This window comes from Homo sapiens, chromosome 6 (genome assembly GCF_000001405.40).
Source record: "Homo sapiens chromosome 6, GRCh38.p14 Primary Assembly".
Taxonomy (NCBI): Eukaryota; Metazoa; Chordata; class Mammalia; order Primates; family Hominidae; genus Homo; species Homo sapiens.
The window spans coordinates 127559496-128712928 of NC_000006.12; the positions used below are offsets into that span (position 1 = coordinate 127559496).

At 35.7% G+C, this 1153433-nt stretch overlaps 3 protein-coding genes, 7 long non-coding RNA genes, 1 other non-coding gene and 5 pseudogenes across 30 annotated transcripts, besides 10 other annotated features; 8 read left to right on the forward strand and 8 right to left on the reverse strand.

Moving 5' to 3' along the window:
• The first annotated feature begins 17678 nt into the window (after nucleotides 1-17678).
• C6orf58 (chromosome 6 open reading frame 58) lies at nucleotides 17679-32325 on the forward strand. Its single transcript, NM_001010905.3, has 6 exons — nucleotides 17679-17991; nucleotides 19191-19277; nucleotides 20770-20954; nucleotides 21687-21787; nucleotides 30592-30830; nucleotides 32048-32325. The coding sequence occupies exons 1-6, from the start codon at nucleotides 17691-17693 to the stop codon at nucleotides 32125-32127; spliced, it is 993 nt and encodes a 330-aa protein (NP_001010905.1). The 5' UTR covers nucleotides 17679-17690; the 3' UTR covers nucleotides 32128-32325.
• Nucleotides 32326-39930: 7605 nt separating this feature from the next.
• LOC105377995 (uncharacterized) lies at nucleotides 39931-48742 on the reverse strand. Its single transcript, XR_942977.2, has 4 exons — nucleotides 48597-48742; nucleotides 47311-47402; nucleotides 43446-43516; nucleotides 39931-39992 (listed from the first exon to the last, which is right to left on the reverse strand). It is a non-coding gene; the product is annotated as an uncharacterized LOC105377995 (long non-coding RNA).
• An 85-nt stretch (nucleotides 48743-48827) lies between these two features.
• LOC105377996 (uncharacterized) lies at nucleotides 48828-72816 on the forward strand. 2 transcript variants are annotated; one of them, XR_942978.2, is made up of 4 exons: nucleotides 48828-48989; nucleotides 50760-50923; nucleotides 63793-63890; nucleotides 72691-72816. It is a non-coding gene; the product is annotated as an uncharacterized LOC105377996 (long non-coding RNA). The 2 variants fall into 2 exon arrangements; XR_942979.2 differs by lacking the exon at nucleotides 50760-50923.
• On the reverse strand, nucleotides 64797-74695 carry LOC100420743 (chromosome 6 open reading frame 58 pseudogene; annotated as a pseudogene).
• Nucleotides 100063-101085, reverse strand: LOC100421513 (TBL1X/Y related 1 pseudogene; annotated as a pseudogene).
• Nucleotides 104370-120941, forward strand: LINC02536 (long intergenic non-protein coding RNA 2536). Of its 2 annotated transcripts, none has more exons than XR_001743851.2 (4): nucleotides 104370-104490; nucleotides 104997-105137; nucleotides 105848-105966; nucleotides 120857-120941. It is a non-coding gene; the product is annotated as a long intergenic non-protein coding RNA 2536 (long non-coding RNA). The 2 variants fall into 2 exon arrangements; XR_001743853.2 differs by having other exon boundaries at nucleotides 104370-104476.
• Nucleotides 120942-120971: 30 nt separating this feature from the next.
• Nucleotides 120972-125266, forward strand: LOC124901400 (uncharacterized). The gene is made up of 3 exons (XR_007059751.1): nucleotides 120972-121058; nucleotides 121836-121915; nucleotides 125213-125266. It is a non-coding gene; the product is annotated as an uncharacterized LOC124901400 (long non-coding RNA).
• THEMIS (thymocyte selection associated) lies at nucleotides 137133-359100 on the reverse strand. 12 transcript variants are annotated; one of them, XM_047418766.1, is made up of 8 exons: nucleotides 358933-359100; nucleotides 341347-341586; nucleotides 295535-295693; nucleotides 269981-270439; nucleotides 253388-254436; nucleotides 160193-160328; nucleotides 139970-150521; nucleotides 137133-137962 (listed from the first exon to the last, which is right to left on the reverse strand). In XM_047418766.1, exons 2-7 carry the CDS (start codon nucleotides 341435-341437, stop codon nucleotides 150490-150492), a joined length of 1926 nt encoding a protein of 641 aa, XP_047274722.1. In that variant the 5' UTR covers nucleotides 341438-341586; nucleotides 358933-359100; the 3' UTR covers nucleotides 137133-137962; nucleotides 139970-150489. The 12 variants fall into 12 exon arrangements, with proteins under 12 accessions (XP_047274722.1, XP_047274720.1, NP_001305460.1 ...); XM_047418764.1 differs by lacking the exon at nucleotides 358933-359100 and adding an exon at nucleotides 282566-282592 and having other exon boundaries at nucleotides 341347-341563; NM_001318531.1 differs by lacking the exons at nucleotides 137133-137962; nucleotides 341347-341586; nucleotides 358933-359100 and adding exons at nucleotides 282413-282592; nucleotides 292401-292525 and having other exon boundaries at nucleotides 148699-150521.
• On the forward strand, nucleotides 350336-350521 carry MRPS17P5 (mitochondrial ribosomal protein S17 pseudogene 5; annotated as a pseudogene).
• Nucleotides 379316-379516: a silencer, noted in NCBI's record as "peak6119 fragment used in MPRA reporter construct". NCBI's record gives its function as "represses an SCP1 promoter by STARR-seq MPRAs in K562 erythroleukemia cells {active_cell/tissue: K562}" and the evidence as "EXISTENCE:reporter gene assay evidence [ECO:0000049][PMID:32103011]".
• Nucleotides 409290-961104, reverse strand: PTPRK (protein tyrosine phosphatase receptor type K). 6 transcript variants are annotated; one of them, NM_001291981.2, is made up of 33 exons: nucleotides 960764-961104; nucleotides 838071-838193; nucleotides 762544-762815; nucleotides 683026-683107; nucleotides 680540-680655; nucleotides 659427-659601; nucleotides 624937-625230; nucleotides 530195-530497; nucleotides 524220-524329; nucleotides 522942-523143; nucleotides 519318-519423; nucleotides 508024-508297; nucleotides 505263-505299; nucleotides 449635-449773; nucleotides 445589-445749; nucleotides 443702-443737; nucleotides 441701-441712; nucleotides 439225-439409; nucleotides 437406-437493; nucleotides 435967-436043; nucleotides 435754-435771; nucleotides 433178-433214; nucleotides 431799-431896; nucleotides 431274-431390; nucleotides 426226-426380; nucleotides 423747-423882; nucleotides 423336-423485; nucleotides 421621-421794; nucleotides 417428-417559; nucleotides 417162-417287; nucleotides 414169-414332; nucleotides 413527-413662; nucleotides 409290-410785 (listed from the first exon to the last, which is right to left on the reverse strand). In NM_001291981.2, the coding sequence occupies exons 1-33, from the start codon at nucleotides 960861-960863 to the stop codon at nucleotides 410732-410734; spliced, it is 4389 nt and encodes a 1462-aa protein (NP_001278910.1). In that variant the 5' UTR covers nucleotides 960864-961104; the 3' UTR covers nucleotides 409290-410731. The 6 variants fall into 6 exon arrangements, with proteins under 6 accessions (NP_001278910.1, NP_001129120.1, NP_001278913.1 ...); NM_001135648.3 differs by lacking the exons at nucleotides 441701-441712; nucleotides 443702-443737; NM_001291984.2 differs by lacking the exons at nucleotides 435754-435771; nucleotides 441701-441712; nucleotides 443702-443737 and having other exon boundaries at nucleotides 449635-449770.
• Nucleotides 462444-462945: an enhancer, noted in NCBI's record as "NANOG hESC enhancer chr6:128343084-128343585 (GRCh37/hg19 assembly coordinates)". NCBI's record gives its function as "activates a minimal SCP1, AML or CMV promoter by ChIP-STARR-seq in primed H9 embryonic stem cells {active_cell/tissue: H9 hESC(primed)}" and the evidence as "EXISTENCE:reporter gene assay evidence [ECO:0000049][PMID:30033119]".
• PTPRK-AS1 (PTPRK antisense RNA 1) lies at nucleotides 468370-526798 on the forward strand. Its single transcript, NR_125849.1, has 5 exons — nucleotides 468370-468428; nucleotides 503207-503326; nucleotides 507992-508101; nucleotides 524176-524314; nucleotides 525409-526798. It is a non-coding gene; the product is annotated as a PTPRK antisense RNA 1 (long non-coding RNA).
• Nucleotides 563494-624930, reverse strand: LOC124900216 (uncharacterized). The gene is made up of 2 exons (XR_007059752.1): nucleotides 622507-624930; nucleotides 563494-619442 (listed from the first exon to the last, which is right to left on the reverse strand). It is a non-coding gene; the product is annotated as an uncharacterized LOC124900216 (long non-coding RNA).
• Nucleotides 566183-566381: a silencer, noted in NCBI's record as "fragment chr6:128446823-128447021 (GRCh37/hg19 assembly coordinates)". NCBI's record gives its function as "represses an EF-1alpha promoter that drives an FKBP-Casp9 reporter gene in an ReSE screen in phorbol 12-myristate 13-acetate-treated (for megakaryocytic differentiation) K562 erythroleukemia cells {active_cell/tissue: K562(+PMA)}" and the evidence as "EXISTENCE:reporter gene assay evidence [ECO:0000049][PMID:32094911]".
• Nucleotides 680669-680963: a silencer, noted in NCBI's record as "tiled region #6879; HepG2 Repressive non-DNase unmatched - State 15:Elon". NCBI's record gives its function as "represses a minimal TATA promoter and a strong SV40 promoter by Sharpr-MPRA in HepG2 cells {active_cell/tissue: HepG2}" and the evidence as "EXISTENCE:reporter gene assay evidence [ECO:0000049][PMID:27701403]".
• Nucleotides 724457-724958: an enhancer, noted in NCBI's record as "NANOG hESC enhancer chr6:128605097-128605598 (GRCh37/hg19 assembly coordinates)". NCBI's record gives its function as "activates a minimal SCP1, AML or CMV promoter by ChIP-STARR-seq in naive H9 embryonic stem cells {active_cell/tissue: H9 hESC(naive)}" and the evidence as "EXISTENCE:reporter gene assay evidence [ECO:0000049][PMID:30033119]".
• Nucleotides 960278-960871: an enhancer, noted in NCBI's record as "NANOG-H3K27ac-H3K4me1 hESC enhancer chr6:128840918-128841511 (GRCh37/hg19 assembly coordinates)". NCBI's record gives its function as "activates a minimal SCP1, AML or CMV promoter by ChIP-STARR-seq in primed H9 embryonic stem cells {active_cell/tissue: H9 hESC(primed)}" and the evidence as "EXISTENCE:reporter gene assay evidence [ECO:0000049][PMID:30033119]".
• Nucleotides 960872-961466: an enhancer, noted in NCBI's record as "NANOG-H3K27ac-H3K4me1 hESC enhancer chr6:128841512-128842106 (GRCh37/hg19 assembly coordinates)". NCBI's record gives its function as "activates a minimal SCP1, AML or CMV promoter by ChIP-STARR-seq in primed H9 embryonic stem cells {active_cell/tissue: H9 hESC(primed)}" and the evidence as "EXISTENCE:reporter gene assay evidence [ECO:0000049][PMID:30033119]".
• Nucleotides 1020558-1021120: an enhancer, noted in NCBI's record as "H3K4me1 hESC enhancer chr6:128901198-128901760 (GRCh37/hg19 assembly coordinates)". NCBI's record gives its function as "activates a minimal SCP1, AML or CMV promoter by ChIP-STARR-seq in primed H9 embryonic stem cells {active_cell/tissue: H9 hESC(primed)}" and the evidence as "EXISTENCE:reporter gene assay evidence [ECO:0000049][PMID:30033119]".
• Nucleotides 1020570-1021457, reverse strand: EEF1DP5 (eukaryotic translation elongation factor 1 delta pseudogene 5; annotated as a pseudogene).
• Nucleotides 1021121-1021682: an enhancer, noted in NCBI's record as "H3K4me1 hESC enhancer chr6:128901761-128902322 (GRCh37/hg19 assembly coordinates)". NCBI's record gives its function as "activates a minimal SCP1, AML or CMV promoter by ChIP-STARR-seq in primed H9 embryonic stem cells {active_cell/tissue: H9 hESC(primed)}" and the evidence as "EXISTENCE:reporter gene assay evidence [ECO:0000049][PMID:30033119]".
• Nucleotides 1053706-1053812, forward strand: LOC124901543 (small nucleolar RNA U13). Its single transcript, XR_007059974.1, has one exon. It is a non-coding gene; the product is annotated as a small nucleolar RNA U13 (small nucleolar RNA).
• Nucleotides 1079693-1080158, reverse strand: RPL21P64 (ribosomal protein L21 pseudogene 64; annotated as a pseudogene).
• Nucleotides 1089092-1138371, forward strand: LOC105377998 (uncharacterized). Of its 2 annotated transcripts, none has more exons than XR_001744339.2 (3): nucleotides 1089092-1089122; nucleotides 1129877-1130001; nucleotides 1133430-1138371. It is a non-coding gene; the product is annotated as an uncharacterized LOC105377998 (long non-coding RNA). The 2 variants fall into 2 exon arrangements; XR_007059753.1 differs by lacking the exon at nucleotides 1089092-1089122 and adding an exon at nucleotides 1126851-1127454.
• Nucleotides 1096041-1097240: an enhancer, noted in NCBI's record as "P300/CBP strongly-dependent group 1 enhancer chr6:128976681-128977880 (GRCh37/hg19 assembly coordinates)". NCBI's record gives its function as "activates an origin of replication core promoter dependent on BRD2, BRD4, P300/CBP, MED14 and CDK7 cofactors, with strong dependence on P300/CBP, by STARR-seq in HCT116 cells {active_cell/tissue: HCT116}" and the evidence as "EXISTENCE:reporter gene assay evidence [ECO:0000049][PMID:35650434]".
• Nucleotides 1138372-1153433: the final 15062 nt, after the last annotated feature.

Here is a 1153433-nt window from a genome sequence, read left to right on the forward strand (position 1 = left end):
ACATAGACTATGAGTAAAGGGATGGAAAAAGATATGCCATGAAAATGGAAATGAAAATAAAGCAAGGGACCTATATTTATATAGAGAAAATAAACTTTAAATCAAAAACTATAAAAATAGACAAAGAAGGTCATTACATGATGATAAAAGAGGTTAATTCACCAACAGGAAATAACAATTGTATATATATGCCCTCAACATTTGAGCACCTAAATACATAAAGCAATTATTAAATGATTAGGAGGTAGAAACAGAGTATACTACTACAAGACAGGATCCAGGATGCAAGGGTAGTTCAATACATGCAAATCAATAACACGAGGTTAAAAAATGAAAAATAAAAATTATACGATCATTTCAATAGATGCAGAATAAATATTTGACAAAACTCAACATGCTTTTATGATCAAAATTCTCAACAAATTAGGTATAGAGGAAATGTACTTCCACATACATAAAGCCATATATGACAAACCTGTAGCTAGTATCATTCTCAATGGTGAAAAATTGAAAGCTTTCCCACTAAGATTAGGGACCAGATAAGAATGCCCACTCTCACTACTTCCTTTTTAATATAGTACTGGAAATTCTAGCCAGAGTAATTGGGGAAGCAAAAGTAATAAAATGCATCCTAATTGAGAGAAAGAAGTTCTTTCTTTCCAACTGCCTGTATTTGCTGATGACAAGGTCTCGTATATAGAAAACTCTGAAGATTCCACCAAGAAACTGTTAGAACTGACAAATTCACTAAAGTTGAAGCATACAAAATCAACATACAAAAATTACTTGCATTTTTATATACTAATAATGAGCCATCTAAAACAAATTTTAAAATCACATTTACAATAATGGCAAAAGAATTAAATAATTAGGTGTAAATTTAACCAAACAAGTAAAAGACTCATATAAAACTACAAAACACTGATGGAAAAAAATTGAAGCAAACACAAATTAATGGAAATATATCCATGTTCATGGACTGGAAGAATTAATATTGTGAAAATGTTTATACTACCCAAAGACATCTATGGATTCAATCCTATGAAAATTCCACAAGGCCAAGCACAGTGGCTCATGCCTGTAATCCCAGCACTTTGGGAGGCTGAGGCGGGTGGATCATGAGGTCAAGCTTTTGAGACCAGCTGACCAACATGGTGAAACCCCATCTCTACTAAAAATACAAAAATTAGCCGGGCGGGACATGCCTGTAGTCCCAGTTACTTGGAAGGCTGAGGCGGGAGAATCGCTTGAACCCAGGAGATGGAATTTGCAGTGAGCCGAGATTGCATGCCACTACACTCCAGTCTGGGGGACAGAGCGTGACTCTGTCTCAAAAAAAAAATTCCACAACAATTTTTCACAGAAATATAAAAAACAACCCTTAAATGTGTATGCAGCCACAAATTACCCCAAACAAAACAACCTTGAACAAAAAGAACAACGCTGGAGGCATCAAACTCCCTAATTTTAAAGCATATTTGTAAAGCTATGGTAATTAAAACAGCATGGTACTATTAGGAAATCCAGAAATGAACTCATGAATTTCTGGTCAATTGATTTTTGACAATAGTGCTATGAATACACAATGAGAAAAGGATAGCCTCAAATAAATGATGCTGAGAAGATTAGATATCCATTTGCAGAAGAATGAAACTAGATCCTTGTCTTATTGCATATACAACAACCAACTCAAAATGGATTAAAGACAAATATAAGACCTGAAGAGGTAAAACTACTGGTAGAAAATACAGAGGAAATCTCAATGCCACTGGTCTGGGCAACAATTTTTGGGATATGACACATAAAGCATAAACAACAAAGCAAAAACAGACAAATCAAACAGCAGCAAACTAAAAAACTTGTGCACAGCAAAGAAAACCATTAACAAAGTGAAGAGACAACCACAGAATGGGAGAAAATATTTGCAAACTATACAACTGATTAAAGGTTAATATCCAATATATATAAGAACCTCAAATAACTCAACAGCAAGAAAGAAACAACCCAGTTAAAAATAACAAATGACATTAACAATCATTATTCAGATATACAAATGGCCAACAGGTACATGAAAAAATGCTCAGCATTACAAATCTGAGGAAAATGCAGATTAAAACCACAATGAAATATCACATCTGTTAGAATGGTCTTTATAAAAATGATAAAACAAGTGTTGGAGAGGATGTGGAGAAAAGGGAACATTTGTATACTGTTAGTGGAAATGTAAATAACTATAGCCATTATGGAAAACAATATAGGATTTCCTCAAAAAACTAAAAATAGAAACTACCATGTGATTTAGTAAGCCCAATTCTGGGCATATATCCAAAGTAACTGAAATCAATATTTTGAAGGCATATCTGCATTCCCATGTTCATTGTAGCATTAGTCATACCAGCCGGGATATAGAATCCACCTGTCTACCAGCAAATGAATGGAAAAGGAAAATGTGGCATATATACACAATGAAATGCTATTCTGCCTTAAAAAAAAACAGGGAAATTCTGTCATTTGTGACAACATGGATAAAACTGTAGGACATCATGGTAAGTTAGTTAAACAAGGCATGGAAAGACAGATAACATGATTTCACTTATAGGTGGAATCTAAAAATGTTGAACTCATACAAGTAGAGAGTAGAAGGATGGTTAGCAGAGGTTGGGGGTGGTGGGAAGGGAGGGAATAGGGAGTTATTGATCAAAGGATACAAAGTTTCAGAGAAACAAGAGGTATAGGTTTTGAGATATATTACAAGGCAGGGTGACTATACTTGATAATAATGTGTTATATATTTTAAAAATAACTAAGAGAGTAAATCTCAAGTGTCTCACCACAAAAAATGACAGGGAAGCAAGGTAATGGGTATGTTAATTAGCTTGACTTACTCATTCCACATTGCTTACATATATCAAAACATCACACTGTATTGACAAATGTATGCAATTATAATTTATCAATAAAAAAATATTTTTTTAATGCCAAAATTATTTCCCATTACTTGTAGAATTAAGGTCAAATTCCTTGAATGATGATGTGGCATGGCTGTGTCCCCACCCAAATCTCATCTTGAATTCCCACATGTTGTGGGAAGGACCCAGTGGGAGGTAATTGACTCATGGGGGCAGGTCTTTCCTGTGCTGTTCTTGTGATAGCGAACAAGTCTCGTAAGATCTCAGAATTTCATAAAGAGGAGTTCCCCTGCACAAGCTATCTTTCTTTGCCTGCTGCCACCCGTGTAAGATATGACTTGCTCCTCCTTCCCTTCTGCAATGATTGTGAGGCTTCCCCAGCCACGTGGAACTGTAAGTCCATTAAACTTCGTTCTTTTGTAAATTGCCCGGTCTCAGGTACGTCTTTATCAACAGTGTGAAAATGGACTAATACAGTAAATTGGTACCAGTACAGCGGGGTATTGCTGAAAAGATACTTGAGAATGTGGAAGCAACTTTGGAACTGGGTAGCAGGCAGAGATTGGAACAATTTCTAGGGCTGAGAAGAAGACAGGAAAATGTGGGAAAGCTTGGAACTCCCTAGAGACTGGTTTAATGGCTTTGACCAAAATTGTGGCAATGATATGGACAATGAAATCCAGGATGAGGTGGTCTCAGATGGAGATGAGAAACTTGTTGGGAACTGGAGCAAAGGTGACTCTTGTTACGTTTTAGCAAAGAGACTGGTGACATTTTGCCCCTGCCCTAGAGATTTGTGGAATTTTGAACTTGAGAGAGATGATTTAAGGTATCTGGCAGAAGAAATGTATAAGCAGCAAACCATTCAAGAGGTGACTTGGGTTCTGTTAAGACATTCAGTTTTTTTTTTCTTTGTCTAGAATTAATTTCTTTTTCTTTTCTTTTTTTTATACTTTAAGTTCTAGGGTACATGTGCACAACATGCAGGTTTGATACATAGGTATACATGTGCCCTGTTGGTTTGCTGCACCTATCAACTAGTCATTTATATTAGGTATTTCTCCTAATGCTATCTCTCCCCCAGCCCCCCACCCCCTGACAGGCCCCAGTGTGTGATGATTCCCCTCCCTATGTCCAAGTGATTTCATTGTTCAATTCCCACCTATGACTGAGAACATGCGGTGTTTGGTTTTCTGTCCTTGTGATAGTTTGCTGAGAATGGTGTTTTCCAGCTTCATCCATGTCCCTGCAAAGGACATGAACTCATCCTTTTTTATGGCTTCATAGTATTCCATGGTGTATATGTGCCACATTTTCTTAATCCAGTCTATCATTGTTGGACATTTGGGTTGGTTCCAAGTCTTTGCTATTGTGAATAGTGAAAGTTTTCTCCTGCCCCATTTATAAATATTATCGTTATATTTGTTCATGTGTGGTAGGAACACTTAACCAAAATCAATTTTCTTAGCAAATTTCAATTGTATGATCAGTATTTTTAGCTGTAGGCAGTATACTGTACAGTAGATCTGCAATCCTATGTTCACTGCAGCATTATTATAATAGTCAAGATATGGAAATAATCTAAATGTCCACTAGCAGATAAATGAACAAAGAAAACGTGGTATGTATATGTGTGTGCACATACCACATTTATAAATACATTCACATACAACTGAATATTATTCAGCCTTAAAAACTGAGGAAAATCCTGCCATTTGCGACAACACGAATGAACCTGGAGGACTTTATGCTAAGTAAAATAAGCCAGACACAGAAAGACAAATACTGTATGATCTCACTTAATATGGAATCTTATAATGTTGAACTCACAGAAGCAGAGGGTAGAATGGTGTTTGCCAGGGGCTGAGGGAAAAGGGAAATGGGAATATAATAGTAAAAGTGTACAAAGTTTCAGGTATGCAAAATAAATAAGCTCTAAAGATCTGTGACATAGCAAATAAAATTTCTTAAATTTCTATTCACTATTCTATAAAAATCATAGTGTCTACTCAGCTGTCACCATTATAATAGAGTAATACACAGTACCACCATGTGAATTAGTGAATGTTGTAAAGGGAGATTTGCATGTAATTTTTATGATGGATAACAAAATGTATTTCAGATAAGCTATAGACCTAATTGATTATTTCAAATTTCAAATTTTATTCTTCATGAAATGAAGTTAAAAAGACTACAACTTTTTTTTTATCAGCTCAGTATTACATAAACAAATCATAATGATTTATAGTCTTTAGCTCCTTAAGTGTTACTGTTCATACATTTCATTGCAGAAACTTTCATGTGTTTGATTACAGGATCCTATTTCAGCCTCTGCTCAGGGTGTTACATAATTCTTGTATTACATTTTTAAAATCTAAAAAGCTTCTGATTTTCAAACTCCCTTGCTGTTTGTGTGAGTTATTTACCACTGTTGCAAACTACCCCCAAATTTTGTGTCCTGTAAACACATTTATGAGCTTGCAGTCTGTGGGTCAGCAATTTGGATTGGACTCAGATGGACAGGTTTATTGGTTACATCTGGGCTCACTCATGTAGCTTTAGTCACGTGATGACTAGACTGAAGCTGGATGGCCTAGGATGGTCTCATGTTTTCTGGTTGTCTGGCTGTCACTTGGTTTTCTAGTAATGCTTCCTCAACAAACTGGAGTTTGTTCACTTGGCGTCTGTATTCTAAGAGGGCGAGAGCAGAAACTGTAAGGCCTCTCAATCTTAGGCTTGAAAGTTACTCAACATCACTTTTACCACATTTTATTGATGAAAACAAATCACAAATTATTATAACTGAAGAAGCAGAGAAATGAGTGTTATTTATCATGAGTGGAGCTGCAAATAATTTGTGGCTACTTTGCATCTACCACAGTGATCTTACTCATACAAGATTATGGATCCACATTATCAGTAGAGAGCAAATTTCAAAACCATCACCGACAATGTTCCTATTGCTACCTGAGTAATTTTGAGAACTAGTTTTGATTCTCTTAATATAATTAGTTGTAGAAGATATGAATAAAAACTAGAGAGTGAGGTATCAAATTGTTTACTTAATCTAGGGAAAGTATTATTACAAATCCCTGGCAGTCACCAGAAGAGTAGAGTGAAAGTCAATAGCGTGATGGCGATATAACATGGTGTGAATAGGGCATTTAATGGGAGTAGTTTGCTTCTTGTTAAATCTGCCCCATGATTTATGAGCTGTAAGTGAATGAGCATGCCCAGGAGCTACCTACTGGGGAAGACAGTGCGTCAAGGAAAAGGCATAATAACTGTGAGTTAAGTCAAAGAGATGTAAATAGATAAAATATCTGCGAAGACAATGAGGACTCTATTTGTCCATTAATTAAAATGGAGCAGAGGACACAACTAAAGAAGCTCAACAAATTTTCAGTGTAGCAAAGAAAAGGTGAGTCTAAGGGACTCCAAGTTCAGGTATTTGAAAGAAGTCATATGTGATTGAGAATGTTTGATACTACCATTTTATTGAAAATTTGGAAAAAAAATCATTTTTGCTGACAGAATGGTATGCCTCTAGCTGTTGATTATGATTCAGGAAAAGAACATGAGGACTTTGGAAACAATTTTTGTTTGAACAATAAAGGGCAGGTAAGATATCATTGTATGTGTTTCTCAAGATATCAACTAAATGAACTGGAAACTTAGAACTAACAACACATGAAAAGGAACAATAAATATTAATCTACCTTTGTACAAAGACAGGTTGTATTGAATTCTGAGGAAAGAAAACACTTAAGTTATCAAAAGACATAAGTTCAAAAGGAAAGGGGGAGATAGCTGCCACTGAAAAGCAAATCAAGGAAGAGTTATACCTCACCCCTACCATTAGGCATATATAGTGAATGTGGAAATTAAATTGACATCAGGTAAGTCTTATGCCAATCCAAACACCAGGGAGCAATCTTCCTGTTTCCTCTTTCCTTTCACCTCACATGAACTTCACTAGTGAAAAATACTGGGGCCTTGTGTGTTGCTCATGCTACCTGTAATCCCAGCACTGTGGGAGGCCAAGGCATTGGGTGGATCTCTTGAGCCTAGGAGTTTGAGACCAGCCTGGGCAACATGGTGAAAGCCTGCCCTACAAACAAACAAACAAACAAACCCAAATATTAGCCAGGCATGGTGGCATGCCTGTAGTGCCTCCCTACTTGGGAGGCTGAGGCAAGAGGATTGCTTGAGCCTGGGAAGTAGAGGTTCCAGTGAGCTGAGATCACACCACTGCACTCCACCCTGGTTGACAGAGTGAATTCCTGCCCTATTCCCACTATGAGGGAAAAAGGAATCTGTAGAATTGTTGGGAATAGGAGATAAAGGGTCCTAATGGAGTTTTGTGCTATGACTCCTATATTCCACTTCAGCAGGCTAACAAGTGTCCAGTAAAGGTAAACATGAAATAGTGCTGGCAAGCTACAAGAGATGTAATTTCTGAATTTCATCACAGTGGGAAAGTCTAAGCCTGAACAAGGAGAAGATATTAAGAAAAATTCTCTGGTAAACCAGCTCCAGGAGAGGAATTTGAGGCCTGTGGTTCACAGAGTATAACCACAGAAACAAAAATTCTCATATCCAGCTCAATTAGATTAACACAAAACCCTTGTGCTAAAGAAAGATCTAACAGAAGGAAAGATATGCCTGGATCCAAGCAAAAATCTATTTATCTCATTTTCTATTATCTACACAAGGTGTAGATGTTCAACAAAAAATTAGGAAGTATATGAAAAGCCTAGGAAACATATTCCCAAGACACAAATGAATTAGCACTAGACTCAAAATATGACATAAGAATTTAAATTTATTATGCTAAAGGCTCCATTTGAAAAGGAGGTCAACACACAAGATCATATGGGTAGTTTCAGCAAAGTGAGAGAAATTATAAGAAATTAAATAGAAATGCTAGCAATCTAAAGCACAGTAGCAGAGATAAAAAATGCCTATGACTGGCTCATTCATAAACTCAACACAGATGAGGCAAAAATGTCATTGAACTTAAAAATAGTTCACTAGAAATTACCAAATATGAAATGCAAAGATAAATAAAGAGTAGTATTAAACTAAATGGATTTCTTCTAAAATTACCTCTGTACTTTGAATTTCTCTGTAGTAAACTGCAACCTAACTCAGTATATGCGAACTGCAACATAATTTGAGTATATTCTTTTAACAAGTAGCTGAGTCTCAGCCAATCATCACAGCCAAAATTCAGCCAATTATAGGCTGTCAACTGATCAGACATGCCCAAATAAGGCAAATGCTGAGCTGGAATCAATCAAGCTGTTTCTGTACGTCACATCCTTTTTCTGTCTGTAAATATTACCTGCCCAAGTTGCTGAGTGAAGCTCTCTGAACCTCTCCTGGTTCTGAGTGCTGCCTGATTCATACTTTGCTCAAATAAATTCTGCTAAATTTAATTTGTCAAAAGTTTTTCTTTTAACAGTAGAAATAAAAAACATAACAGAGATAAAAGAATGGGGCAGGAGAATTTTGGAAGAAATAATGGCTAAGAGTTTTCCAAAATTAATAACAGATATGAAATCACAAGTCCTGAAGCTCAGAGAACACTAAACAAGATGTATATATAAAGATGATATGGTTATTATATTCAAGCTGCTGAAAGCAAAAGACAGGGAAAATCCTAAAAGTAGAGAGAAGGGGCCAGGCCCAGTGGCTCACGCCTATAAACCCAGCACTTTGGGAGGCTGAGGTGGGTGGATCATGAGGTCAGGAGATCAAGACCACCCTGGCTAACATGGTGAAACCCCGTCTCTACTAAAAATACAAAAAATTAGCTGGGCATGGTGGCGGGCGCCTGCAGTCCCAGCTACTCGGGAGGCTGAGGCAGAAGAATGGCAGGAACCCGGCATGAACCCAGGAGACGGAGCTTGCAGTGAGCCGAGACTGCGCCACTGCACTCCAGCCTGGGCGACAGAGCGAGACTCCATCTGAAAAAAAAAACAACAAAACAAACAAAAAAAATAAAACCAGAGAGAAGGAAAAAAAAGACACATTACCTTACCTACAGTGGAAGGAAGGTAAAGAGTATAGCTGACTTCTCACCAGAGACTATGAAATCCAGAAGACCATGAAATGACACCATTAAAATGCTGAAATGACAAAGAAAATGAACAGAATCCTATGAATCCCAGAATTCTGTATCTAGAGAAGATACCTGTAATAAAAATTAAGGGGACATATTTTTTTCAGGCAAACAAGTACTGAGTGAATTCATTGCCAGCAGAGCTACACTAAAAGAAATATTAAAGGTAATTCTTCAAGTGGGAGAAATACGATACCAGGCAGAAACCTAATCTACACAAAGAAATAAAGAGCACTGGAAACTGAAAAAATAAAGTTAAGAGAAATGCCTAGAGGAGAAAGTATTTCAAGGAATGTTGTGGATGAGGTGGGGGTTTTAAGGCAGTAGTGGTGAGAGAAGTAGGCCTGAAACTAAGGCTAGATGGTGGTGGTCAAAGTATATTAACAATAATTGATTTTTGCATAAGAGATATATTTACGGTGGATTTTACCTGGCTAAAATATTGCCCTTTGTTGAAAGATTGCATCACTATGGGATTTTTTTCTTAAATTATTCAACTGTATCATACAGATTATAATTAATATAAGAGACTCCCTTTTAAGGCTTCAGTCTAAGATGTAGTAAACCAATTGATGTACGAAAAGATTATAGCAATGCTTTTAAATAATCCCTAGGCCACTTCTGTTTCAGTGTCAGCAGAATTCTATGGTATAATTATTGCATACTTGTAAAAAAAAAAGCATAATTTTTCTCTGAGGTAAATTTAAGAAAATTGTGATAGATTGAGGGATAGAAGATATAATGAATTCAATAGAAGACAAAACAAATAAAATTGTAGCAGAAAATGGTTTAAATATCTATTGAGAGTCAAACAATAAAAAATATAATTAAGAAAATTAAAAAGATTTCAATTAATTTAATTCTAGGTATATTAACATCCTATGTGGATTAGAGATGGTTAGCATTTGGTAACCATTATTAAGTAACACTACTCAATACAAGTACCACAAATAACATTTTTTTTTTTTTGAGACCGAGTCTCGCTCTGTCACCCAGGCTGGAGTGCAGTGGCGGGATTTCGGCTCTCTGCAAGCTCGGCCTCCCGGGTTCATGCCCTTCTCCTGCCTCAGCCCCCGGAGTAGCTGGGAGTACAGGGGCTGGCCACCACGCCCGGCTAATTTTTTTGTATTTTTAGTAGAGACTGGGTTTCACCGTGTTAGCCAGGATGGTCTAGATCTCCTGACCTCATGATCCGCCCACCTCGGCCTCCCAAAGTGCTGGGACTACAGGCGTGAGCCACCGCGCCTGGCCCATCTCCTCTCTTTATGGATCATTCTTGCTTATAGTCCAGTCTTGCAAGGACTTAACATAATAGGAACCACCTACTGATTTATTTCCCTCACCGTCTCTCACATCTTTCTTTCTCTGCTGAATGAGTTTACACTTAATTCCAAGGGCAATATTATAATCAAATCCTTGTGTATACATTTGTTGACATTCATACATCTGTGGGTGGATGTTAGAGCCTGAAAGGATTGGGGTTTAAGGAAAAATGGCATCAGGAATATTTAGAGACAACAAGTGTATACAACTTTTTTTCAGGAATTTTGCTGCAAAGTGGAGCAGTAAAACACATTTGGAGGGCAAGGACATAGGGTAAACAGCTCTAGGTTTAAGTATACGTAAGAGAGAATTTCTTATTTTTAAAGTTGAATGTTTAAGATATTGGCATGTTTGTATTTTTACTGAGGATGTGAAAAAATGTAGGGTATTGTCTTCTTTTAAAAAATATTTAAATATTTTTAAATGCCTTATTTAAAATGTGAACAAATTCTTCATCCTATATCCTTAGCAGCTACTTTCTTGCTTGTCTCATTTTCAGAGCCAAATTTTTTATTAAATTAATTATATTTTCAGTTTAAGTAATATAGATATATGCATGTGTGTATGTATATACATATACATAAACATATACACTTACATTTCTTAATGGTTTTCTTGTATCAATATTTTATTTGTTCTTTAGATGCTATCTCTGAATTTCATACTATGAAAGATTTAACACTCTTTCACTACACACTACACTCACACATTTCTTTTTATCCTATATTCCTAGAATTGTTAACTAAAATTTGTGGTGAAATAAATATCTATTGTTTAATTATTATGGTTATGTAAATATTATTGGCACCGGACCTACACAGCATAATCCTATTTCTTTCTCATGCAAACTTTTTCTTCTTCCTTAAGTTAATAATTGCTTAATTTCTCTTTTTTTTAGTTTTCTCTGTACTGAACACAAATCACTAACTTTTATAGAGCTCTAAAACTTTTTCCAGTATCGTCAAAGTCATCAGGTAATGTATGTTTTATTTAATATTTTTGAAAGTGCTCTTTCTTGAATCCCCCATCCTCATGATTCATAATATGATTGCTCTCTCCATCTCAATCTTCCCTTTATGAATATCATGGGAATTCCCCTCTTTTCTGTTTCACATTTCCTGTTTCTCAAACTCAGTGTTTTACCCTTTCTTGGTTTGCCTGTTTATTTGGTAGAACTTATATTCCAGGAGTTTCCAGTGAAAGTTTAAGAGGAAGAACATTTTTTGAGATCTTGCATATCAGAAATATTTCTATTTTAGCCCCACACCTGGCAGTTTGGCTGGATATTCAATTCTAGTTCTAGCTAGCTAGTTCTAGCTCCTCAGGATTTTGTAAGTATTGCTTCATTTTCTTCTACCTCCCAGTGCTTTATCTGAAGAGTTCAGTGGATTTCTTACTCATAATCCTTTCAATGTGACATAATTTTCCAGAGAAATTTTGGGGATTGCTATTATAATAAAACTCATAGGAGATACTTGTTTTCTCAATGGTCTCTGCAGAAATTACTCTATCTTTTAGTATTGAGTATTGCTGTGGCAAAATATGAATGACCCTGTTTATTCTGTCTTTGTATGTGACTTGTTTACTTTGCCTGAATTCCATTTACTCTGTCTTCATCTATTATGTTCAGTAATGTCACCAGGATATGGTTCAGTGCAGGCTATTCAGCATCTTTTTTTTTCTTTTTCTTTTTCTTTTTTTTTGCTGCCAAGTCAAGAAGTTCTTTATTTCAGGAAATCTTCCTTGCATTTTTTTATTCAACATTTTTTTTACTCTCTTCTTCAGATAGGAAAGAAAAATTATGTGTATTGGTCCTCTTCTTTCCCTATGTGTATAAACTTTTAAATAATTGTCATGTCTATTTCCAGTATTTATCCTTTTCTATTTCATTTTGAGTGATTTCTTCAGGATAGAATATTAAGTACCTGACATTATTTATATCATTTATAATTGCCACTTTTGTTGTTTCCTGTAACTATTTTATATTCTCTTCATCTCTAGAGCCCTTCAAGTCTATTTATCATCGTTTCTGATAGTTTCAAGTTTTTCAAGAGCTTATATCACTGTTTTGGAACACTTCATCTTAGTGATTTTTATTGTTCATAATTTCTGAGATGATAGGTAATTATTGTCTGAACTCTTTTTCTTTTTTATTAATTTTTATTTATTATTTATTTTTTGTTATACTTTAAGTTCTGGGATACATTCTGTGCAGAATGTGCAGGTTTGTTACATAGGTATACATGGGCCATGGTGGTTTGCTGCACCCATCGGCCTGTCATCTACATTAGGTATTCTTCCTAATGCTATCCCTCCCCTAGCCCTCTACCCGCCGACAGGCCCTGGTGTGTGATGTTCTCCTCCCTGTGCCCCTGTGATCTCATTGTGTCTGAACTCTTTTTCTGTCTTCTAGTACAGTTTCTCTTGTGATATAAATTGTTTGTATTTTGATTGTCTTATTTCCCCATTTTCCCCCAAAATATCTTTTAAGGATATTTTTTCATTTTATTCATATATATTTTCCAATTTCTATTATGACGTATCATTGCTTGCTAAGATTATGGTTATCTTGAATGGGGTCAGTTTAGGAATATCTGAAGAAAGGACACAGGAAGAATGAACTAGTAAAGCCTACAGCGTTGATATAAACACAGTTGCCTTAATAAATCTCTATCAAATCTGTACTTACTTTTTCCACAATCATGTCTCTCCTTAACTGTCTGAATCAATATATTTTGAATTTTTTCTGGGTAATTATCAGGATCCAGGTGTTTGGGGCAGCACACAGTAAAACCCCTCATCTCATCAGCTCTTAGTTGTATTATCTGGTGACTTCCCCTTCTTTTCCCTCCTTTACCAAGTTGCACATCTGACAGTGTCCTCTCTCAAAGGGGAAAAATTACAGATAATCAGAGTAACACGTTGGCCTGATTTATCTTTCAATGAAGATTTTAAATCATATCTCTAGTACAATATTTTAAAATCACTTATCTAGTTATATTCCATGTTGTGACTCTAGACCTGACAAAAAGGTAATGCATAACCTGTATTACATCAAGGAATTCAGTAAATATCTTTGTCTTCATGTGTAGCATATTTTATATTATCTGATAAATATGCTTCATAGTCTGTGATTTTCAAATACATTCATATCCTTGTTCCAAGGAAGATGTCATCTTGGTGGTTTCTTTTTTGCTTTCATTCTCAATATTTCATCATAAGGAAAAGCGTGAAAATCCTTTTACACTGGAGTAAATAGGAACCACTTTCAGAGAAAACAGTATACCCATAGGATATTTAATCAGGAAAAATATAATTACTCTAATATACTAAAATGTTTGTATAAATACAGGTAATATAACTCCCCAAATTAACTGTAAGATAATACTTCTTCTTAAGTGTCAGCCAGTTAAGTATTTTGGAATATTTGCCAAGAATTGTTTTTATGTTAGGAAAGTTAACCATAGCTTTTCTTTTTGTCAATTTTTTAAAAAGTTTTTGATTCTTACCACTCTACATGTGTGGCCATGAGCTGTGTGTTTTGCAAACAAAAGAATCTAAGCTTTTCTACTGTTATTGAGGATGGGAAAAGGAACAGGATGATGACTGCACTGAACTAATTCAATAATATAACCAAATCATTGATAAGTCAAGGTGCATATTAAAAAGAATATAGAAATGGATCAAACATATTCCAGAGTGGTTGTTTAATTTTAATGAAAGGCTTTAAAAATGTTTACATAGTTTTGTACTCTTTTACTCCTTTTGCCTACATCTTCTTATTTAGGTTTTTCCCATTCCTCTGTGTAATAAGAAATAATGGTTTTACTATTCTCTTTTTGTAGAGGAGTAAATTTAGGGTCCTCAAATTCACATTGCTAGTAACAAGCTTAAGTTGACATTACAGATCCCCTGTCTTCAATCTCCTGACAGTTGCCTCAACAAGGCCATCTAAATATACACTTGCAATCAGCATTCTAGGAAAATGAATAAAATAGCTTCAAGTGCCATAAAATGCAGATTTTTTTGAACACAATTTCTTCTCTTAATTAAGTTAAAATTTCCCTGTAATATTATTTGCATCATTATTTTGTGGCACAATACAACATAGCCTACAAGTGCCCTGGCTTTGACATCAGGCAGGCCTGGGATCAAAATTAGGCTTTCTCATCTGGGACCTGTATGTGATTTTGGGTAAGTCCTTAACCCTGATAAGTCTTAGTTTTATTATTGGTAAATTAGGATACTAATATTTATTTCACATTGATCTTTTCAAGTTTGAGTAATTGTATGTGTGTGACTCAAACATATAATTGTCTATCCAGTATCTAATACTAATTATCTTTTCAAATATCACAAACTTACCTTGAAAAGAAGTTATAATTAGTGGATTTAGGAGCAGTAAAACTATTTCTACTTTATAGTTAAGAAAAAATGGGCACAGAAATGTTGAAAGACAAAATTAGAATGTCTGTTCAGATTAGGTTCTCCAAGCAGTACAAATCCATAAAAAAAAATTGCCTTAAGTTAAAATTTTATTTCTTTCATAGAGACAGCAATCAGAAGTAGACAATCTAGAGCTGTAGAGACTAGAAACCAAAAGTCTTCTATTTTATTGTTCTCCTACCTTTTCTTGCTCCTTCATAATCTAAGACAGCATCAGTCTCTAGTTACATTTACATTCCAGCCAGCAGAGGAAGAAATAACAAAGAATAAAGGACAAGGTATAAAGGAGATTCCTTGAAAGCTGCAACTTAACAATTTGGCCACAGCTTTATCAAGTAGCTACATCTAGCAGTGAGACTAAATAATATAATCTCTATTCCAGGAAGACTCTGTTGTGCTAAGGATTAAGGGTGTTCTTACAAAGAAATAAGAGAAGAGTGAATATCACGTTATGTAACTATCAGTGCATGCCGTGATATGTTTGATGTTCATTTGAGGTTTATTTGTAAGCGTCTAACTTATTTCCTCTTCTATTAATAATTTTTGCATGAGAAGATCCAGATTCTACTATTGACATTATTTCTTTTATATCCTTAACAAATATCTTTCCATCAAGATGTGCTCTTACTTTTTTCCCACTGTATATGGGATTCCAATAACTACTCCACTAGTGGACATAGAAGCAATGTCTAGATCTAGTTCCAGTATAGCTCCTCTTTAAATTCTCATTTGTATTTTGGTCTTCATTTAAAATCTTTCTCTAATATAGTTCAATATTTCTGTTTTATTTAACCTGTAACTGGTCACACTATTACATCAATGACTGTGGTGTGTTACTTTAATTTTTGAGGGCTTATAATAATCTTCTAATATCTGTTATGGAAAGTTTCCTTTCACTATTATTATCCATTATTATTAGAGTTTTTGTATTTTCTTCATAATTTATTTTTTAGGCAAATTTTAGCCTCAGTCCTAAAAATCTTTCCAGAAAGCACATCTAAAAATCCTGTTAATATTTCTCATTTATTGTACAAATTTATAAATTAACATGTTGATAATGTTGAGTCTATTGAGAAACATTGTATGACTTTAAAACTGTTCAATTTTTTTGTAGTCTTAGAGATTTTTCCAAACAGATCTACCATAATTATACATTTATATGTTGGCCCTTTTGTTGACAATAAAATGAGGACTTTTCTTCCATTTTCACCTATTATATTTCCCAATTGCTTTTATATATAAAAGCTATTGATTTATATATAGTAATTTAGTTCTTAACCACTTTAGTAAATTTTTTCTTTGTAGTTACCCTTCTAGTTTATTCTCTTATGTTTTCTGAACACTGTCATATCATCTATAAGGGAAAGTACTAGCACATCTTCATTCTCAATTTTATACCTCTAATTTATTTATCTTTACTAACTTTATTGTTTGGTATCCTCAAAGAAAAGTTAAATGATTATAATGCTGGTGGTCATTTTTATTTTATTTCTGACCTTAAAGGAGTGCTCTTAAGATTTCTCCATTGAGAACAATCTGGCATTTGGTTTTAGAGTAACACATCTTACAGTACATATTCACGTATATATTCTTATAAACATTTAATATACTTTTAAAATTTCCAGAATGATTGCATTCTTGATCTATAGTAGCAATTCCTACCATTCCCTTTTATATTAATATATCTGGAAAATTTATTAATTATCAAATGGCTATTGGGTAAATAATATGACAGGAAAAAAGAGTGGAATCATGCTGTAGGATGTTTAATGTGGACCATGCCAGGAACAAGCAGTACCAGTGACCTACTATGAAGCATATGCATCTAATTGTGTAAATAATTGAGATTTTCAGATGCATTACCTATTAATAAGGCAAGAATTTTTACTATGTGTGAATAAAACTTCAATAACAGTGGTTGAAACAAGAGAGTGGGGTGTTTCTTGCTCAGGTAAAACTCAGATATAGGAATTCAAGGACATCTCATGGCTCCACAGCCCTCTGGGACTCAAGCCACCTCCAGCTTTGCATTCTGTCATCCCTAAGATAGTGCCTTGCGTTTAGGGGTCAGAATTGAATTTCAATCATCACATCAATAATCCAAGCCACAACATGGAGGAAGGGAAGAGGAATTGACATGTGCCCTTCATTTTAGGACATGTTCCAGAAATTGTGGATACTATTTCTATTTATGTCTCTGTGGTCCACACTTAGTCACATGGTTGCTTGTGTAAAGCAAATTGGAAATTTAGCCTTAATTCTGGGAGACCATATTCCCAGCTAAAATTCTACGATTCTTTTACTAATAAAGAATGAAAAATAGATATTAAGAATTAACTAGCAGGTTTTGTTCCAGCAGGCTGACTTTCATTATTGAATTGAGCTAATTAGATATTCTTTAAGCTTCTTTCTTGAAGCAGAACATTGTATTACAACTGGATCACACATATTTTTAGTACACATTTGAAGATTATTATAAATCCTAGTATTTCCATCTCCAGCTATTTAATATTTTCCATGAAATATGTTAAAGTATTTTTATTAGAGGGAAGCATTCTAAAGCCATTTGTGATGTATTTTGTAATCACAATGCAGCCTGGGAAACTTCTGGAAGGTTTTTGTTGATAAATAGTTTTATCTAATACATTATAAACAAGCCTAACCTTGTATTTAGGTTCTGACACAGTATTCTGACGCTGAAGAGTCTGGGAAATTTAATTGTCCTAAATGTTAGCTAATACATCAATTTCTTCTACATTTTCACCCTATCCAGGAAAACAAAAAAGCAAAGTGTTGATATGCTGTGAGGTTAGCAAATATCATGACTTCCTCTTCCATTCTCCAATAAAAGCCCTGCTACGATCGCAATCCCCAGCTCTGGCACAATGGCTTTTCTTCCTTCCTGGGTTTGTGTACTAGTTGGTTCCTTTTCTGCTTCCTTAGCAGGGACTTCCAATCTCTCAGAGACAGAGCCCCCTCTGTGGAAGGAGAGTCCTGGTCAGCTCAGTGACTACAGGGTGGAGAACAGCATGTACATTATTAATCCCTGGGTATACCTTGAGAGAATGGGGATGTATAAAATCATATTGAATCAGACAGCCAGGTATTTTGCAAAATTTGCACCAGATAATGAACAGAATATTTTATGGGGGTTGCCTCTGCAGTATGGCTGGCAATATAGGACAGGTAAGAATGACTCTTGTTTTCATTGTAATGATCTACCGATAGACCTATGAAGTATTTGGGAAATTGGACTCTGTATATACCCTACTATGTTTTTAAAAATTGATTCTTTATCTTGTTCTCTTTTCCCTTATAATCATTGTTTTTCTACCTATCCTTCTCCTTATCCACAAATCCTTCTTTTGTGGGTTGTGTGTTATTATTAGAAGCTTCAATGAGGCATAAGACATAGTTATCAACTGTGAAAAGACATCACATCTCATCTATTGAGCATTTCACAAATATTTGTTGAAGTTCTACTAAGTGCCACACTCCTTTCTAAGCAATGAGATGAACAAAACAGTCAAGGGGATATACAAAGTGATGTCCAATTAGTTTGAATTTCTTGAAGTTCTAATTATGATATGAGGTTATAAAGAAGCATCACATTGTTCATGAAGATCTTTCTCTGTAAAATGTTTGCTTCCTCTTGGAAATAAGGTACCTTACAGTGTATAGACAGAAGTTACATTTTGGGATAAAATATACATGAATTGAAAGATACTTTTGTTCTGGTTGATAGAAGCTCATGAGAAAGAGTGGTGCCTGTTGCCCACTCCCTGCTGATGACACAGCCAATAAAGAAATTATTGTGTGTGAGAGAGAGGTTAAGAAAAGAGCAATTTCATTTGGAAGAAAAACAATGATTATTTTCTAATATTTACATAATGCATATTACAGGTGAAACACCTTTGGTGCTTTTTCTCACCTCACATCACAACCTTATAATGTAGTTAATATTATTATCCCCATGTCATAGATGAGAAAACTAAGGCATTAGAGGTTATTTAGATAAAGTCAAGCTAGTAAGTGGTAGAGCAGGGGTTTGTTTTGACTCTCGACCATCTCTTTTCATCTGTATGCATATTGCTTCATAGTTTCGATTAGAAGGTAGAGGAGGAAATAGAAGAGAGTATCCTTACAAAAGTAAATAATATTTAGGACCTATAACTCAAAAGTAGAAAACTGTGTTGTTAAGGAAAAGGAAAGAAATTAGAAACTAAAAAATAAAAGATAAAAAAAGAATGATGGGAATACAAACACATATCATTCAGAAATAAATGCTTTTGTATCTACAAACAAAATCTATGTGGTTAAGCAATAGTTACAGCCAGTTTCAAAATGCGTATAATAAATACGACTGTGCATCCTCTCTCCTCCAGGCAGATTAGCTGATCCAACCCGAAGGACAAACTGTGGCTATGAATCTGGAGATCATATGTGCATCTCTGTGGACAGTTGGTGGGCTGGTATGTTCGTTTAAGTGGCAAAATAGATATTAACCTTTCCTGAAAGAAAGCATTCAAACCTAAAATCTTAGGGACAGAGACAGAACTAAAATAATCCTGTTCCTATTTTAAAAAGGAATCTATTTCACCGTGTACCTTATGGCCTTTAGGTCACTTTAAGGGATTTAAGAGCCACAATGTCAATAATGATTCCTTAGGACATATCCAGCTTTTCACAGAAGGACGAAAACAAGGTTCTGCAAAAGCAGTGGCCTCTGAGGGGCCAGCTCTGGTAGTTAGGTGGGAGGTCCAACTGATGACAAAGAATCTCCAGAATAAGGAACGATGAGAAGTGAGACATCAAGACAAATGATGCTTTTTCATTTTGCTCAGACCAGATGTGGTTAATATTGAAACCCATAAACATGCCAGAGATTAATACCTACTGCAATTCATTATACCAATCAGTAATCTCAGGCTTTAATCATATACTTAATGCTAAAATAACCAGAAGGTATTTTCTAATTCTTTCATTTAATTTTATGCTTTAGTAATGAAAACAATTTATACCACAAATCCTTAGAGGTATTTCTCAATAGTTAGAAACACGACCACATTAAATTTCACTTTTTCAGGGCAACACACATCATATGTATCCTTAAGCATTTTCCACTTACTACCCCTAGTTCTTTTAAAAGACTCGCGAATAGTAGTGGCCACAGATCTAGAATTCAGAGTTTGTTATTCTTAGATTGGTTTAGTAGTTTGGAGGATTAGCCTGCTACACTGTGGCATAGGATTCCATTCACAAATGCCTGTCTAGGATGAAATATTCTACATCACTGATTTCTAGTGGAAATCAGTATAAGCCTAATATCCAACTAATGAAAATGTCTGAGTCTGCTGGAATAGGTGATATATAGGTAAAATTTTTTAAAATGTGAAAATAGTCATGTTTGATTGTCAGTCTAATGGTCTATTGTCAAAACTTACCCAAAATTTGTGCTTTAAAGGATAAAATAAGATAAAAATTTAGTGATATCATGATTACAAATTAAACTTATGTGTATAAAATAGAAAACATTCATTTACCAAAGCTATAATCATGTTAAAATATTTTAGAGAAAAATACAAGTACAATTCACAATAAAACCGTAATGAGAGGTTTTGTACCATTTTGTGGAAAAGTTGATAGCTTTCTTCCATTCTTACTTAATGCTTTGAAAAAATGAATATTATGATATCCATTAAAATTACTTTTTGTTTTAAAATATAGTCAACTACTTTAGCCAATATGTTATATATTTATGACTATAAGGTTATTAACAGAAATGCAATCAAAGTTATATATTTGATCCTTAGGGGGATTTTTGTTCAATATTTTTTTCCTAATGGTTAGCTTTTATAATGTTTCTGGGTCTGTGAATTTTTTTATGACTTATGCCTTCCTTAAAAATATCCTCTTTGAAATTTGTTAGTGCTTGTAGTAATAGTAAATCTTTTGTTCTTACAGATTTGAATTATTTTCTGTCTTCATTACCCTTTCTTGCTGCGGTTGATTCTGGTGTAATGGGGATATCATCAGACCAAGTCAGGCTTTTGCCCCCACCCAAGAATGAGAGGAAGTTTTGTTATGATGTTTCTAGCTGTCGTTCATCCTTCCCTGAGACAATGAACAAGTGGAACACCTTTTACCAGGTTCCTTCTTTATACTCTTACGAGATAGGAAGAGAGTTTATTTTGTCATATAATTTCGTCTAGGATTTTTTTGTGCATTACATAATATTTTCCTTAGTATGCAGATGTAAATTGCTATGCATGATATATTAATAGTATATTGTAGAGTGTTATGAGTCATTAACACCTACTGCCTCAATACAGCATTAACATAAATCTATCCATTCTTCTTGCCTCAAATACATTATACAAAAATGGTGAGCATACAGGATATTTTGCTGAATGATTAATAAGCTATTCTGATTAATTGAGTCTTCATGTCCACTAGGATATTGGAAGAAATTTGACTAAAATCAATGAAGAAAAGATATATTTACTAGTACTTTAGTAGATTATTGCATTAGTTTAGATCTAATGAAACATTTTAAGAAGATATTTTTGTTACTCACGATTTTATGGTAATTTTAACAGTGTTAACAGGAAAAAATAAAGGCCTGATCGGTATAAAATATAAACTCTGAAAATACTTGAAGTTCAATACTTATAGATGCATATGCTATTATTAAAACTAATGAATATTTTTGTGTTATTTAAAGAGTGTTAGGCATTAAGGCCATATACATACTTTTTCTTAGAAATAAAATTCTTCTTTTATGTACAATATTGCTAAAATATATCTGAACATGACTAAATTTCAGGGAGAAGGATTTTATAGTTGCTCAAATATTAATAAATTTGACCTCTTTACCTTAGTATTTGCAGTCACCTTTTAGTAAGTTTGATGATCTGTTGAAGTACTTATGGGCTGCACACACTTCAACCTTGGCAGATAATATCAAAAGTTTTGAAGACAGGTAAGAATGAATCTTTAAAGTATCTCTATTTAATATGATAAATAATTTTGGGCATTATTTATATATTTTTCTTCTTCTTCTAGAGTGTTTTTCAATCTTTATATTAAATAATAAGCCTAACCATTGGAGATTATAGTGAGGATGTGTAAATATTTTAACATGATCAGGCTTAAAAAAGTGTTTTATGAAGAAGGGGAAAATTTTGAGAAAAAAAAGCCTTGCATGAAAAAACAAAAAAAAAAGCAACAGACAATACATTTTCCTAAATGTAGAAAACAAAATATAATATAAATATGTAGATGACCTTTATTATTTAATCATAGACACTGTTACAAGAAAAACTATAGATAAGATAAATGTAGCAGAATTCACTTAAGCAATGAATGATTCATTAATCAGCATCATCCTGAACCAGTAGAGGTTCAGAGAGCTTCACCCAGTGATGTGGGCAGGCAGTATTTATAGACAGAAAAAGAAAGTGACATATGGAAACACCTTGATTGGTTACAGCTCAGATTTGCCTCATTTGGACATAGTGTGGTGAGAAATTTGCCTTGTATAGGCATGGTTTGATCAGTTGGCAGCCTGTGATTGGCTGAAGCTCAGCTGCCATGATTGGCTGAGACCCATATTTGTTACAAGAAAATACTCTTAAGTTTGGTTGCAGTTTGTTTACAAACTACATTAAGTTGCAGTTTGCTACATATCGTGGCAATTTTAGGCCAAACTTAATTTAACAATTCCCCACCTTTTGGTCTGCCTCTCAATTTTGAGAGGTTGACCAAAACCTTGGGCATTGACATCACTCTCTGTCACTTTCATCATTGACTTATTTGGTATCAGTATGGAATTCACAGTTCACAAATCAGGACAGTTGACTGATTATTTATGTTCTCTTTATGTTTTCATTATTCTAATTTTAATGAGACCATTTGACATAGAATGAATAGCTGCATAAGAGGATTTAAGACTCTGGGGAGGTTAAGGTGCACCAGGGAAACTATTATGATGGCTGTCAGGAGGCTGATACTAAGAGACAGAAGGAACCTCAATGAATTGAACCAACATAAATCAAATATATAAATAATAAGCCAGAAGAAAAATCTACTTGTTTTAACCAATTGGCTTGTTTGTTGATTTCTTACAACTGAGCTTCTACCCTACCTGATGAATTTACTTAAGTACAGGAGGGAGTGTTAGCTAGCGCACATATTCCTCCCTAAAGGTAGTCCAAAGCAATCCGGTTACCTAATATGCCTTTAGCAAGAAAATCTAAAGAAGTTTGCTGGCCAATTGTAGCCTTTGCAGTAGAGTCAGCTGTAGTAACTAATGTATGAGACGTATTTCTAAGCATAACCTCCTTTACATTTATACAAAGCCAGGGAAGGAATTTTTTACCCAACAATACCCATTAAGAAGAATTCATACCTGCTGGTAAATTCCTCTTTATTCCATAGTTCAAATTAAGAGTTGCAGACCAATATCCAGTTTCCAATTAGTTATGGAGTGACAGGAGTACTCTTGGAATCCCTTAATTGTCGGTGGCTCCTTATTTTGTAATTATTGAGACATGGATTTGCCCACATATATGGTTGGTTGTTAAATCCTCCACAAATAAAAATATATTCTGGAAGAACCCTACAGATAGTCTCCTGTGTGAGATGCCTTGTGCGTTATGAGTCAGCATTATGAGTCAGCATTAGTAATATTTGTCTAAGGCCTCATTTTTTAATCATTGTATGGTTAGAAGATACTAGCAACTAAAGGATTAGGGTTATAAATTTGCCTACAAACGTCGAATTATCTTCCTTTTGTTTTTCAAATTCAATTCTGGCTTAATTTAATTACCATACTCTCATTATAGGTTTTGCCTACTGTTAGATTTAAACAGGCAATCTGAATATTTGAATCTAAAAGTCTAGCTGTTTAGAAAGAACTAGATATTGCACATGGAATATCAGTGAAATTTCTTACAGGGTGAACCAGAGTATCTCTAAGATCATGTGAGGATTTAGGTTTAACATGACATATGCAATACTCAGTTAAGTTCCATGCAGAAGTAATTGAGTATGAAATCTTCATTATCACATTATATTGCCATGTGTAGACAGAAAAGAAACATGGGCCAAAAAGGAAAAGGAGAAAAGACTTCATGTTGACAGAGGAGAAAAGACTTTATTCATGATCTTGGGAAAGCTGTCTACATCAAGGATGCCATCTTCTTCTGGGGAAAAAAAACGTTCCTAGTAAGCTTTACCTGGAGATCTCCGATGGGTGTACAGTCCCAGGGGTCTGGAGGGGCTCTCTTGAGTTGAGAAATGTGGATCCAAGACTCAAATCCCTGAAGTTGTGCTGCAAAAAAGAGCTTGGTGTGGTACCTTCTGATGGAGTTCAAAGGCAGTCTTTCTTTGGTGTCGTTTCCAAAAGAACTGATCTCTAGGTTCTAGAACATGGAAAATCTGGTTGTTATCAGCTGGTGGGCTGCAAAGGGCTTCTTTTATCTGGTGAAAATATGCTTTGGCAAAATGCATTGAAGCCTCATAATTTTGAGTCATATCAGAGTTTAGAAGAACATGAGATATATGAGATTTTATTATTAGAGACATAGTCCTTCCAAAAACTATTTCATAAAGAGTCAATCTGTCTTTTCCTATAGGAGTGGATTTGATTGCTGTCAATCAGTAGGACCTTTGACCAATGCAATCCAACAAATTCTATTAACTTTTTCTAATGCCATTTTGTTTGTAATACCTTTTTAAACTGTTTTACAACTTTTCTGATAAAATGAGTGCCTATATTGCTAGAGATGTTTCCAGGAATGCCCTATAAGGACATTTTCTAATAACCTTTTCACTATTGTTATAGCATTTGCCTTCTCGCATAGAAAAGCACTTATAAAACCAGAAAATATGCACTGAAGGTGGCAATTGAATTAAATATGTCTGTAGGTGTTCAAATGATCCAGCATGTGCCAAAAATATATCACTTGAGGTTTTTATTGCCTTACCAGCATTATCAGTTTAACAAACCAAATATTAGTGATAAGGCATTTCAGAATAGTCACTCCACCAATATTTTCCTCATAGTTTGGATTATTTTATCTCTTCCATGATGAGTATAGAGTTTTTAATAATGGAAGCTTTTAGGACCCAGGAAGGACTAGGAAGCCATCTGTGCTTTCCATGAGTCCATATTTAACATTGAATTTATATTTTTTTAAATGTCAGTTTTGGCTGGCACACCCAGCACTTTGGGATGCCAATGCAGGCAGATCACGAGGTCAGGAGTTCAAGACCAGCCTGGCCAATATGGGAAACCCCGTCTCTAGTAAAAATACAGAAATTAGCCAGGCGTGGTGTTGCAGGCCTGTAGTACCAGCTACTTGGGAGGCTGAGGCAGAAGAATTGCTTGAACCCGGGAGGCAGAGGTTGCAGTGAGCTGAGATTGCACCACTGCACTCCAGAGATTGGGGACTGGGTGACAGAGTGAGACTCCATCTCCAAAAAAAAAAAAAAAAGTCAGTTTTGTATTTCCAAATCAGGTCAATAGCTTGCTTATTAAATAGGTTATCATAGGTAATTTGACTTGAGTCAACCTCATGATATTTGTTCAAACTGCTTATCTAAACAATTTCAGTTCTGGCTGACATAGCATGAAAATCTGCCAAAGCATTTTCTTAGTAATCAATTAATTCTTGTTCTACTTGATGTTGGGTTAGAAGTTTTATGAATCAATCAATCTCTTCCTAACAGTTCTGGGAACTCTCATTCGGTCCAATGGGATGATCAGATTTCTAGGAATTTCATAAAATTTCTGGAACATATATTAATAACACATCCATACAAATACAACTTAAAGAAGGTTTAACATTACTTATTATTTGACAATGCTTTCCATATTATTTATCAAATAGGCCCAATTACTTTAACATCTCTCTTTTTGTAAGGACGGATATCCTTTTGAGATGTCCCAAAGGCCCATCTGCAAAGCCCCAAAATTAATTTGAGGTCAATAAAAATACTTGATTTAGAATTTGATTTTTTGGAAGCTTGCCAAAAATATCAAAGGTTTAAAATACTTGATCAAAATAGGATCACAGATCACTTGGAAATAATAGTCATCCATTTTAATCAGAGTGATAATTTAAAGACTTTAAAGGCAAATGCAGAAAAATTACATAGTTATAGAAAAACCTTCGATCTTTTATAGAGAGGACTCAGTTGTTTAAATGATCAAAAAACCTAATGAAGACAACATGAAGCACAGGAAATTATCTTAGTAAAATGTGGAATCTTTGTTTTGTAGGACAATTACTTCAAGGGTAAAGAAAAACTTTTCACAGTGTCATACTAAGAACAGACTAATACTCCAAGAAAACCTTGGCTTAACACAGGGAAACAAATTCTAGTTTTGCATCAGTGTACCTTTGATATTAATGCTTGATTTTTAGAAAAACGTATAAATAATTCTCTTCTAATTTTAGCCAACTTGATCAACACAAAATTTTTTTTCACAAGATTTATCTTTCACACACCTTTTATAACTTTCTTATACATTCAGTTTTTGTCCTATACTTCCTCTCTTCTCATTTTGGAACAACCTGTCATTCCATACCCGGATAAAATTTGCTCTTCTGTTTCTTGAACAAAACGAAATATCCTCATATATTATAGCTTTTCTTACCAAAAGCACATTTTACCTGTCTACTTGCATATAGCTTTGTTTTCCTTATTTCTAGTGATTTCAATTATATATAATTAAGAATCTTAACTCATATTAACCTAAATTTCCAGTGAACACTAGGAAACAAGCAATTGTGAACTGTTGTGCCAGTAATCTGTAGACTGATAAATCTATGAATTATACTTTCTAGAAGCACGTGTTTTCTCATGGTAAATTTGTCAGTGTGGCACAAAATATGTTTATTAACAGTCCCAAAAAGCAAAGGAAAAGTCAGGCACACAGACTTTCAGTCAGGCACACTGACAGGAAAAGTCAGGCACACAGACGCTTCGAAGGGTGAGGGGAATGGAATTTATGGGGCAAAAAGGAAAAAGGAAAAATAATTCTCAGCAAACCAAGAGAGTCCTGCTAGCAGGTTTCCTACCTCACAGTTTGAACAACAGGCCACCACTCGAGCTGAAGAGAGCAGGCTCCTCCCCTGTGTAAGGTGCAAATTCCCTGTGGCTCCACCCCATGCTGCCAGTGAGCATGCGGGCATGCTCAGACAAGGCCCTGGGCATGTTTCCTCATCTGCACAAAAGCATCTGAGGTAAACACTTGTGGGGAAGGTTGGAGGATCTCTGGGGACCCCTTTTTATCTGCCTAGGCATTTGGCTGTCTCAACACTATGGTTCCAATAACTTCAAGTCTTTTCTCTTGAGCTCACCCAGTTTCCAGAAGAGACTCTTTCAGTCACCTGCTTCAGAAGTGAAGGCCTGGCTGTTAGTATTATTGAAGTCAAGAGAGAAGGAAGAAGCAAGGGGAGAGTGTCTTTGCATTCAGTATATCATTTACACTTATATCCTGTTTCCAAGGTGGTGTTCCTACCTTCAACCATGTTTAGTTCACACAGTTCAAGGACCCTCTGTTCTACCCTTTCCAGGGCAAGGAGTGGCAGTTACCTACTATTTGAAATCTGGAAGGAAATCTTTGTATATGATTGCTTCTTTAAAGTCTTTTAATCTCCCTGATTTTAGCAATCTCCTTTTACCCAGAAGGTATTACTAAGACTTAAATCGAGGAGAATTCTACAAATTATATCAGCATTATTTTTCTATTTTCCTCTCTGTTTACTTAGAATTTAATTTTCTTGATTCTATTAAATCTTTTCAACTAGTTCTTTTCAATTTTCAGCTTCCAAAATCTTGTTGTTCCCCACGTGTTCTGATTTTATTTCTTGTGTCATTTTTATGGAGATTTGTTAGGTTGCAAAAGTACAAGTATTTGTTAAAAACAGCATTTTTACTAAAAAACTCTTTTACCTAAAAATTCCCTTCTATTGTCTCTTTAATTGGGATCAGTTCAGAATATAATAAAATATTGTGTTATGGATAAATTTATATATAGGTGCACTATTAAGAAAGCTAAAAATACATGTTTTCTATTAATTCACCTCACTGAAAGTTTAATAATAGTTCCTCAGGCAATTTGAATATTTTCAAAGGCTTATATTGGCAAAAGGTAAATCTTTTAATATGATTATTTTGGAAGATTTCAAATACCTGCTTATGTGCTCTGATTTGTTAATCTACCTGTTTATGAGGTCTCTGCTTTGTCAAGGTCTATGAATTCATATTACAAGATTCAAGGCTAATGATTGTTCCTTGAAATGAAGTAATAATGTACAAATTAAGATGTTTTGCTTTGAAGTTCCACAGACCTGAGTTTTAAATCCTGGCTCATTTGACCTAGGAGTTCAAACAAGGAGAAACTCAATTTTCTTATTTTTAAAATAGCAATAACAATAGTACATGCCACATAGGGCAATTTTGAGGATTAATTAAGAAATCCATAGGTTATGCTTAACGTACTGCTGGCATATGAGAAATATTCAATATAAAGTAACTATTATCACCATGACAAAAAGCAGTAGTAAAGAACATGGATTTTAAAGGCAAATTGACAGGGTTTAAAACAGGGCCCTGCAATTTACTATGTGTGAGGCTCTGAGTTAAGTTAGCTTTGTTTGAAAGAAAGCAGCCCAATCAACAATCACTAAACCTCAGTGTTGTACAACTGTGTTTATTGCTCAGATGTCTGGGGTTTAGATATGCTGCTCTGCTGATCTTTCCTGGGTTCACTCTCATGTTGGCTGATTTTGATTGGCTCCAGCAGGGATGACTGGGGAAGCTCAGCTCTGTTCCCCGTCTCATTCTACATCAGACAAGCCTGGTTGTTTTCCATAATGATGGCAGAATTGCAAGAAAGAATAACCAAATTGTGAAAATGTATTTCAAGTTTATGCTATGTCAAAATCGTTAATATTGTATTTTTTAAGTCAAGTTACATGACTGAGTCAGGAGTGGGAATTTCTGCCTATCACTTAATTTAGGAAGAACTGGTAATGAAAGTTACATAGCAGAAGACAGAATTGTAGGGATTGGAGAACAACTGGGGCCATGGTTACAATCTATTGCATGCTGTGAAACAACCCTAAAAGCTCATCAAGTTACTTTCTTTAGGCAAATATATATTAAGGAGTATTTACTTGAGACAGTACTGTATATTTTGTAGCTTGCATATACTCAAATAAAACTCTGTGGCTCTGTATCCTCAGATTGGCTGACTTATGTATGCCTGTGTTTCAACTTTATGTGAATCATTTCAAGTGTACTTTAATTCTTTCTTTGGTGACCACATTCTATCTGATCATTAGGTGAACTGACCAACAAATCATTCAACTGATGCATTTGAAGAGTTTATTATTGAATTTCTTCACTGCTCTTGTGATTTCTGTGTATTGAACTGGTGCACTCATCTCTTCTCTCCCAGTGATTCTGACTTACTTCCAATTTGTTTAGTACATTGTTACTAGACCTCTGTGGCCCTTGCTCAAAATCTTTATGACTTCATATTTCCTTTCATCTTTGCTTGGTAGGTGACTGTAATGTATTAAGGGGCATTGAATCCCGACCAAACACTTCTGTCATCGACAATCCAACTCTGCCCACCCTACCACTTCCAAGTATAGGGCAGGGAGGATCCCACAAGCATAGGAATCAAACAGATAACAGGTATTATCTGGGTTATGTTATAGTTTATTTAATCTCAACAAGCATAATGCAAGTACCTTCTGTTTAATGTATCTTTTCTATGTTGCTGTCAAAATAAAATCAGATAATCGAATTTCTAGACATGATAATAGAATATAACTAGAGAAAAAAATCCTTCAAATATGTGGATGATATAGTGTTATGGGAATATAGAAGAGAAGAAAGTGGTAGATTCCACCTCAGGTGGGCTGGAATGCCCTTCACCTTTGTGAAGAAGGTAATATCTATGATGAGACTTGAAACAGAATGTACCTGCTGAACCACATGGTGAGTACACAATGTCTCAGGGAGAACAAGTCTGTTTGCAAAACTACAAGTTGTTTAGCATGCTTAGACAGCTCATAGAAACAGAAGACATGACTTTTATAGTTCTAAAACTACTGAATATAACTTTAATCTTTCCATTGTAATTATTTGTCCCCATTTCTTAGGAGAAACTAAACTTTCTCACCTATTATGGGGACAAATAGTTACAGAGGCTTTTCTAATAATTACAGAGTCTTTTCTAACAATTACAGAGGCTTTTTTTCTACCTGAGGCTTCCTGTGGTAGAAGAATGCCAATTATTTACAATTTAGATCTAGATATTATTTTTCTAGAAATCTCAATGTTTCTGGGATCCCTGGCTTTAAGAAATCAACAGTTTCACAAAGGATATTTGAGTCTAGCAAAAATTTTGCTTTAGACCTTTGATATTTATCTCTACATTGGCAAAGAGTATGATTTAAAAATGCCTTACTTTTGGTTATTAGGTGGTATTCAAGTATAATGTGCTGAATTAAAGAAGATAAAATGCAATGTAAAATGTAAACAATTAGTGAGATGATTCTTCCTAGATTTAGAATTTTAATGAGCCAACTTCACACCTCCTGAGGGATGGAATAAAGTCATCACAATATCAAGCCTATTTTCTAAATTATAAAATTATGAATTTAGTTTGTTGGCAAGAACCAATATTTTCTGAAGGCAATGAGCTTGAACTTCTGAGGTGACTAATTATAATTAAATACTTTTCCGTTTGTCTTTTAGATATGATTATTATTCTAAAGCAGAAGCGCATTTTGAGAGAAGTTGGGTACTGGCTGTGGATCATTTAGCTGCAGTCCTCTTTCCTACAACCTTGATTAGATCATATAAGTTCCAGAAGGGCATGCCACCACGAATTCTTCTTAATACTGATGTAGCCCCTTTCATCAGTGACTTTACTGCTTTTCAGAATGTAGTCCTGGTTCTTCTAAATATGCTTGACAATGTGGATAAATCTATAGGTAAGAACCTTAAAAGGATACTTTTAAAAATCAGTATTATGTTGAACAAATAGAGGAAGAAATAATAATTAAATCAGTGATATAAACATTACAGCACTCCAAAAATAAAGATTTCCCTGTGGGTATCCATTCTATTTCTTTAGCAATAATCACTCTTGATATATAGAACCATTTAATGAGCACACATTTTAATCTTCTTACTCATGGTCTGTCCTTTCATCTGGAGACCATGTTGAAACTTGAAGTTGGCAAACCAACTGAAACACTTTTGTTTTGTTCTACATACCGATATATATTCCTTATTTTGCTCATCAGATCATTTAAAAAAAAAAACTTTCTACTTTGCTCTTATATTTAAAGAAAATGAAGACATTTCAAAAGAAAACCTGCCATGATTAATGAAATTACTAGCAATTTGGCTTACTTGAGTTCCCTTGATCCAATACTATTAGTCATGGAAGAAGGGTTTTATTCTAGCCCTTCAAATGCTGGATCTTCTAGTGAGGTAAAAAAAACAGAGGGTTCTTTATCTACCAGTTTGAAAGTGACTATATCATTCCCATTTGCCATACATGAACTGAAGCATTGAGCCAAATTTAAAACGTTTTTCAAAGCAAAAACATCAAGTCTGAAAGATAAAAATGGAGTAAATTAAACATGAATAAATTAAACCTATGTTTAAAAAAAACCTCTGCATCAGTTAGAGTAACAAAAACATCCAAACACTTTATAGACTTCATACAATTGAAGTTTTTCCTTTGGTTCTAGTGCAGCATTCTCTGTCAGTAGGCAGCTTCCCTTCACACAATCAGTAGCAGACCAAGTCTTCTTCATTCTGTGAAAATTTTTCTTGGAGCTTTTTCCCAAAAATGAGTTGATCCAATTTATTCTGTTTAATAGATATATAGTGTTATTATTAGTTATTGCCAATAATATAACAATGACATTTTATATATATTTTTCTTGCATAATTTATTATTTTATCACCAAATTCATAGAAAGAACGTGAAGTAAAGTTGGTAAGTCAGGTATTGCCAAATGGTATTGCCAATAATTCTATGAATGACATGCCATGCTTACTTTTCTTTGTATAATTTATGATTTTACCATTAAATTAGTAGAAAGGAAATGAAATAAAATTATGAGCCATATATTGCCAAAAGGTACTTTAAAAAATTTGCAAGAGTTTACATGTAATCATTTTGTATCTTTTACAGGTTATCTTTGTACAGAAAAATCTAATGTATATAGAGATCATTCGGAATCTAGCTCTAGAAGTTATGGAAATAACTCCTGAAACATTTAACTTCAAACTTCAGGAAATGATTAATGAATTAAAAATGAAAAACTCGAACTTGACAATCAGTAATTTCAAAAAATTAATGTCATCATGACCATGTAGTTTATTCTTTCTGATATTTTTGATTTATGCTTATTTGTTAAGATCTTGTACATGTATTAAAAACTTAAATTAAATGCATTCAAGTTAAAATAATGATTATTTTGCTCATGATTTTAAAATTCATTAATGATTAAAATGTTTAAGATAAAAGGATATTGCATTATGCTACCAAAAAATAACTGAGAAATTAACAAACATATTAAACTTGTGTAGCTCTTTTGTTGTTATCCTATCATCAAATTTCATGACATTTAGACTAATATATATTGCTGATTTATAACCAAAATCCAGATCATTTTGAAATAAAATACTGACAGGCAGTTCAAATTTTTAAAATTCATAAAACTGACCTGGAAAGTAGAATACACTAACTCATGTGTCAGTTTTCTCTGTGTTTTTGCTGACCACAAGTTTACAGCAATTACATGATAGAGTTCCCCTCCTTTCACCCACACTTGATAATGAATTCATTATATATAAAATATATAATTAATAAGTGAGAATACACTGGCCAGGAGGTGGTGATTTCTAGAGCTGACACGAAGCTTTCATATGAAAGTTTTCCCGGGTCCTCATTCACATACTAAATCTACCCACTAACTGTTGGAAAATGAAATTGGACAAATTGGTTTGAATATATGGGTACTGGATTAGGAAAGATGTAGTTTAAATCTCAGCAATGGCTGGGCGTGGTGGTTCATGCATGTAATCCCAGCACTTTGGGAGGATAAGGCGGGCAGATCACTTGAGGTCAAGAGTTTGAGACCAGCCTGGCCAACATGGTGAAACTCCATCTCTACTAAAAATACAAAAATTAGCTGGGCGTGGTGGTGTGTGCCTATAATCCCGGCTACTTGGGAGGTTGAGGAAGAAGAATTGCTTGAGCCCTGGAGGCAGAGGTTGCAGTGAGCTGAGATCGCACCACTGCACTCCAGCCTGGGCAACAGAGTGACTCTGTCTCAAAAACAAACAAACAAACAAACAAACAGAAAACTCAACTCCGGTTTGCCGGTTGAGTTGACCTTGGGCCATTTTTCTAGCACTGTCTGTGCTTCAGTTTACTTATTGTTAGAGTTAAGATTATAAAACCTACATTGCTAGATTATTTTGGGGAGTCAATAAAAACATAAATACAATGGTGGCTCGAGTTGCAGAAAAAAACCGTGTTCCTGTCACATGACCAGGAAAGATTAAGCTTGCAGACACTTTGAAGGGGGAGGGGGAATGGAATTTACTGGGTGAAAAGGAAAAAACTCAGCAAAACAGAGGGGTTCCTGTTAACAGACCCCCATCTCACAGATTGAATCCCAGGTTACCACACAGGAAAAGGAGAGGCCAGGCTCCTACCCCTGCAAACAGCATGAACTTCCCAAGGCTCCACCCTGTCACCCTAGAGCTCAGGACGATTGGAGATTCTCCGGGACCAGCAGTCTGGTTTTTCAGCCTTTGAGCTGTTTTAGGCTTGAGGGTGGGGCTTCACTAGGGAAACCTTTGGCTGCTTCCATCTGTATCATTCCCCCTTCTAACTGCCCTTAGAATAAGGATAAGGGTAAGGATAAGGATAGAAGATGGCCGAATAGGAACAGCTCTGGTCTACAGCTCCCAGCGTGAGCGACGCAGAAGACGGGTGATTTCTGCATTTCCATCTGAGGTACCGGGTTCATCTCACTAGGGAGTGCCAGACAGTGGGCGCAGGTCAGTGGGTGCATGCACCGTGCGCGAGCCGAAGCAGGGCGAGGCATTGCCTCACTCGGGAAGCGCAAGGGGTCAGGGAGTTCCCTTTCCTAGTCAAAGAAAGGGGTGACGGAGGCACCCGGAAAATCGGGTCACTCCCACCCGAATATTGCGCTTTTCCGACTGGCTTAAAAACCGGTGCACCACGAGATTCTATCCCGCACGTGGCTCGGAGGCTCCTACGCCCACGGAGTCTCACTGATTGCTAGCACAGCAGTCTGAGATCAAACTGCAAGGCGGCAGCGAGGCTGGGGGAGGGGCGCCCGCCATTGCCCAGGCTTGCTTAGGTAAACAAAGCAGCTGGGAAGCTCGAACTGGGTGGAGCCCACCACAGCTCAAGGAGGCCTGCCTGCCTCTGTAGGCTCCACCTCTGGGGGCAGGGCACAGACAAACAAAAAGACAGCAGTAACCTCTGCAGACTTAAATGTCCCTATCTGACAGCTTTGAAGAGAGCAGTGGTTCTCCCAGCACGCAGCTGGAGATCTGAGAACAGGCAGACTGCCTCCTCAAGTGGGTCCCTGACCCCTGACCCCCGAGCAGCCTAACTGGGAGGCACCCCCCCAGCAGGGGCACACTGACACCTCTCACGGCAGGGTATTGCAACAGACCTGCAGCTGAGGGTCCTGTCTGTTAGAAGGAAAACTAACAGAAAGGACATCCACACCAAAAACACATCTGTACATCACCATCATCAAAGACCAAAAGTAGATAAAACTACAAAGATGGGGAAAAAACAGAACAGAAAAACTGGAAACTCTAAAAAGCAGAGCGCCTCTCCTTCTCCAAAGGAACACAGTTCCTCACCAGCAACGGAACAAAGCTGGATGGAGAATGACTTTGACGAGCTGAGAGAAGAAGGCTTCAGACGATCAAATTACTCTGAGCTACGGGAGGACATTCAAACCAAAGGCAAAGAAGTTGAAAACTTTGAAAAAATTTGGAAAATGTATAACTAGAATAACCAATACAGAGAAGTGCTTAAAGGAGCTGATGGAGCTGAAAACCAAGGCTCGAGAACTACGTGAAGAATGCAGAAGCCTCAGGAGCCGATGCAATCAACTGGAAGAAAGGATATCAGCAATGGAAGATGAAATGAATGAAATGAAGCGAGAAGGGAAGTTTAGAGAAAAAAGAATAAAAAGAAATGAGCAAAGCCTCCAAGAAATATGGGACTATGTGAAAAGACCAAATCTACGTCTGATTGGTGTACCTGAAAGTGATGGGGAGAATGGAACCAAGTTGGAAAACACTCTGCAGGATATTATCCAGGAGCACTTCCCCAATCTAGCAAGGCAGGCCAACGTTCAGATTCAGGAAATACAGAGAACGCCACAAAGATACTCCTCGAGAAGAGCAACTCCAAGACACATAATTATCAGATTCACCAAAGTTGCAATGAAGGAAAAAATGTTAAGGGCAGCCAGAGAGAAAGGTCGGGTTACCCTCAAAGGGAAGCCCATCAAACTAACAGCGGATCTCTCGGCAGAAACCCTACAAGCCAGAAGAGAGTGGGGGCCAATATTCAACATTCTTCAAGAAAAGAATTTTCAACCCAGAATTTCATATCCAGCCAAACTAAGCTTCATAAGTGAAGGAGAAATAAAATACTTTACAGACAAGCAAATGCTGAGAGATTTTGTCACCACCAGGCCTGCCCTAAAAGAGCTCCTGAAGGAAGCGCTAAACATGGAAAGGAACAACCGGTACCAGCTGCTACAAAATCATGCCAAAATGTAAAGACCATCGAGACTAGGAAGAAACTGCATCAACTAACGAGCAAAATAACCAGCTAACAACATAATGACAGGATCAAATTCACACATAACAATATTAACTTTAAAGGTAAATGGACTAAATGCTCCAATTAAAAGACACAGACTGGCAAATTGGATAAAGAGTCAAGACCCATCAGTGTGCTGTATTCAGGAAACCCATCTCATGTGCAGAGACACACATAGGCTCAAAATAAAAGGATGGAGGAAGATCTACCAAGCAAATGGAAAACAAAAAAAGGCAGGGGTTGCAATCCTAGTCTCTGATAAAACAGACTTTAAACCAACAAAGATCAAAAGAGACAAAGAAGGCCATTACATAGTGGTAAAGGGATCAATTCAACAAGAAGAACTAACTATCCTAAGTATATATGCACCCAATGCAGGAGCATCCAGATTCATAAAGCAAGTCCTGAGTGACCTACGAAGAGACTTAGACTCCCACACATTAGTAATGGGAGACTTTAACACCCCACTGTCAACATTAGACAGATCAACGAGACAGAAAGTCAACAAGGATACCCAGGAATTGAACTCAGCTCTGCACCAAGCGGACCTAATAGACATCTACAGAACTCTCCACCCCAAATCAACAGAATATACATTTTTTTCAGCACCCTACCACACCTATTCCAAAATTGACCACATACTTGGAAGTAAAGCTCTCCTCAGCAAATGTAAAAGAACAGAGATTATAACAAACTATCTCTTAGACAACAGTGCAATCAAACTAGAACTCAGGATTAAGAATCTCACTCAAAACCACTCAACTACATGGAAACTGAACAACCTGCTCCTGAATGACTACTGGGTACATAACGAAATGAAGGCAGAAATAAAGATGTTCTTTGAAACCAACGAGAACAAAGACACAACATACCAGAATCTCTGGGACACATTCAAAGCAGTGTGTAGAGGGAAATTTATAGCACTAAATGCCCACAAGAGAAAGCAGGAAAGATCCAAAATTGACACCCTAACATCACAATTAAAAGAACTAGAAAAGCAAGAGCAAACACATTCAAAAGCTAGCAGAAGGCAAGAAATAACTAAAATCAGAGCAGAACTGAAGGAAATAGAGACACAAAAAACCCTTCAAAAAATTAATGAATCCAGGAGCTGGTTTTTTGAAAGGATCAACAAAATTGATAGACTGCTAGCAAGACTAATAAAGAAAAAAAGAGAAGAATCAAATAGATGCAATAAAAAATGATAAAGGGGATATCACCACCGATCCCACAGAAATACAAACTACCATCAGAGAATACTACAAACACCTCTATGCAAATAAACTAGAAAATCTAGAAGAAATGGATAAATTTCTCGACACATACACTCTCCCAAGACTAAACCAGGAAGAAATTGAATCTCCGAATAGACCAATAACAGGAGCTGAAATTGTGGCAATAATCAATAGCTTACCAACCAAAAAGAGTCCAGGACCAGATGGATTCACAGCCGAATTCTACCAGAGGTACAAGGAGGAACTGGTACCATTCCTTCTGAAACTATTCCAATCAATAGAAAAAGAGGGAATCCTCCCTAACTCATTTTATGATGGCAGCATCATTCTGATACCAAAGCCTGGCAGAGACAACCAAAAAAGAGAATTTTAGACCAATATCCTTGATGAACATTGATGCAAAAATCCTCAATAAAATACTAGCAAAACGAATCCAGCAGCACATCAAAAAGCTAATCCACCATGATCAAGTGGGCTTCATCCCTGGGATGCAAGGCTGGTTCAATATATGCAAATCAATAAATGTAATCCAGCATATAAACAGAGCCAAAGACAAAAACCACATGATTATCTCAATAGATGCAGAAAAAGCCTTTGACAAAATTCAACAACCCTTCATGCTAAAAACTCTCAATAAATTAGGTATTGATGGGATGTATTTCAAAATAATAAGAGCTATCTATGACAAACCCACAGCCAATATCATACTGAATTGGCAAAAACTGGAAGCATTCCCTTTGAAAACTGGCACAAGACAGGGATGCCCTCTCTCACCACTCCTATTCAACATAGTATTGGAAGTTCTGGCCAGGGCAATTAGGCAGGAGAAGGAAATAAAGGGTATTCAATTAGGAAAAGAGGAAGTCAAATTGTCCCTGTTTGCAGACGACATGATTGTATATCTAGAAAACCCCATTGTCTCAGCCCAAATCTCCTTAAGCTGATAAGCAACTTCAGCAAAGTCTCAGGATACAAAATCAATGTACAAAAATCACAAGCATTCTTATACACCAATAACAGACAAACAGAGAGCCAAATCATGAGTGAACTCCCATTCACAATTGCTTCAAAGAGAATAAAATACCTAGGAATCCAACTTACAAGGGATGTGAAGGACCTCTTCAAGGAGAACTACAAACCACTGCTCAAGGAAATAAAAGAGGATACAAACAAATGGAAGAACATTCCATGCTCATGGGTAGGAAGAATCAATATTGTGAAAATGGCCATACTGCCCAAGGTAATTTACAGATTCAATGCCATCCCCATAAAGCTACCAATGACTTTCTTCACAGAATTGGAAAAAACTACTTTAAAGTTCATGTGGCACCAAAAAAGAGCCCACATTGCCATGTCAATCCTAAGCCAAAAGAAAAAAGCTGGAGGCATCACACTACCTGACTTCAAACTATACTACAAGGCTACAGTAACCAAAACAGCATGGTACTCGTACCAAAACAGAGATATAGATCAATGGAACAGAACAGAGCCCTCAGAAATAATGCCACATATCTACAACTATCTGATCTTTGACAAACCTGAGAAAAACAAGCAATGGGGAAAGGATTCCCTATTTAATAAATGGTGCTGGGAAAAGTGGCTAGCCATATGTACAAAGCTGAAACTGGATCCCTTCCTTACACCTTATACAAAAATCAATTCAAGATGGATTAAAGACTTAAACGTTAGACCTAAAACCATAAAAACCCTAGAAGAAAACCTAGCCATTACCATTCAGGACATAGGCATGGGAAAGGACTTCATCTCTAAAACACCAAAAGCAATGGCAGCAAAAGACAAAATTGACAAATGGGATCTAATTAAACTAAAGAGCTTCTGCACAGCAAAAGAAACTACCATCAGAGTGAACAGGCAACATACAGAATGGGAGAAAATTTTCACAACCTACTCATCTGACAAAGGGCTAATATCCAGAATCTACAATGAACTCAAACAAATTTACAAGAAAAAAACAAACAACCCCATCAAAAAGTGGATGAAGGACATGAACCGACACTTCTCAAAAGAAGACATTTATGCAGCCAAAAAACACATGAAAAAATGCTCATCATCACTGGCCATCAGAGAAATGCAAATCAAAACCACAATGAGATACCATCTCACACCAGTTAGAATGGCAATCATTAAAAAGTCAGGAAACAACAGGTGCTGGAGAGGATGTGGAGAAATAGGAACACTTTTACACTGTTGGTGGGACTGTAAACTAGTTCAAGCATTGTGGAAGTCAGTGTGGCGATTCCTCAGGGATCTAGAACTAGAAATACCATTTGACCCAGCCATCCCATTACTGGGTATATACCCAAAGGACTATAAATCATGCTGCTATAAAGACACATGCACACATATGTTTATTGTGGCATTATTCACAATAGCAAAGACTTGGAACCAACCCAAATGTCCAACAATGATAGACTGGATTAAGAAAATGTGGCACATATACACCATGGAATACTATGCCGCCATAAAAATTGATGAGTTCATGTCCTTTGTAGGGACATGGATGAAATTGGAAATCATCATTCTCAGTAAACTATCGCAAGAACAGAAAACCAAACACCGCATATTCTCACTCATAGGTGGGAATTGAACAATGAGATCACATGGACACAGGAAGGGGAATATCACACTCTGGGGACTGTTGTGGGGTGGGGGGAGGGGAGAGGGATAGCATTGGGAGATATACCTAATGCTAGATGACGAGTTAGTGGGTGCAGCACACCAGCATGGCACATGTATACATATGTGACTAACCTGCACAATGAGCACATGTACCCTAAAACTTAAAGTATAATAAAAAATTAAATTAAATTAAATTAAATTAAAAAAACAAGGATAAGGATAAAGACAGATCCTCACTGCTTCCTGCTGACAGGGGGCGCTATTTTAGGGAAATGGCAGTCAGAGCTTCCTCAGAGGCCTACCTAAGGGTTTCTGGCAAAAGGAGCCATAGACAAAGGCTTTGGTTGCATGATGGTTTGGAGTTTGATGGCCTGAAGGTGAGAAGAGACAAAGTGGGTTATTAGAAAACATATATAGAAATGGAATAAGGGAGGGGTAAGGACAGCTCAAAAATCCGGAGGCCTTTTAACCAGTTTGCACAATGAGAGGGGATGCCAAAAGCCTGACCAGTAAAAAAAACTTTTACCCTTTTGTCAGCATGTTAGGCTTCTGGGTTCTCTTCCCTGGAGCCCAATTCTAAGCCAACCAGTTTAAGGTTTGGGAAATTAACTCTTCCCATTTTGGAGGATGCATCTGAGGGGAGTGTCCTGTAGTTTGGAGACATGATTATCTATCGGTGAAAGGGATAGATGAAAATAAAGGAAAGAAGAAGGAATTTTTTCAGAGGAGTCCCAGGGGTTCAGGATGTATTCAAAAGGGGTACAGACTAAAGATTAATGGCTACTCTCTAGAAAGAGGGGAGCAGGTGTCCCTGGTTCCTTTCTTTTCCTAGCACATACCCAGGGCACATGGAGAGGGAAAATGAGACTTTCCTCTTTCTTTCCTCTGTCCTTATGTTCTCGAGTCTTGGTGACCACAACAGGGTGCCACCCATGGGTGTTAAAGTGGCTTTCAACCATGTTAACAGGGGGGCCTAGGGGATGGGAGTATCTGCTCTTACCCATGTATGCGCTATCATCCCTGCTGTCAGTAGCCTTGAATTCCCTAGACCTCATTTATGCCATGGATATTAGCGTGACCTTTATCCATGGAATGAGAAGCTAGGCTTAATTGGAGGGAATCAGTCATGCTCACCTGTGTTGTGCCTTTTAACCTCTGTTATCATCTGTTTCCGGATCCCTTAGATCCAGTTTTCTATTCTAGGGCTTTGATCCAAAGCTTGGAATTGAGTTTGGTACAAAAATCTGTCTTGTGGGGGTTGCAAGGACTCCTTATCATAAGCCAAATGCTAAAGTGAAGCTGTGGAATTGAGTCTTCCTCCAGCAAGGGAGAGAAAAGGATATCTTATGACATGCCCAGATAACTGGTGGCTATAGTTATGCTTGCTAAGATTTCAGTGCATTGTGCTTGGCTTTGATTAGCTCCCTTTGTTTTACTTTCCCAAAAAGGAATCCTCTGGGTTATGGGCACCCTATTCATTCCCATCACCTGGCAGAATTTGCAGGATAATTGCTCATAACTAGAATATTGATCCAGATTTTTATATTACCCATTCCCTTTTGTTTCTTCTGAGCTGCAGCTGGAGATCACTGGTTGGTTCACAAGAACAAGCAGGGTTAGTCTAAAATGTAGGCAAAAACTTAAAAAAACTAATGAGCTAATGAGTTTAGAATTTAATGACAAATATATGATAAGTTTCAAAACATAATTTCTGTCTCTCCAGTCCTCAGTTTTGTTAAAAAAAATCATGAAAGGACTGAGTTGTTTGCAAAATAGTCTTTAGTCTTATACTTGGCCTGACTATTTGCACAAAGTGCAGCAAGAATAATTATCTCTAAATAGGCATTTTAGATTGGCTTTGATGGGACTCTGTTCCACAAAGAATGTCAGATAAGACCTTTTAAAGTGAAGCACAGCCATGGATTTGTATCTTCAAATACCTGTGATTTGGGTGATCCTCTTCCCTTAAGGTCCCAAGATAAACTTGGAACTCCTGGGTCTGTTAGAAAGTGACATTCTTTACTGACTGCAGGTCAGGAACCCTATACAGGGACTGTGTAGAGAAGAGTATGAGGCCAGTTTTTCCCAAGGGGCTTTTATCAGCTCTGCAAGTTAAGCTTGACTCTTTAAAGGGAAGCAAACCCTTCCAGTCAAAACCTTAGTAAAACAACCAGTTTCTCCAATTGCATCCTGTTGCAAAAGAAAATGAATTCTTATTGCACTGATGCAAACAACTATATTGCTGTGAGTTAAGAATATTCACAACTAATTTCCAGACTATAGAGGAAAAAGGCAGAGAGAAACAAACACGTTCCAAGTTTTGTTCACAGGAGTATACTGGACTCTGAAAAACAAAACAAGGATCAGCAGTATTACAAGCAAATGTCAAAGAGATTGCTTCAGTTTTCTGAGTTCAGTCCATTCAGTTAGCTTATTTTGCTTGATGTTCATGAGTCCTGTACATCTTTCCTTTATTCCAATGTCACAATTTCCAAAGTTATCAGAAACCTATATTTGAGAGCACCTGTCAAATTTCTATAGCTTGTTATAAACCATCTTTTAAAAAGGATTAAAATATGGCAACAATTGTCTGTGAATAACAAAATGTCCAAGGTAGTTACAGTTAGAAACACATTTGACAATGAAGTTTGGTTATCTCTGTGATTTACAATAATTTAACATAACTACCTTAATTATGATTGATAGCATGTATTTTAGACATTAGAATTTTTGAAATCCCATACAATTTTGGAGCATATATTAGTATTATTCACAAAAAAAGAAGATTGAACACCTTTTTGGCAATCCCATTTACCTAAATATGTACCTCCCTTTTGGATACTCCAGGGGCACTGTGAAGCCTCCAAAAGCCAGACATTAGGAAAGACAATTTTGAAACCAAAGTTTCATTTTGGGAAGCCTGCTAAATATGTTAGAGATTTAAAGCACAATGTTATGATTCTCTGGACCAACAGGCTGGTTTTTTTCAGCCTTCAGGCTGTTTTAGGCTTGAGGGTGGGGTTTCACCGGGGGACCCTTAGCTGCCTCCTGTCTCTATCAGTATTGATTCTCCCCACATGTAGTAGGCATCCACAAAAAGCAGAAATTGTCACAATAATTGTGTTTAGATATGGATACCTGTTCTATTGGTAGAGCAGGAAAAGTATCTTTGATGAGCCAGGACCATGAATAAATTTTGTTGAATTCACAAACATACAGATGATTTTTTATTATCTGTAGATAATAGAGGCAGTGTAATAAACACTCTCCAAATGTTCCCAACCCATGTGAAATGTCTATACACAACTAAACCTTCATTATTACTTGAAGACAGACAATGCTGAAACAGCTAATAACTTGGATTAAAAGGAGAAAAATCAACAGATACCAGTGCCCCAGTCCCACTGACTTTCACTTCATCTTAACAAGCAAGGGGGGACTGAGAAAAACTGCAGATGAGGACTCAGGAGAGAGAGACACTTGCAAAGGGGTCTGAGTGTGGGATGGAGTGAAAGATTAAATCCACCAGAAAGATTATTTCTAAACCACCAGAAATCCATTCTAAACATGCTAACATATAATAGGCAGATCAGAGCACATCAGAGCACAATTGTAGAAGACAGATTTCAAAGTAGAGCATCTTAAAGGGCCAGACCTGTGACTTAAAGGGAAGAACTTTATTTAAAAGGACAAGTTTTATTTAAAGGGAAAGGCAATTTTAAGTGACGGTTTTCCAAAAGCATAACTTCTATGAGAGGAGAAAGGCAAAAAGGAAGGGATGTAAGTGTACAAAACAGAAAACAAAAAGCACAATATAAAAGTACTTGGAGAAAGCATGGGTGAATTCCTCTTTAACTTTCGTTGGAGCACAGGCCTTCTGAGGTTAAGTCAAAACCTATAGGCAGTAAAAAATAATTGATTTGATCACATAACAATGAAAAACTTTGCATCACAAAAACAGCATAAACAAAGACAGAATATAATTTATCTGGGATAAAATATTCAGAATATTCCAAACACAGACCATGTTTAAATGGCAAATATTTCTAATATATAAAGAACTCTGAAAGCTTGAAGAATAAGGCTGGGAGCAGCGGCTCATGCCAGTAATCTTGGCACTTTGGGAGACCAGAATGGGTAGATTGCTTTATCATGTTGGGGTATGTTTCTTTTATACCTAATTTGTTGAGAGATTTTTATAATGAAGAGATATTGACTTTTGTCAGATGCTTTTTCTGCATCTTTTGAGATGATTATGTGTTTTGAATCCTTTGTTCTGTTAATGTAATATATCACATTTATTGACTTGTGTATATTAAAGCATCAATATATTTATTGGATGAATCCCACTGGATCATGGTAAATAATCTTTTTAATGTGGAGTTGAATCCTGATTTCTAGTATTTTATCAAGGATTTTTTGCAGCTATGTTTATCAGGAATATTGGTCTGTAGTTTTATCTTTTTGTTGTGTCCTGGTCTAGTTTTGGAATCAGGGCCATACTGGCCCCTTAGAATGAATTAGGAGAGTTTACTCTTTTTCACTTATTTTGGAATCATTGCTGAAGTATTGATATTAGTTCTTCTTACACATTTTGCAGAATTCAACAGTGAAGCCATCACATCCCGAACTTTTCTTTGATGGGGAGACTTTTTATTATTGCTTCAATCTTGTAACTTCTTATTTGTCTGTTCAGATTTTCTATTTCTTTTTGATTCAGTCTTGATAGGTTTTACGTGTCCAGGAGTTTATTCCTTTCTTCCAGTTTTTTTTTCAAATTTCTGATGTATAATTATTCATAGTAGGTTCTTATGATCTTTTGTATTTTTGTGGTATCAGTTGTAATGCTTTATTTTTCATCTCTAATTTTATCTATTTGAGACGTCTTTCATTTTTTCTTAGACTGGCTAAAGATTTGTTGATTTTTTATCTTTTCAAAAAAACAAATCTTTGTTTCATTGATATTTTATACTATTTGTCTCTATTTTACTTATCTGTGCTTTGATCTTTTTTTTTTTTTTTTTTGAGACTGAGTCTCACTCTGTCACCCAGGCTGGAGTGCAGTGGTGCAATCTCGGCTCACTGCAAGCTCTGCCTCCCGAGTTCACACCATTCTCCTGCCTCAGCTTCCCGACTAGCTGGGACTACAGGCACCTGCCATCACGCCGGCTAATTTTTTGTATTTTTAGTAGAGACGGGGTTTCACTGTGTTAGCCAGGATGGTCTCGATCTCCTGACCTCGCGATCCACCCTCCTCAGCCTCCCAAAGTGCTGGGATCATAGTGAGCCACTGCGCCTGGCCTGTGCTTTGATCTTTATTATTTTTTTCCTCTACTAAATTTGGGCTTAGTTTGTTCTTGCTTTTTTAGTTTCTTGAGGTGTTCTGTTAGTTTATTTGAGACATTTCTTCTTTTTGGATGTAGATGTTTATTACTATAATTTTCCCTCTAAAAACTAATTTTGCTATTTCCCTTAAGTTTTAGTATACTGTATTTCCATTTTCATTTATCTCAATAATATTTTAGAATTCTCCTTTAATTTCTTCATTGACCTGTTGTTTTTTAGGAGCATGTTTAATTTCCATGTATTTGTACAGTTTTCAAAGAATTTCCTGTTGTTAATTTCTAGTTTTATACCACTATTGTCAGAAAAGGTAAATTGATACGATTTTGATTTTTTTTTAATTTGTAAAAACTTGTTTTACCATGGCATAACATGTGGTCTGTCCTAGAGAATGTTCCCTTTGCAGCTGAGAAGAATGTGAATTTCTATAGCTGTTGGATGTTCTGTAAATGTCTGGTAGGTCCATTTGATCTTGAGTGCAGTTTGAATCTGATATTCCTTTGTTGATTATCTGTCTAGACGATCTGTTTACTGCTAAAAGTTGGATACTGAAGTTCCCTACTGTTACTGTATTGCTGTCTATCTCCCTCTTTAGATCTATTAATGTTTGCTTTATATATTTAGGTGCCCCAATGTTAAGTGCATATATATAGTTATGATTGTTATATCTTCTTATTTGTATTGACCTCTTTATAATTATATAATGGCCTTGTTTGTCTCTTCTTATAGTTTTAACTTGAGGTCTATTTTATCTGATATAGGTATAGCTACTCCTGCTTTCTTTTGATTTCCATTTGCATGGAATATTTTTCTCCATCCGTTCGTTTTCAGTCTGTGCATTCACTTACAGGTAAAGTGCATCTCTGTAGGCAGCATGAAGTTGGGTCTTATTTTTTAATCCATTGAGCAATTATATGTCTTTTAATTAGATAATTTAATTCATCTATATTAAGCATCATTATTGATGGGTGACGGCTTGCTTTTGCTATGTTGTTATGTGTTTTCTGTGTTATGTGTTTTGTAGAATCTTTGTTTCTTTTTCTCTTACTGTATTCCTTTGTGATTAAGTGATTTTCTCTATTAGCATGTTTTGATCTGGCTATTTTTAATGTATCTATTAAATGCTTTTGTTTTTTGATTAATACAAGGCTTACTAAAAACATGGCTATAACAGGTTATTTTGAATTGATAGCAATTTAATTTTGATCATAAGAAGAAATCCACTTTACTTTTTAGTTCCATTACCTCCCCACATTTTGCATTTTTGATGTCTTAATTTATATCTTTTTATATTTCTTATCTCTTAGCAAAGTTTTGTAATTATTATTTTCATTTGTTTTGTCTTTCAGCCTTCCTATGATGGATGTAAATGGTTCATGTTCCACGATTGTCTTGTTAGAATATTCTGAATTTGCTTTATATCTTCAGATGTTATTGTGCTAAACATTAGCATTTTTTGGTTTCAGTGTGAAGAACTTCATTTAGTATTTCTTATAAGGCAGGCCTGGTTGCAATAAATTTCCTCGGCTTTTTTGTTTGGGAATTTTTTTTATTTCTCTTACTTTTCCGAAATATACTTTTGCTAAGCACAGTATTCTTGGTTGTATGTTTTGTGTGTGTGTGTGTGTGTGTGTGTGTGTGTGTGTGTTTTGTCAGCACTTTTTCTTCATCTAGTTTTCAATGTCTGAATTTGTGACCTTACTATTTCAGTGGGCTTGTTGAGAAATTCTGAGCAAACTGGCTATTGTATTCTATTTAAGCACTAGAGGGCACCTGATGACCAGGTTAGAAACAAAACTCACAATGACTCCACCACTAAAGCTGTTCCAGCTGGATGGGCTGATAGATTTATGGAGGGCTCTCAGGGCCATGTGGGAGAGCCAGTCAGCCTCTAGATTCCAGAGCATCTGTGGACTGTGCTTCCCACAGTGTGGCACCCATAAACAGCCTCTCTGGTGTGGGGTCTCTTCTGGCAGGGATGGTGAGCCACTGCCAAGTTCCACTGCTGGCTGCCCCTAGCCCCACCCCTCCCTTTGACGCGAACTGACTTCTGGTGGTTCAGCCCTGCATCAGTACTTGTGATTCTCCCTGCGGGCTGATGCAGAGTGAATCTCTCACTGAGGAACCCAGGATAGTGAGGAAGCCTACTGTTCACCTCCATCCAGCTCACTTTTTCACTGTAGAAACTGTGAGTCCAGGGGGATTTTCTGCATGTGTTTCCATAATGGCTTGTGGAGGACAAGCATCATGATCACAGAGAACCAATTTACTATCCCACCACAATTTTATTCATTTTTGCAGTCCAGGGGGCTTCATAATCTCACTCACATGTTCAGGTTCCCTTACCTCTTGTGAAGGTTCTTGTGGATAGTGGTTCAAATTGATGTTCCTGTGGGAGTAAGATGGCTGGAGAGATCTACTCTGCCATTTTGCTTTGCCTGCCAGCCAGAAATAGCATTTTTGAAAAGAAAATAATTTGTGCAAAAGTGTGGCAATACAAAAGATAATAAATTATAAGAAGTATTTTGACATGTCTAAGTCTATGTGCAGAAATTGTTATAAATAAGACTGTTAAGGTGGTTGTTAACCAGATCATGAAAGCTGACATATAACTTGATGAGGAAAAGGGAAAAAGAGTAAGAGTTTTAATGATGGGGCTGATATGAGCCAATAAAAGTATATGTTATACTTGGCCAATATATTGTAAATTTTATCTAGATCAGGGGATGGCAATCTATGGCCCTGGGCCAAATCCAGTCCACCACCTGTTCTCAAAAATAAAATTTTACTGAACCATACCATGCGCATTCACTAACATATTGTCTATTGCTTTTTGCCCTACAAAAGCTGGGTAGATTAGTTGATAGAAACCTAATGGGCTACAAAACTTAAAATATTACTTAACTTGTAATTTTACTTAAACATTACAAAAAGTTGGATGCTCCCCAGTGTAGATTAATAAGCCTATAAGAAAACCCAGGAGTTTTTCTCTTAAAAAAACCCCCCAAACCAGGATGGGGCTTCTCTAAACAGATACTAAAATTTGTCATATAGCCACAATCTTTAGACATGCGAGCACTGAGTGATGCACAAGATGGACAGATTACTAGCTCATTGGAGTAGAATTTGAAAAACAGTATTTCTGGATGAAAAAATAATCTAGAGATAGATTTTTTGTTTTTTAAAAATAGTATATGATAAATGTACTTTGGAACAATGGGGGGAAAGGATTATTACATTTATGTAATTGGGTTCATTGACTAAATATTAGGAAAAAGAAAGAAAGGTGTATCTTTTTCTCAGCTTTATACCAAAATAAATTTCGTAAACTCTATTCAGTCATTCCACTTTTAATAACACAATTTAAAGATGTAAAAAGACCCATCGTATTATAGCTTACACAGGAAAGATATTTTGCAGCAACTTTACTGAATGTTCATTAATGAATTAATGGTTAAATAAATAATGACGTATTTATGTGATGGAGCTTTATACAACTATTTTTAAAATGAAATAAATTACAGATAAGTAGGTGATGATACATAGACAGTTGATGGATAGTTAATAGATAGTTGATAGATCTAAAAAGGGAAGATCACGTTTATAATAAATCTCTTGGAAGCCTTCCAGACCTGGGAAGTAACTGCACCTTCCAGGGCTAGCGAATTTCCAAGAGTGTTAGACAGCTAGCCTGAAATGTGGCTTTCAAATGCAGACAGGCCATTTCAAGGCCATCCCCACTTATGTTCTGATGTGACTCTCAAGCACCAAGCCAATGTTTTCCTCCTTCTAAGGCCAGGTACCAGGCAACAAGAGAACATCCTTATAGTTCTGAGCTTGCCAGAATTGTTCAAACTGGCCAATCCTACACTGTTCGCTCTGCCTTCTTTGTGGAAATCTCACATAAAGGCTCTGGCCTTTGCCTTCTCCTTGCTCCTGTCATCTGCCTCTTGACCATCCTCACATTTCCTTTGTGGCCCTGTTCCCTTCTCTCAGGTGTGGCATGATCCCTTCTCTCAGGAAATGTAAGTAATAAATTATTCTTCTAGTGCAACTGGACTTTCTGTATCATCACACAGATATACCTCTCTAAATTAAATACTAGGTGTAATTTCAGATCAGAGGTGTCTGTGTAGAACCTATCCAGCCATTCTGGTTGGACAAGCCTGAATACCAAACAGATTCTAGCAGATGCCTGACAGAGCAACAGAGGCATACATACCCAGGGAAGTAGGTAAGAGGTATAACGAGTGACTGAAATTAAACTGTCAAGTTGCACCTGCAGGAAGCAGGCCAAAAGCCTGTTTAAATTAGTCATAGCACAGTGAGGCCCAGAGGATTTAGGCTTGATGCAGAGGAGATGGTTAATTCAGAACCTCTGCACTACAACCTGATTTGTGGGCCCAGCCCTTCCCTGGATGCCTGTGCTTTGTTTTTGTTCTAGTCACAATGAGTTTTCAGAAAACTCTGTCCAAGCCTCACACCTAATTCAACAGATATTTTTTGAGCAGTGACCTCATTCCTGGTGCTGTATCAGTACTGTCCTACGATAATGAACAAGGTGGAAAAGAGCTCTGTCTTTGAGATGTTTAACAAAGGATGACTATAAAAATTTAATCTCTAATGAAAGCAAGTAATTTGAATATGTAATAGAAGAATTTTGTCCTCAAGTTGACTTCTTATTGTAATTTTAAAAATAATTACATAGAGAAGAACCAAACACATAAGCAATGCTAGAAACCACTAAAGAAGAATACACTATTTTAATGTCAGTAAACCCCGTCATTGGCATAAGAAGGGTTATGTTATATTAGCAGGGCAGTGAAAAATTTGTTGTTTTTATCATCAATTATCACGTTTTTACTAACACTGACTTACAGCAGAAGTGGCAAACCTTTTTTGTAAAGGGCCAGATAGTAAATATTCTGCTTTTTGGTGGGCAACTCTATTATTGTATCCCAAAACCAGAAATAGACAAGATGTAAACTTATGGATGTGGCCAAGTTCCAATAAAACTTTATTTACAAGTGGACAAGATTAGGCCCATAGCTTGCTGACCTGTGCCTTTGAAGTCTTTTAGACAATAGTGACAACACTGATATTTAGAACTCAGCTTGGCCTATCTAAGAACACGTTATCCTATCATTCTGAATTCAACAGAAAGCTTCATTTTATTGTTCACTGCTCTTGGAAATGATACATTGTATAACTTTTCATTTTTTAAAAAAACTGTTTACTGAATATCTGTTAAGCATAAAACTTATGTAATTATCATGAATAAATAAAAATTTTCATTTTTAGGCAGATATTTTTAGAAAATATCTTAATATTCTTAGGGATATTTCCTTAAGAAAAGTATAGGTTACAAATTATCAAAGTTTGGATAAGACAGTGATATCTCTAGGTTTGGCATAGCAGCAGAATTAAGGGAAGATTTTATGAAGGATGTGGCATAAAGGTTGGAGCACATTTTTTATTTATACATACAGCTGGTCCTTCCATATAACTTGTTCTATCCCAAATACTGGTATGCAAGAGGCACTTGGAAATGTATTGAAGGAAGACAACTGAAGCAATAGACACAGTTAGAGGCTCTAAAGTAATTGTTCCACAGAAAACAACTACTTCCAGCTCTTCTTATTGTCCTTTGAGCTCATTAATTTTATTTTTCCTATTTAAGTTTCACATTTCTGAGTTTTACATACCTAAAATAAAAGTTAATTTGTGTGGTATTTTTATTGAGTGAAGAAGTGCTTAGAAAATAATTCTCCATGAATATTTTTGTTTCTTCACAGTCCAGAGGCAGTTGGTGTATCTATTAAAGGATGACTTAAAGACAAACATGACTTGGATGTTAGGTAGCACACTGCTCCAGAGAGTAGTTCAACTCTTATCCCTACTGGAATCACTTGTTTACAGTACAGAGTAGCGATCACTCACCCCACCCTCTAGAGTAAAGGTAAGAAGGATGAGATGTCTCTCATTTTGTTTCTCTCTCTCTCCCACCTTTGTCTCTCGCATGCACCCATGCAGAATAGAATGATACACCAGCTGCTCCATATATGTTCCAAGTCTTACTTTAGGGTTCATCTGCTGTGAGGCAATGCTACTGCATGCGAGAGTGAACATCATTTATTGCATTAACCCATGAAAACTGAAGCATGGGAAACGGATGCTAAGGCAATCTGTCAGTAATAAATGGTCTGTTCTCTGATCCAGAGGCATCTTCTTTCCTGCTAGAAATTACATATATATGAAATAATGATACTTGAAATTACATATATATATACATACATAAGTATGAAATAATTTTTGTACATTATGAAGAAATTCTGTAAGAGGACAGAGGGCTGATGGGAATAGATAGCAGACAGATTGTCCAAACTGTATGGTCAATTGGGCAATATATGGGACTTTGTTTCCTTTTCAGTGTTTCAAGGGATACAATCACAGCTGCCAGGAGGTTATAAATCTTTTATGAAAGTACAAAGTTTGAGTTCATTCACCCTTCTCTAAATCATTGTAATAGAGTATTGTGGTTCCAAAATAATTAAAAAGCACAAATAAAAACCTATCAATAAATCACAGGTGCACACTTAAATCCTCATACACAACAATGTTATCTCTCCTAAATGAGCTTTAACCTGTCAACTTCTCCCTTTCTGAGAGTGGTCCAGCATTTCCAAGTTTTCTAAAGGAATATCTATGGAATCCAGGACAAACATAGTGTTACCTTTGACCATAGAAGAAATGGTGATGAGTGGTTGTATTCTGGATATTTGAATGTAGTACCAACATAGTTTCTTTATGGATCAGGTATAGGGTATAACAGGAAGAAGGATGTTATAAGTGATTCCATGATAATTCTTTTTCTTCACTTCCCACTTCCCACTTCTTCACTACTTTTTCTGAACAATTCAGTGAAAAATTTATTTGGTAGACAAAAGTAAAAAATTGTGGGAAGGGAGTCATGGTGACAAAACATGGAGATCCAGAGCCTAAGCAGGGTGAAGAAGTTGTGCTCACAAAAGGGGAGGCCATGTAGGAAAACAGAGTATAAACCTGGACCGGAAGGCATTGCCAGAGAGGGGAGGCCCAGCATGGGGAGTCAGAGGGCAAGCAGAGTGAAGAGGAAATTCAGCGATAGAGGCCATGTACTACAAGATATTGGAGCCCAAAAAGATGGGTGAGAAGGCATCCATACAGATGAGGAGGTTATGGCACAGATGATGGATGGAATTATATACAGAAAAATTAAACAAGTACATATTCAAAGCAAATGGAAGCCACATTCTTTCACTGTTAGAGAAGGAAGATTCAAACATTGAAAAGTGTGATAACTAAAGTAATTGCTGTGCTATTGGATTGGAATTAGCAATATTGGTGTGAACTCATAATTTGCAATATACATAAATTAGATAGATGATGTGTTCTAAATAGATAATGGTAGACACATAGATAGATGGATATAGAGGTGAGTAGATGCATCTACTGAGAGGGATGCATGAATATGAGCAGGAATATCCCAAAAGTCATAAACAAATCTACCACTCAGGCCTTGACTTCTTCAAAATATTATTTTTCAATAAATGAAACAAAAGTGCCTTAGAGAAATGGATAATTCTAGGGATAAGAGAGGTAAAGGATAAAATAAGCTTAAGATACATTCTTGTGCCTGAAAGCAATGAAGTGTTCAAAAATAGATGGATATATTGTCAAAGGGAGCTTCCACTGGCCAAGACTGAAACAATGGAGTATCAAAATAAATAATAAAGCATGGAAATCCACTGAATAAAATGAAAAACATGAATAGAGAGATATAAATAAATAAATGAATGTTTTAAATTTTGATGAGAAACAGGATAGATTCAAAGTATCTTCCACATATACATCTACAATACATATTTATGCTATATAATATATAAATACACATGCAAATACATCTATAATACATATACATAATATATAGAATATAACAATACATGTATAACATATAAACATATTAAATATAAAGAAATATAACAAATATAAGTAACAAATATGGGACATAAGCGATAACAAATAATAATATACAATATTAATACAGATATAAATAAAACATACAGTATAACTGTAGTTAAAATATTGTTCTGCTATTACCTCTATAGTTCAGTCTCAACAGAGAAGCTGGATTTGGTCACTCCTCTGCTCAAAAGCCTTCTCTATGTTCTCCATTCTATTCCAAGGTTGAAAAAAATGTTCTTACAATGGATTACAAGGGCCTACCCAAACCTATTGCTCTCATTACATCTCCTATTTATTTTTGCCTTGTTCAATCATCTTGCTGAAGAAGCCAGATCAACTCCTAATTTCCAACTGCTGTGCTTCCTCTTCCTCTTTGCCTCAAATAATCTTACTCCAGTTATCTTCCTGGCTCCTTCCCTCTCTTCCTTCACATCTCTGCTGAAATAACTATCCCCAGCAAGACCTCACTAACAAACCTTTTAAAATTGAAGGTGTTCAATATCTTCTAGTATTTCTTGTTGCTTTTCTTTAAATTGTTTTTCCCTTAGCATCGCATATTTACTAAGTCTTTCATGGGAGTATAACCTCAATGAGGTCACAGATTTCTAACTTTTTTTTTTTCCTGGTACAATATAACTAGGGCCTAAGACAGTGTGTCTCACAAAGGAAGTACAAACTAGTATTTATTGAATAAAGAATATTTTCCAGATTAAATGGGATAAAGTTTCTTATGTGTAAAATATATTCAAAATATTAAAAACAGCTTTCTGTCTAATCTCCCTTCTTTATTAAACTATAAACCAAGGGATCATGTATTATTCATTTGTTTTCCCCACAAAACCATTGTCATTAGAGTCACATTGTAGCATTCAATGAATGTGTATTTTAATTGATTGATCAATCAATCAATAAATTCCTAAATTAATGACTTGATGAAAGACAAGTCTGAATTCTGTAACATTTAATAAGTTTGCCTAGCTGTGTTTTCTTATTTAGTTCTTATCTCCCTGATACATATGGTATCAGTGAGTGTCCAGAGATTTTTCCTGCAATTGACAGTTAATAATAATTTCATTGATACAAAAAATAAATCATTCTTTTTGCTTCCTTCCTTACTTCTTTCTTCCTTGCTTCTTTTTTAGTTACTTTCTCTCTGCCTTATTTAATTTTCAGTCCCTTAGATCCCTTTCTTAGACAGATCGTCTTCAACTTATGATGGCTTGATTTAAGATTTTTCAACTTTACGATGGTGCAAAAGAGATACATGTTCAATAGAAACCATACTTTGAATTTTGATATTTTCTTGGGCTAGTGATATATGGTGCTATAGTCTTGCCTGATGGGGGTCAGTGGCAGCGAGCCTCAGTTCCCAGTCAGTCACACAATCACAAGGGTAAACAGCTGACATTCTACCGTGTACTATGTTACCAGTATTCAGTTTATTAAATATTGTATTCTGTTTTTGCATCCCATAATGTCTAGAAAATGCCCATCTGTGTATAGTATTCAATACTTTATTATCAAATAAACTTTGTGTTAGATGATTTTGCCCAGCTGTATGCTAATGTAAGTGTTCTGAGCATGTTTAAGGTAGGCTAGGCTAAGCTATGTTGTTAGGTAAGTTCGGTTAAATGCATTTTTGACTTACAGTATTTTCAACTTATAATGGATTTCTTGGGACATAACCCCTCAAGAAGCATCTGTGCTAAGTGATTTGATTTATAAATTTTATTAATTTTTTTAGTCCGGTTCATTTTGTTTATGAAATAGAATAGGCAAATATGTTTTTATTCAGCCGTATTAAAAATGGAAAATAAGTTAAAAATTTAAAATTTAAATTCTGAAAACATTTTGAGTTGGGTATTTTGGATTTATATACTGAGATGGAGTTCGGTGCACGATATATTTATAGAGATTGACACCCTGGAAGGAAGAGGGGGAAAGAAGTAGAATTGGACAAAGGCACAAGTTGAACTGTGGTGCAGCCCTACAAGACCTCAGCCAACTTAGCAGGGAGCTCTGGAGGGAATACTGCTGAGTGTGAGCTAGCATGAGGAAACAGCATGACAGAGCCACACACATAAAATCACTTCTTAAAATAATAGTAGAATGTTCCTCTCTGTGGACCTTACTAGATATTTGCTGGAAAGTTCAGAGACATGTGGGGAACTAAAAAAGCTTCCTTCTTGGTGTAGACATGGAGGAAGAGAAAAAAGCTGAAATGGTGCACCCCACCTAGATAATTCTCCCCACATCTCCTCGATGGTACAAAGTATTTAAGCTGCTCATAATAAGGTAGCAAGTCCAATTGCCCTACTTCATCTGGGAAAAGGGTACAGGAAAAGAAAAATCCTAACCCTGGTGGAGGGGCAGGAAGCCAAACAGAATTCAGATAATTGGAAATCCTGCACCTCCAGAAGGAAACACAGTCACTGATAAAGTCCTGGGTTGGAGAACTAGTGATATATAGAGCCTGACTATGACTGAGGATGAAGTAATAGAACTGAAGATGAACAAGAAAACAGAGGATGACCCTGACTACCTACTCCAGGCCAGCAAGCATCAAATAACAAGTAACAACCTTCTAACATTGGGAGAAGAGGAAACACCATGGAGAGAGACCCTCACTGAGGCACAGGCTGATGCAGAAAAAATCTGAAGCTGAGGGTGGAAAATGAGTGTTAGAACAATCTTCCAGCAAGCTAGATTTCACCCTAAGCATCAAATAACATGAGAGACAGATTAAGCTAGTGAGGCACTGAGAGTAATAATAGCAGCAAAACACAAAGCCAGCTCGAATCTCCACAAGATTTTCTCACCCCTTCCAAACTAAAAGCCCATCAGAATAAGACACCTGCCCCTTACAAGCATAAATATTCTTTACCATGGTTTTTACTGTTCTACATGTGTTGACTGGCTTTCAACCAAAAATTATGTGTCACATAAAAACGTTAAAAAAATTAATAACCTACTGTCAAGAGACAAAAAAAATCAGCAGAATCAAAGTCATATATGACCCAGATGTTGAAACTGTCTGGCAGAGAATTGAAATTAGCTATGATTAAAATATTAAAGGTTTTAGTGGAAAAGGTAGATAGCAGGATGAATAAATGGAAAATTTCAACAGAGATATAAAAACTATCAGAGAGAATCACAAAGAAATGTCAGAAGTTAATAGTAAGACCCTCAAACAGTAATAGAGGTGAAAAATGTCTTTAATGAGCTCATCAGCAGACTTTACATAGCTGAGGAAAGATCATTGAACTCAAAGACAGGTCAATAGAAATTATTCAAAATAAAACCAAAGAGAAAAAAATAGTACAAAACCAGAACAGAGAACAAAGGATCTGTAAGATAATATCAAACAATTTAACATTTGTATAATTTAAATCTCAGAAGAAGAAAGGAGATAAAATAGGGCAGAAATATTAAGAAAAATTGATAAAGATACTTTTCTAAAAATAAGGAAAGATTCTAATCCCCCAGAGCTAGGAACCTTGGAGAACACCCATCAGGATAAATATCTTCTCCCAACATAACTAGGTATATCATACTCAAACTGACATCATCTAAAGATAAAAAGAAAGCATTAAAGGTTAACAAAAGACAAATTACACAAAATAAGTGATAGTGTTTCAACAGATATCTCATCAGAAACTATAGACAGCACTAGACTATAGAGTAAAACCTGTGTACTAAAAAAAGAAGAAAAATTTAATGAGAAATACTTTTTCAGTAAAAAAACAATGCAAACACCACCACAACTGCTACCATGAACATCATCAATATCAAAAACAAAACGAATAATTTGCTTCTTGCATAAACATGTTACAAGAAAATGTTAGAATTTCTTCAGGAAAAAGAAATTTAGTACCAGACAAAAACTGAAAAAACTGAAGAATGCTAGATATAATAAAAAGCAAAGTAAATATAAAGCTCACATACTTATAATTTTAAAGGCCATTGACTATGTAAAGCAAATATGATAGCAATATGTTTATTTCCTATGCAAAAGTAAAAGTAAAATGTTCCATATATAAAAGTAAAATGCTGCAATCCATAGACAACCAATATGTGTTTTTAAAGTGACCGGAATGACAGCAAGCTATTTAGATAAAAGGAAATAATAAAAAGTACTCATTGCAAAACAAGGCAAAAAGAGAGAAGGCGATAATAAAGGGACATACCTCTTTGTTGTTGTTAGATTCAATCTAAACATATAAAATTAGATTAAACATAAATGAGTTAAACATACAAGTTAAAGTCTGTGATTGTTTGGATAAAAAAATTAAGACTCAATTATATACTGTAAGCATAAGATAGCTGTAAACATAAAGACAGGATAATTAGGAGATTAATTTTGTGAGAATTCCAGTCTCTAAAATTTTCTACTTAGAAATTTAATTTTCTGAAAATAATAGTTCAAATATCAGAATACAAGACACATAAAAAGCATTTTTAAAAAACTCATCTTTCGAAAATTTTCTCCCATGTTGTAGGTTGCCTGTTCACTCTGATGGTAGTTTCTTTTGCTGTGCAGAAGCTCTTTAGTTTAATTAGATCCCATTTGTCAATTTTGGCTTTTGTTGCCATTGCTTTTGGTGTTTTGGACATGAAGTCCTTGCCCACGCCTATGTCCTGAATGGTAATGCCTAGGTTTTCTTCTAGGGTTTTTATGGTTTTAGGTCTAATGTTTAAATCTTTAATCCATCTTGAATTGATTTTTGTATAAGGTGTAAGGAAGGGATCCAGTTTCATCTTTCTACATATGGCTAGCCAGTTTTCCCAGCACCATTTATTAAATAGGGAATCCTTTCCCCATTGCTTGTTTTTCTCAGGTTTGTCAAAGATCAGATAGTTGTAGATATGCGGCATTATTTCTGAGGGCTCTGTTCTGTTCCATTGATCTATATCTCTGTTTTGGTACCAGTACCATGCTGTTTTGGTTACTGTAGCCTTGTAGTATAGTTTGAAGTCAGGTAGTGTGATGCCTCCAGCTTTGTTCTTTTGGCTTAGGATTGACTTGGCGATGCGGGCTCTTTTTTGGTTCCATATGAACTTTAAAGTAGTTTTTTCCAATTCTGTGAAGAAAGTCATTGGTAGCTTGATGGGGATGGCATTGAATCTGTAAATTACCTTGGGCAGTATGGCCAAATTTTCGCAACCTACTCATCTGACAAAGGGCTAATATCCAGAATCTACAATGAACTCAAACAAATTTACAAGAAAAAAACAAACAACCCCATCAAAAAGTGGGCGAAGGACATGAACAGACACTTCTCAAAAGAAGACATTTATGCAGCCAAAAAACACATGAAAAAATGCTCATCATCACTGGCCATCAGAGAAATGCAAATCAAAACCACTATGAGATATCATCTCACACCAGTTAGAATGGCAATCATTAAAAAGTCAGGAAACAACAGGTGCTGGAGAGGATGTGGAGAAATAGGAACACTTTTACACTGTTGGTGGGACTGTCAACTAGTTCAACCATTGTGGAAGTCAGTGTGGCGATTCCTCAGGGATCTAGAACTAGAAATACCATTTGACCCAGCCATCCCATTACTGGGTATATACCCAAAGGATTATAAATCATGCTGCTATAAAGACACATGCACACATATGTTTATTGCGGCATTATTCACAATAGCAAAGACTTGGAACCAACCCAAATGTCCAACAATGATAGACTGGATTAAGAAAATGTGGCACATATACACCATGGAATACTATGCAGCCATAAAAAATGATGAGTTCATGTCCTTTGTAGGGACATGGATGAAATTGGAAACCATCATTCTCAGTAAACTATGGCAAGAACAAAAAACCAAACACCGCATATTCTCACGCATAGGTGGGAATTGAACAATGAGATCACAAGGACACAGGAAGGGGAATATCACACTCTGGGGACTGTGGTGGGGTCGGGGGAGGGGGGAGGGATAGCATTGGGAGATATACCTAATGCTAGATGACACGTTAGTGGGTGCAGCGCACCAGCATGGCACATGTATACATATGTAACTAACCTGCACAATGTGCACATGTACCCTAAAACTTAAAGTATAATAAAAAAAAAATTAAAAAAAAATAAAAAAAATAAAAATAAAAAACTCATCTTTCATGGATTTTTAGGCTATATGTCCTATAAATGTAACTCTCATTATAAAGTTTAAAAAATAATTTGTCCAAACAAATAATTCACTTCATAATTTTTCATTATTTGATTTGAACCTCAGGTGTGGATGGGCATCTGTGAACAGTTTGGACATAATTATTCAGTTTGCATATTCCTCCTGAAAACAGTCCATAGATTCTCTGAATAAAGTGGGGCATTACGGTCGATTTTTCTAGTCTGTGACTATATGAGTGTTAGTTCTTCTCCACAGCTCATTGGAGCCAGTGTGGTGTGCACACCAAACATAGGGAAACTAATTCAGAGGCTACATTCTACCAGAACAAACGTATCTCCAGGGCATTTGTGTTTTGAAAATGATGCGTCATTTTTGGGCTGTGAGCCCATAACTCATAAACTGATGTGGACTCTAGAACTTTGGGCAGAAATGATGAACCACATGCACATATATATATCAGGGGAAGAATAAACACAATGCACAGAGAGAAGTGAAAATGAATTTTCATGAAGCTCGAGAAATATAAAGAGTATTTTATTTTGGTTCCTGATGATTTTTCAGCTTTTGGTTATAATATCCAGTGAAAACTATTTGCTCTTTCATCCTGTTGTTTCCATGCAATATTATTGTAATCTTCGCATAAATTCTCTCCTTTTGTTTCCTAATTTGCTTTACTTATTCACTTCATGAAACTAAATTACTGTAATCTTTAATTTAATTTAATTACTAATTTAGATACTGCCAACTACCATTTCCAATACAAAAAGAACAATTCCTATTGTCTTAAAGCCATAAGTAGAAAACACATACTGTTGACCTTGAACAACATGGGGTCAGGGTTGCTAGACCCCCTGCAGTCAAAACCTATGTGTAACTTTTGACTCCCCCAAGCTTAATACTATAGCCTATTGTTGACCAGAAGCCTTATCAATAACATGAACGGTTGATTAACACATATTTTGTATCTTATATGTGTATGTTTTATATGGTGTATTTTTATAATAAAGTAAGCTGAAGAAAAAAATGTTATTAAGAAAATCACAAAGAAGAGAAAATATATTTGCTATTCGTTAAGTGGAAGCGGATCATCTTAAGGTCTTCTTCCTCATCGTCTTCATGTTGAGTAGGTTGAGGAGAAAGAGGAAGAAGAGGTATTAGTCTTTCTGTCTCAGAGATGACTAAGGTGGAAGAAAATCTGCATACAAGTGAACCCATGCAGTTCAAACCTGTGTTGTTTAAGACTCAACTGAATATTACTTTGTAATGAGACACACTGAAATTTATCATATGTTTATTACAGTGCAAGTACTAAAGTACCATTTATTTTCTTATATCTATCCTTGAATATACACCAAGCAGAGATAATCTTACGAATAGTTTGGCAGCAGCAATAATGGTCCCCAAAAGATATCTATGCCTAAATACCCAGAACACATGGTATGTTAACTTACATAGCGAAAAAAACTTTGCAGATGTGATTAAGTTAAATATTGTAGGGGGAGATTATCCTGGATAATTTGGGTTGGCCAATTATAATCATGGTAGTCCTTATAAGTGAAAAATGAGAGGCAATAAAGTCAGAATTAGAGAAAAATCTGAAGATGTTTTCTACTGGCTTTGAGGAAAGAAATCATAAGCCAAAGAATGATCATGGCCTCTAGAGGCCACAGAAAGCAAGAGAATTGATTCTTCTCTCAAGCCTCCAGCAGTATCTTAACCTCATCAACTTTTTGATTTTCATCCACTGAACCCATTTTAGACTTAGGATCTCCAGAACTGTAATATATTGAATGTGTGTTGTTTTAAGCTTCCAAGTGAGTGTTAAGTTGTTATAGCAGCGAAAGGAAACTAATACAAATGTTTAAAAGTCATTAGGTTTCTATTAACAGTGAAGTTGCTATAATTTGATATGAGTGTTTCATGTTCTTTGATTCCTAGAGTTGAACGCTATAGTAATAACTGATTTTTGATTCAACACAGTTATCTTATTGGTATTTTGTTCATCAAACGTGTACTCTGTGTAACAATTACTATATGGTATGTGTTACATTGGATGCTCACTACCTTCTGATTATTGAACTAGTAATTTTTTATAATCAAAATCTTGTGGACTCTTCAATAATGTTTTTTCAATAAGTATGTTGAACTACAGGCAAATTTTCTAAGTTGCTTAGGTTTAACCAGCTGACACCACGTGGAAAATGGCAGAACATTAATGCAAACTCGTCTTTCTGACATCAACACTTGTATTATTTTACCACACTATTTACTGTCAGGCTCAATTTACCCTTTTATTTTTTCCAAATAGTTTGTTAGCATATTTTGCCTGTGCTTAGGGCTCTCTGTAAACCTGTGTAAACAAGCTTTGTAATAGCTATTGAAAGAAAGTTACCAAGAAGACAAGCAAGAGGAAGAGCTACCTTTTTGTCAGTGGACACTGTCTCTTCCTAATGGAGAGAAATTTTGCCCTCTGTGACTCTGAAGTACTCCAAAAAAATATGTGTTAAAAAAGCAGATATTCATAACATAATTTTTAGAACTTTGAGATAACTGATGATACAGGCAGAAGGCAGCCAAATGCCGCCCAGGTCATTGTGCACAAGGGACTCGCCTAACATACCCATGGTGAAAAATTCCATCCCTTAACTTATGCTCAGTAAGGGAAATAAATCAATGTGGAGTGGCTTAGACTAAGGGCCCGCATATGCACTGGGAGAATAAGTGGAGCCACCAGGAATTCTTGCTTTATGTTGGGGAGGAGCTGGGCCTTTTCAGCTTGTGTGTGGTGTTCCGGTATTCAGTTTTGTGAGGTGGAAAACCTGCGGGCAGGACCCCTCTCTTTTTTGAGAGTTTTCTTTTCACCTAATAAATCCACTCTCCTAACCCTTCAATGTGTCTGCATGCCTAACTCTTCCTGGTCGTGAGACAAGAACCCAGATTTTAGCTGAACTAAGGTGCAAAAAATCCTGCATCACTGACCATCTCTCAAAATATTGATAAATCAGTAGTATGTTCTAAACTAACAGTTCATTTTTAAGTTTTAGAAGCCAAGTTCATCATACAAATTTTTATTTAAAATGTGCCTTTTGACTCATGACCATAAAATCTATTCCTCCAAATTTCATGAAATTAATTTAGGCAGAATAACACCCCAAGGCCCAATTAGGTTTTACGACTTTATTAATTTATCAGCACTTGTGAGTTATCCAATTGAATCAACATTGGATAGTAAGCATTTTACTTATTATTGATGTTAACTCAATAATTATTAATTGTGCAAATTAACAGCAACATCAGTTTTAATTTTAAAATACAGGCATAAATAATGACAAAATTACCTAGACATGAAAAGCCAAGGACAAATTTTTGTGAGTATTGTTCCTCAATAAATTACCTTTGTGGAGTTTTATTTCATTATAGATTTCTAGAAGTGTTTAATTTGAAAAGTGAAGGATAAATTCCAAAATTGCTAGAAAAAGTTTTCTTGCAACTGTTAACTTCATTAAAGTTTTCCATATGGTGAGAACAATGTTTCTAGAAAAATGGTAAATTTATTTAAATGTTGTAGGAAAAATTTCTATTTTGATCCCAAATGTTGAAATTGTTTACAACAAAATTCAACGTAATTAGTATCAAATTAATATATATTCATATACATTCTGTAATAAAACATAAAGTGTTTTGCTCTTTTAAATTATATATTATGCCTTAAAATTCAAATTGATGAGATTCATACGTAACTAAAAGGAACAAAAGATGATAAATACAGTGATGATTAAATAAAAGAAAACCTGTAAACAATGAAGTGCCCTTTTTTCACATTTTAGATTGTTGCAAATTAAGATAACTGTGTGCAAGTTAGTTTGCTAATACTATTTTTTGATATCTATGTAGATGTATAAATCTTAATATACAGTTTGCATTGTTTTGTCATTTGTTTTTGTTTTGTCAAGCACATAAACTATAGCATAGTCTTTAATTGCCACTTGGCAATACCTGATCCATGAACTCATTTTTAGTATTTTACTGTGTCATTATTCCAACAAGTTAAGCTAACAAAAGTACACATTAAATGACAATTTCCATTGCCTCAAAGTGGAAAAATATAAGTCCATTCAATAGAAAGTTATGTATCATTTATGAGAATGATATGTGTAAATATTTGCCAACTTACTAATATCTCAAAGATACATGGTTAATGAAAAAATTATAGCACAGAGCAGTGCCATATATATAATTTATTTTATGCAAACACAAAAGTTTTTATCAAATTATTTATCCTCTTATTTACGTTCATTAATGCATATAAGATTTTTTGTAAGAGTGAGCCCAAAACATAAAAAATATTTATTAGTCAAGAATCAACGTATGAAGGTTAGGAGGTGATGACGGAGATGGTAAGTTTTATTTGCATTTAATAACTTTCTGTAGCAATTAAATTTGTGGTATCATATATAGAATATATTTTTGAAATAAGTAAACTTATAGTCATAAAATGAAATGTTATTAAAATACGGGGAAAAAGTATTTAGTAATGGTATGAATTTTGAGTAGAAGAAGTGAGGGTGGATTGATCCGTCAATCTGTAAGAAGGAAAGATACAGAATTCTCGAGCACTTCTGGTCCTGGGGCCTTTAAAAGATGGGCTCCCTCCTTCAACCGCTCTAACTCCATTTATGTTTTGCAGGTGGCATGCAATAGTGAAGCTGTGAAGACTGGTGGAACCACAAATAGAAGGGTCCTAAGTCCCAGAATTACCATGGAAGAAAGTCTCCTGCAAATTGGGTAAACATCATGCATAATTATGTGAGCCAGGAAAAGAATCCTAATGAGTTATGCCATTAACATTTGAAGGTTTATTTATTAAAACAGCAAATTTTGCGCTAAGTAATACACACAACTGTTAAATTTAATGTACAATATATTCATTTTAATTTTGACTCATACCTTATTTCTAAATTTTGCTTTAGGGAATAGAAATTATACACATGCACACATACCACATACACACACATATTTTATTCCCTCAATAGAGAAAGGAGTGAATGATATCTGGAGAATCTAATGAAAGTAACTTTCAAGTTTATTATTATGTTCTTTCTTTTGTGTTTTCTATAAATAATTTGTAAATTTTGGAGAAATGTAACCTTTTCTAAGACCAGAATTTTGAGGGTTTTTTATTTTTGTTTTTATGCGTGCAATCAGGAGAACTGGATGAGGAAAGTCACAAAACAGAATTTATTGTGTGGTTCTGTTAGTCATGGGGAGTGTCATTGTTTTGCTTATTATATTTTTCATTTAAAAATAAGGAATGAAGTAGAATAAAATAAAATAAAACTTGTCCAGGAAAGAAGTAAAAATTCCCATTATCTCTTTGCCAGATTAACATGCTGTGATATTGATCAGCTGTATTTGCACAAGAACCCTGTAGAAAAGTACATGCCAAGTCAGGAAGGGTCTATACTATAAGCCCATTATATGAAACCTATCATAAACCCGCAAGAATTATTGTTAAAACCTTGAAACAGATAACTATAGGAACTTAACATTTCCTTCTTTAAACAGCCTATCATAATAATTTATAATTCTGATTCCAAGGCTATCCCGTCAGCTAAGATATCAACACAACATATAGAATTTACAGAAAATAAATTATCTGTGTCTCTTACCTGTATGCTTATGCACTTTGTGCAGGAAATTTACAGCAAGCAAGACTATGTTCTGAAAGTTGGAAAAGTCACCGATGAAGTGGGCTTTATCTCCACTAACAAGTATTCGTGGTGCCAGGTCCTTCTGGAATTCATTCATTCTAATCAAAGTTGTAGGAAAGCGTGTTGGAGCTAAATAATCCACAGATAAAACCCAGTTTCTTTTACGATCTGCTTCTTGCTTAAAATAATATTTTAACCTAATAGAAATGTAGGGTAAAAGTATGCATTTAAAATTAGTCTACTCAGAGTTTTGCCAATTCAATTTTCAAAACGGATAATCTGTCCAAAAGCTACCTTATTCTACTTTTTAGAATACAAATTGTATAAACTTGCTGTTGATTTTAGCCCCTAGGTTTGAAAATGTGAAGAGACATTACTAGAATTTTAAACTTGGAAATTACCATCCCAGAAATTTTGTAATTTTTAGCCAAATGTTTTTCCCTTTTCAAGCATGTTATCCTTGCATGTACTCTGAAATGTGACCAAATACTATTTTAAAATGTGAAGATGAAGATCAAAGGTGATGAGGCAAAACTTCTGCTGGATTTGGACATCTCTTGAAGAAGAGATGATTTTTATGTCAGGTGACCACTGAAAATGAAATAAATTAGAATAGCTTTTCTTGATTTTTAGGTGGTTTGGTATTTTTTTCCTCATGAATTATGCTAGAAAGCCAGCTCCTCTCATCTTATTGAGGAATAAATTTTAATTTTATGTTTGTAGTGAACAGTTTTACATCTATACAATCTGCACCACCTGTTCCAATCAATCTTCTGAGCATGTAAACAGCTTGCTGTTTTGCAGCATGCTTGTTCCCTCCAAAATGATTTCCATCTCTCATTTTGCTCATTATGTCCTATGTCCTTCAAGGCCTATTATGGAAATTATATGGTTTGTTAGACTTCCCTTGGTGTTACTCTACGTATTACAGACATAGGGGGCTAGTTGTTATTGATTCAAAAAGCAATTAGAACATATCCTCTGGTCAACACTGTGAAAGAAACACACTTGTATATATGTGGTTCCCATGGAGTTATGGGAGTACAGAGTATGAAATTATGAAGCCTGTCCTGGATTACAGAAAAATTGGTTAGAACTTCACACTCTTATCAAAGCATCATAACCAATTCTTAGGTTTAAGAAAGAGAAGATTTGAGGAACAAAATATAAAAAATAAAAACAGTTGTTACTGTCTTTTAAACTTTAGCCATTCTAGTGGTTGTAAAGTAGTAGCTCATTGTGGTTTTGATTTATATGTCCTTAATGACTAATGATTTCGACCAATGATTTTGAATATCTATGTACTTACTGGCCATTTGCATATCTTCTTTGGAGAAATACTTGTTCAAATCTCCTTTTTCTATTTAAATTTTTTTATATCACTGAGTTGTAAGAGTTTTAAAATATATTTTAAATACAAGTCCCTTATCAGATATATGATTTGTAAATATTTTCTCCCATCCTGTGTACTATCCTTAACTTTTTCAATAGTAACTTTTGCAGCACCAAATTTTTAAACACTTCATGAAGTTCATTCTATTTTTTTGTCCTTTGTGCTTTTAGTGTCACATCTTAGAAAAAACATGTCTAACCCTAAGTCAAAAAATTTTTTCTAAAAGTTTTATAGTTCTAGCTCTAACATTTAGGTTTATAATGCATTTTAAGTTAATTTTGTTGTGTCGTAGAAGACAAACTTCATTCATTAGCATATGGATTTTTAGAAGACTAATCCATTTCCATTAAAGACTAATCTTACCCACTGAATTGTCTTGCCCCCTTGTTAAAAATCAAGTGACCACAAATCTAAGCGTTTATATCTGGTCTCTCAATTTTATTCCATTAATCTATGTCTCTATTATTATGCCCTTACCACAGTTGATTACTTGTATGTCTTGATTACTGTAGTTTTGTACTAAGAGATTAATAGGGATTGCATAGAATCTGTGGATCAATTTAGGGAGAATTTCCAACTTAACAATATTAAGTCTTCCAATCCATGAACACAGAAAGTCTTCCACTTTAAATGGATCTGTAATTTCTTTCAACAATATCTCATATTTTTTCAGGGTATCTAAGTTTTGAATTTCTTTCTGTTAAATTTATTCCTGTGATTTTTTTCCTCTTGATACTGTTAAAAATGTATCCGTTTTCTTAGTTTTATTTTAGAATTTTTTTTTCATTGTAGTGTATAGAAATACAATTGATTTCTGTATGTTGATCTTTCATTCTGCTGGGTCAATGAACTCATTTATTAACTCCAATAGTTTTTTAGTGGATTTCTTTGAGAAACAGAGAAAGTATTATTTTATCTTTTCCAACTTGGATGCTTTTTTATCTTTTCTTACCTAATCTCCCTCAGTAGACCCTTCCATACAATGCTGAGTGGCAACAGTGGAGAATCTTGTCTTGTTTCTCATCTTACAGGGGAAAAATTCAGTGTTGCACCCTTATCATTGTTAGCTGGGGCTTTCTACATGCCCTTTATCAAGGTGAGACACTGCTCTATTCCTACGTTTTTGAGTGTTTTTGTTTTTTAATCATAAAAATGTGTTGGGTTTTGTCAAAGGCTTTTGCCGTGTCTACGTGATGATCATGTGGTTTTCGTGCTTTATTCTTTTAATATGTATACTATACATATTGATTATCAGATGCTAAACCAACATGCATTCTTGGAATGAATCCTATTGGTGATGGTTTATAATCATTTTTATATATAGTTTGATTCTGTTTACCAATATTGTGTTGAGAGTTTTTACATCTATATTCACAAGAAATGTAGGTCTGTAGAATTTTTTTCTTGTGATGCCTTTGTCTTATTTTGATATGATATTTGGTATAATGTTACCATTTTGCTATTTGTTCTTTTGTCTTATGTCTTTGCTTCTATTTTCCTTTGTTACTGCCTTCTTTTGTGGTAAACAAATACTTTCTAGTGTAACTTTTTAATTACCTTGTGGTTTATTTTACTATATACATTTTAGTCTGCTTTGCTATTGCTCTTAGCTGATGGGATTACAACTACCACCTCAACTTGAAACAACGTATTTCAGATTAATACCAACTTCTTTCAATAGTTTACATAAACCTTGCTACAATATAGTACCACTCCTGTTTCTCTCTCGTGCTATTATAGTCATGCTAATTACATCGTTCTACATTATAAACCCATCAGAACAATTTTATAATTATTGCTTTATGCAGTTGTATTTCAAATAAAATAGAGAAGAAAAGTGACATGATACTATATATTTACAATCTATTTTATATTTACCTATGTAACTCCTTTGTTAGTACTGTTTATTTCATCATGTGAATTTGAGTTACCATTTAGCGTTCTTTCATTTCAGCCTGAAAAACATCTTTTATTATTTCTTGAAAGTATGTCTGCTAATAAATTCTTTCAGTATTTGTTCATCTGCAAATATCTTAATTTCTCCATTTTTAAAGAATAGTTTTACAGGATATATAATTCTTCATTGACAGTCTTTTCCTTACAGCACTTCCAGTAGGTCTCCTGGCTTCCATGGTTTCTGATGAGAAATCAACTCCTAAACTTACTGAGGATTCCTTGTACATGAGGGTCATTTTTCTCTTTCTGCTTATCAGATTCTCTCTTTGTCTTTGGACACTTTGACTACAATTTGTCTAAGTGTGGCTCTTGTTGAGTTTATCTTATTTAGAGTTCACTGAGCTTCTTGGATATATAGATTAATGTTTCTAAATTAAGTTTGAAAAGTTTCTTGCTATTTTTTTTCAAATATTATTTCTTCCCTTTTTTCTCTACCCTTACTTCTGGGAATCTCATTATGTATATCTCATGTGCTTGATGATTTCTTATGGATCTGTGAAACTCTGTTTATTTTTCGTCATTCTTTTTTTCTTTCTGTGTCTCTAACTGTATAATCTCAATTTACCTTTATTCAAGTTCAGTGATTCTTTTCTCCTGCTAGCTTAAATCTGCTTTTGCGTATCACCCCCTTGGATTATTCATTTAGCTATTACACTTTTCAATTTCTGAATTTCTATTTTTTTCTATAGATTATATCTGTTTAATGATATTCTCTATCTGGTAAGATGTTGTAAGTTTTCATGCTTTTTTTCTAATTCCTTAGACATGGTTTCTTTTCTTTCTTTCTTTTTTTTAAAAGCATTTTTAGTCATGGTATCTTGTTATATTGCCCAGGTTGGCCTCAAACTCCTAGGCTCATGTGATTCTCCTGCCTCAGGTTCCTGAGGCAGGGATTACAGGCATGAACTATTACACCCAAGCTATTTCTATATGTATGTTCATATTAGCAAATTTAAAAATTTTATCTAGTAAGTCCATCATCTGGTCCCACTCAGGAAAACTTTCAATTGACTAGTGTGTGTGTGTGTGTGTGTGTGTGCGCGCGCTCGCGCGCGCGCACACACACACATACACGTGTGCAAAATAGTTTTCCAGTTCTTCACGTTTCTTTTATCTTTTTCCTAACACTTCCCATTTCATTTCATTTCAGAAAATATAAAGTAGCAACTCTGAAAATCAGATACTCCCTCTCACCAGGATTTGTTGCTTGGTTCATTTGTCATTGTTTGCTTAGTAACTTAGTAACTTGCCTGGACTACTTCTACATATGCACTGTATATGGCCTTCAAGGCCTTTTGCATCCTTGCCTTAGCCTTTACTTTTCACTTGTTCAGGGCCTCAAGGTCAGCCAGAGGTGGGAGATTTGAGCTTTCTCAGTTCTTGCCTAGCTTTGTCCACAGTCCTGCTCATGTGAGTGGCCTAATAGATCCCCAGGAATATTTCAGAGCTTTCCAAGTTCTCTATGGACATATTATATCACAGATTGCCCTTTTAAGCTTTTAGCTCATCTCTTGTTTCCCCCAGCCGCTATGGCAGTCTCAGGTAGCTGAGGTTTAAAAAAAATTGATGCTAATTGTATCTTTTTACAAATACCTTGGGTATAAGGGTTTTCCCACAGAATGAGTAGTTCAAATAACTACCACATCCTGAGAAGGGAATTCTTCTGGGTAGCTGTAAGACAGGTTAAAAAGTGACTCTAAATTGCTTACAGATAGGGCTTTTAAAGAAGCTCCAAACACAAATATGCCCTTTTGATGGCTGCAAAGCTACAGGAGTTGCAAGGAGCTGGTTTTCAAGGCTATTGCAGAGCTGGGTAAAGTGGAGTGAGATAAGCCAACTTAAAATACCACAGACCATGTTCTTACCTACATTCATCATTTCTTTGAATAAACGTTTTTGACAGTTTTTGATTGATATAAACCATTGGCTAATTCCAATAATTATTAAAATGTTTATTTTGATAATTTTTGTTAGTGCTTTGTTGCTTTTATGGAAGAGTGAATTTAGGGATATCCCCACTCTGCTATTATGGAAGCACCAACCAGATTAAAAAAATATATTAATAGATGAAGAAATGGAATCACAAGAAACAATTATCCAATTTTCTATAATATGCCAATCCAGGATCTAAGACTAGATGTTCTGGTTCCAGAGTCTTATACTTAACTGCTACCTTATTTCCTCTTAAAATAATAGAAGCTATTTTGTATTGATTTCTTATTATACTGTAGGTGTTATGTTATAAATGCTATATATATTGCTCAAAACAACCTCACAAGTTAGGTGCTGCTAGTATTCCCATTTTACAACTGGAAAACTAATAAGAGATTTCACATGTCCGATAATTCAAGATTCATTATGCAGATTTGCCTGACCCTTAATGGAAATAATCTTAAATTCTATAAAATTATTTTATATCAAAGAATGATTAATATTTTAATAAATATCCATATAAGGCCTTCTAAGATTATAAACCACAATACTCATTATCAGGATTTTGATATTTTTATAGTATTAACATGCAAAATACCTTCCTTCCATTAAGGGATACCTTTGGAAGGATTCTCCTTGTCAGGACAACTGTTTTTCAGTGAAGTAAAATTCTGGTGATATTTTAAGCAAAACTAATACTAAATAACTTCATACACTTATTCATATTTCAAAAATATTACTATTACATAAATTTTAGTATATATTCTTAAGTATGAAAATGACAGAGGATCTTTCATGTAAAGTTGGGCATTTGAATACACGCATTTCTTTTTTCCCCCTTACCATATCAGAAGCAATAATACTGTGAGTACATTTGGAGAGGCAGCTATAACATTTTGGAAATCAAACGGATGAGTAGCAAAGGATTTAGCAGATCCAAGAAGTCTGAATCCTAAACTAGCAATGGGGAAAGCTAACACTGTATACTGTGTAGAATTCTCCCAACAATTGTGTGTTTGATTACAAGCACTTCTGGAAATTGGAGTGAAAGGTTTATTCCTGAAAACGGGAACTGTTGCTTGAAAGGCTGATAAAGAAATAGGCAGATTCAAAGATTACCTCTGATCCTTCACACAGTGATGAGTTAATTATCGACAAGACAAAGGAGAGAGTTTCTGAACTCTAGTAAACTGAGCGCAAATGAAGGCAACAGTACACCATGCTGAAAACAGAGATCTTAAGTGAAGACCTGCATACTGGATACTCAGACCTCCAATATTCTTCTCTCACTAGACTCTTAAAATGCTGCAAGCCACGCCTTCTCTCTTGAAGCATAACATGGAAAATTTCTGGTAAATTCAACCAGCTTGAGAAGATAGGCATACACTTAATAAAACAGGAATTAACCAATTAAATTGCCCAGTCATGTGCTCTGCTGTACAGCAGTAAGCAAGCATTAGTCATATCCACAGAGTTTCAAATTAGCTCCTTACTGCCCCAATTTTAAATACCTATATATGACAAAGATTACAAGGTAGTTAAGAATGGTATCTTGAATAAGAGATACCATGAATAAGACAAATTACACAAAGCAAATGAAAAAGCCACTTAGAATATACTGTAGGATAAGCAACCGTGTTTAATATTATAATATTGGCCGTGTGCAGTGGCTCATGCCTGTAATCCCAGCACTTTGGGAGGCCGAGGTGGGTGGATCACGAGGTCAGGAGTTCAAGACAAGCCTGGCCAAGATGGTGAAACCCCGTCTCTACTAAAAATACAAAAATTACACTGCACTCCAGCCTGGGTGACAGAGCGAGACTCCGTCTCAAAAAAAAAAAAAAAATTCTAATATTCGCAGAGAGGTGAGAAAATTTATTGCAAAGAAAAAGCAGTGAGAAGATACAATAAGAGGATTCATTGAAGATCAACTTCGTTTATCTTAACTCAATGAAATCATAGAAATAGTATAGTAAGTAACCCTCAGCAAAGAGATTAGAAGACAAAGTGGAGGAAATTAGATAGGAAGTGCAAAAAGCAAAAATGTGGAAAATAAGATAAATAAAAACTATAAAAATTAGATCTATTGTGCAGGAGATTCAACATAGAAATAATAGGAATTCCAATAATGAAACAGAGATAATGGAGTTTTAGATAGACTATGTGCTCCACAAAATGAATGAAAAATAACATAGCAAGTCACAACTGCTTGAAATTTAAGAAACTTTGTGGAAAAAAGCACCTTACAATATTTCAGAAAGATAAAAATTATACCCAAACATTATGATCAACATACAGAATAATTCAGACTTTGGAGCTCAAAGAGACTGTCTCTGACCCTTTTGGTAGGAAGCAATAAATTCAGTGTTGACTTTTTATTTTATAAAACTAAAACAGTTTTATTATGGAAAAGTTGCTATTTTCTAAAGAAGTTTAGTTTTGTATGTGACTGGGAAAATCCACAAATGAAAAAACAGTATTTTTGAAACTATTTTCTATGATTCTAATGACTTGCTCTCAGTTGCCATCTTGATGTTGACAATTCTCACTCTACCAATAAGTTGTTATGATGGTTATGATCCTAATTTATCAGACAGATATACCAAGGGGATGAACTCTTCCATCATCTCATAAAAATATCAGGCCGTGAAGCAACATAAAGAGAGAAAACATGCAAGGCAATGTGTCTCCCGTCTCTGATTTATTCATCTCAATTGGATATGAGGTCAGTGGGAAATATAACAGTAGATATTTAACAAGAACTCTTCAAAAATATATGCCTCTGTTTATATATGTTTTTAAACGAGTCACCCATTCTTTCTTTCTTTCTACCCCATGTCTCACTCTGGATGGCAGAGTTGTATTTACTACATTCATTATAAAACACAGAGTATTTTGACATTGTTTTTATCTATCTGGTGTAATAAAAAAGATGTGTCCTAAATATTTTCTTCCAAATATGTGGTAAACAAACCGTATTCTTTGATAAAAATGATGTAGAGATCCTGTATTACTTGTCACTACATCCTTTTGGTTTACGGACATGCCAGTTCATGTTAAGACATATCTTTAAAAAAAAAACCCTCTCCTTCTTCTTCTGGTTAAATTTTGTTTGATTGTTTTTAATTTTTCTACGCTTCATGGTACAAACCTATTTTTCACATTTTTACCTGCCTACTTAAAAAATATGTTTTGAACTTTATCCAGTAAAACGTTTTCTTGTCAGTTTTCCTTTTATCATAGTACTGCCCACGGTTGACATCTTGGTAAATAAGTAAATTGAAAAAGATTTCAATAGAAAACATAGCATATGATGGAAAGATTGTTACCACATTGAAACAAAATCACTTTGGGCTTATTCTTACCTATTGTGAAAAATTTTATGAGCAGCCTTCAGGGTTGAGACATGTGCAGTCCCTAAGTACTTCAACAGGTCATCAGAGCTACTAGATGGTGACTTTACATGCTATCCAAGAAGGAAAATGTTATTAATATTAAACAATTATTACCATCTCTCTTCCTGAAAATCAATTGTTTATAAATATAAATTTTTCAACATTCTAAATGAGAGGAGAAAATTGTTTGTAAGAGTTAGGATATGAAGAATATAATGCCTAATGCTTCGTGGAGAGCTTAATATTAGTTATACTAATTACAAGCAACACTGAATGCATTTGAAAGGAATAAACCAAGTAAGGGTTGGTTTTTGAAATACTCATAATTTTATATTGTTCAGAACTAGAGCTTTAGTATTCCATTTGTTTATTTGTTTTTCTCCTATCATGCAATGAGCTTTCTATAAAGCAGTAAGAGTCAGAAATGGGGACAGGAGTGGGAAAAGTAACAAAATTTGATCTAACCACATACAATATAATGAGTAAGTTCTCTAAAGGGAAACTTTATCTTTGGTCATTTACTCTTCCACCCATGACATTTGACTTTGAACATCAATATTTGATTCTGATTGTCAAATGATCATTTCAAGCAACTCATATGTAATTGCCTATGAAGACAGTTGAAATAAGTTGATCAAATTCATCACAATCTATTCCATAATTATATTTCTATATAAGTTATTAATCCATTGACCCAAAGTTAGGATTAACCAGAACATTTTCTACAACATTAAGCCATAATTTCTCTGTGTTCACATGTCTGTGTATAATTTATTTGATGTGAGAAGAGTGCATAGGACTGCCTCAATACATATTGGAAACAAAGGTGCTAATAAGATACGATGTCATGTGGCAATCTACTCATATTAATACTGCTAGCATCATAATACACATTTTCATATTAGGAATTATTTTTTGGGAACATATTGTTCAATGCTTTAAAATTATACATAAAGTATTATACAAAATTATCTGGCTACCTTCAAAGGTTATTAATAAAAATATTAGAGAAAAACTTGGTAAAATTCATGCCACATTTGTATTGTTTCTGGAAAGGATGAATTACAGCTAGAAACATTATAACAAAAATTCATCTGATCCTTAGATGGTGGTAGAAGGACGACATTGTCTGATGATATCCCCATTATGCCAGAGTCGATCACAGCAAGATACAGCAGAAAGATAATAATTAAAGTCTGTATAAACAAAGTTATTCTTCATATTATTACTATAGAAAAGAGGTTGTTTTTGAAGTAAAGAAATCTATCACAAAAGTAAACTCCACAGATTTAGAAACATGTAGTAAAACTTAAGCAATAGCTCTGGGCACTTATCCTTAACAAATTAACACAGGAAGAGAAAACCAAATACCACATGTCCTCACTTATAAGTGGAACCTAAATGATGAGAACATGTGGACACAGAGAGAGGAACAACACAACACACCCTGGGGCCTTTCAGAGGATGGGAGGGGAGGAGAGAGAAGATTGGGAAAAGTAATTAATGGATGCTAGGCTTGATACCTGGGTGATGAAATGGTCTGTACAACAAATTCCTATGCACAAGTTCACCTATGTAACAAACCTGCACTTGTACCCCTAAGGTAAAATAGAAGTTAAAAAGAAGATTTTGTTAGAAATTTCCTTGAGGATCATTTGGAACTCAAATATGCTTTCCTTAAAAACCCAACTTTCATAAAGCAAAATTGATTTATGTTGTAGATATATTATTTTAAAACATAGATAACAACTGCACTGAAAATTTAAATACTAATTAAATTCCAAAGCACAAAATGTAAAAAGGAAAAAAAATTAGTAACTCTATAGAGTGCTATACTTTTCTTTTATCAGAAGGTATTTTTTCCAAATTTGAAAGTCTGATATGTCTTTAAAATATTTCTGCTATTTATCTAGATGTTTTTCTTGTAAACAAAGTTTTATTTTATAACATGAGATAAATTCCTACTTCGGTCTTAAGCATCTAAAGCAAGGTTTGAGGTTACTAGTTTCTTTCAAATGGCATTTCAATAATTGGATACACTGATTAGTAGATTTTAAAAATATGCATCTAATAACATTTCAAAACATTTAGGTTTTAGGGTCAGAAGATTTAGGTCAAACAGATTGCTTTTGTAAAAGAACTAATTCTGGTTTTTGTTTTGGTTTCGAAAAATGGCATTTTAGATTGATTTAGTCATTTGTGAAAAGGTAATCAATTCAAAGTTTATTATTAAAGCATTAATCTCACCAGTCCCCCAACTGTTCATGGAGATGCACAGATGATCCCCAGAGTCATGGCCACCATCTGTCGTTTGGGTGAGACCAGCTAATCTGCCTAGTAGAGAGAATATGCAGACTCATAGTTATTAGGCCATTTCTAACCTGAATACACAAAAACTTAACTAGATGCTTTTTTTTTTCAAAAATAAGGAAATTCGTATTCTCTGAAAAATTGTTATTTCTCATCACTTTCTTTCCTTCGTGACTTTGACTTCCCATCTGCCATTCTTATTCTTTCATTTCTTATAACATTCCTACTCTCTACTCCCTCTTCTCGGTCTTAATTTGCTTAACCTCTGTAGCTGTTCTCTCTTTTTTTATTATTATTATACTTTAAGTTCTGGGGTACATGTGCAGAACGTGCAGTTTTGTTATGTAGGTATACACGTGCCATGGTGGTTTGCTGCACCCATCAACCCGTCACCTACATTAGGTATTTCAACTCATGCTATTCCTCCCCTAGCCCCCCACCCCCTGACAGGCCCTGGTGTGTGATATTCCCCTCCCTGTGTTCATGTGTTATCATTGTTAAACTCCCACTTATGAGTAAGAACATGAGGTGTTTGGTTTTCTGTTCACTAACTTTTCCTCTCTTCACTGACTCAGAGTTAGGAGTCAATATTCATGCACATTAAACAGGATCTATACTTTGCCTAAAATCAAATCCCTATTCATTACTTATCTATTGTGTGATGCTGGATAAGTAACTTCTGTAAGCTTCAATTTTTTAATCTACGTACAAGGAATACTAAAAATAATTAACTCATGAAGATCGGGAAGTGTTAAATGATGATAAACATGGAAAGTAGTCAGTGCAGTGAACACATACTCCATAAATATTAGTCATTATTCTATCTTATCCCCCTTTCTTTCTGAAATTCTCTCTTACCTCCTAGTTTCAAAACTTCCCTTCCTGGTTCATTCCATATTTAACTCTGGTAACTTCTATGTACACTTCCCACATAGTATGTCCCTTCAGCTATCTTATGACCCTGTGCCCATCTCTCTCTCTCTCTCTCTGTCAACCATTTTCATACCTGGCACATTCTCTCTGCTCTTGCTACCCTCCTCTTTTCTCCAGCTCCCTGTAGTGTTTTGACTCTTCCTTTGCCCCTCCAGCCTCTCCTGTCTAGTCCTTATGCACTGACTGGGGACATTCCCTTCTTTTCTCCAAACCACCTTTTTCTGCAATATTCAAGCTTTCTTCCTTCTCATTCCCCTCCCTTACACTCAATGTTTCCTTTCTTTTCACCAGTCCACCTGTCTGTTCCTCATAATTCTATTTTGTTTCCCTTTTACTTTCTTACTTGAATTTCTCACTTGGTTACTCTTGGTGGCCAACAGTAAAGATATGGAGAAGTCTGTTAAAAGATTTACATTTCCCAAAATCAATATTCCTTTTTAAAGCTGTCATCATATTCAGTTATGTAAAGCATCCCTCTTTTAGTTCTTAGGTTTTGTCTCATTGGGAGTGTTTTATATCTGCTTCTGAGACTCTCTCCTTTTAAAGCCACTCATGCTCTGAGAATGTTCGCCCATTATACTCATCTAAGAACTGCTGTATGTCGCTGACTTCTGTATCTTATGCCTTGAGTCCTCACTGTACTCCAGTTCCATTTTTGTTAAATTCCCACAGAGCTCTTCTATTGGTGATTCCAAGCCATCTCCAACTGAGCATGCCTGAGACTGAGCTCTTGATATTGATAGCCAAGCAAGGCTGCTTTATACACTTTCTGGTGTCTTTTCTTTTCTTGTTTCTTTGGTGAAATAGTTTTATTACTCTTTTTGATATCTTCCGCACTTCTCCTTTATAGCTAACATGAACCTATCTCCTGTTGTCTTATTCTCAGAAGATATTTTCTTGTCTTCCCATGGAAAACAATACATCTATCTCAATAAACTGTATCAAAAGCTGTATATTGTCCTACTATTTTTGTCAAGAACACAATTTATGCTATATTTATTGCTATTAAAACCTAAATTCTTGCCTTGAGTTTAACTTATTTTTTAATTATATTATTCCCTGGCATAAGTTACTTGTGACCCATACCCCCAACATTTCTTTCTCTCTTCCTGTCTTTTTCTCTCACATATGCCTTCTCAATTTCAAACTCTTCCCTTTAGTTCATTCTGTTTATTTCTTTATGGGTTACTTTTATTTTAAAAAACTTTTCTGCTAAGCAATAAAAGGGAATGAACTATTGACATATGCAATCAGATGGATGAATCTCAAAATAATTATGGTTACTGAAATAAACCAGAAAAAAAAGAGTATGTAGCTGTTGATATGAAAATTCTAGTTAATGCAGTCTAATTTGCAGTGATTAAAAATCAGATATATGGTTGCCTGTGAAGCTAGGAAGTGGGGTGTGGCGAGTGGTCGGAGCAGTGTGGGAATGGTGGGGACAGGGGAAAATAGACAGAGGAGGTAGGGAAGTTCCTGAAGATGAGAATATAAAGAGAAAAAGAATACAAAGAGGAAGAGAAAAAGAATACAAAGAGGAAGAGAAAAAGAATACAAACAGGAAGAGAGAAATTTTTTAATGTGTATATGGTTGTTACTGAGGTGATGTGTTCCAGGCCATATATATAATTAAAACGTACCAAATAATACGTTTTAAAATGTGCAGTTTATTATATGTTTATGATACATTAATAAAGCTTAAAAAAAAACCTCTTCTAAGGAGGCAAGAAGCAAACATTTAAGTTGCTTAAGTATTGTGCAAGCAGCAGGCCCTTGCTGCTAAACCAAACCATATTGCCTAAGCACCCAGTCAAAACTCCTCAGTCTAACTTTGAAGATATCTCTTAAACTGGCCCTAACTGACTTTTTTTTTCAAATTCACCACTCATTACTGTTTCACATTTTAATTCTCCTGCCAGCCTGGCAACTTGTTCCCAATATACCCTGTTGCTATCGCCATCTTTGTAAATATTATTCTAGCAATACACCCAGCAAGCTCTTTGGCCCCACTCCCTTCCACGATTATCTCAGCCCATGGTTGTCACTCTTTTTTCTCAGCTATCTTTGTACTTATGGTCTTTATCTTGTCTTTGAGTGTTAACACAGTGTTGAAAAATATTTTTGTGGACGATTTTCCTAATTTTTAATGCTGTTTTGATTTTCTGTTTATGCCATAGAGCTCAACTCAGTTAAATATGAAGTAAAATCAACCACTTAAAAAAGGGAAGCCCATGTATTGTGCTGTTGAATGATAATGAAATTTTGAAAATGTCCAAACTAACATTCCACCTTCCCATTTGCTCACCCCTGGGCCCAGGGTCAAAAACTCTCCTAGGAGTAGGCAAGTGTCCTCTTTAGGGGAGTTGTTTATTGTTCAAAGTGGACCTTATGTTTCGGCTTCTCCGGAATCATATCTAAGAAGTTCAGATATTCCTCTTCTCCATGCCAAGACAGCCTACAAATGGGAATTATACTGGGTGTCAGAGCATTCCCTTGACAGGCCCAGATGCAATGACAGCTCAGGTGTCCTCACAGGATCTCCTCCTCTATCTTTTCCACAGAAGAACTCATTTTATCATTGGTTTCTTTCTTCCGATACTGTTTTCTGGGGGGTGGTGGTGAAGGTCCCTTATTTCATGAATGCCATTTTTAGCTTTAGATTTATGATGTTTTTGTTCCAAAACAAATCTCTACTAATTCTAAAGTGTAGACACTATTTTCAAAAAGAGAAGACTTGAAAGAAATGTTCTCCCACAGAGGTTTTTTTTTCTCCTGTATTATTCCAAGCTACTTAATTATCTAATCACATTTAGAACTGTAGATATGTAAGTTAATCTTATACAACCTTGTATATTTAATGCATGTTACCTAAACTGTAATTTTCAGTTCTAAGTTAATTGTTTTATAGAAAATGGCTACATTCAGACTTTCCAAAATAGGCCTTTATGTTCATTAGGTCTCCTTGTTACATACCAGTTCCATAATTCTTAAAATAAAACTTTATTTCCTTGGCACTTGTATTGGGTAAAGACATTAGCCTTGGAAGGACTGGCTAATATTTATTGACCAATTCAATATATTTCTCAATATATTGAATTTACCTCAGAAAATAAAGTCAATGCTTTGTAAAATTGTATGAAATAATGATGTTATTGAATTATACTGACACTGAAGCAGAAGTAGCCAAATAATTATTTAAGGATATCACTGTACTCTTCCAGAACATGAAATGGTTGAGCATGTCATACAATGCAGGCACAAAGCTTCTTTCACTTTGGTTGTAATGTCTGCTATAAAATCAAATAAAGATAATATAAACACAGTAATGAAACTACTACTAATTGTGAAATCTTCCATCAAAGGCAATCTCAATTTTTGGCTTTTTAACCTATTTTTATATAATTACATTTTTAATGTAAAATATTAGCATTTCAAATGCAAAGTTATATGAAAAAATATGCCGTTTCATTCCTTTCGCTGTCCCTTCCCAACCCATTTTCACTCACACCGATGGGCAACTAATTAAATAGTTTCTCGTTAATCCATCCTGCATTTTCTGTTTGTTGGCTTGTTGTGTGTGCTTTTTAAAAATAAGTATATCTACATTTATATTTACTCTACCTGATTCTCCATATTTATTTATCCCTTATTTGTTCCTAATTTCTTCCAGAAAAGTTAGAATACTATATATATTCCTTGGTACCCAGATTTTTTTCACTTATTTTTTTTCCTGGGAAATTACTATGTATGTCCTCTTAGAGATATTTGTCATCTTTAAATTTTTGTTTGTTTGTTTGTTTGTTTTTACTAACTACATAGCATTCCTCTGTGTGGATATTCAGTAGTTAATTCAACCAATACCCTATATGTGGCGATTCAAAATTATCAAACACATTTCAAATACAAGTAATATCACAATGAATAACCACCCCCCCCCCATATTTCATAGCAGATGTATTTTTAAGGTGAATTCCCAGATGAGAGATTGCTGGTTCAAAAGATGATTGCATAGGATGTGTAGTTCTGAAATAAAATGGTCTAGACTCACATTTCTCTGCTTTTCCCCTTTAAATGCAACTACATTCCCTAGAGACTATTCTACAGTGATGACAGGACTCTGAATGAGGAGAAATAGATACATAAAGACTGGCTAGAGACCTTGAGACTTTATAAATGTCATCATAAATGGTTCTCTGGGTTTTCTTTTATCTCTAATATAATCCTTGATTGGGCACCAGAGAGGTCTGCAACCTGGAACTGTCAATAGGAATACACAAGAACACCAAGAAAAATTGCCCTTTCTGGCCAAAGGACAGAAAAGTGGAAGATCAGCAGAGAACTAGTAGGGAACCCAGCTCCCATTCCACAACCTGAGCACCTGTAGGCAGTCTAATGCATTGGCAGGAGTGGCAGCAGCACAGAAGGAAACCCTAGGCCATTCTAGCTTCCACTCTACAACCTAGGCATCAGAGAGTCGTGTCATCTGCCTACAGGTCAGCAGTGTAGGTGACCTTCATTCCCTGCCCTCCATACCTGCAAATTTCACCCCACTAGAAGGTCAACAGGTGGCCCAGAGAAGTGATTTCTGCCCACATAGATGGTTCCAGCAGACATTGAGTGAGAGCTCAATAACATCAGAAGAACCAGAACAGAATAACATTGTAAGCGCTGAGAAAACTAAACTGCCATTGGAACTGAGTCCCGCAAAAGTATACCAGAACCTATATGCTAAACAAGGCTACCGTGTACTATGATAGAAAATTTATATAGGATCCAGGGATTTACACAGGATCAAGCATAATAACCAAAATGTCCAAGATACAATCAAAATCATTTGGCATACTAAAAGTGAGACAAATCACAATTTGAATGAGAGATGACATTCAACAGATGTCAATATGCAGATGAATCAGATGTTGAAATTATCCGCTAAGGATTTTAAAACAGCCATCTTAAAAATGCTTCAATATCTAATGGACATTTATAGAGCACTTCACCCAAAAGCAGCTGAATACAAAATTGTTTTAAGTGTCCGTAGAACACTCACAAAGATAGAGTATATCCTGAACAATAAGACATACCTTAACAAACCTAAAAAATTAAAATCATAAAGAGTATGTTCTCTGACCATAATGAAGTAAGCCAGAAATCAATAAGAAAATTCCTCAGGATACAGAATGAAAAAACATTAATTGCATTTCTATACGCTGACAAATGGATATTAAAATTTTAAAAATAGGACTATTTTTAGTAACTTTAAAGAAACTGAAATACTTAGATTTAAATCTTATAAAACAGGAGTGATGTCACCAAAATGGCAGAGTAGAAGCAAGCTGGCTTCACTTTCCCTTGACAGAAAACCTAAAAAAAAATACGGCACTAAGATTATCATCAGCAATATTCCAGAACTCAAATATGAAAATGAGACAGTTCCTGGGTCGACAGAGAAATGAAAAAAAACTCTGTGCAGAGGGTGAAAAAAAAATCAGACATTTACATTTGAGATCCCTGTTCCTTGGTCTGCCAGGCACAAAACCCAAGGAAAATTTCTCCCTGACTCATGATTACTATACAGGAAAACGTGAGATCAAGGGGGACAACCAGCTTCCCCACCATCTTGGGTTCCTTGGCAGAAGACCCGTCCCTCCTCAAACCGTTGGAAACATCACAAATGCCCAAAGGGAGAAAAATTCCTGAGGACAGCTAGAGACAAAGCGGAGAGATGGGACTAGCATCCACAGGTGAAAAACACTGCTCTGTATCGAGGCCAAAGGAGATGCCAAATCAGAGTAGCTGTTCAGCAGCACAGTGCTTTAGCGGGTACACGTGGGTCTCCTGAGCATGAACTTTTAGTCAGCCTTCCTACACTGCCAGGATGCCAGGGTATTCTCTTTGGGACCTTCCCCATCCAGGACAGGCAGCACTCTGAACTTCGTTAGTGCCGAAAAGGCAAATCTGGGCTAAAATGCCATCTAGTGCTGGAAAGGAGGTAGTGACCCAGCAAAAAGATACTGAACAGCTACATCGCAAATAAATATCTAAGCAAACATACTCAATAAAAACCCAAACAAGCCAGATAGAGTAGAATTAATAACTAATTCTTCAATGCAAAGACATATATATATATATATATATATCCACAAGAAACAACACTAGCAAATGGTGAACCATGACCTCCTCAAACAGACAAAGAAAGGAGCCAGTGATCAACCCCAACAAGAAGGCAATAGATAAACTCTCCAATCAGGAATTCAAAATAGCAGTTTTTAAGGAAACTCAGAAATCTCCAAAATAACACAAATAAGCAATTCAAAAATTTATCAGAGAAATTCAATGAAGAATTTGAAATAATTTTTAAAAATCAAACAGAAATCCTAGAACTTAGAGGTATATTTGCTTAACTAAAAAGTTCATTAGGGGCTTTTAACAGTAGAATAAATCATGCAGAGAAAAGAATCAGTGAAGTCAAAGACAGGCAATTGGAAAACACACAGTTTGTGAGAGAGAGAAAAAAAAAGAATGAAAAGGAATGAAAAATGCCCACTGTTAAGAATTAAAGAAAGAGGAAAGAAACAAAAAGTTGCTCCACAGTCAAGGACAGGTTTATTTTAGAGAAAACAAACCTGAGAGGGGCGTCTGGCTGAGTTAGGTCGTGCCCACTCTCTTACTAAGAGTTTTTAAGGATTTAGGGTAGGAGAGCTTATCAGAGGCTTGGACTGCTTCTGTGTCTCTTTTGTGTCTTTGTTGTGCTTATCTGGGAGGGAGAGTTGTGTGTCTGTTCCCATACATCCCTGCAGCTGAAGGCATACCTGCAGGGTCTGCTTTTAGCTTCCCTATCTTAGTGCACCTGAAGGGAAAGGAATGTGATTATTAAGGCCCACTGTTTTACTGGGGCCCGTTGTATGAGGGTGAGGTTTCGCAGTTACCCAAGAGACATTCCCCACACCTCCCTTCGTGCCCAAGCAGCCTCATCTGTGTTTTACTGTCTGCTCTTTCTGGCTGCTTGTAGTTGGAAGAGAAGTGATTTCCTTGAAGTGCATGAGGCTAGAAAGGGAGCTGGAGCTTAAAATGGTGGTGTTTGTCCGAAATGATGGTGTCCGAAATGATGGTGCTCCTGCTCTGTCACCCACAAGATATAAAAAAACTACCTTAAAAGAAAATCTAAAAATTATTGATATTTAAGGGGGATCTGAGAAAAAGAAAAAGATAGAAAGCTTATTCAATGAAATAATAATATAAAACTTTCCAAAACTTTAGGAAGATATAAATATTCAGGTATGCAAAGGTCAGAGATCACCAAACAGATTAAACCCAAGTAAGACTACTCCAAGTCATGCAATAAAATTCTCAAAGGTCTAGGGTAAAAGGGGATCCTAAAGACAGCCAAAGGAAATAAGCATAAATGTATAAAGAAGCTCCAATTTGGCAACAGATTTTTCAGTAAAAATCATATAGGCCAAGAGGGAGGAGGATGACATATTCAAAACAGTAAAAAAAAAAAAAATGCCTACTGAGAATATTATACCCTGAAAAGTTATCTTTCAAACATGAAGAAGAAATATAGTTTTTTTCAAAATAAACAAAAACTAAGAAAATTGATCACAACAGACCTGTATTACTAGAAATCATAGAGAGAATTTTTCAGTTTGAAAGGAAAAAGACTGACATACAAAAATAAAACATAAAAAGGCATAAACCCCCCTCATAAATAAGTACAAAGACAAGCTCAGAATACTGTAACAAGATTTTGGTATGTAATCCAATGAACTCTAGTATGAAGACTAAAAGACAAATCTACCAAAACCAATAGGTGCTACAGCAACCTGTTAAGAGATAGTCAGGATAAAAATATTTCAATTGAAACAACAAAAGTAAAAATGTGGGGGGAATGAAGTTAAAGGGTAGAGTTTGTCATTTTTCCTTTATTTCTATTATTTTCTTTGTGATAAAAGATAAGTTGCCATCTCTTTAAAATAACTTGTTATAATTATAAGATTTTTGCAAGCCTGATGGCTACCACAAAGCTAAAACCTATAAAAAATGCACTAAAAATAAAAACAATAAATTAAAACATACTACCAAAGAAAATCACGTAAGCACAAAGCATGACAGCAAGAAAAGAAAAGAGGAATTACAAAACAACCAGAAAACATGCCACAAATGGCGGCAGTAAGTCCTTACTTATCAATATTAACATTGATATAAAAGAAATAAATTCTCCAATGAAAAGATATAGAATAAATGAATGCATAAAGAAACAAAATCCAATTATATGCTGCTTATAAGAAGCCCACTTCACCTGTAAAAACACACATAGACTGAACTTGAAGGAATGGAAAAAGATATCCTATGCAAATGGAAACCAAAAAAGAGCAGGAATAGCTATATTTATATAAGATAAAATAGACAACAAATCAAAGACTGTAAAAACAAACAAACAACACTCTTTTAAAAAAGAGGTCAACTCAGCAAGAGGATATAACAACTATAAATATCTATATACCCAACACAGTAACACTCAAGTATATAAAATGAGCATTAATTGATCTAAAGAGAAAGATGAGTTGCAATACAATAATTGTTGAGACTTCAACACCCCACTTTCATTAATGGACAAATTATCTAAACAGAAAAATCGACAAAAAACAGCAGAATTAAACTACATAGTTGACCAAATGGGCCTAACTGACATTTTCAGAACATTTCACTCAATTATTGTAGAATGTGCAGTCTTCTCATCAGCACATGAAACATGCTTTAGAGCAGGCAGTATATTTGATCACAAAACAAGTCTCAACAAATTCAAAAAAGTCAAAACTATATCAATTATCTTCTCAGACAAGAATGGAATAAAACTAGACATCAATAACAAGAGAAGGCTTGTAAACTACACAACATGCTCCTGAAGAAATTAAACAACGTGCTCCTGAAGGACCAAAGGATAAATGAATAAATTAATTTAAAAATTAAAAAAATTCTTGAAACAAATGAATATAGAAATACAATATACTAAAATCTGTGGGATACAGAATAGGGAAGAGGGAAGTTTATATCAATATGTGCCTATATAAAATAGTAGTAAGGTTTCAAATAAATTACCTAATGATATATCTCAAGGAACTAGAAAAACAAAAATAAACTAACCCCAGTGATACTAGAAGGGAAGAAATAATAAATATTACAGCAGAAATAAATGAAAGCGAGACCAAAAGAACCCCCCAAATCAACAAAACAAAAAGTTGGGTTTTTGAAAAGATATACAAAATAGACAAACCTTTTTCTAGACTAAGAAAAAAAGAGAAGACTCAAATAAATAAGATCAGGAATAAAAAAGCAAGCATAACAACTGATACCACATAAATACAAGGAATCTTTAGAGGCTATTACGAACAACTATACACTAACACTTCGGAAAACCTAGACTCAGTGGATAAATTCTTGCACACATACAAAATACCAAGATTGAATCAAGAAGAAATAGAAAACAGACCAAATGTGATTTACAAGATTGAATCAGTAAAAAATTTTCTCATCAAAGATCAGCTTAGAACCTGATAGTTTCACTGCTGAATTCTGTTAAACACTTAAAAAAGAATTAATATGAATTCTATTGAAACAACTTGAAAAAATTGAAGAAGTGACAATACTTTCAAATTCATTCTAAAAGGCAGAATTACCCCAATACCAAAACCAGACAAGGCGACAACCAAAAAAGAAAACTACAGACCAATATCCCAGATGAACATAGATGCAACTATTCTCAAAGAAGTACTAGCAAACTGAATTCAACAACACATTAAAAGGATAATTTATCATAATCAAGTGGGATTCATTCCAAGGATGCAAGAATGGTTCAATGTATGCAAATTAATAAACATGATATATCACATTAACAGAACCAAGGACAAAAACCATATATTCATTTCAACAGGTGTTGAAAAACCATTTGATAAAATTCAGCATCTCTTTATGATAAAAAGTACTCAACAAAATGGGTATAGAAGGAATATACTTCAAAACAATAAAGGCATATATGACAACCCCACAGCTAACATCATACTGAATGGGGAATGCCTCTAAGCTCTGGAACAAGATAAGGACATTCACTTTCACCATGTTTATTCAACATAATACTATAAGTCCTAGTCAGAGCAATCAAGCAACAGAAACAATAAAGGGCATTGAAACTGGAGAAGAAGAAGTTAAAAGATCCTTGTTCACAGATGACACTACATTTAGAGAACTCTAAATGCATCACCAAACACTGTTAGAGTTGTTAAACAAATTCAGTAAAGTTGGAGGATATAAAATTAACATACAAAAATCAGTAGCATTTATATACACCAGCAACTGAAAAAGAAATTAAGAAAACAATTCCATTTATAATAGCAAAAAAAGTAAAATACTTAGGAATAAATTTAACCAGAGAAATGGAAGATCTTTACATGGCAACTATAAAACATTGATGAAAGAAATGAAGAGGACACAGGAAAATGGAAAAACATTTCATGCTAATGGATTTTAAGAATTAATATTGTTAAAATGTCAGTATCAAAGCAAATTCAATGCAATCTCTGTCAAAATACCAATGACGTTCTTCACAGAAATAGAAAAAATAATTCTAAAATTTACACGGAGTCACTAAAGCCTCCAAATAGCCTAAGAAATCCTGAAAAAAGACCAAAGTTGGAGGCATCACACTGCCTGACTTTAAAATATACTACAGAGCTACAGTAACCAAAACACCATGGTACCAGCATAAAAACAGACATAGACCAATGGAACATAATAGAAAACCCAGAACCAAATCCATACATTTAGGATCAAATCATTACTGAGAAAGCCTTCAAGCATTGTACATTGGAAATAAGACACACTTTTCAATAAATGGTTCTGGGAAAACTGCACATCCATATGCAAAAGAATAAGATTAGACACCTATCTGTCACCATACACAAAAATCAAATAAAAATTGATTAAAGACTTAAATCTAAGACTGGAAACGATAAAAGTAGTAAAAGGAAACACTGGGGAAATGCCCTAGAACATTGGTCTGTGTAAAGGTATTTTCAATAAGACCTCAAAATCACAGGCAACGAAAGCAAAAACAAACAAATAAGATTACATCAAGCTGAAAAGCATCTGCACAGCAAAGGAAACAATCAACAAAATGAAGAGGTAACCCACAGAATGGGAGAAAATATTTGCAAATTACCCATATGATAAGGGATAAATTATCAGAATATAAAAAGAACCCAAACAACTCAGTAGCAAAAGAACCAATAATTCAATTTTAATATGAACGAAAGATCAGTATAGACATTTCTCAGAAGACATGCAAATGGCAGACGGATATGTGAAAAAGTGCTCAGCATCACTAATAGTCTGAGAAATAAAAATCAAAACCACAATGAAATGTCATCTCACCTCAGTCAAAACTGCTTTTATCAAAAAGATAGGTAATAACAAATGCTGGCAAGGATGTGGAAAAAAGGGGACCTTTGTATACGATTGGTGGGAATATAAACTAGTACAGCCATTATGGAAAACAGTATGGAAATTACTTAAAAAATTAAATATAGAACTACTATAGGATACAACAATTCCACTATCAGGTATATATCTAAAAGAAAAGAAAGAAATATATCAAAGAGATATATCCACTCCAATGTTTATTGTGACACTATTCAAATAATCAAAATATGGAATCAACCTAGTACCCATAAGTAAGTGAATAGATAGAGAAAATGTGGTATATACACATGTATCAGTCTGCTCTCACACTGCTATAAAGAACTACCTGAGACCGGGTAATTTATGAAGAAAAGAAGTTTAGTTGACCCACAGTTCCACAGGCTTAACAGAAAGCACAGCTGAGAGTTCTCAGAAACTGATAATCATGATGGAAAGCAAAAGGGAAGCATGCACATCTTACTATGGTGAAGTTGGAGAGAGAGAGAGAGAGAGAGAGAGAAGGAGAGATAAGTCACACACTTTTACACCATCAGATCTTGTGAGAATGCACTATCATGAGAACAGCAAGGGAGAAATCCATCCCTGATATGGTTTGGCTGTGTCCCCACACAAGTCTCATCTTGAATTGTAGTTTTCATAATCCCCACATGTCATGGGAGGAACCCAGTGGGAGGTACTTGAATAATGGGGGGTGGTTTCCCCCATGCTATTCTCATGATAGTGAGTAAATTCTCATGAGATCTGATGGTTTTATGAGGGGCTTCCCCATTTGCTTGGTTCTCATTCTTCTCTCTCCTGCCACCTTGTGAAGAAGGACGTGTTTGCTTCCCCTTCTGCCATGATTGTAAGTTTCCTGAGGCCTCCCCAGCCCTGTGGAACTGTGAGTCAGTTAAACCTCTTTCCTTTATAAATTACCTAGTTTCAGGTATGGCCTTATAGCAGTGTGAGAATGGACTAATACAGCTCCCATGATCCAATCATCTCCCACCAGTACCCTCCCCTGACATGTAGGGATACAAATTGAGATGAGATTTGGACAGTTACACACAACCAATACATATAAATACACAATAGAATAATATTCAGCTATAAGAAAAGTGAAACCCTATAATTTCCAGCAACATGGATGGAACAGGAGGCACTTTGTTAAGCGAAACAAGCCAGGAACAGGAAGATGAACATCACATGTTTTCACTCATATGCAAGAGCTTAAAAAGTGAATCACATGAAGTCAGAGGGTAGATTGATGGTTACCATAGGTTAGGAAGGGTAGGGAATCAGGGGATTGAAAAGAAGTTGATTAATGGGTACAAAAATTCAGTTAGATAGAAGAAATAAGACCTATTATTTGATAAATAAGTAGAGTGACTATAGGAAACACTAATCTATTATATATTTCGTAATAGCTAGAAGAAAATAATTTGTATGTTTTCAGCATAAAGGAAAGTTAAATGTTTAATGTGATGGATATAAAAATTAATCTTATTTGAAAATTATATATTATGCAAATGTATCAAAATATCACATATACCCCCAAAATATGTACATATATCATGAATCAATATAATACATAAATAAATAAATAGACTTGGTTTCCAGAAAAAAATAAAAAAAAATAAATCTTAGAAAACATACAAAGGATCTTGATGATGAAAATTAAAAAGTTGATGACAGAAATGAAAGAAAACATAAATACTTCTAGGCACCATATTTATAGTTTGAAAAACTCAATATAATAAGGATGTACATTCTCTTTTAATTTATCTATAGATTTAACATATTTCTTCTATCTGTATTTCAGTAAGGGTTTTTCTTTACAAAAGCAATCTTATAAAATTTATGTGAAAAATGAAGACCCTAGAATAGCACTATTCTAGGAGAATAAAGTGAGAGAAATCATTCTTCTTAACATACTATATAGACACAGTAATCCAGATAGTGTGGTACTATTGGAGTAATAGACACATAGATAAATGGAACAGAATAGGAAAACCAGAAATATATCCTCACAAATATGCTGAATGAGTTTTTGACCAAGTTGCAAAAGCAATTTAATGCAAGAGAAATTGCTTTTTAAATAAATGGTGCTGGAGCAGTTAGACATCCTTAGGCAAAAAGAGTCTCGACTAACTCTATAATACAATCTTCTACCAGAACTAACTCAAAGTACATAAGGAATGTAAATATAAAATATAAAACTATGAAATTCTAGAAAATAAATAGGTTAAAATCTTGGGCACCTAGAACTAGGTGAAGAGGTCTTAGACATGACTCCAAAAGTATAACATGTAAAAGGAAAATTGATCGGACATCTGGAAAATTTAAAAAATTCACTCTGTGAAAGAGTTTGTTAAAAAAATGGAAAGATAAGCTGACGACTGTGAGAAAATATTTGCAAACCACATATCCAACAAAATATCTAGAATATATTAAGATTTCTCAAAACTCAGCAATAAACAATCCAATTAGAAGATGAGAAAAAGACATAAACAGACATTTGATAGAAGAGATACTGATGCCAAATAAGCACATGCAAAGATGTGTAACATCATTGGCCATTGAAGAAATAAAAACTAAAACCACAATAAGATATGACTAATGCTCATCAGAATGGCTAAAATAAAAGCAATAATGATAACACAAACACTAGTGTGGATGTGGGGAGAGTGTCACTCATATGTGGTACATCAACTGTGAGAAATAATTTGGAGGTTATTTATAAACTAAAATGGACCTACCATATGACCTGGCAATTACCCTCTTAGGCATACATCTCAGAGAAATAACTTATTTTCCCTCAGAAAATTACGAATAGATATTCACAGCACCTTAATTTGTAGTACTCAGAAGCCCAAATGTGCTTCGGTGGTTGAATAATTAAGCAAAGGTGGTATATCTATGGCATAAACTCAGAAATAAAAGGGAATGAACCATTAATACACGCAGCAACTTGAATGAACCTTAAGGAAATTGTTTTTAATGGCAAAAAAGGCTAATATCAAAAGGAAACAGGTTGCATGTTTTCATTTACATAACACTTGTGAAATAGCTTAAGTATTGCCATGAAGTACATATTAGTTATTGCCAGGGCTCAGGGTGGGATGTAGGGTGGGTGTGGATATAAGTAGGTAGGATGAGGAAGTCTTGTGGTAATGGATGGTTAAGTATTTAATATCTTGATTTTGGTAGTGAACCAATGTCAACAGTCTGATGTTGATAATGTAAAATGGTGACATTGGGAAAGTATAGGTGAAAGGGTACACGTGAACTCCCTGTATTATTTCTTTTCACTTTACTATAAATCTATAATTATTGAAAAATTAAGTTTAAAAGATGAGGGTATATGTTGGTTTGTTATATATGGCTGAATTCTCCTGCAAGGGTTGTAATATTTTTCTCTGCACCAGTAATAACGCTTTTAAGTTGTCCATCTTTTTGCTAATTTTAGAGCAGAGAAATGGTATCCTAGTATTCATTTGCATTTCTCTTATTATGAATATGTTAACACAATGTCAAAGCAAATTCACATGAATCATAAAATTTTCCAACCTCAATCTTAACTAATGATTTTAAGGATTCAAGCCAGAAGTAGACATGGACAGAATTTAGTTTTAGATGACAGGGAGTTATTCATACACTGCATCCTAATTGTCTTTTTTTTCCCTAAAGTAATGTGCAGTTTCAACTTGGATTAACAGACATTTCTGAAGAATATATGCAAATACATTGTTTTCAAAGACATCAATTTCAGTTTTGGGGCTCCCCAGCTTTATGCTTTGTTACTTACACAGATAAAGAAATGCCTATATGATTAACTCCCATCACCAGCTCTGCCTCAGAAATCCATAAGCGTTATGTTTATTTGCAATAACTGTCCTGGTGCATGCCATCTGAATAAAAAGCATTTTTATAGACTGAATCTCTGTTATTCAGCCACTTGTTTACTAGGAGATCTGATATAGGTTGTTAACCTATGTGTAAAGAAATCTGGTGTAAGTTAATAATTACCATGGACATTCTGCTTAGGGAGGGATGAAGCACAAGTCTCTGTTAATTTATTTCCAAGGAATACAGTTAGCCAAGGCAATCCTAAGCAAAAAGAACAAAGCCAGAGGCATCGCACTACTTGACCTCAGACTATACTATAGGGCTACAGTAACCAAAACAGCATGGTACTGGTACAAGGGCAGGCACATAGACCAATAGAACAGAATAGAGAACCCAGAAATAAGGCCAGACACCTACAACCATCTGATCTTTAACAAAACTGACAAAAACAAGCAATGGAGTGAAGACTTCCTATTCAATAAACGGTGCTGGGATAACAGGCTAGCCATATGCAAAAGATTGAAGTTAGACCCCTTTCTTACACCATATACAAAAATCAACTAAAGATGGATTAAAGACTTAAATGTAAAACCCAAAACTATAACAATCCTGGAAGACAACCTAGGTAATACCATCCTGGACATAAGAATGGGTAAAGATTTTATGACAAAGACACCTGGTGCAACCTCAACAAAAGCAAAAATTGACAAATGGGATCTAATTAAACTTAAGAGCTTCTGCACAGCAAAAGAAATGATTAACAGAGTAAACAGGCAACCTACAAAATGTGAGAAAATATTTGCAAACTATGCATCTGACAAAGGTCTAATATCCAGCATCTATAAGGAACTCAAACAAATTTACAAGAGAAAATCAAACAACCCTATTAAAAAGTGGGCAAAAGACATGAATAGACAGTTTTCAAAAGAAGACATATATGGAGCCAATAATTATGTAAACAAAGCTCAACATCACTGATTATTAGAGAAATTTAAATCAAAGCCACCATGAGATACCTTCTCACACCAGTCAGAATGGCTATTAATAAAAAGTCAAAAAATAGCAGATGCTGGGGAGGTTGTGGAGGAAAAGAACACATACACTGTTGGTGGAAGTGTAAATTAAATTGGTTCAACCATCGTTGAAGACAGTGTGGTGATTCCTCAAAGACCTAAAGACAGAAATACCATTGGACCCAGCAATTCCATTACTGAGAGATACGGTTTGGCTATGTTTCCATTCAAATCTCAACTTGAATTGTATCTCCCAGAATTCCCACATATTGTGAGAGGGACCCAGGGGGAAGCAATTGAATCATGAGGGCTGGTCTTTCTCATGCTAATCTCATGATAGTGAAAATGTCTCATGAGATCTGATGGATTTGTCAGGGGTTTCTGCTTTTGCTTCTTCCTCATTCTCTCTTGCTGCCACACTGTAAGAAGTGCCTTTCACCTCCCACCAGATTCTGAGGCCTCCCCAGCCATATGGAACTGTATGTCCAAGTAAACCTCTTTTTCTTCCCATCTTGGGTATGTCATTATCAGTAGCATGAAAATGGACTAATATGCTGGGTACATACCCAAAGGAATATAAATCATTCTATTATAAAGACACATGCATGTTTATGTTCATTGCAGCACTATTCACAATAGTAAAGACATGGAATCAACCTAAATGCCCATCAGTGGTGGACTGGATAAAGAAAATGTGATACGTATACACTACAGAATACTATGCAGCCATAAAAATGAATGAGATCATGTCCTTTGCAGGAAAATGGATGGAGCTGGAGGCAATTATCCTTAGCAAACTAATGCTGGAAGAGAAAACCAAATACCACATGTTTTCACTTGTAAGTGAGAGCTAAATGATGAGAACACATGGACACATAGAGAAGAACGACACACACTGGGGCCTACCAGAAGGAGGAGAGGTGGGGGAGGGAGAAGATCATGAAAATAACTAATAGATACTAGGCTTAATACCTGGATGATGAAATAATCTATACAACAAACTCCATGACACATGTTTACCTATGTAACGAACCTGTGCATCCTACCTATGTACCCCTGAAATTAAAAGTAAAAAAAAATTAGAGGGTGTTGAAATTTTATTTTTATTTATACCTGGCTATTAAGAGGCAACATCTAAGCTCTTGGAATATTGTGCCTGATAAGAGTGTCTTTGTTTACTTGGGGCCTTGGGCACCCCATACAGTCTGTGTGAACAATATAATTTATGGAGTGGGCCTTGGTTCATGCAGTACCAGCCAGACCTGTGCAGGGGCTGGAGGTTCAGGTCAAGTACCCAGGAAGTCAATCATACCTATTTGACTTACCTCCAATAGAAACTCTGGACACACTGGGCTTGAGTGTGCTTCCCTGGTTGACGATAGACTGTATGAATTGTCACATATTGTAAAACAATAAAGTTGAGCATTTTTTCATGTTAAAGTAGCATTTGAATATCTATTTTACAAATTTCCTTTTCATGTCTTTTGCCTGTTTTTAAAATTGTGTCTTTTCTGTTTCAGTTGATTTTTAAGATTTTCTTTCTCAAAGGGAAACTGCAACAACACAACAACAACAACGAAAATGTACCTAGAAAGGATAAAAGGGTCCCTGGGGACAAATCATTGTGATGTGGAACCAAAATACATCATAAGCATAATTAACATGGTCCAGGACAGCATAGAACATCTATATCAGTCTTCCTTATACAATAATCACGAAAACTGATCAATGAATTTCTTTAACATGTACAAAAAACTGTCATGGGCTGGTTTAAACTTTTGCAACAGTTTTAAAGTTAACAGGATAACTAAAGAAATGATGCAGACATTTTAATCCAGTGCTATAGGTAGGCTCAAAGAATTAGACTCAAAGATTTGTAAAAATAAAAATGAAAACAGTATAGCTACAATGTCAAAGTCAGGAAAGAAGAAAATTTACTTCTGTATTCAAGGATTACAGTGGTACGAAATGCAGTCTGCGTGTTTTTGTTTGTAATGAGATGGATAAGTACATCAGACTAGATACAACATGCAGAATATTTTCCTGAACTTACCCAGAAATTCTAAAGAAAACATCACGAAACAGCTCACTAGAAAAAAAAAATGCCCTAGTTATTTACCCTGCTTCAACACTGTTAACGTAAAGGCAGAAATAAAGAAAGCTATCAATACCTCAGAACTACTGATATAAGACATCACATTTCTAAATCAGTGTATTCAAAAAGTGAACACTTTCTCTTTTTTCTCTCTTCTACATTTAACTAGAATCATGTTTTAAAAAATTGATATTAAATGTGACACTTCAGAGCTACTACTAGAAGCAGTAATTCATAACTTGCCTACCCTCCTTCCATCCCTGCTGATTCAGGAGAAGGGGGAAAAAACAAAGAAAACAAAACAAAAAACTAACCAGGGTGTCTTGTAGATTTGCTGCTATGCCACAAAATGTTGGCATTTGCTGCCATGCCACAATGTTGGTCCACTGAAATAGGATTTCTGCGGAAACTGTCAACAGTAATTCACCATATGCAAGTACCATCCTTAGCATGTGAGAATAATAACAGGTTCTGTAGAAATGTACAATGTGCTGAAGATAATGAAAATTGTAGCACTGCATTTGAGATTTATTTGTCTACTTATCTAGTAAAACTTGTCATTTTTGCTCACTTAATTATGGTCATTTGTGATTCCTTTAAATAGCAAAAATGCACAGTGCCCTTTAGGCCTCTACTCAATAATAGTTTACATTACTCTTAACAAAATCATTCTACATAAACTGATAGCTCCTTAAAAAGAGTACTCTCTCATTAAATCTAATTTGACAGAAAGAAGTTTAAGGAAAAAAGGAGTGTTTTATAAGTGAAAAACTACAGATCTTTGGCCTTTCTCTTGACATTTTCATATGTCAAAAAGCAAAAATACCTTCAGGTAATTCAATCTAGTGATTACTTTTTGCACCATAATTTGTTTTTTACACCACAAGAGGAGTCACTTTCAGTATCTGTAAAAGGTATTTAATCCTAAAACATACTTACCTAGAGAATAATTAAAACAATTCAATACACTCTAATATCTATTAGGAAGTTAAGAGTTACCAGTTTAAAAGTCTTTTGAAAGTCAATGATGTTACCTGGTCAATGGCAGGAAATAGGGATTGGAACAAATATAAGAACTTATGGGATTTCCTACATGAAGGCGAAAAAAGATATTCCTTTATGTTGTTTAAAAGTAGCAGCTACTCTTTCTTTATTTCATTTTAATCAATTAGTATTCATTCAAGTTTTCCCTTCTATTTTTCCTTGTAAGTTTCTTACAGTAGCTTATACAACAATGAATAGCAAACAAAAACTACTGGATTCAATTGATCATCAGAAATAAGTTCTCAGAAAAACACAGGTGGAAAAATGAGCGAGAATCCCAAATACAGAAATTTACAAGGTGTGAAACTTCATCTCTTGCAATCGTGTTACTGCTCAAATTAGAGACAATCTTATTTCTATCTATTGGAGCAGCATCTTGGCACATCAACAGGCAATGATGAGGTTGAGAACAGCAGCAAAAATAAACAATCGTATGCTCATGAAGAACCCAAGCCTACCAGATGGATGCCTTTCAGAAAAGCGTATACTTAAAAGACCCAAGACGTCAGGATGATAAAGCTCTGTATTTATAGTCTTTTATATGTCCTTTTGTATGTCCTATTGTGGCTACTATGCTTAAGTAAAATAGCTACAGGAAAAAAAAAAAAGATGACAATATAATAAAAATGTAGCTGTCTCTTTTGGCAGCTATATTGCAGAATTTCTTGACTATCTTTTGATCAGCTGGGGAAAAGTCAATAACTGAATGCAAACGAATAAATTGTCCATATAAAAATACAAAAGTACTGTCAATAATCACCTCTGACTTTCAGGTTTAAATTCAGTGCAATTGACAAATGCATTGCTAAAGGAAAATGCAACTTAAAAGATACTCAAAACATTTGGGTCTATTGCTGGGACCACATTTCAAAATTCTTGCACAGATTTTTTTTAATTTTAATTTTAATTTTTAAACAATAACAGAGATCAACCACAGATGTGGACCTCTAGCAATAAAAGCAGGAATTCAAGTGCCAGATATTCAGCATATTAGGTTTCCTACAGAAGTCACAGGTTAAGAAGTTCTAAATATCTCTAATGTGATTCAAAACCCTAAAAAGAGCTGGCACAAAACCATCGTGAATGACTGCCTCTACTGATGCAAATTTTTTTTTTTTTTTGAGATGGAGTCTCACTCTGTCATCCAGGCTGGAGTGCAATGGTGTGGTCTCGGCTCACTGCAACCTCCGCCTCCTGGGTTCAAGCGATTCTCCTGCCTCAGCTTCCTGAGTAGCTGGGACTACAGGCGCATGCCACCTCACCCGGCTAATTTTTGTATTTTTAGTAGAGACGGGGTTTCACTATGTTGGCCAGGCTGGTCTCCAACACCTGACCTCGTGATCTGCCCACCTTGGCCTCCCAAAGTGCTGGGATTACAGGCATGAGCCACCGCGCCAGGCCTGTATGTAAATTTTTAAAAATATTATTACGGTATCATAGTCCCCACTAACAACAACTGGGATACATATAACAATGTATTGTGAAATTAAGTGTATTTATAATCTCTACCAATAGCAAATGCTACCCTACCTTGGTAAAACCAAGAGTTGCTTCAATCAATGCTGTTTTGTAAAAATAGCAAAGCAACAATTGCTGAAAATCAAAGTTGCATTCCTTGGGTTAAGCCAGTTTCTACTTAAACTTTAGTACTAAAAGGCCTCAAAATAATTCATGACAGAAATAGTGTTATTAATTTGCCAAGCTCAACAATAAGGAATTCCTTGATTAAAATCTTTGAGATATAAATTTGATGACCTTTCTCTTTAGAGATGACATACCTGGATTATACTAATCATGACAAGCCTTATTAGTCACACTTATAAACATGGCCTCATGCAATCGTTTGTCTGTATATGTTACTCTTAGTTGCATGAGAACAAGAGGTTTAATTTAATGTCTATGTCTTTAAGAAAATACTTGATATTATAAACAGAGTAAAAGACATGATAAAGTAGTGATACTGAAACAAAAATTAGCTGCTTAAATCTATCTATATTTGAAAAAATGTAGTCACAAGTATCACAAGTGCAGAATCAGAGCAGCAGGCAGAAGGTTAGTGCAATTATACTTTCATAAAAAAAAAAATCGCAATCACTGCTATTTAAAAACACCTTGAAGCAAGTCTTTTGTTTTAGAGATTGTTTTTTAAACTAAGGTAGCAAACATTTTGCCATGTAATGGAAGTGTTATATGCCGTTATCTTGCTTTGTATAAAGAAAACAACATGAGAGATTTCTAATAGTGGAGTTTGGTTACATTACATATTTAAGCTTCTACACAGAATGATAGACAATTCGAGAAGCGAATCCTTACCCAGAAACATTTCAATCTCTCAAAAAAAAAGCAAAACAAACAAACAAACAAACAAACAACAAAAAACCCAAAACTACTTTGCTCCTTTTCACAATAGTGCACATTTTTACCATAATTTATTTATGGCTACAAAACATCAGAAGTGGTTTTTTTTTTTTTTTTTTTTTTTTTTTTTTTTTTTTTGAGTTGGCGTCTCGCTCTGTCACCCAGGCTGGAGTGCAGTGGCGCGATCTCTGCTCACTGCAACCTCCGCCTCCCGGGTTCAAGCGATTCTCCTGCCTCAGCCTCCTGAGTAGCTGGGATTACAGGCGCCCGCCACTGCGCCTGGCTAATTTTTGTATTTTTGGTAGAGATGGTGTTTCACCATCTTGGCCAGGCTGGTCAAGAACTCCTGACCTCAGGTGATTCACCCGCCTTGGCCTCCCAAAGTGCTGGGATTATAGGTGTGAGCCACTGCATCCAGCCAATTTTTTAAAAAGGTATTTTCTCTATGGTAATTAAAACAACAACAACAACATTTTGTGCCCTTCTAGTCTTTAATTGGTAGAAATATGTCCCCCAAAAGAAACTATTGCATTTATGCCACATCGCCTAAAAAGAAAAAACAAACAAACAAAGAACCAAAACCAACAGAACATAATACACCTTTTATGGATGTGTCTTACAGACTGACATGACCAAAGTCATGTTTTCATTTAATTTCCAATTCTCCCTTCCACAACATGCACCAATTGAATATGTGCTCTGGGAGCCATAAAATGTACCAAACATCTACCTCTTCAAAAGAATGCATTAAAATATTTTAAAGAATTTTTTGTTGTTTAAAAGCTGAAAAAATATAAACAAGAAACTGATTCATTCCCTTACTTCATGCACCCATAATCTAAACCAAAAACAAAATTTTAAAGCAAGAACAAACTACCACTGCAAGTTTTTGTGTCCATTTTCTCTGTACATACAAACTGCTCACTACTGAAGGGAAAAAAGAATATAATCCTTGGTGTCTGCGGATTCAAAGGGGAGAAACGAGGCTGTCAGGTGGTATCCAAAAACTGGTACATGTATGTTCTGCTTTTATAATGTGTATTTTTCTCTCTTCTGTTTTTCATATCCAAAACTTCTAAATGCTATTTTAGGGGCACAGTAGATTAGATTCCAGCACTTGGTGAACAGAATTCACAAGCTGTGACAAAACTGTCATCTTCAGGGTGCAATTTTGTTTATATACATTGTATGTATATATTTCTTTCTGTTTTTCTTTTCTTTTCTTTTTTTTTTTTGAGAAGGAGTCTCGCTCTGTTGCCTAGTCTGGAGTGCAGTGGCACAATCTCTGCTCACTGCAACCTCCGCCTCCCAGGTTCAAGCGATTCTCCTGTCTCAGCCTCCCGAGTAGCTGGGACTACAGGCACGCACCACCATGCCCGGCTAATTTTTGTATTTTTAGAAGAGACAGGGTTTCACCATATTGGCCAGGCTTGTCTCGAACTCCTGACCCTTGATCCGTCTGCCTCTGTCTCCCAAAGTGCTGGGATTACAAGCATGAGCCTCTGCGCCCAGCCTATATTTCTTTTAGATTTGGCTGTAGTCGACTGGCCATGGTTCAAGTGGGACTATAGCAGTACGTGGGTCAGGGACAGTCATTTTGGCTATGTACACATTCATAGTTGGTCCATGGCTTCCAACTAGTAGCGCTATTTCCGAAAGTCTAATACACAAACTGAACCATCTGATGCACTGGCTCCAACTTTGTCTCCTGCGGCATTCCAGCAAACTTCAAAAATTCCATCTGTTCCCCTACAGTGTGAACTAGAGCACCTGTCTGTGTGTTCCAGATGTGTACACATTTGTCAAAAGAATTGCTGGCCAGATACCGGCCATCAGGACTGAAAGCTACACTGTACACAGGCTTCTCATTCAGCATTTACCTTCGGTATAGAAAGCCGTATCAGTCAGTCCAATATAAATGGTGCCCTCGTCCCACCTGCTGCATTGATTTCTATCATCCAGAAAGGTCTACAGTATGTAGAAGCAGAAGTTAGTATTAATGAGGATGGTACTTTCTTTGATGGTCGACCAATGAGTCTGTCCCTGATAGACGCCTTAATGCCTGATGTAGTACAAACAAGACAACAAGCTTATAGCGATAAGCTTAAACAGCAACAGGCAGCAGCTGCCACAGCCAACCAACAAGGATCTGCAAAAAAAAAAAAAAAAAAAAAAAAAAAAAAAAATGCAGAAAACACAGCAAATGGGGAGGAGAATGGAGCACATATTATAGCAAATAATCATACTGATACGATGGAAGTGGATGGAGATATTGAAATCCCTCCTAATAAAGCAGGACAAGGATAAATTCATGTCCTTTGCAGGGATGTGGATGAAGTCCTGTTGGACTCCATTTGATAGGATAAATTTCTTTATTATGTGCTTGCAAATCATGGACACAATTGTCTTGTTTCATACTCCATATCTTTAAAGTCATGTCATCAGAACAAGAGGCCAGGAGATTGCCAGTTGGGTCCCATTTGATAGCATTTACTTCATTCTTATGTCCCTGGAATGTTTTAATAGGTCTGTCTTGTGACCCAGTGATCCCATTACTCAGTATATACCCAAAGGATTATAAATAATGCTACTATAAAGACACATGCACATGTATGTTTATTGCAGCACAATTCACATTAGCAAAGACTTGGAACCAACCCAAGTGTTCATCAATTAGGAAAATGTGGCACATATACACCATGGAATACTATGCGGCCATAAAGAAGGATAAGTTCATGTCCTTTGCAGGGACGTGGATGAAGCTGGAAACCATCATTCTGAGCAATCTATCCCGAAGACAGAAAACCAAACACTGGACGTTCTCCCTCATAGGCAAGAGTTGAACAATGAGAATGCACGGACACAGGGCGGGGAACATCACACACCAGGACCTGTCGGGGCGTGGGGGGTATGAGGCAGGGATAGCATAGGAGAAATACCTAATGTAAATGACGAGTTGATGGGTGCAGCAAACCAACATGGCACATGTATACCTATGTAACAAGCCTGCACATTGTGCACATGTACCCTAGAAATTAAAGTATAATAAAAAAATAAATAAAACAGTTCTGATACAAAGAAAAAGAAAATGAGACAATTGGTGTAGTGACAGAAGATTCTTTAGGAATATAAGTAATATTAAAACAATGATTGGTTCCTACTTATACTGGACAAAGGCAGCCTATCAGAGTGATGTCTTACTTAGACTGTGGGTGTGATGACTGAAACTCTCTCTTTACCCTAATGAAAAGGCCATCATTTTGGGACTGGCAGAGAGGACAGCTGGAGGTTGCATGGCTCCCAGAAGGTTATGGAGCCAAGAGTGATGGCTGATTTTCTACATATGAGTTTTATCTGAGGGAGAAAAAATCTTCTATCTTATTTAGAACATTGTTATTTTGAATCCCTCTTACAAACAACTAAACCAGTTTCCTCACTAATGTGTAATATATCCTGAAAGCACTAATATCCTTACTAAAAAAATCTATGTTTCATAGGTGACTAGCAAAACTGCTGAGCTTGTGACATGTTCCACATGAAATATCTGTCAAGGGAATTCTAATGTTTTGAGTGTGTCACAGTGTTTACCCAACAACCTCCTATATATGAATTCAATTTCTCAGATATCTCAATCTAAAAGAAAAGGTTAGATAATGCTGTTATACTTTGAACCAAGAGAATAAATTTTCTGTTAATTTAGAAGTATATTTAAATCAGAATTATATGAAGAGTTATCTGTTCTTTAGTTTAGCATTGATTTAGCGATACTAACCAGTTAAATTACATGAGATAAAACATTGGAATAAAACTGGAAGGAAGAGGTTAGATTATCATTATTAATAACTGATATGGTTGTATGCCTGGGATATCCAAGAAAAACAAATTAAAACTATCACACCAACAAAGAAAATACAGGTAAATTATTTAGACTAAATCAATACGGAGAAATGAACACTTCCCCTACATAACATTAATGACCTATTAGGAAATATTAAGATAGAATAGAATTATGCTTATAATACTAACATAAAAGTTAAAATATTGAGGAATAAACCTAAGCAGAATATAAAAATGAATTGAAAATTACAGCAAGCTTTTGGATAGGGAGACATCATCAAAATATTACCACTCCCAGGAGTAAGTAAAATGTAATATAATCTCCATAAGTATACCAATGGGATTTTTTAGAGCACTATTTTTTTTCAAGCAGATTTTACATTTTGTCTGGAAAAATAAGTGAGGAAGAATAGTCAGAAAAACTCCAAAGATGAAGGAAATGAGAGTGCTGATCTAACCTATTTTAAAGCGTATTATAAAGCCTCACTATTTACAGTGATGTGGTATTAGGAAAGAATACAAGTAGTAAAATAGAAGAAAACATCCAGGGGAAAAACCCAAATACATATGAACATTTAGTGTAATATGTAGGGCTATTTCTTCTCAGTTTTCTTTGGAATCTCTATAAAAAATGGAAACATAACAGTTTAAAAGTAAACTAAAATAATTAAGATATCACAAATGTCAAAACTCAAAACATTAACACTGCATGTATTTCTAAGTAGTTACTTAGGGTCATAAAGAAATAAATTAGAACTTCCAAAGCAATCTTTAAAAGAATAATTTAAAATAATTCACGTGTCATACTGACTGTAGTACAGATTTCTACCTACTTATCCTAATCTCTGCCATCCCCTTCTTTCTTGGTAGTCTCATTCTGAATTTTTAACATGCATATGAAAGCCTGGAATAAAGATTATATTATTAAGTCTAGTTTGCAGGTAACCAAGGTTATGATCTAAATGCTGTCCAATAAAATGTAAGCATAAGTCTTGGGTGGAAGCTTCTGAAACCTCCTTGGAGGGAATTCTTGGCTCTTCTTTGCTCCTTCTTTCTCCTTGTTCATTGGAAAGAAAACATTGTATGGGGAAAGCCAACTGGTCCTATCTTGGATCATGAGTTGGCAAAAACAAATGTATCAGAGCAGCAAAATAGAAGTAACCTGAGCCCAAGAAATTTCTAAAGCTATGGACTGCCTACTTGGGAATTTATTTTAGTAATAGAAGATTCTATTTTGTTTAAAACAATATTTTTCAAGCTCCTTTTAGCTGGTGAACCTATTCCTAATTGATAAACAGGTCAAGTCACTTAACTTCATCATGTTTCATTTTTCTTCAAAGAAAAAGACACACACACACACACACACACACACACAGAGAGAGAGAGAGAGAGAAAGAGAGAGAGAGAGAATGCATACTATGTTATGATTTTTAATGTAGCCACAATTCTGTTTTCGTTTCAAGTTGAATGTTATTTGGGTTAAGGAGGATGGTGTGTGTTTGCATGTTTGGGACACAATATTAGATGCTTTACAAGTAATAAATCTACTTTATGAAATGGATAATTATTGCCCTTGTTTATATAGGTAGTGAAATTGAAGCTTATTGGGGGTATATTGATCAAAGCCAAACAACCAGTGAGTGGTAAAACCTGGTTTTGATTTTAGATACTTGATGTGGATGGCAATGCTTTCATTATGTACCTCACCATATTCTAGAATGATAATGTGATCATAAATTAGTCACAATTAACCTAGACTGTTTATATTGAGTTGTAAAAATCTGGGCATGTTTGTAGGCTTAAAGGAAACAGGCAGGAGAAAAAGAGAGACTGACGATGCACCAGTCTGTGATCAAAAGCCCTGAGGTAACGAGCTACATCTCTTCCTCCAGGAGGAAGAAGGCAGAGGTGCTCTCTTGTGCCTCAGTGGTGGATGGGGACCAAAGGAGGGTATTTCCTTCTGATACTCTGTGTGTCTCCAGGTAGTTGGAATTGAAGGCATCTGACAAATGTTAGACAAACACGAGTGATTGAGATTGAAGAAAGACTGGAGTAGTTACTGTGGAGAATGCAAAAGGATGGTTATTCAAGGTACAGGGACCCCGGTAAGCAGGGGAGGGCAGCTGCTTTTGTGGTCAATGTCCTCTTTGTTCAAGCAATAGGTCTTTTAATGCACTCACGAACTACACTCGCAAACTCTTTATGTATCTTGAATTAATTGCCCAGTCAAAAAACAATTTTTCCCATTCAGTCGTTTGATCATACTTGTCCGAATTTACCACAACTATTTACTTAGTTTGATGGCCTTCATATTAAATTAAAGAATGAGTAGAGCCCAGAGAGCCTAAATTTATAGTGATTAATATTTTCACTTGCCAGAGGCCTGAAAGAGTATCTTGCTTCAAGTAGATGTGTACTGGGAATTTCCTGGCTGAAGCCAATTGACATCCATGAGTTAGGTTTGCATTCCTTAGCAACGCGCTCTGACATTTCATTGCTTTGACTTTCCTAGTGCTTTACCAGCTTTATGAATGATGGATGAGCATTCCTTTAAAGTCTTATCTATCCTGTGTGTCCTTGACCTAACACTTTGTATCGATGGATATTTCAGCTTCTCCTTGATGGCAGGATTGATCATCACAACCCTTTTCTGACAATTGACCTAGGAGCACAGGAGGCAAAGAATAATTGACAGAAGGTATAGAATTACAACCTTGACAGCCAACATTATCTACAGAAGAAGGAGAAACAGGTAGATCCGAGAATAATCAATGCCTAGGAGGAACCAGAAATGATAGGACAATATAGATACATAGAAAAAGACCCAACTAAAGAGTTTTAGACCAAAAATAAGCATGTAGTTCAAAGGACAGTGGTCAGCTGAAATACGATAAAGTGTATACAGTAAGTTACAAATCTTGGAAATATTATGTAAACTGTTTGGAAAGGAAGTCAGAATCTTCAAAGAATCTGATAACGCAGAGCAAGATAGTACAAAATTAGTTCAGCTCTTCAGATATACCAATATCAGAAACCTGAGGGACATTTATTGACTATTGATTACAGGATGACTTAATTGTTAGATAAACTTCTCCACCTGTGAGAATCATCTTCTGAATTTCCTGTCTGAATGGGAAAAAGATCTAGTACATGATTAATATTTGATCTGCAAGTAGATAGGTTTGTATACTTCTGATATCAAACTTTGAATCATGTGTGTGTATCTGCATCCAAACTAGAGCCTTGATTTAGAACAATTTCTGGCTCTCCCAGATTTACTGTACTTTCCCACATTTAATGTATTCCATTCACTTGCTTGAGGAATAAATTAATTGTACTTGCAGAATTCTTCATTTTACCCAATCCTTTAATTTAAATAGTGAAAAAATCATCTTTGATAGCCCACTTCTAAGTTTTAGTTTTTATATAATGCTTTGATGTACTTGATTCTGTATTTTTCAGGAATTTCCTGCTGAGATAATTTACCACCTTCAGAGTATAGACTTGTCTTCTATTAATCTATAGAGGAAAGCTATGCATCCCTCCAGCAAACTATGAATATGTCCAAAAAGTGTTTTCAGGTAGAGCACTGTGATTATTTTAGATGACTGGAATGCACTAAAACATGAATTCCACTCTATTGAATATTTAAAAACCCACTTAGAGCTTCTGTCTATGGCATTTGTATATTTTCAATATCTGTGACTGTAAGCTATAATTTAGGTCCCTTAATTTCCAGCAATATTTGTACCGGGTACCCTTCAATGATTCTGACCAATGATTAACTTGTACAGTTAACTACTTATTATGAATGTTGAGATGAGAAACAAATCATATCTGTCCTCATAATTGCAAGTTCTTTCACTCAAGCCTGATTAATTTGTAATGTGAATGTGTGAAGAAAAATTCCTTGTCAAGTGTCAAAACAAAGGTTTTAAGAATAAACTTATTTTTGGACAGGCAACCAAAATAATTATACACAATAATCTAAGGAATGGATAAGATTAGCAACTACATGTATTGTAATTTTATTTTGACATCGATTCTCAACATCATATTAGTTATACTTAGGTATTTGTAATTAAAAAGTTGTCAATATTATAGGCATGTCTGTGTACAAGCAGATGAGGATGCACACCTTTACTATAGAAAGAACATGGAGCAAACATTGATGCTGGAATGTCAAGGTTCAGTGACATGTAAGACAATGTATCTCAAGTATGAGATTAATTGTGCACTTCTCTCTGTCAGCTTCAGTTGTTGAATTTGGATTTGAATGATTTCTACAGTATTTCAGAAAATAACTTTTTCATTTATTAATAAAGTGTATTTACAATTTTCACCAAGGAATCTTTGTAAGTATGGTAACCTTCTATTCTGTCATCTTTTATCTTTGGAAATGAAGATCGTAGCTTAAATTGATTAGTCTTCAAAAGGTTTGGCTCATGATTAACTACATTATCAAATTGTATTATGCAAGACTGATGTCAATTTCTCTAATTGGAGCATGAGATCACTTTTAAAATTTATTAAGTGTTTATTTTCCAGTTTATAACCTATTACAACTAATAATTTTAGAGCTGCTGTCTATGGCCTACAGAGTAACACTATTAATATTAATTTCTCCCTTTCAAGTTTATCTTTTCATCTTTTTTATTACCTTTCTTTTCTACTTTTTCCCTTTATTCCCTCCTACAATTAAATGACACAGCCTCTTAGCCTACTAAACCTGGAAAGAAGCTCTTGAGCCATTCACTGTAGCCCTTCCAGAAGGTCTATTCACAAAGCCTGGCTGAAAATTCAGGCTTTACATCTGTGTTAGTCTGAATTCTTCAGAGAAAGAGAAGTCAGTAACTCCTACATGGAGAGCAAGGAAGACATATTTTTCCTAAAGTTTTCTTTATCAGATCACTTCTGACCTTAAGAAAAAGAATATCTAAGGCGAAGTTAATATTCTGACGCCTGCCTAAAAGAGGACGTGTGCTCATAAAGTGCATTCTAGATAGAGAGTAAGTGGATGATATGAAATCTCATATCATATTAAACATGGATCAAATAATTTAACTACTTTAGTAATTACAAGTTCAGAGATGTTACCACAGTCCAAAAATCTAAGAAAGGAGATAAGAGTTCACAGGCAAACTAGATTGACTACCAGTTGAAACTTTTAGTCATTTAAATTGTTGATAGGCACACTCCTAGAGCTTCAGATAGAGCCTCTTTAATGAAAGGTCTCTCATTCCTGAATACTAAATGCTTGCCAGAAAAGAGTTAAAGAATGGCAAGGGAATTCTGCATAGGTAAGTAGAAAGCTTCTGGAGTAATACTAGGTGAGTTTTGAAATAACACCGTTATTTACAACTGGGGATTCTATTTTATTCTTCCCTTTGATTTTTTTTTATATAGTCTTTGGTGAGCTATATTGGCCAATAAAGCTGGAAATGAGATACTAGATATAATAGGTTAGTGAATTTCAGCCTAGGATACAATGTGGCTTTTGAATTCTTTTGCCTCATGTCTTATTTGGATTCCTTTTTTTTATGGAAAAATTTTTTTTTATTATACTTTAAGTTTTAAGGTACATGTGCACAACATGCATGTTAGTTACATATGTATACATGTGCCATGCTGGTGTGCTGCACCCATTAACTCATCATTTAACATTAGGTATATCATCTAATGCTATCCCTCCCCCCTCCCCCCACCCCACAACAGGCCCCGGTGTGTGATGTTCCCCTTCCTGTGTCCATGTGTTCTCATTGTTCAATTCCCACCTATGAGTGAGAACATGCGGTGTTTGGTTTTTTGTCCTTGTGATAGTTTGCTGAGAATGATGGTTTCCAGCTTCATCCATGTCCCTACAAAGGACATGAACTCATCCTTTTTTATGGCTGCATAGTATTCCATGGTGTATATGTGTCACATTTTCTTAATCCAGTTTATCATTGATGGACATTTGGGTTGGTTCCAAGTCTTTGCTATTGTGAATAGTGCCACAATAAACATAGGTATGCATGTGTCCTTATAGCAGCATGATTTATAATCCTTTGGGTATATACCCAGTAATGGGATGGCTGGGTCAAATGGTATTTCTAGTTCTAGATCCCTGAGGAATCCCCACACTGACTTCCACAATGGTTGAACTAGTTTGCAGTCCCAACAACAGTGTAAAAGTGTTCCTATTTCTCCACATCCTCTCCAGCACCTGTTGTTTCCTGACTTTTTAATGATCGCCATTCTAGCTGGTGTGAGATGGTATCTCATTGTGGTTTTGATTTGCATTTCTCTGATGGCCAGTGATGATGGGCATTTTTTCATGCGTCTTTTGGCTGCATAAATGTCTTCTTTTGAGAAGTGTCTGTTCATATCCTTCGCCCACTTTTTGATGGGGTTGTTTGTTTTTTTCTTGTAAATTTGAGTTCATTGTAGATTCTGGATATTAGCCCTTTGTCAGATGAGTAGATTGCAAAAATCTTCTCCCATTCTGTAGGCTGCCTGTTCACACTGATGGTAGTTTCTTTTGCTGTGCAGAAGCTCTTTAGTTTAATTAGATCCCATTTGTCAATTTTGGCTTTTGTTGCCATTGCTTTTGGTGTTTTAGACATGAAGTCCTTGTCCATGCCTATGTCCTCAATGGTGTTGCATAGGTTTTCTTCTAGGGTTTTTATGGTTTCAGGTCTAACATTTAAGTCTTTAATCCATCTTGAATTAATTTTTGTATAAGGTGTAAGGAAGGCATCCAGTTTCAGCTTTCTACATATGGCTAGCCAGTTTTCCCAGCACCATTTATTAAATAGGGAATCCTTTCCCCATTTCTTGTAGTTGTCACGTTTGTCAAAGATCAGATGGTTGTAGATATGTGGTATTATTTCTGAGGGCTCTGTTCTGTTCCATTGGTCTATAACTCTGTTTTGGTACCAGTACCATGCTGTTTTGGTTACTGTAGCCTTGTAGTATAATTTGAAGTCAGGTAGCATGATGCCTCCAGCTTTGTTCTTTTGGCTTAGGATTGACTTGGCAATGCAGGCCCTTTTTTGGTTCCATATGAACTTTAAAGTAGTTTTTTCCAATTCTGTGAAGAAAGTCATTGGTAGCTTGATGGGGATGGCCTTGAATCTATAAATTACCTTGGGCAGTATGGCCATTTTCACGATATTGATTCTTCCTACCCATGAGCATGGAATGTTCTTCCACTTGTTTGTATCCTCTTTTATTTCACTGAGCAGTGGTTTGTAGTTCTTCTTGAAGAGGTCCTTCATGTCCTTTGTAAGTTGGATTCCTAGGTATTATATTCTCTTTGAAGCAACTGTGAATGGGAGTTCACTCATGATTTGTCTCTGTTTGTCTGTTATTGGTGTATAAGAATGCTTGTGATTTTTGCACATTGATTTTGTATCCTGAGACTTTGCTGAAGTTGCCTATCAGCTTAAGGAGATTTTGGGCTGAGACAATGGGGTTTTCTAGATATACAATCATGTCATCTGCAAACAGGGACAATCTGACTTCCTCTTTTCCTAATTGAGTACCCTTTATTTCCTTCTCCTGCCTGATTGCCCTGGCCAGAACTTCCAACACTATGTTGAATAGGAGTGGTGAGAGAGGGCATCGCTGTCTTGTACCAGTTTTCAAAGGGAATGCTTCCAGTTTTTGCCCATTCAGTATGATATTGGTTGTGGGTTTATCATAGTTAGCTCTTATTATTTTGAGATACGTCCCATCAATACCTAATTTATTGAGAGTTTTTAGCATGAAGTGTTGTTGAATTTTGTCAAAGGCCTTTTCTGCATCTATTGAAATAATCATATGGATTTTGTCGTTGGTTCTGTTTATATGCTGGATTACATTTATTGATTTTCGTATGTTGAACCAACCTTGCATCCCAGGGATGAAGCCCACTTGATCATGGTGGATAAGCTTTTTGATGTGCTGCTGGATTCGGTTTGCCAGTATTTTATTGAGGATTTTTGCATCAATGTTCATCAGGGATATTGGTCTAAAATTCTCTTTTTTTGTTGTGTCTCTGCCAGGCTTTGGTATCAGGATGATGCTGGTTTCATAAAATGAGTTAGAGAGGACTCCCTCTTTTTCTATTGATTGGAATAGTTTCAGAAGGAATGGTACCAGCTCCTCCTTGTACCTCTGGTAGAATTCGGCTGTGAATCCATCTGGTCCTGGACTTTTTTTGGTTGGTAAGCTATTAATTATTGCCTGAATTTCAGAGCCTGTTATTGGTCCATTCAGAGATTCAACTTCTTCCTGGTTTAGTCTTGGGAGGGTGTGTGTGTCCAGGAGTTTATCCATTTCTTCTAGATTTTCTAGTTTATTTGCATAGAGGTGTTTATAGTATTCTCTGATGGTAGTTTGTATTTCTGTGGGATCGGTGGTGATATCCCCTTTGTCATTTTTTATTGCATCTATTTGATTCTTCTCTCTTTTCTTCTTTATTAGTCTTGCTAGCAGTCTATCAATTTTGTTGATCTTTTCAAAAAACCAGCTCCTGGATTCATTGATTTTTTTGAAGGGTTTTTTGTGTCTCTATTTCCTTCGGTTCTGCTCTGATCTTAGTTATTTCTTGCCTTCTGCTAGCTTTTGAATGTGTTTTCCCTTGCTTCTCTAGTTCTTTTAATTGTGATGTTAGGGTGTCAATTTTAGATCTTTCCTGCTTTCTCTTGTGGGCATTTAGTGCTATAAATTTCCCTCTACACACTGCTTTGAATGTGTCCCAGAAATTCTGGTATGTTGTGTCTTTGTTCTCGTTGGTTTCAAAGAACATCTTTGTTTCTGCCTTCATTTCGTTATGTACCTAGTAGTCATTCAGGAGCAGGTTGTTCAATTTCCATGTAGTTGAGAGGTTTTGAGTGAGTTTCTTAATCCTGAGTTCTAGTTTCATTGCACTGTGGTCTGAGAGATAGTTTGTTATAATTTCTGTTCTTTTACATTTGCTGAGGAGTGCTTTACTTTCAACTATGTGGTCAATTTTGGAATAAGTGCGGTATGGTGCTGAGAATGTATATTCTGTTGATTTGGGGTGGAGAGTTCTGTAGATGTCTATTAGGTCCGCTTGATGCAGAGCTGAGTTCAATTCCTGGATATCCTTGTTAACTTTCTGTCTCGTTGATCTGTCTAATGTTGACAGTGTGGTGTTAAAGTCTCTCATTATTATCGTGTGGGAGTTTAAGTCGCTTTGTGTGTCTCTAAGGACTTGCTTTATGAATCTGGGTGCTCCTGTATTGGGTGTATATACATTTAGGATAGTTAGCTCTTCTTGTTGAATTGATCTCTTTACCATTATGTAATGGCCTTCTTTGTCTCTTTTGATCTTTGTTGGTTTAAAGTCTGTTTTATCAGAGACTAGGATTGCAATGCCTGCCTTTTTTTGTTTTCCATTTGCTTGGTAGATCTTCCTCCATTCCTTTATTTTGAGCCTATGTGTGTCTCTGAATGTGAGATGGGTTTCCTGAATACAGCACACTGATGGGTCTTGACTCTTTATCCAATTTGCCAGTCTGTGTCTTTTAAATGGAGCATTTAGCCCATTTACATTTAAGGTTAATATTGTTATGTATGAATTCAATCCTGTCATTATAATGTTAGCTGGTTATTTTGCTCGTTAGTTGATGCAGTTTCTTCCTAGCCTTGATTGTCTTTACAATTTGGCATGTTTTTGCAGTGGCTGGTACCTGTTGTTCCTTTCCATGTTTAGTGCTTTCTTCAGGAGCTCTTTTAGGGCAGGCCTGGTGGTGACACAATCTCTCAGCATTTGCTTGTCTGTAAAGGATTTTGTTTCTCCTTCACTTATGAATCTTAGTTTGGCTGGATATGAAATTCTGTGTTGAAAATTCTTTTCTTTAAGAATGTTGAATATTGGCCCCCACTCTCTTCTGGCTTGTAGAGTTCCTGCCAAGAGATCAGCTGTTAGTCTGTTGGGCTTCCCTTTGTGGGTAACCCGATCTTTCTCTCTGGCTGCCCTTAACATTTTTTCCTTCATTTTCAACTTTGGTGAATCTGACAATTATGTGTCTTGGAGTTGCTCTTCTCGAGGAGTATCTTTGTGGTGTTCTCTGTATTTCCTGAATTTGAATGTTGGCCTGCCTTGCTAGATTGGCGAAGTTCTGGATAATATTGTGCAGAGTGTTTTCCAACTTGGTTCCATTCTCCCCGTCACTTTCAGGTACACCAATCAGACGTAGATTTGGTCTTTTCACATAGTCACATATTTCTTGGAGGCTTTGTTCATTTCTTTTTATTCTTTTTCCTCTAAACTTTTCTTCTCACTTCATTTCATTAATTTCATCTTCCGTCACTGATACCCTTTCTTCCAGTTAATCGAATTGGCTACTGAGGCTGTGCATTTGTCACGTAGTTCTCGTGCCTTGGTTTTCAGCTCCATCAGGTCCTTTAAGGACTTCTCTGCATTGGTTATTCTAGTTAGCCATTCGTCTAATTTTTTTTCAAGGTTTTTAACTTCTTTGCCATGGGTTCGAACTTCCTCCTTTAGCTCGGAGTAGTTTGATCGTCTGAAGCCTTCTCTCAACTCGTCAAAGTCATTCTCCATCCAGCTTTGTTCCGTTGCTGGTGAGGAGCTGTGTTCCTTTGGAGGAGGAGAGGCGCTCCGATTTTTAGAGTTTCCAGTTTTTCTGCTCTGTTTTTTCCCCATCTTTGTGGTTTTATCTACCTTTAGTCTTCGATGATGGTGACGTACAGATGGGGTTTTGGTGTGGATGTCGTTTCTGTTTGTTAGTTTTCCTTCTAACAGTCAGGATCCTCAGCTGCAGGTCTGTTGGAGTCTGCTGGAGGTCCACTCCAGACCCTGTTTTCCTGGGTGTCAGCAGCGGAGGCTGCAGAACAGCGGATACTGGTGAGCAGCAAATGTTGCTGCCTGATCTTTCCTTTGGAAGTTTTGTCTCAGAGGAGTACCCAGCCGTGTGAGGTGTCAGTCTGCCCCTGCTGGGGGGTGCCTCCCAGTTAGGCTACTCGGGAGTCAGGGACCTACTTGAGGAGGCAGTCTGTCCGTTCTCAGATCTCCAGCTGCTGCATGCTGGGAGAACCACTACTCTCTTCAAAGCTCAGTTGGAAATGCAGAAATCACTCATCTTCTGCGTCGCTCACTCTGGGAGCTCTAGACTGGAGCTGTTCCTATTCGACCCTCTTGGCTCCACCTTCCCTCTTAAACAGTTTTATACATGAAACACAAGTTTTACAATCTCACTGGTGTAATATATTTATTTAAACTATAATAAAAAGGCATTAATTAAAATGACACTGGCGAGAAATTTGTGATGCCATCTTATTTTTTCTAAATGCTTATCTGACCAGAGATAATTAGTAAACATTAAAAAGTGCACAGAAGTGTAATTTTTAAAATGCCTATTATAACCAATTTTACCTGGAAAATCACACTCAATAAAAGTGTGCTTCTTGGGAACTATTATTCATCAAAGAGAAAATAATATATAAAATTAATTATCTCTGTTATAATAGGATTTCCAAACAACCATATCAGCTCTGTCTTCTCTTGGCTACAAACGACCAAAATGCCAAAGTCTTCCCCAACCAAGCATTCTGGTGTTAAAATCATTCAAATTTTCTTGAGGAAACTGCACCAATATTGCTGGGCTCTAACACATAAGAGACTGTTGGAGGAGAATGGAAGCATTTAGTAGAGCACCTCACATACTATTAGTGATCAAGTAATTTTTGGTGATTAGTAAACAACTTTGATAGTAAAAAATGTGATTCAAAATGTATCCTAAGACTCAATGGTAAAACCCATACATACCCAAACAACCCATTCTCTATTTAGAAAAATTATCTTAATAGAAAGTCTCACCACCTCAACGCTATATAATATACAATTAATTATATACCATGTTCCAGAAATAAAAAGAAAACGTTATAGTTGAAAGGATTGTGGTAACAAAAAAGGAACTATGCATAGAATATTTTTAAAAATCAGTGTTTCCTATTCCAAATAAGCCAGAGAAATGTGATAATCTTATTAAGATATCTTTAAAGAACCGATAACACTCAAACCTGAGTTTCATGACACAAGCCCGAAGTTCAATTTGCTTTTGCTGATTCTATGTTAATAGAGAAATTTGGCTTTTGCAGTAGATTTCTCTACAGGCACAAAATGCCCTGTCCAGAAGACATGAGTATACATCCACATTGACTTCTCTATTGTAAATAAATAATCTGTTCTCTGTTTAAAATTAGGTGGCATTTTAATGTGTGCTTGTTTTTTGATTTGGTCAATGTGAACCATTTGCTCAAGTTCTATCAATACTGTTCACAAAAACAAAACTGTTTGTCAAAAAGAATACCAGATTCCGGCCAAGAGGAATTAGCTGAAAAGTTCTTGCCTGAGGAACTGGCAAATTTACTTCTATTACATTGCCTTTTAAATGCCTCCATTTGTTTAATAATACTGTTTCAATAATTGAGCCAACATTTATTGATTGCTTATTATAAGATAGGTAGACACTGTGTCAGATAATATAAAAATGAAGAATACGTAGTCCTACTAAGTGTGTTACCAAAACACCAGGGGTTTGGTCTAGGTCCTGCTGCTCACTGCACAGAAAGCCAATCACTGAGATGACAAGTATTGCCAAAGAAGAACTCTTTAATCGGGTACTGCAGCCAAGGAGATAGGAGCTCAAGTCTCAAATCCATCTCCCTGACTAACTAAAACAAGAGGTTTATATAGCATGGAAGAAATGTAACATTGTGTAATAAAACTGGAACTATGGAGGGGCAAAGAGGCATCTGGTGCTGTGATTAGGTGAGCTTCAATTCTTTAATACTTTTTTTGAGAAGCCTGAAGGTCTTTTCCTGAGGAAGAAACTCAGATAAAACAAATACAGGTTTCAAGCTTCAACAGCAGAAGGGTTAATGTCTATGTTTATCCAAAATAACAATCTATGGGAGTATTGGGTTGGTTTCAAGTAAAGCTCTATCCAGTTTAGGAAACTAAAATATGATAAGTGAACATGGCTTATGTGATAAATGCTTCCATGCAGGTGAATACAGGATAGTCTGGGAACATAATACAAGCAGTGGGGAGGAAAGTAAATTAGCATTTTCCAATTCAGATCTCACATAGGCTTGCAGAGAAGGGGATCTTCTCTTAGAGTTCTGCTCTTCCCTAGGATGAGACACTACTGATATTTAGTGTGGGGGTTAAGGCGAAAGATCCAGAGATATGCAAATAAGTCACACAAATAAAATTGTCACATATTCATGTTCACCCAAGCACTCATGCAGGTGCAAATAGGTAATTATCTGAGTCTTATTCTTAATTCCATTAAACTAGAATTATCTTTTATACTTTTGATATTCATTTGATTTTGTATAAATAACAATATGAGGTAATTTAAAGGAAGATCATTACAATACTTTGTTGGATAATGAGTTTTTATCATTTTGGAAAATAATATCCCCAGTAGAAAAGCCATTGATGGCATTTTTAACTGCAGTAAAAGCATACTTTGTATATGATTTTCAGTAAAAGTATGCTTGTATGATTCTGCATTTGCCGCTGTTATATTTATGTGACCTTACTTATTAGGTATAAATATGTCTTATCATGTCTTGTCCTGCGTGGTTGTGCTTCAGCATTAACATGTTAAAATACACATTACATTTTGTTATTATTTTGATTTCTTTTCTATGTTTCCATTAAAAGATTTTATTAATTTATTTTAAATTGTATGTAGGTAGCTTATAAGAATTTTACTTCATGATAAAAGTAACTATAATTTTTTTGGCATTTAGGTTCAAGAATACATGTGTGGGTTTGTGATTGGTAAACTCTGTGTCATGGGGGTTTGGTGTGCAGATTATTTCACCATCCATGTAATAAGCTTAGTATCTGATAGGTAGTTTTCCAATTCTCACCCTCGCCCCTCATCCAACCTCAAGTAGGCCTTAGTGTCTGTTTTTCCCTTCTTTGTGCCCATGTGTAATCAGTGTTTAGCTCCCACTTGTAAGTGAGAACATGCAGTTCTCACTTTTCTGTTCCTTTGTTAATTCGCTTAGGATAATGGCCTGTAGCTCCATTCATTTTCCTGCAAAGACATGATCTTGTTCTTTGTTATGGCTGTGTAGTATTCCATGGGACAATGGACCACATTTTTTTAATGCAGTCTATTGTTGATAGGCATTTAGGTTAGTTCCATGTCTTTGCTATTGTGAATAGTGCTTTGATGAACACATGTGTGCATGTGTCTTTATGGCAGAATGATTTCTCTCCTTTGGGTATATACCCAATAATATGATTGCTGAGTTGAACGGTAATTCTACTTTAAGTTCTTTGAGAAATCACCACACTGGTTTACACAATGACTGAAGTAATTAACCTTCCCACCAGCAGTGTATAAGTATTCCATTTTCTCTGCAACCTCACCAGCTTCTGTCATTTTTTGACTTTTTGTTGATAGCCATTTTGACTGGTGTGAGATGGTATCACACTGTGGTTTTGAGTTGCATTTCTTTAATGATTTTTGATGCTGAACACTTTCTTCATATGCTTGTTAGCTGTGTGTGGTATTCTTTTGAGAAGTGTCCATTCATGTCTTTTTAAATGGGGCTGCTTGTTTTTTTGCTTGTTAATTTGTTTAAGTTCCTAATAGATTCTGGATATTAGAACTTTGTTTGATGTATAGTTCACAAATACTTTCTCCCATTCTATACTTTGTACATTTACTCTGTTGATAGTTTCTTTTGCTGTGCAGAGACTCTTCAGTTGAATTAAGTCCCATTTGTCAATTTTTTTGTTGCAATTGCTTTTGGCAGTGGCATCATGAACTATTTGCCAGATCTTCTGTCCAGAATGGCATATCCTAGGATATTTCCCAGGGTTTTTATAGTTTTGGGTTTCACACTTATGTTTTAAATTCATCTTGAGTTGATTTTTGTATATGGTGTAAGGAAGGGGTCCAGTTTCAATCTTCTGCATACGGCTAGCCAGTTTTCATTTATTGAATCATCAGCATCATTTATTGAATAGTGAGTCCTTTTACAATTGCTTGTTTTTGCCTACTTTGTTGAAGATCAGATGACTGTAGGGGTGCAACAATATTTCTGGGCTCTCTACTTTGTTCCATTGGTCTGTGTGTCTGTTTTTGTACCAGTACCTTGCTGTTTTGGTTACTGTAAACTTGTAGTATAGTTTGAAGTCAGGTAATGTAATGCCTCTAGATTTGTTCATTTTGCTGAGGATTGTCTTGGGTATTTGAGCTCTTTTTCAGTTCCATATCATTTTTAAATAGTTCATTCTAATTTTGTGAAGAATGTCATTGGTAGTTTGATAGGAATAGCATTTAATATGTAAATTTCTTTGGGTAGTATGGGCATTTTAATAATATTGATTCTTCCTATCTATGACTTGAATGTTTTTATATTTGTTTTTTCATCTTTGATTTCTTTCAGCAGTGTTTTGTAATTCTCATTCTAGAGATTTTCACTTCCCTGGTTAGCAGTATTCCTAGGTATTTTATCCTTCCATGGCTATTGTGAATGGGATTGTGATCTTGATTTGGCTCTCAGCTTGGACATTGTTGGTGTATAGGATTGCTACTAATTTTTATACATTTATTTTGTATCCCAAAACTTTGCTGAAGTTTAGGACTTCCAGTACTATGTTAAATAGAAGTGATGAGACTGGACATCCTGGTATTGTTCTAGTTCTCAAGGGGAATGCAGCCAGCTTTTGTCCATTCAGTATGATGGTGATAGGTTTATCATAGATGGCTCTTATTATTTTGAAGAATATTCCTTCAAAGCCTAGTTTGTTGAAGGTTTTTAATATGAAGGAATATGGATTTTTATTAAAAACCTTTTCAGCATTTCTTGAGTAAATCATGTGTTTGTGTGTGTGTGTGTGTTTTGGTTCTATTTACATGATGAATCACATTTATTGATTTGTGTATGTTGAACCAACCTTGTTTCCTAGGGATAAAACCTACTTGATCATTGTGGATTTTTTTACACGCTGCTGGATTTGGTTTGCTAGTATTTTGTTGGAGCTTTTGCATCTATGTTCAGCGAGAATATTTGCCTGAAGTTTTCTGCTTTTGTTGTGTCTCTGTCAGGTTTTGCTATCAGGATGATGTTAACTTTATAGAATAAGTTACAGAGAAATTCCTCCGCCTCAATTTTTTTGGAATAGTTCCAATAGGAATGATACCAGCTCTTCTTTGTACAACTGGTATAATTCATCTGTGAATCTGTCTGGTTCTGGGGTGTTTGTTTGTTTGTTTTTAGTTTTTGGTTGGCAGGCTATTTATTATTAATTCAATTTCAGATCCCTGAAAATACCAATATCATTATCGGTCTTTTTGGGGATTTAATTTCTTCCTGTTTCCATCTTGGGAGGTTGTATGCTTCCAGGAATGTATACATTTCTTCTAGGTTTTCTAGCTTGTGTGCATAGAGTTGTTCCTAGTTGCCTCTGAGGGATTTTTGTATTTCTATGGGGTCAGTAGTAATGTCTCCTTTGTCATTTCTGATTGCGTTTATTTGGATCTTCTCTCTTATTTTCTTTATTAGTCTAGCTATTGATCTATGTTATTAATTCTTTCAGAAAACCAACTCATGGATTTATTGATCTTTTGTGTAGTTTTTTGTTTCTCAATGTCCTTCAGTTAAGCTCTGACTTTGATTATTTCTTGTCTTCTGCTAGCTTTGGTGTTGTTATGCTCTTGTTTCTCTAGTTCCTCTAGTTGTAATGTTAGGTTGTTCATTTGAGATCTTTTAAACCTTTTGATGTGGGTGTTTAGTGCTATATATTTCTCTGTTAATACTGCTTTAGCTGTGTCACAGAGATTCTTGTATGTTGTATCTTTCTTCTTATTTTTCCAAAATATTTCTTGATTTCTGTCTTAATTTCATTATTTACCCAGAAGTCATTCAGGAGCAGGTTGTTTAGTCTCCATGTAACTGTATGATTTTGAGTAATTTTCTTATTATTGATCTCTATTTTATTGTGCTGTGGACCAAGAGTGCAGTTGGTATGATTTTAATTTTTTGAATTTGCTGATGCTGAGGATTGTTTTATGTTTGATTGTGTAGTCAATTTTAGAGTATGATCCATGTGCAGATGAGAAGAATGTATACTCTTTTGTTTTGAGATGGAGAGTTCCATAGATACCTGTTAGGTGCATTTGGTCAAGTGTTGAGTTCCTAAATATGTTTGTTAGTTTTCTGCCCCAATGATCTGTCTAACACTGTCAATGGGTTGTTGAATTCTTCCACTATTATTGTGTATTTATCTAAGTATCTTCATTGGTGTGTAAGAACTTGCTTTATGAATCTGGGTGGTCCCGTGTTGGGGGCATATATATTTAGGATAATTCGTGTTTTCGTTGAATTGAGCCATTTACCATTATGTAATGCCCTTCCTTGTCTTTTTTGATCTTTGCTGGTTTAAAGTCTGTTTTGTCCGAAATTAAAATAGCAATCCCTGCTTTTTTCTGATTTCTTCTTGCTGGGTAGATTTCTCTTTATCTCTTTACATTGAGTACCTTCATTACTACTGCCCTGGTAGGCAGTAGCCCTGGGCGGGGTTCCCACTTCCTCTCTTTCAGTCCAGCATCTGTGTCCTCTCCCCAACCACTCTCAGTGCCTTCTCTCCAAAAATTTGCTTGGAGTGTGCCAGTCTTCCCAATGTCCCAGTCCCTCAGTGGAAGATGTTCCTACTGGCTGCATCTAGTTGGCCATCTTGCCTCCCTTCACATTCCTAAAAATATTTGTTTTTAAAAGAGAGTTTTGTGTTGGTTAAGGGGTAGGGGGCTAGGGGAGGGATAACCTTAGGAAAAATACCTAATGTAGAAGACAGGTTGATGGGTGCAGCAAACCACCATGGCACGTGTATACCTATGTAACAAACCCGCATGTTCTACACATGTATCTCAGAACTTAAAGTACAATTTTAAAAAACAGACTTTTTTTTAGTAGTGTTCACAACTAAGTAATAAACAAACAAATTTATAGGTCTAGGAAAGGATGAGTACCTTTAGGGCAACTGAGAATTTATAAAATTTGATTGTAGAAAGGAGGTGGGAGTCAGATTACCAAGAGCTTTGTTACCAAGGAAAGAAAACTTCATTCTAATTCCATTTATCCTTCAGACCTGCTTTCTCCTGTGTCTGCCTCAATAATGATTTGAGATCTGGCTAGTTTAATTGAGTTCTTGTTGCTAATTATGTTATCCTAGTGTTTGTAACCTAATAGGTTCATATTTAAAGTAATTACACCTTTTGATTTGGAGGTATACTTCCAAAATATTACTTATGATAAATATTTTATTAGACCCAGATTTTTATATAAATAATTAGAAGTTTTGGTTTGGGGGTACATCATCTGTTAAGTAGTTTGCTGTTTTTTTTTTTTTAACTATTTGTTTTGCTTTCACTTTCTTTCATCTAAATATAAAAAATAATGATGTGGGTATTTTTTGTTTTGCCCTAGGTTGTTCTGTATTTTTTTTCAACATATTAGCTGTCCAAGGGAAAAAGATAGAAGCAGAGCCATGATAAGCAAATGAAAAAATTTAAAAATATATATTTATAGTAACAAGGTCTAAATTGGGAGAATATCTGGTTTTCCAAAATGAATACAAGGGACTCTAGAAAAATAATGAAAAACATTCAACAATAACAGTCAGCTGATGGTGAGTTCAAAATAATCTCTCTAAAAATCTGTCTATTTTATTCTAAATTTTTTAAAAGAAACTCTTTTCTATTTGCTCTTTATCTTCACAAGCAGTTTACACTCCTATTCTTTATGGCACTTTTCTTCATCTCTCAAGAATTTATCTTATCCTCAAGATTTTATTAATAGCAAATAGAGCATCCTTATACAATTACAAATATACAGTTCAGGTCCAGGGAGGATGAATTTGTACCTTTCTCTAGAGCCAGGTTGACTGCTATAATTATTTTTCTAAAGCTCAAAAAATGCAAACAGAAATTTGATTCAGAGTTCAGGAATGTGTTCAATCCTTAATTGTTCTAGATAACTTAGACAACCTAACAATCAACAGGTTCACTTAATCATGAGCTCCTCAGACAGGAGAACATGAATACAGTCAGGAGGCTAGAAAAGGGTAGGAAAAGATTATAATATTTCCACTGTCTATAAATTTTTATGGTCTGGAGGAGGCAAAAATAAAATTGCAAATAACTGAAGTGTACTAATGAAATTTGGCATATGGAGGGATGAAATGATGCAATAAATACAATACAAAGGCCTCTCCCATAAAACAAAAATATTTTTTCTACGTTCTCTATGAGTTGCAAAAGAATACCTACTGGACATGCGTAAAGATTTTTAAAAACCTGTATATGTATATACAGTACTTTTGCACGTTAAATATGCAGTTAACCCTTGAACAACATGCGTTTGAATGGACTGGACTTACTTATATGCCGATTTTTTTCATCCAAAGGTAACTGAAAATATATTATACACAGGATGTGAAATCTTCATGTATGGACGATCAGCTTTTTGTATACACAGATTTAGCAGGTCAGACTGTGGGATTTGAGTAAGCATGGAGTTTGGTATATGTGGGTGGTCCTGGAACCAATTCACCAAGTATATTGAGGGATTACTTTATTATTTGATTTTCTGTAAGTATAATTACCATCTACTTCAAAGAAAATTTCTGTATAATTTTGTTTAAAATTCTGTTGTTTTTCATCATTTTGATAAATAATATCACCTAAAGCAATGCTGTCCACATTATTTCTATTGGTAAAAAACACACAATTTTATTAGAATTTATTTATAATTTTCAGTCACAGGGTTTGACTTACAAGTGCAATTATCTGCCTTAATATCATTTTTAAATTGTGCCAAGCATTTTATGCATTAAAATACATATTTTATTATCAATTTTTTTCTTTTGGTTTATAGTTCCTGTTTCTGTTTTGTTGAATTTCTTTATAAACTTGTATGTGAAGATAGAATACGTTATCTACAAAAATCACTAAAGGTTTTTTAAATTCTGATAAAGCATTTATCATGAAAGCAGAGCATTAAGAGTAACCAAGAAGTGACAATAGAAAGTCAGTGGAACAAAAGATCCTGGGATCACTCAAACACACAGATGTACAATTAACAACTATTAAAAGACAAGGATGCCACCCTGGATTCACCGTAACTTGGAGGAGAAACCCCCTGGGCCGACAGAGGCAAGAAAAACTGTGACCTCAAGAGGAATGGTCATTTTAGACTCTGCCACTCCCTGCTTCACAGCAGCAAAATACCACTCACAGAGAAATTTCTGAACCCAGGAATTCCAAGGTGGGAGGAGGGAATTGGAGGTGAAAGTCTGATCTCCCCGCTGCTCTGGCAGTCTTCACAGAAAGCACGCTTTGGCCCTGTCCCATGGAAGAGCTGAACCACTTAGGGTAAACATGAGACAAGGAACAGGATGCTGATCACAGTGACCATCCCACAGATCATGATGGCTACTCTGTGCTCCAATTAGTGGAGCTGTCACGCAGAGGAGATTGGTTATGCCATAGCACTGTTAGGGCATTATCCATGGGAAGGCCTAAGTCCCTGGCCAGATTCCCCAATTATCTCAGGTGCTCCTATGGAGCCTTTTCCTGACCAAGAAACATTTAAAATGTTACAATTAAGCTCTGGTGCTTGCTTAAGTCTTTCTCAGACCCAGAAACCACTGCAGCTTTAAGTTGCAGTGTAGCAATTAACTTGTGGTGTGAACTGTACATTCTCCCCAGAACAGGGCAACAACAGGCCAGCAATTAAATTCTGATATTAAGTAGTAAAGGTTTAACACTCAAAGAACACCTGCGAAAGCTGAAGAGGTGGCCATGTCCTCAAATGCACAGATACCAATGTAAGGACACAGGATTGTGAAAAATCAGAAAAATGACGCCACCAAAAGAAACCAATAAAGCTCCAGCAACCAATCCCCCAAAATTGAAGGTGACAAGATATATTGAGACAAGAAAATGAGAAATTGACAAAGAAATAAAAACAATTTAAAAAACAAATATAAATCCCAGAAATAAATAATACAATAACTGTACTCAAAACTTAATAGAAAGCTTCAGAAAACGGACTTGATCAAACAGAACAAAGAATCAGTGAGGTCAAAGACAGAACATATGAAATTATCTAATTAGAGGAGCAAAAAGAAAGAATTTTAAAAAGTGAAGAAGGCTTATGGGACTTATTGGATACCGTCAAACAAACTAACCTTCGCATAATAGGAGTTCCCAAAAGACACAAGAAAGAAAAAGGCCTATAAAGCGTATTTGAGAAGAAAAAAACAGCTGAAAATTCTCAAATCTGGAAGAAGACGACAGCATCCAGGTACAAGATGCTCCGAAGTCACCAATAAGACTCAACCCAAAGAGAAATTCCCCAAGGCACATCATAATAAAATTATTAAAAATCAGAGACAAAAAAGAATATTGAAAGTGGCAAGAAAAAAGAAACGTATTATATTCAACAGAGACCCCCATGGGGTTTTCAGCAGATTTCTCAGCATAAACCCTCAGGGCCAGGAGAGAGTGGGACAATACATTCACAGTGCTGAAGGAAAATATTGCAAACTAAAATACTGTGCCCAGCAAAGCTATTCTTCAAACATAAAGGATAGATAAAGATTTTTTCAGGCAAACAAATTTGAGGGAATTGATCAAAACCAGATCTATCTCATAAGAAATGTCAAAAGGAGTTCCTCAGTTTGAAAGAAAAGGGTGCTAATATGTAACAAGAAAACATCTGAAGGTATAAAACTCACTAGTAAAAGTATAAGGACAAATTCAAATATTCTAATACTGAAATTGTGGTGTGTAAACCACATACATCTTTAGTATGAAAACTAAGACAAAACTATTAATAAATAACAATAATAACTGCAATTGATTAAGAGATAGGAAATATAAAATAACGTTAATTGAGACCTCAAAAAGTGAAAATGTGGGGGGGAAATGATGTTAAGTGTAGAGTTTGGTTTTGTTTCTTTTCTTTGCTTGCAACTAAAGATGTCATTCAGCTTAAAATAACCTGTTCTAACTATAAGATGATTTTTGTAAGCCTCATGATAACAGCAAAGCAAACATCTACAATAGATGATACACTAAAAATAAATAGCACAGAACCAAAGCATACTACTAGAGAAAATCACTTAACCACAAAGGAAAACTGTAAGAGAAGAAAAAAGGAAGAAAGGATCTACAAAACATCCAGAAAACAAGTGATGAAATGACAGTAGGAAGTCCTTACTCATCAATAATAACCTTGAAGTAAACAAATCAAAGTTGAAGTCCCCAATTAAAAGACATGATGTGGTTGAACTGATTTAAAAGAAAAGACCCAACTATAGGCTAGTACAAGAAACTCACTCACCTATAAAGACATGAATTGTGTGGACATTTCTCCTCTTTGTAAGGAGATTAGCTGTATTGGATTAAGGACAAATTGTGCTCCAGTATGATCTCATATTAACTAATTACATTTGTAACGACTTCATTTCCAAATACAGTCACATTCTGAGATATTAGGGGCTAGGATTTCGAAGTATAAATTTTTTGGGGGTGCACACAATTCAACCCAAAACAATTGCTCTATCAGTTTGCATTCCTGCTGCTATGTATGAGAGTTCCAGATCTTCCACATCCTTGTCAACACTTGATACTGTCAGTATTTTAGCCGTTCTAACAGGTGTGCAGTGGTACTTATCATAGTTTGTATATGCATTTTCTTAATGGAAAACTGAGATTTTGTGTGTAGACAATCAGGTTGTCTGTGAGGAGGAGCACTTTCATTTCTGTTTTTCTGTAGGTCTTTTCACTACTGTATTCTGATTGCAGAAGGAAACCATTCAGTCTTTCACCAGTAAGTATAATGTTAACTGTAGGGTTTTTATAATGCCTTCTAATCAAGTTGATGAAGTTTCCTTCTATTCCTAGTTTGCTGAAAGTTTCTAAGTGATAAATAGAGTTTGCATTTTATCACATGCTTAATCTGCATTAATTTATATAATCTTATGGAATGTATATTTTAATGTGAATTACATTGACTAATTTTAAATATCAAACCAGCTTTGTATGCTCACGAAACCTCCCTTTGTAGTGATATATTTTTCCTCTTATATATTGCTGAATTCCATTTGATAATACCTGATTGAGAATCTTTAAAATCAAAATTCAGGAGGCATATTGGTCTGTGGGTTTGTTGGTTTGCCTTTTTTTTGGTCTGGTTTTAGCATCAGGGTAATGTTACACTTATAAAATAGGTTGGTAAATGTTTGCCTGTCTTCTGCTTTCTGAAACAGATGTATAGAATTTTCAAGTTTTTTCTTTCTATTTTTCATATGGATAATTTCTTTGCTCTTTCTTTAGTCAATTCCATTCTCTGCTATTAAGTTTATTCTTCAAGTATTTTACTTCTATCACTATATATATATATCTCCATTTTATAATTTCAATTTATATATTTTATTTTTATTTGTTAAAAATGTTCATGATTATACATTTGAGCAATTTAAAAATAGCTGCTTTAATATCCCTGTCAGATAATTCCAACATCTACATCATCTGATTGTAGGCATCTGTTGATTGTATTTTCCCATCAAAGTTGACATTTTCATCTCTCTTCACATATATATTTTCTATCGTATCCTGGATATTTTGATTATTATGTTATAGGACTCTGGGTTTTACTTAAATCCTATGGAAAATGTTGATATTTTTGGTTTTGCAGGCAATCTACTTGTTAAAACAAAAGTTCAGGCTGCAAATTTCTACCCATCTTCTATAGCATATAGTTACTGCTTCAGTTCAATTTCAAAGTTTTTGCAGTGGCTCAGTACTATTTGGATTTGTCCCTTGTGTACACTACTCAGTTGTCAGTCTGGGACCTATATAATAACCTATGCATTAGCTCAGTTCTCCAAACTCTTTGGTATGCTGACTAGAACCAGATTCATGCATATGCAGGTTGAAGTCAGCCCAGAAGTTCATAAACAACTTTATGGGTTCTCTTCCTGAGTTCTCATTCATTATAGCATCTCATTCCATAAAATAGATGAAGTGCTGCTCTGGGCATGGCAGCACTGTTGATTTTTATAAGGTTGGGACAAGTAAACGGGATAAAAAACAAAAACAGATTGGTTAACATAAGATTACTTCAGTTGCTTTTAAGAGTTAAAGCAAAGAGGACTTCATAATTACACTGGCTTAGGTCAAATGGGCCCTTTCTAATTGGTTGCTGCAAATATGCTAATTTCAGGAAAGTATTATTTAGTATTCCATGACTAGGTTAAATTAAAACACAGAGTGAGAACAAATAGGTCTAGAATCTGATCCCATAAAAGGGAGCAGTAGTGCAATTTGAGCAGTTATGTTAGGAATGTTGCTAAAGTGAGCTCATGGGTGGACTAAAGGATCTCTTACATAATGTAAAGATTTGGGTTTGGCATGAGAGATTCAACACTCCCTCAAGTTACCCACAGAAGCTACTAATTGTGAGACTTTAATGACAGTATTATACTTCCAAGCAAAAGAGGGAAACATAGGAAAGGAAAATAATTAAGAGGGGTAAGAGTCTCATGATGATGAATCTTATTCTTATGTCTTGGGAAAAGCTGTCCACAACTTGAAGTTGTCAACTTCTCATCCTGTTTGCAGTATGAAGGTCTCTGGTTGTGGCATTTGTCATTTCAGTGAACTCTCAAGGCACAAAGTTGCCCCTAGAAAATGATGTTGACTTGTCGGGCTCCAGATTATAGGGCTTCAAGAACAGAACTGTTCTTGTCACTAGTGGAAGCCAGATATTGAAGGGAACAAGAAAAGTTTGAGGATCCAGTCCAATCTACAGGTAGATAATAAAAATTCAAAAACAGCCAGGCTTGGTGGCTCACGCCTGTCATCCCAGCACTTTGGGAGTCTGAGATGAGCAGATTACCTGAGCTCAGGAGTTCAAGACCAGCCTGGCCAACATGGCAACACCCCATCTCTACTAAAAATACAAAAATTAGCCAGATGTGATGGCGGGCACCTGTAATCCCAGCTACTCAGGAAGCTGAGGTAAGCAAATCGCTTAAGCCTGGGAGGCAGAGGTTGCAGTGAGCTGAGATCGCACCACTGCACTCCAGCCTGGGTGACAGAGTGAGACTCTTTCTCAAAATAAATAAATAAATAAACAAATAAACAAACAATGAATAGAGCTATAATCCAATAACAAGTATACTATAGTTTTTTTAGAAACGTACTTTTTATCTCTATAGTCACCCCAATTTCTACCTGAGTTAATCAAAGTAAGACTAATTTGTTTATAAAAATAAATTTACTCTCATCATACTTTGCCTGATTATGTAAGCACAGCAAAAATAGTGATTGACAATATAGGCCCCTTTTTCACGTTGAAGACTTCTGATACAACTATGAAGCAAATCCTTATTTTTTTTTTTTTTAAACTTGTTTTAGGTTTAGGGGTACATGCTATATAAGTAAACTTGTGTCACAGCGGTTTGTTTTACAGATTATTTCATGAGCCAGGTATTAAGCCTAGTACCCAATAGTTACATTTTCTTCTCCTCTCCCTCCTCCCACCCTCCACCCTCAAGTAGACCCCAGGTTCTGTTTTTCCCTTCTTTGTATTCATGAGTTCTCATCATTCAGCTCTCACTTATAAGTGAGAATATGTGTTATTTGGTATTCTATTCCTGTGTTAATTTGCTAAAGATAATAGCCTCGTGCTCCATCCATGCTCCTTCAAAACATGATCTTGTTCTTTTTCATGGCTGTATAGTATTCCATGATGTATATGTACCACATTTTCTTTATCCAATGTGTCATCGATGGACATTTAGGTTGATTCCATGTCTTTGCTATTGTGAATAGTGCTGCAGTGAGCATTCACGTGCATGTGCCTTTATGGTAGAATGATTTATATTCCTCTGGGTATACACCCAGTAAAGGGATTGCTGGGCTTAATGGTAGTTCTGCTTTTAGCCCTTTGGAGGATCGCCATTCTCCTTTCCACAATTGTTGAGCTAATTTACACTCCCACCATCAGTATCTAAGTGTTTCCTTTTCTCCGCAACCTCACCAGCATCTGTTATTTTATGACTTTCTAACAATAGCCATTCTGACTGGTGTGAGATGGTATCTCACTGTGGCTTTGATTTGCATTTCTCTAATTCTCAGTGATATTGAGCTGTTTTTCATAAGCTTGTCAGCCACATGTATGTCTTATTTTGAGAAGTGTCTGTTCATGTCCTTTGCCCACTTTTTAATGGGATTGTTTGTTTTTCTTGTAAATTTGATTATGTTTCTTATAAATCTGACCTTTGTCAGATGCATAGTTTGCAAATATTTTATCCCATTTTGTAGATTAACTGTTTACTCTCCTAATAATTTCTTTTGTTGTGCAGAAGCTCTTAAGTTTAATTAGATCCCATTTGTCAATTTTTGGTTTTGTTAAGATTGCTTTCAATGTCTTTGTCATAAAATCTTTGCCCATTCCTGTGTCCAGGATGGTATTGCCTAGGTTGTCTTCCAAGAGTTTACAATTTTGCTTTTTACATTTAAGTCTTTAATCCATCTTGATATGATTTTTGTATATGGTGTAAGGAAGGGGTACAGCTTCAATCTTCTGCACATGGCTAGCCAGTTATCCCAGCACCATTTACTGAATAGGAAATCTTTTACCATTGCTTATTTGTTTAGCATTGTTGAAGATCAGATGGCTGTAGGTGTGCAGCCTGATTTCTGGGCTCTCTATTCTGTTCTACTGGTCTGTGTGCCTGTTTTTGTACCAGTACCATGCTGCTTTGGTTACTGTAGCCTGTAGTATGGTTTGAAGTCAGGTAACATGATGCATCCAGCTTTGTTCTTTTTGTTTATGATTGCCTTGACTATTCAGGCTTTTTTTTTTTTGGTTCCATATGAATTTTAAAATAGTTTTTCCTAGTTCTATGAAGAATGTCATTGGTAGTTTGATAGGAATAGCATTGAATATATAAATTGCTTTGAGCAGTATGCAATTTTGATAATATTGATTCATCCTCTCCATGAGCATGGGATGCTTTTCTATTTCTTTGTCTTTTCTGATTCTTTGAGCCATGTTTTGTAATTCTCATTGTAGAGATCTTTTACCTTACTGGTTACCTGTATTCCTAGGTATTTTATTCTTTTAGTGGCAATTGTGAATGGGATTGCCTTCCTGATTTACCTCTCAGCTTGGCTGTTGTTGGCCCCTTTAAGTTTACTTTCCTGAATCTTTTTATAAGAAATATCAGATTTGTCTTTTAAAAGCCTCTCAAAGCTATAATGTCAAGCCAAGGACTCATCATCAAACTTTGCCTGCAATACCTATAGATTTTAGTGAATTCCTCTTGTCTTGGGCTCTCCAAAATATCCTGAGGTTCCTGGGCCTGCCAGGAAGTGAGAGCCACTATGAGGCTGAGAATCTTTGAAGCTAGATGTTCTTTGTATCTTCTCAAATATAGTATCCCAGTCAGAGTCTTAGTAATATAACCGGTATTTCCAATTCTGTCCTGTTATAAAGAAAACAGAGTCTTATTGAACTTTTGCAATTCACTGTATTGCCAAGAAATAAGAAAATCAACAAGTAGCTTTGTGAATTCTGGAAGAATCAGGTAGGGAGAAAAGGTAAATATTTTAATTCTGTTTACAAAAGCGTATGTTACCAATATGCTATAGATAGCTTAAGAAAAAATTTAAAATTTCCTTAGTTCAGGAAAATAAAACATTTAAGAACCTCCAAAATTTTGAATAGAAAGTCAAAAAACATTATCCTCAGCAGAATGAACATCATGCAATTCTTATTTTGCTTGATCTTGTTACAGCTGTTGCATGAAGCCATTAGGTTTTTCATTAGAGTTTTAAAAATTCTTACCCAGTCCAATGATAAGATCACAAAGTTATCAGCAGCAATCTGTATTTCAGAGTACCTGTCAGAGTCTTTTTCATGAATGTCCTTGAAGATAAGGCAATTTTAAACTGTAGCTGATTACAAACACTTTCAGAGAAGAATCAAAGTAAAGCAATTAACTGTCCATGAACGACAAGAGTTAAATTGCCCATTGTTAAAAAATCTGATGACAGCTTATTATAACAATAATGTAATTACAAGGAGATGTGGTTATTTTTGTGACATAACTATATTTTAGACTTGGATGTTACTACCTTTTAGGATGTAAAGAAAAAGAGATTGAGTGAAGTTAGAAGCAATTTTTTTAAACTTGAATATTACAAATGTTAACTTTCTATATGCTCCAACTTAACTGAACCTTAGAATTGAATTCTATATTGTGTTTGAAAAACAGTGGTAAAAAAAGGGAGAAGCAAGCTTTTGAGAAATGCAACTGCTTAGATTTATAAACTAGACAACTAGCAGCATCTAGTGGTCATGCTCATGATCAACCCCTGTCTTCATTTTCATTGTTGCTTGGAATTAACTTGCATTCCAAGGCTTGGCAGATATTTTGAATTAAGTAAAAACCACATGTGAAAAAAAAACAAAAAACTTAAACTAAACATCAGTTTCAATGTATATGTGTTGTAAACATACAACACATATACTGTTGTTTATAATTGCGTTCAATTTCTGATAGAATTTAATACATTGAATAAAACTTATCTAAGACAGTGTTCAGCTGCTTTATTTGTCTTAAGAAGGGTTGTGATTTTGCCACATTTAGGGGACTGGACTTAATTTTATCAATTTCAATATTAAATGTTCAGTTGATATTTTGGAACTATTATGGAAAACTGTATTATTTTAACTGATAATATTGACATGGATTTTGAACAAATATTTATTTTATTCATTTGTTTGAAATTGAGTTATAAGCACAACAGTTTTCCATCCTTGAAAGCACATGACAGTGAGGTTTATACACATGGTTAAAAAATGATAATAGGTAATAATTACTTGGTGGCAAAAGAAAGGTAGCCAGGAGTTTTTATGATTCTCATGACCAATCTGCAAATAAATAATCAAAAGTTGAATGCAGATTAAAAACTGTCAGGAAATGGGTGATTTCTACTAACATCATTCAAATGCTCTAAAAATTATCTATTTCACATGCTGATAGTATGTTACATGGATACTAAATACACAAGGATTATAAGCAAAAATGCAGGAGGGGAAATGGAAGAAAGAGACTAATGACGTTTATGCACCTTTCAAGTGCCAGGCACTGGGTTGTGCTTCATGTGCATCCATCATTATCCTTCATCTCCATGACAATTCTACTGGCAGGTGTCTTTGTCCCCCATTTAATAGATAATGGAATGAAGTCCTGCTCCTGTGATCACACAAGTAGTAAGTGACCAAGGTAAATTTGAATTTGACCAAATCTGACTAAAAATTGATGTTCTCAGAGTTTATCAACTCATTATATACACAAAATCTATAGTCTGGGAAAAAAAGTTTTTTACAATATCAGCATTTTTTTAGTCCTGTCATTGTTTTGCAAGCCCTGAAAAGACATAACTTCAGAGTAAAGGAGTGAACAATGTGCCATCCCCAAATATGCCTACTTGGTATGTTGATTATTCTGAGTTAAAAACATTAGAGAAATAATTTCAGAAAGGCTGAGCTGACCTATCTCTTTCTACCTGCAGCAAACAATAAAGATTCCTCTGGAAGGGGTACTCTCTCCATATCAGGGTCAGAAAATAGCCCGTATCACCAGAGACTTGGAATTGAAGGCTACAGTGGACCTAAATAAACATAATTAATGAAGTAATCCTCATCCTTCACCTGTTTTACACTTTCCCATGTATTTCTTAGTAACTCCCCTGGAAAATTTTTACCACTGTAGCCAGATTTTCTTTGTCCTATCATTTCTTCTCAAATCTATCACTCTATGTCTAAAAAGTATCAAGGCATCTTGCTTTGGCCACTTCTTTTGACTTCCCTCTCTTGTGAAGAACCCCATGTGCATGTAAAACTAATAAAATTTGTATGCTTTTCTCTTATCAACCTGCCTGGTGTCAATCTGGTTTCTCCATCCAGCTGAAGAACCTATTAAGAGTTAAAAGGGGGGTTGGAGGTGACCCCTGGCTCCCTACAAGTGTCATCTGTTATCTTGAAAGATGCTCCACTGGTCAAGCATGACTCTTACTCATCAGTGAACAAACATTTTCATTTTACACATTTATTCAACTATTCTCTCAGGTACTTGTAGGACTGGAGAACAAAACAGGTAGGACATTGCTTTCATGGAGTTATGGTCTAGTTGGGAAAGATGTAACAGGTTTCAAAGGTAATAAAACTGTGCTAAACATGAAAGGAACAAATACACAATGCTTGGAAATGTTTTGAAACCTCCACAATTAAAGATAAGGCTTAAGATAAAAATCTAAGTTAGAAGTGGTATTACAAAATAAATGTATATAGCATTAGAGATTTATTCATTCAAAAATCATACATTTTGCACCTACGATGTGGTGCTGTTGATATCAAACAGATGATACAAACAGCCTAAACACCAAGAACTCAGTAAAAATATATGCAAACCATTATTCACAATACTGAAGATACACTAGTGTACAATATGTACTATAGTGGTAGAGGAGAAGAAGGAATGTTGGTGTCTGCTTTGATGAAACTTGCAGAGTTCACAAAGGAAATATTCAAACTCTGTTGGTTACTATCCAGATTAAGGTGTAACAGAAGATAATGACAGAGGAGTCCACATAAAGGCAAGAAAGAGATGGAGAGAAGTAGATGAATTTGAGACATATTTAAAGGCAATAATACATTAAGGGTAATGTCTCCTCATTATGATAGAATAGTACACCCTTCCCAAGTAAGTAAGATGAGAAGAAGCTGTTGACTGTGTCTGGCACACTAACTGGTCTAAACTGACACGTTCCCTTTCCTTGAAGCCTTCTCAAATGGTCAATAATTATTCGTTTCCTATTTTGGCAATACTGTTTAATATAGGTATAACATTGGTCCTTAGTTCTTTTTGAAAGTATATTTATTGTCAAAAAGTTAAACTATATATACCTCCATACTTTAGGCCCACAGCAAGAAAGGGCACTTTTATACTTTTTGGTACATAAACGCATGCACACACACACACACACACACACAGGCACTCACAGACACACACTTAATAAATGAGAACATACTACTCACAACTCCACTGTCCCTCATTTTACCCATCTGTCTGTTTGTGTGTCGGATAGTACCACATATCAATCGTTATTTAGATTGTTTGCAATTTTGCACTATTTAAAACAGTGCCCATCTGTGTTTATTTTTCATGGCCTAATTTGTGATGATAACCTAGAATAAATTCCTGGAAATGAAACTGCTGAGTTAAAAGGTAAATATTTTTTAATCGATATTGTCAAATTGCACTCAACAATTTTGTTTTACTTTATATTCTCACCAAGAAACACATTAAGTTCCTGTTTCTGCACACCCACACTCAGTTTAGGAAAGCTTTAAATCTGTGCTTCTATGATAGATGAAATATGATACTTAAATGTCAATTTGATTAACTTATGAGTTTGTGTACTTTACCCATTTTTTATTTTATTATTTTTGTTTCTCTCGTTGTATATGTGTGCTTTGAAATTGAAAGTATAAATGTTTTAATTTCAAAACCCTTATCTACATTAAGTCCTATGTATAAACATTAACTTTTTATTTTAATTAAATTTAATTAGTTTAAAAATATTTTAAAACTTGACTATGTAGTTTAAATTTTAACCATCATTTATATATATGTATGACTATACATCTACATATCTACATCATGTATTGTAAAATACAGAGGAAGAATTGTCATACTCCTTTCTAAGTTTGTATCAGATGCCAACATTGTATCTTCCAATGATGTGAAATATCTTAGAGAATTTCTTTCAAGTGAAGTATTTGTGCTGTTACCACCACCTCGTCTTCAACATCTTTGTCCTTTTTGTCAGAACCACTTTCCTTATGCATGTCATTAAGTGGGAACTTCACTAAGTTCCTCTGGCTGTGTAATTAGAGTCTCTTAATGGCAGCTATTTTCCCATAACTCCATTCATATTTGACTCACATTTCCCTGCTGGTGTTACTTTTTGTTTTTTTGCTGCACTTTTATGTATGTTGACTTCTTTAATTCCCTCTTTGGATTATTCACTTTTATAAAATGTCAGGTGGGTTTTTCAGTAGGAGACCAGGAAGCAACATAACAAAATGCTTTGCTGTCTGTGGGAACTGAATTACAGATGTGCAGTGAACATTCACTAACAAACTTTAAAAGAAGTTACATCATTGGCCACTGATCACAATGTATCCATGTTATTTACATAAGCATTTACGGTCTGAAAAGCTAGCAGCAACATTTGTACTTTACTCTGTTACTCAGTTAATATACTGTGAAAACTAAAATTTGAACTGCGTTGTTGGGGAATTACTATTATTTGGTATTATTTAACTAAATCATGGTAATTGAAATCTGTACATATTGGAACTGTGCAAGGAAGGACTATCTGTATACACGTACATATGTGTGTGAGTTTATTTCAATACCATATGTACAAATACATGGTGTTAGTTTATTAGTGCTGCCATAACAAAGTACACATACTGAATGGCTTAAATAACAGAAATTTATTTTCTCACAGTTCTGGAGACAAGAAGTTGAAATCAAGGTGTTGGCAGAGGTGGTTTCTTTGAGGCCTTTCTCCTTGCTTTGTGGATGGCCATCTTCTCCCTCTGTCTTCACATGGTTTTTCCTCTGTGTGCTCATATTCCCATGTCCAAATTTCCTCTTCTTATAAGGACATTAATCATATTGGATTGTAGCCCGCCATATAACCTCACTTTAATTACCTCCTTAAAGGACCTTTCTCCAAATACAGTCACATTCTAAAGTACTAAGTTTAGGACTTTAACATGTTAATTTTGGATGGCCACAATTCAACCCAAAACCCTCCAACTCTCTGGCCCTCCAAAATTCATGTCCTCTTCACATGCAAAATATATGAGTTCTTTCCCAATAGCTCAAAATATTTAACCCATTCCAGTATTGAATCCAAGTCTAAAAGTTCATCTAAATATCATCTAAATCAGGCATAGTGAGAATCAAGCTATGATTATCCTCAGGCAAAATTCCTCTTCAGCCTGAACCTATAGAACTGCAAAAGTTATCAACTTACTAAATGCAATGGTAGGGCTGGCATACAATAAACATCCCATTTCCAAAAGGGATAAATCAGAAAGAAGAAAGGGGTCAGAGGTCCCAGGCAAGTCCAAAACCTACCAGGGCAAATTCCAGTATATTTTAAGGGTCAAGGATAATCCCTTTTGTTTCAATTCTTTGTCTTCAGGACCCACTGGGGAGGTGAGCCTGCCCCCCAGGGCATCTGGGGTGGCAATTTTGCTCCCTTGGCCCTGGATAATGGCAGCCTGGCCTGCTGAAACCAAGGTGGTGGCCCCACCCTCTGAAACTGGAGAAGAGACAGCCCTGTCACCCAGGCCTGAGACTCTGAGCCCATGGTAATAGTGGCAGTCCCACCTTTGGAGTCATTTTTCTCTTTTCTTGAAGAATAGCACAGATTTTCAGCCAGATACCCCAATTGGCCCATCCTATGGAATCTCAGAAGTCTGGTGGCTTTCCTTCACTCTCTCCCATCACTGTCCCTTTTACTCCAAGCTGGCAGTTTTTCTGCTGATATAAAATTCTCAAAAATAACCTTGTTGACTTCATAGGGATCCAAGCCATCAGACAAGAGTGCCCTCCACATATTTTTCCTGGATAATCACATCTCTATTCTTGCCTTCTGGTGAGATCGTTGATTCAATCCATGTGTCACATTCATAATTTCTTTATGAAATGAATGACCAGTCACACCCTTGTTTTCTGTTCAGAAGAAGCTTTCTCATTTTTTGGCCATATGAATAAACTGATAATTTTCTAAATCTCAAGTTTTGACTCCTTTATTCTTAATGATCCTTTGATGTATCTCTCTTCTCTTGCATTTTACCATAAGCATCAAAAAGAAACCTGGCCACACTTTCAAAAGTTTGCTTAGAAATCACCTCAGCTAAAGACCTGGGTTAATCACAAGTTCTACCTTTCATAAAACACTAGAGCACAATTCAGTCATGTTCTTTGCCACTGTATAATAGGTATTGACTTTGCTCCAGTGTCCAAAACATATTTCTCATTTCCACCTAAGGTTTCACAGTAGCACTTTTTAATTTTTTTTTTTTTTTGAGACAGAGTCTTGCTGTGTTGCCCAGGCTGGAGTGCAGTGGCGTGATCTCGGCTCACTGCAACTTCTACCTCCTGGTTCAAGAAATTATCCTGCCTCAAACTCCCAAGTAGCTGGGATTACAGGCATGTACCACCATGCCCAGCTAATTTTTATATTTTTAGTAGAAATGGGGTTTTGCCTTGTTGGCCAGTCTGGTCTTGAACTCTTGACCTCAAGAGAACTGCCCACCTTGGCCTCTTAAAGTGCTGGGATTACAGGTGTGAGCCACCGCACCCGGCCCCACAGTAGCACTTTTAATGTCCGTATTTCCACCAACTGTTTCTTTAAGGCAAGCTAAGCTTTTTCTAACATGGCATCATCAGTCTTCCAGCCTCTACTCGTTACCCATTTCCAAAGCCACTTCCACACTTATTGTTATTTTTACAGTTGGCATCCCACTCTCAGTATCAAAATCTGTATTAGATTGCTAAGGCTATCATAACAAAAAACAAAATACCATTTCCTGGGGGGTTTGAATAACAGAGATTTATTTTCTAAGAGTTCTGGAGGCAAGGAGTCTGAGATCACAGTGTTAGCAGAGTTTTGTGATTTGTTTTGCTTTGGTTTTTATTTTTTATTTTTTTAGACTGCCCTCCATAGATTGTAGATAGCTTTCTCTCTGTCTTTACATAGTCTTTCCTCTGTGCATGTGTATGTCTAATGTCCAAATTTCCTTTTCTTATAAAGGCACCAATCTACTGGATTGGGCCCATCTTACCCTTTTTACCTTAATTACATCTATCCCAAATACAGTCACATTCTGAGGCACTGGATGTGAAGGCTTCAATATATGATTTTGGACACGCACAATTCAACTCAAAATATATGATAACACATGCGCCCACACACACATACACGTACATGTATGTGTATACTACTCTAAAATTTGTGTCTACAGCCTAGACCCCTCTCCCGACTCATATATGCAATTGCGTGAGGGCTAAAAGGCATACAAAAATTAATGTGTCCAAAACTGAGCCTCTGAGAATAATTCCCAAATCAGCACTTCCTGCACTATTCTTTATTATAGTCAATGGTAACTCCATTTGAATGGACCAAAATTCTTCAAGTCATCCTTGACTCCTCTCTATTTCCCACAACTATATCCATGCCTTCCACAAATTCTAATAGTTCTACCTTTCCAAAATACGTACAAAATTTGATTCTCATTCTTACCACCTGGATTCCGGCAACTGTCATCTCTGAAGGATTGTTGCATTAGCCCCCTCACTGATATTGCTTCTTCTGCTCTTCCTCACGTATATTGTACCCTCAAGCAATAGGCATAACAGTTCTAGGAAAATAAGAAACCATCAGTTTCTCAAAACCCTCCAGTGACTCCCATCTCATTCAATGAAAAACTAAATTCCTTAATGTTACCTCCAAAGCTCCCTATTTTCTAGTTTTCTCTACTTTTCTTACTTTTTTCCCTAGCTATTCTCCAATTCAAGAACCCCTTGGTCCCACTGAACATGTCATGTATGTTTTGACTTCAAGTCTTTTGCAATTGTTAATCTCAATGCCTTGGTATTCTCTCTCCAGATGTTCATATGACTACTGTGATCACTTCCTCAGGATTTTAATGAAATGTTCATTTTCTTTAAGGCTTTTACTGCATATCTGAATAGCACTGCCACTTCTAGAGCCCCTTTCCTGTATTAATGTTTCTCCTTAAAAATTATCAATATCCATTCTACTATATATTTTATTTGTTTATTTTATAAGTTATCAAGAAACAGTAGATTTAAAACTAATTTTGTCAAAATCAAGTTACTCCTCCATGTATAGTATCCTGGGCTTATGTATGTTTGGTAGAATGCTATTATCTGACCTTTTACAATTTAAATTAATGTTGCTCTATACAACTCGCCAATTAATGATTTTGCTTTCATAATTGGTAATTACATAGATTTTGTGAGATAATTATAAATTTCTGAGAAAATTTAAAAATAGCCATTCAACTTAATTGAATCATTTATGGTTGTTATTGATAACTTGATCTTATGAAATTTTTAATGATAGTCTTTGACAACCTATTGTGAATAGGCAAAACCTTTTAAAATAATGTTCAGATGATTTTTTAACAATGTTTAGGTTTTTAAAACTTTTAATCTTGATATGGAAAATAGAGTACACCACCTGACTCACCAGAATTTTATAACATTAGTGCATATAATCTTTGAACTACATTATGGACAAGATAAGAATGTTGGTCCATACAGCTGTGAGGTCAAGGCCAGGTTTGCTGTCTTTTAGGAAGAATGTAAGGACAATAGGAGAATATGCCCTCTTTCGTTAATATCCATTGTTTCAGAGGCCATATTAAAATTGTAGTATATTACACAAGTCTATAAGGAAGGTTACTCTTTCTGGCTGAAAAAACCTGTGAGTTTTCTCCTCCTGTTATAATGTTTATCCTTAATTCAATTGACTATGAACAAGCAACAGCATATTCACTCAGATGAAACAATCATACAGGACCTATTCTCCTGTTGTGGGTGTGGTTTGACATATTTCCTAGAAGCTATATACTACATATTGACTGAAAAGATACAACAAAATTCCTAATGGGTAGAAGTCCCCACCCAGGCCCAGAAAATAGAAAGAAATTTCTCTACTAAGTTATTAATTTGGAAATGTATTTCTTCATTTTGTGAGTTCCTAAATTGTATGGCTTAAAAAAAATCACACCAGATAATTTAAAAGTATTTTGACTAGTTGCTATACTGTTGTTAATTTTTCACTTTTATCTGGAGAATTAATTAAAATTTAAGGAGATAATTCTAGAGTCTAGAAATTCCACAGCCTTAAGTTTTGCAGCTGATACATTTTTTTTAAAAAGGCCAAAGTTTGGTACAAACCTAGTATCTCCACTCTCTTCATATTTCTAGGATATTCCTTCCTTATTATAATCCAATAAAAAAGAGTTAGACTTCTCTTCTCACAGGATCAATAGGAAATCTAGTCTCTTTCAAGGTCTCCCTCCCCAAGTCTTTGGGAGGAGGGGATGTCTTAAAAGTGCCTATGTGATCCACAAATTTATCTAATTTATTTCTCATCACAGTAAATCTGTCTACTACTTCAGATCTTCTACTGTCACATTTTGCAGTGTCATAACCATCTTTTTTGGCTGTGTGTGGTTTCTATGTTTGTATAACTTCTCACTAAGTGTAGGCCGCTCTTCTTCCATACATTATTTAATTAAGTAACATCTCAGATGTAATATTTCAATACACTTCATTGAAGGTTTTTGACAAAAGTAAATAATTAAAAGCTAGGGTGAAAAGTACATTGTACATACTAGATGATGTGGCTCCTGAATTTCACAGGATACGTTCTTCCACTAAACATTCCCCACTCTCTTCACTCTTCTTAAGTCTAAAAAGTGCCACCATATTACAAGAACTAGTCCACATGTCTAGAAAAGAGATTGATAGAACAGAGATATCAGAAATAAACCGAACTGTACATGATTAATTGGATTTCAATCAACTTGCAAAAGCCATTCAATAGAAAAAAGAAGTCTGTTTAACGAATAGTGATGGAAAGCTTAAATATCTATTTGGGGAAAAAAGGAAAGCAAAAATAAAGGCAGGAAGAATAAAAAAAGCATCTTTACAACCATGCCTCCTCATACCATACATAAATATTAACTCAAACAGATCATATACCTAAATGTAAAATCTAAAAATTTTAGAAGAAAATGCAATAGAAACTCTTCATGACTTGTGTTGGGCAAATATTTTTTTAAATATGACACACAAACATGATCCATAAAATAAAATTATAAATCAAACTCCATTAAAATTAAGAACTGTGTTTTAACAGACTATTTTAAGAAAATGAAAAGATAAACCACCGATCAAGTAAAAATATTTGCGAATCACATTTTTGATGAAGAACTTGTATTTAATATTTATATACATATTTATGATTCAAGTTTCAATCATAATAAAAATGAAAACCTATTCTAAATGAGAATTATTTAGACAAAGTTAATTATTTTCATGTAATGGGAGAAGGAAAACATTAGAGTAGTCTTCCTCTAACAGTGTGCTATTTAGTCTAATTAGCCTATGAGCACTATAAATAAATATTTTTGCTAGTATTTCACTACTAATCTCTTACTTAGAAATAAGAACTCTTCATGTATCTTTCCATGAATTGGAAATATTCAGCCCAGCTTGAGATTTCCTCAGAATGCACAAAAACAAAAAAAAAATTAAACGTCAGGGTTATGTCTAAAAAAGTATAAATATCATATGCATTAAGTACCTCAAGTACTTTGATAACATGCACTAAAAAGTTCAGATTTTACTTTGAATACTGCAAAAGACAAGAACTTGATATACAATGTAGAAAACATTTATTTTTAACAAAATGATTTGGGACATTTTAAGGAACATGCTGAAGAAAATGTACTTCTTATCTTTTATTAGCATGTGAGATAAATATAAGAAAATATTTATGAGATCATCCCAATGGAAAAAATGCATTCTAGCAAGATAGCAGAGCTAAAGTATGTGCCTAACAACATTATATCTGATGAAATAAACTGCACACAGGGGATTCTAATATGTATTTTATGGGAGGTTTGCTGAATGTCTGCATTCTTTTTTGGCCAGATCAAATAGCAATGTTTCCCTTATGTCGTTTTTCCTCCACTTATTTTTGTATATATAAAATATTTATATGTGTAAAACATGTACTACGTATACAATCAGAAATATAACATTGTCAATACACTTTAAGTCCGTTAGGCTCTCATCCCCAATCTCTCCTCAAACTTTACCCCAGGGTACCCCAGGATAAGTACTATTTTCAAACTTGTGCTTACCGTTCTGTTGCTTTATTACACAAAGGCAGTGAAGTGCGTAATTCTATAGTGCAAACCTTCATTAATCAAAACCTATGTATATTTTGATATAACCATAACACAGATTAATATATGGAACATTCTCATCACCCCAGAGACCACTTTTGTGCCTCCCCAGCCAGTCATAACCAAATCAAATGCAAACATCATACTTCTTTCTATTACCATAAAGCACTGTTGCCTTTTCTTAATATTTATATAAACAGAATCATATAGTAAATACTATTTTGTGTCTAATTTTGATGATTCATACAGTAAATACTATTCTGTATCTAATTTTTATGATTCTGGTTTTCAAAAAACATCCAAGCTGTTGCATTTTTGTGTAGTTTATCCTTTTTCATTGCTACATCAGTTTCCATCGCGTGGTTACACTACAATGTGTTTGCCTATTCTACTACTCCTGGGCATGGGTTGCTTCCAGTTTGAAACTACTTTGAATAAAGTTATTAGGAACATCATTGTACATGTCTTATTGGTAGCTAAATTAGTTTATATTTGGTTTTGTTGGATTTACACAAATAGACATTCTGGGTCATAGGGTAGGTGTATGTTTAGCTTTAGGAGACAGTGCCAAACAGTTTTCCAAATAGATTTATCAATTTGAACTCCCACCAGTAATATGTGAGAGTTCTGGCTGCTCCATAGTTTCTTCAAAACGTTCATTTTTTGAAAAAAACTTTTAGCCATCTGGTAGGTTTATAATGATATATCTTGTTGTAGTTTTAATTTGCATTTGCCTAAAGATTGCTGTGATTTTGAGCAGATTTTTATGTTCATTATCCTTTCGAATATCCTCTTTTATGAAGTGCCTGCTTAAGTTCTTTACCCTTCCTTAAAATTAGCTTGTCTGAATTTTACTTAATGATTTGAAGCAGGCTTTTATACCTTCTGGATACCATTTTTTATTGGACTTATATATTGTAAATATCTTCCAGTCTGTAATTATTTTTTAATATCCTACTCATTCTTGATTCTCGGATTTTTTTTTCTGGACTTATTTTCTTTCTTAGAGTATACCCTTTAGATATCCTTTTACCAAGAATTCAATTGACTGTAAGCCCCTCTGTTTTTGTTCATCTATAAGAAGTTTTTTATTCTTATTTTTGAAAATCTTTTAACTGGATTAACAGTTCTCACTGGAGAGCTTTTTCCCTTGTCACCCCATCTTCCAGCTGTTGTATTAGGCTTACAAAAGTCAACTGTTTGTCCAATTGATGTCCAAGTCCTATTTTATATCCTCCTTCTGAAATTTCACCATGAGTTGTAAGGAAATTACTTCTTTATTCTTCTTGAAATATGCTGCTGTATTTCCTAAATCTGAAATTTTGTATTATTTGTTATTCCTGGAAAGGTCTCAGACATCATCTCTTTGAATATTACTTCACTTCTGCCTTGCATCACTCTCTGAATTTCTCGTGCTCTTACTCTAATTAAGTAAATATTCTGCCTTCTTAAACTCTTCTCAGTGTTTTTTAACACCTCTTTTCCACTGTCCTGTCTTTTCTTGCTGCATTCTGGGTAATTAATTAAGGTCTACCATCTCAGCAACTTTCTCTTCTATTGTGTCTAACCTGTTTTTTTTTTTTTTAGCTATCATATTAATCATTGTATTAGTCCATTTTCACTCTGCTGATAAAGACATACCCGAGACTGGGCAAGTTACAAAAGAAAGTGGTTTATTGGATTTACAGTTCCATGTGGCTGTGGAGGCTTCACAATCATGGCAGAAGGTGAAAGGCACATCTCACATAGTGGCAGACAAGAGAAGAGAGCTTGTGCAGGGAAACTCTACTTTTTAAAACCATCAGATCTTGTGAGACGTATTCACTCTCACGAGAACAGCATGGGAAAGACCTGCCCCCATGATTCAACACACACAACACGTGGGAATTCAAGATGAGATTTGGGTAGGGACACAGCCAAACCATATTTATCATTTCTAGCACTTTATGTTTATTTTGTAACGTTGCAAAAACAAGACCTTTAGAATGAGTTTTTTTTTTTTTTTTTTTTTTTTTTTTTTGAGACGGAGTCTCGCTCTGTCGCCCAGGCTGGAGTGCAGTGGCGGGATCTCGGCTCACTGCAAGCTCCGCCTCCCGGGTTCACGCCATTCTCCTGCCTCAGCCTCTCGAGTAGCTGGGACTACAGGCGCCCGCCACTACGCCCGGCTAATTTTTTGTATTTTTAGTAGAGACGGGGTTTCACCGTTTTAGCCGGGATGGTCTCGATCTCCTGACCTCGTGATCCGCCCGCCTTGGCCTCCCAAAGTGCTGGGATTACAGGCGTGAGACACCGCGCCCGGCTAGAATGAGTTTTAATTTCACATTGTCAATCAAAGATACAAGAAACAATAAGTAAACCAAACACTAAGTTTACTTAGCTTTAATAAGGGTATGAAGCAGATAGCAAGTACTATGTGGGGCAAGAAAATCCTGGAGGGCTCAGACACCAAGCTGCAGCTTCCTGTGTACCCAATCATTGCACTGTTCTCAAGAAATGACAAGAATATGTTGAATGAGGGTCACATCAGCAAACACAAACTACAGGGACTAGGGCCCCATAGCTTAAGTACCTTGCTAGTCACCTAAAAGGGTATGTATCTAGCTCTCATTCTTTATTAACACTTTGGCACATTAATAACAGAATAAATAATAAACTAAACCTTGCAAAAATACAAGATGTGGTCATATGGATAAAAATTTTAAGATTCTGGTGAGCTAAGGAAGCTAGGATATCTCCTCAGACAAAGAACAGGTTATTGCACTATATTTGTTCTGGGCTGCTGTGACAAAATACCTCAGACTGGGTAATTTATAAAGAACAGAAATTTATTGCTCACCATTATGGAGGCTAAGAAGTCTAAGATCAAGGTACCAGAAGATTTGAGGTCTGGTCAGGGCTTGCTTTGTTTCAAAGATGGCACCTCTTGCTGCATCCTTACATGGCAGGAGGGAGCAAGGACACTCCCTTCAACCTCTTTTGTAAGAGAACCAATCCTGTCCCTGAGAATAGAGCCATCATGACTTAATTACTTCTTAAAAGGCCCGTCTTTTAATATTATCACATTGAGTATTGGTTTCCAACATATGAATTTTGGAAGACACCGACATTTAGACCATAGCATGTCCTTTACACCTCTTTCCACTAAGACAGCATTTAGTAAGGCTTTTGGGGTTGGATAGGCAGCATATGCCACACTTGAATATACTGCTCTGAATCATGTATGAGGTAACGCAAATGACTGACAGTTTTGTATGGGGCCAGGAGGAAGGCGGGCTGATATGGGAGGTCAAGTCTGTGGTTACAGCAAACTTGCACCTCTGCCATATTACTTGAAAGATCTGTGGTACTATGGGTATCTAGATATATAGCTGATGGGCGTCTAATAGATAAAGATAGTGTATGAAACCTCTGGCAAGCTCCAATAGGAGAATTACTGTGCAATCCTTGGAACATGGCCATGACATTTTATCACAGAACTACACAATATTTGAAAAGCTGCTGCCAACATGCTACTTTACCAAGTAGGAGACTGATATATGACAATAGAACATTGTATAATCATATGACTGAAACTGCCCTCTTGAGCTAGTTGCTATCAGACACAGGAATTCATAAGATCAAGTAAGCCCAGCAGCAGCACTTTGCAAGATAGAAGCAGCACATACAAGACTGGGGTGGAGCAGGTCCAGATGATACAAATGAGCTGTGCCAATGAGTGACTGATGAAGCACACAAGGCACTCACCCACATTGTTGTACCTGCACTTTTTATTCGGCTTACACTTCCAGAGCTCATGGTGAGGTTCTCTGTAAACAACTAATAAAATGAAGTGGATCCATTCATGTATGGGTCAACTTAGTATATTAGCAGAGGCCCAAATGGATTACTGTTGCACTAGAGCCTCACTTAGGAGTGGGTCTGAAAGACAATGGTGAAGTGAAATCCTCCCAGTGGACAGAGTTGCATGCATCTGGTTGTCCACTTTGTGTGTAAAGGGAAAAATGGCCTGCAATCAAGATAAACATAAACTCCTTGGCAAGTGGCTTTAATAGCAAATGACTTAGCTGGTTAGTCAAATACTTGGATTCAGATAGAGTTGAATATCATGGATAAAAATACCTGCAGAAGAGGATGACTACACCTATGAAAATGGGGAAAAGGTATGAAAATTTTATATAGCAAATTGGTGTTCATCACAGAACATCTGTACTATAAAATCAATTAGACATGTTGACTTAATCAGTAGATATCAACTAGTCTCTGTCCTTATTCACCCCAGTACTTGCACAATGGACTCATGAGTGGAGTAACCATGATGGCAGATATTACTGTAAGTCATGGGCCAACAGCATGAACCATTTCTCACAAAGGCTGATCTAGTTACTGTTACTGTTGAAGCTTCAATTTGCCTGTCACAAAGACCAATGGTGTTTGGCCCTCTCCCTGATAAGTTACCATCCATTGAAGAAACAACCTAGTCAGTTGGTAAGAATTTTATTACACTGAATCCCTTTCATCCAAGAAGAATCTATGCTTTCTCATAACTGAAATTGAAATATACTCCAGGTATTAGTTTACTTTTCCTTTCCACAGTGCCTCAGCCAGCACCGCCACAGAGGGGTCACAGAATTTCTGTTCTCCCAACATGATATCCTGTGTAATATCATCTCAGACCAGGTGACACAATTTGTCACAAGGGAGATGCAACAGTGGGATATACCTATGGGACTCATTTGTTGTATCATAGGGTACACAATTTGGAACCTGCTGGCCTCTTGGATTTGGAACAAATTTTTGAAGGTTCAGCTGAGGGATCAACACAGTAGTATAATCCATGCTCCAGGGTACCCTTAGGATCAGGCTGGAAAGATTAGGTTGGAGTTCTTATGAAACCATGTATTTATCTAGATCCTTCTCCTATCCTGCTGACTTCTTCCACTTCCATACAGATTTCTCCTAAGAACACTCCAATAAACCACTGAACGAGTATCTTCCCCCTTAACCTGTGCTTCTAGGGAACCTGAGCTAAGATAACAAGGACTAGATGAGTATTTGTCATGGCACATAAGAGTGGAAGTGGGAAAGAAAGAAAACTCAAAGAAGAAAAGATGCAAGACTCCAAAACTAAAAAACCTTGATGTAATATTTTATATATAATTTAGAACATATATATATTATAAAATAAAAACACATAAATGCATTGAGGACTTACTTTTTCTCAGACAAAGCTCCAAGCACTTTACATCTATACATTCATCAAATTATCACAACAACTCTACAATGTAGAGTCTATTTTAGTCCCTATTTTACATATATGTAGGAATTTGAAGCAGAAGGAGGCTCACAAACTTATCCAAGGCAACCCAGTAAACAGGGAGTCAGTATTCAGACCTGGGCAGTCTGGCTTGAGTTCTCATATTCCTAACTTTAATCAGTTCATTCAGCAAACACATATTGAGTGCCAGATATATGCCAGACACTATTCTAAGTGTCTGGGTGTAGTGCAGAAACCAATAAGAAATCCTGCCTTCAGGGGGTTTACAGTCTAGTGTAAAGGAGACAGAAAAGAAACAAGACATGTAAAAGATATAGCTTGTTAGATAGAATAAACTATTATGGAGAAAATTAAGGCAGGGAAGGAGATAGAAAGACCAATAAGAGTTGAGGTTACAGTTTGAGATAGGGTGGCCAGAGCAAGGCACATTGAGAAGGTAATATGTGGATAAAGCCTAAAGGAAGTAAGGGAGTGACCTGTGTGGAGAGGAGAGCAAAAAGTGTTCCAGGCAGGGAGAACAGCAAATGCAAAGGCCTCAGGGTAGGAATAGCCCTGGCATGGTTGATGAATAATGGTGTATTAGTCCATTCTTACACTGCTAATAAAGGTATACCCAAGACTGGGTAATTTATAAAGGAAATAGGTTTAATTGACTCACAGTTCAGCATGGCTGGGGAGGCCTCAGGAAATTTATAATCATGGCAGAAGGGGAAGCAAACACGTCCTTCTTCACATGGTGGCAGCAAGAAGTGCCAAGCAAAAGTGGAAAAAGCCTTTATAAAAGCCATCAGATCTCATGAGAACTCACTCACTATCAGGGGAACAGCATGGGGGAAACTGTCCCCATGACTCAATTACCTCCCACCAGGTCCCTCCCATGACACATGGGGATTATGGGAACTACAATTCAAGACGAGATTTAGATGGGGACACATCCAAACCATATCAAATGGGAAGGTCAGCATGACTTGAGCAAAACGAATAGGAAGAGTACAGAGAGAGAATGGGAATGTATTGTGCACACCTTTCTAGATCATTTTAGGAATTTTGGCTTTTACTCTGAATGAGGTAGGACATGACTGTGGTGTGTAATAATAGCACATATTTTAATGAGATCATTCTGGTTCTCACAATCAGAATAGATTGATAGGTAGCAAGGGCAGGAACAGGAAGAATTGTTACAGGGTTTTTGCAATAATCCAACAGAGATGACTGAAGTTTGGACCACAGCAGTAGAAGTAGAAGCAGTCAGAAGTGTTATAGTTGTGGAAATATTTTCATGGTAAAATCAAAAGAATATTTTTATTCTATTGGATTTCATTTTTAGTAGTCCAGCCTACCGGGGTTATAATTAGATCCTAATTCTGACTCTCCCCAGCGTTTTACATGTTATCATCTTCCTTTTAGAGGCAACTTGAACCAAGAACCTTTGGTTAAACACCTAAAAGTCTCATTATATGTTGACTCTAATCTTAAAGAGTTTTTCTATTAAAATCCTGGATGTAAGAGTTGAGCTAGCCCATCTCAACAATCACATTTTCCTCTTTCCATTTCTCACTCCTTTCTGACAGCCTTTTCCAAAACTGCTTGACTGATTCAATTAGGAAGAGGCCAATATTAATAATTGGTAGTTTTGGCACCTATCTATGCAGCTTGGCCATGCTGTGAAATTTGGTCATTATGACTGAGCTCAGCACTGTAAGTCCATAGGGGATGGAGAGGGCAGGGAGGACAATCTCCCTCCTCATGGCTTTTTTAGCACAAGCAGCCCCCTCCTTAGTGAACAATTTATTTCAATTCTAGTTAAAGAATATTTTAACTTAATCGTTACAGGAAGATAGTTATTCTAGAGTTAAACATAGAAGAGAACACATACAAATAAAAATTAGGAAGTTTATTTTCAACCTTCCCAAATCTCCAATAGGTGAGCATGAAGTTTATTACACTTTTCAATATCAAGACAACTGGAAACACAGTATGTGAAAGGACTTATATTTAGAAATGTTATATATGATTTCTATTAGAAAGCCCTTGATAATTTACAACCAAAGTAAGATATGCATTCTCTTAATTTTCTAATCAAAGAATGGTAGTTACTAAAAGTACAAATTTAATTGTTCTCAAATTCCAAACAAAAATATTAATTATTCACTATTGTTTGAAAAATAACAAATTATATGAGTCTAAAAACACCTATGGTGCAGTTTGTCAAGGCTGTTAGGTTAAGATTCGCTGTGGCCTTCAATAACCAAATGTGGGTCTTAGAAAAGTTTCTGTTCTTATCTGCACAAACAGGCAAAATAAATAAAAGAAAAACTGTCCCATAAAACTTTAGACATTGTAGATAAGAAATGATATTACCACAATCAAATCACTAAGCAATTTTTAGGACACTAGAAATCAGGATTCATTGTTACTTAGAAAAAATGTAAGGTAAAGTAAGCTTAATCAGAATATAAACATTGAAAAAACTCTAATTTTTTTTGTTCTAAAGTTGACTCACAATTTATTGTCTTCAGAAACACTTTGGTACAAAATCAACAAATTTCTCCACAAAACATAAAATAATTATGAGATAGGATGTTAGCTAACAAATTTTGTACAGAGTATGATCTATGGATGAAGTTCAAGCATTACTATTAAATTCCTATGTAACATTAACCAGATAGCCTGTCTCTTCATTTTGTTAAAGGAAAAATAATATTGTTCCTGTATACTTAATACATAATAAGATAAATTATTAAAATGTGAGAGCCCTTAAAGTAATTTTTATAGATGGTACAACTATAAGAGCATCATTCTGATGTATACTAATTAAGAATCACTTTGGTTTCTTGTCAGCCAAATTTATTATATTACAATTTTATTGTCTTTTTCTTTCCATCAAATATTATGATTAACTAGATAATTTTCCTACAATCCTAAGAAACATTCATCTAAAGAATTATCTGGTACATAGCACATAGAATATTAAGACATCGTCTCAGAAATCTGGTGAAATTTCAGTCATGAGCTTGTTGTTGGGTCATAGAAGAGAAGGTTATGGAAAACTCCTATGACTCTCAATGGCTTTGGCTGTTGGAATTCAAACATATTTATGACACAGCGTATTTTGTAAATACACTGTGAATGTGAAATCAAACTCCTTTCCATAGTTCCAAGGGATTTGGATAAGAAACCTGAACATTTTAAATCAGTCAGATATAATTATTTTTCTGTAAGTTAGTCTTGTTAGGAATGATGATAGCACTAAAAAATGGCAAAACAAATTCTGGAAAAAAAAGAAAATATTTGGTGGCTTTTATCCTATTTCAGACTGGTTTTACTCAGAAACTGAAATACAGAATTATTTCCCAATTACTTAGTTGTTGGTAGTAGAAATAAGAATCTGAAAAAATGTGCAAGTTAAATAAATACGTCCTAAAGAACAACAACACAATGCCTACAGATTTAGACACAACAGAATAGACTATATGAATTCTATATCATAGGTTTCTGTAAGTTTTATCTGTTAAAAGTTTTAAGGTTGTTCTTTCCTTTGCAGCGATGAATCAAGTTTCTTCTGGAGTCCATTGGGGAATACTCGTTTTTCAGCTAGAAGGCTAGCTTCTTTTTTCACTGCAACATTTATGTTTGCTGCCTAAGTGGCTTCTGTCACATCTTGTTATTTTTGATGTTTTTCATTTTTGAATGTTTCTATAAATAAAAAAAGAAGGGTTTATCAGAAATAAGTATTGAAAATAACCAGAAAGGAAACTGCCTGCTTTCAAATACTGTCGACACTCACATGCATATGGTTTTTGAGAAACGGTTGGAAGCAAAGCAGAAAGAGCCAGCAAAATAAAGAAAAAAAAAAAAGAAACAGAAGAAAGTAAGCTTTTCACTCTTCAGAAACAAGGTAGATACTTGTATGAGGTAGGAGATAATAGCTTACATGTATAAAGTGTTTTTCCGTGGACAAAATGCTTTTCTTTGCGTTTCAGTTCATCCTTATAACAACTCTATCATATGGGTAATGTAAGGTAGAAAACTGAGGCCTCAGTGAAGTTGAGACCTGCCCAGCAATCACATAGCTAGTAAGAAGATGAAGCTGATTGTGTCTAAAAATGTCTGTTTCCAGACTCAACAGGCTTTGGCTGTGGCACTATGCCTCCTGAATAGAATGCAAGCCTATTGGAGTTCTAAGAACTACAGAGGAGGAAAAAGGTACCTAATAATTGTTAAACTGAAGAAAAATCAACAGGCCTCCAGCATAAGCTGTACTATCTAAAGCTCCTAGTTAACATGTACACATACCTGGCATTGAGACAACATCATGTCAGACTCTCAAATAAAGCAAGCTACGCTACGAATAGGAATTGTGCCTATCTTCAGGCAAGACACTTTATTCCTTTCTACTATGGCTTTATGGAGCGCGATGGATGGGTAATTAAAAGAAGCCCTAAAAGTAAGCACTACAAGTGGTCAAGAGGAACAGAAAACCAGAAATCTCTCTGACCCTCCCCTGCTTCTATTGTATTAGAGGTTAGTTAAGTGCTAACTGCCAGGACCTGGAGAGAAAGTCTCTGTTGGTCTTCCTTCTGAGCACTCAATAGCCTATAACTGCCTGCCTCCCTCCCTCCTTCCCTCCCTCCCTCCCTTCCTTCTTTCCTTCCTCCCTCCCTCCCTCCCTTCCTTCCTTCCTCCTTCCTTCCATTTGTTTTCCTTCCCTTCTTCTCCTCTCCCACTTTCCCTCACTTTCTTCTTTTTTTTCTTCCTGCTTCCTCTCTTCTTTTCTTCTTTGAATTATTTTTCTGTAACACTAGCTGTATAACCTAAAGTAATTTACTTTAGGTTACTAACCTTTATATGCCTCATTTTCTCATTTTTTTTTAAAGGAGAAGGAGGAGAATAATGCCTATTGAATGGAATAGTTGCAAAGATAGAATATGTCAATAAATGTAAAAAGACTAAAATTATCTCACTATCTCAGCGATTTTCATGATGTGTGTGAAACACAGAAACAAAATATGCAGTTCTGTGGCTCCTGAGGAGGTCACAGACTACTTGAGAAGGAAGAAAGGTAATGTCAAAGGAGAAAGAAGAGCGATTTCTCCACATACCTTGGTAATTTCCCTAATCATCTGAATTTACTTTCCTCTGTCAACATTTCCATCAGTGTTAACTGGGACTGGGAGCTGGAGTGGTCAGTGGGTTGATGGTGAAGAGAACCTGGATTGCATACTCTCCTAGATTTCCTTCCCTCTCCTCATGATCCACTGTCCTCAATGGCTGCCTTTAGCTTTTTAGATCTTTCTTATATGACAAACAGTAATAAAACCATATACTGTAGAATATACATTTTAGATATAAGAACACAAGATTTTTAGGCAGTATGCCCAGATTTAATTCCCACTTCTATCATTTACTATCTTTGTGACTTTATCTATAAAAAGGAATAACAGCAATATTTCTTCCTTACAGTGCTGCTTTTCTTAGGGAGCAGGGGGATGGGATGAAGGAAAATGAAATAAATGAATTGTAGTACAGAGAATTGGAAACTGAAGACCTAAGTCTGATTCCTGAGTCTACAACTTAACTGGCTGTGTATTTTGAGGAATCTCTGAATTCCATTTCCTTATCAGTGGATAAGTTTTCATTATAATAACTGAATCATAGAGAGTTGAGGAAATACCAAATGAAATAATGAGCTTGCAATTACTTTGTAAAATGTAAAGTGCTACAGAAATATCACTTGCCATTGCCATCTCAGAGTCACATAAAACTATTATAAGCATGCAGTTTGAAAGTTCAATCTGTCATCTTGACAGTTATTTGTCCAACTCTCCCTTGTCAATAAGCTGATTTAAGATAGTACACAGTTAAGCAGAAAAATGGGAGTTGAGGTAATTAAAATAATTAGATTATTTCCAAATAAAAAACTGGGATTTAAACAATCTTAGTTTTAGAAGAGACCTTATACGTCAGCTCACCCTGCCTGATCTAACCCAATCTTCACCCAGTGCAGTGGTCCTCTAAATTACATCTATGCTCTGGTGGCAAGCTCTAGTTGACAGAGCAGGAGATTCCACATTGAATAGAAACTGTGTTTCTTGCATACTACCTTTCAGGAAATCTCAAAATGTGCAAGAAATGTTTTTCTGACAATAATTTAGGTTCTAAAATCCAAATTGATTTAAAGTCTTTATCTTTTTGGCATTCACCTACTCCTTTTGGAAATGTCACAAGTTCAATAAAGAGGTGATGATTCTCATGTTGAAATGGATATTCACTGAACCAATTACTCAGTTGATCAGACTAACTGAGGTATTTGGAATCATGTAGACAAGTTTCCTTGGAGATCAAGTAAATTATTTCATTCATAGAAGAGTAGACATAGAATGGAGTTTCATTTTGCTTTTTGCTTTTCTTTCTCAAAAATACAGGCTAAATAAGTGTCCTTCAATGGTCAGAATTACATCTTTTTAATAATAACTTACAAAATGAAGTTATAAGCATAAAATTACATGGGTAATTATTAGAATAAGAAGGTTAAAGTGAAAGAAAATTTCAATTTCGTTATATTTTAGAGGAATCAAGCTGAAGTATGTCTAAAAGTAATTTACATTCTCTTATAAACCTGATGTTTCCTAAAGTGTTAATTTGAAGGAAAGCTGTTCCCTTGTCACTTTTGGGAAACTTTGAGTGCCAGTCCCCTGAAATTGCTCAATGTGATGGTGAACACTCAAACCTGCCATGAACCATCTACCTCTTTTAGGATGCAACTTGATTGTGGTTTCTTGGAGTCTCTTCTGAACAGTTTCAACAGGATTTTCATTCATGTTTTCATATTTTTACCCACCATTAACTTCCCTTTCCTTTGTATCTTTTGTCATCAAATTGTTGGCTGAGACTGAACAAACAAATAATACAAGTTAATAGCTGCTTTATTTCCCCTCTCATTTGAAGTGATTAAGTGAGTATTGTATCATGTTTCAGAGATGAGTCTTCTATGTGTACTCCAGCAACTGTTTTTGCATACAGAAAATGTTTGATAGAATCCACACATAATCTGTCAAGCACAAGATAGGAGTCTGGGGTTCATTTTTGTATTCAAGAAATACTTACTGTGAACCTCTTATGAGCCAGACACTTTCCTATAACCTAAGGATAGAGCAAACTGATAAAAAATCCCTGCCTTCATAGTGACCTTATGTGGAGTAGGTGACCAATAATCAAAATAAAAAGGACACTGCAAAATATGTTAGAGAGCACAAAGGAGGCAGATAGTGCCAGACAGGAGGGTTATAGTTTTAAAATAAGGTGATAACTAAGAAGGTAACCATTGAATAAAGACCTAAAGGAAGTGAATCTGAAAGCCACATGGATCTCTGGGGAAAGATTATGCCATTTAGATAAAATAGTCTGTGCCAGCCTTGAGGATGGAGCTCTCCTAGGGTTTTTGAGAAACAGCTATGAGGCCAACATATCCAGAGTAGTGAGAAAGGAGAAGTAGAGAGGCCACTGGAGGATATTGAGGAGAGGAGTTACACAATCTGGCTTAAGATTATTATACACTTACTCTGGCTGTTGTGTTGGGAATGGACACTATGGGCCATGTGTACGAGCAAATAGACTAGTTAGAAAGCAAGTGCAAGAATCCAGATGAGAGACAGTGGTTGATAGCAGCAGATAGCTTAGACTTGGTTGGTAGCAGTAGCCATGGAAAAAAAAATGGGCATATTCCGATGTTCTTTGAAGATAAAGCCAATCAGACTTTCTGGTAGAGTGGTGTGATAAGTGAGAAGAAATGAAAGGTTGTTCACAATTCTTCTAGTGCATTATTTTTCAAAGTGTGATCCATAGAACCCCTACAGCAGACTCACCTGAGATACATTGAAACACATCCCCGTGGTATACCTGAATCATACTTTTTCACTAAAGGGCTAGACAGTAAATATCTGTTACCATTACTTGACTGTGCTGATAGAACACTAAAGCAGTCATAGACAATGTTTAAATAAGTGTAGATGTGTTCCAATAAAACTTTATTCATAGATATTAAAATTTGAAATTTATAAAATTTTTACATGTCAAAAATATTATTTTTAAATATTCCTTAACATTTGAAAATGAAAAATCAAACATTCCTGCCACCCCAGCCATAAAAAATCAGGCAATGGGACCTATTAATATTTTACCCATAGGCCATGATGGTTTCCCAGCTCTGCTCTAGAGAATAGATCCCAAGAATATGTATTTTTAACATACACATTAAGCGATATTTTAAAGCACAAGAACTTTCCTGTAAGATAAGTATTTTTATTCTAATTTTAAAGATAAGAAAACAAAATCACAAACAAATGTGACATTCTTTGAATTAGAGCTTAGTCTTGGGTCTGTCTCATTGCAAAACTTGCACTTTCTACCATCCCCCAGCACCTCATGGAATAGTTTCCCAGGGGTTAATATTTCTGTTCAACCATAGATGGAGCAGAGAGCAGAGTAAAAAGAAAAGAAAAAGGTTGCTTTGCCTAGAGAACTGTTTTTCCCTCTCAATATGGTACACGGTTTTGCCTTCATAATTAGCATTCTGCTGATGAGATCTCCCATTGGTGAAGGCTTGCGAGTAAGATTTCCATGAAGAGCAAACACTGCAGGAAATAAATTAATCTCTAGGGAAGAAGAGGGGCCAGGTTGTCAGTGCTCACACAACTTCCTAATAGGAAATGATATTTCAGAATTGTTCAAAGAATGAAATGACTGTGGGTTCTCCTTGCAGCACATTCTTAAACATTTAAATCTTCTGAGAAGAGGGAGATAGGTTGCTATAAAATGAAGAGCAATCCTATAACATTTTTCTTTAGGGTGTCAGTATTTCCAAACTAAAATAGCCTTATCTAGAAGTGTAAAATAAATTCTACTAATATCGTTATTCTGTTTATATTATAAGAAATCTACATTGATGTTAAATATAAAGATGAAAGGACAGATTTTTAAATCATTGGTTAAAAATTATACGATATTTTAAATAACAGGTTTTCTAGACTTTGGAATAAAAGTAATTTTTGCACTTAGAACACTACTTAGAATAACATTGAATTATTGAGGTGTTTCTTCATTAAAATTAAGAAACAACAATGTGCTTTATGATCTAAACTACCTAACTCTTGATCCCATATAATCAGCCTTTCAATTAAGGTCTTTAATATAGAACCTCTGACTTGTCTAATCCTCAAAATGGTCCTGATAGGAAACTACTTAGGTTTTATTTTCCACGATACAAATAGGATCTGAGGTTTACACTAAACATTTAGATTAAACTAAAGCTACAGAATAATTCTTTATTCTCTAGCTTCCACCTTGGCCTAAGAGGAGAGCTTTCCCAGGGAGTTTGTTTTTTTCTGACCTGTTTAAATTCCCAAACTAAGTAGGATCTTAGACAGGGTGAATCACCTGTATGTGAGTCTCACTTAGAAATAAGACCATTTGAGTCCAACAGTTTCAATGTTCTAACTCAGAGTAAGCCAGAGGATCACAGGCTTTCAGAACTGACAGGGCATACAGATTATCTGGTATACCCACTATTTTGATGGAGAAAGTCAAGCTCAGAGAAATGAAATGGCTTCTGAAATGCTATGCATCTAGGTTGTGGCAGAACTGGGACTCAAACTTGGAGTGCCTTGGGTTTCATTTTCTAGCCCAGGGTTTGTCTTACTACTTGACTAGTCTAATTTATGAAGGACAAGCAGTGACACAGATTTAGTGTAAAGTTGTAGGGAAAATTCGAAGAACATAGTCAAAGCTACAATAGGAAGAAAATTACATTAGAAAATATGGATCAGGAGAGTATAACATTTGCTTATTAGAAAACATTTATGTTTATGTAGGACAAAAACAAATAAGCATATTTAAAAGGTCATCCTTCCTGGCAGTGATTTGAGTTTCTAGAGAGACATAAGGAAGAAAAAGGAAAATGGCCCCCTGTTTAGCCAGGAAGATAACCGGAAGCAATGGCAGCAATTAATGAGTGACCCACATAATAATCAGATCCTCCTCAGAACTAAATAATCATCCTCTTGTACCAAATGGCTGCGCCCTTGGCTGAAAAAAAGCCACATTGCCCATAACCATAGACCCTTCTCAGGGACAGCTGCATCCAATGATTGTTTGATGCAGGGGGTATAAAGGTCTGTTCCCCACCCCCTAATTCAGGACAACCCTGAAGAACCATGCCAGCTCCAGATCTCCCTATGGGATCAGTTGAGGTCTTTGTTGTGACTGTATCATGATTCAATTTTTCCCTCTGCCCAGACCTGCTTCTGGGACTCTGCCTCAAGCGCTGTTCCTGGGAGCACTTTCCAATCAACTTTCCACATGTAAATCAACCCAGGGAACTGGATGCAACAAATAGTTCAATGAAAACATTTCCACTTAACACATGTTATTACTAAAAATAGACCTTAAGCTGAATAAACATTGAAGCCCTGTGTTCCTCCTTAGCTATTGCTGCTGAAGTAAGATGGGGAAAGAGTCCATTAGAGAGCGTCAGGGCATCCATGTCTCTACACAATTGGAGTGTTTCTTTTACTCTGAGGAATCAGTGACATCATCAAAAAGGGTTTCTCACCCCCTCCATGTTCATAGCATTCACAAAGGCTATAACATTTCCAAGAGCATACTGCTCTCAAAGGCAAAAAATGCAGACAGAAACTCAGAGACTGAAAGATCCATAACATCAAGTCGCCACAGCCAGCAATTTACAGAGCGTATCATAGGAAAACAAAGTTTTCCTTAGCAATCAATTCATAAAGATTCAGTAGTTAATTATTATAGCCTGACTTCATTGTAGCTTATTATGTACTCTACTAACTTTTACCTATTTGATCTAATATAATCTTCAAAAAAAAAAAGCACATGGTATAGCACTACTAGTAACTCAATTTTACAAATAAAGGAATAGTCTTAAATAACTAATTGCTCATGGTATATAGCTACCTAATGGGGGAGCCAAAATGTAAACCCAGAAATCTCAGTTCAGCCTCTGAAGGTCTGCACTTTATCATTCTATCACTTAATCATCCTACTTTCAGAGAACTTTTTTTTAAGTAATTTATGGATAAAATAACATGTAGAATTAATAATAATGTTCTTAAAATAAGGCATGGGCATCACTAAGCAACAAGAGTGAATCAAGGACCCACAGAAGAAGGTCATCTAGAATCTGGTGAAATGTTTTCATCAGTTTCTTAGTGAAGACATCAGTGGCTGACAGCACTGATCCTGAGTGAGGTTTTACCGTACTCTTGGCTGGAATAGAGTCTTATTACACAATTCGTGTTCAGTCATTCACAGCAAAATTTCAGTTGTTGACATTGAATACCAAGATAACTAGTTTCCTTAGTACAATTATTAGATACATATTTGAAAAGGTTCCACCCCATGTAACTGAAAGAATTAGGTCTGGGTATCCTGAAAGAGCAACATTAGAAAAGCAAAGCAGCACCCCTATCTTAATTAGGCTTTTTTTTTTTTTAAGTCAGTGATATGCTACAAAGTCTCTGCAACTGTTACTCTCGTCAAAGAGAATTTAGGAAATGACTGACTTATGTCTAAGCATTAGAAAGAGGAGAAAGCTCAGAAAAGGCCTGCTCTACCCATCCTGAACTCAAAGAAGGCTACTACATATTCCATGAGCTATCCATATGAAGTATGGTAAATGTTAAGTATGGCTCCAGTGAGTCTTTTTTTTGGAAATGAAGAACATATACTATATTATATAAGATGAAAATAAAGTTTGAAAAATTATATTTTTGCTCTACTTTTGTATTTTTATATATAGAATTATCACACAATTATAATCCATAAGGAAGAAATACTGTAATTATTGCATTTACAAATGGGAAAGCAAATAAAAATATTGCCAAGATGTTCATACTGGGTAATTTCTAAATAAATGCATGTTAAAATCAAATTGATCTAGGAAAGGAGATTCCATTTTACTCTCTTGAATGAAGTTAGGGGGTCTCACTTGCCTAGAACCACTGCTTTAATTCCAGGTCATCTTTGTCCCTAAAATCATCACTTACAAGTAATACGTTCAAAGCAGGTGCTGCTCTGGTCTGTAACATACGCTGTACTACTCACTCAAGGCACAAAGCTGGGACTACTGCTGTACCATCCCAGAAAGATTCACATACAAGAGAAGATTAGATAATGTTTCCCTCTGATTGAAACAAAAACTTTGATCTCAGGAATTGTGTTATCTGGTACTTTTTAGAATCCACAATCTTAAAGAAAGAAAGAAAAACAAGTTCCAATGAATTAATAATGGCTTGAGACTCAATGCGCTGCAGCAATTTTCACTGCAGTGGTTGTTTCTTTTATAGTCATACTTGATTAGTATTAGAAATTTGGAGGAATTGCAATATGCGTGATTTTCAAAGCCCTTTACAGAATTTCATTTTTCTCTCTCGGAGAGAGTCAATGAAAAGGTAATAAGAAAAGCTCTATGGGACTTTTTTATAGGAGTGTCAGAAGCCAGTAAGCTAACTACATGAAAGAACCCAGATTGTGCAGACAGGGTTTGGAGCAGAAACACTTCAGAGACTTTATCTAGTATTTTGACTTTTATATGTCCTTGGAGAAGAAAGCATGCTAGCTACAAAACCAAATAAGGAGGAGAAAGGAGCAAACCGTATGCTTAAGAATAATTACAGTTTCAATTTTTGTATGAACTAAATGTGAAGTTTCAAAGATAAAGTGTAATAGAAATTGAGGGGGTTTGGTGTGTCTAAAATATTGGCAAGAAACAAACTTCTTATTTCCCTTGCTAGCTCATCCCAAATTTCTGCCATATGGAAGTTAGTCTGGGTAGCTTAATTGAATGCTATCAACTCCTCCACAAGTCCGTTTGCTTTTGTTTTGCACTCAGTAGAGATGAAAAATATCAGATCACAATCTCTATAAACTAAACCATCATAATTCAAGCTTGCATTCAGTGACTTATCTGACGCTTCTTTAAATTTAAAACATCTCAATTATTTTAACCTCTTTTCAAGACAGTAATTCTTCTTGTTCATTGTTCCAGCAAAAATATTATTATCACAACAATACAAGTAATCTTGAAATATTTCATTGCCATGAAAACCATAAATGAGGTGAAAAATCTAATAGTGGAAAACAATAAACATTACTATTATTATTGTGAGTGTTCAATATCATGCTTCACATAAATCTTCATTTCAATGTGATTGGCAGAGCAGGGTGATCACTTGGGCTGAGTCATATATTCCAAATAAAATAATAGTAAGAATCTGTCCATTGCACCTTTGTCATGTGGACAGTTAAACCACCGTGGTTTAACTGACCTATAGTCACATCAGTACCTGCTATTGCTGTGGCCCCACGGTTGCTCCTTTCTTTCTCTTCATCCACCAAATCATTCTGACTACCAATCAGTACTTTTGAATCCAGGCCAGCTTGATTTGGGTGAAGTTTCTTGGTTATGTCTACGTGATGACGCTGAAATGACACAGGTCACAAGTAAATTATCAGTCCAAAATAAATGCTTCATAGAGATATGAAAGATTTATCACATGGCAATTCATTTCTGTATGTCTGAAACAGAACATTTGACATGTCAAAGCAAGCTACAAATTATATGTTCATCAATATATTTTGGAAACTGAGGTGTACAATTTTTGAAGCAATCTAAGTAACTAGAATAAGAAGTCATTTTAGGCATAGAAAACCATCTGCAAAGACTATTTGTGTATATTACTTTCTTCTTGTGAAGCTTATAAAATATTTTTCATTTAGAAAATTTTTACTTAGTTTTTATTATTATAGTTAACTAATCCAGCACTTCATTATATATTACATAATTACATATTATATAATCAAAAGCAGATTTCATTTCTGTATCATCTGTACTCTTTATATAAAACAAATCATAACATCTACTATAAATTAAACCACATTTTTAATCAGCATTATGCAAATTTGACAAAGCTCCTTTAGTCAATTTCAGAGTAATAATTCATCATAACAATGAATTATTAAGGCACAGCATCAATGGTCCCTATAACTCATCTCACATGTAAGAGATGTCACAGCATTTGACATTATACTGACACACTGTATGCTTCAAAGAATCATCAGATGGGAACAAAAAGTGAAGACTTCAATTGGAAATTAAACTTCCAGTACTTAATTAATTCATACCCAAGTCCAGACTAGAAGTTTGTCAAATTGAATAAGATTACAGAATATGTGAAGATTCTCAGCGTAAATATTAGCTAATCAATTATGGCCATTCAGGCTAGCCATGTTGGCTCACTAAAGGATAGTATAATGGACAACTTTCCTGTAAAGTTTCTCCTGTAGACCATATATTGCATGAAATTCATTAAAAGCTTGATTTTATAAAATCAACCACTTTTAAAGCTTGAGAAAGGCCAATAAGGAAATTAGGCTTTAGAATGATTAAATAATTCACTTGAGTTAACAAAATGAACAGTGCTGAGCCTTACGATATGAATCCTGAACTTTGGACAGTGTTCTTCATGATTGATTTCTTAAGATTTTTAATGTGGTGGACTGGATGTATGGATAGCCCTCATTCTTCACCCATCTCTGTATCCATGTCCTTTCTATAGAATTTTGCAGGGCCCTCCTACTCTGACTTTTGGCCTATCAATGTGGCTTCTTCTGGCCCAATAGGATATTGACACAGAGGCTTGAAAGAGGCTTGCACAATTGTTTTTGCTCATTCCTTAACTTCCACTATGCCATGAGGCTATGCCTAGACTAGCTGGCTGCAGATTGAACATGAGATGGGCAGAGTTAGGTCACCCCAGTTGTCCAAGCTGAAGCAAACAACAGCCAGAGGAGCCCCAGACGTTTGGGTGAAACCAGTCTAGATCATCTGAGACCAGCTCAAGTCAGATGAATTCCACAGCTTCATGAACTAAATGAATGTGATTTTGGTTGTATGCCATTATGTTTTTCTGGTGGTTATGCAGCATTGTATGCTGACGGATAACTGGTACATTCAACCACCGTCTATCTATAGTATCCCAGATAATGGATGTGGTGTGAGAATACAAATATAACATGACATTCTCTCAGACTCCAAATTATTCAAACACAATTTCTTACATTGCTTATGCAGATAATTAAAATAGAGTGTGGTAAGTCATTTGTAGATATTTCTCAATTCCTTTTCTAATGACCAAGGAAGGGATCCTAGCAATACTACAAAAGACAGCTCAAAAGATCAGTTTGGATGTTGGTATCAACTAGAACTAAACCACCCCACTTGTTTATTTTTAGCTCCTCCACAGTCCACAAAAATATAAGCCCATCACTGTAATTTTTAAAATTTATTGTCAGGCCTCTATTATCATGTAGTTTTTGGAAAGAAGCAGATTTCAGCATCCAACTACTTTCCTGATTCTGAATTACATACCTTTGAAAAGTATATTATTATTTCAAGTTATGACATGAGTATTAAATCACAGTTTCTCAGAACTGAGCAATGCAATAGATCAAAGAAGGAATAAGCTTCATGTTTGTTCATACCAAATTCAATTGAAAATATTAAAACATTGAGGGAAAGTTAAGAATTCATGCAAGTTGTGTATATTCTAATATATTCCAGACTGAAAATAAAAGAAATGCTGAGTTTATTTACTCATAAAAGGATTGTTGTGAAAACCTGAGAGAGAAAATAGCCCCTTCATCAGAATAGGTTCTGTATTGTAAAGGTTCTGTGCTTCCTGGTGCAAACCTCTGGCACACTGGACATTTTATAAACATATTAGTGTTTCAGTAATTAAGAGCCTCATTTTCCTGGAAACAGTTCCCACAGTGGAGTCTCTTCTTAAGCAACCCCTGTCAGATTTTCCAGCTTCTCTTTTACATTACATATTATAGCCAGGCTGCTGTTCCCAGGTCCTAACGTAAAGGGAGGTAGGTGTCTCTTAAGTTGCTGACCTTGCCACACTCGCTCTTCCTTGTTTACTTAGCCCCTCCTTCTAGTTCCCTGGGTCTGCACATTATACCCTGGCATCTCTTTTCTGCTACAATAAAATTCCTACAGTGTTTCATTCTTAATTGCCCAACTGCCCTCCACTAACCCTCAATTCTCTCTCTTCCCTCTCCCCTTTCCTATTTCTCAAATTCTTCCACCATGCCTTGATAACTTTGCTTTATGGTTTGCAAACTTCACTACCTGTTCAACTTCTTTTCTGAATATTGTCTCTACCTTCTTACCCTGACGAAAATCTCATTCTTCTTTGAAGACACCTCTTCTTCTGTGAATGATACTGCCTGCTTATTCTTCCTCATCCCTGTTACCCTTAAGTTGGAGGATCCCCTTCTCTGAGTGTTGTCCGTTGCAACCTTACCTCCTTGCAAAACATGTCTGCTACTTTGATATTCCTGTCGTCTAACTGTGTGCCGTCTCCCTTCTTGTTGGTATCATCTATCTACTAATATCCATGCATTTTTCATAAAAAGGCTTTGACACCCAGACTTTTGTCTTTTCTAGCCTCAGCATCGCTATGATCTTGGACAATATCCATATCTACATAAACATTCTGTCTGATTCATCCCTGGATCTCCTTACTACAAATGAACTTCTCATTTTTTCTACCTCATGCTTTCAGTCCCAAGATCACATCTGAAGTCTATCATCAGCTGAAATGTTTCCACCTCCAATATTAAGTATGTTCCTCTTTCTCTTCATCTCCTATCCTCAAGTTTATTCTCTCCACTCCAGCCAAATCTCCTTCTCCAAGACTGCTTTTTCCACAGTTTCTGCCAAGGCTATTTGTGGACCTCACTGGGATCTGAGATCCACTGATCCCTCTACTTTCTCTATATCCATCACCCCTTTGCTCTTTTTCCTTTATTCTCTGTCCAGCATCCATTGCTGCTCAGAAACTTCAATCTGGAAGACTTCAACTTGTTTTACCTGCCAGACTTCAACTTGTTTTACCTCTCAGCAGCATCTGACATGTCTGGTCACCTCCTTCTTTTGGTTTCTGATGTTCCTCCTTCCACTCTGAGTGCTTATTCTTAGTCTCCTTTGCTGGAGTATCCTTCTTTACCCAAACATTGCGTGTCAAGAGGTCTCAAGGTTCTGTTATTCTCCCAGTTTTCTTTTTTCCATTCCTAGATAATTTCAGCAATCATGTAGCTTGATCTACCACCTGTATGTTTATGACTCCAGCGGGGAGGTAGAGATTTATGAAATGAGATGAGGTGTAGAGAGGCAGGAGCTTGCATGCCTTAGTAAGCACTCTGGACTCTAATTCTAATGTCCTTTCAGGTCCACAATCTCATCACTCTTCCTTCCTGTCTGAAGGCTTGGCTATTCTGTTTGCCTAGGGCATTCTTAGTAAAATTTCCCCCTTAATATTAAGAAGTCCTGGGTTCCTGCAAGTGTCACTCACTGTATAAACCTTAGCCAGCACCCTATTTTCTAGTCTTTGTGCACCTTGTACTTCTACTATAATGCAATTTTTATAATTACAATCAAATAATAGCTGTTTTCATGTTTAATGTCTATCTCCCTGGCTAAAATAAAACTCCCTGAAAGTAAAAACTATGCATGCCCTGTTCACTGTCTTGAGCTCTCATCTCAGGGTTTTAAATATAATAGGCATTAAATAACTACATATTAAATAAATAGGAAAATTCATGAATAAAACATGACTTAATTTTTATGACTTTTTCTTTAGCCAGTTATCAGTGGCCAGTATATAGTCACACTCACATGCATAAGCAAGTTTGTGTATATCATCACTCCTAACAGTACTGCTTACATTATATATTGGTAGATAAAATGCAGTTACATTTTACTTTGTTTTATCCATAAAAAACACATATTTCAAATCCTGTGCTTTTAAATAAACTCATTACAGAAATCATGCAGAACTGTATTCATACAGTATCCCATATAGCTCTGAATCAAATTACATTGGTCATCTATCTATGGAAGTTATAAATCTGAGAATTGTTATGTTAGAGAAAGTGAGAATTGAGAACTAAGTGTGTAAACACAGTGGCCCCTATTACCCTAGGCATGAGAATGTGGCCTGACAACAACTGGAGAAATAAAATCCTCTGTCAGATCCTGCTTCTGTGATGTCAAGTCTTCAACCTGAAGGTTGGGTCCAGAGGAAAATGAGAAATTAAAATGTTTGCAAAGAATGGAGAGGAACATAGATAAATTTGAACTGCCATGCATCAGTCCTCTGTGACCACGCTGTAGTCGTACTTCAAAAAATAAGGTTCTGTTTATTCTATGTAATTTCCATTTAACTTGTTATTAGAAATGAATCATTACAATCCTGTCTGCTAATTTGAAATGACTATTAAATTATTTTTATGTTATTCTTGGCTTGTATTTTGCATGTTGTTTTTAATGTTCCTGCTAAAGGTAATGATGAAATTATAATGTACTGAATATTTGTCTCACAAACAAAGAAAGGAACAAATAAATATTACCAAAAAAAGTTAACCAAGATGTCCACAAAAAAAAATTGGAAAGAGCTCTTCAAATCTATCTTTCATCTCATACCTAAGGCCATGCCGTTGAATAAAATCATACTTTTTCAATTTATTCAGATTCCTAGTTCATGATTGTATTTATTTGTGCCCCTTCTCCCCAAGGGCAAATGGGCTTGTTTTTCTTTAGAGAGCTACAAAGGACCTCTCTTAGCCAGGGACTAAACATCACTCATATTTAAAGCAACTTGAAGTATCCTAGATAATGTACTTTACTTTTTACTTTGTAAAAAAATCAATCCTCTCCTGACTAAAAAAAGCAACCTCCCTCTCTGCTTATATAAACACTGCTACTTTCCACTGCCTGTACTTTTTCACTTCAGAAAGTACACTTAAGTGAAGAAATTTCAAGTGATATTTGAGAAGAAATCTCTCATTAACTAACTTTCTTCCAGAGAATTAAATTCTACTTAAAATAAGAACAATGACAATAATTCAGAGACTATACATAAATAAAAGAGAATAAAAATCGAATCACATCAAATACAGGCTTGCTGGGAATATGCAAATTATCATTGTAGAAATGCATTCTGTATGTAATCTGTCTCCTACTGTGTGTGTGTGTGTGTGTCTGTGTGTGTGTGTCTGTGAGTGTGTTCTCTTCTGTTTGTTATATAGTTGAATCACCATAAATAATTTAGAAGATGATCAAGTGTTTTTTATAAAAACTAATTAATTCATCATTGTGCATTATAAAGGTCCATAATATGATAGAGGCAAATATTTTTTTAAAAAGCAAGAATGTAAACTGTGAAAAATAATCTAAAACTGATCATCCATATAGACAGTCATTTCTTTTGGGCAATATTCTGAGGTTTTCTACAATGATCCATACATACTCAAACTGCCCTTTCTGCACAGAATGTCTTCTTTATACCAATTCAAAGAGATGCTTCTGAGCTTGTTCAGCCCTATCCCAAAGACATGCTATCTTTTGACCCTTTCCTGTACCTTGCAGCCTTACGTTGTTTACAGAGGGTTTGCTCAAGCCTGTGTTTGGCAGGACTTGGTTCATCAGCTCATCAGAAGCTCATTTCCCCTTTTCTGCTCCTCCTGGAGCTTTAAGCTGTGACCTTCCCAGGTGAGAGTCCTTGCTGGCATCACTTACCCTCCTTTGTTAGTGCTCCTCCTCCCTGGACCATTCACACCTTCTTATTCAAATGTGACCTTGCTGGCTTGGTCTGGGCTGGCAGTTGATCAGGAACTTCACCAGCAGTCACAGGTGTTTGCAAGTGGCTTGACACTAAGACATTCTTGGGCCCAATAGTGGTTAACAAGAGGGACAGAATCTTTCTTTTGTGCTTATTCCAAGTACCTCCAGAAAGTCAGACATTTAAAAGAGTTGGTATCTACCCTGAACTTTTCTTGGGTCGGAGGACAGACAGTAGCCCTATGGAAAAGAAAGATGCCTGAATCTATTTCCCTAGTTGCTCTAATAAGAGAAGACAGCACCCCATCTCAATCCTACAAAGACCTCTTCTTCTTCCTGGACTGGCTGGGACTAGACCCAAGAAAAACCACCCTTGCTGTAACTGATTAGAAATCATCTCACATATCATATATCAAAGATCTTACTGTGTCCTGTGGGAAAGAAATTCTTCATTACTATTAAGATTATTTTATACTTCACTTTCAAGATATGTTTCAAGAATATGTCAAGCATTAAAGTAAGAGATTAACAGTACTCATATTTCAGATATAGATTTCACTTGCATCTTCCTCTATTTTCCCTGATGAAAACTGGGATCTAGGTAATTTGATATCTAGAAGTCCCACCATCTTGATTTATGTTGATTTAATCACACTCTTGGAAAAAATCAAATACTAGTTCATGGATGCGGGAAGAACTCAATATAATCACATACTTTGATTGAAATGAGTTGAAGAATTTTCATCTACAATACTTAGGTGGAGAACCTCTTCACATACTTCCATCAAGCTCAAATCAATGTGCTTCTTGCTACTCTAACGTTCTGTGAATTTAGCCAAAGACGAAATGAAGATTTGAAGCAAGGCTTAGCAAACACTTCTTACTTTAAAATGAGGTCTGAATAGACAGCTAATCTGTACAATTATTATTCTTAATAATTGCATTTTAAGGAGATAAAAATTCCTTCTACTCTCAAAGATGTCAGCCTTGTCACTCCAGATATTGGACAATCATGCAAAATAATTTGCGATTTTAGAGACGCTATGGCAAGTGCCTCCTCTTCAAAATGCCAAAGTTGGCTTACTCAAAATGCTGATGTAATGCACACTGGAGTAGCTCTTTGTGTAGAGATAAATCTTCTTCCTTATTTTGTCTTCCTGAAAATTTGGAAGTAATTAATTTGCATGATTATTGTCATAACTTTCATAGCTCCTATTTTAATGGGAAATCATAACTCTTAGAGTCTGTAAGTGTAATCTGTAGCCAAAGGGCAGGAAAATTAATCTTATTTTAAATTATGAAAACAGAAATTACAGTGGAATCAACTATGTGACACATTTTTTGTTAGATGAGCTTTTGGTGAAATTAGTTTTGAATTAGTGGACATATGAATAGCATTTGAACAGTGTCCAGCAGGGCGACAGTTGCTGCAGATGACAGATGGGAACTGTGGTGTACTTTATAATAGGTCTGTCTGTATCTAGGAAAATTATTCTCAACTCATTTATTAAAAATTACCTTTGAAATCATCTTAGCCTTCTGAGTATTAAAATACAGGCTTTCACATGAGTCTTTAAAAGGTAAATGTCCTGGCAATCTGATTTAAAACATTGCTGTATTATTATTTGAGCTAGAAATGATTTTGATGAGTATGACTCATCTCACTATTTCTTCAAGCCTTCAAATTACTGTATATAAATTATCAAATGGCATTCTTGCTACCAAAGTGTTGCTAAAATATAAAATGCATGCTCTGTTGTGAATAGGTGCCCCACATAGGATGTGGTCCTTGGAGCCTGCTTTCTATCTCCTCAGCTCAACTTAAGCCTGGCACCATTTCTTTGAAACCCCTTCCCATAAAAGGCTGCTCTTCTGACCTCCTCTAATTCACAAGCTCTATTTCTGATCCCTCTTTTAAGGAGCATTGTCTGGCACCACCAACCAACACTTTTTTGAAATTTCTATAGATCCAGGCATGGCTCTTCATCTTCAGGATCCCTCTCCATTTTGCTCAGAATGGCCTCTAGCTCATGTTATCCTGTTTGCTTTCCCTCTCCAAACATGACATCAACAGACCTTAATATTCACACCACTGTTGAACTTCTTTTTAGTCTTTTTTAGCCTCTTGTAAGTACAATCAGAACATGGACCTCATTGTTCGTCAGAATTTCTCCATCCTCACGATCTTGGATTCTAACACTCTCCTCTGTGCTCTCACTTGCTGCTTCTAACACTGCTCTTCCCTCTAGGTCTTATTTTTTGGGGGCGTTGTTTTGGTTTTATTTTTCATCAAAAGCAATACATTCACGTTGTAATAAATCAAACAGTGCAGAAGAGTTAGAAGGGAAAGCAAAAGCCTCTTGTCCCAATATTTCCAATCCCCCAAAGCAACTTCTTTCTTACTATTTCTGCTTTTTAGTTTTGCTGGAGGCTACATCTGTAACACTTGCTTTGCACATCGTGACTTACCAGCTTAAATTACTAGCTTTCAAATATTAACATAAAAGATAAATATTTAGTTAATTTATACCAACTCATTCCCTTTCCATTGTTGTATGATCAGTCATTAATTCAGCAAGTATGCAATGAGCAACAACTATGCAAAGGTAAAGGTATTGGGGATATGGTACTAAGAAAGAAGAGGCAAAGAATTCCCTGCCCTCCTTGTGTTTACATCCTGTGTGTGTGAGTTGGGATTGGGGGTGAGGTGGCCGGGAGGAAGAACCAATAACAAATACATCAGGAAAATACATAGAATGAGTTCAATGGAAAAAAATGAAACAGAGAAGCGGATAGACAAGGTAAAGTAGGGCAAGAAGGTTGCAATTTTAGATAGTTTGACATTTGAGCAAAGATTTAAATGAGAAGATTTTTCATTATATTTGAGCAAAGATCTGAATTAAAAACATCTTTTTATTTGATTACATTTGTATCTTCAAATACACTTGAACCCCCCTCTCACTTTTTCATTTATTTTTACCTATTGGCTTCTTCCTTGCCTCACTTGTTTCCCTATCCAAGAGGCTTTAAAACCTGCATATTAACAACTTTCTCACTGTGGCTATCAGATATCAGATCCTCAATTTCCATTCTACTCCCTTTACCAATTTATTCTCTCTCTCTCTCTCTCTCTCTCTCTCTCTCTCTCTCTCTCTCTCTCTCTCTCTCTCTCTCTTCACTCATCCCCAGAGGTAGCAAGCTCATTGCTGGTTTAAAAGAAAAAAAAACTTGAAATTTTCTACTTGTTTCTGACATACATTCATGTTACCTGGTGACATGTGGTTCCTCAGTGTTGCTCAGTTTTTCCAAGGATCTCTGCTTCCCTTCCTTTCGAGAGGTCTATGGAAGATATTTCAAGCCTTTTTCTCTTTTATCAAAGCTCACAGTGGAAATCCAGCATTCCTCATTTTAGAATGTTACTCAACCACTTAATTCATTGAGATGGTGGCCATCTGAAATCAATTCCCATAGCTCTCCTCTTTCCTTAGAAACAACACTTGATTTCTTCTGTTTCTTACTGACTCACAAAATGTCCAGTCCTTTTTCCAATGTGAGTGCCTCCCCCTTGGAATATGACCCTTTCTCTTCCACTCTTCCCATGACATACTTAATCAATCATTCTTCCAACCTCTCATGTATTCTCCGACTCTCCTCTTCCATTGCCTCATTCATTTTTCTGCCAAACTTTAACAAGAGCAATCCGCTTACTGCTCCTTTTGTTCCCTCAATTGTTTGCTTTATAATTAAGTTCATTCGAGTAATGAGTTTTCATGGCTGTCACCACTGAAAATGAAATGCCACAAAGGTATATGGATCCAAACAGGAAAAGTATATTGTTAATCACTCTAAGTCATGATGCATAGGTTTCAAAAATATCTACCAATTTTGCAAAGATTTGTTAAAAATGGCTAATACATTTTGATCTACCTTGATGTCAAATTATTTTTAAAAGATAAACTGGCTGAGCATGGTGGCTCATGTCTGTAATCCCTGCGCTTTGGGAAGTTGAGGCAGGAGAATCACTTCAGGCCAGGAGTTTGAGACAAGCCTGAGCAATATAGTGAGCCCCTGTTTCTAATAAATAAATAAAAAGCCAGGAGTGGTGGTGGGTGCCTGTAGTCCCAGCTACTCAGGAAGCTGAGGCTGGAGGATTGCTTTAGTCTAGGAGTTCAAGGCTGTAGTGAGCTGTGATTGTGCCACTGCAGTCCAGGCCTGGGCAACAGAGACAGACCCTGTATCTATAGGAAATAAAGAAAAGAAAAGAAAAGAAAAGAAAAGAAAAGAAAAGAGAAAAAAAGAAAAGAAAAGAAAAGAAGAGAAGAGAAGAAAAGAGAAGACAAGAGAAGAGAAAGAGAAAGAAAGAAAAGGAAGGAAGGAAGGAAAGAAGGGAGGGAGGGAGGGAGGCAGGAAGAGAACAAACGAAAGAAAGAAAGAAAGAGAAAGAGACAGAAAGAAGAAAGAAAGAAAGAAATGAAAAAGAAGGAAGGGAGGGAGGGAAGGAGGAAGGAAAGAAGGAAGATTTGAGATAATATATTTAATCATTTAATGTTTTTATTATTGAGTTTAAAATTCACTGCAATTCTTTGGAAGATTTTATCAAAATTCAGAAATTTTGCTTCCATGTTTTTAAGGTTTACAACATGAGAGGCTTCATAGGTTGCACACTGTTTTCAGCAATGAAAGCATATAACATCAAAAATATTCCAAAACAATCCATTTTCAAAATATTCTCCATAGAATGATTCTTTTACTAAAGTTATGTTTTTATCTTTTAACTAAAGGGCCAGCTCAAGTGTGTATGTGTGTGTTCCTGGCTACCAACAGGCACTTATCCTGGATGAGGTAGGCAAATTTGAATGCTCACCATTTCGTAAAATAAAACTTAATACTAATACATCTTTAATTTTGTGAAAAGTATTCTTTCATGAGATGATTAGCAAATTTTTAGATGATGCAAAACAATGCCATAGTCATTCCCCTTCTCACAGAGTATCATGAGGGTCCCACTGTATTTTTAAAACTTTGCTTCTATAAATTAGGCATATTTAGTACATCCTGCAGAATTCAGTGAACCTCTGGTTATAATTTCTTTGCTGCAATAACATTTCTATAATGACACTGGGGATTTCATATGTGAATTTATTTTTCCAGGCTTTTTCAAGAAACACTTTAAAAATTCTGGACAATGCAGCTACTGTATCAGTGGTTGTACTTACTTAACTTATCCATAAAGAAATGCTTTCACTAAAGAAGTCATTAAGGGACAGAATAATGGCTTCTCCAATGCATAAAAAATGCTTCTTTGTGTATTTCATTATTGAAACATAATCACGTAAATATAATAAACAGATATGTCGGGGAAAAAAAAACAGAACTCTCATGCAACTTATAGAAAAATCTCCCTCAACTGAGTCATTTGTTCATACAAACTATAATAACAGCTAACATTTATTTTGTGCTTACTAAGTGTCAGGCATTATTCTAAGCTGTGACATGTATTAGCATATTGAAATCTTCGGCATTTTTTTTTCTAAGCATTTGTCAAGGGCATTTTCAGAAAAAAAAAAAAAGGTTCTAATTTGTCACCGTATTGTTCATGTGATTTTCACCGTATTTTGGAAGAACCATTGTACTTCCATAATAGGTAGCTTTTTCTTTATTGCTACTTTTTTTTTTTTTTTTTTTTTGAGATGGAGTCTCGCTCTGTCGCCCAGGCTAGAGTGCAGCGGCGCGATCTTGGCTCACTGCAACCTCTGCTTGCCAGGTTCAAGCGATTCTCCTGCCTCAGGTTCCCGAGTAGCTGGGATTACAGGTGCATGCCACCATGCCCGGCTAATTTTTTTTTTTTTTTTTTTTTTTAGTAGAGATGGGGTTTCACCCTGTTAGCCAGGATGGTCTCAATCTCCTGACCTCATGATCCGCTCACCTCGGCCTCCCAAAGTGCTGGGGTTACAAGCGTGAGCCACCTTGCCTGGCCATTTTTTTTTTTAACTCGTAAGAGTTAACATTAATTTTGGTGAATCTTAAATGTTACGCAGTATTGGATTGAGTATACCATAATTTTATACAGTGCTGAAAAACTATAGACAAGTATCTTCATATTCTCGTTGCTCAGTTTTAAAATATATTGTTAATCATTATGGTTTCATTTTCCCAGTGGCTAATATCACATAACATGGCGAAGTTTTTTGTCACTATGAGTGTTTGTAAATTTTCATTTCAATCATTTTTAGGATTTCAAATTTTTGCCTTACATTTTGATGGGTATGGTTCATTCATCTGTATTTTTTTCCTCCTAATACCAGAAGTGTGAAAACTGTCAGGTTTTTAAAAATGGTTCTCTTTTGCTTATAAGTACAATATTTTATTTACAATAGTATATAATACTTTCATGAAATGCACAAATACTAAGGACACAGCTCAATGACTTGATATAAATTGAATGTACCATGCAACCATTACCCAGATCTGGAAATAGAATATTAGTAATCCCAGCAGCTCCTTCATGCCTCAACCTAATCACATTTCCAGTGCCTTTCCCCCAAAGCTAGCCCTCATTCTGACACCTAGTATCATAGTTTAATTTTCTCCCCATTTGGGAACTTTGTATGCTTTGAATCATATAACATATTCTTTTGTGTCTGGCTTCCTTCTTTATATCCATAGCATCATTCCATTGTATGGATAAACCAAAATGCATTTACTTACTCTACTACTGAAGAATATTTGAGTAATTTCCAAGTATTAGCTGTTACAAATAATGCTGTTGTGAATATTCCTGTTCATGTCTTTTTGTGCACGTGTCACACATTTCTATTCGGTGCACATATGAATACGTTGCTGTAGACATGTCAGTGCTGGGTCACATGACAGCTATAGTAGAGCCTGCAGTTTCCCAGAGTAATACACTCTCTACACGGGTATGTGAAGTAGCAGTTTCTCCATATTCTTGCTAAGACTTGGTACTCTCAGTCTATTTAACCATTCTAGTGGATTTGGTGTTGTTCGTGTTATCTCCTCATTGGTTTAATTTGCATTTCCCAGATGACTGATGAGATTAAATAACTTTTCAATGTTATATTGCTCATTGGAAGTACTTATTGTGAAATACCTAATTTGTGAAGTAACTATTTGAGTTTTTGCCCACTTTGTCTATTGTGCTATTTGTATTTTTGTATTGACTGATAACATTTCTTTATATATTCTGAACACAAATTTTTTTTGGTATCCCTTATCTATTTTGCAAATAGCTTCCTCTGCTTTGTACCTTGCGTTTTCACTTCCTTAATGTTGTTTCTAGTGATCTTTAATCCGCAGGTTGTTTTCAGTAATTCTAAAAATTGCTTGTCCATCTTGTGAGATTTGGTTTTGTTTAAACTAGTTAATACAATGTTCAAAGAACTTAACCAGGTTCATTGAATCTGCAGCCTAACAATTCGCTGACATCAAGGGTGCCACTGTGCACCCCTAGGTGGGGGTTCCAGCCTCAGAGACACTCAGTCTCTGGAAAGTAAAAACAAGATCCAGTAGCCACAACTGCCCATTAACTTTGAGTTAACAATGATTATAAACAGGTACCAGCTTTACGAGAAAGAAAGAAACAACCAGACTTCAGGTAACTCCTGATGAAAATACATCACACTCTCTATGGAGTAATCTTCCTAAAATATCAAATCTGAATCTATCAGGCCTCAAGATTTAACTGTCAATTCTCAGGAAAATAAGACAGAAGAACGTTTTGGGAGGAAGACCGCTCACAGACAAAACAATCCTAGAACACATGATGTCTAGAAAAGACTATATCTAGTATATATGACATGTAGTAAACAGAAAAGAAACGGATAAATAAGAAAATCCCATAAAGTGTAAGGAATCTAGTAATAGGAGATGTTTGGAAAACAACAAAGGGCATTAAAATATTACCAGTTAATTCCAGTTTCTGCATGAGTGGCTGTATGTAACTGGCAAAAGGAAAATCATTTCTACTCCTGTTCACTTGTGTCCGTAGGAATACAATCTGCAACATTCATGCTGTGGTAAACTCTATAAAACAAATACAGTTTCTCCAACAAATTGAGAAAAAAAATAGGAGGAAACCTATAGATTAAAGAAGATTTTAAAAGATCAACAATTGCAACATATGCACATTATGTAGATCCTGATTGAGACTGTAAGAAAACATTTATGAGACAACCATACAGATTTGAATCTTTACTTGATAAGTTTTCAGGTGTGACACTATATTGTTTTAAATAATCCCTACATTTTAGAGTAGGGATTTGCTGAAGAATTTGCTGATTAAATCATGTGAAATGATATTTGTTTTGTTTTGTTTTCCAAAAAATCCAATGGGGGCGAAGAATGAGGAATATGAATGAAGCAAAATTGGTCCTGAGTTAACGGTTGATGAAGTCAGGTAATGAGTACCTGGAGGTTCATTATGCTATTCTCTTGCTTTTTGTGTATTCTTGAAATTTTTTGTAAGAAAACGTTTGGTCTAAGTCTTGAAATCAAGACAATAATTTGCTTGTGTAAGACGTGAGGGTGCATAAAAAATGGAGGCCGAGCGCTGTGGCTCACGCCTGTAATCCTAGCACTTTGGGAGGCCGAGGCAGGCCGATCACGAAGCCTGGAGATCAAGACCATCCTGGCTAACATGGTGAAACCCCCTCTCTACTAAAAATACAAAAAATTAGCCGGGTGTGGTGGCACGCGCCGTAGTCCCAGCTACTCAGGAGACTGAGGCAGGAGAATCGCTTGAACCCGAGAGGCTGAGGTTGCAATGAGCCGAGATTACACCATTGCATTCCAGCCTGGGCGATAGAGCAAGGCTCTGTCTCAAAAAAAAAAAAAAAAAAAAAAAAAAAAATATATATATATATATATGTGTGTGTGTGTGTGTGTGTGTGTATGTATATATATACATATATGTGTGTGTGTATATGTGTGTGTATATATATATATACTGGAGTTCAGGAATTAAGATATTGTTTCTTAAATAATCTCTCCCTTCTAAAGTCAAAATTGAAGATCATTACTAGATTAGGATGATATTGTTAGATCTATAGTCTCAGCAGACGAAAATTTTAGAGACTTGATTCTGTACTACTCTGGAAGCTAAAACAGAACCTATAGTTTAGACATTATTGCAAGGAATAGACAGGGACTAAGGTGGCAATCTAACAACAAGACTGAGCAAATGAATGCGGGGCGTCTAACCTTTGTAACTTGCTCTCAGAAACATCTTGATAATTAAAGACTAAATCTGTTACAAATAGGGGCGTGTGTGCGTGTGTGTGTGTGTGTGTCTGTGTGTGTATGTTGACAGAAAGCATTAGTCTGTATCTTTTGTAGCAACTTCAGCTTTCCTGAACTTCATACTATATCTAAAAGGAGCAATGACTTTCAGTGAAAAGAGAATCCATAGTTAGCAGATGATTTGGATGCACGTGATTTTTATTTAATATTGATTGCATATTGGGGTTATATGTTTGGGATTTTTAGCTTTTAAATAGAGGATACATGGTGTTTTCAAAGTCAACATTGTGGATCATGAGAGGAACCTGGAAGAACAACTTCTGAATCAGCTGACACTGCGATCAAGAAGCCCAGGTACTACAGAACAGGAACAATCTGCCATGTGTGTTTACAACTTCAGAAAGCCCTGGAATGACAGTTGCCAGGGCAGTTCTTCTGAATTTGCAGGTCAGAATTAGTGGATGATGAATTTTTTTCACACATGGTCAACTCTGTGCCACCTGCTACAAGATGTTGGAACAGGTATATTTATTTATTTAATGATGATCAATGATTCTTCCAACATCAGGGAACATCAGGGAAATCAGCTAGTATATGCTCTTTTTGAGGATTTTCAGCTCCAAATCCTGAAAGCATTCATGAAACTACATAAATTACTTTTGTTAAGCAAATCATCATAAGTAAATCCAGTCATATGAATCTGGAAGGATTTGCTGGTGGGCACTAACACTGACCACATGTTTCAGTGTGGGCAAGTTTACCATCCATCACGGATTTTGTGCTTGGTGAATTGTAGGGAGTGAAAGAGAGAAGGATGTTTGGCCCAGTTGTCTTTTTTACCTATATCTGAAATTCTCACTTAGTCAAGAACAAAACATTTAGACATTTCATTTCCTTTTGGGGTTTTAGTGATACATGTTTAAAATTGTATATTTAGAGAAAATTGTTTTTATTATATATAATTTATAAATTCAGTGGAGAGACAAATTTATACTGAGAAAATATTTAATATGAAGTATAGTTGTCTCTCTCACACACACAGACAAACACAAACATATATATAGCATCTGAAACTCTGCAGAAAATGTTTCAACCCACTCCCACATTCACTTTGAAGGGAGTGAAATTTAGATAAGTAGGGAATAAAATTGATAATAGGGGAAATTTAAGAGCTGAGTATTTATTGATATGGTTTTCTAACACCCAGATCTAGCCCCCGGATCACATAAGCACTTTAAGTACATTAAAATTTCTATGCAAGTATGTGATCTAGCATTATCATTTGCCAAGGTGACACCCAGCTCATAGAGGAACCATAAATCTATCAAGTACAAAAGGATTAAACAATATCCTCAAATGCAAATCAAATTGGAGTCTAGGCTAAAGACTCATCATTTTCAGATCTATGTTTGGATTACTTTCATTATTTGCCATTTAATTAATTTCTCTATATTCTTCTATCTCCTAATGTAGTCTGAGGTGCGCATCATATTGCCCTTTTTGTAACAAGAAGGATTATCCCAGTTTTGAAAACTATGACATAAGTAAAGGAAAACCAAATGATCAAAAAAAAAAAAAAAAGAAAAAATATTTGTCTGCTTCTCCTTGACATGTCATAGAAAAGGTAAAATAACAAAATAATAGGATAAAATTTCTAAAACAATAATAACTATTAGTTATGAGTTAAAATGTTGTTCATTTGATGCCTGTAGTGTTTGGTTTAAATTTTCATTTCACTGTTGCCTTTAAAGTTAGACTGTAAACAAATACCTTAATAAAGCAACCAGGAGACTGTGACTTGTGTTTTGGTAGTAATTATATATTCCCACCAGATGGCAGTCTTCCCTGGCTCTTGGCAACTACCTTTCAGAGTGTAGCTACTCCTGGCTGAGGAAGCAGTGTCATTATATCTATGCACTTAGTTTGAATATGGGAAATCTGCCAGGATTTCATGGCTTTAGGATTAAATGTCTGTCATTTGAAAAGAGACTTCCATGGACAGAGGTTTTTATTTTTTCAAGTCATACATATATCTTCAGGACAAAGGCTATTTACATAAACTCCAGGCTTAAGTTGAGCCTCTCAAGATCACAGTTGGCACCTTTTCTTGATGCTCAGGACTCCAAGAGGCTGGTAAATGCACTAGTGAATGTTTCAGAGTATTGTGTTTCTTAAAGCAGAGCCAAGTAAGTATTCAAATGCCACCCATATCTCAAGTATTCTCATCTAATCTTAGCTCCTGGAATATTTACTTAAAACATTTTCATTTTCTTGGCAAAGAGCTATGTAAATACATTTAATTTTACCTTTTTTAATACATATTTCCCTGAGATCTTGCCTAACATGTTATATTTGAGGATTTTACTCACTACATGGGCACAAATATATCATAAACTAATTCAAGAATAAAAATCTTATCACAATGATGAGTGACATTTGCATTCAGGAGTCATAAACAACTGAGAATTAATCAACTCCCTCTTTACTACTAGAGAGAACCTTAATGTGTTTTTTAACTTATTTTTAATTTGTACCTCTAACAAATTCATACCCCTGACATGGATCAGTATTAGTGGATGGCTTTTTCAAGACAGGAATTCACATAATCTTAGATACTGTTTATACTTTATACAACGTGCTTGTGCAGGGAAAAGGGCGGGGCTTTAGGGAAAGAGACTTCAAGGAAGGGCATGATGGTGACTCAGGGAGATACATCTGGAGTGGGCCTCTATCCTTCTTACCTTGGTTTTGTTCTACTTATAACTAATAGAAGCATGAGCTGTTGAACAAAGCTACGGGTAAATCCTACCCTGGCCTAAGGTCTCATTCTCTCCCCTCACTCCCACTCAATAATATAGTATGCTGTAATTCTAGAGGGTATAAGCCATTTTAATATGCATAATATAAAGCAAGAATTCAGTATAAATTTAAGTAAAAAAATACTCATTACCCAGAGCAAAATTCACTGTGATCCACAGAGAATCAGACTGTAATCCAATTGCCAAATAATGTAGCATATGTGGATACAATCATGCATAGAAAAGGAATATTTTCTATGGCTGGAGAATTTGAGGCCAAATTATTTAGGCAAACAAAGCAACATGGAAAGGCCTTAGTGTGGTTTAGGGCAGTTGAAACTGAGAAAGTTCTATCTTATTACAATAGCAAAGAGTTACAAGGTTTTTCATATACAACTAGAGTTGTCAATTTAACTTCTCTAACTCCTCTATAACTCCATTGCTATTGCCCACATTGTAAATTCCAGACTACTACCTACGACCTTGACGATTATTCTGCAACTCCATTTCACCCCTCCCCTTCTATGCTTTGCTTTGTAATTCCCTGAGTAAGCCCTGACTTTGCTTATTTTCAAGTCTGTCTGGCTAGATGGTGTGCTCTTGGAAGTCTTTCTACTTGATAACCTTGGAAATTTCCGTTTAGCCCTTGAGACATAAGTGGTGAATTAATCAGTTAAATAACTCATGAGAGGTTTTCTGTCTAGGACATTTCTGTACAATTTCAAAATGCCTGGAATATATATAAATATTCATATTGATATGAACCGCTATGTCCATAGCTGATAATTCCAAGTTAATTCCTTGGTAAGTCCGGTGTATTATATTAGTTTCCTAGGGCTGTTATAGCCAATTACCACAAACAGGGTGGCCTAATTAAAAATATATATATTCTTTAAAAGTTCTGGAGGTCAGAAGTTTGGTATTCCTTTGCTCATGGCTGCACCATTGCAAGCCCTGTCTTCATCTTCACATTGACTTTTCTGTGCTTGTGTGCATCTAAACTCCCTCAGCCTCTCTCTTCTAAGAATATTGTGATGGCATTCACAGTCCACCCACCACTCCATGACAAACACCCCTTCTCAAGATCCTTAATCACATGTTTTGCCATATAAAAGAATATTCAAGAAGAGTCAAAAGAGAAGCATTTGGGAACTAGGTCAGAAAGTGAATAAGAAGCCCAAGATAAAAAATGAATTTCAATTCCAAGGAACAAAGAGTTGAGAGAGAGACAGAGAGCAAGAGTGAAGAAATTATGGGAAAAAAAATAAGAAATTATTTCTAGGCCAGGCCCAGTGGCTCACACTTGTAATCCCAGCACTTTGGGAGGCCAAGGCAGGCGGATAACGAGGTCAGGAGATTGAGACCATCCTGGCTAAAGTAGACCATCTCTACTAAAAATACAAAAAATTAGCCGGGTGTGGTGGCGGGCGCCTGTAGTCGCAGCTGCTAGGGAGGCTGAGGCAGGAGAATGGTGTGAACCCGGGAGGCGAGCTTACTGTGAGCCGAGATAGCACCACTGCACGCTAGCCTGGGCGACAGAGCGAGACTCCTTCTCGTAAAAAGAAGAAAAAGAAAAAGGAAAGAAATTATTTCCAGCTGCCTTTGAGGGCTCAGAATAAATGAAGAACCAGCCAGTTGGGAGGAGGAGGTGATCATGTGAAACAGAGTAGCCTATTTAATGCTGTACCGTAACAAATCGTGGCAAGCATGTCACTTAAATGAGATTTGGTATGAATCCGCAATTTGCTACTTTTCTGATATTCCTGTCTAAGGTTCCACTATGAATAGTCAAAAATACAGAGTGGTTCTTAATACCATTAACTGCAGGGCTGACATTCGCTGGCGTGCACTGTTGAAGAGCAGACATGCATCCATTCTCAATAACTGGGCTCTGATTGGCCAGTGCCCATGTCAATTTTCTCCAGAATCATCTCTGGCTGTACCCACGGGCATGTAAGGACAGGGTTGGAAAAGAGCCATTGGAGAAGAGAGCCCTGGACCTTGAGGTAGAAATAATTCTCCCCTGATTCCTCCAGGGAAAGAAGGAGGAAATTAATTAGAGCAGTGGCAACAGGAACCTAATTGATTTTTTTTTCCTGCTTTGTAGGTCTTTTCTGGGCAGGTGGGAACAAAGGACATTTAAAATCATTTAAAATCCCCGTGAAATTAAGTGCTGGAAACTCAAACACCTTCAGAGCCCATGAAGCAGGACTCAAGATAGAGAATGGAGAAAAAACTAAGGATCATATTTGTGACTGATTCTATGGCTGAAGTTACCCGTTTGTGACCCCTGGTAGATAGCCTCTAGTGGATTTAAATGTTGCTAAAAAAAACTTTATTGGATGTAAAATTCAAACTGTGATTATTTTTAAAATGCAACAAATGTGATTTAATCAAACTCAACTGCATAGTCAGTCCAACTGGTTCTCCTGAAAGTGGTTCTTAACTGGCCTGAAACTTCCCAATGTCATCAAAAAGGGTGACCATATATAAGTCCAGGCTTGTTTTGCTGACATGCTTTGGACGACATGAGAACGTAAATAACGGCCATTTTTTTCTTTAGCTATCCGAAAATAAAGCTAGTATGTGCTTACAAATAGCTGTGGAGAAGAAGAGAATTTATATATTCAAGCAATCTGTGATGAACATAGCATTATACCTCCAGAGAGCATTTACGAGTCACTAGAACTCCGCTATATAAACTATAAACCACTTACTACTATCTTTTCTTAAGTAAAAAGAAATAAAAATTTAGGGGACATTTTGTGACATATATTTTTTATATTACCAGTAAGTGCTCTAAAATTCAAAAAGCTTCTTAAAAATTTTGCTCTTGTAATAATGTTTGAAAATATTTCCACTTCTCTCTTACCCTCCATCATACACAGAGAAACATTTGCACATTTACTTCCCCACACCTGAAAAGTACTTAAATTTTATAGATAACATCTATTAGAACCCAGTAAAACCCTACAAATACTGTAGCTCTGTAGGAAATTCTGTTTTAAATATTCAAACATAGTATCCAACTTTACTATTTCTCAGCAAATATGTGGTTTATAGGCACAGAAGCAGCAAAAGCTAGCAGTTCACAACCCATAAGTTATAAACCTATGCGTAAGCTTACCATTTCCTTTAAACTTGATGTTAAGTTTTCTGGTGCATTTTCAATAACTTTTAAGGGTCAAATAATGGTGTGTACCTCATTTAAAATTAAATAATTATTTTTATTTTTCTTGATGTCTCTTCTGATCTTGAAAATAGCTGATAGAACAGCATTGTTTGATGTTGCTTATCAAATTTTATTTGCAATATTATAGACTTAGAATCATAGAAGGAGGAAAAAATTGCTAGATATATTATGTACCACACTCCATAACAAAATAAAGATGCAAAAATAAACCAAAGGAGGAGAATAAACCGACTAAGGATATATGACAGCTTCAGAATGAATTAAGGTTTGAAGCACACAAAAATCCAGACGCACAGCAGAAAGTGTTCAACTAGGTATTTAGAAACTTTGATTTCTTCAGTTATCTAAGTGACCTGTGGAAGTCATTTATGGTTACACTGCCTTTCAGTAAATCCTTTGCTGCATCAGCTTATTCTCATAACAGAGATCAAATTAATTTCTTAATCTGCAATATAAGAGTAACAGCTACTGGCTGGCCAAAATAATGGGTCAAGGTTACATGAGGCTGCTCAGGCTAGATATAAGAGAAGGAACCATTAAAATCCATTAGGTGACAGTTGGTCCCAAGCAACTGGCAGTAGCGAAAATGATAAAAGATATTGCTACAGAACAAGTGAAAACAATTTAAACACATTCTAGGTGGAACAGTCAAGAGGATCACATGAAATACAGGGAGAGTGGGCAAGGAGGATATGAGCCATTGTGGAAAACAGTATGAAGGTCTGTCAAGAAATTAAACACAGAATCACCAGGCTGAGTATGGTGGCTCACACCTGTAATCCCAGCAATTTGAGAGGCTGAGGTAGGCAGATCACCTGATGTCAGGAGTTTTGAGGACAGCCTGGCCAACATGGTGAAACCCCGTCTCTATCAAAAAATGCAAAAAGATTAGCTGGGCATGGTGGTGTGTGCCTGTAGTCCCAGCTACTTGGGAGGCTGAGGCAAGAGAATCACTTGAACCCAGGAGGCAGAGGTTGCAGTGAGCGGAGATCATGCCACTGCACTCCAGCCTGAGTGACAGAGTGAGACTCTGCTTAAAAAAAAAAAAAAACAAACAAAAAAACAAACAAAAAAACAAAAAAACAAAACAAAACAAAGATAGAATCACCAAATGATGTAGTAACTCTGCTTCTGCTTATGTATATTTAAAAAAAACCTAAAAGCAGAGACTCTAACAGATATTTGTAACTAATGTTCACAGTAGTATTATTCACAACAGCTAAAATGTGGAAGCAACCCAAATGACCATTCATGGATGAATGGATAAACAAAATATTTTACATAGATACAATGGGATATTATTCAGACTTAAAAAGGAAAGTAATTCTAACACATGCTACAACATGAATGAACCCTAAAGACATTATAGTAAGTGAAATACACCAGACACAAAAGGTCAAAGATTGTTATGATGTCACTTACATGAGATACCTAGAGTAGTCAAATTCATAGAGATGGAAAGTAGAATGGTGGTTGTCAGGGGCTGGGGGTGGGGGAGAAATAAAAAGTTATTATTTAAGGGGTACAGATTTTAGTTTGGGAAGATAAAAATGTTCTGGAGATGGAGATGGTGGTGATGGTTCCATAACAATGTGAATGGCCTTAATACACTGTAACTGTATACCTTTAAATATTGTTAAAATGGTAGAAATTTGTATTATGTATATTTTACCATGAATAAAAAAGAATATGAAGAATATTCCTTCTTGGATTTTGCAAAAATCATTTATTAAAAAGACCAACATATAGAAGAATAAATTATTTTAGAAATAATATATAGCACATAAAAGGTGATTCATTAAAGAAAGGTGAGAGAGAAAATGGGCTATTCTCCTGAGAAGGGCAAGCAACCTAATAAGAAATTGGTCCAAAGAACACCAAAAGGCAAAAACATCACTAGGTGACTGTCTTGTCCAGGTTAAAATAATGATATCTCAGATACAGTGATGGTTTTGCATTAGAGCCCCTTAATTTTATCACTTGACTGCTACTCTTCTGGGCATAAAACATGCCAGATACGAAGCCTAAGCCTAGGAAAATGCCATCACCCTCAATTTTTCTCCCACGCAAAGCCAAGTTAAATGAAAAAGTCTGCTTGACATTCAGAAATTTACAGATGTGAATGAAATGAAGGGAGAAAGTTCATTTAGAAATATGACTGGTGTTTAAGGGGAGTAAGAGAATGAGATCTCTGGAAAAAGAGTAAGACAGAATGGTGATGTTCAGAGGATACACCATTCAGTCCTTAAATGTAATGGGAGTATAAAGGGTTTCTTAGGATAGAGTCTTTTAAGAAAAATGTACAAGTGGTTTTTTAGTTGCTATGGTATTAGCTTTGCAGGCAGATGCTGAATTCAAACAAAACTATAGACATCTTATTGTGCCCCCAGGCTGCTTCACATATGTGTGATGATGAAAAGGATGATGATTAAAACAAATTCTTTTATAAATCTTATCCCAAATTCCTGAGGTACACAATGCATCATAAATGCGAATCATTTATTAGGAATTATTTCTGTTGAATACAATATATAAATAGTAAAAAGCAAGTCTGTTTTTCTAGTCATTTCCATGTTATGACTACAGGTATTTCCCTAGGTTAAAGTGCGACTCACTAATTTTACTTTGAACAATAAAATATATTATCCTTTAAAATGTTTTTTGTCTAGGAAAAGTAGATAGTAAAGACAAAAAACTGAAATCTGGAAATAAGACTTTTATTAAGTATTGAATAAATGTTGACCAAATTTTCAACATCTGGTATCAGGTACAAGGATCAGTGTTGACCCTAGAACAGACTGTTTATTGACTGCACCAGGAAATTATTCTCCAGTGAGTTGCAGAATCTTCAACTGTCTTTATTGGGTTTACCAGAGTCTGGCCACTTTGTTCAGGATGTTAAAGAGGGGTTTATTCTTTGGAAATTTTTGGTGGAAACAACATGTGTCTTTTATAGTCTCTTCTTGATCATTTTGTCTCTGTCAATTCCTCAGCCTCTCTTAATATCCTTATGTTACCCCCAGGCTCTTCATACTGCATCACCTCCAAGAAATGTACAATTGAAAATAATGAGTGAAGACTAACAGTGACATCTGCACTTCCATGTTCATTGCAGCATTATTCACAATAGTCAGATTGGGGGACAATCCATATGTCCATCGACAGAAGAATTAAGAAAGAAAATGGGATATATTCATACAATGAAATATTATTCAGCCTTTAAAAAGAAGGAAATCTTATCATTTGTGACAACATGGATGGACCTGGAAGGCATCACACTTAATGAAATAAGTCAGTCACAGAAGGACAAATACTGCATGATTCCACTTACATGAGGTATCTAAAATGGTCAAACTTGTGAAAACAAGAAAAAGAATACTGATTGCAAGGGGATAAGAGGAGACATGAGGTGTTCTTGTTCAATGAATATAAAGTTACAGTCATGCAAGATGGGTAAATTATAGATATATGCTCTACAATATAGTGCCTGTGGTTAACGATACAATCCTGTGCATTTACAGATTTAAAAGGGTAGATCCCATGTCAAGTGTACTTACACACACATACACACACACACACACACATTAGCAAAAAGATTCAAGGAGACTTTTGGAGGTGATGAATATGTTTATCACCTTGATTGAGATATAATTGTAATATCAAGGGTGTTTACTTATGTATATCCAGACTCTTCAAATGGTATACCTTAAATATGTACAGTTTTATTGTATATCAATTATATCTCAAAAAAGTTGCCAAAAGAAAAAAGAAATGAAACAATGGAACTTATGTCAACATGGCTCCTGAGCTTAGAGATATTTAAACAATACTCTCTTTAATGCCACAAAACAATCAGACAAGTTGATACAAATCTAACTTTGAGGACCTTAAATTATTTCCCAACCCTTATGGAAAGCATTTTGAAAATGTGTTTCAAGGACTTTAAATATGACTGAACACTTGACCAATAATTCTACTGGTGGAAAATATGCCTAAGCAATTAATCTTAAATCTAAAATGCTTTATAGAGAAAAATTAGAAACAACCATTAAATTGACAATCAAAATGCCCAAATAATGCAGAATAGGGAAATTGTGGTGAATTCATAAGGTAGATACTTAAAGACATCAAAAAAGTTGACATATGATGTTTATAAATATCTTTATGCTATAATTTTACATGGAAAGAGCAAATAACAGTATGGATATGGCATTACAATGTACCTGTACTACGATATCAAACTACAAGTACTGGTCTGTTGCTATCAACATAATATATTGGTATTATGCCCTGTGGGTGAATTTGGGGTCCAGTTCTATTTCAACATATTTAACTATGTTCTCTTTAGTGCAATGGAAAAAAATTTGTGAGACTATAGGTTGTTTCCTGACAGAAAGATGAGTGAAATAACATCCACACCAGTTCAATCTTCTATCATTAGTCTTTATTTTTGTTTTTTGTTTTAGTTCTGTAATTGTGGAACACAGATAATTAGCTAATTGCTATACATGTTCAAAAATCTGGTTACTCTACAGAATATGTGCACTCACAAAAGACCTGCTTGGTTTCTATTAAGGTGAGAATCATACCTGTGAATTCTCTTGCTTTGAAGAATTTAACACATTATGTTTACTTAAAGGGAAAAGTTTTTAACTTATTGTTTAAACCTATTCTCCTTGATTTATAAATATGAGTAGAATTCTCAAAGATTATTCATACTACTAGAATAAGCTTTAGAGCATAAATTGTTTGATATTAGTACGCATGTTTAGAACATTGAAACTATTTGTTTCCAACTCAGTTTATACCCAGCTATTTCTCCTCGTCTTCCCAAGTATTTCTTTGACTTGTTCTACTTCCAAGGAATAATTATCTATTATATAACATTAAGTTTGAAAGAAAACCCAAAATATTAATGGCTTAATGAAGATATTCAATTTCTGTTTCACTGAAAAATATAATAGAGGTAGGCTGTCCAGGGTAAGCTGCAAGAGATGCTGTGAAAGACAGTATTTATGCTAGAAGCCATACCCTAAAAATCAGGGATTCTATACTACTAAGGAGGAAGCAAAGAACAATTAGGAAACTATTAGCAATCTGCCACACAGACACTGCTCTTTACTATATTCCTATAGTATCTAGCACAGTGCTTTGCACAAAATAAATGCACAAGAAATATTTGATTAATATTAACTTTAAAATTTAATTCAACTGAGTTAAGATTATTCAATCACAAATTTGGTAATATGATCTAGTTATTTATATCAAGTAACAAATCAACGATGTGCTAAAAGATTTAACAAGGGTACACTATATATTGTTATTGTTTTTAATACTAAAAAATTAGATTAGAAACAATAAATGATGAATAAGATTGATTATATATTCAATATAGATTTGTTATACATATATTTTATTTTATATTGTAGAGATCTATAATTATATATTATTATATAATTATATTATATATAATTATATATTATTATATAATTATATTATATATAATTATATATTATTATATAATTATATTATATATAATTATATATTATTATATAATTATATTATATATAATTATATATTATTATATAATTATATTATATATAATTATATATTATTATATAATTATATTATATATAATTATATATAGATATCTATAATTATATTATATATAATTATATATAGATATCTATAATTATATTATATATAATTATATATAGATATCTATAATTATATTATATATAATTATATATAGATATAATTATAGATATCTATAATTATATTATATATAATTGTATATAGATATCTATAATTATATTATATATAATTATATATAGATATCTATAATTATATTATATATAATTGTATATAGATATCTATAATTATATTATATATAATTATAGATATCTATAATTACAGATATCTATCATATCTGCATATTATATTATATGCACATTATATGCATATTATAGCTATCTATAATTATAGCTATCTCTATATTACATATAGAGATATCTATCTGTTAATGGTATATAATTATAAATATCTATATCTATATAATATATAGATACAATTATAGATATATAATATAATATTATATTATATATTATAGATATAGATTTATCATATATTATAGATGTAGATATGAATTATAGATATATTTACAACATATCTATAAAATTTATTATGCCTAGACAATGTTAAATTTATATTAAAGTAATTGAAAAGAGTGAATTACAAATCAGATTGAGCAGAGGGAAAGAAACTGAAAGAAGATTCATCAAAATTGTTAAGGTAATTAACCATCTATTGAATTACAGGGAAGTTTATGTTCATGTTTGTTTATCCTTTTAAAAAATCTTTTCCCATGATAATCATTTTTGCATAAAAGACTACTCATAAGATAAAGTTATTTTTAAAAATATAGTGGGATAATATGTAATGTTAGCATCAAAAGAAGATAGTGTTCATAATTCACACTAAATATTCTTCACAGGCCAGCCAAAGGATATTTAACTGACATAATAAATCTGTATCTTACTTTCATTTATTATGTGTGTTTCCCTGATTTTCTCCCATTCTCTTTTAGACTTTTCTTTTTTTCTGAAACATCCTTACAACACACACATACACTTTTGCACAAAAAGCAAGTTAACTGTAAATGAAGAAAGGAATAAAAGAATAAACTTCCAAGGAAACCATAACAACTGTTGAAAATGAAAATGGTCTCAAAAAATGTTACATGTTATGAAGATAGCACATGCAAGAAGACACTCAATTTTTTCCACTTTGTTTTTTGCAATTAGCAATGATGCTGAAGTGGAGCTAATGGCTGGCAGAATCTGCTGCTGTTAGGACAATAGCTTGCCTCTATTAGGTGGGTTACATCCATTTGAGTTTATTCACTTGAAGAATGCCATTTTCTGTTGCTATAACAGTACCTGAGACTGGATAATTTAGAAAGGAGAGAGTTTTATTCTGGCTCATGGTTCAGGAGTCTGGGAAGTCTAAAAACGAGTGGCTGCATCTGGTCAGCTTCTGGTGATGGCTTCATGCTGTGGCAAAACATGGAGAAGAAGTGGAAAGGGGGAAGTGGGCACGTGTGAAAAGGGGCAAAACACCAGAGGTAGTCTCACTTTATAACAATCCACTCTCACTGCAACTAATCCAGTCCCATGAGATCAAGAACTCACTCACTCTTAAGAAAATTAACCCAGTCCTGCAAGAGCAGTAGTACTTCCTCTTAATGACCTAATCACCTCTTAAAGTCTCCACCTCCTAATACCATCACACCAGAGATGAAACTTCCAACACATGAATACTGGAGGAGACAGTTAAATCGTAACAAAGGCTCTGCTTTACCAACACACATACTCAAGATCTGATAGCCAAATGGAGGTATCATGAATACTTTAGCAAAATGGGAATCAAAAAACAAGACTTTAAAGTTTTTAATCTCAGTTCTGTTACCACTACTACAAAACCTTGAGAAAGTCACAATCTCTCAGAAACTCAATTTCCAGGTTAACCTATAATAATATAATTATATACTATTTAGATGCTTTATTGAGTTAAAATTTGATATTCATACCTCAAATTATTTAATAGTGAAAGCAGCCCTGGATTAAAAGCCAGAAGATGTGAGCACCCATCTTAGTTCCATTCTGAACTTTTATTGATATTAGATTAGACAGTGTGTCAGGAACTCACAGTATATCTATAAATGAGGGAGTGGGATAAGATGAACTTTAAGGTCTCATTTAGTTTAACATTCCACAATTCTTCATGAATGGCCTCTATAACAATTTTGTATGCCAGAATATTGCCTTTGGCAAAAATCTCATAGTAAAACTTGATTCAGCCATGAGGATATTATGCCTTTTGGATCTAGAGCTCTCTGTATGGTGAAAGCTATTTTTCTTTTATCTGAAAAAGCCGCTTATTGTTACAGCTATGGCCTTCAGAGTATAACTTCCTTTGTATACATTTTTCAAATCTGACAAGTGCATAAAGATATGTGGTGATTATAAACTGACTGTAAGCAAAGAAACTGAGCTCAATATTTATTAAAACCACAGGATTGATGCTTTCTATGTCACGTTAGCGGGGAAGGAAAGTCTTCATGAAACCAGATATGAAGTATTGCACATCAGCAGCTTATTTTGAAAGAAAATTTGGAGCAGAAAAGAATGGTCATATTTATTTTTAAAAATGTTCTATCACATTTTCATTTCTCCTTTACAATTTTTGCTGTGTGTGCTGTATGCCTTCATAGGATGTGGCATCCCTAATGTAACAGTAAACTTACAGGTAAGTCTGAAATAGATGCTATGACAGGGCCAGTGACTTTTTAGAGAATTTGTGAAAGGTGGTGAAGACCCCAATTAAATAATCTTATTCTATAAGACCCTGACAAATCATTACTGGGCCATAGGGTTAAGTGTTTCTGGACCTTACTAGATTGAAGATGAAGTTTAAGCCATAAAACAGGCCTTATCTCCTGGACATATAGCTGAACTGAAAGTTTATTAGAGCAAAATACATCCTAGAGAATTACTGCTAGCTCCATTGACCACAAAAACACCATGTCATGAGTTTTATAGAATATAGGAGTAGATTAGGATTTTCGAGTAGAACAAGGTATTAATAGACAGGCACTTTGCTTGATCTTTTCTCAGGAATTAATAAAAAGTCATTCCTAACCACTGCTCATTTCTGTATAGAATGGGGACACTGCATCCTAGATCAATTAGAAAGGCTTATCAGACATACTCTAACAAATTAAATGTCAATGGATTCATTATAATCATTGTTATTACAGAGGCATTATCACACCTCTGTGCAGGTCTCAATCAACTAACTTTGTTGTACCTAGGTTGTAATGAGAAGGCTGTCCTTACAGAAGTGAGAAAAATTACTGATATTTCTACTCTAATTAATAACATATTCTGGCCACCTGTGGCTGAGAAAAGATATTTTCCCTTGAGTGCAACAAAAAACAAGAAAATGATATGGTTTGCATTTCATTTTATTGAGTCAGGCATGTTTTTTTTTCATCGTCTTGGCCTATAAGTAAAATGTCCCCTCATGTAGACATTACAAGCACTGATTTCATTTATTTTTATACATATCTCATACAATATGTTGTATGATCAATTTGAAAAAGAAAACACGAACCAACTCACTAATTATAGGCACAGTTTAATCCATGCCTGATCATAAATTTGAAGCCAGGAAGTCAATGCATTATTAATACAAGAGCTATTTTTTTTAGTAAAGGTATGTATTTGGATTCCATAACAATGGCACAAAACATAGTCAAACTAGAACTTTTTACCTGATTTAAGACAGCAAAAATCTGCTTGTTCTAACACTGACTACATAATTGCTGATGCAATTTTAAATTAATAGTTCAAGGTTTTGAGAACATTAAAGTAGAATAAAGAAGCTGCTTAAACAAGAGAAAATCCTTGTGACATATAAAAGAACATTCATAAGACTATCAGTGGATTTCTTAGCAGAAACCCTACAGGCCAGGAGAGTAAGATTATATATTCCAAGTGCTGAAAACATTGTCAGCCAAGAATATTTCACCAGGAAAAGCTGCCCTTCAGGAAAAAAAAGAAATACTTTCCCAGGCAAACAAAAGTTGAGAGATCTTATCATCTCTCGACCTTACAAGACATACTGAAGGGAAGTATTCAAGGTGAAATGAAAGAATGCTAATTAGCAACATGAAAATATGACAGTATTAAACTCACTGGTAAAGGTAAGGGTATAGTCAAATCTAAAATATTTATGTTACAGTGGAGGTACACGAATAACTTTTAACTCTTGTATAAAAGTTAAAAAACAAAAGTATTAAAAGTAACTATAGCTATAATAAATTGTTAATAGAAACACAGAATGAAAGTCATAAATAGTGACATCAATAACATAAAATGTGTGTCGGGGGAAGAAGTAAAAATGTAGAGTTTTTCTTTGTGATCAAACTTCGTTGTTATCAGCTTAAAATAGACTGTTATAACTACAAGATCTTTTACGTAAGTCTCATAGTAATAACAAAGAAAAACCTTTAGCAGATACACAAAAATAAAGAGAAAGGAAGGAAAGCATCTTACTATAAAAATAATCAATCACAAAGAAAGGCAGATCAAAGGAATAGAAGAACTCACTTCAGCTTTAAGGACAAAGTGAAGTAATCAAAGAAAGATATTCCATGCAAACAGTAACCAAAAGAATGTAGAAGTGGTGGCAATACTTTATATGAGACAAAACAGACTTTAAGTCAAAAATTATCACAGGAGACAAAGAAGACCATCAATAAAAATAAAAGTGTAAATTTATTGAGAGATTATAACAATTGTAAATATACATGCACCCAACATCTGAGCACCTAACTATATAAAACAAATACTGAACTATATAAAAAAGAACAGAACTGAAGGGATAAATAGACAACAATACACTAATGTTAGGGGACTCTAATACTGCACTTTCAACAATGGATTTATTATCCAGACAGAAAATCAGTAAGAGAATAGTGAACTGAAACAACTATAGACCAAAATGATCTAACAGTAATATTCAGAACCTTCCATCCAACAGCAGCAAAATATGTATTTTTCACAATCACACATGTATCATTCTCCAAAATAGGTCATATATTAGACCACAAAACAAGTCTTAATAAATTTAAGAAGATTGACATCATATCAGGTATCTTCTTTAATCACAATGGTATGAAATTAGAAACAAGAAGATTAAATGGACCACTATTGAACAGCCAATAGGTCAGAAAAGAAATCAAAAGGGATATCAAAACGTGTCTTGGGACAAACAAAAATGAAAACACAACATATCCAAACTTATAGGATGCAGCAAAAGCCATTCTAAAAGGAAAAGTTATCACAGTAAATACCTACATTAAAAAAGAGAAAGATTTGCATATACAACCTAAATTTACACCTCGAGGAACTAGAAAAGAAGAATAAGACAAGCCCAAAGTTAACAGAGGGGAGGAAATGAATTAGAACAGAAATAAATAAAATAGAGACAAAAAAGTAGGAAAGAGTAATGAAACGAAGAGTTTTTTTTTTTTTTGGAAAAATAAAATTAGCAAACCTTTAGCTAGAGTAACTAAGAAAAAAGAAGACTCAAATAAAAATAAATATAAATTAAAGAGAGAGCATTACAAGTGATACCACAAAAATACAAAAGATCACAATGGACTATGATGAACAAATATACACCAACATATTGGTAAACCAAGAAGAAAGAGATTTATTCCTAGAGACATCAAATTTATGCTTGCCCTCCTAGAAACATGCAAACTACCAAGACCCAATCATGAAGAAAATAGAAAACTTGAGCCAACCAATTATGAGTAAGAAGATTGAATTAGTAATCAAAACCTCTCAACAAAGAAATGTCTAGGACCTGAAGGCTTTACTGGTGAATTTTACCAAACATTTAAAGAAAAATGAACACCAATTCTTCTCAAACTCTTCTAAAAAATTAAAGAGAAAGAAATATTTTCAAACTTATTTTACAAGACCAGTATTACTCTGTTACCAAAGTCAGACAAGAACCCAAAAAATAGAAAACCACAGGCCAATATACCTGATAAGTGTAAAAATTGTCAACAAAATATTAGCAAACCGAATTCAATAACATATTTTAAAAATCATTCACTATGAGCAAGATTTTCCCCTGGCATGCAAGGATGCTTCAACATATGCAAATCAATAAATATGATACACCACATTAATGGAATGATGATTAAAAATCACATAATCATCTCCATAGATTCAGAAAAGCATTTGCCAAAATCTAACATCCCATCATGATTTAAAAAACTCATTAATTAGGTGTAAAAGGAACATACCTCAATATAATACAGATCACATATGACAAGCCCACAGCTAACATCATACTCAAGAGTAAAAAGCTGAAAGCTTTTCTTCTAAGATCAAGAACAGGGACTGTAAAGACTCCATTAAAACACTGTTAGAACTAGTAAATAAATTCAGTAAATACGTGGATACAAAATCAATATACAAAAATCAATCTCATTTCTATACACTAGCAATGAGCTTTCTGAAATAGAAATTAATAAAACAATCCCTCTTACAATAGCATCAAAAATAATAAAAATACTTAAGAATAAAATTAACCAAGTATGTGAAAGATCTGTACACTAAAATCTATAAAGCATTATTGAAAGACATTGACAAAGGCAAAAATAAATTAAAAGATATCTACATTAATGTATTAGAAGAAATAGAAGAAAGTTTTCACAGAAATAGAAAAAAAGCAATCCTAAAATTTATATGGAAGCACAAATGACCCTGAAAAGCTAAATCAATCTTGTAAAGGAAAAACAAAGCTGTTAACAAAACATTTTAACATATATGTTTTGGAATATAATAGAATATAGACTATAATAGAATGTTGATTGCCAGGGGCTGATGGGAGGGTGAAGTGGGGAGGTGGTGGTCAAAGGATACAAAGTTTCATTTTGCAAGTTATGTTCTGAAGGTCTACTGTACAACATAGTGCCTATAGCTAACAACACTGTATTCTTATATTTAAAAATTTCTAAGAGGATAGATCTTATAATAATAATAACAACAATAAATGATGATGATGATGATGATAATAATAATATAGAGGCCAGAAGAAACTTTGGGAAGTGACAAATATATATCTATGGCCTTAATGGTGGTGATGGTTTTATGGGTTTATACTTATCCTCAACTCATTGAGCTGTATACATTGAATATGTGCAGATTTTTACATGTCAATCATACCTCAATAAATTATCTTAAAGAAGTTGCTTAATATTTATTTCACATTTTTTAAATGCTTTACAAAACATACATTATACAAGTAGTCACAACTTACAAAAGGGTTGTATTTCTACATTTGGATAAAGGGCTTTTGGAGACTTTTTCTACAAAGCATTCTCAACCATGTGTCTAGGTTTCCAGCCTCTTCCACAGCAGTTGCTTTAATGTAGCTGAGCTTTAACACAAATAATATTTTCAAACGAACTCATATTTAGTACATAATTCTTATGGTCAAATTGTGAAATATGTTTACAGTTGAAACTCAGGCTGCTGTGGCCTGATGATACTGTGATGGACCCAGATTCTTACTCTCTCACCACTCTGCCATTCTTGGCATGACAGTTTTGTCCATTGGTCAATTCCTCTCATAGTCACAAGATTGCTACCAGAAACAACTCAGCAAAATGCTTCTTTGATCATATACACTGGAACACAGGGAAACTCTCCCTCGATGAAATAATATAATTTCCTCCATTCGGTTTCACAGGGCAAACTTGGATCATGTGCTCATCTTCAAACTAATAATAGTTGTTAGGGAATTGCCTTAAATTAATGAGAAAATAACCCTAAGAGTCATGATAGAGGTATAAAAAAGAGGAGTTAATATAAGGAAAAAGGAGGACAGCAATGCATTCTGGGTATCAGGCTACAAAGAGATTTGGGGACAGCAGTGGAGACAATAAAAACAGATGAGCAAAGGGTGAATGGTGGCAACGGTTCAATGAATAAACTGTCTATAAATTATCTATTGATCATTTAATGGATATTCATAATATTCACACAAAATATGTACAGAAGGTTGCATTTCTAGAAATTATTGCAATGCATTGGAGAACTTTCCCAAGAAATCAGACAAGAATTAGCATAAAGCTCCGTCACATTCATTCTTTTTTTTTTAAACCCTCCTTTAAAAACTATTTGGCAGCTTATTATTAGGGTAAATTCTTTAAATAAAAATCTTGGTCTGCTGTATACAAGGCATCTTTTTTTGAAAACCGCCAGCATCTACAGAACACGTGTTCCAAAATAATATAATGCTCTTGCACTATATCTAGCTTTAGTGTCATCATCATAGATTAGATTTGAAGACAAAATTGGTGGCTACAGCCCATGCTAGGCATTGAATCCCTGTATTTAAAAAATGCTTAAATACTTTTAAATTAAAAGTTCTTGTTAGGGATTGGTTAGTTTGGCTTCCCAGCCTAAAGAAGCTTTGGATTTCTGCTGAGAAAACAACAGAAGAATCAATGAACAAGAATTGTGAAGCTTCCAATAAAATGGTTAACATTTCACATTTTGATCCAAAATATACATTTTTTTTTAAATTACCCTACAGAATGCTTGAAGTAACCATCTGGCATATCAAGGCATCATTTTTAAAGATTTTTTTTATTTTGCTATCAACTTTACTATAAGTTTTAATTCTGTGTTGTATAAACATTTTGCACAATTAAAGTAACAGTAGAAAAGAGCAACATTCTCATTCTCCATACTTTAGCAATTTTCAACCCTAACCCATTCAAGCACAGAAGAGGATCCATGTAATCAAAGTGTGTCATTTAGCAACCTTTTTGTTTTTATAAAAAAGGGTTTATCATCATGGTCTTTAAAAAATTAGGAATTTCAGTTGAACGCAGTGGCTCACACTTGTGACACCAGCACTTTGGGAGGCGGGCAGATCACTTGAGGTCAGGAGTTCAAGACCAGCCTGGCCAAAATGGAGAAACCCTGTCTCTACTAAAAATACAAAAATTAGCCCAGCATGGTGGTGCATGGCTGTACTCCCAGCTACTCAGGAGACTGAGAAAGAAGAATTGCTTGAACCCAGGAGGCAGAAATTGCAGTCAGCTGAGATCACACCACCGCACTCCAGCCTGGGCCACAGAGTGAGACTCCATCTCAAAAAAAAACACAAAAAACAAAAAACAAAACAAAACAAAAAACCCAAAACCAAAAAACCCAGAAATTTTATTTTAACACTGTTTAATTTTCTAAAAATCTACATGTAAAAGTATTGGTATGCAAGTAAGTACTCATTTGCATTATGTTACAAGTATAATTATACAAGGCTGTCAGGTAAAAACGGTAGAACACAAACATCTCCTTAATCTGTAGATCAATGCCACAAATTCAACTATAAAATCATGGGCCAATTTTACTATACCTAATGTCATTTCTAATCAATTTCACTTTTTTGCAGCAGCAAAAAAGATGGAAACAGTAGTTTGTATGATAGTCTCTAACAGAATGCTTCCATGACCAAATTCAATTTTATTCAAGGTGGCTGTATACATATTTCCTCTAAACGCTACTTTTGATAGGATAATAATAAAGTGATGAAAACGATCAATGTAAAAAACCATTACAGAAACCATTTTGGTACTTTGAACTGAAGCTTTTTTTTCCTGAAAGTCCTCTGTCACTCAGCTGCATCATCTATTATTTTTCACTAATTATTAGCTGTTTACGAATATGACAGCTACTGTACATAGCTGAAGAAATACAGCCTAGAAGGATTACGTCTTTCTAGTATTTTAATATGCAGGTCAAATTAATTCCAAAAGTGAGTTTCATCAGAGTGGTTCATTGCTTAGCTTTTATGAGGCTGCAGTAATGTCAATTTGAACTCCAAAATGCAACTAGTTTGCCAGCCAATTATTTATATCCTAATAAAAAATGCTACCACAATTAATCTGGGATTGTTTTTTCTGATAAATGGACAACTTATGACTTTTCAATTTATATATTTTCTCATTAGAACATTTCTGTCAATTTGTGATTTGGTGGCAAAAATAATAAATTAGCATTGTACATAATAAAAAATCACTTATTTTAGAAAAAAGTAGAAAATCAAAAATATCTGTACTTCAAGTAAAAAAACAATTCTTTTATTCCATAATAAAGTTTTTCAGTAGAACTTTCTCTGACGATAAAAATGTTCTATATCTGTTTCTCCATTACACTAGCCACATGTGGTCATTAAACTCTTGAAACGTAACTAGTTCAAATAAATAAGTAAAATTTTAATTTTAGCTAATTTAAATGTTAGAAGCCCCAAGTGGCTAGTGGCCGTATTAGTCACCATCTACAGCGTATTATGCCACGGATTTCTGCAAGTATTGTTGAAGTACTGGCAATGTATCTAAGCCTTGGGTAAATATACAAATTTTTTCTTGAATAGACAAAAATGTACTAAAAATGTGATAATCTCTAGAGATACTAATATGTTTAAGTACTTTATATGTAAAAAGAATTTAATTCACCCGTGCATACATAAATGGCAGATAGCTATAGACGTAGACTATATTTACATATATATATATGTAAGTGAAAGTGATACATGTCACACATGTCACTTTTTTTTTTTTCTTTTTTGAGACGGAGTCTCGCTTTGTCGCCCAGGCTGGAGTGCAGTGGCGCTATCTCGGCTCACTGCAAGCTCTGCCTCCCGGGTTCACGCCATTCTCCTGCCTCAGCCTCCCGATTAGCTGGGACTACAGGCGCCCGCCACCACGCCCGGCTAGATTTTCGTATTTTTTAGTAGAGACGGGGTTTCACCTTGTTAGCCAGGATGGTCTCGATCTCCTGACCTCGTGATTGGCCCGCCTCGGCCTCCCAAAGTGCTGGGATTACAGGCATGAACCACCATGCCCGGCCCATATATCACATTTTATTGGCCAAGTCAAGTCATATAGACAAGTCTAATATCAGTATAGCTAAGAATATTATCTTCAGGAATTACCTGGTAGAGAGCGATCAGGTAATAAAGGGCAGTACATATTTAGACAATAATTATTCTCTATAGATTGATAGGTACATACATACATAAATATAGATAGATAAATTATATTCACATACGAATATGTATATATACACACACCCACACACATAGATATATGTTATATACAAATACACATATATGTATATAACAATATATATTTATATACTTATACATGTTCATAACAAAAGAGATTTGAACTGGTTAAAAATTATACATAAAATTAACAGATTACAAAAATAAAGAATTAAGAATAGAATAAAAATAAGATGTAATTTAAAAGGAGGGAGTATACAAATATCAAATCATAAGATGTTTTATGGTTGATAGAGTTGGACTGTAAATTGGGTTCTGAACTTCCTAGTATCCCAAAAGAGGAAATACATAATCAATTTCTACACTTAAACCCACAAACGGATCAATTTCTTAGAGAAACATGGCTTAACTGGAAGAATTTATGAAAATACCTTGTAATAATGAAAAACCCATTCCTTAACAATTACCTTATAATAAATATATATTATATATATAACATATATAATATATATTATAAATATTTAATACTACAGTAAAAGAATAGCCCTAATGCCTCATAGGTGCCCAATACATATTTCTTGAATGAAATATGTCTTGAATGGAAAAAGAAAGGCAGAAATGTCAAATTCCCTATAGCAGAAAGATAAAAAAGTGACTTAATGTAAGCTAAAGGTGTAACATTAAAGTTGAAAAAAGTAAAAGATCTTTCACAAGAAGGCAACTATATAAATATGTGTATGCATATCAAGATTTCTAATTGTGTGATTTAATACAAAAATGTTTAGAGTATGTAGAAGAATAAACGAACTACAGGTGATACAGGTAATCACATGAAAGAAAGAAAGAATTATTGGATCATTTTGTGAAAAAGAAACTGTTTCTTTGTTGGGCAAGTAACACAATCAGAATTATAATAAAAGTTTACAAGACTTTTGAGTCCAAAATTGTGTAATTTAAGCCAGTTACTTAGGTAATTGGTGCAGTATTATGCACAATTTATGAACTTACAAAATAGTTAACCAGCAGAACTCAATGCTAGACATGTCAAGAAGTCTGGAAAGAATTATATTACAAGACAGTCATATTAGATATTCTATTTTGAAATGGCTGTGTATTACATACAGAAATTGGTTGTGTTTTCAGAACTCAAGAAGAGTACCTTTATTTTAATTAGTAAAGAAGAGGAGTTTGCTATTTAAGCATAAATTTATACAGGGGAATGAAGTAATACTTTTAAATAAAGATGCTTGATTATAAGAAAATTGCATATACTAAACTTTTAGAACACAGCACAATGCTCTCAAAAATGTTAAGCAAATTAATCAATGAATAACACTTATAGGTAAATTTTGAGGTTTGCTCAGTCCATATTCACAAATATGTAGGCTGATGACACCAAAATATACATCTCTGACTGTAACCTCTTCCCTAATCACTGGACTCATATAAATTGAATATATTCAACTACCCTCCAAGGGGTGAAGTTGGGTGTTCAAAGGGTATGAATGTTTAATTTCAAATTTAATATTTCCAAAACTTAATTATTCACTTCTCCTCAAACATATTTCCACACCAGTCTTCCTCATCGCAGTAAGTGGAAAATTTGTTCTCCCAGCTGCACATGTTAATAACCTTAGAGTCAACCTTAACACTTTATCTCACATATATTCATCATTGAATTACGTTGACTCTGTCTTCAAACACATCCAGCATGTAACCACATCTCATCACATCTATCGCTACATCCCTAGTCCAAGTCACCACTCCCTCTTCACAGGATTATTTAAAAGGTTTTTCGTATGTTGTTTATTTTCCTTTTCTTCTTTCTTCCTTCTTTCCTTCCTTCCTTCCCTCCTTTCTTTCCCTCCTTTCCTCATTCCTTCCCTCCTTCCCTCCCTCCCTCCCTCCCTCCCTCCCTCCTTCCTTCCTTCCTTCCTTCCTCTCTCTCTCTCTTTCTTTCTCTTGATCCCTTTATAATCTCTTGTTCATAGGGTAACCAAAGGGATCATTCTGAAATGTAAATTAGATTATGTAGCTTCCCAACTGAAAACCCTATGATTTTTACAGTGTCAAGTCTTATGTCTAAGTTTCTCATTCATTTTGAGTCAATATTGATGTATAGTGTAAGCTAAGAATCGAATCTCTTTTTTTTTTTTTGCATGTGGATTTCTAGTTTTCTCAACACTATTTGTTGAACAGATAATTCTTCCTTATTATGTATTCTTGTCATCCTTATCAAAGATACGTTGACCATATATGTGTAGATTTACTTTTGGGCTTTGTATTCTGTTCCATTGGGCTATATGTCTGCCTTTATAACAGAACCATACTGTTTTGATTATTGTAGATTTGTAATATATTTTGAAATCAGGAAATATGTTGCCTCCAGCTTTATTCTTTCTCAATAGTGATTTGACTATTCATGGCCTTCATGGTTTCATATGACTTTCAGAATTATTTTTTCTATTTCTGTACAAACTTCCATTGAAATTTTGATAGGTATTACATTAAATCTGTATTTCATTTTGGGTAGTATGAATATTTTAACAATTTAAAATCTTCCAAGCTCAGCATAGTGGCTCCACCTGAAATCTCAGCACTTTGGGAGGCTTGGGTGGGAGGACTACTTGAGGCTAGGAGTTCAAGAACAGCCAGGGAAACATAGCAATACTCTATCTCTACAAAAAATTAAAAACTAGCCAGGCATGGTGGTGCATCTCTAGGTACTAGAGTGGCTGAGGCCCGGAGGATGATTTGGGACCAGGAGTTAAAGGTTGCAGTGAACTATGATCATGCCACTGCACTGCATCCTGTATAACAGAGTGAGACCCTGTCTCTTAAAAGAGAGGGAGAAAAAAAAGAAAATTCTTCTAGACATAAATGTAAGAACTGAAGCTTTAAAACTCCTAGAATAAAACATATTAGAAAAGCTTATTGATATTGGTCTTAGCAATTATTTCATGTATATGACACCAAAAGTACAGTCAGCAAAAACAAAAATAAATGGGTCTATGTCAAACTAAAAAAGCTTCTGCACAACAAAGGAAACAATTGACAAAATAATAAGACAACCTATAGAATGGGAGAAAATGTTTGCAAATCATATACCTGATAAGGGTTAATATCCAAAAAACTGATTAAAAATGGACTAAGGACTTAAGGAGACATTTCTCCCAAGAAAACATACAAGGAAATGCAAATTATGACCACAATGAGATAACATCTCACACCTGTCAGGATGGTTATTACCAAAAAATCAAAAGCCAAGTGTTGGCAAGGATGTGAAGAAAAGGGAACATTGGCACACTCTTGGTGGAAATGCAAAGGTACAGCTGAGACAGGCAAGCTGGCAGGCTTCTGATTTTGATGTGGTTTAGAGAAAAAGAAAAAATGCCTCTCACTCAAGCTATAGCTGACCTAACTTCTAGCTAATCATCAAATAAAGACCCAAGAAGCTATTAATTACAGGTTCCTGCTTTAGGGGGCTAGGGACTTCCCTGGGACTCCACATGTGAAGATAGACTTGAACTTCAACTCACAGTTACCCCTTCCTCATTTTAATGCTAAAAATCATACCCAGGGGTGGAGATTTAAACTGCATATCTTCCATGCAATGTATTAAGAAGTGCATAAGGCCACTGAACAAGCACTAGAGAAACCCCTGCTATACAGGACCTGATGAAACCCTTCCCTATAGAAAGGACCTATAAAACTAATGCACATACTACTCTCAGGGAGCAGCCCACCCTTTTCTTTTTGTAGTGCTGACTTCCTTGTGCACAAGTGAAATAAATCTTTCTCTTTCTCTTTGCTGCTATGTCTAGTGATCTCTCTTTATTTCTATCCTGGGAGATTACAAGAACCCAGAGTGCCAATAGCACAGCCATTATGGAAAACAGTATGGAGACTCTCAAAAAATTAAAAATAGAACTACCATATGATCCAGCAATCCTACTTCTGAGTTTTTTATCCAAAAGAACTGAAATCGGTATCTCAAATTGATAGGAGCACTTCTATGTTCGTTGCAGTTGTATTCACAATAATCAAGATGTGGAAACACCCTGAATGTCTACTGATTAATGAATGGATAAAGAAAATGTACGCTATACATACAAGGGGATACTATTCAGATTTTTTAAAAAAGAAGGAAATTCTGCAGTATGTGACAACATGTATGAATTGGAAGACATTATGCTAATTGAAATATGCCAGTTATAGAAAGATAAATATATCACGATTCTATTATATGATGTATCTAAAACTAGGCAAATTCATAGAATCCCAGAAAGGGATGGTGGTTGTCAGGTGGGAAGACAGTGAAATGAGGAGTGACAAATTAAGTTTCAGTCAAGGAAGATGAATAAGCTCTAAAGATATTGTATACAATATGGTATCTATATTCAACAATATTATATTGTATAGGTAAAAATTTGTTACAATGATAGATCTCATGTCTTCTTACCAGAACTGAAACAATAACAAATACAAAAATGAATCCTCTGTTGGCATCCTGTCTTACTCAGAAAAGAAATCTAAAGCGCTTATCATTCCTTATGCACTCTGGCTCTCTGCCAGCTCTCAGATAAAATATACTACCATTCATCTCTATTCCAGCCATGACAAGAAACTTATTACTTCAAGGTCTTTGCATTGTCAGTCCCCTCCACCTGGAAAGGTTCTTCTCTCAGAAGTAGACATGATTGTCTTGCTCACTTCATTCCCTGGCCACTCTAATTAATTAAAATAACTGTCACCATCTCCATTATTTCCTCTACTCAATCTAAACAGTTTTCAATACTCATAATGCACTGAAAACTATAATTAGCCTATGGAATTGGCATTGACCTTGCTTTAATTTCTCATTTCTATCATCTCCCTTGCATTACCTGCTTTTGCTGCCATTGTTCTAAGTATTTCTAGGCTACATACACAGAAGTAATACATTCAGTGTTGTCTACCAAGTTACTACATTTCATAAAAATCAAAGAAAGATTTAATCAGCTGTTTATCTGCACTGAAAAAAAAAGATAGATAATTGGAGACCCATACAACCATTATATAAGTATGAAATAATTGGATTGGGGAAATGAAAGGAAAGACAAAGGGAATGCTTTTAAGTATTCCCTTTGAAAAATTAATCCCAACCAGGGTTTACTCTCTTACCTATTAGCTTGAGACCTAAGAGTTTAAGAAAGAAAAGAATGTGTCTGATTTCCATGAATAACTTGTACAGGGAAAGGTCAATTTAGAAAGGAAAGGGAAAGCATTATATTTTAATTTAGGTGCACTCACCAATGAATTCTCTATGTGATTAAAATAGTCTTGATCCTCACTATGCATTTATAGTGCTGTATAACTTACAGAATGCTTTTGTGTGCATTATCTCATTGAATCATCAAAAATCAATATTCGTGTTGTGGCTATGACTAGATTAACTAACTAACATCATCCCAAACAAAAGTTAATTTTGAATACTCCAAAGAATTGATGGCTGTTTGAGACAGGTGTTTCTGCCCAACTCTAGACTTCTGCGTAACAAAGTAGGTTATAATTAGAAGTGATTTAAAACAAAAACAAACCAAAAAAAAGGTCTTTGTCCTAGCTTTTCTACTCTCCTTACTTATCATGATCCATGAAAAAAGTTACCTTATCCACTTGCAAATGATTGAAAATATGTAACTAGAGATAATTTTCTTTATTGTAAACTTCATTTTCTCTTCATATAAAACTACATTGACCAGGTAGCTATTGAATTATTGAAATGTGGATAGTCTGAACTGAGATGTGTATAATATAAGTACTAGATTTTTAAAATGTAAAAGTAAGTTTTGTCTAATAATTTTACATTGATTACATGTAAATCAATGAAACTGATGATATTTTGTAAATATCATGCTAAAGTATATCACTCAAAGAAGTTTTTCCCTGTTTCTTTTTGCTTTTTTGATACAGTTACTAGGAAAATTTTAATTACATATATGACTCAAAATTGTGGCTCACATTATATTACTATCGAAGAGATCATTCAGAGAGGGCATATAACTTATAGATTCCTAAAATCTGGTTTAATTAGATGTAGTTAAGGAAGAAACAAATGAGAGTATCATGAAATTTATCCCAAGTTTAGAAAGAAAGACACAGGAAAGTGTGCAAGATATTTCGTATCAGAAAATTGGTAATAGAAGGCTTTATGATTGGCAATATTTACTGAGTGTTTACTAGGTACCTGGCATTGCACAAACTTTATCCCATTTAATACTTATAAAACCCCATGAGGTAGAGACTAAATAAGGTGAAACCCATTTTCTGTATTTTTTTCCACAGTCATTTGCCAAAATTTAGCTTCTCTTTCTCTTTCATTTTGTTGAACTCTATAATCTTGAGGCATTTTTTTTTTACTATAGTAACGTCCATTTAATTTTGGTATAGAATTAATACTAAAGAAACATTAAAACATTAAAAAGTGGTTAGGAAATGCATGTCTGCAGCAGACTCCTATAATCAATAAGAATAAAATATAAAAGAAAATGTTTCTTAAGTTTATACAGAGATATCATAGCTGCAGAGAAGGCCTAAATGGGACACTAGGCTACAAACACCTCTCCTTATCCACTCCTTGACTATTTCAGGCCTTATTTCCTAAAATAATGCAGTTGGTAATAACATTGATCCAAGACAGGTGTTGCATGCTGGTATTACCCTAAAGCACTGGCAGTCATTGATAACCAGACTATGGCTCAAGAACAGTTTGGGTATTGTCCTCCCATTCCTTTTTCCTATCTATCATTAGATTTTTGAGTATCTTTATTTTCTTATCTATTACTTAAAATATCTAGAAGTTATTTTAACTCTGCTTTTCCTGAAGATTAACATAAATGTTGTTATATGTTTTGCTCTCTCTCTCTTTCCACATTATCATGAAATTAGACCCCCCAATTGCAGTAGGAGTTTATGCTTCATTTTGTTCTGACATCTTCATTTGTATGAGCCACCACCAGGGAAACCTCATTAACTGTGAATTTGAAAGCTTCATATAAACTACAAGTCTCTCATAAATCTAATCTTATTACAGGAGACCCTTACATTCTCCAGGGATACCCGTTGAGACTTTCAAGAATTCTCAAAGTCAAGAACACTATTATAGCACATAATTTCTTTCTTAAAAATTCAGTAATGCAGAATAAAAAAATATATGAAAGGTCTCTTCAGACTCTTAATGGTTCTAATAACACAAAGCCAAAATCGTATATAAAGTCATTTGAGAGATAAGAATTGTTATTTTCTTCCACCTCTTTATTGCTCACCAACTTTATTGGTTGCCTACTGTCTGGGAAGTATTTCACAATGCAACAAAGTTTGCATCGTGTCATGAATGTAGCTGCATGGAAGATGATAAAGAGAGAACAATAAAAGCCCAAATTGGGATGAATTTTCAACTAGGAAAAATGGATGAGGAAGCTGATACCAGGTCACTAGCTGTGAAGCATAGAGATTCAATTTCAGTTGTGGTAAATTATGAATTATTACCAGTTATTGCAAATGAAGACTGTTTGTAAATAATGAAAAGAAATTTGTAATGCCAAATGTAAGGAACTACTACTCGAGCTATTTAATCAAAATTGAACTGATCGGGTATACAGTCATGTGCCACATTACATTTCAGTCAAAGAACCACACATACAATGGTGATTCCATAAGATTATAATACTGTATCTTTAATGTGCCTTTTTATGTTTAGATAAGTTTAGATACACAATACTTACCACTGTGTTACAATTGCCTCCAGTATTCAGTACAATAACATAATGTACAGGTTTGTAGCTTAGAAGCAATAGGTCATACCATATAGCCTAGATGTGTAGTAGGCTATACCATCTTAAGTTTGCTTAAGTACACTCTATAATATTTACACAATGAAATTGCCTAATGATGCATTTCTCAGAACATATCATAGTCAATAATCGGTGCATACATGTATTTGAATGCTAGTTGATCAATACAACATTCCTTGGAAAAAATGTTCAATTATTCTTAAATTTTTATTGATTCTCAACCTAGAGCAATACTTTATTGAGTGGCTAGTGGCTAATGTAGAAGCAAACAGATCAAAATTTAGCACCCCAAATTCAAAGCATCTGCACTCCTGACTTTCAATTGACAGTATATATTTGAAATCGCTGTCTAATATTCTCTGTCCATGGTGCCTTAATATCACAATTCTAACAAACTCTGAATCATCATCAGTCAGGTCCATTATATTGCAGTCTTACCTCCCTTAATAGCTGCTTATATCTTTACATCTTTTTAATGCATACCAGAAATCCCCAAAGTGAATTTCGCACATTCCATGTATCCTTTTTGCCTGATTGATGTTGTAACCAACAGTTTTGTTGAATGAAATATGAAGCATGAACTATTAAGTAGCATTTGAAAATCTTTGTTTTTTAAACATGTTTAATTTGATGATACTTTTGATACAAATAATGAGTTATCAGAGTTAGCCTCCTTTGTATTCTACTTCTATATAACATAATTTTCTTCCTCACTTAAGTCACACATCACTGAATGACAGGAATACTTTCTGAGAAATGCATCGTTAGTCAATTTTGTCATTGTGCAAGCACCACAGAGTACACTTACAGAAACATAGATGGTACAGCCTACTACACACCTAGGCTAAATGGGATAGCCTATTGTTCCTGGGCTATAAACCTGTATGTATATTATGTTCCTGTACTGAATACTCTAGGCAGTGGTAACACAATGGTAAGTATTTTTGTACTTAAACATATATAAAATAGAAAAGATACAGTAAAAATATGATATAAAAGATTAAAAATTGTACATCAATATAAGGCACTTACTATGAATGAAATTTGAAGGACTGGAAGTTGCTTTGGATGAGTCAGTGAGTGAATAGTGTGAGTGACTATGAAGGCCTAGGACATTACCGTATTCTACTGTAGGCTTTATAAACACTGTAAACTTTGGCTACATTCAGTGTATTAAAAAAATTTCTTTCTTCAATAATAAATTAAACTTAGCTTACCGTAACTTTATTACTTTATAAATGTTTTAATTTTTTGACTCTTTTGTTAATAACATAACTTAAAATGCAAATATGCTGTACAGATGTACAAAAATATTTTCTTTTTTTTTGTTTTTTTTTGGAGATGGAGTCTCGCTCTGTCACCCAGGCTGGAGTGCAGTGGCACGATCTTGACTCACTACAAGCTCCACCTCCCGGGTTCAAGTGATTCTCCTGCCTCAACCTCCCAAGTAGCTGGGATTACAAATGTGCACCATCACACTCAGCTAATTTTTTGTATTTTAGTAAAGGCACTGTTTCACCATGTTGGCCAGGCTGGTCTCAAACTCCTGACCTCAAGTGATCTGCCAGCCTTGGCCTCCCAAAGTGCTGGGATTACAGACGTGAGCCACCACACCAGGCCAAATATTTTCTTTATATCCTTGTTCTATAAGCTTTTTTTTCAATGTTTAAAATTTTTATTTTTATTTTTACTTTTACTATTTAACTAAGACCCAAGAGCACACATAAACATAGGCCTACACAGGGTCATGGTCATCAACATCACTGTCTTCGACCTCCACGTCTTGTCCCACTGGACTTCAGGGGTAGTGCACATGAAGTTGTCAACTCCTTTGGTAACAATGCCTTTGTTTGGAATACTTCCAAAAGGACCTACCTGAGATTGTTTTACAGTAAACTTTTTTTAATAAGTAGAAGGAATATACTCTAGAATAATGATAAAATGTATATTATAAACCATTGATATTGTCATTTCTTATCATTATCGAGTTTTATATACATAATTATATGTACTATACTTTTATACAACCACCAATGCAGTAGGTTTATTTAAACCAGCACCACCACAACAAGTGAGTAATGTGTTGCACTACAAAGTTATGACAGCTACGACCTCACTAGGTGAAACAAGTTTTTCAGCTTCATTATAATCTTATGAGACCACTGTATATATGTGGTCCATAGTGGATCTAAAGTCCTTATGGGGCATGTTGACTATTTGTTCCGTGGGTCTGATACAGTCTTTCATGAGTAGTTATTAATGATTTATGATAGAGGCCCTCCAAAATATTCATTAATACATCTTTCCCTTTCTTCTTACAATCACTTTCTCTGAACTATACACCCACATGCACATAAACACACAATTTACATCTGAGGCTAGATATTTAATAATTTTTAATTCACACAGATTATAAATTAATGAACAACATGATACTTCTTTAATTGAAGAAGTGTACTTTCAGAGTAAAATAAATGTTAACTAACCTTATTTGTATTTCAGGGATTCAGCTTCCCTCCCTTCTAACTAACTTAAATGCCACACTGTGTTTCCGGATTTGTTAACAACTCCAAGCACATTTCCCTCCCCTTGCCTCTGTCAACCCCACAAGCTGTTCCTTCTGACTTCAAAGTGTAAATATTTTTGCTTCATCATCAGTTTTCTAGTCTGAAGGGAGAGTTGGCTCACCTAAAAAGAAACAGTACTTCGCAACAAAAACAATAGAATAGAGATGCTAATCAATGCTTCCTTTTAAAATATGTATGCCTTTTCCTCCAAAAATAAAAAAGGAAAATTTCTTTTATAAAAGAATAGAGGCAACGTGTGAAACAGACCTTCAAATATTATTAATTATATTTTTTAAATTCAAGTTATTGAAATCAGACAGCACAATTAGCTGAATTACTTATGCATTCAGACAGTTATTTAGATCAGGTATTTAATATTTTCCAAAAATTAAAATGTTTGTAAACAAAAGTTCCCAAGTTACTCTCATGCTTTGTGCAGTTACCTCGATGTAGCTGGATGATGTATGCAAAAGTATCACCTTTTAAATATTGGCTTTGCTTTCGATGAACAGGCTCTAATCCTTTTGGCTTCCCTGTTCTTAGCTCTTAGTGCACGTAATCAATCTTTCCTGTTTATCCTGAAGATCAACACTGATGATCTTACAACCTGAGACAACATAGTGTTGAGCTTAATCTAAAATGCAAATGTTGCAGTGTTTCAAACACATCACCAAAAGACAATGTTCATTTCGTATTTACTTTGTAAACTTCCTTTGCTAGCTGGCTGGCTGGATTCTGGTCAACTTTGGACTCTGCAGGAATATGAAACATTAATTATACTTGGGTCCATTTTTTTGATTTCTTAAATCCACACTTCAAATGAAAGATGCGAAGAAGAAAGAAACAGACTTTAATCAAACATTTTTAAGATGCCATTTAATTGTGTAAGTCATTTGAATTGGTTCTCCTTGGTTTTCTTCACATTGTTCTAGTCAGTCATTGAAGGAGTTGCATTAAACTTCTAAGATTGTTGTGTTTATTGTGAACAAATGAAAATAGACCAGTTTTTTTTTGTTTTTTTTTTTTGTTTTTAGTATCTTGCTTGGCAGTGCATTAAGTGTTGTCCTACAATATGTTCTTTGCTTTTTCCCAGGCACTTACTAAATACATTTCATCCCTCATTTTACAAGTGAAGAGAGAGTGGCACAGACGAAGCAACACGCTGAAAGTCACAAAGCTTAAGCAGTCAGGCATTGTTCTCTACGGCCAGTCATGCTTGTTGTTCTGGCTTATGAAAGTTTTATTTCTGCTCCATTAGACAAAGGCCCTTAAAAATTACCTTTATATGCTTACATATATATATATTTATACTTTAAATTCTAGGGTACATGTGCACAACGTGCAGGTTTGTTACATATGTATACATGTGCCATGTTGGTTTGCTGCACCCATTAAGCTGTCATTTGCATTAGGTATTTCTCCTGACGCTACCCCTCCCCCATCCTCCAACCCCATGACAGTGTGTGATGTTCCCCACCCTGTGTCCAAGTGTTCTCACTGTTCATTTCCCACCTATGAGTGAGAACATGTGGTGTTTGGTTTCCTGTCCTTGTGATAGTTTGCTCAGAATGATGGTTTCCAGCTTCATCCATGTCCCTACAAAGGACATGAACTCACCCTTTTTTATGGATACATAGTATTCCATGGTGTATATTTGCCACATTTTCTTAATCCGGTCTATCATTGATGGACATTTGAGTTGGTTCCAAGTCGTTGCTATTGTGAATAGTCCCACAATAAACATATGTGTGCATGTGTCTTTATAACAGCATGATTTATAATCCTTTGGGTATATACCCAGTAATGGGATCACTGGGCCAAATGGTATTTCTAGTTCTAGATCCTTGAGGAATTGCCACACTGTCTTCCATAATGGCTGAACTAGTTTACAGTCCCACCAACGGTGTAAAAGCATTCGTATTTCTCCACATCGTCTCCAGCACCTATTGTTTCCTGACTTTTTAATGATCACCATTCTGACTGGTGTGAGATGGTATCTCATTGTGGTTTTGATTTGCATTTTTCTAATGGCCAGTGATGGTGAGCATTTTTTCATGTGTCTTTTGGTTGCATAAATGTCTTCTTCTGAGAAGTGTCTGTTCATATCCTTTGCCCACTTTTTGATGGGGTTGTTTGATTTTTTTCCTGTAAATTTGTTTAAGTTCTTTGTAGATTCTGGATATTAGCCCTTTGTCACAGGGGTAGATTGCAAAAATTTTCTCCCATTCTGTAGGTTGCCTGTTCACTCTAATGATAGTTTCTTTTGCTGTGCAGAAGCTCTTTAATTAGATCCCATTTGTCAATTTTGGCTTTTGTTGCCATTGCTTTTGGTGTTTTGCCCATGAAGTCCTTGCCCATGCCTGTGTCCTGAATGGTATTGCCTAGGTTTTCTTCTATGGTTTTTGTGGTTTTAAGTCTAACATTTAAGTCTTTAATCCATCTTGAATTAAATTTTGTATAAGGTATAAGGAAGGGATCCAGTTTCAGCTTTCTCCATATGGCTAGCCAGTTTTCCCAGAACCATTTATTAAATAGGGAATCCTTTCTCTATTGCTTGTTTTTGTTAGGTTTGTCAAAGATCAGTTCAATCAGGCAAGAGAAAGAAATAAAGGGTATTCAATTAGGAAAAGAGGAAGTCAAATTGTCCCTGTTTGTAGATGACATGATTGTATATTTAGAAAACCCCATTGTCTCAGCCCAAAATCTCCTTATGCTGATAAGCAACTTCAGCAAAGTCTCAGGATACAAAATCACTGCAAAAATCACATGCATTCCTGTACTCTAATAACAGACAAAGAACCAAATCATGAGTGAACTCCCATTCACAATTGCTACAAAAAGAATAAAATACCTAGGAATCAAACTTACAAGGGATGTGAAGAACCTCTTCAAGAACTACAAACCACTGCTCAATGAAATAAAAGAGGACACAAACAAATGGAAGAACATTCCATGCTCATGGATAGGAAGAATCAGTATCATGAAAATGGCCATACTGCTCAAGGTAATTTATAGATTCAATGCCATCCCCATTAAGCTACCAATGATTTTCTTCACAGAACTGAAAAAAACTACTTTAAAGTTCATATGGAACCAAAAAAGAGCCCATATTGCCAAGACAATCCTAAGCAAAAAGAAGAAAGCTGGAGGCATCACACTACCTGACGTCAAACTATACTACAAGGCTACAGTAACCAAAACAGCATGATACTGGTACCAAAACAGATATATAGACCAATGGAACAGAACAGAAGCCTCAGAAATAACACCACACATCTACAACATTCTGATCTTTGAAAAATTACCTTTATATTCTATAGAAAATACCAATGTCAAGTTGGAAGTTAGAACTGTGAAAATCATTAATTACAATTCACTTAAGCATTGATTGTTTAAAACCAAAGATGGGATTATTTCAAGTTACACTACGAACTTTCCCCCATCCTTTTTACTTCTCCATAATTACAAAGTTATTATATGAATAGCCCTTAGCCCACTATATCTTCCTCTTCCTTCCCCAAGGGTTACTGCAATCAGTATGGCACATGTGCATCACACCATATACATATATCATAAGGCATATATGATCATATGGAAATGTACGATTTAGTTTTATGTTTTTAAAAAATGGAAGACTGTAGTTTGTTTTGTAACTTGCTTTTTTACTTAATAATATATCTTGGGCACCTTTATTTCAGTATATTTAAATCTGTCTCTGCCGCATTCTTCTAAAATGCTTTATAGTATGGGTTTTTCTGATTTATTTAATCATCCTCCTATTAATAGATATCTAGATTTCTTCCATGTGTTAATTATGTGAGATAGTGCAACAATGATTATTCTCATGAATGCACATATGGTTTTTTTTTTAATAAGACAGATAATGTTAAGTGGAATTGCTAGGTCAAAAAGTACACATACAAGGCACAAGATAATTATTTTTCTCACACTCTCTGCTTAATTAAAATATTTTTTTCATTTTTGCCCCTGGTGAATTAAAATAAATTTTGAATATTCTTGAATTTTAGTGAGATTAGGTAGGCCTTTGTGTATTTATTGGTTATTTAGATTTCTGTAAATTTTCTATTTATTGTATGTTTCTCCTCAACATACAATGGGGAAACAGGATCATTTGTCCACTTTTCAGAATCTTCATTTTTAAGGAAAAGTTCTAGCATCTGAGCTAAAAAAGCATTTCCTTTCAAGTTTAATTGCTTAAAAATCAAGGTCTTGGTGTTATCCTCTAGAAAGAATTTGGATGTGATACTTCATTTTTGTACAGTCAGAAGCACTCACATATCTTCTTGTTTCTGTCTTGCCAAAGACTACACACTCAACCTATTTAGTAGGCATGCTTGCCAACAGATTCTAATTCTGATGGCTCTTCCCTTAAAAGAAAACAAATATCTCTCAAATCCGATATTATTATGATGTTTATACTCCCAGAAAAGTCTGAAAATGTAAGAAATTCTGGTGGATAATTTAGAGGTTTATTCTTTTCATTTTGAGGGCGTTTGGGGGCAGCTCAGTCTTAAAAGAATTATTACTCTATAGAATATTAACATTTGTTTATTAGACTTCTCTTGGCTCTGCCAGTCATGACCTACTTAGCATAAAAATGGTTATGTTAAATCAACTTGATAGCACTGGATAAGTTCCAAAATGCAATGTCTGTACGCATGTAAAGATATGCTGACTCAAACTAAGTACCTAAAGCATCTAAGTAACTTTTTGCATGATTTTGAGGATAGAAAAATAATTTAGAAGCTAGAGATAATCCCAAGATTTTGCTGATAAGAGAATAGAATTATGCCCTGGAATGTACTTCCTTGGGGAGTAAGACAAAGAACGTAGCTCTTTATAACAGTCTCATATAATTAAACTGATATGGAAGCATTGAGACCTATCAGAAAGTTTTTAGAGTACCAGCTTATTAAAGAATCACCATTTTGATCATCACAAAGACTCCAGATATATTACAGCATGGCTAATATGCCAAATTCTAATGCTAGAAACTTCTAAAAGAAGAATTTACATTTTTAGAGAGTATTTGAACGTTTTTATCCAGTTTTTACCATTAAAATTAGAACGCTGTTAAAAACATTTAGAAATCTAAAAAGTACTTTATGTATTTAAAAAATTATCTGTTTTCCTATGACTGATAAGCTACTACATATCTAAATTTCTGTTAAAGGATTTTAAAAATATATTTTCATGACAACAAAAAGATTGTGGATATTTTCATCACATATGTGACATCTGGTATCTTCTTTGCTGCCAAGATCTATAAATGACTTAAACTGTCACTTAACTTTGAAAAAAGCAACCTTAATAAAGAAGCCAAAAAACCTAAAGTATATAATCAATATAGCAACAACTGTACAAAGCTCTAATATTGGTGGCTACCGAAAATAAATTTATGACAGAGAAAAAAATTTAAGGTTAGTTAAAATTCAAAGTAAGAAAATAAAAAATAGCAAATTTATTCATTTGTATTTAGTATAATCTTATGGTCTCATACAGTTAATGGCTTATATTAGAGGCCCAGTTATCTATTGCTGAATAACAAATCACTGCAAAACTTAATAATTTAAAACGAGATAATTTTATTGTCTCCACCATTCTGTGAATCAACTAGGCCCAACTCCATGTGATGCCAACTGGGTCTGCTATATCCAAGATGGCTCACTACACGCCTGGCACTTTGGTGAAGAAAGCTGAGTATCTCAGCTCAGCTGCTGGGATGCTGTGACAACTGCATCTCCAAATCGACTCTCCAACAAAATAGCCAACATTTTTACATGGCAGCGTGGAGCTATCCTAAAAAGCAAAGCAGAACCTACCAGTCCTTCTTAATTTTTTAATTTTAATTTTTATTTTTCTTTGAGACGGAGTCTCGCTCTGTCGCCCAGGCTGGAGTGCAGTGGCGCCATCTCCGCTCACTGCAAGCTCCGCCTCCCGGGTTCACACCATTCTCCTGCCTCAGCCTCCCGAGTAGCTGGGACTAAGGGCGCCAGCCACCATGCCCAGCTAATTTTTTGTATTTTTAGTACAGACGGGGTTTCACCGTGTTAGCCAGGATGGTCTCGATCTCCTGACCCCATGATCCACATGTCTCGGCCTCCCAAAGTGCTGGGATTACAGGCGTGAGCCACTGCGCCCGGCCAGAACCTACCAGGCCTTCTTACGGCTTACACCAGAAACTGGCCCAGAAACACTTGTACTACATCTAATTGCTTAAAGCAAATCACAGAGATAGCACATATGTACTATGGTAGAACTTAGCGACTAGGAGAGCTGGTTCATTGGGGCTATTTTTGGAGAGTAGCTACCACACTTAGTCCGCTAGCCAAGGATGATGCATTTTCCTCTCACTTTCAAAATAACACTTACCAATCTGCCTAAACCCCCAAATCTCATCACCATCAGTATTATACTTTAAGTTCAGAATCTCATCATGTAAATCAAGTCAAGCTGCTGTATTTAGCAACTGGCTTCTAAAGCAAATAGATTGAGGCTAGTAGGGTGAGGGTGGAACTTCCTCTTGATCAGAAGACCATCAAATAAAGAAACCAGCTATATGCCCACACATTTCCACCTTACGATGAGGAGACATGATCAAGAGAACCACAATACATACCTCCACTTAAAAAGAGGCAGGACAATGTGAGTGACATTGTAGTCACTGGGATGAGAAAATTCTGAGATCCAGTAGGAACAAGCTACCTACCATTTCACCTGGCTCAGGAGGCAGGGCATATGTTGATTAGGACCCATATATGTTCCCTGGGGTGGTTCTTCTTGACGCCTGGCAGCACACCATGAACTCTTTAATGACATATGTTTGCAGCTGCATAGTGTTCTTAGCCTGCTTTCTGCCCATAAGAAGTTGGGGACGCAAAAGTGTTTTTATGTTTTGAGCAGTGTCTGTTCCTTTCAGTCCAGGCTATTATAATTCCTTTTAAAATATGTGGACTTGTGTACAAATTATAATCCAATTCATTAGACAAAAGTGACGTCCACCTATTTCTCTGAGTAGAGTCTTTCTCTATTTGGGGTTACTTGTGAAGACCCTCACAGCAGAGAGGGCCAAAGAGTCTTGTCCTTAAAATTCTTAGAAGCAATTTCTGCTGAGAGGAAAATGAGACACTCTTCCACAATTTCCTGAAATCTCAACCAAATTACAACCATAGCTTTGGTTTGATTGTGAGCCTGAGGCCACAGATTTTACTGGCAGCACTCTGGGTTTGACCTCATTCCCTGAATTTTTTCCCATCACCACCAAAAATTATTTCATGCTTTTTTTTTTTTTGCAGTGAATGTTCCCCACCCCTGGCAAAAAACGATCTTCTGTTTTGCCTTTCTGTAATTTAATATAAATGAAATGATACAGTATTTACTCTTTAATATCTGGCTTCTTTGGCTAAGCATAATGCTTTTGAGAGTCATTTATGCTTTTTTGTAAAATGGTTGTTCAAACCTTTCTCTCTCTTTTTAATCATTTATTTGTCTTATTGTCAAGCTGTCAAGGGTTTTTTTAGTGTATTACAAATACAAGCACTTTGCCAGATATATGTATCTCTAACATTTTCTCTCAGATTGGCACTTTTGTTTTCATTTTCAATAGAATGTTGTGTTTTCTTTTCAACTGGTTTAAATTGTTTTCTAATTTTCCTTGTGATTTTTGTCTTTGACCCATGTATTCTTTAAAAGTATATTGAACAAATGCCAAATAACGGGGGACTTTTTCTGTATAACTTTTTGTTATTTATTTCCAATCAATTCATTCATCAATGAATGTATGTCCATAATTTGTCTATGCTTCTAAATTTGTCAAGACTGTTTTTTATGCTCCAGGATATATTCTGTGGTAGGCAGTTTTTAAGATGTTCCACCTGTAATCACTGGCTCCTGCATTTAGGTCCTTGTGTAACCCCTGACTTTGATTGTAGGCGGATTTAGTGACTAGCTTCTAGGAAATAGAATAAAGCAGATGTGATGGAATCTCATCTCTGAAATTAGGTTATAAAATGACTACAGCTTCTGTCTTAGATACTCTTTCTTGGACCTCTCATTCTTGGGGGAAGCCAGCTGCCATTTTGAGAGACAGCTCTGTGCAGAGGCTCATGTGACTGACCTGGATCAGAGCATCTGGGGCCTGCCCCAAGGCGGGTGAATTACTTTGAAAGTAGAACCCCTCTGAGTCAGCAATTTTGATGAATGTAGCCCCAGCTGACACATTGACTGAGGTAGCATCATAAAAGACCCATAGCTAGAACCACCGAGTTAAGCTGCTCCCAGATTCTTGACTCACAGAAACTGTGCCATAATGAATGTTTGCTGTTTATACTTATTAAGTTTTGGTAAAATTTTTTATGCAACAATAGATAACTAACATAGATATTGGTTATACTTCTTGGTGAATGTTCTGTTTCAACTGTAATTGTGAATTTCCCTGTTTATTTGTTTACATTAATAGGTTTTTATTTCATGTATCTTAACATTCTCTTATTAGTTGCATACACATATAAGAAATGTGATATCTTCTTGATGAATTGATCATTATTGTTATAAAATTTCCGCCTTTATATCTGGTAATATTCCTTGCCCTAAAGTCCATTTTATATGGCCTCTCCAGCTTTCTTTTGAACAATGTTACAATTATATATATATATTTTCCCATTCTTTTAACTTTTCTGCATTTTTATATTTACAATACATTTTCTGTAGACAGCATACAGTTGAGTATTTTTTATTTACGTTGAAAATTTCTGCTTTTAAATTGGAGTATTTACCCATCTACATTAAAGTGGTTATTGATGTGTTTGAGTTTAAATTTAACACCTTGGGTTTTTTTTTTTTCTGTTTGTTTCATTTTTACTTTTTTGCTTATTTCCTGCCTTACATTAATTGCAAATATTTTCAGATTTTGTTTTATCTACACAATTATCTTATTAGTGTTACCTCATTTATCTACTTTTAGAGGTTGCTTTAGGTTTACAATATTGGTTTGTAATTTGTGGCAGAGATGTTTCAAATAATATTATGCCACTTTGATATATAGGCCATTCTTCATAATAATACCTGAGACATTACATTCAGGAAAGCACATTTTTCAATGAAAATTTCCAGGGCTGAAAATACAAGACAGAGAAAAGATTTGTCATATCACTACATAGCCTAATAAGGACTAAGTCTTTATTCAAACAATTATATTGTTAATTAAAAAGACAATTTTGGCTATCTGGGAATAGCATGCTAATTACTCTTTTAGACTATGGAAACTATTTTTAGTGCTGGACTGAGAGCTGGAAAGCAAGGGCTGCTTACCAGATAATGGACAAACACCACTGTGCTCAGTTATCTTTACGTTCTTTCAGACTTCCATATTCAATTAATAATTATTTATATGATAAAAAGAGTGGTTATTTGTTTATTATTTTTAAAACACCATTTGGGTTCTCTGAATAGAATGATTTGCTAAAGATTGCTTTTTCAGATTAGAGTACATATGGAAAGGCCATAGACATCCAGAGTTCTATAATTGTTTCCAGAGGGGTGACTAGGTTCCCCAATATATGAATCACAAGAATCTACTCTTTGCACAATCAAGATTGTAGGAATGCTGTTCTACTTACTATTACAAAGGCTGGACCTTGACAAATGTACATTGACAAATGTACAAATGCAGAAACACTACTGGGTTGGTTTCCAGAATTTGGTTAATTGAAGATATACCTAAACTGAGTGTAGAAATCTCAATGCAGTCTCAGTGCTGAAGGAATTTTTGAGCAAATGCTGGTGGAATTATATGTGTGTGTATGTATATTTCAAAACCAATGCTCAGAAGTAGCAAATCAGTCAGTACTATCTAACAAACAGAAGCAAATATAAAAAGAAAGATGCCTTCTGACAATCTTCCCTATAGCACAGAATATAGGAAATGAATTTGGAACTGAATTGGATTTTTTAAATGAGCTAGTTTTCCTCCTTCTCAATGGTAGATTTATATATAATCAACGAACATCTGTTTCCATTCTTTTACTATCAACATGTGTTTTTATAATTAAAATACATTATCTGTAGACAACATGTAGTTGGGTCTTAATTCCTTTTATTCAGTCTAACAATTTCTGCCTTTTATTGAAGTGCTTACCCATTTACATTTAATGTGATTATAGACGCCGCCTCTTTCAGGGAATCTACTTATTGGATAAATTTGAAAATTTCTCATGTTTAACTCTTTTAGATTTGCCAGCCCATTTAAAGCAGGCAGACATCCTAAGGTATACCACGACAGTGATCTGATCTTTTTTGTCATATATAAGCCATGTGTTCATTAAAAGGAAGTTCCCAGGGCATAATGTTTCATTTTCCTTATGTGTGCAGTTTTGTATTTTATTTTTAGTAAGTTATATATGACAGTACTTCATCCAGTTCGACTATACTGAAGTGTTTATTAAAGTCTAGTCCTAAAAGTCACTCAAGTGGAATTTTTTTTTTTTTTTTTGCTAAAAAAATGGAAGGAATTGGAGAATAAAGAAATAATACCTATTGGGTTGCTTGAACCCGGGTTTTCATTTTATGATGCTAATTTTATTATACTGCACAGAAGCAGATTCATCTAATTCAGGAGCAACTTCATGTGTTATATCTGCAGGATGTACATAGTCAGTTGTTACAACATTATCTCTCTCCTGAGAAACATAGGCAAAGATTCCATGAAAGAAAATTTCTGCAGAAAACTGAAACTACAGACTGCCTACATGTGATGATCAGTCAATCTGTCAAAAAGGTAGTTACTGAGCACATTCAGGGTTCAACGTGTTCCTCTAAGTGCCTGATCTCACTTACTTTTGACTTTATCATCTTTCAGAAGGAATTAAAAGCCCTTCTCCCTGACTGATCCTTCTTTAGGCATTAAACAATGATAAAATATATCCTTAAATAGAGTTTAACTTCAGACACCTTCCCTTTAACATCACAACCTCCTCAAATCTCTCAGTGAGTTAACAACGAGTTTGAATTTATGCATTATTTTCCAGAGACAGAGACATACAAGTAGGTTTTTCAAGTCAATATTGGAGAAGAGATAGTTAGATTAACATAGTCTTCTGGATTTGCCAATCAGGTAGAGTTAATCATTACTCATTACTTCCCTCATTTTATTTTGCTCATTCATTTACCAAATAAAATTTTAAGTCACTGAAAAATATACTATATTGCACAGAATAAAACACTGTCTCTGAATTGAAGAGCTCCAATGAGAAATAGTATTTCTAATGTGGTGTAGGAAGTGCTATAATACGGGTATGAATTGAAGCTCAAAATTCATTTTTATCAAAAATAGTGGAGCTTGTCAATCTGCAAATCAAATGAGTTAAAGCTGTGAAATATAGGAAAAATTTCATAACCTCTCTTGGCCTTTAGTTGCTCCACCAGTAAGAGACATTTAGAAGAGACCACCTGTAAAGCTTAATGTTCTAATTATACTGTTTTATATAGCTTCAATTTTCCTAATAGTTCAAAAATTTCTGTTTCATAAAGAACAGCTCTAAAGGTATATTTCTTCCATAACTTTTTCTATCAAAAATTTATCTCCCCTGCATATCCTTGTTAATTTTCTGTCTTGTTGATCTGTCTAATATGGGCAGCAGAGTGTTAAAGTCTCCCAATATTATTGTGTGGGAGTCTAAGTCTCTTTGTAGGTCTCTAAGAACTTGCTTTATGAATCTGGGTGATCCTGTATTGGGTGCATATATATTTAGGATAGTAGCTCTTTTTGTTTCATTGATCGCTTTACCATTATGTAATGCCTTTCTTTGTCTTTTTTGATCTTTGTTGGTTTAAAGTCTGTTTTATCAGAGACTATGTTTGCAGGCCCTGCTTTTTATTTTTCTTTCTCTTTGCTTGGTAAATATTCTTCCATCCCTTTATTTTGAGCCCATGTGTCTCTGCACAGGAGATGGGTCTCCTGAATACAGCACACCGATGGGTCTTTACTCTACCCAATTTGCCAGTCTGTGTCTTTTAATTGGGGCATTTAGCCCATTTATATTTAAGGTTAATATTGTTATGTGTAAATTAGATCCTGTAATTATGATGCCAGCTAGTTATTTTGCCAATTAGTTGACGCAGTTTCTTCATAGTGTTGATGGTCTTTACAATTTGGTATGTTTTTGCAGTGGCTGGTACCAGTTTTTCCTTCCCATATTTAGTGCTTCCTTCAGGAATTCTTGTAAGGCAGGCCTGGTGGTGACAAAATCTCTCAGCATTTGCTTGTCTGTAAAGGATTTTATTTCTCCTTCACTTATGAAGCTTAGTTTGGCTAGATGTGAAATTCTGGGTTGAAAATTCTTTTCTTTAAGAATGTTGAATATTGGCCCCTACTCTCTTCTGGCTTATAGGGTTTCTGCAGAGAAATCCACTGTTAGTCTGATAGGCTTCTCTTTGTGGGTAACCCAACCTTTCTGGTTGCTCTAAATATTTTTTCCTTCATTTCAACCTTGGCGAATCTGACAATTATGTGTCTTGGGGTTGCTCTTCTCGAGGAGTGTCTTTGTGGTGTTCTCTGTATTTCCTGAATCTGAATGTTGGCCTGTCTTGCTAGGTTGGGGAAGTTCTCCTGAATAATATCCTGAAGTGTGTTTTCCAACTTGGTTCCATTCTTTCCGTCACTTTCAGGTACACCAATCAAATGTATGATTGGTCTTTTCACATAGTCCTATATTTCTTGGAGGCTTTGTTTGTTCCTTTTCATTCTTTTCTCTCTAATCTTGTCTTCAAGCTTATTTCATTAAGTTAATCTTCAATCTCTGATATCCTTTCTTCTGCTTGATCGGTTTGGTTATTGATACTTGTGTATGCTTCACAAAGTTCTTGTGCCGTGTTTTTCAGCTCCATCAGGTCATCATGTTCTTCTCTCAAGTGGTTATTCTAGTTAGCAATTCATCTAACCTTTTTTCAAGGTTCTTAGCTTCCTTGCATGGGGTTAAAACATGCTCCTTTAGCTTGGAGGAGTTTGTTATTACCCACCTTCTGAAGCCTACTTCTGTCAATTCGTCAAACTCATTCTCCATCCAGTTTTGTTCCCTTACTGGTGAGGAGTTGTGATCTTTTGGAGAAGAAGTGTTCTGGTTTTTGGAATTTTCAGCCTTTTTGTGCTGATTTCTCCCCTTCTTTGTGGATTTATCTATCTTTTGTCTTTGATGTTGGTGACCTTTGGATGGGGTTTCTGTGTCTGGACATCCTTTTTCTTGATGCTGATGCTATTCCTTTCTGTTTGTTATTTTTCCTTCTAACAGTCAGGCCCCTCTGCTGCAGGTCTGCTGGAGTTTGCTGGAGGTCCACTCCAGACCCTGTTTGCCTGGGTATCACCAGTGGAGGCTGCAGAACAGGAAAGATTGTTGCCTGTTCCTTCCTCTGGAAGCTTTGTCCCAGAGGAGCACCAGCCAGATTCCAGCTGGAGCTCTCCTGTATGAGGTGTCTGTCGACCCCTCCCAGGAGGTGTCTCCCAGTCAGGTGCCACTGGGATCAGGTATCCACTTGAGGAGGCAGTCTGTCCCTTAGCAGAGCTGAAGCACTGTGTGGGGAGATTTGCTGCTCTCTTCAGAGCCAGCAGGCAGGAATGTTTAAATCTGCTGAAGCTCTGCCCAAAGAGAAGCAATCTATAGAGGCAGTCTGGCTACAGCAGCTTTGCCAAGCTGCAGTGTGCTCCACCCAGTTTGAACTTCCCTTCCCGGTGGCTTTGTTTACATTGTTAGGGGAAAACCGCCTACTCAAGCCTTGGTAATGGTGGACACCCCTCCCTGCACCAAGTACAAGCTCCCAAGTCAACTTTAGACTGCTGTGCTGGTAGCGAGAATTTCAAGCCAGTGGATGTTACCTTTTTGGGCTCCATGGGGGTGGGATGCACTGAGCTAGACCACTTGGCTCCCTGGCTTCAGCCCTCATTCCAGGGGAGTGAACAGTTCTGTCTCACTGGCATTCCAGGTTCCACTGGGGTAGGAAAAAAAACTCCTGCAGCTAGCTCAGTGTCTGCCCAAACAGCTGCCCAGTTTTGTGCTTGAAACCCAGGGCCCTAGTGGTGTAGGCACCCAAGGGAATATCCTAGTCTGTGGGTTGCGAAGACCATGGGAAAAGCATAGTATCTGGGCCGGAATGCACCATTCCTCATGACACAGTTCCTCACAGCTTCCCTTGGCTAGGGAAGGGAGTTCCCTGACCCCTTGCACTTCCCTGGTGAGGCAATGCCCCGCCCTGCTTTGGCTTGCCCTCCATGGGCTGCACCCACTGTCTAATCAGCCCCAGTGAGATGAGTGGGGTTCCTCAGTTGGAAATACAGAAATCACCCACCTTCTGCGTAGATCTCGCTGGGAGCTGTAGACTTGAGCTGTTCCTATTTGGCCATACTCCACCTCCTCTTCCATGCTCATGGATAGGAAGAATCAATATCGTAAAAATGGCCATACTGCCCAAAGTGATTTATAGACTCAATGCTACTCCCATCAAGCTACCATGGATTTTCTTCACAGAATTAGAAAAAACTACTTTAAATTTCATATGGAACCAAAATAGAACCTACATAGCCAAAACAATCCTAAGCAAAAAGAGCAAAGCTGGAGGTATGATGCTACCTGACTTCAAAGTATACTACAAGGCTATAGTAACCAGAACAGCATGGTACTAGGACCAAAACAGAGATATAGACCAATGGAACAGAACAGAGGCCTCAGAAATAATGCCACACATCTACAACCATCTGATCTTTGACAAACCTGACAAAAATAAGCAATGGGGAAAGGATTCCCTATTTAATAACTGGTGTTGGGAAAACTGGCTAGCCATATGCAGAAAATTGAAACTGGACCCATTCCTTACACTTCATACAAAAATTAACTCAACATGGATTAAAGACTTAAATATTAGACCTAAAACCTTAAAAATGCCAGAAGAAAAGCTAGGCAATACCATTCAGGACATAGGCATGGGCAACGACTTCATGACTAAAACACCAAAACCAATGGCAACAAAAGCCAAAATTGACAAATGGGATCTAATTAAACCAAAGAACTTCTGCACAGCAAAATAAACTATCATTAGAGTGAATAGGCAACTTACAGAATGGGAGAAAATTGTTGCAATCCATCTGACAAAGAGCTAATATCCAGAATCTACAAGGAACTTAAACAAATTTACAAGAAAAATCAAACAACCCCATCAAAAACTGGGTAAAGGATATGAACAGATACTTCTCAAAAGAAGACATTTATGCAGCCAAAAAAACATATGAACAAAAGCTCATCATCAATGGTGATTAGAGAAATGCAAATCAAAACCACAATGACATACCATCTCACACCAGTTAGAATGGCGATCATTAAAAAGTCAGGAAACAACAGATGCTGGAGAGGATGTGGAGAAATACGAACACTGTTACACTGTTGTTGGGAATGTAAATTAGTTCAACCATTGTGGAAGACAGTGTGGCGATTCCTCAAGGATCTAGAACCTGAAATACCATTTGACCCAGCAATCCCATTACTGGGTATATACCCAAAGGATTATAAATCATTCTATTATAAAGGCACATGCACACGTATGTTTATTGCAGCACTGTTCACAATAGAAAAGACTTGGAACCAACCCAAATGCCCATCGATGGTAGACTGGATAAAGAAAATGTGGCACATATACACCATGGAATACTATGCAGACATACAAAAGGATGAGTTCATGTCCTTTGCAGGGACATGGATGAAGCTGGAAACCATCATTCTCAGCAAACTAATACAGGAAAAGAAAACCAAACACCGCATATTGTCACTCATAAGTGGGAGTTGAACAATGAGAACACATGGACAGACGGAGGGGAACATCACACACCAGGGCCTGTTGGTGAGTGGAGGGCTAGGGGAGGGATAGCATTAGGAGAATACCTAATGTAGATGATGGGCTGATGGGTGCAGCAGATCACTATGACACATGTATACCTATGTAACAAACCTGCATGTTTTGCAGATGTATCCCAGAACTTAAAGTATATGTAAAAAAAAAATTCCCTTTTTTCCAGCAAAGTCCAGACTCTCATTTAGGCTATATCCCTCTTGCTTCTCAGTCTGCCTGAACTGAATGAAGTACATACCTATCTCCAGAACAAATGTGTAATCTTGACTGGTCCATCAGCACATTAAATCCTCTCACACACACACAATTCAGGGATTCATACACGACACAAAGCAGGCCAATCAGGGGAAACAAAACTCAGTTCTGTGGCTTCTGTTTGAGTCACTGCTGAAGCAGAAATGTTTCTTTTGTTTTTTAATGTCATGGCTCTGAAGATACTGAGCACTGTAATGGAACTGTGAATGTACTACCCAGATGAGGTAGAGCTGAGATGGAGTCTGTGGTGAGCTCTTTAATCCAGCACTTCTGAAAGAGCTCAACCCCTGGACTTCTCAGATTATATGTACACATGGGTACTTTTTAAAAAAACTTAGGCCTGTTTGAGAGGAGATTTCTATCTCTAACAACTGAAAGAGCCCTAACTTTCATAAGGTTTATCTATACAGGCATTCTAATTCTAAATCTTCAGATAGCAAAGGCAGTCACACTATCTATCTATCTATCTATCTATCTATCTATCTATCTATCTATCTATCTATCTATTATCTATCTATCTATCTACCTATCAATATCTTTCTACCTACCTACCTACCTACTTATCTATCTACCTATCATCTATCTACCTACTTACCTGTCATCTATCTACCTACCTAATCTATTATCTACCTACCTATTGTCTACCTACCTAATCTATTATCTACCTACCTATTGTCTACCTACCTAATCTATTATCTACCTACCTACCTATTATCTATCTTATCTATCTATCTATCTATCTATCTATCTATCATCTATCTATTTATCACCTATCTACCTGTCATCTATCTATCTGTCTTTCTATCTATCTGATATCCATGGTATACAGGAACAATTGCATAAAACTGAATTGAAATTTTGATCCTTAAGAAACAATACTTTCTGCAGCACACCAACATGGCACATGTATACATATGTAACAAACCTGCACGTTGTGCACATGTACCCTAAAACTTAAAGTATAATAATAATAAAATTTAAAAAAAAAAAAACAATACTTTCTCCAGATTGATACATTTAACTAGAGAGTTCTGTGTGGACTATATTTATCTTCTTTAGATCTTATTTGGTTTAATCTTTACCATATAAAAGGATTATAAAAATATAATCGTTAAAATATCTCAGTTCACTTTTAAAGTTAAAGAACAACTGGTGAACCAGGTTAGCCATCTTTTCCTCCTTATTCAAAAATCAGAGCCTTAAGAATACTACAAATATAGACCAAAAAAACCTAAGAATATCTTTAATGAAGTGACTCATTATATGAGTACTATGCTTAATATTATCATAAATAATATTAATAGCATTTAGAAAAGAGGGCAAAAGACTACTTATTTTTCATAATTAATTATTGTTAAATATTTTGAATTAGCCATTGTAATTACATATTATACCAATTTATGAAATTCCCATTTTCTTTTTCTGACAGGCTCAAGTTTGCTGACATTTAAGGCACTGAAAGTACCTCATCTTCTCATATGTACTCCCTCTTAGTAGGAGATCTTTTTAGGAAGCAGCTTTATTTATTATTAAAAGTTTGAATATTTTATAAAACATTAATGACTTTGATAGCTCTAGGTATTCAATAAGATATTTTGCACTATTTGCACCCTGGGACAATCCTCTCAAAAAGTGAAATTTTATAAACCACATGGATAAAAGTACATAAATAAATGTGGCATTCTTATTTTTCTCAGGTAACAGAAAGCAAAATTACCCTGTTCTAGCCTACATATTTGAACAGTAAGTAGAATCATAATATCTTCAACAGCTTGGCCATCTGTTATTGTTCCAAAAAGCTTCAGGGAATAGTCTGTGTAATGGAATGTAAAACATTATCAACTGCTATGGTCTGAAACGTTGTGAAATAGAATCTGTAAAACTTTGTAGCCAGATAAACCAATTCAGAAAAATAAAAAGTGAGCATAGAACCAAAATTTGGGAAAAATAAAAGGTAGGTTTGTTTATATCTAAACTTAAGTATTTAAAATGAATATACTGATACTGACAGCCAGTGTTGGTTGAGTATTCATTAGGTACCAAGTACTATTCTAAGTGGTTTTCTTGAATGAGCTTTCTTAAGCCTCACAACAATTCTCTAGGGCATGTTACTATGCTTGTTTTATGAACTAGAAAATTGAGAAAAAGGGAGATTAAATAATTTGCCCAAGACCAACAGTTAGAAATGGCAGGCTAAGGACTTCTGAAAATCTATTTCAGCATAAAGGCAATGACCACTAGCAAAATTTGTCAGAATCAACTTTTGCAGAACTCTAGAAATTAACGAAAAAGAAATCTTTTTTTTAAGAAAAGTGACTAAATCTTGATAAGAATGTGAGCTTTGTGACGTTTTGAATTGTCCTATAGCAATTCTTCTCAGCTGCATGACAGACTTGAAAACCAGCAGCCTTGCAATCACAGTAGCTGTGAGAAAAAGCAACTTTGCAACCACCAAAGAGGGGGACACTGGGTTTGGAGCTCCTAAAAAAACTCGATTCCAAGAGCATTGCCACTATGTTAGCTGTTAGGAATCTCCCTGAAAAAGCACCCTTTCTAGGATTTGTCTTTACTCAAGCTGACTCCCTACTGTCCCCAGGAAAAGCCATATCAAAGAATCAGCAGCAATTATTAACCATTGCATCTTCCAGAGGCTGTGATGCTAATTGTGGCAAACAGGAAGCAAGATATAGGGTTTTTTTTAATATATTCTAAATTTTCCCAACTTTCCTGTTTATCTTTGTCTCTTTCCTGCACTCTAGCATGCACATGTGTGCACGCACACACACACACACACACAAACACATGCACACATCACCTTCTTCCTTTAGCTGGAAAACTTGCATAGATCTACTCATGCACATAAAAGGCCTCAGATATCACTAGTCCACTAGGTCCGCCAAGATGAATCTAGTCTGCTCCTAGCTGACACTCTGCTGCACCCATGTCACCATGTTCTTTGCATGGCATCACCTTATCTTGATATGTTTCAAAGAAATTCAAACCTACCACTGGCACCAGGGAAATGCTTTTATCTCTCTATCTCAACTGTCCTGAAAGTATGTGTGTGTAAAGAACTCCATACTGTAAACATATTATTACTGGGATCTGTTTTTTGAATGTATCATAGAGAACACATGATATATACAATATCTTGATAAACGATACCATAAAATGATTCTCGTTTCTCATCATTACAAACATCAGCATGGCATGAGGTTAATAAAGGAATGACATCTGTATTATCTAAAATTAAGTCTACTAACTATATTTATAAGCTAAAAAGTCAGCCTGCCACAGTGATAGGTAGATAGATAGATAGATAGATAGATAGATAGATAGAGATAGACAGATATAGATAGATAGATAGATAGATAGATAGATATAGATAGATAGATAGATAGATAGATAGATAGATAGATAAATAGATGCTCTTCTGGTAATAAACACAAAGTGTCTAGATTAGAAAACAGATAGTTGAATATTCACAGAGCATCTTAGCACTGAGAAGGCTATGAGAGACTAATGTTATCCTGCACAGACAAGAGTTGAGTATACCACCATGGACTCACAAACTATGACACTTGGAGTTTGGCTGGCACATTGACCCATCCTTTCCTCAGGTGAGGGAGAGTCTTTTATTTTGCGATGTTAGCAAATGTTTACAGGGGAGACGTCTCTAAACCTCTCTGAAGCAACCTACTATCTCTATCTTCCAAGATACATTTGCTATTCAACCCTACTTTAACCAAGTTTGCCAGTGGTCTTTCCTCAAAAAGATTGGACTGTGTGGTAATCTGAAAATATTTCATGGAGAATTGCCTCTCAATAATCAAATCCAGGGATTGACACCAACCTAGTGACTTTCCCTGATTTACTCTACAGCTTTTGGTATTGAATAATGAAAGGTTGAGGGATGAATACAAAGGAAGCTTCTTATCCCACAGGAAAAAATTAAAATGCTTTATTTGCCAATATTGACATTTTCATTAAACAAATGAATGACATTCATAATTATTACCTTAATTAAAACTATCAGAACTTTTGAGAGTATTCATTTACGGACAGTAAGAAGGTACTCAATTGTATTTTCAGATTATAGTACTCTACTTGAAAATAAGTTATTTTAACATTTTAGCCCCATATATTTTCTTGAAAAGGCACAACAAAAATGATCACATCAGCAGAGATTATTTCTTTCATCATTAAAGAGGCAATACATTATTACAGTGTATAAATTCTACTCAGACAAGGCTATTTCATTTAATCCTCACTAACCCCTCCCTACTCTCCAGGAAGACAAAATATTACATAAATACAATGAACTTTATTTACCTTAATATAGTAAAAACATACCATAATCTCTGGGACACAGCTAAAGTAGTGTTTAGAGTGAAATTTATAGGACTAAATGCCCACAGGAGAAAGCAAGAAAGATGTAAAATCGACACCGTAACATCACAATTAAAAGAACTAGAGAAGCATGAGCAAACAAGTTCAAAAGCTAGCATAAGACAAGAAATAACTAAGATCAGAGCAGAACTGAAGAAGACAGAGACATGAAAAACCCTTCAAAAAATCAATTAATACAGGAGCTGATTTTTTGAAAAGATTAACAAAATAGATAGACCACTAGCCAGACTAATAAAGAAGAGAGAAGAATCAAATAGACACAATAAAAAATGATAAAGGGGATATCTCCACTCATCCCATAAAAATACAAACTACTATCAGAGAATACTATAAACACCTCTATGCAAATAAACTAGAAAATCTAGAAGAAATTGATAAATTCCTGGACACATACACCCTCCCAAGACTAAACCAGGAAGAAGTTGAATCCCTGAATAGATCGATTACAGGTTCTGAAATTAAGGCAGTAATTAATAGCTTACCAATCAAAAAAAGCCTAGGACCAGATGGATTCACAGCTGAATTCTACTAGAGGTACAAAGAAGAGCTGGTACCATTCTTTATGAAACTATTCCAAACAATAGAAAAAGAGGGACTTCTTCCTAACTCAGTTTCAGAGACCAGCATCATCCTGATACCAAAACCTGGCAGAAAAACAACAAAAAAAGAAAATTTCAGGCCAATATTCCTGATGAACATCAATACAAAAATCCTCAACATAATACTGGCAAACCAAATCCAGCAGCATATCAAAAAGCTTATCCACCACCATCAAGTCGGCTTCATCCCTGGGATGCAAGGCTGGTTCAACACACGCAAATCAATAAACGTAATCAATCACATAAACAGAACCAATGACAAAAAACACATGATTCTCTCAGTAGATGCAAAAAAAGGCCCTCGATATAACTCAACACCCCTTCATGCTAAAAACTCTCAGTAAACTAGGTATTGATGGAACATATCTCAAAATAATAAGAGCCATTTATGACAAACCCACAGCCAATATCATATTGCATGGGCAAAAGCTGGAAGTATTCCCTTTGAAAACCAGCACAAGACAAGGATGCCCTGTCTCACCACTCCTATCCAACATAGTATTGGAAGTTCTGGCCAGGGCAATCGAGCAAGAGAAAGATATAAAGCGTACTCAGACAGGAAGAGAGAAAGCCAAATTGTCTCTGTTTGCAGATGACATGATTGAATATTTAGAAAACCCCATTGTCTCATCCCAAAATGTCCTTAAGCTGATAAGCAACTTCAGTAAATCTCAGGATACAAAATCAATGTGCAAAAATCACAAGCATTCCTATACACCAATTATGGCCAAACCAGCTAAACCAAGCTGTGAGCTATAGCACACAGAACTATAGAGACAGCTAGGAAACTGGTATAAACCTGTGTCTCTCCAACAGTTTCAGCAACACAATTGTTGAATGAAAATAAAAATGCACTTTCTTCTAAACTTTTTATTGATATACCTGATCACAATTCCTTTCACTTAGAAGAAACAACTTTATTTTAAATAATGACATTTACATATGAAACAAGAAAATTAAATTATCTTTTATGTGAGGTCATCTTAATTTTCTTTTGATATATATTTTTTGACATACATTATTTCTGCCAATTTTGTCTTTACAAGCATTCTGTAAGGAAGATGCTCTTCTCATAGGATCCTTCAGGTGTCGCTTTTCTGTCCAGAAACCTCTGTGGTCGGTGGTGCCTTTGTCTGAATTTTGCTTTGGCCCACTGTGCTTGATGTGCCCACTCGGCCTGGCAGCCTGAACTCAGCTTGCGTGACAAACCTGGATCCCATGCCTGCCAAGGGTGAGCCAGGCACAGAGCGGTGAGGATTGTGTGAATGAGCAAGCATGGGGTCCAGCCACTGCCCACAGCCAGGCACTCTGGCTGCAGCAGGGTGGGCAGTGCCAGGCACCAGCTCCCTGCAAGGCTGTGGCTGGATGAGGCACACTGCAAGTAGCTTCCATGGCTGGCACCAGGGAATGTGGTGGCACCCAGAAACTTGGAGATGCCAGGAACCACAGAACCCCAAAAAGGGCATCACAGCCCTGGCTCAGGGTGCTCCCAGGTCTGGGTTGTCTGAAGGGCTGAAACTCTTCTCTCCTTCTTTCTTATCTTTTTCTTGTTGCCTGCCATGTGGCAAGCAGGGGGTGTATTTCAGCCCTGTTTGTGTTACATCTCTTTCAGCCCCACCATTCGGCAGGTCCCAAGTTCTTGTACTGCATCCAGGAAGAATGAGTTATGCAGACAAGTAGAGGGTGAGCAAGGTGAAGAGGTACTTTATTGAGCAACAGAACAGCTCAGAGGAGACCCACAGTGGTTAGCTCCTCTCCATAGGCAGGTCATCCCAATATCTGTTCAGCTGTCAGCAGAAAGGAGACCCACAGTGGGTAGCTCCTTTCTGCAGGCTGATTGTCCCGTTGTCCACTCAGCTCTCAGGAGACAGGAGACCCACAATGGGTAGTTCCTTTCTGTAGGCAGGCCATCCCATCATCTGCTCAAGTCTGGCTGAGTCCAAGATTTTTATGGGCTTAAGAGGGGAGAAAGTAGGTGCTGATCGGCCCGTGAGCAGTCATGGGAGGCCCCAGAGCAAGCTCCATTAAGTTCTCACTCCATGGCAGCCCTCCGGCAGGCTTCAGGCCGTCCCTGGCCTGAAGATGGGGCTTTACTGGGGATCTGCTCCTTTCTGCCCAGGAGCCTGTTTGCATCCTACCACCATTAACCTGCTCTCCATGGTGCCTATGGTGCCCTGGCTCTTTGTGCCAAGTGGTGCCTGCAAGACTGCGCTGAGCCACCCTTAGCCCCCACCTCACCCTCCCTCCCATGTTTGTGAGCACCCAAAATCTGGAGGAGGCTGAGGTGATAGGGGGCTGGTGTTTCAGTGCTGCCCCAAGCGTGCACACACCCAGCCGAGTCGTGACAGCCCCCAGGCTTGGCCACAACTTTGCTCTGAAATTGGAGTGGGCACTGGGAATGGGCAGAGGTCAGGCAGCGAGAGCAGGCACTTTTGAGCCTGAAGGGGCAAGGGTGTTTCCTGGGGCCCTGAGAGTGCAGTGATGCCTGAGTCCACAGCTGGCTGCTCTGCCACAGCTGCCCCTGGGAGGGCAGGGCTCCAGCTCCTCCAACTTGGAAGGGGGCATGGCTTCCACCTGTTCCCGGCTCCCACCAGTTCTATGGAGCACTCAGCCCTGGCTGTGCCTCCCCCATTGTAGCCAGTGTCATGCAGCGGCCACTCAAGGTGGGCCGCCGCTGCCATCAGTATTGCTCTGTCAATGATAGAAACAGTAAACATGGTATTCACGTAAGGAAATAAAGCACAGTGAAGTTGAAAAAGATACTCTTAAATAGCTTTTACAGCAGGCATCATGGGACCATAAGTACCCGTGTTCTGTTGGCAAGAGACCAGAGAGACAGGACGGCCAAGACACTGTAAACCTTGGAACTTTGGGTGAGTTTTCTCAGCTATAAAATGGTGATAATGATACCTATCTCACAGGGTTCTGTTACATGGGTCAAATAGAAATACAGAAAACCATTATGTTTTATTATTATAGTTTCTGGGAAAGAGATGATTTTAAAATTTTGTAATATGGTTTACCAATAACCTGATGTTAGGAAAATTCTGAGAATCATCATTTGGGATTGTGTTTCTGGCCTTCAAAATGCTCCTCATTTTTAACCATTCCCTGAAAAACTCATGTTGCCAATCAAATCTGAATTACTGCCTGCCTATACAGGCCACTCTCCCCAAAACAGACTGCCTTTTAACCATGATTCGAGATTTAGTTTTCATAATAGGAAATAACAGTTTTGCAGCATGGTCTGGCAGAGCTTTAAAGAACAGCTTCAATCAGGCTGAGATGTGCTTTTACTAACCATATTTCCTGTAGCTGCACAGACAATGAGAAAGCACTTCTGTGAGCAGAACCAATTATAAGTGAACAGGTACACTTTTTCCCAAGCCTGGTCATGATGTCAAATGCTTGATTAGAAAAGTCTTGTGCTTTTAGCTAAATGGGGGTAGATTTCTTTCCATTTGCAAAAACAAGCCATTTCCACCTTTCATTCCACAGCCTCTCAACATCTAAATTCTCATTTCTCAACGGCAAATAGAGTCACAAATGTAACCCCTTGAAATAAGGGAAACAATATTGTGATATTTGTTCGAAAACAAATTGAGTTAGTTTCAGGAAGGAATAGTCTGCACTATTGCACAGAATCAAAAGCATTGTGTGATCCTGGAGAGAACAGGGACAAGCTACAAGCAGACAATGGGTCCCAGTTGAGGAAACATTGGGACGGATTTGGCAGCCATGAAGAGGAATCTCAACAAGAGTGACAAATAAGGGAAAACTTTAAGATCAAATGGATTAAAAAGCTGGTGGGGAACCTCCATGTGCATATCTGATAGAATGACACAACCACAGTAAATCAGGTTTTGGAAGTGCAGGACTGAAGTGGAGGAGTTGTGATTCTGAACAGAGGCAGTTCCTGGGAAAATCCTCCCAGAGAAGGTAAGAAAAGATAAAAACAGGAACCAAGTTTCTACTACATGCAGGATTAAGAAGAGAAAGCAGGCCCCATGAAATCAAGCATTACAGACAAGGACTTCTATTTGGGTGCCAAGGACAAAGAAACAGGGAATGCACCAAGAAGACTACCATCCCTCAAAATACCGCAGGCTCACTTGGGGTCTTTCCTGTTTCCTGTCTTTAAAATTTTTCAGCTATAGCAAAGCAACCTGTAGATATTTCAAGGAACTCAACTGAATTTTTTTGTTTAAAATGTATTATTCAACACTTAACTGGCCAGTGCATAAGTACAGAATCACAGATTGATAGAATATTTAACTAGAAGAAATAGTACTGATCATTTACTCTAACCTCATTTTATAAGCAAGGACACTAAGATTATCCCAGACCACAGAGCAAACTATTTACAGAGCCAGGGCGAGAACCATATTCTCCAAATTTCCAGATAAAGTTGTTGTTGGCTTTCCCACTATAGTTATCTAACTCCAGATTAAACTTTCAACATTTTCCCCCAAAAAAGCATCGTATTTAAAGCCTAAAAGAAGATCATTCTGTTAATAACAGAACCCAGGTAGAAATAAGCTAAATTTTAAGTCAGAATTGGAGAAGTTATAAAATGAAGATTACTTAATGAGAGTAAGAGGGAAAATGCAACCAGAAAGAAACACTTTTGGCTTTGCACTTAAAGCAGATGTAGAATTAACCATTTCTTATTATCTCCATTGCTATCTTCCTAGCCCATAGCAATATTAAGACGGCAATGTTCTTCTAACTGGACTTTCTGTTTCCATTCTTGCTCCACTAGTGTCTAACCTCAACACAAAAGCCAAAATGAGCCCTTTAAGATGTAAGTCAGTTTATGTCATTTCTCCACTCAATTCTCTAATTGTTTCATCTTTCATGAAAAATTAAGCCAAGATTACTACAACAACCTCAAGGACCTACACAATCTGCTTCCCAAATTTCCTCTCTGATGTCATCTCCTTTTATCAGTTTCAGTCGCAATATTTCAGCCTTCTGACCTGCTGGTTGAATCATTTTTATTTAATACAGGGTCTTAGTATGTTGTCCATGCTGGTCTTCTACTTCAGCACCCTGAGTAGCTGGGACTGTGCCACTATGCCTGTCTCTGCCTGTCTTGAACACATTAGACACAGTCCTGCCTTAATGTGTTTATTATCTCTTTCCTCTGTCTGGAACATTTCCTCTCACTATGCACATCTCATCTTACCAATTCATGTCTTTGTACAAATGTCATCTTCTCAGTAAGGTACACCTTGATATTCTTTCAAAAATTATTCTACACCCCTTAAACTCTTAGTCCTTACCTCTTGCTCTATTTTTATAGCACTCTTAATGCTCTAACATTTACCTGATCATTTAGCTGTATCATTTACTTCCAAGACAAAGTAAACATTAAGAGGAGTATCAGACCATTTACGGAGGTGTTTTATTACTGATGAAAATGTAACACAAAAAAACAGTATGTAAAATATAATAACCAACAGATATTTGCAGAAAGAAAGACTTGACGGAAAGCAGATGTTCATCATGTTAAAATACATAATCTTTGGTTTTATTCAGATGTGAGAATATAAATTCTGTACCATAGACAGTTCCATAGCATTGAAAGTTCCTAATGCTCAAGGAGATGACCTGATATCTCCCACGAGTTTATAGATATGTCAGAAGTACACCAGAAATTGTTAGAAACATACACATGGCTTTCATGAGAAGATTTAGCTAAATAGAATAGAAAACCATTTGCCAAGATCGGAAAACCAAGTATCATAAAAATTCAAATTCTCCCAAATTAATATGCTTAATATAATTGCAATCAAAAATCTCACCAGATTTGTATTATTATTATTATTATTTTTTGAGATGGAGTCTTGCTCTGTCACCCAGGCTGGAGTGCAGTGGCACGATCTCGGCTCACTGCAAGCTCTGCCTCATGGGTTCATGCCATTCTCCTGCCTCAGCCTCCTGAGTCGCTGAGACTACAGGTGCCTGCCACCACACCCGGCTAATTTTTTGTATTTTTAGTAAAGATGGGGTTTCACCTTGTTAGCCAGGACGGTCTCGATCTCCTGACCTCGTGATCTGCCCGCCTCGGCCTCCCAAAGTGCTGGGATTACAGGCGTGAGCCACCGCGCCCGGCCACCAGACTTTTTTTAGAAGTTAATAAAGTGTTTTACAGGCTCATTTGAAAGTACAGGAAGCTGAGAATCTAAGTAATTACTGATAAGAAAAAGATTAATACTAAGAAGAAGAAGAAAAAAATTAAGTTGGTGCAAAAGTAATTGCAGTTCTTGACACTGAAATTGCTTTTGCGCCAACCTAATACATATCCATATTAGGAAGTACTAGAAAGTCCTACATTGTAAGTAACTGATACTGGTTTAAGACAATTAGGTAAATCAAAGACACAGAGTAAAAAGTTGAGAAACTGCTTCCAGAAAAGACAGGTAAAGGATTGTTTAGTCAATATGTGGTACTGGGGAAATACACTAACCATTTGTGAAAATAGTTTGATCCTCACTCCATACTATATGCAAAATAAATTTTTTCACAGATTAAAAAGTTAAATAAGAAAATAAAAATTTAGAATACATTATAGTGGATCTGATTTCAAGGCAAGTTAACCTTTCTAAGATTAAAAGTATAGAACTAAATATGAGAATGAGCATTTTAATGCATTTGATTTATTATTATTATGATCATTATTAAGCAAAAAACTAATGTGGGTTGATCCTGGGTAGAAAAGCATTGATTTTGTGAGATGAAAAACCTTGAAGTGGGTTAAGGTTTAGAGTTAAGGGCCATCAGAAATTAGGGATTAGAACTTTTACTTCCTGTTCCTAGCCATTATCACCAAACCTTCAGCAAATTTATGTTCACCTACAAGTGCGTTTTTAGTGGTTCCTTAAAAAATAAAAAAGGACAAATTTAATTGATAGCTTGAGGCACTAAAGACCAGATCAACCTTATGCAGTCGGAATGCCTGTATTGAAGTGATCCAAGGTGATTGAAAACTAAAGAAGAGTGATGAGCAAGAAAGCAAAGGAGACAAAAGGAGAAAACATAAAGATCCCACATAACTTTTTGGAAATAATGGAGGAAGCATTGCCAAAACTATATGAAATTGAGAGCTTATTTGATTTTACTTAGATATTAAAGCAAAATTTGACATTCAAAGAATGACTGGAGATAATTGCATTGCACATACGTACACAGAAACACTAATATGTATAGACACGCACACATAAATACATGGGTATATACAGTATATACCCATGTTTGGTATGCAGAACACATATACATGCATACTCATCAGCAATTTATTGAGTAAGCTGAACTTTATAGTGTCTACACAAGAGCCACCTTGATTCTCACTGTTTTATATCCCTTCAAATCTCTGTGAACTAGTGGTTATTCTAACTCTGCATAAAATCATGGGGAAATCCCATAGTCTTTAGTGAGTACATGGTTCATAAAAATCCACTTGACTCCAGCTCAGTTTAGCATACTAACAAAGCTCAGAATCCTTCTCTAAGTCAAGGCTTCTTCCTGCTGTAGCTTAATCCCACTTGAGTTTTTTAAGTCTACAGAAGAGAAGCAAGTATGTTTGGCTGCTTAATGATGTGCTCTCTTCAACTCCTGCATCCGTGCACTAACCTTTCTTTTTTGACTTCTCCAGCTTAGGGCCTTGGGAGAAAGTGGAATAAGAAGAAAGGATATACACTCTTGAATCACTAATATCTTTATAATGTTGAAATGGCAGGAGTCAAAAACTAACCCTTTTTTTCATAGGTCACTTCTTCAGACTAATGGGAAACCATCCCATTGAGAACCACACAAGTTTCTTTGACTAAGGCTAAGAATGTACCACTACCACCCTCAGTGCTTCTACTCCAGGAAATATATGCACTAGTCAAGGTCCCTTTCAATCTCTCAAGTTCACACCTTGTCTTCAGAGAACCCACACCTTCATTCTGCTATTGACATAAGTGCAGTTTTCTTTCAAAATAACTTACCCCAGGCAAAGGGAAGCTCTAGTCACAGCCTCTTACCTTTAGATTTTGCAGATATGGGTCAAAGGCCAGCTCCTATTTTCTTCCAACTCCTACAGCTCATTGGCAAGACCTCCAAATGGATCACCTGAAGATCCCATCACATAACTTGAAGTGAGGGAGAAGAACCCAACATCTCTTACCCATAATGCCAGGGACTAAAAATTCACAGGATATGGTTAACAACCATCTGTAAAACAATCTTCTCTCTTTATTTTGCTAACTTCTCAATGTTTCTCTAATTTATCTGAGGTGAAAGAAAAGCACTTAAAGAACACTTGCTCCTTGCTTCCAAGATGGGAGACTAGCTAATACTGCTGGCATCAATTATAGGACCTTCACCTTCCAAGTCCTGCATACACAGTTCTGCAGCTCACTTTAAAATGTGGGGGTTCACAGGCATTTTGTTCTCAGGCTTTGGTTTCTCATGCTTTGGGTTCCCAGGATGAAGAGTCAGTGAAACAATCTGTTAGACTACACACATGTGTACATACGCATATGTGTTCATACGTCACTTTATCACAGACACAGATGAATACAGAATCATGCACGTATGTGTGTCTGAGTCTATATGTGTATGAATAACGGAAATATAATATTGACAGTACAAAATATTAATATGATGAAAGTGCTCCTGATTTTATTTTCCTCTTTCATTTTTCTCTTTTCTAAAATAGCGTGCCTTACTCTTAAAACCACAAGTGTATATTTATATGCAAACACATAACAGTGGATCTTATTTTAAAGTTGTGATATTAGTTCAAAAAAATAAAAGATCACTGAAAATGACTAAGTAGTTAAGAAACAGAATTTTTTTTTTCTTTTATTATTATACTTTAAGTTTTAGGGTACATGTGCACATTGTGCAGGTTAGTTACATATGTATACATGTGCCACGCTGGTCTAAATAAAGGATGGTTTCGAATTCTAGCTTACACTCTGAGTAGTAGTTCTCTTTCTTCAGATCTTTCATGAACTATGATCACACATTTAAAATAAGATTCATAATTATTCTCTGAGCTTCAGTGTTCATGTCTTGGGAATATTAATAACACTCATAGGGATATGGAAAGAATTGAATGAGAACTATTTAGTTACTTAAATGTTAGTGAGCCCCCAATAAATGGTTGTTTAAAAAAGTAACAAAATTCCAATTGAAAAATTAAAGACGGCCGGGCGCGGTGGCTCACGCCTGTAATCCCAGCACTTTGGGAGGCCGAGGCGGGCGGATCACGAGGTCAGGAGATCGAGACCATCCTGGCTAAAACGGTGAAACCCTGTCTCTACTAAAAAAATACAAAAAATTAGCTGGGCGTGGTGGCGGGCGCCTGTAGTCCCAGCTACTCGGGAGGCTGAGGCAGGAGAATGGCGTGAACCCGGGAGGCGGAGCTTGCAGTGAGCTGAGATTGTGCCACTGCAGTCCAGCCTGGGCGACAGAGCGAGACTCCGTCTCAAAAAAAAAAAAAAAAAGAAAGAAAAAAGAAAAATTAAAGACTCAGAAGAGAATAAAGTATTTGCAGGCTGCAAAAATTTAATATAGCCAAATACTAAATGTATAAACGTGAGGCAAGGTATGAAGGTAGAAAGGCTTGAGAAATAAATAATGGACAGGCGATAAACTATTGAAAAGAAAGCCACAACACGTTCTCAGCAAGAGAGATACATGGTAAGATTTTCTTTTTAGAATTATCAAATTGTCAGTAATGTGGATAATAAATTTAAGTGTGGTGATCAAAAACAAAAAGACTAGTTAAGAGATGGTCTCAATAATCCAGACAAGAAATGATGAAGACCTGAAGTAAGGAAGTATATATATTCAAGAGATGTCAAAGAAATAGAATCTACAGGATTTGATGATTGACAAATGCAAACAGGAATAAAAAAGGAAGGACTGTTCCTACATATTTGGTTTAGGCAAGTCAGTAGATGGTGGTGGCATTTGCAAAGATAAGAAATGAGAACCCCATTGGTAATCTTTCTTTCTTTCTTTCTCTTTCTTTCTTTCTTTCTTTCTATCTTTCTTTCTTTCTTTCTTTCTTTCTTTCTTTTTTTCTTTCTTTCCTTCTTTCTTTTCTTTCTGGACCATGTAATAGTTCTTATATTGTTCACTAGTACCCAGTTTCCCTCTACTTTCAGGCTTAAGGGAAGGTTACACTTTCACACTCGAACATACACACGGACTATGATTTTCTCTGGCCAATTAAATAAGTGCAATTGATAGAGATAGAGATCTCACATTTGTACATTATTTGTAGTTCTTGATTCTCTACCATCCTTTACCCATACCATGATAACAAGTCATATTCCCGAAGAAGGAGCCAATTGAGGATGATGTATTTCAGAAAATTTTTCCTTGACAAGTTATAAGTGACCAATTTAGTCATAATGATGTTCACAATTTTTATTAGGGGAAAAAAGCATCAATTAGCCATGGCTTGAATTTTGATTCTAAAATCACAAACGTTCTTCATAGTACTGAGTCCCTTAAAATGTTGTTCATTATTTATACCTGAAAAGCAATAATCCATACATGTGGTCTTGGAAAGTTATCCATTGTTGATGAGCTTTTTCTCATCTGTAAAATTGGGATAATAATAATTAGGGAATTAATTTCACTAGTTTTGTATGAGGACTAAATGAGTTGATGCATGTAGAAAACAGAATAGTGACTGATTCATTGTTGGCACTCAGCTAATAAAGCCCTCTGGTTCTTATATTTTAGATTTTTTAATATATTTCCTTTGTTCCTTATATTTTGGACTTCCTCAGAAAAAAAATTCCATCTTCTTCTCTCATGGGCTACCCACTCTAGCTTCATCTCACCTTCTCAAAGGACATTATTTATCACATATTTGTTGACACTTGAATCATCATCCCTAGCTTAGATTTCTTTCCTAAAGTACAGACCCATGGTAAACATCATACTAGGCATCTCAACTCAGAAATTTCAAACCAAACTAAACTGTAACCTTGCTTCTGTAAAACCATCTGCGTTGGTTAATACTGAGTGTTAACTTGATTGGATTGAAGGACACAAAGTATTCATTCTGGGTGTGTCTGTGAGGGTGTTGCCAAAGGAGGTTAACGTTTGAGTCAGTGGGCTGGGAAAGGCAGACCCACCCTTAATCTGAGTGGACACAATCAAATCAGCTTAGAGTGCAGCAGAATATAAGGAGGCAGAAAAATGGGAAAGGGGAGACTGACCTAGCTTCCCAGCCTACATCTTTCTCCTGTGCTGGATGCTTCCTGCCCTTGAACATCGGACTCCAAGTTCTTCAGTTTTGGAATTGGACTGGCTCTCCTTGCTCCTCAGCCTGAAGATGGCCTATTGTGGGACCTATATTCCATTAGTTCTGTCCCTGTAGAGAACCCTGACTAATATAGATTTTGGTAACAGGAGTGGTTCTAGAGGAAGAGGAACAGAATATTAAGGATGAAGTTCTTTCGTTGGTTTTGGGGTTTCTGGAGTTGGCTGCATAATATGATTAGATCAAAAAATGCTAAGGACTCTACTTCTAATAGTGTGGAGAACACTGAGTCCTTGGCATGAACTGTTTAGAGAGTTATGCAAAATAAATGCATTTGACATTCCTGATACATGCTCATGAGAGGCAAGGAGTTTAGTGACTCTATACATAATACCTTTGACCATATGTGGAGAACCAAGGAACCTTTGACCATACGTAGAGAATATAATGAAGCTCCTTGGTTGCTCCTAAGTTCAGTGGGCAAAGTGATGAATGAAATCGAGGATTCTATCTCCTGGCTTCAGAAGCAGATATCAAGCCTCAGATCTGCTAAGATTGCCCTGAGTCTCCTGTACAGAAAGAGCTGAAATTGTGGAAAAATAGACACAAGCTCTTATCATGTGAGTGGCTGACCTGCAACAAAAGGTACATGCACACCCTTGCCAGGTGTCTACTGTTAAAGTGAGGGTATTGACTGGAAAAGAATGGGACCCTGCAACTTGGAATGAGGACGAGTGGGAGGACCCTGAAGAAGCTGGAGACACTGAGTTTCGAAACTCTCATGAACCTTTTTTGCTTTTTTGCCAGAAGAAACAGCTTCCCCATCCCCAGTAGTGACAACATCCCCTCCTCAACCCATGCTGCCATCAGCCTTTCCACCTTTGTCTGAGGAGATAAACCCTGCGCTGCCTGAGGCAACGGTGATGGCCTCCCCTGAGGCGGTTGCCAGGCAAGATAATGTTGATTCTGCTCAGGAGCCACCCCCAACACCCCTGTGTGCTTCTAGACCTACAACTAGACAAAAGTCCTGGTGGGGCGCTAGAGGTGAGGTTGAGAGTGTGACCCATGAGGAGATGCACTACACGGGAAAAGAACTGCTTGAGTTCTCTAATTTATATAAAGAGAAATCTGGAGAACAGGCATGGGAATGGATATTAAGGGTGTGGGATAATGGTGGAAGGAACATACAGTTGGATCACCCTGAATTTGTTGATTTGGGCCCACTAAGTAGGAACTCTGCATTTAATGTTGCAGTTCGGGGAGTTAAAAAAGGTTCTAAGAGTTTATTTGCTTGGTTAGGTGAAATATAGATTAAAAGATGGCCCACTGTGAGCAAGTTGGAAATGCCTGATCTTCCTTGGTTTAATGTAAAGGAAAAGATCCAAAGGCTTAGGGAGATTGGGATGGTGGAGTGGATTAGTCACTTTAGACCTACTCATCCCAGCTGGGAGGGTCCAGAAGATATACCCTTGACCAATGCCTTGCAAAATAGATTTATGAGGGCAGCACCTGCATCTCTGAAGAGCCCTGTAATTGCGCTTTTCTGTATGTCAGATCTAACGAGGGAACCACTGTCACTCAACTACAAAATTTAAATGTAGTAGGAATAATTGGATCCTGAGGTGGCAGGGGCCAAGTGGCAGCACTGAACATCAAAGCAAAGGTGGGCGTAGCTACCATAATGGACAGCAGAGGCAAAGAGGCAATCAGAATAATCTGATGTGTGTAGAGCTCTGGCATTGGCTAATTAATCACAGTGTTCCTAGAAGTGAATTTGATAGGAAGCCTACTGCATTCCTACTTAAATTATACAAACAGAAAACTTCTAGGTCGAATGGGCAAAAGACTAATTTGAGTTATAAAAAATAGAGAATCATGGCCCTTCAATCAATTTCCAGACTTGAGCCAGTTTACAGACCCAGAACCCCTTGAATGAAGGGGAGGCCAGGACTCCTTGTGGAAGGACCCCACTACATTACCGACAATTCATGCAGTGAATCTTTCTCCCATCCTTCCCCAAGGAGACCTCTAGCCTTTTACCAGGGTAACTGTGCATTGTGGAAAGGGAAATGTTCTGTCCCTGTGGAGAACCCTGAATAATGTGCTATTCTTCTACCTATGTTCTGTGTTTTTTATTTTAATGAATTTTCTGAATGTGTTTTAATCAATTTCACCACCATCCATTCTGATGCTTATGTTAGAAATCTGGATACTTTCCTTATCTTGTACCTTTCTTATTTTCTACAATTTATCAACCATACATCCTACACCTACCATATGCTAAAATTCTCTTGAATATGTGTCTTCCATTCACAGAGGCAGGCATCCTCTCTCTTATATTATTGTTTTAGCTTCCTAACTGGTCTCCCTGCCTCTGTTTGAATTGATTATCTATGCTATAATTAGAATATTTTAATGGCTGTATTCAGGTATGATTGATGATTTTAAGTGTACAGCGCTATGATTTTAATACATTTATAGATCTGTGCAACCATTATCATAATCCAGTTTTAGAACCTTTTCATCACCCGAAAATGTTCCTCTTGTCATTTGTCATTGAGTAGGCAGTGTTATGCCTACTTATCTCTCTAGGAAAACACTGATCTGCTTTCTTTTTTTTCTAAATTTTTCTTTGCTTATTATTAAAGTGTTCATTATTCTGTGCTCCTGAACACATTAACCCTTTATTAATCTTTTCCTGTTATACATCCCTATCTACCTTAATGAAGAGAAGACTTCATATTCTCTCTGGATCTTATATTATCACCTACTCAATATGGTATTCAAATTAATAGTCCTAAGTTCTACTCCTATTCTTAGTTCTACTTCCTGAAACTTATTTCAGCTAAATCCTGAATTGTTACTAAAGAGTTTTTGCTGATGCCAAAGTTCATCAGCTAAAGTTGTAATGTCTCATAGAGAGTTCAAGATATTCTCAACTTTCTTCACATCAGTGGATCAGGAAAGAAAAGTCCTAAGCATGATAAGCCTACATTCATCAGAATAGCATGTCGGTAGGAAGGCTCTTTCCTTACCTGATCACTTTCCCTGACCTTCAATCTCTTCCAGAGGTATAGTTGAAAACTGTAACTGCTACAGAACAGACATAGTGATACAGCTAGCATCTCCCAGGAGCTGAACTCTCCTTAAAAAATGACATTTACACATATTTAAGCAGATTTTAACAGAAAAATATGACACCATTTCTGGTTGCTTTCCTTTATGAATCCATATACATGAATAATTCTACTGACAGCCATTTTATATGCATAAAATAAGAAATTTGTGTGTGTGGATAGGAATTTTAAAAGTAGACATATATAGAAAAGAGACCAAAGACTGAGCTCAAAGGCACTTGAACATTAAGAGTTAAGGGAGATCAGAGAAGAGCTACCAAAAAAGATGAGAGAAAAATACAACCACTACAGTATAAAGAAATCAGGAAGGCATAATATTGCAGAATTCTAAGAAAGGATTTTAAAAAGTAGGTAGTGTTTAACTGTGCCAAATAGTACCTAGTATTCAAATAATATGAGGACTGAGGATTGACCATAAAATCTGGCAACCTGAGTATCATTGGTAACCATGACACACCTTATATACCCCTTAGCCTAAATTACCTTATCTGCAAAATAGAGATGATCACAGCATCCATCTCATGGAGCAATGTGGAAGATTAAATAAGAGATTAATACATGTAAGCACCTGGTATAGCGCCAGCTCAGTAATGAGCAGCTGGTGTTTTTATTACAAAAGATTGAGATCAGTCTGGATCATAGACCTTTGGATATTTTATTATTGAACACAAGATGTCTGACAACATTGTGAGAATTTGGTTGAAGCAGAGTCTAGTATGAATGGAAAATACAGAAATGATTTTACCTCAGGAGAAAAGCTGAAATCAGAACCAATGAAGAGAATAGCTTGGATAGGGTGGTTCTCAGCCTTGGATAACAATTGAGAAAACACGTCTTACATGACTTTGTGTTTTATCCTATTTCACAACTGGTAATTGCATACTTTTAAGACATTAATTACAACTTTTAAAAGCATTTGATAACAACAACAAACTTTTATTAAGGACAAATGGTATGTAAAGTTTAGTGATCTGAATGAGCGTAATGTCACAAGTCAGAATAATATTGGTATCTTTTCAGTTACACTAAAAAAAACAAATATTTATTCCTTTTATATATTGTGTGACTTCATAATTTTATAATCAGCCTTTTTAATTTTGTGTGCACCTTCATAAATAACAGTGGATTTATTATACATTTCTTGTGGCCTTTAATGTACAGTTTGATTCTTGTTTGTCTAATTTTGTAGTCAACAGCCTTCTGATTTTATAGAATTCTCTCTTATTTTGTTCTCATGAGATCTAAAATCGTCTGTGTAATTGGCTTGTGGTAAATATCTCAAAGGAGACCAATGGTAAATATCTCAAATGAGAGCATTAGAGATATTTTAACCTCTTACAAAGAGGCTAAAAGCAACTTGTCCTATTAGAAGTGTATCTTAATTAAGTATTGCTTAGAAAGTTTCTAAGACATCATGATTATACTGAAGTTAGATTCTGGACAAAGTGTATGAGAAAGTTTACGGCTATAAAAGGTTTGCTGAGAGTTTTTCCTTAAATAACGCATGCATGAATCTTTTCTTTGTCTATGAATTTTTAAAGTATTTATGGGCCCTCCGGTCTCTTAAATTTAAAGTTCATTTTCACTTTCTACTCTCTTCTATTTCTAAGACAAATCTTTTTCTTCTTACGTTTTTTACTTTTCAAAGTTTGGGAAAAAATACTGATTTTTGGAAGCCTATTTTATTGCATTCTTTCATAGCCATCTTGTGCTCATTTTCTGTCCTAATATTTATCCAGGAAAATTTGGTTTGGGAAGCAAAGCATAAATATATTTATTGATGTAGGTCTGATATCAATGAAAACATCACCGAAGATTAAAAGTAATGGTTAACTTGCAAGGAACTGGGGAATTGTAGCAAAACTTATTTGCTCAAATATATAGCTTATGTGTTATCAATTTATTTTTAGGCAAGGTTTTATTCTAAAATAAATTCACAATTGACAAATATAGTAATGGAAAATTCAGACAAATCTGTTTCAAAACTGCATAGCCAACTGGAACTTATCTCCTCTACTTTTCTTCAACTGCTCTTTTGATTTTTTTTTTTAAAGAAAAACTGAAGGTAATAAGCTCAAGGAAAGGAACATAAATATCTAGTGAGCCCACACTCAATTTTAGTGATTACAGGCACTAAAATTTCTATAGAGATTATAGGAAATTGGCAATTCAAATGCTCTCACTTAATACATACTGTGCAATGAACTGATCATTTTTCTGTTATTGCTATCATTTCAAACAGGAATTTCCATGTAGTGGACATTTTAGTAAATGAAAACTATTCTAATTTTCTTAAAGGCCAGAAATCTAGTGCAAAATAATTTAGTCCAAATTTGCTCAAGCTTTTTGCTAATCTATTGAGAAAATAAATAAATTTTATAAATTCACATTTTTTTCTGCTAAAAAAGTAATACTCAGTAACACCGAAAATATGACATCACATATTTGGTGGTATTTTTGTTCTTGACACTATAGATAAGGAGTGGGGGACAGTATTAGCTAATGTTTTTCATCATTGCCCCCAGGTGAGAACATTCTCAGTTGTTAAAAAGTTCAGAGAGGGCCAAAATTTTAGTTTCTTCACATATTTCCAATTGAAAGTGTACTTCAATCATGCCATAATGAAAACCATGTTCTTTAGCCATAAATTATCCAGAGAAAATCAGTATTTTATTATTAGTATGAAGACTTGTTCATTGTTTCTTGAAATTTCCCTAAAATCAGGTGATATTTGCGAATATTTTAGTTTAACCAATTCCTTTTCATTTAAAACTCAATTATACCAACTCAGCTATCCAGATAGAAGTATCAACACAGTACATGTCATGCCTAGAGCAAAACTAAAATTCAGATCACTCCTCTCCCATTCCAGAAGCACAAAAAGAGCTTGTAAATATTCCGTATGTGCCATTGGGCACAGATTTGTACCTTCGAGGTTTCAGCTATAACTCAAGTTTGGCTAACTTTCAACCCAGCACTTCCTTTATTCATCCTTTGCCCTCTTCTCCCGTCTTTTTCACTTCTTTAGTTGTCTGTTTATAGCCCATGCCATTTACTAGACAACAGACCTCTGGCAACTCAAAAACCATGATTTATTAATCTGTACATGTCTTACTCTAAGGAAAGCTCAAATAGCTACCAAAAAAATGCTAACATTGGCTAGGTGCAGTGGCTCATGCCTGTAATCCCAGCACTTTGGGAGGCCCAGGTGGGTGGATCACAAGGTCAGGAGTTCAAGACCAGCCTGGCCAAGATGGTGAAACCCCATCTCTACTAAAAATACAAAAATTACCTGGACGTGGTGGGGGGTGCCTGTAATCCCAGCTACGTGGGAGGCTGAGGCAGAGAATTGCTTGAACCCGGGAGGCAGAGGTTGCAGCGAGCCAAGATCACGCCATTGCACTCCAGCCTAGGCAACAGAGTGAGAATTCATTAAAAAAAAAAAAGCTAAAATTGTATCTCACAGTCAAAAAAGCTAAAATTGTATCTCACAGTCAAAAAAGCTAAAATTGTATCTCACAGTCAAAATTTGTCAATTTTTTAAAGGAAGTTCAAAAGTTTCCTTTATTTCTCTTATTTTCAGATTCAAAAACCCAATATTTAAATATGTCCGTATTCTATCTTCATTGTGTTGGGTCTTTGAAAAACTCTCTAACAGTAATCTTCCCTATTCAGAGGGAAATCAGTACTACAGCTTCTATATTACACGAAAAGGACCTACCATGAGTAGAAAGGTGTGAGTGTTCAGAAGCTCAGAGTCAGCTACAAATTCAAACACTCTTAATGTATTTATACTACATCAGGTTAACAAAAACAAAAACAAGTCACATTGTTTGTGACCAAACCCTATTGATAACAAACAAGTGGGTATAATACTACTCTCTAATGATCTAGATTTAGCCCAGTAACGTGGATTTCTCTAACACATTTCAGCCACTGTAACTGTCAAACCAGATCAGAAGTGACAATTTAGCACCAGCAGCAGCTGCTGAAGTGTTCTCTGTGCACTCCCCAGGAACCATTGCTTTCCTTCTGCCTTTTTCAGCCCTCACTCTAATTCTGGTGCAGGATTTTTTTCTGCTCATTTCACAGTACCTTGCCATTACTGCCTCCCTTGCTCTTTGCCTTAATGTCTCCTATGGGTGTTCTTGTCCGACAGAAATCTAGAAACTCAGGCAGCAAAGTGGACACTTGGGCATTAAATGGCCAAACAGAGTTAGTGAAATACAAGATTTCTGGTCCCAGCTGCAGTCTCTGAAGACATGGAATATCTCATCTTTCAACCAAAGGTTTGTTTTCTGTCTTGTTATAGACCCTTTCATCAGAATACAGAAGTTGCATTTCTCCTGTGTGGCACTCAGGAGTCGTAGCTATATATATCCACGACAGGCAAAAACCCCAGTGAGTATATGTTCTTCTGAACTATCTGAAACCACTTCTAACATACAAACCAACCTTCAAGGAAGGAGAATCTACCTGACAACATTTCTATTTAGAACACAATTTCAGGCCCAGCTTCATTTATTTAGTCACTTTATAATATTGTTTCCATCAGATTAAAATTCAGATGCACAGATCCTAAAGACATTATTTCTGCATTATGTCATAAACCTAAAGAAAATTTTGAGGATTCCCCTGGCCTATTCCCACTCCTTTGTTTAGATTCCATACATTATCCTTATAAACAGTTAACTAACACATTTAAAGAACAACTATAATATTATTTCACATAAAATCTCATAGGTCTTGAAGTAGGCTATAATCCTGTTGGTAACCATACCCCCACTCGTGTCCCTGCCCAAACTGAAATTATAATTCTAAAGTTTCTACACCAATCTATTTTTTTTTCTTTTTAGGTATTGCTAAAGCTGGAGAACAGTTGCCAATCTTACCTTGGAAAACAATTCTTTCTATTTCTCCTAGTTCCTGTAACCTGTCCTCATATATTCTTAATTTCCAAACATTTTAGATGAGCTTGTAGTGTTCATAACCAACCGCAGATACCTGCTATAGGTTAATTTGGCTAATGCAGGGTGAATTTTAGATTCTTACTCTTAGATTGCCCATACATCTGTCTGTTACTTAATGCAAGAAATGATTTAGTAAAGTTAATGATCCATTGGGAAGGCAAAAGTAAATTCATATAATGAAGCATCTAGGACTCTTCTCTGTGCATGTAAAACCACATTTTAATGAGCTAAATGAGTTTGAATATTTAAACTCTGAATAACTCTTACTATTTGTTATCCAAATTTAAAGCAATATTCCATATATAATCCATAATCTTAGAGGCTGTTTTTTAATGGCTGATTCCTACCTATGAAGTATAAAAAATGTTCTTCAAAAGCACACATGATAGAAGAGACTTCATGTAAATATCAAAAGAAACATAAAAGGAATATATGAAAGGATGACTTTGTGAGAATAAGAAATATTTGCAAAATTTTTGGAGTAGATTATGAAGAAACTGAAAGAGCTTCTGTTTACATTCTATAAACAATGTATTAAGCAGATTCCTGCCTTCATGGTAAAAAATAATCGCTGAAAATAAGGAGGTTAGTAGGTCTAAATACAGGTGAATTGTAGCATCCTCTGACATTTTAAAGTGATTTCAGAGAAAATATAATGCTTTATCTATCACACTAGAATTAAAGGAACTATTCATAAACAAAGAACTGTAGACTCTTCTCAACTGTCTGATAAATTCTCAACCAAAGCAGGGATTCCCTGACAATATCACTGACATGATTTCCTATCTTCTACTATAAACATTTTGGGGAGAAGAAACCTGTTCCAACATATTACACCAAATTTGTCCTCCCTTTAACTTTCACCCAGTGTTGAAGATGTCATAATGGAATATAAGTCTGCACTCTGCCACAAAGCAACTATTTAAATGTATAAAATAACTAATATCATCTAGTATCAAGTCTTCCAATTTTAGATTATCACTCAATGTCTTCAACTATTCCTCAAATGAAAATGGCTCCAGAACCTCTTAACATCTTTAACAGCTCCTTACAAACTCCAGTTAAAAGTCTCTAGAGTGAGACTCAGAATTGAACACCAAGACTCCATGTGGGGTCTGACCAGTAAAAAAACAGCTAGGAATTATTAAGTATCTGGAATCCTACATGTACAGGTTTAGTCAAAGATTTCATTCACTTCAGTTTAGTAGTCTAGGCGTAATGTTGTTCTGTGAGTTTCTCTCCTAATAAAACACTTAGATCATTTTCATTTAATGCCTGGCAAAGGACAATTTTTAAAAATTTTAACCTTTTTTTTTCCCTATGAGTGCTTTCTTTCTGATGGTAGTGGACATCTATTATTTGTATCTCCATATCTTCACATCCTGCAATTCTGTATTGCTAGATACTAGAGGCAACCACACCTCATTCTCCTCCCAACTGCTATGGTTTAAATATTTTATTCCCTCCAAAATTCATATGCTGGAAACTTAATCACCAACACAACATTGTTGGAAGGTGGGTCCTAATGAGATGTGTTTTTATTATGTGGGCAGAGCCCTCATTAATGGATTAATGCTGCTAAGAAAAGGGCTTGGGGAAAGAGTTCCCCCACTTCTGCTTTGTGACAACACAACATTCCTTCTCTCCAGTAAATGGAACAATAAGAGGCCATCTCAGAACCAGAGATGGAGCCTGCTGGCATTTTGATCTTGGACTTTCCAGCCTCCAGAGCTCTAAAACAATAAATTTCTGTTCTTTATGAATTACTGAGTCTGTGGTATTATGTTATAATAGCGCAAACAGATACCCTCCAATCGTGCCTCTAGTTGGAGTAAGCAATAAATTAGTTGAGTCAGGAGATGGGCATTAATCCAATCAAGGCCCTTTCATTTTTAAATTTTGAGCCAAAGAGATTATCTTCTTCTCTAGGGATGAAAAAATGAGACGTGAGATGCAGGAACTCTTAGCAGTAGGCTGGAAAAAAAAAAAACTGAGAAAGTTTGCCTGGGAAAAGAAAGCCAATATGTAATGAAAAGTAAAAACAACTTAGGCTGTTTTCAAGATCCTGGTTCCAATTATTCCTGAAGCTTAGCTGTACCCTTAAGTGCTCTATGGGTACATGTGCTAATAAATTCATTTAAAGCAAAAACAAACAAACAACAACAAAAAAAACCAACAACAACAACAACAAAAAGTTTCCAGCAAAACAGGTAGTGACTTGCATATAGATTTGACTGTCTATGGTTTTTAAGTATTCCTCCTTCTCAACTTGATGTCTTATATTATCTTTCTATTGTTACTATAATAAATTATTATCAACTTAGTGGCTTAAATAATACAAATTTATTATTTTACAGTCCTATAGGTTAGTAGCTGACGTGGGTCCCACTAGCTAAAACCAGTGTTGTCAGCTGCACTCCTTCCTGGAGACTCTGGGAAAGAATCTGATTCCTTGTCTTCTCTGGCTTCTAGAGGCCATTTGTGTTGCTTAGTTCATGATTCCTTTCCTCCATCTTCAAATGCAGCAATGTTGGATCTCTGACCATTCTTACATAGTTACATGTCCCTCTAACCCTGATCTTATCTGGAAAGGTTCTTGTAAGGACTCTTGTGATTAAATTGGACCCACCTGGATAATCCAAGATAATCTCATCTTGATGTCCTTAATTTTAAGCACATGTGCAAAGTCTCTTTTGCCATGCAAAGTAACATATTCATAGGTTCTGGGAATTTAGGCATATAAATATTTGAGTGAGGGGGAAATTATTCTGCCTACCACTAAAACACAAAGAAGACATTTCATTTCTCATTTCATTTCTCACTATTCAGTTCAGTAATAAAAATATGTTAAATGGGAGAAGCCAAAGATACCCTTCAAAACAATAGCAACACGTTAATCAACATTATTTGGAAATCATTGTATTATATCAAATGACTCTTTCAAAACTGTTTGTCTGGGAAGAAAATTTCTGCTGGTTTTATCTTTTTCTAAAGATGCTTTTGGAGATCCTTACTGGATTTCCCTAGCTACAATCAGAATGCAATATCTGAGATGTAGAAATAAAAGTATTTCCATATCCATATACTTGAAGCCTAAGGCTGCTATTATTTCTAAGCATAGAGAGTAAACACAGCCTCTCTTTGTTTTACTAATTGCTTTGTTTCCCCAAGCTGCAAGTACAACATCTGCCAGACCAGAATGCACTCCTTCCACACACCACAGAACCACGTCTGGATAAACGACCTACACATCATGGTGTAAGGGCAAGCGCTTTGCAGGCAGCCAGAAGGCAGTTTTCAAGAGGCAAAGACCTCAAGTGGAAATGAAGCTGAATCACCCTCCAAAATCTTTAGAGTGGTTATGGAGTTGTTGATTCTGTAATGATTTCATACTGTCTCCAATTTTATTGATTTTGTTTTTCAATAGAGCTGTTAAAGATTACGATTCTAAGATAAGCAGAATGTGGGCAGATGCTCACATTCTCACACACTGTTCTGCCAAGATATTTTTACATCTTTCTGCACATAAAACAAAATGAAGACATGTGCTATAGATGCATGCTACCAGTAACCCCCCATCCCCAGAAGAAGGGAGTTTACTGTATGTTAATTTCCTGGATGAGGTATTAAATTTTACTTAGAAAAAAAAATTAACAGAACTTCTAAAATAAAAGAGGTTTGCTTCTAAGGCACTTTATAAAATATTCTTAATTACCAAAACCCACTGAAAAGGCAATTTGGGTCATCATATCCAAATGTCATCTCTGCTATTTCCAATTCAATATTAAACTTCATGCCACATCAAAATATAAAACGCTGCAACAGCTTACACACTGTTGATGTTCATTCATCTACTGCACATCAGAAAAGCTCATTGCAAATATGGCATGAAAGAAAGAAAAGTAAGCAAAACACACTCAGAAAAGACTTGAAACAAATTGCCTGAAGGAACACACTCCAGAGAAAACATTGCAAAACCATAGCCTTACCTTGGGAGACTTGGGCAGGTCTACCGTCCTTTCTTCTGCTAAGGTTAGCAGGGTTAACTTTGTTTCCTCTACTGAGGGGTGTTTCGGAGGGCGAGGTGGGGGATGTGAGGCTGAGCTTTCATATCTCCGCATCATGTAATATTGCTCTTCAGTGATCTCTTCTACCAGAGTCCTGACTAGAAATGGTTCTGCATCCCTAGAGAAATTACTAACTAACTGAACAGTCATATTCAAGCGGCCCACAGGAATTTCCCAGCACTCCGTGGGGTTGGCAAAGTCACTTATGAGTAGGTAAGAGTCTGTAATGTCCTCCTCCAACTGCAGTCCTGGTGTGGCAGCCAACACGTCCTCTTCAATGGAAAGATCCCTGACAGACACCTTCACATTGAAGGGCAAACGGAACTGTTTACAGAGCTCAGAAATCGGGTACTGTTTCTTATCATGAATCACCTCTACAAAACCTCCTTCCATGTACAAAGGGAGCAGCGCAGCCTCATAGGACTTTTTGAGGATTTTTTCACAGGCCAGAACATTCACCACTTTTTTTATTCCCTCACAGAGGACTTCAGTCGTCTCTGACTGATGCACCAGAAACTGGTCCCCAACAGATACGGATGACAGCTTGTCATGAGGGGAATGAAACGCTTTGGTGGCCACCACGTGAAGAGGCTCCTTTTCACTCTTAGCGATCTCTAGGTCATAGGCCGTTGGGAACTCCCTCGGTCGCCGCTTGAACTTGCCTTTATAGCTAGTGGGGATCAAGAAGTGTCTTTTAGGAAAATTGCTTCTAATTTCTGAAGCTAAGATTCTTGATGCCTGGTACTTTTTGTGGATCACAATGGTTTTCCCAGGCTGTAAAATGCTTTGGGGCAGGTGGTTTCCTTCAGGTGCTTCTATGACTTCAGTCACTATGGGGAACTCTTTACTAGTCATTTCAAAAAGATCTTCTGTTGATAACAGCTGAAGAAACCAGTTAGCATCGTAAGAATCAGTGATGTCTTTGACTTCGACATCTAGACTGGGGAGGATGCGGATTATATCTTTTCGAACTAAAAAGAAAAAATAAATCACTATGATATTTTTGTACTTCAAAACGTTTGCTGTGAGATACTCTCCTGATGCCATAAATAAATTTCTTTTACAAAATAAAGAACTCAGATGATCATCATATATCATTTCTTATGTGTGATTTTCCTTTTTTCAAATTTTAAGATGAAAGAGATTGAATATAAAACCAACACGCATAAGCCCATACTCAGTTTAAGAAGCGGACATTAGCCAGTACCTTGGAGCTCTAGGGAACCTCCTCAAAATCATATCCTCACTTCTACTGACGTACGATCACTGTCCTGATTCTCATGTTAAATATTCCTGTGCTTATATTTATACTTTTATCATCCATAACATACATGAATATAGATATGTGTGTGAATATGTATGTAAATGTGTTCATAAATTTTATATGAAGGTTTATAAATTATTAGGTCATTTTAAGTCATATTCTTGAGGGCCAGACTTTATATATCAAATTATCATAGAAGACAGTTTTGACCCAAAACAAACCTTTATACCAAATCATATCCTGTGAGTTGAAACAATATTGCAAAATCCTAAGATACAAGCTACTTGAGATTAATATGCGAAAATAAATACCAAGATGCAATATTTTTCCAATGTCAAAGTTCTTTCTTTCTCCACTGGTGTTATATTATACCTGCCTACCAAAGGAGTGGTGCAGAGTGGGTCACAATCAGAGGAGCCATTCAAGAGCCCTAGGTATGCTGGTGAGTACTCACCAATGTATTCATTGCCTCATGCGTCACTGGGGTTAATGGATATCTGTATTTTTTCCAATCATCCACTGTCTCACGAGTCTTCCTTTGAGACTACAGAGATGCTTAAAATATTGTCCTGCATTTATTTACCTGTTCCTCATATACCACCCAACATCTTATCATTATAAATGGTCCTGAATTAATAAACTTATGTATTGGCCAGGCACTGTGTCTTATGCCTGTAATCCCAGCATTTTGGGAGGCTAAGGTGGGAGGACTGCTTCAGCCCAGGAGTTCGAGACTAGCCTGGGCAATATAGTGAGACCTTGTCTCTGTACAAAAATTAGAAAAAATTAGCTGAATCTGGTGGCATGTCCCAGCTACTCAGGAGACTGAGGTGGGAAGATCGCTTGAGCCTGAGAAGCAAATGTTGCAGTGAACCATGATCATACCCACTGCATTTCAGCTTGGGTGACAGAGTGAGACCCTGTCTCAAAACATAAAAATAAAAAAAAATAATAAAGTTATGTGTTAATATTAACAGGGTATTATAATAGTCTATATTTTCTTGATAATTTACTAACATAAATTTTATAGCATTTTCATGATATGGCATTGATTTTCAATATCTCCAGCCACCCTTCCGTCATTTTTTTCTTCCTTCCATGCTTTTGAAAATGAACAATTTGGAATATTTAGAAGACAGAATATCCTCTTATAAAACATTACATATATTACTTTTAATATTATTAACTGTTTATGCAGCATCAAAAAACCTGTGTGATTTATGTATTACTTATATGTCCTGTGTAATTATAGAGTTTCTGAAGATGCAGCAAGGAAAAAGTATTATTTTCTTGTAAAAAAAATAAAAAATCAGTGGTTGCCTATAGGCTAAAGATCTGCAAAATTGTAAAGATTTTTAATTTTTAGAAAAAAAAGGAGGGTTGAAAGAGCACTTCTTACATTAATAAGTTATGTTATAAAGTTTAGCATGCACTAACTTTTAACATTATACCTACTGGCTTCCCTGAACCTCAAGGTAAGTTTAGAAACTAAAATTCTGGTTGTTTGAATCAAAATGAGCTAGGTTTAAGAATTCTAGAGCTAGCTCTAGATAGGCTCATGCTATTCCTCAAGTCTAGGGAAGAGCTAGAGATTAGTAGAATAGATGCCATCAAGGACTTCCTGAGAACTCAGAATTGATCCACCAGAACATCAGTTTCAATACAAGCTAGATCCCAATCTGTCTTTGTACATGGTGGGTGCTGTGGGCTGGGAATAGCTTTAATGCATTGGAGGACTTTATTGCTGCTGGAGAAACCCTACAGGCCATGTTATCCGAACTCTTAAATTTTTTGTATTCAATTACTGACCTATCTTCAATACTTCTGTGCCTAAATCCACTGAAATGATGCTAGCCTATCTTATTTTACTTAAGATCTCAGCAGCATTTGACAAAGTGGATTAGACTCCCTCCTCTTTGATACATTTTTCTCACTTGCTTTCCCCTTATGTCACTTGTGATTCTTCTCAGTTTTGCTGATTTCTTCTCCCTATACACCACCCACCCCTCACACACACCTTTTAGGGTGTCTTGGTTCTCTTTTTCCCTCTATCTACACCCACGCCTACACTGATCTTAAGTGGTCTCATGTCTTTAAATATCATCTTTATGCTGATGACTACCCAAAGTATAGCTCCAGCCAAAACATTTTCCTGAATGCAGTATGTCTACTTCAGATCTCCACTTGGACATCTAATAGATGTCTCAAAATTAACATGCTTAAACTGAAATCTAATCTTCCTCCAAAACCTAAGCTATATGCTGTCTTCCCAGACTCAGCTATTGGAAACTCTTTTCTTTCAGTTCAGTCCATAAATCTCAGAGACATCCTTAGCTTTTCTCTTTTTTAACACCTGAAATATCTTACATCAGGACTATCCTGATCTAAGCTACATTGTCTTTTGCCTGGATTGTTGCAGTGGCTTTCTAACCGGTATCCTTGCAGTCAAGTCTCAATAGGGAAAGCAAATATTATTTTTAGATGCTAAATAATTTATGTCTGTCTTCTGTTTATAAGCCTACAGTGTCAGTCCTTTCACTTAGTATAAAAGCCAAAGTCCTTACCTGGCCCCTGGCACCACCTGGGTCTCATCTGCTACTCCTTTGTCTCACTCTAACTCCCCGCTGTCTCCCGGACCTCCTCATTGTCAGTCAGATCTTTGCACAGCCTGTTTCCTCTGCCTGTTACATACTTCAGCCAGATATGTTCACAGCCAACTCCTCTTCTTCTTCAAGTCTGCTTAAATATCATCTCGGCAGTGAGACCTACTCTAAATGCACTATTTAAAATTGCAATCTTCTCTTCTATTTGCCCTTTTCTATTTCTCTATTTCATGTCACCCTTCACCTTCTATCATTCCATATAACTTGTTAATTTATATTATGAACATTTTCTATTTTTGTTTCCCTAAACTGAAACATATGCCTTCCCAGAGGTGGGAGGCTTTCATTGTTTTCTTCATCAATGTCTAGAATGTCTAGAGTGGCACCTGGCGTATAGTAGATACTCAATAAATGAATTAATGAATAAAAAATAATTGCCAGAACAAAGTCCATGAGTGACCACTAAAGGAAGCAATTCAGTAAATATATTCTATATAAAATTTCACTGGAAAAAAAAGTTTTCTATGTTAAAACTCCTGCTACTATTCATAGCAGCTATTGTATATTTTATTTAAGACACTTCTCTTAAGGTTGCAGTTTCACTTAAACAATGGCCTGTTCAATGCAATAAATACTTGTATTTAATGTCTTCAACATAATAGAGAGATCAAGGTATAAATATATGAGCAAAGTAAAATATTTTCATCCAAGTTTTTTTAATAAAAAAGATTAGGCAAAATCATGATATAGATGCCTAAAGAGAAGATTCAATACAAGGAAATAGCAGATGCAGTGAAAATCAACAACTCTTCTTAGATTCACCAGAGAATTGAGGTCACAGGGCAAACCACCACCCCAAAAACTAGACAGGTAGGCAAATACAAACAGTCATAGCTCACTGGGGGCAAAAACGACTGCTGGAGGCAGCACCTGGAAGAATAGAAGGGTAACTGGGGACTAAAGGTAGAATTGTTTAAGAGATAAAACTCCTAGGGTTGGGGAGTATGTTTAGGAGGGCCTCCCACACTTTTCTGAGTCTTACTTTCAGGGGCCCATCCAGGTTCTCAGGGTGAAGATGAGACAAATTTCCTTGTGCTTCTGGCAGGGTGAGAGAAGAAGCAACTATTCTGAAACATACCCAGAGCATTCTGTTCTCCTTAAAAAATGCCTGTCCTCAAGGAAAACTATTTTAGCACAGCCTAACCAACTTGTGCTTTACCAGAGACTAACTATCATGGGGGAAGGGAATTACCCAACCAAGCCACCTCTAATATTCTATGTGGGGAAAAAGCAATACCCAACTCCAACCTTCTCTGTACTTCTACATAAAGGAAAGGGAACACCCAACTCAAGCCTCCACTAGCCATTCTATCTCTCCCAAAGGGGACAAAAAAGCTGAGAAACACTTGTGAAGGTCACAGCCTAGAGACACAGGCTCACTAATAACTGAAACCTAATCATAAATTATAGAAATCCCCCCTCCATAACATACGACCACATCAACAGTGCTCCTGTATAATAACAGGAAACTACAACTCAAAGAATGGCATTTAAGACCATACCTAAGAAGGAGTCTCTAGAGACTAAAGTCAACAGGGCAGACAAAAGAAAGCACTACATGAAAATGTAGCCTCTGACACCTACCATTATAGTAAACTATAAACACAGCCTAACTTCTAGATAGATAAACGTAATATATCAAGTTAAGACAATTTATCACAGTTTATTTTACCTGAAACATCATGTCTGGCTTTCAAAAAAAAAAAAAAACTACAACATATATTATAAGGCAAAAAAGCACACTCTGAAGAGACAAATCAAGCATCAAAGCCAGATTCAGATATAGCACATATTTGGGAATTACTAGACCAGGAACTTAAAATTTAATAATAATGCTAAGGAGTATAATGGAAAAAGGGGACAACATGTAGGGAAAGATGGGTGATGTAAGCAAAGAGATGGAAACTCTAGGGGAAAACTGAAAGGCAATGATAGAAATTAAAAACACAGGACCAGGTGCGGTGGCTCACGCCTGTAATCCCAGGACTTTGGGAGGCTGAGGCAGGCAGATCACAAGGTCAGGAGATCGAGACCATCCTGGCTAACATGGTGAAACCCCATCTCTAATAAAAATACAAAAATTAGCCAGGCGCATGGTGGCATGCACCCGTAGTCCCAGGTACTATGGAGGCTGAGACAGGAGAATTGCCTGAACCCGGGAGGTGGAGGTTGCAGTGACCCAAGATCATGCCACTGCACTCCAGCCTGGGTGAAAGAGTGAGACTCTGTCTAAAAAAAAAAAAAAAAAAAAAAAAAAAAAAAGAAAGAAATTAAAAACACAGAAACAGAAATAAAGTCTTTGGTGGGTTTCTCATTACACTGGGCACTGCTGAGGAAAGAATCAATGAGCTTGAAGATATGTCAATTAAAAACTTACCAAACCAAAAAAGAAAAAGAAATGAAAAAAATAGAACATAATATAATATCCAAGAAATGTAAGACAACTGCAAAAGATGTAACATGTATGTCCTGGGTATACCAGAAGGAGAATACAGTGGTAAAAGAAACATTTGCATTAACAAGACTGAGAATTTTCCAAAATAAATGCAGCTTCAAAACATTAAGCAGGATAAATACCAAAAAAAATCTATATTGAAGAGTATCATATTCAGGCTTCTTCAAATCAAAGACAAAGCAAAAACTTGAACCAGAGGAGCAAAAACACCTTATCTATAGAGGAAAAACACAACATTTACAGTGGACTTTTCTTTGGAAACCATGCAAGCAAGAAGAGAATGGAGTGACAAATTTAAAGAGTTGGAAAAAACCCACCAACCTAGAATTCTGCATCCAGTGAAATCATCCTTCAAAAGTAAAGGAGAAATAAAGACTTACTTATGTGAGTAACAATTCAGGGAATTTGTCACCAGTTCACCTACCTTGCAAGAAATATTTCTAAAAAAATTCTTCAGAGAAAAGAAAAATGTTAAAGGTAGGAAACTCAGATGTACACACAGAAAGGAAGAGTGCTGGAGAATAAATGAAGGCAGAATAAAACGTTTTATTTTTCGTATTCTTAATTGATCTAACAGAAAACAGTCTGTTAAAACTAATAATTGTAGCAATATTTTGGATGATTATAGCACACAGATAAGTGAAATGAATGACAGTACTGTTTTAAGAGAGAGGAGGGAGGAATGGGGAATATTTTCTTATAAGGTAACTGCAGTACTCATGACGTTATTTGTGCTATTTGAAAGTGACCTATATTAGTTGTAAATATATATTACAAACTCTAGGGTAACAACTAAAAATGTTTTTTACAGTATAATTGATATGCTAAGAGAAAAGAGAAAGTGGAATCACATAAAAGCCTCAATTAAAATTACAGTAGGCAGAAAAAGAAGGGGAAAAATAGCATATTTAATTTGATGATGAGGATAAAGACATTTTATGAAAGGCATGGCCACAACATGAGACTTTAAGAATGAAAAGAAATTACAGGCTAAGATAGAATAGGAGAGGGTATAATCCAGATGGCAAGGACACCGTGATCAATGATAAGAAGGGAAATTGAGAATAGTCAGTAATTAAAAAGAAATCCAGCATCTCAGGATTTTAAATGAGAGCACAGGGACTGGACAGGAGACTCACTGAAAGAAGCACTATGGAAATGAATTGACACTTTGAATGCCAGGCTGAGGAATGTATAACTACTTCAGGAGGAAATCCAAAATATTTCAGATTAAGAAAGACCAAATTACAATTAGGAATTTGGCAGATTATCTGATAACTCAATGGGAGAAGAGATTGAAATCAGGGAGTCTACCTTTCTTTCTATACTAAGTGCCATGAAGCCCATAGACATCCAATTTACTGGCAACCCAATCTGCCTCATTATTTTTGCATGAACTTTGAATTTTTATATTACTCTCTCATGTCTGCTAATACATTAAAATGAAAGCTTTTTTTATACTATTCTGTTGATTTTTTTATATGTTTTAAGTTTTCCACAGTCAAAAGTTAAAATAAAAACTCATTATTTGCTTAAGGTTACCTAGAATTTGGCAATGACATCCTCAAGTTTTTAAACTGAAATAGGTTTCATTAATTTTTATGGCAAATATTATATCTAAGAATCTCTCCTAGAGAAAGATAAAGACACCAACACTTATAGTGTTGTTTTTCTTATAAAACAAAAAGTTGCATGCTTTTATAGAAATATTTTAAAATATAAGAGAGGAAAAACAATTAGAATCTTTTATAGATTTATAAAATTTTAGACAACAACGGCTTATATTGTGGTATATATAGCTCTAATCATGTGTGTGTGTGTCTGTGTGTGTGAGAGAGAGAGAGAGAGAGAGATAAATTTTTTAAACAAGCATTTGTTATTTTACAATTGGGAAAATGGAATTTCCTCCCCCAAAAAAGACCAAAGAGTACAAGCTAAATTAGAAAATGTCATTTTCCAAAAAAGTTCTTTTTGACTCTAAAATGTTAGATAAGAAGGCAACACCTGAGAGCATGAGACTGAGAAACATTCCTGGAGGTTTGTATTACAAGTTTTTCTGTTCCAAACTAAACCAAAGTAAAAACATTATGTACTTATCAAACTTTAGTTTAGACTTCCCAGAATTTCTTTGTGAGTGAATATGAATTATCCTTGCTGGGTATGTTTTCTTGTTATCCAAAGGGAGCTCCTGTGAAAAACAATTTCCATTCCATTTTTTCTGAAAGAGTAACAGGTTACTTCTTTATGTTGCTGAGTTGTTTCACTAAGTTCTTTCAGGGAAAGTCCCTTCACAGGGTGAATGCTAATCATAATGTGGTGCTTTTCTATATTTGCCACTGTAACAACCCTCTTAACTAAGTTTGAATTTAGGGGACACCACTAAAATTGTCTTTAAAGAGAAAATAAAGAGTTACCTTTAAGCTTGGTTGGTGATGGGCAACATATGTTTCCCTGGATATTTAATATTCAATTCTAGAACACTCTTGGTCTCAACTCACTAAGTGAGAACCAATCCTTTGCAATTGGACCTAAATTAGTACAGGGATGGAAATCTGCTGAGACACTCTTATTCAAGACTTGAGGACAAGATGATGGTTTCTACATATTTTTCTCCAAAGAAATTTTATAAATTCTAGTGCTACAATTTCTCCCAACTTCTAGTTCCTCCATTATTATTTAATAATAATAATCTCTATATTTGTTAGACATTTTTACTGTTTAATCTTTGTCATTTACTTTCTAAGACTACAGTTGTTTTTCTCAAAAGTATGAACTTCATCTTCATCTCTCACCCACTCAATGAATTGTTTAGTTACATATTTGCATTGCATTACAATCCTTATTATAGGGCAGTTATTAGATTTACTAAAAATTTCTGAGCTCTGCCTTGTTCCAGACTTTTAAATTAAAATTTGCTTTACAGTTCATTCATTTGATCTCAATTTTCTTTATGGATATTCTGCAAATTATTTTTTTAAATTTATTTAACTTTATTTCAACTTAAGGAAAGCTATACTGTGAATTTCTATTTTCTTACCTGGTTCTCCTCTGGTTCATCTGCTGTCCATATTTCTAAACAAAGAGAGCCTTTTGAACGGCTCTGTAACTCTTAGAAAAAATAATCATAATCCTCACTGAGAAACTGAGAGTTATTTAAAATGAATACACTTGCATTTGATATGAGTTTATTTGTAACACTACTTTGACTTTTACATTTTAATTTAGTCCATAAAATCTAAGAAAAGCAAATAAACACTTTTTTAGACACTTTTAACATGTATCCCATTGATGTTTGTAATGGTTAGTTTTACATATCAACTTGCTTAGGCTATATTACCTAGTTATTTATTCAAACACTAACCTAGGTGATGCTGTGAAGGTATTTTGTTCATGTAGCTGTCATCTACAATCAGTTGACTTTCAGTAAAGGATGTTACCTTCCATGATTTAGGTGGGCCTCATCTAATCAGTTGGTGGTCTTAAGAGCAAAAACTGAGAATTCCCAGAGAAAAGGAAATTCTCCCTCAAAACTGCAGCATTAACTTTTGCCTGAGTTTTGAGCCTGTGCAGCCTGTCCTACAGATTTAGATCTTTTCAACTCCCATACTTGCATGAGCCAATTCCTTAAAATAAACAAATATTTTTATTTACATACAATTTGTTTTATATACAAATAAACACTGTATATATTAATGTATAATTAGGTATATTTAGCACACATAGATATTCTTTTTCTCTGGAAAATCCTAACAAGGCATTAATAGTTGGTAATGTAAAAATAAATATATACATAATACAAAATAGGTACCTTCCTCTGCTAGCTGCATGATATTTCTATTAGCAATAAGACTGCAGCCTAAAGGAACAAAATGAAATGGGAGCTGACTAGAGTATCTACTGGTTCTAAATGTCATGTTGTCGTAGTATTTTCATGGACACATTGCGAAAAGCATCACTAACAAAAATTGAACCTGTTATATGAATATAAATGATATAAACTTTGGTACCATGAAGTTCATATTTTCCTTAGCTATTGAACTCATAAATATGTCATCATAATAAGTCAAATCTGGATATAGTGAGTGAGAAAACCCCCTTGTTACCTAAAGAGGAGCTTTGTACTGTGAAACATAAATATACACGCATAAACAATGTGTTACTTGCTTTATTCATTCTTTCATGTACTTGATTTATTGAATGCTTATGGAACATTTACTCTATCTCAAGCACTGAGAAGATACAAATACATACATAAGAAATTAATGTGATATTTTTATAAACTAATGAAAATTGTGTTTTACTAAATATATTAAATTTATAAATTATACTTATTATCATTTAGCAGGAGTAGCAACCAGTCCTTTGAGAGATTATAATAGATCCAGGCAAAACTCTGGGCTAGAACTAATTTAATTAGGTAGTGAGGTTTAGGGCTAAAATTATACCTTTTCAATCCTTTCTCCCATCAAATTTACCACAGGGGTAAGAAGTCAAAAAAGAAAGTTTTTTAAAAAAGGTTCAATGAATCTAAAAGATATCTGCAATCCTTAATCTAAATGAAGACAGAAATCAGAGGGAAGAATGATAAATTACTTGACAGAATAGAAAAAGGAGTGCCTATGTGCCTGAGGAGGCAAAATCCAAAGAAAAATGAACTGTTGTTGTCCCATAAGACCTCCAAAGATAGAATTTGGAGACATAAGACCCCTGGAAAGCAAGGTGAAGCCAGGAGGCTAAAAACACAGGGATTATTCAAATGTCTGAAGAATGGTTAAACCCAGGTCTCCACTCTAATCTAGGGGAGATAGGTGACCACTTCTTCCACCTCTCCCTCTGCAGGAAACAGTATATACAGGATCTCAGAACCTCCGAAACCAGACATAGGTGAGCAGGAGGGAAGCGTGGAACTGAAAGTGAAGGAGTTAATTATAAATCTGTAAGTGGGAGTGGTGAGATCTTTAGCTCTGTCCCCACGTAGCTCCAATAGTTTCATAATCCCCAGAAGATACCACAAAGATTCTTCTTAGGTGAAACTGAACTCAAAAAGGAAAGACTCACAAAACCTAAATTTGAGGAATGCTGCAGTGAAAAAGTTGGCAGGATAATATCTAAAATTCATAAACACAGAGCTTATATAGAAACAGTGCCTTACTTGTACATTTTTGTTTCAACTGACCCCTGTAAATATGAACATATTACAAGTAATCACAAAGCATTTGATAAAAACATTTAATAAGAAATGATACACCAAAACTTAAAAAAAAAAGAACCCCAAAAGAGGAAGATATTTTGCAGTGAACGCTTGAAAACTTAAAAAAACTATCTAAAATATTTTTGAGAGAGACGGGGTTTCACCGTGTTAGTCAGGATGGTCTCGATCTCCTGACCTCGTGATCCGCCCGCCTCGGCCCCCCAAAGTGCTGGGATTGCAGGCGTGAGCCACCGGGTGGCAGGCGCCTGTAGTCCCAGCTACTTGACAGGCTGAGGCAGGAGAATGGCGTGAACCCAGGAGGCGGAGCTTGCAGTGAGCGGAGATTGCGCCACTGCACTCCAGCCTGGGCGACAGAGGGAGACTCCGTCTCAAAACAAACAAACAAACAAACAAACAAACAAAACTAACTGAAATATTCTCAGAGAAATAAGATGTATTTTAAAAACAAGAACAGTGTAAAATATGTAAAATGATGTAAGAAATAACTCTTGGAAATTAAAAATATGATAACGAAAATTAAAAATTCATTAAAACAGTTGGAAATGTAGTTATGAAAATTTTCCCTGGAGGTAAACAAAAGACAAAAAGATATAAAATAGAAAAGAAAAAAGGCCCTAGAAGATCAGTATGGGAATTTCAGTATGAGATTTGAAATTAAAGACAGAGAGAAGAGAAAATATAATTGAGTGGACATTATCAGAGAAATTGTTCCAAATATGAAGCACCTAAATATTCAGATTGAAAACTGTCATCACTAAGAAAGAACAGACCCACCCCAAGTCACATTACTGTGAAACTTCAGAATACCACGTATAATCTCTCCAAGACGATACAGGATGGTGGAAGATAAGGGAGTAAAGTTTTCAAAATTCTGAGGGGAATTTATTCTCAACCTGGAATTCTGTAAGTAGCCAAACTATCAATCTTATATGTGTATAGAATATTTTTCAAACATTCATGCACCGTTCTCAGGAAGCAAGGGAAGGTTGGCCTGCATAAAAATTGGAAGAAAGTCAAGATAGAGGGAGTTATTTGATTTCAGAAATAGCTAGTCAACACAGACACAAGTCAACAGGGAATCACCAGGATTATTTTAAATGGAATTCCCAGGGCAGCACCTATGCAGTTGGTCTCAAAAATAAGCAATTCCAATTGGAACATGAGAACGAAGAGTTACAAAGGAATACATTCAGGAAAATAAATTAATAGAAAAGGTAGCCTTCCTGATAGTTTGGGTTCTTTGAAAAATTACACTGAGTGGCCTTTTTTTATAGAGTTGAAGAATGCTCTAAGACTTAGGATAAAATTGAAGAAAATCAAGCAAAGAAAACGATAAGGTCGTCATCGCAGAAAAACAGTTATGGAGAAATGGAATTATACTCGTTATACACCACTTGGTTGAGCAGTGAATTGTCACAATAATGAAAATATTAATGCTTAGCCATAACTTATAATATACTGAGAATATAGGGAAGGGGAAGTAGGAATATAAGAGAATTAAGTCTTCATTGTCATATGTGAAAGTCAATAGTTACTATCTTAAAGTTGATGACTTGAAAAAGAGCAATATTCCTTTATTATTTAGATATGTGCCAGAAAGTAGGGGAAAAATATTTAAAGGCATTACCTCAGAAGAGCAGAATATGAGGAAAATTTGGCCCTCGTGTCAAGGGCATAAAGGTTTGCTGATAACATTGTTATAATTCTTTTCACTATTTGACTTTTTGGACTTTGATAAACATTAAAATTATTTTTAAAAATTAAATGAGAGAAAGAGGAAGTCTCAGTATTCTAAAGACCAAAGTGTTATTTTTCTGCTATTCATGTATCACTGATTATACAATATGCAGATACAACTGTTCTGATACTACTTTTCACTTGTGTGATTTCAGCCCTTTGCTTATAAAATGAATTAATTTTTTACATATCTGGGCTAAAACCATACCTCCCAAATTTGAGAGGCATTGAGATTTTTTCAAAAAAGAAAGAGAGTTATACAACTCTGAAATTTTCACTCAGGGAAGAAATAATTATCAATCTATATGTCAAAACATGACACTATTTTAAAAGTTTTAATGGTCAAGACCTCTCTCTTTCAGAGGCAAATATAAATAGCTCACTCAATTTTTTCATTTGCAAATATTATGTATTCCATTTACTATGCTAATATGAATTTTGTCTTCCTGAGAAAGGCACAATACACATCATGATGTGACTTACATAAGACTAGTAGTTTGAAGTTTGCACTGTTATGTGTATCTATTTTCCAAAGAGGGATAATTTTTTCTAAATCATTAAATGTGTGATGAGGGTTGGGGGGTTCAGACCTATGACAGAGATTTTGGCCAAGTTTCCAGAAACAAATACTTCATTTAAACATTTTTATTTTTTTTTTGAAGCCCAAATATTCACATTAATAATTAAAAACTAGTAATAGGAGTAGAATATCTTATATTCTCTCTTATCTCTATTTATTTGTTATGTTCTCTTTTCAGCAAACATGGCTCCCTGTAGTTCTCAGTATTTTTCATCTTGCTCTTTCCCCTAAGGTTTCTAGAAAACTTCCAATTCCCTGCTCAGACCTACTCTTTTTCTTGACGTCAAGGCAATTTTGAATCTTCAATTTAAGAAAGAATCATGTAAAACAACCACAATGGATTCAAAACATGGTCTACATTTTATATGCAGGGCAAAAATGCCTACAACAATACAAATACTTTAAATTAGGTATTTGTGATAAGACACCCCTCCTCTATTTCCAAGGAATATTCTGCAGTCAATACACATGCAATCCAGTCTCAGGCAGTATCTGTCCTGAAATTGCTATACAATAAGAACTATGTTTAAAATAATCCCTATGAAATTAACGATCCAGTATAATTAAAATGGGAATTTAATTTAAATAGCATTAAAGAATGGGAATTAGACTAAAACATTTTGTAAACGGTATTATTTCAACCAAGGGCTTTCTTCTCGGTCTTGGTTAACATAAATTCACAGTTAAGTCCTACCTAAACAAATATGTTAATATCCCCTGATCTGATGATGATTACATTCAATAGACTGCACTTCCATCCAGTAGATCAAGCCAGGAGGCTGGGAACAAGTTTGGCTTTTTTCCCCTTCCAATAGATCTTCACATTTTGCTCTCTGTACTTCTTAAATACCCATCAAGCCCAACTATGATTCTCTGTCTTTCCCATTGATGTCTCTACTGTATAAATTTCCTGTACCCTGGCACTCAGCTGGCCTCACTACTCTCCTCTGTTCTTCTCTCCCTGCTTAAAGCACTTTACTGATTTGCCCTTATGACACATTTTAGCCTCTTAGTATATACTTCAAGACCCTCCATGATTGATTCCACTCCCCATTGCATGTGTTCATATTTGTTTCAACCTGCCCTCTCCGTTTTTTTCTCACACCAACTACACTAGAGCTCCCATCCCTTCCTCACCTGCTTCCCCAATACCACTCCTGCCTTCTCCAACCTTGTTCCTTTCTTCTTTGCCTGATTACCTCCTATGCATCCTTTGAGCCTTCCATTTAAATGCCATTTCCTCGGAGTAGTTTTTCTTGCTTCCTAATTTATTAAATGTTGTAACCACTTTATCCATGTGCTTAGGTTCTGGGTTTACCCTCATTTGTAACTATGCGATAGGCAGGAGATGCCAATAGTTGTAGAAAATAACAAATTTTAAAATGAGAAAATACTATCTATTATTTATAAAAATCAAAGAAATCTCAATTACTCATCTCAACTGCACATTTGGGGATCGCTAACAGACATTAATGTGGGGTCTACAATTTGCCATTGCCTCAATTTTTTGTAATACTAAAAACTCAAAACTACTTGAAAAGGTAGGCAAAAGAGTATCATCATTTTCTTTGCATAAACAGGGAGTTTAAATGGTGCACTGAAAACCAACACCTATTAAGTTATTGACCCAGAGTTAGAATCTAGGACTCCAAGTTCAGAACTCTTTACTATCCATCCTACTCACGTGTCATAATCCTGAAAATTCAAGGTATTAACACCTTTGAAGTAACAATGCTCTCTCCAGATATTCGTATTTCAAAATGCAAATAATTCTATGAAGATTGCATATTAAAACACGCCGGGCCGGGCGCGATGGCTCACACCTGTAATCCCAGCACTTTGGGAGGTGACGTGGGCCGATCACGAGGTCAAGAGATCGAGACCATCCTGGCCAACATGGTGAAACCCTGTCTCTACTAAAAGTACAAAAAAATTAGCTGAACATGGTGGCGGGTGCCTGTAGTCCCAGCTACTTGGGAGGCTGAGGCAGGAGAATCACTGCACTCCAGCCTGGCAACAGAGCAAGACTCTGTCTCAAAACAAAAAAACAAACAAACAAAAACACCACGCCTATGTGTGAATTAATTTGTCATATAATTTTCCCTTAAGACAGAGGGGCTCTGGGTTAGTAGAGATTTACAGCCAATAATGGATGGCTGGAAAAAGAAAAAGACTGTCAGAAAAATAGAAGTAAGGGATGCATCAAGGAAACTTTGCATATTTACCTCTTTTGTTGACCACCTCCATACAAGAAAGCCTCATTCTAACTAAATATGTTCTATTTTTTAAAAGTAGCTCTTTTCTAGTCATATTTAACTGGCAGTAATAAAAATAAATTAGTAGTTTGATCTGTCTGTTCCTGATAGTTATAGCACCTCATATGTGAATAGCACCATACAATTTACAACATACTTGTATATTCATTATTCAATATGATCTTTTGAGCAAATATATGGTTTGCTTATTGATTGATGAGGAATCTAACTCTCACAGGCTCAATAGTTGAAATAAAGACAGACTCCCATTCTTCAGGCTCTAAAATCTTTCTTTCCCAAACCCCATAATGCTCATGCTCATAGAACATCATTCTCAGTGGATACTCACATTTCATCACACCTTGAATTTCATAAACAGGCTTGAGAATCAGGGTACCATAAAAGTCTTTAGGAAATGGATTCGTTGAGTCCCACTTATTTGAAAAATCTGTAAGGTTTACAGTTCTTGTTCTGTTCTTAGGAATCTTCCATTCAACAATCTCCTTTAGAGTGTAAATACGTTCATCTTCACACTCGTAGAATTCTCCTTCTTGTGACAAAGGCAAATTAAATGAGTGAGTTTGATGATTCCTTGCTACTGCACAGCTCACCATTATTTCTCCATCAATCTCTTCAACTGAGTTGAGCATGATTTGCTCACCCTGCTTTATGATGAGGTTCTCTAGTTTTATATCCTTCTGATGATAGAAGCAAGGATGCCCTAGTCTACTTGGTCCAATATGAATGGTCCTTGTGATTTCTTCCATAGTAAGGTATGGAGTTTTATCAGCCACAATCTTAAAAAGACCTAAGAACAGAATTACGTGAATTAAAAAGAGAGTTCTTACAATGAAAGTTCTCACAAGAAAATCACAAGGAGAGAGTTACAACACAAGTACTGCATACATTTTTAAAGTGATATCTTTTTAAAGATTAGAGATGCTTATTTTAATCCAGAGTTCTTCTAGGTAAAATTATGAAGTATTGCTTATAGATCACTAGATCATAAGACCAGACAATACAAATGGAGACAAGGGGAAAATACCTTGAAATAGAAAAGAAACTGTTCTTGGAAATGGGAAATCTGGATGACACTGGCTCTGTTCCAACTACTTTGTGATCCCAAGCAAGGCATCTTACTTCTCAGTCACATTTTAAATTTTTTATTTTTAAAATGAGAAGATTGGATTTGGTCAGCTTTTTTATGAATATATTCTCTAGACACACTAAAATTAAAAGATATTCCCAAAGGGAACTGATTTGTAGTCACATTCATGATTAAAAGCTATATAGCTGGGCCTGCAATCCCAGAACTTTGGGAGGCTGAGGTGGGAGGGTCACTTGAGGCCAGGAGTTTGAGACCAACTTTGGCAATGTGGCAAAACCCCATCTACACAAAGAATACAAAAATTAGCTGGGTATATTGGCGTGCACCTTCAGTCCCAGCTACTTGGGAGGCTGAGGTGACAGGATTGATTGAGCTCAGGAGGTAGAGGTTGTAGTGAGCCACGATCACTCCACTGCACTCCAGCCTGGGCAACAGAGTGAGACTCTGTCTCTCAAAAAAAAATAAAAAATAAAAAATAAAAAATAAAAGCTATATAGCTTGGACTAGATAGATAGCAGTGATGGTTGCACAATATTCCAAATGTACTTAAAGCCACTGAACTGTACACTTTAAAATGGTAAAGTTAATTTTATGTGTATTTTACCACAGTGAAAAAGTATGTGCATAGGTCCAAATAATGTAAGACTTCTCAGAAACTTTAAATACACCATGACTCTCAAGAGAAGAATATGAGATGCAGAATTTACCAAATTTCTTTGATTATAAAACCCTTGTGGAAAACACACATTAATAAATCACAACATAATATATCACATAACCCTCCTTGAAAATACCAGGTTCTGTAGTTGTTCTGGACTGACTGCTCTTGACTATATGTCAATTGTTCTTCTCATTTTCTCTCATTACTTCTCTAATTTTTCCATTAGAAAACTGCACTATTTTTACTATTTCATTGATATCTATTTCACTAATTTCAGTATTTGAAATGTTGTCTCCATCAAGATAACCAACTACTACAATAAAATTTTACTACTTAAGATACAGATTTTTGTACATTGTATGTCTAAGTGGTTCTGTTTGATTTATTTTATTTTTATTTTATGGGAGCAACTGCTTTGTATCACTTTCAGAAATGCATTTACTGAATAGATTTTAATAAATTCCAGAGAAAATGAGGACAAAGAAGAAATTAGTTAATTGCTTTCTTAACCCAAAAGTAATTAATAATATTATATACTAGCATGCTCTAAGAAGATAGTGTATTTTTAAAAACTTAGTAAAATTATATAGCTTCAAAAAGTCATTTATTATTTTGTCAACAAGTGTATTCCAGTGAAATTCATCTATATATCAAATCATTTTTAGCCAATTATAGTGTCATTTTTGTATATTTTTGGTTACTGTTCAAAGATTATTTTAATCAGTTATTTTTGAAGTCATTTTTACTCATACAAACAAAAGGAATTTTGGTGATTTTTAGATATAAACTTCCTGAAAAACTGTGACTGATGCAATCTTGGCAGGAATGAGCAAGGTAGCAAATGCAACCTATCCTAAAAACTTTTAGAAATAGAATAGTGTTCACTCACTGTATGCTGTGCTTGACTAAAATAAGGGAAAGACACATTTACTTTGAAGGGATTTCTCATTTTATTATATCCTGTATCAGGGAGAGTTCAATAAAATAGTGTTCTTGAATTCACCACAGTAAATGAATTTGTGTGTGTGTGCGCGTGCCTGTGTGTGTTTAATCTCATTTGTCTGTGTGTGAAGATTTATTTCTAAGAGTCCACAATCATTATGAGGGTATAGAAAATTCAGCAGTTATTGTGAAATAAGTTTTTAAAAAATGCGTACCTAAAATCTCATAAAAGGTAGAGACACATAGTTTTATTTTTATCCTAGCTATATCGATGACATAAGTCACAGAAGAATTAATTTGGTGTCATCTTTCTTGGGGAATAGAGCTCACCTAAGGTAATAACAGACCTAAAATATTATGAAGTAGGAAAAGGCTAAAACCCTAAAGGTCATCATTATTTCAGTTAATCACACTATTCAGAGCTGTCTTGCTGGATGTCTCTATTGCAAGAAAAATGTGTCTGTGAATCTGTGCTTTTCCTTAAAAGATGATGAAGTACACAGTTTAGCATACTAAAGTGGCACAATATAGGAAAAATATTTGATTAACTTATCTCTTCATATACTATTGCAGCCAATCCAAATCATTCCTTTTTAAAAACAGCCATTGAAAGCCATAAAAACTAGGACATGTTGTAGTTGTTGTTTTAATATGATGCCATATTGGAATTTCAGTTTCACAATGAAGAAAGTTAAATATAAACTAAAGCACCACTGGGACTGATTAGATCTAAATGTGACCAACTTTTTTTTCATCTTTTTCTCAAAGTGTACAATCGTTTTATACTGGGAAAAATATGCTTTGTTATTCTTCCAAAGAAAGACAAGACACATTCCAAGACTTGAGTAATCAAGTTATTAAAATAAGCCAATATGCAACCTTTATAAAACAAGTTAACACATGAAAATAGATGTCTATTTCCACCTAGGATTGTCAGATCTTTTTTTTTTTTTTTTTTTTTTTTGAGATGGAGTCTTGCTCTGTCTCCCAGGCTGGAGTGCAGTGGTACAATTTCGGCTCACTGCAAACTCCGACTCCCAGGTTCAAGTGATTCTCCTGCCTCAGCCTCCTGAGTAGCTGGGATTACAGGTGTGCACCACCATACTCAGTTAATTTTTGTATTTTTAATAGAGACAGGGTTTCGCCATGTTGGCCAAGCTGGTCTTGAACTCCTGACCTCAGGTGATCTGCCCGCCTCAGCCTCCCAAAGTGCTGGGATTACAGGTGTGAGCCATCACACCTGGCCTGTTAGTTCTCAAAATAAATTTTATTGTTATTTTTGAATTAGGAGACATTGTTCATTAAAAAAAACACGTCACTTAACTAACATAAATCATGGGAAATGTAATAGATTGACCTGCTAAAAATTAATTAATAAATGAATGTAGTCTTTCAAGTCTTTTCCTTGAATCTTAGGTTTTGAGTGAGTTTATATTTTTAACCCATTCTTAATGATTTGCAGTTGTTATTAACAGTAATTGCAACAACTGAAATTTGTTTAGAAATTTACAAGTTTGAAAACTTTTTCATATGCATCCTTTATCCTTACAATAATCTTTTGAGGACAATGAAAGAAATATTATTACTATAGGGGGATATGAAAATAGTTACAATTTTTACAACTGGTAGTCATAGCTCTGGAATCTCAATCTGAGCTTTGACATCCAAGGTTTGCATCCTGCCACCAAGCCAGTCTTGCCTCCCTGTTGCATGTATGACTTACAAGGACATTGCTCATGAGAATAACATGTTTATGGGTCTCACCAGCCAGCCCTCTCTTTACATGGATCAGCCTTCCCCAGATGCCATGGTGTGAGAAGAACAATAATAATCTCTGGTCCTACTTTGAAGGCTTTGATAGGTTATTTCATGCACACCATTTCAATCTAAAGATGAATAGAGATACTTGAGCTAGAACTTCTAATGGAAACACTGGATTTGGGGTAGTCTTAAAAAATATACATTTGTAGAATATACCAACCTAAAATTTGTCTTGGGAATGTAACACAGTGATAGAAAAGCCACAAGAAACATGTGAAATGAGAAATATATATGACAAATATATAATAACAAGGATGTTTAAGTTGGTATATTCTATAAATCTATCAAAGCAAAAAGTTCAAAATCCTCAAAGTATTGGAATATAAAATAATAATAGTCTGAACTGAGAAGAGTCTCCAGATTTTGGTGTCAATTATAGATCACTGAACATCATCAACTAATGAGTGACTCCAACAATCTTCAAAGAAGAGTCTTCAAGAGCAGAAATAAGCAATGTGGGGGAAGTTAAAGTGTGTGATAAAGAAATGATACACAGTAATTTAACTGAGTATTTGGGAGGGCAGAACATATGTCTAAGATGGTGAGGAAGTTTCTTAAAATGTTGAGGGAAACTAAGTGAGACTATAGAATGCCTGTGTTCAAATGTCTTTACATTAATAATTGATTTGGGGCCAGGCGTGGTGAGTCACGCCTGTAATCCCAGTACTTTGGGAGGCCAAGCGGGGACAAATCATTTGAGGTCAGGAGTTCAAGGCCAGCCTGGCCAACATGATGAAACCCCGTCTCCACTAAAAATACAAAAAAAAAAAAAAAAAAAAGCTGGGCGTGGTGGTGCGTGCCTGTAGTCCCAGCTGCTAAGAAGGCTGAGGTAGGAGAATCGCTTGAACCTAGGAGATGAAGGTTGTAGTGAGCAAAGAACATGTCACTGCACTCCAGCCTGGGCAACAGAGTGAGACTCCATCACAAAACAATAATAGTAATAATAATAATAATTGAATTGAAACTGTCTGCAGTAGCTATTAATAGTTTTTCATATTGCTTTTACCTGCAGAGGTAAAAGAATATATCATAAAATCTTTCAATTCATTTTTACCTCTTTGGTTCAACCATTGCATGGGGAAAACAAATAAACTTTCCCAGTAACATTTAAACTCCTTGAAAGGAGTGACTGCAAAACCTAACACATTTGGGATGCTTAACAAATTACATATTAATAATGTTAGCTCTTAAGATCAAATGATATAATCTGATATCTAGGCCTAAAGCTTTATTGTAGTCACAGCTTATTAATAAATGTGCCGCACGTCATACATACACTTGTTCATGTTAAAACTTTCTCTCTCCCAGGCAGCGAGAGTGAGTAATAGACCTACGATGAGGAGAGAGAATGTGAGAAATTGTTATTTTCATAACCTTGATGGCAACACAGCTCCCTAGATGCTCATTAGTTCTGCAGAGCACTGTTCCTTGTGTTTTGAGAAGACACATAGAGGTATCAGGGCTAGAAAGAACCTCCACAGACCTTAGGCACCCCCAAACCTCTCACAAAGCATTGTTAAGAGGATCTTCACAATACCACATATTTGCTGTTCCTAGCCCTAGGTGATTTTAGGTAGAATTTTCAGGATTCCCAGGCCCTAGGTGATTTTGGGCAGTAGAACTTTCAGGATAAAGGGAACACAACTAGAGTGGGGTGGTTAAGATTATGGCTTGACAATTCCTATTAGCCTGGGTTTTAATTCTGGCCTCAGCCCCTTCCTTAACATGTATACTTCAGAATTTAAAGTCTCAGGGCTACAATTTCATTTTTCATAAAATGAGAAAAATTATATCATCTACCACATAAAGTCATTGTGGTGATTAAATAAGCTAATACAGGTAACATGATTAGGTAGTACTTAACAGCTAGTAAGCACCAAATGATTAAAAACATAGTGGTTATTAAGTCTCCTCATTTGCCTTTACCCTGGGATTCTAAGCCATTGTAGGATGGTTATAAGGTCAGAAAAATTGGTACCTATGTAATTTCAATGCCAACGAGGACAAATTAGATATTCTAGCCTGGATCAAAATCGAGATAACAAAATATATGGAATCTACAGCTCAGCATCTGGCACAGATTGAGCAAAAATTTCCAGGAATGATAATTTCCACAGATTTCACCAGCATGTTTGAATATGGAAATGAGCCTCAGGTGACCTCTTTAGGTGGACTGCCTTTGGAGAAATATTTCCAGGTTGCTTTGAGGAGCTTGTCCGACCCCATGCTTTGATAAATTACTTAGAATTTAACCATCATAATTTTATGCCCATAATGAGCAGATTAGAGGGAGAATAAAAGATGTAAGCACATTTTAAATGCAAATATTATGCTGCTCGTTGTTATTCACAAGGTATACATTATACACAGTTACTGAAGTTCCCTTGAACAAAGAAAACAGCAAAATGCCAAGGCATTTTTGAAAAAGTGTTTTATTCATGACTCTGAAAGGTAGCTGAAGCCAGTTGAGGGAGGACTATACCCTCCCTCTATTTTAATGATCTTAATTTTGTTAATGGAATGTTAGTAGAAAGAGTTTGGGAGCCATGTGGAGCTGATTGTGTTGTTCAGTATTGATGTTGCCTGCAAATTAAATGTACCTAAGTAGCCACCTGTTTATGCTTATGATTATGTAAAGCCCCATATGTTTCTCTCTCTACACATGGGAGGTAAATATTGAAGAAATTATTCTGGTGTGAAGGGTGAAAACAGCAGCAATTCTTCTATAACTGTCAACATATGCTGTGGTGTTTCCTTGTAACATTGTGCTTTGTCTGACATATTTGCTGATTTTTATCATGCAGTGTTCAAAAAAATCTGTTACCCATGGTTATACAAAACAATTAAAAATCAGTTTACATTAAATTCAAATTAGAAAGAGCTATAATTTCCCAATGTAACCATAAGTATTAAATGAATGTCAGGGCTTAGGATTTAAATAGATTTTGATTTGCACAATAAAGAAAACTGAATTTTTGTTTTTCTAAATTCACCAGTATATAAAAAGGAGCATTTTCTCTCTAAACACATTCTTTTGGTTCCATATTACTAGGCAATAAAACTAACTTCAACAGCATGAATTTGAAAATCCTGCCTAAAATCAGCACTGGGCTCATGAACTGGCTAACCCACAACTCTCCCAGTGGATTTGACTTGGACAGGAGCTTACTGGCCCCTGACGGTCCTCTCTGGAAGCTTTGACCTGGTACCTGGTCAGCACGAACACCTGAACAGCTCTGAGATGAATTTCTTCAGAGCACTGGGGGGTCTCGTGCAAGTAACTCCTATGGAACTGCCTCAAAACTATTCAGAGATTGACCCAGACAGTCACTTCCAGGAAAGAGCACAGCATTTGGAGCTGCTATTGTTGATCACTTTAGACACTGAAGATAAACAAATTGGGGTTTTCCAAGGTTTGTGTTTGATTAAGAGGAGTTTAAATGCTGGCTGTCTGGCAGCCCTGGATATGGCCGTCCCTGACCTTCCAATATAAAGTATACACAAAAAGACACAGAAAATGATAGAAAACGATGAAAACTTACCATATCATCAAAAACTAAGAATAATAGACCAACTACTGCAAAAAGCCAGAAGGAAGTTACCTCATAATAGGAAGAATAGAGCTGCAATGAGAAAATTCAAGGCCTACCCATGCCGGGGCTCATGAAACAGAGGAGCCCCCCCAAAATTTTTAAAAGATAATAATAATGAGAAAAACAATATTAACACTGTTGTTGAGTACATGTTATGTGCCATGGTCTGTCGTAAGCTAATCTCCTCATTTAATTTATTTGATCCTCTGAAGAATTTTGTAAGATAAATGCTATTAATGTTTTCTCTACTTTATATATGAGGAAATTGTTAAATCAAAGCACTAAAACACACCAAGGAACCCAGCCTAAATTTCTATTTGTGTGTTTGTGTTTCTGTGTGCATGTGTGTGTAGTATGTGTATATATGTATGCATATATATATATCTATATATATTCTCAAAAAAATTTTAACAAATTTAAAATAAAATTAAAATCACTCATTCTCACTGGACTGAAACAGCTGCTTTTAAAATTCTGACATTTTTTAACTTGATATATATACAGAGAGATAAAAATGTTTTAAACAATGTCGAAACTCTACTATAGACACTTCATTTGACTCCTACTTGTCTCATTTAATACTGAACCGAATAAACCTCATGCTTTACAATATTTTTCACAAATATAGTTGTTAATAGATGAATAATATGTTGTAAGGAATGTATCATGATTTACCCGATTCCTCACTGTTGGGCATTTAAGTTGATTCTATTATTTTCCTATTACAAATAATTCTAAAATGATTATTTCTTTGGAGTTGATTCGACAAGTGGAAGCACTGAGTTAAAGCTTTAAACATTATAAAGGCTCTTTTCTCAGCACAGTACTGGTTCCAGGATGGCAGAACCAAGACTAAATGTACCTGTGTCATCAATAATTATCTCTGTACATGCATAAGATGTAGATGGAATTCAAAATATATTACATGTATTTTCAAAGAAGCTACTCAATCTATTACAAAATTTATTTTCAGGAAGGATACACTCCTCAGTTAGGTTTAAGAGTGACCCTTTGACAATATTTTTCCCAACTTCATAAATGCAAAAGCTTAGATACCTATATAGGTGGAAAAGTTGTTATTGTGTTAGTACAAACTAATTTCTACACAATTATAAACCATTTGAATTTCTTCTAAGCTTTGTCCATTTTCCTATTAGTGTTCTACTAGAATATTTATTGATTTTTCTGTTTTCCATTTCAGTGACATTTAGTCTTTTAAAAATTGAGTTATCTTCCTTTGCTATTAAACATTTCTTCCTCATTTTTTTACTTTATGACAGAAAGTTTCATTTTATGTATTCAAATATATTGTTTCCTTATGGTTTTCTATTATATTTGCAACTTGAAAGTTGTTTCAAATATAGACATAAGATAGTTTTCCTTAAAATGTGATGTTTTCATCTATTTCAAATTTCTTTTGCTATGGTATAATGTTGATGATCCAATTTGATCTACTGTTTGCTACATTATTAACTATACTAGAACAATTTACTAAATAATTCTTCCTTTAAACCCAGATGTGCAGTAAAAACTTTATCAAACAGCAAATAATACTCTGCATTAAAGTCTGTTTCTGAGCTATAAACAAATGCTTAAGTGCATGGCACTAGAGTCAAATTAAAAACATTGCTGTGACGCTTCTATAACAACTAGTACCACTATTGTAAAAGTAATTTATTGATGCAGTTTTTGATTTTCTGTAAGCAACATATAGTACCATTTATTATAACTTTGTATCAGACATTAATGTTGGCAGGACAAGTACTCCCTCATTATCCTATTTTTAAAATATTTGCTTGAATATGTTCACTTGTTTATTCTCCCAAGTGATTTTTACAATTACTCTCTCAAGAGGCAACATAGTAATAATTATGATTATAATATGGAAATTTTATTCTGCATTATGTTGAACATAAATTAATTCATATGTAATTGATATATTTATAATATTCAGTTTTCTGATTCAAGCACGTCTATTTTTTAATAAATAAGTAAACTTGTATAATACTTTTTAAGTAAATAAATGAGTTAGTTATAAAATATGTTACCCCTATATATTCTAAGTGTTTATAAATGGAAAATTATAACTATATGTATTCTTATATGTAAGAATATATTCCTTTATGTACATACAGTTGTTTTACATATTTGTTCATCTTGTCATCTTACCAAGTTTCAATATTTTGTCTCATTTGATACTCTGTTTTACAGGGTAATGTTACTATTTGCAAATAATGATTACCACCTCTTTTTTTAATTTTCAATTTGTTTGAGATGGAGTCTTGCTTTCACCCAGGCTGGAGTGTAGTGGTGGAGTCACAGATCACTGCGGCCTCGAACTCCTGGGTTCATGCCATCCTCCCACCTAAGCCTTTCAAAGAGCTGGGATTACAGGCATGAGCCACTATGCCCAGCCAATTAACAACTCATTTCTAAAAGTCTTTTAATTCATTAATTTCTGGCCATATTTACTTACTCGCAATTCTAGAAAGAAGTTAAATAGGTCAAAACAAACACCCTTATAAGAACAACTCTTCCCTTGCATGACTCACCTAAGCACTGCACATCTTGGTTCCCCTACCTGACTACAGGGCATCGTTGACAGTGTGACCCTCTGCCAGGTCTGTCAGGCCCTGCCATTTTCAAGGATGTTGAAGATTTAAAATTTCATGTTTCTAAAAAAATGGAGACAGGGACACTAAAAGCCATTAAATTGTATATTTTAATCAGGTGAATGTTGTTATGTGGAAATTGTTATAATGCTATTAACTCAAAAAAATGAGATGGGAAAGACAAACAGTTAAGTCACACCCTCAAAAAAGCAGTTAGATTGGCCCCCTCAAAAGTTCCTAGTTGGAATGCAAATTAGCAGAGCCTTTATGAAATGTGATTGACAATATGTATCAGATCTTTAAAAACATTTTTACTTCTATGTATATAAGATTATTATAATAATCAGAAATGCAGACAAAATGTTAGTTTAAAAGGCTGTTCATCACAGTACAAATTGTATAAATGGCCATGTTCAGGATGGATTGAATACATTATGGAATATGCATGTGAGGGACTATTACCTAGAAAATAAAAATTATGCCTTGAAGAATATTTAATGACACAGGCAAGTCCTCAGAATAAGATTTTTTCCCATTATGCTAAAACATGTGTCTATATGTATGCATGTGTACAATGTACTGGAAAACAACAGAAACAAATGTATCTAATATTAATGCTAGATGAGTCTGGTGATGATATTATAGTGAGTTTTATTTACTTTCCTGAATTTTCTCCCATTTTCTAATTTTCTACAACATGCATGTGTTACTTGTAAAACAGAAAAATAAATACATCTTATAGCTTTAAAAACTCGGGTTCTTTATCTTCACACAAAATCCTGCACATGAATGTTTATAGCAGCCTTATTCGTAATTGCCAAGGCTTGGAAGTAATAACTATGCCCTTCAGTAGGTGAATGGATAAACTGTGGTACATCCAGACAATGAAATATTACTCAGCACTAAAAATAAATGACTTATTACATCATGAAAAGCCATGTAAGAACCTTAAATATGTATTAGTAGGTGAAAGAAGTCAATCTTTAAAGGCTACATACTATATGATTCCAACTATATGACGCTCTGAAAAAGGCAAAATATGGAGACAGGAAAAGGATCAGTGGTTACCACGGATTAGAGGAGAGAGGGGAATGAGTAGGCGGAGCACAAAGGATTTTTAGGGTGGTGAAACTATTTTGTATGACACTATCAAAGTGGATATGTGTCATTCTACATTTATCAAAACCCATAGAATGTACAACACCAAAAATGAACCCAAATATAAACTGTGAACTTTGAGTGAAGATGATGTGTCAATGAAGGTTCACTACTTGCAACAAATGTACCACTCTAGTGTTGTACATTGATGGTGGGGGAGGCTGCCATATATGGCATGTTGGGGGTCAGGAAGTATAGGGAAACTCTGCTTGCATTCCAGTGGCAAAACCTCTAAATCCCCAAAATGTAACTGTGTATAATTATAGAAATGTTCTCTACCAACGTTCAGTTAAGATGCAAGAAACAGAAGATCCAATTGTTTAAGGGCAATCTAGTTCCTCTCATGAGAATCCTTCCCTGCTGGTACTGTTAAGGTAGCATCATAAAAAGCTTTTAGAATTGTGCCGGTAAGAAAGACGGATGGTAAGGACAATGAGTGATGAGATAGATTTTAGAAGATGGAGATAAAACATTAATACCAAGAAAACTTATAGAACAGCACCAGCTGTGGAACAGCCTCCTTTAAAATGATCTTTCTGACAGAATTCTGATCTGATATTACAATGCACATAGATGAGTAACAGAATCATTTTAACCTAGAACTGCAAAAGCTGTTTGTCTTTTGGCTAATATACATGGTAGTTATCCAAAGACCAAGGATGCAGAGAAATAATCTGATCATGAACTAAAAAGCAAGAGAAAAAAAAATAGACCAAGAAATAGATCTTAAAATTATTTTAAAAGCCTGAATTTCTTTTGCATGCTGATTAATTCACATTTTCTTGCATAGTTTATACAAAATACCCCTTTTTGTCAAAGAAAAGATGTTGTAAGGTAGACACAGCTGAGTTTACTTTGCTTAAGTGAGCACAGTGGGAAATAGTACCTTAAGAGAAGTTGACCCAGAAAATTTGGAAAAATAGCCCCTGATTCCTTGGATAGCGAATTATCTAAAAGGCAGGAGCTCTATTTAGGGCTGCTCTGAGTCATGTTTTATCATAACATCCAGATGGAAAAACAGTAGCAACTTCTGACTTACATTCCTTGCTTCTTTTAACAAAAGTCCCTAAAAAACAGAAGATGGAAAGGTTATTTAAAGCTAGCAAATGTATATATTTTTTGCATAATAATTTTCCTATCAGGTCCTTTAGAAACTTATATTTTAATCAAATAAAAAAATCAGCTACAATAATAAAATAAAGATGAAAGATTGATCATTTCAATAGTAGATGAAAATACAATGAATGACGATTGAATGTAATACATATTTTCTGTTAATGGAGTATATAATTCTCCAAATGAAACAATGGTCATTGTTAATGTGTTAGAATTAACAATGTTAATGTATCACATATTTGGTACCCAGGCATAAAGGAGCAGATTTTATAAATTTTAGCCATTTAGCCTTAATTAATTTCTTACAGAAACAATTCTATTAATTCAATTTCTGTCATCAGTTATTTTAATACTTTTCTGAATTTTTCACATGTCCAATAAAAATGATTTTTTTAAGTCTTACGGCTTAAGGGATATAGTCATGTTGGAAGAGAATTCTCCGTAGCATTTCTATACGCCTTGGGAGCTAGAGGTAGCAGGTTTCTTTTCAACTAGTATAAAAATGATAAGAGAATGTCTCCCTCCCCAGAGACATTCTAGGATAGAAAAGTCTTTCTCCTCACCTCAAAGGAATTATTTTACATTCCAAGGTAATAAATATAATTTTTCTTGGAGGGCAAAAGTTGGCAGTTCGCCAGCAACCCCTTATTTGGGGTTTGTAAGCTCAGGGTTCCCCAATTATGTGTTCAGCAACCCCCTGTGTCACTTTGGGGGTCTTGGGGGTCAAAGACAACCTCTGAGACATGAAGTTTATCCTGCCTGCTGTGCAACTCGGGCTCACTGTCTCCTTAGTGATGTAATTCATGGAAGGGTGGTATCACCCTAGTAGCTTCCTGGCTACTTAAGAGTTTCCTGACAACTTGATAGATGAAATCCTTTTATCTGGTAGAAATTAATTTAAGTAGGAAGCACGTCCCAAAGCTTGTTTTTAATACATGGTTTAAATCTATGAAACATATGAAAGAAATTTTCTATTTAGTGAATTTAGTAAATTTTCTAACATTCATCTAAAAATTTCTGTTTCCTCTTGTTCTAGGAGTGATATTAGTTCAAATCTTTTTAACATTACAATGCTACTGCATATAGTAGAAAAATTCCTTATTATGGCATTAACGTTGATTGACAAAAATATCACCTCTTTTTTTTTTTCTATGATTAAGCAAGAAGTGCTTCAGAACACAAATCTGGACCTATACATACTGTTCATATCTGTTATTTCCAATACTGTACCATTAACGTAGCCATTGTGCTGAGCACTTGAAATGTGGCTACTTGAATTTGGACAGTCTAAATTGAGATGTACTATAAGTGGAAAATATATATCAGATTTTAAAGGGTTAGCATGAAAAGATGTAAAATATTTCGATAATTTTATATCAATAAGTTGTTGAAAGTATAATATCCTAGATACACATTTTAAATAAAACATATTAAAATTAATGTCACCTTTCTTTAATTTTTAAAGAAAGATATCTGTGCTAGGTAGCCTCCAAGATGGTGCCCAGTTATTTCTCCCTCCTGGTAGTCACACCCTTGTTCAGTGCCCTCCCAGATTGCACTAGCATTGATCTGTGTGATCAAAAGGGTATGGTAGAAGTGATGGTATGTCACTTCTGAGATTAGGCCATAGAAGACTGGTTTCAGTCTTGGGCTTGTTTCCACTCTCAGACCACTAAGTCAGTGAGAACCCTATGGAGAGGACCATGTGGTAAAGAATTGAAGCCTCCCAGAACAGCCATGTGAATGAACTTGATAATAGATCTCCAAATCACAGTCAAATCTTCAGAGACTCCATTCCCTGCCTACGGCTTCACTGCAACTCCATGAAAGACCCTGAGGCAGAACTATAGCATCTAAAGCACTCCCGATTCCTCAACCTCATAAATTATGTGAGAAATGTTGTTTTAAGTTGCCAAATTTAGACACAACTTACTATGCAGATATATGTAAGTAGTAAATGTGGATATTGAACATTTGAAATCACATATGAGGTTCATATTATATTTTTATTGGACAGTGCTAGGGCAGACTCAGCGTAACCACTTGCTATGTGATTTGGGGCAAATTACTTGGTGATTCTGTTTTCTCATCTGTAAAGTCTGAATTCAATTAGTAATTTATATATACATAAAAGTGTTTAGAAAAGTTTTATATGTAAAAATATTAAGAACAATGTCTGGTACATCTTTGGTATCTTCATTTGAGTGTGTGTTATGGACAGGATAGGGTAAAGGGTAGTAGAGGATGTTCCATCTCAAACATTTCCTTCATGTCTGCTACCTCCCGAAACAAAATTCCTATACAGCAACAAAATTCATAGAGTATAGTCTAAATATTAAAACAGAAAAATGTCTTTATCTGGCCTTATAATTTTAAGGGTGGTTTTATAGATGCAACTACAGTCTTCCTTCACCATATCATTTGGAGAAAATGTGAACTTGCTGTTTGGGAAAAAAAAAAATCTATGTTCTTCATAAAAATGGTATTGAAACACTCTCAGGCTATTTCTCATGACTAAGAGAATATGTTTATTATTCATGCTCCATAACACTCTGAAAGAGGGACAAATCTTTCCAGGAGGTAATCCAGAAATTTGGAACTTCACTATAAACCACACATGACATGATTTACCAATCTATGGAGATAATGTAATCAACTACCGAATAGGATATATTTTTGTTGCTTTTGGCAAGATTGGCATGTTTTCTAGCTCATAAAATACTTCAGCTAGAAAGAGTGTTTTCTAAAAGCAGTATGTTTTGTTTCATTCATTACTGAAATGATTGCTTATTATTTCTTTTAAAATAATTGAACATTTTTGAGGTGTCAAAAGAGACATATGGAAATAAAATATTAATATAGGATGAAACCAGTGGTGCATATATTTGGAGTTCAGATCCCCATTCAAATTTTAGTAAAAAAAAAAAAGGCTCCAGTATATCCCCTGAAAGTGTGCTTGTCAAACTCTGCAAATCTTTACCCTCTTGACTTTTTCTTGAGCTTGCATTTGCTGAAGCTGCATCTACAAAGCTATGTTTATTGGTCAAAGGCTGGGTATCTTTCCTCAGTAGATTTTCTTTATTTACAAAGAAGTAATTCTGGGCACTCTTGCCAAGGTATTGTCATCTTCAATACTTTTAAATTATTGGATAAATTTGAGGATATATGAGTTTACATACTTTAATACAGAAGAGCAGGTCAATTTTTTTCAAAAGTCGAAAAATTAACCAAATAATTGGAGCAACCTGGGAAGCATTTATTGAAGAAAAATGGCTGAATCTTGGTAAGAACAGCAAACTTTGTGGCACTTTAACTTGTATTCCCATTCTCTCCTCCCCGACACTCAGGTCCACAGTAACCTTGAAAACTAACAACCTGTAATCACGAAAAAATAATCAACTTGACAGTCATAGGAGAAAGCAGTAAGAGGTTGAAGTATCTTCAAAGCTCAATCCCAGAGAATTGTTATTATTTGACATATCTGGTGGCTCTCTGGAAGATCACACTTGCATGGTTGTCTCTTTGATCTCATTTTGAACTCATTATTGGGGAAAGGCTTTTCTCAGAGCACTTGCCAAAAATAATAAAAGAAAATTGTTTAACTTTTGTGGCTACCTGCAGTGATGGGAAAAAAAATAATAGGCTAACCCAAAAACTTAAAAAGAATAGCTGGGAAATGAGATTTCCATAAAAAAAATTGAAAAGTTCCAACATATTCCTAAGAATCCAGAAAGTCACATGAGTAATTTTAAACACATGCCCAGGACTGTTTGCATACGCAAGAAAGACCCACAAAAGCCCTCACCTCTCAATTCTGGCTAACTGAGGCTCTACCTGAGCCCAAATTCAAGGCTAAGCTAGAATTTTCAATTACCTGACTGAGTGTTGACAGAATGTTCCCAAATGAACAACAGAGCCCTTCAACACATACTGAAAACATGGTTTCAACTGTGTAAGTAAATCTCTGTTCAGACATCAGTTGTCCACTAAGCTAACTAAGCAGGGACTTCTGTGGCCACACATGATGGAGAATGCAGACTTTACAGATTTAGTTCAGAAAATTCACTAAACAAACAACTACCAATAACAGCAAGCCCTGGAAAAAGGAAACAATTTGATTATACAATTGCCACATTATAGCATTTAAAACATCCAGTTTCAAACAAAAATTATGAGAAGGCAAAGGAACAAGAAAGTATGACCTGTACACAGTGGGAGAGGGCAAGCAATCAATAGAAGCTGTTCCTGCAGAGTGAGATTCACCAAGAAAAAAAGAGAGAAGATTTAAATAAGCTCAATTAGAAATGAAATTGGAGATATTACAACCAATACCACATAAATACAAAATATCATTCAAAACTGCTATGAACACCTTTATGTGAACAAACTAGAAAATCTAGAGGAATTGGATAAATACCTGGAAGCATACAATCCTCCTAGATTAAATCACAAAGAAATGGAAACCATGAGCAGACCAATAACAAGCAGTGAGATTGAACCAGTAATTTAAAAATTGCCAACCAAAAAAAGCCCAGGGCCAGATAGATTCACAGCTGAATTCTACTAGACATTCCAAGAAGAATTACAACCAATCCTACTGAAACTATTCCAAAAAAATAGAGAAACATAGAATCCTCCCTAAACATTCTATGTAGCCAGTATCATCCTAACACCCAAACCAGGAAAGGCCTTAACAAAAAAAAAGAAAGCTACAGACAAAAATCCCTGAATATAGTTGCAAAAATCCTCAACTAAATATTAGCTAACTAAATCTAATAGCAAATCAAAAAGATAATACATCATTATCACATGAGTTTCATCCCAGGGATGCAGAGATAGTTTAACCCAAGTAAATAAATGTGATACATCACATAAACAGAATTAAAAACAGAAATCACATAATTGTCTCAATAGATGCGGAAAAAGCATTTGATAAAATTCAGCATCTCTTTATGATAGAAACGCTCAAAAAAATAGGTATAGAAGGGACTTAGCTCAAAGTAATAAAAGCCACATATGACAAACCCACAGCCAACATCATACTGAATGGGGAAAAGTTGAAAGCATTCCCACTGAGAACTGGAATAAGACAAGGATGCCAACTTTCACCACTTCTCTTTAACATAGTACTGGAAGTCCTAGCCACAGCAATTAGACCAGAGAAAGAAATAAAGGGCATCCAAATTGGAAAAGAGGAAGTCAAACTGTTGATATTTGCCAATGATATCATCGTACATCTAGAAAAACCTAAAGACTCATCCAAAAAGCTCCCAGATCTGATAAACAAATTTAGCAAAGTCTCAGGTTACAAAATCAATGTACACAAATCAGTAGCACTGCTTTAAATCAACAATGACCAAACTGAGAATCAAATCAAGAACGCAATCCCTTCACAATAGCTGCAAAAGAAACCTAAACAAAAACAAAAACCAACCTTATATTTTAACCAAGGAGGTGAAAGAACTTTATAAGAAAAACTAAAACACACTGCTGAAAGAAATCATCAGTAACACAAACAAATGGAAACACATCCCATGCTCACAGATGGGAAGAGTCAATATTGTGAAAATGACCACACTGCCCAAAGGAATCTACGGATTCAATGCAATTCCCATCAAAATACCAGCATCATTCTTTACAGAATTAGAAAAAGCAATCCTAAAATTTTTATGGAACCAAAAAGAGCCCACAGAGCCAAAGCAATACTAACCAAAAAGAACAGATCTGGAGGGATCACGTTACTCAATTTCAAATTATTATTATTATTATTATTATTATTATCATTATTATTTTATTATACTTTAAGTTTTAGGGTACATGTGCACAATGTGCAGGTTGGTTACATATGTACACGTGTGCCATGTTGGTGTGCTGCACCCATTAACTCGTCATTTAACATTAGGTATATCTCCTAATGCTATCCCTCCCCCCTCCCCCCCACCCCACAACAGGCCCCGGTGTGTGTGTGATGTTCCCCTTCCTGTGTCCATGTGTTCTCATTGTTCAATTCCCACCTATGAATGAGAACATGCGGTGTTTGGTTTTTTTGTCCTTGTGATAGTTTGCTGAGAATGATGGTTTCCAGCTTCATCCATGTCCCTACAAAGGACATGAACTCATCATTTTTTATAGCTGCATAGTATTCCATGGTGTATATGTGCCACATTTTCTTAATCCAGTCTACCATTGTTGGACATTTGGGTTGGTTCCAACTCTTTGCTCTTGTGAATAGTGCTGCAATAAACATACGTGTGCATATGTCTTTATAGCAGCATGATTTATAATCCTTTGGGTATATACCCAGTAATGAGATGGCTGGGTCAAATGGTATTTCTAGTTCTAGATCCCTGAAGAATCGCCACACTGTCTTCCACAATGGTTGAACTAGTTTACAGTCCCACCAACAGTGTAAAAGTGTTCCTATTTCTCCACATCCTCTCCAGCCCCTGTTGTTTCCTGACTTTTTAATGATCGCCATTCTAACTGGTGTGAGATGGTATCTCATTGTGGTTTTGATTTGCATTCCTCTGATGGCCAGTGATGATGAACATTTTTTCACATGTCTGTTGACTGCATAAATGTCTTCTTTTGAGAAGTGTCTGTTCATATCCCTTGCCCACTTTTTGATGGGATTGTTTGTTTTTTTCTTGTAAATTTGTTTGAATTCATCGTAGATTCTGCATATTAGCCCTTTGTCAGATGAGTAGATTGCAAAAATTTCCTCCCATTTTGTCGGTTCCCTGTTCACTCTGATGGTAGTTTCTTTTGCTGTGCAGAAGCTCTTTAGTTTAATTAGATCCCATTTGTCAATTTTGGCTTTTGTTGCCATTGCTTTTGTTGTTTTAGACATGAAGTCCTTGCCCATGCCTATGTCCTGAATGATATTGCCTAGGTTTTCTTCTAGGGTTTTTATGGTTTTAGGTCTAACATTTAAGTCTTTACTCCATCTTGAATTAATTTTTGTATAAGGTGTAAGGAAGGGATCCAGTTTCAGCTTTCTACATATGGCTAGCCAGTTTTCCCAGCACCATTTATTAAATAGGGAATCCTTTCCCCATTTCTTGTTTTTGTCAGGTTTGTCAAAGATCAGATAGTTGTAGATATGCGGCATTATTTCTGAAGGCTCTGTTCCGTTCCATTGGTCTATATCACTGTTTTGGTACCAGTCCCATGCTGTTTTGGTTACTGTAGCCTTGTAGTATAGTTTGAAGTCAGGTAGCGTGATGCCTCCAGCTTTGTTCTTTTGGCTTAGGATTGACTTGGCAATGCGGGCTCTTTTTTGGTACCATATGAACTTTAAAGTAGATGCCATCCCCATCAAGCTACCAATGACTTTCTTCACAGAATTTCAAATTATACTACAAGGCTATAGTCACCAAAACAACATAGTACTTGTATGAAAATATGCACATAGACCAATGGAACAGAATACAGAACCCAAAAATAAAGCCACATACTTACAGTCAGGTGATCATCAACAAAGCATACAAAAACGTAAATTAGGGAAACAATATAATATTCAATAAATGGTGCTAGAAAAACTGTCAAGCCACATGTACAAGAATGAAACTTGATCCCCATTTCTCATGTTATACAAAAATCAACTCAAGATGGGTCAAAGGTTGATATATAAGACCTGAAACCATAAAGTTTTGGAAGATAACATCAGAAAAATTATTCTGGAAATGAGCTTAGGCAAATAATTCATGACTAAGACACCAAAAGCAAATGCCACAAAAATAAATAAATGGGACCTAATTAAACTGAAGAGTTTCCACACAGCAAAAGAAATAAGCAGCAGAGTAAACAGACAACCCACAAAGTGGGAGAAAATATTTGCAAACTATGCATCCAACCAAGGACTAGTATCTAGAATCTATAAGGAACTCAAACAAATAAGCAAGAAGAAAACTAATAATCCCACCAACAAGTGGGCAAATGACATGAACAGCTATTTCTCAAAAGACTATACACATATGAACAACAAACATATGAAAAATGCCCAACATAACTAATAATCAGGGAAATGCAAATTAAAACCACAATGAGATACCACCTTACTCCTGAAAGAATAGCCATAATAAAAAAGTCAAAAAACAATAGATGATAGATGTTGGCATAAATCTCATGAAAAGGAAACACTTTTAGACTGCTGGTGAGAATATAAATTAGTACAACCACTATGGAAAACAGTATGGAGAGTCCTTAAATAACCAAAAGTAGAACAATCTGGCAATTCCATTACTGCATATCTACTCAAAGGAAAAAAAGTCATTGTATGAAAAAGACACATGCATACACATGTTTATAACAGCACAATTCACAATTGCAAAGATATGGAACTGACCTAACTGTCCATCAACCAACAAATGGATTAAAAAATGTAGTATATATACACCATGGAATATTACTCATCTGTAAAAAGAAATGAAATAATGTCTTTTGCAGCAACTTGGATGGAGTTGGATGCAATTATTTTAACTGCAATAACTCAGGAATGAAAAACAAAATATCATATTTTCTCACTTACAAGTAGGAGCTAAGCTATGAGGACACAAAGGCATAAGAGTGATAAATGGAATTTGGGGACTTAGCGGGGAAGGTTGGAAGGGGGTGAGGGATTAAAAGACTACATATTGGGTAGAGTGTTCACTGCTTTGTTGGTGGGTGCACTAAAATCTCAGAAATCACCACTAAAGAACTTATCCATGTAATCAAAAACTACTTGTAACCCTGAATCTATGGAAATAATAATAATAATAATAACATAACCTGTCTCTAAGAAAGCCCAGATATCAGACTTACTAGAGAAGAAAAACTTAAATTAGCTATTTAAAATATATACAAAGAACTAAAGAAAATCGTGTCTACATAACTAGAACAAAAGTATGAGAATAATATCTTACCAAATAGATAACGTAAATCAAATGTGAAGAAAATGCAATTGAGATTATACATTCAGGGGCAGAGGAAAAAAAGTATAAAGAAAAGAACAAAGTCTCAAACACCTATGGGTCACCTTAAAGCATAAGAATATAAGAATAATAGGATTCCTAAAAGGAGAGCAGAGAGAGAGAGGTATAGAAAGAATATATTTTTAAAAAATGGCAAAAACTTTCAAAATTTGATGAAAAACAATCTACACATTCAAGAAACTTAATACACTTCAAGTAGACTAAACTCAAAGATTCATGCCTAGACATGTGATGATCAAATGGTTGAAAATCAAAGACAGCCTTGGAATCTCTCAAAAGAATGAGAAGACAGGCCACGGAATGGGAGAAAATATTTGCAAGAGTCAAATCTGATAAAGACTGTTACCCCAAATATGTAAAGAATTCTTAAAACATAACAAGAAAAACAAGAACTCAATTTTTAAAAAAATGAGCAAAAGACTTGAACAGACACCTCACCAAAGAAGATGTACTGATAGCAAACAAGCATATGAGAAGCATATCCTGAATACATGCCATCAGGGCATTGCAAATTAAAACAATGATATACCATAGGCGTCTACTTATAAAATGTCCAAAATCCAAAATATTGACAAAGCAAAATGCTGGTGAGGATGTGGAACAAAAGAAACTCTCATTTATTGTTTTTGGGAATGCAAAATTGTACAGCTACTTTGGAATATAGTTTGGCAGTTTCTTTAAACTAAACATACTCTTACTATACAGTCCAATAATCACACTCCTTGGTATTTACCCAAAGGAGTTGAAAACACAACCTACCTTAAATGTGCTCAGAACACTTACATTAGCCTGCAGTTAGTAAAAGCAAAATTCAAAATTTGATGTATGCTTTCTATGGAATGCATATTGCTTTTGCATCATGGTAAAGCTGAAAAATTATAATCATGTCATCATACGTCGGGGACTGTCTGTAGTTTGAAAGTAAAAGAATAAAAGATGAGAGACCTTGCAAATATTAACTGAAAGAAAACTGGAGTGACTATACTAATACCAGACAAAATAGACTTTAAAACAAAAATTGCTACTAGAGTCAAAGAATATTATATAATGATAAAAGGGTCACTCCATCAACAAGAGATAACAATTACAAATACATATACCCCTACCATCAGAGCCTGCAAATACATGAAGCAAAAGCTGACAGAATTGAAGGGAAAATAAACAATTCAACAATAGTAGCTGGAAACATCAACACTTCACTTTCAACAATGACTAAAACTAGAAAGAAGATACACAAAGAAATAGAAGACTTGAACAATACACATAAACCAACAGACATCTGTAGAACACTTACCCAACAAAAATAGAAAATATATTCTTCTCAAGTGAATACAGAACATACTCTAGATCATATATTAGTCCAAAAAAAACAAGTCTCAATACATTTAAAAGGATTGAGTCATACAAAATATGTCATCTGACTATAATAGAATAAAATTAGAAATCAATAGCAAAAGGAAATTTTGGGAAATTTACAAATGAGGAAGAATGTTTTAAAATACCATTTGACTTTTTAAGTCAAAAATCTAATTGGGAACTTAAATAGTTTTAAAATAGTATAAATAAAGAGATGCTGCTATTAAAATTTTTGAATAACATTAGTATCTTTGATTTCTATCTTTCTCCTTAGTGCTGATGTAGAAGAATTATCCCTGTATCTGGGATCCCTTTCATCATTATCTAGGAGTTCTCTTTGAAGAAAGAAACTATACCCTGACCAGTGCCAATCACTTTACCTTTCCATTTTCACTCTGTCCTTTACAATAAAACTGTTTTATAAACATCATTTTCAAATTGTCACTTAATAGATGCAAGATTATCATGCTAATTGGAAGTTCAAAAGAATATTCTAAATAGCAACTCCCCAAATTAAACTGTTAGCCAAAAACTAAGTGTTTTCACTATTCTAATAAGAAAAATTCCTTCTACCAAAGATTCTAGTCATTTTAACTTACTAAATATTTATTATGTGCATCTTTTTCTAAATACCATGGGGATTATTGTAATAAATAAGATTCAGATTCTGCCTCAGCAAACTTGTGATCTATTAGACAGATGGTGGTAGTCAGACAAGTACACAAATAGCCTCAATTACATGCAAAATGTGATAAATGCAATGATTAAGGCACGAAAAACTATAGTGATTTAAAAAGGGAATTGTTACATCTAATTAGAGTACTTAAGAGAGGCATCTTATAAAGTAATGGTTCTCAACACTGGCTGCTCATTAGTATCACACTGGGAGCTTTAAGAAACCTTGATGACCAGACTTTGCCACAGAGCAAACAAATCAGAATATCTCATGTAAGTGGCCTGAACATCAGAATTTTTTAAAGCTCCCTAAGTGATTCTAATGTGCAGCCAAATTTGAGAATCATTGTTATAAAAGATGAGTAAGAAAGAAATAGAATTGAACAATGTGGAAAGTTTCATTTGAAAGGGGACTGAATACTAGAGCACTTGAAAAAATCCTCACTTCAATATAGCTAATATATTTTCATTCTTCCAACCTCAGCCCAATTAAAACATTCCCTAAAAAGCTTTTCCTGACTCCTCCAATGACAGTAATAATATCTTAATAATGGTAACAAAAGCTGACACTTTTTTATGCACCTTTCTATATGCCATGTACCTTTCTAAACACTAAATATATTTCAATACGTAGCCCTCCCAATAACACTAGGAGATAGACAGTATTATTATTCCCATTTTACATGAAAGGAGGGTAAATAACTTGTCAAAGTTATTCAGCTAAGAAGTGGCAGAGCTGGGATTCAAGTACAATGGCTGCAGAATCCCTGTTCTGAAACACAACCAACTATAGTCTGATATTCCTTTTCAAGCCCCACAAAGAACACAAGTATACTTCCATCAAACCATGAAACACATCATATTGTTAAGATTTATGAGATTTTTCTCTTCCACTGGTCATTCATTCATTCATTCAGTTAACAATTCCTGAGCACACACTCTGTGCCAGAAATTGTGCTTGGTATCAGAAATACAAAGTCACATGTTCATATTTTATGTCAAGGAGTTTTAGTCTACAGCAGAGGTCAGCAAACTACAGTAGATGAGTCAAATCCTGCTTGTCACCTGTTTTTGTAAATAAAGTTTTATTGAGCCATAGCCATGCTCATTGGTTTATGTATTATCCAGAGCTGCTTTCGTGCTACCACATAAATAGCATAGTGAAATAGGTGTGACAGAGACCCTCTGGCCACAAAACCTAAAAGATTTACTATTTGGCTCTTTATAGAAAAAGTCTGCCAACCCCTAGTGTAAAAAATATGGCAAATGAGAAAGTCATCAATGACTATCCAGTGAGGTGTATGTTATGAGGCCCAACATACTATGGGAACATAAAAGAGAAATCTAGATTAGGTTAGAGGGTCAGCAAAAGTCTTCTAGATGGCATGATATTTGAGCTAGTTTTGGAGGGCTGAGTAGAGTCAATTAGATAAAAAAGACCAGGCCGACTTTTCAGTAATATTAGACAGGCAAGGTCAACGGTGATCCAAGGAGCTAGAGTAATGACAGTAGGAATAGCAAAGAGGGTAGATAGGCTTAAATGATGTTACTTAGTTCTACAGAATTTATGAAAATATATCTTTGATTTCTTGGTTCTCATTATTTAGCACAACTAGTGGTGTGTATATAGTTGGAACTCACTAAATGTTTGTTAACCAAAGAGATTAATTCTTAAGTACAAGATAAACATCTTTCACTTTAAAAAAGGAGAAAATAGTTGCTTTCCATTCGTTCTTAAAATGATCAAACTATAACAATTCCGGATTTTCCCCCCCATTATCCTAGAGTGAAAAACAGACCATTTTTTTCTTGTTTTTGGTTGTGTATATATACATATTAATAACAATATAGTTGTACAAATGATAAGTGGTTGCAATGTGCTGTACCTGGAAAATTCATAGGCAGTTCAAATGGCTGTAGAGACTCACAACCTTCAATCTGCTCACAAATTTCAGCTATGATCTTCTTAACTTTGAGACCAGTAATTTTAATCACTTCTCCTGTTGAAAAACAGCATTCATTTCCAAACATTTCATAAATAGAGCCTAAAAGGAAAGAAAAGTTAAAACAGCTTTTTAAAAAGAAAACAGTGAAAAACAAAGTAGACTCAAAAGCTTAATATAAAGTGTTTTAATTCAGTTCCTCTCTTAGCTACCTGCTAAACAGGAATTTAATCAAGCTTGGCAAAATGTACAGCATAGACCAGAAAAATATTAGATTTTCACTTTATTCACTGGGCCAAATATAAATAAATCTTATTTTTGTTATTTTTGTAAATTGAATTTATGATTTCCTCAGCACCCTCAGCTCATCTTACCATGGTCAAACTACAAACGTATCTTCCACTACTGAGATTTATGATCTGTTTTTGCTGGGTCACAAAATTAAGCTCATATGACTCAAAAATGATCTAAATAACAACTGCAAACAAGGTTGTCATACAATTGGAGATGAAAAAGAGGGTCTGCACACCAGGGCTTCACATTAAGAGGGTCATATTTATTTATTAGATCTGGTTCTCTTCATTAGCATGAAAGTAAAACTTTTTGCCCATTTTTATCTCTTGGTTTTTGACAAGCTAGAAACCATTCTGAGTATCTTTGTGGCGATAGGGGGCAGACCAACCCAGATAAACTGAAAAGCTTCATTTTAGTCAGTATTTCAATCGTCTTCTTGACAAACCTTTTATCATAGATGCTACAGCTAAGTTTTCATTCACTTATTTTCCTTTAATATTCCCTGATGGAAGGACAGTGAGGAGTAAAATAACCACAAGATGAACAACAGCCAAGAGCAGAGGCAAAAATTCTGGATAATCTACCCCCAGTGAAAAGGAAACAACCCAAAAACTATATCTCTGGCATATTATTGCTTTACAATTCAACACTAACTTAAGGCAAGTATAAATAAACATTATAGAGCTGTGAGCTTTTATATATATCAGTTTTTCCTGACTTCCAAGATGATTTACGTTGTCTTTGCCATACTACATGTGAAGTATATGAGCACAGCGTTTTAGGTTTGCTTGTTTGTTTTCTGAATTTTTCTGTGTAGAACCACCTCCTCATAGAATTGTTCCTGATATGTAGCATGCACCTAGAACATTTTTATGGTATTGATGGTTGCCAGAAAAGTTAGTAAGCCTGGTATCCAATCTAGCTCTAAACAACAACTCTGAGGTCATATCAGAGTCCCAATAGGTAACAGGGCACACTCAAATTAGAATAATTTCAGGAAGTTTATCATAGGGGCCATCTTTAAAAAGAGGCACAGCCAGTTCTAGGCAACCAAAGAAAATAAATGTCCTGACCTCACTCTTCTCCATAGGCATCCCATTAGCCAAATTCTGCCAGAAGCCAGAGGACAAGCGAGCTACTAATGTCCCCACAGAAGTCAGCTTCCCAGGCAGAGTGGGTATGAAAATCCAGCACACCCACATTACTGTCCTTATCTGAGCAAGAAGCATTTTTGCAGACAAGAAGAATACATCTAAAGAATACATATTAAGGATAGTCTATCCATTCCTCAAGCTTCCGGTACATATTTCCATAACCCTCTCCTTGTCTCATACTATTCCCTTAACTACATATGTGCTCATATTTTCGTTAACTTTAATGCTTAATGTTATCAGCAGGCTCAAGTCCTTTGTGGAACAAATTGAGGTATTAAAAATACTAATAAATCCACAGTGACATTTTTCCCCCAATTGACTCTGAATGGTTATTTGCTATGATCCTCATTTGGCAATTAATCACATACTAACATTTTATATCTTTAGTATTATCTCACCCTATACTTAATTTTTTATGAGTTTCAGTTTTTATGACTCCCAATTCAATTTTAAACTTCATGAGAAGAAATATTGCATTACTTTCTTGTATGACTACAACACATCAACTTCCCCTGTTCATTCATTCAGCAAACTTTGATTAAAAAAAAAAACCTACTATGTTGGCGATTGGCAATAGGAATCAGAGATAAAATGCATTATTCATTCCCCCCAGAAGCATTGTCTTGAAGGGAAAGAACAATTAAGCAGACAATTGCAACAGATTAGGAGAAGGGTGTAATAAAGGAAATACAGGGCAATGTGGGAGTATACTGAAGGCATTTAATTATGCAATTACATGAAAAAGAGATTAGAGAAGGATTCCTGGAGGAGATGACTGCAGATTTGAGTTTTAAAGGAAGAGTCACAGGACACCAGGACAGGCAGAGGAAATAGTATTTGAAAAGGCACTGAGATGTGAAAGAGCCTGATACATTCTGGAAACTTCAAGTACTTTGTTATGTCTAAAATGTAAGTAAGAAGGAGGAAGTGGTAAAAACAGAGACTAGGGAAGTAGAGGGAGTCCTGATGGTTCAGAGCATTCATTATTGATTCATTATCAATAAATAAAAAAGCAATTTAAAGTATGAAGCAACCACAAAGTCACAGAATCTACATTTCCAGTTATCATGGTCCAAAAACACATTTAAGGACAGGTCATTTGTACTCTAAGTGTTTGCTATACAAACCTTGGTCCACCACATCACCTGAGAGCTTGTTAGAATCTTAGACCCCAGACCTACTGAATCAGAACCTGTGTTTTTAACAAGATCCCTAGATGATTTATAAGGACATTAAGGTTTGCAAACATTGGCCTAGGCAACAAATGGATAACAATATAGTCTCTGTTTGAAATTGTTGCAAAACTAACATAGAGGGGAAAATGTGTTAAGCAGAGAAAGCACTGGGCATCATTGAGTTAGAGGATGTTATAAGTGGAGAGAGGGAAAGGGAAGGCTTTTAAGTAAAGAAGCAAATAGTAAAATTTTTCTTTGTCATATTAAATGGAACATAATCTAACGTAGCCCATTTCAGCTGAAGTCTGTTGGGCTTAATTTCAGTGCACTGATTATCTAATTGTAAATGTAATGTATATCAAATTGGCTGAGTTGGAATGTCATCTTTCTTTTAAAGGTTCAATTGGAATTCAAAATAAAAAGATAAATTTATGTGAGATTTCATATCAATTCACATGGAATAGAAGCCAGAGAATTCTATAAAAAGAAATTTCATGAGTCTTGGTCACCACAAGAAAAGCTTTTGACTCTTCAGGTCTTTTTCCAAGCAAGTCTTTCCTTTTGGAAGAAAAAAGCTCACTTCTTTCAGTCACATAAGGAAAAGACTATCATGTAAATAATAATCTTTTGTAATTTCTCTTTAATATTTCGTGACTTCCAATGTTCTTCAACCAAGAAAGCTGTTAACTCATTTTTAATAAAGAAAGTGTTCAGAGATGTCCAGCACTAGAAAGCTAGAAAGTTATGTCTATGATAGGTGACAGGGACATATAGCAAAGCTTAAGTCGCTAAAACTGGAAATCTTGTATTTTATTATCACCAATATAATGTGTCTTAAAATATATTTTTTCCTTCTTGATAAGTTAAAATGGTGAATTTTAAAAATATCCAACTTTCATTATCTCAAAACAAACACATAATATGTGTAATTGCTTTTAAAAAAATTGCTGAGATATGTGTCTGAAATATATCTGTGTATATATAGACATACATATTAAAATGGCTTTCATTTCATTTTAACCATAAAACATGTATTTTGAATAAGCAAATCTCGAATCTATTAAATCTTTACAGACTGATTCTATCCAAGTCAAAGCATATGTATTCAGAATAATGCCAAACATCAGAGAAAGCTGGAACAAAGCAGCCTGTTTTCAGTGATCAAACATTGCCCCTGAAGGCTGTAATGAAAGAGCCATGTGCCTTTGAAATCACCTTTTCTGTAATGCTACTTTGCTCAATAAAAACGACACATTAATATCCTTTTATGAGCTCATCCCTTGTTTGACAATCCATATAAGCAATGCTGTGATCACATCAGAACAGCCAAAACAATTGGTTCAATAGATTTTCTTCCATCTTCCCTACAAAGTTAAAAACGTGTGACAGTCAGCAAATAGGAAACTGCATTGGATGTTTCTCCCCTTTACTCAAATGCACTCTCCCTCCATTACTGCCTGCCCTACCACCCCCTGCCACTACACCAGGCCACCCATCCCTTTACATCCTTATTAACTTGTCAAAGTCCAACCAATTCCAAAGCTTCAGCCCATATTTATCATTTTCTTCAAAGCCTTCCTTGATCCCTACACCTAAGTAAGAATTAATTCTCTCCTCTGTGCTCTGATAGCACTTCATGCGTATCTCCATTAAAGCCTTATGTGATTATTATCACTCTTTCAATTGGAGTGTTATGTATATTTTGCAATTTATTATGATTTCCTAGAGAAGAGACATTATCTTAACTATATGTATACCTCCCCCACAGCTAGTAAAACAGTTTTTTTTATCACTTATTAGATGATTAGTGAATGTTGTTATAATTTTGTGTCATTGTAAAATGACAATTAATTGTTGTGAACATAATAGTGGTCCTTCTACATAAGGAGTTTAAAGCATGGTCAAGTCAAAGGTTTTTGCATGGGTTATATCTTTATTTGGTATGTTTGATATCAAATATACAAGTGAAGTATATACAAGCTGACTATGTTGTGAATTCTCTAGACAAGGAGTAATGAGGGTAGTGGTTCTATAATATGAATCTCTACTAGTTAAGTTTGCATAAAGAGGGAGCTCATGTGACCATCTGAGATATATTTTTATAAGCTAGGAAATTATATCTGCAAAGTATGGCTGATAGTGTCTGATAGAACCATATCCACTGGGGTTGCCAGTGGAGATGCAACTTTGCTCATTATAAATAGGTGTGATTATTTTTTGCTTCAGGATAGCACAAATTATCAAGAAGGAGCATCCCTCTAAAGGAAATGTTTAAGTGTAAAACTATTTTATTGGCAATTGTGTACCTAGACATGGCAGTTGATGTGGCATTGAGACCATTATGGTGATAAATTCAATTTTCCAAATGAACCTCTAGATAGGCGACCACAGGAATGAAGTTCAAAAGAGGCCATGGTTGCAATAGACATTTATATGGCCAGTCTTCCACAAAGAGATGGTCTGCATTTCCTGTAAGGCAGAGACAATGTCATTCCCACTCTATGAAGAATGTGTCTAAAAATAAGTGAGCATGATATTTTAATGCAGGGTACATATAAGTAGACACGAAAAAGCAAGCTTTCAGCTTTACTAAGGGTGGATACTCCCAGTTGGACACTAGATATAGCACTAAAGGTACATCTGAGAAATGCTAGGAAATGATCTTTCCAGGCCATAGAGACTCTCTCATCCCCAAAATATCAGTATTAAGAAGGCAAGGCATTGGGATTACATAATAAGAAAAGTTATGGCTGTGCTAAGAACTAAGGTAAAATCTCCCTAACCTCTAAGAATATAGGATTTTTCTCGTGAATTGGGGGTTTAAGTATTATCCAGGAAGTCAAGCCTAAAGACTGAAATATGCAAAAGACTGTAGGAAATGTTGGTGAGTCTTACTTAAAACATCTGAACATGGGGAAGCAATAAAAGTTCCTACAGATTGGAAATGCTGGGGCCTGAGAGCCAAAAATAAATAAATAAATAAATAAAATCAGATTAAATAAGTACTAGGACCAAAACCCAGAAAAGAACAACATTTCAGTCACTCTGAGTGATGTGTAAGAAATTCAGGTGACTAAGTTTCAGTGATAGAAGAAGAATAAATCACTGTTTCGTGCATTAGCTAAAAACGTATTTGTTTAATGGTAAATTTATTAATTTAATAGATTAAATAAAACTGTACTAAGAGGGCTTACAAGTGGTTGTCATGATAGAAGTCATCATTGTGGCTCATTGAGTAAACATTATCAGAGCAAAGGGATTTGAGGGTGTGTGTATGAAATAAATATCCCTCCTGTGTATCCACAGAACACTTATCTATGATTGTGGAACAAATCAGTGACTGTGCATCTTCTGATACTATTATTGATCAAATATTTCCCATATTTCACCCAAATTTTTACCCTCAAAATGACATAAATAATATCATAATTTCATGTATAAACAATATTGCTTTGGGAGTTGGCTTATTGTTTTAGGAAGGACTTGGTTTCAAGTACATTTTATACACATCAACATCTCTGCCTACATTTTATATCTTAAATGTTAAATAAATTTAATATAGACATCTATAGCCATTTAAAACCATAAACTTGTTCTCTATTTCCATTTAATGAATACAAATGTACTGACTGCATTGATTATACAGGGACCCTAATGGATTACAGTGTGTTCGCACAATACATACAAAATAAAGCTTCATGTTATTATCTATTTCCCTAACTTTGTTAGCATTAATTAAACACTCCATTAGCTATTCTGCTTGTGAATTATAGTTTAGAAATTGAGAGTAAAGACTGGGCACAGTGGCTCACGCCTGTAAGCCCAGCACTTTGGGAGGCCAAGGTGGGTGGATCACCTGAGTTTAGGAGTTCAAGACCAGCCTGGCCAACATGGTGAAACCTGTCTCTACTAAAAATACAAAAATTAGCCGGTCATGGTGGTGGGTGCCTGTAATCCCAGCTACCTGGGGAGGCTGAGGCAGGAGAATCACTTGAACCCAGGAGGTGAAGGTTGCAGTGAGCTGAGATTGCACCACTGCACTCCAGCCTGGGTGACACAGTAAGACTCCATCTCAAAAAAAAAAAAAAAAAAAAAAGAAAAGAAAGAAAAGAAAAAAAAGAAAGAAAGAAAGGAAATTGAGAGTAAAGGCTTAAAATTTTTAATAAGACATTTGGAGGTCATTAATTGAAATTGTGCTTATATTGTGCATTTTAAAATTTTATTTTTATAACTCATTTTTATTGTATTTTATCAAAGTACTAATTCATGATGGATCAGAAAAGGAAAATGAATTAGGTCTTCACCACGGATAGTTTTGGAAGCACTTCCAGAAGGAATTAAGTGCAAACATATGATCACAGTCAAGGCAGGGAACAAGGATGTAGTCTCAAGGAGTTAGAAAGTTAGAGTAAAATTTCAACATCCTGAAAAAGGAAAGTTATAACCTAATACACAAAGTCTTAATTAGTATTATTAACTCATCTATCTCAATGACACAGCAGCCTGAGTGCCCTAGCTAAAAGACACAGGAATTTTAATCAACTTGACAGTAATAATTCTAATTGCAAGTTATTGTACTGGCATTCTGATTTCTACCTTATATTCTTCTGAGTTGTATGAGTTAATGCTGATCCTAATTGACCATGGATGCTTTGAGTTGCTGGACCTATACAGCTCAGTTCCAAAGCCATAAGCAGGTGAAATCTCCTAGGGAGTAAATTTTTTTTTTTTTTTTTTTTTTGCTCTGTTGCCCAGGCTGGAGTGCAGTGGCGCAAACTCTGCTCATTGCAACCTCCACCTCCTACATTCAAGTGATTCTCCTACTTCACCCTGCCAAGTAGCTGGGATTACAGGCACTCACCACCACGCCCAGATAATTTTTGTATTTTTAGTAGAGACAGGGTTTCACCTTGTTGGCCAGGCTAGTCTTGAACTCCTGACTTCAAGTGATCCACCCACCTCGGCCTCCCAAAGTGCTGAGATTACAGGTGTCAGCCACCCCACCCAGCCCCAGGAGATGAATTCTATGCATTCTACCTAAATAACATACCGAGTAGTCTCCATGACAGAGACAGCAAATATGTGCAGTATATTCTACCATTTGTCCCTCTCATCACTAATCATACAAGGTATATTTTGAGTTGAATCCAGATATGACCTAATAATCCTCAACATCGAGTTCTAGGTGACTATCCATCAGTTGAAGATGGCATGCCAGGTATTAATTATGCCCAGCCCAGTCCAGCACTATGACTTATCTTGCTTTCTTTAAGCACCCTTGGCTAATATTTTTAAAGATTTTAATCCTTAAATTGGGCTAATTTACTCCCAAAGGCTTAGTCAAATGAAATCTGGCAGAAGAATACAGAACCCCTCATTCAATCATTTATTCCAGGTCAGCTGTCTGAATTGAGGCATAAAACTCTAACTTGATAATAATCACAATTGTATATAACCCAATGGCAGTTATAAAATGAGTTTGAATTTCATTTACATCTCTAAGTGCTAGCAACTTTGACGATCTCTCGAATCATTGCATCTCAGCAGGAAAATTTAAATACTCTTTTATCCTATTAATGTATTATGATAACTGAGTCCCCATACAGTATCTGTATCAAGCAGGTGTCCAAATTTTATTTGAACATCTTCAGTGGTGGAATTCCATTTATCTTAAGGTGATCTGCTTTACTTTTGAGCAGCTCTTACTGTTAAAAATTTCTTCATTTTATTAACCTTTATCTGTGCTTATCTGGGATGTACACACTAGAACAGTTGTTTAGCCTTTGAAATCATACAGAAAACAATTATTTTAACTCTTCTACGTAGAAGCCTTAACATGTTTGAAGACAGCTGTTCTTTCTAACAAACAAAGCTGTCAAACAATTGGAGTGTATTCAGGGCCACTGTTTACTGCATAGGTTGCCCATTATAAAACTACCGGAACCACAACTTACATGGATGTGAATGGCATCCTTGGAGTTGTGGAACATGGAATCCTGCTTCTCAAAAATATGTGTACTTAAGTGTTCCAGGAAAGACTAAATAGTAGCTGTCAGAGATGTCCAAAGGAAGTTGCCTGCCAGAAAACTAAAAATCTTTGTGTGAGGAATAACCAGCCGTTTCACACTAGCAATATTTGGCTTTGCCAATCAATGGTCAAAGTAAAACCTACAGTAGAAAAAGTACAAATGTCTTAAATTTGAGCAGCAAATGTAGGGAAATAATACCTTATCAATAGCTGGATTCTTCCCCTGTGTCCCTTCTACCATTAAAGCCAAGACATAAGGATTATTTCCCCAGGAAAGAAAGGAAGTTTTAGTCATTGTTTAGCTCTGAGACTCAAAGACATTTTGAAGACTTAGGGAGATAATTGTCTTGACAAGATAGGCTTTATTAAAATTGAACAATATTTTTCATAATTGTCAAAATCTTTTCATATGAATATAAGAGTCAAATAATGAAAGATGATCTATAGTAGATTATAGACCAAGGGGGGCACAGTGCATGACATAAAGGAATTTACCACCCTGCTGAAAAAAAATTGGGATTTTTTTTTAGTACAAAGAGAAAAAATAAAGCATACTGTGTTTTACTTCCAAAATCTACTCTTTGTGCCAGATCAGAAAAAAAAGTTTTAAAATCAAAGCTTTTGATTTACAAGAGCTGTTTCTTATTGAGAGAAGTAAAAGCCAGGTCTTGAGGAAGGTCATAGAATTTATGCTTTGCAGTTAGTTTGAAAGGGAATAAAATAATCTTAGACTATCTTCTGGGAGAGTGCCAGGGAAGCAGAGAGGTGAGTTCAATAGAGAGGCATCCTGGAGAAGATGAGTTGGGCCTGATTTGAAGACACCATGTGCAGAAGTCCAGAGATTTCTATAAATACCCTACTCAGCATCCCCTGTGATCAGATTCAGGAAGCGGTCACTGTAGATTATGACAAATGACCATCCTAACAAATACTAAATCAACCTGAAGATACAAGATCAGTGTCTCAGCCTCTCAGTTCTGTTTGTTGAAGGCCTCCATCAACACTTACCTGAACGTCCAGCAAAATTATGTTTATCCATATGTATCAAAGGTCCGCATATCCACTCTCAGGTTAATGATTGATTAGGACTCATAGAAGTCAGAAAAGCTGTTATACTCATGGTTACAGTTTACTCAGAGAAACAATACAGATTAAAATGAGCCAGTGAAAAAGGTGCATAGGGCAGAGCCCAAGAGAAATCAGGCACAGGTTTCCAATTGTCCTCTCCCAGTGGAGTCACATGGACAGGGCATCATTCTCCCAGCAGTGATGAGTGACAACATGTACAAACTGTTGCTAACAAGGAAAGTTTACCTGAGCCTTGGGGTCCTGGGATTTTACTGGAGGTTGATCACAAAGGCATGGAGTGCACACACAACTGACCTTAACTACTAAATATGCAGCACCCCCTTAGAGGTCAAACTCATACAGTGTGGCCAAGGACCTCAGGTGAAAAACAAAACAAACAAAACTAAAAAAACAGACATCCACCAAAAATCACCTTGTTAGCATGAGCTATCCATGCTAACAGATGTTAGAGTGGCCAAAGGTCCAAAGTATACAAAACACTCATTGGACAGGATGATCCAAGGGTTTATAAGGTATCTCTAAGGAGCCAGTCAAGACCAGTCCTTTCTTTGGAATGTACATAAAGTTTGAACACCCAAAGCCTGCTGAGTTAACCCTTTACTAAATATCATGTTTCAAGACTTTGTTAAAGCTTGTCAGGAAAAAAGTTGTCCAAGACTTGAAAAGTACAAAAAAGATTACTACATATCCTCTCAGTAGAGAGCTAGATATTGTCTAGCAGACATTTTGGGAATTATCTGATTCTACAGAGGTATACAGCTTATACTGCCTTGTAGAAAATTAATAGAAATGTAAATTATTATCCATAGTAATATAAACAATTATTTTCCACTGCAATAAAATGATTTTTTCCAGTAGATATGTAATTGATCTATGCCTTGTAGAAAAGATACACTAACATTATATGTTTGAGGTTGATAATCAGGTTTAACTATACTGTAATTCATTTTGGCATTTCTGATTTTACTTTTGCTTGTGTGTATGCATGTGTGTTTGAACTGGATTTAACACCTCAATGATTCCCTCACTTAATGAGTTAAAAATCATTTGCACATTCATTTTATGTTTATTTGGCAGTGAGGTTTTTACTTAAGTGAAAAAATTGTATCAGTCTCATATTAGTTGCACAGCATTTGAATGTTCTTTTCAATAAGGTTAATCATTTGTAACAGAATGGAATCCTGGAGTCCCAGAAATGCATTGATAATATGAGGAAAATCTCCAATATTTACATTTGGGTGGAAATGCAGTGTTGTAACTCACACTCCTTATATTTGTAAAATATTGTACTTGATTTATACTTTAGATTTTCTTCCTTATATCTTTTTTAGCTTTGCTTTTTCTTCCTTCGTTTTCTGTTTTATTGAAGTCTTTAATCGAAAGAATAAAGATAGATTAATGATTTAGTTTGTTCTTAAAATACATTAAATTTTATCATATTCATTTATAAAGTGCACTATTCAGTATAAGCTAGCTACATATAGTGTCTATAGTTTTATTCAATAACTAAAAATTCTAAAACAAATACTGATGTACATCATTGTATAGTTATGCTACTTAATAGTTTATTTTTGCAGTCAAATTTTCTCTTTGAATGCTTTTCTTAGCAGATCAAGTCCAAAACAGATAGAATTTCATTATCATTTACTTTGAAGAATGACAAATATTTTAAAACTTTATGCTCAAAAGAGTCACTGAGAAATTTTAAAATAAATAAATTCTAAAGATTCTAAAAAATTAAATTGCCCTTTGGTGGATGAGCTCACTCTCCCCATATTTCCGTATGTTTGAAACCAATGCATAAAGTTTCATAACAAATTGAACTGAGAGATATAATATTTAAAAATACTCAATAATCACTCTTATTGAACAATTTCTATCATCTACTGAAGATCTAATATTATCCATTTCAGAGCACAAAACCAGATATTATCAAAAGATATACACACAAAGAAATAACCAATAAAAGCCAAAAGATCCCTTTTCTTGAGAAACTTACATTCTAGGTAGCTGGAGACAGAAGGGACACACAAATATATAAAGAACAAAAACTGATAAGCTAGTAGACACTAATGCCAGGCACAAAGAGCTTTGGCTAAGGCTACTAAGATTTTTATTTTTATTTTATTTATTTATTTATTTATTTATTTATTTTTTACTTTTGATAGAACTCAGTAGCCAAGAAAGAAAAAAGTTTTCTGTGCTATAGAAAAGGAGATGTAGGTACTCTTTTCTAAAGACTGTTCCTTTCTTTCTTCTAGGGGGAAAATCCTAAAGAATTCTTTTAGTTATATAAGCCATTGTATTCTTGGGAAAACTTTGAGACAATTGATTTGAATGCAGCTGTACTTAGGCAAGTAATTTCTCTATAATATCAACTGATATGTTTGATTATTTGGGATACAAAGTAGTAGATAGAAGAGTTGGTTATGAACTCATCCCCACCAAAGAAAAACCTAGTTCCACTGCTAAAATAAATCCCCAAACAGTTGCTTAAACAACAAAAGAAAATGCTTATTTCTCTCTCTCAACCAGCAATCTAGTGAGAAGTAGACAAGGTTTCTATTGAATTATCATAGGATCTAGGACTTTTTATGTTGCTTTCTTCAACAGATCTCCCATCTTACGTTCTAAGATGACTGCTCTATCTCCTACCATCAAGTCTGAATTTCAGCTAGTGAGAAAGAGAAATGGAGAAGAGAAAACATTCCATTCATTTTAGTAGCTGCAATAGATATTTGACACATGAAACACCTCACAACCTATTGGCCCAAACTTAATCAAGTGGCCACATTAAGATTCAAGAAAGCTACACAATATCATCTTTAGCTGAAACTCTGATACTACAGAAGAAACGGAGAACAGATATAGTTAGCGAACAGCTAACAGTGCCTAACCTAAAAGGTGAGGGAAAGGCATGTATATTTCATTATTTAAATTAGACTATGCTATGCCTGTAAATTTTACATTGTCTTATCGAGGAAAAATGTATATTTTTATTTGAAACACCAAAGTTAAGAGGTCTGTTGCTGAGTCTGAGACTGTAGAATGAAATTTCAAGACTGATGTTTATCTCCACTGAAGGAATTACTATTAAACACACACACACACACACACAATTTTCTTTCTTCATTCATTCCTAGGCATTTAACTAGTTAAAAGTCACAGATGAGAATGCCTTCTCTACAGTCAAGTTCAAATCCAGAATCTCCATTTAATAGATTTGTGACCTCAGGTAATTACTTCACCTGTAAAATAAAGATAGTGCCTCAACTTCGTTATCTTTAACATAAGGAAAATAATATTACCTCAAATGGCTTTTTTGAGCATCAAATAAAATTATTTTACGTGCATAGCCCCGCCCCTGGCATCTATTTAGGGCTTAATAAATATCAACTATTATTATTTTACCATTATTATTTTACATGATGTTTAAGACTGAATAATCCAGTGTAATACAATACTATCATATGCTGGTGGGATTGTCTTGATCAAGATGCAGGGCAGTGTCCTCCTATGGATGGGGCTTTGTTTTCCCTTAATAAAAATTGGTATTTTCTTTGCCAATATTTCTGAGGAAAAGAAAAAAGGAATGGAGAAGATGGACTTAGATTGGGGATAAAGACACCTTCAAGATCAGCATTTCCCAACCTTCCACAAATGAACTCTGGTGTGCCACAAATTGGTTACAGATGTGCCAACATATTGAATTTCTCATTGCTTAAAGTGACCAGCTCAGGTGGATATGGGATGACTCATAGCTTTGGCTGGTGATATCTGGCTACAAGCTGCCTTGTCTATTTATTCCCAGTGTGCCAAACAAATATTCATATTGTGTATAGATGTATCTGTCATAATTTAAAGGGTTGAGAGGAATGGTTCAGGAGCACTCTTAATGGAGACGATAAGCTGTTGTTTTTCATATAGTGGTTGGCTGAGAAGTAACTATTATACCAGGCAAGGGTAGAATCTAGCTTTTCAGAGAGGATCCATGAAAAATACATAAACTTCATTTGCTTATGTGTTGACTTTTAAAAATCTATGCAACTAATTAATTAAATATATGATATATGCCAAACAGAATAACAGTGCTATGTACTACTGATATATTGGTGAGCAAATGATGTTTTCTGAACCTTTATGAAATTTTAATGTGTTAGAAGAAAATATATTAATCAAATAATTATACAAATATACGATTGCAAAGTGATAATAACTATGAATGAACATTGCAAGACATTAAAAGAAAGGGTCTAAGCTTCTGGGTTCTGAAGTATATATGTATGATATTTATTAAACTATTCAATGAGTATTGATATTTATTAAGCTAGTCAACAAGTATTGATGTTCCTCAACTTACCATAGGGTTACATCCAAATAAACCCATCATAAGTTAAAAATATCTTAAGTTGAAAATGCACTTAATACATATAACCTATTGAACATCATAGCTTAGCCTAAACTACCTTAGACATGCTCAGAACGCGTAAAGCACCCCACAGCTGGGTAAAATCATCTAGCAACACAGTGCACTATAGAGTATCAGTTGTTTGCCTTCATGATCATGTAACTGACTGGGAGTGGCAGCTCACTGCCACTGCCCGACATCCAAAGAGAGTATCACACTACATATTGTGGGACCAGGAGAAGACCAAAATTAAAAGTACATTTTCTACTAAATGCATTCTGCTTTTGCACCATCGTAAATCAAACTACTAAGTTGGGGGCTGTCTGTATTTGCGGAGTTCCAGGCATATTAATCTCAAACTTACAGTAAAGTTTTATTCAAAGGCTTCAGCTAGGACTTTCATTTCTGGGAAGATGGAGTAGACATACATTTTCCTACCATCATATGTTCCAGATTTGAAGCTGAAAAAGCTGACAACCTGGAAATGCCAGTGGACACAGACCAAGAAAACCCTCAACAAAAGCCTGTTCTCTTTAGCCAAAGGGCTAGGAAAGGAACATCCTATACAACAACAACAGAAAACCTGTTAAGCAATAACCATTCTAATCTAGCCAAACATCACAGAAAAACAGAACAAAACAAAGCAAAACAAAACACCATTGTCTCTATGCCCACCCACACCAATAAAGGCTGAATAGAGAACTTAGGCCTCGCTCTTTGCCAGGCTGTAACAAGTCACTCCCCCATTTTTTGCTTGGGTGGTGTCAGAAAAGGCAGAGTAAAGAGCTGGGTCTTACATCTTTTGAAGGCAATAACAGTTCCCCAACCCCTGTCAGGGAAATCAGGAGGAGAGCCTGGACTTCCACTCCCATTCGTAAGCACTGATATGTCCTTTCTCCTTCCCACTGAGGTGATGTCAGAGGATCTACTGAAAAATCAGGGACTTGTGCCCAGCACAATCAGGCACTTCCCAGCCGCATGATGTAAGGGGTGGCCAAGAGAGGCCCAGTAATAAGGCAATGCTCGTACCCCTCCCAACATGGCTAGTGTCAATGAAGTCATAGTGAGGGGTCAGCACTCCCATTTCACATAATAAGAATCCTCACTTCCTAAAGTGTCACAGAGCCTGAAAGAGAAACCTGGGATTTTTATCCTACTTGGCAATAATGAGACACTGCTTCCTGCTGTAGCAGTGTCAAAGAAACAAAAAACAGAGAACAAACAGAAAATTAAAAATAAAACAGGAGATGTAAGCTTTGCCATATCAATAGTTACATTAAACGTACCTGATTTAAATACGTTTTTTTAAAAACAAAGATTGGTAGAGTGGATTAAAAAACATAACCCAAAGACATGCTATGACTCACTTCAAATGAAATAGGTAGATTGAAAGAAGATGGATGGAAAATGATATATCATGTGAATATTTATCAACAGAAAGCAGAAGCAGCAATATCAATACCAAATGAAGTAAAATTTAGAGCAAATGAAATTACTAGAGGCAGAGAAAAACATTACATAATGATAAAAGTGTCAATCTACCAGGAAGATAAGGAATCCCAAATATGTATACATCAACCAAAGAACAGGGCTGAGAAATATGTAAAGCAGAAACTGCTCTAACTAAAAAGAGAAATAGACAAATCAACAATTACAGTTGGAGTCTTCAACACCCCTCTTTCAACAACTGATAGAAGAACTAGACAGATTACCTGTAAGGATATAGAAGAACTCCACAACATCATCAAACAACATAATCAAATCTTCCTTTATAGAACACTTTACCTAACAACAGCAAAATACACATTGGTTTCAAGTACCCACAATAACATATGCTGAGATATCCTGTGCCATAAAACAAATCTCAACAAATTTAAAATAATTGAATCATAATATTCTATGACCACAATGAATTAAACTAAAAATCAATAACAGAAAGATACCAAGAAATTCCCCAAACACTTGAAAATGAAACACAACACCTCCAAATAATCCATGAGGCAAAAATAAGAAAAAAAATTTTATATATGCATATAATACATATTTATACCTATATACATACACATACACATACATATATTTATATACACACACTGAACTTAATAAAAATGAAAATACAACATATCAAAGTTGTAGGACATAGCTAAGGCAGTACTGAGAGGATAACTTTTAGCACTGAATGGTGATATTAGAAAAGAGCAATAGCCTCAAATCAGTAATCTAAGCTCATAATTCAAGAATATGGAAAAAGAAACAGAAAAAAATAAAGAAAATCAATGAAGCAAAGAGAAGATTCTTTGAAAATATCAATAAAATTGATAAAATACTAGCAACTCTGAAAAAGAAAAAATGAGAAAAGACACAAATTATCAATAAGAGGATAGCACTACAGAACATTCAGACATCAAAAATGTAATAAGGGAATCAATTTTACCACATAATTTGACAATTTAGTTGAAATAAACCAGTTCCTCCAAAAGAGAAAAAACCAACAAAATATACTACTTCTCATCCAGTATGAAATAGATAACTTGTTCAGTCCGATAACTATTAAGGAAATTTAATTCATATTATAAAACTCCCAAAAAAGAAATCTCCAGGCCCTGATTGTTTCACTGGAAACAATCTGCCAAACTTCTAAGGAAATATTTTCAACAATTCTAGATAATCTCTTTCAGAACATGGAAGGGGGAATACTCACCAATTTAGCTAGTGAAGCTAGTATTGCCATTATACCCAAACCAGACAGACAGCACACATCAAAAAAATAAACAAATAAATAAAATAAACCAATTCATTAATATAGACAAAAATCCTTCACAGAAATTTAGCAAATAGAATCTAGCAATATATAAAAAGAATTATACACCATGACCAAGTGTGGTTAATGCCAGGAATACAAGGCTGGATCAATATCAACAAAGCAATCAATGTAATCTACTACATTAACAGGCTAAAAAAAGGTATGGCAGCAGGTGCAAATGATCATTTCAGTTGATGCAGAAAAATCATTTAACAAAATTTTACACCTATTTATTTAAAAAACAAACTCTTACGCTGGGAGTGGTGGCTCACACCTGTAATCCCAGCACTTTGTGAGACCGAAGCAGGTGGATCACTTGAAGCCAGGAGTTTGAGACCAGCCTGGCCAATATGGTGAAACTCCATCTCTACTAAAAAGACAAAAATTAGCCGGGCACAATGGCAGACACCTGTAATCCCAGTTACTCAGGAGGCTGAGGCAGGAAACCCAGTAAGCAGAGGTTGCAGTGAGCCGAGATTGCGCCACTGCACTGCAGCCTGGGTGACAGAGTGAGACTCTGTCTCAAAAGAAAAAAACAAAAAACTCTCAGAAAAACTAGGAGTACAGAGAAATTGCTTAAATTGGTAAGGATAATCTATAAAACAAACAAGCAAAACAAAAACAAAAACTTTACAGATAAAATTATACTTGGTGGTCAAAACCTGAATGTTTTCTCCCTAAGATCAGAAACAAGTCCAGGCTATCCACTCTAACCACTCTTATGCAAATAGTCCTAGAAATTTTAGCCAGTGCAATAAAGCAAGAAAATAAAATAAAAATCATACACCTTGGAAAGGAAAAAATAAAACAGTCCCTGTTTCCAAATGACATAATTATCTACACAGAAAATCCAAAGGAATCTAAAAAAACAAAACAAAACACTATTAGAACTATTAAGTGAGTTCACCAAAGTTGTAGAATACTAGAATAATATTCAAAAATCAGTTTTATTTCTGAAACTAGCTATGAACCTGTGGATAATGAAATTCAAAATAAAATATTTGTGATTGCTCAAAAAATGAAATACTTAGTCATCAGTGTAATAGAACATGTACAGAACTTGTATGCTGAAAACTAAAAGATGTTGATGTGAGAAATTAATGATCTTAACAAATGGAATGGAAAGACATACTGTTTTCATTCATTGAAAGTCTCAACAACGTAAAGATGTCAATTTTCCTCAAATTGATATACAGGTCAATGCAATTCTTATCAACATTTTTGTAAATTTTTTGTAGGTATAGATGAGATCATTCTGAATTGCATATGGAAAGACAAAGGAACTAGACACGCTAAAACAATTTCGTAAAAGAAGACCAAAGGAGGTAGGAATTCAACTACCCAAGTCAAGACATATTATTTAACTACAGTAATCAGAACTGTATAGTTAGTGGCAGAGGAATAGATATACGTATTAAAGGAAGAAAATGTACTCCCCCAAAAACAGCGCCACAGAAATAAGCCCATCTGATTTTTGACAAATTTGCAAAAGCAATTCAAAAGCAAGCTTTTTAAAGAACAACAACAAAGTACTGGAAAAATTGGACATCCATAAAATTAAAATAATTAACCTAGTACTGGTTACCCTTAAACAATGTAGGGGTTAAGGGCACTGGCCTTGTGCAGTCAAAAATCCATGTTACAGCATCTGTCTTTCCCAAAACTTAACTACTAATAGGCTACTGTTGACTGGAAGCATTCCCAATAACATAAAGTCAATTAACACATATTTTGTATGTTATGTGTATTACATACCGTATTTTTACAATAAAATAAGCTAGCGAAAAGAAAATGTCACTAAGAAAATCATAAGGAATAGAAAATGCATTCATAGTATTGCATTTATTGATACCATAAGTTTACATCATTTGTTTATAAGATCTGTCTGAAATGGTGGGCAGCCATGGCTGCAGACCTCAATCTATGGTACATATCAAGGAATTCAACTTTTTCTTGCAATGTTATGACTTTTGTTTACTTTTTGGGAATACCAATAGCATCATTAGTAGCACTTTGTAGGTCTCATGCTGTTTTCAAGGTTTACGGTATAGCACTATGATGGAACGTTTGTACACGAGAATGAGCTCACTTTTTACTGCAATTCACAATTTGTAGGAGAGGATGAGTACTCAAAAGGAGATGATTAGTGTAACAGGGTGTTTTAATTGGATGCTTCCAACACTTGAGCTCATCACAATAGCAACAGAACAGGGCTACAAAATTATTATGGTAGAACAATATTACTATAGTTAATTTTATGTAGTTGTGATTTAACACTGCATCTGTTACATGTGTTTACCTTTCTCTCAACTGTGACTAGCACCATAAACAGTCTGTAAAGGCATGTGCAAGTTTTGAAAAATGTTAACTTTTTATAATAGATTTGTGTATATTTTATGGTAGTATACGATAAAATAGATTAGTAGCTACATATATTGTATGGATTCATGACATACCTAATTTTCTTAGTTTTTATCTTAAATATTTCTAGGCTACGTTGTGAGTTTTTTCAAATTGTTTCAAATCTCCAAAAAAATCTCCAATATATTTATTTTTAAAAATCTGCATATAAGTGGACCCACAAAATTCAAACCATTTGTTCAAGAGTCAAGTGTACTAAACTTCACATTATACACACACAAATATTGACTCAAAATGGATTCTGAACTTAAATTTGAAAGGAGTTAAGAAGAAGGTATGGCTATAAAAAAGCAACATGGGTGATGTGATGATATAAATATTTTGTCTCTTGACTGTAACAATGTCAATATCCTGGTTGTAATATTGTATTACAGTTTTGTAAGACCTTATCATTGAGGGAAGTTGAGTAAAGCAGGGGTCTGCAACCCCTGGGCCACAGACTGGTGCTGGCCGCACAGCAGGAGGTGAGCAGCTGAACAGCCAGCAAAGCTGAGCTTCACCTTTCATCAGATCAGCGGGCATTAGATTCTCCTAGGAGCAGAAACCCTATTGTGAACTGTGCATGCATGCAGGGGATCTAGGTTGTGTGCTCCTTATAAGAATCTAATAATCTGATGATAAATGTAGTGTGTACTTGAAACATCCCCAAAACCTCTGCCCCTGCAATCAATGGAAAAATTGTCTTTCACGAAACCAGTCCCTGGTCCCAAAAATTTGGGAACCACTGGAGTAAAAGATACATGGGATCTCTTTGTATTATTTCTTACAACTGCATATGAATCTGCATTCATCTCAAAATAAAGAGTTTATTTTGTTTAACTTAAATAAATGTGTGTATGTGTGCAACTTTTGACACCAGTGACAGAGAAAGTCTTTGTCAAACACAGAAGCATGTGCATACAAGGTGAAGTAGTAGAAGAAGCCTCAACACAATGTAGAAACCCCCAAACTGCAGAAAGCCATTAGGGAAGTCAACATAGCAGGGAGAAAGGCGAGTAGGTTTGTTGATATTGGAAATGTGAGTCTCTTCCCACCTTGAGACTTCCAGAGGGACTCCACAGTGGAACTATCCAGTAAAACTTTCTGCAATGTTGGAAATATAATCTGAGCTGCCCAATACTGCAGCTAATAGCCACGTGAGGCTCTTGAGCACTTAAATGTAACTAATGTAACGGAGGAACTCAAGTTTTACATACATTTACTTTTACTTAATTTAAACTTAAAGAGCCACATAGGACTAGTGACTACTGTATTGAACAGCACAGTGGTATAAAAAGATTAAAAACAAAAATGAGAGCTGCAGTTTTGCCATTGGTAGACTGTTTCAGAGCTTTGGTAATTTGGTCATCTATGTGTCATGTGTCACCTTGATTGTCCTCTCATGCCGATGAAGTTAGCAACAAACAAATCGAAGTATAATCCTCTACATAGTTGACATGTGATTATAGCTAAATGAGGTCAGTCTGGATGTCTGGTTATTAATATTGATAGAAAGGGCATTCCAGAAAGTAAAAATACCACTTTTAAGATTTAAACAAATTAATGTGTTAACCGATTATCTGACATCCAATGTTTTCCTACATGATCTGATTACAAAATAAAAATTCAGTGATTGGAGAAAACTCAAGAAGAATATATTGGAAATGCAGGCAATATAGCATTGTTATTGTAAGAAATTTTTCCTCAGTTGTCACAGAGTGGCAAGAGACACTACAGGCAATGAAATGTGTTACAGAGTGAACCAGGCATGCACAAGCGTCTAAATAAGATGACAGCTGCAAATATCAAAATGATCCACCAGCAGGCACTGGCACTAGTGAATTTCAAGTGAAAAAAATAAGATCGAACTGACTTCCAGATTGAGGTGCTGGGGTATTAGGAGAATGATAGGGCACTAAGATTCATTGATGCAGAAAAATAGGGAAGGAAGCAAAGAGTTCAGTTCTTGATATATTGTTTCTTACATCAAATGGTCATCCTTAAACAGAGATGGTCCTGTCTAATTCCTTTTCAACAATTGTTTGCATACAGACTGTCTTAGAATGGGGAAAGTTTTAAAATACAGATTCTTGGGTTATCTTCCAAAATTCTCAACCAGATTCTCCATGGTGAAACCCACAAATATGCAGTATTTTAAAGTTCCTTAGTAAATTGCAAAGTTTGGTTAGGTTTGCAAATATTGTAGCATATTAAGCAGGTAAAGGAAAGTCAGGAGACAACATAAATCAACTTAGAATAGCATATGGATTTAAGAGTTAGTTAAAGATATAGTGTGAAAACAAAACTAAACGAAAGCAATTAACTATGGCTAGATCTGCCTCCACTCAGAGTGACAATAGAGCATCTTGGACATACGTGGAAATAAATTTTTAAGATTATTATAATACCCTTATAATTTACTTAAAATACTTCAGCTAGATAATGAAATACATCTAGGCATATCTCAGAGATATTGCAGATTTGGTTCTAGACCACTGCAATAAATGAATATTACAATAAGGCAAGTCACACAAATTTTTTGGTTTCTCAGTGCATATAAAAATTATATTTACAGTATACTGTAGTCTATTAAGTATCCAATAGAATTATGTCTAAAAAATAATGTATATACCTTAATTTAAAACCAATGTGTTGCTAAAAACTGCTAACAATCCTCTGAGTCTTCAGAGAGTCATAATCTTTTTGCTGGTAGAGGGTCCTGCCTTGATGTTGACGGCCTTGATCTGAATTAGGATTTGGCTAAGAGAATGTTGTGGCTGATGTGATCTTCTATTCACACCACTAAAACTTTCTTATCAGCAATAAGGCTGTTTTTCTTTCTTATCATTCATATATTCACTGGAGTAGTACATTTAATTTCCTTCAAGAACTTTTCCTTTACAATAACAGCTTGACTAACTGCTTGGCACAAGAAGCCTAGCCTTTAGCCTATATTGGCTTTTGACGTTCCTTCCACACTAAGCTTAATCATTTCTAGCTTTTGATTGAAAGTGAGAGAGTATGACTCTTCCTTTCACTTGAACATTTAAGAGGCCAGCATAGGGTTATTAATTTGCCTAATTTCGATATTGTTGTGTCTCAGGGAATAGGCAGACACAAGGAGAGGAAGAGATGGGGAAGAAATGGCTGGTCGAGGGAGCAGTTGGACACACAACATTTATTAAATTTTCCATCTTATATGCTCACTGTTCGTGGTGCCCCAAAACAATAACAATAGTAGCATCAAAGATCATTGATTGCAGATGATTACAACAAATATACTAATGAAAAAGTTTGAAATACTGCAAGAATTACCAAAATGTGGCACAGAGACACAAAGGGAGAACACATTGGTGGAAAATGGTGCCAATAGAATTGCTCGATACAGGTGTGCCACAATCCTTCAATTTGTTAAAAAAGAAAAAGCAATATTTACTTGTGAAGCACAAAAAAAAATGAAGTATGCCTGTATGCATCTGTTCAAGAGTTTTAACCACAGGGAAAGGATCAGGAAAATGCTAGTTCTCATTTGAGATACACTAATCAGAAATAAAACCCAGGGTGGCTACACAACATGCAAAGACTAATCAAAGGTCCATGCTCTTAAAACAACTACCGCAAATATCACATGCTTTTGTTTCCTATTAATACAGGCTTTGTTAATTAGAATAATGGTTTTTAGTAAGGCTGCTTCATGGGTGAAATCAGTGGTGTTCAAAATGTGTTCATTAGTTGCAAATATAACATAGGCATTCCTGTTCTTGCAAAGTGGTATAAGAATCTTGTGAACCCAACATGGGCCCTATGCTCTACCGTTCCAGCTCAGCAGCTGATTCAAAACAGTTTTGTTACCTGATTCTAACTAGAAGGGTAGCTGAATCCTGCTGCTGAAACACAGTTGCAGAAGTCTCTAATGAACTTTTCAGGCAAGGTACTGTCAGACAGCTTCAAAAGACAGCTGGGACTACATCAAGCTGACACGTGGCCATATAGCTGTTATTATATCTATTTGCAAAAAAAAAATGCTTTTTACATTTGGCAAAATTTGATGTTAGACTTTTTTTGGTTGTACTAGGCCTTCAGGTTTATGGGGTAAGAGACTGATAGCTATCATCTACTTTCAAGAACTGAAGGCTATGAGTATCGACCAAAAATAACCAAATTAAGGTGAATGACAAAATGGATTCTGGTCAGTTGGGACCAAAAGTCATTTTCTCCAGAAAGGTTGGCATGAATTTTTTTCTAGTGACTCTTAATAAATAAGATGAGATTAATACTTCTCAATAAATTAATAAATAGAAATTTCTGAATATTACTGAGCAGTGAGCCTGTGGTTTTCTAAAAACATGATGCTTTCTTGAATAATTCTGCTTTGTCTTTCAAAGGGATCTGAATTAGAAAAGCAACTAGCATGAAGCCCAGCAGTAAAAATAAAATGCTATAGGTCACTTGTCAGATGAATGGCATCTATCAGTAGTTAATTTCCACTGTCAGGTTTTTAATGAATTGCTTATTGTTTCTAGTAAGAAGAGAAATTTCTTAACAGCAGAAATTAAAAATTGTATTCTTGTTTATATCTTTGTGGATTAAAATACTAATTTAAATGGTAAAGCCTCTGTTACAATAAGAAGTAATTTGCTAGATGTCAATTTAGGAAAAAAAATCTTTTTCAAAAGAATGCTATTTCTAATGCACAGAGGAAAATGTTCTCTGAGGTATATTACATGAAAATTTCGGTGTTCTAATTATTGTTGACAGAAACAATATCAATCCAGGAATGATCCTCTAACCTGTTGAGCATATGTTAACAAATAGCATATCTTAAAATGCCTTTGTAACTCTTATGTCTAACTCTGCAAGAGGCTTGGACTTTTTTGAGAGTTAGGGCCATGATGATTGTGTGATCTTTATTGCTCCAAATTCAGCATCCTGACAGGTATTAGGTAGCCACTCAAAGAGTGTCAGCTGGATAAATGAATATTCTTGGACATTCATTTACTCATTGATTATCTGTTTCCTTATATTTAAGTATCATGAAGAAAGATAATTGTTGCTCCTGTTAATATGAAAAGAAAGTTTTATTCTTCTCTTTATTGATAATGGCTGAAATAATTTTCTAAAAATGTGTGTAAATGTCTCTGTAAAATGAGATTAGTTTCAGTGATCTAGAATGCTGTGTCACTCTGAAAAAAAAAAAAGAACAGATTTACCAGAAATGTAGAATATTGCTTTTTTAAAAAATGAGCAAATTATTTGCGGGCAGGGTGTAGAAAAAGAAAGAAAAAAAACGAGGACTTAGTGCAGTCGGGGAAGAAGGATGGAGAAGCTGCCTCTGGCCTTCCGTGAGCTGGAGCTGCTGGACTGGATCCTAACCAAGCTGGTCTTCAACTATTTACAACCCGGCTGCCTAGGCCACTTCCACAGTTTGGTATTTTCCCTACCAGCTCCGGGAAATGCGCCCCCACCTCGGGCACCTGATTTCCTCCCAGCTGCGAAGCCCACCCTGCCCAGACTCCTCCCCCGGGTGTAGCCCAGTCACGCAGGTTACAGCCATGCCGTTTTCCTCCATTTTTTAGGCATGCAATGCATGTACAGTTGATCTGCCACTTTTTAGGTGCCATCTCTATTATTATCCTCTAATTATATTATGTATCTTTTCTTTGAATGAAAAATTTGATGGCTGGGGCTTTTATTTTATATGTTCCCCTTTTCCATGCATCATGTTTCACCACAGCATACAACAGGTGCTCAAAGTAAATTTGCGTCAAACAGTACATTAAAATTATCCAATCTCATTTGTCTAAAGTTAAAAGGAGGATGGAAGGGAGGGAAAAATGGAGGGCAAGCCTGTATCTCATCTAAGATTAGTTCAAATTACCATTATTTCAAAATTCCATAAACTCTTTGAGCAAGCCAAATAGCTGCTGATCTTTATTTAATTACTGGAATAAATATATATGCTGTGTTTAGATAGATGGGTTAGGACAACTGTTAGTCATTTTAAAAATCAGGGTGGTTTCTGCTAATGAACAGTTATTTCTGAACTCACATGATTTGATTTCAGGAGTCCTGAGGAAAAAAAAAAAACTTTTTTGAATATGTTTTAAGCTTTTCCTGATGCCAAAAGACAAATTAAAAAAAAAAAAAAAAAGCACTTTGGTCTGTGGTTAGAAGGTTAGAATTCACACATTGTTTATGGGGCAGGTGTTCTTTCCTTAACTGACATAAATGCTGAATCACTAAAACCAACCCTTCTAATGTAGACAAAAAACCTCTTGAGTCCTATCTATTTTTTGTAAGAACCAGAAAATCAGACAGCTAATCTGTTTATGTAGAGTAGCTGAAAATTGCCTCCCAAAAAACTTGTCCTAATAAGTTATTTTTAAAATAACAACAAAAAAGTATTTTTAAGTAATGACTGACCATTTCCATGTAAAAAGTTTTATTTCCTGTGAAAAAGTATTTCATTTAAAGACATTTCATTTCACAACTTTTGTTAAAATCTTAGTTTTAAAAGACGCGATGATTCCAAGTATTTATTGAGTGTGAAACAAATTAGATGTTCCAAGTAAAATGTAAAGTTTTTAAATTCAAGAACTTGACTATTGCATCAAAGCAGACATTTCTAAAATCCAAGTTTTATCATCTTTTTTTGCACACTAACTTGAAGTCACTTTCTTTCCCATCTCAACACTTATTCACTGGTCATTTAGCAGTGCCTAACAAAATCTACCAGTATCATAATATACAAAACCATAAAACTACTAATCTTAAAGTAAGTCTTGCTTTTTATTTTTCTTTAGTGAATGTTTTAAAGTTAAATAATTGACCAATAATTTGTACTTGTTAAAAATGAATTTAGCCAATTAATATCTTTAACCAAAATTTTCATTTCACAGAATTTGAAAATCTAGCAGATAATAAAAAATAAAATTTTACTTAATCTCTTGCTCATTACTTGTTTATACTTACAAAATGAAGGAAGTACATACATAATCTATATTTATAGGATTATAGGAAAAAACATTTGCCAGTACTCCATTTTGTAACTTTGTATTGCATAGTCAAAATTGGTACTTAACAACAAAGAACTTAGTTATCTTTAAGTATGAACACTCTATTATAAATGTAAATCTCATACTCCATTGTACAAAAATGTCCACATTTTGGCACATCTTCACTTAAGTAAATAACACAAAAAGTTTTCTGGCAGTTATTTTCCTCTACAGCTTTTGAAAATAATACAACTGGCATTGCTTTTATCTAAGTTTATTTGCTTGTTTTTAATGCACCTGTTTTAGGGCTTTTTTCTACAATAAGGCCTGCTTAAGCTTAAGCTAAATTTTAGGGAGAAATGTGTTCCATTCAAGCACATATACAAAAATGCACTAAACTTTTAAACTTCAAATTTACATTCTTAAACTTCACATTTTTATCTTTATTTTTAAAAATATAATGGCTACACTAAAAGGTTAACTTTTTATTGACTTCTACTATATATTCCTTGAAGGCATTCCAGTAGACAAGTTATATAGTAGCTGAAGTGTCATCTTATACAGCAAAAAAAAAAAAAAAATGGTCTCCAAGTTTTTAAAGAAAAAAAAAACTCTTCAAACAAGATTATCTTTTTAAGTATGTAGCTAAAATTACTATCTTTGCATAGACTCCCATACTTGGTTTGACTTAGCAATTTTTTAACTTTATGATGATGTGAAAGTAGTACCTATTCAGTAGAAACCATACTTCAAGTACCCAATACAGCCATTCTGTTTTTCATTTTCAGTACAGTATCAATGTGTTACATGAGATATTCAACATTTTATTATAAAATAAGATTTGTGCTCAATTATTTTGCCCAACTGTAGGCTAATGTGAAATTGAACATTTAAGGTTTCCAGATTCTATTCTGACAGTCATTTTAGTGCCCAACCATATAAAATTGACACAAATAGAGAAAATTTAAACTTATTTAAATGTTTTAAGTTTCAGGATATAATAAATTTTACATACTTTACAAGCTTAGATATAGAAAGTTTACAGTTTCCAACATGTGTGAGTTTAGGTTGTCCTGCCTATCTACATGTAAACATGTAAAAAAATTCTACTTTAGAAACGTAATGTTTGTCTTCAATGAATCTTTACAAATACAAGCTCATGTAGAAAAATACTGGTGCTCTCTTTCCATTTAGTTGAAATTATTTTTTTTAAATGTGATAGGCCATATTTCATTAGACTTTAATTTCATTCCACTTGAGTCTAATGAAAAAATATAAATGTTGTAAATTTTAAGAACTTAAAAAAAAGCTTTTGTTTTGTCTAAGTATTTAAAACCTGTGAAATATGAATACATGCGAGTAGAATACAATACTGTGATTTTCAAATTTGCCCTGATTTTACTACCACATCACTGCTTGGTTTATTTGAGCCCGAAAAAATTAAATTCATTTAGCCATAAAATAATTATATGGGCATTAAAGTAGGCATGATTTTTGCTGTATGAACTCTCAGATGCATCAGATCCATAAGAGTCATGTTCATATAATACATAATTCACTAAGCATCATTATTCAACATACTTATTCAATCAGTTGTAGAGTTAATTTTTCAATGTCATATTTATCAAATTGCAATTAGTAATGTTATTAAAAGACAAGACAAACGTAGTTACTACTAGTGATTTCTTATGCATGTTTACTTCAACAACTAAATTTGTGTAGCCAAAATGCCATCAATAAATTGTCATAAAATATCTTACAAGACATTGTTGGTTCTATGATGATAGCATTTCCTATAAGATTTCTCATTTAAACTCTTCAGTAGAGCAGAGCAATAATAAAGTTTACTGTAAGTTTTATCCCTATAGCAGAGGTTGGTGATATGACAAACAGGAGACCCTAAAAAAATGCAAATAATATTAATAATCTCACAAGAGATCTTCAAGGGCTAAATATCTTTATAAATATAATAAATTAACTAATTTAAATAAAAGTAAATATATATGTGTATATATATACATATGAACACTAAATTTACATGTAGCCAAACATACAAATTATTTAATTACATATGTTGCATTATATAGATTCACATATTTATGTATAGACATACACATATAAAATATATATACAGACTCCCATACTTGGTTTGACTTAGCAATTTTTTGACTTTATGATGATGTGAAAGTAGTACCTATTCAGTAGAAACCATACTTCAAGTACTCAATACAGCCATTCTGTTTTTCATTTTCAGTACAGTATCAATGTGTTACATGAGATATTCAACATTTTATTATAAAATAAGATTTGTGCTCAATTATTTTGCCCAACTGTAGGCTAATGTGAGGGTTCTGAGCACATTTAAGGTAGGCTAGGCTACGTTATAATGTTTAGTAGGTTAGGTGTGTTAAATGCAGTTTTGATTTATGATATTTTCAGTTTACAGTTACAGGACACAACACCATCACAAATTGAGGAGCATCTGTGTTATATATATATTATATGTGCTTACACACCCAAATTTATATAAAAAAAGAACATGGCACACTGCCCGGTCCATAGCAAGCCTTCAATAGGTACAGTTTTAATAATCATTAATACCCTACTACAAATCACCTGACAAAACCAAACATTTATTCCTGACATTCTCTCAATCTGGTGCTCTATGCCATTTCTTTTCATCAACAAACTACCCTACACTCTGCTGCTTCTCTTCCAACATGGAGACTAGTTGTTTGGTTTGTTTGTTTTGCTTTACAGGCTGCACTTTGTCCATACTTCCCATGTTGGTGTTCTTTGGGACCCAAGTATTTCTTCCCATGTGGCACATGGACAATAGGACAATCCTTAAAACCACAAGATTTCTTTCACTCATTTGCAAATCCATAATGTCAGCCCTGACAACTCTACCATTCCTTTTGCTTTAGATGTGCATTTTCAGCTATCTAATGTTCATTTGCATGTGAATGTCCTATAAAGGCCTCAAACTCATTGGAATATAACTGAATTAGGCACCCCCTCTTTTAGTTACTCTTTCAATTAATGTTTTTATCATCTACCATACTACTAGTCTAGACTCTTCAACTCCCCCTCTTGCTCACTGCCTTTCATAAGCTGTCAAGTTCAGAATATTCTACCCAAAAGGAACATGGTTTCTGTCTGCACAGCTGCTATTAACCCCTTGCTGTTATCTCTTTCTCATACACTTCTAGTAAATGTCTACTACAATGGATGTCTAATATACTCATCTGAGATGACTTTTTGCCTCGTACTGCCGTAACAAAATACCATAGACTGGGTAGTTTAAATAATAGGAATTTATTTTCTCATAATTCTGTAGACCAGAAGTTCAAGATCAAGGTTCTGGTTGATTCAGTTTCTGGTGAGGCCTCTCTTCTTGGCATGCATACTGACGCCTTCTCTCTGTGCTCACCTGGCCTCACATGGCCTTTCTTCATTGCATGTGTGTATGTGTGCACACACGCATGTGTGCATGTTTACAGAGAGCTTTCTGTATCTCTTCTTATAAGGACCCTAATCCTATCAGATCAGGGCCTCACCTGTGTTACCTCCTTTAACCTAATCACTTCCTTAGAGGCCCCATCTTCTAATGCAGTCACACTAGGGTTTCAACATATAAATTGGAGTGGGGGAGAATACATTCAGTCCATAACACATATTATAAAAATAATGTATTTTTGTAGTTGCCTATTGATTAGAAATTCAAAATCCTCATTATTATTCAAAAGCCATTTAAAATATGACCACAAATGACCTGATTTTCTACTATTCCCTGAGAAGTTTCTGAACCCCCTTTTGAGCTTTAAAACTTGCATAACCTTCTAAACAATTTTCTCTCATTCTGAAAGTTTCTTAGTTACCAGGTTATCTTCTATTTGGGCTTCAAGTCCTAGCAAAATTATTACTACTTCTTGTTAAGCTTTCTCTGACTTTTCTGAGTGGTGAGTTATACTCTCCCCAGTGTTCTCAAACAGTTTATGACAGAGCACCTTTCACATTGTATTATAAATACTGATAAAAAATAAAAAAAACTATCTACTTTTACTAGTCTTTGGAATTTTTAAGGGTAAAGGTCATACTTCATTCATTTTCTAGAAGAAACTAAAGAAGGAAAGAAGAAGAAAGAAAAGGAAGAAATGAAGGGAGATAGATAAACAATACTAGGGAATAATTTCCATGATTTTAACATATTTTTTGCAGGAACAAGAAATAGTATAATATTTAATACATCCAAAATACAGTACTTAAAAATCTTAACTCTGAAGAAGGGAATGACAACTTCTTGGCATTTACAAATTGTTACAAGAAACACTTTTGAGCATCATACTTTTGGGCTGAGTTAAACACAACTATGCTTTGACTTTTACAAATGTGTGTGTGGCTTCATCAACATTTTTCTTTTTGATAAATGGTAAAAATTAGTGGCTCATGCTCTCTAAATTCATAGTTAAGAAAAAAGTTCTACCACTAGATTAGGTGGTTTTGGCTGATTTACTTTGGTATCTACAGTTTCCCCATTGGACATTGCAATGTCCAAAAGAGCCATATGTGGTTCTCCACCATTTTGTCTCTCATATCGTTTCTGATCACTCTCCCCCTCCTTCCAGGCTCATTGGTTTCTCACTTTTCCTATAACATCCCAACACCTTCCTACCATAACATTTTGGTAAAGAGGTTTCCCTCAACTTGAAACACCATTCACCCAGACATTTCTTTGGTTAACTCCCTCACTTCTCCCAAGTAGAGACAGCCTTTTCTACCTGAGTCATTCCCAGCATGCTTTGTAAATGGATTCATAGTTAGGTTTAGTTTTTCCATTAGTTGGATTTACAAATCAAGAAAATTCAGGCTAACTCAAAATGGATTATAGACCCAAAGATAAGAGAGAAAACTCTCCCAAAATAAAACCATGCAGCAAAGGGTTAATTCCATGGACTTGGAGTACTCAACCCTCATATATTCCAAAGAAAGAATTAGCTCTTGACAGTCCTTGAAGCATAAAAGTGTTTTTGTGTATCTGGAACATTGGGCCATACCAGAAAGTTTATGCTAACAACATGACTTCTGGTAAATTCCTGTTTTTGTTCACTTGGGGTCCTGGACCACACTGTATAAGTCTGACATTTGTAGGGGCTGGAGACTGAGTAGCTGAGGTCAGTCCCATGGGCACTCCATGTTTATGAGGCTTTCCACACAAAAAAACCTCGGACATGAAAGTATAGATGAACTTCTCTGGTTGAAACTACTTTGTAAATGTTGTCACGCATCATTGTTAAGAGATTTAAGCACTGTCCATATGTCTCCACTGGGAGAGGATAACTGACAGCTCATGTTTGGTTTCTCCTGAACTCTGCCCTATACTGCTGTTTTCCTTTGCTGACTATCTTTTCTCTGGAATAAATCATAACCATGAGTATAATAGCTTATGTAGTTCGAGTTCTTCTAGAGAATTAGTGAGGGTCATCTTGGGGACCCCCAACAGAAAAACAGTGGAGAAAAGTTTTGTGCTCTCAGGTTAGGTAACATGATACCAAAAGCATGAGCCCTCCCCTACCTCCCCCCCCAAAAAATACATTGGATTTCATCAAAATGTAAAACTTTTTGCTTCAAAGGCAACATAAACAAAATGAAACCACAAGCCACAAAGGAAAGAAAATATGTACAAATTGTATATCTAATATATTTGCAAATCAAATATCCAGAATAAAAAAAGAATTCTTATAACTCAGTAAAAGGAAGACAACACAATTAAAAATGGGTGAATGATTTGAAGAGACATGTGATCAAAGAGGACAAATAAACTGCTAATAAGCATAAGAAAAAGTACTCAACATTAGTTGTCATTAAGGAAATGCAAATTAAAACTACAATGAGATACCACTGGCTATAAAGGGAGAAAATACCAAGTCTTAGCGTGGATGTTAAGAAACTGGGATCCTTATACATTAATGGTAAAAATGTAAAATGACATATTATTCATAATACTTGCAATCATGAAACAATCTGAGTGTCCATCAACTGGTGTTAAACGAAATGTGGTATATCCATACAATAAAATACTATTTACCAATAAAAAGGAACAAAATACTGATGTATGCTACAATATAGATGAACCACAAACACATACTAAGTGAGAGAAGCCAGATAAAAAAGACTGCATATTGTATGACTTACTTTATATGAAATGTCTATAGAAGGCAAATTTATAGACAGAAAGCAGATCAGTTGTTGCCTAGGGCTAGAAATGCCCATAGAGATTAATGGCAAAGAACCCAGGCTAATTCTTTAAGATGATGAAAATGGTCTTAAATCGATGATGATTATACAACTCTATCAATTTACTTAAAACCATTCAGTTGTATACTTATAGTGGTTGAATTTTATGGTATATAAATTATACCTTGATAAAACTGTAAGAAAAATCTAATAAGAGAGGACATAAAAACATGCTATACCTAACTTATACGTAAGAAAGAGCTAGGTGCTTCAGTACAGAGGAAAATGAAGACCGGAATATGGAAGACAGGGAATCCAGGGAAAGGGGAGTAGAAAAATTGCAAGAATAAAGAGGCAGCTGGGGTAAACCTCGTAGAGAAGGGAGTTAGTCAAGTCGATGTCCTGAAGAAGAGTTTTCCAGATGAAAAGTGTGAACAAAGCTTTAAGGCAGGAGAATATCCCCAAATTTGAGGAACAGTGAAGTGGCTAGTATGGCTAGGAGGAGAAGCAGATTAATAAGCAATAAACTCAGATAAATAATGCAACATGGAGACAATGTGGGGACTTATTACCCATATAAGATTTTTATTTTGAGAAAAAATGGAGGGTTTTTAACAGAGGAGTGACATAATCTGACATCCATGATTCTAGATGCTATGTTGAGAATAGATTTTAGAAATGAAAGAAGGAAGAGCATTTAGGAGATTTTGATAATCTTAGCAGTAAATTATGATGGCTTGAACTAAGGGGATAAATGGAAGTTGTGGGAAATTATGGGGTTCCCTATAAAGCATGGGGAAAAGGAATTTGGGCATCAATTTTCTTTTCTTGAAAGTTAATTCATATTTTTATAAAAATTATAACAGAATACATCAAAATGTTAACCATATTTCTCTCTGTTTGGTGGCATTATGGGTAATTATGCATTTCTGCATTTATAAAATTACCAACCATGCACATGTGTTTTTCTAAAGCAAAAAAAAATTAATATCCAGCTCTTCAAAAGAGATCATAATGCAAACCAATTTTGTTTTTTGCCAAATTTTTAAATCAACACCAAAATGGCTACATATACAAAGTCAACAGGGGTAAATGGTAATGTTAGCAATATGAAGAGTAGTTAAAGAAGCAACAGATGCTTCCTGAATAGAGTGATAAAATCACTTTCTTATGAACATGTGGTAGCATTATTACCCAAGTAACTTCCCTGACATTATATGACTCTCTTTAGAATATGCCTGGTTTTGAATTTTTTGAAGTTGATAATAACTTCAGTTCCAGTCATAATAAAAATAATTTATTGTATCAGTGAGAGAAGTGTAGCTTATATTAAGATAACAACTTCAAAATCTCAGAGATTAAACAATAAAGTATATTTCTTATTTCACTACATGTCAGGTACAGGTGGATGAGGACATGTTCTCTGCTAATTATAGTCACTTAGCAACATAGGCTATTGAAGATTTCATTTTGACATAGTCTACCATGATGAAATATGTTTAATTATGAACTGGTTCTTAAAGTATCTGTTCCAAATTATACATATTATTTTTGTTCTCAGTACATTTGCCAATACAAGTCATGTGATCATGTGACCACAAAAGGGTTGGGAAGTACAAGCATACCATGTACTCAAAAGAGGTGGAAAAGTGGAATAGATGAACACCATTTTTTTCCTCAGATTTGTTCTTTGGTTATAAACTGCTCACTTAAAGAACTGAAGAGGACAAGATAGCACAAGTCAATTTATCTATGGCATATGTCATACATAATTATCCACAGCTTTAATCTGAGAGGGACTCATAACATCAATTGTGTTAGCTCCTTGCAGGGATCTCTAAATTGGGCCACATATTCCAAAGAGTATTACAAGATATGAGGTTAAAGTGGAAAATAGTAGAACTTCGTATTCATTTCCACATAAAACAAATAAGAAAACTAAACTATACTAATATTTAACAGAAAGAGTTATATTAGTTAATTTCAAGGTTGCTAGTATTTAATATTAAAAATCCTAATTTATCTCTGCATCGGATAGTCATATGACATGTATGGTAAGTCACATACTAAGATAGATTGGGAATTTCAAAAAATGAGTTAAAGGAATTGTTTTAATTCATTCATTTACTTTCAATATACTACAACATAATGCAGGTGAAGTTAAGTTGATTTAAGAATTGTTATAATCTAATTCTATCTATACTCACTCTCACAAAATAGACATAACGTCACAAGATGCCAACACAGACATTTGAGAATTAAAGATTGCAGGCCCTATCAAGAAGAAAATGATAGAGTGACACGTCTTCTATTAGCACAATCTTGTCATTGTCTGCGTACAACTGCTATCTAATGAAACTGCCAAAATCAGATTTAGGAAGATTATTTCACAACATGAAATTTATGAAGATTATTTCACAGAGTGATAGCCACAAATATTAATGATAAACCTGCTGTATGAGTAGATTACATACAATGTATATTGGACCTTGATGAGGTATCTTCAATAGCTGTCATTCAAAACAAGCACTAAAATAAATTAATTAGAACCATTCGAATCACTGGGTCACATGATAATCAGCATTTTCCAAAACAGTATTCAGTAATAAAAACATGTAGTATTTTCAATAATTTTCAGTAACATGACTTCTGCTAAAAATAGATTGATAGTTAATATGTTTTATTCTCATTCATATGTGGTAGCTAAAAATATTGATCTCATGGAGGGAAGAGAGTAGAATGGTGGTTACCAGAGGCTAGAAAGGGTAGCGGGGAGAAGGGGGTGAAGTGAGATTGGTTAATGGATACAGAAATACAGTTAGCTAGAAGGAATAAAGCCTAGTGTTCAATAGCACAGTAGGGTGATCATAGTGAATAATAACTTATTGTCTATTTCAAAATAACTGGAAGAAAAAATTTGGAATAGTCCCAAAACAAAGAAATGATCAATGTTTGAGGTGAACAGTATCCTAATTACTCTAACTTGATCACGCTGTATGTATGAATCAAAATATTACATGTACCCCATAAATATGTACAATTATTATATATTAATTTAAAAACTAGCTAGTTGTTACAATAGAATTAACAGCTTTTGTGAGAAAAATAGTGTATATTATTAACAAAAATTAAAATTGTATATTATCAATTTTATCTTTCTTTTTTATAATTTTATTATTATGTATGCTTTGGAAGGAATATAAATATCAATAGAGAAATACATGTATGGAAAGCGGCATCCTCTTTTTTTAAATTGATGAGGTTTTTGATCAAATAAAGTCCTGATCAATTAGGTAATGGATAGGGCATTCCAACCACAAGCATCCTCTGTGCCCAAGTTGGATTTTTAATTGCCTAACTTGAAATATCCACTTGGCTGAGTAATAGATATTTATATTTAATATGTCCAAAACAAAACTTTTGTTTTTCTCACTAAAATCTCATCTTCCCCTGGTCTTCATGACTCTGTCAAATACACAAACATTTACCCAGTGGTTTAGGCCAAAATCTTGAATTCATCCTTTAGTCTTTTCATTTTCTCACCTCAATTTCAAATCCATTAGAAAGTCCTTACATTTCGGCCAGGCGCGGTGGCTCACACCTGTAATCCCAGCAGTTTGGGAGGCCAAGGCAGATGGATCACCTGAGGTCAGGAGTTCAAGACCAGCCTGATCAATATGGTGAAATCCTGTCCCTACTAAAAATGCGAAAAAATAATTAACCAGGCCTGGTGGCGGGCACCTGTAGTCCCAGCTACTCGTGAGACTGAGACAGGAAAATCGCTTGAATCCGGGAGGTGGAGGTTGCAGTGAGCTGAGATTGCGCCACTACATTCCAGTCTGGGTGACAGAAAGAGACTCCAGCTCAACAAAAAAAAAAAAAAAAAAGAAAGAAACAAAGAAAAAGAAAGTCCTGACATTTCTACCTCCAAAGCATCTCTTGAACTGTTCCTTTCTCTTCACACTAAATCAAGGCACCATCAACTCTCCTCTAGATTATTGCAGTCTCCTAATATATCATTCCACTTTTGCCTCACTAATGCCTGTTCTCCCCAAAATAGCCAGTGATCTTCCTCAAATGGCAATCAGGTCTTGTCAGTCTGCTGCTCAAACTGGTCATTGGCGTCTCATAAAACCCAAACTCCTTGAAATGCTCTTGCCCACTCCTTAAACCTCTTCTCATATGTTCTTCTCCCTGCTTTATATGTGCTCAAGGTACAGGGATATGTTTTCTCTTCCTCAAACAGACAAAGCTCCTTTTGGTCCCCAGATGTCTGCACTGTCTGTTCACTCTGGAACACTCCAGAACCTAGATCTTTCCTTGGCTGATTCCTTCTCAATATTCAAGTCTCTGCTCCAAAATCATTTCTTCAGAGTGGCCTTCCCTGACCACATTAGTTTACAGGTCCTACGGGTTTCCCAGCCCCACTCTGTACCACATTCAGTGTCACTCTGGCCTTCAAGGCCTACAAGGTCTGGGCCTGCCCACGCCTCAGTCTTTCTCCCACCATCCTTCCCCCAATTCCTTGCCTTCAGCACCACTGGGCTGCTCCCTGTTTCTTATCCAGACCAAGCAAGCTCTTCAGTAGTTTGCACTTGTTCTGTCCTCAGCAGGGATGTTCTTCCAGATGTGGGCAAGGCTTATTTCCTCAGTTTATTCAGGTCCCTGCTCAAATTTCATCAGAGATAATCTGCCCCGGTCACCCTATCAAAAGATCACCTTTCACCTCACCTTGCTTTACTCTCCAGTCAGTGCTTCATGACACTTGTATATATTCTAAATCTAGGTTTGTCATTTGTCCCATTTACTAGAATATAAGCTCCGAGAGGGGAGGGCTTTACTTTTTTTCCCAACTGTAATTCTAGACCCTTTGACAATGCCTGATAATGCATTATTAGGATGTATGTAAGCTATTCCATTCTAGGCTCGCTTAACATTTTTCTATAAAACATGCTTCTATGAGCATTCTAATATAATCATTATTTTGCTTTTTGTAATTGTATTTTAAAATTAATTTCTAGTGATTGGATGTTTATAAACATTTTTCTCTGTAGATAAATATTACCCAGTTGCAACCTCGAAAGTCTGTAACCGTTTACACATTACCAAGTGTGCCTCGGCTCCTTTCCACACATTCATGCCTACAATAACTTTTGTGAATCTTTTAATACCAGTGACCTGAAAGAGAAATAATGATTTATTGTTTCATTAGCATTGTTGATAGTAGATTTGAATTTTTTAATATTAGTATGGTATGTGAACTGCCTTTTACATCTTTATATTCACTTTTGTTTATTGTTATTTAGTAATTCCTTATACATTCAGGATATTTATAGTCTGTTTGCTCTATATTATGTAAATATTCCCCTTGTGTAGAGTTAGTCTTTCTTCCACATTTATGTAGTTTGGGTTTTTTTGGAATAAGGAAGCTTTTTATTTTATAAATTTAATTTTTTCACTTTGTAAAGTTTCAGTTTCACATTTTTATGTGGTTTCTTTAAATGGTTTTATTGTTAATGTTTTACTTTTTACTATTTTTCTTCATATTCAATTTATGTTGGTATATGTAACAGTAGAAAAATTCAAATCAGTTTTGTTTTAATTTTTGAAATAATTGACCAGTTTCTTTACAATATACCAGCATTAAGGTAATAATAATAATAGTTATGATTTACTGAAAGATTGATCTCAGCCAGTCATTTTGCTAAATTCTTTATATGCCATAGCTCAATTAATCTTCACATCATACCTCAAGGTTGTGATAAAACCTATTTTTTGTAACAAAGGACAAATGTTCAATGTTTTAAGTTGACCATGGAATCACCTCTCATTTATAACTTATCCAAGAGGCAGAGTCCTGAGTTTATAACCCACAATTCTGTGCTTCACATCAATAGGGCATAAACGCTTCACATCGATACGGCTCCTAAAATAATAAATGCTTGAGCAACATGTTCTTGTGATGAACATTCTCCCTATTATCACTGTGGTTGTCAACGGCGAGTATTCAATCCAATACTACAGAACCTCACATGATTTGACATCAGCCTCTTTCAAATTTCCTTAAACCTCCCATCCCCCAAAATTTGTCACAGAGTCATCATCACCACAGGACGGGTGGAATCTGGCTCCACTGCCTGAACTGAGACAAAAGGCAGAAAGAGGACAAAGAATATGTTTCCTTCCACATAAAACAAAAAATAGAACCCCAAAATATTGGAAACAAATGCTTAGAAAATGATATACCAAAAGAAAGCTGGAATAGTAACATTTTCTAAAAAAATAGAACCTAAAGAAAAAAAATCATCAAGGAAAAAGGATAATAATACAGTAAAAAGATGTAACTCTCTAACATAGGCACATGGAACAACTGAACCTCAAAAAAATTTTGATGAAATAAAAGACAGAAATGAAGAGTGAACCAGATAGATGTACAACAGATAAAGTAAATGAGAGATTAAGCATATGAAAAATAAGCAGTGAGAGAAATAATTTGAACAAAACAAATAAAAACTCAAGCTATTTGGCATATAAAGAGAGGTGTTATAACAAAAAACAAAGCATACTTTTTTTTAGCACACAGGAAGCATTTCCAAAGTAGAACATGTTTCATACCACAAAGTAAAGGAAACCACAACCAATTCCAAATAAAGACTATCAATCTCGAACAAAATACAATGAAATTATTAATTAAAAGCAAAAGGATAGCAAATAAAATCTTATATGATCACTAAATAAACAAAATTAATAGCTACTGGATTTAAAAAGAAATACATTATAATTAGATCTGAGGAATAATGAAAATGCTACATGGCAAAAGTTATAGGAAACAGTTAAAAATACTTAGAAAAAAATAATAGTTTAAAACACATTTATCAAGAAGCAAAGTATTAAACATGGCTGCCGATTCAACATAGGAGGCTGGAAAAGTAGCAAGAGAGAAAACAGACAAACAAGAAAATAAACGAGACTGAATCAGAAAAAATAAAAGAAACAAAACATAGAGAATATTAACAAAACCAAATTCTAGCTTCTTTTCAAAAAAATTCCATGTTTAGTAGGTCATCCAGGAGCACTCTAACAAATTTTTAAGAAGATGTTAAACCTACTTTTAGAAAATTATCTCAGAAAACAGAAATAGCAAAATTTATGTAACTCATTTTCGGAAGCTAATGTTATCTTAAATCTAAAATGAATAAGTCTATGGGCTCATTTTAATTATGATTAAATGTAAAAATCCTAAATATAATATCAAATTCCTACATTGTATTTCAAAAAGTATATACTTTTTGAAAATACATATATTTATATGAATATATATATTTATATGAAAAAAATGTATATATAATACATATATTTATATGAAAGGATCCTCCAACATTTGAAAAATCTTTAAAGTTAACTCACATAAACACACTAAAGAAAGTAAATCACATTATTATCTTAATAAGCTCAATACCTATTTATTCGGAAAACTCCTAGAAAGCAAAGAATAGTTGGGAACTTCCTTAGTTGAGTAAAGGTTAAACACCAAAATTTAGTACATAATATATTAACAAGGAACTTTAGATGATTTTCTTTATGACTAGGAATAAGACAAGGATTTCCACTATTGCTTGATATAATACTGAAGGCTCTAGCCTGTAATAAAAAGGTAAGAAAAAACATTTGTGGTAAGAAAGAGACACAACTTGATGTTTCTGACATTAATGTCTATTTAAGAAAACCAGTGAAATAAAAAATATAAACTATTAGAATTAACAAGGGAATTTATAAATATTACTAATCGTATTTAACTGCATTTCTTCACTTCAGAGACAATCAATGGGAAAACAGACAAAATACGATCTCAATATAGCAATATATATATACACATGATATAAGTATGTGTGTGTGCATTCTAGGAACTAGCCTAGGATACATAAGAACTCTATAGAGACACTTTTTTAAACTGTGATAAATTATGTAGAAGATATTTTATTCTCTTGTTTAAATGAGAGATAAACTATGCTCATGGATAAAAAGACTTTACTATTAAAAAATTGAAGTCATAATTTAAAACATTTCTATATTAGAAATCTCAGCTCAGGAGGCCTTCATTGAAAATTCTACTAAATATTTAAATAAGCGATAACACCAAAGTTACATAAAATCTTTAGGAAAATAACAAAAGACTCCAACCAAGAAGTTCCGTAAGTTCAACTAACTTGATAATAAAGCCTGGCTAGGATATTACAAAAAAATAAAAACTATAAGCCAATATTATTCCCTAAAAGAGATACAAACATTCTAACAAAAAAAAATAGTAAGCCAAATTCAGTGAAATATGACCCCATTGGTTGTGTTCCACAATTAAAAGCATGTTTAACACTTTTTAATGTAAAAAAAACTATGTAATTATCATAAAAGTTACAAAAAGAATATTTGATAAATGTCAAATATATATTCAAGTTTTTAAAACCTGTTAGAAAACTAGAACTAATTTAACCTAAAACAAACATCATGAATGGTGGATTACTGAAAATTGCTCTCAGTGGTCATGAATGAAATACAGAGATCTTTTTTTTATCATTACCTCTATTCAGTATTATAGTAGAAGCAAAATCCATCAATATTCACAGACAATGCAAATGTACACATAACATATACAAAATGTTAAAGATATATTCTTAAAATTCAATAAGTACAACAAAGAGAAAATGATTTTAAAAATACCATTTAAAATGGCATGAAAAAATCAAATAACTAAGAATAAATCTGAAAAAATACAAGATCTGTACAAAAAATTATAAAATGTTATTGACAGAAATGAAATAGACTTAAATAACTAAAGAGCTATACCAGATTAGTGGGTCAGAAGACTTAATTTAAAATGATGCCAATTTTCTCCAAACCAAAGCACAGCTAATCAAAATTCCAGGAGGACTTTTGAGGAAGTTGATAAGTTAATTCTAAAATGTATGTGAAAATTCAAAGTGCTAAACTTAAAGAGGAATAATAAATTGAGAGAACTTGTTCTAAAGCAGTAGTTATCAAATTTGGCTGTGTGTTATAATCATCAGGAAGATTTTCAAAAACTGATGGTGATGCCTTACCTTTTACATAATTAAATCTTTACCTCTTGAGGAGAAACCTAGGCATTTATATTTTAAAATCAATCCAGGTATTTTTATTTCACAACCAAGTTTGAGAACCATGGCTCTGTAGCATATTATTAAATATAATCTAATAGAAAGTATATATTAGATATTGCATATCCACATTATTTAAGACAGGAAAAATTGATGTAAGGATAGCAAGTAGATGAATAGAACAGCATAAAAGGGAAAAGACCCAGGCATGTATGGACACTATTTCTGAGTAAGGTTAACAGAGTAAGATGATAGAGAAAAGGCAGCTTTTCAATAAATGTCACTGCACCAATTGACTCTGTAGAAGAGAAAAATAAATATTGCTCTCAACTTCAAACCATATACAAAAACATAAACCCAGATAGACTACAGATCTGAAGGTGAGGGTAAACAATAGGATTTCTAGAAGATAATACATATTTTCATGAACTTAGGGTAAAGAAAAAAATTGTTGACAACACAGAAAAAGGAAAATATAAACTGACTACACTAACACGAAAGTGGAAAACTTTCGTCCATTAAAAGACACAATTTTGAAAATAAAATATGAAACTATAGACTAAGAAAGTAATTTGCAACACAGAAAATTGACAAAGAGTAAATATCCCAAATATATATATACACATAAACTCCATCAAATCAATAACAAAAATGTATAAAATTCAACAGAAAAATGAGCAAGAAATATAAACCACCTCTGCAAAAAAGAGTATTTCCAAAAATCCAAGAAATATATGAAAAGGTGCTCAATCTTATTAGTCATCAAGGAGATGAAAACTAAAACCATGAGCTACCACTATACTCTTGCCAGAATGACTAAAATTAAGAAGACTGATAATATCGTGTTACTAAGCATATGAGTTAATTGGAACACAAATATACTGCTTGTAGGAAAGTAAATTGGGTTACTTAAGAAACTTGCTTTTCATTAGCTTCCAAGGGTGAATGTACACACACAATATGACATAGTAATCCTACTTACTTTTATGCCCTACTTAATGCATATACACGTAGGCACACATGTACAAGAATTTTCATGACAAAATTACTGGAAACTCCAAGCCAGAAATAATCCAAATGCCTATTGGCAGTAGAATTAATACATAAATTGTAGTATATTCATCTAATGGAATAACATACACTGAAAATGAATGAACTATATATAAAACAGCATGGATTAGTTTCACAAATATAATGTTAAACAGATATACCAACCAGAAAAGAATACATACTGTAATTTTCCATTTATGTAAGGGTCATAAATGGACAAAAGTCATGATAGTGGTTACACTTGAGGGAGATAGTATATAATGACTGAGAAAGAGCACAGGATAGGGCTTCTGGAATACTTGGAATTTTCTATTTCTGGACCAGGGTGGCAGTTACATGAATGTGTTTACACTGTGAAAATGATCAAGGTATTTAGTTTTTTCCCTCTTAATTGAAGTAAAACATAGTAGTAAAATAATAAGGTATGAAGAAGATGGTCTGGACACATAGAGGGACACTACATTCTTTCTTAAAACAATATAGAATGTCAATTCTTTCCAACTTAATCTACCAAATCAATAAATCCAATAAAAATCCCAGTTAGATTTCTTATAGAATCAATTGATTTAATAAAAACTCATTGAAAAAGTTATGAGATATTATCTCACTTCAGTTAAAATAGCTTTTATCAAAAAGATAAAAAATAATGGATGTTTGAGAGGATGTGGAGAAAAGGGAACGTTTATACTCGATGGGAATGTGTATCAGTACAGTCACTATGAGAAACAGTGTGAAGTTTTCACACACACACACACACAAAAATAGAACTACTTACAACCTAGTAATCCCACTGCTGGATATATATTCAAAAGAAAAGATATCAATATATTACAGATACCTGCATTCACATGTTTTTACAATAGCCAAAATATGAAATCAACTTAAATGTCCATCAACAGATGAATAGACAAATAAAATGTGGAATATTATTCAGCCATAAAAAAGAATGAAATCCTGTCATTTGCAACAACATGGATAGAACTGAAGGACATTAGGTTAAGTGAAATAAGCCAGGCACAGAAAGACAAATATCACATGTTCTCATTAATTTGTGGGAGCTAAAAAAATTGATATCATGGAGATAGAGAGTAGAATGATGGCTACCAGGTGCTGGGAAGGGTAGTGGGAGGGGGATAGAGAGGGGTTGGTTGATTAATGGGTACAGAAACACAGTTAAAAGGAATAAGATCTAGTGTTTGGTAGTACAATAGGGTGACTATAGCTAAAAATAATTTACTGTATATTTCAAAACAACTAGAGTAGTGGAATTGGAATGTTCCTAACATGAAGAAATGGTAAAAGTTTGAGGCAATGAATAATATCCCCATTACTCTGACTTGATTATTACACACTGTATCAAAATATCACATGTATCCCATAAATATGTATATATATTATGTATCTATAAAAACATTTTTAAAGTCTATGAATATCTAAGCCAATTTAGGAAAAAAGGATTGAAAACAAGGGATTGGTCTATACATCATTTCTATATTAACATGTATTGCAAGGCCATAGTTACAAAAATAGTGTGTTTGGGGGCAGCTAAGAAAAAAAATAAACTAATGGAATAGAAGAGATATTTTAGAGACAGACTGATACAGAGGTGAACATATAATATGATTTGAAGGAGGCAACAAAAATCAATGGCGGAAAGATTGTCAGCTTAGCAAATGGTACCTGGAAATCAGGTGAACTGTATAGAGAAAACTAAAATTGGATCCCTGTACAATTCATAACATTGTCCTCCAAATAGACTAAAAACTAAATGCAAAATATGAAACCGTAAAGTTGATAAAAACAACATAGGAAAATATCTTTTTAAAGTAGACATAAAGAAAGACTTTTTACGTAAAGCCTAAAAAACACAAACCATGAGACAAAAAATGATTTGGGGCTGGCTTAGAAATAGAGACATTGATAATATGATTATACACGGCAAAACATAGTCTGATTCCAAAAATCAACTTACAAATTAGTTAAATAAAACTGTACACTAAGCTGATAACAGCCCATATCAATTCATCACCTGCAAGTATGTGTGTGTATATTTTATATATATATATATATATATAATATATATAAAAACTGGAGCTGACGTGTTAATCTTTCTTTTACTTTGCAACATAATATGTAATACATTATTTTGTCTACGAACAAGAAAGACCTGCCTACCAACAGTTAAGTTATTTTCCTGGTAGTTTTGTCTTGATCTGTTTCTACAACTGCTTCAATTCTACCACTCTTGAGGCCAGAAATACACCTACAGAATTATTAATTGTATTCTATGTATTCAAACTAACCATGTAAAGATTCTAGGTTGTATATTGGAGGTTATAATGTTCTTTCACCTGAATTAACATAGTGAGTTACACCAAAACTCACTATCTTATTATTCAATAAGTTTAATTGAACTCTGAGTTTCAACATCAATTTTTAAAAATTATCTTGTAGCAATAATTTCTATACCTTCAAATTAAAATTTTCATTATTTAAGGAATTTGGAGTTAGGCCACTACAGAGTGAGAAAAACATTGGTATAAGCAACATTTAGGAGCTAAAAGTTTGGGAAATATTTGGAAATACTTCTTTCTAAACACTGTGCCTTTGATAGTTGCTTTTGTTTTAGCAAGCTAAATTTTATTTTTTATATTGTGGAAACATAAATATTGATAACTAAATTTATTATTCTTGATTACAACCAATTTCAAAGCAAAGGCAGAAATAGTTCACCATTCAAGGCCTACAGAAAGCTCAAGAAGCTTCACTCAATTCCTTATTTCTGTCTGTCCCAGAGTCCTGTCTAGTTTCTCCCCTCTCCAACACCATTGGCTTTTGACGATTCGTTGGTCAGTTCATTACTTTCTTTTGTGATCGCCTTTCCTTTACCAGAACTCACATATTTGCTGTTAAAATTCCCCCCCTCCAATTTTCAAAAATGTATACTTTACAAGAATGTTCTAGCCAGTAAAGGTATTGGAGAGTGCTTACCTTCAAGATAGATGCCTGCCTGGATTTCTAGAACCCTGGGTAGGGTCCTGAGGTCAAGGGAGTGGACGAATTCTTCCAGTGATAATGCCATTGCTATGCCTTGGGTAGTTTGTAGACCTGGTGCTCACAGAAACTTGTGGCTTCTGGGTGACACTTGTCTGCAATTGCAGCCCCTGCTCACCATTTCTTCCTCAGGCAGGCAGGAATGTCACACTACAGCCAGAGTGGGGTGGAGTAGCTCTATGTGGGGAGGACAATGAAGAGGGAGGGGGGAAGCAGGAGACAAAAAATGTTATAGCTCTTTTTGTTCACATTGTGGCTTCATTTCCTTCTGACATTGAAGTTGAACAGGATGGGGGTGGGGTGAACAGACACTGCCCAAAAAATGAGACGTGCTAAGTAGCGCATTCTGTCCTTTGTTAATCCAGGTGTGCATCTACTATGGTAGCAAAACTGAGGTCAGAGTTGCTTGTGGCTTGCCCACCAACAAAGAACAGGAATATAGGACTAAAGTCTAATCTTAAAAATGGCACCATGTGAATTCATTATCTCTCTAGTTCATTTCTAAAGCTTGGCTTTGTGCCTTATTTGCATACTGTCAGTGCCTTTACATTAAAATTGGTAATAAAAGTGCTTTGCGTCAGCTCTTTTTAGAATTCTGATACTATACTCTGGAGAGAGTATTGAAACCACTTTTTATTCTTCCACATTAAAAATTTTGCTGAATCTTAAAGGAGGGTAGGGTAGGGATAGAATATGCAAAATGATACAGTAAATTAACAAAGTACATTAAAATGAGTTTTCTAATCTCTACACTATAGTAGAAAGTATTAAAATTACTTGTCAGGAAACCTGCATTTTCTGGGTTTAGTTCTGCTTTTGATTTACAGGCTAACGTCAGCCTTGTCTTCTCTGATTTTCATTTGTTTTATTTACTAAATGGAGATGAAGTAGAAGAGTCCAATAAATTTTATAATTTCTTCCAAGTTCACAATTCCACAATTCTGATCTTATTGTTGAAATTTAGGAGGGGAAATGATCAGCACCAAAGGAAGCAGGAGAAAACTCATGAACATTGATCTCTTCAAAATCCTGCCCCTCTCTATTTTTTGCATGTAACTGAAACAATATTTAAAATATATACAATTAAAGGTGGTAGTTCCTAAGTCTCTTTAAGGTAAAGTAGAAGAATATTGGTTGAGGCTGGGTACGGTGGCTCATACCTGTAGTCCCAGCACTTTAGGAGGCTGAGGTAGGAGAATTGCTTGAGCCCAAGAATTCAAAACCAGCCTGGGCAACATAGTGAGACTTTGTCTCTACAAAAAAATTAAAAAATTAGCCAGGCATGGTGGCACATGCCTGTAGTCCCAGCTGTGAGGAGGCTGAGGAAGGAGGATCACTTGAGCCCTGGAGTTTGAGGCTACAGTGAGTTGTGAACATGCCACTGCATTCCAGGCTGAATGACACAGCAAGACTCTGTCTCAAAAAAAAAAAAAAAAAAAAATAAAGAATACTGGTTGGTATGTATACACTTGAAAGATGACAGGAATCTACACGTTTTCTTTAGTAACCAAACCCAGGCACTTATCTATTAACTGTTTTGGCCTTAGGCTGCAGAGAGCATAGCCACATACAGAGGGTCAGGGGACATCTCAGTTCTACCATGGCCATCATGTAAATGACCTAGAAAGATAAAAACTGCCTAGTTTTGATATGGAGCTTATAAAACTGTTTCAACTCTTTGTAATCCTATTTGACATTTTCAATAATCAGTCCAGCTTCATTTCTTTCTTTATAAAAGTAGAATTTACGATTGACCACATCAACAGGTTTACTATCATTAGATTCAAATTCCTCACTGGCAACTTTTTTGTCCAAAAATGTCCTACCCTTGATCTGTCTGCCTTCCATACCCCTCCCCACAGTTTACAGCCTAGTAGTGTATTTCATGTGGATGAATACATGAAAGAGGCTTCTGTGGACTGCTCCTTAAAAATTATGAATCCGTTAGAACTGATGCCACAATACATTTCATTTGATATCTAATGCAAGCTGGATATCACTTATTTTTTTAATATTCCCAAGTCAAATTTCTATCCTACTAGCCAAACAGCCATTTCGTATCACCAATCTCTTACAATTACCTAGGCTCCATCTGCTTCTGCTCTCGCGACAGATGACGCTCTCTCTGTGATAATCATCTTCGTATTCTCAGTCTTAATTAATGACACTGCTATTCTCTTAGTTTCCCAAGCCGGAAGGCTTAGAATCATGTGAGATGCCATTTTTTTTCTCTAGCCGTTAAATCCATCAGGCCCTATAGATGGCAATACTCAGTACCACTCACTCTGTCTTTGCTCTATATCCCCACTGCTACTGCTTTAGACCAGATCGTAATCACTTCTGACACACAGGCAAAAAAATCCTGATGTGAGCAGCCAAGTTAAGGTTGACAAAGAAGAGCAATGAGTTCAAGAGTACTTGAATCATCAAGTAAAATGAATTATTGAAGTTTGGTCATTAGAACAGCATGTTATAGGTGTAATAATAGATTAACGAGAATTTTAAAAAAAAAACTAGACTGTATATAATAATTTACTATTTGAAAAAGGTGAAATTCCAAGGCAGTGGGAAAGAATGTTTTATTCAACAAATGGTTGTTAAATAATTGGGGAGAAAATTTCCCTAACTTTCCATGCAATGAAATTAAAGTTAGATACATTTTAAAATTAAATTTAAATAAAAATAAACCAGAGGGGAAAAATAGGAAAATGTCTGGAAAAGGGTAAGAAAATAACTATTTCTGAGTAGTAATTGAAGGAAAAAACTAATAATATATTTGACAACTAACTTATGAAATACTCCTGTAAATCAAAAAGGAGTTTGAACAAAATAGAAAAAAAAAAAAGCACATCCTTCAAATAAACAATGGCTTAGGTGGGTAAAGGCCACTTGTTAGTCAATATGCAAAATAAAAATATTCAAAGACTTCTATTTCTGGCTATGAGCTTGTATCTGACCACGTTTTCTACCAAAGGCACCTAGAAGAGCTGTATACTTTTTAAAAAAGCTGTTTTAAGAAACAAGAGAGCTGTCAGGGTGCAGAACATGAGAGGCCAAGATCCTGTAAAGCAGAGCAGAACCATTAGAGGAACTCCATATTCTGCACTTCTTTTCCCTCAAGGCTTTTATGGGTTAGTAACTGGCACCAAGAGAGAGTCTGAGAAGGCAAAAACTGGTGGCTCAGGAGGAGAGAACCTGAGTTGAGTTTTTGGCAGTTTCACATAGCAAAAGAGACCAAAATAAATTGGACTTTGGGAAGTAGCAATTCCTCCAGGAAAAGTCAGAGAAAGGTATTGCTCAGCACCACTTTTTCCCCTTAAAATTTTTTTGCTCATTGAAAGCAGTACAGGGTTGATTGTATGAGACACAAACAAGAGCATGGTTGGTAGGAAGCTGAAGAAGCCAAGGAGTGCTTTCAGCAGTCTTGCAGAACTGGGAAGCCAGGGCCAGCCAAGGAGGGAGCAGGAGTCACAACAAATGCCTGTGTTCTCAGTTGGGGCTCCTGAAGGCTGCTTCCTAAGAGAAAGGGTTGCCTATAAATAGAACTAGCTTTACAAAAACTGAAGCTTAGACTAAAATTAGCTCAATCCCTCATTGGATTAAAGTGGTCTGCCCCTATTCTTGCTGCCAGATAGAAGCAAATGTAAATCCTCCTGTTGAGGAAAAGCAGCCAGAACTTCTGTAATATTTAAAAATACAACATCTATAATTAAGTATGAAATGAATGGGAATGCCAGAAGACAGGACAGAGAAAGACAGAGAGAAGGGAGACCACAGAAACAAACTCATGGGGTAATTCCGATATTGGAATTATTAGTCCTGCAATTTAAGATAATTTTGATAAACATGTTCAAAACTAGAAGACAAGAAGGAGAAAAGAACTGCCATCTATAGAAAGTATCGGATGAAAATTCTAGAGTTAAAAAATACAGTAACTGAAATTAAAAATTCAATAATTGGTTTTAACAGCAAATGGGACATACAGTAAGAGAGGATTGTTGAACTGGAAATGGGAGCGTAGGAAATATCTGCTCTCTCTCTTTCTCTCTCACTCTCTCTCTCTCTATCTATCTATCTCTGTGTCTCTGCAGAGAGATATTTCAGCCATAGTGGAAAGATCTTATATGTAAACTGAGTCCCAACGTGAGAGGAGAAATAATAGTGGGAGAAGAAATATTTTAAGAGATAATAGCTGAAGATTTTCCAAAGTTGAAAAAGGCATCAATCCATAGATTCAAGCCTTGCCAACACCACCAAGGAGGATAAATGCAAAAGAAGGCACACTAAGGAACATCATACTAAAACGTTAAAAAGCCAAAGTCAAAGAGAATATCTTAAATGCACTCTGAAGAAAAGAAATTGTCACTTTCAAAGGATCACCAATAAGATGATAGCTGACTTACTAACAAAAACCAATAAGGGTAGAACACAATGGAATACCATCATTAAAATGCTGAAAGAAACCAACTACCAACTTGATATTCTAAATCCAGAGACGCATGAAAGCAACAGCAAAATAAAGACATTTTCAGACAAACAAAAACTAAGAAAATTCATCACCAGTAAACTCTCACTAAAAGAAATACTATAAAGGGTGTTCTGCAGGCGAAAGTAAAATGATCTCAGACAGAAAGTCAAGACCACAGGAAGGAATGAAGAGGGTGAATATGTCAGTGAACTGAATATATTGAGTTCCCAAAACAATAATTAATGGCTTGTGGAGTTTTGAATATATCTGCACTATATATAGTTCATGCAATATATTGTAAAATATAGCAGTAATGCAAAAGCAAAACTGATAATGAAGTTAAAATGTTCTAAAGCATTAGCCTTCTAGAGAAGTTGCAAAAGTGATGTTTAATATCAGAGTTAAATAAATAAAAACACATGTAATTTCTAGGAAAGCCACTAAAAATGGTAAATGAATGATAAAATTAATTAATCCAAAAAAGACGAGAAAGAAAAGAAAAAGAACCTCAAAATTGCTAGCAAACATTATGATGGTATACATAAACTCAATTATACTCTTAAAATAATTTAAATGAAATAATTACATTTAAATGAAATAATTTAAATGTAATTAAATGAAATAATTTAAATGTAATTTAAATTAAATAATTTAAATGAAATAATTTTTACAAATAAAAATTAAATAGTTTAATAGTTCAAGTAATAAACTAATGTTGGCAGATAACATTTAAACACATAAATCTACTTAAAAATATACAATTTAGTTATAAGTTTATAGAAAGTCTAAAGATGAAAAAATGGGAAAATAAATACCATAAGACATTAAGCAAAAGAAAGCTCATGAAACTACATCAATATTACATCAATTAGATTTAAAGACAAGAAGGATTATAAAAGATAATAAGGTTATTTGTTTAATAATGAAAGGGTGACCAATTCTTAAAGAAAATTCACAGCTTTCAATAATATACCTTCAAAATATCTAAAGCAAAATTGACCAAATGAATGGAATCAGAGTAAAAACCAACCTGACAGAAAAAGCAAATATTTATTTCATAAAATTCATACTGTTAATGGTGCAATGTTTAGTCACTCATCTATATTACAAACTGTTGTGATCTATCTTGAAATCAATTTGATGTAGCAATTTCACATTTAGATATAATCAGATACACACAAAGATTTATTTATACCATCAACTGAAGCATTTATTACTTTAATGACCAAAAAAAGGAGGAGAAAAGAAAAGAAAATGCATTTCACATTACCCTAATAATTCAAACAGGGAAGTTCCTGTTGGAAAAAAAATATTGTCCTCACACCAGTCTTGCTACTACTTAACACATCTTTTTAAAATTTCTGCTAAAGAACAGAGAAGGACTTGGCTATGAAATGATGATTAAATTATAGTTAGTATCATTATTGCCAATGATTTCTATCCCAAGAGAAGTATTGTTGAAAAGAAAAAGAAAAGAAAAATGGCTCAAAGCAAACTTTACGTAAAATACCAATTCGTTTGTTAGATTCTCTATAGCTGCTTTCCTAAAAAGTAAGTAGAACTGTCTGAATGTTAAAAAACAAAAAAAAAAATTCACAAGCAGAGAAATAAGCTTCAGCAGTAGAGGCTTAAAACTATATTATAATATTTCAGTGCAATGTAATATTTCTTTGAGTAAAGAATAAACCCTTATCTCCAAGTAGATAGTATCGGAAAAAAACAAAAACGAAGAAATCTTAGAGATTATTCTGACTGGTATCTAAATCATTCATTCTCTGAAACTTTCTTTTCATTGGTTATTTCTAAAGAAGAAAAAATTAGGCTTATAGGAATCACTCCTGTGATTTTGGATTAACCAAAAGGTGCCATTTATTGGTTCGTCATTGAAAGGTTTACAGCATTTCTACCTACAAAATAAGCTTGCTCTGGGGAATCATACAATACCATTAGGGCATTAGGCTCGGATTTTTTTTTTTTTTTTTTTTTTTTTTTTTGCATGAGCGACATTTCAGGGATATCCTGCTGTTGTGTGACACCTGGCAGCTCAAGATTTGTATCTCATAGATTCAAGTGCAATGGAAGAGACTACCTTCTCCTAGTTATACCTGGAAAAGTCCCAGGATAAACTGTGATTGATCAAACTTGGCTCACATGTATATGTCTCAGCCAATCATTATGACTAGAAAATGAAATATGCTAATTTCCCATAATTTCAGGTTCACGGGCTCTACTTTGGATTTTATTAGGCAGTTGTCTCAGCTAAATCACAAAAAGTGTTGGAAGAGGAGATATATCAAAGGGAAATAAGTGAGCTAATTACCCAAAAGAGAAGGAATGGGTATGTGATAAACAAAATCATAGTACACCCACCAAAAATGTTCCCAGTGCCATAAATGGCTTCCATTTGAAATACCTTGATCACCATTCTCTTCTGTCTCCAACCATATGTACATTCTTCTTTTTATTTTATTTTATTTTATTTTTTTGAGATGGAATCTTGCTCTGTTGCAGCACCCAGCTAATTTTTTATATTTTTAGTAAAGACGGGGTTTCATTCTTAATTTATAAGAATGAATATGAATTATTTTAATAACCTTGAAAGAAAATAAAATCCTACTATACACAACAATTTGTTTTGTCAAAATGCAACATGCAAAATGCAACCGCCTATGAATGTGTTCATTCATCACCACCTGGTTTTCAAAGAAGCTCCTGCCTCCCGGCACTTTTAGTTTCCTTTTGAATAAAACTCAATGTAGGATTCATGTTTCTTCCCATGTAAGTTTCTTTTTTGATCATCCTTTTTTCTAAATTAATGTTTAATTGTCCTTTCAGCAAACCACTGAACTCTTCCTCTATGCTTGTCATTATACAAGGCACTGAGAATATAAGCCCTTAGAGACATTACATTTTAGCTGACCATGCCCACAAGTTAAGAATCACAATCCAATGTATACAGTTCAGGAACTTCAAGAATTAGGAAGGGGTCTCCCCAGGAAGAGTGTTCCTCAGATTAATCTTAAAGGGTAAAAAGCAGTCAAGTAGATGAGCCTGCTCACCATGAGGAGACTTGACTCAACTGAGTCGATCTGCGTATTTTTTTACACGCAGTTCTGCCTACTGCTCGGTGCCACAGAACAGGAGCACAGGTTGAAATGTCTTGCAAAGTGCAATGTGAATGTTGGTGTTACCGTATGAATTATGCCCTGACATTTTCCCTTGCTGTAGGACTCAACCTTTCCTCAGAACCATGAAATAAAAAATGAAGCCCTTATATTCATAAGAGATTTTCCAGTTCTTCCCTTTAAATGGTGGAGGTCCTGTGATGTAACTCTAACATTTTCCTCTGACTTTTATATAGCATTTGTGAAAAGCTTAACTGCAATATGTCTGTAGAAAGGGTATGCCCACTTTAACAGCTCTTTTCTCTTTTCTCTTTTTTTTTCACATTTGTTATCTCTTATAACTGAGAGAAACTCAAAGATGCCATTTGCGTTTTGATGTGCTAACATTTTAGAGCCTCACAGAAACAATTCAGTCCTGTATTATTAAAAGTAGAGCTTAAAACATTTAAAATAGTTATCTATTACAAATTAAGCACTGATAAGTTGCCAATTGCTTACAAAAAATCAACTTTCCTTTTAGATTTCAGACCTAAAAATTAAATAATATATTAAGTATATATATTACAAAAATAAAATATTAAAATATGCATTAAATACAAATTATCTAGTTTAGTAAATTCAACTTAGGATATGTATTTATTTAACCCAAGTTAGTTTATTGGGCAACAGACCATTTGCTTAACCTGACAAATGTATACATGAAACTGTGAGTTACAAATAACTTTTTTTCACCTGGTGCCACTAGACTGAGTCGGGGAAGTTACTCGGTGATATGGTTTGATTCTGTGTCCCCACCTAAGACTCACCTTGAATTGTAATAATACCCACATGTCAAGAGTGGGACCAGGTAGAGACAGTTGAATCATGGGGGCAGTTTCATCATCCTGTTCTCATGATAGTGAGTGAGTTCTCACGAGATCTGATGGTTTTATAAGGAGCTTCCCCCTTCACTTGGCACTCATTCTCCTTCATACTGCCATGTGAAGAAGGACATGTTTGCTTTGCCTTCCACCATGATTGTAAGTTTCCTGAGGCTTCCCCAGCCCTGTGGAACTGTGAATCAATTAAACCTCTTTCCTTTATAAATTAGCTAGTCCTGGGTATCCTTATAGCAGCATGAGAACAGACTAATACACTTGGTAACCAAAGCTTTGTAATATTAACAGTATATTTAACAGTCCCAGTCAAATGAATTACTGGGAAAAGTAATAGAGATGGCAACAAAAACAAACACATAAACATAAAACAACAACTATACACACACAAAGGAGAATGGTGATGGGTGCAGGTTGGTCAGGATTCTTATTTCCACAGTGTTTTAAAAACCTGAAGAACCTACTTTGTTCACTTGATACATCAGCAATACATGGTTGAGGACATTTTGTTTCTCAAAAGTACTCCTATTTTACAAACTAAGATAATGATACACAATTTGCCTGAGATAATTTTCAAAGTTGGAAAAGTCATAGATCCAGTAACAGAAAAACCTGGGCAGGAACTATTACACTTACCCACAAAATTTAATCTCTTGAGAAACTCTCAGTAAAAAAAAATCTCAAAGGGATTGAAAAGGTAGCAACAGAAGAGATTTATAGATTCACTTTATAGAAAAATAATAGCTTTAGCTTTCATTATTTTCTAGTGCATCTAATTTCCTTTTTAAATATATAAACTAGCTAAGACTAAGTAAAAGGCTTGTTATAGATGATGTTTTTTTATAAAGAATTACAGTCATAGTTCAGACTACCTTCTCAGTGTCTCTTTTTTCCAATTAAACTCTGAGAGCATTGCAACAAGCCTCATCATTTTGTAAGCTCATTGTCTTAGAAGATGTATTTATTTCATTCTTAGGAATTACATATTTATCTTTAAGAATTTGTTATTAGGGAAGAAAATTCTTGCTATAAACAGTTACAATCTCATTACGTAAGTATTGTTTTCTGATAGCAAGTATTCAAAAGTAATTGAATATTTTTATCCATTCCCACAACGTTATTTCCAGAATAAAGCTCTCTGAATAGAGCCAGGAAATGGAGAATCTGTTTCTACTATCACCATGCCTTAGGGAAGATAATTAGATGACTGTACATTTGAAATGGAGTTTATAAAATACAGCAACCATAATTTTTTAAAATAATTATTTGAGAATAGGTTATAGAATCATAGAAAAGTTGCAGAGATAGTACAGAGATTTCCTGTATACCCATACAAACACCTGTTTCCTTTATTTTAACACTTTACATTATGATGGTGCATTTGTCACAATGTAGAAGCCAATATTGAGATATTATTATTATTAGCTAAACTTCATACTTCACTAAAATTTTATTAGATTTTGCTAACGTCATTTTTCCTTTTTAGGATCCCATTCAGGATACCCCATTGCCTTTGGCCATTATGTCTCCCTAGGCTCCTGGGAGCTGTGGTAGTTTCTCAGACATTCCTTGTTTCTGATGACCTTGACAATTTGAGGGATACTGGTTAGGCATTTTGTAGAATGTGCCTCAATTTCAGTCTGTCTGATGTTTTTCTCATGGTTCACCTTGGGTTATGGGTTTGGGGAGGAAGACCACAGAGGTAAATTAGTTCTCATTCTGTCATATCAAAATTATAGACTATCAACATAATCTATCACTGATAATGTTAACTTTATCTGACTAAGGTAGTGTTTGCCAAGTTTCTCCACAGTATTGTTACCTTTCCCCTCTTTTCACACTGTTCTCCATGAAAACAAGTCATTAAGTGTAGCCTACACTTAAAGGGGAGGAACTTACACTGTAGCTCCTTGAGGGAGGAATATCTACGTAAATAATTTGGAGAATTTTAAAGGAGATATTTCTGTCTTCTCCTTCATTTATTTATTTATTTATTTATTTAATCATGAGTTTATTTATATCAGCATGGGTTTATGGATATATATATTATATATATCCATGAATATTTTATACCTATCCATGGATATATATTTTATACTTTAAGTTATAATCTGATACTGCTTTTAAAACTTATTTTGTGCTCAAATTGTTTCAGCTTTGATCACTGTATACACACACATATAAATATTTCTACATGTATTCATCTGTATTTACATAAGAATGTAAACGTAAGTTCATACTGATATTGCCTACTCTAATCCAATACTACATGGTTCATTCTAGCCTTCCTCCTTGGCTTATTTCTATCCTTCCACTCCAGTTGTGGGGTTTGGGAACCTCTGCCTACATTTCAAAGGATGTATGGAAATGCCAGGATGTCCAGGCAGAAGTTTACCGTGGAGGCAGAAGCCTTATGGAGAACTTTGCTAGGGCAGTGCAGAAGGGAGGGAGCCCCCACACAGAGTCCCCACTGGGACACTGCCTAGTGGAGCTATAAGAAGGGGGCCATTGTCCTTCAGACCCCAGAATGGTAGATCCACCAACAGCTTGCAACACACACCTAGAAAAGCCACAGATATTGTGTAGAATGTGCCTCAATTTCAGTTTGTCTGATGTTTTTCTCATGGTTCACCTTGGGTTATGGGTTTGCAGCTGGTGAAAGCAGCCAGAAGATGGGAAGTACCCTGCAAAGTCATGGGGCAGAACTACCCAAGGCTACAGGAACCCACCTCTTGCATCAGCATGATCTGGATGTGAGACATGGTGTCAAAGGAAATCATTTTGGAACTTTAAGGTTTAATGACTGCCCTATTGGATTTTAGACTTGCATGAGACCTGTAACCCCTTTGTTTTGGCCAATTTCTCCCATTTAAAATAGGTGTGTTTACTCAATGTTTCTACCCCCATAGTACCTAGGAAGTAACTAAATTGCCTTTGATTTTACAGGCTCATAAGTGGAGGGAACTTGCCTTGTTTCAGATGAGGCCGAAACTGCTATTGCAAAATTGTAACTGAGACAGTGAAAGAGATTTGACTAACTCCATCTTGCTTCTAACCTCCAAGCTGTCCTTGTTCATTCCTGGGAGCAGGCTGAGTTAACTTTGGGAAGAAATTTGGAAGTCAATCTGCATCTTACTCAAGTTCTGAGTCACATATGTAGGCTGAGATAATTGAAGATCTGTGTAAGTTACCTTGTTATTTCCAAGCTTCCATATTATTTTAGACCCAGGGATGACTTGTAACCAGAATTGGTCTGAGAAGTGCCATGAGAAACCCAAACCTGTCTTTGAGAATTCTCAAACCTCTTAATCTGGAATATGACCTACTTCTATGGCCTAACTTAAATTATTAATACACATAATACACAACTGAAAAAAGTTTAAAGGTGTTAAGCAAATGTAAGAGGAAAATCTATAATCTTCCTGAAAATATGACAAATTTTGTATACCTGTTTGTATTTTATAATAGTGCCTGTAGGCCAAATGTTGTTTGTTTTGCCTTACAAAGTCCAACTGCTTTCATGTTGAAGTTAAAACCTCCAGATCTTAGCCTGAATTCCAATGCTTCTACCATGAATCTTCTCGTCTAAGCAAAGTGGATGACTTGCTCTTCCAGATCTGTATCCCTAATGCAGTGAGAAAAGATTGTTATGAATTACTTTTCTCAGGGGTCTGACTAGGATATTTTTCCATGCCTGAATGACATCAGTGGCCAAGTGAACGTAATGCTCTGCTGGCCAGATTAGGTCACAGGACCATTACGACATTGGACATGAAATGCCTGGACATAGAGCAGAGCATCAAGTAATCCCTCATAAAAGAGGAAATAGATACTGGATGGAAAAAAAAAGTCTCTTATACTCATCACTTAAGTTCTAGTTCCTTTACCTCTATGAAGCCTTTTCTAATCTTTATATTATTTTCACAATTCTCTCTTCCTTTTCAGTTTCCATTCGCTGAATATTTTTTATGTGTCCATTTGCATGCTTTTTCCTTTGTTCCTGAATTCTACATTTAGGGAAAGGAGATTTGGGTCTACTTTGATTGGATGCACTCAATAGCTCCAAATACCTTCACCAGCACTATGCTAAGAAATGTTTTCAAAAAAAACAAATGAATGGACTTGACATATTTGTTGTATTTAATTGAATAATCTGAACCTGAACCAGGTTAAATTCTACCTACATTCTTACCTTCTCCTCCCCAAGATGACAGAATAGAATCATGACCAGACCTGGACACAGGCCAATGTTAGAGTGTTTGTCTCACTGAGAGATTTCTCCGTTGAAGTAAACTGTAAATTCAGGCTTTTAATCACCAAAGCATTATTTAATCTGTATTTGAAGTAAATATGAACTTCATAAATAAGCTGAATATTTTTCTCTTGTATAACATTTTACAGCTCATGCATTAGAATTCAATCACAAGTACTCTATTTTAGAATACCAGTATTGATTGGAAATGATGATCAAGGACTGTGTGCTTGCTAGAACTTAATTGGGAGAAAATATTGCTCCTAAACTCCTTAGCAAACAGCACATAAAATGGTGGAGGCCAAGTCTTATACAGGTTGAGAATTTATCTGATATGCTTGGGACAAAAAATGATTCAGATTCTTTTAAGATTTTGGAATATTTCCATATACATAATGAAATATCTTGGGGATGGGGCCCAAGTTTAAATACAAAGTTTATTTATGTTTTGTAGACACCTTATACACATAACCTGAATGTAATTTTATACAATATTTTTAATAATTTTGTGCATGAAACAAAGTTTTGAATGAGTTTTGACTTCAACATGAGGCTAGACTTGTAATTTTCCACTGTGTTGTCATGTTGGTGCTCAAAAAGTTTCAGATTTTGGAGCATTTTGGATTTTTGGATTTGCAGATCAGAAATGCTCAACCTGTATTGCTCTCCTGGAAACGCATGTCTGTGAAGATACTAAGAAAAACATAGTTTTTCTTTTTCTTGCCACTTTGTAAATTCCTAAGGGACGATTTCATTATGAAACATAGTCATGTGTCACTTAACAATGAGATATGTTCTGAGAAATGCATCCTCAGGCAATTTCATTGTTGCGTTAATCATAGAGTGTGCTTACACAAACCTAGGTGTGTACTTTTACTGCACACCTAGGCCATCAGGTATAGCCTATTGCTCCTAGGCTACAAGCCTGTATAGCATGTTACTGTCTGAATGATGTAGGCAACTGTAACACAGTGGTGTTTTTGTGTCTAGACATATCTAAACATAGAAAAAGGCACAGTGTAAACATGGTATTATAATCTTAAGGGACTACCATCACATATGTAGTCCATCGTTGACCAAACATTAATATAAGGAATGAAAGGAACTTTCAAATGTATGTAAATGACATTTGCCGCCTTTGTTCCCACTTTACAGTAAAGTTACATGCTTTTCTACAGTAGAGCCAGGAGGTAACTATATAATCTTCATAAAGTTCTATTTTGTTTGAAACAAAGTAATATTACAGATAAAGTGCCAAGTAAAATATTTTATGTGTGCCTGCTATGGTTATCACAACAGTAATTGACCAGAAACACACTTTGACCTGATTTTACACATTACTAGTGAATCTGAAAAGCTGCTACTTATTGATATTGAACCATTTTTAGAATCAAGTTTATATAATTTTAATCTTACACAGATTGAGGTCCCATTGTAACAGTTCGTCATTGATGGATCCATTTTTGTCCTATTTTTAGGAAATTTACTTTTAGAAGAACCACAGAAAACACTTTTGAAGCTTTTACTGGGGTGTGGAAGGAGGTTTATCATACTTCCCCTTTGGAAAAAAAACAAAATTGAAAACAGACATAGAAGCAAAATGATGACAGTATAGTATCATTTTGTTGTTGTTTGTTTGTTTGTTTTGGTACAACTAGGCTAAAGAACATACATATAATCATGCGCTAAAGACCATATATGTAATTATGGGCTAAAATTGGAGCTTCCAACCACTGTCCCCTAAGTTTGTGGCTTGGTATTGACAGCTGAAAGAGTTGAATTTCCAGATTCTACACTTAGGAACATTCACAGATTTCACAGGCCTTGTTCGGGCCTATTGCTATTCGGCCCTGATTTGGTCATACTTACTAAGTAAAGGCAGGGCAAATAAAGATGATGGGCTCTGTACTCTGCTTGGGGCAGGAGGGGGCTAGGGGTGGGGAGAGAGAGGGTCAGAGAGAAAGAGAGAGAGAGAGAGAGAGAGAGAGAGAGAGAACTTGAGCTACACATAAACCTTTAATACCAATTGTGCCAGAAAAGAAACTTCTCGGGTAGAAGCACATGAGAAAAAAGAATGAGCAGCTGGGTGTGGTGGCTCACGCCTGTAATCCCAGCACTTTGGGAGGCCAAGGTGGGTGGATCACCAGAGGTCAGAAGTTCGAGACCAGCCTGCCCAACATGACGAAACCCCGTCTCTACTAAAAATACAAAAATTAGTCAGGCGTGGTGGCACACGCCTGTAATCCCAGCTACTCGGGAGGCTGAGGCAGGAGAATCGTTTGAACTCAGGAGGCAGAGGTTGCAGTGAGCCGAGATTGTGCCACCACAATCCAGCCTTGGTGACAGAGCACCACTCCGTCTCAAAACTAATAATAAAAGAAAAAAGAATGAGCAAATTTGTTTTTTCCCCCTAAAACTAGGTGTCAGAACTTTCTATTTTTTGGGCAATGCAAGTCTGCCCAAAGTTACAAAATTAACCCTATATTTGTTTAATTAAAAATATGATTTTATATTACGAGACCTAGAGAAGGAGTTAGAAAAAGTTTAATTTTTTTATATTATAATTAAATATATCTATGAAAAAAATAAACCTAGGGAATGAGTTAGAAATAATTATATAGATATGTATGTATATGTATATATGCACATATATATTTATAATAAAATACTTTTATTGAAAACAATTATAGCTATATTACAATAAAAAGTCACTGCCCACCCAGTCCCCACCACTGTCCTCCATCAAACCCCAATTTTTGTTTGTGGTTCCTCCTGTCATGGCAGAGAGGCAACTGGAATTCTGCCTGGGATAAGGTGAAGATGATTAATGGTGCCTTCCTATCCCAACCTCTGTTCACTGCAATGGTTGACACAGAGGTCCTTCTGCCTGGTTTAAGAGGGGCATGATCAAAGCTAGAACTGTATCCTTTCTGTGGGAAACTTAAATGGGTACAGTAAGACAAAGAGAGTAAGAAAAATAAAATGGATAGAATTTATTCATTTCAGTGGCTGACAATGCTCAGACAAAATAGTGAATTACTGCTTGCTGTGCTGTTAGATTCTAAATCTCATACCTCCATATTCTGGCAGAGCCAGTGAACTCTCTAATATCCATAAAATAAATTTCCTTTTTGCTTAAGCCAGAGTCGGTTTCTGTTGCTCACAGCCAAGGACCTCAAATAATGTACTACCAGGGAATTATTTCCGATTGCTTTGAGTCAGAGGACAAGCTATTAGGCTGGTGCAAAAGTTGTTGTAGTTTTAAAAACACACTAAAAGTAATGGCAAAATCACAATAGAAGCTATTATGTTAATGGACAGTACACTTAGGCTCAAGTCCACTGACAAGCATCAGAAACTTCAAGATTAGGACTAGAATCAAAGAGTTTGCTTTTGCAAAAGCATTGATGTTAAAATTTAGTCTATAGGGTCTAGAAAAAGGGAATGGAGAAAAACAAACCAAAAAAGCTTTTAAGAGTTGTATTTCCACAGAAAACTAAGCTTGACAAAGTACTGGATTATTCAGTTGCTAAGATCTTCCCGAGTCTCACAAACTATAGCAGAAAGATTACAAAATGGGTTGGTCCTCAACACAACCTGAGATGTAGGTGGAAGTCAAGGAGAGCAGAATGGAGTCAGTCCCCCAGTTACATTTTGGGTCGGTAGGCAGGCAATAGATGCTTCTAGTAACAACTTCTATATCAATTAGGATCCTTTGGTTGCAAGCTACATAAATCAACAATAATTAAAGAAATGTGGGGAATTTATTGGATGAATAAGATATACAGAATTGATAGGATGCTGAAAACAGGACAGGAACCGGGGCAGTAGAATCTGGAATGTGTGATTACTGAACCTAGCCTTTCACATTAACTCCAAAATCAGCAGTGAGAAGTGCTTCCTTGTGTCAAAGTTCCTCTTGATGACCATTGTTTTAGGTACTTTTAATCTATCTGCCCAGCTCCTAGTCATGAGAATTCTCCTTCTCTTGGAGTAATCAGCAGGGATGTCCCTTTCAGCCACAGTTATATCATCTGATCACTTTCAAGACCATGGTTAGTTGAAGAGAGACCAACACCTGAAACAAGCAGGGCCAATCACATTCTCTTCCCCAGAAATTTAGAATTTGAACTAAAAGATATACTGGAAATCAGAAATTGTGTCATTAAAGATAAAACTTCTGAAGAACTAGCCACAAATTCCTGCTTCCGAGGAAGCTGTTACTTTCCCTGACTTCCTCATTCTAAGAGTCTAGTGGTTCAGCATTTCCTTGGATTCCATGAGATATAATAGGTTTCTAATAAATTTATCCTTTCTACTTACATTTGCATATGTCAGCTTATTTCACTCTTATCTGAGAGAGCCCTAATCAATACACTGTAGTAAAAGTCCTCATTGCAAGGATAAGTATTGATTTTTAAGAATCATGTACAATTAGAGTAAATTTGGAAGTCATTCTTCTTTAGCTATATTCTTGGATAGGTCCTAATCCCAGCATAGAGAGTGGCCCATTAATAACTAAACACTGAAGGCTCCAAGGCACAGACTTGCAACATTAAAAATAAACAAACCCAGGCATAATGCGTGCCTGCAATTAGCATTCTAATCCTAAAGAAAGATAATTTAAGGATTATCAACTTGACCCTGCTGGTAACTAATATTTTTCAGAGAAATTTTCTTCTAGGCTAAGTCTTTATAACTGACCATTTAAAGCAAGAAAACCCTGAGAGTATATAAATAATTAGAGATAGCCCTGGCCCATAAAATCTTATGCAAGAGATATTATCCCACAAAGAGCTGTACCTTTGATCAGAGAGGCTGATGTTAATGATCATTATCTGCGTAAGAGCACTGGAGCATCCCAGGTGTTTTCCTCCTCTCCTGTAGAAAATAAGGGATCCAGGAAGAGCCTCTCACCCCTACCCACCAGCCAAAGAGACTAATGCAAATATAAATCTCGTAATTGTAAGTATAAACCTTGAGTCTGCAGAACACTTTATCTGTGAACCTGTTGTGTCTACAAAGTGGGTGGGGCTTCTAAATTTTGATGTGGTTAAACCCATGTTGTACCAGATTCAGTATTTCCTGCAATGCTAGCTGGAAATAACAGCAACCAATTCCAGTTATTTAACCTAAAGATTAAAATTATTACAAGAGTTCAGAATTGTTTAAAGGCAAGCATGCTGTTGTGGATCAGGTAAAAACTGGAACCACAAATTGAAAGCCTTCTGGAACTTGAAGTGTGCTGTCTCCATCTTTCTTTTTTTGTTTTCTCTGTATGTCATGAAAGAGCCTAAGTAGCTCCCCCACATTCACTCAGCTAGTTTGTAATAGAGCTGAAAGTGAAATCCAAACCTTTTGACTTTAGTGTTGAGCAACTGCTACTTTCCTTTACTCTCCACCTTGAGGGCAACTATATAAAATCAGCTATGCAAATCTAACTCCTTCCATGTTTTACTAAATGGTAAATTGCTCTAAATAAATAGGTACTAAATGAGGTTGATGAGTAGCTGCACAAAAACTCACTAATTCCATTTTCCCTCCTGTCTGCTTGTTTTACAACATGATATGTTGTAGTAGGTAGAGTCCTAGACGATGAAGCCATATAGTCCCAGCTCTGCACCTCACTAGGCAGACCCTCAGCAAGTCATTTAAACTCTCCAAGTCAGAACATTGTGCTAACAGAAATAAGCCAGGCACAGAAAAACAAATACCCCATGATCTCATTTATATGTGGAATCTAAAAACGTTAATCTGGGGTGAGTGTGTGGGATGGGATAGGGAGAAGAGGATAGTTGGGGAGGGAGGGATCACTACTAATGGTTATGGTGTTTCTTTTTCCTGTGATGAAAATATTCTCAAATTGATTGTGGTGATGCTTGCACAGCTCTGTGAACATAAGAAGAATCATTGATTATACATTTTAGATGGATGAATTTTGTGATACATGAATTATGTCTCAATAAAGCTGTTTTTACAAAGAATAAAATAATACTAATAAACTCTCCAAGTCTTGGCTTTCTCATCTTTAAAAAAAAAGATAGTAATTGTATGTTCCCCACGGGAGATACAATTTATGAATGAACAATTTACAAGTGCTTATGAATGCTGTGAGAGTTAAATGAGATAGCATACATCCATAGTGCACCAGTCCATGGTAAACCTTTGCAGGGTAGTAGCTATCAGTATCTCTAGTCTCATGTTAGTCCTCTAAACAACTCTGCCATCCCATCTCCAGTTCAAAACACATACACTATGGCTTCGAGGATTCTCAAAGCAGGGATCTTTATATTGATAAAAACAATCTTTTAGTGTTTTTGTGGAGGAGGTGAGGTAAACGACAAATTGACATTCATTTTGCCTTAAACCAAGTGTCAAAGTCTGGCTTCCCAAAGAGAATGGCCAGTATTTTGGGCGCAGCTGTCAAATCTTCCCAATTTACACAGATGCAACAGAACCTGTGAATTAACCTGTGGCATTTACCAAAGCCAACCCCTGCCAAAAACAAATCTCTCTCCTCCTGGCATACTGAATAAGAGATAGGGATGCATTAAACATTTACGAAGACACTTCAAGAGAGTCTCAGGTAACAGGAAGTGTTCTGAGATTGATTTGCCATGCTTTGAGTGCACAGAAGACAGAGGGAGACACACAGGGAATGTTCCTGAGACTTTTTCTTTTCAATCATCCTCCTCTGTGACTTTTACCCTATAATTTATTTTTAAAGAGGCATCATAGTTTTCTGGGTGCCATAACAAAATCTAAAATAAATGTTTTCACCTAGATAAGCACTATTAAAAGGAAAGGATACTGAATTCATTTGAATACATTTACAGAAGATTGATTTTCCCAAGGGAATGTACCTATCCTATTTCTTTAATTATTCTTGAAGTTTTGCCTATCAACTGACAATTTCTTACAGAAAGGAAGCAAAACAGCCTGGCTTTCGTGACAGCGAAGAATTATAATACTAGAATAAAAACAGGTTTGTCACTTTCCTTATCTCTTCTAATGTCTGAGTTACTGGGAGTCAGAAATATAATAACCCCATCCCAGTAACACAGTTATTCAGAATATGTTAAATCGAAAGGTAAATTCAAAGTCAAATTTCTCTATTTTTTGAAGATCAGTATACTCATTCCTAACTACAAGCATCCAGTATGATTAGTTATAAAACATTAGAGAAAATATGGTCATATTCACTTTATTTTTTCAACTGATTATCACCTGATTAGAAAGAAGACCATTTTGTTTCACATGATTTACTCTCAGCAAAAAAACTGTTTACTTAAGCATAGGAAAGCCAACCTTCGTACTAAAAGAGAACTGAGAAATTTAAACAGCCCATGATCTTCATTGCTTTGGCCTCTGCTGCAAAGCGTCACTGTGAAAAATTGGTCCTGATCCCAGCAATCAATGCTTTCCCACTGCACAGAGATGGCCTGGCGTCATTGTGCCATTGTGGCTGCTAAGGGCAGGGTTCCTTAGCAATGCATAATGGCCAGAACAAGTCCTCCCCAACCCTGCACTAAGGGCAGGCCCCCAGTCCCAAATCATTTCCCCATCTTATTCCAGTTTCTCTTCGGGAGCTGTGGTTTCTTTCTGTGGTTGAACGTGGTTCAGCTTTTCCTGAACCCTGTCCTCCCCCAAAAATAATTATCTGTTGGAGAGTGGTGGTGGTTGGACAACATTGTGAATGTAAAATACCACTGAATTGTGCATTTAAATGGGAAATTTTATGCTATGTGTATTTTACTACAGAAATTATCTCTAATGTGTATTCCCAGGCAGCCGAGAGGTCGTCTTCTCAGAGGACCCTGAGCTGCCTTTTTCAGCAGGTCCACCACCTCTGTATCTTTGCATGCTAACAAAGACTTTTTCTTTTTTTTTTTGAGATGGAGTCTTGCTCTATTGCCCAGGCTGAAGGGCAGTGGCGCGATCTCGGCTCACTGCAACCTCTGCCTCCCAGGTTCAGGCAACTCTCCTGCCTCAGCCTCCTGAGTAGCTGAGATTACAGGCACTTGCCAACACACCCAGCTAATTTTTGTATTTTTAGTAGAGACAGGGTTTTGACATGTTGACCAGGCTGGTCTCAAACTCCTGACCTCAGGTAATCCACCCACCTCAGCCTCCCAAGTGCCGGGATTACAGGCATGAGCCACCGCAGCTGGCCAACAAAGACTTCCTGTGCTAATCACAGATATACCAAATGAAATTGTCCCTTTCTGCCCTTTCCCTTCTCCATCAAGGGATGAAATATAATTTTCCTCTCCTTGAATCTATGTAGACTTATGACACACTTGACACCAATCAAATGTAGCAGATATGATGCTGGACAACTTCTGAGGCTCAATGATTACAAGCAATTAATTCATCCTCTTTCTCACTTGCTTGAACTCCCACACTGGATCTCTGAACTGCAATTGCAGCAGTTCAACTGCCCTGCAGCCACCATGCTGCAAGAAAGCCCAGACTAAAGCACACAAGGAAACCAATGGAGAAACACTAAGACTACATGAAGAGCCACGGAGAGGTGCAGCCCTCTGTTCCAGCTTCCGTCGCCGTCTGACTGCAACTTATAAAACCCACAGCTAGAACTACATAGTCAAATCCTTCCCCAATTCCAGACTGGCTGAAACCATGAGGTAACAAAATAATTGTTATCATTTTGATCATAAATTGTTATGCAGATATAGATAACCGGAACTGAAAGTGGAGTGCCATAATATACATCAAAAATACACGACTTTGGGTTTGGGATCAGGCAAAAGCTGGAAGAAACCTGTGAACTATTAACAAAAGCCTAAAGGGCCTGGAGAAAAACTTAGCAGAATTTTAAAAGGTCTCAAGGAGGCTGTCAGTCAAAACCTGGAGGAAAGTGAGAAGATGATATCAGAAGGTTAAGGAAAAGAGATCCTTTCATGCGGTGAGAGAAACCTAAGCAGAGCTGTCATCTGAGGTAACATGGAAAATAGAAAATGTATCTAACGAACTGGATGATCTATCTAAGGAGATTTCCAGGCAATGTTGAGATGGCTGCCTAGTTTCTTCCAGCCACCTATAATAAAATGAAAAGAAAGACATGAACTAAAAAACAAATTATTCAGTTTGAATTGAATTTGAAGAATTTGCAAAGATCCCAAAAGTAGTCTTTTCAGCTCGCAAAATTTTCCAAAATAAGAATGTGTCTCAGGCCAAAAATCAAATCCAAAATGTGACTATGAGATTATCAGAAAGAGTTAAAGCGGACCCTCAAAACACTTTTCAGACAGACAAAAAGGATCCAAAGGGCCTTAAGGGCATGCCTCATGGATCTTTTCAATTAAACAAAAGGGTTTTTAAGAATCATAAAAGCATTGCCCCTCAGCAGTCTCACAGGTAAATCCAAAATAGAAAAGGGTGTATCCGAAAGAGATATGTGGGTATGGCTTTTGGCAAATGAGATAAATCGTAAATTAATGCACAGAAAACCTACACAATTTTAAGAATTGTATTAGAGAAAATTCAAAATTAAAAGAGGCCATTGGATTCTGAAACTTCTAAAGGCAGAAAGCAGGAAGAGAAAACTAATCAACAGCAAACACAAGAGACTTTAATTAGAAGAGGAAAGATGACTCCAAAGATAGAAACAGGAGCCTAGGTAGAGGACCAAGCCACATAAAGAAGAACTCACAGGAAGTAGAAATAAAATCTAATCAAAGAACTGTAATTGTGTGTCTGGCTAGATTCCAGAATTGCCACAGATCAGTGACAGCTGTGTGCCTCCCTTTTGCCCCCTCTTTGAGTGGGAGTGTCCACTGCAGCTCTTGTACACCGGTTCCACCACTGTACATTGGGTCTACGTGGGGAAGAGAAGACCTCTCTTTGGCTCATAGGTTTTCAGGCAGAGAGCAGTATTTAAGGGACCAAATCCAAACACATGACAATCTTTAATTGCCAGTGAACCTGATTTAAATGAAGAGATCCTGACCTTTGAGCCGAAGCATGATGCTGTAATGGGATGAGAATTTTGGTAGGTCTTGGGAGGGAGGATGAGTGTATTTTGCATGTAGGAGAGATGTAAATAGAGGTCAGAGGTCGCTCTGTGGCAGACTATACTTTTCAAAGATGACCGCAAGGATATATTTCATTCCATTTGCTCTTATACAGTACTACCACCTTCCATCAAGAGGAGAGGTCTGATTTGTCTTTTTGTGAATCTAGGTGGGCTTGTAACTCTAACTCACAAACTCACTTAAAACCAATAGAATGATGTAGAAATGACATCGAGTGACTTCTGAGTGTAGGTGATACAAGGTTTTCCTCTTCAATCCTGTTCATTGAAAGCCTAAACTGTTCTATGAAGCAGGTTGACTATACTAAGGTTGCCATACTGGGAGGAAGTCCAAACTAGCCCACACAGAGAGATCACATGGAGAATTCCTAAGTCCTTATGGAAAGAGAGAGAGAGAGAGCTAGTTAGTCTCAACTGCTTTAGCTCCAGCCACCATTTGACTGCATGCAACCACATGAAAGACCCTGAGCCAGGACATCCCCTTCAAGCCCTTCATGAATTTCTGTCCCACAGAAACAATGTGAGATAATAAAGTAGTAGGTGAAAGACACACTTTTGGGTAGCAACAGATACCTGACTACCCAGCCTTCCTTATCTCAACAGCATTACCAACCAAGTTTTCTTTTTACTCCATATGCAAAGCATTAGAAACTACAGCCCATTCAACTTCTAAAATATAAACTGAAGCCTAATACTTCTCATTTTCTCTCCTACTTCCTTAGTCCACATAACTATGATCTTTTCTCTGGCAAACTCCTATCTATTCTCCCAGCTTCCATACTTGCCTCCATAAAATCTATTCTTCATACAGCCCACAGAGTAATCATTTAGAATGGAAGTTATGTCACTTATCTTCCTGCTTAAAACCTTCCAAGTTTTTGCCTTGCAGTTGAAATAAAATCTTAATTCTTTTTCATGGTCTAAAGGTGTTACATGATCTGGCTGTGAGTCACACTGTAACCCCATCTCATGTGGCTCTCTTTCTTGTTCACGCTTATCTAGCTTTACTCAACTAGCTTGTGTTTTTTGAACAAACCAAGTGCTTTCCTAGCTTGGGGGTTTTCATTCATTTTCCCTTTGGAATGGAAATATCTTCATGTAGATCCTCCTGCTGTTGACTTCTCTTTATCATTCGTACCAAATTCAAAGGGTATCTTCTTAAAAAGACTTTCTCTGACCACTCTTTAATGCCATCTGCTCATATCTCACATCCACCTCAGTCACTGTTTCATTACTGCATTTTATTTTCTTCATAGTATGCATGACAATTTGAAATTATTAATTTGTTCACTTCATTTTTGGTCTCCTCCTAAATTAGATTATATGTGTCATGAAAGAATATTTACTCTTCTACCTACCATTTAGAATATTGCCTAACATATAGCTGAGACACATTATTTGTTAAGTGAAGGAAGGAGTGAATGTTATTCCCATGACCTCCACTCTTTTAGAGTAACTGTAGCAGACACTGCTAATTGGCTGCCCTAAACCTATTAACAAAATCTTACTTCCTGCCTATTTCTCAATGATTGCTCTGCAGGTAGCCATGTGACCCAACTCTAGACAATGTGAGGTAAGTGGATAATACTGCATGGCAATTCTTAGAAAACTTTTTTAAAGATAAAATTTCTTTGACAAAAACTTCTAGTTTTTCACTCCTTCTTGTTCTTGACAAGAATAAGTAATGTAAGACCAGGAAATGGAACAACCATCCTGCAGTCATAAATACAAACCCATATGCTAAGGATGGCAAAAACGAATAATGGTATAAAACAACTGTCACTGAAGGGGGAAAATGTACTGACCTAAATAACTTTGGAAATGAGTGGATTGTGTAAGACTAAAAGCAAAAGGAACTGCATATAAGCACTATACTCTTGAAGGTAAAGTTGTTTCTCATAGAGGTGTTGCTTAACAAATCTGTTATTGTTACACATGTATACTGGTATTGAACAATTAAGTAAATAGATGGCAGATGGTAGGAACCAGGTTTCTCAATGTTGGAGTAGGAAGCTAGAGATAAGCAAGGGGAGGAAAGTATAATGATTCATTTGGTAATATCTTTATGGACTCATGTTTAGCTTAATATATGCAGATACACACAAAAATATTTATAAATGTGTGTGTGCATATGGGATGCTATATATGCATATATTATTTTTTGCCCTGACATCTGAAAAGGCCTACAAACAAGAACACCCCAGTAGCAATGAGCACATCTAGGCTTCAGATCTTGGTTACTAACACCATTCTCCAAAAGAACAAGGGTTCTTTGGAGAAATGGTTGCTTTTAGGACTAGGATAAGAAATGTACAAGAAGCCTGGAGTATTCTGTAATGCCAGAAAGGAAATATTTGAAAAAACAAACAAAACAAAGCACACACAAACATTGATGAAGTATGTCAATAATACATAGGACCCAACTGAAAGAGTCTCACTGGCGAAATCTGGAAAAATTTGGAGCAAAAACTTAATAACATAGTATTAGATTATAACCCTATGTACAAAATATTCATGAGTCCGGGGGCAGTTCCAAGATGGCCGAATAGGAACAGCTCCAGTCTATACAGCTCCCAGCATGAGGAACACAGAAGACGGGTGATTTCTGCATTTCCAACTGAGGTACCGGGTTCATCTCACTGGGGCTTATCAGACAGTGGGTGCAGGACAGTGGGTGCAGTGCACTGAGCATGAGCTGAAGCAGGGCAAGGCATTACTTCACTCAGGAAGCACAAGGGGTCAGGGAATTCCCTTTCCTAGCCAAGCAAAGCTGTGACAGACAGCACCTGGAAAATTGGGTCACTCCCACCCTAATACTGCGCTTTTCCAATGGTCTTAGCAAACAGCACACCAGGAGATTATATCCCGCGCATGGCTCAGAGGGTCCCACGCCCACAGAGCCTCGCTCATTGCTAGCACAGCAGTCTGAGGTCAAACTGCAAGGTGGCAACGAGGCTGGGGAAGGGGCGCCCGCCATTGCTGAGGCTTGAGTAGGTAAACAAAGTGGCCAGGAAGCTTGAACTGGGTGGACCCCACCACAGCTCAAGGAGGCGTGCTGCCTCAGTAGACTCCACCTCTGTGGGCAGGACATAGCCAAACAAAAGGCAGAAGAAACCTCTGCAGACTTAAACGTCCCTGTCAGACAGCTTTGAAGTGAGTACTGGTTCTCCCTTCATGGAGTTTGAGATCTGAGAACGGACAGACTGCCTTCTCAAGTGGGTTCCTGACCCCTGAGTAGCCTAACTGGGAGGCACCCCCTAGTAGGGGCAGACTGACAACTCACATGGCTGGGTACCCCTCTCAGACGAAACTTCCAGAGGAATGATCAGGCAGCAACATTGCTGTTCAGCAATATTCACTGTTCTGCGGCCTCCGCTGCTGATACCCAGGCAAACAGGGTCTGGAGTGGACCTCCAGCAAACTCCAACAGACCTGCAGCTGAGGGTCCTGACTGTTAGAAGGAAAACTAACAAACCAAAAGGACATCCACACCAAAACCCCATCTGTACGTCACGATCATCAAAGACCAAAGGTAGATAAAAACACAAAGATGGGGAAAAAACAGAGCAGAAAAACTGAAAATTCTAAAAATCAGAGTGCCTCTCCTCCTCCAAAGGAACACAGCTCCTCACCAGCAATGGAGCAAAGCTGGACGGAGAATGACTCTGATGAGTTGAGAGAAGAAGGCTTCAGACAATCAAACTTCTCTGAGCTAAAGGGGGAAGTTCGAACCCATCGCAAAGAAGTTAAAAAACCTTGAAAAAAGGTTAGACAAATGGCTAACTAGAATAACCAATGTAGAGAAGTCCTTAAATGACCTGAAGGAGCCGAAAACAATGGCACAAGAACTACATGATGAATGCACAAGCTTCAGTAGTCAATTTGATCCACTGGAAGAAAGGGTATCAGTGATTGAAGATCAAATGAATGAAATGAAGTGAGAAGAGAAGTTTAGAGAAAAAAGAATAAAAAGAAATGAACAAAGCCTCCAAGAAATATGGGACTACGTGAAAAGACCAAATCTATGTCGATTGGTGTACCTGAAAGTGACAGGAAGAATGGAACCAAGTTGGAAAACACTCTGCAGGATATTATCAAGGAGAACTTCCCCAACATAGCTAGGCAGGCCAACATTCAAATTCAGGAAACACAGAAAATGCCACAAAGATATTCCTCGAGAAGAGCCACTCTAAGACACATAACTGTCAGATTCACCAAAGTTGAAATGAAGGAAAAAATGTTAAGGGCAGCCAGAGAGAAAGGTTGCGTTACCCACAAAGGAAAGCCCATCAGACAAATAGCGGATCTCTTGGCAGAAACTCTACAAGCCAGAAGAGAGTGGGGGCCAATATTCAACATTCTTAAAGAAAAGAATTTTCAACACAGAATTTCATATCCAGCCAAACTAAGCTTCATAAGTGAAGGAGAAATAAAATCCTTTACAGATAAGCAAATGCTGAGAGATTTTGTCACCACCAGGCCTGCCCTAAAAGAGTTCCTGAAGGAAGCACTAAACATGGAAAGTGGAAAGGAAGAAATTGTACCAGCCACTGCAAAAACATGCCAAGTTGTAAGGACCATTGATGCTAGGAAGAAACTGCATCAACTAATGAGCAAAATAACCAGCTAACATCATAATGACAGGATCAAATTCACACATAACAATATTAACCTTAAAAGTAAATGGACTAAATGCTCCAATTAAAAGAAACAGACTGGCAAATTGGATAAAGAGTCAAGACCCATCAGTGTGCTGTATTCAGGAAACCCATCTCATGTGCAGAGACACACATAGGCTCAAAATAAAGGGATGGAGGAAGATCTACCAAGCAAATGGAAAACAAAAAAAGGCAGGCATTGCAATCCTAGTCTCTGATAAAACAGACTTTAAGCCAACAAAGATCAAAAGAGACAAAGAAGGCCATCACATAATGGTAAAGGGATCAATTCAACAAGAAGAGCTAACTATCCTAAATATATATACACCAAATACAGGAGCACTCAGATTTATAAAGCAAGTCCTTAGAGACCTACAAAGAGACTTAGACTCCCACATAATAATAATAGGAGACTTTTACACCCCACTGTCAATATTACACAGATCAACGAGACAGAAAGTTAATAAGGATATCCAGGAATGGAACTCAGCTCTGCACCAAGCAGACCTAATAGGCATCTACAGAACTCTCCACCCCAAATCAACAGAATATACATTCTTCTCAGCACCACACCGCACTTATTCCAAAATGGCCACATATTCGGAAGTAAAGCACTCCTCAGCAAATGTAAAAGAACAGAAATTATAACAAACTGTCTCTCAGACCACAGTGCAATCAAACTAGAACTCAGGAATAAGAAACTCACTCATAACCACTCAACTACATGGAAACTGAACAACCTGCTCCTGCATTCAGTAGTCATTCTACTGGGTACATAACGAAATGAAGGCAGAAAGAAAGATGTTCTTTGAAACCAATGAGAACAAAGACACAACATACCAGAATCTCTGGGACACAGCTAAAGCAGTGTGTAGAGGGAAATTTATAGCACTAAATGCCCACAGGAGAAAGCAGGAAAGATCTAAAATTGACACCCTAACATCACAATTAAAAGAACTAGAGAAGCAAGAGCAAACACATTCAAAAGCTAGCAGAAGGCAAGAAATAACTAAGATCAGAGCAGAACTGAAGGAGATAGAGACACAAAGAACCCTTCAAAAAAATCAATGAATCCAGGAGCTGGTTTTTTGAAAAGATCAACAAAATTGATAGACTGCTAGCAAGACTAATAAAGAAGAAAAGAGAGAAGAATCAAATAGATGCAATAAAAAATGATAAAGGGGATACCACCACCGATCCCAAGGAAATACAAACTACTATCAGAGAATACTATAAACACCTCTATGCAAATAAACTAGAAAGTCTAGAAGAAATGGATAAACTCCTGGACACATACACCCTCCCAAGACTAAACCAGAAAGAAGTTGAATCTCTGAATAGACCAATAACAGGCTCTGAAACTGAGGCAATAATTAACAGCCTACTAACCAGAAAAAGTCCAAATTCTACCAGAGGTACAAGGAGGAGCTGGTACCATTCCTTCTGAAACTATTCCAATCAATAGAAAAAGAAGGAATCCTCCCTAACTCATTTTATGAGGCCAGCATCATCCTGATACCAAAGCCTGGCAGAGACACAACAAAGAAAGAGAATTTTAGACCAATATCCCTGATGAACATTGATGCAAAAATCCTCAATAAGATACTGGCAAACCGAATCCAGCAGCACATCAAAAAGCTTATCCACCATGATCAAGTGGGCTTCATCCCTGGGATGCAAGGCTGGTTCAATATACACAAATCAATAAATGTAATCCAGCGAATAAACAGAACCAAAGACAAAAACCACATGATTATCTCAATAGACGCAGAAAAGGCCTTTGACAAAATTCAACAGCCCTTCATGCTAAAAACTCTCAATAAATTAGGTATTGATGGGACGTATCTCAAAATAATAAGAGCTATTTATGACAAACCCACAGCCAATATCATACTGAATGGGCAAAAACTGGAAGCATTCCCTTTGAAAACTGGCACAAGACAGGGATGCCCTCTCTCACCACTCCTATTCAACATAGTGTTGGAAGTTCTGGCCAGGGCAATTAGGCAGGAGAAGGAAATAAAGGGTATTCAATTAGGAAAAGAGAAAGTCAAATTGTCCCTCTTTGCAGATGACATGATTGTATATCTAGAAAACCCCATTATCACAGCCCAAAATCTCCTTAAGCTGATAAACAACTTCAGCAAAGTCTCAGGATACAAAATCAATGTACAAAAATCAGAAGCATTCTTATACACCAACAACAGACAAACAGAGAGCCAAATCATGAGTGAACTCCCATTCACAATTGCTTCAAAGAGAATAAAATACCTAGGAATCCAACTTACAAGGGATGTGAAGGACCTCTTCAAGGAGAACTACAAACCACTGCTCAAGGAAATAAAAGAGGATACAAACAAATGGAAGAACATTCCATGCTCATGGGTAGGAAGAATCAATATCGTGAAAATGGCCATACTGCCCAAGGTAATTTACAGATTCAATGCCATCCCCATCAAGCTACCAATGACTTTCTTCACAGAATTGGAAAAAACTACTTTAAAGTTTATATGGAACTGAAAAAGAGTCCACATTGCCAAGTCAATCCTAAGCCAAAAGAACAAAGCTGGAGGCATCACACTACCTGACTTCAAACTATACTACAAGGTTACAGTAACCAAAACAGCATGGTACTGGTACCAAAACAGAGATATAGATCAATGGAACAGAATAGAGCCCTCAGAAATAATGCTGCATATCTACAACTATCTGATCTTTGACAAACCTGACAAAAACAAGCAATGGAGAAAGGATTCCCTATTTAATAAATGGTGCTGGGAAAACTGGCTAGCCATATGTAGAAAGCTGAAACTGGATCCCTTCCTTACACCTTATACAAAAATCAATTCAAGATGGATTAAAGACTTAAACCTTAGACCTAAAACCATAAAACCCTAGAAGAATACCTAGGCAACACCATTGAGGACAAAGGCATGGGCAAGGACTTCATGTCTAAAACACCAAAAGCAATGGCAACAAAAGCCAAAATTGACAAATGGGATCTAATTAAACTAAAGAGCTTCTGCACAGCAAAAGAAACTACCATCAGAATGAACAGGCAACCTACAGAATGGGAGAAAATTTTTGCAATCTACTCATCTGACAAAGGGCTAATATCCAGAATCTACAAAGAACTCAAACAAATTTACAAGAAAAAAACAAACAATCCCATCAAAAAGTGGGCAAAGGATATGAACAGACACTTCTCAAAAGAAGACATTTATGCAGTCAACAGACACATGAAAAAATGCCCATCATCACTGGCCATCAGAGAAATGCAAATCAGAACCACAATGAGATACCATCTCACACCAGTTAGAATGGTGATCATTAAAAAGTCAGGAAACAACAGGTGTTGGAGAGGATGTGGGGAAATAGGAACACTTTTACACTGTTGGTGGGACTGTCAACTAGTTCAACCATTGTGGAAGTCAGTGTGGGGATTCCTCAGGGATCTAGAACTAGAAATACCATTTGACCCAGCCATCCCATTACTGGGTATATACCCAAAGGATTATAAAACATGCTGCTATAAAGACACATGCACATGTATGTTTATTGTGGCACTATTCACAATAGCAAAGAGTTGGAACCAACCCAAATGTCCAACAATGATAGACTGGATTAAGAAAATGTGGCACATACACACCATTGAATACTATGCAGCCATAAAAAATGATGAGTTCATGTCCTTTGTAGGGACATGGATGAAGCTGGAAACCATCATTCTCAGCAAACTATCGCAAGGACAAAAAACCAAACACCACATGTTCTCACTCATAGGTGGGAATTGAACAATGAGAACACTTGGACACAGGAAGAGGAACATTACACACCAGGGCCTGTTGTGGGGTGGGGGGAGGGGGAGGGATAGCATTAGGAGATATACCTAATGTAAATGATGAGTTAATGGGTGCAGCACACCAACATGGCACATGTATACATATGTAACAAACCTGCACATTGTGCACATGTACCCTAGAACTTAAAGTATGATAAAAAATATATATATATAAACAAAACCAAATATTCATGAGTCCATACTGAGATAAAGAAATGATTGAATAAATAAATAAATAAATAAATAAATAAGGGAAAATAGACAAATATCCCAGGCAGGAGAATTCCAAATATTTTATATGGATATTGACCCCTTCAAGGAGATGGACCTTAATTCCTCACACTTTACATGTGACATGTGCATAATGACTTCCTTCCAAAGGGTACAGTACGGAAAGGTGGGAAAAATTTAGCTTTCCAGTTGAGAAGCTTAGCAAACACTACCTTAATCAGGTAATCAAAGTCAACATCAAAAAGTGATAAGTCATGTGGATAGCATGTACCACTGATATTGATGCAGGATTTTTCTTGGCCACTTTCCCTTCTGGAGACCTCCAGCTGACAAAACCTCTGCCCAGGCCCTCCTTGGGCCCAGTTTCATTGCTGGAGATGCCCAGTCTACTCAGGCCACTGGGCTGCACCTGGCTTGCACTCTAATGCAAATCGCGTGGCCACTGCAACTGCACACTCAGCCCCCTGCATTTGATGGGTCCCAAGTTCTTGTCCCATGTCCAAGAAGAATAAGTTTACACTAACAATTAAAGGGTGAGGAAGGTGGAGAATAGTTTTATTGAGCAGCAAAACAGCTCTCAGTGTAGAGAGGACACGAGGGTTGGCCCCAACTCGAAGTTGGGTGGTCTCACTCTCCTTGTGCCTGGGCCAGGGCTTTTATGGACTCAGAATGGGAAGTGCATGCTAATTCGTTTGTGAGTATGCAAAAAAGGCTAAAACAAAGGCGCCATTCAAAGGTGGCCATGGCAGTGTAAAAAATTAATTAGGGAAAGGTAGGTATATGTAAAATAGGTGAAGGGTGAAGATCAATCAGAGGAAAGCAAGCCAAATGGGAAGAGAGTTTCTCAATCTGGTCTGTGGATTTGACTCATGGCTTGGTTTTCAGGCTTTAAACTGTCTTCAGCTTGAAGGTCAAGGTTCACTGGGGACCCGCCCCATCTGCCTACACATTTGTCTGCCTCCTGCCACTATGAATATGATATGATGTGAATAGCACTTTACCTCTGTAGTCTTCCTCCCAAAATTCCATAACTCCAGTCTAATAATGAGAAGAACATCAGACAAATCACTATTGAGGAACAATCTATAAAATTCTGGACCAGTGCTCCTCAAAACTTTCAAGATCATCAAAAATTTTGTACATCTAAAAAAAATGACAAAGTAAGTGTAATATGGTATCCTGGAACTCTAATAGGACATTAGGAAACAACTAAGATAATCCAAATACAATATAATAATACTGATGTATCAATTTTTTTTTCAGTTGTGACAAATGTGCATACTAACATAATACATTAACAACAGGAGGAATTGGATGTGAAGTATATGAGCATCCTCTGCACTATCTTTGCAATTTTTCTGCAAAACTAAAACTATTCCAAAATTAAAAACGTATTTAAAAGAAAAGCAATTATGGAAGGAACTGAGTACTGTTGACATCATAGAGTTGCTGTACCAATCCTGGCTTGCCTGTCACTGTACTTCTTGCATCATGTGAATTCCTATGTTGTTAAATTACTTTGATAGAATATTCTAATTCTCCCTGTTAGAGCAAAGCAATGATAAATGAATATACTGAGTCTCAGAGGTGTGAGAAGAGAATGACAGGACTGAAAAAAAGGAAGAGGCATAGAAAAAACTAAGCTTTTTCAGAAGCAAGGCCATTGTCTCATTTACCCAGATTCTAATGTCATAATTATGACTAAGTTACGCTTTTTTTTAAACTGAAAGAAGTAGTCACTTTCCACAGTTAAAGAAAAACTCTAATTGTTGTCTGTTGTATTATTAAACATGATATGAAAAAACATGAAGATTAGAATCTAGAGATATTTGGAGGTGGCAAATGGGGTTCGCTGAGTTATTCTTGTTTGTCAATCTTGAAGCCCTTACTATCTGGAGAGCAAAAAGAGGTGATGAACCCTGCTGTTTGTTTGCTTATCTTTGAGATATTATGCATCTCTAAACAGGAGCTACAGAATTCTCTAAACAGGAGCTACAGAGGCCCAGTTCATGAGTGGATGTCTCATGAGACTCCCCAGAAAGGGTCTAGGCCCCTCTTGCTGTTTGGGTGGTTCAACCAAGGTCAAGAATGCCACATTCAAATCATCACTTAAAGAAGCAAAGAAATGAGCTTAAGTTAGAAACAAGATACCTCTATCTGAAGGGAAGTATAATCAGCAAAAGAGAAACACAATAAGATCAGAAGTAGAAAAGCAGAATGTGGTAACCAAGTGAAGCTCGAGGTAACCCCAGCAGTGAGGGTGTGGTGAAGCAGAGGGATCATGATTTTTGTTTCCGGGCAAATAAGAAAGAACACCCAAAACCAGATCCCGGCAAAGAGTTAGTATCTGTTTGCTTTCGGTTATACTTCGCCTTCTAGAAGCCTGTGAAGATCATCTCCACATCATCCCCATAAGATTTTAAAGGGGCAACTGTGGTCCAAAACTTTGATACCCTAGGAATGGAAGGGGTTCTGGAGACAAACTTAGTATTTTACTTCCTTTCTCAGAAAGCCCCATGGCTCATTTCATAAATTATAAACTTGGCATTATATATTTAATTGTAATTTCTTCCTCGGCCTATGTAAAGTTCAATCTGAAACAATTTCAGAGTGTTTCATTTTAATGACTGAAATGTGTATTCAATTCCTATAAAAATCCAAAGCTCCATTCCAAATGTAGTTGACATTCTCCAGCACATCATTTAAATTTCTCTTAGTAATTTTGTGCCTTCTGTGAGACAGTGATATTACATTGCCTCAAGGCATTTTGCATATTTTGTTGATTTTAACATTTAAAGTCCTGGTGCTTTCTACACTCTCATTATGCCCCTGTTCATGTCCCAAATTTCCCTCCACTCCTCACTAGGAAGCAGTGAGAAGGTTTAAATAATTTGTGTGATTTTTAAAAAGCAATTTCTCTGGGATGGGGACAATTGAGAGTCTGAGATGGAAGTATTGATGAAGATATCAGAATTCAGGGAAACTTGTTCTGGTTATGATGGCTATGAGGAAAAATAATGGGATCATTCTACCTATGATGTAGATGTCCTAAAAATAAAATGGAAGCCGAAGACTACAATCACTTTAAGCATTTAGGGAAAGGAAAAAATTAAAGATTAAACTTTCACAGGTAAACCCTGTTGAGTGGAGAATAAATATTTGGATGAAAACAGCTAACAAGAATATGCTAATTTGACCCAAAGGCAGTGCCAAGAGCCATTATGTCTATCAAATTTTTCTAGAGAGTTCTATTCCAATGTATTAGTCTGAAAAGCAAGGCCCTAGCTCATGTCTGCTTATTACTTATATATATTTTACTTTATATATTTTATATTATAATATCTAGACTATGACTATAATTATCTGGTCTATAATATGTAGGCTATGTTTCTAAATAGTATGTAGAGGGGAGACATTATGAGTGGGTTCAAATCCTATCCCATCTTCAATAAATAAAATATTTATCTAACTTAAGAAGTCGTAGTGAGAATGAAATGGATAATACATTTACACTCCATAAGATGCAGTGTTAAATAAATGCTAGTCATTATTAATGATTATTACCACTGGCCAGTAGAAGTCATACAGTTCGGGTAACAATGCTAGTCATTTTTATATATTATTAATAAGCCATTTAAACCACCCTCAAGTGTAATCATTACCATTTCTATAAAAAAAATTGAGCTTCAGAGAGTCAAATTACTTTTCCATTGCCACCTAGCAAATAACTGATAAAGTCAGATTTAACTCATATCTGGTTCATTCCAAACCTCATTCTCTTTCAACTATGTCATTGCTTCTTCAAAAACAATGCAATTTAACATAAACAGAAAATAGCACACATATTCACCTTATTAGGGTGGGCAAATTTGGTAAGTAAAAATAAAAAATTGTTGTCTGGGTGCAGTGGCTCACGTCTGTAATCCCAGCACTTTGGGAGGCCAAGGCAGGTGGATCACTTGAGGTCAGGAGTTCGAGACCAGCCTGGCCAACTTGGTGAGACCCCATTTCTATTAAAAATACAAAGCAGCTGGACATGGTGGCACATGCCTGTAGTCCCAGTTTCTTGGGAAGCTGAGGCAGGAGAATGGCTTGAACCCAGGAGGCGGAGGTTGCAGTGAGCTGAGACCGTGCCATTGCACTCCAGCCTGAGCAACAGAGCAAGACTCTGTCTCAAAAACAAAATAAAACAAAGTAAAATAAAAATTGTTCATTGTTTATACGAAATTCAAATTTAACTAGATATATTTATTTGGAAACTCTACATCTCAAAATACTTTTAGCTGTTAAACCTAGATGCTTTTTGGCTAACTATTGAAAATCAGGGATCTCACTTTTTGGTATGTATGTCTTCATTTGTTAGATGAAATTTAGTTAAGGGAGGGATCTTGTTCTTTATTAGACATCTCCCACCCATAGACTCACAGACTAATACCCAGACAGGTCAAAAGTGCTCCTTGTAGACTCTGCTTTATTCATGTTTGTGTCTCCCAACACTATATGTAACATATATGGGCACCCAAAAAATGCCCATGGCATGAAAACAGCCATCAAGTGTTCTTAGGAGTACTTGAGCAGGGAAGATTTGTGTGGCAAGAAAACATTTAGCACATGGTGTGTGCAGCAAATATGAAGCAACAAGAGCTTTGCGTAGCTCTTTGGCGACTTAGAAGTTAACACTTTTCTTTCCTCTACAACCAGAATAAACTTCAAATTCATCTATCCAAGCCCCATGTAATTATGTTTACTACTATTTTATTGAGTTACAGCTCAAAACAGAGAGAAGAGACTGATACTATTATATCTGGAATGTTAAATACTATGAATTGGTTCAAAACTCTGTTGTAGCAGAAATCATCATCAACATCACCACCACCACCATCGTCATCATCATCAGTATCATGTTACAACTAGTTGCTCACTGCATCATCTTTTGAATTCCATTCAGTGAGAAAATTATAAAATAAGAAAACCTTTTGGAAAAGGCAAAGGAAGCCCTGCTTAAGGTTTTGTCACAGGGAAGAGCAATCGAGTCTCTAAAATAAAATTACCACAAGAAACAGAAGCAGTGGTTTGGCTTGGAGGAAAAGAAAAGAAAATAGATTTTGATTTGTGAATTGGAAAAACTGGAACAAGAGCTGACCAAGAGCAGACTCGCATTCCGGGAGAGTAAATGCACCTAAAGAGCTGTACCCCTCACAGCCCTGGCCAGTTTTTGCATGGAGTTCTTTGACAGACTGTCTCTGGAGGGGTGGGCTTATCCCTTCTCGTGATGCTGGAAATATCTGCACTAGCAGCCATCAGAATAGTGGAAATTGATTAATCCAACCAGACTCTCTGAACTTGACCATCAGCACTGCTAATTATTTACTATGAGCAATTCTTCTGCTTTCTATGATCTTACACAATTTACTTAGCATCTCTGTGTCCCTATTTTCTCATCTGTAAAATGGGGTTAATAATGATTCCTATGTCATGTCTGTTGCACAAGCTAAGGTACTCAAATACTCACTGTTACTATCACCTATTTTTCACTGTACACAACATATTATGCAATGACAGTGCTTTAGTATTATAATTTTACAAATGCTTTAGCCTTTTGAGCCTAAAACAGTTTTGGCCTTGAACTTCCCTGATTCCACACTGAGGAAGTGGGAGGGGATTTCTCTCTTTAAAGACCCATCTCTCCTGGGCTGTAGGAGAAAAGCCTTCCCTCTGTTTCTGACACCAATTCTCAGGCCTAGTGACCTAGAAAGTGCCAGAGCGCCTCAGAAACTGACAGTGTGGTGGGTGCAGGTCATTTCCCAACTTCAGAATATGCACTTGGGTGTTAGTACCAGCTCTGAGATCTGGGGGTGCACAGGATGGCTACATAAAAAGATTCCTGGGCACATAAAGAGAGTTCTTGACGAGGGTAGGCACCTGCTAGACCATTAAGCTTTAATCACATCCCCATGTGTAATAGATACTCCTCACCCAATGATGCAGGCACAGAAAAATAAATAGTAGCATTAAATATTTATTCCATAAGGAGCAGAGTTACTTTTTTATGAAGGGCAAAAAAAGGAGTATTGCCAAGGTCAAGAGAGGAGAACAATATATAATTCTCCTATGGACCACTGATAATGAATGTCTCCTATATGTAACATTTTGATCAAGGAAAAAAGGACAAAACCCCTACAAGTTCTTTTGCAGTACCAGATCCTTTTTTTTTCTTAAATTGTGAATCCTATAGATTATTTTATGTTTTAGCATAGCATGTTTTAAATTTTCAGCAACTGCTAATTATGGTTAGAGACAGGAACTTAGAATAGCAATGTGTGATATTTGACTTTTTAAAGAAATATAGAAGATATCTTTACCCTTTGAGTAGATTTTATTTGTTTAAATTCCAAAGTATTTGGAAAAATGTAAAACTAGAAAAACAAAAAAATCCTATATCTGTTCATTATTTCCTTCCTCCTGATGAGTCATCTTGTTTTCATTTTGCTGACTCACTATTTCTGTGAGTGTTGTGATCCTAAGGCAACTAACTCTCATGTTTTTTGGGGTTTTGCTTTTTTTTTTTTTTTTTTTTAACCCCACAGCCTCCTGGTTAAAGCACATTTACAGCTGTTTATTTTCTTCTTTTCCCCCATCAGCTCTCAACACAAATACAGTAGTTACAATTCATAAAATTACAGTATGCTCTTCTCTTTTCAACACTTTCAGAAATACATTTAGTGATATGTTTGTGGATGGCAAAACAATGTCAACGTATTTATCCATCTGCCTTTCTACTAAATCGTAGATGGACTCAGAGTGTTTGATGTATACTGTGGATTATAAGTGCGGTCCTTAACTCTTCTGAGAATGGGTTATACCGAAAGCTGTAAGTATGAATTCATCATACTTTATTTAGAGTGGGAAATCTACACATCTCAGAATACCTTAATTCTATATTGATTCTACTTTAGAGGAAATATAATCTTTGGAGATTATTATGGCTAGAATTTTTTCTCTAAAAAACAAAGCAAACAAGATCATAGTAACCTCTTTCTTTCAGAAAAGCCATTGTAAGTTGTCCTAGGAAAAAATAAATAAAAGCTCATCAAATAAGACTTCCGTGTTCACTTCTGTCACATACACAAGCTGTGTGATAGCTTAGCTTAGGGCAAACCAGTTCTTCCACTCAGAAAAACTAGAATCGTCTGGATTAAATAAATAAGTAACATACTTTTTGAAGGCTCTGGAGAATTACTAAGACACATAGAACTTGAGGATCTGAGATACTGAAAAGAAGGAAAACAGATATTTCCTTCAGGGCATTTGCCAAATTTTAGAGCACAACGAGAGGCCAACTGGGAGGAGGCAGAGAACCTAAAACACTTTTGAAAAGATGAAAGTGCTAGAGAGACAAAATTTGGAGTTCAGGACTGCCCAGAACTAACACTTATAATTAACAGATTTCATTTTGCTGACTCACTATTTCTGTGAGTGTTGTGATCCTAAGGCAACTAACTCTCATGTTTTTTGGGTTTTGGTTTTTTTGTTTTTTGTTTTTTGTTTTTAACCCCATAGCCTCCTGGTTAAAGCACATTTACAGCTGTTTATTTTCTTCTTAAAAACAGATAAGTTTTTAATTGTATTGACTGCTTTTTCCACACCACAATGGCTAAACTGAAAAAGACACAATACCAAGTATTGTTGAGTGCGCAGGGTGATTAAAATTCATATGCTGCTCAGGGGTGTTTGAAGTATTACAGCCACTTTGCAAATCTGTTTGGCCCTCATTATTTACTAATGGCAAACATGTATATTCCACACCTAGGTATATACTCAGCGTAACCTTTAGCAGAAACGACTACATATGCTTATGAAAAGACATGTACTCTAGTGCATAGCAATATTATTATTATTTTTTTTTTTTTTGAGATGGAGTCTCGCTCTGTCGCCCAGGCTGGAGTGCAGTGGCGTGCTCTCGGCTCACTGCAAGCTCCGCCTCCTGGGTTCATGCCATTCTCCTGCCTCAGCTTCCCGAGTAGCTGGGACTACAAGGGCCTGCCACCACGCCCTGCTAATTTTTTGAGCAATACTATTCTTAATAGACAAAAAACAAGAAATGGTCCAAATGTTCATCACAATAGAATGGACAAATTACATTATATTTATCCAATGAAATCCTATGCAGTAATGAGGAGGAATGAACTACTTCAAGATGCAATAGCACAGCTTACCTTCACCAAAATTATGTTGATTGAAAGTAGCCAACAAAAAAGGAATTTCTCTTATTTGATTTTATTTATATAAAGCTCAAAACAGGCAAAAGTAAGCTATGCTGTTAGAAATTAGGATAATAGTTACCTTGGAGAGGGTAATGACTAGAAGTGCTCATGAATGAAGTTCTGGGATTTTTACCAACATTCTACTTTTTCATCAGGTTGCTCGTTACATGTTTTTTTTTTTTTTTTTTTCTCTCTTCATGAAAATTTATTGACCTATACATTTATGATTTCTAAATATCTGTATGTAAACTATACTTTAATTAATAATTACTTTACAACTAAGATCTTGCCCCTGTAGTTTAATGGGTTTTACCTCCAGAAACCTTATCGGGTTTCTACAGTGAAGAGCCAAAAAATATCCCATCCTGGTTCTGATATGGGGAGGAAGAAATGTAACCATTAGAAATACACTTAGGGTATTCTTTTTAACAAAGACATACTCCCCACCAAGGGGAAAGACTTTCCCAGAGCCTTATCCCAGTTAAGAGGAAGGGAATTTATCTGACTTTAGCTCCTTCTAGTCTTCTTGTTCCACATCAGTGGAAAAGAAGAAAGCCAGGAAACATTTGTGAAGGTCAAAGCCCAGGGACACAGTCTGAAAAACTGAGATTTAATCATAAGATTATAGTCCACCTCCCCTCGCTCACACCTTACTGCCACACCAACAGAACTTCAGTATGATCACAAGAGATTACAGAACAAAGAGCTGCAATGTGCGGCTCCTATCTAAGGAAGCGTTCTTAGGGAGGCTCAGAAACAATAGAAATATAAAAACAAGGACACGGGAGGAATCTAAAGGTGTGGCACCTACAACTATAGCAAACATTAAACACAGCTCGACTCCTAGCCAGATTAACAGAGAGCCTCACATTAAAGTCCTATTTCCCTCAGTTTCTATTACTTCATATTTGACTTTCAACAAAATATCACAAAGCATGCTAAGAAGCAAGAAAATTATGTTATGTATTGTTATGTTATGTGTTAACTTATGTATATAGTATAAACCATCTGAAAAACTGAATTAATTTACCCAACTTAAGATAATTTTTCTTCATTCAGTATAAGGCTTAGTTACCTGTTTGAGTTACAAATAGTACTTAACTTTTGAAGGCTGTACTACTGAATTTAATGAACACATTTTCTGCTGACACGCTGAATAATATTCTCTACCTCCCATCTCTGCTCAAATGTCACCTCATCAGTGAGTTCTTCCATCACTTAAAATAGCAGCACATCTCCAAACTTTTGACCTACCCTCCCTGCTTTATTTTTCTCCATAGCATGTGTCTTTGTCTGATATATTATATTCTTACATTATGGTTTACTAGTTGACTCTCTCCTCTAAAATATAAGCTTCAAGGAACTATCTCTTTAAATTCATTACTCCTCCCAAAGTTGTTACAACAGTTAAGTGTTTTGTAAATCTATGTTAACTAGATGAATTAATATATATGTATATTTATCAAAAGTTATGTTTGGTTAAATAAATGTACCATATTATATAATGGTAGCTAACACTGATTGAATTCTTACTATGTTGTAAAAACTGTGCTAAACAGCTATGGGTTTTGCATGGATTACTTCGTTTAAGCTTCACAACAACCATAGGTACTACTGCTGTTCCTTTTTTAAAAAATGAGAAGATTAAAGAAAAAGGTTAAATTAGCCAATGTCCTCCACAGATAAACTGGACCTTTCTTGATTTTACATAATTTTGGCTAAATTACCAATACAATTATCAAAGTTATAAACTATAAATGGTAGGAACCCACTCATTCTAAAGCAGGGCCAATATACACATCTCTGTAAAACTTTTTGGAAGGTATATCAGTCTTACCATCTTTATTAGTCCGTTTCCACACTGCTGATAAAGACATACCCTAGACTGGGAAATTTACAAAAGAAAGAGGGTTAGTGGACTTACAGTTCCATGTGGCTGGGGAGGCCTCATGATCACGGTGGAAGCCAAGGAGGAGCAAAAGTCACATCTTACATGGATGGAAACAGGCAAAGAGAGAGAGCTTGTGGAGGGAAACTCCCCTTTTTAAAACTATCAGATCTCGTGAGACTCATCACTATCACAAGAACAGCATGGAAAACACTTGACCCCATGATTCAATTACCTCCCACCTGGCCCCTCCCTTAACAAGTGGGAATTCAAGATGAGATTTAGGTGGGGACACAGCCAAACCATATCACCATCATCAGAAAAATACCTGCATCCAAAGTATATAAAGGGAAGACTAGGAATTTGGAAAGTAAAGAGCTATGTTGTCTTTTCAGGTAGTGATTAGTAGATTGGTAAAGAGGACTGTGGCTTTTGCCTTTTCTCATCTTCCCTATTCCTTCCCCCAACCCCCTTCCAAGGATTATGCTGCCCAAGAGAACAATCCAGAGAAGACCCATCTTTCTCCTATACTTGCTGAGCTTCAGAAACTCACAGACAAGCTCTAGCTCACTGCACCAAGATGAAGTGCTGTGAGAGAATTCTCAGTAGCTTCACTGGTGTCCTCTGAAGTTTGGGAGCATGCATGACCGTAGAATGAGATATCTGCCTCCCACTGCATAATGCTAGAGTTAAACTGATAGCTGAAGCGGCCCCTGATGGCAGAACTTGAAGACAGGGAGCCATACTTGGCTACCACTTTCAACAATTTGCCATGACAGAGCCAGGATTAATCCATTTTGAAGGCCTCTGTTTATTAAGGTGGACTGCTGGGTCAATGGAAGGTCAGCAGGTAGAGACCATGGGAAAAACTCCCAGGGGCTGGATCTGAGTTAGGCATGACCAGAAGTCAGCCAGAGAAGACATCATCAATATCAGAAATCCGTGCTGTGCAGAAGTCCCCACAAGTCCTCCAAGGATCTAAATGTGATACAAGCTGGCATTTGGATGTCTGCCCCAAAGCACGCATTGACAGCCTATCGGCTGTTGGTAGCCAAGGGAAAACAAAATAGCAAGACCAATGAAGTAAAAATAAATAAAACATTTACAATCTTGTTTCTAATCTCTTCTCTCTATTATGCTGCTTCAGATTTCTTTTAAGTCAGGTAGGAAGGAGGGAGGATAAATGAATGGACCCTCCACCAAATGCAAGGCCACAAACCCCACAGTCAGCATGAGGTGGGATAGAGAAGACAGTTGCTTTTAACTAGTTTAATATTTAAATCAATTTGTTGTAGTCTTTTCTGAAAGGTATAGAGCTCTTTTTAGAATTTCTTTTAATTGAAAGTTATCAGAAATCTAAGCTATCTGTCTGTTCCAGATATTACATAATGAAGGGATGAAGAAGGCAAGATCAAAACAAACGTGTTAAAAGCAGGCGGAAAAATTTTTCTCACTTTTACCCTAAGATTAAATTACTCTATAAACAAGTTATAATGATGATGCTCATACTATATAGACTTAAATGCATTATAAAATAAATAATTACAAAGGAATATAAAATAATCCTCATGATCTTTAAAAACACTAAGATATTGCAAAATCTGAGCTGGGAAGTCCAGTTTTCTAGCTTGATACCAAGGATCTAGATTTCTGGTGTCAGTCCTGGCACAAATGAACTATTTTGGACACAGACTCCACACTTAATCTCAATGTTGCATCTGCTTCAATAGTTATATGTGAAATCTGAAATATACAGCAAAGAACAACTTAACAGAGAAGACACAGTTAATATCATATGTATCTGCTAAGAGACCATAAGATTACCAAGACTGTATATGAAGGTACAGTAAAACATCTCCATAAATGCGAAATAATGACCATCATTGACTGAGCTATGCCAGTCTAGTAAAAAAGTACTGTGTTTTACTTTTTAATTCTCACAACAAACTCATGAGGTAGGTTCATTATTATTCCTATTTTACAGAAGAGGAAACTGAGGCATGAAGAGATTAAGAAAATTGTTATCAGCTAGTAGGTGGCAGACAGGATTTAGTCTATGGTTCCTCTTATATTTATGTAAATGAGACGTCTTAAGTGGCAAAACAAAACTAGCCCAAATTCTTCAAAAGTTGAGATGAAATTATAAGAGAGTTACTCCCTTGTGTTTCCTTAAGAGCCCAAGACTCCTAATGCCAGAGGTGTCAGTTTTGAAAAATTTCCTCTGCCCAAAGTTGATTATAACATTATTATAAAATTCTCAATGCCTGTCTCTTCTGGGTTTTCAAACACAGTATGGTGGGCAGGGATTCCTTTAAAGTCAAATTTAGCTGGAGGGAAAATATTAATCATTAAAGTTGGACTGGCCCCAAAGATTTGGTGTGTCTGTTCTTTTATCTTTACACTTACTTCTTGTAATACCAATTTTACAATAATACATATTTCCGCATATTTTTCTTATCCAAAAGCTTGAATATATATTGTGTCATGTTTTTGATTATTACTTTAGTAACACACTAGTTGATATAAATGTTTAGTGTTCAGAACTAATGCATTAGCTCCCTAAGCTGCCAGGAGTGTTACTGCCAATGGCTTCCAGTTGAGTGTATCTCTAGGAATTGTTGTTGGTTGAAAGAAGTTGCCTCAGTCAAGATTAAGACATTTCCTTGAAGGCTGCTTGAATTTAATGAGTAGTCAGAGTTGTGGTACAAAGATCTTGATCCCCTGACTCAATAGAGACAATCATGAAGGGCTATCCCAGTTACAGGAATCTCCACAGGATCAGTTGAAGCCTCTGGTGCAATTCATTGCAGTTCAATTTTATCTTCTGCCCAATCTTGCCTCCCTCATCCCTTACTTGTGTTGGTCTCTAGTAAATGCCCTGTAAATAAATCTGCACCTAAATCCCAGAGTCCTGGAGTCTGTTTTCTGGGGAATCCAACATAAGAGAGTTGGTTCTGGGAATGTCCATAGGAAGCAAACCCCATAAATGTGATTTTAGAGCTAGATTCGCTGTGGGTCGTATGGTAATAAGGACACCATCATTGGAGGTAGATGAAGCACTCACAGCCCCTGGCACATGTTTGCAGTATGAGTAAAACTTATACCAGTGATGAATGGGGATGAGATACTTATGAAATGTAATTCACTGGCAGGTGTAATATATTAAGATTTTTAGATACTTGGGGAAAATAATAATTATAAGAATGATAGGATCAGATAGTTACTGATGAGACACATGACATATTGGAAAAAGACAGTGGAAAGATGAAGGTGATTAATCACCAACATAAGGTAAAATGGTAAAGCCCAAGAGTTTCCTTGACATCACATAGAGGCTCTCATTTCCATCAGCTACAGAGTACAAAAGGCTGAGCATGAGACCCAGTAATTAATTATAAGAGAACCTGCTCCAGAGTAGGTTGCATTCTCAACCCTGTCAGGTCTGATATGCCAAGGTCAAAGCACTGATTGAGAAACGGGGGGACCCTGAAACTTGGAATGGGAACTCCTGGGACAATGTACTAAAAGATCCTGAATTTCAATAATCCTCGGAACCCAAAGACTGCAGAAATGTCTCACTTCTCACCCTTAATAACCATCACTCTCCCCTTATTTTGAAGACAATGTATAGATTTTTGATTGAAAGACACCAGTTTCTCTACTCAAGATATAGCACCACTTTCTCTACTGACTGCTAGAAAAATAACTGGGATTGGGTTATAACCCAATCCATAATCCCTAGCCATAACCAGGCCAGGAAAGTGCAGGGCCTTCTAAGGGAAGAAAGTCATTATATACCAAAGCTATCAAAGGACCTAGGCAACATGTATGGGTTGTAGTTGGGAGATTACATATGAACCTGAATCTTGAGAGCACTATAACAAGAGGGATGGAATGCGAAACTAGGCAAGGACATGTTTATCATATGGGATCACTCTCCGACATAAGATTTAATACACTGGCAGGAACCCTGGAAGATGGTACTCTTATACTGCTAGACTGGCCCTAGGATGCTTGGAAAAAGTGATGACTCATACTAAGTGAAGTGGAAACTGCCAGAATGAATGGTGAAGGAAAGAATTAAAGAGCTAAAAAATACCATGTTAGAGTTCATAGTCTACCCTGAAAACAAGTCACAATTCTCTACTCAGTTTCCAGACCTAAGCTAGTTCTTAGATCTGAAATCACTGACTGAAGGAGAGGCTGATTGACCATGAGAAAGGAACCTGCAGCACCATGGCAGGTATACAGATAATAGTTTCCCCGGTCCCTCTCCAAAAGGAACCACTACCATTTGCTCAAGTACCTGTACATCAGAAAAACGAGAATACTCAAAATATTAGAGGACTGTAGGAAGTATCCACATTCCCTACCCTCATTAGAGTGATGGGTATGGGAGTAAGATGTTAAGTGTAGTCCTGTCCCAGATCCAACTCACAGTGAGATCACTTATTCCATGGACACATCCTGTAGTCATTTCTCTAGTCTCCAAATGTCCGATTCAATGGATATCTTGGTGGCTGGAAAAGCTCCACATTGGTTTCTTGATCTGTGAGATGAGAACTATGTGTAGTGGGGGGAAATCAAGGGGATTTCTCTGAAACTTCCTCACAAGAGAGTAAGTCAAGACTAATATTGCCCAACTCAATGAGTGTACTAAAACACATTGAGTTATGCAGTTTAAATAGGTGAATAGTATGATATGTTAATTATATCTCATTAAAATGTTTAAAATTGCAATTTGGGGAAATGGCATACAGTAATGTTACCTTTAGACACCTAGAAAATGCACCTTAACATATCTCCATTTCATTTACCAATCTGGCACCTAGAGAAACCAGATACATCCTCTTGGTAACGGTGGTTACTGCAAACTCAATTAAGCAGCAACTCCAATTAAAATTGGCATTTCAGATATATTATCTTTACTAGCACAAATTAACATGGACTTGGGAACATGGTATATAGCCATTGACCTAGCAAATTTGTTATTTTCATTTCTATCAGGGAAGAGGACCTAAAGTAGTTCACATTCACATGAGATAAGCAATAGCATCTATTTGTGATCTTGCCCTGGAGCTGCAGTATTTCTGACACTCTGTTGTAATATAGCTGGAAGCAACCTGCACATTTGGACATTTCCAAAAAAAAAAAGAATTCTTTCAATTCAATGAAAAACTGCTAATTAGACCTGATGAACAAGAAATGGCAAATACATCGTAGGCTTTGGTAAGAAACAATCACTTCTGATGGCAGCAGAGAAACTCTACAAAGAATCAGTGACATGCCACATCAGTAAAGATTTTAAGAGTTTAAGAGGCAGGCCGGGTGCAGTGGCTCCCACCTGTAATCCCAGCAATTTGAGAGGCCAAGGAGGGTGGATCACGAGGTCAAGAGATCGAGACCATCCTGGCCAACATGGTGAAACCCTGTCTCTACTAAAAATACAAAAATTAGCTAGGCGTGGTGGCAGATGCCTGTATTCCCAGCTACTTGGGAGGCTGAGGCAGGAGAATCACTTGAACTGGGGAGGTGGAGGTTGCAGTGAGCCAAGACTGCACCACGGCACTCCAGCCTGGCAACGGAGCCAGACTCTGTCTCATAAAAAAAAAAAAAAAAGAGACAGGGACTGGTTGGAATCCTGTCATGACCATCATTTTGAAGGAAAAAAAAAGAGTGTAGCGGTGGGTCAGACTGAGACATACAAATATAAAGAACAAAGAACTGTCCAAATTAGAGAACTAAGAATTGCATTTTGAGCCGCTAAAGTAGAAGGATGTGTAATGCCTAGCAGAACTCTCCCAATTCTGGAGGCAGTATATATGCCATACTTGGGAAAACTATATCATCCCATTTACTGATAAGGAAGGTTACTGACTTTAAACGGGGTCCAGAGCAGGAAAGGGCACTGCAACAGTTCCGAGCTGCCGTGCATACAAGCATTCCTGCTGCTTGGGCCCTTCGATCTGGCAGACCTTCTTATGTTAAAGTTATCTGTGTTGGGAAAGATGCCATATGGCATTTAGGGTACCACCAAATAGAAGAGTAACAGTATGGGTTCTGGAGCAACAGTATGGGTTCTAAACATCTCCATATTGTCTGATGTTTAGATGATTGAGCATCATTCTAAAAATAGATGTTGGTTTTTGACTGGGTCCTGGTAGAAATGGAGCATCTGAACCTGGATGCACAGTGACAGAACTACCCACCTTGAGTTGGGTTATCTCAGACCCACCAAGTCATAGGGTCAATCAGACCTAGCAGTAATCAATCCATTGTAAAATGGAATTGGTATCACTTGGAGCAAGCAACAGTAGTGAAGTCAACTGCACAATCGAATAGTTCAGAAGTCTGTGCCATCCACTACTGCTGCACCAGTACCCTTCTCTCATCAAACAGCTATAGTAAATGAGAGAAGTCTTTTATGGCCAGCTGACACAGGAGGCAGAGGGCCATGCAAAGTTCATAAATTGGTTAGTTCAGCACATGGGTGCACGTTGACAATAGACTGCTATTCTACTGCAGGCCCACTTAGTGGTGGCCTTGAAAGACAGTGGCTAGAAGAAGAAATTATAGCACTCAGTAAAGTTTTGGGCAGTGCCTCTGGTCATGCACTTTGCAGGAAAATATAAGTAGACATATATGCATGGATTCATGGATAATGACCAGTGGCTTGGATCTTTGCTTGGGGCCCTGGAATGAAAAAAAAAATTGTAAGATTGCAGACAAGGAGATTTGGGGAAGATATATGTGGGTAGAATTATCAGAGAAAGCATATTGCATATTAAAACTAGAGAATATCCACCGAAACCGAGTGGACAGAATTATACAGCTAATCGATGTTTACACAGCTTCTGTTCTTAGCCACTGCCAAATGGCTGGGGTGACAGCCACTGACAGGTGGTTGCAAGTTCAGTACATTGGATTTCATCTATGCTAGAATAACCAGTGATTTATGTTGATTGGAATCAACAGTTATTCTGGGTATGGGTTACCTTTTCTGCTTGAAGGGCTTTAACCAGTACCATTCTCCAAAGGTTTATAGAGTTTTGATCCACCAATACAGATCCCATGTAACAGTAAATAAAACCAAAGGAACTATTTTAAAGCAAAGGAAGTTCATCAGCAAGCTCATGGTCACGGGATTCACTTGTCCTCTTACTTTCTATACTACCCAGAAACCATCAGATGATGGAGTGATAGAGTAGCTTATTAAAAGTACAGATGCAGCACCAGTTTGGATGTAAAGATGAGGCACCAACTTGGATAATAGGGCACTATCTTTCATGATGAGACACTTAACACATTGATATTCATTATATTGTGTTGTGCTCCCCATATGTAAATACATTGCAACAGGAACCAAGGGGTGAAAGTAAGAGTGGCCTCAATGATCATCAAGCTGAGTGACTTACTTGGAAGTTTGTATTCTGTACCTTTAACTCTAGGCTCTTTTAGCTTTAGAGATTTAGGAACACTCCCTCCCACCAAAGGACAAAGTGAGAGTCCCATTAAACATTAAGTCAAAGTTGACCTCTGGTTACCTTAGTCTCTTTATACCTAGAGCTTGGTGGGAAAAGAACAATGTCAACATCCTTGCAGGTATAATTGATCCTGATCTTCAGGGGGAGACAAGGCTGATGGTATACAATGTGGGCAGGGAAGGATTCATTTGGCATCAAAGTGATGCACTGGCGTATCTGTTGGTGTCCACTATTAACAGGTAATAGTCAAGTATAGCAGCTGTGCTTGAGAAATACATGGGGATTAGGAGCTCTCACTCCTCTTGGACGAAGGTCTGCATCACTCAACCACGTGAGCCATCAAGACAAGCAGAGGAGCTAGTTAAGGGTGAAGCAAACTTAAAATGATAAATATCCTTGAAATTAGCCACAGCACCGGAGTTTGTAGTTTGTACTGTTAATCTTCCTCTTGTATGTTTCCCTGGTGGTAGAGACCAACCATAATCTTGTAGGAGCTGCCTCCAGACAGGGTGAATTCACTACATTATATGAAGTAAAAGATCCAGAGACACACAGGAGTGAACTGTAGTGAACGCTATAGCGTTAGACACACAACTTTCTTTAAGGCCATGCACCCATCATCCAGCTGCCAGAATTGTTGACTACTGACAGCACTTAGCTGAATGCCCCTCCAGATATCACCCATGGTTGGTGGAAGCTTCCTCATTTAAGGTTCTGTCCTTTGCCTCTGGGTAGGCTGCAGCCAATGACCGGTTCATGGAGCGATACAAAGGCCTGGCCTCTGCCTCAATGGAGGCAACCCTGAAGAGGCACCCGAGACTTGTTAGAACTGCCTGGTGGTTAAACTCCTTCTGCTCAATCCTGCTTCCCTCAACTGGCATGTGTGTAGTTCTCAGGAACACTACCCAACACACTGCCTGCATGCTAATCTCCATTTCCGGGTCTCTTTTTGGGGAAGCTAACCTGCAACATTTGCCAACTCTGCTAGAATAATACTTCCTTTTTTTCTTACCTAGCCATTATAAATGTATACGTGATGTTATTCTTTCTCGGACAATAAATAGTACTTTTAAACTCATGTTTAAATGATTCTTTCATGTCTCCTGAAGGCCTGGTGTCAAATTCCACTGAACCCTCTTTCCTTTGCCTTTTTCCTAAGATTGCCAGACCTGGGTACCTGCAGGCACAGCTGAGGAGACCTGGCATTTTCTCATCTACTCTTCAAAAGTGCCATGATCTAGTTCCTCTATTGCTACAGCAATAGCATAAAGACAAACCTTGCAATGGCCTCTTTTAATATGAAACAATTCAGTTTTTACTTTACCAAAGCCACCAATTTCCTGTACTTTTAAGCCTTTGTCTCACTTCAAGAACCACAAAACACAATCATTAACAAACACCAACAGTATTTCTCAGTCTTAATTCAAGTTTGATGTTTCAGTTTAAGTTCTACCACAGAAAAAAGTCTCCAGAAAAGTGTCCTTTTTGGTTGCCTGGATAACTTTTCATTAACAAAATAAAGTCCAAACTCCTGTCAATGTTAGGTCCTTTGTGCTTTGTCTTTAAATGAATCTCCACTCTGATCCTGCTAAACTGATTGGTATACAATTTATATCTCGTCCATTTTTTGTAGTACTCTCCTCTCTCATGGCTCTTCCACCTATTAGTCAAGCCCCATCTCTTATAACATCTGTGATGAAGTTTTGTATGACCAACAGAGAGAAAAACAGAGTGGTGGGCCCCCAATCGCTTATGGGAGAAAGACCATAATCCCTCCCACAGCTTGGAAGGTCCTGTATGGGACAGCTTCTCTGTCCAACTCCAGCTTTCTCTGGCACATTGCTTTCTGAGTTTCAGTCCCATTCACATTTTTCTCTTTGTAGCACCGACGTTCTTCCTGCCAAAGGGTTATTTGGATACCTTTCCTCATACTTCTTACATTGCCTCTGTCCTGGAAGCTCTAGTCTTTTGCAAGAGCTTCCTCATATTCTTTCAGATCTAATATCAGTTTTCACTTCCTCAGGGAAACTTTACCCTATTTCCCAGAATAGGTAAGAATTCCATTACGTGCTCTCACAGAACCCATAATTCTGCTTATAGCTGTAGCTATGTTCTAGTTACCCTGTATTTCTTATTTAGTGCTTTTCTTATTAACTTAGTCAAGGTTTGGGTAGAAAATCAGAAATAGGCACTTTATGACAAGCATGGTGACTCACATCTGTAATCCTAGCACTTTAGGAGGCCGAGGCAGGTGGATCGCTTGAACCCAGGAGTGTGAGACCAACCTGGGCAACACAGCGAAACCCCATCTCTACAAATAATACAAAAAATTAGTGGGGCATGGTGGCCTGCACCTGTGGTCCCAGCTACTCAGGAGGCTGAGGTGGGAGGATTGTTTGAGCACAGGAGGTCGATGCTGCAGTGAGCCATGTTCATGCCACTGCACTCCAGCCTGGACAACAGAGTGAGACCATATCTCAAAAATAAATAAATAAATAAATAAGACATACCCACTTTAGGCCAGGCGTGGTGGCTCACACCTGGAATCCCAGCACTTTGGGAGGCCGAGGCGGGTGGATCACGAGGTTAGCAGATCGAGTCCATCCTGGCCAACATGGTGAAACCCCATCTCTACTAAAATACAAAAAATTAACTGGGTGTGGTGACGTGCGCCACTAGTCTCAGCTACTCAGGAGGCTGAGGCAGGGGAATCGCTTGAACCCAGGAAGTGGAGGTTGCAGTGAGCCGAGATAGCACCACTGCACTCTAGCCTGGCAACAGAGCAAGACTCCAACTGAAAAAAAAAAAAAAAAAGACATACCCCACTTTAGGTATGTCGAGGAGGAAGGGACTAAATATAGGAATGTAAGACTTACACAAGACTTTGGAAGGGAGGAAGAGCAAAGCCTGGGAGGAAACTGACATCAGAATTCAGGAGCCCATAAAGTGCAGGAGTCATTTGTGATCTGGGCTGAGCCTCTGTGGTGAATTTGTAAGCTAAGGCCTAAAAGCTGCTGGCAAAACCTCCTATGAGCCATCTGCCAAAGCCCATGCAGTTCTCTTACACGCCGTAGGAGATTACTACCTTCTGCTTCTTTTCTTCCTTCTAAATCTCTTGCAAACCTCTCTCATTACCAGAATCTAATCTGCTGGTAAGCATTTTAGGCAATGTAGTTCGGCAGCTTCTAGAACAAGTTTGACAAACATTTCTATAAAAAGCCAGATAGTCAATATTTTAGGCTTTAGCTATTGTAGTATAGATTGCACCCACACTAACATTTGAGTTTTGGATAATGATTACACATTACAAACTCCTAGTTTTCATTTGATTCTTCCCCAAAACCTTTTTTTTTTCTTTCTTTTTTTTTTTGAGCTGAGGCCTTTCTCTGTTGCCCAGGCTGGAGTGCAGTGGCATGATCTCGGCTCACTGCAACCTCCACCTCCCAGGTTCAAGCAATTCTCCTGTCTCAGCCTCCCGAGTAGCTGGGATTACAAGTGCCTGCAACCATGTCCGGCTAATTTTTTGTGTTTTTAGTAGAGACGGGGTTTCACCATGTTGGCCAGACTGGTCTTGAACTCCTGACCTCAGACAATCCACCCACTTTGGCCTCCCAAAGTACTGGGATTACAGGTATGAGCCACTGCGCCTGGCCCCGCTAAACCATTTTAAAATGTAAAAATTATTAATTTGTGATCAGGACAAACAGGTGGCAGGTTAGATTTGGCCCATAGGCAGTTGTTTGCCAACCCTTTGTCTAGACCCTGCAAAACAAGAAGGGTCTTGTACCTAACTAACAAAACTACAATTGTTTTATCATCTCAATGGTATCATAGATGTGAGTTCAGGAAGAGGAGGTGAAGAGCAGGAGCAGATGCTAGAGGATTCTGAGCCACCACTCCTGAAATATACTTGTGGTTTCTTCACATTTTCAAATTCAGTCTTATATTCATATGTATAAGTTACATTTAATCACGAAAAACGGCTGCACACATCCCACTTCGTAATTCTATGGGTCAGATAGCACTCAGTTCTTAATGGTAGCTCCATACCTATATCGCTGGTGTTCCATACCACCATCATCTGCTTCTTTTCCACCAGGGCCAAGAAACAAACTAAAAGCAGCCTTACCAATGGAGGATAGTAGTTTGAAGAAGAGGAATTAGCCTTACTCTAAAACCTCAGCGGTCTGGTGATGTCATTGTTGCTGGCAACAGATTTTATCCCTTTCTGCCACAAATACTTCAAGTACAATTCACTTTGCTGGGTCACAGGTCTAAGTGATGGGTCAGCTTGCACAGAAGCCTGGACCTGCTGCATAACCCCACCTTGCTCTAAATATCCCTTGGAACAGGTAGCTGTATAGGTTACCTGGTGGTTGGGCCAGAGTAGTATATCCAAATATGGAATTTGTCGCGTCCCAGTTTCAATGAGACATACTGAATGCTAGAGCTCTTTCTTTTGTGGACTGTGCAAAGTGAGACAACTTGTTTCTAATTTGAAAAGGAATATTCTGCCATTTTCACAGCATTGTCACACTAGAAACTTCATATGATCACAAGTCTATGAACTTTCACATGGTTTGTCTCCCTTCCTTGGTCATGTGTTTGTCTTCCTAAGGCATCAGGTTGTTAGTTTCTTCCTGATGACATGGTAAAATTAATATGCTCCAACATGGCATTCTACTGGGTGTCAAGATAATCAAGCTCCCTCTAGACCAGGAAGCAGCTATTCAAAGTACGTGCCTGCAACAGTGAGGTAAGGAGCTTCCACCAGAAAATAAATCAATGCACTACTCCTTCATCAAAAAAGTCTTTCTAAGAAAAAAATTGTCAGCTGAGCCAAACGGTGTGCTTAGTGGTATAGTTCACATTCTGGTGCAAACTTCCTAATTCATTGGGGATAAATAAGAAACATGGACCAGAAACCAGTTCACAGATGACACTTTGAGGATCACTGCTCTAGTCTAGACCTCAACATGACAGAGATCAGATATTGTCTTGATAAAAGACAGCAAAGTTGTACTGCTGACCCTCTGGGCAAAGGTGAGGTGTTACAGGTTATAGTTACTGATGGAAACTAAAAAGAAAGCATTTGCTAGGTCAGTAGGTTCATATTGCATGCCAGAAGCTGATGTGTTTTAGTAAAGGTACCAGCCATTTCTTGCCTCAGATTTCCAGGTTTCAATTTCCCCAGGGCAAAAAGTCTGTCTATGCAACTCATCAAATATATAAGTGACTCAACTCCATATACGATTTGATGAACTGTGTTTTAGGGGAACTTCTGGAACCAATTACAGTATAAGTCAAGAGTTCAGCAGGAAATTGATGGCATACTCAAATAGTTAATTGAGGGATTTTTGTTGTTGTTGTTGTTGTTGAAAAGACTATTTACAGTAGTACCAATAAGGGTTGGTAAAGCACCCAAGAAGTAACAAAGCTATAAGTTATCATCCCTGGGCCTGAATGGAGACAAGAATAAAGCAGTGTTACTGGAACCTGGAGGGCTGAAGTTATGGGGCAAATGGCTCCCTCCCAGGACATTGATAGAGGAATTGCAGCCATTATAAAAAATGTGGACCAGTATGGGGAATGTACCACCTCCCTTTCCTCCCACCAGCTGGTCTTTTGTTGGTGCCTTGCCTTGGCCAAACCAACTCTAAGGCAGAAAGCAAGGGACCCCGGGTGATGCAGATTCAAGAAGTTAGCCTCCCATAACAGAGAGCCAAGTAGAGAAGGGCAGAGACTGATGCTTAAGAGGCAAATAGAGAATAACATTCATTCATACATAAGAGAAAGTTTTGATAAAACAGGTTATATCTCCACAATCAAATATCATACAGTAATTTTTAAAATGAACTAGATTTCCAATGTAAATAAATCTCAAAAACATATTAAGAGAAAAACAGTAAGCAGCAGCAGGGTACCCACAGTCTAACATTTACATAACATTTAAAATCCAGTAAAACCATATTTTATGGATATATAAATATGGAGGAAAAAGATGTTCTTGCAGCTGGGAATGCAGTTCTGTATACATTAGTGTTATGGGTTGAATATATCTGAAAATATCCCCATTCTACCCTCACAACTTGAATAATTTGGCTGGGTGTGTTTTATATTGCTGTATGTTGTGGGTTGGGCTGTGTCCTCCAAAAATATATGTTGTCTGAATCCTCAGCACCTTAGAAGGTGACCTTATTTGGAAACAGAGTCATTCCATATACTACTAGTTAAGTTAAAACGAGGTGATACTATGTATGACATATCACTGTGCAGTATGACTAATATCATAAGAGGAGAAGAGACATTGGGAGAACAGCATGTGAAGATGGGGGCAGAGATTGGAGTGATGTGGCTACAAGCCAGGAATGCCAAGGATTGGAAGCTAGGAAGAGGCAAGGAAAGATTCTCCCCCTACAGGTTTCAGAGGGAAAATGGCCTTGCCAATACCTTGATTTCAAACTTCTAGCCTCTAAGAACTGAAAAAATAAATTTCTGTTGTTTTAAGCCACCCAGTCCGCAATACATTGTAATGGCAGTGCTGGAAGTCTAGTACATTCTCAGGACTCTTAACCCAAGATGAGTGACATGCTTCGAGGCTATCCAGCTCTGACGGGTACAGATGGATGACTCAGTACATCTCGATCTTTCAGTCAAGGGCATCTATTTGTTTCCTGGCTGGTGTCCTTCAGGCCCCAGCTGTGCAGACACAGTTTGGCTCTATTCTCTCCCATCTTCTCTGGTACCCCCCAGGTCACACAGTTTCAGCCCCCGCTCACTACTATGGCTTTCTCCATTTTTCTTTTTTGGAAAAGCCTCTCTATTTCTGATTTATGAGATTTATCTTTCTAGTTTTCACAGTAAGCTCTATATTTATAAAGTATGTTTGTATGTTGTTATCATTTATGCGTTTGGACTGGAATGGAAGAAGATTTTGTTTATGTTCAATCCGTGATATTGAACTGGATGCATGCCATAGTCTCCTTAGGCCCAGATTTATTTTTTGTTTCTCATGGTCCTGAGTCAATTTACTTACTAAACTGCTCATTGAATTCAGGAATACTGTAAATGAAGTGCCAAAGTACTTAGGGGAATGAGCTATCCAGTGTACTCAAAGGATAATCCTGGAAAGTTCCCAGGAGCCGATGCCTTGGGGTTTCATTTATTTGTCTGCTTTTTCAGAAGCAGAAACACTGTATGATGTAGTGGGGAAAACACAGGAGAAGAAGGAAGCATGGATTCTAGGCCTGGCTTAAACTATGTCTAATAAACATTTATTGAAACTTACCATGTGCAATGCAATGCATTAAGCTCTGGATTATGCAGTGTGAGGATGTAGAGAATGAAAGACAGTGATGAATAATATATTCAAAATCCTGGCTCTGGCTTGCAAACTCCGGACACTGTGGACCACTTTCACTGACCTCATGTACCACTGTCAGTGTGCTCCAGCCTTACTAGCCACTTGCTCTTTCCTATACACATCCAACCTCTTCCTATTTTAGGGCCGTGGATTGAAAGAATCCTTTCCCTTATTCTTTTAGGAGATCCAGGTCACTTGTCGAAACATCACCATTTTTGAAATCACTCTGCTTAGCACATATTACTATCCAACATTTGTCTTGTTTATTTGAAGTATATATTTTGTTGGTCTTTCTGCTTTCCTTCTCTGGATTTATTTCCATGGGCATTGTTTTAGACAGCACAAGATTTTGATTTAAACACTGTTTCATATTCCCTTTCCTTTGCATACTTCTGTTAGGTTGGTGCAAATGTAATTGAGGTTTTTGCATTGTTAGAACTTGCCATTTGATATTGGAATACATTCTTAAATAAATGTGGTTATATCATACATCATTTTAATGGGCATTTCTGGCTTTATGTTTTTTTCTTTTTTTGCTAATGACTTTTACTTGCTATTTATTTTAGACTATGGAAATGATGTTAGACAAAAAGCAAATCTGAGCGATTTTTTATTTGAGTTCAGTATTGGTCGTAAAGCAGCAGAGACAGCTTGCAACATCCACAACGCATTTCGTTCGGGCACTGCTAATGAACATACAGCGCAGTGGGGGTTCAAGAAGTTTTGCCAAGGAGAAGAAAGCTTTGAAGATGAGGAGTGTAGTAGCTGGCCATTGGAAGTTGACATCCACCAACTGAGAGCAATCATTGAAGCAGATCCTTTTACAACTACATGGGAAGTTGCTGAAGAACTCAATGTTGGCCATTCTACGTCGTTCGGCATTTGAAGCAAATTGGAAAGGTGAAAAAGCTCAATAAGTGGGTGCCTCATGAGCTGAGTGAAAATAAAAAAAATCATCGTTTTGAGGTATCATCTTCTCTTATTCTATGCAACAACAATGAACTATTTCTTGATCGGATTGTGACATGCGATAAAAAGTGGATTGTATATGACAACTGGAGAAAACCAGCTCAGTGATTGGACCAAAAAGAAACTCCAAAGCTTCTTGCACCAAAAGAAGATCATGGGCACTGTTTGGTGGCCTGCTGCCAGTCTGATCCACTACAGCTTTCGGAATCCCAGCAAAACCATCACATCTAAGAAGTATGCTCAGTAAATCAATTAGATGCACCGAAAACTGCAATGCCTGCAGCCGACATTGGTCAACAGAAAAGGCCAAATTCTCATGATAATGCCCAACCGCACATCAAACAACCAGTGCTTCAAAAGTTGAATGAATTGGGCTACGAAGTTTTGCCTCATCCGACATATTCACCTGACCTCTTGCCAACCGACTACCTGTTCTTCAAACATCTCAACAACTTTATGCAGGGAAAACACTTCCACAACCAGCAGGATGCAGAAAATGCTTTCCACTACAGATTTTTATACTACCAGAATAAACAAACTTATTTATCATTGGCAAAAATGTGTTGATTATAATGGTTCTGATTTTGATTAATAAAGATGTATTTGAGCCTAGTTATAATGATTTAAAATTCATGGTCCAAAACCACAATTACTTTTGCACTAACCTAATACCCCAGTAGTAAGAAAAGGACTATACTGCAAAAGGGTACTTTCTCCATTTGAAAAAGAGATTATGGACTCAGGGGTTAAAGGTTACAAAATATTTTTTTCTCTAGATTCAATACATGAGATTTATTTATTTAGATCATCTACCACTGGAGGGTGGTTCAAAAATTTTTTAATTTTATATTGGATATCGTTGGATGATCTGGTGCATCATACATGTAGTGGGGCATATCTTTGGAAATATGTTAGAAGCGTGTATCTGAACATACACACACATGTGCATGTGTATCCCTGGCTTCCTAGAAATGGTGGCTTCCTGGATCCAGATGGATCCCTCACATGGCTGTGCCTGTGCTTCCTGGCCCTGGTTGACTGGACCAGTGATACAGGCAGCTGAAACAAGGAATGAAAGTAGTAGAGGTTCTTCTCAATATTACAGCCAATGAAGCAATCACAGTTTTCTGCTTTCCTTCTCTGACATTTTGGCTTTATTGATCTTGAAATTTTATTTCTCAGAGGACCCAGTAATGGTTTCATTGAGCTGGAAGTTGACTCTGCCGGCTGGGCTTCAAGGCTCCTTTTGAGTTAAACAATAGACCAATAGACATGGGAGTGGACAGGGGTGTCGGGTTTTTGTACTGATTGGGTGATTGCTACTAATTGTCAAGTACACGGTTGCTGGGGCCAGGATAACTGTTTAGAATTCAAGGGCTTTTCTGGAGCACCTCTGTTGTGGCTTGAATGGTGCTCCCCACCCCCAATCCCGAAAAGATGTGGCTTTCTAGACCTGTGAATGTAATATTATTTGGAAAAAGGGTTTTTTCTTTTTTGCACTTTTAATTAAAGTAAGGATCTTGAAATGAGATCATCCTGAATTATCAGGGTGAGCCCTAAATCTGATGACAGGTGTCTTTGAAGAAGACATGGATCAGAAGAGGAGAAATGCAGAGGAGTAGTCCATGAGAAGGTGGAGGCATAGATTAGGGTGATACATCTACAAGTCAAGAATGTTAAAGATCCAAAGAATGCCAAAGGTCACCGGCAGCCAAAGAGTCTTGGAGAGAAGCATGGGACAGATTTTCCCTAAGAGCTTCAAAAAGGAATCAACTATGCCAATACCGTGATGTCTGATTTCTGGCCTCCAGAACCGTGAGAGGATAAAGTTTCATTGTTTGAAGCCACCAAGTTAGTGGTAACTTGTTATAGTAGCCACAGGAAACTGGAGAAACGTCTCTGTATTTTCATGTCTAGTACTAATGGTTAACAGGAAATAAAAGCAGCCCAATAAAAGCGGTTCTAGATGCTTCAGATATTAAGATTTGGGTTATCTCACTCTCAGGTGCTGGTTGAGGGCAATGGGGCAATGGGCCTGTATCCCATAAAAGGGAAACCATAAATACGAACCATGGTCTCATGGCCCCGTTACAGAAATGAGGATTATAGGAGCCATGTGTATTTTCTTCATTGTTTGTAGTGTATATTTTTATATACATTAATTATATTTTTTCCACTTTCACTCCCTCTTGTATTAGTTTTCCATGCAATGTAATGAATTACCACAAACTCAGAGACTTAAAAAACAATATACATATATGATCTCACACTTTCTGTGGATAGGAAGTCTAGGCATGCCTTAGCTGGGTCCTCTGCAAAGCTGCAATCTATGTGCTTTCCTGTCCAGATCTTGGAAGTCCAAAAGTGTTTCCTCCTCTTCTATTTTCTTGGAAAAGATTGTGTAGAATCAGTGCTAATTCTTTACATGTTTATTAGAAATTTCCAATGAAACAATCTAAGCTCAGATATTTCTTTTTTGAGATTTTTAAATTATAAATTCAGTTTCTTTAATGGTACTGCTTTTATTGGGTTGCTTTTATTTTCCGTATTTTCCAGAATATCAATTTTATCTTAGTTGCGTTTTAACAGTTAGTAGTATTTCAGAAATTTGCTCTCTTTTTTTTGTAAATTGTCCAATTTTTTAATATAAAGTTTTTTTGCAGTATTCTCTATCTTTTTTTAAATTTCGACTTCTATTTTAGATACAGTAGGTGTATGTTCAGGTTTGTTAAATGGGAATATTCTGTGGTGCTGAAGTTTGGAGTACAGATACTGTCACCCAAAAAGCGAGCATAGTACCTGATAGTTTTGTAACGCCCCGCCCCCCATTCTCTAGTACTCCACAGCGTCTATTGTTCTTGTATTTATGTCCATGTGTACTCTAGCTCCCATTTATGAGTGAGAGCATGTGGTATTTGGTCTTCTGTTCCTGCCTTAATTTGCTTAGAATTATGGCCTTAAGCTCCATTCATTTTGCTGCAAAGGACATAATTTCATCCTTTTTTTGTGGCTGCATGGTATTCCATCATGTGTATGTACCACATTATCTTTATCCAAGCTATCATTGATGGGCCCCTGAGTTGAATCCATGTCTTTGCTATTGTGAATAGCATAAGGATGAACATACAAGTGCATGTGTCTTTTTGGCAGAATGATTTATGTTCTTTTGGGCATAATGGGGTTGCTGTAATGGGATTGCTGGCTCAACTATCTTTTTAATGTGTGCAGTATCTATAATGATGTTCTGTTTCAATCTTGATACTTATTTTTTTCTCTTAATTTTTGTCTGTCTTGTTAGAGATTTATCGATTTTATTAATATTTTGGAATTTTTTTATTGATATTCTCTAATGTTTTATTATTTTCATTGCCATTGATTTCTGCTCTTATCTTTATTATTTCCTTCCTTCTGTTTGCTTTTGTTTTCCTTCTTCTTTTTGTGTTTTCATGAGATAGGTTCTTAGGTAATTGATTTGAGAGCTTCCATCACTTCAAACGTAAGCATTTAATGCTATAAATTTCCTGCTCAGGACTACTTCAGGTGTCTCTCAGAAATTTTGATACTTACAGTTCTTCCAGTTCTGTTCTAAAAAGTTTCCTTTGAAACTTTTTCCTTGACTCATGAAATACTTGGTAGAGTATAGCTTAATTACCATGTGTTTAGAGACTTTCCTACTGTCTTTCTGTTATTTAATTCTAGTTTGATATCTTTATGGCCAAAGACCATACTCTACAGAATTATTTTAAATGTGTTTTGTTGAGGTTTGTGTTATGGTCCATGACATAATTTATCTTGGTAAATGTTCCATAGGAACTGGAATAAAGTGTATTCTGCTGTTGTTGAGTATTCTATATTTCATCAATTAGATCTGGTGATTGATTGTATTGTAGATTTCTATATCTTTGTGGATTTTCTGTCTAGTAATTCTACCAGTTGCAGAAAGTGGGTATTTGAAGTTTCCAACCATAATTGTAGATTTCTCTAATTTCATCTCTATCAGTTTTTGATTCACGCATTTGGGGACTCTGTGTTTTGGTATGTATAGTTAGCACTATTATGTCTTCCTTGTGGATTGATCCTTTTATCATTAGTTAATCACCCTCTATGTCTGCAGTAATTTTATTTTTGCATGAGTCTACTTTAGCAGATATTACTATAGCTACTCATGATTTTTTAAATTCACTGTTTGCATGGTATACATACACCATTTTCCTTCCCTTTACTCTCAACCTACCCATTTCATTGAATATGAACTGATATTCTTATACATATTATATAGGTGGGTCATGTTCTTTGTAGTTGGCTTTTATGCAGTCTGTCAAATTATATGTTTTATTGGCTTTTTAAAAAAAACTTTTAAAGTAATTATTGATAGTTTAGCAACTGTCATTTATTTGTTTTCTGTTTATTTTCTCTGGTTCTTATTCATCTGTTTCTCTTTCCTTACCTTCCTTTGGGTTATGTGAACATGTTTTAGGATTCCATCCTGATTCACTTATAGTGCATTTGAGCATATTTTTTCATATACTTTTCTCAGTGGTTTCTTTGATGATTATCCTGTAACATGTGATGTGTTACAATCTAGTGGTATCAATATTTTACCATGTCGAGTGAAGTATAAAAATCTTACTTCTACTTAGATGTCTTTCCTTTCCCACTTTTAACTATCATTTTATTGAGTTTCAGATGGTGTTGGAATTTTTTTGTTTCAATCATCAAAAACGACCTATGAGACAAATACATGTAAATAATGTTTTTGTAGGTACCCATAATTCTACTATCCATTGTTCTTTCTCCTTTCCTGATACTTGAAAATTCCTTCTTCTATCATTTACTTCCTGTTTGAAGACCTTCTTCAGCAAATCTTCAAGGGAAGGTCTCCTGGCAACAAGGTAACATAAGCCAATAGCCTGCAAAGCTTAAACTATTTACGGGATGGCCCTCTTCAGATAGACATATGACTTCACTAGGTTTTAATTTCTTAACCTTAACAACAAGGGCATAGGATTAGATAATTTCTAATGTCCCTCTAATATTCTATAATTTCATGAGAAAAATATCAATCCTCTAATTTCTTACGAGAAAATGAGATTCTTTTTCCTCAATGATCACATTTGATCACAGGCAATAAAAAACTTGACGTTGAAAAATAAGTCAAATTAATGAATACATACTTTATCATTCCAAGAATATAACATGAAGGTGAAATCAATTTTGGTCTGCTGACTGTGCTTCAGGTAATTAGATTTGTAGAACTAGAGTTCAGGTTCCCATTGTGAGCTGGCAACAGCCCACACTGCTTTACACCTGCCATGGAAGTCAGCAGGCATCATCACAATCTGGAAATGCGATGCTTCCACAGATGCTATTCTGCACTTGTGACTAAAATCGTTCTGGCTGTCCCACGGCTCACAGAACAACTGCTCCCCTTTTGAGTTCTCAGTATTATTATTTCCAGAAGAATTATCTCCTACTCATCATTTTGGGGAGTGCTTACTAGGTAAAATGTGTGAATTATTTTCTGAAACATGCTCTTCTGAATTTAGTCCAGGTACAAAGGAGCAGAAAGAGAAGCTGATCTTGTTTTTGTTGTTGTTTTGTTTTTATCTTAGGAGTCAAGATTCATCTACATGTATTTTTAAAACAGAAAAATATGTAAGGAAACAAGGCAAATAGGAAAAAAGAACATGTATGGAAAACAGTTATGATGGCTATTTTAAGACAGCTAAAACTCATATTTCTTTTAAATGATTTAAAAAAGTTAAAACAGTAAAACCAGTTATTCCATAATGGAGGTCACAGACTGGGAGCCTGAAGCTCTTACACAACCACAGCAAGTGTAGCCTTCAGACAGGGTTGGTTTGTTCTGCACAGAATTGGGCCAGAGGTTTGTTTTCATCTGTATTTCTAAACTTAATTGGTTACCAACATTCGGAAAAGTTTCTAAATTAATCTAAACATTTTGATTTCTACATTCTCTTGGGAAATGGGCCATGCTTGGGTCCATATTCCTGTGCAGCAAAGGCTGCAGGAAGGTAGTGCTGCTGCAGGTGTTGCATGTGCTTTCGAGTCCCAGTGGGGGCAGCCCTCCCCACATTGCTCCCTTTTGTCCCCATGTCAAACAGCAGGTACCATTTATTATCACTCACATTTTTTTGTGTTTCTTACAGTACAGCTGAATATGGCAGAATATCTAGTATCCATTTTTGAATCAACAGTGGGAAAATGCAAGATTAATCAATAGGAACATGTGTTTTAATAAAACTAGGAGGCAGAATTTTCTTGTAGAGATGAAAAATATTCCTATTAGGAAACACACAAGCTAAGGACGTTCATTGTAATAATATGACCTGAGTGACCATTCTTAAATATACATGGCTCACTTCCCACACTCATGGTCCCTGCTGGCCTTGCAGGCATGAATTTCCAACTCTTTTCTCAACAAATAGTAGGTGGATGCCATGACATTCATATTTTTCTCTACTTTCTCAGTTAGATTTTGTCTCCCCAACCATGCAGCATTGTCTAAATGCATGTACGTTCTAATTTCTATTTAAGAAAAGAGGCCAGGCATGGTGGCTCATGCCTATAATCCTAGCACTTTGGGAGGCCGAGGTGGGTGGATCACGAGGTCAGGAGTTTGAGACCAGCCTGGCCAACAAGGTGAAACCCCGTCTCTACTAAAAATACAAAAATTAGCCAGGTGTGGTGGCGCACACCTGTAATCCCAGCTACTCGGGAGGCTGAGGCAGGAGAATCACTTGAACTCAGGAGGCAGAGGTTGCAGTGAGCTGAGATCACGCCACTGCACTCCAGCCTGGGAGATGGAGTGAGACTTTGTCTCAAGAAATAAAATAAAATAAAGTAAATATAAAAACAAGAAAAGAAGTCATTGGTGACTCAATTTAGACATTCCTGTTCTTCATATTCTATATCTGAATAGACTGCATAGATTATATCTAAGTACTGAGGGTTGGATTCTTATGGCCTAAGTGCTACATATTCCTGACGGAATCAAGACTAATATATCCTAAAAGACTAATCAAATCTGCCCAGAGAACATGAGAAGGAAGGCATTTTATGACAGATAACATCTCATGATGATGGACTTGCCAATTGTATTAAATGATCGACAATACTTAACATCTAACACAGAAAATTGAGTGCTGATTTATTCCGATGTAGTTGATTAGTTTCAACATAGTCTTAACATTAAAGAAGGAGCTTTCAGATATTCCATAGTGACCTACGTTTGCTTCAATGATTTAGAAACTCTCCATTGGTGTCTTTCCGGATTTGATAACAACAGGGTCTCTGTGTTGTTCGTTATCTTCCAGGTTAGCTAGCATTTCAATTCACTTTGGAGGAAGCTGGAAGTTCAGAAGTGTCATATATATCTACCACATTTCCATTGATTTTTGGCCAATTTATATTCCAAAAAGCCACTTATAGCTACTTAAAGTAGCCTTTCCTTTTAGTTTCAGAGAGATATAATAATACTCGAATACTCTGCAGACTGCTTGAACAGACTGGAGTTGTGAACAAATTCAGGTATCTCTTCTACTCCAAACCTCCCTAAGCTGTGAGGCTATGAAATAATATGTAAGTAGAAATGATTAAGGGAGGCACAGCCAGCCGCCTTCTAGCTTCACTCAGTGTTGAATGAAATGGCACATAGACTCTACACTAAGTAGGGGTGTTTACTAAAACACTGAAATAAGTCTAGGAAGGATGTGGAGTCTCTGCCTATGGAAACATTTTATAAGGTAAATATTACATATTATACCCAGGGTATGTGATGGATTATTGATTTCTGGCTATTTTGTTATTAAAAAGAATGCTTGCCAAAGTGCACAGAAATTAAATATAAATGCTGAATTGTCACTCCCCTATGAAAGTTAGGCAAATCTCTGGGCATGGTGGCTCACACCTGTAATCCCAGCACTTTGGGAGGCCAAGACGGGTGGATCCCCTGATGTCAGGAGTTCAAGACCAGCCTGGCCAACATGGCAAACCCCCGTCTCTGCTAAAAATACAAAAATTAGTGGGACGCGGTGGCAGGTGCCTGTAATCCCAGCTACTTGGGAGGCTGGGGCAGGAGAATCGCCTGAACCTGGGAGGTGGAGGTTGCAGTGAGCCAAGATCGCACCATTGCACTCCAGCCTGGGCGACAAAAGCGAAACTCCATCTCAAAAAAAAAAAAAAAGGCAAATCTCAAAGGTGGTCTTCCAAAGCTAGTAGACTGCCCACCTCATATTTTCAGTTGAGCTACAATCAGCCCCTGCTCTTCTGCATTTTAGTATTTACTGGTATCTATTAAGTTCAGGTGCTAAGAACCTCTTGCCTTACACCATTTTCTGGAAGGAGAGTAGATATGAGAAGGAGCAGCCTTTGGTGTCTGACTTCCAAGTTTACGACATGAATGCCTGGAACTCAAGAGATTCTTGTGGTAATATGAATACTGAATGAGCACATCAGCACATCAGTGTGGAGATAAACATGCAGCCTCTCCATGTCCAGGCAAAAAATATCTCCCCTTTTGTTTATCTTTCAATGTCAGAGATCATTTGGCTGCAACACAGCAACACCTTTATCTAAAGACTGATGGTTAATACTGAGTGTCAACTTGATTGGATTGAAGGATACAAAGTATTAATCCTGGGTGTGTCTATGTGTTGCCAAAAGAGGTTAACATTTGAGTCAGTGGGCTGGGGAAGGCAGATCCACCCTTAATCTGGTGGGGACAATCTAATCAGCTGCCAGCAAATATAAAGCAGGCAGAAAAACGTGAAAAGGCAAGACTGGCCTAATCTCCCTGCCTACATCTTTCGCCTGTGCTGGATGCTTCCTGCCCTTGAACATCTGACTCCAAGTTCTTCCATTTTGAAACTCAGACTGGCTCTCCTCCTCCTCAAGCTTGCAGACAGCCTATTGTGGGACCTTGTGATCATGTAAGTTAACACTTAATAAACTCCTTTATATATTTATCCTATTAGTTCTGTCTCTCTAGAGAATCCTGACTAATACAGACTCCAAAGCCTAAGTATTAGAAAAGGCTAGGAGACAACTCTAAGAGAGATAACACTTATTTCCAAGAATGGTTTTAAAACTCAAAAATTCCCAGTTGCTGGTGTGTCTCTGGCCCACACACTTCCAACATCTCCTTAGTGATAGTTATAGAAAGGGGGTCTGTAAAATTCAACGACATGACAGCCATTTAAGGAATAACTAAATTAGGAATAGGAAGCCCTAAACTATGAAAAGCATGTAGAGCTGTGCCAGTGGAAGAGGACCCCACCCCCAGCCAGCACCAGGACATCCGCCCAGAGGGACATGGCTGGGGGTGTCGGAGAACATAGTCATGCACAAGACTACTTAGGGAGCCCTTAAGGGTATAAGATATGAGCTTTTGAATATGAGTTTTGAGAGCAACAGGCAACCCCTCTTCCATTGTCTCCTGATCAAGTGGCTTCTGTGGTGCCCAAACAAAGCAAGCATGATATTTCAATTTCCTGTTACAAAGAAAGAGAACTCTTGTTCTTTGAATTACAGAGGCTGCACAGACCTCTGAGCTTTGTGGACAGTTGTGCTCATGATAACTTTGCTGGTGTGTGGTGCAGTCATGAGCAGAAATGAAGTCAGTGTCACACAGTGAAACAGAATCTTCTATAGGATAACATAATAAACATTACCGGGTAAAAAAAATCTTGGGCGAGTTTGTGGATTTTTTTTTGTTAAATGCCTCCATGTTTAAATGAAAATCAGCTTTCCTAAGAAAAGTTTGCTTTATCTGAATTTTTTAAAAAGTCACGCATTTTCTAATAAAGTACATAGCAAATGGGAGATTGAAGATGTCCATTATGATAATAATACTTTAAGAGAAAATTGATTAATGAGGAACAATAGAAATGAAATTCTAAATTTTTTTGTCTATCTTTGTGACATTTGGGAAACAATGTGTTTAGTGGTAAAGACATAGCTGCTAAGTAGGAATGAATCTGTTGACAAATCATGTACCTTCTCATTAGCTTCCATTTCATCATCTGTAAAATAGGGATCATAAGTACCATTTGTCATGTTGGTTATAAGAAAAAAGTAAGATGTGTATTATATAAATGGATAGTGACAAACACAAATGGAAAATGTGTATTACATACATGGATAAATATAGAAACCAACAAACAAAAAATGATGTCAATCTCCTGGCCTTTTCCATCTCCACCTACTGGACATTTTGGCATTAAATTAAGAAAATAAAAATAAAAGAAACTAGAGGTTGGAAATCAGTTTTACTCTTTAAATAGAGTTTTTGTGGCCTACTTGTATCAACGAGTATAGGAATAAGCTACTCATTTAGTGGTGAATGCATAAACATTAAGAGGAAAAAATGATGTGCAAACAATAACTGTTATAATTATAAAAACTTTATTTCATTCTTACTTTAATTAAATCTTTATAAGCACCATGTCATGAGCTGGCAATCTAGAAAGAGGACACTGGAATGCTTTAGTCAATTACAAACTGCAAGCTGATGATGTGAAGTTACAGCTACGTGGAGCATGTGAACAAGACCACATTTAGAAAGGTTCACTTAAGAATCCCATGACAATGCGCAAAACAGGAATCTGGCATTGATTTGTTCACACTTTTTATAGTCAGAACGCAAAGCTTGTGCATGTAAACATCAAGAGAAACATTTTATCACCCTGACAGTTTACAGTTTGCTCAAATTTGACCCTGAAAGCATATATGTTGCCATCTTGTTTTCTTGACCAGTGCTGGGCCACAGGCTGAAAAACTCCATTCCTTTAAAATTTAAATGATGCTTAAAGGCTATGTTCAACATTGTGCAAGTTGTCAGCAAGGCCTTTTAATGTGTACATTTCTCATGTATGATCACCAAACCATTATTTACCTAATGAAATTGTGAAAAACTATACATATTCAGCAAAATGTTTTAATTTGGTCCTATATTAAAAGACCCAATTGCCAAGGGATTTTACACAAATTTAATTCACAAGCATGTACACAAGAGAATCACTATAAAGAACATTGCTTCCTGGTTTATGAATAAAAAGTTTATCTTCTACTTACACTAAAACATACAAAAAATAATCTACAAAAATCGTTTACAATTGATTTTAGCTAAAGAAAAAGCTTTCTTCAGGAAAAAAAAGATGATTGTGTGGTGGTAGTATTTTAGCCATCAAAAAAGGAATGTAAGTAACCAATAAATATAATGTGCTTTCTCCATATAGACATATTTACACTTGAGTCTTTGGCTTATGTTATTTTCTAAAAAGAACTTTAAATGATCCAGCCATCATTGCACATTAAAAGAAAATAAGCCAGTTATATATATTTATATATTTATATAGAGATCTGCTACACTGGAAACATATAAAAAACGAACTTTACTATGAATTTGCACAGCTTTTCTTTTCTTCTTCCTTTTAAGATTCATCAGCTTTCATTTTAGAAAGGGAGAAAAATGCCACGTAGAAAGTATGAACTCATGCAACATGTGGTAGCTGCTCTACTGAAACCATGAGAAAAAAGGTGGCATGTTCACTGTACAAACACCAATACGTTCTCATTTCAATCTGGTTCTTATTAAATATAATTTATGTGGCATGAAATGTTGATGCTTTAATATAGTAATAAAAACTAATTCAGTCCTTTTTATTAAGATACACAACTTCATAAAAAAAATACTTTTACCTCTCAAATGTAAAAGTCTCCCACCCCCCACATTAAAATCTTTCTGCACAAGTGTAACAGGTACAACAGCTGCTGGCTCAATAGATGGACAGGTTTCTTCATGGATGCACTTTAAAGAGTCTCACCCAACTAAGATGATTCCAGGTACTCCAAAGCTACATCATAGCAGAAACGGTATTGCTCCTGAAAGATGTCAAAACACAAAGAGTGAGAAAACTTAAGAAAGAGACTAATGTTGAATAACAGTTACCAAATGAAACTTGACAACCAATTTAGATTACTCAAGGATTACAATTTATTTTTTCTATATATGAGATTAATATCTAGGCATACATATTTTATACTTGAGTCTAATGATCCATTTAAGAAAAAGGAAATTTATCTTAAAAAGACATTTTATCTTTGCCGCATATTTTCTATCAATTTTTTAAATATCTATAATTTTTTATCTGTTTATAATAGTAATATTTGATCATTACAGAACAATTCTGTACAAATATAAAGAATATACACATTCTGAACAAACATAAAGAATGAGAAAAAGAGCTATAATTCTATCATCAGAAGAAATTGTTAAAATATCACCTTAGTTTGCCTCAGTTCTTTTTGTGCATGGTTGAAATAATTATCTTAGAATAAATATAACTATGTATATTTCAAAATATAATTTTAAATGTAACTTTTAAAATTTAACATTGTTACAATTCTTTTTCCATGTTATTTAACATCTTTTAATACCACATAAAAATCAAATATATGTATTGTTTGACTATTAAGTTGCTTTTATTTTTTTCTCTATTTTATAATGCTACAGTGATAAACTGCAAATGTTTTTCTCCATATATTTCAGATGATTTCCTTGAGAAAAAAAAAGCCAGCCATTTTAAACAGCCATTTATGCAATTTCAAGTTCTTAATTTTTGACACTGTTTTTGTCCATCAGAGTATTTAAGCAAATTTTTCAAGAATGGTTAGTGATCCTTAAATTTTGAGCCTACTTATACCTGAAAATGTATTTCTGCTGCCTTTATATGTTTAAGACAACATATTGGCAATAAAATTTTTGAGTTAAAACTGCCTTTCCTCTAAGCCCATCTATGGACTTGCTCCATAATAAGAATTTAGAAAAATTCAGAGACCATATCATAAACTATTACTTATAATATGCAATTCATTTAAAAATTCCCAACTCAGTTCATTCAAGTGGGTAAAATTCAGGCTGGAGAACAGTCTAAAATGCATATTATTTTGGAATAGAAGTTCGAGGTGTCTCCAGCAATAAACTAGGGTAATAAAACTTTCCTTAAGAGGTCTTTATCATTCCAACACTATTCACCAAGTAGTTATGATTCAAATTCACCTACCACTGTGGCGAGTGCATTCAAGGAACCAAAATGTGCCTAGAAATAGTTATGTCTCTTTAAGCAGTCTCCAGCAATATTGCCTTCACTCTAAATCTCCTCACCAAACTCCTCAGCTCAACTCCACAGCTCACTAAACTAATCATCAACACTGATTAAACACAAATCAGAGGGTGGGGTGTTCAGGATTCACGGGACATGAATGTAAAGGAAAATAGTAACTTTTTGGAAGGTCCCAGAATGGCACAGTTTAACCATAGATTTTTTTTTTAATTAAAAAAGGTGGGAAATCAGTTAAATTTGAAGGTAAAAGTTGAATTCTGAAGTCAGAAATGATCCCACTGATGATTTTAAGACTTGACCTGAAAAATGGAGGCAGAGTTTACATCAAGAAATCTTCAAATCGCAAAGTTTAGAGACATAACCACTATTCATTTAGTTGCTAAGACGATCTGAGAGTTCTCCCTCAAAAATCCCTCCGATTCATCCCCCCTTTCTCATCTCCATAGCCAGCACCCCAATCAAAACCAATGTAATCTTGTGTAGACAGCTGCAACAACCCAGGGAAATGAGGTGGTGTAGGGAGTTTGAGGACACCTGTAGAAAGGGTGGAAGTCTGGTACCGCTTGTAAAAGTGAAACAGTACAAACCTAAGTCTTCAGATTTTGTCTCAGGAAGCAACGCAACTCTTGTGCGAGCAATCCATGAGCAGGAAGTGGTGAAATACTTTAAAGGTTTATTGAATTGCTCATTCTAGTTATCTGATCATCTTGATAAATGTAGGGCAAGCAACAATGATGCCTTGGTTTTTCTGGTTTACTTTTCTGTGAGCATACACTACACAGCTGCTCCCAACCTGATCCCACCATGCACATACATATGTGTAACCCACAGATATCTCTCGTTAGAAGTAAAATGTGTTAGATAAGTGTAACTTTCTTTCTTACTCTGCATACAGCTTCACCTAGATGAACTGTCACACACACACATACCTATCAGCTCTTATTTTGTAAGCTATGTTCTGACTTTACGAGCCTTGACAAGCTCAAGTAGCATGATATGAACTGCCCTCTACAGTTGGTAAAAGCTGAAAACTTAACCATGATAGTTTAACCATTTACAATTTGATCAGAAAATGAATGAATAATTATAGATAATGACAAAACTAAATTTCATTGCCTTTTAAAAATACTGGGTGTCTAAGGTACTGATGAAACCTATATCCCTTAGACATACAGCCTTGATATAGGATTTATTCTTCTTATAGGACCATTTACCAAAGTTTACTGCAGCAAATATTTTTTGGCTATAACAGAAAAAAAATCCTACAAATTTCCCAAATTAAATGAAAATAGTTTCATGATTAGCAGTTTATGCAATACGTGATTAAGTGTCTGTGGGTAGAGGGGGATGCTCAGCAATGTATTAATTAGGCAGGAAAGTCCCCACAACGTCTCATTTTCACATCTGATTCCCTATGTGTGTATGAAGTCAAATCAATAAGTAGGTATATGACTAACTAATCTCTAAGATGCCTTCCAAATCTAAGATTCTGTGACTCACCGGGGCTTCCACCATGTTTGGCTTGCTGTTCCTCAGTGTCTTTACTGCATGGAAAACATCGACAACATTTTGCCGTTTCACCATTTCAACAACGATGCCTATAGCACAGAACATGCCACTTCGCCCGCCACCATTTCTGAAAGCAAAGAAAGCAAAGGCATTTTAGATAGCAGCACCAAGTGACCACAGGTCACACCATCATATATGTTTGGGAAAATAAGACATTGTAGTTTTAATTGTTTTCCATTTGTGTCTTAATTTTGCTTTATATGTGTACAAGGCAGAGAGGAGAAAACTTGAGGATGAAATTAGATCAGTAGCTTATACTCAGGAAAATGCTATAGGCATAGATTGCTGCAATCTAGACTTTGAGATTCTGATATATTTGTAAACTGTGTAAATCAGAAGTTGTTACGAGTAGTGTTCCAAAGAGTTTAAATAATATAGCTATATAATAATCAATATTTAGAAAATATACAAAATAAACTTAGTAGTTAATTATAGACTCATGAGACAGGAAGACTGTTTAAAAATAACATCTATGGGAGGTCCATAAGATGCAAGCCAGATAGTCTTTAACATTGAAAATGAGAAAATAAGCACCAAGGCCCCATGAATGACAGGCTGAGCTGCCCTACTCACAGGCAGTGGATAATCGTCCGGCCTTCCCCTTCCTCGCATTCCTCCTGCCACTTTTCCACCTGAAGTATCAGTTTCAAGAATGACCTTTTGGATCCAGGCACTTCTCGATGAGAAGCCCATCCTAGGTACTGAAACTGTTGCACCATCAGATAACCTTCCTGTGGCTGTAGAGGGAAGTGTTTTTATGTAAATACGCTGGGACTACAATTTTTACTAAAAAGTAAAAGGTGCATATAATTTACAATACAAATGGCATCTACACTGGATTGAGTCTAGCTGATATAAATCCTCAATATGTACATGCTAGTAAAAAAACATTCTAAGTGACAACAGCAGGAAACATGGCAATCATCCTTTATACCTGTTTCTCCCTCGCACTATGTATCCAGTAATTCATTACTACGATTACATTTCCTAAATAACTTTCAGATTCATTGCCTTCTCTTTATCACCACTGACATCAATACACTACTAGTCACAGGTTCTGATAATTACCTCCTAGCTGATCTCCCTGAATAAACTTTGATCTCCTTCCAGTCCATTCTTACTATAGGCATCATGATTATTTTGAACTGCAGATACAATCTTGTCATTTCCTGCTTTAATGATTTTCAAATGATCTTAGCATAAAATCCAAATTGTTGTCATGGCTTAAAAAAACTTATGTGATCTGGCTCCACCCCCTTCTTCAACCTTCTCTTTGTCTTCTTTTAATCCATATATCAAGTCTCTTCTTGCCTTGGGGACTTTGCATATACTGTATGTACCCTTTGCCTTGAATACTTCTTCCTTGCTTGGTCTTCTCAATCCCAAATAGAATGACCAACTTGTCCCAGGTTGGCCTGGGACTTCTCTGGTCTTAGCACTGAAGGCTGTGTGTCTTGGGAAAGCTCCTGCCCTGGGCAAACCAGGATGGTGGGTTACATCAACCCCCAACTAATTTCTATTGATTCATTAAATTTTGGCTTAAATACTACTATCGCAAAGAGGTCATCTCTGATCACACAGTTATGTCAGATCACCCAGTTAAACACTCTATATTCTTTACTCTTTCACTGTAAAATGCATCACTTTTATACAAAAAGGATTATACAATTTTCATGTAATGCTTTTCTTCCTGAAAAAAATAAAGATTCCTTAAGTACACGGAAATCTTTTTTTCCTACACTCTGTATCAGTAGAACTTTGCATAATACTTCCCCAAAAGTAGTAGTGTTGAAAGAATGAATCAAAACCTTAAACCTTGAAATAAAAATATCAGGAAGAATATGTAATATATGAGTAAATCATATCAGATTGGCAAGAGCCCATGCATCTTTTGGTAGATTACAAGCCCTACTTAGTACTCTACAAACTTGTTGGTACATGTTAAATGTTTGATGCAGTTAAATATATTAAATATATTAAATGATGAGAGTGAGAACAGAAAAAAAATCATGTACTAATAAGGACCAGAATACCAAATACAGAGGCAGTTCAATAAGTAAGCAAACAAATAAATAAATATGCTGACAAAAATATAACATTTCAGTTCCTGTTCCTAGAATATTTTTCACATAAACTGCTCAATTAACAGACAAGCCTTACTGTCTTCAGCAGTTCTGTTTTTTTCCAACTCAAATATTACTAGAACCATAATGTAACAGATGTGCAGACATAATGAGATTCCATTTAAATTAACATCTAAGATATGCATGAATATTATGAGATGATTGAAGTTATCCTTTTTTTCTCCACTGAAATGAGCAATAGGAGTCGATATGATTCCATTCCCTGCTCATAGTTATATACATATAGACTTATTAACCAGACACACACGTAGTCATTTTGATATGAGAGACACTGAAACATGATAATCCTAATCACACACTTAAAATACATACCCACAGAGCTGGTGCTTTAAAAAACAGAGTAATGTTTCTCTCTAAAAAGAGCTTAATTTCATGAAAGTTACTAATGTTTTCTTTTCCAATTCTGCTTGTTATTTGGTTACATAATCTAAATTGTTTTTATTAATATCTTTTTTTGGGGGACGAAGTCTCGCTCTATACAGCCTGGGGTGCAGTGGCGTGATCTCAGCTCACTACAACTTCTGCCTCCCGGGTTCAAATGATTCTGCTGCCTCAGCCTCCCCACTAGCTGGGACTACAGGCATGCCACCACCATGTCCAGCTAATTTTTGTATTTTTAGTAGAGATGGGGTTTCACCACGTTGCCAGGCTGGTCTTGAACTCCTGACCTTATGATCTGCCCGCCTTGGCCTCCCAAAGTGCTGGAATTACAGGCATGAGGCACTGTGCCCGGGCTTTATTAGCACTTTTTTTTTTAAGATCTTCCCCACCCACATTGAATTTGTCATGTAGTGGAAAGCAAATGAGGAGTCAGAGAAAGACGATACAGTTACTACTTTGCTGCTGGGAAAAGGCATGGTGGTAGCAGCACTGGTTCTACCTTTAGATCTGCTTAGAGCCATAGGTTGAGACGTTTAGGAAGATGAAATTGCAGGTAGGATAATCAATAATGAACTTGGAACAGTGACATGGAACCCTTCTATAATGGTTGATCCAACATGTCTCTTTCCTCCTGCAGTACAGTTTCTCTGTCATTATTGTTATTGCAATGTTCTTATTTTTTTTATCACATGCCATTTCTGGGCTGGATGTCAATACTAATAAAACATGCAGTCATCCTTAAGATAAGTCTACATACACTCAGAGGCCAGGCCTAGGCTGTCCAACTTGACTGAGCCAGTGCATCTGTATTTCCTGAGAGAATATGCTAGTCTAGTGACTGACCGAAAAACCTAGCTTCCAGCATTTCTGTTTTCCTGTATTTTTATTCGAGTACTAAGGCATAAGATGGTTACTAGCTTTGAGGTGGATGATATAGTGCTTATTAATTGTAGTCTCCCTGTTGTCTGAATAAAATTATACCACATCTTGGTTATGACTGACCTATTCTAGATCAGCTCAAAGGATCCGATAGTGACTTACTCTTGTTAGATTGCATATCCTAAAAATCCGGTTGATCACATCACAGTCCATTGAACAAGACATACATTCCACTTGGATGGGGCCATATCGTAGCATCCCTTCCTCTGGCCAGTACTGAGGGCAGCCCTAAATGATGAACGTTTTGAAAGAAAAAAAAAAAGAGTATTATTTTTTCTAGTTAGGAGAGTATAAAGCAGATTTTAGCAATTCATTACTACTCTATTAAGTTGTATATAAGTACATAAAAGCAATCCATAGCCATTAACCTGGGACAAGTCGACTTCGTTTAACATCACAATGGAGGTACAGCCATAATCATACACTAATCTCCAGAAGTCTTTTACAGTGTTTGGCAGAGGGTATTGTGTGACGATGAAAGCAGCTGGTTGCCTGTAGCTCTGTGAAGAAACAAGGTAGATGGAGAAATATAAAAACTTAAAATGTATGATCGGTTGTACAAACAGATACAATACACTTCAATGTAGGACCAGTAAGATGCAATAGCTTCATATGCAGAAGGAGCCAGAGTGATGATTAAACCATGGAATAGGAGATTCAGACCACTGGAATGAACTGAATTAGTACAGTAATGAATCAATTTGGTGGAAGACTTCAATGCTTCCAAAGCAATTCAAGTCAATAACTGAGTTTTTACTTTACTGAAAGACGTAAATACAGGACAAATACAAAAGAAGAAACTAAAAAGCTTCTGAGGTTAACATCCTCTGTAAGGTTCCTGTTGGGCTATTTCAATTTTCCAAACGTAATCAGTCTCTGAGAGGCTGAAGGCAAAGTAAGCACAAAACCCCTGGTATGTCTATCAATCATCTGGGTATGTGTATAGTGTGTGTGCGTGCAAGTAAAATTGTTTTACTCTTCTCCACTCCAAATAAGAAAAACCACAAGTAGCTCAAACACTTGTGCTTTTACATTATGTGGACACTACCAGGATATTCTGCACATCTTGCAGACAATCCACCTTCCACAGCTTCCTGGGCATTTCTAACATATATCAAAGGTCATAATGACAGTCTCAACCATTTAAGATCCTGAAGCACCAAAGCATAACAGCAATATATTTCCTGTCCCCACATAAGCGGGGAGATAGCTCCTTGTTAACCAAGTCCTCCTTGATTAGAACACAATATATTATCTCTTTCCAAAGGGAGAAGTAGTAAAAACAATATTTATCTGGACTGGACAATTGCCATTTGATTTAAACTAATTATTTGCAATAATAATAATAATAATTAGTAGATTATAGAGTTCCCTAATGCTGACAAAAATTTTCAATGATCTTGTAACTCATTTGTATCATACTACTATTTAAGTCCTTCAAGAATCTTAACATCAGCACAGGAACTGGTTCTTGGACTTCACTGATGCTACCACCATTTGGGAAATGCTACCAACCATGGCATTCAGCGTTGGCTGAAGACTGCAGGATAAATCTGAGTAGATGACAATAATAATTTACCTGGCTACTTCTAAATGACCTCAAAACCTTACCAAGTTACACGTGCAGCTGGGATGAGTGTCTCCTAAGAAAGGCAGGAAGGTTCATGAGTCATATTGTTTGGCTCTGTGTCCCCACCCAAATCTCACCTAGAATTGTAATAATCCCCACATGTCAAGGGCAGGACCAGGTGGAGATAATTGAATCATGCAGGCAGTTTCCCCCATGCTGTTCTCCAGATAGTGAGTGAGTTCTCATGACATCTGGTGGTTTTATAAGGGGCTTCCCCCTTTGCTTGGCACTCCTTCCCCTTCCTGCCACCATGAGAAGAAGGACGGGTTTGCTTCCCCTTCGGCCATAATTGCAGGGATCCTGAGGCCTCCCCAGCCCTGTGGAACTGTGAGTCAATTAAAACTCTTTCCTTTATAAATTACCCAGTCTCAGGTATGTTTTTATTAGCAGTGTGAGAATGAACTAATACAATGAGAAAAGTTAGAAGAAAGGAAGCTCTTCTTCCAATCAAATGTCTGCTCCATGCAAAGGTAAGTCAAAGCAGACTGACGGCTATCTACTCATTTTTTGAGCCACAGGGGAGGGGATATGCATGAGGAGGAGCTGATAAGAGAGGAGAAGACTGAAGACTTCCTATTCTTTTTCCCTCTAAATGCAGGAACATATGTAAGGCTTTGAAATTACAGAATTCTTGGCCCTAGCTCCTAATCCCTCATAGACCTGGCAAAAGGGTACTAATGATGGGGATAAAGGGTAGGGAGAAAGAAGTGAACAATAAACCCTGTTCTTGTAAATCAAACCAGCTTTACTTCTCCAACGGTTCATTTGCACTACTAAATCCCCAGAACAGCTTTAACTATGAAATGTCTTTTTTTTGAATCACAGGGGATTAAGCAGACAGTAAGAGCAGGTGGATTACAAGCTTCAACTTTCATACAGAAAAAAAGACAAGCTTGGACAAGAAAGCAAGACCCCATCTTTACAAAAAATAATAAAAAAAAAATTAGCTGGGCATGATGGCATACACCTTAGTTCTAGCTACTTGGTAGGCTGAGGTGGGAGGACCACTTGAGCCCAGGAGATTGAGGCTGCAGTCATCTGTGATCATGCACGACACTCCAGCCTGTGCTACAGAGTGAGAGCTTGTCTCAAAAAGAAAAAGAAAAAAGAAAAGAAAAGGAGACAATCTGGACATTGAGAAAAATTTGACAAAGATGCCAATGGCAAAAAATTCAAAGGCATCAATGCTTTTCTAAATATTATTATTTTCTCCTTTTCTTGTTCACACATCCTTTTTTTATTCCATATTTAGATGCAGAAATGAAAAAGTATTGTATGCCATCTCTCTATTTAGTATATTTGCCTTTCCAGACACCTAATATAAAAAGAAAAGGTATAATTAGGATTTAATGTGATTTCAGTGGATGTGATTAATGGCCAGGCAAGACTCCGATCACAGCAAGGATGAGAGCTTTTCACAGGCAAGAGTGACCACAGCAAGGACGAGAGCCTGCCTTTAGACTATTCCGCTTTGCAGCACCAAAAAGAGTAAAGTAACTGGTGAAGACTACTCGTAGAAACAGAATGTGGGCTTAACAGGAACAATAACTTAGAAAGCCTGTTATAGTCAGAAAGAAATGAACCGTGGCTTCTAATTTCTCCTTGATATGGTTTCATAGGAGAAAGGGCAAAAGCTAGAAATGAAGGCAGTAAACTGTTTAAAAAGATTATAAACCATGATAGCTTTCTTGCTTCTTTCCAACATAATCAAAGTAAAGTGGCCAAAGTCATAATTTAAAACTTTCTTTCCTTGGGAGGCCAAGGTGGGCGGATCATGAGGTCAGGAGTTTGAGACCAGCCTGGCCAATGTGGTGAAATCTCATCTCTACTAAAAATACAAAAAAGGCCCGGCACGGTGGCTTACGCCTGTAATCCCAGTACTTTGGGGGGCCGAGGCAGGTGGATCACCTGAGGTCAGGAGTTCAATACCAATCTGACCAACATGGTGAAACCCCATCTCTACTAAATACAAAAAATTAGCCGTGCATGGTGGTGCATGCCTGTAGTCCCAGCTACTTGGGAGGCAAAGGCAGGAGAATCGCTTGAACCTGGGAAGCAGAGGTTGCAGTGAGCCGAGATTGTGCCATTGCACTCCAGCCTGGGCAACAAGAGCGAAACTCTGTCTCAAAAACAAAAACAACAACAAACAAACAAAATAAGCGGGGTGTGGTAGAGCACGCTCCTGTATTCCAAGTTACTCAAGAGTCTGAGGCAGGAGAATTGCTTGAACCTGGGAGGCGGAGGTTGCAGTGAGCTGAGATCATGCCACTGCACTCCAGCCTGGGCGACAGAGTGAGACTCTGTCTAAAAAAAAAAAAACCAAAAACTAAAACAGAAAACTTTCTTTCCATATTGTTCTGTCTATGGGCTATATAACACCCTGCAATTTAAGATTTTAGAATGGGGCAAGATTGTTCTTTCATTATGATGGATGTGTTAACATAATACCATCCATCCCCTCTCTAGTTACTTATAATAGTCCTTATTGATTAATGGCCAACAAATTAATTGTAAATTATTGAAACATTAAATGTCAGAAATAAAAATTTCCCAAATTAACATGATTTTTGTAGGATTTGGCATTCTGTGATTTAAAAAATTCATTTCTAATTATATTCAAAATAGATAAGGCATGATTTTCTTTTCTGAAAATAATTAAGATGAAATTTATAACTTGCAATATTTACTACATGAATATAATAATTGACAATCAAGCTCCAAATCTACAATAAAGCTATAAAAATGACAGTTCTTAAGAATCTCTATAGGGAAAACCTAAAATCATTTTCCAAAAAAATGTGTTTCAATAAAAGTTTCCACTTTTCCTTTTTAGGTTATTTTAATTTCCTCGAAAAGAAAACTAGCCAGTGTTCAGTTGCATTATGTAGCTTTCCACAACACTCTACACTAACAAAGAGGGCAGTCTCTTACGTCCATAAGAGCAGCATTGATGTAGTTACTGCTCTCCCCATCAATTGTAATTAAAAAAGGCAGACATCTGTCAGGTGGCAGCATGTCCATGAAACGGTTCTTGTCATGGTTCCTTGGCAGGCACGCTATACTGCAGTCTTCAGCTTGTAGTCGAGGGGTGACTGAATTCAGAGTCTAAAAAGAAAAGAGAACCCAGGTTAAAAGACAGTGTGACCCATTTAACAGTATAACACAGATCCATCAGGAATTTAGAAGGCCAAGTAGAAAGTGAAGGATTTGTGCGAGGCAATGGCATTTGCTACTATGACAGGCTGATAGACCTTGTAGTTAAAGCTAATGAAGCCTGAGAAGTGACAAAGAAACAAGACACACATTGTTCAGGGCTCCTCTTCTTAAAAGGAAAAGGTACGCTAAACAACACTGCTACCTGCAAAATGCATTGCCTTAACCAAAGAAAATGCAATCGGGCAGTCCATTATGATAATGACCCTTCATCACACTGGGAAACGGTATCATTTGTAGTAACATCTGGGCTTGCCATATTTGAAGATAAGCTATGGCATGTTGGAAAGAGCACTGGATCAACAATCAAAGAATTTGGTCTCTGCCCTTGATTTTATTTTCACCCACCTTCAGGGGTGTTTTAAGGGCAGTGAAAACATTTAGGGCTATTTTGAAATAACATGTACTACAAACTTCATTTATTATTATTATTACTATTATTATTTTTGAGACAGGGTCTTACTCTGTTGCCCAGGTTGGAGTGCAGTGGCAATATCTTGGCTCACCACAGCCTTCCAGGGTTAAGCAAACTTCCAGGGTCAAGCAATCCTCCCATCTCAACCTCCTGAGTAGCTGGGACTACAGGCATGCACCACCACACCCGGCTATTTTTTATATTTTTTGTAGAGATGAGGTTTTGCCATGTTGGCCAGGCTGGTCTTGAACTGCTGACCTCAAGATCTGCCTGCCTTGGCATCCCAAAGTGCTAGGATTATAGGTGTGAGCTGCCACTGAACCCAGACTCAGTTATAATTAATGTGCTTGATCTCATCACATTGTGAGTGACCCAGGTCAAAATCTGTATGACTGCATGAAAAAAAGGCTATAAATACACACTAAATACACACAAATCACCACTCATTTTGACTTGTTATTATTTCTTTTTTTTTTCTGAGACGGAGTCTCGCTCTGTTGCCCATGCTGGAGTGCAGTGGTGCAATCTCGGCTCACTGCAAGCTCCGCCTGCCAGGTTCACGCCATTCTCCTGCCTCAGCCTCCCGAGTAGCTGGGACTACAGGCACCCGCCACCATGCCTGGCTAATTTTTTTTGTCTTTTTAGTAGAGACGGGGTTTCACCGTGTTAGCCAGGATGGTCTCGATCTCCTGACCTCGTGATCCACCCGCCTCGGCCTCCCAAAGTGCTGGGATTGCAGGCATGAGCCACTGCGCCTGGCCTAATTTTTGACTTTTATGATACCTTTCCCCTTTGCTCTTCCCTAAGTCTGAACTTATTTGTCATTTTGGATATAGTAGATATAAATTCATCAATAGAAAAGTGACTATATAATATGTATAATGAAAGAGATACGTATTGTATTTAAAACAGGATCAAAGGTTATAAATTTGACTTGAAAGACCTTCCTTGAAAGGATTCCTAGCGCCCAGAACAAATTGTAGTAAGTCACAAAAGAGGTTTTAGAAATAGTTAATACCTGAAATTCATCCTTGAGATGTGAAGAGTTAGTCTGGGAGTCTATTCTAATCATATCAAAATATGCAGCTTTAAATTCACAGACAGGTATGGCAGTTTCTCCACATAAGCAGGCTTCTAAAATGGCATCATGAATAAAAATGTACTGTTCCTACCAAAAGAATGAAAAAGAAAATTTTGTACTAGTTTTAGTATCACTTTTCTGTCATCAAAGTTAGGAAATACAGAAAATTTTCTCTATATGGAAATATGAATTAAAACACCAATATTTTTCTATATGACTCAGCTAATATTGATTACACATGAAAAACATCTCTTTCGGTTGAGTAGAGTATATATGAGAGACATCTACTCTTTGTTTGCAAAAAAAATAAAAAATAAAAAAAAGTCCACTACAGGTAAATCTACATACCTCTGTCTGGACCATATTAATACGCCGAGATCTTAAGGCTTTGACACAATTGTAAATATCAACAACACCCTCTCTTTCAGCCATGTCTAGCATGATGTCAATCACAATGTAGCAGCCAGTTCGTCCAGCACCAGCACTGAAAAACAATTAAATTTAATGAATTGTAAGAAGCATGTTAGTCTTCATAACCTTAAATAAGGACTTTTTCCACTGTCAGATAGGTAGAATCAAATTGATTTAACAAACTGCAAGGCACAGCACTTGTCCCTGCTGTGTAAAAGCTTATTAATGTACAAATAGCTTCATGCAGAGTATCTGCTTTGGTATAAACTAAAGATTGGAACAAGAGTTCTAAATTATTTTCAAATTGAAAATAACACTGTTTAAGTTCCACACCTCTCTCACAATTTTCATTTTATGTAAATTTAATACACATAATTTCAAGTTCATAGAATTGATCAAGTGGCAGATTCACGCTTCAAAATTTAACTCAAGATTGAATATTTTTAGATTCATCTAGTTGTGTGTCCTCTGGCAACAATGTGAGAATGTTGGCTCACTCACTGTCTTCACCTCTTGTAAATACCAAGGCAAAAGAAAATTAATTCCCAAAACTTTAAACGGGAAATCTGAGGAGCCACGCTTCACAGGAAATGCAAATGGTGGGGGTGGGCAAGAGAATGACGGTTATCAAAGGGGAGGAGAGTAACAGTGTAAAGACTATTTGAATCATGATCTGAAGAGAAATGAAAATGAATTATTAGGTGTAGAATATGATTCCCAGCAAATCAAAAGGCTAGCCGCTATCTTACTGTATTTAATTCTAAAGTTAATTTTTAAAAATACTTTTAAAAAATTATATTTTAGTCTTTAATTGGCAAATAATAATGTATATATTCTTGGGTACATAGTGATATTTTAATACACATAATGTAGAGTGATCAGAAAAGGGTGATTGGCATATGCGTCCTCTCAAACATGTATCATTTATGTTGTGAACATTCAGTATCTTCCTTCTAGCTCTCTCAAACTAAACATTATCATTTACCAGACTCATCCTACAGTGGTACAGAACACTAAAATGTATTCCTCTATCTCACCATATTTTGTGTCCTTTAATTGTAATATACTGTGATTATTTTGCAGCTGGGGAATGTTTCTCCAATTTTATATATAGAAGTCAATGGGGAAAACAAAATAAGGATTTTTTGCGGGGAGTGGGGAATTCACTTTGTAGTCCAGAGATGCTTCAGTGTAGGTGGAAAATGACACTTCTGTTTCAAGAGAGTATCTGAGAATCTTGGAGCATTTCTGAAGCAAGCAATTCATAAGAAAGTAAACCTCTCTGATAAATCAAGAAATTCTTAAGTTGAAAACCTATTTATCTCATTTTCTAAGTGCTTAGATAGGCTAGTAACATTATTTCCTTGTTATTCAGATTTGGTCACTTCTCTTAAACTCACTGTTCTTTTAGAAATTTAAGCAAAAGATATTGTGGCTATCTCTATTTATCTTTGTCCCCTACCATCTTCTCAATCACTGTTCCCAGAGTTGGAGACAGGAATGTAATTTAAGAGTACATCAGATTTCATGAGGAGGATTGAAAGGAAGTTTTTTTTGTTTTCAGGGTACATAGTATCTGATCCTATGGGACGTTTTACCTTTACTTCATTCTCTGCTTTTTTTCCCCTCTTTTATACATGGTTATTTAAATCCTGAATAGGTTGGATTTTCAGAAAGCAAAAAATGCTTAGGTACAACCTATTATGTAGCTTGGAGGGAAGAGCGTATGAGAATGGTGTGCAGCATCATTTAGGAAACGCTTTTCAGATTCAGTACTTATTTTTCTGGTCACACCTCAAAATGAGGCCATGTAATTTGCTTTTAGTATCTCTAAATGCTTGTTTTAAGAGAAGTTTCTAATCAGAAGAAAGTCTGGATATAATGCTCGTGTTTTTTGGCATATATTTGCTGAATCTCACTGATGCAGTTTTCAAGGTCCTCTAATGTGAATTCTTTAAAAAAAATTTTTAAATAGCTGTTTTGCAGCACAAATCCTTGCAATTTAGGCCATTTAGTAACTCTGTATGTCTGAAATTTAGTTTTAAAGCTGGAATTCTATTGGGAATTTTCTAGATTGGCAAGAAATGTCTATTTCAACCTAGCATTCTATACAATATGGGATTTGCAAAAGTGATAAAAACAAAAAACACAGATGTTGCCATTAAAAGGCAGAGTTTCTATACTTTAAATTGTGGATAACACTACACGCATTAGGATGAATGTATGTATTTCTTAAGTTCCTGTTTTATAGACTACTTACAGCCAACTTTTATTTTATTGCTGTTTTACTTTATCTATAATACAAGCAAGCTGGAACTTCGTAAGCACACATTAGTTTTTGTGCTCAAAAGCCTTGTCTTGATACTCTAAAAAAAGCTGATTGCATACAGTCAATACCATTTGGACCACCACTTACCTGCAATGTACAACGATGGGGCCAGCACTGGGAGGGTTTGATAACTTGACTCGCCGGATAAAGGAAAGCAGCCCTGTAGCATGGTAGGGCACTCCATGGTCAGGCCAGCCCGTGAAATGGAACTGTTTAACTTCACGGATTTCATTGTACCCCCTCTGTGCAAAGATGGAAAGAAATGTTTTCAAAAGCCATTTTAATGGCCAAAATAAAGCCATTAAACACAATTATGGGTACAGACCCAACTGACAATGATAACAATAAAACCTTTACGAAAGACTATGCCTTTTCTTAAAAAAAAAATATAATAAAATGAAGGCCTAACATGGACTAGGAGCTTACCTTTATTGTCAGACAACTGCCAAAGAAAGAAAATTATAAGTCTTGCTCAGTTCTAAAAGTCTGGGTAAATTTTATTTACTTTGACAGCTTGTTTCTTGCTGGGAGTGACAACACATTAAATTATTAGGGGAAAAGAAGGAAATGGGAAAGCTAAAATGCTGCCCCATTGACCCAATGCATTGAGTTCTCAAGTGGTGTATAAAAGCAACTTTCCAGCTTCTCACCTCACAAAGAGATTTTAATGCCTTGCTTATCCATGTTGAAAATGGTTTTGAAGCATAGCATGTAGGGATTTTCCAGGACAGTGCTGCTCTAGATTGGCTTGTGAAAATATACAGGCAGCTAAACTGTTCTTTGGGCAAACTATTTTTCTTAGCTCTGTGAAATAATTCAGCGCAGTATTATTTATAGTAACAAAAATACAAAATGAAAGAAGTGAAGCATCTGCTGTTGTGCTGCTCTCCTATTGGGTTAATTTAAGAGAACCCTGTAAATGCACATTTCAAAGCTTTTTCCTTCCTTTTTTTAGAAGAAGTCTGTAGACTGAGGTAGCACAGCTTGGAAGGTATAGATGAAATATTGCCGAATTTATTTTTAAGAACTCACATTTGTAGCAAAAGGAAAAAAAATCCCACTATAATCTATATAATTCAAATTCTACTGTGAACTATCTGTGAACTATCAATCTCACTTGTTCAATCAGAAAAGGTAGACACATTACATGAAATAAACAAAACTGAGAAAAACAGTTTATCTTTAGATTCAATCTTATACAAACCAATACCACCAAAACCTTGGAAGTTAGTGATCATTTCTTAAAGGTTTTCTTAATTCCAATTCCTAGCACAATACCCTACACAAAGCAGGGATCATCAATAAATAACTGTAACAATCACAATGATAAGCATCACCATGGAATCACCCCAATGGAAAATCACCTTTTGCTACTTTTCAACTCTAGTGAGGAAGGTCAAAAATTGTTTCATGGCCTGATTTTAGGTAATACTTTACTCCTTCTATATTAATTCTTTTATTGGAGTTGCTTAATAGGCCTTGCTCCCTTTATCTTTCTATTACATGTATAGGGTTTGCTCTTTTTAGTACATTTTCATATGTCAGCACCTATTCCCTGATTTTTTTTTTAATTTTTCTGAATGATTTTCAAATATGTGGTTAAAAAAACAACCCCCCCCATTTTCTTGTTCTAAATAACAAGAAAAAAAAATCCAATGATTTTCCAAATAGGATTGTATTAAATCCATACAGTGATATTAATATCAAGTACTCCCATATTCTGGAACATGGTGCATGTCTCCACTCATTCACATATTATGCGTATCCGTAAGTACACTTTTGTGTTTTTATTAAATCAGGAACTATATCGTTCTTATTAAATATATTCTGAGATATTTTGGCACTTTGTATTTTTAAAGATTATTTAGTAATATTTTCTTACTTCTGTTTATCACTAATATAAAGACAAGCTATAACTCATGAATATTTATGCAGATTTGGTCATTTAAATAAATGTTTATACATCCCATTTAAAAATATTATCCATACTTTTCTTGGTATAAATCCTTTCATCTTAAAATAATTTGTCTTTTCTAGTAGTTACACAGTTTATTCCTCTTGCTGCCTTATTTCATTTGCTAAAACTTCCAAAAATGTTTAATATTAGTGACACTGATTATCCACATAACATTCATGATTGTAGAAGCAGTAATATAATCTTTATACTAGTTTTTTATGATAAATGAATAGTCGTTAGTTCTTCATTCCTTAACATGGCTGCTACTAGGTATTGTTGAATCACCTTTATCATGTTTAGGATGCCTCTTAATTTCCCTAATTAGAGTATTACTATAAATATTTTGAAAATAAAATTAAATGCATTAATCTATTAAAGTCATACAGTTTTGGTACTTTAATGTACTGACATAATGAAATATCCTGTTAAGATTTCCCACTACAGTTGAAATATTCTTGCATTCTTAGGGAAAAAATAATAGGTCATGTAGTGATATTTTCTTAATTCACTACTAGATCCAAATTTTCAATATCTTATTTTGAATTTTTTCATGTTCTTGAATGAAATTGGTCTGCAATATGTGTGTGCATGGGGAAGAGAGGAAGAGGGGGAAGAGAGGAAGAGAGAGAAGAAAGACATCATGAAAGAGGGAATGAGAGCTCCAGAGAATGCTATCTTTATCTGATTCTGTTATCATCATTATGCTAACCTTTTTTTTTTTTTTTTTTTTTGAGACAGTGTCTCCCTCTGTCGCCCAGGCTGGAGTGCAGTGGCGCCATCTTGGCTCACTGCAACCTCTGCTTTCCCAACTCGGATGATTCTCTTGCCTCAGCCTTCCAAGTACATTATGCTAACTTTTAAAACATAGATATTAGCTATTCCTTAAAGTATAAAGGAACTTTAACTTTAAAACCATAGTGCAATTTTAATGATAATAACAATCATCCTATTTTCTTCTACCATCTATTCATGCTTCTAAATCTTTGTGACCTAATTTTTGAGAATCAGCATTTGTCAGAAAATCCGTGTCCTAGACTAAAAGTTATATTTTTAAGTTTATACATAATATTTTCCATAGCTTTTCTAATAGCAAGTATAATGGCTATGTCCCTCTGTGTTTTCTAATATTGTATATTTTCATTGTACCTCATTTAGAATTAATAGTGGTTTAATTACTTTATTGATCTTTTCAATAAACAAGCTTTTTCTTTTTTCTCATTTGTTTCTTTTTTATATTTAATTTTTCCTTTGTTCTATTCTACTTTTTCTGATTTTCCAATGTTATAATTTTTCACATGATTTCAGAGCACATTTCAAAACAGAAATCACTTATGAGTATAAATTTTTCTTACAGAATAATGAGGTAAATTTTGATGTAAAACTATTGATCTATATAATATAATTTTAGTTTTGAGGAAATCATTCAAGGATTATTCAGAAGAGGATTTGGTGACTTCTAATAGGCTAATTTCTGGGGTCACTGGTCAGCAGTTTGTCATCATTGCTTTCTATTGGATTTTGGCAATATCTCAACTTTTTGTTATGTATTCAGGTTTTCCTTATTACTAAGTTCATCATTGATTTTTACAAGACTTGTATGAACTTAAGAGACTGCATATTCCACATTTCTTTTTTAATAATATGAGCTAGTTATTCATTAAATCAAGCTTAATGGTTCTTTCTGAAATCTCCCATATCAATTGCTTATTTTATTCTACTTGATTTGTCTAAGAAATTTTCATACATATTTTACAGTTACAATAATCATGATTATGTTGTTCTGTATAATGCTATTTCAACTTAATATTTTGCCTAATTTTTTCATGTTGGTAGGATAACTCACAAGTATTTTTATAAAATACTATGCAATTATTTCTCTATTGTTGGGCATTTATGGTTATCTATAAGTTTTTAATACTATAAATGAAGTCATTGTATTTTAAATAAATTCCTTAGGAGAGATTCATGAAAGTTAACTTCTCAAAGGACATAAACATTTTAAAGCTCTGGAGATATACTGTTTTATTGATTTAAAGAAGGTTTGTAGCGATTTAACTATGATCAGTAATGTATAAAAATATGTTTCAACATACTCTAACAATCAATGAGGATTATTCTTTTTTAAAGTTCTTGCTGATTTGGAAGGACAAAATGGTATATAAGTACACTAGGTTAAACATTTTTAATAGGCTTGTTAACAATTGTGTTTCTTCAGAGATTCTAGTTTTTTTTTTTTTCTTCTACTGGTATTAACATTATAAATTAAGGACATTAATAAACAATCGCAAGGTTCTTCTGTCTGTATGTACCTTTGATATTTTTTTGTGCCACAGGTAATTTCACAATTTTGTGTGGTCAAATCTACCAAGCTTTACCACAAAATGTATTTCACTGTTACTATATTTCACTTTAGTCTACTACACCAGCCACCTTACGTTATTCTTTGCAATGTAACACTTGGAGTGATCCTTTTAGAAATAAAATTCAGACCATGTTATCCCTGAGCTCACAAACCCTACAATGGCAGCCTAACTCAATTTTAGTATGAACTAAAATCATCATGGCCTACAAGGCACCACTTATCCAATTTTGTGATTTCTCTGCCTTCATTTTGTATTTCTTTCCCCTTCACTTATGGATATCTGCACATCTTGGCCTGGTGACTGTCTGGCATTCTAACAGCTTTACACATGCCTCTAGGCTTCTGAAATGACTCTCCCCTCTGTCAGAAACATTATTGCCCTGGACATAACCCGTCACTCCCTCACTTATTTCAGGTCTCTACTCATATTACTTTCTCAACAATGAGTTTTTCTTTGATCATCCTTTCAGAATTGTAAACCATTTCTTACCCTGCCTAAATAATATTCCCTACTTCCTTCCCCAACATTATTTTTCTCTATATCACTTGTCATGATGTATGATATATTAGTTGATTTATTTATTTTTATTGCTGTCTTAATTCAATCGGCTCTAAGATCCACACGAGGCGATTTTAACATGTGTCCCAAGGTTTAGAAACATGTCTGGCACATAGTAAACTCTCAAATAAACATTTGTGGAATGAATACATGAATGAATGGATTTTATAGCATCATCAAAACAGAACTTGGCAAAGATTTTAAGAGAAAAAGCAGTTTTGATATCACTTTTTAAAATAGAATTTTAGAGTACTTACCCTTTCCAGGGTGAATGTCCTAACTACATATTCAGCAAGTGGTTCCATTTCTACACACGTTACTTTGAAGTCACCATAAACTTCAGTATCATCAGGCCAATATTTATAGCATTTAACCTAAGTGACAAAAAGAATATATAGACAGACCTGAATATATAATACTAATTAGCCAAGGTGATTTAATTCCAGCAATAACTCCTTGTCACAATTAAAACTCAGTTTAAAAATCTATAAATGAGAAAAAAATCTATTATACAATAAACAGAGTTTATATAGTCTCACAAAAAATATACAAGCCTGATAATGCAGTTAGATTCCAGTACAAAATTAAAGCTTATTTTATTACTCAATGAGAAATCAAATAATTTTTCAGCCAGTCAAGGTCTACTTAGAAGTACTCAACTAAAATGTTGTGCCTATAATTTTTTTTAAACAATTGGATGATATTCTATTTTGAGTGTCTTACATGTTGCTTCTCAACTATGTTCATTTTTATGACAAAAAAATTCTTTTTCTTCCTCTTACCCGGCCAACCTCAACTAAATTTGTAACCATCACAATGCAAGCAGATTGTTCTTGCCAAATCATCCTCCAGAAATCATACACTGTTTCATGAACGGGACCTACAAAGAAATTAATTTGAATATTATGTTATCAAAGGAATTTTGTAGTTAGTAAGAAGTTTAGCTAAGATAAGAAGCAGAGTAAACTAAGTAATTCCAAAAAAGGTCTAACACAAAATGTCACTGAAAATACTTAAATTCAGTTCATATCTAAATTCCCACAATAGGCAAAAACACAGGCATATACAAGTTTTTTTTTTTTTTTTTTCAATTTGCCCTCTACACTTCCCAATTTAGAAGAAACTATCACTAGTTTCTTGGGTATTTATATTTGTCACTAAGTCACTTTAATGCATCTTCAAATATGTGTAAAAAATAGAACTCTTATACCACCATCAACCAGACAGCATATATTACCAATTAAATAAGTGCCCACTATTTATAAATAGTGCATGTTTAGGGATCAATAAAAACATATCCTTACACGTAAGGACATATCCTAATCTTATCATAATATCTCCAAACTGCAAAAGCATGTGCTGGGCTGTTCTCTACCGAATACCATAAAACTGAATATTGTTCACCACTATGGTCGATCTTTCTAACTTTAAAGAGTACACAACTGAACTCAATTACTCCAAAGATATGTGAAAACACAGAAAAATGACCCCTGTTAAAAGAGTAAACCTAGCTTTTGTTTTACTTTCCTTTTATATAAAAAAGATGTACAGGTTTCTCTTCTGAGGGCCAGTAGTCAATTTAGAGAGATAACTACAGATGCTTTTTTTGTTGTTGTTATTTGGATACTTTTACTCCCCAGTGTACCACTATAACAAGATCTCTCTACTGTCTTATTATATTCCATGAAGAATTAACTTGACTAAATTCCATCTCTTTGTTTTGTCTCAGTCTTGACTCGTCAAAAAATTGCTCAGTATAACAGCTCATTATAACAATATTGGTCTTGGGTACTACTAACAAACTTGCTGCAAGAAGACAGGCCTCTTATATGAGACTTCTTTTTCCTTTCCTCAAAAATGAGTAATTCCTCTGACTGGCACTATTGACTAGTGCTCTGACCTATCTGTGTAACAAGGATCAAATCATAATAACCACTACCAGCTTTTCTTTCACTTTTAATTAAAAGTAAATCAAGCTTAAATTTATATAAGCTTTACACACACAATAAATTTGTACTATACAAATGAGTAAGGAGCAGTGTTAATCAGAAGGGCTGATTTTTTTGTTACTAAGATAAAATTTAAAAAATAATAAAAACCACCACATAGATGAATAAGCAAGTTTGTTTTTTCTATAACATTTAACAAGGCAAAGTTTTACCTTGGGTTGCAATGTAATGACTTGGTCTCTGGTAGCCCTAAAATAAGAGAACAAATTAGTTATCATTTTACATCAATATCAGAAATAAATGAATGAAGGCATAAAAAGATGAAGACAACCACCTGTTAAGATTAAGTTATAATAAAAAGTCCAGAAATGAGTAGTGAACACATAGTTCACTTCTCAAACCTATGTTATCTGAAAGGTAAACATAAAACAAAAATTAAATATTTTAAAGGCTCTGATTAGAATATATATTGTATAATTGATTTTTGTTTGCCATGGAATAACCTCATAGATTTTGTTTGGTTTCACTAAAATGTTTATGCCTTCATGTAAATGTTTAGTCATTCATTCCTGGTAAAATAGTGTTTAAAAATATTAATTCTCATTTTATCATCCAAAAGTACAACACACTGCATTACAAATGGACGAGGACATATTAGAACCATAAAAAAATAACAGAACATTCCAATGTTAGAGCTGGACAATGCATGTGTGCATCCAATCAAAGTCCTGCTGAGATTTTTAGAGAATATTCCTGTTCTACAACACATTCAGGGATATGCAAAAACTATTTTGTGCGTGCTCACAATGTTAATTTACACACACATAATTATAGATACACACATATATATAGGGAAAGAAGAATTTTTAAAAATGCATCTTATCTTGAGCAAAAATTTAGTATTTTTTTTTTCAGTGTGCTAAAAGTTCTGTTGAGGAGGAATAGATTTTTAGTTGCTTTCAATTGGTTTGAATAACAACAAAGCATAAGTTGTAAAAATGTTGATGATATGATCCTAAGTTCTGAATTTGTTGCATATTTACCAATGAGCCTTAGTAAAAGTCTGTGGTACAATTTGTCCACATACTGGTGTGGGCAACTCAATACACATATAAATACATGTGAACTGAGATCTCCAACCTAAAATTTAATAGCATGAGTATTACGTTATTGCAAATTTGGAAGATTTCAAATTTTTAATATACCACAATGTTTTATGGAAAATAGCACAATGTTTTATGGAAAAATTTTTCCAAGCTTTATAAGTATTTCATTTCCACTTCTTAAAAAAAATACCAATTGCAGAAGTATATACTCATATCGTTTACATATAATGAACTAATGGGAGAGGGAAAATTATGAAATTGTATAGAAATAGACCAAAATACACTGGGGTCTTAACAGAAAGACTAGATAACAAGTCTTATTTAAAATACAGTCCTACCATATGAACCATGAAATAATTTTATAACAAGGCTCCAGTGTACAAGTCCTGGCAGAAAACCCAGGTTAAACTAAATAGGTAAGAACAATTACAAATTTGTCATAGAACTGTTGATTTTTTTATTCTAAAAATTAGACCATTAGCTTAGTTTTACATAATGATGTTTGATAAATTTATATAATGAATAAGAGTAAGATTATGATCAGAAATTGAACTCATATACTCATATACTATGCTTTATAAAATATATTAGTTCAACTAAATACATAATGACAATTCATAACTCTAAAATGTGAACCTAATAAATGTAATGAAAATTATTTCCTATTTATGGAAATTATAAAATGTTGGGTCCTAGGTTTCATACCTTTTAGGTCTATAGAAGTATACATATGCTACCATTCTTAATACCTCCACCTTTTGTCTTATAATTATACATATTGTGAATCAATTTAATTATAGCACACCTAGATTTTAATTGTAAAAAAAATAGTTGAAGTTTAAAGAGTGCTAAATATATGCTAGGCATTGGGCAAAATGCTCAACATGCATTACTTCATTGAATTCTCACAACAAAGTGATGAGGTTAGTACTGTTATTATTATCCCCACTGCAAAGATAAGGAAACTGAGGTACAGAGAGAGAAGTAACATTCCCAAGATCTCCAGGGTGATTATGAACCAGGTCTTCCTTATAGGTAATGTAATATATTGCCCTTTAAGAATATTCTATATTTTGTTTGATAATTACTTCCTTTAAATAAAGAATTTCCATGTAGATATGTATGTAATCAAAATTTAACAGTGAAATATATGATCAAAGCAACCTTTTTCATTTCTGTGATTCGATATATATGTGTGATATGTGTATTTTACAATTGAAATTTAGTAATTATTTTGCCTGAGTAATTTTATTACTTTAAAAGCCAATACAACACATCACAAAATAGTCTCCCTACTCATTTTAACGTCAGAAGTCAAATGTAAAAAGTAAAATTTCAGTAACACTAATACACATCATACTATCCAGCTTCTCACATATGTTTAGGGAAGGGTAAGAATAAAAGCCAGAAACAGAAATCATCAACAAATAAAACTCGAGTACATAATAAACTGTCAAAGCTAAAAATGGTCCTGTTTTTCTACACAAGAAAAGGGAAGGTGGTAAAATAGATCTTTACGCATGTGAAAGAATTACAAAAAAACGAACAGAGATATATTGTATGAAGCTAATTAGGTGAAGCATGCAGAAATAACTAGTAGTAACAGAGCGTTAGTAATAACTGTAATTAAGAATGTTTGTATTTATAATAGGGTGCTGTTATTTACATATAGTGGTACTTACATCCCTGTACAGCCAAATCTACAGCCCAAACCAAAGTCAGGTGTGAAAGAAAGCACAACAATGTCAGTAAGTACTAGGACGCAGAACAAGGAAAAGTGTACAGTTTGTACTTTTATATTTTAAAAAGCTAGCAATCACTTTATAGGTAATAAGCAAAAAGGTTCATATATATAAGCCAATAAAGTAGACATACTTAACTATAAAAATACTTACATCAATATAGTTGGCATTAATATAATCTGAGGAAGGATCATCCTCTACGGGTTGCAAAATCACTCTGGAGTGATCATCTAAAATTTTAAAATAATAAATATAAGCTGTTAAATTTTCCCCCTGTTCTGAGACAATGTCATTGGTAGAGACTAAAGAATTCAGTGGTTGCCCATAGTCTATCCATAGTATACTACTACCAAATCAGTCCTTTGAAGAAATATAAGAATGTTAGTGAACCTTGCTATTACACTTATAATATTGTGTGACTTAAGCTTCACTGACTTGAACCTTCATAGTTAGTGTTTAGGAGACATGAAATTGTCTGGTAAGTAATCATTTGAGTCATAGAATTGTCTACATAACTGAACTAGACTTAACTTCTAATTTTGCTTTTTAGTCATGACTTTAAACGGGTTGGATCCTTTTCTTCTGCACTTTACAGCAAATGAGCCACAGAATTAAAAAGTGAATTTTGAATTCCCGCTCTCAGTTTCTTACTCCCTGAGAATCAAGGTTAGATTTTGAGCTATTCATAAGATACTTTAAAATAATTTAAATTCAGAGCAGAGTGGTCTAGGTAAATCAGCAGCTAGTTACAAGTTAAACTATCTGCTACTTTCTTTACTGATCCTGTGGTTTTGTCTGATAATGACTTTATTATCCCGTGTATATCTTGAGGACTTACTCAGGAGGAAGTCCCTAACGATAAATAATATCGAACAACTGGAGTTTAGACAGTGGCTCCAAGTAAGAATTAAAGGCACGTGGAAAGAATAACACCCCAATCTTGAATATGTTTGATGGAAGTGTTAAAACAATTTATAACTGAAAAGATCTTACTTTTTCATTATCCTGATAGTCTCAGCTGTTCAGTAATACCCCATGCATTTATGTACAAACATGAAATCAAACAGCAAGTTATCTCCACAGGGTGAAGTGGCTGAGTCAATTTAATTAATGAGGATGATGACAATTTCAGAATCACTGCTAATAGCCAATGTTGTTTTTGTTTGTTGTTGTTGTTTTTTGAGACAGAGTCTCGCTTTGTCGCCCAGGCTGGAGTGCAGTAATGCAGTCTCTGCTCGCTGCAACCTCAACCTCCTGGGTTCAAGCAATTCTCTTTCCTTAGCATCCTGATTAACCAGGATTACAGGTGCGTGCCACCAAGCCAGCTGATTTTTGTATTTTTAGTAGAAATAGAGTTTTGCCATGTTGGCCAGGCTGGTCTCAACCTCCTGACCTCAGGTGATCCACCTGCCTTGGCCTCCCAAAGTGCTGGGATTACAGGCATGAGCCCTCAAGCCTGATTGTAAATGCTGTTTTAATATTAAATAGATTACTTCATAAACAGACACACCACTCTCTGGGATTTTTCTTAAAGTTTAAAACCATATAAGCATATAATATTTACATTCACCAAGAATTGAATGGGAACTTACATGCTATAATGTTTCCATATCGGTTTTTTGCTCTATTTTGATCTTTTTTAGCTACATCCCAAGATGCTGACTGTCCTTCAAAAAAGCTCTGGGAAAACAAAACGAATAAGCAGACTGAATTTAATTCCTTTTTAAAAATCAGGTTTATCTGTTCTGAAGCCCCAAATAGTAAAAACCACTTTCTCAGAGAGGAAAGCAGTCCTACAGTAGTAAACAAGTTTCATTCTCAGACCTCAAAGCCGCTTTGTTGGATTCATACTTGTTCATCTTAAATTGGATTCAGGTCAAATTAAAGACAAAAAAATAACTTTAGAGAAAAAAAATGGACCTTGAAAGTATTTTAAAATTAAGATCACTATAATGAGAAGTAGAAGTAGCAAAGTATCATTCTTTTCAAAACGTATTGAATGATAATGCATCAAAACTGCAAAAAAGCTTTTAATGAGTATCTTTCAAGTGTGCATCATTTAGCATTTATAACAGTAGAAAGAAAACCTGCTTCCCTCCATAATTATTCATTAAATTGTGTGCAATACATCGCATCTGAGTTTCTTTGAAGATCATGAAAAAGAGTGAGTCTTCACAACAAGGGACCATATAAAAATTAAAATAGAGTCCCCTTCTTCAAGAATCTGGGAACAGAAGAATTTGTTGACTAGTTTAATTACTATATGCAGCAATTTAAAACGGGTGTAAATTTCATTTTGCAAAAGAACTTAAACTTTGCTCAACACAGGAAACGGGGTCTTCAAAGAGCCCAGTGGTCTTTGAAGCAAGGTACACAGGAGTACACATGAAATGAACAAAAAGAACCAGCTCTGGCAGAATAGTCTAATTCCTTGTACTTATTTTGTTACCACGGCAGTGTTTCTGGCATATATCTAAAATCAACTTTCAAAATTCAGAGATAATTAACACTCCTAATTTAAGGTATACAGGTAATCCATAGATAAAATATGGAGTTTAAAAGATTCTTCATGAAATTGGATGTATTTTGGATGGCCTTTTCAAAGCAAAATATTACTTGGATTCTTTCACTTTAAATGTGTGCATACTGTGATGTGTTCATGGGTAGTGGACTGGCTTCCTTCCATGCCCCAGATTGGTATTTCTCAGTAAGTGAAGGGTGGCAAAGGAACTATTTTCCTTTTGCTATATTATGTTTGTTGGAATGTTTGGTTTTAAATCATTGCCTTTGTGAGATAAGTCCTGGTATTTTGGTTTGAGTAGGAAGGGGAAATAAGGTTGGAAGAAGAATTTCCCACTGCCTTCTTTTGGCTTCTCAGTGTTGTTTACTAGATTTGCAGTGCTCTATTTTTTTTCTCAGCCACCCTCAACCAATAATCCATAAAATTAAACTGAGAGTGGCAAGTAGTATATTTAGAGCACAAAGCTTCATCTGATTTCTCAACCATAAGGTCAACAAAAAAAGGGGCAGAGAAGTACCTGCTACTTGATTCATTCAAATGATAGAATCTGCAATGGAACAATGGGACCCAAAGTGTATTGCTACTTGATTTTTGCATGGGGAGATACGCAAAGTGTTTTTTTTTAATACCATAGTAAAATAAATTACGGAATCCAACATTAAAGATTCTTGTAATAAATTTAGACTCATATATCTCTGGGAAGTGCTTTTTTCCCCATTCCCTTCCCATTCCCAGGTACACACACTTGGTTGTACACTCATAAACACTAGATTAGAGAGCCTATAGAACAATCCCCTCCTTGTTGTGTTAAAGAGAGGGAAAAAAATGCTAAATTCCACTGAGTATCATAGTTAAAAATCAAATTCAATACAGTATCAAAACTTATTCACCTCATATTCCTCTTTGAACCCATAGCTGTCTGATGTCTTCATGAGATTAATGTGCTGCAGTAAATCAGCTACCCTGATGGCTGGATGCAGCTGTCCTGTCTGGTAAGGGGATTCCGTCCCCTCACAGAGGTAGCGAGGTACGTCTAGAAGGCGACTGGACTCTGCTGTAGCACTGTGGTTCTCATCTGGCATTTTTCAGATTTCAGAAGATTAAAAAAGAGACAAAGTTATCTTGTTTAATATATGTATCTATGCAATGAAGATTTTAAGACCTTAAGATCTTTCTGATAACAAGAGGAATTCTGGGAAAGAAATATCATACAGTATAGGCCTAGACAGTATCCCCAAAGACAAAACTCAAGGTTTCAGGTGAGAGTATATTATGTGTATATCAGCAAGACAACAGACACTGTGAGATGCAGGGAGACATCTGATAGACCTTTTAAAAGCTTAAGCGGGAAATTTTGCTGAGTTGTTTTTCTTGCATCTGTAGTCATAGCAGTATAGAGTGGGACCAGAGGACCCAGCTGTCAAGTGGAGGTGTTTTCATGGTCTATTAAGTCGACCAAACTCCTTCCCAACCATATCCCAACCTCCCTCAGAGATACCCGATCTAGGTGACCCATCCCCAAAGGGCTGCTCTTCTTGTTCTCGTGGCCCTATTCTCTGGGGCTTTTTACCACAACACACTCTGCACTGGGAAACATGGGCATTCCACATGATCACCCCCTGATGCCACTCTGTCTGCTAGCCAGACTACACGTGCATTTATATTCAACCTCTGCCGCCTTGACTTATTACTGTTATTGTTTTTATTGCAAATGTATTTTGAGTCTCTTGGCCACGCTGCGAGAGAAATCAGGGCGCGCTTCTGGAGCAAAATGTGGGTTCCTCCCCTGGAAGTCTTTTCTGGCCCCTCCAGGTTGAGTTACAAAGCTCCTTCTTTATGTTCCCATGACCTCTTATTCATTTTTACATGTCATTTCACTTGCTCTATATTTTAATGATTTATCTACTTGGCTATTTTCCTCACTAAATTCTGAACACCCAGTACAGAGACAGAATATTTTTCTTTCTATTCCTAGTGCCTGATGCATAACAGTAACTCAATAAATATTCCAATGAATGAATTAAAAAGTCAACTGAATCCCTGACCACTCACAATTAAGCGTAAGTCCCTTCCCAATTGTGTTATTAGCTTAAAAAGAAAAGAAACTTTAAATTCTTTTTCTGTCATAAGAAGGAAGAAAAGAACAAGAACATTTTTGCCTATGAAGAATAAACAGTACTTTAATGACCGAAGTACTAAACATTACAACGAGAAGCATGCTCATATTTATCACATTTAAACTTACCACTTAAAAAAAAAAACAAATGTTTTAAGGGGTGTTACTTTGAAAAGCATTATACCGTCATACTCATTAACAGAAGAGAAAATACACTCTTAGGGGAACTTTTTTTTTAATGATAATGCATACTGTAGAGAATGATATTTAATTAACAGATAAACATATTTCAAGTGCTAGTACATTTGCCTGTTCTATCACCAACTCTACAAATAGGATATAGCAAAAAATGAATTGTTGTCCCCATGATAAACATTTTTTCTTCCTGGAGAAGGGAAAAAAAAAAGAACCCTACAATCAGATTTGTGTGCCTCTGTAATTTAGCTTGATTGCATTTATCTTTACTCCCTCTTATTAAGCTGAATGCTCTTTTTGTAGCATTCATTCCTAAAAATACACTGAATCAAAAAATCCCTGATAGATTCTGTTGTGACCTAACCACTCAAGTGAATTCATGTCTTTTACTCAGATTTTGCCCACCCCTCTACACAAAAACATTGGCTAACAAACATGATTCATGAGAGTTTCCTGTTCTCACTATGCGACCAAAGTCAATGGATCTACTTCTATTAAAATATTACAATCAACAGACCGACATAAAGAATAAATACATCTCCCCAGAAAAATTAAATTCAGAAGCAATTGATTTGGGCACTGCCACAGAATATACAGTTAAGGATGAGAAGTAAAGAGAACAGATAACGTCAGAGAGGCAAAATGCAATCACTCAAGCTGGAAGAAGGTAGCCAGGGCTCAGTGGAGCAGCCCCAGAGCTCACTTTTACCTGCTGGAGTAGCAGAATATTTACAATTGAAAAAGGCTCAGTGAGAAACACAGAATTCACCCATATTCCAAATCTTACAGATGATTGTGTCCCAATATAAAATAGACAGTGCCTTTTGTTTTGCATTAAGCTTTAATACAGTAGTACAATGAGCAGTAAGGTCTTTAAAATAATCACATATGCATTATTAATCTCAATACATTTCCACCTCATTAAACCACCTAATAATGTGACTAGTAGTGAGGGTACACGTACTAATCATTATCCTTATTATACATTTAAGAATAATAACTTGAAATATATCCTTGATTGAAAGGTTTTCTAGAGTTCTTTGCAATACACTTACCTGTTATAGGAACTTAAACCCAATGAAGCAGTAAAACACAAAAACCAAAAATACGAATCAGTATGAAAAGTTTCTAAGCCCTTTTAAATCAGTAAGTATTAGCATTAAGCAATATTTGAAGTGATTTCAGAAACTGCATTATAAATACAAAAATGATTGGATGCAAAACTCTAAAGACCACAATCCTAAGAATGATGAAAAATACAACAAATCATTTCTACATCTAATATGATTAATGAGATATTTAGCTTTTAAAGAATGCCAATATATTTTTAAAACCAGCTTGACTTTCAAAATTAAATAAAATGTGTAATGAATGTTTATATAACTAGACTTTATGACTCTATTGTGTTAAATCTAGCTTTCCTTAAACATGAATATCCTTTTTCACAGGGAAAATTACTATGATAATTATTACAGTTTATAAAACTCATACACATCATCTAATTTTCTCTTTATAATAAAACCCCATGAAAAAGGTATGGTAGGAATTATTATACTGTTTTATAGATGGGAAAACAAAGATGTAAGGTATTTTTATGAGTTCATATTGTAAATCCACAGGAGGACCGAGACTTGGACTTTACATATGTGTAGAAAATTATTGTAAGGAAACTTTTAACATTTAGGCAACTAATTTTTTTCCAATTAGTTCTCAATATTTTAATTGAAATTTATTTATTAACTTTATACTGACAGCATTCTACAGTGCTTAGCAGAAGATGACATTTTCAGAGGCATCTGATGTATCCTTAATGATCCCCAGTGATCATGATTTATGGCTCCTCCCTGTGTGATAAGACCACTCCCTGGGGCAAATCCCCAGTTCACTTCCTAACCATTATTGGTGGACATCAAAGGGAGAGTGCAAGTAGAGATGAAGAACATTGACTTTTCAGATTATTTTAGAATATATATCCTTTATAGTAATTATAAAATTATAATTTTAAATATTTATTTTAGTAAATAAGAGGTATATTTTACATAACTGAGTTAGTTGTGTTGTTCCAAAATATTTTAAAAATGCAATTGAACATTGATTGTATGTATAACAAAAATACAAGCATAAAATATAAGTTAAAGTTTTTTGTTCACAAGAAATGTTAAATATAAATAACAAACATGACATTTGGGAATTTACAAGATATATTTATTTGATAGTTTCCATATTTCTTTGGTTAAAGCTTAACTAGAAACGCTGGTAAAATTGATATGGAACCTGTAAACATACAGGCAAGCTGATTACTAATCATTGGTGTATAATTAGTCAAGGAACAGGGTACAAAGTGAAATGAAAAATGAAACCCATTCCATTCTTAAATATATAGGTAGGTTTAAAAATTAATATAATTTTACATCTGTAAAAGCGTTAATTGTCATTAGTAATAGCATTGTCTTAGATGTTATACAGTGGTAACCCAAGTAGCTTGTTCTAAATTTCTTGAAAGATAACATTACTTATCAGGTAAGGTTCATGTAGAATGTCAAACCCCACATCAAGATTTTAGCAACTTTACCTACATTAAAACATTCTTAATAAAGACAAAAGCTAGAGCAAATGCACATAATCCTAATATTTACTTGTAAATTTGTTCTTTCGTGGTTATAAATTGGGAGGATTTAGAAACATCCCTTTCCATTAGGTAGACTTTTACATATAAACTAGTTATTCAGGCAACATTGCACCCTGAGATGTATGCATTTGGCTTCATTCTACTAATTTTGACACATTAATATTAGTCAGACATTAAGGGCCATGTACTTTTGCTCCAAATCTAACAACCAAGAATTGAAGAATACATTAAATAGCATGCCTTGCTAATTTGAAATCCACTAGATCTGATATTGGGTTGAACACAGTTGCTCTCTTTGATAATACCATGGCTGTCTATTTTCAAAATCAAGCTGCCTCCTGCACTGTAAATAATCTCTATGTGGGCAAACCCATGCAAGGAGGTGTGATCCATGCAATGAAAAGATGATAAAGATTTAGGGCCTCACCTAACACAGCAGTCGGTACAAGTGGATCATTGGGCACTGCAGGAAAACAAAGCTCATGAAGGAATATATTGCTCTAAAATTGTTTTTTAAAATCTTTTTTCTTTAAAATAGATTTATGCTTTCTTAAGAAATATAATTATTAAACTTTCTCAGATTACTGTATTCTGCAAATGTAAAATTTTCTCTCTCAGCTTGGGTTATATCTAAACATCAAGAGAGGTGTATCTATAATTATGGTTCAGAACTCTGTTTAATTTAAAAAGCCAGAAGATTAAACTTGACATTAAAAAATTAAAGAAAAAAAAACCCATGTATTTTAGATCTATCAAGTGTAAGGTATTTAAAGAAATAATTATCTCATATTCATTCCAAATAATTTTTTTCAGTTATCTGTGGGAAATAGATTTAATCCTTTCTCTAAGTTCATAAGTGGATATTTATAGTTACACTGCTGAATTCAAACTTTCAAATAAGGCCCTAAGGTAGGCAATAGATAGACAAGTTTGGGAGGCATGAATGCTTTCAAAACCTTAATTGATTAAATATTAAATTAAGTAGTTAAAGAGATGATACATCTTTATTTTCCGCAAAACTTACTTTCAACAGTAATAGTATTTTACATTTTTCTCTATCATTTATCTATAGTGAAATAAAAATAAAATAGATCTGAAAGGCCCTGTCATGATTATAACTAAATTCCAAAATGACTCATGTATAGCATCCTTAACTACTAATTTGGTATACATATATACATAGAAAATGATGGGCTTCATTTTAGATCCAATAGTTACTGAAAAATTTCTCCAAGCTGAACAATTCAGAAAAAAACTTCCCTCTTTACATACAAGCATACAACCTACAAATACTTTGTTTTCAATCTTACTATTACATATGTTCATAGTTTGTACAGGAGATAATACTTATATTGTTTCTTTGCTTATACCCATGTTTTCCAAACCGGGGTGAGCATATCTCTGCGATCTGAGCCAAATGCCATAAGGCCCAAGTTATACAAGGCCAGTATACTCAAGAGATATACCTGATTTGCCTGCCTCAAGCATCAGTTTTACTTGAGGATTTGAAGAAACAAAGTTAGGCAATTTCACTTAAATTTAATTAACTTAAACAGATGCACTATAGAACAGAATATAACATTCATATGAAATTTGAAAATAAACAGTAATATTGATTCTGGGGTAATTATTAAAATCATCTGCTTTTAAATGGTACTTCAGCGGAAATATTTTAAAAGCCTTGCCTTCATAGACCAACATTAGGAATTTTCAAGACAGATGGATGGATGAATTTCACTATGCCTTGCAAAACCCCCAATTCAAGTATACTTTTGGACTTCACACCAGATACTTAAGAGCATGTAGACTAATGTTTCCCTGAGTTAACTTTTTAGTATTGCAATTTTCCAGGAGTCTACAATATACTACTTTAATGCAATGATTTTACCTATGTCAATAATTCCCAAAAAGAATTACTGTTTCCTCTTATCGCAAAAGAGACTTTCATCTTACACAAAGGAAGATGCAAATGGAAAAAGAATTATAAATTCTGACATGAACTAACTTTTTGTAGGCAATCGTGTATTTCCACTTAAAGCAATGACACGTGCTATGGACTGAGTGGTATATGTTTGGAATATCCCTTGTGATACAGTAATAAAATTCATAGAGTTTGAAGTTAAACTAAATCCAGTATCAATCTTGATGAGAATCCTTCTTGTAAATTCCATAATATTCTCCATCTCTTTCTCTTCTTTCTAGCTGCTTCTCCCCTCACTTTCCTACTCTCTCTCATTACTCAAAAGGTATCGTGTAGAATTCAAAGTGAAATGAGTTGTAACATCATTTATTAAAATTTTAATGAAAAACTTACATCTTGGACTAAAGTTATGTTGGTCCATGAAGGTGATGGAAAGAGGATCTTCTGCATGCAGAGTGCTCTGATCAGCATAACTTCGATCCATTGCATTCACCATGTGAGTCATCTCCTGCCGGGTATTCCCCATGGCATCTTTGCGTTTTTTAGCAAGTTTGCTGCCAAGGCAAATACAAAAGGGCATCCTTAGTGTTTGAGGCTTGCAGGAGAGTTAACACCAGCAATAAATAGTCCAGGTGAGCCCGAGGATAATGTTACAAACATGGTTTAGAAACCCCAAGCACTGGTCACAATTTCAGGAATTAAGTTTGACATTCAAACAATTATATTTGCTCCTTGCTATAAAAGTATTTTGTCAGATGCATATTTCAATATTCAAGCTGTCAATCCAAATCTCTCATCATTTCCTGTTCTCTTAAATATCATAAAATATAATTATATTTATTAAAAGCAAAATAAATACCTCCTTACTAGAGTAATTCAATAAATATTCAAGCTAAAGCCAAGTTTTGATACTCCTGGGTAATTAATTCTTTTGATCAACTTTTAGTTCCTTTTAGAAATAACATGACTAACTTTTCAAGTCTGTTTTACTGTAGCCACCAAATTAAAACAGACATTTACCAGATGAGTGAAGTGCCATATTGCTAAGATAAGGTACAGGTTTAACTTTAGTAAATAAATTATGTTTTTGGCTCTAGACTAAAGCTACTTATGGAAATTATAACTAAATTAAAAGTAGCTGGACATACAGAAATACAATATCCCTTTTTAAAAAGATTGGCAAAATAGGTGATAGATAAAGTTTATAGTTTTAGAGTCTGAAAAAACTTTTTTTTTGAAATGTCACCAAAATTGCAAGCATTCTGTTTTGTTTTTGAAAAGGGATACTGCATCCTTAACACACGTAAAGTTGTACATCACCCATTTTCTACTTACAGGTAGTAGGAGTAAGAATAGTAGCTCCTCCTGGCAAGCAAATCACAGACAGTGGAAAAAGAGAAGCAATGGTGAATGAAAAGCGTGACTCTGTCACATTCAATAAAGCAGAAAAATGTGCGTTAAAAAATAAAATAAAATAAAATAAAATTCATGTTTTTTTTGCTTTGCATTTCAATTTGCTCATGCATTGTTAGTTTTTTTTGCCATGCAATTAAACAGACAGATATGCAATATAAAAATAAAATTTAAAATACATAATTTGGAAAAAATAACATGCTGGTATTTCTTATTGCCAAAATATTGAAAAATTAAATGGATTGTGTATTTTCAACATGCAGTTAAGCATAATATCATCCATTATCTAAATATGACAGATGGAACAGCTGTGCATAGAACTTGTGTACTATATAGATTATTTTTCTTTAGATACAAAACATAAAGATCTATTATGTTAATATATCATATATACAGAATAACACCTAAATTTCTACAAACAAGTTATTATATCTTAATGGTACATAGGTATATACATATGTTATGTGAATATACATATATACCATATACTATATATACACAGATACTTCTACAGTAGATGCATGTGAACATGATATCATACACAAACATTTACTGTATTGAAACATAATTTCAAATTTATGTTTGAGTTATTAATGTGTTCATGCTGTGCATGTAAAATATAATACACAACCAATGAAAAAATGGCATACATTTGGAAATAATTGAATAGCGATTAAATTAAAAAATGACATTGCGTTTTGAAAGATGCAATATCCCTTTTCTTAGCCTAAAAACTTACTTTATACATATCCTTAGCTGTAAAACTTTACTCAATTGAATTATACACCATTCTTTTGCAAAACAACCAAAAAGACATGGAACTGTTTTCCGCATAAGAAATATATCTACATGTATTCATCCCAGTGAGGGATAAAATCAAACTTAACAATTTCCCACTAAAATGTAGATAAGAGGCTAAAGTAATTTCCTTTTCCATTATTTTTATTATAAATTTATATATTAAAAGGGAAACATTTTATATTAATAGTTTTAAGCTATACTTGATGATAATATCCAATGCAATGCTGCTATATCTATACTTTTTTATATGTATGATAAACATACTTGTGATTAAAGCATACATGGTACATGTGTGACACGCTACATATGAGTAAAAGTCATTACAAAATTGCTTTGGTAAGTAAGAAATTCAAGTAATGTAGATATAAATACTATATATTAGAAGGTAACATATCTAAATAATGAAACCTGGTCTATCTTTAAAAGTGCAGCTTTTCCTGGGTATAAAGGTGATGGTGAGGAACAGAAGCAAAAGCCCTAGCATACTTTCTATCAAAAGACAATCAAAGCATAATTATGAAAGCTCAAATGTTAAATATTTTAATAGAGAGGCTCATTAACTTAACCATTTAATATATGAACCAGAAAATCAAGTTGTCATATTACACAATTTTAGAGAGCTGTCAGAGCATTTTACCTTCCCCCAAAATCTTGCTTAGTGATGGTTTTAGCATACTTTAGGAGGTTAATTTTTCAATTTTTTCATTATTGCTAAATCAGAGGCCTGGATAGGGAGAGTTATCAAGACAAATGAATGTTTTCAAATAAATAACAAATAAAACTGAATAGTTTAGCCCAATTCTAGCTGAATGAGGATATAATCAGAAGCCACTTTCATGTTTACATCCAATCTGAAGTGACCAGAACATTGTGAAGCAATGTTTAGTTAACTTTACTCTCTAAATTGTTTACTTAAGTCTCCAAATACAAATTTAAACTAAACAGAGACATAAGGTCTGAAGGTTACATTTGGTGATTTTTATTGATCTTTACTGGCAAATTTTTATTGCTAAAATACTTAAAACTTTTGCCTCACATATGATGTATTTTCCAACCACAGAGGGAGACAACAGCAAGAGAAAGCACTATTTGGGGAAAGCACGTATGTAGCTAATTTAACACAAAACACTATAATGCATACCTAATGTTTCTAATGCAGATGTGTCTTCTCCAACATATATATCTCCAGGGGATAATCGTAAAGAGGCAATATATTAAAATAAACTCTGATGGAATCATTAAAACATGTAGTATGAGTCTTATCTATAATGTTAATGCTTTATTTCAAGTATAAAATAACTATAATAGTAAACTAGATAATTTAATGTAATATAAGCAACATCACTTATTATATTTTTCAATAGAATTCACTGATCACAACCACTTCTATACACCAAACTATTTTAGGACTGTACTTTTGCTTATAAATATTTTTTTTAAAAGTCCTTCCAAATTGTAGCATTAACCCAAATACATGATGGGAAGGATTAGAGTGCTATATTAGTTTCCAAGACAATGCCTTACAGATTTATGGCATTTTATATAATGTACAATAGCTCATATTATAAAAACTGTGTACTTTGAAATGCTTTTCATCAGGAATATACTTTGGTCTCCAGAGCAAAGCTCAGTTTAAATTCCAGTAGGTCTCAGTATCTTCAAGTAACGTCAGAAGATGGTGATATTAGTTGATATAGTATAAAAAGTTAATGTTCAATTAAAACAATTTACTCTCTATTTTAAAAGGCTAAAATTTTTAGTCAATGAATATTTAATGTACAATTTTACTAAATAATGTTTATATTCTTCTCATATCTTATTTGTAGCCAAGAAGTAGAAAAATACAGAAAAAGAGCACAAAATAATTCCTAGACCACAGCCCAAGTATCACAATAAATCCATATTTTGCCATTGTTAATAATAACACTTCAAATATAAGATAAATGATCTCAAGTACCTTTGCATTTGAGACATTTAAATTCGGATATTAATTTCTAGGTCAACTTAACAAAAAGCATATGTTTATATCCAAAATTAAACTGCAAATAACCAAATAAGAATTTATTAGAAAGCATGTCCAATAGACTCAGGTGCTGACAACATTGTTAAAATTAAAATTTTCTTCCTGTTGTTTGTTCTAATTTAAAGGATCTTGAGAAAAACAGGTTTTTAAAACCAGTGACATAAATGGTAAGTGAGTGGGACAGGACAATATTAGGCCTTACCTCTTTTTTACAATTAATATGACAACTAGGAGAAGGAGGATGAACACCAAAATTCCAGCACTAATTCCTGCTATTTTCACCACTCTGTCTGTCTGCTTGGCGGGATCTGGGATCACTTCTGGTTCTTCTGTTGCTGCTGCTAAATGGATAAAAAAAAAAATCAGTTACTGAAAGAAGCTAATAATCACAGAAAAAAATTATTCCCAGTAATTACCTCCAAGAAACACAACTTGTTTATTGTATATTAATAAAAATAATCCCACAATGTAAATACAGAAGCATGCTAAAATACAATACGAGATTTAGGGTTGAGGTAAGGAAATCTTTCTGACAAGAGGTTTTGTTAACACAAAAAATAAAACAAACCTCCACAATAAATATCAAAGAGAATGATGAACTAGTTTTCCCCAAGTGTCCTTGAAAGTCCGAACATAAGGTTGTCTAGCAACTAGTACATTGGAAAGAGATGGGGTCAGATTTAGAGGTTTATCAGTCAATTCAGCAAATGCTTCTTGACTCAAATGCCAGGTGGTATGCTTGGTGCTTTAAGGCAGTATTAATGGTACTTGTCTGGGACAGAAGGGGTTAGGTTAAATAAATGCCTAATATAACTGTTAGAAGCATGTGTTTATGATTTAATATATATAATTTGAGATGAATAGTTGAGTTGGCACAAGAGAAGAATAGGCAAAGAAAAACAGACACACCAAGGAATATTTCAAATTCTTTTATTAAATAAAACCCAGATAATAAAGTTGGGAAACAACTTTGAGAAGATGATTATTTTTAAAAACTTCTTTGTATGCCCTAACTTCCTTTCTTTCTCAAAACCATCTGACTACTCATCATACACACAATCAATTAAAATTACCAACTTTAACCCTTTTACAAGCCCCAGTAACTCTCTGAGGACATTTTCCTTTTACCTCATTTACCTTGAAAATTGACAAGGAAAGTATTATTATCTACACTTTATCGATAAAGGAACTGAGGCTTACAAAGATAAGGATAGTTTATAAATTGCTCAAGAGCAAAGAAAAAATCTACTATATCTTCTGTCTTTTAACACAAAATTTCTCAATGTCTCCAGATCCATGGCTCCTACTGCTAAAAATTGGTGTAACAAGAGTCCAGGTGATTCTCAGGATTAGACACATTTGGGAAATTGCCTTGAAGCACCCAACACAGCACCTTGCACTTGGAGTCAAGAGATGGTGTCCACATGAACAGATACGCAAAGAAATCTCTAAACCTAACCTCATGCCTTTCCAGTGGACAATCTGTTAATCAGCTCTTAAAAATCAACCATTTGTCTACATTCTGATCCTTTCTTCTTTACCTTCTCCTCTTGGCTTCTCTATCCCCCTCCCCGCAACCCATAGTTCTATACATCCAAGTATCTGCTCCACTTTTCCCAACAGCCACAGATTCTGCCAAAAGGAGACTGTTGAGGTTAACTATTAATTTCTCAAAGTAAGAAATCTGAAAGAATAAATATATCTAATGTAAATATCATTATATAAAATGGTAATTTAAAGCTAAACTGGTGAGAAAGACATAGCTCAAATAAAAGCGTCAGAACAGTTAACTTTGTAAAACAATTCACTATAACTGTCTTAATTTATCTTATTTCAATTGCATAAAAACTTCTCCATAGACTAGATTCACTAACTATTATTCTCAAGCAGAAAAAGCAAGGCTTTGGCTGGTGTATTTTGGGAAACTAAGGGAGATTCCCTTTCTGACTTGACACTTTCCATATATTCCGGCTGTAGGGAATTTCTAACCTCATAATTATGAACAGAGATACCTTAAGGCTTTCAAATTATTTTATGGTTGAATTTACCAAAACATGTAGTAAATATGTTAGAGATCTTTTCCTTTCCAGGGCGACGTTAGAAATATATACATATATCTATATCTCTATATATGTAGATATTGAAAACAGGTGGAATATATTACAAAGTTGAATGAAAAAACCTAAAAGGAACATAGTCATTGCTTGTAACTCAAATTACATTGGTTTGCCACAGATACTACTTCAAATAGGAAGAGAAACAGAAGTTTGATGTAGAAATCTCTAGAAAAAAAGCTTTAGTCCATGCAACAAATCATCATTATTCACTAATCAAAGACTACTTTCTTCAGGTTCTATGAGACACTTGGCTTTCAGGGGCTAATGATAATGATCCCTTAGTGATTTTCTGACATATCTGAGTTATAGAATTAAATGTTTCTGAAAATTCTCTGGAAGAGCAGTTCTTGCTTAATGAGGTCAGTATTTTTCATAACAGTTTAATTAAATAAAATACATGCTATTATGGTATAATTTTCTAAATATATTTTATTATGAGTCGCATATGCTACATTTTACAAAAATCTTCAGAGCTGCTAATCCCTACCAGAAGCAGATAATGTATATGGGTACAAATATAATATATATAATGTATGTAGGTGCAAATATAAACTATCATCATGAAGTAAGAACAGCAGCTTTAATACTATTACCTAGGTTTAGTAATAAAATAACAGAACTGACATGAGGGTGATGGGTAAAACAATTTCAAACTCAGGGGATGAAGACATTTTTAAGATCTTACAAGTAATATAGATAGGTTAATGAATTCATGTAAACATATTTCCAGAAATAAAAAGCCAAATCTGAAAGTAATTTTTTTAACATAGATAGAAACTAAAACGCTTGCAGGTATACCAAGAGTACAAAGCATTGAGACTTTCATAATCTATTATGCAAATCAGAGATAATAAAGTCATAATCTATATGTCTTTGTTAAAAACTAGACTTCAATTCACATTTACCAAGTGGTTAATAAAGAAAAAAAAGCCCATTAAGTTATTTATTTGAGTTGGGTAAGGCTGCCTGTCTGTCAAGACAATTCTTGTGCCAAGAGTTGTTCACTAATCTTCAACATAATTATTAAACTTAAGTATAGAAGTCTAATCAAATTCTCCAAATACATGTGATTTGGTGGTTGTTTTCCTTGACTGTGAATTCTCCTCAAAGTCTTTAGCTGTGGCATTTATTACTATCATTACTATTACTACTATGAACAGTAGTTTTTACTAAATATGTCTGTATATATTTATTAGTTTGGATATTTTAATCACATGTATTTTTTTAAGTACTTGGCTTGCTATAACCGAGGAACATAAATATCCTATTTAAAATCATTCAAGCTTAGAAGATTCATTAAAGGAAATACAAGCAGTAGCCCCTAAGTCAGCATTTTCCATTTTCTTCAAAGAGAGCAAAAAGCTATTATAGTGGTGGTGCCCCTGAGTTCTGTTTATAATTTCTGCACATACACAAAGACAATGTGGAGCACCTTTTTCAGAAATGCTTTCCTTGGCCATAAATCTTTACCATTTTTTTTATCTGCCAAAGAGCATATAAGGAATCCCCAGTGTTCAGAAGCCAAGAGAAGCATAATTCTTTGTACAACGAGAAAAAAAACTAAGGCACAATTTTATTTTTATTGAGCAAATTTCTAGGATGCATTTTGGGGGGTAAAAATAGCTAAAGTGACTTGATCAATTGTGTCCTTGCTCCCACTACTTAAAAATGAAATAGCTTTAAAGTCACACAAATTTACCTAAAAAATTAAAACTATCTTAATAGCTGTGATTAGGCAAACTAATTCTTCTACTTTCATAATGGACATTAGAGATAGAAGCCTGTAAGTACAATGTATTAAGTAATCTTATGGTGTCTTCAGAGACATTATTGTCACTCAAATTCTGCAAATCCTCCCGGCATTTCATTAGTGCTTTCTTTCTTTTTCAGTTATAGATCTGAGAAACTGTTCCCACTCACTTCCCAATCATTCTTTAAAATCCTACCGGCAGGCTTATGTCCCCCATCCACACCAAACCACCATAACCAATGTTTCTAATGACTTGCAAGTTTCTGAATTCAATGTGTACTTTTCTAGTCTTATTTTATGTGACCTCTTAATAGCATGTGACATTCCTGTCTACTCCCTCTTTCTTGGAACACCCTTTTCCTGGGACTTCCATGAACTTGGGTACCTCCTAGTTTTCTGAGGACTCTGGTCTCTCCTTTCCAGATTTTTGTTTGCTCATCCCTTAAAAATAGGTGCCCCTTTGAGTTCCTCAGGGACCTATGCCTCTTGACACTGTGTTCCATACTTTCTGGCTTGGTGATCTTATCCATTTTCATCTCTTTAGTTACCATCCTGATAACTGATCACTCTCTAATCGATATATCTCTGACCAAAAGTTGCAACCCGAATTCCTGACCCATGGAGTCATGTGATTAATATGTCTTCACGTCAATGTATGACAGTCACCTTAAGCACACCATGTCCAACCCGAACTCATAATCTTATCTCATGCCAGTTCTTTTTCTAGTGTATCCCCTTTCAGTAAATGGCAAAACTATCCATACAGTTCTTCAAGCCAGAAACCTATGCATCATTCTTGAATCCTCCACTTTCCTTATCTCTAGGATTAACATTTATCATCCAAATTGGGATGCTTTTGAAGGAAAACAAAAACTGGAATTATCTTGGGCAAACTGGAATGCACAGTCACTTTCTCACACAATTAGTTACAAAATTACTACTTCCTAAATATTCTTTGTCATCACTTTTCCCATCCCCACTGCTACTACCTTCATTCAGATCAGTATCCTCTCAGGCAGATCACACAGCAGCCACCTATGTTAAATCTCTGAATATACTGTCTGCCTGTTCCACCTCAAAACCCACATTGTAGCACACGGTATTTTCTAGGATTTCAACTGTATCATATCACTTCACTGATTAGAGCCCTCCAATAGCTTCCCATTGCTGTTAAGGTAAAGCCCATGAAAGCAAAAACCATATTTATTTTGCTCACCATTGAATTTCTAGTAGGACCTAAAAAGGAGCAACAGAACAGAAAATATTAGTTGAATAAATGAAAGACCACCACTAAGCCTGCCTAAGCTAGGTTGCACTGGCATATAGAAAATCAGTTATCTCCTTAAAAAACACAAGGATGTCTCTGATCAGACATATCTCTTACTGTTGTGGACATTAACATAAGATGAACTTGATAACAAACATTTCTGAGTTGTCTCTGGAAATTTCAAGCCCCTTTGTTACATTCCTTTATAGAGCTAACCATTTCCACCATCTGTCACCACCTATCACCAAACCAATGTGCAAGAAAAGTCCAGTGTCACTGAAAGCACAAGGGATTGGATCAGCAAGACCCTGTTTTGATTCTTAGTTTGTTCTCTTATCTGTTGTGTGACAATGAGCAAGTGAGAATCTTTTAGAGTGAATGCCTTCATCTATAAAAAAAATTAATAACATTACCCATCTTGTGTAGCTTTTAGGAATACCAAGTAACATAATGGTGTGAAAGGTTTTTGTAAACTAAAACACATGGGATAGTAGAAATAGTAGTAGACGCTGCTGCTCTAGGTAGAGATAATCTAGATGTCAGTTCTTTGGGTCCATTACATAGAAATGAAAAACTATGAATAGGAAAAATGAAATTACTGAAAAACAGCTTTTAAAAAATCTTAGCTGCCTATTATATAAATATACAATGACAGGTTTTGTAAAGCACATGTTATTTATTACACAGGCTGCCACACTGGACACCTAAACCTTATGGGTGTCTTGAAGTATGTATTATTTAACTCAATGATCTTTTGAAGTAATTTGGCTTCCTCATTGCATGTGATCTTATGAAACTTGCCCAGTATTAGATCACTGACTAAAACAGGGTCTACCAGAGATTTTACTGGTGAGAAAAGAGAGCAGCTAAATGCCACGTGCTTTAACAGTAGTTGGAAAATAATTTATTCTCCTTTAATAATGATATGGACGTGATCCAAAGATTTCTGATGTGGAAAATAGTGCAAAAGTCTATGAAGACTTTAAACAACTAAGAAATAAAATTACAGATTAATACTGCAGATATTGAAAATTAATTTTACACTGCTTAAGGCATCTCCTTCTAGTCTTAGAGTCTCTAAATTTGTTTTGGTTTTAAAAACACAGTTCAAAATGCTGTACAAAATTCTGAAGTGACAGAAATACTTTTTAAGAAAGCAATAAAATAAGTATATTTTAGGAATGTATATAATGGTAAAAAAAGTAAAATATTATTTTGTTTCATAGTAATGAAGAAGAAATGTTTTAATGTGCATATTAATTTTTCATCAAGCTTCCCACTAAATTCATTCAATTAGGTAAAATAGAGCGTTAGTGCACTGTCTTACTTCTTAAACACAGTTGATTCTATCTGCTTAGTTCTCTCTGAAATTGGTTCTGAATTCTCCACCCCACCTTCGACTGCCTTCAAGACCCAATCTTGTTTTTTCACTAGTCCTCCTGCTTCCCATGTTGGCTACCTCAGATTTATCCTACATATTACTAGTTGGATGAGTTTTCTAAAAGGTAAATGCGAAGAAATGACTTCACTGCTTTACATTCAAGAGGAAAAGGCAAAAGTTATGACACATACGGCCTTTCACAAGCAGGTGCCAATCAACATTTTCAACCTCATCTTCTGAGACACTTTCATTCATATACTCTTATCATTAAAATCCTTTCACCATTTCTCAAATACTCTTTATTTTAGGAGTTGGCAAACTGTGGTCCCTGAGTTTTATCCATCCCATTTTGATAAAACAAAGATTGTAAATATTCAGCTTTACAAGATAATACCAAACTATTACCAATTTACATACCCACCAGCAGCGTATGCCAACCCCATTTAAATTATATCTTACCACTTTGTATTATCAGCCTTCTTGATTTTTGTCACTTCAGTAGTAGAAAATGAAATGTAATACATATTTGATTACTACTAAAATGACCTTTTGAGATACCTGAAATATCTCTACCTGTTTTTTTCTCTGAAATGCTCAGTATATAGCTTTGACTGAAATTTGTATTACAAATATCTTCTCCTATCAGACTGTATAAGGGATGAAAACCATCCTTTCAAGATGTTAAAAGTTCATGGCTAGGACCCCTATTACAAAAGACAGATTAAGAAGAGAAAAATACAAATTTATTAATATAAGTTTTACAAGTCATGGTAGACTTCATAAGGAAATGAAGAACTAATGCAACAGTTAAACCCGAGTGTTTTTATAGCAGGTTTGATGAAGGGTGACGTTATAAAGGACTATGATAGGGCGAAGAGTATGAGCTAAGTATAGTAAACTGCAGAAAACTTAGCAAGGCCTGTTTGTTCAGATTCTTCTATGTGTCCCTTATCTTCGGAAAGAAAGGTGCTTTTTATTTTCCCCCCTAGCTATAAGGAGGACACTTCTCATATGAGGGTCTTATGATCTGCTTCAAGGGAAGGTCAGAGAGATCTTCCTGTTTTTGTCACTTTCTCCAACTTTTTTCAGGTTAAAATATTCAGTATGCCAAGGTGCCATATTTTGGGGTAATGTGCCCTGAAAGCCATCAGTTGCTTTTCTTCTTACTTTACTTATGGTATGAATAACAGTTATTAATTTTAATGAAGTCAAATATATCAATCTTTTTTTTTATGGTTAGGGCCTATTGTTTAAGAAGCTCCTTCAAAGCTGAGTTTTTCAAAAATCCTCTTTTTTATTTGAAAGTTTTAAAAGAGTCCAAGATGTATAGTAGAAAGTTGTTTCAGGTCCTCCTCCGTCCCCACATACATATCCAGTTACCTGTGCATAACTTTTGAATTGATCCAATGATCTACACAGCCACTTCTGTCCTATATCAAAATTACGTTAAGTACATGAGTCACTTTCTGGATTTTCCATTTTATTCTTAGAGGAAACATATTATTCTGTGCTGACAGTAAATGATTTCAACTACTATAGTTCTGTAACATATTGTATATATTATGGAGATATTCCCAGGCCTAGTTCTTTTCTTCTTGAGCATCTTAGCTCTTTTTTATGTTTTGTTCTGGGTAACTTCTTCAGATTTAAATTCTAGCTAATAAATTATCTCTTCATTTTGCCAAATCTGCTACTAAGTCCATCCAAAGAGTTATTTTTAAATTTGAACAATTATGCTTTCCCTTCCTACAAGTTCCATTTGGTTCTTCGTAAACGGATCTTTGTTTAGTTATTCCTGATAGCATCTTGTTAATCTTTATGATTTGCACTTTATTTCTTTAGAGATTTTGTACAAGGCTATTTGTATTTGACAATCCCAATACCTGCAGTTTTTTTGAGGATTTACATCTGTTGTTTCTGCTAACTCTCACTCTTGAAAGTGAGTTACTTTCAAGAATGCTTGGTGACCTTTGATTGTGAGTTAATTGCTTTATGTTAGCCTGTGGGAACCCTGCAGGCCTAAATTGATCATGCTTTCATCTCAAAGATAATTTACATCTCCTACCAGTAGCTATGAGGTGTCTCAGACCTCAGACCACCTCTGCCAGCTCCATATGGGAGTCCCAGGCTAGGCAACACTCTTATTACCAGTCTGAAGATAAAAGTCTCAAGGGCAATATAGTTTTAGCATCCCCCTTCAGGTATTACCAACCTCTCTTTCTGCCTGTTGCTCACTGTTTTCAGCTCGCTCTCACTCTCTCTCTCTCTCCTTCTCTCTCTCTCTCTCTATATATATAATATATAAATAAATATATATACATATATAAATATTTATACATATATAAATAAATATATATGTGTATATATATATATATATATATATATATATATTTGGCAGAATAGTGAGTCCTGAGATATCTCCACCAGCCACTGTAAGTCCAGCAATGTATCCACAGATGTGTCCTATCCAGGGTAGGACTGTTCTGCAGAGGTCCTCTGAGAACCTAATTTGCCAGGCTTCCAAAATGGGAAGTGGGATCATGGGCTTTTATGTTCTTTAGTGTTCCTAACACCTTTCCCTTAACTACCCTCTCACCTCTAAATACCAGTTAATCATTTTCCCATAACCCAAATAAAAATTGTATTGCAAATATTTCTCAGCAAGTCTACAACTCACACTAGGTCTGGAGCGAATCAAGGGCAAAGATATAATCTCATTCATGTCTTTATGGCTAATGATTTTTACATAGTTACCAATACATTATAAACTTTTAATATATATTTGCCCAATGAATAGGTAACATATTAAAAATGCTCATAATTTGTCAAGGTATGCTACTTATATAAGAGCATTTATCAACTATAATATACTGCTTAAAGTTTTAAACTTTTTTTGAAACAAATACATTAATGCTAGGGTTAACTGAACTAATTTATAAAATCTAAAACATTCTTTAAGAGAAAAATTCTGCTTTTCATAGCATCAGTTGGTAAAGAGCTTCAACATCTCTGGAAAAACACTAATAGTGAACATTCTTGTCAGGTGGCCTTAATTTTTTTTTTTTTTGATAAAACAAAACCATTAATCAGAGTTTGAATTCCAGCTTTGCCACAAGTTGACCTTAGGTAAGTTAACCACTGCTCCTCACTTCTTATTGGTAAAATGGAGATTGAGTCTACCTTCTAGATTGACTCAAAGATTAAATGTATTGAAACATGTAAAGTGCTAAGGACAATATCTGGTACTTCATAAAGCCTCAGTAAGTATTAGGGAATGTATAAACAGATTCGAATAAAGTTCTCTTTCTAAATCTAGATTTCTGCACCATAAATATTATAGCATCACAGAAGCAGCATTAGATGGAGGGAAGTCTACTTTCTAAAAAAAACAGAGATAAGAATCTGTTATTGTTTATCATTTAGTACGTATTTGTTGAATTATCTGATGGGTACAAAACATTGTACTAGGCTAAAAAACCAGAAAGATGAACAAGTGTTCTTCCTTTAGAGAGCGTATAAACTAGAAGAAGAATATGGTAAGTACTCAAATGACTGTACTTATTAGCATCATACTGCAATACATACCATGGCTACTGGTATTACAGAAGAGGCACAGATAGGGCTCCTCCACAGGGGGATGAATTTGTATCTGATTTCTTGACAATCTAAAACATTTCTTAGAATCATTCAACAAAAAAAGTCCAACTCCAGTTTTCAAATAAAGAAAGACAATCTCAGGAGAGGAAAGTGGCTTTTTAATAGTTCTAGTATTAACTTCTGACATAATTAAAAATATAGCCTATGCTTTCTGACTCCCATCTGGCACTTTCACTTGGGAGAAATGTGATTAAGCTGCCTATATTAGGAGTAATGTTTAACACTGCCTTTTCAAAACATGGGGGTGAGGTGGGGGATACAATAGAGGTGTCAACCTCAACTACTACCTAACAAAAAGAAAGGAAAAGCTGGGGAGATATAAATACACATAAATTGGCAGTCAGTCACATTCTTTTGGGGACAAATAAAAGCAGACTTAAATGGATAGACAAATGAATGGAATCTGGGAGGGTTCTGAGAGGAAGCCTTAGAAGCAAAAAGAAAAAAAAAAAATACATGTTCCATGCCCCATCTTAAACACACAAAGAAAACATTTACTTTTTTGTTTCCTTCCTTTCATTAATTAAATGAATTATTTGTTGTCCCTGGCATGTACCTGGCACACTTCTAGGGTTTGAAGAATCATCACTGAACAAAACAGAGAATATCTCCACTCTCGTGCAGTTTACATCCCTGTGTTGTCTAGTAAACAATAGACAAGTAAACAAGGATCACCTGATAGTGAGGACTTCCATACTGAGAATTAAAATAGAAGGACAAGGTGGAGTGCCTTGGTGACTGTGTTAGATTTGGAGCTGAGAGAAGACCTTTCTGAAGAAGACACGGAGGTAGATGGTGTGGGTTTTTTTAAGTTGAGGAACTGTATCATCTCAAAAGCAAAAATGCTTTAAGTACCTTGTCTATGTAGTAGGTGCAAAAGGGAGTTCAGTGGTTATGGAGTTGTTTCATTGACAAATAAGACTTTTTTGCCCACCTGAAATAATAAAAATCAGAGAATAACAATAGGATGAAATTAAAATTTAATTTGGGGAAGTAAAAAAAGAAATACCCTGGAAAGTAATGAGCTGGTTCACATTTATGCCAAAGGTAAAGGAAGGAAAGGAGTGTAAATCACAAGAAACTATACCTTCCACATACTGATTATTACATATGTGACATCCAAGTAGTAATGGCCTATTAAGAGTAAAACAAGCTGAGCTGAACATTAATGGGAAATAAGAGAAAGAAGTACAAACAAACAGTGCGGAATTATATATTTAAACATAGTGTTTATAGCAAAGTAAGCTACAGAACAACTAAACCTGACCCAAAATGAAATTGTTCTGAAATGATAAATGTGGATATATGGAGACGTTGGGGGAAAAAGCTTCATGATAATGTCAGTGATATTTTTTTCCCTCCCACAAACTACAGGACCAGAAAAGTCTCTTCTTCAGGGAAAAATCTAAAATATTAAAATCCAGGTACTGTATGTAATTAAAAGGCAAATGCACTTGACATTTTTAGTGGTACAATCTCAGAATGCCAGATCTGGGACAGTCATCCAAACATGCCATTCAAAGCACAAACAGGAACAAAATCACATTTGAATATTAGAGAAAGAAATAGAAAACAAATAAAACCTTTACTAGTGCTCAAATTATAAGAACGTGATGTGATCTAAAATAGTAAAGATGGTCGACATTTTAAACCTATTCCCACTCTGCTTATTTACGAAATGAAGGGTTAAGACTAGCTGTTTTTTGGGATGCTTTTAGTTATGAATTCCATTTTCATTTTGAGTAGGTCATTTTCCACCAAGGCTTCGATAATTCCTTAATCTGGCATATCTCAGGAGAATACACAACATGGTTTAAATCACGTTAATAGAGGTTGCACTACAATTTTTAGAGGTGTTTATTTACTAAATTAGAGACTGCCTTAATATTAAACAGATGAACCAGATTTAAAAAATGATTTTAGTTGAGCTCTAGCTTTTCCAAGATAATTTAGTATAAAGTCTAAATTATTAATAAATATTTTAGAGTTTGAGATTGGTTTTTAATCCTAAAATATTTTTTGGCCTTGAGTGAATGAATGAAAAGATGGGAGCCTTATTTTTAAATGGTTCTTGGCTGTCTAAAATTTTCTAATAACTACATTTCACAATTTCTAATTCTCAAAGTATCTAACAAACACACCCAAAATACTTCAGTGGGCTATAGATTGTCCAATTCTAGATAATCAACCTTTTTATACTCAACATCTTCCCTTGTCTAAATTGGACCCTTTTGATAAGAAAGTTTCATCTCTTCAGCCGGGCGCAGTGGCTCACGCCTGTAATCCCAGCACTCTGGGAGGCCGAGGCTGGTGGATCACGAGGTCAGGAGATGGAGACCATCCTGGCTAACACGGTGAAACCCTGTCTCTACTAAAAATACAAAAAATTAGCCGGGCGTGGTGGTGGGCGCCTGTAGTCCCAGCTACTCGGGAGGGAGGCTGAGGCAGGAGAATGGTGTGAACCCGGGAGGCGGAGCTTGCAGTGAGCGGAGATTGTGCCACTGCACTCCAGCCTGGGTATCAGAGCGAGACTCCGTCTCAAAAAAAAAGAAAGAAAGTTTCATCTCTTCCACAAAGCCTTTTCCAGCCCTCAATCCCCCAAGGGACTTCGGAATTTCTCTGCACTTGTTGGCTGTGTTTCTCATTTGAACTTTAAATCACAGCCTAATAGAGGTAGGCTGGAGTTTTAGAAGGAGCAAGGCTTTCTGAAGTGACCATTCACCAATGTATAGAGTTGGGGAAGTTACATAACTTGAATCTCAGTTTCTTTGTCTATAAAATGTAGTAGTAATATTCTTTTATATATATTCTAAGAATTATATGAGATAATGTTGAAGAAAGCTTATAAAGGTTTGTTTCCTGTGTGTGTTTTCCATTTATTTCTTCTTGGAGGGTACATACCAGCGCCTATCTTGACTCTCTAGCAAAGAGTAACAATTCAGGAAATATTTGATCCCCAAATCCCTCGCTTACATTAGAGATTTGACCACCAACACTCTGTACGCCACTGTTTGGAAAACAGAGTTTTACAATGTAAATGCAAATTGGCTTTTGCTTGCTATTTGAAAAGCTAGAGTAGTTGGTATAAATTAGTTCTCAGAAGAAATTAAGTGCCTGTTAGTGGCACAGTTGGATCTCTCATACTCCTTTCTTCTTTATGGCTGCTTCAGATTCTCCTGCGACCACTTCATAAAACACTGCGTGTGTTGGTAGCGGGGCTGGAAGGTCGGGGGACAGAGGGGTGCTTGTTTTGTCTTTTTGCCATGAAAACTTTTGGTCCCTTACGTTTCTTCTCTTAAAATCTAATACTCAGCAGCCTTTAAGCAAGTGACTTCATTTTTCCTTGACCTTTAGTATATTTACTTTTTCGATTATTTTCAAATCCACTGAATCCAAGTGGTTCACATATTCCATGAGAGTTTTGAATTCCTAAAAGCCAGTTTCTATGCACCTCACTCCAAATGAGTCCAACTACTGTCAATGACCCCCAGCTTACGGAGTAAAGGAAAAATCTTCATTGATTTTGAAGGGATCGCTGAGGCACCGTCCTCCAGTATTGCCAGATCAAACAGCTGGCTGGGGGTCCTCAGTATTTCCTGGAACACCTAACCCACCTGGATGATCCAAGTTATTCCTCTTCCATCTGCCTCACTCTGAGTTTGCTCTTTCCATGGATATCACTGAATTTATATTTTATGAACATATTTCTTTCACAATCTGCCCCCAATATGTTTTCACAATTTGAGAGACTAGAGAGCTAAGATATTTAAAGGAAAATTGTGTTCTCTATCAAGTTTACACATACTTAGTAGGTTAAGATACTGGAGCCTGCCTCATCTCAGCTACTTGGGATCACTGCACGAACCAAAATGCTCAGATACGGAGATTAAAAACTTACATTACAAAATCCCATCCTCACCGCATTTTCTGCTTTAAAAATACTGAACAGTTCTCTGACCTGTAGTGAACTCAGCAGTGGAGCTGGAGCAGCCAAGAAAAATGGGGCAAAAGAAGAGTCAAACCAAAGGCTAAAATCTGTAAAACCAAGTATAATTTGAGAAACAGGATCGATAAAGCTATCCAATAAATTGTTAATAACATCACATGTGACTATTAACAGTTTTCCCCAAATCTTAGCTGACGAGTGATTTCTAATTTTCTTGAAATTAGAAACTTCAAGCTGAAGTTACAAGAATCAGGTGAAATGACAGAAATCATTTTCTACGCATAAATCACTTCTGATCTTAAATTCACAACTCCCTAAAGTCAAATTTTCTTCATCAAACCTCTCTGGATGCTAGATTGGTAGTGTCAGCCCCTCCTAACTTTCTCAACTCTCCTTCTGCCCTGGAGCTGGTGTTGCCTCCTTTGTCTTCTTAACATTCAGATTTATGTTCACCACTGAATTTGCCCCCAGCATGTTCCTTATTTTGGTGTGGTTTCCCAATAAAACTCTGCTGGGAAGTATTCTTTTAAACAATATGATTAAAACAAAAAAAACCAAACTATCATTTCTCACCTAGACTATTTTAAAACAGAACTATTCGATCTCTTATTTTATTTTATTTTTTTGAGACAGGGTCTCACTCTGTCTCCAGGGCTAGAGTGCAATGGAGCTATCTTGGCTCAGTGCAGCCTCACCCACCTGGGCTCAAGCGATCCTCCCAGCTTAGCCTCTGGAGTAGCTGGGACTATAGGGACATGCCACTATGCCTGGCTAATGTTTTCTTTCTTTCTTTTTTTTTTTTTTGGTAGAGGTGAGGTGCCTCCATGTTGTCCAGGTTTGTCTTGAACTCCTGGGTTCAAGCAATCTGCCTGCCTTGGCCTCCCAAAGTGCTGGGATTACAGGCATGAGCCACCACACCAGGCCAATCTCTTATTTTAAACTCAAATAGAGACATCTCTAGGGCAATCAGATAATTCACAAATTTTAATCTCTGTTCACTCATATTATTTTTCTTTCCCAAACAGGCATTTAACATACCCGCACAATTCAAAGCTACTTAAATATTCCAAGTCATCACAGTAACTCAATCCTTTAAGCACATAACATTTCAACCCAGATGAACACACTAAAATAATTTAGAAACAGACTAAAATAATTCCTTGTAAGAGCTCTGTAAACATCTGGACAAATCTTATTCTATCATATCACAATGTACTTTAATAACTAAGTCTATTCTAGGCACATGGCCACAACTACTTGCATTGTAACAGATGATGTTCTCAATATAAGATTATGTTGCTATGGCATCAACAAACCATGATCTTATGAATCAATTCTCTTATTTACCAGGATCATTTTTAAGGAAAATAAAAAATTACTGGTTCTCTATTACATGTTTACATTTATGATAAATGTAAATTTAGCACTAAGTATGAAAATTAGTAATTTGACATTTTCTTAGTGTACAAAATGAGACCTATGGCCAGGCATGGTGGCTCACGCCTGTAATCCCAGCACTTTGAGAGGCTGAGGCAGGCAGATCACTTGAGGTCAGGAGTTCAAGACCAGCCTGGCCAACATGGTGAAACCCCATCTCTACTAAAAATACAAAAAATTAGCTGGGCATGGTGGCAGGCACCTATAATCCCAGCTACCTGGGAGGCTGAGACAGGAGAATTGCAACCTCCTGGGAGGCAGAGGTTGCAGTGAGCCGAGATCGTGGCACTGCACTCCAGCCTGAGTAACAGAGCAAGATTCCTTTTCAAAAACAAAAACAACAACAACAACAAACCAGGCCTATATTGTAATCACTGATAATTGCTAGAATTTATCATTAGATTTTTCAGGATCATTAGATTTTTCAGCAATATAGTTTTGCAATTTATTAACATGTACCAAAAGAATGAATATGAGAGAATAGAATGTAAATTGTAATATTTACCTTTTCAACTAAGATCACACAGTACTAGTTTATTTTGCAGTACAACAAGTTTGTCTTTGACATATGTGGAATAAATTCTACAAAGCTGAAAGAATTTGCCAGTCCTTTTAAATTAAGATTATCTCAAGCTATTTCCAAATCCTCAACAAACTGAAACATGGTTTTTGCATTCTGCATGTAGGAATGTGGCTGACAACAAAGATTTGCATAAGACACTCCACTCTCTCCCTGTGAGGCCAAGTTTTGTATTCCTTCATTAGTTTGTATGAATTCATATAACGAAGTCTCTGGCTCAGACAGATTGTTTTCTCTAACTTTTGTTATATGAAGATTATTTCAGCTGAACCTGAAAGGAGACACACATTCTTATACATCTTTTGCAAAATTGTCCTACCTTATAGAGGAAGAATAAGTAAACACATTTAAATCAAGATGAAAATCAATAGTTTGTAGATTAGAAAACCCTGGTTCTATCTAGCTCAAATAAGATCAAATGCTGACTTAACAACTGCATCTAAAAGAAAAAGTCATAAAATAATTTTCTATGTCTGTATTAGTTTCTCAAGGCCACTGCAGAAAACTGCCACACACTTGATGGCTAAAAACCACACATATTTATTCTCTTACAGTTCTGGGAACTAGAGGGCCCCAAAGCAGTATCACTGGGCCAAAATCAAGGTGTCAGTAGGGTTACCCTCGCTGCTGAGGCTCTAGAAGAGAACTCATTCCTTGCCTTTTCCAGCTACCAGTGCTGCTGGCATTCCTTGACTTGGGGTTACATGACTCCAGTCTCTACCTCTGTGGTCACATTGACTTCTCCTCTGTCAAATCTTCCTCTGCTTTGCTCTTATAAGAATACATGTAACTGGATTTAGGGCCCACACTGTTAATCCAGTATAATCTACCTTGTCAAGATCCTTTACTTAATCACATTTGCAAAGACCGCTTTTCCCTAAAAGATAACATTTACAGCTTATTGGGATTAGGACCTGGTATCTTCCAGTAGCCATTATTCAGCCTACTAAAATCTATATGCTTTCCAATGTATTTTTAAACAGAATTTTTCAAGGTATAGGCTTTAAAAAATTAAGAGAATCCCAAGAGATCTAAACAGTAAGAGAGAGAGGCCTAAGTGATGATATTGAGTGGTATTGAACAAAATAAGACAAAGAAGATCATCTGCCATATTTGACAGATGTTGGTAGACAACATCTTCTCTTCATGTTCCGTTGTTTGTAATTTGTTTTTACTGCTACCAGAACCTCTTACAATTCTCTACTCACTCATGTAAATACTAGCTGCAGAAGGTCTGGCAAAACTTTCTCCTATTTGTATATGTGTAAAGTGGTCTTTCCCTTACATCAAGTTAAAGAAAAAATACAGTTGTAATAGCTACTTCCCAATAGCCAAAGGGTTGTATTTGAAAGAGGGATGAAAATCACTCCAGGTACCAAGAAAAACTACTGTGTGATCTGGGACAAGTTATCTGCTTTTTTTGAGACCCACTTTTCTCATCTTTACAATGAAATAACTAAATTCTGCTCTCTAGGCTTGTTCTGAAGATTACTGAATATACATTTAAAGTACCTAGAAGTATTTGACACATAGCAGGAACTTAATATACAATTACTGGTATTACTATTAAGGATTAAGAAAGCACTGGCATGCAACATATTATATATTTGACAAGATTACATCATCTTGAAAAAATATAAGAAGTATTCTTTTTGTATAGTACTTTAAGGAGGATATTATTCATTTTATATCATTTTCCTTCTCACTGTGATATGTAGAATATATCACACCAAAATTGTGGTTGACCCAACACTCCAACCAGTGTCCTATTTTATTCACTCTGTATTTCTTAATCTATTCAATAAATATTACTAAATCCATTTGCTGTGCTAGATGCTGAGGGAGGTGTGTGACACAGCCTGTAGTCTAGTAGGGGAGGTAGGCATTAAATAATTAACTCCAGTCAATTTCAGTGCTATATATGAAAAAGACAATTCACTCCTTTTTATGACTTGACTTACAGCTCACAGTGCCCAGAAAACTGGGATTCTTGATAGAATGCGCCACATATATCCTAATTAGCAACAATCACTAGTTTGGCCCCATAATGTACATACCTAACACACACTTTCACAGGCAAGAGAAGAAAATACCTATCATCATATTATGATCAAAGTATTTTGAAGTAAAAATACTTCCTCATTATTTCTTAGAATACTGCATACAGCAATTCCTTTAAAAGCAGACTCTACTAGCATGTTTCCCACTGAACAGAACTGTTTGTCCATTTAACCAAAAGGTATTTATTGCCCGGGAATTCATTAGTTCATTATTTGAAGAAATACGTATATTGGGCAAGAATGTAAATCAGGCTGTTTAGTTATCACATGAAAATGCATAAAACAGTACCCACATTCAAAGAGTTCAAAGAGTCCTTCAGGAAATCAGGTGCCTAAAAGTCAAACTGACCTTTAAAAAAAAAATGTTCATAGCTTCCTCTGTTAAATGAATGATCGTTTCAGAGCTTTCTAAATGCCAAACTCTTTTAATATATTATTTCAATTAGCTTTCACAAGCACTTATGAGGCTTGTTGTATGTTTTTTTTTTCCTTTGAGACAGAGTCTTGCTCTGTCACCGAGTCTGGAGTGCAGTGGAGCCATCTCAGGTTACTGCAACCTTCTCCTGGGTTCAAGCAATTCTCCTACCTCAGCCACCCGAGTAGCTGGGACTACAGGCGTGTGCCACTGTGCCTGACTAATTTTTGTTTTTAGTAGAGACGGGGTTTCACTCTGTTGGCCAAGTTGGTGCGTACTCCTGGCCTCAAGTGATCCGCCCACCTTGGCCTCCCAGAGTGCTGGGATTACAGGCATAAGCCACTGTGCCCAGCTGTATCTTCTTTTACCGATGAGGACACTGACAGGTTGGTATCACCTCTTTCCTAGTCTATATTGCAGCCACTCCCTTATTGAAGTTTCTGACTCCAAGTCCTACTCATCCTAATCTACCTGCAGCTTTTAAGGTGTCATTTTTCTAAAACTTAAATATGATCCTATCATTGTTCTTCTTAATAGCCTACAAAGATTTCAGGGAAAATGAAAATGACGAATATAAATTATACTGCACACACTATTTATAATAATATTTAGCCACTTAAAATTAAAACACATAAAAATGTGGGTAAAGCTCATGGTAAAATAGTAACTACAAATAATTACAAGTCACAATCTTTGCAATTATGAGAAATGTTTAAGTAAGCACCTGATAAAAAAAAGGAAAAAGCAAAAGTGATAACAGTTGCTTAGAATATTGTTTCAGAACACCTTTTAAGGTTACCACACTGTTTTAATTTTTAAAGTGGAAGAGAAAGTGCTTTAGCACTGTTGATAGCTGCCACCCTGCCCTCAAGATAAAGTGAATCTTGAGTCTTACAGCCCTTTCTCATATCTGTATCAACATACATTTTAGCCTAATTTCTTACTAACTCCTCAGTATATTCTTGAACACTGCATTAACTTTCATGTCTAACTGCAAACCTCTGCCCATGCTGTTACCAGTGTGGATATGGTCTCTGGTTTTTCTACCTATTTAAATGTCACTTTGTATGGAATTCTATTTCATGTTTAGGCACACTGCATGAAATTATTACTTCAACTATCAGGTTCTTTCACAATTCACAACTTCTTGAGAGCATGGAACATATCCTATGTATTTTTAGTATTTTCTCAATGCCTAGTGTAAGACATATGGCAGAGAGTAAGTGTGCAACAAAATTGTGTTAATATTCATATTTTTCATAAGTGAAAACAATTTTTTTGTTGATATGATGCTTTGATGGTTTCTGATTTAAGGTTAGGATGTTAAACGGACTCTATTTTTACATGACCATAATTCTACTCCCCAATTCTGTTCCTAAATCTTTAGTGAGCTAAGAATTCAGATTCATGGTAAGGTTAGAATTGTGCTGGACTGCTTGTGACTTCAACTATCCATCTTCCATGGTCAGTTCTTGATCAACTGATACAGTTTGGGTGTTTGTGCCCTCCAAATCTCATGCTGAGATGTATTCCCCAATGCTGGAGATGGGACTTGGTGGGAGGTTTTTGGTTTTGGGGGTTGGCTCTCTCACGAATGCCTTGGTGCCATCCTCACAGTAATGAGTGTTCTTGTGAGATCTGGTTGTTTAAAGAGTGTGGACCTTCCCTCTCCTGTCTCCCTCTCTTGCCAAGTGATACATGGTTCCCCTTCACCTTCTGCCATGATTGTAAGCTCCCTGAGGCCCTCACCAGAAGCAGATGCCAGCACTACGCTTCCTCTACAGCCTGCAGAACCATGAACCATTTAAACCTCTTCTCTTTATAAACTACCCAGTCTCTGACTGCATGCAGTGGCTCACACCTGTAATCCCAGCACTCTGGGAGGCTGAGGCAGGTGGATCATTTGAGTTCAAGACCAGCTTGGCTAACATGGTGAAACCCGATCACTACTAAAAATACAAAAATTAGCTGGACAGGGTGGCGGGCACCTGTAATCCGAGCTACTGGGGAGGCGAGGCAGAAAAATCACTTGAACCTAAGAAGCAGAGGTTGTAGTGCCAATGCACTCCAGCCTGGGTGACAGAGTGAGATTCCATCTCAAAATAATAATAATAATAATAATAATAATAATAATAATAATAATAATAATAATCCAGCCTCACATATTACTTTATAGCAATGCAAGGACTAACTAACACACCAAATGAAGGCCAAATTTCTTACTTTGCTTACTCTTCAAAATACTTGTAAAGCATCATGATCCAGATGTGCTGGAGATTGAGGATGAAAGATAAAAGAAGAAAGAATCTATACTCTCAAAAATATCACTGCTTAGGTTCCCTAGAAGCAGAGCCTAAGACAAGGATTTGGATGCACATGATTTATTAAGGGAGTGTTGTCAGATGAAAAGGAGAGAGGAAAGTAGGGTAGGAAAGGGAAAGCAGCTAAGTGAGAATGTGGTATTAGCATAAGTCTAACTTCAGCCTGATGTCACGGGGAGCACTAGAGCATGAATTGCCCCAGAGTTGACCTAATGAAGTGAGGGCACTGGCTTTTTGTATTCCCCATGTCAGTTAGTCATCAGATATGAGCTGATAGTGCTGGGAGATGGGCACATAAGGTTTGGCAAAGTAAATGTTTTTCAGCTACAAGTGATTCTGAAGAGAAGTGGGGGCTGTGAGCCAATAGCAGCTAACACTGACGGAAACTGGGCATTTTACAGGCTTGGTAAAAGGGATCTGGCCAGGGCACCAAAGGTGACTAAAGTCACAGGAAAGCAGCACAACCTCCAAGTGACAACATACTCCGCTCTTTAAAAAAATATAAAGCAGCAAGGAAAGAGGCATTTTGAAGGGTAAAAATCATAAGATTTATAACTTAACCAGCAGTGTTTCTAGCTCAATCAGCAGTTGCTCATATTTATCTGTACATCCTGACATTATCTGTAGACGGTCCTTAAAACCTGACTCTTCCCTTAGCTGTGTCCTGTAAGATATGGATATTTCTTAGTTGCTGTTTCTAGCTGTGCATCTTGAAATTGCATTCTTGGATTATTTTAATCTTATCAAAGCCTTTATATGCGTGACTCTGACTGAAAATGGAGGGCTTCTTCATTTCCACAGAACAACTCCTACCTGGCTGATCAGATAGCAGCTGGATTATTCTTTTAAAAACAGTTGATTCTCTGTATAAAGCTTGTGCACATCAGGCTTGCTTTTTTTCCCCCAAGTCAGAAATCAAGTTCAAGAAGAATTTCAAGCTGACATAAAAATAATTCCCCTCAAAAGTCTAAAATGTCATTCTCTACAGCCTATACTAAACTTTTCACATGGAAATGGTTACGAACATCTGAGTATTGCATGATTGAACCATAGCATTCATTTTTTTCCCCAGCAAATATTTATTAGACACTTACTAGGTTCAAAAATTACACTAAATGACATGATAGATAAAATGATTAAATCAAATGAAACTTCAAATTTGAAAGAAATACTGGACACTATCACATCTGTGAAACTTTTATTAGCAGTAGAAATTTAAAAAATAAAATCATACGTAGGGACCCAATATATGAAACACTGAGAGCACAGACACAGTAGCTGAAACAGAAATAAGATACCACAGCCTTGAATGCTCTGACTTCATTTTGCCCCACATTCTTGAAAAATCACTCATTCAAGTGCATTTATAGTTTGGGCAACCTAGATTTGAACAGGTGATTTGGCTAAACGTACACGACTGCTTTGTAGAACCCAGGTCATCCGACACCAAGCTTGGTACATTTTCTTTCAAACTGCAGCTAAAGATATACTTCCCATCCTCTGGCACTTTGCACTTTGTTTGAAAAGAAAATAAATGTTCAATAATGATACAAATTGCATGACACTAATGCTATATAAATGCTGCAGAGTAATTTACATAAGACTGGGAAATGTGAAATGAATCATTCACAGAAGAAACTGATGAAGTAATTTCAATGTCTACATAAAATTTCTCAGTGTTTCATGTAAGAACAGACTATGGTAATTATCTTTTGTTGTTATTGTTGGGGAGGAAAGTAACTAATGAGTAAATGACAAATAACCAAACTCCAAATCAATTTAAAAAAAATCAGCTATGCTCCTTTCCCCTAACAACCCAAATACTTCCAAATGTTTCTACAATCAAAACTGCTTGGGCTGGGCTTTATTTATCCTCCCTTCTTTAGCCTTCAATTTGTAGATCTTGAACTAATTTAGAACAGTTTAAAGAACACCAAAAGTTAAGTGACAAAGACAAAGAGATGCACTGCCTCCTACACTCTTTCCCTGTAAGAAAAACACTGGAACGGTCCAGTGACCTGTCTGAGTCAGCATCCTCAATCTCATGTCCTGTCTTTCCTGCACCCTCACCCTGTGTCAGGGTCCTCCGGCTGTGATAAGCTCCCAAATTGCAAGTGTCACAGGCTTCAGTGGACCAGTGTATTCGCAGTCACAACAGCAAGGACTTGCTGTGGAAAGAAGGTGCTATTTGAACAGTTCAAGTGCTTCTGGTTTGCTGTGTCTGCTCTGATCGCAAAATTCTATCTGATTTTGACCTGCGACCTATCTCTAATGTCCAGCTTCTTGTACAACGCAGACTCCTGAGGCATCCTCGGGCTGCTGCCTCTCACCTTCAGATGCCCTTTGAGCCCTGCCTCCTGACTTAATCTTCCCTTCCAATCACTGCTGGTTGGTTTCTGCCCCACCTTACCCTCTTGCTTCTGGGCTCTATGCTGTGTTTTTCAGCCCCTTTGTGGTTTTCTTCTTTCTGGCATCTGGTTGTGTGTGAAGAATCATGCTGCCTGCACTAGTTTAGCCAGTTATGCGGTTCAGATCAGCAACAGGAGATGGGTTATTCCGTTAAAGGATTGTAAAGGCCACAGCTCTAATAGCTTCAGCTCGCCACACTTCTAGGAGAGAAATTCTAAATTCTGATTATAGATAATCCAGGAAATTTTAAATCAAATATATGAGTCATTATTTATTATGTGTTAACAGCCTATACATTTATTGTAACCAGATATAAAAAGTCAAGTAAACATCGCATATGAACTGTCAACTTAACTGTAAGGGTGAAAACATTCCCCTCTTTAAGAAGGATGAAAAGATGCAATAATTCCAGCTTCCAAGGATGAAAGGCCTCCAGGGTTTTGTAGATTCTACATTTTAAAAAATATTTTAGATCAATAACATGAAGAAAGGAGTCAGTAGCACCTGTCACAGACACAGACATGGTTACTGAAGCAGTATCAGCTTAGTGCATATTATATCATATGTCACTGCGGGAATATCAGCCACGAGAAGAAGAAAAGCACCCTCAGGACAATATTGCCTGGACCTGACCCCAGATCTTATTTTCTTGAATGACAGATATTTTTAAAAAATCATTTTTGGTAACCCAGAGGTACACCCCAAGCCAGTTCTAAATTACGTGATCTTCCCAGGAAGAAAGCAGCTGTTTTTATGTCTGAATAGCTGATAGGAAGGTAGGTGAAGATACTACAGGGCTCTTTGGGAAGTTGGTAGGGATAGATGTAGGAAATCTAGGAGAACATGCTTCTAGTATTTCTAAATTTTTTTCTAGTTGGTTATACTCCCTGAGTAATAACTTGGAAAAAGCGCTACTGATTTTGGAATATAAGGGTAGCACTTGGGGCCTGGCACAAACGACAGAACTAAGCTTTTAATTTGACAGTGGATTTTATTGGAGAATATCAGGAGATACTGAGGTATAATGGATACATCTTGGCAGAAAGTGAAAGTTATTGAAGTCAGATTTAGAGCATGAAAATCCAGCTGACAAATCTCTCATTCCAAAGAGTTTAGGACTATATTCAAACTTCATGAGATCATAACTATCTTCACAGTTTCCACTGCCAGATTTCTGAGGATTTTAGAACAGCATATGTCTGCTATTATTGCATTCAAATAAATTTTTGTTTTATTTTACTGATACATGGATTTGAAAGTCAAAGGAAATGGTGGCTTTACATTTAATGAAAGCTTTTGTGTTTAAAAGGTAAAATTGGGGTAGCTGAGCACAGTGGTGCATGCCTGTGATCCCAGCACTTTGAGAGGCCAGGGTGAGAGGATTGCTTGAGCCCAGGAGTTTGAGATCAGCCTGGGCTACGTAGAGAGATCTAGTTTCTACAAAAAATAAAATTGTTTAATTAGCTGAGTGTGATGGCTTGTGTCTGTGGTTCCAGCTACCTGAGAGACTGAGGGGGGAGTATTTCTTGGGCCCAGGTGGAAGCTGTAGTTAGCTATAACACTCTAGCCTGGGTAACAGAATGAGACCTTGTCTCAAAAAAAAAAAGTTAAAGTAGGGGATAAAAGATGAATTTCACAAGTCAGGAATAGTTCAGTACACAACATTGGGTTTGATTAGAGTCCTCTGAGTGCCAAAGAGGATGCGGACACCTCAAATACCACTCATATTTCTATTCTTTATATCTTCATACGAAAAGATATACTTCGGTACACTTAGGACCATCTTCTTGAATCCAGACTGGTCCTCCAGTACAAGCTGTACCTCTTGTCAATAACTGTGTAGACTAAACCGTTCTCAAACTTACATTATTATCATTATTATGTTTTTTATACAAAGGGCAGTACATTCTTTTCACCAGAAACATCTATGTGCACAGTTAGAGGGATTAAAGTCTAAACACCTGTCACCATAGAAAAAGGCAGCTAAGGCAGCCCAATCAACTTCTCCCTTGTGTTTTCAGAAATAAACCAACAACATGATAGAAAAGCTATAAGATGTATTCAAATCGATGACCAATTTTTGATTAGCAGCATTTCAACCACCACAATGTTTAATACAACTTCCCTTTGCTAAGGAAAAAGAATCCGTAAACTCTTCTTTGAAGAAATATACTTGCATGTTTAACAAGCTGTATTCATTCACACATTTATATCTTCATGCAGTCAGTACAAAATTATTAAATATACACAGTACTGTAAATGTTTTGGTTTAGGGACTGATACAGGGGGAAAAAAATCAAAAGCAACACTCCAAGGTTGTAAACCTATAGTCCCTTTAGATTTATTAAGTAGGCCATCAAAGAAAAAATAAGACTGTTAAAGTTTTATAATTTACAACTTCTCTTTGGAGAATGGAGTAGTTGTATGAGACAGTTGTTTTGGTTTGTTTTGTTGTTAATTTGAAAAAGAAGGGTTAGACAATCAGAAGTAGGTGTTCAAGATTTGATGACTGAAACATCAATTGGTGTTATGTCAAGTATATAAGTCCTTAATAAATACGTGTGGATTGTGTGAAATGTTTAAACTGAAAAGTGAAAAATCTGTTAAAGATACACATTTTAAGTAATATGAAATGTTTCACAGCAATGTCAGAAAACATATTACCAAGGAGAAAGATAAAAGTGAAACAGACATGAAAATTTGCAAACTACTTAGTTTACATCCATTTATGCTGGTTAAAGAAAATTTAGACAGTGGTCATTTTCTGATATTTAAAATGTCTTTTTATTCAAAAGATGATGCAGATTAAAAACAATTACATTGGCTGGGCACGGTGGCTCAAGCCTGGCAGCCCTTTGAGAGGCCGAGGCGGGCAGATCACTTGAGGTCAGGAGTTCAAGACCAGCCTGGCCAACATGTTGAAATCCCGGCTCTACAAAAAATACAAAATTATCCAGGCGTTGTAGCAAGTGCCTGTAATCTCAGCTACTTGGGAGGCTGAGGTGGGAGAATCGCTTGAAACTGGGAGGCAGAGGTTGCAGTGAGCTGAGATTGTGCCACTGCACTCCAGCCTGGGTGACAAGAGTGAAACTCTGTCTCAAAATAAATAAATAAATAAATAATTACATTAATGCTCTTTTTATCAAAACATTACTGAATCCTTCGCTGCTTACTGCCAATGTCATCTGGACACAAAACGACAACATGGTAATGATACAATATAAGGCAAGTTGGGATTTCACCTTATGATCTGCCACTTGAAGATATACTCATAAAAATATATCATATTTCCAAGTGTGGACATATCTGTATTCTATTTTAGGAAACAGAAAAAAAAATTCCAAGTTTCTATTTGCTCATGGAAGATTGAGAGCAAAATCTTCTACAGAGCCACCAGGGACAGACATTACAAATAAGAAGTGATATTGAAGGTAAAGTTCTATAGCAATGGTTCTCAGTATAGCAGATAGTGCCTTCTGGAGGCATCTAGGAAATGTGTAGGGACACTTGGGTCTCCCAGTTAGATTAAGACTCTATAATATTTAGTGGGAAAGGGCAGGGCTGATAGACATCCTGAGATCTACAGGACAGTCTGCATAATTAGTAGTTGCATTTGGTGATTCTCAGAATAGTGGCAAACATCAGAGTATTCTTTCTGTCTTCTAATGTGGTTGTGTTCAACAGTTTAGGCAATAAGCATATGTTTTAGTTCCTTTAGCTCTTTTTAATATTAAAGTTAGGTAACTTTGGTTATCTTTTGAAATTACGTATGTTGGTAAATGGAATGGAATGGATTTTTCTTTTTCATAGTACAGAGGGTCTTACAAACAGTTGTTATATTTGGGGTCTGAATAGGGTTGGGAAACCTCTGTTCCATAAGCATGCCTCAAAATATGAGAAAGAGACACAGGCAACCAAGGCTTCTCCCAGGGCTGTGAGAGAATGAGCCCAATAAGACTACTGAGTTTTATATGGATTCATACTCCATTGTAGCTATATTGTCTTCATGGGAGCAGCTACACCCAGGAGATGTTTTAGAGACAAAATTTGGTCTTATGGATAACCAAATTGTAAGATGGTTGCTAGCAACAGAGTTGTACAGAGAATAGTAACTTTGTAGGTAAGAAATGATAACAACAATAAAATAATTTGTTAAGAGAAAAAGTGATAATTATTAGCCATGAGCAAGAGAGAAGATAACCTTCATCAATGGAAAAAGGCAAAAAAAGGAACATGGACAAGTACTACGATGTGAGTGTCCTAAAATTAATACACATATCTTACTCATATTTCCATTCTTCAGTCTATGTTTAATAACACTGCAAGTACTTAATAAACTAAAATACTGAAATAAATAAAGAAAATAAAGAGTTGGTAAAAAAATAGATACATCAAAAATTGTAAAGGAACCTACCATTCATCCTTGATCATTTTGAAAATAAACGAACTGATTTCTTTCCGTCTCCTCCCTCCTTTTTTTTTTTTAAGATGGAGCTTCGCTCTTGTTACCCAGGCTGGAGTGCAATGGTGCGATCTCGGCTGCAACCTCTGCCTCCCGGGTTGAATTGATTTTCCTGCCTCAGTCTCTGGAGTAGCTGGGATTACTGGCATGCACCACCATGCCCAGCTAATTTTTGTATCTTTAGTACAGATAGGGTTTCACCACGTTGGCCAGAATGCTCTTGAACTCCTGACCTCAGGTGATTTGCCTGCCTTGGCCTCCCAAAGTACTGGGATTACAGCCACAAGCCGCCGCTCCCCGCCCTCCCTAACTCATTCTTTTAGTTGTGCTTGGGTGCAAATCTGTTCACTGTGCTGCCACCTCCCTCGCCTTTTTCCTTTGGATTAATCAGATTTTTCTGCCTGTTCTCAGTCAACAGGACTACATACTTGATCTCCAGACTTAGGCCTCTGTCATTGAGAGACTCTCTTTTAGAGAAACAAGAGACATTATATACTAAGTCATTTGAGTCATCCCAGATTAAGACTGAATCAATTTAAGTCTCAGGGGTATTTAAAACTGGATTCTCCTATCCTGAGATTCCTCCACTTCCTGCAGAAAAGTTAATTTAGGTCATTTAATGATATCCTGCACGATGGGCAACTGTGCCTGTGAATGAAACCACACAAAAGTATGATGCAAATATGGAGCAAGTCAGTCCTCTGAGAGAGTTACCCAATTGAGCTCTCTTGGAGCCTCCTAGAACATCTGCCTATCAAGATTTAAGAATGCATATCTTAAAATAATATTTACAAAATCAGATCTGGAGTTTATTATTCACTTAACATCAAGACATTTGGGAAATAAGTCTAGCATTATTAGAATTTTACTATGTATTTATTTCACTGAAGTCTTGATTAGTGAAAGAAAAATGGAGCAAAACCCAGTCAGATTTGGAGTATCTGCAGAAAACCTCTTAGCATCATGTCAGTAAATAAATTTTGTGCTCATGACAACAGATCAGGGAGATGTATACATTACTGGTTATTTGGTTAAATCTAAAACTGAATTCTTCTAAAACTAAAAAAAAGGAAGTAATCCTGAGTTGAGCAATGTATAACATTCTTCTATTTGTCCCTGTAATAGACTCCTTAGACAGCTGTACATATCATGGTGAAATTTAACATTATTTTTTAAAGATTTTTAAAACAATTATTATATTGAGAGTAAAACTGAATTTTTCACTTTAAAAATTTTCATGTGGTTTTAACACTGATTTTCAAAACCATATGTTATTTATCAAAAAACAGTATATATAGCTTAGATGTTTCACAGCAATGTGAGAAACAGGCATCATAGTGAACACTGAAAAAGACTTCTATCAAAACATCTGGTAAGCAGAAGTCAAACTGAACTTAACTGGTAATACGCATATTTATCTAACTTTTTTTTCTAACTTGGTTATATATCTTGGAAGAGATGCAGCAATTTTTTTTTCTAGGAGAAATTTAAAATACTAATGTACTTTATACACATTTTTTATGATTGTGATGACATTTGTCTTACTGTCATTCTTCAAAGCATTATGCAAATTTTAAAAATAGCAACTTTAAGTTAACATTTTTTAAAAAAATTATCTTAGTAGTGAATTTAAAAATATTCTTCACATTTGCCTCTACCAACTAGCTTATCTAATGAATCTCAATTTATTTGTATGGCTGTTACATATGCTTTCTTCCACTTTGATTATTTTGACACACTTTACTTTTTATTAAGAGCAAAAAGTACAGTTCTTATAACTTCTAGAGATACTGCTCCACTCAATGACAATGTCTGCAGAATTCTGAAATCAGAGACTGTCAGTGATTACAAAAAAGCCTATCTTAAATCAAGATGATTTAGAATCTACTGCAGCTCAGGAAATGCGACAGGACCACTATGCACTTAAAGACATTCCAAAGCAAACTAAAGTATTTCCAGGCTTTTCTTAAGGAGCAGCCATCAATAAAAAAACTTTAAATGTTTGATTTTTTTCATTTTTCAAAGTGCAACAAAATGCACCACACAAGTTGAACAGTTAACTGCGTTTGTCTCTTCATTCTTCATGCAACAATTTTACAACTGTCTCTTCATTCTTCATGCAACAATTTTACAACAAGCAGTGTTATCATTAACTGAATCATGTTATGATGAAACATCACAAAATGTTAACCATATCTGCCCATCACATAAGCGAAACTTTTAAAGACTGGCACTAATTAGTAGTGATAAGGATATGGAGAAATAGGTATTCTAACATATTGTTTGGAATGTAAATTTGTATAATTATTCTGAGGGTGATTTGGCTGTAATTATTTAAAATGTATACATATTATATGACCTGACAATATTGCTTCTAGGAATTTATCCTATAACAGAGAATGTAAAGATCTTAACCAAGGATGTTAATTGCATCATTGCATGTAATCCCAAGAAATCTGAATAAACTAAATGGTCATCAGTATAGGAAGGATTAAACATATACTCATGCTATGGAATACTTATATTTTCTTACTTGAAAATAAGTCCAAGACACTATTTTAAGTTCAAAAATGCAAGCTTCAGACCACTATTTTAGGATAACAATTTAAAAAACAGTGTATTTTTCTATACTCAGGTAGACGTAGAAATACAGATAGGGTCTATGTTCATAAATAAGTCTGAAAAGAAATGCCCACATTAAGTAAATATATAACGAATGCCAACTGAAATTACATACAGCAAAGTTTCTATTTAAAACACAACATTGGATTAGTGATTTGTTTTATAAAACTGGAATCAAAAAAGCCTATATACATTTTGGATAATCATATACTTGTTTAAAGGAAGTATTAGTAAATTCTAAATTATAGGAAATCTATTACTTGGACTGTAAATATTCTACCCAAATGAAAAGTGAAGCAACTTCTTCCAAAGAACGTGTCTTAGCAGAGCTGGGGAACTGTCATGAGAAGGGTCACAGCTCATGATTTAACACAGATGTGGCCAATGTCTATTTTTATCCCAAGCCTGCTCTGCATAGTAACTGCATACAGGTGTGATGCCTTCCCTCCTACAACCCTCTTCTTTGGAGCACAATGTCTGATTTAGTGCATTACAGACAGGAAGCACATAATACTTTCTGAATGGATGGCCAATAGTCCCAATATTTAGCGCCTGGTGGAAGAGTTAGGTGTAGCAAATTAAGCAACTAACAAAGACATATTCAAGGGATGGTTGTTGTTACCATGATGATGTGAATTCTAAATTTAAAAAAAGCAAATTAATAAAGTGGTTGCTGTTGTTATCATCGCTAAGAAGTACTGTGCTGGGAAAGCCAAGAGAAAATGCCTGAATTAGATAAGGCGAAATTTTAGCTACATACTTCTTAGGAACTTCAATTTTTATCCTCTGTTTTCCTTCTCTCTATTAACATTTTCTTATTTGCTCTAGTCTTTAGACATTCTTAGACCACCAACAATGAGCCACATTTACTTCAAACTGTCTCCACAGTGGCTGAACTTGTCAGAAAAATAATAGCTGCATAATACAAAGCAGTTTTATTTATTTTATTTTTTTTAAATAAGAGTCAAAACCAAGATGATGGTGATCAGGGTGAATAGAGGAAAGATGTGCTAGGACAGTGAAACCATCCCTACCTCAGATGCATAGCCCAGTTGGGTTTTCACCTGGGAAACAGCAGCAAATAGATCAAGAAAGCAGGAGGTATACAAGAACCAGGAAGTTTCCTCAAACAAAGGGCAAGACTGGAATTGTAAGAGGCACAGATGCAAAGCCAAGTGCTGTGAACAACAGCAGCAGCCAGCAATTACAAGATTGTTTGAATTGAAAATATGGAACATCTCTCACATGAACATCTCTCAGAAAGAGTAACATTGTTAACGAAAAGATAATCTGTATTTGTACGTAAGGGTTAGTAATACTCATACTGTAAGGCTCTTCCTGCCACTACTAACGATATACAAAATGTGATGAGTATCACTTTGTCACCTCTACCATCATATTTGCAAGCACCTGAATTTCTATATTTTGTTAAACAATGAAGAATATAGAGTGTCTACATAAACCAAGCAGAAATGATAACCTCTTTACCAGTTAATACAGAATGAGCTCTTGAATACAGAATAGGAAATATAAGAACTGGAACAAGATTCCAAAATTAGAAGCTCAGTTGAGATCTGTGTCAAAAACAGGAGGTGGCAAATCTAGAACTATGCTGATGTTTGGGGTAAAATTCATTTTCTCTGCCTGCAAACTAAAAACACAATAAACTACACATGTGTTTCAGTATATGGCATTTTTTAATAACCCATTTTTACAAAATTTAAGATATTTTTATTTTAAAATGAATTAAAATTTCTCCATGATTTTTGTAAGATCAATAGGGGTTACATAATTTATTTGAGAAAACCGATCACACAAAAATTGATTTTCTAACCTAAAAGTTTTAAACACATAAAACAAACTCAAAGAATATCATATTCTATCTTTCCCTCCTATGAATCACACATAGTGGTCACCATTCATTCAAGAAAGATCCAATTAACTTTCTACTCTAATGCATTTATTAAATCAGATAGATAATCTTTGAAGTAATCCACATTTCATTAAAAACTGAATGGAATTCATAATTTCAGTCACTACACTGATAAAGGATAAAGAATACTTTGTTTGTCTATAATAGGGCAATAGTCATAAACCAATGCTCTATAACACTCTGCAAATGTGCTTCAATGAGGCCAAACTGGATTTTAATACTTTTTCCCTGCAATTGGATAAATATAGAAAAAAGAGGCAGAAATCATATTACCATAATACTGCAATAAAACTAATGTAATCCTTTTCATGTAGAGATTCAATATAAAGGTCTGTTTTTAATTGCTAAGTATAAAAATACTTAAGACTTTTCTGTAGCATTTGCTACTTCATAATCAAAGTGAAGTTTGAACTGCCACTACATATAGATGATAATATCAACAAATTATATATTATATATGTATATATATGTGTGTATATGTGTGACTGTGTATGTGTAGATATACAGTTTTATATATCTATAGTTTTATAAAAGTGTATATATATGTAATACACATTTGTGTGTTGTCTGTGTATATATAGCTATATATATAGTTTTATAAAAGTGTGTATATATAATATACATTTGTGTGTGTGTCTGGAAAGGCTACACCTTCAACATTGCTTGGAAATCACCTTACCTCATATCCAAATTGATAACTTATAAATTTGGCTTTCCCCAGAACTGCACAATTCAGCTAAATTTCTGCCACCTAAGAAGAAACCCCTCTCCTCCAGTTTCCAATATGTCCTTTATTTTCTTCTGCACCTTTGCCACACACACTTTAACATTCGTATTTCTAACAGTCTGTTGAAGGCAACCTAGGCCGCGTATCATATGCCTCAAAATTCTTCCAAGCTTCTGCCCACTGTCCGATTCCAAAGTCATTTTCATGTTTTTAGATATCAATTACAGTAAGACCACACTTGCAGGTGCCAGAATTTGTATTCATTAGGTATAAGTGCTATAACAAGTTATAGCAAATTTGTGGGTTAAAACAACACAAATTTATATTTTATATATTTGAGAGATCAGAAGTCATAAATGAGTCTTATGGGACTAAAATCAAGGTGTTGGCAGGGCTTTCTTTTTCTACAGACTCAAGGGAGATAATCTGTTTTCTTGATTTTTCCAGTTTCTAGAGGCTGCCTGAATTCCTTGGCTCATGGCCCCAGTCTTCTTCAAAGCAGGCCATTCCCACTTTTGCTTCTGTCATCACATCCCTTCTCTGCCTTTGATTCTGCTACCTCACATGTATCAGCACTCTTGTGATTACACTCGATCTACCTGGAAAATGCAGAATAACTTTTCCATCTCAAGATCCTTAACTTAATCACAACTGCAAATTCTCTTTTTCCAAGGAAATTAACATCTTTACAGCATCTGGGGATTAGATGTAGACATCTTTGTGGGGGGACATTATTCAGCCTATCACAGAGGCCCCAACCAAGAATTATCATGATTACAAATAACTTATCTATTTGATAAAATATTATTCTCTAGAAATGTTAACTGGCTCAGTTTTGATTGACAGCATTAAAATAAAGGTTGTGAGGGGGAGATAATGTCATTATCAAGTATTTTGCCATCTTTGCTCTGACATAAATGTCTATGAAGGGCATTTATGAAGTTACATGGGCAGTAGTTATTTCCGTTTCATTAGTCACTTAATGCGACATTCCTAGAATTAAAGGCAATAAGTAATTTAGACTTTACTGTTGATATTATTTGAAAAAAACTCTAAATTATAAAATTCTCCCTAATAAACAAATGGCATCCTCAGTTTGATGCTATCAGTATACTCTATCAAATAAAAATCTCTGGCTTGTTCTTTAAACACATTAGAGAAATTATTACGATAGACCTCTGGTAATTATATACTCATATTATTCTTGTTGATATGAAAATAGGGATTGAACATATATGATCATTTTAACTGATGATTCTACATGGACAGTGTGAAATAAATGTGGTGCATTGAAAAAAGTAGAGGGAATTGATTTCTGTTCCCACACTTTCAACTGTCTGTACTGCCTCAGAAAATCAAATCATCAATAAACATCAGTCTTCTCATCCATAGGAAGAGGGCATTGACTTAGGTCAAGGATTCCAAACTTTTTAGTATGAAATCATTTTGAAAAAGAAATATGAAATGGAGTATAACTATTTTATTAATAACTTTATAAGTTTAAATTCACTTATGACCAATATCATACTATAAAGCCAATCAGTGAAAAGAAGTGTTCTAAATTTGAAACCAAAGGTTAAGAAAGATGGTTGCATAGGGTTAAAAATAATGCATTTTGTTGCTTGAAGGGGCAAAAAAAAAAGAGAAAGATAGATGTGATATTATAGAAACTATTTAATGTACTATTTGTTTGCATGTTATCAATATATAGAATCTGAATGTTATTACACACTATCATCTCAGTAACTAACATTGCAATTTCAAGTTATACATATAAAAGAATTAGAAGAAAACTTTTTTTTTACATCTGTTCAGGAATAAAGAAACTTTATGGCAAAATTTAAGGGACCATATTTTTTAGTATTCTGTATATGACACATTTGTGTATTTAAGCACTGTTTTTTAATTTTAAAAATAGTTTATTACAAAAGTAGGGCAAATGCTTTTGAAATCCCTAAAATGCCTACAAAAGAAACTAGGAAAATATTTGGAATATATAATGCTAAGTAACTCAAACTGGAAAATTTGATAATTCTATTTTCTAATAACAACATATTTTTCTACTATATCAAATCCAACATTTTCAATCCTCATCCTATCTGGGAAAGAAGTCATAGATTTCAACTTACTTAGATTTCAAAGAGCTTATTTTTTGCACAATGTCACAAAACCAAATGAAATAGCAAACTCATCCACTTAGTCGCACATGCCAAAAACCTATCATTCTTCATTTTATTTTCCTTCCTACATTACATTTAATCTATCAACAAGTACTATATATCTGTATCTAAAAGTATTAAATACACCCATTTCTCTCTCATGCCACTTCCACTCCCTTAGTCTTAGCCACCATTGTAGCAGTATGTGCTCTAAACACACTCTGAGGAGCTTACAATCTCTTCTCCATGGAGTATCCAGAGTGATCCTTAAAAGCACAGATCAAATCATGATTCCCTGTTTATATGCTCCAGTGGCTCTCCTTCACACTTAAAACACAAATTCTCTACCATGGTTTACCAGGCCTTCATGATCCTTTCTATTCCTTGAATATCTAAAGTTTGTTCCAACATCAAGGCCTTTGCATCTGCTGTTCCTTCTCCTTGGTAAGCTCTTCTGGCAACTTATAAGACAGGCTAATTTTTTTTTTTCCATTTAAGTCTCAGCTGAAACATCAACTCAGTGAGGATTTATCCGAAATCCTTTCAAAATTAGTTTTACTCAGGAAACTCACTCAAAATCACATTATACTGCTCTTTTTTTCTTCACTGAATTATGTATCAAAACTTCAAAACTATCTTGATTACTTAATTTGTATATATGTGTGTGTGTATATATATATAGTATACATATAGTTGGTTTCCCCATCTGAAATATAAGCTCCTTGAAGTGATATGTCTTGTTTACCATTTTAATGCTGTCATCTAGAATCATGCCTGGTACACAGGGAGTGTTTAAAATTTTTTGTTGAATAAATGAATAAATTTGTTGGGGAAAATCCTCATATAGCCTGTCTGTTACAACTTTTCTGCCTCTGCTTACACCCAGTCCCAGTTGAAAGTTCAGCTGACTTCTTAAGATGTAGATGAGAATTAATGACTTCTCAGAAATTTTCCACAAGTCATCATCGCTGTTCTTGAAAACTTCCTATCTCTTTAGTAGAATACTTACGTATAGTATACATACTTATATTACACACACACATTTTTGAGGTATTTTACCTAGACTTTACTTTTTTCAGATCTGTTTATGTGTCATGAGTTGGACCATAAACTTCTTGAAGTCATGGGCTTCTATATCATTTCTTTCCTCTATTTACAGTAATGACAATACTCTCCATCTAGTAGGTGGAGGCAAGGTTAAAAAATCAACTACTTTTTAAACCTATTTTTCTCACAAAAAGGTGAAAATTAATGTAAGATGTAATAAAATTAAGAACTCAGGTAAAAGTTTTCTTCCTGTATTTTGTCCATTCTAAGAGGGTATGTGGGGACAGGAGCAAAAGCAAAGGCAGAACTTCTATTCATAAACATTTTATCTTTTTCTGTATTAGATTAAAAGAAAAATGACCACTCCACATTGTTTCTAAATTATGTCAATAAAATTAAAATATGGCAGGAAAAAACACTGATACATCTTCAGGGCATTGAAAAGAATAATTATGAATTATTGTACTAAATAATATTCTGAATAACAATATTAATTAATTCAGCCATTCCAAAGAGATTAATACATATCTTTTAAATATCAGGCACACACAATTATAAGGAGGTTGATACCCATACCCTCATGAACTTTACAGTCCAGTCCATCCAGACAGTTCTTCATTTCAATAAGAAATTTCTGAATAATTAACAATTTGACCACTCGTTAGCCTTTAAATCCATTGTGGTAATATAACATTTTTATTCTACTCCAGTTTTTCAAAGGCAAAGAGAGACTTTAGCCTTGCAAACAGGTTGAAAATAATCTATTAGCTGTTAATTTTTTAGTACCTTTATATTGAAACAAAAAAGAATTTATAATGATAAGGATGTTGACAGAAAAGCAGGAAATATTAGTGCCTAACAAAAGTCAGTTCTAAGTCATGAAACATTGATTTTTCATTAAAATTGTACTTGTTCCTGGCTTGGCTTCGCTTAGATATGCTTTCATTTCCCTCAGGCTATAGTCTATTACTCTATTACTAATATACTTTTCTGTAATTTCCTCCCTTCTGAGTTCAGGAAAAGAAAAACCTTAAATCAGATTAATTTTTGACAACTTGTGCATAGATCCAACAGGCAGGAAGAATGATACACACTTGCTCCCTTGCAGGAGAAAAGAGTGTGATTATCAGCAAGAGTGCTCAGGCACTCAGAGGAAAAACTACAAAATTCTGCTCACTGATTACAAGTTTTCAGAAGGGCTAGCAGCTTTCCCCAGGCTAATTCCATCCTAGGGACCAAGAAAAGCCACATCCCTGCCCAAAGTTTCTGAATGGCTAGGCGAATCTACCACAGTTGATCCTAACTTCCATCCCTTTAAAAAAAAGTGGTAAAAAAGTATCTGAAAATTTATTGCTAATGTTTTCCTATTTCCTTCAACGTGCAGCAGACTAAAAATAAAACATCTTAGTACAATTTAAGAAATTAAGACTAGGATTTCAGGCCCTGAAGCCCATTTAAATATAGATTTTTTTAAACCCTTGCTTTTAAACCACCCTCCACTTTTGTAAATTCTGTGAGGGATGAAACACAAGAGTGCAATTTAAGAGTGGAGATTGTGGAGTTGTTCAAGTTCACCAGTGGTGACTCTAATGGAAATGAATTCAGTCAAAAAGTTTCTAAACGCATGGAGTACAACCAAATGGAGCTTCCACAGTTTTACTGTAACTTCTTGACAGATAAACTGTTCTTTTTCTTCTCATGTTTGTTATTTTTGAATGTCTGTCACTTACAAAAGCATTTCATCCATCTGCACAGAGAAAAGGGCACCAATGAAAGATTTGACAAAGGCAGCATCAGACAAAATTAAGATTATGAAGAAAATGCTTTTAAAAAAACAAATTCTTCATCAAGTAATTAGTGAATAGACCACAAAAGAAAGAAGAATGGAGAAATTAGACAAAACATGATCAGTGCTGGTATGTCTTATGCATTTGGATTTTGGATAAAATCTTGCATGTACTTCTACTCTTTTGTAACAAGTGATTGTTTCTTAATATTGGAATACATGTTTAAAGTGCAAGCTAGCACTGAAGTCAAAGATTTTTAGAGGGAGTGAGGAAGGACTTATATCATCATTGCTTACCATAAGTAATATTCTGAGTAAATAATAATCTGACTTAGACATTCCCAGGATATAAACATACAAAATGAAGAGGTAAACTCCAGACTATATGAATCTTTAGTAATTATACATCAACTTTAGGTTTATCAAACAAATGAAAAATGAATGCCCACATGTATACCTTAGCTTTTGGAATTTTTTTCTTTCCATGGCTTCTAGGGATACTGTCTGTTACTGATTTCCAGCTATATCTGGTGCCAGTGAAGATAAGTTCCACCAAAGTACCTATGGCAAGGCAGTCAAAGTGTTTTCTGGTATTTTAGACTGACACCAAGAAAGAGATTCACTATTTTAAAAATATCATGGTAATGATTAGGTTACATGAACTTTAAGTGCTTTCTTGCAATCATTTGTGAAATACCTGAACCTTTACACTACATATTGGAAACTAGCCACTATTTTTACTAAAATTCCTAAGGGAAAATAAAAACTTAATATCAGTTCAAACACTATATGCTGCAAATAACAGATTACCTACTAGTAGTGATTTCCATAATGACTTTTTTTTTTTCAAATACAGATATCTAAAATTAAGGAAGTCCAGCAATGGATATCTGAGAACCTCATGGTTGTTAGGGCTCTGAGTTGGCTAATTTGTTTAGACAATATGGCTCAACTTTCTGAACACCATATCCTGATAAAACAATGCCCCTAGGTAAAAGGGATGAGTTGGGGGTTGTCCTTCCCACCTCTCTGTTTATAAATCAGGAAGGAAAACATTTCTTTGAAGTCCTACGTTCTAAGAAGATGTAGCCTTAGATCTCTCATGCCAAGATAGGATTACATCTACGACGCTAAACCAATCACTGGCAGAGGGTGAATGGGACTTGCTTAGACCAGTTGTTGACCTGACCAGCAGTGTCAGGGGTAAACTCATTAGAAATGCAAATTCTTGGGCCTCTTTCCAGGCCCAGTGATTTAGAAACTGTGGAGTTGAGGCCCAGCAATCTGCTTAACAAGCCCCCAAGTGATTCTGACTTAAGCTTAACTTTGAGAAGAGCTGATTTAGAACATTCTAGCTCATCCCCTGGATTTGACCCACCTTCTCTGAGCAGATAAGGAAAAATTCTCCTCAAGGTTCCGCATATGTTCCCTCTGCCTCTAATGCTCCTGCCCTACATGGGTGATGCCCTCATTCCCTTCAGGTTTCTGCTGAAACATTACCTCACCAGCGAGACTTTCTCTGATAACTGTATATAAAGTAGTAATGCCCTAGACACATTCTTCCAGTATTTCCTATCCCCAGACCCTTTATTTTTCTTCAAAGGATTTATCACCATTTGCCATGCCACATACAGTCAGCCCTCTGCATTCATGGGTTCTGCATCCGAAGAGTCAAACAACCACAGACTTACACTGTATTTGGTATTATAAGTAATCTAGAGATTAAGTATACAGAAGGATGTACATAGGTTACAGGCAAACACTATGCCTTTTCATATCAGGGACTTGAGCATAACTGATTTTGGTATCCTCGGGGTCCCGGGACCAGTCCTCCTTGGATACTAAGGAATGACTGTACTTATTTGTTTGTGTTTGGTCTATTTCCTTCAACTAGAATTTAAGTTCCATAAAAGCAAAGGCTTTACTCTATTCACTTTTCTATCCCCAGGGCCTACAACACTGTCTGGTATACTATGGACATAAAATAAATATTTGCTATAGAAATATTGATATCCAAATGAAATCAGAAATCAAAAAATGGCTCATGAATAGACAAGAAACATTATTAAATTAAAAAAAACCTCTTTCACCATAAATACTATGTTCAAATAAATTTACCTATATTAGAAATTTTTCCATTCTATCAGATTTCATAGCTTTTATCTATGGAAATGTCAGGTTTTTTAAGAAATAGATTTGACTAACATACAAACTTCTGCCAAAACTAAATGCTAAGTAACAAGGTTTGTTCTAAAAAATCCAGAAGTTCACAGGATGGGAAAATTAGATACAACCAAAGTAGTTTCAAAATATAAACTACTTACATAAACAGATTACAATACTTGCAATTTCCCATACCATTGGTTTTGTTTCTTAGTTTTAGTCTAAGGATTATTCAGCATCTTGATTTCTTATCAATGCCCGCTTGCTTTACTTTAAGAATAATTTTATGTAAACAAGTACATGGTTCCACAAATAACTATTTACATATTGAGAAAATTTTAAATGACATAATATGCTAAATATTATTAAATAATATAAAATAAAAATTCAATTGAAATGCCTCTTTTGTTAGTTTAATATGGATAAAGCATATTTCTAGTGAAATACTTTTAAAGATTCTTTAAGTAAATTTTAATATAATTTATATATTTGCATGATTCAGCACATTTAAATCTAACCATAAAAATGTTACTTGTTACGATAGTTTCCTTAAGAAACAAATAATCGCAGTATAAATTCTTGATGGCATCATGGCACAAAATTCTTAGCTGCTAATTTACAAATACTTGTGTGCGTGCATGAGGGTATAATGAATTAGGGCACTTTATAAATTACATATACAAAGATAGGCCAGGTGCGGTGGCTCACGCCTGTAATCCCAGCACTTTGGGAGGCCAAAGCGGGTGGAGCACCTGAGGTCGGGAGTTCAAGACCAGCCTGACCAACCCGGAGAAACGCCATCTCTACTAAAAATACAAAATTAGCAGGGCATGGTGGCGCATGCCTGTAATCCCAGCTACTTCAGAGGCCGAGGCAGGAGAATTGCTTGAACCCAGGAGGTGGAGGTTGTGGTGAGCGGAGATCACGCCATTGAACTCCAGCCTGGGCAACAACAGTGAAATTCCGCCTCAAGAAAAAAAAAAATAGATAGAGCAAATCAATATCAAACAATCTCAAACAGTATTTTTTCAGTAGAGAGAACTGAACCTAAAGACAGTGAGCATGCAAGTTGCACAATGATCCTGTCTCATTGTACAAGTGACTCTCTAGTGTTGCTCCATGTTCTTAATGTATCACAGACACCTTCCTTGAGACGTATTCTCCTTTTTGCTTTCAAATATACAGCTAACCAAATTCCGTTTCATATTTTAGAACAATTCTGGTTTTGAATAGGCTATTTTATAAATGGAAAGCCTTTCTTGATTTCTAGTACAATTGAGATAAACTCTTCCACTCCATTCTTGAAGCATATCTTCTCAGTGACTTTATTTGTCTCAACTGCAATGAACATAACTCCCAGGATATCTCTTCTCTTGCATCATAATATGTAACCACATGACTATTTATTTTAAACATTATGATGCTGATTATTTAATTCATATGTTTAATAGTCAAGCCAAGGTCTTTATTCTCTTTATGTGCTGGCTGCCACCAGAGATACAAGGCAGGAAACAAACTATTACACTAAGCATTTTTAATTTTTAGTTTAAGTTTTTATAGAAATAGGTCTTGTTATATTGCCCAGGCTGATCTTGAACTCCTGGGCTCAAGCAATCCTCCTTCCTCTGCCTCCCAAAGTGTTGGGATTACAGGCACGAGTCATGGCATACAGCCGATACTAGGAATTTTTTAGAATGATTTTTACACGCTGAAAAATTTTCAAAATGATGTTATTTCAGTATGTATGCTAATTGTTCTTAGATTTAAATTCTTTCACATTGTTCTTCAAGAATTTTCAAACTTTTAAAAATTTCCTGGTCTCTTGTTCCACATCTGATACTTGTACTCTCTGCACAGGACTTCATTTAATTTGTTTAAATGGATAATCTAATACACTTCTCAATTTTTTCTGTTGGTGTCACTTGTCCATTTGCCCTCACAGGTTCAATTATTCCCTATTGTTTTAAAAGATATGTTTCTGCATTTGTTCAATTATATCACTGCCTACTTCCTCTAGAAATGTATTCTTTCTTATATATATTCAATATTTTTTGCTCCATTGGTAGGTTTCCTCTGATAAATAAAATATGCTCCAGTCTCTACCATGCTTAATAATTCTTTCCTAAATTAAAGTCCTAGCAATCTCCTTTTTATCAGTAATGTATTTCTGGAAAAGAAAGTCTCCCCAACCACTTTATTTTCTCAGCTCCAGTTCATGCTAAAGTCTTGCTTCTATTCGCTATCTTTTTGCCCAGTCACTCTAATTGAATGCTCCCTTTTCTAAACTCAACCATAGACATCCCAGTTTGCAAACCCAGTTGCCTCTTCTCATCCTATTTTATTTGAGCTTTCCATGCTGCTTAAAATATTAACTATCGTTTATAAGCCCCTTCTTGGTATATCTTCCTTTCGTCAGTGTTGTGACAAGGCACTCCACTGGTTATGCATCTTTCGATCCGGTTGCTTCTATTCTAGCTTCTCTCCTACCTCACTTTCTTCCTCCTACTGTCTCAAGATGGGTATCCTGCAAGGAGCTCTCCTCATCTTTCTATATTATCTTGTTCATATGTTTTTACCACTCCCAAGTTCTAAGTTCTCTAGTTCCAGACATTCTCCACACTTTTATTTCTAGTTTTTCCAATTACATTTATGTTAGCTATTTTTTGGTACCCTACACTTGGCTTTTCCAAAATGGCATAAATCATTTTTTTTTTAATCTCAGCCTTTGTTTCTAGTGTTTTCTGTCTCTGTGACTGACATCACATCTTCCTAGTGTGGTTGGCTCAGGACAGAAGTTCAGCATCATATTTAAGTCTTCAGCTTCCTTGTTCACAGCAGATACACACCAAGACATGTTAACTTGTACTCCACCATCATATCCTCCATATCCTTATTTCTTATTCTTTAATGTAATCACTCATCTGCTCCCCATATTTTAGTATAACAGCTTTAAAATTCACTTATATGTTGGAAAAACACACAAAGTTACAGAAAATTTGCAAATACACTACTCCCTTGTTTTCACTTTACTAAGCATGAAGAGTAAGTGACTGCCCTGATGCCTCCATTATCCAGAATACTTTAGTATTTCCCATAAACAAGGACATTTTCCTATAGATCACAAAATGACGTTCAAACTTAAGAAAATTAACTACTGTCTAAACTTCAGATCCCATTCAAAATTCCCAATTGTCCTAATGATGTTCTTTGTATCTAAATGATCTAATTAGTTATATTTAGTTGCTATATCTCTTTGGTCCCCTTCAGCCTGCGCAGTCCAGCCTTCCCTTCACTTTCAAGGCCTTACGTTTTTGAAAATTATAGCTCAGTTATGTTGTAGAATATCCTCAATTTGGATTTGTCTGATATTTTAAATGTTTAGATTAAGGATATACATCTTTGGTTGGAATATCACAAAAGTGATGCTGTGCTTTTCTTGCATCCTAGTGGGAAACCATAATGTCTTTCCCAACATGGATACTGTTCACCTTCATCATTTGGTCAAAGCATCTGCTAGGCTCTTCCAATGTGAGGTTAATCTGTACCCTTTTATAATTATTAAGTTTTTGGGAGCTACTTTGAAACTATGTAAATACCTGGTTTCTCATCCATCTTTCTCTATTTATATCAGTAAGGACTTGTGCTTTCCTATTTTATTCAGTGTTATAATCAATCACCATCTTTATTTTGATTCTCAAGTAATAGGCCTCTAGTTCAGCCAATGAGGGGCCCCCTTGAGGTTGGCAATTGTGTCCTCTTGCTATGCCCTCATTATTTTTTTAGCGCTTTCTGGCAAATAATAATAATAATCTAGTTTCATGTTGTACTTTCCTTGTTCCAGCCCTGGAATGAGCCATTTATCCAAAGAGCCCCAGGTACTTTTATTGGATAATGGTATTTAGACACCAACATCTGGATATTAGGCATATTTTCCATCAGTATGTTGTTGCTCCCAGGCTGTCTCAGTGGACTATGTGTATGGAACACACACACACACACACACACACACACACACACCCCTATACACACAGTTTCACCTGTGTTTTTTAACTTTCTCCCTGCACCCCCACACCCTGCCACACACGTAATCTCTGCCATCTCTGCTGTCACCTCCTTCCCTGTGCGGCTGTGCTCCTCACTCCATGCAGACTCAGGCAACCGGCACATGATCAACCTCTGCCTGGAAGTTCACACACCTAGACTGATAAGGCTCTGACATGCTGTATGGGCCACCCTCTTGCGTGGACACCCTCTTAACCTCCCTCAGAGTCTGACTCCCCACCCCCAAGCTCTTCATCTTGTTTGGATTCTGATACCTCACACCATGCTATGCGTCCCTGACAAGTCCCCTTTTCACCACACTTGGGCTCTGATTTCCCAAGGTGGATTGCCTACTGTGTTGATGTTCTACTCACCCTAGTTGGGCTCCAAAACCCCAACAGTTCACCTCCACATGTGGACACTCTACTCCCTGCTCAAGCTCTGACTTCCCACATGGGGTTGTGCCACCCACCGTCCCCATGAAGACAAGCTTCTGAATCTAACTGACTTCTGAAATGCCACACGAGGCTGATACTCTGTGAGACTGCCTCCTCCATCCGACTCAGGCTCTGACAAGGTCTGTGGGACCACTGCTGCTGCTTTCATCTCTCACTGGTGTGGGTCCTACCATGCTCTGCCCCACCCCAATGGTTGTGAGATGAATTTTTAAGGAAAAAAAGGGAAGAAAAGAGAAAAGGCTGAGAAAAAAGAGCTACACCAGGCTTTCAGCTTGTTTCTTCACCTCTACTATTTAACTGCATCAATCTAACATATATGCTATTGAGATTTTTTTTAACCCAAAATGTTACATATAGCTGGGATTAACTTGCTTTCACTTCAAAAACTTTCAGTGATTTGCTGTTGCCTTTACAATGCAGTTTGAATTCAAGATGCTGTCCAATACCAACATAAACTTTCCAGCTTTTATTTCCCTGCATTGATATGAATGAGACAGAAAACTTTTATTCTTTAGATGTAAAGCATGTTTTCCAGTCCTATAGCTTTTGTTCTACCTAATTACTTCTAATTGGATCATCTTCCCTTTCATTTCCAACTGTCAAAATAATGTCCATCTTGGAAAGTAAGATTTAATGTTACTTCCTCCATAAAATTCTTCTCTTAGCTTCTCCACCATAAGCAATTATGAGTAATAGTAATAATAGCAATGAATTATAAGTATGTATTAAAAATGTCTCACATGTACTTTACTAGAAATTTCACATCTATTATTTCTGCTCTTTTGTTAGTTCTGAAAATTAATAATTTTCAACTCCAATTCCATTTTATATACAGTAAGAAAACATCAGCACAGAGAGTTCAGATGACTTGTTCAAATCCTAATAGCCAATAAATAGCAGAGGGGGGATTTGAATCTAGAATCTAGTCTGAATCCAAGGCTAATGCTATTTGCAGTGGGACACAAGCATTGCTCACTACACTTTTCCAGCCACTTTGTCTTTTTTCCTTTGAACATAGCACATTTGTATCATACTTTACTTAAGTTTCACATATTACTTAAAAGAATACAAACTCCTTGAAGACAGATTCATTCATGTTTAATTTCATATCCCTACCCTCAGAGAGCCTTGACCATGGAGAACACTTAGCACAGAGAAGAATGAACCACGGACTAGGGGTCAGGAGGACCAGCTTATAATCCTGCTTTGCCACAGGTCATGAGGATATGAAATGACACTTTAAATAGACCCTTAACTTCCCTGATCCTAGGATTCCATGTTTCTAAAAGGCTGTGGTGGTGACTGTATGACTTTTATTTCTATCCAAATTAAACCCCTGAGTTGTTTGATTTAATAAAGAAATAAATAACTTTAAACATAAGAGAGTTAAAAAAATCCTATCACATCCATCTTTCTCTTTCCATATATTTGAAAGTTTTTTGGCACTTTCAATTTTAAGAAACTATTTCATTAAAAAGTCAAATTTGATCATTATCTTTAGAAAACTGAAAAGTTACAAAGTTTATTTTGACAAAGAGCAATTTGAATTCACTTTTTCCAGTAAACAGCCCTCAAAGCACTTTCTAAAGGACTCAAAGAATAAGAAAAACATACTAAAATAATAGCAAAAATTAAAAAGGGGTAGTTTAACCTGAAAATGATCTACAACCAATGTATATAAATGAACTGGCCCTGTGATACTTGTTTTGATATTTATAATTTAAATATGCTTAAGACCTAAGTAATGGTGTAGAGTTGGATATATTTTTTCTATTGGATTATAACCATTCATGAATTTGGGGTTACTAAATTCCTTAGCAGTGTCCTTTTTCATTTATACATTTTTTTTCTATCTCCTCTTCATTTTCTTAATGTCTTTGTATTCGCCATGATTATTGCCTAAACATTTCCTCCATTGCTTATTGTTTTTTGTTTTGTTTTGTTTTGTTTTACAGACAGGGTCTTGCTCTGTTGCCCAAGCTGGAGCGCAGTGGAGTGATCATGGCTTACTGCTGCCTCGAACTCCTGGGCTCAAATGATCACCCTGCTTCAGCCTCCCAAGTAATTGTGACTATAAGTGTGTGCCACCATGCCCAGCTAATTTTAAAAGTTATTTTGTAGAGATTGGGTCTCACTGTGTTGCACAGGTTGATCTCAAACTCCTGGCTTGAAGGGATCTCTTGCCTTGGCTTCCCAAAGCACTAGGATTACAGGCATGAGCCACCATGTCTGGCCATGCTTAAAGTGTCTTTAAATTTTTTCTGGCTCCCTTACCAGAAGTGTCCATTATTCAGAACATAAGCGCTTTTTTTTCTTTTTCTTTTCTTTTTTTTTTTTTTTTTAAATCTTGGAATTAGACTTGTGTAAGCCCCGGCAATGTGGCCTTTCTTTTCCTTTCTTCTCCTTTTCTTCATTTAGATTGTTGCTAATAGTGAGCATAATACTATGGTTTTGGAATGACCTGTGGATGCCTCTGTGAAGCTTCCACTTTGTTTTCCCCTCCCTCTTTCCTCTTTAATTTCTCTGGTTTTCCAGCTTTTATTCAGCACATAGCTAACGGTTAAGAAGTAGTCAATGAGAAGGGCCTAAGGTCAGGTTTTTAAGGGGCCTAAGGTCAGATTTCTATACTTACTTAAACTTCTGTTCAATGCTATATCTACTTACCACCACAATTCAAAGACCTCACGTCATCATGTATTTTTATTCCTTAATCTTTCTGTTGTTTTCTTTATCCATACCTGAACATACCTGAAATATGCTTTTCTTTTTTTTTTTTTGAGATGGAGTCTCTCACTATCTCCCGGGCTGGAGTGCAGTGGTGTGATCTTGGCCCACTGCAACCTCCGCCTCCCGGGTTCAAGCTCTTCTCCTGTCTCAGCCTCCCAAGTAGCTGGGATTACAGGTGCCCGCCACCACACCCAGCTAATTTTTTGTATTTTTAGTAGAGATGGGGTTTCGCTATGTTGGCCAGGCTGGTCTCGAAGTCCTGACCTTGTGATACACCTGCCTCGGCCTCCCAAAGTGCTGGGATTACAGGTGTGAGCCACGGCGCCTGGCTAGAAATATGCTTTTAAATACCTGTTCTCCCTTTTTACTCAAGTAAGAGTTTGAAAACCTGAACTGCATACATATTGGGTGTAGAAAGATAGTAAAAGTATGAATGGGTAATGGATAAACATAATTTTTAGGATTGTTCAGCAAATAATTAATGAATCAAGGTATTATATAAGCTGGTATACAATCTGAATGGCAAATGACTAAATGAGCTGTCATTTCTTAGAAGGTTCTAAAGAGTGTTTTCAAGAAATACTTTTCAGAAGTGTTTCAAATAAAGTAGGCCCATATTCTCTACTTAGGGAAGGATTTGGGGGAGATACAGGCTATGGGTGACTTTATCTTATGTCATAACTCATTATCTAAAGGAAGTCCTTAAATTATCCCTCAGATTTCTCTCTTAGTGTCAATAATGATTAATTTTCTAATTATTTTTCTACATCCAATTTTCTACTTCCTTAATTGTATGTATAATTTTTGGAATTTTCTCTAATTTCTTCAAATATTCTTTTAACTAGCCCTTGAGACACTTGATATAGATATTGTACAGAAAAGAGTTAACGTAGCAGGACTAAGACTGAAATTCTTGGAAAGGGCGGCTTGCAAAGTTGACCTTGGACTGATGTCCGGGAACTCGGATTTGGGAGGTTTCCCATCATTCCCTGAGAAGAGTGGTTCATTGTGCCTAAATTGTGCAAATAATGTGCTTTATGCTAAAAGTCTAGTTTCCTTCTGGGAGAAGGGAATCTTGGCAGATGATAGCAAGAAGGGGTCCATGTGACCAGTTCCCACTAAAAACCTTAGGAACCGAGTCTCTAATAAGCTTTCTTGATAGACAGCATTTCACATGTGCTGTCCCAATTCCATCCTGGAGAAATTAAGCATGTCCTGTGTGATTCCATAGGAAGAGGCTCTTGGAAGCTTGCACCTGGCTTCCTCTGAACTTTGTCCATGTGACTTCTCCCTGTCCTTATTCTGCTTTGTATCCTTTCACTGTAATAAGTCGTAGCCATGAGAACAGGACAACTCACAGGATGACTGAGTCCTCCTTGTGAATCACCGAATCTGAGGGTAGTCTCGGGAACCCCTGAGACAGATACATATCTAGATAATATAATATTTAAATCATAATACATCTATATAGGTACTGCATACCTTTTAACTTTTATTAGTTATTTTACCTCTTTTTTACAAATTAAACAATAAAGTGTATATTCTTTGTTGTCTGCCTTTTACTCAAATAATGTTGGTTATACTTATGTATATTATTTTGTGTAGTCATAGTTTGCATTCTTTGCTTTAGAGCATGGCATTATGTGAATATGCCCAACTTACTTATCCAATCTACTACTGGTTGTTGCTGGGTTATTTCCAGTTTGTTGCTTTTATAAACAGTGCTGCTATAAATTTTGTACTACATGTTTTTGGGTGTATTAACATACATATTTCTTTGGTGAGTATCCCAGGAATGGAATTGTTGGGACATGGGTTTACTTTCAGTCCATGTTGCTAGACAGTTTTCCAAAGTGGTTGTGCAAATTTATACCCCCACCAGCAGGATGGTAGGAGATTTCCAGTTATTTTACATCCTTCTTAAGACTTGGTATTTTCTACACTTTTTCATTTTACTAATTTTGGTATAGGTGTAGTGGAATCACATTGTGGTTTCAATTTGTATTTTCCTGTTGAGCACCATTTCATAGGTTAATTGATCATTTTGTATTTCCTTCTCTCTTAAGTGCTCAAGTGTTTTCTCCATTTTCTAATGGATTGTCTCTTGTCTCCTCACTAGTTTTAATAGTTTTTAAATATGTTTTTGATATGCCTTATTTCAGATATATTTATTACAAGTATCTTTTCTCCTCTGTAAATTCTATTTTACTCTCATAATGGCATCTTTTGACAGGAAAGAGGTCTTAAGTAGAATTTATCATTTATTCCTTTTTGTTTAGCATATTTCTATCTCCTGTCTAAAAAATCCTTGCCTATTATTTTTTTAAAAAATTGTTTAAATTTTTTTTTTCTGGTGGAGGATGGTGGAGTCAATCTTTGACTATTGTAACATCATAAAATATGTTCTATATTCTTCTAAAAACTATACTGTTATAACTCTTATATGTAGCTGTATTTTTTTATATAGTGTGAGTTAGGGGTCAAGATATAATGTCTTCCATATAGATATGGAAAAACTGTCATTTATTGAAAAGGGTACCTTTTCCCCTCTTCCCTACAGTTTTACCTTTGTCATAAAAAATGGTGAACGTGTGTGTGCATCTATTACTGGAGTTTCTCTTTCACTGGTCATAATTTTTATTCTTGTGCTATTACCACACTGTCTTAATTACTCTAACTTTATATTGGCCTTGATAACATCCAGGAACTGTATTTTAAGAGTAGCCTTGCATATTCTTATTCTTTTGCATTTCCATTTTGTCTTTAGAATCAGATTGTTAATTTTTTTAACAAAATTGGGATTTTGATTGCTTTAAATCTACACATTAATGTAGGAGCACTGACATTTCACCAATATTGAATCTTCTAATCCATGAACATGGTGTGCCATCCCATTAATTTAGGTATTGTTTAATTTCTCTCAATAAGATTTTGTAGTGTTCAGTGTAGAGATGTAATCTATCTTTCACCAGATATATTCCTACACTAATTTTTAGAGATACATTATAAATGACAACATCTTAAAATACTGTTTTGTTGCTGCTACACTATTGATTTTTGAATATTGATGATATAACCACCTACCTTTTGAATTTTTTGCTGAAATGGATTATAAGTTAGTTCCCTTAGGTTGTACCAATTTATGTTTTTCCAGTCTCTTCTAAGTATGTGATTACAGCATTACAAATTAGGTTAGAAACTCTATCCTTTCCACAGTTAACACTGACAGTTTGATCAGTTTATGAATGAATGTCATCACTTCTCTCCCGTAGACGTGGCCATAAATGTAAGGTACCTGCAACAGGCTCCTCAGGAAAGAGAGGGTAATAGGTCAGAAATCTTCTCATAAAACAGTTTAATTTCCATAAAAGCAAAATGCTTGAATCATCTTCAGGTCCGTTCTATTTTTTTCCATTTCTCTCTATATCCTAGCATCCCAGTTATCATTCTGTCAAAAATTATTAGACTAGTAATACTCCATATGCAAACAATAATAGTTTGTAACTTTTAAAGCAAAGAAATATTTAACTTCCATCTAACTTGGGGTTGGGATGAAAACAGTGATCATGCACCCTTGAAGGTCCTCAACTCATATCTTTTCTGTTTCGGTGACTTGGCTATTTCTCTAGGAACATGGTGGAGAAGAGTCTACTTATACTAGCAATGAGAGCAGAGAGAGAGGTTCCGGGGTCCAATGTGAAGTGAATTAAGATGAAATCAGTTAGACACAGGGTATTCCAGATATACAGTAGTAATGGTGAACTGTCGCCAACTTTAAGAATAATTCAAAATGCTGGGAAAAGATGAATGTTGAAAATTGTATGTGTTACTCCTTTTTAATTTCTAGTTCTGATCTTATGCTTGAGAACTATAAAAATATTCAGAGCTATTATTTCTACTTTGACTGTAAAATTTAAAGACATCCACCAATGAAGTCAGAGTTTCTCATTAGCAAAACATGGTACATTCTTATGCTACTTAGTTATGTCCATCCTTAAGACACTTGATAGAATTTTAATCTCTCATTATAATGTCCTGTATCCCGAATTTAAGACTTATTATAAGAAGTAATAATAGCTAGATTCTCTTTGGACTCTGTGCTCTAATATATCAACTCATTCATTCTGGTTAATTCATTTGAATAGGTCCTTCACATTGAAATGTGAGTACCAGGAAAGCAAAGAAGCTATAGAATATGGTCATAAGAATAGCAGTGATTACAATGAAAAGACAATTTGAGCTAAACTGTCTTCCTATCACAGAATTCAGCTGAAGAAAACTCATTTGAATAAAACTGATATAGACACAGACTAGGATTAAATTTAATTTAATTCACATTAGTTTATAGATTATATTTTTAACTGACTGCTTTGTTACTAAAATAAAGTCTTAGCTTTGGCAAAAGTATTCTATATTAGAATATGAAATATATATCACAATATAAATGCACAGTTAAAGAAATAAAAACAACTCTAGTTATTTAATAAATTTGTCTTAACTCACATATTGCTCTGATACTTTTCATAATTGCAGACAGTACTGTAACCTGTTTGATTAAACGTGAAAGCAGAAGCATCTACCTTACGTTTTGTTCAAATTCAATTACCAACTCAACAAATATTTATTGTATCTAATATGACTCTCACTCTGTATTTGTCCCTGGCATATAGTGATGTATAAGACTATTAAATCAGAGCTTCAAATTTGGCTAAATAATTTTTTTTTGTTTTAGTAAAATGTTTTATTTTCTATTATAAATATGATACTAACATGTAACAATGAACTCTGGCTTCTCCATACAAAATACAACTTTTTCTAAAATAAAGGGGATGTGAAAATAATTTCCAGAGAGAGAGTGAGTGAGAGAAACACACACTTTGTTCAAGGTACTTTGTCCCAGACTACATTTGGAATGTTTTAAGTTTTCAAAAAAATGAGAAAAAAAGCAACAGACTGTTGCATATGGCCTGAACAGAAAATTTGTGTGGTAAAAGGACACACTGCAAACTGGAATGTCTTATGGAGGGACACCAGATTTTCCAGAGAACTAAGTTCTTTTCAGCAAAATTGATCTAAATACAAAGGATATTAGGAAAGCAAGGTTCTAGCAAGGTTCTAGCTCTTCAGTACTCACAACTGACACTGGAAAGGGGGTGGGGGTTGGGAGGCAGGGGAGGGTCTGACTGTAGGGCAGCTGAAACACAAGACTTGCCCATAGGAGTCATCCAGGACCAAGAAAGGTCCTTTCTAGACCCTTTTCATTCAGCCCAGGGATTCCTGGGCAGGGTTGTCCTTCTCACTGAAAGTGGCTTATGTACTGAAGATGCACCTCGTCTGATAGAAGGAAACCTTCACTGAAGCTAGCAAGGTGAGCCTTTCAAACTCCAGAGACTCCTCTATAATATTCTCAGTGCTGTTTCTAACTCTGGCCATGCAATTTTTAATGTATAATTCATTTTTTTATATTGGGAAATACTTTACCTATCTACCTATATATCCACACACAAATTTATAAGAGTAAAGTGCACACATTTTAAATGTACAGTTGGACAGATTTTTACCTACATATGCACCTGTGAAATACTGAACCACTCCTTCACCAGAAGGTTCCTTCATGCCTCTTCCCAGTCATATGATTATGCCATTTTGACTATTAAATGTTTCTTCAAAACGCCCTGTCAGAAAACTTTTTATTTTCATATTGAAAAATTTCACACCAAAGCTGACCATACTTGCATGTTAGTTTAAAATGTAGTCAGGCAATAAGTTGATGTTACTTTAACAAATGTGGTAGTTTTTCTTTTTCATTTCTTTTCTTTTCTTTTTTTTTTCCTTTTGAGACATAGTCTCACTCTGTCACCCAGGCTGGAGTGCAGTGGTACAATCATAGCTCACTGCAGCCTCAAATTCCTAGGCTGAAGCAATCTTCCCATCTTCCAAGTAGCTGGAGCTACAGGCACAAGTCACCATGCCTGGCTCATTTTTTTTAGTTTTTGTAGAAACAGGGTTAGCTTTTCATATGTGGAAAAATGCTAAAGGTTCAGAGAAGAAAATATATTAGACCAGGGCAGAAACATTAAAAAACAAGCGAACAAAAAACCCTTAGTTTCTCCCCTGTCCTAGCAATCTCGATCACGAAAATTTAGATTTGTTTTTATACATATTTCATTCATAACTGTCTAACATAAGTTATGTCCCTCTTAAGTACAAAATTATTAGCATAATGATAAGATAGTTAACACATGTACTGTTTATAATATGTTAAGCACTATTTAAGCACTTCATATATATTTTATTTTATTATTTTAGAGACAGGGTCTCACTCTGTCACCCAGGAGTACAGTGGCACGATCATAGCTCAACGTAAACTGGAACTTCTGGGCTTAAGCGATGCTCTCGCTTCAGCCTCCCAAGTACCTGGGACCACAGGTGAGCTCCATCAAGCCTGGCTAACATTTTTTTTTTTTTTAAATTTTCAGTAGAAACAGGGTCTTGCTATTTTGCCCAAGCTGATATCAAACTCTTGGCCTCAAGCTATCCTCCCACTTTGGCGTTGCAAAGTGCCAGGAGCCACCGTGTCTGGCCTATATATGTTATTTTAATCCTCACAACAATAAGAAGGTGTAGGTACTCTATTATTTAATTTTTGGAATGAGGGTTTACATAAGTTTCTCAATACTAAAAAATTCCTAAGGGACACAGTCAATATTTGAACTCAGATAGTGTAAGGCCAGAGTCCTTTCTCTTACTCACTACACCACACCACACTGCATTCCTGAGATCCAGAAGTGTAGCAGAGCTGGATTATTAGACAAATAATGGACTATTTTTTACCACTTCAAAGTTTCTGTCAATTATTCTATGCCACATGGTAAGACTGTTTCCAGGATCTCAATCCTCCTATAGTTTAAATATCATGTGATATTTGTCATTTTTTTAAATTTGTATCGAGAGAGCGATAAAAGGACACAAACATCTCAGGCAAGAGCAAATAATGAAATAACTGAATAAAAAAGTTATGTTAGGGTAATATATAGCTACCATTTCTCAGTTACAGAAACATAGCATGACATATCTAAAGAACTTCAGAGGTCAATGTGGGACACTTTTACAATTTTGGTTCTACTTTAAATCTGGAAAAACACAGGTGATATAGACCTAAATGCTTTCTTCTATTATCTTTTAAAAATTTCAACTCTCGTTCCTGATCAGTAAGCTAAATTTTTAAAATAAAATCCTTATACATCGTATGTATCTGTGTATATTTTCTCTTTAAGAATTGCTTTTTTAAATAAAAACTACCAAAAGGAATCTTCATAAGTGAATTGAAAAAGTATATTTTTTTCTCTTCCATAAAGCTTCTTTATTATTCACAAGCGTCAAAGAGAAAGTCTTTCTTTATTGCCTTACAAATCAGGAGTAAAGCACAAATGCTGATTGAGCAGACTGATGATTAGATGGAGAAAACTGATGAAAGGAAAGATGCCAGTACAAACAGAATATGGCCATTGATTTTTACCCCAAATGAATCAACTACTGGACACAAATGTGGGTCTGCTACTAATTCCGGCAGCAAACCACCCCAAGAACCAACCCTTTGAGGAGGCCCACGTCTGCATGCAGACAGCTTTTTCATGTTTCTCTTGCTAGAATACACCAAGTAGCAATTTATTCTTTGTTGGCACAATCAAGTAACTCTTAAATGAAGAATTAAAAACACAGAGAATGTAGGAGACTTTCCCCCACTTGGAACTCTAAATATTCATTCAAAGATGCAAATGTTTTCTCTTGTCAAAGAAACTAGGCAGCTAAGCCATAATATGCCAGGTCAGCAGGAATTGCCCTGGTTATGAGCTAGCCATCACAGATCTGGTTTCTCAGAATAAGTTTTAAAAAAAGTAAATGATCTTCAAGCTAACTGCACTACTGATGAAGATATGGACTAATCTCTATCCCTATAATCTTATGTAAACATGAATTAGCTTGGTTCTTTTTATGTTTGATTGTCTACAATGGAAAGTAATAGAGGTTTTTAAACAAGCAACTTGCTATTTTCATCTGCTATTGCTGACGCTTTCCTAAGATATTGGTTGATCAGCAGCACAAGATTTTTCAGACACTAAATGGCAGAAATAAGCCCTTCTAAGGTTTTCTAGATCTTTCCTGTTATCATAACAAGATTCCTTCAGTCAAGTACTAGAGGATGGGAAGTAGCACCCCATTAGTTGTTAAAGACACCCACATGAGTCACAGAACTAACTATAACAGAAATGTCATATTTAGCCCTGAAGCAGGGAACAAAGTCCTTCCATTTTAGAAAGGGGGTGAGAGTAGTTAAAACAAGCAAAAAAAGCAAACCTCTTACCTTTTGTAGCAATGCGTACGCACTGGGTTTTAGTTTCCTGATAGAGTAAAAATGAAAAAAAAAAGAGTCAATGTACAGATAATGTTTCCTGTTTCATAAACTATAATTATTATGAAGATCCATCTGGGGTCATAAAAAGGGATTATAAACAACAGAATTTTAATATTAAGAAAACTTTAAAAAATATGCCCCCCTAGGGATACTTAAAAATCTAAAGTAAGAACTTTGAAAAATATTTTAGTTTTTATAGAGATGTAAATATTTGTTTTTACCTTGCAATGAAACAGGTTAGTTTGTGACAAGTAGTATAGCATTCTATTTTCATGTATAGTGCTTCGTAAACTATCAGAAAAATGTACTTGCAAAGCTAATAAAAACAGTTCCAAATATAAATTTAATTTTCATCTGAGAACTGTAGACTGAGACCAAAGCTGAACATTACATACTTTCATCTGGATCCTAGCATGACTAAAAAGCTAAATGATAGCAGTTAGAAAGATCATCAAAACATTACATCATAGTTATGGTGTAATTTATCTGTTCTTTCTTTCTTTTAATTTAGCTATTAGGAGTTAAATGTTTCTCAGCATACATAATTTTCCTCCTCTTGCTAGACAGAGCGGGTATACAAAGTAGAAGCAGTAGGAAAGGACAAGAAAAAATATGATTATTTTTAACGCTGTCAGGTGGCAGTAGGAGACACATGTCCCTGCCAGCTACTTTTGGCCCCACTCTTCCTCCTCTAGGACTTAATTGAGTCAGCGTACATCCCTGAATACACAAGAGGTGAGAAAAGGTATCAAAGCCAGTGAACAAACCAGAGGCGATCTGTTTGCAAGATGCATTTATAACTCTATCTTGAGTAGTTCTATATGTTGATAATTTATAAAAGAGTTTACAATTTCCACTTAAGCATTTTTTATTTTTTTATTTTTAAATTAAAATAAAGCAGTGAGGGGGGAATTAGTAATTAAAAATAAAATGTTGCACTTCTATTACTTGTGGCCTGAGACCTTCATGGTAACCTGCAAGAGATTATTTCACATTCCCATAAAGGCCCCAAAGGATTTTCATTTCTTAAAAGCAATTGCTGTTTAACTTTCTAATGGCATTACCAATCTCTACTTGTAGAAGTCACATCAACTTTAAAACTCTTTGCCAAGATAACTGTGAAATATATTGTTGCTATTCTGTACTTTGATTAAACCACAGTGCAGATATATTAACAATTGGAAGAGAAAATTCATATCAAAAAGCTTTAAAGAATGCAGAGAAAATCCTTTATAAGTAACAGACATTCATTAACACTCCTCTGGTATAATAGACCAAATAACCAAAGTTAATTTGGAACCTCTCTAAAGATCAAAACCCTCACACAAAACTATGCTTCCTACTCAATGCTATATTATACCCAGAATGGACTAATAACTTCCATTGTGTTCTGTTTTTATAGTAGCCCAGTTGTAACAGTGGTATGGAATGATATGTAGGCAGAAAGTGGACACTGGACTACTCTCTAAAGACCTCAGTTCTTTAAAGGTAAACGAGAAGAGCATCTTCAACCATGAGCAGCCTCTGACTCTGGAGCACATCTTAGAAGATGCTGTGGCCTTTTTCTTTGCTACCTACAAGCCAAGCATACAGGCAAGCAAACAACAAAGCTTTGATTCAAAAGCAGCCAATCAATACCCAAAGCTCTCACGGCCCCTGCAGAAATGCAAAAGGATTGTTATGTCTTCCAATTAAACTCTTTAAGATATAATATGACTGATGTAATTGTATATCATGTATCACTCCCAGGTGCTCACCTTAGGGACTCAATTACATAAACCCAGCAATTTCCTATACGGCTTCAAGTCTATTAAAATGTCATCATTCTATTGGATTTTAAATTGTGAAAATTTCTATCCTCAACATTTGTCTTCCCTCTATCTCTGTCTGCCAATAAATAAATAAATAAATAAATAAATAAATAAATAAAAATAAGTTTTAGGAAAGAAAATCTTCCAAAGAGAACAGCATGAGGCATGAAAGGCCAGGTTGTTTTCCCACATACGGAACTGCCGGTCGTTTCTAATGTCCTGTTGTGTTTTCCTCTTCAATATTCATTTGGGATCAGCAGCAGTGTTCAAAAACAACTGTGTCCAAAATGGGAAAAGGAGGGGCAACCAGGGAAACAGAGAGCAGCCTTCTGTAATGGCTCAGCAGCCAGTCATCGCCAGGCTGCCTTTTGTTTAGGTTCAGTCAGATATACCACAGGCGCCCTATTACTTTGTAATCAGAGGATTGTTACATGTTATTTACTATTTGGCTTGAAAACCCTGAAAAGTTTATAAGGTTTTATTAGCCTGCTGTGGAACACGCATTCTGTTTATCCTGCAGTAAATTTAATCTCTTGAAGTGTGCCACCACTGAGCAAGGAAGACAGAACAATGCCTGATCGTTACTGAGGGTGGAGTCCCAGCAGCAGCACACCCACGTTTTCAAATCATTTTACTCTCAATTGCTATTGTGGGCTTTCCTGAGGAAGGCTCGAGTAGAAGCAGTTACTAGGAAACAGGAACCCTGTGAAATGGAACTGGCGTGCGGCCTCAGCCCTACTGTAGCCCCAAAACTGCGCACACTGTTGAGAACAGAACCCCCTACATGCAAATTTTCTTTTTCTTTTTTTTTTTCTTGACGGATGCTACTGAGTATTCATAAAATTTGACTTCAGCTTTTCTTCAAAGCAGGGAAAAAGCAAATCCTGGAGGAAGCTCACCTTCTCCACACTGCTCATCGCCTGGAAATAGATGTTGTATCCTTTGCGCGGAGCCAAAGGAGGGTTCCAAAAGCCTTGGTAGGTCCGATTGTCACCCACAGTGAACGGGGCAGGCTCAGGTAGGTTTCCCGGGGGGAGTTCTGCAGCAAAGTAATACGGTGCACCCCCACTCATGGCATTTTGGTATGTGACAGGAACCTGGTAGCATTCCATGGCTCCGGCTTCTCTCTTGGTTCGGTGTGGGTGCAGTTCTTCCACAACAATCTGATAAGCACTTTGGGGAAAAGAAAAAAAGAACACACATATATATACACACATATTTAGAGATTTAAGATACTAAGATTTTTTTTAAGGGGTTGACTATTAACACACCACATTTCAAAGTATTTAAAGTTAGTCTTAACCTGGTATACTCTTTTCAGCTATTTCGCAATAAAATGAAAAATCCATATAGATGCTGCTGTCCCTAACATCACTGTAGTTACAAAGAAACTGATAAAAAGAAGAACAATCACCGTAGGACTTTCAACATTTTTAAATGTTGAGGAATGAGCCACCCTAATAAGGATTCTGACATTAACCAAAGACACATCATAGATTCAGTTCTTTGTCTGATATTTTTAAATGTTTAAAGTTAACATTTTCCCTTGAAATGATATTACAGAAAGTCCAGCTCCAAGGTCTAACAGAATGACTGCCTCAGGGCGGTGCTAGAAGCACCCATTTGTGGTTGTCACAGCCTCAGAGACAGAATGTACTGACAGGCTTCTCCACCTCTTGACCTTGCCATGGCATCTACACTGGCTCAGAGCTATGTAGATCTAAAATACAAGTGACATGCGGCAATACGGGCACAGATGGACAGAAATCTGTCCTCACAACCGAAATAGACCGCCTCCTTCTTCTGGAGTTGTTAATAATAAAATGTTACAAATTGTAGAAACAGATGGCATTTGGCCTATTAAAGCTCTAACCTAAACCTTCTGATATCTTTAAGTCTTAAAACTTTTCTATAATTGCAATTACTTTACAAAGGAGAGAAAAAAACAAAAAGAAAAACAAGGCAAATTTAAAATAAAGATCCCCCGGATATCTAACAATATTTTTTAACAACTCTGAAGCTGGTATATTAACAATATTCTTTTTTAGTAGAAAATTCTTTACGTTAAAATTTTTTCAGGTAAAATATTACCATGAAAGTTGACATTATTATTATAATATATTTTATACATTATAAATATATTTTAAAATGTTTTAAAATTCCTAAAAATTCTGGAAAAATATATGTGGTATCTTAGGTAAGTTGAACATAAATTGTATGCAGGGCTGCATATTGATATTCAATGGATCTCCAGGAGGAACAGAATACATTCTTTAAAAGACTTCCATGAAAAAGAAAGAGGTGGGTAGGTAGAGGGGAGTGGGGAGGAGAGGGGGAGGGAGAAAGAGAGACAGAGAGAGAGAGGAGAGAGAGAGATACACTGAACATGCATCTATGAAAATTAAAACAGTTTAGACTCTGGCATAAAATTCTAATTTAATATAAACTCTTATGCCTACAAATAAAAGATCTTCATAGATTAAACAAAAGGACATCAAAAGAAAGAGTTAAATCATAATTTAATTGATAAATTACAGATTTTCTTTTCTTCCTAGTTATTTAAGCTCCCATTTTCCATTAAAATATTGCTAATAAATCAGTAGGTTCATATCCATCTTGTTTCCTCTAAAAAGATAACAGAACTTGTATTAATGTTAGAAATTGTGATTTGAGCAAGCAAGGCAGAAGTCTATGTTATTTCAAATTATATGTGCTGCATCATTCCCTATACCTCTGCCAAGTTGGTTGCTAAGCTTCTAAGAATGCTACTGACAAGATGCATGGTCTCTGAGGCATCCATGGAGCAGGCATTTGTCAATTTTAAGATATAGAAAATACATACGCATAGCCCTGGAGAAAGACGAGAATGATCATAGCTGACATATGCTATGTTTTATTTTAAATTTATAATTCATATTTGTATATTATACATTTGCATGTCCTGTGGATACATCCACATATGCATATAAACTCCCTCATACATGCTCTCCAAACAAATGTAACCTTATATTCTTGCCCTAAAGAATAATAATAATTACCTATCCTTGTTAATCATTAATCTAATCCTTAAAAATAGATTCTTCATTAATTATCCCATACCTCTAGAAAAAAAAACACAAAATCTAGTGAACATTCAATCTTAACTAATTCTATTACATTGACAGAGATTCTACATTACAAATTAAGGATACTTCATGCAAGACAGCTTGTCTATCTAGATCTGTGAGGAGCAAAGTAAATTGCCAGTGTTGGAGAAGAGTAAAGGAAGAAAAGGTGCAATAGGCTCTTTGGGAAAGAGCCTTAAGTATGGTCCCATAGAAAATAAAAATCAATGCCTTGGGTTGAACTTTCAGATTTGGCCCTACTCTCAATTAAAATGAAAGATAAATTATTTCAATTTTATAAGTTCTAAAATACAAGTAACATGCTTGTTTCATAAAGAATTAAGAAAATGATTTCCACATAATTTATATACAAATATAAATTACAGTGCCATGCACTTTAATCTTATATATCTTTTCTCTACCAATATTATTCATTTATTCTTTGAATGGTCATTACAGAAATGAAGTATTATATTTCTGTTACTATTGAAACTGAGGCAGAAGAATAGAGCTCCCCTTAAAACTTAAACCAGGAACCTCACTTTGTTCATTCTCTACTTTATACTACAGTGTTACCAACTGAATATTTGTGCCCCCTCCCCCAAAATTCATGTTAAAACCCTAATTCTCAAAGTGATAGTATTTGGAGAGGGGGCCTTTGGAAAATAATTAGGTTTAGAAGAGGGGCCCTCACCAAGAACCAAATCCGAGAGCACCTGGATCTTGGACTTCCCAGTCTCCAGAACTGTGAGAAATATTTCTTGTTTAAGCCACCTAGTATTTTGTAATAGCAGCCTGAGCAAACTAAGACACATAAATACAAAAAGACTTCTGAGAACTGGCTTCCAAGCATACTTTCTAAAACATTCTTTGTGCAATGAGTAACATTAGATGGAACGCTAGTTGGAGATAACCTGGTCACCGCACTCTATAACCCTCCCACTCTACCACCACTCATACCAGGAGAAATGTCTTCATGATATAACATTCACCCCAGTTTCTAGATATTTTTAATCCCAAATATGTTTAACTCCAAAAGCTGATACAATAGCCATTACATTTTCACATATTATACTTACTTAAACGCCCATTATCCTATTTGAAACCACACTGGAATATGTGGTTTCAAATAGGATAATGGACGTTTAAGTGTTTATGAAATGAATACATTGCTTTTGCCTTTTCTGTTGATATTTTTGCTTAGGACATATCTAAGATACTCTTTTTCTTTCTCCATGAAAGTACATTTTTCACCTGAAAAATCCCGAGCATTATTTGAAGAGTAAGAATTTTCTCATTTACCTTTCTTCCTGTGACATTGTATCCATTAACTCATTTTCATTCAACAATTATATATTTAACAGGTATCATGCAGGCTCTGAGGATAGAGAGGTTAAAAAAAAAACACCTGCCTTTCACGGACCTTATATTCACTTTTATTTACTGAAACTTCTAGTGTTCTACCATCTTTAGAATGCTTTCTGCCCCTCTCAAGTTTGATACAGTTTAAAACGACAACAAAACTAAAATGTATACTTTCTTTTCAACTCTGTTCACTTAGGAACCTGTGACTGTCCATGGTAAGCATTTAAAGTGACTGGGACAGCTACCCAGAAGTAGATCTTCAGAGTCTTTTAAAGTCATCTCTCATACTCCCTTTTGCTTTTACACCCAAACGAAACTGAAATTGTACTACTTTTCTATAACATCACCCAGAAATACCCGTTTCAGTTTAAAATCTTGATATACACCTGTCTGCTGTACTGCTGTCTTTCTGTTCTGGACCTCTGCAGCATGCTACCTTTTCAAGATACTGAAAATATGAAAAGTATCTTTCCTTGTACCAGTATCCCTCAAAATTCTCTAGTGGCATTTTACTCTCCTTAGTTGGGCTCAGTCTTTAGTCAGTGTCTTTCTGGATGCATCACTTTGTGCATCTATTTCTACCTTTTTTCATGCCCATTGAAGAGGCATTTTTATAACTCACACAGAAATCAATTGTAATCATGGTGAGTCTTTAAGAAGTATTTACATTTAGTGAAAAACAGCTATAAAAATAACAAAAAGTCACACTAGTCCATGTTTAAAAGAAACTATCTTTCCTTCATTGTTCAATCTGAAAGGCTGTTCTCTAACCACATTTCCAATTTTTAAATCTGTTTCTGTCCTTGTTATTTTCTTATTTATCAATACAAATTAATTAAAAGATGAAATAAGAAATAAGAAATCGCATTAGAAGTGAGTTGACTAATTACATGAAATGGGATTGTGCTTCTTCATTCTTCTGGTTGTCTAATTACCTAATGGAACTAAACTCTAGCTAGATCTAAATATTAGGTGAGCTCAGTACTTTAGTAATTAAAACTATTCCAAAGTCATCATAATATTTTTAATCACTCTACCCATAGTTAATATATTCCCCATTCCTTTTAATAAACTTCAAAAATATTTCTGTAATTAGGTTAAATCAATATATTGGTATCATTAATCATTCAATACACAAAATGTGACTTCCTTATTTTTTAAAAAATTAAAATGACATATTTTACTACATTATATGGAGGTTTCTCAACTTATGATGGGGTTATGTCCCAATAAACCCATTACAAGTTGAAAATATTGTAAATTGAAATGAATATAATACATCTAACCCACTGAACAGCATAGCTTAGCCTAGCCTAACTTAAATGTGCTCAGAACATTTACATTAGCTTATAGTTGGCAAAATCAGCTAATACAAAACCTGTTTTATAATAAAGTGTTTAATATCTCATGTATTACATATCACTAGCCCAGGATAATAGCAACATTAAAATTTGAAGTACAGTCAAATTCAAAGTCAAACTCTGTACTTTTTACGCTGGGGTTGATAAATTACCACATTCCTTACCTTATATCTCCATTCTTGTTTTATCTCCTGATATTTATTTTCCATTCGAAGCTGGTATGACCATTGTTACCCAAATATACTAAACATACAGTCAAGAATTTCTGCCTTTCTTGTCTAGTTTTTCTACTTCTGCCATGAAGGCTTCTTGAACTATCTTCATTCCTCAGTACTCTGTCTTCTAAAGGCAATGGAGTAATTTTTAAGATGAGGATGACTGAAGGATGACATGGGGGTAGAAGTCACAATCACAGGGATGCATGTTTAATCTAGTTCCTAACCCACTGACAATTATAATGCCAAAGATCCATTTATCAGAACCATAAATGGTATTCTCAAAAACTCTAGGGTGGAAAAAACAAAAGACCTAGCATTGCTGTCTAATATTTATTGCTTATATGATACATCAGTATGTGGCCGTAGCACATTACATGCACCAACATGGTACATTACAAATATGATTTGATATTATACTGTTAAAAATAGTTTTTTAGGTATATGTCTTTCCTTTAGCAGATGATAAGCTTACTACAGAATGTGGCTGTTATATTTTTAGATCCAGTTCATTTGTTCACCAAATATTTATTGAGTATCTGTTACATATCATGAATTATTTTAAGTACTGAGGTTAAAATAATGAAGATAGTAGCAAAAGTCTCTGTTCTCATGAAGTTTACATTCTAGTGGGGAGACACAAATAAAAAAATAAATTCAGAAAACCAACACATATTAAGAAGGGATAAGTGCTCTAGAGAAAGATAAAGCAGGCTAAGGGAAAGAGGGAATGATGGGAATGCAGAGTGCTATTTTATATGGGTTGGTCAAGAAATCCTTATGTGATAAAAGTATCCGTTGGGCAGAAATCTGAAGAAAGAGAAGATTTATACTACTTGGGTACATGTATAATCTCTTCCTGCATAACATATTACCCTGAAATTCTGTAGCTCAAAGCAACAAACATTATCTCACAGCTTCAGTGGGTCAGGAATTCCAGAGTTGCTAAGCTAAGACAGGTCTGGCTCAGGGCTTCTCACAAGGTCATAAGCAAGCTGTGGACTGGGATTCTAGAGGCCAGAAAGAAGATTTAACAAGAAGGGCATACTTCCTCCTATTTTTGATTAGAAAAATTATAATGATTCTACCTACTATGATTCTAGAGAATAAACATAAAATTAAAGTAACATCTATTTGATCTAATTGGACCATATGACCTTTATGCCCATAAAAGAGGGCAAAAAGATTATTTCCATCTCTAGTTAAATTTCAAGATGGTTTTATTTGGAATTCAAGTAAGCTCTAGGTCAGGATAGTGGTTAGGAAAATTAGAACTATTTGATATCTTTAAATTTATGTAATGAAACAGACTATTCTGCAGGTGGATGAGGATAGCCCCAGATTTTAAAGCTATGCAACCCTAACATACATTTGTCTGTTAAGCTATCAGTGAACTTAGAACATCAGACAATTTCTTTTCCTAATTTAACTGTGGAAGAAATGGTGGTTTTGACTTTATTTCATGACTATATTTTAATTATCAAACTAAATAGGTGGTGCTTAATGTTATGAAATGCAAATTAGATGTTCTCCACAAAACAAAGTAACCTTAGAATGGGTAGCTTCCTGCAGCGCAAAATGGGTAGAGTTTCTATTTGGAAAATGCTGAAATAAAATATATATTCATTTATTAACTTTACAATAAACAGTCTCACCACAGAGAAACTATTTTGTGTTTTTACAACATGCTGCTGTTATTTTCATTCTTTGAAAACACAGCTATATTGGGTCAATCTTTTAATAAATGGGACGTTCTATGCATTATAATTTGTAATTATATTTTCCCAGGTTAGAGTTTTAATTCATTTACGAAGAAACCTTTTAGAAAGAAAAGAAAAGGAATTATGTATTCTAGGGAATTGATTCTAAATGTAGACAATATTCATTTTGAACACAGTAATGATTGTCAAGTGATGACAGTTGTAAGGATAGATCTCAAAAAGTTGGTAAGGAGATTCAAAGTTCTACTTAAGTCAGGCAACAATGTTCAGTTTTTAGAATGATTATAAAATCAAAAATTAATTTCGTCAAAGAACCACACTTGCCAGCACTGCATCGCACATGTTCTACATTAGCATAGGGAAGCAGTAATGGGTAACAGAAGGACAATGTGGTTGGTGAAACTTAGTGCTGCATTATGCAGAATGGGATTTTTCACTGTGGTCATTACTTCTTATGTAAGCACAACACCATGATCTCTTAGAGATTAAAACTTGGTGAAAATATTGGTAAGGTAGGCAAAATATATAAAATAACTCCTCTTTTCATAGAGAGAGCATTACTTTTTTGATTTGGGGTAGCAATACTGAAAATATTTATCACTTAATAACCTCAAAAAACAAAACCTTGAATTCTGAGATGTCTTTTTGCTCTGCTACCACTTCAAATATAAAAGCTACCATCTTCTCTCACCTAAAGTCTCCACTCAAACTCCCTTCCCATGAAGCTTTACACATCCTACTGATCTAAAACCTTATGTAGGAGCCACAGTCTTACCTGCATTTCCATTGCTACTTTCTTAAAATGGCCCATTAGCACTTCTCACAGGGACTACTCCAGCCTTCTGGATTATCCCCAGTCCATTCTCTATGTTTCTATCAGAGTGATCTTTCTAAAAACGTAAAACTGCCCATGGTAACTTCTGCTTACAGTCCTTCTTGTGCCCACCTTCAGTTGTGGGGCTGGCACTAAACAACCTCTCCCTTTGCTCCCTGTTTTGTCTCTCCAGCTTCAGCTGCTGTCAATTCTCCCACAGACCCTTCACTCTCCATGACCTAGGCTATCTGCAATTCGTAAATGCATCATTGTGACCTTTGGCCATGCTCATTTCTACCTCTCCTCACAAATTCAGCTTTAGTACCACATTTTCTAGCTGTTATTATTGCACTTATCACACAGCATTGTTACCAGTCATTAATTTAGGAGTCTACCACTCACACGGGTGCACATACTAATTGCCTTAAGTAGATTTCTATTTCAAGTATGCAGCTCAGCTCTTGGCACATATAGAATGTTATTGAGTCAACAAATTTATAGAATCCATTGGCGATTTTAGCTTTCCTAATAAAACTAAACACGAAAACTCTATATAACAAGATTTTCTAGTTGGTATGACAGAGGACTGTAGAACTGGAGTTTGTTTGATATTAGGAAGACCAGGCAGAAAGAATACATATTTCCACTGGAGGTGGGATGAATAGATGGTGAAATGCAAAATGGCAGAGGCTAGTAATGCTATAATTAGGGAAGGACAGAACCCAGTATTTAGGGTCTATGACAGCCAGCAAGCTAACTCCTGGATGCTCTCAGATTTAGTTGGATAATATGTAGTTCTGGTTTATTTGGGAAGGTGACAGGGGTGGCAGGGGGAAGGGTCACAGAGTAGAATAGCATCAAGCATTAGCAGAGAAGAGATTTTGACAGACTGACATAAACAAAGAAAAAATTGAGTGGAAAGTAAAATTGCTTCAAGTACATTTGAAGTGAGTGATGGGAATCCAATCAAAGATTTGAGATACCAGACCATAAATTCAATGGTAAGGAAAAATGATTACATTAAATTGAATCTTCATTTTCAAAAAATTAAGGCACTGGATCAGATAAGCCTCACGATAAGGCTACAGTTGCTGGTAGGGAGACTGAAAGTAGGAATGTGGTCAGAGGAAAGAAAGACAGCACAAAGGATTCAGAGGGTAAAGGAGGCAGGGCTCATCTGAAGCCAGATTACTTGACTAGACCATTCTGGTCCCACCACCTGGCACCCACCTGTAGGTGAACTGGGTAAGTCATTACAAAAACTAAAGATGGACTTGGTGGGATTAGCATATCAGTTAGAAAGCAGATTTTATTTTCCTGGTAGTAACATTCACTTCAAAAAAAATCTGTTGTTTATATTATTATTAAATTACTTCTTCTTGTAATATTCCAGGATTTAAATTTATTTTTCTGAGCACTAATCTCCAACAATGTATAATTTGAAGTTCTCAGCCTCTGGCTCAATTCTAGAAAAGGTCAAAAATCTTGCCAACAAATACAAAGATGAGTGTTTCTAATTGGTCTTTAGAAATTATATAAAGGTAATAAAGTAAAAGACTTTAAATTTAAAAACGTGTATCAATAACATACTGAGTTAACAAAATTCCTGAACACCAGCTATGAGCAAATGATTTACAAGGCTGCAGGCATCTCTGATGGTCTATGACAAACCTGGGCAAAGATTCTGTGTTTTGTTGTGGTCATTTTATCTTTGATTTACAATACCTTGCACAGTGACTGGCATAATAAATGATCAATCAATGTTTGTGGAAAAAATTGATTAAGTGAATAAAGAGTTAATGTAAGTTACATTATATAGTACAGTGATGCAAAAATAATAAAAATATGCTGTGTTTGCAACTTACGTAAAATAAAGTTGAATTCACCCAAATATCTAACTCTTAAAAGATAAATGCAAGTAGCTGGTAGCTGATTTAAGCACCAGTAACAGAAGTGAACACCTAAAAAGTAAATTTTATCACAGGTAGGAACATGTGAATGACCCTGATTACTTGTCAATAGGAAAAGATGTTGAGTGCAGGCATTTTCTCTTTCTACTTTGGATCAGCAATCAGATTCACTCACAGATCATTGATTCATGAACAGCACTATATACGTACTTTGAATTTTCAAGTAGCCAGTGTTTCATAAGTGTTTATATTACAAGTACACCCTCAGCCAACTCTTTTTCTCTGGTATAGTGTTCTCATGATTTTTAGCCAGACAAGACTCAAGAGTTCCCTTTATGATTTGTATTCTTTTGTCAATACATTTCTTAAATTAAGAAAAAATATTTCTTCATTTCCAGTGATCTAGGATTATTTTTGGTTATTTGGATGGCTAATACGTGCTCACGAAGTCAAATGTATTCCTTTTACACAAAGAACAAACATTAGTTTTATTTTTAACTGAATATGTAAACGACTTGATATAAACCAATTATGAAGTGCCTACGTGGATTTCTGTGCCTTCATTTATTTCTCATTAGAAGTTTGATAACAAAATGTCCACAAAATCACGTTTCAAATGGAAACTTGTTTAAGTTTTGGATATTCATCTGATTACAAATGTGCAGAAATTAAAATGGTTGTAACAATTTGACTTAGTTCCTAAAAATCACATGGCTCACAATTTTCTGAAAGATGGGGATGTTAGATAATATGAGACTTTACTGTTGAAAAGATAAAGAAAATGGCAAACTGAACATTCAATTTACTCTGGAATACTTGATAAGGAACAATTCGGGAATTAAAAGGTCAAAAAGGCTTCATGTGTTCTAACTATTCTGCTTTTATTTCATCAAAGCTTCTTATTTTTCAATCATTCATATGAAATTATTCATAACTGATTTACTGCATTGGACAGGAGTTATTTTCTCATCCTATTTCTGACAAATATCTTCAAAGCTCTTATAACATAGATACCAAGAGAGGACGTGAAATGAAATGGGACTAGAGGGGGGAAAAAGGCCAATGCTCTTAAGTCAAACTGCACAGAGAGGTGAATGGTTCAGTGCATGAATATCTCAAAAATGCCCTTAGAATTTTGCTCTTAACTACAAGTCTATCTGCAGGCTTTGTCCAAATGAAAAACTAACAAACCAAAGGAAACCAAACTAAACTAAACAAAAATAAAACTCTCCTGACAGAAATTCTCCAATGAATGTATCTTTGAAATGAACCACTTTATTAGCTGCTAAGCAACCTTCTGGCTCCTTTTTCTTTAACTCTTACAGTAAAAGAAAAACTACCCCCCAACCCTGCCTACCTAGTTTCTCATATCTCAGTTTCAGTTACCCGTGTTTCAATTACCCACCATCAAACTCGTCCAAAAATAGGTAAGTACAGTATAATAAGGTATTTTGAGAGAGAACATAATCACCTTTTATTAAAATACATAGTTGTTCTATTTTATTATTAGTTATTGATTGTTGTGAATCTCTTACTGTGCCTAATTTATAAATTAAACTTTATCATAGGTTTGCATATATAGAAAAAAACATAGTACAGTCTGTATAGGGTTTGTTATCATCTCTGGTTTTAGGCATACTTGGGCATCTTGGGATGTACATACCTGTGGATAAGGCAGAACTACTGTAGTTTTCTCCTCTTACCTGATAGGAGCACCTTTGGCTTGTGCTGGTCTCAACAATACAGTTATTGTGGTGGCAGTTTCATTGAGAGAGGCATCAACTCCTTCATAGTCAGGTAAAGTTGGAGCTGATGAGTGATTAATGAGATAAAAAAGGTTCAATTAATTTACAGTAATATATCACAGGTCAGAATGAACAGACAATCTTAAGTTAGGAAAAAAAAATTCACCTAATTATCTACAACGTATTTTGTTTTATAGCATAACATCTCCAAATGAATTTCAACTCTGGGAACTTAAAATATCAAAAGCTAGAAAACCAAGATTTGCTGTGGAAATTTAAATAATCGTCTGGCAATTTATGACACACATTCCAAATATTTTGTGAAGATGCTTTCCTTTTAGTTTCCTGAGACCTTCAAGTGAGTAATGATGGGAGGGAGGGAAGGTAGTAACTGAGAAGACTGGGCAGTAGTGCTTATGGAGTCACATATGGCGATCAGGAGCTATGAACAGCAAGAGCTGAGGTCAAGGGCTACCTGGTGAAACAGTGTCGTTTATGATCTTATAGTGTAGAAAGACACAGTACTCTTATGCTAATGTGTTTTTCACAACTCTGGTCACAAGAGAAACATACCAAGAAGTGTGGTAAATGATAATGGACATCTTAGCTTTTGTTCATCAGGGACATTAGTTGCCAGATTCTTAAAAAGAATAAATTTATAATTTTTTTAAATATTTGATAATGCTTAATTAGGGACTAGGATCTTGAGGGGGAAAAAGAGTTACCTCAAATAGCTTTGGATGACTTTCATGTAGAAAGCTGTTTAAGGAGTATATACTCAATGAAATGTGTGCATTATCTCTATCCATTCGTTGAACATTTACTGAATATATACTATGTGCCAAGTTTTATGAGAAATGCTATGAATATAAAGACAAAGCATGGTCTCTGATATTTAGAATTAAAAGTAGGAATTCACATTTTATGAAAAGTAAGAGTCTTACAAACAAAAAATTATAGCAAAATGTTAGTGGCCAAAAGTGGAAGACCATTTGCCAAAACAGTGGTTCTCAAACTTGTAAGATCAGAATCACCTGGAGGGCTTTCTAACACACAGATTATAGCCCCTCTACCCTAGAGTTTCTGATTCAGTATTTCTGGGGAGGGACCTGACAATGTTTATTTCTAGACAGTTCTCAGGTGATGTTGGTGATGATGGTCTGGGGGTGGGGGGTCACACTTTTTTCATTAGTATTGGCAGTGGGGGGATGAAACCAGAAGGCTCAGGGTGTCTAATGATGTTTAAGCCAAATATTAAAAAAAGGGTAAAAACTCATCAGGAAGAGAAAGGATGAACTAAAATTCTGAGAAAGGAAGCAGAATATCTGAAGATAACAAAATATGAAAGGGCATGGTACGTTTTAACAGCTATAAGCCGTTGGCTGTGCCGGGAACTTTGGGCTCATGGGGAGAAGTAGAGGATGGGAGGAGTCATGCAAAGAAGGACCCTGAATGCCAACACCAAGTGGATCTTTAGACTTCATCCCGCTGATTATAAGATACAAGATTGCGAAAATATTTAAGAAGGAAATATCTGTGGATTAAAGATAGATATAGAAATGCAGTGAAGATGGGTAAGTCTGAAGGTAGGGATACCACTTAGAAAGATATTTCAATAATCTGTTTAAAATACTGTCTAGATGGAAGAAAAGGAGCAGTGACATTAGAAGATTAATTATTATCTGAGAGTTTTTTAGGAAGCAGAAACAACAAATATTAATTTAATACATGCACAATATGTAGTATGTATGTGTGTATATGTGTGTATGTGAATGTATGTGTATGTATAAATAATTCCCCCAACAGTTATGCCTGCAATAACTTGATTTCACTGTTATTTAAATTATTTTTTTAAATGCTGAGAAATGTAATTACCGGACTCAGGGAATAAATTTGACAATAAATTATCTGAAAAGTTCAAGTAATGATGAGAACCACACTAACCATAAATTTATTAATCTTAGATGTGATTAATAATTGTTCTTAACATAAAGTGATTGCAACCAAGTTTTTAAAGTACAATCAAGTACTCATTGCACTTAGGTTAATACAAGTAAAAGTGAAGTTGAATAATTAAAAGAAAAAATCAGATGGATGTTCTGGTCTTTTTTATAAACTTTATGTTCAACACAAACACAGTATCTGAGCCTTGAGAGACATACACACACACACACACAAACATTTATGGCTCTCAAAAATTTACATTTGTTCAATGTTCTCAGTTTTGTTAGTTTATATAAATTTTGTAGCTGTCTCTATTGAAAGATCTTACTCAATTATAGCACTGCTGCTAATTCCAGAGGGTAGAAAACCTATCTCAGTGCATCGTAACATCACCAAGTCTTATTTTCTGGTAAAGTGATTCAATACATATTTTAAATTCATGATTTGTAATTGTTCTCAGGAAAGAAAACTGCAATTTTAAAACATTGTTATTTTATAATATAATGGATGATACTTTAATTTTTTATTGGAATATTAAGATAAATCAAATGCTCTTCCAAGGAATTATAGCTCATAATGGAATAGCTAATTTTATTCATGATACAAATTTTTAAAGTTTGTATTATACTCAACACGTTTGCAAGTAACATTTTAGACTCAAAATAATTTGGAAAGTACATGTCTTCCTTTTAATGCAAATGGTATAGATTAAAAAAATGAAAGACATATTTTATGGGTATTAATGATGTATCATTAATATTTGCCATGTGGAACTATAATAAAAATGAACACAAATGAACAAAAAGAATTAACAAAGTCAAAATTTGTGCTTTACTACATTGTGTGGTTGACCTTTAAATAATTTATTTTTCAAATTTAACTCTTCATTTACATATACAATATGTATTTATTTTAGTAATCTTAAATAAGAAAAAACATTATATAAACTTTAGTAGATTTAGGGCATACTACAAAGCTAACTCCTTGCAAGAATTTAATCAGGTTTAACTGATGATCTGACTGAAGGAGAAATAAGCTCTGTAAACAATCTAGTCAAATACAAACTGTGCAACTGTGACTACAATAGAATGTAAAGTTTAATTTCTTTATCAACCTAAAATTCTTCTGTACGTTCCCATTTTAAAACTTATATGTATTTATATAAGATTTTTAAGTGTGAAAGAAAAGCCCATCTTTGTTTAAAATTATCATAATGTCAGGGAAAATGAAACAGAAACAAGGTATGTAGTACTATAATACTAGAGAAAGGATCTTCTACCATTTTTTTGATAACATTCATTTAGAGTAAAGGTCTGACACCATAATAATTATCAACTCTTCAAAAGTATCATAAGATCTATTAGGATTTATAATGAATTTTGAAAGATTTTTAATAAAGATTTAGTATAATTTTTTTAAGACCACTGTCAATCAAAAGTGACTATTTCAGATGTGTTTTGGTTTGGACATATAATTCATATTCAAATAATTATTTAAAGTGCTTTCATTTATGCATAACTATATTAAAGGTTCAACAAGCAAGATGAACTACACTTGGTTTATATGTGATTCTCCAGGATGTGCCATTACAAACCAATGGCATAATCAATCCTATTTGTAATTTATTCATTTGCATACCTGAGATATTGGTGGTGACATTGATGGCTGTGGCTGGACCAAAGCCTTTGACCGTGCTGGCTCTTATGAAAAACTGGTACGTGGTTCCAGGGTGGAGATGCATAAAGACATGGTGTGTACTGTTCCATAAATTTGATACAGTCTGGGGAGGTCCAGCCACTGGAACTGCAGGATCAAATGATCTTATACTGCTATAGCTGATCTGTTTTAAGAAATACATTTATTACATATCTAGTATCCATCATAAGAAACTGTAAATAAACTCTGTATAAATAAGGTAGTATGCAAGGGCATCCATGTGGAGTCAATGGTAATTTTTTTCTTCTTTTCTTTCTCATGTTGATATTGTTATTTCTGTCATTCTGAAGTTCTGTCTATATGTCAATCAATCATCTATCTACAGATACACCGGAGTTATAGCTGACCAAATCAATATACATCTATTTTCTTCCATCAAAAAAACCACAATAAATTATGCGTACATAAAAAATCTTATAGCCATATACTTTAATGCATATGAAACACAGAAAGTGTTTCAACAAATTTTTATTATTATTAACATATTCTGTACTTTGTTCAAGTTATATAACAAATTTCATGTAAATAGTATTCAAATATGTGAACACAGTTTCAAAATATAACATTGTACTAGTGATTCTCATTTCCATAATTCACTCTGTAGCCATTAGAAATTTAAGCATTTATGATCTAATCAACGCTATGTAGGAACAGAACTACACATTTGTGTAACTTAAATGATTCTTTCATTTCTTCTTTTTTAGTTTCTCATATTTGAAAAGATAATGTTTTATATTCAAAGTTGAAATGAAGCTCTAGAAAAGTCAGCTTTATAATCTATTTTGCTTTTTGGGTATTATTCCTTACTCTGAAACAACTGAAATTCAATGGCTTCTCCTAAATCACAGTATGATAGGAGTTTCTTAAATTTATAAAAAGGAAAATGAGGGTTTTTTAATATGTGATTATTACTATAACCATCGTAAATCTGATAATGACTATCCTGCTTCCCTAAATCAACAAAACAGCAACAAAAAACATGCATTTTTTAAGAATTTGAAAATTCTAGATGCCATACAAAATATTTATTTTGACGCTTAATTTTGGAATCAAAGAATCTGTAAATTAAAACAAAGGAGAATGATTTTAATCCCCTAATCCTCATTTACGTCTTTTCCATATTTCCCTCTAACTTTTCCTTTCTTCTTCCTTTTAGTCCTTCAATCCACATTTCAATTAACTTCCTTGTTCTCCCAATACCTCATATTGAGTGATGATTCCATTTGGATCCAAAGGTTCTTTCCAGTTCAAGAAGATCTTATTTTCAAAGGATGTTCCTTGAAGAGATTTTACTGGTACGGGACCAGGCACTACAAAACACATGAATTTTTTGTTATGAAAATGCTTACATTAGAAACAGAAAAAGTAAATCAGATAAGCTAGATAAACAGGATTAAAAATAAATATAAAGAAAAATAAATAAAAATGTGTCCTTAAAAACAAAATAAACTATATGACTAGTTCTCTGATTTTACTTCGATATATGAGAATTTAAAGCAAGTCTATAAGGTTCTGATGCAGAAAATGTAGAAATGCAAAGTTATTTTTATTCAAAAGAATATTCTATCACCTTAGAGAGATGCATAAATTATGTAGTCTAGTTTCCTCTGTTGTATACCTCTAATAACGTGAGGATCTTATTTGTAATTTGTTTCAAGAACAGAGCTGTATTTCCCCAAAGATTTTTTTGAAGATTATGCAAATCCCCCAAAGAGTCTCCATAAACAAAGTTGATAAATAATAAATTACGATAATAATTAACACTCTTTGGTCTGGAAAGCCGAATCACATAGCAAAATGAATTGAAATGTCCATTAATAGCCAACCTTACTTTTATAGCTATATGTATTAAATGTTCTGTAATTTTAAAAAGGCAGTGTTGATTATTACCATATTTAAAGAGTTATTACAGATGGATAGGTTCAAATGTCACTGCTTCAGCCTTTTAAAGGAAATTCACTTATTCAAAGGTAAGAATCAAACTAGTTTATAATGTCAGACTTGTTTAGAACTCAACGATCTGCACAACTACTTTGGAAGTGTCCTCAGCTATGACCATATTTGAAGAGCCTTTGCTTCAGTCCTTATTTGCAAATGTCATATAACTGGTCATACACAATGACAACACTGAATGATGCACCAGCTTCTATTGACAAAATACCAGATAAAAAATTCTTTCGCTATCGTGTATTTTCCTTTTATATATTTTATTTAAATACTTAGCTGCTATTTATTCACATGAATATCCAATTTCTAGTTCTGATAATATTTTAAAATATATAGTATCTATCCTACTTGGCTAAAAAATGTGTTTCTTTTTGAAAATATCAACTGAATATTGGGCAAGCATAGTTTTTAATTAATATTTTCCCTTAATCTAACGTTTCAGTGAACTTCACACATGACATTATCCAGAAATGTAGTTTCAAAGTATATAGCAATTTTGTGAGGATTGAAATAAATTAAAAATCACTGGATCAAGGGAAATACATTGCATTGTGGCTAGGAGCATCAAGAAATTCTGAATGATATCTCACGAGAGCAGGATTTATTTCAATCTACAAGGAGACTATGAATGATACTATGACCTCTGAGACAGGCAACATAATTTGATACATTGAGGAAAGAAACCCACAATAAACAGAAAATATGCCAGCACTAAACTTTAGAAGATATGTTCAAGCCATTGTCAGCCGAAGACTATGAGAGAAGTTAACTGAATGCATCCGCTCTCTCCCTGCTCCACAGTACCAGCAAGGCTGTGCAGCTGATCCAGACAGAGGGCCAGTGAGAGCCCCTCTGCACATCTGTGTCTATTGCTAAGGCTGCCATGGGCATTGGTTTGTCTTGCAAGAGTACCTGTTGTTTCCATTATATGCAAATGACATACACTTATGATTATATTGAAGGAAAAGATATTTCTTCATCCTTACGTATCTCTCATAGAAGGTGGCTAATGGGGGAAAAAGGGAGCAAAATATCCAATTAATGAATAAATGTTGATTTGATGGCATTGTAATTATAATAACTGCCTATGTTTACCTAACACAATTTAGCCTACAAATACCATAAAATGGCATAGATTTATTTTATCGAACATCGTTCAATAATAGGGATGGTTTAAAATATTTGTATAATTCTACATTGAAAAAGGAGTAGAATTGGGAAGTACCTTCCCTAGAAGTTTTGTATTTCTATGCTCTTACAGTTTTTCTGTTTTGACAATAGAATTCACTACAAGTACCTATAGATTGCATTTGTAAGACAAAAGTTTGTGGCAAAGTTGTGGACAAGAGAGTGTCATACTACTTGTCGTGTACTTGGATGATCATAGATGAGAGAAGGAACTATACTTAGATGAACTAAAAGACACACACAAACAGGTGAGGTGAGGTGTGAGCACAAACAAAGTAGATTCAATAACTTTCTACATTTGAAGGAAGATCATGTGTACAATTATAGACAGAAAATGTCTCTCTGTACCTATGATTTGTGTAAATACTATATGAAGTTACTAAAACCATTATCATGGCAGTCTACTGATTGCAGGGAATGTCACTTCACATTTCCACATCAACAACTTTTAATGGAAACAGAATGCTGACTTTTGTTCCCTTGCCTGAGACTTATATGACAGCTATTTCAGCTACTTTTTTTGAAAGTCCTTTATAATATAACTCTCAAAATGGAAAAGAGAGTGGAAATAAAATATGGGTGGGGCAAGATTATATTAGATAAGCATTATAGCCTTTAAAATGTAATAAATGTACTTTCAAAAATAGCTTTGTAGTCTCAAAAATATGTCCCCAAACCAGGCTTTTCTGCTGAGCTAACTTTATAATATTGATTTTTTGAATGCTGGAATAAAAAATGAAAACAAAACCTCATACAGAAAATTCTGTTCGTCCATTAAAAAGTGTATGCAATAAATTAAATAGAAATTCTACCTTAGGGTTCTGGCGGGAAATGGTTCTAGCTTTGCTCTCATGATTTATGGATGTCCCAGAATTCTTTTTATAAAATTATGTCCTTTTATTAGGTGGCTGATAATTTATTCTTTTTCTATGTATACAGGGCAGCAATAATTTAGTAACACTGACTTAATCAGATCATCATAATCCATCGATCTTTCCAACAACAGATTATGATTTAGATATTCTTTCCCTGCTCAGGAACATTAAGACACATCAAGTATTCTATGTACAAAGTGAAGCTCACATGCTGATTTGAAGACAGAGTTACTTGCAAATACTTCATGGAAGAGTTTACGTATCAATCATTAAATATTATATATTAAACAAAAAGAAAAAATTACGCTCATAGTAGAAGGGATTAGTTTGTGACAATACTATGAAATAATAATACGAAACTTAATATAATTAAAACTGGAAAAATTATTCAAAACAGAGATTAAAATAAAACTAGGATTGAAAATGATATTAAAATTAGAATTTAAAATATTTCAAAAAATAGTTAATGTCATTGTATTTTTACAAAACTATTTTAGATAAGATAAATAGTACAGTCATGAGTTTGATCAATGTAGGGCATAATTTAAAATTCCAAAGCAACTCATTCCTTGATTATTAGTCTAGTCATATTTATACTGAAAAATGCATTTAAAAATTTAATGCAATATGAAAAAGATTATATAAGCCTGGCTGCATTCTTTTGTTTGTGGGAAAGAAGGGCAAACTAACAAACCATATCCAAAAATACCATCAAAATGAATTCTATTACTAGAGAGTGACTGGCTAAAGCAGCACAAAACTATGTAACTGAGTCTACCATTACCAATTAGGACATGATTTTTTTTTTAAGGGTAGGCAATAAAACATGTGAATATACTTTAATAACTGAACACATGGGCTACAAAGTGCCTAGTGTGACACAGACCTTATAACATTTATCCCATTTTAAAAGAAAAGATAGAAATTTTTTGGAGCTATTGAATCTGTAGTTAGACTTCTCATTTTTATTATGTGCCTATGAAACAATTACCCCTAATCATTCTTTCTTGCATAAATATGCATTGAGTTGTGTGTGTGTGTGGCAGGGGTAAGATATAAGGATATTTGTGTGTTTATTAATTAGGAAAGGGGGTGTTGTTTAAATGTTGTTGCTACTTCAATTAGGTGCCAGTTCAAACATGATAGCTAAAGTAATCATGTTTGGTTACCTCAAACATGACAAAAGCACATTCATCATAAATAAGTCTTAAATAAGTCTTAGGTTTATTCTCAGAAATTTTAGGAACATGAGTAACTCCATGTATAGTTTCCGAACTATATTGCTTCCTTCAAATTTTGAGCTAAATGTGGTTAAAGGGCTCTCACTTCTCTTATTACAACAAAAACAGCAAGGCACATGAAATGATGGTCATTTCCACTTTCAGAGTGGGAGAGTTTGAAATTATAAGTATTTGTAAAAACTATGGCATAATAACCTCTTTTATGGCAAGCTAATAGAAGGTAGGCACCAAAAGACACACCTGATCTAAAATTCAGAACTTAAGGGAACTTGGGAATACGTGGTTATAAAAAACATTCTGTTTTATGAAACTCAAATAAAAATGTAGCCCCGCTGGGCACAGTGGCTCACGCCTGTAACCCTAGCACTTTGGGAGGCGGAGGCGGGTGGATCACTCGATGTCAGGAGTTCAAGAGCAGCCTGGCTAAGATGGGGAAACCCCATCTCTATTAAAAATACAAAAGTTAGCAGGGCATGGTGGCAGGTGCCTGTAATCCCAGCTACTTGGGAGGCTGAGGCAGGAGAATCGCTTGAACCTGGGAGGTGGAGGCTGCAGTGAGCCGAGTCGAGCCACTGCACTCCAGCCTGTATGACAGAGTAAGACTGTTTCAAAAAAAAAAAAGAAAAGAAAAGAAAAAAAATGTAGCCCTACTGTCAAGCTACTTAAGAAGAAGTTTAGAAGGGGGTGGAACCTCAGAGATCACTTAATTTAAGCCCTTCATTGAAAGATAAGAACTGACTCCTAATTTAGCTTTGCCTCAGTTCACCATATGGCACACTTTTTTTCTACATGCCTTAATTCATAAAAGGAAATTTTGAAAGGAAATATCTTACATCCAAAGAGTGACTTATTGTTATTAGATTATCATTTGCAGATATTTTTATATGTTTTTGCTAAATTAGGAAATATATTATCAATCAAATTATAATATACTGTAGTGCTATAACAGGTATGTGAACATTAAAATACTAATATAAATATTTGTTCATATTATTTATCAAGAAGTAACACACAGAAATTAGACAAAGTACAGTTTAGTTACTTGGATGGCAACAAGATACATAAAGAACAGCTTGCTAATGTCTAATAAAGGCCATTATATTAGACTTACAGATATGAACTGTTGCTTGCTTTTATATTTAGACTCACATAAAACCATCTAAAATGAATAGAAAGGGTAAGCAGTATAAACAGTGTTGTTTCCTTTTTTCCTTGAGACGGAGTTTTGCTCTTGTTGCCCAGGCTGGAGTGCAATGGTGCGATCTCAGCTCTCTGTAACCTCTGTCCCTGGGTTCAAGTGATTCTCCTGCCTTGACCTCCCGAATAGCTGAGATTGGCAGGCACCCGCCACCACACCCAGTTAATTTTTGGAATTTTTAATAGAGACAGGGTTTCATCACGTTGGCCAGGCTGGTCTTGAACTCTTGACCTCAGGTGATCCACCTGCCTCGGCCTCCCAAAGTGCTGGGATTACAGGCATGAACCACTACACCCGGCCCAACAGTGTTGTTTTCAAATGTGAGAAAAATAAAAACAGCTACTATTGGTTTATAAAATACAAAAACCCTAAGTTTTTTATCAAGTGCATTTTACCAATAGGCAATTGATATAGTGCCATGGAGAGTAAAAATTATTTTTGAACATTTGATTTAAAAAACCCCTTCATTTAAGTTTTTAGTGTAGTTGCCACTTCTGTGTAAGAAGAGAGGACAACAGAAGCACATTTCATTTAGTATTTGGATGCTTGTCTGAAGAATATTAGGTTTTGTAAAAGGCAATTTTTTTCCAAAGTTAATCTCATTAATAACATTTAGATGATTTCAGAATCCAATTCAGTATTGGACAATCTTAGGAAAATCTTAAAGTAATCACATTTTTCTTGTTAGAGAATTCCCCCCTTTTAAACAGCAAAGTATGAGCATACCATCTTCATCAGTTTGAATAATTGTCTCTTCACTCTCCTTCCTTCCCTCTGGATTGGTTAGGATCATCTTGAGGCTGACATTTGTATAAGGTGGCAGATGGTTCACAACATGCTGAGGGGCTTTGGGGTCCATGTCCAAACAGTCTGCCTTGCTCTCGTTGTGACCACGGAAGTAATGGTAGCAGATAGTGACATTAAAAGTGTGGCAACGCGTAATGTTGTAACCCAAGGATTCCCAGTCCACAGCAATCCGTCTTGCCTGTATTTCAGCAATCTTTAATGTCTTTGGGGTTCTCATAGGTTCTGAAAAATAAATCAGAGTTGTAGACAGCTGTCTATTATATCATGAATAATCCTGGAAAAATAAAACACCAAGTATAATATAGCATATGCAAATCTAGAAAATGTGGAAGTCATGTTTTATTTTCCTTTGCTTTATTTATTCATGATCCTATTCTTGAAGGTTTCAATCAGGGACTAAGATTTAACAACAGGAAAAGAAAAGAAATATAAAATGTCAACAACCCACGGTACTCAGGAACTTGGCAGAAAAATAAAAACCTGAAAATGTAGCCGCCATGCATTTATAGTTGTTGCTGTTGTTACTGCCCAATTCTCTGCCTTTCTTTTGTCTTTATTGAGCAAGTGAATCAGCTAATATATCAAAATGGATAAGACTCAACATATTCTACTCTGTCATTTATCATGTCACTAAGCTATGCTGTATACGAATTATTCTAATTGTAACAATAATATACTACCATTTACAAGAAATGACACAGATATTAATTAACATTAATTATTTCTATAATGATGTTGTTCATCAAAGCAAAAAACAATGGAGAAAAATTACAAGAACATATGTAGATATTCACATTGTCTTCTTTCCTTATTGATCTCTGTCTTTTTCTAGAAAACATTCAGGTCTAACAATCCTTTCATTGTCACCCAAACCAAACTGGGAGGTGAATTTTCCATTCAACTGGAAAATACTGGCAGAACTAAAGACTCCAAAGACTAGAATCCATCCTTCACTGCTTCCCAAGTGTATTCTTTCCTCATTCAAGACTAACTTGAATCATCTAACTTAATCAACGTAACTACTCTATGAAACTCATGGCCATGGCAACATCTACAGAGTAAAAAAACTAACACACAACAAAAACTTTAATTCATTGATTTGATAAAAAGAAAAAAGTCAAGGGATTTCCGATGCCTCTCTTAACTCATTAAAGATAGTCAAATTCTTGCTAAATGGAAATCAGTAGGGAAAATAATACAAAAAGTCTGACTTGGGGGCTTTCATAAATTTTTGTTTTTGAGATTAAAATCACAGTTCTGTAAAAACAATCAGCATGCTAAACAGATGGCAAGCCCAAACTGGGATTCTAGTTCAATATATTTAATGTGCAATCTGAAATGAACTCTGGTGGCCATTTAATTTAAAATCTTAGATTACAAAAATCTACATATGTGCAAATTTATCTTCGGTAGAATCTAATGCTTAGGTTTTAAATGTTATTTGCCAGTCTTATGACTATTCACAGCATCCAGACTCCCAACTTCACCACTTTCATTTCAGACGTTACCTGAAGTCCACAGGTTGGAAGAAAGACGAGGCTTTCTAATTATTTTAAAAATCGTTTTATATGTTTAGCTCTATGCTAAGATTTTCCCCACCAGACACAAGAGTAAAGTGATGATACTTTCAATTTAGTCCAGTTAGACCGAAAACACAGTCTTTGCTATGACTGCCCACCAGCTAACCAGGCAATGAGAACTAGGATCATCCTAAAAATTCCCAGATAAACTGTGATTTTGCTGCCTCCTAGGTAGCAACTGGATACTGTTTGGTAGCCATGGCAAGATTCAGCCATATCTTGTTCTAAAATTATACAGAATGAGAAAGTAAGATTTCCCATGAAAATACCTAGAGTATATGAGCAAACAATGCCTATACAGCAATGAGAGAAACACCACAAATATTTAACCCGCTAATTCTTTAATTTTTTATTTTTTTTAGGTCTAGCACTTATACACTTGTTTTAACACACCCCTCATTTTAAATCTGACATTTTCCCCTTGTATAAATTTCTCTATTTCTAAGTCATCACTCTCTCACGCCAGTTCTTTTCATTTTGTCTATTTAGTCCGCACTTACTCTGCATTTTAACACTATTTTGAAAGCATACCTAGACATCTTACACACTGTAAAGAAGACAGAGTAGCTCTGCATCCTCAATTCTTACATATCTAAGAGTGGGCAAATGATTTATTTATTATCTGTTATGCAGAAAATGGATAGGATTTACTTTAAGTGATAATTTTGTTTTGGTGTCTTTAAATGCTGCTTACTTTGGCACTCATTGTATTAAAAACTCATTTAAAATTGGGATAGAGTAGCTTTATTAGTCCTACACAATGTATATAAAGCACAATCATAATTTCAGTGACCAATACTTTATTAACTGATATGGAAAAACAAAGAGTTGTGGAAAGAAATAGCTTTCTAAGAATTGACAAAGTCAATATGTTATTTGAAATTGACATTTTTTTCCACAGTTTGAATGTATGCTTTAAAGGGCCCTGATGTTGATAAAATAGTGACTTAGACATAATTTTGCACTCACTTTAGGATAGTACTCAGAAACATATGAACAACCAAAGTAAACACACACACACAGACTAAAAATCAAAACTTGATTGTTTTGAGCTGCGTGGAATTAATAACTCAGAGGGAGTTACTGTATAACTGTATTTTTTTCTTAATTGGCATGCACCTTAAATTTTTTCAGTTTTTACTGAGGTGGGAACTTCTCAGGGTTGTGTGTATAGATACACACATATACATATACACATATGCAGTACATACATGTACATCTATATGTGTGTATATACACATACATGTGAAAGGTGCTATAGCATACAAACTTCTCTGAATACTATTCACTTAGACATGGGCTGATAACTATATGCACATGCATTTTTATATTAGAATATTTATAAACAGCAGTGATTTGAGATGGTTCTACTACTATAAAATCCATTCAAAGAAATTTTTCTCAAAGATTCCAACAATAAAGTTGCCTAAATTATTGACCTTAATCCATTATTTCTCATACCTAACCAACAACTGCATTGTATTTCTGAGGTATAAATACATAAATAAAAATTTAACATTTAAAATCAAAATAATTACTTGAATTGCCATAGAATAACCGAAAGCAAAAAGATATTGTTTGGAAACCACTGATATTTATGAGCTGGCCATAAGAGCTACTATAAGTATTAAATAACTTCAAGATATAACCTACAGGGTCAGTGACTCAGAGGTATGATAGTAAATCGTATTTATAACAAATAAAAAACCATAATGGTGGTGAAACAATGGAGAACACATTCATGAATTCATTATCTGTCAATCGTTTTGGAATATGATATATGTTCTTGCTCCTCCTCAATTTCCGATTTTCTTTTTTCAAATCTTTATTGGGTATTCCATATATTGTAATTTTATATAACATTTCTTTTTTTGTTGTTTTTTGCATTTCTAGTAAAAAGAAAGAATTGGAAAAGGCTGTAGTCAAAAATTTTATCAGAAACTTGGAAGGAAACAAAGTGATGCTGGGCATGGTGGCTCACCCCCATAATCCTAGCAGTTTGGGAGGCCATGGTGGGCAGATGGCCTGAGCTCAGGAGCTCGAGACCAGCATGAGCAACATGGTGAAACCCCATCTCTACTAAAAATACAAAAAATTAGCCAGGTGTAGTGGTGGATGCCTGTAGTCCTGGTTACTGGGGAGGCTGGGGCAGAAGAATCACTTGAACCCTGGAGGCAGAGTTTGCAGTGAGCCGAGATCGCACCACTGCACTCCAGCCTGGGTGACAGAGCAAGAGACTCTCTCTCAAAAAAAAAAAAAAAAAAAAAAAAAAACGAAAAAACAAAAAAACAAAACAAAACAAAAAACAAAAAAGGAAAAAAGAAACACAGTAATCGAGTGATCTTCATGCAATGAGTGGTTATATTTCAATGTTTAGATCAAGTCATCCATCTATAATGAAACATAAAGAAATTTTATTACTATATACAGTGTACTATCCTAAGTATTCCAGAAGGTACTAAAGTGAATAAAGCATAATCTTAGACCTCAAGGAGCTTCCATTTGTTTATCAAAGATGTTAAGCTAAGAAAAAAAATAAACAATATATTTACAAGTGGTATATAAGTAGAAAAAAATGCTATAGGAATTCAAGAGGGAGAAATAACTTCCACCTTTCAAATGGAGTAGACATTTGTGTTAGGTCTCAATGGATAGAAGCAAGATCTTTAGACCTCATTTAGATAAATAATACAAAAAATGGAAGAAACGAGTTGAATAAAAACGTAGAACACAGTTGGAGAAAATTTGCAATCCCACTTGGTTGCTGTACAAGTATCATATAGGAGATAATACAGGAAAGGTTGGTTGGGAAAAGATGAGGCAAACTTTAGATGTCATGGTAAGAGGCTGAACTTACCTGATAGGCCATGAGAAGTCATTGAGGGTTTCTGAGCAGGAAGTTAACATAGTAAAATAACATTAATAAGATTAATTTGGAGGCTGTGTCAATTGTGGAGACATTGAATGTAGAGAAATCAAAAGAATGTGATGTGTTAGCAGAGAGATTAGGGCTAAGTAAGGAGGGGGACAGCAGGAACACGCAGGATAGGGGCTACTGATGTGGAAGGAAAACTGAAAAACTTGGTGGTTACTTGGATTTGAGTTATGTGAATGGATACAATATAGCTAATGTGTTAATACCAAATGACAAAGAAAATTAAGGTGCTCTTAAATGAACAGAGAAAGTTCAAGAAGAGACACAGATTGGGGGGTAAAATGATCCAATAATTTCTTACTGCTTATTTATTGCTTTCTGTTGGCCAAAAAGTATACTAGAAACTAAGGAGGCAAAGATCAATTTGACAATGTCCCTAGCTGGGAAGCAAGGCATACGAGCAATACTTGAACTGATTTCTGTGTTTTAGATAACTTGGAGAGCATTAAGAAGAGAAAGAGGTCTAAGTGGAGGCATCAGTCTACCTAAGTCAGGAGTTGGGGTACTCCCATCCTTTCAGAGATAAGAGAAAGAAAAAGAGAGAAGGTAATAGATAAGGATAGGGTAAGAGAAAAGAGAGAAGAAGAAAAAGGAGAGGGCAAAAGAGAAATGGAGAGAAGAGGATGCTCTGAGAGAGAGGGAGAAAGAGGGAAACGGAACAGAAACAGAGATGAGCATGTGTTAGTGAGCATGACAGGGGGCAGGTGAGTTTGAAGGGAAGGTGGTGTTAAGCACATATGTTACAAATTCATTCACAAGAGAGGCCAAAGAGAATTGCATAAAATCTAGTGTCTGCCCCATTTTTCAGATAAAAAAAAAAAGAATTGAATGAAAGAAAGCTGACTTTTCTAAAAAGACCCACTAAGTCAAAAGCAGAGGTCAGTACCAGAAACCAGATCTCAAAACACAAAATATTAAGTGTTTGAGGTGATGGATAAGTAGCTTCACTTCACTATTCCCTGTTGTATTCATAAATTATAACACACTTTGTATCCCATACATTTATACATTTATAAATTGTCAACTTATAACTTTAGAAACACCATGATGTCACTTTCTCAGGTCATTCTACTTTTCTTTTTTGAAATTTGTGTTTAGTGTACTCAAGCTTGTCCAACCTACCCCATTTTGTTGTTGTTCTGTTGTTTTGCTTTAGGCTTTTAGCAGCCTGAAGCCATGGTTTTTAGTTTCTGTTTCTAGTGATAAGTGGAAAAGAGGGATGAGGAAGGGGTTCATTGGCCCAACCAGAAACAGAAACTAAGAACCCATGACATGACTGTTTATTTCCCTTGGACACCCCATCAATCAGGGAGTTCAGACTGGGAAAAAGCTATGACATAGGACTAAGCAGAGGAATTAAGAAGGCTGAAGGTCCTGTGTGTTTTCATATACTTGAAGAACAAAGTCAGGGGCTAGGGGGAGTGCAGATAGAACATTAAGAAGCTGGTAAAAGGACTGGAACCAGAAGTAAAATCCAGTGCTCTTCCATTCTACTCTTTAGCTGATGAATCTTGACTTATTTTATTATACGCTCTTATCTACAAACAAAGGCATAAAGCTCTCTTCCATTATTTCATTTCCAGTAAGTCCAAGGAAAACAGTTAACTGTTAAATTAAAAATACATATATTCAATAGGAACTGTTAACATTACCTGGTTTTCTTTATCTTCCCTGTCAAATGTTGATCAGCAAGTTTTACTAACTTTTCCTACTTCTTTTTTGCCTTTTATTGTGCACCTAATTCTTAATTGTTACAGTGAGAAAGGCTACATGAAATCAGGATGAAATATAAAGAAATGTCAGAAAATTTATATATTAAATCTTCAGTATTACATAATTAGCAGGTAAATAAAGAAGTAACATATCACTGCCCCCACTTAAATTCTAAATAGATCAAGTATGGTATTTATGCCTGTAATAACTTATGTGTTAAATGTTTAACCCAACTTGATAGGCTAAAATGAAGAAGTACTTAATAATTCTCTAAAGGTTAATAAAAGTAAAGACAACATGAACAAAAAGAACCTGTTGACTTTGAGTCACCTCTCAAGAGCAAGATGATTTAACACGTGGTTCTAGATAACAGATAAAAGGGAATTTAATTTTGTTTTTGGCACTTGCTAAACAACTCAGGACATGACAGGTCAATATCCCTGTCTTTTTGTAGCGATAATTTCTAGTTATTCTGAAAGAGTTGTGAAAACAAAAGCTTTAGCATCTATAAGAGAATGGAAGGCAGGGATCATATTTCCCTAGAATCAGTTTTTAATGATAAAACTTATTATGCAGCTGTCAGTCAGAGAAAAATAGAAGATGTCCCAAAGCTCGTGCCAAGGAAAAATAAAAAAAAGAAAGTTCTTGTCAAAGATGTACACAAACTAAGAACGCTGAAGCATGACAGGAGCTTCGTGCTCCTGGCTGCCTTTTCATCAGAAATCTTAGAAGCTGACTGCAAAACAGAACTTTCATTCCATTTATCAAAACAAATACAAGAAAAGTGAATTTTCTGACTGCCAGAGAAAATATTTGTTAGTGTAAATAAAAAAGAATTGAGATGAAATTTCTGGACAAAGGTGAAATAAAAAAATAAAAATAAAAGCAAAGAAAACAGTGCTGCACCTTGGGGAAGGAAAACTTAAGGTCTTTGAAAGACATTGTCTTTTACTCTTACCTTTAGGTGCTTTGTAATTTTTATTCTTTTCCTCATGGAAAGGGTTGAGGATAATCAAGGTTTTACATTTCACTTCTTTTCAATGTTACAGCATCATTAGTCTTGCCAAAAAGATTTCATCTCTGCTCCCATGGGTCAAATTGAGTTAATGATAAGTCGGTGAGATGACTTGATTAGTACTGTAACGTGAGGGAGCCTCAGGTCCAGGAATAATCACAAGCCAACTGTCAGCTCTTTAGGCTTTCTGGCTGTGTTGCTGAAATGACATGCTTGGACTCGAGGGATATAAAGTGACAGAGGGTGGATGGCTCACTCAGCTCTCCTGCAGAATCACAGTAATATTTACCCAGTGCCATCAGAACCACACTAAGCACATCATCAATTAAAAACAAAACAAGTCATCACCACTGCTCTCAACACTCTTACTGAAGTTTATCAGATAATTTTAATAAAATTAACACTTGGATCCTCTCTGCATTAATGCCAAGGAAATTGTTTGATTTTAAAGGACAGTACTACCCAAGTGACATGGAAAAAAAGGCAAAGATAATTCTTTTACCAATAGATAGATAAAGCCCACTAAATGTCTTATCATCAGACCTAATTCCCAAAATGACGGTGACTGAAAATTTGGAGACCCTTTAATGTCTTTCACTTAACATTTTTTGGTAATGTTATTAGACTGTTGAAAAATATGTAACTACAATCAATGAATCCACTTCGATTCATCTCTGATATTGCACATCACATTCACATGTTATTTAAATAAAACTTAAAAATAGGTAACTGTCTATACTTGGAAAAATATATTTTCTTAATTTATAGAAGAAAATAAGAAGAGAATAATCTACTTCTGTAGGATCAAGCTTTATTTTTCATAAAATTTTTTAGCAACAGTATAAATCATAGACACAAAAAGGTAGAGTGATTTGTGTACAACCCTAAAAAAATGTAATATGGAAAACACTGCTTCATAATATACAGTGTAAAAAGTAAGGTGACTTTAGAGGAGCTGTACATAGCAAAGACAAAATTCTAAGGGGGATTTTCAATGCCTCCTTTATCCCTAAAAGAAGATAAATTACCTACCTCTTATGTTGTTCTGAAAAATGAGGTAATATTTTGCATGCCAAGTACAGTGGTTGATCCATAGTATATGGTTGGAAATTTTTATTTTCTGAACAATAAAGCAGGTAGTTTCAATATGTTTCAAGCTTAAAAGCTAATGAAAATGAAACCTAAAAACCCAGTTCTCTGTGGCAGTTGAAATAATTCCAATTATTCATTTCTTCTTGTTGTCACACTGTTTGCCATGTGACTTTGCAACTGCTCACACCAAATGGGGTCTGCTTCCCCATGCTTTGATTTTGGCCTTGCTGTGTGACTTGTTTTGGTCAGCAGAATAAGGCAAAAGTGTGGGTGTGCTAGTTGTCAGCCTATATCTCAAAAAGTCCTCTGTTCTCCTGCTTGCTCATACCTCTTCTAGAATATGAGATACATGTGGAACAGAGCCAAGTTACCCGAGTCGTACCAGCAGAAGCCAACCTATAGCCAGTCCATCAGTGGATATGTAAGTCAGCCAAGATCATCAGAGGCTACTAGTCAACCATCCCACAAGTATAATTAATACGTGCCTGCTCTGTGCCACTGATGAGAGTTTGTGGTTAGTTGTTACTCAGCATTTTGAAACAGGCATTATTTCTAATATCTTCATTCGGTAAATTACCTTAATATTTATGTGAAGATTCTATCAGTGATATCTACACTAAAATAGTACAGTAATTTAAGAATTGCATTTCTATACTAATCTGTTGTGCTGAACTTAAATAGCATCCTGTTTTTAATAATAGAAAACACTTATTAAGTGCTTAAATGTCCCAGATACCACGGTAGTATGGTATATGCCTTAAAACGACTTTTAATGGATATATTTTTGTCTTCGCTTGCTGTATGCTCTTTGAGGAGGGGTTAATTTCTTCACTACACTCCCACAGAGAATAATAAACTAAATATTGGAATAATAATTCTATAAATAATAAGACATATCAATACTTTATTACAAACTGTAGTAGGTTACCAGTAACTTACCCCTCCAGCACTGCAATATAACATTGATTAAATTTAACTTTTTTATGTCAATATGATTTTGTAGGTATATATAAGAGAATCTGTTAGTTGGAATTTCTTTACTCTTGACTGAATAGGACAGAAAATAATACATTTATATATATATATATATATTTTTTCTTTTTTATCCAAATCCCTCTAATACTGCTTAGGTGCATAAATAGTACATGTTTTTCTCAACTACATAACTCCCTTGTAAATATTTTATATCTCCCCTTGAATTGGTCAGTCAATTCAGTCTAGTAAAATCATCATGAAGTATACTAGTTAATAAAATGCTAAGAGGGCCCAGTTTTAAGTGAGACTATCTCGTGACATGGAGCTCTTCTCCCCTCCCCCAAATAAATCATTACAATTACATTATAATGATATTCCAAGTATGTTCTTCTCATTTTGTTCCTTAGAAAGATTATGATTTTAACACATCAACTTAGGTCCTTCTTTCCTTCTAGAAACTTATTAGAGAGACTAATTTGCTTTTCATCACACATCTGGAAGATAAAGAGAACAATTCTACATTATAATAGAAACAGGATATAATATACAAAAGTCAGCATGACTATTGATACACACTTTAACACCTCATTTGATTTTATAAAATGTAAGTGTCTGGTAACATGCTTGCTTCAGGGAATAGAGAGACAGATAAGGACTGCAGGGTTGATGATTATTTGTCCATTTCCTTTTCTGAAGCCACCATTTATTTTATGCCTTCATGCATGATTAACAGCTTGCAGATCCTTCACATATAATCAATAGTTGTGAAGTCTTATATTAGGTTTAGAGATTAGACAGCCTTGATTATAAATTTTATTGATTTGTACAGCTTAGCTGCAGAAATCCCTGTACATTTTTCAGAGATTAAATTAAAAGGAGATATATGGCCTGCACATACTAGAAATGCTAGTGTGATTATAAGGTGTGACCTCTTTATACTCATTCCTCTAGATGAATAAAACCTATCTAGTGCACCAAAACATGAATCAGCATGTCAACAAGCATCAAGCTGAGATAGTAAACACAGTGAAAATGTGACAAAAAGAATTACAAAACTGCAAATAAACCTGCCTTAGACTATAATTAATACAGGCGACTTGCAAGGATTAATTGCTTCAGCTCATTTGTAAATTAGGAAATTGACAAAGATAAGAATAATGAACTCCTTCACTTCTACCTGGAAAATCTGAGAACATATTAAAATGGAAGAGTCATGATCTTTTTTGAGATAATGGAATGAAGACAAATTTTTTTAAATTACTAGAATAAATATGGTCATTTGAAAGTTAGGAAATAACTTAGGGACTATTAAAATCATAGCAAACTCAGCCTTATGAATATTCTCACTTTAAAAGCTTTCATAGTGCTGCTATATATTTTATGTCCAGTAATTTTAAGGACTGAGGTTGTCCAGAAAAATTTTAATAAACATCCATACACTGAAACATTAGGGGAGCCTAATATTTTCCAGTGTCAAAATCTCACCTTTCTCTTTTCATGTTTGTAATTTTTTGAACATTAGTTGATCTTTGTTTCCTATGAAATCTCTTTCAATATTCTAATTGATTATATCTCAGAGCTGAATAACTCCTATATATGAAGACACATAGAATATAAATAAATAAAAGGAAATTCCTCTTGATATATACCTAAATAATTCATTTCTTTACTTTTGAAAAGGTATTCAAAAGTAAGTGTTAGAGCATGAACTGGCTCGAGCCAGTCTACAGGGTTAGTCAAATGTTCCAGTGTGTTTTATAGTGGCCTTAGAAGAAAATAAAATCTCCTTAAATTGTATAAGTAAAAAAGTAATTTATGTCTCAAATACTTTATGCAAGGTATTTAATTAAGATATTTTCTATTAAAATCTACTACTATTTTCAAAGGGTTCCATTCCACAGGAAATCACAAAATGTTAACAACACATAGAAACGACAACCTAGAAGACTGGTTTCCTTTGTTTCCATAAATATGTCCTGGTAGGGCTACATTTTGAAGTATTATGTAGAAGGTTCTAATCTGTATAAATATTCACAGAAGAATAGTAAACAAAGAAGTGTGTAAAAGTGTAAAAGAACTGGGAGATTATTTCATGTTTGTTCTGTGAATATACTAACTTAGTATTCACATTTTTTTCTACATCCAAATCTAAATTACCAGTTCCAACCTAGCTCTTGAATTCTGGCTCTGAATTTCAAACTGCCTGTGGATTTCCATCTGGATGCTAATATAATGTTTAAAACAAGATTCATCATCATTTTCCACAAGCACCTCATTCTAACCTTCCTGCTTCTATTAAGGATGTTAGTTTCCAGACTAAAACCTTAAAGACATCATTGGCTCTTCTGTTTCCCACATAGTACCTCATCTGTTACCACATCTACTTAATACATCATTTAATATAATAGCTAGCAATTCTATGTCTTTTTCTTTCATTCAGGTCCTAACTTTCTCTCACCTGAACTATTAGGAAATCTTGCTACCATTAATATTCATAGTGTATTTTTCATCTAGACCTTTGAAAGTACAGTTCTAATTACATAACCTGTTCACATCCAAATAATTGTTAGAGATTTCCTAGGATGAACAAAATACAGTAAAATGCCTTTGCCCTAGAGCCCAAAGATCTTCTAACACATAGTGCCACTTTATCTCATGTATTCTCCCAATGCCCTATACTCCTGCCAATGTATTCATCTGCTACCAAAACTAATGTAGCACTGTCCAACATATGTACCATTATCTATTTCATTCCATCTAATCAGAATACATTCCCCACTATTGATCTCCCTATTGAAACACTTCAATGTAGAGTTGGAATATACTATTCTTTCAGTGACAGCTTGGTCAGGAAGTCTGACAAAGTAACAATGTGATAAATAATGTTTTAATCTGTACCTTTATTAAAGCATTTAATGCATCATGTCTTCCATTCATTTGGGTGTTTGGGCCTCCTATATTAACACGTATGCCCTCTCTAGAGATAAATGGTTTATGTAAACTGAGTCTTGAAGAAATGGAGCTCAATAAATGTTAAAACAAGCAACTAATATGTTTGCAATATATAGCAGATTTTAAAAATATAGAATAAACTCCAAGATCAGTTGCCTAGTAGCCATTTAAATGTCAAGAACAAGTATCTTTATCAAATAATTAGCAAGAAATTACAGAGGCCAGATCACTTGCTTAGAATTCAAAGGTGAATAAGACATGACTCCTTTTCTTATATAACTCACTGTGTGATAAAAGTGAAGGCCCACAGGCAGGTAAATTTATTTTAATGTAATAAAGTCAAAGCACTGTTGGAAAAAAGAGGTAAATAAAATTTTAAAAGTCTTAAGACAGGAAAAATAGGGCGTGTCCCCACAGGAGTTACAAATGTGGTCTTTTCCAAAACATGACTACATGCTTTCATTGTAAAGTGAGGGGGTATGAAGGACCTTCAGAAATAATAGGGTTGCAGAAAATCTTCCCTGCCATTTTAGACAGGAAAGAACTTCTATTCAAATTGCCGTATTTATCTACTACTATATCCATTCATCCCAGGTGGAAGAAAGTGTGCATGGGGAAGGAAAATACTTTTGAATGTTAATCTCCAGCTAAACCTCTTCCTGAACTCCAGACTCATGTATTCAATTACCTACCAAATATTTCAACTTAATTTTCTAATGAGTATCTCAAACAAAATCTCCAAATCCGAGCTAATGTGATTCCATAGCATGTTCCCTGGCCAAGCTTTCCTATCTCAGTAAAGTCACTCCAGTTCAGTTCAAAAACCTGAGAATCATCCAAAGGCCTTCCTTCATCTTGATATAGACAAGAGGCAGGGAAATGCTGGGTAGAAGAGGGCAGTTCCCCAGCAAAGGCCCCACCCTCAAGCCTGGAAACACGTGGCCCTAAATGGAAACAGGTATTCCTGTTTTTGCACCCAAATGTTGCCTTTTGGCCTGCCATGCTGCCCTATCCTCTTCCCATATTAACACCAAACCCCAGGTTCCTTGAGCAGATGAGCAGAAGAACAGAGGAACAGAAGAGTGGAGCGGCAGAGAAGGAGAGAAGACAAGGAGTGTCTAAATGTTGAGGAGCTTGGCTGGGGAAGGCTGGAGAGGAGATCAGCCGTGAAACAGCCAAACTCCAGGGGAAGATCATCTTCCCACTCCACCCCCTTTCCGGGTCCCCATACATCCCGCTGAGAGCCACTACCACTCAATAAAACCCCCTCATTCACCATCCTTCAAGTCTTTGTGTGACCTGATTCTTCCTGGACACCAGACAAAGACCCGGGTACCAAGAAGGCACTGAGCTGATTAACACTTAAGCCATCTGCAGATGGCAGAGATAAGGAGCACTGTAACATACCCACTGGGGCTTCAGGAGTCACAGGCACCCACCCCTAGTTGCTACTGTGGGGCTAGAGCCCAAAAGTGCTCACCCTGGTTCCTGCACCTGCCCATCTGCATGTTCCCCCTCCTGTAAGGGGTTTCAGCTGAACAGGTGAGCCACACCCCTGTTGAACATCCTGCGATAGGGGTCACAGAACTCTCCCACTTCAATCTGACACATCACATCCTTTTCATCAGACAATTCTTTTTTTCCCCCTGCATGATGTTTAGATTAGAATCTGTCCACTTGACCATGACTTCCACCAATGCTATTTATTTCATTTTAGCCATTATCACCTGGGGCTGCAATCAGTGAAACTCTCCATACCATATCAAATGAACCCTGCTTCCTCTTTGACCTGTCTTCCCACAGTTTGTTACAGGGATCCTGAAAAAGCCCCCAGTGACTTCCCATCTGAATCACAGTAGGAGTGGAAGGCCAGGTCCTGCAGATGGTGTCTCCCCACACCATCTCACCTGCACTGACCTCAGCACCTACTACTCAGCCTTGCTTGCTCCGTTCAAACATGCCAGCTACGCTTCTTGTCCCAAGCAGGGCCTTTGTACCTGCTTTTCTCTCTGCCTAGAATGTTATTCTACCAGATATTCATGTGTCTCCTTTCCTCGCCTCCTGTAAGGCTTTATTCAAATGTCACCTTCTTAATGAAGCTTTCCTTGATATCCATTTACTTCTTCATTTTTCTCCCAAGCAATTATTGCCATCTAAAATCATTTATATTTTACTTAACTTCATTACATTCTGTCTTTCCTTTTCTTTTTTTGAGACGGAGTCTCACTCTGTCACCCAGGCTGGAGTACAGTGGTGCGATCTCGGCTCACTGCAAGCTCCACCTCCCAGGTTCTCGCCATTCTCCTGCCTCAGCCTCCCGAGTTGCTGGGACTACAGGCACTGGCCACTACGCCGGGCTTTTTGTATTTTTAGTAGAGACAGGGTTTCACTGTGTTAGCCAGGACGGTCTCGAACTCCTAACCTCGTGATCCGCCTGCCTCGGCCTCCCAAAGTTCTGGGATTATAGGCATAAGCCACCACGCCCGGCCTATATTCTGTCTTTCCATACTAAAATACTTGGTACGTAATCATTGCTCAATACATATTTGAGCTGATAAATAACTGACTGAATAAATAGAATGGATCATTGTGTATTCTTTAGTCAGTAAGTTCCTGGCATATAAGTGACCTACACATTTTTACTGATTGAAGGTTACTCTTCGGTAACAGAAAAGCCATCAACGAAAGCTTATGTCTGAATGTCTTTATAAAATGAGATTTAAACAACTGACCAGGGTAATGCTCTAGAAAAACCCTTAACATGGTTTAATGCTAAAGAAGCAAAGTAAAAATATTAATTAGAATAACAAAAATGTCAAATTACTTGGTGAAATCAACTGAGAGGAGAGGAAAAGGTCATTGTGAAACTTTGAAATGTTCCAAAGGTGAAAAGTCTTGGACAGAAGAAAGTGTAAACATAAAGATGAAAATCTGAAGAGTACTTAAAACATTTTATCTATCATGAATATCAAACTAGTTTAATGATATTCATTTTTAATTGCCTTTTATTGTTTCTTGATCTTTCAAATACTTCTCTTGTTTTCTCAACTAGAGAGCAAGTTTCTCTAGGGCAAGAAACGTATTACCTCACTTATTTCTTTTTTTTTTTTTTTTCTTTTGAGACGGAGTCTTGCTCTGTCGCCCAGGCTGGAGTGCAGTGGCACGATCTCGGCTCACCGCAAGCTCCGCCTCCCGGGTTCGCGCCATTCTGCTGCCTCAGCCTCCGGAGTAGCTGGGACTACAGGCGCCCGCCACCACGCCCTGCTATTTTTTTGTATTTTTAGTAGAGACGGGGTTTCACCGTGTTAGCCAGGATGGTCTTGATCTCCTGACCTTGTGATCCGCCCACCTCAGCCTCCCAAAGTGCTGGGATTACAGGCGTGAGCCACCGCACCCGGCCTTACCTCACTTATTTCTTATTCAGTGCTAAGTGTAGAGTAAGAAAGCGATGAATATATTAACTTTAAACAATTTTACCCTAAAGGAGGTGTTACGAAATCTAAAGGCTTTGAGCATAAAATATCAAAATAAAACTCATGAAGACAGAAAGAAAATTACTGAAATCAATGGATGTTACTTTCATAGCATAGGAAGAACAGATCTTTGGTGTCTTAGGTTACTTGATATTCCCATTTAAAAATCAGATGCCCTGCACTAACTAAGTTTAATTCATAAACAACTGATTTTTTTCAGGTTACACTCTAGAACAGATGCTGCCATTTAATGCACATTAAACATCTTTTTCATTCACATGGAGACCTAAGGAGTTAGTTTTTACAGCCTGCGTCATTACCATTTACCTTGAGTTTAATGCCACTTATGTTCTATGATTCTGGAGATCAAGTCTCATTGTACACTGCTTTTAATTTTACCACTCCGATTATGATAATAGCCTAGAACAAGTTTCACAAGAGTATTTCCTGGCTTCTATGTGTTTTTCTCCATTGCTGAAAAGGTCATACATGTATATGAAATGCCTTAGTGAACAGGCTGTGGAATCAGACTACAGGTAACTTAGTGCAAGTTACTTAACATCCACAGACATCCTTCCCAAATCTATGAAATGAGAAAAACAAAAAACTAGTATCTACCTTATAGAGTTGAATTAAGGATAAAATAAGATGCGATAATAGAAAGTACATAGAAAATTACCTGGCAAACTTTATGAATAAAATGTAGTTATTAACTTTATTGTAGTTGTATATTAGTGGTCCACTAGCATTATCACTTATAAAAATAAAACCCTTGAGAGTTTTGGGAAGAATCGTTTAGTTTTGTTGTTGTTTCTTTTTCTTTCCCCAAACCCAATTAAGTGTTTGGCTGTTTATCCATCTTCTACTCCCTCTGTAGAAAATAAAAGCATTGAGTTTTGATTTTCAAAATGTCAAGCTAAATAATTTTGGGAAAAAAGCATGATTTCTGGATTACTTTGCCCATTTTCAGGTGCTTGAAAAAATGTGTGTGTAAAGCGCTAGGAAAAACAACTAACTTGAAAAAAAAAAGCACTAAAATCTAATAGAAGTGTGACATATAGAAAACTACACAAAAGAATAGACAATGCTGCTAAACACAAAGCTTTTCCTCTAAACCAAATCCCTTGGGCCTACCCACTCATTTTCATACATGAATGCAAACTGTCTTTTTATCTACAAGTGAAATTCTCAATATATCATTTAACATTAGTACTGAATATTTCAATAATTCTTTTGAATGTAAAACTATGGGGAGAATTGTTTAAAAAGTTTAGTCGTTTATTTATCTTCAATATAAATGAGAGCTCAAGCACATTTCTAGCACCCAAATGTCATGATCAAACTGTAGCTATTTATAACATTCCAATATACTTTAATTCTTTCTTGGAATATTTTAGTATTTTTTTGTAAAGGTAAATAAAAAAGAATTTGGTAAGTATAAATGATCTGAGGGCCTAACAGAGGTACTTTACTATAAATTCTTCAAAACTGGGTTTAAAGAAATATCCACTTGGCTAATTTTTGGATTGTTCTGAAATTAGAATGATTTGTCTTAAATACAAGACAACATAGCTAGACATTTACTAATACATTCTGATAAATAACCAAAATTAAGCAATCCATGTAATTATACTTCAACAACTGATGCTACTCATAACTTGCTAGTACATGTTTATCTCATATAGTATTATATAATATATAAGTATATAAATTGTTTGTTTTTAGAAGAAATTTATAGCATAAATGGAAGGCCTTAAGAAAATCATGAAAATGTGGTACTCAGCAATTACAGTATGACAGTTTCACCTTTTCCTTTTCTTCTTTTACATGCTTTGAGAACACATTGTTTGTATACATTTTCTAAGGAAAACTATAATTCAATTCTCTGATGCACCAAGGCATAATGTATACCAGGAATACATATTTTAAAAATATTTTGAAACACTTCCCCTAAAGCAGAATAATGTATTAATTCCTCTAGCCCAAAGCTGTATAATGTAAAAAGTGATGGAGAAATAAATTGTATTTCTTCAAGGTCTTTAAAATTATTTGTATTTGAGTAAAAAACATATAATTTTAAGTAAAAGAATGATCAGTTATTTCATCAAAGTTAAAATAAAGAAAAAGTGTTTGTATATCAATTTGCCTTAAGTTACATACATACTATGTCATCAAACTTCTTTTAAAAATGTAACAAAAATATCTGTATTAAATCATAATACTTGTAACAATTTGAGAGATGAAGATTTTCAAGTGTCTCTAATAGAAAACTTGACTCTCTCAGAGTGGATCTGCATCATTGGACAAGGATTCACATGGAGAGGTATAATTGAGATGGCACCTCCTGATGAGCAAGACAGCAGTCCCCTACATGGGCACATGCCAAGGACTGTGTCACGAGAGGCCTCTATTTTCTCCTTGACATAATCATATTTCTTTTCATTTGTCAACCATCTCATCATTGCAATTTGCTTTTAATTTTACATGGATCAGAAAGTGATCTCTCAACCATTTGATTATGTCCCAGGCCATGCCAAAAACAAACCAAATCCCTAAATAGCAAAACACACACACACACACACACACACACACACACACACACACACACACACAAATTTCACTCAGAATTAGTTATTCCTAAAGCACATTCTTTAAGTGCCAACATTGTTTTAGTGTTTGTATTGACTTTTTAAAAATCGTACTAAGTTTAGTGTTTCCCTCATATGACGCTAAAATAACAAGCTAATACAGTCATTTTAGTGAATAAAAAATAGCTAAGACATTATCAATAAAAATGCAATAAAATAACAAAAGAAGAAAAAATTTGACTGTTGATTGTACCTAGTGCAGAAAAAGAGAGTAGAGGCAACAAGGTACGTACTATGTGCCATGGAAAAAGCTTTATATATATTATTTCATTTAGTACCCATAAGAACTCTAAATGGCAGATTTCCCTTGCTAAATTTTACAAAAGAGGAAATTGACTAACTTACTGATAGGGGATTGAATAATGTATTGATAGTACCTCTGGTGAGGTACCTTGCCATAACCTGTCTTCACCTGGCCAGAATTCAAATTCAGTTTTGACAGATGCAAAAACAATATTCTCTTTAACACTGCACAGAGTTTACATTTAAAAATCTGGAAATTGTAAGTAATGATATACAAAGAATTTCCCAGTGTTGTGGTCTGCTTGGGCTTCCATAAACTATCATAGTCTGGGTGGTTTCCAGAGCAGAAATATATTTCTCACAGTTCTGGAGGCTGGGAATCTGAGATTGGGGTGATAGCAAGGGCAGGTTCTGATGAGGTACCTCTTCCAGATTACAGATAGCTGCCTTCTATTTTTGTCCTTACACGACAGAGAATGAGCTAGTTCACATCTCTTTCTCTGATAAGGACACTAATATAACAGGTGTTGCATCCTTATACTACATTTAAACCTAATTGTTTCCCCAAACTCTGACCTCCAAATGCCATCTCAATGGAGTAGAGGGCTTCAACATATGGATTTTGGGGGAACACAAACATTTAGCTCATAATACACAGAACAGAATGATAATTTCCAAGAACATTTAAAAAAAACTACCATGTGTCAATGATTATATTTAATTTATACTGTTAAAACAATAGCTTGTAAAACAATATTAGAGTAGCAAAATGCAAATGAACAGCCTCATCAGCCTTCTAAATGAGTCCTATGCTTGTCATACTTGCCCTTTTACAAGTTTCAAAAGTTTGAAATGTAAAATTAATTATGATTTTCAATGTAACCCACATACATTATTAATAATTGTTACATTATTAATGGCTCACACCTGCACAAGGATTGTTCTGATACAGTTGTCTTATCTACCTTATTTTTAAGTTGTATTCATTATTTACATATGTTAAATGTGTTTTTAAACTTAATACTCTTTTCTTGCTATATGACAACAATTTAAAAAGGTATCAATGTCTCAGAATTGGTTCATCAAGACTAAAAATGGTAATGAACATAAGCTAGCTCCTTACCATAACGACAGAGTCCAGTGTCAAAATATAATGTGAATCTCTTTGTGCTAGAACAAGCAGTGATAGAAAGACAAGAAAGGAAGCACAACTTAAATACTTGAAAACTTGGATTTTCTTATACTGGTGATCCATTCATACCTAGAGCTCAGTGAACTGTTGGTAATAAAATATTTTGAAATAGTGGGCTAAATCTATTGACTTTTTCACCATTTTCAAAACAAGCCCAGTAACCTCTGTAGTAAAGCAAACAACTGTTTATAGAACAAGAACAAAACATTTTCCATGATATAATTGATAATTTTATTCCCCCAAAATGAGAAAGGATGAAAAAACAGAGACTTCAATTGATTCTCTCATAAGTAAAGCAAGTGTATACACACTACTTTTTTGGGGGGGGAGGAGGAGAGACAGGCTCTTGCTCTGTTGCCCTAGCTGGAAATCAATGGCTCAATCATAGCTCACCTTAATCTGGAAATACTGGGCTTAAGCAATCCTCCTGCCTCAGTCTCCTGAGTGTCTAATACTACAGGTATGCACCACCATGTTGATTTGTTTTATTTTTTGGGGCTACTTATTTTTATTTTTGTGGAGACAGGGTCTCACTATCTTGTCCAGACTGGTCTTAAACTTCTGGCCTCGAGCAGTCCTCCCATCTTGGTCTCCAAAAATGCTAGGATTACAGGTGTGAGCCACCATGCCCAACCTATCAACACTACTTTTGAGTTGGCCCCTGATAAAATTAATGATAAATATTATGCACTCAAAGAATCAGGACACCCTATTTACAAAATGTCTACATCAATGAACAATGCTAGACATTGTCTAATGTCAAGGTAGAGGAGCCATACAATGTGGAAAAGTTATCAATCCCTGTCTTTTGGAAGTAGTAGCCGACGTTTCATTTAACAGCTGAACAAGCCATTAATGTGCAGAGGATATGCTCTTGATAGATGTGCAGAATCAGCTTCAGGGCAAAAGGCTCCATATCTTTTGGTACCAGTCACCCCATAGAGCTAGGACTACATATGCAGGTGGATTCAACACTAGAGGAGCACAGATATTTATGCAGAAGGGAAAGTTGGCACTTTGAAGATAGAAGTAAAAAAAAAAAATGTCAATATAGATATTTCATTCATTTGAGAAGAGCCAAGAGTCAAGCACAGTACTGTCTGAGCTTGATTCAGTGTTGAAGAAAATGATCAAAAACAGTGAATATAACCATATATTTTCAGTGTATTGAGTGAAAAAATGAGGAATGAATGCAAGACTGCCTTGCCAAACTGAAGTATGTTGACTCTCAAGGGGAAACAAGCTCACATGGGTTTTCAAAATGAAGGTTGAGATTAACACATTCCTTGCTGACACAAATGCTATTTAAGACCATTTGAATTATTTCAGGTGGTGTGCCCAAATAGTCCAATTCAGCAATCTTTTCAATTTACTGACTGTCAGGACCTACATATCACCACGTCTGATGGTGAGGATCGGCAGTTCAAATGACACAATTGTTGCAAGCTTAACTCTAATCTACAACAACATCACAATAGTTTTCTATATTTTTGAGAAAGCAAGTGATGTCCTATCGGTAGGCATATTTAAAAATGCATCCACTGCTATAACCAAATATGAAAACAAATTTCAACTCCTGAATGCAACCAAAGACCATGTAAAAATCTATTTATCATTATATCCTAAGTTAATACATTTAACCTTCTAGCTTTTCAGTCAGACATGCTTGCCAACTTAGACGCTGACAGTTTGCCAAAAGTACTTTCCAGTAAAACATCTCTTCACTATTTCTGGTTTAACCCTAGATCCAAACATCCAGAACTGCCAGTAACTAAATATCTGCTAGAGATCATTCTTGTTGACCTGTAATTATGGAAGTATTTACTAAGTTAGAGGAAATAAAGAATAAGAGAAAAAACAGACTAGCTGTAGAACTTAAACTGTATCTCAGAATATTCCTCTTAAATCTGCATACAAATGACAGTAAAAATTGCTATTTTACATCATTTTTCTGATATGAAACAAATATCATTTTTATCTGGAAATGTAGTTTTATGCTTACTTAAAATGTACCTATAACTGGGTTTTCTAAGTTATAGGAACACACCTCCCTCCATGAGAGTCACTCTCTCTCACCCAACCACCCCATCTGGCTAACTCTTCTTAATTATCCTTTGATATCACTCAGCTCAGGTGCTCTCCAGGATTCTTTATTTGATTCCATATCTTCTCCATGCTCAGTTAGATGCCTTTATAATGCTTTGTGATATGGGTATGGATCTCGCATTTTTAGATGATCAGTTTATATGCTTGTCTCTACTACTGGAGTGAGGGCACTTCTCATTTCTTTTCTATTTTTATATTTCCAGAACCTAACATGATATCTAACACATAACAGGTGTATCTGTGAATGACTTATGATTGAATGAATGCTTAATTTTACCTGTGAAGATGGAGGGGAGGGTGCTGAAAAAGGTTTTACAGCTTTCATGAATTTATTCTTCTAATGTTATTACCACTCTTACTATCCATGTCTGAGCATGAATAGCAAACTAAATCTTGATAAGACAGAGAGCTGGTTGTGAGGGCTAGTTACAGATTTGCTCAACAAATATGTTAATTTTAGAAACTGACTTTTACTTAGTATCCAAACTTTTTACTATAGCATTCTTAATGTGTATTTTATTTTAATGACACTAGCATTTACTTCAGTACTTAGTTTGAATCACACTGCAGAGAAATTTAGTAAAGAGAATGGAAAATATAGGTAAAAATATGTAAAAACTGCATGCATGGCTAGTACATATGATACAGTTTCTTTAAGTGAATATTATAACTTTCTTGGATGGAAAGACATTAAAAAGAAAAATAAGGTATTGAATCATCAGTACTTTTTATGTTAATATGAGATCTCAGCATTTGATTTTAGGATGGAGAGAACACAATTTAGTAAATTACAATGAATTCTTATTTGCTCAGCAAAGGGAAAACACTTAGGAAAACTGTGGTACAATAAAAGCATGTGACAGAGGAAACATAAATCTAAGTGTATCACAGTTTCAGAGCTCTGGAAGAGCTCTTGACAGGTTGTCTGGGCTGGCAATTGCCCTGCCTTGGCAAGTTCATTTTCAAAACACAACAGACAAATGCTTGTGTGTACTTACAAAATATCTCTAGGGGAAGAGGAGTCATAATCCCCCTTAATAATTCACTAAGCTTTCCGAACATGGAAGCTAAATATAGTTTAGCACATAGAGTTCAGAGGCCATATTCTTTTGCTTTCACTTTGTTGGTGAATTAGAATAGCCTGGTTAACTGGGTAAATGCAGTTTGATTTCTTACAGGCAACTCAAACTCATGTCGGTAACTGAATTCATCTTTCCTATCTCTTTTTCCAAAGGATTCTTCCTTCTACAGTCATCTACTCACTTACTCAAACCTGAGAGTCATCCTGCATATGATAGTTGTTCCTCTCTTCCATACACTTACATCAAATAAAACTCCAAATCTTGCCATTTGTTACTCTGAAATTATCCATCCTCACGATTCTGAGACCTCATCAAGAGGAATGACATAGCCTCCTAACTAATCTCTTCGCCTCCAGTTCTATCAGCCTTCCCTTTGTTTCTAATTACACCAGAAAATTCTCAGTATATTAGTTATACAAAGACAGACACAAAATGTATCTATGGTATTGAGCCAAGTAACTGTATACAGATAGAATATACATATGTACACAGACAGAAGAAAAAAACTTGAAAGAATTATACCAGTGTTAACAGTTAGTTGTTGCTTTGTGCACATACATAATTTCTAATATAAGCATGTATTATAAATTACATAAATATATATAAGAAATTATATATATAAAATAACATATATATAGTCAGTTCTCAATACCTGCAGGTTCTGCATCTACAGATTCAACCAACCATGGGTTGAAAATATTTGGAAAAAAATTAAAAAATACAAATAAAAATACAGTATAACAACTATTTACATACCATTTACATTTTATAAGTATTATAAATAATGTGGAGAAAATTTAAAGTATATAGGAGGATATGCTCAGGTTACATGAAAATATTACACCATTTTGTGTAAGGGACTTGAGCATCTGCAGATTTTGTGATCCATGGGGGTCCCAGAACCAATTCCTTGTGTATATTGAAAGACAGTTGTAAATATAAACACCAATTCTCCTGCCTTGGCAAGATCATTTTCAAATCCCAGTAAACAAATGCTTCTGTGTACTTAAAAAACACCTCACAAGGAAGAAGTCACAGTCCTCTAAATACATACAAAGTATACACACACGGACACATGTATACATAAGTGCACACACATATATATACTATCCTTAATTACAGAATGTATCTTTATGGTATCCAACAGTGTTTGAGTAAAACTGTGATTAATGTTATAAAAGAAAACTGTAAAGAACTATGACAACATATAACAAGAAAGCCTTGATTGATAATAAGGCATCAAGTAAGGCTTCCTTGAAGAAAGACCATTTGAGTTGCATTTTGAAGGCTAAGAGGCAGGAGTTGATTACTTAGAGGTTTGTGGGGTGTATTCCAGATTGTATTAGTGCTTTTTCACACAGCTGTAAAGAACTACCTTAGACTAGGTAGTTTATGAAGAAAAAAGGTTTAACTGACTCACAGTGCTGCATGGGTGGGAATGCCTCAGGAAACTTACAATTATGGCAGAAGGTGAAGAGGAGGCAAGGCATGTATTACATGACGGCAGGAGAGAGAGAGCAAGTGAGCGGGGAAGTGCCACACTTTAAAAGCATCAGCTTGGCCAGGCGTGGTGGCTCATGCCTGTAATCTCAGCACTTTCAGAGGCGGAGGTGGGCGGATCACCTAAGGTCAGGAGTTCAAAACCAGCCTAGCCAACATGGTGAAATCCTGTATCTAGTAAAAATACAAAACAATTAGCCAAACATGTTGGCATGCACTTGTAATCCCAGCTACTTGGAAGAATGAGGCAAGAGAATTGCTTGAACCAGGGAGGAGGTGGAGGTTGCAATGAGCCAAGGTCGCGCCACTGCACTCCAGCCTGGGTGACAGAGTAAGACTCAGTCTCAAAAAAAAAAAAAAAAAGCTCTAGCAAGAACTCACTATCACAAGAACAGCCTGGAGGAAACGACCCCCAAGAACTAATCACCTCCCACCAGGTCCCTGCCTCAACTTATGTGGATTATGATTCAAGATGAGATTTGGGTGGGGACACAGAGCAAAACATATTACAGGTATACAGCTCAGAGTAAAGACCCAGAGACAGAGCAGACCCAGAGGGGCCACTGAAATAAAGGCATGCCAGGAGCAAAAAGAAAGGCAGGTATAAGTGGCATTTATGTCAACTTGTGCTATATATGTAAGTATCACAGACTTTGTTTTTCTTCAGCCATTCTTTTGTTTATACATGTGTCTTATTCTGCGATTAAAAAAAAAATTAAACCAAAACACAGTCCCCCAGGGTGATATTCCTAAAATGCAATCCCATTATGTCACTCCTCTACTCTCTGTCACATTCAAGGTAATGCCAATCATCCCAGGACATATATCAAGCACTTGGCATTCTGGCCAACTTCCAGCTACTGGACTGCACCCAGCACCATACCCCAAAATCATACAGGTCTCCAGCCAGCCTGAACAGCTCAGCATACCTGACTGGACACAGTCATTTACTCTTGGTTTCTAAGTCAAACACATATGTCCCCTAGGATCCTCTGGCTCATACATGTAGGACATTCAGAAGCAATGTCCCACTTCTGTAGCAAGTGTTCTAGGAAATGTACCTTCTATAGCCACATATAAAATTGGAAGTGCTCACCCTTTCTCCACTTTCCCACACATGTCTCCTTGGTACAACTGAAACAGACACTTATGTAAAAATGTACAGAATGTCAAAAACATATAGACAGGTATACAGCCACAAGAGTAATGATTTTATTATAAAAAGCTGATCATAAAAATAAAATTAGGAAGCAAGTGGTATATAATAAAAGCCATATAAGAGTAATTAAGGGAGTGAAGAGATAAATTTCACACTAAAGTTTTATAGATGCTTTTTTCCATCATTAAAATGGGAATGCTAATCCCTATATTACAAGCTTTCAAGGTTTAAATGACTTAGAATAACAGATATAAAAGGGATTTCAAAAAGTAATATATGATATACATTTTATTATTAGTTTATAACTTATAATTAAAACCTGAATGTTAATGTTCACATGGTATTACAGTGAACAAGTCTTATTTTAAGATAATCAGATACAGATGGAAAATAAGTGAATTTCCTATTAAATACATCCTTCTTTTACTCTCCCATATTTAATGCATACTAGTCACTAACTTGAAAATGTGTTTTTTATCTGCAAAATCAACACACAGAGCGGTATACATTCACAAGTAAACACCCTCTCCACTTCACCCTGAATCCTCACTAAAGCCCTCCTTAACATTCCTCCCCAAAACTACTCACAGACTATTGCTTATATGTGAAAATCACAGCTTATCTCAATCATTTGTTACATTTTACAAGATTTCTTCTACTTCTGTTACACTTGATACTCCTAATTATATCTTCTATACTTGATGGTCTAATCTGCCTTTTATTTACAATGTCAGTTACTGGTCAGGGATGGATTAAGGTTAACAGGGACACAGTATTATCTAAATTTAGATTTAGGACCTACAACCTCTTAGAAATGAATTTTCTATGCTTCTTATCTTTATTTAATTTAGAATTAATTAGTTTTATCTATACTTAATATTTGAAATGTAGTACAGATATAATCTGACCCTTATTTGAAATATCAGGCCATTTGATTTATTCTTGGATTATGAAAACATCGTGCTACAGATACATGTGAATATATTGATAACTATATATCTCTGGAAAAATCAGATGTCTTCACAAAATTTTTTCAACAATAAGATGTGTCACAACCAAAGAGGGACAGATAAGATTTGGCAGATAAGACATGGTGCAACCAAAGAGACAAGAATCCAAAGCTTGGGTAAAAATAATCTATTCTTTCTAAGACTGCAAAGGAAATCCACATCCCTATACCTATATCAGCAATCAACAATATGGTGCAGTGGATTAGAGGAGAGTTGTGGAATTTGTTATATTCCAATCTGGATCCACGAATAACCAGGTGAACATTGGCAAGGTATGTAATCTTTCTAAGCCTCAATTCATTCATCTGTAAAATGCAGGTAGAGAAAAGATCTTGTGTTGAGCAATCATTTATGAAGAGACAAAATTGTCATTACTGAAACCTAATTTCAAAATATTCCCATTAATATATAAACTAATAGGCTGGGCATGGTGGCTCACGCCTGTAATCCCAGCACTTTGGGAGGCCGAGGCGTGTGGATCACGAGGTCAGGAGATCAAGACCATCCTGGCTAATATGGTGAAACCCTGTCTCTACTAAAAATACAAAAAATTAGCAGGGCATGGTGGCGGGTGCCTGTAGTCCCAGCTGCTCGGGAGGCGGAGGCAGGAGAATGGCATGAACCCGGGAGGCGGAGGTTGCAGTGAGCCGAGATCATACCACTGCACTCCAGCCTGGGAGACAGAACAAGACTCTGTCAAAAAAATAAAAAATAAAAAATAAAAATAAAAAATAAACTAATTAATGGGAATAGCAAATCTATGTTGATGAACAAGGATATGTCAATTCCAGATTTATGGATTACAGCGTTCAATACCCCCTAAAGCTCCTCTAGGAAGAAATAAGTTCTGTAAAACCCAGTTTGAAAAGCATTTTCCTATGTTAGTGTTAGAGAGATTGTAATTTGGAGTGCTAAGCAATATATCTTCAATAACAATGGGGCAAATCAAATTGATTAGGTAATGCTTCCGCAAGGAGTATAACATTTACAATCGCACGACATAAACTTTAGAAGAATCTGAAATTAGTAAGTTTGAATCCATTGGCAACAAAAATAGTTGTTCCCCTAATATAACATTTTATAATCTGCTGTATTTAAATGCTGCAGTTTTCTGTATTTTTTAGTCTCCAGCTTAATTCATTTTTATCAATTAAGATTTGCACAGCTTTTCTTTTATGCAACCTAGTTTTCAGGATATAAATATTCATATTATTTATGTATTTATGAGATGGAGTCTTACTCTGTCGCCCAGGCTGGAGTACAGTGGCATGATCTCAGCTCACTGCAACCTCTGCCTTCTGGGTTCAAGTGATTCTCCTGCCTCAGCCTCCCAAGTAGCTAGGATTACAGGCGCCCACCACCATGCCCAGCTAAGTTTTGAATTTTTAGTAGAGATGGGGTTTTACCATGTTGGCCAGACTGGTCTCGAACTCCTGACCTCAGGCAATCCACCCACGTCGGCCAAAGTGTTGGGGTTACAGGCTTCAGCCACTGTGCCTGGACCATGTTATGTTAAAAATGCTTGTATTTTATAATTCATTTTTTTGTGACAGGATAAACATGATCCAAGAACCAATAAATGCACAAACTCAACAAGAAGTCGTCCTCATTATGGAAAACACAAGAAACCCACTCATCATGCAAAGATTCTTTGATTATGAAATGCTCATAGGCAAACAACAATAATACCAATACATAATAGTCATAGTGACCTATGACTCAAATAACTTCATTTGCTCTTCTATCCATCAGAGTTTTTGGTGAAGGGATCTATAGCATGATTTGCACCTAATGGGAACAAAGCTAGGTCACCGTGGACTTACATGGTGGCGTGTCTGTGTTGCACAAATACCCTGGCACCTGCCTTAGCCATCCAATCCCAATTTTGGAAGAAACTATGCATGCACATATTTTTTCTCTAATATGGCCACTTCTGCTGACAAATACAGGACGTAGAATTCAGAAAAGCAGGAAGAATGCTGAATTTTACACACCACTTTTTACATTAACAATAAAACTAAAGAAGTTTTCCCTTAACAATTTCCTTTGAACCATGAACACAGGAAAGCCACATGTTTGGAAAGGACTGTTTTGAGTTTGGTGTTTATAATGACCTCTGAATTTTTTTAAAAATGTGGTTTTTCTTTTAGCTATGTTCTTAATCTATTCTTGTTACTGGTATGAGACAAAATGATGACATCAGCAAAATATCTCCAGCTTGCCTTCTGACTCATTAATAGATTTCATGCTACCAGTATTAAAATTGATCCTGAGGGCAACCCCAACATTAACCTTTTTCCACTTGAGAAATCTGCCACACATTTCTCAGCTGCTTCCTATTTATTCTATGGTTTTAATCTGAGAAGAAAATTTTCCTCTTAATCCTTGGTCATTCACTTTCCTTAGGTTTATCTTGTAAAAAACTTTTTCGGAAGTTCTGAACACTGGAAGTCTAAACTGCAATAGCACTTTCTTTCCCATAGAACATCTGCCAGTTGACTTCATTTACTGCATTTCTCTCAGGTGAGCTTCCATTTAGTCTTGAAAAGAACAGTGAGAAACATTATTTAAATGCTCTAATAGCATAAATCAGCTGTTTCTGAAAAGCCAGGTGAAGATACTAAGTGACATGCGTAAATTTAAATTTCACCTATTGGCTAAATAACATATAATCTAGTAATTAAATGGAATCTAAGCTAGTAAAGTATATTTACAGGGTCTTGATTCTCTCCAGTAATAAAAACATACCTAAAAACATAAGTTAAAAAAACTTAAACATAACTAAACAAATAACAAACAACACAAGCCATGGATGTGTTTTTTGGTTTTTTTTTTAAATTTACATTCCTTTGATTCCTGTTTCTTTACATTAAATTTCAAAGATCAAAATGAATTGTATTAGATATTGTTACTTAAGTCCCAATTTTACTCTCCAATGAAGAATGCAAACATCTCCTAAAATATAAAAGGTTTTGAATATTGACATTCTTGCTAAAACATATTTCACAAACTTCTTTAGGTGTAATGAAAAATTCAAAATTATATAATAGAAGTTTGAAAATATTTTCTCAAAGGATTTATTTCTAATAGTGCTGCTGACTTTGCCAGTTATTTCCAGGAATAAGCTACAGTTGTCTCTGATAAAATAATAGCTAAAAAAATAAATTTACTCAAGGACCAAATTGGCTTTGTCTCAAAAGAGAAAGACTTCTGTTGTATACAGGTTTCTCAATCATGGTTACTTCTCCTTTCACATTAACTCCAGGATATCATGATAAGGTTAAGTATAATGGAAAACCAGTAACTGCAATGCTTAGGAGAATAGCTTCAAAAATATTTATGCTAGATATTCTCTATTTTCAAATGAACCGATGGACATATTTTAAAAATTAAGGAAAGTTTGGATGTATTCAGCAATAGCTATATACCAGGCAATTATTTAGGTGCTTTATGTGTCATTTTCTTTGGTTCCTACAACAACCACACAAAATAGTTCCTATCCTTCTCTTTGTATTAAAAATAAGGTTAAATGTTTTTTCCAGTCTCAGTGTTTCAGGAAGAAGTCTGATTCTTCAGTATTCCATTGTAATCCAATGAAATCTGAAAAAAAGTTAACTGAAAGAAATGTTGTTAACTAATTTCCCTGTAACTTTTCAATTTGATAATATTTTGTTATCATTATATAATTTTAAACTTAATCCTACTTTCAAGCACGACTAATATTAATTTTTTGCATGTCAATTCTAGTTTTTCCTATGCAAATCTATTCTTATAGACATGATTAGAATTGATATTATATTACTACTAATAATTTTGGTGTTTCAAATAATATGTAAAAATTGTATTCTTAAAGGTATTCTATGTAGGACAGCTTTCTTCTTTTAACAATTCTCACCTCAGAAACTTCTGAATGTTTCCAATCTAAAACGAGAGTATCATGAAACATAAATGTTTATCTCTATTTGAGGCTCTTTATTTTGAATATAGTAATCCCACTACTGGAAATCTATCAAAAAGACAGCATACACACTGCCACATGGCAATTTGTGACAAAGGTTAAATGCTAAGGAATTACCAAACTCATAAGCCAGAAACCAGGGAAGATTAAAAGTGTTTCCTTATGGTTGTATTTTATGTATGTATTGCTTATGGAAAAATTTCTTTACTTATTGAATATTAATCATGATAAAGGCAGAAAAGTATAATATTCTTAACTGCACAAGAAAAAGAAGAAAATGAAACATCAGGTGTGTTGGAGAATATCTTAGACAAAGAAGTCAAAACTTAAACTCCAGTTTAAATTTTTTTAAGGAAGTATTTCAACATGTACTTAATTTCAATTGTTATAGGGAATATAACGCTAAAGTAAAATTATGGCATATTTCACTAAAATGACATTTCTACTACTAAAAACCTAACTTTTCATTACAGGGGAAAAGAGGACTATAGCACAATAAACATGTTTCCCCATAACAACCCACTTCTGTATATTACCTTTTTTTCCTTCAGAATTGGAAGAGAAAAAAATAATTTTAGAAAATAGTTATTTGAAATAGGTTTTTATTAATCAATCAAAATATTTATTGAGTAATAACTATTATTCAGCAATAAATAAGAGTTGAGAAGAGGCATGCTGAACTTCAAGAGCTTTACAAAATAGTTGTAAAACTATTACTATGTAAAACTACAAAATCAAAAACTTTGAAAACATAACTTAAAAAATAAAGGTAAAATAAATTAGCCTTAAATTATAGTGCTGAGTACAGCTTAAATTCAGAGATTTAGAGATGACTCCAATGTAGAACAGAAGGGAGGAAATTTAGTTTTAATCAGACAATATCACTCCCAGTAGGGACTGATAGTCATTTAATATTTCCCTGGACAGATAGCTGCAAGTGATACAAATGTTAAATGGAAGTGACAAATATTTACTGTTCACAGGAGAAAATAAAAGTAAAATGACAACACTTGAATGATGTAATTTGTGTGTGTGTGTGTGAGGCTATCCAGGTTTTCAAATATTTCTGGTCAAATGATTGAAACATTATAAACAGTAACATTAAAATTATATTTTATCCTCATTCTAGTATAATAATCTAAAGGCTATAAAGAAACATAAGTACAAACTTATCTGCACAGAAAAGTTTTGTTTGAAAAAAGCATGTTAATACTATTTTGCATATGAAACTAAGGTAATTTAAAGAAACTCAAAGGAATAAGTCAAAACAGCTGCTTCCTTCTCCCTAAATGATTGCCTTTTTGGACTCTGTACCTTCCAAATGTTGAGTGAATTTTAAATGTCTTTTAATGTGCGGGGTTTTTTTTTCCCCATCCCAGCAATCAACTTGAAGATTACACCACACCTGCTCTCCTGTTTAAGTTTCACTTTTTCTGAACTTAGCACTATACTCCAAAAACTGAATTTAGCTTTCTGATTCTTGTCTAAAAAAATGAGTCAATATAGAATTTTTACTGATTTGTGACCATCGTTAACCATGTTTCTCTAGTGTTCAGAGATGTCTCATTCCATAAAGGGCAGTTAACACCTGTAAGGTAATTATATCTACCAAATGCTGTTGGCCAGGAATATGAATATATAATTGTTGCTGCCATCTGTTAATTGTTCTATTTGAATCACTTACTTCATCATATACACTTACCTGACATCTAGATATTTTTAATAGCCTCGAGAAATGTTACGTATGCTTGTAGCAGAGTTTATAAGTTTTTACATTATTAAGAAGGAATTTTTAAGTCTTTGGGGGAAGACACAAGTTAAATGGATAAAATAGCACATGTGTGCATGTATAGGGGTGGGGAGGAGTTTGGGGTTATTCTACTGAGGAGGAAGCCTGAATAAGAAGGTAAATCATTTTCAGAGAGAAACATTTAATAGAGAAGATAAGAGTATATTAGAAGATAGCTGGATAACGGAGGTGGAATCTTACCTGAAATCCTATAAATTGAAAAAGCACTATTGAGTTCTATCACAAGAACCCCTCAGCAAAAGAGACTGATAAAACTTCTTACCAAGGAGCTGAAAACTCTTTCAATGTAAACCTCTCTCTCTCATGACTTTAAACCTTAAAGTAGAATCCTCAGGTTCCATAGAAGGATTCAGAATTTCTGCAAATGTTTGATACACATTTTATTAGCAGTTTTAATAGCAATAAATGCTGTTAACACTGGGAGGAAATTTACCAGCTGTATGACTTTAGGCAAGTTTCTTCACTACTCAGTGCTTTGGTTTTATCACCTACAAATGAAGGATAACCGCAGTATGAAAATTAAAAGAGAATATATGTAGAGCATGCTTATCAGTGAATACCATACAGTAAGAGTTCAATAATTATTACCTATTATTATAATCATTAAGAAAATTCTAACACTTGGCAGACTAATAATATACTCAATTGTACTGTAGATTATTTTTCTGAAGGCTTCTTTTGCCCAGTTCATGCAGATGGTTGAACACTTTATGGATATGGCATGGTGTAAGTGGGTGGAATAGTGGGTCCCGAAACAGATGTCAACACCTGGAACTTCAGAATGGAACTTTATTTGGAATAAGGCTCTTTGCAGAGGTAATTAAGGATCTTAAGATCATATTAGATTTGGGTGGGCCCTAAATTCAATGATGAATATCCTTTTAAGAATCTGAAAAGGAGAAAACAGAAACATAGGAAAGATGAACATGAGAAGATGAAAGCAGAGATTGGAGTGATGCATCTGGAAGCCCAAAAATGCTAAGGAAAGCCAGGAGTCACCAGAGGCTGAAAAAGGCAAGGGAGCATTGTCCCTAGAAACTTCAGAGAGAGCATGGCACTGCAGACACATTGATTTTTGAGCTTCTGGTCTCCAGAACTTTGATAGAACAAGCTTAGGTTGTTTCAATTCACCCAGTTTGTGGTTCTTTGATAAACAGTTGTAGGAAACTAATACACAACTTAGGAGGAAATTTGTACTTTTTTTTTCTTTTAAAGGTCAGGCCTGCATGTACACAGGCTCTTGTAAAAATAAATTTTTAGAATAGTTATGCATTTACAGGAAATTTCCAAAGATAGTACAAAGTTCCCATATATCCATATAGCATTTCCTCTTACTAGCATTTTACATTAACATGGTATGTTTGTCAAAATTAATGAACCAATATTGGTACATTATTACTAACTAAACTCATTTTATTCAGACTTATTTAGATTTACTTAGTTTTTACTTAATGTCCTCTTTCTGTTCCAGGTTCCCAACCAAGAAAATTAATTACATCATATCTCCTTCATCTTCTAAGTTCTGTGAGTTTACCAGACTTCCCATGTTTATAGGACCTTAACAGTTTTAATACGAAATAGTCATTAGGTATTCTGCAGAATGTCCCTCCATTGGAATTTGTCTGAATTTTTTTTCATGATTATAAACTGAGTCTATGAGTTTTGGGGAGGGAAACCAGAGAGGTAAAGTGCCATTTACATCATACCACAGCAAGAGCGTATACTAACAACATGACTTATCACTGTGGATGCCGACCTTCACTACCTGGCTGAAGTAGTCTTTTAGAGCCCACCTAGATAGTTCCAAATAATCCCTTCATTAAAACTTGTTTTTTTTTTTTTTTCCTTGAGACAGAGTCTCAGTCTGTCACCCAGGCTGAAGTTCAGTGGCAACATCTCAGCTCACTGCAACCTCCGCCTCCCAGGTTCAAGCAATGCTCCTGTGTCAGCTTCCCCAGTAGCTGGGATTACAGGCATGCACCACCACAACAAGCTAATTTTTGTATTTTTAGTAGAGACAGGGTTTCGCCATGTTGACCAGGCTGGTCTCAAACACCTGATCTACCTCAGGTGACCCACCCACCACGGCCTCCCAAAGTGCTGGGATTACAGGCGTGAGCCACCATGAGAGGCCCTATTCATTAATTCTTAATCACACCTGTCCTTAGTCCTTAATCATATAAACATATCTGTTTAACACATTAGATATTACATAAGGTGATATTCACATTTCTGCCATGTAATGTAATCACATTATCTAGGAATTAGGATGTGGACACATCCTTTTGGGGGGTCATCAGTCAATCCACTACACCACAATTACAGTATCATTGTTTCATGGCCCTTAAAAAACTCTCAGTGCCTCACCTATTCAAACCTCTTCTCCTCCACAAACCTCAGGCAACCACTGATCCCTTTATCTTCTGGGATGGTTATTATTTTTTTTTTCTGTCAACTTAAAAGTTGTTTGTGGATGATATTAACATTTAATATATGCTTAATCATTTTGCCCTCCATAATGTGGGTAGGCCTTATCCAATCAGCTGGAGACCTGAATAGACAAAAAGACCAGCCTCCGGGAGGAAAAAAGAAATTCTCCAGCAGACTGCCTTCAGATTTTATCTGCAACATTTGCCCTTAAAAATTCATTTGCAACACTGGCTCCTCCATGAGTCATGAGCCTGCTGCCCTTTGAACTGAAACTGCACCATCAGCTCTCCTGAGTCTCCAGGCTGCCAGCCTTCTAACTAGAACTACCATTGACTCTCCTGTTCTCAAACCTGCTAAACTGCAGATTTTGGATTTACCAGCAGACATAATTTCATGAGCTGCTTTCTATAATTAATCCCTTTCTACAAATAGACACATTCTATTGTTTCAAATTTTCTGTACAATCCTAACTCATACATTGTCTCTATAGTTTTGCCTTTTAAAAAATGTCATGTAATTCTTCAGACTTGGTGATATAGCTTGAATCTGTGTCCCCACCCAAATCTCATGTTAAATGGTAATCCCCAATGTAGGAGGTGGGACCTGGTGGGAGGGGATTGGATCATGGTGGTGGTTTCTCAGGAATAGTTTAGCACCATACCCTGTGATACTGTCCTCATGATAGTGAGTTCTCATGAGATCTGGTTGTTTAAAAGTGTACAGCATCTTCCCCCATCCTGCTCCTGCTCCTGCCATGTAAGACACCTGCCTCCCTTTTGCCTTCTGCCATGATTGGAAACTTTCTGAGGCCTCCCCAAAAGCAGAAGCCACTATACTTCCAGTACAGCCTGTGGAACTGGGAGCCAATTAAACCTTTCTTTTGTTATAAATTACCCAGTCTTGAGTGTTTCTTTATAGCAATGCAAGAACAGACTAATACACTTGCCTTTGGGCTTTTCTTTTTTTTTTTTTTTTTTTTTTTTTTCGATGAAGTCTTGCTGTGTCCCTTAGGCTGGAGTGCAGTAGCTCAATCTTGGCTCACTGCAACCCCCGCCTCCCAGGTTCAAGCAATTCTTCTGCCTCGGCCTCCTGAGTAGCTGTGATTACAGGGATGCACCACCATACCTGGCTAATTTTTGTATTTTTAGTAGAGACAGGGTTTCACCATGCTGGCCAGGCTGGTCTCGAACCCCTGACCTCATGATCCACCCAGTTCGGCCTTCCAAAGTGCTGGGATTACAGGCCTGAGCCACTGTGCCCAGTCGCCTTTGGGGTTTTAAAAAATAGTTATATTATTTGAATCATACAATATTTAGCGTTTTCAGACTGACTCCTTTCACTGAGCAATATATATTTAAGACTCAAGCATGTTTATGTATAAAGTGATAGCTAATTTCTTTTTTTGCTATTTTAAGGCTTTTTTTTTTTAAAGTTCTGGGATACATGTGCAGAACATGCAGGTTTGTTACATAGGTATACATGTACCATGGTGGTTGGCTGCACCTATCAACCCGTCATCTAGGTTTTAAGCCCCGCATGCATTAGGTATTTGTCCTAATGCTCTCCCCTCCCTTGCCCCCAACTCTCTGACAGGCCCCAGCGTGTGATGTTCCCCTCCCTGTGTCCATGTGTTTTCATTGTTCATTTATGAGTGAGACAAGCAACAGCTCATTTCTTTTTATTCCTTTTTATTATTGAATAGTATTCCACTGTGTGCATATACCACCATTTCTTTATTCGTTTGCCTACCAAAGGGCATTTGGGTTGCTTCCAGTTTTTGGTGATTTTATATAAAGCTGCTTATACATATTTGTATGCAGGCTTTTCTGCAGAAATAAGTGTTTTTGTTTTTGTTTTTCTTGATATGGAGTCTCCCTCTGTGGCCTAGGCTAGAGTGCAGTGGCATGATCATGGCTCACTGCAGCCTCAACTGCCCGGGTGCAAGCGATCTTCCCACCTCAGCCTCCCAGGTAGCTGGAACCATATGTGTGCAGCTCCACACTTGGATAATTAAATAAAAAAATCTGGAGAGTCAGTGTCTCATTATATTGCCCAAGCTGGTCTCAAACTTCTGGGCTCAAGCAACGCTCCCATCTTGGCCTCCCAAAGTGCTGAGGTTATAGGGGTGACCCATGGCACTCAGCCCAGAAATAAGATTTTGAATCAATTAGGTAAGAATGTGATTGCTGGATAGTATCTTAAGACTATGCTTAATTTTGTATGAAATGTCAAAGTAACTGTACCAACTTGCATTGCCACTAGCAATAAATGAAAATTCCTGTTTGTGTCACATCCATGTTAGCAACTGGTACTTTCATTTTTTTTTTTTGGTGGATATTAGTCATTCTAATAGGTTTAGAGGGGTATGATGTTTTGCTAATTTGCAGTGTTGAAAAGACACTACTTTCTTCATTGGATCATCTTTGTGTCTTTGTTACAGAGCAGTAAACTATATTTGTATATGTCTATTCTGGGTTTTCTGATATATTTCATTGATCTATATGTCTAGTATTTCTCCAATACCACATTATCTTGACTACTGTAGCTTAACAGTTATTCCTGAAATTGGTTAACTGTAGTACTCCAACTTTTTGTTTTCCTTCTTCAGTACGACTATGTTTGCTATTATAGGTCTTTTGCCTTTCTACATAAACTTTAGAATTGGTTTATTGATTATCTACAAAATAGACACTGGGACTTAGATTGAGATTTTGTTGAATCTTAAGATCAAGTTAGGAAGAACTGACATCTTAACAATATTGAATCTTCTATTCCATGAACACAGAATATCTCTTCTTCATTTATTGTGTTTTTATTTCTTTCATCAGTGTTTTATAGTTTTCCCAATACAGACCCTATATGCACTGTATTAGCTTTATACCTAAACAATTACAACAGCGATGCAATGTCTTGTCCTGCTTATGACCTAGGATTTTATGTAGCTGAACAAGCTCACTTTCTTGATGCAAGGTCACAATGTTACCTGTAGGGAGAGTGTCTTTGATGAAACTAGAACTTGCCTTTTAGACGCAGCATGCAAACTAAAGGAAAAATGGCTATTTACAAACTCAATGTCTGACTAAGCAGAATATTGACATATCTGAGATTACTTCAAAATATTATCTTTCAATAATGATTGGTGTACTCCATCTAAACTAAACTCTTTGCCTGGTAAGCATGGTAAGCAGCAGTTAAATTTTCTTAATGACTCAGCATTAAAATAATTTCCAATTATTCCTCTTTCAAGCCTGTGGATCAGCTTACTAAGAGACTGTCCTGTGATTTCAAAATAAACTATTAATATACCCTTTTAAAATGATGTGTATTATTTATACTAATAAGGATTTTCCAGACACCATGAAACCAAAACAAAATGTAGAAATTAATGAGAAGTTAAGGCCAATATATGATGGCTGCTATCATCTAAAACCAATGAAGTTTAGTTTTTGCTTTTATCAAAATACTCTTTCACTTACTGGCTTATAAGGAAATTTTATAAAGTTTTAAGATAATTATATCTTTATAAAGTATTTATTGAACTTTCACACTAATTTCATTTTTTAAAGTAGCTTTCAATGTTAAAGAATCAGTAATACATGTAATACATGAGGATCAAAATCTGTAGTTTGCATAGCAAGTCAGACAAGGTGATCTCGAGTCATCTTTCCATCTTCTTTAGAATCTCACCCCACCCTCCCAGCCTCACTGCTTATACAAGCATAGGCACTGTGCTTCAGCTTGGAAGACCCTCTTCTTTTTCCTCATTGGTTTACCAAAACCACTCCTATCCAAATTGCCCTTCAAATGGACACAGGTACAGCCGTCAATTCTCTTCCCTTGATTCCCAGAACACTTTGAGTGAACATCATTTTGGCACATCATGACCAATTCATTGAGAGCAAAATCTGCACAATACTGTGCTTCTCAAAAGAGAGTACTTGTGTATTCACAGGAAAAAGGAGAAACCACAAGAAAACTCTGGTGAACCTCCTCTGGATTCTAAAGAGTTAAGGTAGAAATCACAATAACATGCCAGAAGAAAGAATACAGAATTCCAACAAAATTTTAAGATACAGTAAAAACTTTTGAAGGAATTTTTCTGTTGCAGATGAATAAATCAAGCTATACACTCAACTCTCAAGAGGCAGTCATTCTTTTCTAATGCTAGAGTTACTTGATAGGAAGGATACTTTTGTACGTTCACAAGCTAATATGAAGTACCAAAAAGATTCATTTGAAACAGATGATAAATGAGTGCTGCACAGAAATGACATGAACCAATACTTCAATGTACTGCAACAAGAATTCTTTCTATCAAAGATGTTACTAGTGCCCATTTTGAAAAGTAAGGCCTAAACAGGCCTATTGATTTCATCAGGACATATTTCCACTAATTGCACATACTGCTTATGTGAACCACGATTTGTACAGATAGAGATCTTGATGTATTCTAGGTCTTCTTTCTTGCTTTGAATATTATACAATTTGCCTTATCAATTATCTGTTTAAGTTGGCTTGTAATTCTGACTACATGTATTTCTTTTCATTCTGATTATTACACACTTAAGCTCAATAATCTCCTCAACTGATTTTTCAGTACCTCTCAGAGTAGGCCATCTCATCACTGCTATTCAAGAAAGAGGTAATATTCCAATGTTATTCATGTGTGGTGCATGTTTTCATTAATAATGTGGCTTGTCTGAAAAATAAAATTATTTCTTGCCTTATTGCTCCAGATTCTGCTGTTATTCCATGATAGTGCTAGACTTTTTTTCATTAGAACACCCATTAGCTTTGATCACCAGGAATTAAGTATTCACCTAAATTTCATTGATATTCTCAGGTTCTTTTTGTTACATTCATATTAGAAACATATTGCACACTACCTTCAACAACAACAACAGAATACTCAGTAAATGTCTGCTAAATAGAACTGAAGAGAATAAGAAATGCCATCACTTTTCTGAGATACAGGAGTCAAGCAAAAGTGAGGTGATATATCACTCCTAATAAAAACAGTGTGTACAGACGAATGTATAAACATAATGGCATATGCAACACATTTACAAGTTGAACATCATTACCTTCAGAACAATCTCAAACTAATAGTATTTAGAAAAAAAATTAAGGTATTGCATTTTATTAGGCATGTCCCTACTCCCATTTTGTATATACTTTATTGTCATTTCACAGCTAGATGTGTCATCATGTCAGTTGAGAACATTAATCTTGCTTAGGCTGAAAGGAAAAAATGCCATCCAAGGAAAGCAATGAAGCATTTCTCTATATCTTTTATGTTTAAAGGCTTTCTGAGTGTCATCAGATAATGTCACATTCAGACAATCATCTTGCCAGTTCTGAATGTACTACTCTGCTTGTATTGCTTGGCAAAAAGATAGAATAATACAGTTAGAGTTATGATATGGTATATTTTCTCTAAGTCATAGAATGTTTTCAGATGACAATACTGCAGACATTAAATAATTGCTTAAGTCTAAACAGTAAGGTGCCTTGATGTGGAATGTAATTTGTTCTAATTATTCTGGTTATAATTTTTCTATCTCACATTTTAAAGTTTCATTTCTTTACATAGCTAGAATATCAAATCTATTTCTGCAAACATTATATTTTCTCAAAGGATAGGCTCTCAATAATAACTCTTGCAATGAACAGAAAGCCTGCCTTTCTTCAAATCAAGAATACGAGACATACTTTGTTGCCCGGGCATATATGAAAGCCCTAAAAAAATACTCCAGTGTCTCATTCAGTGAATGGTCCCACTGAGTTACGAGCTAGAAATCTAGAAGCCTTGCTCACCTAACCCTATATTCCTCTCTTACTAAGTCCTAAAATTTTTTTCCTTTATCTTTTGAATCTGTACAGTCCACTATCTACACATTAATCCAAGGTAGTGAGATAAAAATAGTCATTATCGAGTGAAAGGGTTTCATTTAGGAAATGCTGGTTAAACAAACTAATCCTGATCACCGTAAGACTTGTGAGCCTTGAAAATGTTTTATTGTAACTCTCCAAGGCATATTTTGAAAATTCATTTGGCAATTACATTAAACACTCAGGGACTATTTGACCAGAAAATGGAATGGTTTTGGCATAGAAACGGAGAGATTTCACCTCTGATTTAGATACCCAAGGCTCTGAAAACAGACACATTAAGGAATAAGGAAGTACCGATATAAAAAAAAATTGAATAACTGAATTATAGTCTAAGAAATTTGGTCTGAATGTTGCAAAGTTCTGGGCTAGCTCCTCCACTCCAGAATTACATAATTTATTGTTGCATGAATGAGTATTGTTTGTCTTGTGTCTTATATTTTCCATCCATTTCATATCCTTATGGATTTACACATGTCTACTTTTTGCTCTACTTCTCAGACACCTTGTGCACCATTTTCTTTCTCTTTTCCATTTTAAGGAGAGAGAATTGAAAGGGGTGTGGTACATTGAAGAGAAAAATCAATTCCCAAGAAGCAGTAAAAAGCATAGCTGAAATAAAGGACTACAGATTGTGCAGGGACAGAGCTTTGAGCATTCTATTCATGCCATGGCTTTCTTTCAAAGTCACTGGAAGATAAAGAAGCAATTGTGACTTTGGAAATCTTCCACATACAAGCTGTGTGTTGCTTGAAAAACTACTTCTCTGGTAGCAAAAAACATGGGTGATCAGTTCCAGGAGCGGGGAGGGCTACACAAACCATGCCTGACTTAATAAAAATCTATGCGGAGCCACATCGGATGAACGACCACTATGAATGCTCTAGTCTGCATCTACTTGGGATGGTAGTGGTGGGGGATGGCAGGTGCATATTTGGAAACAGGTAGCCTATTAACTACTTTTCAACAGTAAAATTAGCTCTTTTCTGTTTCCAGGCATCTGAGCATCTCAGCATATAATAAAAATTCATCTCTCACTGCAGTTCTGGCTGAAAATCTTCCAGTGTCCCTCTGACCAGAAGTAAAATTAGGACGCCTGCAGAACAATATGCCCTCCTTCAAGTCAAGTACAGTTGTATCATTGTGCTTGTTTTAAATTAACGAGGCTCAGTTTTAAAAGGGGTATCTCCAAACCACCATCTCTCTGTTTATACGAAAGCATGAATAACTTTTCAAAGATTGTTTTTTCACTGTGTTTATTTAATGTCAAATTAGAGCCAATGAATGCTGTGATAATGTCTTGTAACATAAATTGAAAGTTGAAAAATGAGTCATCACTTTTTTGTTATTGTTCTTGGCTCTGATCTCTTTAAGAAAAATATCATACTGGTTAATAGTTTGTTTATAAACTATTTAAACAAATTAGTCCCATTGATGCACAAAAACTATGTCTTTAAAGGTCAAATCAATTTTTTGAGACAAATAATTACAAACTGCTTTGCTCCTAAAATTTCCACATTTGTACCTAAAGCTATGAAATAAAATGCTCAGTAAAATGAAATAAAATGAAATAAAAGCACACTAAAATACTATAAAAGACAAAAGGTCAAATAGTTACAGGCTGTGTGTTTTATTTTTTAATTTTAATTTTTATTTTTTGAGATGGAGTCTCACTGTCACCCAGGCTGGAGTGCAGTGGCGCGATCTTGGCTCACTGCAAACTCCGCCTGCCGGGTTCATGCCATTCTCCTGCCTCAGCCTCCTGAGTAGCTGGGACTACAGGCACCCGCCACCTCGCCCGGCTAATTTTTTGTATTTTTAGTAGAGATGGGGTTTCACCATTAGCCAGGATGGCCTTGATCTCCTGACCTCGTGATCCGCCCGCCTCGGCCTCCCAAAGTGCTGGGCTTATAGGCGTAAGCCACAGCGCCCAGCCCAGGCTGTGTGTTTTAAAAATGAAAACTAGTGCCATCAGTAATAGTCTCTTCCTCTGATTCTCCCTTTCCCCACCGGGGCCCACACTAGAGAACAGCAGTCATGTTGGGCTGTACTGTAAATCTTTCCTGTATTACGCTGATGACACCACTACTATGTGAACAAAACATAAGTGACATTAGTTAAATTTATGGCATACTTGACTTTCATTTAGCATGTGAATATCATACTCATAATATCCTCCACAAAATTATTCCCACCATACACAACCTGTGTTCTACATATGCTACTGCAAGTCTAATAGATAAAACGGCAAAAACTAATGGATATGACAAACCATCCTTCATGTCCTTTTATAATGCTTTGTTGCCCATATAAGATACAAAATTGTCCTGATTTTTTTCCATCAGCCCCATTTGAACATCTAGGTGTCAGCATCTTCCATTCTAGTTAGAGAACAACTTTCTACAGAAAGTCACTCAAAAATTACTGAGACTGACTCATATGAACACCTCAACTATAAAATGAAGTAGAACTGATACATTTCTAACAAAAACTCATTAGTCAAAAATTCCACCATAAAAAAGATACGTGCATGCTGACAATTTCTGCTCAGGGTATTTATACAGAAAGAGAATAATAACATCTATTTAAAACTGTATGTTGAAAAACAAACAGAAATTTGACATTTAATTTATAGTTTGATTTTTTCTTGTGTGATACTATATAACAATATTAGTTTAGACAAGATGAATAGAATGATGTGACTTATAAGATATAATCCTGACAACGGATATCTACGGTTTATTTCAGGTTTAAAATTTGTATTATTTTGATATCTAAAGTAAATATCAAAAAGAACACATTTTCATATATGACATATATAAATGATGAAATAAATTTGAGAATATAAGGAATCGGTATTTCTCATTTTTATGGACAAAATTTTAAAAGTAGTGTGCAGATATTTTAGATTTCATTTTTTACCTTGAAATATCCATATGAAGTGGTTACATTCAATTTAAGTTTACATGTTAATCATTTATGATCAAAATTACATCTGAGCTAATATTTTTAAATTTTTTGGAAGATAAGAAACATCAGGCTTATATTTTGATAAAACATATTTCACAAACCCAAAATTAAAATTGGATTTTTTGTGTGGTAGAAAACAGAAAAGCTACAAGCAAGCAAAAACCAAAAATACTTTCATAGCTATCTGAATGAAATAATAACTAAAGAAAGGCTTTTTTTTTTTTTTCCCCTGAGACAGGGTCTCGCTATGTTGCTCAGGCTGTTCTCGAACTCTTGGGCTCAAGTGATCTTCTCGTCTTGCCTTCCAACGTGCTAGGATTACAGGCATCAGCCACTACACCTAGCCTAAAGAAAGATTTTAAACAACAAGAAATACACTGATGTTGTGGGCCCTCACATATTTATGGCAACTCCTTATCTTTTATTTCCCCCAAATTTATAATAAGAATATAAAATTCCAATATTTTAAGAATCAAATTCTGCCCCTTGCAACCAAAGTGACAAAACAGTTTTGACAACCTATGAGCTTTTATTGGCCCTAAGTGGGTCTAATAATACTATTATTGCAATATCAAATAAATATATTTACCAATAATTAGCAATAAACTATATTTGTGAGGAAGGATATATTTCCATTTCCATAGTCAAATGCAACTATATAATACAAAACAAACATACTTATGTATTTATAGCTTTTCTTAGGACATGCGCATATTTAAAAATTATTCCTGAGTTTGAACTGCTCCTTGGTCTGTCTTATCTCTTGTCTCAGAGCCCGTATTTTTTGAATTCTACTGATGATATAAAAATGATCTTTTCTAGAGAGATTTGTTAAACATCTTGTTCTACTCTGCCTTGTGATAACTGTATTTTTCAAAACTTAAATTTCAGAACATTTTATAGTCACCTGTGATAGTTTTATGCGTCAGCTTGGCTAGGCTATGGTGCCCAGGGTTTGGTCAAATATTAGACTGGGTGTGCAGTGAAGGCATTTTGCAGATGTGATTAACACTTAAGCAGAGCCAGGCACAGTGGCTCACCATGTCTGTAATCCCAGCACTTAGGGAGGCCGAGGCAGGCTGACCACTTGAGCTCAGGGGTTCAAGACCAGCCTGGGCGATGTGACAAAATCCCATCTCTACAAAAAATACCAACATTAGCCAGGCATGGTGGTGCACACCTATAGTCCCAGCTATTCGAGAGGCTGAAGTGGGTGGAGTGCTTGAGCCCAAGAGGTCGAGGCTGCAGTGATTGTACCACTGCACTCCAGCCTGGGTGACAGAGTAAGACCCTATCTTAAAACCAACCAACAAATAAACAAATCAATCACTTAATCAGTAGACTTTGAGTTAACAGATTTCCCTCCATAACGTGGGTGAACCTCATCCAATAAGTTGAAGGCCTTAAGAGAAAAAGACAAAGGTCCCTAGTAGAGGAAGAAATCTGACTCTAGACTGCCTTCAGACTCAAGATTGCAACATCCACTATTGCAAGAATTTCCGGCACGCCCTGCAGATTTCAGACTTATCAGCTTTCACAATCTTGTGAACCAATTTAAAATTAATCATTCAATCACACACACACACACACACACACACACACACACACACTCTCCTAATAATTTAGTTCTATTTCTCTGGAGGACCCTAATATATCACCACATTTTGTTTTCTTCTCTATTTAGTCTTAGATAAGGCAAGGTCTAACCATGATTGATGTGTGCTCACAAAAAATATGTGGGGTTTCCTTTTTTCCACTCTCACTATTCCTTGAACTACTGTTGAACTATGTTTCTTGACCAGCTGGAGGACTGGTTGAAGGAGAGGGCTGGACCCAAGAGCAGTGGTGCTCTTCCCTGGTGGTTTGGTAAAGCCACTGTGCCATGGTCCACCTTTCACTTTGGCTCCCTTAGATATAAGGAGTTGTTGTGTCTAAGCAACTTTATGCTGCCTGTACAACAGAAATGTCTGTTCACTTTTGCCTTGTTATCACATGTATATGAAACTTGGGGATTCCCAGAACTGTTTTTCAATGTGGTTGAGATTCAGCCTAGGGAGTGAGCCTGAAAGGTGTATGGCCAGCCTGCTCCACTGCATTCTCATGCACTTTGCTCCATTCACTCTGTTTTAGAAACAAGGCCTTCTTAGCTAAATCCTGCACTAGGATATCCCTATGCCCTCTGAGCCTCAAAATGCTGCTAATTCCATATGCTGTTGATTTATAACAGTGAAGCTAAGTCTATGAGATGTGCACTGGGTTTACCCTGAATGCCACAATCACGTTTACATTTAGAGGTTGGCCATTGTGATCAAGTACTCAAAAAATAAAAAAAAATAAAAATAAAAATAATAAAAAAAAACAAGAAAAGAATAGCATCTGGTAGAGTTTTAAGAAGTCGTCAGATATACCAATGAATAAGATGTTATGAGCTGAACTGTGTCTCCCCAAAATTCGTACGTTGAAGCCGTAACCTAACTCCTAATACCTCTGAATGTGACTTCATTTGGAGATATTAAAGTTAAATGAGGTTTTTAGGGTGGGGTCCTATTCCAGTATCTCTGGTGTCCCATAAGAAGAGAAAGAGATATCTGGGATGTGAACACACTTAGGAAAGAACACTGTGAGGACACAGTGATAAAGTGGCCATCTGCAAGCCAAGGAGAGAGGCCTAAGAGGAACCAAACCTCCTGACACTTTGATTTCAGACTTGCAGCCTCCAGAACCATGGTGTTTAAGCCACCCAGTTTGTACTAATTTGTTATGGCATCCTAGGCAGACAAATACATATGGTATCAAAAAATGAAGAAATAAAACATCTGAGAAAAGCATTACATATAGGGATTAAGGTGCTTCCCTGAGCTGCGCTATTTACTGATCAAACACACATCCCATCTAAATTTTCGTGATCTAGGATCGGAATGTGTAAGGGAAGATGCATAATTCATTTAATAAAATGGCATCCTTAGGCTCTTACTTTTGATTCAAATATTTTTTTATGAAGTTGTATAAGGGTATATTTCTTCAACTTTAGCTTTTTAAAAAATGCCTTTTTGTTGCCTTCTCATGTGAAGACTTACTTAATCTGGTATAAAATTCTTGGCTAGGTACCTGTCTGCAAAACACTGTAGATGCAGTTGTATTTTCATTAGGATTTTACTGTTGTAGCATAATTCTGAAGTATTTTTATTGTTTTAAAACCACTATCTTATTTCTTTCTGTTTTTGTATTTGTGGACAAGGGTGGAGCTATACTTAACTTGGGTGATAGCCAACAAAGAAAATGCATTCTTCACTCTTTGGCCCACTTCATATGCCCTTCTGTAATGGCCGAATCCATTGCTCAGAGCTGGATGGCTAGTCCACGTACATGGTTTCTATCCAAACCCCAGAATCTATCCTCTAGGGATCTTCCACAGTTCTGAAGTGGACCTTATTGTTCTCCAATAGCCCAGTGCACTAAGTTCAGAACTGCTGGAATGTGTACAAAACTAGACACTGCTGCATAAACCACTACCCTAGCCTCTTCCTATCTGTTTTGCTTGTAGGGTTCCACTTGTGAGAGCTATACTCTGCAGGGGACAAAATATAACCATGTCCCCTCCTCCCTATTTCTCATTTAATTACTTTCTGAATACATACTAAAACAGATAGGTACTTGCAGAAGGGGTTTGCTTTGTTTGAAAAGCAAAATTTATACAATATATGAGTAGCTTCCAGTTCCCAGTTTAAAGAAACCTTTTATTTTGAGCCATGCAGCTTTTTACTTATTGCCTTAGGGCAAACTTAGCTCTATTTCCAAAAGTGTACATAGGTAAGCCACCAATTGCACTTGAAAATCTAGTTCCATCAATGGAGTGGGGGATAAGCATGTAGGATAAAATGGTAATAGTAACATACAGGAGGTGGGTACGCAAGTGTCCATTAGAAAATTATCTTAACTGCTATAGTTTTGAAATTTTATGTAACTAAATGTAGGAAAACAATTCCAGAATTCCTCTCAAATTCTGGCAGTAAGCGACAATCAGTCTATATTATCCATACTACGAACAGATATCTCTTTGTGTGTCTTCATAGTCAATTTACTGGAAATTTTTGGAAGGTTGTGTCCAGGGCTGCTAGCCAGACACCACTTAAAATAGAAATCTCAGTATACCTTTGCAGTAATACATAGTTATTTACTGAACCCAAACAGCATCCAAGATAGTCTTTTAGAAGTAATGGGAGGCTCATAATCTAATAAAGAATAGCCAAAGTAATTATACTAAATGTTCCCACTAGCTAAAATAATACAGTAATGCAAAATTTAGTAGGTCATATGAAACATTCCAGGCAGTAAAGGAAGAGCTTATATAGCTCTTATGAATTATTTCAAATAATGGCAAGTAATAATACAAATAAATAAATAAATGAAGCTCACCCCACAAAACTGGTATATCCCACATCAGGTATTTTTCTTGCCCATTTGAAATGTAAACATCCGGCACATATTTAGAAAGACACAGATATTTGACTTACAAAATATACAGCTTTATAAAAATAAAGACTTATTATTATCAAGGAAGGATGTGTATTTGGACCTGTGCCACATGACACTTCCTTAAAAGAGCTAATATATACCTGGTCCCGAAATTAAAGATGGAAATAATCCACGTGTTCTTGTTTAGATATTATGAAACAAAAGAGATACTGAACATGTATTTTCACTATAAATACTGGAGAATGGTCAGAATAATTTCATCATGCCTAGTAGAGATGGCTTTCTGGCCAGCCCCAGATGAATATAAAATAGTTTTACAAACCATATTATTAAGTTACAAATCTGATTATTTCCCTTTTTAATTATTTCCTGTCTCACAACGGGAAAAAATAGATGTGCAACCTGGCTTACTGAGCACTGATCAACAAGGATGGGGTAATCCTCTTGAACTCTGATTTATGTATGTGACAATTTCATTCCTTATTCAAGAAGGTCCAATGTTTCTGCTATACCTTAAAGATTATTGTCCTATGGACTTATCTAAACCTTCCTCTGAAAGTCTCCTTGGTGTGTTCACCACACTGATTTTTTTATTCTTATTTTTTAAAAACAGCTCTGATTTTTCTAATCTCTTCTTCAATTAAGTTAAATCACCCTCACTTGTCTTTATTCCTATTTAATTTGCTAATCAATTTCACTTTTTTATACAAAAACTATTTCTATCAATCATCTGGGACTTCAAGCAACTAGGTGTCCTGTCTTTACAGCATCAGCAATACTGAGCCTTTCACAGCCTCTGTTTAGTTTTCAGAGTGGCAGAATAGGAGATAAAGAGTCTTCTATTTGGGAAACTTAATGGACATGTTCTATAATCACTTGAGTGCTCTCTCTGCAGACAGCACTACTCATCATCAAACAAGTCACATGGGACATACAAAGGAAAATGACAAGGTCTATGCACCCCCAAGAGGGGTGAATAAAATGAAGTATGGTGTATAGGCAATTAAGGAATACACACAGTGGAATCTATCAGTGAAAGTTCAGAGTAGGGGAGAATAATGTGAGCTAAAGCAGCCTAGAGAAAAATAGCATGAAGTCAGAGGACAGCGAGGAATGAAAGAGAATATGTCTAGCAGGAGTTTATGATCTGGTCAGAAAACAGTGGGAGGCAAAATTAGATGGACAGAGAACAACAACATTATGGAGAACGAACAACATTATGGAGAACATTGGATGAAGAATTTGAACTTCCTGCAAGCAGTGGTAAACCTCTGCAGGTTCTGAGTACAGGAATCAAGAATGTTAAAAACAGTATTAAAAAAGTAGCTGCAATAGTCCATCTGTGAAGTGATGAGAGCCCGATAGGTAAAAGCTATCTCAGACATTTTAAGAATAAAATGTCACACACACAAAGTCACTAATATAAAATGAGTGAAATTTCATGAAACTATAGTTTAAAGGGCTCCTCTCTTCTTTTTGCTTAAAGGTACCCTACTGAGAACCTAGATACAAAAACAGGTTTTAACATGAACAAAGAAGTGTGAAACTTTGAGGAAGGTCTTTTGAATGATCAGAGTTCCTTTTAATTACAGTCAATGAAGTCAATAAATCTCTTTTCTCCTTTCCCCTTTTCTCTCCATCAATCTCTGCCTCTCTCTTTCTAACACTAATCTGAATGTACAAACATATCTAAATCCAGGTTGCCCTTCATTGCCAGTTTCTGATGAGTCATCTGGACTTCAGAATCAACATCCAGGAGCTCTGAGTAAATCACGCAGTACTGAAGAGTCCATGAGAATAGACTCTGTTCTACTTCTCCCAATCTAAATGCTGTCAGATACTAATAACTTGGTTTCAATTCTATACTTAACAGTGCCAAGGTTTTGCTTTTATTTCACTAGCAACATTTTTTTTTAATCCAAATCACTGGTGTTGATTAATTAAAAAGAAAATTGAGACACCAGAAAGCAGGGTGCCAACAAATGCTGGGAACACTCTTGGACTACTCAGACACTGTCATTCCATCTCCTCCTCTGCAATGGAGAAAGATGTTTTCCCATCTCCTGTATAAAATGCTATTGCACCCCTATCTTGCATCCAGATACACAAGTTGCAACATTGCTTCCAGACTCCTTAGCACTCACATTATTTAGAATTCATTCTATACCTGGCAACCTACATGAATAACATTTATGACAGCTGAACATGTTATTTTACATTACTCTGAAGAATAACCCTAAGCATAAGGCATTACTTACAGTCAGATCAACAAATTAAGGAGAATGTATTTAAAATCCTATAAGGGTAAAAGAGAATTTGTACAAGTGGCCTTTGAAAATTAAAAAAATATATAAACATTAATTTTTTCCTTTAATCTGAAGCATTACCTTTCAAATAAATACCTCAAGGAATGCTTTTTAGTAGTCAAATATCTCATAATAAATGTCAGGAGCTTGTCTACAACACCTCTACTTTACCAGGTCCATCCCTAGCTTGAATTGTTATAGTGTCTTTAGTTCCCTGATTCTTGCAACAAAATTGATTTGAATACATTGACTACTGATCTGTACGTAGGTAATTTCCCAAAAATTTATAGAAAAATTTTTTTTCAAGAAAGAGTGAATTATTTGAACTACTGGATTTATGCTCAGAATTATCATCATCATTGTCGTCATCAGGATGTCCATTTTACAGATAAACATTTTCAGAAGAAAAGGCCAGATCAAAATAAAGAAGGTAGATATAAGCAGTTGACTTTTCAGACTTAATTTTTCCTCAGTTTTCACACTAGACAATACTTTTAAATTCACACAAAGGCTTAGTTTTCATTTTAAATAAATAGTTTTTTATTGGTAGGAATGATCTAATATCCCTTAAATGTGGAGGATTCATTATCCAAAGATGAAGGAGGACTACAGTATTTTGCTTTTACACAAAAGTAGAAGACTTTGTTCAGTACCATGTATAAGGGAGAATTATTTCTATGGCTTCAAGACTATCTCTGTATCCCTCTTTTCTTCTAGTAAACCTAATAACTTGCACCTTTACACATAATGAATTTTGACTACCTATTAAACACAACTTGATTTCTTCATTGGTGAGAAAAATTTATGCACAGGAAGAGTTGATTCTTGATGGAACTAAAGTACAAAGGAAGATCTGGATTATTTTATTTTGCTTGATATTTTATTAAATAGTGTTCAAAATTATTGTACTGTAAATGAAACCTTGAAAATGTATAACTAAAAATGTATTCTGCTATAGTAATACAAATTTCCTTAAAGGTCAGGGGAACAGTCTTGACCAAGAAACATAAAATTTCAGTACAAATTATTGACAAATAATAATATATTTTAACAAACACTAGAAAAAATATATATTATAGATTAACACGGAACGAATCATTATATCTTTACCTTCATAAAAGTTACAAAGAACATTGTGAAATAAGCTCTTCTAAAAGACATAAATATGTGAGGAGATTTTAGAATACTTTAGTCATTCACATATAACTTGGAAAGAAAAACAAAAGCATAAACAAAACAAAACTCCTCACCTAAAATCCTGTTGAGATTTGGAGTATGGAGTCCTCCAACAGCAAAAGCAATATAAAAAAAAAATGATCTGAGTGCAAACCTGAGGTATAGCATTTTGACTATCTTTTAAACAGCTTCATTATGTGTTAAAGCAACTGTTTTGAGCAGCTAGAGATGTATTAACTCAATTTTGATAGCAAGAGCATTTTATATTTATTTACTTTGTTTATAAAATTGTTCCATTTCCTCTTGGGCTTGGGTTTCTCAAACTGCCCTTTTTGACCCACTGGGATGAATTTAGCAATGTGTTCAATCCTCACATCATATAGAAGCCAGAAGAATATTTAAATTATTTTCTGGTTTTGCTTTCAATTTTATAAGACTGTTCGTTTTTAAACAGCAGATGGTACAATATATTGCCCCATCTAAATTAAGATAAATCTTTCTTCCTTCCAAATATCAAATTATTTCTGATAATCAACAACCAGCTCTCCTCTCTTACTCCTTAAACACATATTATACATTAATGTATATGTGCATTTAGTTATATATTCACTATGTGCATATACATACATATATGCATATGTCAAGTATATGCATATGTATGTGTATATATACATAGACCACATAGATACAATACAGCTATTGTAAATGACAATCTATGACCTTCCTTTCTCTAGTTATCACCCTAGAATCAGAGAGCAGAAGCCTTTCAGAACAAAGTCTCAACAAGCAACACAAATTTATTCATTTTTACTTAAAATTCAAATTGAGAGGCCTGCAAAGAAACTGATAAGCTGTCTGGTAGAGTATAAAGTCTACCACAGGCCATAAGATCTTGCACAGATAGATTAAGTGTAATGAAGTAAAGGGAATACATATCATCTAGGATGAAGAAATCCATCATAGCTTTCAGCTAGACAAGTCAAACATTGGAAGCACCGTATAGCATTCCATTGGAAGTTAAGAAAACAAATTCTCCCATGTGTGTGTGTGTGTGTAAAATATATGGGTATATATAAAATATATACATAATATATATATACACACACACACGTGTGGTTTTCACAGACATGTCTCCTCCAAATGCAAACATATTTCTTACAGATAAAAATTTAAAGCAAAAATGTGAAGTTTTTTAAATAAAGAAGTGGACTCAAGAAAATTAGAATGTGTAAAGAAAAAAATACCAGTAAGTCTTACATTTCAACAAAAATAAAGATTAATTTTAATAAGGAGTGACTGTCCTTCTATTCATGCAATGCCTTATCATCTAAGTATCCTGGTGTCATGCATATAAAATGCATTTCTACACACAAAAGAAAGCTTTGGTACTATCATATATAGGGCATGCTATATTTTAAACCAAAACCAAGTAGAGACAATTTGGTACATTGTTTCTTCACATAATTACAAATTATTGTAATATAACTAAGATATTTATGGCCTTTGATCTAAAATATTGACTTATTTCTCAAATACTCTTCAAAATTCATCCATGTTAAAGGAATTGAAATATTCAACAGTTTGTCTAAAATTGATTGGTCCTGAAACTTATAACACTTCTCCCCTTTCTCTTCTATAATGTAGATCTCTCCATAAATGCCTTCTTTTCACCTTCCAGGCAGAAGAGAGGCTAAAGGCAACAGCAAAAGATTGACATTGAACTACAAGATAGCAGACACTAATATAATAACTCAGCAACTCCCCACCCTTTCCATTCTCCCAGTACTTTGACTCATCCCACATATTCCTCTCCAAAGAAGTTCACCTCTCACCATATATAGAAAAGGAAGGGAACTATACATTCACTTAAGAAAAACACTTGAAAACCTTTGTAATTATCCGATTTGAAATGCTAAATATCATAATACATGAATGTTTTATTTCTGGTGGTAACTAATTTCATCTAAAACATGGTACTATAATAATACTACTGTGACCTGCATTAAGTCTGAAAATGAGGCTTTCTATTAGTGTTTTAGAATATTACCACAATGAGATGACTTCTTTTCCACCCCAGTCATTACCAATAATTGCACCATTTCCAAACACCAATTTGGGCATCCCTTTCACAGAGTTATTGCCCTTACCTTTCAGCTCATGGGCTCTAGTGCTCCCATTCAGGGATTCACTGGCCTCATTGGCACTTCTAGTCTGCTGGCCTTTCATTGGCCATCCCCTGTCCTCACTTCACTCTTTATCCAGCTTAGATTCCAAGTGAATCATTCTAATCTCATCCTTTTATAAACTCTCAGCTATTTTTTCCCCTCTTAATATTTTGCTGGAGAAACCCAAATCTGAGTTAAATTTTATCCTCTGCCTACTCTGCACTTGTAATAAAACAGCTGAAAGTGGCTGGATTTAACAACAATGACAAACGTATAACTATAATGACTAGTTCACATTCAATTTTTGACTACAAACCTGAGGTGTGTGCTCCCCACAGTCAGGAAACTCTACTTCCTTGAACTATTTACTCTATTTTATATCTCCTCTCTTAATTACTTTTCATCCCATTCTCACTTTTAGCAGCCCAGCTTGATTCTTTTTGCATTCAGAAGAGAATATCCTCATTGTCCCACCACAGCTAAGTGAACCAAGGTCTTCTCTTTCCTAACTCACCCAGGTGGCCCTCTTCCCTTCCTCAAACATGATGCTTCTCAGATTATCTATAGTGAAGGACAAGCCCCTTCCCTGAATTGAGTGTGAGCCTAAACTTTTGTAAAATACAATAAAAATAACTTACCAAATAATGAAATAAAAAAGACATGCAACTCATATCAATTGCCAGTTCAATGTATTCAAATATTACATTACATTGCTTTAAATCTTGTTGTATATTTGTAATAAATGATCAACATGGTGAGCACACTTCGAGTTGCCTTGCCCTACTGCATCAAATATTGCCCATGGCAGGTCTAATGCATGTTGTTTACTCTGCTGGAACATTCCTCCCCCAGAGAGTCACATGGCTTCTTTCTTATCTTTTTCACTTCAGTAATCACCTCAGAGAGGACTGATGTTTCTGACCACTTTATCTTCTTTCTCAAAACAAGATCTTGCCATCATTTTCCATTCCCTCACCTAGCACTGTTTTTTTCAATAGCACTTAAAATTCACATGGCATTCTTATATAATTATTGTGTAGTGCTTGTTCTCCAATATACAATTCTGTGAAGACAAGGACTTTGTTTACTACTGAGTTCTCAGTATTTAAATTATACTTGCCACAAAGTAGGTATTTAATAGTACTGAATAAATGCATATATTGCACCAAAAATATAACCAAAGATAACTAGAATGTTATCATCACAGGTTTCTGGAGAACTGCAAAAGGTTTCTATAGTTTCATAAATATCCATGTGTGGATTTTGTCACAATAACATATGTTCAATGCTTCTCTACCATGTGACCCAAAATTAGGGAGGAAATCAACAACAAATCTCTCTCAGGAAGGGCAATACTGTGGTGACAGTAAATTTTAACTGTCAGATGTGGTGTTTAAAACAAAGTTGACTTTCCAACAGCTACACAATAACAAGATTTTTCAATTGTTTTAGGCTGCTTAGGGGAAAATCAATCAGAATAAGCTTTTAGACAGAAGAAACTCCTAATGAAATGAAGGCATAAACAATTAAAAGGCACTGCCTTTCAAGAAAGCTAGAGGTGAATTTGTAATACTACTGTTCCTTAAAAATTTGTTAAGAGGGTAGTTCTTGTGTTCCTATCACACGCACACACACACAGACACACACGTAATAATAATAATAATAATGTAGATGGTGAGAGAAAACTTGTGGAGCTGATGGAGAGATTTATGGTATAGATTGTGGTGATGGGTACATGAGTATATTCTTATGTCCAAACTCATAAAGTTGTGTATATTAAAATGTACAGCTTTTACATGTCAATCTTGCTTCAATAATGTGGTTTAATAAAGACATTAATGCTCCTTCATTTACAAAGGGATCTGAGTTTATTTTAATTTATTTCAAAACTGAATTATTGTGTACTCCCCCATGAAAAAATAAATATATATAGGTGAAATTCAGAATATGAAGAAAACAAATTGAAGAAATAATTGAGTCCTTATTCTTGAGATTTAAAAACAACAGTGCCAAGTGTATTGTTTTGAGGAGTTAAAAATGATCAAAAAAGATTACTTACTAAAAAAATTAACCATAAGCTTTTTCAGATTATATTTATGCCTTGAATATTTTCTATTACATTAGGTATAATGTGTATTCTATTATCTTACAACATACGTATCTTACAGTTAGCATATTAAGAAGTCATTTCTATCTTAAAAAATGATTTTTAACTATCTCACTGAAAGTTATTAACTGATTTTTATCAAATTACTATAATGTGGGCACCCATTACTTCATGTTCCCAGGACTCCAAGTCTCTGCTTAGGGAACAGCAGCTATATTCTGGAAAATGCTTCTTCCTCCATTTGGTTTGATGGCAGCTCCATCTTTCTCTGTACAAATGCAATCTCACTTACATCTGGGTCAGGTGTAGTACCCTAGACAGCTAAGTGGGGTTGAAGGGTCTAGAAGCAGCCCTTTCCCTAGATAAGCCAAATCAGGGCCTTCCAGCAGATCCAGGGTTAGTGGTTCAATCCCTTTCTGGCAGTGGCACTGCAGGATGGGAGAGAAAAAGGCTAGTGACATTGATATTTGACTACAAAGGGGCATGAAGGAATATTTTTTGGGGTAATAAAAATGTTCTGTATTTATGAAAACTCATTTATACTAACATGATCAATTTTACTTTATATATTTCAATAAACCTGATTTTAAAATTCAAAACTCCAATGTACTTCTTTACCTAATTTGTTGCTTGTTGGTATTGTATTTTACCATACTGTTTGTGTGTGTGTTTATGTGTGTGTGTGTTTATGTGTGTGTGTGTGTGTGTGTGTGTGTGTGTGTGTTTTGTGATGGAGTCTCGCTCTGTCACCAGGCTGGAGTGCTGTGGCATGATCTTGGTTCACTGCAACCTCTGCCTCCTGGGTTCAAGCGATTCTCCTGCCTCAGCCTTCCGAGTAGCTGGGATTTCAGGCACACACCACCACGCCCAGCTAATTTTTGTAGTTTTAGTAGACATGGGGTTTCACCATGTTTGATTTCCTGACCTCGTGATCCGCCCACCTCAACCTCCCAAAGTGCTGGGATTACAGGCATGAGCCACCGTGCCCAGCCTACGATACTGTTTTAAAACTGTTTATATATATATACATACCAATTTGGCAAAACTTTATTATTTGCATTCTAATCTGCAAATATCACATAAGACACCATGTCAAGGTACAAAATTAATACTTTAAAATCATTCTGTGGAGCAGTGTATAATACTCAACAATTTCACATCTTGTTTGCAAAATCTGTAAGTATCATATAATTGCTTCACTTAGAAACATGTTTTAATATAAATGAATAGTCTGTAAAACAGACACTGGAGAACTAAAGTGGGAACATTTCTCTTATTCCAATCTAATTAGCTCATTCTTCTACCTCAGTTTGCTCTCCTGTTATCTTCTGAGATATTGTCTTTGTACAAAATGAATATTGCATTCATTTCTAACTGTGTTCTAAGTAGTAAATATTATTAGTTACCATATATAAATGCATGCTGTATAGTATGTGAAATTTATACAGAGATTATATGAACAGATATTGGAAACATTTATGAATAAAGATGACAATATTTAGAAATGTTTAAATATTCTGGTAAAATAATAATCTGCTTAAAGCTAAATAGCTACAATAACATTTTACAGAGTTTTTTTAACTTGGAATTAGAAGATACCAGGAGCATTTTATGGTTTCAGAAAAACTATTAATCATCCTTTGGTACTAAATAGCAAAACTTTAATTCTTCTTTCAGGATAGACCATCAGATTTTCATATTCAAACTCATTCATCAGTGTCTCTCTTCCATGGATGTAGCTATTTCCAAATATTTATACATTTTTTACCCTTAAAATTGTAAAATAGAAAAAAAATCATTAAAAATAAGAATCAAACCATATAAATAAAATGCATCCAATAAGTAAATCTCAGTGTTTTCAATACTCATACAGAGACTTCTTCCTATCAGCAGCATGTCATTGATGTGAGGGTTGGCCACAGATTGCTGCAAATGTTTTTAAAACTCTATCACACAAGTACATATGAGGATACCCTGGCTCAACAATAGATCATACGAAAACAACACAGGATAAAACAAAACAATAAAAACTGAGAAGTGAGGAAGTGCTCTGCAAAATAAAGTATCTGATGGACCAAAAATGATTAATATAAGTTTACAAGTGTCTCCTTTCCTTCTCTCCAACCAATAAAGCAAAGGCTTTTCTGCCTGCTCTATTTTCTCCCCTGTTTCAGTAATCTTAAAATGTACAGATTCTTTCTTATTGTGGAGAAGGTTAAAAGGTAAATTTGTATGATAGTAATGTGATGGAGAAAAAAAAACCACAGAAGAATTTGAGTTGACTGCTAAACTTGAGCTAAGATAAGGCTGCCAAGAATATAATCTTAGTGACCAGAAAAAGGGAGGTGAAAAACAATCACAGCCCATATTTGGTTGAACCACAGCATGTGAAGTTCACTTGTCTATGTCATATATTAAGAGGGGCACTGATGAACTTATTTGAATGATGAGTATGTGCTGGCCATCATGGTAGAAGAATCAGAGTTTTGCTATTTGGTACCAGAAGGATGAGGAGAATACATTTTACTTAAGTAGGTAGATGCTGCCTAAAAATAAAAAGGGTTGCTTTGTGAGGTAGAGAATTCCTGATTATTGGAATTTTAAAATATTCATTGAAAAATGTACTTAGCATATATTATGTAAAATGCTATGCAAAGCATTATGAAATTCCAGATAGTAATAATAATAATATATACTTCTTCCCTCAAAGAATGTCTACTACAGCATGAATTTGGAAGGTATAAGTAATGGCTGGGTTGGGATTATTGTAGAAGGTGATCCTCTTTTGACAGGAAAAGGACAGAAATGTTCCTCTATAATCCCTTCCAATTCAGACAGTTAATGCTGATCATTAGCATTTTATTATTCCTTTCCTGAAGAGACTTGATATTCCTTAACAGGTTACAGATATACTATTAGCATTTCTTCAATATACCAATCCGAGCAGAAACCAAGGACTGGCTGATTGCACAAAAAGAATACATTAGCCTTTCATTTCTTACCTTTGCAAACTTTTAAAACATTTTAGAGTTATCAAAATACAAAAATAAAAAAAATTTCTGCTTAAAAATGATATGTCCAGCTACAATGATTTACTTAGTAAAAACACTAGTGTATAGAAAATTTATTTGCATGTTAATTAGCCTTGGGGGAATGAGACTTGGTTTATTCTAGGATCATATTATGCCTTTCCAGGAAAAGAACAAAGCCAAAGTTTGGGAAAATGACAGAATTTAATTACCTGTTTCCATGATTTCAAGGGGAATTCATTGACGATATCTTACATAAATGACTGATACATTTTAATCAAAGAGAACCATGAACCAAATCAGTCTGCTTGATATAATGGTGTAGACTGCCATTGAATAAGAAAATCTTTACGGAAATACTTGGACACAGGGTGGGGAACATCACACACGGGGGCCTGTCGTGGGGTGGGGGGAGGGGGGAGGGATAGCCCTAATGTAAATGACCAGTTAACAGGTACAGCACACCAACATGGCACATGTATACATATGTAACAAACCTGCACATTGTGCACATGTACCCTAGAACTTAAAGTATAATAATAATAATAATAAAGAAAATATGGCATATCATGGTTAATGAAATAATAATAATATTGATAATTCTAAAACAGAATAAATATATTAAACCTGAAATGTACTAAAATGGTGTTTTAGATTTGTCTGACTTAAAAATATTTTAACTTTTGAATAGTTGTTATATTGCAGTCACAATGTAATGTTGCTAACATGCATTAGACAGCTTTGGAATTAGATAGGCATATAGTCCAGTTCTAATCTAGTAGTCACTGTGTGACACCTAATCTTGCTAAGGTTATTTCTTGATTTATTTTCAATGGGCTTAATAATACATACATCACAGGGTAGTTGTGAGAATTAAAATAGATAAGGTCTGCATGCAGAGTACTTGGTAAAGAACCTAGCACTTGGTAAGGTCTCAATAAATGGAAGCTGTATATAATGTTTGTAATATAACTTTCTATTTTGATATATGGAAGCCCATTCATATTGCTCTCATCACTCCTCTCTTCCTCCTTGTTCCTGCCAAACTAAATCAGCATTGGATTTATGTGCATGCAAATGATAGGTAAGAGAAGAGGTAGTCACTGCTGAAGGCCTTTAGAACTGAGATTACTTCCAACTAATTGTAGATGTTCACTATGGGGAACAGTGTTCTGAGAGTTACAACATGCCAGGATTTCATTACAATTACAGAATCTTCCTCAATAACCCTAAATGAATCTTATCATTCTACTGGATGATGAAACAGACATAATGTTTGCTCATGAGCTGGAGGCACAATGTAGTCTTAAGACATTCATTAGTATCAATTTGGGTTAAAAGGAATGCCAAGAAGTTTAGCGGATCTGGTTGTGATTTTAGCTACAATCAATATAGCAGTAAACCAGACTCAAAACTCCAGGGGTAAGAGTGGGGGTGGGGTCACAGATCTATAATTACTGCACTGGGCTTAGTATTGCTTTTTAAAGCTTTTAATATCACATAAAATCATTTCTGATTTTATTCCTTTTGACTCACACAAATACATAGTGGTCAATAGGCTAAATAAATGAACAGTTCCAACAAAACTGGATTCAAGAGAGGAGGTATATAACTCTACCATTGTTTATGAAACAAACAAGTAAAACCTAATAAATTGGTATATGTCCTACATTCTAGCCTCAGCAGACCCTGAAGGGCCCACACTTTGAACTCACTGTTCCCTCACTCGGGAATATGCCATCATTTCCCTCCCCGGCCTTCCCTGCTCATCTTTTTAGAGGCATTCCAAATGTTACGCCTTCTGTCAAGACTTCTCTGCTTCCTTGACACTTTCAAACAGCTGACTGCTATTCATGCTTTGAAAATGTGCCCTGTTATAATATTATATAAACATCTGTTTATCCCTTTCCTCCTGGATATCGCATTTTCCTTGAGGTGTCCCAAGTGTCTAAGTATAAAACTACTGAAGAAGGGAAGGGCAACGCTATGAAAAAGACAGATTTAATGTCAAATCCTGGCTCTATCTACAGACCTGGGGAAATTTATTTACACATTCTGTGTTACTCATCATTATAGGAGGATGAAAATGTTCTTTTTTGGGTTTCATGTTTTTATAAAAGATTAGTCAAAGTATGTAAGGTGATTAGCATGCATAGTATTTGGCAAAGACAATTATGGTTTAAAATGTCAGTTATTATTACTGACAATAACTCAAATATAGCATATCATGTTACAAGGGGATTGTAGGACTAAAACAAAATATTAAAGGAATATAAGGTAAAAAAAAGTAATTTTGATTGATATTTCAGGCTGTGAAGCCTTACTGAATTCAACAAATGTTTGTTAAATTGACTTGAATTTCTAGATCTGTTGCAAATTAAACCAGAATTTCAAGATAAATAAAAAATTTAAAAATTCAAAAAAGGGAGGAGGAGTTTTTTTTACCCCATTTTATGGATTTCAGCTTTCCTTTTGTCCATTAGTAATGTACTTGGAACTATATTTTTAAAATCCCATATGATTGCTCTATCAGATTTTACTTTATGAATGTATATTGCCACAAAAAATTAAGTCAAGGGTAGGAGAGAAAGGGGGAGAAAAATTAAGGCATTCTTAAAGACAGTCCTTAATCTTTATCTATATAGCTTTAAACATCTCTTTAGTAGATTATTACTAAATATGAGGCACTAAAAATGGTAAGAGATCCCATACATAGTTAAACATACAACTGTAAGAAGTAGTAGGAAAGACCATAAATTCTTCATAGATGAAAACTGCAGATCAGATAGTTATTTAAAAAAAAAAGTGTGCACACACACATATACACACCTATTTGTCAGAAGGTAGCATAAATATAAGTAACATTCAAATAAAGATTCTATAAATCTATGCTTCTTTTACGTTACACAAAGGCTTCCACTGTAGAGAACGTGGTATCTTAGGAAAATTAGATTTAACTACTAGAAGGTTATTACAAACTTCTAAAAAAGAAGTTTGAATGGAGTGATCAAGGAAACAGAATAACAGATGATTAATGAGTAAATACTATAGAGGCAAGAATGATAAAAAGGCAATTCTTTGAAACTTTCACTAATGAAGAAAAAATAAAATAGAGTATAATCAGGGAAACTGGGGTCAAATTAAAGGGTTTTTTTTTCTTGATGAGATTTAAGAATATGAATATTTGTGGCTGCTTTAATGAAGATAAAAATTTCAAGATGAATTGTTTGATGGAAAAGGTCCCTGCAGAGACCAGAGCACCAAAGATTAAGGAGACCTAGGAAGGGGCTATTATCTCTGAAAAGGCATAGGATGTAAGTGCCACAAGGTCAGGAAGAAGGTAGAAGGGAGGACATTCTAAAAAATGTTTTGTTGAGGAAAGAAACAGTAATCGTGGAGTTAACATTAAATGCCGTTGATTTTTCTCACTAAAATCAAAGGGAAGATTTGTAGCTGAGAGTTAAGAGAATGGTTAGATGTTTTAAAGAATGGGACGTCGTCAGAGCCACCAGCTGCTCTCAGAAATAAGAAGTGGAAAGAGATGAATCCAAAGTACTGATGGTAAACTAGATGTCTACTAGAACCAATGAGCACAGTGACAGGACTTCAGGTCACATTGATTGTGGGATTTATTCAATGAAGTCTGACAAAACGAGGGATATCAGGGGAGAGGCACCCTAGCTGGAGTGAGTACACTGGTGAAATAGTCCAAGAACAGATCCTGACAGGGTAGGGAAAGGAGAAAAACTTAGAGAGACTGAGGAATTGGGTTTTGCAATGAGGCTGGGTAGGAAAAAAAAAAAATCAATGTAGTGAGGAGGAAGAGGTTGAATTGATAAGTTTAATGCTAGAAATCAAAGGGTCTGAGCAGTGTGTGGGTGCTCATGGAAACAGAAAAACAAGGAAATGGGTTATCCATTTGGCTAGTTAAGTCCCCTAAGACGGTGATAAAGTGAAAAGGAATGAGAAAAAGCAGACCCACGTGGCAAAAGGGTGATTAAAAATAAATAAGGTCTGCTTAGAGTGGACAGATCGTGACAGAGAAAGTATTAAAATAATATCATTTATATGATGTGACTCACAAAGGGGGAGCAACTTGCGGAAGAAGAGTGACAGAATTATCAGGGGACATCATCTAAGTCTAGAGGCAGTACCTGGTGACCTGCCTGGAAGGGTCTGGAACTCAAACATCTGCAGGACTGACTCTGTAACACCTCTTTTTTTAAATTACAGAATCCAGTTAAACTAGAATTTGTCATGTGTCTTCCACCTCTCTACAACTGAGAACCATGAGGAAAATGATCCAGAACCAAGGATACTTTTTGCCTTCAAGTTGAACAAAAATGTGTTTGGGAAGAAAAATAAAATATGTGAAGAAATTAGTTGATTAACAAGATAAAATATAAATAACTGATGTGTATGATATGTGAAATCAAAATCAAAGAAAGACTAGACACTTGAGAAAACCAGGATTTCACTAAGTTAGAATGATAATGGTAAAAAATGGCAAGATAGTGAAGACTGATTAAAAAAAAAAATCAGGCGATTTCCTCAGTAAGGTATAGCACAATGTGCTGCAGCCGCTGGGACATGGTTGAGAAAGCTATTAATGCATAGTATAAGAAAAGTAATTTAATCTATTTAATCATGTTCACCATTCTCCAGCATGTGGATTTTCCTATTAATTAAGGCATATTACATATATGCTATCAAAAGAAAAAAAAGTGTTTTCCAGATTTTGATTTAAATTACTTGGGTGTAAAACTGTACTATCAGAAGGTGTCTGGGCTTTTCAAACTACAATTAGCATTATATTTTTCACGGCAGCTCTACAGTTTGAAATCCATCTTTCAAATTAACAATGAATGTAAGCAAATATACTGCCCTCCCCTTCAAGAATCAGCTAGTTTATAAAGAATTTAAGATAAAGGCATTATAACACTGTTCTGACAGACAATGACAACGTTTTAGATACAATACCTGCTAAATAAAAACATGAAATTCAGCAAGATTTTGTTAATCATTTCATTTTATGGAAAATTCGTTCATTCAATTTTCCCAAGACAAAATGGTCTTTTCCCCTGAAATATTAAAATAGCTAAAAAGGCTTTTATACTATCCAGTATAAAGGTATAGTTCAGACCTCCATTTATCAAAATGTGCTTCACTCTCCATGGTCCCAAGAAAAAAGTAAAACTCCACAAATACTGTCAATAATAATGATGGAAGCTTAGGAATTCAGAAGCATGTATTCTTTAGCTAAGAATTGATTTCTGATTAGAGCAGGCCATGATTGTGACAGAAAAATTAAAGAAGAAGGATAGAAAAAGCTAAGACAGGTTTATTTCCTAAGACTTAACATTAAGAGTCATAATTGTTATGAATAATGTAGTGATCTCAGTTGCATGTCACATCTTATCTGTTAATAAATAATTGATATATATTAATAATTAAAATTGAGAATTTGTATATTGACAAAAGAGAAAATCCAATTCATAATGAAGGCATAACAAATATGAATCTCTACTGAAGCATATAGCATCAGAATGGCAATAGCAAAAAAATTAGGAAAAAAATTGAGCAAAATTCAGTTTTATTGGTGTCAGCCATTAGTATCTGTAAAAAAATCACTGCGACCTAAAATGATCTCGCTGACTTTAGCAATATAATGACAAAGAAGGTTTAATGATGGTAAACTACCATATTTTAGATAAAAATTTCTTCTTTAATAGTCTATATATCTTTGTAAACAACAACAAAAAAATCAACATTAACCTGGATAGTGAGGACTAAAAATTTTCAAAAACGCACAAATTACACTACCTCATTTTTGATCACATGTAATACAACAGTCAAAACCAATGGGAGATTTTTTTTAATGGCTCGCCTAAGGAATTACTTCATCAAAGAGGAAATAAAATGCAATTACAGATAATTTCAAAAATAATGAAAATGATAACCCAATTTCCAGCTTTTATAAATTCTCATAATTTGTTACTTACATAGTGATGAAAGATGAAAATACAGGTAGAGGTACAAACCTATATTCCATTTTTATGTTTACTTTGGAAAATATTAAACATACAGAAAAGTAGATAGAAGAATGTAACAAACCCACATGTACCTAGATTCATTAACTATATTAGTTGATTTGTTCAAATTTGGATCTGAATAATGTCCACACATTGTGTTTTGGTTGATAAGCCTTTTAAGTCTCTTTAATCTGTAAGTCCTTTCTCTCCTCTCCCATTCTCACACAGCACTTGGGTGATTAAAGAAACCTGAATATTAGTACTAGAGTATTAGTACATCCTAGCAATATTTATACATTATATAATAGAAAGTCCTACATTCTAGATTTCTTTGCTTAGTATTATTCACACATCTCTCAGTGCCCAGAATATCCTGTAAACTGGTAGTTATACTAGAAGTTTGATAAGATTCAGACTTGAATATTTTTGGCAAAAATATTTCGTAGGTGTCGTATACTTCTATTAGGAGGCTCAGAATATTCAGTGCTCCATTTTTTGGAATATTAACAGCCATTAAAATCATCACCTAAATCCATTTTATTAAGTTTTGCACAGTGGAAATATTATAATTCTACCATTTTGTCTTTATTCATTAGTTGGAATAAATACAGGGAGGCTTCACTCTTCAGCTATTTAGTTATCTTGAGTTACGGTTAATTTAGGAAAGGCGTGTTAAATATTTCTTTCCCTATAGGTTTCAGAATATGTTGGTTTCCTACTATCATCCAAAGATTATCAGCGATATCAATTTTATAATCTATAGATTGGTGTAAAAGTAACTGCAGGTTTTGCCATTGAAATTAATGGCAAAACCTGCAATTACTTTTGCACCAACCTAATATTAAGAATTTTAAAATATATTTTATGTGATTCAGTCCATTACAGTTACTTCCTTTGTTTCAATCTTTTTATTTTACCTCAGACTGGCTAGTGGTAGTGATTTCAAGCTGGCTCCTCAATTCTTGTGACAGAACTTTAGTAAGCTTTGATACCTTCCTTATTTTCTAGTGTTATGAGATGTTTCAAGCTCTAGTATATACCTGGTTCAAATGTGGTATCAGTCATTGCTCCAAAGAGTCACAAAAGTTTGGATAAATTAAAAAGTGCAAGATCAGTAATAAAAATATTGGGAAGCATTCCTAACTTATGTGGTGAACACCAGTAAACATAATTCTGCTGTCCACCTATCCATTCCAGGGTACAAACACCAAGTTTAAGAAACGTAAGTTCTGTGCTGATGTAGCAATTATTGCAAGTTTCTTACAACTTAAATTTTATAGTTTTGACTACATTTTTTTCTCATGATTTACCATGAGTGTTTGTGTTTGGTCATCTATGTATTCTTTAAACTATATGTCATAAAGTTGAAATTCCCAATATAAGCTAATATTTTATAAATTAGACCTGAAATAAAAACAAAAAATATGGAATTTCTTAAATATCCACCTAAATACAAGCTTTGATAATAATCTGGAGAATAAAAAGCATAATACATACTAGGTATTTGTCCATTCTCACATTGCTATAAAGAACTACCTGAGACTCAGTAATTTAATCAAGGAAAGAGGTTTAATGGACTCACAGTTGCATAGGCTTAACAGGAAGCATGGCTTGGAGGCCTCAGGAAACTTATAATCATGGCAGAAGGTGAAGGGGAAGTAAGCACATTTAACCATGGTGGAGCAAGAGAGAGAGAGAGACAGTGAAGGTGGAAGTGCCATGTGCTTACAAGCAACCAGATCTTGTAAGAACTTACTATCACAAGAACAGCAATGGGGAAGTCCACCCCCATGATTCAATCAACTCCCACCAGGCCCTTCCTCCTACATGAGGGGATTACAATTCACAATGAGATTTCAGTGAGGACACAGAGCCAAACCATATCATACTGGCAACAAAAAGATGAGAGGAATATACAATCGTTATTTAAGAAAATAACCTTTATTTAAAGCAATTATATAAATGTATAGAAGTTTTGGGATCCACTTCTAAATAGTTCTAAATGCTTATTTATACATGTGTCTGTATGTATATATACATGCATGTCTGTCACACTGGCAGTATAGCATCATGTTTAAGAACACGATTTGTAAAGTCAGACTGCCTGAGTCCTTTTAATAACTGTGTGACCCAAAAGAAGTTACCCAACTCCTTTTTCTTTCGGTTTCTATGCCTTTAAAATGGGTATAATAATAACTTATCGTAAGAATGCAAATGAATTACTACAGATCCATCATGATTTGTCCAACATCAGGAATAAAAGCTCTGAAAACCAAAAGTTTATTCAAATTCTGAACTATGATGAGGCAGTTTATAGTATTTAATAATCCCTCTTGCTTTTGCTTCAGGGAGACTAATGTGTCTGATCACAGGAAGTTGTTCCAGACTCCACTAGAGAATTAATAAGCTTTCATGTCTGAGCATAGGCTATTGATTTTTCATAAACTGTCTTTCAACACTACTGCATCCTTTTAATACTTGCTTCTACTTTTTTCTTAAATGGGAAAGATACTTTAAGACTCTCAGGATTATCTCATTTCTTAAAACATATACATGAGATTATTTTTAACTATCTTTTTAAACATATATTTATATCAGTATTATGAAGCACATCACAGTTGACTAAATAAACCACAAACCTATAAAGAATAACATTTCTCTAAAACTAAAGTGACTTGATATTTGTTTTGGATTATTATGGATTATTATACAGCTTGTGAATGGTTAAAAACATTCCACAGTCATTTAAATTTCTAAGTTTATTTCTTTTCCAGTTGCATTAAATATAAATACTCAAGAAAAATAATATTTAAAGTATCTATAAGGATTGCCATTCTAACTGGTGTGAGATGGTATCTCATTTTGGTTTTGATTTGCATTTCTCTGATGGCCAGTGATGATGAACATTTTTTCATGTGTCTACTGGCTGCATAAATGTCTTCTTTTGAGAAGCGTCTGTTCATATCCTTCACCCACTTTTTGATGGGGTTGATTTTTTCTTGTAAATCTGTTTAAGTTCTTTGTAGATTCTGGATATTAGCCCTTTGTCAGATGGGTAGATTGCAAAAATTTTCTCCCATTCTGTGGGTTGCCTGTTCACTTTGATGGTAGTTTCTTTAGCTGTGCAGAAGCTCTTTAGTTTAATTAGATCCCATTTGTCAATTTTGGCTTTTGTTGCCATTGCTTTTGGTGTTTTAGACATGAAGTCCTTGCCCATGCCTATGTCCTGAATGGTATTGCCTAGGTTTTCTCCTAGGGTTTTTATGGTTTTAGGTCTAACATTTAAGTCTTTAATCCATCTTGAATTAATTTTTGTATAAGGTGTAAGGAAGGGATCCAGTTTCAGCTTTCTACATCACAAGGACAGAAAACCAAACGCTGCAAGTTCTCACTCATAGGTGGGAATCGAACAATGAGAACACTTGGACACAGGGAGAGGAACATCACACACTGGGGCCTGTCGTGGGGTGGGGGCAGGGGGGAGTGAAGGCATTAGGAGAAATACCTAATGTAAATGATGAGTTAATGGGTGCAGAACACCAACATGGCACATGTATACATATGTAACAAACCTGCGCGTTGTGCACATGTACCCTAGAACTTAAAGTATAATAATAAAGAAAAGAAAGTATCTATAAGGAAATGACAACTTTTTAAGTGAACAGCTTCTCTGTCTAGTTCCTACTGACTGAGCTGTATGTACGCTGGAAAGGGAACAAGACACACATTTAATAGAGGAGGGCCAAGAGCACTGGAAGAAAGTCTGAACGTTTGGTTCATCCACAATACACAGACACTTCAAAATAAAATAAATCATTTAAGAGTTAATTTATGTAGGTTTACATAAACTTCTGGTTTCTGTTTCCTATTTTTCATTTTTTCCTTCATATAAAAACCACAGGAAGCATTACTGTTGTCAAATACTTGACCCGTTAAGTCACTCAAACCATATCTGCACAGTGGCCACTTCACGTTTCCTTTCAAAACCTTCATCAAACAGTTAATAGTTATAGCTTTTTAAAAAATCTTCATTTGAATAGGAAGCTTGTTTAATTCCTCTACTTTACTCCTATATACAGTATCATTCTTTTCTGTATGTACATGAAAATGTGATGGTTGTCATGGGCTCCCTCACAGGTAATAATTTTTGAAGTTCTTACCTCCTCAAGACTAATACAGATCAAAATCATTGTAGGGGTCAAAAATCCTTCACTTAATTAATTGACTATATTGAAATTATTTTAGTTTCTGAACATATATGGGGTAGTCAATGAAATCAAAATTAGTTTTGAGTGACAAGAGACAGTACAGAAATGCCTCTTTTATATCTGAAGGGTTGTAAAATTCAGTATAAAACAACAACAACAAAAAACTTCATGCAAAAAAGAACTGGAACCATTACAGAAAAAAAGAAATTCTGAAACCTAAATGATCAGTTTCATCTACATGAATAATTCAATATTAGGTGTAATTCCAAAAGGATATAGCAAGTTTCAAGATTCAATTTATTATGTTTTTGATCCAATGAAGTAGATCAAAGCCCCAGACTAGGAACTTTCTACAAACTACATATAAAAATGCCAAGTGATTTTCATCACCTTCTGGTTTATTTCCCAGTAAAAGAACCTATCAATGAGGTTTCATTCCTAACTGCTGTATTTCTGCATAACATGATAAAGCTGAATATGTTCCATTACCACAGTTTCCTACTCACGGGTTGTAAGCTCATTTTATATTTAAAGTATGAAAGTTGTGGAAAACCCATTATTTGAATATTTTAGAAAGAATCATAATCAAATATGGTTTTTGAATGGAAATTACAGAATGAAAAGCAAAGTCTTCACACTTTCTAAAGTACCAATTTGCAACTCTTGTATTTAAAAAAAAAATACAGATGGACGTAAACTTGTACAGGACCTCTAAAAGTCTGCTTGTGCTGGTACCAATAAAGTCTATTTCTTCCAGACAGTCTCCTTATGAACCTGCTCTGAAGACATGAAGATAAATGTAAGCTATCAATCACTTCCATGGCAATAGATTGTGATGTCAAAACAGAGAGGAATACAGATTTATGGTAAGATGGCATATATTTGGATAAACAAAAAATTTAGCAAAAGGTCTAAAAACAGGTAAAATGGGCAGGATTATGTTTACTTACATCCTGAGGTTTCTTTAGTAGCACAAATTACATATTGTTATAAAAGAATTAAACTTCATTTATATCTTGATATCTATATTCTTCTTCAAAATTATTCTCATTTCAGGGCATTGGAAAGCTCACGTAACTTAAAAAGAGGACAATTACTGTTGATATTTTAATATTTTCATACTCTAACAAATTAACATTTCATATTAAGTAAAAATAATTATGTACTTATGCAATCAAAAATGTACAGTAATAGTGATAACTACATTCATTCTAAAAGGGAGCAATATCAGTACCAAGGGGGAAACTGATTCTTAGAGGGGACAAAAAATACTACTCTTTTTATACACATACATAAACAGATACACAGCATATTTGTGGTATTAAAAATTTCATCAGAAGACATTAGGAAACAAATTCTAAAATGGCTGGTATGGATGATAATGAACAAAAGTTTCAAAAACACGAGATATACTCCCATTAGCTGAGAAAAGAGGACTATAAGATGATACAAAGTGGATGAACAACAAAGTGACAGAAATTTTGCCCTAAGAGAGAAGGAGTTTGCACTCTTAACACTGAGGAGGTAGATCAGTAGGAAAAAGTTTAGTCCAGAAATTTAAGTTATAGCAACTCTTTTCATTAGCCATGTGCTTGGCCACATTACTTAACTTTCCTTACTCTTGCTTTCCTAAATCTGTAATGGAGACAACAAAACCTAAGCTCATGAGGTTGCTAAATTGAATGTAATAATGGAGGTGAATCCTTAGCACAGTGCACTGCAAATAATAAATAATATGTTAGAAATAAGTATTAATAATATGTATTTTAATATAAATTTATATTGACAAATAAAAACATTAAGGCTAATCTTCCAAAGCCTAAAACATGTTACAAGATGAACTTAATACTAAAATAATCTGAATATAAAATAGGATCCTTTAATGCTTTAGTGACCAAATTCAAGAATAAGATATTGAATGGAACTGTAGAACCTATATTTGTATAAAATTTTAGGTGAGTACACCTCCATCTGCTCAAGATGATGTATACATTTATAAGCCTTAAGGAGAGGGGCTAGACCAGATGGTCTTGTATTCTCTTCCACCTCTATTCTTTTAAAATCTCAAATAATTTCGGTTAAACAAATATGATCACTCAAAATCATATAAAAGATACAACTTCTTAGCCCATGTTTAAGAACACAATAGCTTATATTTTGAAACAATTTGTTTTGCATGTGAATTTAGTCAAAAATAACAAACGATAACTGCATTCATAATTAACAGTTCTGTGGCTTTCTTGAATATAAATCAGAAAGAAACAATATTTGTTTAATGCATTACTGAAAGTTCATGTTCTAGTAGCCCTATGTGAATTGTCAATGTGTATTCCATAGCTTGTTATGATTTATCTTCATCACCCACAGGCCAAAATTACCAGACTCCAATTACTTTGCTTCCTAGATTCAAGAAAGAGAGAGAGAAATTATGTTAATCCTACCACAGGAGATGGTTTAAAATGCCCGAGGTAAAGAAAGTAATCTACTGTTCTCTGACATTCACTGCCTGAAAGTCATTCACATTAACAACCATTCAAACTTGTTTAGTGCAAGCCAATTGCTTCTATTTCCCTCTTGTCAGTTACATTAGCTCCAATTCAAATTTAACTCTTATAAAATTAAAAAAATAAAACTCTCTCAAAGCCAGACAAGGGTATATGTGGGTGCTGACAGAATATAATGCTTCTGAATTTACCAACTTTAATAAGATAAATTTCAAAGTTTGATTTTCAAGAAGTACACTGTACTCTTATATGCTTATATTTGTTCTCTTTTCTAACCCTCATAAACTTGGGTGTAATGAATGGACAAATAAACATATTTGTCAATTTAAAACAAAAAAATAAAAATTATCATTTATACTATGGACAGCATCAGCAGAAAAAGCAAACGTCCCTAATTTCAACCAAGACTATGTCATTACTTATGATTATGAGGTAGAGATCAAGTTACATTTCAAACTGCATAATATAATCTAATATTCTTTCACTAAGAACTATGAAACTCATATAACAGACCATTAACTTCCAGACAATTTAGAGCTTACAAGGTTAACATCAGCACTACAAAAAGGAAATGGGGATGACATTTAAATAACAGTAAGTGGCAATATACCATTATACAACCTAATGAGGATACTAGTTTTGATGTTTATCTATTATGTTGAACTATAAGACTTACATTTTACAAGCAGATGAACCTTTTTTTATATTATTCAAGACATAAATCTTACATGTGTTGCTAAAAATGTATGATATATAATACAGCTACCAGTGAACTGAATCTTACATTTTTTAAAATCTAAATTTACTCCATTTTATCTTGTTTTGTCCTCTGTGTCTTTGCGTGTGTTTATACATTTGTGCATGAAAGAGAAAATGAGAGGACACTGACCTCTTTTTGGGCCTTCCCATGTCTGCATGTGTTGGGAAAGCCAGAATGTGGGTATAGCTCATGCACTCCTTAAAACTGTCTTAACACTTTTCATATATACAGAAAGAGCCTGAGATGAAAGCAATAAATCCAAATATATTTAGAAATAATTGATTGAATTGATTGTCAAATCCTTGCTGAAGGCAGTATTTCAACTTAAGAATGAGTCACATACTTCATGTGCTCAATTAATGAAAGAAAGAGCAGACATACTTAGTTAAATCTATTAGGGAGAGGTCCATTAATCGTAAACTTTGAGTAGTAAAACAAATTGCAGGAAGCTACAAATATTGATAAGATCTGTAGAGAATCTTGCTCAGAGACGGTAGTCAAATACTTGGAAAACAGCAATGTGGACATCAACACTGATAGGCTTTTGTGCCTTCGGGTTTTCTGTTTTTCTATGTGATTAGCACAATTCTAGGTGCTACTTATTTGAACACTGTGCCAGTTGTTACTCTTAAATTATTAAGATCAAAATGAAACCTAACTTTCTACTTATTTATGTTTAATATGTTAATGTTTTATATATAATACTTAATGTTAATGTTTAATATTCATTATTAATATGAATAACATTATGCTTAACATGTTTCTATTTATTAGAATAAAATACTTTTTTCCTACCAAGAAATATTTGTAAATGCAGTTATCATTCTACCTTTACTTCATTGAGATGTTTCGACTGGTTTTGGACTGGGATGGGCTTAAATTAGTTAACAATTTTTCATTTTCCCCATTCTCTTGGGTAGATTTATTCTATAAAAATACAAATGCATGATTAAACCTAAGCTCATGAGGTTGCTGAATTGAATGCAATAATGGAGGTGAATCCTTAGCACAGTGCACTGAAAATAATAAATAATATGTTAGAAATAAGTATTAATAATATGTATTTTAATATAAATTTATATTGACAAATAAAAACATTAAGGCTAATCTTCCAAAGCCTAAAACATGTTACAAGATGAACTTAATACTAAAATAATCTGAATATAAAATAGGTAGCTTGGTAGAAAAATATTTTGCAATTTCCCTTATAACTTTATGCATGGTGGCAGATAAAATGGAGAAATGTTATCACATTTGGAATAGAATAAAGGTTAATAAAAAGCTGAATTAGCTTACTTCTTAGAGCTAGGGTTTTATATTTTTTATGCTATGGATCCCTTTGGCAGTCTACTGAAGCTTAGTCCGTTTGTGAGAATAAGGTTAAAAAATGCTTAAAATAAAATGCAGAGAATTCCAACAGAAACTATAATACATAACTATATTACTTTACCAACGCATTTAATAGAGGGAAGTCTAATAAATATTGTAATTTCAAAGTAGTGAACAATAAATCATATTCCAAGCTATCTGAAACATCTGTAATGTGATATAAGAATATCTGCAATGTTTGTTGGAGATGAAGTCATTGTTGCTACTAACACTATTGTAGTTTGTGGACTATTTGCAATTAAAGGAAATGCTAAATTAGAGAGTAGTGAAGTGGGACATATTTTATTTTCTTGTACAAGTTCTCCTATGGCCTAAATACAATTCATGGACATGCATAGTAAGAATTCTCATTTTAGAAGAATTCTTTCAAGTCCTCTCCATTATCTTCCTTTGACACACCCAAATCCCTCACTCCTTCTCATTTTCTTCTAGAAGATACCCCAGCACCAACTCTAATTACGTATCTCCAATTAATGGCTAAACAGAAACTATTACATAGCAACTATTGTGTTTACACATAAATATCTATACCAAGATAAAGATATTTCAAAAGGAATATGAATGATGAATCTGAGATAAAGGTAACACTGAGACAATCATTCAAGTTCAGAAGTATAGCTTAGCTCACTATAGAGAAAGCATGTCTACTATTCATGAATAAAGCATGACCCTATAATCCTAGTTCTTAAAAGTTATGACCCTAGGCTCATTTTCAGATGCTTTATTAATAAAATAAAATCTTCACCTACTGGTTGTATAGGATTATTAATTGAGCTTTTGTATATGACATCACTATTAAATTGTCCAGTTCTATTATGATTTACTTTGGTAAAACTTTAACCCTCCAACGCCTCTAACTTATGATAAGGAACTAAACAATATGAGTTTGCTTCAATACTAGTAATACAAGATCAATATCTTCATCTTTAAAAAGGTTTTAAAAAACACAGAACTAAATCTTAAATTAATTTCTCCTTTTCAATCTTTAGCTGGCATAAACTGGTTTGCTGAAGTGCATATAACCAATACTGCTTTAAAATGCACAAAACTAAATTACAGGCTGGGGGGGGAGATTAAAAACATTTAATAAATTATTGGAGGGTAGAAGAAAGGCCAGGGGAAAAGAACACTTGAAAAATGGCAGAAAATATACATTATATGGAATATAATATACATTAGAATGTATGTATATATTAGCATGAAAGCCAAAAAAACCAGGGAAATATTAAAATATTTTCCACATTTTCAAACACATTTCAGAAAATAAAAGCTATCTAAATTATCACAATGGAAGTACAAAGACCTCATTGACTAAATGGTCTCCCCATATCATAGCAAACATAACAGTCCTTCATACAAATTTTACAGTTGAAAGTTTACATGTTTGCATGAAATTATATCTTCTGTGAATTCTATGTGTGCAAATTATGCTAAAACTAATATCAAATCACCTAAGACTTTGGCCTACCGCATTAAAAAAAACCTAAATCAAGGGAGAAACAAAAGAAATGACAGAAACACATGTGATGGGAAAGTTTTCCCTAATCAACAGTAATTATTTCAGTTTTACCTTAGTTTCCAATTTTGTTATATAAAAAAGAAATAATTTTTATTAGGAAGTAATACATATAAAGTATATTGTGTACATTTATTTTATCCAACCATTAATTCTTCCCCTTTTTCCTCTTTACATACAGTATGCACACAGGAAGAGATGTCTGAATTTCACCAAAAGTTAATAATGTTTTCTTTTTGCATGAGAGAGGTTTTGGTTAATTTATTTTTCTTTACTTTTTATATTGTGAGAAGGAAAATCATTCTATCCTATGATGAGGTCTCAGTCTTTTGGTAAGCCTGCATCCCTGGATTATGAAGTTAACCATGGCTTCGCATTATTCCTATATAAATATGTAATAAGTATTTATATGAATATATAAATACCAATATAAACTTAAATAAATATAAAATAGACCCAAAAGGTACACACAATTAGGAAAGTAAAATTATGGAGCTGTTCATAAGATGATTTTTTTTCCTCATTACAAATTTTCAAATATGTCTCTGCCTGAATAAATCTGTAATAAATTTATCATAAATTCATAAGGTACTATGAATACTCAAGCATTTATGAAAAATTAATGAAACTAAAGCCAAATCTATATTGTTTGTAAGAGTTTATATCACAGAACAACTGTAGTTCAATAGTTAAGTGAAAGATGATACAAAAATAAAACATATACGTAAAAAACATTTAAAACTAAAAATAGCATTGGACATTTATCAAAATTCTGCATGACAGAAGAATTTCTAGATTTAGCTCTCAGTTACAAGAGTATTTCTTCTAGATATATGTAAGGATAAAGTTACTATAATTCTGACCAGTACGTCTTCCCCTTGGCTTTAGTATTAACTGTTCATCGGAGACACAGCTTTTAGAAAGTCAATTTTCTCATAGCCTTAAGACAAAATAATTTGGTAACAACAAAGAGCAAAGAGATATTCACAAGGATTGCCTGAAGGTTATGCATTACGGACATTCCCCTAGATAGGCTCCACTTTATCCTTGAACCAAGCATAATCCCAACAGAAAATTTTTTTTTCTTATCTTTAGAATTAAGACAAGGTATGCTTTTCTGATTTATTAATATTTTATCCCCTTAAAAATGTTTATTCTGTGAATAAGAGCATAGATTTTGGACTCAGACTTCCCAGCTCAACCAGCTAATAGCTGTGTGATCTCAGGAAAGGCACTTAACTTCTTTGAGATTCTGTTTCTGCAAATGTAAAATATAACAACATCAGGACTCCTCAGGGTCATTGCAATAATTAAATAAGATAATCGTATCAAATGCTGGACAAAGTTTTTAGAATGTTATGAGTGGCTGGTAAGCATTAGCTGCTATATTATAAATAATAAATACTGTAGTAATTGATACAGATTTTGCTTTTATTACTAGTACATTTAGCATCAAATCTATGGTGTCTTCTAATAACATAAGACTCTCCTCTAGTAACAAAACTCTATAAACATAAATTTTTGTTTACTCTCATTATCCCCCAAGTTCATTTATTTTACCTTTAGTATCACTATTTTTCCCAAAATTACTTATCAACTTAGTATTCTTCTGTTAAATCTTTTTGTGCTTTAGTAAATAACTTAGAATTATTCTTGAAATTAGGAATGATGTAAATTACACATATATCCCTATGTAAATATGTAAATAAAATAAAGGCCAGTTGAATAACATTTTATATTCTATAAAATTAACATTGATATTACGTTTTCTGTTTCCTAGTGTTCCTGGAGTTATCAATATCATCTGGAAAGTACTAGGAATAAAGTATAGCACTTCTGGAAAAATATTCAACTTCCTCAAAAAGACTAAAAATGATAGAAACAAAAAAAACTCCCTCAAAATCAGTCCAATATTTTACTTGAAACACAGCCTGTGCTGTGCCTTATACATAAATATAAATGAAAAACTCACATGAACAGAAAAAAAAATATTTTAACTGGTTGATGAGAAAGCAAAATGACAGAAATATGTACACAGCCAGAAAAAAAATCCAATTTTAATAGTTAAGATTACATTAACACAGCGTTTGCTGGCAAGCACTCTAAACAAACAAAATAAATCTTAAACATACAAGTTTAAATTAAAAATAATCTCAGAAGTTAAAAAAGTTAATTGCATTAATATTTGCCATGCAAGATATCTGTAATGACTTATTTCTAAATTGAACAAAAGGAATGTATAAAATTGTTTTCTTATATATTATTCTAGTTTTTTTCATCTGAGATATACTGGGATCAACTTTGTAAAATGTCAATTTTAGTATTTCCATATTACTTCCCTCCATTAACAGGGTTAAATTACAGTTTGAGTTACTTGGTTGCTACTCAAGAGTAATATACTTCATATAACTAGGTGGATTTTAGCAAAATTTCCTATAAAAATAATTCCTAGATAATTTTAAGTTAAACTGCATTGCCAGGCAGAGTCCAACCACAGTAAGGTTCCCTATGACTAAATACTCTAGTAGGGCAAGATTGTAAAGTTGAATAGACATTTCATGAACTTAATTCTTGCAATTACCACATGTTGTATTTATTAGTAACAGTTCTATCATACAACTGATGATTCACCTTCTTAATATTACTTCTACTTACATGCCTTCCTCAAATTCAATTTAGGACTAATTTTACTTCCTGCACCTGACCTAGTAGCATTTTATTAACCATTAAGTAAAAACTTGTCAAAACATTTACTGTTACCAAAAACCTACTTTTAAATAAAAATTTAACTGAGTTCTACTCTGAGGTAAAATGTTTTCAGTTTTGAGAAACTTTAAAAATCTTATTTAAAACATTATCCTAAAAGCAGAGCAAAATAAGAGTAGTACTTAGAAGTTAAAATCTCCAAACAAAGTCACTGCAATGAAAATGCTTCTGGATCAACAGCAAATGCCAGAAAATGTGTTCTTCTCACAAACTCTTAGGAAGTAAATCTTGTGACATCTCCCAAATAAGCGGCAGCTCAATTTAATTCTTTCTTGCATTTTGATTGAAATGAAAGTGAAAAAGGACTTTGCTCAAAATATAAACAGCCCTAAGTGTTGGTGAGGTGGTAGAGAAAAGGAACCCTTGTTCTCTTTTGCAGGTGGAAATGAAAGTTGAACAACCATTATAAAAACAGCATTGAGGTGCTACAAAAAATGAAAAGGATAACTATCATATGACTCAGCAATTGGCACCTTGTGGAGATATCTGTACTCCCATGTTCACTACAGCAGAGGTCCCCAAACCCCTAGTGACACACTGGTACTGGTCCACAGCCTGTTAGAAACTGGGTTGCACAGCAGGAGGTGAGCGGAAGGCAAGGGAGAATCACCACCCGAGCACCACCTCCTGCCATATAAGTGGCGGCATTAGATTCTCATGGGAGCGTAAACCCTATTGTGAACTGTGCATAATGTTTTAAATAGGTTGTGTGCTCCTTATGAGAATCTAACTAATGCCTGATGATCTGAGGTAGCAGCGTTGCACCCTGAAACCATCCCCTGCCACCTCCTCAGTCCATGGAAATACTGTCTTCCATGAAACTGGTCCCTGGTGCCAATAAGGTTGGGGACCGCTGCACTACAGCATTATTCACAATAGCCAAGATATGAAAACAAGCTAAATGCCCATCAGTGGATAAATGGATAAAGAAATTGTGACATATATCTACATAATTCTTCCCTAAAAAAGGCAATCCTGACATTTGTGACATCGTGGGTAAACCTGGAGGACACTATGCTAAGTGAAATAAGCCAGACACAGGCAGAAAATACTGTGACCTCACTTAAATGTGGAATCTTTTTTTCTTGAAGTCAAATGAGAAACAGAGAGCAGGGAGGGGGAGAATATCTGGAGAATCGGTTACAGGCTATACATTTGCAGTCAGGTTAGGAACATTAAGTAGACAGACAAAAATGTACAGCATGAAGACTATAGTTAATAATATCCTATTGTAAACTGAAAGCACTGCAAAAAGAGTAGATTTCAGGTGCTCTGACACCCTACAAAAGGATAACTATGGAAGGTGAGCTATATGTAAATTTGTTTAACTATAGTAATTATTTCAGCATCTACATGTATGTCAAAACACATTGTATATTTTAACATATACAATAAAAAATAAACAGACCCAAGCCTAAGTTAGAAAAACCTATTTTTAAAAGAAAAAAAACAAAGAAGCTTAAGTAAGCCATGTGTTAGTTAAATTCATGCTTATTGCTATAGATCAATCTCTTTATTTTCTTTCTGGTAAATTTTCTCTTTTAAAAGTATTTATTTTTACCAATGAAATGACTTGAAATAAAGTTAATAGATGAGAAAATTACCCATACAATTATTTCCTGATCTCCACAAGTATCACATAGGGTATTTTTTATTGTTATTTCATCATACCTTGATTCTCTCATTTAACATTGTATTATGTTCATTATTGGATTAAGACGTTACACAAATAACTTTAATGGCTAAAAAATGCTTAATACATAGACATAACATAATTTATAAAACCATCTTGTTATTGTTAAGCATTTCTTTCCAATTCCCACTTAAATATGTTATTTTTTTAATGTGTGTGTGTGTGTGTGTGTGTGTGTGTGTGTGTGTATTATTTTAAGGCCACTATTACAATGGAGACAAATAATATATATAATTTTATGATAAACACCAGGCACTTTCCAGAACTATATGGGATAATACAGTTTACTTTTTATTTGAAAAACAAAATAAATTAATGGTGACAAAATAAATGTTGAAACGTTAGTGAATGAATATCTTCAAATTATAGTAGGCATCTTCCTTTTGTTTTTACTCAGATTTTATTTAAATTAGACTGTGAGCAAGTTTTAATAATGGCAATATGATTTCCTAAATTATTAGTTGGACTATCGTATGTAAAATTTTAATTTTGAATAACACAAAGCCTAATAAGAAACTTCATGAAACAAACACCACAAAACAGACCAAGGCAGATCCTGAATACTGCCTGTGGGAGCCCGAGTGTTGGGGATGAGTTAAAACTCCCCTGCAGGCCACAAATAAGTGACAGGGAAGATAGCTACATCTTTGTCTCTACATCTACGCTTAATTTATACCTATCCATTATACTTATCCATCAATAGATAAGTCTATTTCTATGTTTTTACTCAGCAAAGCCTACTTTACTAGGAGACAATGATTAAAACAACAAGAACAACAAAAAACTCATGACATGGGTAATTCCTTTATAATCTTATTTGGGGGGTTAAAGAAAACTATTCATTTGAACTTGCACTTTCTAAAGGTAATATTTCCTAAATCAATCACTTTATTTAAAATGCAAACAGATCTTACCTGGCATATTATTTACTTGAGAAATGACCTCTTTCTTAGGAGTGCCACCTTGGGAGCTAGCACTGAGAATTCATGGTCATCTCTTAAATTAACAACTGTTGTTACCTTTCATTTTTTTCCATAATAGATGCACATGTTGTCACTAAAGAAGAAGAAATTAAAACGACAATTCCTTCCAAACCACACAGACTTGCAGAGAACATTTAAGCAGTACAAAATTTATCACTAAAATAATGAAAGTAAAAAGGCAGAATGTTTATATTTCATATCAATTGACAGATTATGAATGACTTTAAAATGCTAGTGTTATAGATATTGCAAACTAGCATTTTTAGACATAAGCCCTAGTAAGAAAGCAAAAAAAAAAAAACTGTTAACACTTAGATTGTGCAGTGATGCATATGGATACACGTGCAAATACACAGTTTAGAAAATAATAAACGAATTACACATTTCCATGAAAAGCTTCCTTCAGTTTCACTATAAGATAATTCTCCCATATAATGTATAATGATGTACCTTACAAAGGAAGTAGGATGAATCTAAACTCAGGGAAGGAGTGAGGTCTAGGTGGAGTAGAGAGAAGAGTGAGAAATGGAAAGAAGAAACACTTCAAGTAAAATTTTACTTTCTTCAATACAGTGGATCCAAAGTCATTTCAGCCAGCATGTCACAACCTACTTACACATCAACTAGGTTTGAGTGACAAAAATTCACCAAGCCAGAAATGATGCAGTATTTGTCAAAAAGATTGAACCGCACTTTCATATTAGTACAAAAAACCGACAGTGCATGATTATTGCCACAAGCATGAGGTTGTTTAGGGGATAATGCGAGCACCTTAACAGTAGGTAGTAATGGAAAATGTCTAACTCTCTTTCTTACCTTTCAAGGCAGGCACTTGTAATATGCCTTGTTATCCTGCCAAACCATTTCTCACTCCAGACTCTTTAAGTACCACCTGTCCAAGCTGAGAATATATTTTTAACTGAAGACATATACAATATTCCTCACTAAAAACCACGATATAACAAATGCGTTACTAGTCCCATGAAAATTAAACTATTATGTACTGTTTGTAATAAGGGAGCAGCTCTGTTTTGCTGTTGTGCTGCATGAAGTAGACATTGATTTCTCTATTATTTAGAGACTTCTGATGATTTGTATATTAAAGGGCTGTAAGTATGCCCTATTGTTTTATAGAAGAATATTTTAAATTCTGGATGAATTTCTTCATTAGATCAATTCTTGATGTTAAATTTAAGATAAAGGTAACATTTACCCCATTTTAACTTTATTATTACAAGTATATGTATACATGTTTCAGTCAAAAATATGTTTCTAAAAGCTTAGATTTCCAAATTTGACTCTCTTAGAGCCAATTTCATAATTGAGGCACTTCTAACTCGTCTTCTTAAAAAATAAGGGATTGATCAACCAACTCTGGAGAATGTTTTGAAAATCTTTTCACTACACAACTAATAACTGATTTGACTAAGCAGAGCTTTAAAAATGGGCTTACTGGTTATTTACAAAATTATAATTATAAAAATGTTATCACTGAGATAAAGGAGATCAGCTAAAAAAGTAGAAATCAAATTAATACCCAGGATAATTAGCATCATACTTAAGGACTGGAACAGCTTAGGGAATGAATCACTAACAATTTTCCCTACCTTTGTTTTAATAATAGGCAATTGTACAGTCATCTTCTTCAGATGATATTTGTACTGCTGTTCTTAATAAAACAACTCAGTCTTGCTGACCTACTTTTTAGTTTATAATAACATTCCAGTAAAATCTGAAAGGGTAGAAACATTTATTTTCTTCTCTTCACTGAAAGAGAGATAGGTGCTTTATCTCCCCTGTGCTACTGAAAATCCTTGGAAAGTCTAAATATTTAAGTTTGTCCTACAGAGGCTTCTGACTCAAGGGTTTAAAAAATCAGGGTAATTATTTTCGCTCATTACCAAAGCACTCAAGTGTAGAACTTGATAAAAAATTTTAAAAATAAGTTGTTCTAATTGGATGTTGTAGTAAGATATCAAAGTAATACTGATATGTAGATATATATATATAGTGTGTGTGTATATATATAATGTGTATATATATACACACCCACTATAGATATATGCATATCAATGTATATATACTAGATATATATGTATGTATATGATATGCACATACATATACACACGTACATATAAGTGTGTAACATGTACATATGTGTGTACATACGTGTGTATATGACATATATTCTATATCTAGCATATATACATATATATTCTCTCACACACACGAACTATAGGTATATCAATATATTCCAAAGAATGGGCACACCAGCACTGCTAATCATGGGGCCATATGCTCAGGTCCTTCTCCTGTCATCCTGTGGAGGCATCTGAAGGGTGCATATACAGCATATGAGCACCAGGAACCACTAGGGTGAGGGACAATGAGAAGTAAGAGAGCAATAAAGGGACGAATATAGAAATATGCTCAACACACATTAGCTTACTTGCAAGTATGCCTGGGATTGGATGATAAAAACCAACAGTAAACTACATTTGATTCTGCCCTTAGCATAATGCTCTGAGCTACCCATTCTGGGGAACAATTAAAATGCAGCTACAGAAATCACAATTCAACAAACTGATCACAGTTCATAAATCACATATTGAACAAATTTAAATACTTGTGAACACAAAACAATCTGCTACATATTTTTAAGTTATCTCTATGTAAAATAATTACCAGTTTCTGCCCTTGAGCAGGGAGGCTTGAGTAATCAGAATAGTTCATGCAATAAGATACTAACATATACAGTGAAATTTTTCCTACAAGAGCATAATTTCTAAAAATGTGGTTGAAAGAAACTTACTTCAATTTCCAATTCAAGGAAATTATAGTATACTCATGAATCTCGCAAGAGGAATTAAATGGTGATGACACTTAAATCTGTATATCCTGCTGTCTGCCCTCTCTATGAACCATAAACCCAGGAAAATAACTGCCTGACCCAATGCCTCATTTCTAAAAATAAGCACAGAGATTTGCCTTCTAAAACTTTCCCCAATGTTTGAGCCCTTCAAGTTAAAACCTGTCCCTATACCTTAATGTTCCAAGCCAGAATTCACTTCCAATGTGTCACCAAGTTCTACTGATTCTACCTATCAAATCTCTTTCAACACCTGTCTCCTCATTGGAATTCTTATCTCCTCTGCTTCGGTTCAAGTACTGATCAATTTTTGCTTAGACTGAAGTAGCAGCCTTCTAATCTTTCTGAAATCTCCTTTCAGTCCTTTTCTTAAACTATCATTAGAGAAATCTTTAGAAAACACAAATTATTCTAAGCATTCTAATAAAAATTCAAATAATTCATTCTTTAAAAAATGTATTCCCTTACATAAAATATTTTAATGTATTAATTAAGAATTAAGATGAACTGATGGATGAATAAAAAGATGTAAAGGTAGATCAACATTTAGTATAGCAAATACAGCAAAGGTAAATTATAGTGGTGGACATATGAGTGTTCACTGTATAATTCCTTCAGATTTCTGCATGTTTGTAGTTTTTAAAATATTAGAGGAAAAATATCTTTAATGAAATGACTTTTAATGTAGCAATGGCTAATATTTACTATGGTCTTCTTATGTCTCATACATTGTGCTAAGTAAGCACTCTGCAGGAGTCATCTCCATTGATGTGAAGGAAAAATGTTTAATATTGTAAACATGTTTGTGGCTATCCAGAAAGAAGAAGGAGTGGGGAGGGAAAAGAAACCCTCATTTGTAGCACTTAAAATTTCAGTGCTCTAACGTTGCCACTAGCGTAAAAATTAGGAATAAGTGAGCATCAGAGGATCATTATATAGTGTTTCCAACATACAGATAAAATAAACATAAATAACCTCAAGAATAGAAATAATGGTATAATATATTAAAATAACTAGGAGGTTTAAGTGCATGTTCCTTTGTTTAAAATATACTTGTAAATATATATAAATTTATTTCAAAATAATCATTTCACAACCAGCTGGCAAAATTCCTGCAAATTTAATAAATTGATTGTTAGCTTTAGTACATGCCCAAATAGCTCAAAAGTATCAAATTGGGCAGGTTCAGTTATTGATTTTTATTTTATAGATGAAGAAGTGAAACATTACATTAAATTACTTGCACATCAGTAAGGATTACAGCAAGATTTGAACCTAGACTTTACTGGCTCTCAAACCTTAAGATAACCACCTATTTTACTGATTGACTGCTTGATGAAATTATACTCATATTTTAGAGATGTTTTGTGCACATCTATTATACAGCTTATTGGTTTAATTATTAACCTGCATGTCTACCTTCTAACCATTCTGGGCAGCTCAACACAGAAATGCATTCAGGCAGCCTCAGTTTGCATTTATGAGTTTACACTAGTGCCTGACACACAGCAATTACTCAGTACTTGTGAGCTACTGTAATCATAATTCTCTAGACTTTGAGTAGCTAGAGAACAGAGTTTTTATCTTAGAATATCCAGTAATTTAGACAGAGTCTAGAATACAGGAGATACTCATGTAAAAGAAAAGCTTAAAAATGCAATACAAATGATAGTCTTGGTTTTTCTCCTACAATAGCTGTTTGATATTGATCAAATCACTTCCCTATTGAGACTAAATGCCCAGAATGATGATTAATAAAGGAGTTGGACTTGATTAATTATAAAGCACTTACTTGCACTAAAACCATATGATTGGCCTTGATGGTGTCAGTAAAGCGCATTGATATAATACTTTCAAAAAGTAGTTGAATAGTATTTGTCAAGAACTTTTCAGTTATGTGGAAAAAAGGTACATTCATGATCTTCACCGCGGCTTTTACAATGGCCAATAGCGGGAGTTAGTCCAAACTTTCAGTAACATAAGAATGGTTACATACATTCAGATATATATATATATCCAACAGAATATTAAGCAGTCATTTAAAGTGATGGTGATAATGTTCTGTAGAAACAAAGGAAATGGGTTGGCATGATGGCAATTACAATAAGCGGAATATAGAACTGTATATACTTTGTACTTTACAACTAAAATACTCCCAGGAACAGAGAAAAATAATAGTGCATTGACAAAAATGACAATAGTTTTGTAAACATTCTAAAATAATGAGTTTTTTTCTAAATTCTAGTTGCAACATTTGATGTATTATTTTAATATATACATAATTTAAAAAAATAATTTGGGTACGTAAGCTCTATGCAGTCTTTACAGAATATGGGACTTCCAGCAAGGGCCCTCCAAAGAAATCAAGCTTAAGGATAGCTAGTTCACCCATGTCACATTTTATCCACCTAAACAGAAAGGATTTGGCTGTTGTAGAAAGAAAACTCTAAATCAGTATCTGCCCCCCACCCCAAATAAAAGCACAACATCCAAACATGCACAATGCACACACATGCATGAAATGCAAAATTAGCTGGAGGAGAGAGATGGAGAAGCAGGAAAGAGGACTCTGGAACAATGACTCTGCTTTAATATTCTTCACTAATATAATTTTTAAGGTGGTATCTAAATTTTTAAAATTAATTCCTCTTAAAAGGAGAGTGTGTACATATATATATGCATATGTGTGTGTATATTCCTTGTATTAGCAAAAGGTATTATAGGTTCATATGTAACAAAAATATGGTTTTTAGTAAATTTTGGGTAGGTTGAATAACAGGACAGAATATAGCAACTGCTTAAAATAATTTAATTAACAGGTAATAATAAACTGTTTTATGATTGCTTATTATTATTTTGTTGTGGTGAGGGACTATGTAGAAGTGGGAAATAATAACATAGCCAAAGAATGAAAGATGAGTTCTTTAAACTCAACTTCACTGAGATGATTTGGCTGAGACAATTAAAATGAACATCACTCAATGATTTCTAGGCCATATCATATGTAGTGACAGCTGAATTTGCACAGATCTTGCTTAGGGTGACATAAAAGGCATGAATTTCTGCCCTTTGAAGTTCATTTTTTACTGAGTTCACAAAGTTTACTATAAATAAGAAGACTTGGGATTAGAATTCACTCATTTGCTTTTTCCTTTGAACATGCTTTTTTTCCCCTCTGCAGTTTACATTCAGGTTGGTGGAGAGGAAAGAAGATTGAAGAGTTATCCTCCAGCAATTATTAGCCATGATAAGGCCATATCTTGCAGGAAGACAATGAAGACCAGAAAGTGAGATCCTAAGCTGATGATTCCATGTAGTAATGAGTCAAATTAAATGATGAAAATAATGAGATTCATCCATATATCATTTTTTTCAATCAAGAAATTGCACAGAATGACCAACACTCCCCCAAAATGCTAATAATACCTAGGATGGGTATGGTTATCCATACCCATCTGTCAGAACCTGATTTAGAGATTTCTTTCATATTTCAAAACAAAGAAAGGAAATCACAATTCAACAAAAGATATGAATAGGGTGTGAGAATTGAAGACAGAAGTAAATTCTCTAGGTAAAGAGAAAGAAAATCAAGAGCAAGTCTATACCTCATAGTGACCCCAATAGCACCATCAAAGAAAAGTCTCAAACTCACAGGCTAGATCTCTTGAACCTGTCTTTGTGACTAACACATCCCTTAGAGTTTGATGCCTAGATCTATATCTTTAAAATTCTATCTAGGTCATTTTCTTCATCATATACTCCTGGTGTTATCATCATTTAAGACATTATAAATATACCATTTTACTTTTAAAGCCATTTCTACTTCCTGATATCAAATAAAAAACCTAGGACTTGAGGGGAAAGAACATTTCATGAGACTGATGCTGTTATTCAAATCATTTCTACCTGAAGATTTATTGTAGTTATGCAAAATTCAATAAAAACAAACAAAGCCAATAAAAAGAGTACTTAATGATACAGTTAACAGACTCAGCATGTGGTAAAGTACTATGAATAAATAAATACAGTGTCATTAACACTGGTTACCAAATGTCTTTCACCAACTAGTCAGTCAGATGACACAATTTTAAGGTGAAAACAACCCAACTCTATTAGTAAAGTTAATTACACTGCTACTGATGATACCACCTATAAGGAAATGTGCCTTGAATTGGGATGTATGACTAACTGTACAACCTGCTCCTGAGGTGAAACCCAAAAGGTACTGGGCAAGGCTATTTCATATTTGTTCAACTTTCATGACTCTTATGCTGGGAACTCCTAGCATAATAGACCATTAGCAGAATGTATAGGTGTTGATTACCTTATAAGTCAGTCTGTCTCTGTCTCTCCATTTCCATAGAAATTTAGAATAACATTTCTATATTCCCATGAACCCCAGAGGTTTAAAAAAACACAAACAACTTTGATGATATATATTAGAATATGAACTATATCTTTCATTTTAATACCTCCATCTGTCCATATAGATTTCCTATATCTGAGTAGAAAGGAAAGAGGGAAGGCAAACCATCCTTATGGTGACTACTGGCTAGACATTGTTTTATGCATTATTTCACAAGTAAGGAATTATGGATAAGGCCATGGCTTTGTTCAACGGAAGCATTAAACCAACTCTGTTTAGAAAAATTAATAGTGTTTGGGAAAAATTATTTTTGGTCAGATATTATCCCTCTCTTCTTTGGATTACTGAAGTATGTTATATTTTTATTGTATCATTTATTATATTTTTATTATGGTTATAACACTAGCCTGTCAATTCCTTAAGAGCAGGAATGTTGTCTTCTCAATGTTTTATCTTCTGCAGTCCTGCGTGTGGCGATGTGTACAACTTGGGCCCTCACTAAAATTTGTGAAATAATTAAACATCTCATCAAATACACAGTAGCTCTTGAATTTATCTCCAATCTCTCATGATTTTCCCCTCTAATATAATGTATTATACCATTTTTTTCATGTGTATTAATATTGGACAATTCACATATTTGAATAAGAAAAGTAATTCAAACAATAAAGTTATTCACTTATAACATATCTTTAAAATCCCCTTATAAAAGTAACCTTCCTGATTATTATGAATGATAATATTTTCCAGGAATTTATGGATTTCCTGTTTCTGATTTGAAATGAGAAAGATGCTGTAGAGAAGACATCTATCTATCTATCTATCTATCTATCTATCTATCTATCTATCTATATGCATGTTTTCATGATCTCTCTGCTTCTAGTCCTTCCTTAGCTTCCAGAGATGGGATGATCCTTTTACAAACAAATCTAGTAATGTCAGTCTGTATCATACAAACAACTAGGTAATCATGTTAGATTATGTTATTATCCATAATATATTCTCTTTCTTTTCTAATAACAGAGCAAGATTAGTAGACATTCCTGATGAAATAGTAACCATGGTTTCTCTCAAATTTGCAGTCTACCTGAAAATTAGCAGAATGTATAGGTGTTGACTACCTATACATTATCCATTAGAGGTAGATCATGTTAGACTTAGCTGCAGCTCACCTGCCAGCCTCAGTTCTACCACAAGCCTAGAGTTAGCCAGTGATCCACCTGAACCCATCTATTTTCAGAAACCCAAAAATATCATTAATGTTTACGAGGAGGTAAAAACATGCAGTTTGCTCTCATTTTATTCATTTCACTTTGCATTTATTCTGTTTATAGGTCTGGTCCCTAGTGACTTCTAGGAGCTTAAGTGTGAGGCATTGGTTGTATAACTTTGAAGACCTATTAATTAACACGGTACTGTTAACAAAGAAAGAAGCCAACAGAAGTTTTTTTCTGAATAAATATTTTTCAAACAGAAGTATTCTCTACAGAATCTAAAAACCAAAAATTAGGTTATTACTCACAAAAAGGAAATCTAAAATGAAATTTTATTCTTACATTCCCAAGAAAATTGAAGAACTGCTTCCATTACTTTTCCTGTGGCTTTTTACCTTTAGTTTGTTTTTTATTTCAATAATAATAATAGCATTGCCTTTTAAATTTCTTGCTCAAAAACAATACAAAGCCATATAAAGATCATATATAAGAAGCTCATACATTTCAAAAAAATTTAAAGCAAGCATTGATATAAGCCAACAATTTAAATCAAATAGTAAGTCATCCTTACATTGTGAAACCGAACCAACTCTTAGAAGAGTTGTTTATTTTGTTTCAACCTCTAGGCTGAGTGTTAGCGGTTACTAGTCTTTGTGATTGATAACTATCTTAAACCATAGCAAAAATCAATATATGGTACCATTTTGCTGATGATGCTATAGACTAAAGGCTAAAATTTAACTTCTCACTTTGTGGTTTCTGGTATATGCCTGAGTATTATTTTGTTTTGTTTTTCCTTCCATTTTGGATTTGGGACAAGAAAAAAAATGCATTTTTAGTAAATGCTTACTTTTAAAATAAGACACTCTCCTTTTCACTGCTTCATAGATCTAACTGTTTCACTGAAAATTGCCAAGAGCATTGAACTTCAATATAAGAGTAGAGAGTAGTTTTCCCAACTGCATAAATGTATTATGTTCTGGACACTCTGAACTATTGACCTTCCCTATGAGAGAGATGCTGCTAAAATGTCAGTTAATCATAAAGCAGTTCCACAATGGGTTACCCAGAAGCAGAAGGCAATTTAAAAGAGCAATTTTAACATGCAATTGCCAAAGCATGCAACACAGACAATTTCTGATGATGGCATATTTTATTTCCATTTAATAAGAGAAAGAGAAACTGTATTTGCCTAGCTTCTATACCAGATGGTATACCCAGAGGAAATAGACACACAGAAAAAAAAAAAGCAAGCATACTTTCTCTGATTGTTCACTGGAGTTTCTGAATTACTTCCCTTTTAAGACAAATTAAAAATTTATGAAGTGCCTGAAGAAACATTATGTGAACAATAGCATGGGTCAGAGTATAAAGTAACAGCGAAATAATCATACCCCTCAGGTTCCTAGAGAAGCATGAGGTAGGCTTCAGTGGCTTCAGCCACTGGAGGCTGTAATTACCACCTCTCCTAAGTCAGAGACCCTGAAGCAACTAATTGCAGTTACCAAATGATTATAATGCACTTTGGAAGGAAAACAAACAAACAAAAAGCTTTGGCAACCAGACAGGATATTTTCAGAAAAGGATAAAGTACTTTTACACTTTAACTGTTTAAAGTATTTAAAACACAGCATATATTGGAGAGTTAAGCACTAATCAATTGGGCTTTCAATAAATGTGAAGTTGCAAATATTAACCTATATTTTCTCAGAGAATAAGTTAGCCATGCAGACTCTATTTTTTAAAATGTACATCTCTTCCAGACTTTACTTGTTGTGCTTTTATTTACTCATGCTATACTATTATAAGAGGGAGAAAAATCACCTATGATAGGAATAAGAGGAATAAGTATTAAGGCCGTTAAAAGTCTGAGAAAAGGAGTTGAGGCCCATCTGTCTGATATTGGACAAGTTACTGTTTTGTTTTTGTTTCCTGAGTCTTAAATTTACCAACTAAAAAGTGAGAAAATAATATATTTCACAGGATTGGTGTGAAAATAAAATATCATGATACATTCACTTCATATGTTGATTCTACACTAGCATTAATCCATACTTGGCCACAAAAAAACCTACATTTACATTTGAAAATGTAAAATTTATTTTTTATTATAAATAAGGAAAACCTTTGTATTGACTTGCTGGAAAATTATTTATTGACAGATTTCCATCAAATAAACATTTACTATTATCAGAAATAAAAGGTCAATGCCTCAAATACCTTAAAATGGAATTTTAAAAACAGTAAATTGTAAGTAATTTACTTTTTGATTGGTACTTATTTTTACAGCCACATAGTCTAACATGCAGGGACTATTAAAATAGCTACTTTAAAATTATCAACATTTATTCAATCAGATTATATTAATGGCAAATTCTACAACTGTAACATGGAATAGTCCCAGTCCTAATTAAAAAAGAATGGTTTATAAATCTAGTATTCAGTTCCTCTTATAGAACCAGTATTTAGGCATGCAGAATTTAACAAAATTAGATGGTAACTTCCTCCAAAGGTTATTTTTGGAGTCTCAAAGGTATTTCCCAAGATTATGAAGCATTTATAAGTTTTTGCAATCTGTACTAAAATTCAGTTAATATCATAGTTAACATAAACTGTGTTCTATTTTGTTGATATGAACTTCTGGGCTGAGGCCAGTAGTGGTATTGGTAATTTCAAGTCTGGGGGACCTGAAATTTGGGGAAAGGTAAATGGATCTTAAAGAAGGGAAGTGGATGAACATACATCATAATCCTAACTAACACTCTGTATTTAATTATACTATATATCAATTATGTTCCATTTCTTTTTATAGACTGTTTAAAAATTAATACAATATATACTTCCATAAGCTTCTCTTTATTTTCTAATAACAGAGCAAGATTAGTAGACATTCCTGATGAAATAGTAACCATGGTTTCTCTCAAATTTGCAGTCTACCTGAAAATCTAGTCTATAAGTACTTCCCTCCCCAAAAATCTTGCAGACATACCTTATGAGGACATTAATTAGCTATAATAAACATGTGATAAAAATTCACTACATGTGAAAGATAGTTTTAAAAACAAATAAACTTAATACTGTTGGGAGTAAAACTACAAGTGATTGAGCCTGAAAGCATTTTATGCCACAAAGAATACACAAATTAAATGTTTCTCAGAAAAAAGAATCAGATAAAAAGACAGTATAATTCCAAAATATCAAGACATTTATAAGTTAGAAAGCAGCTATGGGCCAGGCACGGTAGCTCACAGCTGTAATTCAAGCACTTTGGTAGGCCGAGGCGGGCAGATCACTTGAGGTCAGGAGTTCAAGACCAGCCTGGGCAACATGGTGAAACCCATCTCTACAAAAATACAAAAATTAGCTGGGCATGGTAGCGCATGCCTGTAATCCCAGCTACTCGGGAAGTTGAGACAGGAGAATTGCTTGAACGCAGGAGGCAGAGGTTGCAGTGAGCCAAGATCACGCCACTGCACTCTAGCCTGGACAATAGAGCAAGACAAAAAAGCAGCTATGAGTGTAAGTTAACTATCCTCATTCCCTCTCACATAGATAGGGCTATTCTCAGAATAAAACACTTCAAAGCACTTTATAGTAATATTTTTACTTAAACAGTCCAAAGTCCACTCAGAACATAAGTATGGGGATAAATCAATATTCAGTAACATGTTTTTATCCACTTAACACAGTATAACTGGCTTCAAAACACAATATTATTTACATGCAATCTCCATGGCTTTCACATCTGGAACCAATTTCAAATAATTCCTAAGTTAAACAAAAATTACATTATATTAACAATACACTGTGTGGTAATGCTAATTTTTTAAAGACCTATTTTGACGAAAATAAAAAAATAAAGCAGGTGAGATATTTAAAAGAAAGTAGTTTGGGCACAGGAAGTCAAGAGGGAAATCACTGGAATACCAAATTGTCAAAATTGTTAAAATTTATATGTACATTATAAATGTATGTATATGTAGAAAAGTGTAATTTTATTAGAAAACATGTATGCAGTATTCTTAGTAAAATGGACTCCATAGTTCAATTTTTCACATTAGCATGGGATATTAATTTTGGAATAGAGAGTGAACTAATTTTTAGTTTCCAAATTGCTTCCTCTTTAAATGATTTCTCTGACTAGTTGAGATTATGGGGTCAACTTGCCTCTCCCTCAGAAAGTTTATCTTCTATCACAGAAACAATTTGTCACATGACCTCGATTGAAAGGACATAGACATACAGAATATTTGAAAAGCAAATTGTGAGATTTAGGCTGAGCCATGGAAATTTACCCAACATCTTCTAGCTTAAGCTCCTTTTCAACAACCAGATAAATATATACAGCAATCAGCAAATTATTGGACTCTCTATCATCTAAGTCTCAGGCTAATAGTTGAGAAGTTAAATTTCCTATTAGTAAACATCTTTCAGCAGGAGTTTTTGATATATAAATATGATGCTGGACTAAAAAATATGTTCTACGATACATCAGGTAACTGAATGGGTTTTGCTTGGATGGTAGCTCAGTACTCCTGGTGGGTAGCCCAACAATACTGTCAATGATAAACAGATGCTCAAGAAACAAAAGACAAAATAAACACTACACTAAAAATGTAGTCAAGTAAATTAGATATTTAAACTTTTTATTGGCTTTTAATTAATAGCTAACAATTCCTCCCATTATAACATGGTAAAGAACCAGGATGTGTGGTTATATACAATTTTTTAATTTTCATTTTTTTTGTGTTTTCTCCATACACTATTATTTTCACTACTCAGTTTTAGTCATGAGGAAGGCAACAGAAAGGCTTAAAGTGTAAGGAAAATCTCTCTGTGTTCTGCAGCTGGGTGTCAAGCTCCTGAGGTAATCCTCAACAACAGGACATTCTGAAGAAAATAGTTATCTCAACGAGGCATTGTCCAGAGTAACTTTTCTTATCCATATTATAAGATGTGGCCTTTACACTGACTGTAACAAAATTACTGAGGGAGAGAATTTCCACGTAGTAAAAAAGTATTCGGTATTTGCTTGAACTAAAATGATCTTTTCTCTCAATAATGCTTTCAATTACAGCTATCAGAGATTTTTGGACTGAATATGTAGCAGGCTCACCAAAACTACCATGCCAAAAAAGGACTCTAGATTCATAATAATAATGGCTTGAGAATAGAGAAGCACTCCCATGTCCTCAAATCAGTCAAATTATGACATAATCAAGGTGATGATTTATGTAATTCATTGGAACTCTTAATAGTGTGACTATATCATATATCAAATAATGAGAACCTTCAACACTGCATGTATTAATGTGTCTTATGCTAGATTCCTTCACAAGGTAGAAAAGGTCTGCTACTCAGTCTTACCTGCACATTTTGTTCTGGTGATTAGTGGAGGTCCTGGGAGCCCCGTTCCACCTTCACCAGGTCTTGTAAGTAGAACTCGGATCTCATATTCGGTATCTGGATCTAAATGCCATAATTTGTAAGTTGGAGCATTGACTGCATGGGTTTCTGTCCAGGATCCTGATGTCATTCGGTACTCTACTTCTTTCAGGATGATAGGACCATCGCCAATGATCGAGTTGGCATTTAGTTGGATCAGCAAATATGTAGGCCCAACACCAAGAAGCTGAGGAGGAGCAATGGGTCTTGGCGGTTCTAGGAGAGATGAGTGTGCACTTCAATTAGTAAGATTTAAAATAATACAAAGATATATTAGTGTCTAATAAGGCCTAAATGCTTAATGGATCATTTATTAGAAATGCATAATAAATACTTGAAAGAAAACTAGAAGACGCATGATCTGACAACTGTACTTTTAAAGAACATATAATTTTGCAAGTGCATATGACTATTTTAACATAATTTTCCTGTATTAAAAACACATTTTTTTTCAGGAGATCAACTTGTAAAGTCACAGTATACAAAGGAAATAAAAAGAAAATATTTAGATATGGATAGCTCTAATTAGCTACTAAGAGAGTAGAGTTGATCTTTGACAATTTATTTCATTCACAAACTATGCCCAAGAGGTATTTTTCTTTTTGCTTTCCTTGTTACTTCTTCACAGTTTCTACAGATGAGTAAAGGAAGAAAGAATAACATAACCGAACTCAGAAAGTGATGCCAGGTGCTAACTTGTTTCTACAAATCTGCCTCACAGTGTGACAAATTTAAATTTACACCTAGGCACAATCACAAATCACTAAACATCACTGGTCTTTGGGAGCAGCATAAGATAAGGCAATTCACCAACTATTAAACTCAAATATCAAAGGCACACTATAATTTAATTTTGGATATCTTAAGATATTCTGCTTGAAAGAAACTTTGGAAAACATTATTTCAACATTTGTACTTACAGAAAAGTTGAATGATATATTAAGGCACTTTTTTTTTCTTTCATTAGAACAATGTGACTGAAATGAGACACCGAACTTTATGAAGGACTCAACAGCTATAGCTCTGTTCATATGGTCTTTCCACAAGGGATAATAACTCATAAAGTTCTTTGAATTCCTGGAACACTTCTCACTTTTCTCAGGAAAGTCAAAAGACCTAAAGAAAGTGTTAATAAAGTAGTAATTGCTCAAAAATTAATTTAAAACTTTTTTTAAGAGTTGGAGCAAATCACATAAACTATTAAAACACAACCACAAAATGCTCCCTCAGTCCAACCCACTACAGGTACGGGGTGGACTGAAGAAGGTACAAATAGAGGGAAGTCATGAGCACATAATCAATATCTTTCTAGTTGGATTTTTTGTTTCAATGGCAATGCATTGCATGAAAAATATACAATGCAAATAAGGCCTGTAGACAGGTTTTACCTTCTTATGCAGGTTTAAATGAAACAAGAATGTTCAGGTGCAGACCAGGATTTTCTTTTTAACCCTGATTGTATAAAAGTATAGTTTCTAGCTTAAAAGCCTCTGAATTACAAATAACCTTAAAATTAGGAATAAGATTATCTGGTCTGTACAGCTACACAGGCTAAAGTAATTTTCAAGAAGATTCTTTCAAAATTCATATGATAAATATTAATTGAGTAGCTATTAATTGTTAGGCTGTCCTACACATTGGGTATCCATATAACATTGTAGGGGAGACATAGTAAAAAGAAATCAATGAATTCATTATTTTAAACTGAAATTTATATAGGAAACAAAAAGAAGACTGATAAATAATGAATGTAATATCAATATTTTTTGTCCAAAATCACTTGAAGGACATAAGTAACTCCTCACAAGTATTCATGGCTCATTATGGCAGTAACTTTTAAACTAATTATTTGTAGAACCACATGACCTTGGGATTCACTGGGCTCATGTTTAAAACAAAAACAAAACTAAGATCAAAGATGATAACATATGCTATATGAAGTGCAAACATTTATAATTTCTATAGAAAAGTGGTTAACATATGATTTACAAACTTTAACTACAACATCCATTCCTGATAGTTTGCAAATTGTTTCAACAATATGTAGTCAAAATTGCATAGTAAGTGAACTCTTTCCAATTTCACGACTGAATTCAACGGAGAAGTTATTCACAAAAGAAAAAAGTTTGAATAAAATAAACACAGTTTAGAATTTTCACTTATCAACTATGAAAGACAGAGCTAGACATTTCATACCATGAAATTTTACCAACTGCTCTAACAACTTTTGTACTCAGAGTTTTAAAAAGTTTTTGTAGAGAGGGAGAAAGTTGATATATTCTCAAACCCTAAACTAAAATGAAACTGAATCGAGAAGTGAACATAATAGAAAAAATGTAAATGTCTTCCGAGATTACCTAAATGCTGCACATATTTTAAGAAGCAGTCTGTATTTTGTGAATAAACTGAGTTGCCTCATATGTGCAATATTTGTTTTCATTCCAGATGGCTCATATACTAACTAATTTAAGTTGGAAAGAATGCTAAATTCACATCTCGCTGGGGTGCTACCCCAGTGTAGGGATAGAATAAACAGTCACAATATGCCAAGTGAATTATATATAACAAACCTTGGTTAATCATAAATTTATAGATATTCTGAAACCTGAACTTATGTGAGTATATCAAATGGTAAATCTCACCAATCAAAACTCTGCACACTCTTGCTATGGAAAATAAGGAGAAAACCTAAGAGGAGAGCAAAAGATGAGAGAGGAAGGAAAGAAAAAATAGCCATACCGCAACATAAGAAACAAGTGAAAGAAAGAAGAGAAATAAGTGAAACAGTAAAGCACAACATTAATTCCAACATTTCTATCTTTAAGGAAGTGATATATAAAAGAAAACAAAAATTTGTAGTCTGGAAACCTAATATGAAAAAAATGCTTACACATTAATAGCTGTGTAATCTTAAATATGTTATTTAACTTTTTCACATTATAATTTATTCATTCGTGCACTAGGCATTATTTGAAGAATTTTTGAAGACTCAACTCCTACATACACCAACAAGCCCTGTGTGATGCTAGGTTGCTTTGTTCTGTTTTGCCATATAGCATATACATTTTAACACTGAAAATTAATATTCAACACTAGTGTTGTTTGTATATGAAGAAATAAGTTTGATGTAATCAGTCAAGACTTGGTCAGAAGGGTAGTAGTTCACTCTGGCCAGTTTTACATCTCACTTTCCATGGTCAGGCCAAAAATGGGGGCAGTCCAGCATCAAAGCAATTGCTCAAATTTGGAAATGTGGCAATGTTAAGAGAGGCTTAAAAGCATATGTATTGATTAACAGCATGATTTTAAGATGTAAAATCTAGCATTAATGAGGCTAATATACCACTACATATTAAATTTTTATGTTGGAGGTAAAAAGTAGCTTTATATTAGCATATGTATTTTGTTTTCAGGCCCTTGATAACAATGGGGCTTATTTATAAAATTTCTATTCATTTCAATAAATTATGCATGAATTTTAATCAGTTCACAAATGAACAAGTAATCGTTCTGCAGCAATATTAATATTCTTCATAACAATACACAACCAGACCCAGAAGTGAGGTGCGAATAAATCCCAGTTGTACAGGAGGTATCAAATGAAGCATGCAATCCCCAAAATATAAGATAAACTTTGCCGATGTTACCAATTAACTTCCAATTAATGACTTACATTCATTATTCTAGAACTGAACCTATTATAAAACCCGAATTATATATTCAAATTGTTTTATTTTTATTTCAAATAATTTTTAAAAGTGTCTTGAAATCAAGCAAATCATTATGAAAAAATACTCCCATTCAGTTATTCCTATTATAATGTTATTTTACAAACACATGTGTCACTTAGCAAAATTCAGTTAACTAATAAAATGCAGAATAAAAAATAGAAGCCATAAATCCAGGAAAAGTCAGCAACAAAGTAAATGTCAAGGCAAAAAATACTTCTACATTTAATTTCCCAATTAGATAAATTAAATACCTCTCAATCCTACCTCCTTCCTAAGGGTTTTATTTGTCAATGGGGCCTTGACATAAAGTATCGTAAGATTAGTCCTACCACTACAGAAGGAGGCAATGATATTACATTATTCTCCTATGGCTGCTGCAACAAATTACTACAGACTTGGTGGCTTAAAACAACAGAGATTCTCTCCAAGTCCTGGAAGCCAGAAATCTGAAATCAGTACCACTCGGTCAAAATCAAGCTGTCAGAAGGCCGTACTTCCTATAAAGGCTCTAGGAGAAAATCAGTTGATTGAGTCTTCTAACTTCTGGTGGTGCTGGTATTCCTGTCCCTCCAAATTCCTTTCATTTGTTCACAATGCCTTCTCCTCTCCTGTCTGTAGTCAAATCTCCCTCTGCCTTCCATATGGATATGGATGCTTGTGATTGCAGTTAGGCCCCATATGTATAATCCAGCATCTTCTCACCATTTCAACATCCTTAACTTAATCACACCTGCAAACATCATTTTTCCATATAAGGAACATTACAGGTTCCAAGGATTAGAATCTATTTGGGGGGCATTTTTCAGCCTACCACAGACATGGACTATGATCTCATCCTTCCTCCTGCCAGATATTTCAACTCCACTTTTTCTCCAGTTGGTAGGAAGCTTGTGAGCAGAAAACACTTCACCTACAAAAGTTTCTGAGCTGGGTCCAGAGTAGCAGATTATTTAAGAGTTAATAATTTATATATATATCATATTTTACTCTTTTTCTTTTTTTTTTTTTTTTTTTTTTTGAGACAGAGTCTCATCTGTTACCCAGGCTGGAGTGCAATGGAGCAGTCTCGGCTCACTGCAACCTCTGCCTCCCGGGTTCAAGCTACTCTCCTGCCTCAGCCTCCCAAATAGCCGGGACTACAGGTGCATGCCACCACACCCGGCTAATTTTTGTATTTTTTAGTAGAGACGGGGTTTCGCTATATTGGCCAGGCTGGTCTCAAACTCCTGACCTTGTGATCCTCCCACCTCGGCCTCCCAAAATGCTGGGATTACAGGTGTGAGCCACCACACCTGGCCCATATTTTTCTTTTTACTATTTTTTGTAAAAGGGAAAAACAGAGATGATGAAAATCATGTTTTACAGGAGTCCACTGCTCTATTAACACATTCAACACTAGAATGTTTGCCCTGCAGATGGAATTTTTTTTATTTGTTACCATTTCTTTACTTAAATGAAAGAATCACTTTGAAGTCAGTTTTACTCTGTTTCTTTATAATTTCCCTCACTAAAATTTTTATCCAGTTCTGGTTCCTGTTAGACAACAAATTCACAGTGTTTCTCATTGTTTAATTTTCTTCCCCATCACCTACTAGAAGTGCAAGTAAATGGACATGAGGGAGGCTAAGAGGAAGAAGAAAGACATCATTGGACCATCTAATTCAGGCATTTATCAGCTACCCCTACAATAATTTTAAATGATTTTAAATTATGTCAACAAGTTGGTAACATAATTTAATAAATTCTTGAGCATTTCAAGAAACTTAATATTACTGATGAATAGAAAGATGACCTTTGCTCCCATAACAAACAGAAAGCAGGTTATTCATATTTAGAAGCAATTTATTTGGACATTTAATATCATATGTATAACAACACAATTTAACTTTTCCTTAGATGTTAAAATAAGAAGTATACATTTGAAAATTTTAGATTTAATAAGGTTTCTCCTACACTGCCAGTTTAAAAACTGCAACCCAGATATATTTATGAGAATTCTTTCATGATTTCACACTGTTATTTTTCTGATACTTCAAATTTTCAGTTCTCACAAGTTCCTTGGGAAGCCAAACAACTCATCATAAATTTAGCTCATATTTTAGCTCACAATGCAGTCAGCAAATTCTATAAATTTTTTAATCTAAATTACTATTAAGTTTTATTTACTTTGTACACTGATAGAATTGAGTTAAATTTGTTTTATTATGTTAAAATCTATTCTTAAACCCATCAATTCAAGTGATAGATACCTTTTTTTTTTTTTTTTTTTTTTTTTTTTGACAGAGTCTCGCTCTGTTATCCAGGCTGGAGTGCAGTGGTGTGATCTTGGCTCACCACAACCTTGGCCTCCCAGGGTCAAGCAATTCTCCTGCCTCTGCCTCCCAAGTAGCTGGGATTACAGATACTTGCCACCACGCCCAGCTAATTTTTGTATTTTTAGTAGAGATGGGGTTTTACCATGTTGGCCAGGCTGGTCTGAAACTCCAGACCGCAGGTGATCTGCCCACCTCAGCCTCCCAAAGTGCTGGGATTACAGTTGTGAGCCACCAGGCCTGGCCTGGAGACCTTTTTCAAATCATATTACTCAGGTGGCTCATAAGCTTGTACTGGTCAAATAAAGTTAATGCTAAGACATCACAAAGTTTGGATGTTGGGACCTGAGGCCCCTATGCCAGTACCTATGTAGGTATCAATCAGAAGGAGCTACCACTATCTACTACCATCTCTATGAAAATTCGATTGGTGTCTGCATATAGCTATGATGAACTAAAGAAAGAGTGTGTACTGTGCCCCCATGCCTATGCTTACAATATTTCACACACGAGTAACTTCTGAGAACCATGAAATAAGCACACATGATTTCACAGTGGTAAGTAGGTAGAAAACTTTAGATAAAAGGGGAAAAAAGAATTACAAATAATAAAGTATCTATTTAATGGGATATTATATATGTTTGTTTATACTATATTTTTATTACTGTTAATTATATTCAGCTAAACAGAGTTTCTTCATTCTCTCCCAGTGGCTCCCTACTGGGGGCAATTATTCAAAAGCCAGGCACAGAAAGACAAATACTGCGTGATCTCACTTATATGTGAAATCTAAAAAGCTTGAACTCATAGAAGCAGAGAGTAGAATGGTGGTTACCAGGAGCACCGGGGCAGGGCAGGGGCAGGGCGGGGAGTTTGTAGGGAAATGGAGAGATGTTCAAAGTGTACAGAATTTGTTCAGATGAATAAGTTTTGGAGGTCTACTATAACTATAATATAGGTAAGTATAATTAATAATAATTTATTATATATTTCAACATTTCTATGAGAGTAGATATTAAATATTCTCACCACAAATAAATGGTGAGATGATAAATATATGGTAATTAGCTTGATAATTATTTCAAATTGTATACATATACCAAAAGACCACATTGTACAACTTAAATATATTCAATTTTATTTGTTAATCATAACTTAATAAATCTGAAGCGAAAAAAAAAATCTCTAGTCCAAAACAATAATAGGTTCCTCTAGAACAGCTCAACAATGTAGAAAATAATTTTAACAATGCTGAAAATAATAAATTTACCACGTATCCCTACCTAAAACTATATCACTTATATTTCCATTTTTCAAAAGGGCAATGGAGCAGAATTTTGAGGAGGAGAGTGCAAGCTCTGTGGCTGTGGCAGTGATCATTTATTCACACTGGCTTGACTGTGGCCAGGGAAACACAGGGAAATGGGCATGTGACTACACGAATTGCTCACAGGCAAGTGAACTGATAACAGTATTTTTGGAAAATAATTTATGTATCAAGAAATAGATATGTGTAAAGTAATAACACTTTGGGAAATTTATCATAAGGAGATACTTTCAGTCTTTGCTTAAAAGTAAAGTAAAAACTTGATCAAAATAATCAGTGATGGGAAAATGGGAGGTAAATCATGGTGTAACTTCTCAACAGAACACAAGTTATAAAGATTATTAGTTTTCACTTTCAAAAGTAAAAAGCATACCCCTGAAAAAACAAAATCAGCAACCACCAAAAGCAAAAGAAAACATACCAAAAAGTTAATAGCAGTGACCAGGGAACTCCAGGACCATGAGTGACTTAGCTTTTTCTTTTATCCTTGTTTTTCAATACAATTTGTTAGGTGCCCACAAAACATTCTCATCATTACATTCCCAGTGTTTCTTTTAGCGCCTGACAAAGTTCAATACTATTATTATAGAATGAATGACTGCCTTAACAATGCCCCAAAGAAAAAAAGTTACCCATGCCACCGTAAGAAAAACTTATCAGCTGGGAGCAGTGGCTCATGCCTGTAATCCTAGCATTTTAGGAGGCTGAGGAAGGCAAATCGCTCGAGCCCAGGAGTTTGAGACCAGCCTGCGCAACATGGTGAAACCCCATCTCCACAAAAAATACAGAAATTAGCCAGGTGTGGTGGCAGCTGTGGTCCCAGCTACTCGGGAGGCTGAGATGGGAAGATCACCTGAGCCTGGGAAAGTTGAAGCTGTAGTGAACCAGGATCACGCTACTGCACTCCAGTGTGGGCAACAGAATGAGACCCTATATCAGAAAAAGGGAAGGGAAGGGAAGGGGAGGGGAGGGGAGGGCATGGAGGAAGCGGGGAGGGGAGGAGAGGGAGGAAGGGAGGAAGGGAGGAAGAGAAGAAGGGAGAAAGGGAGAGGGGGAAGGAGGGAAGGAGGGAAGGAAGGAAGGAAAAAACTACGTAAATTCTACCTAGTCCACATTTTAAAATGTACACTTCAATGTAAGAATCGACACTTGGAGAACACAATACCCAAACTTTATTTATTTACTTATTTAATTTTCAGGTGTTAACATTAAGCCCTTAAAAAGTAAGATGTAACATCTCACACTCTGAACGATGTAGCAAGCCAAATGCCCTGACACTGATACATAGCACCTACAAATTGTTACTCTTTAATTAAAAGAGTTAGTTGACTGGAACAAAAGAACACATTCTAAGCAACTGCTTAGTGACCAAGTGGAATCAAATGATTTATCCAGCTTGTGAAAAAAAAAAAAAAAAAAAAAAAAGGCACAGCTACAATTCTAGCATTAATTTTTTTTGTCTTTTCTACAAATCACATCAATTAAAATGTTTTAAGTATTTTCCATGTGAAGAAAACACACCGATTTATATATTTTAAAACTAATTCGAATACACAAGATCAATAAGAAATTGTATATAATTGTACTAATACTTGTGTGTGTGTGTGTGTGTGTGTCCCTTGAACAAAAATTTAATTCAGGGTAGGAGAAAATTCTGATGCTAAATATGCTGCTCTTCATATTCAACAATGATTTTGTCTCTCAAGTCCCCATGTGATATGTATTCAGTTTTTGAAGTGCAAGATCTGTAGAATTACAGTATTTAATGTCTATGACATGGCTCTTTCCTGCTGCCTAAAGTGCTGAAATAAGAAGAATCATTTCAGCAATGAAACTGCAAATTTTGCATACTGAATTTTATATCCTATGCATTACCATGGCGTTTTATTCACCTTGATTTGAAAACATTGCTGCAATAACTTTATTACCTGCTTGAAATAAAAAGGCACAGCTGCAGCATACTGTTTTAGATGTCAGCAGAAACTAAAACAAGGTTAGGTTCATATTTAGGGTGGATGAAAAGGTGATGGAATTTTAAAAAGTAAGTTTATGTGTCCTTTAGCTCATAATCAAACTATAGGGAAACTAAAAAGTAGCGTCTCATTTTGTCCAAAACTACTCTCTTCATTAATATCCATGTAGTGAATTGGTTTAGAATGATAAATCGCAATAATATTTATATATATATTATTATTATTATTATTATTATTATTATTATTATTAGGAAACGGAGTCTTGCTCTGTTGCCCAGGCTAGCGTGCAGTGGCATGATCTCAGCTCACTGCAAGCTCCACCTCCTGGGTTCATGCCATTCTCCTGCCTCAGCCTCCCGAGTAGCTGGGATTACAGGTGCGTGCCACTATGCCAGGCTAATTTTTCTGTATTTTTCGTACAGACGGGGTTTCACCGTGTTAGCCAGGATGGTCTCGATCTCCTGACCTCGTGATCCACCCGCCTCAGCCTCCCAAAGTGCTGGGATTACAGGCGTGAGCCACCGCGCCCGGCCAATTATAGCAATAATTTTAACAACTTTACAAAAGCCTCTCTCAGTACTACAGTCAACATGGTGGCAAACCATGTTATGATGAAAGTTATGAATCCCTATGAATGACTCATAAGCTAATAAATACAGAAGATTTTTCTCATGGTCATTTAATACCTCATTTCAGCTTTGTCAGAGCTCAAACTGTTCATAGTATTTCAAGAAAAGAACATCCAGTTGATTCCAGGAATAACAATCAAGTCAGCAATAAAACTAGGAAAGCCTTTAACTCTGTTCAGTTCACTGAAGTCTAGGGCCATAAACAGGTGATCACCTCACCACATCATCAGTCACCTTTAAGAGCTAGGAGACTTTTTAAAAAATATATGGTTGGAGAAAGGAAGGGAACTGTGTTTGTCAATGGCAATATATGTCCCAGTTACTTGTTGAATATGCCTAGATTATATAGCACTGGCTATTATTCCATTCTAGATTATAGGCAAAAGGACTTGGAGTACAATAACACTATCCACATTCATTTCATATTAAGACACAATGGCTGAATCCAGTAAACAAGATATCAATTTTAAAAAAAACCTACTGCAAAATCTCTATAATGAGAATATAATCTCTATTTATAGATGTGTGTGTGTAATATACATATATGCAGACACATACACATATGTAAATATATGTGATATGTATATATAGTTTAAAAAAATTATTAAAAATATCCTGAATCTTCCACATCTAGAATATAAATACATTTGTAAAATGTCATCAGCCTAAATTCCAAATTTTAAGAAATTTGAAACCTATGTAATTAGAAGATTTTTGTGACACTTAGTTGTAACGAAACCTAATCTAAGTTTGCCAACTTACTCCCCAGGTCTAAACACTCCATTGTGATGAGTCTTTGTAACATACAACGTACAAGCATATTATAAATACATACTTTGTAATCATTTCAAGTCAATACCAAATAACGAAGTCAATATTAAGCACATGAAACCAACAACTGATGACCATTTTAAAATGTAATGACTCAGACCTGCAATAAATCAGGAGACACTACTTGCATCCTCCACTCAATGACCCTGGTTTCCAGTCAGGTAAAATGCAAAACTTTATTTACCCTAAGTTAATCAGGGGAATTATTATCTACCTATTATTTCTACATGTCTATGTAGGGTACAGAGTCACGATGACTTGTCCAGGCATATCCCTGTATGTACAACTAATATATTTACTTTTTTACGAAAAAGGAATTGTGATGACATAGTAAAACTAATGGAACAAGACCTCAGTCATATATAAAATTCCACTAGATAACAGGATTCATGTATGTACTACTAACTCCAAAGCAGTCATAGTTATAAGCCTCTCTTTGGATCAAAAAAACATAAATCTTCAGAGACTTATTTAAAGATCTTCATAGCAAAGAAAATTTGTCATTAGCTTATATAGATCCAACTAAGTTTTATAACGTAAAAATTCTCAATATATATTTATTCAGGGACATCAAATGATATTAATTAGCAATTGTCCAAAATAGCCTCAATTTTGGAATTAAACAAAAAACAATCATGTGTCTTATTGGATTAAGAGATACAGAACTTTTAAGGAGAAATGAGTTCACTACATGGAGTCACTGACTTTAGGTAAGCTATCCTGATGGCAATGATATAAAAAAGTCAGGTAGACATGACCTGGGAACCAGAGGACAGGTTATTACGTACTTCTAATAAGTCTTTCAACTAAGAAAGGCAGGTTTTCATGGGCAATTGGAGAATATGTAGGCTTAATGATGGGGGAAGAAAAAAGAGAATGCATTAAAGCAGATCTATCAATATGGTTACTATAAGGACTTCTGAAAAAATATTTTAATCATCTAATTCTATTACCATTCCTTTAGGGGCCAAAATACCTGTCCTCAATAATCAAAGTGCTATCAAAATCACCACACCTAGTTTTATAAATAGATGGAAGCTGAAGGTTGGCAATAATTATAGACCCATCTGATAAAATAACAAGTTAATAATATTTTTAAGATGCTTAACCATGTAAAAATAGTTACCTGTTCAAAGACATTTTATACCAGTGTGACAGCCAAGCCAGCAAAAGACCTTTTATTTCAACTCCCCTTGAACACACTCACTTTCACACCTTAATGGGGCATCTGACATTCATAGTATCAAAATAAGTCATATCATCCAAAATATGAAATACTGGAAGGGAGTCCTAGTTCTATAATCCAACATGCACAGCAAGAGAAATTTCCAGGCTAGTAAAATAGTTTCTAGAGCACAAGTAATGCAATTACACAGCTAAGGAGTTGGGTTCTTCTTTCACAGCTACTGTTCCTAAGTAACAAGAGAGCTTCCTAGTCTACTTTGATAAATACCATGCCTTTAAAAAATAAGGACATAAAATGGCTACCAATCCAGACTATTCATATACTCTTTTCTGTAAATTTCAAATTCCCTATCCTTTTCCACGCTCAGCCAGGTCAGCTGAAAATTTGCTGGAGAAAAGAACCATAAGACATAAAATGGCACTAATATTTTCATAGATATTGAAGATTCCTGAAAATATTACCTCAATCAGTGGATGTAAGACGAATAAAGAATTGAGAAAGGAAGGCTACTATTTTAAACATTATAGAAAAAAGAAGAAGGTACCATGTTTCTTTGGTATGAAATTTTGTAAAATGATGCACTAATATAAGTTGATAGCTGAGAGATCTCCATATTGTAACTGAAGGGTATCAATTCCTGCTCCAGCGCCATACAATTACATTTTTTAATCTCTTTTGTTTTTTTCTTTTTTTTTTTTTTGGCTTAAAAAATTTACTTTAAGTTCAGGATACATGTGCAGAACATGCAGGTTTGTTACATAGGTATACATGTGCCACGGTGGTTTGCTGCACCTATCAACCTGTCATCTGGGTTTTAAGCCCCTCATGCATTAGCTATCTTTAAATGTCTATGTCCAGGTTTTAAATTAAAAGTCTGACATTGAACAAATGTCAAGATACTAAACTTGGAAATTAATCAGAGAAGTATACTAGATGTATCATTACTATACAGCATAATAATTTGCTTAAACTATAAAGGCACTAATTTGTACCTGGATATTTTGAAATCTACTTTCAAAATTTATTTTAATATATAAATGCAAATTATGTTAAACAGAGATATAAATGTACTCATTGTATATTTTCTTCTTTATAAAACCAATGTCAATTATGTGAGGAAAAAGAGATCAATGGTTAAGACTGTGCTCTCTAAACCAAGGTGTCCCCTAGGTGATATTCAAATTACACTCAGAATGGCTGGGGAGGGGGGACAATCAAACTATACTAGATAGATTTTTGTGACTATTACGGTAGACAACAAAAAGAACATGAAATAAAGGCACAAAATAACATTAGTCACTGCAATGGTCTGAAAATGCGCTACAAATTCTCTGATAGCACTCGCATTGAGAGGCTGGATCCCCTTCAATCCAGAGAGACCTCATGCCTGCCTCAACAAGTATAGTGCAGAGAAAGTGATGTAATGAGACCTAGAACACTTGTTCTAGGTGCCACCATTTCCAATTTTCAATTAGCCAGTGGCATTATCCCAATTCAAGTGCCAGACTTGTGCCAGATGATTCTAGCCTCCAGGAGTTTAAATCACCTTTAGCTGTTCAATTTGAGACTCTCAGCTCGGGACCCAAATATCATACTGGAGTGATCTATACATATCACCCAAATTTATAGCCCACAGAAGCTGTGAACACTATAAAATGGTTATTGTTTTATGCCACTAAGTTTTATGATGCAGCAGGTGATAAATAGAACTCTATGTCTTATTAAGACAGCTGAAAGTAAACTTCTGAGAAAGATGCAAACTTCCTAAAATAAATGCACTGCCCTTTCATGATCTGTCCCCTGCTCATCTGTCCAGCCTCATGTGTTATCACTCTTCAAGTCCAATTATATGTTCACATTTAACAACTTGTGTTTTCCATGGGAAACTCTTCTCTTAAAATCATCCCACCTTGAGTTGAACAACGAGAACACATGGACACAGGGAGGGGAACATTATACACCATGGCCTGTTGTGGGGGTAGGGGGCTAGGGGAGGGATAGCATTAGGAGAATTACCTAATGTAGGTGATGGGTTGATGGGTGCAGCAAACCACCATGGCATGTGTATACCTATGTAACAAAACTGCACATTCTGCACAAGTACCCCAGAACTTAAAGTATAATAATAAAAATCATTCCACCTTTATCCTATACTTCCTAGAGTGTCTTTTTGCCATTTATACACTTAGCAAAGTTATCTATCTTCAAATTTCAGTTCAGTTATTACTGCCTCTGAAAACCTTTCTCACTACACTCTCTTCAGCCTGAAATAAACGCACTTTTTCTGGTAAGAGATTTACCTATATTTTTTGCCTCTCTCTTCACTTACTGACTTTCTTGAAGGCAAGGACTGTATATTGTTTGCCTTTGAATTACATTTATGTCTTCAGTGCAATCAATATTTGTTGAATGAATGCACTTATGAACAAATAAAAGTATTAACATAAGAAGATAATTAGAAATGGAAAGCAAGATAATGTCAACTGTTGGTGAAGATGTGAAACTTTATGCTTGCAAGGTGGAGTATAAATTATATGAGAAATTAAGAAAATTTTTTGCCAGTACCTCCTTGAGCTGAAAATCAGCATACCCTATGACCTAGCAATTCCGCTTTCAGGTACGTGCTACCCCAAAATGATCCCATCTGTTCCTGAAAAGTCATATAGTAGTATATTCAAATACTGCTATTGTAAATAGCTCAAGGTGAAAAAGAACCAAATGTCTATCATCAGAAAAATGAATAAATTGTGGCACAGTCACACAACAAGATTTCATAACAATGATGTTCTATGATGCATAGCTACATGCAGCAATACAGATTTCACAAACTTAATGCTGAATGAGAGAAACCAGATAAGAGTATAAACTATTCATATGTAAGATGCCATATACCTGTTACTTATTAATGTTATAAACCAAGAACAGTGGTTACTCTGGGGGAAGAGGTTATTAACTAGAATGGAATGAGGTAGCACTTCTGGGGTGCTGGTAATATTCAACAAGCTATATATACATTTATCAAACTATATGTTTAATATACACTTTTCCATATGCCTACAATATATCAAGGAAGGAAGGGAGGGAGGGAGGGAGGGAGGGAGGGAAAGGGTAGGGAAAGGGAGGAAACAAACTAAACTCTTAACCAGAAAATCCACCAACTCCCACAAGGGCCAACCCCCGCAAGGGCCACTAAGTAGAAGTGGAATCTCATCCTGAGATTTAACATTTAAAGCCAGCATGTATGGCAAAATCTAATTCCTTCAAAATTTCTCTTGAAAATTCCTAAATCAATCACAAACATGGGCGTCTATGTTTTTCCTTAAATGCTTCAATGTACCAGATCTTTTGACTTCTAAAGCAAGAGAATCCCCGAAATCAAAAGAAACATGAAGAATAGCCATCTGCAAAAGTTTAGGCATTCAAATGCTTCTGCCTATGAGATGGATCAAGTATAGGTTAGAAGGAGCAGTGGAGTTCTACAGCCATCTTTGTATGTTACATATATTGTGATGTGATTATACCACATAAAGGCATCAAGTAAACTTTTTTCTGCTTTCTAACTACAAGTTCTTCAGAATTACTTATTTGAATTCATCTATATATGATGGTTCATACATTTCCCAGAGCATCTCTCTATTATGAGAATATATTTCTTTTATGTAACATTATACTGGAATCATGCAAAGTTAGGTCTTTAATGTCTTGATATTATTTGTACTCTGCATTGCCACTGTTAGTTCAGAGAAAAATTCTGAACTCATCTAATAACATCTCTCTAGGTAAGGTAAGCAAATGTAGAAATGGAGCTACTCTGCAAATGAGTCATTTAAAAGGGGATTTAGCTCATGATTTGACTTTTATCATGAAGAGACATTTAGATTACATCCCTACTTAAGATACAAATTAGAGTAAACTTCCTCCACAGCATACATTTAAAGGTTTCTAGGCCAGGCAGAGGGCTCACACCTATTATCATAGCAATTTGAGAGTCTGAGGCAGGAGGATCACTTAAGGCCAGGCATTCAAGACCAGCCTGGGGAACACAGCAAGACTCCTGACTCTATGAAATATAAAGATAAAATTAAAAATAGCCAGTGTGGTGGTGCTCAGCTATCGTCTTAGCTACTTGGGAGGCTGAGGTGAGATTGCTTGTATCTGGGAGGCTGAGGCTGTAGTGAACCAGTCTAGGTGACAGAGAGAGACCCTGTCAAAAGTAAAATAAATAAATAAAAGTTTTCTAATGCTATTTTATCAAGCTGAAAATGAGAAGTCAATGGAGTGGTCTGAAAAAGAAAAAAAGACAGAAAGAGAGAGAGAAGAAGAAGAAGAAGAAGAAGGATGAGGAGGAGGGGGGGAGGAGGAGGGGGAGGGTGAGGAGGAAGAAGGGAGGGAAGGAGGGAGGGAGGGAGGGAGGGAGGGAGGGAGGGAGGGGAAGGGAAGGGACAGAGAGTCCAAAATTTTCATTGGACTTAATCAAAGATGATTGGGACATTAAAAGATCCTACCTTACTGAGCCTACCCTGGAAGGTGTTTTTAATTTTCATATTAATTAAAAATAGGTGCTTATGGACTTTCTTTGATTACTAAGCACTATGACTTTAAAAGAGGATAGGCTATTAAATTCTATGTAATTTATTTTTTCTACAAACAGGAAAGTGCTGAAACTCAAAGAATCTCATGATATTATTAAAGACATTGAAAACACTTCCAAAATTTTCTTAGCGCTACAAAGGCAATTCATAATTCTTGACATAAAATCCAAGAAAAATGTTCAGGGAAGAGGAGAAGAAAAATGCAAGAGCAATAGCAGAATAATTTCTTAACTTTTAATAAACCACACTTATGCCAGGCTCTGCCTAGATTCTAACAAAGCCATGCTGAAATCAAGGTTGAGTGCACATCCATGCACATGTGAGTGTGCATGAGTGTGTGCGTATGTTTACAGTAGTACATCAGAATCTAAAAAAAGGACATGTGTGGTAGTCCTAAATAGTTTCAAATATAAACTACATTTGATTTAGAAAGGAACACACGTCTCCTGTTCCTGTATTGAGAATCTACTATAAAATGATAGGTTTGGCCAGGCGTGACGGCTCATGCGTGTAATCTCAGCACTTTGGGAGGCTGAGATGGGAGGACTGCTTGAAGCCAGGATTTCAAGAATAGCCTGGGAAACATAGTGAGACCCCATCTCTATTAAAAAATATATATATTTTACTAAATCAAATTTTAAAAATTAAAAATATTAAATAAAATGGTAGGTAATAACTATCATGCTACTTGTTAGGGCAGGAATCAGTTAAAAATAGCAGTCAAGCAACTTAAAGGAAATGCATTGTTTCTAGAGACAAGATAATGACCCCAGTAACACAGTAGTAAGAATCATTGAAATTTAAGGGGTAAATCTCACAAATCTGTTTCTTATTCATATTTATGTAAAACTTGCTTCAAGTAGCAAGACTAGTATTAATAAAATTAACAATAATCTTATTAGTTGGAGTATCACTACCAATGAGTATGGAAAGTGAAGAAATTGATATATAGGCCCTGGAAAATGGACGAATAAAAGCAGATGCCATCTGTGGCACTTAAGGAGAGGAACGAAGGCAGAGAGTGAATTCAGCATCTTCCACTGAAATATCCAGGTTCTCACACTGGGACTGACTAGGCAAACAGCTCAACCCACGGAAAATGAAGAAAAGCAGGGTGGGGCGATGGCCCACTTCGGGGAGACATGAAGCCAAAGGAAGCCCCACTCCCAGCCAGGGGAAGCGGTGAGGAATTATGTAACCCTGCCCCGGGGAAACCACGCTTCTCCCGTAAATATTTGCAACCTGCAGATCAGGAGATCCCCTTGTAAGTTCAGGCTACTAGGGCCTTGGGTCCAATACACAGAGCTGTGTGATGTCCCAGCAGAGCAACCACTTAAGTACACACAGACACTCAGGAGTTTTGTATACTCTGGACCCGGGATTCCCAGGGAGGGTCACTACATACTCCTAGGAGCGGGGCTGAATACAGGGAGCCAAGCAGTGTTGTTCTGCAGGCCCCACTTCGAGGGCACTTCACAAGTTAAGACCAACTGGCTTGGAATTCCAGCCAGACAGTGCTGACAGGCTGACAGGCTCCGTCCACCTAAGAAGGACGGAGTTCCCCAGGGAAGGGGTGGTTGCCATCTCTGTGGTTCAGTCAACTCAATTTGAATTTGAAATAGAATCCCTGGATAGACCAATGACAAATTCTGAAATTGAGGCACTAATAAATAGCCTACAAACCAAAATAAAGCCCAGGATCAGATGGATTGACAGCTGAATTCTACCAGAGGTACAAAGAAGAGCTGGTACCATTTCTACGGAAACTAATCCAAAAAATTAAGAAGGCGGGATTCTTCCCTACCTCTTTCTATAAGGCCAGCATCATCCTAAATACCAAAACTTGACAGAGATACAACAGACAAAAGAAAACTTCAGGCCAACATCCTTAATGAACATCTATGTAAAAATCCTCAACAAAATACTGTTAAACCGAATCCAGCAGCATATCAAAAAGCTTATCCACCATGATCAAGTTGGCTTCTTCCCCGGGATGCAAGGTTGGTTCAACATACACAAATAAATAAATGTGATTCATCACATAAACAGAACTAAAGACAAAAAAACAAAAACAAAAACAAAAACACATGATTATCGCAATAGATGCAGAAAAGGACTTCAATGGAATTCAATATCTCTTCAGGTTAAAAACTCTCAATAAACCAATGGAAAAGACTTCAAAACAGTAACAGCCATATATGACAAACCCACAGGCAAAATCGGCAATATCATGCTGATTGGGCAAAAGCTGGAAGCATTCCCCTTGAAAACCAGTACAAGACAAGGACGTCATCTCTCACCACTCCTATTCAACATAGTATTGAAAGTTCTGGCCAGGGCAATCAGGCAAGACAAAGAAATAAAGAGTATTTGAATAGGAAGAGAGGAAGTTGAATTATCTTTATTTGCAGATGACATGATCCTATACCTAGAAAACCCCATCACCTCAGCCTAAAAGCTTCTTAAGCTGATAAGCAACTTCAGCAAAGTCTCAGGATAATCAATGTGAAAAAATTGCTAGCAGTCCTATACCCCAACAAGAGGCAAGCACAGAGCCAAATTCTGAGTAAACTCCCATTCACAATTGCTACAAAGAGAATAAAATGCCTAGAAATACAGCTAACAAGGGAAGTGGAAGACCTCTTCAAGGAAAACTACAAACCACTCCTCCAAGAAATCAGAGAGGACACAAACAAATGGGAAACATTCCATGCTCATGGACAGGAAGAATCAATGTCATGAAAATGGCCATACTGCCTAAAGTAATTTATAGATTCAATAGCATTCCCATTAGACTACTATTGATGTTCCTCATAAAATTAGAAAAAAACTATTTTAAAATTCATATGGAACCAAAAAAGATCCTAAATAGCCAAGACAATCCAAAGCAAAATGAACAAAGCTGGAGGCATCATACTACCCAACTTCTAGCTACAGTATAAGGCTACAGTAACCAAAACAGCATAGTATTGATACAAGAACAAACACATAGACCAGTGGAACAGAATAGAGAATTCAAAAATAAGACTATCCACCTACAACCATCTGATCTTTGACAAACCTGAAAAAACAAGCAATGGGGAGAGGATTCCCTATTTAATAAATGGTGCTGGGAGAACTGGCTAGCCAAATGCAGAAAATTGAAACTGGACCCCTTCCTTAAAACATATACAAAAATTAACCCAAGATGATTAAAGACTTAAATGTAAAACTCAAAACTATAAAAAGCCTAGAAGGAAATCTAGGCAATACCATTCAGGACATAGGCATGGATAAAGATTTCATGATGAAGACACCAAAAGAAATCTCAACAAAAGCAAAAATTGACAAATGGGATCTAACGAAAGAACTTCTGCACAGCAAAAGAAATTAACATCAGAGTGAACAAACAACCTACAAAATGGGAGAAAATTTTTGCAATCTATCCATCTGACAAAAGTCTAATATCCAGAGTTTATAAGGAACTTAAGCGAATTTACAAGAAGAAAACAACTCCATTAAAAAGTAGGCAAAGGACATGAACAGACATTTCTCAAAAGAAGACATATAGGCAGCCAACAAACATGAAAAAAAAAAAAGATCAACATCACTGATCATTAGAGTAATGCAAATCAAAACCACAAAGAGATACCATCTCATATCAGTCAGAATGGTGATTATCGAAGAGTCAAAAACAACAGATGCTGGCAAGGGTGTGGAGAAAAAGGAATGCTTATAAACTGTTGGAATGTAAATTAGCTCAACCCTTGCGGAAGACAGTGTGGCAATTCCTCAGAGACCTAGAGGCAGAAATACCATTTGACCCAGAAATCCCTCTACTGGGTATATACCCAAAAGAATGGAATCATTCTTTTATAAAGATACATGCATGTGTGTGTTCATTGCAGCACTATTCGCAATAGCAAAGACATGCAATCAACCTAGATGCCCATAAATGACCCACTGGATAAAGAAAATGTGGTACATGTATACCATGAAATACCATGCAACCATACAAAGGAATTGGACCATGTCCTTTGCAGGGACATGGAGAGACTTGGAAGCTATTATCCTCAGCAAACTAATGCAAGAACAGAAAACCAAACACCACATTCCGCACTTATAAGTGATAGCTGAATAATGAGAACACATGGATACATGGAGGGGAACAACACACACTGGGGCCTGTTGGATGGAAGTATGCGGGGGAGGGAGAGCATCAGGAAGAGCGGCTAATGGATTCTGAGCTTAATACCTAGGTGATGGGACAATCTGTGCAGCAAACCACCATGGGACACATTTATGTATGTAACAAACCTGCACATCCTGCACATGTACCCCTGAACTTAAAAGTTGAAGAAAAACAAAAGGAAAGAAAGTGAAGAAATTTCAAGAAAAGGCCAGGCGTGGTGGCTCACGCCTATAATCCCAGCATTTTGGGAGGCTAAGATGGGTGGATCACCATCTTAGGATGGTGTTTGAGGTCCAGGTCAGGAGTTTGAGACCAAACATGGCCAATATGGCGAAACCCCATCTCTATTAAAAATACACAAAAATTGGGAGTGGTGGGGGGCACCTGTAATCCCAGTTACTTGAGAGGTGGAGGCAGGAGAGTTGCTCGAACCTGGGAGGCAGAGGTTCTAGTGAGCCAAGATTGTGCCACTGAACTCTAGCCTGGACAACACAGTGAGAATCTGCATCACAGACCAAAAAAAAAAAAAAAAAAAAAAAAAAAATTCAAGTTAAAAAATATAAGAGTGGGAGAAAATGTCCCTAGGGACATGCCCTGCTTATTGACATATTTCATTCAAAAGATAAGTCACATTTCCAGATAACTTCTTATTTTCCATATAGTTGTTAGTAACTGAATCTGGAATAGACTTTCTTAGTTAGAAATACAAAAACATAAACAGAAGCTTTATTTGCTTCTTGGACCCTCATGGAAAGAGGCTGGTGGAGAAAAAAGAAATTATGTTATAATTTGAAAACTAGATATTACCATAGTTACATATGGCACTATAACCCCCTAAAGAGTATGCATCTTAGTCATTTTATTAGCAATAAATCCAATAATTAACACATGGTGATCCTCAAATATGTTAATCAAATCAATGAATATATAGGGTTTTTATGTCAATAATAAAATATTATTATTTAAAGTGACTTAAAGAGAAGGTAAAGAGAAAAAAGTCTGGTGATATTTAAAACAAACTCTTTTATTTTAGTATATCAGAAACATATTATAAGAATCAAAGAGAACACACAGATTCAGCAAGAAGGCACACTTCCATCACCCAGCAGAAAGATACATGCTGCTAATAATAAAGGGTGTTCATTAAAAAAAAAAAAAAAAAAAATCAGAGTGTCTTACACTGTTCCTAAGCCATTCAGTCAAGGCACTGGTAACAACAAAACACTTTATTCTCAGTATAAAAAAAGGATTATCAGTATTAATTGTTAAAACTCGCTGTAGATAAACTAGATACTTAAAAATATATAGGCAGATAAGGCAAGAAAATAGAAAATTTAAGTGTTAGAGATTACTCTTTAAAAAGAATTATGATACATTTTTTGTGTTCATCTCAAAAGTAGCTTCATATAATACCATAGGCACAAAATGATGAAAGGTCACTGATGTATTGCCAACTCATTTTTATGAGATAAATTCAATTATAATTGCTGTGACTATTCCAGCCACAATGTAGACATAGAATCCAATTATCTATTTCATTTTCATTTATACCTCATGGGCTAGATCATTTATCATGTTTCATGATAATGATCAGAAGACACATGGAAAGTGATTTCTGGAGGTAACAAATTACCTTCCATATTAGCATAGCTTACAAGTTCCTGTCAACAACTACTATGCATAAATATGAGGTAATTAAATTTACAATGTGAAGGAGTGTTTGATATGCTACTTGCTTCCTTCACAGCTGCCAAAAATCTGGGTTGCTAAGTGCAGCAAAACCCTTTGGTTGCAAATCAGGAATCATTATGCCCCAGAACCCCAACAGGTAGATGGTGTGCTCGGGCTCAAGGTGCTGAGATGCATCTTTCATCATCTGGTATTATTACTTCTTACCACCAAGCCATCCATCATTACTGCTGAGACAGCTTGAAATGATTGTCCTGGACTCTCACATTACTGCTCCTTGAACTCTATCTCATCCATCTTTTGCATCATTCCTGATTCACAGCTAAGTACCCTCTCCCCGCTACAAAATCAAGTGTGAACTATAGTGCCTTTCACCTACAGTGCTTCTCTAATAGTGATTGACTTCTCTTTATTATGGAGCTACTGTTCAGAAAAGACTATCCATGATTGCTGATGGTTGATTTTTAAAAAATCAGACGTACAGAATTCAATAGTTTTAGGAAAATGCACTCATTTACATGCAAGTTAGGCTTCAAAATTGCATTAGTATTTCTATTTGAATATTTATCTATAAACCTCAGCAACACAAACATAGACAGATACAGATGCCTCTGAGTGTACAGATATACACAAAAAGAAAAGATAGCCTGTACCATATATACAAAAGCAGTGTTTCAATCTGAAAATTATTAATCAGAATTTCAAAAACGTTTCACAATAAAATTCAAAACCTTAAGGTATCTAATATGTTGAAATTATAAAATATGTTTAAGTGACACAATGCAAACAAAAGAGGGATTTAAAGTTAGATGCAAGAATATAAGTGAAAACTTCCTTTAAATTAAGTATCTTACCCACCCATTTTTCCCCTTTTCACTGACGCTAAGAGATCCTTCAAAATGATACCGGTAACACAGTGGTTGGTGTCCCATAAACTATCCAAGACTAAAGGTTTTAATTCAGCTCCATCTGAATGTTGTTATAAAAGTTTAATAAATCAAAATGATCAAAATGTTCTCGGTGGCAGATTGGGATTCAGTTTCCAATTCAAATTCTCTTTAATATATGGCTTCTCTGACATCTCGCATTTCTACCATCCATGTTGAATTCCAAACACCCTGCTTTACATCTTTACCATGCATCAACCAGTCTGATCATGGTAACTGCTTTTTAGCAATCCTGCACAGTACACAGAAATGCCAAATTGAGTGGGGATTTTAACACAGGAAGATTATGTCAGGTGGGAACTCTTTATCTACCCTTAAGTAAATATTTTCAAACCACCCACTACAGTGAATGACATTCTTTGAGAATGAGAAATGCTGTTAGCCAAAAGTCCTACACCCTCAAAAAAAAAAAAAAAAAATTCCCTCTCCCAACCCTTTAAAACATTGATGTAGGAAAAAGGTCCAGGAGCATTATTATCAGGAGCAATAAAATTCTGAAGAGAAAGTAGAGAAGCCTGTAGAGAGTTTGCTTTATTTCTATGAAGTAAAAAGTTTTACAAAGAAGAGGAAAAAGATTTCCACTTAACCGACAACCAAAATACAGTCAGGAATCTACATGAAGCAGTGGGGGATATCTTTCCACATGATATATCTTACATGTGTTTTTATATGCAGATAATGTCAGCAATAAAAAAGACATCATATTTAACTGCCTGGTTTCTCTTTCTAAATTTTCCATTTAGTTAAAAAACTGTGCTTTCATCCACAGTTAAACAACATGAAAAATTCCAATAATATAGGCTAAAGGCTATGAAATGGAAACTTAGGAAATACAAATAATTTCTATGCACTAAGCACCTATTGTTCAATTCATCCTGTATTGAGTCTTTACTTAATGCCCTATGATTAGTTTAAGGCTTACCCACATTCCTAAAGATTTTAAAACTGGATATGTTCCTAGCACCCCAATCGAAAGTTTACAATTAAACTTAACATCTATGCTCTCAAATGAGTTCTTCTACAAGGCTTCCAAATCTCTGACCATAATACCACATTTTATCCAATATCCCAAACAAAAATCTAGAAGTCTCCTTTGACTTCTCCTCCTACTGTCATTACACAATGCTTTAACAACATTGCTGCCTAATCTCTCATCCTTGACTCATTCTTTCTACCATAACCACCCCCCCCAGGAACACTTATCACTTATCATCTCAAGTTTTTAAAATTGTAAGAGCCCCCTTAACTTACTCCCTAAAAACGCGCCATTTTCCACATCATCTGGTATCCTGGTTTTCTGAGACAGATAATATGTAAGTAACCTACTTCAAAACTCCTAAAGGTTCCCAAATTAAATAACACAATGCATTTATATTTCTTAGTCTGGCACTCAAATTGTTCCACAGTAAGGCCTCAAAGTACAATTTCAGGATCATCTCAGATGTTTTCAGTGGAAAACACTGTGTTACAGTCAATATTTACTGCTAGTTCACAAGAACATGTTTTCCAGTGCCAGTCCCTCTACCCAGAATGCCCTTTACTTATCTTCCACTATCCAAATGCTACCCACCCATCAAGAGTCCGATGGAACTTCCCATCCTCCTCAGCACATCCCCTGACCATTAAAAGGCAGCCACGAGGCTGCCCTCCTCATTCTACACATTAAATTCATGTCATTCATATGGCACTTTATACCTCACTATTTTTGTTTTTTTGACAATATTTGATGAGACCTGCTAGACTTTGATCATGGTATTGGCTACAGAGATCCAATCATGAGTGAGCAAAAGGAAAGGGGTCCCTAAGTACATCAGTCTCATGGAGGAGACAGATGTTATGAATGCAGTTATATTTTGAAGGAGCAGGGTGATTAGAAAAAGCCAAGACCCTAAGGCATGAGAGATCATGGTATGTTAAAGCAAGTGAAAGAAAACCAGTGTTGCTAGAGTTTAGTGAGCAAAGGAGAGTCTTATGAAGGACTGAAGGGGGTGAGCCCAGCTAAAAGCCTAGGAGCAAGCAGGGCCTTGGAGCTGTGATGAGGCAGCTGGAATTTATACCGCAAGAACAGGAAGCTGCCAGTGCCAGGGGGAGCATATTCTGACTTACTGTGTCATACAGTCACTCTGGCTTCTGTGTGAAGACTGCCTTGGAGAAGGTAAGCGTTCATGGAGGGAGATCAATAAGTAGGTTTTTTATAGAAGTACACGAAAGAGAAGATGGTGACAGAGACAAGTGGTGGCAGTGAGAATAAAGAAAAGTGTGGGGCATTCAAAGGCTATGCAATAAAATATGAATAACGGAATCTATTTATATACATATTACAAACAAATTTCAGACATACAGATTTCTATTCACTGCATTTCCAACAGCACAAAAATCTTTGAGACCATTCTCTTGTTATGCATATACTTACTGATAGTAGGCATTACATAAAGATCTTTCAAAAACTTTGACCTAAATAACTCCGGAGGAAAAAAAAAAAACAGTAAAACAAAATCAATGAATTCTCTTCTGTACTAGAAAATAATTGCCATTTGGCCTTTAGGTATTTTTGGGGAGGGGGGGTGGGGAATAAGAAGAAAGCTGAAAGGAATAAGAATGTAAAAGCGTGCATCTATTCAAGAAAAAATACGCGAGGGTGGAAAGAGCAGGAAGTCTAATGCCCAGAGACAGAAGTATACTCGGAAGAGCTGGCTTTGCCTGCTGTGGATCAAGGAAGGAGGTGAGTGATAAAGAACAAATTTGGAGTGGCAGTCAGGGGATATTTCATTTAAGGTCACTTAGAACAGGAAAGGACTGTGATTTTTTTTCCCCCTTAATGTGAAGGGAAGCTGCTGGAGGAGGTAGCATGGCAACATGAGAGTAGCCATGGTATCTCCATATGTATAAAAAAGACTAATGAAAATCCAGGGGCAATCAGCAATACGTAAATAACCAGGTGGGTAAAATTTCTTCCTAACGAAGGTACAAGTAATTACCTACTTGCTGTTTTGTTGTTTAATACAAGGACAGATTCTGTGTCATCATAGCTAAATCTATGACTCCAAATCAAGCAACAATAAAGAAAAACAACAAAATATTTTCTCAGTTTAGGGCTCAGAAAACAGAAACTGGAGAGCAAAAGAAAGTTATGTGCCTATAACAAGGATAAATTATATCCTAAAGTGTAAAAGTCACTGTATTTATATACCTTGTAAGAGATGAGAACACATCTATAGGCCATAATTTCTCTAAAAACAAGTATCAGAGCTAAAGTAAAGCCTGTACAAGAAGAGACTGTTGTATATTTATATTTGAGGAAAGCCGCCATATTTTCTGCCATATTATTTAATTTCTGTCCAGCTCTCCGTCCCCAAATTCTCACTTTTAATACTGAAATGTTACAATATTTCCCTTTTTTTCTAAAAATTAATAATCATGAACTAAACACAATCTATGCTGAGGAGTGACAAAGTATTATTTATCTGTATTCATTTGTGTTGACCTTATACTTGGTTTTAATTCTTGTCAGATTATATTATTTCCTAGAAAGAGGGAAAACATCATTTATCTTAACCCAGATGGGAAAGCAAGCAATTTCTGTGGTACTATCATAAACTTTGAACAAGCCGGTTTTGATCGACACATTAATAAATAATTACATATTATTATTTGCTTTATTTGTAAGGCTTCTACATAACATTTTATGCATTTTTTTGTTTTCTATATATTTCCATGTTTGTATTCTTAGTAACAGTCAGGTTCCTGATCATGCTTTACTGGTCAGCAGAATGTATATTAGCTAGCTTTTTAAAAGATGTACTGCTTAAGTGGCAAATAATTTATGCTAACTGCAAGACTAAACACAAAAACTCACCTGTAAGTCATATAGTGGTAGAGAACCCTGCTATTAATGACTCTCTTGAAGATGAAGTGGAGGGGAGAGTGGGAGAGACTCAAGAACTCAAACTAATGAAGTAATGTCCCACTACAACACTTCTATTGCCATCCTTACTCATTATACCACTAAACACTCTGATTTATCTCCCTGCCCTCACTGATTGATTCCAATTTGTCAACTATAGAGCTTCTGTTCAATTAACATTCTATAAGACTCTCCCAGTGTAACTTTTTAAAGCCAAATTAGTGCTTAATAAGGGGTTTCAATGAAATAGTTGCTATTTCATTGCAGTTAGAAAATAGGTAGACTATTTTTTATTTGTTAGGAAACATTTTTTATTCTTACAGAGTTTAAAATCAAAACCTAAGTCAAAATTCTGTGTCATGATACTCAATAATTCTACATTTCCTATAGAATTAAATTATGAGATTCTTAAGTACTGAGACTATGTATGCGATTTTTTTGGCATTTGTCTTTATTGAATACTTAACATCATAATATGCACTTGCCTATTACCTCATTAAGAACTCAATAAAGGCTGCTAGCTGATTTTTCAATGAAGTTGCAAATAAACCCAGAAAGACTAAAAAATCTTAGTTCAAATGGACACTGTTTCTTTATTTTTGGTTTGGGGTAAGAGAAAGAAAAATGATTAACAGATAGGGGAATATAAACTACGAAGACACTCGGGCCATGTAGTAGATAGGAGTCCCTTGGTAGACGGAAATGGGTCCAAATTACATTTATCACAAACTCCAAGAGAAGAGAATTGAAACTTAGAAAACGTGTACAGGCCTACTGTCAACAATCTGAAATAAAATTCCCTTGAGTTCAGCACAAATAATTATTAATGATGCAAATGATTCTGCTTCCTCTTTGATCCTTTTCAAATTCTTAAGACGAAAGCTTCATCAAAAGCAAACCCCCAATATTTACTCCAAAGAGCAGTGACCAGTACCCTACCCACTCAACACACAAATTGCCTAGGAAAATAAACTGAGAAACCTTTAGGGAAAGAACTCTCATCGCATTTTTATTTTAAAAACAAACTGAAAGAAAATAAATAAAATGAAAAAAATCAATCTGACAAACACAACTGCTGCACTTTACTATCCTTATGGAGTAGCTATAAGGAAACTCAGAAAAGGAGAAAATTAATAGAAAAAAGTATTTGGCATAATGGTGTACAGAAGTGGATCAAGTAGAGTTTCAGTAATTATATGAAGTCCCAGTCAATATTCATATTAGATTTAAAAGCCATAATTTTTCTACTACTCTTAAATAAACATAGATACTATCTTTTTTTTAATACTTTTCAGCTTTGAAAATGTATGTTTAATGGACTATATGAACAATTCAAATGAGTGTCTAGTTTCTGGTTGCACCAAAATATACTATCTGAAATAAGAACATCTAGCACTCTTTTGCTCATTTAGAATTTAAATATGTACCAGACATCTTGAACACTGAATCACCTGAATTACAAGTAGATAATATGAATGAGAGGAGACTCCAAATGTTTCTTTTATCATACTCAAGGGGAGCAAAGTAAAATTTTTAAATATGAGAGATTTGGAGACTCCTCCAAATTTGACACATTTGGTATCCACTGGCTGCATGGGCTTTTTTAAATATTTAGGGGTTTTGGGGGGTAAAATTAGTATGTGATTCAGTGTGTTCTGAAATGTTCATTATATTTCAGTTTTTAGAAAACATAGCTGTTTAAATTACATTCTCCAAGATAATTCCAAACTTCCTGTCAAGATGACCAGTTTTCACAATAGAAGAAAAGGGATCTCAAGTCACCATTAAGAAAAAGGATCTTTATATGAATTCATGAGCCTAAAAGCTGTGCTAGGGAAACTAGTTAAAAATCAATACTGCATGGTATTAAACAGCTTGCTAAAGGTCTCAAGCTAGAAATTCCATGGCCCTTAGCCACCAACTAGCAAAACCTTGCTTCTTATATAAAAACACCAAAAAAATTCAGATTTAATTTTATGTACAAAAAGATTAGAGTACCGGAATAGAATACTGGTCAAATCAATATTATTTTTCAAATGAAAAATATTTACACCAAACTGAAAAGTCACCCTTAATAACCCACTTGACAAAGGAAAGAGTCTGGTGTAGACACCACAATTGTCATCATCACTTCCTTTATGCCAGCAAACTTGACTCCATCTGTAGGTGAGAAGAAATATGTGGTTCATTGCTCATCCCCTACATATGCCAGGGTCAGTCCCACTCCTCTGATTTCAACTAAACAATTTTATTTGTTGATTTTGAGAAAAGTACTGAATTTCTTCATGTAAATATTGTGCTAGGTGCTGAAGCAAACAAAGATGAACAAGACAGGCTCTGATAGGACATAAACTACAATTACAGTAAAAGCAGAATCTGAAAAGTTCTAATAGGTTTTGAATGCTTTCCTTCTTCATATGCATAGTAAATAACTGACATAAAGCAAGTGATTCCATGAACAGTTCACCATTGACCAAATAAGCTACGATCCTACTGATTACCTATGATTCATACTGTTACTTGACTTAGTATGGTAACACCCTTCTCCAATAGTACCATATTCCAAACTCTGTATGTCCTTCAGGATTAAGTTGTACCTTCTCTTGACATTATTTCCTCAGTTACTATCTTATCTGAATAAAATAAACAACTAATTCTGAGTAACACTGTTTACGCTCTGGAGTCCTGTGTACAAAAGCTCTCTACTGGACATACTAGCTGTTTATCCAATAACCAGTGATGCATTATTATTATTATTATTATTATTATTTTGATAGTTGTGGTAGGTACTGCCCTCTTTATCCCTAACTGGATAAGACCAAGGAAGCATGTAGTCATATTTCTCTCCTAAGACTAGGTGGTAGGCCTGGCTTAGGATAGAAGCCAAAATCATAGACTACAAAGTGAAGAATTGGAAAGAACGTGGATCTTTAATGACTTGATCAACAAATCCTGAAGCCTATCCTGTACTACCCAGTCACAAAAATTAGTAAATATTCTTATGTATAAGCTAGTTTATATTGTCTTACAACGGAATGACATCTGTTTGAATTTCTTATGATGTTAAACACCAACTCTGAATAAGGTTGGGTAACTACCCTGAGTAAGGTTAGGTAAAGTGATTGATACTAACCCCCATTTATAGCTAGAGGTCACTATTATTCATTAGGAACAGACTAAAATATTAACTAAATACTTCTGTGTCCAGAGCATTTTGATAATGACTAGTAATTGACACTAAAATTTAAAACTCAAGCCATTAACAATGACAAACCAAAAACTGTGCTTTCAAACTGAAGTACTTAAAATGTAACTGTAGTTTCACAGGTAAAAATGATAGATATAAAACTATAACAATTTGCAATAGAAATTGAGTGTGAGGTGTAGGAATCAGAGAATTTTATAGAAGTTTTACTTAGGTCAGCTGGTTCGAGATGTAAGTGGGTCTTCGGTTTAGACAGATGGAAACAGACGGAGGAGATCACAGCTGAGGTGAGGATTGGCAAAATAATCTGTAGCATAATTAGATTACAAAGTTGGTGCTTTCAGTTTGAAGCTTGGTGCATTCAGTTTGAAGCTTATAAATACTACTTCGACTTGTATTTCAAATTTTTTACACTTCAATTTTGTAAAACACTGAGCAAAAATATCTGCTCTGCATCTCATCTCTATAAAAACTTCTTTGTCAATAGAGATTGGCCTCCATAAGCTGAATACATTATCGTTATTCAAAATGATCAGGAAGCAATGCTAAAGTCATAGCAAAGTAATTTCTGTTTCTCCATACTTTTTTTTATTCTTCTGGCTGTGGGAAAACATAGATCAATACTCTTCAGCATGAAAATTCTGCAATGAAATTTTCATTTGTAACAAACAGCAACAAAAAAGCCTTAAGCATGCCCTGTCACTTTCAGTTTAGGAGAAAATGCACTAATAAACTCTTACCCTTGGGTCATCTTTGACAACAGGCAATACCATGCCAGCTCTTATTAAAGACTATTCATATCACTGCCCCCAAAATTTCCTTTAAAATTACCATCTTTTGTATCCATGTAACAGGATGTCAGCTTTAAAAGTGCCAATGAGAGATAGGACCTGTCAGCACAGTTAATTCTCAGCACTGTTTCAACACCAAGACAGCTGACCCCCGAGAGTATGTTTTTGGTTAGTAATATTTATTTGGTGGTTATCTCTACAAACAAGAAAACTTATTCCTCTGTATTGGTTTTCAAATAAAACAGCAAGCAAAGTATCACCTGTACGTATTAAATATAGAACAACCTAAAGTGTGTTGAAAGAAAAATAAAATTGTCAAAACTATCAAAATATATTTCTAAAATGATAGCAGATTCTGGATAACAAATTCAAAATGCCATCATCTTTCAACTCAACCTTTCCAACATAAAAATCACAAAACTTATGGCAGGACTTTCTTTAAAAAAAGGAAAAATAAGGCCGGGAGTGGTGGCTCATGCCTGTAATCCCAGCACTTTGGGAGGCTGAGACGGATGGATCACAAGGTCAGGAGTTCAAGACCAGTCTGGCCAACATGGAGAAACCCCCTCTCTATTAAAAATACAAAAATTAGCTGGGTGCGGTGGCACACATCTGTAGTCTCAGCTACTTGGGAGGTTGAGGCACGAGAATCACTTGAACCCAGGAGGCAGAGGGGGCAGTAAGCCGAGATCCTGCCACTGCATTCCAACCTGGGTGACAGAGCGAGATTCTGTCTCAGAAAAATAAAAAAAAAAAAAAAAGGTCAAAATTTTCAATGAAATTTAAGGATCCTCTTTCTTATAAATTTTATTGAAATAATTATTAATTTAACAAGTAATACTGCTGGAAGAGCATTGTAATGTAGTTGTCTCCAGGTAAGGAAAACCAGGCTTTGATAAAATAATAAAATCTACTTATCAATTAAGATAAACAAAAGAGATCCAGTAATGACAAAATGATTCTCTTTTAAAATAAACAGGCAGAAAATGTTCGCATGAAAGAAGAAACTATACATATAAAGGGAGCACCTGGATAAAAGCATAAACAGGTCTTCTACAATCTTTTGAGAAATACATCAAGAGTGACTTTTCTGGAAAAAAATGTATAGATAACTATATAGAACATATATAACTATGTATTATACATCACTGTTATTCAAAAGCATTCTAGGTACACTATTAAGATACCATCTCCTTCACTGGTTGCAAATTGTGAACGCATATATGGTAAAGAAGATCCAGTGAGCATGATAATTCAATAGCACGCCCACGTTCCTGTAGCCATAGCATATTAATCACCCTGAAGATTACCCAAGGACACCTTCAGGCTTTCAAAATTAGGCTCAGGTGAGAGAGATGCTGGAATGGGACTTAACAAAGATGCATGTGTGAACATGTGATAAATTGTTTCTCTGCCTAAATACGGAAGTCAAATACTATCATATTTTCTTAATTGAAACTGGGATCTCATGAACTTGTGCAGGTGATATGAGCTGAATACGGAGACATCAGACAAGTTACACTGAAAATAGTCGTATTTAATCTATAAAGTTTTTTTAAAAAATGAGTGATAGAGTCTTCCAAGACTAAAGTTTACAAGAGGTTGATCGCATCATCCAATAATGGTAATGCGAGGGAAAACTGTAGTGGAAAAGAATGAGCTCACCATTAAGAATCAAGAAACAATGGGTTCTATTCTGGCTGTCAATCATTAGATTTAATTTGCTCTGGGTAAATTATCATAAAGTGTGAATTTCAAATTTCTTTTCGTTAAAAATATCAAAGGTTAAAGTATTAAAAACAAGACAATATTGAATAATATATGTAAAAGATATTTGATGCCAAGCATTATAAAATATGGACATATCTCATATTCTCCTTCCAGCCCGTAGGCCTCGGCATGTGCTGTGTTCTCTGCTTGCTGGTGTTTCTTTCTCTTGCCCCTGACTCTACATCCATACCCCTACTTGGGCAACTTTCTCTCAACCTTCAGATCCTTACTCAAAGAAAACTCACTTGCAAATGCCTTCCATGATAGTTTTACAGTCTCAGCCCCAGTTTAGATATTTTTGCTAAAGTCTCTCACACTTCTCCTCGAAGAGACTTAAACAGGTTACGATTATTTTCATTTGTGTCAATATTGATTGATGCTTGATATCCTACTCAACGGAGCTGCTTTACCTCTAGATTTTCATATGGCTGAAGTCTCTATTTTTATTTTTAAGCTTTCAGCTCAGTTGTTACCTTCTCAGAGTGGTAACCTTAAGACTGGTTCCAGAACACCTTAACTAAAATATCAATTTCCATCGTTTTGTGTCTATTTTTCCTTCATAGCCCATACCATGACTTGATACTACATTTTTAACACCTGTCTATATAGTCTGCCTAACATAATTCAATATGATGCTCCATGTGGGTAGGGACATTGTATTACATTTACAATCGTATCTCCAATATCTACAACCTAGAACAGTGCTTACAATATAAGAGGGACTCTATACATCTTAAATGAATGTAATATGTGTTTTGCACTTGTACTTTTCCAGTATTCACTACAAATATGTACTGATATGTCATAATCCCTGACATTCTTCTAGTAACTTTAGTATCCAAGAATATTAGTGAGGACTGTTTGGTAGTTCTAACTTTCTAAGATTCTATAAGAGACATGCATCAGTGAAAATTCACTATTGGGTTTTGATACCAGTAAAATTTGTAGGACTATATGGAAATAGAAACTTGGACCTTGACTTCATTGCCACAATGCTTCAAAGAAAAGTAGTATCCGCAGAACTGTTTTAAACGGGAAGAACTAGATCTAAAGTTAAAATACAAACGAGGTGATGACAATGTGGAATAAGGTATTTGATATATTTAGTCCACTTAGAGCATTATAAAATAGATTTCTTTCAATGGCAAACACTTACTAGAAACTTCAAAAACTTTACAAACTACAGTCTTAATTTCACCTTCACACATTCTGAGAAATTGTATGATGATATATTTTTTATAGTGACTTGACATCAGAAACACTATGGTTTAAAAATCAATCAAAATATCTACAGAGTTGCTTTTGTTCTAATAAAGCCATGCAATTTCGTGAAGTGAAAACAATTTCACCTTACCTCTCACAATAAGTTGAGCAAAATTGGACACACCGGAACCTCGTTCTGACTGAGTTACACAGCGATACAAATCCTGGTCAGTTTTTGTCACTTCTTGCAATCTGAAGGAAGCGGCAAACCTTCTATGATTGATGTTCTTAGTCTGGGCTACTGGTATATCTTCTCCATTTCGTCTCTGCAAACAGAAACCAATCTTTAAAAACAGGTTCTTACTATTTTCATAAATCTATAAAGCATCTTAGCAAGCAATATCTGTGATAAATTATTCTTGTTGCAAAAGAGCCACAATTTTTTTCCATTGTCAATCAGGAAAAGAATGTAAGTAAATACTGGTATCCTCGAAAGCAGTGGTCCTCAACCTTTTCGGCACAAAAGACCAGTTTCCTGGAAGACAATTTTTCTATGGAACAATGAGGGGATGATTTCAGGATGAAACTGTTCCACCTCAAATCATCAGGCATTAGATTCTCACAGGCACTCACAGCCTAGATCCCTTGCATTCACAGTTCACAGTAGAGTTCGTGCTCCTATGAGAATCTAATGCCACAGCTGATCTGATAGGAGGCAGAGCTCAGGTGGCAATGCTTGCTCACCCACTGCTCACCTCCTGCTGTGTGGCCCTGTTCCTGACAGGCCACAGACCAGTACCAGTTTGCAGCCTGGGGGTTGGGGACCCCTGCTCTAAAAGGTGTAGGGCTGACACTATGGTAGTAATTCTCAGTTCTCCATAAATTGCTACTACACCAGAGTAAATGAATTAACAGGAGAGTTAATGGGTCCAAGGCAAATGATTCATTGCCCCCATGCTCTCAGAGTAATATATACAAGCTTCTTTTAGCCCTTATGCTGTATTGCCTGTGCTGTAGTATGTTTTTCCCCACCAGAAGAGTAAGAGCATTGCCTGTGCATCTCTGTATTCCAAATGTGTAGCATGTGCTGGCCACAGAATGATAATAAACTAATGATGAATAATTTAGAGTCAAACCAAAATCTGTACTCTTTGCAAACAACTCTCTCTTTGGCATTAATGACAGCCAATTTATACATTTTAGAGAATTAGTCAAAAGAGCCTAAACTTTGAAAGCATACCTGTCAAATTTCAAAATGAAATACTGGAAGCCATATTTATGATATCAGCATATCCCAGACAAGAGTAATAAGTATAAACTAATAGGAAATGACTGAAAAAAATTCAACTATAAAAAATTTATAACCTCTATATGTTCAAAGACATCATATATAAAGGGGAAAAAACAAGTCACAAATAGTGATAAGTCATTTGTCAAGGAAATACCCATCAAGGAATAAATAGCCAGAATACGTAAAGATCTTCTATATGCAATTAGAAAAAAAGATAACTCAATCAAAAGTGAATAGGGTATAAAAAAGAGAAAGTGTATGTCTAACAACCATGAAATGAGATTGTCAATCTAAATTTTAAAACTTCTATATGTCAAAGACAGCAAAAAGGACAAAGAAAACCCACAACGCTGAGAAAGAATTGGTCATGATCCACAACCTCATTTCTTGTTGGTGAAATTCTAACTACCCCTGGTATCTTTCATATTACTTGAAATATCACTTCATAGGGCTATATATGGGAAACAAAAATGATAACATTCCTGTTGGAAGTGTAAACTGCTAGAGTGACTTTAGAAAATGATTTGTTACTATCTAGTAAAGTTGAGGATGCATAAACCTCAGGACCCGGCAATTCTACTTCTAGGTTTCCACATTTGAACCACCAGTGTATGTGGGATCAAGGAGATACGTACAAGATGTTGAACTCTAAATTATCTGTGATTGTGAAATATGGAAAATATCCAAATATTTCTGAGTAGCAAATAAATAAACTGAATTTTATTCATTCAGTAAGATACGATGGGACAGTTAAACTAGGCAAGGAAAAACCAGCAATGTATTGGTAAAATTTGGAACTGTTAGTTCTCCAACAAGAAACATAAAATGCCATTTTGTAGTATTTGTCCATTTCTGGGGTGTAAATACTCCACTATAGCAACTTCAGTTTATCAGTGTGATATCAAAGTTCCTGAAAACTTAACAAATTTCTGGCACTCATTGGTTCCAGCATTCCACTGATTAGTACTACATGTATGCATGTTTAAATGTTAATTTAAAAATTCCTTAAGGATAAGATGACATGAGACAAAAATATAAACTGTTAACTTCTATTAAATTAGGGTGGTGGTACATTAATGGCTATTTTATTGTTTTCTATGATTTTTTGTACATTTGAAATTATATTTTTAGAGTAAATAATAAAGAGGATACTCTATTGCTTTAATAATTTTCTAAATCCTGGCCAGGCGCGGTGGCTCACGCCTGTAATCCCAGCACTTTGTGAGGCCGAGGCGGCTGGATCACGAGGTCAGGAGATCAAGACCATCCTGGCTAACATGGTGAAACCCCGTCTGTACTAAAAATACAAAAAATTAGCCAGGCGCGGTGGCGGGTGCCTATAATCCCAGCTACTTGGGAGGCTGAGGCAGGAGAATGGTGTGAACCCAGGAGGTGGAGTTTGCAGTGAGCCGAGATCACGCCACTGCACTCCAGCCTGGGTGATAGAGCAAGATTCTGTCTCAAAAAAAAAAAAAATAATAATAATAATAATAATTTTCTAAATCCCAAATACACTGTATCTTTAAATACCTTTCTCCATATCTTAAATCATGCATATGCATATTATGTAGTAAATACATATATGTTTCTGCATATGCATACAAAAATACCTAAGGACATCAAATCCAAATCAGGATTTTGCTATTTTTTATTCATTACTTTTGTTAATTTTTCTCTGCTTACCAACCTATTTCAGGATTTTTGCAGCAAGATCCCCCACTCATTCCCTTGGATAATAAGGAACTGAAAAAGCAGCTTATATCCAAAAATATAAATCCATAAAATCAGCCAAAACTCTTTCCCTACAAACCACATAAACCAAAAAAAAAAATTATACATGCAAACCTCAGACTGCGTTTTTTTCAATTAGCACATCATTTCCATACAATCTTCCTAATTGGAAGGCCCACCACGCTGCTTACTTTTGTTATACAACCTTATCTGGGCTTCCTCTAGCTTATCTCTCCAGGTGTGTTCTCAAACTCTCTCCTTGCTCCCTGCCATATGTATTTCTCAGTTCTTCTGCACGACTAGCCAATTCCCACTGCCTGTACTGACTTCCAAATTCTCTTGCACATGTCCACACCCACTCAAGTCTTCTCACACTATGCCTTTCAAAACCCTTCTCTTGTGAAGAGATTCTGAGTATCCTTAATGTTTCCTTCTCAATAATCATTATTCCATCTTTTCACCTTTATTGGCATTCCTCTCACAACACTACTATCTCAAAGGAGGGTACATTTTATGGTACCTTACACCCTCTTTCAGGGACAGCTACCATTTTCCTGGTTCCTAACTTGAAGACAACTCTTCCACTTTCCCACTCAATCACCTCTCAACTTTTGGAATTCGCAGGGTGCCCACATATCATTCCCATCACTGGGAATATTCACAGACCAAATTATCCTCCCTAACCCAGTCCTGTGAATATTCCCATTGATCCTCAAACTCACTTTGGCCTCAGTGATCCCCAACAGCCTCCCTTACCACCTTACAACATCCAAGTTCCTGTGCTGTGACAGTTTCCTCTCGAATCATAACAGCCCGTGCAATTCAGTCTCTCACTCCTTCAATCCTCTACATTGGCAGTGAGACCTCATTTTGTGACCCTTATCTTTACAGGAGTCATTTCAAAGAGACATTCTCTAGCCTGAAAGGGCTCCAGATTCTTTCAACTTTCTATTGTTTATGCATTGCCAATATTGAATTTGCACTATCTTATCAACTATTCTAAAACTACTGACATTTGCAGAAATCGGTCATTTGTTCTTATGAAAAATGTCTGTGTTATCTAAAAATGGAGATTAAAAACTTGCAGACATTCCTACTTGATTTCCACGTGACCTGATCTATGGTATCTAGCTCCTTCCCCTCTGCCTCAAGTTCGCATTCCATCAGCTCATATATACTCTTCCCTTTCTACTCCTGCTGACAGGGTCATGGATACTGCCTCAAAAACTCTATAAAAGATTATAAAAACTTATTAACTGACTTTTCTATCTTAAATCTTTTCTACTATGATATATTTATCAATGTCTTTTCATCTGTTTGTATACTGAAATCATTCTGAAGGTAGGGTTTCATGTCTCATTTATATATATTTTTTCCTCCATAATATTTAATATATATTATCTTTATTTAGCGGGTGGCTCAAGTACTTTGTTAAAATGAATTAAATTCACTGAACATTTTAGAGACAAGAGTCACATAAATCCTCCTTAGGCTTTTATTAAGTTATAATAAAATACACATTAATCATCAATCCAAATTAATAATAAAGGGAGGTTACAAAAATATTGAATTTCAAGGACACCAAGAGATCACTGACACCAAGCTATTTCAGAAATAATTATACCACAACTCAGAGAGGCTGAGGGGTATACTTAAACTCATCCAGGCAAGATATCACCAAGCTGATATATTACATGATGCTTATATGTGTGTGTATTAATATACTAATATAACTATAAATACATATGCTTATATAGGATGTATATTATATAATTAATGAGTACAAAAGACTTATGTGATATTTATTTCTTGAAATAAAATAACAAAATTAACAGTCATAATATTCAGGTTTATCTTCAATAATCATTTAATAAGCACCTCCATGTACCTTATATTATGTGAGCTGTTACTGGTTCTGTGGCTTCTCTCTCTTATGAACTTTTCTGATACAGTCATATCCAATTAAAGTTCAGAAAGATTAGAAATGTGATGCACATAGCCTGTTAGCAGGACTAAAATTCAAAACTAGGTTTGATGACCTAAAATACAGCAGACTTTCCTCTAAACTAAACCAAAGCTGTTATGTTCATTTTGGTTACAGTTCCTATCCAACAAATTGATTATTTAGTATTGAGGTTTAATCAAGGCATCGTTCCAATGGGCTAATATAATCTATATTAGACATTGCTTTCTTTACTTGGCTTCCAACGATTCATTAGAGCTAAAGGTAACAATTGAAAACATTTAAATTCTAGAAGTCAAAAATAACTTTTCCTTTTATAGGCTCTTTATTCTGCTTTGAGTTTTTATATATGATTTCTCCATTGCAAATGTATACCCACCTCTGAGAAGTACTGAAAAATGAATCACACAAATATATGATCCAAGGGATTATAACCTAGCACTACTTTTTTTACCTGCTTTCCATCCCGCCCTCCAATCCATCTCAGGCTTCTGTATTTATTTTGTCTCCAATACAAGTTGCTGGATAAAACTTGTCACTTACCAAGTAACCCTGGGCAAGTCACTATAATCCTCAATGTTATCACTCCTCTCCTCTACTATACTAAGTCAGCTTCATCATGCACAGTGCATGCAGTATTCATTTGACAAGTTTCATTCCTGGTGGAATATAGTGGTAATAAAGGTTGATTCTCCAACATCTATTTTCACCAGCCAGGCTATTAACCAAACACCTTGCCATGTGGTCTACAGACCAGTAGCATCAGCATCAACTGGCAGATTGTTACAAATGAAGAGTCAAGAGATCACTTTAGATATATTGTATCAAAATCTGCATCAAGATATTACACGTGGAGACACACTGGGCCATTAACACTAGGTTAACCTGAGTCTTCTTTCCATTAACAGTGACATGTTTTTAAAATGGGGTATCGGTCCATATTCTGGCCAAGGAGATATGATAGGAATTGGTCAAGTTATTTCTAAAAAGGTTTCCTCACTTCTAAGGAGACATAAGAAAATGGGTTCCCTTTGCTTTTTCTTACTGTCATGCCAAAACCTGGAAGAGCTGATTCATCACCATAAGGCAGTCCAGTCTAAGGGAAATGCTGATGCACTCAGGATGGCATATCAGGCAGAGAGACAGAGGAAGTTACTTATCAAATCTCTGAAATGACACCAACAATTACTAGAGCCCAATTCTCTTTGGACTTTTTGTTAAATGAAATAATACATTTGGTTTTCTATTACTTTCAGCTTGAAAGTATCCTAAAAGAAATATGGTATAATTAAAATATGTTACACTTTACTTCAGAGTCTCTTTTCAAAGTTTGAGGAATAAAATCAATCCAGTTTCATTTCAGACTAAAAAGAGCTGCACTGACAATACATGTCGAGATTATTTCAAGGCTATTGACTTGAAAATAATCAAATTACATTTATTTATATATTTATTTCTTCATTGACTTTCATATATCATTGACTATCATATGTCATTGACATAATGATATATGATTCTCTCATCTTCTTAAAATTGTAGGACTCAGAAAGAGCCTATTTTCTTATGTTTGATATTTAGGTCCCTGTTGAACAGCATCAAGAAGACTGCATATGAGTTGTCAAAATGAATTCCAAAGTGAATTTGCACAACTACGACCAAGTGAGGCTGACGTGAAATTTACAACATTCCAGCCAAATTAATCCCAAGGAACTGAGAGTTCCTTACTAGAGCTTGTCTGCTTTATAAGATTTGTATGAATTTTTTTCAGTCTCACAGGATGATAAAGATACTATCATCATCACAATCACCATTATTGAAGAACAAAATAATTCTATAATTCCAAAAACATGAAATCATTTTAAAGACAATTTTAAAAACATGAAAGTATTTCACAGAAAACTTAAATTTAGAAATTTCTAAAATTAAAAAATACTATGTTATTATTTTGAGAGAAGCACTGTTTCTTATTTATGGCCATAGAAATTATTATACTTATTTCATTAGAGTAAGTAAATAGTGTTCTCCTAGAAAAAAAAAATATGCTGAAATGACAATAAATTCAAACTATTGACTATCTGGCAATGGAAGGATGGAAGAAGGTAAATGAATACCATTTGACAGAGAGAGAAAGAGGTGGTGAATATTATAATTCTGAAATAAAGCAGGGTAAAGATGTGCTGGAGATAGCAAATACTAGAATCAGATTAATCAAGTGTAACAAAATATAAAGTCAGCTATTCAACAAGAAAAAGAGTTTCACCCTAGGAAGCATGAGTATCTTTGCAATGGAGAGAAAAGGTGACCAATAAGAGGAGCCACACGGACAGAGCAGGTGTAAGTGACAGAACCATGTCTGCTGGGGATGATACCCAGCTTCTAGCCCTGAAGTAACCATTTGTGAGCTGAACAATTTCTCATTACTTCTCAAATCTCTACCTTTTCATCTAACATTGGGTATATGTATTTGTACCAACTTATTCAACAGAGATGATGAGAATACTCTGTGAGATTGCTGTGCAAAGGTATTCATAGCAAATTCTGATAATCACAATATTATGAAGATGATAATCCAAACAATATCTAAGCAAATAATCTGTTTGATAACTGTGTCAGTCTTTTGATGTGTGTACTTGCCTATGCTACAATCTCCAGTTATTTCATTAAATACTAAACTAGGTGACCTTGTGAAGGCATTTTGTGAATGGACTTAAAATCCATAATCTAGTAAATAAGATTATCCTAGATAGTCTGAGTGGACTGGATTGAATCAGTTGAAAGGCTTTAAGACCAGGGGTGAGGCTTCTCCGAAGTAGAAGAAATTCTACCAGTGAACAACAGCTTCAGTCTGTGCATGCATGTTTTAGCCTGCCCTCCCCAAGGGCTTGCCCTACAGACTTCAGACTTGCCTAGCCAATCTGCACAAGCACATAAACCAATTCCTTGCAGTAAATCTCTTCAATTTTGTAAATAAAATCCTACTATATGTAATCTTATAATTATATAGACATATATATATATATATATATATATATATATATATATATTTCAATAAAATCATATCTATCTCCTACTGGTTCTGCTTTACTTTCTTGAGGCCAGAGGGACAGAGATGATTTTAGGACCAGAAGTGCTTCTAGAGAATCAGATTTTTATGGATGAACTTTCTGATTTGGTTCTGATTCTGGGTTTACTGAAATTTATTTTTCAGTCTGATTAGATTTAAAGGTACTTATAACCTCTCTTGCCAGTGGCAAAGAAGACACTACTAGTCCACTACATGATGCAGCAGTAGAGGCATGTAAAATATCACTCTTAGATATACTCCTAATCAAGTATCTATGGAAGGCAAAGTTTTGGTAACCATGTATTTGCTACCTTAGAACATTTTAGTCAAACAAAGAAACAAGAACAAAGAAACAAACAAAGAAACATAATGGGATTGGCTGGTTGCTTCAAACGGCACTGTAGAAAGTGGAAACGTGATGCATATGAGTCCACAACTATAAAACCATGCAATTTATAGAGTGAGAGGGAAGGTGGGTGAAGTCAGAAGACAAATGCAATGAAACCACCAGATCTGAGGGATTCTGGGAAGCTGATGGCAGTAGCGTAGTTTTTTAATCTTTCTGAACCTGCCACATAAAAACAGACTGACTAATAAGAGAGTATGGAAATAGAAGGACTAGACAAAAGTGGGGAAATCCCAGAAATCCCAAAAGGCAAGCTGCCGTATTTTAAAACATAACTCAAAGCAACAGAAGAGGGAAATCTGTAAAATCAGGTAAAGTTTCCTGAACCCCACCTCATTTTAAAACTTCAGGAAAACTTATTTCACATAAAAATGAATAACTTAAAAGTATCAAGATCAAACCCCACATATAGATTTTGTAAGATTAAAAGAAAATAAGGAACAGAGTATAATTCTTAGTGTCAATGAAAGTCAGTCAGAAAAATATGTCCATAAAACAGATCAAAACCGCAACATAATATTTCAAGATAAGCTAAAACATATTACGGAAATGATTCATGAGATGAAACAATATAAACTTAAACAACAAAACTCAGAAATGAAATGACAATTAAGGAAAATTAGAAATTAAAGAAATATCATTATTAATTACTAGAAATTATGAGTTCTCACTCATAAGTGGGAGACAAACAATGAGAACACATGGACATAGGGAGGGGAACATCACACACTGGGGCCTGTCAGGGGATAGGGGGCTAGGGGAGAGAGAACATTAGGAGAAATACCTAATGTAGGTGATGGGTTGATGAGTGCAGCAAACCACCATGGCACGTGTATACCTATGTAACAAACCTGTATGTTTTGCACATGTACCCCAGAACTTAAAGTCTAATTAAAAAAAAAAAGAAAGAAAGAAATAGAGAGGGAAAAAAAAGAAATTATGAGTAACTACAGTAAAGTCAACAGATGATTCCTGAATAATGAGTGAAAAAGGGGTAATTTTTAATGTTTAGAATAAGGAGAATAAAAATATTTGAAAGTGATCAATGATGACAGGCAAAGATCAAACAGAGAAAACAGAAGTCTCTACAGGATCAAGGGTACAGATAAAGTACTACAAATCATAGTTTTTTAAAAAACTTCTGGGTGCGGTGGCTCACGCCTGTAATCCCAACACTTTGGGAGGCCGAGGCAGGTTGATCACGAGGACAGGAGATCGAGACCATCCTGGTGAACATGGTGAAACCCCATCTCTACTAAAAATACAAAAAAAAAAAAAAAAAAATTTAGCTGGGCATGGTGGTGGGCGCCTGTAGTTCCAGCTACTCGGGAGGCTGAGGCAGGAGAATGGCGTGAACCCGGGAGGCGGAGCTTGCAGTGAGCGGAGATCGCGCCACTACACTCCAGCTGGGGTGACAGAGTGAGACTCCATCTCAAAAAAAAAAAAAAGCAAAAACAACAACAACAACAAAAAATTTTCTAAAATAAAAAAAAAGTTTATAAACTACATAATGAAAGAAAATACCACATACCTGATGACAGTATCTCAGAGTGACCTACTGTGATACATATTCTGGTAAGATTAATTAGAAACAATTATTTGCATATCTAGAAAAAATAGGTACAGACAGACACCAAGGCTTTATAGTGACTGACTGTACCTATTCTGTCTGTGAAAGAAAATGAAGTAACATTATTTAAGTTACTCAATTAAAGAAAATGTGAATGAAAGATTTCATATACTGTGAAATTGACTTAAGAATCAAGGGCACAAAAAACTATTATCAACATCTAAGAACTCAGGGAATACTATTCCCATGAGCAGTTCCTAAGGAATTTGAAATGCAAAAAAGGTGTTTCTGACGTACAAAATTACTAGATATGACAGGTGGGCTAATATTGAATATTAAAAACATAGTTACATTTAGAAGTGAGACTAAATAAGAGCTAAGTAGAAGAAAGTATATTATCCATGCAATAGCTATATGCTGACAATGGAGCTTTAGTACAAGTTTCAAAATAAAATGAGATAAAACCAATGTATAATTATGATATATTCTAAATCCACCTTCCTTATGTCACTGACAACCAAGAATATCGGTGTGGAAATAAAATGTAACTGAAAAGTTGTAATAAGATAAACATTGAGTAAAAACCTTTAGGCTTCAACTTGAAATATCCCTATGAACTCATTAGGTATTTTATCATTAAATATATGTGTATGTATTTTTTAGCTCTATTCACTGAAACGATCTAGAAATGAGTATCTCTCAGAACCTGCATCGTTATCTTGAAATATGATTTCTTACTAAAACTAAACAGGACATCATTGAAAAATGACTGATCTCACATCCAGAGGAGAAAGTGAAACATCTCACAGTACCAGGTAGCAAGGAAGCTCTCAAAGCCTACTATAATCATATCAAAAAGAATCAGGAGCAAATTTGGAGAGGTGCCCACTAAGCAAATATGGGACGATTTAAGATTTAATAGAAATAATAATTGCAACAAATTAAACTCCATTAAATATATTTAAATCCATGAGTGTATAATGATATTAAAAGAAAAAAAGAGTAAGTCATCTTTGCAGGATGATAGGGAACCAACTCATTTTAAACTAGTAAATATAGCAAAGATTGGAGCATGTATTTTCCCTTTCCTTAATGAATTGTGTTATTGGGTAACCAAATAGTAGATTAGGGGGAGTATGTATCTTTTCATCAACTAAACAAATACAAAAGAAATAAGACACACAAAAAAATGATAGAATATCACAGTTTTCTACCCCCAGGAATAAATATAGGCATTAATCATCAGAGACTGACAAGATCACAAAAAGAAAGATGACACATTTTGTTCCTCCTGTTATTATACCAAACACCACCTATGGTGTTGCCAAAGGATCAAACTTGACCCTGGATCTGGCTGCCAAGTTGCAGGAAATGGAGAGGAAAGAGGGACATGTGGAACTGAAGAGGGCATTAGTATGCAATCAGCAAAATGTGGACAGGGGAAGCTAGAAGTCAAACATCCTAGGCTCAACAGATAAATTGCGAGGAAAGGAATAAAGGACAAACCTACAGATTAAAAGTGACTTAAAAAGATGTCTAATTTTAAAAACTGGTAAGACTATGGTGTCTAGGGATGCATATATAACTGCAAAAAAACTACAAGGGTTAAAATTCATGAGAGTGGTTATTTGTAGAGGCAGGGAGACAGCTCTGTTATGCCTGGCACAGAGCACATGGACGGCACCTCTGGGATGGCTGGCAAGCTCTCTTTCTTGTCCTGTGTGATGTTTACCCGATATTGAGTCACAATAGTTTTTATTTTTGTGTGGTATTCTATACCTACGTTTTATTTTACAATAAAATAATTTTGTAAATTTTAGATCTTTCTAGCAGACTACTTTTCATAAAGAAGAAACCAGGCCTGCCAGTGATCCATGTTGTAATACTGATCCCAGGAGCTCAATGGGAAAGTTACAAAGTGCTTGACGTGACACACCTAGAAACACACTGAAGGGGCAGCTCTGCAAACAGGAGAGCATATTGTTCTTGCACAGAAAGAGAAGTAAATTATTTCTAGATATCGATAAAAAGCAATCCTTGAACTTCCATGACTGCCAGGCTTGTATAGTCCTGTTCCAAGAATAGATAAGGAAGGTAAAGAATATTATACGCATTATTCATTTATGATCAGTTATGTAATCTGTAAACATTAAATTCAGAGTTTATAAATTATTAAAGAAGGAAAAGAAAGCTTTATATCTGCAAGGCATTGATCTCTTTACGGTAGGAAGCCACATAAAATCAACCAAAATGACTTCAGGAGTATTTAACAATTCTAAAAAGTAAATATGATTAAACTTTCTGATGCTCATCATTACATATCCAAAATGCCAGAAAGCAGAAGAAAAACCTTATAATCCATGATATGAGATCGGTGACTTTATCTCAAGACCTATAAGCAGAATTCTTTATATAAAGCTATGCAGAAAGAAGATAATGCTGTGAATTAGAATATACCAATGGCCCAATGAAAAGCAGGACTGCCGAGTGTTGGCTCTTAGCTACGAAAGAGAACACGGTCTCTTAAGTGGATCAGAATTAACTGTAAACCAGTGTATACATGGCAAAATCACTACTGCTTAGACAAAAGCAGAGAAAATTAGAATTAAATAGCAAGCTACTATTCATCTATCAGCTAAAGTTTAGAGCAGGTGACAAGAAACTAGGAAAGCACAAGGGACATGGTTTGCACTCCTCACACTCCTGTCTTGTGAGCCAGAAGTTACAGAAGCAGCCAAGGTTGAAGGCACCAACAGTTTTCCCATAGATTAATTCTCCTCAGTGACACCTGGGCCACTCAGAGGTTTAAGTTGGCGACAAGCTTCAAATTGTCTTGGTAAACTTTTATTAAAGCTAGAAAGAGTCAAAAGGAATTGAAATGTCTCCTCATTTTTCACTCCTACTGAGGAACACTTACATGAAATTATGAAGGTAGAAAGAGGTAAAAAGTAAAACAATGGTTCTAATAGACAAATGCGCTCCAAAACTAGAAATTGAAAAAACAAACTCATTGACTGTCTTTTAAAAATAAACTCTGAGAAAATGTACAAAGCTGTCTATATTACTTCACTCTCACATCTTCTCAAATTCTATAAAATGGTGCAAACCAGGCCCAAAATCGTTTTGTTTCTTAATTTGTCCTCTCCTTTGCTACTCATGGATCTTCCAATGCCAATGGCGCTGTCCGGAATCAGGCCCTCATTCCCTGATGACTGTACTGAGAACAGAAGCCTCTTCCTCTTCCAGCAGTCTCCACCGTGGTCTAGTACCAACTTTTCCATAAATTCTATTTACCTCCACTCCTCATGGTGAACCTTCCACTTCAGTAAGATCCTTCTCCTTCGGTTCCTATCCCACGTCCCCACACATACACACGACGTGCTTTCTGCCTTCTGAATCTGCAGTAGTAACCATGCCCACTTTTGCTTATTCAAGTACTATGTACACTTCAAGGTTTCAATCAAGTCTTCTCTAATGATTTCACCAAATACTCCAGTCCGCGTTGCTCACGCTTATCTCTGAAACAGTACAGTCCTTAGACTCTATACAGACTTCCCATACACAGTTATAGAATCACATGTCAGGGCAAAAAGTATCTTAAAAAGTAGTTAACCTCAGGCTCAAATGTCTTCTACATCTCTAGCATATGCTTACCCAGATTATGCTTGGATACTTGGACTAATTGTAATTTTACTACCTCCTGGAGCAGCTCATTGTAGTTTTCAACAGCCCTACAATTACAAAGTTCTCCCTTATAATCAGCTTATAGCTCTCACCATAAGCTTCAAATCATGTCATTATTATACTTTAGGATCTATAAGGAGGAAATTAAATCCATTTGTATATTCCTTACATTACAAGGTAGTAAATAAGTCACTTACCTAATCTTCTACAAATCTCAAGATATATTTGTGCCATGTGCCTTTAGCAATTCTGACATCATTGTTCAAGTTTACTCACTGTTTTGGTACTTATATGCTACTGTTTGTTATTTTAATATTTCAGAAGTGTGTCAGCCATTCTTAAAGTCTTTTACCTAGAAAATGTCAGAACTTTGACCACGTCCAGACATTAGAGCAACTTTTATTATATTGCATTGCATTGTTTTTTCTTTATGCATGTTACCTAGCGTGAGCTGATCACATATTATGTATTTAATCAAGTTGACTTTAAAAACCTCCTCTCAAAATAGTTTCCAAAGAATTGCCTACTGTAAACTGCAGTTCCTAAGCATGCAGTAATTTCTTCAGGAAGCTTACCTTCATTATAATAAGTGGAAAATTATCTTTTTTTTCCTAAAATAAATAGTGTCAGGATAGTAAAATCTCTTGCAGAAATTAAATATGCTGCAAACATCTGGGCTTGCCAAATGGCAATATAAATAAGCATAGAAAAATGCTATAGCATGGGGTCATCAGAAAGAGCACTGTGAGCCGTAACTACTAGGCCTCTGAAATGGTGTAGTGCTATGTTTTCATCAGCTAAAATTTTTGTGCTTCCCAATTAACTCAATTGTTTAGAAATCATGCTTTAGATTCCCACTACCATGTGGTGATGTTTGCATGGAGTACAGGAACAAGGCTTTGGAATTTGCCTGGACAGGTAACGCACTATGTGGTCAGAAGTTTTAGACCAACCGCTTTCACTGCCCCTTCACTGAGAACGGTTGGTACAGTAGGGGGTCAGCCTCGCTCTGGTTGTTTTTGAGAGCAATTTGCATCTCATTTTACTGATTTCACTCTCCAATTAGTACTCTCAAGCCATTGCTTAAATTATGTGTTGCTCCATAAGGAATGACATTTCCTTTGGCTGAGCAACTAGCTGTATCACACTATTCTAGCAATGATGAGCCTCACCAAGGGCGAAGCGGTGGCTGACTCTCCTGTTTTGGCAGGCCCACGGAGGAGGCACAGTGCCAGCACCTGCGGCGATTACTGACAGATTGGCCCAATTGCCACAGTTTTGATGACAATCTGCATAGGATTACCAGTCACACATTAAACAGCCTCATTTCAATTCACCAAAACAAATGGTGCCACCAAATCTACCCACACAATTCCCTACTTTCAATAACTCCACTGTTGAATTTCTCTGCCCAATTCAATGATGCAGGCCTGCCAAGCGCTGTAATGATGGATGGAGTCATTAGTATTTTAGTTTCTACACCGAACTTGAAGCCAAAGCATATGGTCTGACAGATGTTGCAGCAATAGGCTCTATTTGATTTACCCTGTAGGTGTCCACTTATACTGGACCTTCATAATAGAATACTAATGCATAACTTTCAGTCCAACCCCAGTTACAACCCTTTCATATCCTCAAGTTATAAGGTGTTCTTAAAGCAGAAACTCAGAACATGTTTATTTCAAGTTAGGCTAATGATTACAAATTACCTTTGAATGTAATCAAATCACTTGAAATGGACAAGATGGATAAAAACGCAAGTAATGCCTGTAGGCTATTACCATCTATGGCTTGATTAGCACTGCCAGTAAGTTCGTTATTTGATAAAATGTGTCACTTACTCATTTTTTCCTCATTTGTGTCTTATTCAGGTAAACATAATTAGTAAATTGGACAGATCTTAATCTTTGACAAATGTCTGTACACTCATAGATCAAGACCCCAGTCAATATATATGACATTAACATTACCCTAGAGAATTTCCCCCTGCCCACATCCAATTAATCCTTATTCCCCACAGGCAACAAGTGTTCTGATTTCTATCACCATAGGTTAGTTTTGTTTCTTATGAAACTTAATGTAAATGAAATTATAAAGGATATGACCTTTTTGTGTCTGTCCTCTTTCCAAAACCTAATGTTGCTGAGATCCATTCACGCTGTTGCATTATCAGCAGTTCATTCTTTTATTGCTAAGCAGTATTCCATTGTTTGAATGAGCCACAAATTGTCTATCTATTATCCTGTTCATGGACATGTAGGTTTTTTCTAATTATCAGTTATTATGAATAAAGCTGTTATAGGCATTCTTGTACAAGTCTTTTTGTGGGCACATGTCTTAATTTCTCTTGGGCAAATACTTAGGAATGGAACTGCTACACCATATGTTCATTTTTTGCTTATATATTCACTTTTTCCTGCAATCACTTTATCCAGTGTTCATAAGAGTTACAATCTAGTGTTCAGTAGCACCATAGGGTGACTATAGTTAACAATTTATTGTATATTTCAAAATAACTTAAAAAGTGGAATTGGAATGTCCTTAACACAAAGAAATAATAAATACTCAAGGTTACGGATACATCAATTACCCTAATTGGATCATTACACATTATATGCTTGTTCCAAAAATATCACATGTACCCCATAAATATGTACAAGTAGTATGTATTGATAATAATTTGATATTAAAAAATAAAAATAATTCAAGAATATTAAAAACATGCAAATATTGAAATATTTGAATATTTTTTAAAAGTTTTGAATTTTAAATATTTTCAATAATACTGAAAATAAATAATTCAAAAAATTCAAAATTTAAAAATAACCAACATTTCTAACCTATAAAAGTGTACAATCTAATTTTTATTTTTCCTGTAAGAAAATTATTTGACACTTCTCAAGAATATAACCAAATGCTTTTTATTATTTCATTTCAGTATAAATTATATGTTATAATTTCACTTTTGATCTTATTTCCCATAAGTAGAGCTTTATCATAGCTTCAAGTTATGAATCACAAATTCCGTATCATTGAACGTTCCTCAGGAATACAGACATCCTTCCTTATCCAAGGTCGCACTTTGGGCAGTTGCAGTTACCTTCTGTCAATCACAGTCTGAAAATCTTAAATGAAAAATTTCAGAAATAAACCATTCATAGGTTTTAAATTGCACTCCACTCTGAGTAGCGTGATGAAATCTTGTGCCATCCCTCACTTGTTAGTCATCGACATTGTGTGTTTCTGACATCCCAACCATCAAAATCGTCATGGCTCAATGATCTAGGATAGCCCCAAGCAGATGAACCTCCTTCTGACATATTGTCAGAAGGACAATAGTAGCCTAATGCTACATCACACTGCCTATGTCATTCACCTCACTTATTCTCATTATGAGTTATTTTATCATTTCACTTCATCCTAAGGAGGGTGAGTAAAGTACAAAGATATGCTACAAGAGCTCACATTCATATAACTTTTATTACAGTATATTGTTATAATTGCTCTATTTTATTATTGTTAATCTCTTACTGTGTCTAATTTATTAATTAAACTTGATCATAGGTATGTATATATAGGAAAAAAACAGTATATGTGGGGTTTGGTACTATGTGTGGTTTCAGGCATCCACTGGGCTTTTTGGAATGTATCCCCCAAGGATAGGAGAACACTACTACAAAATTAAAATGGCTTAGTTCTAAAACTTAGAAGATTTAAAAAATGTCTGTTCATGTGGAAAAAATTTACAAATCATTAACCAAAAAATGCGTTTATATCCAGAATACATGCTACTTCACTGAGCTCTCAATTGAAAAATAATCTGGAAGTTCTCTAAGGGTGACTAAAGACTTTATTCTAAATTTCTTTTTTTTTTTTTTTTTTTTTTTGAGACACATTCTCGCTCTGTCACCCAGGCTGGAGTGCAGTGGCATGATCTCAGCTCACTGCAACCTCCGCCTCCCGGGTTCAAGCAATTCTTCTGCCTCAGCCTGCCGAGTAGCTGGGACTAGATGCGCGCACCACCACGCCCGGCTAATTTTTGTATTTTTAGTAGAGACAGGGTTTCACTATATTGGCCAGGCTGGTCTCCAACTCCTGACCTCATGATCCACCCACCTCGGCGTCCCAAAGTGCTGGGATTACAGGCGTGAGCCACTGCGCCCGACCCTAAATTTCTTTTAGTGCATAAATGTACCGCATAACATATTTTTAAAAACTACTTTCCAGAAAACCTCATGATTTCACCATATTTTTAGTCTACTGACACTCAGGCTTATAAAAACATTCGATGTTGTTTTATGTATCATTAGTTCATTTAGCATGTACAAGAAGGTAGATCTACTTCAAATACTCTACAATTATATAATCCAATTCTTACAAGAAAGAACATTCCCTATAGATACTTTCAGAACTACCATGATATGCATTATGAAATTATCCTAGATTAACTCAGGCAATTCATTGTTTGTGTTTTTCCCTGCATTTTTCAATTTACTCAATTTGTATATTATTTTAGACAACAAAAACGACTGATATATTAATTATAACCTAGAAAGAATACAGAAGTGAGAGAAATTTTTCAGTTTTTCCATAACAAATTATTTAAAATATCAAATATGATCAAGCATTGTGTTCTGTACACCTTTCACAGAGTTATAGTATATCATTTTTCCTTTGAAATAGAAAATTGGCTGTTTTTCTAGTCTTTGTTACTTTAGCCCATATTTAGACAACATTTTGCCAATTGAAGCTCAATACTACATAATGTAAGTTATTTGGAGGACATATAAAGTTGATTGCCATTTGGTATTTTACCTGACCATGGCAGGTATAACAACTGTTGTATTATTCCATTACCTCTGTGGATAGACTGCAGTGACCTTTCATTGAGTGCTTCAAGTACATTCATTCTCAGTACTAGCAGCAGATATTTTGAGCATTTGTTCTCACAATGATACTTAAAGGTACCATTTTTCCCCATGCAAAACGAATTACAAGACTTTTTCATCTTCCACACAAAAAGGTTATCAAGGCCATGTTTCAAGCCACCAAAAATAACGTAAAGACCTAGTTTAGCATCTTACAGCTGGAAGGGATTTTAGTGTCTATTCAGAATCTCCTTTTATAAATAAGCAAATTGAGGCCCAGAACACATAAATGAAATCTCTAAGGCCACTGCAATTAACTGGGTTAAAAGGTTTAGGAGGGTTAGAGTAAAAGTTAGAATTCAGAACTGAGCTTCTTGAACTCTAGGCTGTTATTCTACGTGAAATGAAAATAATCTGACATCTGTTTGCATGAGTTAGCTGGTAGATTCACTTTGGAACCAGAATTCTTCCTGCTTTATTATGTTTTTTTTTACTTTTGGCAAAAGTTGAGCAAGTTTTTTAAGTCACTGCCACCTTCTAATTGATTGATATATAGATAATGATCAATCTTATCTGGTTCATTTTTAAATAATTTCATAATAAAAGTTTTTATTTTAATTTGAAAACACCCTTAGTAATTAATAGATTTCAATATTTCTTGTAGATGGGGAAGACTGATGTAAGTGAATAAGTTAAGGTAATTGATGTGGTGTTATTGAAAAAGGTAAAATAGCTTTTGAATAAATTAAGGTGAATATGCACACTACTGAAGAATGAGGCAATGTCCATGTCAAAGTGGAAGAGAAATACATAAATTCACCATTCTGTAGCAAACGCCAAAAAAAAAAAAAAAAAGAAAAGAAAAAAAAAAGAGGTGAGGTAGGGGAGAAAGCAACATAGAAGTTTCATAGAATATTTTACCTCTCATCTTTGCTACAAAAATGGCAGGAGGAACATTTTTTAAAACCATCATGAAATGGACTATCTACAAAATAGAAAGCAAACAAAAAAAAAAAATGAGCAGTATTGGGACTACCACCCACTCAGACCAGCAGGGTCCAGAAAGTCTTTGTTGCCACAAGGCAGCTGGTGACTGAGGATACAAAACCCTTTTTATTTCAATGTCACATTAAATCCTGAGGCATAAAACCAAGGGCAGACCTACAGAGCCTCTAGATCTCCAAGAAAAGACTATATAGCTCACAACTAAAGCCAAATGCCAGCTAATGTTCCCATCTAAATGAAAAAATCACTAGCAAAACGATTAGAACATATATCTAAAATCATTTTTAAACTATTATTTAGGCATAGGAAGAGAAATAAGAAAACTGACTTGACATTTATTTGATAAAACAGGTTGCACATTATACAACATGCTTTCCAGGAAAAATTATCCTATTTTTCAATCTCTGTAGGAGAAATTACCATAATCACAGAAAAAAGGGACCCTCATCTCCTTTTCATATTTGGACACAAAATATGGTATCCTGACACTTGAAAATCAAATAAGCTATAAAAGTAGTAATAATTAGATTAATATGAAGTACACCTGTTGTAACCTCCAATTGGAATGCTGGAAGAACTTGATGAAATAACACAAATATAACACCCAGCATATCAGTCATTATACAAGGTATTATTTCAATATTCATTTATTATAACCTTTATTACAACCACCTGCAAACTAATAGTTATCCCCAACACTACTTTCACCTATCTAAAGGATGTAGTAAAAAAAAAATCATGATGCCTATGTTGAAGAAATTAAACTCATCTTGTTTTTTTTTTTTTTTTTTTGGTCTCTATTGGCATTCTCATGAATTTAAAATTCACAACTTATTAAATCTCTTTCCTCATTCTGATGCAGAGAACCTAAAAAATAATAATAGAGGTGCTCAGAGAATATTATTACTTACACATCATCTAGCTTCAAATACTTCGCTCAATAGCCATCTGTTTTAGGTCCAGCTTCCTGGCTTTAGAGCTGCTCTCAGCTCCTCCCAGCCCCTAGCACCCTAGCACTGACAGATAGACTTTCTATAAATTCTCTGAAGGCAAGGCATATTTCTTAGTCTATAGTTTTATCTCAGATTCTTTTAAATCTGTTTATATGCACCATTTACAGTTCCCCAACATGTATGTTAAATCATAATTAAATACAAATGTATTAAGGAAGTAATATGTGAAAGGCAAATGTCTTCACCTCAGATCTGTGATTAACCCTCAAACTCAAAAATTTAATTGGCTCTCTTCCAATTCATACTTCCTGAAATATTCCCAAGGGTTTCTTAAAATACTTTAAAGAATTTATCAGAGTATGACAGCTCCTACTTAACTCTTGTAAATTCAGTTTTAAAAATATTATTAAATAAGAAAAAATATCATTCTTATTCATATTTCAAATGGATCTACAGAATTTTTTGCAGTTTGAATATAACAGAGAGAATTGTGTTTCACCAGATCCTAACAAAAATACTTATTAATTATTTGCTCATGTGTTTTATTTCAGAAAAGGAAATCTCTAACATGAATCTGTAATTAAACTCACGCAGACAGCCTGTCCCACTACATGCGTGTGCACACGCACACACACACACACTCAAAAGGATGAGACAACAAACAGTCCTGTTGCAATGTTTTTAAAACATAAAGTATACTCTTTAGCTCAGCTGCCAACTTGGCCTTACCTGGAGCCATAACTTGTTATGCACAGCATCTCTCCCTGTGGCAATGCACTGAAATGTAGCGTTTTGCCCTGCATTCACCTCTACATCCCCTAGACGGAGGAAATGAGGAGATTTATCTGTGAAGGAAGGGAAAAAAAAATGTATTTGTTTTCACATGAAGAAAATATGCCATGTTACTTTTCTCCAGCTGAATATTATCATTAGTGTTTTTACCTTTGGCCAAGACTAACATCAGAAAGAAGAAAACTGAGGGGCTTTTTTTGTGCCGGAAGACACCATTTCCTCTGTGACTCTCATAGTTCTCTTTTTCTCAATAGCTCTATTACTTACTGTTCCATAATTGCTGGAGTATTGTTCTCTACAGAGTGAGCACTCAACAATTGCTGCTGAACTGCTGCCATAGCATGTTGTATATGGATGATAATAAAACAGTTACAAACTTACAAGTCAAAGCAACCAAAAGAGATTAAATTGACATGAAATCAGAACCTAATATAAAGATATAATGAAAACATATAATGATTTCTAAACTACTGGCAGTGACACGGCCATTGAACTTATTAGGCTACATTTTAAGCAGTTAGATCTTTTTTTAAAAAAAACATCAATAGTTATAACCCTCTACAGCACTTCAAAGAACAAGGGAATATTTTTGCTTCTCAGAAAAAGAACACCAGCTAAACTGGTAAACTTTTTTTCTATTCCATTATAACCATAGTATAGTAATCCAAAATAAATACCCATATTAGACTAACAAAAATAATGACTGCAGTCAAAATATAAGTAAGATTTATGACTGACAAGTATCCTCTGAAACTACCTTTTAAAACTGAAGCCTCATCCATGTTTCCCATTGAAAGGAAATTTATATAAACAGCAAAAGCTAAGGCTCATGAGTAAAAAGAAAAGTTCATGGAGGGCCGTATCACCCTAAAACTGCTGTTGTGCTCAATCCACCATTTTCTGTGCACTTATGAAAGCCTTTCCTTAACACCTATCATTCAAGAAGTGAAAAATAAACAGTAGATAAAAACACAGCTCTCTTAAACTACAGATTGAAAGAACTTAGTAAGGCAGCTTGAACTTTAAATGAGATGATTTTGTTCTCTCTTTTCTTAGAATTTACCAACCACCACGTGGTATATATAATCTGACCCTTACTGGCTACATCTTTCTCTAGTGACTTACCTCTCAGGAAGAGATTTAAAATAAGGAATTCTTGAGTTAGAACATGAACTAAAGCAGCAGTTCTCAATTTACGAACTCTAGACCAGCAACATCAGCTGCACTGGAATCAGAAATGCAAATTGTCAGGCCCCACCCCAGACCTATTCAATCAGAACCAGGGGAAGAGCCAAGCAATCTGTGATTTACCACAGCTGTAGGTGATTCCGAAGCACACTAGAGTTTGACAACCACTCAGCAGGAGCACAGGTCTTGGCCCTCACAAGAGGCCCCAGCCTGCTGCTTACAATGTGTTATAGATGCTTCTCAGGGAGGATTGCTGAACAGATAACCCAGAATTCACGGGCCCTATAAAATGCTGCTTTTGGGAAATATAGGCAAAGTCTGAATTTATGCCAGCTGTTTTTTGCCTGGCTCTACTGAATGCATGCAGTAATTGTTTTTCATGGACTGTGATGTAAACACAAATTTAGGTACACCATCTGAAAACCAATCAATGTGCCTCTAAGGGCATAACAAAACTGTGTATTAATAAACCGAGTTTCTTGTTTTGTTTGCTTTCTTTTTTTTTTTTTTTTTGAGACGGAGTCTTGCTGTGGTTGCCCAGGCTGGAGTGCAGTGGTGCAATCTCAGCTCAGTGCAACCTCCACCTCCCAGGTTCAAGTGATTGTCCTGCCTCAGCCTCCTGAGTAGCTGGGATTACAGGTGTGCACCACCACGCCTGGCTAATTTTTTTTTTTTTTTTTTTGTAAGTAGAGATAGGGTTTCACCATTTTGGCCAGACTGGTCTCAAACTCCTGACCTCATGAGTTAGCCAGACATTTATTATGACAGAGGAGAAAAAAAGTAGTCCTAAATTTGGAATAAGGTGAACTAATTATTTCTCTTCATTTCACCCCAGCCCTCAACTCAGATCAAATAACTTCATGAGGCTTCTTTATATTTTCCTTTCTGTTGAACTCTGATTTGCTATTCTTCTCTGTTTTTCTAGACAATTTAATGATGCCAAAAAAATGAACAAGTCCTACTAACAGCTGCCTTTGCATGTATATTTTGTTCTCAGTAATGAAATAATTTAAAAGAATCTCCTAATAGGTATACAATTAGTTACAAGTTTGAAAAATATTTGATTCAAAAACTCTAGAAAGATATCAGTTTCCTTTTAAAACTCAATAGAAGGCTAGGACTAACAATAACAAGAGAGACAGCAAAAACCAAGTGATAAACAATCAATAGTCACTGCCAATATAAGGCAAGTGTGGAAAGGACATAGAAAAATACAATTCTTAATCACAACCTACCACAAGGATAACTCAGTACTTGGATGTCATCAATGGCAATATAACCACTTCTCCCTCCTGAGACTTCAGCTTCAAATATTACCTGTCAAAAAGAAACAGAAAATATTTACAACAATAGTTTTCAAGGAATTTCTACAGTGGAGGGGAATAGCTAAATATATGCAAAAGTAAATCTAATTTTTGTTCAGTAAGAATTAAAAATTTAACCTTATAATGTAAGTAATTTCCTAACTCTTGTACAGGTAAACAAATCAAAATATAAAATTTGAAGAAAAATTACGTTACAGAGGTTAAGCAGCTTAAATTTTTTAAGCAGTTATTACCAAGTATTGTTATATATCCTGAATAGGCAATATATAGGCAGACATAGAAAATCTCTTTAAAGGTAAACTTTCGCATATTGATTTTTTCCATTTTTGTTGTTTACTTAACATACATGGAGCACCTACTATGTGCCAAGCAGTATGTGAACCACTGAACACATTAGTAAGATAATCTGAGTTTTAAACAGCTGAATTTTCAAGGATGAGTGTCAACCAACAGATTATTGATGTTCCAGGCCAAAGGAACAAATACAATGAAAAAGATTGGGATGGCATGTTTGGAAAACTAAATAAATATAATCTCTATGGCTACAAAGGCTCAAAAGGGAAGAGATGAGATTAGAGACATAGGCATGGAAGGCCTTAAATACCATGAGGGTGAGGTCAGGAGTACAGCACTCAATAGTTTTATATCCAAGAATGTTAAGAAAAAAAAAGTTTCTAGATTTAAATATAAGCTCATTTTACAGTTTTGTAGTTATAGTCAATAGCAAAGCTTGATATGGCCTTTCTTTTAATGTGTGCTGTGGCTGGGTGCGGTAACTCACACCTATAATCCTAACACTTTGGGAGGCTGAGGCAGGAGGAGTACTTGAGCCCAGAAGTTCAAGACCAGCCTAGGGAACACAGTGAGAGCCTGTCGCTAAAAAAAAAAAAAAAAAAAAAAAAAGAAAAGAAAAGAAAAGAAAAAGATTAGCTGGGTGTGGTGACACATGCCTATAGTATCAGCTACTTCACAGACTAAGAGACTAAGGTGGGAGAATTGCTTGAACCCAGGAGTTCAAGGCTGCAGTGAGGTAGGATGACACCACCGCACTCCAGCCTGAGCGACAGAGCAAGACCCTGACTCTAAAAAAAAATAACAATAATAATGTGTGCTGTGACTTTCAAGAGAAAACAGATTTAGCATTCAGCTCTTCAATGTTGTATTTGATTCCTTTATTCATGGGGATACATACATTATTTTGGAGTATTTGCAAAGCATTTTTTAAAATGTAATGAAAGTTGATGTTTAAAGTAAGAATAGAATATAATCAAATTGGTCTAATAGAAACATATTTGGCTATAAAGTGAAAGATGATATGGAGAGAAAAAATAAGTCAATATGCTAGAAGTAGTGGGAATGGTGAGATGAGAAGAAAAAGGAAAGATAAAAATAATACTAAGGAAGCAGAGAAGGTAGAACTTACTGACTCAGTTGTGAAATATAGGACAACTCAATGATTTCTGGCTTAGACTACTAGGTGAATGATGCTGTCAGGATTCCTTCTCAGGACTAGTGATACAGAAAAGGAAACAAATTGAGGGAGAAAATAATGAAGTATGTTTTGAACATTTCAAATTTGATTTGCCTATGATAACACACAGTGGAAAATGCTTAAGTAATAACTAGATAGATAGATTTGGAAGAGAAGATTATCAGGGTAAAATAAAGGTATAAATTTCGAAGTTATCTGACGAAGGATATCAGATAACTCCATGGAAGGGAATAAGCGACTAATTTGAAAGTTAAAGTGATTGGTGAGTAAGATGGCATAAGAAGATAAATAAGAGAAGAAAACTACTGGAAATGAAAGTCAAGACTGAAAAGGCCACCAGCGGATATAAAGCCAACATCGAATGGTTAAGAAAGAAAGGGTGGTGGTACCAGGAGGTTTCAAGCAGGTCAACACTCCTAATAAAAGGATTAGGAAAGGCCAGGCATATTACAATAACAATAATTTAAAGATTTCAGATACGTGTGTAAACAGTGGCATCTAGATGCACACACATTTTAGAAGGTGAGAGCGTCTCTGATGTTATCTAATAATCTCCAGCCATTTTATTCTTTCCCATGGGAGTATCTGCCAATTCTGAGATCAGGCTATGGTTCTAGCTTAGTACAGACTGAAAACCTCTAGTAGGAGGAGGTGAAAACCTCTAGCAGGAGGAGGTGAAAACTGTGAAAGCTTGGTGCAGTTCTGCAGAAATAGAACAACAACTTGAAAATTTGGGAGGCTGAGTTTTCCAAAAAGACCTAGGTAAAGGCAAATAATATCTAACATAAGAAAGAGGTCAAGAGAAACTGAAACTAATAAGCATCACTTGGGGTTAGCTCTTAGGTATTTGGTAAACTCTGCCAGGACATTTTTACTCTGGTGGAGGAGGAGAAGTTTGATTGACTGGGCTGATAATAAGTTACATTTGTCAAGCACTTACTATATAAAGTAGACTGTCCCAAGCTACAGTCACACACATACACACACATAAATTGATTTAATCCTCATTACAATCACACGAGGTAGGTATTATTTTCATGTTCATTTTAAAGAAAAGTAATTGAACCAAGGCACAAAAGCTAACAAGTGGTGAAGCCGGGAATGGCCTGAGTCATCCTGCCTCTAGGTTGCTTTTGAAAACTTTACTACATTGCTTCTCAAGAAAAAGAAGACACAGAGTATTTCATTTAAGTAGACTTTAGAGTTTAAATTTCCTTTAAAAGTCTAAAATGTTAAGTAAATTTTAAATTTAAAAAATGAATTTCATTTTAACTAGCACACTGACTAGACATTATATTGACAAGATGGCAGCATGGTTCCATTAAACCCTTTCCATTCTCACACTACAACCACCTCAAAGTCAATAACAATGAGATAAGGTAAGCCGCTGGAATGGATGGCTCATCTCCCTTCCATCTGTCCCAATCATAAACTACCTGCATTACTTCTTTTCTACTCCAAGTTTACCCTTTGTGACAATTGATTTTACTGGAATAAGCTGAAAGTGAGATGGAGGATGGGGTCTTTGTGGTAAGCAGAATGCTTCATGATGGAAGGGTGGCCATCTATGAACACAGGAGGGTGTGCAATATGTGTGTGCATATGATTTACATTTCACATAAATGTATTTGGTGGGAACATAATTCCCATGTCATTTTGTAAATACTGGAACAAGGGCTTAGCAAGAAATAGAAAATAGTATTAAAAACTTTAAATAATGTATAACTTGAGACAACTCTGGTACAGACCACTTTCTCAGGGGTGAAAAAAACCCTGTATTATACTCCAAGCCCTCTTGTTTACAAATTCTTGAGGATTCACATAAATTTGAGATTTGAAACTTTTAGAGCTAAGTCTTAACCCCATAATATGAATATAATACAGCTTTCAAAAAAAGTTTTCTAAGGATTAAATAGCAGCATATAGAAAGGTGCTATCTAAACTAAAAGGTGTGATTGTCAACAGTGTAATACCTGAAGTCTGTATAAATGTATCCTAGGAAAATAAGTTTTATTTGCTTGTTTGTGGTTTAAGGAAAGAGAAGTTACAGAAAAAAAGTTTTTAAAAATCATTTTTTTGAAAACAATGACATTCTAATGAATAAATACACATCATTGTTGGTTATTTCAGTTTTGTTGTCAGTATTCATTAAATTATTTTAATTTCTAGGTCTATCTTAGCTTCACTTTCTTGAGTTGTTTAACTTCTTGTACTTTAAACAAGATTACTACACCCCTGAGAAAAAGTTTCATATGTGTTCATTTAAATTGAGCTTTACTCAGGACAATAAATTGAGGCCTTGATTTAAAAGGAGGCAAAATAATTGGTTCTTTATTTAAAAAAAAAAAAAGTTCCTCTTTTTAGTGACCTCATTTTCCCTGCTAAATGTTGTCTTTGCCTCATTAACGAGAGCTAGAAGAAATTTCTAAGATCAGATTCCTTTACTGCTAAAGATCTAATCAGCTTTATCACTTCAACAGAGCCCTCACCTTGTAGGGCTCTTCTGTCCTGTCAGGGAAAACAAATCTCAATAGCTTAATTACGCAAAGCGTGCTTGGGCTAATGCTCAGGTCAGATCTAATGCTTGATGTCAAGCAGTCAACCAGGCTTCCCAGAAGAAGAGAGCAATGAAAGCCATACCAGATGTCAACTTTAAACCTTCCAGGAGGCCAGCCTGGGAGCAGAATGAACAGGCTCTGCTTTCTAAGCCATTTTTACTCCACTCCATTACCTGAAACACTGAAGGTGATGATTCTAATCAAATTTTTGCTACTCCAGCAACAGTCCTGGATTATTAACTAAATAAGTGAAATAAAGTTGAATTAAACTTGGGGGAGATGGGAAACCCTAGAGAACAAGGACAACTTTTTCCTCTAGCAAACTGAATGAATCCACAGGAAGTGTCTCCTATAATGGAAAGCTGAACTGGGTGTTTGGAAGCCTGGGATCTACTATCACGTGTAACCCAAGCAAGTTATTAATATTTAACTCGGGTCTCTGTAGTCTCATCTTGACAATACTGCCTTTCCGTACATCACGGGTTTCTTGTGAAGACTGAATGGTATATGTGAAATGATTAATTAATATATGCAATATGTAATACAAGATATTACAGATACTAGAAAAATCTGAAAAAAATTTCCCCTTAATATTCTTTCAATATATCATAGTGTTAAGAGCCCAGGCTCCAAAGTCAGATATATATTTAACTCATATTCTTTTTCTTTTTTTTAATGAGACAGATTCTTGGTCTGTCACACAGGCTGGAGTGCAGTGGCATGATCTGGGCTCACCCTAACCTCTGCCTCCCAGGTTCAAACAATTCTCGTGCTTCAGCCTCCCCAGTAGTTGGAATTATAGGCACATGCCACCACGCCTGGCTAATTTTTGTATTTTTGTAGAGACGGGGTTTTAACATGTTGGCTAGGCTGGTCTCGAACTCCTAGCCTCAAGTGATCTGCCTGCCTCAGCCTCCCAAACTGCTGGGATTACAGGCATGAGCCACCACACCTGGCCTAGTTCGTACCCTTTAACTGTAACTTTAACTTATGTAAAATGAAAACTTCAATTTCTTCTTCTATAAAGGAAAGTTTATAGGGAAGATTAAATGAGATAATGCACATAAAACATTTAGCACATCTCCTGCCACACAGTAAGCATGCTATGTTAAGTGGCACCACTTTTATGAGCAGAAAATAGCCATAAAAGACACATGTACTAAAATTATATTTCTTCCATTCCCTTCTCCCTCCACTAAAAACCTAACCCCCCAATCCCAGTTTGGAAAAACATGAATAAACTAGTATTTTATTCCTATAAACCTCCTTAAATTCATGTTTTTTATTTTAATATTTAAACATTAAATTTTGCTAACGTTCAGAATAAATCACACATCTGCCTTCAAAGAACAAATGTGCCCAAATCAAAACCTATTTCTAAATATTTATGCCCAAATTTCAGTAACGAATAAAATAGGCATCTGTAACACACACAAAGATAGAATGACACTGCAGATCCAACCCTATGAGTACCAGTAAAGCACATGTATCTTTATCTGTTATGACAAGGTGTGACCTCCAATTTAGGAACTGTAGTTAACTTTGTGTCCTTAAAGCTCAAATACTGTCTATCACAAAGTAGACATTCAACAAATGATAACAAGACTATATACATCTGTGTGTATATACACATTACATATATGTGCATATATATAAAACATCATCACATAAAATTGAATTCTACCATGTGAACCTTAAACATTGTAGTTCCACAAGATGTGTCCTCAATCTTTCACTCTCTTTGCCCTATACTTTCAACTCTGATAAGATTGAGGAAGATGAGGCTACAATGAGGACAGAGGGAAATGAAAAAAATATATTTAAGTATATAGAACTACAAAAGGAAAATGGAAGTACATGGCATCACAAAAGCTTATTAATAAAAGAGTATCTAAAGGAGAAGAGATGTCAGGAACCCAATACTGGCCAAATACTACATAAAATGGTTATTGGAAATGCCCCTTATTTGTGCCATTGAGATCAGAAGTGCCCAAAGAAAGAGCGGTCTGTATGAAGAATGGAAGTGGAAACTATATTGGACAATGAAGAACACAGTGAAAGCACAGAGACACCAAGGTTAAGAATGCTTTATAGGAAGTTTGTCTGAATGGATAAAGAAAAATTTGACTAAGGATAGAAAAAGATATGGGATCAAGGAAAGGTTCAACTTTCAAAAAATTTTTCTTATTACTTTTAAGGTAAGAAACACTTAAACTTGTTTAGATATTGAGGATAATTCAATTTGGTAGCGAGTATTTGTGTATACACATGAAAGAAGTGATAACTGTTAGTGTGAAACAGGATAAAATCCAAATCACAGGCTGTAAGACAGGCTCTCTCTGCCTTTTTTTATAGTAAGAGGAAATGAGAAGATGCATAAAAATGTAATTTCTAGGACTGGTAGCCAAAGAAGTTTCCATTATATGACTACAATTTTCTCAGCTATAAGTAATAGGCTAGTGAAAAGAAGGAGTGGTTGAAGTCTGGAGAAAATTGAAAGGAGTTGAAATACAGAGTAGAAGAACAAAGATAACTGAACAGAAAAATATAGTAGTAGAATTTCCAGTTATATTTGGACCCAATTGAAATTGATAACCCTGAATTTCTAGTGATCAAAATCTATCATGTGGTGTGATTTAAAAAAAAAAAAAAACAGTATTTTTTTTTTAATTTAAGCCCAGAAAAAGTGGATAGAATAAAAGTCAGTAAAGAGTTTATGGAAACAGCAATTGTATAACAAAAGTTATCACAATGAAATCAAATTTTGATTTCATTTGATGATAAGCAAGTTGATGAACTAGCTAAAGACAGATGGTTTGATGGATTGGAGCTCTCCATGAAGTTACTGGATGATCTAAGCAAAATGAGTATAGTAGAAGAAGATAGGTTTATACTTGGGAAGTATGATACATATGCATAAAGTTAGAACAGTTGTGAGATATTACAACATCCATGTAACCAGAGTAGTAAACAGAGGTGTGACCTTTGGAAGTGGTGAGGTGAAAAAACTATCCAGGCGCTTTCCACACATATACTGATGTCGTCAGGAAGACGATGAGCCTTGAAAGTGGAGAGAGCAACTCTAAATTATGCTGGTACCCAAGTTCATCATGAGTAGAACAAAATGATTTCAGGTCCAGTGGAAGGTAATAATAAGGATGATGACGTGGTTGAAAGAAAAAAAAACTCGAAGGTGCAAAGACATTTCCCACATGATATGGTTTGGCTGCGCCCCCACCCAAATCTCATCTTGCATTGTAGCTCCTGTAATTCCCACATGTTGTGGGAGGGACCCAGTGAGAGGTAACTGAATCATGAAGGCAGTTTCCCCCATCCTGTTCTCATGGTAGTGAATAAGTCTCACGAGATCTGATGGTTTTCAGGAGATTTGAGGTTTCCGTTTTCGCTTGATTCTCATTCTCTCTTGCCAAGGCACATAAGAAGTGCCTTTCACCTTCCACCATGATTATGAGGCCTTTAGCTACATGTAACTGTGAATCTATCAAACCTATTTTTCTTCCCAGTCTCATGTATGTCTTTATCAGCAGCGTGAAAATGAACTAATACACCACCCATTGACCTAAGTTACTTGGGAATTAATATCTTCTCTTTTAGAGAATATTTGGGAAAAAGTGTCTGTAGGCTATAGCCATGAACATATGATGATTATAATTACATAATTAACTCTAAGTAAACATTTGATGTTTATTTCCTCTAGTAAAATATAAACTCACTGAGGGCAATGGATTGTCATGTTCCTCACAACATCATTGAACCACATGAATCCTGTTGACAGTCAGGGCTCAAAGAGTCCCAATATGTCACAGAAAACAACAATGCAGTATCAGTGGATTAACTGTTTTACCTAAAAGGGAAATATGAGAATAGACATTTAGCTCATTTTTGCTGAACTCACAAAATTGTGTTGAAATAATACAATGACACTTGTTTGAGAAAGTTCTAGATAATTTTCCCAAGCTATATTAGAAATCATGAAAACATAAACCTCCCCTGAACAGCTAAATAATGCTATAAGGCATAAATTTCTGCTGATAGGCCCCAGAAGATTTTCTACAGAGTAAGTCCAGTATCTACATGAAAACTTAAAATTCTAGAATCTAGTTACTTTTCAAATGTGCATATTCTATTTTCATCCATACATAAAGATGAAGACACACATAACTGACAGGTGATACCAAAAGTGCAATGTACAACTAGCAGTTACTGTCACTCACTGTAGCTCCTCTCATAGACACTGGCAATTTGGAATTATGGTTTCTCAACTAAGAATCAGCAGCAAATATTAGAGAAAAGGAGCTTCTCTTCGTCAGACCCCTGCAAGACAGGCTGGTTTGCCTATTGACTCATGTAATAGTCCACTTCTAAGAGTCTAAAGTGTGAAAAGGCCTTTAGTCAAGGCCTTGAGACTCTGAAACTGATGAATTCTTATTAACCTTTTCCTATTTGTTGTTTACTTGTTTACTTAGTTCCTGAAGGAGATATATACCTGCAATCACAAAAAGATACATAGATAAAATATCTAAACAAGGGAAATATTTGTATACTCTTTGCTTTAGAGTTGCTAAAGTCAATTATTTGACTATTTGTAAACTCTTTGATTTTCGAGTTTCTTGAGAAAGTAATGAGGGGGTTCTAATTATATGCCAACTAAATATGGAAGGCAATTAAGACATATAATCAAGCCCAAATCGATTCTTCATCTAACCCCTAAGTAATTTCAGATTTTAGCTATCCTTAGCACTTCCATGACTCATAGATGCATAATTTTCCTTAAGATGTCCTGAGATTAAAAATGGCTGGTTCCTTAGAAAGACTAGTATTATCAAGACTTCGCATCAGGATTTTACTATCTACAGGGAGTAACTAGGGCTCCAGAGATTCTAAATACCAACATTCTCTTACCTGAATACACACAGGCCTTTTGCATAGTTACAGCATCTGCCACTCAGCAGGAGCTACAGTATAGGTTTAAATATTCTTTCACTTTCATATATCTACGCACACATACATATATACACGTGCCCACATAATTCTATGTATCCATATATCACTGTAATTAATATTACAGTGACAAGTTAATTTTAGAATGTTAATACTATTTATAATGTTACCAGGTATTCTTTAATAAAACATCAATTTATCCAATTACAAGGGCTTTGATTACAAAAATATCCTGAGGTTTAGCATTACCAATTGCCTGCATGATGAGAAGGACTACCACATTATCTAACAGGGATGACATCAGGTATAACCAGAGTGCAGTTGCATGAAAAGCAGCTAGAGCATCCACCAACTGCAGGCCTTTCAAGAATGATACTGTGTTTTGCCTAATAAACAACAGAACATCAGTCAAAGCACATGGCAGTGTCCAGGTAACTGTAAAAAGTCAGGACCACAGATCAGAAGGAGAAAATAAAACCTAACAGACTTCATACAAAAGTAGCCTGTATGAAAGAAAAGCCCAAAGACGGAGATTTTCACAAGTTCCATACTGAAATGAATATGCAAGCATACTACATTCCTATGTTTCAAATTAGCCCAGGGAGTTGGCTATCCCTAATGTAATCACTAAAAGTATCTAGAAAATCTAAATAAATGAATGAACAATAATCATTTCAGAGTGTATGCTAGTATGTTGAAGTTATAATAATAGTCCACTAGTTATTTAAATTAATTCTGCATTCCTGAAATCTTGCACTTGTAAACGATTATCAATGGTGTTTTTAATTAGAATAGATGTTGACGCAGGTTTATATGTATCAAAAACACATGACTTCTTAGTCTTAAAGTGACTAAGACATACTTCTCATTTCTGAAAACAAACCCAAAACCTGAACTGAGAATGAATAACTTTAACAAAATAAACCCACAAAAAGTTCTTGTGTTCTCTGCATATTCTCTATATCATTAAAATGGCTCTGGGGGTAGAAGGGATTATATACTTGCTTTCTCAAGAAGGTTTTGACATAGACCCTCAAGGTAAGACAGAGACACACACAAGCACACCCACTCAACACAGTGCACACCACAGTTCCCAGCAGCAGAGCCCCAACTCTGAGCCACAGACCTCAACTCAGGTCCCAGTTCCGACCTCATGAGGCCATTGTAAAGATTAAAAGATATTATACACAAATTAGGAGGTTTCTCATAAATGTTAGCCCCTTTCCTGACCTTTGCCATCGCAGATACACCTTTTAGCTCTTCTGTGCTACAAAAACAGTACCACAAACTCACTACCTTGCTCATTCCTAATGTCTGACACCCCTATCACTAAAGCCCCTTTCCATAATTCCTTTTACAGTTCAATTCAGGGCCTAAGTGTGGTGAAGCTGCCTGAGACTAGAGACCACAGTATAAGGTATGCCAAACCCCTGCTCTCTTCTGAGGCTTCCCAATTCCAATATAGGCAGACAGACAGGCAGAGCATAATAATACATCCCAAATGCCTTAAATATGAAACTCAGAAATAAAATTGAAATAGGACCCACTATTCATGGCTCAGTCTAATTTATGTGAGAATATGAGTTTAGCAAAAAGAGAGGAAAAACCAAAAAGGCAATTAAAAGAGGAAAATAAAAGTTTACTGAAATAATCCAAGATCTAAAAATGCCCTTAAACACATTTTTCATCCTATGGATCTGTCCTTAGATACATAAGCAAGCAACCTACACCATAAAAGATTTGGTATAAAACTGAAAGTGGGGAAGCAAAGAGTAGCAGAAAATTCATCAGCAAAATGTCATTTCTGTATCTTTACTATCATAGCTCCACCATCTGGGTTATATTTTATAGTTAGTTGTCTGGTACAAAAATAAAAGATGACTGGTGAAGGTTTCTACTTCTATCAACATGACACTGAATTACAGTACTATTTCTCCTCACTTCTAGAGATGTGCCATTTGTCTTCCTACAATCCACAAGCAGAACCTTTTAAATTTCAGCACCAACAGTCCAATCTTACACATAGCAGAAGTAGATCACTTCACCTGCACAACTATATTTGAAAAATAATGCTTTCAAACTAACACAGTAAGTCTGTTCTTAACAAATTTAAACAACTCTCAATAGCTTTAATTTATGCTTATGAAACTCAAGAAAATTAAAATCAGTAGTTCAGCCTACATGTACCATCATACTAAATATCTATTAACAGATGAAATCTGATGACAGTATGCACTTACAAAGAAAAGCAACCTTTAAGTAAACCAGATGATTAATTTTGAGTGAAGAGATAAGATAAATGGATGAGCCTACATACAGACAAAGTTCAGCCAGATGCTAAACTTGAGTTTTCACATCACAAATTCAGATATATTAATAAGTAATTGTTTTGTTTAAACCTCTTGTAAAAAGAGAATTCTCTACTTACATAATATTGATTTAAGAATTAAGTAATTTCAAAAGTATTGTGAACTTTCCCTACTGAAAAAATTAGTTATGGTTGGAGGGGAGAGGAGAAAGGTTTTGACATAAAGTTTGTAAGAGTAACTAGTTTGTGTACTCTTAGTTGAATTTAGGGATAGAACGCCTGTGAACTTTTATTTTCTGTTTTATTTTACAAGACAAATAGTCAAGAACAGTGATATCATTAGCTATATAACGTTTAAATAGCACAAATATAATTACATATTATTATATAATTTATGATGTTAGTGCTTTTAGCTAGTAAAAGCCCAGCTGAAATTGAAAAATATTTACGAAGAGATGTAACAAACAATACGTTTGACAGTCAGGTTCAACAGGAGAAAATAATAGGGAACTTTAGAAGATATCCCAGAACGACTAAAAATAATGGGTGCAAACACACAAATATGCATATCTATATTTGTCTTGACTTTTTTCTTAAAACATATATTTAAAATGAAGACATTAAAAGTATATGGTTCACTTGATTCTTTGCAGAAGATGAACTCAAATTTTTGACGATATGCTTAAGAAAATATTCATGTGTCATAAATCAGCAAAAGATGAAGTCTGTAAGACTTTAAGAATCTTGCTAAAAATTTTAAGGCAAAATATTTTTATCTAGAATACTCAGAGATTATTCAGAAGTTAGTCAAAAAAAAAAGAAGGAAACGACATCCTTTTCATATCACAAACTTTTTGAAGAATACCTATGACCTCTCTGGGTGTCCGACAATCAGTAAAAATGGGTTGAAGCAGAGAAATTAAGAAATACTAGGGAGAAATAAATCCTTGGAACTTTTTGTACAATTATAAAGGCTTGAAACTCTACTTTTAAAATGGGCCTGATTCATAGACCAATGTTGTTACCCATATAAAACAAAATAAGTGGAATAAAATCAGGGTTTTGTTTTGTTTTTCTTGAGCCAGAGTCTTGCTCTATCGCCCAGGCTGGAGTACAGTGACGCGATCTCAGCTCACCACAACCTCCGCCTCCTGGGTTCAAGTGATTCTCCTGCCTCAGCCTCCTGAGTAGCTGGGACTACAGGCGCCCGCCACCATGCCCAGCCAATTTTTGTATTTTTAGTAGAGACGGGGTTTCACCATGTTGGCCAGGATGGGCTCGATCTCCTGACCTCATGATCCACCCACCTCGGCCTCCCAAAGTGCTGGGATAACAGGCGTGAGCCACCATGCCGGGCCCTAAATCAGGTTTTAAGGATAGATGGAGAGAGATAAACTCATCTTCATTGAGAACACAATATGGGAGATGGTGAAAAAGACGAGGGAAAGCATTAATTTTATTGGCAGTATCTAGTCATAAGTGAGGGAAAGCACTAGACATTATAATGACCAAGTGCCTCCTTTAATAAAGAGTGTATAGAATAGAAACTAACATAAAGTGATTTAGGAGGACTGAAAGAGCCACTCAAATGATTTTAGATGTTGTCTATGAAAACAGAAGGCCTTTGCCAAAGACATCAGGAGATATTTAACCTGTTTAACCTTTGCACTGACTCCACATATCGGCATTAAAGTATGAACAAATTATCAAGATGCTGAAGGCTGAAAAATACTGGTAAGACAGATCAGGTCAAAAGTTATCAAAACATGGTCCTGGCAACAAAAGCATCAACAACACCTGGAAACTTCTTGGAAACTCTGTGGGTGGGACCCACCGATCCATGGTTTCAGAGCTCCTGCAGGTGATACTGATGCAGGCTAAAATGTGAGAACCATTCATCTAGGCTGATCTCCAAGCTGAGCTAAAAGTTACATGACAGTTTCAATCCTATAGGTTTTCTTCCTTCAGAACTTTTTCCTTTTCAAGAAAAAAACTGTAAGTAGATTCATAGGTTTTCTTTATCAGATAGCCAGCTAAAACAAAAATATAAGCCTGTATAAAATACCAATTTTTAAAAATTTGAACAATTAGCCATGTATTTATTCAACAAGAAGAAATTTATGGAGTGTCTAATATTTGCTGGACTAATATCTGACAGAAAGAAATACCTAATTTTTGGTCCCTGTCCTCAAGAGAGTCACAATGTGGCAGAAGAGATAAGCATGGTAGGAAATAACTATAGCACAGTTATATGTGATAAAGCAGAGTTAGAACGCTATGAGAGTTCAGGGGAGAGAGAAAATTACTCCACCTGGGAAAACAGCAAGACTTCAGAGAAAGCGACCTTTGAAACATCCTTCATTAACCCAGCACTTAGTGAGCACACACTATTCTAGCCGCTAGGGATACGAAGATGGATAAAAGGCAGAGCCACACCTTTTAGAAGGTAAACCTCTATGACATATGTAGAGCAATAATGTAAAACAAGAGAAAGAGTAGGCAAACTATGTTCTTCATTTTTTTTTTTTTTTGAGATGGAGTCTCGTTCTGTTGCCAGGTTGGAGTGCAGTGGCGATCTTGGCTCACTGCAACCTCCAACTCCCGGGTTCAAGCACTTCTGCCTCAGCCTCCCGAGTAACTGGGATTACAGTTGCATGCCACCACACCTGGCTAATTTTTGTATTTTTAGTAGAGACGGGGTTTCACCGTGTTGGTCAGGATGGTCTCGATCTCCTGACCTCGTGATCCGCCCGCCTCAGCCTCCCAAAGTGCTGGGATTACAGGCGTAAGCAACCATGCCCGGCTGTAGGCAAACTATTTTCTATCTGGGAAAGCGGACAATGATTCAAAAAAAAGATGATTCCAAGCAGTTTTAAAACACTGCAAAAAAAGAGGGCGTTACAGACCAAATAAGGTGTATTTGCAAAAGACTGACAAGAGGAAATATAATGAGCTATTGGCACAAGCAATTTTGTAGAACATCTAGTTAGGAAGAATAGAACAGAAGAGATTAAAACCTGGGAGATGGAGTGGCTCATGCCTGTAATCCCAGAACTTTGGGAGGCCGAGGCAGGAGGATCACATGAGGTCGGGAGTTCGAGACCAGACTGACCAACAAGGAGAAACCCCGTCTCTACTAAAAATACAAAATTAGCCAGGCATGGTGGCACATGCCTGTAATCCCAGCTACTCGGGAGGCTGAGGCAGGAGAATTGCTTGAACATGGGAGGCGGAGATTGTGGTGAGCCCAGATCACGCCATTGCACTCCAGCCTGGGAGACAGAGAGAAACTCCATCCAAAAAAAAAAAAAAGACACCTGGGAGATAGGAAGCTGGGACCTTATCTTGCATGGACTTCTACACCACAAAAAGGAGTCTGCCTTTTTTCATTTTATTTTATTTTATTTTTGAAGGTGTTGTAATGCCTTTAAAGGGTTCTACATGAGGGATAATGTGATTTGCACCTTAAAAAGGTCAGTGTGGTAGCAACAACCAGATTCAAGAACTGGAATCTCATCAGAAAGACCTAAACATGTAATAGTATGCCTAAATATGCTTGGATATTAGTCAACCAATCAAGAAATATTTATTGCATACCTACGTGTACAATAATGTGGAAAGATTTAGATTTTAGTGCTATATTAACATACATATTTATGGAGAGATCAAACACATTATATATTCAGGAAAACAAATTTGTGTATGTAATTTTTTAATCCAAAATGCAATAACAAGTGTTTAAAATAAATAAGTCTCAGAAAGGCTTCACTTAAATTTAATTTCAGACTTAAAATAATGTCATAAACATTGTCTTCACTCTAAGATTTATAAGATAAGTGAAATGATGTAATAAAATGCCAACTTTTCACCCCTTTCAATTTAAGCTAAATTCAGTTTTCAAAGATAGGTGTGATGGAAATTCATTTTTAATTTTCTCTATACTGCGTGTCACCAAAAAAACCAACATGATATACTCAACTAATCTAGTTCAAAGTTCCAGTTCTCAAAAATATGAAGGTTCTCTGATTTGTAAATAGACCTAAACTTTATTGTCATGGCTCATAATAAATCCTGGGAGAAAGAAAAATGGCCAGAATATATTTTATTCAGAAATCAATTAGGACCACTGAGAATTATTTAAATGTGATAATTTGAGGGGATACACACAGGGAGGAAAGTGTCTGAGAATAAAATCATTTTCTTTATACATAAACTAAATTTTATTCTCTTTAAGAAATAAGGCCTTTAAGAAAATCACCATTCTGCTTGTCCCTATATTCTTCTATAAGAAAATAGTGATTATGTGAAATTCCTTAAAATTTCTATAATAAAGACCAAAATATAATGTTAAATCAAGCAAGTGTTACAACATCCATTTGACTATGTTAAAAAGATCAAAATATGTTACATAAAACTGATATCACAGAGTAATCATGCATGGTTTAACTGGCTAATATCTCTCCCTTACCTCTTCCTGAAGTGCTCATGCTAACACTAGAGATAACTGACCAGAAAAATCCAAGGCACTGGGAAAATGAAATAAAGGAAACAAATACTGAATAAAAATGTTAGTTTCGCTATGTACTTTTTTCATTGTATATGTACTTTTTCATTAGATAATTATTTCTCGAGCACCTGATATGTACAAGAGATGAAAAACATAAAACAAAGTTGATGTCTTCATGGAAAACAGGCTAGTATGGAAGAAAGACACTAAACAAGCATATGGAACAGTGACCAAAGTGCTAAGGCAAGGAGGCAAAGGAGTTAACGAACAGAAGGGTAGAGACGGGGTAATTAGGTCAGCCTCTGAGAAGGCAAAATATGAGTAGAGACCAGAATGGGAAGATGGAGGTAATGCCATTCCAGGCGGAGGGAATGACAGGCACAAAGACTTTGAGATACGAATGATCTTGGAGCATTCCACGATCAGAAAGCTGAATGAGGGAGGCAGAGAGCAGAAGACAATTTAACGTGGAGCTAGCCAATAACTGGATTTGGATTTTATTGACTCCATTGAGAAGCCAGTGGAGGATATGGGGTAGAATTCCTAAGTTCCTGATATCTGACATGTGTTTTTAAAAGATCAGTCTGCTGTGAGGAGAAGAGCCTCAGAGAGGTAATAAGGGAAGCTGGGAGAAGTGTGGGGAGGTCCATGTTTGAGGAGGGAGACAGGGAAAGCATGGATTTTTAGCAGTGCTTCCCAAATGCTTTTATATTATGAAAAACAAACAGGAGATGACAACAACTGTGTGGCACCTTGAAGTAAAAAGACAACTGTCATAGTTCCAGGCTCCACCCTATAGGCTAGGTTATCACACTACAAATTTTTCAACACCTGCAATACCACTGTCAGGGAACACCAGTATGCCACAGCTCAAAACCACTAAACTAAGAGTGAGAAATTGTCAGATTGGGACAGGTTGCTTAAAAATAGAATATGAAGAGGAAAGCTTTTCACAATAACCTAATTAAGGAAACCAAAACATTATGTATTATGATTCCACTGAATATCAAGTTTAATATGCACATGCACACACACATATATAATGTACATATATGCACATACATACATGCATATGTATGTGCCACCTGTCAAAATATTAGGAGTCATCTCTAGAAAGCAGAAGGTGAGATTATGGATTACTTTCATTTTCTGTGTATTTCTTCAATGATTTCGTTACTTACAGTAAGTTTGCACTGGTTAAGTAACACGAATAGAGAGAGGCAAAAAATTTCAAGTATGTTTTAGAAGTATAATTCAGTGTGTGTTCAATTTTCATTCTTTTATGTGAAAATCATAAATCCCTAGGAAAGGGCCATAAAAATTCTAAGTATACTACCTTTCTAGCAGTTGAAGATATAACTTAAAACATTCTTTCCTTTTCATTTAAAGAAAGTTAAAAGGAAACTAAAAAAATGTGACTTCCTTCTGTAACATAAGAACCCTTCCACACAACTGCTTTCATTTTCCAGTCCATAACATATGTAAAGCAAACGTACAACATGGACGTAATTTCATAGGAAAGGCCTTAAACTATATAGACCCAATTAACAGTAGTCATCTTGGGGGAGAAATTGAATGAAATGGGTGAAATGAGTTTCACTTTTCATTTTACTGATGTCTGTATTTGAATATTTATAAGTATTTATCAAAATATAATTGCATAATTTAGAAAATCTTTTTTTAGACCTATAGAGTATATTATTCTCTGGATTACACTTCTGATGACATGGCTTCCTAAAATATATTTTTTTTTATTCTATTTTTTAAAAGATTGGATTTCATTCTAAATGTAACAGAACAGGCTTATAGCAGAGGAGTGACATAATCTGAATTATGATCTGAAGAAGTTTGTTTTGATGACTGTGAGAAGTGGTTTGTGGGAGACCAAGATCCAGAAGCAGAGACAATGTTAAGGAGACCACTGCAGTTGTTGAAGGAAAAGATGACGGCATTAACCCTGAGGATGCCCAAAAATAAAATAGAGAAGATGGCCTTTATCATTGCTACCCACAATATCTAGCATAGCAAATGGCATGTAGTAAGCCTCCTATAAAGAGGTATTCGGGTAAGAAAGTTAGGAAGAGAGGCCAGCCATCCAGAAGGCTGGGATGGAGATTACCGCTTTTCTAATTGGAGCTGGAGAAGCGAAACATGTTTCTTGAAGATGCTTGTATAATGTCCATTTATGAAAGCAGTTTCCTAATCTCCTAATAAATAAAAGACTCATATAACCACTACCACAACAAATTTGGAAGCAGGGACAACAAAAATTATTTCAAAACAAGCTTAGTTCTCCGTTCAACTCCAGTATTTAAGCATGTGGTCCCTGAACTTTCATGTACATTCACTGAACTTTCATGTACATTAGAAGATGCTGCAAAAATATAGGAAGTTGTAGTAAGTTACTTTAAAGACACCTAAAAAATACTGCTTTAGCAAGCTTAACATTTAATGATATAGTTGTCCTCTAAGATCTGAAAATAAAAATTTAAATTGCAAAACAAACATGCATTTTCTTAGTTTTTCCATCTCTTTTTATGTATAGGCTGAGGTCTCTACTTAGTATTTCATCCTGAGCTTATATAGCAATAGTTTCTGTTTTACCCCTCTTGATCTGTCAATCTATCAAGCCTCTAAACTTCATTTTCTATTTTACCCATCCAAATTTAAATTCCATGTTGTCTTTATTTATTTTATATTCCAAGCTCAGTGCTCCAAATAAAACTTTCAAAAAAGAAAAACCCATCAATTTTTGTTCAAACATATTAGATGATTCATTGTTGTATTTCTTTTGGTTCATATGATTAAAGATGTAAAAGCAGAAATCAATACTTATACAGATTTTTCAATAGTTATATGGATTTAAAATTTGAGAATAATGTTCTAGAGGGCAAAAGATGTTAAAAACACTATAACAAAAAACAGCAAATTTTCCAAACTAGCACTTAAGATATTTTATTACATAATATGGTGAAACACTACATTGTACATTGACAGGTATATTTTATTATAATTTCTTTATGAAATCCATTGTCTCCAAACTTGAATTAGCAAAATGTTTGTAACACAGTAAAAACTAGCCAGATGTCTATAGTTATTACAGGGGAAGTACTGTGTGCAGAGCTTCAGTCTAGAGCAAAACTGTCCAGCAAAATTGTCTGCCACAAGAAAAATGTTCTGTATCTGTCTACATAGTAGCCACTAACCAGCCACCTGCAGGCATCAAGCACTTAAAATGTGGATAGTGCAAATGAATAAATACATTTTTAATTTTAATTTTAATAATTGCATCTGGCTAGTGACTAGCTCATTGAACAGCAGAACTTTTAAATATGAATTTTGACAAATTTGGGCAATAGCTTTTGGAGCTATATTAACAGTTAAAAGCAAAAAGAAGCAACTGGTGGGTCAAGCAAACTTTCATATAAGACACAAATTCCACAAGAATCAAGAATATAGGCTCTACTCTTAAGCACAGCATCAAGTTGGGCCCTTACATGGTGGGCTAATTATTTCATGGCACCAACAAGCAAGAATGACATGATTATGCCTAGAATCCAATACCAGGAGTTACTCAGCCTGAGAAAACTCTCCACATGTGCAAATGACAAAACTGATCAAGTGTGCTTTATGTGGATCAGGCAATGCTGTATGGCTTGGTATTACAGTCAAATATTACTTTCCAGGTTTGGATTCATCCCAATTTTATGGATGACAAATTAAGCAGCATAGTGAAAGTTAAACTGCAACTCAAAACTGTTGATACACCAATTTTATGTAGTTTCCAACCTGTTTTCTCCCTAGGTTTAAAATGTGAGACAGCCTCAATATTAAATTATTGAAACCAAATAAGTTCATAGAAGCAAAAATATATTATGCACTATACTCTCTTAAAAAAGGATTTTTTATCTCAAGAGAATCACACTGACAGACTTAATATGTAATCATTGATCTTCAATATCTGTTATCTTATCCTAAATTTTTGGCCTTTTTGTTTTCTAGAAATGAGTTATTTTAAAGAGTGTTCGACTCCCCACATACTAAAACAACACTAACTTCCCAAAGAAAAGAACAGAGTGTTTACTTAATCTTTCATATAGGTAAGCCCTAAACTAGACCCAACTACAGAGCTATGGAGGGGGCAAGGCAAAGAAGGAGGGAGAGGGAGAGAATGACAGACACTGTCTCCAAAACCAACTAAACTCTCAGTTGCTTTGGAAAATCAGTTTAGGACTAGACACTTAGACATCAGGAATTCCTACCTTTCTGTTTAATGTGATGCATTTATACGAAAAGTCTTTTTTGTGAAATAAATTTTGTAAATGAAATACCCTTTCAGTCTTTTTTATAATACAAAGTTAAATGGTACTTCTTTTTTTTTTTTCCCAAGAATTTTTAGGTGGGTCCAAAACCAATAACCAAAAAAAAAAAAAAAAAAGTCTAAGTGCTTTACATTCTAGATAATTCATAAAAAACTGGGCCAATTTTCCTTGAGTGTTTGCTGGGAGGTGGCAGACCCACGTCTACCATAGTCTTTCACCTTCATACACCCAGCTGATCTGAACTGAGCCCTGAGGACCAGGCAGAGAAGTCCAGTACTGATAGTGATGAGCTTCCTTGCCTCCACAAAGGAAGGGAAGCGAGTGCTCACCCCACAGGAACGCTCCCTGGGCCAAACACAAGGAAGACTGTAGAAGAATCAGTCAAGACTGGGGTGCCTATGAGAAGAGGTGGCTGGCAACTGACTTCTGGATAAATGCTTCATGACAGAGTTCTTGGGAGGACTTGGTAAAAAGTCCTAAGAAGGAAGAGGCAATTTCTTTCTCATTATAGAGACTATTAATGAGGGAACACTTGCTGCTGTAGCCTGTAGCAGTAGAACCAGAAGAGACCAGAATACAGTGAGCCCAGTAGTCTGCTGGTAAATGTTCAACAAATGGCAGGGAATGACAGATCATGGTTTGTGGCACTTGTTGATTTCAGAGGTAGAAATGCTCTCACCATGGCCAATTTCAAGCTACTAGTGTGAAGTTAAAGAATGTGGAGTGGGGAGAGATGTGCAGTAGCACACCATTATACGGTATTATCTACCATAAAAATACAGCAGATATAAAGCAATATCAGGAGCACAGGTAATAACAAAATGCAGCAAAATAATAAGAAAGTGATATTTTAAATATTTAGTACAGTTTCTAAAATAATCTTTTTGATTAATCACTTACATAATATAATTAGTAATGATTGTGTTAACAACAAGATCACAACTTCCTAAAAATTTAACAGTTAGCATTTGAGAGTCTGTACAAGCCGCTCTTGCACACCAGTGGTGTGCCTGATAAGTGTATGGGAGTTTTTCTGCTGTCATGAGGACACAGAAGAGGTTTTCCTGTCTTCACATGAAAGAGTACCTTGTAGAGGTGGCACTGGGACTCTAAGGGCTTCCCAGGCAGCATCTAAGTGAGAGACCACCACCGTTGGAAAGGCCAGAGTAGTGAACCACTTTGCTCCAGAAGAAGCACAGCTGTTTCTTTCCAAGGAGGTCCTTGAAGATAGAGGAGGTTGGTATGAAGCAGACTACTACATCAAGCAAACTACCCTGCCAACAATGAGAAAAAAGCCATACCCATCAGTGGAGATTGGCAGCAAAGCTAAAACATGACAAAAGAAGAAAAGCCAGAGGAAGATGGGGGGTCCTCCCCACATCTGATGTAGGTCCAGTTAACGAAGAAGATGCCTGCCTCCCTTATGTCTGTTCCAAACTCAGGAGTGATATTATTTGGAGTATTGTACTAAGCACCCACTGCTAACAAGGAAATTAAAAATAAGCAAAGATAAGTTTTTCTTTAAAGAAGAACAGCCCACTATTTTAAATATTGATATCAGATACACAGTAATACATGCAGTTCTGTTACTTCTAGGTAAGCATTTTGCCATCATATATTTACAGCAAATGCAAAAAACTGTACAGTGCTTTAAATACATAAGTCGTCATCATTAAGAATATATTTACTTTGGATAGGTCTTTATAGTTTACAAAGTATTTTTAATTTTATTATTTTTTTAGAGACAGGGTCTTGCTATGTTGTCCAGGCTCGAGTGCAGTGGCTATTCACAGGCATGATCATAGTGCACTACAAACTTAAACTCCTAGGCTCAAGCAATCCTCCCACTTCAGTGAATAACTGGGACTACAGGCATGCACCACCATACCTGGCTCACAGAGTATATTCATGAACATTACTTCATTTGATCCCCATAAAACACTTGCTAGGTGTTAATATGGTTTGGTTGTGTCCCCACCCAAATCTCATCTTGAATTGTAACTCCCACAATTCCCATGTGTCCTGGGAGGAACCTCATGGGAGATAATTGAATCATGGAGGCAGGTATTACCCATGCTGTTCTTGTGATAGTGAATAAATCTCACGAGATCTGATGATTTTTAAAATGGGAATTTCCCTGCACAAGCTCTCTCTTTGCCTGCTGCCATCCATGTAAGATGTGACTTGTTTCTCCTTGCCTTCTGCCATGATTGTGAGATTTCTCCAGCCAATTGGAACTGTAAGTCCATTAAAGCATTTTCTTTTGTAAATTGCCCAGTCTCAGGTGTGTCTTTATCAGCAGCGTGAAAACAGACTAATACAAGTGTGTAGAACAGATTTTAATAGTCACATCTTATAGATACTAAAAATGGAGCTGAGAGAAACGAAGTGACAAGCTCACTTAAAAGCCAAACTTTGAATACACTCAAAGATCTACACAATTACCCGATATACCTTGTCCTACTCCGTATATCATCATATCACCACAAAAGCTACATGATTTAGGACTGATTTGATTATTATACATGAGGTGGCAAATATACATACATTCTGCTAAGATAACTAATTTTTGAAACTTTCAATTTAAAGAAAATTTACTATAAATATAAATAACTTTTTAATTAGTCATTTGCTAACAAACACATAGATAATACTGATCATGTACTAGAAACTCTTCCAACTGCTTTAAATATTAATTCATTTGGTTCTTGTAACAACCCTATGAGGTAGGGGCAATATTACTGATGAAGACATAGAAGCAAAGAAAGGTAAGTATCTCTCCCAAGGTCGCACAGCTATTCAGTGGCAGCACCAGATTCTAACCCAGATAGTCTGGTGCCACAGTTCTTGCATTTTGCTTACTATGCAGTGTGATATATAAGTGAACTCATCAAATGGAATTACCTTTCAAAATTTTGCCCTGAACTAAGAATTGAAATTTGAAAGCATTTGAATCTCTAAGGTGGTACAACATTTAATTAATTACTTCTTAGTGTATTTTAGAGACATTAAAAATTTAAAAATTCATACATGTCATGGTCCAATATCTGTTTGACTCCAAAATTCTTATGTTGAAATTTGAATCCCCAAAGCGATGGTATTAGGAAGTGAGGTTTCTGGGAGGTGATCAGGTCATGCGGACTCCACCTTGGTGAATGGGATTAGTGCCCTTATTCATGAGAGATCCTTGCCTCTTCTGCACTGTGAGAACACAGTGAGTAGGCACTGTCTATGAACGAGAAAATAGACCCTCATTAGACACCAAGTCTGTTGGTGCCTTGATTTTGGACTCCCCATCCTCCAGGACAGTGAGAAATCAATTTCTGTTGTTTATAAGACATCCAGTTTATGGCATTTTGCTATAGCAGACTGAAGTGACTAAGCTAGCACACACATTTTCTTGCAGGAAGGACGGCAGTAGGTTGTGGATACAGAACAAGAATCAAACAAGGCTAAAGCTACTAGAAGAGCAAAAGGTCCTGAGGCTGGGAAAGGACACAGAAGTAAGTGCTATTGCTTGAACTTTTGACAATATCACTAAACGCTGCACAGTGGCACATAGCAAATGTCTACCAAATACCTGTTTCCCTTCACTTTCCAGTGGTCTGGCAGTGACTGGGGACCCAGACAGATGGGTTAATGAGGCTCAGTATACCAACGTGGAAAAAGTCTGAAAAGCACTGGATTAGGCAGTTTTAAAAGAATAAGTTTACGTGCAATTTGCTAAGAAACACTGAATTTAGAGGTCAAGCCTGATTTGAATCTTGATTATGCTACTTACTCTCTCCAGACCACAATTCCTTCTTCTATGAATTTTCATCCTTGGACCACAAAATCTAAGGTCTTTCCTAGAATAGAATCACGAGACTATAACACCAACATGGAAGGCAACATGTCCAAAAGTGCAGGATACTGAATACACATCTAAGCACACACAATGCCAAAGGGAAGAATCCAAGCAAAGCTCACAGGGAGTCAGAAATAAAACAAACTTGTGCTGAACCAGCTTTCAACTCGGAAGTTTTTGTGTGCTTCCTGAAAACAATGTTTTCAAGCTAGCCTAACCAGCGGGGCTTGTGCATGGAAGTGAAGACCAAAACTGAAGTGGGATGTGAAGGAGGAATATAGCAAAGAGTAATTTCTGAAAAACAAAAATTCTAAACAATCTGAGTGAAAATTATATCTCACTTTATTCTAGAAATCATCAACTGTAAGGAAACTTATTTATTATGATATTGAACATTGTTATTAATCTCATAAAAATCTTATGAAATCACATAGCTAATTCAATGCTAATTCGATATTTAAGTTTTTCACAAATAAGCAGAAACAAAAAGGCTCATATATTAATGCTGATTTGTTATTTTTCTGGGTGTGCATCAGTGATGAGTCAGTATGAAGTAAATGGAAAAAAGAATAAAGTCTGTGATTTATCTACCTGCCATAAATGCATCTTTAAACAGGCAAAAATGTAACTCATTTTTTCAACCAATTTACCAAGAAGAGAAATCACTAGATGAGTCCACAAAATATGAATTATTTTATGTCCTCTCTTATTTCTTCTGTCTTATTTATTATTTCACCAAAACCTATTGACTGCTGTATCATTTAAAACCCATGTATTCCATGGGGGGAAATATCTCTCTTTTATTTTTGTACCTGATAGCCATAATAAAAATAGAGAATAAAAACACTTTATAAGCTGTACAAGGAAAGAGATGGCAAGTGATTCCACTGGGATTTTATTTTAACTGGATTTGATCCTAAAGCCAATGCTCTTTAAAACTGTGTAACTTCCTCTCCAATAGTTGGCTATTACCAATAATTCCCAAAAAACTTCCTCAAAAAAGTTTATATTGAGTAATTGACTAAACAAGCCACAAGACACCACAGTTCACAATAACAACATATACAATCCCTTGTCTCCAGTCCTGGAACTGTGGCTATGTAACAGTACTTGAAATATTGAGTACAATGTTAACTATTAGCTTAAATATTCTACAAACAGTAAAAACCTACAAACACATGAATGTACATCAAAATTGTAAGTAACAGCAGAATATGAGTTTAAATTGGAGACTTCTGGAAAAAGGAGATCTGATAAGTTTTATTGGGAAAGGCGTGAGCAAAAGACTTCAAGATATATCTCTTTTCACTATTACATCAACTACTGGGGCTAAGAGACCATTCTTATTTTCTAGTGATTATAAGAAAATGTACAGTTCAGCTAAAATATATACGGAACCATCATAAAACTACCAGCATCATATTTTAGCACACAAGAAAAATTATATTATTCTTCTCCCAGACTAACAGAATAGGGAGGAATGGGATAGTGGCGGTGGGGAAGGCTGAAATGGAAGCATTCAGTTATTATGAAATAATCATTATGTCAAATGAATAGATACATTTACCTGAACCTTTCCCATTCTCATGCCCTAGAGGTGTGTGATTATCTTATAATCTTTGCTGCTTCCCAGAGAAACACATTTTGCTTCATGATACAATTTTTTAAAAGTGAAAAACGTATTACCAGAGGTGCTTGTTAAATTGATGGTGATGACTTAAATTAACTCACATTTGTCACTAAACTCCAAGGGTCATCAATTATTGAGCACAAAAAGACATATTTTCTACGTGAGAGGAAACATAAAATGCAGAAAAAGTGAGAGAACCATTAATTAAACTTTATATGAAAGAAGACAGAGCTATTAGAAATGCTTATGATTTCGCCTTTCTTGGGAATGGGGTCCTTATTCAGAAAGACAAAGCATCAAAGACAGGCGAAAAATGTAAAATGGTTTACTTATATTTGCCCAACTGCCTTGCCAACAAAAAGTCATTATTCTGTAATAATCATTGTGCCCCAGTGAACAGTAAAATTATTTTTAACAATTCATTTGTTTTACAATCTCTAAAACAGAATGGCTCTAATAAAATTACTGTACAGTCACCTGATCACCTACCTTTAAATCAGTCCTTTATCTGGAGTACTACGTCCCCTTTAAATATAGCCATCTAAAGTAAAATACTTTCAATATATTGAATCCATTCTTACCATTTTATTCTTTGCTAGCTATATATTCTCTTAAGATAAACTGAGATAACTAAAATGTTTCTTGATGAGTTTACCAACACATAGGTAAATAAACACAGAGGATTTAAATATTCTATTGAGAGATACTTTTCAAGCTTTTTTCTTACCTTGGTAGGAAATCAGAAACTGTATGGTTAACATTCCTGAAGGGAATAATTATTAGTCTTATCATTGGCTTTCCACCAATAAATTGTAAATATGAACTCTTAATGAAGATGTTCATTAAGAGTTCAAAAAACAACACATAGCATAAATCAAGAATACCTAAGTACTTAAATTATGATAAGGGTTTAAGGGGCAATTCTTAACTTTAACACCAAATTTTATGCCCAATACTGTGCAAGGCAGTGTATAGAAGGCAGGATAGGGTAGAATACATGGATCCTGTCATCAAGAGAAGATAAATTCTCTTAGAAAGCATCTGTAATATGTCAGGCACTGCTGCAGGGCAATGGGTAACAAAGCTAAAATAAAGACAATCCCAGCAGCCAAAAAGCCAGAGACTAGATAAAATAAAGGTAGTAACAAGAGGACATCATATGGTCTATGACAGAGATAGCTACATAAATCTGCTGAAACACAGAGGAGAGACTGTCAGGTGAAGCTGGAGAGGCCCAAAAGAGGGTGGCATCTTAACTAACAGGATGGTTAAAAAAATAAATTTAAAAAAAAAAAAGGTATAATTAGAGAGGCAAAAGATTTTGATTCTCCAAAGTCAGTTAAAGTGTATAAAGAAAATGCATTTAATGTCACCTTGCAGGGTGCCCTACATTTGGATGTCGATGACAGGGGAGGGCACTTAATTGGGAGAATGGCATATAGAAATCCATATGCTGGTGGAAATAGAGAAGGTTACTGGATATGAAACACATTACAGAGACAATGTAATTCATCAGCTGATTTTAATATGAAAAAAAGGAGGAGAGAGAGATTGTGATGAAAGTTGAGTCAATTCCAATTACAAAGTTTCCAGCTAATTCCAACAACAACATTTCCTAAAATCACTGATTAGTCTGTAAAAGGTATTATAGTCTCCCAAAGCAACTCCTCTTATATAACGTGCTGCAGTTTTTCTATGGAGAAAAACAAAATCAATTTAGCATTTTCTGTGACTGCAAGAAAGTCTTTAAACCAAGTAAATTCACTTTCCTTTCTGCTGATTGTACCTGCTAGTCGATTATCCTTATCCCATAATAGGCAGTTCTGGCTTTTGGGCTAAGATCGTTTCCTGGAAACCACTTCATAAAACAAGATAGCTGTAAAGGGGATTATACTTTCTCATAGTTATATTATAATTTTGGTAGAGTTTTTGACATCAATAAATTACAACAATATCAACCATGTGTTATTAAAATAAAAGAAAAATGTAAATATGCAATCAGCATAAATATAATCATTTTGAGCAGTAAGATTATATTCTAAGTCCTCTCCTAGGATTTTCCTACTGAGGAAACCTTAGAAAGTATCTAAAATGGATCAACATATTTTCTGGGATGAGAAAAGTGACACATATAGCTTAAATAGAATTCCAAATGCTTCATTAAATTAGTGACAAATAAAAATTTAACTGAGTTCTACTGGCTCAAAGGTCAAGGTATTTTACAATCTATTATACTTCAACCCCTAACATTAGGAAGACACATACAGTGACCATAACTAATTAGTACACATTGAATATAAAAGGAGAGTCAATGTATTACAAAGTAAGCATATTCCATTAAAACTGCAATTCCACCATATTCAATTCCAAGCATTTTCCATATACAATACAGATACTAGCAATGTCAGAAACATCAATTATATATGCGTCTTTAGATAATGTACAATACGCAGCATCCAGTAGTCTTAACTTTTAGAATGTATTTTTGCAAATTTTTCAGATAGTACACATTTCTTCAAAATGCTATTCAGAAAATTTTAATTTATTTCTCAGCCAAAACCATCTCAGGAATCATTCTGTTTAAATAGACCAAGCATACTATTTGGTTAAGGAGACATCAGTGTACCAATCAGGCATTAAGAGACCAATGCTTTGTTTTTAGCTGCACATATGCTGTATAAAAGGAGAGGGCAGAACTGGATAGCTAAGGTCTTAAAAAAAAAATCTTAAAAAGCTATGATTCCGACTACTTCGACTGTCCACTTTGGGCAAGTAAGATTTGTTTTATTTAGGTCCTTAACATCAAGAGTAGCCTTGAAGGTATTAAAAAAAAAGGATAGACAAAAGGCTATATGTGTTCTGTCATCTACCTAGGGAGGGGGATAGAGGCTGCAACCGTTTGCCTTCATAATAGTGGGAGAAATACAAACCTCAAAAAAGTCTTCTGTAGTCAATCCAAGGTAACTGAGATGGCTGGCAGAGGACCAGGTGCTAAAGAAGCCACAGCAGTTGCCAAGTCAAAAGCAAAGGAAACATGGTAGCTGACTACTCCAGAGTCAGAGCAGTGATTACTAGTTAAGTGCTTTAAACTCTGACAGGGATGGAGAGGGGACCGGCCTGGTGTCCACTGTAGACATGGTCCTCCTTGGTTCTTAAATCAAGATGAAAGCACTGCAGGGAGGTTGAAAGCAGATGATTTTATTCACCCCTATCCTGTTATCAGCTTTATAAGAGCTGTAGCTGGAAAATGGCTGATAAAACCAATGTACTAATCTCCCCTGCTATTCTTTGATCTGGTTTTCTGGCAGAAGCAGCTATTAAGTACTCAAAAAAAAGAAAGGTCTGATCAGGTGCAAATCCCTACTGGCAGCCTGGCCTAAGCTCAGAAGACCCCCTTCTCAATCAAAGTTTAAAGCATTCACAAAACCCTAGCAGCACACTGGTGTTCTCAACTTTGAAGGAGTCATTAGTCAGACTTGGCAAATTGTGATTATAGTATCTTTGGTTCTCCTCCAAGACTATAGATGCATAATCTCTGGCCAACGCTTCTGCTTGTGCCTTTAGCACATTTGACTGGTTTATTTACTTTACTTTGAAGAGTTGGAACAAGAGTTTTACTTAAAATTAACATTGAACTGAAAGGTTTATTGTGTAGTGTATCAAGAAAATTAAAAGAATTATCATATTAATAGTACTCGTTAATATAGTAATTCAGTTTCCTAAAGCAAAGATCTTAGTGTTAACTATAATGAAGTTCTGCATGACTGATTGTAACAGATTTATCCACATATGCATTAGTCATTAAAATATAGGTTAAAACCAATACAACCATCTGATCTTTGACAAACCTAACAAAAACAAGACATGGGGAAAGGATTCCCTATTTAATAAATGGTGCTGGAAAAACTGGCTAGCCATATGGAGAAAGCTGAAACTGGATTCCTTCCTTACACCTTATATAAAAATTAATTCAAGATGGATTAAAGACTTAAATGTTAGACCTAAAACCATAAAAACCCTAGAAGAAAACCTAGGCAATACCATTCAGGACACAGGCATGGGCAAGGACCTCATGACTAAAACACCAAAAGCAATGGCAACAAAAGCCAAAACTGACAAATGGGATCTAATTAAACTAAAGAGCTTCTGCACAGCAAAAGAAACTACCATCAGAGTGAACAGGCAACTTACAGAATGGGAAAAAATTTTTACAATCTACTCATCTGACAAAGGGCTAATATCCAGAATCTACAAAGAACTTAAACAAATTTACAAGAAAAAATCAAACAATCTCATCAAAAAGTGGGCAAAGGATATGAACAGATGCTTCTCAAAAGAAGACATTTATGCAGCCAACAGACACGTGAAAAAATGCTCAGCATCACTGGCCCTCAGAGAAATGCAAATCAAAACCTCAATGAGATGCCATCTCACACCAGTTAGAATGGCGATCATTAAAAAGTCAGGAAACAACAGGTGCTGGAGAGGATGTAGAGAAATAGGAATGCTTTTACACTGTTGGTGGGACTGTAAACTAGTTCAACCATTGTGGAAGACAGTGTGGTGATTCCTCAAGGATCTAGAACTAGAAATACCATTTGACCCAGCCATCCCATTACTGAGCATATACCCGAAGGATTATTAATCATGCTGCTATAAAGACACACGGACACGTATGTTTATTGTGGCACTATTCACAATAGCAAAGACTTGGAACCAACCCAAATGTCCATCAATGATAGACTGGATTAAGAAAATGTGGCACATATACACCATTGAATACTATGCAGCTATAAAAAAGGATGAGTTCATGTCCTTTGTAGGGACATGGATGAAGCTAGAAACCATCATTCTGACTATCGCAAGGATAGAAAACCAAACACTGCATGTTCTCACTCATAGGTAGGAATTGAACAATGAGAACACTTGGACACAGGGTGGGGAACAGCACACACTGGGGCCTGTCCTGTCGCGGGGTCGGGGGAGTGGGGAGGGATAGCATTAGGAGAAATACCTAATGTAAATGATGAGTTAATGGGTGCAGCACACCAATATGGCACATGTATACATATGTAACAAACCTGCACTTTGTGCACATGTACCCTAGAACTTAAAGTATAATAAAAAAAGAAAAAAAAAGATGGACTTTATTTTGTATAACTATCAACTGTTTACAGAAAGCAGTGACACTTAATCTTTGCAAAGTCCTATACCCATTCTATGAAAAGCATCTATCCTCCTTCCTATGTAAAATTGAGTTTACAAGCCTTTGAAGCTCAAAACTAAACAACCTACTGAGATCCACTGTCCCCACATTATGAACCCGAATCTCCAAAACTCCATCAGACATACAGTCTAAGATGCAACATCTTCTGCTACAATCACCTCAAGATTGAACTCCAGACGAAAACGTGTAAGTGTCCTGGGCCAAGAGTCCTTTCATTTGAGATTCAGGAATGAAATGTCTAGGGTTATCTCCATTGAGTACACTCATGGACTTCCTAATAAGAAACATTCCAGTAAAGGATACATGGAAAATTAGTCAGTGCATAAGTCGCAATTTATCACTGTAATGTCTCAAAAGCACCTGAATAGTATGAATTTTACATGCTTTCTCCTCACTATCAAAATCAAACAGTTAGTTGTTCAGCAAGCAAAATGAAAACTCTTATAAAGTTATACTCCCCCTTTTCACCAAATACATACATACAGAGATAAGCGATGTGCCTTTTTATTATTAATGAACATATTTCATTGAATTTATTAATATGGTAAGAGTGAAAACAACAGAATCTACTAGACTAACAGCCCTAAAGGATCAAGACTCTGTTATGCAAGGTACAGATTTTTCCTCTTCAAAATATTTAAATTATACCTTTACAATATGATTAAAATGAATATTTGCCAATAGAATAGCAAGTCTAAATAATGACCCACCACTTCAAAGAAACAATAGGTTTTAAAATTATAACACTAAATTATTGTTGCTTTGTTGTTACTGCCTTAAATTTCCTGAAAGAACTGCATTCCTACAACACAGAATACAGGGTTTACTTGCTCTGCCTAGAATTTTTCCCTGACAAACTAAATTCCATCTTCCAGCACTTAAAAACCCTCACATTCTCTAAAATTCAGAAAACTACAAATATAAACCAGTGTTTTGCTAAGTCTATTATGGGCCTATGAAGACAACTTAGTAATTATTAAAAACATACTGTGAAAATACTATTGAGGGCATTTTAAAATTTACTATGCGTCTCATAATAAACTACTTTCCGGGATCTACAATTTCATGAATTAAATTTAAAATTATATCACAGCTCCTTGAGCAAATGATCTACAGAAGCAATCATCAGCATTCACACCCAGATTTAAAAACTCAGGTTGTTCCATTGATCACTATATAAATAAACTTAAAAGTATTTTTACTCTGTATCCAAACAAATGGTTTAGAAATGCCTCCAAAAAGTGACAAGTATGTTGTCTCAATATTTAATTTGTAGACCAGATTACAGGAGAGTACAAACTGAAATGGTGAAAGTCTGGCTAAAATTAATGTCTGTTTGAACCATTTTAGATTATCAAGAAAAAATTCAGAAGACAAATTTCTGGCCTCAGCTAACCAAAAAAACAATATAAATTAAAATGGCCTTTTTGGTGCTGGTGAGGTCTGATAACTAAAATCATTCAATAGAATCCTGTTTGAAAACACCTTATAATAATATAATTCAATTATAGGATAAGCAAGTTATGCTCCTGTTTCCAAAGAGAAGAAAAAAATAAATCTGTGCGATTGCAATATACCAAATGTTAGAATGAACACTTACCATGCATATTTCCTTATACTTCACTAGCACTGTACAACACACACTTTCATTTTAATCATAACATAACACTTATGATATAGGTATCATCCCTATTTTACAGATAAAGACACAAAGCTACAGTTACTGACTCACTTGACCAAGCTTACAGGAAATGAGAGAGAATGAGGATTTGAACTCAAAGGATTCTGACTCAAGCTCTTATGTTATAAACAATGCTGCAAATATTACTTATCTATGTTTGTTTACCTTTTTCTATGTGAAGCTGAGTGTTCAGAGCCCTGATATGTTAATCTATTTACATTTATTTGTTTGGCTCTGTTTTTGTTTATTTATCTATTTATAACCAACCGGCAAACTCCATAATGTTACATGGGAAGAGTAAAAGAAAGAGTTCAAGGGCCTGTGGCAAGATTTTCATTTGGGGTCTATTTGGCTCTAAAGAAAAAAGAGCTAATCAATTGCTAACTGAAGACAGTACAGTTTAGTTTTAATAATGGTTACAGTAATGAGAGGTTAAAAGGGTCAAAACACTGAACCAGGTGTTAAAGTTCTTAATGTTCGTATTTGGGAATATACATTAGACTACTCAACTCTATTTGAAGTTATACAGGGGATAAATATGGTTCCATTGAGTAGAGGTTCTAATACTTGTTTGAATGTTCTAAAATTAGTTGGTTGTTTTCACTCATAAAATCAGAAGGCTGGACAAAATACTTTCTAAGGTCCCTTTCAGTATTAATATTTCATAAAACTAAAAGGCAAACTGTACTTGATGAATTATGTCTGACTCATAAGGTTCTTTCAAAATTTAATGTCTTATTTTTCTTTGCCACATGATATATTTTTTGCCTTTTGTTTTTTGGCAAGTCATAACCCAACCATGCCTTTTAAATGGGGGTAATATATAAACCTTGCCTACTTTATAGACTTTTCCTATCAGTATGATGATATATGTAAACTTTAAAAAAAATTTTAAGTATGCACATAAGGTAACATTAACTATTTAATTAAATATTAAGTGATTCACTATTAAAATCATGTTAAAATAGGATGTCTTAACTATAAATGCCAATATACTAAATTATTCAACAACAAGAGCATAAGATTCTACTTGAGGCAACACATATAAAGTTTTATGGTATCTGTAAGTAATTTAAATACAAATTTCTTTATTTGTCTACTAATAGCATTTACCAGGCTATTTTATTTAAGAAAGCAGAAATATTGTCTTTGACCACAGAACAGAAGTTCAAAGAAAAAATCATTCTTTTCTCATTATCCTTTTCTACTGCAGATGTTTTGTATTTGTTTATTTAGATTCTGCCTCCATTCTAGAAAAGACTAAAGGAAGCTGAAAGGATATATTAACCACAAGAAAATTCCAGAAGTGTAAAACTGGACAGAAAGAAGAAAGAAAAATGGGAATAAAGCCATCAATTAGAGCCAGAAATAAAGCTCAAACATGTTTACCATAAACATTTATATATTTCTTATTAGAGAGCCATAAACTGGCTTTAAGCTTTCTGGCAATAAATGCAGCAAGCAGCTCCCAGTGTAATGTGATTCAGTAAAACAATTCCATTGGGAGGTAAACTGATTCTTCCTTGTGCCAGTCTCTGTAGATCTGGCTTGATTTGGGGATAGATTTTTAGAAAATGAAGAAACATAGAAGGAGTTGCGTATCTTTCAAATAATGTTCCCCAAATATTATTTCTCTAAGTTGTGGGCACCGATGAGTTCAAGACTATTCCCTGAAAAAGTATACAGCATAAAATTACTCAACAGTGGCATTTAAATTTTTTTCCATGTGTCTCAACAAACCCTAAATTTTAAGAAACTGTGTATATGAGATATATATACTCTTCCAAAAATTGAGGATTTGATCTTTAAAAAGACTTGACCATGTCCCAAAGGGCCTCCCCACTTTGTAGCATGCAATACCACAGGAGCACTAGCTTAGAAAAGTTTTTCTAAATCTCTAACTGAAAGACAATGAGTGACCTCTGCCTGAAGAATCTACTCCTTATAGCTTGGCACAACAGTGTCAGTCTGAAAGAAAAAAAAAAAAGTCTCACTAACATGAAAACAGCTGTCTACTCAAGTTCATATAGAAAGTAATTCAATAAAACAAACATTGAACGTTTAACTTGGAGCTAAGCTTATAAAAACTACCTATTAAGTATAAACCAAGGTAATTTGCAGAACGGGTCTTTTAAATAAAAGTCAGTCATAGTACATTGAACCAAATAAAATAACATTACTTGTACAAGTAGTTATCAATTCATGCTGCTGTTAGATTGAGATAAAATACGAAACTGTCATAAGAAAATGATTGTCTTTTGTCCTTTATTAGGGAACAGGCATGCAAGAGCTCTGTCAAAACACTGAGAATTAAGTTAAAGAGAAGAGAGGTCAGAAAATAATCATATGTTACTCTAATGCAATATGTGACCTGTTCTCCCAAAACAATATTCCTGCTGACCCTGACTCTCGAAACAGTAATACAGAGGCAGATTCTGAAAGGAGATCAATACCTGGGGTGGGAAGTCCATGTTGAGCTTTCATCTCCTGGCCAAAGAAGTGAAGGTTGGGGAAAGGACGCATATTAATTTATGTGAGGTTAGACTAACATTTTAACATGATTTATGAATCGACCTCAGCAAATGGCTTAGGTTTGAATAGCTGTCTTGAATTAATTCTAGTCTTCTAGTCCAAACAAAGAATATCCTAAGGTATGGAGAAAATTTGCAGAAGTACCTGGCCCATCTGAGGTACTTAAAACTGTTTGTTGAATGAGGGGCTGAATAATCTAATTTGCTATTTGCTAATACTGACAAAAATGGGCATGATATGAGAACATGAGAACAAATACAGTCCAAATATTTTTTAAATGGAATAAATTGAGTTTGTTTTAAAAGAAAAAACCTACAAATCAGTGTTTCCAAATTATTGGTGAAATTCTATTGACATTTTAAATGAATACTTTCTGGCTCTTTTCCCAAAAAAGCTAGTAGTACCATAAAAATAGGTAAAGGAAACAATGCAGGTGTTTTTGTGTTTTTTATTTATTTATTTATTTATTTATTTATTTATTTATTTATTTATTTATTTGAGACGGAGTCTCGCACTGTAGCCTGGGCTGGAGTGCAATGGCGTGATCTTAGCTTCTTGCAACCTCCGCTTCCTGGGTTCATGCGATTCTCCTGCCTCAGCCTCCCAAGTAGCTGGGATTACAGGTGCACACCACCACGCCCAGGTAATTTTTTGTATTTTTAGTAGAGACAGTGTTTCACTCTGTTTGCCAGACTGGTCTTGAAATCCCGACTTTGTGATCTGCCCACCTTGGCCTCCCAAAGTGCTGGGATTACAGGCGTGAGCCACTGCACCTGGCCAGGTCTTAATATGTCTACATTTCAATAAAGCATTTGAAAGAATCTCTCACCCTCCACTTATGGGCAAGGTGCAGAAATGAGAGCTGGATAATAACAAAGTAATGTCACTTTATGACTAGTCTAACCTCTATACTGGAAAAAAATTGACTAATGCATTGTTATCAACCAGAAAGATGCCATCCTGCACAAGGCCACTGGGCTTGGTCTTTAGATTTAGTCTACTTATTATTTAATATTATTATCAAACACTTGAAAGATAACATAACTAACTAATACTTCTCAAACACACAAGACTATAAAAAACATCGAATGCACTGTCTGAAAAACTTACTATAAAAAATTCTTAACAGGCTATGATAATGAGACACATCCAATAAGATAAAATGTATTAGAGACAATGTTCAAGTTCGGTTCAAATACCAACCTCCTCATTTCAGGTCAGTGCTCTTGTTACACTCCAACACATTCAGACATCAAAAGAGAGATGATTTTTAATCAGTAATAACAGTCCAGGATGGGGTCCTGAGCAAAGAGGCCAGGGATGGGGGTAGAATCCAGACTGGTTTGATCTGGTCTTTAGTTCACAAAGTGCTGTGTGTTTAGCTTTCCTACTCAGTCATTAATCACTCTGAGATACAGCCTAAGCACTTATGTAGAGGCTCAGACTGTGAGCCATTAGAAGTTGACTGTAACAGAGCTGGAAATCATACAAATCCCTGGGAGAACAAGTCCCCCAAATTTCTACTGAGGTTAAATTAAAAAAAAAAAAAAAGATGTCTGGAAAAATTGTTTAGCATGTATGCCTGTTCTGTGAATGTGTTACAGCTTGATTCTAATTAACAACAACAAAAAATTAACATAAGTCAGCCCCTAGATTAAGAGAAGTTTAAAAAAATATTGATTTGTGATGTTTAAGAAAATGGAAAAACAACAGGCACTCCAGCATTAGATACCTTTAATTAAAAACACAAAATAACTGGACTCATTCCCCAATGAATGGCTTTCCTCAGCTAACTGCAGAATTGCTTATCAGGTAAATCTGTTATGGCAGCAGCTACTTCAACAGGGATCAATGAAGTTGGAAGCCAAGTAGACATATACTCCAGACGTTAACCAAAGAGCCGTTCTTTTTTCCCTTTTTTAACGTGAAGCCACTGGAAGAAAACACTCTTACCAAGTGTCTTTTGAAGCATTATTTCAGAAAGTTAGGCTTAATGGGGAATGCAAATAATGTATCCCCAAAGTGAAGATTAAAATATTATCTATTTTAATTTTGACAAAAGTAGCCATACAATTTTTGCTACATGTTTACCTCCAAAATTTTAATGTACTGAGTGGAAGAAAGTATTCGTGGATCACAGCTAACGCCCTTATTATTAACAACTCCTCACATTCCATCCCAAGCCATTTCCCATCTCAATGACAGCATATTTATAAATAATAGTTGCCATCAGCCTGGAAAAGCCTATCATCAGGCAGTAAAGTCTTTGTTAATCACTGACTTACTAGAACAGACCCATTGGACATGCATGTGTGTATATGAATTGTGTTAAGGGTTTTTGATGTTTTCCTTTATTAGCATCAATTTTTTAAATTCATGCATGTATGAATAATATCAACAGAAACAAAATTAACCTCTTCCCCATCTCCTAAATCTGAAAACACAGCTTGAGTTAAACTACTCTATTTCCTTATCAAACTTAATATCTCCTCCTCCAGCTCTCAACTCAAAACTCCAGGACAGCACTCATCAAGCTTCTTGGTAACCAGGTATCCTACGCCAGACTCTCCTCAGGACCTGTAAAGTTAGGGACAGAGTTCTGCATACTCATCCCTGGGAGGCTGGCACTTAACACAATAATGAGCTCCTAGTAGCTTCTCAATGTCAGTGAATACATTTTAAAATACTGTTCCTATATGATCTCAGTAGCAAGAAAATTATCACTATCCTTCTCCTCCTTGTGACTATCCTATCAGGAAAGTTTATCAAAGAAAATACTATTATCTAATAACACAGAAGCTTCAAAGGTAACTTGCATGATGCTTTCAGAAAGCAACTTAACAATACAGCCCATTGGCCATACTTTCTGTGTTCAAAAGGCACCTTTGGGAAATTAAGTTTATGGAAATAATATAAAATGTGTTTTTAAAGATATATATAAAATTTAAGAGAAAAAGTATGGAATCATTAGGAGAATAACTTGGTCAACTATAATAATTTCTTAAGCATATGTTCCAGGCTTTGAAAATTATGTTCACAAAAACAATATCAAAATAAAGTGGGAAAACATATTCAATTAAAACATTTAAATTTTCAAACAGAATATGTTAGAGCACACACAGTATGTGAAACATATATTTAGAAAAATCTGGAAAATGCTAATAAATTAATTGTAGTTATGTTAGATGTTTGGGACTTCGAATATTTTTAAAGTCTATTTTTATACTTTTTGTAGCATATTCTTTGAGTAATTATTTTTAAAAAAATAACTTCCCAGTTAATCGAATCAAACTTTTTAGGAAAAAAAAATCTAGGTGATAGTGATTTCTTATTTTGACCCTTTAAGAAGATTATAGAAGAGAAAGAAATCTGTATTTGCAAACATTGGGTCATATTATAGCACAAAGCAGTAACTATTTCTCTACATCAGTACAGAAAGGCAGTTTGATATCCTGCTGACCCCTGTAACATGATCCACTCTGCTGAACCCTGCAGAGCAGGTCAGGAATCAAAGGGCAGGCCAAGACCAAGCAGGCAAGGCCAGTATCTGAGAACAGGGCCAGCCAGATGTGGACTTCTCCAAATAAAGCGAAGGCAGGAGGTGCTGATTGAGCTTTAGGGTCTAATGGTAAAGAAAACAATTTTTAGGTTTCACTTATCCAAAAATGATCTGTATCTTACGCATATTTTAGGAAGAATATAATTATCCTTCCCGCACTCCTTTTTCTCCCCTCAAATATTCCTCCAAATGAATGTGAAAGGGGCAAAGGCTGAAGGAAGAGAGTTCAGGAGCCAACCAGGGAGTTTAAGTTGATAAGTTAGTTTTCCCATTGTTTCACTTTTATCACCCTATTCTCTGTCTTAGAAACCTCCAAGAACACCCCTATGCCTGGCACTCAGTAGTCTAGAATCAGGGACTGTATACATATTTTGTTACTTTCCATAAATCCTTCCCTGGAAGCAGAACTGTACCTCGGTGATTAGAGAACTTCCTATCTTCCTGGAGCCCCCTGTGCCTAGGAATTAAAACCCCCTATCTCTGCACTTACCATCCCACCAATTCCAAACCCACTCTACATCCCTCTCTCTTGGAATCCTAATAGAAGGCAGAGAGGTGCAAGCCAGTGGCCATATACTTATACACAAACTCAAGTTTCTTTCAACTTCCATGAATCCCTATCAGAATTAATCTATCTTTACGTATTTAGCTGAAATAGGAGTTCATGAGCAGCTGCAGTTTTTGACATGTTCAACAGCTAAAAGAAATTAAAGGGAAGGTAAAGAGAGAAAAGCAACATGGACTCATTGAGAGAAAAAAAAAGAAGGAAGTGATAGCATAAGATTAGCAAAGAACTGATTCTCTAGCTTTTCTTTTCTGCTGCCTGGTTTATTTGTGTTTTTCCCCAGTGAATCCATATGCTACGGTGGGGGAAACACTACTAAAGCATCTTAGGACTATACATGGCTGTTGACTGAAAAGAGTGAAGCTCCCTCCCTAAAGGAGACAACTCTTCAGGGTGTTTGCTTTTGTAGAAAAGGCAATGCAGCTAATCCACATCAAACTCTGCAAAAGCATAAAATACCTGACTAGATTTCCACAAATATTATCAGTATATAAACATAAAAGTACTAATTATATAAGTCAATCAAGCTATTATATACATGTAGATGAGTCACACACAAGCCAGAGGAGCTTGCTATACTTTTTAAATAACGCTATCAAGAATCTGAGTTTGTCACTTGCTGAAATCCCAGAAGTTCAGTAGCTCACTGCTCCCTGTCATTCCCCAAGAGGCAAGATAACGAAAACAAGCTATCCAACAGAGGTTTAATGTGCAAATCTGGAATAATTCTTTAAACACCAGAAGTTGATAAAACCTGCTTCACAATTGCAATTTTATGCTACAGGCATGTTCATATTTTTGCCAAGGGATTCGGTTTACATCAATCTCTACAAATTTATGTATTCAGTGTATAAACATTTTAACATAATAATAATCCTTTATCATAATAGAGAGACAGCATGGTCTAGTGAATTGTGTGCTGAATACCCTATCCAGCCCTATCTATCTCATAGGGATTCTGTAAAGATTAATTAGTAGATACCCCCAGAAAGCACTGTGAGCTTTTTTGCAAAAACAGTGTACAAACATCACTTATTTATCATACCACAACTTGTGAGATAAAGAGGCAATAATATAGCTATAAGTGTACAAAACGGAATGGTAGTTGGGATGAAAATGAATGAGATGGCTGCAGAAAGAGATTAGAGGGCAGAATAAGTATAAAAAATATGAATATATGAGTCCTATGTGGAAAACAAGAAAGGGTGGTGCCTTCCCACAGCAGTATTGCAACAAAACACCCCCACCACAAAGGGTTAAAACAGGTCATGCTTTCCCGCAGCAAAGTGTCCTGATTTCTCCAGGAAGGTGAGGACAGGAAGAACCCAGCTTGTGTTTGACTTGTGCTCGCCCCCAAGGCTCACTCCTTTCCTGCCCTGCCTACAGAGTCCTTGGTGCACACTTGTCCTTCACAGACCACTTCCCCCAAGGGTGCCCCAATCAATTTAGAAAATGACAAGGTGACACAGAAACAAAAAGCAGAAGCTCTGAAATAGAGTCCATTCTAGTCAACAAACAAGACTCAGAAATATATATAAACCAAGGAGCAAAAGTGATTTAGGAGAGCTCAAAATACAATTAGTACATTTTTGATGTATGAGAAGAATTTCTCAGTTATAAAGCCAAATGTAAGGTAATTCTTCCTTCTCATATCTCAGAAGTAATAATGCTGGGGGAAAGAGAGGGCTTTTTAGAAAGCATGAACTTTTATATGTAAGTCATTAACACTATAAATTCCTAAACATTGTCTGGTAAATTAAATAATTTTCAATGGCCCAATCTATAAAATATGACCATTCCTAAACTATCATTTTCAGATACAAGTATACAGACCGAAAAATAATATAAATAGAAGCAATGCACATATTCATACTAAAATTAAAATCAAGAGCATTTATTATATTAAGAAAATAGGTTTAGTAGTTAGAAATAAACTGCCCTTGAAAGGAGCCACAAAGCAGCAATTTAGCCAAAGATCCACTCAATTTGTAGTATGTTATCACCAGTTCCTAAGAATCTTTCTGGTATCTATTCTTCATTTTTCTTTTGCATTGTATTTCACTTTTAGGCCATTAGCTCACTATACCTAGACTACCACAATGACCCACTAACAAGTCTGCCTGACTCCATGTGGCCTACATATGGCAAAAAATTAAATTTCCCTGAAGCAAGACTCTGAAGGTATTTATTGCAGGTTAAAATTTGAGGTTCTCTCTGTTTCTCTCTCTCTTTTTCAAAAACTGGATACAGCTCAAACTTATTAGGCTGGCATTCACAGCTCTTCACAGTCTGGCTCCATTCAGCCTCTTATGTTCTCAATTTCTGTTCCAAAACAAAGCCCAACTCCTACTCAATTTGGACTTCTGTAATTCACAGAAAATGCCCATCTCTCAATTCCCAAAGCACCTTTTAAATGCCAATGCCTGTGACTATGATGTCTCTCTCCTGCTGTCACCAGGGTAAGTACTAACAATTCAAATGCCTTTCATCCTGGTCATCTTTTCCACATTATGTAGATTTGATTTCCACCTCCATGCTCAGCACCCTGGCCCCCAGCCACCCTTCACAATCAGGGCACATATCCTGGACTAATCACATGATACTTTTCACATACTGATTTGTTTATAGATACTGACCCATGTGTGTTTGTTCTGAGAGGACAGAAATTCTCTCTTCTACAACTCGATCTCATGTGGTACCCTGCTTCAAATGTTCACTCAATGAAAAGTGTCCAATGCAAGAATGAATGTTTCTACTTTGCAGCAAAACTCCTAAAGGTTATTCTCTGTTTCACTGGAGTTTGGAAGACAAAAACAAGATGACCTCCTTTTTAAAATCTGCATGATATTTACAGAAAAGATGCATTTATAGGACATTTTTTAAAGTACATGATGTTTTATAATTAATGTTCATAATGCATACAAAGTAGGTCAGAAGCGTCACCTTCCCTGTAAAGCTAAGGAAACTAGAGTGCAAATTTCTGTAGGGCTCTACTATACAATTACTTAATAAAACTTCATGTCATTCTTACTATGCTTGACTGGGAAGTATGTGGGGTCTGTTGTCAACTTTAAAAACTTTAATTTGTTTCTGGTATTAAAGAACTGCCACCAATTAAAACTGAGTATACAGAAGTTCATTAAATACCTTAAGTCTCAAGTTATGGGCTAGCATTGTGTTACACAAAAAGAATATAAAGTTGAATGAAACAAATGGAGACCTTATTATTTCTCAGTTTACATACCAATACTCTCCTATACATACACAATATACTAAGAGGAATACTGTTGTCTTCTTACCCAAATTACACAAAAACAGATAAAAACTGACTTTTGCCATCCCTTTGCAAATGTTGTAGCAAATTCTAATGTTCTCAGGCCACGCTGGTCATGATCTGAGAATCTGAGCCAGTTATATCGAAATGTCATAGGAGGCCAGGCGTGGTGGCTTGCGCCTGTAATTCCAGCACTTTGGGAGGCCAAGGCAGGCGGGTCACCTGAGGTCAGGAGTTTGAGACCAGCCTGGCCAACATGGTGAAACCCTGTCTCTACTAAAAATACAAAAATTAGCCAGGCACGGTCACGGGTGCTTGTAATCCCAGCTACTTTGGAGGCTGAGACAGAAGAATCGCTTGAACCTGGGAGGTTTAGGTTGCAGTGAGCTGAGATTGCACCACTGCACTCCAGTCTGGGTGACAGAGCAAGACTCTGTCTAAAAAAAAAAAAAAAGGCTGGGCGTGGTGGCTCATGCCTGTAATCCCAGCACTTTGGGAGGCCAAGGCAGGTGGATCACAAGGTCAGGAGGTGGAGACCAGCCTGGCTTGGTGAAACTCCATCTTTACTAAAAATACAAAAATTAGCTGAGCATGGTGGCGTGTGCCTGCCGTCCCAGCTGCTTGGGAGGCTGAGACAGGAGAATTCCTTGAACCCGGGAGGCTTGCAATGAGCCTAGATTGTGACACTGCACTGTTGCCTGGGCAACAGAGTAATACGCTGTCTCAAAAAAAAGTCTCCAAAATAAATAAATAAATAAATAAGAAAGAAATGTCATAGGAAAGTTAGAAATATTGAGGTCATTCTTTATGACCTCAATCCTTAATCCTGGGCACCAGAAAGTTCTACTTAATCTTATGACTCCTTCCCCTGCCTTGTTCGAACCGTGATCCACGAGCCCTCTGGAAGATCCTACTGTTGTTAAATCCCTTTCTGTACGGGACCCAGAATCACCTACTTTTAAAAGCTGTTGTCTCTGTAACCAAACCCAGGGTAAAGACTGGGCTCTTGCCCTGCCTCTATTATGCACCCTCCCCACAGCAGCCAGTGGTGATCCTGTCTTTTTTCTCTAACTGCTTTTAAAATTTTCTCCTAACACCAGTATTCAGCCACTCTACTAGGTGACGTCATGGTGTTGTTTTCTTTACATTTACTCTGCTTGGGGTTCATTGTGCTCTTCGAACTGTGCGTTTATAGTTTTCATCAAATTTAGAAAATATTTGGCCATTACTTTTCCAAATATTTTTGTTCTCCTTCTCTTTTGCTGTGAAACCCAATTACATGTCAGACTACTTGATACTGCCCCACAGTGCACTGAGCTTATATTAATCTTTTTTCACATTTTTTTCTGTTTGTGTTTCATTTTCAATAATTTCTATTGCTATGATTTGTATAGGAACTATCTCTAGAAGTTCCATTTGGTTCATTTGTGTACCTTCCATTTCTCTCCTTATTATGTTCATATTTTCCTCTCTCTTGAGCACACAGCACATATTTTTAATAGCTGTTTAACATCTTTGCTAGTCCGGTCATCTCTACCTTTTGCAGGTATGTTTCCATGGATTGTTTCCCACCACTAGCTACAGTTCATGTTATTCTGCTTCTTTGCACGCAGATTTTATATTGTTTGATGCTGGATATTGTTGTATTCCTTTAAAGAATATCAAGCTTTTGAGGGGTGCACACTGTTATGTGTAAATTAATCTAATTCTCACAAAGATTAATTTAAAGCTTTGTTAGTGTAGCCTTCAGAGTAAAGCCAATTTAGTCCCACTAATAAGGCAGTATCTTTTTGAACACTCTATCCAATACTTTGTGTATTATGAAGGTTTTCTAGCCTGGCTGATGGGAGTGCCAACTAGTTCCCAGATCTGGGTGAATTTTGAGAATTTTTTTGTCCTACTGCTTTTCAGTGGATTTCTATCCTGCCTCTTAAAGTTTTACCTGATATATATTCCAATTTGAAATGATCCCTCTGTTAATCTCTGGAGGTGTTTCTTTCTGTGCATCTTCTTTCTCTCCAGTTCCTTGCCCTACAATGTCTCACTGCCTCAGCTTCCCCAGCTCTGATCTCAGTCTCCTCCCATCAAGTGAAAGTGCTAGATCCTATTTAGGTTCCTCTCCCTCTGCCAGGCCCAGATACTACCAAGAGGCTGTGAATTGGGATGAACGTAGGGGGCACCTCATTTGTTTCTCATCTATCAGGAATAGCAGTACTGTCTTCCCTGAAGACCATGTCCGAAAACTCTTGCTCAGAAAGACAACTGCAGTGGTTATCTTTCTAACAGAGCTGAATCCCATGCCCTTTTATCCTCTGTTTCATGTATTCCACATTTTCATGAGCAAATCTTTCATGAGCAAAAGCAGAGTTTCTCCCAAGCGTGATGATAATCCAAAACCTCCTTTCACTGTCTGCTCTTTCACCTCAGAGGGACTTCCAAACTTTTATCTACCTTCAACCTCACAGTTGATCATCTAAGTTCCTCTTACCTGTAAATTCAACATCACAAACCACAGTATAGCCACTTTTTGGTTTCAAACTTTATCAAGACAAATCATCAAAACTAGACACCATTGCCCTTAACTTCTTGTCACCAAGCTAAAAACCTCTGTGCATCCTCTCTATTGTTACTTCCTTTCCGTCATTCTTGGAAGATGAGCTGACGTTAGCTGTTCAGGGCCAACTCTAAGCATTTGACTATTTGCTTTTCCTGGATCTCATTCCGTCTGTCATCAATTTCTTCTGTATCTTTAACATCCCCTTTCTATTTACTCCTTTCCATTAGCCTTTTATAAATATGCTCAAGTAGTTTCTTTCATTTTTTAAAAAGCCTTCTGATCATGATTATCCTGTGGCTACTGTCCAAACATTCTCTTCTTATCCAATTTTCTACTCCCTACCTACTTTCTATTTTTTATCATCTCCAACTAACTTGTCTTCCCACTGAGATATGGCTTCTTCACTCAAATCTCTACTGGAGGCTTTCTCATTGAAGCAGACTGTATAATTAAATACAAAGATTATTCTTCAGATTTCTGGCTCTGTGATAGCTTGCTTCTTGACACTTGACTACACTAGCTTTCACAAAACTGAAAGTTATTTCACTGTATACTCGTTGGCTGTTCTCATTTTGGGGGTTCTTTGTATTTCTTTCATAAATATGGATGCTATCCAAGATTCGTTTCTTGTCATACACACATGGCTTTCAGCACATTAAATACTAAATTTTATATCAGTTAATTCACAGATTTTTTTGAAGTCTACATCTATACGCTTTGGATATAATAATACAAAAGTGAATCTAGATTATTTCCCCATTTCATGTGAAAATATCTCTATCTGCATACTCAATTTTGTATTGAGAACTTTCTAAAATAATCATTTTCAATTTGTGTGCTGAAGAATCCTAGAATTTCCATAGTGATGCTTTAAGAATGCTCTACTTTAGAAGAGTGTGGAATACATGAAACAGAGGATAAAAGGGCATGGGATTCAGCTCTGTTAGAAATCAAACCAAAGATTTTAGACATCTGGTTCTGCTTTTGATGTTAGAATTACAAGTAAGATACCCCTCAAATAAAAATGATGAAACAAGAACATTTGAAACCTACTATATTAAATTACAAATACTTTTAGGAAAAAACTGTTTATTCATCCTCATATGCTTGAAATACTCTCCCCCTTCACACTCTATAGTCAGTTAACATTAAGTATATGTTATATAATTTAGTGGAACCTAGCTTTGAAAACTGAGAATTCCTTAAAAATTAGCAAATACCACTTTAGCACTTTTAAATTTAAAAGTATGAAATACCTTCTCTTGGTATAATTGTTTCCTCAAGCTCCTGACCTTTCTTCTTTCTTATTACTGCATTGGCTTTCTTCCATTTTCCATCTGAATCCCATGTTCAGCAATCCATTCTTACTTCCACCAAATCTATGGTCACTATGGCTACAGCGTGCACCAGTGCTTCTTGAAGTGGTGTCTCTGAACTACTTGCATTAGACCCATCTAAAATATATATTATAAATTAACATTTCTAAGTTCTACTAAAGATATGGAAAGTCATCATTTCTGAGTGGTAGGGCCCTTGGACCTGCATGTTTGAAAAGCATACCAGGTGATTCTTAAAGACTCTGACATTATAAACCACTAGAATGGACTTGAAATTCTTGTTCACAGCAAAGTTTTAGAAGCAGTGTCTGTTTCAGGGTCCAGAAATGTCCAATTATATTGTCTTACTAAGATTTCAATCATTATTAACACTACACCAAATACAATTTGTTATATGTGCTATTCTTCAAGAAAATGAGCCACAAATCAAATTTATAAAATCTAAGTACAGTCTTAGTTCAAAGTATTGAAATAGAATGTCTGACTTACAGTTTAAATGACCTAAAGGTCAAATTTCTTTAACAATGTATTTGATTCTCTATTGTTGTTCAATCAATGCAATGACATTAAACCTCTTTAAAAAATCATATTTTTAATAAAGAGCAATTGATCCTGTGGGATACCTTTTAAATAACATATTTGAAGGTTTTAGTGAGACATCTCTAGGCTCTTTTTCCTCCTTTTAAAGTCTTAGCCTCTTAACACATAGATAAATACAGAAAATTTGACCTTTGCCACCGTAATATACTTTATGGAGATGAAATAAGTTTCAGAAACTTATTCTAGATTCCTATATCAAAGCAATCTGAGTTTAAACATGATGCAAATTGTTAGGTATTTCATACTACCATAATTCAAGGACAATTTCAAGGATGTGTCAAACAATATTATTAATTTAACACTTTGTTTTTCATGCCTTATATAATAATGAAGTATCTTTGCACTGCATAAATGTCATGTGGCAAAAAATGGCACTACATTTAGTAACTTCAGGACAGTATTATTAAAAGACACTTGATTTGTGAAGCAGTAACACAATCAGATGGAAAACCATTCCATTTTTACAATTTTCAAAACTGAAAAATAGCCAGCTAAACTGACTGAACAAAGATGGGAAACAACCAAAATCTCCCTATGAATCTTGTTCAGATGCGCTTCTTTGGTTAGAAAGGCACACAAGTTTTGATATCTACTCTATGGTTACAATTTGCTTCACTTCAAATAACAGTGCTTTTGAGGGTAGATTTGCATTCTGGGATAAAGAAAAATGTTTACGCATTACCACTTAAAACTGACATTTTCTACCACTAAGCAGACTTTGTCAGTATTTGGAGAGCTAGCATCCAAAAAAACCCACAAAGATATGCTTAACTGCACATGTGAAGAAAGCCAAATTAACCCCATTATTTCTATAGCACTGGTTCTCAAACTGTGGTCACAGACCAAAGCCATCAGTATCCACTGATGACATACACTGATGACTTGTTAAAAATGCAAATTCTCAGGTCTTTCCCCAGTCCTACCGTGTCAGAAATCCTTGGTATGGGGCTCAGAGATTTCAGTTTACCAAGTACTCCAGGCATTCATCAGAATACCTCCTCAGGCTTGGGAAACCCTGGTGTAGAGATTAGGGGAACAGGGGCCAGTTCTCTAGGATAGAGAACTGGAGCTGCTTTAAAGGATTCTACACATTAGCAATTTAATTTTTTAAGCTTATTTAAACTTATACCCTGTATGTTTATCAGTGTAAAAGCAACATACTGAATGAAACTCTTAATCATTGAAAAATATCTGAAGATTGATTTTAAAAATAGAGGATAACTATAAGCCAAAAACTAAGGGTGTAATAGGAAAAGCAATGCAGGAAACAACATCAGATAACACTTATTGAATTCTGACTATATGCCTGGTATTAAACAAGGCATTTAATATACTTTATCTTTTTTTTGCTGTTAATCTTCAGAACAGTCTCATTTTATAAATAAGGAAAGAAATTAAAAGATAATGTAGTAGACAAAATGGCTTCTTGAAAAATGCCTACATATGAATCTCCAGAATGTGGGAATGCTGTTACATGGCAAGGAGGAATTAAGGTTACCAGTCAGGTGACCTTGAAATGTGACATTAACCTTGGATTACCCAGGTGGGTTCAATGTAATCATAAGAGTCTTTAAAAGTAAAAGAGAAAAATAAGACTCCGAAGCAATGTAGCTACAGAAGAGGTCAGAGGGATTCAATGGGAGAAGGGCTCAACCCTGCTGTCGCTGGTCTTGAAGACAGAAGGGGCCATAAGCTAAGGAAGGTGGGTAGATGGCCTTCTGAGGCTACAAAAGCCAAGATTCTTTCCTGGAGCCTCTAAAAGGGAACACATTCCTGCCAACACCTTGATTTTAGACCAATGAGACCCATGTCAGGCTACTGACCTAGAACTGTAAGATTATAAATGTAATTTTAAGCCACTAAGTTTTTGGCAATTTGTTATGGGATAAATTAGAAAACTAATACTATAAGTTACGTGTCCAAGATCACAATACTAGTAAGGAACTGAGTTATAATTTGAACTCAGATTCAAAATCCCTGTACTTTCATTGGTCCATGTTGTTTTGCAATCAATACCCATTGATACCAAATAATTTAGCAGCTCTTACAGCACAGTGATATTTCTCCCACTGCTGTGGTTATAATGAGCAATCTCTTCAGGAGTACTATACCCTTTCTCAACTGGGATCACCTCCATCAGTCCTTTACCTGCATCAAGCTTGCATATGCAAACTTATGTTGTGTTTGTTTGGCATGGTGTTTTAACACAATACATTCTCAATTTCTCTTGCTCTGCCATTTTCTGTGTTCTTACAGTCATCCCTGTTCACATATTTATGCTACAGTGTGGCCCTGGTAGGCATTTGTTTTTAACTACTCTTGTTGTAGAAAAAGGGCAAAGTTCTCTCACCACAACTTTTAACTCCTTTAACCAATTGAAGAAAAACCTACAGTTTTAGAAGTTCACGCTAATGCAATATATCATGAAAGAGAAATAAAATATGCCACTGTTAGAAATGAAAAGATAAATATGGCATTCTTTGCAGAAGGTATCATCAGCTACCAATAAAAAACTATTTTAATTAAATAAATCCGTAGGTATCAATAAGATAGATTACTATATATCACATGGACTTGTAAAAAGCAATTGAGGATACCCAAAGAAAAATTATTTTGCTCATAGAAAAATAAAACAAATATCAGTAAAACTTACATGAATAAGTTTTAGATAATTCTGTATTGCTGACTTCCTGATTGTATTCCACATATTTCTCATGGAAATTATGCCATATATTGTAAACATAAATCTTCTCATAGTATTTATTTAGAAAAGTCCAAATGCATTTTTTAAAAAGACTTTGAAGAATACTGACCTAGATGAATATTTTTAAAATATATTAAATAACAATCCCATTGCTATTCTAATTGCAATTTTATCAAAACTAAAAATTAATATGTGAATAAATTAGAGCATAATGTATTTTCCCTTTGGAAATACTGGTTTCTATTTCAGATATTATTTTAGATTTATTTTCCCCAGGCATCAGACACAAAGAAATATAACTCCCAGAACATTTCTTTCACAACTCGGTGGATTTATATGTGTTATTTTCTCTGTCATGACCTTCCTCCTCTTTTCCTAAAAATAGGATGCAGTTCATAGGGCATCCGTCCTATGAATTCTTTCTTTGCCAGTCTCAGGTAATAGATAATCCTACTCTGTGTTAACTAGTACATTGACATATATCCATTATAGTATTTGAATTTTAATGTAATTATTTATTGACTAATTACTTATAATTATTTTCACCCCATACAAGACAGAAGCTAGACAAGCGCAACAGCTGTGGGTAATTTATATTTTTATTCCAACACCTAAATGAATGCCTATCTTGCAAACAGACCATCAATAACCTTTGTTAAAGAAAGAAAAGTGTCTTGGTGGTCAAAGAATAGCCAAATAGTGAAATGGTTTGGGGTTCAACAGCCAACTGGTGTGTATTAGCTTTGTGACCCTGGTTAAGAAAGTTTCACCCAGGCTTTTAGTTTTTTTCTTTATAAAATGAACATATTTCACTTCATACAATTATTATGAAAGTCAAAGTATATAATGCAATAAATATATCAGTATAGAATAAGTGGAGGTAGCCATTGTTTTGTCATAGTTCACTTTATGCTGCTATAACAAAATACCAGAGACTGGGTAATTTAAAACAAATTTATTTCTCACAGTTCTAGAAGCTGCGAAGTCCAAAATCAAGGCACTAGCAGGTTTGGTTGTCTGGTGAAGGCTGCTCTCTGCTTCCAAGATGGTGACTTGTTGCTGCATCCTCAGAGAGGAGAAATGCTGTGTTTTCACATGGTGAGTGGCAAAACAAAACAAAACAAAACCCCACAAGCCAACACCTTTTATAAGGGCTTTAAACCCATTTGTGTAGGCAGGTGCCCTCATGACTTAATCATCTCTTAAAAGTCCTCCCTCTTAATAGAGGATACATTCAAACCATAGCAATAGTGATCCTCTACTGCAGACCTCCATAAACCTTTACTCCCTTATTATTTAATTGGACTGGGATTTCTAAGACCTTATCAGAAATACCAAACATCACTTACCAGTATCTCATGGAAGAAGTAAAGCATGTAATAAAATTTTAGAGAATGCAAAGCTCAGACCTATTCCAAACCAATATGCCTGATCAAAATACTTTTCCAGGAATTATCTGAATTACAGGCTCTTAGGTTTACTACAATTAAATAACAATAACAATAAAACTAACTGAGGAAAAGAGGTACAATTCATTTCAAACTTGTTTTGCAATTCTCTAGTACAGACAATTCAGGTGCAAAAAGCACAAAAGAGACACACGATCATATCATAGACATGTTTCCTTGTGCATACATTGTGATCAGATGGACTCAAGCAGACAGTAACGCATATGACAGAATCTAAGGGAAACATGCTTGATATCCCTGTGATGGAGCCTTTGTGCTTATAGCTGTAGATGATTCTTTTTTCTTTTAATCTTTGCTTTTTTTATACTTCCCCATCTCCATCATATTACATATTTTTCCACAAGGACAATTAAAAATGTTTATGTTTGATACATTAGTAAACTAAGTACATTATTTAAATGTACACTGTAATTAACGGTTTATTTTAGTAAATTTGATCATATAAACAAATATTCTTAAAAAGAAGAAATCAATGTTTGCTGTGCCTTCTATGAGCAGATTATTTTATTATTCCTAACCCTGGTGCTAAGAATCAGTCTTTCTAAGGTGTCCATTATTGATTAAATCACAGCCTTTCCTTCAAACACAGTTTTTTTCTCCCTATTTCTCTTGGAATGATGCATAAAGGAGTCCTTCTTTTTTCTTTCTCCAGTGTACCCTGAAGTAGAAATGCTGTTTCATATCTATTTCTCTTCTGTTACTTGAATTACCAAGCTGGTCTTCTTTAGAGTCCTCTTGGGTTTCACAGACTCTAGCATCTTGTTTCCATTTACAATTAGTGAAGTCTGGAAATGTTTACTTGCATTTTTCATACTAAATTTTTATTAAGTTAATTTACCACATTACAGTTTTGGGAAAAGATACAAAGTTTATTGCATTTCATCTCTATCATTTTGGTAGACAGAGGGTATATCTGATAGTAATTAAAAATATATCTGCAGTAAAAAACAAAAGTTTAAGATTTACCTAAATTTCACATTGGCTAAGAAGCCAATTTTTGCTTTTTTATCCACTTAAGGCATGCTAAGTGCAAAGTTTCCATAATATGTGTATAATATACATTCTACTTCTGCTTTATCATAAATTCAAATAAGTTTTATTAAATAACTTATGAATGTAGACATAATGATAAGTTTGTAAATATGAGTAAAGAACAGAGGGCTGACCAACTCAAAAAGAAACCATAGACTTTGAGGAACAAAGAGTAATTAAGAAAGACATATGGTTAGAATTACAGTATGAAACAGATATGTTTATCTGTTTCCACATAAACAGATACATAATTGTACATGTGATTCCATTATACAGTTTGGAAGTCCTTAAGTCAGTAATATGTGATTCTCTTTCAAAATTTAACTATATGATTAATTTACATTTGAAATACAAACTATGCAATAAACTATGTGTCAACATATGAATACTTTCAAACTATTGTCCTTCAACTTTAAAATAATTTTAACAGGTCATAAAGTATGATTCTTCTCTTTTCTACCCTTCCAACCACTTAAAAGTGTAAAAACCACTATTGGATAGTGGACACAAACAAGCCACAAGACAGATTTGGCCTGCTGGTGGTAATTTGCCAACCTCTGTTACAGGATACGGAAAAACCATAGGCTGGTAATGGATTGCAAGTATTTCTCAAGTGAGTACAAAGCAAGATTTTTTTTTAAATTGGTGCTAAGGAGGAAAAGGAGGATGGATTTTTTTACATACTAATTAAAAAGTAACACTAAGTAGTAAAAGCAATGATCTACTAACACCTGGTCAAAGAAATGTGTAAAAGATGCAGCAATGTCATTTAAGTGGGGGAAACTGAGCCTAGCTTGGTACAAAATAAGTAAAGTGCCGAATACAAATCTGATCACAGTTGATACTTTTTGGTTCTTGCTTCTCATTCTCATTTATAGTCAGGAGACCTAAACCCTAATTCTAGCTCTGGTAAATCCGGTTCAATAAACTTAAGCAAGTTAGTTTTCCACATCTACATATTAAGGTGATTATTTTAAACAAAGCTTGATTCTCCAAAATTAAATTTTTAAGATTCTGGAAACAGGACATATGCAGAGCTAATATACCTTAAACTTCAGGACACCATAAAGTCACATAGCACTTCTATTCATGGCCAGTAGGCTACACTGTAACTTTTATGTATAGCTTACTGTTGAAAAGGCTAAAAAAGAAAAGTTTAGACTTACATCCTTACAGAGTGTGCTCTAAAGAACATAAAAAACGATTAACATCACTGAAATCAAGTTCCTAGCAAGTTTCTCTACTCAAAAGCTTCCAATGACTCTCCATGGCCTCTGAGTCAAGGGCAAGTCCTTCGAAGCAAAACAAGTTTCTAAAGTGACCTGACTCAATTCCCTCCCTGTCTTAACCTCCTTCTCCTCTTTCTCCTCTCCCCTTCTTGCTCACTGCCATCTAGCCACAGTGACTCCTTGCAACCCATGGACAGGCATGCTTCCACCACAGGGCCTTTACCCTGGCTCTTCTAGTAGATACCTATTCAGAATATACCCTCGTCTTCTTCACATCTTTGCTCAAAAATCAACTCAATGAAGCCCACTCAGACTACTCAATTCCAACCTAGCAAGGCAGGCCAACATTCAGATTCAGGAAACACAGAGAATGCCACAAAGATACTCCTCGAGAAGAGCAACTCCAAGACACATAATTGTCAGATTCACCAAAGTTGAAATGAAGGAAAAAATGTTAAGGGCAGCCATAGAGAAAGGTTGGGTTATCCACAAAGGGAAGCCCATCAGACTAACAGCGGATCTCTTGGCAGAAACTCTACAAGCCAGAAGAGAGTGGGGGCCAATATTCAACATTCTTAAAGAAAAGAATTTTCAACCCAGAATTTCATATTCAGCCAAACTAAGCTTCATAAGTGAAGGAGAAATAAAATACTTTACAGACAAGCAAATGCTGAGAGATTTTGTCACCACCAGGCCTGCCCTAAAAGAGCTCCTGAAGGAAGCCCTAAACATGGAAAGGAACAACCGGTACCAGCCACTGCAAAATCATGCCAAATTGTAAAGACCATCGAGGCTAGGAAGAAACTATATCAACTAACGAGCAAAATAACCAGCTAATATCATAATGACAGGATCAAATTCACACATAACAATATTAACTTTAAATGTAAATGGACTAAATGCTCCAATTAAAAGACACAGACTGGCAAATCGGATAAAGAGTCAAGACCCATCAGTGTGCTGTATTCAGGAAACCCATCTCACGTGCAGAGACACACATAGGCTCAAAATAAAAGGATGGAGGAAGATCTACCAAGCAAATGGAAAACAAAAAAAGGCAGGGGTTGCAATCCTAGTCTCGGATAAAACAGACTTTAAACCAACAAAGATCAAAAGAGACAAAGAAGGCCATTACATAATGGTAAAGGGATCAATTCAACAAGAAGAGCTAACTATCCTAAATATATATGCACCCAACACAGGAGCACCCAGATTCATAAAGCAAGTCCTGAGTGACCTACAAAGAGACTTAGACTCCCACACAATAATAATGGGAGACTTTAACACCCCACTGTCAACATTAGACAGATCAATGAGACGGAAAGTTAACAAGGATACCCAGGAATTGAACTCAGCTCTGCACTAGGCAGACCTAACAGACATCTACAGATCTCTCCACCCCAAATCAACAGAATATACATTTTTTTCAGCACCACACCACATCTATTCCAAAATTGACCACATAGTTGGAAGTAAAGCTCTCCTCAGCAAATGTAAAAGATCAGAAATTATAACAAACTGTCTCTCAGACCACAGTGCAATCAAACTAGAACTCAGCATTAAGAAACTCACTTAAAATCGCTCAACTACATGGAAACTGAACAACCTGCTCCTGAATGACTACTGGGTACATAACAAAATGAAGGCAGAAATAAAGATGTTCTTTGAAACCAATGAGAACAAAGACACAGCATACCAGAATCTCTGGGACACATTCAAAGCAGTGTGTAGAGGGAAATTTATAGCACTAAATGCCCACAAGAGAAAGCAGGAAAGATCCAAAATTGACACCCTAACATCACAATTAAAAGAACTAGAGAAGCAAGAGCAAACACATTCAAAAGCTAGCGGAAGGCAAGAAATAACTAAAATCAGAGCAGAACTGAAGGAAGTAGAGACATAAAAAGCCCTTCAAAAAATTAATGAATCCAGGAGCTGGTTTTTTGAAAGGATCAACAAAATTGATAGACTGCTAGCAAGACAAATAAAGAAGAAAAGAGAGAAGAATCATATAGATGCAATAAAAAATGATAAAGGGGATATCACCTCTTTATCGATCCCACAGAAATACAAACTACCATCAGAGAATACTACAAACACCTCTAAGCAAATAAACTAGAAAATCTAGAAGAAACGTATAAATTCCTTGACACACACTCTCCAAAGACTAAAACAGGAAGAAGTTGACTCTCTGAATAGACCAATAACAGGCTCTGAAATTGTGGCAATAATCAATAGCTTACCAACCAAAAAGAGTCCAGGACCAGATGGATTCACAGCCGAATTCTACCAAAGGTACAAGGAGGAACTGGTACCATTCCTTCTGAAACTATTCCAATCAATAGAAAAAGAGGGAATCCTCTGTAGCTCATTTTATGAGGCCAGCATCATCCTGATACCAAAGCCGGGCAGAGACACAACCAAAAAAGACCAATATCCTTGATGAACATTGATGCAAAAATCCTCAATAAAATACTGGCAAACCGAATCCAGCAGCACATCAAAAAGCTTATCCACTATGATCAAGTGGGCTTCATCCCTGGGATGCAAGGCTGGTTCAATATACACAAATCAATAAATGTAATCCAGCATATAAACAGAACAAAAGACAAAAACCACATGATTATCTCAATAGATGCAGAAAAGGCCGTTGACAAAATTCAATAACCCTTCATGCTAAAAACTCTCAATAAATTAGGTATTGATGGGACGTATCTCAAAATAATAAGAGCTATCTATGACAAACCCACAGCCAATATCATACTGAATGGGCAAAAACTGGAAGCATTTCCTTTGAAAACTGGCACAAGACAGGGATGCCCTCTCTCACCACTCCTATTCAACATAGTGTTGGAAGTTCTGGTCAGGGCAATTAGGCAGGAGAAGGAAATAAAGGGTATTCAATTAGGAAAAGAGGAAGTCAAATTGTCCCTGTTTGCAGACGACATGATTGTATACCTAGAAAACCCCACTGTCTCAGCCCAAAATCTCCTCAAGCTGATAAGCAACTTCAGCGAAGTCTCAGGATACAAAATCAATGTGCAAAAATCACAAGCATTCTTATACACCAATAACAGACAAACAGAGAGCCAAATCATGAGTGAACTCCCAATCACAATTGCTTCAAAGAGAATAAAATACCTAGGAATCCAACTTACAAGGGACGTGAAGGATATCTTCAAGGAGAACTACAAACCACTGCTCAAGGAAATAAAAGAGGATACAAACAAATGGAAGAACATTCCATGCTCATGGGTAGGAAGAATCAATATCATGAAAATGGCCATACTGCCCAAGGTAATTTATAGATTCAATGCCATCCCCCATCAAGCTACCAATGACTTTCTTCACAGAATTGGAAAAAACTACTTTAAAGTTCATATGGAATCAAAAAAGAGCCCGCACTGCCAAGTCAATCCTAAGCCAAAAGAACAAAGCTGGAGGCATCATGCTACCTGACTTCAAACTATACTACAAGGCTACAGTAACCAAAACAGCATGGTACTGGTACCAAAACAGAGATATAGATCAATGGAACAGAACAGAGCCCTCAGAAATAATGCCGCATATCTACAACTATCTGATCTTTGACAAACCTGAGAAAAACAAGCAATGCGGAAAGGATTCCCTATTTAATAAATGGTGCTGGGAAAACTGGCTAGCCTTATGTAGAAAGCTGAAACTGGATCCCTTCCTTACACCTTATACAAACATTAATTCAAGATGGATTAAAGACTTAAACGTTAGACCTAAAACCATAAAAACCCCAGAAGAAAACCTAGGCATTACCATTCAGGACATAGGCATGGGAAAGGACTTCATGTCTAAAACACCAAAAGCAATGGCAACAAAACCCAAAATTGACAAATGGGATCTAATTAAACTAAAGAGCCTCTGCACAGCAAAAGAAACTACCATCAGAGTGAACAGGCAACCTACAAAATGGGAGAAAATTTTCGCAACCTACTCATCTGACAAAGGGCTAATATCCAGAATCTACAATGAACTCAAACAAATTTACAAGAAAAAAACAAACAACCCCAACAAAAAGTGGGCAAAGGACATGAACAGACACTTCTCAAAAGAAGACATTTATGCAGCCAAAAACACGTGAAAAAATGCTCACCATCACGGGCCAACAGAGGAATGCAAATCAAAACCACAATGAGATACCATCTCACACCAGTTAGAATGGCAATCATTAAAAAATCAGGAAACAACAGGTGCTGGAGAGGATATGGAGAAGTACGAACACTTTTACACTCTTGGTGGGACTGTAAACTAGTTCAACCCCTGTGGAAGTCAGTGGGGGGATTCCTCAGGGATCTAGAACTAGAAATACCATTTGACCCAGCCATCCCATTACTGGGTATATACCCAAAGGACTATAAATCATGCTGCTATAAAGACACATACACACGTATGTTTATTGCGGCATTATTCACAATAGCAAAGACTTGGATCCAACCCAAATGTCCAACAATGATAGACTGGATTAAGAAAATGTGGCACATATACTATGCAGCCATAAAAAATGATGAGTTCATGTCCTTTGTAGGGACATGGATGAAATTGGAAATCATCATTCTCAGTAAACTATCGCAAGAACAAAAAACCAAACACTGCATATTCTCACTCATAGGTGGGAACTGAACAATGAGAACACACGGACACAGGAAGGGGAACATCACAGTATGGGGACTGTTGTGGGGTGGGGGGAGGGGGGACGGATAGCTTTAGGAGATATAACTAATGCTAAATGACAAGTTAATGGGTGCAGCACACCAGCATGGCACATGTATACATATGTAACTAACCTGCACATTGTGCACATGTACCCTAAAACTTAAAGTATAATAATAAAATAAAATTTAAAAAAAATTACAATATGTCCTTACCTCCCAGATTTCAACATACACACCCCACCCCCACCACACTGCTCTATCTTCTTTCCCATAACTGTACTACCATCTAGTCTTACTTATAATGTTAGCTGTTCATTGTTTGTAACCACCTTCCCCAACAGGAGAGCTTTTTCAGAGTCAAGACTTGTTTCTTTGACCCATTGTTACATTTTAAGTACTGAAAATAGTGCCTGGCATGAAGAAGACACTTGAAAAATATTTCTTGAATAAACAAGTGAATGTTTCCCCTAATGGAGGGTGGATATCACTATTTCTATTTTTAATAAAGCCACAAAAATATAGCAATTTGTCCAACTGTAAAAAATTTCAGCATTTCTTTTAATACAATTCATTTTTCCCAAAATAATGTTTTTACTCATACATTATTTTAAATCTTAAAATCAGAAATTTTATTTTGTTTGCTCAAATGCTTAAACCAAAATGATAATTTTTCAATACTCTCTTTTAAAAAAAAATAATAGGTAAAAGTATGTATCACATTGGTGTGTTGGTAAATTTTGCATTGTACTTGTTATTTGCTTTAAAATTTAACATTTAAGAAGCTGAGAGAACTGTTAAGCACATGCATTAATATTATTAGTTACGATAATAATAATAATATTAATCACTAACATTTGATTTCACACTCTGATCCAATTTTTAAAAGTACATTAAAACTTCAGGCATATAGTATCTTCATTTTTAAAATAACATTAATTTATTTACATTATAAAAAGAGTCTTTTTGCCTTTTCAGAAGAAAGTAATTCTATAAATGCACATCTACTTATCACATATACTAAATGAATATATGGTTTTAATTCATCTGAATATACACACTGTTTGAGTTTACTTTAGAGTTGGAGATCATCATTGATCATATATTATTTGATAACTAGACTGCCTTTCTTCCAAGCTGGAAGGCTATATTACTTTACTCTTCCTTTTAGGATGAGGATATTATCTCAGGGATTTATGTTCTGGATCTATATAAGCAAAAATAAAATGATTTATATTGTCTTGCCTGCTTTAGGTAGATTATTTTGTAGCACATTCAAAAATTGGCCTTCTGTTAAGAATAGCAGATAATACAGATAACTTTATCTTAAGTTCCCGAGACTAAATTACAAATAAAGAAACAAAAAAGCTAACCAAAGACAAACCAGAAGAACACATCATTTTCATAAAAAGCCAGGAAACGGGCCGGGTGAGGTGGCTCACGCCTGTAATCTCAACACTTTGGGAGGCCGGGGTGGGCGGATCACGAGGTCAGGAGATGGAGACCATCCTGCCTAACATGGTGAAACCCCGTCTCTACTAAAAATACAAAAACAAAATTAGCTGGGTGTGGTGGCGGGCGCCTGTAGTCCCAGCTACTAGGGAGGCTGCGGCATAAGAATGGTGTGAACCCAGGAGGCGGAGCTTGCAGTGAGCCAAGATCGCACCACTGCACTCCAGCCTGGGCGACAGAGGAAGACTCAATTCCAAAAAAAAAAAAAAAAAAAAAAAAAAGCCAGGAAAGAAACAGAATATCATGTGCGTCAGAACTATCCATACTTCCATTGCTCTGTTTATTTACTCAAAACATGCATTTGGAAGAAGTTAAAACCAGTCTTCTAGGCTAAAGTCAATAAATCTTTTAAATTTTAACTTCTTTGAGATTTCTGTAAGATTTGTCAGTCTTACCTGTTCCTTTCTTGAAACATTCTCTTCCTTTAAATTTCCTGTTACTCAATATTGTGGTTTGTACTTAACTCGTTATATGTTGCTTCTCTGGCCCCTTTTGCAGGCTCAATTTTCTGGCTCTTCTATAGACTATCATAAATGTTGGTATTCATGAACCCTTTTCATACTCTGTTTATTCTTCCAGGGCAATACTAGCTTAGCTCCTTCTCACTTCTGTCAGTATCTTTATGCTAACGGCTCCTTAGTTAGGATCTTTCTCCTAACCCTTAAATATTCAAACTTTGAGCCAATGGCACATGGCTGGCCCACAGTCACCTAAACCAGCATCTTCAACCCCACAACTCACAGTGTACACATACACACACACACAAACACAAAACATACACACTCATAATCTGCCTCCTCTCAAATAACTTATGTATCAAAAAATGGCATCACGATTCACTACGCTTGTACAATTAGAAAACCAGGCAACATGTCCGCCTTCCTTCCCTAAACTCACATGCCAATAACCTTCTACTCCTATCAGTTACATCTCCAAGGCATTTCTGAAATCAACTGACTTCACTCAATCTGCATCACCAGTATTTCAGGTTTTGCATCCCCATCTCTGACCTACAGTCGCTAAATCTGCAGGCTAACTCCAGTTCTGCCTATTGTCTCCCCATTCCTAACTACAGCTTCCAAAGCTGGTCGCCCTTTTTTGTTCCACTAAACTCTACCCCCTAGATTCACTGGGAAGTTTTCCTATGAATCCGTATTACTGGCATTGCATTAAGGAGCTGAGGTCTTTGTCAGTCTATGAGAAGCCCTTAGGGAGTGAAAGCGGCCCCATAGGTGAGAAGTAAGACAGAGAATAAACATTTGGAGATCATATCCGTTAGTGTATTACTCCTACTATATTTCTCATCAGTTCTCTTCCATGCTACTGCCTAGGTTATATTTGTAATAAAATGATTTCATATGGGTTGATGCTGTTCAATATTAGTGCATGGTATTCTATTATAAATCATACATTCTCTAAGTAGATAGGACTCTTTGCTACCTCAATATCTTAAAATAATATCTGCTGTAGTTGATTACCTTAAGCTGGAAGACTTGTTAAAGCTGTGGAATGAAGATTCGTTGCTTAACTTTATTCCATTAAAATAAGTTGTTCAAGCACATTTCTGTTTTTAAAATGAATTTTTTTTCTTTAAAACAATCTATTTTTACATAGAATTTAAAGAGCATACAATTTTCATAATGATTGCAGTTCCAAGGGCTGATTATTTCAATTACAACACTCATTTAACAATTATTTGAAGTCTAGATACCTGTTGAAACAACAGAGTTTACCCTACGAAGACAAAAGCAACACTGCAGTCAGACTGAAACACAATCATGGAAGATGGTTGTGTCACAGCCCCACGACTTATGCAATTTTGGAGCCCAGGACTTATGCAATTTTGGAGCATTAACATTATTCTGAAATGTGCTCCATATTTTGCCTGTGGTTTACCTAAAAAGACCAAGAGAGGCACAGTAGTGCCTTCTGCTCTTCACTGCTAAGCTGGGGTGACATAAGACCTCTTTCCACATAGTCTTGCCAAGCAAAACCTAAGTATACTAGTTAGAAGGAGAAACATAGCTTCTTTATGAGAGAAAGTATTTTAGAATAACTCACAAATTAACAAGTTTTCTTTAATTAATGTCACTACTGAAGGGGGTAGCATTTAACATCAGGGAGGCCCAACTTTAGCAACTATATTTTAGCTTAAATAAGTACCCATGTTTCATTATATCATACAGAACAGGTAATTTCAATGGATGTAAAGGATAAAAATACACAAAACACCCCTTTGGTTGGACTTTAAGAGAAAAAGTTATTTGTAAAATGCATAAAACATTTAAGTTTTTTTGAAAGTAGTTGAATGGAAAGGCTCACTAAGAACCCTTTCTGTGTGTGATATGTGCAAATCAAGTGGCTTCTTATGAGTCTCTAAAATCTGGTTGTTAGAGAAAATAATCATTAAAGCCCTTGAAATTAAAACATATATAACTCTACCAATTGCTAAGTTTAATAACGATGATTACCTGTTTAAAGAAATGCAACTTTGCACAAAGAAAAGCATCTCCAGATTTATTTGTTCAAGAGAATTCAGTAGAACGCTAAATTCCCAAGGAGTTCATTTTCACATACAATCAGCACATGCTCCCTAGTCCAGCTAGGAAGACAGTTAACAAACTGATAAAACCTAGAAGAGAGAAGAAGACAAGAAACTATTTTTTTAATAAAACAAAACTTGTGAGAAACAAGGCACTCTAACTCACCATGGCAGTTTAAGAAATGGATCATATACCACCGTGCTGCTCAAAAAGCAGTGGCAAATGGCAGTTCTCTGGCATGCCTATTTTGTTACTTCCATATTTCTTAAATAATTTTTTTTCTGAAGATAAAAATAGCTCTTTATTCTACTCAAGTATTCTTTTCTTGAATGCTATAAAGATGAGCTAAACAGTAAGTTTGAAAAAGAAGACAAGAAAGAGTCGATACTCTTTTTACTAGATTTTTGAAGAATTCCCGTTTCAAAGTCATCATTTTATTGGCTTATCACTGTCATTTTAGTGCAGACTAATTAATATCTGAAATAAAGTTGACTAATAGAGGTGGCTTCAACCAGATTTTTCTCCTTCTTTTATTTTTCTTCTTTACATGAATCACCAAATAATACTGGATTATCCTTCTACATCTTTAGTAGCTTAGAGGATTTAAAGTTTCCTTTTTTCCACAAAGAGTCCATAAACATATCAGGCTTGAATAGTTAGTCTAGGTACTTTCACTATGACTCGCCTTGTTTATATAAAACAGAAATGTAAGAAAACAAGTCTACTAGAATCTAAATGTATTATTGCTATGGTAGCATTACTTTTCTCTGGCTGAGAAAGTCAAGAAACACACAAAAAGAAAAGAAATCAAGAAAACAAATAGAAATGAAACATTTATAGTTAACATTTAAAAAACAAGTAATTTAGGAAAGAAAGGCTATCCATGCAGGTTGAAAATTGGATCTTCAGAAAAATACAGATTCTGTCAATTATTCTAAGTAAAACTCAAATGTTTCATTTTTGCCATAATAAAATTAATAGCATCCTTTAAACTTTAACTACACAAATGAATTGTTATTAAAAGAATTTCACCCAGAAGAACCCAAATACAATTTCATAGAATAAGACCAGTATCCTTCTACTAATCAATCCCTCAGTATTTATTAATTATGTGTTATATGCTAGCTATTATGATGGATGCTATAGGGAATGCATTAGTTTGTTCTAACACAGCTATGAAGAAATACGTGAGACTGGGTAATTTACAATCATGGCAGAAGGCAAAGGCGAAGCAGATATCTTCTTCACAGGGTGGCAGGACAGAGTGAAGGGGGAAGCCTCTTATAAAACCATCAGATCTCCTGAGAACTCACTCACTATCACAAGAACAGCGTGGGGGAAACCATCCCCATGATTCAGTTATCTTCACCTGTTCTGCCCTTGGCACATGGAGATTATGGGGATTACGATTCAAGATGAGAATTGGGTGGTGACACAGAGCCTAACCATACCAGGGAATAAAGGAAAATATAAGAATCTGTACCTTTATTTCAACAAAAACATTCAAGAAGGTTATAGCTCAGTGAATCATGAATGCCAAAAGAATGATAGAATGGATTGGATTTCTATTTGCCAGTTAGTGGAGCAATGGATACAATGGAATGAGCTAATAAGTGAAAACAAAAATGCAAGATAATTTAAAGAGAAACTAAGTTAGAAGACAGATGTTATAAAACAGAACTGGGGCTAGACAAGAAACAGAGAGAGCCTTAGGGACCAGCCACTTTACTATGACAAAGAGGAATTAATAATGTTACTTTCATTCGAGAGAATCGGCAAGGTATGGTGGCTCATGCATGTAACCCCAACATTTCAGGAGGTTGAAGCCAGAGTAGCTTGAGGCCAGGAGTTCAAGGCTAGCTTGGTCAACATAGGCAGACAGCATCTCTGAAAAAAAAAATTTAAAAATTAGCCGGGTGTGGTGGCATGTGCCTGTAGTCCCAGCCACTCGGGAGGCTGAGGCAGGGAGGATCACTTGAGCTCAGGAGTTAGAGACTGCAGTGAGCTATGACCACAGCACTGCATTCCAGCCTGGGCAACAGAGTGATATTTTGTCTCAAAAGAAAAAAAATTAAGAGAATCAAAATTTATACTTTAGAAAAATTAATACTAATATGGTGTCAGCTGCACATGATCTGTGTGGGGAAAACAGAAATTCAAGAGGTATACTTGAAACATTTCGGAGGTCTGAGGTTCAGGTCACATGGCATGAAATAGGGTGGTAGTAGGAATAAAAACTATCAGATAAAAACTCATTTCAAAGGACATGTTTAAAGGATCTAGATGCCAGTTAGATGTAGGGGGAGTAAGAAAGTGTGAGAAACTGGTTCCATTTTAGATATAATTAGTTTAAGGTGATGTACATCAACATGGAAATTTCTAGCAGGCAGATAGAAGGCTCAGAGCTCAGAAGAAAAAAAAATATATATATATATATATGGATATATACATACACACACACACACATAGACACACACATACAAGACAAACACAGAGAAACAAAGAAAAAAACACAGAAAAAAATGTATATGCATGAATCCAGCACTAAGGAAGAGTATCATAAATATCCTACTTTATGCTGTATATAAAATCAAACCCAAAGTCATCAAATATTTAAATTGGAAAGGCAAATCATAAAATTTTTAGAAGAAATATAGAATTAAATAACCTCAGTGCTGGGAAGAGCTTCTTAACAAAGTCATTCCTTTTTTATTTGTAAAGTAAAAAAAAAAAAAATCAAAAAAAAATCAATATTAAAATTAAGGCTTTTTGTCCAAAGAACTATAAGAAACTGAAAAAATAAACCCAAGCCAAGACAAGCATGTATTATTGTCAAATGATTACTATCTAGACCAGAAAAGAAGGCTTCCCAATTGATAAGAAACAGATAAACCAATAGATAACTGAGCAAAAGACACAAATGAAAACATGAAAGGGAAAGAAACACAAATATCAGATATTTGAAAACATGCTCAACCTCAATGGTAGTCAGAAAAATTCAAATTTGGACCACAATATTATCTTTACCTAATAGGAAAAATAATCTGAAAATGTGCAAATAAATACCAAGGGTTACTCAGCATATGCATCAATAGAAATGCATACTGCCAGCTGGAATGCCAATTGTTCAGTCATTTTGGTGAACAGCTTAGAGTCAACAAGTTGAATACATAAACCACATGACTTAGCAATATCACTACTTAGCAATATCATACACATGTACATGAATGCTCATAACAACATTTTTAAAAATATTACCACTAGAAAACCAGAAAACAACCCAACTATCCATAGACAAATGACTGAATAATCAATTTCAGCTTATTCAAAAATAGAATGCTATACAACACTGAAAAAAATGATTACCACTACATAAACCTGGATATTGACTGGGAAAAAAAAATCGAGTAGCCAAAAAATATACAAATCATGATACCATTTATAAAACATTTGTTAACTGTATAAAACAAAATATTTGTTTAAAGTAAATTAAAGAAAAAAGAAACAAAATGATGAACAAAAAATTCAAAATACTACATTCCTTAGGATAGAAGGAAAGTGATTAATAGAGAGAAACTTTTAGGAAGTACTGGTAAGATTAAGTCGATTTCCATAAAACATACATATATTATTATTATTTATATTTCCTGATTAGTCATGTATAAAATATTTCACCAAAAATAAATATTAATAAAAGAAAATTAAATACACGAACTGCTTGCATTTAGAGGAATTTTTTTTAAAAAGGTGAAAAAAGAAAAAACGATCAAAAAAGTTTACCAAAAAATAAAGGATAGTATAGGCTTTTATATCTAAGGAAGGAAGGAGAGTCCAATAATCTCAAATATTACATGGAAGTCAACGGGAATAAGGACTTGGGAAAAGTCAGAGATATCTCATCAGAAGACAGCAATTTTCGACGCATGAAAGGAATAGCAACCAAGTTACAAGTTATGAGACAATTTGAAAGGAACTAGAGGCATTAAGTAAAAACCACCCTACGAAGTCCAGCTATGAAGAACATATGTCCAGAAAGACAGGGCAAAGTTTTTCACTGTCCTTCTGTACATCAATTCTTCTTAAGTTTCATAAACTTTCGCCAAGCTTTGCAGCTGAATGAAACCTTTACATATTTGCAAAGAGACAGGTAGGCATCAGTGGACACGTGGTGTACACCGGAGTAGGCCTGGAGAAAAGAATCAAAGATTCAGGAGAAGGCAGATCATTGTTAAGGTTACATGTCACTTTTAAATAAATAATATTATAATCTTGGGCACTAAAAAATGATAGGGTTGCCATTCTCTATATTAAATGTCTCACCACTCAACAGTCAAGTCAATAGGTTATCAATTACAACCCTGCTAGAGAACAACTTCTTAATTCAAAGATTTAATATTTTTCATTCTTTTTTCACTTACCACACAGTCTAATCCAACTGAGCATTCACTAGACCTTTTTAAAAACTGAGACCAACTAAAAGACATGGTACAGACATCACCTCTCCTACTCTCAATTCTCTTAACCCCTGGTGCAAGGACAAAATCTTTTCCTAATAGGGACATGGTTCCTCTTGGAAGAGGAGTGGGAAGTGAAAGTTAGGGTATAAATGGGGCTTCCTGGAACAAAGCTGATGGCAGAGAGGGGTGGGGGAGCCTAGAGTCCAGGAGTAATCAGAAATCAATTCAGATCATCTAGAGAGTAGGAAATCATTACAGACCAGATGCAGGAGTCCTGGTCTGCAACCAACGTTCGGACCCTACACAAGGCAATGGCTATGCTGAAGTGTGGTAGCTGCTACATAAAGCAGCTTGCTGACCTCCCCACACTGGAGTTACTGCCGTCAAAGTCTGTTACCTCAGCAGCTGAAATAACTTCTCATCAGCCTCTTTGTTTTATATTATGGAAGGAGAGAACCTTAAAAAAACTTAAGAATTAAAAAATGTTGTGTGGCCAGCTTGTAATAAGAAGTACAAATGTCATTCTAATTCATATTTTCCAAACCATTCCCTCTGAATTAAGATATTCTGATTTTTTTTATTTCTCCTTCTCATGGCTAATAAATTAACACCATTTTTATAGAAAATTTCCAATTCTCCCTGGTACCAGTTCACTCCCTCCCAACAATATGATCACAAAAAATGGTTTAAGTAATCTCCCTTATCCACTGTCTTTCTAGTAGAGGTAATAAGATTGAAAAATAATATGGAAAGTTCCAGTCTCGGTGCCTACAAAAAAAATGCCATCCACTTATATGCAGGCTAATCAGAAATGCAAAGGTACTAGACAATGAATAGCCTTTCTCTTATCTTTCTTTTCTAAGCTTAGTGAGCTACTCTGTCTTTACCCAACAAGCACATGCTTTATTAAGTTAGTTATAGATGACTAAGCTTTTACTTGGATAACAGGGGAAGTAGATTGTGCCTTCTTTCTCTCTGATTTCTGGTCACTCCATAAGATAGCTGATAGATATACATGGTCTCACTGGGTGTAGAGATGATTTGTTAGGATTTATTGGCTGAGGTGAGAGGATTGTTTCTGTAACATGAGCTCTCTCTGAACTAGAGTGAGACCCAAGGCTGAAACTCAATATACGGCATAACCTCTTGACAAGGGTAGTCCACTGAATTTCAGTTAGCATAGTGATAACTAAGAAGCACAGGATAACGTTGCCTTCCGTATCCTTTGCTGGATGTTTTTCCAAAAAAACAAACAAACAAAAAACTCCGAACAAGGAAGACACAAAAACAAACTCATTTAAAAATGCTGTACCTTACACAACTCAGGCCCATAGCTAAATAACTCAACTGGCTCCAAACTGGGAAGCAAATGGCAATGAAAAAGCAGAAAGGACCTTTTGCTGCACTGTGAAGGCAGCCCACTGACAATTCTCAGAGGCAAGTGGCACCGCAAAAAGGAACTCTCAACATGAACAAGGAGCTTCCTGCTGCCAATCAATGGAGTACTCTTGGCTGTATGCTGAGTGAATGCCATTTATTAACTGGGCTGCATTAAAACCAGCAGGTCCATTTGTGAACAGCAACCCACTTTATTCTCCAGGAGATCTTGGGGAGTAGCATGCCCTTCTATGGCACAATGAATCTTACTTGGCATATTGGACACAGAACTTGTCCGACTTGGAACCACTTGGTACTTAAAGCAAATAAAGGATTAGAACACCCAGGTGTAGGAGATTAAGGACTTAACAGGCAGATGGAGGAGAAGAGCATAATCTGGACATCCTTCAGCTTTTATTATAAGGGAAAGTTCCCCCGGGATCCCAGCAGAAAGAACAAACTTAAATGAACAAAATTTAGCAATTCTGTTGACAAAAGAATATTTGAATAGACTTTTAAAAAATATGAGTTTGTAAGCCAAAAACCTGATTACCTTTCATAACAAAAAAATAAATCTCTACCCAAGAGAAAGGGAACTAAGTAACAAAAATATGCCTTGCTTTCCACAGGTCATCATCTAAAAATGCGAACAACGCAACTTCATAGGTCTAGTTCAGACCGATGGGGCTTGAATCGTACAGTGTGTGGATGTCCAGTAAATGCTGTGTTATGGGCCCCTTTGATCTGCTGAATTCAGTCATAAGATTGACTTGTAAAAATCATCACTGTCATCACATTGTTCTGCTGATTAGCCTCTTCTGAGTGGTCCAAGCACCGAGGAGTCAGACAGAAAAATCTCCCACCCTGGATTTGGAAACTTCTCAATAAGGTACAACTTTTTCAACATACTACTTCCCTCCTCATTTCAAGACCCTCCATGTGGGCCAGAGAGAGCAGTATGGCTGGCCCCTTACACAGTATGATCGTTCTCATTTCTGACCACCTGAGACTGCTATCTATGCCTTATAATTGGGAAACCTCAAGTGCCTTTTACTCCTGCCTTTACACACCCACCATTTTCATGCCCACCATAGTAGCTCAATTTTTTAAGAGACAGGGTCTTGCTATGTTGCTCAGGCTGGATTAGAACTCCTGGGTTCAAGCGATCCTCCTGCCTCAGCCTCTCAAGTACCAGATCAACTTTTACTGGACCCCAGAGCCTATGTGTTTCTTCCTTCTTGGAGATCCTTTATTAGTACTATTTTCTCCACAGTACTAATATTTTGATCCTTTTCCTTCCCATTTAAGGGTCATGACCAACACTCCTATCACAAAAACAGGTTAACAAGAGAAAAACATAACAAATTTATTTGATCATAGTTTAGACGACACAGGAACCTTCAGAAGGAAGACCCAAAGATATGGCAAAAAATCCATTTTTATGCTTAGGTTCAATGATGTATGGACACCCATGTAGAAATATGATTTCACATAAAGAGTATGATCTAATTAATGCTAGTAGACTGAGGTGAAGAAACCCAGCAAGGCCTGTCTGTTCAAATTCTTCTTGGCCACTTTGTACAGCATTTCTTCCTCCTGGGTACAGGGCAGGACCCTTTCTAGTATTCGGGTCTTTTGACCTACATGCAAATAAGACAGGTCAGATAATTTCTTCATGGCCAGTTACTTCACAGAAAGGCAGGGGAAAGTTAGAGCAGTTGTTTTTAGGTGTTATGGCTGGCTTTGAAGAAAAAGAGAGGTTCTGGTTTCTATGCCCTGCCATGGGGAAGAGGTTCCTGTGGAAGCCAACTGTAGTTTCAGTGGCTAGCCTTGGGGGAGTAGAAGTGAGAAACAGGAAGGAAGGAGAAGGTCAGAGAGAAACTTTTATTTCTGAAACTGCTTCGGAGGTCTTCATTTTGGAGATTGTTTTCTGCACCCTAACAACTCTTTGGACATTTAATGACACAAAATACAAGGCTGCCAATGTGGATGTTTTATCTCTCTCAGAAGACTTTCTTCCCCTCATTGTTTAATTATGGCATTTTCAAACATATATAGAGTTAACGATAATAGTATAACCAAGTCTCATTTAACCATCATTTTCCATTAAAAATTATCGATGTATACGCAATTGTCTTAGTGGACTTTATATTCTCTAAGGAAAAGTATAAAATTGTTTTCATTTTTTTTTTTTGCTGGTTTTGTCCCTAAACACAGACTAGTGCTAAGCATGTACTAAGAACTTAGCACTTGGTTGTGGAAATGAATTAAACTTCAGTTCACCAAAGTTCTGAGCATTCCATGAAGTATTCAGCCTCATCCAATCAATTCTTGGATACACAACCCATGAAACCATTCAGTGTTTTTAAAGAAACATTAACAAATAATATTAAAGAATAAGTCCCCTGAGAAAGTGTATGCATATAAAATAATTCTAACTTTATTCTTGTACCATCATTGAATACTTAATCAGCAAGCCAATTTTCTTTTGACACCAAGACTGGAAAATCATCACCAATATACAGTCTGGCACAGGAGACAGGGACTAGAATTTCACAAGAGAGAGGAGGGCTAGCTCTATTCTCACTAGAAACAAGACCTAAAGCAAGTCACTTACCCTCTGTCAGCCCTTATCTCTAAAATAAAAATAGTTGTACTTTTCCCAGTGACCCCATAGTGCTATTGTGAGGATGATTTTTTTAAAATTTGTACAATTGCTTTCTGAAATATAAAGCACCTAATTGTTATATTGTCTTTATGGGACACCCTGACCTTTTTAAAAGAGGGCCTATAATACTATTGGAGGAAAAATACCTGAAATACATATAACAAGCAAAATGTCTAATAAGCAATACAGGCAACACACGTCCAAGGAGAAGGGAGAGACCACTGAGTGCAGAGGTATTAAGCAAAGGCTACGTGGCAGAAGTGGACATAAAGTTGGGTCTTAAAGGACAAACAGAACTTGGACAATGAAAAGGAAGAAACAAAGCCATTTCAGGACATACATATATTACATCCTAAAAAAAAGAATGGTAGAAAGATTAGAGTAGTTGCCTGAGGCTAAATGACGAAGGACCTCAAATAAAGGCTGAGTGTTTTGACTTTAAAGGAAACACTGGCAAAATCTGAGGAGCTCAATATCAGCAAATTAGCATCTCCCAACAAGTAATTGACTTATAATAGATTTTAAGGTGAGAGAAAATAGGAAATTACCGTTATCAAGACCAGACACAATCAGAGCTGTGAGTAAACAGTAAAAAAGACTAAAGAAAAATATAAATGGGAAGCACGTACAAGATGAGACTAAGAATGAGTAAATAGGGTCCCTTGATAAAAATTATCTGAAAGCATTAGGATTCTTTCCTCAGATTGCAAAGCTCACATAACTGGAATCTACCCATCTCATCTTGAAAAAGGTAACCTTTGACCTCTGTATCTGTCTCTGTCCCTCTGCAATGCCAATTTCCTTCCATATTTAGGTCCTTGGTTTTTTTCTGTCTCTAAGGTATTTCCCCTGATCTCTGCATGCCTAGTTCGTTTTTGTCATTCAGATCTCCAGGTGACAGTTCTTCCTAGAACACCTGGTCTAATGCAGTTTCTAAGACTTCTGCTTTCATATTTTTTAAATTTTAATTATTTCTTTAGCACTTGTTGTATTCTAATCTTTTTCTCATTTATTTATCTGGATTTTCTCCCCCACTGGCTCTGACCCCTAGAGTAGAATTCCTGGGACTATAGGAACCTTGAAACTTATTCAGCACTGTCCAACCCCAGCACCCAGAAGGGTGCCTGGCATGGATTAGGTTGCTCAATAACCACTCACCAAATGGATAAAATAAATAAGTCAGTACAGCAGTCCTTCAGAGAGAAAGTGTTTCTGTTTTCTTCAGATCTAATTGGGTCCTATGCCTTCTTCAGGCTGGGAATTCCACTTCCCTTAAATGCTGTGAGTGATTCCCAAATCTTTTCAATTCTGTCTCTTTTCTACTTAACTAGCTCTAGTTGGTGTCTGTTATTTTTAAATAAGAGCTTTAAATAGACAATTTTGTGAACCTAATAAATCACAGTAGACTAGCTATCATCCCATATTGCAGGGACTGAAACTCAAGAAGTCCCACAACATAGTCACTCAGTGAGCAAGGAGGCCTTGACAGAATGGACATGAACATGTGATAATGGATATTAAACACAGGTCAAATGAGAACTAATCCAAACCTTTACCCAATATACAAAATGGCCTCTACTTTTTTCTCCACCACTATTTAAAAAAAAAAAAAAGGAGACCTTCTACTTCTAATTCTCACACTTCATGTCACAATGTCTAATATACGTATCAGAAAAACAATTATTTGGTTCTCTTTATTGTTCTGCTTACAATGGGTCTCACTCCAACCCCCCAAGACATAGAAAGAGGGGGTTAAATGAAAGAAAAAAACAAACAAACAAACAAAGGAACAACAACCAAAAACAAAACACAGAAATTCATCCTGGTATTTATGGAGCTAAATTGACTTCATCTCTTTGTAAGCCTTACATTACTAAAGTTTACAACCAAACCAAAAGTGTCTTTTAATAAATATAAGCCCAGAGAACCATGGTATCTGTTTCTAATTATTATATTTGTGATGTTGTTGCAAAATGCCAGGATCTAAAGATATTTAAGCTTGAACCAAACCTTGTCTCTAGGTACTAGACATTTTTCATTCTTTATTATTTTATTGAATTATTACTTGGTATAAATTTGACTATAGACCTTATTTTTAAACATAAAATGTGAACTGATTTACTGCTTCTAGAGGGCTGAGAAGAATGATTTTTTAACAGATCATTCAAAGAATATTAAGAATCTAATTCTCATAAGGGAATTCCAGTGGTGTGTGCAATGATTATTTATAACTAAATGCAGAAATAACATGTAGTAGCTAGTTTTATAATGATAGTTTTAAGAACACCTTTTGAAAATCAAGACAGCTAAAATTAACTATAAATTGTCCACTAGATTACATGAGTAAAATTTAGTGTCCAAAGTTTGTTTTCGTTTATATTCCAACCCCACTAACAACAGAATAATTAGATTCTATGTAATATTATGTAATGAATAATAAAATTGAAAAGACTACAAATGTCTGACATTTGCTGTATATTTCCTTCTTCCCACATTCTCTCAAATGAAAAATGTATTTGTTTTCTAAGAATTGAAACTGAAATCACCACAGCACAAAAGTTAAATTTTAGATAAAAAACGTATTCGTTTTTGTTTGTCCCTTATAACACCAATATTTTGTTCACATATTATATACACACTGAAGTGAAGAAAAATAAGTCTTTGAAATGAAAATGGACAGAGTTCACACAAAAATTCAAGTTGTTCAAAAACTGGAAAGCCCTAAAAACTAGACCAATTCCAATTAACTATCAAAGTCAGCAGACAACATAATTGAAGACAAAAATAATTTTAAATTGTTATCTATTTGTCATGTATTATATGAAACAGTATAGCATTGTCAGAAACATCATTAAACTGATTAGACGGAAATGGTTCTCACATTTATCTGCCTGATCAATGTACGCTAAATAATTAATAAAGAAGTATGCAAAACAAGAAATCAGAAATGTATTTTTTCAGATTCAGCAAACCAAAGTGAGTGCTAGTTGAGAACATAAGCAAAGAACTGGTATCTCTTCCACTGCTCCTTTTAGCATCTGTCTTCCTCATTCCCCTTAGATAAAACAAACTCCTAAGTAAGAAAAAATCATGCATTGAACAAACAATGCTTATTTCTCCTGACCGCTCATTATTTTTCAATCAGTTACTGAAAGGGAATTGGACTAATTTATGGAAATATTTCTCAAAAGAAACAATGAAGGGTACTGTGGCAGCTGCCACCACCCTACATAAAAGCAGGTATGACTGAGCAGAATGAAAAGAGGCTTGTCACAGATTTACATTAATTGTTCTGTTAACTACCAGGGCTCTTTTGTTCATCTGTTAAAATTTATTTACACAACCATAAGTTTCATCAATGAATCAACAACAACTATTTAAAGTCAAAGTAGAGCAGACATTTTGTAATAAAAGCAAATCACCATCAGGAACCAGAGAGGTCACCTTCACAGGGTTCTAAGCTTTTTCTTTTTTTTTTTTTTTTTTTTAAATTTGAGACAGAGTCTCACGCTGTCGCCCAGGCTGGAGTGCAGTGGTGCGATCTCCACTCACTGCAACCTCCGCCTCCTGGTTCAAGCGATTCTCCTGCCTCAGCCTCCTGAGTAGCTGGGATTACAGGCACCCGCCACCATGCCCGGCTAATTTCAGGATTCTAAGTTTCAAGAAAACAATGACTATAATAATATGAGGGCCTTTCCAACCCATTTGGGGTACTCTGTTTGCAACAAAGAGAATCGTTAAGATTAAAAAGTAGCAGCAAAGATGTTTTGTTAATAGCCTATCAAATAAAAGGTATTTTGCCAGTGTAAAAATAAGCCACGATGACCGTGTTAGGTAAATCCTGTTGCCGTAACTAAAATAAGTCTATCTAGTTGTGGCTAACTTCAGAAGTCACTGATACAGCTAAAGACCAAACTCATAAAAATCATACTATTTTACTAAAGACAAAAAATGGGAAATAATATTGCTCCACCACTACGTAAGCACAACTTCAACTGTGCATGAAGGTAAGAAACATTTACTTAGCACACGTTCAAATATTAATACAAGTAAAAGATGACAAACATGAAAGTATCCAGCCTAGTATCCCACTCACAGTAGATACCCAATAGATCATCTTTCTTCCTTCCTTTCTAGCCTGTTTAGTCAGTGATCCACTGTCTTATAGCCCTGTTTAAGTCTTCTCTCTCCAAATAGATTGAAAAAAAAAAACTGCTTCATTCATTGGTAGATATATATTTTTTTAAATTCTGCCACGTGTCTCATATGTGCCATCCACAAACAGTATGTGCTGACAGGTAGTATTGCTTGAAAGCTTAAGACACAACATGATGTATAACAATGCTTTTGGCTGCACAGGAGAATAGTCATCTAAAAATTCTTTAAATAATTTTATTATTATTATTATTTTGAGAATAGGACCCAGGCTCCTTGAATGCCTTCTTCTGTCACCCTGTTTGTCAGCTATTTCCTTCCTCGCAGTTACAAAATGATCACAATGGCACCAAGAGCCATGTTCTCATACAACACTCTCTTTATTATCAGGGAGGAACATCTTTCCCAGAAGTTTCCTGGCAGACTTTCCTTCCTAATTGACCAGAACTGTGTCGCATATAGCCATCCTTACCTACAAAGAAGCTGGGAAAGCAAGTAAGCTGGTTGGAACTCCTGCCACTATGGAAGAAAGCTAGGAGAATAACTAATAAATAGACAACAAACAATATCCACAACACTGCTATACAAGATCATGAGCAGAGTCACTTACAATGCTTATGCAGGAAGTTACCGCTATATGATATATCTAGAGAAAAAAAAATCCTGCTGCTTGTCTTTCTAAAGTGGGTCTCTATATGGATGAATGCAGATCAGCAAAAAAATTGGAAGAGTTCTGAGAGCTATGACAGAGGAGGGACATCCCCTCTTTTTACTCTTTGCATGGATGGTTCATGAGTATGTTCTTCTTACACAGGCCTCTGTGCCTGAAGATCAATCTTTTAGAGGCTTTTTATTCAAGTAAAAATGGTCACTTGGTTTAAGCCCCAATCTTTTCAGATCCAAAGCCAGTGGAATCTCTGGAGTATAACAATCTTTCTACTGACAAAATATCAATATAATATACATTAATATAACCCCTTTAAAAGGAGACAAAAACAGAAAATCTCATGCCTGTCAATTCTTACATTTTTTTTCAAACCAATGGAAAATGTTAAGAAGAAAATGCATTGCAAAAGTTGTGTTTGTTTCTCCATGTATTGGGGGAGAAAAAGGCACTTTCTGCTATACTATCACATTCCAATTTCTGGACAAACCCCTGTAGTTTTCATCACACATCATTTTTGTGATTAATGATGGGCACCCAGTTAATGGAAAACAGTAGATTAGGTTTCCACTAATAGTTTTGCAAGTTACATACGTCTGCCTGCCTCATTTAGTAACAACCTCACTGTTCAGTAAGAAGGTAATGGATTTAATCCCAAAGCAGAACTTAGTTTTATGAATACAAGACAGGTCAGATTTCCAGAGTGGAGAAAATTACGCTTTTAGAGGTATGCTGATCTTCAGCTGAAATTTAATATGGAGATGACACCTAAGGATTTGCGGGATTTTCCCTATTTACTTCTATTTAGCAATCAATTTAAGAATCTACAGTACTTATTTGTGGCCCATAAAATACGTAGAATAGCATCTTTCAACCATAGCAAATAAAACAAATGTAATACGATAATTTCTATAATTAGTATAGTAAGCTGAAAAGGCATTGATTGTTCTGAACACATAGGTGAAAAACAGTTTGTTCCTTATATGTTAGTGGATCACTGTAATGATATGTCAAAAAGCAAAATTTACATTTGCTGGCTCTAAGTAAGTGTGATTTAAGAAAAATACACAGTACAGTGGAAAGCATCTAGGAATAGAGGAATCGACAAAAGAATTCTAGTCTCATTTCTACTTGAAATTACTTCAGAAACTAAACTATCTTTTGTTTTTGCTTTCCCCACTGCATTTTATATTTACCTCTCTTATGTCATTTAACCATCGCTATGGTATTTCAAGTTATATCTATGTATATCTCGCATTTCCCATCTGGACTAGCCTCCTTAAGAGCAGAGCAAACATCTGATTTACATTTTTATCTTCTACAGAGCAAAGCTAGGCTGAGAACTTCATGAGAAAAGGGACTTTGCCTGTGTATCCCCAGGAGTTAGCATGATGTGACCTCACAGTATGTGTCTAATAGTAGATGTTACAATAAATAAAAAACTTGAAAAGAATGTCATGCTTTCAAAATAAAAGAAAATGGGGATATTCTTTAAGAACCTGATGGAATCTCAAGACTGGCCTCCAATATCTGGTATTTAAAGCAGTTGAGTTTCTCTTTAAATATAGAGACATCAGCACCTAAAACACCAATCAAAAAATTCTACCGTGTTTTGCCAGCAAACCAGCACTTACCAAACACTTCACAGGTATTGATTTGACTTTGAAAGCTATCAAAATGTATGGGAGATTTAATGTTTTTCATGTTACTTTCCAAGAGAAAGAAAGCACATAAATATAGTTTATGTTATGTTGGTTGTTTCTAATCACAAATGTACAGGTACAACTAATAATCTAAATGATTAAATTGATAAAAACATCAAACAAGTAATTTACTGAGCACTAAGCACATGAATAAAAAGTACTCTGTTGTTTGCTCTCATTGATTAAGTTTTGTAGGTTAAGGAAAAAGATGTGAGAGCAAAACAATCACTTAAGAAATTATCTATGGCTCAAATTTTAATCTGCAACAATGAGACATTTACCCATAGGTTCCATGTATTTATTTAGTCATCATTTTCTCTGACAAAACATCTCCAAAATGATGTCACTGGCCAGGCTGGAACTCACCCAGGCACTTTTTGTACTTCTTGCTTAAATACACCACAAGCACATATAACGAAGGGGGTTTTGTCATGCAAAATGAGACTGAACAAAGAATTATTAATCCAGTTCAAATTACTGTAACTTAATAGTAGAATTAACACCACAGTAATCTGTGCCATGAGAAAATGTTATTAACATCAATGATTCAAAGATAGATCTTTAACAACTTAGAAAAAATAACTACATGTATGTTATTTCGTAGTTACGAGGAAAAAGAAATATATCACAGATATACTACTTGCTGGATTTATCAACAGTTACTTCTATGTTGTTATTGTTCTTGTTTTAAAGTACAACTGACAGTCTGATTCCTTAAAGAACTATCTACACAGGAAACAAGTTGTGAACAGGGTTGAATACAGGCAATCTGACTTCAAAACCCATATTTTTAAGGAGTGTGCTAGATTAATTTTTATTGGGGGTTTTAATTTGTTTTGTGGAGGCTGACTCTGTTGAATCAGAACTTCTTTCCAGTGCTAAGTTAAGCTCCTATGACAGATTCTCATGAAATCAGTACAATGATAATGCATTGTGAGAGTGACCTGGTGATGACAGCCATCAACCCACTTTTGTCAGAGTTGAGCCCACTGATCTTGCAACAAGTGCTCTAGCATTAGTTTCACACACTCCCATCCACCTACCTACCATATCATATATGCAGCCCTCCTGGGGCTGTGGACCCTGAAAAAGCAGATGGCTCTCTCTGACTGAAGAGAAATATCCTTATGCTCCGGAATAATAGAATCAACTTGTATCTAATGAAAATCCATTGAAAACTCAATAAACATACAACCTTGAACTGAAAATCTTACCTGTGGAACCATGCCTACAATGTAGGAGGCTTTTAATAAAACAGAAAACTCAACTCAAGACAAAGCAATTAAAGCAAAGCATTTCTTTTTTCCCCTTCAAGAATAAAGACAAACCTAACTTAAAGACATAATTCATTTTTAAAAGGCAGAAATAAAACTATTAGTTTATATATTGCTTGCTGACCATCATAAAATATACTTTTACATAAATGTATTCTCTTTAGGCTTTATAATAAGCTACAAATAAACAAGTCCTTTAAAAGTTTAAATCTCAAGGTCTAACACAAAATTGACCTTTTAAAGAAATAACAGCATCCAGGGACGGAACCTCATAGTGAGGGTTACTGAACAAACTCTCCAAACTAGTAAATGAACCTTTTTTTTGTTAAGAGCATATAAACTCAGTCACAGAATCATAAAGTGGGTACTGACACTATTGATTGTCTGATTTAATCATAATTCAATGAATCATTTCTGAAACAAACATCCAAAGCTTTGTGAATAACTTATCCTTTTTGGCTTATTTTTATATGTCATTTAATTTATTCAATTAATTAATCAAAATTAAAATAATTAATGAAAATGCCTCCCCCTTAACATAGTTCATGAAACTCTACATCACATTTATTTCCCAAATGTTACTTTCAAAAAGTCAGTAAATCAGTCCAGTCTGAAGATTACAATAAACTCAAAAAGGCTATTTCTTCCTGAACAAAGCTGTAGGAAAGAATCTGTCAATAAGTAGCTCTTTGTCAAACCACCAACAAATTTTGGACCTAAACTTATTTTAACACATAGAAATACTTTCTCTAGTTTGAAGGTTTTGTGCCAATGTCTCCAAACACTTCCTCATCAACAGGGTGGGGAAGAAAGAGGGGCAATCTCTCATTACCATGGGATGCATATGTATATCTATGTATGACACTTCCCCAATAATGGGGGTGGGGGAGGCAAGAGGGCAATCTCTCATTACCATGAGATGCATATTTACATCTATGTATTACACATATAGTGAGAACTGATGACATCAAAACATACACCAGAAAAGTACAGATGATTACCTGATATTCATTGGGCCAAAAGGTGCTCACTGCTAGCTCAGCCCGAAGCCAATCTCTACCCGTGAATCCAGTCACATTCCAAATTGGATTGGCAAGAGGTCCTTTATTCACCCTAACTAATATGTTCAAAGTGCCAGGATTCAGTCCTTTCTGGCTATATAATAGGTAACTGAAATCAATGCAGTGAGTGTCGTTCTCCTTCATTGTAGGCAGCTGAAGTCTGGCTTTTTCTCCAGGGTCGTGATCTGAAGAGTCCACTATCATATAGGAACCTGAAATGACATTACAAATAATAATGCTAAAGAGATATATAAGCAAAGGGAACATATAACAATAAAAATATGCTAATCCATTCTGAGCATTAAATTTAAGTTAAAAAGACTGTTTTCCAGAACACAGCCACAGAAATACATCAATCAAATAAGTAGATGAACTGAATTCTTACTAGGTAACAGACAGTGTTCAAAGTACACATTCTGTATCAATTCATTTAGTCTCCACAACAACCTGTTATTATCCTATTTTACAAATTAGGAAATTGAGGCACAATTAGTAACACTCAAAGCTGGGTTCAAATCCAGATCTCACTCTAAATCTCTGGTATTACTGAACACAAGTCTTTTAATATAATATATATATATATGTATACACACATACACAAAAGCGATACATTATTGGCCTGGTTTACACAAAGGGTACACCTTTATTTTTCGCTATCCAGAATATTATTGCAGGGAGATGTGCTTAGAGTGCAAACAATGGAACCATTTCTAATTTCGTATTGGAAAATCATCATTTATACAAGTTATGTGATCATTTGTAACATACTAACTTTGAACCTCAGTTCAGGGAATGAGGACACTTTGTAGTGTCAGTATGAGGGCTAAAGTTAAAAATGCCTAGAGCTGAGGATCAGGACACAGCAGATTTCCCCACTTGGAGTCTCACCCACTAAGGTGTCAGCTAATCACCACTGCTACTGGCCCCAGTTCTGTAACAGTCCCTAAACTCTTGTAGAGCTACAAGAAACCCAGTTTAAAATCACCAATCTACTCTATCCCTTTGACTTAGTAAGTGTTCATTGGTTATCTGTCATGAGGAGGCACAGGACATAGAGTCCCACTCTCATAGCTCACATATAGACTTTCCATTGCAGACAAAGGCCACACAGAGACTAAGTACAAAAATGAGACTTGAACAACGGGCTGCTGCTTTTAGTCCCAGAAAACTCTCCAGTAAGACAACCAATTGTTCTCATGTCATTGTGGATTTTAACAAAGACACATATCACAAAAATGCAAATATGCCTATTTATTACACAGAAGATGGAACACAAATTTTATTGTAAAATATCTTTTTTCTTTGCTAGCATGTAATTTTAACCAAAATATATCAGATGTAGTGTTATAAAACTCAGTGTTATAAGAGTTGCACTTGACCCTTTCTTCCTGACAACATGTAAAAGTAATCAATCTTCTGCATTCCCTCCCCAAAATTTGTACCCATGACACATTAACCACTCAATAACTACTAGTCTAACTTGTTCAATTAACCCTCAACAACAGATGCAAATCATGGCAGAGAGGATGGTGTCAACTATTTGAGAAGCCAAATTTCAAATGTGACCGATTGCCACTGAGTGGTAGGTAGCCTCTGGTTGAGAGCTTTTGGGAAGATTTCTGTAACACTTCAGTATAATCGAAGTACAGAATAAACAGATCATAGTGATAGTGGCTGATATTATTGTTCACTTCTTTTTCCTAGTTATCATCTTCTCTTGTAAGCTAGGATTCTTTTTTTTTTCTCTCTTTCTTTCTTTCTGAGTCTCACAGACGGCACATTAATAGAATAAACTGTCCGTGTGTATTTTGGAGAAATTATGTCTTTATTTTTAAAAAGGATATCCTGGATCCCAACCCAATTTATAGAAGCAGGATGTTTCTATTCTTTATTATATTCACATTCTGAAGTCAATGGTTGATTTGGCAAGATGTCTTTCAGATTTGCCACTGCATAGCAGACCAATCATTCCTTTCAACGAGGACCAGCCCTGAGATCTTGGATAAGTTACCTAGTGTTTGTTACTGGGCCTCAGCATCTTCACAAACCTGTAGCCTATTTCTCCACTACTATAACAGTTCCACCCCCTCCCCTCAGTGGAATATTATGGCAGTAGTGCATTTAAATTATTTTTAGAGGTCTGTATCAATTATGGCTTCTGAATGTCAACTTTAAAGTAGTAATCTCTAAATGATTTATTGGCTTTCTAATAGTCATTTTTTCCTATTATAAAATAAACTTTGGAGTAAAAATATGCTTTGTGTCACATTTTAATTATATAGCATAATATTTACTATAAAGACCATTTAGGAATTTTCAGTCAGTTGTACCCTTAAGCTACAATAATTATCTGTCTTATTAGGGAAACCGGATGGGCAAGGTATATTCATTTGTAGGCATTATCAATTTGATCACTAGGAAGACAAAAGTCACAAAATAAAAGCTTGTCTACACTATTTCAACATTTCAAGCAAGTTAAATAATAAAGAAAAATAGTGTTGATAATTCATCTCTATAGAATGTTTCCGCTAAATGGCCCTCTTTCAATAATGCCTGACTACTGCCACATTCTCCGAGTGCTCTGGAATAATAATGCATTTATTGCACAGTTCCAGAAAGGAGGAAGAAAGCACTAGCACCAAAAAGCCATCTAAATCTTTCTGCCTACTGACTTGATATAACGGCAATTTACCCAGTAGGCACTAGGGAGGAAGCTGCCTGTCTGAAACAAAATTCCCTTCCATCATCCCAAACACAGAAGATACTGTGCTATTCTTATCAACATCTAAAAATCACTTCTGTAGTCTCCCAGAATAACTGGCTCCCAATCCTTACACTTGGGAAATTATACAATATGTACTTCTCTCATACTTTATGTTATAATTTAAGCTTATTTACGATTGTTCTGTTACCAGCTAACTAATTCCTCAGATTTCTAACAAGAGTTTAGTTATCTCAAGGCTTAATAAAACATCTATGTTCCCACACATACAATGTACTAGCTTTTAATTAAAACTTCTTTAAAGTGGCCTTACAAATATTCCTTACAGTCTCTTGATCAATAGAGTTCTCAAATATATCATTCAACACAGAGAAAACTATATATGCTTTTTGTTTGTTTTAAGTGCAACCTTTATAGACAGCAATTTGACATAAAAGACCTTTAAGAGATATTCATGAATAAAACATCAAAAGCAATTGCAACAAAACCCAAAATTGACAAATGGGATCTAATTAAACTAAAGAGCTTCTGCACAGCAAAAGAAACTACCATCAGAGTGAACAGGCAAACTACAGAATGGGAAAAAATTTTTACAATCTATCCATTTGACAAGGGAATAATATTCAGAATCTACAAGGAATTTAAACAAATTTACAAGAAAAAAACAAACCCATCAAAAAGTGGGTGAAAGATATGAACAGACACTTTTCAAAAGAAGACATTTATGCGGCCAACAAACATAAAAAAAAAGGTCATCATCACTGGTCATTAGAGAAATGCAAATCAAAACCACAATGAGATACCATCTCACGCCAGTTAGAATGGTGATCATTAAAAAGTCAAGAAAAAACAGATGCTGGAGAGGATGTGGAGAAATAGGATGTTTTTACACTGTTGGTGGGAGTGTAAATTAGTTCAACCATTGTGGAAGACAGTGTGGTGATTCCTCAAGGATCTAAAACTAGAAATACCATTTGACGTGTCAATCCCATTACTATGTATATATCCAAAGGATTATAAATCATTCTGCTACAAAGACACAGGCACACGTATGTTTACTGCAGCACTATTCACAATAGCAAAGACTTGGAACCAACCCAAATGTCCATCAATGGTAGACTGGATAAAGAAAATGTGGCACATAAACACCATGGAATACTGTGCAGCCATAAAAAAGGATGAGTTCATGTCCTTTGCAGGGACATGGATGAAGTTGAAAACCATAATTCTCAGCAAACTATCACAAGAACAGAAAACCAAACACCACATTTTCTCACTCATAAGTGGGAACTGAACAATGAGAACACATGGACACAGAGAGGGGAACACACACCAGGGCCTGTTGGGAGGCAAGGGGAGGGAGAGCATAAGGAGAAATACCTAATGTAGACAACGGGTTGACGAGTGCAGCAAACCACCATGGCACATGTATACTTATGTAACAAACCTGCACATTCTGCATATGTATCTCAGAACTTAAAGTATATTTTAAAAAAAGAGATACATACCTTCTGATCTGGGAATTCCATGTCTACAAATGTATACTAAATAAACCATCAGGTATGTATAAAAGATACAGCTTTAAAAGATGCCTAACTCATTACACTATTTAAAACAGAGAAAAATTAAGTATTCTCAATATTCAATAATCAGTAATTTGCAAAATTACAGCAAATCAATTTAATGAACAATAATGCAGTCATTAAGAATAATATTATTTTAAAACATTTTATGGAAGATATTTACAATATGTTAAGTAAAATATGCAGGTTATAAAATATTAAACCCACTTATGAAAAATACATATTTGTGTTAAATAATTATATCTGTGTAAATGTGTGTATATTCACATATGCACACACATACACTTGTACATATGACTGGAAAAATATGTAGCAAAATCTTAACGGTATATTATCTGGTGGGCTGTAATTGTCTTCTAGGTTTTCAAAAAAGTTTTTGCATATGTACAGTTTCTGAGAGTTCTATAATGAATAGGCATTAGATTTGCACATTTTTATTAAAACAGAGACTACATGAATACTATCTTACAAGAGGAAAATCAAATGAATAATGATAAATAGTAAATAAACACAAGCGTGTTTTTTAAATCTTTTAAAAATAAATTCTATTTGTATTTATAGGATACAAATAGGATCCTATAAATAACTAAATATTTCAAAAAACACAATACAAAAATTGAGTACTTCTTATTCCAATTCATTAAAAAAGAGAAAGGCAGAGAAGACTTAAAACAAATGACAGTTTTTACTAAAAAGAATGGGCAAGGAAAATAACATAATCTAGTATATAGATGAATATGTAATGCCCTATGGATTTTATACATTAATTATTTTTTATCTTTAAGTTACACTTCTATGAATAAGGTATTTACATGGGAAATTGGATCAATAGCAAAGAAAATAATTCATGATAAATAGATTTCCATACTTTCTTCTAAAACTCCTTTATATATGTATGTGTTGGTATACTTTAGTACACTAACATAATATTTGTATTGTCAGTTCTTATTTAAAATCTGTTGAATGTGCCCTATAAACTAAAAGCAAAATTTCAATTTCTTTGCCTAGTATTCACAACTTTCCATGATCTTATCCCAAAGTAACTGGTCATTTTACCTCCCACTTCTCTTCACAAACCACCTTCTCCAGTCTGACAGACCCCTCATTATTTTCTCCACACATCATGCCAGTTTTCTGTCCTCAAACTGTCTCACAGTTTCTAAATGTCTGATTCTGGCCCCCAATTATACATTGCTTTTGTGCCAATTTTAAATGATTTACTGGGATATCTCTTGTCAACCTCAGAAGGGTAATTTTGTTCTCTTAGAAAGCACCTGAATTATTCAGAGTCCAATCAGAAGAGAGAAGCCACACAGTAAATTTAACAGTGAAAATGTAATATAAAGAATTACTACCTATAAGAAGATAGAAACTTTAACGCTGTGAAGAAAACCTTAAAGAACAATCAAAGTACCCAAGAAAGAAACCAATATAGACAGGGGAGGTTGCTGAGAATCAGATTTCCTTAAAGAAGGTGCAGTTGCAGCTCACGGGAAGATAAAGTCTGCTGGGTCACTCAGGCCAGAGCCAATCCTGCTCTAGGGAAGCTAGGGAAACAGGACACATTCTCCCTGCAGCAGAGTGGCATGAGGCCTGGGGTATGTGTGTGCCACAGCAAGGCAGTCACCAGGCCAGGTTTGTTGCTACAAGCTCACTGAGGGACTATGTCTGCTACATGCACACAGCTCCGTCCACTGTGCAGTACCACCAACTAAAAACAAACTTAGGATCACAATTCAACCAAGAATAGATGATCCTTCTTTCTTAAGTGTCTCTCCAGTGCCCTCTACTGACAAAGCTTAACACTGTGCCAGCTGTAAAGCAGAACCGCTTAAAGGGTCAAGTGCTACTATGACAGGGCAGGTAATGAAGGACAAATTTTAAGCTCCGGGGCAATAAATTGATAACTGGCACCCTATCTAACAAGGGCTTTGCATACAGTAGAAGTCTAATAAACACTTGTTACTTGATTAGTTAGATTACCAATTGAATGAGGAGACAAAGACACTAGTTAATAACATGAACAATTGAGGCAGCACTAGTTCTAACTATATGTGAGATAAATTACCAGAAAATGTCAAAACAACAACAAAAAGAAAAACAAATGAAACTAGTTTATGCTGCTTCCAAACATAAGGATTTAATGAACGAGTATAATGTTTGGAAGTACATATTTAATGTATTTGTCAGAGTCACGCTGGTATATATAAGAAACCTTATATTAGAACAAAGGTTCTCAAATGTTTTAGTCTCAGGACCCCTTTATACTTGTGATACTAAGGATATCAAGCAGCTTTTGTTTCTGAGTTATATCAATATTGACCATATTAGAATTTAAAATGGAAAAATCTCAAAAATAATAATTTAAGATTAGCAATGATCTCATAATTTACTATATTTTCATGAAAAATAACCATTTCCCAAAATAAACAAAAAAGATAGTAAGAAGTAATAAGCATTGTTTTACTTTTTACAAATCTCTTTAGTATCTGTCTCAATAGAAGGCAATTAGATTCTCATTTTTACTTCATCTTTCAATCTGTTGTAGTATCATACATTATGTAACCTCTGGGAAATTCTTCTATTCATTCATCAGAAAATGAAAGAGAAAAAAGGAAAACTATATTTCAATGTTATTGATAAGCAATTTTGACCTCATGGATCACCTGAAAGAGTATGAGGGTCTACAGAGATCTTTGGATCACATGTAGAGAACCCTATATTTTAATATACATAAATCTTTTTATCGCTCTGCTCTAATGAGAACACTATTAGTGCTTTTATTTATGTTGAGTCTACTTCACTCATTCAGTCTCTGCAGGGTATAAAGATGTACTCTATAAAATCAGTTAGAAAACAAAATCCTTCACCAGAGTGTTGGATGTCTGAAGAATGAAGATGAAAAAAGTTGAAATTTTCTACCCTAGTACGAAGGATATATTAGTCAGGATTCTCCAGAGAAAAGGAATATATAGATAAACACACACACACACACACACACACACACAATATTACAAGGAATAGACTCATATGATTGTGGAAGCTGAGAAGTCCAGACTCAGGACAGGAGAGCTGATGGTATAATTCCAATCCGAGCCCAAAGGCCTGAGAAACAGGACAGTCAATGGTATAAATTCCAGTTCAAGTCCAAGTCTGAGTCCAATAACCAGGAGAGCCATTGGTGTAAGTTCCAATCTGAGTCCAAGTCCAAAGGCAGGAGACTGATGTCCCAGCTTGTAAACAGTCAGACACAGAGGGATTTCTTACTCCTTATTCATCTCAGTACTTCAAGCGATTGGATGAGGCCCACCCACAGTGGGAGGGCTATCTGCTTTACTCAGTGTACCATTTCAAATGTTAATCACATCCAGAAACATACACACACACACACATCCCTAGAAATAATGTTTAACCTAATATTCGGGCACCCTATCGCTGAGTCTAATTGACACACAAAATTGACCGTCACAAAGGGCTTTCTTCCACTCTAGTCTCTCAACATCAGAGAATCAGATTGTTATGTATGAGCGGAGGAGTACAGAGGACTAAGTAATATTCTATCCTCATAAGAAAAGTATTTTTATGTGTTCTGGAGACCATCTTGAATAGCTACCAAAGCACCAACGCACTGTGCAAAACAGCTAGCTCTTGGCATTGAGTGAGATTTTCCCAGTAGTAACAAAGAACATGCCAGAAACTGTTGGTGTAAAAAAACTAAAGACACTATACAATAATATTGCTTCATGCCCAGACAGCTTAAGAAGCAATAATCAGGATCTCTAAGTAGAAAGAAGAGTGACAAGTGAAATCATGATTTGGGTCTCAGCCCATCGGGGATATTTTTTTTCTTTGTTATAAAATTAATCTCTCTAAGTACTTCTGTTGCTATTACCTTTGTGCTGAAGGCAATGCCATTACCCTCCTTTTCATATCGTTCATCTTTTCATTTCCTTTTTTCAAGCCTCTTCTCCTACCACTATTTTTTTCATCTGATTAAGTGGCAACAAATATAACCAATTATTAAAACTAAGGACTCAATGATCAAACTAGGAATCAGTTTGATTTTTCCCCTTCCTTCACTTTCCTCTTTTAATTAACTAGCAATTCTCATTGTTTCTATTTTCAAGCTCTCTCCTCAATCCATTCACGTCTCTTCATATCCACTAGTTTTACCAAACTCCTATTACCTCTCAGGAGGACAAATAGAATGGAATCCTAGCAAGTTTTATGATTTCCACACTAGCAGCCCTACAATCGTTTCTGATACATAGCCAGGTTAATTTTTTTAAATCTTTCTCATACATTGCATTGAGAATAAAATCCAAACTCTTTAGCCCCACCCCTCAGCTTCAACATGATCTGGTGCCTGCCTTCCTCTCCAACATTATTTCTTACACCTCTCTTCCCTTACACAAGATGTTTCAGATACAATGGGCTTTTTTTCTGAAAAACAAAAACAAAAACAAAAACAAAAACAAAAACAAAACAAAACAAAACAAAAAAACACCTAAGTTTATGCTTGTCTCAGTCTCCATGCACTGGACCTTCCTCTGTTTGAAATGCTCTGTCCTCAGCTGGCTGATTTTCATCATTCATCTATTGGTGCAGCATTCCTAGGTCTGTTAAAGTAGTTCCTTCCAGGGTTCTTTCTAACATATCACTTTTTATTATTTCCTTTATAGCACTTTCCACTTACTGAATTTATTTGTTTACTTAATTGAAAAACTCCATGAAAAGTTGGGATTTCATGTATGTTGTTCATCCAAAAATCTAGAACAAGGTCTGGAGTATTCAGTTTGAAGTTGGATGTTTTATAAAAAAGTCGGACAACTATCTATTTGTGTTTCCTGCCCTGCATTCCCATAGCACTTACATAATGCTCTTTTATGTACAAAATATACCATATCTGTCTGTGCATCCCCAAAACCCTAGTGCAAGCTTTTTAAGATTAGAAACCTCTTTGGCCTCGCCAGCCCCTAACAGAGGGACTGTGTAACCTGTAAACTTGGCAAGCTCCACTGAAGGTAAGCAAAAATATTTTTTTAAGTATTGTTTTTTTTTCAAAGATAGTCAAAGAGAAAAAAAAAGAGTAAAATTTGAAATGATAATAAGCAAAATTTTCAATCTTGAGAATAACCCTAAAATACTCCATTAATTTGGTTAGACGGACATCAGTGCCATCACTTTTTGTACAGTCTAGTTTTAATTCTTCGAGCTTTTACATTCTATTACTTCTTAAGATGGATGCTTCTCTTCTAATGAGGTCTATCCCCTACATCATACAGTTTGTTTCTAAGACAGTATGAGGCAAATATTACAAAATGTCAGAAAAAGTTAGAAAAAGTAAACTTGTCCCCCAAACTTCAAATTAACTGAATTTGCATCTTTGCAGGAGTCTACTTCCAACAACTTTAGTATCCGTGACATGTCCCTCCCATTGCCTTGTAAAAATATAAACCTGTTTCCTTCACAGTCCGAATGACAAAATTTCTCTTGATCTCTGAGGAAGTGCTTTGTATTTGTTCTAGGTAGCCAGTTTACATTTGAAAATAGAAAAATGTATGGATTTAAGATAATAGCTTCTAAAAACCTTCAGGCAACACAAAAAAACTAAAATGAAAGTTTCAGTAGAAAGTAGCAAATTTCTCCTTCTTAGGAAGTGGGTGTCCTCATGGAATTTACCCGCTACACTACACATTAAGATTTAGAAACCTGGCCAAGCATTGTTTTATAGTTTAATCCCCTTCCCCTACTACATCTTAAGGAGACAAAAAACAAGTACTTGGCCATTACTTTGACGAACAAAATTTCCAGTTTCATCTTTATGACATAGGAAACCTATGTCATAAATAGTTAAAAGGATTAGTGCCATCTGTTTCCTATTTAAAAGTGGCTAATTTTATAATAGGTTTTGATTTCCTTTCCAGTACCTTCCAGGACTCCAATTTTCCCTACTTCCTACACATCTATTTACTTGTTTATCCTGGGCAAATAATTTAACCCCTCTCTGTCTTGTTTCCTCATCTTGAAGTGCCCACCCCACTGAGGTCCGGTGTGAGGACTAAATGAGACTACCTCCATGATGTGCGAAGGCACACTGACGAGAGGAATAGATGGGTCTTCAATACTTGTTCCTTTAGACGTACTCATTCCTTCTTCCACCAAACAGTAAAGAAAATAAAACTAGAAAATGTATGAAGAGAATACTTTCGAAGTTTAAAAATGAGATGACAATGTTAAAGGGTGGTACACTTAAAAACTTCCAACTTAATGGCACTTAACCTTCATAACCTTTCTTAACCCTTCCCTTCACAACTCTACCTATCCCTTTCATCCCAAAGTGAGTCAGGCCTCTTTCTCAGTCTTATCCTTCCTATTCCTCTATAACCCTCCCTCTCTCACTCTTTCTTTGAAATCTGAAGTAAATTTAAAGTATTGTTGCCTCAACGCCCACTCCAAGAAACACACACACTTACTTCACCAACAATTTCAAAGGACTCATTGATCTAAGTTTAAGAACTCTTGTTTTAAGATTTTTCCAATTTCTGAAATCATGGCACTCTCCTACAGCTATCCAACCTGCACAGCTTTTATGTTACATAGTAGTGAAAAGTTTTGAGAAGTAGCTGCTAAAAAGAAAAGCAACTTAAGAGAAAATAATCAGTAACATGACCCAAAAGGCAATAAAGGCTTTGTCCTGTGGCCAATTTTGTAATCATCACTCACCTTTCCAAAAGATCCAAGATTGAAATGAACAATTAAAGGTAAGAGAAGGTAGTGTGGCCTGTATTCCCTGGAAACTGCCTGAAGACTAAAAATCATGCTAACAATTCCCACCTGTTGTCTGGATATACTTCAACACTGTTAAACATTAAAGACCAGAACTGAAGGTCTAAAGAGAATGAGTGCACAACACATCTATGATTTCTATGTAAATGAATATTCTCAAAGTCAAAACATTCTACTCGGTAGTCACATTATTTCTGAAGGTACCAAATTTTTATTTTTTGTTTCCCACTGCATATTAAAGTTATGTTTATACAATACTGTAGTCCATTAAGTGTGCAATAGCATCATGTCTAAAAAAAAGGTATATAAGATATATAAAATATATACCTTAATTTTAGAATAGTTTATTGCTAAAAAAAATGCTAACAATCATCTGAGCCTTCAGCAAGTCATTATCTTTTTGCTAGTAGAGGGTCTTGCCTCAATGTTGAGGGCCTTGCTCTGGATTAGGCTTTGGCTTAAGGGAATGCTGTGGCTGGTTTAATCTCCTATCCAGACTACTAAAACTTTCTCCCTGTCAGCAATAAGGCTGTTTCACTTTCTTATCATCTGGGTGTTCACTGGAGTAGCACTTCCAATTTCCTTCAAGAACTTTTCCTTTGCATTCGAAACTTGGCTAACAGGAACAAGAGGCCCAGCTATTGGCCTATCTCAGCTTTGATATGCCTTCCTCACTAAGCTTAATCATTTTTAGCTTTTGATTTAAAGTGAGAGACCTGCAGTTATTCCTTTAAGTTGATAATTAAAGGGCCACCGTAGGGTTACTAATTGGCTTAATTTCAATATTGTTGTGTCTCAGAGAACAGGGAGGGCTGAGGAGAGGAAGAAAGACGGGAACAGCCAGTAGGTGGAACAGTCAGAATACATACAACATTTATCAGTTAAGCTCACCATCTTATACGGGAGCTGTTCGTGGTGCATGAAAAAATTACAACAGTAACATCAAAGATCACTGATCACAGATCACCATAACAGATATAATTAACAATAATCAAGTATGAAATATTGTGAGAATTACCAAAATGTTACATTTTGTTACACAAAATGAAATACTGTGAGAATTTCCAAAATGTTCAATTTGTAAAACATACAATATCTGCAAAGTACAATGAGGCAAAGCACAATAAAACAAGGTATGCCTGTAGCTGTACTGAATGATGTAAGTTTCCTTCCAACTCAACTAGTCTATTATTCTGAAAGTTCCCACTTTTCAGACAACATAACCTAGAAGAACTAAAGTACTTTTAGTACAAGAAGTACATGAAGAACAACTAGACCTTACTGTGACTCAAAACTAATAACAATTATAACTATTCAATTTTATAACTGTAACAATGGTCACTGCTCTCCTGAATAAGTAAATGGCAAGTAATGATCAATTAGAGAAGAATTCAGATTGAACAAAGTTTTTCAACTCAGTTCTCAGGAACAAGGATCATCAGGTCACAGGGGCAGTTCAATTGGCCACCAAAGAAGTTTCTTCCTTTATTAAACTTTAAGTCCACTGAAGTTCTTAATACAATAAAAGACACTTCATGAAATATTCAAAAGGAAGGAAAAATATAATCTCCCCCATCACCCAAATAAAAGCATATTCCTGTTTATGAAATGGTTAAGGCCAAGCGCGGTGGCTCACGCCTGTAATCCCCGGACTTTGGGGGCTGAGGAGGACTGTTCACGAGGTCAGGAGTTCAAGACCAGCCTGGCCAACATGGTGAAACCCTGTCTCTACTAAAAATACAAAAATTAGCCAGGCGTGGTGGCGGGCACCTGTAATCCCAGCTACTCGGGAGGCTGAGGCTGGAGAATCGTTTGAACCCAGGAGGCGAAGTTTGCACTGAGCCAAAGCCATGCCACTGCACTTCAGCCTGGGCGACAGAGTGAGACACTGTCTCAAAAACAAAAAACAAACAAACAAAAGAAATGGTTAAGAATTCAGGCTCTGAAGTCAGAGGCCTAAATTAACAGCCACGTTCTGTCACTTTCCACTATGTCTCCTCTCTACCATCTTACTGATGAAAATCTGAGGCCTGGAACAGATAAATGTCTTAGATATAATAAAAGCACTGTTTGAGTGGATTGTTGCAAGGATTACGGAAGTGGGAACTGTCAAAGGAAAACATCTTTTCATTTTTTTATTTACAAAGTACTATCACCTAAGCCAAAAATCGGTCTGCTTGTTTGAAACAGTTCTGCCTTAGAGGTTCTAAGACAAGAAAAGGAAAATAAAAGCAAAAGGGAATGATAACAAAAAAAAAAAAAAAAAATGAGAGACTGGGCATAGCAAAATGAAGAAAAGAGCTCAAGTAGTAGAAGGAAAAAGGGATGAAATAAGTGCTTACACTTTAAAATGTTAAGTTCTGAGAAGATGAAAGAAAAGAGAGGAAAACAGGGTGGTAGAGAAAATAGGGTTATTTTATTTTTCATCTCACCAGTAGCTTCATAAACCATACAAATATAATAAAAGAAACTGAGATCCTAGGATATAAAAAAGTAAAAGCGAATGGTGCCATCTCCTCAAATTTTGAGACTGTTGCTTTTGGTCACAAGATCGTCAACTATAGCTCAAGGTTTTGGTATAAAATATATACTTAAAGAAAAAAAAAACCTGAAACCCTTGTAAAATCCCCTCAGTCTACATTAACTTAAGGCAGCTTTAATGGAATTAGTGGTCTCCAATAATTGAGCAAAGTATAATATTAAATCATATCCCAGGTCTCTGGGATAGGCTATTCTACTTTCAGTGCTAGCAATGCAGTTATTTTGAAAAACAAAATTTAAAAAATAGCCAAAACACATCTGGTCAATTATGAAATGCCACATTGACCAATGGTGAGGAAAGGAAGAGCAAGCAAATACTTCTCTGATTGTAGCATACAATTAATTCAACTTTGTCTTAACAAATACAATCACCCAAAGATATTCCTTCAACAAAACATTCCTTTTAAACATAACCAGAAAAGCTGCATGACGCAAGTGACCTCCATTCCAACAGTGTGTTTTTTTTTTTGTTTTTTTTTGTTTGTTTTTTTGCCCTGAGAGCAACTGAGAATTGTACTTTAATGTTTTCATAAATGCTAACTTAAGGCTCAATGGGTAAACACAAACATTGAGAAATTGTAGAGTTTTAGTTCCCACACTAATTTTTTAAAGCTTCCCTCTGGGGTGTACTGTAGAAACTAAAATAAAAAATAACTTCAGCCAAAAGAAGTAACAGTTAGATCTCAGACCAACAATCAAGCACAGATGTCCTTCCCCTACCCCAAGGCGCTGGGAAAATGGGAGGTAATTTTTCTCTTACAGGAGGGAAGAAGAAACTTAATAGTTTCAAAAATTTCACTGTCACATCGTTCAATCTACTATTGTGATATACTTTCAGGCTTTCATTAACATTCATAAGCTAAATGGATGCAACTCAAGCATACAGACAGGATCAAATTTCTCTCCCTTGAGAATAACCATAAGCAAGAATATATCTCAAACATTTTCTTCTTCTAACTAAAATACCATCAAGTATCTCCCTAAGAACTGTTTCTGTAACTAAACAAACAAATAAACAAAAACTTCTTTTCCTTTACAATGATCCTACAAGCAGGGATTAAACTCTGCAAACACCATGAACTAGTAGTGATTGCTTCAGTGATGGTGACACACATTCACCAGTAACAACACAATTCTATTGGTTGAAGCAATTAACTGCATGCTCAAGCACAAGTAAGAATCATACATTCCATCTGGTGCTCAAAAATCCTCGCAAACTTGGTCCATAAAAACCTTGCCATGCTAACTTGCCATGAACCACCAGCATGAATTCATAGCTCATTAACAGTTCATGGTTCATAATAATAATAAAATAAGCATTTTTGCCTGGTGTGCCCCTTCTTCTTGCAAAGCTTGTATTCTCTTTTCTCCCCTAAGAACCTTTATTCCTACCTTCTTCATAAGCTCTTATGTCTGATTATACAACTTTTTAGTTAATAAACAAATTTACATTGCCCACTTTGTATTTGTTAGAATGTGTAGAATTTTCCAAGCTCAGCAGTAAACTTCTTAAGGGCTATTACCTCTCATTAGGCCTTTCTGTGTAGTGATCTACAGAAAGCTGATACTCCATCAGTGGAAGTGTTGATGGTGACTTACTGGCATATAAATAATTAAAAGAATAGCTTAAGACAGTAAAAATATTTAATTTACCCAATCCTCCAGTGAGAAAGTTACTGAATATGTAAAGTGCTAAATATTGTACAGGAAAACGTGAAGTGGAGAAGGGTTAAGTAACCTGCTCAGATCTCAGTTTGAACCTAACAATAAACTTATCTCCCTTAGCTCCTATATTATGCCACCTATCAAAGTGAACAAGAAGTTTATCAGCAAAAGGATCATGTGATGTAAATATTGTTAAAATTGCATTGAAAACCCATGAGGATGAATCTGAAATACTCTAACAGATACCATTTCAGTACTTTTCCTTCATGGGGCTTCTTCTGCATGGATGCAGCATCACACGAGTAATCAAAGCAACAACAAAATGTGTGCCAAATGAAACTGTGATGACCTCTACACAAGACAGTCTGGCTATGAAATCATGTAATGGGGAGATATGACCTCATCAGGAAGGTGAGAAAGTCTCTGAAAAAGTGATGTCTGAGCTGTGACCTGAAGAATGAAAGAGAGTTATTAGGAAGATCATTTCAGGCAAAATAAACCACTTGTGCAAAGGACCTAGAAGAGGGCCAAGTACAATGAATAAAAGAGACTGAAAGTTTGGCTGCAGAGGAGAAAATGGGGAAGATGACAATGGAGATCAAAGAAGTAAACAGACCAAGCAGGACTTGCAGGCAAAGATAAACAGTTTTGTCTTTATCTTAAATGTTATAGTTAAACACAGAAAAGATTTAAGCTGAATGAGATGAAGGTTGCTATCATAAGTCAGATTTTCATTCTGGCAAATAACTCTGGCCACAATGTATAAAACATATGAGTGATAGGGTGGTAAGCAAAATAGGTATGGGAGACCAGGAAGATAGTAGCTGTGGCAGTCAATAGAGGAAAAATGTTTTTAATTATAGTAATAGATGATGGAGGTGATGTGAAGCAGCCAATCAAGACCTATATAGGAGGTAAAAACAGCAAAATTGGTGATGCATAACATATACAAGAGACAGGTATCCAGAATATACAACTATATTTCTTGTTACTACACCCAAATATATAGCAGTGCCATTCCCTGAGCCATGGTACACTGGATGAAGATCAAGGCTGGGAAAAAGATGAGTTCAAGTTCTTCAATGTAAACAGCAGAATCCACTGTATCACTTTCAGCAAAAACAACCAGAAAAAAGTATTAAAGAACATTAGGAAGCCCAAATAATAACTCAAGTATATCCACCAGTGGAGACCTACTGCTGGGTGCAGACAACATTCTCCCAACACTCAGGCTAGGTCCTGTGCTTTGCTGCCCCTGGAAGTCTATGCTTCCCCTCTGCAGAAGGAAATCTTTATGCTGCCTCCTCTTACTCAATAGCTTCCTAATCAATGTTCTTATAGGTATTCTGAATTGTGATTTGGTCACCTGTTGATGTCCTAGTTAAGGATGGCTGAAAAGGTGAGTGTTTTACTTCTTTCTGGGGCTATAAAAACTCATAAGGCAAGAGATTCACCAAATATAGGAAAAACTGCCGTAAACAAAAACAAATACTATCTAAAGAAGGGGAGGCATTAATTTTGTTGAGACATCCCAGCAAAGATGCTACAAACATATTTGTAAATCATCTACATATGCATTTACACATATAAATCCCATAATGCTATTATGTTTTTTGCTTTTGAAAAGTTTTCAAAAAAATCTTAAATATTTTATAAATAAAATATAAGAGTCAATTTACTTTATCAAAATAATGCTGCTCTGTATTTTATTATGGAGCATGGAATGTAGCAATCTGATTACAAACCTTTTTTCAGTAAAATACTACAGAGGACAAGGGAAATAAAATTCATTCTAAGCTTCTAACTTACACAGCTAACTTTTAAAATTAATAAATTTTCTTATTTTTTACCAATATGTTATTTCAATAGTGATTAACAATTTGGGTGACTTCCAGGAACCCACAACAGACTCTATCGGCAGTTAAATTAAAGCCATTTAATCTTGCACTAACAAGCCCATGTAACTAATTCAGGTATCTGAAGCATATTCACCTCTTGACCCTCACTAAACACATCTTGAATCTGAGTAGCCATCTACTAATGTATTTTTCCCAAATATAAGACCAAAATTCCCCTTTGAGTGTGTTATATATTTATCCTGATCAGCATTCAATTCAAAAGACAATGTGTTTGGGGTAAGAAAAAACTGACAAGCTGCTACAACACACATATGTATCTGGAGAGGCAAAATTGCAACTAATTGTGATTGAAACACAATCATAATTTTCCTCCCCACGGTAGCTTTGGCAAAAATTGCTTCCTGGAACACAGAAAAAAAAATATCCTTCTGTACCTAAGAAAATGAACATAAGTAAATAAATGAGAGTCTAACAAGTAAGCTCATGGTGACAAATTGCTGCAGATAAACTTTCTGCCAGGCTTCCAGAAACAGCTTGACCCTAAGGACTTATTTAGACTTAGAAAAGGTCCCACAAGGGACATCAATAATACCACAGGACATCTGATTCTTCTTTTATAGGTAGCTGTAGTCCCACAACCAAGTTTCTTAGGGTGAGTAAGAGAGGTAGTTTTGGCCACTGTTCTAGTTGCCCAGAATCAATATTTGGACTAAAATCCAAAGGTCAGAATTGCTACCATCACCCCACCCCCATCCAAAATAAAACCAGTAAAAGAGAGTGGTGGTGAAAGAGGGTCAAGCTGTTAAGGAGCTAAGCAAAAAGAAGACGCAGAAATCTAAGGATCTGATTCTTAGACAAACTAAAAAGATTTATTGAGAACTTCAAGAAGCATTGGAGTTCTCCAGTGGCTAAAACAGCCTCCTAAAATAAGTCACTTTGTCTAAGTGTAAACCATTTCTTGGATCTCTATCAAATTTTTAAAAATAGCTAAGAGTTCACTGGTTCAAACTCTCAGAATATAACCATATGGCCCACAGCATAAACATGGCAACCAGACAGGGCTTCAAGACTTTCTCTGTTGATGAACATTTCTTTCAGACACCAGTCTCAGTAAACTGATTTCCTTATGGAATCCCCCCATTCTAGCAGACCCAGCAACTGGGTAAGCTTTAACAACCTCTAAATGTACAAGAAAGCATGCTCTGTTAATTCACTATGGGCATGAAAGAGTTTAGAGTTTAAGGGTAAACTCCTAATTCAATGTTTCTCAAACATGAGTAAAATCCCAAGCTTTGAAAAAGAAAACTTTCTCACAGACCTCAGTGTTAAGTTGAACTCTGCACAGATAAATATCTGAGTATTAACATACCATAAGTTTACTCATACAACACATGTATAAAATCAATACAGTTTAAATTAACATCCTTTGTTATTTAATATAAAATGATGCTTTGTGGAACCAAAAATGCAAATAGATTTAAGAGTGGCAAATAGGTACTTCTTTGTTTTATATTTTACATTTCACTTTTAGGTTTGATTCTTTTGGTTTTGATCATAATGAAACATCATTTGAGTTAATGTCATCATAATTTTTGTTATTTTTCTTTAATATTAACTTTTAGCCACTGATCCACGCTTTTGATAGACTAATAGATTTAATAGTACATTCCAAAATAACAGGAAAAGTTTAAATCTGCTTTAATAAAAACAGTTCTCTGTTTTACTATATTTATTGTTAGTAAACTTTTCCAAGTTAATATGTACAAAATCAGGAACTGCACAATATCTGTGCTTTAAAAACATCAATATGATGTCAGCTAGTATCTCACAGCTTATTATAAATTTTGCATGCTTATGGTATGTGTTATTTGCCACATTTGATTTTTTTTCTATATGTACTCTAAAATGTGATACAGTTCACCCTTTCACTTAGCAGATGTAACATAAACACAAATGCAAATAATGCCTCTGAATTATTTCTCAATGATTAATAAATAATTATCTTAAGTATATGTATATTAATTTTAGACTCAGAAAGTTAAAAATATGTAATTTTTTCAAAAAGCCTCATGTAACTCAGATAATTCTGCATTCACATTGTAGTTTGAAAAGCATTTCCTTCACTCACTTAGTAATAAACTCAGACTCAAACAGAATTTGTCACACACAATACCAATAACTGTAGATTAAGAAAAGACTAAGTCCAAAAGGTACATTGGAATAAAATTATGTGTACACAGGCCTAAATTAATTTTTGTGAAAGAAAATCCATAATTTTAATTTTTCTGAAGAAAAACATTTTTTCAAAAAGATGCTTCAAGATATTTACCCCCTTGAAACATGTAAAGAACCATCACTTTATTTTCTATGCCTTTGTCTTTGCCTGCAGGTTTAGAACTTGATGCTAGGAAAGGCTTTCCTGCCATTAAAAAAGTAAAGTGAAAATTAAATAACTAATTGTATGATTCCTTTTCAAGTTGATTACCAGAAAGCTTAGTATCTCATTTAAGTTTCAACTAGAACAGCAACGTAGGCCTTACTGCCTGGAGAATACAGGTTTATTTGTCATGGACTTGATTTTTAAATTATATTTGCATTCCTACAGCTCAAGAGTCATTTTTCCTTATTTCTCTTTGCTATGTGGCCAATTATCTTAGTGATAAGTAACTTCAAATTATTTACATAACAATGGAAGGCATAAGAAGGTATATACGGCCAGTCGCAGTGGCTCACGCCTGTAATCCCAGCACTTTAGGAGGCCAAGGCTGGCGGATCACCTGAGGTCAGGAGTTCGAGACCAGCCTGGACAACATGATGAAACCCCGTTTTTACTAAAAATACAAAAATTAGCTGGGTGTGGTGGCACATGCTGGTAATCCCAGCTACTCAGGAGGCTGGGGCAGAAGAATCGTCTGAGCCCGGGAGGCGGAGGTTGCAGTGAGCCGAGATCTCACCACTGCACTCAAGCCTGGGTGACAGAGTGAGACTCCATCTCAAACAAAAAAAGAGAAGAGAAGAGAAGAGAAAATAGATCCTAGGTTTCAGCACACACACAAAAAAATTTTTAAGTTATAGAAATTAAATAATAATTAGTAACATGAAGGCAGCTTCTACTTGTTACAAAGACCAAGGTTTCTATAAGTGCCTACTCTACCTCACCAAAGCCCCAAAAGCCAATTCTACAAAAAATTATGAATGGAGATGGTCAATTGTAATTGCCTACTAAGCCAGATCCAAGGAGGATTAAAGCCAGGTACTGGTTATTTATCTCAGTATTGAAGTATTTAAACTAAACACAGTTATGACAAAAAAAAAAAGGCTCATTATGTAGTTATACCTCTGTCCCATCACCACCCTGAATAGCAGTGTGCTGGATCTCTAATACATTTTCATAAATTATATAGAAGTGTATTGTAAATTGATTCTCAGTTTTAAAACAAAATAAAATCTAAATTGTGAACAAAATTAAAATGGTAGAGCCAAGGGAAAAAGTATTATAAATTCAAAAGAAATATCTACAAATTTTTTTTTCTAAAGAACAGATTTAAGCCATGCATAGTAGCACACACCTGTAGTCTCAGCTACTTAAGAGCCTGAGGTAGGAGGATCACTTGAGCCCAGGAGTTTGAATCCAGCCTGGGCAACATAGCAAGGCCTCATTTCTAAAAAAAAACAATTAAAAAATTAAAGAACAGGTTTATTACAGAAAATTTTCAAAGAAGAAACTTTTTTGGGTGGGGTGGGTAGAGACTGCCTGAATTAAATCTTTCTTATTGTGAAAAAGTACAGCTACCAAAAACTGTATTAGTCAACACTTTCAGTGGTGAAAATTCACAAACATTTCTTTTAGAATCAAGAATGTACAAAAGATGTCTACTATCTTTTTATTTAATGTTGTTCTGGATATCGTAACGCAGTAAGACAGATGATATATATATGTCTATATGAAAATAAAAAAGAATCAGCCGGGCGCAGTGGCTCACGCCTGTCCCAGCACTTTGGGAGGCTGAGGCAGGTGGATCACCTGAGGTCAGGAGTTCGAGACCAGCCTGGCCAACATGGTGAGACCCTGTTTCTACTAAAAATACAAAAATTAGCTGGGCGTGGCAGTGGGTGCCTATAATCCCAGCTACTCTGGAGGCTGAGGCAGGAGAATCGCTTGAACCTGGAAGGCGGAGGTTGCAGTGAGCCAAGATCGCACCATTGCACTCCAGCCTGGGCAACAAGAGTGAAACTCCATCTCAAAAAAAAAAAAAAAGAAAAGAAAAAAGAATCAATATTTTCATCATTAATAAGAGTATCACAAGGCTTTCTAGCATTTAAAGACAAAAAATAAAATAAAGAACTAGAATATGAATGCATTTAAATAAAAAAAATTCTTAAAGGTTAACTCTATAGCACAGTTAAAGTTCTATTAACAAACTCCATTCAAATGAGGAATTTAAATAGAAAGTCAGCTGTTAAATGCTTTATCCAAAAACATTTCATAAATTACGTGAAACAGAGTTGTTTGCATTTTTAGCTGCTTGACAAAATATACAAAGCCAAAGTCCTTATATCTCCCAAGTCCAGCTGAAATAAACACGACAGATCTTAAGCTAAGAAACATCTGCAATTTTGTATGTTTTTCTAAGCCTATAGCTAAGAGAGTGAACTCTGGGGTCAGATCAACCTTGGTTCAAATCCTGGCATCAGAACTTATAAGTTAAGTGATTTTCGTAACACTTCCCTCTTTATAGACTTGGGCTCTTTATTTGTAAAAGAGAGATAATACTATCTGCCTTATAGGAATGTTGGGGCCATACATAGAACATGTTTATTCTATCAAGTGTTCCAAGCATTTGATAGAACGTGCTTTGGCTTCTAGTATCTCAGCAATACTGCCTTGGTCTTCTCACCCAAAACGAAGCTAAACTTCCTCACATGGATTCTCTATTCTAAATGGGTAAATGACTATATCCTGATCAACAGCACCAAGGTGAATATGTTTCTTATGCCATCCTCTCACCATCCACTTAATACTGCTCCCACTCTCAGAAACCCTCCCATCACCATTTAGTAAATGAAATCACACTCATCTTTTAAAGGTCAACTCAAGTTACATCAGGATTCTTATGCTGAATTCGCTAACAATTGGAGATCTGTGTTTATCAAAATAATGTAAAACATAAGATGATACCCTATAACGTACAATCAGGCTGTATGCAGCCTGATTCAACAAAATTAGACTATGATTATTCAGTCTTTTATCCACCCCCTCCAATCACTCCTCGTGATTTTTTTTTTAAAGGTCTCCCTCTGTTGTCCTGGCAGATCATGGCGATCATGGCTCACTGCAGCCCTGACCTCCCAGGTTCAGGTGATCCTCCCAACTCAGTCTCCCAAGTAGCTGGGACTATAGGCACACACCATCAAACTGACAAATTTTTTTGTATTTTTGGAAAAGATGGGGTTTTGTCATTTGCCCAGGCTGGTTTGGAACTCCTAGGCTAAAGTCATCTGCCTGCCTCAGCCTCCCAAAGTGCTGAGACTACAGGCATGAGCCACTGTGCCTGGCCCACCCCTCACTTCTAAAGAGGACTTTTGTCTGCACTGCTCAGCTTTTGTTGGTACCTCTGTAGACAGAAGAAAAAATGGTGGGAAATTTTTTAATTAATCTAGAGAAAACAATTTGATTATATGATAAAGGGTAAAAAGTTACCTGGGGAACAGAAGAAAATTATCCTGAATGTAGGAGAATGGGGGGGGAAAGTAGGTCTCAGTATAAGCCAGGTGATTTTTTTTTTTTTTTTTTGGTGGAGATGCACAAAAATCAGAGTAACTACTATGTGATGTAGGACTTTAAGAAGTCAGAGAGAGTTCTTTCTAAGCAAGTTTTTCCACTTATATATCATACATACATTCAAACATAAATTCATAGATACATGTATTCATACACATACATCTGAGGGAGTCTTCAGTGAATGCTATTTTAAGCACTTTTTAATATGGAATATATATCTTTTTTTTGGTTTGACACCAAAGAGAATTACACATTTAGATACAGGCAAAAAGATGCACTTTTGTTCCCACTACATATATTAAACAAAATCTCTGAGAGTGGCATAATGTAAGTATCAAATAAACAGTAGCTGCTCTCATCCTGTCATCTGTTTAATTATTCTGAGTATGTTCACGATCTCCTCAAGAAGACAAGTCATCTTGCTGATGGCAATACCCTGTACTACTTCAAACCACAGCATCTAGCATTGTACTAAAGACGGGGTCAGGGATCAATAAGTATCGGCTAATTGAATCACTGACATTTGAGAAAAGCCCAACATCTGAGAAACAAATAATTAGGTTATGATGCGAAGCTTAGCTTCAGGAGAAGCAAGAATGTTTTTCAATTTATTTCTCCTCCAATGCAGTCCAGAATTCCTCTTCAGTACATAACTCAGGCTGGAGAGATAATATATGTGCTAATCACCATACAAGGAGAATATATACTACATGCATTTGTATCCCTTCTCACTGATACATCTGGTTTCCCATTAAGGTGTTTAATGAAACCTTACCTGTTATACCAAAGGCTGTGAGATAATGAATCTAAATGTATAAGCCTTATTTCCATTAAAATTAAATATGTCTAATCCTCAAAATAGAAGCACTCAATCTTCGTTAACTACAAAGGAAAGTGGTAGGTGTTTTTTCTTAATACCTCTTGTATCCATTTTTTAAGTTATATTGTAAAAGGTATATATTTCAGGCTGTAAATGTCTTATTTATCTTGCAAGAAAGAAACTCCTTTCACCTTGGTATAGAGTTGCTTTCTGAAAAAATTTCCAATGAATAACAATCAGAAGCAGGAAAGAAAAGAAGGATACAAGGATATTATATTACTGATGTCTTCCCTGCCATGCTCTGAGTGGCCACAATCTCATAGAATTCTATGATTTTTAGGGACCTGGGAGATCATTTGATTGTGCCATATATTTTATAGATTAAAAATCTGAAAATCATAGAATTTAAGTGACATGTAGAAAAAATATTAATATTCAAAGAAGGTAAATTTAAAGAAGGAAACAGATAAAGATGAAAATAGAGAAGCAGTCTTTTTTGTGTGATCTTAAGTAATCCTGTCATTTTTAAAAGTTGAAGTTTTCTATGGTATGATAAAATTTTTCTATAGTATAATATATAGCCAATTTTCTATAGTATGATAAAACTTTACTAATAGTCTGATATAAAGTCCCAATCTAAAATATTTTATATATTACATGAAATAGAATTGCTTTATTTTTTAGTTGCCTAACAAATTAATCCAGTGAAAATTCTATTTCTCTCAGTAAACAGACAGATCTTAAAGAAAGATAAAACATTTATACAGCCTGTAAATGTTCCCTTCAATACAAATGGAGTAAGACCAAACCAGTTTAATTACTGGAACCTTCCTTGTCAAATGTGCACTCTTGAACAAATTGTTTCCCCTTTCTGGAAGAAAGCCCCTTCATCTGTCAAACAGAGATAATACAGCCTGCCTCATAGGATTACCGTGAGGAATATATTGGAAAACATCAGCAAAGCACTAAACATAAGGCTTGACACATAGGAAGTCTACAACAAATGACAATCTCATGCTTGCTATCCCTATAAAAATAGGAAAGGAATGAAAACATTAATTTACATGCAACAAAAGTCTGATCTTAAGTGACAATACTTTAACTGATTAAAATGCTAAAAACACTAAGATTTGCCTGTTTACTGAGAGACATGGAATCTGCATTGTATTGACAGCAAAAGAAAAGGAAAACCATTCTATTTCATATAGTATATAAAATGCTTTGGATTGAGATCCTGCACCAGTAAATAAAGCTCCTAATAAATGAATAATATAATGTTATCTCACTGGAAACAATAATACAAATTTCTATTTTAACCTTGATCTCTGACTGCAAAAGAAATCTGTGTGATTCACCAGCAAGCTTGATGGGATCAGAGGGAACAAGGGGAAGACAAGTGAGAAGAGGGGCCTTGTAAACATGCTGACTCAGGGAACTTCTATCCCTTTATGACCGTGAGAATGATATTATCATAGGACTATTTATACCTTCTCTCTTATCATACGGCATCACAAAAATCCTGCTAATTCAGGCAACTGAAAGAACTGACTAAATTAATTGCAGGACCTTAGGGTCCTCTAAACTTGCAGAAACTGGAGATGAATTTACCGTGAAGAAGGGTCAATGTGATATGTTGATTTTTTTTCATTTGTTTGTTTATATGTTTTTAAGAAGCAGGAAAGTCAAACCTATACCAGGGACCTTTATGGTTTTCATTTAAACTGTAAAAGTCCCCATGTGAGTATGTGTATGAGGGGAAGGGGACAGTAGATAAATACACGGTAAAGCAATCTCATCTGTCAGATCTTTTTTAAGCTCACTTACTGTTTTTCCTCGTGTAAAACATGGTTTTAAAAGAGAGAAATACATTAATATCCAACCCACTACAAACTGAGCTACTAAGTTACATTATCAGGAAATAAACTTTTTAAGAAATCTAAAAATTTCCCACATTTTATTTATTTATAACACTCCGATCTCTACGTTGTAATTAAAATTTAAAAGTGCAACCATCATAATATTCCATAAAATAGCAACATTAATACGTCGATTTTATTTTTGTTCATAAAGTTTATTCTAAGTTCTTGAAATCTTGCTTTATCAGAAATACAATACCTATGGGAATTAGACTATGTCAGTTACCCCAAGGATATGACAAAAAAAGTTAAGATATGGCTTTCAAGTACAGATCATCTATTGTAGCTTTGACACAACACATATACTTTTATAAAAAGCTGTGGAGAATAAAAATATTCAAGAGTCATTATAGCATTATTATTACAGAAACATGAAATGAGGCTACATTATTTCCAAGTACATACTTATTTATATAAAACACAAATAAATTTTCCAATTAATCAATTCAGTATATGAAAGAACGCAATATTAAGAAACAAATCTGATTAAGCAAAGACCCAAAATGTAAAATTCTGCCAAAAAGAAGCTATTTTAGTCAAATCCAGATGGAGACTACTAGATGAAGTTTTGAACTCAGTATCCACCATCTCTAGTCCAATAAAAAAGTGTCTTTCACTTGCAAATAAAATGGTTGTTAGATATATTAAAATAATTTCTTTTCATTATATTAACATAACAAAAACCCTTCCCCAAATCTTTAAAATATATTTGTACTTAAAAACTATGTTTATTGTATTTTATTCATGGTGAATATTAAAGCCATAAGTTTACAAAATTTTCTGTAAGAATGACAATCCGTTTCCTTTTGTAAACTGAAATATTTTAGTTTGTTAACAAATGTATGATCGATTTTTATTTTTCCCTATTTCCATTCTTTGAGAAGTTTTACTGGAAATATAATCCAATATAATGGTCGAATTGAAGAGAATTACTTTTCAGTTACTTATTAAGTATTTTTAGCTATTTCTTTAATAAGATATGTATGAAAACCTGAAAGCTCTATAACAATTTGTTTAACTTCTAAATTGGAGGTGGAGTAAATCAAACTTCCTGTTGAACACTGATAAGAAAAATAATCACTAATTTGGCTACTGATGAATAAAAATATGTAGGCACCACAGCATAGAAATGACTGTGTCCTTATTAAATAAGAAAGCGAATAAAAATCCACCTATCTAAGAATGTTAGTAATTGCTAAGGGCTTTTGCAAACAGAGATTTCCATACTATACTTGCCCTCCCTTATTCCACATAAGAAGGCAATTACCAGAAAAGAAAGAAATGAAGGTAAAATCATGAAAAGAAGTATGAATAAGGCATAAGACAAAATTCCCAAGAGAAACCTAAAGAACTCAAATCTGATGTCCAGAAACATGAACAACACTTCACTGTCAACCTAGAGCAATGGAAAATAAACTATAGCAAACCTAAAATCATGGAGTGTTACCATTCCTCACACCTCTTCTGCATATTCATTTAATCAAGTGTAAGCAGGAAATAAAACACTGAAATATATTTGCCCATAAATATTCCCTAGTAGATTTTTTTCAAGAACTAAATCTCCCTGGATAGTGGTTTATAATTGAATGTACAATTGCAGATGAATGAGAGATTATATCAACAGGAAAATACAGAAATTCATTGTAGTTTAATGCTTTCATGATCTCTGCCTTATCTTCTCTTTTATTGTACCAAATATAAATAATTGAACAAATGAAATGTGAGGTGAGAGGTGCCCACTGCAATATTTTAGGTAAAGAGCTGCTGCTGTTTTACCACCTTAGTTAAAAAACAAGCCAGCATATCCTCAGAAGCTGATTCTGTTATAAGGGAGAGAAAGACAGAAACATATTCACACCGTTCAAAAAAAAAAGAATAAAAAAATCATTGTGTCATAGGCTTTATTTGTAAAATACATGAAAAATTTTGATGAAAAGAAGTGCTGTTGAAAGGGTATAGGCGTTATAGTCTATTTGTTCTGTTTTACTTGGGTAATAAGGAAATTTTAAGCATTTAAAATCTATTTAAGCATTGGGATTTGGGCAAGGTTGCCAACTGTGGAAACTCTTTAATGATTATAGGAGACTTATGGGTCAGGTGACCACATAAGTCTTCCTCCAAAGCAAAACACAGAGTTTTGCACAGAGAAACAGGGCACTATTAATAAATATTCCCAGGCTACAGGTATGAACCATTACTGTCCCGGGAAGAATAGCACATATGGGCAATCCACCCACTAGTTTTAGAATGTGGAGCAGCACTGAGAGGCAATCATGTACTAAGAAAACTATGTACTAAGTCCATGTCTATGGACTGATACATGCATTCACTTGATGGGGATGGCAGAAGGGGAGAAATAAAAACTCCAAATAGCAGGATGGGAGCCAGAAATAACAGGCCAGAAAAAGGAGTTGGAGGATCAAAGACACTAGATTTTTACAGGGCACCCATGGGCTAGCTCACAGCAAGGTAGAAAGTATTAAAGGTAGCAATCAGGGTCAGATATAAAAGTGTTCTTAATTTTAAAGCCTTCAGTGTTTTGTAAGAAGCAATCAGCAGGTATTATATATGTTGGAGTGCAAAAGTAGAAGTAGAGGAAGGTAATTTTGTTAAAATTCAAGAACAGGAGACTTATCAACAGCATCAAATGCCCTTAAAGGAAAAAGGAAAAGAAAACAGAAGGTAGAGGCAGTGCACAGAAAGGTATTCATCAATCCAACGACCACTGATAGAATCCAGTAATGAGTATGCTAGATCAAGGCTTCCAAACAGATGGATGAAAGGTGCAATCTGTCTCCAGAAATGTTTTGTTTGACATGCACAGTGCTTTGTAAATATTTAAGCCAATGTTTTTAAAGAAAAATTCAACGTAACAATTGGTATTTCTAGTTACTCTAGAATAACTTAAAGTAATGCAAACACTGGGCCTATACGTCCATGAGGCCAAAATATGTGGGATTTGAACACAATTTAATATTTACTCTTAAAATGAAAAGTTATCACCAAGCAAGCTTATATTACCTGTTAGCTAGTAGAGCTTTCAATGTGCAAACCATATTAACTCCTTTAGAGCCACTAAATTGAGTCTTTTATCTCCAGTTTAATGTCATACTCTTAGCCCTCTAACCTAAAAGAAGCTAAGCAAAAAAAAAGAGTGACAAGTTTACTTCAACTCTTCTTCAATTTCTAAGCACCTCTACAAACAAGTATGTCTGATACTTCGCTAGGTGCTGATGAATCATAAAAGTGAGGCAAAGCCTGAAATTAGCCAGGAATCTAAAAGAGACAGCCCTGAGTCTACAGATGAAACATGACTCATTCAGTCTTGGAGTTATAACTTCTACCATCTTCTACTCTTTGAAGAGCAAGGGCCTGATAAATGAGATTTTTAAACCTAATCTTAGCACTTTAAGTAAATAAAAGGTGGCATTACTGTGCCAAAATAAGCGGTGGTGATATAAACACGGGAAAAAGACATCTGTAAATCCACATCAACAGTATTCTTATTTTATAGAGGCAGAGAGGTTAGTGTGTACTATGTGGTAGAAAATGAACGCGAATTTAAACAGGACATGTTCAGACAAAAAGGAGAGAGAGAAAATCATCACTATAATTCCTTAAATATCTGAAGGAACATTTGATAGATAACTGAAAAGTTTGTTAAAGAACTTCAGCCTCAAAAATAAAGAAAAAATATCATAAAATACAGATCATCAGTTTCTCATGTAATTTTCACAAGTAAATTGATTAAATGAATGTTCCTGGTAGCTCATTTTCTCACCTAGTTCTTCCTTAAAATGTACCCCAGAGTTTAAAATTCCCCTTCTTAAAATTAGAATTTACCAGTCTGAACTCCCAAAACCCTAAGGGCAAAAACTTTCAAACATTTTGTTCATGGAGAATCTTTTCAAAAATGAAATCGTGCAATGAAACTTACATGAAACAAATAAAAGCTAAATATCATAGTCAAAATGACAAAGGGTCTCCTTGCAGTCCACTCCAGCCTGCCAGGAACACTGTAGTAGGGGCTTAGAGAGATGGGGTCAAGGTCTGGTTGGATGTTGAAAGAGGGAATCAGATTTCTGGGGTCCAGATCATCCATCTCAATTTTCTTCAATGTAGCTCAACTTCAGTCAGTTTTACATTTTTCTATTGGGCCTTCTGATTAGTATATAATCATTTGAAATATTCCATTAGTAGGCCTGGCGTGGTGGCTCAATTCTGTAATCCCAGCACTTTGGGAGGCTAAGGCAGGTGGATCACGAGGTCAGGAGTTCGAGACCAGCCTGGCCAACATGGTGAAACCTGTCTCTACCAAAAATACAAAAATTAGCCGGGCATGGTGGCGCACACCTGTAATCCCAGCTACTAAGGAGGCTGGGGCAGGAGAATTGCTTGAACCCAGGAGGTGAAGATTGCAGTGAGCAGAGATCGCACCACTGCCCTCCAGCCTGGGTGACAGAGCGAGACTTCATCTCAAAAAAAAAAAAAAAAAAGAAATATTCCATTAGTAAAAATCACAGAAACCCTAAAACAAACATAAACACTAAAACAACTTTAAATGTAAAACACTACTATACAATATTAAGTGCTTTAGTTGCACTATCCTATAATTTATTTTTCATTCTGCAACTACCTCTAGTTGCAGATCACTGTACAGTCCAGATTTGATTGCCTCTTCCTTGGCCCTAGTATAAAGATAAAGTATTTAACATAGATTATGTCTTTATGACCTGCCCCTCCTATCTTCAAAGCTTATCTACTGCCCTTCTTGGTCTATGCTGCAGCCATACTGAACTTTTTTTATTTCCTCTAAAGTGCCACGTACTCTCATTCCTCCAGGTCTTTGCATGTGGAGTTCCCTCTGCATGGAGGACCACTCTCCCCTCTGTCTCTGCCTGGAGAACTCTTATTCATAGACAGATCCCAACTGAGACATCAAATTCTCAAAGGCTATGAGTTTCCACAGCAGTATCCCCTAACAAAGCACATATAACATCTTATAATGACTGCAAATAGTCTTCACTTTGCTCAGTAGTGTAGGAATATGAAAATGATATGCTAGTTGAAACTGTGCAAATAAATCTTTGTAATAAGTAATAAAATAGTTTGTTCAATGTCCTTTGAAAATTTTTGTCAAAACACTAAAAAAACTGTCATTTTTTACAAATGTATACAGAAATGAGGTAGTCAAACTCACAGTTATTTACCATACTAAATACAGAACATTAAAAATCTTGAAAACCATCAATAAAAGAACACTCAGCACTTAAAAAAAACTATTTATTTAGCAAATGCAGACAATTCATTAAAGACATTTCACAGTTGTTTAGCAAGCACATGAAAACATATTTGATATTATCAGCCATTAGAGAAACGCAAACTAAAATTTCAATGAGATCACTAAACAACTATTGGAACAGCTAAAATAAAACACAGTGCTAGCATCAAATGCTGGTGAAGATGGATTACTCATACATTGCTGATGGGAATGTAAAATGGTACAGCCACTATGAAAAACAGCTTGACAGTATTTTATGAAACTAAACATGTATTTACCATGCTAGATAGCAATTGTACTCTTGTGCATTTATTGCAAAGAAATAAAAATTTATGTTCACACAAAAACATTTAGATGAGTGTTCATAGCTTTATTTGTAATAGCCAAAAAGAAAAAAACAAAAATGTCCCTCAATGAGAAAACAGTTAAATAAATAATGGCATACAGTGGAATACTATTCAGCAGAATAAAGGAACTATTAATATGCACAACTTGCATGGATCCTAAGGGAATATCTAGATTGAAAAAACTGAACCCAAAAGGTACATAGTACATACATACCATATACATACATACATACATATACACACATATTCCATTTATACAAAAATCTTAAATTGTGACGTTACAGAGGAGTAATGATGAGTGGTTCTGAAGGAACAAGGGGAGGGGGCTGTGTCTACGAAAAGGTAGCCCAAGGGATCCTTCAGGTGACAAAAAAAATTCTGTTATATATCTTGATTATCGTGGTAGTTACTATGACTCTACACATGATAAAACTGGAAATAACACACATACACATATGACTGCGTATAAAACTGGTAAATTCTGAATAAGATCAGGTTCTATCAATATCGGTTTCCAAGTTGTGATAATGTACTACAGTTAATGCAAAATGTAAAATAATACATTTGAGGGAAAATGGATAAAGGGACACAAAAACTCCCTGTATTCTTTCTTATAACTGCATGTGAATTTATAATTATCTCAGAAATAAAAGTTGAATTTAAAAATTAAGAGTAGTTTGAATAATGCTACCCTTGTTTTCTTGGTTAAATATACCGTAAGGAAGCTAGCATATATTTTATGTCTCAGAAAATTATCATATTCCTTACTAAGTTGGGATAAGCCTCTAGCATTTAATCCTTTACATGTATTTTGGTTTTTTGTTTATGTTTTTTTTTTTTTTTTTTTTTTTTGAGACTGAGTCTCACTCTGTCGCCCAGGCTGGAGTGTAGTGGCACCATCTCGGCTCACTGCAAGCTCTGCCTCCTGGGTTCACACCATTCTCCTGCCTCAGCCTCCTAAGTAGCTGGGACTACAGGCATCCACCACCGCCCGGCTAATTTCTTGTATTTTTAGTAGAGACGGGGTTTCACCGTGTTAGCCAGGATGGTCTCAATCTCCTGACCTCATGATCTGCCCGCCTCGGCCTCCCAAAGTGCTGGGATTACAGGCGTGAGCCACCACGCCCAGCCTCCTTTACATGTTTAATGTTACGATATATCTCACACATTCTAAATTTGTTGTATTTTTATTCATGTCTTTTTTACCACATAAGCATCTATATAACTGGCAATAAGAATGGTTAACATGATTAGAAAGAGTAAGGCAATGTGCTAAGCATTTTATAAGTATTAACTCATCCAATTCTTATGACAGTATGAGGGCACTAGTATTATTCCTGTTTTACATGGACTATGAAGCGTAGGAATTTAAACTAACTTGCTTAAGATTACACAGCTAATACATGATGAAGCTCACATTCAAGCCTAGGCCACTTTCATCTAGACTAACTTTTAATCACACATGCTTTCAGCCTCCAATGGTCAGCCCTTATCTGTTCAAGGTCAGGCTGAAGTAATTACATGCAAATTATAGCATGTTCTTAAAGGAAATTATTTCATCAACAAATATTTTACAGAAACCAGAACTCAACTAGTAAAAGTTTTAATGAATGTTAACACTTTACTGGAGAGTTACAATTATATTCACAGAAACAAAAAAGCTGGTTTCCCTTATGGTAACAGCTAACTCTAAAATTCTTAAGAGTATATTGACTTCATTGTTTTACAACACCTAAACATTCTTTAAATGTTGTTTACAATCCAAATATTCTGATGTGAAGATGAAAGTTTTCTTACACTTACATGCAGAACAACTGAGTTCAGTAATTATGCAACGTCCAAAAGTGAGAATAAAGGGTAAAGCTGCCTAGCAAACCATTTTATCAAATTACCAAAAAATAAATTTCTATCCATGCTATCTAAATTATTTGAAATTTAAAATAGTAGAATAAAAATACTTAAGATTTGACATTAAGTCAGTCTTTTAATTTCCCTTACCTTCCTTATCCAGAGAAAAAAATATTTTTTGTGCCTTTAACACACATTCAATACATATTTGTAGAGGGCCTATTGTGTGTAAAATAGCCTCTCTTTACCGAATATTAATAATATACACACACATGCATGTGGGTATAGGTGCATGTATCATAGACATTGTAAAAATTCTAAAAACTGGGGAACGAAGAAGAAGATTCAAGTAAATTTTTAAAAAAATATTCTTTACACACACCGGGGCCTGTTGTGGGGTGGGAGGACGGCGGAGGGATAGCTTTAGGAGATATACCTAATGTTAAATGACGAGTTAATGGGTGCAGCACACCAACATGGCACATGTATACATATGTAACAAACCTGCACGTTGTGCACATGTACCCTAAAACTTAAAGTACAATAAAAAAAGTAAATAAAAATAAAAATAAACAAAAAGAAATTCTTTACCAAAGTTCCCAATTTTTCTACACATAAACATATTTTCTACTAGAATTTCACAATTTAAGAATGCTGCTGAGTGCAGTTTTCCTTTAGTCATTTTCAACCCATCCTTTTCTGAAATTGTTAAAAATCAGTGAGACAATTAAAAGGCAAATAGCTTTGGGAAAAGTAAGTAAATGGAAAATCAGTCTATACACAATATATTTAACTTAGTCAAATAGAGAAATGCCTAGGTCCCAGGTGTTACTTGTCCTGTTTAAGGCTAACCCTTCTCTCTATTTGCAAGGTCTCATTTCCTTTTATCTTCTTCCAGTCCCTCTCCCCACATCAAACATCAATTAAACCCCTCTTCTCCTGTTTCTTTAGTCTACCCCCTTGACTAATCTGGCCCCTGCATAGAATCTCCTCCATTTTAACAACAACAGCAACAACAACAATTCAAGTCCAGATCTACTCTTTCTCCTTTCTTTAATCGAGCTTATTGAAGGTATAATCAACGGACTTCCTCATTTGCATGGCGAGCTCACTTCATTGCAACTTTATTCTTGACCCTTCTGACAGCTGAAACTAGTTTAGCCAGTCACTAATGAGCCCTTAATTAATGAATCTATTAGGCATTTTTCATTTCTCATCCTACTGTATCTTTCCAAAGCAATGAGAACTATTGGCAATTCTTCTGCCTTCTTGAAACCCTCCCCCATGCCCTTCACGAAACAACTATTGTTCTTTTTCCTGCTACTTCTCTGATGACCCTCTTCAATTTTCTTATTAATGTCTCTTTCTCTGTCCATCCTTCAAGTAATGGCTTTCATTTAGGTTTCTTTTCTTTCTCATATCATAAATTGCAATGTTTCATGGATAATTTTTCACACCCCATGGCTTCACCATCAATTCATTCTGATGATGCATAAATTTACATTTCTACTTCAGATCACTTTCCAAATTAGTATGAACAATAGGGGTCTGGAACTATTTTATTCATTCTATGTCACTCAGACAACCAGGATCAGAGTTGAAATTGTAAGCCATACCCCTGCGTCCAATTTTAGTCCTGTGCTTTTTCTAACATAGCATATAGCTTCTCTAGTTCTACAATTGTATCAATGCTGTTTCAGAGAAGTAGCAGAAGAAATATAAATTCCAAAACTTTACACAAAGGCAGAACTCCATGGTGGAGCTGGGGTTTGAATACTGGGGAAGCCTAAGAGAGGTAGAAAAGAGAATTTCTAGACACAATTTAAGAATGAGGATGGAGGCTGGAAGTCCATTAAGATGAGACAGAGCACAGGGATCCATCCTTCCTGAACCAAGAAACAGATAAAATTTTTCTCCTTCACATTTTCTTTTGCCTGTATTTTCAATTACCTAATGAAACAATGAAATTTAGCTACTATTATGCTTATATTAAATCAAGGTTTCAAGTCAGCTCACTCGGTAGGTATATCTCAGTAACTGTTTAATCAGCTATGGATCAGAGTTCAGATTTTAATAGTTTTATATGATATCACAATATTAAGCACAGGAAAGAAACAAAGACAGAGATCACAGACCTCTGATTACCAACTGCCTTTTACCAGTTGTATAACATCATGTAGGAAATAGTCACTTCCCTGAGAGGGCAAGAAAGGCAGGAGCAGGAGAGAGATATGGGGAGGAGACCTACATTTCAGGTCTAGGTGGGGACCCCAGATCCCAGACATCTAGCTCCACTGTAAGTCTTAAGGATTCAGCATTTCTGGACACTGTCACTGTACACGCTGTTCCCAGCCTCAGTCTATTTATATTTATAGACTAGTTGGCTCTTTGTAGCCAGAAGACATCAACACCACCCAAATAATTATAAATATTCATAGTCAAGAGCAACTGTCTTTGTTTTTCAAAATGATAGAAATATGAAAGCTACAGTGTTTCCATTCCTGGCACCTTACAATTACCTTATTGCTGATTATGCTGATATTGTAACTATTTATTTATAAAATCTCTGTCCAAATTAACTGTAACCATTACTTTCATCAGTGCAACCTTTGTAAATAGATAATGTGCTGCTGTATTTTAACAGTAAGTGGTAGTGATGTTATACAGACATTACATCATTCAGTCACCCGTTTTGCCATCTCTACTCACACAGCAAATTTCCATGAAAAACATTAGCATCTACCCAGGATAGGCCCACTCAGTGAAGCCGTATGAATGACAATTTTACTTCAGATCTGTGAGCTTATCCCAAAGTTAAATTCAATATAGTTTTATAACTTTAATACTAAAATACATCAAAATTGGCTACCTCCTTCATAAGTTAGAGTGGTCAGAACAGCCAAATGAAATTCAAAACAATTATGATAAACCAGAGACCCAATTCCATTTGACTTATAATAACCACAATTTACTATAATGGTCCTTGGCCCTGAAGGAGAGGGCATATTCAGGCCAGACTCTACAATCCCATTCAGACACCATCGGTGGTGAGGGGTGGCAGTGCTCCTGCACTCCCTTCTACATACAGACCCTTGCTTTCAGTTCACCATGGGTCATGGGGTTTGTGGCAGTTGAAGAGTTCAATACCTGCTACATATTCAGAGTAACCCAACAGTGTGCAGCTGAATGAAAACACTGCTCCAACCACAGGGAAATTTTAATAGATGAGGTCATGCATCCCAAAGTTTCAGACATGGTACAATAAGAAGAAAAACGTGAAAAGAAGAATCTTGAGCAGAGCTCTGGGTATTTTCCAAATACTGGGAGGTTTTGTCTACCAGAAATTTTCACTGGACAGTACAGTACAATAACTCAATAATGCAGTGCCATCTTCAGTAGCAGAATACCTAGAAGTGAGATGTCTTTCTAAGTCTGCTGTTTCAAAGCAAATAATTAACTTGATAAATCATGCAAATAGAACCCTTGCTCGGCTGAATGACAAAAATATCCAGTGCATTACCTCAGCACATGGATTGGTAGAAAGATAATATGAAATGAAAGGCTTGCTTCAATTTTTAAGTATCTGCAGGCAGCAGCTGGAAAGCAGCAATATATTTCAGTTAGGAAGAGCAGCTCCTAAAATTATAATAGACTGCTCAGATTTGAAGGCAGAAGGAGAAAAGTGGGGAGAATGATATACATGGAGATAACAGCTTTTACTTATGTGATACTTATTGCTCCCGGTTTCTATCATGACAGCCAGTTAAATAGGATGCATACTGTAGACAATACCCTAATTGCCCTTGCTTTCACTAAGATACAGACTCCTCCAGGATACTGGCACTCAAATGTAGCATAGGATCTCACTGGAGGGCAACCATACAACCCAGTGGTTGACTGTTATAAAGGATAATTTCCACCAGGTACGGTGGCTCACGCCTGTAATCCCAGCACTTTGGGATGCCGAGGTGGGTGGATCACCTGAGGTCAGGAGTTCAAGACAAGCCTGGCCAACATGGAAAAACCCCATCTGGGATTACAGGCGTGAGCCACCACATCTAGCCAAGGCAGTATTTTCTATCTTTGAGTATAACAAAGTTATTCTCTGTATAGTGGTATACTTCCATTTTCCCTAAAGAATAAAGTTTGACAACATTTAATAGTAATCCAAAAATGAAAGTTATCTGTTTGTTTTTGTAGTTCAATAAAAAGGTCCAGGGACAGACGCAGTGGCTCACGCCTGTAATCCCAGCACTTTGGGAGGCTGAGGCGGGTGGATCACCTGAGGTCAGGAGCCCGGGGCCAGCCTAACCTATATGATGAAACCCCACCTCTACTAAAAATACAAAAAGTAGCCAGGTGTGGTGGCAAGCGCCTGTAATCCCAGCTACTTGGGAGGCTGAGACAGAAGAATCGCTTGAACCTAGGAGGCAGAGGTTGCAGTGAGCTGAGATCACGCCACTGCACTCCAGCTTGGGCAACAAGAGCGAAACTCGGTCTCAAAAATAAAAAAAAAATAATAAAATAAAATAAAATAAAAAATAATCCATAACACATCTGTGAAAGAGCGTTTGCCTACTATCTCAATTAATAAGTGAAGAATTAGCCATAGAGTGCATGGCAATAATTCAGTAGCTTGCTCAGGTGGCATTATCCTTTAGTCTAGAGTCAAAGGAATGCTGGTCTTTTTCACAAGCATTTTCCACTGTATTAGTTCAATTCACTGCTTCTTGAGTGGTACAAGTTAGAAGGTCTTCTTCATCAATAAATATCTATTTCAAAATAAAAACTAGTTATCTTTATAGGCAATTTTGTATTTGTTGTTGCTCAGAGTTGAATTTTACCAAGATTTTATAACAGAAAAAAGCACTTTAAGACAACCCATGATCTTCTGAGAATGACAGCGCTTAAGAGATCATTTCATAAAATCACAACATTCTAACAAAAATTTATCAAAGTTTAAGAAATTTTAACTCCTCCTATTTCCCGGGACCTGGTCGCTTTAAGTGAGAAAAACAAGTAACAGGCCAGAGTACTAAAACCTTGACACATTATCATTTCACTTAATCCTCATTTAATCTCTGTATTTCAGATGAGACACTAATGTTCTTAAAATCATGGGCCAGTAAGGGGCACAGATTTCCAACACTTTTCCTACTCAACTCCATCTCTTTGAAATTTCATCAACTAGAGCCAAAAAGTAGTCACAAAACATTGAGATGTGATGACAGCTGCTATTATATAACGTCAAGGTAAATCACTAATTAGCATTTGAGAAACATATAAAGAGTATTAACCTAATAAGTATGGTGAATATGAAGCCAGTAATTCACCTCCAAACCCATTCTTCTATGTCTTCTACTTTCCATAGCAGAATTCCTAGACTAATTCTGCAAAATGTTCATAATCCAGGACCTAATGTGTGACTCCCTTCATGTTGATATGAGCATCAATTAAACTTTTATATGCTTTTAAATAAACATTGGTGAAATTAATAGCTAGGAAACTAAAAAGTGTAGGGTGGCAATGTTATTCTACACCCTATACAACCAAAACTAGCCTTAGTTTGTTTTCAACATTGCACCGCTAGCATTAAAATTCCTTTTAGTTTTACTTATGTAAATACTACCCAACAGAGCTCCTGAGTAACATGAAATAACCTGTGTCATAATTCAGAAATACTGAATTTTTTGAAATACTGAAAATGGGATATAGGTCTCCCTCTGTCCCATTATAGCTTTCTTACACTTAAGAATTCAGAGCAAATTAAGAATAATTAACTACTTGAAATAAATATGTCTAAGTATTGAGTATCTAAATTTATAAGGACTAGCTTTCCAACCATTTAGAATGTTTCATATTTAGCATAGTTTATAGGGATTCCAGAAATTACTGCAACCATTCAATTTACAAACTCTATACTTGGGTAGTCCCTGGGCAAAACCATACATATAAAACTACTATCTCAGGAAAGAAAAATATTCACCTATGAGAGAATCTGTTCCCCTCATTTTCAGTTTGTGCCCATGAATAGTTACCTGTTTTCTTCAGTGTAACTAAACTTCCCTTTCTATATTTAAAAAACAAACAGTATTCAGTTACTTTTTGTTATTTTGTTTATAATTTTTCATAGCACAGGTGTGATTCTATGCGAGCACACTGGATGATCCTTTAAATTATAAAATGTATAAATTTCAGTTAATACAAATAAATGCATATATGTCATGAGTTGCCTAATGATGAGGATAGCTTCTAAGAATGTCACTGTAGTTGTGCAAACATCATAGGGTGTTAATTACATAAGCATCATTGAGTGTTACTCACACAAACCTATACAATAGATATAGTCTATTACATATGATATAGTCTATTGCTCCTACAATATAAACCTGTACAGCATGGTGCTGTACTGAATACTGTAGGCAGCTGCATCACAATGGTATTTTTATATCTAAATATATCTAAAAATAGAAAAGGTACTATAAAAATATAGTAGTATAATCTTATCAGATTGTATATACGCAGTCTATCATTGACCAAAACATCATTATGTGGCAAATGACTACATTTAAATAATAAAAAGTTCTTTAGTTCATCTAAATAAAGGCATTTTTGTCAATCAAATGTTGTGCAAATAGCACATTCCATAGTTTCCAGCTTATTCTCACCCAATCATATACTACCTCAACAAGTTAACAGAGTATGATACAAACCAGATTTGCACTAATATAAATTTATCTTTCGTATCTTAGAGCACAAAAGGGGACACTTTATATGTTAGGCCATTCTTGCAATTACTATAAAGAAATACCTGAATCTGGGTAATTTTTAAAGAAAAGGGGTTTAACTGGTTCACAGTTCTGCAAGCATTACCGGAAGCATGGTGCTGAGCATGTCTGCTGGGCTTCTGGTGAGGCCTCAGAGAGCTTTTACTCATGGCAGAAAATAAAGGGGAAGCGGGCATTTTACACGGTGAAAGTGGGAGCAAGGGAGGAAGGAGGAAAGTGCTACATATTTTTAAACTCTCTTACAATTGTGAGGACAGCACCAAGGGAATTGTATTAAACCCTTCATGAGAGATCTGTCTCCATGAACAATCACCTCCCACCTGGCCCCCATCACCAAGACTGGGGATTGCAATTCAACATGAGGTTTGGCAGGGATATATATCCAAATTACATCAATTTGTGTACTCAACTTGTCTTTAAACCTATGATGGGCACACAGACATAATAAGATCATTTTACATATATACTATTCTATAGAGGATTTCAAAACAAGGATCTAAATTATGCTCTTAAAGTGATTTATAAATGTAACCTTTGATTCCTCATTCACCAACAAATAAGAGAATTATTGGCTGTCCAGCTTTTTGCTCAAGCACAAAAGAAATCCTAGTTTTCACCTTTAAAAAGACAGATGGGGACCCCTGAATTTCCAGTTTGCTGAAATGAAATTTAATTGTTAGATTAAAATTTGAAAAGGGCTCATATAAAATAAAATAGCATTGGTGAATGGAGGCATAGATCACCTTTAATAACAAAATTCCAAAGAGAAAAAATTACAGAATATAAATATAAATATGTGTAAATTTTCTCAACAAAGAAAGCCCGGTACAAATACTTTCCCCAAAAGAGAGATGTCTATGTGCCAATGACACAGTATAAATTAGAATTTGATGTATTTTTGACTATTATGAAATAGGTCCTCATGAACTGAAGTTCTGCCAAAACAGAGAAGCCACGGTAGGAAGAAAAAGAATCACTGGGAATTCAGTAATGTAAGTCATATTTGCTTTAATTACCTTAACTCTATAAACTTAAAATGGTAGAATGAGGTAGGAAACCCTCTTCTGCAACATTTATTTTGTGTTACACATGAAGATGCACATCAAGCACTTGTCTGCTGCCCACATTTCTCATCCTGCTTGCAGTTAGATGGTATAATGTCACTTGTGACTAATGAGCTGTGACATGTGTTACTTCCTAAATAAGGCTTCGGAACACCCATGAAGGTTCTCCAGTCACTGTCTTTTCTTGCCACTAAGATAAAGTTCTGTGTCCCAAATGGTGCAACCACAAAATGTAGAGCCTCAGTCAGCATGAGTTTGTGGGTGACTACACAGTACAAATCCCCCCAATGACTTGCTATGCACATAACATAAATAATAAATAAATTGCCATTGTCCCTGAATGCCATGGCTAATTAGGAACTACAATACAATCTAAGTTGACTTGAATACCTTTCAAAATCAAAGAGTTGGTCATATCAATGGTCTGTTCTAAACTACTTGATAAAACAGTACCTGCCTCCATTCCTATTGCATGTCTGGAAACCTCCTTCACACCCCCATGTCTTGGCTCATAAACTGCAGTCTCACTGGAAACAGACATAAACATCATTTCTCTTTCATCTGGGAATCAGTTTGCTGAACACTCATTTCTATCTACTAGGTTTACCCCTAATGACTAACCAAATCATAGCTAAGTAAAAATATTCTCAAAACAACTCAAATAGTTTTTTAAACCCATCAAAAAGGAAGGTCTTCCTTTGTAAATCTATTTGGAGAATTTTCTGTCTTTACTTCCAGGCCCAGACTTTAGATTTATAGCACTCTCTTTTTACTTGTTGCTTTTGACAGAAGACGCCCTTCCAAATGGCATTTCTATACGTACATTCACAGTTAGTTAGTTACCATATCAGTCGATGCTACACTTCAAAAGTAGAAGGAATAGATATTTAACTGTCTCATTTTTTTATAGATGAGAGAACCAAAACTATAAGAGTTAGTAATTAGCAGAGCCAAAACCTGAACCTGAACTTTTGGGTGTTATTATTAAAACTCTATATTACATAGCCATTTATCAAAAAAAATAGACCATACTCAAATTTTATCATTCAATTTTTATAAAATTACCCAACATGAAAACTTTTTTTTATCCCTGTGATATATAACAAAATTCTAACAAAATTGTGATTCTGAGTCATGATGAGTTTCTTCAAGGCATAATTTTTCTTATACATTCTCAACTTTAAGTTTCAAATCTTAATATATTTCTTAAAAGCAAACGGCATTCAAACAATTTTTTTTATCTTGTCGTATTATGGGGGACATATTATCCCTACCTAAACTTGCCAGTTAGTTACAGAAGTTTGCATTACATTTACTGAATACTTTTTACATATAAAAACATACTTAGAAACATATAATTGATTTGAAACCTGAATGCAAACATTTCAGTTTATTGTCATGAATATCTCCCAAGTCTTGCTAAGCTTTTGGTAACATTTACAAAGGAAAGCAGAGGCCTTAATAAGGCATTGTTAAGTAAGCTTCATTAACAGTAATGATGATTGACATCTTCCAAACAAATTAAACAGACAGATAAATAAATAAATAACCTCCTCCTAAGCAGCAATTATTGGGTATTTTAAAGTATATGGATAATTATTAATCTCACCTATGATTTCACATATATAAACACAGCCTAAACTTGTACATTTTTAAGAAAAATATAGTAATGAATAGTCACAACCTTTCTCCTGCACACTGGTTTTCCTATTAGGGTAACCCAAACGCCCATGAAGTCTTTAATATTGTGAACCAAGTTTTTAAAACTTTCCTTTTCCTGTCATCTTGTCTATCTAAATCTGAGCTTATTAAACAGTGCTGCTATAAACAGTGCTGTAATAGAGTCGATGACTTCATCTTTTCCCAGTTATGGTATGAGTTTGATAAGCTATGTTTCTGTATTATTCATGGTAAATTTAAGAATAGGTTTGTAACGTAGACTGTATCTGCATATATCTGAATAGATATATTTTGAAAATGGCAAAGAATGTCTAATGAGCACTGTGATTCAACCTCTTCTGATTTCTTGGAAGTCTGTAGTGTCCTACAGAATCTAGCACAATATACAACACAAAGTAGATGTGAATAAACACTTGTAAACTTGTAAACATCATAGGCCAAATTCAGGCTTTTGTTAGGGGTACTGTCTGTATATTCAATTTTCCTAGCAATCTTATGCATATCTTTATAGACACAAACAATCAAAGTCATTTGGTCAGTTTAAAAGTCATTTCTGAGTTTAAAGTTTAAGTGCCTGAAATGTCATTTGAGATTTGATATCATTTGAATAGAGATAAGAGAAAGAAAGGCTGAGGTAATATTTAACTGAAAAGAAATGAAGTGGTAAAATAAAAATACTTCCAGAGAATAAAAACTTAGATTATAAAATGCCTTCTGAAGTCTTTTATAATTGATATGAAGTGGAGGTGGTATTACTTTTTCTAGTCAAGTGACCATTCATACTAACATGCTATAAGTTCCTCAATCGTAAATGCCCACCAGCCATGGTGTGCATAGCTTCAGCTAATGATAGCATTTTGAGCTGTATTTATGAGTTTGTTACGTAATTTGTTATCAATATCAGCCTTGTCTTTGTACTTTTAGAACACAGAGAACAGGTACCTCTCCTGGCTGGAGAGTTGAATGGCTTCCAAGCCAATGATCTTATGCAATGTTTAAGTTAAATCAGTAACAAGGAAAACCTGATAAGACTGGTTTAAAACCTAATCAGGTTTGATATCCAAATGCTAAGGTATTCTTGACTATTCTTATTAAATGCTCCCAGAAGTGCTATGGATCTAATACTTGTGACACAGTCTCAAGCAACACAGACTCATGTTTTATTAATCTCTGAATCTTTCTGCAAACATTAGGTGACAACTGAGCCAGATTTCCTCTAAGTTCAGATCAGTCACAGGGAATGAACTATTTTAGTAGAAGACAGATAAGCCTTTCCATAGAATATTCCTGATGAACTAGCCCTTACCATTAGGAAAACTTGTCAGTAAAGGGTCACACAAAGAAGCTCAAGGTAAGCACAAAAATGAAGCGAGCCTTAGACACTTTTGGGAGTACTATGCCACTCTAACTAGCTCCTTAGGTACTAAAATGCAGGTGTTAGATGATACTTTTGGAAAAGAGCAAAATAGAAAACTTGGATCACTTACGGAAAAACACTGTAGTTATTCAAGAAAGTTTCAACTAATACAACAGATGTAATTAAAACCTTTAAACTCTAAATGAAAGAATGTACATAAATATGTTTCACATCTCTTCTGTTGTTGTATGTTAAAGTTTTAATAATTTCCCTATTTCTCAATTTTAAGTATTAAATAAAAATTGTGGCTCTTCTTATACTAACAAAAACATCTCCATTTACTAAGCATCTATTTGTACCAAGTACTGGACTAAAGGGGTTACACATCTCAGACATGCAAAAGACTACTACAAAGTGGATATCACAGTATCCATTTTTATGGCTGAGTAAATAAACTCTTAAGTTTAAGGTAACTTATCCACCTCGGGATACAGAGTTGAGAAATCAATCAAGTCTATGATCCCAGAGACTGTGACAACAATGCCTTACATATTTACAGTATTAATAACACACAATGAGGATGTGGAGGCATGTCAAGTGTGCATTGAACATATATAAAACCAACTGTGTGGGTTCATGAAACATAAAAGAGAGTGAATTAAAATCATGGTGACAGTTTGCCTGCTTTTAGACTTAATGAGCATGCAAGTCAGATTGCAAACACAGATCTGCTATTCCCTTCATCATGTTACTTCCCTCCTACCTCTCACAGTATTAGCTTCTTTGGATTCAGAGGATGACTCCAGCGTTAGAAGATAGATATCTTCATAGAAACAGGCTCCCAACACCAAGCAAACTTCTCGTTTGATGCTCAGCAGCCCCAGCACTGCAGGGAAGCTAGCTGGGTTGGACCTACTATATTATAGTACCTTGGTCTCTATGTGCCACCTTCTTTAAGGATGTAAACTCCATAAGCGAAGAATAATCTACTACTCTGTTGACTTTTCTAACCCCATGCCTGGTATATGGTAGGCCCTTAATAAATATCTGTTGATGTATGGTTAATTTAAATGCAGTTCTACTATATTCTGCATGCTGGTTTTCCAACACTGACAATTGGCGACGCTGAATTATCCAGGACTCCATCCCAAACCCTCCCCATTTAATTCTAACCAGTTTGTCAGCATTTACTTAAAGAGAGATTTCCAATATCACAGGATTCTAGAATCCAAGGAGTATGTAAAACCAGCCATTAGAATACCCACTTGGGCCCAAAGTAGTAGAAGGCTCAAAGCCAACTATCGACAAATTCAGTGACTTAACCTAATGTATCCAATATTATCCAACCTGACATAACTTGCAGCACTTTTAAAAACACCAATACCCTGGCCCTCACTTAAATTTAAGTGGTCTCAGGGCGGGCCTGGCACAGTTTGCTTTCTTAGCTTCCAAAAGAATCTAAACCGTCAAGTATGATCACCTCTGACCTTTGACTAATCTCCGAATCAAGTGTTGGCACAAGGCCAATACTACAATAAAAGATAATATTAAGTATGGTGATAGAGAGCATTTCTCCTTCTAAATTATTTCATATATAAATCAAACCACTAACTTGGGCCTCATTAATACTAGGTCCCTACATCAAACACAGGTTTCTTAGCACATAATAGCAATACTGAAATGGAAACCATTAACTACTATAAAAATTACAAAGTAATGTCCTACTTGAGAGTTTGAGAGAGCCTTCGGGAAAAAATATTCTCACTTTAATGATTTACAATGTTAGTTCAATTTTATAAAGCAATTAAATGAAGCAAATCCAGTACTTAATTTTTGAAATTTGACTCTCTAATGTGCATACATAACCTTCCCATGTTCACAATAAAAAATAATGCAAAATGCACAGATGTCCTCTCATTCCAAAATTGCTGAGTTTGTTTTGTAAGTCACTGGATTTAAATCTACAGGTGTCAGAAAATTAACAGGTCCCAATTTCACTGAAATATAGACATGAAAAGCAAAGGCTCACACACAGGGACAACAGAAAGCAGAGACTAAATTTAATGAATAAATTTAGGGTGACAGAGAGCAGAGAATATAAACTGAAGGAGGAACTAAGATGAAAAGAAAGGGATAGAGCCATGATCAACACTTACTCTATTTAAACAAACAAAACAAAATCCATTCATGTAAGAGGAATTCCAATAAAAGGAGAGATGTATTAACAATAAACTGTTCTGTTAAAAAAGAAAAAAAAAAAACGTCAAAGTGCAGACAAATCTGTGACGAGGCCAATGACCAAGATCCTGCTTTTACTGGTTGCTTCCTCTGACTAGTTGGAGCTTCCTTTGAATAATCCTAATTTTCCCCCAATGAAACTTTATCATTCCTGTCAACTCACTTCCAATTTATTTTTAACACAAAATAAATGCTACTAACTCAAGATTGCTACTAACTGGAATGAGGAGTATCTGAGTCAGAAATTATTTTCCTTTAACTCTTTAGGACCACAAAACCTAGAGTGAGGGGTGAGCCATGACAATTGTCACCTTAACTCCAAGTAGCTACGTGCTCTTCACCAAGCAAGTACTGCTACTTCTCTGCAACTAAGTTTCCATGTCTGTAAAGTAAGGCATTTGGACTAGGTTTCTACAGTACTCTCTAGTTCCAAAGTACAATACAATTATAGACTACAATAATGGTCTTTAAAATTCAGGCACCAGGAAGTCTTTCCATTATTCAGAGGCTATAGAAGAATAAAACTCTTCACTCTATTTAAAAAAACAAAACAAAACAAAAAACAAACAAACAAAAAAAAAAACACACACACAGCAATAACAACAAAAAAATCACCCAAGAGCTAAACTACATAGTTGACTTAATTCACGTTCTTTTAAAGAGCCTTGGCTTTGCATGCAGTTTAAATTCTACCATCACTTCACAAGTCAAGTTTCCTGCCTTTAAAAGATATATTACACATTTTACCAAGGGAAAGAGGTTATTTCCCCATTACTGTCCCACCACTCTTTCCTTGAAATTTTACAGAATCATTTCCCACTTCTATATTCCTGAAGAAAAGGTGGCAGTTTTGAGAAGTGCAGTAATGATTATAGAGAGTGAGCTCTTTTCCAAAGTACAGTTTAACTTTGAAGAGAAAAATGAAAATATTCCATATGTAAATAACGTTTAAAGGCAGGGAACCCCAGGTAAAACCTCAGATATAAGAACAATATAGATAGACATTTTACAAGAACAATATAGATATTTTATAAGACATTCAAAATATATCAGATCCTGGTCTGATAAATAGGAGTTTAAGTTAGGCTTCTACCTGGTAAACAAAATACTGCATGTGAAAACTGACTATTCTTTATTCTTAAATTCTTGACATACAAAAGAATATTTAAAGAAATTTAGCTGTATTCCATGTTCAAAGAATTATATTTAGTAGGTTAAATGTTAATAAATTTATAGAAATTACTGTCTTCCAAACTCACATGTATTGAGAAGCTGAATAGATTATGAAAGTTTAGCAATTTTTTAAAAAGCTTTAGAAATTCATTTAATTTTTAACCTTTCTCTCATATTTTAGTAAATGCTCTTATGGCATATGCCACAAAGACGTGGATGCCATGTTTCTGAAGAATATTTTATAGCTATGCTAGTGAGGAAATCTATTCCAGAACTGAGCACTTTGTTCCAATGATGGGAGGTAAGAGGATAGTAGCAAACAGAAGTTCCTTTCTTCTAAAGCAGACAGTCTTGTAAGAGAAAAAAAAACATTCAAACTTTGAAACCATTCAAAACTTGAAACCATTCAAAATATTTATGGTCTAAATAAACATTTGTTAATTTTTTACCATGTAGAAGATTAAAAGCAAAGCTTGAATGGACAGGATACAATAATGAGCAAGAAATGAAAGCTGCATTTCAGAGGCTTAGAGTTTACAGAAAGGACATATCATTTGTTCCCTTGCACATAACAGAATCAAAATAAATATTTTTAAAATAAGTATTAAAACAAAAAGTGGTTCGACGATAATAGCTTGTGCATATTGTAGTACTTGCCTTCCACCCACAGAGCTTAATGTACTAAATTACAAACATCATCATCCACCAGGGCATCCCTGTTATTGATGTAGCTGGAAAGTATTAGTCATTCCTTACTCAAATGAGGAAAAGATTTTGGAAGGTTAAATTAGTTGCTCACAGCTACAGAATAAACAGTAAAATAGGGAATAGAACTCAGGGTCCCCTAAGCTATTGCCCCTGATATACATTTTTTCATTTCCTAAATAAAATATTTCTCCTTTATAGGCCTTTAGGGTCTCAAATATTTTTTCATAGTAATATTATTCATGAAGCAGTGCCTTTTTAACATCAAGATAATTCATCATATCATCTTAGCTTTTTTTACTTTAAAATCTACTTAAATGAGCATTACTTTTCTCATAAAAAATTTCTACCAGTAAAACTGTTAGGTTTTAAATTCAGGATTATCACATGATAGTTCAAATTTTTATATAAAAGTCCTATCAAAAATCATCATTTGTAAATATGTTTTAGACTTTTGTTATTACTATTTTTAAAGTCAATTCATCTCACAAAAAAGCACGCTTAGCTTATTACTTCAAAGATTAAAAGATTCCCTTCATGATTTATTACCAAAATTCATCATTAAAGTCAAATCTATTTGCCTTGCAAATAATTTTAAATATTTGGTTCCAAGCAATAGCACCAACACTACTAAATACAAATCATGTTTTCCCTTTTTGTCCTTTGTTAACATCAGCAATAAGTTTACCATGTCTTGTGGCTATTGTTTCACTATACTTGAATTCTTAGAAGATTTCATTTGCCTCAAAACATTTCAAGAGAACAATATGAACAACTCAATTACAATCAGACAACTCAGTGAAATGAAACTGAATACAGAGAAATACTAGGATTTGTCTATGAATTATACCACGCTTTCCCACGCTCTTCCACTCTCACCACCCAATCAGCAAAAAAACTCAAAAAACACTTTCTTTGTCTTCGATTATTTCCCTTTACAATTATTATACTGTCGATTCATTTTATTAGTTACATCTGTTTCATCAGTTTGGACTCTATCTGTACCATAATGTGAAGTTAGTATAAAACAAACGGCTACTTCAATATCAATCAAATGAAACAACACTTTTATTGCCAAGCATTTCTAACTCAGATTGATAGCTTGTTAGCATATGATAATTTTACGTATTCTCATAAAAAGGTTTAATGCAATCTAGATTTAGTATTTTGACTACAGTTTCAATGTTGTCATTACAGATTTGAACTATAGTTCTACTATTAGTTACTATTAAAACCTGGAACACTTCAAAATCCATTACAATCTGCTGCTGTCATTCTCACACTTCATCAGCATATTTCAACAGTAGTTCATACTTTGGTTAAAGAGCCTCCTTCCTTCCAACTGTGGTTGTGGAGTCAACTCTAAGATACTGAAAGAACCCTAACTACTAACTCACCCAACCAATCACCATCTTTATCTTTTCTGAAAAACAAATAAATGCAATAATCTCAAGAAAGCAAGGCCAAATGCAGCCAGGCACCATGATGCACACCTGTAGTTCCAGCTACTGGGGGAAGGGGAGGCAGGAAGATTGCTTAAACCTGGGAGGTCGAGGCTGCAGTGATCCGAGATCGTGCCACTGCACCCCAGCCCTGGTGACAGAGTAAGACCTTGTCTCAAAAAAAAAAAAAAAGAGAGAGAGAGAGAAGCCATTCCAGATTTCATTCTTCATCACCAATTTCTCAGCTTTTTAATTACTCTGCTTAAGCTATAAATTCAATGGCATTTTAGTACAAGAAAAACTGGTTAGAGATTAGGACCTCCGAGGCACACAACTGCATGAAATGACATTTGCCTAGTTGACCTATATGTGTCCATTATTTTGGTCCTTTCCAGTTACTGCTTTTTCTCTCACATCAACTTAGTGATTCCCCTAGCTCTAGCCCCAACTTCTCGTTCTGTTTCCAAGTTCTGACTATAAGACTTTTATTTTAAATTGTCAAATAGAGTTTTTCAGAAATAGGTCTGCTAGCAGTTGCCTATAGCATAACAAAGGAATGGACTTCAAAAGCATGGCAAAAGAATACCAGGAAATGGTGATAAAAATAAATTAGAAGTGAAAAAGTAGAATTCAGGGAGAATCTGTAGAAAGGAAATGATTTTTTTAACGCTTTGGGTGTGGTAATTAAAATCATGTTCACCACAAGAACACTCAGGAACAAAAGAATCAAGTCAAAAATCAGGATTCAGTTTATTCCAACATTCAATGTATCAGGAAAACCAAAGATAAAGTGACAGAGGTACATTAGGCACATTGTATACATTGTTCATTTAATCCTCAAAGAGAATTTCCAAAGAGTTGAAAAGCAGGCCAGAAACCTAAGGGTAAATAAGGTCTATACCTGTAGTTGGTCTTTCCTATTAATACTTGATTTTAGGTTACTGAGGACAGATAATGATAATAAGGAGAGTTGATTTTCATTATGTTGTATTTTAAGTGCCCACACATGATACTCTGACAGGCATGAATGACTGGTATAAATGGCTACTCCATAGTACATGGAGAAGACCCCTACCTGGCTCTCAGAAAAGTGTCTAACTTTTCAGCACATCACAAACACATTTCTGGTAAGTCAGTGTCCTGAGTTTTTTCACTATAGCCTGCCAAATTTTGAAAAGAAAAATGGAATGAGGAAATGAACAGAACTGAGTACTCTGATATACATGAGTATGTGTGTGTATATGTGAATGTACCATACACTGTAATGCTGGGAACTAATGAGGGAGGTAATTTTAAAAAAAAAAAAAAATGGTGACCTAGGACTGGAAACATTCCAATGTATTTTTTTAGTTAGCATTTCCCAGTAAAAGCACAAAGTCTATGTGGCAAATGTAAGGGCCTATCAAAGACATTGTGCTAAAACTGCTAACCAACCAATTAGAATTATTCCTAGTGGTCACATATTCTTTTTAGAATTTTTCTATATACTATTTAAATAAAGTTGCAAGGCTTAGTCCTTGGACTTGACTCTTTGCAAAGCTGCGTTAGTTCACATTTTGATGTGCAGCACACAGATATCAATTAGGCACAGATGCATATGCAATAATCTACAAACAAAATCAGGATAACCTATTGCAACACAAAGTGCTACAAATGGTAGACACAAAACACGCACATCCTCACACACAATGCCTTGGCTTCCATTACATTGATGTTTATCATTAGTTGTATATTAAAATCACCTATGGGACTTTAAATACTAGTCCTAACTCAAACCAAATATACAGAAGTTTCTGGGGGTGTGGCATTAATCCTTTATAAAGAATGTCTGGTTTTTCTAAAATGCAGCCAGCTTCGAGAACCAGTGTTTCATAACTGTCTTACAACATTGCCTCGATGTTGCTTGAAATTATCTTTTCTTCTAGGCCTAGTATTCTGATTTTTCATTATGCTAATACTAACAGATAACATTACAAAGTGCTAAAGGTAACTATGCGATCAATATGCACCTATGCACAGTGGTCTAGAATGCAGGCTTCTCCATCTTTCATTCACCATTGTGGTAGTGATCACTCCAAATTTCTGTTTATGACACAAATCTTTGCCTGCCCATGAATACCCTTTAGTCTCAGTACTAGCAGTAGTTATCATTCTCTTGAGCAACAAAATTGTTTCTATTAATATTTGATTATATTTTATCTTATGTTACAATTAATTGTATTCCATTTCTTACTACATAAAACAAGAAAGGGTAAAAAGGCTTCAGAAATACAGATGTAGCCCCCATCCTCTGATTTTCCAGTACCTTTCCAGTACACATTTTAATATTAATCTCACACCTTGTTTGTTATTTATTTTCCTTCTTTCATGGATAAAGACAGAAAGGTAAACAGACGTTTAATCATTCTACCCTAAGTTCACCTGAATCATTCTCAGAATTTATTGATATATTTCTCAATATAGTGCATATTCCTCTGATGGCACAGTCCACTACTGCTTAGTTTCCTTTGTACATTTCTCTAAATCTTTGAACTCTAAACACTGGAGTAATGCATGTGTCGGTCCTTGCAACTCTTCTGCTCTCTATTCGTACCTATACCATTGTGATTTCATCCAGTCTCATGGTTTCAAAGACCATCTATACAATAAAGACTCCAAAGTGTGTATCCCCAGCATAGTCCTCTCCCCTGATAATCAGACATGCATATCGATTAAGTATTTCAAACTTAACATCTCTAAAACCTAACTCCCATTCTTCCCAAACATCTGCCCCTCTCACATTCATCCCCATCTCAGCTCATGACTATTGTGTCCTTCCCAGTGCTCAGGCTAAAACAATATTCACTCATCCATGACTCCTATCTTTCTCTCACACCAGAAATCCAATCCGTCAGCAAATTCAATTTACCCTAATATTTAATAACCATCTCTGATTATATCCTGGCCCCAAGTTATAATCTTCTCTGACTTGGATTATCACAACTGCCTAATAGCTAGTTTCCCTGATTCCACCCTTGTCCCATCCCAATGTCTACTCTCCACATCCCGCACTCAGTATGACCCTGTCAAGATAAAATCATGTCACTCCATTTAGAACTTTGTGAAGTACTGATAATAGCCATATACAATCAGTCCCCTATTACTACTCTGACTTTATCTCCTATAACAATGCCTTCCACTCTTTTCTTTAAACCAAATTGGTCATCTTATTCTTCCTCAAATGCCAGGCATGCTCCTAGTTCAAGGACTTTCCACTTGCTGATCCCTATGCCTGGAATGCTTTTCCCCTAGATAACTGCATGGATACTCCTCCACATCTTTTAGGTCTTTAATTTTCTCCATGGTACTTAGAAACACTGCATTATTATTATTATTATTATTATTATTATTATTATTATTATTATTATCCTTTTCCCCATCAAGGTATAAGCTTCTCTGGGGCAAAGAATTTTGTCTATTTTGTTCACGGATTTAGCCCAAGTGCCTGGAAGAATACCTGGCACACAAACTGTATAAGTTTGTTTTCATGCTGCTGATAAAGACATACCTGAGGCTGGGTAAATTATGCAGGAAAAGGGGTTCAATGGACATACAGTTCCACGTGGCTAGGGAGGCCTCATAATAATGGCAGAAGGCAAGGAGGAGCAAGTTATGTCTTACATGGATGGCAGCAGGCAAAGAGAGCTTGTGCAGGGAAACAACCTTTTTAAAAAAAAAAACATCAGATCTCATGAGACCCATTCATTATCACGAGAATAGCATGGGAAAGACCTGCCCTATGATTCAATCATCTCCCACTGGGTCCCTCCCACAACACATGGGAATTATGGGAGCTACAAGATGAGATTTTGGTGGGGACACAGCCAGATCATAACATTCCATCCCCGGCCCCTCCGAAATCTCATAACTTCATATTCCAAGCCAACCATGCTTCCCAAATAGTCCCCCAAAGTCTCAGCTCATTTCAGCATTAACTCAAAAGTCCACAGTCCAAAGTCTCATCTGAGACAAGGAAAGTTCCTTCCATCTGTGAGCCTGTAAAATCAAAAGCAAGTTAGTTACTTTCCAGATACAATGGGAGTACAGGCATTGGGTAAATACAGCCCTTCCAAATAGGAGAAATTGGCCAAAACAAAGGGACTACAGGACCCATGAAAGTCCAAAATCCAGCAGGGCAGTCAAATCTTAAATTCCAAAATGAGCTCCTTTGAATCCATGTCTCACATCCAGTTCATGTTGATGCAAGAGATGGGTTCCCATGGTCTTGGGCAGTTCCACCTCTGTGGCTTTACATGCTATAGCCCCTCTCCTGTCTGCTTTCATGGGTTGGCATTGAGTGTCTGTGGCTTTTCCAGGCACACAATGCAAGCTGTCAGTGGATCTACTATTCTGGTGTCTGAAGGACAGTGGCCCTCTTCTCACTGCTCCACTAGGTGGTGCCCCAGTAAGGTACTCATTGTGGGGGCATCAACCCCACATTTCCCTTCCACACTTCCCTAGCAGAAGTTCTCCATGAGGGCCCCACCCCTTCAGCAAACTTCTTCCTGGATATCCAGGCATTTCCATACAGCCTCTGAAATCTAACTGGAGGTTCCCAAACTTTAACTCTTGACTTTCATGTACCTGCAGGCTCAACACCATGTGGAAGATGCCAAGGTTTGGGGTTTCCACCCTGTAAGGCAACAGCCAGAGCTACCTTTCAGCCATGGCTGGCATGACTGAAACACAGGGTACCAGGTCCCTAGGCTGCACAGAGCAGGGAAGCCTTGGGTCCGACTCACAAAACCATCTTTTTCTCCTAGCCCTCTGAGCCTGTGATGGGAGGGGCTGTTGTGAAGACATCTAACATATCCTGAGACATTTTCCCCATTGTCTTGGTGATTAACATTCGGCTCCTCATTACTTATGCAAATTTCTGCAGCAGGCTTGAATTTCTACTCAGAAAATGAGATTTTCTTTTCTATCACATTGTCAGGCTGCAAATTTTCCAGACTTTTATGCTATGTTTCCCTTTTAAAACTGAACACCTTTAACAGCACCCAAGTCACTCTTGAATGCTTTGCTGCTCAGAAATTTCTTTCACCAGATAACCTAAATCACCTCTCTCAAGTTCAAACTTCCACAAATCTCTAGGGCAGGGGCATAATGCCACCAATCTTTTGCTAATACGTAACAAGAGTCACCTTTGCTCCGGTTCCCAACAAGTTCCTCATCTCCATCTGAGACCACTTCAGTCTGGATTTCATTGTCGATATCATTATCAGCATTTTGGTCAAAGCCAAATGTCAAAGCCCAAGTCAACAGGTCTCTAGGGAGTTCCACACTTTCCCATATTTTCCTGTCTTCTTCTGATCCCTCTAAACTGTTCTAACCTCTGCCTGTTACCCAGTTCCAAATCATTTCCATATTTTTGGGTATCTTTTCACAGCACCTCACTCCTGGTACCAATTTACTGTATTAGTCCATTTTCACACTGCTGATAAAGATGTAACGTACCTGACGTTGGGTAATTTATGCAGGAAAAAGGGTTTAATGGACTTACAGTTCCATGTAGCTGGGGAGGCCTCACAATCATGGTGGAAGGCAAGGAGGAGCAAATCACATCTTACATGGATGGCAGCAGGCAAAGAGAACTTATGCAGGGAAACTCTCTCTTTTTTAAAACCATCAGATCTCGTAAGACCCATTCACTAACACGAGAATAGCATGGGAAAGACCTACTCCCTTGATTCAGTCATCTCCCACCAGGCCCCTCCCACAACACATGAAAATTATGGGAGCTACAAGATGAGATTTTGGTGGGGACACAGAGCCAAACCATATCATGTACCATTAAATATATATTTGTTAAATGAATATATGACTGACTTGTAAGTAATAGACAACTGGAACTGCCTAAATTTTCTTCATCATAGTACTTTGATTTGTATTTCAAAATCATATTCAGCATCTTGAGAAAAGTTAAAAGGGATATGAAAGTGATCAACTTCATTAAAGCAAGAAGCAACCAACAAAAAAAAAAGAAAAAAAACCCAGAATCAAAGTTTACTAGATAAAGAAAATGTTCTTAACTACAAAATAAATGGAAAAAAAAAATGTCCTAATTAACATGGAAGGTCAACTAAAATGAGAACTACATGTAATTTTCACTTACTCTACAGACTTTAATCAACTTCCAAACTGTTACAAGCATATAAATTAGGCTGAATTTTAAACACATTAGAATTCTTTCTTTCTTACTGTTGAAAAAGAGCACATGTTTCTTTGCTCTGCTTAACTCCAATATAGTCAAGAATTATATTTCAGAAGTAATCTGTGATCATGGTTTGCTTTTTAGACTGTGTTTCACAAATCTTCACAAAAATAGATTGAATTTAACCACAAATATTAAGGTGAAAGTTATATTTCAATAAATATAAACCATAAGTTACTTTCATCTCTATATGTAATTAAGAAATTATTACATTTATGAACTAGAAAACAAATATAATTAAGTAAAACATAAGTTAGGCCTTGCTTCTGGACAAAACTGAGTAGTTCCTATTGAACCAATCTTCCCAAAGATAACAATTATAAATAACAGAATTTTCGGATGTTTGATGCAGCATTAATTTTGAAAGCAAAACAAAAAATGTACATGCTATCTGGTCATGATTTCATAAGTAAATATACACAGACACACACAGAGATGTACATACAAACAACAATGCACACAAACATAGACTTAGAGGTAACAAAAAATGACATCAAAAGATTGATGGTGATTTTCTCTTGGTTATGAGACTTATGTATAATTTCCATGTTTTCTAACCATTTTTGTTTCATTCATATACATGTACAAATGTTAAAATAAGAAAATAAGCATGAAAAAAATTTCCACTGAAAATACAAATAAAGAAAAGTCTTGAGAAAAATACCTTTCAGGAATCTGACTATAAAAATTAGATTCTAAAATAATTACTGCTAATGTATATGCATAATCGTTCAAAGAAGTCCAAAGAATACTATGTGAAATATGCCATATAACTGAAAATATATACGTATCTCACTTTTGGAGAAATTTTACAGAGCAGAATTTTGTCACTTCCTGCTTTCATCTATTTTCTTCTTATAAATGCTGTTTTCACCTATGCATAAATATCTTCTAGTTTTATCTCCACTCCAATATAATTCTTACCCTATGCAAAGTTCAAGTAAGATTGAAAATAACAGAGGAAAGTAATGAGTTACTTGCTATTGTTAAAATGACCTTAGAGATTAAACTTTAAGAAGCTATTTTAATTATTGAATGTCTATCACAGTAAAGTACTATTCAAGGCACTATTAAGAAAGAAAGAATATAATATAGTACCTGATTATTTGCCACTTGCCTCATCTTCCTGATATCTTTCTACTAGTCTGTCTAGTTTCTGACTAAATGTTCTACTCCCTGTTCTTTTTGGAAACTGGTGACTCCAAGTTCAGCTACTTTATTTGAACATACTCCAGTTTACTGGTTCTTCCTTTCTACTCTCTCTATCTCTGTACTCTGCCATTACTACCTAGAGTCATGGGATAAAATACCATGAATCGAATAAATGCTATATGATGCACTGCCATGAACCATGTGATTGAGTCTCATTCTTTGAGATATTGACTAGTAAAATGACATGGAATAATTAAAGATCCAAGTATCAATCCATTTACATTACCAACACAATACACTTGTTACTTCGTGAGATTATAAAAACATACTTCAACTGTTTTCAAAGTATGTTCACAATCATGTATTATTTTGGTTCTTACAACTACTTTCTGGGAAAAGAAGGACAAATAGGAAAGTCTTGATTTTACCTTTAAGAAAGAGAGGACAATCTGTCCATGTCATGTGGTGTAAGTGCTAGAGTCCAGAGCCTCAGTCTTCCAAGATAAGAAGTTCTTTGGCAGAAATGCCTCAGTTGCTTTCTTTTACTTCATAAGGTATTGAAGAAAAGGAACAATTTTTTATATTTCCAAAAACAGCAAATCCTTTACAGCTGTAGATATTCTCAGACTCTTATGAAACATTTGGTAAGTCACATGTTCCTTTCTAACACTAGTTGGCTAGACAGAGGGAAAAAGCCTTGACCTTCCAGGGCATTCACTTTAGGAATGGATGGCAAACTGTCTGTTTATTTTGTTATTTCATAATATTTGCTATCTAATATTTTGTTGTTTAATAATATTTGTGTGCTTGTTGGTTTGTTTTTACTTATGTCTTTAATTGTAATAATCAACATTAAGTTGCAAGAAATGAAAAACACAATGCTCAAAGTAATTTATCTAAGCATTCCCATGGACAATAGGTTAAGTATATGGAAGAAAAAGGATGAAGGGGATTTTCCAAACCCTGCTCAGCCTGGATGTAAACCCTAGCAAACGGGCTTTCATCTCAATAGTATAGCAAAAGGGACATAAAAAAGATGTGTTCATCAATAACAGAAAAAACCTACAGATATTAGCCTCAGGAGAGAAAAAAATTCACACAATAATTCTTTGAGAATAAAGAATTTTACATCCTTTAAATTCTGGATATAGCTAACTCTCCTTGAAAGGATGAAAATAAAATTAAAAGGGTGCAAAGGAGACTCTGTAGAAAAAAGTATCAACTTTGATTGCATCAGCACAAGATACCAGACTTGGAGATGAGCAAAGTGGGAGTTTTGTTTCCCCTTATAAACGCAACCTTCCCCAAGGGCTGTGCCTTAGAGACCTGTTCAATGTTGTACTCTATAGAATTCTGCTACTATTCTGCGTGATTATTCTGATATTCTGTGTCTAATACATTCTTGGAAAATCACACACCTTCCTACACACAGACATACACACACACACACGTGTGTGTGTGTGTGTGTGTGTATGCAATATTACACTTTTAAAGGGTTTATAAACCCCGTAAACACATCCATGGAGCTGCAGGTTTAAAGGAATCTGCATTTGACATACAAAGTAACTGAAAATACATTAATTATCATAGTATGTAAAAGGGACCTACAAAGAGCAGAGAGAATTTATCCTTCTCTCATTCTTCAACAGACGTAACCAAGGCACAGGTAAGACAGCCAACCTATCAGATTTCTCATTTTAGAACAAGAATTCGTAGCTAACAATCTGGGCACAGCCCAAACATCTGAAAACAGGTTAAAAAATTACTCAAATATGTAGAATCCAAGTAAGTATCTTACAAGTTCTACTGTAAGCCATAAAACCAAAATCTGTTTGTGCAACAGAATATCCAGATTTTTAAATATATGACAATAAACTCTATCAGACAGTTTTAAACCCATTTTTTTTCAAATCTAGATATTTGCTGGTGCTTGCTTGTGTTTTTGCAGTGTGAGATACTTTTAACAATTTTTCCAGTGTCTCAGCTTTAAATGTTGTTGCATAACTTCTTCCTTGGCCTTATGACATTATAGACTGCAGCTGCTGTCAACATTAAGTAAAATTCAAAGTAAAAGGGTGTATTTCATTAGAAAATTTTTTAATTAGAATGACCACAAAGCAATTCAATAACCCACATGGAATAACTACATAAAAACAGTCTTAAGACTTGAGAAATAATAAACCTTTTCCCAAACTATTTCCATACCTCATTATTCTATCTTTGTTATAAAAATCATTTCTAGATATCATTATGCGTCAGAGTGCAAAGCAACTGTACTCAGTGAGCAATTATATAACAAAGGTGATTTTCAGAATTGGATATAAAATAATTCCTAATGAGCTACTGAAATATTGTGATGAGAAAGTGCAATTTATTCCTTGCTTTTAAAAAAAAAGTAAGTGAAAGAAATTCAAACCAATTTCTTATAGATTAATGAGATTACTAACCGGCCGTGTCACCTTGGGCCAGAGGGAAGGAGGCAAATATTATTCATTCACCATCAGCTACATCCCAGATACTACCAGATACTGCACTCTGTATTTCATTTCACTGGTACAACAACATTTACAGAGAGAGAGAGAAATGTTATTATTCCTAATTTACTGATGGGAAAATGGAAGCTAAGAAAGGTTGTATGTCATGACCAAATCTCAAGCAATAAAACCTAGATTTAAATTCAGGTTACTCAGGTTCCTGTGTCAGTTTGCCTATTTCTACACTATTCTTTATTTGTAAAACGGAAGTTTAGACTAGAGATAATCTATAGAGTCTCTTTCAGATTTAACAGAAATTAATTTCAGGCCAGGCATGGTGGCTCATGCCTGTAATCCCAGAACTTTGGAAGGCTGAGGTGGATCACTTGAGCCCAGGAGTTTGAGACCAGCTTGGGCAACATGGCAAAACCCCATCTCTACAAAAAAATACAAGAATTAGCCAGGTGTGGTGGCACACACCTGTAGTCCCACTTGCTAGGAAGGCTGAGGTGGGAGGACTGCCATGACTGTGACACTGCACTCAAGCCTGGGCAACAGAGCAATACCCTATCTCAAAAAAAAAAAAAAAAAAAAAGGAAAAAAATCAATTTCAATAATGTTGAAAGTATTATAATGGTGCTAGTACCAAAATGGTTTATATGATATGCTGAGTTTGGAGATTCTGTGTGTAAAAATACTAGGAAAATTGAGCACAAAGAACTATGACTTCTATTATAGAATACTATCTTTTCAACTATATGTAATCATGTGTCCATTTAAAAATGGACAATAAATATTTAAAAGCAGCATAAAGAAAACCTATATGAAAATTCTTTTTTTTTTTTTTTTTAATAGAGTCTCACTCTGTCACCCAGGCTGGAGTGCAGTGGTGTGATCTCGGCTAACTGCAATCTCTGCCTCCCGGGTTCAAGAGATACTCCTGCCTCAGCCTCCCAAGTAGCTGGGATTACAGGCACGCACCACCATGCCTGGCTAATTTTTTGTTTGTTTGTTTGTTGTTTTTGGTTTTGTTTGTATTTTTAGTAGAGACGGGGTTTTACTATGTTGGCCAGGCTGGTCTCGAACTCCTAGCCTCAAGTGATCCTCCAGCCTCAGCCTCCCAAAGTGCTGGAATTACAGGTGTTAGCCACCACACCCAGCCAAAAATTATAAATTGTTTTTATTGACCATCCATTTCTCTTTATTTCTTCCACTCTAATGATTTCTTGGGACCTATAGGTGTCCACTTCCTAAACATAGATGTAGAGCATTTGAAATTTCAAAACAACTTTTGTACCACTGCTACTGGTTCAGTAAAAGAACTGCTCAGCCTGCGAAAATAAGAAACTAACATAAATGTCATCCTATTTTTTAAAGGGCTTATATAAATTTTATTACTAGGGAGAAACTTAGACTTTATCATAAGGAATGTGACATATGGCAACAATCAGCTCTTCCCACTGGCTTTTCTTCATTGACTTCAATTTTGAGTCAAAGAGAACAGAAGAAATAGTCACCACTGCTAAGCTAAGAAGAGTCTGTTTCTTGGTTCCAGTGGCAATGAAAATACCTGAATAATCCAGTTTAAAAAATCGAAATCAGTGCTTATTACATAAAGCAACATGTTCTTGTCACAATAGCATCCTTAATAGCAAAGTTTAACTATAAGACGTAACATGAAAAATATAATCTTCCAATACTGGGGCAAAGATCTAAACTTCCAAAGATTTCATGTAACATGCAGAAAAAAAAACATAAACACCATCAGTAGAATATTATTATAGTGTTATACGGGGCTGGAATTAAACCCACTCAGACAATCCTCTTGACCAGATCCATCCTATTCATTCATCTACGTTAAAAAGCTTCAAAAGGCCATTTTGCAATAGTATAGTGCATTAACAACAGTTAAATTCAAATCATTTTCTAAAATATTCCCCTTTTTCCTTTGTGTAAATTTATCATTCCATTTATGTATTCATTCAAAAATAATTTGAGTTCCAACATACTTATGTGTTCCAGAAGAAAGTTGAGAAAATCATGTTTCTATTTTTAAGCTTTTGAGCTATTCATAAAACAGTTATTTATCATAGGTCTATGTGCCAAACACAGTGCTAAACTGCACAACACTGAACGGTGGTATTGTTTCACCTTATTCTTAAGTATCAATTTCTTAATTCTATTGTCAAGAACAGTGTGGTTTTATGAACAATAGCATATCTTTAACATTGTTTTAACTATCATTATAGCCACAAAAGTAATAAGTCAAAATCATTAGTAGATTACATTCAGAAAAAATATTTTGACAGTTTAAACACATTTTTATTTTCTATAAAACATTAAGTTAAATTATTTCTTAGTCCCATATAAAGTAAAGCAATATACTAGAAACATGAGAAAAATTAAATACCCAAATGCTTTATACAGCTATTATTGAATTTATTTCTTAAACTTTTCAGAGAAGGATAATTTTTTTGTTACTTTAGCTGCTACTTTAGGAAATAAATTCCTATCCTTTTAGGCTTGCTCATTACCAACAATTACATCAAAAATACAATTTCAAATTAACTTTTCCCTTCCTAATAAATATTCCTTCTCATTCAAGACTCACTTTGACAACTGGTTGAAGGGGGACTTCTCATAGATATGTTCCACACGCACGATAGTCCACAAAATGTTGGCCTTGTCCATATTTTTATCAATAGAAAACTTTTCTTGGTTTAAAAACCAAATTTAATGGAGATATTTCTCAACATATAACTTAATAGAGATATCTCGCAATACAAAGATTTTTGGACAATATTTCTATTTTTTTTTTCCTGAGAAAGTATTTTTACTTATGACTCAAAAACTCAATATAATATGTAAATCAGGGGTGTCCAATCTTTTGGCTTCCCTAGGCCATACTGGTGTTAGGCCACATTCAAAGCTATCCTAGGCCACATGTGGCTGGTGGGCCATGGGTTGGACAAGCTTGATGTAAATAAAACCACCAGTGGAAAGAGTTTGTTGTGAGTTACATTCAAATACAACAGTTAGTAAAACATCAGAATAGTACAGATATTTTGAAAAGTTTAGAGTAACTACAAATGGAATGTGTGCAGAACATAATGAATTTAAAGAAATACATTGAATACAAGGCAATCGTGAAATAAATTATTTGGTGACCAGAAAAAATTTTTATTTTTTTTTTAAAGCTTTTGCTGTCAAATATTATATTAATGCCAGACTGGAATTAGGTTTTATCTCTGTTAAAATAACAAATTGATCTTAGTATTTTCAGTCTCCTCTTAAAAAGAGGTTACAAAAATTATTCCTAATTTCTGTTTAATCTGAGGAATGATTGGGTATCTCTCCAGGATAGTATTATACATATTAAGTTTATTTTATTATGGTTTTGATGATTAAAAACAAATACAACTTTATTTCTTGGAAGAGCTGAGTTTCCTTATCATTGTGTTACCTTCTATTTTATTTTTAAATATCAAAATTACTATATTAATATAATTAATATTATAAATATTAATATTAATAATTTTAAAATACTGGTATTATTCCTTATTTTTAGGCACCTGTCTTAATCAAGTGACCAATCTCCTGTGATAACACTTCTGATTCTTCCTTGCATGATAAAACAACAAATTCAGAAAAAATAAAAATTTCAAGAGGTCTTTTCTTCTAATCTGCCTTTGTGATTTCCTATAGGTCTTTGGACAACCGCAGGGATTCACTTCCTTGCCTTGTAAGATTAGGAACAATAAAAATAATTAAATTTGTTTGGTATGTTCCATATTTTTTAATTAGCTCAACACCATTATAAGGCTTGCATGAAAAAGAGCTTCAAATCAGATTAGTTCAACTTTCTGTGCATTAATTTTTTTCAGGTAATATAAAATGTGTCCAAAATAATTCAATTTATGGGAAGAACATGGCAAGCTGTTAATACAGTCATGTCCATATATTCTTACTTTCAGAGGAGCTGTTAACAAATACTTATTAAATAGTAAGTCTTATACCCTGATGGAGAATTTTTCTCTTTTCTAGTGTGATACGGTTGATTACTATAATAAATTAATCACAAGCATTCAGTCATTCAGCAGGTGGTTTCTGCATTCCTCCCATGCTTGCCTGAAGGCTCTGCTATTAACTATAGGCTCCACAGATTAAGTCTTCAAATACTGGCCTCAATAGAAAGTCAAAGATCAGGTACATCTAACTGTTATGTCTTCAAGGACCAGCCTCAAGGGTACAAGCTTCAGAGCTGATATCACCTAGACATCAGCCAGACTATACCAGGTTACTAAGCCAGAGTTTCTAGGATTGATGACTTCATGAAATAAACTATAATCCCCAAATTCAAGAGATAAATAATTAGTTAAATATAACTTAAAGGAACTCATGCAGTGAATCAATTTGGCATTATTTGTTTGGGAGATTTTCAGTATACTTTTAATGTTCTGTTTTTTTGATTGGTATATATAATAATAAAGCTTTTTATTTATCTTGATTTAATTTTAATCCTTGACTTAATAAAGGTTCTTTAATTGATATGTGCTTCTGACATCTAAGATATTCAGTAATAGATTTTTTTTCTACTTTTCTTTACTTTCAATGGCAGATAACTGGATAAATAACTAAGAATCGGCCTTTTCTTTAACCAGAATATAGTTTGACAAATCAAGTGTACAAATTGTTTGATTAAGAAGAACTTTTTTACTAAAACACATATGATAAGCTCACCAAAGAGACAAAGGCTGTGTATTTCATATGTGGAAACAATCGATACCTATAGAGCCCTCCCAGTAACAGGGTCTGTTACCTAGTCTGAGTTTATAGGGTCCCGGCCTGAGAGGAAATAGTTAATCCCTGGCAAGCAAGGAAGCTCAGCTCATTTGGGTGACATAAAAGAGGAAGGAATTCACCCACATTTATAAGAACTTCAAGTGAAATACTCCTAATGGAGATGGTTATTTTGAGTTGGTTCCTAAGCTTCTGAAAAGAAGAAGAAACCAAGTTTTGTTTTTTAAAATACTCTGAAGTAATAAAGGCTACTGAAAACACAATTCTAGATTTCTAATGAAATCTTCAAATAGATGTTAATTTTCCACTCTTACTAATTGTTTAATATTGCGTGACACTGGATATTTCACTCCTACTACAAGGCTCATGTCAATAAACACTTCTTGCTGCACCTATCTAAAGGAAACGGGCTGGGTGCAGTGGCTCATGCCTGTAATCCCAGCACTTTGGGAGGCCAAGGCAGGCAGATCACATAAGATCAGGAGTTTGAGACCAGCCTGGCCAACATGGTGAAACTCCATCTCTACTAAAAATACAAAAATTAGCTGGGCATGGTGGTGCATGCCTGTAATCCCAGCTACTCAGGTGGCTGAGGCAGGAGAATCGGTTGAACCCAGGAGGCGAAGGTTGCAGTGAGCCGAGATCGCACCACTGCACTCCAGCCTGGGTGACACAGCGAGACTCTGTCTAAATAAATAAATAAATAAATCAGACAAAAACAAAAGGATACCACTTTTTTGTTGTTTTAAACAAGAATCATCCTTGGATAATATTTACGATCCTAAGGGGGAAGTTTTAAGAAAAAATGTTCAAAACTTGGGACCCAGCACAAGAATGACTGTATATCCTTCACCAAAGGATTCGCTAATTATTTAAAAGTATGTCGCTTCATCTGAGTCACTAATTACCACTGATTAAGATATTTTACAACTCTGTGAGAAAAGACTTAACTTGTAGAACATTTATAGCAACACAAATGATACTCATATTATGATAATGCAAACAAATTTTGTCTAGTACAGAGGAAAATGATTTGTCTGTTAGTAAAGATAGCCTCATGGTTTCACTTTGATTGTCTTATTGGACATTTAGTATAAAATTTAGGAATCTTATTCCACCATTCTTTCTTTCACTGATTATAAATGTTTCCCTTATTCCTATAATCTTTTGAACCAGTCTTACTATCCTGCTGGTTCCCCTAATAATAAATTAATCTATCTTTAGCATACACTCACATACACAGTGTATAACACTTGACTCTTTCTTCGTTTTGGAGGTTTTTTTAAATAAAGTATGTTCCCTTATTTATTCCACATCATAAAAATCATAAGGAAAACAAGAGACAATGAAAAATTCTAGTGAGTAACAATGGCAGGTTAGAAAGATAAGGTAAGCTTACTAGGGGTAGGAAGATACTGCATATGTAACATATGCAGTAAATGCATGAAATTAAGGGAAACCTGATGCTAGGCTGAATAACGCATTAGAGCAGGGGCATCCAATCTTTTGGCTTGCCTGGGCCACCCTGGAAGAAGAAGAATACACTAACACTAACGACAGCTGATGAGCTTACAAAAAAAAAAAAGCAAAAAATCTCATAATCTTTGAAGAAAGTTTACAAATTTGTGTTGGGCCATATGCAAAGCTATCCTGGGCAGCATGTGGCCCACAGGTTAGACAAGCTTGCATTAGAGAATACAATGCTGTTTTAATAAATGCTTTATTTGTGCATTCTTCTAAATCCCACAGCTTTGAAACTCTACTTACAGATCTATGCTAACATATCTATATCAAAGAGTATCCCAGGAAAGTTTTTTGTGTTTATTTATTGATACTTATAAGACATAAGGAGGAGACAACTAAGAACCTCTTTTTCTTCAGGATACTGTTGTGTCTGAATTTTGTACCTGGAATAGCCATAGATTTTAGACCTTTAAAGAGAGATAGCCTGAGGTAAAAAGATGACCTACTGAATGGAGAGGCAAAGACATAAGAAAAAATCTGAATTATTGATGAAATCACTGAGCCACTGAATGAGCCAACTCTGGACCTTTTGTTATGCGAAAGTAGCCTTCCTTATGGTTTAAACACATTTGTAGTTGTGCTTCCCATTACTTGCACTGGAAAAGGCATAAGAGATACAACTTCTGCCACACCTCCAAGTCAGCCCTGAAGCTTTTTGCTGCAGTCTCTAAAGAAAGATCTCTACATATACTTGTTTTATAAAGTTCAAAGGTTAAATCCTTATCCTATATCTCTATATACCTGGATTCCTAGCCTTGCCTTTCCCAAGACATAAAACCTTTGATAATTTACTTAGGTTCACCTGACTTCAGTTCCTTCACCTACAGAATGATGTAAATACATATTCCAAAGGCATTTTGGGAGAATTAAGTGAAATGACATATTTTAAATGCTTGGGATCAGACAGAAGGAGTCAGAGAATTATTTTTTAAGTATCCAGTAAGTCTGACCTAACATGGATAAAAATTACACACTCAAAACATAACTTTTGAATAGTCAAAATTGCCACCCTACTTTCCTATTTAATCTCCAACTCTTAAATAACTGAGGTGGGAGGAACATACAGAAATACATAACCAGCTTGATGAAGTTTGTAAAACTGTCCTATTTAATTTTATTCTCATAAACCTAGAAAAAGCAAGCCAGCGTCTTTTTAATCAGCATGGCTAGGTGGAGACTTCATGATGCTGTGAGCATTTCTAAGTTGTCATATGCTCTAAATTTAGAAAATGTTCACTTTTCATTGAAAAATACATCTCAGCCAATAATTTCCTCTTTGGTGAGGGAGTAGAGGTCTTTACAACATACCACTCTTGGCAGAAACTAGGTTGGAAAACTAACATTCTTCCAAGATTTTAAAGCATCTTTTATATGTAATGATAATCTAATATATAATCATAACTCCATATTTTTCACATTAATTATAAGAGATAATTAATATCATATATATTTTTAATAATTCCTAGTTACCTACCTTTTCTTGTTTGCTCGGTTTTTTTTTGTTTTTTTTTGTTTTTTTTGTTGTGTGTGTGTGTGTGTGTGTATGTATTTCCCTGGCATTCTTCTTGTGTTTGAAAGATAATAAGCTTTTAAACTGAGATAGTACCTACCTATCTTGAGTCAAGTTTATTTTTGGAGAGGAGAAGTATAAGGTCATAACTGTATTTTCGGTCACACTCCTACCAGGGAAAAGAAATTTTGAGTCTTTGGACTATGTATTGATTTTAAGGTATATGTTAAAGGTGACTATATAGTCTTTGAAATTGCTGTGTGTTCCTATCTTAATTCATCTAGGAGGTTGGAAGTTCTCTAGCACTGACACCTATATTCATTTTTATTTCCTTTTTTTTAATACTAGGCTATTCTTTTCCCCTGAAATATATTAGGACATATCTAACTTAGATGCATTATGTACCTGAAATATCAGGAAAAAATTCCAGTCTCAGCATGCCATTTCTGTCCACTGTAATTTAGACATTTTTCATGTTGCATTTATGTCTGCGAGGGTAACAGTCCTTACATTAAAAACCAGCCTTCATTAAGTGGCTTACCCTTCAAGTAGTCCATTACAGCCTTTCACTCTCTCACCTTGCACTGCTTCCAACTCCCACTGTTTTTAATAAGCAACTCAAATGTGGCAAACTATCTTCTCTGTGCAGAGGGCAAAAGCATCAATAGACAGATGATAACATGGTTTGGAAGAGCACATTGAAATAAGCCCATAATTCTCATCCTAAAATACCTCACTGCAAACAAAGACTTAAAATTATTTTCAAACCCTAGACTTTAGTCTGATTCCTTTCGTCCATGATTTTTTCTTTTACCATACATGCTCTAATGAGACAGCAGATAACATATGTGTTTCTAAAGGTTTGCTTAAACAGACACGCAGCAAGTGTTTATCAAATAACTAAAAATAACATACACATAAATCAAAGGAAGGGCAAAGCGTCTCCCCAAGGGATGAGAATATCATAGAGAAAATCCTGAAGCTTGGCAGCAATTCCAAACAACAGTGAGTCTCAGATTCCATTTCCCACAAAGGGTAAGAAACAGTCATTTAAAGCTTTCAAATTGTGGAAAGAAGTATTTTAAATGAAGTAGTAGAAGATCATTCTGGATTAAATCAAATAAATTATATAGCTCATTATATAGTGGATTTAAATAAATGCCCATGCCCAAGTCAAGGAAATTTGTCAACTCAACTGCAGTGATGAAGCACGGTGGTACTGGAACAAGAGTAACTTTTATATTAGACAGACAGATTTAAGTTCCAATTCTGTCCCTGGGTGACAATTATTCTATCACTCTCTGCCATGTTTTGTCTCTGGTAGATATGCTGTTAAGATATTCACTCCACTTATCTCCGAAATATCACCAATTTTATAAGGCTCTTGTGAAGATTAGAAGATACATGTCATGTCCCTGGTATAGTAAAACTCAGTAAGTGACCAGTAAGTGGTAGCTAATAGTAGTAAGTACTTTCATCTCAGAGATGCTTTTCTAAAAGTGCTTGAGTCTGCAACATCATTGTTTTCAAACTACCCTTTGGAGCCATATGTCTCTACGTGTTTTTCAGAGAAGCCATCTTGATGGAGCCAGGGTGGTATAGAGAAAGGGGTAGATGGTGAGAATGTAGGGGATTATAAAACAGATAAGTTCCAGGACCATTCATTCCTTGTCATTGATTTTAAATATTAAAGTGATAGAAAATATTATTTTTTTAAAAAAGAATTCTATTACTTAAAAAAAAATCTGAAAATCATTGAATGACGCATAACCTTCCAGCTTTAAACATCTGAAGTTTTCACGCTCCTTAGAATCTAACACCTATATCCAGTACTTTTTGAGGTTTTCCCATCTACGTTAATGGCCTCATGTTAAGCCCTTCCTCTCCCCATTACCACCAAATCTCTCAGTTCCCCTTAGGACAACTGCACATGTTCACACACACTCTCTTTGGTTGTGTTAACAGACAATGCTAAGTAGATGACAAAAAGAAAGTAAACCAACATTTTGGCCTGATTTTCTCAATCTCGTAATACAAAACTAGCGATAATATTGCAAGCTAATATTCATTGCCAATACTACATGCACAGAACTTTATTCTACCAATCTCTGCCATGTTTTGTCTCTGGAAGATACACTGTCAAATAATTCTGTTAATTCAGCTGTGTGAGATTTTTGACAGTTATGGCTTTGTAAAAAACTATGCTTTTTTATTAATCATCTATAATAGGGGGATGAAAATATTAGTCAAAGTGATCCACTACTTTTAGTAACTGATCACTGTTCCCAGAGAGAAAGAAAGCCTAAGTCAACATAACTTCCTTGAAATTTTTTCTCAGATGTATTAAAATGTGTTCCATGGCATATATAATATTATTTTAATAAATTATTACTAAATTAAATAAATTATTACTAAATCTTCTCTTATAAAACTAAGAGACTCATATCATTACTTAGGAAACTTAGCTGAAATCATGTTACCTATAACTTTTATTGTATGCATCAAATTATGGACACCCATGTCTTATTTAATTTTCACTTCATCACAGTATCAGAAGAAAGCCAGGTACAAAATCATGTGACCCATGCATGCTCCCCACTGAATAAAAAAACACACCAAATCTCTCCAAATAAATAATTGAAAAATGGTCCTGGAATTATCTGTTTTATAATCCCCTACATTCTCACCCCTACCCCTTTCTGTATACCACCTGGCTCCATCAAGGTGGCTCCTCAGAAAAACACTTAGAGACATATGGCCTTAAACTACTGAATCAGACCTCACTAAGTTTTATAAGGGAGGAGGAGTGGTTCCTTACTTCAATCTTCAGAGTAATTTAACAACAAAGGGCTTTCATTTTTTACTATATATACAGTGTGTGCATTTTAAATAAAGAACTCTGTACAGTTATTTTCATTATTATCAGTGAAAACACTAGACTGAAGGTGGGATACAATTCAGTCATAATTTTAAATACTATCAAATAAGTTCTCTAGAGACTCTAAACTAAAATTCAATTAGCTATTTTGCAAAAACCTGTTAAAAATAAAAAGCAGTTATAATTACAGTCAAAGATAAATGTATTGAGATGTCAGTCACAATCCCTACTCTCAGATCTAGGAGAGAACATATAGTAAAATGGTCAAATAAATTTATTTCATGAGGTCATAAGCATAAAAAAATTGACAAACAATGTCAAGAACACACATGTCTTTGAGATCAAAGAATGATTTCTAGTTCTATGCAACAGCTCTTATTCTCTATGGGTTCTGAAAATATATATACAATAGACTTTTGAGGGACAGAAGATCGGAATTTGACAAGCAAAAGTCAAAAACAAAAAGAGAGAAAGAAATATGAAAAGAGAACACTTTTTTGATAGAATTAACAACATTTAAGTGTATCCAATATAGATAGGTAATATTTATAAAGACTAAGGTCAAATCTTAATAATTATGTAAGGGTCTAATTACATAAAAATCTCAACTCAATATAATGTTTGGTAAATGGGGTATTTTTGAATTCAATTAATTTTCTAACAAGAGGAAAAACATCTTGTTTAATTCTTGACAAAAATATTTTAAAACTTACATTACAGAAGTTGACATTTTTGTCTAAGAAAAATAATTTTTTTTGAGAAATAAAACACAAAAAAATATGGTCTATGTTCATAAGGACTTTTTTTTTTTTTTTTTTTTAAGACAGAGTCTCACTCTGTTACCCAGGCTGCAGTGCAGTGGCCTGATCTCGGCTCACTGCAACCTCCGCCTCCCAGTTCAAGCAATTCTCCTTCCTCAGCCTCCTGAGTAGCTGGGATTACAGGCAGCTGCCACCATGCCTGACTAATTTTTCTATTTTTAGTAGAGACGGGGTTTCACCATGTTGCTCAGGCTGGTCTCGAACTCCTAACCTCGTGATCCGCCCGCCTCGGTCTTCCAAAGTGCTGGGATTACAGGCGTGAGCCACCACGCCCGGCTGTTCATAAGGACCTTATAGTCTAATGGACAGAAGGACATATAAGAAATATACTATAAAAATAGCTACAATTTAAGTAGTACATAGTACAGTGGGCCGCATCTTCTGATATGAGGATAGAAGAAACAGAGTTTCAAGCCAGTCAGGAAAATCTTCTCAAAGCAGGTAGAACGTGAGAAGACACAGTAAAAATGGGTAAGAGATTAACGAATGGATAAGCAGACAAAGAAATATTTCAGCAGAGGGAAAAGAACAATACAAGGCCCACACAAAGATATCAGCGAACACAGTATTTATTTAGTAGGGAGGAGAGAATCCAGTATGGTAAGAAAACTAGAAGTTTGGACCCATTTGAGGATATCTATTTTATATCTTTTGTTCTAATCCATGACATTTTATTTATTATTTTAGTTTCCCAGCCTTGTGTGCATTGGTTTTTATTTTTTTCAATTTACATTGACATATCAGATACATAAAGAAAAGTACACAACTCATCATTGCACACAGCTCAATGACTTTTTACAGATTTCAGCACACCTCAAACTGTAAAACGCCATCCAGATTAAGAAATAGAATATCATCACCAGCATCTGGAAGACTCCTTCATGCCACCTGACAAGCACTAACCATCATTACCCAAACCCTCCTTCAAGTAAATAATATGCTGATTTCTAATATCATTGATTAGTTTTGCCTGTTTCTGAAACTTACATAATTTATATAAATGTATATAATACATACTCTCTTGCATCTGGTTTCTCTCCCTTAAGATTGTGTTTGCGAAATTCATTCATGTTATTGTATAAAGCAATGGTTCTTTCATTTATTTGCAGTACAATATTTCACTTTATGAATATGCCACCATTTATTTATACATTGCACTGCTGACAGACATTTGGGTTGTTTTTAGCTTGGAACTATTATGAATGCTGATGCTATCAACATTCTTGCACATGTCTTTTGGTGAACATGCATACTCAGTCCTGCTGGGCTTATACCCAAGAATGGATTTGCTGGTCACAAGGTTGTACAGATTTATGCTCCAACAGTAGTATTAGAGGGTTTTACTTATTCTACATTCTTACCAACACTTGGAATTAAAATTTTCATTTTTCCACTGATTGTACAGTAGTTTCTCACTGTGTTTTAAATATGCATTTCTTTGATGACTGAGTTAAGTAGGTGTTCATAATTTCATATGATTTGGGGACACTAGAACTGTCTTATGAAGTACTCATTCTTCTGCATGCTATTTTTTATTCTATTTGGCAGACCTTTCAGTCATCATCATTGTAATCTGACCAAACTAGTATGTGGAACTGTGTAGTAAGTAGTAAGTAGGAACTGCTACAGAACATTTTAAGCAATGATTGATGGTACTGTATCTCCTCATGAATAGAAACAATTTTTTTTATTATTCTCTACTATCTATCTTCAGTCTTCTTTCATTCTAATCTATTTATTCATCCTTTTTTCTCTCACTCTTGGCTTTCAGTCCAAAAAGTTAATAAACAGAAGCCAGTTAATAGCACCAAGTATCACACAGTTCAATAACAAGTTAGGTTTGGAGAGCCAGCTTTTATAGAGTTCCCAAACATTTGGGGTTTTTTGTTTGTTTTGTTTTTGTTTGTGTTTTTAAAGTACATAAAGAAAATAAGCATGCTTGCTAATTTATGTGACAATAAAAAGATCATAACATTTTAGCATGAAAAATCTAAATGTCTCCTTTACACCAATTTATGAGCAAGGAATATTCAGTCAGCACTTTAAAGGAATATCAGAAGGAAAATGAAAAAAATAGTATCTATTATAAAAAGAGATGACTAAAAGAATAACATACATGAGTGCTTTCTCTCACCTCTCTGAAGACTAAACACTGTTTCATTCGGCAAAGTGGCCGTGACCTTTTTCCCTCCTCTGCATGATTAATTACTTAATGTCCTATTAATTGGAAGATATGGCTGAATTTCAAATGCTTTCATTTTCTGTGCATATCATCCTGTACTGTAACCACCGATTAAGCTGTTCATCAAAGGTGAGCCAACAAGGTCATCTGAGCAGTAATTCTTCAACTATTCATTACCCACCATCAATGGTAATTAGCAATGGTAACATTTCCATAAATCAACATCTTTCTTATTATTCTATGATGATAAACATTCAAAATGTGTGCATCCCAGCCCACCCACATCCTTTAATTTTATATGAAAAGTTTAGTCTAAATATACCACAGAGAAAATTCAGGTGAAAAATTACAGTAGTTTAATTAAAATGCACCAGGAAAATAAGGTTACATACCTTTGAAAGAAAAAATACAAATCTACGCACAAAATTAAATGAGTCTGCTGACAAAGTAGGGGTCAAATATAAGAAACAAAGAGTGTCAACCACACAGTTCCAGTTTTCCCTCTGCAAAGGAAATTATGGCTCAGTTCAGCCTCAAAAATAACCATTTCCTACTCAATCACGGAGAGTGACAATTCAGAGTAAAAAGCAAATTTAATTCATTCTATTATAAAAGTACACATCACGGGGGAACCAACACAAAATTTTTCAAGGAAATATTTACCATATTCATTTACAAACTAAAAATTACATTTAGAAATGTAACTTTTAGGTTTTATTTACTTTGTGTGCTTGTGATAAATTGTTTATTGTTGATGTTTTCACTTTTTTTTTTAAATCACATTGATCAGCAAGTTCAGGGATGCTGCTGATAGAATTTTCTCTCTTCAATAAGCAGAATTAACATTTTCATTTCTAATGGCTATGTCTAAAATTGTCATATCTAAAATTCACACTCAAGAAGGACTTACTCTTTTTGTAGAAAAATTAATTCTAAACCATTTTTAATCATAATAAAAATACTAAATATACTTTGAAACCTAAATTATTAGTACTAAGCAATCAGCACATTAATTATATTATATATTATAATAGCATAATGATAATATATTATATATACATAACTATATATAATATATAATTATGTACTATTTTTGTTTCTTTCTAAATATTGGAAGGAAAAGAGTTTGTTCTCTTTCATGTTGTATTTTTAAATTCCTGTTTACATTTTAATGTCACAATTTAATGTTATTGCTAAGCATATACGCACAGAACTTGGAATTTGCTCCAGATTAATATGCAGAATTGAAAGCACAACTATTAGTCCAATATTGTATGAAATGGTATGTAAATATTGACATCCTATGTTAATGTGTTTTTCCTAAGATGAAACATAATGCACACTGTTTTAAACAATTATAAATTATATTATCTCCCAAAACCCAAAATCAAAGGATATAACAAAGTAAGGTAAAAAACGAAAAGATGCTGGGCGCGGTGGCTCACGCTTGTAATCCCAGCAGTTTGGGAGGCCGAGGCGGGCGGATCACGAGGTCAGGAGTTCGAGACCAGCCTGACCAACACAGTGAAACCCCGCCTCCACTAAAAATACAAAAATTAGCTGGGCGTGGCAGTGCACGCCTGTAGTCCCAGCTACTCAGGAGGCTAAGGCAGGGGAATCACTTGAACCTGGGAGGCAGAGATCGCAGTGAGCAGAGATCAGGCCACTGCATTCCAGCCTGGGTGACAGAGTGAGACTCCATATCAAAAAACAACAACAACAACAAAAGAACAGATCTGGCCCTATTTCTCTATAATTCCCACATAAAAGATCTCCATTTGATACTTTTGTCTCCACACTGCCTCCCCTCAGAGTCACTGGCATGCTCATGACCACTGGGAGAAAGACACAACCTCTCTCCTTACAATGTAATAAAATTCTTTCCCTTCAGTCTGATTGGATCCAACATATACAATTTAATTGAATAACTACGAAAAGAGCTGATCCCACATTTGAGAATTTTTTGGAAAGGATTTTTTTTTGTTTATTCTGTTTTTTCTTTTATTTTTTGATTTTTGGTTTGTCACTTGGGTTTTTATTAAATAGAAAAAAACACTAATACTTATCTTTTTTTTTTCAAAGACAACAAGGAATACAGAATTACAGAAAGTTATTAAGGGAAAGGCAAAGAATAAGGCTCTTAGAAGTGATCCAGTAGCACAATAATTTAGCTTATTATAACCATTAAATTATTGTTGTTACACTTTAAATAAGAAAATCATAGATACTGCAAAACTATTCCCCCAACACTGACTAAACAGAGTGACTCTCACCTTGGGGCATCTCGGGTGGTAGATAATGAGGCTCTTGAGCACTAACATGCACCCATTCAAAGTCATCATACAGATCCTGGTGGTAATCACAGGCCCCTGGACCATCATCAAAAGTACAGCCACCTAGGAGAAAAGAAGACTACTGTTACATTCTAAACAGATTTTCCAAACATAACGAAAGTTCTGGAGAAGGAAATGTTATATTGATATATATAATGTTACTCACAATCTTAATAATAAATGGTACTCCTGTTTATCACTATTCTCTTTAAATTTTCACAGAAAAATAAATGTCTATCAGTACTTTCTGTTTGAAAAAGAAGCCCATTTGAGACCCAGAAGGAAGACTGAGGCACAGATTTTGAATTATTAAAAATAATAGATACATGCATAAGTCAGGCTTTCTTGAAATATACAAAGTGTTAGTGGTAGAGGATCTTGACTGCAAGTTGTCCAGGTTCTTGGCGTCTTGAACAAAGAATTGGACAAAATCCACACCAAAGCGAGGAAAGAATGAAGTAACGAAAGCAGAGATTTACTGAAAATGAAAGTACACTCCACACTGTGGGAGTGCGCGAGCAGCAGCTCAAGGGAACAGTACGGAATCTTCTCAGGTCCAAATACCTCCCTAGAGGTTTCCGATTGGCCACTTGGTGTTCACCTCATGTAAATGAAGTGGTGGCCCGCAATCAACATTTTACAGTACTTTCTGCAACCAATCAGAGGTACTTTCAATTTTCCATCACCACTCAGAAAACAAGGAAGTTTGCAAAGGGAGTACGCTGTGGTCCTTCTGTTACTAAGGCCTGGAAAGTTGGGGTTTTCCTTTCTATTTAGTTCTAGGACGTCAGGTGAATCAGCCTTAGGTTCCCTGCCTCCGGACCCTATTCTCCTGCCTCACAAACCACCTGGAGTCTAAATCGTTTTTAGTAACTTTAGTGGTGAGAAGTAGAGGAAGAATAAGAGTGAAAGTTGTCTTCCTCTACAATGCAAGTTCAAGAAGGTGAAATAATTTAAGTTTTACTAACATCTTTGCTTTAAAAGAACTCTTTGAAATCTCATAATAGCCAATGAAACATAAAGCTTTTTAGGGTCTAAAGTGTTTGAGGTCTGTGATATCTTTCATGCTTTATTTAGATTACTTTCATACACAATTATGATTTAAAAGGTTGGGGGTGACTCAAGCATAAAACCAATCAGATTAGCCTATAATCACTTTCACCGTTCCCACTTTATTTAATAACTTGGTCTTTTTAAACGGGGGTAGCATTCCCCATTTGCATCAGTCATGGTTTTTCTGGCGTAATTTTCAGGGGTAATTGTATTGCAAAAGTAGAAGGATTATTTTTGCTTCTTAGGCGATGTGTACAGGCACACACGACTCAACATATTTAGTTTATTCAAATCATGAAAATAAGAACTGGCCTATATGTCTCATCTTGAAAGAAAATGCATTAGAACTAACGAAAATCCAGCAGTGGGTTTAATGAGAAAAACCAATAACCTGTCTCCTTTCAAATAGTGTATTTGTTCAGTTTCCATAGGGATCTCTGTGCAGAAACTCAGTGAATTCTCTGACCAAGCAACAGACTAAGGAGTAGTAAACTCCAGTGCTGTAAATTCTTCTCTGTAAAAAAAAGGAATTTACTTTCCTCATCAAAAGTTTGGCAATCTGAGTATAAGTGAAAGTTACACTGCTCACCAATGACAGGGAGGGGTCAGTGTCACAGGCAAAGCAGGAGACATCAGAGATGTCATGGTGGCACTACAAGCTCTGAAATCTTTTCCAAAAGGAGAATATGTTGAGTGTATTCTTGAATCACTCTTATGACTACAGCAATCCTATAAAACAACCAAACTCGAGAACTCAAAACCTTAATATTGTCTTTTAAATATGCTTAAAATAGACCTTTTATAAATGCTCTCATTAAAAAAGATGTACTTTTTAATTTAAAATTAACCAATGAAAATAGGTTGCTAGGAAATGTATCTTCACATAGCAAGAGGAAAGTTTTTCTCAAAATATAATTTGCTATCAAACTCTAAAATAATTTACTGCTTTGTAACACAGGCCTTCAGGGCCCCCATTACCCTTTATAATAGTGTGAGTGCCCTCTGTATATAAATTTAAACTACCAGTGGGACCCACATTGACTCATTTGAAAGACAAATGGCCTTAATTGCTCTCCTTCATAGCCACTGTTAATTTTAGACTACAGGATTCTGATTAGCAATAACAACTAGGAGTAGCTGTACAAAATAAGTGGGTCAATGCTTGCTATTTGTTGCACATCCCTTCCCTATCTGAAATTTGTCAAAGGAGTCTTGAAAATCATTACTGGTCTACTTGACTTGAGTAATAAGAAAGCTTTTTAAATAATTTTTAATTTCTAATTTACAACAAGGTCTAATCCAAGAGGCATAAAATATAGCATACTAATAAAACTTTTACAAATTTTTTTGTAAAGAATTTTGTATTTCAAGGTTAAGGGCAAATACAGTATACTGGAGTAGATGATAGGAAATGCAAAAATAACTGGACTGATAAATGAGACAAACTATGGGAGACATATATATTAAAATAAATACAATGTGTTATGCGGGATAATAATATGATGAAAATTCCACAGAACATTAAAGAATTGGCTACTCACACCAGGGTTGGTTAGGGAAGGTTTCAATGAGTTACTCATAGTGAATATGAGGAAGGATATACCAAACAGAGCAAAGCCAGAATGGAAATGGGAATAAAACTAGAGGAAAAGCAAGATCAAAGGCATATAACTCTAAAGGAACATCATATGTTGTGAAATTTCAAATAACTCTGTATAATGAGCATCCAGAATACATAGGAAACTAGGAAGAAATGAAAGTAAATACGAAAAGTTTTAGATGTCAGAAAAAGGAGTTTAGAGTTTGTTCTACAGCTGTATTAAAATCTTTAAAAGATTTTATCCAAGAGTATGAGGCAATTCAAGCCACATTAAAAAAATGGTAATAACCCATGTTGAGTTAAAAGAGGAATAGAGGGAAACAGAGGAAAATAATTTGTTTCAACCTTGTAACAGAGAGCGCATAATATATCCTGAACTAATTCCATCATATACAGTTCCTATTGACCATTTAGGACTCACTAGAAAGGCCTAAACACCAAGTCCTCTATCATACGTGGTCCTCAATACATGTTCTTGAGTTCAAGACATCTTTATGTATAGTATTACATAAATCTATTTAAAAAGAGAAATGTCATAGCAAGCTCCTAATTCATAAATTAAAACATACCTTATGAATTTAAAGTTTCACTGAGCTGGATGGCAGATGGCAGAACAGAAAGAGGTAATACCAAACTGGTGTTCAAGAAATTTAGTTAGGCAGAGGGAAAGAAAAATGAGCAAGGAAACATTCCATTTCAGCTGTTTCATTTGCTACTGGTAATAAGGCTACAATGAGTAGCTGCAAATCATGCCAGAGAAATGGTGACCACAGTTCCTTGACCTTTGGAGGAAAATTACTTCTGAAGAGCATTTCACAGACTGCTAATTCCTCTACGCCAATCAATCAACTAAGGGACAGATCTATCACCGAAATGGTCTGTTTCTATGATAGCAAGCCACTTAAGGGGTTGGCAACCTGTTCATCTGAAAATAAAAATCAAGCTGATATGAACTTGCCAGAATATCTTTTTACTCCGAAACTGCTCGGTGAAAAATGTGGTACTAAGTAGTATTAGACACCAAAAAGATTAAACATAAAAAGGAAAGAAAAGTAAGTACCCCTGACCCCAAAACTATATTGCCTAAACATCTAGCATTTAGATTCTTGAGTGCTTATTTAAACAGAGGGTAAAAGCTCTATGAGAGAACACGGAACCAGAGACATTTTCTGTAGAATCAGGAAAAAATGAATACTAAATTTAAGTCCTTTCTGAAGTCAAACTTTTCAATAAAACCTGGGGTCACGTTAATTTAAACAAAGTTGAACTGAAGAAAAATGAAAAGTCGTAGATCACTGGAGAGCCATGAAGGACATTCTTTTAAAAGATTATTGTCCTAAGATCTTCCACACTCTCCCCTCCATGGCACCTCTAGATTCTTAATTTTCTGACTGAGTACAGTAGCAAGAAACAAATAGAATTATCTTTCATGGTTCTTTACTGTTTGTAAAGAACAAGCTTTATTTAGCTGAAGATATGAAGCATTTTCTTAAATTTTTGGAATATATATAGTTTTTTCAAGTAAAAAGAAAGTCCAAGACAAAATAAGTTGGAAAATACAATATCCTTAGTAAAGCTGCTTGATGATCCTCAAAAATGGACAAATTAACCTTCTCCAATTGTGAATTAAGCTGTGATACATAACTTTGCTCATGTAAGTGATTATCAACTTGGAATGATCTTTCTTCCATTCAGGACACAGAGAAAGATTAATACATGTCACATTAGGACACATGCAATACTGAGTTAAGCTAACTTTGTCATCTATCTATGCTAATCAGAAACCATGATATAAATTTGTTGATATGATCTACAAAATTCATTACAAAAAAGCCAATATATTTCACAAAAATTGTAAAAAGAATGAAAATTACTAAATATCTTAAATGCAGTTCTATTGATAATCTGAGTAATACAGTTTATTCCCAGAAAAACACCTTACAGAAGTATAGAAATTAATGGTTTTGTTTGTTTGTTTTTGTTTTTGTTTTTGTTTAGAGATGGAGTCTCACTCTGTCGCCCAGGCTAGAGTGCAGTGGCGCGATCTCGGCTCACAGCAACCTCTGCCTTCCAGGTTTAAGCGATCCTCCTGCCTCAGCCTCCCCTGAGTAGCTGGGACTCGTGCCACCATGCCCATCTAATTTTTGTATTTTTAGTAGAGACGGGGTTTCACCATGTGGGGCCAGGATGGTCTCAATCTCTTGACCTCGTGATCCACCCGTCTTGGCCTCCCAGTGTGCTGGGATTACAGGCGTGAGCCACTGCGCCCAGCCAGAAATTAATGCTTTTAAATAAAGTTCCTATTTCCTCTGAAATATACTGGGATATGCGAATCATTTTTTTTCCTTTTAACGCTACACTTCTGGGAATACTGAAGGTACAAAATAAAAACTGGCATACCGTGATAAATATTTAGGTACTTTATACCTGCTCTAATGATAAGCAACACTTTTGTTTTCCAATTTAAGTACTGAAATTAAAATAGGAAAAATTCCAAGTAGATACAAGTAACAAATGGTTTTAAGGGCATATTTATGAGTCACTGGTCATAATATATTGCTCTGGTTCATTACCAAAGAGGATCTACTAGAAGAAAACAGAAAATTTATGAATAGGAGTTCTTTAAATAATAATCACTTGAGATCCTGAAAGTATCCTTTGCCCTGCTTGTAGTTAATTAGGGTGTGAAAATATTATTTAGGTCTAACTCCTTCATTAAGGAAAAACAACTAGAGACACATTTCAGGAAATCCAAACCCATTATTTATTGATAGGTAGAAATAACTCTTAATGATGACAGAAGAACTCACTTCAAACACAATTGTTACTTATCTAATTGTTCATCCCTTGAGTTCCATCTCTAGCCAAGAATACATGTTCATATAATCCAAGATTATTTAGCTAGTAAGACTTCTATTCAAACTGTATATTATTCGAAGCAGATGCTCCACTCCAACTAAATAAACAATCTTCAATAAGACTGAATTATCCAGAATGGAATAACAAGTTCAGTTCCACCCCCTTCATCTTTACAGAGAAACAACATTAAAATCCCTTATACATCTATGAATAAGGCTTAAGAATTTTAAGTATGGGCCATACATCATCCACGCAGGTAATAGAAGAGAGACAATATATCTAGACACAGCCTGGAGTAATGGCTAAATACATAAATAGCTTTCATATTTTACCTCTTTTAGCTTCAATTTCCTCCCCAGTACGATCAAAATAATAACAGTTATAGCACAGTGGTGTTAGGATTAGTCATAATGCATGTCAAGCTCCTAACACCCAACACAGTTTTTTTTTTGGTTAAAAAAGCATCCTTATTTTTTCATGTTTTATTCTTCCCAGTTTATTCTCTATATGCTATACAGATGCACATATTTAACAGCTAAGCCCTTAACAAAAAGAGAAATATGGTTTCCATCTAATATACACAGAAAGACTAAAAATAGTTTATATGAAGGCAATATTACCATATTGCCAAAACCAGTTTTACCTGAACACTCATCATATATACTTTCAAACAGTCAGGAAATACCTTCCTTTAGCGTAGGAGTCAGCAAACTTCATGTACAAAAAGCAAGTTAGTAAATGTTTCCAGTTTTGTGGGCCATGCCATTTTTGTCATAACTACAAAACTCTTGTCATAGTATCAAGAAGCCACAAAGAATACCTAACAAATGGGCATAGCTATGGCTGTACTTGAATAAAATTCTATTCACAAAACAGGCCACAGTCTGAATTTGGCCCAAAGTTCACCAGCCCTTGGTTTAGATCACTCTGATCTTAAACCATAGGCAGAACATAGTCTGGTTAAAAGCTTACAACCAAGAACCTTTAACTTCTGCATCACCTCCATATTTTCTTTCTCACATATTAAGAGGAGTAGCGGTGAGCCACAGCCAAGCAACTGAACCAGAAATGGAGAATGATAGTGCTACATCTGAAACCAAATCAGTTGTTTGGCTGGCAAGCAGTATGAGTAATAAAGTGAGACTAGAAAAGGTGAGAACTAGAGACACTTTCAAGGGCCTTCCGTCCAAATGCTTCAAGCTTGTAAGACCACAGTGGGAAATACCTCATGCCCTAGCATATACATGCATACATGCGTGCAAGTTATCTCCTACTATGCTTCACTAGTTCAGTGCTCTTTCCATAAATGAAATAAAATGAAGAATAGTTAGGTAAATCAAGGAATCAGCTATTAAAAGGAAAAAGGTCATCAGTTCTTTGTTTTAAATACAGGTAACCGCATATCCATTGTAGCAGGGGATCCCGAAGTGTGATCAATCCAAATCTTACCTAATTTTTAGCTCTCAGGTACAAGTTGGAATTCAAAAATAAGCCTCTGAGACCTGGGCAGCTCTGCCAATAAGTATGTGACTTCATCCAACCTCATTATTGGAGCTAATGGGTAATTAATTACATGCCAAATACCCATAGAAATGATTTCACAGATGAAAAGAGGTTTTGAAAATGTAAAAGGAACATGTTAGTGAAAAGTACCCCAAAGAAGAAAAAATGAAACTTGCCAAGAGTCACAGAGCAAGAAAGTACCAGAGCCAGGGGCTGAACCTAGGCACTATGGGTTCTTTACTCTTAAACACTACATTAAGTGTCTCCTAAAAGTGAGGCAGGATTAGCCATTTTCAGAATTATCCAGTACAGCTGCCTCCAATGGGCACAACCTCAAGAGAAGGTATTCCCCATTCCATCCATTTGGTAGCATGATGATGCTGCATCCTATGAGAATAGACATGTGGTAAACTTTGAACCATATAATATATCAACGTCTCTCAGGCATCCCTGATATCACTGACAGGAAAGGGTCTTTAATAGAAAAAGCTATAAAAGCCTAGCTAATTAACTAAAATTTCTACAAATAATTTTATTTAAATAGGGTGACTTAAGGCTGAAAATTTATATGATCATTAACACTATACTATCACTCTTGCTTGGCAACCTTCCCTTTTCACCTCACCTCCCCCTAAAGCATGTATAAACCAGTGAATTTTCTATCTTTGAAAACATTAAAAGCAATTTTGTTCGGACTATTTTTGCAGTAGCCCTTGCACAAACTGTAGGATAATAAACCAGGTGTTTTCCCAAAGATCATTAGTGAGTATATTTACCCAAGTTTCTTTTCCTATTTTTTATACTTTTAACTATTCCAGTAAAAGGTCTTTTTCACTTAGTGTTAGATACACAATCTAGAGAAATTCATCGAACAAAGCAACAGAGAGTAAATGTACTGAAAAATAAAATTCTCAACTGAAGCCATATTTACATTTTGGTAAAACTGGAAACCACCCAAGCTCACATTTAAACATATCTTTGTTTTGTTTTGTTTTGTTTCTCCTGGAGAGATTACTGATTACTGGTGGGCTCCACTTCACCCATATGAGACACACACTGGCTTATTTCAGCAGTTGCTCCTGACTTAGCTCAAGCATGATGGGAGAGAGATCATTTTTCTTTTTTTTTATGAAGGGACGTAAAACAGAATTCCGTGACCCAACCTCCTAGAGGAAGGGCAAAGACCTGCTTTGAGGGTTTGAATTTAAAGTTTTACTTCAGATTGGCAAAGGAAATTTAAGTATACTCAACTACATTTTAAGGAGGTCAACAATTAAGTTTTGTAGGACTTTGAAATACACTTCAAGAAAATAGATAACCAATTAATTTATGTAAATAATTAAAATGCATCTTGAAATCAAAAAACAAAAAAAAAGAACACTTTTTTAAGGAGGATCACTTGAGCCCAGAGTTGGAGACTACCCTGGGCAACATAGGGAGAACCCACCTCTACAAAAAATAAATAAAAAAAAATTAGCCAAGCATGGTGGAACGTGACTATAGTCTCAGCTACCCGAGAGGCTGATTACTTGAGCCTGGGAGGTCAAGGCTGCAGTAAGCCATGATCATACCACTGCACTCCAGCCTGGGTGGCAGAGTGAGACCCCATCTCAAAAATAATAATAATAATTATATATATAAAACTTTATCTTCCTATATTTTTCATTAATATTAACCCCCTTGCATATCAAAATGTTTCTAGACTAGGTTAACATAGAAGGCATATGGGCCAATGTTTGGGTTTTTCAAACTTCTTAAAACACAATTCTTAAGACTAAAGAATGATGGTTTTTTTCTGTCATTTTCTTTGGTTAGAATAGATAATTGGATATCATCCTCATTACAACCAGTATATTAACTATTGCTATTGGATACATTAACCAGTTCTTCTCATTCTAAGCATAATTTAATGACAGTTTAGCCTTCTGTCTGGTCCAGAGCAAACAAGCCACTCACACAAACACAAGCAAATCATTTTGTTAATGTTGACTGACATCAGAACCCTGGATGTCGGGGACCTTTGCTCCCTTTCTCATAAAGACAGCACTCTGGGTTTTAAGGGAAGTTTTAGTGAAACTTTTAAGATAATCTTTAAAGGTGTCAACTTCTAACCAAATCAATGCTGAAACCTGAATCACAGTAACTTTCTCCTCAAATTTCCTCCCTCAGTTGAGTGCATATGGTTACCATTTAGTGGAATCACCACATAAAGATTTCCCAAGCAGCAAAAAGCACTGCTTTGCACAGACATTTAAGTGACATGTAAGTCAATGGCCATTCTAACCTAACAAAGACAGTGTTAAAGGGGGGAATAGTGAATGAAATTTTACATTGGATCTCACCAAGATTCAGGTTTGTGTGTGTGTGTTCATTTCTATACCAACAAAGAAACTATTTGGACTCCCTCCAATTTCTGCTTCCAACTACTACTTAGAAACGTGTGTCAATTAATTTGAAAATTTCTCCACAATATCCTATGATATTAGAAGCTAAGTGCTGTGTACATTTAAGTCATCATTAGTTAGTATTTTAGTTAGGAAAACATCTAGATCAAGCTTGTCCAACCCACAGGCAATAATTTAATGGAGATAAGAAGTGAACCTTCTTTTGCTTCAAACTCTAGTATATCAGAAGTTCGTGGTTCCTAAGAACAGTACATATGAGAAGATCTCCAAACTTGAAATATTCTGATCTCATCAGAGTTAGATGATTGGGGCCTGGCACAGTGGCTCATACCAGTAATCCCAGCACTTTGGGAAGACAGAGGGGTTAGATTTCTTGAGCCTAAGAGTTCAAGACCAGCCTGGGCAACAAAGCGAGATCCCCATGTCTACAAAAATTTCTAAAAATTAGCCAGGAGGAGTGGCATACACCTGTAGTCCCAGCTACTTGGGAGGCTGAGGCGGGAAGATATCTTGAGCCCAGGAATTTGAGACTGCAGTGAGCTATTGTGCAACTGTACTCCAGCCTGATGGACAGAGCAAGACCCTATCAAAAAAAAAAAAAAAAAAAAAAGAAGAAGAAGAAGAAGAAGAAAGAAAAAATGATTCACTAAAGTATTATAAAACTCATTTATTCAACATTCTTTCAATTTTCCCTCCAGCCCTTGCTCTAAAACATAATGACCAAGTTTTAATCTATCAAATTGTAAGGTTTATTAAAAAGGTGAACACAGTTCTTCAGAATAAAATATAAAAACCAAGAAGTTTTTAAATTTCAAGTATGGGGGAAGAAAGCTGGCAAATATGATTTGCATAATAGATTAAAGCACTAGCAGTATGAAGATAGCATTTGAAGTCTGGTATCTTCTCTGTAGTATTATAGCTTTCATGACTCACTTCTCATCTCAAGCCATACCTTATATTTTGAAATATTCAAGTCACTAAAAATAGATAAAATAAATTATTACAATGTGTTTCTGACACGGACATCCTGGCAAGTAATTATTAAAAATAAAACTATCCTGGCTGGGCACAGTGGCTCACGCCTGTAATCCCAGCACTTTGAGAGGCCAAGGCAGACGGATCACCTGAGGTCAGGAGTTCGAGACCAGCCTGGCCAACATGGTGAAACCCCATCTCTACTAAAAATACAAGAAATAGTTGGGCGTGGTGGCGGGCGCCTGTAATCCCAGCTACTCAGGAGGCTGAGGCAGGAGAATAGCTTGAACCCAGGAGGCGGAGGTTACAGTGAGCCGAGATCGTGCCATTGCACTCCAGCCTGAGCGACAGAGCAAGACTCTCTCAAACAAACAAACAAACAAAAACTACCCCTAATTAATGTTCCAATAAACAGGAAAAATCTCTCAGCTTCACTATTCGAGTAAGGGCAAATTGCAACAAAAATGAAGAGTTTGTCTATATCATTTGCAAAAAAGCAAAGGATTGACAATATGTAGTATTGATCATAGAGGAGATAACAACAGGACAACTGGTACTTTGAGGGCAACTTGGTTTCATTTACCAAAGTTGTTAATATACTTGCCCTATAATCCAGCATTTTCACTTCTACCCTACATAAATTGTTGGCATATGTTTAGTCCTGAGTCCTACAAATACAAGCTAAGGCTACCAATACTGCTAGAAGCAAAAGCAAAATGTCTATGGGTCTTTTTAGATGAACCCAATGGCTATAGGAAAAAATTGAAAGAACAGACTTGAAGGGCACTGAGAGCAAAATGGCTTGCAAATATACCCTCAAACTTTGGACTAATGAATAATAGTAAGATATCATGATAGTCAATTCATGTGGAGAATCTAAATACTCAACAATTGATTAAGACAAAGCATATTTTAAGAAACAACATAGGATCTAGCAATTATTTGGCCAAATGCTGACAGAATAAAAAGATCCAAATATGTTACAGAGGTAAAGAGATGTTGAATCAATTACAAAAATGGAAAGAAGACAGTGTCATAGGAGATATGTGACATAAAAGTGTCCCTTCCTAGCCACGAACTGTTTCAGCTAGCAATTTAGTGGATTAAGAAAATAAACACAGGGAAACTACTTATGGGAAGCAACATTTTATGATAAGCTATCCAAGAAAAGATTGATTACACCAATAGCATTTTAAGTCAGCCAACAATAAACTTATCTAAAACATGGCTATAACTTCCTATTATTCTCCTGACATCTAATTACATAACTTACCTCCTTTTCACTTGTCATTTCAGTAACTGCAGGCCTTTTCTGAAGATAAAATCAGAATGCAAAATAGATTAGGTATAATAGAGGTAGACACATCATAAGTATTTCTGATGCTGCTTTATCTGGAAGGGATGGGTTTATAACTTTGCCAGAAGATGTAAATATGTATATTTTCATTATGAAATGCTTGAACTATGACTGTGACTACCTAGCTACTATTACTCATAACATTATTTAATTCAACATTTTTACTCATAGCCTGGCATTAGTAAAATAAAGTCTGTTCCTAGAAATAGCATTTTCAATTAGTGGTCTACAATACAATCAACTTGTAAAGTTACATGTTGATATGGTTTGGCTGTGTCCCCAACCAAATCTCATTTTGAATTCCCAGGTGTTGTGGGAGGGGGCCGATGGGAGGTAATTGAATCATGGAGGCAGGATTTTCCCATGCTGTTGTAGTTGTTATTAAAAGGGGGCGTTTTCCTGCACAAGCTCTTTTTGCCCGCTGCCATTCCACATAAGATGTGACTTGCTCCTCCTTGCCTTATGCCATGATTATGAGGCCTCCCCAGCCATGTGGAACTGTAAGTCCATTAAACCTCTTTCTTTTGTAAATTGCCCAGTTTCAGGTATGTCTTTATCAGCAGCGTGAAAATGGACTAATACACATGTTAAATGTACTAAGAAAAATAAGAAAATACCATCCAGGGTCAAGTCCTTTCCTAACCCCTCCTTTTAGCCCTCACCATTATGATTAATTTTAGTCTACGATTTGGTTATTACCATAGATTTTACTCAGACCAAGAAGGTACATGGAGGAAGTCAGGCTGGAGGAAGTAAGACATGAAAATCATGGTATAGAGCAAGCAATTAGCTGATATTCCAAGTAATTGTATTTGTCTAAGATTCTTTCATGAAATGCATTCGGGTTATTTTTCAACAGCTTTTAACCTCCAACCAGTGAAGGACTGCTGTATCTAGAAGGAAATATGTGCACCCTCTCCCTGCTGCGATCAGCTCAACAAGTAAATATACCCACAAAACGAGAATCATCCAATTTATAGGATTCTGCAGTTCACCCTCAGTCCCCTTTAACAATCTATAAAAAGGATTGACTATGTTTCATATGAAGATTTGTTTTTCATATATTCTGAGCATATTGTAAAAGAGACAAAAACTACTTTTTGCTGGGCAGATATTGGCAATAACATAGTCATGTTTTCAAGAAATATTATTTCTACCAAAACATTAAAAATCACTATGAATGATTTGTCATGTGGCCTTGCATCGGGCTGTGGTAACCTCCACAACAGGCAGTCCTAAATTGGAGTATCTGTGATTTCTTTAAAGACCCTAACAGCATAATGAGTGAAAGTCTACTGAATCTGACTCAACGGCATTAACTGCATCTCCAAGGGTGAAGTGAGAACTGTGTGAGTCAAAGAAAACTTTATAGTACTATAAAATACTGGTGTAGAAGTCACAGGGGAGGGGAACTGCAGGGTAAGTGAGGGTGAGAGCTGACTTCCTGCCCAATCACTAACTTGGCTGAGGCTGGGCCTTCAGTGGCAAAACTTCCTTACCAGCCTTACGTTTGTTTGTTTATTTTCTTTTTGAGATGGGGTCTTTGTTCTGTCGCCCAGACTGAAGTGCAGTGGCACGATCTTGGCTCACTGCAGCCTCAACCTCTGGAGCTCAAGTGATCCTCCTGCCTCAGACTCCTGAGTACCTGGGACTATAGGTGCATGCCACGACGCCTGGCTAATTTTTGTATTTTTTTGTAGAGACAGGGTGCTGCCATGCTGCCCAGGCTAGTCTCGAACTTCTGAGCTCATGCGATTCACTCACCTCAGCCTCTCAAAGTACTGGGATTACAGGCATGAACCACCACACCCGGCCTACCAGCCTTAAGTTTATAATCATAATCACAACCACAGCAAATGAACACACTCCTCTTCTTAAGCATTTCGGACACAAAGTTAAGCTCTCCAAAAACTCAGGGTGCCAGCCATATTGTACTTTTTCTAAATCTCAATGTTACCTGGAAGAAAAGTCAGATGTAAACTAGTCAACATTACTATCTACATTAAATAGAGAAAATATAAACACACACAGAAAACAGAAACATCTTTTCCCAGAGAGAAAGTAGGTGGGGCCTTAAAATTTTTCACTCCTAAATTGAGAGCAGTTTTACTTCAGTTCAATGATCAAATCTATTCTCTACATATTGACAGCTTCAAGCAGATATAAGTAGCAGCAAATTACAATACGTGCCATTTGGAATGCAGTTTTACAATTATAATCTTTAGCTGCATTACATTCACAAAACTCAGAAAGGCTTTATGGATCTCAAAGGGGACTAATGAAAATATTTGGTCAGAACACAAATGAAGTGTAAAGCCAATAGCTATTTTTAAAATACAAAAATTACTTAACACAGTTCACAGCACACAGTAAATACTACGTAAACAATAGGGCTTTTTAAATTTATTTAAAAGATCACATATATTCCCAAAAACCAGAAGTAGTAAGTGCTAATATTTTGGTTTATATTTATTTCTAGCCTTTCCCACATTATACTTTCTTATAATTTATTGATGATATTTGGAAAAGTCACCTCTTTTTGAAAATTTGCAGTCTCAAATATTTTGCTAATGATCTAAATCTAGTAATTTTACAATTGATGCTACTGGGCCTTCTAAGTATAAATTCATAATGTCTAAATAATACTGTTTGTTTTCCTCTGTATGTGTGTAAAATTATTTAAATCCATAAAAAATTCTAAAACAATATTAGTAATGGTGATATGGAGCAGATCTTAATTTATTAGTGCTCTTTCTATGAGATGGAGTGTTAATTTGCTGGTAAATTAATATCTCTTTCCAATCATCTTCAATGCTACTTCCAATACAGGATATTCAGCAGCCATTGATGGCAGAGTGGCGACAAGCCAGGCAATGTTCTAAGCAATCTGAACAATTCATTTAATCCCCACACCTTGGTGGGGGGTACATTAATATGAAACAATTTATTTAATCCCCACAACAACCTAAAAAGTTGGGCATTATTATCATTCCCATTTTATTGATGAGGAAACTAAGGTAGAGAGAGCTTGAGTAATTTGTTCAAGGTCTCATTGCTAGTAAGGCACCAAGCCATAGTTCAAATCCAAGCAAAGCTGGCAGTTCCAAACTTCTTTTCAAATATGTACTGCAAGGGGAAGAGAAACATCAAACTTCAGGAGAAAGCCAACATGCTGGCCAGGTATCACCAAGTCGAAAATGCAAACTAGAATGGTAGGCCAGCAGCCTCATATGATAGGCCAGAGAACACTAGCATTCCTGCAATACAGGAAAGATCTCTGCAGAAAGAAGATACATTTTTGTACAAACTATGGCCAATGATAAGAGTTCTCTAAGGAAAGGCAGATTTCATGCTTCAGACACTCCACGTGGTAGAGTAATGGCTTCCGGTTGGCCCAGGAATCTCATAGACTTCTCAAGCCAGTGAATTTTAAGTAAGCTGTTGGCACTAATTCTCTTGCACTCCTTTCTCCCTATTTCTTCCCTTCACGAGCGGGAGGGAGGCATGGTCTCATTTCAGCAGCTGTGACTCAGCTGTCTACTCTACATGCCCACACTAGGAATTTGGACAACCCTTTAGAGATGCCATTTACAAGTGAGAAACTGTTGGGAGAACAAGGATGTGTGCCTCTTTCAGTTAGCATCTCTTTTGTGTAATAAATATTTTTAACCTAGTTTATTTCAGCATCTACAACCCATATATTTCCTCAGGAAGGGCATTTAGTTTACTAGAACCAGCTATTTGAGAATATCTGTATTTAAGCCCGCCTACATATCCCTAAAGCAGGACAAGGCAATTATATTCTAAACTGTCTCCTACAGAGTTCAAAGCAATCCCACAAAGGAAGAGAAAGGAAATATCAAGGGTATCTGTCAAGTGTCTGTCTGCATAGAGTACTGCACAGACCAGGGCATAAGAGAACATTCGCTGGTCCCTTTCATGAATTCCATCCTACTTTTCAAGGAAAACGCAGAGCTCTACTTATTCTAAATGATCATTTATTTAAAATGAAAAAAAAAAATCAAATGTGAGGAGTTGCGAAAGACTCCCAAGCCCACTTAGTACAATTCTCCACCCAGTATAGGAATGTCCTCTAGAGTCTCAAGACAGATGGCCTCTCTGCATCTGCTTGGATATTTTTCATACTCTTCATCTTAAGAAAGGACAGGACTTCTGTGATATCAATGGTATTCCTCCGTGGTGTCTTTGAAATCACTGGACTATTCAGATGGAATGGCACGGCACATTTGAGAAATTAGATCTTTCCAAAGGCTACACCCTATTGAATGTAACATAACCACTGGAAATCGGAATTGAGAATGACTTTAAGAATCATTTAAGCACAGGTCACCACAATCTAGGTCAGTTTAGTAAGAAGTCCACGGGTGTATAAATGTGATGCCTACCTAGAATGATCACTTTATAAGGATTACCTTCCTATACTGACCCAACTTTTCAAAACATGGTTTTATTTCTGTTGCCTTTTTCTTACTCAAACCAATGTCTACTTAAGTTTTCTCTTTCCTTACTATTTAATTGACCTTAATAACCCTATTAAAAAAAGACTAACAGTAGTTAATAAATCACTAAAAGAAAAGAGAAACTATAGTACTGGGATTCTGATAGCTCATGGGTCACAACTGGGAGAAAAATAAAAGTAGATTCATTCAGCCCTTAAGAAGGACTGAGTAGAGCAACAAATTCCCTGTGATACTCCCCAAACTCTAAGGCACAATCCTATTCATCCTAAATATACTTATAATAGTAAATAGATACTCACAGAAAAAGTCCACATTTTCTCCAACTCCTAGTATTAGAGTTTCAGAACCTGAAGGAATGTCAAGATTTTACCTGAATCAGCTCCCTATCTCCAGGTAGGAAAGGTATCATAGCCTCCTTTCACACCCCAGATTCTCTAAGGTTAACTGAGTTTCTCAGACTCATAGTAAATGATGAGCGTCTCCATCGCGGGACCCCTTCTTCCTAGTGCGGCAGTTCTTTCCCTGTTGCACACCACCCTGCAATGTTTAATTATTCAAGTTGCCTCTGTCAGCCGATTTGATTTTTTAAATATTTTTTGGTAGTATGCACAACTGAAATAACCTCAGAGTGAAAAAAATTTAAAGAGAGCAGCTATTGTATATCATTCACCTAAATTTTTAAAAAATGAATCAAATAGGTGAGAAGTTGGATTGCCTTGCCACTACTTATTTGTAAAACCTTATCTTCTGGAGGAGATTTGTTCTTTTATTGTTCTGTCCAGTTGATCTAATGTAACGATGCCATTGCTAAGCTTTACTAAGTGTGGTACACAGAATATGTGAAACCAAATGCTTGCTTCATAAAGTAACCTAAACGGTTTTATTAAGTCACATATTATGTGTTCAGACTGTAGGTGGTACTTTCACTTAATATTTACAAGTGTTTAAGTTTTATATTATTTAATATTTATGAATATTAATTTCCATTTTTTCACTTGATATAAAATGTTAACATTTTATTTACTATAAACATTCAATTTCATTTAATATTTACAAACAAGGTCAATGAAAAAGTTCTCATTTTACACCTCAGAAAACTGCTTTAAAGAACAGTTCATTGATTTGGCCAAGGTCAGACAGCTATTAATTGGTGAACTGAAACATGTTATCCGATTCCAAAGCTTGTATACTTTTCAAATAAAAGCAACAGGGGTCTTAATGACATCGCGGAATGAAGAAATGGCAGGGACTCTTCAGAAGCATACGGCCTAGACTAGGGAAGTATTACAAAATCACACACAACCTGGCAGAAAACACAGACAGTCAAGAGCTATTGTCTACAGATCACTGTACAAAGTTCCTCCCAACGATCTCAGAATTCTCCAACGGCAAGAATTCTATGTGAAAATTGAAAGAAAAAAATGTTTTTCTCTAGGAATCTTAGTTTTTAATCTTGAGAAAAATCTGGATGAGGAATCATATAAAAATTTAACTTGTTCTTAATGTCCAAAGCCACAAAACCATTGCCACAATTAAGAATGCTTTTTCTTTTAATGAATAAGTTAGCTATTATTTTTAATAAACACAAAAGAACTGTCTTCCTATTTTCAGTGGTGAAAAACATGCCATTTGAGATATGCAGTGAGAAAAAAAAAAAAAAAATTATTCTCACAAATCACTTCCACAAAGCCCTCTGGCAGAGATGACTCTTGAGGATAATGTCCATTTGTTAAGTTCTCCTCTCTTCAGAGAGAACAGGCTGGAGCCACTGAGCAGCATCTGAATCCAAGAGGCAGCAGATGAGCCTTGTTGAAGATAATGGCATGATAAACAAACCCTAATCCAACCAGCGTTATGATTACAATAATATTAAATCCCTCTATAAAAGATTCTTGATGTTTATTCACTCAATCACAGTAATCTGTTTGAAACCAGCAGGGTCCATGACACATAGGAAGGCTTAAATAAATTACTATTCAAAATAACTGAAAATTTAAAAAAAAATTCCATTCCTATATATACGATAAAAATGGTGGTTGTGCTAAATTTTTGATGGTTGAGATTAAATGTTTGGGGCTGATAATATATTTGTAGGTGACATCAGAGCTCACTAAACCTAGTTAACAGTAAAGAATTTAATTCAATAAACATGTAGTGAAGTATCAGTACTACACTCAATCTGGGGAATACAGAGATGAAAAGTGCCTGTCCTAAACAGGACTACAGAAATATAAGTACATAATTACAGTATGAGAAATATATGCCATGTGTACAGGCAGCAATAGGATACATGGTTAATAAGTACTTATACTTGGGTGGATGGTCAAAAAAGACTTCACAGAAGATCTGACATATTAACTAATTTTTGCAACAAGAATGACGACCACCACACACACAAAAAAAGTACAAAAGCAGCATGATTAACGATTAATGCAGCATTAACTTTGTTGATGGGCAGGATCAAGTTGAAGGTGGAATACTAAGATAAGAACTGGAGAGGTGGCCGGGCACGGTGGCTCACACCTGTAATCCCAGCACTTTGGGAGGCGGAGGCAGGCGGATCACGAGGTCAGGAGATCGAGACCATCCTGGCTAACACGGTGAAACCCAGTCTCTACTAAAAATACAAAAAAAAAAAATTAGCCGGGTGTGGTGGCTGGCGCCTGTAGTCCCAGCTACTCGGGAGGGCTGAGGCAGGAGAATGGCGTGAACCCGGGAGTCAGAGCTTGCAGTGAGCCGAGATCACGCCACTGCAGTCCAGCTTGGGTGAAAGAGCCAGACTCCATCTTAAAAAAAAAAAAAAAAAAGAACTGGAGAGGCAAACAACACTCAATAACAACTGGCTTTTATTCCATGCTGAGTATCCTGTATTGCCTTGTAATGAGGTACATCAGTGAGATCTGTGTTTTAACACATTAACAATAGTATACAGGATAGATTGCAGAAGGCCATCCACAGAGACAAAAACAAAATTTGAAGATGTGATAGCAATAGTCTGGGTAAGAGTCGGTGAAGAGCTAAACTAACTCAGGTTTAAAACCAGATCTACTGTTGGTGTTGTGCTATACACATAATTTTATGGATATAATAATTATATATAATAAAATTATATAGATATAATAATTATAAAATTATAATTATATAGGTAATATCACTATATAATTATAGTTATCTCAGATAATTATCTATATAATTTTATGTGTATATATATATACTGTAAAGTAGGACATTTTATCTAAAGTCTGTATTTTCCCCTTTTTTTATATAGTACTCTGACGTGCCTTGGAAAGTAATTCCTTTTTTTTCTTGAGCTAACATTTACGTTTTCAAAACAATCTCATTAGTTTTAACAAGTGGTCAAGTATTAAAGATACACGGTATGTGTGAGGAATAAGAGAGCCAAGAAGTTAAAATACCAGGACAAGATAAGCCACTATGAAAGTCATGCCTAGGAAGACAACAGAGTACTAATTGTAATTTCAAAATTGCCCTATGGATCATAATATTCTCCCTGCAACCTTTCCCAAGAATAGGCCATTAAATATCAGCACCTCCAAAGAGAAGTTTATACACCATTTGTACATAGAAAAACTATAATGGTTAATAATGCAAATTCAAAAGCAATCATGTTAGAATGGAAAGCATGGGAGTCATTTAATAATGTCAACAGGTACAGATCACTTTAATACAAGAAAACTAATGTGTTTGCATATCATTAAAGGTTCTTTCTGGGTCTATCACTATTATAAATCATTCTGACTTCACTAACATATAATAATTAGCCAATAAAGGTGGGCCTTCCATTTTGATTTGCTTAATAACAAGAAAATTTGTTCGATCATCATGGTATTTTTGTCACTCAGTATCTCTTCCTTAACTTTCTCATAGCCAATAATATTGCCAGGAACTCATGGTTTGCTTTTCCTCCCTGAGGAACAAGCAGAATTCCACAGGGAATCTTACGTGGTATGAGAAGAAAAAGGAACGTGGTCCTTTTCGTGTCTAATTCCCAGACACATTCTTGGCAACCACTTTGTGTGTGTTCCTCTCACACTCTTCACATTCTGGGCAATGTATCACATTACTTCCCACCCATATACAGAGAGATGAAAGAGAAAGTAAAAATGCCTAGGTGCAAGTGAATTTATTTGTTTTTAAATTATTTTAGATGCAAAGATGGACGCTAACATTCTATTAGACACTGTATCTCGTCAAAAAAAATTGATATGTATTTTTGCCAATGCTAGGCTTTATGAATTCCATTTATTACAAAGGTCTAACCATCTAAAATCCATTAGGTGTTAATTTTTAACATAATCACAGTTCCTTCAAACCATCCCCACCCTCGCACTCCTCAAAATTCCAAATACTCCAAATAAAATGTTACCTTTAGGAAAAATGTGGCTTGACCTAGAGGTCGCAGTCCTCATTACAAACTTGTTCTGCATGTCCTAAAGCAGGGGTCCCTAACCCCCAGGTCATGGACTGGTACATGTCTGTGGCTTGTTAGGAACCCGGCTGCACAGCAGGAGGTGAGCACTGGCTGAATGAGCATACTGCCTGAGCTCTGCCTCGTGTGTCAGATCAGCTGAGGCATTAGATTCTGATAGAAGTGTGAACCCTATTATGAAGTGCACATGTGAGGGATCTAGGTTGCAAGCTCCTTATGAGAATCTAACTAATGCCTGATGACCTGAGGTGGAACGGTGTCCTCCCCATACCAGCCCCCCAATCCCTCACCCTCATCTGGGGAAAAATTGTCTTCCATGAAACCAGTTCCTGGTGCCAGAAAGGTTGTGAACCACTGTCCTAAAGCATCTACCATAAGCATATGTCCACCGTATCCAGATCCTGAGCCTCCTCCTCAGCACCAGAACACTACTAAAAGCAGCAAGGGGGAAACTGAGGAAAAAATCACACCTCTGCCAAATTTTAAGTGTTGCTTAGGGTGTCTCTGACATTATCTCAACCACCTTCTTGTCTATATCATTCTTTTTTTCCATCCCTATTTTTGATGCCTATCCTTGCTCAGAAATACTTCACTGTAATGATCCCCTCTAGCTCTGTAAAGCACTCTATTGTGTCACCAATCCACACTACTCCCCAATATACTCAGTCACCTAAGAGCTATGCCTTCCTTTTCTGAAAATTCTTATCAGGACTTTACGGAGAAACCTCCAAATGTCTACAAAGAACTAGTATCCAGTAATTCAAATGAAGTATAAATGGTAACACCAAAGCTATTCTGTTTTGTTTGGTTTCTGAATGCTTTTAATGTTTTTGTTTTACCACATGATGTCTACAGAGCTGTAAGGAAAACACTTGGGGCATGGGGCCATTATTTGAAATATTGGAGTCTACTAAATCTGTGCACTACAGACCACGGAAAGATTAAAATGGACACTAAAAGGGGGTAAGTGTGGCCTTGAGCTGCCTCTTTTAAATATTAGAAAGTGAAAAGACAGAGAATGCGGCCGGGCGCGGTGGCTCACGCCTGTAATCCCAGCACTTTGGGACACCAAGGCGGGCGGATCACGACGTCAGGAGATCGAGACCGTCCTGGCTAACACGGTGAAACCCCGTCTCTACTAAAAATACAAAAAAAAATTAGCCGGGCATGGTGGCGGGCACCTGTAGTCCCAGCTGAGGCTGAGGCAGGAGAATGGCGTTAACCCGGGAGGCGGAGCTTGCAGTGAGCAGAGATTGCGCCACTGCACCACTCCAGCCTGGGCGACAGAGCGAGACTCCGTCTCAAAAAAAAAAAAAGAAAAAGAAAAAAAGAAAAGACAGAGAATGGAAATTCAATAGGAAACCAATCTGAGAACCTGTTTAAAACTTAAATTTCCAATAATCTTGCTGTTCTGGGAACCTCTCATTGCCAGTGTTGTGGAGCCAGGGCAAGACCGATTCTGGGGTTGAAGAGGATCATATGCTCTTTATGTTCCCAACAAAAAAACTGTTAAGCAATAATAGCGAGAAGAGTATCTGTTCCTCTAAAGTCTTCCCTCCAAAAAGGAAGGTAACAAAGGATCCAAAAGCTGTGCTTCCAAACTTCCCAAGATCAACTCTTTCTTCTTGGGGAAGATCATGGTGTTGGTTTAGTTAGGTAGGAAATCCTTCATAATAGCTGTCTAGTACTAAAGCCCAATTAGCACCTAGCAAACGAATAATCATGCGTAACACTGAATGTGTATAAGATCTACTATATTGTGAGTTTATATCACTACATTTCCAAACTTTTTTCGAGTGTATTCAGCCTACCTTGCACTTTGCTTAAAATGTAGCTACCTGTTCTTCCCCAAAAAGGAATGGAACATTGTCTTTGTCGATAGTGTGTCGAGAAAAATAGTCATCCCAAATAACTGAATCAAATTGAAAGAAAAAATATAAATTGTCTCAATGAGGTTAAAATTCTTGGAATGATCCTTTTTTCTATGCATAGGGAAATTAATCAATAAAATAAACACAAGGCGGTAAACTGAATTATTTGCACAATTTTGCCTGAAATTCTTGTAAGCAGAAAACTAAAATATCTATTTTTCCTTCTTTAATCTGTGAATCAACTGTTGGTTTTTAATCAATAAATGTTTAATTACTACCCACTAAATCCTAGACCTTACTTTAGGTATATGGAACATGCTTTGATGAATGAGACTTTGCCATTGCCCTCAGAATGCTTAGAGCTCCCTGGAGAAGCCCGGGCATAGAAACAAATAATGACAACCCAAGCAACTGGTGGTAATTATTAATACAACAGAAAGTACAAGCAAAGTGATGTGAGCATTTAGAGAGCAGCAGGAATTTTACATTTGCCATTTACAGTCAGGAAGAACTTACGAAAATGACAGCATTAAGAATAAATCACGAAAGATTTTGTAAACTAAAGCTGAAGAAGGACATTCTAGTGGTGGGGACAGTATAGACAAAAAGCCACACAGTGTATCTGGAGAACAGTGTAACATGTAGCTTAGATTTGAACCAAAAAACAGTGGCAGATAAAGATAGAAATTAAGTGGTTATTCTCAGTATAATCAATTTCAACTCTGGATAAAATGACGAAATTCAATTTTGGTATTTGGAAGAGACCTTCTGTGCCCAGGTAAAATAGCCTACTTGATATTTATATGTTATTGTTTGCCAGCATGTCTTAAATATCAATATCATCTTTCCTACATTAGCTTCTAGTTGCTTATAAAAAACACAATCATTCTTTTCCATATTGTTGTTTAAAATCAACATTGATCAAATCTGACAGATATATTTTTCCTAATGTCATTTATAAACAAGTAAAAATTCACTGTATTTTTAGTACATCAACTGGTAAAGAAATGTATTAGAATATTTTATCTTAAAATTATAAAGCAATAAAGTTTTAGGGGAAAATAAATCTTACCTTGTGGAATAAAACTGGAAAATATAATTTGGGAGTTTATGAGTTTGGAAAGATGGGAGCAAAAAGGGATATGAAAACAAAATAGGGCTGGTTGCCAAAAGCAGTCCCATAAATATTTTTAAGAACATCGGTATTTGTGGCAGAAGATATTAGTCAGTCTCTTTTCCTAAAAGTGAGAATAAGAGAATGGGGAGTTTTTTTAAAAGTGTGTATTATTTATTTTCCTTTTTTTCAATCTAATGGTAATACTCCTCTGACAAAGATTCGAAACTCGTTGAATATAAGAACAGGATTTTTTACAAATCATTCAAGACGACTCTTCACAAGTATTCACTTTTCCAGAATTACGATTCATTTCAGGAAGGAAGGACTCAGTAACTACACAAGAGAACACCTCTCCACTTCCCACCTTACACAATATACCCAAAATGTACTGCTGTTCTCTTTTACCCAGAATTACAAGGATCAGCATACAAACAGCAGAGAGGAGTTGATTATAAATGATGGAATTATCATGAAATAATATTTCTTCAAGCTCCGCAATCAATCTAAAAGAAGCTAAAATTGTGTTCTTAAAATCCTTCTGGTGTAAAAAGCATTTGGGTTTCGTTAATGTTTTGGTTTGGCTTATAAGAACACCTTACTCTTATGAACTAACAATTCATGATTCATGAGGCTAGGCCCATTCAAATAAGAAACACACATTGCTAAACAACATACAAAGGCTCATCCACCTAAGAGGCCTGGCCAGCAACCAGGAGCCAACAGAGCTGCTTTGTATTTCTTCAGGGAGATCCCTCTGCCTACAACTGTATTTTTGTGTTGTGCATTTTCAAAGTGTGTTGTTGAAAGGTTATGTTTAATTTTTCATGATGCATTATTTTTCCTCATGCACACATTTTTAGCATGTTATTTTTGTTGTTATTTCCGGAATGAATTTAATATTTTAGTTTCTGCATGTGTGCACATGCATGGGTATATGTAAATTGATTTCATTATCTTTAATTAGTAAAAACTCACTCTCCCCCACCTTCTCCCAACAAATATAACTACTGTGAAAGCTGAATCACTAGGAAACTCAATGGTCATACTACTGCATGGAGAAAAAGAAGAAAAAAAGCCAACACACAAAGAGAAATAGGTAAGTGAGATGAAGATATCATTGGGGTCTGTGTCACATTTCTAGTTGTTCCAGAGGTCAGACTGCATTCCTGAGCTCTCCATGGCTTCTTGTTTATTATTCACTTCATCTTTGGACTTCATTAGATTCCCATGTACTTTCCAATATATTCTTTTTTTCCCTTCCAAATAGTCTGATCTTTGTTTGTAATCAAAAGGTTCACATTATTGGTTCCATTTGTTACAGCATGGGAGAACACTTTTTTCCCAAAGAACTCAAAATAGTTTTTAACATTTCACGGACGCAAAAAAAAAAAAAAAAAAAAAAAAAAAACCTGAGCATTTCTGATGTTTAGAAATATTAAAAAAAAGAAGAAGAGGTTGAAATGTCTAATATAATAACCTGGTCAGTTACTGGTACATACTGAGCTAACGCTAAAATTTTCAAAATGACTCCTCTTCATTCCCTAGTCTATGTGGTTCAAACTCAAAATGGGCATACAGTCATCTTAAAATAGGTTCAGCTATCTCTAGCAATTATAAACTCTTTCCATGAATAAACTTTTTCTAAGCACCTAAAATCACATGAATATATCTGCCTGACAAAAATTTGGGAAGTCCAGCATCTCTGATTTAAAAAGAAGAAACTATTTGTAATTTTAGTCTCTTGTTCTTAATGCAGGATCTGACCATTGGTTAGTAATGCAACAGCTGCGATTAGCAATGAAGGAAAACTATTTTCAGAGTCTTCTCATGACCTAGCCACATTAGCAATCTAAAAATAAAAAAGGAAAAGTTTTTAAAAGCTTAACCTTTTATAAAGTGACTAAACTTCATCAAGCCATCACAAACAGATTTCTAGGACTTTTTTTGAGAAGAAGAAAATAGGATCATTAGTTTAATGACAGTAACATTTGTGCGGGTATACAAACAACATATATGTCAGAACAATTTAAAAATTATATACTGAATATGCTTTATGGCTTTTTATAGTATTTTGTTGAATCTATATTTGTTTTGGGGAGTTTTGTTTTAGGTTCTATGTGTGAGTGTGAGTGTGTTTGTGTGTTCTCGATTTTAAAACTATTTCTTGAGTTCTTTAGACCATAAGAACATAATGTATAATAGTAAAGACTTATTTCAATTTATTTGAACTTTTTTCAAAAGTAACATAGATTGGCCAGGTGCAGTGGCTCACACCTGTAGTCCCACACTTTGGGAGGCAGAGGCGGGTGGATCATGAGGTCAGGAGTTCAAGACCAACCTGACCAAGATAGTGAAACCCCATCTCTACTAAAAATACAATACTTAGCCAGGAGGGGTGGTACATGCCTGTAATCCCAGCTACACGGGAGGCTGAGGCAGGAGAATCACTTGAACATAGGAGGCAGAGGCTGCAGTGAGCCAAGATCACGCCACTGCACTCCAGCCTGGGTGACAGAGCAAGAGTCTGTCTCAGAAAAGAAATAAATAAAATACAGTACATAAAAAATAAAAAATAACATGGATTAATTGACTCTTAAGAGAACTATAGCAAATAATATGTGGTGCAAAAAAAGGTTTATTATGGCTGGGTGTGGTGGCTTACACCTGTAATCCCAGCACTTTGGGAGACAAAGGCAGGAGGATTGCTTGAGGCCAGGAGTCAAGATCAGCCTGGTCAGCACAGAGAGACACCTAGTCCCTACAAAAAGTAAAAAAAAAAAAAAAAAATTAGCCAGGCATGCTGGCAGGTGCCTGTAGTCCCAGTTACTTGGGAGGCTGAGGTGGGAGGATCACTTGAGCCCTGGAGTTCAAGGCTGCAGTGAGTTATAATCACAACACTACGCTCCAGACTGGGTGATAGAGTGAGACCCTGTCTCTTAAAACATTAATAAATAAATAAAAGTTTTAAAGGTTAATTTTTACAGCTACAGATAAAGATATAGTGCAGAGAAAGAATAGTGGCTGCGGAAAAGTCATTTTGAGACAGGAAGTTCAGGCTTGCTCATCTGGTCAAGTTAATATCTGGAAGATGAAGGCTGAAGCCCACATCTCTCAAGGAAGTAAGATTTTGCTTGAAATTACACTATTCTCAGTCGTATAAAATCAGACTAGTAAGTAAATAAGTGCGATGTGGAAGTTCAGAAGGATTCCTTCTCCTTTACTGACAGGTCAAAAAGCCTATGAAGAACAGCAGAAGTCATGAGGGAATTCTGGCTCTGATGTTCATTCACCCTTTTTCTCTGATCCAAATCAGCATCTCCTTCGGCCCAAAGGCTGGAGGATACTCTTCTAGTGTCACTTCTCTTCCAGAAAAGGGAAGAGCTTACTGTTAGAAACTGCTAAGCCCCAAGTCACTCTCAGGCTACTGTATTGCTTTACCTCAAAAACATCCTTAACAACAGTATTTCAGTAAATCTGACTTCATGCACCGTTAAGAATGAAGGATGCTGTCACTAATGCTAAAATCTTCCTGATTTTAGATATGTTAAAATGTGAAAAAAATACATTTAAGAATCTAAAAACCATGTATCAGCCACATACAACTAACATCAAAGAACTGCCAGCTATATTCCTTTCCTTTCCTTTTTTTCTTTTTTTTTTATTTCAATAGGTTTTTGGGGAATAGGTGGTGTTTGATTACATGAATAAGTTCTTTAGCGGTGATTTTTGAGATTTTGGTGCAGCCATCACCTAAGCAGTGTACACTGTACCCAATGTGTAGTCTTTTTTTTTTTTTTTTTGAGACGGAGTCTCGCTCTGTTACCAGGCTGGAGTGCAGTGGCGTGATCTCGGCTCACTGCAACCTCCGCCTCCCGGGTTCAAGTGATTCTCCTGTCTCTGCCTCCTGAGTAGCTGGGACTATAGGCATGTGTCACCATGCCCAGCTAATTATTTGTATTTTTAGTAGAGTTGGGGTTTCACCATGTTAGCCAGGATGGTCTCGATCTCCTGACCTGGTGATCCGCCTGCCTCAGCCTCCCAAAGTGCTGGGATTACAGGGGTGAGCCGGTGTGCCTGGCCCCAATGTGTAGTCTTTTATCCCTCACAACCCCTCACCCTTTTCCCCGAGTCCCCAAAGGCTAATGTATCATTCTTATGCCTTTGCATCCTAATAGCTTAGCTCCCACATATGAATCAGAACATATGATGTTTTGTTTTCCATTCCTGAGTTACTTCACTTAGAATAATAGTCCCCAATTCCATCTACTCCTTTCCTTTCATAACTTTTCTTCTACAACTACCACAACTATCCCAGGTTAGACCAACATTACCTCAGGCTTAGTCTGCTAAAAAAGACTTACTATTGGATGCATCCCTACAAATCTCCTCCAGGTCTCTGATCCATCCCATCTCACATACAGTCTCCAGATCATGGCTCATCCACTTATCTGGGAAGCTTTCATGAGAAAGCTTCCATGGATCCACCCACTGACTCTTCACTCTGACGTTCAGGCACTCTACCACCTTGACTCCATCTACTTTTACAGGCTTACATTTCCCAATAAGCATCGGCAAAAAATTGTTTCATAGCATTTCTATGTATTTTGCTTAAAAAGAGGGTTTCATAATTAAATAAACTAGCATAAATAACATTAAATACTTTTTTTACTACAAGACTGCTCAGAATCTTTAATATGTAATGTTTGAAAAATTTCCAGGAGGCAGATATAGTACCCAATGTTTCCAAAACTAATTTCACCATAGAAACCTCTGTGTGCATGTTATCTCTTGGGACTAGTATTCTTGGTGAAATAAACTATGACTTTCTGCTTCCCATATTTATTCTTCTGATTTCTTCCCATAATTATTCCTCTGATTTCTAGTCCTTGCACATTCAAGTCACTTTGTTGAGGATGCCTTTCCCTTATGTGCCTCCAATGCGTATTAGTATTTATCAACTTCACTTTTTTTCTAGGCCTAGTTCAAATATCAGTTCATTTTTAAAGCTCCCCTTGAGGTCTCTAGCTGCAAGTAATATCTCCCAGAGAACACTGTTTCTATTTTTCTTTCATTATCTAACACTTTCTACTTTTCTATGAAAGCTATTTTTACAGTATTTTATTCAATCCTTATAATCCCTTTGGAAGCATCATCTGGACCTTATCATTGTATTCTTCTCAGCACCCAACAGAAAAATTCAAATATAGCTTAATCCTTATAACTTCTTCTAACTCTCTCAGGACCCCTTCACAGACCAAGCTCCTTCAAATGCTCTTTGCTTTGAAAACAATGAATGAAATATTTAAAATCTTTAAAATCATGTAGGAACAAGATGTAACATTTTCAAAGAAAAACTTTGTAGTTCTAACATTTTACTGAACATCTGGTCACTTATCTTGTCATTTGTAATTAAAATGGCTTTTCTATAACCCATGTTTTGGCGGGAAAAGTGAAACAAAAACATTTGTCTCTACATAAGGTCGACTTACAAAGTTTTTTTTCTTGATTTGCCTGAAATTAAATATATAATGTTCCTACTGCAAGTAAAAACTACCAAGGAACACTTGTTAAATAAACTGGTAAGACTTAAGATTTCAGGGCCTTGACTTTTCCTGGTACTCCTCAATTTCAGTCTTTTGATAATGGAATCTTCCACACAGCCAACACTGCAACTGGTGAGGCATAAGTTCTCTTTTCAAAACATAACACATGAATAAGTTTAAAGATTATGATCTTCCTTTAATGTAGTTCCCCATCATGTGTTCTAACGTGCCATTAGTACTGAACAGGCACATGTTAAAGGTGTGGAGCTAGCATTGATTCATTAATAATAGTAATAGCTAACACTCAGTGCCACTCTATGCGCCAGAGAGTGCTTATGTGCTTTGTGTGCATTCTCTCTCTTAACCCTCACAATTCTTTAAAGAAAGCACTATTATTGACTCCACAAATAAGAATACTTTAAGAGGTGTTATGTAATTTAGCCAAGTTCACACAGCCAGTAATGACAGTTCCAAGATTTCAATCCAGGCAGTCTGACTCCAGAGCCCAAACTCTAAGCCACACCACTCCCTTGCCTGCCTTCTATTTAGGTACACAGGAACTACTGTGCAGTTACATTCATGGCTGAAGAGCCACTCCTATCAACCCTATCAATAAGCACACTTCTTTGTGCCATTGCTGACAATCAGAAGATATGCCACAATATCAGAAAGCAATAATGTCTGTGCTCCTTCCCAGACAAATGAAGTATGTCCTCCTGGAGAAAGACAATGTAACATATGAACATGATTTTTACTTTTTTATGATTCAATTAATCCATTCATTAAATACATTTAATGAATCTATTACTTCTGTATTCCCCAAAGTAAAGCTAGATATCGTCTTCAATTCCTGGATGACTGCCACACCAGAAGTAGTCCCTTCTCCTGAAGCCCTCCCTCCACATAGCCTCCACACAGCCAGGATCAACCACGACCATCAGCTAGCAAGACAATATAAAACAAAATGTTTGGGCCAGGTGCGGTGGCTCACGCCTGCAATCCCAGCACTATGGGAGGCTGAGGCGGGCAGATCATGAGGTCAGGAGATCGAGAGCATCCTGGCCAACAGGGTAAAACCTCGTCTCTACTAAAAAACACAAAAAATTAGCCGGGCATGGTGGTGGGTGCCTGTGGTCCCAGCTACTTGGGAGGCTGAGGCAGGGGAATCACTTGAACCCGGGAGGCGGAGATTGCAGTGAGCCGAGATCACGCCACTGCACTCCAGCCTGGTGACAGAGAGAGACTCCGTCTCGAAAAAAAAGAAAAAAAAAGTTTGGCATCATCCTTTCCATGTACAGTGAAATGAGAAATCATATGAGAATCTGTGGACACTGTGAAATGACAAATCTGCTTCCTAAGAATTCAATGGAGTTACTCACTCAGCGATAAGACCGAGTCCATTCTTCAACTGAAGAATTAGCTGCTCAGAATTATAGTAGGACTTCCATCGCTAAGCATCGTACTCCAGCTTAGGAGAAAGCAATTATAGCAATCTAAAGATGCACATCATTAGTAGACTACTAAGGTCTAAAGCCTATCGTTATCTATTCTTTCAACTGTTCAGTAAATATATATTAAATGTAGACACTGTTCTAAGCATACTGAGATCAGTAAAGACAACGAGATGTTCATGGAGTCTACGTTCCACAAGCAATGGCAGTTAGATCTAGGAACGTCATACAGAGTGCTAGAGGGGATACCTCCCTGAGGAGGAACTAGGATGACTGGAAGAAATATGTCAATGTGAAGATCTGTGGTAAATAGTCATTCCAGACAAACTAACAGCAAGTACAAATTACATCAACAAGTTAACTAACCTACAAACAAATGAATACTCAGAATGAATTTCAATGACCTATCCTGACTAAAGTACCGATGGGGTCCCCAACCTATGATGGATTGACTTGCAATTTTTCTACTTAACAATGGTGCAAAGGTCATATACATTCAGTATTAACTGTCCTTAGAGTACCCATACAGCCATCCTGTTTTTCACTTTCAATACAGTATTCAATACATTGCATGAGATATTCAACACTTTATTATAAATAGGCCTTGTGTCAGATGACTTTGCCCAACTGTAGGCTAATGTAAATGTTCTGAACATATTTAAGGTGGAATAAGCTAGGTTGTAATTTTCATTAGGTTAGGTGTATTAAAAGTATTTCTACTTAGAATATTTTTTCATTTATGATAGGTTTATCGGGATGTAATCCCTTCATAAATCAAGAAGTATCTGCACATTTGTTAAGAAAATGTAAGGCCTTAAATCCAAGTGATGCTACTAGTAAACTAGGGGAAGTCACTTAGCTTATGTGTGTGTCAATTTCATCATCCTTAAAAGGAGGGACAGGAACACATGACCGTAAGGTACCTTCCAACTCGAAATTCTTAGAATTCTATGGTCACGAAGTCTAAACTTCAAGTTGCTTTTTCAAAGTAGATAATTAATGTGTACTTCCACCATTATAGCCTTGCCCTGCCTCCCTGGTGACAGAGCTGACAGGGGCTATGTCAAAGATGTGCTCCAGAAAGGACTAAAGCTATCATCCACCAGGTGATAAGCCTATGACCTCCAGGTGACTAATACATTATTCCAAGCAACTGAGCTAATGGCCAATACAAAAACCTTCTTGGCTTTTTGATAAAAATAAAGATTCATACTTCCTCATCCCGTCCTACTAATTAGACTGCAATAAAACAAAGGTAATAGTTCCAATTCCAAAGTTATAGCAAAGTAAAATCTGACAACTAAAAACTTCACCAACATCTAATCTATAAAATATATATCTTTTTACAATGCATTCCATTGCATTCCAGTGGCAAGACATGAGAGCAGAGAAATGTTTTAAAGGGGCATTTCTGTTTAAAAAAGAAAATCCTAGAGGCTCTTCTAGAAGTTTGCCTTAGTGACTCAGAATGTAAACTTACTCAATTCAGTGAGGTGTGCATTATTAATTAGATAATTTCTACCTTGAGAGACTTACAAAAAAGATCAAATAGACAGAGAACATCAACCATAATGAGATATATTTGTATAATCATCAATGCAATATAAAGTTAATTTTAAACTATAGGCATTTTATCATTTTTGAATTCACTTATTAGGTATGAAATTTTATTTATAAAAGATCAGAATGAAAATTTCAGTAGTTTGTAAGAGATTTTACATGGAATTGTGATGATGAAAAGGTTCCCTGTGGGAATAATAGAATCACCTTGATGGATGAGTATTGAATGAGTATGTTTATACAATATGAGGAATTTAAGGGAAGAAACTTAGTCTTGAAAATTGTACTCCACCAAGTCACTTAGCAATGAGTTAAGAAAGAAACGGCTCTAAAACCATGGAAATTCAAACTCTCAGGAAGCAGCTTAATACAGCTTTGACAGGAGACAGATAGGGAGAAAGTTTAATTCTGTACTTTTAACTCCGTAGTTTCCTCGACTGTAAATAGAAATAATGTCTCCTTTCTCCCAAGATTATTTAAAAGATTATATGGGCATTGAATTCTAAAGTAACTAATGAAGATATTAACATATTTTACAAAATCGATATATGCTAGTTGTCCTCCCAAGTCATCTTTTGAAGTCTTTGACTTTACTTGATTGAACAAGAATTTATCAAGTGTTCATTCTATATCAGAGAGTATACTAAGTACTAATGATGCAATGAGACTAAAATATATTACCTACCTTTAATAATAGCAGAAAAGACAGAGAGGACATGATAACTAGTGAAGCAGCTTATGCACTTGCATGAGAGTGTATAAAACACACATACAAAAATTTAATTCTGCTTTAAAAAATAATAAACAAGAAAAGTCACAAAAGGGTGACTTTAAGGTTTGACGTTGAAATATAAGCAGGAATTGGTCATAGCAAAAAACAAGCCACATTAGGAAAAATTAGACATTAATTCAGGAAAATTTGGATTAGGAAGTCTACTGTGTGCTAGATTCTGAACTGGCACCACACACCCCCGGGGAGAAACCTGGAGACGTGAACATACCTAGTGTCTTCCAAAAAGAACAAGCACATCCCACACACAAACATTTAAAGAAATCTTTATTAGTCAACGTGTGATTTTTAATTTTTTTCTTTTTTTTTTTTTTTTGAGATGGAGTCTTGCTGCGTCACCCAGGCTGGAGTGCAATGGTGTGATCTCGGCTCACTGCAACCTCTACCTCTCAAGTTCAGGCAGTTGTCCTGCCTCAGCCTTCCGAGTAGCTGGGATTACAGGCACCCACCACCATGCCCGGCTAATTTTTGTATTTTTAGTAGAGACGGGTTTCACCATGTTGGCCAGTCTGGTCTCTAACTCCAGACCTCAAGTGATCCGCCCACCTCGGCTTCCTAAAGTGCTGGAATTACAAGCATGAGCCATCGTGCTCGGCCAAATATTCTTAATTATTGTGCAAATGTGTGGACTTTGTATTGTGTTGGGAATGTTTTCCAGGGTTCTTCATAAATTTTAAATAAATATGCAGCCTTAAAACACAAGCATCCATGATAAATAAAATATATTTTGAAAAAGAATACAAAATATCTTTGTGAGCTAAGCAGTCTGAAAATGTCTTTTTTAATAAATAAAACACCAGATTCCAATCTCTCCAGCTCAACTGGTGGTCATAGCTGATGATGTAGGAATGAAATCAATTTAAAAAAAAATATGGTTTAGAATTTAGCAGATGTCACCAATAATGTCAAGAGTACATCAACCGAAATGAAATGCCATTTTAGTTAGGGCAAGCCTCATTATGAACTGAAAATGCTCAAGACATGGTCATGTTAAACTATCAAAAATCCTAGCATTTCCCTGGATGTAATTGTTTGTTTTTCTTTCTTCCTTTCTTAATGAAGCAATGGTCTTTTACAAAACCTCCTTTAAGCGCATCCAACGCAATAAAAGCTCAACATGAGATCTCCTTTTCAATCATAAGTACCTAACACTAAAACTGTTTCCAAATGTAAAGCCAAGAGAGAATCCAAATGAATAACGGTTTGCCTACTAAGCAGAGCTATGTGGCAGGCTGACATTTTCATGGAAAATATACTGTTCTCCACCTCCAACTTTTTTAGACATAGTGGAAAGATGTAATATTATTTATGTTCTTACCCCAATGCAAAAAGGAAGGAAGGAAGGAAGGAAGAGGAAGAAAAAAAGTGAGGGAAGAGAAAGGAAGGAAGGAAGAGAAAAAGCACGGTTGAAAATACAGCTCCTTAGAGTCTTCTAATACAATTTGTTAAAATTGTCATAAACCATTGTGATCACCAACTACTATTTTCAAAGGATTTTGTTTTAAATGCTCAAAACAGAAAATCAAAAACCCCAATGAAAACTAAACACTGCACCTCATTTACAAAATAGGTAGACTGTGATAACTTCTTATTGTACGAATATTTGGATATACTTTAAATAGGATTCCATTTTTAAGTTAAAAAACCTGATACAATTAAATCTTTTAGGAATTACTACTGCAGTATATAAACCAAACTGCACCTTTGGTGCCTTTGCAAATGCAATAGTGTAATAATAGAGAGAAGTTCCTAGGAGACAATGGCTAAACAAATGTACATTTTTCTTATTATAAAACTCTGTCCATTTATAGTTATGTAATAATGAGCCTTGATAGTTTAACATGCTTTATATAAAACTGTAGAATCATTTAGGCCCTTTACAAACCATTAAGATTATCAGCTCTGATGTGAATCATACAAAAATATGCCTATGTCCCTGTTTCAGTCCCAAGATAAAACTATTTTAAGTGAGTCATCAATTCCAGATTTTCAAAGTCAAAATATCCTCACAAAGGGCTCAGCTGAGTCTTTTGAACACAGGTATGAAGTACAAAGTGAATCTAAACCAATGTTACCCCTACCATACAGGTATGTTGTGTTCACAAACACACACACACACACACACACACACACCCTAACTCAATGTAGTTTATTCAATTTTATTTTTACATTTTTATTATTAATTTTTATTCGGTATTTTCATTATTTTAAATTTTATTTCCTTAATCCAGGTATATTCACTTAACTGTCTTATGATTTTGCAGCTATAGTTTATTTTACCCTGATTTTAATATTAGTTTAAATATTTTATCCTTTATTCTTTATTATTCAATTCCCTTTAACTATTTGTATCAATACATAAGGTTTGTACATAGTTATGTGGTACATGTGATATTTAGATTCATGTATACAATATGTATTGATCAAATCAAAGTATTTAGGATATTTACTCAAATATTTATCATTTATTTGTGCTACGAAGATTTCAATTCTTCTACCTATTTTGAAATATACAACATATTGTTAACTATAGTCACCCTACTGTGCTATCAAACACGAGAACGTATTCCTTCTATCTAACTGTATGTTTGTATCCATCAACCAACCCCTCTTCATCCCCGCTTTCCACCCCGCAACCCACACACACCCTTCCCAGCCTCTGGTAATTATCATTCTACTCTCTACTTCCATGAGATCAACTTTTGAAACTCCCACATGTGAATGAGAACATGTGATATTGTCTTTCTGTGCCTGGCATATTTCACTTACCATAGTGAACTCCACGTCCATCCCTGCTGTTGCAAATGACCGGATTTCATTCTTTTTATTCCAGGGCATTTCTAATAGTTTTTTTTTTGTATTTTGTTTGTTTGTTTGTTTGTTTTTGAGGCAGGGTTTTGCTCTGTCTCCAAGGCTATACTGCAGTGGCTCAATCTCAGATTTCAGCTCATTGCAACCTCTGCCTCCCAGGCTCAAGTGATACTCCCACCTCAGCCACCCAAGTAGCTGGGATCACAGGTGCACACCATCACACCAGGTTAATTTTTTGTATTTTTGATAGAGACAGGGTTTCGCCATGTTGCCCAGGCTGGTCTTGAATCCCTGAGCTCAAACAATCCTCCTGCCTCGGCCTCCCAAGGTGCTGGGATTACAGGGGTGAGCTACCATGCCCAGCCTCTAACACTGTTTTTTTTTTTTTTTTACAGACATTTATAAGTAACTTTTACTTACAGATACTAAGAAGATACTTGAGCACAGCAGAGAAAGTCATAAGTACACAGTCCAAAAGCCATAAAGAAAAGACAGAAAGAAATCTTTGAATGATTTTGTATTAAATCACCCCAAATCCCAAGTCAGAGATTTCTTAGGCTAATACGAGATAAGATAATTTATCCTAAAATCACCATTAGGCAACGGTGGCTGACAAACCCATCTTGATTCCATTTAGACAACAGTCTAGGAACTACATGGATAAAATTACTCCTGCAGGAAGATGACAAACTAGCCTCCAAAATAGCCCAGGTGAATGCAAACAAAAAGATTATCTTGTCTCTGGGACGATTCACAACCTCTCCGATGAGGCAGGTAGATATACAAATAACATGATCTCTGAGTACAATTGTATAATTGTGGACTTTTCTCCTGAGCAAACCAGCCATAGACAGACAAGAAGGCATATGGAACTTTCCTAAATGAGTCTTTCTACTCAGTTTCAAAACGACTAATAATACAAATAACTGAATACTTCTGAACCTCCCTTTCAACGTTTTTGGAAAGATACACAACACCCGGGGCAATTGAATATAGCTGTGAACAATGGCAGAGCAGATCCCAACACTAAATAGCCATATGACTTGGAACAAACTGCTTACCCTCCTGAAATTTCAGTTTACTTACTCAGTCATAGAATTCACCTCATATATTACTGCTGAAGTGTTAAATGAGAGCACAAATGTGGAGTGTGTCCGGCACTCAAAGAACTCAATAAATATAATTAGTTAAAAAAAACTAAGCATCAAAATTAAAGTACTGGAATCTTTTTTATGCTGGTCCATTCCAGAATAAACTTGAATAAATAGAGCTATTTCACTTCAGGAAAGGAATTTAGCTGGGTACAGTGGCTTATGCCAGCACTTTGAAAGGCCAAGGTGGGAGGATCACTTGAGGCCAGGAGTTCAACACCAGCCTTGGCAAAATAGCAAGAATCTGTCTCTACAAAAAAATAAGAAAAAAAAAAGTTGAGCATGGTGGTACACACGTGTAGTCCCCACCACTCAGGAGGCTGAGGTAGGAGGATCACTTGAGCCTAGGAGGTCAAGGTTGCAGGCAGGCAGGCAGGCAGGCAGGCAGGCAGGCAGGCATAGAAAGGAAGGCAAGAAGGAAGTAAGACAGGAAGGCAGGAAGGCAGGAAGGAAGGAAGGAAGGAAGGAAGGAAGGAAGGAAGGAAGGAAGGAAGGAAGGAAGGAAGGCAGGAAGGCAGGCAGGAAGGCAGGCAGGCAGGCAGGCAGGCAGGCAGGCAGGCAGGCAGGCTGGCTTAGATATTCCTCACATGTGAGCCTCCCCAGTGTGCTCTCTTTATAACAAAAATCAAGAAAATGCTATGTTGGATATGCTCCCAAATAGGTTCTACAATTTTTTAAAACAATTTCAAACTTTATAATTTTCAAAATCTTAGTTTGCAATGGACATCCTGACAGGGTCTAAAATTGTAAGTCAAATGAATGTGTAATTAAACAGCTTCCCCTAAACTAGTTGGTCTTTTGAGGATGACATAAATAATGTGGAATTACTTTTTTAATTTAAAAAAAAAACTTTTTTCTTGATATGGAATTCATCTCAACATAACTAGCCAGTGGTTTAAATTTGAATTTACTACAGCACCGAGGAAGAGGCTGGGCAAAGACCAAGAGTCGCACAGAACAATGTGGGTCAGCTGATGAAAGGAGAAGGAAATGATAGTTTTCTATCTTTCTGGTGTATGGTCTTAAAGCAGTTCGTTATCTGTTACTTGAAAGAGAAATGCTAACCCAAAGAACTGTTAGAGACTTCTCTTAAGGGACGAATCACAAAGAGATGATGAATAAAGGGCAGGAGAGCAAGGCATGACTGTAACAGCTTGGCCCTGGGTGAAGCTAGACAAAAAATTTCAGAAAAGCCCCAACTCAAAAATTACAATGAAAGTAAGTTGTTGTGTGCTTTCTAGTCATCAAAAGTGTTCTAATAAAAAATGAGTTCTCAAATAAACCATACTAGAAATAAACATTTTGGCATTATAACAGGATGTAGTTTAATTAAATAAGTCAACTAATTGACCAAATTATTCAGTCAACTGGCCAAAATGAGAAAGAGGAAAAAAAAAATATATATATATATATATAGCAACAATTTTACCTCTTAACACTTTGTGAGAGTCCCAGGTAAAGCAACAAAAGATATGAAAAAAATCAATCCCTTTTTTCAATCCAAAAAGATAATTTGTTGCTCTTTGGGTCTCGACCAACATTTTTCCAAAGCACTGTTTTAAAATCTCAAGATAGTCCCCAAAAGACTGGTAGATAGTTTAAATTTCATTTTAAATTACAGTTTTAAATATTTGTATTAAGATTGGAAAATAATAAATTAACCATAATAGCAATTAAAACTATACTAACAAGTAAAATAATCCAACTGAAGGAAACTTTTACAATATATTTCACCTAATGGAGCTTAAAGAAAATCAGATTTGAAAGTTTTGCGGAGGAGGAATATTCAGAGACACATATAGTTTCTAAAGACAATTTTTGACATTGTCGCTTACTTTAGAAATTGGTGTAAAGCTGCTTTCTCTAAAACGACTTTTCTTTTCCATGCTTTCAGTATATACTGACACTAATTTCATCAATTGAGATTATTTATGGGACTTAAATAAAAAGGTGCAGTGGCGCTAAATAATAAGTGCTAACAATCACTGTTGAGTGATTTTTTTTTTTATAAAATGATATGCTGAGAACTTCACATGCATTTTTTATTTTAGCCTCCCATTTTATAGGAAACAAAGGCACAGAGTACCAGGTAACTTGCCAAGATCACCGGATAGGAAAGGGATTAAAACCTAGGCAGTATTTGTCCTTCTGTGACTGATAAGATTTTGCTTTGAGTTATCTAAATTAGTCAAACTCATAGGAACAGAAAATAGAATGGTGGCTGCCAGGGTATGAAGAGAAGGGGAAACAAGAATTGCTGTTCAATGGATATAAAGCCTCAGTTACGCAGGATGAATAAGGCCCAGAGATCTGCTGTACAACGTTACACCTATAGTTAGCGATACTGTATTGTGCACTTAGAAATTGTTTAAGAGGGAAATCTTGTGTTTTTAATTTATGATGGTTAAGTATTCCTACCATCAGAGGCATCCTAACCAGAGTCACTCCATCTTGAATGAAGGTGGGAAAAAGTCAAATCTGCTGGGTTACTTTCCCTGGGGTTCAGCACTCTTGGTCACAAGATATTCATGGTTGAGGGACTAAGTTAATAGTGTTAACTAACTGTATAAGACCCAGAACTTATGGAAATGCCCTAGTACTTTAAGAACAAAAACCATTCTTAGTTTGAGAATAGGTTTTGCTTTAAAGATAAGCGTAATATAAGAAAGTAACAATATTAATAGCCTGCCACAAGCTAATCACAAACCATCATAAAAGAGTACATCAAAACCTATTTATATAAGCAAGCATTGTATTTGAAATGGCGGTGTGCCTCCTCTTGCATTCTGAGGACACCCTACTCTGCAACTAAGTAGTATCTAATAAACTATGTTACCTTCACTATACTATACTCTGCCACTCGCCCTGAATTCCTTTCCATGAGAGATCCAAGAACCCACTCTTGGGGTCTGGGACAAGAACCCTTTTCCGGTGACATTACCACAATAAATAAAAATAAATTACATAATTAAATACATTTTTAAACAAACAGGTCGACTCCAAAGCCTTAGCGATTATTTAGGCGGTAATTAAGCTGACCCAAGGCAGGAGGAGAGTGTAGAATAAAGATGTTCTTGCTAGAAAGAATAGAATGAGACAAAACTAAATGAGTAGCAGGCAGAGAAATAATGAAGGCAGACCCAAAATAGCAGTATAGGCAGGGCTGATGAGGGGGTGTACCGAGGTATAGCATAGCAAATGGGCTATGAGGAGTGTGAATATGTGGAATTGAAACAGCTCCCACCTTCGGCCAGAAGCTGTCGCGATTCCCAGAAGGGCAGGGTTAACAGGACACAGTCATCCCTCGCATAGGCGGGAGAGATCAGTTTCAAGATCCCAGCTTATACCCAAATCCGTGCATACTAAAGTCCCACAGTCAGCCCTGAAGAACCTGAACATCCGAAAAGTTGCTTCTCCCCATATACGGGTTTCCCATCCCGGGATACTGTAATTTCAATCACCATTTGGATGAAAAAATATCCGGGTATATAAACGGCCCCACGCAGTTCAAGCCCGTGTTGTTCAAGGGTCGGCTGTGCATACATTGGGGCTGATTCGCTCAGTCAAACCACCTAACATCACAGACGTTTCTCAAAGAGAGTCTTGCCTGTAGGTGACCTCCACTGACATCTCTACCTCTGCTAAGGAGTAAAGGAATAAATGAAAATTCTGCGTGCCACTTTTGAATGGATGCCAACCCTTGGCTCTTCATTCTACCTACTCTTATACACACAGTAACACTCTAAACCATAATAATTCTACTGTAAGTTTCTTCTTTGAAATGGCAATCGCCAGCAGGGAATTCTGTAAGAAGAATCTACTCTATCACTGCCAGGGCACACAGAATTTTGAATTAAGGAAACAGCTGGCTGCTTGCCACAGGCAGGAAATGGAGAAGAGCCAGTCAGCATTCATCTCTCTACTTCTGTCCAACTAACTACTTCTAGCTCTCTTCATCTGCCTTCATCTTACCTCTTTTGATTTGGGGATTGAATCAAAGAGCTGTTGTGCACCTCAGATGCAATGGAGTATCAACTTACAAAAAGATACAAACAGTGAACTAGGGCTGCCCCAGGTGCCAAGTTAGGCTGAGAAAAGCCTAAAGACAAAGGAGTTCAGGCTGCAAGACTGAAACCTGAACACACTGATGAATACAGTACCACTACTTAAGCTCTTACTGATCAGCTGCTTCTGAATTAATCACCAAATAATGGGCAGCATTTACAGAGAGCTCCTAGTACTCCTGGTACACAAAAAATACTTCCAATAGTTGCATCAACTCTGGGAAGAAGTTTTGCTTTCCCATTGAAACAGAAGTTTAGAGAAAAAAAAAATGACCATATAATTATTCAGTGATGGATCAGTATTCCAATTAGAACTCCAAACTTAACGTTCTTTCCATTAAACAGTGGAATAATACCAGGGAAACACTGAGATTTGCTTAGAAAGTACTTTGGAGTGATCAAAGAATTGTTTTTAAAAAAACGGAAAAATTTCTTAGAAGATCAGGATTCCACTAAATGGTCATAAGTTCTTTATTAGATGGGAATCAAACATTTAGGAGCAAAATTGATTGAACAGTTATGCATTTCCCCTTCCCCTTCCTGCTTCACATATTTTACAATGAAATTACTGAAGTGGTGGGGTGGGGGGCTATGAATGAGCACGGTAGATAACACCTGTATCCAAAAAGACTACAAATAATACAATGAGTGCAGAAACTTTGATTCACCATTGAGTACCCAGTCAAGAACAGAGTCTGGCCAATATATTTTTTAATAAAATAATTCATTAAGAAAAATGGAAAACTATTCCCACTAATGTAATTTGAAACAATAATCCTTAGTACATAGAACTAATTCAAGCATGAAAAAATTACAGTAGGTTTCAGATAATAGAATCTCCTTCAAAATGCTTTATTCATGATTTCTGCTATGGTTTAATAATTCAAAAACCTATGCTTTGGGGTAAAGAGAAAGTATCACAAAAACAGTCCAAACACCAAGGAGTAAAGCCTACCGATTACAATGAATGACAATCTGTGACCCTGAGGATAATTATATGCTGCCCCTAATTAGTCTTCCAAAAGTTTGAGAATTCATCTGCTGAAAGTGAAAATGCAGTTGCAAATAGATAGACTTCTAAACATCTGAATGGTTCCCAGAGTAAATAATTAAATATATTTGGTCTGTAATGGACCTCAACCATGTGCTAATTCCAAGCTACTACTTTACATTCACATTCTGATTGTGATTTACATTCTGACTCATACTAGAAGCAGAAGAGTAGACAAGAAAGAAGAATATCCCACCCTATCTTTTCCTTTTCTTTGAGTTAGCTGCCTGTAGAAAATATTCAAAGTACCACTGAGCCTTGAACAACAGAGCTGGAACTGCACAGGTCCAAATATGTAGATTTGTTTTTCAACCAAACCAGAGAGAAAATACAGTATTTGTGAGACTCAAAACCTGCATATCCAGAGGGCCAACTGTTCATACATGTGGATTTCATGGGGCCAACTGTAGGACTTGAGTATACATGGATTTTGGTATGGGCAAGGGGGTTCTGGAACAAATCCCCATATTTACCCAGAGACAACTGTGGTATAAATTAGCCTTTGGCATCCTTTCACCTCCATTTTCTTGCAAAGCTCCTGCTACTTAATTTCTTATCTCTCAAGGGTTCCAAACTGTCTTCATGGTAGGTTATGGATGAGAGCTTGCCTCAGCTAAGGATTCAATGCTATGCAATTGCTTAGATCCTCTTTCTTTCTCAATCAAAACTCTTTCCCCCGATTTCAGATGAGTGTTAGAAAGGAAACAATGCAATTAACTCATGCTAAAGTATGATTTTTAAATCTAATTTTTAAAATATATTTGTATGTTTCAAAAACTTGTTTTAACATACTAAATGCAATATAGTGAAATTTTCCCATTCTGCAAGTAACTGCTGCCATTAGTATCTTGTGAATCCATCCTTAATTTCTATGTATATCTGTATGCGTGTGTGTATATATACAATCAAGAAGAAATATATGTCATTTCTCTCCTTAATAGAAGGTAGTACACTATATGTGCTGTCAGACACCTTTATTTTTTATCTTTAATAAAATGCCTTGACCTTTCCATATCAGTATATAAAGAAAGAACTGCCTCATTATTTTAATTTTTTTAACAGCTGGAGAGTATTCAACTGTATAAATGGACTACAATTGATTTAAGTAGTTCCATGCTGATGGACGTTTAGTGGCTTTTCAACTTTTGCTATTAAAAAAAAAATACCACGGTGAATATCTTGTACGTAGACATTTTGAATAAATTCCCAGGGAAGGTGTTGTTAGATACAGCCATCTGTATTTGATGGATGCTGCTAAATTACCCCCTACACTGTGTGTTCCAACTTACACACCAAACAACAGCATATAAGAATTGCTGTTTCCAAAATCTATGCTAATATAGAGCCACATCAAATTTCTGAATATTTGACAATCTTAGAGGTGAAAAAAATGACAATTCTTATGATTTTAATTTGCATTTCTTTGTTATAAGGATTATTAAGCCTCATTTTAAAAATCTGCTTAAAGGTTTATATTTCCTTTTCTGTAAATGGTTCATATCTTACCAACACTATGAATTTTGGGTAGCCACTTAAACCTCTGAAAAGCATTCCATGTTTTCTAAGGAGACTCAGTCACCCAAATTAGTCTGTAAACGGTGCTATTTGAAAAAACATGAAGTGAAATGGAAACTTTAGGCAGTTGTGGGGAGAACATTCTACTGGGCAAAAGTAAGCAACAAAGAGATAGTTTAGCCTTGTCTAAAGGTCTTTGAAGTGCTCTTTTATTAATCAAAAAAAAAACAAAGATTAGAAAATTAAAACAATTGGCAAACAGCATTGGTTTTCATGTCAAGGACCAGGGCCCACCCTCAAGTCCCCTCTCCCCTAGGCCTTACATTAAGGCCTTTCATTCTTGACCAGCTAGTCTCTCCTCTAGATAGTGTAGAAAAAAGCTAATACACATAAGCTTGGGAGTCAGATCTATCTTCCATGAAACTAACAAAAGTATAACACAGTCCGCAAACAAGGATTCACAAGATGGATTCACTTCTAAGAGTCAACCAAAAGATTAGTAATTTAAGACGATATATACAGAATGGTTTACACATGAAAGAGAGCTAGACAGCTGGTTTTGGTCACTATTGCAGTAATAACAAAAGATTATGAAAGCACAAATGGTCTGTACTATCATTCTAAAGAGAAGCCATCAGAAAAGAAAGCCTAGAAAAATGGTTCAGAAGAGACCACAGTGGACACCAACACTCAGTAGCTATAAGCCCAACATGTAAATAACAATCAAAACTAAATCTCCAGAGATCTCTGACTTCCAAACTCAGACCGATCTAGGAGTCATCAAAAGTCAGATCTCAAGTGTTAACTCCATATTTGAATAAATATCAGAAAAGACAAGTAAAGATGAATACTGCTAGACATGTCTTCAAAATACTTCATAATGTTCTTTACAAAATTCTGAATAGAGTTGTACATTTGTTTAAAGTTTAAATATGCAAAAGATAGTTCTGGAATGGAGTAAAGCAGGTAGACTTTCCTCCCTGAATTCCCTGCACGCTGTCAGGTTAAATTCTTCTAGCCTTGGGGCCACAGTCACCTCATTTTTCAATTCATTGCCTACCTCCTTTTGCAGCTCCCTCTTTCATCATTTTATCTCTGTCCACCTTCTTTTCCTTCAATGGTGGTGGGATCAGCATTGACTAGGGATCTAAGTCCAACATCTAACCTCCTCCTAGACCCCATACCCACCTCAAGTAAACTATTTTTCAAATAGGTAAACATTTGCATGTTATCAAATGCAGCTTCAAAACAAGTCCATGGCCCTCCCACCTACAACTATATGGCCACCCATAAGCCCTCCTATATAGGAAACTGGCCACCAGTGCCCATAAAATATACCTAATTATTTCTGGCCCTGTATACTTGTACTCTACCAAACACCTATCTCATTTCTCCCACACAGTGGTGAGCTTCCAAAGAATAAAAGTGCATCTTCATACATAACGAAAAGTATCTTCAAACTAAACTTGTGCAAAAATGGTAGTACAATCTGTACTATGCAGCCTCTACTATATCCTGAGCAGAACAACTGAGGATAGAGGCATATAAAGGGTTAAGGGAAAAAGTCTAATTCATTCACCGATGGACCCCTGCATCTTCATGGCTCTAATTAACATAGCCAGTACATTAATACAGTATCAGTTAAAGAATAATCAGGAAACTTAATGACTAATTGAGAAGAAAAACTAAGATTTATTGTAAAAGGAATTTGAATTTGTATAGCATTGGTGAAGCGCAAACATATGTGTACTTTCATCAGAACTGTAAAGTTCAGAACTTTAGTAATTGGTTACCATCTTAAAATAAAGCTGACAAATCAAGTTAAAATAACATGATAACATAGTACACTTCACAAAAAAAAAACCAAAAACAATAAGATTAATTATTTAAAATGGTAGCAGACAGGAACACTGAGGTCATTCTGAAAAACAGAATTTTCTTGGAATTTCACATGGTTATCAGTACACCGTCTTTAAATATGCTCAGTCTAAATCAGTAATAAGCACCACATCACAGATTACTGAAACACACAAGTCTTTATGATTCTATCTGCCAGGTACCTGGAGGAGGGAGACGTAAGAAGGAGATGAGGGAAGAGGGGTGAGGAAGTGAATTGAGAAGAAGAAAAGTAGGAGGGAATAAGGGATGCGGAGACTAGAAAAATAGAGGAGGAAAGAAGAGAGGAAAGGGGAAAGAGGAGGAGGAACAAAGTGGGAAAAGAAAAGTAAAATTATCATATTATAATCCAAAGGTACAAGTTGTCTGGAGCCTGGATTTGAGGGAACACTAGATTAGGGAGCAAGTATAGTCATCCAAGTGGCAGAGACTAAAACGGTGAGGTTGGGGTGAAATGCAATAAAGTAGAAAGATCTGTTATTAAACTAAATACAGCTTAATACTTGAAGGTGAGGCAGAGACAGAGAAGGAATTATGACTCCCAGGTTTCTGATATTAATCACTAACTGAGTCAAAGCCAGCAGGGAAGGTTGGAGGAAGAAAATACATATTTGTACAGGAATGTAATGATTTCAGTTTGCTATGCCTGGGAAATAAGCAAATAGAGATATGGAAAGAGTGAAAGTTTCCGGGGCTTGACAGAGACACTCTCCTAGACCAGATTTTTTTTTCTTTTGTTTTTGAGATGGAGTCTCACACTGTTGCCCAAGCTGGAGTGCACTGGCACGCTCTTGGCTCACTGCAACCTCCACCTCCCAGGTTCAAGCAATTCTCCTGCCTCAGACTCACGAGTAGCTGGGACTACAGGCACGTGCCACCACACCTGGCTAATTTTTGTACTTTTTGTAGAGACAGGGTTTCACCATGTTGGCCAGGCTGGTCTTGAACTCCTGACCTTGTGATCCACCTGCCTCGGCTTCCCAAAGTGCTAGGATTACAGGTGTGAGCCAGCACTCCCAGCCTTCCTAGACCAGAATTTATTCAGGCTCTTCTAAGCCCATTTCTCAACTAGGCCCCAAGAATGCCAGACGTGAATAGCCCAATGTTAGCAAAATCCTGCTTATCAGTTTAGTGAGAACCCTCCAACCTATTATACATCTGATCAAATTCCTCATTCCCCCGATTCCCATCCCCAGGTGATGTATCTCACCACCCTGGCTTGCCTTTAGCAAGAATTCTGTTAGGTCTGTTTAACCAGAATCCCCTTTTTCCTCTGAGATTTCCTCTTAGTAATTTTCCATTCACTGACTCCCAACCCTGCTTCTGTGGCTATAAATCCCCACTTGTCCATGCTGTATTCAGAAGTAAGCCCAGTTATATGCTGAGCCCTCTTTCCCTCTATTGCAATAGTTCCTGAATAAAATCTGTTTTTTATCGCTTTAACTACTGTGCAGCTCTGGTTTTCTTTAACAGGCTCAAAGAGAGGTCAGGACTGGAGTAACAAATTTAGAGTAATGAATGAGTTTATAGATGGTAAGTAAGAAATAATGACTTCCGAGGTTGAGCCAAGCAGAATGTCCAGAAAAGTAGAAGAAAAAACAGAAATGAAATTATGAAGAAAAGGGAAGTAGCTTCCTAAGGAGCTTGTTGCCAAAAGAGTATTTATTGTCCATTCAAAGAACAACAGATCTTCCTTCAAAGCCAGGATTTTCACACACCATTTATATGAGCAGGTGAAATTATTGAGAGAAAAGATAAGAATTTGAGTCTCAACACTTCATGTATAAAATAGTTCATTGGACTGCTAGGAAAATTAATGTACATATATTCCACATTTATATACAATACCATAAATATACTTACATATAAAGTATGTGTGTAGAGTATATATATAATTTCTGGCACACACTGATGCTCAAAAAAATGAGAGCTCCTTTCTATTATAGAATAAAAGGGCCAGGTGCGGTAGCTCATGCCTGTAATCCCAGCACTTTGGTGGGAGGAAAGCTTGAGCCCAGGAGTTGGAGACCAGCTGAGCAAAATAGCAAGACCCCCAACTCTACTATTTTATTTATATATATATATATATATAATTTATATATAATAGTATAAATACTATATATAATTTATATATAATAGTATAAATACTATATATAATAGTATATTATATAAATACTATAAAATAGCATTTATTCTCATCCTTTCTTTTATATATATGAAAGTATAAATACACTTACATATAAAGTATATTTGTATAATATGCTTATATAGCTGCTTCGTGACTTTTCAGCTTTAGGCATCATCTATTGTATTAGTCCCTTTTCACACTGCTCTAAAGAACTTCCCTGAGACTGGGTAATTTATATAAAGTATATATATGCTTACATATAAAGTATATGTATATATATATACTTACATATATACATGAAAGGATGAGAATAAAAATGCATTAAATGCATGTAGTTCTAATTACAGTATACATTTTTCTTCCTAATATTTGACCAACTTTTAGAAGCAAAGCAATGGCAATTATATATTTGATTTTTTTAAATGTTTTGAGTTTTCTTGTTTTGCCTTAGGAATGTATAGTGATATTTACATTATCATTATAGCTGTATGACCAGGTAAACCATATTAACAATAAGACTGCTTACTGTCATTGGTGGAGTCCACCAAATAATGGCTATTGGATGGGTAACAAACTGCTCCTGATGCTGAATTCTTTCACCTGTTTTCTTTTGTTTTTGAAACTGAGCAACAATTAACCTCGACAGGGTTGCTAGAAAATTCCAAGTATATAGACCTAACATGTTCCATCTTGTATAGGTTAAGACTGGGCCAGTTTTCTTCAATTAGAATCCTACACTGGCCTCTCACCAAAAGGCATGTTAACTGCAGAATCAGATCCAAGAGAAAAAGAAAAAAAAAAAATCTACCATTCTCTAAGTAACGGTGATGAACTCACCTATGACTTTGCAACCTGCACTTCTCACTAATGTTCTCAGATGTCTGGCTGGATAAGCGATTTCCAGATAAACAAGAGAAAGGGTAAAACCTCTTTCAGAAAACTCCCTCAATTAGCAATCACCTTCATTTAGCAGCAGCACCTCTACCATGCCAGCTGCAGGGGGAATTAATTAAATTTAATAGAAGCCACGGGGGAAGTAATTAAATTTAATAGAAGTCATGGATTCCAAATGAAGATAAACTGTATTTGTAATCAGACCTACTGTGTCACTTACTCCCAGGTCTGTAAAAGCATGAGCCAAGTACTGTACAAACCGCTTTCCACAGAAACACCAAGTTTCTGGATCACTCTGTCATTCTCACTTCAAAATGTAGAATAATTGATACGGCATGCTATGGAAAGCATTCCTAATTTTTTAAAAATTCTTTCTGCAAAATAAAAAGTCTGTGACACTGTTACATGTCAATTATGTGTAAACGAGCAGATCTGAATAGCACAGAAGCCGTAGCACAGACAAGAAGTAATGAGAGGTTGGCATGTTTGCTTTGGGAAGGAAAACTAGCAGCCCATTCATCTAAATGCAGTTATGTTTCAATTTAACTAAATTATAAGGTTTGAAATTAGCAATGCTTCAAGCACTCTGGGCTACCGCTCCCACCAGAACACTTCATCTTTAATACCTGCTCCAGCTTGCAAATAAAACTAAGGAAAACAGTAGGGGAAAAATGCTCAAAACAGCTTTTCTAACAACTGCAATCTTGTGTTTTTTACCCCTCAGAATATCTAAAGCTTAAATAAGACAAAGTCAAGTAATACTTTTTCTTTTCAAAACTATACAGTATATTCTACTGCATAGTTACTTAAATTTTTATCTTATTTATCATAATAAAGTGTAAGCTTCTTAAGGACAAGGATGATCCCAGTTTCAAGTTTCCTATTTCTAAAATACTTAGCACAGTGCTTTGCACATGGTGAGGGGGTACGAAAATGTTTATCATCCCACTTTAATGAAAAAAAGATAGCATCACTCTCTATGAAATCATTACCAACACTAAAAGCAGCTCCTGGTTTGAATAAGCAAGCTGTTATCTTGGTTGGTAGTGAAAAGCCCTGCCAGAATGCCAAGATTTCTACCTGACCTGTGAAATAAGAGAAATCCTAATTTTGGAGTTATTCTGAGGATTAAATTATATGCAGTTTATTAAAGTACTTTAAGAGAAAATAATAATAGCTAACATATAACAAGTCTCCACCATATGTCAGGCACCATGCTGAGCACTTTACATAGATCATTTCATTAAATGCTCACAAAACCACTAGGAGTTGGCTACTTTTTTTATCTCTAATTTACAGTAGAAGAAAGTAAGATTTAGAGATGTTACATAACTGATCTAGAGATCCACTAAATAATTAGTGGTCAGACCCAATAGCTAATGAGTGGTGAGATCTGACCCATGCTTAATCTATTATGAGTGCTTAAAGTAGCGGGAAAGCTGTGGCCATTTTTGAGTGTGCAGATTCAAAACCGTGCCTTTTTTTTTTTTTTTAGATGGAGTCTCACTCTGTCACCCAGGCTGGAGTGCAATGGCACGATCTTGGCTCACTGTAACCTCCACCTACCAGGTTCAAGCAATTCTCCTGCCTCGCCTCCTGAGTAGCTGGGACTACACGCGTGTGCCACCAAGCCCAGCTAATTTTTGTATTTTTAGTAGAGATGGGGTTTCACCATATTGGTCAGGCTTGTCTCGAACTCCTGACCTTGTGATCCGCCTGCCTTGACCTCCCAAAGTGCTGGGATTACAGGTGTGAGCCACCGCGCCCGGCCCATTCTTCCTAAAGATAAGAAACGCCTGTAGCACAAAAGCAAAGGCCTCTTTTTATTTGGAAATATTGGGGCCAAATAAACATAATAAAATACTCCATGACTCAGAAATATCCTTCTTTATGCTGTGGCAAATGCAAATGTCTTGTTCACATGGCCAGCCACCAGCCATGTTGGATGCCCCTTTATGCATTTCACCTCTAACGCACGTACACGCTATACTGACTCTCCCAGTAGATGACGGCCCACTATTCATGCCAGCGTCCTTAGGGCCTGCCATGTTACAGATGCTATAGATACTTCACAAATGCTTCTGAACTAAATAAAGAACTATTCATTTTTTATAACCTTGGTTCTGGAGTTCTGGAGAGATAATAAATGATGGCTATTTATAATCATTAACTCATCTGAGTATATAATTCCAACTGTTTAGCTGTTCTGCAAAGAATGTTTGGTCTTTTCATTTCACACCCTTTCTCAATTAAGCTGAGCTGTAACCAAGTTCCCCTATACATATTCCTATTATAGAACTCATAACATTTTTCTGCCCACTCACATCCTCCTCTGCTAAACTATAAAGATCTTACCTTATTCCTCTTTTATCCTCAGCACTCAGCACAAAGCATGCCACATTAGGCACTAAATAATTACTGGAAATAATTTATGCACAAGGCTTTGTATTAATAAGATGCTAGCTCCTTACCAACAAAAATCAAAGATTTTCTAATCTGTTTGGGATGAGACAGAGACAAGAAATTATGAATACCATTTACAACTTAAACTCTAATCACTGACCAAGCCCAAAAAGTACTAGCCAAGCAGAGCATTTAAGAGGGGTTATCTAACAAGATATTTTGCCTTCTCTAAGTGGCAAAGATGACATCAGCTTCTTATGTGTCACTGTCCAATGCCATGCCAGTTTTGTTTGTTTGTCTGTTTGTTTTTGTTTTTGTTTTTTTGAGAAAGAGTCTCGCTTTGTCACCCAGGCCGGAGCACAATGGCATGATCTCGGCTCATTGCAACCTCCGCCTCCTGGGTTCAAGTGATTCTCCTGCCTCAGCCTCCTGAGTAGCTGGGACTACAGGCACCCACCACCACGCCTGGCTAATTTTTTTTTTCCCCCAGTAGAGACGGGGTTTCACCATGTTGGTCAGGCTGGTCTCAAACTCCTGACCTCGTGATCCACCCGCCTCGGCCTCCCAAAGTGCTGGGATTACAGGCATGAGCCACCGTGCCTGGCCCGCCAGTTTTATAAAATGTGTTTAAATGTTTGCACTCAAGTGATTTTTTAAACATAAGCAAACACACATGCATCTGGAAAGGGCTTCACAAATCTCATACTTACACCATTGAAAAAGAGACTTATTTAAAACCCTTTTAACATTTTCTTCCTTCATCTATATCACTTGATATTATTTAAAAGAGCTCAATACCTATACTCATGTATTATTTTATGAGAATTTACTATTTTGCTCACTCATGGTATCTGATATCAATCTCTATAACCATTCTTAACACACCTAGAAGGACACTTTTTTCCAGGGCTCTACCTCATTCTTCAATGTTGCTTTTTTCTCCAAAACGGAAACCTGGATAAAAAAATGAAGGGGAAAATACAACAGTAGAAAATCCTAGAAGAAATTCTAATAAAATAATCTCATCTCTGCTCTCTAGGTAAAAACAATGATTTTTTTTTCCCAAGGTGCAATTTTTTAAATTGACTATTAACCAAGGGTAGGAATAAATATATAATATTTGCATGTGAATTAGGTGCTATGTTAACTCAGTAACTGAAAAGTCTAACACATTCACACTTACGCTGTTTTTGCCCATATGCTTACTTTGTGAGATAAAACTATAGTAGTACAAAAATCAGACAAAGAACTCTATAAGCTGGCTGGGTGCGGTGGCTCATGCCTGTAATTCCAGCACTTTGGGAGGGCGAGGCAGAAGAATTATTTGAGGCCAGGAGTTTGAGACCAGCCTGGCCAACGTGGTGAAGCCCCGTCTTTACTAAAAATGCAAAAAAAAAAAAAAAAAATTGCCAGGCATAATGGCACACGCCTGTTATTTCAGCTATTAGGGAGGCTGAGACACCAGAATCACTTGAACCCAGGTTGGGGGCGGGGGCGGAGGTTGCAGCAAGCTGAGATCACGCCATTTCACTCCAGCCTGGGTGACAAAGCAAGACGCATCTCAACAAAAAAAAAAAAAGAAGGAAAAGAAAAGAAAAAGAACCATATAAGCAGAGAAATGATATTAATACTTTGACAGTGGAGAAAAGTATGCCACCTGCTTAAACCATATTTGTGTCTAAGGATGTGCACACAGTTATGACAATGAGCAAGATCACTATTAAGAAATTCACTGTGAAGCATTATTGTACTCAATTTATTTGAAAATTAAAAACAAATTATCTTCTTCTCTGTAATAGCAATTTAATTTATCCAAGCTGTTAATGAACCAATTAAACAAAACCACTTGTTCTAATGCATGGAAGAAATTCTACTCTTAGAAATATATACCAAAATAATTTTCACATATAAGTATAATTGCTTTATCGTACACTATAACCTCCCCTGCCCCAAACCACGGATACTCAAAGTGAGTGTTTCTCAGGGCCCTCCTGGGGTCTTTGAGGTCAAAACCATTTCCACGTCATATTAAGGCACTACTTACCTTTTCCACTGATGGTGCAATGAAACTCTTGGTTGGTAAAACTGTTGATTCCTTTAGCAAGAACTAAGGCAGGGGCAACAAATTTTACTGGCAGTCATTTTACTTTTCACTGACATGCAATCATAGTAAATAGAACGCAGTTTCACTTGACAATATCTTTGATAAACATGTAAAATTAATTGTTAAAATCACAATCGTTATGTCATTTTAATATTCTGTATGATGAAGGAAAGTATACATAAAGCATTTCTGTTGCATATCAAAATAAGATGGGTTGTTTATCTCAAGGAAAGCACTTATGAGACTGAGATATGAGCTGAACTAGCCACTCTTTTCATGAAACGCCATTTTTACTTGACTGATTCACTGAAGACAAACTCTTCCCAAGTGGTCATGACCAACGTTTAAAATGAGAAAAGGAGTAAGCCTGTCACCTCAAGAAAAATAAGTGACAATGTCTGTTGCCAATGACAAAATTTGAGCTCTTAAGCCAAAAACGGTATACTAAAAAATTTAATCCACCATCCTGAGCTTGACAGCTTTCCAACTCTTAAAATACTTTGATATTAAAAATCTGATTGTTTGATACATAATGAAATATGCCAACGTGGGGAACATCTAAATAACTTAGCAACTTGATATTTTCCAATTGACCAATACATGATGTTTCCAAATCATGCATAGGTAAAAGATCCACCCAAACTACAAAAAACACCAATCTATTTTAACAAAACAGAGTATAAATTGCTCACTGATAAAGTTTTAGATTCTGATTCAAACTCTTAAGAAATTATAATCTGTAGACTTTTGGCATAGTATAAAAGAAGGATATACACAATTATTTGAAAAGTCTATAAAACACACCTCCTTTTTCCAACCACATATTTGTGTGGGGTGAGTTTTTTTAATACATTCAAACAAAACAAAATATGAGATTGAATGCAGAAGAGGTACAAAAATTTAGTCTTCTAATAAGCTAGAAACTGAAGATTTGCAAAATATGTTAAAAAAAAAGCCTCGGTAAATTTTTTTTGTTTGTTGTTTATTTTGGAAATGTAGGGGTTTTATTTCCTGCAAAAATACGTTTTATGCTAACATGTAATGGGTTTTTAATTATTGGTTTTCTAATCTCTCAGTTTTAATTTCTTATATGGTAAATATTGATAGACATAATCCACATAAACCTAAGTTATTTTAGACTGTCAGTAACAATTTTAGGAGCATAAATGGGTACTTGAACCAAAAAGTTTGGAAACCACCGAACTAAGTCTAGCTATCTACATTATAGCATGGTTTTCAATAGAATTTTTACCACAATCTTCTAATAAAATGAAAATATGCTTTTCATATATACACATAAAGAAAACCTACCAAATGCCAAGCACCATGTTTATTCTTCAGGATGCAAGATAAATATACTTTATTTTTGCCCTCAAGTTGCTTATAGTTTTGTAAAAAGATATGCTAGTCATTCTAGAACTATTTGAGGACCGGCCACATGGCAGCTTGAGCCCTCTCCTAAAGTCTCCAGCACTGTTCTGCCTGTTCAAATGCTTCTTACAGTTCTAGTGCCACCTTTCATCTCTGCTTATCTTATTTCATGTGTTTTCATTTTGGTCCCCTTTCACTTTCTCTGTATTTCCCAACTTGCATATAAAAGGTCACCCTCCCCCTTAACTAAGCATGGTCATCCGAGTCCTCTCTTCTTTTCACTTAAAATATACACAAGTGCATTTGGTACTTTTTCCCCAGTTAATAAGTTGCTGGTTGTTGACTGTGTCTTCCCTTCCAAATGGGCTTTTAGGGATGCATTACATTCTCTTTATAAGGTTTTAATTATCAAATATTTTGATATGGTAAAATTATATACCTATACAACCTAAGCTTCAATCGCTGGGGAAAATAATCCAAGCTTACTTTTCTTAAATTCACATCCCACAAGCATAATGAGGCAAACCATGCAAGACACAGCAAGGTCTTTTACTGAGTGCTCATTTCCAAATAATGAGAAACACCTATTGAAAAATCACAGCAAAATTCTGAACTGATCATGATTAGTCAATACCTTATTCTTTCACTGTCCAACACCAGGGAGGAACTGAAAAATGAAAACAAGCACACTATAGAGATATGACCATATTTTCATATTGAGGTAATTAATTGGGCCATATTCTATAAAACTTGTGTTGTTATTGCTATATAGGTTTCCTGTTTTGGATGGAAAACAACCTTAAATTGGCTTCCGGAGATGGCTACTCTCCAACCTCTCTTAATTCCTATTAACTCTTCCTCTGCCCAGTCAGCATAATGTGATTAAGAATAAAGATCTACATAGTCAGAGGAACTTTGGTTCCAACTTCACTGTGTCACATTGAGTACTAAATTTCCTTAAGCCTATTTCCTCAGAGTTAATAACAGCTGACCTGCAGATTTAGCGATTAAATGCTATCATGAAGGTATGTAAATAACATTGTGACCATCACCTTATAACCACTTTGAAAATGCTAGCTATATTGGTCTAATCAAAATACCACTACTGTAGACAACTGTATATATTTCCATTTTCCCATGGCAGAATCTGAATATTACAAACAGTCATTCCATTTCTTTGTCTCAGAATGGAAATAGACAAATCTACAGGGGGAATGGGATTAGACATGTGAAATATCCCACTCTGAGAAGAGCAGAGAATTGGGACTCACTGCATAGGCTCTGGATCTCCCAACGTCTGCACCCCTTAGCTCCAGCCCAACCCTTTGCTGGACCCATAACTTTAGACAAGTAGATAAATTTTAGCTTCTGTTGCATTAGGAATTAGATTACCTACCTCATGAGGTGTTATGAGGGTAAATAAGCTAACGATTGTAAAGGGCCAAGCTCAAAGCCTGGCACAAAATAAATCCTGAACAAATGTTAACATTATTTTTTGGTTGCCTTTGGAGTGTTTCTTCTACAATTCATTTACCTTAGTTTGTAAGATGAACAAATATAAGGAAGCACCTCCCAAAACTCCCCTATAGAAATGCTTCGAAAGAAATCCATATGCTCTGATAAAGTTTGGCAAGAGGATAAATAATGTGGCAAAAACAAAATAGCCACCCTGTAAATGTGCTTTTATAATAAGTAATAAAACTTTGGAATTTGGGATGTATCCAAGCTCTACATTGGTGCTACTCTACCCAAGCTGCATGTAAGAATCACATGGAGAAACTGAAAACTATGATGCATGCAGGGCACCAACTTAGTATGCTGAAAACTGATACATAAGGAAGAAAATTCTTCCACCTTGCCATTAAAAACTGTGGTTCCAGGTAACCAAATAGCCCTGGCAGGTAAAGCAAAGTTCTTCTATAGAAGTTAATTCCAGACACTCTATGGATAAGAAAGAATAAGACACAATACACAATAACATATGGATATATAATAAGAAAATCCCCATTTTGCAGCCCTTAATGGAATAAAGCAACAGCAACGGTCTTCAGCGAAGGGCAAAACCTTTAGTTTTAAGAGACCTCCGTCCCTTGCCCCTTCAGCCAAGTGAGGACATAGCCAGAAGACAGCTTCTATGAACCACAAAAAGGGCCCTCGCCAGACACCAAATCTACTGGCACCTTGACCTTGGATCTCCCAGCCTCCAGAACTGTGAGAAATAAATTTCTTTTGTTGATCAGCTACCCAGCCTCTGGTATTCTGTTATAGCAGCCTGAGCAGACCAAGACAGTTCAGATGCTGCTAAGCAAACTTTGATGATAATTTAAAAAGAGTTATCTAAATAGCAAAGATTTGTGATGTAATAATGAAACATCTCAAATACACAGGCTTTAGGCCAGGCTAATGCTAACCAGCCATCTTTTTGCTTTATCAATACCTTATTTAAAAATATTTGTTATTTATTTGTATTGCAATATGATTTACATGCCATAAAATTCATCATTTTCAAGTGTACAACGCAGTGGATTTTAGTGGATTTACAACCATCATTATTGTCTAACTCCAAAACATTTTCATCACCCCAAAAAGAAACCCCATACCTGTCAGGAGTCACTAATTATCCTTTAAAGAGATATACCTAATAAAAAATGTTATATTTACTAATATAGGCATCTCAGCACTGTTCTTTTGTGTAGATCCATACTTCCACCTGGTATCATTTACCTTCTGTCTGAAGGAAATCCTTGAATATTTCTTGTAATGTGGGTCTGCTCATGATAAGTTTACTCAGCTATTTTGCTTTACTTTTTGAAAGCTATATTAACTTGATATAGAATTATATAACCAGACATCTGGTCCTGAAGAAATTTTTTTAATGCTCTCCTTTTACTCCAAATTGACTAATCTGAAAAATAAGGATTCCTCTGGGGATTAAATGTAGGGCTGTATATAAAAGCCTTTTGCAAAGAGTCAATCTCTAAGTAGAAAATATTAAATATTTTAAAAGGCAATTAATAGCATATAAAACAAACTATTCTAAGTAACTCAGAAGCTTAGTTTTTCTAGCTCCTAAATGATGTTAATTATGTATCAGAAAAATAATAAAACTTATTGTATACAAAATTATTATGTGATTCAGACTTTCAGTTAATTCAAACAGGTGTTGCCCACAAGTCATCTAAATTAGCAAGTTTTTACTGCAATGCTATTAAGTTGCACAGAAAAAATAAATAAATAGATCCAAAATGGGTATATTTGCTGATTTGAAATCTCATTATAAATTCTTATCATTAAATACACTCATTTTCTTCTTAGTCTCATGTCAATTCTCTGCTTTCCTGACCTTGAAAGCAGGTATATTGCAGGTAGAAAACTATCATTCCCACTTAGGGGCTACAGTGAGATATGCTCAAATTTGGAAAGACGCTCCCCTTTTAATACTGAAAACAGTTAAAATTAAAGCATAAGCAGCATATCCTACTTCAGAAATGATCTATCAATCTATATATGAGCTCAGAAGCAAGTGACCTGACTCCAGAATCAGATTCAAATCCCAACTCCTCCACTTATTTCAGAGTGCGATTTGAAGCAAGTTAGTGCCCATTTCTCTACCTCTCCTTCCCTCTTGTTTTAATAGGGATACCAAAGGTCATACATTTGTAATATTCACACTCTAATGTCTTATGTAATATTTAATGGGAGGGTGAAGATATACAGTCATTTTAGAGGAGAGAAGAACACAATTTCTGGTGGTATTTGTCCAGCACAGTTAAGAGTTAGAAAATACTTTCCTCCTAGAGATGGCTATCAGGTACCTGGATAGAAAAAATGTCCAGACACAATTTATACAGCAAACACAATACTTTTGAACACCTAATTTAGGAACACCTAATCCAGGGCTGGTTCATCTAAGAGCCATATAATCTACAATGTGATCTCCCAGCGTGAAATCAGTCATCAAAAGAAGTTAATAGACAGAACCAGGGAATTATCACCAATTATTCATGATAAGTCAGTCTCTTTTCAGCTTGTTTTATCATGAATCGGGCTCCTCAAAACAGATAAATCAAAATGTTAACCCTGCAAAATTCAAGATCCAGCAGTGGAATGGGGTGACATCATCGATACTCTGAAAATCTGCCCTGACAAACTCTTGTTATGAGATCATAACAAGATTTTTCAACAAACAGACTTAAATTACCCACTATGTGCCAGGTACTATGAGTATAACAAAGACACAATTCCTGCCTTCACATTCCAGCCAGGGAGGCAGAAGCCCAAATGCACTTGAATATGAGGCCAGCCTTATGACAAGTTACAAACCAAGGGTTACAGAACAAAAAAGTATCAGAAATATTTGTAGATTCAACAAAATTTGTAAGTAGGAATCAAATGTAATTGTTTACCCTGAGTAAAAAAAATGAGTAAAACCATATCAGGAGTATCTAATAAAATACTAGATACTCTTTAATGCAGCACAAAAATGACATAAAAAAAGGAAGGCAAAGTACCAAAACACACTGAAGTTATGCAGTCCCTCAAGTATGGAAGATAAGATAACTATAATTACCATATTCTAAACAAAAGACACAGAGATTACATAATTTAAGGTTGAAGTACCATATACTTTATTTATATACATTACTAAACTAAAAGTATGATAGTTCTGAACTTGGACTATGGACAACTGCCTGGGTCTTTCCGGTTTTTAAGCAAACATTAGATGAGATTCAAAGTTTTACTTGCAACCATCACAGAGAAAGAAAATGTCCTTCATTGGCTTTTTACAGATAGAAAGAGAGAAGAGCATTCATTTATTCACTTCATGTGTGGTTTTATAATTTCCTCTTTAAAGGTAAGTCTAAATTTGAAAAATACATTTCCCAAAATGTTTCTATTTCCCTTTCTTAAAGACTTATGTTTCAATAACAGCTCCCAACCCACCCCTGTAATCCAAATCCTATTTGGTCCTGCAGTGAAGTTAAATGTAGGATCCTGACATCAATTTGTTGCCATGGAAATAATTGAGATGTCAATGTTTCCGCATTATGACTGTACCATAGGAGCAGATGGGCTGACAAGGGGGAAAATCTGCAAATATCTCTCTAATAATTAGCCAAAATATGAGGTAATATTCAAAATTTACATTATTATAAAAATCTGAGTCATATCTATCTAAATAGCACAGAATACAACCAATTTCAACTTCCAAGTTTACTATGGAAAATACTTTCAAAGTATACAAACAGGAAGGTTTACCATATTCTTTTATTCACTTGATTATGTTTTCTTGCTTGTTGCATCACTTTTTGTGCTGCATCTATAACCAAGTTCAGAATAAATCAGATTTGACAAAAGCAAACCTCATTCCACACAGAGAAGTAGGTAACAATATTGAGTAAGTTGAAGAGACAGACAGACTTAGTCCATCAACTGCTTTCTCTGTCTTACTAAAAATATTCCCCTTGTGAAGAATACTGGACTTGGCTAAGTAATCATATAGCTAATCACTTGCAATAAATTTTTGCCAGGTCCTATATTTGCCATTGTGCTTATGAATTTGTCCCAGAAAACTGACTACTTGAATACAAAGACCAAATTCTTTTCTGCATCCTCCACAATACTTAGCCACATCTCCCAGACTAAGCTGAATTAATAGTCATTTATGCATTCACATACAGATAATTTTTTCCTAAAAATGACAAGAGTTTGTTTACTTAGATAAAAATAGGTCTAGAGATTATATATAGGTGCACATATGCACAGATATGTGCCTAAATCATGAAAATTGTCACTTGCCTGATCTTCATAAGGTACTGTCATTTGGAACCTCTTATTCTACCACCTACAGTGTGCCCTTTTTATCCAAACACGAAAACATTGTTCTTCCCCATTGCGGGCTAATTACGCCATCTGTTTAACCACAGTACTATTAATGTTAACTCCTTAACATTTCCACATGTACTGCCCTCAAACACCTTATACTGTCAAATATACAAATAGTAGAGAAGGCAAGAAAATCAGTCTCCCAATTTGTATTCTCAACTGTCTCTACTGGGTCAACACTATGGTCTCCATAGGGACTTGAACATTCAGAAAATTTCTCTCCATCTCTTACTTTAGTGGCACAAACTGTCAAGATGAATAGCAATAAGAAAATTGATCTCCCCACCTCCATCCAAACTAAAAATCAGGAAATATGTAAATGTTTTGGGCAAAAAAAGGAAACAGGGCCAGTATACAGAGAGCAGATGAAGAGTCAATCATCTGACAGGGATTGCTTATTCTTAAGATTAAGCCAGCTGTTTTATTCACTTTATTATAAAATAAGTTAATAAAAAGATGACACTCTCCTTACAGATATGAGTATGCAGTCATAAATACAGAATATATGGAAGATAACTCTACACTAAAAAATTTAAAATATACTCTAAGAAGAGTATAAACTACACATTTGTATAATATGACTTGAAATAAATGTCTACATTTAATTGCTTATAATAAGAAACCATGCCATTTGAAGCAGATTTTAAGTGTCCTTTTTATGTGCGCATGTGCACACGCACACACTTGCACACACACACAAAATGGCAACTGTGTGGTGAACGGTGTATTAATTTGATTGTAGAAATCACTACACAATGTATATATGAATTAAGTCATGATGTTGTACATCTTGACTATATGCAATTTGTATTGGTCAATTAAAATTCAATAAAACTAGAGGAATAAAAAAGAAACCATACCATTTGAGAGAATCACAGAGCATTTTTCAGTGTATTTGTTTGCTTACATATGTGAAAGAAATCCATTATGCTCTTCTCCTTACACTCATCTCTGTCACCAATGAAAAGGCACACACACAAACGACGGACATTTCTCATGGTCATTCAAATATTCCTTCTATTATTAAAGCTCACAGAATTTTGGAAATACATGCATTGACATTAAAATTATATATACACTTAAAAAGCCATCCTCATGGCTTGAAAATTGGAATGTTTAAATATGAGCAGTACAGGTTAAAAGTATCAGGAATCTATTGCAAAGGAAGAAAAAGATTAATGGTAAATGTGTTGGGAATCTTTGGCAGGCTCCTCATTTGGAAAATGAGTAGGATAAATTTCATTATCCCTATGTTCCTTCAAGTTTTAATATCCAATAAATCAAAAACATCTTCTTATAGTTATACGATCACACTAAATTAATTTACCGGGCTTCTATAATGGTCAGGGCATGGCATCAAAACTTGGCAAAGTTCATTATAGCCCATAGCTTTTATGCCCACTACTTACAATGGGACAAAAGAAAAAAGGAAGACAGGCAAGAAACCCACAACCACCTGGAAACCTTGTTCCACCTCACCAAGTTTCACCTTGAAAGCCATTCTCCCACCACCTGGATCTCTGTGGATCACCTATGAATTCTGAAGTGATGGCTTTGACAGCTTTATACCCAAAGCTGCTACTAAAACACAGACATCCACAGCAAATACAAATGGAGTCATTTGAACCAGTGAAACAGCACAGGCCAGAAGTCTGGCCCTGTACTCTATAGACTGCAAGAAAATGCTCATAGTCTGTTGCTATCATTCTTTAAGTTCCTCCAAGTAAGAAACCTTCATGGGCTGCCATTTCTAATAAACAAGACAATCATGGTACTTATCTATCAGAATAATAACATTACACTGGAGATAACAGTTGTCCATAATTAATGGGAAAAGATTCAAAGAGGTTGTATTAGTCTGTTCTTGCATTGCTATAAAGAAATACCTGAAACTGGGTAATTTATAAAGAAAAGAGGTTTAATTGGCTCAGGATCCCACAAGTTGTACAGGCAGCATGGTAGTATCTGCTTCTGGAGAGGGCTCAGGGAGTTTTCAATCATGCAGAAGGCAAAGGGGGAGCACAGCATCTCACATGGCAGGAGCAGGACCAAGAGAAAGAAGTGGGGAGGTACCACACAATTTTAACAATCAGATCTCATGAGAACTCTACCAGGAGAACAGCACTAGGGGGATGGTGCTAAACCATTCATGAGAAAACTCCCCCATGATCCAATCACTGCCCACCAGGCCCCACCTCCAGCACTGGGGATTACATTTGAACATGAGATTTGGGTGGGGACACCGATCAAAACCATGTCAACAGTGGAGAGTAATAATACATTATTGATTATAGATTCATTGTATGTCCCAGCTGTGGTTTGAAAATCATCAAGAATGCCCTTTTCCAGCTGGGCATGGGGACTCACACCTGTAATCCCAGCACTTTGGAAGGTCAAGGTGGGAGGATTGCTTGAGCTCAGGAAGTGGAGACCAGCCTAGCAACACAGTGAGATCTCGTCTCTACTAAAAATAAAAAATTAGCAGGGCATGGTGATGCATGCCTGAAGTCCCAGCTATTCAAGAGGCTGAGGTGGGAGGATCACTTGAGCCCAGGAGGTTGAGGCTGCAGTGAGCAGCTGTAATCATACCACTGTACTCCAGCCTAGGCAACAAAGTGAGACCTGTCTTTAAAAAAAAAAGAAAGAATGCCCTTTTCCTTCCAAAAGAAGTAATCATTAAAGATAAACAGAGTTGCCAATTTGGGGGTGTTCCTTCTCTATTAAGTCACTGACACAAGTCAAGTGTCTAGAAAATTCTTTATTTTGGAGAATCAAAGCACACCTAATTTAATGGAGACACAACTGCTGTCCCAGTGTAGCTGATGGAGCAGATGAAAGCAAAATGCTTCTCCCCATTTTAAGACATTAAACTTCTGTAAGAAACTTTCATTTCTCCACTATTTGCTTAGTTAAGGTCAAGCTGATCAAAGTTGATATTAGTTTTACATTGGTTTATTTATATATTTATTTTGAAGGTTAAAATTAGCCATGTCAAAATGAAGGACAGATATAAAATAATGAACACTTAGAGGTGTAAATATAAAAATAATATTAACCTAAGATATTCCAGTTTACAGTCATCTTTAAGGAAGAATAGTAAAAGAAAAAAATGAAGCTGGAAAGAAATTATTTTTTAAAATACTCCTTTACATTCATCTTTTTTCATTTCTTATAATGGACCAATTTAATCGAAGTGTTTCTCTTCAGCACATCAACCTCTGTATTGTCAAGATTTGTTAGGAAAAAACATATTTATACATTTGTAGTATAGATATGTATAACCACCTTGTGAAAAATGTTTTATCTTTTGTTATTCCGTGTGTGTGTGTGTGTGTGTGTGTGTGAAATCCAGATGTCCTAATGAAAAGCCAGAATTCATCAGATGTTGGAACATCACTGTGGTATAAAGGAATAAACTGAAGCTATAAAATGCATTAAAAGGACACTTAAATACATTTGCCTAACAAGTCCCCTTGGGGGAAAAACTGCATTAAAATAAATTTTGCACACACACCAATTTTAAAAAGGAATTAACTGCTTACAAAAGTTCCAGCACACATTGACCTGTTTTTTTTTCATTTTTTAAGATGAAAGCACCTGGCCACAATTGACGTTAACAAAAACACACACTTAAATTCTAGCAAAGTTGATTTTAATAAAGGATAAGGTAAATTTGTTTTAACTGCTGTTAAGATATAATTCACATACCACAAAATTCACCCTTTTAAAACGTACAATTCAGAGGCTTTTAACGTAGTCAGAGTTGTGCAACAATCACCACTCTCTGATTTTACCTTTCTCTCTCCTAAAAGAAACCTAGTGCCTACTAGCAGTCATTCCTCACTTCCTCCTCCCTGCTTTCCTAGGCAACCACTTCCCATCTCTGCAGATTTACCTGTTCTACACATTTCATACATAACTGGAATTATATAGAACAAGGTCTATTTTGACTTGTTTATTTTAGCATAATGTTTGTGATTGCATTTATCAGTGCATCATTGATGAATAATATTACATCTAACATTTTCATATTACATCTAACATTTTTAAAGACAAGTTTCAGAAGATTTGTTGGTATTTTTTTCTTTTGTTTTTTAAGAGACAGGGTCTTGCGATGTTGCCCAGGCTATACTCCAACTCCTGCGCTCAAGCAATGCTCCTGCCTCAGCCTCCCAAGTAGCCAAGGCTATAGGTGTGGGCCACTGTGCTTGGCTAGATTTGTCAGTCTTCTAATTTCAGGCCCCCATGAAAATATTTTTTGAGCAGAAGAGATTAGGCAAAAAGGTGTCTTAAGAGAGTTAGTAGAAAAAAATCAATAAAAGACTCTAGAGCAGCATTCTCCAATAAAAATATAATTAAATCTACATACATAATTTTAAATTTGCTAGTAAACTGTATTTTAGAAAGGAAAAATCACATGTTGTTTATTTTAATACTTATGTAATCCAATATAGCCAAAATATTATCTTCAATATGTAAATAATATAAAAACTAATGAGATAGTAACACTCTTTTGTTCTTATCATACCCGTGATGTAACTTAGCATTTATTACAGATCTCAATTCAGACTACCCACATTTTAATGGCTCAAAATAGATCTAGAGAGTGGAGGGACATCAGAGAAAGACAGGAATGGCTAGAAAGGATGAGGAACATGAAGTGAAAACAGAGTGGAAAATGGAAGGCTATCTGGGAAAAAAGTAGGTATATTTTATTTATTTATTTATTTATTTATTTATTTATTTATTTATTTATTTGAGATGGAGTTTTGCTCTTGTTGCCCAGGCTGGAGTGCAATGGCATGATCTCGGCTCACTGCAACCTCCACCTCCAGGGTTCAAGCGATTCTCCTGCCTCAGCCTCCCAAGTAGCTGGGATTACAGGCACCTGCCACCACACCCAGCTAATTTTTTGTATTTTTAGTAGAGACAGGGTTTCACCATATTGGCCAGGCTGGTGTCGAACTCCTGACCTTGGGTGATCCACCTGCCTTGGCCTCCTAAAGTGCTGGGATTACAGACATGGGAGCCACCGTGCCCAGTCAAAAATAGGTAAATTTTAATTTCTTCGTTAAATATTTTTTAGTCCCACATCTAGCTACACCTAGAACCCCTATCACACTGTGCATGACACTTGGAAAATTAATTAATTGGGTTATCAAGGGGACTATAAAAAAGGAACAATAAATGCCTGTCCTCAATAAACATATCACCACAAAAGGTAAAATATTTAAAAAACTGTACATTAGAAAGTGATGCCCCCTATATGACAAATGCAGATAAAGTGTGGAAGAAAAGGTTCAGAATTTATTCACAACTAGAAAAGTCAAGCACTGCCCTTCCAAGTTTGTCCTATATTCTCTCTGCTTGTTTATACTATCTATTGTCTCTCTTACAACAGTTAAAATTAAGTGTTTGATGCTAGTGTTTGGATCACCTGGCAGCCTCCAATGTGCTATTCCCAGGGTTAATAACCAGTTTAGAACTGGGGGTCTCTGCTTACACATGTTGAATGCCTGTGATGTACATTCACCTCTTCAAACCACAAAGGCTTCAATTTACCTGTGAAATGCACCTTGATGCCACATCTATCCAACGTTTACCAACCATTCAAGGCCCCCATCAGCATTTAGCTCTATAACATTGATATTTTATCTTAAGTAGTTTTATATAAAACAAGTTTATACTTTAAAGATATGCACCTTTCCAGATAACAACATAAAACTAATATAGCTATTAGGAAGTGAGAAATTGAAGTATTTTATTCAAATTTTATTTAGTTTCTGCAAAATAATTCAGCCTTCTCTATAAAAGTCAATCTTCACGGTTTTTTTTTTTTTTTTTTTTTTTTTTTGAGACAGAGTTTCACTCTTGTCACCCAGGCTGGAGTGCAGTGGCACAATCTTGGCTCTCTGCAACGCCCGCCTCCAGGGTTCAGGCAATTCTCCTGCCTCAGCCTCCTGAGTAGCTGGGATTACAGGTGCCTGCCACCACACCCGGGTAATTTTTGTATTTTTTTTTAGTAGAGATGGGGTTTCACCATGTTGGCCAGGCGGTCTCGAACTCCCGACCTCAGGCGATCTGCCTGCCTCAGCATCCGAAAATGCTAGGATTACAGACATGAGCCACCACACCCGGCCAAACTTTACTTTTAAATAAATGATTCCTCCATGAATTACATGACAAACTTTTAGATAAACTAAATTATGCCTGGAATGCAAAGCACCTACTCACTATTGCATAATATTTTAGGCAATGAGCCAAACTATAAAAAATACACAAAAAAAAATCTCTTCATGTAGCTAAACAGTTGCTTCAACAGAAGTCAAGTAAAAAGTCATAAATTCAACTATTAAGTCAAACAGGCGTCTAGTCTCTAGATGGAAAGAAAATATGAAGACATAAACTAGATGAAAGCTGGCACAGAAGGCAAAGTAAATTACTTAAGGTCCCTAGGACTTTTGAGTAAGAAAAGAGTGCATTAACAACCCAAAATATCCATTTGTGTGATCTGCCTTAGGAGATATAAAAGGAAGGAAAAAGTTAATTTGGAAAAAATCAACAAAGCAGATCTCTGAAATCTGCTGTGCTGATAGAACCATACATCAAAAGTAATAAATTAAGAATTTTTAACATGTTATTATATATTTCACCAGGAGCCATCTAAAGCCTTTATTTTAGTTTAAATATATATATATACATATACATATATATATATATACACATATATATATATATATATATATATATATATATATATACAACAGATGGTCACACAACAGCTCCAGCACATTCCCCCGTGAGTACCTGTAACACCAGCATAACCAACTCTTCCAACTTGTGACAAAGGACAAAATTCGAGCCATAACACCAATGTTATTTTTTTTTAATTTAGAAGAAAATAAAATAAGATCACTGAGATTTAAAAAAAAAGACAATAACAACACAAAAAAAACACTGCAGGTCTACAGGAGTTGCAATAACAGAGGTCACAAAGGCTATGGATGGAAAGATTAAAGACAATTTGTTCTCTCTCCCGGGTTTGTTTTTTGCTCTGAAAAAAGGTTTGGGATTTTGCCAAGGACAACCCTACACTATTCTGATGTATTAAAAGTCCTCATGCAAAGCAAATATGTCCTACAATAAAGCAGTCAAATAAAATTTATAATTTCCAACAAGAGCAGTTTGGTATGTTAAACCAATTGAGAGTAAAGACAAGGCTGAAATGAACGTGGGACCCAGGGAAAGGTAGTGAAGATATAGAAAAGCTTTACGTAAAAAAAGTCTTCACACACTAAATCATGAAATAAAATGAAAATTTTAAAAGATCATGAAGAGTTTTAATTAAACAAGTTGCTTTTTTTTCAACAATTTCAGGGTAAAAATAATTGTAAAACTTTGATATTAATTTTGCAAATCCATATTTTAAATTCAAATTCCTTTTGTTACTACTATAAGGCTATAAATAGCTCAATTTCAAACAATTTAATCTGTGGAAAGACAATTCTTATTATAAAATATTTGGGAATTCCTTAGGGTTCTAAGTACAACCAAATCTATTCATATACCATGTTTAAAAAAAATGTAAAAATTATGGAAACGAATCAATAAGTTCCAAAGGTGAAGCTTGTTTCCAAGCACTAGTTCACTATTAACAATTGTCAGGGCTGACTTTATCACTTGTCCAGAACAAAATGAAAATGCAGGCCTTTTATTCAAACACCAGGAAAATGAATTCCTTTATCTTTCTTCCCAGGTGTCTCTCTCAACTTGTCACTTATTTTTTATTTGCTATTGAATGACAAGCTCTCTTGGGCATGGGACTATCCATGAGGTGATTAGAGACCCTCACAGGTACCTGGGGCCCTGTATCATAACTCAGTAAATACTTACCAAACTCAACCATACCCACACCTGTGCCCAAGCTCCCACTAACCCACCCCAGGAAGGCAAGAGGCATGGGAGGCAGACCATATGTGAGCAGAGGGTCCAAGCCTCAAGCTCTCGGCCCATTGTCTCATGGGGCTTCATTTATAAAACCAAAATCAAAGATAAAATTAATAAAAATTTCAAGACAGTAATAACAGGATATTAAACCCCAAGTGTGGACCCTCTTCTGAATTTGGGATCCTGTGTCACTGCACTGGTTGCCTGCCTAGGAAGCAAGTCATACTTGTTACTATGACTTGTTACTCAGTTGTTACTCAGACTAAGGGAAAAAAATTACTAAATGTTTTTTTCCTGAATGTTTTCTTGTAGCAACTACTGTCAGTTTACTTGGCTGAATCTGTCTTCATAGTATCTACTGCCAAGTCTTTGTCAATGCCACAATTACAGATAAAGAAATCTAATAGAAGAAAAAACACACTGGATATACAATATTTTACCTGTTAATTCATGTGTCAGACAATCCATACTAAGTGCAAAGCAAATTAGTTCTGAAGCTTAAAGAAGACAATAGCATAGGCAAGAATTGTCAAAGACGAATATTCTAACACAGATTTTCTTAATCTAGAAAATAAAGCAATTATATTTGAGGCACTTTCTATGCATAATGTACAAGAGCCTCCTACAGGTACAGGGTAACAACTGTAAGTAGATGCATTTCAGGTCTTTGAAATGTCAGAGTCTAGAAACACAAGACAATTAGGTTCCTAATAACTAGCAAGGGGGATAGTAGGCATGGCCAGATATTTAGACATTTAAAAATAAATTATTTTAATTTGGGATGAGAAAAACGGATTTTATGAGTACTCATTTTACAATATACAATGTTGCACACAATATACAATATGGCTCATTTTAATTGAATATACAAGGAAAATGAATCAACAGAAAAGGCAGAGTATGCTTCAAAGAAATGCACACAATATTTTTCAGCTAAGGCATTTAATATACATAAATTTTAAATGAAATGTAAGAGAAAAATAATATACAAATGAATAAACCCTTAAAAAATATCAGAGAGACTGAAGTTGAGAATCAACTAAAACTGAATGATACTAAAAATAACAAAAGAAGCTTTTACTATTATATTTTGGACACGAGGATTAAAGAAAATTATGCTTATATCAAGGCAGACAGTGAACTGCATTTTGTTGGTTTGTTTGAGGCAGGGTCTCACTCTGTCTTCCAGGCTCTGCAGTGGCACAGTCACAGCTCACTGCAGAGCATTGACATCCCAGGGTGATCCGCCCACCTCAGTCTCCCAAGTAGCTGTGACTACAGGTGAGCACCACCGCGCCCGGCTAATTTTTTTGTATTTTTTGTATAGACGGGGTTTTGCCACGTTGCCCAGGCTGGTCTCAAACTTCTTGCCTCAGCCTCCCAAAGTGCTAAAATTATAAGCAGGAGCCATTGGACTGGCCTAGTGCAGTGTTAACAATGGCAAATCCTATCTTGCTAATGTTACTCAGTTTGATGTTGAGAGGGTAAGATAAATATCACATACAAAAAGAAGAAAGTAAACCCTGCACATAGATGAGAATTCTACAAAATAGCAAATGTTCACTTCCAGTGAGTTTAGATATCCACTCCCAGAAGAACTACATCCTAACCGTAAGAAAACTTACAGATCTGTGTCATTGAAACCACTTTGTCTAAGGTCACTGATGACTTTCATATCACCAACGCGAAGCATGTTTGCAGCCCTCACTCTTCTTCATATTTCAGCAAAATTCAATACCGGTGATCACTTACTTCTCTTCATGTTCTTGGCTTCCATTATGTAAACCTACTAGTTTCTTCCAACCTTTCTGGCCACTCGTAGGTTTCCTTTGCAAATTCATAGTCCTCTCATTGGCCATTAAATGTTGGAATTTTTCCTTAGTATCAATAGCTTCAATTAGAAGCAAATGTAACTGTCCCATTAATCCTCTCATTGGCCATTAAATGTTGGAATTTTTCCTTAGTATCAATAGCTTCAATTAGAAGCAAATGTAACTGTCCCATTAATCCTCTCATTGGCCATTAAATGTTGGAATTTTTCCTTAGTATCAATAGCTTCAATTAGAAGCAAATGTAACTGTCCCATTAAAATTCTTAAAATTCCATAATCTAGATATAATCCTTTGCCCTCTACACCTATATATCCAACTACCTAATTGATTTCTTGACTTGAGTGTCACTATAAACTCCATGAGGTCAAGGACCACATTTGCTTATATTCAGTATCCTGCGTCTAACATCTCGCACAACGCGTGGCAATTAGTGGACACACAAATTATTATCAAATAAATAAATAAAGACTATTCTGATTAGAGAAATCTTAGTTGATGATGGAGAGGGCAACACTTTAACTGCTGATTGAGCCACCAGTACAAACGAATTTGGGGCTCACAATTTGTAGGAATATTAACAGGCTGACATGCATATGTTACTAAACATGTATGCATATACACACACACAATCTTAGACCAAATTTCAGTCTGGCAGCATCACACAAATCCTGAATTTCAAGTTTTTAGTTAAATAAACTCTTCAATGGAAGTTTATTAGGGCCTTCATTTAAGAGCCTGACAATACAATACAATACAATACAATACAATAACATTGCTTATCAGTAATGTTTATTTTCAAGGAATTTGCCTCTACTTGGACTTTTTCTGTTCTCAAGTTTGTATTACTGTTAAATATTATCTTTGATATAAATTGTCATGAGTAGAAAACTTTTTCTAAAATAGATTTGCAGAAAAGAATTTCCCACCAAAACCTCCAGCAATTCCATGACTTCGGTGGACAACACCAAAACCTCCATGTTGGTAATTCATATTTAGACATGTCCACCCACCCAAGAAGCAAATTTCCATTGGTTCTGTTTTATTTTCTCCTAAATTTTCTCTAACCTAACTAGTATTTGGCACTTTGCTTTAGTCAGAGATTTCTCTAACCCTTTGACAAATTCCAATGTTTCTGTTTCAATCAGAAATAATTTCCTAAAATCTCTGTACGAAATGAAAACACTGCCTCAAGCCAGGGAAATTCAATATACACATTAAACACCTTTTCAAAAAAAAAAAAAAAAAAACCTTAATGTATTCAATTTCACCAACATAGGGTAAGTTTCTTTTCCACAGAAGTTCCCATTGATAAAGAAATCTCACAATTTTTTGAAACGAAGTATTTAGGTGATAGCAACGATAAATGTACTTTTCACATTTGTAGGAAAAAAAGATCACTATATCCATGGCAAGATGAGCAAAAACAAACCAGTATCTAACATTGAAGAAACAGAAATGACTACTATAAGGAAGTGCTTTCCTCCATTTATTTTATCTAGCTAGAAAGCATATATTAAGCCATCTATCAAGAAACAAAAGGTTAGCTTGTGTACTTAGCTGTAGATGTATGCCAAGGGAAGCTGCTGTTACAAATTAATAAAGAATGCACACAAAGAGAGCATGCTTGATGCACTCGGCTTCCAATAACCTAAAAATACCTCCAAAATAATGTATATTCCAACATAGAAATCCATTTCAAATCCAATGAAACAAAATGCTGGCCATTTTTTATATTATTGTTATTTACTAACACCCTGGAGTAGCTTTAAAGAGATATTCTAGCACAAGTGTTGAGGATAGGAGAAGAAACAGAAGAGTAAAACAATCAAGTTAACTTGATATCTATGCCTCCAAACAAATAAGACTTTGGCTGCTTCAAGTCATATTTTTATTTTAATGTGAATATTTAGATTAGACTTGTGGTAGGCTGAATAATGCGCCCCCAACAAACACAAGTGTCTATATCCTAATCGCTGGGACTGTGAATATGTTAGGTTATCCGGCAAAGAGGAATTAAGGTTGATAATCAGCTGACGTTGAGATGGGGAGAGTGTCCTGGATTACCAAGGTGTACCCAATACAATCACAAGTGTCTTTAAATGTGGAAGAGGGAGGCAGCAAAGAAAAGAGATGACAGTGTGGGCTTTAAAGAGAGAGAAAAAGGGCCATGAGCCAAGAAAGATAGGTGACTTCTAGAAACTAGAATAGGCAAGGAAATGGATCTTCCCCTACAGACTCCAGAAGGAACCTAGCCCTGCAGACCATTTTATGGGCCCAGTGAGACTCCTGACTTCTGACCTCCAGAAATGTAAGAGAATAAATTTGTGTTGTTTTACGCCGCTAACTTTGTTGCAATTTGTTGCAGCAGCCATAGAAAACTAGTATAATACATACTTCAACAACTAACAGAACAACAAACTAACAACAATGAAAACATTATACATCCTGTTATTCCTAAGCAGAATAATAAACTAACCATCTTATATAACTTGTAGTTTGGGGAACTCATGGTCTATTTCAGACCCCATTAAAACAATTAGTTATTCATCCTTGGGTCTCAGTTTTCATATATATATATATATATGAGTTTATTGGAATGTTCTAAGGTTTTCTAGAGTTCTCAAGTGTTTTTGTGTCCTGAATGCTAATTATGAAGTGTTGTTTGAGCTTTGACTTTTTCTATGAAATCGTTTTCTTAACCTCTAATGCGTTTTTTTTTAAACAAAAGTAGTCATGTTAAAATCAATCCAACGTAAGTTCACAAAATTATTCATAATAGCCTAGTGCTTTTCACTTTGGGCCTCTAACAAAGTCTCTGCTTTACTATAGCACTACCATCATCTTTCAAAAACACTAAGTTCAAGTAAGAGAACTTGGTGTTGAAACTTAGAAAGTGTTTCAGTTAATACTTGCCTGCAGCTTTTTTCTATGTCAGAAGAGGCAAGACAAAAAAAGAAATCAATATTGTGCAGAATTTTTCTTTTAAATAATTCTTAACATACAGATTTTACAGGTTCAATGAGGCATTATCTAGAAGAAGAAACAATATCTCTCTCTTTTTTTTTTTTTTTTTTTTTAATGGCTAAGAAGCCTTTCCTGCAAACTATTACAAGTCTGGGCTATACAGCTTAACATCCACAGTTAAAAAGAAAGGAAAAAAAAGAAACTATAGTACACATTTTCACTGCATTTAACCATGTAGTGAATTTCTTTCTTCCTTTTTTTTTTTTTTTAAAGGAGAGAGTAAGTCACCAAACTGAAAATAAACAAGACAAGGAAAGTTAAAATCACATTACATTAAGAGCTAGGTTGCCTTCTATAAGTTAGAGAATCAAAATATTCTTAGAATATATGATAATGCCTTCAATAAATATCACTGAAGGACATCATTTAAAAGCAAATTTTATGCAACACTGTTCTCTGGGCTTTAAATGAATTTAATATTCCTGGGAGAAAATGATAGTCATGGCCAATAGTTGAAAACGGTCAGAGAATACATATATTCAACATTTTCCCAGCCACTGTAAGAAATATGCCACACATCAAGGTATTTTACAGGGCATCCAGTTTTCTGATATAAGTACTGTGAGATTCTTTTTACATTTTACTCAACAAAATAAAATTTTACTTTTCAAGACATTTGGAAGTAGAAACTGAGGCAGGAAATGAATGGGGGGGAAAAGTGAATGGGCAGAAGATTCTAGCTATTAGGGAAGATGAGAAGAAAAGGCTCAGACAATCCTGTTCCAGAAAAAAATAATAATGATAGAAACTTACCAAGAACAGTTTGGGGCAATAGAGATGGACAGGGATAATATTACAGAGGAGAAAAGAGAAGCCTTAAAGGAAAGCAATTATAAATTACTGAAAAATTTAAATCAGAAAGGCATTCACTAGATACAAAACAACCTAAAAAAAAAAAAAAAAAAAAAACTCACAACAAAAGCAGGTCAATTAATAAGGAGAATGTGGCCTGGCTGTGAAATGGACCAGGCAAATGGACTCACTGATAAAATACATTCTTTTTTATTTTTACCTATAAGCTAGTGGCCCAACAGGTGTATGTGGAGTGTGCATGAAGTTAACAATGGGTATTTTCACACTGTATTTGGGGCTGGGTTTCAAATGAGTTGAATATCGTCATGCTGATTATGGTTTCTCTTCAATTACTTTAATTGAGCTAATGTATAATAAGAACATAGCAGAAGCAAATAAGTCTGTGTGCCAGCTTATGAGCGGGCAATAAAACATAGCCAAAGAAAATAAGAAGACTGAAAAAAGGCGGTTGCAGAAACAAAAGAGAGAGAGAGAGGAAAAGAGAGGGGGGAAAGAAGAGGGTGGAGAATGGAAAGATGAAGGAGACAGTTCAAGAGGGCAAAGTAGAAGTTGACAGCAACACAGCCACACCTTGCCATCTCTCCAAGGCTGCTTCTTCCCTCCAGAGAGGATAAAGCCAAGTGAAATCAGGTGATTCTGCTGAGCTTTTGCTTCTAATTCTGTTCTTTGTTTCTCTGAAATTTTCTCCTCATTAATTCTGTGTTTTATTTGAATAGTGCCTCAGAAGCCCGGTTGTGTTGCTTCTGTTTATTCACATGGTTCGTTATGTCACAGGTGGTGCACCCGAGCTACATGCGGCAAGTGGGTGTGTGCACATGTGTGTTGCTTGTTTGTTTTGTTTTTTGACACCCTCCCCAATTTAGTTTAGGGAACTCCCTGAATTTTTGACACCCCCCCCCCCTTTAGCTTAGGGAACTCCCTGAATTTGTTTTTATCTTTTTATTTTGAAATAATTTCAAACTTACAGAAAAGTTGCGAGACTAACACAAAGAACTCCTGAATATCCCTTACCCAAGTTCACCAATTTTCAACATCTTCTACTATGTATTTCCCATCTTTACATCTATTTACCATTTATTATATATAATTCTACATATTAATATTTTTAAAACAACTTGAGAGTGGTTGCATACAACTTGCTCTTTAACCCCAATATTTCAATAATATATATTTCCAACTGTAACAATATTCTCTTATATAATCACAATATTGATGCCAAATTAAGAAAACTTAACATTGATACACCACAGTTATATAATCCAGAGTTTGACAAACCTGTGAACCAAATCTAGTCTGCCACCTGATTTCATCTATTCAGTTTTACTGGGACAAAATCATGCCCCTTCTTTTCTGCATTATTTGTGGCAGCAGTGTGAACAACAGCAGAATTGGATAGTTGTTGCATGAGACAACAGTATTGCCTGCAAATTCTAAAATATGTATTTCTTCTTTTATTTTAAAATTTTTCAAACACCTGATATAATTCACAGTCCATATTCAATTGCCAAGTTTCTCCATAATGTCCTTTTTAAGTATAATTTCCAGTCTAGGATTCAACCCAGGATCCTGCATGGCATTTAGTTTCAACTCACATCTCTAAATCTCCTTTAATGCAAAACAGTTCTTCAGCCTTTTTTCTCTTTCATGACACTGCCATGAAAGAATATAGGCCAGGTATTTTTTTAGACAATTTCTCTATTTGGATTTGTCTGATATTTCCTCATGATGAGATTCAGGTAATGCATTCTTCACCAGAATGCTACAAAAGTGGTTTTGTGTTCTTATAGTATCATACCTGAAAGCACATGATATCTGTCTGCCTCCCCTCAGTGATATTAATTTTGACATTCAGTTTTTCCACTATATGGTTACTATTTTTTTTTTTTTTTTTTTTTTTTGCCTTGCAATTAACAAAATGTCTGTAGGGAAGTGCTTTAAGACCATGCAAATATCCTGCTCTCTGTCAAATTTCTATTAATTCCAATTTAGTATCCAATGATTATTCTTTCCCAAATCAATATTTACTATTATGGATGCAAAGTGGTAATTTTCCTAATTGATTTTTACGATCAGAAATCAGATGTTCAGAAATATTAAATGACTCACCTCCTAGTTATTTTTCAAGGATGCTTTTGAGAACTTGAGAACTTTCAAAACTCTTAATTTCCATGATCTTAAAGTCTCTCAGAGTACAGAATGCCTGAACGAATGTTCTGAAGACTCAGATAACCAGAATCTCCTGCTGATCAGCATACAAAACCTATCTTGTAAAGCTACTACTGGGTTAAAAAGCTACATTTTTGAAACTCCATTATTTTCATTCTAGAATGAGCATCCATTTCTATAATAAACAAAGTAGAAAACAAACATTAAAGACAAAGTAAAACAAAAACAAAACCTGACATATTTTGTATAATCTGAATTTTTAGTCTGTTCATGAATCACTCCTTTCCATGTAACCTAACGGGCCACAGATCTTCATGCAATAACCACTGTCTTAGGCTCGAGAAATAATAAAACAAGGTGTAGGGACTGATAACTAAATTATTTGTAAGATCACTGCCAGTGTTTTGCTAGGTAACACTAAACCATATTCAATTATACCCTTGAGTCTCCTAATTCAAAGGGAGAGCAGGATGGTAGGGGAAAACAAACAAACAAACAAACAAACAAACCCTGAAAGTCATGTTGTAAGAGAAACATGAATGTTTATTTAAAGCAGAGGTGACATCACGGGACATGAGAGCTGTCATCAAATAGATGAAGGGTTCTCATATGAAAGAAACATCAGAAACTGACTTAAGACATTCACAAAAGTTTGAACTGTGTCCTAGAAAACACTACATTCTTCAATGGAAAAAAAAAATGATCTTCCTAACTCACCTGATCCTAGGAGAAAAACCAATGACCTCAGAAAATAAAATAAATGCTTAGAACAAGAACAAGCTGTGGACTGAATAAATGGCAAGGAGTTGGCAACATATGGCTATATAAGTATCTGTATACTCCTTTTCTCAAATCAAACTTAACTTCAAGAAACAAGGTTTTCAATGGCTCTGTCCATCAAAATATAAAAGTTTTCAGAACTTCTGCAACAACTGAAAACTCACAAGTGCCTCAGGCAGAAGCAAGAAGGGAAATACCTTCATACCAATGCTCACTGTCATTATCTTTTTCTTTGCAGCAAAATGTATGCCCCAAACTGTCAACAGCACAAGGGCAGGAAAAGATGCTGCTAAAAGGAAAAGATCATGTATGGGTGTTGCGAATGCATTTACAAACACCCAATGTCTCAACTAAAACTGATGCCATACAATGTAATAAATAGCTTAAGAACCATTAGTACTTGTACCAACTCAGGCGATAAGAACTACTGCCTTTCAGCATTAAGTTTATACCATAAAATGTGAAACAATCTCCTTTACACAGTGTGGCAAGGCAGGCCACATTCATTGGTATAGGATGATATAAAATGGGCCCATCCTCTCTTGGTTCACTTTGAAATTCAAACCCTGCCTTTGTGGGAAGCTAAGAAATTAGAAGTATCATTGCATAGTGTTTACACACAGGGCATCTATCATCAGACTGCTTGGGCCGAATCCTGGCCCTGTTATTATCAGCTATGTGACCTTGGGCCAGGTATTTATTTTCTCTGTATTTGTTTCCTCATTTATAAAATGGTGATAATAAAGGTAAGTACCTCATTTAGTTGCTGTTTGGATTATACAATATAATATTTTTAAAGAGTGACTTGTGCATAGAAAACATTTGAGAGGTAAAGCTACTTTCTGTTGGCAATAGGGAGGCAGTGAACATTTAAGACAGACTCCCATGATTAGATTTTTATTTCAGATAGATCACTTCGCGAGAACAGCGAAAGATAGATTGGTTAGGGGATGTTATCTGTGCAACTAAAGTGGAAGACAGGAGACTACTGCCACGGTCTAGGAATGATACTCTGAAGGTCTTAACTACATCAGTACTGGAATATGCAGAAGACATAGGTATGAGAGATTTTAAGGAGACAGTGCAAGATTTGATGTAAGGAAGGTAGGAAGAACCAAGGCCAACTGGCAAGTTTCAAGTTTAGGTAACTAAAACTCTGCAAAATTCATAAGAAACAAGGTTGGGCACAAATAATACAATTGCTTTTAAGTATGCTGAGATTGAGGTACTCCTGGGCATCACTGTGGGTTATGGTCTTAGGTAAATCTGAAGCACAGGCTGGGCTGAAAAACAGAGGACTGGGCTGGGATATTTATTTGAGAGCCATCATTTCACTAATGAGAAAAATATGTTGCTATTTTGGAGAAAAAGCAGGAAGCACTTCCTTTAAAAAGACAGTATATGGCCATATCCATTATACACGATGTTCAGTGTCAAGTATTTGTGCAGTATTTAATACTGACACTAAAATCCTCCTATCAGTAGCATTCTACTAAGTCTTTGAACTCAGCACTTAGAATTCTTTTTCTTAAAAAAAATTTAGAAAGGATATCTTACCAAAACAAGTTTTCCATTACAGTTCAGTCATCATGTCATTTTGTAATTCTCCAAAGAGGACATTCACAGTACAGATTTACTTCTGTCACCCAAGAACTACACTCTCACCCCATAAGGCAGTCTTTGTGTTTACAGCACTTTTCCCCTCATATCAAGAGCCTATGTCCATCATTTTTACTGGGGTCATAAAATCAGACCCTCAACAATATCTTGGGACACACATACACACACACACAAATGATAACTCTGGATGAAGACAGATATGTTAATTGATTTGATTGTGGAGATCATTAGACATGTATATGTATATCAAATCATCATATTAGTACCTTGAATATATACTTTTATTTGTTGTTGGTTAAATATTTAAGAAAACAAACAAAACAACTTGGGTAGCATCTTGCTCATGATATGTTCAGAATGTGTTGTGTGCTAGAAACCATCCTTGTTGTCTGAGGTCAACCAATCCAAAAATATGTAAGCAGTATGAATTATCAGCTAAACATGAATCTTTAGAAATAATATGTATAAACAATACACTGGAGAATCATAAAGTCATTTTAATAAAGCAGGCTTAGTTCAACAAGTGTATACCATATATATATTTAGTTTTATTTCAACACTCTTTTTACTGTGGCTGAGTAGTGTTTTAAAATTATTTAGTCTCGTTCATAGTTAAGAAAACAATTTCATTTTGGTTTGATTCAGCAAATGCATTCATAGTTTTCAGGTTTAGCACATATTTAAGTCCTGGAAATCTGCAAATAATTAGTGGGGAACTTAGGATATGTGATATTAAGGTCTAGATGATGACAAATTTCAACGAGTATGGGTACTTTCTAAACTGCTTTTCTAAAAAAAAAAAATCAATCTTGAGAGTGAAAACGAATAAAATCTTACTAGGATGTTACCACAGTATGTAAAATAAAAAGGCTTCCATGTGTTTTCCAAGCACTTAATAAAGAGGCAATAAAAAGTTAAAACGTGATTTCCAAATTTTATGAAGAAGTCAGAGCAATCATGAAAGCCAAGAAGGATAAAAATGTTTACCCATTTTGGTGTGAAATTACCCTGAACTAAATTTTAGAAAAAGTAACAAATTTGTGGCAAATAAAGCAAGCTAATTTTATTTCAGGAAGCTAACAAATTCTATTAAAGAAAATATACACAGTTACACTTAGTAACTAGCAGATGTATTATAGCTAGGCAAGAGATCTTGAAAAAAGGTAACATTATTTTCATGGTTGCATTCACCATTTACCACAAAGTTGCAATCTCTTTTCTGTACCCTATACACAGTTACACTTAGTAACTAGCAGATGTATTATAGCTAGGCAAGAGATCTTGAAAAAAGGTAACATTATTTTCATGGTTGCATTCAACATTTACCACAAAGTTGCAATCTCTTTTCTGTACCCTATACACAGTTACACTTAGTAACTAGCAGATGTATTATAGCTAGGCAAGAGATCTTGAAAAAAGGTAACATTGTTTTCATAGCTGCATTCAACATTCACCACAAAGTTGCAATCTCTTTTCTGTACACTTTAGAATAAATTAAATTCTAAAAGCTAAATTTCAAGAATAACCACCAAGTTTCAACTAATAGTATTTAAAAGCACCAAAGAAAAGACTACTTATTTCATTCAAAAAGACTAAGAAATGAAAAACTGTGTAACATGTAGCTGATATTTGTGATTAAAAAAATGTAGAGAGAAAACATTCAAATATACAATTTAAACACTGACTTTTTTTATTAGTAAAAACCCAACCTGATTTTAAAAAGATCATAATTAAAATCCGTCTTTTTTCATAGGACAGAAATAAGAAACAATGTTCAATTCTGAGGCCTTTGAGGATAATTTAACAACTCCTTCTCCAGCCATCACTCTCCATATGCCATTGCCACTGCCACCAAAATGAAGAGGCCTAGGATAGGAACTGCACAATACGTGTAAAGATACAATTTAAGTATCACCTTACTTAGGGCAAATGTGTGGAACGTCATTTAAACTCATTGAAAGAGAGGGTTTGGTATTCCTGCCTACTTGGGAATTAATTAATTCAGACAATCTTTGGAGATAGTGTTCTGATATCTACCATTCAGTGGGGAAAAAAAGCAGAACAAAGATCAAAGAGTTTAAAAATTGATGTGATTTTGCTTATGGCTCATGGACTCCTTCATGCCTTACTTACACTCTCCTTCCTAACTCTTGTTTTCTGATAGAATACCAGCAAATACATGAGACCTTCCTTTTTTGCCTTCTCACTGGATCCATTCTGGACCCATCACTGTGCCTAAGTATTGGTGGCTGCAAAGAGTTGCAGCTGACCACACCTCAAGTACTGCTTGGTACTTTTATTTGATGTGCTAGTTCCGGAACTGCTCTAACCTTCTTTGGTCTTCTCTCCACACTGGAGAGTGCAATACAGATATTCAGGTAGCCCTAAAGTGACCTTCATGCTGACAAATGCAAACAAAATAATGTTACAAAACAAGACCATAGGCACAGGCCATTTTGGATTTTTATGATACTCTGCCACTCTCGGAAAGAGATGATTTCAAATACATGTGAGTTTTGGGGGTTTTCTGTTTGTTTTTTAGCAAAAGTAAAGATGACGATGCCTTGGGTGTTTGCTATTCAGCAGAACATTTTCAGTTACTTTCATTTTCACTTGCCCATATCAGAGAAAAGCAGTATTATGGATACAAAAATAAAATTGGTAAGACAATATTAAAGTTTTGCTAATTTACAGGCAAATAAAGAAGCATCTCCAGTTTTAGGTTAAGATATATTGCTAGGAAATAAAATTCCTAAGATACAAAATTCCTTATAGTACTTCCTCTTCCTGGACTCACAGGTGAGTTGAGCAACCAGCTCCATACCAACTTCACCTTAGCCATCCAGCTGGCTGACTCTTCCTCAGCCAGTGCTCCTGGGCTCCCACTCCTCCCTAGAGAGCTATAAAGCAAGCCAAATGTTCTCAGTGGGCAGGGGGATAGATTTGAAGCTGGAATAAAGCCTCAGCAAACACTGACTCTACTAGAGTGTAGCTGGTATTGTTCCAGTTGAAAAAAGGGTGCTTAATGACTAGCCCAGAAAACTTGTCCTGCCACAAAGTTTATGGTGTGTTCAATGGCCCAGTTCACTAGGGCTTTACTTCCCCAGCATCAATAAAACTGTATGATTCTGGTGCAAAGTTATTGCAACTAATTCAATGTCTCAGATGGAAAAAAAAAATTCTGCATTTTATTTCTGAAATGATTATGACACTAAAAATTAGGGGGAGGGGAACCCAGTAATTTTGGCCATCCTCATGTAGATCACTGCGAGCTTGCTTTAAGCCGTATGAACTAAATGGAGTTATAAAATTCCATGTTGACTCAATCCCAGTCAATGTCCAAATTTCACTGTAACAAAATCCATCTTAATTCACACATAGTGTTTACAGATGGTGGTCATGACACCAAGCTGGCATAGGGCCTCTTTGTAGTAAACAGATTGGGAGGGGGTACATTTTTAATTGCAATAGGAGTATTAAGAAAGAGGTTTCACACATAGGTTTTCACTCTCTGCCTTCCTAAGAGAGAGATGCTTCACTTGGATAGATGGTAAACCAGTATAGGTAGAATTTGAAAGAGAAATGATTAGAGGGGATAGTTAATTGCTCGTTGAAAGCAGAATTAAAAGGAGAAAAAAGCTTTTCTTTTCTCACAGCAAACAAATTAAGTGTCTTGAATTTTACTTAACACTATTTTCCTACTTGCTAGAATGTCTAACTTCTGGTTTTTGGTTAAAATAAGCACTCTATTCTTATAATCTTCATTTCCTCCACAAAATTATTTCTTTCACTTCAATATTCAAGAAATAGCTCAAGGCTCAAGGCAGTTGCCCAGAATCCACTTACTATATCTCATAACCAAACTCAGTGGTGGCTTTCTGAACCTCTCAGATTCCCTTTGCCTTTCCCATTTCTCTAAATGTTTGCCCTTGACTTCCAACTTCCAGACATGTTGGCTCTGAATTACACGAAAGTGCTGCCCCGACTCCCACTCCAATACCACACCTTAGGCCAATGTTCTTTTTTCTGATTCCTTCCTCAGTGAGCTCATTGTTCTCATCCACTTTCTGTTCTAATGACAGCCTGACTGTGGCTGAAACCCAGGAGCCATCACCAGGCTTGACCTCTCTCATTCCCCTTTCGCGCTTGTTCTTCCAGATGCCTGCAGGACATCTCACTCACATGTCAACTAAAATTGGATAGGTGAAAACCTGAGCTCTTCTTCCCCCAACAATAAGCAAGTGTTCCTAAATTCCCTGTAATCTTCAGTATTACTTTTGTCCTCCCAAACCCCTAGGCTCATAAAGTTATTTGTGACTCTTTCTCTTCTTTATCAACATTCGTCCTGTCTAAAAAACTACCATTTCCACCTCCACCATATCTCCGTGCTCTATCCATTCCTCTTCAATTTTAAATGTGGTTCCAGCTCATGTCCTTATTCCTCACATATGAATTAGTTAGTCCCTAGCTCATCCACACACCTTCAGTTTCTTCTCAGTTCTGAATTGACAGAATAACCTCACACAACAGGTAAGGCATCTTACAGAGCAGTTTAACACCCTCATTTTCCTGATGAAAAGCTAAGGCTCAAAAAGGTGAATTAACTTCCACAAGTTCACATAATTGGACGTGAAGCCAAGGCTACAAAGCCCAGGGTTCATGACTTCCAGTCCAGTGTTCTGCCCACTTTATCAGAATGCTTCCAATACCACATCAGCCACCCATGGCCAAGGCCCACTCTTCATACATCACAGGGAACAAAACCTAAAATCTTACACTGTACTATTCAAGCCATTAAAAATACTTTCACTGCTTCTCCAAATTCACTTCTCTTTACCCAGTGCTATAATCCCTCTTCCTTAAGTCATTCTCTTTGTCACATTCTTACCAACATATCTCCGCTACTAGATTGGTACACATACCATACCCTGGACAGTCATTTACTTTTATACACATTACAGCCCTGAGAACAAACTGCAAGACCCATAAAGAGTCAAATAGGTTTGCATTTTCAATTCTAAATTCAGAGAGAGAGAGGAAAAAAAAAAAACTAAAAGCTCAAATTACACCTTATCTTTTGAAGTAATTTTGAAAATGTATTTTCTTCATTCATACATAGTCTTTAATTTCATTCAGCTGTTAACATGAAATATGTGGCCAATTATTTAGGTTCAACTGTTAACTGGCCACTTCCCTTACCTCATTGCCAAGATTTAGAATATGAAATTCTATATCTTTTTTCATATTTGCAATTTTGCATACCAAATGCTCTGCATTTTAGTTGCTTTACATTGATGGATGTTTACAACTTGCAAAACTCCCCAATAGACTAACCAATGCAGATTTCAAGATGATGAACAAAGATTAGATAAATGAATGGAAACTCACTCTTTAAGTGACCAACTAATTCATTATTTTCCTACCATAATGATGTCTGTTTCCCCATGTGATACTGTAACATTGTATTGCAGGGATTGTGGTATCAAGACCTCCTTTATTAAGAATCCCTTCCACATCTTTTTCTCCTCTAGTTGTAAATCTACCTCCCTCTTTCTTGACCTGATTCAGTATCATTCCTCAGTTGCCTTGGAGATATTCTGATTGAAAATATTATAATTATAATTATAATACTGTTGACTTGTTGATAGGTAGTCTTCATCCTCTACCAAGAACTTTCATGAATATACATTTTAAGAGTATCCAGCAAGACATACATACTTCAAAGAATTGGGTCTTATAGGTCTTTTATCTTTTCCAGGACTACATAGACAACATTTTGCAGAAAACAAGCACACTACAAAGGCTGGCTAACTAAATGAAGGGGGGTTCTAAAATGAACTGTTTGGCTACCGTACATTTTCTTCTCAGAACTGAATTTTGTTCTAATCAAATATGCTATCCCAAAAATAAATAAATAAGAACTAATGAACGAATCCTGCTTGCATGGATTTCAGGCAATGACACGAATTAGCAATTTACACTGTTTCTTTTTGGTTGTTTGTTTTTAGGACTTGCCCCTAGCAGTTCAAACAAGAAAATTGACTCTGCCGGCCCTAATGAGACCTAGAACTGTGCTGAATGATGTTGGAAAACATTCCCCAGATCTTTTAAGACGTGAAGTATAAGTGAAACAGGCAGGGCTATAATATCCACCCAAGCCTACAGTGAATTTGGAAATACATTTCGGAGTTGCATCTCTGTTTACATTTTCTCATAGTTCATATTGCACTGTAATATATTTGTTCTTAGCCACAATGTATTGCTTACGCTACTCTGAAATGGGAGCGGCCTTAAAGAAAATCCTGCCTATGAATGAGATGTGGTCATGAGACATGGGAGGAAAAGGGGTGGAGAAAGAAAAGAAGGACTAGAAACAGAGACCTGTTTAAAATAAAATTTATACACCAGAAGAGGTGGATAGAAACATACTTTAGGAAACAGACTCAATGGAAAGGCTAAAAGTAAACTAGCAATGTGGACATCTTAGATAGTGAGAAGTTAACTCAAAGTAGTAACAGCCAAATCACAGAAAAGCGCCTCAAAAGCCACCCATGTACCACTTCAGTTCGTCGGTCAGTGAACAGTTTCTGCTACTGATGAACACACACCAACCAAACAGCAAGGTGCTAGGAAATACAGAGAATTCCCTCTTCTACTGTTTGCAATCAACAAGACAGCAATTGTTCTTGGTTGAATGGCTTATTCTGGGAATTCTTCTGACAGGAGGGATCAGATAGCATCTGTCTCTTACAAGCAAAGGCATTAAGCCAATGAAGAGTTATTATTCCAGACAACAACAAATGAAGTCAGAGCACGGAACCAGGTGGTATCCTGCTCATAAAACCACTTGATGCACCAACATTGTCCTTTTTTCTTAGCTGGGCCAACTAAGGCTAACTTCCTTAGCTGCATGATTCTTAATAAAATAAAATTATACTAATCTGAATGTCTCTTAAATATTTAGACAGAAGCCCTCAACAGTGTAGTAATGCCAACAACACTAGGCCCAGCAATTTATCTATTTATTTTCAAAAGTTTGAGCAAAGTAGTACCTTATTACATTATCAAGGCCTACAAAAGTCGTGTTTTTTCTACAACTTTTTTTATCCAACAAATTCATTTACATCTTGTTTCTACCACTCGAAATGTTTAAAAGCAAAAAAGCAGCATGTCTTTCATTAAAATAATTTAATTCAATAATACAATTCTGATTTTACTTCCTATGAGAGGTATTTTTTTCTAGCAACTTGCTTTATCCTATTAATTCATTTACATCTGCTACTTTGTGTGTTTAAAAGCAAAAAGCAGCATGTTTCTTATAAAAATAATTTAATTCAAAAATAATATTAATTTTGATTTTTCATTTCCTTTTCATCTTCTTCTCCCTCTGATATTATAAATTTGCATAGGTAAAGTGTAGTAATATTGAACCTGACTCTCTTTCTGGGTAACTATGTATTAATTAAGGTGAACAAGGGAAGGTCCAAAACATAGTAATGGAACTCTAATGTGACTAAAGGAACTGACACGTTCCCCTAATCTCAGGTCTCAGACATTGCACAATGCATTCAATGTCATTTTGCACCCAATCACAGCTATCCCTTGATATGACGAACCAACCTGTCCCAAATAAAATCTCTGCACTCCCTCATCAGATAGTCAGTGCCTGCAACTAGTTTAGAATTATACTATAATTAAACTGAAACTCTAATTAAAAGTACTAGGCTAACGTGATATGAAATGTTCACAGCCCAATTATGTCTGCTTGCCATTGTCCTCTGGTGTGTATAGATGATATCTTTTTATGAAAATAATGGAACACAGATTTAGTAATGACATCCTGGGCAGGATGTCCTAATAATTTCCAGGGTCAGTCATTTCCTTTCCCATGTATTTTCCCCTCTTCGTGGTTCTGTTATGCATCCCTGGTTTCCCTTAATTCCTCAGAAACATATCCTAGCTACTGACCAAAGTGCCCTTCAAATATAATTAACTGGTAAATCCTAGATAGACACCTTATGGTTACCACGTGTATCAAATAAAACAAACAAAAATCCCCCATTTTTTTCTCATTTGGTATTAATGGACTTATTCATCACCCTTGGTCCTAAATTATGCTGAAGACAGACTAAAGTACAGTGATCTTTTAGCAAACCTATGTTTTCTCAAAAATATAGGTTTCAGTACCACCAACCCTTCTTTTTACTTCCTTCTCTAGAAGCCTTAATGATAAATGCTTAGCAAGATTTTAAACCCCAACAGTAAAATTATAACTATTTTGAAAACATAATGCTTGCTACAGGTTAATTTCAATCCTGTTTGTAATCTTAAATTTTAAAGTAAATTATTAACCTTCAATAAATTTCTACCTAGAGGCTTTAAACTAGCTTCAACAAATTTGAATAAGTCTGAGTTTGTGATGCTAATTTCATTGTTGTTGAGCCAGTTATCAAGTGATAATACTTACATATATTTGTCCCCATGGTTACAAGTAAACTAGGGAAGAAACTATTTCCTGACTAATATTTTATAAAGTAAACTTTTAAAACACAAATAAGTCACTTGTAAATTTTGTTAATGCTTTATTTTAAAAACAAAGTGTTGAGAAAATGTTGAATTATACTTCTGAAATACAAAATGAGGCAATGGAAAATTGCACCAATTTATATTTTTTCTGCTAATAGTGTCCTTGAAAATAAATTTAATTAGCATAGTTTGTTCAAATCGAATCACATTTTTAAACTCAATAGTTTCCTTTCCTTTCAGAAAATGCAAATCAAATCCACAACTCTAACTACTATAATTTTAATTTGCTTCAAAACACATACAAATATCATAAAAATTAAATTTCCATTTTAAGAAGCAGACAGTCTCAACAGGAGGCACATGGGATCAAATGCATTAGACTGAGGTCTCTGAACCCACAATGAAAAGGAAGAATGAGGTCCATATACCAAATGTAAATTATACGCAGTTTTAATGCTACCCACAAATAAATACAAGCTATATAATTACAATTCAACTGTATGATTAGGAAAATTATCAGAAATACCTAGTTGTCTACAAAAATGTTAACCTATGACTCTGTGGCAATCAACCCATAATCAGTTTTAAAAATTTAGAACAGTTGGTTATATTAGTACACATCACAAATTTATCATCAGGTTCTAAGTAAGTAACCAGCTATTGTGCTATTTAGTCTTCATGTAGTTCTGCTGCCATCAGATTTTCAACCATTTCTTTCACTGGGAAGAAAACAGAGTGAATGGAAAAATCTCCTGGCATCTCATGCCAATGTAGCCTTACATAGATCTATATCATTAAAATGTTTTACCTAGAAAGTCATTCATTGAAAATGCATGCACACACACACACACAGATAATGCCTAATATATAACAATCACTGTTATTACAAAGGCAAGTTCCCAGTCATGAAGAGACACAGAGATAATGTGTCTCATGTGTGTTGCTATGATAAATAAAATGAAGCAAATAAAAGAAGACTATTTTGCACAGTTGCTGTCCCCATGAGGAATGCTAGCGAATGAAGGAAGAGCCCATGGAAGAGCGATGGAGTAGCTCTTCTAAGGGGACCAAGACTGAAAGTAATCACCACCAAAGAAAGGATTTCGAAGGAGAAGAGGGATGTTGACAAGTTCCAAGAATAAACAGAATGGAGCTTCTGCTGGAAATATGTTATTAAGTAATAAATTAATAATGACCAGATAAGCAATGTCTGATTCTACGAAAAATAATTGTAAAACAAAGAAAAATCAGCGTCTTTCTTGAGTGATAAACACACTTTTTAAAATCTACATACCATCTTTTCATTTTTATAACAAAGTCAGAAGACAAGCTATCCTCATTTTGATCAAGAAGCAATTGTTTAATTAATGCCACTTAAGTAGTGACTGGCAGAGTTTACATTTGTGTTCAATTTTAGTTGAATTCTAAAATGTATGTTCATTAAATAGTTTCATATTTTCTCAATAATCCAGCTGTTAAAAATTAACCCACAGAATACTACCAAAAATGCACAAAATTCTGTTATCTTTGTTTTTTTAAAAAAAACTAATAAAAAGGGGGTGACAGTTTTTTAGTTAGTTTAGTTTAAAAAACTAATAAAAAGGGTGTGCTTGTCTGATTATTATTAATGTATTACTTAATAACATAGTTCCAGCAGAAGCACCATTCTGTTTATTCTTGGACCTTGTCAACATCCCTCTTCTGCTTTGAAATCCCAAGTATTTATTAGTAACATGGATAAAGTGGTAAACTAACTATGACACCAATTAATATATTATATGGTTTTTATGACAAACATAAAGAAAAAGTTTAGGGGAAAAAATCATGTTACTTCAAAAAGGCAGAAAACACAATTATATCTATACTCTGATTATAATTATTGAAATAATTTATGAATATGGCCAGGCAAGGTGGTTCATGCCTGTAATCCCAGGACTTTGGGAGGCCAAGACTGAAGGATTGCTTGAACTCAGGAGTTCAAGACCAGCCTGGGCAACATGGTGAAACCCTGTCTACAAAAAAATACAAAAATTAGCCAGGCATGGAGGCATGTGCCTGCAGCATCCACCTACTGGGGAGGCTGAGGTGGAGGTGGCAGTGAGCTGAGATCGTGCCACTGCACTCCAGCCTGGGTGATAGAGGCAGATCCTGTAGAAAGAAAGAAAGACAGAAAGACAGAAAGGAAGGAAGGAAGGAAAGAAGGAAGGAAGGAAGGAAGAAAGGAAAAAAATAAAAAGGGAGGGAGGGAGGATTTATGAATATGAACACAGAAAAAATATTTAATTGACATAGATATCACTTTGGTTGTGACAGAAATTCAACTGAAACTAGCTCAGAAAAAAAGAAAAAATGTATTGACTTGTGGAATCAAAGGAAATGTTGAATAGTTAAACCACAGGATACACAAGAAAGAAGCTAGCTCTCAACAACAACTGAACCAGGGAATGTTAACATGGCAGAGTACCTCCAGTTCCTCTCCCTAATTCTCTTCTACTGTTTGTTTCACATGGCAGGAAAGCTGCATGTTGTGAGCGCTGACATTTTAAATTTTACAATGTTCACTACCTGTGAGAGGATGGCTTTCTGAAGTAGGACTCATATTTTCCTGGTGTAGCTCAGGAACCCACCTCCTGGATAAAAGAAGGCAGGACACCTTGACCGAAAGTCCCTCCAGGACTGTGTTGGGCTTCAGAAAATGACACAGAAGTATGGCACTGTGGCACACTGGGAAACTGGGAAGGCCTCAAAAACAGCCTCAGAAGCAAAGCCTTATTCTGACTTTCTCCTGCCCTTCTGTCTCCTATCCCTCTATCTCCCCTGAAGCAAGTCATAGAAAACAAAATTTGTTTTCCCCAAGGCAACTCCTCTCCTCCAAAACAGGCCATAAAACCCAGAAAGGTCACCCTCTCCCTTCTCCATCCTTCCCTAAAGAGCCTCATTCCAGGGCGGGTCCAGCAGCATACCCAAGAGGAAGCAATACTACAGAAAGGCCAAGAAGAATGAACAGACAGGTGTTCACAAAAGGGAATGATCTAATAGTAACAGAGTGATGGGGGAGTGTCCATTCTTCATCAATCCTAAGAATAAAAATAGAGTTTTCCCTGCGTCTTTGGGCCTTCATTTCAGAAGACTCCCAGGTCACATAAAACTTGATTAAATACATTTGCTATGCTTTTCTCTTGTTAACCTGTCTTTTGTAATAGGAGCGGTCAGATGAGAGCCTTATCACCAGTAAGAAAAGGTATCAAACTTTTCTGCCCCCAAAACCGCATTCAATGAGGTGTAGATTCCTGTATTAGTCAGGGTTCTCTAGAGGGACAGAACTAATAGGATAGTTGTATATGTGAAGGGGAATTTACTAAGGAGTACTGACTCACACAGTCACAAGGTGAAGTTCCACAATAGGCCGTCTACAAGCTGAGAAGCAAGGAAGCCAGTCCAAGTCCCAAAACCTCAAGAGTAGGGAAGCTGACAGTGCAGCCTTCAGTCTGTGGCCACAGATCTGAGAGCCCCTGGCAAATCACTGGTGCAGGTCCAAGAGTCCAAAAGCTGAAGAACTTGGAGTCTGATGTTCAAGGGCAGGAAGCATCCAGCACAGGAGAAAGATGAAGGCCAGAAAATTCAGCAACTCTGTTAATTCCACTTTCTTCTGCCTGCTTTATTCTAGCTGCGCTGGCAGCTGATTAGGTGGTGTCCACCCAGACATAGGGTCTGCCTCTCCCAAACCACTGACTCAAACGTTCATATGCTTTGGCAACACCCTCAAAGACACACCTAGGAACAATACTTCGTATCCTTCAATCCGATCAAGTTGCCACTAGATATTAACCATCACAATTCCCAAAGCAAAATCTGGATGCTGTTATCAGAATGGAGAATAGATACTGGGCATCCACAAGCCAGATGCCTACTCTCTAGGAGCCAATAGAATACGCGATTTCTAACATAAACAAAAGCAGATAATTTTCTTTGAAATAAGGGTTCCACCTCACCTTTCTTGTTGAATATGCTGGATAATTACATTCCAAAATTGCTTACTGGAGTGCTCAGAGCAAAACCTCCATAGGATTTCTGGCAGTAGGCAGTAAAGGCATATGGTTCAAGAAGAAAAGCATCATACATAAGTTGGCATAATGGTACTGAAGTTTTGCAATAAATAAATTTAAATGTCATTTAATTCTTTGAAATCTAAAGGGAATTCTTAAAAGTAAATTTCAACTATGAAGAAAATGCAATAAATACTTTTTCAGCTTGTACCAACAAATAGAGTGTTTTAAAAGTAGGATAAGTTTACTCACACACAAAAAAAAAATAAGAAAAACTACTCTAAGCTATAAAGCCACTGATCTCTAATGAGAAAGAAAAAAACTCTACCATATATTAAAATAATCTTTTTCTCATAATTTACATTTCTTTATTTTTACCATGAATAGGAGAAAAAAGCATACTTTAAAAAATAATTAATTAATAATTCATGTGATTCTCTAGTACACTTTCCACAAATCATAAACTTGAGTTCTGAAAATATTTCCACAGCAACGAATATTAGTGCCATAAGTTGAGGAGTGCACCTTCAGGTATTAAATAAAGTAACATATAAAGAGAAATATTTTATTTTGAATAAGGAACATGTTTTTACTGATATGCAGAAATAGATAACAAATTGGCTTCATGATGGAAAAAAACTGCATAAATTGTTCCAAAGGCAGTTTATGTTTATTTTCACAGTTTAGAGTAAAGCTCAATGCATTCTCCTGTTTCTTCTTATCCTGGTAAGAGTCCTGCACACAGAGCAGATAATGGCTTGATCCATGAGCTGGAACAAACTTCACCTGGAAATGATGCATATGCTCCGGCCTGAATCATGATAACTAAAGTGATAGTAACATGGTTTCAGAAATTAAACAATACTTGTCATATAACTCTCTTAGTCATATAAAATTAAGGAAAATATAAAATCAATAAAATCTAATTTTATTCTTTTCATATGTGGCCATGTATCTGTATTAAATTACACTATATGAAAGGCACATGGCCATGTACACATTGTCTGTTCTTCATTTAATTACCTCATTAAAAGGAGGATCAGGAAAAGAGTCCATGTATTCATTATAAGTTTTGTTTTCCTATACAACCAACTCAATTTTAAATTTGCAGGAAATGTTTAATGAGCTCAGAAATAAACTTTTTATAATTTCCCAGATCAACCCTAATGTAGATATGTATGCAGTATAATCCATTCTGCATCTGCATTTTCAGGAAGCTTCCCACACTTACTCACCCTCGATGGTCATTGTATTGCATTTTTACAACTGTATCATTTCTTCAGGTATGCTGAAGCTTAAGTGTCTACGAAAAAACGCTACTACATTTTAAGAACTATTTTAAAACATGTAACATACTAAACATATTTAAGTAATTAAAAAGTACTCAATTCATCAGACCAGTCATAGGTGTTAACATGGTCACTTTAATTCAAACAACTGCTTTTCTCTCCTCTTTTCTTCTTCCTGTCCTTTCACAAAAAAAAATCTTTTCCAAAAGATGACAGTCAAGAATAGACTACAAAAGCATTCTTTTACTGAATCAATGAGACTAAAACTGGGGAAAAAAATGAAGCTGAGTTTTGCTGTTATTTGAAAAGTTAATTCGTGACAAGAAAAATGTTAACATGTTTGCTGACCCTACTTATTCTGAGCCATGAAATTGCTCAAACCAGAGCAAACTGCCAACCATGACGAGAGTAAAGGATTCTGCAGATGCATCATTCCTACATAGTATAGCCCAAGGTGAACAGTCCATGAGTATTATACACTAGAACGCAGAGGGCTGGGTACAGAAAATAAGGGGAGGAAAGATGCCAGAGGCAGAATATGGTCATACCGCCCAGGCCCCAATACTGGGAAGTTCTGTCTTCATGAGAAGCAGTACAGCATGGTGATTAACAGCATTGATTCCACAATCACACTCCCCATGTGTAAATCCTAATTCTGTCATTTTCTAGCCATGTGACCTTGGGGCAGTCGCTCAACCTCTCTGTGCCTTCATTTTCCCACACAGCAAAATGTGTATGTATTAGTATACTAGGGCCAACATAGCAAAATACCACAGACTTGAAGGCTTAAATAATTAATTAATTTTCTCATAGTTCCAGAGGCTGAAAGTCCAAGATCAAGATACCAATAAGGCTGGTTTCTCCTGAGGACTCTCCTTGATTTCTGGATAGCCACCTTCTGGTCTTCTGTCTTCATTTCTGTGAACACACATTCTTGGAGTCTCTTCCTCTTTTTATAAGGACATCAGTCATAGTAGATTAGGGCCCACTCTTATGACATCATTTAACCTTAATGACCTCTTTAAAGTCCCTACCTCCAAATACAATCACATTGGGGGTTAGGGCTTCAACATATGAATTTTGGGGAATACAATTCAGTGCATAACAAACAGTATAAAACAATAATAGCTACCTCACATGACTGTGGTGATGATTAGATGTATTACTATACAAGTGCCTGGCTCATGGGAAGTTCTATATAAATGCTTACTATTAGGCTAAGCCCCATTAAATTCACATGTCTAACAAGTATCCACAAATCACAGCATCAAGTGGATGAAAACAGACATTTGCAGTCTGTCTTTAAGATTTCTTGTATTGGGACAGTGATATCTTTGGGGATAAATGGAGGACACATCTTGCTGATAACATCTATCTCAATTCAAAACATGGGTGGTTAATATAGAAATGTTAGTGGTTCCTAACAGGAGCAAAACCAATAGATAGCTTTGATTTTCTCACATTCCCAGTGGGACACAAAGGCTTTTTGTGTCTCAGGATTATGTGCTGATAAAGAATGCGGAAAGAATGTTTATGAGGAAGCAGACAAAAGCAGCCTGGCTCCGGTGTATCCACACTTGGCAGCTGTAATGCAGTTTCGGCTACACCAATAATTTCCAATTATTTTTACCTGCAGTCAATTCTCAAGCTAGAAGACTGTGGTGAGAATATGAGATTAATTTAGACAGGCTCAGGCACTCATGTGAACACCAAAATCTGCCACTAAAACAAACATCAGGCTTACATTAATCTATCATTTTTTTTCTCTTGTTACCTTTTCAATCGCCCTTCATGATCCTGGCCAGGGTTCTGTGTGCGTGATAGATGGCGAATGGAATGGCAGACAGCAGCAGAACAACAGCAGCAAAAGTTACCGACCACAAGCACAGACACTGAAAACGAAAGCGGCTTGGTAACTAACAGGCTAATCTTCACGGCAGGAAGAATACTTGGCAATGAAACTTCCCCTGGGAATTGATTCACTACTGTTCACATTTGTTTAAATGAATTTAACATAATCTTCTAATTGTGGAAGTCTGATCCTATCACTCCCCTGCCTATCTGCCTAAAACTCTTCCATATCATCAGGTTGCCTCCAAGATAAAGTCATCATTCCCTTGCATAACACCCAAGGGTTTCATGATCTAGTCCCAACAAATTGCCACATTCATCTCTATTACAGAATCTTCAAAGATACCAGTAGCAGTTCCTAGTACCGTACTTCTGGGCCCTTCACATGCTGCCTTCTCTATCAAGAAAACCCTCCTCATTGGCTCTGATAACTGCTCTATGTCTTTGGTCTCAATGCTGATATCCCCTCCTAGGCAAATTCCATCCATCCACCCCCAACTGAGTAGTTTGCCTCTTCAGCATGTTCCCAGAATACCCCAAATCTAACACTATTATGGGATATATCATACTGTTACATTGTACATATTTAAGCAACTGCCTACTCAAAATTTTCAAGAGAACCTTGTAGCCTAACTATCCAAAAATGAAAATTCCAATATATTATGGTGGTTGAGATCAAGTATTTCTATATCAGACAGACCTGAGCTTGAAACTTATTTGTCTTTTATTACTCATATGGCCCCAAGAGAAGCTGTAACATGGAGACACAATAATATTTATTTTACGGGATTTTGAAGTATTTAATAAGTAAATACACTTGCCGCAGCACCTGGCATGAGGACAAGTTCATAGCTGTTATTTTCATGCTCAGTATCTAATTCATCTCCTACTACTCTATTGAATATAACCCACTCTTCAAGTTGGACTGTTTGGCCTGAAAATAGTCTTAAGTTTTCTCTTCAGCTGAAATACTCCATCTCCCAATCTTTGCATATGGAAACCCTTGCCTTCCAAAAACCCCTTGCTAGTGCCACACTTTCCACCTATCCTTTCCAAGCCTAGACCTGCTTTCTCCCTTCTCTTGGATAGCCCCCTTGTGCTTTTTGGAAAGGGCAGGAGACACTGATGTTTGCTCATTTTTGTGGCAACCCATACCCCAAATTTTCCCCCAATCCAGAGTGTGGTGTCCCATGTGCCACCAAAATGTAAGTATTTTAGAAGCCGGAATATGTGTTTTTATTGCTCTCTAACAATATCTGGCACATGGTAGGCACTCAACAATATATGTTAAATGAATGAGTGAGTTGGCTGTTTCTATTGCAAAAGAAAGCCAGCATTCACCTCCTTTACTTTTTCCTAAGAGCAAATTCTATTGACCAAAATTCACTAAAAACTGGAAATTAAAACTGCAATTTTTAAAAATTTATTACATACGAACATCTCAAGCCCAGTCAATGTACCCCCCGCTAACTGGCTGGGCGCGGTGGCTCACGCCTGCAATCCCAGCACTTTGGGAGGCCAAGGTGGGCTGATCACGAGGTCAGGAGATCAAGACCATCCTGGCTAACACAGTGAAACCCTGTCTCTACTAAAAATACAAAAAATTAGCTGGGCATGGTGGCAGGCGCCTGTAGTCCCAGCTGCTTGGGAGGCTGAGGCAGGAGAATGGCGTGAACCCGGGAGGCAGAGCTTGCAGTGAGCCGAGATCGTGCCACTGCGCTCCAGCTGGGTGAAAGAGCGAGACTCCGTCTCAAAAAAAAAAAAAAAGTACCTCCCGCCCCCTACACACACACACACACACACACACACACACACACACACACACACACACACACACAGAAACAACTATACTTATACTGTGGTCAATTCATAGAACTAGAAGAGAGTTTAGAAATCACCAAATGCAAATGCTTTATTTTAACCACATGGTAAACAAGCACAATGGGTGACTTGGTGTCATCAAGGCACTTTTCCTCCATCTCTTCATCTGGAAACTCCAAAGGTAACTGTCCCCTCATCTATGATGCTTTATCCAACTTCTCCAGATACAGCCAGTAACTCTGTCATCTGCCTTCTCTAAGCACTTCATTTCTACGTGAGTTATAACATTTATCTACATGTCCATTTCTCCAAACAGACTGAAGCTCCTAGAGGGCAAAACCTAAACAAAGCCTAACATAGTGCTGGTACACACTAGTGGTTTACCACATTGGTTAACGTTAAATATAGACAAACAGTAGTTACTAGAACAGGTGTCTGTGGTCCAACTACCTGGGCAGCTGAGGCAGGAGGATGGCTTGAGCCCAGGAGTTTGAGGCTGCAATGAGCCATGACCTCAACTGTGAACAGCCACCGCACTCCAGCCTGGGTAATGTAGCAAGACCCTGTATCTTAAAAAAAAAAAAAAAAAAAAAAGTGTAGTTACTTGAACCTGCTAATTGATAAATTTTAATTGTTTCGATAAGATTACGTGTTATGCTGACATTCACCATCACCATTTTTTAAAGATATAATGATTTAGTAGATTTTAAATTTAAAAGATAAAATAAGCTACATTATAGTAAATTTTGACAACAATTTTCCTTCTAAATATATCCCTGAAATTAGTATATTGTGTTTCAGATAAGATGTAGGAAGCTTTGTGATCCGCCAGACTTGCAGTGTGTAAATAGGGAACAACTTTGAAACTGCTGCCCAACAGCTGGAGTACTCAGCGGGAGCACTGCAGTTAAAAAAAAACACTTTTGTTTCCCTGGGGGCAAAAGGCTAGAGCCAAACACAATAGTACAACCAAAACAACAAAAGGAGAAAAAATGTTTACAGGATTTATCTTGACGCTTTGGGAAGGAAAATAAAATATTACAACACTTCAATGGAAGTGGCACCACGCCGTCATGCAATCCAAAAGCATTTTAAAATCTGCCCATGATGTTTTTTCTAGTAAACATTTCCAAAAGAGCCTGAAACTTGATTTATGTGTGTGAAAGAGAATTAGAGTATACCTCCCTACATTTTACAACTCACATTAAAACTGTCATAACGCCCTGAAAGTATAGGGGAGAAAGTAAGAGCTGAATTGCTATTTTTCTGACATTAGTAAGCAGTCACATTGTAAAGCCTTTGCTATTCTCACAAAAAATAAATAAATAAAATAAACAAAAATCTCAGTTCTCAACTCTCCGGTATGTGTTCATTTTCTAAGACAAACCACTAAAGAAAATATAAGAATTTTAAAAATATTTCTTCCTTTCTTCATATTTTATTATACATCAACTCTGTGCAATTTAAAACAAACTGTGTGGGTGAGTGTGTGTATCTATCCATTCATACACAGTCTAAAGAAGAGAAAGTGAATAGGCAAAGAACTTCAAAAATAGCAAAGCTTATCACTCAAGGAAGTTAAAGGAGAATCAATATAGAAAGGTGCCTGGGGTAAGGACCCAGTTGTTTAGAACTGAATTTTAAATGACTACATTTTAAACAAATGCATATGTACATAGATATATACTTTAAATCTTAATAAGAGACGCAATTTCAGGGAAAAGATAAAAGAATATATAGCCATGTTGCCTAAAAAAGGAATTATGTGAACTGTAAGGAAAAGGTAATATGCAAATTTGTTTTTAAATCCTCGTGGAGGCAAGAGCCTAAAAAAAAAAATCCTCCTTAAATGTTACAGTTCAAACCAAATACTCAGGCAGCATCTCTCATCCTTCCCTCTCTCTAAGTCCCCACAAATCTACTAGCATGCTCCATCACTCCCACCTTCAAAATACCTTTACCTGTACACTTCTCTCACCCTACAGTCACTTAGACTGCAACAATGTCCTCCTAACTGGTCTCACCAAAATCCACGTGGCCCCTCCAAACCCTTTTTCACACTATACTGAGGGCGATACTTATGAAAATTTGATCATGTCTTTTCCTTTAAGTCGTCATCGTTAGTTATAAGGTCCTGCATGCTCTGGCTTTTACCTGAAGCTTTGGCCACTCTCACCAGACTCTCCTTCACGCCTCTTCCCCAGCCATAGTGAGTGGGCTTCTCTCAGTTGCTGCAATGCACTGCATTCTCTCCAATGCACCGCATTCTCTCCAGTCTCCATGTCTTCACACAGGTGGGACTCTTTGCTTGTATCTCCTGCCTAGCTTTCCTAATGTCAAAATTCCTGTGCACTCCTTGGGTAAGACACATTCTTCTAAACCCCCTATATTTTTTTCTGGACTTTCCAAACTTAGGATTACATATTGACAAGTATATGTTTCACATCCATCTACCCCAGACTGTAAAAGTCCAGGATGAAAAGTCCACAATGAAAAGGACTATGACCTCAGTCCCTAAAGCATGCCACAGTGAAGGTGCTCAATATACAGCTGAAGACTGAGAGTGTCTTTCAAAATCTCAAGAAAAAAAGCAAACTTGATGAGGAAGCCCATCTTAGATTCCAGCAATGTGATTATCAGAAAAAACATTTCCCTAAATCTTAAGGCAGAAAAGTAGAGCAGGGATGGGGGCTAGTCCTAAAACCCAGTCCAGTAGTAAAGTAGAGAATAGAGAATAATAATTGTAAAATTCCACCTCTGATTATTATATATTATATCTAAGGAATTTGTCATATACTTTGTAACCCTATGGTTCCTCGCAGAATGTTGTAAATATGGTTAGCATTTAATGAATATTTGATGAATAACCATTTTTAAGATAAAATATTAAACCTAAGTGAAGTGACAACTTTAAGACCTTGAGATGTGAGATCAGGTCCAGATGTTATCCTTACATGGTCCTGTCCTGAACGATCAGAAAGACAGTCATGTTTGAAATCATATAATTTCTTTCAGTTTGATCATTAGTAACAACATATGCAGCTTTTTAAATTATTAGCATCCTGTAAGATTTATTATCTTCTAAACAAATATTGTATAATCTAACTCTAATTGCTTCTTGGTTTATGAAAAGCAAAAGTGTTACACAAGGTATAATAAACTAATGATGTTGTAATGTGACATTTTCAGGTGTGGCTTTTAGAATTACTCTCATAACACAATTATTTATAAACCAAGAAGACTATAATTTTTCTCACAAAATCTTACTCAAAATATAATTGTGCTTGGCATTACAATAAACCAAAGAAGGCCAAGTTGTTCTGGAATCAGTAAAACATTACAGGTAACAAACATGAGTTTACTTATAAAATAAAAATCGTAACATCCAAAAAGTACACCAAAATAACTCTAAGCCAAAACCCTCCTACATGCACAATAGTATGTGATTAATCACTTATAAAATTGCCTTATGTCAACTGTCGGAATTGAAGATGACTATATTCTATACTACCAGCAAGTGTTCACATTAGAGGGAAATAATAAACATGTATGTTCCAGTCAGTAGCAGAACACTAATTTTAACATTAATCATTTTATGATCCCAGGAAGAGGAGGAAAAAAATAACATTAAACTCACTTTTAAACTATATTTAATTTAATTATGCCTGGCTATATATACTTAAAAAATAACCATTTTATGCTGAGCTCAGTGGTTCACACCTGTAATACCAGCTACTCTGGAGGCTGAGGCAGGGCGATCCCTTGAGCCCAGGAGTTTGAGACCATCCTGGGCAACATAGGGAGACCCTGTCTTTAATAATAATAATAATTTGAACACAAACTAGACAGAAAATAGGTTGCTTTAAATACTTGAGATTTTTATCTTGGTTTGAAATGAGTAAATAGAAAATGTCAAATTTCAATCAGATAAACATCAAAGTGAGAGGGTCACCCATTTAAACACCTTGGCTTCCTTGTTTTGATTGAATTCATCCTATTTCCCCTCTTTTAAAATTTCTCACTCTGTCATTCTTATACCTTCTTTCCCATTATTATACATTCCAGTGTTAATACATCCATATTTTGATGAGCTCTGTTCTCTTAATTTGGATCCAAATTTTTAAGTAATTATCACCTATCAAAAAGGTTGTTTTTTTTTTTCCTTTCTATTAGATGTAGCTAACAAATAAACAGTAAAATCTCATTAACTGGAGGTGGGGTGAGATGACTACGAATCACTTTAAAATCTGAACTGTAGAACATTTTAAAAGAATATGTTGTGTATATTACGAAGTATTTTTAACAATAAGTAGTTTTAAGAACAGGTTGACTAATATGCATCCTTAAAGAATTTTTCTCATGAGTAGATTTAGATACTTTTCTATTAGCATAATGTTTGTCTGAGTTGTAAAAAAAAACAAAAACAAAAGCAAAAAAACAATTAATTTTCTTAGGAGCTGTAAATAAATCCCCTGAAACTGTAGTCATCCTGCTTCCTTAACACCCTTTTTCTGTCAAGAATGTTAAAAAGACAAATCACAGCCTAGCTTCCATTCCAAGCATTCTCCCATCCAAACTACGGACAGTTTCCAGTTTCAAAACAGAACCCTTCTCAACCTGGGCTCCTGGATACTGAGGGGACTTTTCAGGCTTGCCCCTTGTTGATGCAGCCCAGAGAATCTACATTTGGAATATTTATTTAAGAAACCTCATTACTTGGAAGAATACTGGCTTTTCTTGCCCACTTAAACGAACCAGCTCCCTCCAACCCATGGGGGAGACGTTTACTCAGTTCAATAAACAGCACTTGGCAAAGAGCCCTTCCTCTACTTTATTTGCATCCCAATATCCTCTTCTGCTTTTAGCAAGATGAGGCTAAGGGAATGCTGGAGAACAGTGGCATCAATGCTCCTCTGTCCAGATAACTGTCTGATCCTCTAAAGGTTGAGAACTATGTCTAAGTATGACAATGTGCATAACTCAAAGTCTTCAGGATATATACTGAATTATAAGGTTATGCCACACTGATACATAAAATGTAAAATATATATTTTTATGATTATATTTTGGATTAGGCCACAGAATAAATATGGAATAAAAACATATATCTTGACAAAAAATTCAGCTGGATACCCACATAGATAGATAAATAGAATGAATGGCAGAGAGAGAGAAGACAGGCAGCGGACAGCTACTCTGCTAGCTATTTTCAATTACTGAAATATCTCTACTCACAAGTTTTACAGTTGATTGGAGGTTTTGTGTATCTTTTTTATTCCTTTGTTGTTGTTAAGTCTTGGATATATTTTTATTGGTCAAAATTATTTCAATGTTCCATTGAGTATCACAATAGGTATTTCAACGTAAATTTTAAATCGAGTTTTATTTACATAGTGTTATTTTGTTTTAAAATCAAAATGCAGCTTTATTTGAAGACAAATGTGAATAATGAGTTCATACAGGTATGTCCAAAGTACATTTGCCTTCCATTGCTTTTGTCAAGAGTAATACCAAAATAGGAAAAGTAAATAAAAAAAAAACCTTAGCTTTATTCACAACATCCTGTCATAAAGAAGAAACAAAAGACTGTGTAAAAAGTACTCAACAGGACTGATCTCTACAAGTGAAAACACTGAACTGTAAATCTTCAGGTTCGAAAAATATTTTAAAAGACAATCCAGTCTTCCTAAGTCAAACCCAGTAGTCAATTAGTATTTGAAGGGCCAAAGGGCAAGGCATTACAATCATAGTAACTTACATATGTGTAGCTCAATTTGGAAAAGAATATCCAACATAAATTACCCAGTTTGATTCTCACAACCCTGTAAATATCCAGAAATTATACACGAATTGAGGATAAGGAAACAGGCTATATAAGTTAAATTACTCATTTACCAAATTACGCAAACTCTATGCTCTTTGCACTGTACCAGGAAGTGCCACGACATAATAGTTAAGAGAAAAAACTTGGAGCTTATAAAGTTGTGTGAATAGGATTTATAGCAAACATTGTATGAGAGAAGTATAGTAACTTTCCCATATTTTTGGCCAGACCCACAGTTAGAAATTCTTTTTGCATTGTGACTCAGTACACAGACATATAAGGATACATAAATCTATTCCATTAAAACCAAAGTTTCATGAAACAATACTTCTCTCTTCCTCTACAAAATGTATGATTACCTTTGTTATTGTTTTTGTTATATTCTATTTCATGGTTGGTCTGGTTTTCTTCCTTAAGCTGGTTGCTACCTACTGAATTGAATTCGGTACCCACCAAATGGGTGGTTACATACAATTTGAAAATAATGAGCTGATACTTAGCTCAATGCTAGGACCAGTAAACACTAAAATGTTAGTTATTGAAAATAATTTTTAAAGTTATGTCCCTATAGGTTGGTGGACTCAAAACACTCAAAAGGGATACAATGTTTACCTCTGAAATACTCAGGCAAGACATGTAAATGGCCCAGAGAAACATACACCAATGGCTTCAGTTTCTGATGCAGAGGCAGGTAAAATCCTGATGCTCATGTATTGTTGTCATTATGTCATCAGGCTGCAGTGAAGGAGTGGCTAAATATAGTGAGACATGAACTAAAAATCTTTATCAGGCCCTGCTGAATAAACAGAATGTTGAAATAGAGAGTAATACAAATTAGAAGTTGTCAGAAACAGATGCTCTAAAAATGGGTCATCCTAGTTAATACAATCATGTGATTAACTGAAAATTTGGGGGGGGGAGTCTCATTTCAATCACTGTGGCCACTACTGGTAAGCTTTCCAGCCTTATGAATTACAATTTACCCAGCATAATTACATTTTTGATTATGCTTAGCTAATTCAGCCATCACTCTGAATATCAATTAATTGTTAAAGTATTATAGGCATAAAGGTAAGAGATTGAGTTTAACGTCTACTGATCACAGGTCACACAGAAGAGATTGCTCTTTAAAAATAAATCCCTGAGAGTTTATATGAACATATGTCTTTTTCCTATTATATAACCATTTAAGTACAGGAAACAATCGACTTAGTGCTACACCTTTATTAATTCTGAATATTATTTGTCTCTATGTCTTCTCCCACTTGGTTTCCTCAAGGAGAAAGAGTACTAACTGAGAAGAGTTAAAAATCTACATTTTGTTTTGCACAGTCTGAGGAATCTTTATTATGAAATCTATACTCTGTTGCCCGGGCTAAGTGCAGTGGCATAATCTCAGCTCACTACAACCTCCGCCTCCTGGGCTCAAGCAATCCTCCTGCCTCCCAGGTAGGCTGGGACTAGCCCGGGCTAAGTGCAGTGGCATAATCTCGACTTATTGCAACCTCCACCTCCTGGGCTCAAGCAATCCTCCTGCCTCAGCCTCCCAGGTAGGCTGGGACTACAGGTGTGTGCAACCACACCCAGCTAATTTTTGTATTTTTAATAGAGACAGGGTTTCACCACGTTGACCAGGCTGGTCTCAAACTCCTGACCTCAAATGATCCATCTGCCTCAGCCTGCCAAAGTGCTGGATTACAGGCATGAGCCACTGTGCCCAGCCTGAAATCTATGTTTAAACTGTAAAGTTTGGAATGCTTCCAAATTCTTGAAATTGTTCATATATAAGGGAAAGTAAATTTTTTTCCTGCTACAAGATAAAAGATTTTATATAAGATATACAAAGAGAAATCATATGGAGAAAATCCATTTTCCCAAAATAAGTCATAAGTCACTTGGGGACTGTCAGCACTTTGTCATATATTACTAAACTCAAATCACACACACACACACACACACACACACCCTTCCCATTAAAAGGGAAAAAATACATATACAACATATTCACAATCTGCCAATTTCAAGAACTTTCTTACAATATGCCTTAAAATGTGAATATCTTAGTTTTAGACACTAGGTTTTTTGTGGGCGGAGCCTAACAAAGGCATGTGGAGCACAGGAATTTCCATTTAGCGCTACATTAATCTTACATGACATTTTTTGGAACATGAAATATTTTTGTCCTATATAAACAAATATTATAAGAGCATATGTTAAAACAACATTCCACTTTTCTAACACTGATAGAGATTAAATAATGAAAGAATTTTAAAACTCAAGTGAAATAATCAAAAGTAACTTTAGCTAACAAATAGTAATAACTGCTTAAAAGTAACTGATAATTCAGTAGAAAATAATGATAAAAGACCATTAAATCAAAGCCCAAATGCAGTATTAAGATGAAAAAACATGCTTTATATTTAATAATGTATATTTTGTAGATGTTAACAATTTCACATACATACACCCAAAATTAAAATCCATCAAAGTGGCAATGTATAGCAGAATTGGATGAAAATCTACCTACTTTTACAGACATGTTGATTCTTCCAATATTTCTGAATAACTTAAATATTGGGTGCTCTTGTGAGCCACGGGAGGTTTGTTAGTACAAAGATGATGTAGTAATTTACAAGCTACATTTACTGAAAACCCACTACCTACTGTGTAGTATTTGGGAAAGATGGTGTTTAGCATGAAAAATGTCCATAGTTCAAAGACATTGAAAAGTTTACCTTTTATATAGTCCTAGCAGTGCTCTAAGTTAACAGGACTTAAAGAGAGCTTGAATAGTCATATCAGCACCTGAGACCAAAGAGAGTCAATCCTGTATAGTGGGGAAACTTGAGTTAAACAGAAAAACAGTCTTCTTCTTGGGGATTTATTCCTGAGATTAAGCTCCACAGTGGATGCACCAAAGCCTTCTGACATCAACATTTTGTGTCAACGAACCTAAAGTTTCTTGATAACTAAACCCCTGCCAGGGAGTTTCAAAATGGACCAGGTTTTCTTACACTAAACTGTTCAATTAGGAAAGTGTTATAGAAAGATCCCATAATTAAAGAGGATTATCTCACTGGATTCCTCACACCCATATGCCAAATTATAAGGCATGGAGTAGTGGGCTGGGCTGAAACCAGCCTATACCAGCTCCTGAAAGTCAGTTGCTAAAATGTTCAGGAATTTTGTGGGCCAGTTATTAGTCACAACCATTATTTAAAATTAAATTATATAAACTTACAGCTAAATAAATTATATTAAAAACAGAGGTAATAAATCAAAACTTATCACTTTCTAATTATTTTACTATTAATTATATTTGCAGGATATTTACTTCTCTTGTATCTGTATGGTGGAAGTACTAAATAAGGGTGTGTTACTATGCATCTCTTCCTAATTTTGTGTTCAGTGATGTCACATTGGTCCTTTGAATTCAGCCATGGTGGTAGTATTTATACCATGGAAACTGGCAAGTGCTAAAACCTGAACTTTGGCCAGGCATGGTGGCTCACATCTGTAATCTCAGCACTTTGGGAGTCCAAGGCAGGCAGATCACGAGGTCAGGAGTTCGAGACCAGCCTGGCCAACGTGGTGAAACCCCCGCCTCTACTAAAAATACAAAAATTAGCCGGGCGTATGGCATATGCCTGTAATCTCAGCTACTCAGGAGGATGAGGCAGGAGAATCACTTGAAGCCAGGAGGCAGAGGTTGCAGTGAGCCGAGATCGCGCCACTGCACTCCAGCCTAGGCAACAGAGCGAGACTCCATCTCAAAACAAACAAATAAAACCTGAACTTTTTGGCTTGAGAGCTGATTATTAAACATTTACCACCATCGCTATTACTTCCTCATTTTCCCAAGTACATTTTGTGCCCATTCATAAGGATTTTGCCAATTGATGGCCTGATCCGAGAAACTTAACTAATCACCCAGGAGTGAGTGACTGTACTTTCTCCACGTCCTGATGGCACTTTTTGTACCTCCCACTCTTAATTATATCTTACTTATTTCTAGATCTTCTAAATAGTCTGTAAGGTCATTAAGTGCAGGGACTTAGTCAACTAAATCATTTTGCCCTCTGTGCTATATACACTGCCTGGCACAGAATGAACATGCATTTACTATTTGATTAACTTAACCAAACTAACATGAAAGAAATCAGATAAACTCTGTCATACATATTTTGTTAAATGAAGAGACCCTAGCTCACCAGCCTAACTTTATGTATTTTGTTTTAGAGACAAGGTCTTGCTCTGTTGCCCAAGCTAGAGTGCAGTGCCCAATCACCACTCACTGCAGCCTTTAACTACTGAGCTCAAGCAATCCTCCAGCCTCAGCCTCCAAAATAGCTGGGACTAAAAGCATGCACCACTATGCCTGGTTATTATTGTGTGTGTGTGTGTGTGTGTGTGTGTGTGTGTGTGTGTGTGTAGAGATAAGGTCTTGCTATTTTGCCTACCAGACTAACTTTATTAGGGATAGTAATCAATCCTGGAAATGCACAAATCAATGGTTCCCGCCCCAATAAGGTGTTGCCAACAAGACCATATTAAGAACACAGACTGATATCACCTGTTTTAACAAGCTTTGAAGGATATCATATTTGATAAAAATGTACAGAATAGATATATCCTTTTTGTCATTGCTCACATAAAAGACAACACGTGATGTAACTGCAATGCCAACAAATCAGGTGACAAGAACAATAAGAGTCTTGACCTAAAAGGACCCCTCTTATTCTTTCAAAGCATTAGCCTCTGGAAAGGTAAATGCTGACATGACATCCTGCCCCTTCTCTGTCCCCTGCCCTTTACTTGACTACATGTGAAAGCAACAGGAAAAACTCTTAATAAAATTATATGCTTTTCTAAAATGTGTTGGCAACTGGAAGCAGCCTGTAGTATAACTGTCAATGAGCAAGGAGCAAGGATAGAGTACTTTCAGCCAATGGTGTGCCAAATTGTGAACAAACTGTGGAGAGAGTCCAGGAAAGATCTCAAGTGGATACTTCAGTGAACAGTAAGTAACTAAGAACTTCAAAGGATTGCCCTACAGACTCCTGAACCTAAATTAAAGGTAAAAACAACAGCCCTCAGAGCAATTAGCAGGCTTCAACTGGGATGTGCATTCCTGATAAGAATTAGCCGGGAAAGGGCACAATGTACCTTGCAAAATCTGAAACGTTGCCTAAGGAGTAAGCAATCAGAGCACCTGGGTTCTTCTGGCAATATCTGCGCTCACCTTTCCTGGTTGTGGGTTTGTCCGATACCCTAGTGCAAATAGATTGAAAGCCAGAGCCTGAATCACACTGGTTAAAATTTATGGTTTCTCATGTACACTATCATATTTAAGTATACTACTATCTAGTGTTTTCATTATAGAGATCTCCCATTTTCAGTTACTCATTTTCTGATTCAGTATCCTTTAGGTATTATTGTGACCAAAATATGTAGCAGTCTGCTTTCCAAATAATAAGTGAGTCACGATTCTGGGGTCCAGGACAAGCAAGTATACATCCCTGCTTTTAGAACTGTTTCATATTTAAATTTAGATGTGCCATAGAAGTTTTGAAGTTTTGTTAATGCTCCTTTTATTGAGACTGAATCTGGTCAAACAGTATACCAAAATGATAACAACTTAAGAAATTTACTTGTTTTTTTTTTTTTTTGAGACGGAGTCTCACTCTGTCACCAGGCTGGAGTGCAGTGGCGAAATCTCGGCTCGCTGCAACTTCTGCCTCCCGGGTTCATGCGATTCTCCTGCCTCAGCCTCTTGAGTAGCTGGGACTACAGGCCTGACCAACAGGAAGAAACCCCATCTCTACTAAAAATAGAAAATTAGCCATGCGTGGTGGCACATGCCTGCTATCCCAGCTACTCAGGAGGCTGAGGCAGGAGAATCGCTTGAACCTGGGAGGCGGAGGTTGCAGTGAGCTGAGATCGTGCCATTGCACTCCAGCCTGGGCAACAAGAGCGAAACTCTGTCTCAAAAAAAATAAATACACACATAAAATAAAAAATAAATGAAGATGAGTTTATGAAGACAGCTGCTGCCACCGCAATCACAAAGAAGACCTAGGTTAGTAGGAGCATCCAGTCAGAACACAAAGTTGCAAATATTGTAAGGACATTATCTCAGTGACATTCAAGCCTGCAGTGCAAAGAGCTTCTCCGGTAAGAAAGTTAACAGGGATTTCTAACATCTGGAGTGCACAAGTGTTACACAAGGAAAAGAGAAGTTTGTGTCAATTAAAGCTAGAAAAGATAGTGTTAAAAAGTTGGAAAAATAAAAGAAATCTAAAGCTCGAGTCTAACATAAAATCCTTCTCACAGCTTAGAAAAGCTTTCCTCTGTGTTGACAGGTCAAAGAGCAACTCTGCAAATGAGCTAATAATTGTCAAAACTTTAGCCAGACCTTTCCACCATGTGCCAGGACTAAGTGGCTTTACCCAGAGAACAGCAGCTTGAAAAAGTCTTGGGGTTCAAATAGATTTGAAACTACCTCATTGTTTTGTGAACTAAGGAAAATTAAATAGCTAGGCAACCTCCAAAAAGAAAAAGAAAAATGTTATATAGAATTCATAAACACGTTCTAAAAGCCAGTGCATTTGTTTAGCATATGTGTCAAATGCAAACAGAAGCAATAGTGATATTCCTTTCTCATTCTATAACCATTGGGGAAACAATATACCAACATTCTTAGGCATTAAAGAGATCCCTCTTATCTTGTTGATTAATTCTAATTCTCTCATTCTAAATCTGAGTGCTACTCCCAGATAGGACATAATACTTACTGGGATGGGCACTGCTTGGAGTGGCAGAGATTTCATTCCTCCACTTTCTGGTCAATTCTTATTTTAACCTTATTCCCAATTTAGAATTTTCATATTTTATCATCTGAGATTAAATCGTTCTAGAAGGTAAGCAATTCTTTGTAGGCCAAAAACTTCCCACCTCCCTCAACCTACCTAGAGAATTTTAAATGCATTTTCCAAAGATGTTGGGTAGGTTTTTATACATGGCAAGACCCTGATCTCTACAAAAAAATTTTTAAAAATTAGCCAGGTATGGTGGCGCACACCTGTGGTCCCAGCAACTCTGAAGGCTGAGGCAGGAGTTTTGCTTGAGCCCAGGAGGTTGAGGCCACAGAGAGCTATGTTCACACCACTGCATTCCAGTCTGGTTGACAGAGTAAAACTCTGTCTCAAAAAAAAAAAAAAAAAAAAAAATTATTATAAGTCACTGTAACCTCTAACATAAAAAAAGAATAAGTTTGCTTCTTGTTTTCATAAACACTGGATTATATTCTATAAAGTGATGCTTGTGGTCTTTGTTAATCAGCATATTGAGCTGATTTACTTCAGGCATCCTATTATTTATTCTCTGGTGGTTTTATTTTAAAGTAAAAGATAATGTAGTTAGAGATTTTAAGAGATAACAGCATGAGATTAGATATTCTGCAAACACTGGCAATTTCATTAACAATAATAACTAAAATGGACAAATTTTATTAGTGTGCCAGGCACTCATTTAAGCACTGTAACTCAATATTTCTCAAAACCTACATCTGGAATGGGTACTTTCCCATTTTGAATATGTGGAAACTGAAGGAAAGTGGTCAGATCATGTAGTAAAAACATGTTGGAATGTATATTCCCACTCAAGCAGTCAAGTTCCAATGTCCGCACTCTTAAACACTATGCTCTATACTATGTGTGGAGATCAGCATTTGATAAGTATTCTTTTGCTTAAACACAAAATGGGCATAAAATATCAGTGACTCAACTAACAAAAAACAGTTTTTTAAATTTCTATTTTTGAACCTTGGGTATATGTAATCTAGTAACTTTAATTTGGCTTAGGAAAAATTTACACTTCTCCAAAATTGCTTTTCTCTCCTTAATTCACACTAGAGGCCCACTCTAGAGGCCATGTGGGCCTCTTTTAAGACAGAAGTTCAAAATCCCCATTTCCTGGTAAGACCGTGAGTGTACTTAAATAACTACTGTTGTCCCCTTCATAATGAATGACCAAACAGTGCCTTATGGGATGCAGGTGCCAGGGCAATTAGGTGATGGTCACAGCCCACCCTCATTCCTGGCTGATAGGACTCTGCCAGCCACTGGTCTCCCTCTCTTGTGGCTGCCCACTAGACAGGGCAATGGGCTACAGAAGCAATAGCAGAGAGAGGGCTGATCAAAGTCCAGGCAAGAGAGGCAGTTCATAAGCAGCTGCAGGTCAGAGCAAACAGGATTCTGCAGCCAAACAACCAGGGATTATGCATGTGAATATTCAGGTTGTAAATGCACATTGACATACACTGTAGTCTAAGAGGCTGTCCACCAATCTTCTTGATCCTGCTTCCAGAGGGAGAGTTAGTGACAGCAAACCTCCAGAAAACAAATGTGCTCTCTCCTCTGCCTGACTTTGTTTACATTTCGGATTACTCAAGTTTTGGGAAATTCCACTTGGCGGAATTTTACTATCATTGTGGCAATGTGTTTGTAATTCTTTTTCGGTAGGCTTTTACTTGTTTGGGTAGTTTTGAGACTATGGAAAGACTACTGATAGACTGGAATTATCCTAGGCAAGTTCTGAAGTGAATCAGCAAACTGTAAGACAGACAGAGCTTTGACACTTGCCACATCTCAGGAGTATGGTCAGTTATAAAATATATGGTCAGTTACCAACAAAGCCCCAAGCTTCACTTGTGAATCACTAGATGTGGGCAGCGATGCAAATATTACCATGCCTTAATAGTCATTAACATTATAAATGCTGCACAGGCACTGGGACAAGTCACTGCTGGCTTACTTGCCAGCATACCCAAAACCTGGCACAGCATGGGCACATAGTAAGGTGCTCAAAGATTCATGGAGTGAAAGAATAAATGAAAGGATATAAACCTCATCAGGATCATGCTCTTAAAAACCAGGCAGAACAGCTTAGATGGCAAGAGCATGTTCTAGCTTATCACGAAAATTTTTAAAAGGAAAAAAGTATACACACAACTTTCTATATATGATATATATAAGTACTTAAAACACATTTACATTTCTTTAATAACTTATTTTATAATCACATAATCTATATTGAATATCTGGAGGAAATACAAATACAGTAGGACCCCCTTACCCACAGTTTCACTTTCTGTGGTTTCAGTTGCCCTTGGCCAACTGTGGTCCAAAAATATTAAATGAAAAATTTCAAGCAGGGCTCTGTGGCTCACACCTGTAATCCCGCACTTTGGGAGGCTGAGGCGGCAGGTCACCTGAGGTCAGGAGTTCAAGACCAGCCTGGCCAACATGGCAAAATCCCGCCTCTACTAAAAACACAAAAAAATAGCCGGGCATGGTGGAGGCAGGTGCCTGTAATCCCAGCTACTTGGGATGCTGAGGCAGGAGAATCGCTTGAACCCAGGAGGCGGAGGTTGCGGTGAGCCAAGATCATGCCACTGCACTCCAGCCTGAGCAATAAGTGCGAAACTCCATCTCAAAAAAAAAAAAGAAAAGAAAAGAAAAGAAAACGAAAAAATTTCATAAATAAACAGCTTTTAAATTACACACCCTTCTGAGTGGCGTGATGAAATCACATGCTGTCTCACTCCGTCCTACCCGGGACATGAATCATCCCTTTGTCTAGTGTGTCCATATTGTACAGCCCACTTGCCTGTTAGTCACTCAGTAGCCATTTCCATTATCAGATTGAAACAACATGGTATAGTATATTTAAGGGTGGGTTCCATACGAGTTTCAGACGTCTACCGGGCACCTTGGAATGTATCCCCCAGAGATATGGGAGGGCTAGTGAACTACCTGGTAGCATTAAAGTTTATTTATACATACATAGGAAATACATATATGTGAAAAAAGTTGGGGGGACTGCTCTTTATGATACATGATTGCAGAATCACCCATTATTCACAAGAACCATGCTCATTCTTCTTTATTATACCACTTTCCCCAACATTGAGAGGCAATGTATCACTTAAACATGCAAATATATGAAGCATTTATTTATTGTTTTCATTTCCCTTCTTCAGCATACACACTTTTTGTGCCTTCAGCAATACTTTCCTTATTGTCAAAGTTTCTATTCCTAACAAAATTTACATTTTTATGGTAGTTTACAAATATAAAACTACTTTCACATATATTATTCATTTCACCTTAAAAGTGTCTGGTTCAGTAGACTAGACAAGACATTAAAGTCATTCTTCATTGTAATATTCTCATTTTGGTGATAAAGAAATGAAAGATCAAGCAGAAAGGACTGCTCCCAAATTTCAGAAAGTGACAGAGCTTAAGACTGGAACATAAGTCCTCCTGTAGCAAGGCCAGTGCTCTGTGCATTAAACAGCCTCCTGCATAGATCTCCAAAGGCATTGGTTCTGAGGTAGGTTGCTGCCAGCCCCTTCACCTCATTCATATATTTCCTGAGCATTTAAGTGTTGGTTTAGATAAAGGGGCATAATGAGTCAACACCAGATAGCAATCTGCTCCAACTGACCAGGTGGTTAGGGCAAATTATTACAAACTTCATCATTTAGGACTGACAGTCATCACATAAGGACATAAATAAGACAGAAAAAGAGTCATAAGTTATTATCATAAGTTATTTATGATAATAGACAAAAGTGTACGAAAACAAGCCTCCAGTGACAAAGGGAAGCATGATGAAGTCAGTAAACCTTCCTCCTCAACCACTGTCTACACCCCTATGTGCCAGGCCAGCTGCCCTGGCCATTGAAGGTCCATTACGGACCATTAAAGTGCCTGGAGACTATCCCCTGGCCTCAACTGGCACAGCCATGGTCCTCAGTCAAATCCACTAGCACTAACATGTGATTAAGACAGCCTGGGTAAATCTCTCATTAGGAGAGGAGGTAGCTAGGCAAACAGCTGCTACTTCTCTACATTTTATTCATTATTCAGTACCCCAAGATATTTCTTATAGCAACTCTTCCTAATATCCCATGTTGCTCAGATATACATAATAAATTTAGGCAGCAGAGGTTAGAGGATCAAAATTAAAAATAAAATCACCATCATCTCTTGAGGTTTTCAAAAATAGTAGAGTTAGTAGGTTTTGTCTGTGTCAATATCATTTACCACAGCTTACTTTACCCTTTGCTTTCTATTAAAAATAAATAAATGCATACATGCAAACACCTATACATGCATACATGTATAAATTCTGTCATGATATCTGAAAACCAAGCAGTTATCTAAGATAGTCTCTTGCATTCACAGACATATTATCACCTTATATGCAGACTACTATTCTAATCAAATCCAATCACTAAGTCAGGTTTATATTTGGAAATATTGTTTCAGAAATTTGGAATACAAGCCAAAAATTTTTTAATCTTAAATAATAATTATATAGATTACTGTTAAGGAAAATGATATATATATAGTATACATTAATATATGATACATATATAGTAAGAACACTAACCTATACATTAAAATCTTTAATTTGAGCTCAAGTTCTTCCTACCTGTATGACTTTGGGCAACTTACGTCAAATGAAGGGGTCATTAATTTCTAAGATCTTTTTTAACACCAAATTCTACAAATTTTTAATGTTAGACTAATTCAATACTGAGACAAGGAAAATAAAATAATGGAAATAATATAAATTCATGCTTTAAAGTAGTCCTTAAAGGGAAAGCCAATAAATAAACACTCTCAGATTAAAAACAGGTGATCTGTAAATGTATACAAGCCTGCCAGACACAAATTGCCTCTTTCCTCTCTTTCTCTTCCACGCTTTCCCACTTAGAGATCACCTAGTGGTCCACAACAGAGAACAATCTGATCCTACTGTCTCTTCCCCATCATCTCCCATCTTCTTTCTTCCCCATTAGAAAGATTACAAACCCTGGGCCAAGCCAATCAGCACACTAACTTCCCCTCAGTCAGAGCCTTAGATTCAATGGTTGGAAACAAGATCAGTGGATTCAAGCACTGTAAACCTTAGAGCCTTATCAGGTGCAACCAGCAGATAATTCACATTTCCTTAAGGGACTTGAACCTGGGATCTTGTTCGGTGGGAGCTGCCACAGCCATCGTGCCTCTATATGGAGCCTAAGAAGCTCCTGGAATACCCTAGAACTAAACTAAGCAGGCAGAGAAACATCATGTCTCAGTGGAATTACGTCAACTTCTAAATCAAGCTCCACCTGAACTGTAGTTAGGAGAGACAAATAAATTCACCTTTTGTTGCAACCAGTCTGGGTTACATTTTCTGCCAAGATGCAACCAAAGAAATGTCTAATCTTTAAACATTTGTGTACATTCATTAACGAATCTTGACTCTACCAGTGACTCATATAGCCACTTGGGACAAGTTATTACTTAACCCCTCGAGGCCTTAGTTTGTAAAATGGAGATGATCCTCATCTTAAAGGATATTGTGAGGATTTAAAATTATGTAAAACACTGATCACAGGCCCTAGCAGGTCATGGGCTCTCAGTAAATTACAGCTCATATTGTTATTTTTGCAATTGCTTTAGGAAAAGCTCTCTTCTCCAACATATAAGAAAATAAATGAACCTAATTATTGCTCATAAGAATAAAAGCAGTACTAGTAAAAAAGACAAGTTCCAGAATTTGGAGTCAAACTAGAAAAAGTAACTGTGAAGTTCTTGAAGATATACGAAAGTGCCCTCTCAGAGTCTCTCCACCACTACTTCTCCTCTAACAGTGATCAGTCTCCTATTAAATCTTTCTTTAAACATTAGTGTCTAAATTAAGTACATATGGAAATACACTGATTTACAGTTCATTAATTCAATAAATTATATATTTTATATTTAAGACAATATAGGTTATGCAGACTTTTATTTACAGTATCAAAAATATAGAGAACGTTGCTATTATCCCAAACTCCAGCTTCTGATCTCATGATACAGCCAACTGTAATGGGTGAACATTAATTTTTACTTCTTGTTTTTTATTAGTCTCTGCCATAACCACGTCATTATGCCAATATTTTCTGAATCACTAGTGAATGGCAAAAACAAATATAGCAGTTGTGATTTAATCAGAGACAACACTGTTGAAACAGCTAGCACAAGTAGACACATTTAGAATAGTAAATGGATAACAAAAAACACTTACAGGCTCATTAATAAGAAGGCAATTAGGTCTTCTGGGAAAATTCATTTTCTAAAAGAATGCTAAAGCAAGCTATAAAATGCAAGTAAAATTGTGTTTTGACATGAATAGTGTACACTGTCTATTACATCATAATTTTTCTCTTGAGAAAACTGACAAGAATCTCTGTTCTTAAATATGAGCACAAAAGATAATAAAAAGAACACCAGTTATATTTAATGCATTCTACCTACCAACTCCCATTCATTAAATTTGACTGTCCTATAAATGAGCTCCTTACTACAAAGATCTTAAATTACACTTAGATGAAAAAGAGAATTATAAAGCAAGAGACTGCTACTAGTAATGTCAGAGGGAATAGTATTTCCTGTATCAACATAACATTATGCTAAAAATGATTTGCATATAGCATGTTTGGTTCCTTGAAGAGTATGTTTATCTTTAAATATTCTTATACAAAATATTCATAACCAAAACTAGTCTTACTTTTAGTCTCTTATGAAAATATTTTTTTTCAAAGTCATCTGAGCATTCTTTTAAAAAGCTTGTATAGTACTGTTGTTTTGATGTGTCTGGAATATTAAATAATAATCAAGTAAATATTGATCAGAAATATACTCCAGGGGCCGGGCATGGTGGCTCACACCTGTAATCCCAGCATTTTAGAAGGCTAAAACAGGAATATCACTTCAGCTCAGGAGTTCGTGACCAGCCTGGGCAACATGGTAAAACCCCATCTTGACTAAAAATACAAAAATTAGCTGGGCATGGTGGCGCACCTGTAATCCCAGCTACTTGGAAGCCTGAAGCAGGAGAATCTCTTGAACCCAGGAGGCAGAAGTTTCAGTGAGCCGAGATCGTGCCACTGCACTCCAGCTTGGGTGACAGGGCAAGACTCCATCTCCAAAAAAAAAAAAAGAAAGAAAGAAAGAAAGAAATAAAGAAAAAGAAAAAGAAAGGAAAAAGAAATATAAATCCAAGGAAATGTATTTCAGGTTATCATTAATCCTTTTGCAATATTCTTGAAATTCTATGGTAAAGTTCATGTGACAATCTTTTTAAACTGAGCTTTCTTTGTCCTAGAGCAGTGTTTCCCAGAATTAAATGTTCCATCAAATCACCTGGGGATTTCATCAAAATGCAGATTCTGATTCAGTAGATCTGGGGTGACTCTGATGATCACAGATCATCACAAATTTCCAGATGATGCTAATTATATTGGTCCATGAACCACAAAATCCCAGGACACCTTGCAGTGAGGAATCCAATGACCATGAAGCAATCAGTCATCAATCCCTGGGTGGGTAGTGAGGACCCTAGAAAGCCTTCCTCTCTACTCTTGAATTTACTGAATGACCTAAGAAAAATCACATCAAGGAACTGTTGCCAGTCTGTCACTTAAGCAGCTGCTAGGTCACCTCCACTATCCAACACGGATTAAGGGAATTTCTGTGGCTGGTCAGCTGCTGCCTTGAACAGCGCTTGGAGAATCGGCCTATGAGCAGCTGGTTAAGGAACAGGCTGCACTGGGAAGGGTTTATATTAATAGATACCAATCTGGAGAAAGATTTATTATTTTATCCTTAAAAGTATAACAGTATAGTATAGTATACAGTATAGATTATATACAGCTTATTTTCCACTTGTTTCTACATCTATGAAATAAAGTAGTGATCTATTTTCACTACTCTTTCCAAAAATGTTAAGTATGGAGTTTTGATACCATCTCTAGATGCCCTTACCTTCTTTCTAACCTAAATGTTTCTACAACTAAGTCCTAGCATTGTTAAGATGTGTGTGTGTGTGTGTGTGTGTGTGTGTGTATTCACACAGAGGACTACATACTTACATCTTTCACATTTCCCAACAAAATAAATACAAACAATAACTCCACTACGCACTATTTTATTTTGCCTTGTTTCTGAATTCCCCTTATTAAAACAATTCCTAGAATGACACCTGTTGGAGGATTCAGCCAGCACTGCCCTGTTCATCATTTTCATTATCAGAGCTCAATAATCATATCAAGTGGAAACACGGATTATTCCATTTAGGACAACTTAATTTGATCCTAAAACAACTGTAAGTGACAAAATAAGCCACTTGTAATTTTTATGGATTATCAACACACGAAGGAGAATGCCAAAAATTTCAACCAGAGTTAAGTGGGGAAATGGCAATGTTCCACGAGAGGATCAATGTGATCCTTAGATCCCAGGCCCAGTGTTTTCCCAGAACCTCAACAATCTAAAAAAAACCTCACGAAACTAAGTTTTAAAATTACATACACTTAGTTTTCATTATTAAAATATTAAATACAGATCAAAAGAATTCCCACAAGAATACAAAAGGAAAATAAACATACTTCCCACAACAGAATCTTCATGAAACTTTAAAAACCTTTTATGTGAAACTACGTTTCTTTAGGAGTATTTTCACAAAACACATTTGCACTAATGTGGAGTGTGAAGTTTACAAACTATTCAGAGTTCACACTGATATCAAACATCATAACATTTTTTCAGTTTTCCAAGGCATAGTTGTATGTAACTTATCTCACTTATCTCAAAATATCAAGCAATGTGGTTCTGAAATTGTCTATCCCCATTTATAAAAGGGAACTTAAAGACTTCAGAAACAGCAACAAATAAATGTTCTGTGACATTAAAAGATTAGTTCATGGATATGCAAGTTTGCTTTTTGCTTCAATTGAAATAAAAAATAGCCTGATTAATGTATTATTCACTTACTTTGTTATCAAATACTGTTTTAAGACCTATCATGAATTGATGTCTTGTACTTTTTTTTTTCAGTACTATGACAAACAGCATGAGTTTTGATTAAAAAAACAAGTCATGTTCAAAAGCAATTACAACCTTTTTAGGCAAAAAGAAACACCATTTGAAGAAGGAACACAGACCAGATACATATGATCAAAGTGTAAAGACTGAGAAGAATACACAGAGGGAAATTTTTACATTGACAGAACTAGAAAATGTGTTTGCGCAAAGGCAAAGGCTGATTTCAATAAACAAGTCAAAAATACCATAGGACTTTTTTCCTCTTCTAAAAATTAAGTAAAAGATCAAAAACACATACACACACTCACACACACACATACACGTGCACACACACAGAATCCCTGTGTTCTTTGTTTTGTCTTTAAGAACAATCTGTAAACTTTCTTGATGCTTCCTGCTCTCAATCTTCCAGCATCTCTCTTCCTGCACTCCATGAAAAGCAAGTAGGGGAAATGGGAGCAGCACAGATCCCTATTTAGCATGATGTTCACTGTCTTTAATACCAGTTTGAGTAGACCTGGTATACTGCACTTTAAAAATATTAGTAGCCAACACACTTTTTCTATATGGAATCTTATCACATGAATTAAATATTACCTTAAAGGCCAGAAAAACCTGTAACAAACCATCATTGCTAGAAATATGAGATTTGGTGGGAATGTTGGCATTAGCTTTGGTTAGTGGATGAGTCATATTTCCAGTTCTTAAGGACATGTACAGCACTAAAATATATTTGGCAAAAACAAAAGGGCTGTGATCTTGTGTATATATATGTGGGGCTCTGTTTTTGCTAGAAAAGAGTAGGAGGGAGTGTGGGAGGGGGCAGAGTGGCAGAGGGGTTGATTTATTTTTGAAATTCACTTTTATGAGCACAAAGAGAAGAGCTGTCAGCAGCACACATGCCAATGTCCAAACAGCAGCCAGACTCTCCTCTTTCCGTCTGGGTAGGCCAGACACAAAACTACATCTCACGACCTAGGAAAATCAAGAGTCAGATGCAAGAGAACTAGAGAGAGAAAAAAAAACAGTCCTGGAAATGTCCAGCTACATATGATTGCTAGTGATTAGAACGTGGAGTTTTAATGAATTGAGGGATCGAGGGATATTTAGCCAATCAAAACCAAAAAAAACTAACAGGCAAACCTTAAAGCAAGCTGGCTCCAAAGTATCTTCCTAGCAGGTAATAAGTATAAGAGAAATTAATCTCACCTAAAGAGACAACAAGGAGTCAGATACTGCTCAGGTGCTGCTTAGATGAGTTACAGCATTCTAAGTGCACATCAACAGGGTGACATGTCAGGAACTATAGACAAAGCAGGATCTCGAGCTGTATTTCCAGGCTCCTATCATACAAGAGAGACAATAGTCCCTCTCTAGGTCATTGATAAGACTGCATCTAGAAAGCTACATATTATTCTCAACACAGAGTTGAAAACCTGAACCAACAGTTAAACAAACAGCTAAAGAAACTGACTAAAAATATTTTTTTCTGTAGTTAGAAATGCCAGGAATGTTAATAGTGACTCTTCCATGGGTCTAACTCAAGTAAGGATTTATACGAGGTAAGTTAAAAAAATTAAGGATAATCGATCATTGTGCTGACAAAATTATGGTCTGGCCAATCTAGTATGTTTATGTTTAACAATAACTATGTTAAACAATAATTAAATGAATGACTGGCTGAGTGAAAACACACACACACATGCACACACACACGTGCGCACACACACACTCACACACAAATCCTGAACAGCCTGCACTTACTGGAGAGAGAATTTGGAAGGAGTAAAAAGCTGAGACTAAGGCACTTAATGATGATTACACCCCAGATAGCTGCACAGTGCTTTACAATTTACAGTGCTAGTTCCCATAAATTACTTCATTTAATCATAAAAAACATGTGGAAAGGTCAAGTTGGGTATTATTATCCCCATTTTACAGAGGAGAAAGCTGAGTTTCCAAGTCACCTTACCTGCATCTGGTTTCGTCAGTCATCTAAGTCCTTCTACAGAAAACTTTCTTACATTATATCAAGAGATCACAGCTATACAACCCAGTGAATAAACTTTAATACTTCTTTATTCTTCTATGCCTCGGTTTCCTCAGATATGACATGGGTGTCATTTTAAGTGAGAGGTGAAACTGAAAGAATGTATGAGTTGGGATTTACAGAACGTTCTGGTTTTAAAGAGGCTCACAGTGCAGCAGTTTTACACTTTAACTGCAAAAGCTAAGAAAAAAGTCACAATAATGAAAACACTCTTACATTTTTGGTTTAAACAAAGAAAACTGAATAAGTATATGACACATCAAAGTCCCAACAATGCTCAGCCTTTCAAAATTTGCTTTTGAAGCTTACTACATTAGGAACCACATGATATCGGAAAGTAAACTGATCTTAATGAGTATGATTTGAAAGACATACTTCAGATATTTTTAAATTCTCAACATGAATTTGTCTTGGACTTTTAAAGTGGGTTTATTTAAATTTCTCAAAAGGAATAAAAGTTCACTAGTTAAAGTAAAATATAAGAAAAACCAGCAATATGGAATACACCTCCAATCTTCAATACATCTCTAATCTATGTCTGCAACAAATCTGACTGCCATAGAATTTTATGACAATAAAATATCAAATGATTTATGGTAGCCAGAAAAAAAAGGAAGTATTTACAAAACAAACTTATAATTTGTGGAGAAAGGCAAATCCACAATCTGACTTTAAACTCTGGGAATAAAAGACATTCATTTCTGGGCATACATTCCTAAAGGGCAAAATCTTGAGATGCAATCCTGTGATTACTGTACTTTTTAGGAATGCACATTATATTAATTAAATATACAACATCATGTCAAATGTTATGCTTTGTCACTAAAGAAAAGCCAGGCATATTTAGTTAAAGTACTTAGAACTAGATATCTAAGAACACAATTGTTTATTGTACGTATCTAAACTCCAGGTATCAGAAAAGCTCATTTTCACATTCAGCTGGAGGAAAAGTAGTATTTATTTGTTAATTAAAGGGTAAATAACATTTAAAAAGAGAAAAAGTTTTCTAACTGCTGAAAATATATCCATCGCTGTTGAGACATTAATAGTTGCAACTCTTGAATACATGTAAGTTTAATTATGCAACTGGTAGAGTTCAAACTTTCAATTAACAAACTACAAGCCTTTTCAAGCGTAGGCTCTCCGTGCAGTGACAAACACTGTGCAGAAATCAATACTCACTCCAACTTGCCTGCATATAATGAGTTACATCAAGCACGGTTTCAATGCTAACGGGCATTATATGTCAGAAATGCATGCAGTAATGCTTACTCCAGAAAGAATTCAATTAAACCATTGGATTATTTTTTGCATAGAGCTGTTACCCTCTGCGTACATCAATTATATACAGGGCTTTTCCTCTGCGTGCTGCCATTTCATAATCTCTGCCTGAATGTACGACACATGCTGCCACCTGAATCTGTTGTTTAACTCCCTTTACAGAGTTCTAAATGGGGCGGGGGTAGGAGAGCAATGGAAGGGAAATAAACGATTACTCCAGAAAACAACAATTTGAGTTTATTTCCAGGAAACAGGGCCTCCACAACAACGTGAGAAACTGTCAGGTACAAAGTAAGTTATTTGCGTCCTGCGGCTTCAGCCAGGAGCGTGGCTGTCGCTTTTCCCGTCTTCTCCATCACCCTCTGGCCACCACTGCGTCTCCATCTGCACCGCGAACCCCAGCAGCAGATGCGCTCGCCAGCCAAGCGAAGCTGGGTAGGTTGGCCAGAAAAGTTGTCAGGACTGGCGGGAGGTAGACAAGTGCTCGGGAGCCCGCTCCCCAGCGTCCACCTGGTGAAACTTCAGAGCCCCCAGAGGAGAGAACGAAAGAAGCAACCAACCTACACGAAGGATAACAAAACTGGAGGGGAACAGAGGGCGGGACCGGGAGAGCCAGGGTTCACGGACTTCTCTGAGCGGCTTGACCGAGAACCCCCAGGGCTACAGCGAGACGCTCCACTTGTCTCCTTTTGGGTTCTCCGGCAGAAGGCAGACATTTACAGTCCGCTTCCAGCCCCAGGCCGGATCCGGGGAGCGCGGGGCCAGAGCCCCAGGCCGGATCCGGGGAGCGCGGGGCCAGCCTGGCGGTGGTTTTGCCCGAGGAGCGGGCTCCCACGCGCGAGTCAGGCTTCCTCCACCAGGCGCCCAGACCTCGATGCCCATGAACGCTCAGAGTGGGTCCTTAGAACCGCATTTCAACACATCTTACAGGGCTCCGCCAACACACACACAGAACATGCTCCAAGCAGTGCCCGAGCGCACAGGGCAAGCCCGGGAGCAACCCAGAGCTGGGGGAGGAGAAAAGGGGACTCCGGGAGGGACGGGGAAGTAGTTAGACAATAGTCAGGGGAGGTTATTCCCGGGACAAAAAGCACCTGGCAAAGCGCGCCGAGGTCAGTCCCTTCGAATCTCCACATTTCTGACAATGGCTTCCCAGGGAATTTGTTTAAACACCCAAGTGGCAGACAGCAACAAACCCGCACCACAAGCAACAGAGTGCCGTCACGGGAGTCGTAACTACTTTTTCTTTCTCTCTTCCCCACTAGCCCGGCGCAGGCCACGCGAGACGCCGAAGCCAGCAGGTCCCCACACTCTCCGGCTAGACCGTGCCAGCCTGAGCCCCGAGCAAGCTTCGGAGAGGAACAATGGGTGCCCCGCGTCCCACCTGGCACGAACTCTGGGGACAGCCCTCCCTCTACCCTGTGTTCCCCACCCCCGGACAGAGAGAGCTCCCCACGATCCTTGTCCCCAGCCCTAGCGGGGACCTGGCTCACCCCTCGTGAGCCCAGGACTCCAGGCGTTCGTCGGGGACGCCCCCCGGCCACTCACCTGCGGAGAACTGGCCTTGGGCCGATCCCAGGAGAGGCCAAGGAGAGAGGAGCAAGAGCGCCACAAAAGCAGGCAGCGCCGCCGCCGCAGTCGTATCCATGCCGAGTTTGGGAGAAGTTTCAAGCAGCTTTGCAAAGAGCTGCCGGGGGGATCGCCGCGAAATCCACGACGGAGGAGCGGGCCGGGCCTCGCGGGGTGAGGACGGTGAGAGGACAGCCGCCCGCCCGCCCTTTTTCCTTCTTCGCGGTCGCCAAACTACCTCAGGGGCGAAAGCGTCGCCAGCGTCGCCGGCCGGCCGCGGCGGCAGCTCTCCATGCTCGGCGGAGGCTGCTCCTGTTAGTCAAGAGTTACTTTGCTCGGGGAGGGACGGGGGCGGAGCCGGGGGTGACGTCGCCCCGCGGGCTCCGGGCGCTTCTGAGGAATGCGGGCTCGGGCGCGGCGCCGCCACCGCCTCCTGCCGGAGAGACGCGCGCCAGCCCCGGCCGCGCGCCCCGCGCCGCCTTTGTTCGCAGCCTGGGCCCCGCCGCCAGCCGCTGCTCGGAGGGAGCGAGCGAGAAAGGGGAGCCGGCGCAGCTCGCTGCCCTGTTCCAGAACTCAGAATTTGAGAGGCGAGAGTTCGGTAAGCCGTGCGACCAGACGACCGAGGACGCGCGCAGAGAAACCCCCGCCGTCCGAGGAGAGGCGTCCTGGGGTTCCGTCCCAAGGTGGAGGTCCCCCCGAGCGGTTGCTGATTGAAAGGGGAGTGTGGAAGCGCCCTGAGGAAACACCCGCCTGCCTTGAAAACTCCCCGTTCCTTATTCTTGTAATAAGGAATAAGACACCCCACCCCCATCGAAAACTTGTCCCTTATTCATAGAATAAATAAAACTTGAACCAGAATAAACGATCAGTAACTTTCCAGCGTGAACAGCTGGCGTGTCTCCTTTCTGGTTTATTTGTCATTGGCCAAGTATTTGGATTTACTCTGCTTCACTGACTTTGCTTGTTGCTCTGAAACCCTCCGGCCCCTTTCCAGTTCTCACCTAAGAACTGCATCAGGGCTTATTATCCCTTCCTTGCACCTAGGTCTGGTGTGTGTGTGGTTTTGTTTTTTTTAATATCTAGTAGGTAGTTAAGACATAAGTATTTAACAAAAGGACTTTTACACTGACCATGAAAACAGCTTCTTCGGAATGATTCATCTGGCAGAAAATAATGCTATATTATGACAGTAAAATATTTCACAGTTAACTACTTCAGCAGCTTGAAGTGGTTTCGCCATATGCCACCCTGCCTTACTTCTGTGGTAAGACTGTATGGTGCATACTTTATTCATTTTTGTAAAATGTCACAAAAAATAGGTATGGTCACAATTGAATAACATAATAACTTTGATTCAGAATTTTTATGTGTTATGTACAATTGCTAAAACAATAGTCTGTTGATTGACATCTCTCAGTTTCTCAGACATCTTAGCCTTTGTAAATCAAGACAATGTGAAATTCATTTTAATATAACATTCACATAATTTACCAAGCCACATATTCTTTTAATCAAATATATGCTATTAATGACCAGACTTATGACAGAGCCTGTGGAAACAAAAATGTAATAAATATACACACAAATATATACATATATAAATACATATTATACACACATACATATCAGGCAGAAAAGACTTTTAAAAATTCTATGAGAATAGTAGCCTGCTCATTAGCACACTGACTAGCTCAACCCTTGTCAATTCAGTTCAGCATAGTTAAGTTCATCCTTCCTTAGGGTGCAATGTAGATTTTTTTTTTTTAACTCATTAACCTATACCTTTCAACACACCATCACCATTCCATTTCTTTAATTAGAGAACATTCCTAGATCCCAGGTAACAAAAAACTGAGGGACATATTTTTCTTTTTGAGGACAGCAGAACTTCCTAAAATTTAGCAGCAATTTTTCCCAGTAAAAACAAACAAAACCCTACTGTCTGTATACTAATTCATCTGTTCTACTCTTGTAAGAAATGTAAAAGAAGTTCATGACGTGGTAATTTGTTTGTTTAAACACACAAACAAAAAACTTCTTTAAATATTTTCACACAGTGCCAGGACAAAGTGCACACAATTCTTACCTTGCCCATTTTGGGGGACAGCTGATAGAAGATTCATTTCATGAAACTTTATTAATTTCTCTATCATGGAAGTAATAATAATAGCAGGTAATGTTTAGAAAGTTCTTCAAATGTTCTAGGCACTGTCTTAGAGTATACAATGTCACACTGAGACATCAAGATTTTCAGTGTTTCATTGAGTTCAGTCAACAATTCCGTGAAGACTTTGGTACAATTATTCCCATTTGACAAATAAGAAAACAAGGTTATAGATTAAGTAACTTACCCAAAGACACATACTTAAGTGAGAAGTGGGGGAGGCGATGCAAAGAGAAGAAAGGAAATTCTCAAAAGAAATCAGCAAACCAACACAGATGGTTTCTCACTAAAAATCAAAAGCATGCAATAAAACTTTTAGGTAAGTACATTATTCCTTTTGTGCATAACTAATGCGACCAGTATGGATTGAAATCACTTGAGTAGAAATCTGGTGGGTCTTCTACATAGCTAAGTGCGTGGCAAATATTAGGAATTAGTAGATTTTTGTTTGTTTGAAAGAATAAATGAATACATGAATCAATAGAAGTATAAATTTGGTTAAACTTTTAGGAAAAGAAATCATCAGCCTGCATTAAAAATCACTAAAATCTTCCTATTCTTTAGTCTAGAAGCTATTGCAAGTAAATAATCCAAAATATGAAAAATGTTATTTAATATGTTTATCATTTCAAAAGAGAAAGAATATAAATATTCTACAATAGGCAGATTCATAAGCATTATATGGTAGAATATCTCATAGCCACTAGAAATGAAAGTTATGAAAAAAGTAAATTGCAAGATGGAAAAATGCTTATGATCAAATGTTGGGTAAAATCATCAGAAGACAATACAGAGTTTCAGTTTAGAAAGATAAAACTGTTCTGGAGAGGGATGGTGGTAATAGTTGCCTAACAACATGAATGGACTCAATGCCACCAAATTACATACTCAATAATTGTTAAAATGATAAAGTTTATGCTATGTATATTTTACAACAATAAACAAAAACAGAAGACAAAGGTCTTTGTACTATAACCAAGAAAAAAAGAAGGCTGAAAAAAATTACAAAACATAGTATTAATATAGTTAGCAATAGATGTAGTATACTAAAATTTTATGGGAGCTCTTCTCTATTTTCCTATTGTTTTGGCCTATGGTTACATTATTTCTTTTAAAAGAGGACAGCTTTGTGTTCTGATTGCAGATCTACCACACACTAACTCCAATCATAATCTTAGATCTGCATTTGGCAAGTGTTTTCTGTAGAATCCCAGTTCTATCAGATTTAAATAAGTATAATTCAAAAATACAGCCTCAAGATTAAATTAGCTCGGAGAACTCTGGACTGAGCAAAGTTTAACAGATTTCTTCAATATAGCAAGCTTCTTTATTATAGAATCTTTCCCATGGTTTCCGATATGGTATCATGTGCTATAAGTCTATTGGAGAAGGAAAAAGAATTCATTGTTTCTCAAAGTTTTGGACCATAGAACGCTTTAATAGAGGAGTAGGTCTCAGGACCAGGGTTCCAGGGAACAGAATTTGGGAACATTGCATTAAACAACATTTAATACCACCGTATCTTAATTTCCTTTTTGTGAAAATGAAGTAATAATATTTTTATAGGATTAAATTATATATCTATCTATCTATATATATATATCTATCTATATATATAGATAGATAGATATATATATATATATACATTTTCTTTTCTTGTAGAGCTGCAGATTTGCTTGTAAGTATAGACATGAGGCCAGGCACGGTGGCTCACGCCTGTAATCCCAGCACTTTGGGAGGCTGAGGCGGGCGGATCACGAGGTCAGGAGATCAAAACCATCCTGACCAACATGGTGAAACCCTGTCTCTACTAAAAATACAAAAATTAACTGGGCATGGTGGCATGTACCTGTTGTCCCAGCTACTCGGGAGGCTGAGGCAGGAGAATCACTTGAACCCAGGAGGTGGAAGTTGCAGTGAGCCAAGATTGTGCCACTGCACTCCAGTCTGGCAACAGAGCGAGACTCCATCTCAAAAAAAAAAAAAAAAAAAGCATAGACATGAAAGGGCCTGGTTGATAACAGCTGCTAAATGTTATTTTCCTTGTCTTGTTCACTAAAGGACTATGCACAAACTTGTACTGAGCGGAAGCAAGGTTTTATTTACCCAGTGGCAGATCATGAGTGTACACACAGCATGTATTTATAAGCAATTAGATAATATTCTCAGCTTGTTAATAATAACTAACTGCTTATATTACGCTTTTTAGTTTGTAAAGCATATTCACCCACATGAATATGATGGATCATGATCTATCCTCACTCCAACTCTGTGAAGGAGGCAAGGCAGGTATGATTAATTTCACTTAACTGAGGAGGAAAATCAAAGCTTAGAGCAATTAAAATACCTGCCCAAGGTTATGCTGCTAGCTAATAGCAGGATTGTAACTCTGACCTGGGGTCTTCGGATTCTAAATCTGATTTTTTTCCAATTCCTATGTACCTAATTCTTATCTCTAAAAATTTTTATTTGAGTCAGGTGTCAAAATCCTCAAGCCAATTCTTGCAGAGCCTCTTGACCTGGTAGGTGGAAATAAGCTTCTATTTTCTCTTTGAAAGAAAAACACACCTATAAGCACTTTCTTACAGGAAACTTCTTGCATGGGTACGTGTGTTGTCAAGAGAATCCCTGGGGACAAGAGGGACAGGGAATTTCTGACAATAAAGCCCATGAATAGAGCAGGGACTTCCAGAGTGGAAAAATGTGCTTGTCATACCCTTAAAAGCTATCACCCTGGATGGGCACTGGGGCCTTGGATTGTAGAACAAAGCCTAACTCCTCCCTGGAGTTGCACTGTGACCTGTCCAGTTAGCTTGGCTCTTAGACCTTAACAATAGAGTATTCAGGAATAAGAGAAATAGTGATGCCACTTGCCTGCATTTCTCAGGAAATTCTCTCTATATGGTCTTAGGCAATTTCTGATCAGATGGAAAGACATACACTGTATTCACAACCAGAGTTATTTTGTAAGTCCCTTGAACCCTTAAAACATCCATAACTGAGGATTAGTTCAGAAACACTAGTCAAGAAAATGCATGCTCCAAAGGTTTTATCAAGGGAAGCAGAAAATGTGAGCAGCTTGAGAGCTCAGTATTGCCAATTTGGAAGAGCAATTTGCCTACAGCTGGATATAATTAACAAGCATGGGTCAAAAAGGAAGCCAATCATAAAAGTGTGAATTGGATTGAGGTGGAGGGATGGGACAGTAACAGTCACTTCCAGAGCTGGTAGGTTCCCACTGGTGAGCCGCTCCCCATTTTCAAAAAGCCTCGTCTAATGATGTTAATAGAAGAATAAACTCTGGGGGAAAAAATGCCTGGTCTTCACAGTAACCCAGTATGTGTTTGACAAATTATTTTTTCTGGGACAATAAATGGTGCCTTATTCTCCCTTTATGCTAGTGAGTATTTTCTATGCCCACCAAAATGTATTATGTTTTTCACGGCTCACTATAAAGAGGTATAAAGGTACCGGCTATACAGCCTCCCATTGAATCCTGTTTGAATTCTTTTGGTCTGAATGCATGAATTATCATGGGGATTTTTTTGTTGTTTGTTATTTTAGTAAAAACCAGGAAAGAGGATAACTTAAAACTAAATACATCATGCATTAAATAATAACTATATCTTGTGGGGTTAAGAGCTCGTATGCAAAGTTGCAGCCTGATGAGAATTAACACAGCTGAATAATAAATTCTCTAATGATTATGCTCCTTTCCTCCTCCCACCTACTTCTGAGGGGGGCTGGGGGACTGGCTTCACATATGGAACCCTGTGGATCTTGCCATCTTTCTTCTGTGCTTATTGTGGTCTTGAGACAGAAAGAAATAGAAGTCTGAACACAGGATGCGGTGCTTCCAAAGCTTTGGAGATTTTTCTAATCCTCCAAATGTTCTCCAATAAAATCCTCCCTTTATACTGCTGATGCCGCCACAGCATTCATAACCAGGGGAAGTCTGACAAGAAAATGAACCATTAAAACCTACACACAAACATAGGGGCTCATTTCCATGCTGAAGTCATCTTTAACCAAAGCCCAGAATTCATTTTGTCATTTGCAAGCATTTATTAAGGGCACAACACAGTGCTAGTTACTCTGTGGGGGATACAGGAGAATTAGTAGTTTACATCTGAGTTTAACAGGCAAAAAAATAAAACATAAAAAAATAAGAGACAACAAACCACTTGAGGGAAGAGGAAGATGAATAAATAAATATGTATATATATGTATGTATATATATGTATGTATATGTATGTATGTATATGCATGTGTGCAAATACATGTACCCTAAATGCGAAGGAGTATAAAGCGAAGTATTAAGTCATGGTGAAGCACAGCTGAAGGAAGAAACTTTGGGATATGGCTAGTTTTGAGCTAGATCTGAAAGAAAGTGATAGTTGTTGCAGGCAGAAAAAAAAAAAAAAGGCCTGAGGCGTAAACCACTTTGTGAAGCTTGAACTTCTTCCTTGAACACGCTTTCTGGGAAGTAGCTGGCTGTTAGTATCTGACCAAAGTGTGCCTCTCATTGACTGAACACTTGTCCATCCTGGGGATGAATTCTCATTTTTATTGATAAATTTTTTAAATCATCTAAGAAGCCTTGTTGGAAGATGCATAAAGTACACAACAGATTTCTCATAACATCAGTTTATAAGCATTTAAATCTTCGCAACTGTCTAAATAAGCCCAGAGAAGAGTTCATTAAGAAATAGCTGCACGAGCACAGTGGAGTATTAAAATCACATGCAATTTCTTTGGGGCCATAATGAAATAGTCAATTAACTTTTTTACTTGTTGACAACTACAGCTGATATAAACTAATGGTCCACTGATCTGAGCAGAAAGTCAAAGAACAACAAGTTAAAACAGTCTGAGAAAAGAATCAGAGGCTGAATTGATCAAACATAGTTTTATTTCAGTTTCCACATGATGTAAAATAGCCACTTAACTGTTTCAGATACATCCTAGAGAAGCTTGGTGAACAATGTGAATGTACATAATAAATAATATTAGCTAATATTTAAAAATACTTTACAGGGGTGGTAGGCAGAATAATAACAACATTCCCCACCTCCACTCTCAAAAAGATATGCATGATGTAATCCCTGGAAGCTGTGAATATGTCACCTCACAGGCCAAAGAAACTTTGCAGATGTTATCAAGTTAAGGATCTCGCAATGGCAATATTATCCTGGACTGTTTGCATGGGTTTAGTGTAATCCACAAGAGTCCTTACAAGAGGGAGGCAATAGAGCTGGAGTTAGAGAGAGAAGATGTAAGGATAGAAGAGAGGAAATGCTACACTGCTTATTTGAAAAATGGAGAAGGGGGCCATAAGCCAGGGAATACAAGTGTTTTCCAGAAGGTGGATAAGTCAAGAGAATGGATTCTCCCCTACAGCCTCCAGATGGAACACAGCCCTGCTGACTCCTTGACTGTAGTCTAGCAAAATCCATTTCTGACTTCTGACCTCCAGAACTGAAAGACAACAAATCTGTGTAGTTTTAAGCTACTAAATTTGCAGTAATTTGTCAAAATAGCAATCCAAAGCTAATATGCATGGATCACCTCATTTAATCCTTAAAATATTATAGCCACTTTACGGATGTGAAAACTGTTGCTCAAATAGGTTAAGCAGTTTGCTTAAGTAAATGGTGGAGCTAAACTACAGATCCAGGCACTCTGACTCCAGAGTGTGTACGCTTAAAAAATACACTGTTTTAAAAAACACTAATTTAGAATGGCAAGAATATATTGTATTACTCCATAAAGGTAAACTGTGATAGCAAATTTATAAAAAAGATATTGAATATATTTTCAATCTTCTCTGTATTCACAGTGAATACAATTCTTAACATTCCATTACAGTTCCTTTGCTATGAATGCCAGCAATCTTATATTAGTTTGATATTACATTACTTCATCAGAGGAAGACATAAACTAGGAGATAACCTTTGTCAATAGTTACCTGGATGATTAGTCATCATTTACATTTGGCATATTTCTTGTCATAACTCTCATTATGATGTCTTCTATAGATTGTAAGCTATTAGAAAGCTGAGACTGTATTTCCTCTATGTTCTACAAGGACCACAGCCTATGTCATCCCATGTACATGTTTGCATGTGTAGGTCATAATGAGTCTGTTGGTCATTAATGCTGAGGATCATTGCCTCCTTAAGAATTAAACTTTTGTTTCATTGGTTGCTGGGCTGTCATTCTAATGTCGTGGAAGTTGAGGATTCTGTATTGTTTGTCATTATATCCCTGCCCATAATACAGTGGTCATATAGTTATTCAATTAACTGTAGTTGAGAAATGAATGCATGAGCAGACTTTCTAAAGCCAAGCAGCTTTGGAAAAGTCTGGCAGGAGAAGATGTTGAATTTTAAGAAAATGAAGGAAGAAATCCCTTGAAAGAAGGCTTAAGAATGATTGAACAGAGAAAGAAAATCTTAATTTCTATGGCCATTTGAATAGTTTAAAAGTATCACTCTGATTCAAGATGCTGAAGTCCATGTTTTCCTTTATTCTATTTCTAGTATTTTTCTTGTTTATGGCTCTAATACTGATGAAGAATGCAAACTTACTAGTTTCCTTCTTTTTGTATTCTTCCTGCTGTCTGAACATGAAATATTTTCATTTATGCATAACAAACAGCCGTTAACATCATTCATTTACACCTAGAGATATTGAAGACTTATTTTCATAAATCACTGTGTGATATTCAGAACTCAGTACCTGCTGGAGCAATGAGAGCTTTGAGTCTAAATCCAAGGCATCAGGGGCTGGGAGCAGTGGCTCATGCCTGTAATCCCAGCACTTTGAGAGGCCGAACTGGGCACGTTGCTGGAGCCCAGGAGTTTGGGACCAGCCTGGGAAACACAGCAAAACCCTATCTCTACCAAAACAAACAAACAAACAAACAAACAAACAAAAATTAGCCAGGCATGGCTATAGTTCCAGCTACTTGGGAGGTCGAGGTGGGAAGATTGCTTGAGCGAGGGAGGTAGAGACTACAGTGAGCCAAGATCACACCACTGCACTACAGCCTGGGTGACACAGCGAGAGAGATCCTGTCTCCATAATAAATAAATAAATACCTGATAAATAAATAAATAAATCCAAAGCATCCAGGATAAAGTGAGATTGCATACTAAAACACTTTAGGGTGGTTTAAGTCATCTTAGATCTCAGAGTATTTGAGGTTTCCCCTTTCCTAGACAGCTTCAAGAAGGGAAAGCTAAGTTCACATCTCTTATTCACTATGCTGTCTTTCAATGGTAAAATACCTTAGCAAACAAATCATGATCAGATTGATGGCCCTAGGATTCAGTTACTGGTTATACACTCTTATTTCAGGGTGGTTTGACTAAGCTATGTCTCCTGCCAGCCTGCCCACACAACCTTATTTCTTCATTTATTCGGTAAATATTCACTGTATGCCTCATAGGTGCCAGGTACTATTCTAGATACTGCTTACATAACAGGGCGCCAAGTAGACAAAAATCTTTGCCCACAGTTACATTCTAGCGGAGGGAGACAGACAATAAACAAATAAGTAAAACCTATAAATGGTCTAGAAAGAATAATTCCTATCGTTACAATTAATATCGCAATATCTGAAAAATATCAGAAAAAAGAGGGACTTTTATTGTATTTGCTCCCAAACCAAGATTAGATTCAATGTAACAATGTTATCAAAAGTAACATTTTAACTCAGTATAAGAAAAGAATGTGTTATTAATACATTAAAATTTTTTTTTCGGCCGGGCGCGGTGGCTCATGCCTGTAATCCCAGCACTTTGGGAGGCCGAGGCGGGTGGATCACGAGGTCAGGAGATTGAGACCATCCTGGCTAACACGGTGAAACCCCGTCTCTACTAAAAATACAAAAAAAAAAAAATTAGCCCGTCGTGGTGGCGGGCGCCTGTAGTCCCAGCTACTCGGGAGGCTGACGCAGGAGAATGGCGTGAACCCCGGGAGGCAGAGCTTGCAGTGAGTGAGTAGAGACCGCGCCACTGCACTCCAGCCTGGGCGACAGAGCGAGACATCGTCTCAAAAAAAACTTCTTATAAATCTTGTGTGTTTATATTTTATAAATTATAGGGTAACTATCTGGGTTTCCTTTTTTACTTTGGCTGTTAGGACATTCAGATCTAAATTTGTAGTCACAGTAGTTGCGCACAACTTACTGGTCTGTATTGTTATATACTGAACTTCCAATTCTACTATTCTAATAATTCTTACTATTCTACCCTCGTTTTTCTTTTACTTTGATTTCTCTATTTATTTGTATTTTAATGTATTGCTTTCATTTTTGCTAACCAAGAACTAAGTCTACTGACCAATAATGAAAACTACCCCAAGAAAACAGGTACTTCAGTTTTTTGTTTTGAGACGGAGTCTCGCTCTGTCGCCCAGGCTGCAGTGCCGTGGCGCGATCTCGGCTCACTGCAACCTCCGCCTCCCGAGTTCAAGCAATTCTCCTACTCAGTCTCTTGAGTAGCTGAGATTACAGGCGCCCACGACCACGCCCAGCTAATTTTTTTGTATTTTTAGTAGAGACGGGGTTTCACCATGTTGGCCAGGCTGTTCTCGAACTCCTGACATTGTGATTCACCTGCCTCGGCCTTCCAAAGTGCTGGGATTACAGGTGTAAGTCACCGAGCACGGCTGGTACTTCGGTTTTATACATTCACAGAATTAATCGAGAGATTCTGCCTTCCTACTTCTTAAATCTTTTTGGCTGAAAAATGCCAGGTCACAGGAGGGTAGGGTGTCTTATCCAAAATTTCAGAGTGAATCCTTAAGCATGGCTTATTAACTACCTGTTAAACAAGTGGCTCATTAACAACTTAGGGTGAAATGGGAGCGAGAGTGGTTTCTGCATTTTGAAGGCTATTGGTTAAAATGTAATCAAAGGTTATTCAGCTCTAACTCACAAAATGATACTAGCTTTTAAGTTTCTATCTGTTCTATGTGACATTCTGCCATTTATCTCTGAGTTTTGATGAGAGAAAGAGATTAGAATGACCAGCTGGGTTTTCCAAATTTTTACCAAAACTGTGAATAAGAATAAATGTAGATACAGAATCTATAAATCATAGCACATGGACATGCTTGAGGAGACTAGATATGCCATCAGAAATGCCTTTAAATTATTGCAGCATACTCCTGCATTTAAAAGATATTAATTATGTGATTTAAATCCAAAGGTATGATTTTTCAAAGAAGAAAAATGATATCTAAGTTGGTGGTAAGTGACAAGACCCATCACAGAGATATTTTGTCCAGTAGCAACCCAGCTGCTGATCAGTTTACTAAAAAGCCCAAGGGGCAGATTAATTATTTAGCAGTGGAATAAATTGCAAAGTTGGCCTAAATGACTTCAAGACAAATTGAAGCAGCAGATTCTGCAAAACTCTCAGCAATAATCACAGAAAATATGAGTGAATTTGAAACCAGGTTTTGTAAATGGTCTGACATCATCGTCTCCTTTTCTTTTCTCTTAACCCTCAACCTCCATTTTCCCATACTCCAGCTCATCCAATTACCCACTTTCCCCCCACCCCCACTTCCACTAACATTGTACTAACCCATACCTTTCTAGTATGGCAATTCCTCTCTGCGTCTTCCATCCCTTTCTTCCTATTTATAATGCTCTATATTGGGCATTGCCTGTACACCCCTGTACCAAGATAGCATGCAGGATATTATCCTCCAAAAGCATAAGTTACCATCTAATGGCGAGTACAGCAAACAGAGAGAATGCTATGTAAAGAAAAAAAACTAGGAATAAATGTAAAAATGATAGGCACAATGGAGGTACAAACAACCTGCTGTGAAAACACAGATGAAGAGGCAATTAGTTCCTGTCATTTTCTAGCATGAGTGGGTGACAAATATCTTCACTCTGCGTATTCCCCTCCCATCTGTTTCTCTCACTTCTAATGGGGACAATTTGGGATCTGGGTTGTCAGTTTCTGCTACTGAAATGTGAAACTGGAGGATGAAATTTATTCTGATGTCAACCACAGAAGCTGCTGTATTTAACTTAATATAGTGAAGGAGCAGTTTAGTGACCAATTCTCCGTAAGACACAACCATCCTACATCCCTGTTGTCAGTTACTGCTTTAGGACTCCCAATACTAACTGTTTTCAGCCAGGTTTTCTCATTTCTCCCTCTCTCCTCCAACTTCCCAATCTCTTCCCAGGATTTCCCTGTGTTTTCCTCTTGCTAACTCACTAGTTTCTCGTACCAGGCTATTCTAGCTGCCTTATACTTCGAGTATAGACCAGTCTGTGTACCAAGATGACCTGTTTGCCTATGTGTTAAGAGTTTAGAGACACTCTCCAGAGTCACTTTGCCTAAAATGCCAACACTTTATGTGTCTTAGACATTCAAATGTCCCTGTGAGGACAAAGCAGAAGGTCCATCAGTCATTTACACCTCAGTTAAAATTATTTCATCGTATCATTTTTCTTTAAATAACTAGCAGAGATGAGCTACCCTGGGGAGGCTAGTTCACTCATTCAGCCATTATCTACTTAGCATCCTATTATATGTTAACTTGTTTCTAAAATGAGTAAGACTTGTCTGACTCATATGCTGGTTGAGGGAAGAAATACAATTGTAATTTTAATAAGTGATAATTGCATGGAGGAACCGCCAACACTGCCCTGGGCATTGGGTAAAGGCTTAAAAGAGGACCAAAGATTTTAGGTAAATCTTGAAGTGTAATTTGGAGTTGGCCATAGCGAGGGAAGCAGGGAAAAATAACTAGAATTATGAACACTCTGAAATGGAAAGGGTTTGAGTGAGAGCTGAGGTAAAGATTTCAAGCAACCAAGAATAGCATAAGACTCTATGGATAGGGGAGAAGAGGTAGATTCAGTATTTGGAAGAAAATGTCTAAAGGGAGAATGGGATATGGGAGAATTATAAGACGGACTATAACATTTAAAATTTTTGCCATTAAGAACTTGTTTTAAGAGGCAAAGAAACAACGCAGTTAGGATCAGATTAGTAGGATAAATCGGATGGAATTAGAGTATGAATAATGAAACTGACAGTGCATGAATTGTCAACATTCCTTTTAATCAATTCCTTCTCCCAGTCCCTCAGGTCTGTATTTGTTACACATAAACATATTGAAAAGCTCAGGCGTCCTGGCTCTATCATTAACTAACTACTCGCAAGTACCCTAAACACCAAGCAATCCAATTTGCATATTTCACAGGAAAGCGCCAGAAAAGATGATCCTTAAGATCTCTTTTAGTTCTAAAGACTATTATTATTTTTATATCCTGGAAGAATTGCAGTGTGTATAGCACTATCTAAGTAGACATTATCTCCTCCTACTAGAAGCCTAAGCAGTACCAGAGCATTGACATTAAAGAACTCAGGGTTTTATTGTTTGAAATTTTAAAAATAACTCTTTTTCTTATTATAAAAATAATACATGTTCATTACAGAAAAATTAGAAAATAAAATTGTAAAACATCACAACTTCTACCCGCTCAGACACAACCATGGTTAATACTTGGTATATAACCTTACTAAGAAGATTATTATTTCATGTAAGATTATATTAAATAATGGTAAATTATTCTCTACTAAAAAAGGTTGTTTGTTTGCTTATTATAGAGCCAAGTAATTTTCACAGAAATAACTATTGAAGATTTCATGGGGTTCAATGAATCTAGGCAGATTTCTTTCTCCCTACAAAGTCAATCAACAGACATTAAGTAAAAATGAATAGAATTACAACTCAGTATAAACGTCTTCCCTGTGGCTTCAGATTTATGCCTCCTAAGGCCATTTCAAATAACACACTCAAATATTAATAGGAGGGGAATTATGGAGTATGTACCAGGCACTGTACAGGGTACTTTCTATGTGCTAACTTGAACCTCATAATAATACTCTAGAGCGGATTTTTTTATCACAGTTTTACAGATAAGATTCAGTGGCTTAGAGAGGTTAATTGACTTTATTACAGCTACATTGCTAGTAAAGATCTCAACCAAGATTTGAACCCAAAACTGCCTGGTGCCAAATATCATGTTTTTACCACTATACCAGCATTCACTGAACTGTTTTCCAAATAATACTAGTATTGAGTGAGATAATGTTCCATGAAAAAAAGGGTCCATGTCAACTATGTTTGGGAAACATAGCATTGCAGGAAAGAAATATGTTTTCTCAGTTTAACACTTATTTCTTATTTGACAGTGAAAATTCCTTTTTTTCCTAAAATCATGAAGTTGGTTATGAAGGACTTGAAAATCTTCCCCACTTCCCACCAACAATACAGAGATAATGAAAAAATACAGCATCACTTAAGTAAGATCTTTTACAGATTCAACTCCATGGCTTGGAGTTATTGTGGACTGAAAGGAAGGATCTGGAGACCAAAATAAAGTTACTGTTTACCTTTAATTCAAGGGTGATTACAGGTTGCTGAGCCAGATGTAAATCTGTAAAAATGTCTCACTGGGCAATATTTTTCCTAACTGAATGAGCTTCAGACTCCTTGTCTGTAAAATAGGGTGGATGATGTTAATACATAATTAATATTAATTACGGGAGAAAGGTACCAGATTGTAGGAGGATCTTAACTGCTTTAAATTCCAAGACAAGAAATGTAGACTTGGCTGCTACACAACAGGAAGTCATCAAACTTTTTTCAAAGCAGGTTAGTTTTAAGAAAATTAGTGTGATGGCAGTGTGTAGCAGAGATCAGAGGAGGTTACTATATTCTGTACCTACAATTTGGGGAGTCTGACAGTACACCAACTGCCTTCCTCCACTTCAGTGCCACTGACCAGTAGATCACCACTTTTTATTTCAGGATACTCAATTATTGTTTGTCACAAGAATTTAATTCATTGGCTCAAAGCTTACATCCTCACGTTTCACTTTACTGTACCAAAGAACTTAAAATTTGATGATGTTATGACTACAATTTTCAGTTGTTTCATAAAGGGGAAGATAAAATGGTCTAGACCAGGAAACTTGAAGTGAGTATCTTTAGAGGTAGCAAGGCCTGTCAATGTGAAAGAGCTGGAAGAGAAGCAAAGTTGGTCTTGGCTTTTGGACCCCTTTCCAAAACTCTGGGAAAGCCCTAACAATGTCTTCGTATGATCATATACTTTTGGTAAAATTTGCAAATAAAGATATTGCACCTGCAAAAAGACTTTGTCTCTTTCCTCATCAACTTGTCCTGTGCCATATTGAAGTATGGGAATAGTGGTGGGCATTTTTGGTATTTAATTAATCAGATGAGGTGGGACTGTAGTGAGATTTGTATAATACAGTAGTTCTCAACCGAGGTCGATTTCGCCCCCTGGGAGACATTTAGCAATGTCCGGAGAAATGCTGGGGTGTCACAGCCAGGGCAGTGGTCAGGGGAGCTACTCGCTTCCAGTGGGTAGAGGACAGGGAGGCTGCAAAACATCCTGGAATTCACAGAATGACTCCTCCTTCAACAAAGAATTCTCTGGCCTTAAAGGTCAGTAGTTCCAGGTTGAGAAACCTTGGTTTAATGGAAAGAACTTTAATGGTTTGCAAACAATTTTAGGTATACTTAAATTTCTGATTGTCTGGATACAGAAATGTTTGTAGGAAATACTCTGTGCTGACTTACCCAATGTCATGATCTGAAGATAGAAGACCAGAGATTGTATCATTATGTGCACTTGCTCTCCAGTAATTAGCACTAGAGGTCTAAAGGTGGTGGAGAAAGATTTGAAATGAGCCAGGACCTAGTCTGTGATTATTTTTCCAAACATTAAACTTGTAAAATTAAAGGGAAGATGACTACCCCAAACAGAAGTCCTCTTCTGTCAGGAAAATGCAGCATGTACAATTATAAATGAACCACATTTTTTTCTATTTTTCGAGACAGGAATTATGCAAAATAGAATTTATAGAACTCTTGCAATGATAGGTTACAAATCTATAGCAGAACATTGAACACCACGTATGTCTGTTTTTAAAGTTACATATTTTATGCATGCCAACATATAGAGGAGTCTTGATGTGATTGATATTACCGAAAATGGATTGTGAAGTTGCAAGAAAGTTTTCTAAACTATCATTTGTTTAGAACATGTTTTGATCTATCAGGCTAGAAGACAGACTGAATTATCTTTCTATTGCTGCTATAGAAAATACAAGATTGTCATATAATAAAGTGACCAAAGGTATGCAACCAAAAATGCCATCAAAAAAGTATTAAAGAAGTATATTAGGCAATTAATTAATAAAAAACATTATATTATTCTTGATTTTTTGTAATGTTCATTTTGTCAGCTTTAAAAAATGTTTAATTTATTGTGATTTCTTTTATCAATTTAAATACTATTAAACTCATTTTGAATTTGTAACTTTAACTTCTTTTTCTTAAAAAGGATCCACAAATTTGTATAAATTTCAAGCCTCACAGAACCTGGATATTCTCCTATATATACATTTTATTTCGAAATGAAATATTGAACTGAGATTTTCTTTATTTCTTTAAAGACAATGTTTGTTTCCTGCTCATGGCTCATTTCAAAAAGCAGCCCCACTGAGAAATCCATTTTTTCTCTCTTCTGCCCTGTCTTTCTAGGACTAAAATATTCTCTTCCATTTCCCTTACTTATTGGAAAATGAAGAGGCAAGAAAAAAAAATCCTATTACCTATGTGAAGCCTGCTGCCCTAAAGTCACAAATATAATTTATGGATTCTAGCCATGTTTGCATTCCTTGCCATGCCAATAAAGTTTATTGAAATTGGAATTAGAATTTAAAAGCTTAAACCGAAAGAACCAGTCTAGGAATTGGAAAAATATATGTATGTAGCTTATACCCAAATCAGAATATTGTTCTACCCCCAGCCAGACTATAAAGCAAGTTAGCAAAAAGTAGTCCGTTTGATTTTTAAGCCAATCTAATCATGTTAACATTGAAGAAAATTTTCATTTTGATTTAATATTTTATGATCTAAGACTTGTCATTCCATACTAGAATTAGGGTCCAAGAAAAAGAGCACTTTTTGCCTTATGGTTCAGAGTTCTGGGACTTTAAGATTTAGAGAGAACATGACAAAAAATATCTATGGTAAGGCTAAAATTACTAGTCAGGGTGAACATTATAAAAATGTAAGTAAAAATGAATTTAAAAGTGATATGAGTACATTGAATTGGTTGAAACGTAAAATCCCACAGAGAAGTATTTGAGGATTGCTGCAGGAAATCTACATTAAAGTACATTATTTCATGCAGAGAGAATCTGACTGAAATTATAAAGTACTCCTATGGCAAAAAGGAAAGAACAACCCACCGCTTTACAGCAGCAGTCAGAGTAACAGCACACATCTCAAAATAAATCCCTCACATTTTCTGAGGAATAACTCCTGCTAATCAAATGTCCCAAAACATCTGGGCACTACTTGCAGTTGCCTGAACATTCTGGCCAAAGAGACAGAAATATAGGTTGCAATAGGGCATAATAATATTTCAGAGACTCTGCTTCCTAAGCATTTCCAACTTCATTCAGTCTCAGAAAGCCCCAGACTAACAGGGAGACAGAAAGGTGATGGGCATCAAGAACCCCAGATTGCAGATTAGGGAATATTTAAAGCTAAAATCCACTTAGAAGGCTGGCTGTGTGTAGATAATCACACAGATAAAGTGTTTGAGCTCCTCATTCAACTTCCTGTACTCTACTTCGTACAGCTCTGGAATAAGCAGATAGGCTTGTCGTCTGAAACTTTTAGGGAGTATCTGTATACTTTGAGCTTTTAGCGGAGAATTTAGCTGAGAATTCTACCAATCGCCTAAGAAAAATATCTAGATGACTCTATACCCTTAATATTATACAGAATAAAGAAAAAAGAAAGTAGTTTGATACAAAGAAAAAGCTGCCAATCCAGAGACAGAGAAACTGTGCATGACTGTAACCTGGCTACATTTCTTAAACTTATCTGCAAAATATTTAAGAGTACACATCTGAGGAATGGTGATGAAGATGAAATAATAGTAATATTATACTGATAATATAATAACATGGGGCCTGGAACAAAGTTGTTTTATTGTTGCTGTGGTTTTAATAGTAATCCTTCCCTTTTTTTTTTTTCTTTCTTGAGATGGAGTTTCGCTCTTATTGCCCAGGCTGGAGTGCAATGGCACAATCTCGGCTCACTGCAACCTCTGCCTCCCGGGTTCAAGCAATTCTTCCTGCCTCACCCTCCCAAGTAGCTGGGACTACAGGCATGTGCCACCACTCCCGGCTAATTTTGTATTTTTAGTAGAGACAGGGTTTCTCCATGTTGGTCAGGCTGGTCTTGAACTCCTGACCTCAGGTAATCCGCCTGCCTTGGCCTCCAAAAGTGCTGGGATTACAGGCATGAGCCACCGCGCCCAGCTTGGCTCTTCTCTTCCTTTCTCTGCCCCAACTACTAATACCTAGGTAATGATGCTTTAGAGAAAGCTGTTTGTCTACTACATTTTAAAGTTAATCATAATTACTTTGTTTCTTCATATGGGTAAATATTTTGAAATTTGAGGGAAAGAATGTTAACAAAATGAGGAGAAAGATCTGGTTATTAGATGATTCACAGGATATCATGAGTTCTTATTTGCTGAGAAGTAGGAATAGGAATGCAACATTCTAAAAATACCTTACCTTTATAAAAACCCGATCTCTGGCTCACTGAAACCTTTGCCTCCTGGGTTCAAGCGATTCTCATGCCTCAGCCACCCGAATAGCTGGGATTACAGGCCTGCGCCACCATGCCCAGCTAATTTTTGTATTTTAGTAGAGACTGGGTTTTACCATGTTGGCCAGGCTGGTCTTGAACTCTTGGCCTCAAGTGATCCACCCTCTTCGACCTCTCAAAGTACTGGGATTACAGGTGTAAAGCACCGTGCCTGGACACTCAAACTACTTTGTGTACCCAATATTTCTATCTTTTTTTTTTAAAAAAAAAATATTACATATGAAAACCATGCTAAAATTAAGTCAAACTATTGAAAAAACAGGTGCATATTTTAATTTAAGGGAAACTTGGGCTAACAATTTCTACCACCACACATAGAAATGTCTGGTACATTATTCATCAGAATGAAAAACACTTGGATTTCTTTCTTATTTATTTTATTAACAAGTTTCTGATGGAACAGAAGGCAGTTGGGCCTCAATACAATGTACTAAGTTTTAGACCTAAAAGATTTCAGTATAATAGTCTTATCTATAAGGTTGTCCTACATAGACCCTAATCACAGCATCAAAAGGAGATTCCAATGTAAAAGAAACATAGTATGCTATCTTAAATATAGAGTAGAAAGTATACGTAAAAGTATTCTTAAATGTACTATTGGAAATGTTATATTACATTTCTTATAATTCTGCCTAACACACCACTATTCATAATTGTTGAAAGGTTTTCTCTAAAAATAGCAGCGCTGGTAGACAGACACTAATTCATCTATATTCTTTGTTGTCTGGTTCCCCTTCAAACCACTAACTAGGCCAGGTGTTATTTGATTATAATTGTTAGTTTAAGATGCACAAAGTAACCAGGAATGGTAGCATATGCCCATAATCCCAACTACTTGTGACACTGAAACAGGTGGATTATCTGAGCACAGGAGTTTCAGGCCAGTCTGGGCAACATAGTGAGACCATGTCTCTAAAAAATAAAAAATAAATAATAATAAAATATACAAAATATAAACATTGGTTTCGTAAATCCATGGCTACACTTTTCAGAAACTACATGGCCATTCTGGAAAAACTCTGGAAAAACAAAATTGAAACATGATGGTGAAACTCTTAGCTATAATTCTATATTATTGGAACTTTCAAAGTTAAAAGAATCTGTTAAAATGCATACATTTTCAAAAAAGGTTTAAACTTTTCCAGTTTTATGCTATGGCTTTCTTCTCTTCTTAAGGTATTAAAATTATAGGTCCACAAAGCCTTATTTGCAAATCTGTAATCCAAAATGATATGAATACTAAAAGTTTTTCTGAAACTCATTTGATGGCAAACCTGCCATGGCTAAACAGTAGGTTATTTCTAATCTCTTATTTTGCATAGTTATGGGTAACGATGGATGTATATAATCTACAGTATGTGTACAACACTGTTTTAAAATCCTAAAAGTTCTTAACTTTTATACACATCTAGACCCATGGAGTTCAGGAGAGATTGTAGATTTGGATTTCCTTTAGAATTGCTCTTGTTTCAACTCAACTTTTTTTCTTTATTTCTATTTTTAAAGATTCAGTAATTTTAATTTCATTAAAAGTCAGCTGTGCTTAGAAATTGATCAAGAGTTAATAATTCAGGACATCTTGTGAATTACCACAAGTAGAATTGAAGTTATTTCTGTTAGAGAGGAAGGGCAAACACCAGATACCAATCAGGAGTATCCATCTGAAAACAAACAAAAAGATAAGATTGCTTATCACTGAAGGAAACAGGATGCTAAATGTACGAGTTTTATTTTATCAACACATCTCAAACAGCAGATGCCTGTCACTGTATACTAACTGCTAAAAGTCCTGTGCTTTTCTACCATAATCCAGCTGTTTTTAAAGTTTTTGATAGATGGCCCTTACTGCTTTGCCATCCTGCTCTGTGAATCATGTAATTGTTTACTGTCCTGGTCCATTTAACTCCTATTTAGGACCATACCTCATACATATCTAGAGCATTTATATTTCCTTTCTTTAATCATAAAAGAAAACATTTTATGTTTTCTACATATAGGATTTCAGACTTCAAGTTATTACTGCAATAAAGTAAGTTTTTGGATCTATATTAGAGCTCTCCTTCCTTCCTTCCCTCCCTTCCTCCCTTCTTTCCTTCCTCCCTCTCTCCCTGCCTCCCTCCCTTTCATTCTCCCTCCCTCCCTCCCTTTCATTCTCCCTCCCTCCCTCCCTTCCGTCTTTCATTCCTTCCTTCCTTCCTTCCTTTCTTCCTTCTTTCCTTCCTTTCTCCCTCCCTCACTCCCTCTCTTTCATTCTCCCTTCCTTCCTTCCTTTCTTCCTTCCTTCCTCCCTCCCTCTCTTTCATTCTCCCTTCCTTCCTTCCTTCAAATGAGTACTATCTTTAAGGAACTTAGATGCATATGGAGCCCTTCTCTTGAAATACAATGCTTTTTTCCCACATGGAAGTTAAATGTACATAAATATTGCCCTATTTAAAACAGTTGTAATGAACTTTTGTGTTTATTATGGAAATGCTATAAGAATAGCCCTGGATCAAGTGATAATATGATTATATCAATTAAGCAAACGGAGATCATGTGTTAATAACATTTAGTATGGACGGAAAAAATAGGAATTTGAAATAGAACCTTTCTATCTTGGTATAATTTCCAAATTAACTCAGAGAAATGATAAAATATTGCTCAATAAACTGCACAAATTTAAAGTTAGCAATTTCAGAAATGTTGACATATGTATACACCTGTGAAAACATCAACACAATCAAGATCATGAACATATTTATCACCCCCAAAAGTTTCTTCAAGATTCTGTCAGCCTTTTCTCCCATCCCTCCTGGCTCTTTTCCACATCTTGTCCCCAGGCAGCTACTGATCTGCTTTCTGTCCACTATAGAATACTTTGCATTTTCTAGAATTTTATGCAAATGGAATCATACGGTGTATACTTCTGTTTTTTTACTGACTTCATTTGGTTTAATTATTTTGAGATCCATCCATGCATTGAGTGCATTGGGAATTTATTTCTTTGTGATGCTGGGTGGTATTACATTGTATGGATATGCCACAATTTCTTTATCCATGTACTTATTCATGAATCAATGAAGGTATATTCAGTTTTTGGTATTACAAATAAAACTATTGTGAACATTTCTATATAAGGACACACGTTTAAGTAAATATCTTGGAGTAGAAAAGTTGTATCATATGGTAGGTGTATATTTAACTTTCCAAGAGCCTGCCACACTGCTTTTCAAAGCAGTTGGACCATTTTACATTCCCATGAGGAGTCTATGAAACTTCCAGTTAGTCTACATCTTCAACAACATTTGGTATGGTCAGCCTTTTAGTTGGGGACATTCAAATAAGTATATAGTAGTATCTAATTATAGTTTTTATTTATGTTTTTCTAATGACTAATGATGTGTGGATCTTCTTATGTAACTGTTTTTCATCTATGTATCTTTTTTTTTGGAGAGGTGTCTATTCAAATTTTATACCCATTCCTTAAAAATACACTTTATTTTTTAGAATGGTTTTAGATCTACAGAAAAACTGAGAATATAGTACAAAGAGTTCTCATATATCCCGCACCTAGTTTCCTTTAACATCTTACATTACTATGGTACATTTGTTCTAATTAATGAATCAATATTGATATTTTATCATTAGCTAAAATCTATACTTGATTCATATTTCTTTAGTTTTTACCTGATTTTCTGTATTGTTTTCAGGATCCCATCTGGGATACTATATTACACTTAGTTGTTTCTCCGTAGGCTCCCCTTGTCTGTAACAGCTTCTCAGACTCTGTTTTTGGTGATGATGGCCCTGGCAAGTTTTGAGAAGTACAGATCAGGTGTTTTGTAGAATGCTTCTCTAATTGAGTTTGTCTGGTCTTTTTCTAATAGTTATACTGGGATTACAGTTGTTTGGGAGGAAGACCACAATGGCAAAGTTCCATTTTCATCATATCATATTAAGAATTTATACTATTTGACTTATCGGTGTCAATATGAACCTTGATCACTCAATTAAAGTAGTATTTGTCAAGTTTGTCCACTGTAAAGTTACCCTTCTCGTTTTTTCTTTCCATAATGTTCTTCTTGTAAAGAAGTCACTATGTGCATCCCACACCTAATGAATGGGAAGTTATGCTCCCCCTCTCTGAGGGTGAAGTAATTACATAAATTATTTGGAATTCTTCTGCCCAGGAGTGTTATCATCTCTTTTCCTCTATTATTTATTTGATCATTTATTCATATCAATAGAAACTGATAGATAAAATTTCATTTTACACTCTGGATTATATTTCTTTAAATAATCTAATTTGTTGTTGTTATTAATACTCAAATTGTTCCAGCTTTGACTACTTGGAGCTCTTTCAGTTGGTTCCTGTATTTCTTTGACACAATTCCATCAATAAAGGATTGTGTTTTGTTTTTGAGCACCTTCTTCATTTCTTGTATAAAAGATGTTCCAGCCTTATTTTGCTTACATCTATTTTTAATATGTTTGTTGTTTCCTTACTGATGAGATTTGATGACTATATCTTCTGTATAGAAGCCCTTTATTAAATATATAATATGCATATATTTTCTTGAAGTCTTTGATTTGTCTTTTCATTCCCTTAACGGTGCCATGTGAAGAGCAGAAGTTTTTAATTTGATAAACTCCCATTTTTAATTTTTTTGTTTTGCTTTATGGATGATGCTTTCAGAGTTGAGTCTGAGAAATCTTTATCTAACCCATTGTCACAAATTTTCTACCATGTCTTGTTAGAATTTTTATACTTTTGGGTTTTATATGTAGGCCTGTGATTTTCTTTTCATATATGGGATGAGGTGTGGATTGAGGTTAACTTATAATATCATATGGGTATCCAATTGTTTCAACACCATTTGATGAAGAGAGTACAGTAATACCCCCTTATCCACACTTTTGTTTTCTGAAGTTTCAGTTACCCACAGTAAACCAAGTTCCAAAAACAGGTGGGTATGGTATAATAGGATATTTTGAGAGAGAGAGATAGAGACCACATTCACATGAATTTTATTACAGTATATTGTTATAATTGTTCTATGTTATTATTCATTATTGTTGTTAATTTCTTACTTTGCCTAATTTATAAATTAAAACTTCATTATAGATATGTATATATAGGAAAAAACAGTATATATTGGGTTTGGCACTATCCATGGATTCAGGCATCTACTTGGAGTCTTGAAATGTATCTCCTGTGGATAAATGGGGACTAGTGTATGCTTTCTCCAGTAAATTCCTTTTGCATGTTTGCCAAAACACAATTGGTCATATCTATGTGTATTTATTTGCAGACTCTATTCTCTTCCTTTGATCTATTTTTCTATCTTTATCTCATTGTCTTGATTATTATATCTTTATATTGTCTGGAAATCAGGTGATATAATTCTCCCAACTTTGTTCTTTCTCAAAATTGTTTTGACTATTCCAAGTTCTGTGAATTTCCAGATAAATTTTAGAATCAATTTGTCAATTTTTACAAAGCTTAGATTGCTGTACCTTTTATTAGAATTGCAATGAATCAATATCTAGATGTGGCAAGTATTGACATCTTAATAATATTAAGCTTCTGATCCATGAACATAGTATATCTTTTCATTTGTGTAGGTCTTTAATTGCACTCAACAATATTTTGAAGTTTTCAGTGTACAGGTCTTGCATGACTTTTGTCAAATGTATTCCTTATTCTTTTTTATATTTCATCTTATTGTACATGGTATTTTACAACTTCAACTTCTGATTGTTCATTATTAGCATATAGAAAAACAATTGTTTATGTATATTGAACTTGTATACCAAATACTTGCTAATCTAACTTATTAGTTCTACTAGATTTTAGAATAAATTTCAAAATATTTCTTCCATATGACCACATTACCTGAGTATAAAGATAATTGTACTTCTTCCTTTCCATACTGGATGCCTTTAATTTTTTGTGCATTACTCTTCTAACTAAAACCTTCAGTATAATATTGAATAGAAGCAATGAGAAGAAACACCACAGCCTTGTTTCTGATCTTAGGGAGAAGGAATTCTGTCTTTTTCCATTTAGTATAGTGTTATCATTTTATATTTTAATCAGAAAGCATTCAATGTTTTACTTTAAGTAGCTGTAGGTTAATTGTACATTGTAGCCACCATCAGAAGATTTTACTCTTTTTGGGGGTGAGGAACAGGGTCTTGTTATGTTGCCCAGGCTAGCCTCAAACTCCTGGGCTCAAGCTATCATCCTGCCTTAACCTCTCAAGTAGCTGGGATTACAGGCTTGCACTACTGCCCCTAGAAAAACTTTCCCTTCTATTCCAAGTTAATTAAGAGGTTTTATCAGGAATGGATGTTGAATTTTGGCAAATGCTTTTTTTTTGTATTTATTGAGATGTTCACAGAGTTTTTCATTTTTAGTCTGTTAATATAGTGAATTACACTAATTTATTTACATGTTATTGATTTCAATTTCACTAACATTTATTAAGAATTATTTTATCTATGTCTATCATAAATATTTATCTGGCTGTTATTTACATAGTATTGCTAGAATAGAATCACTTGGAAAGTATTCCTTCTTCTTCAATTTTCTAGGAGATTCTGTCGACAATTGATTTTTTTTCTTCACTTTTGTTTTAAGTTCAAGGGTACATGTACAGGATATATGGGTTTGTTACATAGGTAAATGTGTGCCATGGTGGTTTGCTGCATAGATTATCCCATCACTTAAGTATTAAGCCCAGCATCCATTAGCTATTCTTCCGACAATTATATTATGTCTTCATTAAAGGTTTGATGGAATTCACCAGTGAAGACATGAAGGACTTGTGCTTTCTTTGTCAGAAAGTTTTTGACTATAAATTTAATTTTTAAAGTAGACATAGGTAACCCAAGAAGATGAGTGAAATCCGACAAGGACAAACCCAAAGAAATTCAGACAAAGCCACATCAATGTCAAACAGGAAAACTAAAGAAAAAAGAGAAATTTTTGAAATTATAGCTTAACTGTAGGGAAAAAAATTCAAACAAGAGTAGATTTATCTTCAGAAACCATGAAAACCACAGGAAGTAACACAACATTTTTCAAGTGTTAAAGAAGAAGATTGTCAACCAGAAATTTTGTATTCAGCAAAAATATCCTTCAAGGATAAAGTGGAAATAAAGTCATGCTCAGGTAAAGAAAAACTAAGATTTTTTTTTCCAGGAGACTTATGCCCAAATAATGGCTAACAGAACTTTCCTAACAAGAAGAACATGAAAAATGACAAATCTTAAAATATCAACAAGAAAGAAAGAACAATGTGCAGAGAATATTTAATTGTAATAATTTTTCTTCTCCTCTTGAGTTTTTAAATTGTGTTTGACAGTTGAAGCAATAATTATTTTACTGCCTGATGTGGTTCCAAATGTGTGTAGAGAAAATACTTAAGACAAGTATATTATAAATGGGTGAAGGGTTGTTAAGAGAGGTAAAGTTTCTACACTTCACTCAATCAAATAAAATATCAACACTAGTAAGCTGTGATAAGTTATGAATATATAATGTGATACCTATCATGGTCACTAAGAAAAATGAATAAAGAAATACACTGAAAAATATCATACATAAATCAAAATCGATTTTTAAAAAATGTTCAAGTAATCTGCAGAAATAGGAAAAGAAAACAGAAATGAAAGAGAGAATAAAAAGAAAACAAAAACTAAAATGGCTGGCTTAAACCCTATTATATTGATAATGTACATGAAATTTAAGTTATATACATACACAGAGGACAGATATTGGCAGAATACATAAAAAGATATGGCCTAACTATACTGTCTGCAAGAAACTCATTTCAAATACAATGATATAGGTGGGTTGAAAAAAAGGATAGAAAAAAATATACCATATAAGTCAATTTTTTAAAAAGCAAGCGTAGCTGTATTAACATCAGATAGAATTCAGAGCAAAGAAAGTTACTAGAGATGGAGGAGGACATTATGTAATGATAAAACGGTCAGTCTACCAAAAGACACAAGAATCTTAATACACCGAAGAGTGAGCTGCAAAATATGTGAAGCAAATACTCATAGAACTGAATGGATATACATAACCATAATTAAATTTGGAGTTTTTGACCCCCTCTATCAATAACTTATAGAAAAACTAGGTGGGATTTGGAAAAACTCAACAACAAACCCAATCAGTAAGATCAAATTGAGATTTATAGGTCATTCTACCCAGCAACAGCAGAATATACACTTTTTACAAATGCCACAGAACATATACCAAAATATGCCATATCCTGGGCCATAAAACAAACCTCAACAAATTAAAAATAATTGAAACCATATAGAGTATGTTCTCCAACAACAACCAACTCAAACTAGAAATTAATTACAAAAGAGATTATAAGAAAACCTTCAAAAACTTGAAACTAAACAACACACATTCTAAATAATTAATGAGTTGAAGATAAGTCTCATGGGAAATAAAAAATACATTGAACTGAATGAAAATAAAAAACACAACATTTCAAAATGTATGGGACACAAGTAAAGCAGTGTTAAGAGGGAAATTTATAGCAATAAATGCTTATGCAGGTACAGCCTGCCCTTCATATTCATGGGTTCCGAATCTATGAATTCAACCAACCTTGGATCCAAATTATTTGGGGGGGAAGAAAAGGATGGTTGTATCTGTACTGACCACGTACAGACTTTTTTTTCTTGTCATTATTTCCTAAACAATACAGTATAACATTTACGTAGCATTTACATTATATTTTGTATTGTCACTAATCTGTAAATGATTTAAAGGATTTGGGAGAATGTGCGTATGTTATATGCAAATACTATACCATTTTATAAAAGGGACTTGAGTATCTGTGGATTTGGGTATCTGCAGGGGGTCCTGGAAACAATCCCCCATGGATACTTAGTTATGATGGTATTAGAAAAAAAGAAAAATCCTCAAATTAATAATCTAAACTTCTACCTCAAGAACCTAGAAAAAGAAGAAAAAATGTGCTCAAAGCAAGCAAAAGGAAGGAAATAAGAAAAAATAAAAAATAATAATGAGAAGAACATAAACCAATGAAACTAAAAATACAAAAATAATAGAAAAAATAAGTGCAGAAAAATCTAGTTCTTTGAAGAGAGCAAGCCATTTGACAATATATACAGGCTAAGAAGAAATATTATGCAATTTTATCAATTGATACAGTAAATATTTAACAACATTCAACTCCTATTCATCATGAAAAGTCTCTGAAAAGTTAGAGTACAAGGGAACATCTTCAAATCGATAAAAAGACATCCACAGAAGACCTATAACAAACATCATATTTAATGGGTGAAAAACTGAATGCTTTTCTCCTAAAATTAGCAACAAGGCAATTATGTCTGCTCTCACCATTGCTATTGAATATGGTGCTGGAAGTTCTAGCCAGGTCAATACATTAAGAAAAGGAAATTTAGCGGCCAGGCGCGGTGGCTCACGCCTGTAATTCCAGCACTTTGGAAGGCCGAGGCGGGCGGATCACGAGGTCAGTAAATCGAGACCATCCTGTCTCTATTAAAAATACAAAAAAATTAGCTGGGCGTGGTGGTGGGCGCCTGTAGTCCCAACTACTCAGGAGGCTGAGGCAGGAGAATGGTATGGACCCGGGAGGCAGAGCTTGCAGTGAGCCGAGATCGCGCCACCGCACTCCAGCCTGGGCGATAGAGAGAAACTCCATCAAAAAGAAAAGGAAATTTAAAACATACAAATAAAAAAATGAGTAAATAAATTTTTCATATTCGCAGATGCTATGATGTCCTACATAAAAAGATGAAATGATGACTATATCGACACCGAAATTAGAAATCCATCATTTACAATCACTAAAAATATTAGGTATAAACATAACAAAACATGAACAGGACTTGTATGCCAAAAACTACAAAATGAAGAGAAGAAATTTTAAAAGTTCTAAATAAATGGAGAGATACAATCTGTTCATGGATTGAGTCTTAACACAGTATAGACATTAATTCTCCCAAACAGATGTTCAAACACAACACAATTCCCATCAAAATCCTGTGCTATCAGGATTTGCTTTTAAAGACAAGATTATTCTAAAATCATATGGAAAGGCAAAGAAGCTAAAACAATTTTGAAAAAAAAAAAGAATAAAATGGGAGAAATCTCTTTTCCCAATTTTGATATATATATATATAACTACATTAATCAAGACTGCGTAGTGTTAGTGGAGGGACAGACATATATATCAATAGCATAGAATTGAGAATCCATGCATAGCCCTAACAAGTATGGCCAAACGATTTTTTATAAAAATGCAAAAACAATTAAATGAAGGAATGATAATCTTTTTCACAAATGTTACTGAAGCATTGTCCAAAAAAGTTTGACAGCTTATTGAAAAACTATATGCACTTATCATACATCCTTGTAATTGCACTCCTGGGCATTTATCCCAAAGAAATGAAAATTATGTGCACATAGAACCTGTACGTGATTGTTTATAGCAGCTTTATTTGTAATAGCCCCAAACTGGAAACAACCAAAATGTCTCTCAATAGTTGAATGGTTAAACACAGTGTGGTATATCCATTTCACAGAATATTCCTCAGAAATAAAAACGAATAAACCACAGATGCATATGACACTCTAGATGAGTCCCAGAAATATTATGCTGAGTTTAAAGAGCCAAATTCAAAGGTCACATAGCACATGGTCCCATTTATCTAACATTCTCAAAATGAAGAATTATAGAAGTAAAAAGTAAATTAATGGTTACCAAGGACTATGGATGGTAAGGAGAAGGAAATGAATGTGACTATTAAGGGAAAGCAGGAGGGAAATATTTAAAGTGAGGAAATAGTTCTGTATCTTGATTAAATGATGATTACATGAATCTACGTATACAATAAAATGGCATAGACATGTACACACACTTTACACCAATGTCAAGTTCCTAGTTGATACTGTACTACAGTTGTGTTAGAAGTAACCACGAGGAAATTATGTGAATGGTGCACAGGATCTCTCTGTACTTTCTTTGCAACTTCCTGTGAATCCATAATTATTTTAAAATTTTAAAGAGTTTTTTTAAAGATAGAGACAGTAAGTTTATTTCTGCTATTTGTCATGTTGGCAAAAGTATAGGCTTGTTGAATTTTCTTCTCACAAGATTTGTAGGTTTTAACCTCCTGAGTTTTAAAATTATTGTCACTGAGACCAAAAGTGAAAATGTAAGTAAACATTTACATAGAACATAGGAAAAAAATACATTTTAAGCTCAATGAGGAAGGGCTAAATTATCTAATAAATGATACTGAAAAATAGGCTATATTAAAAAGTAAAATATACATAAAAAGTAAATTTGAAATGTATCAAATTATAACATTATTTGGAGGAATATAAGAAAATATTTGATATAGTGTTGGTGTGGAAAATTGCTGGGTTTTTTTTCCTTTTAGCAGTACCCACAAGACAAACAACTTCAGACATTTGATAGACAAATTTGAATATGAAAAAATTAGTTGTCCAAACAGCAATAAACCAACTAATTTGCCAGTATTGAAGTTCAGAAAACAAACAACAGATTGGAGAATAAGATGAATAACTCATATTTCAGAGAATGAAAGGTACTAAAAGCAGAGACTGGAGCCAAATCAACTGGGTTCAGATCCCACCTGTGCCACTTTATTGCTTAATAGGCTTTGGATGATTGACATAAACACTCTGCCTCAATTCCTGTTCTAAAAAACTAATAATAAGAATACTTTGTAGGACTATGTAGAGTTAGTTTTTGATACTATGATTTTTATTATGAAGGATATACCAAGTATACCCATTATAGAATTCTCAAAGTTTTGGGAAATCTATTGGAAAGATGACTATTCCACTTGTAAAAAGGGACAAGGAGCATTTAAAAAGCAAATCAGGGAGTAAGAAATACAAATAATAAAAACAAAAAATGCCTCATGTCATTAATAATCTACAAAATTAACATTTGTAAAATAAGGTATTTTTCAACTCTTGAAAGAAAAACCATTTTAAATAACTACAAATATCCAAAATTGAAGAGGGCATGGGAAAAAACAGGGATTACCATATGCTCCTGGTGAGAGGGTAAATGGTGAAACTTTGTGTTTTGTTCTCTGTGTTAAATGTTGGAGGTTTTTCCTCAAATGTGTTGGGATTTAATGCTGGTGTTCTTGGACACTGGCAATGGAAGAATTGGTGGTTAGTGAGGTGGGAGTTAGAACTATTCAGCATTTAGCCTTTCATTTAATTGATTTCATTTTTCATCCAATGTCTTCATTTCAATGACTAAACCTAAGGTTTTCTGCTGCCATGGAGGCAGTAATCTGGGTGCCAGCGGGTTCCATGGCATACTGTGGACTGCACCAGTACTGCAGACCTCAATGTTCCTAGTCTTTCTGGGATTCTGAAGGATGGATCAGCTAGCTCCTTTTTAGTATTCTCCTTTGTAGGTCTTAGATTTCATCTTGCTCCAACAATTTGATTACCGCTCTTCCACCTGCTTTTCACATCTCTTGCCAGATAACTACCAGTAGTTCTAAGAAAATGTTAAAATTTGTTCAAATCTCTTGCCCACTGTTATCTTCTCTCAAATTCTCTTGTCCTTATGCTTTTATTCTTTTATTAGCATTATTTTCTATTACTTTCATTTCTAGGGGGAGTGGAAGTAAATGGAAGAGTTCAATCTACCATGCTTGAGTGAAACCTGTTTCCTAAAATTACCACAAGGAATATGATTTAATTTAAAACTTTAAAAAGTTATTTTAATATGAATGCTGACTTTGGCAGATAAGACAAGCTCTCTCTATATATTTCTATATCCTATAATTAGTCCTGAATAAAACACAAGTAAATTGATTGCCTTACAATGCCCACTTCCCATATATTCAACAGAGCTCTATCAAGTGTGATATTTTTACAGTTCTTTTTCTGGTTATAGGTTTGATTCTTAATGTGCTGAACTGTTGTTTATATTTGATGCATGCAGGATGTCTGTAGAGTACTTGCATATTGAGGAACTGTCAGCACCTTCGGAAAGAAATCTTCAGGGCTAGATTCAGGGAATGTTTGTCTAGTTTTTATTTTTTAAAGTCCAAATTATGGATGTATTTATGAAATAAATAACTTCTTAACCAAATTAGAAATATAAAAGCCAGGAGCAGTGGCTCGTGCCTGTAATCCCAGTTGTTTGAAAGACCAAGGTAGGAGGATCACTTGAGCCAAGACTGCCAGGCTGCCATGAGCTGTGATAAGGCCACTGCAGTTCAGCCTGCGTGAGAGAGTGAGACCTTGTTTCAAAAAGAAAGAAGGAAAGAAAGAAGAATGAAAGAAAGAAGAAAAGACAAAAAGAAAGAGAACAAAGAAAGAAAGAACAAGAAAGAAAAAAGAGAAAGAAATAAGAAAGGAAAAGAAAACAGAAAAGAAATGTAAAAAAGCCAGATAACTATTAGCAGTTCTAAGAAAATGTTAATTGTAATAATAATTATTTTGAAAAGTCCCCTGACCTATGTATGATGTTGCTGATTTGTTAGCTTGGGTCAGCTTTCACAGAACCTGAGTTGCATTACTTTGTTTCCTACAAAATTTAAAAATAGAAATTAAGTTGAACTAGTGTCATCTGATGTGTAAATGCCTACCTTATATATGTATTTGTCAGTTTTTATCTCTTCATGGACTATAATACAGGATTTTCAAAGAAAAGCTTGATCTTTTCTGCTCTATAATTGATTTCATTTCCATTAAAAGAGAAAGGCACAGATAATAGATAGAATGAAAGCATGCAATCTATGTTATGTCAGTAAATCCTTGATTTCTATTAAAACCCCACCTAAACTTGCAATTCCTTTGACACAGCATGTAGGAAGGCCTTTCTCCAGCTGCTGTTTTTGCTGATGAGAATGCCAAGTGTTTTTACAGATATGTCTTCAAAGAGAGAGAGAGAAGGACAAGAGATAGAGAGAGAGAAAGAGAGTGAGAGAAAGAAAGAGAGAGGTATGGGAATGCAATTACAGAAACTCTGCTTTTAAAATAATTGGTTCAGAAAAGGTGAGTGATTTTATATTTACTAGATCACCATGAAAGGATGATTTTAAATGATGTTCATTAGCAATAAAGGATAATTTTATCTAATTTTAAAATATTAGTTTATATCTAATACATAATGTGTGAAATATCCATCATCTGCTTATGTGGTGCATTATCCTGTCATAATTTTTTCATTAAAAAAACTTTGCAATTTTAAACTTTGTACATTCTTTACATTCACCAGGAATTCAATTTATTTTTACACATCAATATTCCTGAGCTATACTCTGCAGACAAGTTGAATATAGAGGCACTTAATGTGTACATATTATTTATTTTCAGGTATATTTCATTTTTATATGTAATAAGGTAACAAGGGAGTAGTGTGGTGTTAAAAATATAAATTCTATAGTTTGAAACATAAATTTCAAAAATTTTCCATTTTCAATTATAAAAATCCAAATAAGTTTCATTACTCCTGCTTCTCATACTACCCACGTTTCAAAGAACTTTCTCCTTATATACAAGGGGTGCTGGTTTGCACCAATATTCATATTCGTGAACATATTATTAACATTAATAGTCTTTGATGAGGATTAGCACATAAAAACTTCTAACTTCACACTTGGGATTTTGGAAGTATTTATTGTTTATTTCTATATTCTGTGGGAGTTTACAATCAGAGTTATAACTTAGTACAGTTATGGCACAATAAATAAAAACCTTAACAAACAGTAAAAGGAAATAACAATGTTCCCCATTACTGGTTTTCTCTCTTCTCTTCCTTTTCTGTCTTTCTCTACCTCTTCTCTTTCTCCCATCCTCCTTCTCCCTCTCTTCCTTTTTTTTGATAATAGTAAACACAGCAAATTGAGTTCACAGCTATTTGAGATTGGACGATCTTTCTTATTCATCACTTTCTAAGTTAGATTATACATCTGTTCTTCAAAGCATCAAATTGTTACAAAACTGTGTATAAAAAATAAAACTGCCTTTGAGGCCGGGTGATACATTTTTAGTGTTCTTGAATATAGGTGTAAATTGAAATGGAATAAAACAAGTAAGAGCAAACAGGGTAAGAATTAAAAACACTTTATCTTTGTTCTTTCATTTCCTTTACTACGGAGTACAATCAATACTTTACAACAGGGTTAATACACTGTCTTCAAACATGTTATTATTCTCACACAAGAGCACAATAACTTTATTAGTTATGCTGTCTGCAATCTTCCAAAGTGACAGAACTGAGTGGGCGTGCTGATTGCAAGCAATTCTTGGTGCCCTCTGTTGGAGTATTTTCAGTGTACACCAACAATAGCAACAAGCACAATACAGCTGCAGGTAATTTTAATGGTGGGAGTTCTAATTTTAATTAGCATAATTAACAGAAACAAATAAAAGAGAGGTTTACCCTTTCTACTCATTGGTTATTGAATATTCAGATCTTACATCTGCTCTCCATTCAAGGGAAACCTGAGTTACATTACTTTGTTTAAAAGCAGTCTTAATTCATTTGAAGATAATAACTAACTCCCAGATATTTTAGCAGAGTTCAGTGTAACTTTTTGTAACATTCATACATGCGTTGTTGTGTTTCCAAAAATATATTTAAAATAAAAGTGAAATTATTATTTGAGCAACTTGTAAGATCTCATTACTAAAATATATATTTCAACTTGTGTTTTACAGATGAAAGCAGAATAGCCTTTCTCTCTGATGATTATTATTACCATTACTACCAAATGACTAATATTAAAAAGTATTACAAGTATAGCAAGTGAAATCAAATACTGTGAATTAAACATCAATGGTGTATGTAACATCATATTAGATAATTCATCACTGATTTCAAATGAAAAAAAAAGGAAATAAATTTGTTATGTGTTGAATTGTGTCACCAAAAAAGATATGCTGAAGTCCTAACCTTGATACCTACTAATGTGACCATATTTGGAAACAGGATCTTTGCAGATGTATTCAAGTTAAGATGAGGTTGTATTGATTACAGGAGACCCTGATCCCAATGCTAGAGTCCTTATAAGGATAAAAAACAGACACAGAGACATAGGAATAAGGCTATGAATAGACGGAGACAGAGATTAGAGTTATTTTACCGCAAGCCAAGGAAACCCAAGGATAGCCAACTACCACCAGAATCTAGGAAGGGGCAAGAAAGGACTGTCCCCTACAGCCTTCAGAGGTAACATGGCCCTGCTGACTTCTTGATTTTAGACTTCTAGCCTCCAGAGCTATGAAACAATAAATTTCTGTTGTTATAAGCCACAAAATTTGTGGTATTTGTTATGGAATACCTAGAAAACTAGTAAAGTATCCTCTGGCCAAGTGAGATTACTCCTACCCAAGAAAGATTCTGTTGTATATTAAGGTCCTTAGAGCCCTAATACTACACAATTTTGCTGGGTGTGCAGGCAATGCTGAGAGAACAGTTTGTAGAAGAGACATATCAACTACCTTTGTATAAGATTCAAGAGGATAACTACCCAGCACCCAATTATTAAAGTTAATAAATGATACCACAATAAGAGGGCTCATCCCGACTTTCCTCAAATACTGAGATTCAGAAAAGACAAATTGCAACATGTGCATCATCACTGATATGGTTTGGATGTGTGTCGCCTTCAAATCGCATATTGAAATATGATCTCCATTGTTGGAGATGGGCCTAGTGGGAGGTGTTAGGGTTTTGAGGGCAGATCCCTCATGAATGGCTTGGTGTCCTCCCTTTGGTAATGAGTTCAGGTGAGAGCTGGTTGTTTGGTACTTCTCTTGCTCCCTCTCTTCCCATGTGACACATCTGCTCCCCCTTGGCCTTCCACCATGAGTAAAAGCTTTCTGGGCCTCACCAGAAGCCAAGGAGATGCTGGTGCCATGCTTGTACAACCTGCAGAACCATAAGCCAAATAAACCTCTTGTCTTTATAAATTATCCAGTCTTAGATATTCCTTGGCAATGCAAACAGACTAACACAATCACCTTATCAACTACTTAGCACAGCTGGTGTTCTCTTTTAAAAGCATTCTTTGAGCAATTATCAAAGTAGAGAATCATCAAATATAAAACAGACCATTGAGTGAAAGCTTCAAATAATTTTAGGGCTGGAAATCTTAGTACCAATGTTGTTAACTTATTAACCTGCTTGGCCTTTTTCCGTAGCGGTTGCTCTTTTGCATTCTTACCCTGGCCTGTTACAATCCAGAGTTGGCTTGCAGTGTTATCAGGTTGGTGCAAAAGTAATTGGGGTTTTGTCATTACTTTTAATGGCAAAAACCACAATTACTTTTGCAGCAACCTACTTGTAACTACTAGGAATTCCCTAATATTGAGAAGCAAAACATAGATGATCCAGAGAGGACCATGGATTAGACTGAGAGAATAGGGGAAGAAGATAGAAACAGAAACTTATAATTAAAAGATGGTACACTACTTCAAGGAGAGGGAATCAACATTGGAAAAAAGCAGGAGAAAGAAAGAATCAGAAACAGTGTCCTGGAAAAATAGGAGAGATTGAAACTATATTAGCAGCAGAAAAAAAAAATCAACCTAAACTGCATTTGAGAGCAATATTTTAGAATAATATATAGGATTATAACTTCACAAATATCTTCAAGAAAGTGATCATTTAATTCCAAACAATTTAATAATTATGTAGATGTAGTTTATTTTTAAAAATCAGATGTGTTATTGGAGAGGTATAAAATAGAGGAGAATTGATGTTTAGAGGTCACAACACTATTTGAAATTAGTGTTTTACATATACTTGTCAAATCTCAGGATTTGTAGGTTCACTATGTTGTTTCTCTTTAGACATTGTTAGGAGGAGCTTCTGTGATATTTAACTCATGAGTGTTTATAAAATAATCAATTTCGCAAACTATTATCTGAATTTTGTGTGTGTGCTGTGTGTGTGTGTATGCGTGTGTGTGATAATATCCACCAATAAGCAATACAGCACCTTTTTTGCAGAAAGCCTTATTTGCTCAAATAATGTTCACACTCAATTACTCATGTGATGGGAACAAGCTTATCTGCCTTTGTGAACAGATAAGAGGCACAAAGTATGCAAGAAGAGAATGGAGTGGGAGAAACATTTTACAGTTTCTGCTGTCAGTAAGTTATTTTAAAAAACATAAACATTGTTATTACGAGACCATTTCATCCCTGTTTGCTTTTCTACCAGCTATGCTGTTTTCCTGTTTGTTCCAATTATTTTCCATTTTCTACATTTTGACAGTTAACTAAACCCCCAAAATCATTAAGTTTCTAAAATGCTGTTAGCCTGGAAAATGTATATTCTCTCGACCCACATTGATCTATTCTACCTCATCTCCCCCTTTTAGTCGTTTTTTTCCTGCTTCCTAGAAAACTGTCCATCACGTCAGAATTCTTCCTGCTATGTATAATTCCATAAGGTAAGGGCATATCTCTTAATTTTATGATAAACAAATCAGGAATGTGGGGTGATGAGGGATGAGAAATCTTAGATTTAATTAAAATCTCCTTGAATTCCTCTACATTATAGGGATATAAAATATTCCTTTGGAAGCACATGCCATATATATATTTCTTTTTTTTTCTTTTCTTTCTTTTTATTTTTGAGACAGGGTCTCACTCTGTCTCCCAGGCTGCAGTGGCACGATCACAGCTCACTGCAGCCTCAGCCTCCCCAGTTGAAATGATCTTCCTACCTCAGCCTCCCAAGTAACTGGGACTACAGGCACATGACACCATGCCCGGCTAATTTTTTTTTTCTTTATTTTTTGTAGAGATGGGGTTTTGCCATGTTGCCCAGGCTGGTCTTAAAATCCTGGCTCAAGTGATCCGCCTGCCTTAGCCTCCCAGATTGCTGGGATTACAGGTCTGAGCCACCACACCCTAAATTTTTTTAAAAAGATAGGCATGAAAGGGGCTGGCCAAGGCCAGCACCTTTGACATTGTTAATTTCTTTCAGTTCCTTTTTTGAACAATAGTACTTGATACGTTTGTCTAGTTTCTAAAAGGGTTTGAACAACTGTTTTCTGTTTAAATGCAAAACACATTAATCTCTTATCAACTAATATTTTAATGGAGATTATCTATGAAGATCACTCCAAGTGCAGGCCTTGGGGAAAAGAGATAGAGCTCTTAGAATGCAGGGAACCTGGGAGGTTAGAGAGCCTCAAAGGGAAGGAAGGTGAGGTGGGAGGCACTAAGGCCAAACTGCCACATTTTGATGACCCTGCCAAGCAAATATGCTAGAAATGTCCCGTTATCCAAATCTTTGCCACAGTTTCCTTAATATTAATGCTTATTTCCCACCTGTTGCTATCATTTAGTTTTTTTCCATCTGATTTGTGAGCACAGGCAGGTTCCCTTGTTTCATGTCAGGGTCAGGTACTTTTGTTCTGACACTGTTGAAAGCCTATACTTGTTCTGGACTCAGATATATTAAACAAATTTGCTAATTGGAAATGTGATATGAAAACATGTCATAAGGATTTGTGTCCTCCTTTTGAGTTTTGTTGTACTTTGAATTCTCTAAATGATTTATTTTCTTTTTCTGAGTTCAGTTATCGTTTCTCTAGCACACCAACCATTCCGTTGCTTCCCTCAATAACTTCTACACAATAACATTAATTTTACTAACCTCTCTTTGGTTACTTCGTTTCTTTTCACTAATTTTTTATGTTTAATTTTTTTTTCCTCAGTAAGCCCATATTCTTTACATCCTTCTACAGGGTGTACAAATTACCACCAATCAAGACCAGCCTTCTGCTCATTCTTGTTTATCTCTCTCTTTTTTTTTTTCGAGCTGCCTATAATCCTCTCTGGTTTTCTTTCTAAACTACACCCAGTCTTCGCAGTTGGCTCTCAGTGATTGTTAAGAGCTTCCTCTTCTTTGCTCTGATATCTATCACCTCCTTGTCTTTAATTTTCTTGACAGTTCCCTTTTTTTTCCTAATCCACTAATCTCCCATTCTCCAGTGATTTTGTTCTCTCAAACTGTTATATTTACTCAACTCATTTCTACATTATTCTACATTATAAAGAAATATCCTTTATATCTAAGATCCTTCAAACTCTTTGGACACATCCTAAACTTTCCTTTAAATATACATGTTATTGATTTTGGTAATTAACGATGTATATGTGCACCTATTGTTTGTTTTTTGTTTTTTGTTTTTGAGACGGGGTCTCACTCTGTCACGAAGGCTGGAGTTTCGTGGCACCATCAAAAATCACTGTGGCCTCCAACCTTGGAGCTCAAGCGATCTTCCCAACTCAGCCTCCCAAGGAGCTGGGACTACAGGCATGAGGCACTCTGCCCAGCAGTGCCTGTTTTTAAAGCATGATCAGTCTAAAGAGAATTGGCAATATCTACACCTGTAAAGTGTAAAATTAGGAAAACAACTCAAAATTGTTATAAATGTACAATAAATACTGCTCATTCAATAACGGCTAACAACAGACTCATTGTTGAAACTGCAAGTGTTGAGGATTTTAGTAACTTGATTATGTAAATGAGATAAAGCCTTGTTTATAGATATACAAATTTAACAGGTAATTATTAATGTTTTGTTGTATATATGAGTGTGCTCCTGTGTGATGTAAAAACAGAGACATGTTTGAGAAACTATGAATACCTTGTACAAACAATTTAGTTGCTTTATCTTAGAATTTTTTGTTTTACTGTGCCTTCTTTCGGCTCAAAAGGAATTATTGCCTAAGTCAGTGATTATCTGGGCAACAGAATTAATGTTCTAGCTACAGCATTGCACTATTTCACAGGATCTATTGATTACTTTTTAAAAATTTTTCTCATCTGTCCTGTTCTCATTATTCTACTATTATTATTTTAGTTTGGGCCTTATTTAACAATTAACTAAATAATTACATTTGCCCCCAAATGGTATCCCTGCCATCTATATTCTCTCTCTCTCCCTCTCCACTCATCACCTGTCTACCAATATATTTATTGTCTACTACTTTCCATGTTCCTCATTAATTTCTGGTATTAGTAAACTGATACCAAATGTTGCCTCCCTTAAGAAACTGACAGCCTAGTCCGGTTTACTACTGTTCCGTAGAACCTTGCATCTTTCTTCTTTAAAAATCTTTAACACCTTTCAGTGGCTTTTAGAAAAGGGTTCACATTTTTCAGAGCTTTTGACACTCTTTACCTTTTGACACAATATATTATTATTATTTGGGGGAACAGCAGGAACCAGGGATGATTAATTTCCTACAATGTGCAGGGCAGTTCTATATAACAAAATTATTTGTCCCACATTTTACATGACTTTCAAATGCCCCACAAAATGTTCAAAGACATGAGAATCTCATCTGAACTCAGAGCTCAACTCTGTTTTTTTATAATGTACAAAGCTTTGATTTTATTTATTTTTTGGAAAAGCTTTGATTTTATTTATTTTTTGGAATCATTTTAATATGCACTGATTTTGATGCTAATTTCAACCCACCTAATTCCTTGCCCAACTGATAGATCCATCTTCTATTTTTAAACTTTAGGAAGTAGAATAGGTCAGTGAAGAGCATTGTGATAAAAACCCAGGGTATTCCCACACTGTTGCCCTCTGAACAATTTTTTAGGATGTGAGTGTGTGTGTGTGTTTGTGCATGTGTGTGTGTGAAGGCGACTTTCGCTTGGATAGGATGCCACTCCATAAAACAGTTAGAGAATAAAATAAAAAGAGTACAGTTGGAGTCCTGTTCTTGCTCTGCTTACCCCCATTATCTTGTGACACACAGTACCTGTTCCAAATCCCCACTCAGAATTCTTAACCCAGTATCTCAGGAGTAAATTCTGGCACTAAAGGGGTTCTTTCCTTCTGAGGAGCTAAGAAAAACAGATGGAGAAAATCTGACCTCAAGCAGATGTGTCTCTGCCCCTCATTCTCCAAATTCTTGGGAGAGTGTTACTCAGTCTTACTGCACAGTGACATTATCAATGGAACTTTAAGAAATACTAATGCCTAGGTCTCATTCTAATGGCTTCTGATTTAATTGCTTTAGGGTATGCCCTGGTGATTCTGAAATGGTTCTCTCACAACCTAGGACTAGGGACTTATAATCTAAGGTGTATGTCCTCCAAATGCTGATTCTACATAGGGCAGTAAAGAGTGGAAAGTGAAGACTTGACCTGTGATTTTGGTGGTGGGGAAGAGAAAGGCTATTTTGGTATTTCTGGCTCTTTATCTTAAGAGTCATCAATCCTCTACTTGCACTGTCAGACACATTGGGCTGACACATTCGAAAATACACATTGCCTGACCGTGTGGCTGATACTCCTAGAGAAGCGGTTTCTAAATTTTATAGCCCATTGGAATCACTTGGACATCTTTAACAAACACTGATACCCGGCTCCTACTCCTAGACATGCCGATTTAATTTCTATGGAGTGGCACCTGGCTTTAGGATTTTTAAAAAGTTGTGCAGCTTGTTCTAATGAGCAGCAAAGATTGGGACCCAGTCCCAGTGAAAAAAAGCTCGTAGAACAATACAACAGGACATTTAAGGAGCACAGCCATTTCAAAACAATATTCTGTTAAAAATTATAGATGTCCATATAGCTGAAATAGTAAGACAGATTGTGAATTTAAAACTAGGGAAGATATTTGAAAGATTAAAAAAAGGAGTGGATAGCCAAATTCATACCATATACACATATGAAGGTTTCCAGGTCAGAAGACCAACAAAGAATCTAAAGTAAGACAGACATTAGGTTTTTCAACAGTAAATACTATATGCAAGAAGATGACAAAGGGATATTTTATAAGTTCTGAAGGAAAATAATTTAAAATATAGAATTTCCCATCAAGCCAAACAGTCTTCAAATATGTCAGCATAAGGAAAGGTTTTGGAAGCATAGAAAGTCCCAAGAGGTTTGCCATGCAGAAACTCACATAGACAACAGTTTTGGATAAAGTCAGAGGAAAGAAAAATCCAAGAGATGCTGCAAAAGATATCTGTATAAAAGGTGATTGAATATATTGGCAAAGTTTGTTCTTGTCTTGGCCATTTATTTAAAGTCAAATAAAAAGAGGAAAAATATTCATAATAATCCACAATTAAAAGTCTGGAAAAAAAAAGTCATGGGGATTTTTGTGGAGAACTAAGGAACTTAAGAATTGGCCAATTTCTTGCCTTAATAGGGAGTAACTTTTTTTTTAGGAGACAGCATTAAAAAGAAATAGAAAAGGTAAACATAAACAAAAAATAAGTTAAGGTTGGAGAAACATGTCCAAGTATACCAGTAATAATGATTAATGTAAGTAGACTAGATTCACCAATGTAAAGTCCAATATTGAAAAACTGAGTATTAAAAAAAGCCAGATACATATTGTTTAAAAAGTATGTGGACTTCACTTGTGCCCAACATGGAGCAACAGAAACCAGATTTACCCTTATATCTGAAACAACTGAGAAACTGGGTAAATATAGGAAAGAACAGCTTTCAAGGCATTGGCATCAAGCAACACAGAACCGTGATCCCTGGCAGACAGCAAACAAATGAGGTGAGCCCTCTGATTTTACTCAAGAGAATTTCCAGGCCATCAGAAGGGGAAACCCAAGTGGAGACCAGTGGACTCCCTGAGTGAAGGAGATGAAGCTAAGAATACAGGAAGAAGAATGCAGCTAAGGTTAACATGGCAACTCAAGCACCAAAGGAGAGAGAGCCACACAGAGATAAAACTCTGGACAACTACAGAAAAATTGCCCTTTAATATTCAGCAAATTACTGATCAGTGCATGTATTTGAAGGAAAAAACCTCAATCATAATTGAGGGATCAATTATCAACTACCCAAAATGATTAAAGGAAACAGGACTCAGCACTCACCCAGAATGGGGGAAAGTGCTTGTTCCCCACGAGGCAGACTGGTAAACCATACAATTCACAGGGCTTTGGGTAAGGGATCTTGTCTTGGCAGTGGGGAGTAATTAACCCTAGACCAAACATGGTGCTGTTCTTGCTTAATAAGTCTTAAAAGCAGGACACCAAATGGTCAAACTGTTTCAAGTAACTTAACTGCATTTCAAAAAAACTCATGATACTTTTAGAATACAAAATATTCAACATCCAACAAGGTAGAATTAACGATTCCTGGCTTCTAATAGCATGAACCCAGGAGGCAGAGCTTGCAGTGAGCAGAGATTGCGCCACTGCACTCCAGCCTGGACAACAGAGTGAGACTCCATCTCAAAAAAAAAAAAAAAATCAGTTCATCAAAATTGATCAATCAATCAGAACTGATAAACCAATCAGAATGGATAAAGATGTAGTAATTACCAGACAAGAACATTAAAATACTTAAACTCTACATGCTAAAAATAGCAGAAGAAAGATTGAACATTATATTAAGAGAACTGGAAAATATAAGAGAACCAAATAGAACTTTTAGGGATGAAAACTACAGTGTCAGAGATGAAAAACACACAAAGTAGTATTAACAGCAGACCAAGCACTGAAGAAAAAACCAAAAGTTTAGTGAATTTATAGGCTTAGCAATATAAATTATCCAAAATGAAAGAAGTAGAAAAAAAGATTTAAAAAGAAAATGAACCGTGTGTTAGTTAGCTCTGAGACAATTTCAAGTTTCCTAATGCACATGTAATTGTAGTCTCTGAAGGAGCAGGAGCAGAGAAATGGTTGAAGAAACAATGGCCTAAAATTTTCCAAATCTAATGAAAGCTGCAAACCCACAAGTTCAAAGGAAAGCAATGAACTCGAAGTATAAGAGACATAAACCTGGCCGGGCACAGTGGCTCACACCTGTAATCCCAGCACTTTGGGAGGCTGAGGGGGGTGGATCATTTGAGGTCAGGAGTTCGAGACCAGCCTCACAAACATGGTGAAACTTTGTCTCTACTAAAATACAAAAATTAGCTGGACCTGGTGGCGGTCACCTGTAATCCCAGCTACTCGGGACGCTGAGGCAGGAGAATCGCTTGAACCCGGGAGGCGGAGGTTGCAGTGAGCCAAGATCTTGCCACTGCACTCCAGCCTGGGTGACAGAGTGAGACTCTATCTCAAAAAAAAAAAAAAAAAAAAAAAAAAAAAAAGGCCTAAACCTACATATAATTAACTTGCTTAAAGTAAGTGATAAAGAGAAAATCTTAAAAGAAATCAGAGCAAAAAAAAGATATCACAACTGAGAAACAAAGATAAGGATGCTAGGAGACTTTGCACTGGCAAATCTGAGAGGATAGTAGAGCAGCATCATTAAAGAATTATGGGAAAAAGAAACGTGTGCACCAGGTGTTCTATGATTAGCAAAAATATATTTCAAAAATAATGTGAAAATACAGATTTTTCAGATTATCTAGTCACAAGAATGAAGAAAACCACAAATAACACTGTAGGTACATATAAAATAATTTTTCTTCTCATCAGTATCTCTTCAAAAGATAATTGATGGTTTGAAAAGTTATACCATGCTTTTGGGGGATTTATAACATAGCCATAATTAAAATGCATGTCATCAATTGCATAAAGGTAGAGAGGGAACACATGGAAATATAAGAGCATAAGAGTGTTATATGTGAAGTGGTAAAATATTGCTGGAAGTAGGCTCTAATAAGATAGAAAAAGGCTCAGCTAAAACATAATAACAATCAAAGGTTGGATATAATGTCGACTAAGAAAAGTAGGTGTAGGTATGTTAGGACCAGATAAAATAACATTGAATCATTAGAGATAAAGAGGAGCACACCATAATGATATAGGCTTTTAAAACATGCTTATACTTAATACAAGAGTTTCCAATTATATGAAGCAAAAGTCCGCAAAAGTCCATTAAAATGCTATAGAAATAAACTGATAAATCCAACATCAAAATGAGAAATTTTAACACACCCCTTTAATTTTTAGTTGGTCAAAGTGAAGAAAATAAAAGCCAGTATATAAAAGAGATGAAAATAAAATCAACAAAGATGACTTAATCAACACACGTAGAATTCTGCATACCACAATTGCAGAATACACATTGTTCTATTGAAGACACAGAAAGCATATAATAGGCCCTTAAAAAGCCATGCTCTTTCACAAGACAATTAAGTTAAAAGTTGGTAACAAAAACAATAAATTACTAGAAATTAAGAACATTTCAAGAATTTTCTAAGCTTGTAGCTTCGGTGCAAATAAAGCATATTTTGTTTGAAATTTTATAAACAGTGTTTCACCATTTTGGCAAATGACATCACAATGTCACATTAACTATGTTAACAGTGCATGAATTAGGGTGAGGCAAGTGAGGCAACCAAGGTGCAAAATTCAAGGAATCAACCACCCGTGGAATCATGTAAATACCTGTTTACGTATTTTTGTCCCAGGAGCTTCCTAGGTTTACCCCAGTTCTGGCCCTGGTATTTGAGTCATCTCAACAAGTCACTTGTGTTGGTCTACACTTGTAGCTGTTGCATATAAATATGCTAAATAGGAGATTCGTGGCTCATTTTTAACAGATTTAGAACACCATTAAATTAACAGTGAAACAGCAAAGTCAGGGATGCTATTACATCTCACTAGTAAAGGTAACTTTAAAAATATTTCATATTTTTTAACCTACGTATTTTTGATTTATTCTGGAATCCATTGATAAATTAATCTGCTGTGAAAAGAGCAGAGTGAAATTATTTATATAATTTGGAGTTGGCAATCTTTTTCAAACTAACTCAGATAAATGTCCTGCAGGATAATTTTACAATTTCTCTACAGATTCTTATTTTATAGTTGGGCTGTTTGTATATTTTATATTTGCTCTTAATCCATCCTTTCTTCCCCATCTTCAATAGATATACTTCAAGATTTCAGCACCAAAGCCTAATATATGCTTTGACAAGTAGCAGGCTTTCCAGAGATGAGATATGCCTTCTGTCATGATATGTTACTGTCTCATTCCATGCAGTGACATAAGGAAATATTTTGACTTTATAAAGCTCAGCTCATTTGTGAGGGTATTATATTTCATTTTCCGCCCCTATGTCACTTTGTCATTTGTCTTGACTTATCACCCCTACTTCAATTAAGGTTATGTCCCACTTTCTTTTATCACAGAAGTAATACTAGTCTGTTTTACTTATTGCATCAATTCTTTTTATTGCTGCTGTAACAAATATTCACAAACTTGGCTTGAAAGAGCAAACATTTATGACCTGATAGTTCTACAGTTGAGAAGTCTGACACAGGTCTCACTGGGCTAAAATCAAGGTTTTGACAGGACAATGTTCCTTTCTAGAGGCTCTAGGGATGAATCTGTTTCCTGGTGTTTCCTCTAGAGGCTGCCAGCATGCCTTAATGCGTGGCCTCCTCCATCCACAAAGCCAGCAAAGGTAAGCGGTGCCCTTCTCTCATCTGCAGCACTCTCACCTGGCTTCTCTCTCCGCATTTCTTTCTCTGGCTCTGGGTCTCTCTTCCACTTTTAATGATCCTCGTGATTACATGGGGCCCACCCAGACAATCCAGAAAAATCTTTCTTTTTAAGGTCAGCCAATTAACAATCTTAATTCTACCTGTGCAACCTTAAATTCTCTTTGGCAGGTAACATAATATATTCACATGTTCCAAGGATTCAGATGTGGATATTTTTTGGTAGGGGCATTATTCTGCCTGTAATATATTTTTTCGAACACCAGTTGTTGTTCTAGTGTTCATGCCCATGTTTGTTGTTTCATTTTCCTAGGCTTCTACAAAATGAGTTCACCTCACTTGTCACAAATTGTATCTTATTCATTTCCTGTAGGCACATGCATTTGAAACTTTTATACATCTTCTGGTGTATACAAGTCCTTACATGATGAAATGTAAATTATTTTAAATTATTTTCCTATTATGGCTCTAAAATTGTATGGTTGGGGCATCCTCCCTCCCTCCTTTCCCCCCTTCCTTGCTTCCTCCTTTGAAATTATGTGTGTTGGTAGGTTGCATTAATCATCAGTTTTATTTCAGGGTCATAAAAGGAGTGTAACAAAATAAGTATAATAAAAAAGGAATGTTGGATATGTTATGACTGAGAGGCACCTTAGCAGAAGCCAAAAGTTGACTCCTTGGACTATAAGAGAAGCCTCTTCAAGGAAAATTGTAGTGCTCTGTCCATAAAGAACTGTGCAAACACTACCTACCCCCACCTCGAAATACTTTGGATATTCAGGCAGAGCCAGAGCTACTGTCAGTGGAAATATTGACCTTAGTATGTCATTTAATTACCTGAGCTCTATCAAGAACCTTGTAGACCTGTGAGCAGAATATGAAATAGAGCTTACCTCCTATAGTTTGATAAGAGCTCCACAGAGCCACAGTGGAAAATTAAGCAAATTCCTAGACAATTTCAATAAAAATGGTCTATTTTTAAAGTTATTCTAAATAAAAATTAAAAATTTGTGTTAACCTTATTTTGGTTACTAAATGATAATGAACATACCTTTTCAAAATTAAAATAAAGTTTACATTCTTCTTGTGGGGACACTTTTAATTTCTGCTTAGATGATTTATAATGGAATTCATCACCAAAAGATAATTTAATTATATGACGGTAGTTTACATATAAATTAGAAAGTTTTAGGCTGGGCACAGTGGCTCATGCCTGTAATCCCAGCTCTTTGGGAGGCCAAGGTGGGTGGATCATTTGAGGTCAGGAGTTTGAGATCAGCCTGGCCAACATGATGAAACCCCGCCTCTACTAAAAATACAAAAATTAGCCGGGTGTGGTGGCATGTGCCTGTAGTCCCAGCTACTTGAAGGGAGGCTGAGGCAGGAGAATCACTTGAGCACAGGAGGTGGAGGCTGCAGTGAGCCGAAATCACACCACTACGCTCCAACCTGGGTGACAGGGGGAGACTCTTTCTCAAAAAAAAAAAAAAGAAAGTTTTAGGTTTAAATTTTTTTTTTTCTTCTTGGTGAGACGGAGTCTCTCTCTAACGCCCAGGCTGGAGTGCAGTGGCACGATCTCGGCTCACTGCAAGCTCCGCCTCCCGGGTTCACGCCATTCTCCTGCCTCAGCCTCCCAAGCAGCTGGGACTACAGGCGCCGGCCACCACTCCCAGCTAATTTTTTGTACTTTTAGTAGAGAGGGGGTTTCACCGTGTTACCATGGTCTCGATCTCCTGACTTCGTGATCCACCTGCCTTGGCCTCCGAAAGTGCTGGGATTACAGGCGTGAGCCACCACGCCTGGCCTTAATTTTTTTTTTAATTCTTTACATTTTCCAATGGAGTAATTATATCCCTGAGTTACAAGTCAAATGCGAGCCTCCATCAGATTTCTTGGCTCCCTTCCTAAAGACAATAGAGCAACTCATTACTCTGCTTCAGAATCTTTCTCCCAACCTTTAGGCTTCTCTAGCTATGTAGTGATGGGAGGAAAGGTGGTGGTAGGGTGGGGTTGGGCACAAATTCCTATTCCTTTCATGACTGTTTTACAGTTGCTTCCTTGTAGGGACATGCCACAGAAAGAAGACACTACAGGATCCAGAAATACTTAAATAAGATAATTTGTGGAAATCTTATCCCTTAAATATCTTCAGGGAGAAGTATCCTTAGCAACTTCTTCTTTCTATAGGCAAATCATGGCTGGGTAGGTGGTGGTCTTCTGCTTCCAAGAAACCGGCAATCAACAACTCAAGTTGCCTCACTTCTCATATACAAGTCCCAGCAAGAGCCTAGATGAATTCACTAATGCACTTCATCCTCCTGCCCTCTTCCTGGTTCAGGCAATAATAATCATAGATCGCCATTGTCAATTCTTTTTTGTTAGACATGATGCTTTTTAACATTATTTCATCTAATGCTCACAGAATCTCTATGTGGTTAGAAATACTATTACTTTACAAATGAAAGAACGCAAAATAATTGAGGGATGTAGATAACTCTCTCGAGATAATGCAGTAAACAAAGGGTGATATCATTTTGCTGTGTCCCCACCCAAATCTCATCTTGAATTGTAGCTCCCATAATTCCACGTGTTGTAGGAGGGACCTGGTAGGAGATAATTAGATCCTGGGGGTGGTTTCCCCTATACTGTTCTTGTGGTAGTGAATAAGTCTTAGGAGACCTGATTGTTTTATAGGGGTTTTCCTCTTTTGCTTGGCTCTCATTTTCTCTCTTGTCTGCTGCCATGTAAGATGTGCCTTTCACCTTTGGCCATGATTGTGAGGTCTTTCCAGCCATGTGGAACTGTGCATCCATTAAGCCTCTTTTTCTTTATAAATTACCCTGTCTCGGGTATGCCTTTATCAGCAATGTGAAAATGGACTAATATAAATGGCAGGGCCCATAAATGAACTCTATTCTGTTTAACACCAGTGTGTATCGTTCATTCATTCAACAAAACAATTCAGTTACTTAATATGTGCCAAGCAGTGAGTTAGGTATTGAAAAAGCAATGATTAAAAAGACAGAAGGTACCTTTCTCCTGGGAGGTTAAATTTTACTGAAGGAAATAGAGGGAACCAAGGAAATAAAATTAAGTAGTTACAATATGTAATAATTTTGATGAAGAAATCACATAGGGATCCCCAGGAGGGCAGAAAGGTATTTCAAGCAGAAAGTTCAAGAAAGGTCTCTCTGAGTAATGACCATTTAAGCTAAGTCTTTAGGAAGACAAAGGGTGTGGCCTGGAAAGGCTGGTGGGGGCAGAAAGAGCATTCCAGAGATGCACACCAGCCAGTGCAGAGGATGACTCACACGCAGTTTGGTGAAGACTGAAGGGGTCATAAAAGTAAAGCATTTTTTGGAGTGTAATTTGGCAATAGCCATCCACATTTTAAGTACATTTAAATTTTCTTTGGGTGCAGCAATTTCTTTTCTTGTGGGCTTTAAAATAAGTGTTGCATATGTGAACTAAGCCACACAATCAGGTAGACATTACACTTTCCTAAGGGACAGAGAGACATGGGATCTCAGGTTTTTCTTGCTGTTTTCTTTTTTTAATGTTTTCTTCCTCTTCTTATTTTAATCTTCTGGGCTATAAGTTATAATGCTCCTTTTAGACTTTTTTTTTCCTACCCTGCAGGCAGTCACCTGATAGAGAGGTTTCCTGGAATAGTAATAGGAAAATAATGCACAGCAAAGCTGACACACCACATGCCGAGCTGTACTGAAGGCACAATCATAACTTTTAATAACGAAAGTTTCTTTTGGTAAAATAATATCTTTCCAGCTGTCCTAACAGATACTAATGTGAAATGCTCCCTTGGGACAGGACGGTGGAGAGAAGTCACCCCCGTTCCAGAGGGGCATGCCCTTGGCTCAGAACCTCAGAGCACTAACATAATGTAGTACTAAGATTGCAGTGACACCAGTAAAACCTGCTCTGTAGGACTGCAACAGGCTACATTTTTTTTATTTGTGCTTTTGTTTTCCTGTAAATCACTTTTGAGTTTCTGTTTCTCAAGTCTGGAAGCAGCAGGTGTGTAATTTTGGCAGAACTTTTCCCAGCCATTATCTAGTGGTTTATTGTTTATTTAGAGTGTGGGGGTGAGTTATAATAAAGAGATTGGCCCTGTGGGTTAAGACTGGGCACATTTCTATTTACAGTCCTACCAGGTCTTCACATTCTAGGCAAAATGAAAGGCTAAGCCAGTTATCCAGATAGTTCAGGCCAAAAGGTAAACACAAAGAGAGGATGATTTAGTGCTGTCCCACCTCCGGCTTACGCTTCTGAGGTAACAACCACAGGGTTCTGCTTTGGTTTGGCAATGGAAATCTGAGTTCTCCTAGCTGTGACTTGTGTTAGGAACGTAGACTCTGTCCAGCTCAGTAGGCTGTGACATAGAAAATACATGAAGTTAACTTGGGCATAGAGATAGACATGATCCAATTCCCGGTTCAAAACTTATCCCCTATTGCCTTGTTTCTTTTCCTTTTATATGCTCTTACATCTCTAGTGAAGTTTGCCATCAGTATATTTAGTTGTATTAAAAATTCTCCAGGTTCAGTTAATGCGGTCATTTTGGGTAGACTGTGACATACATTTGCATGGATTTGGTCTCCCTCCCTCCCTCCCTCCCTTCTTGCCCCGCTTCATTGCTCTCTTATTTCTTTTCTTCCTTTCTTACTCCCTTCCCTCATCACTTCCTTCCTTTCTTCCACATTTATTTAATGTCTATAACCAGAACCCATGCTACATATTTGAGAAACAAAGTCAAACAAAGCATACATTTATTTTCTAATAAACTAACAGTGTAGTTGTTGGGGAAAAAGAAAAGTAAATGAAAAATTATAATATTTTGGTTAAAATATACATTGGAAGCTGCTGGAAAAGAATTCATGAACACAACTTAGTTGTTTTTAGTTTTACAGGAAGTGAACCTGATATACAATTATTGGTGGTCTAGAAATACAGATGAACTGGATAAAATAATTTTGAAAAAGAGGTTTAATCTTTCTCACTGAAAATCCATTACAGTATGGAACATATTTATTTCTTCTTTGAATTATATACATTTCCTAACACATAATAGATGCTTAATTAAAATGTTTGAAAGAAAGGAGATGTAAATGTCACAATTTTAAAAAGTAATGATTTGGCTGGGCATAGTGGCTCGTGCCTGTAATCTCAGCACTTTGGGAGGCTGAGATGCAAGGATCGCTTGAGCCCAGGAATTTGGGACCAGCCTGGGCAACAAAGTGAGACCTCGTGTCTACAAAAATAAAAGAATAAAAATAAAAAGTACCCAGGCACAGTGGCCCATTCCTGTAGTCCCAGGTACTCAGGAAACTGAGGCAGGAGGATTGCTCTAGCCTCGGAATTGGAGGCTGTGGTAAGCTATGATCATGCCACTGCAATCCAGCCTGGGTGACAGAGCAAGGCCCAATCTTTAAAAAAAAAAAAAAAAAGAACAGAAAAAAAAAGAAATGATTCTTTTTTGTAGAGAGTATTTAGAAAACATTTTATGCCATGCTTTTCTGTATTAGTGAGGAAAAAACTGAATATAATTTACCTTTTCTTTGAGAACTCAATCATCAGTATGAACAATGATTACTTAAGTGAACTTTAGGTGTTCAGGCAGAGGAAGATGTAGGGTATAGGGCCAGTGGGTAGCAACACGAGCAAGTGCATCACATATTCTTTATTGAAATGATCTCATTTGCTGAATGCTTGCTTCTAGTTTATTTTTATTGGATAGTTTCCTTTCTCACATATGTGGAAGAAAACCAATGTATTGCTTGGCCCCTAGGGAAGTGTAATGTGGCTATTCTTTCCCAATGTAAATCATGGAATAAAAATCCACAGCCTTCTCTCAAATTATTTTCTTACCCTCCAGAAAAATTCCTTTCTCTCCTTGTCATTTGATTTCTCAATAACATTCAGATCATTATCTCTTTTTCCAACCTGTCACTATTAACATATCAACTTCAATATATTTTCTATATATTTACACTATCATTTATTGAACAAATATTTATTGAACACCTGCTATGTATCAGACATTGTTCTAAGAGTTGAAGGTGCATCATTAAGCAAAAGTCAGAATCCCTAACTTCACAGAGTTTACAATACAGTACATGTAACTGAAGTGTCTCTCTCACTATCAAGAATTTGTGTTCGTGTAATTGGGAGGGTTCTTTTTCTCTTTCTCTTTCTCTCTTTCTCGTTTCCTTCTTTTCCTTTCTTTCTTTCTTTCTTTGTTTTTCTTTGTTTCTCTCTTTTTTTTTTTTTGATGGAGTTTTGCTCTTGTTGCCCAGGCTGGAGTGCAATGGCACCATCTTGGCTCACTGCAACCTCCACCTTCCAGGTTCAAGTGATTCTCCTGCCTCAGCCTCCTGAGTAGCTGGGATTACAGGTGCCTGCCACCATGCGCAGCTAACTTTTGTATTTTTAGTAGAGACATGGTTTCACCATGTTGGTCAGGCTGGTCTTGAATTCCTGACCTCAGGCGATCCGCCTGCCTTGGCCTCCGAAAATGCTGGGATTACAGGCGTGAGCCACCGTGCCCGGCCCCAGGGCTTTTTCAAAGTGTATTTCATAATAACAAGAATGCCTATTCATTAAAGGTTTTATAAGATTTTACAGTTGACAATGCTCTTTTAGAGAATACATTCTCATTGGAATTTCACAGTAACTTTTAAGATACATAGGATAGGCGTTATTATTGTTTTTTTGTACTGTGCAGATGCAGAACTTGGGTTTAGACAGAGTAAATTACTTCTCAAGATCCCAGAGGTGTAAGTAGCAAATACTTGAGTTTAGAATATTTAAAAATTCCAAAACTGCCTTAGTACTTTTAAATTTGGAAAATATTTTTATATTTATTATTTTATTTGTTCTTCAAAATGATCTGTGTGGTAATTACTGATTCCTCTCTAATCTTCGTGCCCGATGATGTGGAATTGTTGCATTATCTGCCCAGATTTATCTAGCTGGTAATGGTAGAACTGAAAATCCAACTATGTTCATTGAAAAAATCAACTGTGGAAGCTGAACACAAATATTTTCTTTAATCTTTCTATATTCTTATAGGCAAATGGAATTTTAAAAATTTATTATAAATATAATAGAGATTTTTAAATGCTTTATAAATTAATTTCCCATGAAGTTAATTTTTCTCATAACATTATATATTCTAAATAACACCCAGGTATACAGTTTGAACAATGAAGTGACAGTGGCAGGCAGTAAAATCATAAAACAATTACCTGACACATTCTGCTTTTCAGAGTATTTTCTACAATTTTCTTAAGTCAACCTGTCATTCAGACAAGGTTTAAAAAAGTACATTTCAGCTTCCAAAATAAGGTTAAAACAACTAGAAAAACAAAACAAAACAGAGCTCTAGCACCCCTCCTTGTATGTATAATACATATCTTGTAAATACAGAGCTGGAAATGTACATTATTTTTGACAGATAGAGCTTTCAATAGTGAGGGTTTTATTACATAAAAGACAGCAGGAATGGTATATGCAAAAGCCGTTAAGGTCTCCCTTTTCTTCTTAAACTCAGCAGTTTGTGATTATTACTATTTGGCAAGCAGGAGTAAATTGGACCACAATTTCAACAGCCTCATAGAAGTATTCCAGGAGACAGTGTTGATAAATGAGTCCTAGAATGCCATATAATTTTCCTGCAGTTTCATTGTTTGATGACTTACTTTTCATGGATACACTCTGCCCTCAGGTTTCATGTCCTGCTGCCAAATGTGAAAGCTGTTTGTCAGAAATCAATGGGTTCAAGTGGCCCATCAAAAGCTTCTGCCTTTTTGTTGATAGGAAACACTTTGTATAGGAATCTGCTTTCTGGAGAACTCATTGCTATCCCTTTTGTATATACCTGAACCTTGTCCTGGCTATTATTATGGTTTCCTTTGCCAGGGGATTCCCCAGTGAAGGGTGCTCTGCCTAGTACTGCTTGGGTTACTCTCAAGATGACAACCCCTCCAATACAGCAATGACTGCAAAGCTCCTAAGGACAATAGGATTCAGAGTGTCTTCTTCCACCAAAAGCTGAGCTAAATATAGCCTAAATATAGCTTTTTGTATTTTGTTCTAGGGGGTCATTGATGTATTTACAATAAGGGATAGATAGGAAATTTTCATATATTGTGAATCTATTATGTAGCAGGCACTGAGGTGCTTTCCACATGCTATCTTCTTAAATTGTCATACGAAAACTCTCTATAAATTATGTATTATCCCCATTTTACAGATGAGCAATCTGCTACTCAAGAAAGATAGTATTTGCTGAAAGGCAAATAACAGAGGTGGGATTTCAAATTCAGTTTTATCTTACTCCCAAGATCATGCTCTTTCTACTTAGCATTTGGTTAACCGGGTTTAATTTGCACTAAGACCAAATGACAGCAAAAGAATTTCTCTTCTGATAGGCAAACTGACAAATCAAATCTATGCTTTTGAAAAGTCTGTTACTTCCCATGACTCTGTTTTTTGTTTGTTTTCTATTGGTGAGAATAGAGTACATCCAGTCAAAAGTAAGTCTGGTTAAGGTGGGATTTTGAAAGTTGGGTGGAAGTTAAGTGTCTGACTAGTTCTGTCCACTCTTTGTCCCAAATCTCCATTGTGATAGGTAGGATCTCCTCAGTCCAGGTGTCTGTATGTGACAATAGGTTAGAAAGATTCTTGTACTTGAGGCTTTATGAAGTTGACCAAAAGACATTAAGAATGACTAAGTGGGCCAGGTGTGGTGGCTCACACCTGTAATCCTGGTACTTTCAGAGGTCAAGGTAGGCGGATCGCTTGAGGCTAGGAGTTTGAGACCAGCCTGGCCAACATGAAGAAATCCTTTCTCTACTAAAAAATACAAAAATTAGTCAGGCGTGGTGGCACATACCTGTATTCCCAGCTACTCGGGAGGCTGAGGCATGAGAATCACTTGAACCCGGGAGGTGGAGGTTGCAGTGAGCTGAGATTGCACCACAGCACTCCAATCTGGGTAAAAGAGTGAGGCTCCATCTAAAAAAAAAAAAAGAACGACTAACTGCACTTAGGAATGGGGACTACATTCATTTTTTCTGTATAGATACTGGAGGTCTTACTAGGGGGTTGTGGGATTAGTTTCCATATGTAATTGTTCTAAATGCTTTGCAACCTCACAGTTTTGAGTCTTTTGATCCCTTTGGTGGTTTATCCAGGCTTTACTACCTGGAACTGCTGATACTTGGTTCCAGAACTCTTATTAGCAAGATCTTGGTTAGTCCTTGCATCTACAAATAGCTCAAGTTCACCTTAAGTAGAAAGCTTATCAATAGATTTCTGTGGAGACTGCGGATCCCTCCAATACACTTGTTGCTTGATTTATTTACTAGCTCTCCTCTCTTCTTGGCTTTATCTCTTACTGTTTAAGTAGGAGTTTGTTTTCTCTTTTGTTTGTTTTATTTTTGGTTAAAGCAGCAGAGAACCCAGCTCAAATTGGCTTAAAAAGTGAAAGTGATTAAAGTTTTCGTGGTATTGTGGGCTTCAGCTTTTGATCAGTGAAGAATCTGGCTCTATTTCTCTGCTATTCTTTTGGCTCTGGTTTTGCAGTTGTAGCTTTGCCCTAAGTCTGGCTTGTCCTATGGTTATAAAACGGCTGCCAGCAACTTCTGAAGTGACCCGTTTCTCCATTCAGGTTTATAGAAAAGAAAGAGAGAATTGCTTCTCAAGCCATTGAATTGAAGTTCTAAATTTTTCTCTGAAGGAATCAATCATGGATGCTTGGGGTAAATGAGATTAACCTGATTTATTCTAATCAAGGTGCACCCCTGGAAGAGGTCAACTCTTCCAACAAATGCACGGTTTCTATACAATGAAGAGTGACAAAGACTTGTTTGGAGGTAATCAAAATGCCCACCACATTTCACTGAACCTAAATATTAAATTTGTCTTTACTTTTTTGTTGTCTGTTTTACAACTAGCAATGGAGCAGAGAAAGTTGGAGGAAGGTTATTGGGATCTTTTTGAAGAGCAAATCACATTCTCATTGGTAACCATGATGAAAACATATTTTCTTCCTTGTGTGGGTCTGAGACAGTGTCATAAACTGCTTTCAGCAATAGTTAGTATGGTCTAACCGAGTGGTTCTCAATCAGTTCTAATCAGTGGCTCCTTCTCCCAGGCCAGCAGCATCAGCATCTCCTGGAAATGTTTAGAAATGCAAATATTGAAACAGAAACTCTGGGGATGGGGCAAATCTGAGTTTTAATGAACACTGCCATTGATTCTGATCATGCTGAAGTTTAGAAACCACTGGTTTGATGCTTATTTGCACTATTATACTGTGGTTTACATATGGGCTTGACAGGTCCATTTACTTTCATTTACTTGCTATTTGAGATTTTGTCTGGCCAGACAACTGAGCCTCAGATAAATTATTTTCTTACTAAATTCTGGTAAATACCAATAAAACCTTGAATACAACCAACATAGGACAGTCAGTTCTGCTATAATGATTTTTAAAATGGGAATTTGTTTCAATGCAATTAATATATTGGGAAACAAATTTAGCATAAGGCAAATTTTGCATTTATTTGTGCACTACTTCATCTGCTAGACCAACTAGGTGAATGTAGGAACCATACACAGCTGAGCTGAGTCTCATAGGAACACATAAAACACACACACACCTCTCAAGGACAATCAGTGGCCCAGACCCATGCACATCTACTATTACAACTTCTTGTCCATTTCCACCACTTCACTGTTATTAATACAAGCTGCAAGTCTTCCACAAACTAACTTCAGGTGGTTTTCAAGATAAAGTGCCATATTGCTTGCAGTATTTATGTATTTTTTAATCATTTAATGAATGTAAAACTATGCTACCATTTATTAGCTGCTTCTTTTTAAAAATGTTCCACTGACAAATGTTTTGAGTATTATGCCCCGAGGCCTATGATTTTTATTGTGTTCTTTTGCATTGCACAGAGAATTTTAGCAATCCCTATGTTGCACTAAAGCAGAATTGAGACTAATTTGAGCAAAACTTAGCAACTTATAACTGTTACAATCCTTATTTCAGGGCAAACTTTTCATTTTATAATCATAATTATTTTGTTTCCTCTTGAGTAGCACACACACACACACACACAAATCTAAGGTGTTCACTATCACAGAATAATAGCCTTTAAAATGTTTACCAGTTTTCATATTGATATATTTTGTTTGACTCTGTCATTCCGGGCTTTAAGTACTAAAATATATTAGTCTTTTTCAGAAAACATTCCAAGAAAAAAGTTGAATTCCTACCTAGTTTCCTCTCTCTTTGATAACCTATTGTCATAGTAATATACAAATACCTGAAAATTGCCCAGATTATTCTTTTCTTCTTGGAACACAGATTTGTTGATAAGTGCCAAAGGATTTTTTACAAAAACATGAGAAGTTTGACATCACAGTAAGATTTAAAAGGAAAGGCTGTTTATTGTTATTATCATCATTGCTACTACTATTTCCGTTAGTATATATTTCTTTGTCTTATTTGTCCTTTTCCAAAAGATTTTTGTTCTTATATTTTTAATTAGCTCTTTAAAGAAATCAAGAACTGCTTGTTGATTATAGACATCCTTATTGTATAAAGAGGGAGAAGTTCTTTGGTAATTAGCTGTGTATAGGTTCTGTTCAAACAATTGGCTCAAGTGAGGTTGTACAGAAAGAACTCTTGTATTTTCTTATTTTTCAGTATATTCTCCACTCCATCACACCTCTTTTTCCAAAGATGCAGTGCAAAGAAAGTATAATCTCTGGAGTAATTAAAGCTCAGTGAGGAAATGATATCACCTGATGGCCCTATGAAGCATTCAGCAATAAAAGGTGAGTTGCCCAAAATGCATTTACCCTGAACAGGAATACAATGAAACTACCAAGTTTTATCTTTATAATGATTCGTGGCTTATTATTTTGTTGTTTGTATATGTTCTGTTTCCCACATCAGTGTTGTCTTACATTATTATCTGTCTTAACTTAGACTCTGTTTTCTAAATTGCTCTGTGCAATTAAATGCTTTGTGATCATAATAAAAAGCATCATGATAACTTTTAGACTAGAGGTTTCCATACAAAGCTGTATCCCATGGAGAGCAGCTACTGGCACTGAACAATGGCTAGAGATACTCTACATAGGGAAGGGGCTGACAATTATTCAGTTTAAATCAATCACTTGTGCATATATCTCGATAGAACACTAGGCTAGTTCGTTGTGTGTGTGTGTGTGCGTGTGTGTGTGTGCATGTGTGTGTGTGTGTATGTATGTAATTCACTGCTTACTCTATAACAGAGAGAATATCAATTAAATTGGGCCATATAGGAAGATCAATTAATATATTTGTTAATTGAGGAACTTTTGATGGCCTTGTTGATCCCCTATGGTTTGATCTTTAAATCTGTAGTGTTTATTAGACTCACTACAGACTCTCTGTAAATCGTAAGACATTTACATCTATAAATGCATTTTAAAACATCAAATTTTAAATTTTGCAGCACTAAAATGTGTCAGACAATATTCTCAATTAACTTGCATTAATATTTGCTTAGTGTCTGATAAAATGTGTAGTGTAGGACAAAATGTCCTACATAATCAACAAAACACTCTTCCAAAATTAAACATAATATTTGTTAAGATGGTCACTGTTTTTTTAAAAAAAGAGCACTACTACACAGATCAAGCCAATGAGCCCCAGTCAGTTGACAGAAGTACATATTTGGGACTCCTTCTCTAAATTTTTTATAAAAATACCTGAAGAAGATGAATAGTCATTTGCTTTCTTATTTTAAAAGATCTGTCCCCCCAACTAACTTTTTAATCTTCTACTTGTTACCAAATACGATAAAAAGGAGAGGGGGAAAAAAGCAGACACCAGTTTCATTCGTGAATGTAAACTTTGGTTTTTTGGTTTTCTTTTCTTTTTTTTTTTGAGACAGGGTCTCACTCTGTCACCTAAGCCGGAGTGCAGTGGAACGATCTCAGCTCACTCACTGCAACCTCCACCTCCCAGCTCAAGCCATCCTCTTACCTCAACCTCCCAAGTAATTGGGATTACAGGCGCAGCCACCACGCCTGGCTTTTTTTAGTAGAGAGAGGGTCCATGTTGCCCAAGCTGACCTCTAACTCCTGGGCTCAGGTGATCCACCCACCTCAGCCTCCCGAAGTGCTGGGATTACACATTGCACCTGGCTGAACTTCTGAAATGAATGAAGTGCTCCTAAATGAATGAACATCTTGAATGGCAAATTAAGTTTCAAGTGACATATAAGCCAACAAGTATTTCTAAATTTCTAAAATAAATTTCCAAATTCGAAGTCATTCTTTCTTTTCTTTCTTTTTTTTTTTTTGTTGTTGTTGTTTGTTTGTTTTTTTGTGTGTGTGTTTTTGCCGGTCTGTTTTTAATCGTGGCAGCGCCTCACACACACATTCAGGGTTCAGATCTTGTTCAAAGCTGCGATGTCGACACTCTGCACATGCTCCTCAAACTTGGTGATCTCCTCCTCCAGCAAGTCTGTCCCCACTTTGTCGTCCTCCACCACACACTGAATCTGCATCTTCCGGATACCATAGCCCACGGACGCCAGCTTGGAGGCCCCGCTCACTAGCCCATCCAGCTGGATAGAGCGCACACATGCCTCCAGCTGGGTCATGTCCGTCTTATTGTCCCAAGGCTTGATGTCCAGCAGGATGGAGGACTTGGCCACCAGCGAGGGATTCTTGGCCTTCTTGGCGTACAGCCGCAGCCGCTCCTCCCGCAGCCGCCTTGCCTCCTTGTCTTCCTCCTTATTGTCGCTGCCAACAGATCAATGTCATCGTCCTCGTTATCCTCTGCTTCTTGGCCGGGGTCGTAGTAAGGGGGGCGAGGGGAGGGGCGCTCCACTTGGCGCATGGGAGACACGTGCTGTGTCTGCGGGACTGTGGACCATGGCCAGGCGAGCTCTTCTCTCTTCTCCGGCATGTTCAGCCAGGCCTCCAGGTTGGAGACCGCCTGCTGCAGCTCCTGCACCACGCCGCGCAGGCTCTGGTTCTCCACTTCCAGGCTGGCGATCTGGAGGACGAGCTCGCTGTGGTCTTCCCTGGGGCCGAGCTCTGGCGGGAGGCGCTGGCCACAGGCCCATTCATCTGCTTGTAGAATTTCCTTTCTGTATCTTCATATTTGAATTTGTCGAGCCAGATCTTCTCATGTGCTAGGAATTTTGTAGCCATTTTTCTGACGCCTGCCAAGAATGCGGCTACCAGAAATGAGGAATCGGTAGACGCAGGACGCCTAAGGGCGAAGTTGCTCTTTCATAATGTACAAAACCCTTAAGTCTTCAACAGAAAGCACCTTTTTTATTTAAAAGAAAATCCTGCAGTTTGCAAATAAAAGTTTGTATTTCAGAGAGTTGGTGAGGAAATAATCCATTAAAGACTGCCTTTATAAACATAAACTGCTGGGAATAAAGTAAGATTTTTAAAAGACAATGAAAACATTCTGACATCTCAACAGGAGTTAGCCTGATGAATCCATCTCATACCAGAAGTCTTTGTTTTCTATTTCTGGCTCCTTCAGGAGCTCAAGGTTTTACCTTGGACAGGTCATTTCATCTGTCAGAGCCTTGTTTCTCTTACATCAAAGGAAGAGGCTTGTCTGTAAAATCTTTAAAGTTCTTCTTTTTCTCAAATATAAAATTATCATTCAGATACTCTTGGTATAATATTTAAAAATTATTTAAATATTTAAAGAAAAATGTTTTGAATATTTTTCTATATACTGAGCTGCTATGTTGAGAAATCCCAGAGGTATTATTTCAGTGTACTATTGCTCTGATGACCAGCTACCACTGGAGAGGGGTACTATTTCTTCCTTAAAACTTGTATATTCCCCTCAAATACTGATGGAGGAAAGAGTACATGAATCTTTATAGTAAAAGATAGACAATTAGATATAATTGATCTTAATAGATCTGTAGATAATATGGACCATTATCTACATATCATTTGTTAAATTAATGCCTTCTAGCACTCAGCTAAACTAATTGTATCGTGTGTGTGTATTTCTTAAGCAAAGTTTGTTTCATAGATCAGTGCCCCTGGGCTAGACAGGAAAATGTCAAAGCTCTTAAACCAGTCCACCAAAGTATGTCAACTAAAAGCCTCAGAACTAGTAGTATTTCTCGTTAGGTTTTCAGTTGCAGGGTAGAGAAAGAAAGCAAAATCACAAGGCAGGTATTTTTCTACAGCAGTTTGATTTAGCAAATGTTGAACAAATAAACCATTAACTAAATAAAATATTGCATATATATATATATATATATATATGTATATTGTGTTTATTTTCATGTTGTCTGACATCCTGACAACTAAAGGGAAAATAATATAGAAGTATTTCTACATTATTTTGTGTCTCTGAGTTTGTGTCTCTGAGTTTCCTGGGCAAACTTTGTGTCTCTGAGTTTCCTGGGCCTGAAATAATTGGCAGGGTGAATCTGAAATGCAGACACAGAAAGTCACCCTTGGTTTGATGCCCTTTTTTTTTTCCTTTTCATGTTTATATTTTGGTGCATTTCCCCCCGATATCAAATATTACCTTGGTACTAAAAAAATCAAGAAGGGAAAATGCAGGCAGGAGAACGAGGAGAATCACCTTGTTACTTCTCTCCCATATATGATTGGGCTCATGTGATTGGTGCATTAGACTTTGTAGTGTCATTTCACTCCTTTCTCTGTAGACATCAATACTAACAAATGAACTGCAAAATCCTAAAGTGTGAGGATAAACACCAATTATTTATGTATGCACATCATTTGTATGGATTTCTAACTATTGATCTTCAGGTAAATGTCTAGACAGAAGTAGATTTAAATGTATAGGTAGTTGTGCTATATTTTTACATTTATAGTAATTAACATCTAGAAAAGCAAGAAGGAAGAGACAAAATATCAGTTATTATTTTGCCTACTTGCCTCTGCAAAAAAGAAGAAATAAAAGGATTGCCTTCTATCTACCTGAGACAGACATTTAAACTATAGTGAATTCAGAATCTTTAGGCATTCTCCTCAAAGTTTCCTTCAGTGAAAATTGATTTGAATCAAAAATTTATGTTAAAAAAAATGGCAGGGCCAATGTTCCTAGCAGAGTTATCTGAATGATTTGCTAGGTCAAGCAATCGGTCAACTATTTTCCTCTAGATCATAGGATTAGCATATCAGGCCAGATACTTATCCTGTGCAATGTTGAGCACAGTTATTTTTGGAATCTAAGAGATCATATGATTTGACACTCCTAAAGGAGACCTTCTAAGACTTTACTTCCAAAAAACTGACTGGATATTATAGTAAAATATAATTCCTATACTAAAATACAGCTGTAAAAACCAAAATGCAGCTTGAATACATTTAGAGGGAGTCTTCAGTGCTTTGTCCATTAGATAAAAAGATTGCAAATTAAAAGTACTCAAAAATTGCAGTTGACATTCAGAAACTCATTAGCTTCTTTCTTTCCCAAAATCACCATAGCAATTAGTCTACACTTTAATTGGTCAAAATTATTCATCATTAAAACACTGATTTCTAAAAGACCATTTTTTTTCCCCTCTGTCTTGGACTTAAATTTTTTAGGAATTTAAATCTTCTTTCTCTACCAGTTTCTGAAATGATTAAGCACATTTGCATTTTATCTGTCTAGAGAAGATATTCCTTCCCTTGAACTCTCTCATTCTGGCCTCTTCTGCTTGGTCAACTGTCTGTGGAAATTCTGTGCTGATCATCTATAGATTACATGCTAATCTATATTTCCTAAGAAAAATAGGAAAAATATGTACACAGGGTTCAGTTTACATTTAGAAATCTCAGGATCTTCTGTCAATTCTTACCCAATTTTCATGATAATCCCTACATTTTTTTCTTAATTTAACTTATCCAGTTTAAGATGTTGCTTCCTTATTAAAATATTTATCACCTTAAAATTGTCCACTACAATTTAATATATAGAAGCTTTTATATTCCTTCCTTCCTTCCTTCACATGTCCAGTCAATTAGTCATTTATTCATTCAGTATCTTCCAGTGCCAGCACTGTGCTAGAAACATGGAATGAAAAGAGGAAAGAGGTGTGTTCTATGATCTAAAAATGTTCCTAAAGGTCAGGTAAACAAATAAGTGCATTTAAATGTTAAGAGAACAAAGACAAGAGAATATGCAGGACATGCCGGAGGCCCAATGGAAGGTAGGAATTTTCCCATCTGGGAGGCAGGTGGTGAACCAGAAGGTTTATAGGTGAAGACGATGCTTGAACTGTGTTCACAGGTGCTTTTTGCCAGATAGTCTAACAGATTAAGGTGCTCTCCCTATAGAGGGAGAACCAGAGGGCTGGAAACTGAAGGATGAATTCAGGGAAAATGACAAGTAGTGCAGTCTGGCTAAAGCAGAAAGGCATATCAGTGGGGCAGGGACCAGTTAATGGATAATAACAAGACAGAGAGTTTGGATTTCAAACCACAAAATATGGTCAAGGGAAAAATCAGCAGAGTTAAGCCAGAACAATAATATGATATATATTTTTTCATTTAGACAGAATGCACTGGATATTTAAAGAAATAGAAATAAAACATTTCAGAATCTAGCTTTTGCTTCTCATTGACAAAGTCTTTACTAAGATGGAATAAAAATGGAAGCATGGAACAGAGAGAGAGAAGTTGTATTTCTTCATGGGATGACAAGAAGGGTAGATGAGGCTCGCCCAAGTACAGTGATGTTTACACCTAATTGATCACAACCAGTTACAGATTTCTTAGTTCTTTCTCTACTCCCATTGCTTCACTTGACTAGACTTAGAAATGAAAAAAAGAAAAGAAAAAGGGTGGATTATAGAGCTTAAGATCTGTGCTTTGGTCCCCATATTTCCAATCCTTGTCACCAATGCTTGGTAAATATGTGGGTATATAAAAAATTATATTTAATTAATTAATTAACTATTTTTTTGAGATGGAATTTCGCTCTCATTGCCCAGGCTAGAGTGCAGTAGTGCGATCTCAGCTCACTGCAACCTCCACCTCCCGGGTTCAAGTGATTCTCCTGCCTCAGCCTTCCAAGTAGCTGGGATTACAGGCATCCGCCACCATGCCCAGCTAAGTTTTTGTATTTTTAGTAGAGACGGGGCTTCACCATGTTGCCCAGGCTGGTCTTGAACTTCTGACCTCAGGTGATACACCCGCCTCAGCCTCCCAATGTGCTGGGATTACAGGTGTGAGCCACAATGCCCGGCCCTTAATTATGTTTTTTTAAAGCTATATGACAGTAACCAAAACTATATGATTGAGGAAATATTTGTAGAAATGATATATATGACAACAGTAGCAAAAAGGACAAGGGTAAATAAACAGAAGTCATATTTTTCAAAATTCTTGCACTTTATTAGAAGTATTATAAAATTAATTGTAAGTAGATTGTGGTACTTAATAATGAATGTTGTAAACCCTACAGCATACACTAAAAATAATGTAAAAATGTATATTTAAAAAGCCAATAGAGGAATTCAAAGGAATATTTTATAACAACATCAGTTAACCTTAAAGAAGACAGAAAATAAGGAAGACAGGAACAAAAATACAGGTGAGACAAACAGAAAAGACATAGCAAGTTATAGTTGGGTCTTGATTTTCAAAATCTGGGCTAAGAATTTCCATCTTTTAATGGGGAGAAGTAATCTATTTATAACAAATATAATTGTCAATTAAGTTGGGCTTAAGTCCTATTAAAATATATAGATTTTTAGCCTGGATAAAAATGTATGGCCCCATTATATCCTGTCCATAAGAGAAAAACTTTTTGTTAAGAAAATACAGATTGATTGAAGCAAAATAATGGAAAAAATTATACCATGCATTCAATAAACATAGGCAATATGGAGTGCCTATATTAATACCAGAAAAAAATAGACTTCAATGTAAAGAGTATTATCAGATATGAAGAAGAATATTACATAATAATAAACTGCTGATTCATTAAGGAAATATAACAATTATATATGTGGGAAGGTGGAGCAAGATGGCAGAATAGAAGGCTCTACCGATTGTCCCCACTACCCTGCAAGGACACCAAATTAACACCTATCTACACAGAAAAAAATATCTTCAGAAGAATCAAAAATCAGGTGAGCAACTCAGTACCTGGTTTTAACTTTATTGCTGAATGAGGCACTGAAGAAATAGAAAAAAACAGTCCTGAATCCCAATGCCTTCCTCCCTACCCACAGAAACTGAGTGTGGTGTGGAAAGCATCTCTCAGTGCTGAGGGAGGAGAATACAGCAATTATGAGGCATTGAACTCAGTACTGTTCTTTTAGAGCAGAAAGGAAAATCACATCAAACTTAGCTGATGTCCACCCACAAAGGGAGCATTTAAACCAGCCCCAGCCAGAGGGGAATTGCTGATCCCAACAGCTGAAACTTGAGTTCCTGCAAACCTCCACACCGAGGGATACAATACTCTATGTCTCCAAGTAAACTTGAAAGGCAGTCTAGGCCATAAGGACTGCAACTTTTAGGCAAGTCCTAGTGCTGGACTAGGCCTAGAATAGTGGACTGGGCTGGTGCAGTACATACTGAGACACCAGCTGGGGCAGGGCTGCACAGGGTAGAGGTAATGCTAGCACTCCCTGAGCCAGACACCACCACCTCTCCCTTAAGCCTAGGCTGCACAAGTCTCTCCAAAAGAGACCCCTTTCTTCCACTTGAAGGAGAGGAGAGGACAGAATGGGGAGGACTTTGTCTTGCAACTTAGGTATTAGCTCAGCCACAGCAGGATAGAGCAATGGTCAGAGTCAAGAAGCCCTTGTTCTAGGCCCTAGGTCCCAGACATTTCTAGACATACCTTGGGCCAGAAGGGAACCCACTGCCTTAAAGGAAAGGACCCAGTCCTGGTAGCATTCATTACTTGCTAACTGAAGAGTCTTTGGGCCAGGAATGACCATTAGTGATACACAGGTGCTATGTCTTGGGCCTTGGGTGAGTCTCTGAGACTTTCTGACTTCAGGTGAAACTCATCATCTTACTAGCTTGGATGGCTATGGGTCAAAACTCCCTCTGCTTGAGAAAAGCAGAGGGAAAAGTAAAGTCTTGCACCTTAGGTACAAGCACTGCCACTGGGGGGTAGAGCACCAAGTGGTCTCTTGGGGTCCCTGATTCTAGCACTTGACTCTTGGATGGCATTTCTGCACCTGCCCTGGGCCACAGAGGTGCTCACTGCCCTGAAGGATAAGTCCCAGGCAAGGCAGCATTCACCACAAGCTGACTTAGAGCCCTTGGGTTTTAAGGGAATATTGGAGATAGTCTGGCAGTACTCCTTGTGGCCTGGGGTGGTGGTGGCAATGGGGTGAAGCTCCTCTACCTTTGGAAAGGGGAGGAAAGTGTGGGAAGGACTGCATCTTGTGGTTTGAGTGCCAGCTCAGCCACAGTACAATAGAACACCAGAAGACTTCTAAGATTTTTGACTCTAGTCTCTGAACTACCAGACTGTAGCTCTGGACCCACGTGGGGCCTGGGGGACCTTGCCACCCTGAAGAAAAGGACACAGGCCTGGTTGGCTTTGCCACTGGCTGATTGGGTAGCCCCAGGGCCTTGAGTGAACATAGGCAGTAGCCAGGGAGTGACTACAGCAGGCCTTGGGCGAGGCCCGGTGCTGCGCTAACTTTAGATCTGACCCAGTGCAGTCATAGTAGTGGTGGACACAGAGGTGCTTGTGTTACTCCAAATTTAGGTGACTTGGAACAGAGAGACTTTGTTCATTTGGAAGAAATTAAGGAAAGAGAACAAGAGTCTCTGCCTGGTAATCCAGAGAATGCTCCTGGATCTTATCCAAGACCATCAAGGCAGTACTTCTATGAGTCTGCAAGAACCACAGTGTTACTGGGCTTGAAGTGCCCCTAAATCAGACACAGCTTAGATCATAACACCTAAGCCCTTTGAAATATCTGGAAAGCCTTCTGAAGAAGGACAGGTACAAATATGCCCAGACAGTGAAGACTACAATAAATACTGAGTTCTTCAATGCCCAGACACCAAAGAACATCTGACAGCATCAACACTATCCAGGAAAATATGACCTCACCAAATGAACTAAATAAAGCACCAGGGACCAATCCTGGAGAAACAGAGCTATGTGACCTTTCAGAAACAGCATTCAAAATAGCTGTATAGAGGAAATTAAAAAGAAATTCACAATAAGACAGAGAAGGAATTCAGAATTCTATCAGATAAATTTAACAAAGAGAATGAAATAATTAAAAAGAATCAAGCAGAAATTCTGAAGCTGAAAAATGCAGTTGGCATACTGAAGAATACATCAGAGTCTTTTAATAGCAGATGTGATCGAGCAGAAGAAAGAATTAGTGAGCTTGAAGACAGGGTATTCAAAAATCAACAGTCAGAGGAGATAAAAGAAAAAAAGAATAAAAAACAATGAAGCATGCTTACAGGATTTAGAAAATAGCTTCAAAAGGATAAATCTAAGAGTTATTGGCCTTAAAGAGGAGGTAGACAAAGAGATAGGGGTAGAAATTTTATTCAAAGGAATAATTACAGAGAGTTCCCAAACCTAGAAAAATATATAAATATCCAAGTACACAAAGGTTATAGAACACCAAGCAGATTTAATCCAAAGACTACCTCAAGGCATTTAATAATGAAACTCTCAAAGGTCAAGGATAAAGAAAGAACCCTAAAAGCAGCAAGAAAAAAAGAAACAAATAACATATGATGGAGCTCCAATAAGTCTGGCAGCAGACTTTTCAGTGGAAATTTTCCAGGAGAGAGTGGTGTGCCATATTTAAAGTGCTGAAGGAAAAAAAACTTGTACCCTAGAATACTATATCTGGCGAAAATGTTCTTCAAACACGAAGGAGAAATAAATACTTTCTCAGACAAACAAAACCCGAGGGACTTCATCAATACCAGACTTGTCCTACAAGAAGTGCTAAAAGGAGTACTTCAATCAAAAGAAGACATCAGTGATCAATAAGTAATCATCTGAAGGTATAACACTCACTGGTATTAATAAGTATACAGAAAATCAGAATATTTTAACGCTGTAACTGTGGTGTGTAAGCTACTCTTATCCTAAGTAAAAAGACTCAATGAAGAACCAATCAAAAATAATAACTACGGCAACTTCCCAAGACATAGTCAGTACAATAATATATAAATAGAAACAACAAAAAGTTTAAAAGCAGGGTGGGCAATGAAGTTAAGGCATAGATTTTTTATTTGTTTTCTTCTTGCTTGTTTCTTTGTTTATGCAAACAGTGGTAAATTGTTATCAGCTTAAAATAATGGGTTATAAGATAGCATTTGCAAGCCTCATGGTTACCTCAAGCCAAAAAACATACAATGGAGATGCAAAAAATAAAAAGCAAGAAACCAAGTCATAACACCAAAGAAAATCACCTTCACTAAAGGAAGGTGGGAAGGAATGAAAGAAGGAAGACAAGATCACAAAACAACCAGAAAACAATTAACAAAATGGTAGGAGTAGGTCCTTACTTATCAGTAATAACATTGAATGTAAATGGACTTAATGCTCCAATCAAAAGACATAGACTGGCTGAATGGAAGAAACAAGACCCATTGGTCTTTTGCCTCCAAGAAACACACATCACGTATAAAAACATAGACTCAAAATAAAGGGATGGAAAAAGATATTCCATGTTGATGGAAGCCATAAAAAAGTAGGAGTCATTATACATATATCAGACAAAATAGATTTCAAGACCAAAACTTTGAGAAGAGACAAAGAAGATCACTATATAATGATGAAGGGGTCAATTCAGCAAGAAAATATAATAATTTAAAATATATATATGCAACCAACACTGGAGCACCCAGATATATAAGGTAAATATTAGAGCTAAAGAGAGATATAGAACCCATATACAATAATAGCTGGAGACTTCAACACCCCACTTTCAGCATTGGACTTATCTTCTAGACAGAAATTCAACAAAGAAACATCAGACTTAATCTGCACTATAGACTAAATGTATCTAGTGGATATTTATAGAACATGTAATGCAATGGCTGCAGAATACACATTCTTTTCCTCAGCACATGGATTATTCTCAAGGATAGACCATGTGTTACATCACAAAAGAAGTCTTAAAATATTAAAAAATTGAAATAATATCAAGCATCTTCTCTGACCATAATGGAACAAAACTAGAAATTAATAAAAAGAAGAATTTGGGAAACTATACTAATACAAGGAAATTAAGCAATATGCTCCTGAATGACCAGTGGGTCAATAAAGAAATTAAGAAGGAAATTTAAAAATGTCTTGAAATAAATTATAATAGAAACACAACATACCATAACCTATGAGACACAGCAAAAGCAGTACTAAGAGGCAAGTTTATTGCTATAAGTGCCTACATCAAAAAAGAGGAAAAGCTTCAAAAAACAATCTAATAATGCATCCTAAAGAACTAGAGAAGCAAGAGCAAACCAAACCCAAAATTAGTGGAAAAAGAGAAATAATAAAGATCAGAGCAGAAATAAATGAAATTGAAATGAAAAAAAAATTCAAAGGATCAATGAAACAAGAAGTTGGTTTTTTAAAAAGTTAAACAAAATTGGCAAGCCTTTAGTCAGACTAAGAAAAAAAGGAGAGAAGATCTAAATAAATAAAATCAGAATTGAAAAAGTAGACATTACAACTGATACTCCAGAAATTCAAAGGATCATTAGTGGCTACAATGAGCAACTATATGCCCATAAATTTGAAGATTTAGAAGAAATGGACAAATTCCTAGACACATTCAACCTAGCAAGATTGAACCATGAAGAAATCCAAAACCTGAACAGACCAATAACAAGTAATGAAATTAAAGCTGTAATAAAAATTTTCCCAGTAAAGAGAAGCCTCAGACCTGATGGCTTCATTACTGAATTCTATCAAACATTTAAAGAACTAATACCAATTCTACTCATACTCTTATTAATATTCTGAAAAATATAGGAGGAGGGACCACTTCCAAATTCATTCTACAAGGTCAGTGGTTACCCTGACACCAAAATCAGACAAAAGCACATTAAAAAAAAGGAAACTACAGGTCAATATATCTGATGAATATTGATACAAAAATCCTCAACAAAATACTAGCAAACAGAATTCAACAATACATAAGAAAGATCATTCATTATGTCCAAGTGAGATTTATCCCTGAGATGCAAGAATGGTTCAACATATGCAAACCAATCAATATGATACATCATATCAACAAATGAAGGATAAAAACCATATGATCATTTCAATTGATGCTGAAAAAGCATTTAATAAAATTAAACATCACTGCATGATAAAAACTCTAAAAAAAAAAACTGGGAATGGAAGGAACATATGTCAACATAATAAAAGCTATGTACATCAGACCCACAGCTAGTATCACACTGAATGGGGAAAAACTGAAAACCTTTCTTCTAAGATCTGGAACATGACAAGGATGCCCAATGTCACCACTGTTACTCAACATAGTATTGGAAGTCCTAGCTAGAGCAATCAGACAAGAGAAAGATATAAAAGGCATCCAAATGGGAAAGGAAGAAGTCAAATTATTCTTGTTTGAAATGATATGATCTTATATTTGGAAAAACCTACAGACTCCACAAGAAAACTATTAAAACTGATAAGCAAATTCAGTGATATTGCAGGATACAAAATCAACAAACAAAAATAAGTAGCATTTCCATATATAACAGTGAACAATGTGAAAAAGAAATAAAAATGTAACCCCATTTGCAATAGCCACACATATAATTAAATAACTAGGAGTTAATTGAGGAAGTGAAAGGTCTCTGAAAACTATGAAATGCTGATAAAAGAAATCGAAGAGAACACAAAAAATGGAAAAATATTTCACATTGGTGGATTAGAAGAATTAATATTGTTAAAATGGCCACGCTATCCAAATCAGTCTACAGATTAAATGCAATCCCTATCAAAATACTAATGACATTCTTTACAGAAATAGAAAAAACAATCCTAAAATTTATATGGAACCACAGAACATGCAGAATAGCCAAATCTATCCTAAGCAAAAAGAATAAAACTGGAGGAATCACATTGCCTGACTTCAAATTATGCTATAGAGCTATAGTAATCAAAACAGCATGGTGCTGGCATAAGAACAGACACATAAACCAATGGAACAGGATAGAGAACCCAGAAACAAATCCACTCACCTACAGTGAACTCATTTTTGACAAAAGTGTCAATAACTTACCCTGGGGAAAGGACCGTGTCTTCAATAAATGGTGCTGGGAAAGCTAGATCTTCACAGGCAGAAAATTGAAACTAGACCTCTATCTCTCACCATATACAAAAATCAAGTCAATATGGATTAAACACTTAAATTTAAGACCTCAAACTCTGAAAGTACTACAGGAAAACTTTGGGGAAAATATCCAGGACGTTGGTCTGGGCAAAAATGTCTTGACCAATACCCCAGAAGCATAGGTAACCAAAGCAAAACGGGACAAATGGAATGACATCAAGTTAAAAAACTTCCACACAGCTAAGCATACAATCAAGAAAGTGAAGAAACAACCCATGGAATGAGAGAAACTATTTGCACACTTCCCATCTGACAAAGGATTAACAACCAGAATATATAAGGAGCTCAAACAACTCTACAGGAAAAAAATCTAATAATTCAATTTAAAAAATGGTCAAAAGATTTGTATAGACATTTCTCAAATGAAGACATACCAATGGCAAACAGGCGTATAAAAAATGCTCAACATCATTGATCATCAGAGAAATGCAAATCAAAACTGCAGTGAGACATCATCTCACCCCAGTTAAAATGGCTTTTATCCAAAAGACAGGCAATAACGAATGCTGACGAGGATGTGGAGAAAAGGGAACCCTTGTACACTGTTGGTGGGAATGTAAATTAATACAACCACTATAGAGGTCAGTTTGGAGGTTCCTCAAAAAAAAAAAAAAAAAAAATCTGAGCTGCCATATCATCTGGTAATCCCACTGCTGAGTACATAGCCAAAAGAAAGGATATCAGTATACCAAAGATATTTACACTCCTGTGTTTATTGCAGAACTGTTTACAATAAGTAAGATTTGGAAGCAACCTAAGTGTCCACCAACAAATGAATGGATAAAGAAAATGTGGTACATATAGACATTAGAGTATTATTCAGCCATAAAAAGAATGAGATTCAGTCATTTGTAACAACATGGATACAACTGGAGATCATTATGTTAAGTGAAATGAACCAGGCATAGAAAGACAAACATCACGTTTTCACTAATTTGTGGGATATAAAATCAAAACAACTGAACTTATTAACATAGAGAGTAGAAGAATGGTTACCAGAGGCTGGGATGAGTGGTGCAAGCCTGGGAAAGGAGGTGGGGATGAATAATGGGTATAAAAATTGTAGTTAGAATGAATAAGACCTGCTATTTGATAGCACAACAGTGTGACTATAGTCAGTACTAACTTAATTGTGCATTTTAAAATAAAAACAGTGTAACTGCATCATTTGTAACTCAAAGGATAAATGCTTCAGGGAATGGATAACCTATTCTCCATGATGTGCTAATTTCACGTTTCATGCCTGTATCAAAACATCTTCTGTGCTCCATAAATATGTACACCTACTATGTACCCACAACTTTTTTAAAAAATTAAAATATATATGTGTATGTACTAATAACAGAGCTTCAAATTCAATGAAAAAAAAAACACAAAATTTGACAGAACCGAAAAAAGAAATAGGCAATTCCAATAATTATATCACTTTTCTCTCATTAATGTAGAACAACTAGGCAAAGGAATCAGTAACTGTATGGAATATCAGAACAAAAATATCAGATACTTTCAGTTAACTAACATCAACAGAATACATCCAATAACTGCAGAATATACATTCTTTTTAAGTGAACATAGAACATTCACCAATGTAGCTGATGTGCTAAACATGTCTAAATAAATTTTAAAACCTTGCAGTATTGCTGACTATAATCTCTAACCACAATGGATGTAAATTAGAAAAAAATACGATGTCTAGGAAAGTCTGGAATATTTGAAAATTAAATAACCAACTCTAAATAATATTAATATATGGGCCAAAGGTGAAATCACAAGAAATATTAAACAACATTTTGAAGTGAATGATAATGAAAGTACAACATATAAGAATTTGAGAAATGGAATGGCAAATTCATTTGCTTTCATGAGGTGGTAACTAATATAGAATTGCCCCCTTTCTGTAAATAATTAGAAAACTGGACCAAATATGTAAAACAGTTATTTTTAAAGATTGGCCTATAGATAACAAAGGACTATTATTTTCTTAACAAATGAGTTAAGCCCTACCAGCTAGAGGAAAAACAGGTATGTAAGGATGATCACAGATTTCTCTTCATAGTTCAACACTAACTATGTGTTGTCTGCATGAGACACATTTTTAATATAATGACCCAGAAATACTTAAAAATAAAAGAATGGGAATATATGTACCATGCATTTAAAAACTATTATGATATACCAAGGAGGCTGCAGCACCACTTCTGTGGTATTCCTGCCAAAAGTATGTATCTTGAATCTAATCATGGGGAAACATCAGACAACCCAAGGTGAGGGAAACCCCACAAAATGACTGACCTGTCCTCTGCAATAGTGTCAAGGTTATAAAAGTCAAGGAAAAACCGAAGAGTTGTTCCAGATGAAGAAAACTAAAGAGACCTTCAAGGGGTGATTCTGAACTGGAGCTTTTAAATATAAGTCTTGTTGGAACAACGGGTCAAACTTGAATAGGATTCAAAGAGGTGGCCTAAAGAGTTAAAAGACTTAAGTGATAGTATTGCATCAGTGTTAATCTTCTGATTTTGATGGCTGCATTTCATTATCGTGAAAGAATGTTAAATGTCTTTGTTCATAGGAAATACACACTAAAGTAGTCAGGGTGTTGAGGCTTTAGGTTGATAATTTATTCTCAGATAGTTCAGGAAAAATTCTTTCTGCTGTTTGTGCAACTTTTGTGTACGTTGGAAAATTTTTATACAAAAATCAACTTCAAAATTGACCATATAAATGAATACCATTGAAATATCATTTAAATTATCAGTAGTAACATTAGATGCTAGAGATAGTGGAGTAATGCCTTCAAAATTCTCGGGGCAACTGCTGTTCATCACTGAATCATACGCAGATCACCTTTCAATCAAGTGTGAGGGTAAAACAGCAACATTTTCAGATATATGAGAACTCAGAGTCCCCATTCCCTCTATCAAAAACTGGAGAATCAACCTTATGCAAATGAGGCAATAAAAAATGCACACAGTGGTGGAGAGAAACAATAAAATGACAGTGTTCTGTTGGCCTAAGAAGTTAAAAAGAGGGGCCAAAAAGTAGCAGAATGGGAGAGTGTGCAGAGATATGTCTGGAAATTACTATTTTCCAATGTAGATATTTTAAAATAGGTGCATGCATTTCTTTACTGATTATTTAAAAATTATATTTAATATGAATTTAAAGAAGTGAGTGGGGAAATGAAGACGGCAAGTAAAGCCTAATTTTTTTAACAGCAAATAAAGGAGAAAGCAGAGAAGGTAGTTAAAAAGGAATCTATGTTTGAGAGACTGTTTTTCCTGCTAAATTAAGAGAAATAAGCATGGTACTGTGATCTGAAGGAAAGCCAGAAACTGGGTGACCAAATAAAATGCACTAGAAAAGAGTGCTTTTTTACTAAGGTTGGTAGAAAGGAGGTGATGTACCAAGTAGATAGAAATAATTTGTAGTCTAGTGTGCTGCAGAGAGCCTCACTTTTCTTTATACAAAGGCATATTCTAAGAAAAAAAAAATAGGGCATAGATGGATAAAGAGGATTGCAAAGCTTTGCAAAAAGTTGAAATAACATCCATGCCTCATAGTTGAGGGAGCTAAAAGAGGAACACACAGAAGAATTGCCCAGCAGCATGGATGGTCCTGCTGAGGAGGTGAACATGAATTTTTAACAGCATTAGCCACACATTTGTATAGTGCTTTTTAAAGCTTTTATTCTAATGTTTTTGGCAGCCTGGGTGTAGCTACTAAATTTAGATTTGGGATTTGCCCAGTCTTGCAAACAAGTAATAACCCAGGGTATGGCGTAAACTAAAAAGAAAAAGAAGAGAAACTATGCAAGTATGTCAGGCAGAATTCAACTGGAGGTCAAAATTTGCTGAAATAGCAGGTAGAGTGGGATTAAAGGAGCAAAAAGAGGGGATTCTATGAAGTTGTGGTCCATGAAAGACTGAGAGGAGGAGGGGAAGAAATTCAGAATTGAAATTGACTACTCAAAAGGCTTGCTCGTGAAAAAAACTGCCAATAAAAAATCAAGCATCCTTGTGTACAAAGAAGAAAATCAAAGAGAGATGCCTAGGGACCTTCAGTTGTTTTTAGGAAGTTAAGCTGGCCTAGAGTTTCTTGCTGAGTATCCTTGCATTCGTGGGGATGACATTTCTGGGACAAAGCAAACTTCCACCACATCAAACTACCTGTGGATGATAAACCAACTATGATGAAGTTGGCCTTTTCCAGGTTTCTACCTTGGCACCAATTTAACACTTGCATCCTTTCTAGCAAGGTTGTTTTTTATTTATGTTTTTTATTTCCTCTGCATCTCAGTGATAGTTGTCTTGGCACACAGTCCCAGCTGCAGACAGCTTTTATTTTTAGGTTTCCCTATTCAGAAAGAGTAGTCCCTGTTTAGGCATTTCACTGTCATTCTAAGCTTTCCACTGAGCTACAACCCTGCAGCTTTCTTCAAATTCAAGTCACTGGGGAGGGCTTTTGAAATGCTCAAAGAACGAGACAACATTTTGTACAAAGGGGAAAAAGCAACCATAAAGATATTCCAAAACCAAGTAGATACCATGAAAACGAATGGAAAAGAGAAGACAGTGACAGGAACCAAAAGGACAAAAGACAATATGTTGAATCTGTAATAAGCCAGCCAGAAGCCCCAAGGACAATGGTAGGAACCTACAGATAGAGGTCTGCACATAGGGAAATAAATTCTTACTTCGTGATTCCCAAAAGCACCACCCAAGTTACTAGAGGTGACAAAAATACTTCCTCTTATTAAAATAAGGAAGTTATTTTGGGACCACATTATTAGTGAACTGGTTAGTTTTAGAGAGCTCTTCTAGAAACTCATTGAGGTATAGATTTTCAAAGTAGTTAAGTACATTATTTGAGTAAAATAACATTATGTTCAACCTAACTTACAAAAGGAATAGTATAATTAAACAGACTTGTGCCTGGAACTGAAAATATACTCAGTTAAGCATTGCCATATTTTATAAAGGATGTTAGAATCCCTTTACCCTGTATTTAGTAATCCTAGCTGTGATGCAAGATAGATTAATAGATAAGCCACAAAGTAATTGTAATCAAACATAAAGGTACAATTTAGGAAATGGGTAATGTACCTATAGGTGCCTAATCCAATATATACTTCATATGATGCCCAAATATGCCACATTTTTGGTCTGTTAGAGGAGCATGAAACTAGTGATGGTCAGGAAATGATTCAGAAAGCAAGTCCTAAGGCAGTTGCAAAGCTGTAGAAGGAAAGTCCTGGAAAGCTTTAATGTTTTGGGCTTGCAAATGGGTCTCTTTGTCCTCAAATGTTTTAAGAATAATTTTTCAGTCATAATTTGTAAAAACCAATGGCATTTTTGTTGAAAATATTTTGGCCTCTTGAGGTGGACTTGCAGAAAATACTGCAACAGCACTTTTGTACCCCCACTAACCATTTCGATGAACTCAGCTGTATCATCTCCTGCCCTCACCCACTGTTTCACTCCTGGTTACTGCCCTCTGTTCTTAGCATATATGATACCCTGCCATGGCTCATTCGTTCTCAGCAAGGGGACAAGGAACTCAAGAACTGGCAGCACGAGAGCAAGTTGCCTCAGGCCAGGGGTCAGACCCGGCTATAGGTCTTGCCTTGTCTCCTCTCCACTTTCTCTATTTCTTTGGCTCTCCTGACAATTTCTCATAGCTTCCCTGTTTGAGCACACATTTTGCTTTTCCCCTTGCATTTCTATTGATCATCCAGAAGCTGTTTGCTGGGGCCTTTGCAACTCCCAGCTTGCAATATTTATGTCCATTCTCTTGATACCTATGTGTATCCATTTCCCTGACATTTTAAAATGTGTTTCTCCTCAGTTTTAGCTCTTCTCCTGACTACTACTTTGCCCTGTCCCTAGATATCCTGCCATAATTAATGTTGAATGAAAGAATCTAATCAACCAAGACTGGAAATTCATACAGACTTTGAAATGGGGACAAAATCTTACATTTGTTTCTAGTGTGTCCCCATAGATTTGACTATCACACTTTGGGGCATCAGTGGCATTAAGTGACAAATTACTTCTGGGAGTTGTAGGATGATTCTATGTCAAGCTCTCCACTCAGATCCAATGAGTCACTAGTTCCTACTTATGAACAGGTATTAACTTGCTTCATTTGCAAACCCCAGCAAGAATTTTGGTCACAAGCCACAGTTGCCATAAGAACTGGCTTTGGAATAAGTTAGGCTTTGGTTCCTATGCCAGCTCTCCCATGTCATAACTTTGATCAGGATAGCAATAATAATAATATTTTTTCTCCCAAGACTTACCATAGAGTTTGGTACATAGAAAGTACTTAACTACTATGATGAGGCATAAAAATGTTTAATTAATCACCGAGATTTAAACTGACTTTTAGAGGAACTTTCTTAGCAGGTACCTGGTTCCCCAAAGTTTCTCATGCCCATGACACGCACTATAACCTTAGCAAAGGTTATCAGGATCTTCTGTTGACTGTGCTGTTCTTTCTGCACTTTTGGCTTCTTGGAAACACTGTCCCTCCCAACAGTCCATGCTGAGAGTTTCCAACTGGGTAATCACATCTGTCTAGTCAGATGCTAACTTTCTGCTCCGCAGAGGTATGTCCCTCAAAGTTCATACCTGAGGAATCATTTGGAAAGATTCCTTCCTTCAATATCTCTGGCTGAGTCATGCATACCTCCTCATCAAAGACAAATAGAAAACAAGGTCAATAGGAAAGCGGTGCTCACCTATCTTACTGTCTGTACCTTTTCCTATTATGACTAGCCTCATAATCTTTAGGTTAGAATGACTTGCACTAACCTGTTCCTAGAGTCCCTTCCTTGTCCCTTGTGGCACTTGCCAGTTGTGATTGCAACTGGTGGTTTTAAGCATGTTACCACTTCAAAACTCCAAGCTTTATGAAAACCAAGAAGATGTATGTACCATTTGACTATTTTTATATCTCCCATTTCTAGCCCAGGGGTTGGCATTATCACATAGCAGTTAAGAGCTTGTGATCTGGAGCCAGCCTGCGTGGTTCAGCTTAAAACTCAACTCCATATTATTTATGTGAATTTAGGCAAGTCACTGAAATTACTCCTACTTCAGTTTACTTTCCTAAAAACAGGTATTTTCATAATAGTGTTTACCTCTTAGGAGAGATTAAATAAGTCAATATGCATAAGCACTTAGGACAATGCTTGGCACAGAGCAAGTAACTATTAAAATAGGTACTTAGTAAATATTTGCTGGATTAGCAAATGCCACAATAGGTCCAGTCATCAGCATTTTGCAGACATCATTTAATCAACCCGAATAGTCCAGTGGCTCTAGAGTCTCTTAATTTCTTTTTTCATGATTTTTTTTCATTTACTGCCTCTCAGGCTTTATTGCATTTGTGTCAAATCCACTTGTCTAAACATTTAAAAAAGCAAAACAGTGTTACATAGTTTTAAAAACCATTATAATTTGACTCTATGAGTTTCAAAAACTTCATATACAAGTGCTTAATTGTCTCATTCGAGGTTTTACATTGCTGATGAAATCCACTCATTTAAGAGGTAGGTAGTAATGCAGTGTGTGGGGTGTAAAGTAAAATGCTAGGGGTGTGTGTGTGTAGGTATGTTTGTTTATATGTGTGCTTGTGTATATTTTTATGTGTGTATGTTAGGGGTAGCTGGCTGTGCCAAAGGTGAATAAGATGAAGTTCCTGCTCTATAGAATCTTGAAATTTAATAAAAGAGATAACCATGCAAACAACTAACTAAATCACAAGGCACAATCCTCTGTGAGCCTGTGAGTATCTGCATCCTGCTCTGGGAAAGTGTAATAATCTCTTTTTGTGTCTACGATTGTACCCGGGCTGGCATCTGAGTTAGATCATAGGCTCCTAACATTTCACTTTATCAGTTCGTACAATGCCCCACATCTCTGTGAGCTAAAAAAACATGTTGCTATCAGCACAATGTGAGAAGAATGGTTTTTTTTCCCCGAAGGGACAAAAGTAGTGCCATAAAGCTATAGAATAGGCAAGTCTCTCAGTAAAATGAGTTTCCCTAAAAGGATTTCCTAAGGAACATCTTAAGGTATTTAAATAAACAAACAAATAAGACAACTGAGTAGAGTTTAAGTCTGTGCCTTTTCCTTATTCTCTAGTCCTGGTTCTTTTGACGTAAAGTGAAACATTTTTGGGGTTATTTATTTCCACCCCCACTCTGTCATAATATAAAGAGAATTCTCAGAGGGGAGACTATAGAAGTCTGTCAGCAGCTGACTCTTTTCTGGCAGGAAGACTATTTTATAAAAAAAAGAAGAAATGGATTTCCTCTCCTTGTAGTTCAATATTTTCTTCCTCTACACATTGGTTAAATTCCTCCATCCTATTTCCTTGAAAATGTCAGGGTTGGGTTGCCCCAATCTCAGACAGCTCTCTTCATTATGATTATCAGTGTTAATGCCATGTCATTAATCCTCACGAGTATATGGAGGCCTCACACTGAATGAATGGGGAAGGTCACCATGGAAACATCTGTCTCCATAGATGACTCACGGCAACCCCCATAACTGCTGAACCACATCCTGTCTCCCAAATGCACTGGATGAAGCCACAAATTTGGCATTTCCTACAGGACCATATTCTTTTTAAAAGCTATTAAAAATCTATGCCAGGGAAGCATTTTTCAGACTCATGGCAATAATACTCTTTGCAATGTGTTTAAGTGGGTGATGCTATGCAATTAGTTGTTAACACCTTTTAATAAATGCACACAGTAAACATTACCTGTGGTTTTTCAGCTCCCGGTTTCTTTGCAGTGCTGTCATCTCTGGAGACAGGCGCTGGCAGAGAGAAAAGTGCCCATGTAGAAAATAAGCAAAACACCTGCATTCTCACATTTCAGAAATGATCCTCCTTAGGGGTTAGTGTGGTCTATCAACTTGCATCACAGTGAAGTGGAGGGGAATAAAATGGTCTTTGCTGGATTTATTTTTTTGGCTGCCTCAATGAAAAAAGCAAGCAAGATAACTCATGTAGAAAAATTACATTTGAGGACTGCAGACTTCTCACTTAGCCTTATCATGGAACGGCAGGATATCAACATTTCCTAGATGGAAAATTAGGTCTATGTTGGGAGATATCAGGCTTAAGTAAAATCACATGACAACTACTGTGTATATCCCAGTCACCTCGGCACAGCTACGCTGAGCAGTCTTTCTAGGGTTGCTATGTTCAGAGTTGGCTGTAACTATACACACCGTAAGCCCAGTTGGAAAAGCAAACAAGGGAGTGAAAAAGGGAACAGACTATTTCCCAGGCTGTACACATTTGCTGAATCTTCACAAAGGCAGGTTGTCATTTCTTGTTTATTTCTTGAATCCTAGATGGAAACCTGGAACTTGAGTGATAATAATAGTAGACCTTTGCTAACTGTACATATATTAGCTCATTTGTTTCTGTAAATGATCATATAATGTGGGTAGTATTCTTTACTTCATTTGACAGATTAAGAGACTGAGGCATGGAAAAATTAAGTGATGTTACCATGGTCACCAAGCTCTTAAGTAGCTGAGGCGGGACATGAACCCAGGCATCTGGCATCCAGTTTATTTCCTTTAACTTTAAGCCACATATTTACCTCTTGTAGAGTCATATTTATTCGTTTTCTCTCCTCTTGTTTCCTCTCCTCTTTCTCTCCCTCTCTCTTTCTTACCATTTTTCTACTACTCTTTCACACCTGCCCCCAATCTTTCCCCTCAAGCCCACACCCACTTCCTACTTCTCTCCTCTCTCCTCTCTCTCTCCCTCTCTATTGCTGGAAGTGATGAGCCCCATCTGGGTCCACCAGCTGGCCCCAGACAGGGGATTTTGGCCTCTCCCAAATTAAATCATACTTGTAAAGCAGGAAAAGCTACTCCCTGCTTCCAGATCTCCCCTTCCCACTGACCCTCCCTTGTCCCTCTGTCGCCTTCCTTCTTTTGCATAGGCTTCCAGTTCTCTTGTACTCTTCTCCCACAGTTTTCTCAGGAAAGAATGGGTTGTCTTAAAGTCATCTGATATGGTTTGGCTCTGTGTCCCCACCCAGATCTCAACTTCAATTGTAATCTCCAGGTGTTGAGGGAGAGGGTTGATTGGATCATGGGAGTGGTTTCCCCCATGCTGTTCTTGTGATAGTAAGTGAGTTCTCACGAGATCTGGTGGTTTTATAAGACAGTTTCCCTACCCTTGCTTGCTTCTCTCTCCTGCCATGTGAAGAAGGTTCTTGCTTCCCCTTGTCTTCTGCCATGATTGTAAGTTTCCTGAGGCCTCCCGAGCCATGTGGAACTGTGAGTCAATTAAACCTCTTTTGTTTATAAATTATCAGTCTTAGGTAGTAGCTTTATAGTAGTGTGAGAATGGACTAATGCATTATCATATAGTAAATTCAGTCTCTTCATTTACATTAAAGTTCCCACTTTATGAACATTTGCTTTTTAAAAAAAACTTTGTTATTGAAGTACAGTTTACCATATAAATGGTGTCGTGGACTGAACTCTGTCCCAAAATTCATATGTTGATGCCTTAACTCACTATGTGACTATATTTGGAGATAGGGCCTTTAAAAAGGTAATTAAAGTTAATTAAGGCCTATAGGGTGGGACCTTAATCGAAGATGACTGGTACCCTTATAAGAAAAGGAAGTGACACAGGGACATGTATAAATAAAGAAAAGGCCATGTGAGGACACAGTGAGAATTGTTGACATGTTGATCTTGGAATTCCAGCTTCCAGAATTGTAAGAAAATTAATTTGTTGTTGAAGCCACCTAGTCTATGACATTTTGTTATTCCAACGCTAGCAGGTTAATACATATGGGGAAATACACAAAAATACTCAAATCTTAAGTATTCAGCTTGATGGATTTCTATATATTCATAAACCCATGAAATCACTGCAGATCAAGAAACAGAACATTTCCAGTACCCCAGAAACCTCCCTCCTGCCCCTTCCCACTCACGTTAGCAGTCTGTGCCCGATTTTCAGATCTGCTTCCCTGCAGAGAGGGTTCACTTAGGCCCTTCTCTCTCATGTGGAAGAGCTTTACTTCTGCAAGTGCCCCTGTGCCTGGGTCTGGATATGAGAGTCAATTTTGGGAGTCAGGGTTGGCGGGGCCACTTGGCCAAAGAGCTAAGGCAACATTTTCCAAGCTGTTTTCACAAGTGATAAAGATGACACAATAATCTTCATCTGATTTCTGCATCTATTTCTCAATTGTTTCTGAACTAGGGAGGGGAAAAGGGTATCATTATCTCCTTGATACCTAACATTTTGGTGGTTGGCTGTGTTTAAGTTTGGAATTTTTAAAAATAACCTATTTTTATTATAAAACATTTCAAACATTCAAAACATTTCACACATTCAAAAATGTATATACTAATATAATGAACTACCACCTGATTTCAATAAATAAAGACGATTTACTATATTTGCCTTTGAAAAACATTTTAAACTACTTTAGTAAATAAGAGTTTCTTCTATTATTCTTGAAACCTAAAGGCTCTGGGTCTTTTGAACAAATAATGACTCTAATAATCAAATAAAAATCACAACATGACACAAAGCTCTCACAATTAATTCTACTTTTTATCTAATGCACTTTCCATCATGTTGCATACCATCTGTTAACTAATGAAATGCCCTAAGGCTCAAATTGATAAATACAAAAATCTCCCTTTCTTTGATATGTGATTGAGGATTCCACGCTGATTTGGATTAGATCTTTGATGAAGTAGTAGAGGCAACTGAAAGTTTAAGCAAATTTGGGGTTGTCCTACATCACTAACATCATCCTCTGGGCAGGAATGGGTCTTGGGATCCATTTACTTTCCCTTCTCTCCAACCACATATATAGGAAGAGCACCTGGTGGATCACACCTTGATGATCAGGCAGCTACACCAAATGGTTACAGAAAATATGAATAGGTTTGAGAGGGGAAGAGCGTCATAAATTCTTCAAAGAATTGCTATATGGGTTTAGAGGTGACAAAGCTATTACTGGTGAAGAGTCATCACGGAAAGTCCTGAGTTCTGAATGAAAATGCTCAAAAAATGAGAAAACTGGGACTTCAAAGATAGGCATAAACAAATGGAAGCATATTACAAGTGAACCAGGCAGAACATCAAATTCAGGCCAGGGTTAGTTATTGTTTTGGAGGAATTATCTAGGGCAGTGAATGTGAACAGCTATGAATGATTTTGAACATAAAGAACTCATTGACTTCATGTGCTCACTCCAGAGATCTAAATAGCATGTTTGAAAAACAAATGGCCAAGTCGGGAGAGCGGGAGAGCGGGAGAGCGGGAGAGCGGGAGAGCGGGAGAGCGGGAGAGCGGGAGAGCGGGAGAGCGGGAGAGCGGGAGAGCGGGAGAGCGGGAGAGCGGGAGAGCGGGAGAGCGGGAGAGCGGGAGAGCGGGAGAGCGGGAACTGAAAGTGGTGAGAACCCTACATTAGGTTGAGAAGAAACAAGACATATTAAGAAACAAGTTAAACTGTTAATGGGAACATGTCTTGATTTTCTTGTGTGATTCCTTCAATTCTTTAGAATTATCAATATGAATGATAAACCACATGCATCCAGTAATAAAAAATCCCAGTCTACAGCTGCTGAGGAAATTCAAAACCCATTTGGGTGTTTGAGTGAGATACTTCTGCCAGCATTCAGCAGTAGCTTTGCAAGGACTTACATTAGGGTCACATCCTTAGTCTCAATCCAGCCCTCATATCCACCTACTCTTAGGAGAAGGAGGAACTTACCTGATTGGTGGGTTTAGGATTAGTTAGATATAATCAATGCAGCCCATTCCTCTCTCTTCTTCTTGAGTCTGTGTGCTGGGAGAAGGGATGTATTGTGTGCTCTTTACCACTTGATACGACCCTGCTACAGTGTGGTAGGTCTGCCACTTTCTGGCTGTACTTATGGACAGAAGGGAAGGGGTAAATTTGTTCATTTCAGAGGTGAAGTCTTAGCAAGTTCGCACTGCCAGTGTCTAAGCCATAGTCTCCAATCACTTTTGTTAGTAATAAAAGTGTATTTTGTTAGTAATATACCTTTTGTCACTTTTGTTAGTAATAAAGGTATATTTTGATGTTATCCCAAAGTTGAACATGGAGGAAAGATATGTTTTTCAACAATACTTTCAGCAGTATTCTGCTCTATTTCCTAAATGACAGGATAGAATTAAAATAAATTTGCAATGATGTACTAATATAAATAAATGAAGTATCAGTAATGAATGTACGAATTAAGTCAGAGCATGTAGCCTTGAACAAGCTGGGGAACAGAATATAAGGTCTTACATAATCATACTAATGGCTAATATTTACCAAGTGTTTATTCTGTCCAATTAATTTTGGTAATATTGTGAGCCCCATTTTTTGTGAGTCCCAATATTGTGAGATGACAGCCAAAAAGACGTGGAGACTGGATTCATAATCAAGGGCTTGATCTCAGAGTGGGTTCTTTTAGAATATACTGGAAATTTATTAAGACAAATTTGTCTCTGAACTTCCTTGAAAATAGAACTTTTGTTATCAGTGCTAATAGTTCTTTCCTTTTTCCTTTTTATATTGAGATATATTACCAGGAGAAAAATAAATTATCTGTTAAGACATCCTGCAAAAGTATACTCCAAAAAGTTTCCCCCAATTTATCCTGCCAGTAAGGGGACATAAGTGTGCACATTTTAATCCACCTTGGATTAAGATTTATTTAAATTAAAATGTATTTTAAAATAGGCTATTGTCACTTTTTATGTTTAATTTCAGTCAGGAGAGTCTGTGGACATCCACAGTATCAAGCAGCCTCAGAACTTTATTGACTTAAAACAACTTAGATGTATATTTTGCTCAAACTACATAATTTTTTACAGGCTAGGTGGGTGCTCTGTCCTCTATCCTTTCTCTAGAATCCCACGCAGAAGAGCTGTATAGGGTTTTGCATGTGCTATTCAATGTTCTTTTCCAGAAGTAAAAAATATCACTTAGTTCACAATCCATTAGTCATAACAAGTCATCTGGCTTCACCCACTTACAAGTTGCCTAGAAGTGCAAATCTACCATGTACCAAAAAGGAAGAAAGCTAGACAACACTTTGTGATCAGCACTAGGATTGCTACATGTTTTTACAAGTTTTATAGCTGAAAAATGGCAACTAGCCTTCTTTGGCATTTACATTACAAGAGAGGTTATGCAATTATTTTCTCTTTTGTGAATTGTTTGTGCATGCCCTTTTTTTGTCTGACATATTAAAATGGGTATGTTGGCAGAGTCCCGTAGAAAAGTTGGTGGAGGAATTTAAGTTGTTCTCAAGTAATCAACAAAGATTATCCATTTCTACTCCCTGCCCCTTACCCGCTGCTGTCTCCCTTATCCCTTGGAACTAAGAAGTTGTATATAGGAAAATATTCTGGAGGGTGGTGGTTACCTCATCGTAACACACTATAAGCAACATGTCTTAGAATGGTTTCCATGGGGGCATTGATCATTTAGTGTTTCCTAACCTGTGATTGATTCATAAGTACATCAATATCACATGTCAGGCTACTTCAGGTACTCTGTAAAAGATACCTATTTTTCCAAGGTGTATTTCTTAGGCCTCTCTCAATTTGAAGTGAAATAATTCCAATCTGAACCAGTTAAAAAAAACAAAACAGTGTGTCCTCAAGTAAAAGTTATAGGGGTTTCCTAGGTTTAGGCATGGCTGGATATGTGAAGTCAAATAATAACATCAGAACTTACTCATTTACCACTAAGACCAAACTGGGAAGTTAAATTTGAGTCTTCACTTCCTCATCTATGTATCGGGGATAATTATTATTTTTCTCCTGTGCTTGTTGTGAGGATTCTTTCATTAATTCATGCAAAACTTTATTTTTGAGGCGGAGTTTCACTCTTGTTGCCCAGGCTGGAGTGCAATGGTGCAATCTCGGCTCACTGCAACCTCTGCCTCCCGGGTTCAAGTGATTCTCCTGCTTCATGCTCCCAAGTAGCTGGGATTGCAGGCGTATGCCACCATGCCCGGCTAATGTTTTGTATTTAGTAGAGATGGGGTTTCACCATGTTGGTTAGGATAGTCGGAACTCCTGACCTCAGGTGATCCACCTGCCTCAGCCTCCCAAAATGCAGGATTACAGGTGTGAGCTACTGCACCCAGCACATGCAAAACTTTTAATACAATGCCTTACATAGTAATAGAAATAGAAGATAACTGCCTACTATTGTTCTTACTACATCTACTATTACTGTTTATTCTTATGTATAGATTGTTCAATACACTGAAATGACCTAATTGCATCTGTCATTCTGAGATTTGAATTTAGCTTAACTATTATCTTTAGACTTTATTATTGACAAAAAGATGAAGGTGACAGGTATGAAAGATTTGAAATATGTTTTTCAAATATATCCTAAACCAGATTTCAGGAAGAGACTAGAAACTGGACTTGCCAGATTCCACATATCTCAATGCTGTGTGGAATTTTTTTTAAATTTTTTTTTACAATTTGAGATGGAGTCTAGCTCTGTCATCAGGCTGGAGTGCAATGGTGTGATCTTGGCTCACTGCAACCTCCGCCTCCCCGGTTCAAGCAATTCTCCTGCCTCAGCCTCCTGAGTAGCTGGGACTACAGGTGCATGCCACCACACCTGGCTAATTTTTGTATTTTTAGTAGAGATGGGTTTCACCATGTTGGCCAGGATAGTCTAAATCTCCTGACTTCGTGATCCGCGTGCCTCTGCCTCCCAAAGTGCTGGGATTACAGGCGTGAGCCACCGCTCCTGGTCTGAGTGTGTGGAATTTGACGCACCTATGTGGTAACAAAATGGATATATCCAGTTTATAGCTGGAACTCTGATTCTGTACAGAGGTCAGGATAATAAACAAAAGAAGAGTCATTTGTTTATGTCAGAGATTTGTTATGTGGTATTAAATATATCCATAATGTTAGGCAAAAATGGATTGTGTATTTTTTTCCTCCTAAATAGATCTTAATAAATGGGCTACTTTAAATATTACATACAAAGAAATTTAGTTTTAAAGAATAAATTTGCTTGACATGACAAATATCAAAGGGAACTGAGGAGCAGCTACTTCTTTGGCCATGATTCCAATTCTTCATTCAGTATGTATGCACACCTATTCCTCATTTGTTTGGGTCACTTGCTTCCCCTCTGGAGGAATTTGAGCACTGAGTCTGATCAAGGGTAATAGAGTCCTTGACAAAGTTCATGGCTAAGGCCAGAGACCTAAGTGAGGTTGCCATTTGGAAACAGAAGAAAAGGGGGCCAATTATGGAAGTGGGGAGAATAGCCATCCAAAGAAACTGAGAAGAATCAGTAAGAACAGCAGGAGAGAGCAGTTTCACCCAAGTCAAAGTAGGAGATAGTGCTATCTTTTTATTTACATTATTATTATTTTTTAATTTTAGAGATGAAATTTTGTCCTGTTGACCAGCTGGAGTGCAGTGGTGGGATCATAGCTCACTGCAGCTGCAATCTCCTGGGCTCAAGCAATACTCCTGCTCCAGTCTTGCTAGCAGCTGGGAATATAGGCCCTCACCACGGTGCCTGGTTAGTTTTTTAAGTCTCTTTATAGAGAAGAATGATCAGCGCCATGTTCCCAGATAAATCTAATAGACTTAGTGAAAATAATCTATGAATTTCATCAATTAGAAGATAATGACATACAATGAAAGCAGTTTCACTCTTGTGATAGGGCAGAAATGTACAATACTTTCTGTCTCTATGATTTTGCCTATTCTAAGTAGCTCATGTAAGTGGAATCATATGGTATATGTATTATTGTGACTGGTTTACTTCATTTAGCATAACACCTTCAAGGTTCATCCATGTTGTAGCATATATCAATATTTCTTTTTTAATTTTTTTAAATGTTTTTAGAGATGAGGTCTCACTATGTTGCCTAGGGTGACCTTGAATTTCTGGGCTCAAGCAGTCTTCCCACCTCAGCCTCCCTAGGAGTTGGGACTACAGGCATGTACCACATTTTGCTTTTCCATTCATCCCACTGGTGAACACTTGAGTTACTTCTATGTTTTAGCTATTGTGAATAATGCTGTTGTAACATGGGTATATAAATATCTCTTCAAGATTCTGTTTTCAATTCTTTGGGGTGTATACCAAGAATTGGAACTTCTGGATCATATGATAATTGTATTTTTAATTTTTGAGGACTTGCCATACTGTTTTCCACAGTGGCTATAACATTTTGCATTCCAGCAACAGTGCAGAAGAGTTTCTATGTCTCCACATTCTTGTCAACATATTATTTTCTATGTTTTTAAAAAAGTTTTCCTGTAATCCCAGCACTTTGAGAGGCCGAGATGGGTGGATCACGAGGTCAGGCATTCAAGACCAGCCTGGCCAACATAGTGAAACCCCGTCTCTACTAAAAATAAAATAAAAAAAAAAGCTGGGCATGGTGGTGGGGCCTGTAATCCTAGCTACTTGGGAGTCTTGGGCAGGAGAATCACTTGAACCTGGGAGGCGGAAGTTGCAGTGAGCCCAGATCATGCCACTGCACTGCAGCCCAGGTAACAGTGCGAGACTCCGTCTCAAAAAAAAAAAAAAAAAAAAATTTATAGTATCCTTAACAGGTGTGGGGTGTTATCTCATTGTAAGTTTTGGCTTGCATTTCCCTAATGATTAGTGATGCTGAGCACCTTTCATGTGCTTATTGGCCATTTATATATCTTCTTTAGAGAAGTGTCTACTCATGTCTTTTGCCCACTTTTAAATCAAATTGTTCCTTTTTCATTGTTGAGTTTTAGGAGCTCTCTTTATATTAGTATCTTATCAGATATGTGATTTGCAAATATTTTATTCTGTAGGTTGCCTTTTTACTCTGTTGATATTGTCTTTAAAAATGTATATTAAAAATTCTAACCAGCTTAATATATTATTGACAAATAAAAGTTATATATATTTGTGGTATGCAACATGATATTTTGATGTATGCATACAGTATGAAATGATTAAATCATGTTAATTGACATATCCATTGCCTCACATAATTATTCACAAATTTTTTTCCTTTCCATAAAGTTTAATTTGTCTGTTTTTTTTCTTTTGTAGCCTGTGCCCTTAGAATCATATCCAAGAAATAATTGCCAAATCCAATGTCATAAAGCTTTTGCTGTATGTTTTTTCTTAAGAGTTTTATAGCTTCTTAAGGTTTTAAATGTAGTTCTTTGATCCATTTAAATAAATTTTTGTATATGGTGTTAGGCAAGGGTCCAACTTCATTATTTTGCATGTGGATATCCAGTTTTCCCAGCACCTGTTGTTGCAAAGACTCTTTTCCATATTGAATGGTCTTAGCTCTCTTGTGAAAATCATTTACCGTATATATGAGGGTTTATTTCTGAATTATCTATTCTATTCCATTGGTCTATGTCTTCCATTGGTCTATATCTATGTTTGTGACTGTACTACACTGTTTTGATTACTGTAGCTTTGTGGTAAGTTTTAAACTCAGGAACTGTGACTCTTCCAGATTTGTTCCTTTTTCAAGATTGTTCTGGCTATTCAGGGAACTTTGATATTCCATATGAATTTTAGGATGAATTTTTCTATAAAGAGTATCATTAGGATTTTGATAGGATTGTATTGAATCTGTAGATCACTTTGGGTAGTATTGCTATCCTAAAAATGTTGTCTTCTACTCCATAAACATAGGATGAGTTTCTATTTTTTTATGCCTTTAATTTCTTCCAGCAATATTTTGTAGTTTTTCTTGTACATGTCTTTCATCTCCTTGGTTAATTCCTATGTATTTTATTTTTATTTGGAAATATTTATTAGGTGCCCACTTTGTTCCCCATATTATCCCAGGGAGTTATTACAAAATGATGAGCAAGACAGACATGGGCTCATGGGGCTTCCTCATGCATGTCTTTTGGTATCACCAATTTATCTCCTGTGGCCTGTGGCAAATGTATGGTGTAATTCTAGTCCATGAGCTTAGTATACTTATTTTCAGGTACTCACTCAGCTGTACTTGTTTAAAAAAATGCCTGAAACTTGATTTGCTTGTGTGGATATTAAGAGTAAATCAACTATTCCATACATGTAAAGTACGTTTTATTCTCCCTGTAAAACTCTCAATGTTTTTCTTCAAAATATACTTTATGATATATATATTAACTATTATTTTAAGATAGTTGGGAAAATGAAGGGACCATAATTTAAAAGAAATGGAATATTTGATACATGATGTGGCTGCCTGTTTTTATTCTTGTCACCTAGTCTCAGTTTTTCAGGTTTTTAAAAATATTATAAATGCACACATGTACACACACTTAATTTCTTCTTAATCTGTGATCTTTCAGGTTTCTATTACATAGATTAATTCATGTAAATTTTCCTAGTCTTTTGAAATTAAAGAAAGTCAATGACAAAAGGACCATCACGTGGACAACCAGTGGGAATGTTTCATTCACTCTTGTAAGTTACTTGTTCCCAGTGCAAAAGTTTAAAAGAAAGTCTTTTTATTTATTCAAAAGTTGAAGGTTTTTTTTTTTTTTCTCTTCAGCACCGGAAACTGTCAGGAAAAGCAGTATATACCCCTAATGACTAGTTCAGAAATAAATGTATCATTGTTTTTAATAATTTGATACAGTATATAAATGTTGTTTTGTAAAGTTTAAATTCTACTATTAACTGAACAAAATATAAACCAGGAAATTAACATCAAAGAAATAACCACATTCACCTGTTCCTCTCGTCTCTAACATTCTGCTTTTCCTTTGCTCCGCAGGGTAACCATGGTGAGAAAGATGTTGATGGCTTGGATGGAGAACAGGTACTAAAATTTCTCATTCTATGTTCCGCCTCTACTAGTTTGGCATTTACACATGTCATGATTAATCTAGAAATGTAAACATGCATATTTAATGTTTAAAGTTTATCTATGTTTGTTCTTATCCCAAATATACAAGAACCCTAGAAGTCTAACTCGAATCAACCTCTCCCATATTACATTTCTTTCCATCTTATTTTTGTTAAATCTATCACTTAGACATTGTTATTGTTTTATATAGTCAATGCTTATTTAGCCCTACCATCATATGTCTCCAATTTTCTGGAAGAGTTAGAGAAGGATTAGTATTCATTCTTTAAATGTTTGGTAGAATTCACTGAGGAAGCCATCAGGTCCATGGTTTTCTTCAAGAGATTTTTTGATTATTGATTCAATCTTCTTACCATTGATTCAATCTTCTTACCAGTTGTAAGTCTATTCATATTTTCTATTTCTTCAGGATTTAGTTTTGCAGGTTTTGTGTTTCTGGAAATTTTTCCATTTTATAAAGACTACCTAGTTGTTGGCATACACTTGTTCTTAGTACTATCTTAGAATGTTTTTTTATTTTTTTGAGACGGAGTCTTGCTCTGTTGCCCAGGCTGGAGTGCAGTGGTGTGATCTTGGCTCACTGCAATTTCTGCCTCCTGGGTTCAAGCGATTATTCTGTCTCAGCCTCCTGAATAGCTGGGATTGCAGGCGTAGGCTACCATGCCCACCCAATTTTTGTATTTTTAGTAGAGACATGGTTTTACCATTTTTGCCAGGTTGGTCTCAAACTCTTGACCTCAAGTGACCTGCCTGCCTTGGCCTCCCAAAGTGCTAGAATTACAGGCATGAGCCACCTCACCCAGCCTATTATAATTCTTTTTATTTATGTGGACTCATTATTTCCACTTTCATTTTTGATTTTATTAATTTAAATTTTTCTCTTTTTTTTTTAGTTCATCTGGCTAAAATTTCATCACTTTTGCTAATCTTGAGGAATCAATTTTTGGTTTTATTGATTTTCTCTATTATTTCTCTGTTCTCTATTTTATCTTTGCTCTAATCTTTATTTCCTTCTTTCTCCAAGTTTTGAGTTTAGTTCTTCTTTTTCTAGTTTCTTAAGGTATAAAGCGAAGTTGTTGATTTGAGACCTTTTTTGTTTTTTAACGATAAGTGTTTACAGCTATAGTTTTTTCCTTTAGCACCACTTTTGCTGTGTACCATAAGTTTTCGTGTGATGTAGTTTCATTTTTCATTTGTCTCTAATTATATTCTAATTTCTTTTGTGATTTCTTTGATCCATTGGTTGTTGAAGACTGTGCTGTATGATCCTTTTGTAGTTCACAAGCCTGATGATTGGGTTTTCATTCACGTGGATGAGATGCACCTCCCTCAAACCTGGTTGTTACAGCATAGGCACATTACTTGTCTAACACGAAAAAAAGGAAAAAGGAGTGTGCTGTGCAATTTCCACAAATTTGTGAAGTTTCTAATTTTACTTGTGTTACTGAGTTCTAATTTCATCCTGTTGTGATCAGAGAAGACAATTTGCATAATATTTATCTTTTATAATCCATCGAGAATTGGTGACTTAATATATTGTGTCTGGAGTTGGTTCCTCCTGGTGGGTTTGTGGTCTCCCTGACTTCAAGAATGGAGCTGCGGACCTTAGCAGTGAGTGATACAGCTCTTAAAGATGGCACGGACCCAAAGAGTGAGCAGCAGTAATATTTATTGTGAAGAGCAAAATAACAAACATTCCCCAGCACGGAAGGGGACCTGAGCGGGTTGCCGCTGCTGGCTGGGGTGCCCAGCTTTTATTCCCTTATTTGTCCCCACCCATATCCTGCTGATTGGTCCATTTTACAGAGTGCTGATTGGTTCACTTTACAGAGCACTGATTGGTCCATTTTACAGTGTGCTGATTGGTTTTACAAAACTCTAGCTACAGAGCGCTGATTGGTGTGTTTTTACAGAGCATTGATAGGTGCATTTTACAAACCTCTAGCTAGCTACAGAGTGCTGATTGGTACATTTTTACAGAGCACTGATTGGTGCATTTTACAAACCCCTTGTAAGACAGAAAAGTCCTCCAAGTCCCCATTCGACCCAGGAAGTCCAGCTGGCTTCACCTCTCAATATGATATATCTTGATAAATATTCCATGTGTACTTGAGAAGAATGTGTATGCTGTTGATGTTGAGTAATGCTCTGTATGTGTCTGCTAGATCTAGTTGGTTTGTGTTGTGTTCTATTTCCTTTCTTATCATCTGTCTGATTGGTGTCTTCATTATTGAGAGGGGAGTACTGAAATCTTTAACTATTATTGTAGAACTATATTTCTCCCTTCATTTCTGTCAGCTTTTGCCTCATATATTTTGATGGTCAGTTATTAGATGCATGAATGTTTATAGTTTTTATATCTTCTTTCTGTATTGAACATTTTAATTTATAATGTCCTTCTTTATGTCTTTTTCACTTTTTGGATTTAAAGTGTATTTTCCCTGATATTGGTATAGCCACTGCTGCTCTCTTTTGGTTACTATTTGCATGGAATAGCTTATTTCTTTTTTTCTTTCTTTTTTTTTTTTTAAATAAACACATTTTTTTTTTTTTTTTTTGAGAGACAGTCTCCCTCTTGTCCAGTCTGGAATGCTGTGGTGCAATCTCAGCTCACCGCAACCTCTGCCTCCTGGGTTCAAGCAATTCTTATGCCTCAGTCTCCAGAGAAGCTGGGACTACAAGTGCACACCACCACCCCCGGCTAATGTTTTGTATTTTAGTAGAGACAGGGTTTTATCATGTTGCCCAGGCTGATCTTGAACTCCTGACCTCAGGCAATCTGCCCACCTTGGCCTCCCAAAGTGCTGGGATTATAGGTGTGAGCCACTGCACCCAGCCAGAATAGCTTTTTCTATCATTCCATCTTTTTTTTTTTTTTTTGAGATGGAGTTTTGCTCTTGTTGCCCAGGCTGCAGTGCAATGGCACAATCTTGGCTCACTCCAACCTCCGCCTCCCAGGTTCAAGTGATTCTCCCACCTCAGCCTCCCGAGTAGCTGGGATTACAGGCGTGCGCCACCACCTCAGATAATTTTTTGTATTTTTAGTAGAGACAGGGTTTCACCATATTGGCCAGGCTGGTCTCAAACTCCTGAACTCAGGTGATCCACCTGCCTCAGCCTCCCAAAGTGCTGGGATTACAAGCATAAGCCACCATGCCTGGCCTATCATTCCATCTTTTCACTTTCTATCTGTTTGTATTTCTAAATCTAAAATGAGTCTCTTGTAGACAGCATTTAGTTGGATCATGTATTTTTAAATCTATTCTGCCAGTATGTATCTTTCAATTGGAGAGTTTACTCCACATTTATTTAAAGTAATTACTGATAAGGAGGACTTACTTCTGCCAGTTTGCTATTTGTTTTCTATATGCCTTATACTTTATTATCCCTCAGTTCCTGCATTACTGTCATCTTTTGTGTTTAGTTGATTTTTTGTAGGGAAGTGTTTAAATTTATTTCTCATTTCCTTGTATATAGTCTGTAGTTATTTTCTTTATGGTTGTCATGAGGATTACATTTAACATCTTAAAGTAATAACACTGTAATTTAAATTTAAACCAGCTTAACTTTAATACTATACAAAAAGTTTACTCTGTTATAGCTTCATCCCCACTTATTTCAGTGGCTGATGTCATAAAATTACAGCTTTATATATTATGCACCCCAAAACATAAACTAATAATTCTTTTAAATACATTAGCCTTTTAAATTATATAGAAAATGAAATGTGAAGTTACCAACCAAAGTTACAATATTAGGTTTTTGAGTAATAATTCTTTAAATGTATTTTTCTCTTAAATCATGTAGAAAATAAAAAGTGGAGTTATAAACCATTATTACAATAATACTTGATTTTATGATTGCACATGTATTTACCTTTGCTGAGATAGTTATTTTTTCATATGTCTTTGAATTACTGTCCAGTGTCTTTTCATTTCATGCTACAGGCTTCCCTTGAGCATTTCTTTCAGGGCAGCTCTAGTGGTAATGAACTCCCTCAGTTTTTTTATTTGGGAATATCTCTTTTTTTTTTTGACAAGATCTTGGTCTGTCACTCAGGCTGGAGTGCAGTGGCACAACTGTAACTTACTGCAGCCTCAAACTCCTGGGCTCAAGTGATCCTCCCACTTCAGCCTCCCAAGTAGCCAGGACTACAGGCATGCACCACCATGCCCAGCTAATCTTTTTTAATTATTATTTTTTGTAAGGATGAGGTCTCACTGTGATTCCCATGTTGGTTTTGAATGCTTGGCCTAAGCAATCCTCCTGCTTCAGGCTCCCAAAGTGCCAGGATTACAGGTGTGAATCACTATGCCCAGCCATCTGGGAATACGTCTTAATTTCTTATTTTAGAAGGACAGTTTGGCCAGAGATAGAATTTTTGGTTAATAGATTTTTTCTTTTTTTTTTTTTTTTGCACTTGGAATATATTGACCCAATGCCTTTTGGCCTCCAAAGTTTCAAATGAGAAATCTGCTTATGATCTTATTGAAAATCTCTTGTATGTAGTAAGTCTGTCTTTGTTCAATCAAAGGTTTGATTATAATGTATCTCAGTGTGGGTCTCCTTGAGTTCATCATATTTGGATTTTCTTGAATTTCTTGGATGTTTATATTCATGTCTGTCATCCAGTGTCAGAAGTTTTTCAGTCATTATTTCTCCAAATATTCACTCTACCCCTTTCTCTCTTCTCCTTCTAAAACTTCTGCAATGTGTATGTTGGTCTGCTTGATGATGTGCTACAGGTCCCTTAGGCTCTGTTCACTTTTCTTCAACATTTTTTTCTTTCTGTTCCTTAGACTCAATAATTTCCATTGTCTTATCTTCAAGTGTCACTGATTCTTTTGCCTCTTAAAACCTGCCTTTGAATCTCTCTAGGGAATTTTTTGTTTCAGTTATCATACTTATCATTTCCAGAATTTATTTTTGGTTTCTTTTTAGGTTTTGGTATCTTTATATTTCTATTTTGTTCATTTATCATTTTCTTGATTTTTTTAACATCTTCCTTTAGTTTTGAAAATATATTTAAGGCAGTTGTTTCAAAGACTTTGTCTAGTGGATCTTCCATCTGTGTTACTCAGGGACAGTTTTGGTTGATTTATTTTTGTTTCCTTTGAGTGAGCCATAGTTTCCATTTCTCTGAATGCCCTGTGATTTTTTTTTTTGAAAACTGCATATTTGAACCTAATAAAGTGGTAACTCTAGAAGCCAGATTCTCCTCCCTTTCCCTGTGTTTGCTGTTTTTTGGTTACAATTTATTGTTTATTGATTTTTTTTTTAATTTGAGTGTTTTAAGCTATCTCTGTGTCAAGGATCAGAATGAGGTATATACTTAAGGTCTTCTCAGGTATTTTCTGAGTCAGTGCTTTCCCATGGGCTTGTGTGGTGATAAAAGAAAAACTTCAGCTGAATTAAATTTGAAGGAGTTTAATTGAGCAATGAGTATTTTGTAAGTTGGGCAGCCCCCAGAAGCACAGCTGATTCACAGAGACTCCAGCACAGCTATGTAGTGGAAGAAGATTTATAGACAAAAAAGGGGAAATGACCTACAGAAATTGGTGGTGAGGTACAGAAACAGCTGGATTGGTTACAGGTTGGTGTTTGCCTTATTGGAACACAGTTTGAACACTTAGCAGTCTATGAGTGCTTGGAGTATGGCCGCTGGGATTGCCCAAGACAGTTATTGTTACAGGTGCATACTGTTAAATTAGGTTTTTAATCTTGTGTGACTATTAAGCTAGGTTACAGTTCATCCACAAGGACTCAAATATAGAAGTATGGAGTCCTTCTCACGCCATATTTAGTTTTCTTTAAGTGGTCACTTTCTAATTTTCCTCACATATACTGCTGCTTTTGAATGTCCCAGCCTTTAATGTCTGGCTCCCAAAAAGGCAAAAAGAAAAAAATAAAGGGGAGAGGGAGGAGGCAGTGGCCCTTAAAATCCCCTGGAAGTCAATTCATTTGGGGGTAGGAGGGAGTAGCAGCAATTTGAGAAGATACAAAACAATAGCTGCCTGCTTCTTTGCACCTCCGAGATCAAAAACAACAATCAGTAATCAAAGCTCAGATCTTGATTTGCAGGACAGAGTTCTTTTTGTCACACTGATTTCCACAAGCTGCATTCAAGCTGCTCCAGGAACATGTGCATTGCTACCTGACAAGGAACTGTGTGTAGGGTATGTGTAGCTCCTCCTGTGCAAACTAAAGTTGGCAAAAGTAATAGCAATACACTAAACAAGCCTTCCTTTGGAAGGTGCAAGCCTTCAATAGGATCCACAGTTCCAAAATAGTTACATCAGATAAATTCTGTCAGTACAATTGTAGTAGGGAGATAGATTTTATGTAGGCAGATAGATTTTAGGTAGGGAGATAGATTTCTGGTTCTTCCTATTCTGCCATCCCATCTTCTAAAACTACACCTCATGTTATTATCATTATTACTATTATTATTATTTATTTTTGAGACAAAGTCTCGCTCTATTGCCCAGGCTGGAGTGCAGTGATGCAATCTTGGATCATTACAGCCTTGACCTCCACCCACCTCAGCCTCCCAAGTAGCAGGGACCACAGGCATGCACCACTATGCCTGGCTAATTTTTATGTTTTTGTAGAGACAGGGTTTCACCATGTTGCCCAGGCTGGTCTCAAACTCCTGGGCTCAACATATCTGCCTGACTTGGCCTCCCAAATTGCTGGGATTACAGACATGAGCCACTGTGGCCAGCCCTGAATTTATTTTTTAAATAGAAGATTCATAAAAAAAATTGACCTCACGATTATAGGTAACTAGATTTTTTGCAAATGAAATTATCTTATTAGAAAGTATATTAGATATAAGCAGTTATATTTTTACCCAGAACCACAGGCAGTTCTTTCTATTCAGAGTAAAGAGCGATATTGGGTATATTTCCAAATTCAAATGTCATTCTAAAATATATTTGTATTTTTATCAGTGCCAAGTGCAATGGTAGTTTGTGCAAATTAGTGCTCGTAGTAGGAGTGTTTTAGTACTATTGAATAATAACAGTGTAATTTGAAAGGTAATTTCATTATGGCAAGCTTCCTGGGAAAAGCAAGTGGCCTGCCTTATAAATTTGGACTCATTGTTAGAAATTACAAGTTCATTGAATAATGAATACAGTAGTCACTGGGCCTTTAGAAGTGAAGTTTTAAGTTGGTGATAAAAAGAGGTAGCTTCATAGAATTCCTTTTGTACTTGTTTTTTTTTTTTTTTTTTTGTCAAATTATCAAACCTTGCTTTGGATGTAAGAATGAGTTGCGAGGGGAGCAAAAGGGCAACTGTTCTTCATGCCAAAAGTAATCACTCATTTAGTTTTTTCTAAACATTTTCTTTGTTCCAGGGTAAATAAGATTTTCAAGCCACTTTAATTATAATGAATGATTGTTAAAATCATACTGAACAAAAAATGTTATTGTTATTCAGGATTATTCTATTGAGTAGGACACTCAAAAACTTCAGTTAAATATTAATACAAGATAAGAGCCTAATAAAAACAGTAGAACAGTTTTATACATGTTAAATAGTTAAAAAATACATCAATGGTTATAATACATTTGACAATTTACCTTGAAATAGTCTACAGTTTGCTTGTGAAAATGAGAGTTGGAAGAATTGCAGCTTGTGAGTTACTACGTAGTAGTGAAATGAGGGTTATCAAAATTTGCAGTCTTTTTGCAGCCTTAAAAACTGGGACATGTTTGTTTTCCCTTTGAGATGCAGCTCCTTGGAAGCATATGTTTACAATAGATACCTATGTCATAAATATTTAAAATTTGATCCAATGCATAGTCTTCTCCTTCAATTAACTTCAGTATCCCTGCTGGAAATCTGTGACTTTTTCATCTACACTCATAGCTTTACTGATAGGAAGGCTTTACGAATTGCAGTGGTGTTTGAAACCACCAAACCACCCTCTAGTAGCACTGAAAGGAGCAAATTATGCAGGATTTGGTGATAACGGTCTTTGTATAGAGATAGTGCTTTCTCTTTGATTATGTTTTCTCTTTGATTGTGAGAAAGGTTGTTTTTGATCATTGCACTATTTGGTCTTCATATGCTGAACAATATTTCAATTTCTTGTATTTCTTTCTGCCTTGTTCTTATTGACTTCATAGCACTTGAAGTGATTTAAGATACAGCCATGTATTTGTGCAGAGTTGTCTCTGATGGTCCACCATGTGGATTCCTTTATGCTTGTTGCTCTGGAGATATCATATTCCCTCCTTTCTTTCAAAACACTTTAGTTCAAGATGATCTTCAATATCATCAATACTTAAAGATTTTCTTTTACATGCACGGCTTGCTGGTTTTGAACACAGATGCTTGGATATGTTTGAGAGATTAATTAAAAGAGTGCTTTTTTTTTGTATTGAAAAGTTCATGAGTTCAAAAGAATGGAAAAACAGAACAATGTAGGCTAACACATGCTGTGGACTGAGGTAACTGGTAGATGGCTCAGGTCTGAGCGTGTACGTGTTTTGTGTACTAATTCCCACATGGATCCATCTAACCATGCAGTTTTCTGCCTTTATCTAGTGTTTCTTAACACTAGTAGAGATTTAGCAGAGATAGAAAATTTGTTTTATGCTGAAAACATTCCCTCGTATGTCAATCATGTTGGAACAAATTCATGTTTTAAAACAAGTGCTATAGCAGAAATGACTGTGATAAAAAAGTTTAAAAAGGAATAAAAACTTAGGTCTGTCATTATAGTAAGTGTTAATTGACTGAAATCTCACTTTACAAGACCATCAGATTGAAGTAAAAAAGCACAACTATGTACTGCCTTTACAGGAAATGCATAATAACAAGAGATGAGCAGAGATATATGCCAAATGGAAACAAAATAAAGCAAGTGTGGTATTGTAAATATCAGAGAGGCTGAAATTTAATGATAATAGCAATAATCAGGATAAAGAAAGACATTATACAATAAAATTACTATTAATGAAGGAGATACACTGTTATAAACTTTTATGCACCAAATATAGCAACTAAGCATATAAACTAAAATCTATGAGAAATTAAAATCTATTTGAATTTAATATAATGAAACTTTAGAATACCACTTTAAATTTCAAATATGTCCAGTAGAAAAAAATTTTAAGAGATGCTTTTAATAAAACAATATTAGACAAACACATATACAACACACATACATACATGAATATGAACATAAATATAATATTTTACAGCCCTTAAGAGAAAATATAGCTTAGTCTTAGATTTTAACATATAGGTAAAAAATAAATTAAATATTAGAAAAAATCTTAGAGTTTATCAAACAATTGATATACTATGATAAAGGTTTTATTTTAGAAATGAATGGTGGTTCCTTATCAGGAAGTTTGTCACCAGAATTTTTTTTTCATCAACTTTTAAGTTCTGGGGTACATATGCAGGATGTACAGGTTTGTTACATAGGTAAATGTTTGCCATGGTGGTTTGCTGCACCTATTAACCAATCACCTAGGTATTAACCCCAGCATCCATTAGCTTCCGGATGCTCTCCCTCTCCCTACTCCCCCCACAGGCCTCAGTGTGTGTTGTTCCCCCACCATGTGTCCATGTGTTCTCATCATTCAGCTCCCACTGATAAGTGAGAACATGCAATGTGATCTTCAACAAATCTGACAAAAACAAGCAATGGGGAACAGATTCGCTATTTAACAAATGGTGCTGGGAGAACTGGCTAGCCATATGCAAAAAAATTGAAACTAGACACCTTTCTTACACCTTATACAAAAACTAACTCAAGATGGAATGACGACTTAAATGTAACACCCAAAACTATAAAAACCCCAGAAGAAAATCTAGTCACCAGAATTTAATACAAAATTTAATGGTAAAGAGAATAAGCATGTGGTCATAATAGCAGATGATGAAAATGACGTTTTAAAAATTTATCAGGAATTTCTAATAAAACGAATTACAAAAAACAAAAAGACCATTTACCAAAAGCACAGCTGAAGTTTTTTTTTTCTTTTGTAAGTGATGAAATACTAAAAATACTTAAAATTCATTGAGGGTATAGTTTCCAAATGAAAAAATAGACAAAGGACATGAATGGGCAATTCACAGGACAGCAAATCCAAAAGGGCAACAAATACATAAATTGATGTGCAAATAGGCCTGATGCAGGGCTTATGCCTGTAATTCCAGCATTTTGGGAGGCTGAGGTGGGCGGATCACTTGAGGTCAAGAGTTTGAGACCAGCCTGGCCAACATGGGAAAACCCCATCTCTAATAAAAATCCAACAATTAGCTAGACATGGTAGTGCGTGCCTGTAATCCCAGCTACATGGGAGGCTGAAGCAGGAGAATCGCTTGAGCCCAGGAGGCAGAGGTTTCAGTGAGCCGAGATCGCACCACTGCACTCCAGCCTGGGTGACAGAGCGAGACTCTGCCTCTAAATAAATAAATAAATAAATAAATAAATAAATGTGCAAACTCATTATTTATAAATAAATAAATAGATGAGTCAGGGAAGAGTGAACCCGGGAGGCAGAAGTTGCAGTGAGCTGAGATCACACCACTGCATACCAGTCTGGGTGACAGAATGAAACTCCTTCTCTAGATAAATAAACAAACGATTAATTAAATGATACACAAACTCACTGGGAGTCAGAAATGTGAATTAAATTGAAAATGACATATTATACACCTAATTAGATTGGCCAAAATAATAAAATACCCATATCTCCCTAATATTTGTGGTGGTGTAGAGAAAAGTATTTCCAAATATTGCTAGTGGATATGTGAGGTACTATATTTTTTGGACAGAACATTTAGCAATAAATATTAAAATAAAAAATTTTTAAAACCCTCATATACCCTTTGATCCAGAAATCCCAAACCAGGTATTTAGGCTATAGAATTAAAGTACCAGTATGTGAGCATAAGTATAAGGATGTTTAATAACTTAATTATTGTTCATACTAGCAAAAAATGGAGGAAAATGAATATCCATTGTAATAGTTAACTTATGGTACCTGCATATAATGAATTATTTTGCAGCTATTAAAACTTGTCACTGTTTGCTGATGATATGATTGTATACCTAGAAAACCCTGAAGACTCATCCAAAAAGCTCCTAGATCTGATAAATAAATTCAGTAATGTTTCAGGATACAAAATCAATGTACACAAATCAGTAGCACTGCTATACACCAACAAATGACCAAGCTGAGAATCAAATCAAGAACTCAATCCCTTTACAACAGCTGCAAAAAAAAAAAAGAAAATAAAATATTTAGGAATATACTTAACTAAGCAGGTGAAAGATCTCCACAAGGAAAACTACAAAACACTGCTGAAAAAAATCACAGATGACACAAATAAATGGAAACACATCCCATGCTCATGGATGGGTAGAATCAATATTGTGAAAATGACCATACTGCCAAAAGCAATCTACAGATTTAATGTAATTCCATCAAAATACCATCATTCTTCACATAACTAGAAAAAACAATTCTAAAATTCATATGGAGCCAAAAAAGAGCCTTCATAACCAAAGCAATATTAAGCAAAAAGAACAAATCGGGAGGCATCATATTACCCAACTTCAAACTATACTACAAGGCTACAGTTACCAAAACAGCATGGTATTGGTATAATAGGCACATAGATCAATGGAACAGAATAGAGAACCCAGAAATAAAGCCAAATAGTGAGAACCAACTGATCTTCGAAAACGCATACAAAAACCTAAAATGAGGAAAGGACACCCTATTCAATAAATGGTGCTAGGTTAACTGGCAAGCCACATGTAGGAGAATGAAACTGGATCCTCATCTCTCACCTTATACAAAAAGTCAACTCAAGATGGATCAAAGGCTTAAATCTAAGACCTGAAACCATAAAAATTTTAGAAGATAACATCAGAAAAACTCTTCTAGACATTGGCTTAAGCAAATAATTCATGACTAAAAACCCAAAAGCAAATGCAACAAAACCAAAAATAAACAGGACTTAATTAAAGTGAAAAGCTTCTACACGGCAAAAGAAATAATCAGCAGAATAAATAGACAACCCACAGAGTGGGAGAAAATATTCACAAACTATGCATCTAACAAAAGACTGATAAGCAAAAAAGTATATATAAGATTTCATTTTTATGTTGCAAATAATTGTAAAAGTATATATTTTTGCATGTATATGCCGAAAATATGGTGGAATAGTTACTACATTTTAAAATGTTGGAACATATTAAATATGGGGAGGAAAAATCGAATAAATGTTATAAAGTGGGGAGGGGGGGAAGTGGAATCAAGAATAGAGAAAAACAAGCAAGTGATAATAGACCACAAAAGAAAAAACAAAATGTTTGGGAGGCCTAGGCAGGCACATCACTTGAGCCAGGAGTTTGAGACCAGCCTGGGCAAGATGGCAAAGCCCCATCTTTACAAAAAATACAAAAATTGGCAGGGCATGGTGGTATGAACCTGTAGAACCCAGCTACTTGGGAGGCTGAAGTAGGAGTAATGCTTCTTGAACCCAGGAAGTGGAGGTTGCAGTGAGCTGAGATCATGCCACCGCACTCCAGCCTAGGCAACAGAGTGAGACAGTGTCTTGAAACAAAAAACAAAATGTCTAATATATGGTGGTCTCATTTATGCATTTATGTAAATTAGTATTCTGCTAGTCTTGTGCTTTTTAGAAGAGAAAAATTGATATTTAACAATTAATAGGCTTAATTATAAATGCATTAAAAGCCCTAATAATGAACAACCTTAATCTACCAGAATGAGTTCCAAAAATGGACAATTATATGGAAAATTTGGGCTTTAAAATGGTGTATTTTGTTGAGGCTACACTTGTATCCTGCAGACCAGAGAGGGCATAGGCAAGATGCTGACCTTGCCTTGTCTAGGAAATACTAGGGATGGCTGGAGGGTTGCCGATTTCAAAAGGAAGCAGCAGGATTATATTTAAATGAGGGGTCTCAAATGGGTACTCATGCCTGTAATCCCAGCACTTTGGGAGGCTGACACAGGCGGATCACCTGAGGTCAGGAGTTCTAGACTAGTCAGGCCAACACGGTGAAACTCTACTAAAAATAGAAAAATTAGCCAGGCATGGTGGTATGCACCTGTAATCCCAGCAACTCAGGAGGCTGAGGCAGGAGAATGGCTTGAACCTGGGAGGCGGAGGTTGCAGTGAGCTTAGATTGTGCCACTGCAATCCAGCCTGGGCGACAGAGTAAGACTCTGTTTCAAAAAAAAAAAAAAAATTAAATGGTGGGGGGTCTTATTACTCTGCTTTGCCTTCTCCATTGACCACTGGAACAAATTGCTTTGAAGGTTATGGCAGGTAGCCATCTCTGTATAGGAATATGAACAATTCCTACCTAACTGAAGGTATCAATTTCTAAATTTACCAAAAAATTCTGATGCCCAGGTTTTCATTCCAGAGATTCTGATTGAATTGGTATAAGAGGTGTGTGGCTGGTTTTCTGAAGCCCAGAGAGAGAGAGAGAGAGAGAGAGAGAGAGAGAAATTTACCCTCTCAGGTTTGTTCAGCTAGAATTACAATTCATTTCAAATCTATCTAAAATGATTGTCATTACAAATGATTCCACATTGTGCTTAGTAACCAGATGAAACAAGAGCCAACAAGGGCTGCATTATTTAATTCTCATCTATTAGTAAACTAGGACAAAATAGAGTAATTAAGTAATTATGATATCTAAGGCACTGAAAGTAGGGATAAAAGGGAATGTCATCAAGTGAATATACATGAGGTGAGACACACAGACTAGTATAGAATAAAGGAACCGCCCTTGACAGTGCATTGGAATCACCTGGGGAACTTTAAAAAATACTGATCCCCACCCCCACCCACCACTCAAATTCTGATGCAAGTTGTCCTGGGCATAGTGATTTTAAAAGTTACCCATGAGATTCTGTTAGGTAGTCAGAGTTGAAAACCAATAACCTAAAAGGAAATAGGATGAAAAAAAGTGATTCGTGTAGAGGTTCAAAGACCCTTTAAGATGGGTATCATTCATTCATTTATTTATTCAGTTCAGGTATTCAGTTTAGTCATTCTTTTCATTGCATTCAATTAATTCAATATTTATGAAGTACCCACTTTGTATTTGTCCCTGAATTAGAGTCCCCAACATCACCACTTGATGGATAAAATGCAAATTTGTTTTGACTAATTTCTTTGTGCCTGGAAGGCATCTCTTATTCTGAGTCTGGCTCTATTAGAAAGAGAGGCAAATTTTCTCCTCTTTTCTCTTCTCTCTTTTCTTTTTCTTTCTTTCTTTCCTTTTCTTGTTTGGTTTTAGTAAAGTGGGAAGATTAGGGGATTGAGAAAGAAAGAGCCTAGGAAACTTTCATTTGGTTTCTACTGTGTTAGCTACGGATTCACATTTCACAGGCAGAATCTCACAAATCTGTGACAGAGGCATTATTCACTCCAGTTTACAAATGAGGATTCTGAGACTAAAAATGATTAAGGAACTTGTAATAAGTAAAGCCACTTATTACAAAACTAGGATGTAAACTGCAAAGTTACTTCCCCCAACATTTTTTCTTCCAGTTTCTCTAAAGTCAAAAAGAGTATAGCCACGTCCCCTTGCAAATCATATGTGTATGCACGTATTTCAGGAAGTTGTTCTGGCAATGTTGTTTCTTTGAAATTTCTTCTTGTATCTTTAAAACTCACTTGAATTTTTATTTCACCCCCATATGATGATTAAAATGCAAAAATTGGGCTTAATTTGCCATTAGGAAAAAATAATCTGTTTCTGCCTTAAGGGATGCAACTGCATTGAGTTTATCAATTTCAGAAAATCGTGTTGACTAAAGAGAACTGACTCAACATATAAGGCTCAGCATCTAGGAAATTGCTCTGCTCTGGATTGCAATCACTGAATTTCATAGATCTGGGGATACAAATGGTAACAGATCTTTTTCTCCGTGCTTCTTTTTTTTTTTTTTTTTTTAATCCTTGAGACGGAGTCTTGCTCTGTCGCCCAGGCTGGAGTGCAGTGGCACGATCTCGGCTCACTGCAAGCTCCGCCTCCCGGATTCACTCCATTCTCCTGCCTCAGCCTCCTGAGTAGCTGGGACTACAGGCGCCCGCCAGCACACCTGGCTAATTTTTTGTATTTTTAGTACAGACGGGGTTTCACCATGTTAGCCAGGATGGTCTCAATCTCCTGACCTCGTGATCTGCCCGCCTCGGCCTCCCAAAGTTCTCCATGCTTCTTAAACCCTCAAATGCTGCCTGAATTAAAAAGGCCTCTGCATTCACTGACCAGTCTCACTTAACTCACTGATGCTGATCTTCCCCCCACCCCCATATGGTATAATGCTTATGTCATGAATCAAGAATCTCGAGGACAAGGCAGGTGGATCACTTGAAGACAGGAGTTCAAGACCAGTCTGGCCAACATGGTGAAACCCCATCTCTACTAAAAATACAAAAATTAGCAGAGCGTGATGGCGCAGGCCGTAATCCCAGCTACTGGGGAGGCTGAGGCAGGAGAATCACTTGAATACAGGAGGCAGAGATTGCAGTGAGCTGAGATCGCACCACTGCACTCCGGCTGAGGAAATAGAGTGAGACTCTATCTCAAAATAATAATAATAATAATAATAATAATAATAATAATAACAATAGTAATCTCAAGTGACTCATAGTCCCTATTAGTAACTCTCTTCATCCAGTGAAATTTTATTTTTTTGGTAGTGATTCTGTGTCTATTTCAAACACTCATTTGGCAGCACTTTTTATTTTTGGCAATTATTTATTCAACTCTTGTAAGTATCTGTTTACTTTGCATATTTTCTGCTGGTATAAGCTCTAGGAAGGTAGAAACTTAGTCTGTGTTTCTAACTAATATATCCTCCACACCTAGCATTTTGCCTGGTAGTATATATATTGGGCATTTAGTATTTGTTGAATGATCGCAGCATAGGACTTTCACAGATAATTTACTCCTAAAATATGCTTTTGACATGTCAAGCTTCACTGACCTTGAAGAAAGCCTGAAGTAATTTTTAGTTTAATTGATTTTGCCTTTTTATTGTATTGTTCTATTCATGATTTCATTTCAGTTGCAAAACATTCTGAAAACGTTTTGAGAGATTTGTTTGAAATATAGCTATAAGAATGGTTGTCCAGGGATTTTTTTTTTCTTTCCTTTTTTTTTTTTTTTTTTTTTGATATAGAGTCTCACTCTGTTGCGCAGGCTGGAGTGCAGTGGTGCAATCTCGGCTCACTGCAACCTCCACCTCCTGGGTTCAAACAATTCTCCTGCCTAAGCCTCCCGAGTAGCTGGGACTACCAGCATGCGCCACTACGCCCATCTAATTTTTGTGTTTTTTAGTAGAGATATGAGGTTTCACCATATTGACCAGGCTGGTTTCGAACTCCTGACCTCGTGATCCACAGGCCTTAGCCTCCCAAAGTGCTGGGATTACAGGTGTGAGCCACCGCGCTAGGCCTAGGGATTTTTAAAAAACAAAATCTCACTCAATATTCAGGATTATTTATATTTTTACAATAATAAAATTTAAAATACAAATAAGCATCAAAACTCACCAACATGTTTAGTATCGATAGTTTCTGTGTTACCACCAATTCACAAGATTAGGTTAAGAAAATATCCTTTGGTTGTTTCTTCTGTCAAGATCATTTTAGGGACATCTGAAGGGTAACTGACTCCATAATATTAGATTTCTATGCATTTCCATTGTCTTGTATGTTGTTACTGGTTTCAAGTCTATTTTCAAATTACTGGTTTTTAAATCACACTCAATATTGCCAGTTGAACATGTAATTTAAAACTTATTTCCCCTCTTAAGTTATATAAAAGATAACAAATTTGCTTACCTATCTACTGTTATTAGAATTTTCAGCCAAGCGCGGTGGCTCACGCCTGTAATTCCAGCACTTTGGGAGGCCGAGGCAGGTGGATCACGAGGTCAGGAGATCAAGACCATCTTGGCTAACACAGTGAAACCCCGTCTCTACTAAAAACACAAAAAAATTAGCCGGGCGTGGTGGCGGGCGCCTGTGGTCCCAGCTACTCGGGACTCTGAGGCAAGAGAATGGCGTGAACTCGGGAGGCGGAGCTTGCAGTGGGCCAAGATCGCGCCACTGCACTCCAGCCTGAGGGACAAAGTGAGACTCCGTCTCAAAAAAAAAAAAAGAAAAGAAAAACTCATGTAATTGGGGAGCTCGTGATATTGGGAATTAGATTAGTCTCAAACCTGCCCTGTGCATATCGAGTATTGAGATATATGCAACTACTATATTTCATTCATGGTATTATTTTACGTATATTCCTTATCAATCACCTGTCAAATTAGGTAATTTTATTACACACACAGGTATTTATATAATTTTTAGTGACACAGGACAATTATATATTATTTCATACTATCCTCACACTGACAGAGAAGATATTTGTTGTTCCTTAAAAAATCAAACAAACAATAGAAAGCAGCTGAGAATATTGAGATTCAGTCTTGCCCAAGGTCACGTATGCTCACACACAGCTAGAACCAGTCACAGATCTGCTCTTCGTCTGGTGCTGTCTACTCTGATTTTCAAAATAGTGGCTCCTGTTCACTCTCCCCTATTTTAATTTCAGAGTTCTGGCAGAATGGTAAGAATGTAAAGAAAATGGTTCACTGCTACCTCTGGTATACACTTTATCTTGTAAGAATTTATGGTAGATGGTGTTGGGGAACAGTGCCTGCATGGCAATTCTTGCAGCATCTCTGCTGCTGTATATCATCCCATTTTCTTATTTGCCACATTGTAAATCAGCTTTGCAAATAGCCACTCATACAGGGAAGTAACACTTTAGGCTGGATAGTACAGTACTTTCCAATTTTGTAGATGTTTTAGGAAGCTATGTCTGCTGAATATGCCACATTTCTTATCACTGTCATCTCAAAACCATAATTAATATTAACCGAGAAATGATGATCAAGGTAATAGTCTCAAAACTCTTTGGCAAATAAACAATGCTATTGCAGCACAACTTTGTTAGGCAGGATGTATATAGGTAATTAATACTTTTAGGATATCTAAATAGCTATTCTGTGGGGCTGAGGAAGAAAAACTTCATCAGGAGAGTGGCAATAAAAAAAAATGATGCAGTACAGCAAGATGCCGCTGAAAAATAATCTTTGCAGAAAGCAGAACAGGCACAAAGTACATATTTGGAGCTCCTTTTAAGAAAAGTTTTAAGCTGATCCAACTGAGTATAAAGTGGAGTTGCATGCTCAGGGTAAGGCTCTGCAGAAAGCATTGACCAGGTGTGTGTTTATGGTTTTCAAAGCTAGAACTAGCTACTGTGCCAGTGGCTTTTACAGCATCTGGTGGGTAGGAACCAGCATGAGTCATCCGGGGAGCACTGGACTAGCCGGGGCACCCCAGTACCCACTAAAGAGCTGACCTAGCCTCTTGCCTGGGGCTGAGAAGCTGCATTTGGTCTAGATCAAGGTCCTAGGGAGGAACTAAGCAGGTGGTTTGATCTGAAATACTTGAACTGGCACAACGTCAAGTAGGCCAGACAGGTAGGGCAGAGGCAGGCATAGCAAGAGCACCATGAACTGGTGACTTAGTAGATGCCTGGCCTCAGTTCTTTTTGGCTAAGGGCTGCTCTGTTGTTCTTTGCCTTTTCTGCTTCCCTGTGGGATAGAATTTGCAGATCTAAGAGGTTCAAAAAGTTGAGAAAAGCCCTGTTACCTGGAAAAAATATCATATTCTTAGTTCCCTAGGAAAAGTCTTCTGATTCTGAATTAGAACTTGTTATTGACCTTTGTCCTCACTGGTAAAATCATTCCCTGGTGTTAGAAAAAGTGAAATTTGTGCTAGGAAAAGAGGAGAATCTTAAAACCACGGATGCATCTGTCCTTAAGCAGTAAAATCCTAACCCGAGAGAATCCATGAAATCTGCAGCTCTCCTTACTTTGCCCTTGACTCTGTCAGCTCGTTTACTTAAAAAGGCAATGTGGGGCAGACTGATAAGATGGGTTCCCCAGAGTATATCCACTGCCTCTTCAACCTGGCTGCGGGTTGACGGTTTATATAACACTAACTCTGAATATGTGGAACTGACAGTTGTCAAATTAGTATTTATACAGAATTTGCTCCATATGTAAAACCAGTCAGGCTCAAGTTTTAAACAATGGACATTGGTTTTATACTTTCTGATGCTTTAAATGCCATCCTAGTATAACTGAACCTTACCTTGGCATAGAATTATGGTAGGATAAGCGCCGGGCTACTTTTAGTGCACAGTCATTAAGTACCTCTCACGAGATAACTTTATGATTATCCCTCAAGGGAACTGTGGGTAAGACTATTCTTCCTTTTCTCTCCTGTCGAGTTCCAGTCACAAATTCTCACAGAGAAGAGGCTTAACTAAAATTTCATTTTCCCCGTAAGTTTTGTACAACTCTGTTAGAGCTTCAGCATTTGGAATAGGCCCCAAAACCCCCTTTAATACATTCACTGACCAAAAGTTTCTCTTCTCTGCATTTACAAAATGAACAATAAGCTAATGGTATCATTTCTGCCAGAAACTGCACAAGCTGAAAATATACATGTTTAAAAAAACATTTTAGATACATCTGAGCAATATTGTCACCATTTGTAAACATCATGGAAGACAATTATTCTCATAGCAGGTCTCAATGACAGTGAAATGGTCAGAGCCAGTATACCTGAAAGTTATGAAGATGTTTGAGAAATAAGGCTTTAGTCAATGGCACCTACTGAAAGATTTCTGAGCGTGGAAGTATATACAACTAAGAGGAATTAAGAAAGATCATGTAATAAAATGAGGAAGAAAATCCTTTATCACTTCCCCACCAGACATTTTTATCATTTTATATGTTTTTCCCTTATGTAGCACTTGGTAAATTTAGAATTATATATATGTAAGTGAGTCTTTGAAGAATGCCTTATTTCCGCAAATAAAGTAGGAGATCCACAAGGGCAAGAACATTGCCCATTTTCCTCATCTTGAATCCCCCATATACTGTGTATGATGCATGGAGCCTGCACAAGATGAGTGTTCAATTTATTTTTATGAAAGAATAAATGAATTAGTGAAAGAATGAATGAGTCTAGTAGATAATTAGAGGCTTAGACAGTCAAGAAAGTAAGTGCAAGGGTGCCACAGAGAGTCAAAAGAGTTGACAGTGAATAATATGACTGAAGAGTTTATGCTCTGTGCCCTGATTTATAGCCTGTTGAGTACCAATGGCCCTGAGTGCCCAGGTATTGACCATGACCAGCAAGCATTGTGAGACCTGAAGGTGACTCTTTTCTCTGATTGTGTTGGTAGCAGCAAGCTGTTATCTTACTCTGGATTCTGATTACGTACTATGTATACAGTAATTGTGTAATAGGCCAGGTGAGCATTAAACAAAGGCTGTTTTCATTTCTTAAACTTCTTGTGCAATTCTTTAGCATAAGAGATGACAAACAATTTGGCAGAAAGTCAAATGCTTTAAAAATATTTTCGGGATAGTCATTAAGATATCATTGTTGTAATTCCTTAAAGTTTATGGTAACTTTTAATTGTATGTTCAATAGGAACAAATCCAAGCTGGCCTATCGAACTGGTTGGTTGTGTAATTAATATACATAATAAAGACATTAAAGGACCATCTTAGCTAATAATAGCAAGCTTATCTTCCTTAAGTGGGCTATTTTTTTCCAAAACAATTTGCAACATAATTTATTTAGGCTAGTTTATGTTCACCAAATTTCTTTATGTACTGTCTACTAGAAGCAATTTGTCTTTTCTTCATAGGCTTATAAATTTGAGTTTTAAAGCCAATTAAAGAAAAAAATCAAATGAACTCAGCCTAATTTATTGAACTAAGAGCTTTTACAGAATAAAAAATATATGGAATTTTATGTCTTACTTTGTCTTTAATGACTTTCCTTTTAGTACCTTAGACTTCAATGCCCCATTATATAATTTTTAGAATTGAGTTAATACTTTAACTAATACATCTATATTTATCTTCTGTATATAATAGATGTGTTATAAGCTATAAGCTCCTCTAAACAATATCAAATATGAAATGTTCAACACAAACCTGTATTAAAGAATTTGTTTTTACCTCTTGTTTGGTAAAGCATTAAAAAAAAGTCTCAATAGTTTTAGAAAACATTTATTCAAATACCAGGCTAGATGTTGAGGATATAGTGTTGAAAATGTAATCTTAAGTTCACTGTGTATTGGGAATACAGATAAAGAAGCCAAGGATTTCATTACAGTGTGATAAGTAATATAACAGAGGAATTCACACAATATTTAAAGATGAGAGCAGAGAATAGAGGCATATTTTTTAACCTAAAAATTGACTTTGTTGTCAAAGAAGATTTTCTATAGGCAACTAAACTTAATGCATTTCTTGAAGGAAAAGAAGATACCAGCCAGGAGGAAACTCGTGTGTGTGTGTGTGTGTGTGTGTGCATGAGAGAGAGAGAGGTAGTACTTTGGGTATTTCGAGTATGTGCAAAGCATGTGCAAAGATATTCTGGCATCAAATAGCAATGTCTCACTTTTAATTCTGTGTGGTATTTAGGTTTAGTAACCATTGATGAAAAGTTGGGGGAGATAAACAGGAGACAGATCATGAAGAAACCTTTAAAACATGCTAAACAAATGGCTCTTTATTTTAAGAATAATGTGGATCCACTAACAAATCTTACACAGAATAGTCCTTTTTTTTTTAGGCTACATACTGTCCTTCAATATATATATAAAAATAATACGGCCTCCTTTAAAAAATGTTGAAGTGCAAAATAATCATTTTTTCTAAGCTAAAGCAATTGTAATCTCTGATAAGATTTTCTGAATTAATCTATCATATGATTTGTTTAATTAAAGAAGTCTCCTTTCTTTCACCTACCCCTTCCCCAACCCTTAGATGGGATTATTATATTATTTCCTTGCAGTCACTCAGTTGAGAATAACAGATTTAGGATCAGTGTGGAATGTGGATAAAGAAATCTCAGAATGACCTGGGGAGATCTGTTAGCAGGCTCTTGGGTATTGCAGGTAAGAGTGATGTGTGCCTGTGCTGACATAGCAGTGATAGGAACTGAGAGAATGGGATTGGTATAAGAGATACTATGGAGGTTGCATCAGTGAGACTTGGTGGTAGATTGAATGGGGGATGGAAAGACAGAATGGTTGATGTTGACTGCCCAGTTTCTTGCTCAGCCTATTGGGTAGATGGTGACACATATCACAGTATTTTGAAGGGGTATGGAAAAGAGGTAGAAAAGATGGTGAGTTCAGTTGGGTATCTATTGACTTAGAGATAGTAATGTGTAATAGGCATATGAAGATATGGGTTGGAGCTCAGAAGAGATGTCTGCTAAGCAATTATGAATCTGAAACTCATTGCTGAACAGATAGTTGAAGTTACAGGTTTGGCCATGGTGTTCCAGGACAGAGAGTTGACTGGAATCAGAAGAGTATAAATCAAGAAACTTTGGGGAAAATTCCCATATTTATAAGGAGAAAGAGGAAGATAAAACCTGAAAAAAACTGAGAAAGAGCAACCATAGACATAGGATTCAAATCAAGACAGCAAAATTTTGGAAGATGCTGCAAGAAGTAATCACAGTGTCAAAAGTGACTGAGAGGTCAAGTAAGATGAGGACCTACAAATGTCCATTCAATTTGGAGTTAAAAAGTCCTTGGCAGACAGATTGCCTCATTTGTAAAAATTCAGGTGACATTTTAATAATTTTATTAAGCAAAATAATTTATCTTGAAGAGATGAAACCAAGCCAAACCAAAAAATACTCTGATAGCATAAAAGCATTTCCTTTACATATTTTTCTAAATGTTACAAGACACTTTGGTCTTTTGGTTGAAGAGAAAGGAGAGGGAGAGGGAACATTATATTTATGGCATTAACATCCTTATTATTTAAGTCAATTATAGATTTTAGTAAATCCATATATTCAACATGACAAAATGTGCCCCTCCAATCTATTTCTTTCTTTTTCATGGCAGTACTTGTATTTCTTTTTATAAATTTAAATAATAATTCTGAGTGTCATTTTCTAGAATAGCATTAGCGATTCTAGGTTCATAATATAGAGATTATAATGTGAAATCTAACACCATATTAATGCTTTTGGAAGAAGGTAAGAGATAATATAACTTAAAAAATAAACAATTATAGCATCCCTTATGCAGAGAGGCTATAGGTTTCTTCAAGGAAATTAGTAAATTTAAAAGCATCAAGGAAGATTTATTCCCAGAGCAAGGTTTTTCTCTCTGATGCAGGTTTTCCAGTTTGATCCTTAAACATGGGAAGAAACATACATGAAGTTTGAATCTGGTGACAAGACAGGAAACAGAAGGGAAATACAGAGACTTACCAGTGTTATTTAACAGTATTGTGAACAACAGGCCAACTTCTATTTCAAAGTAGAGCGATCACAAAAGCTCAAAATAGCCTTGGGCAGTACAGGAGAGCAGATGAAGCACTGAACTGGATGCCAAGATGAAATCAATGAGAGAGAACAGGTGAAAAATTGTCAGCAAGAGTTACATTTTGGGCCTAGGAAAGAATGTGACGATTCCAAAGGGCTACCCACTCTCTGAAACAGGATTGTATGAATTATATTTCCTAGATATATAGCACCTGCAGTGTGGATGGTTAGGAATTTTGGAGAAGTTAAATTGATTGCTTATTTCATTGTACGTCAATGCAAACATTTTTCAATGAATAGAACATATCTACAATTAACAGAAGAAAGTTCTAGAAAATGTAGCACTCCCTAAGTCAGTGTCTTCTTGGTGAATAAGTAGATGTGTTCTTATATCCTTGATCAGCAACACCCAAGGGACAGAGACAGGACTGATGAAGATTTCTATTCTCTCAATAAGTTTAGCAGAGCTGATTGGAGTCGTCTGCCGTAGAACATCCACAGAGCAACGATGTATATATATGTCAGTATATCTCAGATGTCCTCTAATTCAGATTGTGAGGGATGGAAGAGCTTTTGTTTCTTTAGAGTCAGAGGGCACGCTAGACAGTTATGTGCACAAAAACATTCCAGAAATCCCCCATGGCGCCGTGTCTGGAAATAGTAATTTCTTTGCTTATTGATTTAAAAATGTCTCAATCTGGAAACCAATTAGAATTTTTACGTAAATATTTCAGTAATCTAGCATTGTGTGTCTGATTCAAGACACCTTTGAAAATCACTGCAAGGCTGGGTGAGATGGCTTACGCCTGGAATCCCAGCACTTTGGGAGGCTGAGGCAGGCGGATCACTTGAGCCCAGGAGTTCCAGACCAGCCTGGGCAACATGGTGAGACCCCCATTTCTACAAAAAATACAAAAATTAGCTGGGTATGGTGGAAGGGGCCTCTGGTCCCACCTTCTCGGGAGGCTGAGACACTCAGGCATCTCCCAGGATCACTTGAACCTGGGATGTTGAGGCTGCAGTGAGCTGTGATTGTGCCCCTGCACTCCAGCCTAGGTGACAGAGCGAGACACTGTGTTTAAAAAAAAAAAAAAAAAAAGCAAATGGATGTGGACACATACAAGATTTGGAAATTTGATTGCGGGCATGACTCAGGGAAATATGAGATTAAACTCTGCTGTGGAAAATGTTCAAGTCCTGATATTTATGTCTATACCATAATTTCCATCTTGCTAAACGTGAGAATTTTTTAAAGAACTATATAAAAGTTGCTTGGAAAAGCAGCATACTTTTCTAGAAAGATGATTAACCAAATGCTAACCAAACGTTGTCAATGAGGAATAAGTGATTGTTCACATTTCTGTGATCCTTTGAAACATGATAGGAATATTTAACTACTCCATAAAATTTGTTTCCCATTTTATATATGTGAGAGTTGCTGGAAACAAATGAAACACCATTATAAAGTATCAAATTCTCTCCTTGGAATGAATCGATTTTCCACCAGAGCCATTGAGGCAATTCCTTAGCTCCTGGTTGTCAAAACCTGGCTTCAGAGAGTGACATCTTTCAGAAGTCCAACTCCTACCCCTCTTGTTAAAAAATATTCACTGACTGCATATTAGTTAGTAAATAACCCTCCCTCCATCTCTCACTGACAAAAAATCGGACTCATTTTCAAATTCTTTCCAAAATGTCATCTCCTTCCTGAAGTCTTTTCTGAATCTTTTCAACCAAATATACTCTGTCCTTCCTCTGACCTCACAAACTATCTCACTCTTAACTTTGTGACATTTATTTGTTTAATTTGTTCATTTGCCACACTATTTTGTAACTTCCTTGAAGGCAGAGTTTCTTCTTCGGGTTTGTATTATCTATCTCATTAGATCAGTATTAGATTGATAGATTGATTGATAGATTGATACAGAGCTAGAGAGACAGAGAGATAAACAGGTAGATAACTCATGTTCGAATATCTTGTTTTTAGTGGAATTAAATTTTAGAGAAGAAAAGCAGGCAAACATAAAAGGATTTTGAAAGATAGAAGATACTTTGGCCAAAAACATATTTATCAGCAGCATACAAATGTGCTTACACATGGAGGCATTATGGCAACCCAAATACAAACTAGTTCTTTTTTTGTCAACACATTTTTCACTATTGTCACAGTAGCTTGTTTACCATATTTTTCTCTTGACTCACTTGCCTCCTATTATTGGGTCCTAGAATGATCATGTTCCTGCTGGATAGAGCAAGACATGTTTAGAAGTTTTGCTTATGGAAATCAAAGTTGTTACAATTTCAAGGTCATCTTATCTTTGCACTTTAAATCTACTATTTAGTTCGTCTTAATCTTTAGCTTTTGTCTACTTCCAACCTCTGAAAGTAATTTTGCCTTTCATTTTGAGCTCCATCCCTGTGTAGAGTTTCAGATGTCTCTTGGCTCTCCCAGTCCTCCCTCTAAACAACTCACAACCCTGGCATGATCTTTAGTAAGATTCTTCTTAGGTTTTTTTTTTTTTTTTTTTTTTTTTTTTTTTTATTAAAGGGCAAGGTGGGTAGGGGAATGGCATAGAAGAACACATTTGGTTGTTTTTCAGGGTACCTAAGTTTATGTAATTATCATCAGGTAGCTCTTGCTCTTTACATGGTTTGATGGTCGTTTCTCTGCCAAGTGGTCTTGAAGTCTTGTCAGGGACACTTCTGCTTCAGCAATGATTTCTATAGGAAAGTGAAGCCCATAACATTCAAACTTGGGTTTTTTATCTTCTTGATTACTAATTAGCTCTAACTTCCAATATCCACAAATAAAACTTCAGAGTCAAGTTAAAAGTCTTTAATTGATTACTTTAAATTTGAAGGGTATGCATACTTATTTCCATGGAATTGCAAGATCAAAGGGGATGAAATTCCTGAAAGCAGTACTGTGTCCCTCAAATCCTCTGATATTAACTGCTCTTAAGGATATGGGGAAATGGGCTAGTTTGGGATGGTCTGTATCATAGCTCTTAGGAAATAAAAAATAAGAATGGAGGCCGGGCGCGGTGGCTCACGCCTGTAATCCCAGCACTTTGGGAGGCCGAGGCGGGCGGATCATGAGGTCAGGAGATCGAGACCATCCTGGCTAACACGGTGAAACCCCACCTCTACTAAAAAATACAAAAAATTAGCTGGGCGTGGTGGCGGGCGCCTGTAGTCCCAGCTACTGGGGAGGCTGAGGCAGGAGAATGGCGTGAATCCGGGAGGCGGAGCTTGCAGTGAGCCCAGATCGCGCCACTGCACTCCAGCCTGGGTGACAGCGAGACTCCGTCTCAAAAAAAAAAAAAAAAAAAAAAAAGAATGGAATAGATGCTTCAAAATACATTAGGACGAAGGTAAATTACACATTTAAAAACTTAGATGTGTGTGAGAATGATGTTTTTAACAAATTTTAAAAGGTGAATAAGTAAAATAAATTTAATTTTGAAATAGTTCTACATTTTTTTGTAAATTATTTCTTCCATGATGATTTAGAGGGACTATCAACAAACCAGTACAAATATTTCATAAATAATATCTGCCTGTTTTCTAACCAATTGAGTAATTTGTTGCACAATAAGCCACTTCACATCTTTCTGCAAGTAAAACATTAGCTGTGAATAGTAAAGACATTACACAATGAATTAGGGCACAATTAAAATTTGATTTAAATATTTCTTTAGGGGAGGGAACACCACACTTCCACTTAATGAAAAGAAACATTTTTAGAGTCCAGAGGTCTTTTGCTTCTTTTACACCTATTATGCCCTGACTGCATAGGGGACAGGTTCCAGCAGCTCAGGCTTTGGTTCTCACAAAGTATGTTTCCCTGGGTGGAGCAGGCTGGTGCTTCAGTTGAACCCAGGAACCTTTCTCTTTGGCTTCTTTCTCTGACCATTTTCCTTTATGTGTTTTAGGAAGCCGTCTCGGCACTTAGAGTGCTTAATATGCTCAATATGCACATGAATTCCCTTGGCAAGAATCTTGTCCTTAACTTGTTTACAACACTGCCAACAGCATGCTGGGTAACACTGTAGATTCTTCCAATTTTGCCATGGTAATACTTGTGAGGCATTCCTTTTTGAACAGGACTCATTCCCTTGATGTCTACAGTATCACCTTTCTTCTAAGTTTGCATGTACATGGCCAAATGAACAACTCCCTGTTTTCCAAATAGACTGGAGAACATGTATCAGTGCCTATCCTCTTTCCCTGTGTGTTCATCATTTTGGTGAATTACTGAAAGATGGTGGTTCTGGCTGAAAGGCTAATTTTTTAATTTAAAAATTTCTAATGATTCTACTTTTAATAATTTCTAATTAATTTCTAAAAATCAATTGTATAGTATTAAGTAAATTTCACTTTTCAGAAATGATCTAAATTTGTTTTTGTCTAAACATACCAATATCATAATTTCAGATTCAGATTGATTCTGTTTAGCAAGCCATTTAAAATTTGCTTGTAGTTCCCGGTAATAGTATGAGAAGGCAACTTCTTCTTATTTATTTATCCAAATTTGCAGTACTATTCAATTCATACAGTATTTACTCATATCCCATTTTAGTTTTGGTTAATTTCTCTTTGGAGAAATATGGGAGACAATGAAATCTCACTTTGGAAAAGAAAAAGAGAAACTAATTCTTATTCAGTACCTATTACATACCAACCACTGTGTCAGATACTTTAATCTCACAACTATTCTTTGAGGTTGCAAAAGTTTTGTGCATTTTTATACGGTTTAAGAAATAAAGTATCAAGAAGTTAAGTAACTAAGTTGCAAATAACCTAAATGACTCAAAGCTAATGGATTGAGTAAACTTTTGTACATTCATGTGTTACAATGCAAAAAAGCAATGAAAGATTAGTAAGTATGTTATTATTTGATATCATAAAATGCCTACTAGATATTGCCAAATTTAAAAAATAGTACACACAACCATTTATATGTATGTATATGGGTGTGTATACACACACATCTGTTTTTTAAAAAATAAAGACCTACATACAACACAAGACTCACAGAATCACATAAAATAAAAAAACCACATTAAAACAGAGAAAACTGGTAAAAGTTGCTTTAGCACTTATATCAGGGTAGTGAGTTACAGATGATTTTCATTCTTTTGTTTATTCACTCTAAATTTCTGACGATGAGTATATCTCAGCTTTATATTTTAAAAAAGCAACGTATCATTTAAAAAATACGTATTCCAATGTTACACAGTTGTAAACATTAGAGCTCAGCTTTGAAATATAAGGTTATATTCTTTCCTCTATGATCAAAGATAGACTACTCAGGCCTAAAGAAAAACACTCAGATACTCCCGTGTGGGGGCTGGGGGACAGGGAGAGAAAGAGAGAGAGGGAAGAAAGAGTCAAAGACACACACTCACACACACACACACGCACACACACACGGGGGGGCGGGGTGGACATAGAGAAAAGAGCTTTCATTTGGCTGTTCTTGACGTTAGACCACCTTCACTCTAATTACTGACTGTACAGTTGTAAAAGCCCTTCCCAATTACATATAAGGATATTTTTGAGTCCTACTGGTTGCTGTTGCAAAGCTATAAAGATCTTCATAATTACCTTCAGGCAGTTAAAAATTTAGAGATCCAGAGAGGTCTAGGTATAGATTCTTTTGGAATAGCGGGCCAGCTGAAATTGTTAGGTGGTTATTATTCAGTACAAGGGAATTTGGCTCTTCCTGTTTAAATGGCAAATTTAACCAATGCACAGATTAGAAGACTCCAAACCAAATCAATTGTATATAGAGAAGAACCTAGAAAAAAGAAAGGAATCCATTTAAACAGCAGAGGAGGTATAGTAATTGGGCCTATAGATCACAGGCCCAACTAGTAAGATTGTATTACTAAGCCAAAATCATCAATAAAAGAAAATAAAGCCAGGTGACTAAGTTAAGGTCTAGTATGACAATGGTCATGAATCAACACAAATAATCTTGGCACAAAAGTTTCAGGACAGGCTGTCCAAAAGCAGCTGAGTAGAAGATTCAAGTAAGGTTTTATGTATGGTATGTTACGCTGATCTTCCTCCCTCGCTTACTTCCTTGCTTTCTCTTTCCCTCCTTCTTCCTATTCCTCCCTCCCTCCCTTCCTTCCCTTCCTTAACTTCCTTCTCTCATTTTCCTTCTTTTACAAAAATAATCTCTACTGCATACATTGTTTGAAGCACTTATAATGATGAATAAGATGTGTCTCTCACCTAAAAAGAGTTTACAGAATATGTGTGTTGAGGTCATAGGTTAATATTTGTGTTTACTTATTATATCTTGAGTACTCATTTGCAGTGTTTTAGTTGTTCACAATCTAACATATGGATTTAATGCTGAACATGTGGCTCCTGCTGTAGAAAGTTATGGGCCTTTGGGCAGAAACCCTACTCCTGACCTTCAAACTGAAATGGATGTCCTAAATGATGTAATGTGTATAGCTAATGATGTTATACAGTAGAACTCATTTGTAATAGTGGTATTGAGAAACTGGGCTAATGGCCACATGTAGACTTAGTAATATAATGAGAGAAATTCATGATGAAACTTTAAGTAAGAGGACATGATTTTTCTTCCAGTATAACTGAATCTTTGCTATTATGAGAAATATTAGGGTGAAATTTAATAGAATTACACAAAACATATTGAACTACTGTTGGAATAGTATGGAATGTGATATCAAAATCATGCTTCAATAGAATACAAGTTTAGGCTTGAAATATATTATATTTCAAGTTGAAATTCATGACAGCTGAATAAGGGATATGGTATTGCCTTTTAATGAGCTAATTTCTTCCCAATTTTAAGAGTGACCAAAGGTCAGCCCTTTTGGATTGCACAGCACACACTTGTAAGAAACCCTTATAAATCATCCTTATGTTCAAGTGCAAGGCAACTATAACACAAGCCCATGTATTAAATCAAAAGTGCCTTTCAGAATATGAGAGAGAGACGCAAATGTTCACAGTAACAGTATGCTAAGGGCTTTATGAAATAGAAAATTAACCTTGGAAGTTTCTCAGTGGACAAGGCTTAGATAAAATAAAAAAGTTATTCCTTTGGTATGCTTAGAGGATACCAAACAATGTAGAACAATTTGTATTTTAATGTGGAAGTTGTTCCGTCTTGTTTATTTCTGAGTGTCAGTCCTTCTGCCTTATCCCCATTATTTTCAAAACTGTAAACTACATACAGCATGGCTCTAATGAATCAGGTTGACAGGGATTGCTAATGCATTGGAACATTTCTGAATGTTCAGAGAAATTTGAATTTAGTAAGTGCCATATCTGAAACCAGTACAGAACCTGGGGGTGGATAGTTGGTATTGGTGGGTGGTCAGAATTTGACACCCATCCCCAAACTTCAAAAGGGATTTAGAGAAGTATTTCTAATAAGACTGAAGTTAAAAGGATATGACAATGGGAATACCAATTGGTTTAATCCTTTTGAATGGCAAATTATTATTAAGAATTAGCTAGCATTAATTTAGTACTTTCTATATGCCAGGAACTGTATTAATTTATTTATATATAATTTAATAACTGAATTACTTACTATGTGTAAGGATTCTTAAAAGTATTAATGGGGCCAGGCACGGCGGCTCACACCTGTAATCCCAGCACTTTGGGAGGCTGAGATGGGTGGATCACAAGGTCAGGGGATCGAGACCATCCTGGCTAACACAGTGAAACCCTGTCTCTACTAAAAATACAAAAAATTAGCCAGGCGAGGTGGCAGGTGCCTGTAGTCCCAGCTACTCGGGAGGCTGAGGCAGGAGAATGGCATGAACCTGGGAGTTGGAGCTTGCAGTGAGCTGAGATCGTGCCACTGCACTCCAGCCTGGGTGACAGAGTGAGATTCTGTCTCAAAAAAAAAAAAAAAGTATTAATGGTCTTGACCTAGTATTTCTATATCCAGGAACTCATAGTAATAATTAATGACCCATATAAAGAATTATGCACTAAAATGTTTGCTTCAGCATTATTTACATAGCATAAAGTCTGAAACAAATGTCCAACACTGAAGAATGCTTAGGAAAAGTTACATAAAGGATATTATACAGTCATTGAAATCATGTTTGCAGTGAATGCTTAATGGGAAGATGATCTCCATGCAATGTTAAGAGAAAAACAAAGTAGCACGCAAAATAGTATATATAAAATACTTCAAAATATAATAAACAATAAACATTGGAACTTTTATAAAAAGACTTAGAGGAGATACAGCAAAATATCAATTGTGGTTATATCTGGGTAATGAGAATTATAAATAATTTTAGTTTTTAAAATTTATTTCTGTATTTTCCAAGTTTTTTACAAAAAGTTTACATCAAGTATATAATTTGAAAAATAAGCTTAAACATTTTCTGGGTGAAAAGAATTCCTGGCTTCTCTACAGGCAGATTCCCTTCACACATCTTCCTGCCCAACTACTGTGTCAGTGGGACCCCTGCTCATGTGAATATTTCTTTGTGCCAGTGTTTGGGTCTCCAGGCTAGAGCAATTTTCTTCTGGGCTTTGGAGCATTTTGTTTCCTACCTCTTAGTAATCCACCCCCAACAGTTGACTCCTGGTTTTGGCATCCACCCTTTCATGAAGCCATCCTCAGGTTGAGGTGGTTAAACCATTCCATTCCACCATTAGTTGCTCACTGCCACACTGGCTGGCTTCATGCTTTAGTGAAGCTAGTAAAACCTCAAGGGATGTATCAAGTATCCCAAAATCTACTTAAAAAATTTTGGGATGACCAGGGGGCATATTTAGCCATCTTTAGCTCTCAGAATTTCGGCTACATCTCTCTACCAATAATCCTGTTTATACTGAGGACTTTACTGATAAGATGGGTTACAAGAATGTTTTCATGCAAGTCCCTAGGACTCCTCGGTAAATTAAGGGTATGGGACTTTGGGATTAAAAGTCAGTTGCTCTCAGAGACGTCGGAGCATTATAGATACTCAAGAAGTATTTGATGAAGGAAAGAATACTAGGGGTGATAAAGGTAGTCTTTAATATTTTTACTAATCAAAAGAATAAGTATTATTTTTCAGAAAATAGGAGGTGGGAAAGACATATGGAGGAAGCAGGGAAATCATTCAGAGGCAGGGAAAATTGATGGAATAAGTGCCGCATTTTGGGACAGATATTCAGGGTTAATAAGGAAAATTAAGAGAATAGTGTGATATGATATCAATGGACATGCAGATAACTGATATCAGTCCTTTAACAAAGGAAATTGCAAATTGTTTTTTCAAGAGTTTCAAAGAGGTACAATTTTTATGGCCTAGACCTTCTGTGGCTGACTGTCATAGGTGAATAATGGCTGCCCCAAAATATCAAGTCCAAATCGTTGGAATTTATAAACGTTATCTTCTTTGAAAAAAAGGTCTTTGCAGATATTACAAAGTTAAGGATTTTGAAATGAATAGATTCTACCTTGGATGACCCAGATGAGCTTTAAATACCATCAAAAGTGTCTTCATAAAATAGAGGCCGAGGGAGATTCCACGCCGACACACAGAGGAGACAAACAGAAGAGGAGGGTGCAATGTGACCATGGAGACAAAAATTGGGGTGGCATGGCCACAAAACAAGAAACACTCGGAGTTGCCCAAAGGTGGAAGAGGCAAGAGCAGATACTTCCCTGGATCCTTTGGAGAGACTGTAGTCCTACTGATGCCTTAATTTCAGACTTTGGGCCTTCAGAGCAGTGAGGGAACACATTCCTGTTGTTTTCGGCTAGCAAATCTGTGGTAATTTGTTATGGCAGCCCTAGAAAACACACACAGTGAATAAAATAACTCTTGTGTGGGAAAACAGCCTCATTCTGATTGGTTGGGGAGGAAAGTGATTGCCAATAGTGTACCTGTAAGACGGTAGAAGGTGAAATCAGCTGTAAAGCGTAGGAAGGCAGTGGTGGTAGGTGTCTAGGAGTACGGTGGCCACAATAGCATCTGCTATTGTAAGAGCACTGGGGAGTGAAGGTGGGAGAATAAGAGTGGAAGGGTCACTTTCCTGAGTGCCCTAATCCCTCTTTTAGTTGACACATCAGACCTAGCCATCCAGATGAGATGACATTGTTCTATTTAAAAGACTGGGTGGGAACTGGAGCCAGGATACTCTGTGGGGTTATTTATCCAAATCCGGGGTTATTATTCAAAAGTGCATGGCTGGGCAAATAGGTTTATGCCATAGTTTATCAAGACGGAAACCAAAAGAAAGAAAGTTGCCAAATTAATTTTTGGGGGCTTGAAGAACAGTTGTTTGTAAAGAAATGGTTTAAATTACAGATTAAAAAAAAAACACACACAAAAATCCGTGCTGCTTCAAAACTCAAACTAGACTACCTCCACAAGCATTCCTTCCTCAAAGCCACCTTGTAGACACCAGACCTAGTAAATTTACATTTGACAGACAAATAGGAAACTTTTTCATGTTACACAAAGGCAACATTATAATCTAGCTGTCAGGCCTTAGCTCCATTGATGCACTGAGATGTGGGCCAGATGAAGATAATTCAGGGAATCTAGCTCCAGCGAGAGTTTCAGGGAGCCCTCCCTCAGTTAGTTGATATCCCAAACGCTTATCACAAAAGCAAGAGAAACTTGATAACGACCTGGCAGTGGTGACCAGACTTATTCTTCCTAGAACAAGAAAGTGATATTCAGAGATTGACATACCCTTAAAACGATCAAAAGGGAAAAGCAAGGTTTTCTTTTTAGAGGTTCAAGTCATGCTGAGTTTGGTCAGATAGTGTGAGGGGCCCAGTCGAGTCACTTGTGAGGGTATATAAAATAAAGTTGGGAAACAAAGGAAACGAGTGAAAAGAATGAGGTATTTATTCACTAAAAGGACCAATGAAACCGATCCCCTCTAAGTGTAAAAGGAGGAGTAGAGATTACTGTGCCTGTTGTTTAAAATGTGTGGACAGAAGATTATTTCTAGAGGACACTTAGTATATATTTACCATGGTATGCATCAAAGGCAACAGAATTTTGTTACGTCGCTTACCATAAAATATTAGAATAAAAAATCAATATTGATGTTTCTGTTTTAAAAAGTAATACATGTTCATTATTTAAAAAAATAAACAAGTGCTGTAATAAAAGTATATAGTATGGAGGGCGACATTCTCAGAGATACCCACTTCTTGGTGTCAGCCACAATTAACTGTTTGGTGTACAAAATCACAGAAATAAGGGCTGATAAATTTGTAGATGCTGTCTAATCCAATTCCCTTATTTCATAGTGGAGGAAGATGAGGCACAAACAGGGCTACAAGGCTACTGAGTTACTGAAGATTGTCCAGTTAGTTAGAGAAAGATGCTGGTTTGCTCTTATATTACCTACAGATACAGATAATTTTATTCACCTTTTTTTTTTCTGTTGAGCTATCAGGGAAACACATCCTAGATATTCAGAACCCCCTACTAGGTTGACTAAAACAAAGCAAGGAAGGAAATTTTAAAAATAGCAGAGGGTCTCTAAAGACAGCTGCTTGAGGTAAGCAAATGAACAGGTGTTTATGATTGAATTATTAGCCTCAATAAATTGAAGAAAACACCATTTTTTTTTCAAACTTGAGGTAAAAACACAATAACAATAGAGAATTTATCACTCTCCAGAACTTTCTGTGTTGAATACAGGAGTATATTTTTAGCTTTTTCTCTAGGAAAACGGCTTCCAGTTTCTGAATCATTTTGGCTAATTTTTATATGCTTCCGATCTATCCTCTGCAGCACTCCCGCAAGCTGCTTATTTTGTGGCAAATAGTAGCAAACAACTTTTTATTTTTTTCAGAGATATCCAGAATTTCGCCAAATGGTGATGTTTTTTCCTCTAAAAGAGTCCTTGTGAAAATCCCTTACTTCTGTCTAATAAATGCCATATTCAATATTTACTTTCTCCAGGGACGATTGTTTCAGTACTATGAAAATCTCAGAAGAGCAACTAGAGTCATTTAACCTACTCTTAATCTGTCCTAATGCCATTTCTCTCTTAAACGTGTCTCCATTTTTTTCAGAATTGTATGCCTCTTAGTTTTTCAAAGCAGTGAGTAGGTTGAGCAGAGAAAGGGCCAATACAGCATTTGTTCTCCTCATACTGCTGAGCATAGTCATCAAAATGTCCTAAGATATGTGTATGAATAATCATCTAAGAATATGTGTATATTCTGTGTTCATATAGAACACATTTATATACGTACATGTTCTCTGATACATATAGGGTTCTCAATTTTTGAATAGGAAAGGGACTTGGACTTTGAGATCTATAGATTTGGGATCAAATATCAACTTCTACTTCATGGCTATGTGATCTTGGAAAAGTCATTTAGCTTCTGAAATTTAGTTTTCTCACTTACAAAATGAGGATAATAATGACTATCTTAAGGTGATGTTACAAGGATTATATATGGTAATGACATAAAAGGTCTGTTTGATAAATGCTTGATGTATCAGTGTCAACAAATGGCAATTATTATTTTCTCATATAATCACATATATTTTCAAAAAACTAAACAATACTGCCTGAAAATATTCATCATTTGCCCTTTCTGTCATCTAGAAAATGCTACTTCTTTTAGATCATTTGCAAATTGTAGCTTTGTTCAGTCTTTCCCAAACTTACACTTTCTCCCCTGCTCCATATTTGACAGCTATAGCTGCTCTGCTATTATCACTTTCTGGCTCCTCTTGTTCATGCATCATTTCAGATTGGATTGTAACGTGCTCTGGAACCACTTCAGGTATTCTGCCCTCTGTGCAATTGCCTTAGAATCAACTTCTCCCACAATTAGTTGTCACTGGTTACATTTTTATCGGTTAACCAAAATGCTTAGTTGAACATAGATTAGGTTGTCATGCCTCTGGAGAGCCTGCAGTTCAGAACTTTTTTACTGGACACTTTCTCTTGTCACTTGATGCTAAGAGGAACATGTCAACAGTGAAACTTATCTGAAAGCTGAATATGAAGTAACTGATAGACTTAGGTGTCACATTATATAGTAGACAGTAGTGTTGCTTGATAGAATATTGTTTGACTCTATGCCAAAAGGCACACTGGGTTCACTATAGCTGTCTAACTTTTCCCATATCAGTATGTCATTTAGAAGCTTGCTAAAAATGTAGCAAGAGGCCAGGATTATTTTTAGTTGGAAAAGCTTCATTTACTTCTCACAAGGTAAATAGATCTTTAATAACTTCTTTAATTTAGTCTTGTTTTTAACACATGAAATGGGAATAAATATTCAGTGATTTGAATGATGGATTCTCTATAACAATGAAATATTTAAATGCTCTTACTAGGAGCAGTAATCGACCGTAACGTTTCTTTTTGACACTCACAAGTATTTTCTGTTAAGTGGGAGTAATGTTTTTAAAACTAAACATAAAATCACAAACATAGAGCATTTTCAATTTGAACTTTTAATACTTAGAAGTGAGCCTTTATTCAGAAGGCTCATAGAAGTATTTTCCTTAATTGTTGCATGCATAAGGATCTCTTCTAAATTAACATTAATTTTATGATTAATTTTGAAACAGAAATCTAATTTTTACTCACTGGCATGAAATGTTTCTTGGAACAGGAAAGAGAAATTTATTTTTGTTTCTTACTAACTCAGTCATCATTTAATGCCATCTGATATTAAATACCATATTTTCAACAATCTAAAATGAATAATTTACAAAATATTTTAATTATATTGTTATGATATTAAATATGGTAGGCTATGTATAGTAACACAAGCTCACCAATAATGAATTTGCTGAGATTAACTGTGAAATCTGGTTGAGAGATATGCCTGTGGAGGATTATCCTCCCATGGTAAGAACCATGAAGGTGGTTCATTCATTTGACTAAAGCTTTGAGCTCATGCTTATGTGGTAGACCACTTTTCCTCCATTTCTTATCAAAAAAATGTGTAGCCAGAGGAAAACAGTATTTTCAAATATTTCTTATAGTAGATTAAGACAATAGTTGCTATTGTTTGGATGTTTGTTCTCTGCAAATATCATGTTGAAATTTAATTCCTAGTGTGGCAATGCTGGGAGGTGGGTCCTAGGTCATGGGACACATCCTGCATGAACAGATTAATGTTCTCTCTTGGTGCTGAGTGAGGTTTCACTTTATTATTTCCCATAAGAGCTGGTTGTTAAAAAGAGCTTAGCACCTCCTCCTTCTTTGTCTTGGTTGCTCTCTGTACATCTGATCTCTGCACACTCTGGCTTTCCTTCACCTTCCAGCTAGTGGAAGCAGCCTGAGGCCCTCACCAGATGCTCAATCTTGAATGTTCCAGTTCCAGTCAGCAAAACTATGGGCTACATAAATTTCTTTTCTTTATAAATTACCCAGTCTCAGCTATTTCTTTAGAACAACACTAAGCAGACTAAGCCAATAGCTCTTCTATTTCCTGTATGTGTAGTGCTTGAGAATAGATCATTATGTAGCAAAAATTCCTGATCTTTGACTTCACCAGAACTGACGGAGGTGTATTTTGTTGTTGCTGTTATTTTTCTCCCTTTAAATTGTCTAAAGGACTATTTATCAATCAATTTCTGGCCATTTCAAACTTGTCGTATTTTACTGTATGGGTAGGTTTTAGTCAGGAAACCAGAAGCCACTCTGGATATTCAGATAGGAAGGGTTTCGATACAGTAATTGTAGGTATAATCATTGTTAGGGCTGCAGAGTGAAGATCAGGAAAGTCTCCCTGTTGAGTAGACCTACAGAGCATTCTCAAAAGTTCATCTGGAAGCTGCTGTGAATCTTAAGAATCAACATTCCTGCTGCCTGAGATACTCAAAGTGGCTGATTTGAAAGCTGTCATGCACAGAAGCTCATGCCTGCATGTGCATATTTCCTTAATTGTTGATAGAAAAGAATGCTTTTTTCTGCTTTGATACCCTTACTACAAGCTTGCTTGTCATTTGCAGAGTAATCTGTAGCCATCCAGTTAAATGGGTACTGGGAAGGGAGTTTTGGGTTTCTCTTTGTTGAAGTAGACAAAATGATAAAACAGGCACAGTAATGATGTCAAGTTGAAGACAAATCTGGCATAGCCATGTTTTGTCAACCTAGCATTCGTATATACTCTTCTACCCACATTCTAACTTCAAAAACAACCATCCAACTTCATGCTTCCACATGATATGATCTAACTATGTCTTATCCAGCCATATATACATATACATATATGTATACACTCTCTCCCTACAGGGGTAGACACAAAGTTCTATAAATCACTGTATGCTATTTTGGGGTGATGTTCATTCTTTTTCTAACTCAGTTCCAATTCTCCTTTGGTATCTTTTAACTTATAGACTAAATTATAAGGTAAATCTCTATTAATACACTTCGCATTAGATAAAAGATGAGGATGGTGGCAAAAAACTGGTTAATATATGCAACTATGTACATCATAAATCAGAAAAGGAAATAGGCTTAGCTTTCACATGCTTCGTTTCTACAAGTGAATAAGAGGCCATAATTGGTCTTTACGATTTTGCTTTCTCCCTATCCATTTGATTTGTTCTCAGTGGGCGCGTTATCTGGTCATGGTTCTTCACTTGATGGGATGATGCAAAACCTCATTTTTGAAGGGCTAGAGCCACTAGTAGCCTTGCTTTTTTGGGTTGCTCTACTCCTTTGCTAACCTTTTACACTAGATATACAAGTACTGAGGGGCAATCCAGAGAATCCTTTGAATCCTCTTTGCCTTTATTATGCAGCAGCAACTCTATTTCTCCTTGACAATCAATATTATTCACTCCGGTTAGTACAGCAAGCCCTTCTTTGACTGTTGCCTTAGTGGCATGAAGAATTCAAAGTGATAGTTTAAATTTCACATTCAGTAGAATCATTGTTAGGTCCACTAGTGTAAGCATTCATTTTTTAGAAATTAAGTCCTCTAAACCTGCAGAGCCAAAAGTGGTTAAGAGAAGTGATATGGTTTGGATCTTTATACCCACCCAAATCTCATCTGGAATTGTAATCCCCAGGTGTTGAGGGAGGGACCTGGTGGGAGGTGATTGGATCATGGGGATGGTTCCCCCATGCTGTTCTTATGAAAGTGAATGAGTTCCCGCAACAGCTGATGGTTATAAAAGTGTTTGGCAGTTCCCCCCACTTTCTCTGTCTCCTGTCGCCATGTAAGAGGTGCCTTACTTCCCCTTTGCCTTCTGCCATAATTGTAAGTTTCCTGAGGCCTCCCCAACCATGCAGAACTATAAGTCAATTAAACCTCTCTCCTTTGTAAATTACATTGTCTCAAGTTGTATCTTTAGAGCAGTGTGAAAATGGACTAATACAAAAAGCAAATCTTTTGTGATTGGGTCTTTAAGAATAACAGAGAGAGGAACCACTCCCATTCCCACTTCTTGGCTCCTTTATCCATGTCTTCTGGCCATGGGAAAAGATAGTGTCATGTTGTCATATTGTTTGCTAGTTCAGAACATATATGAAATCTTTCAGGACAGCACATAGCCAAACAAGGTATTATTACTTAGCCAGCACCCAAAATGAGTTTTTAATAGGGCATTCCACTGTTATGTCAGGCAGGCCAACTTGAGGTGATGTGGTACACTGTAAGACCAATAAATTCTACAGATGTGAACATTTCCCTCATTCTTTGCTGGTCAATGTGTTCTTTGGCCAGGAGCAAAGTTATATGGGCATCATTAAAGAGAATCAGGCTTTCCATTAGCCTGTGGATACTGGTACTTTACAAAGGCAGAGCAGACAGGGATGGCACATTCATATCTACTGTGTTTATTCTGGTAAAACATGCTGTTCTTTCTTCCATGATGGAGGTAGTCAACATGGCTAGCAGATCCCCTCAAGAATAGTGCCACAGAAGGAAATCAGCATCAAACTCAGCTGACAACATACTATGTTTTTAGCAACTGTGATAGCTAGAATAGTCTTATTGAAGAGAAGACCCTGCTTTTGAGCCCATGCATAGTCTCTATCACTGACACTTTGACCATTTTATTTATGAGCCCATTGGTCAAGCTCAAATGGCTGGGAAGAGGGTGGCTAATATTCACAGAAAGCGTTATCTCGACTTTATTATTCGAAAAATGCCTTGCAGTTGAAGCCTGTTTGTGAGCAATTACTTGGGGCACAAAAAATTTCAAACTCTTACCATTCCCAGAGGTTTACCATTTCTTACTCAGACCTTTGTGTTATCAATCCCTTATTTTATTTTCTTCAAAATCCGGAGAAATGAGAAAACCACTTTCCATTGTCCAGTGTAGATATGGCATCTCTTTCCAAAAAAGAAAAAAAAAATTGAATGCAGTTCTGCCCACTAGAAAGATTTCCTTTTTCCCCAATCCTTAACGGCCATTACATAGTGGGACTGAAATGCTACATGGTACAAGACTATTGTGTGGACATATCTACAAACCAGGACTGATTTGTTTTACCTCAGTCACTTGATGATGAACTCCCCCTGAGGTCCCAAATGTGGTGTGTGGTATAGTTGTCAATGCAAGCTTTTGATGCCAAAAGTTCAAATTTTGCCATCAGTTCAAATTCTACCCCATATCTCATGTTTCTACTCTGGCTGGTGTGAAGGGCAACTTATGCCAAACTTATGTGAGCTTGCTGAATTTTTCTCTATAGCACAACACACCTGTGCTTTCAGGACTAATTGAGCTCAGTTGCACATACGCCACTTCAGTTTGATAATGGAATGCTGCTATACACTCTTTAAAAAATTAAATCAATGTTATTGAGATTTAATTTACATACCAAAATGCATTCATTTTAAGTGCAGAATTTGATGAGCTTTGGCAAATGTTCTCCCTGTATGACCTTCACGAAACCGAATATATAGAATATTTCCTTCATTCAAAAATTACCCAGTGCCTTTTTGCAGTCAGTACCTGCACTTATTCCTGCCCCAAACAAACACTGATCTGATTTTTATCACTATAGATTGGTTTTGCCTATTCTGGATTTTTACATAAGTGGAATCATACAGTGTATAGTCTTTTATGCCTGGTTTTATTTCACTATATAAAGATTCTGAGATTCATCCATGCTGTTGCGTATATCAGTAGTTGGTTCTGTTTCACTGCTGAGTAGTATCCCATTGTTTGAATATATCACAATTTGTTTACCCATCACTGTGTTGGATATACTTGTACAAGTTCTTTTTTTTTAAATCTTTTTTTTTATTATTTATACTTTAAGTTTTAGGGTACATGTGCACAATGTGCAGGTTAGTTACATATGTATACATGTGCCATGCTGGTGCGCTACACCGACTAACTCGTCATCTAGCATTTGGTATATCTCCCAACGCTATCCCTCCCCTCCCCCAACCCCACAACAGTCCCCAGAGTGTGATGTTCCCCTTCCTGTGTCCATGTGTTCTCATTGTTCAATTCCCACCTGTGAGTGAGAATATGTGGTGTTTGGTTTTTTGTTCTTGCGATAGTTTACTGAGAATGATGATTTCCAATTTCATCCATGTCCCTACAAAGGACATGAACTCATCATTTTTTATGGCTGCATAGTATTCCATGGTGTATATGTGCCACATTTTCTTAATCCGGTCTATCATTGTTGGACATTTGGGTTGGTTCCAAGTCTTTGCTATTGTGAATAGTACCGCAATAAACATATGTGTGCATGTGTCTTTATAGCAGCATGATTTATAGTCCTTTGGGTATATACCCAGTAATGGGATGGGTGGGTCAAATGGTATTTCTAGTTCTAGATCCCTCAGGAATCGCCACACTGACTTCCACAATAGTTGAACTAGTTTACAGTCCCACCAACAGTGTAAAAGTGTTCCTATTTCTCCACATCCTCTCCAGCACCTGTTGTTTCCTGACTTTTTAATGATTGCCATTCTAACTGGTGTGAGATGATATCTCATTGTGGTTTTGATTTGCATTTCTCTGATGGCCAGTGATGGTGAGCATTTTTTTCATGTGTTTTTGGCTGCATAAATGTCTTCTTCTTTCTGTAAACAAGTATTACTAATTTTCTTGGGTAAATAAGAATTAAATGACTGGTTTGAATGTTCTGTTCATGTTTCGCTTTACAAGGGACTCACAAAATGTTTTCCAAATGATGGTTGATTATTCCCACCAACATTATAGTAGAGTTCTAATTGCTCCACATTTTTGCCAGTATTTTGTATTGTCAGACTTTTAACTTTAGCAATTTCTAACGGGCATTTGGTGGACTTAATTTTGATTTTTCTGTTGATTAATGATGTTTCATATGCCCATTAGCAATTTATATATCTTTCTATGTGATGCATCAGTTCAACTCTCTGTCCATTTAAAATTTGATTGTTTTTCTTATTATTTAGTTGTAAGAGGTCTTTATATATTCTGGAAACTAATCCTTTGTCAGAAATTTGTACTGTAAATGTTTACTCCCAGACTTTATCTTGCCTTTTTATTTTTGTCAAAGTGTCTTTCAAAGGGCAGTCATTTTTAATCTTGATGGAGTACAAGCATCAGTTTTTCTTTTACGTTCATGCTTTCTACATAGTATGTAAAAATAACACAAAAAACAATATAAACAGTATAGCAAGGTCACAAATATTTTCTACTATATTTTATTCTAGAAGTTTTACAGTTTTAACTTTCACACTTAGGGCTATGATTTAAGTTAATTTTTATGTATGATTTGAATTAAGCATTAAAGCTTATTTTTACTTTGCTATTTTTATCTCTGGTTTGAGTTAGGTCTTCTTCATATCATCCATGTTTCTATTTAAAATGCTTAATATTTCCTCTATTAAGCTTAACTATCCTAACTTAACTTAACTATCCTAACTTAACTTAACTATCCTAAATATTTAGGCAGCCAACATTGGGCCACATAAAACAAATTCTTAGAGACCTATAAAGAGACTTAGATAACCACACAATAATTGTGGGAGACTTAACACCTTACTGACAGTGTTAGACACATCATTAAGGCAGAAAACTAACATAGATATCTGGGACCTATTGGTTCTTGAACACCTGGATAGAGTTGTAATAACTGTTTTAATGTCTTTGTTTATATGTTCTATCATCTTCATAATTTCTGGGTCAGTTTTGATTTAATTTTTTCTCTTCGTTATGAGTCTTATTTTCCTGCTTTTTTATGTTTGTATGGCAGACTTTGTGAAATTTACCTCATTGAGTGATGGATATTTTTGTATTACTATAAATGTTGTTGAGCTTTGTTCTGGGACATAGTTAAGTTACTCGGAAACAGATGGGTTCTTTCAGGTCTTGAATTTAATCTTTGTTAGGTGGGATTAGAGCAGCTAATTTTGTCACGCTACTGAAGAAAAGCCATTATGCATATACTACTCAATGCCCCATTTTCCACTCTGACTAGTGGGTAGAGAAACTATTCTTGGCCCTGTGAAAACTCTGTAAATTTTCTCCTCTAATCCTTTTGGGTTGTTCTTTTTCCATCCTCAGAGAGTTTCCTCACAGAAATACCCTGATTAATACTCAGCCAAAGCCTTGAGGGAAGGGAGATCCTGTGAAGATTTCTGAATCTCTGTGTAACTTTCCCCTCTGGTACTCTGACCAGCAAAATGTAGCTTTCTCCAAAGAGACCTGAGCAGTTTGTCAGGGATTAGAGTATACTGGCTCCTGAGTGGTGTTAGCCAGGGAAATGAAATGTTTTGTGGTGATGTCAATCAATTTTAAGGCATCATTTCCTCATTGTCAGACATATCTCTCACATAGGCAAGGAAGCTCATGTCAGCTGACTAGACATCCTCTCTCCAGGACAATGGTGGAGATTCCCTGTGAATCTAGCCCTCTTGGTCTCCGTTTCCTTTTGTTGCATGCCAACATACCCCTGCTTGATAAACCCTCTTTCTTTTGTGGTAAGTTTGTAGCTCTCTCAGTCCCAGTGACATTACAATCTTTGCTAATTAGTCATCTCACTTGGGGTTTCCAAAACTCTTTATTCACAAATACTGATAGTCCTATGAGTCATTCTTATATATGAGTAATTCAGTAATTTTGTGTTGATTTTTACCAGTTTTATCTCAAAGATCAATTTCATTGTAAATGTTGTGACTATAATTACTGTGAATTAAGAATTTTTGAACATATTCCTATTTAAAAAAAAATCTTTGCTAGGACCATCTATCTTATTTGTATGAGCTCCTTTATAATCTAGATTTTTGGGTATTATTTATTTGTTAATATCTTCTAGTTTGACCTTGCCCTTATTTTGGTTCTATTTCATTGTCCATAGAATTAAAATAATTTTTTTTGTGGTGGATTGGTCGGTGAGGGGAGGCAGTGGCAGACAGGGTCTTGCTCTTTTGCCCAGGGTGGAGTGCAGTGGCTCAATCATAGCTTTGTAACATCAAACTCCTGGGACTCCATACATGCACTATGACTGGCTAATTAAAAAAATTATTTTGTAGCAGTGGAATCTTGCTATGTTGCCCAGGCTGGAACAGAATTAAAATTCTAATATAGTAAAAAGTATAAAATCTTTACATTTATTGTTTCTTCTCTTTAATGTATACGAATGAATTAATATTTAATCTAGAGACCTGAAAAGCATTAAATTCCATTTTCTGGTAGATTTTTGAATATATATTTTATTTTTGTAGACATATTAGAGTGTTGTTCCGTCTCTCATATTTTTCTCCTTCCTGACTACTCCTCTCATCACTTGGCTAATCCATAGCAGCATGGGGGTGGGTCCATAATAGCCCTGTTGGCACAATCTGATTCTTCCTCTTTGATGATGGTTTATTTTAATCCAGTGACCATCTGAATCAAGATGGCCTAATTAGCATTATTTTCCTGGGACTTTAAATCTGGGCTGTAAAATTTAAATTGAAAACAAGGAGAGTCACTTGAATGAATAAGATGTAATCTTAGGACACTGTAGAAGAGATATCTTAGTTATGATATCACTGGGGTGTTCAGAGAAAGAGGTGAATAAATGAACTTAATGCTCAGTAAGAAGCAGAAGTGAGAGGAGGAAGGGAATTTCCTGGGATTTTTATGTCTTCTGCTTCCTAGTTCCAGTGTTTCTCTAAAACCAGCCTGCATTTCTGTTCTTGGTCATTAATAAAATGTACTTATATCTTTATAATAAATTCTCTCTTTCACTTACTTTAGCTAAATTTAGTTTATAGTACTTCTAATTCAGGAGTTTTAACTAATAAAGAATTCAAGTTTTTTCCCTTTTTTGTAATAAGTTTGGTGTAAGCTGTCAGATGGAGTATCCAACATTCACCCTAAGAGTAGGAACTAGATAAATTATATACCACCTTCTGGGCAGCATATGAAGGCAGTTCACAAAAGAAAGAGGCTGAGGTCAAGGCAGAAGCTAGTTTTGTATATTACTACCAGATCTTATAATTTCTAAGACAAAAGAAATTAAGCTTGAGCTAGGTTAGAAAACCGTGGGAGAGACTGGTTAAGTATCAATACCTAGCCTGGAGAAGGGGCAGACACAAAATGGAAGAGTAATAAGAGAAGACTGGAAATAACACTTAGTTAAACTAGATAATCCATACAGAATCAATCTAGAAAGAGTCTCATGATTAATAAGTTTAGTTAATCCTTTATTTTTTTCATTTAGAAGCTATATAGGCATAGGGTACTGGACAAAACCGGCATATACAGCAGAAACCAAGGCAAACACAGCCCTTCCATTATGGAGCTCACATTCTTGTGGGATGGAGAAGGAAGGTATTAAATAATTAAGTATACATTTATTCATTCATTATTACTGTAATGAGTACTGTTAAGGAGAACCATTAAAGTTTAAGCTGAAGGAACTTGACCAGGTCTGGGTGACAAGGAATGATTCTTTAAGAAAGTGAAATAAAGTATCTTTGCATATATTTTCTAGGCCAGATGTTTAAAATAGTAGACTTGTTCCAGTGGGCATGTGGATTTTTTTTTAAAATCACTTTATAATTACTTGTAACAAAAACTGGTAGAAATGCAAAAGTGTATGGATTTAAATTTCTGTGTTCTTTTTTTTATGCCTTTGACATTAATTTTCTTCTTGAAATAAGTGTTAGTCATGTGACTTAAAATGCAGAAAATGATACACATTGTCTAGCTTTGTCAGAGGGATGCAGTGAGTGCAAAGAATTATCTTGCCTAAGAAATCTAACATCCTAAATGGAAAGGCTTCAAATATCAAATAAACCCGATGCTACTTTATTTGATACCTCCTTACACCATTTCATTTAGGCTTTTCTTTTTTCTGCTTCCTAACTCACATGCTCAGACTTCTCGAAACCTTCAGGCACTGGGAAGGAAAAGAGAACAAGGAAACTAGAAGATTTTAAGCATGAGCTATGCACCAGGTCCAATAGGAGGTGCTTGGCCATTTTGGGCTGCATCTTTAGCATTAGAAATCCATTCTTTTCCTCAATGATCTCTTTATGTAATTCTCCAACAGAACAGAGCTTTCTCACCAAGGCCAGGGACGTTTGGAGTTATTGTGTGGATTTCAGGGGGTCAGTAAAAACTTGGAAAATATATATATTATATATTTCTACATTTCTATAATTTACAATCATATTTAATTGTTCTTATAAACTTTTATTTGTAAAAAATATGTTTAGCTTAATGAACAAGACACATAGAGTTAGTTTATTTTGTTATTACTTGCTATTACTGTACTATTTAGAAAAGGAGCTTGTAAATGTCAATTTCTTTTCCTATTATGCATAGTTTTAAAATGTTAAGGTTAGTAGAGTAAATAATATTGTTTAACTACTCAGTATGTTGTAGGCAGAATAATGGCTGACAAAGATATCTACCTCCTTATCTCTGAATCTGTGAAGATGTTGTCTTGGCATAACCTCATGGCAAGGGGGTGTGAGGTTGCAGGTGGAATTAAGGTTGCTGATCAATTGACCTCAGAATAAGAATATTTTCCTGTATTATTGAGATGGGTGTAATGTAAACACAAAGGCCCTTAAATATAGAAGAGGAAGGCAGAAGGACTGGAGTCAGAGTTATTCAATGTGAGAAAGACTTGCCAGTCTGTCGCTGGCTTTGAAGATGTTGATGTTAGGAGACCACAAACAGGTGTTCTCTAGCAGCAAACAAAGGCAAGAAAACATTCTCCCCTGAAGCTTTGAGGAAAGTATACAGAAAACACCTTGATTTTAGTCTAGCAGGACCTATTTTGAACTTCTTATCTCTGGAATTATAAGGTAACAAATCTGTTTTGTTTTAAGCCACTGAATTTGAAGTGGCAACAAGAAACTTACTAATACTATCAGGTAGGAACATTAGATTACTTTTATTGTCCACACATTGTGGGCCAAGTAAATAATTAAGTACTTTACACACATGTATTTTTAGTTCTATCTGACTGCAGAATATACAGTCTTAACCATTGTGCTATACAACCTCTTTTTTAAATTAATAATTCAATGAATGATTGAAATACGGAACATCAAGTCTGTGCTCATTTGGAGCACATACGAAGTACTCAGCAAATGCTTATAAATGCTTATCTGAAGAGTGGCTTTTTGGCCCATAGGAATATTCAGCAAGCCAGAGTTATTCTACCTCCCTGGATAGAGGCGTCATGGCTGGAGCAACTTTGAGCTTAGCACATTCTATCTGAGCTGTTCATTACATTCATCATTTAAGATATACTCAAGCCTTTGAGAGTTTGTTTCTTACAATTCTGAAAATATGAAGATATATGAACCTCCTAGTACACCCTGGTGAATCATCTTAATCAGGGTGTTTCCCTCAAGGTATTCCAAACAGACATTTTTTATAATATGAGAAAGTGAAAGCATATTGAACCTAAGGCCAAGTTATAGATTCCCTAAAAGTAAGCATCATATAAAACAACCGATCCATTTTTTCTTCAACTTTCCAAACTTGTTTTTATCCATTTGCTTGAAATGTTTTCTCTCTTGCTCTATAAGTATGTTTTGTGTAGTGCCTGATTCTCCCTATGGTATTTGCTTTCCATTAACTTCCTATTGATTTTCAGTTGTGTGTACACAGTACTGCAGGAACATAAACTGCAAACACCAGACTTAAAGAAGTCCGAACTCTAACTGTTTTATCTTGGTGACACAGTACTACAACGTGAATATTACCTGTGGCCTCTTTTAAAAAATGTATTTAAAGGCAGTTGTGACAAGTAGGGTCAAGTCTGAATAATGATGTATATAAATTACAGTGGAAAAATATTTGGCGTCTCAGGATGAAGGATGTTCAAGTTGAAAGGGCAGGTTGGAACAGATAAAGAGCAGTTTTTGAAAATATGGCATTACAGAAGGTGAAGCAAAGTATAAGTCACTGTAAAAAGAAAGGTACCAAAAGATGACAAAAGTGAGGAGGAGTGGGAAGGAAGTAACACACAGCAAGTTGATATGACACTCAAAAAGGAATACCGTTTTTGAAACAAGTGAAATTTAAAGTTATCTTAACTTAATCTGATGAATAATTTCTCTAACATTTAAGAGCATTCACGTTTTTATTGTTTTGCTTTATAGTAAGCTCGTCCAACTGGCAGCACACAAACCGCATGCAGCCCAGGACAGCTTTGAATGCGGCCCAACACAAATTTTTAAACTTTCTTAAAACATTATGAGTTTTGCCAAAAGCAATTGCAACAAAACACAGAACTGACAAATGGGATCTAATTAAACTAAACAGATACAGCACAGCAAAGAAACTATCATCAGAGTGTACAGGCAACCTACAGAATGGGAGAAAATTTTTGCAATCTACCATCTGACAAAGGTCTAATACCCAGAATTTACAAGTCAGGAAACAATAGATGCTAGCGAGGCTGTGGAGAAATAGGAATGCTTTTACACTGTTGGTGGGAATGTAAATTAGTTCAACCATTGTGGAAGACAGAATGGCGATTCCTCAAGGATCTAGAACCAGAAATACCATTTGACTCAGCAATCCCATTACTGGGTATATACCCAAAATACCAAAATAGTATTCTACTATAAGGACACATGCATACGTATGTTTATTGCAGCACTATTCACAATAGCAAAGACATGGAACCAACCCAAATGCCCATCAATGATAGACTGGATAAAGAAAATGTGGTACATATGCACCATGGAATACTATGCAGCCATAAAAAGAAATGAGATCATGTCCTTTGCAGGGACATAGATGAAGCTGGAAGCCATCATTTTCAGCAAACTAACACAAGAATGGAAAACCAAACATTGTGTGTTCTCACTTGTAAGTGGGAGTTCAACATTGAGAACATAGGGACACAGAGAGGGAACAACACACACCAGGGCCTGTTGGGGGGTGGGGAGGTGAGGGGAGAGAACTTAGAGGATGGGTTAGTAGGTGCAGCCAATCACCAAGGCACATGTATACCTATGTAACAAACCTACATGTTCTGCACATGTACCCCATTTTTTTTTGGAAGAAATAAAAAATTGTGATTTTTTTTTTTTTTTTTTTTTTTTTTAGCTCATCAGCTATCATTAGTGTTTGTGTATTTTATGTGTGGCACAAGACAGTTCTCCTTCCAATGTGGCCCAGGGAAGGCAAAAGATTGACACACCTGCTTTATAATCTCAAACACAGTAGCACACTTTGAAGATCAGAGAGAAAACACCTAACTTCATCAGTCTTGGTTGTGTCACCTGTAAGACAGAGATAATACATATTAACTCAGAGAGTTACTGAATGGCTTATGTGTATGTAGAGAAACTAGTAAAGGGCCTGTGTAGCTTACATATATTTTTAGAGGTGATAAAAATAACCAATAACCATATTTATAATATATTGAAGTTAATTGAAATGAAAAACAATAAATTAACAGAAAAGATTAGTCATAAATAAAATGAGTTGAACTAATCAAGCAAAAAACATGTGTTTAATTTCTTTCAATTATTTTATAGATTTTGACTGAAGTCCACAGTGCTGATTAAATTTACATCTCTATTAAGAAGCATTAATAATACAGAAGAAATAGACAAGCCAAGGAGATTGATGGCAGACATAGGATTACTTTAAGTTGGTGTTCTATGAAAACAATCTTAAATTAAAATATTGAAGTGGGGTTCCTTTATATTATAATCTCATGTTTCACAAATTTGTGAGTGTATGATTGTACTGAGCTAAAATTGAAATTGAACATTTTTTCTGTTTTCTATATCAAATCGATAACAAGCAATTTTCTAGAATTTTGAGATTGTATTCCTCTTTCATGAGTATTTTTAGAAATGGAACTAAGTTATAAATATAAGAAAATTTTGTCACATTAGTGAAAAATGTTTACATAAAAGACCTGAATTTCGTGAAGAACCTTTAAACAATGTTCATCTCCATAAACACAATGTCTGCTCTGAAACTTCTTTCTTATTAGAGCCAGGAAATAAAGAAAGGTGTATTTTTGGAGGAAAGATAAATTGCCTGTGATATCTTAGCTTTATGCCTTTTTTTCTTATACTTCATTTATACTAATGAGAATTTTCTATTTATCTTTTATGAGTTGATTGTTTGAAACACTATTTTGTTATTTTTACCATATTTTGTTTGGGGTATTCAAGACTCTTAAGCAAGAAGTTTAGTTACTGAATATTTTATATTGATCTAGTTTCTTTTCTTTCCAACATAAAGTTATTTTTAATTTTTTAATTTTTTTATTTTTATTTTTTGAGATGGAGTTTCACTGTTCTTGCCCAGGCTGGAGTGCAATGGCACGATCTCAGCTCACTGCAACCTCCACCTCCTGGGTTCAAATGATTGTCCTGCCTCAGCCTCCCGAGTAGCTGGGATTACAGGCATGCACCACCATGCCCAATTAATTGTGTATTTTTAGTAGAGACGGGGTTTCTCCGTGTTGGCCAGGCTGGTCTCAAACTCCTGACCTCAGGTGATCCACCTGCTTTGGCCTCCCAAAGTGCTGGGATTACAGGTATGAGCTTCAAGTACAAGGAAATAATGCTCAGTTGAGACTGAGTTGGGCTGAGTGGGTTTTTGATTAACTGTGGTCTGCCTGAAACAGAAACAGTGCTCTCTGTAGCAAATGTATCTTGAAGGACTGACAGCTATACCTCCTGTTGTTCTGTTCCTATTCTTACACTAGTTTCATAAGTATCTATAAGATAAATAGAAAATTATCATTAGCATAAATGATATATAAGTTCCATTTCTAAATAAACAAATTATTTTAAAAGAAGAAGTTTTTTTTTTATTTATTGAGTGCCTATTTTCCCAGTCTTACCCTCTTCCAGGAATGTACTCCTAGTTGGGAAAAACATCGCCTCTTGATAGGTTACTTGATATTGCTATAGTATTGAGGTCTCCTTCTAGATCATGGTTCAGTATAGCAGGTCATCATTTTTTCTGACTGGTGAAGAGAAAGTCTAGATTTTCAAGTACCTTGGAAGAGAATAGATATGCTACCACCTGTGGTAGTCCTGTTATTTGATCAGGGCTTAGCTCTTTTCAAAGGAACTTTCCTTAAGAATTCTGTCTCTTAATACCACTTCTCTTGATGACTGGTTCACCTTCCATGATACCGTTACATCAGAGGAGAGCCTGGAAGAATTGGGGTGGATTTTGTGTGCATGTGTGTGTACGTGAGCAGTGCATGATTCTTATTGGCTTGTTTCCTCATAATTCAGCTAAAGGAAAGCGTATGGTGGCGTTGATCTAACTGGTGTTTATTATCTACCTTATATTTCCAAGAAATCAGAATATTCTCTTGAGTTCCATTTACCAAAGTAAGTTTTAAATCATCCTAATATAGAGCCAAAACATAGTTACTTTTCAAAATTGCAATTCCATAAATTTTAGCTTTATTTTCCAAGATGAGAGAAACAATAGAGGAAAATTCTCACTCACAACCTAACTCAGTTATCAACAGAACATTCAAGGCTGGATCTCCTAATCAACATTGAAAAAGTATCCCCTACATTAGGAAAATACTCTGGTTCTGTCTTTACTTCATACTGGGTTATTCACAGATTGGAAAGGTATATAAGTATGGCGATTGAATCTATTCCCTTCCCCACATATCCCTCCCTTTGTAGTGAGGTCAAGCTTGGCTCTTTCACTGTGTTCATGTCAGCATTTTGTGTTAGAAATTTACGATGGGTGTGGGGGCATTACAGTGCATTCAACATTTTTTTCAGTGCCTTCTATTTGGAAATATGGTGACATGTGCAGCCAGCACTGAGTAAAAGTTTTAATGGGAGGGGAAACTAGTATAAGGATAGGAACAGAGCAACAGGAGGTGTAGCCGTCAGTCCTTCAAGACACATTTGCTACAGACAGCACTTTTTCTGTCTCAGGCAGACAACAGTTAATCTTAAGTTAGAAGAAGAAAGAAGCAGAGCTGATGCAAAAAAATATATATATATGGAGAAAGTTAAGCTGAATGTTGTAGAGCTAACACTCAATAAGTATTTGGAATGTTAGCAGTACAACCTTTATTAGCAGCTACAAAAATCAGACTACATAGTTTTTTGATAACAAGATGACCAATTCAAGGTGATACAGAGGCTTGTGCTTGGAGAAGGATGTCTTGTAGACTATTGACCAATAGGGCAGAATTTCCCTTTGTACATTCATCCCTGTTCAGGTCTAACTTGCATCCTTTTAAGCACGGACACCTGACCCATCACACCCGCAAAAGTGGATAAGATCAATCTCAAGCAGTGAACTTACACTGACCAAGCACACAGGAAATGCATATAAAAGTAGATTCCTCAAGGCCACATCTGACCAGAGTATTCATTATTTGTTACAGAAGACTCGGGAAAGCATTGAATGGCTATCTTATAATTGTTTTTTCCTCCCCATCTGAAGCTGCAGACACCATTTGAAAAGTGGCTACATCCCAGCCTATGATTGTTCTCAGGTGGCATTTTTGTTTTTATTTTCTAAATCTTGATGGGTACCTCACTGTTATTCCCACATATCACTCATAATATTTATATTATATACTGGTAATTGAATGTGGGTTCCATATTCTACATTCATTTGCTAGACAAATAATTGAGATTCTACTGTATGCCAAGCACTGGAGTAATCTGTTAATTGGTTAATTCATTTATTAGTTTCTTTAAGACATACTGTATTTACTATGTATTGGGGACTATGTTAGAAGCTTGAAATATCACAGTGAACAAGTTAGACCATGGCTACTTTCAAAGTGTCTATAGAAGAATTGAGAAATCAAGTGAACAATCACAATACTTCTGATAAGAGATAACACAGAGGAGGTAATAGGGTTTTATTTTTAAAGAACAATATATAAATATAGTGGCTTTGGTCTTGTAAAATTTAGTGGCAATGTAATTGTATAAAACAAGGGAACCCAAGTGGATAAGGTAGGAAATCAAAATATTAGCTAGTAGTAAAATAATTAAATGACATTCTCTGGTCTGGAAATTTTGCCAAGTCTTTTCAAATAAACGAAGAAAACAACAAAAAAAACTTACTTTGGTTTGTTTCCTAACAAGTCAAAAGGAAAACCACAATCCAACAACAATGCAAGCAACAGAAAATCTTTAAATAATGACGCTGAAATTATCTTATAACTTTAATAAGTAAAAGTAAAAATATGGAAATAAACAGAAGTTTGGCAGAAAGAACAGATACAAAAATTTCAAAACTCAGGAGAAAAAGTCGAGATCTTCATGAAACAAAGCTTTAAAAGAGAAAAGTTAATGTTAGAAAACCACACAAAAGTCTAAAAGCTTAGAATGTTCAGATCCCTAAAGAAATAAGGAGAGCATCATATAGATTTTATGGGGCATTTTATTTTCACAATAGTTGATACTGAAAGCAATTTTTTTTCCAAAGAGAATGTGCCACATAACAACTAGTAAAATAGCAAAAACAACAGGCAAAATTGGATAAAATACTCCACTTTCTAGCAGTCCAGGAGTTGGCCCTGTAATCTGTCTTCTAGTTTTTAACTTAGCCCATCCCTGACTGTCTCATATAACAATTGGTTTGTAGATGATCCCATCATTGAGTAGTTTAGCGTCTCTGAATCATAGGCCAGGTACAGCATTCAAACTTACCTAAAAACATCACTCTTTTGGTTCTTAAAAAATATTTTGTGAAGGAGATGCCACAAGCTTTCCCTTAGAAGCCCTGTGGAAATCATCTAACTGGTGGGCTATTATTAGACACATTATCAAAGTTTCTGCTTTTTTACAAGTCTCTTCTTAATACAGTACTAGCACATGATGCCAACAGCCCATGTTATTATCATGTCATTCTAGTGCTTTAACTAATAGGTCCCTGGAAGGAGAAGAATTCGTTTATTCCTTTGGGATTATATATAGATTTTCTTTCTTAATTTTATCTACAGTGTAAACTTATACCCAGATCATGTCTTTTATTTTGTATTTTATGTAGCACCCTCTTTGCCTTTAGAAAAGGTTTAGAAGAGACAATGAGGAAAGATAGTTTAAGGGTGGTAGAAATAAGTTGAATTTGAGATTTGAGATGGATGTGAAAGGGTTTGGAGAGGTAGTTGCTGAGGAAGGGGCAAAGCTGGGACTTTGCCTTTGGAGCAGGCTTCTTGGACATGCAGAACAGTATCTTTGTCAGAGAACATTCTGGACCAGGAAAACTGGGAACATTAATCTAGATTAGTACAGGACTTTGAACATAGCTGTGACTACCTGACTTGTAAATTGGCATATCTGTATTTTTCTGCTGTCCTGAGTTAGTTAACTTCGTATTTTAAAATACTCATCTGAATATATCTGCTACTTTTGCCCACCCAGAACCCATTACCTTTTCTTCAGTGCAGCACTGTTCCCTCCCCACCTTCTTTGGAAAACGATGCTGCTCCAACCTTTAGGGCTTTTGTTTTGGAAGGGCAGACCACCAACCTAGATCAAGATGTAGCTGTCGTCCAGGCCTACCCAATGACCTTATTCAATTTCCATACCTACAAAGCATGGTTGAGAAGAGGAAAAAAACCCACACTTTTCAGAGGCAATCCTAGGTTTGAACTTTTGAAAAGGAGGAGCTCTTTCCACTGTGGTAGTTGAAGGTAGAGGGCTGCCTGGAGCTGCCAGTAGCCATCTTGCCACTCTCTGGGATAAGCCTGACCGAATAAAGTCCACACAGAGGAAAGCAGAACTGAGAGAAAGAGAGGGACCAAGTCCCTACTGATCTCATTTGACACACTCGATCTACTGCCTTCTGAACATTTCTTGAGCCTATAGATTACTCTACCTCCCTTATTTCCCATAAGTCACCATGACTTGCCTTTTTCTGTTACAACCAAATCAGTCCTAGGAAATAAAATGTTTGTTTTGCTTCCACACCCACAGTGGGGCTTGGGAGCATCTGTATTTCAAAGCTGAGAATTCTCCACAGAATCCAGTTCCCTTCTATCTTGTTTTACCTTCTGAGGAGAGGACCATGAAGGCAGCGTCAGGCACACGACACAAATGGCAGCTGTGTTTCATCTCTTCTGTGCAGATAGCTTAATAATAAATACCTCCTTCCCTTTTTAGGGAACAAAATAGTTTTATTTTACATAGAAATTTCTTCTGTAGTGAGTAGCAGTGAAACGCTAATATTTATTAAAGAGAAATTGCCACTGATACCCTTTGGTGTAGCCCAAGAGGATGTAAGAAAAAAAGGAACAAATGGCACCTACACTCTATAAGCTGCCTAAGTGGAATCTTAATGTAGAATTTGTTGCTTTGTAGTCTTCTTTTTTTTTTTATCTAGCAAGACTAGTGTTACAGAGGATCACGGACATTAGTCACTTGTTCTTGATAACCTCTGAAGAGTTGGATAAAAGAAAGAAACTGCCCCCAGTGAAAAGGGATGATCTGCAATATCTGAAGAATTATTTCTGTGGAAGACAATGTTATTACAAGACACTGGGATATTATGACTATTTTGGTAGCTTAAAGAAAAATAAATTCATAATACTAGATATTAATTATATTCGATGATATACATAATTTATAATACTAGGATAGAAAAAATCTTTATTAATTTTCAAGTAGTTACATCATTCTCTCCTCACTTCTTAGCATGAAGGCCATTTATGTACTGGCAGGTAAATGTCAGGTTGAGAAGGCTCTAAGTCATTTCACAGTAGGGAAAGTTGGTTTTTCAACTTGGAAGCAAATTTTATTTTATTATTTTTAGAAAATTATATATATATATAACTTAAAATGGAAAATTGCACAAATCATAAGTGGACAGCTCCGTACATTCTCACCAAGAGAACATATCAATGTAATGAACACCCAAATTAAGAAACACTACATGGGCCGGGCGCGGTGGCTCACGCCTGTAATCCCAGCACTTTGGGAGGCCGAGGCGGGTGGATCATGAGGTCAGGAGATCGAGACCATCCTGGCTAACAAGGTGAAACCCCGTCTCTACTAAAAATACAAAAAATTAGCCGGGCGCGGTGGCGGGCGCATGTAGTCCCAGCTACTCGGGAGGCTGAGGCAGGAGAATGGCGTGAACCCGGGAAGCGGAGCTTGCAGTGAGCCGAGATTGCGCCACTGCAGTCCGCAGTCCGGCCTGGGCGACAGAGCGAGACTCCGTCTCAAAAAAAAAAAAAAAAAAAAAAAAAAAAAAAAAGAAACACTACATGATTAGCTCCCCAATATCCTCCATTCGGCTACTGTCTAGCCAATTCCCTACCAAGGGCAACTGCTACACTGACTTCTAACACTGTAAAGTAGTCACTGGCAGAGATTTTGAAAGGCAGTATGTCCTGCTGAAATGTGAGGGAAATTCCACTGATGATTTTAAACCTAAAACGATATGAATATCTTTAGCAACAAAACCTACTTTCCTCCAGACCACATAAGAACCCGCCCATGCCTATGTCCTATTTCCTCTGGAGCATTTTTAGGTTAAGTTTTAGATCTTGTAGTCTGGTGATATAGTACATTTTGACATAACATGGAGTAAGGATGCCATGAGGATGCCCAGCTCATGTAGGGGGTGCTTGGCTGGTCTGTGATAGTCACTGGGAGAAAGGTTTAAGGGAAGGGCTGGCATGTCATTTCCTTCTCCCTCTTATCCTGCTCCATAATGATCACCACTGTTTATTCTTTAAATAAGTGAAAAGGGAAAGAAATAAATGTGTCATTTAAAGGGTTCCAATTTAAGTCTCCTGCTTTATTCTTAAGCCCTGCTTAATCTTTCTTGATTCTACCCTAAGGAGTACAAATCTCTTTTGGCTGATCCACTTTCCTTTGAGGAACCAAAAGTGAACACGAGCAAACAGATTAAAAGATAGCCCAAGAGCACTGGTCAACATGTGCCCTGTGTGGTTGGATCAAGTAGAGGGAAACCATGATTTGCTTTAAAAGAATAACGGTCATTGCAATGTCCTGCTTCTGTTCTGGGGTTCAGAATGTGATATTCTGCATCCAGTTAAAGGAATCTCTTGGCCATTTACCACAGCTAATAGTAATTAACAGAACCTACTGAAAATGCAGATGCACCCTCTTCAAACTAGTAAGTGTTACTCATCATGCTGGGATATTGAGAGAGATTTGACTTTGAGAAGCATGGAGAAATGATTTGGTTTAAAACTAGAAACTCTGGATTATACAGATACTCATGGCACTAAGCAAATTCAGAATTAAAAGAATGTGCCTTCAGAGAGACAAATGCCACAGGATCTCTCTATATGTGAAATCCAGAAAAGCCAAACTCATAGAAGTAGAGATTAGAATGGTGGTTACCAGAAACTGAGGGTGGTGATGGTGGATGGAGAAAGGGGAGATGTTGGTTAATGGGTACAAAGTTTCAGTTAGGCAGTAGGCATAAGTTCTGGTGATCTCTTCCATAGCACAGTGACTGTAGTTAATAATAATGTATTGTATATTTCAAAATTGCTAAAAGAGAAGATTTTAAATGATCCTACCACAAGAAATGGTAAATATTTGAGGTGATAGATATGCTAATTAGCCTATCAGATCATTCTGTGATATATACATGTATTGAAACAACCTTATACCTCACAAGTAGATGCAGTTATTATGTCAGTTAAAAATAAAACTAAAAAAAATTTTTAAAAGAATGTGCCTTAAAAAATATTTTGTTCTTTTCATTAAATAATAATCTTAGTAACACTGACAGTGAGAATCTATAAATTTAGCAATTTCCAAAGCAATCATTTTAATTGGATTTAAAAGGGATATTATAGTGGATAAAACCCTCAGAATATTTTATGTAGTAGTGCCATGGTTTATTAAACAGAATTCATTTAAAGTACACATGCAACACATCCCGATAGTTTCTTACAAACCTTGAAATAAGCAATTATTGAGAAGAGTTGAGAGGGTGATTTTCTGAGTTTAACGAAGAAGGCCTTACATCTAGAAGCTTGCAGTCTTCTTGAAGATAGAGATTCTGAGTTGGTTTTGGCTCAGTGTCACCCTTGCCTGAAATAGTATGTGGAAAGCCACAATAATGGGAATGAGCATAGTGTATCTGGGGGAGGAGTAGACAGGTCAGTCCAGCTGAATGCCGTGTATGTATGTTTGTGTTTGTGTGTTTATACACCAAGTGTAAAATAAAATAAAGTACAAGTCATAAAATTGGACATGTTACGGATAGTTTTGTATTGTCATAAACACATTTACACTCAATAAATGTGGAACGAATAAATCAAAGGACAAAAAGCTTTGAATACCTAATGGAACCTGAGGGTGTTCATCCTGAAGGTAACTAGAAGATATAAGTTATTTCTCTCTTTGTGGCCAGAAAGGCTAGAATTCCTTTTATAGACAGAGCAATGTTACTAGTTTTCAGACAGATGGGAATTGAAACAACTTTTATCTTTAAAGACAAAATCCTACCCAACATTGTACATATTTAAATTTATGTGAAGTTGCCCACAGGCAGTGGAATGAGTTAATCAAATGATAAAGAAATGTCAAAACATCTTATACTTGTATATAAACCTGGTAGTTCAGTATCCTATAAAGTACAACCAATCCATCTGTCCGAAAGCCTAATACCACTATTTTTGGTGACACTAAATGCTTTAAATTTTGTCAGCAAGATTTGAGGCAATGTCAAATGCTAGAGTGATCAATATCAAATACTAGAGTGATAAAACCCCAATATTATTATATATAATTATATGTGTGTATGTATATAAATATATGCCAAAATGCTATACAAATCTATACACACTTTATATAAGTACTATATGCACACATACACACACATAATTATTAACTAAGTTTAAAAAATTCCACGTGATGAGATTTTTTTTTAACTTTAAAAAGTATTAGCTCATTAGACTTCACTTTTTTTTTTTTTTTTTTTTTTGAGACTGGGTCTTGCTGTGTCGCCCAGGCTGGAGTGCAGTGGCGTGATCTCGGCTCACTGTAGTCTCTGCCTCCTAGGTTCAAGAAATTCTCCTGCCTCAGCCTCCTGAGTAGTGAGGATTACAGGCTAATTTTTGTATTTTTAGTAGACACAGGGTTTCACCATGTTGGCCAGGCTGGTCTCGAACCCCTGACCTCAAGTGATCCGCCCACTTCGGCCTCCCAAAGTGCTGGGATTACAGGCATGAGTCACTGCATCTGGCCAGCTCATTAGACTTCCTGATAAGATTTCAAATTTTATGTCTTTGTCCGAAGTCAGATCTATAACTTTAAAAATATAAACTAGTTATTTTACTTTGTTTTCATTTGTTTTTCTTTCTGATTTTTTAAGTAATTAATTCTAACAAAATGGTCTACTTGGCTGTGCTCATGTGTATAGCTGATGTCAGCATATTAATAGCCAGATGTAGATGACATATCTTGATCTCTGGTCTCATCGCTCTACTGTTACCGTCAACATTGTTACCAAGCATGAGCTGGGCAATGCAAGGCAATTATTTTCTGACCCTTGCAGTCTGTATAATTTGGTTATCCCCTAGATACAATCTCTATAAATAGTGTTTGTTGGGTTCTGGAAACTAGAGTGGACAGATGGCATGGGGGACATAATCACCAATCTTACCCAAGTATGTAACAGATCTGAGTATATAAAGAAAGCTTGGGTATTTCTTGTAGTCAGCATGATATTTTGCTCATAAATTTCCAACATAATATAAATTTTGAAACAAAAAGGTAAGGAAAATAAAGCTTTAGGACTGTTTTCAGCCTGCTATTTTTGAGGAACAAGTGACAGAGTCTGGTCATCATTCCATTCTGTATCTTTGGATTATTTTAATGGATTATGTCCCAGATGGATATTAGCGTATTGGTAGGGCATGGGCAGCTAAGTGGTCAAAATTTTTAAAAAGCAGCAGCTACTGGATTGGCTTGAACTGTTTCCTTAAAATGGCAGATTAGTTTTACCAGTGGTGTTTTTAATACAGCTTCACATCAAAGCAGATTTGTGTAATTTGGCCACCTGCTATAAACATCAATTTTAATCAATCACATATATCTTTGCCAATATAGTTTATCAGTGGTAAATGTTTAAAGATTTTGAAATAAATTTTATGATAAAATTAAGCAGCCATCTGGAATTGTAATATAGGTTTTTTCTAAATGATTTGCAAGTCATAAATTTTAAACACTATATATAGAGAATACACACAGTAAGTGTACATTCATTTTGTCCCTGTTTACAATATTGTTTTTGAGGACATTTCATTGTGAATAATACAGAAAATTTACCTTCTGAACAGGACCTATCAACAGTCTTGGGCAGAAAGACATTTGAGCTCTGCTGGTCTAGACCTGTGTGCTTAGATAATGAGTCCAGCTATTCTTGCCAGAACTGCTTGGTGATTATGATTCAATCTCTGTAGCTTTTCAGTCAGTGTGAAATTATTGTAAAAAACAAAATCTGCTCTCTGATACATTTATTTCAAGTGGTATTGCTTTAATAATGTACCCCCAATCCAAGTATAACTTACAAGAAAAATGTATTTAGCCTGCATATGCAAGTTAGATATCCTCCCCATTAGAGTAGTAACTTCCCAAACTGTTTAGGAAAGATGCATCCAAAGAATTTGCATAATTATTATATTGCAATCTGGATTTGTGAAATCAAAGGTATTGGATATCTAAATTAGTAGGAATATCTGCACACAACCCCTCAATCCACTTATTTCATTACATGGCTTATTTTAGGTTTTCTTTTCTTAGGCTTATTTTTGAATAATTGATGTATTCATTACCAGTAGTAGGGGATGTGGGGGTTGGTTTTTATCTCCTCTGTTTTATCCCCCTTTTTATACTTCTTTTATTGCTCATTTTAACATGCCACCTGTGGGGGTTTCTCCTTGACGTAACTAGTATTCTTCTGGCTAAGGCCATATTTTATTAGTTTTATGGCTTGTCTTTCCTTTTATTCAAAATCTCAGGTCTTGAAAAAGACTGGATACGAATGTAAAATGTAAGAAAGAACAAAAATACACTTTAAAAAGACTTTGGATTGCCAATATAAAGTCCATTATTAGCATTCATAAAATAAACTACTTTAGAGCCAATAAGGATGAAATGCTCTACTTTTAATTTCTGTGGCACTATTAAAAATACTGTATATGGGATACATCCTACTTTATAGGGATTAACTTTCAACATGCAAATAAACAAGAATCGTATAACCAGTCTTACGTATTTAAGATTTAATCTAAAATTAAAATATTTTATATATTTGATGTGTATCCTTAGGTTATCACTTTATGTAGATAGATGTGGAAGTCCTTAATACTTAACAAAACACATATAATAGGCTGGGTACGTACCTATATCATCTGATATAAAACTCCTGTGAGGTAACTAGGGCTGACTCTGGATAACAAGCTATCATCAATATACCACAGTACTTCTCACATAAGCTATATTTGTGACACAGCTTGATGTGTGGTATAATATTCATAGTTATGAATAAGCATATGTTTGGATAATACAGGAGGATGCAACTCGCTCTTCCTTGAATAGTAATGATTTCACAGAGAAACTAATATTTATATTGGGACACGAGGAATGCATAGGAATTTATCCAGTCCAATTTAATTATTGTACAACGAAAGTTAAAAAGAGAAAACGCCATTGACTTTGGAAAGTAGGAACTCCAGCTATGAAAGTTGGAGGTGAAGAGTATTCCAACAAAAAGAGTAGTATGAAATAATATAGTCAGTTAAGGGAAAGCCAAGAAATTGAAGTTCATAAGATTGGGAAGGTAAACAAAATGGTGGAGAAGTAGAGTAAGGGGCTTCGAACTCATCTAAGGTCAGGTTATCAAGGGCATTATTGCCAAGATAAGGAATAATTCTGCAGGCATAGAGAGCTAGCCAATATTTTAAAGCGATAAGACTGACATCAGTTTATGACTTTTATAAAGAGATTATCAACTTATATTGTGGAGATTGTACCAAACAGGAACAGATTGATAGCAGGGCCAATTATACAAAAATGATACTGATCTATTATTTTTTTAGCAGAAAAGGAAGCCATGGGTTTTTCTAGGAAGAGCTCTCTTATATGTAACTAATTAGCATTGGTTTTACTGCTAGATTACAATAAAATATATAAAGATTAGAGAATATTGTTCATACTTAATTTTTTTCATTTTTTATTTTCAACAAGACAGTTTATCAAGATAGTTTATATAATGATTTGAATACATCTTCATTTTTTTCATACTTTTTAAAATAATTTTTTTCACATGTTCAAGTTACTGTTCATCCATGTGGTTGACAGAGGCCCATGAGGTTGATAAATGAACTCCACTGTAACCAAAACAACTGTTTTTAAAAATAAATACATCTCCTTTACCAAGATTTTGAAGACATCTGAAAGCAAAAGCAATTGATCTGTTTTACCTTCCTTACCTGACACTTCCTGCAAAGCAAACACAATGTAAATTGTTAGAAAAAGATTCAAAAGGCAGCTGACTGAAAAGAAAAGGTGAAGAAAGTACATAAACGAGCAACACACCAAATGACAATTTAATTCTTGTACAATGAAAGTTGAAAAGACAAAATATCATTGACTTTGGAAAGTAGGAACTCTTGCTATGAAGATTATTATTACTCATATATAATGCCTTTATTATTTATTCTGTCTTATTTATACTGTTCAAAATCTCTACTGTGATAGATTATGAAACAGAGAATATTCTTGTGCCTGGAATTGTTTGTCCATGTCAAGTATTGTTTGATGGTTTTGACTTGATTTGACAAGTCAGGTTAATCAAAACAATCAAGGCTCTATACCATATCTAGTCTCATTATACTGTCAAAATTTAGATGTTTTGTAATAGTAAAGCATATTAATTGTTTGCTGCAAGAAGTTCAGGGTCCTTAGCTGTCCTTCTAGCATGGAAAATGTTGTTCATTTTAGTGAATATGTAAAGGAATAGTTGGGTTAACTTTTGGGCAAAGCAATTTATTTTCTTACTTAATGCAAGACTAGTACTAATGATTCTTGTAACAATTGTCATAAAGATGATTCATATTTTTCTATGTGGCTTTATAAATGCACCATCTATCATAAGATAGAAGATTCTAGTTTAATTGCTAACATTTATCTTTTTGGGTCTCATTTTCCCCCTGGAGTAACATTTCTAGAAATGATAAAAAAAATCATTACTTAAAAGATTGGGCTTTAAAATTGGAATTCAAGGTTATTAGATACAAATTTCTGTGGGGGAGGAAAGCACATGTATTATCCTAAGTTATATATTATTTTGTCTGTTAAGCCATTGATATAATTAAGGGGTTAATTGTTACAATCGTCTTTGGAGATCAAAGTTTAGATTGAATGAGCAATTGAAACTTGCTATGTTTTAAATGTAAGAAAAGTAGGAATTTGCTTTACAGTTATCCTTTTAAATAAGACCTTACAGGAGAGTTCTTTTCTGTCATTCTCCCTCTCTTGCCCTCTGCCTTCTCCAATCTCCATTACTTCCCTTTTGCCTCTTTTCCCTCCACAAATATTTATTGAGAGATTACTGAATGAGTACAAAATGTATTAATGTAGTGACAAATATATTGCTGTACAAACAAATGCAAAACTTTCTTAGACTAAAATACTGTTAAGGTTAGTTTTGAGCAATATTTGAAGAAGGAAAGGGCTGCAGTGTTGGAGGGAAGATATCAAGAGTGGACAGTAACTACATCAGGATAAAACTGACCATTTAGGAGCAAGTCCAAAAGCCCAATTAGGTAAAAGGAGTCTTAGAGGCATGGTAGCACTGGCAGGCAAGAAGTCATGTTCAAGCTAGCAGAGGGGGAAGTTCTATTAGATGATGACTCAAGTAAGGAAATAATAAACTACAGTTCTAGCAGGCTTTCATGAGGGAAAATTGCATGGTACAGAAAGGGGCATTGGCAATGAGAAGGGAGGCACAAGCAGTGTTGGGCTATCAAAGAGGATAGATTCATTTTAAGAGAAACCAGGTCACTTTGGCTTCAACAGTAAACATTGGTTGGTCCATAGAGTGGATAAACAAACAGAGTGAACCTTTGTCAAAAATATTAATTTAAATTGTTTGGTTACCTGCTACTGTTGTTGTTGTTTTGAGGGGAGATTATGGCTATCATGCAATCAAAATAGTACCTAAGGGGGACAATTTCAGAGAGCATAGTGATTAAGAGCATGTACTTTGGAGTCGGACTGCCTGAATTCAAATCCTAGTTTCACTATTTACAAACTTTGTGACTTTGGGCAAATTATTTAACCTCTTTGTACCTCAGTGTTCTTATATTTAAAATGGGGAGAATAGTAGCACATACCTCAAAAGATTGCCATAAACATTAATTGAAATATTTGTAAAGTGCTTAGAATAATACCTGACCAATAGTAAATGGTTGTTAAGTGTATATGTATATGAGTGTGTATATATATATGTGTGTGTGTGTGTGTGTGTTTGTGTAATAAAGGCTGTATGCTTGAGTAGCTCATGACAGAAATGGTAAACACTACCATTTAAGGGAGCAAAAGACAAATGTATGGTAATGTTTGAACTTGAAGTAAAGCTTGCAGTATGTAAAGGATGGAGTGGATCTAGAGTTTATTTATTCTGGTTTTACCAGGCCAATCTAGCATGTTCTTGCCCAAACATGCTAAATTAGCCTAGATGTACTGTTAGTTCAGCCAGGTAAGTATTAAAAGGTCTAAAGTTTCAAACTCCTGCTTTAGGGAACAAGGACTATTGAGATTCCAAACTACTCTAGAGTTAGCAAAATTGGACCAAGCTTCTCTTTCTAGGAGTCTTGAGAATATTCAGGGCTAGAAACCTTGGTGCTTCTGAGAACACCATACCACATAGTCTACATAAATCCAGACTCCAAACAAACATGTCAAATACAAGACCGGAAAGGATTTTAGAGCTGGTTCAGAGGCTGTTACCTGTATTTTGCTCATTCATGAATTGCTGGCCCTTGTGATTTTTTGTGGGTGGCACCTGGGACTTTTTGACATTTGAAAGTCTCTTTCAATATTTGCATCTATGATGCATCCATTTGGAAAGTCCTAAAAATATGAAGATATTTTGTAGAAATTTTAGGATGATGCAGATTAAGAAACGGTTAATTTATGGAACCAAAAAAGAGCCCACATTGCCAAGTCAATCCTAAGCCAAAAGAACAAAGCTGGAGGCATCATGCTACCTGACTTCAAACTATATACAAGGCTACAGTAACCAAAACAGCATGGTACTGGTACCAAAACAGAGATATAGACCAATGGAACAGAACAGAGCCCTAAGAAATAATGCCGCATATCTACAGCTATCTGATCTTTGACAAACCTGACAAAACCAAGAAACAGAGAAAGGATTCCCTATTTAACAAATGGTGTTGGGAAAACTGGCTAGCCATATGGAGAAAGCTGAAACTGCATCCCTTCCTTACACCTTATACAAAAATTAATTCGAGATGGATTAAAGACTTAAATGTTAGACCTAAAACCATAAAAACCCTAGAAGAAAACCTAGACAATACCATTCAGGACATAGGCATGGGCAAGGACTTCATGTCTAAAACACCAAAAGCAATGGCAACAAAAGCCAAAATTGACCAATGGGATCTAATTAAACTAAAGAGCTTCTGCACAGCAGAAGAAACTACCATCAGAGTGAGCAGGCAACATACAGAATGGGAGAAAATTTTTGCAATCTACTTATCTGACAAAGGGCTAATATCCAGAATCTACAATGAATTCAAACAAATTTACAAGAAAAAAACAACCCCATCAACAAGTGGGCGAAAGATATGAACAGACACTTCTCAAAAGAAGACATTTATGCAGCCAACAGACACATGAAAAAATGCCCATCATCACTGGCCATCAGAGAAATGCAAATCAAAACCACAATGAGATACCATCTCACACCATTTAGAATGGCAATCATTAAAAAGTCAGGAAACAACAGGTGCTGGAGAGGATGTGGAGAAATAGGAACACTTTTACACTGTTGGTGGGACTGTAAACTAGTTCAACCATTGTGGAAGTCAGTGTGGCGATTCCTCAGGGATCTAGAAGTAGAAATACCATTTGACCCAGCCATCCCATTACTGGGTATATACCCAAAGGATTATAAAACATGCTGCAATAAAGACACATGCGCACGTATGTTTATTGCGGCACTATTCACAATAGCAAAGACTTGGAACCAACCCAAATGTCCAACAGTGATAGACCAGATTAAGAAAATGTGGCACATATACACCATGGAATACTATGCAGCCATAAAAAAGGATGAGTTCATGTCCTTTGTAGGGACATGGATGAAGCTGGAAACCATCATTCTCAGCAAACTATCGCAAGGACAAAAAACCAAACACCGCATGTTCTCACTCATAGGTGGGAATTGAACAATGAGAACACATGGACACAGGAAGGGGAACATCACACACCGGGGACTGTCGTGGGGTGGGGAGAGGGGGGAGGGATAGCATTAGGAGATATATCTAATGTTAAATGATGAGTTAATGGGTGCAGCACACCCACGTGGCACATGTATACATATGTAACAAACCTGCACGTTGTACACATGTACCCTAAAACTTAAAGTATAAAAAAAAAAAGTAGGAATCAGGCAAAAAAAAAAAAAGGTTAATTGTCCTGTTGAGAGGTTGATTCAGATTTTCTGTTATTCTAGGGGGAGAGTTCTATTGATGACAAAAATGTAAATTTCTTTCTATGTCATTTTGTTCAGTCTGGGGAGTAGCAAAGGATTATTCTTTACAGTATGTTTTCTAATGATTTGTCCAAACTGATTTTGTATTCCAGAATCACATACTGCTCTTGGGTTTTTCTCCCCACATTTCCCTTCAGTGGATTATTTATACTTTTAACAAAATGATGAATGGGTCGTTGTATATTCAAAATGTGTTCACTTCCCCTGGAGAATCTGAGTGAAACAAGTACATTCTTGCAGAAGAATCCTAATATGGTTACCTAGTCCTTTGAAATTGGTTTTATCTTTGATTCTGAGAATTCTCTACAAATTCAATGCTGTATATTAAAAAGTTACAATATTTCATATTTTTAATAGCAGAGATAAAATTGTAGAAACAAGTTATAATAGAGAAAAGATTTTAGTTTCTTCTGGAGAGCAGTATTTCATAACATAAAATAAATCCACTTAGGGATTTATAGAATATTTTCTCTACATATTACTATGAAACTTTTAAGACATAATTTTTTTTTCTCTTTCCTGGAAATCCTTTCTCTCTCTTCCTCTCTGTTGCCCTTATCTATCCCCCACCCCATTATTGTACTTTAGCACTTAAGCATTTAACTACAGTTTTGACCAACAGATGTATCTGTTTGTTTCCATATAGTAATATATGTTTATTTTAGAGAAGAAAAAATAAGACAAAGTAAAAATATACAGCAACTGAGGCACAAAATTCTGCAGTGACTTGCTTCATTTTTCCCTTCCTATTTAATCAAAGTACTATCAAAAATTCTATTTAAATTTCTCAAATTAGAATATAGGAAATATCATTCAGATATTTTAAAAAATGTAATTATATACATAAGCATAAGTAATAGTACAGAATGTTGCATGAGATGAAAATGTATATAAGCTTAGCTGTCATTGATCATACTGAAAATTATTTCTAAGATGGACTTTAATAGGCTACAGATTTTTAAGATTTTTAAAATTGTAAGCTCTGATCAAGGCACTGTGTTACTTACAGGGGGATGTATGCATGTGCATGACTTGGTCCATACTTTCCAGAAATTTATAATTTAGTTGAAGAGAAAAGAAGTAGACACCATGACGATACAATCTAGTTTGTGAGTGGCACAGATTTTGCTATAGCTCAGAAGAATAAAGGCATTTTTAAATTTCAATAGTTTTTGGGGAACAAGTGGTGCTTTATCACATAGATAAGTTCTTTAGTGGTGATTTCTGAGATTTTGGTGCACCCATCACCTGAGCAGTGTACACTGTACCCAATGTGTAATCTTTTCTCCCTCACCCCCCTGGCACTCTTCCCCCTGAGTCCTCAAAGTCCATGGTGGTATTCTTGTGATGCCTATCTCCCACTTATAAGTGAGAACATAAGATGTTTGGTTTTCCATTCCTGAGTTACTTCACTTAGAATAATGATTTCCAACTCCATCCAGGCTGCTGCAAATGCCATTATTTTGTTCCTTTTTATGGCCGAGTAGTATTCCATGATACACAAACACACACACACACACACACACACACACACCACACACACACACACACACACACCACATTTCCCTTATCCACTTGTTGATTGATGGGCATTTGGGCTGGTTCCATATTTTTGGAATTACAAATTGTGCTACTCTAAACATGCATGTGCAAGTATCTTTTTCATATAATGGCTTCTTTTCCTCTTGGGATTCCTGGATCAAATGGTAGACTTACTTTTAGTTCCTTAAGGAATCTTCATACTGTTTTCCATAGTGGCTGTACTAGTTTACATTTGACCAGCAGTGTAAAAGTGGTCCCTTTTCACCACATCCAAGCCAACATCTATTTTTTTAATTTTTTTAAATTATGGCCAATTTTTGCATGAGTAAGTTGGTATCTCATTGTGATTTGAATTTGCATTTCCCTGATCATTAGTGATGTTGACCATGACCTATTTTGGGTTCAAGTTTGGCTTTGGGAAGTGCTTTGGAGCTTCTTCTGAGTCCAGCCACTGAGCTGGTCATCAACAGTTGTATAAAATCCACTTTTCATTGCATGTCACAATTCGATCTAGAAATGGTTTGTCGTTTTTGTGTTGAATAAGAGAATATGACACTTCCAAATGACATTTTTTTAAATTTTCAGTCAGCTCATGAGGCACTCACTTACTGAGCTTTTTCACCTTTCCAATTTGCTTCAAATGCCAAACGACCATAGAATGGTCAATGTTGAGTTCTTCTGCAACTTCTTGTGTAGTTGTAGGAGGATTAGCTTCAATGATGGCTCTCAATTAGTCATTGTCAACTTCTGATGGCTGGCCACTATGCTTCACATCTTCAACACTCTCACCTCCTTTGCAAAACTTCTTGAACCACCACTGCACTGTATGTTCATTAGCAGTTCCTGGGTCAAATGCATTGTTGATGTTGTGAGTTATCTCCACTGCTTTATGACCCATTTTGAACTCAAATAAGAAAATCGCCCGAATTTGTGTTTTGTCTAACATCATTTCCATAGTCTAAGATAAATCTAAAATAAACAGCAAGTAAGTCATTAGCAAAACAACATAAAGCAAGAAATGCACATTAAAATGATGTATAACATAACAACACTTATTTAAGACTGTATTTCAATATCAAACAGCAAATTTCAACAATGCAAAAACCGCAGTTATGTTTGCACCAACCTAATAACTGTGAAATATACTTTGCTTTAGGCTGTTTCTGTCAATGAAGCTGACTAGTTACAATCTTACTAGGTGCTGAGAATTGAAAGGAAGGTGCTACAGTTGACACAGATCACCAGTCCTACACTATTCAAAATTTTAAATTAAAAAATATTTATTGAGTAGTTTTTATGTTCAAGGGACTGTAAAAGACAATGGAAATAATTTTCTAGAAGAGTAAAAAACAGTTTTGTCTCCAAAAATTTCACCATCCACATTCGGAAACAATCAAGCTAAAAAGTCAAACCAAACAAATCAAGCTTTAATGAAACATGGTTGGAGGAACTCAGAAAAAAGGGTGTCTAATTCTGTTTTGGGGTATCTGGTAAGCTATGACCAGAGGAGTAAATCTCAGGATAAGTCCCAAAGATAGACCAGGTAGGAAAGGGCATTTCAGGCAGAGGAAACTTTATAGGCAGATACACTGAAGTGACGTGAAGTAGAGAATCCTAAGGAAATTGCAGACTAAATAGTAGAGTGCTGATGGAGTTGTCAAAGCCATGACCCCGGAGTGTGGCAAAGGGCAGCTCGTGAAATGTCTTGCACATTAGCCCGAAGTAAAGTGTTTTGAAGTGCAGTCCTTCGAGTCCTGTAATGTTAGAAGAAATAATGCTGTCATAATCCCTAAACATATTATGACAAGACATAACACAAATCTATGAAGTGTTGTGAAACAGGATGGTGCAGTCTAATGTGAAACAAGTGGTCATTTTTCAGGATGAATCTAGATTCCCTGGGGTGAAGGAGAGTCAGAGCGTAAATAGATACGGAAAGTTTAATGAGCTTTGAAAGGCAATCTTTATCGAGTCAGAATGTAAAAGAGTCACAAAATGAATAACACAAATGTATTAATTTATCTAATAAATATTAACTGCCTTTAATGTATCCCTGTGGGAGATGAGAGTCTTGTTCTTGAGAATTTCATAACATACCACAAACATCAAGATCTTTGAGTCTGAAGAACCAAAGTAATAGAATTGGCTGGACGATGTTGTGGCTACTTCTGGCCCCCCAGGTGTCTTGAGTTAATAATATTGCTGATCTGGAAATAGTAGGAAGGTTAATGAACAATTGCATTTCTTAATGTTCTTGTACGTGTTTCTTTTGTGAACTGAATGTTAGCCTATTTATAAGACATGCCACAAAGTGATCTAGTAGGAACTTTTTAAGCTCATGCTACAAACTTGGGGTTGTGAAAACTAAAGCAAATAAGTTGGTATTTTTAGTATGTAATGAAAGGAGGAAAGTTGTGGATGAGTAGAACAAAGAGATAGGTTTAACAATCATAACACACAAAGTCATTTGGTGGCCTATATCCAAACTTTCATTGATTTTGTTCATGTTTTGTCCTAGAACCTTGAGAATCAGGAGAATCTAGTCTCTTCCCCAACCTCAGGGGTGAAGCTTGATTAGTCCAGGCCAGTTATGGTAATTCCATACCATTGTCAAGTGACTCATTCTGTTATGGACACAGGACGACAGAATTTTGGCAAATAAGATATGAGGGAAAATCAGTTGGGTAGCTTCTGAGACTGTTTTAGTCATTCTTATTTAGGATAGAAAGATGAGAAAATGCCCTTTTGTGGCTTTTCAGTAGTACTGCGTGAGGATGTAATATTTGAAGCTGTTGCAGCCATCTTGCTATCATGAAGGGCCAGAGGATATAGTTCTACTTTCTGATGTTGGCAGTATGGAAGGGATGGAAAGAACAGGAGTTATTTTTTTTATAATGGACTGAGGAATTAACCAGCTAACCATTCTTGCCCTGCCATAGCTCTAAACTCTTACATAACATAGAAAATGTATTTACAAAATCCAATCTTGTTTTAATTGTTTTTCTTTTCCTTGCAGCTGAAAGCATTCTTGGGGAGGAACGCATTTCTTCTATCCTCTTATTTTCAGTATCTGGAAGCCTGCAAATTAAACAAACCACAAAAAAAAAGGCAGATCTATAGGAGGAAGGGCATATATTTCTTTTCTTCTTAAAATTTTATTGGAGTATGATTGACAAAAAATATGTACATATTTAATGTACACAACTTTATGATTTCAAAGATAAGTATACATCCATGAAGCCAGCACCACAGTCTATGCCATAAACCTATTCATTACCTACAAGAGTTTACTCCTGACTTCTTATCTATTATTCTTATTTCATATGATACAAAAAAGAGAAAATAATTTAAAAATATTGCCACAAAGAAGCATCAAAACACAAAGATAGACAACATGAGATGGAGAGAGGAACACAATAACTGCAAAACATTCAGAAAAACAGTTAACAAAATGGCAATAGTAAGTCCTTGCCTATCAATAATTACTTTAAATGCAAGTGGATTAAACTCACCAATAAAAAGACACAGAGTGGCAGAATGTGTTAAAAAATAAAACCAGAATGCAACTATATGCAGTCTCCTTTCTCTTTTCTGTATCTGCTGCAAGTTTTTTCTTTGTGGTTACAATGAGGCTTGCATAAAACTCTTTATTACTGTAACAGTCCATTTTGACTAATGACAACTTCAATTGCATGCAAAAACTATACTTGCACTCCCCTGCCCCACTTTATTAATGTCAGAATTAACTTATTTTTGTACTATGTATTCATTATCCAACTTTCTGCAGTTATAGTTTCTTTCTATGTTTTGCCTTTTAAGCTCTATGCTAGGGTTAAGAGTGATTTACGCACCCTCATTACTATTTTACGTTATTATGTATTTGTGTATATATTTACCTTTACCATTGAGAGTTATGCTTTCATATATTTTCATATTACTGTTTGGTGTTCTTTAATTTCAATTTGAAGAACTCCTTTTAGCACTTCTTGCATGGCAGTTCTAATGGTAATAAACTTCTTAGTTTTGGTTTCTCTGGGAAAGCCTTTGTATCTTCTTCATTATTAGAGGAAAGATTTTCCAGGTATATTATTATTGGTTAGCAGTTTCTTTCTTTCAGCACTTTGAATATATTATCCTATTCTCTCCTAGCCTGGAAAGTTTCTGCTGAAAAATTCATTAATAGTTTCATAGGGATCCTTCCTATGTGATGAGTCACATTTTTCTTACAGCTTTTAAAATTCTCTCTTTGACTTTTAGCAATTTAGTGATAATGTGTCTTAGTGTAGACCTCTAGTCTTTAAGTTCCACCTGGGGTTTTGGGGGCTTCATAAATCTGGATGTTCATTTTCCTTTTCAGATTTGGGAAATTTTCACCCATTATTTCTTTAAATAAGGATTTTGCCCCTTTCTCTTTTATTTTTTTTCCTGAGGTACCCATAAGGTAAATATTGATTTGCAGGATGTTGTTCTGTAAGTCCTGTAGGCTTTCTTCACTCTTTTTCATTTTTTATCTTTTCATTCCTCTGAAGAGATAATTTTAAATTACCTGTATTTGAGCTAATAAATTCATTTTTCTGCATGATATTCTGCTGTTGAAACTCTCTATAGAAATTTTGAATTCAGTTATTTTCTTTGGTGGTAGAATTTCTGTTTGGTTCTCTTTTATGATTTCTATCTCTTCGAGGAACTTCTTGTTTTGCTCCTGTATCATTTTCCTGATTTATTTATTTGTCTATCTGTGTTCGCTTGTAACTTATTGAGTTTAAGATGATTATTTTGAATTCTTATCAGGCAGTTCATAGATCTCCATTTCTTCATGGCTGGTTACTGCCATTTTATTTTGTTCCTTTGTTGATGTCATGTTTCCCTGATTCTTTGTGAATTTTAGGACTTGTATTTATGTCCATGCATTTGAAGACATCATTTTTTCCAGTCTTTACAGACTAATCAGTCCAGTCAGAGATTCTGGGTGAGCTGGTTGGTCCGCTGGGGGCAGGACTGCTGTTGATGTCTTTGGGAAGGTAGCCTGTAACCTGGGTTTCTGGGAGCAGGCCTGGTTCTGGTTTCCACTGTGGTAGGTCTGGTTTTGGGGTCATGATAAAGTCTAATATACACTTTTCTCTCCCTTTCTTCCACAGGTGAACTCCTGAGCCAATAAGATCTCTTTGGGCAGTTCATTAAGTGGGCTAGGGAAATACTAATGTGGAAGTGAAACCATCCTTTCTACTCTGCATATTGTGCCTTTTCTAATTTATGTGCTCTATTTATGTGCTGCAGTCTTTCACCTGGATTCCAGAGTTCTTATCAAGATGTTTTGTCCATGGATGTTTGTTAAATTAATTTCTGTGGGATGACAAGGGCTGGAACCATCTATTCCACCATATTGCTGGTGTCATTTCCCCATATGTTGCTTTATTTACATTAATATTTTATATGCTTGAGGTATCAGAAAAAGAAGTGGAAACCCCAAAAGGCAGTTAGACCCCGAGGCATATGTACCACTTTAATGAAGGGCAATAAATTGCAGAGAAGAAATCAGCAAAAAAAAGGGATTTGGGCTCCTAGGGGCAGTAAATTGTGAAAATGTGACTAGTATTGTAGATAAAGGCTGTTTAGTATGGTTTGTCATACAGATAAGAGTTGTTTACCTCTTCCAGGTACAGGAGAGGAGAACACCTTTAAAAATGGAGACCTATGTCACTTTTACAAAGGAAAATTTATGCTGTGATTTTAGGCAGAAAGTTGACACCAGAGAATTCTTCCTGCTGCTTCTCAATTTCCTTCAGCTCAAAAATGATCCTTATGCCAATATGGAATATTTTTGGGGTGGCATATTCTGCTCCTCTTCAGCATCCTTCCTGGTATGTGAATTACCCAACTCTTGTGTTCTCAGAAGTTGGGCTTGAGCCTTTTGTTCAGGCTTATGGGTACATTTTGTACTCTCTAGGAGCTAAAGCAGATGGGAAGGTAGTTTTTAGCTAAGATATTTTTACAAATCATAATTTTTATGTCTATAGTAAAACCAAATTTTAAGCATCATTACAGCAAATCTGAAGTGGATAAATGAACTGATAAATTTTTAAAAAAATTAAGATAGTATTAAGAAATTGACATGTAGATTCTAAACTAAGATTTAATAGCTAACAATGAAGACATCTTCCTTATTTTTATGACTGCTGAGAGCAAAAACACAAAGACCTAAAGCAAGTAATTGAAATAAAAAATGATGGATTGGGCTGGCAGCTATTCTTTAGATATAAAACTAAATGCAGTCTGTCTGGAATTTAAAGGGAGTGGGTGATCCTTAGCCCTTCCTTCAGATAGACATGCAAGAAATACAAAGTTTAACCCTTAATAAATAAAGCCTGGGAGTAAGGAAATTCAGAAATTTGAATCATATGACCAATAAAATGTCTCTTTTTATATCACTATTGATATCATTTGTGTAAGGGTTTGAATGGCATTTAAGAACCTCTTGGTTATATGAAATTGAATTTCAGTGAAACTAGGCTGTTATTTTGTGAAGTATCTGACTTAGCATTTTTTAAGGAAGATATCATTTTAATTAGTGTATTTGAAGGTCGAGTGGATACTTTTACTCTTTTTAAGTAGTGGTTTTCTTCACAAACTTCGGTTCTGTGTCATATATTACTGATCTTTACAATGTCTCTGAGTTACTGCTGTTTTCCATTCTTAAATTGGGAGAACTTTATTCCTGATTGAGAAGCAAGAACTGAAAATGTCACTTTTCCCTTTGAGGTGTGGAGGAAATCTTTTGGAAATGTTCAGTCTCTAGTTTCGTAATGTGTAACTTATACTTGTATAGAACGTTAGGTCAAAATTTTTTTACCAGTGGCATTTCTCACATTCAGGTGTAAGGGCTCGATGCTTGCGTAGATACAGGAAATCAAACTCACAAAAAGTCTCCACTTGTTTTAGGGAATTCAGTACCCAGCTGAGAGCAATTACAGGCAATATTAATATGTTGGCAAGAAATGTCAGAGTTCAAATGGCCAGTCTGAGTGTTCACTTTTTCCTTTATTTGCTCTGTGATCATGGCTTTAGAAGGTTTTCTTGTTAAGAATAGTTGTGACCTCACCTGAATTGAAAGGTGGAAGTAATGTTTCTTATCATGTGTGGCATGGCCTCTGGTCAAGTGAAAATTATTCACTCACTTGGAAAATGTCTTTGGTACAGGAAATGATATCCTGAAATTCATTAAGGGTTTACCATTGGGTTGGATTCTCTATATGAAGTGATCACAGAACTTCAAACATCATTCTATGAATAACAGCTTCCTAGGGTGCATGGAGAAAAACTTCATTTTCTCAAATATTTATTGGGTACCAACACAGGAGACGGGCCTGTACTAGGTTATTGATGTCTATAGATAGTTAAGGAAACTTAAGAAGTTTCCTTAACTATCTATAGTTTCCTTAACTGTACCTCAACTATATCACTTGCAGCTCATTATGTGTAGGTATCTCTGCATGTATGATCTATTTCCTTCTACTGCTACAGACTAGTAGATATCACAGTTGGCAATTCTACCAAAAGAACCTATAGTCCCAGCTACTCAGGAGGCTGAGGGAGGAGAATCACTTGAACCCGGGACACAGATGTTGCAGTGAGCCAAGATCGCACTACTGCACTCCAGCTTGGCAACAGAGCAAGATTCAGTCTCAAAAAAGAGAGAAAAAAAATGCTCCTTTTGGTTTCCGATCTGTTTCCTTAGGGAGAAATTGTTCCCCTCAAGCTCTCTTTCTAAGAGAGTGGACAGAAATGTCTTATCTCTCCAGTCGGTAATTATGACTTCTCTGTAAGTCTACTACTACAGACTAGTAGAAGGAAATAGATGATACATGCAGAGATACCTACATGTAATGAGCTGCAGGTGATATAGTTGAGGTACAGTTAGATGCAGATAATACAGTTGAGGTAGTTATAGCTGAGGTGCAAGGGACAAAAATTAGACACTGTGTGATTAAAAGAAAATCATCCATCATCTGAGCAACAACTATTCATTGAACACCTCTAATGTGCCAGGATCACGCTTTGTACAAGAGTTATGATGGTGAACAAAATAGACTTTCAGAGTTTATTCTTGAATGGTAATGTATTAATTAAAAGGTCTCATTAATGTTTAATTACAAACTAGATTAAGTATTGTGGTTCAAGTGGACAGCTGGGTCAGGGGTGGAGTATATCTAGGATAGAGAATTTCAGTTCTATATTTTACTAATTAACTGGTAACCAGGAGGTATGTTCTATACTTACATTTAGCTCTGTGGCCTGTTGTGCTTCAATTTCGTCATCTTCAAAACCAGGAAGAGCTATATTCATCTTATCTCACAAAGCTGATTAACATAAATGAAGGAGCCTTGGAAAATGGAAAGCATTATACAAATGTAAGTTGTATAGAGTTCCACGGTAATTGCTAAAAATACTGAGGCAAAGATAATCCTTTGTAGACAGAGGTTTTGGTTAACTTGTGAGAATAGAGTTAGTAGAATGCTAGACATAGAAAACAGATTTCAGTGATTTCAGGAGAAAATCAGAGGGAAGGAAGAAACATGAGGTGGGTCCAGAAGTGGAAGTCTTCAATTCCTTTAGAAAAGGCACATGTAGCTGGAAGCAGTGGCTCACGCCTGTAATCCCAGCACTTTGGGAGGCCGAGGCGGGTGGATCACAAAGTCAAGAGATCGAGATCATCCTGGCCAACATGGTGAAACCCCGTCTCTACTAAAAATACAAGAATTAGCCAGGCGTAGTGGTGGGCGCCTGTAGTCCCAGCTACTCGGGAGGCTGAGGCAGGAGAATCACTTGAACCCAGGAGGCGGATGTTGCAGTGAGCCGAGTTTGCACTACTGCACTCCAGCCTGTCAACAGAGCAAGACTCCGTCTCAAAGAAAAAAAAAAAAAAAACAGTCCCCGGTGTGAACATGGCACGTGTATACATATGTAACAAGCCTGCACATTGTGCACATGTACCCTAAAACTTAAAGTATAATAATAATAAAATAAAAAAAAGAAAAAGAGAAAAAAAAAAGCTCCTTTTGGGTTCCGATCTGTTTCCTCGGGGAGAAATTATTCTCCTCAACCTCTCTTTCTAAGAGAGTGGACAGAAATGTCTTATCTCTCCAGTGGGTAATTATAACTTCTCTGTAAGCTATAAATAGGCAAAAAAATTCCCTAAGGATGTATGCCTGGGGTGTTGTAGGTTTTAGTCATACCTGAAAGGGTTGCTCCTTCTTCCTTTTTCAGAGTACTCTGTATCGTTATCTATTCCTTTCATTTTTTTTCTGAATATTTTCCTAACTTATTTTGTCCACATGTTCTACAGGTAAACCTTAAAGATTAAATTCTGTTGACCCTGTGCTTTCTTCAGTCTAACTCCTTGGCACACTGAAACCACATTTGATATTGAATGTTTTAACATAATCTATTTCAGGAAGTAAAAAAAATCCTAGAGCTCTCTCTTATTTTCCTTTATGTTAAATAATCACCCTCTCTGACATTGTAGCTTTTTAAGGAACACATCATGTAGAATTGATAGGTTCTTTTGGTAGAATTCCCAACTGTGATATTTATTTCATGACTACACATCATTCTCAGCAGGTCAAAAATCATTGTATTATGAACATCTAAATTGGTTCTTTAATATATTTTTGTTAGCAGCAGCACATCTCCTGAAAAGCAACACTGAAGTCGATTCTGCGGACATAAGGATGATTTGGCATTGACATCTGTCAGCCTGTTAATTACTAAGGAAGATTTGGCTGAATTAATTTGTTTCCTGGTTAGCTCCTTTTCTCTGCTCCATTATGCCCTTTACTATGTTGCAAACTTGAACAAATTAAAGATACATTCCAAGATATGAGAAGAATTTTCATCAAATGTATGAAAATCAAGTACATGAGAAATTCAGTTTCCAAAATATAGGGCATCATTGTGCAGACGAACAGCTTTTTGAACCTTTCTGTTGAGGAACACTTCCAGTTCTATAACATTTCTTCAGACATTTAATGACAGTTTCCTCTGTGCCAGGCACTCTCTGTAAGGTGAAAGCTCAGGCTGGGAAGAGGGGTGGGAGTAGGGTGAATGGGAAGCGGGTGGGGACAAGGAAATTAACATAAGTGGACATGCACAACAAAAAGGCCCTTTCGGGCGTTAATTTTGTATCACCTGCCTGTATTTCTATTCAAACATGAAAAATTTTTGAAACAAATTTGAAGGGGGAGTGGTCCTTCACCAATAAGGCACCAATAAGGCAGGTTATTTTCTCCTTTGTACTGGCAACCATCTTTTCTGTAGTTTATGCTCTGCTCACACCCTATGTGCTTGTTTCCCATCTGAGATAACCCTGCCCCTTTTCTGTTTTCATGACCATTATTCAATGGAAAATTGGAATAAAGTAAAACAGGACAAGCCTGAATTACTTTGGGCTCTTTGTTATATCTCATCATTTTTTTTGGTCTCTTTTCTCCACTACATTTAAAACAAAAAATAACCTTTGCCTGTGCTTTTCCCTCACTTCTAAATATGTTTTTTTTAACCTTTTCTTTCTTCTCTTTTGTGCTTGCTTTCTTAGTTAACATTACAAATTTTCTGTTTTTTCTAAAGCTAATTTTAAAAGGAGGCCTATAATATTTGTGTAAAGTTTTTCATTCCTCCAGTCATCCCATTTTCTATATGACTTTAATGTGTTATCTGCCAGAACAACTAGAATAGATATCTCCATTATTTCTGCACAGATGGCAGAGTGAACAAGACTTTGTCCTTAGAATTTCCATCAACAAAACAAAACCAAACCACTTACTATATATGTATTGCCATTCATGTTTAAGTGCTGAAAATGGACTTGGAGACTTATCTCAGCACTATCACTTATGTACTCTAACTCTTCTTTATTTGAGTAGGGAATCCTTCTTGTGACTTCCTTCAGGGTGTGGACACATTGAAAGATTAATTATTCACATATCAGCTGGAAAAAAGTGAGGTGACAAGTGTTGACATTTGCGTTTCTGAAAGAGGCACATTGTTACATCAAAAAAAGGATAATGCCAATTAGGATTTCATATGTGTTGTTTTATTTTCACAATTACAATGTTAGAGGAAAGCTCAAAAGTAAAGGCTTTTGTGAAAATGATCAGATGATAAATCTTGATACCTGTGTAAGAAGTGAAAGCACCAGAGTTTTTTTAGAAGATGAAAAATGAAAAAAAAAAAAAAAAGAAAAAGAAACAATTTGGCATTGTTAGAAATTCTTTATTGGGAGTGGAAAAACATGAAATAAAGGGAAAATAGCTTTAATCAACTCCAAATTCCTTCTTTGGAAGTGCTGTGTGTAATCTCCAATAATGGTGGTGTACATTTCCCCCAACTCTATTAAAACCATCATTATCATTGTCATCTTCATCAACATGGTCATCATCATTGAACACACACTCCATACAAAGTAAGATGTTATGTGTTTGTATTATAAGCAGAGATTAGACAATAACTCTAATCACAAGGATGCTGTAACTAGTAGTGTAGATGGTAGATGTGCACAACAATGAAGGGATGTTTGATGGTATCTAAGTTGTGTAATCATTAGGCTTACTTGAAGAGTTTCCCCTAATTTTTCTATTTTTCTTTTTCCTTTTTTTTTTTTTTTTCAAACAGGGTCTTAGTCTGTACCCAAGCTGGAGTGCAGTGGCACATTCCTCATGGCTCACTGGAGGTGCCTCAGCCTCCTGGGCTCAAGCAATCCCCCAACCTCAGCCTCCCTAGTAGCTAGGACTATAGGCATGCCCCACACCAGCTCATTATTTATTTTTTTATTTTTTTGCAGAAACATAGTCTCACTCTTTTTCCCAGGCTGGTCTCAAACTCCAGGGCTCAAGCAGTCCTCTGTCCTCAACCTCCCAAAGTGCTGGGACTACAGGTATGAGCCACTGTGCCTGACCAGAATTTTTCTTGAATGTGATATTCTCCTTCATTCTATTACACATAATTTCTCTAATCTTCATAATTTAATTATCATTGAATTTCAGTCTATCTGATTCATGTAAAGACAACCTGTCATTCCAAACATGATTTGTCCTCTTTACAAAACTAATCTGATATGAACTGTATTTGATTCACTAGAGAACAGAGTATAGTGATGCCTCAAGTTATTGATACCTGCATTGATCAGGGTAACTAAGGCTTACTACTGGAACAAGCAGTGCTGTAAATCTCATGGGCTTAACATGAAGTCTGATATGGATTTGGGTGGGGGCTTTACTAGGGGGCTTACCTCTAAGCAGTGACAAAACTATGTAGGCTTTATTCAATTGTGTGGCTCTGTCATCTTTAAGTCCATCACTTCCTGCCTCAGCTACAGAAGAGAGAAAGAATGAACTACCAAATGAGACTTTTTAGGACTATATCACATGTGGCTTCAACTTAAGAGCAACGGTAGCTGGGAAATATCATCTTCCTGTGTACCTCCCAAAAAATAAAATGGGTTTGTGAATACATAGCATTTTCTTTATTACACTATAGAATATCCAAATAGAGATCGGATATTTTATAGTGTAATAAAGAAATTGGGAAATTAGGAGTTAGGGCTGAATGATAAATATAGCCTTTGAAGACAGTGACAATGATATACAGTTGATTAGTTGGATATTGGATAATAAAACCCATCACCTAAAGAAAGAGCATAGCAAATGATTAAAAACAGGATTTAAAGAATGGTTTTTACAATGAGGGACAATGGTAGAAGCTTATTGTGGTGTGGACTTGTAATTACCTCTTAATTTCCATTTTTTTCTTCCTTTGTAACAAAACTCTAGTTTTTTGCCTAACTAAAAGACTGTTGTGTACCCTTCTTTATAGTAGGGTATAACCACATGACTAATGTCACATATAAAAATGGAGAACGGGTGCACATTAAAGAGTAGGTAAGTGGTTAATATACTTTTTCTCTCTCAATCCTCCCAACCTGCCCTCTTTACCTTTATCTCTCCAAAATAACATGTTTGTTGTTTAATAGAGATGACATCGTCCTAATCTAAGGCTTAAGATTCCTGTAACTCTTAAGTCACACTTTGCCAAATTTTTATTCAATCACTGAAGGCTCACATTGCCTCTGAAAGAAAAAAAAAAAGCAAGTGAAATATTTCTGACTGTGAGTGTTCTTATATTGGCATCTTAGTGTGAACTTAGGGGATATGTTAGCGTTGACTGTTTTCTGTATCACCTCAGGTGTATTTTGTCTTTCCCCTCTTGACTTCACTTACCCACTCACTCTGACTAATGTCCTAGCAGTGGCAAGCATGTAGATGTCTAAAAATGTAGAAATTGTAAGAAAGAGGCTGTTTCAGGGCAGCATTTGGAAGTGGCTATTGTGTAGGGCTAACCATATCTCTCTCCTGCCAGAGGTCATGGCCTTGTTGATGGTCTCTAGTCAAGAGCAATCCCATTAGTGAAAAAAAAAAAAAAAAAGAAAACCAGCACTGACAGTGACTGCTTCCAAATATTCTCCTGTCTGCTACTATAGAATTTCCTAGTGTTTCCCATCTTGTCAATTCCTTTCCCTCACCTTTTTTACACTGAGTGAACAACTTTTATTTGAAGTGTTAGGTACTAACCCAGTTCTCTCACCCTTTACTCTGCTTCCTTCCTTTCTTAAATGCTTCCTGCTTTGTAACCCTCTGCAGCTAGTGATACATTAGTTTATGTTTGTGTTTTCTCAAGAAGTGAAACTGTTGTAGGTTGACCTATTATATAGAAGTACATACTCCTCAGTAGAAGGCAACTTATGATTGTAGAAACTGGGTGTTTCGTGAGAAGTTGCTACTTAACTGACCAATTAGGAAAAGGGGTACAGAAATGATTGAGACCTCCAAGGAGATACAGATTCATTTAAGTTGAGTGTACTGCTGCAGACATCATTTTGAATATCTGTATTACGAGTAAATGGTGGAAATTTGAAGACAAGTCCATACTTTATGAAAGTAAGAGAACAAGAAATTTGTTTCCCTAAATCTGTGAGCATACCCTATAATTCATCAGAAACAGCAAATTCACAAACACAAAATTGACAGAAATATGTAAAACTTTTCCAGCAGTTTACTTCTGAATACATTAGAAAATGTGACAGAACATAGTAAATTTCTTGTCATTTTACTTCCCAAGGGAAGTGCTAGGTTTGTAAATCCTAGAATATCATCAAATTATATTTTGAAATTTATTTCTTTTTGAGCTAGAATTTTAAAAGATTACATGTTTTTTCACAGAATACGTTCATCCAGTTACTAATAATGATGCTGAAGGAATGGAAATGTAATTTCTAGAAATCATCACTTTTCAAAGTTTTATAGTTTGTGAACTGGAATACTGAAGATGGAAGTATGATTTAATATTTGGTAGAAACAGGAGAGTTTGTTATTTGTAGCTCTGATATTAGAAATTACTTGAGGTTTCTGTTACCAAACTTCACAAAATATATTTCATAAAAAGCATTCTTAACTCAGGTTATACATTTTTTAAAAATTATTCTGAAAGGAATTAGATATTTAACATTGTAGCTGACCTAAATAAATTGGAGAAAATTCTTAAACAATTATCTTTCATTTTCCCATCAATAAATGGAGCAATAATAATACCTAATTATTTATTGCACAGGAGTCTTGCAATAATTAATTAAAGCTTTAAAGTACTTTGAAGATGAAAACAATTTTATAGGCCTCATTATTAAAGGTAATTTGTTATGGTAACCAGTCAAAGTCATTCATTTGGTCTTTTAAACTTGTTTTTAAATGCTCTATTCGGATCCAGGTGTTAATTAAAAAATTTTAAAACAACACTTAGGAAACATATGAAATTCTGCTTTCTATCTTGATGCTTAACTTGTGAAATAATAGGTAAGTTTTTTTTCCGAATTTTGTTTTTTTCATGTTTATACGCCTCTCTCAAATCCCATTGAGTGAGCGAGTATTGCTCCCAGCTCATTATTACAAAAAGAGGTTTGCCATGTTAAAGCCACTAAGATTTTTCTTTTTCTGAAGCTCTTTACTTAATGCAAAGACAAAGTGTCATCTATGATAACAATTCTGCATATGGAAAACACAAGGTTATTCATCCATTTAAACATTTATTGAGCAAATGCTATAGTTTAAAAAAGATAAGCCACTCGGTAAATTGGAAAATATAGTAATATGTCACTTGCATGAAATTTTTATCCAATGAAATAATCAAGTAATTAAATTTAAGGTGAAAGTGATTGATGTAATATAGGTTAAAAGCCAGTATGGCAAAGGCTGAAACATTACAAAGAGAGGCATCAAATGTGGTTTTGGGAAGCACTCAATTTTTGTGTAGATAATATCCTAGATGTACCTGTATTTCATAGGAAAGAAGGCAGTAGTGGTATTCTAGAACAGTGGTTCTCAACAAGGGCAATAGTCCCCTGTCCCCCATTCCTGGGACATTTATCAATTTCTGGAAATATTTTTGGTTGTCACAACTAGGGAAGTGCTACTTGCATCTAGTGGGAAGCTACTAAACATCCTACAAAACACAGGACGGCCCACCACAACAGAGAATTATCCAGCCCTAAATATCAACAAAACTGAGCTTGAGGAAGTCTGCTCTTGTTGGAAAACACAGAACTATCAAGGCACCAGATGGAGAAAGTATAAGATGTATATCAGGAATAGCTTGGCAGGAGTAGACGTTGAAGGTAACATTGAAAATGCTTTAGGATAGCCTTGATTATTAGATTAGACTACAAAGCTGACTCATTGAATCACTCACGCACTGTGAGTCATTCAATAAACATTTATATCTCAGGCAATACGGACAGAGAGATAGAAGATATAGATGCTGCTGTAAAGTTTACAATTTAGTTGGAGACAGTCAGATAAACCACCCACTGTGTGAACAAAGTGATATCTGTCAAACACCAATTCTACTGTGTCTTTAAAAAAAGTTCAATTAAAAATAAATTTTGGAAAGAGTATGCACTACATACTTCTCCACAACTTGGGACTATATACAATCTTGTTTTGTGTATCAGTTTGCCTTTATTTCAGCCAGCATTTCTTTTGGCAGTGTACTTTTAATTCCCTTTTATATAACAACTATTAGCAACCCATGACGTATTGGATAGCTTCCCTTCCAGACTCACTCTGGACCCTTCTCTGTGCTATTCCAGGCTCAAGATACTGATCTTCGGGAACTTCATGCTGAGTGTCCCTGTGTTCGGTTCTTGATTGTGTTTGGCCCAAGAGGGACATTTATAGGAGATGAGAGGGTGAGAGGAGACAGGGGTTGGGGCATTTGGTCCCTCAACTCCCTCCTCCAAATAGCCAGGTCACCACAGACTTGCTGCATCCCTCCACTGAAGGCCACACTCCTTTCAGATGCCCTTTCTTATAGAGCTACCCTGTCTGGGTCCTTATAACTGTTTCCTCTCCTTATCCCTTCTATCTAAAGCTGGCAATGTTCCTCATCTGTTGTGAGCTGTATGCTGCTTCACTATCCCTCTTTAGGAAACTGCCTACACATTTGTAAAAATCCTTTATTAAGCACTCCTCAAAGTGCCAGTCTAGGATTCTCATTGTTATATATGGGGAACATGACTTGGGAACTGCTTGTATGGTAGTTGCTTTTAAAAAGAGTTCTGCATAGGAAGGAGTCCGAAAAGTTTAAATTTCATATTATGACTTATGCACATCTATTGAAGAATGTATCTGTTAGCTTATTTATTCCTGCATGTATGTATGTATCTGTATGTATGTATTTATTTATTTTGAGATGGAGTCTAGCTGTCGCCCAGGCTGGAGTGCAGTGGTGTGATCTCAGCTCAGTGCAACCTCCACCTCCCGGCTTCAAGCAATTCTCCTGCCTCAGCCTCCCGAGTAGCTGGGATTATAGGAACCTGCCACCACACCCAGCTAATTTGTGTGTGGTGTGTGTATTTAGTAGAGACAGGGTTTCGTCATGTTGTCCAGGCTGGTCTCGAACTCCTGACTTCAAGTGATCCACCTGCCTCGGCCTCCCAAAGTGCTGGGATTACAGGAGTGAGCCACCATGCTCAGCCTCTTTTATTTATTTTTAAATGTGGTTTAGCTGTTCCGCAGGACCATTCTGATGTTCTCCATATAATTCCATTTTTGCTATATTTGGTTTCAGTGAAAATGTAAGGTTTTGAAAAAGTGAAGTGGCTCAAGAGTCATGCTTTATTCTGGTAGATGGATTTCAAAGACGGGAAGAAGGCATGAGGCAAGGAGACAAACCCAGATGTACATTTAATAATGAGTAATTAATACTTTATTGATTATGTTTTCCTTTATTTTATAATTCTAATGAACTGACGCCAATATTTTTAAAAAGCAAGATAATGATTTGAAGAGAGTTAGCCATGGCAGGGAAAGCATGAATGGAAAAGAGATTGTGCTGTTATAGTGACAGTGCCTGGAAACTCATTGAACCTGACAGTGTAGAAAGATGATGTGAGATAGGCAGGGAAAGACAGTAGTAAAAATCCAAAATTTAACGTACGGAAACAACCATGTCTGTGGCCATTCCACTCTGAACACGCCGATACTGTCTGATCTCAGAGGCTAAGCACCGTCCAGCTTGGTTAGTATTTGGATGGGAAGAAACATCTTCTTCCCCAATTCCTTTTTAGTTACCAATTATATCTATTACTTTTATGAATGTTAAGAGTCTACATTGAGATTAGATTAGCATGCAGGGGTATGACAATCTTTTAATGGAGAAGGTAACTTCTGGTATCTATAAACTGGAGAAAAAGTGATTCTTCTTACAAGAAATAAACTGCAGATGCAGGCACTAATAGACTGAAGCAATAACTCTATTTCCCTCTTTTGATCTTTGAAGTATCTATATCAAAAAAATCTTCTTGGTGGTGGGGATATACTACATGGAGATGGGCCAAAGACTACAAAGAGAGACTTAGGTAAAATCTTGTCTTTGTATGAGGATTCTACTTGAATTCAATAGGCCTGTGTCCCTAAAGAAAAAAAAATGTATTTATTGCAAACCAATTTAGCTTAAGTAAAGGTACACATTTTGGGGTTTTATTGGTTGTGGTTGTTCAGTTAAATTATACTTACTGTACTGGACACCATATACGCCAATCACTGTTATCAATTCTAGGAATGCACAAATGAATAAAATATGGTCCCTGTCTTTTCTATTTTCTGTGAACTTTCTACTTACGTCACAATGGTGCAATGGGAAAAGAAGAAATGGATCATTTATTCAACCCTTGATAAAAGAAAGACCCCTCCTAGTTAGCATGGTGGTAGCAGGGATAATCTGTAAGGAAACCTAAATCCAATGTGAACCTCTGAAGAAAGTGAGGATGGTTAGAGTAATCTAGTCTTGCCTCCACATCAGGACATACTTGCCATGACCAGCCTGGGAGTGTCTATTTTTTTTCCCCATTAAAGAGGGTAGCATTTCCTTTTAGTTAATACTGAGATTCCCCCCTAGAAAGGTTCTAATAATTGTAGTGTAACAAAGTTAGTATCAGGTTAATATCCACTTTAATGGGAGAATTTCCAAAACTAATATTATCAGTTTTAATGATACCTTTTTGATTTACGAAATGTCTGTTATTCACATAGTTTTTGTTAGCAGTCAAAACCAACAAAAATATTTGATGAACCCAGATAAATATTTGAGAAACTTGTATGCTATAACACTTCATTTTAAAAGATATGTATTTTGTCATCTCCAAGTTTTCTTTTTAAAATTGTTATTCCAACCCTTCTTCCCCTCAATTTACCAGCATCACTAAATGCCCACCTTATTTCCCAGTAGTTTATGTGTTCTCTCATATTTTAAAAAGGTTTCTTGAGGTATAATTTACATATTATAAAATTATTTATTTATTTATTTAATTCATTTTTAAATGTGGTTTAGCTGTTCCGCAGGACCATTCTGATGTTCTCTATGTAATTCCATTTTTGCTATATTTGGTTTCAGTGAAAATTTAAGGTTTTGAAAAAGTGAAGTGGCTCATAAAGAGTCATGCTTTATTCTGGTAGTGTATTCAGGTGTACACCCATTTTAAGTGTACAGTTCAATGAAATTTAGTAAATTTTTATAATTGTGCAACCATCACCACAATCCAGTTATATAACATTTCAGTTACCAAGAAGTTTCCCTCATGCCCCTTTGCAGTTAATTCTTGCTCCCGCTGCAGCCCTAACAACAGCCACTAATTTTTCTGTCTCTATAATTTTGCCTTTTCTAGAAATTTTGTATAAAAGGAACCATACAATATGTAGTCTTTTGTGTCTAATTATATTTGTATGTTTTTGAACTATTAACTTGCCACATGTATTAGTACTTTGTTCCTTTTATTGATGAGTAGCATTCCACATTTGGATATATTTTGTTTATTCAGTCATCAGTTGATAGATGTTTGGATTATTTCTAGCATTTGCCTATTATGAATTGTTCTGAACAAGCGATTATGAATAATGATTTCTCACACACAAGTGTTATGTAAACATATGTTTTTATTTCTCTTGGGTAGATACCTAGGACTAAAATTTCTGGGTTATATGATAAGTATATTCTTAACTTTTAAAGAAACTACCAAGCTACCACTTTTCCAATGTGTACGTATCATTGTGCATTGCCACCAGCAATGTAAAATGGTTTTTCTACACTCTTACCAACACTTGATATTGTTAGTTGTTTTGATTATAATCACTCTAGTTGGTGTGTTGTGGTATCATCTTGTTCAATATCCATTTTCCCAATGGTTACTTATGTTGAACATATTTTTATACGCTTTTGCATATCTTTTTCAATGAAATATCCACATCTTTTGCTCATTTTTATATTGGGTTATTGTCCTCTTGGATTGTAAAAGTTCTTTTTTTATTCCAAATACAAGCCCTTTCCTAGATATGATTGGCATATATTTTTTCCCAGCCTGAGGCTTGTCTTTGCTTTATCTTAATGGTGTCCTTAAAAGCCATGCTTGTGTAAACATATGTATCCACAAACATAAACACTGTAGGAGTTTTATTTTGTTTTTTTATCTTATTAAAATGGAACTGACTCTATATACTTTTCAGCATCTTGATTTTCTCATTCAACATTACCTCATAGAAATTCACCCATTAGTTTCAATTTATTATTTTTAATGACTGCATACTATTTCATGGTATGCATTCCCCCACTGATGAGCATTCAATTTGTTTCTAGGTTTATTCCACACCCCCAACAGCCAGTAAAACAATAACCACATTTGTACCCATTTATAGATCCTTAAGTACGGGTGCTTTTTATTTCTGTAGTTTCAAGTCCAGGAGTAAAATTTTTGGCTCAAAGGCTTATATGGTTTTATTTTGATTTATGTTGCCAGATGGCTTTCTGAAACGTATGTGATAATTCACTTTTCTCCCAAATGTGTGGGCATCCTTTCTCCCATATCCACTTAAGTCAGGGAGCTGTCCATTTTCAAAGGTTGTTCAGTTAAATTGTTCAGTTAAATGTGACTGGGCATTTGCATTCCTATCATGACTAGCAAATTTGGGCATTTTCACGTGTTTGCTAGTTGACTGAATTTGCTCAATTGTTAACTTCAGTTTAACCCTTTATAAATTTTTCCTTTGGGTGTTTTGTCTTTTTTTTTTAGAATATAAATATATTTGGAATTGTAGATATTGGGTTTTGTCATTTGAATTGCAAATATTTCTTCCAGTTGTATTGTTTGACTATTGGTTTTGCTTTTGATCTCCCTTGCTACAAGAATTTTTAAATTTTATTATTCCTAGTCTTGAAATATTTGTAATATCATTACTATATATTTTCTAATTCTTTAAGGTGGGTACTAGATTCCTTTATTTTTGTCTTTCTCCTTTAATAAAGGAGTAGTGTCCTGGAAGTGATAACATCCCAGTATCAAACACCTAGAGTCCAGATCTTGGTTTCTGAAGGTCATTTACTTCTAAAAAGAACCAAGAGTGCTTGGAGAAATGGCTGATTACAGGTTGTGGCCAAGAAAAAACAATCAGATCTGAATTATTTTGTGGCGTTAGAAACAAGGAAGTACTCAGAGACTAATGGAGGGAGTCATGTTAAAAGGACTCAGAAATCACATTCAAGGAGCCACTGCTGGTCTACTCTGGAAAAAATTTGAATACCAAAAATAGAGAATAAATAACAATGATGGTAAAGGATCACAAAACATTTGAATAAACAAAAAAAAATCTTGAGTCAGCAGAGATATTCCAAAAAAATGAGAGACTAATAAATGTAGGGAAAACATGTATATTTAAGAATCACTATTGCAGCTCCAGTATAACATTTGATTAGGCAAGAACATGGACAGAGGCTAAAATTTTGGCCATTAGATTGTTGGGGAACACGGTAGTCTCACAAGGATACAATGTTTGATAAGGTTTGGCTGTGTGCCCACCCAAATCTCATCTTGAATTGTAATTCCAAATGTTGTGGGAGGGACTGGATGGGGGTAATTGAATCATGGGGGCGGTTTCTCCTATGCTGTTCTTGTGATAGTGAGTGAGTTCTTATGAGATCTGATGGTTTTATAAATATCTTGCATTTCTCCTGCTATCATTTATTCTCTCTCCTGCTGCCCTGTGAAGAGGTGCCTTCCACCATGACTGTAAGTTTCCTGAGGCCTCTCCAGCCATGTGGAACTGTGAGTCAATTAAACCTCTATTATTGATAAATCATCCAGTCTCAGGTATTTCATCATAGCAGCATGAGAACAGACTAATGCAGTAAATTGGCACCACAGAGAGTGATGTGCTGCTATAAGGGTACTCGAAAATGTGGAAGTGGCTTTGGAACTGAGTAGCAGGCAGAGGTTGAAACAGTTGGGAGGACTCAGAAAAAGAAAGGAAAATATGGGAAAGTTTGGAACTTCCTGGAGACTTGGAGGGCTCAGAAGACAGGAATATGTGGGAAAATTTGGAACTTCCTAGAGACTTGTTGAATGGCTTTGACCAAAATGCTGATAGTGATATGGACAATGAAGACCAGGCTGAAGTGGTCTCAGATGGAGATGAGGAACTTATTGGGAATTGGAGTAAAGGTCACTCTTGCTATGCTTTAGCAAAGAGACTGGCGACATTTTGCCCTAGAAATCTGTGGAACATTGAACTTGAGAGATGGTTTAGGGTATCTGACAGAAGGAATTTCTAAGCAGCAAACCATTCAAGAAGAAGCAGAGCTTAAATGTTTGGAAAATTTGCAGACTTATGATGCAATAGAAAAGAAAAACCCATTTTCTGGGAATTCAAGCCTGCTGCAGAAATTTTCATAAATAACAAGGAGCCAAATGTTAATCACCAAGACAATGAGGAAAATGTCAGAGACCTTCACAGCAGCCCCTCGCTTCACAGACCCAGAGGCCTAGGAGAGAAAAAGTGTTTTGTGGGCCAGGCCCAAGCGCCCCCCAGCCCTGCCCCCCGGCAGCCTTGGGACATGGTGCCCAGTATCCCAGCTGCGTCAGCTCCAGCCTTGGTTAAAAGGAGCCAAGGTACAGCTTGGGCCATTTCTTCAGGGGTACTAGCCCCGTGACTTGGCAGCTTACATGTGGTGTTGGGCCTACGGGTGCACAGAAGTCAAGAATTGAGGTTTAGGAACCTCCACCTAGATTTCAGAGGATGTACAGAAACCCCTGGATGTGCAGGCAGAAGTGTGCTGCAGCGGTAGAGCCCTCATGGAGAACCTCTGTTGGACAATACGAAAGGGAAATGTGGGGTTGGAGCCTCCACACAGAGTCCCCAGTGGGGCACTGCCTAGTGGAGCTATGAGAATTGGGACACAATTCTCCAGACCCTAGAATGGTAGATCTACTGGCAGCTTGCACCATGTGCCTGGAAAAGTCACAGACACTCAATGCCAGCCTGTGAAAGCAGCCAGGAGGGGGCGGTACCCTGCAAAGCCACAGGGGCAGAGCTGCCTAAGGCTGTGGGAACTCATCTCTTGCATCAGCGTGACCTGGATATGAGACATGGAGTCAAAGGAAATCATTTTGGAACTTTAAGGTTTAATGACTGTCCTATTGGATTTGACTTGCATGGGGCCTCTAGCTCTTTGGCTTTGGCCAATTTCTCATTTGGAATGGATGTATTTACCCAATGGCTCTACCCCATTGCATCTAGGAAGTAACTAACTTTCTTTTTATTTTGCAGGCTCATAGGTGGAAGGGATTTGCCTTGTCTCAGATGAGACTTTGAACTTGGACTTTTGGGTTAATGCTAGAATGAGTTAAAACTTTGGGGAACCTTTAGGAAGGCATGGTTGTGTTTTAAAACATGAGGACATGTGATTTGGGAGGGGCCAGAAGTGGAATGATATGGTTTGGGTGTGTCCTCACCCAAATCTAATCTTGAATTGTAATCCCACGTGTCATGGGAGGGACCCAGTGGGAGGTAATTGAATCATGGGGGTGGTTTCCTCCATGCTGTTCTTGTAAGAGTGAGTTCTCATGAGATCTAATGGTTTTATGTGTCTGGCATTTCCCTTGCTGGCATTCTCTCTCTCCTGCCACCCTGTGAAGAGGTGCCTTCCTCCATGATTGTAAGTTTCCTGAGGCCTCTCCAGCCATACAGAAGTACGAGTCAATTAAACCATTTTTCTTTATAAATTACGCAGTTTCAGGTATTTCTTCATAGCAGTGTGAGAACAGACTAATACAGTGTTACTTCATAAATTGCTTACTAATCGAAAAGGGGAAAATGTATTAATACCTTTAAGATAGAAAGATCTGGCAAGTAGACAAACTTAACGTTGCAAGTAATAGAACATAATATTTTGTTTCTCCTCTGCTATGCAGTATAAAGTACCTAAATCATTACCAACAAACTATGCTTACCAAAAATGTTTATTCTAAATAAAGCATCTACTGTGGTTCTCATTTATATAGTAAGTATAGGAATTAGAGAAACAAATGAAGTAGCACCATTATGCATCAATCAGACAAATCCATGATTTGGGACATTCTCTAAGTCAACTAATTTGGCTCTTTTAGAAAGTGAAAGTCAAGAGAAAATAAAAATGTAGGAGGCATGGCATGGTGGCTCACACCTGTAATCCCAGCACTTAGGGAGGCAGAGGTGGGTGGATCACTTAAGGCCGGGAGTTTCAGATCAACCTGGGCAACATAGTGAGAACTCGTTCTCTTAAACAACAACAACAATAAACTCTTGCCAGCAGAGGTGTGCTATTAAAAAAAAAAAAGTAAGAGAACTATCTTGATTAAAAATGATTTCAGAGAAATAATCTTTATTGCAATATGAGAATTTTTCTTTGAATACTGAAGTTGTTTTTAAAGATATAAAATTTATTTTGATGAAAATTGAGGAAACTTTAATATGGACTGAATTAGATGACATGAAATTATTATTAATTTTTAACAATTGTGATAATGGTATTGTACTTATGTAGAAGCATGCCCTTATTAGGATATGTGTGCTGAATGTAGGCTTTAATTGCTGCAAAAGTCTTCCTCATGTAAAGTCAAAATTTTTTAGGTACTAACTATTGGTCTTCGTTCCGCCAACTGGAGTTAAAAGCATCAGTTGATACTGTCACAAGAAAATTATCTTCTTTGTATTAGTAAAATAATTAAAATTAAAATGTATATATACAAGGCAGAGAATTACAAAATTTGGGTATCAATACTACTATATTAATTTTATGCTACTATAGTATATGCCCTTTTAGATGTTTAATATCTGCTAACAGATATGTTTAGGTAGAAATGATGTATATCAGGTATTTCTCACCATTTAGATGCCATGAAGTTGCTGTGAATTAAATAAACATTTGTTTGGTAAACTGCAGTAACCTATTTTAAAGTGTTCTTTAAAAGGTATGTATAGGCCAGGCGTGATGGCTCACACCTATAATCCCAGCACTTTGGGAGGCTGAGGTGGGCAGATGACGAGGTCAGGAGATTGAGACCATCCTGGCTAACACAGTGAAACTGCGTCTCTATTAAAAATACAAAAAATTAGCTGGGCGTGGTGGTGGGTGCCTGTAGTCCTAGCTACTCGGGAGGCTGAGGCAGGAGAATGGTGTGAACCCAGCAGGCGGAGCTTGCAGTGAGCTGAGACCGCACCACTGCCCTCCAGCCTGGGCGACAGAACAAGACTCCGTCTTAAAAAAAAAAGGTATGTATATATACATACATGCACAGACACATATATATTTGTGTATCTTTTTTAAGATTATATCTATTTTATATGATGATTATATATTATGTGATATATTATTATACAATAATATATTCTATAAAACTATTTTTTCTTCAATTTATTAAAATATTATTTTCATGTAATCCTGGCACTTTGGCAAGCTGAGGTGGAAGGATTGCTTCAGCTCAGGAGTTTGAGACCAGCCTAGGAAACATAAAACCCAACTCATAAAAATTAAAAATATGTATACTTTTCGGTTTTATACTTGACAGGCTTTACAAGAATTTCAAGGAGATATAAAAATAATGCAAATTGTCTGGAAGAACTCGCCTCTCCTCTCCTTACTCCACCCTGCTATTGGGAAAAAGATTAACTGATGGTGAGTGGTGAGTCTATAATACCATCACTCCATGTTCCTGGATGTTAAAAGTCACTCACACATGTGACTTCTGTCTTTACAACACATGAAGTAGGTAAGGCCAGAATTCTGCTTCCAGCTAACTGGGAGAGGTAGTCTGTTCCCAAAGACTTAAAATATCCTCAGGTCAGGAGTTTCAAAGTCTACACTTAGAGGGAAGAACCAGGAAGTCCGTAAAGTCATAGGTTTCAACCGCATCCTTCAATTTAGTATTTCTAACAACAATGCTGGTATTTTGATATCCATCTCTTTAATACCTGCTTCTATTTCCAACTTGTTTAGAACTTGAAGAGGGAGATAAGGTTTAATTTTGTGCCTTCCCCAAGCCCAGCATTTAGGGATGCAGAGATATTATGTATTTTAAGCATGTGCTGTAGTAGCCAATGGGAATCCAGAATGTTGTTGTTTATTTGCATTTTAATTTACTACAGAATTGTTGATTTTAGGCCCTTTGATCCAATGCTAATTTAAATCATTTTCAATAGAACATTGTTTATTTCCCTTCATGCTTTATAACTCTAAATAATAAAAAATACCATCTTTCACTTTAAAGTCCATATTCTCCAGGCATTATTTTTGAGCTTCACATAGGCTTAGAAGAAAAACTGATCAACAGTAGTGATGTGGTGGTTGTGGAAGCAGTTGCATAGCTTAGATAGCTCAGGTTTTAAATCTCACCTTTGCCTTATGTTAACTGTGTGAACAGGTTAAAATTACTTTGATCTCTCTACACCTGTTTCCTTGTATGTAAAATGAGAGTAACAAAAGAGTAGCTGGGAAGATTAGTGAGCTAAGACATGCACAGTGATTACCATGTCTCCTGCCATATACGCCTCAAAAATTTAGCTCTTATTATACTTGTTTGGTTCATAGTAGGTGAAGTGTTTGGTAGAAAAATTGGGAATTCATTCCTTTCTTGATTAGAGTGAATGACAATCCATTTGCAGAAAGCTGCAGAAAGACCGCTCCAGAAATAGAATGAGGCAACCGCTCTGGAGAATTGAAAACTAACGGGAGCTACGCTCCACAAAAGATAAGGAAATAAAAATGCCAGGAACAATATTCTGAGAAGAAGGGAAAACAAAAGAACAGAAAAATTATCAGTTATATAGCGGGGAAAAATCTGAAAGGAAAAAATCTCAAGAGAAGGGGACTAAAGAAGTATAAAGCTGATTATTCTATATTGATCGACCCATCAATGTGCTAATCAAGCAGTAAGCAGAAGGTTGCAGGATGGAAGTATGGATTCTTCCTGACCATTCGTTACGCAGTAGATGCTTTCTCTACTTAATGACAACAGCAATAGGCAACTGGAAAATGTCACTTAGCCAGCATGTCCAAATCCATCTTCCTTGACTTTCCTGGTGAAACCACATATTTTATTCTAGATATCAGGTTGACCATAGAGGTAAGACATGCAGTGCTTTGGAGTTTGTATTTTCTTTTTTTTTCCCTTTCTTTTTTTATTTTTTATTTTTTTTATTTTTTGAGACTGAGTCTTGCTCTGTCGCCCAGGCTGGAGTGCAGTGGCACGATCTCGGCTCACTGCAAGCTCCGCCTGCTGGGTTCACGCCATTCTCCTGCCTCAGCCTCCCGGGTAGCTGGGACTACAGGCGCCCGCCACCACGCCCGGCTAATTTTTTGTATATTTAGTAGAGACGGGGTTTCACCGTGTTAGCCAGGATGGTCTTGATCTCCTGACCTCATGATCCGCCCACCTTGGCTTCCCAAAGTGCTGGGATTACAGGCGTGAGCCACCGCGCCCGGCCTGGAGTTTGTATTTTCTTAATTCTTTTGGTTGGTACTTTGCAGATTTGGGGAGCAACAATTGGTGAGAAAAACAATAGTATTAACATATGTGAAAATTCAGCTGCTACCTTTTTTATGTAAAAATAATTCAGCTTTTCAATTATATGCTTTCAGGTATAATCTGTTGTTTCTATAGCATCATTAGTGGCAGTATTTAAAAGTCTCTAAGCCTGACAGTTCACTTCGACAGATGCAAAGAACAATAAGCACTGATTTTCAATAAGCTAATAAGAAGTAGTTTAAGAAATAAATTGGCTTAATTTGAGTTTACAATAATCTAAAATTTTGCAAAGATTTATTTATTTACATATCACAGTGTGCTTTTGAATTAGATGTTTCTTAGACTAATATGCTTATTTTCAGAGGATTACAAGGATGCAGTAGACAGCATTCCATTTGATGTACATAGCTGCGAATACATTTAACATTGAAAGTTTCAAGCACTTTCTTTTAGAATTTGGATTTTTCATTTCAGTCTTTCTAGCAAGATAACTTAGAGATATGTATGAGATATAAAGTAAATGACAAAATAGAATGCTATATGGAGGAAAATTTGATGAAAATATAATTGATTGAGAGATTTTTGTTGAACAAATGAAACCAACGATTTTTTCCCCATCAGAAACTAATTGCATTTCTTTCTTATTTCCTTGGAGACACATGTGGAATAAAATGTAATAAATACTGTACTTGTGTGTTTACTTACCAGAATGTTCTCTTCAGAAAAAGTAATGATACCCTTTCATTGACATCATCCAAGTGATAATATACTTTTGTTTCTGTCATTGGAGTAATAATAACCTTTCAACCACATCACTGCACAGTGCTTCTTTCTTTTATTGTACATAATGCATAAAAATAAAGAGGGTATATTATTTCTTAAGGAAATAGGTTGTTATTTAAATAAATTCCAAGCATCAGAAAACTACAGTTCTTGCTGATGTGTACTAAAATTTCTATAGATACTTATAACTTTGTATAGAAATTTAATTTTAATATTCTTTCAATTGTCACATCATACTTAAGTACGGATCTCCACTATTTCACATCTCAAAAATATGACTTAAAACCAGTTATAGTTGTTTATACCCCGATGATAAGGGATTAGAATTTTTTTTTGCCAAATACTCCTTAGGCTAAGTTTCAAAGTCTGGTTTGTATAAAATATTACTAGCAGATAAATAGTTTGTTAATAAAACATCCAAGCTTGTGCTGATGGGTGAATTTGCTATAATGTAATAAAGGCTGACACTACTCATAGTGAGAATTTAACCTTTTCCTCAGAATACCTTATTCATTTAAATGAACTCACAGGTTTAATGTAAAATATTTCATATATATTTGATACGATCCTGTACAAATTGTTTCCTAGCATAATAAATTGAATACAGTGTGAAATAAATTGTGACTTTGTTTTTTTTACTTAGTATCTCAAGTTTGAAGAATATAAGTTCTTTATGTTTTTGCTTAAGTTTGATTTACTTTATCATTAATCATAATAATAGGATTTGTGCTGGATGATGGAAATCCAAACGGTGTTACTCAGTATAATAAGAAAAGTGAACTACATATGGAATGTTTAAAATAAAGAACTAATCTTAAACCAATCAGATTGTTTCATGATGCAGACAGGAATCTCAGGAAATAGGCTTAGTGGAATTTTCTGGCAATTAAGTATAAAATTTTACATGCTTTAAGTAAATATTTCTTAAACAAGTGTCTATTTCTGGTCTCATTCCACTCTCCAAAGAGTTTCATCTGAGCTTAATAATGTTGGTTTGAAGGCATACTTGCAAATAGAGGGCAGAAATGTTAACTCTATTTCCAGATTTCTACTATTGCAAACAGTCTCTAAGTTAAAGCCAAAGTTGTTTTCTATTTTATTGGAGCAAGGGAAGCCTGATTAAAGCTTTTTTTAGAATACATATTCACTCAGCAGAGCAAGAAAACAACCTCAAGACTGACATAGCTGTTCTAAAAGTCATCTTTTGGTTTTATTGTTGGAAAGAGGGATTGCTCATCAAATCACTGATAATAAGAATGCTTAGATGACGCTGTTATGTAGTTGATGTTACTTAGCATGCCAAGTCTCTTTCTGTACATATTAAAAGTGATACGTTGTTCTCAGCCAAGACTAATAAATTTTTTTCTGGTAACAGCTTTATTGAGATATAATTCACAAACCATACAATTCACCCACTGAAATTGTACAGTTCGATGGTTTTTACTATATTCACAGTTAATGCAACCATCACTGCAATCAATTTTAGGACATTTTCGTCACTCCAAAAAGAAATCTCGTATCTATTAGCAATCGCTCCTTATTTCCTCCTAACCACCCCTCACCCAACCTCTCAGCTCTAGGCAACCACTAATTTACTTTCTGTCTGTATATATTTGCTATTGTAGACATTTAATATAATTGAAATTATATAGTATGTGGTCTTTCGTGACTAGCTTCTTTCACTTGTCATAGTGTTTTCAAAGCTCATCCATGTTGTAGTATATATCAGTAGTATATCAATGTGTTTTATTGACAAGTGATATTCCATCATGTGTATATACCACATTTTATTTAGCTCTTCATCAGTTAAAGGACATTTGGGTTGTTTCCACCCTTTGGCTATTATGAATAATGTCGCTATGAACATTTGTGTACACATTTTTGAGTGGACATATGTTTTCACTTCTCTTTGGTATATGCCAAGGAGTGGAATTGCTGGATTATATAGTAACTCTATGATTACCCCTCTGAGGAACTGCTGGACAGTTTTGCAAAGAGGTTGTGCCATTTTTCATTCCCATAAGTGTTATATGGGGATTCCATTTTCTACATGTCATCACCAACACTTGATATTATCTGTCTTTTTTTTATTATGGCCATACTGATGGGGGTGAAGTAGTATTTCATTGTGGTTTTGCCTTACGTTTCCTTAATGATGTTGACATTCATCTTTTAGTGCTTTATTGGCTGTTCGAATATCTTCTAAGATAAATGTCTATTCAGATCCTTTGCCTATCTAAAAAATTGTGTTGTCTTTTTATTGTTATAATAAGAGATCTTTAAATATTCTTTTATCAATTTTGCTTTGTGTGGTTTACTAAGGTAAAAACCTTGGGTGTGCAATTAATACATTCAATTGTTAGCAAAATTATTAAAACAATAACTTATAATTTTTGGTCCACCTGAAATAGGGAAACTAATTTGACTCAACTTTTCTTTCAATTGTTGTGGAGTCTGGTTGACTGCCAAATTTTGTAAATTTTAATATTTTACCCAGTAAAAAGCTTATTAAATAATAGGATATACTGATTAGAGGTTACTTTCAAGAAATTAAATATTTTTGTGTCTTCAGAAAGAGTTCTCCTTTTGGAAAGATACTATATGGATAAAGAAGTAAATTTTAAGTACATATTTTTTTAAAGTGCATCAGTTATTATTTAAAGGAACATTTAAATTTTAGCATTTGAGCAGCTATCTTTCCTCCTTCAAAGTTTTCTCATTATCCTTTCCTTGTACGTATTATTATTTATAGGCTGCAAATGAAACCTAAAAGAACATAAATGGTTTTCTATTTCAACAAAAGCAATCACCTCCACGTCTCACTTTCTTATCTTTAATTAAATAAGTAAGATAAAAAGTAAAAATCATGGTTGCCCCTTTGGTTTTGCTGGTCTGACCCATTATCCCAGCACATTGTGGTAGAGATATAATAAGCCTGCTTTGCCTAGAAGATCACTTAGGAACAACCAAGGCTTGGGGAAGAAATCAGTTGCCACTAAAATGTCAAAGTATCAAGTATTTCTGCATGTGTAACTAGAGGAAAAGGAGAGAAGACAGCAGTGCTTCTGATGAGGCCCAAGATCTCTGGCATTTGAAAGAAAGGTGAAAGCTGTTGATGGTCACTTTCTTTGGGTCTCTTTCCTTGGGTCAGGATTGTACATGAAAGTCGCTTTAGATACATTGGCCAGAAAGAATGTGTGTAGCCTAACACAAACGTGACCTACTTTTTACGAAAGGAAGAAATTCTTGGGAGGTATAACTGAAAATTATCGTCCCAATTTACAAACTCACTGGACAGTATGAATTTCTCTTAGGGCTCCTAATCTATTTCAGTCAGACAGTAAGTCTTCGCCATGAAAACAAAACGAAATGGACTATAAAACTGAACAGGCTGGGCTTAGTTATAGATCTGATTGTTTGGCTATGTGCAGGGAACCAGCATTTAAAAAATAATTCCAGCTTTAATCTGAAATAAAGCAAAGTCTGAATGTATGGCATAGCTTAGTGAAAAAATAAGCTCATAAATGTCTATAAATGCATTTATAAATATATTTAAAAATTTTTAAAGCAGATGCAATTCTTTGTCACAAATACGGATGTGATTCTAAATATCAGCAAGTTTCTGCTAAC

Coding starts and splice junctions, on each gene's coding strand:
- C6orf58 (NM_001010905.3), top strand. CDS start 17,691: ATGGCTTTTCTTCCTTCCTGGGTTTGTGTACTAGTTGGTTCCTTTTCT. Junction 20,955..21,686: donor AGTGGAACACCTTTTACCAG/GTTCCTTCTTTA, acceptor TCTTTACCTTAG/TATTTGCAGTCACCTTTTAG. Junction 21,788..30,591: donor ATCAAAAGTTTTGAAGACAG/GTAAGAATGAAT, acceptor TTTGTCTTTTAG/ATATGATTATTATTCTAAAG.
- THEMIS (NM_001164685.2), bottom strand. CDS start 341,437: ATGGCATTATCACTGGAAGAATTCGTCCACTCCCTTGACCTCAGGACC. Junction 295,694..341,346: donor GGCAGGCATCTATCTTGAAG/GTAAGCACTCTC, acceptor CTTTCCTTTTAG/GCTCTATTTATGAAATGTTT. Junction 160,329..247,720: donor GCACCCCCCACCACGTCCAG/GTAATTTTTGTA, acceptor GTGTCATTTCAG/CGTCATCACGTAGACATAAC.
- PTPRK (NM_001291981.2), bottom strand. CDS start 960,863: ATGGATACGACTGCGGCGGCGGCGCTGCCTGCTTTTGTGGCGCTCTTG. Junction 838,194..960,763: donor CCAAGGCCAGTTCTCCGCAG/GTGAGTGGCCGG, acceptor CTTTTCTCCTAG/GTGGCTGTACTTTTGATGAT. Junction 426,381..431,273: donor GGACATTCACCCTGGAAAGG/GTAAGTACTCTA, acceptor ATCTTTGCACAG/AGGGGGTACAATGAAATCCG.